This window comes from Lepidochelys kempii, chromosome 8, assembly GCF_965140265.1.
Source record: "Lepidochelys kempii isolate rLepKem1 chromosome 8, rLepKem1.hap2, whole genome shotgun sequence".
NCBI lineage: Eukaryota > Metazoa > Chordata > Testudines > Cheloniidae > Lepidochelys > Lepidochelys kempii.
Window position 1 is genome coordinate 9,663,022 of NC_133263.1, and position 1,131,984 is coordinate 10,795,005.

General features: G+C 42.5%; 4 protein-coding genes and 1 long non-coding RNA gene across 19 annotated transcripts; 2 read left to right on the forward strand and 3 right to left on the reverse strand.

Moving 5' to 3' along the window:
• Positions 1-87,052: 87,052 nt before the first annotated feature.
• Positions 87,053-92,534, reverse strand: LOC140916486 (neuropeptide Y receptor type 6-like). Its single transcript, XM_073358144.1, has 4 exons — positions 92,318-92,534; positions 91,968-92,030; positions 89,614-89,700; positions 87,053-88,363 (listed from the first exon to the last, which is right to left on the reverse strand). Exon 4 carries the CDS (start codon positions 88,175-88,177, stop codon positions 87,053-87,055), a length of 1,125 nt encoding a protein of 374 aa, XP_073214245.1. The 5' UTR covers positions 88,178-88,363; positions 89,614-89,700; positions 91,968-92,030; positions 92,318-92,534.
• A 20,683-nt stretch (positions 92,535-113,217) lies between these two features.
• Positions 113,218-115,382, forward strand: HNRNPA0 (heterogeneous nuclear ribonucleoprotein A0). Its single transcript, XM_073355478.1, has one exon. The coding sequence runs from the start codon at positions 113,507-113,509 to the stop codon at positions 114,428-114,430; it is 924 nt and encodes a 307-aa protein (XP_073211579.1). The 5' UTR covers positions 113,218-113,506; the 3' UTR covers positions 114,431-115,382.
• A 19,919-nt stretch (positions 115,383-135,301) lies between these two features.
• Positions 135,302-201,797, forward strand: KLHL3 (kelch like family member 3). 8 transcript variants are annotated; one of them, XM_073355479.1, is made up of 16 exons: positions 135,302-135,542; positions 137,788-137,989; positions 145,571-145,690; positions 148,616-148,722; positions 157,536-157,657; positions 166,473-166,635; positions 171,493-171,602; positions 177,836-177,952; positions 179,507-179,656; positions 188,510-188,627; positions 189,386-189,583; positions 191,576-191,677; positions 195,493-195,621; positions 200,071-200,211; positions 200,413-200,576; positions 200,871-201,797. In XM_073355479.1, exons 2-16 carry the CDS (start codon positions 137,868-137,870, stop codon positions 200,880-200,882), a joined length of 1,875 nt encoding a protein of 624 aa, XP_073211580.1. In that variant the 5' UTR covers positions 135,302-135,542; positions 137,788-137,867; the 3' UTR covers positions 200,883-201,797. The 8 variants fall into 8 exon arrangements, with proteins under 8 accessions (XP_073211580.1, XP_073211581.1, XP_073211584.1 ...); XM_073355480.1 differs by having other exon boundaries at positions 200,413-200,556; XM_073355483.1 differs by lacking the exon at positions 200,413-200,576.
• An 81,430-nt stretch (positions 201,798-283,227) lies between these two features.
• On the reverse strand, positions 283,228-333,720 carry LOC140915598 (uncharacterized). 4 transcript variants are annotated; one of them, XR_012160211.1, is made up of 8 exons: positions 332,229-333,720; positions 331,269-331,463; positions 301,966-302,122; positions 298,946-299,020; positions 297,272-297,384; positions 290,331-290,490; positions 289,333-289,644; positions 283,228-284,292 (listed from the first exon to the last, which is right to left on the reverse strand). It is a non-coding gene; the product is annotated as an uncharacterized lncRNA (long non-coding RNA). The 4 variants fall into 4 exon arrangements; XR_012160210.1 differs by lacking the exon at positions 283,228-284,292 and adding an exon at positions 288,609-289,159; XR_012160212.1 differs by lacking the exons at positions 283,228-284,292; positions 301,966-302,122 and adding an exon at positions 288,609-289,159.
• Positions 333,721-339,498: 5,778 nt separating this feature from the next.
• Positions 339,499-811,169, reverse strand: SPOCK1 (SPARC (osteonectin), cwcv and kazal like domains proteoglycan 1). Of its 5 annotated transcripts, none has more exons than XM_073355490.1 (12): positions 811,085-811,169; positions 810,521-810,688; positions 631,198-631,243; positions 532,052-532,166; positions 494,581-494,713; positions 427,708-427,822; positions 357,374-357,490; positions 351,761-351,982; positions 350,587-350,649; positions 344,046-344,183; positions 341,044-341,162; positions 339,499-339,651 (listed from the first exon to the last, which is right to left on the reverse strand). In XM_073355490.1, the coding sequence occupies exons 2-12, from the start codon at positions 810,686-810,688 to the stop codon at positions 339,598-339,600; spliced, it is 1,290 nt and encodes a 429-aa protein (XP_073211591.1). In that variant the 5' UTR covers positions 811,085-811,169; the 3' UTR covers positions 339,499-339,597. The 5 variants fall into 5 exon arrangements, with proteins under 5 accessions (XP_073211591.1, XP_073211590.1, XP_073211589.1 ...); XM_073355489.1 differs by having other exon boundaries at positions 340,976-341,162; XM_073355488.1 differs by having other exon boundaries at positions 339,499-341,162.
• Positions 811,170-1,131,984: the final 320,815 nt, after the last annotated feature.

Here is a 1,131,984-nt window from a genome sequence, read left to right on the forward strand (position 1 = left end):
TTTCCTTCAGTACTCAGATTTCCAGACAGCCCATCAAAGAGGTTACAGAATGATCAGTATTTTAGGATGAGATTTCATATGCAGGGAACATTTTTCATCTGTCTCTCATTCAGTTTCCTCTCATAGCTCAAGAGAAAAATGCAGTACTGGTGGTCTTATGTTTCTGGAGGTCCTAACTTAAATAATGTGATTTTTAATTCTCCATGAGTTCATAAAGCCAGTCTAAAATACAGAATTGTTTGTTTTAACCACAATTATTTTCATTGTATCTCTTCTTTTTAGTAAAGTTTTGGAAAGAAAATAATCTAGATGGTAATTACTTTTCACTTTCCATCCAAGAAATGCTATACACTTTCCAGATATTGATGAATTTATCTTACATATGGCATAGGTTGCATTATTATCCCCAATTTACTGAGAGGAAAACTCAGGAATAGAGATTGTAAGGAACTTGCCCAAAATCTGAAAAGGGAATGGAATCCAGGTGCCCTGACTTCCAGTTCTGTGTCTTCAGTACAACACCCTGTGGTAAATTCTGCTCTGTTATACCAGTGTCACTCCACTGACTTCTGTGGAGTTAATCCAGCCTTACACCAACATTGCTGGGAGCAGAATTTGGCCGCATGCATTTGTACGACATGACAAATAGAGATAAAGGAGTAAGAGGCAAGGTATATGTTATGAAGCAGGAAGCCAAGTATCTTTAGCATCTGAAAGTGTGGGTATATTGGAGATAGGCCTTGGACACATGTTGATACAAGAAGAAATTCATATCCAGAGGTCTGAACTCTGTGGCTCAAGGTTATCTCCAGTGTGTTCATATGTAAGGATCCTTATTCAGTCTTGGTACAACTCCATTGATTTCAGCCGTGTTACACCAGGAATGAATTCGGCCCATTACATCTGTGAACACCTATGTGGGAATATGCTCATGTTTTGTCTCTTCTTTAATGTCTATTGCTAATCAGTAATCATTCGTTGAAGATACTATTGATCAATAGATGCTTTGTCATGATATTTTGTAATGGCTATTTCTAATGGGTTCTGAAACTCCTGCAGTTATTTTCCTGAAAAACACTCTTTGTATGTGATCAGCAGTTCACATGTCTGATTTCTTCTCACTGAGGAACGAAAGGGGAGACCTAATATGTCCTTCTGTTTCTTTAAACTATTTGGTATTTTCAGGCTGTATTCTTGCTATATAAATGCACAGCTGTCTTCTGATCTTCTAATAGGTCTCCGTTCCTATCTTATTACTACCCCATGAATGTGTCTGTGCCATGAATGAAATTATTCTGCGTCTGGTGAGCATAATAATACTTACTTTTCCTTAGTATTCGGAAGTCTGCAGAATCAATGATCTGATTATAGTCTCTGTACCAGCGCACATGCATAGTGGGCCTGGCCTGTATTCGACATTCAAACACCACTAATTGACCTTTTTTGGCCCTGATGTTTTGTAGACTCTGGAGGAAGAAAAACAGTTTGAAATGGCTACGGTTTTGTTATGTACACAGTTAAATGGCAAATGCTTAGTGTTGTTTACACACACATTTATGAACATACAATGTAGCTAAATGAAATGCTGGGTTTTTGTTTTTGTTTTTTTTAAAGTAGTTGATTAGATTCCATGTAAATTTTGGTGGGTTGTGGGTGTTAGCAGAAATTATGCGTAACTGTTGATTTAAAGGTTCTGGTGTTCAGAGCAGGGCATATAAACCCTGGCAGAAATTGGGGGGGGGGGGAGCAGGGAGGAGGAGGACGACATGACTGTGCCTCTTCTCCTCAACCCCCCCCCCCCGCATTGTCTCTGCGTGTTTTATAAAGAGCAATATCTTGCATGAATATGTGATAGACTTTTTCCCTACATCTTTAAAAATGTGGAGAAAAATCACCTAGGCAAATGGAGCAATTTAACTGAGGAACATCTGTAGATACCCTGATACATGTGCACCCTTAAGCCTCCTTTGTAGAGAATCCGTGGAATTGATTTATGTACACAGTTCCATTTAAACTGGGACCCTATACACCTTATGATGTAGTTGATCATATAGCACTGCCAAACGGACATGACATTTATGAAATTTAAGGTGAGCCATGTTTCATCCCCAAATATCTTGCAGTCCAGGAGTAAAAGGAGAAACAAAGACCCAACATCAGTAGTTCAAGCCCAGATGGTGTGGAGAGAATATACTGAGGTTTGTGCTGTTACCTTTGTAAACACGGGGGCGATTCCATAAGTAGAACCAGTCTGGCTTGTAGATGGGCTCTGCAGCTGTATAGGAAAGAAGCAAAAAGAAAAGGAGTACTTGTGGCACCTTAGAGACTAACCATTTTATTTGAGCATAAGCTTTCATGAGCTACAGCTCACTTCTCTGAAACATAGGAAAGAAGGCTAGAGCTGGGTGGGAAATGGTTTTCCTGTCCTGCTACACTTCTTGAGAGTGGAAAAAATGAGTTTGTTTTTTTCTAAATTGGGATTAAAGTGAGAACTCTTGTAATTTTTCAGAAAAAATTACACACCCACTTACCACAGCAGGCTATAGCACAAAGGTTAGGAAACTCACCCAGAATGTGAGAGCTCCAGGTTCAAGACCCAGCATTACTTAGTTCAGAAGGGACTTTGAACCTGGGTCTCCTCCTTGAATGCCTTTAACCTCGAGGCTTTTTTGACTATTCTGTGATGGGTCAAAGTCTCTCTGGCTTGGAGCAAAAATTCCAAGATGGACTGGAGAAACTTTTCCTGACGAAAGTTTAGTTGAAACTACCATGTTCCCATGAAAATTTCAGGTTTGATATCGTCTATCAAAAAAATTCTGGACTAGCTCTAATCATGGCTAGCATTTCCCGTGTGGAAAAATCCAACAGGACAGGTTCTGAATTAAAATAAACTCAGGAATCTCCTATCTGCTATTCATGCATCAGTTTACTGACTATTCTGTGGATAGTCTCTGCTCAAGTGCTCCAGAAGAAAATGCCTCCTTGGATTGTGATCAGCAAGTTATTGGAAGGGAGGCTTATAACCATGTAAGAATAAGTGGTGGTCAGAGGGCTGGTAAGCCAATTTACAGGCCAAATTTTGCAGTCCTTATGCAGAGATCAGTCCTGCCCTCAGTTACATCCAGGCAACCCAACTGACTTCAGTGAGAGTGGTTGCACATATGTGACACAGCATGGAATCTGGTGTTCAGTCCTTACCCCATTCTTGAAATTCAGCAGACATAAAGAGAGAGGAAGGGCTGCAGGATTGTGACTCGCTGTGTTTAGATCGAGCAAAGATGGCAGGAGTGGGGCATATTGGATTTCTAAACCACACTTTCTGTGTGAAAGAAGACTGCATGTGAAAGAAACATTGGGGTGAGTTACACAGAATGTTGACTGCTCCTCACTGACCTCCACTCTCAAGGAAATTAGTTTTCGGATTGCATTGCTTGGGATTGTTAATATATAGTTGAAATATGTGTGTTTGTTTTTCCTGTGGTCCTGTTCTTTGTCATTACCCCCAGCCCAGTTTAATGGGAATCCAGTCCCTGGATGTTTTGAATTCCCCAGCTCTACAGCTAGTAGGGCTCTTAACCAACTGTCCTTTCTGAAATGTGCCTTTGAAGGAGTATGACAAATGGTTAAGCTATGTGGCAGCCACTCTATTTTCCTAAATAAGTTGATGGAGGTTTAGAAATACAGTTCTAAGGCAGCAGAACAAATAAAAAAAAAAAAAACCAAAACCCTCCTTTCAGGGCGTCCCCATGCAGATGATTTGCCATTTGGCCATTGGCTTCAATGGGCTCAAGAGCTGACCATTAAATTGCTTTAAAATACTGTAAATAAAATAATAAATCTATAACCTACTCTTTGAGGGTCAATAGATACTGGCTGAATTAAAGTGGAGTAACTCTGATGAGCTGTATTGCTCCTAGAGACTTCACTGGCTGAGGAACCAATGGTCAGTGAGATACTGGTTGCTTTCCGCTTTGCCCTAGTGGGAAAAATAAACAAGGCTAAGTGGAGGCATAGACTTTTAAAGGCTGAATGTGCTTCAGTCATCAACCTCTGAGTCTGCACTTACTGTGACATTTCTCTGGCACCACCAGACTAGAGACTCGCAGGGAGGAACCGCCTTCAGATTTCTCTATAAACCTACAGGAAACAAATGTAAAACAACGGTATTTACAGCTGCCTCCTCTTGCCTATGGGAAAATGATGGCGAAGCAAACAGTATGTAATTTAGTGCAACACACTGTGTGTGTGTGTGTGTGTGTATTAATATAATAAACATTGATGTTGTATAGAAATGGGCACAAGTCACAAAACTCCAATGTGTTTCCAGGCTCAGGAGGGCTTGGGGTTTATTTTTTTGTGTGGCCTGATTATAAAGACAGGAGATGTGCGAAACTTGGATCTGGACCTAGGTTTGCATTCCAAACACCCACACAGTGCAGGAGTGTTAGAATCGAGGGGTGGGACTCCTCTTTACTATTGGAGCTAGTAACAATAAAAGAAATAGTTGGCTGACCTCCATAGTTTCTCTGGTTTTCCTCATCTTGCAAATCTTTAACTTGGAGACTAATCTGAGCAGCTCACTGATGGTTATAATAACTGCATGGAATGCTGTAAATTATACTTGAGACATCTATTAATTTATTTATTTATTTCCTCCCCTGAGTCTGTAAGGGCTTAGGATTTCACCTGCTGTTCTGTTGACGTTTTATTAAGCAATTGGCAAATGGCAGGTTCCTTAAACAAAAATAGTTTATTAGAATAAAAAGGTTTTTTGTTTTTTTTCTAGGTCATCATACCTGCCATTAGTGGGAAAACTATAAACCGAGAAATCTGGGGAGAAAAATGGGACCTTCTTTCTAACTCCATTGGAGTACATAGTATATAGAGATGGAATTGGAGGGACAGACTGGGAAATAGGGTGCGTGGGGGCAGACTTGGCTTTCAATGGGGTTAGGTGCCTAGCTCCTTTAATTGCTGTGCTGATACCACTGCCTATTGTGTTGACCACAATAGATCACTTGATAAATTGCCCTGTTCTGTTCATTCCCTCTGAAGCATCTGGCACCGGCAGCCACAATCAGAAGACAGGATACAGGGCTAGATGGACTATAGGTCTGACTCCAGTATGGCCATTTGTATGTTCTTGTGACCAAAGAAATAATCTTTACAGATTCAGACACATCGATTGAACCTGCACTATGCTGCTATCTTACACTTTGGAGCCATTTTTGACCATTCTACACCACAGACGGGGGCCTTTGAGTCATGGAGCCAATGGCTCTGGATCTCCATGGGGGAGCATAGTTAAGGAGGAGGAAGTGAGTTTGGCCAATTCAGCAGCATGGTGGAAGGATGGAGATCATAGATGTGACAATACCCATTTAAAATATAGCAAGGGGCTGGGTGAACACCCCACCACTCTGCCTGGAATGTTGTAACATTCCTGAGTCATTGAATGGAGAAGTTGACAATGCCCTGGGATTATGTCCACTGGCCAATGAGTGAGAGCCAAAATTTAGGTGTCTACAACCCACCAGGCCACCACTATAATTAAAATCCCTCTCTCCTAACTCAATAGGATTTACACCATGGGGACATGTTATTACATGTATGCCTTTTACTCAGTGATTTGAACATGATTTCCACTTACAGTGTGACAGTGGGGTGGGAGGAGGTATTGTTTCATGATTTCTGTGTGTATATAAAGTCTGCTGCAGTTTCCACGGTAAACATCTGATGAAGTGAGCTGTAGCTCACGAAAGCTCATGCTCAAATAAATTGGTTAGTCTCTAAGGTGCCACAAGTACTCCTTTTCTTTTAGTGTTTACTCAGTGCATGGAAAATACCTTCTAGGACCCAGGGGGCTCTGCCTGGGACTAAGGCCCAGTAGCATCTGTTGTGTGGATTCATGGGTATTTGGAGCCATATTACTCAAGGTGCAGGGCAGCATGGAGTCCTTGATACTACAAATGTTTACGATGTACTGTAATTGCATGCGTAGCACCGTAGACTCTGAGGGTGTTTGAGGTTAAGTTACTGTGTCAGTGTGTTCAAGATTGGGGCCTTGCACTGCCAATATCATTTGGTAGTGTTTCACACTCCCTTTGCATAGGTGTAAATGGTTAAACACTTGCCTTTACAGAGAAATTGTGTTGTCTTGCAGGTTGAGACTCTCTATGGCCTAAGGGCCAGGTTTGTAAAGGTATTTAGGTGCCTGAAGATGCAGATAGGTGCCTAGGGAGATTCCCAAGAAAGCCCAAGCAACAGCCTACCTGGGGGAAAAGACAGCCCCCAAGGCAGAAATCCATCTTGTCTGCTGAATGTGATGGCAGATGTTGATTTAGAGTGTAATGTGACTGTTACAGTCAGTATTGCCAACCCCAAATGTTCAGAAATCAGGAGTCAGGCTCACCAAAAATCACGAGATTGTGTAAAAATAATAGATTTGGTATTTTTTCTTTGCCTTCTGCTTTTGGAGCCTTCAGGGTGCACTGGGGTCATGTTTTGAGGCTTTCTCCACAGCCATGAGGGCTAGAAACTTACTTTTTTCTTAGGAATGAAAGGTGAAATCATCACATATCCACTTGATTCCAGGAGCTGGAGCTTTAAGGAAAACAATAGTTATCATGCGACTCATGACAAAACCATGAGAGTTGGCAACACCACTGGACTGTGCATGTCCTGACTCTGGTTTTAATGCCACCTCTGCCAATTTAGAATGCTTAGTTTAGTTGTTCTGACCAGTTTGATGAAGCAGTGATGTCACATGATGAACCCCACTGTGAAGTTTTTCAGTCAAAGCTATTATTATCTGAGTACCCAAAAACGCCTCCATTTATATATTTGTTACCCAAAACTGGCTGACCCAAAGGCTGTCAAAAATGGCAACAAAAGGGTATGAGGGGACTCAGTCAGATCCTAATACCCACCTGGATAGTTGCAGTCTGATGGGACCACTTACTCACCACCCCCTCAACCCCACAAAAAAAGTTACAACTGAAAACCAGATTTAAAAAAACAAACCAGAACACCTGGGCACTTCTTCCTGCCCTGGGCACAGGGCTACAAGAGCTCCCTGTGAGCTCCAAGCATGATTTTGAGGAATTGAATGGGTGCTGCTTTCTTGTATCTTTTGCATTATTCTTTCTAGGGTTAGCAGAAACTTCAGCATTGTACGGCTTATGTCCTTGAGAGACTAAATAGCGTGCGTTTTACCTTAGTGAGTCATTTTAGCACCCTCAGTGTTCCACGTAAATGGCAACCTTTACTTAGTGTAATTCTAGATCTTTGTGAAGAGGACAGAATTAGACTCGGCTAAATGAAGAGTTGGGGACCTTTGCAATCCAACACCAGAATGATTACAAGGTACATACCAATCATGCTGTTGACACAAACAATAATGACGACATTCTAGCATTGCCCAAATAGTTGACATGTCTGCAGAATTATGCTATAGCCAGTACTGGTGCAAATATAATACAAGGGGTTAGGAAAATGTTAAAGCAGCATGGAAAGCTTTGCCAGATGTTGAAAAGTGGAAAGCACGTTGAATCTGTTTTAGGAACAAAGTGAGCATCTGACAGATCTGAAATAAACCTCATTATAAAAATGGGTGGGGGGAGGAAATGCCTTTTAACCCTACAGTTTAGAGGTAAGGCGGGCTTAGATGTGCATGGTAATTTTATTGTATTAATATGTCTTGTAGTTTTAAAATCAACTTAGATTTGATCCACTGCATAATCTTCGGCTAACTTAACTTTTGCAAACCAGAGCTAGAAGCTGTCTGAATTATTTTGAGGATTTAAAAAAAAAATCCAAATATAATAATTTTGCTTTATGTAATATTTGTGATTATAATTACTAGAGTTTGAACTAGTATAAAGGATGATGATTTAGCAGAGGTAGTCTTGTACAGAAAATTCTGTCTGGGGTCCAATTTTTGGTGTCTTAAGTTTAGATTGGTGAACTGTGGCCATTTCAGGTGTGAGCTCTCTAGTCTTAATTTTTCTGTTGGAGGTGGTTTGTCAGTTGCTTGTGGAGAGTTTCCAAGGAAGCTGGAAATTAAATTGATATGTGTTTTGGTCCTCCTCAGAAACCTGGAGTGATTGGGTTAGACCAGGCATTTTCCTGCAGGTTATGGAATGGATTAATAAATGACTTTGATTAGGGCGAAGAATGAGGGTGACTCTCTAAATCTTAAAAAGAGTTTACCTAGTGACTCAAATTTTTTTCATAGAATTATTTAAACATGTATTGCTCACTTTTAGTGCCTTACCCTCCCACTCAGGGATTTCATGAAGATTAGTGAATGTTTGCATGAGACTTTGAACATGTAAAGCATTTACATAACAGCCGAGTATAACTATGTATTTATTTATTACAGCCACTTGTCTAAATTTGGTTGCAGCCTTTAAGTTTTTTCATTTAGTTAGAACAAATTTCTGGCAAATTAACTGGCTACATTATCCTGAGGGTGTGTTGCAAGGAGGAGGGGGGACACAGAGAAGAAAAAATAGCAAGAGAAATTATTTTTTAGCCATAACGCTAGCAGTGAGTGATTATTGCAGTTCTTACTGTAGCTCTTACAGTAGCTGAAAAATCTTGCCTAGAAAAACATACTAAGTCTAGTGAAGAGCTTTTCTAACCTGAAACTGATCTAATATTCAAAGGCACTGTTACAAAGGCTGATTTTATTTTTTTTTTTAAATATACTTCAGAGCCTGAAACACTTAAATGAAGTATTTCAAGGGGTCATTTACTGTGGTACTGATGACTGTTAAGGGCGCAGAATTTTAGTCCTATGTTCAGCTATAACACATTTACTTAGGGATCCATTCTCCACTCCTTGTGTGCATGGGAGTTAATGTCCATAGTATCAAGGGAAGAATAAAACTCCCCTAACTCTTCAGTAGAGACCTATATTGAGACCGCTTGATTGTCTTAACTATGTGGAGTTGCAGCATCTCTCAAATGCATGCAATGCCATCACTGGGAGTGGAACATTTTAAAAGTCAAAGAGAAGATCAGCGGCTTGGACTGAGCACTGCTCCATCCAATAGAAGCCATATAATAGAATAAGTATAGTTAATTAATAGATTATAATTAAACTCTTAAATTCTCATTAGGGGGCGAATCCTGAGTGTGTGAGGCTGTGTACTCCCACACAATGCACACCAATATTGTGAGTGAAACCTGAGAGACTGTGGTGAATGGGGCACAATATCACCCTCTGCATGTTCATCCACAACAATGTAGAGTGGTGGCTCTGGATTTGTGATGGATCAGAGAAGGGAGGGACATAGCCGTCAGTGATGATCCACATCCGCTGCACATCCCGGTGGAGGAGTGCAGTGATCATGGAAGAGGTCCCAGGGCTCAGTCTGGGGTGGAGGGCCTGGCCTTACAGAACTCCCCTGTGCACTACCTATTTACCCACTTTGGAAAATTTCACTTGAGACCTTTATTAAAGTATAAGCACCTGCCCAGAAATCCCCTTGGTGCTCCTATAGAGCCCCCTAGTGCAGTGTGCTCAACACAATCTGGGAGACAATAGCCTCAGGGACCCTTCATTTGAAAGAGCTATGCCGTTAAATTAAGAGCTGTGAACATAGCACAGGCTAGGGATGATGAAAGTGAATTAATTTTAGTCTTGGTGTTATGTTCCCACTTTTCTGAGTATGGCTGTGCCCCCATGGCAAACCGCTGCAAAATCCCCTGCTTTCCCCCGTTTTCTGATAATCACTGAGCTACTGACAGATACAGAGTTCAACGTTTCAGATGGGGGTGCCTAGAGTCAGGCGTCTGCATCCGTATTTAGATAGCTAAAACAAAAGAAGCTTGATTTTCTTTCTAGGGATACCAAGTGACTCAGCTCCTATTTGAAGTCAATGGGCTCAGCACGTGTCAAAAATAACATTCAACAAACTCTTTGACAGAGAAAGTTTAGCTTCCATAAGCACTGATCCAGCTAAGCCCCAGGGCAACTTTGATACATCTTCTGCACTGACTTTCTGTTAGGCACCCTTGTTGAGCTGGGGCAGCCCAGAGCTTTGTATCTTCTGGAAATGGTGGTCTTGTACCCCAGAATCTGAGCTTACCTTCAGCAGAACAAAAGGGTCAAATTCACTTTCCTTCAGTTCCCTTTTTCCACCCCTTTACCCCTTTTAAACCTCGGTATAAGGCTGCCTGCATGCCAAGGAGTTGGAAGAAGTTGTATGCACTTAGGCTCCCTTGCACCCAGAGAGACTGGGTCCAAGTGAATGTAAAGGGGTCTGATTTAGGTCACTGTATGCTTTGCTTCTGAATCTGGCCCAGTGTCTCTAGCCCTTCAGGATGTGAACCAGATGCACACCTGCTTGAGTCTGTGGGCAGCTTGAAAACACTGGCCTGGTTATCCACTGCTTGACATTGTGTCGTCATTTACACCTGTGCAAAATGGGTAGAAAACACATCCAGTCTGCATTAGGAGAGCCTGGCACCTCCTTTGCAGAGATCAGGAGGACACGGGGACAGGTCAGTGGACAATTAGGCCCGTCAACTTACATTTTTTGCAGTTAGGTGATACTTTACATTAACAAGAATATATTGCAATTTGTTAAATAGAAGGCTCTTAACCATTTTTCCTTGGTTTCTGCTCCTACAGGTATCTGTCAGGAATGTAAGAATCTTCCTCTTTCTTCTTTATGCTTCTAAATACTAGAACCCCTTCCCCCATTCAAGAGGCTAGGGCTATGGCTACACTACAGCTTATGTCGGCATAACTTGTGTCGCTCGGGGTGTGAATAAACCATGCCCCTCAGCGATATAAGTTACACGGACATAGCGCTGTCCACGCTGGCGCTTATGTCAGCAGGCAGGCTTCTCCCACCGACAGCACTCCTGCTACTCTCAAGGGCTGGAGTAGGCAAGCTGACAGGAGAGCTCTCTCCCATAGGCTTCAAGCAGCTACACTAGAGCAGCTGTAAGCTCTCTAGTGTAGACGTGCTTAGTTAGACTCAAGCTGGTTTAGACTTTGGAGTAATACAGCTGAGTTACACTATTTTTAATTTTTGTAACTTCCCCAGCTCAGAGTGGTGGATTCCCCCAAGATAGCTATGTAGATACAACTCTTATGGTAGGAACAGCCAGGAGAAAGGGAATGAAGAGGAACCTGTGCTTGCAGATCAGAGGTCTATACAAAGTTTACTACTCTGTCCCTAAAATTCTCCACTACCCTGTCCTGCATCCAGACAGAAATTGTGTTTTTTAGCACAGGAGGACATAAAAATGGAGCTGTGGGTGGGCACTGAGGTTACCACCTGTACCTCCGCTCATCTGTGCGGTCCAGTGACTTGGAAGAGGGGGGTAAATCAAGGCTCTCTCCACCTGCATGAGTCCTGAGGAGGCTGCTTTCATCCCTCAACACACTGTGATCTGCAATGGAGATGGCCCTCACATGGTAATCAGGGGGTGCCTCACATGCCCAGTGCGGGCAGACAGGGTGACTCACAATCTTGTGCTCAAAGAGAAAACCTTGTGGGGGTCAATTCTGAGCGGTGCTGAGCACCAGTAACTCCCATTGACTTCGCTAAGACTGTTCATGAGGAAGGGTTGCAGGATGGACTCTAGAGTCTAAATGGTGGTTTGTTGTTGGAATTTCTTTCCATTTGGAGATCCCACCAAATTGCAATGTGGCTGGTTTTGAGTATTAGGTTTTGGGTTTATTGGGCTTTGACAGAGCCTTTAGTCCTAGTCCATAATCTAGCCCAGTGGTTTTCAAACTGTGGACTGGGACCCTAAAGTGGGTTGCGACCCCATTTTAATGGGGTCACCAGGGCTGGCTTAGGCTTGCTGGGGCCCAGGGCCAAAGCCTGAGACCCACCGCCTGAGCCGAAGCCAGAGGGCTACAGCACTGGATGGCAGGGCTCAGGTTACAGGCTCCCTGCCTGGGCTGAAGACCTTGGGCTTCGGCTTTGCCCCCATTCTCCCTCCCAGGGCAGTGGGGCTTGGTCTTGGTCGTGTAGTAATTTTTGTTGTCAGAAGGGGGTCACGGTGCAATGAAGTTTGAGAACCCCTGAGCCTGACTGCCTTTTCAAAACATCTACAGAAAGTGAGAGCTGAACAAAGAAGACCTTAGCCTTTTTAGATAGGTCTGTGAAATAAGCAAGTACCAAAGCAGAGTTTATTGCTCTCTGGCTGTGTTCTTCCATATTGGCTTAGAGATGGTGGCCCACAGATGTAAGCAATTAACAGGACACTTGATAAGAAGGTTCTGCATTATTGGCTTTATGCACAAAACAGCAGGACATGCTCTTCAGCTAGTAAATGGCTCTGCAGTTCATTAACCCATTGCCCCAACATCTGATAGAGATTTTTCTGCAAGGCATAAAACACATGGGGTTCCGTTAACAAGATGGATGGGAGGGGAGGGGAGAATCTATCCAACTCAACTGCTCAGTGTGGGGCCGATGTGTCATCCAAGCTGACTTAGAAGATCTAAAGAGTGTGGTCACCATGTGTGAGGTTTTTTAGGTAGGATTCATGGCTTTGCTATTCTGTGATGAAACCATTACGTGCTATTCCCACTGTTATACATGCTAAAACACACTATTATACCAGCTCTTCCTGTAATACAGCATGTTCTGGTCTCTGCTCAGGCCTGGAAACAGACCTGCTGCACACGTCCTTCTCTGCATGTGACCAAAATTCGTATAAACCGTATGCAATAGAAAATTAGTAGTGATGTTAAACTGTTACAGTTCCCAATTCCCAGTAACTAGATGGGCTTTACATCACATCCTATAGTTTAACAGGCCAAGAGGAAAAGTGTGTCCCAGAACTGAGAGTTCCCCACTCCCCAAAGGTCTAACACTGGAGCTGTTAGCTCAGCTGATCTTGACAGTTCTGACTGTGAATAAAGAGCGAGTGGCTCCTCAGGGAGGACTTAGGACCAAAGCCATGTAGGGCTCTATAGAGCAATACCAGTAGTTTGGATTGTGCCAGGAAGGAAATCAATTAGGAAGCTGTAATATATTCCATGCAGCTAATACTGGTGAGTGAATAGGCTGTACCTGCTCTAGCTTCCAAGAAGTTTCCAGTAGTGGCCCCACATGAAGTGCACTGCAGAAATCCAATCTGGGAGGAACAGAACTGTGGAAAGGGCTGAATCGCAGAGAAGCTTTCTCCATCCTTGTACTAAACGCAGCTGGGAGGGAAAGAGCCCTTTGGCAGTTGATATTACCCAGGATCAACCACTGATTCGCAAGCACTGCCTGAACTGCAAATGTCCTTGACAAAGGATGGGGCAAACCCCTCCGTCACAGCAGCTAGTTCCAGCCCTGCCAAGTTCGGGCTGCTGTGACAGTGATCCTCTGTGCCTGAGACAAGAAGCCATTAAGGAAGAGAACTGTGGAAGAGGTGGGAGGCTTATTGTAAAACATGAGCCTGAACTGCTTCCCAAGTGCTAAGCTGCCCAGCACCTAGCTCTCCAGCGTTAAGGTTGCCATCAGTTTTCATTTTAAAGCCTTTTCTTTCTTTCCTTTTCTTTAAGTAGCCCTATAACTTGGGCTTGGGAAATTGGTCTGGTCAGACAATTACCATATTTACCCAGAAGGCAGGGTGTTAAGAAAATTCATCAAACTGTGTCTGACTTTGTAGCAGTGTCCGTCTCAGGATATTAGAGACACAAGGTGAGTGAGATGATCTATTCTCTAAGGCGCCACAAGTACTTCTTTTCTTTTTGTGAATACAGACTAACAGAGCTGTTACTCTGAAACATGATATCTATTGTTGGACCAGCTTCTGTTGAGGGGCGGGGTGTTAATGGGCCACTTCACCTTGAATGGTCCCTTGAAATATGTGTTAACTACTTATGCTAAACCATCTGTTCCACCTTGTATTTAGCTGTCAGGCTATGTCTACACTAGAGAACCTAGTACAACCGCACAGCTGCGGCGTGTCAGATCTCTCACATAGCCGCTGTATGCCAAGGGGAGAGAGCTCTCCCACTGACATAATTAAACCACCCCCAACAAGCAGCAGTAGCTATGTTGGCCTGAAAGGCCCTCCCACCGACATAGAGCTGGGCACGCTACCGCTTATGCCAGAGAAACTTATGTTGCTGAGGGGTGTGTGTGTTTGTTTTTCCTCACACCCCTGAGGTGACACAAATTTTGCTGACTTAGGCCATGTCCACATCACCACTTAAGTTTCCCAGGACTGAAGAGGAGCTCTGTGTAGCTTGAAAGCTTGTGTCTCACCAATAAGAGATTACCTCACCCACCTTCTCTCTCTGGGTTAAAGATCATTCATCCGATGAAGTGAGCTGTAGTTCATGAAAGCTTATGCTCAAATAAATTTGTTAGCCTCTAAGGTGCCACAAGTACTCCTTTTCTTTTTGCGGCTACAGACTAACAGGGCTGCTACTCTGAAACAGGTCACTGAATAATCACCCTGATGGGAATGTTTGATTCTTATCTAATCTTCCTTTTGTCTCTCCTTCACTTAAAACCAGCCTGTTAGTGCTTCCTCAAACATCTCCTGTTATAATCACCTTGGAAGCTCATTTAGATCTGGAGAAAACAGTGTGTAATGAATCAATCATTAATGATATTGGTTGTGGATAGTTTGCTCCCAAGGATTTCGGGGAGTCCAATCCTGAGCCTAGGAATGACGACGGGGAGGTTTCTTGCTATTGATCTCAGTGGCAGCAGAATCAGGCGCTGCTTGTTTGACAGCACGTTGTCCTCTGGTGGTGAATTAGAAAGAATGTAAGGATTTTTCTGTATCTGATTTAGCTCAAGTGGCAGAGGGCTGTGGGTTGTTTCTGGAGCTTGCGATCTCCCTTTTCTGAGCTGGCCAGGGGATCAGTCGGTCCCCAATGCAACGCTGAGTAGCCATATCCCAGACACTTACCTGAGACATAGGGACAACTTCAGTCATGCTGCCTCCCGATACATCCAAGCACCTACTCAACTACATATGATCTGGGCTAGCCTAACATTGTGCCAAGTTACCTGTATACAGCACGCACATGGTGTGAAACACATGGGGATCTAGCTCCTAACTCTAGGATCAAGGAAGGTGGCCGCTTATTTGGCCATAAGTGTGCTTGTTTAGCCCTCAGCTTGGTAAGTTTTTCTATTCTTTGGTAAGCATTTTCCATTCTTTGCAGTGATAAAGCCAGACCTCTGGATTTTGGAGACCTTCACAGCCAGTCCCTTTTCTACAATGGACCAAACCACACCCCAGGTGCAAAAATCACACACACACCCCCCCCACACACACACTTGGGCTGGGCTCTCCAGGACTAGTGTAAAGCCTGGATCTGAGCTGTGTGAGTCCGACTCATCTCTGGAGAGCTCAGGACTTCTTTTCCCACAATACTTGGTTGCTTTTCTAGGGCAGCAATTGGGGTGGGAGGGGCAAGACCCAGAGAAGACATTTCCCCTGAGCCAAGCCTGGGTGGAAGGGTGTGAGCAGTAAGGGAGGGGAGCTAGAAGTCAGAGTGAGGCAAATGTAGCTACCAAAACTATGCCTGTGGCGTGCCTGTGTTGAAAATACCTGCTCCAGTGAAATTGTCAATCGGAGGTCGGAGTAAGGGCTAATGCAGGGCCCCAAGGCAAACAACTGTAAAGTTCGTCGGCTCGTCTCATGTAAAGAGAGGTGTTCTAAGAGGACGAGAGTGTAACCCTATGATCCAGCTCAAATAAGGGGCAGTGCATTGCTTCCCCCTAGCTCTGGGGAAAGGGTGGGTGGGTGGGTTACTTGACCTGGAGAAGATTCCTGAGCAGGCTGAAGGGAAGGATGAGTCACGGTTTCATCCCCAAACCCAGCCTAGTGGTGGTTGCTCTCCTCCCCACCTGCAGGCAGCCTGCCAAGAGGAGCAAAGGGGCTTGCTCCCCCCATGCAGGAGCACAGCAGGGCTCTCGACCGAGCCCAGTGGGCACCATTAAATATCTGTACCACAAAAGCTGCTTCCGTTGTGGTCCAGGCAGAAGAACCAAATGCATAGTAAAATGGAGGCTTTAATCCTCCGCAGCAGCCTGGGAAGAGCTGAGGTCCCTGTTGCCGGGGGTGCCCCGGGCTTGCTTCATGGCCGTTTGTCTGTACTGACGGGTGCTCTTAACATCTCCCCACTGCACCAGAGCTGCTGCTGCTGCTGGGGCTTTGGTACTGATCAGCTGTTGGTGTTTCTGCCACCTGCCCAGAGCAGCCCCATAAGGGGGTAGTTGAAAACTCAACAGCTGGGCTATACTTGTTCTCCCATAGGTGGAGCTGAACTGAGCTCCAATGCGAGATTTAAGCTTCTAAATGAATCCAGAAGCCAAGGAGTCCCCTTCCCAGGCGTCTGCATTAGTGAGGAGAGTGTAATGTGAAGCTCTCCTGTCTCAATTTTCACTGACGTGCCTGGAGATTTTTAGCTTGCTGGCATCCTGGAAGGGGAGAACCCATCTCAGCTCTCTGGTGCAGCCAGTTTCAGCTCTTGCAGGAGGTGCGCTTCCCCCTCCCCCAGGGGCAAGGAACTCATGGGGATATGCTTGGGCGTGCATAGCCGTTGGAATGCTTGTTGGCCAGGTGAATGGCACCAACTAACAGCAAGATACCCAGCAATCTGCATGCTGGGCAACAGCCAGCCATTCGCACGAAGGAAGGGGCCTGCGGAATTACTCGATAGTTTAAATGACTGCTTCTTGGAGCAGATGGTACAGGAACCCACAAGGGGAGAGGCAACTCTCGATCTAGTCCTGAGTGGAGTGCAGGATCTGGTCCAAGAGGTAACCATAACAGGACCGCTTGGAAATAGTGACCATAATATAATAACATTTAACATTACTGTGGTGGGAAGAACACCTCAACAGCCCAACACTGTGGGATTTAATTTCAGAAAGGGGAACTATGCAAAAATGAGGAGGTTAGTTAAACAAATTAAAAGGTACAGTGACTAGAGTGAAATCCCTGCAAGCTGGATGGACACTTTTCAAAGACACCATAATAGAGGCTCAACTTAAATATATACCCCAAATTAAAAAAAACACAGTAAAAGAACTAAAAAAGAGCCACTGTGGCTTAACAACCATGTAAGAGAAGCAGTGAGAGATAAAAAGGCATCTTTTAAAAAGTGGAAGTCAAATCCTAGTGAGGTAAATAGAAAGGAGCATAAACACTACCAAATTAAATGTAAAAATGTAATAAAAGCCAAAAAGGAGTTTGAAGAACAGCTAGCCAAAAACTCAAAAGGTAATGACAAAATGTGTTTTTTTTTGTTTTTTTTTTTTAAGTACATCAGAAGCAGGAAGCCTGCTAAACAACCGGTGGGGCCTCTTGACAATCAAGATACAAAAGAAGCACTTAAAGATGACACAGTCATCGCAGAGAAACTAAATGAATTCTTTGCTTCAGTCTTCACAGCTGAGGATGTTGGGGAGATTCCCAAACCTGAGCTGTCTTTTGTAGGTGACAAATCTGAGGAATTGTCTGGGAGTGGATGTGTCATTACACCAAGTAAAACTATTTCCCCATGTTTATTTCCCACCCCCCACTGCTCCTCAGACGTTCCTGTCAACTGCTGGAAATGGCCCACCTTGATTATCACTACAAAAGGTTCCCCCGCCCCCCATCACTCTCCTTACAGTGTGTATGATAACACCCATTTTTTCATGTTCTGTGTGTATATAAATCTCCCCACTGTATTTTCCACTGAATGCATCCGATGAAGTGAGCTGTAGCTCACAAAAGCTTATGCTCAAATAAATTGGTTAGTCTCTAAGGCGCCACAAGTACTCCTTTTCTTTTTACAGCTTGGAGTGTCACTAGAGGAGGTTTTGGAATTAATTGAGAAACTTAACAGTAACAGGTCACTGGGACCAGATGGCAAGAGTTCTGAAAGAACTCAAACGTGAAATTGCAGGCCTATTAACTATGATTTGTAACCTGTCCTTGAAATCAGCTACTGTACCCAATGGCTGGAAGATAGCTAATGTAACACCAATATTTAAGAAGGGCTCTAGAGGTGATCCTGGCAATTGCAGACTGATAAGTCTAACATCTGTACTGGGAAAATTAGTTGAAACAACAGTAAAGAGTAAAATTGTCAGACACCTAGAAGAACATAAATTGTTGCGCAAAAGTCAACGTGGTTTCTGTAAAGGGAAATCCTGTTTTACTAATCTATTAGAGTTTTTTGAGGGGGTCAACAAACACATGGACAAGGGGGATCCAGTGAACATAGTGTACTTGGATTTCCAGAAAGCCTTTGACAAGGTCCCTCACCAAAGGCTCTTATGTAAATTAAGTTGTCAGGGGATAAGAGGGAAGATCCTCTCATGGACTGAGAACTGGTTAAAAGACAGGGAACAAAGGGTAGGAATAAATGGTAAATTTCCAGAATGGAGAGAGGTAACCAGTGGTGTTTCTCAAGGGTCAGTCCTAGGACCAATCCTATTCAACTTATTCATAAATGATCTGGAGAAAGGAGTAAACCGTGAAGTGGCAAAGTTTGCAGATGATACTAAACTGCTCAAGGTAGTTAAGACCAAAGCAGACTGTGAAGAACTTCAAAAATATCTCTCAAAACTAAGTGATTGGGCAACAAAATGGCAAATGAAATGTAATGTGGATAAATGTAAAGTAATGCACACTAGGGGGAAAAAATAACCCCAACTATACATATGATGGGGGGGGGGGGCTAATTTAGCTACAGTTAATCAGGAGAAAGATCTTGGAGTCATCGTGGATAGTTCTCTGAAGACGTCCAAGCAGTGTGCAGCAGCAGTCAAAAAAGCAAACAGGATGTTAGGAATCATTCTCTCTTATTCTCTATCCCTTTTTTTAATATCTTATTGCCCTTATATAAATCCATGGTACGCCCACATCTTGAATACTGAGTGCAGATGTAGTCCCCTTATCTCAAAAAAGTTATACTGGCATTAGAAAAGGTTCAGAAAAGGGCAACTAAAATGATTAGGGGTTTGGAATGGGTCCCATATGAGGAGTAAAGAGGCTAGGACTTTTCAGCTTGGAAAAGAGGAGACTAAGGGGGGATATGATAGAGGTATATAAAATCATGAGTGGTGTGAAGAAAGTGAATAAGGAAAAGTTATTTACTTGTTCCCATAATATAAGAATTAGGGCCATCAAATGAAATTAATGGATAGCAGGTTTAAAACAAATAAAAGGAAGTTCTTTTTCACTCAGCGCACAGTCAACCTGTGGAACTCCTTGCCTGAGGAGGTTGTGAAGGCTAGGACTATAACAGGGTTTAAAAGAGAACTGGATAAATTCATGAAGGTTAAGTCCATTAATGACTATTAGCCAGGATGGGTAAGGAATGGTGTCCCTAGCCTGTGTTCGTCAAAGGGTGGAGTTGGATGGCAGGAGAGAGATCACTAGATCATTAACTGTTAGGTTCACTCCCTCTGGGGCACCTGGCATTAGCCACTGTCGGTAGACAGGATATTGGGCTGGATGGACCTTTGGTCTGACCCAGTATGGCCGTTCTTATGTTCTCCATCCCAAAACATAACTGATTCTGCCACTGTAGACCAGCCTTCGGGTTTGGGGAACGATATCTAACAAGGAGGCATCTCTAGGCCACCAGCTGTTTCTTGCTGCCAGGGAAGTTGTGCTCAGCTGCTTCTGCTGGAGTCTGAACAGCAGGACGGCCAGCTCATTCTGGGGATGGGACCAAATGCCTTTTTTTTTTAAATGACCACAAGCTGGGATATAAATGTGGAGATGTATGATCCCCCTCAGTCATGGAGTTCGAGGCCCAAAGGAGCCACCAGATCATCTGGTCTGACCTCCTGTACATCACAGTCCATGGAGGCTCTGCCCCCAGTGCCAGGGGGAGGAGGTCTGCACTAAAATGGGCTTGTGATTATTTCAGCATTACTCCTGTAGAGGCCACAGAATGACTCCAAGGTAGAGCCAGGATTAAACTGTAACAGTCATAGCACTCAGGCCCCTACTCAGGCCTTATCTCATGCTGTCCGTTAGAAGAGCTGTCTCAGCCACAGGCAACAGGCTAGGAGGAAACGGACACCAGCCTTCACTGCACACTGGAAGTCCGGCTGGCACAGCTCCCCCAAGAATGAATCAGTTTGGGCTACCCAAGAAGCCAGACTCTGTGTTCCTCAGGTCCCAGATGCCAACGGTGGGAGGCTGTAGGGTAACAGCTTGTCTAGTTTCCTCTTCTGAGGGACATACAGAGTAAATGGCGAACGTCGGAAATATCTAACTCCCTAACTTCCCTTTTAATGATCCAAGGGGATAGTGCTACTAAAAATAAGGATCATCATAAAATTAAAATATCTTAATGTCAACCGTCCCTTAAGTTCTGTCTTGTGTGTCTATAGAGGCATTGTAGGAGATGCTTCGAAAGCCAGTTTTATTGCATCCAATAGCCTGCTGCGGCACTGTAGGAGCTATTTTGGTGTCTCGAGTGGGTGTCTTTGGATGATTTAAGCAACAAAGACAGATGTAGCCGGCCTTAGTCCATCAGACAGTGAGGAACCCAGTCAGGATGGCTCAGAAGGTGCAATACTGTGAGGCTGCAGGGATGAAAGATGTGGCTATTGGCAGCCATAGGGAAGACGTGAACAAGAGCCCATCCGAGCACTGTTTGTGTTCAGCACCGTTGTTACTTCCAGTCCTTTGATACCTTCTCCCACCTCAGGCCTTTGTAACCCTCCCTGCGCCTCCCTTATGTCACTCTCCCCTGCTTGGGGAGCTGCAGTTCACCTGAAGCTCTCCAAAGTCATCTAGGACTTGCCTTAGCCTGCAAATCCTTCTTGTGGAAGCCAAAGGTCCCCATCCTATTCCTATTGAAGCTGATAGCAAAACGCCAGTGCCTCATTTTCCCAACTACCATGCTGTTGCACCCTACCAGGAACCAAATTACTCTGGCACCACAGGATCTAGCCTCCCTAGGCAGAGTTTCATTTAAAGGGAATAGGCTGTTGTCCTAGTCTCCCTAATAGGATTTGCTGTTTTAGTGTGATGCAAAACAAAATCCGCATCCCACCCAGGCTGCTGCTGAATGTGCAACCATGTTTGAAATGATGCATTTTGAAGTGTTCAAGGTATTCTAATCCCTTATGTGTATTACAGTATATTTAAAAAGTTCCAAATTAGGGCCCCTTTATGCTAGTCACTGCAAACATGCTGCAAACATGGAGCAAGAGACAGGCCCTGTCCCCAGGAATTTACACTCTAGAGAGAAGTCATGCACACTGAGAGTAAATATGCAGAATCACACCGTCAGCTGCAAGGCCCGTAGAGAGTGCTAAGGCACAGGGTTATGAAACAGGTAGAAATACTAATTGAAAACACTCACAAGATGTCACATTGTTATATATTGAGGCAACTTGACTATTTCAGTTTTTTAAAAAAAAATCCTATTTTGAGCACCAATGAAGACTAACTCCCTGAAAAGTTTGCTGGCGCTGAAACAGTGGAGCCCTTAAACCCTGAAAAGTCCGCTTTTGTGATGGTGATGCATGTTGCACCTTAAATCTGGGGGGAGGATTACTATTATTTGTTTAAATGAATTAAAAATGGTATGTGGGCTTTAATTGAATAGCTGCCATTGAATTTCTGCCGTGAAATACCGTTAGGGTGGGGGAGCACATGCAGAAGCCAAAAGTGGGAAATCTGATCTAATGTCTAATTTTAACTACATGTGTACCATTTAATATAGGAGCAGCTGGTGTTGTATAAATCTGTTAGCCTGTCAGGCAGCCCAAGTGCATCGCTAAATCAAACACATTCATTTAAACCCAAAGCAATGCTTTCTTTTTAACATACCCTTGACTGAATGTCAATCAGAGCAATAGCTTCGTAATGGCACATGGAGCACGTGCAATGCCCAGAGTGCTAGAATTTAATGCCATTTAATTAGAAAACGGACATGATATATTTATTTTCCTGCCCAATGATTAAATTACATGCTAGTACATACCTGTGTCTGTTTACAAGTGGTGAAAAACTTTTCTGGTCATACTCACTCTCCCTCGTGAAAAGGTCTCTACAGTAAAACTCTGAACCCACGCACTTTCACTCAGGAAATTACTTTTAACAATGCAAATCAGTCTGCGAAAGTTTTCAAATGTCAGCCACTCATGATCTGAGACCGAGCTTCTGGTAGTCTCTCAAGTTATTGGATGTCCTGCTAATTACTTAAAGATAAATCTAGGAAGTGATCTCAGAGCATGCTCCGATTTCTGGATTTTTGTCAGCTGACTCTCTAGATTCCTAGGTAGAAAAGCACTAAAAATACAGAGGGGCTTGAACTTTCTGTCTGCCAGTGTGATTATTGAGAGAGCTCATCTACTAAACTCTGTTGACATGGTCTATAAACAAAATAACCCGTAATTACAAGAGTACATCAGGAAAAGGAAAGGAATCACAATCCAGTGTTTAACGTAACCCTCCACTCCACTGTAAATATGAAATAGGTGAATTTGTCTGTTTCGGCCATAGTGAAAAAGAAGCATTTAAGAAGTTGGTTCTAAATTTTCATTTAAAAACAAATCAGCAGGATTGATTCAAACTCCAATCTCTAAAAAATAAAAAGCCCAGCATGTCATTCTGTGTCAGCAACAGGTGCCTATTCCTTGATGTCTAACAACAGTGGAATCGCTTGGTTTGATAACTGTTCCTCCTTAGGCATGATGGAATCTAATAATCCATGAAGCATGATGGCTCAATCCAGCAGTTGTGTGCAATTTCCCTTGACTTTGGGGGAGCTACGTGCCAAACGAGAGTGGAAGCTTCATTCCAGGAAAAATTTCTCTAAATGTTGTTCAAAGAAGAGAACTGCATGGACTGATGTTTAGTGTTTGACTCAGGTGTCTTATCCTTTAAAACCTGGTACTTTGGCATTTTGTAATGCGAAGTCATGAACTGTAGCAATACATTAGATTTGTGGACATTCTCGCTAGGTGACAGAGAAGATGGTGAGCTGTAATGATAGCCAAACCTAAACCTTTAAAATGGGGATAATTGTTAGGAGAAAAAAAAAAAAAGGTCAGCTATTATAAAGCTCTAAGAATAATTCTTTGGGCTTTCTTAGGCCCAAATTCTCAAAAGGTATTTAGGCAACAGATCCTCAAAGGTGTTTAGGTGCCTAACTCCCACAGGTTTCAATGGGAGTTAGGCACTTAGAGGAACTGGGCATTAGTGCCTTCAAGCTAAAGGTTTCAGCACTCTGTTTTACCATAGTGCCTAGGAGCGTCAGTCCTGGACCAGGAACTGCATTGTGCTTGGCACTATACAGAACAAAAAGGGAGCACCTGCCCCAAAGAGCTTACAGTCTGAGACAAGAGACAACAGGTGGCTACAGACAGGGGAGCAGAAGGAAACAGTGAGACCCCGTTGGTCAGCATGTTTGGAGATGATCTCAGCACAGCAGCAGGCTGACAGTAGTCCTGTTTTTTTGTAGGCATCATGGCAAAGGAGGGTTATGAAAGAGGATAATGAGGAGCTTTGTGGGTGTTATGAGGAGCTCTTCCAAAGCATGAGGGGCAGCATGGGCAGCTTTACAGACTTAAGCCTCTCAACTACTCCCCATGTAAGGTAGGTATCCTTATCTCCATTCCACAGATGGGGGTAACTGAGACAGAGGTTACATGATATTATTGGGTTCTGGTTGGGCTGGGTGGGTCCTTTAATAACATAAATGACCCTTCAGTGCAAGGCAGTAGAGTCCCCCCGATCCTGTAGCTCTCACAAAATAATCTTCCTGTTTGCTTTAGAGAGATGAGTTAACTAGCTTAAAATTACAGGGATTTAAAACAAATTGAGACTACACTTTTTAAATAAAAAATGTCTTTACAGGCTCTTTTACAATGGGCCAAGTTCATGTCTAGTGCAACTCCTGCAGCCAGTGGAGCTATACCAGGCATGAACTGTCCCCTGCAGCTTTTGAAACACCAGCCAGGGAATTTATGCAATTCACAGGTCACATTTTCGCTAGCAGAGGGCTTTCATCTCATTCCAAGTAATACAACAGAAACTTGGAGAAGGAAGAAAAGATGTATGTGAGGGCTATAAAAGTTCAGTGTTTCCTAGTTCATAATAACTAAATAAATAGGGGGAAATCCTGAAAATCAGACATAATTCACTGTGGCTTTAGCTTCTATGTCAAGAATGGGAAAAGATTTAAAAAAAAAATGAAAAAAAAGCCTACATTTTGGCTGTAAAATGAAGAGGGCACCTTTCAAAAGGCCAGCCCTGCCCCCAGCTACCCAACGCCCTTGGGCTTCTACGGACAAGAATTTGTCCTCAAATGATTTTTCTTTAATTTGAGCTTGGGGGACCCACTTGAGATCCCACAGGGGTAAATGGGAGTCTGCCTATTGATTTCAAAAGGCTTTGAAGCAGGCCTCCACATTTACTGCGGTGGTGGGGCCGGAGGGAGAGCAGTGAGTACTCAAAACACCTCTGGCACCATCGGGCTCTGCTGAGCTGCAATTTGACTCCTAGTCTTGGCTGCTTCCCCATACACTCAGGGAGCCTCTTCCCAATTCCCGGTGCTGAGGAGGGAGCCTCTTCCTCCTGCTGCCACGGAATACAAAAGTGCCTTTGGCCCTCAAAAATCTTGATCTGCTAATTAGCCTCTTGCAAAAGCAGGCTGTGGAGCATGGCTCCCTCCCCAGAGCCCAAATGAGCAACAACAAAGGACAAATCCATCCTGGTCCAGAGGCCGTCTGCCACCTGTCTTGACAGCTTGTCCTGCATAGGTATTTAGATACTTGGACGTAGTTAGGTATCTAACTCACATGATAGCTCCCTTTGAAAATTAGGTGCCTTTTTACCTTTGAGATATGGGTGTTCTGAGGGTCCCAAGAGGCTGTCTAAATGAGGTGTTGCTACAGCAACCCTCACAGCAGTCTCCGCTCCCTCAGGTGAGAGAAGTGGTGTGTTGCAGGTGGGGAGCTGACTGTCTCCCAGACATCTTGCCCCTTACTGCTGCACTGTACAGCTGGGTTACTACGTCTAGGCTGCCAGACAGGCTGCCCCTATCTCTGTATGGCTTATCCTGCTGTGGAACTCGGACTCTTGGCCTCAGCTGGGGACTGCAGTGTGCCAGGCCCTAGAGCGAGAGATGCTCACTCAGGCAGGAGTTGAAGAATGACTAACTGCTTTTGGCACTTCAGTAGAATTGGACCATTCCATTGGGTCTGGAGCCCCAGATCTGAAATTGAAAATGCAGCTTGTGACAAGCCATCAGGTAACCTTAGCAAACACTTGGTACGCCACCAAATGAGCAGAAATTAAAGTGTTGCTCACCTCTCTGAGCCACCAGTTGAATTTTGGGCTTCTCCTACCAGCAGCTTGAATTAGCAACAGCAAGATTCCTCCAGACACATCAACTTCTCCCTTAGGACTGAAGCCTGCCTGGGACAGTCGGGCTAACTTTCTAATGTACAGATCTCTGCTTGTGAGTGATGGCATGGCAGGAATGTCCTCTGTATGGGAATAAATTGAAGCACTTTATTCTCCAGGCTGTATGAAAATCCCACAGAGCAACACCATTTACTGGAATGAAACCGGTCTCTGATGTGGGCTGGGGAGACAGAGCAGTGGCCAGAATATAGTTGCTTATAATTTACAGCCTTAGTCCTTTCAGAGTGCTGGAAAGATGCCAGCTCAGGTTAACCATTAAGCATGACACCTTAAGTCTAAGTAGGAGCAAGAGAGATAAGAGAGCAGTGAGGCAAAGGCTCATTAAGCGAGACACTTGATCTGGAATGCTAAGAATTTCTATCTTGGTATTTATTTAGTATTTAAAGAAAATGTGAGCTGCTACTCCTCCCTTAACACTGAAGAATGTAGTAGATAGCTGGGATTTGTTGGAGCCAGCTGGACAGTTTACTGACTCAGGCTATGTCAGATCAATCTTCCTAATTCTGTCAGTGACAGAATAACAACGTGTGGTTGCAATACCCTATAGCATAATATTCTTAGATCAGAAGCATCAAGAATTCTGGTACGGATATATATTTTTTCCTGTATTAAATAGCTTGCTTAAACGGCTGTTGTATTGCTCAGTAGCTGGAGCAATCTCACTTTTGTGATTGCTTGCCCAGTGCTACTCGAGCAAGTTATCTTGATTCTAATAATAATAATTAAAATGCTCCAAAAGACAATTAGTTTGGAACAATTTATATGCGGAAGGGATGGGGAATGCAAAAGCTCCCAATAGAGTTGCTTGGTCAAATAGGTCACTCCAAAATGTCAGTAAAGCATCAGAATGTCTTCTCTCAGCACAATTATATGTGGGAGGAGCAAGATTAAGTTGGAAAATAAATGAATTAATGCTCAAGATTTGCCATCTTGTCATGCTATGGGGGAGACCGGGGCTGAGCAGATGCACAGGAAGCAGGAGACATAGCCTCCCAACAGACAGCCTGAGGTATATAGAGAAATCATTCCGGCCTCTGCCCCTCGTGGGGCCCTAGCAAGCTGAGATTGCTTTCCAGTGTGTCCCTGACCCAAACCCTCTCCCTCACTGGGGGTAAATGGATGCAGCATGACTCCTCAAGAACTAATGGTAAATCACTCAGGGTGAGTTTTTGTGGGACTCTTCCCACAGATTTGCCATACAGAGCAGCTACCAGGCTGGCCACCCACCCCTCTGTCTGGACACACTTCCTCCTAACCCCTCAGAGCCCTTACAGCTTAACATACACAAGTGGCAGGGTCAGTGGAAGTATGAGATAAATGTCCCAATAGCCAACGTGCACTGGCAAATGGATACACACACGATATGGTGACGAGCATAGGGACGTGAGACTTATACCTATAACTCATAGTGTCATGAATGGCATGCCTCTGCAATTCTTCCCATTTCATTGGCCATTGATAGTTTGGGGGCCCATAGACCCCTAGTTATGGAAGGATGTTTTCTTTGTAAATCAAATTCTGCAGAACCCCAAGTGGGAAGCTGCACCAGTCTGATCACCACATGGCTGACTTAAGTGGCTTGTAGGTGTAATCTTATTAAGGGTCATATCCTTCCTTCATTGTTCATGCATTACTCCTGTTGAAACTGACTCCTTTTGAGGTGTATTGAAAACTGTTAAAATGATAAGCTATCACTTAAAATGCTCAGGGGGTTTCTTGGTAATGCTTGCCGGCTAGGGGGCTCTGTAGGGCAGTGTGAGATCTGGGTGTTGTGCAGCCAGTCTGCAGAGAGCCAGCCTAGAGCACAATGGAGTGGGTTGTGTGGCTCTACTTTAGGGAGCAGCCTGCTTTGTCTCTCTCTGATTTTGGGTCTTTTGTGTTAGGGTTCTGCATATTAAAGGGGGTGGGAGGAGTTTTTACATTGCAACCTTCCAGAATGAGTATTATGTGTGTTTTATCTAACTCCTCTCTTTGTATTTCAGGAAGATAAGAGAGTTATCTGTCTATTTCTAATGCAGTCATCTCTGTAGTAGTCAGGTGCTAAGTAAAAAATTAAAAGAGGTGCCATTATTGTTTGAACCTGAGCTACTTTCTCTTCTCTTCCCTGTGTCTGGTCCTAGCCCCATGAATCACTGGGGGCGACTCACCTGACTACTGAAAGTTCTGCTAAAAGATCATGGGGAAATTACACTGTTCTGAATGGGCAGTAGAATATGCATTGAGGATACCCTGGGGTACCCTGGACCAAGACTTCAGAACGTGCAAAGTAGCGAGAGCTCCCAAAGGATCCATTCCAGGTTTTATGCAGTAGTCTCCCAAGGGAGATGAAAACTCCAGTGGTTTGGGGCACTTAAAATTAAACTGCGCTAACCACTAGAAAATGTGCAGTAAGAGAAGAATCCTTTATGGGTAAGGAGATGAATGAAAGAATGGGTGATAGAATAGGGCACTTCTGCCCTTTCTTCTATGATCCTTTACTTGAGGGTGTAAAGGGACGGTCCTGCTCTGACACAGTATAACTAGTGGATCGCTTTGTCTTATTTGACTTTGCTTTCTTACTTACCTGTGTGTGTCAGGAATAGGTATATTCTGAACAACTACTGAAATGTCTAGTTCTGAGCACAGAGTGTTTACTGCAAGGAAGGGGATAAAAGGAGGGTATTATATTCCCTTTTGCATTACAGTAGTTCATGCCCCTGGCATGTTTGCCTCCTGCAGTCTGTCACCCTGCTGTCTCATTGGCTGAGACTCAGCAATGACAATGCATGGTGAGTTAGTGATTCCCTGTCTTTGCAGAGATGTAGCTGGATGTACCACTCCAAGAGCCAATTAGGTGGTTATGGAAGTGGGCAGTGCAATCCCAGTTCCACATTGTTTTCTGACTACTTTATAGCCAGATGTTCTGTAACTTGCACCAAAACACCAGGTGTGCAAAATGAGTGTAACTTACACTGGTTTGGGATTCTGTGGCCATTAAACTCTGTTTGTGAGAGTGATGCTTGCTTATACCAGGCCTGAATTTGTCACGGGCAGTTTGATAGTTTGATCTTAAAGTAAGTGTGTGTGTGTGTGTGTGTGTGCGCACACTTATTTTGCAGCCACCTAAATATCAATGCAATGGAAGTTACGCTGCTTTACTACTCACAGACTTCATAGCCAATTTACAATTAATGTGCAACATACATCACCATTTGTCACCACTGACTCTGGCTCAGGAATGTCCCTGGGTCTTACACTTGTTTCCTTTAAGGAGCTTTTGAGTGAATTTGGCCCCATGAGTCCTGTGTTGTGCCTGAAGAACTCGGAGAAATGTATCTCTCACTCAGACCCCTATTCTCCCCCGGCTGGATACAAGTAAAGTCTATGGGATTTTCTTGTGTCCTGTGGCTGGAGAATCTGGCCTAAGGAATTTAAACTATTAGTCACCTCTCGGTATCCTGTTTCTATCATGAACGTTTGAATGCAGGGATGGCAAGAAAAGAGAGACTGTTTCAATCTTCTTTAATCTTTCTCAGACTGGGAAAACAGCTGGCACAAAGGTTACAAATGACTGAGGCCCTTCCTCCTGAATTTGTGTGTGTTTTTTTTTTTTTTCTGAATGACACCTCAAATTACATCAGTTCAAACTCTTGGCTGGATTTAGTGAGTTGCTCAAAAGAAACTTTCCCAACAAATATAAAATTGAAGGGAACTGCCCCTTGGAGCACCTGGATGTGTTCACCTGTAACCTAAACTAGTGCATGGGATTTGAGTTGAAGTCAAGTTGTTTGGCATTAATTTGATCAAATTTTGTGCTAACTGGCCCGGCACCACACACCCCATTCTACTGTCTCTAAACTTACTCCCTTAACAACAAAGCTCAACTACTGTGTGTGGGAGGATGTTCTTTCTCTATGGAGTATTTTGTAGGCACTGTGATCTCCATGCAGTCGCTGAGAATAGTGACAGCCCACATTGCCTGAAAACACATCTTCCTCCACTCTGCAATAACCAAAATTGGAATGGTTGGTTATGGCCACCACATGGGTTTGACATATGTCTAATTCAGAAAGAAAATGTCGACTTGGCAAAGGGGTCTGAAGATCCCTTTGCCAAGCTAAGTCATCTGGGAGACTTTCAAAGCCCACACAGCCCATCCAGGGGGAAGGAGGGTTTGGCAACTGCCGGGTCAGGAAAGTCCGCTCAGGCTGGAGCACTTGCCATTAGGAGACTGGCGTTTGGCAGCAGGGGAGTTAGTCTGAACTTGGCACTGCTCGGGATTGGAAGATCAGGGGGCTTCTAGAGCCAGCAGGAGTTCAAAGGGGAGGAAGCTGGGGCCCAGATGATCTTTCAGAAAGAGTAGCAGAGGCGTTACAGCAGAGCAATGGTCTGAGGGTGGTTATGGGCAAATGCTGGGAGGGAGTGGAAGGTCACTGAATGGGGCTCCGTACAAGAGCAGAGATGTCTGCATCTCTGTCTGGCACATGTCCAAAGCTGCCTCTGCCCGCTATCAATAACAGTTTGCACTCTTCGAGGATTCTTGACAGAGGTGGGTACATATAACTATCCCCTCTTATGGAGACACAGAGGTTTAAGTGAGTTGCTCTTGGTTATGAAGTGAATCTGGGATAGAGCTGGGCGGAGAACCTGGTCTTCTGGTCCCTTGCTATAACACTAGACTACACAGCTTTCCTGCAGTACAGCTCCAAGGAATTAGTGTGGCTATGACTGCGTGTTTTGGAGGAGCTCCCAAAGCTCTGTAGCATTGCACAGAGGCATGTGGACCCAGCTCACCGATACAGGTTTGACTGATAAACCTGTATAAACCATCACCTTCCTAAGCAACCTCCTGTCTTTCATAGCATGTTGGGCCAAACACAGCTTTGGTATAAAAGTGCAATTCCATTTACTTCTGTGGAGAAATAGCCATTTATACCAGCGCTGAATTTGGCCCAACTCCACTGAAGTCACTGGCATTTCATTTGTCTTCCACCAAGGCTGAATTTGGCCCACAGAACATAATTCAGCCTTCCAGTTAGAAGATTATTGGTCCCTGAGATGGACATTTAAGATGATTTCACTGAACTGCTAATGTTAATAGTGTGTGGTCATCTATGAAAGCCCATGGAAGATCAGTAGCCTTTGGGCTACACAGATCAGTAGTTTTGGCCCAGATTCTTATCTCAGTTATGCTGGTGTGAATCCAGAGTGTGTCTAATGACATTACAATGGGCCATATTCACCTCTTGGTTACACTGGCACAGCTTCATTGATGTCAATAGGATCGCACGGTGCCATGGAGGAGAATTTGGTCCTGTACACTTAAATCATGAATGAATGGGAGTAGCTCTTAGATGTCTCACTACGTAATAAAATATGGCCTTGATAGGCCGATGCCTTAAATCAGTCTCCTGAAAGTAATTTAGCAGGGGTGTGTGTTCATACAACCCAGATGGAATTCCAAGAACAGCCCTTTAGGTTGTGCTTTATCCGAATTAATCCTCCTTCAGAGTGTTGCAATAATTCCTTTATTCCATGAGGCCTCGAGGCCCTAGCTTATTGAACGATCTGAGAGCCATGTTTTCTGGCAGCAAATCAAGTATTTTGCTGCTTTGTATGCTCTAAGGCTGTGTTTCAGTTCAGACCCTTCAACATATCTAATATATTTCCTGTTGTAATTTTAAACTAATGCTCATCCAAGATATACAGAATGACCTGTTGCTAATTTGAGAAGTGTTGAATATGGTTGGATATGTGCCAGTCCAGAGTAATGTGCTTATTATGCTACCTATGGGGCCTGTGAACTTGTATGCCCTCAGGTCTAATCCTAGCCAATCAAGGTATGTCACAATATAAGGTCTGCAAAATATGTGGAAACACAATGCCTGTCTTTCCCCTGAATCTGAGACAGAGGAAGTCAGTTTCTGATGGCGTAGTAAAACCCTATCCTGCTATGCAGTAGACCCTGTTTCTAATCCCAATCTGCTATGCACCCAGGGGAGTACCAACCATCTAATTCTCCTTAGCTAAAAGAAGGGAGGCCATGTTTAGCTAAAATCGGGATATCTTCAGTGTTCTTTCAGGAACACATGGTTATTCGGAAAGGAGGGAATCTGGAGGGATAGAGACTGTGATCAAAAATACCTGATCATTTGGAAAAGAGGAGGCATATAGCAGGAGGCCAAAATACCTTCAGTGACCCCTTCAGGAATCTATTACATTTGTCTCTTCCACTAGGAATCCCCTGAGGGATGTTGATGGGGATTGGGATTTGAAAAAAATTAATGCAAGATTATTGTGGTTATTTCTTATCATGTCTGAATTAGTCAAAATCTGTAGGAACCATGTTATTTTCTCGGCAGGTTCAGACATGGTTGGTGAGCAGAGTAATGTGGTGCAGAGTATCTGTGTCAAGGGACACCCTGTATGATGCGCCTCAGAAGAACAAGGGTGAATCACATGGTTTGTTTTTTTTCTTGGTTACCCAGTGTTGAAATCCTTGTGTTGCTCCCTAACAGACTGTATGCCCTCAGCAACAACTGCCTCTCTGTTCGGAGAGGCCCAGAAGCTCATTTCAAGTGAGTTAAATTCTAAATTCTGCCCCATCCTAAAGACTGTTGTGTTCCCTACTGGGGACTGAGCAAGAACATGCAAGACCAAGATCTCCTAGGGTGAAATACGTTCCTGTGCAGTAGATACGAGCACAAGGTCTGTGCAGTTATGAGGGTATGCTATGTCTGTGTAAGCCCCAGAACATGAAGGCTTAGAGGGATGGAGGTCTCTGCTCCCTCCATACAAGGAAAGGGTAAAAGCCACCTCTGTCCAGTCTCACTGATATGAATTGCAATGTTATGCACCTAGGGTTCCACATATTGTGTGGTGTTGCTTTGGTTGGAGTTTGACTTTGTGTTCCTGAAAAGGGCACAGGAATTGTGCAAGATGTACCCTTGGCTAATTGGGTCACTCTGACTATACAGGCTGGGGAATCTGGTTTGGCAATGGGATTCAAGCTCAACAGGGTGAGGGTAGAGTACTTTGTTCGAGAGTCTAGTTCTGTCCCCAGGAGCAGGGATTCTGTCCCAGGGTGTGGTTGTGCTTTGAATTCCTCAGCCAGATTCTGAACACTTGTGGAGAGATTCTGCAGGACTAGAGTGAACTGAGCCAGCAGCGGTATCTGCGGAGACCTGACTTCACAGTGAGGCCTGATGGGACCAATGGTGTCAGTCCAGAGCTGATGTCACAGTGTCCTGATAGTCAGCGGCACAGCAGGGACTGACTAGACCAGCCGGGGCAGAGCTGATGCCACAAAACCAGACTGGGTAACTTCACAGCAGAGCAGGAACTCATGGTGTGGGCATCTCTGGGCTGGAGCACACAGGAGAGCCACCCCTGGAAGCCCATCTGACTGCCTCTAACTGGACCCACAAGTGGGGTTTTAGGTGGTTGGGGATTGTTTTGTGACCAAATTCTGGACCTCAACTAGCCAGACACTACTATGTTGAAATTGTGGAATTGTCCAGATTCCTGATATGCTGACAGGGTTTTGCTCATTTTATTGTACGTAAGTAGATATGATTATTGGGTGTTCTCCCATTCTCCCCCCACCAAAAAACAAGTATTGGGATTCCATGTTCCCCAGGACTTCTGAGTTGCTCGCAAGTGGAGAAAAATCACCTACAAAGGTGGCCAAGGAGGCTTATGTTCTAATTTCTTCAAATTAGAAATAAGAGTATGACTCAAGCTGAAGGCTTGAGCCATAGTTGTATCTGTTTCAAGAAAGACTCCTAGACACTGAACCAAGCCCTCACTGCTGCCAATGGTGTCCGGTGGAAGAGTTCTCTCTCTAGTGTATATATAGATAGCTGGTTAATATATAAAATGCCAGTAGATGGCGCTCAATATTATGCAGCGTAGATCCGTTAAAATTTGTTGTACCCTGCAAATGGCAGCTTTTGGCAGCTCCTTATATCCGCTCTTAACAAGCACCACTGCAAATCTACTGATGCTCCCCAAATGAGACTTGGGGGTTGGGGGACCAGGTGGCATCCAGCGCTTGTGCTGACTCCCTGCTTAGGAGTAAATTTTAAAGCGGCACAAAAATACTTTTCCTGTTGGTAATCATGACTGGCTTTTTTTTGTCTGTTGCTGCCTTGTAACAGGTACTCTCCATTGGCATGGGAGGGCGAAGGGGGCTTCAGTTGTAGTTTTTTTCTTTCCTGTGAGCTGGTTTCTGTAGATTCTCTCCCTAGATGAGAATCTAATTCAAGGCTTTTTCAGGCTTCTGCTGTCCTGTTTCAGATGCCACACACTATGTCTGTCCAGCATGGTACGGGAAGCTGAGAGCCTGCAGCCAAGCTTCTCCCACAATATCGGTATCCCTCGCAGCCAGTTGATTATGCAGTTTTGGAAAAAGTGATGCTTTCTGGTATGAAACCGACCGTGACTGCTGTTTGATCCTGTTTGATGTGATGCAGCCATTTAGCAGGGCTGGTAATCAAAGATCCCAATGCATCAAACAGGATTATGAGAGCATAGCATTTCTGTCATAAAGAAAATGAGTACTTGTGGCACCTTAGAGACTAACAAATTTATAAGCTCACGAAAGCTTATGCTCAAATAAATACATTTGTCAGTCTCTAAGGTGCCACAAGTACTCCTTTTTGCGAATACAGACTAACACGGCTGCTACTCTGAAACCTGTCATTTCTGTCATGTTACTGATGTGCCAATCTCTGTAGGGCACTTAGAATTCTATGCCAATGCTCCATGTTCTCCTGGAACAATCATTAGAACAACAAATACTACTGTAGGAGTGAAGAAAGTAGGCAAATCAGTCCAGTCCGTTTGGGTTGTTTTTCTAGTGGGGGTGGAAAAAGCATGTGGTCCTGTTTCAGTTTCTGGATGAATTCAAAATAGTATTTACAAATACCTGGAACTGACTTTTAAAGGGCTGACTCTGAGAGTTACTGAGCACCCTTGGAGATTTCAATAGGACTAGAATGTGGCAGGATTGGGCCCTAATTACTGGTATGTGACTGGCTAAGTGCTCTGAGTTTCACTGCTAAAGTTTGCATACTTCTCAAAAACAGACAGTATTTGTCAAGCTCCCCTTAAAATTTCTAGTTTCTCTGATGTGACCTTGATTCCCTTTTACTCAGCTCTGTGTAGAAATCATTAGAGAATCCCTTTATTTCACTTACTAGACTATCCTCAATCTATGCAGCAGAATAATCTAAAACAACTTCCAGCACAGTGGTAGAACAAATGGTTTAAAAAACCCCCCCACTCAGTCTTCATATGAAATGCACATATTTTTGTTTGTTTCACAACATAGGTTCATGAGCCCAACAAAAACTTTTCCTTTCTATGAGCTCTCCTGCCAAGAAAAATGTTACTGAACCAAATTCATCCCTGATATAACTTTGCTGCTTGACTCATAATACAGGAAGCAATCGCTCCATTCTATATAAAATCATAGAATCAGAACCAGAAGGGACCTCAAGAGGTCATCTAGTTCAGCCCCCTGCACACAAGGCAGGACTAAGTATTATCTAGACCATCCCTGACAGGTGTTTGTCCAACCTGCTCTTAAAAATCTCCAGTGATGGAGATGTGTTACATGTTGTTTTTTTAAAAGTACGTATATAGAGGATAGACTCTCCCATCTCTGAGAGAAGTGTCTCTCCCTAACCTTCATCTAAGCGAGCTGCTTTCATATGTGAAATATCAGGCATATGTGAAGATCTGTTGTGTCTCAGATTAATGACAGTCAATCTTGTATTGTGCTTAGGAGAAAAGGGTCAGACTGTAAAGGAAGGAACAAGGTAGCTAAAAGCATGAGACTGTCTCCTTTGGATGGATTACTGCATGCATTCTAACTAGCTTTGGACTTAAGTCCGAAAATACACTTAGCCTCGCACCAGCCATGGTTTCTGTTTTTAGCTTTCGCAGCCTCTCTGAATGTTCAGAATACCATCTGAACAGCTGCATGCTCTATACTGGTGGGTATGAAAGCACCTCTGGTTTCCAAGATCACTGACTCCAACACCCATGGGTGAGGAGAGTCAAAAACAAAATTGCTGGGCATTACCAAAAATCTTCTGCCCTCTTTCTCCCTTTTGGGTTAAGGGAGGTTTATTTTGTTTTTTTTAGTTTAATAAAATCCAACCCACCAACTGAATAAATTAGAAAAGAATGTCTCTGATATGGTGAGCCCTCTCTTTAGGGACGGCGAGTGTGCTCAAGGCAGAGGGTGAATGTCAGAATAACTTTTGAATGACTGTACAAATGATTCTATAGAGAGTGTGTAATGTAGGAAGTGGGTGAGTGAGGCTCTGTCAAAACAACAGGTAGATCTTCATGTTCAGATCAATACCCTTGTGAGTTACAATCTTCATATTGGGGCTGAAGTTAAAGTGGACATCTTGAACAGACAATGGGGCACTTCAGGCCCTGAGTCATCGCAGCTGAATGTTAATTCTCCGGAAATGCTCTTTCATCTCCACATTTTGGTGTGTGTGTGTGGGGGGGGAGGGGGGCCAGGGGACAAGGTAAGGGAGAAGGAAATCTGTATCTTCCCCCACACTGGGGTGCGACAAAGTACCTGAACATCCACGTACAAAAGAACCCAAATCTGGATGGCATTTGGCTTACCACGTGCTACTAGAAAGCTGTATAAATTCCTCCAAGAGCAGGTCAGCATAGCCACATGTGTAACTTGCTCTTTACTTGTAGACGTGGACTGTGTTTTGCAATTGCTGTGCAGAGAGTACTGCCTAGGCTGCGTCAGCAACGATCTGCTTCTGGGTCAATATAATCCCCTCCCTCTCTTCTACACTCAAGTCTTCCATTTCTTTTTTTCCTAAAGATCAGTTTAGGGTACCCCGCTTATTTGGCAGAGAGCAGCTATCCATTGTTTTATGCCAATGCGCTTGCTGTCTTTCTAATGCAAGAATAGCGCCACCCTGGGAAAGCATCCTAATTCAGAAAAGCCCTTAAGCACATGCATATATCGGTTAATAGGGCTTAAGTGCTCTCTGCCTAACATAGGAAGGATAGTTTTCTTGCCATAGCTCAGGACTGTGAGTTGAGAGATCCTGGGTTCTCTTCCTAGGTCTGTAGCTGACTTCCTGTGAGCCTCTGTCACTTAATCTCCCCCTGCCTCAGTCTCCCTTTGTAGAATGAGGATAATACTTCTTCCATTCAAAGGTGTGTTCTGAGACATAGTCTTTTTAAAGCACTTTGAGATCCCTGGATAGCAAGTGCTCTGTGGATGCAGATGTTTATTTTCATCAAATTCACAAGCGCATTTGATTGGATTTTGAGGGAAGCATTACGGAAAGTAGCAAAACCATATGGAGCTGCAGATAAAATAATTGCCGTTTATAAAAGCTATGTACAAAGAATCCTTCAGTGTCATGAGTATTGGTGAAAAATTAAGCTACTGGTTTGAGTTAAAGTTTGGTGTAAGACAAGGGGGCATGGAATCACCATTGCTTTTCAACATGTTCTTAAACTGGACATTAAGAATATTAGGTGAGTTGGAGGGTGTAACACTGGAGGTCTACAGTTAAGTTCCTTAGTTTATGCAGATGACACTGTACAACAGCAGACATTTTTGAATTAATAGTGCTACTCTTTGCTGCCTTGGAAAATTGGTGTAGTTGACTCGGACTTACAATAAATGTCAAGACAAAAGTGGTTGCATCTTGAAAAAGGGACAACAGATAAAGCGTTGAAATGCAGTAGTGGTGAAGTGCTAGAACAGACAGAATATTGTGTATATCTAGGGAGCTTGATCAGTCCAATAATTCTACCAAGGATGAGATTAAAAGGGGATGTACTGTAGCTGAGCGATGCCCAGAAATTGATGAAATTGTAGACGGATAAAAACATTGTTTGGTACCAAAGTGAAAAATGTATAAAACCAGTGTCCTAACGGTATTACTTTGTGGTCAGTTGCATTAAATGAAACAGATATCAGAAGGCTGGAGGCAGTAGAGATGAGAGTTCTTTGAAAGGAGACAGATGTAAAGTGGAATGATTGAGACAAACAAGCAAGTTAAAAGGAGTGGAAAGAGAACTCCGAGTACAGGAGTGGCTACAATAAAAAAGATTATGATGGTGAGCACACTGCAGAAGATAGATGGTAGGATGCCAAAGAAAACAATGACAGGTTTCAGAGTAACAGCCGTGTTAGTCTGTATTCGCAAAAAGAAAAGGAGTACTTGTGGCACCTTAGAGACTAACCAATTTATTAGAGCATAAGCTTTCGTGAGCTACAGCTCACTTCATCAGATGCATATCGTGGAAACTGCAGCAGACTTTATATATACACAGAGAATATGAACCAATACCTCCTCCCACCCCACTGTCCTGCTGGTAATAGCTTATCTAAAGTGATCATCAGGTGGGCCATTTCCAGCACAAATCCAGGTTTTCTCACCCTCCACCCCCCCCCCCCCCACAAATTGAATTGTGAGCTGTAGCTCACGAAAGCTTATGCTCTAATAAATTGGTTAGTCTCTAAGGTGCCACAAGTACTCCTTTTCTTTTTAAAGAAAACAATGCAAACAAAGGTCAGTCAGACCTAGAGGCGGACCAATTAGACATTGTACGCAGGGACGTGACCAGGCTGGGTTTAAAGGAGGAACAACCCATGGACAGCAATGAATGGCAACGCTGTACTGATCCCAGTGTCTGCAAATATGCTCCGGGATGAGAATAATAATAATATGGGTACAATGTATTATTATTGGCCAAGGTTTTCAAAAGTGACTAATGACTTTGGGCGCCTTGAAGGGGCCTGATTTTCAGAAGATGGGCACTACGCAGTCGCTGAAAATCCAACCCCTTAAGACATCAAGTTGGGCAACCAAAATCACTTGTCACTCTTGAAAATCATGGCCATTATTTATATGCCTTTATATGTTATGCTTGGGTGGAACTCTGACCAGAATTTGACCCTAAGGGTTCGCCTCATGGAAATGAACACTGTATTAACTTATCGTGGTGTCCTCTTTCTGATTGCCACTATGTAGTAGGAGAGATGCAGAAACCTATTCAAAGGTTCTTCTCATGCTTTTCAGAAAACATTGATTTAACCAATATGCATAAATGGCTTATAAAAAGAGGAATCAGCTTTAATAGGTTGTTCCATAGAAAGCTATAGAACAGTTTTGCTGGGCAGAGATCTTTGTTCTGATTTAATCTTGCCTTACTTTTCCAAAAGTATAATCCAAAATAGCCTCAAAATTCAGCTTCTGGCAGCACAAATATTGACCATTCTGTCAAAAACTATTTAGTTTCATGAACAGGATTTCAGTTTAAAATGTCACAAAAGAGGCTTATGTTAATTTTAATTCTTCATTTTAATCTACTATTCTAAAAGCCAGTAGTAGTAAGTCAAACCTTAATATGCAATATTGTTACATTTTACAGGTCTGTTTACCAATGAAGGGGCCATAGACGCATTAAAATTAGAGACCCTTCAAAAGAGAATCAACTCCCGCATACATGAGCTGAGCCAGAGGGGAATTGTGGGACACACTAATAAGAATATTCTTGCTAAATTGAGAGCCAGTGTGAGTGCAGCATTGTGGCTTTGAGGTGCGAGCCATATTTTGGAACGGGGTTGGATGGGCTTTAGGAGCTGCTTTGGGAGATGCAGGCTTTCAGATATGGAGTGAGAGTGCACATGGCAATGGCATCTGCTATGCCCTTTATCTAGGCATAGTCTGCTCTTTACCCCTACTGGCTCAGCTGTCCTAGTGGTGGGAAGGCAGGGACCATGGTCCAATCCCTGTTGAAGTGCTAATGGCCAGTCACTAGGGGTTCCAGGAGTGAGAATTGTGCTTGGACCCTGAGAAGAGGCACAAGATGGGCTGGAAGGTTACTCCTGTTGTACCCCCACACAGGGCTCAATGCAATCTAGCCCAAAACGGACACAAGAGAAGTTCCTCCGCCCACACCTGCAATGTATTTTTGGTGTGGAACTGCTTATTGGCAGCTAGTTGTCCAACACCGTGAAAACAGCAGATGGCAGCAGAACTACATCCTTGTCTGTATTAATATTGCAGAGAAGGCAAAGGTTGGAGAAATGATTCAGTGAAATGTTACCCAGGATTTAAACTATAAAACATAAGGATGTGGAGGGCTACAAGATGATGTATCATGGCTTAGTAACAAAGAGGAATGGAGCAGGAATAACTGTAGCAGAAACATTGGATGTCTGCTACCTTATTCTTTAAAGGAAGAGAGACTGGCTGAGGAAAGTTAGAATAGCACTGAGCAGAGACCACATATTTAATATTCTATAAGGCTATGCGCCACAGACTGGCTGTACTCCAGAGGAGAAGGAGGAATTCCAGATACCTGGACCAAGTGACAAGTGTAATATGACAATTTGAGTGCTTGATTATTGGAGCAGATCTCAATGGACATATGGCAGAACACGGTGAGGGCTACAACGACTGTCCTGGAGGATGAGGCTTTGGAGCCAGAAATGAAGCTGTTGTGGATATCTTAGTTAGCTAGAGCCCAGGGCTTGACTGTTGCCAATACATACCTCATAAAGAGGGAGGAGCACTTAATTACCTACCAGAGAGTTGTCTGGGTCCCAGGCTGACTACTTTCTGACAAGATGAGATCTAAAAAACACAAGAGGCACTAAAGTGATTCTGGGAGAGCAGATTGCAGAGCAACAGATTGTTTGTAATGGATTTCTGGGTGAAAAGGCTAGTGGGGGGGGACACGACAAAAGACGAGCTGTGGAACAAAGGATAAAATTGTGGACTCTGAGATTTAAGGATGAGGTTCTATGGAGGTTGGACAATGACCAGACCAACCATGATGACACCAATGAGGGTTGGGGGAAATATCCAGATGTATTACAGAAAGTGGAAAAGCTATCTGTGTGGTCAAACAAAAGAAGGAAAAATTCATGGCAAGAAGTGGTGGTGGTGGTGGTCCACCAATGTTCAGGAGGTAATAAAGAAGGAAAGGTTTACGCAATGGCAGAAAGTAAGAAGAGTGGAAAATAATGAGGAATACAAGCTGGCAAAGAAAAAGGCAAAAAGCCGTTGCGGAACTCAAGGGTCAAGCACTTTTAAAACCTTCTATATGCAGGACTGCTTACAAAGGAAGGAATGAGGAATTTACAGATTAGCGAGGATCGGGCTATGAAGTGTGTCAAAGATGAAAATGGAAGAGTACTGGTGGAAGACAGCAAAATCATTGAGGTGGCGGCAGTTTTATGAGAAACGTCTCAATGAAGAGAATGTGAGGAAGCAGAGGGAAGTGTGCACAGGCAACAAGTGGACAAGGCCCATCGCTGCGGTGGAGACTCGAGCAGCACTAAAGATGAAGAAATGTGGGAAGGCAGTGGGACTGGATGGTGTAACAATGGAGTCATTTAAAGTGTTAGGCCACGAAGAAGTGGTGATAATGAACTTCTTTCACTTAATCTTCCGAACTGCAAAAAGGCCAATGTGGAGGAAGAGCACGCTGGCCTCTATCTTCAAGCACAAAGGGGATATGCAAGAATTTAATAATTACTGATCCATCAAATTAACGAGTCATGCAATGAAATGATTGGAAAGAGTTATTGAGAAAAGACTTTGAGGAACTGGAACATCAAGTAATCAACAACCAATATGCCAGGAAGGTCAGCACTGGATGCAACATTTGCAGCTGGAATATTGCAGGGGAAGTACAGGGAGAAATGCAACAAATTGCATTTTGTGTTTGTGGACTTATGAGAAGGCTTATGACGGTTTCTAGAGAATTGATATGATGGTGCCTGAGGTTGCCTTCTGGTGGTGCCTTCTGGAGACCTTTTCAGACTATTGTGGACAAGTACGAGGGCAACACAACAGCAGTGAGAAGCAGCTGCAGTGAGATTTGCACTGTGAGGGTAGATCTTCATCAAGGATCAGTCTTAAGCTCATTTCTGTTTGTGCTTGTAATGGACACATTGACACAAGATTAAAGGAGAGACTCCATGGAGCATGCTTTTTGCTGATAACATTGTGTTTGTGCCGTGAAGATACGTATAAGCTGGAAAAGGATCTAGAATGATGGACGGCTGCATTAGAAGAAAATAGTTTACGAATCTGCAACCAAAGATGGAATACATGAGATGCTTTGTTGAGGGGGACAACGGGAAGCCAGTAAAACTAGATGGTTAAAAGAGAGTCTGTACAACAATTCAGACACCTCAGTGCAGCGTTGAGCCATTTTGGGAATGTGGAAGCAGACATTAGGATCTGCACGAAGAGGACTTGATACAAATAGAGAGAGAGGAATTCTCTATGATAACCACATGCCAAGTAAACGAAAGAACAAAGTGCATAAGACCATGATTAGGCCAGTCTTGACATATGGGTTGGAATGCTGTCCAGCAAGGAGAACAACAACGGCTTCCCACTGCTGAAATGACAATGCTCAGGTGGACACTGGATTTGAGAGCTGATAGGCTATGCAATCTTCTTAGTGTATGTGGAACATGCCGCAGGTGTCATGTGACCAGGATTCATCACTGAATTTTATCTGCTGGTTGGATCATTAGCTTCCCTGGCTTGGGCCAGGTACTGACTGGGAATGCGATGTGAACACTGATCCATGCCCCCCGGCTATACAATGAAACAGTACAAGTCATGATGTCCCCATCATGAAAAAGCTGATGGAGTATTGACTGAGGGATGGATCATGTGAGATGACGAGATGTGGGACATGTTGGTCAGAGAGTGCAAGAAATAGTAGTCATGGGACAAAGCCCATGAGGAAGACCAAGAAGAAGGAAGTTTTGAAACACTGAAGGAAGACATGAAGGTTGTAGTCCTTAGGCAATAACTGCACTGATATTTTACCAGAATAAGTACTGCAAGATCTGGCCCATTTCATTAAGCCTCGCAGCTTGTAAATAACTAAATACAGATGCAAAGGACTCCTCAGGGCTTCAGTGAGACCTAGCTGGAACATAACCCTTGTGCTGGCCTTCCACACAGGAGCAGACCATCATCTCTTGGGCTCTCAACTATGGATGTTGGGTTTTTTAAGAAGTGATTCCATTTTGTTTCCTTTCTTTCTGTTTCCTGGGGTTCAGCCCCTGCACTCCATCTATGGTGCTCTCACATCTCCTACGATCACTAATCAATAAAATGTTGAAAACTGGCAAGATGGAAGAACCTTTTACACAACAAAAAAAACTAGGACATTATCTGTTGCAGAAGCAGTGATTTTTTTTTTATTAAATTATTTGTATAGCACTTTCCATTTTCATGTGGCCCATGTAATACAGCAGTTATTTGGGTAACTACTCTTTTTTGCAGTTGATCCATAGGGCACAATTTTATAACAGTTCACACGGGTGTACACAGTTTACAGGTGTGTACACCAGATCTCTGCAGGGCTGTGTGGCTGAATTCTTTGCATAATATTCCTTAGCAAGAAAGAAGCCAAGATGAGGAAGCGCCCAACCTTGCTTGTTCACCTGACAAGGCTAGACTGCACCTGGCCTGTATGTAGATACACAGTGGAAGTGGTCAGCAGGGGCAAGGCCCTCTTCTCTAGGCAGCAGGTTTCTTGCCCTTAGCAGCACTAAGGGTGGCAGCAAGGGTCCCTTCTTTCCCCACACTTAGAGAGGTGAGGATGGCAGCACGGGAGCCCCAGTAGTTACCCTAGCAGCCATGATATGTCTGTCTAGGCTGGCAGGCCATGACGGTGACTGCTTCACTCTTCTGCAACCACACCCACAGGCCCCTACTGGAGTGGTGTTCAGGGAATCCCAGAGCAGTGGGTCTTGTAGTTAATGTCTCAGGGCCAGAGTTTCAGGTGTCACTGTGTCAGTTATACTCCAGTCACATTTTCCTGCTTTTCTTTTCTTTTTAATCTTGAAGACTAGAAACATACTTTTCTCTTTTTAACTGACAGCTCTGAATCTGTAATCCTGTGACTCCAGAAGCTGAGGCCCTAGGCATAGTTACCTTTGCCTTAATCCAGTCCTGTCATGATTGCATGTGAGAGCAGGCTGCAAAAATGGGCCCACAAGAAGTTAAATAATGTGTGCAATAAAGAATCTTTCTATTTGCTTGTTTAAAGAAATGTTTGATTCTCATTCTCCCATTCCAAATTTTGTTAAAGTTCTATCAAAGTGAAATCTTTACAATCTATTATTTTATGGTGTGTTCTCTTCACCTGCTGTGAAACAAAGAGTACTCTTCAATTATTTGTATTGCTCCAAGGTTACAGTATCAGTTAGCTAGGATAACAGTTCATCTCCAAGAAAGGTCTCTGAGGGACACTGTCTAACAGCCATTAACTGATGTGAGCTTAAGTTATATGAACACATGGGAGAAAGGAGAGCAGGTAAAGAGCACAAATAGTTATGACAAAACGCCTGCCTTCTAGTGATTCTTTGTTTCTGACAGCTCACGTCAAATAGGTTTGTTATGCTTCTTACATCTTTTATCCCCCTGTATTTGATATGATTCCTTTGCCCATTTATTTTTCTTTGGTACACTTCAGAAGTAGTAAAGTACAAGTGAGAGTTTACATGGCCTAGGAGGCTACAGAAGATGGGAACTATGTTTCAAAAAAATAGCTCTGCTTATGAAAATGAAGGAAACTGATATGTCAGAGCAATTTGTGAATACATTGTTTTGCATGCCTGATTTCTATAGCAAATCTGCTTGTTTTAATAAATACTTTAACCCTTTCATGGTAAATGCTAGGATCCAAAAAGCTATTAGGTGTTGCTTAAATTCTTTATTATTTTGATTGTATTAAAAAGTGCCGTTTGAATGAAGATTGCCACTTGTGGTCTGGGCACCCTGATTGTAATTAATATTAGCAATCCATTTCTTATTCCATTCAGGTACTTAAGTACTTCTCTCTCATCATTCCCATACCAACATCTACTCTCAAGACTCCTACCAATAAAATAATCAGAACATAATATCTACAAGTCTTTACTCCTAGTGATAAGATTATGAGCATTATGTATATGTGTGGGCAAAAGAAACCTTAGATTTCCATCCAAGTTTAATGGGGACACATAGTACAACTAATTGGACAAGTGATCAACTTGAGTACCAGCATGAGGGAATGAAGAAATACAGGAACTGGCAACTTTAATGTTCCTTCTCTCTATTTAATATTGGATCACAATAATAAAAAGAGCCGTGTGAAGTGTGCGTACTTAAAGCAAACCAGCAAATGTCGTCAGTGAGTCACTAGTCGGTTTCTCATTACAGTGCTCTTGCAATTGCACAGTGCAGCCCACGCATTGCAGTTGATACTACCAGGTAAAATAATAGAACTTTTTTTCACTTGTTTTAATCCAAAAATATTTTAATTTCATAAAATGCACACTTAAAATTTTAAACAAAACCTAAATTTTTGTGTCTAACCTTCCAGAGATTATTTGAACACAAATGTTTGCTAGAACTCAGAGAATCTTGTGTGGGTGACACTAATAGATACCTTGGTTATTTTAGGAAACTATCTCTTTCTTGTCAACCATTGCGAAGGTAGAGTTCTATTGTAATAGGATTTGATCTGATAACATGTTTCACTGCAAGGAACTAATATGCAAGCCTGTAGCCAGGGCTGTCCCTAAGGAGGTGCGGGTGTGACATTCTATACCTTGGTGCTGTAACCCCATATTCCTCGTTTTCATATAATTATGATCTTGCACATAGAGCACGCTTTATAAGGTACCAGGAGAAAGGGTCTGATCTGCGGAAAGTCATTTCTCTATCCATAGAGGTGTATCATTCATGAATATGAAGTTCTGAGAATTGTGTTGTTTGGTTGTCACTAAAACATGCTGTAAGTTGGGGAATCAGCAAGATGTTAGCTCCCCAGAAGCAACAGCAAGGAAAGTAACTAATGCCTGGGTGGGGTGTCAAACAACCCATCAACAGTCATTGTCCAGCAAGGGAGCTACAATGCGATGACTCACCTGCATGAGGCCACACCAGGGGAATTGCTCACCCTTGCTTGGAGAGACTCATGCTCACCTGACTCTGAAAGGGTGGGGGGCAAAGCCAAGAGGGAGGAGAGGACATGATAAAAGGAAGAGACGTTTGCCATGGTCTTCCTCTCTCGTCCACCTACATCTACAGATACCACATCAAGCGACTGAAGCGCTGATCAAAGGGGAGAGCCTGGCTGAAGAGCAACCAGTCAGCCTGGGGTGAGAAGCATCGAAGTTTGTAAGGGCATTGGAAGTGTTAAGATCAGCTTAGAATGTGTTTTGCTTTTATTTAATTTGACTAAATCTGACTTATGTTTTTGATTTATAATCACTTAAAATCTATCTTTATAGTTAATAAATCTGTTTGTCTATTCTACTTGAAGCAGTGCATTTGGTTTGAAGCATATCAGAGGCTCCCCTTGGGATAACAAGCCTGGTACATATCAATTTCTTTATTAAATTGACAAACTCCTAGAAGCTTGCAGCATCCAGCGGGCATAACTGGGCACTGCAAGACAGAGGTTCCTAGGGTTGTATCTGGGACTGGAGATATTGGCTAGTGTCATTCAGTTGCACAATCCAAGGAGCAGCTCACATGCCAGAAGCTGTGCGTGCACAGCTGGTGTGGCGGGCTGCGGTCGCTGCTGCTGTCGGATTGAGCAAAAGCCCCGTGATGCTGAGCAAGAAAAAGAAATACAAAGCATACTTCCTGCCAGTGAGTACGAGCCTGAGCCCCGCTGCCGGCCCCCGGCCCCCAAACCCTTAACCCCACCCTCTGGGATGGCCTGGCCTGGCCTCCCAGGCACCCCTAACGCTACCCCTCTGGGCCAGCCTAGAGCCTCCTGCACTACACATGCACACCGAAGTGCAGGGCCCCCCAAAGCACGGGGCCCGGAGCGGTCGCCCTGATTTGCCATACCCAAGGGACGTCTCTGCCTGTAGCATGATGCAACCATATCCAATGCCTATTGAAGTCAAGAGGAAGTCTTCCACTGGCATCCATGTGCATTGCGTCGAGCTGTTAGGTATCCGTACTCTTTAAATGTAATAATATAACAGCAAAATATATCTAAGTGAATTGTTGTAACAACTTTTGCTATACTGGTTTAATAGTCTCTTGCTTATATAATTAGAGAATGATTACAATATTTCCCTTTACAAAAGAGTAGTCTGACAAACAGGACCAAATCTCAGCACGAGAGGTGTAAATAACTGGGTCTCATGGTGTTACTTTGGTTTGCATCTCTTATACATCATATACTGCTCTCAGTTACACTGGTGCAAATCCTTTCTATAAAGTCAAGCCTTCAGGGACCTGATCCAGTGGAAAGAATTTCTCTGGCTTCAATAGGCTTAGGCAATTAACATCCTGATCCAATGTAATAAAATCAGGAATCATCTGCGGTTCCTTAGAATCAAAATGTCTTCAGCAAGTTGGGGCCTTGACATTCTGGTTTGGTGCTGAATTCTGGTGATTGCTGTAAAATATGAAGGGTGTGTACTTCCTTTTCTTCCCCCCCTCTTCTCCCCAGTGCAAGGAGGGCATCAGGAGCGAGGGAAAACGTGACCGAGGCCATGTCTACACGATGACCACTACAGCTGCCGTGCTGTAGCTATGCCTCTGTAGTGCTGGTAGCATAGATATCTCCGGCCTTGATGGAAGGGGTTTTTCCATCACTGTAGGTAATCCACCTCCCCAAGGGGCAGGAGATTTCTTCCAAAGACCTTCTGTGACTGCACTGCAGGTTAGATTGGCTTAACTGCGGTGCCCATGGGTGTGATTTGTTCACACCCCTGAGCAAAGTAGCGAGGTGGATCTATTTTTATGTGCAGACCGGGCATCAGAGTTTCAAACCCCTCTTGGTGTGGGATTGCCCCTGCTGAGAGCAATCTGCTACAGGCCACCCCTGCTGTGCTGGCTCAGCTGATCTGGTAGGTCCCTGGGCGGGTTGAATTAAGGCCTCGCCCCTGCCCACTTACTGCCAACAGACCTGCATGGGAGGGGGAGTAGTGACCCCACCCCCACACCATGCAGATAGCCCTTATACCCCCTTACTACCTTGAGAGCGCACATAGGGTAAACCAGTGGCCCTCAAACTGTGGGGTGCCCCCACAGGAAGCAGAGAAGAGAGGGAGCCCCACCCATCCATGCTCTGCCCCCAGCTCTACTCTAGCCCTGCCCTTCCAGCTCGGTCCCCAGCTGTGGTCCTGCTCCTGGCCCCAGTCGCAGCCCCACTCCCGGCCACAGCCAGGCCCCCTGTCCTGCTCTGGCTGCAGCTCCGTTCCCAGCCTGACCGTGGCTCTCTGCTCCTGGCCCTGCTCCCAACTCCGCTCCTAGCTGTGGCTCCCGACTGTGGTTTGTGCGGGAGGAGGGGTGCAGACAGCATCCATTATGGGTAAAGGGGGTGCAATGGAAAAAGTTTGGGGACCACTAGGGTGAACCATGAACTTGCCAAATGGGAGGCAATAAAGAGACAAAAAATGTCTACCATCATGTTCCATGCTTAAAATACATATTTACCAAGTCTCTCTGAATTGCCTGCTACAGTAAGTGTTTACATGCTCTGATTATCTTTGCGTCCTTCATGTCACTAAATAATTAAAGAACTGGCGGATGGCTGTGATTAGGAAGGGCAAGTGTTTTGACATGCCGCAGAGATTCATAGCTCGATGAGGATAATTGCTGTTTTTGAGATGTGTACTGAGAGGTTTTAGGGAGCATTCCTGAAACAGCAATGCTACATCTTGTATAAATTCCCATCTACTGTATGAATAGCTCTTGAAAACGCTGCTAATCCTTAGCATGTGTGACAAAGTTCTTCCTCTACCTTGGTGGGTCTTGCGCTTATTGGCAGATTTTGCTCACCTTGGAGCTTCATGGCAGCCCGCAGTTTGGCCGTTTTCATGAACCCACAGTCCAGGTCAACTCCTCCTGTGTCTGACCAGGAGTTGGGAGGTTTGGGGGGAACCCGGGCTCACCCTCTACTCCGGGTTCCAGCCCAGGGCCCTGTGGAATGCAGCTGTCTAAGTGCCTCCTGGAACAGCTGTGTGACAGCTACAACTCCCTGGGCTACTTCCCCATGGCCTCCTCCCAACACCTTCTTTATTCTCACTATAGGACCTTCCTCCTGGTGTCTGATAATACTTGTACTCCTCAGTCCTCCAACAGTACGCGTTCTCGCTCTCAGCTCCTAGTACCTCTTGTGACTAGCTCCTCACATGTGCACCACAAACTGAAGTGAGCTCCTTTTAAAACCCAGGTGCCCTGATTAGCCTGCCTTAATTTTGATTCTAGCAGCTTCTTGATTGGCTGCAGGTATTCTAATCAGCCTGTCTGCCTTAATTGTCTCCAGAAGGTTCCTGATTGTTCTGGAACCTTCCCTGTTACCTTACCCAGGGAAAGGGGACCTACTTAACCTGGGGCTAATATATCTGCCTTCTATTACTCTCCTGTAGCCATCTGGCCCGACTGTGTCACACATGATACTGGCATTTTTCATCCAGATGACCAACCAAATAAATGCTTTAAGAGGACGCACATATGGTGTGTCCATCTGCAATGTTCAGAGGGCTGAGGTTCATTAAACAAAATTACTGAAACACGTACAAGACTGGGACACTGTAAATAATTCCTTAATACAGCAGTTAGTGTTTGCTGTATTAACTCTCCAGAATGCATTGTACTACCATGACTTTCCATTTATAAGAGCAGGTTGTTATTGTTGGAACTAAGTGGGTTTGGAAATGTGGCAACTAAACTTGCTGTTTCTGTTTTACATCTCCCTGGCCTCTCTAATCTAGGTAGAGCTTAAAAAGCAGAGTTGGAATTCAACAGCTAGACTTGGGAGCGGTGACCCTCCCCTTGCTAGGAGGTACTGAAGTTCATTTTTTGACCTAATGGGGATCAACCCTGGCATTATTCCAATACAGAGCCTAGACAGACCCCAAAGAAAGTAAACATGTAGGAAGCGTAGCAAGAAAGGGGAATTAAAAGCAGACGCGAGAGATGAAAAGGAGATAAGCAATGAAAAGAAAAATTACTTAACCATGTTGTTATTGCTGAGTTCTCCTCTGTCCACCTGTAGCAGAGTAGCTTAGAGGGTGGAGGGTAAAAAGAAGTCCTAGGAGAGCAACTTTTTGGAGGCTGCTTATTAACCTACCAAACCTCTGTGAGGAGTGGGTGGCTCAGGGGGTTATTAAGGTGCTCTGGAGCATCTTGCCCGTCGGCTGCCAGTTCAAATTCAGCCCAGCACAGCAATAACCGAAGTTGTTATAATCAGTGGCTGTTTGCTGGCCAGCATGATAAGTATGGTCTCAGTCCCAGAGCTTGGTTGCTTTGTTTTTGAAAATAAATACTTTTTTTGCTTTTCAGAAAGGTTCTAGTGTATTTCGAAATACCCTGAGAACATAACGCTCAGTCAGAGAGGGAAGGATCAGGCTGGAATAAATAAGGCTGGTGTATTATGGCGAAGAGGGCAGGGACACAGTCTATTTTGATCATTACTTCTCCATTTGTGGATTGAATCATTTGCCTAAGGGAAAATATTTACAAAGCATTTCTAAAGACGGAAGCAAAAATGAAAAGGACGATTCGCCATCGTTTATTGCCCCTTCCTTGATAAACAGATGTTGGTGATGTGCTCCTGTTCACATCTTGGTAGTGCAACGGGCATGCCATTGAATGAGTCCGTTTCACTATGAATTGCGGTAAGATTATTTTTGAACCTGCTCTAGCAGGAAGCATCTACCTGATTTTTTCTCTGGTTCCATGTGTGTCCACCTTACGCTTTCATGCTCCTCCTGTTTAAAATGGTGGAGGAGAAAAGGATAAAAAAAGCCCCCCCCCCCTTTTTTTTCCTTTTTCTTTTTCTTTTAACTGGCTTTCTTGGCTGCATTATGCCAATATTAACAGGACAGGCGGGGCTTCCTCTCATGATACTAGATAATGAATTTGAGCCTGGATTAGAAAGATATAAAGAGCCCATCACATGGATGCTTTTTGGTCTGTCTGGGAGTCCTAGAATCATAGAATCATAATCAGGGTTGGAAGGGACCTCAGGAGATCATCTAGTCCAACCCCCTGCTCAAAGCAGGACCAAACCCCAATTTTGAATGGGATCGGCTGAGGGTACTCAGCACCTCTGAAGACTGGGGATGTCAATTAACAAAAGAAGGAACCACAGCAAACATATCTGTCCCGGCTCTCTGTGGATGCTATCTTGCCTACAGAGGAAGAGTCAAAGATGGCACACTTGGGCAGGTGATATCACTTCTGCTCTGGCACATAGTTTCTAAGCAGCTGCCCTCAGGAGACTTGTTTGATACACCCCCTGACTCTGTGACTTCTTGGCAGCCGCTCCCCTTGGTCTAAGCTCGGGTGTGTGAATTATCATGGCACGATAATCCTGCTGGTAAATGATTTCCATGTGTTAAGATGAATGGGTTCTCCTACAATGAGTGACAGTGTGTCACTGAAATACCCTGTATGTGAAGGTTCAGAAAGATTCTTGCTTTTAGCAATTAAATCAGCATGTGCAAACCACGTAGTTGGTGTTCGTTTGTTTGTTTTTTTGTTTTTTTTTAGAAACAAAGCTTAGAAATACGATTTCAAACCCCAGTGCTTGGTTAATGACGCTATTAGTGTTTGAGGCTAATATCTGCTGTTAATCATCCCTCTTTAATCCTTCCTTATGTAACAGGAATAGCTGTCCGACACTAATGCCGAGACTCGAATGTACATGTTTGTTGCTCTGTTAATAATCATTTGAAAGATCAGTCTCCAGGTCTCTGTTAACAGGAAATATTAGATTAGCCCCACTCTGCATTGTTACTTGTTAAAGGTACTGAGTTGTACAACAAAAAGGTCTGTAGCTATGGGGCTTTTTCTACTTCGGAAATTGTACTCGTGTTTTGACAACTGTGAACCAACATATAGGTTAGGTTAATTCTAGTGCAGACAAGACACAAATGTCTGTTCCTAGTTGCATATAACCCTAGGGCATGTCTACACTATGGGAGCTACAGTGCAGACCCTACATTGACCCAGTCATTGCTGCTCAGGGAGGTGGATTACCTACAGCATAGGAAAAATCCCTTCTGTCAGTGTAAGAATTTTAGCCATGTATATGCTGGCAGTTAGATTGGTTTAACTACGGCACTTGGTGGCAACTTAGCTAGGTTGATCTAAATTTTAAATGTAGACCAGGGCATATGCTTAAACATGACTAGGAACAAAATGTGGTTTTGTCCCTGCCTACAATTGGCAGTCCATTTTCATTGTGATGCAGTGTCTCAGAGTTATATTGAATTCATCTTTTCCTTGCCACTCATTTAATTGCAGTGGTGAAAAGTTCTTTCCTCCATTTTTGCCAGCTAGGAGGCCACGTCCTGAGGGTCAGGACCAGGCCACAACGCCTGCTTTTATCACCTCCACCTCAAACTGCTAGATGCGGTACTCTGCCTGTGGCTGACCAAGCCTTGCAGAGGCTTCAGCTGGTTCAGAGTCTTGCAACACCCCTCTTAGATAAGAGTGACTAGAAGCAGGGGCGCTGGAACAGGGGGTGGGTGGGCAGTAGGCCATGGCCCCGTCACTTTTAAATGTGGGAGGGCTGTGTTCTCCCACTTTTTACAGCCATCAGGGCAAGCAATGGGAGGAGTGGTGGAGAGGAGTGAGTGTAGGTGTGAGTCTTGTGGGGAAGGAGCAGCGTGGGAGCAGGAGCTCGGGGTGAAAGGGCAGTTGGGGAGGGTGTGGCTATGGTTTGGGTGCCAGTGGGCCCCCATATAGGGACTTCCTGCAGCTCCTGACTAAAGACATTATGTAGGTTGTTGGTGCTCTGTGCTGACTCCCCATTTGATTCAGGATTCATTCCAAGGTCCTGGCCCTAATCTAAAGGGGTAGGGCCCAAATCTTGAAGGGGCTGCTTCTCCCTCTATGCTGCACAGTAACAGCTGCAGTCAATGGTGATGTTAAGCTGATGGTCCCTGTGAAGGTCTCAGGGACTAGGTTTCTGGGGGGAATGCTACTTGCTATGGATCAGGATGAATCTAAATCTTGCAACTTTTAGTGCACCCTGTAAGATCATCTCTTCCTTCGAACCATCCCTCAGTAATCATGATGGAAGAAAAATGGCCTGTTAACACACTTTCCTGGCAGACCACAAAGTAATCACTCTGATCATTGCAGCATAAAATAAAAGAGAAGAGGGGCAGTGTCTGGGCCTTGATGGATAGGCATGATGCTACTCAGGTGGTACCATGGGAGGTTCATTAAATATCCACAGACCAGATGGTCCTCAAACAACTTTCCTGTTTGGAAGCACGTAACACCATTTGACTAGGAAGCCAAATTGAAACGGGAGATCTTGGTGCTGGTGAAACAAAAAACTTTGCTGGATGATCTGCTGCTTCATTGAGCCCAGCTAGACTCAAGGTAAATGTCATTTTTCACTTTAGCAGTCTAATCAAATCCCTCCCAGTGTTGACATTTTCATGGTAGGATTGAGCAGAAAGCGAATTTATTTATTCTCCTTTCAGGCGATTTCTAATGTTTATGTAACAACGTACCTTCTCACAGTAGCATATACAAACAAAGATCTCGCCTCTTTGAAGAACAGCACTGTCCTCAGTACTGCAGTCACTGGGGAACAAAGTAGCCTTGTGATTTAATATCAAGGAAGATATGCCCTTATCACCACTGTTTTACTAGGCCTGACACAGAACTGGAATCCAGTTATGTGTAAATAACTGAAAAGCGTGACCCAGGATAGTGATCTTTCCATAGATACCGAATACCAGGATTCCATAGATACTCTATAAATTGCTGCTGGGCTTCCTAGCTGGCTTTTGTGAAACATTAATTTCCTTTTTCAAAAGCATAAAGGTCTAAACGCTTTTGTTTTAATGAAGTGGGGTGGCCACCCTCTCTGTTTTGTGAACAAAGTTTTTGGCCTGTCTGCTGCTACTGGTTTCTAAATGACTCTGTGTAACAGCCATATGGAACTGAGAATAATTTCCTAATATGAATAATTAAGCAAATACTGTCTATGGCAGAATGTTGCCTTGACTTTCTCTGTTGCAATAACTGGTTTGTGCCTACTGAGTCTGCAAAACATGCAAATAAAATACCTGCCATTTTAATTTGGTGTGGAATTTGCTCCATGTGCGCATGAATGAATAATATCCCTAGCTGGAGTTGGGTGCTGTACTGGCCAGCCTTGTCTGCACCTCAGCCCTGACCTGAAAGGTCCTGCTAGTCTGGCCCTTAGCTAATCAGTGACAGCTGGGATGCCAAGCTGGGTGGTAGTAGTTTTATGGCATGGACTAATAGCCACCAGGGATTGTGGTGATTCCCTCAAATTTCTTGTCGCTTGTGTCCACATTACAATTTGAGCCCAGGTCTCCAGAGCTGAAAGACAATCTCTCTTCATGCAGTAACAAAGGCAAGAATGCAAAAATAAATTTAGTTTAAACAAAAATAAGGTTTAAATTTTCTCCCCCAGCCTTCTCAAAACCTAACAAAGAAGAAATCTGGTTATTTCATGTGTAAACCCTACTGTATTTACAGCAAAGCTTGAACACTGGCCAAGTTCTGCCCCCAGATAATGCCCAATTCCTGCTGACTTCAGTGAAAGCACAGACTGTACGTAGTAGAAAGATTAAATGGAAGCATGTGCTTAGATTATTTTAGTTGTGCCTGATTGCAAACACAGCTGTTTAAATGGCTTTGTCATACAGTTGCCTATTTTCACTATATGTTGTTGTGCTGTGAGCGTGAGGGGCACTGTGTGGGATCTGTATTGTCTGGGTAGAAATTCTTAACAAAATGATCCCCTAAGAAGAGTTTTTGGGGAACCCCAGTAACAGGCAGAAAGAAATTGCTGGTCTTTAGTGACCAGCTGATGTAGCATGTATTACTGTCCATGTGGATCCAACAGTAGAATAGAGACTACCTGCTTGGGGAAAACAGCTGAGTACATACCACGCTGCTGTTACTGAGTCTTTTGGTCAAACAAAATATTCTTCCTCTGCTTGTAAAAGAGACTGATCTCTTGCAGAAGAAGCAAGAACTTTATAGTCCTGAAATAGCCTAAGAGCAGCTGGAGTAAATTGATGTAGCTCCATTGAGGCTATGTAGACTTAACCCGCTTTACCTTGATCCTCAAGCCCTACTTCTTTAATGACAAGAATATTGCTGTAATTGCGTCCTCGGACATAGTTTCTGGCATGGTTTCCCCAGAAAGATGTGCCGACGCTAAACTAAAATAAGTTTGAGAGTGACCGTCTCTGTTTGAGCCTTAAGATGTGCTTTGTGGACATAAGATCAGCAGTTTGGTCTGGACATCAGACTATATGTGTAGATACTTGTGGGAGTTGCAGATGGCTACAAAATCTTCTCTTTCTTATGAAGAGGAATGTCTGAACCTTATTCTTATTCACCTCTGATTCATAACGGCCAACTGACGTGTCTTGTCATAAAAAGATACACAAGTGCATTTTTAAACATCAATGACATAGAGTTACCTGCCAGTTCACTTCATCTGGCACCTATGTGGAATCAAGACCATATAGGAAAACAAAAAATTATGAACTTGAATTGGCATTCAGGGTGTGATGTGCGCACACAATGGCTTTGCATCAAATTCAGCTGAATTGAAGTGCATTTGTTTACTTGAGGGAGCATTGACTAGACTAGATAATACTCAGTCCTGCCTTGAGTGCAGGGGACTGGACTAAAAGACCTCTTGAGGTCCCTTCCAGTCCTATGATTCTATGATTGTCTAGTGGTTAGAGCATTAGCCTGGGAGCCAGTAATGTGTTCTATTCCTGGATCCATCACTGTCTTGTTGGGTGACCTCTGTGGAGCCATTTGACTGCTCTATTTCAGTTTTCCCATCTGCTCTTCAAATGCCTTGTGGTTCTCAGACTTAATGAATGTGTGAGTGTTGTCTCGAGATCCTGGGACGAAAGGTGCGGTGTAATTCAGTATCACTGATACTTCCATGGTCTCAATAAATTAATCTGAAGTGTTGATTTTTATCTTTTGGCTCAAATATAGAATTCCAACAAAGCATGATGATCAACTCAAGTTGAAGATTTGTCCTGATTCAGACCAATACATGACATAGTACTGTAGCCTGTAACTGCAGCACACTGTTATCTAGTAATTCTACTTTCAAATCTCTCTGGAGTAGATCTAATTTAACTCATGGGGGCCTCATTATACCTCTGAGTGGACTTTTCGTTTGGTCAGGCTTTCTTTTGTAAAGTATTTACTGAGAACTACTCTCAGATTACAGCATCTGGTCTGTAGTGGCCTCCTTCTTTCCCCCCCCCCCCTTTTTTTTTAAATTGTTTCAAATAAGTTGACCAAGTCATAGGGAGGTCTGATCTCCCACTGAGGTCAATAGCATTGGATTCATTGATGTTGGATTGGGCCTATAATGAGTTGGTAACACAATCCTGGCTAACCTACAGCCTCTGGGGCATGAGCCCTATCCAGAAGGGAAATCACTTGGTGGATCTGTTGCACTTTGATCCTGGTTTATACAAGACCTCTGGGGTTCATGCTCCTCAGACTTTTGCAGCTCCAGCCACAGAAGGGCCTGGTGGGGAAGAGGCTTAGGTTGTGTCTACACTGTAATTAAGCACCCGCAGCTGGCCTGTGTCAGGCTATGGGGCTGTTTAATTGTGGCCCAGGCTCTGGGACCCTCTGGGGCCAAGGAGCAGGGTCTGGTTATTGTACCATAGCCACTTGTTCCCTTACACACTTTCCCCCCTTGCATGACCCTGATTACTTAAGCCAAGACCACGACAGCTACTCAGACACTCTTGGGCTGACCAGCCTATGACCACCCACAAATAACACAGTATCTATTATGAACAAATGCACAAGGGGTGTGCATCCTAATTTAGCCCTAGAACTGTTTTCATTGCAACATTTAATAACAAAGTGAAGTGATTTCTTCTTGCTGATATCCTTCAACATGAACTGATGTCTTTTCAGGGTGCATAAGTGTTCTGCAAAAGGTTTTTTTGCTTGTGTCGAGCAGAATATTGTTGTAATATTTTCCTTTACTTGCTGTTCAGTGAGATCTGAAAACACACTCTGTCTTACAGTTTGTACAGAATGAAGACACATTGAGTTATTTTTGCAATTTTTTAACCTCACTAACCAATGTTTGTTCAATCAGCCTGAATTCTGACCATCTTTCCCCCCCGCCACCCCATGCTGTCTCTTAGCATGAAAATGGAATGTTGACAACAGAGAATGTTAAGAAAACAGCTGTGTGTTGATCAGAAGCAGTGGCTGAAAACTGAACTTGGAAATTCTGCTACGACAAATTAGCTGAAAATATGCTGCTTTTGCTTGTGAGTAGGGTGTTGGCCACCAATGATCTCAAAGCATCCATGCTGCTAGGCTTACACAGAAGTGTTGAGGTTGATTTTGAAGGAAGCTGGGCTCATCTATTATAGTTGGTTGGCTTATACCGTGAAGATGAACTGCTGTAAGAAAAGACTCTGGAAAACCAGGGGCCTAGCGAGAGGCAATGTGGCGTAGTGTCTTGATCCTGTGGCTAAGGAACTGTTTCTAACTTTCTGTGACAAGCTTGTGTATGTTTAAAAGCTTGTCTTTCTCACCAACAGAAGTTGGTCCAATAAGACATATTGTCTCATCCACCTTGTCTCTCTAATATCCTGGGACCAACATGGCTACAACAACGCTGAATACAACACAGGTTCATCAATGGCTATTAACCAACATGGTGAGAGAGACAAACTCATGCTCCGGGTGTCCCTAAGCCTCTAACTGCCACATGCTGGGACTGGACAACAGGGGATGGATCGCTCAATAATTGCCATGTTCTGTTAATTCTCTCTGAAGCATCTGGTAACAAAAGATAGATACTGGGCTAGGTGGACCATAGGTCTGACCCATTATGGCTGTTCTTATCCCTATCCCACTCATGTGTGTGCCCAGATGTCAGACGGGATACCTACCCCACCACCATGGGGCTCAGACCTCAGTCATCACCCCATCAACACCTCCACCCCCCCCCCCACCCTGCCATTATTTTTAGTTAAAGTCACAGACAGGTTGCAGGTTTCCGTTAATTTTTGTTTATTGCCCGCAACCTGCCTGTGACTTTTACTAAAAATAACCGTGACAATATCTTAACCTTAATTGTGCAGTTTGATTCCAGCTGCAGGCAGCTGCATGGCAGAAGGAGCTGAGGTTTGAAAATATCATGAGAAACATGTACCGTTCTGGTTAAGGGAGAGATTCCTGTAGGGAAAAAAACTAGGCTCTTCAGTGCTAATGCACCATCAGGCCCTAGATAGGACCAATCACTATGGTAAACACATAGTTCAGATATCTATGCAAGTCAGGGCCAGATTTCTGCCTTTCATGCAGTTCGGGAGGCTCAAGATTCTTCCTGCTTGCAGCGAGAATTTCAATGAATAATGAGCTTCTGTTTAAAAACCCCTCAGAACAGCTTAAATTATTTTAAGGCTGCTGGACTGTGTTAAATATTTGTTCTGTGGATGTCTGAATATAAAAAGTGGACAACAGATTCATCTATATTCTCAGTAGTGGGGGGTGGGAGGGAAATAGATATGAATATTTTATAATCTTAATCCTCTTTTCTGGGATGGGAGAGAGTGAGTATTTTGTCCCCCAAAACCACATCTCTGGGTTTTAAAAGTGGAAGTCTGCACTTTTCATTATAGAAATGGAGTCTCCCTTTTTAATTAAGTTACAATGATTTTTCACTCTTAAAACTGTCTAAAGCTATGGCAAAGGCTGACAGTCTGTGGTTAACCTTTCATTTGTAAGAGTAGTTTGTATTTAAATTCTTGTCAGCTTGGTTAATTAGAAGTAAATGTTGTCCAGGATTATTGGCACACAGCTAATTAGTTGGTTCCCTTAGAAGTAAAAAGTGTTGCTAAAATGTCAAGGGTCTTCCCTGGGGAAGCTGCAAACCTTATTGAAAATAGAACAAAGACAACCTGTGTAATTTCAGGTAAATAGGGTGATATGCAAAAGATTTCAACTTTATATCAATGACAGCTAATAAGGAGCAAACCCAGTACAACTTAATCCTCTGTGTTTTCACACTGCTTGATTGAAACTAACCTTTTCTATAGTCTGTTAAATCACTCCAGTCTTTGAATGGTAGGTACCAACCTATTACTCTTCTGCTTTTATTCAGAACCCATCTGGTTAAGCCTTTAAAGGGCTTCAGAAGTGGAGAGGTATGGGTAGCACCAGGTTCAATTTGTTAGGTTTCAGAGTAGCAGCCGTGTCAGTCTGTATTCGCAAAAAGAAAAGGAGTACTAGTGGCACCTTAGAGACTAACCAAGTTATTTGAACATAAGCTTTCATGAGCTACAGCTCGCTTCATCGGATTTGTGTAACCCCTGGTTAATTTGTTAGTGACCAAGAGATCTGACAGCTGTCCATTGGCTTATGTGAGATGGCAGTCTGGTTCCCAATGGACAAATGTTCATGTCACATTCACTGGCCATCTCAGCAAGAGATGGCAAAGACTGAGTGTCCATGAAGATGAAGCTGCCTCCTCCCTAGAGAAATTGTATCCTTCCAGAGCAGGGTCACGACAGATTGATGCTGCAGCGTGGAGGAAACTTGTACTGTCGCTTCCTGTGCTGTGGCAGCTCAATGAAAAGATTGCCCAGGAAACGGAAGTTATCTGTCATCTTTTAACAGCGCTGAATTCATTTCACCTGCTGCCTTCTTTGAGAGTTGCACTGCACTTCCATGAACTCCTAACTTTTCCTGGACTAACTACCCTCCCCAACATGCTGAGTTCTAGGGGGCGATTAGGCACCATCCAGTAGTGGCATATGAATGGATATCTCGCAGCGTGCTCTGCTGTAGGCTGAGTGGAAAGCTCACGCTCAGCAGTGGCTCGCTGTCTCTGCAGGGGGCTCCCGGGTGACCTATCTATACTTGGTAACTCTTAAAAGAAAACAAATGCATCAAAGCAGCTGGATGCTTTATGTTTGTGATGTTCATGAGCAAGTTGTCCTTGCATAGTGGCTCTTTTGGACAAAACGGTAATGCCTAAGGAGAACGGAGCTATGATTGTGGAGATAGGCTGGAAACATTTCCTTGACACCAGCTTGCCCAAGGACTGAGGCTCCTAATCAAGGTGACAAATATCTTTATGGCTCCTCCCCATCCTCATGCCCTGTCTATTTAACTTACACATTGCTACATCTTCTCTTCCAACACATCAGCCCAGCCCCACCCATCCACCAGCCTATGAATCCATCTGCCCGCCCCAGTAAATCAATCCTCCCCCCATAAAGATAAATTCTCACACCTTGTGCTCCCACCACGCCAATTGTTAAATTCTGGGTGCCGCTTCACAGTCCAAGAGCAAACTCCAGGCTCCCCACTCTCCTCCTAATTAATGAATTCTGCCCACATCTCCTGCTTTGCAGGACACTGCTGCTGCTTTGCTAGTGAAGGCCAAGCTCTTTTCCCCCACCAGCTCTGCTTCCTCTGGTTTCCCCCTCCAAAGATGGCAGCAGCAGTTCCAATTACACTCTGCTCCTGCCTCCTCTCCTCTCCTCTCCTCTCACAGAGAAGTGGCACCTCTGATTTGTTCCTCCCTTTCCTTGGTGCTGTCTGTGCTCCCTCCAGAGGAGGCAGCAGCTCCACTTGCCAAGGCACAATTCCTGCTCTCCCTGGGCAGGGAGGTGAGTCAGGTTTTCCGGCCGTGACCTCGGAGCAGTCAGTGTCACCTGTGCCCATCACGTTGTCCCAACAAGGTGTCATTCAACCAGTGTGTTAGACCGCTGTGTGCCACAGGATGCTGGCTGGTTCTAGCTGGAGGTTTAACCCTGGCTTCAAGTCAATAAATCCTTACTCCCAAGTCTTCTCTCTCCATTCCACTTCGTGCTACTGACAGACAACAACTCGGAGCTGACTTTTCTGAGGGATGAAAGTTCCACATGCGAGAGACAAGAAGAAAATAGCCATCGGAAAGGCAGCGCTCTGGGCATGCCACATGGAGGCACTGATGCAGCAAGGGTAGACATCTGAGGAAAAGTTGGATTTTTCACCTGTCAAGACCTCCTGGGGGTGAAATTAATAGGCAGAAGCCTCTTCCTCTGTCCCCTGTTGTTTGTGAAGCTGCAAAAGATATGTGAGTAAAAGTTCAGGATGCCACAAGAATAGAGGCCACCAGAATCTGCAATATTCCGAGTTCCTGGTTAGGCAGGGACAAGTTATTGGCGCTAAATTATATTAACCATATTTTGGGATATCAAATTTGATTTGCAAGAATACTGCCCAACTTTGTATGTGCACATCACCTTTAGAGAGATTGCATTAGCAGCTGCAGCATGCCACCTTTTACACTATCGAATTAGCCGCTGAGTGCCCTCTAAAAGCTGAACTTTTGCTGAAGTGGCTAAATGAATGTTCAGCAAGAAAATTCAATTTTCTGGTTTTAACACTGCGGAGGAAACCAGGTGACCCCCTATTTCCCAGTGATGTGTTCCAAGAGAATAATGCTCACCACATGGTACCCCGGTGCTAATGCTAGCTGCAAACACTAAAATCGAAACAGTTGGGTTAAAACAGGGCTTTGATCTTACCAATGTGTCCACTGATGGCATCGTGGACTTTCTTGCCTGTATCTCCAACACTGGTCATTGTGCACTTAAAATGATACGTTAGACATGGGCTCCTTGTGGCATGGAAGCCCATGTGTGGTTCACTACTGTGTCAACAGTATAGTCAGGCCTGACACACTCCCCACACCTCACCCACTGTTGTCATAATCTGTGTCTGAAAGGTGGCATGTAAGATATCATAGGAAAACTGATAACTCACTGATCATTAATATTCTTATATGATGCATGCGCAGGATGTGTACCAACAGTTCTGAATATATTCCAGAATTATATTCTTAAAATGGGTTCAGCAAGCAATGCATAAGCACAGTCTGCCTTAGACAAAGGCGTGTAGGTTTACCTCTGTCTACATATAAGCAGTAAACAGGGTCATCAAACTAAAAAGGAGAGGGGAGATTGCAGGAAATGCAACAATTTGCATTTTAGCAAGCACCCGCGGGGGAAGAAAGAGCATGGAGCTTCCTTCTCCGCCACATTCTGTCACCTTCCTCACAGCTTGAATGAACTTTACTTTGAGGGGTAACCGTCTGTGACCGGGTGGTCCAGTCACCGCAGGGATGGCACCTCCTCCTGGTAACTGGGGAATAGTTTGTGAGTTCATTGCCCCTCCTGTGGTTGTGTGCTGTCTCCCTGTCAGTCTCGCTCTCTGGTTCTGCAGCCCCTGTCTTGCTCCACGCTGATGCCTCTTTGTGACTCAGCCCTCAGGCCAGGTGACCAAATGTTAACACTTCTGCAGTAGGAGGGTTAGTGGGTTATAGATTGTTGTAATGAGCCATAAATCAGTCTCTTTATTGTGACAGTGGTTTTTAGTGTCTAATAAAGTTATGAATTTAAGCTCCCAGGCTTGTCTTTTGAAGGTGTTTCCTTTGAGGACCGACTGAGAGATCTGATACAGAGTGATCATTTTGTGACAAGTTTTCAGCCCGTGAGTAATACATTATTTTTGCCTTTTATCCTTTTTGCATGAGTTCATTCCAGAGTGCAGTGATTGTTGGGGCATTTAGTGCAGTGGATGAGATACATCACATGTTGTGATAGGCATGTCTAGGGCCCCTGGATCGTGACAGTTGTGTTGTGGGGGGTGTTGGTCATCGTAGCAGTGGAGATAGGTCTGTGAATTTTGCATCTGTTCTTTTAGCAACGTCTGGTGCCACTTTGAGTTGGTGGGCCCTGGTTTGTGCGGAGCTTGCTTCTGATGATGAGTTCTGGGGAGGGGGATTGAAGGCCAGAAGAGGTGGGGTTTGGGAAAGATTTCTTTCAGAATATGGTCCCCATTGAGGACAGGTTGTAATTGTTTAATGGTTCCCCATATGGGATCCAGGGTTGTGGGGAAGAAACAGGGGTATGAGGTCGAATGGTTGGTTTTTTCCCTGTATTGAAGCAAATTCTCTCGGGGTATTTGGGTGGCCTGTTCCAGCATCCAATCTACTTCTCTGATGGTGTGTCCTTGTTTGGTGAAGGTGGTTTTGAACGTGTTTAAGGTGTTTATCTGCAACTTTTTTCTCGGAGCATACTCTGTGGTATCGGAGTGCCTGACTGTAGATAACACATTTCTTTGTGTTTTTTGGGGTGGTTGCTGGATCTGTGAAGATAAACGTGGTGATCTGTGTTGTTTTTTTTTTTTAAATATATACCATTGTTGTAGGGTTCCGTTGTTGAAGCCCGCAAAAATATTACCTCACCCATCAATAAAAGATTTTATTACCAATAAAAGATATTACTTCACCCACCTTGTCTCTCTATTTTAGTCCTGCATTTTGAGTTTTAGCAAAGTTTTACTCTACTTTTTCCCCATATCTATCAACCTATGGAAAAGTGTTTTAAGATTGACATAATCCTGGAAAGAGTTAGAAACAAAAGAAATGGGAGTAGTGGAAATGTCTCAAACCTCTTTAAGATAGATAGGACTGTGTGGTTGGGTTAACCTTGTTGTTATGGGTTGGGTGACAGTGTAACCATAATCTTTCACTCAGGATAAATGTAAAGAAACCATAGTATCCAAGTGGCTGAAACAATAGCAGTAACTCCCAAAATACAGGTACGGTACATGGAAAACATGTCCCATGTGGCTGAAGGAGTTTCCCTGGAGGCTGATCTAGAAAATGCAGGGCTTCGACTGTTGGAACTTGGACTGTCTGTGTGTGTGGGAGAAGTGGCCAGAAAGCCAAGTAGACAGTACCAGAAGCCCAGGTAATGTGGCTGTGAGAGAGAGAGCTTTTGGGACACAGAGTGCTGGCTGGAAAGGCAAGTTTGGAGCAGCAAGCAAAGGAACTCTCTCTTCCTTTTGATACCTACTGTGTCCAGGCTAATAGAACTTTGTGTATAATCTTTGTAAATAAACAAGATTGCATCAAAGAAAATACCTGGTTCCAGTCTCTTCCCAGCGGAAACAATCCTCAAAGCCCCGAACTTTGACTAGCTGCTCAGGTTAAAGGGGGTAATGATAGTTCACAGAGTCAGAAGACCAGAGCATGCATTAGTTGGCATTTAATATGGGCCTCTTAAGTATGGTTTTACCTACGCATTGCATATCGATTACCCAAACTAACTGTGCACCAGAGCAAAAAGAAACACACTTTTTCTTGAGCAACTTAGACGATTCCCAGCTCGGAGCTGGGTACCTAATAACAATAGAAGGCCCCAATCTTGATTTGTGCCAGTAGTGCCTACTGTGAATTATGTGCCCAAAATAACCCTGGTGATTTCTCCTTTACTGCCATTGATCAAATCTTCATCCAAAGAATTTATGTTCCAGACGCTTCGTTGTCCAATTGTTCTGAGGGTGAAACTTCCTTAACGGGCTATGAAGTAGTTGGGATAGTGGAGATTTTCCTAGAGGTTACCATGTATGGGTTCTTTCTCTCCTTCATCTAGAACCCCTTAGTAACGGCCATGGAAATTCTCTTGAGTACTGTGTGACTGAGGTTGTGTCTACGATGGCCCAGCTGCAGTTGTGCTGCTGAAGTATAGACACTTGCCACAGCAATGGAAGGGTTTTTTTCCATCACTGTAGTAAATCCACCCCCTGAAGAGGTGGTAGCTAGGTGGATGGAAGAATTCTTCCATTAACCTAGCAGCATCTATACCTGGGCTTAAGTAGGCTTAACTGTCTCTCTCAGGGGTGTGGATTTTTCACAGCCCTGAGCAATGTAGCTAGGTTGACCTAAGTTTTAGTTGCAAAAAGAAAAGGAGTACTTGTGGTGCCTCAAGTCCTCCTTTTCTTTTTGTGGATACAGACTAACACGGCTGCTACTCTGAAACCTGTCAAATTTATTTGAGCATAAGCTTTCGTGAGCTACAGCTCACTTCATCGGATGCATGCAGTGGAAAATACAGTGGGGAGATTTATATACACAGAGGACATGAAACAATGGGTGTTGCCATACACACTGTAACAAGAGTGATCAGGTCAGGTGAGCTATTACCAGCAGGAGAGCGGGGGCGGGGGGTGGGGAACTTTTTGTAGTGATAATCAAGGTGGGCCATTTCCAGCAGCTGACAAGAACATGTGAGGAACAGAGGGTGGGGGGGGAGGGGTGGAATAAACATGGGGAAATAGTTTTACTTTGTGTAATGACCCATCCACTCCTAGTCTTTATTCAAGCCTAAGTTAATTGTATCCAGTTTGCAAATTAATTCCAATTCAGCAGTCTCTCATTGGAGTCTGTTTCTGAAGTTTTTTTGTTGAAGAATTGCCACTTTTAGGTCTGTAATTGAGTGACCAAAGAGATTGAAGTGTTCTCCGACTGGTTTTTGAATGTTATAATTCTGGACGTCTGATTTGTGTCCATTTATTCTTTTACGTAGAGCCTGTCCAGTTTGGCCAATGTACATGGCAGAGGGGCATTGCTGGCACATGATGACATATATCACATGGGTGGATGTGCAGGAGAACGAGCCTCTGATAGTGTGGCTGATGTGATTAGGCCCTATGATGGTGTCCCCTGAATAGATGTGGACACAGTTGGTAACAGGCTTTGTTGCAAGGATAGGTTCCTGGGTTAGTAGTTCTGTTATGTGGTGTGTGGTTGCTGGTGAGTATTTGCTTCAGGTTGGGGGGCTGTCTGTAAGCAAGGACTGGCCTGTCTCCCAAGATCTGTGAGAGTGATGGGTCGTCCTTCAGGATAGGTTGTAGATCCTTGATGATGCGTTGGAGAGGTTTTAGTTGGGGGCTGAAGGTGATGGCTAGTGGCGTTCTGTTATTTTCTTTGTTGGGCCTGTCCTGTAGTAGTGACTTCTGGGTACTCTTCTGGCTTTGTCAATCTGTTTCTTCACTTCAGCGGGTGGGTACTGTAGTTGTAAGAACGCTTGATAGAGATCTTGTAGGTGTTTGTCTCTGTCTGAGGGGTTGGAGCAAATGTGGTTGTATCATAGAGCTTGGCTGTAGACGATGGATCGTGTGGTGTGGTCTGGATGAAAGCTGGAGGCATGTAGGTAGGCATAGCGGTCAGTAGGTTTCTGGTATAGGGTGGTGTTTATGTGACCATCGCTTATCAGCACCATAGCGTCCAGGAAGTGGATCTCTTGTGTGGACTGGTCCAGGCTGAGGTTGATGGTGGAATAGAAATTGTTGAAATCATGGTGGAATTCCTCAAGGGCTTCTTTTCCATGGGTCCAGATGATGAAGATGTCATCAATGTAGCGCAAGTAGAGTAGGGGCATTAGGGAACGAGAGCTGAGGAAGCGTTCTTCTAAGTCAGCCATAAAAATGTTGGCATACTGTGGGGCCATGCGGGGACCCATAGCAGTGCCGCTGATTTGAAGGTATACATTGTCCCCAAATGTGAAATAGTTATGGGTGAGGACAAAGTCACAAAGTTCAGTCACCAGGTTTTCCTTGACATTATCGGGGATACTGTTCCTGACAGCTTGTAGTCCATCTTTGTGTGGAATGTTGGTGTAGAGGGCTTCTACATCCATAGTCGCTAGGATGGTGTTTTCAGGAAGAGCACCGATGGATTGTAGTTTCCTCAGGAATTCAGTGGTGTCTTGAAGATAGCTGGGAGTGCTGGTAGCGTAGGGCCTGAGGAGGGAGTCTGCATAGCCAGACAATCCTGCTGTCAGGGTGCCAATGCCTGAGACGATGGGGCGTCCAGGATTTCCAGGTTTATGGATCTTGGGTAGCAGATAGAATACCCTTGGTTGGGGTTCTAGGGGTGTGTCTGTGTGGATTTGTTCTTGTGCTTTTTCAAGGAGTTTCTTGAGCAAATGCTGTAGTTTCTTTTGGTAACTCTCAGTGGGATCAGAGGGTAATGGCTTGTAGAAAGTGGTGTTGGAGAGCTGCCGAGCAGCCTCTTGTTCATATTCCGACCGATTCATGATGATGACAGCACCTCCTTTGTCAGCCTTTTTGATTATGATGTCAGAGTTGTTTCTGAGGCTGTGGATGGCATTGTGTTCTGCACGGCTGAGGTTATGGGGCAAGTGATGCTGCTTTTCCACAATTTCAGCCCGTGCACGTCGGCGGAAGCACTCTGTGTAGAAGTCCAGTCTGCTGTTTCGACCTTCAGGAGGAGTCCACCCAGAATCCTTCTTTTTGTAGTCTCGGTAGGAAGGTCTCTGTGGGTTAGTATGTTGTTCAGAGGTGTGTTGGAAATATTCCTTGAGTCGGAGACTTTGAAAATAGGATTCTAGGTCACCACAGAACTGTATCAAGTTTGTGGGGGTGGAGGGGCAGAAGGAGAGGCCCCAAGATAGGACAGATTCTTCTGCTGGGCTAAGAGTATAGTTGGATAGATTAACAATATTGCTGGGTGGGTTAAGGGAACCATTGTTATAGCCCCTTGTGGCATGTAGTAGTATAGATAAGTGTCCTTTTTCTTTTGTAGAGAAACAAAGTGTGTGTTGTAAATGGATTGTCTAGTTTTTGTACAGTCCAGCCACGAGGAAGTTTGTGTGGAAGGTTGGTTTTTATGAGAGTATCCAGTTTTGAGAGCTCGTTCTTAATCTTTCCCTGTTTGCTGTAGAGGATGTTGATCAGGTGGTTCCGCAGTTTCTTTGAGAGTGTGTGGCACAAGCTGTCAGCATAGTCTGTGTGGTATGTAGATTGTAATGGATTTTTTACCTTCAGTCCTTTTGGTACGATGTCCATCTGTTTGCATTTGGAACTGTTTGCAGTTTTGGTTGTAGACCATGCCTGAGTCAGGAGTCAGACTTGTCCTTAATAAATATTTAACTTTGTGTATAATTGTACTTAGCAAATACTTATTACAATATATAAAGGGGCATATTGTTTGCAGTTATTCTTTAATTTAACAAGTGAATATAGCTCATTAGCCTGCACAAAATAGACATTATAGTGTTCTGCATTTTTTCAGTTGTTAAAACTTTGATTTCCCATTATATGCAGGTTTAGCAAAGTGCTTATTATTATTTATTATTATTTTATTTAATACCAGCTTCCAAAGAGGACGAATCAGCAAAGCATTGTGGATTCTAGGCTTTCAGGGAAAAACATGTCTAATGATGGTGATTATTTCCCAACAATAGTTTGCAAAACCCACCAATACTTGCACGGTTTCCTTTAAATTCTTCCTACCCTTTAAATTCTTCCTGAGAAGAGAGTTTTTGAATGAGGGCATGTCTACACTACATAGAGTGGCACATCTTTGATGCTGCAGCTGTAGCACCGGGATGTAGATGCTTCCTACGCTGAGCTGATGAAAGGGGTTTTTCTGTCGCTGTGGTTAATCCACCTCTGGGTTGACAGAACAATCCTTCTGTCAGCCTAGACATGTTTGCGCTGGGGGTTAAGTTGACCTAACTGCAGTGCTCAGGGTGTGAAATTTTTTACAGCCCTGAACAACTTAGCGAGGTCCATCTAATTTTTAAGCGTAGACCATGCTTAAGTCTTGTTTGGGTCTGATGCTGACTAAAGAATTATATAGCAATGTGAATAGAAAAGGAGGACTTGTGGCACCTTAGAAACTAACAAATTTATTTGAGCATAAGCTTTCGTGAGCTACAGCTCGCTTCATCGCCATATGAATGACATCAGTCTTTCCATGTTTGTTTTATTTTATCCTAACTCAGCTATGGAATTTAATATTTCTCCCAAACTGTGCAGTGATGTTTGTAAGGAAGTGGCATGTCAGATTTAAACATATGATACATTTTCAATTTGTTTTTATTATTCTTTATTGCCTATTTGACTTCTATAGAATGAAATGACAGCTCTTTAGGTGAGCAGTTATTACTGATTTACCTGATTGTTTTGAAATGCTGACTGTACTTTTTTCTTTAAAAAAAAAAATTACCTACATATGTATTTAAACCACTCCACATCATTAAACAATCATAGCTGATTTTCAGCTCTTCCCAGAATCTTACTTAGCAGCAGAAATATTGTAGCTCCTGATAAAAATGAAGGCTGGATTACATTAACATGAATATTTTAATCTTTTACATTTGTGTCTGAGTTGAAATTCACAAACATTTTCAGTTAAACTGGTCAGAAAACAAAATAAACCCTACCCCAAACTTTATTAATAGTATTTTCCCATCTTTTCATGAAAACACCTTCAATTGAAATATTCTGAGTAGCACTAGGATGGCTCCGTATATTGGAAGGAGGTCAAGGACCAAAATCTGGATAAGGAAAGAGCTTCCGGACTTTGTATAGTTGACTTATTACTCATCAAGTTAGATGTTGATGTTAGCACAGGCTGAGTTTCCTGTATAACTGTTTGATTTGTAATGCATCCCAACTGACCTAGCCTAAGGCTTATCCAAACATTCCAGTCCATACCACCGCAAATATCTTTCTCTAGGTTGCCCTGAGCAAGGACTCAACCTCCATTTATAGTATTTGATACATCTGTTGCTTGCATGGAGAAAAGCAGAGTTTCCTATCAAAGTGAACACCTCATTGTTCTGATAGGCTAGGAGTTTATAACGTTTCCTTCATTCAGGGCTTGGATCTGCTGGAACATCATGTTGCAATCATCCTCCTGTGTTTGCTAACCTTTCACTAAACCCTGCTTTTGCTCTAGTATCCAGTGTTAAATCTCAGCTACTAGGGGCAGCTTTTTAAAGGGGCCTCAACCTAATCTCTAATTATGTGCCATCAGTTTTGTGTCAGCCCGCCACAGGGACAAATGATAGCATTCAGGCTTGTACTGCCTGAACTGTACAGCAATTAAACGTCTAAATGCCGTAATTTGTGCCCGTAGTTTTGCACCTGGAAGTAACTGTCAGCGCAAAATGAGAAGTTGTTTAAAAAATTAGGCCCAAATTTTCAAAAGTGCCCTCTAACTTTGCATGCTTAATTTTTGGGCACTCCAACCCGGCAAACCTGGTGGCTGAGGTTAGGCATCCAAAAACTGATGTGCTCATAGTCAGAGGAGACCTTTGAAAAAGGTAGCCTTAGCCAGCGATCTCCAGTGCTGTGGGCTATCCTATCTCATGCTGGTGCCTGAAAAACTGTCAGGGTCAGACAGACAGTAGGCCACCTTCCTTGTCCCTGGCAGCCAAATTGAGTTCTATTATCTGTAATTCAAGAGTTTAAGAATTGGTGTGTCCCTCTGTGGCAGAGTGAACTCAGGACAGAGACAAAAGCAGCCTTCAGGAAATACTTAGGCGATAGCCTCTTTCAGAAGAAAGCTTAACCTGAGGTTTATGACATTCTTGTTGGTTATTACCTACGAATTATTACCTACCAATCCCAGGATGATGGTCATTTTGGACCTTCTCCAGTGTGGGTATTCTCTGTTTGGAGTAGGGTGAGAACTCTGCTGGATAGAAATTAGCATAACTCTGCTGACATCAGTGGTACTGCATGTCTTCACGTACAGCTACAGTGTAGTGATTTAGTGAAGACGCTACTATGCTGGCGGGAGAGCTTCTCTCGTTGGTGTAGTTAATCCACCTCCCTGTGGGACGGTAGCTGTGTCGGCGGGAGAAGCTCTCCCAATGGACCTAGCACTGTCTACAGTGCGGGTAGGTTGGTGTAACTATGTCGCTCATAGTTATACCGATAGAGGTCTGTAGCGTAGGCCTGGCCTGATTTACACGTGCTGAGGAACAGGATACCTGAGGCCAGATTCTTCAGTCTGATTTGTGTAAAGTGCCTCCCTAAACCAACCAGCCATTGGAGTGGATGTGAAGAGGCAGAGCAGAGCATGTGTCTGCCGCACCCAGACCTCCACTGGCCCTGAGGGAACTGCCTCAATGTAGCCCTAACTTGCACCAGGGCCAGACAGCTGAGGATGGGAGCTGCAACTGGCTCCCAGCAGCTACTGCTCTCCCCTGCGTCTGAGCAGATTGGCTTCACTGTCAGCCAGTTCAGGAAGCAGGTGGGGGGTCACTTTAATACAGCAGACTGAATAACTCTGTGTCTCTCTCGGGTTACCAACTCAGACTGAAGCTATTCAGGGAGATTTTCCACCCCCCGCCCAACATGATGTAATGTCGTATTCTTAAATTATCCTATTAAAATCTCCCGGATTGCTTTCAATAGTCACCGGGAGATTGATGCCGATCCTGGAAGGTTGGCAACCCAGTTCTTCGCAGAAACAACCAAAACAAAACAAAGCCAGCTCCTTCAAGGAGAATGGATCATCGTATACATCAGCTCCTCGCCTCCTATGTTACACGCAGCCTTCCCCCAGACTTGCCCATGGCTGACCCTTGCAATGGGACAGTACTGCACTGGGACCAGGGTAAATCCCATGCATGGCCCTAATGGATACAGAAAGGTCAAATATAGGAAGATGCCTTTTAGGGCCCCTCTCCAGCAAAGCATTTAAGTATGAGAATTGTCCATTGAGTTCACGGAGATTATTCCTGCTAAATAATACCAGCCCTTATAGTGCTTTTTACTAGTAGATCTTAAAGGTAAATGTTTGCAGGATTGGGGTATGAACTCTCAAACAGAAGGAGAGTCTGCAAACCACTAACGTCCGCCTTTTGCCGTGGGGCATTGTTCCGTGTGGACAGGGGGGCACGGATCACTGGTTAGTGTCTCAGCATTATTGGTCTCCCACTTGATCTTATACCAGTGTGGCACAGGCCAGAGGCAGCTTTCAAGGGTAGGAACAAGGGAAAGTTTAAAAAAAAAATTATCTGACATTTAGACACAATTTTCAGTCAATGCACCTCCTAAAGAAGGGAGTGTGGAGGGCGGGGGGAGAGAGGGTACAAAGAATATTTTCACCTGCAGCTTCCAAACTGGCCTGAGAGCTAACTTGGATTAGGCTTCTGCCTCTCTGAGTTCATTTGAAGGGGAAAGAAGGAGAGAAAAGGGGAAAACTTCCTTGGGGAAATAAAACATGTTTCTTAAAATTGATTTTTCAAATACTCTGTTTACCAAAAAGAAAAGGAGGACTTGTGGCACCTTAGAGACTAACCAATTTATTTGAGCATGAGCTTTCGTGAGCTACAGCTCACTTCATCAGATGTTTACCGTGGAAACTGCAGCAGACTTTATATACACACAGAAATCATGAAACAATACCTCCTCCCACCCCACTGTCCTGCTGGTAATAGCTTATCTAAAGTGATCAACAGGTGGGCCATTTCCAGCACAAATCCAGGTTTTCTCACCCTGGATTTGTGCTGGAAATGGCCCACCTGTTGATCACTTTAGATAAGCTATTACCAGCAGGACAGTGGGGTGGGAGGAGGTATTGTTTCATGATTTCTGTGTGTATATAAAGTCTGCTGCAGTTTCCACGGTAAACATCTGATGAAGTGAGCTGTAGCTCACGAAAGCTCATGCTCAAATAAATTGGTTAGTCTCTAAGGTGCCACAAGTCCTCCTTTTCTTTTTGCGAATACAGACTAACACGGCTGTTCCTCTGAAATCTGTTTACCAAGTTAGGATTTTCAGGAGGTGGGGAGGATTTTTCATTATTTCACAGGAAAAACATATTTAGCTATATTTTTAACCTCCTCAACAATAGAAACGCTATCCCAGGGTATGTGGCTGTAAGGACTGTAGTGTATAGCCGTGATCCTTCACCTGTTGAAGTCCAAAGTGCGGCTGCTGTAGATATCCATGGTGCAGGATAAGACATTAAATGTGGATCTCAAGTACCGAAAACACTCATCCTTCACCAAGCACTGGCTGCAGGGTCTCTGAGGCAGGCAGGCCGTTAAGCAGAGATCCAGGGCAATCAGGAGCCGCAGGGGTAGTGCTAACTGTTAAAAGTTCGGAGACTTCTGTTCGGGGGTGACTGTTATTAGCCTGGAAGGATGTTTTTCACTGAGTAATGATACCACAGGTCCAAGTTCACGAGGATAAAATATGGTTTAATGGCTGTTCAGGGGCAGAGCAATCTCTTTGTGTTATCTGTTTTCAAGCGAAAGGAGCCTTGCCAGAGAACAAACCATCCCAATGTTTTGTTTTATTTTTATCTCCTAAATAAAATGCAAGCAAAAGGCCAGATCCTGGCCCCACCAGCCCTCTGCAGAGCTTGCTGGAGTGATGCACCTATGACCTTGAGATCTCATGAAATCCTGATCCCCTCTGCTTCTTCTGGGGGGGGGACCTGCGCCGGGGACCTGCGTCCAACCTGTCCCCTCTCCGTGATTCCCTCAGCAGATGGGTGGATTAGAAGGCAGGGAGAATGCACAGTGCCTTCCCAACACCACAGAGGGATGGGTTCCTCCCAAGCAGGGAGGTTGAGTGGACTGTTGAGAGCAAGAAAGGGATCTCCCAGGATACTTCATGGATGGGAGTCAGGGACCCATTGGGGCAAAGAGAGCCCCTCACCCCACCAATGCAATGAGGAAAGTAGAAAATACTAAGCATAACTTTAGGGGTTGTAACTGGAGGCTGGAGCTGAAGGGTATTAGATTCATTGGCAACATAGTGCGACTCCCCTCACTTTCATTTAAATCCCCCCTTCTCCTTCCCCTCTCCCTCGGTCTGTTATTTTTATTTTCTCTGATACAGATTGTAAACACTTCTGAGCATTTTGTGTCTGTATACAACACGGTACAAAGATACTGTGCTAGACGCACATATAGCAATTATAAAAGAAGCTGGTCCTTACAGTCCAGGCAACAGCCAGCCTGTGCGATGCTAAATGGATTTTCAGTTTGTAATTCTGTTTAGAACTAACGTGAGCCTTATTATATTATGCCCTATTTTTCTTCCAAAACCTTCCTAATATCTTCAACATACTGGTCCTCCTAGACCCCTGGGAACATCTTCCATGGTAGGGGTACTTTAGCCTGTGCTTCAGCCAGAGAAAAGTCATCATTCTCCCCATCCTGAAAGAAAGAAAGAAAGACATCCATCCACTTGGCATTCACTTCTGCGGCACAGGAGCTGAAGGGAGATTATTCAACAATAGACTCAGATTTTCAAGGTAGCTTTTTACTTCTTGGTAAGGACAGTTGTTCCATCTCTTTAAGAAGAGGCAGGAACTCCATTGTTTTAACATCTGGAAAAGTTCTCTCTCCTACTCAGTGACCAGTAAATAACCAAACAGTATGGCCAGAGTACGAATTTTGTGAGTCGGTTTCGTGAACTAAGGTTATATTTTATTACTTGTAGGATTTTAATGAATATATTACATTTCTCTATGGTACTTCTCTACTTGTTAAATTAGTAAATAGCTGTGGCAGTACAAAGGGTTTAAGGTTCCCAAGTGGGGATGCTTTGTAGGATTGCACATAATTTGAATGGGTGCCACAGTGTGTTCCTTGAGATGGGCCCAAACCACAAACTTCAGAGCTGGATCAGAAGTCCACCAAAGTTTGGAACCCCTTGTGTCTGAGGTTTGGGCCAGCTGTGAGGTTTGTAGTCTGATTCAGACTTCCTCACAGTCTCTGGGAGCAATCAGATTTGGAATTCTGGTTGGACCCATCAGTAGTTAAGAATGGATATATTTTTAAAAGATGTGTTTTTTCCAACATAATGTCACCAAGAAAACACTTGCAATAACTTTGTAGAGATAAGCACCGTAGGAGTCTGGAAACTGAAGTTGGATACGGAGAACTGGACCATTAGCTATACTAGTGATTTTCATGAAGGGGGACATGGTCCCCAAGGTGACTGCCAACAGGTTTTTCGTGGGATGTGGTGTGTGGTTCTAATTCTTCTCCCATTCTGTACTCCAGGTCTTCCCAAGGGCACGTTTGCTCACTTAGTTGAAACCCATCCTCCTCAGATGCCAGCAATGGCACCCAGATCTCTACAACAATTCCCACATTGCTGTTCATAAAATATTGTGGGAAATGGCACAAAGAATTCAGGGGAGCCTCGGAGGAGAGTAGTATAATCGGCAACCTATTCCACAATTACTTATTCGGGGACAGGACTTAGACAGAGCCTGTGTGGTAATATCATGCAGCCTGAGTGATGTTGGCAAGCTAGAAAGCAAGGCCCGTGAGGGCCCAGCAGAAACCCTTTTGTGTTGAGTATAGCTGAATTCTGTCTCTTCACGGTCACAAGGGACACGACAAGGAGGCATAGTGGTGAGTGACTAAACATAAGGTACGGGTCTAAAAAAGTTTAAGAACCTCTTCTGCCTAGAGTAGGTTTATCTGATTAAAGAACTAAATTGACTTTATAAAACTATTAGAATGCCACAATTTACCTAAAGAAAAAATTAGTTTTGTTAATCCTCAAAGATAAGGGCAAGATGAACTCTAGGGCATGCAGAACGTAATTCCATACAGGTGACATTTCCATCAAGTTATGTAAATCGGTTGTGACTAATAGAAAAGCCTATGAAATGACATCAGTCAGTGAATCGGTATCGAAACCAAGGCATTTGCCACAGACCACCTTGGTCGATCGGTCCATCAGCCCTCACAGAGAGAGCGCCAATCACAGCACATCATTCATGTTGTTCTAGCCCAGCGGTGTCCAACAGAAATTCAGTGCTGGCCACACTGCTAGCCACACTTGTGGTTTTGAATTTTTCTTATTAGCCACATTATAAAAAAGCACATGCATTAGCCACAATTCAATAGCCTATTAGCCATATGTGGCTAGTGGCGAACGTATTTGGACACCGCTTTTTAACCAGTCCTTCAGCCACCTGCTGGCCAGGCTGTCAGTGGCACCAGACACCCGAACGGCAGCCCAGCACCCTGAGATATCGGCCAGCGTCAGCCTCCCAAGTAGCTGGGATTACAGACGCACGCCACTGCACCTGACCTGCCACAGCACACATTGTTTAAAAATGAGTAACTGTAGACCAGATAATTCTAGCATTTATTGGACCAACTTCTGCTGGTGAAAAAGACACGCTTTCATGCTCCAGAGACCTGAAGAAGAGCTCCGTGTAAGCTCAAAAACTTGTCTCTCTGACCAATAGAAGTTGGACCAATACAAGATATTCCTTCACCCTCATCCTCATCTCTCTCTTATCGTGGCACCGACACGACTACAGCAACACTGCAGACAGTTCTAGCATTGTCGTCGGAGTGTTTTAAAGCAGCTCGCTAGCATAGGATTGAAAGGACAGTGTCACTTTTTAATGATTAAAGCATGTCTATGGCACAGATGCAGTGCTGTAGCTATGCTACTGTAGACACTCGCTATAGTGACAGAGAGGTTTTTTCCACTACTGTAGTAAATCACCCCATCAAGAGGCAGTAGCTATGTCGACAGAATAATTTTTCCATTGACGTAGTGGTGTCTATACCAGGGGTTAGATTGGTAACCTACGTCTCTTGGCATGTGAATCTTTCACACCCTGGAACGATGTAGCTATGTCAACCTAAGTTTTAGGTGTCGACCAGGCTGAAGTCTATAAAGTGGCGTTGAAGCACATCTGCTTGCAGAGTTTGGTCTTGAAAGTCTTTCTATGCACTGTGCTCTTTTCCCAGAGGAGTCTTCAGTTCCCCCCCCTGGTTTTTGAAGTTCAGTCTAATCAAGTGTTTGCCATCATAATTAAGAACCGTGTTAAATATCATGTCACTTAACCATAATGATGGGCCTAGGGGAGGGAACAAAATTTCCCTTGTTGAGCCTTAGATGAAAACAGGGTCTGTTAATGAGTGCACCAGAGAGAAATCATCCTTAGTACAAAGCCCTCCATTGTTGTTATTTATATTTCAGTAGCTCTTAGAAGCAGTAATTGAGATCAGGGCACTGTTGTGCTAGACACTCCACAAACACGCAGTAAGAGGCCGTCTCTGCCCGGAAGAGCATGTTATCTGAATATACAAAACAGAGAGGAGGTGTTAACCTCATCGTTTTATAGAGGGGAAACTGAAGCCTGGAGAGATTAAATGAATTACCCAAGGTCACAGAGGAAGTCTGTGACAGAACTAGAAATTGACCTCCAGTCTCTTGAGTCCCAGGACAGTATCTTGGCTAACAAACCACTCTCCCTCCCCAAGAACTTTATTCCCTGGCAGTGGCTCTTTCTGCTTCACTCAGACCTTTCCTTAGCTCCCAAAGCCATTTCAGTTAACTTCTCACCATTGTTGGCTTGAGGACTGAATGCTTTAATTTATTCACTAGCCACTGGGCCAGAGTCAGACCTGGGCTAAGCAGATGCAATACCACTGCAGCAGATGCTTACATAGGGTTTGAATTTTGTCCAGTTTCTCTATTGCACCATTATCTTCTGTAATTCATATAATATATCCTATACTTCTGTAAGGCAATTTGGAATTGCACCTTTAAGAAAGAGGCCGTACAAAACCAAATCTTATTGTTACCTTTGAACCACAACTTCCTCCTTTTCTGCACTCTCTCTGAGTCCCTCCTCCCTAAATTCCCCTATCACCTTGAACAGGAGAAGGAAAAACTGTTGTATCTTCTCCTCACCATTGAATTACCAATGATTTAGAACAGTACTGGAGGCTACCCTAGGACCTGGAAGTGTGCCAAAAGTCAATATAATTGGTCTGCAACACGGTATTCAGAGGCGCACTTCCAATACTTGTGCTACGGGTAGATTGCTCAATACACTGTTATTAAAAATAAGACCCTCTGTCTATCACTCACTATTGTAATGATTATTGTCATGTCTCTGATATTTACATGGCTAGAATTTGTAAACCTGTTCAAACTTCCTAAATAAAGATAGAGCTTAAAAAGAAAAGTCCCAGACAAGGGGGAATCCAATATTTAGTGTACATGGTATATCTCAAAGAGAAACAGTATCCTAAAGGCATGAATGATCTTTGCCCCCAATTACAAAGTTCCAGCAGCAAAGGAGGTTCTTCTACCCTGAGGGTATGAATTCATCAGGAACCTTTGTCTTTCGTATTGTCCACACCTGGGAGCATTAAGTTCTGTTGCTATTAAAATTTAACTCTAGATATAAGTACTCAAAACACTGAAATTTTCAGATGAGTTTAGAGCCATTGTCACTTCTGGAAATAATTGATAACACAGGAAGATGACTAACAACAAGATCATCCGAAACATGGATATATCAAATCCAAAACTGGTTTCCAAGATCAGTTTTATTGCACTACAATATTAAAGTTAAACTGAATAATATTTACCAGCCAGGCAACATGGATTGGTTTCATAAAGACATAACATTTATTAGTCAATATACAAATGTCACTCAAAGCGTTTCAGTAACCCGTTTAAAATGACACTGCATTTGCACATGTACATTTTTATAGACAATATCCAGTTGCGCTTACAGTTTGAGGGAACCTAGTTCTTACAGTGGACAGAGTTTTCCAAATGTTTAACTCAGGTTACATACACTTACAGTCAAACTGACCAGGAGCCATGAGATATATATTTATACCTTCTACATGGACATTCTGTCTCTCTCAGTGCTAATGTGGCCCTTGTGACTGGAATATCTTAACACAATATCTTTGACACCATTTGTTTTTAGCTGAACATCACTGGAACTGCTTTGCTCACATTTAGCAAGAGCTCTAGACTGCAAATATCCCTACTTGCTTCATGGAGGGAAACTGCTTGTTTCAAAGGCCAGGGGTTCTCTCGTGCTGTTTTCAGCCTCCCAGATGGCACTCAAACTACTATATTACATGGGATTACAAAGATTCACATTCTAGTGCACAAAACTGATACAACTTTGTACATCACTCAGTACAAATATATTTGATGGTCAGTATTATCCAGTGTGGAGACATGTCATTGTGATAAAGTGGGATTTGAATGGTGTCCATATACTGCATATTGCCACAGTTATGACCACAACACTAATTTACACCAAAGCTCATTCTATGTTGCTTATGCATTCAAAGTAAATAATTTCTATGTCCGATCCAGTTCCTATCAAAGCCAATAGACAGGCTCCAAATGACTTCACTGGAAGTTGAATCAGACCCCAGATAAGGGCAGTGCATGTAATATGTAGATAATATCACATATGGGCACAGCTCTTCGGAGCCCATGAAGTTACATGTGCTTATCTAGAGATGATTTGACCCAAAATCTTTTACAACACCATACCCACACATACTCCTCTGCCCCCTAAAATCTGGATAGAAGATATATTTGTTTAAAGCAGAGTCTGACTGTCAACACTTCATCCAAATGAAGCCATAAGAAATAGTAGTGTGAAGAAATCAAGGCACAATTATTATTAACATTTCATTTTGAAGCAATCTCAGTGCTCAAAGTGCTTCCACCTGGGTAATGAAGAGCATTTTTTATGCAAGTGTGATAAGATTTGACAAAAATGGTTACTTAATTTAGCTCTGATGAGAATGACATGATATACCAACAAAATGCTCTAGCAAATGTATTATCTATGTAGCAAGAATAAAAAGCCCATGGATATAATTCAGCCATCAGCAGCAGCAGATTTCTTTGATTCAGGGACCACACAGTGAATGGTAATGTAGCTGCTACGTCATGGAAGCAGATTGGATGTGTTCACTCTTTGGTTGCTAGGTACTTCAGATTCATTTTTAATAAATGAAATATCTTTCCCATGATTAAAAAAAATGGGAGGAGAAGGGGACTGGCTGTATCAATCCTCAATTGCCTTTTGCTGGTTAATTCATGCATGATGTTATTTGCACTCCCTCTGGGCCAGAGAGAGAGAGAGCCATTCACAATAAATCAGCACAGGGACCTGTGATTATAAATTACAAAATGAAGAGGCAAGGTAGGTTTGTGCCAGGAAAAAAACCTAATAAGTGGATATAAGAATGTGTAGAATAAAGTTTATGTTCATTGCTTTTCCTGCTCCTGTGATGCATTGACACCAACGTCTGCCCACTCACTGACGTACAACTTGCGCTATCGTTTGTCACCTCTGAATTTAAACCAATGAGTGCCAAAGAAGATCACTGTAAAATGTATAGGGCTTTCCTTTGTGCTTATTTCAAGCTCTGAATTGTGCATAAAAAAGCTCTATTAATAGGACATTTATGGTCTTGTTCGTAACTTCCTAGGAAACCGCTGTTTCGGAGAACAAGGCAAAGTTACGCAATACTTGTCAAATTAAAATGGGCTACGTATAATTAAAGAGAGACATTTCTAAGCACACAGTATTATAACAGAAGAATTTAGGCATTTTTATCTGTTAGACACTAGCATGAAAAGCTTTAAATTTATAGAGATTTCCAACTCTTAGGCCCTGATCCTGCAACAAGCCCTTACATACATGCTTAATTTTACTACCCTGAGGAGTTCCACAATGGGACTTGTAAAGAAGCTGGCTGCCACCCATGCACTCCCTCATGTCCAGAGGTCCCTGTGCACAGCCTGGGTGAGCAAAAAAAACTTCCTTCACAGAGTCTTTCATCACTCTTAAGAGGCCATCCGCCCTGAGCCTGCTCAGAACTGACTCCCTAGCAGACTTCCTAGCATCAGCTGCTCCTTCCCGGGGCTGCTTCAGGTTCTCTTATATCAAGAACTCAATTGCTTAAGGTACCAGCCTCTTCCCAGTGCCAGATATCTTTGGTTGGCTCAAGTACGAAGTCTGCACCAGGCTTCAAGACTCCTGCAGGGCAGCTCCCTCGCTTGCTCACAGGACTACTCAGTCAGTATAATAAAGTTCAGCATGTATACAAGTGTTTGCTGCAGGATTGGGGCCTTATTCCACAGACCAGTTTGTGAGAGAGCCTTTCCTTTCCTCCCAATGCCCTCCTCCCTCACTGTTTGCTTCTTAATGCTTTAGTCCACCCCACTATGTCAAGATCAGCTGGTTGGCCTTGGAGGAGGTGAGGAGGAGGATGGAAAGTGTAGTCGTAATAACAGAAAGTTTCTTACATCTGCAACTGTGGTAGCTGCTCGTTTGGCTCCATAAGATGCATTGTATAGCCAGACAGAAAATGGGCTATTTCTAGATGAACATTGTGTTCTTGTATAAATTAATAGCTAAATTTAAAAAAACAGAAGGCAAATCCTGGAAAGATTAAATATTTGGAGGATCCTCTTCTCTCCAAAGGACATTGCTATACTCTGAAAGGCCCAGATTCTCTCCAGCAGTGAGATCTATTCAGTCCAGGAGAGAAGAGGGCAGGGAGAGAGCTGGTTATGGCTCCTTAAGGATCAAGCTGTCCTGATCCTGACATGAATAAGAAGCCTCTAGGCAGTTCTAAAACTTATGCCAGCGTGCTCTGATCCCCAAGGGACCATACGCCAAATAAAAACTAGTGGAGCACAAGTTTGTGCCGCCTAACCCCAACGTGGCCCTGGACTGGAGTAGGGGGAACAGTTGTCAGATGAGCCAGCTATGCTAGATTGATCCAGCTGAGAACTTCTTCATACCAGAGGAATTCTCAGCTAGCCACTTACTGCCACCTCAGTGGTGTCAAGTGGCCAGGATAGGCGGATAGAATCTGGTCCAATGTGTCTGTCACGTGCAAATGTATCTGCACATGAATGTTTTTTCAAATGAGGCTACTGAAGCTGTGAAGAGTACAATGAAACCTAAGGGCAGGGCTGACCTAACTTTTTAGTGTAGGCCAGGCCTAAAAAAGGAATGTAGCAGATGCTAATAATACGGATTGACTCTCAGGACTGGTCTACGTGGAGAATTTACTTTGTTATAGCTACATTGCTCAGGGATGTGAAAAATCCACAGCCCTGAGCGATGCAGTTAAACTGACCTAATCCCAGGAGTAAACAGCGCTAGGTTTGCTGAAGAATTCTTCCATCAACCTAGCTATCACCTCTCGAGGTGGATTACCTGTGCTGATGGGAGAACTCCTCCCGTCAGGGTAGGCAGTGTCTACACTGCAGCTGTGCTGCTGTGCCATTTCAAGGGTAGACAATCCCACAATGAAAACTAACTAGGGGCTTGTCTACACTTACAGTGCTGCACCGGTGCTGCTGAGGCTCTGTTGTGCTTAGTGAAGACACTATCTGTGCCAGTGGGAGAGCTTCTCTTGTTGACGTAGGTACTCCACCTCCCTGAGGAGAGGTGGGAGTTATGTTGACACGACAGCTTTTCTACACATAGTGTGCTCTACACTGGGGGATAGGTCAGTATAACTACATGGCTCAGGGGTGTGGATAGACCAAGCCTAGGCAATCTAGATTTTACAGTTTTGATCTTTTTTTTTTGTAGCCTAACCAATGATTTTTCAGATTTTGCAACAGCTCCAGGTGGCTTTTTATACTGGCCCTGGAATCTGTGAGAGAAGTTAAGTTTCTGGGCTGGATCTGCTGTCAGTTACACAGATGTAACAGAGTTACTTTATCGCTCGGTGAGATGATGAAATTACCCTGGATTTCTTACCTCTATAACTGACAGAAGAATCTGGTCAACCTTCCCCCAGTGTATACACTAGCTACTTTGATTAAGCCTGCTGTGTCCAGCAGTATTAATGAAAGTGGGTCTAACCATGCGGTCCTTATGCAGCCAGAACTCCCGTTGGGCCAGTCTCTGAGCTGGAGTAAATCAACATGGCTTGATTCAAATAACTGGAACTCAGTGATCTATGCCAGTTGAGAATCTGGCCCATTGAAGCTACTGGGAGATTTGCCTATGTCCTCAACAGGACCCATTTCACATATAGACGGTTTTGGGGAGACATCCACAAAGGGACTTTGGTGTTGCAGCCCTGAATGTCATGGTACCTAGAAAAATCACAGGAACAGCATGACCCACAAAGTCTGAATTAGGTGTTTAAGCTCCCTATACAGTGAGTGGATGAGGGGTGGCAGATTCCTGTTCAAAACCCTTCTCCCCCTCAGGACTTGAATAGGGGTCTCCTACACCCTGGGTGAGTATCCTATCCACTAGACTAGAAGTTCTAAAGGATGTCCTTCCCCCTGCCTCCTCCGCCCCCGGCTGTTTCATATGAGCACGACTGAGGCGCCTGATCTGGTAAGCATGCTCACAGGTCCCCTACCAGATTGGGTCCCCGCACACCACAGGTGGTCGAACACCTTTCTTCCCCAGTTTGTGACTCACTCTGGGACTTGGGAAGGAGATGTGTGTCTGGATGTCCGTCATGAGGCAGTACTTTGTATACTGAGACAGCTGATAGGTACCTGGGTGCCCAGAGGGAGTCCACAGTGAGCATGCCCAGAGGAAAAAACGTAGGCACTCAGTGAGTTTAGGCATTTACAGGATTAGGTGGCAGCTGAGTGGGAGTTTTGTGGATCACAGAGGGGCCTAAAAATGGGGCTTGGGTGCCTAAGTATCTGTCTGGATCACACCCTTAGTCCTTAACAACTATTTAGTTGTTTTCTTTGGAAGTACATTAGCTACTTTTGATGCACAGGGCTGATGTACACAGTTATGGACGAATAACCTAAAAATTCACTTCCTACTTCAGATACATTATTCTTGATTAATTAGTACACTTCTTTAATTATCGTGCAGCCACTCAATCCAGATGTGTCACTCAAGTCTTTGATTACGGTGTTTCTAATTCTGCAACTTTTACTCATGTGAGTAGTACTTACTCATGAGAGCAGTGCCATTGACTTCAGTGGGATCAAGCCCTAATACATTTGAGACCAGGTCTCCTTCCTGCTCAGAGTGACTCAGGAAACATTTACACCATTCTTGCAAATTGTTACAAGTACACTAAGCTGTCTTCAAAAAGGTGGTCTTGAGCATAAAGTATTATTAATATCAGTTAATATTTATGTTTTATCAGTACTGAGAAGTCTCAACTAGTCACGGTCCCACTGTTCTAAGGCTGTATAAACTCATAGTAAATGACAGAATACAGGTAACTTTCACAGTGCAATATACACCAGGGAGCATGTTACAATTTGGATGTAAATTCTTTTCACTGAAGCCGGACCCCGTGATCAATCGTGATGGTTTTAGGAATTAACCCAATCACAAGGCATGTTTATGTCAGTACTGAAATAGCTAAAGGTTATCTGGCAACTCCTTAGAGCTAGTCTATACTGAAAACTTAGGGCTAGTCTATACTGAAACTTTATATTGACATAGCTACATCTCTGTTGGGATGTGAAAAATCCACATCCTTGAGAGAGGTAGGTAAGCCGACCTATCCCCGGGGTTGACAGAAGAGTCTTCCATCAGCCTAGCTGCTACTGCCTCTTGGGGAGGTGAATTACCTACAGCAAGGGGAGAATCCCTCCTGCCGCTGTACTAAGTGTCTGCGCTGAAGTATTGCAGCTGTGCAGCGCTGTCCCTGTGCTGCGGTAGTGTTTTTAAGTGTAGACGTAGCCTTAGTTATTAAACCATATTTAAATGCCCACTGTCATCGGAGAAGAATTAATGGTTTACAACCATATAGGGCCCAGTCCTGCACTCTTCGCTCAGGCAGAGCTCCCACTGCCCGTGTGGATTTGTAAAATTAGTACAGTATTCCAACAGCTTTCATGAGCGCGCTTTAAAAGATGCTTTATAAGACCCACTGTGCTCTAGTCTACAGAACTTGGGACTGGTCTACACAGGAAGATTAGGTTGACCTAGCTGCATCACACCCCTGAGATACATAGTTAAGCCAACCTAAGCCCCAGCGCAGACAACACTCGGTCAATGGAAGAATTAGCTGAAGCAGTGGATTTATTATAGTGACAGAAGAACCCCTTCCGTCATCGTAGTAAGTGTCTACGCTACAACAGCACATTTCGGTAGCATTTCTAGTGTAGACAGGTCCTCAGTTATGGTTAGGGTAGACATACCCTCAGATAATCTGCAAGTCTTCAGAGAACTAAACTGTACTTAAGCTGTTTTAGAACTTGTATACACACTTTTGGCCCTGAGACACGCTGAACCCTGAAATGCTCTGTCCTTTACAATCTTCAGTCTATAGCTGGAGAAAGTTAATATCCTTGTTCTTGGGGACTTAAAATGTGAGCTGCAGTAAAAGTGAATAAAAGATCAGGTTATTAGCTATGTCAGGCCAGAATCATGAAAGTTCTGTAGTAGTTTGGGACTTTTAAAAAAAATTGTTTTGAAAATTATTATGAACTTGTGACTAAAAATGAGGGTAATACTTTTTGAATTAGTACAGTAATTAAGACTGTCAGTCTTAGAATAACTGGAGTTTTTTAAATGGTGTTCAGACTGCCTAAATTATAGTAAATAACCGTAGTCAGTCTAGAAAGTGACAAAGGCATAAATATGCCTGGTGACAGCTGGGTCAAAATAAGTCCGAAAATCTCTCTCTCAAATTAAAAAAAAATTAAGATAAAAAAGTCACTCTCAGGTACATCCTGCTGTGAAACCTAATTCTGTGTTTATGACATCACAATCAGTTGCCACTGCAAGACTGAGGTCATATATTTAGCATTTAGAGGTCACTGTACATAGAGATATTGATCAGTGACGAAGAAAGCCTTTTCTGACACACACATATCTGTGCTAACTAGCCAGAGTGGTAGAGAAAAGAAGAGGAGTACTTGTGGCACCTTAGCGACTAACAAAGGTGCCACAAGTACTCCTTTTCTTTTTGCGAATACAGACTAACACGGCTGCTACTCTGAAACCAGTGGTAGAGAGTATACAACAATAATCCAAACGGGAAAAGAAAAATGGAGTAATGTCCTGGTGAATATCAGTCTAGTATTTTAGCTGTCCCCATTTAAACTCGCTAATTATTGCCATTAGGACATTCCTAATTGATTCTGTGATGGCACCATAAAGGTGGATAGAGAGTATATTCAGTATGTCTTAACTTTTAAAACAATTAACAGTATGTTTTAATTAAAAAACATTAATTTTACAGCTGTAGTCTTCCATGCACTGCATTGTAGCAAAAGCCAGTTTGAACAGGATATACATGGCAAACAAAAAATACCCTCTCTTACCCAGAAGCCTTTTGTGGATTATCGCTTACTAACACATAGGGATGGGGGTGGATATTTCTGAAACTAAAGCACAAAACAAATTTTCTATCCAAAGGCAAACATGTTTTCATCTGTATTAGTAGCTGAAGCCAATGAGTAATTATGAATTCATAGTCGGTTTGATAATAGCTGTTCTAAAGAGCCTGTTTTCAGAATCTATGGTGTTTATAACAGACGCCTACAACTTGTGCTGGAGAAAGAAAGTAGAATACAATACAAATAAAAGAAATGCTATATGCATTTTTCATTTTGAATACTGGTGAGCTGGGTGGCACTTGCAGAGGCTCATTTGGGGCCCATCTCAACTTTAATTTAAAAACAAAAATTAAGTCTCTAGCTCTTTTCATTGTGAACAAAGTCTGGAAACTGCAAACCAGCGCAAGTGCATATAAAACAAAGGAAAGTGCTCGCTAGGGCTGAAAGCGAGAAGCAGAGAGAGGGTTGAGAGACCCTAACGAAGCTTCCCCCAGACTCACTTTTTACGTAAAATAAGTGAGGTAAGGACATATCCCAAAGAATGATCTTCCTAACCCCTCAGAAAACCATTGGTCCATCTGTACCCATACTGCTGTAACAACAAGATACAGGAGTCAGGTACTGGTGGACGGAGGGGTAACTAAAAATGGTTTAACTGGCCAGCTTCGATAGATGTGTAGTCACATTGACGAGAGCTACAGTGATGAGCGCAGCAGAAGAGCCTGCGTAGAACAGAACTTGAAAAGGCTAAGGCCAGCTCTGCTTGTCAGCATTCTCAGCACTAGGACTGTGCTGGCGGCTGCAGCCTCTGACAGCCATCGTGTGACGGGTGCGTCCACCAGTGCTGTGGGATCTGCTCCAATGAGCACTCCTCTCCTGTTTCTCCCCCAACAAGCTCTGCTCAGAGCCAATGGAGCACACACCATGTAATCCCTGCACTCCTGATCCTTGCTGCTGCTCCAGCATTGCACAAGGAGGAAAGGAGAAGAGGCAGGACAAGCTGCTGCTGTACTGAGTGGAAGTCCTGCGGCTGCTGCTGGCTGCCTCACCCCCCATCACCTTGCAATGCCTACCTTCCCAGCCCCAGATCTGAATCTGAAAATCTGGGTTCCTTCCCCACTTGTCCCTGACCTGCTATTTCTACCCAGAGGAATCTCGTTGCCTGACCTAGCTACCCCTGGGATACCTGGTTCCACCCCTCCCCATGCATACATCGGCCATGAAATCCAAGCCTCCCCATTAATTAGGGAAGACCACTTGCATCAAAAACCAAAAGGGAACCCGTTCCCCAAACTGCCATCCAGCAGGGGGACCTGCTTCCTACTGGACCAGCCACTCCTAGTCAGAAGCTGCAGGACATCCTGCCTGCCCCTACTGCTACCACCAGTAGCTGCATCTATCACCATCATGAGGGACAGCTGCCATGTAGTTGGGCCATCTGAAGTAGCCTCTCTGAGGTGCAGGGAAAACACAGCGGGGTCGAGAGGTACTAGGTTAGAGGGCAGGGCAGAGGCAGGACTGGTGGCATCTTGGCATGGATGGATTATCTTGGGGAAGCAGAAGAGAGCATTTTACCCAGGGAATGTCACATGTATCACTGAGGGGGAAAATTTCTGAGGGAGCCAATTATTGATAGTGAAATCATGTGCTTAAAAATGATACGCTAATACTGCTGGTATTTCACTAGTGTTGACTGTAAAGGATTCCTGGGGGGTGATTTACTAGACTTAATAAGCAAAATGTTATTTAGAAGGAACAGTTTACACAATAAGTCTACCTGCTCCCACTGAACTAAACGGCAAAGACTCCCTCTGGCATTAGTGGGAACAGCTCAAGACCTTTATAATCCTACAAAAGAATCAACAAGAATCAGTAAATTTACAATAAATACAGAGTTTTGGAGACTGGCATGCTGGATTATTTTAGCTATTCACAGGGGTATTATTTAATTTTAAGGACCCCTTGGATCCATCAGTGTTTAGGGCTGAAAGGGCGATGTTCTCATATTCCTCCTGAGATGTGAAGCATCTGCAGTGGTGAATTAACACTATTAAATCCTTCTGGAAATTCTTGTTGAGAAATCCGTAAAAGATAGGATTTATACATGTTGAGAGCATGGCTACCAGGTGGCACAATGTGAACACTAGGTTATGGTGGCAGTTCATCAGGACCTCATAGTTCCAGTCAAAAACGACATTAAATATATTTAGAGGCAACCAGCAAGCTGCAAAGGTCACGACAATTGAAATGAGCATCATGTTAATCCTTTTGCTCTCGTTTAGTCTGCTCTCATTCTCCCTCATCCCGTCCACCTTACCATGTCTCCGCCGGAGACATACAAATATCTTGAGATAGCAGATAAAAATAAAGCCCAGTGGGAAGCAATACTGGAAAACCAGCAGACTGGTCGTAAAGACCAGTCGCTCCGCAACTGATGGCCATGCCTCAATGCAAACAACTTTGTTCATATAGAAATCGCTATGGTAAGAGAGATTTTTAAAGGGTTCATCAGATAGTTGGTGGAATATAAAAAAAGGAATGGATATGATAAGGGAAATCCCCCAAATGAAGATAATTCCCAAGTAAGCGTGTGAAATATTCGGCTTCCAGCCACGTGGGTTCACTATTAACTGGTACCTCTCGACAGCAATTAAAACAAGTGAGAATATGGAGACTGTGACAGACATACTTTGTACAAAAGAGCTTATTTTACACATAGCCTCGCCAAATATCCAGTAGTCCATCAAAGTGTATGCAACTGTGACAGGAATGCACATGATGCATATCAAGACATCGGATAAGGAGAGATTGGCAATCAGAATATTTGTAACATTTTGAGCTTCCTTCTGTTGTTTTATTATAATAATCAGGCAAAGGTTTCCAAAAAGCCCCACTATTGTAACGACAGTATAAGCCGTGATGAGCAAGAAGACTGCAGGGAAAGAAGGCTGACATGAATCAAAGTGTGAAAACTGTGAGTTGCTGCTGTTTGCAATAGTTTGATTAAACAAACCCACACTAGGATGCTGAGTGGGTTTCGCCATCATAAAGGAATCCTAAAACCATGGACATAATTTAGAATACAAAGATTATCTTTTGGCCCTAATTATTTAGAAGATATTTTGCTTGGAGCTTCCCAAGACCATAATTAATAGGATTCAATCTTTATGCTTGTTCTTCATGATGCTCTGTTTGAGCAGATCTGATACTAGTACTTACAGCATTGAAGAATCCTGAAAACAAAAGCAAATGGTAAAACGTTAGTGTTAAACCTATAAATCAAAGAGATTGACACAAGTGGTTTGAGTCTGCCTTTTTGAGGTTCTGCACTCACGATTACAGGGAATCAGTGGCTCTCTTCGCACGGTTCAGTGATTGTAGCATATTGTAGTAGGAACATCAATGACCACTCTATTTAAGGTTTCATAACAGTTCTCATTCAAACCCTCTTGTTTTTTAGTATCACTTTCAGGATAAAATATTGCAGGGTCACTCTCTGCCCAAAGGTGCATATTTTTGGAAAGTTTGACCAAAAATGGTTCAGTCATTTTTGATTATCAGGAGAATAAAGAATCATGCTTCTGCAATCAAAGGGCTAAATTCAGGCCTGGCACCAACTACCCAAAAATTACTAAGCAATGCTATAATATGCAGAAGTCTGCCTGTGACTTCATGCACAATGCTCTGTTGTTGCGCAGAAGTAATATTTTAAAAACAAACAAACATGGGAACAGAGGGAATGTATCTGGTAAAGCATATTAGATTAACCACCCTGCCCCATGCAATGTTCTGTCCTAGAATACTACCTTTATGAGGTCTGTAGAATATGAACATCATGGGTCCAGGGTGGAATACAGGAGCAGGGTGCAATGATTGTGTACTGGATTTCCATCCTGGATGCCTTTTTCTACTTGTGTAGATGTCAAAGAGACCACCTCCATTTGGCCCTAAATATTAGCAGAGAAAAATATGGACCAGATGGAGGCAGCATCTTTGACATATACAACAATATCTTCAAATGAATGCTAGGCTTAGGTTCTCTCCTTCCTTTCCATAGATACATGCTTTAATATTTGCACTAGTTCGGTAAACAACACAAAGGAATCTTACTGTAGCTAAATGCAGTGTCTGGTCTATAGAAACAAAGACCTGATTCTCCTCTCACTTACTCCTGATTTACACACCTGTATGTGTAAATCTATTGACATCAATAGACTTACACTGTTGTAAAACAGGTGTAAATGAGAAATCAGGTTCAGCATTAATGAATCTGTGGATTGGGAGTTAGAGACTAGTTAGAAGAGCTGAACTCAAAGCCAAAGCTCAGCGAATTTCTGGGCAGAAAGAGGTTGTGTATCAAACCTGAGAGAGAAAAAGAACCACATAGAATAGTTGCTTGCCCATCTTTCATTTCTTCAAGACTATGCTTTTCACAACCTCTAGGTACATTTACATCCCTTTAAACAATACCGATTTGACTCACCTTAGTCCCTTTGTTGGGAGAGAGAGGGAAATAAGCCTGAAGCAATCATTCTGCAGCTGTAGCAATAAACATTACACTGTGATAGCCCTGAGAAAAAGCCAGGAAGAGGAAGCAGTATAAATTTTAAGAGAAAACAAATAAAAGAAAAATAATTATGACGAATACTTTCTTTTATATACTGCACTTTTGTGAAATGCTTTATTAGGTCATTATCTTTATTAGGTCACTAAGACACAGGGATGTTCAGTGGCTTGCATTAGATCATACAAGTCTGCGGCTGAGCTGGGTATTGTACCGAGGTGATATAACTCCAACACCCGTAGGACTCCCAGGTTCTCAGCTGCCCGTAGAATGTTAGGTGCAGAATTCTAGTTTGGATTGCTTTCTTCAAATACCTCTGTTTGAAATAAGTCCTACCATTTCAGATCAGGCAACTGAGTCTAGAAGTTTGTGAAAGATCTGTCACAAATGGGGATAAATCCCCATAAAATCCTCTAATCCCCATAAAAAGAAGGGTCTAGTGCAGGCCTGTTGGAATGAGGGATGGCATTATGACTGTACTAATGTGGCGTTGTATGGCCTTGCTGATCCAAATGTGAGTGTTGAAGTCTGTGCTAAGGGGATAATACTAAGCTCTGGCCTGGAACTGTACGATTGTATGAGGGAATGGAGAAGGTATTTGCAAAGATGCTCCTCAGAGGCTAATGCAACCTAATGGCTGAAATAGCCTCCATGGTCCTTTACGTCCACCCCTGCAACCAGTGAGGAAAGACAGTCACATGACAGCATTATCATCCCAAGAAGTCACCTCTGTGGGTGCGTATGCGAGGGCAACTCTCTCTGTACCCCCAATGTGCCCTCCATTTTCAGTGATTTCAGTGAGAACTGAAAGTGTTTGGCAGCTTCCAGGATTGGGCCCCATGTGAATGGGTGATGTGGCTAGTTGGAGAAGCAAGAAGTTGGAGAACAGGAGCTAAATTAAGCATATTTCCCTGGAATCCACTATAAGTAGCAGTTGCTGTAAGTAGCAGTAATTGCCTGACTAGAGTTTTCATACACACAAGGATGTGTGTGCTGGAAAGCAAAGCTAGCCAGTAGCTGTACTGCAACCATGGATATGTCTACACAGCAGCAAGGAGTGAGCTTCCCAGTCTGGGGAGACAGGCTTACACTAGTGCACTAAAATTAGTAGCGGGGACATTGCGGCTTGGACTCTCAAGCCCACCTGGCCCCCTAGGCTTGAGAGCCCAAGCCACAACATCCAAACTGCTATTTTAGTGCATTAGCTAGATCTTGTCTTCCCAAGCTGGGGTGCTCACTCCTTGTTGCTGTGTAGACATATTCAAAGAGTCTTGATGCCAGTGTTAGGGTGTGTACAGGTCACAGACCTAGGGTCTGGCTGTATGGACGGATTGTTGTCCATGTGGTGATCCTCTGGATCTCTGGCCTCTGCTCCTTGTGCTGACCACTCCCACTGGCTGACCCCAGGTCTGGGCCCTGCCTCCTTGCAAATAGGGTGCAGTGCGAGCCTATCTAGTTAGGATCCATGCACTACCGCAAAGAAGCCCTGCTCTGCTGTCTCTTCTACTCTCTCAGGGGAGGCTCTATGGGCCCACCAGGAGATGAGGCTGAGCCAGCTTTGTGGTGTTTTATGTATTATTTACTATGTTTACTTATTAATCCACTATTTCACAATCTCTAATTAAATGCCAATGATTATGTATCAACAAGTGCCGAATGTCCTCCTGCTGTGTTCAGTGTGGATTCTGGGGCTCCCGTGGCACTTTCTACCTTCAAAGAATGTCCTTTTAATGACCTTGTAATGTGGGCAGTTGCAGTTCATTAACTCTTTGCACACTGATTGTATTTTGTCATTGTTCCAGGAAAAAAAGCTTCATTCCCAATAACTGGAAATTGTTACTGGGTTGCTTGGTAATGTGGGTTAATAAAAGTGTATTTTAGCATATATGTCATAACAAAAGGTAATTTAAACACTTCCTCAGCAATAAGGCAATTTACACCCCTCTTCTTTCGACAACTGGAAAAATACATAATCTCTAGCAAATGATGCCTTGGAAAAACAACCTATACCGCCATGCTGTGCAGCATGTGTTAATTCTATTGAACAACATTATTAAACTAACCATAAGTGTTAACATAATATTTTGCATCCTTGAATTGAGACTTAGGCTGGAGGTAGAATTCTTTTTTCCTCTTTAAATATTTACTAAGAGAACTAATCTCTGTAATACTGAGACACATACTTCTCATGCTACAATACCCATTTAAAAAAAATTCATCACCATAAACAGACATAGAAGGTTTAATAGTATCCCAAATGATAAGCCATTTACCCTGTTCCTTCATTGTTGCAGAAACATTCTTGAAGCATCCAGAAATAAAGGAAAGTTAAAAGTCTAAAATAAAATAAAATAAGAATAAGAAAAATAAACACATAAACACCCCTGTTTGAGTTTGCTGTGAATTATTCCAATGTTTGATATTTCCCTCCAAAGTGATTAGGAAAAGTTGCAGTAAAAAAATCTGATTTAAACTTGAAAGCATTACAAATGTAAAAGCTTCAAAAAGTTGCCCTGTCATCCTTAAATTTAAGAAATGGGGAATAAAATAATTATTTGAAATACATATTTCAAAGAGCTTTCCCCTTCACATGGTTTGGTTCATGAATGCACTGACTTCTTACCTGTTGGGAAAATTCAAGTCATATTTCCACTCTTCTGTCTTTAACGGATTTTCTTTTCCTTTTCAGGTGACGTATAAAGTCAGCAAACACATCTTCTTTGTGTTGAAGAAATCAGAAGTGCATCTGTCTGCTGCTAAAGACAGATCTAAACTTTTCTTTCTTCCCTTCCTGAGCAAACTGCAGCTTCATTCAGATGTCCAATGGGGAACTGAAGCCACCTCACTGTGGAAAGGCTGCTGAGAAATAAAACAAGCTCTGGAATCTAAGAAGAAGGAAACACCAATGAGAAGAAAACGGGGAGGAGAGAGGACCAGTAGCCATGGGGATGATATTTTCTTTTCCGTTTTTTCAAGCATTATCTTGAAATCTCATTTTCAATTATCTTATCTGTTCTATAGTACAAATGTTTTCTTAAGAATCTCAGCTGGATTTCACATGGGTAAATATTTGCAGATGGCTTACTGCTTTTTCCCCAAGGGGGAATGAAAATACAGCCATACAGTAGACTGCTTAGAAGGAGAATACATGTTCTATTGAAATGACATTATTTGCCTTACTACAGTTAAGATTGATTTTTCCATTATAAATACCTTCTATTTTAGGTATTTTATACCTGTGCTGTAAAAATTTCTCAAGATCAAACCATAGCCCATTATCCAAGCTTGGGAAGAAATAGGATTCATGATCATTACTGTTGTTTTACAGTTTAAAAACATATACAATCATTTCTTTAATAAGGCTTGTATTAAATATTTATTTATTAACTATTTAGAACTGGAGGTGACAAGGAAGGAACTTGTTGGTTCAGGGAGTGGTGCAGAGACATTGAGTTTTTCATCTTTCGGTGAATTTCTTCCCCATATCCCTCTACTCCCCAATGCCCCCATCTCCAATGCTGTGTCATCTTGGGGTTTTCAATTCTGGGGAGGTGGTGACAAGAGGGAAAATTAGTCCAGAACAAGTGGGTGTTTGTGTGTGGAAAGCCGCAGGCAGAGCAGATGAAGGTTTCCTGTTAAACTGGAGAAAAGGAAAGTAGCAGGCAAAACTTTTGGGAGAAAAGAGGGGAGCTCAATATTAAAAAATCCCCACAGAATGTGGTGATCGAAAAGCAGTAGGATTTTCAGAATGAGGGAGAAAAATGATGAGGCTGTATCTATGCTGCATTATAATGGAGAGTAATAGTTTGAGTTTTTAGCACAGGTTTTGTTATATTGCGAGGATAAATTTTCCTGAAGGATTGCTAGCATTTAGGGTTTTGATCAGGTCAGAAATGAGCTTTCTTAATGTATTTTGGAATTTCTGCATCTGGTCACAGTTAAACCCAAGAAATGGAACAGCATGCAGAAATGGAACATTAAGTATAGATCATAAAAATTCTTAAGTATGTATATAAAACCAGCAACAACAAAGAAAATAAGTTGGTAAACTTTCAACAAATATTTCAATTTCATTCAATTTAAGTTTTGGACAAAGATTTTGGATAGTTCTTATCCAAATGGGTACTCCATTCTTACTAATAACTGTATCTCTGGATTTTCTTAGTCTCCTGTAGAAAGATAGAATGAAATATATGGGGGCTGATTCTAATGTCACACTGGTTTTAAATTGGTGTAATTCTATCAATCTAATTGTATTGAATCTTGATGTTAACTGGTGTAAATAAGATTAATTTAAATCCCAGAGTTTTAAGGATGTAGTTGCTTGTGATCTGTTTGTGCAACTCCCAGCTGGGAGAAGTAGGCATGGCGTAAGTGGAGTATATGGCCAAGAATAGAGGGATCAAAGTCTATGGTTTTCAGCCAAATTGTGTAGTGTTTGTGTTTGTAAAATAGGTTAATGAATACCAGAATTATATTTACTTTATATGACTTTTCATGCTACTTTTAATTGCTAAATAAAAATTATGGGAAACAACATTTTGCAGCAGGTAGAGACAGGTTGATAACTTCATGGAAGGAAAGACTACATCTATATTAGGAAACAAATTTAATCTCTGTAATCTGATAACAAATAATTAACATCATATTGCAGGTTAGACATGCTAAGCAGGTCTGATGTTGGATGTAGGAACTCTACCATTAGGGGACCCCAGCTGCTCAAGGGGTGGTCTTATATCTCAGGAAATAGTAGGAATTCGGTGAGATGGAGGGTTTTAAATAAGAGGTCCCTGTCCTACGTGTAAAGAAAAAATCTCAGTCATCACTATTTGATTCTTAATCGCATTTCCACAGAAGTATTTCCGACATTAGGTCCAATCCTGGAAGCCCCATGTGCAGGACTCTGAATAAAAGTCAAGAGGAGCACTGCTAACTAGACTGTAAGCTCTTTGGGGTGGGACCTATCTATTTGTTCTGTGTTTGTATGGCACCTAACACAATGGGCTTCTGGTCAATGACCGCTTGATGCTTGCTTGGATCCAGAATATCTATTTATCTGTGGATATGATTTGTATCCTTCTACCTACCCTCCTCTGGAGTATCCCTCTCTTCATTAATGACTCCCTAGAATTGCCAGCACCCTCCTCTGCTTCTTGTGCCCCAGTTCTCCCACATCCCAACATCCTCTCTGCATGTCCTTCCCCAATATTGCTCCCATGTTCCAACTTCCTCTGAAGTTACCCTTTCCCCAGGTCTGCTCTCTAAAGCTCATGTCATATATTATACCAGCTTGGAAGTTGAAGTAACTGTGCCTCAGGGAGTGACATTATATTGGCAACCAATTAGGTTGATTAGGTGTTGCTGTAATATGATTTATAGAAGCATTTCTTTGTTCATTTACAGTCCAGGATCCCTAGTCACTACCACATCCAAGAGAGTAGGGGATGATACCTTTTTGGAGGGCCTTTGATTTTGCCAATCTATCTAAAAGTAAAACCATTCATCAGAGATTCAAAGATAATTTTCTTGTCCTATGAATACTGACTCTTTTTCACTATTTGGAGGAGTTTGGGGAATTCTGGGGGTTGCAGTTGTGCATAAATTTAAAATTCAGATGGGACCCTAAAAACCAAAGCTCTGATTCTAGCAAGGTTCAAAGCACCTTCCACTCCCAGTGGATCCACTGGGGCCCAGTGTCCTCTCTGCAGACACTAAAGAGGCCATGGCTTTTTTCATGAGAGCAAAGGGGTTTGCCCTAGGGTATTGGTAAAAATTGCATCTCCCCACATAGCTATGCAGAGTCTCCCCATCTCAGTGAAAGCTGCAATTCAGTAATGTATGTATATAGTTTCTGATTCTTCATGATGAAGGGAGTTACTTTGAATTTACACCAGAGTAACTGAGATTTTGCCAGTGTCTTGTGAATGTCTATGAAAGAGCCGGAATATTTCTTACTAATGAAAACTATCATTTATAACACTTCAAGAAGACATGGGAAAATAAGCAAAAGTAGATAGAACTCTCTATGGTGGCCTTGCACCAGGGTGAGGCACATTGGTGAGCTAATGTAACTGGAAGAATGTGTGGTGATTTAGGAGAACCTCAAGGAGTTTTCCTTCCCTTTAGACCCCTCTCTTTGGGTTTTCCCATGTCAGGGAGTGATCAGCACCCGCCTCACCCCCGTTAGGTTTAATGAAATAAAAGCCACAGATCCATGGAAAAATTCATCATAAAAATCTCTGAAACTCATTAAATGAAAGTTTAAACTTTGCACCATTTTATCCCATAATTCTAGCAATCAGCTTTCCAATATTACTGATTCTTTATTCCGGTCCTGATCTCACCATTAAGTCATGCCTAGAAAGGCAACTGTTTAAAATATTTTAGCTTGAAGTTAGTTATTTATGATAGCATACTAATTTCTGAAAATTATTCAGTGACCTGAACCTCAACTAATTTCTATATCTTAATAATACCTAGCCCGGGGTGGGCAAACTACGGCGCGGGGGCCACATCCAGCCCTTCAGACGTTTTAATCCGGCCCTTGAGCTCTCGCTGGGGAGCAGAGTCTGAGGCTTGCCCAACTCCATGTGTGCCATGGCTCTGCATGTCTCCTGAAAGCAGAGGCATGTCCCCACTCCGGCTCTTATGCGTAGGGGCAGCCAGGGGCTCCACACGTTGCTCCCGCCCCAAGTGCCGCCCCTACAGCTCCCCTTGGCTAGGAAACGTGGCCAATGGGAACTGCAGGGGCAGCACCTGTGGAGGGGGCAGCATGCAGAGCTGCCTGGTCGTGCCTCTGCGTAGGAGCCAGAGTGGGGACATGCTGATGCTTCCAGGAGCTGCTTGAGGTAAGCGCTGCCCGGCGCTCCCGCCTCTGGCCCCCTCCCATGCCCCAGCCCTGATTCTCCCTCCCACCCTCTGAACCCCTCGGTCCCAGCACAGAGTACTCTCCTGCACCCCCAACCCCTCATCCCCAGCCCCACCCCAGAGCCCACACCCCCAGTTGGAGCCCACGGTCTCCCCACACACTCCAACCCGCTGCCCACCCTGGAGCCCCCTCCTCCACCCTGAACTCCTCATTTCTGGCCCCACCCGAGAGCCCGCACCCCAACCCCCAATTTTGTGAGCATTCATGGCCCGCCATACAATTTCCATACCCAGATGTGGCCCTTGGGCCAAAAAGTTTGCCCCCCCCCCCGACCTAGCCCTTATACAGCACTTTTCAGCCAGAGATTTCAAATCACTTTACAAAGGAGGTCAGTATAATTTACCTCATTTTATAGATGGGGAAACTGAGGCATGGAACAGTGAAGTGACTTGCCCAAGGTCGCCCAGCAGGCTAGTGGCAGAGCCAGGAATAGAATCCAGGAATCCCAAGTACAGTTGGGTTGGAGATCAGTATAACCTGTGGTTGGACAAGTAGCATCTTTATTTTTAGGTCAGCAAAGTGACTTTTAAATAATCTTTAAAACAAATAGTTGAATTGTAGGCAATTATACTATTGAGAATGATCTTCATAGTTAATGTTTCATATTTTCCATCCTAACCCCCTATTGCAGTCTCTCCTAGCTTTCTAAAACTTTCACCTCACATCGATCTTTTCGAAGCTTGATCTCTGTCAGAAGGTGAATTGTTTTGAATGGCTCGGCCATTTTTGTGAATGAGGCCACTGGAAATCTATACTTCTGCCATTTTATATATATATATATATATATATATCTTTGAAACTTTTTAAACAGCTTTGCAGCCAAAATCTGCATAGAAGTAGCCCTGGATGAGAAATGCCTTTGGATCTTGGAAAAAATAGATTGTGATTATGAGCCTTTCAAAAATCACATTTTGTGTGCAAGGTAGATTTTTCTCTAGTATCATACAGTATGCAGCTATGGAAGGATTTGATGCATATGTTTGTGTAGCCAATTTAGCTGCACAGTGAAAAGTGTAGCCAATCAGCTGAGACACCTGGGGCTGAGGGAGGGTTTCTGTAAACTTTGAAAAGGTGGAAAAGGATAAGGATGGGCTGTTGTGCACTTGTAAAATGTTTTGGAAGCAGCCTGATTCTTAAGCACTTAAAGTTCCCAGGAGATGACCTCTCCCCACTCCATTCCCCTAGGAGCACAGGAGATGTTCTCCCGCTCATCATAATCTGTACTAACTATTCAACCTGTAGTAATAGTGAAAATGTGCTGGCATATATAGGTTACCCGAGTATGTAGCCCAGTTAGCTTAATGGTTGCCCGACGTTTCTGGAGGGTTTGGAATCTGGGTCCAATAACTGCAGTTTGGGCTGCTCTTGAAAGAAACTTTGTAGATTCCTAAGTGGTTATTCTGCTAGGATAAACTTGGTTGTCACTCATTTTTATATCGTTTGTTAACATCAGTCATTCTTTCAGTGCCAATAATGTGCTTTACAAACATAGGGTAAAATTCACACTACAAGAACAAAGAGGTACAATTTATACTTCTTTCTGCCTGCCTAGGCAGAGGCACCAGTGGAGGGATTAACCCCTGGAAGGGCAGCTTTAAATTTCAGCTGGGACTCCATATGCACTCTAGGGGCAAAGGATATCAAGGAGATGCACTGAATCAGTGCAATCTTCCAGCCAGTCTGGCCTATCCCTTCCTAGGCCTTTCCTGCCCACTTTTGGAAGTGCACCAGCCAGCTCCACACCCTCACTGCAGGGACCCACAATGAAGGTTGTGCTGGCTTCCGCCAGTGTAACCAAGGAAGTGAATTAAGTTCAAAGAGCCAAATCCTACAGTTCTTATTCAGTCAAAACTCTCTCTGACAGACAGCACTGGGAGTTTTTCCTGAGTGCAAGGACTGATTAAGGACTACAGTAATGGCCCAGAGAGTAAGATTTTTCCTTTTGCCCTCAATCTTTATTCCAATTTTCCCATATATTTCAGAAACTTGAAAAATATTTTGATTTTCCAGCTTAAAATATTAACACAAGTTGATATTATTTTGTGTACAAAAATCTTAGCTTTTATACAGCTTCCAGCTTAAAATGCTGGAAAATAAATGTATCTGAAAACAGAAATTATGTTTTTTACAGCTAATTCCAGACTTGCACATAAGAACTTTATAGAGATATCCCTCCTGCTGTTTTTAAATAAAGATAAATGTCAGTCATATAAAGGCAAGACAAAAATATGCCCTCCAGAGTGTCTGCAGAACAATACATAGATGTGGCCTAGGACTAGCTGGAAAAAAAGGGACAATGTCATACAAAACAGTAAGAAGCTTTTAATATAAATGGAAAATACATAAAGAGAGATTTGCAGCTGAGAAAATCAGAGTGCACCTAGCACTGATACTGGGTCCAGTCCTGAGGTTCTTCCTCAGGCAAAACTCAAAATTGTGGATAACCTAGGTGGGCCAAAATTCCCACTAGCATAATACAGAGCAAGTTATGCCAACAGCAGTGGTCCCATAAAGACTGTACAAATTGAGAGTCTGGTAGAATGCGATGCTATTTTCCCAATGTCTCACCCACCCTTGGTATGCGCTGTCCCTCCCCAATTACACCACTACCATGCCAGCCCTTCATTACTCAAGGATTCTCTTAAGTTGTGGTAAGGGTAATAAGAACATAAGAAAGGCCATTCTGGGTCTGACCAATGGTCAACTTAGCTCAGTATCCAGTCTTGCAAGAGTGACCAGTGCCAGATGCTTCAGAGGGAATGAACAGAACAGGGCAATTATTGAGTGATCCATCGCTTGTCATCCAGTACAGCTTCTGGCAGTCAGCGGTCTAGGGACACCCAGAGCATGGGGTTGCATCCCTGACCATCTTGGCTAATAGCCATTGATGGACCTATCCTCCATGAGTACATCTAATTCTTTTCTGAACCCAGTTATACTTTTGGCCTTCACATCATCCCCTGGCAACAAGTTCCACAGATTGACTGTGCATTGTGTGCAGAAGTATTTCCTTATGTGAATTTTAAACCTGCCGCCTATCAACTTAATTGGGTGACCCCTGGTTCTTGTGTTATGTGAAAGGTAAATAACACTTCCCTATTCACTTTCTCAATACCGTTCATGATTTTAATGACCTCTATCACATCCCCCATTAGTTGTCTCTTTTCTAAGCTGAAAACAGTCCCAGCCTTTTTAATCTTTCCTCATATGGAAGCTGTTCCATAACCCTAATTGTTTTTGTTGCCCCTCTCTGTACCTTTTCCAATTCTAATACATATTTTTTGAAATGGGGCGACCAGAACTGTATGCAGTATTCCAGGGGTGGGCATGGATTTATAGAGTGGCATTATGATATTTTCTGTCTTACTATCTACCCCTTTCCTGTTGGTTCCTAACATTCCGTAAGCTTTTTTGACTGCCACTGCACATGGAACAGATGTTTTCAGAGGACTATCCACAATGACTCCAAGATCTCTTTCTTGAGTGGTAACAGCTAATGTATATCCTATCAGTTTGTATTTATAGTTGGGACTATGTGTTCCAATCCTCAGAAGACCCTCATGGGAAGCTTTCAGGGTGCTTTGCGCTGCTAAGGTGGTAGCAGGTTCTGCTAAGGCAGCACAAAGCAACTTGATCTGGAGCTGAGGATCTAGCCCTAATTTTCTCGTCCCTATAGTTTTGAAGAAAACCTTCCAAATGTCACTGACATATGGCTATCTTCCTGAGGTTGCAGAAACAACAGCTTTGAGAAAGGTGTGAGTTGGTTCTATCCAACGAAAGGAACTTTAACTCTGACACCTACTGATGGCGTTTAAATGTCTATTTCAGTGCTGATAATGTTAGCAAAACAGCCCATTACAGGAATATCCTTAGCCAGTGTGGTTGCGCACCATGAATTAAAGATGGGAAAAAAGTTATGCCATCTAAATCCATCCCCTGGAGCTTCTGAGGTATACAGTCTCCATGCTTCGTCCACTCTAGTTTCTAATGTCTCAAAAGACAATGCTTCCACCTCTGCCCTTGGGGGACTATGCTATGGCCTAATAGAACCCGTCACTCTTTTTAAGCTTCCCCACCACTTATTTTTAGCCTTAATTTTTCTTCTTTTTATTCCATCCCATTACTCCCAGTTATAACACAGGACTCATCGTGAACCATTAGAAGACGGCAGGTGAAGGGAAGGAAACCGAGGGGAGCCGAGGGGAAGGAAAGCAGAGAAAGAACTTCTCTGGGAGGAGAAGAGGAAGGGGACAGCAACACCAAGGGGAAAGGGGAATAGAGAAGAGTCACCAATGGAGGAAAGGAGGCAAGTGGGACCTGAGCAGAGTTCCATGATGTCTTCCCACGCTACAGACAAATGCTCTTCTATTTTCAGCATGTTCCCTTTATAATGCCCTGAGGAACCTTCGAAGGGATCAATGTGCTCAGCTGTCTGAAAGTCTGGTGCCTTTTTTTGTGTGTGGAGAAGAGGTCATTATAGGTCATTCTAGTGTCACATTTGGGGAAGGAGAGTAAATTGCTGTGCATTAATAAAAAAAAAAGTGTGGCTGCTTTATGGTACATTAATGTTTGCATCCAGTAACAGCTCTGTTTATTTTAGAGAGAGTCCCATATTCTCAGCTTGGGTACGAAAAAGGTTATTCGGTTTCCCCTTGAAGACCTGCTTTTTCATCCATTTTGCTGACAAATAACACCCTCCCAACTGGCACTAATTCACACTGGTGTCTGCAGTCTCAACAAAGAGGCCAAGGATTTGGTGGCCATGGAGATTAAATACCCAAAGGCAGAATAGGGAGAAAAGAAAATATTTTTCTGGAAAGCTGGGACTGTCCCAAGGACAGTTGGCACAAATCTCCTAGGAGATTTCTCCAGCTCAGGGTTGGAATATATAGCAAGAGGCCAGACTGGGGGAAGTTTGCATTGCAGATGCCTATGTTGTACCTGTAAACCTCTTTCTCTGGATACTGGGCTTGCTTTCTGCCTGGAGAGTGTTAATTAGTTTGGAGTGGGGTTTCTGACTGTGTGATGGTGTGCAGTTACTTGTGCCTCTGACTTGACTGCACTCGCAGTGCCTGGCTGAATGCGTGTGGCTCTCTGAGTGCTTCTGAAAATCACGGTTAAGTGGCCAGGCCCCAGGCTCTCCTTCTAGAAGTGCACAGCCCTGAGGGTTCTGGGGGGGACTTGAACACAACTAACAAAGCAGTTTTCAAAATTCCCTGAGCATCCAAAGAGCCTCTGAGCTCTGTTTGGTGTATGCTGCAGCCTGCAGGCCATGTGAACAAGTGCACATTTGTAAAATTCTGGCATCAGCCTGTGTTTCAGCTTCCCCTTGTGTAAAGTGGGTATATAATACTGAATGTATGTAAAGCGCACCGAACTCTTTGGTGGAGTGTGTATATACATAGGAAGTACAATAAATTATTATTATAGGATTCAAAGGGCAAAATGTAGTATGGGACTGATCTTGCAAACCCTCTGCACACAGAAATCCCACTGGTTCCAGTGGATGCTCTGTCTGTTGGACAGCTAAGACTTGCTCTACACGCAGGGCTTTGCACCAGGTTAACTAAACTGGTTTAAAATTGATTTAGTGAAACATGTGCAAATCCTTGTACAAACGCTCTTCTACCAGTTTTAAACTGATTAAAATAGCAGTTATAATCAATTTACCGAGGCAAACTACATTACTATGAACCAGGTTTGAATTAAATTAAGAGTGGTTAAACACAGGGGTGCAGAGAGCTATTGATCCAAACTATAAACCTTGAATATGATGGAAACCACTTCAAGCCAAGGGGTGTGGCAGCAGCCCCAGCACCCTTAGTTTCAGCATTTTGGTTACACAAGGGTTTGCACTAGCTTATCTAAATGTATTTAAAATCACGCCTTTAATTAAACTGCTGTAACTTTGTGTGTGGATGAATCGGGCCTATGTATGAGTAGTTTTGGTAGGCTTTTACTTTGCAGTCTCTAAATAATTGAAAGCTCTTTTGAATTTATAAAAAGAAAAGGAGTACTTGTGGCACCTTAGCGACTAACAAATTTATTTGAGCATAAGCTTTCGTGAGCTACAGCTCACTTCATCGGATGCATGCAGTGGAAAATACAGTGGGGAGATTTATATACACAGAGAACATGAAACAATGGGTGTTACCATACACACTGTAACAAGAGTGATCAGGTAAGGTGAGCTATTACCAGCAGGAGGGGGGAGGGCGGAAAAATACCTTTTGTAGTGATAATCAAGGTGGGCCATTTCCAGCAGATAAGAATGTGAGAGGAAGGGGGGGGGGGATGATAAACATGGGGAAATAATTTTACTTTGTGTAATGACCCATCCACTCCAAGTCTTTAATCAAGCCTAAGTTAATTGTATCCAGTTTGCAAACTAATTCCAATTCAGCAGTCTCTCCTTAGAGTCTGTTTCTGAAGTTTTTTTGTTGAAGAATTGCCACTTTTAGGTCTGTAATTGAGTGACCAAAGAGATTGAAGTGTTCTCCGACTGATTTTTGAATGTTATAATTGACGTCTGATTTGTGTCCATTTATTCTTTTACGTACAGACTGTCCAGTTTGGCCAATGTACATGCAATGTACATTGCAATATACAATGCAGAGGGGCATTGCTGGCACATGATGGCATATATCACATTGGTAGATGTGCGGGTGAACGAGCCTCTGATAGTGTGGCTGATGTGATTAGGCCCTACGATGGTGTCCCTGAATAGATGTGGACACAGTTGGCAACGGGCTTTATTGGAAGGATAGGTTCCTGGGTTAGTGGTTTTGTTGTGTGATGTGTGGTGGCTGGTAAGTATTTGCTTCAGGTTGGGGGGCTGTCTGTAAGCAAGGACTGGCCTGTCTCCCAAGATCTGTGAGACTGATGGGTTGTCCTTCAGGATAGGTTGTAGATCCTTGATGATGCGTTGGAGAGGTTTCAGTTGGGGGCTGAAGGTGATGTCCAGTGGCATTCTGTAGTTTTCTTTGTTGGGCCTGTCCTGTAGTAGGTGACTTCCGGGTACTCTTCTGGCTCTGTCAATCTGTTTCTTCACTTCAGCAGGTGGGTATTGTAGTTGTAAGAACACTTGATAGAGATCTTGTAGGTGATTGTCTCTGTCTGAGGGGTTGGAGCAAATGTGGTTGTATTGTAGAGCTTGGCTGTAGACAATGCATTACCTACATTCCTCCAGCTTTCATCCAGACCACACCACATGATCCATTGTCTACAGCCAAGCTCTAGGATACAACCGAATTTGCTCCAACCCCTCAGACGTTCCTCACACATTCTTGTCAACTGCTAGAAATGGCCCACCTTGATTATCACTACAAAAGGTCTGTCCCCGTCCCCTGTCCCCCTTCCCCTGCTCTCCTGCTGGTAATAGCTCACCTTACCTGATCACTCTTGTGTGTATGTCTTGTGTTGTATGGTAACACCCATTGTTTCATGTTCTCTGTGTATATAAATCTCCCCACTGTATTTTCCACTGCATGCATCTGATGAAGTGAGCTGTAGCTCATGAAAGCTTATGCTCAAATAAATTTGTTAGTCTCTAAGGTGCCACAAGTACTCCTTTTCTTTTTGTGAATACAGACTAACACGGCTGCTACTTGAAACCTTTGAATTTATAAGAGTCTTTGTGAATTATACATGACCTGTCATCATTTCTGACACTCTTTTTTGATATTTCAGTATTCTTTTCTTATTTATCCCCAGAAACTCTTGTTCTGTTTCACTGTCCCAAGCCCACTAAACTGACCATAGATAGCATGGCTGAAGTCTGTCATTTTTAGGACAAGAAATACTATGATCATTTCCTTACCAATATGCTTTTGGTACAAGATGATGTGAAAGAAATATTATTTTATGACGTCTAACGCTGGAAAAGGAGGGTACACAATATTCCATTTTTATTAGTCTTTATGAATGCCATAAAGCTGGTCTCTTACACTTCTATGCCCCCGTGTGGTCTCTACATGGTACTTTTTTTAAATTGAATCATCAGGGGTTTTTTGAGCCAGAGAAGCAAACCACATTTGAGGTCATCTAGGATTTCAAACTCTAACACACTACATAAAAATAGTTAAATTAAAACACTGAAATATGACAATCAAGTGCCCAAGTCTCCCATCAATTTGTGTGGAATCACATTTTCCTAGATTGTATAAAAGGCCTAGGTGCGGTCTATATTAAAAAATCAAACTGTTTCTGAAATTGATTTTTAGCAATGTCCCAGCTGGCATCAAAACAAATTAAAGCTGTGTTTACACTGGGGAAATTTATATAAAAATGTTGAACTTTTGTTAGAACCCATGGCAGCTTTTTTTGTAGACAAGCTCCAATGGCTAGATCTGCTTTTCCCAACTTTTTAACTTAGTTAAAGCAGCTGAAAAGGAAATCTAATCAAAATAGTGTGGAAATAGTTGTTTCTGTTGGTATGTTGTGTGCATGAGATTTTAATACTGGTTCAAATGAACTGACTGGGGATGGGGGTCATCAAAAATCCTATCTCAGGTCTAGGAGCAAATGATGCTAATTTGTCCAGGATCATTTGCATCTTGCATGCCTGTGTTTCAGCCTGTTGAGTCCACTTCGTAACTGGGCCTTGGGGCATGTGCACTTCCCAGTATGCCTGTTACAGCTCTTGAGCCCTTTAAAACTGGGATCTGTAGCCTTAGGGAACACGATTAGGAGCAAGGAATGATGTGACCTACAGGGAGTCAGTTATAACGCAACAGACAGGAGAACCACAGTGTCAGGGGAGCCCTTGTGTGCGCTCTCTACGTTTGCGAGGAAATGTCTCTTAGCAAATGTTTATATTATTTTTAGAGGTGCCCCCACCCTTCTGTTAATAAACCGGCCAAGAGAAAAGGGATGTGAACATTGAGCATTTGGGCTTTATTTGAACTGCTCTGGCTGGTGAATTTGACCACTAGATTGTACACCTCTTTTTGAGAGCCTCTATCTCCTCCTGCCTGAATTGTGCCTTCCTTCCTTTAAGTTTCTCCTCATCCCTTCCTCTCTCTTCCCATCCCACTGTCTCTCCATGAAAACTAACATTCTGGCTTCCTATTAATCCCTGGAAGCCATAATTATCCTCTTGTATCAAGCTACCATGCCCTTTAAGAGCCAGAGATCTGGGGCCAGCCAGCCAGCCCTGTTTACTAATCAAATGCAACTGAGAACGGGGACAGGTGTTCCCTATAAAGAGCTGAGCTGCAGGAAGAGACAAGAAGACAGGGAAGTGTGGAATGTAGAGAGAGGCCTCAGGAAGGGACAGTCCCCTGAAGTAGTCCCTGAGCAAGGAAGAATACAGGGGAAAAGCTCTGGGAGATATGGCTGGGTAAAGCACCCCAGGGGGAAGTATTTCTTTTCCATTTGTGGGCTTTTAGACAATAAATGGAGCCTGGAGGCAAGAATTAAGGACTGATAACTCCCCAGGTTGATGAGAAAGGTTGCCATCTTATAATCATCTTAATTTTTCTTCATCTTCTGCTGTAAATTGTTAAGGACCTTTGAAACCCTCAAGGGCTATTTTCATTATGAAGCAGAGGCAGATGCAACTTGGGTGGTATATTCTCAGCTGCATTCTCCCAGGTTGACTGGCAAACTGGGGTTCAGTTGGGCAATATGTGTGTGTGGGTATATATATAATTTAGGAATCCTTAATCTATAAGAGCCTTGCTATCACGTAATAGTATTAACTGTGCAATACCTGTAAAGCTTAATATAAAATGCAACATGTAGAATACAGTAACGCAGTGTCAGGTAAGTGAAAGGAGGACTAGCTGTTTCCTGGTTTAGTGGCTAGTATTACTGCTGCCTGTTACCCACTGTGCCTCTATTGAACATTCTTCTATGACCTGTGACTTGCTTTACTGTCAGGCTGCCAGGAAAATAGAACTCTTCATAGTTCTGATAGCTAATAAGCTCTAAAACAACTGGCCAAGCCACATATCATAGGCTGGATATAAAACATGCAGACTAGAAATACAGCATACGTTTTTAATGGTGAGAGTAATTAACCCTTGTAACAATTTACCAAGAGTCATGGTGGATTCCCCATCACTGACAATTTTTAAATCGAGATTGGATGTTTGTCTAAAAGATCTGCTCTAGCCTTGAGGGGTTATTTTGGGAAAGTTCTATGGCCTTTGTTATACAGGACGTCAGACTAGATGACAACAATGGTCCCTTCTGGCTTTGGACTCTCTGGATCAGAAGGGAAATGTGACACTGGTACAGCAACTGGAATAATTTTTGTGACCTAAGTTTATAAAAACAGCTGCCTGCCAGCAAGTTGCTATAATGCTGGCACCTAGAAAATGGCAGGGGCTGTCCAATATGAATTGACTTAGTTGCTTGCAACCCATGTCCATTGGCAAAGGGGGTATCTAGCAGCAGATAACTACAAGCCTGCCACCATCCCCTAACTACTATTAATGGGGATGTTTGGCAAAAAAATGGGGACATTTGGCTCCATGCTAGCACCCTGCCTGAGTAACTTAAATTATTTAATAATTATATAACAGATTCATTTTAACAAGTATATCTCTTAATCATTTCCCCTAATTGTGTTGACCTTTTACCTGACAACTGGGAAGAGGAAAAGCATTTATTTAAAAATGTGAAAAAGTGACACCCCGCCCCAAGCCACAGAAACTGGCAGTGGGATTCAGGAACAGGTTTAATACCTGACACAATTAGTTTAGGAAACTAACTAGGTAAGATGCCTGTCCATTTATGTTTTGAGAAAGATGAACTTGAACAAATATACTTTGTCATATCTTCCACTGATGTTTGTTAAGTACAGACAGTTATGTTGTCATTCTATTAATTTTAATGTACTGTTTCTTTTAAGAGTGTGGTGTTTACATAAACATATTGTAGAACAAGAAAATTAGTTACAAGATGTAGACATGAGATGCTTGTGTTGAAAGCATCTGAAGTATCATTCAGCAGGGAAGTAATTAAATGTTGCAATTTGAGTTTAAATGGTGAACTCCTGGCCCCTATGAAGTCAATGGCAAAACTCCATTGACTTTAATAGGGCAAGGATTTTATTCACAGTGTTTTATGAGTAAGCTTTAACGTTCACATGGCCTGAAAGGTAATGGGAGAAATTCATACTTCTCTTCTTCCTAGGCTTTCAGTCAGTGTTCCTGGCTACATCCTCAGTTGAGCCAGATTCCCAGTTTGATTCCCATTTAAAGTGAATGGGGCTTCCACTGAAGTTAACACTGGGGTTTTGACTGAAATATTTCCTTGATTCTAACACTAGTGCAGCTCCACTGATGTTAATAGCGGAGCAGCTACTGTAGACAAGACTTCTGGAGTATACTACTATTTTCAGCACTGCAGGGCCAAGACTTTCAAAATTAATTAATGAGTTTAGGTGCCTTATTCGGGTGGTTTTTTTTTGTTTTTTTTTTAATGCCAAACACGAGACACATGAAATGGATCTAATTTTCACAAAGTGCTAACTGCCCTCCCTCTGAGCAGCAGGTTGCCAACCTTCCAGGATTGGCATGGAATCTCCCAGAATTGGCATGGATTTCCCGGTGATTAGTGAAAGCAATCTGGGAGATTTTAATAGGATATTTTAAGAAAATGACGTTACATTATGTTGGGGAAAAAAATCTCCCAAAATAGCTTCAGTCAGATTGGCAACCCTAGCAGCACCTTGAAGGTGTTTTAACTTGGTTGGCCAAAACACTAGTAACTCCTAAAAAATGTAGCTATCCCATCTATATTTGTCAGGGCAGGTCTACATGACAGCGTGATGAATGTGCCGGCAGCTGTTGCTGCCTTGCCTAAACCAACATTCCCACCACTGCCACCCCATTAGGGTATAAATGTAGGTTATAAATTAATGCATATAAGACTTAAATACTTAAGACTTAATAACTTGAAGAGTGGTCAGTTTGGATGAGCTATTACCAGCAGGAGAGTGAGTTTGTGTGTGTATGGGGGTGGGGGGGATGTGAGAACCTGGATTTATGCAGGAAATAGCCCAGCTTAATTGTCATGCACATTGTGTAAAGAGTTATCACTTTGGATGGGCTATCACCAGCAGGAGAGTGAATTTGTGTGGGGGGGTGGAGGGTGAGAAAACCTGGATTTGTGCTGGAAATCACTTTAGATAAGCTATTACCAGCAGGACAGTGGGGTGGGAATAGGTATTGTTTCATATTCTCTGTGTATATATAAAGCCTGCTGCAGTTTCCACGATATGCATCTGAAGAAGTGAGCTGTAGCTCACGAAAGCTTATGCTCTAATAAATTGGTTAGTCTCTAAGGTGCCACAAGTCCTCCTTTTCTTTTTATAAGACAGAGGGTTGTTAAAAGCAAAGTAATTATTTATATGATCTAACTCCAAAGGTAGGGAAAGTGTCTTGCAAAACCCAAGATAATAAAATTGTTGGTTTAAAATGCCTGTATTTTATTTCCCCCCACAGATTATGGCAATGTCTACATTAGAAATCTTTATTGGTAGCATTTATGTTGGCTTACAGGGGCAGAGATTGCAGTGTCACTACAGAATGAACTCACTTGGTTGTCTTTGGTGCCTTGCATCCTCGCTGTCAGAGGGTGTTTTAGTTAAAGATGCTGTGTACCATGCATAGGCATCCCTGTGTCCCCATGACACTGTCTGGTGCAGTACCTTGTGGGATATTTTTGCAACACATTGTGGGATACCAGCAGTCCTGTCAGGGAATTATGGCAGTTTGGGGTTAAATTTGCACAATTCCCATTGCTCCATCCCATAATCTTCTTTTTGCACCATTTTTGTCCAAATTAACATCTTTATTTCTGCCAGTATTCTGGAGCTGAACTTGCACGGTTTCTTCTCCTCGCAGGAGAAGAAAATATTCAGGACTACTTTCCTGAACTAGGCAGTATCATGAGGTGTACCTGTAGTATTACTAAGGGAGATGTTCTTTGCTCAGGGATTGTTTAGCTGCTGAGAAATTGCTGGGCAAAGTGCAGCAGGATAAGAATTTGGAGGATGAAGAGACTACTTGAACTATGGACTTATTTTTGATATGTTCTTGTCTTTTTTTTTTTCTTATTTTAACATAATTGGCCAATTTAAGGTCTGACATTGCTTGCATATACACATGCTGTTTACCTAAGTTTAGCAATGCTGTCAGGAAGCTAAGGAAGGAGGTGATTCTATAAAATGGTGTTGCCCCATTAAGTCTTATTACCATTTTATTTTAGCTCCATTAATTATTATGGATCCTTTAAGGTAGGAGTGGCCAACCTTTGCTTGTATTGCATCATGCACAGCTGTCAGGGTACCAGGGACTCTGGGCTGTAAGTCAGCTATATAGCAGTAGCACCTCTCCAGGTGCTCCCGCTGGCCTGGTCCAAATTTAAAACTTGAATTGACATAGGTACGGAACTCGGGTTGTGAAAAATCCACATTCCAGAGTGCCGTAGCTGTGCTGTGTAGATGCAGCTAGGTTGATGGAAGAATGCTTCCCTCACCCAGCTACCATTGCTCAGGGTGGTGGAGTTCCTACATAAATGGAAAAATCCCTTCTGTTGCTGTAGTCAGCGTCTACATTACAGGGCTATAGCCATAGCTATGCTGCTGTAGTGTACATGTATCTGTAGCATGTGACCAGCTCCTCACTCCTCCTGCTAGCCTTTGGAGTCCTTACCAATGCGAAGCCAGTCTCTTCTTAGCTTTTCTCAGTGGTCATTCAAGGCATCTGTTTCTAATGAAGCTGAGGGGGATGATGCAATTGCCTGGACTGGACTATAGGATCTGTGCACTATACACTGGTGACAAAGTGGGAGGGAGGAGCTTATGTAGGCCAAAGTTAGAGGGGAAACAAAGAATGGGGAATGGGAAGAGAGTGGAAGCACAAGGGGATGTCTGAGGTAACAAGGGGGTGAAGTGTGGAGCACAAATGGGAATTATGCAATTGAGCATTAGGGAGTACTAATGGGTAAGAGATTGGAGAGAGTAGGAATTGGGCAAAATAATCGAGGAAGAGTTTAAATTAAGATAGGGATCTGGAAGCCTGGGGTCTCAAGCACATGAGCATTCTGGTAAAATGTTATTTATTTTTCTCTCCTTTTTCACCTTCAAAGAAGGATAATAGCAGAATGACCATCTAAAATTCACAAGCAGCTCCCAGGCCATCCTGCTCTATAACACCCAGCTTATTTGAAAACTTGTACCATGGATAAAAATTGTTAGCAATTACATCAAGGGCATCAGGAATCCAGCTGGCAACCTTTAATCTCTATAAATGTAAAAATCAGAAAGATGCACATAATTGTTAATTACAGTTTTCAGAGTAACAGCCGTATTAGTCTGTATTCGCAAAAAGAAAAGGAGTACTTGTGGCACCTTAGAGACTAACCAATTTATTTGAGCATAAGCTTTCGTGAGCTACAGCTCACTTCATCAGATGCATACTGTGGAAAATATAGAAGATGTTTTTATACACACAGACCATGAAAAAATGGGTGTTTATCACTACAAAAGGTTTTCTCTCCCCCTACCCCACTCTTTTGCTGTAATAGCTTATCTAAAGTGATCACTCTCCTTACAATGTGTATGATAATCAAGGTGGGCCATTTCCAGCACAAATCCAGGTTTTCTCTCTCCTCCCATGCCCCATTGTTAATTGGTTCATAATATTTGTATGTTCCTGTATTTTCCTATTTAGCTAAATAGAAAGTACCTGCTGTTCGAGTTAACAAAAACTAACTAAATCAATTATGGGAAAATAGTACTGGGAGGGGAAAGGGATGGAATAGATTGGAAATTTGAGGAGGGAAATGCTGTCAGGAAGAGCACAAAGAGAGTGGGGACTGAGAAACGTATATGAAAGGGAAAGAAGAGCTCTGTGCAAGCTCCAAAGCTTTTCTCTCTCAGCAACAGAAGTTGGTTCAATAAAAGTTATCTCACCCACCTTCTCGCTCTAATAGCCTGGGGCCTGACATGGCTACAACAGCATGGCACGTAACACATGAAAGGGAAGTGAGAATGAACCTAAAGGAGTAAGGAGAGCCCAAAAAGGGAACAGTAAGAAAATAAAGAAAAACAGGTACTGGAAAAGGGCCCTGAAAAGAAAAATGATAATTTAAAAATGCAAAAGACAAGGTGGGTGAGGGAATATCTTTTACTGGACCTACTTCTGTTAGCGCAAGAGACAAGCTTTTGAGCTCTTCTTAAGTTCTGTGGCACTTGAAAGCTCGTCTCTTCCACCGCCAGAAGTTGGTCCAATAAAAGATATTTCTTTATTTCTCCCCTTGTCTTTCTCACAGTCAGGAGCCACCACCCCTACACCAAGACTAGCAATGCAAATGTATTTCGTACTATTCGTAGGTAAGTACAAAACTATAATTCCACCCAGCGTGAAAGGAAGGAGCAAAATAAAATAAACTCAAAAGTGCTGTGCTGGGAAATTAAATGTGAGGTTAGGAGGATGCCCCGCAGCCTGGCAAGGCCCTATCCACGGTGTAAGTGGGCCACCAAAGGATCATAATACGTTTCCCCCTTGCTCTCGGCTCCTCGGTGCACAGGTGCTGGAAGCAGGGGGGCTGCTGCCGCACGCCCTGGCCTGAAGTGGTTTCCATTAGATACAGGGTTCACAGTTTACTGCCATGGCTCTCAGCGCCCCCACTTTAAAAACTGTTCCAGCCCCCCCTGCCTCCGGGGCTGCTTTTCCCAACACACCGGGGTGGCTCCAGGGACCCAAACACAAACAGCTGCAACGTGTGAATCTGCTCCCCAGAGTCCCCTAGGGGGGCCTGGCTGGGCACTGCAGGCTGTGGGGAGGAGTGGGCTGAGGTAGAGCAATGGGGGGACGGGAATGGACCGTGGGGAGCAGGGAGTTGATCTGTGTGTAGCACCATAGGGGCAGCCGTGAACTAACCCCCAGCATTAATTACCCCCTCACGGCCGCGGGGCCTGTGTGAGGTGTTTGGAAGGAGTCACGTGCTGGGGGGCGGGTGGCTCCTCCACCCCCTCGAGGGGAGAGTTGGTTGGTGCGGCCTCTCTCTCGCACTTCATTATAGGGAGGGGGAGGGGAAGGACTATGATGACGGAAACCGCTTCCTAACGGTCAGCTTTTCAAATGCTCCCGCGCGGCCTGCCATGAAGCCTACGCTACCCCCTCCCCCACCCGCGGGGGCGGGGCTGCTGGTGTGGGGGGGAAGCGCGCGCGGCTGGGAAGGAGGAGACCTATTGGCTCACATCCGCTGGGTTGACGCATTGGCGCAGCCTCAACCCGGTTGCTCCCTCCCGCCTCCTCCTCTTGCCTCGGCGCGAGTTGAGGGCTGCAGAATCTTATTAGTCTACTCTTGATTAGGCCCCGCCTCTCCGCCCGTGGCTTTCGAGGAATTCGATTGGTTCTCCTGGACTTCAGTTACTAACACACTCCCGCCCTCTCTTTTCCTCTTGCGTACGCGCGGTGGAGGTCGCCTAACCCGATTAGTCCTAGCTGTCGTCAATCACTGACGAAGCCCCGCCCCCTAATGAATGACTCGTTCACGTAGGCTGTTGCGCCTTTCTATTGGCCCAGTTTGCGCCGAGGGCGTGTGCTGCGGCGGCACGGCGGGCGGGGCTCCCAGCGTCCCCTTTGTGTGAGCAGCACCAGTTGCCGGCCGAACGCCTGAGGAGTAGCAGCCGCCATTTTGTGCGTGTCGGTGTGCTCCCCCACCCCCAGGCACCTTTCCTGTGGTACCGGCGGCGGCCAGGTCGCTGCCGAGGCCAGGCCACGCCAAGGAGGAGCCGCGGCGGCAGCTGCTGCTGTCTTGAAGTTGCGGTGCTCGTTGAACGTGGAGAGGCCTGAGCTTCCCCCCAGCAGGAGGAGGAGTCTCGGCGCCAGGCCTAGGCGCAGCCCCGGCGGAGGCGGCAGCATGGAGAATTCGCAGCTGTGCAAGCTGTTCATCGGCGGCCTGAACGTGCAGACCACGGAGGCCGGGCTTCGGGAGCACTTCGAGGCCTACGGCACCCTCACCGACTGCGTGGTCGTGCTCAACCCGCAGACCAAGCGCTCCCGATGCTTCGGATTCGTCACCTACTCGGCTGTGGAGGAGGCCGACGCCGCCATGGCCGCCTCCCCCCACGCCGTGGACGGCAACGCGGTCGAGCTGAAGCGGGCCGTGTCCCGGGAGGACTCGGCCCGGCCGGGGGCCCACGCGAAGGTGAAGAAGCTCTTCGTGGGCGGTCTAAAGGGGGACGTGGGCGAGGGGGACCTGGTGCAGCACTTCAGCCAGTTCGGCCCGGTGGAGAAGGCCGAGATCATCGCCGACAAACAGAGCGGCAAGAAGCGCGGCTTCGGCTTCGTCTATTTCCAGAACCACGACGCCGCCGACAAGGCCGCGGTAGTCAAGTTCCATCCGATCCAGGGCCACCGCGTGGAGGTCAAGAAGGCTGTGCCCAAGGAGGACATCCAGTCGGGCGGAGGAGGTGGTGGCTCCTCTAGGCCTTCTCGGGGCGGCAGGGGAGGAGGACGAGGACGGGGCGGCGGCGGATCCGGCAACCGGGACCACAACGGTCTCTCCAAAGGAGGCGGCGGCTATAATAACTACGGAGGCTACGGCGGAGGTGGCGGCTACGGATCTTACAGCAGCGGCTCCTATGGAGGAGGTGGCGGAGGCGGAGATTACGGCAACGGGTACGGCGGGTTCGGCAGCTACAGCCAACATCAGTCCTCCTACGGCCCCATGAAGAGCGGCGGAGGAGGCGGAGGAGGGGGCGGCAGCTGGGGAGGGCGCAGTAACAGTGGACCGTACAGAGGAGGCTATGGTGGGGGAGGGTATGGCGGCAGCTCCTTCTAACCGGGGGCGCCCATACCCATTGGGGGTGGCATGGAGAGCCCTCCCTTTGTTACGGGGCAGCTTCTAATGGTTTCTCCCCTCACTCGCCTAAGGGCAGTTCCTAGTAAATGCCTCCCCCGCTGTGGGAGCAGCTCCTAAATGCCCTCTGGGGGTCGCCTCTGCCTGTGCCACTTCTTTCTCTCTGAAGATGGACTGGGCCCCACACACACATACTTTGTGTTACAGTCATTGATGGACTCTATTTTTTTATTATTACTTGGACCTTGGTCGTTTTTATACTAGCAATGAAAATGTCTTGTTTTAATTTGTTTTTTGGGGTGGGGGTGGGCAATGTCTTGCTGATTCTGAAGTAAAAACTGGGGAGGGAGATGGGGGGGGAATTTACTTTGTTGTAAGGACTCGATACCTGGCTACTACATTTTTTCCCCTACAAAATCTGCTCGGATCCATGACTGAAATTAACATTTCTGTAAAGGAGGAAAAAAAATCGTTTTTACGTTTTTTATTTTTTAAATAAATCATTGTGTTCATTGACCTTTACATGTCTAACTTTTTTCCTAGGATCCATTCCGTACGGTTTAAGGCTTTTCTGGGTTTGAAACAAGTATTCCTCTGCTTTTAATTCTCTATGTATTTAGAGACTTTATTGCCAGTAAAGGTCCTAATTTACTTTTTTGATGTCCCATTAGTGGATTTATTGGTTTTCAAACACTTTATGGAAACTTTTTGAAGTACTAACTGGTGGATGTGGTCTGTTTTTTAAATATTCATTCTCACTTTTGCAGTTTGTGTGCATCCACCATCTTGTACTAGGCAGTTTGATTGATGTGCTGACATGGTTGGTCAATTTTTTTCTATAGGACTTTTCCATCAAGTATGTACTGTGTAGTTCTAAAGAAATAGTTTGTGTTAAGCATGTGCTTCATTCATATAAAATGTTCAAAATTTCCAATTGCTTAGTTTCAGATCCTCTTATTGGCTTGTCTGTAAATGATTCGTTACAGGAAAGGGTCAACATTTATTCCTTCAATTAAATGCCTACTGGTTTTCATAGTACCAGGTTAAAACAGACTTTTCACTTGGTCTGAACTATTGTCCTTCATTAAAGTTCCCCGAGAATCCTTTGCAGCACCATCTCCTGGTAGAATGGCAGAACCACTGCTGTAGGCTTCATTACAACCGAGGCAACGTTGTTTGCTAACAACTCTACTAGATTTTTTTGAAAGTTGTCTTATGCCATTAAATGATCGGTGTAAACTGAAATAAAAATCAAATCTGCATGTGACTAAAGATGGGCTCCCTGCATATTGACTGAAACAAAATGGATTTGAAGTATCTGCTTCAGTACATTTCTAAAACTCTTATAACTGCCCATCCTTCAAAAGAAGTGATAATCTAAACTGTTTGGGCAAAGTGCTATGATAAATGAGCCAGCTAAGTGTACCAGTAACATAGGTGCCAGTTGTAAAGCAAAATATCTGTGTAGTCTGCTTGATTAACAAATGTATATTTGTAGCCCTTTCACGCAATAGAATTAAAGTTTGTTGTTTATTTGAAAAAAAAAAAAAAAGCATAATGTTATAGGGGAAAACTGCCTTCCTGGATAGAAATATAGAATAGCATCGTTTATGGGTTTATGGATATCACAAATAAAGAATTGAATTCCTTACATGCTTGAGTGAGAGTATGTATGACATGGGGCATGGATTTAAAAAAAAAATTGTAAAATCACTTTGATTCCAGGTTTCTAAGCATGTAATGTTTAACACTTAACCATATTGCCTTCTATCACTGCATTCTATGGATTTGATCCTACTTCCATTGAAGGCTGGCAAAACTACCATTGTCTTAAGTGGAAGTGGTATCATGCTCTAAAAATCCATGAAAACTGCACTAGTATAAAGTGTAATTTTCAAATCTCTTTAAAAAAACAATTTAAAAGACTTTGTGGACACGGATTTCAGTTGAAATTGGTCTTGTTTTGATTTAGCATAGCTGAATTATAATAAACGTGATTTCAAATAAAATCAGTGTCCCTCAGTCTTCAGTTTAAGTAGATTAACTTAGATGTGACTTTTTAAAAAACAAACAAACAAAAACCCAACTGGTACAACTTTCTCTTGTAGACAAAGCCCTAAGGATCTGGAGTGGAATTGACCTCTCAAAATGGAGGCCTTTCTAGGCCCTTGTGATCAGTAATGATAATTTAGAGCTCTTAAACTGTAAAAATTTCTTTCAGGCCTTTTTGCTTTGTAAGTGGGTGTTAAGTAATCTGGCTTGCAATTATAATGCATATTTGCATCCAGAAATTCATATCTGTCCTGAACCAGCTAAGTAGTTTAGGCAAAGTGCAGAAGTCAAGTGTAAGTTATGTTTAACAAGCTTTTGCAGAATACCGTATTGCATTTAATTAGCTTCACCAACTGTCCTTGTCAACGAAGACCTTTGGTTGTTTGCTTTTATCTGAGATCTTTAAATTTTAAAGGCTGCTTTTACCTCTTCTACACTCTAGAAACATGCTGAGGTTGGAGGGATGGACCACCCACATAAAAGCACAGTTGTCCCTAGTGCAGTTCAAACAACTAAGCATTGAATTCCAGTTTGGTTTGGGGAGACAGTTAAATCCGGTTCAGTCCTGCCCCTTGCAAAGTTGCCTTGTTTTAATGATAGGGAGACCCTTGTTTTGGAAGACCCAATTAAAACTGTTTTTGGAGTCTAGACTGGTCCCTTGAGTCAGCTAGGCAAGTGCCACATACAATTCTGTAATTTTACAGTATACCTACATATCTTGTGTGGCAACTCGTTCATACCAAAAACACATGCTATGTTGGAAATTACTATTTGGTTATGCAGTAGTATCCTTCCTCTGGCATTTACCACTACATGAATCTAAGGAAGGTGAACCCCAGAAATGGCACCTATACTATGAGGGAGATGCTTGATTTGTTGTTTACTGCTTATGTCCGGAAGGATTATAAATAATTACAACTTCATATTAATGTTTCACAGCTTCTGGTACAATTTGTTGTGTGGAGAATGTTTCAAATAGATTATAGTTGCTCTGTTGTGGCTGCTTCTCTAGAGAACAGAAACACTCTGTTGTGAAGGAACACGTCTTAGAGACTCAGGTGCTTTCCAAGAGTACCCTATTGGATATAAAAACTGGTCAAAACATGTGTATTAAAAGGACCCCAGTTTAAATCTCACATCTGTGAAAATATTTCACCTGCTATTGATACAAGTAACTCCTAAGGATTAATTGGGGGAGAAATATTTTTATTTGGTGCATTTGATGACACTTTTTCTCTAGTTAGTTTTTGTTTCTCTTGTGGGCATGTCTGCCCAGGGAAGTTAAATGAAAGGTAAGCTGAATTAACAAAAGATGTGATGTTAAAGTGTAGTGTATGATACCCTCATTCTGAAGTAAAATGGCCTTAGTTTGCTGTAGTTTAATATTAGATTAAGTGTTAAATTACATTAAAAACTTTTAAATTTTGTGGTTTAAGCATTTTTGTTGGATACAAATAGACAACATTGTACATGAGAAAGTGAAACCAGCTAGTCTGCTTTCCAAACTGAATAAAGTACAAAAAGTAAAAGGCATAATTTAGTTTAACTGTTTTCATCTTTATAATCTAAGGAATTGGTAAGGGATTTTTGTTGTAAAATGGGTTGCTTTAACTTTAACAAAGGGATTTTTGATGGTGAAGAGTATCAACACACTTATCTAACAGCACTTGACCCATTAACTTAAAAATTTGAGTGATTTATTACTTGTCTCATTTAAAGCCTGGTGTAGAACCATTTTTAATAGTGACAACTTGTGCATTTAAAAAACCCACTGAACACCTGCATATATAATATATAATTCCTACCCATTACTGTAATGAAAACAAACTGTTTATTTTCTCTTGCATGTAAGGTGACAGGCAGTTCAGAAGAGTGATTTTTCAAATGTTAACTAACTTTGCTGACGCACCTCACTCTGATTACTTTAAAAATTCTGTAGGTCACTGATCTGTTACAGATGTGATACAAAGTACATATTTTAAAAATGAAATGTCTTCCTTCTCCTTCCCCTACCCGTTTAGTATGTTTAATTGGACAGGGCTCATGTGCGTGCTAGGGCCTTGAACAAAGGTTTCAGTGCACACACAGTAGCCATCGTGTAACATTTTAGGTTTGCTCTATGTTCATCTAATACTGTCCTAAATGATTTCAGCTGCAGTGCTCTAGGTAAGTACCTCACACTATCCAACTCTGCTTCCAGAAACAGTGTATTCTGGGAAGTGACACAAATATGCACTGTGGAACAATAGTAAGATGACTAGTTGAACTGTTTCAGCTAGTCTGTGCCTACACTAGCACTAAAATGAGGCTGAAATGATATTTAACCTCCAGAAACAGTCCATTCCAAATGGTATTTACCTTCATCCCACACCCCTGATTTGGAGCACCACTGTGTGGCTGCAAGGTGTTTTTATAATTATTAGGTCTTAGAATAGCACATTTCTTTAGTGTAGCCTTAGGTAAGTGCACTGATTGATCATCCCTGTCTTTGCAACTATCTGTTGGTATCATTGTCACACTATAATTGCATTTCTGTTGCTACACAAGGGCCTGATATTGGGTGTACTGAGGATCCTACCTCCCGTTGAAGTCTAGAAACTCGGAGATCTTGTTCCTAAATACATAACAATAGGTTTTCCAAGCTGCAATTGTTTGCTTTAAACTTTTCTGGTTTTGAAAAAATAATACACTTCAAAAGACACTTTATGAAATTATGGTGCTCTATTGTGTGTGCATGGTGGGGAGAAACAGGTGTTCACTATGGCAATCTGGTCAAACACAACATTTGCTTCACTTATGAGTGAGCTGGTACCCATTTGAGTTTTCTCAAGGCAGTGTCCATTCTCTGATGTTTTTGACAGACGTTTATCACTGAATAGATTTCATGTGGTATAATTTGCTCTGGAACCTTAAGGGATGAAGATTTTCTCAAATATGAAAAATTAATCTTAGTGAAAGTTAAATGAATTCAGTGACATTTTGTGTTTATATAAAGTAAGTTCCCTGGGTCAACATACTCTTTTTGGCTGAAAATTTACACCCAAAAACTGAAGTTTCTTTCCCTAACTACAACTAGAGTTTACAAAGTGACATGGGTTAACTGACCTTCCTTCATGGTTCCTTCTATTAACTGCTGTATAACTCTTTTAAATAGTTAACTTAAGAGGAGGTGCCTACTTGTACATTTTGTGTTTAAAATGAATAAAAGCACATTTACATCTTCATGCTTGCTTTAAAATGCAATATGATACATAATGGAGTTAAAAGCCCACCTAATGACCATTTGTGAGTTTTATATTTACAGCATTTAGTAATTACGCTTTAAAACACTCCGAAAAATGTGCTTACCTGTAATAGCTATGCATATATTGATTACAATAGTGTTATGTAAAGGCTACTACTAATAGCATCCTATCCCCTTTTTGGCATGGGTGTATATTTATGTGAGGAAATGAAAGGCTGTAGCAAAGTGTGTTCTTTGCTGAGAATTTTCTGGCACTTGTGTGTTCTAGGCTGGCATTTTTAAAGAAGCCAAGGGAATAGGGTACCCATCTCTCTGAGGTTCCTTTGACAATTCTACTCCTAATTTTCTACCTTTTCTGCTCCCAAGAATTCGTTGTGGAATTTCCTTAATTGATAAAAAGGGGAGGAAAGCTACAATCACTCACTCTGTACAACTGACAGAGATCAGTTCAAATCCTAACAGCCATTTAATCCTTCTTTCATCTCTGCCTCCCTCAAAATGTCCAAACCATCTCTTGGAGGGAGAGTGGAGTACAGTGGGGGTACTGCAGGAGCAAATACTGCAAGAGATTGAATAATAGCTGTAGTTTTGGTCAGAAGTGACAGCTATTCCTGATTCCTTTTCCCCCTTGAAGATCTAACTAGTGCCTGAATACTGCTTAAGTATCAAGACTGAACACCACAGACCTTTAGGCTGTACCTACGGACAGGGAATTTGGGTGGGGGGATGGGACAGGCAGGATTCTCATAGGTGCTACCACTAGTTCAGATGTCACAGTTTAAAAACTGTATACTGGACACAGCTCTGGCAGCACTTGGTGTTTTGCGTTACTGCGACCCTGGTGCAGTTGACCTGGTGGTAGCAGGAGTTGGAATTTTGTGCTAAGAGTGTGGTGTAGACAGGATCTTGCATCAACTATGGGAAAGGGACTGAGAGACTTTTTCCATTGGACCATATGAACTGGAACCATAAACTCACTGAACATTAAATCCCCCCAAATGAGGGTAAATCTACCCTCATTGTCTCATTATACTCCACACCTGAACATAGCCATTATATGGACAACATACCCCCATATCTCAATGTCTGTACTTTGACCTGTTAACCTTTTACCCCCAATTGGGGAGGTTGTAGATGATGTATTCCTTGTGCCACCTGTTCCTAAACTGAATTTCGCACCCCTTGATACTCTACCTTATTCCCTGATAACCAGAAACTTCTGTGCTTAAACTCTGTACCATTTTCTCTTTACTTCAACATCATCTTTGCCTGCCACAGGGACACATCAAGCTTAGAACACTAGATATATATCCTCTGATTATCAGCCATCCAAATAACCTAGCCCAAAGCTCCTTAGCTTTGAAAACCTAGATATCAAGCCTGGTTTTGACTAATACCATCTGTTTTGAAGCTTCCAGCTGTTACCTCTTGAATTCTGACTATATGTAGCAATTGTGAAAATGATCAAAGCTCTGCAAAAATCAAGATGCATAGTTAGTCGTGACCATTGAACGTATGAATGGCTAATGAACATTATAGGAATTCCCCTAATAAGCAGAGGTGCTGCCCATAAAAAGCTTTAGCAGTTTAATTGTTAGTGTAAAAGGAAAAAAGGCAAAATTTTCTCATGCATGTCCAAGCTGCCCTGTTCTCACTAGAGATTAAAGTCTGAACTCTTAAAGTATGATGTGTAATATCAGTTGGAACACTATTTCAAAAATGGAAATGAAATGGTTTTTAAGTCACATCATAAAGGGGTATAGTGAACTCAAAATCTAGTCCACTGAAAAATTGATTTAAAAATATTCAGGTGTACCTTCCAGTTTTACAGTCATATTTCCCTGTTTTTTAAAAAAAATTCTTTTCCTGTCGCTATGGGAAAGACCCATGGAACCACGGGAAAGTAGCAAACCTATACACAGCGCTGTCAAATATGTAGGTCCCTACCAAATTCACAGCTGTGGAAAAACGCATCAGGGACTATGAAATCTGGTCTCCCCAGCGAAATCTGGTCTTTTGTGCACTTTGTGACCAGCATTTCTCAAATGGGGGGGGTCCCAAACCAAAAGAGGAGCATGGGGGGGGGTGTCTCAAAGTTGTTGTGGGGTTGCAGTATTGCCACCCTTACTCCTGCACTGCCTTCAGAGCTGGGAGGCCAGAGAGTGGCAACCACTGGCCAGGTGCCCAGTTCTGAAGGCAGCATCCCACTAACAGCAGTGCAGAAGTAAGGGTGGCAATACCGTACCATGCCACCCTCCTGCGCTGCAGTCTTCAGAGTTGGGTCAGGACCCCTACCATTTAAATATCTGAAACAATGAAATTTATGACTTTTGAAATCCTGTGCCCAAAATGGACAGTCAATTTGGTAGGGCCTTACAAATATGCGTGGTAAACAAAGTGAAAACTGGCACTTTCTCTTTACTTGGGTCTCCAGCCTCCATTGTGAGCCCAGTTCATACTCCCCTAGCTGTTTGATTTTTGGTCCTCTGTGACTATGGCTGCCAAGATGAGCCACCTCTTCCATGTTCTATTCCAGCTCCCCCCCCATGTGGCAGCTTCCTCAGTCTAACTCTGGAACTCTGGCCCTTTCTGACCACAGATAGCAAGGAAGCTGCTTGCAGAAGCTGCGCACCAAACTTAATCTGCTGCTCCTCTGGCTCCTCCTTTGATGCTGCCTTTACTTCATATAGCTCTTCTGCTGTATCTTTTATTGGTTTCTCCTACAGTCATTCCAGCTACATCTGGTTTTGAACTGGTCCTGAGCCCCAATCTCAGGTCTGAGCTGTGAATTCTTTTAAAGCATTGCTGTGTTCCTTGGAGCTATGTTAAGTACTGGAATGGGTAGAATAAATTCCTGGTTTGTGAGTTGCTTTGTCAGTGAAGTGTTTCCTACCTGTGACTGGGGAAGACAGTTACTTTGTTCTTGAAGCACATGTCATGGCTGAGGGCAGTTGTTTCTTGGTCATGAGACTGAAGGGCTAGATGATTAAAGGTATTTAGGTGACTAAAAATGCTAATAGATGCCTAGTGAGATTTTTCAAAAGCACCTAGGGTGATTAAGCATTTCTGGAAAATCCAACCAGGATCCCAGCTGAATCTTTAGGCACTTAAGGCCAGATTTTTAAAATGTGTATTTAACTACCTGGTTTGGTGTATGTAGCTTGTTTTTTAAAAAATCATGTTGTTTCCTACCCCCCAGTTTTCATCTGTTTCAGGATGTTGACTCACCATTTAACCAATGAGGTATCCATTGGGGTGTTTTTGGAGGGAAGACTCCTTGATCCAGGGGCCATTTGTCACTAGATTTTTGAAGCTTAATGGCTCTGCAGTTCTGGAGTTGTAAGGCACATTTCCCTAGCTCAAGTTAGCGAAAGACTCCAGGCTATGGCCTGGATCCATAAAGGGACCTACGTGTTGGGATGTTCAGTCTCGTAGCACCTAATTTAGGCACCTGTAAAATCATGGAGACAATATTGTGGTCCCCATAGCCTGGGTTAGGCACCTAAGCTCTTTATACTGTGAATGGTGGGGAGAGGCACCTAAGAATACGATCCATTAGAGCGGGTAGGCTAGCCAATGGGAAATGCTCATGACGGGTGTTTCTAAGGTGCCTATTTCTGTGAACTGGACAGGACTTAAGTGTGGCCTTTAGGGAGGCACTTATCTCTGCTGGCAAACCATCAATGGGAACCCATTACCTGGAACAGGGGTGGGCAAAATACAGCCCGCAGGCCAGATCCAGCCTATCTAACATTTCTGTCCGGCCTGCCAGGCTTTTTGGCTGCCCCCTTGCGATCTCTAGGCTGTGCGCTCAGGCAGGCTGCCTGCCTGCTGTGGCCCCATGCTGCTCCCAGAAGCAGCTGGCTGCTGCTGGCATGTCTCTGCATGCCCCTGGTGGGGGGGGGGGGAGGGTGAGGTGGCTCTGTGCGCTGCCTCTGCCCCCAACACCGTCATCCTCAGCTCCCATTGGCTGGAAACTGGCCAATGGGAGCTGCGAGGGCAGTGCTTGTGGGCACAGGCAGCACACGGAGACCTGCTGCCCCCCCTCTCCCCAAGGGGCACGCAGAGATGTGCCAGCAGCAGCTGGCCACAGCTGCTTCTGGGAGCAGCATGGGGCCATGGCAGGCAGGCAGCCTGCCTGAGCCCTGCTGTGCTGCTGGCTGGGAGCCGCCTGTGGTAAGTGCCTCCTGGACAGAGCCTGCACCCGCTCCCACACCCCTGCCCCAGGTCAGAACGCCCTCCTGCACCCAAACTCATCCTAGACCTTGCAGCCCCTCTTGCACCCTAATCCCCTGCCCCAGCCCGGAGCCCCCTCCTGCACCAAACTCCCTCCCAGAGCCCACACCTCTCACCCTTTCCTGCACCCCAACACTCTGCACCAGCCTGGAGCTCTGTCCTGCACCCAAACTCCCTCCCAGACCCCGCACCCACTCCATTAATGTAGTAGAAATGTATGGCCTGTGACAACTTATCTAAATTCATGGAGTGGCCCCCCTGCGAAAATTATTGCCCACCCCTGGCTTGCAGTCAGGTGGCTTAGGTACCTAAGTAGTTCATTGTGGGAATAAGTTAGGTGCCTGCCACACAGTGGCTGGAAGAGGCAGCCTTGGTGATGGTTGTGCCCACCTTATAACTTTTAGCCCCCTGATTAGAGAAGTGGCTCTCAAGCTTTCCAGATTACTATACCCTTTTCAGGAGGCTGATTTGTCTTGCATACCCCGAAGTTTCACTTCACTTAAAAATTACTTGCTTACAAAATCAGACATAAAAATACAAAAGTGTCATATCACAGTATTACTGAAAAATTGCTTGCTTTTTACCATATAATTATAAAATAAATCAATTTGAAAAGTACAGTATGTATATTCTGTGTGTAGAGCAATATGAACGGGTCATTGTCTATGAAATTTTAGTTTGTACTGACTTCACTAGTGCTTTTTATGTAGCCTGTTGTAAAACTAGGCAAATATCTAGATGAGTTGATGTACCCCCTGGAAGACCTCTGCATACCCCCAGCAGTACACGTACTCTTGATTGAGAACCCTGGGGTGAGAGCATTCATCTGGGTTGTGAGAGGCCCAGGTTTAGTTCTCTCTGCTGCTGGAGAAATCCTTTTCTCTAGTAGAGGGGGAACTGAACCTGGGACTCCCACATCTCAGTGGAGTGCTCTAACCACTGGGCTAAAAGGTATAAGGTGGTCACCAGCACCTCTGGTGAAATTTTGAATGGGACCTGATCCTGAAGGTCCCCTCTAAGCTTGCTAACTAGATTGGGTCCCTCACTTGGCTTAGGAAGATGAACACCAGTCTTCCCCTGGTTTGTAGATCGCTCTGGGGGCTTAGGTGGAAGATAGGTGTCTGAAGATAGGTGTCTTAGAGTGAAGCAGCAGGGTGCATGCCCAGAGGCAAAAACTTAGGGGCCTGGTGAGTTTAGGCACCAATGGAGTTCAGCTAGAGTTTTGTGGATTGTGGTGGAGGCTAAAACTTGGACATCTTGTTTGAGTCATGTTCCAGTGGGCGCACCGCTTCTGGTGCGCTGACAGCCCTTGCGCCTTTAATTGGAGATTTTTGGTAATATCACCTGTTCAGCCTGTGCATGCTCCCTATGCTTCCTCGTGCCCTGCTCTGAGATTATTTAGGGCTGCGTGAGAGAACCACCCTCCGTTCCTTCTCAGCAGCCTGGGCCTGAGACGAAATGTTAGTGTGCCTTACTTTTGAAGTCTTTTAGCCTAGTTGCCGTTCTTTTTATTGTTTCTCAAGTTATTTTATTTACTTATTATGTAGGGGGGCTTTCTCTTGATCCCTTTCCCCTGGGGGGAGGAGGACCTTCCCCTGCTACATACTGTTACCCCAGGGTCCTCTCTCTTTGGGAGATGCCTTCCTTGGTCCATGGACGAGACTTTCTATATGCATTTCACCTCAATGCCTCTGATTCTGAAGGTAATCAACAAGATCAAGTGTGACAAAGCCAGAATTATATTGATAGTCCCAATGTGGCCCAGACAGATACGGTATCCTTACCTAATTCATCTAGCTGTCTGTCAGGAGATCAACCTCCCGTCCATTCCTCATCATCTTTCCCAGGATGCCAGCCGCACTCTTCATCCCAACCTGAAGGTACGTCATCTCAAAGCATGGCTCCTCAATGACTCCTGGGACTAGAGTCGACTTGTCCTCAGGAGACACAAAAGGTATTGAACAGTAGGAAAGATTTCATGAGATTCCACTTGCAGAGGTAAGTGTAAAGATTGAGCCTGTGATGTGTCCGGAGAAGTGTTCCAACTGTTACTCACCTTGGGCAGTAACTGGAGTTCTTTGAGATGTATGTCTGTGGGTGTTCCACTATCCACCCTCCTTCCCCTCTGCTTCAGAGTTTCCTGTGGGGACTTTGCGTTAGAGAAAGAACTGAGGGCGGTTCACCCACCCAGCCCTGTATAGCCTAGGAGTGGGGCCTGATGAAATGTAATGCCCATGCTGGCCGAATTGGCACTTCTACCAAAAATCTCCAATTTAAAGGCACAGGGATGTGAGCACACCTGACATCGAGCACCTACGGAGAAGACATCTTATAGAACTTCCGTTATTGCAGAAGGTAACTGCTCCTTAGGTGCCTAAGTATCACTGTGAATTGGGGGCTACATGCCTTGTCTGAGTGCCAGGAGAGGGTATTAAGGTCAGCGTCTGTAAAAGCATTTGAGTGACAATCATGGAGGTTGGGGTCAGCACCTTGTCCTTGCATAAGTGCTACTGTTTCAATACATTTAATTGGTACTTCTCACTAGGCTCAGCAGTGCCCTACAGCACATGTCTCTGCCTTGGTGCATCAGTGCTATGAAGGGGAGGCATGTGAGTATGTCAATACCTTCCCGCATAAGAGCATCAGCACTTCTGAAGAGGGTGTCTGGTAAATTGACTCTTCCCTTGCAAATCAGCAGCACCTCAAAAGGGATGTGCCCTTGGTGCCTCAAATGGGGCACCCTGGAGTCAAGATAGGGAAGCCCAGACCACCCTACACTAGAGTCAGCGACTCTCTGAAGGGAAGGTGAACTGTTGTATTGATTTCTTGCCCTTTGTGCCATGGAAGAAGGGGTGCTCATGTGCATTAGTTCTCCACTCTTGGCACTTTGGTGCTAAGGAAAAGGTGCCTCACACTTAGGGTATCATTTCCAGGGAAGAAGGAACATCCCAACGTGTCCATGCTTCCTCACTGGTGTAGCTCTCCACCCTTGGTGTATCAGCGCTAGAGTGGAATGGAAGGGAAGCGGATGAACACATCAATCTTACTAATGTTTTTTCCTAAAAAAAAAAAATATATATATGTGCTCTAGTTCAAACAGGAATTAGTTCTGGGAGGTCCTATGGCCTGTGTTATGCAGGAGATCAGACTAGATCACGACGATCCCTTTTGGCCTTGCAATCTATAACTGCATCACAGGAGGAGATTCCTTGCAACAGCGCCAGGCAGAGGAGGTGTTTCATCCCTGGTGTGTTGGTCTTCAGTACATTTGTGTACCGCAGCAGTGTCATGGGTAGTCAGCCCTCCGGCTCTCTGATGTTAGCGAGTGCATTAGCCTGCACATAGAGAATCGCCAACCTTGATGCCATGCAGATTGTGGGGTCTAGTGTGTGTTTGCTTTAGCAAAGTGTCTCTCAGCCCCAGTGCACTGGCAATAGGGGCAGTTAGACCCTTTATCGCTTCCCCTTGTCACATCAGGTGTGTTAATGGCATGACATGCTGAACCTAGAATCGCTGGGTGCTGACACCCTGCCCGTTGTATGCTGTGCAAAGAGGCAGCTATGACTCACAGTTGCATTGATGTCCCCACTTTGGTGGTCCTCTGATCACTACGCACGACTAGCGTAGGGACACCTATTATCAAATTGCATTTTAGAAATGGGCACTTTGCCAAGTAGGTACGCTTGCCTCGGAAAGCTGAGCGCCAAGGCTGGGTTCTCTTAATGCGTTGGCACTGCTGGTGGTCCCTCAGGTGGTGGTCCTAAAAGGAACGCAGCCAGATTGTTTATGAATGTTCTGTGCCAGTGGCTGAGATTGCTGTGGTGCTCGCACCAGATCTCAGAACGTCAATACTGTCTGGAGGCTAATGTGCCTTTCTGAGTAGCTGGGAAGCTATTCTAACTGGGACTCTAGTCAGCAATGGTGACTTGTAAGACCGCTACCTTCCCGGACTGCTTTCTGGTTGGGTAGAGTTCTAGAGGAATGTGAAATTTCCTATCCTAGTGTCCCAGTCCTCTCTTTGTGGCTACCTTACATGTTTCTGGTTTATTAGCATCAAACTTTGTTGGGCAACAAGACTAGACTATTTTAGGCCAGTCCTCATCTCTTCAAGTGATGTGCAGTTTCAGGGTTTGACACATTCAGTCCTATTGCCTCCACCACCCTGTTTTAAGGAATATTGACATAGTCTGACTAAGGGCTGGTCTATGTGGCAGACTAGTGTGCTGAATGGTCACACCCCAGCTTGCTGTGCACTAACTCATTGTGTAGGACTGTGTAGACAGACCCTTAATTGAAGGAAACCCTTTTGAGTCATGCCAGGTTTGTGAGCTCATGTTTTCTTGACAGGTTTCAGAGTAACAGCCGTGTTAGTCTGTATTCGCAAAAAGAAAAGGAGTACTTGTGGCACCTTAGAGACTAACCAATTTATTTGAGCATGAGCTTTCGTGAGCTACAGCTCACTTCATCGGATGTTTTCTTGAGTCAGTTTACTAAGTACCTAGTCTACAGAATGAATGAACTGTGTGGTATTATGGCTAATTCCCCTTATATTGGATTACATGGATAAGGTGGTGCTGTGAATTCTGTTAAGATTCCCACTGTAGGTGACAAGAGGTATATAGGTGTCGGTGTATAGCCCCTACAATATTCTCATGCCTACGTATCTTGTTCAAACTTTCTTCGTCTCAATCCCAGGTGGAAGGAGTCTAGAGTGGATGATAGTCCTTAGCTAGTTGTTCTACCTTTTTACGCACGTCTGCCGTATTTTGTGTCAGATATTTGAGGGCTGTCATGCACTAATAGGGTGTGATGGATGTGGGTGAGATTTATGTCACAATCCTTCTGCTGAGCTTTGGCTTTGGAGGGGAAAATCAGCTCATTCTCAGCATTGAGGTAGAGAGTATACAAACTTTGTTTGGAATGCCTCTTTCTTCTTTGAAGATATTGCCCAGGATTTTCACTTAGCCACCTACCTCACCTCAGTGGCTGAGGTTGCGGTTTTAGGTGTTGTGTAACTTTAAAGTCCTGCTGTATTCAGCACTGAGATGACACTGGTGAATTTTGGAAATATTACACTGTGGGTGTATATAATTGGTGGCTTTGGGGGAGCTCGTATTTCCTGTGCATTGGGGAGCTGTGTGAGAGGGTGCTGAGAAATTGTTGTTTGGAATGGAAATTTGGGGAGGCTCCTCTTAACTGTCAGTGCTGCAGGGGACCAAAAATGTAACAGCTGGGGGTGTTCCTACCTGTGTCATGCTACAGGTTTGGGACCCAAGAGTTGGAATCCTGTGAGATGATATACTCAAAGGAGTAGAACTACAGGTAACTGTCCATTTTCCCTTATCTTTCAGTGAAACTTGTAATACACAATTTGGTATTGTTAGTACACAGTAGTGGGTTAATAATGCAGACAGAATTGTGCTTAAGTTAGCAGTGTCTCCTTCAGACATTTGTAGCTGAGTCTTTAGACTGAACAATGATTATCTGTCAAAAAAGAGATATCAAGCTGGTTCATGAGGGACAATCCTTTATTTAGGTGTCAGTAGACAGGCTGTCCGAGTCTCTCTTTGCTGATTAAACAACCAATATGCTTATGAGAATATTAGACAAAGCAGTGTGACCATGTTTACTGGACTGCTGCAAAGAACAAAAATTGAAGGTAAAATATATTTTTAATGAAAAAGAAATGAGGTAAAGGACATACAGGGCTAGTAGATTTGGCTTGGAATGGGCGAGGGATTTTCCCCTGTATAGAACCATTTATGTCAGTATCTCAAAGTTACAGTACTCAAATATTAAGCCTCACAACATGCTTATGAATTGCATAAGTAGTTTTCTCATTTTACAGAGGGTGGAAATGGAAGAATTAAGGGTAGCTTTTCAAAAACTCAGATGGTACTTAACTCCAACTGAGAGACAATGGGAGCTAGGCACCTAAGTGCCATTGAAAAATCTGCACCTAAGTGACTTGGCGAAGAGCCAGTGACATGACCGGAACTAGTACCCCAGAGTTCTGAATCCCAGGGCTCTGCTCTAGCCACTACACCACACACCCTTGCCTAACTGGAAAATAAAATAGAAATAATTGATTTTTCTTAAGTTAAAATGTGCCTAACTTCTTGTCTATGGGCCCCCACCTCTGTCTGCCAGATAGAGAAATCTTTTGCCTTTGCTCAGGTGTTTACATATCTTGGTGGTATGTATGTGTGTTGTCAACTTGTCCTGTGATTCTGTCCGCTTGAATGGTCTCTTGGGACATGTGTTAACTCCTGATGCATAACAATATGTTCCACCTTGTATTTAGCTGTGTCACGCCAATTACATTTCCTAACCTGAAGAAGAGCTCTGTATAGCTCCAAAGTTTGTCTCTTACCAACAGAAGACGGTCCAATACAAGCTATTACCTCACGCACCTGGTGTCTCCAAAATTCATAGCTAGGTTGTAATCTTGGCCACTTGTTACCTTTAAATCCTAAATGTAAGGGGGAATGATCAGCATAAGCCCTGGATCATTTTAAATTAAAAATAAAGGAATGTTCGTGTATGCCACAAACTAGAAAAATGCTGTGTCTGTGAAACAAGTGTGGCTTTGTGAACTTAGTGGAAAACAGGCTTAGTGTAAAAATATACATCCACCACTAGAGGGCAACAGTCACAGAGATGAAGAAAATAAACATTCCATAAAAAGATTTTGCATCTCAGTCTGGGGCAGAGTGCTTGATCTTTACATGTTAGTTGTGTGTGTAGAAAGAATATTAGCACACTGAAAAAGGTTTTGGTGAAGACAATGTACCATGGAAGGCAAAAGCTTAAAGCAAAGGTGATCCAATGTTTCTACCTCCTGTGCTTTCACTGCCCATATTGTTAATTGCCTGATCTGAAAAATCCTTACCTTGAGCCCTTCCAAGACCTTTCTCTTGAATGTTCTGATGATTTAGGGCCTTATGATGTCTTCATATTCATATGTTAGATGTTTTGCCTCCTCATTTTACTTCTGTTCCTCTCAGGAAAGAGGACAAAGATTGGCTGCATTCTCTGAATTCTGTCAAGTTTGAAGAATAATTTTTTCAGGTGCCAAAGATGTGCTAAACACCACACAAAATGAGTGAAGACATAGGACAATTTTTTTTTCCAAAAATGGCCTTGGTTTTTGATGATGGAAGTGCTGGGTGTCCAAACTGAGATACTTATGCCGTATTTTCAGAAGTTCTCAGCACTCATACTTCTGCTTGAAGTTAATGGGGGCTACTGTGTGAGAAGGCCTCGGAAAACCAGGTCCAAGATGTCTCAAGTTGGGCATCTAAAAACGGAAGCATGGCAGTTGCATTCAGATGATGGTCCCTGCCCTGAAGAGTTTGATCTCAGTTCATCTCAATATCAGCTTTATTAATGTGCTTTTTTTTTAAAGAGATTGAGATTATGGACTCCAAAGGTGTGGGGTTTTTTTTCTAACTAAAGAAAAAAAAAGTAGACAAGACTATTTGTCAAGATGCAGATTTGAAAACGCAACCACACATGCCAAGTAGGACGGTACCAGTTTTACACACCCAGTTCCAGTTTTACTAGGAGCACTGTAAATCAGCCCTGAAAAATTCCACTCACCCTGAGTAACTTTTTTGGCAGAGTAAAATATCCACTTTTTCATGACCATCAGTCCTTGCGGTAAATGGTAAGCAAGCAATTTTGTGTCTTGGGTAAACGGTTATGACTATGTTGCAAGGCTGCTGTAAAGACAATCACTGATTACTAGAACTTGCCTCTGTCCATCCCAGGAGTTACTATCCACAGATGTAGTCTCTGTCTGGGATTTAACACTCCATAGCTGTGAGAAGCCATTCCCGTTCGAGGGAATTCAAGGTTCAGTATTAAATACACCTGTTTAAGAGAGCATTTAAAGGGTTGTTGGTTTAGTTCAGTTGTAGGTATTAGGCTGGTTGAGGTGGGGTGTTCTGTTGTTGGTCTTTGGCTGAAAGGCTGGTGTTTTGTTATGATAGCTGTTTGTTTAATAAATGTACGCTGCTCAGGGGGTAGGCATTGGGCACCAATGGCAGGGCCTGCTCTTGCTTTTCTAGAAATCTGTTGGGAGTTTTACCATTTGCCATTGACTTCCATGGGAGCAGGCCTGGACCCTCAGTTTCTAAATAAATTATTTACTTTTAGTGTTTGCCGTGTGCCTTGAATTCTTATGCTTTCACTACCTTGTATACCATATGCCATGAGTACGTGATTGAATGGACACTTGGAATGTGTACACTAGGATCTTGGTGAGGATCTTTTCATTGAGTTAAAGGGTATTTTCAAAGGGAATACATGGAAAACATCCTCAGTGTTCTTCTGAATCCTGTGTGAAACTCTGCTTTATGCTGTTTTCTCTGTCTACGGGGAGACAGCTGAACTTGTTTAAACTGTAGGACTGGATGGTGGGAGACCTTGATTCTATTCTGAACACTGCTTCCTTGTGTGACTTTAGCCAAGTCATTTAACCAACGTGTCCTAAGTTTTATCAGCAGTAAAATGGAGATGCTAGAACCTTGTTTAGATATTTAATATTTGCAAAGAGCTTCTGTAGAAATGTAAATTATTAACTTGCTATTACCAACACATTTTAAAAGACATGGACTCAAGATGGGGAACAAAAAAGGCAAGGATAATGCAACTGTATGATGAGAAATTTTAAAGACTAGGGTTATTTTATTTAGAAAGGAGAGAGTTTTATATGGCACAGCAATGGCCTTCTGGGCACCTTCTATCTCTTTCCATATTGTAAGAACGTTAGATGAAACGAAAAAGCAATGAAGAAAGTAAATACTTCTCTGTGCTAATTATACATTAGTTTCTGGAACTAACTGCCAGCGAGTATGATGGAGGAAAAAAACTTAATACAATTAATGATTAAAATGAGGAATAGCATCTGCAGTTATATTAGCTGGGGGTAAACATAGCAGGTGTTACTGAATCTCATGCTTCAGGGCATGAACTGACTTGCACCTGGAGTCCAGAAGAAACATCTTCTCTACCATAGAGTGGGTTACAGTTGGCCTGGTATATTATGCATACTATGTGTCTGTAGGGGAGGGCTAAATACCTCATTAGTCTCTCTTCTTAAGAAATCATAAAGTATTCTGCATTATAGCCAAATATACTGTAATAAGCTTATATAAACCACTGATAGTGTTTCCTGTGCTCTTTGTACCATAAGATCAGTGTGGGTTGCAGGTTATTTTTGGTGTATGCATCCTAATTTTACCTTAGATGACATGTAGGTGGGTGTTTGGCAAAGATGGACCTACAGGGCAGAGCTCTTTTAAATGAGAAACAATAGGGCAAACCATTGGGAAAAGCATTTGAAAAAGGAAATGTCCTTAGTCAAATGTGACAATATTTGACAATAGTGGTCCAAGTTACTGTAATTTAGTCATTTTACTGCTGTGTTTGGGGCCTTTTCTAAGTATTTTTATTAAAATAGAAGCTAGAGGCTAAGCCCCTGCTCCCTGTAAAGTGAGTGTGAATGGGGGAACCACATGAGGGTTGCAGAATGAGGGAATCCTGTAACCCAGGGGCAGGGCACAGCACTGGTACAATGCAGCCACGTCTGCTGCCTCATGCTCGTATACCTGTAGGGTGACGAGATGTCCCGATTTTATAGGGACAGTCCCGATATTTGGGGCTTTGTCTTATATAGGTGCCTGTTACCCCCCCACCCCCGTCCCAATTTTTCACACTTGCTCTCTGGTCATCCTATATACCTGGGATCTCTGTAGTTATGGGGCCCATAACTAGTCATGCTCCTGACCAGTCTCCTCCCCCTGGAGACTAGGTGTTCAGATACGGAGGAGATGGGAATGATAGAAGAGAGAACATATATAGCTAGATCTGCTTCAGAAGATGTCACAGATCTAAATTCAGTGAGACTAATTAACCATGGGAACAATTTACCAAGGGTCTTGGTGCATTCTCCATCAATAGCGGTTTTTAAATCAAAATTGGATGTTTTTCTAAAAGATGTGCTCTAGGAATTATTTTGGGGTAGTTCTGTGGCCTGTGCAGTACAGGAGATCAGACTAGATAATCACAACGATCCCTTCTGGCCTAGGAATCTATGAATAGTCTCCCCTCAAGCAGGAATGTCGCTCTGGGGTGTCCTACATGGGTTTGCTCAAAAGCAATTAATTTGGATAGTTTAATAGCCATTAGAATGAGATCTGGTCCACGATCTGTTGATGGGTTATCTTTCACATTTGCGATTATTTCTACTGTGTGAGTTACAGCCTTTAAAAGGGACAGCAGCAGATTTGAGCGGGAAGTGTGTGTGTGTGTGTGGGGGGGGGGGACCATTATCCGTGTTTTGCTGGGCAATGCCTATGGTAGGACAGGTTTCAGAGTAACAGCCGTGTTAGTCTGTATTCGCAAAAAGAAAAGGAGGACTTGTGGCACCTTAGAGACTAACCAATTTATTAGAGCATAAGCTTTCGTGAGCTACAGCTCACTTCTTCAGATGCATATCGTGGAAACTGCAGCAGGCTTTATATATACACAGGAAAGGAAGATGATGTCTGTCTGTATCTGTACAAGTTTTTTCATGCAGTTGATAGATTTCCACTCCATACGGCTAAATGCAGTGCCTTGCATAATGACAGGTTTCCACGATATGCATCTGAAGAAGTGAGCTGTAGCTCACGAAAGCTTATGCTCTAATAAATTGGTTAGTCTCTAAGGTGCCACAAGTCCTCCTTTTCTTTTTGCGAATACAGACTAACACGGCTGTTACTCTGAAACCTGTCATTATGCAAGGCACTGCATTTAGCCGTATGGAGTGGAAATCTATCAACTGCATGAAAAAACTTGTACAGATACAGACAGACATCATCTTCCTTTCCTGTGTATATATAAAGCCTGCTGCAGTTTCCACGATATGCATCTGAAGAAGTGAGCTGTAGCTCACGAAAGCTTATGCTCTAATAAATTGGTTAGTCTCTAAGGTGCCACAAGTCCTCCTTTTCTTTATGGTAGGACAAGCCAGGCAAAGGTCTTAGGGGTGAGGGTAATAACTAGTACCTTGTTGCCCTGTAAAGTCATGGAGGAGTGTGTTTGAGAAATAGGTTCCCTGCAGCCGGAGGGTAGGGGAATGTGGCAAGCCGGAAACTTTCCCTGTTCCCCTTTGACCGAAGTCCCTGGCTGGCGCAAAGGAGACTGGAGGATGCCTTGTGCCGCGGCGGCAGCTCGGAGAGGTGTAAACTCAACACCGCTCCCGCAGTTGCTGTTGCCAGGAGACCGAGTAGCGAGCTCGGAGGGAAGGGGGAGGAGGCGGCGGCGGCAGGAGTCGCGGCTGCTGCAGGGAGCGCTGGGTAAGGAGCGCTGGGGCCGCTGCGGGCGCCAGCGAGAGGAAGCCGCTCGGAAGGCGGCGGCGGCGGCGGAGGATCCGATTGCAGCCGGGCCGAAGCGCAGGCACTGATTGCTCCCTCCAGCCCGCCGGGTGCAAGCGGCCGCGGGGAGCTTGCGAGGGGACTGGAGTGCATGCGGAGTTCAGGCTCCAGTCCGGCTGCGCACGATGGAGGATGAAAGGTATGTGCGGTGTGTGTGTGTGTGTGCGCGCAGGGCAGGCGCCTTTGTGTTTGCGTTGGGGCTGGCGGGGCTCGCAATGCACTGTAGCCCGGCGCTCATCGGTAAGTGTCACAGCCCTGCTTCGTGGGGTGGGGTGGGGGGATGAAGTTTCAAAGCTCTCCCTTGTGAGGAAGGTTTTGCATTGTGTTGCTCTGAGACAGTCATCGCTCACATCACCGCTGGGCACTCTGTGTTTCCTTTCCCCCCCCCCCCCGGCGCTTCCTCGTAGAAATTGCCCCCGGTGAACTGTCTCTGAGTGGAGCGTGTATGTGCTTTCGAGATTTAAACCCCCCCCCCCGTTGTCAGCGCCTGAACTGGGGGGCCTTGGAGCTGTGCAATACAAGGATCTCTGCTTTTTTTTAAAAAAAAATAAAATAAAATAAAGGGCAGTCTAAGGGGAAACATTCTCATGGGAACTGCCTTTTAACTTAATTTGAAATTAAGCTTACTTACAGTTGCATAAGCTTATCAGCAAGCATGTGAGAGGTGTGACTTGTAAGAACCAGATCACTTCGCCAGTGGCACTCATTGGCATGCAAGAAGTGGTGATTAAGTAAAGGGCTGATTCTTAATGTTCCTGTGAGAATTCACCTTACTTCTGAAGCATGTGAGGCTCCTGTTCCTGCAAGGCCTTTTTTCCCTAATCCCCTGCACAAAATATGTTGTTTTTTATCTTCTGATTACTAGACATTGCAATGTCATAGGTGAAGGTTACTTCACCTGATTCAAAACTGTGCTCAGAAGTTGAAGGGAATTTATTTCCATGCAAAACTTGCCATAAAAAAGATTATTTTTTTTTAATGAGATGTTGGAATGCATTTTGTCTGATTGACGCAGGCATTTAAAGAACATGCGGAGTTGAGCTGGAAATTTAATGTGGGTTGATGTAGTGCAGCCTACCAGTAAAATTTTAAACTCTGATTTAGTGTTCACCTCACTCTTTAATTTCAGCTAGTTGATTTTAGTTCTGTAAATCTTGACTTGTACCCAGTGGCACCCATTTAGTGCTTTTTGTAGTTAACAAACAAAAGTTTATGAATTTTGCAAATCATACTGTGAGTATATTTACACATCCTTTGTAAGCCAAAACAAGCGACCTGTGTTTTATGACAGGTAGAGGGAGACAGCAGGATGGATCTTTATAGCTGCTCATAGGGTAGATGGGCCATTAACTGTTTCCTGTGTAGTCTTGTTTTTGTCTGTCGTACCTTGGTTGCTGTAGTTTTCTAAGAAAAAGCTAAGCTCTTAATAGCCACTGAACATAGTGCAAATAATGAGAGGTGGCATCTTGTGATTGTTGCATGGGAATGCCCAGGAGAAGAGGGGTATATAAAATATTTACCATGTAGGCTTTCTTCTTTGAATGCCCCTGTGACTTTTTGAAGCCAGAAACTTAAACTTCTAGAAGCTAAAAATCAGCGGAGTACTCCCTTTCCAAGTTGTGCTGGTGACCTTTGTGTATGGGGAAAGTTTTCACAGAATAATATTGATGGAACTACTGCCTTTTGGGATGTGAGGAAAACTTTGCTTCTCCAACATACTGTACCTAAAATGCAACCTGGCTGCAGTCTTTGAGCAACATTCTCATTGCAGCCAAAGGGAATTTTGTCCAAGTAGCAAGGGGCAGGATTCTATCCTTAGGTGAATAGAGAGTCTCAATAGTTGTTTGTATATTTAATGTTCAAAACAAAACTCTCAGCCTGTGATCTCTCTTGCAGTTAAATATATTCTAGAATAGATCTAGTGTTTGTTTAAATGGCCACCTGTGGAGGTTAATCATTAGTATATTTAAATCTCAGAGGTATTTTAGATACTTGCCCATGTAACTTGTGTCCAATTCTTGCAGCTTTTAAAGTGAATCTGTTGTCTGAGAGTTGACAGGAGAGGAAGCTGAGGCCATGTGCTTATCCCAGTGGAGAGTGGCAATTCATTATCATCCTTGTTAATCAATTCTATTCTGGTAGTGCCCAAAAGCCCAAATACGGACTTGGCCCTGATCATTCTGGGCACTGTACAAACATAAATGTCCCTATAATAACCAGTTTGGCTCAGTTTTGTTTTAGACTGAGATGCTTTTTCATTCCCTAAGAACAATCTTCATATCCCCTCAGTCTTTGAAACTGAAGAATCCCACTGAAACTTCTGGGGGATTTTGTTGGTTTGAATATAATTATCCAAACTGTGGCTTACACACCATTGCTCTCAGGGTAGGGACGGAAGGCTCTTCAATGAACCCAGGCTGTGAGGACCTTGGATTTATGTCCCCTCTGAAGAGGCAGTTGAGAGATGTCAGCTTCTCACATTCTAGAAGTGCACGTCCTGTTGAACTCCACAAAAGCTACATCCTACACACTGAAAAGTGGAATGAATAGCTCTTTAAAAAGGACTCTGTCAAGTACTTTATTTCTGTGTGTTTTTTTGTGGTGGCTTTGTGTTTATATTTGTACATGTGCTTAGAATTTTGATGGGAACATTTTATAAACTTGCATAAAAATAGTATAGACCTCAAGTTTGACCTACTTTAACTTTCTTATTTGGATTTTAATTTCTTTCTTTCCCACTCAGTTAAATTTTTTTAAAAAAAGTACTTTATTATCAGGTCATGCCATACGTAGGTTCTAAACCTGCCAACACTTGTATTTCTGAGAAACTTTTACACATGTGAACTTCTTCAGTGGGGCTACTTACATGTGTAAAGTTACTCATGTGCCTAAATGTTTGCAGAGCGAGTGATTTTGTGTAAGCCAGTCATGTGTGGCAATCTAAATTGCTTACTTTGAAATCACAGTTCTCTCTTTGTCAATGCTGGTATGGCCACTCTTTGTCTGGCAAAACTACACAGCTGTATGATCAAAATGTGTGTTCTTTACCTCTGATGAAATTAGACACATTTTATTGTTCAACCAAAATAATAATATGAATGATACAGAATAATTATTGAAAACTTAAATTTTCCAATATCGTAATTTAAAATAATAGCTTTGAATGATTTTGCATAAACATGGTGATGTCTTCATAGTATTTTTTCCGAGAGGTTTAATATTTGCATCGCAAAGCAACTGTGATATTGGTGTTGAATTTGAATAATTATCTTAATTAGGGTAAAAATTGTTATCCTATGTTGTGGAACGCTTTATCTTTGTGATTTTTATCAAGTCCACGTTCCTCAAAATAATGTTCTTTTGGGGTTCTAGTGTGCATATCTGCAGTATACTCCAATTGCATATGTTACCAATTTTGTGTGTCCATTTTTGTGTAGTAATAGGCAATGCCAAAAATGCCGTAACAAAATAGGGGAAATATTACTTACCTCAAAAACAAAAAATCCGTTCTTATATTGATTTTTTTTTTTAAATGGGGGAGAGGAGCAGAATGAGCCAGTTCTGTTTCATTATTTTCAAATCCTCTGCAAAATCCGCCTCCCCCAATCAAAGCTGGCATTTTCAAAGACGCCAAAGGGAGTTAGGTGGCAAACTCCTATTGAGTATTGGGGATATTTGGCAAGCTAATTTCTCTAAGCTCCTTTGACAGTCCTAGCCCATAGTCTTTAAAATTATTTTATTTTCATGTGGCCTTAAAAAAATAAAGATTAGCTAGTGCACGTGCTCTCTCTCTCTCTCTCTCTCTCTCTTTCATAGCTAGCTATTATCAGTCTCTTCTATATGTACTGTAACATTGACATCTGATGATACAATGGGTGTTAGCTTGTCTCTGGGGTGAAAATATTAGGTATAATAATAAATATATTTGCTTCCAGGTATTTCTTGCTACTCATTCTAGATGTAAAATATTGTTGCTCTTTTTGTTTTATACTTGCTTTGTTTCCTTCAGTTAAAATTAAAGATCAAAACATTTATTTTTTGGCTATGATATCCATTTATCATAATAAAAAAACTTCCTTTCTTCTCAAATTAAAAATAAGGAAGACAGCTCTGTCAATATGGATAGCAGTTCTATCTTGATAAACAGATTCTTTGTTAGCTTTATAAGTCAAGGGACTGCAATTTAATATCTATTTAGTTCCCAGATCAAACTACATTATACTGGAGTAAAGGCTGAGTGCCTGTCAGCAACTTAAGGGTAAAAATCATTACAAGGATGCTGTAATTATCCCATTAATAGGCACTACAAATCCAGGAAATTCAGAGTTCAGGTTAAATTTTAAGAAAGCTGACATGTCAAGGAATGGAAATGCACAGTTAAGGTCCCAAACAACCTTAACTCTGCCCTCTGTAGTAACATTGTGCCACAACCATAAAATTATGGTTAGTACAGAAGTGTCTGTAGTCCTGCTGGCCACCGTCTTCCCTGAGGGCAGCTCGGCTCCACTCCTGTTTGAAAGTAGGCACTTTTAGCTTCAGTCTATTGAGAACAATAGAGCATGGCAGCCATTTTGAAAGAGGGCAGCTCTTCGTGGAATCCTTTGCAGCAGTAGCATAGATTCATAGATATTTAGGTCAGAAGGGACCATTATGATCATCTAGTCTGACCTCCTGCACAACGCAGGCCACAGAATTTCACCCACCACTCCTACAAAAAAACCTCACACCTATATCTGTGCTATTGAAGTCCTCAAATCGTAGTTTAAAGACTTCAAGGAGCAGAGACTCCTCCAGCAAGTGACCCGTGCCCCATGCTACAGAGGAAGGTGAAAAACCTCCAGGGCCTCTTCCAATCTGCCCTGGAGGAAAATTCCTTCCCGACTCCAAATATGGCGATCAGCTAAACCCTGAGCATATGGGTAAGATTCATCAGCCAGATACTACAGAAAATTCTTTCCTGGGTAACTCGGATCTCACCACATCTAATAGCCCATCACAGGCCATTGGGCGTATTTACCATGAATATTTAATTACCAAAACCATGTTATCCCATCATACCATCTCCTCCATAAACTTATCGAGTTTAATCTTAAAGCCAGATAGATCTTTTGCCCCCACTGCTTCCCTTGGAAGGCTGTTCCAAAACTTCACTCCTCTGATGGTTAAAAACCTTCGTCTAATTTCTAGTCTAAATTTCCTAGTGGCCAGTTTATATCCATTTGTTCTTGTGTCCACGTTGGTACTGAGCTTAAATAATTCCTCTCCCTCTCCAGTATTTATCCCTCTGATATATTTATAGAGATCAATCATATCTCCCCTCAACCAGAAACACTATTCATCAGTTTTGGCTGAAGAAGAAGCTTGCATGGTGCCTTCCCTGATGCCATGGAAATCCCTCTGTGGTTAGAGAGATGGCAGATCAGAGGCAGTGCAGGTTCCCAACTTCTTTCTGTGGCATCGTTCTTTCTTCCCTCTCCAGGAGATGTATGGGGATTCCTGGTCTAGTCCTTATTGACTGACTGCTCTTTACCTCTGCGTCATAAAATCCCCTTCTGGGGGTGGGGTTGTTTTGCCAGCAGCAGCATCTAACAGGGACACGGTGGCGTTTTGGTCCCCGCTGGAGCTGCTCTGTTGCAGTTGCTGCGTGGAGGAGCAGGAAGCAGTACCACAGCTGCTCCTGCGTAGAAACCCGGGCCATATCCCCTAGTGTCTGCATGAACCTCGGGAAGCTGAGTGGTTCAATGGGCTGAACCTCTTGACTAGTCTGTGGAATGTGCATGTGGAAACATGCCCTTCCCCTCCTCTAAGGATGGATCAGCTGAAAACTGTTATAATGGACCACATTTAATAGAGTGGCTTGAAAATCCCATTGATAATTGGGGAATTTTACCTAATGAATGGAGAGGAGCGGAAGGGGCTGAGGCTGATTTCTGCAGAAATCAACGTTGGGTTTTTTTTGTAGTTGAAATATGATGTGTGAACCATGATCTCACCTGAGCCTGCAAATAGACCTCGCTAGTGTACCTGTCGCTGCTTGGGCCAGAGCAGCACCTTAAATAGAACTCTAATTAATTTCACTGCTGCTGTTTGGGGAAACTCTGAGGTCAGGGCTGCTTCTGCTTGGAAAAGTTCTGAGTGGCACTGGAGGTAGGAACTGAGGCTGCTCACGGAAGACGAGTCTTCAAAAATTGGAGGCTGGATGAGGGATAGAGCTGCAGAGAGGCTGGAAGAATATGTAGAATAGCAGGCAGCAACCCCTCAAATTGAAGAGGGGTTGTGGTCAATCTCTCCTTCCCCTGAGATGGGAAACAATGTAGTACCTACTGGAATTTAGAGCAGGCTAAAAACTTCTAGGGACTGCTCTGTTGGCTAAGGGTAGCTAGGATGCAGGTGGCATAGAGTTGGCTACATTGGCTTTACGCCTCTTGGAGATTTGCCTAAACCAGGGGTATCCTCCGCTGCTGGTCTTGCGTACTTTTTGAGTTGTTGTACATAGCCACATGCACTTTAGTTCACACATCATCCTTAAATGTTCATCAGAAATCTTCATTCCATAGCTAAGCCTTCTCACTATGTTAAAGAACAAGATCAACTGGAAATCTTGTCATTTTCACAGATGTGTTAAAGTTTCTTGTCAATTTGAATCTTCTTAAAAACTGACTCGTTAAAAAAAATTCATCTTTGAGAAAGAGAGAGAGAGAACCCTTTAAATGGGATGTCTTGATCTCAAAAATTATTAAACGTGTTGGCAACACTAAGGTTTTTCAGCTAACTCTCACAATTTTATGGTGAGCCTCAGGATATTGGATGGCTTTCTTATAGCCCCAACTCCTGGAGTTAGTTAATTATATGAGAATATCAGCTTTCATGTTTAATAACCTCGCCCCCTCCTTCCCTCCAGCTGCTAGCTCTCATGGGGGACGGAGAAAAGCTTGAAAATGTGCAACTTAAAGGCTCCAGTACCAGAAGGCAAATAAAAAGAACCTGAATGTAGTAGTTTTGAAATCTCATGACTTTTAAACCAGTCTCAGGAATTTTTAATGCTTGGACTTGGCAATACTATAAGAAGGGTTTTTGTGCACACCCACAAGCAATGCCACTAAGCCACCCTACTGCTCCGAGTCCTGCTGTGTTCCCTGTGTGCATCTATACATGTGCTTGCAGCCTGTTTTGTTTTCAGTTTCACTCTCAGCTCTGTTGCTGGTAAATGCCCTTTTTCAGGGCATTGGGGTAGGGTGTATAGTCAGTGACCTATATCTAGCCTTGTGCTGTCAAATGGACAAGGTAAACAAACTGGGGGAGGAGGGGAAACATGTTTCCCATCTCTAACCTGTCATTCAGGCGACTTTTGCGGATAATACAGGTACAAGATTGACAACCAAAGCTTTCTTCTGACAATTCGATGCTTCAGAGAAGTTTCAAGTACTTTGGCTGCTCTAGAATGCCCAATCCCAGTTTTGTGGGTTTTTTTTGTTTTTTTAAATATAGACACTTTCTTTAATGTGGCTGTGTGTAAATCCCGGACAGACATAAGGTGAAATTAGCTGGCACTGATTTACACAGGGGAAACAGTGGAATTGATTTTATGCAAAGTGCTGTCAAATGCATAAAGTAAGCAAACTAGAAACATAGAAAAATATTTTTTTCCTATAATCATTCAGTAATAATAAGATTGGAGATTACTTGTAAGAATAAGCTTTTTAAAAAAAAATCAGGCCATTGTCTTTAATGGACTGTGTCACTATCGTAATAGACACTGTGCACATTACAGAAGTGTTGTAAGCATTTAACAATATTACTAAAATCACCTTAAAATATTAAGTGTCAATATTAAAAATCCGCTTGTACTGTTCTGGGTTAAATCCAGGCTGTGGTAATGTCAATGGGAGTTTTGCTATAGACCCCCAGTTGGGTTCATTTTCTTCCTACATTTATCCCAGCTTTGGAAATGAAAATCAGTTAAATCACTTGCATTTTTGGGTTCTTCATGATTGGGTTTCATGTACGGGAGGGGAAGGTTTAGCTGCTGAAAAGCCTGGAGAAAGGATTATGGATTTAAATAGAGTAGCAGTCTCTCATTCTATTTGTTTTCAATAAAATTGAAACATTGAGCTCAGAGTAATTTTACACGTATGAATAATAGAGGCTGGTGTTGACCTAATGGCAGTCTTGCACAGAGAGACAATTCTCTGCACAAGGTAATGAGGACACTGATGTGCCTTAAACTTCCAGATTATGGTGATCCTTGTTAGACAGATCACATTGGGCAAAACTGCTTCTGTTTGTATAGCTTGCCGTCCTGAAAGGAGGTTCTAGTTTAATAATCCCTCCTGTACGCCTCACCTGCACTACACCCTGTTTTCTAAACTTAACACCGAATGAGGCGTGACCTCTAAACTAATACAGTGGACGTCGTACAAATAATTTCAATTCCAATTTTCTGACTTATCGCTGTAGAGTGCGTTCCATGCAATCTACTGTGAGCATGTTTCTTTCAGATGAGATGAAAAACCACAGTCCTGCTCTCTGTGTGGACACTGGTCCCCTTGTGCTTAAGTCTATACCTTTGCAGCAAGGCAATTAAGCACCTGCTTAACTTTAAGGTCAAGTGCTTTGCTGAATCAGAGCCTGTCAGGGCTTGTCTTCACTGTAGTAGTTAGCTGGAGTTAGTACACTTTTGTTATTGATAGGGCTGCCACCTATGAGATACAAAACTCAGGACATACCTATTACTTAATGCTGGAGATCCAACTGTCCCACCATTATGCCAGGGCACAGGACAGCCTGCAGGGTCTGCCCCTGCCACCCAGCACTGGGGGAGGGACACGTGGGTCCCCAAGACAAGCCCCTCACTTCCCCACAGGCTGGGCTCCCAAGCTCCAGCTGCTGGTCAGCAGAGGCAGGCCGGCCCAGGGGCAGTCCGACACTACAGCCATCCTGCTGTGGCCACCACCTCCCCCTCAGCCACATGAGTCTGTGCCTGGAGCCTGCCCTCATTGGTGCGCTGTGCCATCTGTCTGTGGTGCAGATGCGGCCCCAGTCTCTGAGCAGGCTCAGAGTGACGTATTATTACACAGCTGTGGTTAAAAAAAAAACAAAAAAAAAAAACGCTGCACAACCTGGGAGTTTTAATGTCCTGAGAAGACTCGCAGATTTCCTGGGACAGCTGCCTCAAAAAGGGATGATCCTGGGAAAACCTGGGCAGGTGGCAAGTCTCGTTACTGTAGGTGAGCTAGGCCAGCTCCAATGAGAGCAACCATGCTGCAAAGCAACACTAGAGTTACACAATGATTTGGATTAGCTGTTGCATCCCCACTGAATTACCAGCTCGAGCACCAGCATCACTTGCGCGTCAAGCCATACTCCCCACCCTCCGACTGGCCAGCTAGCTCGACCTTAAAGCAGCACTTAACTCGGGTTAGAGATTTTTGTGGACATGTGTTAGGTTTAACACATGAGCGATCACTCAGATTAACTGGGCTGTGAAAGCATACCCTCAGGGTATGTCCACACTTTGAGCTGGGCATGTGATTCCCAACTCAACATACCTGCACTTGCTCTAATTGAGCTAGCATGCTAAAAATACAGCATAGTTATACGGGCGTGAGCAGTGGAAGGGGCTCCGAAATACGTTTTCATCAGAGACTATAGGCATGTACTCGCGGCAGCTAGCCTTTCCTGCCACTTGCACTGCTGCGACCACACTATTTTTAGTGCACTAGCTTGATCAGAGCTAATGTGGGCATGTCTCCTGAAGCAGGGAATCACACCCCCCAGCTTGAAGTTTAAATGTATCCTTAGACTTGAATTTGTCCTCATGTGCTTGGCTCACATTTCTTCCCCTTCCCACTCTTGTCTGGCTGGCTGCGATCATCTAACCAACCAGCGGTAGCTGCATTTCAGCGAGACTTTCCGTATACGGACACTGATCCTAGAGACAAGGATGAGAGTGTCTGTGACTCTACACATGTGAGTTGTCCTGTTCGTACTACTTGCATGCGCAAGTGTTTGCAGGAGCTGGGCCGTAAGCTGTAAAGCATTGGGGATCCTTCAGAACAGAGCTTGCTATATTAACATAAATTATTGCTATCTTTAAATTCAATTATGCTGGATTCAACAACACTGAAAAAGCATAAACTTTCCCTTCCCTCTTATCCTCATTTTCAGCATCAAACAGAGTTCCCAGTCACCTGATGAAGCTGAAGATAAGGAGAAGGACCAGCGCACGGTAACAGTCAATCCTTCTCACATGGGAAAGGCATTCAAGGTCATGAATGAATTACGGAGGTACTTTTTCCACGTAACATGCATCATCTTTGGTTTATCAGACACATGCTGATCAGAACAGAAAGTCATTTGGGGCACTTTAAAAAATAATATTCTGTATTCGCTTCAGCACAAAAGGAGGTCACGCAACAGGGTGTTAGCAAAGCAGTAGGAAGAGGCAGCCAAAGTGTAGACTTGTAGAGCGCTGCTATTCCCACCCACACACCTGTCTACCTCTTTGTCAAAAAGAAGCCAGCTGTGTCATTTTCAGAGCCATATCTGCCGTTTACAAACAATAATTGGTTTAAAGTTTCCCACTACTTACAGCAAATCCACACACACAAACACACTATTCTCAACAGAGCAAATGGCTTGAAGACCAATAATAGAATATTACAGCTATGAGGACACCTACACGTAATTACAGAGCAAGGATTGCTAAAGTGGGATTCTCATTCTCTTTGACTCACAGTCACTCAATCTCAGCTTTGTACTGCAAAGTGTGTAAAAAAACAAACCACACCACCCACAAGCCAATTTAAAAACTTCACACTGCTCAAAGAAGAACTCCAGCACATTTTCGATCAAGTGTGTGTATGTGTGGGGGAGAGGAGAATTGTTACTTTAAATGGCCTTTTAAAAAAATTAGTCATTTAAAAGATACCTGTGGGTGTGTCAGCCATTCAGTGGCAGTGGATGACATTTGGCTTGTTTCTTGGAGTCTGCCTTCTTCCCTTGAAGCAGGTTGAAATTCAGCGAGTGTTTGACTTTTTCATTTGTGTGACTTATTTGAGTCCTTGGCCTGCCAAACGGTATCTTTGGTTTGTGGAAACTATTCTGTTTTATTTATTTAATGTGAAAAATGTGTATGTAACACTCTCTTTCCCCCTCCCTCCCTCCCTCGGCCCCCGGGGTTGAATAGGTTGACCTTCTAAAATATGCATTATCCTATAAAGAGAAGGACTGGAATGCTCTTCCTCTGCAGCAGATGCCACCATGCTTGGGCTGGCCCAAGCAGGGGGGCATAACACAGAGAAATGCGAAGTATCCTTCCCATCTCACAGTTCTGTGAAGCTGAGTGCGTTTCCTTTTCAGTCTCCCTCTAGTCCTCTGCTGGCAGAGGGATGAGGAGACCTGAATGCAGGTGCTTGTGCAGCTGAGCACCAGGCGGCCGTGGTTATGTTGAAACTCCAATATTGTATTCCTTTAACTGAAGTGCACTGGAGACCCAAGCAGTGCTGCTTTCTTGGTTTCTGTGTTTTGCTCGATCCCGAATGTTACTCAGCTGACTGTAGAAGGTTAGATCTGCCCTTAAGCACATGCTTTTCAGACTGCATCTTTGCATGCTCCTTGGCACTGCTTTCTCTTCGCTCCTGCTGCTATTCTGCAGTCTGCAAATCCTGGTGTGTGTATGGTGCACTGCTTTGAACCATCACTCAGTAGTACCGTCAGACAGCCTGTGAAAATGGTTACCTTGAATAACAGCGATTTAATTCCTGTTTATCTAGTAATCCCTTACAGAAAGTCTAGATTTAAACTCTCTGGGAGGTAGTGAGACCTCTAACCTATTGACTACGAGTTAGTTGCTTGGCACATTCATCTTCTAAATGTAAATGGAAAACTCATTTGCATGAAATAGACTTTTTAGATGATAGGATCCCAGAGAGGGACTAAACTGGATTCCATCTTGATAGACTGAAGTGAATGATCTCCAAAGCCTGCACTGTATTTTGCTCACATAAAAGCTCCCTTTACCACCACCACCCCATCAGAGCTGGTATAAATATGGAACACACAGTCTCTTATCTATTTCTAAGTGTTGTCTTTCCTGTATGTTTCCAGCTGTAATTTTCAGCGTTTTGGGAGTCATTTTATTAGGTATCACAAAATACAAGGGACGTACCTAGTCTGTTAGAAGGCTAAATGTGTTTTTGTTTTATATGGGGTTTTCTAAAGCAAAAGCGCAATAAGCTGTATAGAAGAGAGAGTGACATCTGGATTTGTAGACCCTGATCTTTTTTCCTAATGTGACCCTGTCAATGAGCACCCTTATTCTGCGTTTAGATGCTGAAGTAGGGACTAGGTATTTTATAATACTGAGCACTTACAATATACAAACATCAATTAACAAATGCTCAAAGGAGAGATCTGAGAGGGAGATAAAAATGGGCACAGAGTCATGAAAAACTTACCCAAAGCCAAGCTGTGAGTGAGTGGCAGAACTGGGGCTGACTCCATGCTGACTCGTGCGTTAAACTCGGTCATCAAGATGAATAGCAGACTCCAGTGAATGAGTGCACTTTGTGGTGATGCTCTTGAGAATGACGCGAGGAACCCTTTGTGTGCCATTCAGCCCTGAGGAATACGCTTTGTTTGTTCATGTGCTGTAGCATCAAACCTTCTCCTCTACCAGGCCTGTTGTGTCATGTGGGGAAAAAAAGGAACCCTCTCCCCTTTTATCCCACCTCCTTCCCAAGGCTGTGGAGAGATGAAAGCTGCAGCATCCCCTACTGCTTTATGGGGGAAAAGTGGGTGGCACATCGGTGTAGTGACAGAGCTGCTAGGAGGATCCTTTGTCCCTTTCCCAGGCTGCTTTATGATTGGAGATGGAGACAATCTGAACTTCGGGGTTCAGGACCCTGTGGCCAGCCTCCCAAATCCTTCCTTTTGTAGAACAGGATGTGTCCAGTTCTATTGCAGGCAGGGATCTCTGCCGCTTTGGGTGGGAGCAGGATATGCTCCATAAAGAAAAGTTGATAGGGACTGGTTGTCTCCTTGTGTTTCAGCCTTCCACTGAGACTCCAGCAGTTGTCAGATCTTGCTGGATGATTCAGGTCACTTGTTTGTGACGTAGGAACTCTGCTCATTTTTCCAAAGGTATTTACAGAGGGCCCTTTGCATGGCCAGATGTTCTGAAACCATGTTGTCTTCTCTGGTGTTTTCCAGCAAGCGACTCCTCTGTGATGTGGTGATTGTTGCTGAAGCCGTTGAGATGGAAGCCCATCGCGTTGTCCTAGCAGCCTGCAGCCCCTATTTTTGTGCAATGTTTACAGGTACTTTTCTGCCTCCAAACAAAGTTCTGTGGTTGAGTGTGCTCTGCAGAATCCAAGACGCACACAGTTATGTCTTCACGATAGACCTGCTGCAGATGGTGTGGGCTCGGGTCTGTATGAAGATCTTTTCGTGGAAGAGAAGAAGTGTAGTAAAGTCTGTAGCTGCTTATACCAATGAATGTGCTTGAACATCTCTTGGCTAAATCCCCTTTGGACAGGGGACTTTGTCTTGTGCAGGTTTGAGGACACTGGCAGCACTTGGTAAAAGTTGGATGCCACCGTATGTGGCCCTCCCATGGGAGATCTGTGCTGTGTGGGACACAGAAGGAATTGTATGTGGGTTGGCAGATAGCATTTGAAGTGAGATGTTTGATTTTTCTAGACCAGAATTTGGGGTGTTAAAGCATGTTTTTTATTTATTTATATCAAGCATTTATACAGTGCTGTAAAGTTGCATGTTACATTGCTCACACGTCCCCCCACAAAAGTCCCTGTCTCAGAGCTTACAATTCAAAGGCCTTGTCCTACAAAAACTTGAACACAAGGGATGGACGTGTTCTGAAGTGTTCAGCATTGGTTTAATTCTGCTCCCACTGAAGCAAATGGTAGAAGTCTTGTTGACTCCTTGGTCTGAGTGCTGCCACTGGCTTTGGAAACCCCGTCCGTGATTATAGGATTATAATTCAAAATGATCTGGACAAACTGGCAAAATGGTCTGAAGTAACGAGGATGAAATTCAATAAGGACAAATGCAAAGTACTCCACTTAGGAAGGAACAGTCAGTTGCGAACGCACAAAATGGGAAACGACTGCCTAGGAAGGACTACTGCGGAAAGGGATCTGGGGGTCATAGTGGACCACAAGCTAAATATGAGTCAACAGTGTAACACCGTTGCCCAAAAAAAAAAAAAAAAAGGGAACATCATTCTGGGATGTATTAGCAGGACTGTTGTAATCAAAACACGAAAAGTAATTCTTCTGCTCTACTCCACGCTGATTAGGCCTCAACTGGAGCATTGTGTCGAGTTCTGGGTGCCACATTTCAGGAAGGATGTGGACAAATTGGAGGAAGTCCAGCAAAGAGCAACAAAAATGATAAAGCTCTAGAAAACATGACCTGTGAGGGAAGATTGAAAAATTGGGTTTGTTTAGTTTGAAGAAGAGGAGACTTAGAGGGGACATGAGAACAGTTTTCAAGTATGCAAAAGGTTGTTACAAGGAGGAGGGTGAAAAATTGTTCCCGTTAACCTCTGGGGATAGGACAAGAAGCAATGGGCTGAAATTGCAGCAAGGGAGGTTTAGGTTGGACATTAGGAAAAAATTCCCAACTGTGAAGGTGCTTAAGGACTGGAATAAATTGCCTAAGGAGGTTGTGGAATGTCCATCACTGGCGATTTTTAAGAGCATGTTGGACAAACACCTGTCAGGGATGGTCTAGATTGGGGCAGGCAAACTTTCTGGCCTGAGGGCCGCATCGCGTTTCGGAAATTGTATGGAGAGCTGGTTAGGGGAGGAGGTCGTGGTCCGGCCCCCACCTCCTATCTGGCCCCCCATCCCCGGGACTCCTGCCCCATCCACACCCCCTGGCTCCCTGTCCGCTGACTGCCCCTGGACCCCTGCCCCCCGCCACCCCATCCAACCTCTCCTCTCATTCCTGACTGCCCCCCCGGGACCCCTGCCCCATCCAACCACCCCTTCTCCCTGTTCCCTGACTGCCCCCTGCTGCCCCATCCAACCCCCCCCTCCTTCCTGACTGCCGCTCCCCCCCCCCGGGACTCCTGTCCCCATTCAACTCCCTGTTCCCGCCCGACCCCTATCCACTCCCCTGCCCTCTATCCAATCCCCCCGCTCCGTGCCCCCTTACCGCACTGCCTGGAGGCGCTACAGACATGCTGCCCGGCTGGAACCGGGGCTCGCTGCCGCAGCCACCGTACAGCACAGAGCACCGCGTCAGGCCGGGCTCGGCAGCTACGCTGCCTCAGGAGCTCACAGTCCCGCTGCCCAGAACACTGCGCCGGCGGTGGAGTGAGCTGAGGCTGCAGGGGAGGGGGAACAGTGGGGGGGGCCGGGGGGCGAGCCTCCCTCGCCAGGAACTCAGGGGCCGGGCTGGATGTGGCCCCCGGGCCGTAGTTTGCCCACCTCTGGTCTAGATAATACTTAGTCCTGCCATGAGTTCAGGGGACTGGACTAGACCTCTCGAGGTCCCTTCCAGTTCTATGATTCTGTGTAAGCAAAACTACACACACACTTCAGCGTTGGCAAGATTAGGCCTTAGGTTAAGACAAAAAGGTCAAGAAGAGCGGAACAAGTCTCTGAGGACAGGGATGGAATATTTCCACCTAACTCAACTGAAGACTCAGCCTGGTAGCTCAGCTGGAAGACACCTGCACTGCAGTACCGTCTCTACTCCCAAGCCCCTTGGCCATGCATGTTGAATTTCCATTGGCAAATCTTTGCTCCCACCTGACCAGTCATATCTGTGCCTCCGACAAATCAGTTATACCCCCAAACAATGCTGCCCCCTTCAAAAAATTTCAATCAGTACTGCCACCCCGCCCAACTCTACCTCTTTGCAGGGCTCTGCAACTGCTGACCCTCCTCCTGTTGCTGTCCTGAGTACATAGGAGACCTTTGACTACCCTCTCCACCTGGGCCATCTGCTCTTTTCTCCTCTTCTTAAAGGAGTAGCTGCCAGGAGGCCACACTGTTCCCTCCCTCACATTCTCTTCCTGAAAAAGAGCCAACAAACCAAAATTCTCAGTAATAAAACAGATTGGATTTTAAGGTCTCCTGAACGACTCTTGTGATAGCTTAACTTCAGCCCAATGCATTATGTGAGAAACCCAATTTGGGGAACGTTCTGTGATACTCCTTGATTTATGGTCACCAAAGCGTTGGAGGATGGTCAAAAGAGAGCTGGGAGCTGGGAGAGCTACTGTTTTGTGTCTCTACGTGGATGCTCCCTCCTTAAAGAGGCTTAGATTGACCCTGTTTCTGTCAGTTTTATTGGAAGAGTTCAACTCCTTGCTAATCATCATCTGCAAAATGTGTTTTCTTTGTCGTGACTTAAAAGCTATAGCAGAGCCAGGCAGTGTTTGTGCCAGAAAGAATGTGGTCCTAACTGAATGGGAAAAGGGGGGATGCAACTGTGAGTTCATGTGCTGGGCTTGGTGTTCTGCCGGGATTGCATGTATCGGTGGCTTTTGGCATATGGGAAGTAGAAGGTGCATTCACTTAAAAAATAAATTGATGGTTGACGTTGTGGGATGTATGTCTGTATAAGCAGGTGTGCGTTGGTAGGTACTTTACGTTTGCCAGGAAGTTTTTTCTTCGTAAGGCTGACAAATCTAAGCTACTAAGAATCTAGAGAGCTGAGACAGTATCTTGGGATTGGATGTTAGCAGTAATAATAATGCCACTATGTGTAAGGAGCAAAGCAGGAAGGCGTGCTTTGTGAGAGTATTTGTTACTGTTTGTGGTAGTTATTACACCAGCCAACAAGAGCACAGCCCTGGAGAAGCCTCTGATCCTTAGAGGTCATGTCTGCCTGAAACCAGCCACCATGATTAACTGGCATTAATAAGGGCAGGTAGACTTTGTTGCTGTTCCAATTCTGGAATTCTGTGAGGCCCAGTAATGCTCGGATCTGAAAGTTAAATAGTAACCATCTAACCACAATCGTGTGACTTTTTTTTTTGTAAACTACCTTTGGCTATAGTTCTAACGATTACTGTTTGCTGCTGCTCTGGTTGTAAAACAAGTTGAGCGCTAGGTCACTATCTCCTCTCCTCTCTGTTTAGGGCTGGCTGTTCCCATATTCTGGGAACAAGTTCTGGGTCTCCCTATTGCAAGGTCAGAAGTACTTCTCTGTACCTCAGCATTGTTTCACTTTGTGGAGAGTGATCCTTTACCAAAATAAGCTGACTATTCTTCATTTTTTTTTTTTTGTTACTGCTCAGAGATGAAACTTGACAACAGTGGGGAAACTGAGCTCTTGTATTTATCCACAGGACCCGCACAGCATGAGCAGCAGCAGTAGCAAGCTGTTTGGGAGAGCCCCTAGTAGTATATGTCCTGCTTGGCCTGGAAGGGACCTCTTCTGGGGCAGAGATTTCACTCCAGGGGGAAAATCCCTATGGCCATGCCCATGAGGAAGGTGCTCATTGGGTTAGCTGGTAGAAAAGAAGACTGTGGGCAGACAAGCAGGAACCAAACGGAGACCAACAATTCATTCCCTATGTGTGATCATCCCACTGCTGGTCAGCAACTCTCAATCAGTGTAGACTTCTACTGGATTTGAACCAGTGACCTTGAGATGAAGGACTCCCTATGCCAGTGCCTTTAGCCAGCTGATCTCTTCTAGTTATGTATTTGTTTAAAACCAAGACTTTGAAGCTCTGGAATAAGCAGGCACATCGCCCACTGAAGGTCATGAGACTTACCCCTGCGAACTCCAGAGCTGGATTTGGAGCAGTGTTCCTAAACTGATTGCTTTCCCTTCATTATTTTTTAAAAGCACTTCCCATGGAGGCTTGATGGTTTTGTTTTGTTCTGCAAGGATGGTCATTATAATGTACAACATTTTGAAATAAAACAAAACCAGATCCACTCCAATAATGACTGCAACAGCTGCAGTGATGTGATTGCAAAAAGAAAAGGAGTACTTGTGGCACCTTAGAGACTAACCAATTTATTTGAGCATAAGCTTTCGTGAGCTACAGCTCACTTCATCGGATGCATACTTTGGAAAGTGTAGAAGATCTTTTTATATACACACAAAGCATGAAAAAAGGAGAGTGATCATTTTAGATAAGCTATTACCAGCAGGACAGTGGGGTGGGAGGACGTATTGTTTCATGCTTTGTGTGTATATAAAAAGATCTTCTACACTTTCCACAGTATGCATCCGATGAAGTGAGCTGTAGCTCACGAAAGCTTATGCTCAAATAAATTGGTTAGTCTCTAAGGTGCCACAAGTACTCTTTTTCTTTTTGCGAATACAGACTAACACGGCTGTTACTCTGAAACCAGTGATGTGATTGGAATGTTTGAGGCTGTTACTGCAGAACAGATTGTGTGTGTTGGGGTTTTGGAAGCACAGAAGCAGTCAGCAGCAATCCAGATCTTCTCTTCAGATCTTCGGCATCGCTTCAGAATCTGCTCTCCTCTTTTTGTGTGTGAAATGGCTGCTGTTGTGTTTTCTGCCACATGTGTATTCTCCTCACAGGCAGTTTGAACAGATCCTTGGTTTAAAACGCCCCCCACAAAAAAGAGCTAGCGCTATGAACCAGACAGTGTCCATGTGGAGCACAAGAAATACGGCGCAGGGCGGCCTGCAGTGCTCCGTGAACAAGGCGATATCAAAGCTGGGAGAGAAGAACTGACTCCCCCACTGAGTTAATGCAGGCTAGAAAGAGCAATGGCATTGCAGTATATAGGACAGACAGTCATGTGTATTGAGGGGGTGTGCAAGGTATACGTAAGAAGTGCTTGCAGATGTGGGAGTAGTGGTTGCAAAGTCTTCTCAGCAGCAAAAGGCAGCATGATCCAGTGGGTAGAGCACAGGACTGGGAGTCAGGAACACAACCCAGCTCTCCTGGCTTTGACACTGACCTGTTGCATGACCATAGGCAAGTCACTTTCCTTCCTACCTTTGTCTGTCTTGTCTATTTTGATTCTTTGGAGCAGGGCTTGGCTAATGTGCACAGTGCCTAGCACAGTGGGGCCCTGTTATCAGTTGTTGTCTGTCGATATAGTGCTAATACAAATCATTAATAACAGTGCTTTAAATTAAGATCTGAAGCAAGCAAGGCTCGATTCTGGTTTGTCAAAGACTTTAGGATTTTTTTTTTTTTTTTGAAAGGGTGTATGGGATGAGTTGAATTAATTCATCCAGTCATTCCGACACCTCCAAAGATGCCTTAGGAGATGCTATATTTGTACTGAATATGCGTGCTTCGGCTTGGATGGAAGCATTTATCACCCACTCCTATTATCCTGCTAACTTCACTCCCCTGCTCCCCATTCCCTTTCAGCTCATAGTGTCCAGATGTTTCCTGGCTGGGAAGAGTAACAGGCACGTGAAAAGTGGTGCCTTCTGACCAGTGGAACAGGTTGGAGTGACCTGCTGGAGTGTGGAGGGGGTAGATGGTATCGCTGCAGCTCTACTTGCCTGGGCTATGGAGCTGAGCATAACGATCTAGAGATCTAGCAGAATGCAAACTGCAGCGTTAGCAGCTTGTGGGTGGGCGTGTGAGCCCACACAGTATGTATTTTTTGTTGGCTGTGTCTTATGAGTGCCACAAAGGGAGATGATGATCTCAGATCAGTCTCTCTGAGCTATTTGTGTATTGATCTCTGCATAAGTTCTTCTGACTCTGTCCTCTACCCCTCTTTTTTTCAATAAACATATCCGTGTCTGTGCTGAGTCTTTTGCTTGCTCTGAAGCACAGGTACAGGGTGTTACCGTAGCACCCGGGAGACTTTTATGGACCATTCTGTAATATCCTTTGTTCAGGATGCTTCTTTCAAGTGGTGAGAATTCTTCTCTTTTTTTTTTTTTAAATCCCACTTGCTTTAAATACCACCAGGGATTTGATTTGACTTCACAGATGTGGGTCTTTTGCTTGTAAAGATGTCCCAGGTTCCTTTACGTGATCTTTATCATTGCGTTTTTTAATTCATTCAGTTCAACGCAAGACTTTATTGGTTTTACTTAGGGACCAGGTCCTGCTCATCTTACTCACACACAGTGTAGTTCATGTTTCAGAGTAACAGCTGTGTTAGTCTGTATTCGCAAAAAGAAAAGGAGTACTTGTGGCACCTTAGAGACGAACCAATTTATCTGAGCATAAGCTTTCGTGAGCTACAGCTCACTTCATCGGATGCATACTGTAGAAACTGCAGAAGACATTATATACACAGAGACCATGAAACAATACGTCCTCCCACCCCACTGTCCTGCTGGTAATAGCTTATCTAAAGTGATCACTCTCCTTACAATGTGTATGATAATCAAGTTGGGCCATTTCCAGCACAAATCCAGGTTTTCTCACCCTCAGCCCCCCCTCCCCCCCCCCCCAAACTCACTCTCCTGCTGGTAATAGCCCATCCAAAGTGACCACTCTCTTTACAATGTGTATGATAATCAAGGTGGGCCATTTCCAGCACAAATCCAGGTTTTCTCAACCCCCCCCTTTTTTTTTTTTCCAAAAACCACACACACAAACTCACTCTCCTGCTGGTAATAGCTTATCCAAAGTGACCACTCTCCTTACAATGTGTATGAAAATCAAGGTGGGCTGGAAATGGCCCAGCTTGATTATCATACACATTATAAGGAGAGTGATCACTTTAGATAAGCTATTACCAGCAGGAGAGAGGGGTGGGAGGAGGTATTGTTTCATGGTCTCTGTGCATATAATGTCTTCTGCAGTTTCCACAGTGTAGTTCATGTCACTTGTGTGAAGAAGGCCAGAGCTAGGTGGTGTTCCCAGTGTCAGGATTTTGTTGAAACTTGGTTGCCTTTGTGTGTCTGTCTCACCCCAGGTCATATGCTGTGCTCTTAGCGTGTGGAGCTCGATCATGTCATGTCAAAGATGACTTGAACATTTCCTTTACATACATGCAGCCTGTAACTGTTTTTCACAGAGGATGAGTGTAGAACTACTCCTCTCAATCCCACAGCAGCACTGAGTGACCGAATTTCTCAGTGTTGTGATTATTCGTATCCCAGTAAAAGATTTGACAGTTGTTCAATTTCTCCTTTGTCTAACTTAATTGTTTTCTTCTATTGTTTTACTTCTGCTGCTGGAATTTGTTTTTCTTCCCTGGCTTATCAGCATTTTGAGAAAACCTGGAGGTGTAATGTCACTTTCTGCAACTGATCGTTAAAGGTGGCCTCAGGGATCCTTTCTTGCAACACCCACAGCTTTCTTTTGTTACTGAAATATACCTCCTTCCTACCTCCATTTCTAATTAAGCTCAAAGTCAGCTACACCGGGATATGCATGTGTAGGCTGTTGAGCAGACACAGGTTTGGTTTACCTCCAGTGGAGTCTCTTGTTTGCCACTTTTTATATTTAAAAAAAAAAAAAAGTTAACCTTTAGATTTCCTTTGGCCTATCCCTCTGGATAGGACTGCCCCATTGGCCCAAAAAAAAAAAAAATGCTAGCAACGGAGTGGTGATTTCTGCAGAGATTTTCATAGTTTCCTAGTTTGTGCGAAGAGGCCCTCCGGAGATTCACCCATAATTAGTTCTTATAGCCTATCAAAGGACAACTTCTTTGTCATCATCTGTGCTTATCCATCTATGAGAGTAATTAATTGTGTCTTATTGTTGTTTTCTCATATACATTTGAGCTTGGGTGAATCTCAGGAGGTTGTCTTCATCCAAGCACCCAGCTCATGGGGAAATGTATTTTGAACCAGGCCAATCTCTTCAGTCTGCGGAACTATGCTGGAAGCCTCAGGAGAAGAGGCTGCTAGAAGACCACCCGGTTCTGGGCATGCTGTTCTTGGGGTACCTCTCCCCCGTTGTAGTTCTTGGGCTGTGAAACAGTGCACACACACACTGTGTGAAGGGAAGTCTCTCTTGTTGCCTCCTGATATCACTCTCTGATGTTTAGAAGATGGCGCTAATGGACTTCTGCCAGTCATCCTGGACCTGCAGGGATAGCGACTGGGTTCAGGGCTTTCCATTGTGTTTTAATTGGGGGTGGAGGGAGAGTTTCCACTGGGCATATCGGGCATTGAGGTGGAGGGGAGGAGAAAAGCAAACAAATATTGAATGCCAGTTTGAACTGAATTTCAGGAGACATGACTGAAAGTAAAGCAAAGAAGATTGAAATAAAAGACGTCGATGGGCAAACACTGAGTAAGCTGATTGATTACATCTATACAGCTGAAATAGAGGTCACGGAAGAGAACGTGCAGGTAAGCTGGGCTCAATAACTCCTGGAAACTGAAGGGGAAAAGCCTTCATGGCTTAAATCGCAGACTGAGGAACCATCAGCGTAACTGATGCCTGCAGGCTACACAAAATGAAGGGTAGAGTGTGACGCGTGCTACCTTTCTTTTCTGTATTGTTTTGAGGCACTTTACTGCTTTTTCCCCACACATAAGTCATGTTACATTTAGTCTTCATTTCATGTTCCTGTTATAAGACGAGAGAGACAAGGTGAGTGAGGTAATATCTTTTACTGGACCCACTTCTGTTGGTCAGAGAGACAAGCTTATGAGTTTACATGCTTGTCTCTCTGACCAACAGAAGTGGATCCAGTAAAAGATATTACCTGACCCACCTTATCTCTCTAATATCCTGGAACCGACATGACTACAACACCACTGCATATTATAAGACTAAGCATTTGCCTTCCAAGAAGCCGTGCTAACTTGTCGGGTCAGTCTAGTGAAGGTCAAGATACGCTAAAACAAGCATAAGTGGGATGATGGTTCTTCAGGTCCCAATAGAAAACTCCTGTGGTGATTAGTTTTTAGTTCTTATGGGTAGTCATTTGGGTTGTGTGAAGCTTTGAGTAGAATGCAAATTTACAGCTAAAATTAGAGCTCGCATAGCCACTTCTAGTTCCTACTTCCTTCCTTTGTATTCTGTCTAGACTTGAAGCTCTTTGGGGGAAGAACGTTGGGTCTGATTCTGCTCTCACACTGGTATAAATCATGTGCATCTCGAAAGGAGTAATGCCAGTGTTAATCTGGTGGGGGAGCAGATTTGGGCTCCTTTATACCAGTGTGTAAAGCACTTAGTACCCTATTGATTCTATACAGATAATAAAGAATACTAGTAAGCTGAGATGGGTGGAAGAGAGGGTTATTTTATATGGAACCTGCCAATACAAAATAAGAATTACAAATATGATTGAATTTTGGTTCTAAAGTCCTGTTTTGGGGAGCTATTTGTAAAGAGAAGAGAGTCACAGATTGATAGCGGTGGTTGTGTGGAGTGGGAAATAGGCAGGGGACTATCAAGAGTAGAGAGGAAGTTACTGAATACAAGGAAAGCAAAACTATTTGGCAGCAGGGGGAAGAATCATTGACCGGGTGCAGTAGACTAGTATAGTCTGTAGGTAACACATGTTGCTTAGGAGCGGGTATTTTTACTTTTCTCCTGTGTCTGTGTGGAAGATAGTGAAGGTGTCCAATGCCTACATTTGTATTTATAGCAAAAGAGCAGCTGGTGGGAAGTGGGTCATTGAATTCCAGGAGGGGTTTTGGGATCTCTGACAGGTTTGGTTTCAATTGTTGTTGCTACTTGTTTAAAAATGGTAGACATAAGGCACGGCTACACTAGAGAGTTTACAGCCGCTGTAAGCTCTCCGATGTAGCCACTCTAAGCTGATGGGAGAGAGCTCTTCTGTCTGCTTAACTCCTCCAGTTCCCACGAGTGCCCATAACTTTGTCGGTGGGAGAAGCACCGTGCACACCGGCATTTACGTTAGTATAACTTCTGCCTCTCAGAGGGGTGGTTTATTCACACCCCTGAGCGATATAAATTATGCTGGCATAAGCTGCAGTGTAGACATAGCCTTAGTTTCAACCATCTTCCTTTTCTGAATGATTTTGAAATTGGACAAGGCATACGCAGTTCATCTCCACAGGATGGAGTGAAAAATGAGCACGAGAGAGTGCTGGGAAATACTACAGCGTGTGTTTTAGATTGTCTTTATTTGAAAATGCGAGACTAGAGGGAGCAGCAAGAAGCCCTTTAAGAATCTGTCTTCAGGTGGTGATGTTCTTGATGCAAGTGAGATGGCCACTAGCTTTGTCCAATCCCTTAGGACTTGGGGAAACAAGGGTTTGAGTGCTTATTTTGCCACTGACTTCCTGCCTGACCGTGGGCAAATCACCTAGTCTCTTGCCTCAGTTCCCCATCTGTAAAATGGGAAAAATAGCACTTCGCTACTTCACAGGGGTGTTACAAGGATCAATATGTTAAAGATTGTGAGTGCTCAGATACAATGTTAATGGGGGACATAAAAGAGCCTTGGATGGCTCCAAAATAATGTGTATTGGGAAATGTTCTCTCTCCTGAATCTCTAGGAGCTTGCGTCTCATGCGAAGAGATATAGCTTACACATTGCCAAGACTGGTCTGTCTGTCTTATGGTAAACATCAAGAGGTTCAGATTGTATGTCTCCTCTAGCCAAACGCTGGCTCACGGGAACTGAACAGAGGCTAGTGTCTTACTAATAGAACCCAACCACTGCCTTTGCTTTAAAGCTCTGTGGTGGAACAAATAGTTGAAGTAAGAGCCCTTTCTGTACTCTTTCAAAGATGTATGCAGTCAAACTAGTTCAAACCCAAGTGGACAGAGGCCTAGAAAAGTCCAATAGGAATAGAGATGTTTGCATGATCTAAATAAAATAAACCCCAAACAGCTTCACCCCCATGTGACTTATTTAAATATCACCCTGCTCCCTTTTGAAAGCCCAGAATTATGTTAATACAAGAAACTGCATTAACTTAAAGAAAGTGAAACCGATTATAAACAAAGATGAAACTGACTAGTCTGTTTCAATATCCAAGTTGATATTGTTATGGAAATGTCTTATAGAATTTAACTTAATTTTATATTGAAACCAATAGAATAGAAATTACTCTTCAACACTGACAGCAATGCACAGAGAATGATCTCCTTTTCCCTGATCTCCTTTTTCTAACCATTCTACAGAACATAATGAACAGTTCTATTCCTCCCATAGAGCCTGTGATGGCTCTAGAAAGGAGATCATTCTTTGTCTCTTTCTCTTTGTATAGCTAGCCAAAGAAGTTCAGACAGCATGAATGATGAAGAGTAAGACTGTTAATGTCTCAGGTGTATCTACTAAAAAAGAGTGAGGAATTGTTTTATACTGATGCTCATTACAGAGAACAGATTGGGGGAAAATCCCCCTGCCATGCAACAATCTGAGGAAATCCTCACCTGGGGTTTCCTCCCTGCTGCCTCTTGCTGTAATGTGGTGTGAGTTTTTGTTCTTCCCTCCCTTTATGGGGTGTGTGCGTGTAAGCTGGCCCCAAGGAATTTGCAGGAACATGCGATTATTGTGGGTCCAGTTCTGTCCATGGATGCTTACATACATCCCCTTTTGGCTTCATTGGAAGCTGCCTGTGTGCCTCTGAGCAGAGCCTGCTTCCCAGTGTATTCTAGTTACATGGCTTGGTAGAACCCTGAAAATCTGGCTGTTCCGGCAGGCTATTGTCATGCCAATTATGTGGATTTCCCAGGTAAGAGAAGACTTCAAGTTGTAGCTGAAATTAATGTCTCTCCAGTGGCTTTCCATTGCTCGCATCTAAGCTGCTGGCTCAGTAAAGAGTTATAGGGAACAAAGGCCAGCTGCTGACAAAGGCTCAAAGCCACTTCCCCCTAGTGGAGATCGAAGTCAAGTAGAGAATTAAAGTGCTGCCAGGTTTCTGAAGAAGCTTCTGGTGCTGTGAGCTTGATGAGAGTTTATTAGAGCAGCTCTGCTTTGCTGAGCCAACGCTAGTTCACTGTGGTGATGGAACAATTTTTGTGGTGGAGGTGCTGAAGGTGGAAACCATGTATTTGGGTGGTTGTTACTACTTCAAACCAGCACCCCTGGTTCCAACACCTAGGGTAGTGCAGATATTTGGAAGGAGACATAGCTCTGTCAGCCTCACGAGGGCCGGACCAGTGAGGTGCCATTAGCATGGGGCTCCCACAAAAATTGTCCCCCTCAGCCTTTGCCTTGGCCTTAGGGTGTGTATGTTGCAGAGAGAAGAGTGAGGGACGGTAAAAAGGGACTTGATTTGATTCCTGTTTAGACAAAACCACAGAACCAGGGAGGGAGGGAGGCAGTGCAGCATTATATCCGATGCGTGTTCTGGAAATGCCTGTCCTGTATTTGTTGCACAGTGACCAGCTTGTGTAACCTTGGGTGGGCATGGAATCTCAAAGGGGCTGGGATTATCCTCTCCATGGAAACTCTTCTGAAAATACCTCATTCCTGGAGCAATCTGGACTTCACCAAAACCTCCCCGTTCAAATAAACGTTGCTCTTCAAGTGTCTTTGTGAGTTCCAAGGATAGGTAAATCTTTTTTGGCAGGGATGCTGTGGCAGTGCCCAGAGAAGAGGTGACTCCATCTGATGCAGGGATATTACTCCAAAAATCTTCCATTCCATTTGGTGATGGAACGTTAATGCAGGACCCCCTGAGAGACCCCCTACAGCACGTCACTGGGAAGAGATCCTTAACAGAGCTGCTTAATTACCTGCATGCATCCAAGAAATTACCATCCTAATTGAGCAAGTAATTGTCAATAAGTATCATTAGGATAAACTGGTTCCCTGGGAATGGGCTCATTGAGCTGATTCCACAATTAAACCCTTCCCAGTTAGGTGCAGGATGCTATGTTTGAGTGCTTCCCTGTGCATTCATTGCATGAAAAAAGTGCAAGTGTGTGTGTGTTGTAGAATGAAAAATGTCCGAGAATCCAAGGCATGAGGGGAAAGAGCTGGGGACTCTCCTGGTTTTTAAAAATTTTTACAAATAAATGTGGTCTGCAAAATGTAATTAAAAACCTCCCGTAAACTCTGCAGCATTTTGGAGCCTTCAGAGGTTGCACCCTTTTACCCAGCACATCTCTGGCAACGCTGGAAACTGTTGTTAAACAACAACTTTGGCATACAGGAAAGCTGTGGATGAGGCAGAGAGAGTCCTTCAGCATAGGGCTTGTCTACACTACCCGCTGGATCTGCGGGCAGCGATCGATCCAGTGGGGGTCGATTCATCTTCTATAGATGTGATAAATTGACCGCTGAACACTCTCTCCCCTCGACTTCGGTACTCCACCAGAACGAGAAGTGCAAGCAGACTCGACAGGAGAGCGCCAGCTGTCAACTTCAGTTATTCACGTAGCTGAAGTTGTGTATCTTAGATCGACCCCGCATGGTAGTGTGGACAAGCCCAGTGTGTTAAGGAAGTCTGATTAAAATCTGTGTTCTCCTTGCTACAGGAGATATTCTTGATTTACATCTGTGTCTAATGGAGTACCAAAGAGACCTCCTTAATATCCCTCTGCTGTGGCTGTTCAGTTTTAACAGGACCCAAACTGGGGTTCCCCCCAATCCCTTAGGAAGGATTAGAGGCCAGTATCGTCAGATGGGAGATGGACAAGGAACGGAAACTCGTAGCACCTTAAAAACTATAGTGTGGGTTTTGCAGTCACAGTCTGATGTGGTTTGTTGCACGTGCTCTCAGCTGTTTGCCAACAGACACAGTTAGCCATTCTACAATATAAAGTTTGGGAAGGAATATTTTTGGGGAGTGGAGTTGATGCCTCCGCACTTTTTATTTCATGTCCACCTGTTTCTTCTCTCCCTCCTTTTCTCTGGCTGTTCCTCTCCTTGTTTCTCCACACGGAGATGTTACCATGTGTCTGTTTGGTTTGTGCCAGGGTCACCCGTCTGGAAGCATTTCACCTGCAGTGCTGCTGCAGTATTTTCCCCTGGGGAAAGCATTTAAATGCGGGAGCTGGTCTTCATTCCCAGCTGCTAGTGCTGGTTGGACATCATTTGGAGAGCGGGGCAATAAGGCAAATTCTCTCTCTTAAACAAACCAGAGAAATCAAAGGAAGCTGAATGTAGCTTCCTCTGTCCCATGTGCCGTTGGCAGCTGCTCATCTAACAGCACAGTGTTTTCATCTGCCTTCCACATGGAGGATCCATGTACTTCTGTGTCTCAAACTATGTAGAAAACTTTCCAGGAAGAGGCTTCAGGGAAACAGCAGCACTTCAGGATGTCTGTTCGGGAAGCAGCCTTTAGTCCTCTGCTGACATGCAGAGTACCTTTGGTTAATGAGGATGTGTGGTTTGTTAGGGGAGGGTTACAATGCCAGATCTACATCTTTGTCTCGGACCTGCCCCCTCAACGTATCCTGAATGGGCTGTCTAGGTCTACCTCATTGTTTGCTTCTATCATATTTATCTGGCCCTCATTACTGTTGCATCTGAGTTACTCTCAATATTTAATGTATTTGTGCTCTCAACACCCTTGTGTGACAGGACAGTTCTACTATCCCTGTATGACTGAGAATAAACTCAGTCTTTGTGCCTAATTGACTTTCCTGAGATCACACAGGAGGTCTCTGGCAGAACATGGAATAGAACCCAGGTCTCCCACAGCCAAGGCTAGTGCCCTAACCACTGGGCCATACTTCCTTTCAACTGCAGCAATCAATATAAATGTGTTCACACCTTCTGACGTTCAGAAACTGTTCCCAAACCAGCTGTGACCTCAGCCAAACATTTAAAAAAATACAATCTCTTGCAAATAGTGTTCAGCAAAACGAGAATCTGAGAACCAGCTACAGCAGCTACCGAGATCTGGATATTGCAGCTTATAACCATGTATCCGATTCCAGATATAAGTCATCCCAATAGAGAATTTCAGTAGTAAATGTAGCACAGGTTTTGATGTAACTTTCAAAGGAAGACTCAAGTTTTAGCCAGGAAGCTGATGTAGCTGAGAAACCAGATTAGCATTTGCTGTCTAAATTGCACCCAGCAACTTGAATTTAAGCATTAAGAGCCAAATTCTGATGCAGTTGAAATAGATGGCAAAAACTTGTGTGGATTATAGTGGAATTGAGATTTAGCCAGGGTATGTGATTAGGCAGGGCATTTCCTCCTGTTATTTCTACAGGAAACATACACAGTGCTAACGGATATCCTTAGCTGGGTTTTCATGTTCTCTGGTAAAAACAAGACTGGTAGAGAAGCACACAGCTGAGAAGAGAGAGAGTGACAACCCACTTATCTGTTGATACACTATATTTTTCTCTCTCTCTCTCTCTCTTTAAGCATTAGGTAATGATGCCTCTTTTCCATGCAGCAGGCCAAATGCTTATGTCCTGGGGAATTGTTCCACTACTCAGAGTAAAGTACGCTTTACCCGTTACATGCCCAGTGCTATAATAGGAGGGGTTCCGGGAAGTTTATGTGGCTTTGTTGTGCATTTGTAACCCAGAACAGTATAGCTTTATTATGGATGGCCTCTTTCATGCAGATTTTATCCCAAAACACAGAAGGAAATCCTCTCACTCAGCTTGCTCAGGACAGTACATTTGGAAGCTGTGATGTATTGCTACAGATGGCATAACCTCAGCTTCTAGTGAACCTGGGAGGATCTCGCTTCTTGGGATGGTTATGTAAGCTGCGTGCACACCCCCATGTTGAACTGAGGAGGCAGTTTTAGTAGAATAATGAGAAAGTAGAAAGTTGTTCATAGCTAGATGTTAAGATAACACTGCTCTCGCCTTTTTAACTGAATCAACCAGACAGACTAATCTGTTCCTGGGATCGAAGTGTTTGGATGAAACAGCCCCGTGGGTTAATTGATTTCTTTGTTTTATGGTTGCCTGTTGGGGTTGTAGCTGTCTGTGAAAGTTACTGCTTGGTAATATTAACATGTAATCCAATTGGATTCGATTTTTTTTCTTTGAATGGATCAGTGGCTTAGAATGTACCTAAGGGCAGGTTGCCGGTTTAGTGCTATTCTGCTGAGATGTATGGGGGAGGGGGAGGCTTGGGAAAAAAACATTTTTGCTTCTTACCAACACTGAGCTGCAGTAAGGTAAGCTTTTTTAACAGGCATCTGTTTCCCCTGATCAGAAATAATTTAGAAGTTGGTGACATGTTTTGAAACCCCATTAATGTGTGGCTGGCGTTCCCATTAAGAACGAGTTCTCGGCACTAGCCAGAGTTATGAAAACATGGACTCAAAAAACTGATCGCAGTGCATTGGCAAAAGACAAGAGAAAAGAAACGTAACAAGCTGAAGTGACGGCTGCAGTGTTCAGCCTGGCTTTATCTCTGACTTCCTGTCCAGGAGCTCTGAAGGCATTTTCTCTCACAGATGAACAGTGCTAAATGCCGTAGGCCGAGTTCTTGTCCTGGGTTTATCCCGGCCTCCATTTTTTGCACTCTCAATTCAGTGGATGCGATTTCCAGCGCCTGGACACTTAAGTACCTCATTTGTGGGTGCAGTCGAGTATTTCAGCATCTAAATCCTATAAGTGGCATCTGCAGTTTTGTGGGTGCAAAGATGTGGTCATTGTTCGAGTATTAGGGCTGTCCCCCAAGAGAATAGTTCTGTACCTAAAAACCTTTTAAACCGAAAACTGGCTGTGGAGCACATTAATAGCTCCTTGCCGGTACAGAGCACCCACCTACAAATAAAAGGATTTTTTTTTTTTTGGTTGGAAACTCAGATTCCAGGTGGTTGGGGTCCTAAGTATAATGGAATGTTTGTGTGTTCGTGTGTGGGGTGTGAGTTCCATCCCAAGCCTGCAAATAATATAATGCTCTCCAGAACGAAGGCTTCACGAGGGACCTACTGTCAACCAATTGAGGATTTTAGGTGGGTTGGCTGTAGCAGGCTCATTGTACTGTCTCTCTCCTCTGCCTGACTGTGCAACTTCTTCAGTGGGGAAGAAGTGAGGAGGGGAGCTTCACTGTTGGGTGCCCCAAGATGTTGCTGCTTTTGCCAGTCACCACATGGGGGAGGGAACCTCTGTCCATAGATGCTCCTAAATCTTTAGCACCTCTTGTGCTGCTGCTGACACCCTCCGCCCCTAAAAAGCCAAGAAACCATCCTTGTTTTGAAGGGGAGTAATATCTGGTGAGTTTATGCCAGGAATCAAACTGGTGCCTCTGGTGCTAACTCTGGTTTCTCTCTCTTCTCCCTCCCCCCTCTCCTTTCCCACTCTCAGGTTTTGTTGCCAGCTGCCAGCTTATTGCAATTAATGGATGTTAGACAAAACTGCTGTGATTTTCTCCAGTCCCAGCTGCACCCCACAAATTGCCTTGGAATTCGAGCCTTTGCAGATGTGCACACCTGCACTGAACTTCTGCAGCAGGCAAATGCATATGCAGGTGAGCAAAACATCCTGGCTCATCCCAGCCACTTAGAGTTTGGGCCCAAGTATAAAGGATACTTGGGGCTGGAGCCATTAGCAACTCGTACTTTTAATGTTGTTTCCAAAGAACATGCAATGGGCTTCTTTATTGGACTTTGCAGGGCTCTGATGCGTGGTGGTCCTGCAAAAGACGGAGGTTCTTCAGAATAATGGAAGCTTTGGAGGTGAAATGAAGGACTTTAGTTTAATTTGTTATGGAAAATGCAGGCGGGTGTCAGGTGAATTATTTCCTTTATGTGTTCCTAAATCTGTAGTAGAAATACAGCTTGGTTCTTCTGGAAAAAACACTCTCTAGAACAGAGGCTGAATATCTTGTCTGTTTGTCTTATCAAATTTCTTTCTCTCCTGCTCCTCTTCTGTGAGCGCAGCCTTTCAAAGCGTGTTGTAGTGGGGCTCCTCTGACTGACCCTTTGGGGATTTACGTTACTATGACCGACGAGGGGGAAGTTGCTCTCATAGTTTTCTCAAATATTTATCCATAAGCTAACTGAAAAGCATGTTTACTCATCTTCGATGTGCCAGTATCTTGTCTTTCTATCTCTCTGTACCGCACCTGATACACTGCAGTGTAATAAAGAGAACACAATCCTTAGTTCAGTCTCTTAATACATTTGATCTATATTCTGCAGATACATTTTACACTTAAGATGAGAATTTGCCGGGGGGACAAGGAGAGGTTGTTTTGTTTTTGTTTTATACTTGGAAGCAACGTTAGGCTGTAACCATTCACTGGTCACAATGGGCACTTGTGAATTTACTTTATTTATTTCTTGATACTACTTGCAACAGTTCTCTTACAGCCCGCATGAGCTCAAATCTGTCTAGTCGTATTGGGCATCATGTTATGTACAAAGTACTCTTTTTAATCTAAATGAGCCAAGAGAAGGCTGAGTATCTGGACAGCTAAAAGCCAAACCCTAATGCAAGGTGCTCAGTCACTGACTACCATTTAAGTAGAAAATGTTCTAAATCTAGTTACAAAGCTGCTGTTCTAGTTTGCAGCTGCACCACAGGGCGCTCAGTCACTCTCAAAGCCTCCCTGACTTTGGCAAGTTCCAATATACCAAGCGGTACCAGAAGTTAACGTCCAGGCTCTGGGTAACGCCTGATGGCATTAATCTCCAAGACTTGTAATAGAACTTGGACAGAGAGGTTGCCACTATTCGCAACCAGGCCAACTGCTACGGACGTATCGTTCAGAGTGTGCCAGGCTTTGTCTGTGCCAAACACTATCCTTCTGCTCCACCTCAGCTAAATTCAACTTATATGGTCCCAGGACACACCAGACGCTCTTTTGGTGGCCTTTGGATGAGGAATGCTAGCTGCGTTGCGCTATCAAGGCCCTTTGGCTAGTTACTCAGCAGTGTCAGCCATGTTGATGGAGCAGTCTGAATTCCTCTTGTTTGGCAGCTGGTATCCAACCACAACAAACCTGCACTAGTTTGATGTGCATTCTAGGAGCGCTTGTCTAGGCAAACAGGTTTAGGGACACATCCTGAGCTGGTGTACATTGTCATTGTTCCACTGACTTTGAAGGAACTATGACAACTGACATCCATGGAGGAAATGCCTCTTCAATTTAATGGCTGACTTAATTGGATAATAACCTATTGCGTAATACCGATTCCTCAATGACGTCTCTTTATACTCTCTGCTTGCTTTCTGCCTGCGTGCATCGTCCAGGAGATTTGTTCATGTATCTGTTAGCTGGTGCCCAAGGCAGAAACCCAAGTGGACCCGAGTGAGAATTCTCCACGCTCTTAACTCCCCCGCGCCCTCCTTTCTCCAGTAGATTTGCTTCTGAGCTTTTGCCTGCTGTGCTGTGCTTTGTGTAGGCAAAGCAGGGCTAGTCTCCAAGTCCTTCCCCAATCAGGCTCCGCGTTCACGCTTCCTCTCCTCTGTGACATTTTGCCTGGCATTTATGGTTTTTAGTCATATGGTGAGTAGGCTCTTTCGCAACAAAAAAAATCGGGTGGCCACCAAATTCTCCGGCATTCTCCCTCAAATCCAGACAAAACCTTTCAGCCTCCCTTGTTGCATTATTCCCTGGAGAAAAACATACTCTGAAAGGGATGGTTTATTGTGTAAGGGTTTGCTTGTAATACCTCATTATCCTTGCTTCCAGGACCCTGGTTAATCTTTAACCTAACAAGCAGTGCATTCTGTATATATTTATTTGGTTTTTTGGCAGTTGCTTTTGTTGCTTTATTGGCCTTCATGAGTCCCTGTTAATACAATAGCCTATATAACGTTAATGAAACTCCATTAATAAAAATGCCATTAAAATTCTTTGAGTTATTTATGTAACAACATTAAGCCAAGCCAGAAATCTGAGGGAGACCCCAAGGATTTCATGAGCTCAGTTACTCGAAAATGCCTAGTTTAAAAGCTTAATTTTAAACAATGGATAATTTAGGCAGGTGAAGTAGTCGTCTTTATATGAGAGGGCAGATGCTGTTAAATGTGTAAAATCAGAACGTGTTTTACATGCTTGTAACAAATAGCAAGGAATGAAATATTCATTGTCGTCTGTCCAATACCTGAACTGTCTTGGTTGAAACGTAGATTGCATTATCCAGAGCACATGCATTGTGCTGGGTGGAGTCTTGTACTGTCCGCTGGCATAGGCACAACATGTCAGGGCCTAATTCTCATTTACACTAAAGCCATTCATGCGAAGGTACCCTAAAGCGGGTGCTGATTGTAATGTACATCCACCCTTATGCAGCCAGAGTGTTCTGTAAAGTGTCAGTGAGAATTGGGCCTGTTAATGTCTGAGTTCAGCCAGAGAATTTGCCACGTTAGCTGGAGTAATAGTCTTTTGTGATGGCCGTTTCCTAGAAGACAGTAAGGGCGGAGCGAGCGGAAAGGGAGGAAATGTAAGGGAAGGCATTGCTACCTGTTTGCTGTCATTTAACCCACACGGCACCGTGAGTGCAGTACAGAACAGAACGCAAGATGTGGCCCTCGCCCCAATGAGCTCACCTCGGTGCTCATGGCTGGATTTCTCAGTGCTGAAAGGATTAGGCCTTGAAAGTCGCTGCTCCAAAGAGACTCCCCAAGCTTAAAGATTCATGTTGTCATATTTCAGCTGAAAGATAAATGGGGCTGTACAAGCATTAGGTGAGACTGTAAGTGCCTACGGGCAGCAGCTGTCTTAATTCTGTCCTTTAAAGTACCACATGCATGATGGGATATATACAAATCCTATTGATTTACATAATAACATAAAGCACCAACTCTCCTGCGAAACATTGTAATAATGGATTGGGCTGTATAAAAGAGAGCCAGTTTGCAGTAGTACGGATATTTGTCTAGCAATAAAAGTGTCTGCAAACAGATCTCAGCCTTTTTAGACAACAAATGTCTAATTATTTAATTATATGGACCTGTGCCCTTCGTTAAGCTTTAATATGTAATGGAAAGCACTGTCAGATCTGAAGAGCTCTTTCAGAACTGTGTTGCTGCCAGGGAGATTGCTCCCTGTTTGATTATTTGTGACACACAAATATTTTAGTATTTTTATACAGTGCCTCTCAAAGTCAGAATGGAGGGGGTTGGAGATGGTGGAAAGGGACTTAGGCCAGGGTGGATCCTATGAGTTTAGAGGAAGGGGTGGGGTAGGTAGAGGGATAGGTAGTTGGTGGGGTCTGTAGTCAGAATTTTGAGGATGGGGGAGACTAGGTTTATACTTAGTGATGACGGAGCCTGAGGACAGTAAAAGGTTAAGTAGGCGGAAGAGAGTGATGGGGGTGAGGGCAGCAACAGGGGAGGTCAGTGGTCAGGAAAGGTGGTGGAGGTAGAGACCAGCCGACAGACTGGAGTTACTGTTAGGAGTGATTTTGACCCTGGGCATTTGGCTTGCTGGAGCAGGAGAGGAAGATGCAAGTATTAGATGTCAGACAGGATTTGGGGGAGGGGAGTAGGGGTTAGTGAAACAGGGTGTGGGTGGCACAAGAGAGGGGTCAGGGTGGAGTGTGGCTGACGGCTGTTGAGATGCCTGGGATATTGATGGGTTGGAGGTTATGGAAGGCCTCGGAGTGGAGATGGGAGGCTGATGACTCTCCATGCTCTATTTAATCACCCCAAGCTGCCTGAAATTTCAGCAGTGTAATTCTTCACTTCCCGTGTGGCTGTCAGACCGCCGCTGGGTTATACACAACAATGCTGACTGTGCCAGTCTTGTTGAAATGATTCAAGTCAGTGTCAGGGTTTTTTGGTTTAATAACTGGCAACGTTCAGAGCCTCCATTGAACATCTCTGAAAGCTAACAACACAGCATTCCTTAGAACAGTGCTGGCCTTAGTGACTCTAAGTCTCACCTACTGACTCGCCAGCACCACTTCCTGCCTCACCGTGTGGTTTTCTTCTGGGGGTGTCTCATCCAAGTACAGAACAAATCTAATGCCGCTTAGCTTGCGAGAGCAGACAAGGGTCACATCCAGAGGTGGCATGGTTGCAGGTTATCTATTGGTCGGGAAACGAGCTCCTCTTTCTGAATTGCCATTGGTAATTATACTTGCCATTGAAGAAAAATACTTAGCAACACTACAGAGTTTTGTTTGTGCCATTTTATGATTTATTACAATTAGTGAATGAATCTCTGGGGCAGCATTTCAAATAACATCAGGTTGCTTTTACCTGCTCTGAGAATATTTTCTAGTCTATACAGCATTTTGATTTCAGTGTAATCATATTTGTCTTGGGCCATTGCTGTAATAGTAACAATTCTCTGAACACTGTAGTCCTTCTGTTGACTGAAAGCATGGATTTCATTATAATTTTCCTTTCCAACCTTTGATTTTTTGAACAGAGCAGCACTTTCCCGAGGTGATGCTAGGGGAAGAATTTCTTAGCCTTAGTCTGGACCAGGTTTGCAGTTTAATTTCAAGTGACAAGCTCACTGTGTCTTCAGAAGAAAAGGTACAGTAAGTTATGTAGTAATAGAGAATCTGTTCGGGAATGTTTTGAGTTTTTAGCAATTTTATTGGTAACTGGTCTCATGTTATGCTGTCTTTGAGTCCTTTTTCCAATAGTGCACCACGTCTCAAAAGGAGAGAAAATTTATAACTAATACAAATTCTAGAACTCCATCAACATGTTCTATCACAATTTTCTCTACATAAAGTCTTGACTATAAAAAGCGTTTTATCCATCTCCTCCCAGGGTAAGAAGGAAATTCTGTTTCTCTTTGGAAAACAGGAATCTCTCTCTTCCACAGATATAAAGCTCGTCTTCTAAACCCAAAGCATCATGAGATATCTGACCTTAGGCCTTTCCTGGTCCTGGATGGGAGGTTGCATGTTCTGCAATTCAGAACTGGGTAATTCGGGGAGGAGAGGTCCACTATTAGGAGGAAATAAGGAAATGCTTTTTTCTGGCAGGGTTTTGTTTTGTTTTAAAAGAAAAATAATGGTGGCTGGTGCCATTTGGAAGTTTGGCATGTCAGGCACCGTACCCTATTGGTAAGGTCCTACCAAATTCACTGACCATTTTGGTCAATTTCTTGGTCATAGGATTTTAAAAAATCATAAATTTCATGATTTCAGCTATTTAAATCTGAAATGTAAAGGTGTTGTAATTGTAGGGGTCCTGACCCAAAAAGGAGTTGTGGTGTGTGTGTGTGTGTGGGGGGGGGTCGCAAGGTTATTGTAGGGGGATTAGCAGTACTGCTACCCTTACTTCTGCACTGCTGCTGACGGGGCGCCGCCTTCAGAGCTGGGCGCCTGGCCCCCAGCCACTGCTCTCCAGCCACCCAGCTTTGAAGGCAGCGCAGAAATAAGAGTGGCAATACTGCAAACCCCTAAAATAACCTTGCCAACCCCCAGCATCTCCCTTTTGGGTCAGGATCCCCAATTTGAGAAACGCTGGTCTCCCCAGGAAATCTGTATAGTATGGGATAAAGGCACATAAAAGACCAGATTTCACGGTCTGGGACATGTTTTTCATGGCTGTGAATTTGGTATGGCCCTACTTATTGGTCAAGGCAGATGAAATAGCTGGAGGGAAGGATGGCCCAGTGGTTAGGGGACTAGCCTGGGATTTGGGAGAGGTGGGTTCAATTACTCCCTCCACCTTAAGTTTTCCTGTTTCACTTTGAGCAAGTCACGTAGCCTGTGTGCCTCAGTTCCACATGTGTACAATTACAATGGGGAGAATAGCACTGCCCTGCCTCAAAGGGGGGTTGTGGGGATGAAGACATCACACAGATTGTGAGGTGCTCAGATTTTATGGAAATAGGGGCCAGATAAGCACCTAAAATGATAGATTGATTGTCACCAGAACATGATATTGTAATTTATCACACTGACATGACCAGCTCACTCTAGGGTTGCCAACCTTTTAATGGCACAAAACCGAACACCCTAGCTCTGCCTCTTCCCCGAGGCCCTGCCCCCACTCACTATATTCCCCCTCCCTTGGTGGCTCATTCTCCCCTACCCTCACTCACTTTCACTGGGCTGGGGCAAGGGCTTGGGGTGCGTGAAGGGGTACGGGCTCCAGGGTGGGGGTGGGGATGAGGGGTTTGAGGTGCAGGAGAGGGCTCCAGGCTGGGAGATGGGGCCCAGGGATTTGGAGTGTGGGAGGGGGCTGCGGGTTGATGCAGGAGGGGGGTGAGGGCTCGGGTGAGGCCAGGGATGAGGGGTTCAGGGTGTAGGAGGGGGCTCTGGGCTGGGTTGGGATGCTGGGGGGGATAAGGGCTCTTGGCTCAGCGGGGCAGGGCTTACCTCGGGCGGCTCCCGGTCAGCATGTCCTGACACTGCGTTGCGCACGCCCCAGAAGCAGCCAGCAGATCTGACACTAGTAGGCGCGGGGGGAGGGGGGGGGGAGGAGGCTCTGCATGCTTCTCTCACCTGCTGCAGACACCCTGCCCCCAGCTCCCATTGGCTGCTTCCAGGGCACAGCACGGTGCCAGGACAGGTAGGGACCTGCCTTAGTACCGCAGCACTGCCGACCAGACCTTTAATGGGACTGGAGCCACCAGAGTCCCTTTTTGACCCGGTGTTTCGGTTGAAAATCAGACACTGGTCATCCTAGCTCACTCACATGCAAAATCTGAGCTATAGATGCGTAATGAATTTGTCATCAGAAAGTTAAAAGGGAAAAGCAAACTCTCATCCTGTACGTATGATTTTGCCACAAATTTGCTCTGCTTGTGTAGAGCAGCTTGCACAGGGTTTTACCAGCTCTTCGCACTGCTGTGTTGACACATCTGTTGTGTTAATAAATAGCCTTTACTGTCCGTGTTCCCACGATATGGAAAGCCGAGCTTCCACTCTTCTCTTCTGGACTTCATACAGCTGAAAACATAATTTTTTGGGTAGGTTTTGAAGTAAGCGTGCAAGACTGTAAAAGAAAATGTAAGCTGAAGCCACACATTCAAAACGACAGAAATTAATAACAGGCTAGAGATGCAAAAAGAATGTAGACACGCAGGATATGTTCTGGCATCCAAAGAAAATTCCAAATATTCAGGTCATATTGATAGAATAGTTCAATAGCTCATGTAAACATCGGTATTATAGGCAGTAAAATTTCTCTGACCTTACATATTCATCTCTTCCGATGTTCTCATTGTGTAGCGCAGTGGTTCTCAGACTTTTGTACTGGTGACCCCTTTCACATAGCAAGCATCTGAGTGCGATCCCCCCTTATAAATTAAAAACACTTCTTAATATATTTAATACCATTAGAAATGCTGGAGGCCAAGTGGGGTTTGGAGTGGAGGCTGACAGCTCGTGACCCCCCATGTAATAACCTCGCGATCCTCTGAGGGGTCCCAACCCCCAGTTTGAGAACCCCTGGTGTAGCTGATTATTTTAAAAAATAATTTGATGGAGTAAGTAGACAAATGTTTAAAACGGCATAGGGCTAAATTGTCATAACCAGATTTTGAGAAGTGCTCACTTTTAAAGTAGGTTAAACTCTTCGTGGATAAAGAAATAAATAGAAATGCCTATTCTTGATGTGTCTTCTGTGTATAACGGAACTAATGAACCAGTACATTCCATCTTCCAGAATAGATGGACACGTTATAGTCAGATACCTGTAGGCCCAAACTGTAACAGGGCATTGGGAGGCATTGCTTTTGGAATATTCCTGTTACCAAGTTATCTGTCTTGTTTGTATACATGTGGTCAGCTTGAAGGGTTGTCCTCTTAGTACCTCTGCTGTACCTGGGTGCATCTCTCCCTCCTTACTTCATTGCTTCTTTAACTGCAGACATCAGACATAGAAAGAGGGACCGTTTTTTTATAAAATCAAGCTTGTTCAGACATATAAAAACTAGGAGCTAACCGTGTATGAAACTGGAATTTAGCAGTAATCTGCAGAAGTGGTAACCCAGCCCCCCATTTCTGCGTGCCTACCAGTGTTTAATGTATTGATCCTTACAACACCCATGTGAGTTAGGGAAGTGCTCTTATCCCCAATTTACAGAGTGGGGAGGACTGAGGCAGAGACTAAGGTCACACAGGGTACGTCTACACAGCATTTTGGAGCAAGTGGGAGCGGGTCTCCCAGCCTGGGCGGGCTGACTCGGGTTAGCAAGGCTCGCGCCAGTGCTCTAAAAATAGCTGTATGGACAGGGCTTTGATGTTGTGGCTCATGCTAGCACTTGGATCCTGAAGCCTGCCCCCATCCCTAGACCTGGTCTGGGAAGCCTGCTCACTCACGCCAAAGTTCTGTGTAGCCAGACCCAGAGGGAGTCTGTGACAGAACAGGGGATTGAACCCAAATCTCCTACATCTCGGGCTAAAATTTGCTTATTGATCCATCACTTAAACCTAATAAATATAACCCAGGGCTTTGAGCCCAATCCTCAATGGACCTGCACCCCATGCCACGCTACGGAAGCTGGTGCAGAACTCCTCAGAATCTGGGGCCATCAGAGATTTCTGTATGGGAAAACACGAAAGTTCACTCTGTCTTCTCTCGGGCAGTGTGCACAGAGGGGATATTCCAAACTTGTATAAAAGCTTTTCAGGCAGTCCCAGTCTCTTCCTACACTTTGTTTGTTACTCAGCAAGTCAGAGCTCCCCTTCTCCTGAACTCGAGAGCAGCACCTTGGTTTGGGTAGGTGGCTCTCACTGAACTGAATGGAAAAGATTGGCTTTCTCACATCCAGGTTCTCTGGGTGTGTAGCTGGAAAGTGCTCTCTCAAAGTCACAGGGGTGTTGCAAACAGTGGAAGGGTCACGGCCATTCAGATTCTGTTGAGTCAGCTGTGAAATGCTCTGGATGGTGAGTAGGTCATGCACTGAAATACAAAAACTGATTGGAACCTGGTAACAATTATAATTCTGCAGAACAGTGGAAACTGACACAACTTTTGAAATAAAAGAAGTTGGGGTTTTGGACTAAGATTTTTCCTCTGTTAAAAATTGAATTAGGTGCTGTTGGAAGGTACCAGAGGTACACCTTGTGAGTATGAATTTTCCCGTTTATCCACAGAGTAGGTATAGCACGGATAGCATCAGTATAAACTTCCTCCACACAACCCAGCAGTGTTCTTTGATCTTATTTTGGATGTCTTGAGATAGCCATCAACTATTTTGGACTAAACTATGACCAGTAGAACTGGTGCCATCACATAACTTTAATTTCTCCAAACTGGAGGCCTTGTACTTAACGTGGCTGCCTCCCAGAAGAAACTAAGATACTTGTAAATTGTGGGACTGATGATTTGGTGACTGCCTGGAAAGGTCAAAACTGGAAGGCATGTACTCATAACTCTGAGTGAATATGCCAGACTCCAAGATGCTAGATGTAAGGGATACACTTGAAATCTCTTAGAGAGAGTGAGGATATTTTGGTAACCATTGATGGGAAGGGCAAAGGTCAGCACTGGGATATTTCACATGTACGTAGAGGCCCACAGTGAATAAGTGCCAAATTTCACAATTCTGGCTCAGTGGGAACATGGGAATTGTCTCAGTCATCCTGTTGCAAGGATCTAGATTGTATTACATAATATCTCCAACTGCCCTGCCCCCTTTCCCTACTCTGCAGGTTTTCTCTGGAATGCCTTTTACATTTCTTGATAGGTCTTTAGTCCCTGTCTACACTAGGATTGTAGCTGTTGTGGTTTCAACTCATTTGTGGATGGGCCTTTACTAACTGGTCTTTGTTAACCAAATATTGAACAATATGGGCAGAATGAAATGCTCTTAGATACTTCACCAAACACCACTCTCTACCCATCAGTTGAGTTATTTTTATTTTTTTAATACATCACAGCATGCATATTCTTCCAGGATTCTGCGTGTGTGTGTGTTCTGTGGCGTACTCTCCACTGCAGCTACTACTATACAAAGTGTCTGTCTATTTACAGTTTGTTCTGGGCCGAAAGTTTGGCCGCAGATCTGAACCTGTTTGATCTGGAAATGAAGCTGGAATTGTGCTCAGACCAGGCTTCTTCACCAAATTTCCAACAGCCCCTTCTTTCCCTCCTGGAAGCACAGGTTTTTTTTTTTTGGTGGTGTTTGGATATATTTAGCTGCGCTGCCTTGTTTCAGCTATCAGAGGAGGGTGAAATTTAAGAACTGGAACAAGTGTCAAAATATTAGGAATTTCACTGCACATGTTGTGAGCATTTTCCATAGTTGTTTTCAAGTTTTGGAAGGAGGTGATGAAGGGATTTAAATCTGATTTTAAGCACCGAATTAGCATGTGATCCCAAAACATGTGTGAAGCTGATCTGCCTGATCTTTCGCGTATTACAAATAATAAATCCTTGTGTGTTGTTTTTACGAATAATGCCCAGCATGAATGCTGAAAGACTAATTACATTTTGTCTTCATTCCAATACCTAACGTAACAGAGGTGCGTGCTGGTCTGGGTGACCTGCTTCGCTTTGAGAATGTCATTGATCATCTAATGATGAAACAGAGGATTTATCAAAGTGTGCAGCCCTGTTCTCTTGACACACATGACCAAAGCTTGGGGAAATGTTTGTGCTCTGCATATATGCAGCATTGTGCATCTTTATCTGTCTTTCTGCATTATTACCTGCTAGAGCTCTTATCCCTGGTGCATCTTTTATTTATTTCTTTAGATACTGCAAACCTGATGCTTACATCACTAAGCCCCTGGCTTTGATGATTACTGAGAAGGCACGTTCTCTTTTCTATAGTTAATTGTACTCTCTCTGTGTAGGTCTTTGAAGCTGTTATATCTTGGATAAATTATGAGAAAGAGTCTCGCTTAGAACACATGGCTAAACTAATGGAGCATGTTCGTCTGCCCCTTTTGCCCAGAGATTATCTTGTACAGGTTAGTACATTTTAAAAAAAAATCCTCACATTAAAACTGAGTGTAGATCCTTAGCCTATGTACTTGATTGTTCGAGTGCTTCTGTTGTGGGTGGTTTGGCATTTATCTTAGTCGGTGGGCCGAAGACCAGAGTCAATACTTTACAGTGCGCCTTCAAACTGAGTGGGATCTAAAGATAATTCAAGGACTGAAAAATCTTTTTCTCCCTGAATGTGTTCTGTATTCTACTCAGCAGTGCAAAAGGCAGTGATGTGCACCCTAAAACTGCCACAAATGTGGAAATATGTATTTTTTTTTAAAAAGGCATCCACTTACCTGTTTTTATAGCTGGTTAAATTAAGGGCCTGATTCTGAAGTTGAGCCATGCACATGGGATTCCTGCATAATCCAGATGGACGCTTTTGGGAATATATATAGTTCAAGATCATACAGAATCCAAAAATGCTGTTCTATTAGGTGTCCCCTGGGTGGTGTTATGTTTGCACTTCAGAATATTTTTTCTTAGGTTTATATCTGCACTTCAAGCTGGGGACGTGATTCCCCGCTCAAGGAGACATAGCCATGGTAGCTCTGATGGAACTAACATGCTAAAAATAGTTTAGCCGTGGTGGAAGGGGCTAGCTGCCTCAAGTATGTACCTGTCCAACACCATAGGCACGTACATAGGCAGCTAGCACTTCCCACCTCTTGTCACCATGGCTATTCTCTATTTTTAGCATGCTACTTCAATCAGAGCTATTAAGCACTGGTGTTGGGCTGAATTTCCTGAAAGAAAAGATCAGCCTGCATGCTGTTGGACCGTCTCTGTACCAGGACTGGTGTATCTGTATAAATAAGTTAAACTTAGAATAGAGCCAGACTCTCCACCACTGATTTCTCCTTTACTGAGAAGCTGACCTGTAAGGCCCCAGAAGTCTGCTACTGCTTGGCAGAGAGGGAGGGCTGGTGTCAGAACAGGACACAGGTGTTGGGAGAAGGGGCAACAGTAATACAAGTTGTAGTTGCTATGTGTTAGGCTTTTGACCTAAAACCAGCTAAAGCCTCCCCACCCTCACTATCCCCCAAGCCTCCCTCTGTATACAGCTCAACTGTTTGGGCGTGATGTAAGTGATGGTCAGGGTGCAGGACTCCACTTTCCCCAGCCAGAAGCTGCACTATTGGTGTAAAATGCCAATCCTCATGTTTGACCTGGGTGCAAAGTGATTCCTGTCCCTTCAGGAAAATCCGTGCCTTTCTGCAGAAAGGATTTAGTTTCCAATATGAGGATGAAAGCAACCCTCATTGTTTGGATGCAGTTATGACTTCAGAACAGATAGACCTGCATAAATGGATCTTTAAAGATCTGGTAAGAAAGAGAGCAAACTTGGAAGTAAATATTGTGTGCCTTAGCAGGTCCTTACTGAAGACTCAGAATACTGCCTACTGATGTTGCAGCTATTCTATCTTTCTCACTGTGGTACTTTTACAAAAAAATCCCAATCTTTTCCCTATATTTTCTCTGAAAACTCCCTAGTGAAATACATCCATTCAAATAATCTTTATTGGCATTCCCAGACAGTTGAAGAAGAAGCTTTAATCAAGAATAACAACACGTGTAAAGACTTCCTTATTGAGGCCATGAAATATCACTTGCTTCCTCTGGATCAAAGGCAATTGATAAAGAATCCTAGAACAAAACCAAGGACTCCAGTTAGCCTGCCAAAGGTAAGATAAATTCTCTTCCAAAATAGAGAAACTTAGAAGGGAAAATGTAGGACTTTTTTTTATTGGCTTTGATATTGCGTCATTAGAGGCATCTTTCACCTTTGAATGGCTAGAGCTTGTTCTCTTACTAGATTTCATTTGATTGATTCCTAATTCTGTTGCGTTTCAGTGGCTCTGATAGGGCCTGACCCAAAGCCTGCTGAAGGCAGCCTGACAATAGCACACATTCTGGAAATTTCCCCATGCCAGGGGAATGCCCACCAGAGGATTTGTGGCTAGTCTCTGATCCTTTTTATGCTGCCTGAGCAGAACAGGGTCAAGAATCTGCCTCAGTCTCCTTAAAATTGGCTACTACCCTCCAGGCTTCTAGGATAACAAATATTCATCCTGTCTTCAGAAATAGCACGAGCATTTCTCCTGGGAAGTGCAGACAAGTGAGCTCAGTTTCAGTAGGACGGAAACTAGTTGAACTGACCATTTAAAAATAGGGTTAGACACTCACATGCGTAATGACAGCAGTAGCAGCATTTCCATTAGGTAGGCTAGCTGGTTTTTGGGTTTTTTTAGAAGAGCTATAAAACCACCTGCATTGGAGCATGAGCCAGTCGCTAACTGATGAGGGTTACTTCCTTTATGGGCAAGTAATTCCATAGTAGTCTAGTACAGGGGTTTACTGCACCCTCCTGCGGTACTCTCCTTAGTATCAGGGACATGATACTGGAGTAGATTGGTCTGATCCAATATGGCAGTTCCGATGTTCGAATTTCATAGAATCATAGAATCATAGAATATCAGGGTTGGAAGGGACCCCAGAAGGTCATCTAGTCCAACCCCCTGCTCGAAGCAGGACCAATTCCCAGTTAAATCATCCCAGCCAGGGCTTTGTCAAGCCTGACCTTAAAAACCTCTAAGGAAGGAGATTCTACCACCTCCCTAGGTAACGCATTCCAGTGTTTCACCACCCTCTTAGTGAAAAAGTTTTTCCTAATATCCAATCTAAACCTCCCCCACTGCAACTTGAGACCATTACTCCTCGTTCTGTCATCTGCTACCATTGAGAACAGTCTAGAGCCATCCTCTTTGGAACCCCCTTTCAGGTAGTTGAAAGCAGCTATCAAATCCCCCCTCATTCTTCTCTTCTGCAGGCTAAACAATCCCAGCTCCCTCAGCCTCTCCTCATAACTCATGTGTTCCAGACCCCTAATCATTTTTGTTGCCCTTCGCTGGACTCTCTCCAATTTATCCACATCCTTCTTGAAGTGTGGGGCCCAAAACTGCACACAGTACTCCAGATGAGGCCTCACCAATGTCGAATAGAGGGGAACGATCACGTCCCTCGATCTGCTCGCTATGCCCCTACTTATACATCCCAAAATGCCATTGGCCTTCTTGGCAACAAGGGCACACTGCTGACTCATATCCAGCTTCTCGTCCACTGTCACCCCTAGGTCCTTTTCTGCAGAACTGCTGCCTAGCCATTCGGTCCCTAGTCTGTAGCTGTGCATTGGGTTCTTCCGTCCTAAGTGCAGGACCCTGCACTTATCCTTATTGAACCTCATCAGATTCCTTTTGGCCCAATCTTCCAATTGGTCTAGGTCCTTCTGTATCCTATCCCTCCCCTCCAGCGTATCTACCACTCCTCCCAGTTTAGTATCATCCGCAAATTTGCTGAGAGTGCAATCCACACCATCCTCCAGATCATTTATGAAGATATTGAATAAAACCGGCCCCAGGACCGACCCTTGGGGCACTCCACTTGATACCGGCTGCCAACTAGACATGGAGCCATTGATCACTACCCGTTGAGCCCGACAATTTAGCCAGCTTTCTACCCACCTTATAGTGCATTCATCCAGCCCATACTTCCTTAACTTGCTGACAAGAATACTATGGGAGACCGTGTCAAAAGCTTTGCTAAAGTCAAGAAACAATACATCCACTGCTTTCCCTTCATCCACAGAACCAGTAATCTCATCATAAAAGGCGATTAGATTAGTCAGGCATGACCTTCCCTTGGTGAATCCATGCTGGCTGTTCCTGATCACTTTCCTCTCATGCAAGTGCTTCAGGATTGATTCTTTGAGGACCTGCTCCATGATTTTTCCATGAATTTCCCACTGTTTGGTTCTCAAAATATTTCATTCTGGACCACCAGCAGTGTTGTGGGGGCTACTGGTTGCCTCGGGACTACAGTTGAGAACCGCGGGTCCGTGGGGTAGGCAGGGGTTTACAGTGCTCAGAGGGTTGGCCTAGATTTCTGCTGAGTGAAGCAGCTTGGATATTGTGCGGTTGGAGAGGGCTATGGTGCTTTTAGCTCGCATTAGTTCATCTGCATGTTGGAGGCAGAGCCTGATACAGCAAAAAAAACTCCAACCAACCTTATCTGAAAACTGGCTCATGGCAGATTCTGAACAGCGACTGAAAATAGATGTGGCACAAGAAAAAATAACTCCGAGATACCCTATATTGATATGGGAGCTGTGCACTGCTCTACATCCATGTGCATTAGTGAGAAAAACGCTACCCCATCCCCAAAGCATACAGGCGGCTTGCACAGAAAACTGTCACTGAAATTATTAATGAGAATTTCAGGCTGTAAGATGTCAAATCACGTGCCTATTCCTCCAGTTATAAACAATAGGAAGCTAGATTTTGTGAGGCTTTGTACCAGTTTTATCTCAGGAGGTGGTATTCAAATGCTGATTTGCTGGATACTGTTAATTTGCAGTTCTGTAGTGCATGCATCGTATTTGCCTACATATTGTGGTTCTTAATAGGAATTAATCTACAGAATGTACCTTTGGGGTTGTCATGGTGAATGTGTCTTTGCCCTTTACGGACCGTGCGCTGGAATCATGGAACTGGAGAAACGAGAGGTGGAAAAGATTTGAGGTCAATGAGTTCAGAGGTTCTCAACATTTTCTATACCATGACCCCGAAGTATGAAAGAAAAACCTACTAGCCGGGTCCCCCAGCTCTGCCTTACATCTAGCTGAAAAGAAAGGGAGGGAGGTTCCTCCTGCTGGACCTTCCTCATTGAGAAGCTATATGGTCTTGTCTATTGCTCCTACCAATGTGGGATTGTTTCCTGCTGTATAATCTCCACTGCTTTGTCAACTCCTCATTTTAAATTTCTTAAGCTCCGTGGCTTTCCTCTCTTTTCCTTGGGAGGCTAGTCCACAATTAGTAGGTCACCCTTGTTAGGAAATGTTTCCTGATAACTTTTTTTACCTTGTCACCTCAATTTCATGCTATTGCTTCTACATTAAACAGTTATACAGAGGTCTCTTTCCCTGTTTTTTATGCCCTGTAAATACTTTTAGACTGTTATCTAATCATCCCATTCCACTCCAACCGTCTGGGACTTGAACTCAGGACCTTTACATACTAGGCTACATTGTTTTTTCTCAGAAACGAGATCGGGGTTTTATTTTCCACCCCGTCACGCTGTTGATCTGTTCCGAGGCTAATTATCTTGGTGCCAGCTCCTCAGCCTTCTAAAAATACGCTCGTCTTGTGTAATGCTCGCTCCTGCTGGCGTGCTGTGTTGTGATAAGAGGAGTGAATCTCATTCTCGATAGCTGTAGAGAATAAGAAGTAATGTCTTCGGAGCAGTGCACAAATCAAGCTGCTTTCTCAGTGAAGGAGCCAGCGACCGTTTCAAAAATCTGCTGGGGTTCCGTTGCAGCTTGGTTGCTATGGGCAGCCATCAACAGCTGAGCTCTCATCGGGAATGTTCCTGCGTTCCCAAACCAACAGTCACGGGCCAGAAATGTGTCGATTGGGGGCTTCAGAAAATGCACTGGGATTTGATTTTTTTTTTTTTCCTGTTGATCAAGATAAAGTTTACTGAGATCTAAGCAATTTAGACTTAAAATGCACTGGATTTGTTTCAGTGCACATGTTGCATCAGAGACCTCAGGAAGCTGCCAAGGACCCCCCTGTGCGATCCACAGCCAGACCTACTACTCCAGCAGTTCTCAAACTGTGGGTCGGGACCCCAAAGTGGGTCACGACCCCATTTTAGTGAGGTTGCCAGGGCTGGCTTAGACTTGCTGGGGCCCAGGGCCGAAGCTGAAGCCTGAGCCCCATTGCCTGGGGCCGAAACCTGAGGGCTTCAGCCCTGGGTGGCAGGGCTTAGGTTACAGGCCCCCTGCTGGGGCTGAAGTCCTGGGGCTTCAGTTCCCCACCCCCGCACAGGATGGTGAGACTTGGGCTTTGGCCCCCGATCCTGGGCCATGGTGCTCGGGCGGGCTCAGGCTTTGGTTCCCCCTCCTGGGGTCGTGTAGTAATTTTTGGTGTCAGAAGGGGATCACGGTGCAATGAAGTCTGAGAATCCCTGTAACACTCTAATCCCTTACACAGACATGGTGCTTTCTGGGGGAGTAGTTTCCATCATGGGTGGTGGTCCACCTGGAGTGCTTCACTTATTTATCAGCATCAGTATTTGTCAGCATAACTATGAAAACAGCAAATACGCGGTGGTCTGACCACTGAAATGACACTGAGGTCTTCTCCACTTAGACCACTGGCGCATTGTGCGGGTCTGTGGCGGGATGAGAAATGCTATGCTGATTTATGCGTTACACAGGTAAATGTGACAAGGCACATGGGCAATAAATAAATGGGGTGATGGGCTGCTGAATTAAGCAGGGCTTCCATGGCTGGGGGCTAAGTTACAAAACGGGGGATAAACTTAAAAGAAGAATCTTCAGAGGTCATTTGAGAAAATTCCCATAAGACAGTCCTGGGAGGCAGGATGTCTAGCCAGGAGTATGTCCGATTAGCCTTCAAATATGTATTTTCTCCCTTAAAGGCCAGTGATTTCCGTTGCCTTTCCTTGGCAGGGTGGGAATGGGGGATTTCCTTGAATCTCTGGGTCTCTTTAGAACTCTTCTGCTGCAGTGGGAAAGGTTTTGAGGGAGAGTCCATGGGGAAATCCCTATTGCATAAGAACATAAGAGCTGCCATACTGGGTCAGATCATGGTCCATCTTGCCTAGTATCCTGTCTTTGACAATAGGCCATATCAGAGCTTCAGAGGGAATGTACAGAACTGGGTAGTTATGGTGTGATCCAACCATCTTCCATTCCCAGCTTCTGATAGGCAAAGCTTCTGATAGGTTGCCCCAAGTATGGGCTTGAGTCGCTGACTATCTTGGCTAATAACCATTGATGGACCTATCCTCTATGAATTTAGTTCTTTTTTGAATCCAGTTATACTTTTGGCCTTCACAACATCCCCTGCCAATGAGTTTTACAGGTTTGTTGTGTGGAAAAAGTTCTTCCTCTTGTTTGTATTAAACCTGCTGCCTATTCATTTAATTGGGTGACCCCTGGTTAGTGTATTGTATGAAAAGGTAAATCGCACTTCTCTATTCATTTCCCCCCCACACACTATTCATCATTTTATAGACCTTTATGATATCCCCCTAGTTGTCTGTTCATTTTAGAAAAGAGACCTAATATTTAGTCTGTCCTCTTATGGAAGCTGTTCCATATCATTGGTCATCTTTGTTGCCCTTCTCTGAATGTGTTCCAGTTCCACTATATCCTTTTTGAGATGGGACGACCAGAATTGGACTTAGTATTCAAGGTGTGGGTGCACCATGGATTTATACAGTTGCAGTAAGATTTTTTTTTTTTTTTTTGGTTATACCTTTCCTAACAATATATTAGGAACTGTTAACCTTTTTGACTGCTGCTGTGCATTGAGCAGAACTGTCCATGGTGACTCCAACATCTTTCTTTCGTAACAGCTAGTTTAGAACTCATCATTATATATGGATAGTTGGGATTATGTTTTCCAACATGCATTACTTTGCCCTTATCAACGCTGAATTTCATCTACCATTTTGTTGCCCAGTCACCCAGTTTTGTGAAATCTCTCTAACTCCTCACAGTCTGCTTTGAATTTAATTATCTTGAATAGTTTTGTGTTGTCTGTAAACGTTGCCAGTTCTCTATTCATCTCCTTTCCAGATCATTAATAAATATGTTGAACAGCACAGGTCTTCATACAGATCCTTAGGGGACCCTGCTGTTCACCTCTGTCCATTGTGAAAACTGTCCATTTTTTTTGTTCATACCCTTTGTTTCTTATCTTTCAACCAGCTACTGATCCAGGAGAGGACCTTCCCTTTTATCCCATGGCTACCTAGTTTCCATAAGAGCCTTTGGTGAGGGACTTTGTCAAGGCTTTCTGAAAATCCAAGTACACTATCTTGACTTGATCACCCTTATTCCCATGCTCGTTGACTCTCTGAGAATGCAGACAGATTGGTGATGCATGACTTCCTTCTACAAAAGCCATGTTGACTCTTCCCCCACAAATTGTGTTTTCCTGTGTATCTGATCATTCTCTTCTTTTACTATAATTCTGCCAATTTGTCCAGCACTGACACTAGGCTCAGTGGCCTGTAATTGCCAGGATCCCCTCAGGGAGCCCTTTCTAAAAATTAGCATTACATTAGCTACCTTCCAGTCATCTGGTACAGAGGCTGATTTCAGTGATAGTTTTGCAATACTACTAACAGCACTGCACTGCACTGGGCAGCAGAGCATGGGGAGGAGGTGACCAGCCCTCTGTGAAGGAAGAAGTGGTTCGGGACTATTTAGAAAAACTGGACGTGCACAAGTCCATGGGGCCGGATGCGCTGCATCCGAGAGTGCTAAAGGAATTGGCGGATGTGATTGCAGAGCCATTGGCCGTTATCTTTGAAAACTCATGGCGATCGGGGGAAGTCCCGGAAGACTGGAAAAAGGCTAATGTAGTGCCCATCTTTAAAAAAGGGAAGAAGGAGGATCCTGGGAACTACAGGCTGGTCAGCCTCACCTCAGTCCCCGGAGAAATCATGGAGCAGGTCCTCAAAGAATCAATCCTGAAGCACTTACATGAGAGGAAAGTGATCAGGAACAGTCAGCATGGATTCACCAAGGGAAAGTCATGCCTGACTAATCTAATTGCCTTCTATGATGAGATAACTGGTTCTCTGGATGAAGGGAAAGCAGTGGACGTGTTATTCCTCGACTTTAGCAAAGCTTTTGACACGGTCTCCCACAGTATTCTTGTCAGCAAGTTAAAGAAGTATGGGCTGGATGGATGGACTATAAGGTGGGTAGAAAGTTGGCAAGATTGTCGGGCTCAACGGGTTGTGATCGATGGCTCCATGTCTACTTGGCAGCCAGTATCTAGCGGAGTGCCCCAAGGGTCAGTCCTGGAGCCGGTTTTGTTCAATATCTTCATTAATGATCTGGAGGATGCTGTGGATTGCACCCTCAGCAAGTTTGCAGATGACACTAAACTGGGAGGAGAGGTAAGGATAGGATCCAGAGGGACCTAGACAAATTAGAAGATTGGGCCAAAACAAATCTGATGAGGTTCAACAAGGACAAGTGCAGAGTCCTGCACTGAGGACAGAAGAATCCCATGCACCGCTACAGACTAGAGACCGAATGGCTCGGCAGCAGTTCTGCAGAGAAGGACCTAGGGGTGACAGTGGACGAGACACTGGATATGAGTCAACAGTGTGCCCTTGTTGCCAAGAAGGCCAATGGCATTTTGGGGTGTATAAGTAGGGGCATTGCCAGCAGATCGAGGGACGTGATAGTTCCCCTCTATTCGACATTGGTGAGGCCTCATCTGGAGTACTGTGTCCAGTTTTGGGCCCCACACTACAAGAAGGATGTGCATAAATTGGAGAGAGTCCAGCGAAGGGCAACAAAAATGATTAGGGGTCTGGAACACATGACTTATGAGGAGAGGCTGAGGGAACTGGGATTGTTAAGTCTGCAGAAGAGAAGAATGAGGGGGGATTTGATAGCTGCTTTCAACTACCTGAGAGGTGGTTCCAGAGAGGATGGTTCTAGACTATTCTCAGTGGTAGAAGAGGACAGGACAAGGAGTAATGGTCTCAAGTTGCAGTGGGGGAGGTTTAGGTTGGATATTAGGAAAAACTTTTTCACTAGGAGGGTGGTGAAACACTGGAATGTGTTACCTAGGGAGGTGGTGGAATCCCCTTCCTTAGAAGTTTTTAAGGTCAGGCTTGACAAAGCCCTGGCTGGGATGATTTAGTTGGGATTGGTCCTGCTCTGGGCAGGGGGTTGGACTAGATGGCCTCCTGAGGTCCCTTCCAACTCTGCTATTCTATGAACTGTGGTATTTAACCTATCGTGTGGGCATGGATCCCAGAGATCTAGTCCAACCAAAAGAGAGCACTTTTTCTCACCAGCTGTCCCATGAGAGCCATGCTGGTGCTTTGTGTCCTCTGCTGAGCAAGAGCCATCACTTGTGATTTGAAAACATAGGTATTGCATTAGAGTGAGGAAAAGGGCACAGCAACCCTATAGAGATTGACCATAGAGCAAGATTTCTTAAGGGGACATCTCATCTGCCAGAGAGGGAGAATTCAAAGAACTTTGGGCAGTCTTTGGGGCCGTTGAAGTTCTGCTGACCCAGCTGGGTTGCTTGGGGAATGATAATTGGTGGGATGGAGCACCCTGATGCAAGCCAAAAAACTGCTTGCAGACCAGCTTGGGTGAGAGGGAAATCTTTTAGCGTATATTGAGGTCAGCATAAGCACAAAAGCCTGCTTTGTTTTTAGGTTTCCCCCCTAAACAGTATGTAATAAGCTGTACTCCTGGGCGTATAGGTCCTCTAGGGACAGATTCTCAAAGGGCCCAACCCTTTTATGCCTTTAAAAATCACCCTCCTCCCCACATAGACAGCCCCCCAGCTGTCAATATAGCTCACTTCTACTAGGTTCTGGTAGTGGTTTTTATTTTGCAGGATGCAGCCTGCTGTGTAAACAGTCCTTGACCTAAGGGTTTCCCTTCTCTTGTTTTTCCTTCCCAGATAATGATTGTGGTTGGTGGGCAAGCGCCCAAAGCCATCCGGAGCGTGGAGTGTTACGATTTTGAGGAGGATCGGTGGGAGCAGATAGCTGAGCTTCCCTCCCGGAGATGCAGAGCAGGTAAATGGAACATGTCCAGTAGCCTCCATCACTTTCCCACTAAATACCTTAGGGGACAGAAGTGTATTCAGCCCCTCTCTGTTTCCAGCCGACAACAGCTCTGCCTCCCACCAAGATCCAGGAGAAAGCTTCTCTCCCTCAAATGGGCACAAAGCCAGCTCGCTCCCCACTACTTCCTCTATGCTATTCCTTCCATCTCCTCTGGCCTGGCTTCACAGTGGTAGCCAACTTTCCCTGTTGGCTTTCCAGTAAAGAGCTGGGAACAGAGATCATTCACTGGACTTGCAGTTTGAAAGAGAAGGGATTTTTCCTAGCAGAGGTGAGGTATGTGGAGTTGAAACTTGTTCCGCCTTGGAGATCTGACTGACCCTACCATCCAGCATCCAGAGGTGCTCTCCGGATCCATACTTTACTCCCCCTCTCTGAGGCACCTTGAAATTATCTGAGTCTCATACCCACCTTGGAATTGGCAAGCTTGCAGACCAGCTTGGGTGAGGCCTGGTTTAGTATTCTGTGTTATGTGCGTTATTTTCCCTACAATCTGTACGTTCTCTTATTCAGATCTGATGGTTGTACAGAGCAAGTAAATGCTAAACATTTGCAAATGTCCTATTCTTCCCTTCTCTGTTACAAATACCAACAGAGCCATCTGATGGTATCTCTTTTCCAAGCTACCTGTAGGTGCGGTTGGAACCTGTAGGTGCGGTTGGCTCTCTAAACCTAACTCGGAGTCTTAAGTCTCTCTCCCCTTCTAACAGGTGTGGTGTTTATGGCAGGCAACGTTTATGCTGTTGGAGGGTTTAACGGCTCTCTGAGAGTGCGAACTGTAGACGTGTATGACGGTGTGAAGGATCAGTGGACGTCAATTGCCAGCATGCAGGAACGACGGAGCACTTTGGGGGCGGCTGTGCTGAATGAACTCCTGTATGCTGTGGGCGGATTTGATGGAAGCACTGGTATGTTACTGCACAAAAGCCAGGCAGCCGAATGAAATGGATATTGTACTAGTTCTGTGTTTTCCAGGTCCCTCACAGGGAGTCCTTGAACGGCAAATTCCCTCACGGTAGAAAACAGCAGTTAGTTCCAACCAGTTGTCCGCACCTATGTTTTTAGCTTTGTGTTTTGATGTCTTGTGTTTATTTTTCTTTCCTCTAGAAAGTAAGAACTTATTCAACAAGAATCTGACGCTTTAAAAGGAAATGTTTTCATAGCAAACATATTTGGTTTTTGTAGGGATCTTGCTATTGCAAGGCAAGTGATTCACTAACATTCACTTTAAGTGACAATCCCCAGGAGCAGCAAAAATCCTGATTTGCTAGTAGATCTGGTTAGTGAAGATGGGATTGGGAACTATGGGGATATTTTAAAGTGCGTGTTTCAGAGGCATCTCACTGTTGGAAAGTGTCGGTATTATTATTGGGTTCTTTTTTGCCATGAAATAATAGTTACGTTCACTTTGCAGTTGTGCTTGAATGGCTCAAACTAGAACTGAGCAAATAGTTTGTTTCTAAAAACTCTGCGTCTTTCCTGAATGCATTAATTGTTCTGAAATTCTGCCCGCCGTGATCTCTGCAAACATTTCTTGAGCTGTAGTATGCTGGTGAGCTGTGAATATAAAATAACTGCATTTGAAATCTTCAACCGTTTTGGTTAGTTTGGTTTTGCCAGAGGTCATATGGTTTTGTTTTCTTTCCTGATTGGATTAGATTAAAACTTCTCTCTTAGAATCAGTTTTCTGGTGTAAAGACTCACAATTATCTTTCTGTAACTATTCTCTAGTATTCACTAAAAATTTCCTTTTTAGGAAAATTTTCTTTCCAGTAAACTGTTCACTTAGAACATACATGGAAAGTGATCACAAAATGCAGTCAGAGCAGCCTTATTTAAGAATTGGAATGAACATTAATACAAAAATGTTCTGAAGTATTTCGCCAGCTCTAGTTCAAACCCCAGATTGACCATTGTTTCATACTGTTTTAAATGGAGATTGGTGAAATGGGTTTGGATTAAACAAAAGCCTTCTCTGAACTTGTCAAGGTGAAATACTTGCTTGTCACTTCTCCCACACCCTTCCTTGTCCTTCTGTTTTGCACACTTCAGTGCTTCCAGGTTCTGCCCAGGACTGGAAGGGAAAGTGCTGAAGTTACTGCAGGAGACTGGTTTTGCTGTATTTCTAGCTGTATTTCTGAGACCCATTTGCTTCAGAAAGTTCAGATAAGCATCCAGATTTTGGGTGTTGATGCAAAACTAACTCTGCCCTTTCCGAAGGGCTTGCCTGCACAGGCGAGTTTTACCAGTTATACTGGCTTAGTTATTGTAATATAATTATATTGGTGGAACTCCCTGTGTGGACACTTATTCTGGAATAAGAGAGGCTTTTTAAACCCTTGCCGAAGTAACAAAAGCCAAACCAGAACAAAGCACTCTTTTATCAGAATAAGAATGCCCACCTGGCTGTTATCCCAGTGTAAGCATAGTGGTTTCAGTTCACACCTTAGCTTGTGCTGGTATAACTTTGTAATGTAGACAAGCTTGTGATGAGCAAACCTCAGAGGGCTTAAAGGGGCGGTTTCAAAATCTTTGCATTGGACTGATTTTAATGCTGCTTGAAAGGAGTGTCACTGTTGGACTATTCCAGCTGAAGAGCTCGGGATCTAGGCCCCAGATCCAGTCTCTTATTCCCAGCACATTAGAAGTGGCAGCAGCCTCAGGACAGGGAGTCATCTGGTAAGGCTCAATAGCAATCTTCCTGGCTGCAGAAGGAGCAGCATTGATGAGCTAGTACCAACCTGCTTTTCCTTGTCTAGCAGGAAAATGGCCACGCAGCTGCCATGGGAGTGGGGAGGGAATTGAGAACCTTGGGAAACTTTAGTCCAGGTCACGGTGGAGATGTGTCTCCAAGGGAGAGAACAGTACAATGCTAATCTATGTATCCTCTTTTTAACTAGGTCTGGCATCAGTAGAGGCCTATAGCTATAAAACCAATGAGTGGTTTTTTGTGGCTCCCATGAACACAAGAAGAAGCAGTGTTGGAGTTGGAGTTGTGGAAGGTAAGAATAATAGCAGCCATTTCAGTCACTGGAATATTACTATTTAAAACGGAAACACAAGTGGTTAAAGTCTGAGCTCCTGCAGCGAAGGAGCAGGAGCTGTTCTCCAAACATTCCCTGAGGTAACCTGCTGGCAGATGAGCACAAGAACAAGCCAGGCCAGTTTCTAAAAGCTGCATTCTAGATGTTTGTTGATTGGTAAAGATTTTTTTTTTAACGTGACTAAATTGCTGCAGCTTTGAATAGTCTCTTTGTTGTGCGGGAAAATTGTATGTTTTGCCATCCGCGCTACATGGCACAGGATCTTGATACTGATGCTGGGCCCAACAGCAGCTGGCCACCTCTCCTGCTTTGCGTGGGGCATTCTCATTTTTTTGGTGGGAGAATAACATTCTGAGACGTCTCTGGTCAGTGAAACAAGGCACTGTGAGGGTGTTCTGTTGTGGTCATCAGCAAGCGTTGTGATAGACAATGGCAACCGCAAGAGGAAGACCTTTAAAAATCTGCCCTCCAAAATGAAGGCTGAAGCACAGTTAAAATCCTGGCACCTTAGCTGGGTGGCACACTACCAACAAAATCATAAGATTCTGCAGTTGTTTGCATCGGACTCACATGTCGGGTTGCCCATTCTGTTTTGTGCGTAAATGGGGAATTTACAGTAACAAATTTCAGTACCATGTCAGCACAGGGATGGGGCAGGGAAGGATAAGGGGCAGTTACAATTGTTGAAACAGCCATCAGCATGAACATGTAAGTATGAAAGTCCTGAGGTCTGGTGCCAGATGGGTTAATTTCATTTTACCTTGCTTAGAATCCAGGGGAACAATCACTTTAGAATATGAATTTCTTTCCATTTTGTGGAACTTTGTGGCAGTGTTTTTATTATGTAGCCCTAATTGCAGCGGGTTGTAGCTGTCTCCCGTACAGTATGTAGTGATTGGTTGGTGGAGTTAGCCCCAGTATGTTACAAACTTGAGTTCCTGGGATTGCAAATGGGCTGGTTTGGCCAGTAAATGGGAATGGATTGGAAATTTTCTTTAAAAAAGGGAGGAGGAGAGGAACTGAAGTCCGTTTCTCTTTAAGGAGTGATAGAGCGGCTAAAATCTGCTTAACTGCTTGTGGAGTTTAATAATAATTTCCTTAATTATTGGCATATTCATATGCTTATGATGTGCTTAGTAAACAGTGATACCTATGAAAAGCCAAAATGGGTCATATTCAGTTCGAGTGCTTAACAGAGATTTAAGAAATGCTGTGGTAATTTTTCTTTTAAACAAGGCAAAACAAATGCACGTGTAGACCCGCTGGAGCAAAAATAGCCAAGTGTCTTGGAGCTGAACAGGTTTTAAATCAGCAGGAGCGAACAACAAATTTGATATACGGCTTAAGCCACGGTCCAGAGTTAAACAACACCCCCAGAGTTCTAGCCACAGAGACTGACTATGATGAAAATTGACCTGGTGCCTACAGTTACTGACCATATCTAATAGTTGATGCAAACCAACAAACGTTACCTTGGTAGAGCATAGTCGGCACCAAAATGTTTCCTGCTTTGATTTGTTGACCTAAAACACCAGTGAAGTTGACGTGATTGCACAAATAAGTGTATGAAATGTCTAAAGAGACAGTAACAGGGGAGTGCAATTACCCGTGTACGTATGGAAGTGTAAGAAACTGATCTTGCCAGTGAAGTGTGATGGGACTGACTTTGACTTCAGCCAATTTTCACCAGTAGGAAGAAAGGCAGCGTGTCGCCCAGGACCTGAGTGTAGGCAGGCTTATTAGCGTTCATATTAGGCGAGGTTCAGACTGGTGCATGGGCCCCCACCACACTTCAGTTGTGCTTAATTTGAGACTTAATTGGTACAAAGGGCTTTTCAGGGGCCCTCTGTAATGGGGTGAGCTCAATACCCTGTACTGTTGAGATTAAAACGAAGAGGAGAATTAAATGCTTTACATGGCAAATTGGAGAAAGTTGGCAAGGTTTATGGGAGGGTGTTGTTTTAAGTGAAATTAGACAGTATCTATTTATTGAAATGTACGGTACGCTAAACAAAAGGGCATGATCTCGCAAGCTCTCGGCACCTGTGGCGCACTCTTAAAAATACCCATAAATCCCCAGACTCCAGCCGTTTCCCACAGATGATACTACCGAGCAGCACTGAGAAAGATGTAATAATCCCCACTAACAGTCACTACCAGAGTCACTCTCTGGAAGGACATAGGTTTCCAGTGTTCCTTAGTATGAACCAGGATAGAAGGAACAAAAGACTGGTGCTGGTTCTGGTTCTTGTGAACCCCTCTCTGGCATGAGTTAGCAGTTACTCGTGTGCATGGTCACATAGTCAGTGGAGCTGTGTGTGTAAGGGTTCATGGTCGGGCCCCCGCTGTGTGTGGTAACACTGTGTGAAGGAAATTAGCCTGCATCCTCTTGGAGTTGTAAAGCCATCAGGGAAAGAAGATGGTGGAAAAGACCAGACATTGTAAAAACAGACAGCAGGAGGGTCACAGAGCAAAGGGGTGAGCGACCCATTTAAGGTCATGTTGGACCCTCACAGAACATAAGTACTGTAATCCCGTTCACCTCAGGAGGGTTTTGGGCAAAGACCGAGGGTAGAATTTAAGTATTATTTTGTTGACAATGGTGCTCCGGGATACAGCCTCGTTAGATGCCCGTCATTTTTTTTTTCCCGTTCGTTTGTTGGGGATACCAATCGTACGCATGGCTCCTGGCATGCATCAGCACAACACGAACAAGATGATGCTATACACTCAGTCCAAAGGAGCGGACAACCTTGAGCTGCAGTTACAACATCAGCTCACTTTCGACTGGCCAGGATTCTTCAAAATAGGGATTTAGTGTTTAACTGTAGCCAGTGCAGATGCCTGTTGCAGTGGAGTAAGTTATTCCATGTTTATCACTTTCATGGCATCTTAAATATTGCACTGTTTTCAAACCAGAAGGTGCTACTGAGGTGAATGTAATTTAACTCCTGTGTAAGACCACTGTGAGGTAAATATTAGCTCCATTTTACTAAAGCAGAGAAATTGGAATGTTGTTCCCAAGGCAACATAATTGGCCAAATTCATGGCTGAGATTGTGTCCTAAATGGGTGACGCTTCCACATAGTTCTGCCCCCTTTACAGTGCATGTTACGCTAACTTAGTCTCCCTCTGAATCAGTTAGATTCATGCCCACTTATCAATATATAGCTTGCAGTATATTGTTTTTACGCATCACCTCTGCATTTGGCTAAGTGAATATAAGGGCGTATACATCAGCATAATGCACGTAACAGACAGAAAATCTAGCAACTGAATGGGAGGGTATAAGGATGTGTAAGGTTAAAGCAGGTGAAAGCCTGCTTTAAATGGACACCTTCTCCTGGGTGTATCAGCTGCAGCAGTTTAGAGTCCCTTACACCTCATAAACTGGGTGTGAGTGGGTCTGAGGGTCTGATTGTGTTTTCATACTACCTCTGAATCTGGTGCAGTGAATCACGTGGTAGAGCTGGATTAGAACTCTGGCTTTCCGGGATTCCAGCCTCCTGCATTTTCCTGTGGAGACAGTATTCGTGTTCGCCGCTTAAAAACGGGCACATCAATTGTAAATATGCTCTAACTTGTACAGTAGAGTGCCCCCTCCCCCCCACCCGGAAAGAGATACAGACTCACCCAGTGGCGCCCCAATCTCAATTGGATTTTTCGGCACTATGGTAGTCTACAAATGATTGATAATAATGTACCCTATTGTGATGATCAGATATTAAATGCACCCATTTCTCTCTGATTAGTCTGTGCCGTGTTTGTTGCAGGTAAGCTGTATGCTGTGGGAGGTTACGATGGAGCATCACGTCAGTGCCTTAGTACCGTAGAACAGTATAATCCAGCTACAAATGAATGGACCTACGTCGCTGATATGAGCACTCGGCGCAGCGGTGCAGGTATTGATTCTGAGACACCTGTAAATAAATAAATAAATCCTTTCCCCACTTCTCGGAAGCATTTAATTCACATATGTCCGGCTTTTATCCCCTGTCACTGCATGGTGAGGAAGTGAAGAAGTTGCGTTGTTGGGCTGCCAGTTCTGAGGAGTGAAGCTTTTTTCGTGTGGGTCGTGATCACATGGAAGCTTCCAACTGCTCCCTTGACTGTGTTAATCTCCCCCAAAATTAAAATTAATCTCTGCTTTGGACAGTGACTCTGAGAAATGGCATCATGTCTATTGTCTCTGAGTAGCTTCCATATCAAACTTGCCTTGTCCGTGCGGTAAAAAGACAGCTTTTCTAATTGCCAGCCCTGCAAACTCACCCTGGGACCAGAAAGCCAAGCTCTGACACACCGTCACTTGCACCTTCCACCACTTCATTTCTTGTCCTGTGGGCTTTCTCTTGATTTCCATAGGTCACTGTAGATATAGTAGGTGTTTCATAGATCAAAATTCACCTGCAGCAAGTGACCTAAAAACCAAGTTAAAGCACTTTATTCCATCTTAACGAGCGCTCCATCTCGACCCAGATTTTAATGAGTGGACAGGCCAGAGGATTGTAGAATAAGACAGGGAACAAGGGATTTGTGTTCCATTCTTGACTGCTACTGAAGCGTAGTGTGGCTATAGGCTACTCACAAAACTGATCAGTGCATTTTCCTAGTCTGTTGGAATGGGGATGATAATGCTGAGCCTCCTTGTGTAAGTAATTTGTATCCGTGGATGAAAGATGCTATAGAAGTTTTATAATTATGGTGTAACACGTGCAGTGGAAACTCACTTTTGCTGAATGTGAACATAGTGAAACTGTGTTTAAGAAGGTGAAGTTCCCACCCTGCTCCTACCACCAGAAACACACACTGACTAGGGCCCCAAATCAACCCTTTCCTCGAGGCTTGCCTTTATTACTAGCTGAAATAATAACGCATAAGCCTCAGTAAGAATTTTCTCCTTGACTGGCTGTAGCACTCTTCTCTGCAGGATCTCTCTCTGCCCCTGCCTCTAACTACCTCTGTCTCTGACATGCCAACCCTTTAACGCTCCTAGTTTGGGGCCCTCCTGATCTGACATCAGGGTGAGTCAGCAAAAGAGCTTTCCGTCTCTATGCAGGGCCATTGAACCTGCCTCACCCTGTCTTACAGGGAAATAGAATGAATATCCCACACTGTCAGTCCATGGCGATGTGCAATTGGCGTTCCTTGCGTATAGCAATTCTGGTTATAATGAATCTCTGCTTTTGGTGACGTTTCCTTATTAAACTGACTGTGCTGGGAGTCCTGCTTTACACGTACTTCTAATGCGAAACACAGAGGAAGGAATATAGTCGCTCTAATATTCTGAACATGCTCTCAATTGCCTGCAAATGCTGCTGTTCATTTTCTTTTCCTCGACTGGGTATGAGGTGCAGCAAATTATGGCAGTTACCAAAACAGGCAGTGAATTTTCCTCTTTTCAGGGGAAAATGCCAGTAATGGAATTCACTACTTAGAGCAATAAAAAGTGACTATCAGTATAACACTATTGCAATAAATAAAACCACGGTCAGTGCCTCCAGCATCATTGGCTCAATGCTGCCATCTAGTGTTCTTTGGGAAACAAGTGCTCCTGTATACTGGATAAAAGAACAGGAGTACTTGTGGCGCCTTAGAGACCAACAAATTTATTTTGAGCATAAGCTTTGTGTAGCTCTCGAAAGCTTATGCTCAAATAAATTGGTTAGTCTCTAAGGTGCCACAAGTACTCCTTTTCTTTTTGCGAATACAGACTAACACGGCTGCTACTCTGAAACCTGTATACTGGATAGTTGCAGTTTAATTTTGATTGCTAGCTGCAGGCCCTGTACAGACTAAAAAATACATGTATTCTGGCAGTGCATCAGCAGGCCTCTTTCTGTGTACTAGGTCAACAGAAAAGAATCCCATTCGTTCCTGGAAAGGATGTCCTCTCTTTGGATCTGAGATACCCTGCATTGATGCAGATGGAATCCTACAGGCACTGCAGGTGGAGAGGCCGTTTTAGGCTGGATGGGACATTTCTAACTTTTTTTTTTATTTTTCCTCTCCCAATCTAATAATCTAACCATCTTAACATTTGGCTGCACTTACTATTTAAAAAATGATTCCGAAAGTGTTGCAATTCCAGTGTGATATACCCAAGTGTAACACAAGTTTCCTGCCCATTTCCCGCGGTCTCCCAATAATCACAGTATTAGCGCACACACGCTGGGCCAAATCCAGAGTTACTCCACTGAACCTGGAATTTGGCCTAATATTGCTGATGGGCTTGTTTCTCCAGTGCGCAAAAGTTAAATACAGTATGTAATAGAGAGTTGCCACGGGCTGGGGCAGTTTTGTTTGGCTGCTGACATCCATCTGTGTTGCTTTCTTTTGACTCGGCTGGAGGTGGTCCAGACCATCCCAGGTGCGTAGTAGGGATTGGGGCGTAAATGTGGCTGAGGCCCACTTGGCTAAAACTGAGGCCAGATAGGATAGAAATGATGTTGGTAAGTCAGGGACAGCACAGCATATCTGCCTTTTGTTACTCATGTTCACAGTCTGGTTAATTTCTCTCCTGCTGTTAGCTTTTTTCCATCAGTTACTGCAGCACATCCTAAATCTAATGCAATGACTAGTGTAGTCCCCTTGATGTCTATGGGATATGGATCAGGCACCTAACTGAGCAAGTTGTTGGGGTGAAACACAAGAAAAACCAGCAGGCCCATTGTTTAAGGCAGCATTTCCCAAATTTTTTGGGCCATGGAACACTTTTTAGCCTATTATGGAACACTTAGAATATTATTTCGTAGTTCTTTGGTTTTCAAATTAAAAATTGCTTTATTTATGCTCAGATATATTTTATTTTATAAAACAAAGCAAAAATACAAATTCAAAATAACTTGAACTAACAATTTCTAACTAGAAAGCGCGTATAAAGTAGTACAAAAATCAAGTGCAAGAGTCCAAATTAAATTCTAGATTCTTTCACGGAACACCTATTCACATCGTGCGGAACAGCAGTGTTCCGCGGAACACGGTTTGGGAAACGCTGGTGTAAGGTAAAGGAGGGGCTGCAGCTTAGTTGCATTGGAAACTGGCACTGGGGGAGGGGCACGTTACAGCCGTGCTCTAGGATCTGAGCTTGCTGCTGATTGGTGTTCAGTGGATTAAGACGGTGATGTTTTGGTCTGTGATACCATGGGACCGGCTTGCCTAAAGCTGCTCCTCTCCCCATGTCACAATACGACAGTTGCTACTCACTAGAGGCACTTGAGCAGGGGCCTGCTTGGCTTGAAAGAGAGGGGTTTGCTAGCAGGGAGCTCTCTGAGGCGTTTGACTTCAGAACTCCTTCCCTTGCCCCAACAACCTGAATGTCTTGACCTCTAGGGCATGGAGGGTAGGCAGAGATGAGGGCTGGAGCCTGTGGATAGTGCTTTTCGGATCCATCTTTGTTTTATTAACATTCTGGCTGGTTCATTTTGACTGGTCTTGATCCTGCTGCTGAGAGTAAGTTGCTGGATGTGCTAATTCACATGGATTGTCAAAGGCAGCTAAAACAGTGCCTCCCAGCCTCAGTCTGTGGCCACTGGTACAGTGCATATTGCTGGCTGATCACACGAGGCCGGTTCACCCGCTTCCCTTACAGGGTCAAGGCCCGAGGGCCTGTGAGCACAGTGGCAGACAAGGAGCCATCTTAGTTGTCTCTATTCAGGGCAGCTGCTGCTATGTTAAGGTAAAAAGAAAAGAGCCATGAGCCGCTATCAAGGACTGGAGCCACCAAATCACCAGCCAGGGCAGAGGCGGTGCTAGCCCATTGGGGGCCCTAAGCAAGAATATTTGTATGGGGGGGGCCCTACACAACATGCTGGCTCTGGTTCAAGGGAGAAGAGAATGAAGCATCCAGGCAGTAGGCACAGGAGGAAGAGGGAGAGAAGAGGTCTCAGTAGCTGGGGCGAGGAAGAGGAAGAAGAGAACCAAGTACAGGAAGGTCTGTGCAAAGGAGGTGGAGGAGACCAGCAGGCAGAGCAGCTGGGGGAACAGAATAGCTGGGAGAGAGGGGAAGACATGAAGAGCAAAAAATAGACCATGTGATTAACCTGTATTTGAAAAAGGCAGAGGCACATGAGGGAGAGAGCTAAATATGCAGTAAATACCTGCCCACCGTCACTGCTCCTATACAGAACTGTTGTCGCTGCTATTGTGCTGTTCCACAATCACGAATGGGAAGGGAGGTGTCCAGGAGACAGACACCTTCTTCCTCTCTTTCTTAAGCGGTGGTCCACATTATGGACACGACTAACCTAGCACACTAGACAGGCCTATTAAGTTTGCGGTGCTAAGGATGTGAAAGGTAGAGTCAGTTTCACTGTCCCGTCCAGGTCTGGCTAATTCTGTTCTCTGCTTGGCAGGCGTCGGTGTTCTCAGTGGACAGCTATATGCTACTGGAGGGCACGATGGTCCCTTGGTGAGGAAGAGTGTGGAGGTTTATGATCCAGGAACAAATACCTGGAAACAAGTTGCAGACATGAACATGTGTAGAAGAAATGCAGGTAACCACTGTTTGTTTGTGTTCTGTCTGTATCTTCATTTCTTTCTTCGGTCATGTGGGTGCATTTAATGGTACTGTGCGAACACGGTTAAAATGCAAGGCTTTGGATGCACAGGCTCCTGTAATGAAGAAAAGATGGAGGGTGGGGGGTGTAGTAGGATATAGTATCTAGAGTTTAACAGCGTGTCCATTTTATTTGTAGGTGTGTGTGCTGTGAATGGGCTACTCTATGTGGTTGGAGGAGATGATGGTTCTTGCAATTTGGCCTCTGTAGAGTATTATAATCCCATCACTGATAAATGGACGTTACTGCCAACCAATATGAGCACTGGAAGAAGTTATGCGGGTAAACAGTCGGGGGAAGAGGTGGGAACAGAACTCGGGATGTGCCAGCTCCCACATATGTGCCCAGCTGCCCCTATCAGGTCAAGGAGTGTGTATCCCTTAACCTGAGGACTGTGCCTCCTGGCCACTTGGTCTTTTCTTTTGATGCCCCTCAGGGCTTCCATTGGAGAGGCTTTCTTCACAGAATTGGGGACGCCAGCTTCCTTTGCGCGCCCTGGCTGCTGGTCTTGGTCTTTGCAGCATATGTGTGTTACAGCACAACCCAGCAGTTGCTCCAAAGCTTATGTGAGGTCTGTTTGTCCATTCTCTCAACAGGTGTGGCTGTGATTCATAAACCATTGTGACACCTACTCCAGCTAATGCAAGGAGCAGCAGTGAAGTGAATCTCAATGGGTGTTCTTGAGGAGATGCCTGGCACCTGATCTAATCCATCTTATTGCTGTTGAACTCCTAGTGTGGCAAGTGCTGCATTAAGAACTTCCCCTTCTGTGGATAGTGCAGCAGCGTGCCAATCCCAAGGTGTTGCTTGTTGTCCTTGGTGCAATCAATTCTCTCTGAACAGGCAGTTTCCTGGGATAAACATTGTGCTTAAACTGATACTGGAGAGACTGAATTTCGTGTGTGAAACAAAACGCTACTGTAGGGCTTGTGAGTAAAAACAAATATACTGAATGTCTTCACTACTGATACTTTGTACACATCTTGAGTTAAGCTATTTACTCACTGCTCCTGGAATTTACTACTGACAGTGGAATCTTCTAACCCCTGATCATCAGAAATATACTGGACCAGGGTGCTGGCTTGTGTTTGACACTGTCTCAGTAACATGTGTATATGTCACTGGACAACTGTATGTATCCCTAGCACACTTATGATGTGATTGGAGATGTACATTGTATGATTGTTTTGCTAGTCACATAGCTGCTTTTATATACAGGATAGGATGTGCTGGGCAGTGGCTTGCCCAGAGAAAGGTGAATACCCCACCACCCAAAGGTTGTTAATCCTACAGAAACATGCTGCTCTGGAGGGGCTTTTTGCTCCCATAAAACATGTACTGTTCGAACTAAAAAATCAAGGAAAGGAAGAAAGTCATACCTCTGTCCTGCATTTCAAGGCCATTTTGGAACAGAGCATTTAAACATAAGGATGTGTCTTACTGAGTCATTAACACATCTTGCCTGTATCCAGCCAAATAATCTTCCACCACCCAAGAAGTGATTAAAGACCAAGATAAAATGCCTACAGTGTCTTAACGCTTCCAGAAGAGGGAAATCGTATTCTTCAGTGTCATTGTTCTCCTTTTTAAAGTGTTTTCTGTGTTAAATACTTTCTTCCATCCATACCAAGCAGCTAGCAGGAGCCTTTATAAGATCCTTCCAAAAAGGGATTTTAAAGAGTGAAAGCTGGGTTCTGTTGTGACTTTTAATAATCTCACTTGTACCAAATTCATGCTAGTTTGTTTTCCCTTTAAAAGGATGGAATCGGCTTGCAAATTGTGTGTGTGACTCCCAGCATACCCTGCTGCTGGGAGTCATGACACACTTCTGGGTATCTGCTGTAGTTAAAAGTAACACAACAGGGTCCCGAAAGATGTTTGGAGGGCACAGGGGGCGAATAAAAGGTTTCCTCTGAGTTCCTCTCCCCACCCCCCCACCTCATGTAACTTTGTGCATTTTACAGGACTTTCAGGGTCAGTTTCACTGTTTTCCCTTATAGAGCCAGTCAGAGCTTTCCTATACGGGGAAATAGCCCTGCAGAATTACTGCAGTGGTATTATTCTGGCATAGCTATAGCGGTATAACTTCCAAAGTAGACTCAGAGACTTGGTCAGAAGGGACCATCAAGATCATCTGGTCTGATCTCTTGCAGGCCACAGAACCTTACAGAACTTTGCAGGCCACAGAACCTTACCCACCCACTCACTGTATTCCAGAATAAAAGTGATGTTTTCCAGTATAGCTTATAGAAAAAAGAACAGGAGTACTTGTGGCACCTTAGAGACTAACAAATTTATTAGAGCATAAGCTTTCGTGGGCTACAGCCCACTTCATGGGATGCATAGAATGGAACATGTAGTAAGAAGATATATATCTACATACAGATAAGTTGGAAGTTGCTGTACAAACTGTGAGAGGCTAATTAGTTAAGATGAGCTATTATCAGCAGGAGAAAAAAACGTTTGTAGTGATAATCAAGATGGCCCATTTAGACAGTTGACAAGAAGGTCTGAGGATATCTTAACTTAAGGAAATAGATTCAATATGTGTAATGACCCAGCCACTCCCAGTCTCTATTCAAACCCAAGTTAATGGTATCTAGTTTGCATATTAATTCAAGCTCAGCAGTTTCTCATTGGAGTCTGCTTTTGAAGCTTTTCTGTTGCAAAATTGCCACCCTTAAATCTTGTACTGAGTGGCCAGAGAGGTTGAAGTGTTCTCCTATCGGTTTTTGAATGTTATGATTCCTGATGTCAGATTTGTGTCCATTTATTCTTTTGCGTAGAGACTGTCCGGTTTGGCCAATGTACATGGCAGGGGGCATTGCTGGCACATGATGGCATATATCCCATTGGTAGATGTGCAGGTGAACGAGCCTCTAATAGTGTGGCTGCTGTGATTAGGCCCTGTGACGGTGTCCCCTGAATAGATATGTGGACACAGTTGGCAACGGGCTTTGTTGTAAGGATAGGTTCCTGGGTTAGTAGTTGTGGTGTGTGGTTGCTGGAGAGTATTTGCTTCAGGTTGGGGGGCTGTCTGTAAGCGACAGACAGCTTCTTGTCAACTGTCTAAATGGGCCACCTGGATTATCACTACAAAAGTGTTTTTTTTTCCCGCTGATAATAGCTCATCTTAACTAATTAGCCTCTCACAGTTTGTATGGTGACTTTCCAACTTATCTGTATGTATATATGTATCTTCTTACTATATGTTCCATTCTATGCATCCCATGAAGTGGACTGTAGCCCATGAAAGCGCTTATGCTCTAATAAATTTGTTAGTCTCTAAGGTGCCACAAGTACTCCTGTTCTTTTTGCGGATACAGACTAACACAGCTGCTACTCTGAAACCTGTCAGTATAGCTTATGTTGCTTTGGAGGCAGTTTAAGCTATACTGAAGAAGTTATTTGCATTACAGTATTCACCTTGGGAGTTATACCACTACAGCTATGTCGGAATATTTATACCGCTATAATTCTGCCGGTCAGTTTTCCCATGTAGACAAGCCTTCAATATCTCCTTGCTCAAAAAGCTTTCAGTGTTTCCCTTGCTCTTAGAAACATCAACAGGGGAGTAGAAAAACCCTTTACAATTGTTTTTAAAGAATATAAAAATAAGTCATGATGTGCTGATTTTAAAGGGAGATTGATCAGGAACTGGAATATTTTAAAATGCAGGGCTTGTCTACATGGAGATTTAGTGCATGGCAAACTGGGGTAGTACACTGCACTAGCTTGCCATGTGCTAACTGGCTGTGTCATCAAAGTGCACTAAGGAACTTCTAGTGCATGGGAGCAGGGTCCACATAGCCAGCTAGTGCACTGTAGATTTACACCCTGTCTTGTTGTGCACTAAGTCTCCATGTAGACGAGCCCAAGTAGACTTTAAAACTGCAAGTTGACAGTGTCCCTTTAACCTGGATGCCTGTGGCTCAGGGCCATTGACTTCAGTGGGAGCACTGCATAGGCATATGAGCGGTGCATTTGATCCTCTCTAGGGAATGTGAAGTAGCATTCACTTATTCTGTGTTGTAAAGCTAAGAGTCAACTGTTCACTGGAATGACAATACTGATAGTAGAGAGACAAGGTGGGTGAGGTAATACCATTTATTGGACCAACTTCTGTTTGTGAAAGAGACATGCTTTTGAGCCTCACCGAGCTCTTCAGGTCTGGGAAAGGTACTCGGAGTGTCAGAGCTATATGCAAAGTGGAACAGTTTGTTTAGCACCAGTAGTTAGCACATCTTCCCAACGGCTACAACTACACTGCATACGATATTGATATTGGGAGCTGGGGTGTTGTGGGTCAGGTGAGGGGGTTCTGGAAATAAGTCAAGAAAGCAGAGTGTCCCATAAACCCTCCTCCACCCGTCACTCCACGCCCTACAATCCATATATCTGAACAAAATCAATGAAATTAGTAAAAAAAAAAAAAAAAAGACAGGCTTCAGAGTAACAGCCATGTTAGTCTGTATTCGCAAAAAGAAAAGGAGTACTTGTGGCGCCTTAGAGACTAACCAATTTATTTGAGCATAAGCTTTCGTGAGCTACAGCTCACTTCATCGAATGCATACTGTGGAAAGTGTAGAAGATCTTTTTATATACACACAAAGCATGAAAAAATACCTCCTCCCACCCCACTCTCCTGCTGGTAATAGCTTATCTAAAGTGATCACTCTCCTTACAATGTGTATGATAATCAAGGTGGGCCATTTCCAGCACAAATCCAGGGTTTAACAAGAATGTCTGGGAGGTGGGGTAGGAAAAAACAAGGGAAAATAGGTTACCTTGCATAATGACTTAGCCACTCCCAGTCTCTATTCAAGCCTAAGTTAATTGTATCCAATTTGCAAATGAATTCCAATTCAACAGTTTCTCACTGGAGTCTGGATTTGAAGTTTTTTTGTTGTAATATAGCAACTTTCATGTCTGTAATCACGTGACCAAAGAGATTGAAGTGTTCTCTGACTGGTTTATGAATGTTATAATTCTTGACATCTGATTTGTGTCCATTTATTCTTTTACGTAGAGACTGTCCAGTTTGACCAGTGTACATGGCAGAGGGGTATTGCTGGCACATGATGGCATATATCACATTGGTGGATGTGCAGGTGAACGAGCCTCTGATAGTGTGGCTGATGTTATTAGGCCCTGTGATGGTGTCCCCTGAATAGACATGAACAGACATGAAAGTTGCTATATTACAACAAAAAAACTTCAAATCCAGACTCCAGCGAGAAACTGTTGAATTGGAATTCATTTGCAAATTGGATACAGTTAATTTAGGCTTGAATAGAGACTGCGAGTGGCTAAGGTAAAAAAAATAATGGTTCTTCCAGCTGATGCTGTACTGTTATGTGTTGGCTCTGTAACTTGCTCACCAGGAGTCTGATGTAAAGGCCGTTGAAGTTGATGGGAGTCTTCCCATGGACTTCAGCAGGCTTTGGCTCAGACTGTAGGAGGCATCCTCACCCCTGACAAATGAGATCCTGTCATATGTGACCGAACCACCAGCGTTCATCCCTAAATAGCTACTCACCAGCTGTTACGCTTCAGCTTTGGGTAGTCTGTCCAATACTACATAAGATGAAGTAATTTTTAAATTAACTCCATAGTCCATGGCAGTGCGTTTTTGAGTAGCTCTAGAACGTCTCACGTGAGGCTGTAATACACAAGATGAAAGGTTGAGCCTCTTTAACAACTGAAGGGGTGCACTCATCCTTTAGGACAGTGGGTTTTGGTGTCTTATTGCTATTCTAAAATGGCATTTACACATACACGTGGCCTAAGGAAAACCACTAGCCCCATGTGCATACTGGACATGGCTAGGACCCTGATAGTTGGTCAGGGATCACTAATTGTGTTTTAGTCTCCAAAGCTATTTCTTATCAATAGGAAATGATGCTTCTTTCCTTCCTTCTCTAACGTTGCAGCATTATGCAAGTCAAGTGACCTCGTTTTTCAGCTATGCAATATTAACATCTGTAACACATGCCAAGCCCCTTGTAATATCCCCTAAAAATGCTTTTGAAGTTGTCTTACTGGATATGTGGTCTAATGTTTGTATTAATTCTGAGCACCTGAGCCAGATTGTTTCAAATATTGCCTTTTTTTAGGACTGAAAAAATGTAGCTTTAGAGCTAACAAATTTTAATGTAAATATTTTTATAAGATAATTTTTAAGAATTTTTGGATTACTTTTTATTGTCGATGACGTTATGTTCCATTCTGTATTGAATTCTTACACTCTAATGCAGTTCTCGCCAGCCATGGTGTGGGTGTGAATTTGAACATTTTCTGCACAAGAAATTACAGTGTTGTAACTAAGGTGGAATAAATTCTCTTTGCTCTTGTGTTAATTCTAACACATTAAAAGGATTCTGCTGGGTTCAACTTTATGAATTTAAAATGATTTCATTACCTCAATTGCTAAGAACAACATAGTAGATTATTAGATTTTTTTTTTAAAAAAAAAAAGACTTTTAAACGTCTAATTCAACGTTCTCCTTTTCTGCTGTCGATTTAATCTTTGCTGTTCGCTCAGCTTAGACAAGGAAACCAGGCTGACTCTAGTCAGTTTCATTTTCAGTCTCTCCCCTATGATCAGAATGCTGCAATTGGTTGGGCTGTAATGTAGGGAGATGTGTTTGAGCCCAAACCTAATTATGAAAGCAAACCAGATAACTGTAGGAGGTTTTGCAAGGCCCTTTTTATTACTTTCCAAGCTGAGCATTGATCCCTTTGTAGGGTCAGGGCCTTAGGCCTGATCTACACCTAAAACTTTTGTTGACCTAGCTGTGTTGCTCAGGGGTGTGAAAAATTCAGACCCCTGAGAAATGTAGTTAAACCATCCTAAGCCCTGATGTGTACACCGCCAAGTCAATGGAAGAATTCTTCCGTCAACTTAACTACTGCCTCTCAAGGGGTTGGATTTACTACAGGGACGGAAAGCTTGTAGCTGTGCCACTGTAATGCTTGTAGTTTAAACGTACCCTTGGATTCCCTAGGGGTGGCTCGTTGGGGCCCCAGTGTGTGAGGAAGCCGTCTTTGAATCTAGGTTGTATACAGACAGACAAACAGCTTCTCCTGCAGACAAATGCCTGTCAAGATGTTTGCGCAGGACTGTACTTTTAAAACTTATGTGCAAATGCAAAGTCACTTCCCACATAACGGGTTGCCTCAAGTCTTTGGTTGTTTTTTAAAGTGAGTTTTGAATCAGCTCCACATTTTCCATTTGGGACCAATAGGTAATTTGGGGTGATCAAAGCCAATTTTCTGTTTGTTTATTTTATCTAGTTCCTTTTTCTATCTGGATTTGTAAAGCTCTGTAATTACCATAGAGACACTTGGCAACATTGCGTGGCAACGCAATGAAAGGTGACTACTGTTCTCTTGTTTGTGCTATTTGAAGACCGAGGGAAACCATTCAGCAATCTGTGGTGCCTTCTGAGCAATTAGTAGCAATGGCTCAAGAGTGCTCTCCATTTGGTGGTTTTAAACTTTGGGGGGGGATTCATATCTAATGTCAGGGCAGTTACACCATTGATTTTAACAAAATGGGATGGGCACATAAATAATGTCAGTGTTAGAATAATCTGTTGCTCCAAACTACAGTGCTTGGGAATATATTATGTATTATAGTGTGGAAGTAAGCTAAATGACTTCATTAATCTTTTCTGTTCTTATCTTTGGTTATGAGATTATAAATTATTTCATGTCCCTCTACAGTGGCAAAAAGGAAATGTTAAGGTTTAATTTGTATGTTTTAGGTGTAAAATAATTTTAAAATAATGGAAGAGCGTGAAAGAGTTTACCTGGATGCAGAGTTTTGTTTTTGTAAAACAGACTGTTGGGATAATGGCTGATGCTACGACACAGTCAATTGGTTGACTCCTTAAACCTGTCATTTTTTTGAATAGAATCATGGACTATCAGCATTGGAAGGGACCTCAGGAGGTCATCTAGTCCAACCCCAGCCATCACAACCCTGGGTTTAGCAGGCCAATGCTCAAACCACTGAGCTATCCCTCCTGCCGTGTCAAGGACCAAATCTCTTGTGAAGTAATTCACTTGATATGTGTCTTGTCCAGTTTGGCAAACAACTCAAGAAATGGTTTTCATAGAAATACTTCCAGCTTTAACAGGAAAATACATTATAGTTTCCAATACGCTTGCTTTAATTTGAATAAAAACTGACTAATGAAATTTCTCCTGGTGAGTTTGATTTGACATTGAGGCACAGTTGTCTTGAGGGATGTAGATATGTATATATTTAATGCAGCACAAACAGGCACTAATCTCGTAACTCGATCTGCACAAATGGACTCTTGCTCCACCTGGAGCCCCATTACAGGATCGGGGCCACCGTTTCATATAAAGAAACGAAATTGCTGTGGCAAGTGACAAGAGTCCTGGAAATCGAACAAAGACTCCCATAGAATTCCCCCTGCAGTTCACAGAATTTTTTTTAAAAAATCATTTTACAAACGTTTTTTCTATTACGTTTTACATGGTACATGTGGAAGTCTCCTCTGCTGAGAATAATGAGGAAAAATTTGAAAACATGTAACAAGTTCTGAGTGATCTACCTGCTTCTTGCAGCACTGCCGCTCGGTCAGTGGTCACTGTAACAGATCTGAAGCCTCCGTGTCTCAAGGTGGTTGGAGTAGAGGTTGCTCTCAGACCCTCCATGGTTATGTCTGCTTACAACAGGGTGAGGGACATGCTCCTAGGGATACATGTGCAGAGCTGCAGGTAGGCCACAACCCCTTAGGAGAGCTGGCAATGCTGCGGGTGGTTCAACCGCATCAGGGGAAGGACCTCCTCCTTCGTAGGCTCCTGACTGCACTGGTCGTCCTCTCGCGCTGCGTGTGCTGGTACCAGGGTTTGGCCTTGCAGGAAGTTCCTACAGCTGCACTGAGAGATCTTAACCAACCTGTTCAGGGCCAGTCTGTCTTATTTTCAGGCAGAGTTGGAGAATCATCCTAGAGGCACCAACAGTTGTCCTGCCTCTACTGCCCCCTCTTGCCCTCCCATCTTTTTCCTAATAAGAGAAAAATGTTCTTACTGTACTTGTAACACAACACTGGGGTCATGTGCCTGTCGTGTGATCACGGTGAACATTATAGGGGTTGATTTCTCTAGGTCATGGTTTTGAAGTACGCAGACAGGGTTGTGTTGAATCTGTTCTTATTTTTTTTAATGCAATTTTCATGGGCTCTCTGTGGATGATACCTCTTCCCATCACCAGTTTCCTTTCCTCTTCCTTCAGGGCCCCAGATCTTGGTGACTGACCTTTCCACTGAGGAGGAATGGCTGGGATTTCTCTTTGAAACCTATTATTGGGGCACCTAGGCTGGCCAGAGGATTTTGTGCCGCATAAAGTGCTCAAGCTCAGTGTGCTACCTCTCTCTTACTGTACCTCTGCATCACACCTAGCTCCTGTTAGAGTGGGGTCAGACCATGAGCTAATACTGACCATCAACCCCTACAGCAGGTCCTTGCAAAAACTCTAGTGATCGAATCAAACACACAGTCATTTATTTTGAACTACGTGTTTTACACTGGACTGAGGATTAGACAGAAAAAAACCCCACCACTTAGTGCTTTATAGCCGTTTTCCATTAGAGAATTTGTGTTTAATATAATCCATTATGACTTTAATTTCTCCCTGATTGTTCCTAGGCATTCTCTTGTTAGCAACTGCTTTGGATATACTTTGCTAGAACTAAGATACCTGTAAATATTGGATGCGTATGTTAATGCAGGACAGAAGTGTACCCAAGGACATCCACAAACTCCACCATGGTTTTCCGGTAAGGAACTGAGTGTTGTGATTCAACATAATTGAAACAGGTCCTTGGATACTGTGGTGTGCCATAGAGACCTTGGTACATAGACCGTATGGGCGCATATGTGCTGCCTGTTATCTTAATGCTTCTTGTGGGGCCGCAGTGCTGGAAATAGGCACTTCATTGACGTTCTCTAATTAACTCTTACAGTTTACTGTAGATTTGGCTGAGTAACTCTCTGCTGGAAGCCCTTGATGTACACTGCTGTCTAACCAGGTGTACCAGTCTGTCCAAAATCACACCAGTCAGGCTACAAATGGTTTTCTGGAGGATGTTGATGCAACATTGCTCTGTGCCAGAGGATAGGAGTGAAGGTAGGATTTTTTGGGGGAGGTGGAGGGGGGCATTGTGAATGTGGTAAAGTTACAGTGGTCAGGAAAAGCATTTTGTCACTTGTCCCTAACCAAGGAAAAGGGGGGAGGGATAGCTCAGTGGTTTGAGCATTGGCCTGCTAAACCCAGGGTTGTGAGTTTAATCCTTGAGGGGGCCATTTAGGGATGTGGGGCAAAAATTGGGGATTGGTCCTGCTTTGAGCGGGGGGTTGGACTAGATGACCTCCTGAGGTCCCTTCCAACCCTGATATTCTATGATTCTAGGACCCAATGCTGAGCTCCTTCCAGACTTTATTGAGGGCTAGTTTGAGGGAGTTTTGCCTGACAAAAGACTGATTAGACTCTAAATTAGGGTTTGACCCCCGGTACCAAATCCTTGGTGGCTCCAGTATTTGAAATATGATGTGACTAGTCAGGAGGGCTTGGGAGTACAAAAGTTATAGTGGGTCCTGTTTCTTTTCCTGCCAGAACAAATGTCCTTTTCCCTGTGGGAATGGGAGGGTGAGTAGAGAGAAGACACTGAGCACTTTAAAGCTGGAGGCAGTGTCCATGCATAGAGCAAGCAGTTGAGCGCAGGCAGTTATTCATTAATGATTTCTATTCCAATAGCACTGAGGAGCCCCAGTCATGGACCAGGACCCCCTTTCGCTAGGTGTTGTACAAACCTAGAAAAGATTTTCACTTAGTTTTGAAATCCATGGGGTGTGTCCCTACTTAAATCAAATTCCTCTGGCGGAGGTGTGTTTAAGATCCCTTTCTTCATCAGTTTAATACCCCTTTCTTTCTTCCTTCCTTTGAATAGCAAGGGACGGATCCTAGGAATTTACGCACAGGCTTCGGTGACGCATGTAACTCTGGAGACCCTGTTCCAAGGTGAGTGGGAGCTGTTAGACACAAGGGGCGGTGAAGAACTGTGAGGGGCACAGCTGGGGCTTGTTTCCTGTACCCAGTCCTCTCTAATAATGCTACAGACTACGGCACATACCCCTGCTGGGAGCATTCAATTCCCATCTGAAATTGGAGGAAACTTTGTAGATCACCCAACAGGAGGTTCCAGCAATAGGGTGAATTGAACCTCACACGGCAGCTGGGATCTGAGGGATGAGCAACATGATTCTTCATAGGTAAAGCACCTGAGACTTAATGGCTGTTGCATGATACTGCTGCAGCCTGCATGTCGATTGTCAGCATGGATGGATTTGTGTGAGGTTTTCAATTTATACTTACACCACCAGAGGCCACCACACTCCTAAACAATGGGCAAAATATTCCAGACAGGAAAGCCATTTACAGGCAGAGCTGGGAGAGCCAGGCAATGTTCAGGTTCCCAGATGAGTGGCTGCTCTGAGCATGTCCTCCAGCTGAGATCAAAAGAAACTCCTCTGTGGCTTTTCTGTGTTTTTTGCTCTTCTCCCAGCGTGAATCATGCTTGAGCTGGGGGCATTTTTGGTTTTTCCTTTGACCTAATCAGGTCCTTGGAAATACAGAGCTGAGTCAGAGTTCCTTGCCTCCTTAGTGTTCTACTTCCCATCCCCTGGACTTTTTTTTAATAGTAAGCTGTCAAGAATTGTTCAGTATTTAGCATAGGCAATGCCCTGTCCATTCTGCATTTCCGTGTGCCCTATTGGATAAAGGATGCATCTTACTCTGATTCCTTTATTCAAGACACTGCTATTCAAAGGTTTTGGAGTTGTAACCATGTTCTTTCTCCTATTGCCGTGCTTTTGCAGTACTCAGTCGCCTATCCTCTTTCTTACGTTTTGCACCAAGCTCCATTTTTACATTTTCTCCCTGTCTGTTGTTTTTAATGGTGATTTCAAAAGCCAGTGTAGACACAGAATCCAGGAACAAAAATGACTGTGGTTGTAAAGTCGGTCTTCACGTGTGAATCCCTGTGAAATCCAGGAGATTTCACAAGTGCTCCTTATCCCAGTGCACAGATGAGGACGTGGCCACATTGAGCTGTCTCCTACTGTTGCCCTGCCACTGGGTGCAGCTCCAGTGACAGTCGCAAGAACGGGAGCCCTTTAGCTTAGATAAGACCCTGGAGTTCTTAGCACCCTTTTCAGATGACTTGATGGTAAAATCGCTGGTGCTGCTTCTACACCAGACCTCTCTCAATTGCTACCACTGCTGGAAAATTGTCCAGGAGAGTTTAGTGTAGACAAGGCTGCCCAGGCTGTACAGTAGGGAGATCCATGAGATGGGGCCAAGGAGGAAAAAAGCTGCCACTCCAGGCTGTGTTGGCGGCAGTCAGCACCATAGCAACAGTAGGGGCTAGGCTTCACCTCAGACTCACCTGCAGAACCCACTGGCCTCTCCTTCTGTGTGTTGGACATCATCTTTTACAAAGAAATGATGAATTCTGAGTAAAGAATAACTGGGTTCCTTGCACTTGAGCTGGAGGAGGTGCTCAGACCTGTTAGTCACTTGGGGGGTCTGGGGGCTCTTCAGATCATCCAGCTCTGCCTGTGACTTGCTTTAGTAGCTTGAAATATTTTGCTGCTTGTTGGGTGTGTGGTGGGCTGCAGTGGTCATTGCGTGTAATCCTTTGCCGTTCTGTGGTGCTTTCACCCACTGATGCACAGGCGCCAAGAATGTCATGGAATGGGTAGCGAGGCACTGTGGCCTGTTGGCAGAGAGAGGCTCTCATTACGTGTCATGACACAAGCTTTGATTGCTCACTGACTGTTACAAAGAACCATGTAGGCTCACTCCCCAGTCTGGGCAGGAGGAGCTCAGCTGCAGAGAATAAGTTCAGTGTATTTGTAAAAACTCCTGTTTCTGTGTGGCTATGGAACATCTCCCCATTCTCATCAGGGACTATGCACAGATCTCCTGAAACACTACACTTGTAGCATAAAAGGAGAGTAAAAGATGCATGTGCAGAGGTAGGGAAGGAAAAGAAACTGCACCTTAAAGGGGAGAGTGAAAAGCCTCAAGTTCCAGCAGAGCCCTGTATGCTATTGGGGTTGAGTCATATGAAGTCAATGAGCAGACTCCCATTGCCAGACCCATAGCTAACTTTGAAAATCTCTGTCTAGTTGTCTAGTACTTTAAAAAAGTGACACTGAAAGAATGCTAAGGTTGTAAATTTCAGCACGTAGAAGTTAGGAAATGCCATAACTAAGGTGCCCCTGCCTCCTTTTCTGCCAAAGTTGGAAGATGTAGTGAAGGAGTCCAGGGATTGTAGGAAGAGAGGAGATCATCTCCTGATTAAGGCAGTGGAATACTGTCGTGGAGAACTGGATTCTATCCTGGCCTGTGCCACAGACTTCCTGTGTGATGCTGGGCGAGTTATTTAACCACACTACTCACTGGATCACTAGCTGCATGTTCCTCATTTTCTGGGTGCCCCACTTGAAATCCTGGGTCTGATTTTCAGAAGTCACAGTTCGAATCATAGAATATCAGGGTTGGAAGGCACCTCAGGAGGTCATCTAGTCCAACCCCCTGCTCAAAGCAGGACCAATCCCCAATTAAATCATCCCAGCCAGGGCTTTGTCAAGCCTGACCTTAAAAACTTCTAAGGAAGGAGATTCTACCACCTCCCTAGGTAACGCATTCCAGTGTTTCACCACCCTCCTAGTGAAAAAGTTTTTCCTAATATCCAACCTAAACCTCCCCCACTGCAACTTGAGACCATTACTCCTTGTCCTGTCCTCTTCTACCACTGAGAATAGTCTAGAACCATCCTCTCTGGAACCACCTCTCAGGTAGTTGAAAGCCGCTATCAAATCCCCCCTCATTCTTCTCTTCTGCAGATTAAACAATCCCAGTTCCCTCAGCCTCTCCTCATAAGTCATGTGTTCCAGACCCCTAATCATTTTTGTTGCCCTTCGCTGGACTGTCTCCAATTTATCCACATCCTTCTTGTAGTGTGGGGCCCAAAACTGGACACAGTACTCCAGATGAGGCCTCACCAATGTTGAATAGAGGGGGATGATCACATCCCTTGATCTGCTCGCTATGTCCCTACTTATACATCCCAAAATGCCATTGGCCTTCTTGGCAACAAGGGCACACTGCTGACTCATATCCAGTGTCTCGTCCACTGTCACCCCTAGGTCCTTTTCTGCAGAACTGCTGCCTAGCCATTCGGTCCCTAGTCTGTAGCTGTGCATTGGGTTCCTCCGTCCTAAGTGCAGGACCCTGCACTTATCCTTATTGAACCTCATCAGATTTCTTTTGGCCCAATCCTCCAATTTGTCTAGGTCCCTCTGTATCCTATCCCTGCCCTCCAGCGTATCTACCACTCCTCCCAGTTTAGTATCATCTGCAAATTTGCTGAGAGTGCAATCCACACCATCCTCCAGATCATTTGTGAAGATATTGAACAAAACCGGCCCCAGGACCGACCCCTGGGGCACTCCACTTGACACCGGCTGCCAACTAGACATGGAGCCATTGATCACTACCCGTTGAGCCCGACAATCTAGCCAACTTTCTACCCACCTTTATAGTGCATTCATCCAGCCCATACTTCTATAACTTGCTGACAAGAATACTGTGGGAGACCGTGTCAAAAGCTTTGCTAAAGTCAAGAAGCAATACATCCACTGCTTTCCCTTCATCTACAGAACCAGTAATCTCATCATAGAAGGCGATTAGATTAGTCAGGCATGACCTTCCCTTGGTGAATCCATGCTGACTGTTCCTGATCACTTTCCTCTCATGTAAGTGCTTCAGGATTGATTCTTTGAGGACCTGCTCCATGATTTTTCCAGGGACTGAGGTGAGGCTGACTGGCCTGTAGTTCCCAGGATCCTCCTCCTTCCCTTTTTTAAAGATTGGCACTACATTAGCCTTTTTCCAGTCATCTGGGACTTCCCCTGTTCGCCACGAGTTTTCAAAGATAATGGCCAATGGCTCTGCAATCACAGCCGCCAATTCCTTCAGCACTCTCGGATGCAACTCGTCCGGCCCCATGGACTTGTGCACGTCCAGCTTTTCTAAATAGTCCCTAACCACCTCTTTCTCCACAGAGGGCTGGCCATCTATTCCCCATGTTGTGATGCCCAGCGCAGCAGTCTGGGAGCTGACCTTGTTCGTGAAGACAGAGGCAAAAAAAGCATTGAGTACATTAGCTTTTTCCACATCCTCTGTCACTAGGTTGCCTCCCTCATTCAGTAAGGGGCCCACACTTTCCTTGGCTTTCTTCTTGTTGCCAACATACCTGAAGAAACCCTTCTTGTTACTCTTGACATCTCTCGCTAGCTGCAGCTCCAGGTGCGATTTGGCCCTCCTGATTTCATTCCTACATGCCCGAGCAATATTTTTATACTCTTCCCTGGTCATATGTCCAACCTTCCACTTCTTGTAAGCTTCATTTTTATGTTTAAGATCCGCTAGGGTTTCACCGTTAAGCCAAGCTGGTCGCCTGCCATATTTACTATTCTTTTGACACATTGGGATGGTTTGTCCGTGTAACCTCAACAGGGATTCCTTGAAATACAGCCAGCTCTCCTGGACTCCTTTCCCCTTCATGTTAGTCCCCTAGGGGATCCTACCCATCCGTTCCCTGAGGGAGTCGAAGTCTGCTTTCCTGAAGTCCAAGGTCCGTATCCTGCTGCTTACCTTTCTTCCCTGTGTCAGGATCCTGAACTCAACCAACTCATGGTCACTGCCTCCCAGATTCCCATCCACTTTTGCTTCCCCCACTAATTCTTCCCGGTTTGTGAGCAGCAGGTCAAGAAAAGCTCCCCCCCTAGTTGGCTCCTCTAGCACTTGCACCAGGAAATTGTCCCCTACGCTTTCCAAAAACTTCCTGGATTGTCTATGCACTGCTGTATTGCTCTCCCAGCAGATATCAGGAAAATTAAAGTCACCCATGAGAACCAGGTTATGCGATCTAGTAGCTTCTGTGAGCTACCAGAAGAAAGCCTCATCCACCTCATCCCCCTGGTCCGGTGGTCTATAGCAGACTCCCACCACGACATCGCTCTTGTTGCTCACACTTCTAAACTTAATCCAGAGACACTCAGGTTTTTCTGCAGTTTCGTACCGGAGCTCTGAGCAGTCATACTCAGTCAGTCAGTTGCAAATTAAGTCAGTGGGAGCAGTGCTCTGATCTTATAAAATGTGATGTAATGCTCACCACTCTGAAAAATGAGGTCCTAGACATCTCAAACTGCACACCTAATATTTGCGGACTGTTTGGAATTTAATCTCTCTGCCTCGTTTTCCCATCTATAAAATGGGGCTCATAGCTCCCCACACATCACACAGAAGTGTTGTGAAAATTCATTCAGTACTGTTGGTAAAATACTAAGATGCTATAGTGATGCCCCATGGAAATCCCATGAGAAAATGAATGATTTTGTCTTCAGAGAGTGGTTGAATAGTGTACACTCGTTGCTATATTTGCTTTCCACAACCGTCTGTATAACTTCTCATGAATGATGTACCCAAATACAAATATATAAACTGTATTGTTAAATTCATTCACCTTAATTTGGGTTATTGCTGATTATGCACTATATGTATCTTATGACTTAAAAACAAACTTTGTATTTGTGGATAATCTAAGCACTATACCCAGATGTACAGACACTTTTCTTAACCTGTGTATTTTTTAACATTAGCTTTAATAAGGCCTGGAATCACTCACTGAACAATGAGAATAAAACACAATATTGAATAGTTGCTCATTACGTGAGCCCTGTCCATCTTGTGCACTGAATGAGGAAACGTGCTGAAAAACAACTTCTTGAGACATTTCCATGGCTCTTCCCAAATTTCTGGGTTATTCTTAAGAAGAAGAAGAAACAAAAAAGGCGCGGGGGGAGGCAAATAGCCAATTAAGTAGGAATGGTGTCTTTGTTAGAATGTGCACAGAAGAAATTCTGTGACGTGGTAATAGCCAAAAAAAAAAAAGTACATTATTGATAGGACAGGAAAGTGCTAGCTATATTTTTCTTTTCATAGGCAGGAAAATATTCAGGAAGTTCTTACAGCTGCATAAAGATCCCCAAGAATGGAGAGATTCCTGCTGGTTTGGGAGCAGCTTGGCAATCCAGTGCCTTGCACACATTTTGTTTGAGAATTGCTGGCCGCTTCCTTTTGAAAATATTTGCAATGTTTGAAATGTGTATATTTTGAAGATGACCTTTTAATTGGCATGGGGTTCTTTATTTCAGCTTCATTTTAGTTCCAGTAGAGACACATGATACCACACCTGCTTTGATGGTGTGATTGCTTCATTCGATGTCTTGGAAAATTCTAACGTATGTAACTCTGTCTTTGTAATGCTGTTCAGTATTATACTTGGGCTGCAAAGGCAAAGTGTGTGACTCATCTCCCACCTTAGTTTGGGAAACTAGAACTGAAAGGAGAATCTCAGCTTTTATTATGTTTTTACAAGAATATTTGTTGTGAAGGTAGCCTTATAAGGTAGTGCAAACTGTAAGCTAATGTGAAGAGACAGTTGGAGTTCATTTCTGCAGCAGGGGGCCTGGAGGGACCTACAGCTCCTCCAGAACATGTGTCTTTATGTAAAACAAGTCAGTTTGGTTTTGGGTTTATCCCAAAGAATTATTTTAAGTCTCTTTATTGCATGATAAGGGTGGACAAAGATTATTTAGTTTGTAATCTCTTTAGGGCAGGGACCATCTATAATAATTAGTAAATCTAATATTAACTGTTTCTTAGATTACTTAGATTGTGATCTCTTCTTTGTTCTGTGTCTAGCACATTCAGGTCCTGACCCATGGTTGAAAACCCTAGTTCAGGGGTTCTCAAACAGGGGTTGGGACCGTTTAGGGGGTTATGCGGTTATTACCTGGGGGGTCGTGAGCTGTCAGCCTCCACATCAAACCCTGCTTTGCCTCCAGCATTTATAATGGTGTTAAATATATAAAAAAGTATTTTTAATTTATTAGTGTTAAGGGGCTTATTCCTTCACCCACTTACTTCCCTGGTCCTTCTCGCATGAACAGAGAGCAACAATACCTGAAGTCCAAAGGTGCAAACATTCAATGTTTATTGGGGTGAACTTCCAGCAAGCCTGATTCCAGTTTCCTTCCTTAGTGTCCCCCTTCCCAGCTCTGACACCACAGAGCCTTACACCTGTGTCACTGTTCCCATTCCTGCCCTTAGCCAAACATGATTCCAGTTTCCTTACCCCCATTCCCTTTTCCCATTTCCCCCTTTAGCAAAACATGATTCCAATTTCCCCACCCCATTCCCTGTTCCCATTTCCCCCCCACACACCCACCCACTCACTTCCTGATTGACTGCAGACTACATAGTAAAACTTGAGTTCTGCTTAGCTATACCTTAACCAATCATTTTCCTGAAATTTAACTAACCAATCCTAACATATTGTAACATGATTATGTAACCAATTATATCCCACCACCTTAATTAGTTTACACCCAGCAAAATTAATTATACAGCAGACAGAAACAATCACAGAACCAGACAGAGATTATACAGACAAACAATAGCAAAGTGGGAACTATAATGACAAAACAATACAGAAGTGAGGATTTCACATCCCAGCTATTGATAAGTGAGTTCTTGCCAGACAGGATGCTATCAAACTAAGTTTTCTTTTACATCTTCTAGGCACTTCCCTTTCTCTGGAGGTGACAGGCATTATCAGGACAGGACTGTATTCCTAACAGCCCAATCGCACCTTATTTCAATGGGACTAGTTTGGAATGTGAGGATGTGACCAGTCGCTTCCCAGCTTATGGCTGCCTCTGTTGCTTAGCCAAAGGCCTTAACCTAAGAACAGAGCCTCAGACTGTCACAGTAAGAGAAGGACCTTACACTGGCAGACAGTGATTTTGATTCTTTCTTTTATACCTCTAACTAGCCAAGTGATAAGAATACACCTAAATTCTTAAAGTACAGGCCTTTGCAGACAGGCCTGAATAACTATAGCCTAACAATTAGGGGGTCGCACTCAGAGGCTTGCTATGTGAAAGGGATCACCAGTACAAAAGTTTGAGAACTAGTGTCCTAGTTGCTATTGAATATGCACAATAATAGTAATAAAAATAAGGATTCATTAAGTTTGGAAGGGTGGGCAAAAAAATCCCAAACTTTCTACAAAAAAATCAGCCCGGCTCTGATTTTACCATGGCAAAGGAGTGGAAGAATGAATGATGTAAAACCTAAAATGGACCTTTCATAAGAGATGGTGAAAACAGCTTTTAATATCAAAAAGATCTTGTGCTCAAGATGAGACTAGAGAGGAGGGTCTCCATCAGGCTCGAAGAACAAAAAAGAGCCGGGGGGGGGGAGAGAAAGCCTTTTCTAGCAATACAAGGTGTTTCTTTCAAGTCACTGCAACTAAATCTGAGGTGCACCTCCCTTGGCCCAGATACAGGACCAATGCCTTGTGTTGCCAAGTAGATATGGCTGATATCACTGGGAGTGGTTTGAGAGGGGATAGTCTTCTGGCATGAGAACCACTGTGGAAGTTACCACAGCTGCCCATGATGGGGAAATCTCATCTTCTGTCTTGGGCTTTCAGTTGGGGGTTGGTGTGGAGGGTGTGTTGGGGGTGGTTAAAGGTGGGAGATCAGGGTTAGGGATGTTCAGTGGATTAGTTCTATCATCCTCTTGGGGCTGATTATTTCAGGCTGTATAGTTCTAGTCAGGTAGCTTCCAGTGTTTGTTTTTATACTTAAGGGGGTCCCCCTGGCAGCGAAGCTTGGTAAAACAGAGGTATTGAGGACAGGGGGTGTGCAGATGTTGTGCATTATGCAGAGCCTGCTGTGTGTGAGAGATCTCTGGTGATAGCAGCCAGCACATGAGCGAGGGTGAAACATGGGTGGGCAGGGTAGACCTGGAGAAGGTACTCCAAAATGCACTCCCTTCCCCATACCTCTGGGAGCTGTGTTTAGCCATTGGGCCTGGGATTCCTCCTCTTGATGCCTGGCCTGGCTCTTTGGGCTGCTGCTAGGCAGCTTTGTCCCTATGTGCAGCAACTGGGTAATATATTGTCCCTTTACAGGCGCTGGGCAGTGCAAACACATATGCATTCAGTGATGGGACTGTTCAGTGCGTTACACCCTGAGCACTCAAATAGAATCAATAGAAACCATTACAGACCTGCAATTACCCAGTAAACCACTGTGGGTAGCGATGTGTGTTCCTTTCTCTTCCTCTACAATTAGTTCCCTTATTCTGAACATTAAGAAAATTTTCAGTGCCAGAGACAGCCTCCTACGCCTGTCGTGTCAGCACCTTTCTGTGGCAACTTTACACCTCAGAATTTCACAGTATCTCATAGGGACTGATAAACCCTTTATGAAGCTGCATCCCACACTAACCTGCTGCAATCTCATTATTGCTACTATTTGTACTGTACTGACACCCAGAAGGCCCAATCAGAGCCCCATTGTGCTAGGCACTATACACGTCTATAGATAGACATGGTCCTTTCTCTTACGAGCTTATACTATAGGAAGACAAGCAATATATAAAGGGTAGGGAGTGGGAAACAATCATATAATCTTATAAATAAAGTAAATTATGGGTTTTCCCCCACACAGAATATGATAAAAATTAATAATACCTATTTCTTACATAGCACTTTTTAGCTGTAGCTCTCAAAGCACTTCACAAAGGAGGTTAGTGTCATTATCCCCATTTTACAGATAGGGAAACTGCATGACTGAACTGTGGAACTCCTTGCCACAGGATGTGGTTGAGGTGAAAAATCTTGAAAAATTCAGAGTGCACATGTACATGGATAAGACTATCCAGAGTTATAACCGTAAATGCCGGGAAAAAAGTTTGAAAGGGTTTTAAAACTTGATGCTTCAATGGTTGTTAGGAGGAGGCCTTCACAGAGGGCAGATTATTCCATTGGTTTCCACTGAGGGCTTTTGTGCACTGTTGTTTAAATCACCGCTTGCTGGACATGGATGGAGACAAGCTAGTGGGCTAGATGGACCAGGAACCTAAACTAGTGCAGTGATTCATATGTTGCTAGAGACACAATCCCTAAAATATATAAAAATAAATGTTTGTACTGACCTCAATAAATAAGTAAGGAGGTACCTCAGTTGTCTGCCCTCAGCCTACCTCTTGAAATGATGGCTGGTTATCTGGGGGCATCACTGCAGCAGTGGGTTTTGAGAGGTGTTTTGAAGGAGTAGAGGGTACTAGCCTGATGGTAGGGACAGAAAAATCAAGACTCCTTTCTCAACAGTGTAATAGGGGAAATACAGAAGTGGCTGGGAGGCCTTTAGTTGTGGTAGGGCGTGAAGGTTAGATGGGACTTGTTGACGAAGGTGTGGGAGGGTCCTGCAGGTTAGGCTGAGGGGAGGGTGGAGGAAGGTCCTGGAGGTGAGGCTGAGGGGTTGGGAGCGTCCTGAGGCAGGGCTGTGGGGTGAAGTGGGGGGAAGTAATTAGTATCTGGGGGCTTTGGAAGGCAGGCAATGTTTGGCAGCAGGAAGCAGGTTTTAGGTGAACCTGCTTGTCACTCCCCCCCCCCTCAGCTATCACCCTAGCATACCTCCCTATCCCTTTCTCTCTAAGCAACACATAAAGCACCTTCCCTTTCATAGTGATGAATATGGGGCCCCCCTTCCTGTGTTCTGGGCTCTGAGAGCACCTGCCTTTTCCCATGAGTAAATGTTTCACGTGCTGGAGCACTGACTGTTCTAAGTCATGCAGTCAGTGAATATTGTGCAACTCTTCATGTCAATATAACTGGGCGAGACACTCTAATTGCCCAGAAATGCACTGTCTGTCACAGCTTTACTGACTTATCTTGGAATCTCCCATTAACTCCTTATGAATTACTTTTTAGAAGAATATATTTAACACAGGCCATGTTTAAACTGCAATAAAATAAGAAAAATCAGAAAAGATCCATATTCCGGAAGCATCGAGACATTTTTGGAGGTAAGGTGTCAAGGCGGCAGCTTCCCTTTTGTGGTCATAATTGGAACCTGCAACAACTGTGCATGTATTTTTCGCTCACAGGTGAGTTGTGATCTCTGGGTATTTGTGTCTCTAACCATCTAATTACCTAAACAAGTGAGCATGTGATTCTATGGCTATACTCTCCTCCTTCTTCCTCCTGCTGTCTGGGAGCCCCTTCGTTAACTCACATCTAATGGTTGATTAAGGTGCTGTAAGAAGAAGAATGATTAATAATAATACAGGAAGCTTATTTAATGCTTCACATCTATGGTGGCTGTGATTCATAAACCATCCACATATGAATGCTGCCAGAAGGAAGTGGAAAGAAGTGACCCCTGCTTGGTGTCCTGAGGAAGGTGACTGCCACTGGACTTCATCTATCTCATTCGTATCTGATTCCTAGCTTGACCAGTAGACCATAGAAATTAGAATATTACTCTGGCAATCGTTCTGCGCTGGATGATGCAGCCATGCACAAAACTTACTGGGAACACGCTCCAGGCTCGAATGGGCCGACACCCGGGATGAAAGTGGCCCCATGTGCTTAGCTCTGATCGTACTGATTGTTGAAGGAAAACCACTTGGTGCACCAAGGATAACGAGTGACACCTTATGTGTAGCGTGGAGTGTGTTCAAGAGGGGGTGGTCCACAGCTTCTACAGCATGTTCTCACTTGTCATCCTAAGAGTTCAATAAAGGGATGAATAGCAGCAGGTGTCAGAACGTCAAACAGGCATCTGCTGCTCCTGTCTTGAGTAGGTGTCACACCGGTTTATGAACCACAGTCACACCTGTTCGGAGAGAGGATATGCATATAAGATAAGCCTATCTGAGCTATCTTTAAAAAGCATCAATCAGGAAATTCCCTAGGGGCACCTGTCAGGATATCCAGGGCCAGCTGTAGGGGTGAGGGACAAAAGCACCACAGACCCGAGCCATAACAGTACCACCAAGCAGGGCGGGGTATGATCAGCATGGGCACATGTTCCCTTAGCTGGCAATGGCAGCTAATGCAGCCTCCCATCAGATTATGGAGCAAGAGGAGCCTCCCGGGGATGGAATGGAGGAGGACTGAGAGAACAGTGCAAGGTGGGGATGCCCCCCAGGGGTGAGAGCACACATGAGATGGGGGAATGAGAGAGAGACATCAAGGGAGGCAGAGGTGCCCTCCTGTGAGCGGAGGAGGAGAGCCTACAAGAGAGGCAGGGATGCTGGCAGGAGAATAGAGGTGTTGCAGAGAGAGAAGACTGGGGAGAGCACAATACTACAGAAGAACTGGGAGCAAGGGGAAGAGGCAATGTGCCATGGCACAAGGTAAGGGAGGTGTGGAGGAAAGAGATCAGGGGTGTGAAAGAGGGGAGAGAGGATGCCAACAGAGCACCTGGATGCAAAAGAATGGATATCCCAGTGGCAATCCTCTGTGCCATCCTGTGTCCCCAGAGATATTGAGTGTATCTGTGCATATGTGTACACACACGCTAATGGGCATTTTCAGTTGTTTTAGTTTTACCAAAAGTAAAAATCCTCCAATAACATTACAGGGCGTGTGGGTAGGAAAGTCTGGATGTTGCTATTTTTATGATGTGTTGTGTTCGGGATCCATATTTAAATTGTCCTCCTGGAACGAAGACTCATAATTAGATTTTTCCTAAGTTTGCTTAAAATGGCGTAGGGGGAAGTAAATAAATACGAAACATGCTCCCACTGATTTGTACTGCATTTAGCTGAGTAGAGAGAGAGAGAGATGGAAAAGTGAAAACTGTTGACATGCGCTAGAATATCATGATGAGATTAAAAAGTGACAGGATACCTGGGCAATGGGATTTGATTTTGACTATTGAAAGAGAGAGTGAGTGTTGTGGAGAAAATAACACAGGTGTTCGGTCCCCAGAGATTAGCAATACCGAAGTGATGAACTAGTATAATTTCATGTGGGAGTGACAAACCCAAGGAGATGATGGGGAAATCGCTCTCTGGCTGCCAGCTACACCTCTCTGCAGGCCAGGTAGACCTTGTAACTGACCCTGTTGGAATAAGTAGGGGCTGTTTATCTATCCCTTTGCCTTCCAGGAGCAGGTAAGTAGAGAGTGGGTGGCAGAGATAATGAAGGGGCAAAGAATTGGCTCCAGCCACCTCCTCCCCCCCATTCCCCCACAATTGTCAGCCAGTACAATTTGTTTGTAATTTTGTTTTTGATAGAGGTCAGCAGTTTAGCGCCATCACCAGATGAAGGAGGGAAGGGAATGTGACTCCTGGGTTGGTGCTGTTTATGTACCATGACAGCCAGATTAAAGAATTTTGGGGCCCGGTGCACTAGGGGAATTGCCCCACCTCTTTCACTCAGATTTGGTCCTGCTGCCCACTCTGTCACGACAGAGGGGTGTCCACTGTGACAGCCCTCTGCTCCAGCTGCTGCCAGCCTTGCGTGGCATGAACAGGGGCTGCTCAGCAAAGTTCTCCCACCCCACACAGACCCCCAAGTACTCCTCTCTCCCCCATATACCCCAACAACTCTCCACCCCCCCCCCACTTATCCTGACAGACTTCCCTACCTCCGAGCAGCCTTGACATCCATCCTGTTCAACACAGCCCGCCAGGCCACAGCACTGTTGGTCACTCACCCCAACAGCTCCCCGCAACTCACTCCACCCCCCAACATCCCCCACTCACCCCAACCCCTCACCCTGCAGCGTCCAACACTTCTCACCCCTGAGCCCACCAATAACTTGCCCCCCTTCCCTCACCCATCATCCCTGGGACCATCCTGGCCACCCCCTTGCTCAGCGCTGTGCTCTTGTCCCAGGCTTGGGTGGCTCTTCCCGATCCCAGCCACCCAATGGCTGCACTTTCTCCCTTTGCCTGCCCCGCACTCACATAGCAAGGGCCGAGTGAGTGAGTGGTGTGACCTAGCACATGGGGAGCACAGCTCCACACAGGTTTGTCCCATTGCAATGCAGGTGAGCAGGGCTACTCTGAGATGGAGGCCCTGTGCAAGTGCACTGGGTTAATCCAGGCCTACACGCCACCCCCTTGCTCATGGTTGTGCCTAATGTCAACGTCCAGCTCTATGTATTTTCTAACACCACTGAAGGGTGTGTGGGTGGGTGTGTACACCCCTCCACAGCCCCCCCACATCAAAGTAATATTAATTTAGTAGCATTGCACGTCTGTGTGTTTTATGGTATATCTTTTATAATGCACTCAGCAGTATGCCGAACTAGACCTTAATCCAGAAACATGAGAAAGGAAAACCCTTTGTGTGCAAATCCTACGATAAAAACAATAGTAGCGACTCCCTTCCTGCTGCACAGGTGTGTAGGGTTGTCACTCCCACACAGTTCTCATGGTTCTGCTCTTCTTTTAGACTTGGGAACGCAGTCTTCACACGTTCCATCTCCATGTGTGGTACGGATATCTTTGGCCCTGCAGCTTTTGTTGTGTGCATCAATTCAGATGACGTTCTCAGTCAGGCACACAATTAGGGTTTATAATCCGATTTCCCGTGTGTTGCTGCACGTGCTTCTTTGTAACACCCAGGTAGTTTTTCTTACCTAATGAATTCTGCAGTTGCTTGTCTATGTAGCAGTTTGAGTCAGCAGTGGATAGATGTGTGCTCCGTGTCGCTCAGTCAGAATGCAGTCACTTCAACACTGCCTTAGCAACTTCTCCAGTGAAAATCTCGCTTGAATGAGTAGCAGTGGGTAGAAAGCTTGGTACTAAGCTGATGGATTCTCCTTTAGGATGTGCCATGCAGAATGCCTGACTCGGGAGGTCAGCACAGCCAAGTAAATGAAAGCTGGTTGGTGGAATTCATCCGCAATATAATGTGTCTGCATCAAAATATTACTCTAGTCTTTGAAAACATATGAATTGTGACTTGGCTTTTCTCTTTGTGGCAAAGGGAAATAATAAATGTGTGCATTAGCACTGTCTTTTGCATATAAAGTAGTGAGGTAAGTACTTCAGCTCAGGCTTTCCCGCACCATCTTCCAGCTGCTTGGTGTGTAAGTTGGACTCACTCAGACATGGTTAGAACAGATGTAATTAGATCTAGGAGACTGAGTGTGGAAGGGATCTAACTTACCCCACCATATGCCTGACTTCTTAATTAGACCCAACATACCCACAAGCTCAGAGATCAAAGTAAGCCATTGTAAGTGACCAGAAAGAAACTGTAAAATGCAAACAGTGCTCAAACAAGCTGTTCAAAGTCAAAACTGAAGCACTTACAGAGAACGGAGGCCATGAGAGGTTGGATCTTAGTTCCTTTGGCACTCTGCGGCCAAAGAGCGGCAGCAAATTCTTAAAAGCAGTTGGTCTAAATACCACCCTGTACCTCCACACACTTAGCCCCTATTCAGTGAACCCCTTTATCATGTGTTCCTTAGGCAGCGACTCGGGCTGTTTTGAAACACATCTCAAGATTTTTGCATTGCTTATTTCTAGGATAGCTTGATTCGTTGTTTGTTAACTTGCCTGAATATTGTAAACAAAGATGGGCCTGAACCAGAATCTTGAATTCAAACACCTCCAAACTCTGGAGAAATTTAGATTCAGGACCGCACTTTGCAGCGGGTCCCTACATGTATCATGGGCTAAACTAAATCCTGGGATCCAAACACACCAACCTTTTAAGAAAGTTCACATCCAGATCCCATTCTGTGGCTTTGGCCTATTTGTAATTGTCAAGCACTCTGTAATTAGTGCCTCCGTGTCTGACTCACTCAATGAGAGCAATGAGAAATAGATTATGAGGGACTCAGTGGCCTAAATACAAGATGTCAGCTTGTGCTTGGTCTCTGTGGATATGTCTACACTACAGTGTAAACCCAGGGTTTGAACTTGGGCTCACACCTAGCCCCCCCTCCCCCCCTTCCGTCTACACGCAGATTGCACTAACCCAGGGCTCAGGCCTATGGTGCCCGTATCTCAAATGTGAGGGTGGTCTGAGCCTGAGTCAAGCTGGGACCCAGGATTCAAGCCCTATTGCTTTGCAGCATAGACACAGCCCCATTAGACTCGTGCTCTGGGAGTCCACCAAAAGTGTCCCACAATCCTGTGGGCCATTTTTTTTGTTCTCTGGACAGGCAAGTTTGGTGGACAGCCAAGTTTCCCTGCACTGCACCATAAACAAAGGGCTAGAGCGGCCTCATTTTGGGAGGGCACTAGGTAGCTTGGGATACAGGTGGTTGGACTTGTGCCCGCATAATGCAGTGTAGACATTGGAGCCCCAGGTTGTGGCCCAGAGTTCAACAATCCTAATCTGGGGTTAGGCATGTGTGTAGTTGCTCAAGCCTTAGGTTAACAAACCCAGGGTCTGCTCACTTGAGTTCTACTCAACCATGCGTTTAGACATACCCTGTATGACCATGCAAGGAGGCTGGGAAGGTGCAAGATATTCGCTGCCATGGGGGCTGGACAGCATCCCATTGAGAGTATAATCATTGCTCCATTTTGTCCCCAAAAAGGGTTTGGTGGGGTGAATGATTGGAGGAGCTACTGTTTTAGCCTCCCAAGAGGGTTAGCGCACTCGCGCTCTCTCTCCAGAATGAAAACCCAGAGAATCCCCAGGAGAAATTCTGGCTGATTTCTGTCTTTTGGATTCTAGCCACAACACGGCCTCCTGCATCCCATCCAGCACGCAGCACTGAATCTTGCCCAGAGTATTGTTCTTCAGGTACAGATGGTGAGGAATTGAAAACTCTGTGACAGCAGAGCTCCTACAGCCCATAATAGAATAAGTTGTCTTCAGCCACATGTAAAAAACTGAAGTTTTAGTTTGAATGTTTGCATGACGCCTTCAGTGCCCCTGTACCTCCAAGGAGGCAACACTCCTGTGGCCTCCGGATGCACTGTATGCTTTTCACTCAACTGTCCGTGCATTATTATAGACTTGACAAATGACGTGACCCAGTAAGTGCCTGGGGCGTGGCACTCAAAAGACTGATGACTAAGCAGCAGACAACAGTTGATTTTAGTACCTGTTCCTCTTTGCTCTGCATTACAGGCATTTACATCTGGGTTTCCTATGTTTTGATGGTGGTTCTCTCCCAGGATACTGGAAATTGGATCTCTTGAGAACCTGCCTGGATCTATTGAGTAAGAACAAATGCAGTCATCATTTCGTACCATTTTATTCCAAACCTTATTTCCTAGAAACAGTATCTGTTGCTGGAAGCAAGATTATGCCTCAGCAATACCATTTAGCTTCTCAAGTACTCTACAATGTGTAATATTCTTTGCCCAACTTTGAGGATGAACATCAAATAGTGTAGCTCAGGAGCTCATTCTCGCTTTTTAAATTGTTTTGATCTTATGAATAGATATATAAAGGTTGAATGGTTGAATATGAAAAAATCCCCAATAATTAAGAAAAGATGAAGTCCACAAATTATTAGGCCCCAATCCTTCAGGGTGCTGAGTGCCCACATGTCCCATTGACCCTTGCAGGCTCAAGCCTCTGGAGGACCTGCAGTAAGTACTGAGCATTATATAGCATAACTGACATCATCCTCCCACTGGTAGAATTGCTTCGGGGGTGTCTGATGCAGGCAGAACAAGGGACTGGAAGAACCTTGGATAGAGCACTCACTGTGAAACCTGGGGCTTCCTTGGAGGCAGTGCAGGTCTGCACCATCCTATTACCACTGTGGGGAAATTAACATAGTCACTTAGAAACAAAACATGTAATTGACCTGGTGTTATAGCACAAAAATTATCCATTCAACAACCATGAATGAATTTATGAGCATACTCCTCACTTATAAAGCCATGATGGCTTAATCAAGACAGAATTTTACTTTGTGTGAAACAATTAAAAAAAAGGCAATAGAATAGCTGAGAGGGGGAGCCCGGTATAAAGTAATTGGTGAAACTCAGACTTGTACTAGAGTGATAATGATAACCTCATAGACCACAGGGGCGGGGTCTTAGTTTTTAAAAATAATTGCTTATCCCACTGAGCCCCAATGATTCTGCTTTTGTTTGTTGTTCATTCACTGTGCCCTGCGTTATCTGAGTTTGAGGTTTTGGCTGGTCTCCTGCTACAATGATCTCTTAAGGTTTCCTTTTATTATAATAAAAATTGAAGTTTGCCCATTGGCACTGGTTAAGCTGCATATTGCTGGTAATACACACACTGCTTTGGAAATGTTGATTTTACAAGAAACTGAAATGGGGGTTTTAGCATGATTTGGAGAGAGAGAGAGAATGAGGATGATTTGGGGATGGTGTTATAGGCGGATTAGGTAAGTGGATGGATTCTAGAATGTGGAAAAATGGTTCAGCAGCTTGAAATCTGATAGAAACAGTTTGAAATAATTTTGTGGCATTAGCGGATGGTGGTAGGTCTCAGTGATTCAGTGTAGTTAACCATTAGAAATGCGGAAGGACAATGGACATGATGGTTTGATACTGCATATTCTGTAGTCCTGTCCCAATTAATTTCTAGTTTCATCAAAGAGAAAAAAACATAGATGAAGCTCATGATAAGCTACTTATTTGCCTCATTCTACTTCCAGCCTTGTGTCATCTTTTGGAAATACACGCATGCTGAAAGAAGGCTCAAAATGTTGTTGGTACCCAGATATTCTACCCGTGTAATATAAAATCAGGCATATCCCAGGAAGGGGGTAATTGCTCTGGCCCAGTATGGCCATTCTTATGTTCACAGGCAATGGTCAGTCGAGCCCAGTATCCTGTCTTCTGACAGTGGCTGGTGCCAGATGCTTCAGAGGGAGTGAATAGGGGGCACTTTAACAAGTGATCAGCTGTTGTCTAGTTCCAGCTTCTAGTAGTCAGAGCTTTAGGGACACCCAGAGCATGGGGTTGTATCCCTGACCATCTTGGCTAATAGCCATTGGTGGACCTATCCTCCATGAATAAATCTAATTCTTTTTGATCCCAGTTTATACTTTTGGCCTTCACAACATCCACTATAAATTTCATTGGGCGACCCCTGGTTCATGTGTTATGTGAAGGGGTAAGTAACACTTCCTTATTCATGTTCTCTCACCATTTGTGATTTTATAGACCTCTATTGTGTCTCCCCTCAGTTGCCTCTTTTCCAAGCTGAACAGTCCCCATCTTTTTAATCTGTAGAAGAAATAGAAACGCTACTGTTAGCTTATGCAGATGAGATTCAGATTTACACAAGAGCTTGACACCACATCTCATGGTTTTTAAACAGCTTTCCACAAGATGTACAAGATGAGACGCATGTACCACATCTGAATGTAGCTTTTCGGGAGCAGATCATTCTTAGATTTTTAAGACCTCTGGTTCTGGACTTCATGTCTTTTGGCAGTCTACCTATTTTACAGTTAACACTTAACTCTGTCAGATAAATAAATCAGGACCAGATTCTGTCACTCTTTCCTTTGTTGTGTAGTACCTTTCTCCTTTGGTTGACCCATTCATTCCAGCATGAGAGAGACCAGCAGAAACTAGCCCTAAAAATATATATATAAATAACAGAGAAAAATCAGGGCGCTAAGCTTTTTGGCACTGGCCCTTTAAATGTTGTATATTTTTGGTACTCTTGGGGTCTGAGAATTCAAATACTTTACTTTAATATATATTTAAGGCTTCAATTTCATAAATGATCAATTTCTGCATTTTTAAAATTAAAAATTAAGGCAGAACCTCAAAGAAAGAGACTAAAAAGGTTTCCTTCTATTTCAATCTAAGTCCAAAAATAAAGTAATGGTTTTATTGTGTTTCCAGATGTTTGGAGCTAATCCTCAATACAATTCTTGTCTGACTGGTTACTTAGATTCATAAAGGTATTTCATTACCACTTTAGATTGTCTTCATTTTTGCCTATTTTGTCAGGACCCTTAATGGATGCATTTTATGTTCAGAAACATGCTTGTATACATTTAAGCGGACAGATCTGCTTGGATATTTTGACAAATATTCTTGATCTATGCAACTTCCTGGTAAATCTCAGTTTTATTGTTGTGAACATGAGTCATGCAAAAAAGTCATTTTTCACGATCCCACAGGTTTCCTCATCCATGGATGGGCAGGTTCATGAGACTATCTGGGTAAAATCCCACCTTGTGTTGTACTCTTTAGTGATTTCACTACCGTTAAACTTTCAACATGATACCTTTTTCTATAAAGTATAAGCCATTGTAATATACAATCATGTCTGCACGAATGACCACTCCTGCTAAGTAATGCCTTGTATTATGAGACCACTTTAAAAAATTTCCAAAGTTTCCAGTCCAATTATGATTTCAATGGCAGTATGACAATTTAACAGCTGAGGATCAGCCCCTTAGCCTTTAGTGAGCCCATCTCTAATTAGCTGATATGTTCTTGCTGGCCCTCAAGTGATCACTAAAGAAAGAGTTCAGTATATTTAATTTCACTCTATTGTTCACTTTGAGCCTGTTCTTACACCCATTGAAATCAATGACACAACTCCCGTGGACTTCAGTGTCCCATGTTAGGGACAAATTCTGACCTCAGATACTTGTGCAGAGCTCCCATTGATGTCAATGAGAATAATAATTATATCTGAGGTCAGGGTTTAGAGCTTGATCCAAAGCTCATTAAAATCAATGGAGAGACTCCAATTGAGTTCAGTGGGGTTGGGATCAGGTCTTTAGACTGTAAGGTCTTTGAGTCAGGGACCTTGTCTGTCTATATGAGCATTACATGCACCTGTGGCATTTTAAAATAACTAATAATGATTCTCTGTAGATAGGGCAGCAAATAAATTGTTAATGATGAGCGGAATGCATCTGTCTGGCTATAAGATGGGAGCATGAAGTTGTCTCTTGAGGCATATGGAGGTATCCCCACATGGACACAGACTTACTCAGCAGTTCCTCCCTCAACCATTGGGGCAGTTCACTCATCACTAATATCCTGCTCCTCTTCAGTTCAGTTCAGTGCCTGTTAACTGCCATTTAAAAGCAATTGTCACTCATGTCCAGAACGCTCAGGCAGAAATAGTAGCATGTGACCTTTAAAAATAATCCTGTCTGCAGTCTAATTTAGGATAAATTTATCCTGTTGCAAGAAGCTGTCTGGGGCTTGAAAGTACATAAAAGATGTGCAGAACATAAGCCATACAGGCATTAGGAACACAGAGCTCCAGGGTCCCCATTAAATAGGCCAAGTGGTATCTGCGTGTCTTTATTTAATTCCTCTCCTTTGCTTGTCGTATTCATAGTGTGGCAGCAGGAATATTTCAGCTTTTTTCACGCCAAGCCTTTAGTGCAGTATCTCACCTCAAGGTGAAGTGACACCAGTCTCCGCATCTTGACTAAAATTTGCTTCATCAACAAGCTTCAGTGTAGCATCTATTACCTAAAAATAACTTGGTGATGTAAAACAAATATTAATTTTTGGTATTCACTGCTTAACCCCCTCCTCTTTTCTGTAACCAATTAAGTAACATTCTTACCTATTGAGTCTTACAAAATCCTCCTTTACAGTGGAGCCTACTTGTATCACCTTTCCCGCTTTAAAAGACCGGCAGGGATTGAGCCACGGGCACCGACAGACCCCTTGCCCCAGTCTGTGAGACTCTTCAGTATGGTTTTGCTCTACAGATTAGTGGTCATTGCTGTTGCAGTGGTGCAACCATCCTTAGATGTGCACTTGGACTTAGCAAAAAGAAAGAAAAAAAAAACACACTGCATGAACAACATGCCATTTTTAAAGGGTCACTAAGTCGGTCAAGTCTAAATCCGACTTTATAGGAAAACTCAAAGATGCTTTTTCTCAAATGGGGCTTTCTATGCCCAGTGTCTGCTTTCTGCTCTCAGCTGGTTAGTCCTTAAGGATTTTTTGTTATAGTAAGAAAATTCCCCTCCCCCCCATCACCCTTCTTAATAATAGCTGGACTCTTTTCACTCAAAATCCACCTTCAGGCAGAGAACAGGCCTAAAAGTATCAGCCAGAATGTGCAAGTGGCAGAAAGTTCTGCGTGATTGAAAGCAGGGGGCTTAAAATGGAAACCATTATGCAACCTTAGCTATAATGGTTACTACCCCTCCAGCTAGAATACAGTTTTCTAATGTATTGTTCTGCTGAAATGAGATTATATATACCACACAGGTGCAGATATTATTTAATAATATATTGCATTTATGTAGCACCTTTCATTATGATGGATCCCAAAGCCTTTACAAACTGGTATACAAATCCTACTAGAGAGGGAACATTTCAGCCACCACCAAAATGCAGTCTTCTATGGAACATTGCAGCTATTTAGGGGCCCCACAGTTCAGCTGCCATTAAAATTTGCGGAAATCTTGCTATTAACTTCAATGGGGATTTGGATTGGGTTCCAACAGCAGAGAGCAAAGGACAGGAACAATATATGCACATAAATAATAGCACAGGGAAGGAACTGAGGAGAATACTGTCTCTAATTTCAACTGTAGGTGGCCTATACCTTAGGAATCGCTGAACCAGATCAGACTCAGGGTCCAGCTAATCCCACTAGCCCATCTACATTGGCACAATGTAATCTTAGCATATGTGCAACGTGCCTGAGGTGGCACATGACTAGGAGTCATCACCGAATTCAGTCCGCTGGTTGGATCATTAGCTGCCCCGGCTTAGGCAGGGTGCTGATGGGTAGTGTGATGTGACCACCACTAGTTGGGTAATTTAATTCTGGGATTCGGAGTCTGACAGTCAGAACCCCAGTGGGTTTTCAAACAGTGTCAGGGAGTCACTCCCACTTTGATAGTCCCATATCGCTAAATGGGAGTGTGGCCCCTCACAGCATGGAAAAGGCTGAGAACCACTGATTGAATTAATTCGCTCTTTCTTATTGCGCTGTGTAGGCCTGCCTATCCCCACTGTCTTTGGGCACTTTTACAAATGCTTACAGTACACACAGACCAAGGTTAAAACTCTGTAGATTTCTTTCTATAAATAAAAAAAATGTAGAAACTAGCTCCTCCCCCACTTTCATTATTTTTGAATGTCTGTGTCAGCTGTGCATGGTTTGCCGTGCAAGAATTCAGTAAAAGCATCTGTGATGAGGAAAAGGTGACCAAGTTCCAGCCTTCTGAGAAACTGACCCAGCTGTGTGGTCTTACGGCCAGATTCTGCCCACCTTGTTCGTGTTGAACAGCAGCGGGATTCCTAGAGGAGTAAAGTACTACCCCCCAAGAATATCAGAATCTGGCCCGATAAGACAGCAAGTTGTAAAAGTAATTATACAGAAGAAGTCTGTAGATCATGTCCTGCTAGGCGTGTTGCTAATCATAATTAACGAATTTTTGTTATTAAGTAGTAGTCGTCTTCGAGTCCTCGCTCATGTCGATTCTGTTGTAAGTGCATGCGTGCCCCTGTGCGTGGTCATCGGAGACTTCTGCCTCAGCGGTATCTGAAGGGACGGCCGTGGCACCCTCTGGAGCACCGTGCTCATGGCACAGTACATCAGGCGTCACTATCCCTACACCCTCTCAGTTCCTTCTTACCGCCCATGGTGGTTAGTCGGAGTGCCTCTCTCCCTTGCTTCGCAAGTGATTGGCGGTTGTTCCTGCCTCGTTAAGAGGTCTTCAGCCTTAAGGCTTTGGAAATAGTTTTAATTGTTTTTTCTAGTTTGTACTTAGTTAATAAAGGCCCCAGTGGGACTTTGCCCCAGGCGGGGCATGCCCCGGTCCCCCGAGTTCAAACCTTGCACGGACTGTAACAGGCCGATGCCTGTTAGTGATTCCCGTGGCAGCTGTCTCAAGTGCTTGGGCGAGTTGCACGTCAAGGAGAAGTGCCGTATCTGTAAGAACTTTTGACTATGAACTCAGAAAGAAGTGGGATATTAGACTCCGAGCCCTTCTTGTGGAGTTGGCCCTTCACCCGGTGTCTAAGCCCTCCCACCCGCCCAGCACCAATCGATTTCCCTGGTGCCTAAGAAGGAGGCCCGTAAGCACAGCTCCCCAGCACCAGGCAAAAAGGCCCAAGGGCCTTTGGGCAAGGGACCTGGTTTGGCCTGCCCGGCCACCCTGGAGCCACGAGTGCACACCTCTCCAGCTGACACTCTGAGCCCCTTAAAAGGTCAGTCACCAAGTCAAGGGAGCGGTTTGGGACCAAAGCTCCCATTGGCACCGGCACATGCCCAGGCCTCCCCGGTGCGAAGGGAGCAGAGACCTCTGCTGGCACAGCAGGGGCAACAGGAAGCGGCAAAGACTCCCCAGGAGGGCAAGCCAGCTGCTGCGGCCTCTGGGGTGGGTAGCAGAGCACCGTCGATCCTATGCGACGAAACCGCGCTCCCCACCCCTGTGTTGCAAATCCCTGGAGGCCTGGTTTAGCCCCTCACCCAGATCCCACCAGCGTGATTGGGGTCCCAACACCATGTTGGCTGCGACATGGCAGCAGCAGCACCAAGGATAGTGGCCAGCCCAGTGGCCTTACTGGGGCTCGTGGGGAGTGCTGGTCGTGGCTATGCCCCCTTCCCAGCGATCTTCAGCTGCCACCTCGGAGCAACAGCAGACGGCACCAGTGACCCATAGGGCGGCACCAGCGATACCAATGTCACCGGGCTCGGTGCGTGCTGGTCGCTCAGAGGCCAGGGTTGAGGAAGCGTTACCCATCCCGAAATCTCCTTCCCCGAAGGAGGGGGAAGTCACAGATCCTCCTCCAGTAACCCAGTCATCCTCGTCGTCCCCAGATGAGGTAGTGGCAGGCCCTTCAAGAGCTAGCCCACCCCATGACTTCAAGGAGCATCAGGTTCTACTCTGGAGAGTGATGGATAATCTGGGTTTAGAGGTGGAGGAGATGGCTGAGCAGACTGACTCTCTTTGTTCAATATCCTCTCTGCTTCCACCCCAGCCCACCTCGCCTTGCCAGTCCATGAAGGGGTCTTAAAGATTGACATGGTCCTGTGGCATACTCCCACGTCTGTCCCTCCCACTTCCAAGAGGGCAGAGAAAAAAATACTTTGTCCCGGTTAAAGGGTTTGAGTATTTATACACACACCCACTCCCAGGCTCATTGGTCATCTCTGCAGCCAACGAAAAGGACAAACAGCTCCAGTCCTCTTCTACTCCCAAAAATAAAGAGGCCAGAAAAATGTGTTCAACCACCAGCCTACAATTCCGGGTGGCAAACCATCAGGCCCTCCTGGGCAGGTACAACTTTAATTTGTGGGATTCCCTCCACAATTTCCAGGAGTCCCTCCCACAGGGGTTAGCCCAGGAGTTCGGCACTCTGGTTGAGGAAGGCAGCGTGGCGGTCAGGTGCTCCCTACAAATGGGCTGGGATGCGGTGGACTCTGCGGCTCGGTTAGTCATGTCTGTGCTGGTCATGAGGCGTAGCTCATGGCTACGAATGGTGGGTCTCTCGCAGAAGATGCAGACTTCAATCCAAGACCTCCCATTCGATGGGGCTGATCTCTTCTCCAAGCAGACGGAGGCCACGCTGCATGGGGTCAAGGATACAAAGGCCACTCTTCGTTCATTGGGCATACATACACCGCAGCCTGCTCAGAAGCCCTTCCGGCCACCCCCACCGCCAAGACCTTACCGAACCTTGGCGGGGATGCCAAGAAGAAGGGACAGTAGCTTCAGCTGGCGTCACACCCTCTTATTCTCACTTACCTACATAGTCTGGGCCCTCTAAACACCACGGGGGCCAGAAGCGTGCGTTTTGACGGTGCGCCCAGGAGCGACGCCCCAGTCAGTTCCTCAGGTCCCTCCCACCCCTTCCTGGATCACCTTCAATTTTTCCACTCAGCCTGGTGAAGGGTAACCTTGGACTGCTGGGTCCTGGATATAGTATCCCGGGGCTATAACCTACAGTTTGTGGCTGCTCCTCCCTTCCCCATCCCTCTTTGGGGACCCCTCTCACGAGCGACTCGTCGTTCAGGAGGTCGAAAAGCTCCTGTGCCTGGGGGTGGTGGAGAAGGAGGTTCCTTGGGATGTGCATGGACATTCTACTCCTGTTATTTCCTAATCCCGAAGGCTAAAGGGGGCCTAAGACACATCTTAAACCTGCGTCACCTCAACAAGTCTCTCAAGAAGTTGAGGTTCTGCATGGTTTCCTTGGCTTCTGTTATTCCTTCCCTGGATTCTGGAGAGTCGTACGCTGCTCTGAACTTGAAGGATGCTTATTTCCATGTTTCCATATTCCCGGAAACATGGAAACAGGTTGAAAGGTTGGGTAGTGTCCACCCAGAGACTCACAGCATGGATCATGGCCTGCATCTGCTACAAGCTGGCAAAGGTGCCTCCGCCAGCTGTCGTGATGGCTCACTCAACTAGGGTGCAGGCTTCCTCGGCAGCCTTCCACGCTCAGGTGCTGATCCAAGAAATTTGTCGGGCTGCAACCTGGTCATCCGTCACACTTTGTGCGGACCCAGCAAGCTCGAGGTGACACTAGCTTCGGCAGAGCAGTGCTCCAATCTGCAAAGCTGTAAACTTGAGCCCACCTCCAAGGATTCTGCTTGAGTCACCTACGATGGAATTGACACAAGCAAGCACTCAAAGAAGAAAAAACAGTTACCTACCTTTCATAACTGCTGTTCTTCGAGATGTGTTGCTCATGTCCATCCCATTACCCACCCTCCTGCCTCTCTGTCGAAGTTGTCGGCAAGAAGGAAGCGAGAGGGCCTAGGGATGGCGGCGCCTGATATACCGTGGCGTGAGCGCGGTACTCCAGAGGGCGCCACAGCCATCCCTATGGATACCACTAAGGCAAAAGTCTCCAAAGACCGCACACGTGGGCGTACATGCACCTAGAATGGAATGGACATGAGCAACACATCTCAAAGAACAACAGTTATGAAAGGTAGGTAACAATTTTTTTGCTAATCACCAACAGTGGGCTTGTACCTCTTCAAGACACCAATAAATATATTGGCCCAGACCCTTCGCTGCAGCCAAGGATTGCACAGTGCAGCTTTGTTGAGGATTTTACAAAGGTGGCATGAATCCGCGGACATCCGAGCAGTTCCTTACAGAATTGCTGTAGCCAGTGTAATTTAGAGCAGTAGTTAGGCTGCTCGAAGTTAGGCTGGGAGCTATTTTATTCCTCAGTGGCTCCAGGATTGGGGGAGCAGCAGAAAGGCGGCTTCATGGTACTGCAATATGCAATTTGCAGTTTGTTAGGTTCAGAATGCAATGTGGAAGAAATGATGTTTGTGTAAGAGGGTTCCATGGTCCTTGGAATGAGCCTGGTGTTGCTGCAGGATCAGCAGCCAAGGTAACATGAATTTTATGACTTTGCTGGCATTCCCTTCATCTTGAAGCAAAGACTGTACCTGTACAATAATTTGTGTGCCATCATCTAATCAAGCTTTAGGTCATTCCACTCAGTGAATATGAATAAGGTGTGGGATGACAAATGCCAAATAACTGTTCACCTAGATTTCAAGATACATATTCAGATTGTCTAACAATTGCAGTTATTTTGAGTCTGCCTAAATGCAAATGTGTCAGGTGCAAGTTCTCAGGTGAGTGATACTATTGGAGATTATTCTTAATAACATTTATTATGAATTCAGAAAATATCATTTTTGTATAACCCTGGTTCTTGTCTTTGAATGATTTACTAATGAAGACTCCAATTCATAATGCTCGGAGTACACAGGAATTACATTTTAATGAAACACAAAATTACCATCATGTATCAATGGTTTTGAAAAGTGTTAAAATTATATTTTGATTTCTAGATCTTTTTGGTGGAACATTAGGACACAAATTCTTAAACAGAGCATGCAAGACATTGCCAACATTCTGATATTACTAAATATTACTGCTAGCCAAGCACTGTCTTAACAAGGAAGACTGTAAGGTTAATGAGTCCTATGATAATGAAGGTGTAAGTGAGTGAGATGAGTGCTATGCCTGGAGGCTTATGAAGTATTTCGCGTGAAGCTACAACTGTAAGACTGAGATTTGCACAATGATACTTTTACCGTTACATGCTATAAAACACATCCCAAAGCTTTTAATAAAATACTGACAATTTAAGTCTCAATGAATAAAATATTGTCCGATGGGGTTCTCCTTCTTTCTTTTATAAAGCAGGGAGATCATGTTCCAGGGGTTTGTTCTCCACGGAGTCTGGCACTTCCACAAGCTGGAGCAGCGAGCCGTTCAGGGGTGTGCCACAGTAGAGGAGTTTTCGCCACTTATCTCCCCTGTGAATGAGGCAACAGTCGCAAGAGCTGAGTAGGAGCCCAAATAGGAGATGCCATGCTGCTGATGGTTATTAGCTATGTGCAGATTTTAGTCGAGCTAGGGAGGTTTCTGCTGACAGCGAATCAGCAATATCATCATTTTGTTCTATGCACGCTCTCCCTGCTCCTGGGTGCAGTTCATTAATAGGCAAGACTTGAAACTCAAGTTCCATCACCTGTCAGATCATTCGATGGAATTGCTTGCTTATGTGTTCACAGGGGTCTCTCTCTCTTGTGGGTCTGGCCCTATGTTGCTGTTATTAGAAGGTAGATAAATAGCTAACTTGGCCTGTTACGAGGGATTAAACATAAATTTCAGGCTACCCCAGAGATAATTCCAAGACTTCTTGAGGAGCCAGAGCGTCACTAGAAACATAACACTCTTATGTTCACACATGGTTTCCTGGAAGGTCCCTTTAAGCATAAATGTAAAGTTAGTGAAGCAACTTCCCAGCTGCCTCTGGCTTTGTCCTCATTCTTCTAGTGTCATTTCTGGGTGTGGTTGTTAGCCGTTGATGTTGGTAGTGCTTTTGGTTTCCTGAACTCTATAAATAGGGATATGCAGGGATTGGGAGGGTAGTTATGTTTGGAAGGTGTTTGAGATCTTCTGATGGGAAGGACTATAGGAGTGAAAAAGCGCCATACAGTGGACTACATGTACCAACCATCTCAATCTCTGAAGTGCAACCATAGTCTAGCTCTCTGTCTTTACCTTTGGGGGTGATATTTTTGACGGTCTTGATACTCTGTTATGTCTCCTGGCAGGGCGTTCTCTGAGACAATTTTCCACTGTCTGTGCCACTCGTGTGGGGGACTGCTTGCTTCAACTCCCTGCTTCAATTCCCCATGAGGAACAAGATGACAAAAAGGGGATAGGGACAGGACTCCTAAGCCCATGATGGCCAACAGCGTGGGGCTGGTGCATCCTGGATCCGATGACATAGCTCCAGCCACGGTAGTCTCTCTCTGAAGAGCAGGTGCTGCTTCTGGGTCGATGCAGCTTTGCAATGACTCCTACTCATGACAGTAGCATAAAAGCCAAAGTACAGCCTTTTGTGATGAAATGTTCAGTATATATTGCCGTACATAGTAAGGGTCCAGTCTTTCAGGGGCCCCAAACCCACATGCATGCATCTCCTCTGCCATATTGATGGCAAGCTACCCAGAGTGAACAAGACGGTCAGAAATGGGGGGCTAAAATGAGGAAGACATGTGAGGTGTGGAGAAGCAGATCCGTGAGTCATCAGGATAGAGGCAATTAGATTAATTGAGCATGTGGTTACGAGAGGAGGAGGAGGAAGAAGAGGGGGGCAAAAAAATCCCTGTGGGATTTCAACAGGAAGGGGAAGAGGGTATGAGGAGAAAATGTCAAAGGAGACTGCAAAGGAGAGATCAGAAAGGCAGGAGGAGAATCAGGAAAGACAACGGTATGGATATCAAGGGAGGACAAGATGTTGAGGAGAAGGAAATCAGCAGTACCAAAGGCCATAGAGAGGTCATGGAGGATGAAGCACAGGCCTCAATTTTGGCCAGGAAGAAGTCACTGAAGCATTTGGTGAGAGTGGTTTCACCAGTGTGGCAAGAGCAGAAGCTAGACTGGCGTGAATCCAGAATTGAGTAGAAGCAGAGACTGCAGCTGTAGCTAAGACTGTTCAGTGGGCATAGGGTTGAAGGGAAGGAGTGGGATGGGACACTAGCTGGAGAGACTGGGTCAATTTTTTGAGGATGGGGATACTAGCACCTATTCGTATGCTGTGGGGAAGCAGCCAAAGGGGCAGGGAGAGGCTGAACATGAAGGAAGTGAATGAGTTCAGCAGCTGTAAAGCGGTAGAGTGGCTGGAAGCTGGTGAGAGATCTCTGGGTCAGTGACTGGTATAAAAGAGGAAAGAGTGAAGGGAGGAGAGGTGGCAGTGGAGGAGAGAAGCCATGTTTCCCCTTGAAGAAGTTGAGATCCTGGGCAAAGAGCAAAAGTAAGGAGTGAGTGGGAGAGGGCTGGAGTAAGAAGTTGAAGGATGCTGATAAGCAATTAGTGTCTGGGGTGAGACTCAGGGAGGGAGGAAAGTCGAGGTCTGTAGTAGGGAAGATGGTGTTGCAAATGGAGAGGATGACTTTGTAATTGAAGAAGTCCAGCTGTCCCTGGTATTCTTGCTGAGGCATTCAAGGAAATAATTTGGGTGCATTTGGTTCATCAGCTGTTAAGAAATAGATCGTCACACGCTTTGAGTCTTCAAAAGATTGCACTTCTACTAAGTCCAAAGGTAGTGAAGAACTACTACATATTTGGTGGGAATACAACCCTGAAGGCTGAGGAGAGGTTGAAAGAAAGACACAGATTTGGAGTATGATCCTGCCCGACTTCCTTGACTCAGGGTTCGTCAAGCCACAGTCAAAAGATTAATTTCTTTATAAAGGCTGACTTGTTCTGTGCCTCAACTTTTCCACCACAAGATGGCATCAGTATGCAGTAGCAGCGCCAACTGGAAGGATTCCAGTAAAACCCCAGACTGGAAAGGAGGATCAATGTGAAACAAAACACTGTTTTTAAAATAACAAATGAGTACAAAATGGGCATTAGCCACACATTTCTCTTATAAAATTATATTCTTGATGAGCTTATTTTTATTGCATAAAATTACCACTTACCAAATATTAGTAGAGGATGGCTGCTGATTGCAATACTAGTCGAATGAACACAATTTTGCCTGTATGTTAACTGTCAGTTGTTTGCCTATTTGGGATAAAGACAATTTTAGGCTGCAAGAGGGCTAGGAAAGAGTCTATATGGGTCCACTGCTTTTCCTGTGAGCTAACGCTTGCATATCATATACTTCTAATTCTTCTCGAATTTGTTTCTATGGATCTTTATTCTAATTGGTTTTATTGAAGTCCTGGGTATTTTATCCCCAATGACTAAAATGTTGTCCTTACATGGTTTTTTCTGCGCTTAATCAGGTAAAACTCCCTTTTGGCCTGATATTGTCTCGAAGAATTCCTTTAAAATAAAAACCACTCCAATTCCTTTAGTGACTCATTAATCTAAGTAACATATCTATCTTGCTTAGATCTGACATAAATTCAGTTTCTTTTATAGCATCTTCTAGTAATTTCAGAATGCTATATGCCTCTTCGTCTCCTCTTCCCAGAGACTGCAGACAGACACGTCTCCTGTAACTTTCTGGATAAAGAAGATTCTTGAAATCCTGTATAATACTGTAACGGAATGTGCTCACCACTCTGGTGCCTCTCTGCCATCACTCCTGCTCTAGGACCCACATCTCTCCAAGGACCGCAGCCATGCTACACCCTGTGTCCCACCTTCTGGGAGACCTGTAGTCCTCTGTTCAGCCACTTCCCTTAGTGGTTAGTGCAGAAAATTGTCTGGCCACTTCCTCGTGGCTCCAGCATCCTCTTTGCCCTTGCTGCAGGGCCTCAGCCCGCAAACTCCAGTAGCCAGCCAGGAGCTCTGTCTCCCTGCCCTGGTTCCTGCTCGCAGCACTGCTCTGTCCAGGGTGCTGGCAGTTCTCTTAGCCATCCAGAGACAGTCCTCCTTCTCTGGGCTCCCAGCAGAGAACTGCCTTTCTCTGCCCTGCAGTTCCCTTTTTATATGGGCCTGCTTGGCCTTGATTGGCTGCTCCCTTTAGCCCTTCTCTGATTCGCTGCCTTCTGCTCAGCCTCCCTAAGCTGCTTTTAACCCCTTTTCTGCCAGTGTTGGGCAGCCACCCCATCACAATTACTCCTATTTTTATGATATTTTATTAGGTGGCTAAAGCTTTGTACAATATTCCAAAATGTCTGTTTCCCCATGTAGGACAAAAATGTTGGCTTCTGTTAACAATTGATGTCCTCAGGTTTTGTTTTTTGATTTGCTTCTCATGACTCCTAGGCACAAGTGAGTTTGACGGTTGCCAGTTATCAAAAATGTCACACGGGGAGAATTTAACTCCTAGCACCACAGGATTATACGCCATGCCAAGGAATGTAGAGCCTTATCAAGCCTTACTCACACATTCCTCTTTTGTTCTGTGTTTTTTAATGTATGGCCACCGAAGGACTGTTGTTTTACATGCCGGTTGTCCCTAACCTCACTGCTAATGGACTCCTCCCACTGTTTTCATGGAAGTCATCGAATCCATGATTTAAAAAACAATCAATGGCATTGTGTGCATAGTATAAATGGTTGGGAGTATGGGATGGTGAAACTTCCCACAGTCTTATCAAGCACAATATCTGGACTTCAGCGATAGCAAATGCATAATGCCCCAGAGGAAAGCAATCCTGACCCTCCAGCCAATTATCCAATAAAGTACAAGATCTTTCCAGCCCCCCTTGCAGCTATCAATTTATGCCCCAGAGCATAAAGTGCTTCATAAGTGGTGTTATAACCATAACTGTGGCGCTTGATCTTGCATGTTCTTCACACAAAGAACTCCCACTGAAGTCAATGGGAGTTTCAGGCACTGAGGGCCTCCAGGATTGGACCTGGTATTATTATTCATGAAATTATCCAGCCCCTTTTAAAAAAACCCACTTTGTTTGACTTAATGAGCCACTGCAGCAGTCAATACTGTTAGAGAGCTGGGGGGCGGGAGGGAAAGACTTTCTCTTCTTAAATGTAAAGAGCTAGATCAGGGCTCAGTCTGGCTTCTCCAAAACATACCCACTCTTCGTAACGTTCATATCCTGCCTTCTCAGTGATTTTTGTCCAGGCAGACCCTGATAAACTTCTAAACCTGTTTGCATTGCTAACTGAGCAGGTGAATTACAGGAGGCCGTTATCTTCCTCTGAAGTATCAGGCTAGAGGGTCTAATGGTCTGCTATAGTACAGAAACTATTACAATCACAGCTCTTCACTATGGGTGAGAATCCCTCCAGTTCAGAGGGTCAGAGCTTTCTATACTTTCTTCTAATCTGTGTATTTATACAATGCTTACCAGCATGGTGGTATTTGAACCCACATTAAAGGCTTAAATGGCGCATAGGACTTTGTGTGGATTCTGTGCTGGGGTGAATTTCACCCTGTTGTCACTGGATTGCATGAAGAGTGGAGTAAACCCTAATTTTATTTGTCTACAAAGCTATGACCGTGACTTTATTTTTGAAAACTGCCTCTCATGACTTCTGCCCCTTTCACCCCCAGACTTTCGCTAAACTGTCTCATGATAGCCATCCTAGCACTAATTCATTACCGTCCATTTCTTCCCAGTGAGCTGCATAAATCATTTATCGGCCCACTCCTGCCCTGTCCAAGTCATTCTGAAATTCTATTGCCTTTGCCTTTTAAGTTGACAATAATCTGCCCTGCAGTTTGTGTCATTATCTGTTCTTTATCACCTTGCTCTACTGTTCTTTTTCCAGACCACTGACACAAAACGTGAATAAAACCAGCCGTAATGGAGATCTTTGTGACTTTCTCCAAGTCATTATCCTCCAGCCCAAAGTGCAGCTGTCACAGGTAACATCTACCAATATGAATGACAAGGGAGAATTGACCTAAATTCTGTCCTTAGATGCACCGGTGTAAATCTGGAGCATTGCAAGCAGTAGAGTTACTCAGGGCTGGATCTCAACGGAAGGTTTAATGGTTAAAATGGGGGGCAGGGAGATAGGACACCTTGGTTCTGTCACTAGCTCTCTGTGGAGCTGTGCTTTATAGGCCTTTGCCCGAGGAAGGAGTGGTGTGAAGCTGCATGGACCGAGAATGAAGACTGAGGAGGAATTTTGCCAGACTCGGCACAGTTCTTGAGCAGCCTGCATGGCAGGGGCACTGTGCAGGCTGGACCATAATTTGGATTGGTGCAGCCTGTTCTGAAAAGCGTACCTGTTCCCCGATGCAGGCCAGTGTAGAGGGACCTGGGGCCATGGTCCTGTCTCCTCCATGCCATGCTCTGCCCCCTGTGGGACTCATGCGGAGGGCATAGTCCCCATGCTTCTGCACTACAGTGGTTGGAGCCACAGAGGCCAGCCATGCCAAGACCCAAGCAAATACCCAGCTGGCTGTGGAAGCCAGTGAGGAGGAGGAGTCATCAGGATCTTCACCTGCCAACTACCCTGGAGACCCAGAGGACCTGCGGACTACAGAGTGGGAAGACAGGGTAGGAAGTAGCCCAGGGGAACCAGACATTGATCTCAATGTGTTTCAGAAGGATCCCCACTGACCCAGTGGCAGGTACGCTCACCACTGATAGGGCCCTGGGCTGGGACCCGGTGGAGTAGGGAGGGCCTGGGTCTGCCTGCCCTGGCTGCCAGCTCAGCCATGGGTGGCAGCCGACCCTCCTTGGGCTGTTAAGCCACACTGCCCTACACATAGGGGCAACCCCACTGACTCTGGCCACTAGACCATACCACCCAGCTTATAAGGGCAACCCTATTGAATCTGGCCGCTGGGCCACACTGCCCCATGTATAAGGGCAACCTAATTGTCTCTGATCACTAGGCCATACTGCCCTGAAGCTAAGGGCAGCCCTACTGACTTTGGCCTCTGAGCCATATTGCCCTGCATTGAAGGGTGGTCCTATTGACTCTGGTAGGCTTACCATATTTGAACATTCAAAAAGAGGACACTCCACGGGGCAGGTATTTGCTCGCACCCCCCTGGTCCCGCCCCAACTCCAACTTTTCCCCACCCCTTCCCCGCCCCCATTCCAACCCCTTCCCCAAAGTCCCCACCCCAACTCTGCCCCCTCCCTGCCCCATTGGACCCCTTCCCCAAATCCCCACCCTGGCCCCACCTCCTCCCCTGAGTGCACCGCATTCCCCCTCCTCTCCCACAGCCCCACAAAAGAGCTGATCAGCACTCTCTCTTTCTCGAATGATCAACATTCACTTTTTCTTGAATGATCAACTCTTCTTTGGGGAAAAATAATAATGGCAAAATCCCGGATGTTTTTAGATATTTAAAAATTCCTCTGAGACGGCGATTTAAGAACCAAAAAGCCAGACATGTCCGGAAAAATATGGACGTATGGTCACCCTAGACTCTGGCCATTAGATCACACTGCCATGAGGTTATTTGGAGTCAGCCATAACACCCCCTTCCTCCCCCAAGAGGTGACAGGGTATACCTGCCCCGCTACAGACTGAGTTTAAACTATTTATCCCAAAGTCCTTTTGTTCTCTGTTGGCCTCTGGAGAATCAAGTTTGAAATAGTACAGGTGAGCCTCCCCAGGAACTGTCCAGGATGTGGAACACCTCTGAAGCTGTTACAACCTGAATGAATTTGCCTAATCACTCTCTACTTTTTTTAGTTCCTGGAGGGCTGTGATTACTCTCCCCCCGCCCCAATGGAATTACATACAATCCCTGGCCTGCAACGATAGGCAAATTTCATACTGTAAGAGCTCCCACAGATATTGCAGGAAATTGCCATCTCTGTCACAGTTTTAACCGATACCTCTTTTGTCTGTGAATTTCTCCTTCAATCTCAGAGAGACTCGACAACTCTTATGACCACCCCTTTGTTTTAAATGTATTGAAAACAGTCCTATTATTTGTCTTAACCTTTCATTCTCCACTTAAACTTTTCTCATCGTTTGTACACAGCTCATCATTGTGTAATCTCTCCAAGCCTCTCAGGTCCTGAGAGTTGACACCTTCTGTGTGCACTTAACCACTTTTCCTCTTTCAAGTTCAAGCCCTTTTTCTTTTCAAGCCTTAATCTTTCTATTGTACATATTTGTTCCTTCTACCTTTTAAGAAAGGAGATAGTGAAAATCAAAAAGAAGCTGCTATAATTGCAAACCCAAGATTTTTAGACATCAAAGCCTTTGACAGATTACCTGCAGGACACCAGAGCCTACCATAGGATAGCAATACTTCCAACTGCTTTGCATTCATGGCAGTATTGTATCTTTTTTAAACACAGAATCTGGCAGTTTTTACTTTAGTTTTTGCAGAAGCACTATCCTGGAACTTCGGAAGTGAACGCCGCAGGCGTCAGCATAATTTTGTTTTAGTACAAAGGGTTTTTTTTTCTTTTAATGGCAACATTCTTCTTTTCCAAAACCAAAAGCGTCTTCCAATTAGTGTGCCACTATAGCTAGCCACCACTCTTTCTTTTTTGCTTTTAATCAAGATTGCGCTTTCCCATTTTGGATACAACTGCTGCTTTCTGAGTAGCCAAGGACATTCATGCTTAAACTGCTGAAATATCAAAACACAGTACTGTGTACTGTCATCTCTTTCAAATGCGCAACATAAAATGTGAGCAATTGAAACTCGGTTGAAATCTTGGACAGTAGTGCTGGAATTGAAAGGAAGTAACGGCCTGCTTTCCCCAACGGTGATGGATTGTGCCAACTTATATCTCAACCTTTTTCTCCATATCCAACTGTTTCTCTTGGATATAGAAAATTTGTGATCTAGAAAAATCCGTTCTGAAATGGAAAAAGATACAGAAAAGGGAAACAAAATGGCAGAAGAAATTCAATGTAGATAAATGCAAAGTAAGGCACATTGAAAAACATAATCTCAATTATACATATACAATGATGGGGTCTAAATTAGCTGTTACCACTCAAGAAAGAGAGCTGGGAGTCATTGTGGGTAATTCTCTGAAAAAAATCCCCTTATTGTGCAGTGGTAGTCAAAAAAGCTAACAATCTTAGGAACCATTAGGAAAGGAATAGCTAATAAGACAGTAAATATCATAGTGCCACTCTATATATCCATAGTACGCCCACACCTTGAAGACTGCATGCAGTTCTCATCGCCCCATCTCAACAAAGAGATATTAGAAATGGGAAAGGTGCAGAGAAGGGCAACAAAAATGATTAACGGGATGGAAAAGCTCAAAGCTTCCCTTTGAGGAGAGATTGAAAAGACTGGGACTGTTCAGCTTGCAAAAGAGATGACGAAGGGGGGATATGACAGAAATCTATAAAATTATAACTGGGGTGGAGAAAGTGAATAAGGAAGCGTTATTTATCCCATCACATAACACAAAAACTAGGGGTCACCCAATGAAATCAAAAGGCATTCGATTTAAAACAAACATACTTCTTCACACAGGCAACCTGTGGAACTCATTGCCAGGGGATGTTGTGAAGGCCAAAAGTATAACTGGGTTAAAAGAGGCAAAGAGTCCTGTGGCACCTTATAGACTAACAGATGTATTGAAGAATAAGCTTCCGTGGGTGAATACACACTTCGTCGGATGCATGGGTTAAAAGAATTAGATTTATTCATGGAGGATAGGTCCATCAATGGCTATTAGCCAAGATGGTCAGGGATGCAACCCCATGCTCTGGGTGTGCCTAAGCCTCTCACTGCTAGATGCTGGGACTGGAAGAAAGAGGATGGATCACTTGATGATTCCCCTGTTCTGTTCATTCCCTTTGAAGCATCTGGCACTGGCAACTGTTGGAAGACAGGATACTAGCCTAGATGACCCAATATATCCATTCTTACGTCTTCATGTTTTATTTTTTACAGGTGGAATTAGTGAAGGGTAGGGATTGAGCCCAAACATCTATGCTCTATACCCAATTCCAGAACAGAGCTACACAACTCTCCTGACTAGTCAGGTTAAGAAGCAGCCAGAATGTGCTTACCTGGAACATCTTTCCAGATGTACAGTACTTCATTTGCCAATATAGTTTATACACATCCGGGGGTAAATCATAGCATAATTTTGCCCTGTGTGCAGAACCTATATTGCCACGTGACAACACCATGTATCCAGAAACATTCTCTGTGAATTAACTTCCAAAAAGATCATCAGGGTTGCACATGGTGTGAATCAGGATAGAGTTTGATGGTAACCTCTTTTAGTATTCAGTTTTTTGACTCTAGTAATTTTGCTAAAAATATTTCTCTCTCTCCAGCTTTTTTGTTTAAATTAAAACTGACTGAACTTAGTACTCATGAGTTACAGAGAGCACTTTCTAGAACCTGGCAAACTCCTGAAATGATCCCTTTGTCGTGAATCTGCTTTGAGCGATGAAAGTGTTGTACAGACAGGGTTGATTACTCAGGCCTATGACAATGAATAGGATCTTAACAGAAGGCCTATGGAGGAACATGTGACTGCACAGCACCTGAGAAGTGTGCCTGGACAACAAGGTTGATAGTCTTGCTGTTGAATGAAGACGTGCACAGATCACTGTAGTGCTCCATAAAAGGAAGAGAGATACATGGGATGAGGAGTCAGTGTTTGGATCCATATTTAAAGGTGTATCTAAGCCAGGGGTTGTGTTCTAATTCCATGGTGCAAAATATTATAAGCTGCCCCCCCCCCGTCACCTAACTAAACTAGAAATAGGTATCACATGGTTTTTGGATCTAATCTCGAAACTAGCCAGAGGAAGCAAATTGGGATCTGAAGCAAAGCTGATGAAATTCAAAGGGGGTTGGATAGAAGATTCTGATTTGGCCCATCTCTAAAAGGAAGATAGCTCTTGAAATTAGGATCTTGAATTGTGTGATCATAATTTGCAGTAAAGCAACCAACCAGAGAAGTAATTGCATTTTAGAGGTTGATAGTCAGAGATTCTGTGATGTGAAGTGCTAAACTAGAGAAGCATAACATGGACATGATAGATGTAAGATTAACACAGGCAGTTTTATCACAATATTTGCCATGAGACTTATCCTATCTTGAAGCACCTTTCCTGGGCAGAATAAAATTAGCTGTTTTTATTCCAGAGATCAGAGTGGTGTTTTGGACTCAGATCATGCTAGAAACTAACTCCGGCTCATTGGACGTAAAACTGCACACATGTTGGGGCCATACTGCAGGGACAAAGACCTCCCACTCTATTAATACTGCACGAGCAACTGATTTTGCAGAAGACAATACTGATTATGTGAAATTATATTTGTTGGCTGTTAATTGATGATGAAGAAGAGAAACTTCATGATCTAATAGGGAGACTTTTTGATACTAGTCATGAAGGTTCTTTGTACAGCTTACTACTTTTGCCTTTGGAACGCCATTAAAACAAGGAGCTGACAGATGCTTGGAAATATTTTTGTCTCGACTTTAACGTTATTTTTTTAATGTTCAGCGATTTTTTCAGTGATGATTATTGGGATTTCCCCCTTATTCTGGGTTAAAATTAACCTGAGACTGGTTAAATGAAATAAAACTAATAGACGAAAGGTAATATTTTCAAAATCCCCTAAGTCCCATTTTCAAAAGCAAGTTAGGCACTGAGGAACCTAAGTTCAAGACTAAGACTCAGATCCTCAAAGATATTTAGGCTCCTAGTTCCCACTGATTTAATTGATTTAGGTGCCTAACTTCTCTCTGACAAGAGATCCCTAAAGTGCAGCTACTTCTCAGTTTAGTTTTTTAACTTCAAATTATGATCATGCAATACAAGATTCTAACTTCTTGATATTTTAAAAATGTTTTTAACCTTTAAAAATCTGAAAATAAGTCACTTTTGAAAATGGGACATGGGATTTTAATCCACTAAACTGAGTTTGAAAATTTGATCCAAAAGCATTCTTGGTGGCTGCATGACCTCTCCAATGCTATTTGGCCTCCTGCCAGGTCACTGAAGTTATCCCTTACCTCAGCACAGTGAGCTGCCTTTCCTCCTATATCTCTATCTGCTGCTAGTCCCCACCACGCAGCTCAAGTCTCAGAGGCCTCTGAGCCAACAGGACAACTCTAAGCTTGATAAAGTTTTTGTTTTTTGTAAAAGCAGAACATTTAGTGGGGCTGGGGTGGTCCCCCTTGGATTTGTAGTGTGCACAGAACAGGCAACAGATGCTGATTCATTTTGTGAACCAAAACCTAATTAAGCTTGGAGCAGTCCCACAGGCCTGGAAAGCTCAGATTTATGGATTCCAATGATTACTAATGTCAGATTTCAAAGTGTCAAAACATGTTTTTCACTGAAGTTACCAAGAGAACAATGCTGACCCCCCTTGACCTAAGGGAAGTAGGCAGTTCTCTGTATCTGAACAATCCCTAATTAGTAGTGACGGAGCATTCTGTATGTTCCCATGTCATAACTGTGACTTGTGCCTTGTCACTTCCTATTTGAGAAGTTGAGCCCTGATGGGAGCAGAACACTGAGCTGCTTGTTTAGCAAACATGAAGTGTGTAGACTTTAACCAGTTACATTCAGTAAGTGATAAAGCTGCTTCTGAAGTGTTTTTGGAAGAGGCCTGTCAGATTATATTGTTTCTGGTGTGGATTTTGCACAACTTATTATCGCCACTGTTTCTTCTTAGCGGGTACCTTTTGTTTTCAATTATATTGAGCCATTACTTTGTTCTTATCAAAATATCTGCACTGCAACTCAATTTAACTGAAGAATCAAAATCTGACCTTCACTTTTCTTCTCCTCTAGGCTTCCAGCGGGTCCAGCAAAGGGAAATAAATATGAAAGCTCAATCCCAAGAAAATATGGCTAAAGTAGTCGATATATGAATTTCTCTCTGTATGGCTAAGGTGGAACAATGTTCTTGCATCCCCAGTGCAGGAGAAAACCTATGCTGGAGAAGGGAGAGGCATTTGCCAGTGATGTGGGATATTCTACAGTTGCTAAACTGGAAATTCTCAAAGTACTTCCCCACTGGGTGCTCACTGTGACAGATATAGCAATTTCCTGCATATCCTTGGGAGACCTTATTAAGTTTAGATATCTTTGGGGTCCATTTGTATTGAATGAATTGTTTTATTTGTTATCATAGGCCGGAATAGTATGTAACCTCTCAGGGCATAGGGTTGCCAACTTTTGGACTACAGAAAACCAAACACCCTTGCCCTGCCCCTATCCTGCCCCTTCCCTGAGGCCCCACCCCTGCTCACTCCATCCCCCTCCCTCTGTAGCTCGCTCTCCCCCACTCTCGCTCATTTTCACCAGGCTGGGGCAAGGGGTTGGAGTGCAGGAGGGGGTGAAGGCTCTGGTTCAGGGTGGGCTCCAGGATGGAGCTAGAAATAAGGGGTTCAGGATACGGGAGGGGATTCAGGGCTGGGGCAGAGGGTTGAGATGCAGTGGGATGAGGGCTCCGGCTGGGAGTGCAGGATCTGGGGTGGGGCTGGGGATGAGGAGTTTGGGGTGCAGGAGGGGGCTCTGGGCAGTGGGTTGGGGCATGGGAGGGGGTGATGGTTCTGGGATGGAGTTTTGGTGTGGGAGGGGGGCTCAGGGCTGGGGTAGGGGATTGTGGTGTAGGAGGGGGTGAGGCGTGTGGGGTCTGGGGAGCGCTTAGCTTGGGCGGCTCCCAAAAGTGGCCAGCATGTCCCCTCTCCAACTCCTAGTTGGAGGCGGGGCCAGGAGGCTCCATGCGCTGCCCCCATCAGCAGCTGCCGTCCCCGCAGCTCCCATTGGCCGTGTTTCCCGGCCAATGGGAGCTGCAGAGCTGGCACTCGAGCCTCCCTGGCCACCCCTGCACCTAGGATCTGGACACGCCGGCCGCTTCCAGGAGCCAAGCAGAGCCAGGGCGGGCAAGGAGCCTGCTTTAACCCCTCTGCACCGCTGACCAGACTTTTAACAGCCCGGTCAGCGGTGCTGACTGGAGCCGCCCCAGGGTACCTTTTGATCAGGCATTCTGGTTGAAAACCAGATGCCTGGCAACCCAATCTGGGCAGATGTGACAGATGTGAGACCTGGTGGTTCAAAGGACTATATTGAACAATGTGCCCGAGAAGAATGGACTCCCAGAACAGAAAGTATTAAGCAGGTTCCCTTGGGAATTCTAGGGACACTTAAATGCAAACTCCCTACCTGCAGTTATGCAAACCCCCCAGCCTGAGGCGTGGGCCCTGGTCTGCTGATTCCCTATTAAATGACACCAAAATCAAAGGCCCAAGCTGTATACTGGAAAGCCTGAACTAGTTATGGTTGTGTTGGTTCTGAATCTGACATAGGTATGAACTTGGTAACCATGGTACCTGTGGTCAGGATGGAGAGAGAAGTGACAGCCAAAGAGCTTGGAGCCTATAGTGGGTGTCCTTAGTGGACCACAAGGGGTTATACAGGTGCAATTGCCCTGAACTGTGATACTTGTATCTGAGCATAAAGGTCTCACTAACTTGGGATAACTTTTGGTGCAATTGCAGTGAAAGCTAATGTCCGCTTCCACACAGCACAGAATGGGTAGATTGGCCTGTTTTCAGAGGTGTCAAGCACCCAAAATTCATTGAAGTCAAAATCATGCCACATGTTTAGGGTTCTAAATATGTAGTCAGGTTCCTGACTCTAGGTACCCAAATTTCAAAATATTGATCTTCTCCTTCAGCCTAACTCATCAGATAATCCAGCTAGAAAGATAAATTATATACATGCTAATTTATTAAGCTTAATTTCTTTCCTCTCCTTCGATATTATCTAGTTTAAGAAATGTCTTTGTTGTCTGGCCCAGTGGTAGACCAGACGCACTATGTAGCGCAAACAGGACCTTAGCGGTGTTCCATTACCAGGCTAAAACTTGTCTGTACCTGGATGTGGTAAAGGCTGTTACCTGGTTCAGGGATGTAGTCAAGTCTCATCTATATTGCTTACTAAAACTGTGTGGTAACTGGGGCAAAGCACCAGCGGGTCACCACTGGATCTCTTGAATGTGTTGTGGCTGTAGTGTAGGCAACCCATACACGTATCAGGAGTTGGTATAAAAGGGCTGCTTCCTTCTACCTACAGGCACTTCAGGGGTGTGTGTGTGTTTGACAGTTAAACTACAGCATCTCCAGTGATTAAAAATACTTTATAGAAGTAAGGTGGCCTATTCTTCCTATGTACCAATCAATAAGATTGAATCAATGATTCATGTTACCCCCAACCATCCTCTTTTGTGCACCAGAGAGCCTTTAAGTGAAATATAGGCTGCCCTGGCCTCCTGCCAGCAGCTGTGTTTTAAAGCAGGCCTGTCATCTGTAAGATATGAAATGCAGGAGAGAGAAACTGCGATGTATAATGTGAAATCTTTGAAAGGGGAATACACTCTGCAGTGCAGACAACTCTTTCTACTGAGACTTTAAGATTGTTCAGCAGTTATGAGCTTTTTTTATAACAAGTCAAATTTCTTCACCCGTCTGCTTGTCTGGTTATGGAAATGTATCCCCGAGGTGCACTTGTTCCATTTCACCAGCGTTAACATAAAGTAAAATAAAAAGCCTACATACCTTGCCCACTGGTTTATTCAGCTGGGTCCATTTCTAATGAACTGTGCCTTTTTTAAAATGAACACAGACACATCTTGATGTAAATGTAGCTCACTGCTACCAGTTCCACCACTATAATCAAGAAATCGTGTTCATTAATGGAAAATGTAAAGAGAACACACTCAGACCATAATAAACCTAGTGGAAAGTTTTCAAAGGGGAACTACAGATTCAAGTTACAGCATGTTGCCTTTTTTGAACAATTAATTTTGCCTTAATTACATGCTCCCAAGAAGGATAGGTAAATAAAGAGACAAATGGGTCAGTAATATTAATGGCTTGCTTTATTCCGAGTGGTTTAAGTGCCAATTAGTAAGAAAAGATGCAACAAAAAGAGGCACTGAAATTATTTGAATTAAGTTTTGAAGAGTAAGATGGGAAACTTAAAGAAACATGATTGTGCCCATGTGTGCACATGCAGACATTCACATGCACACACGTGTGCTTGCTGTCCAAAGGCAACTGGGGCTATGAACCCACCAGCTGCCTGTACAGTACCATGGGTCCTATCTTCACTGTGCATATAAGGACCACGCAAGCCTTTGCTGATAGCAGGATTCACAGGAGCCAGCTGCAGTGTTGTGTCATATTTTAAGGTCTTTAAATGCTGGGCATGGTTATCCTGTTTTATTTTAACTGTCCACTCTCGGTGGGAAGTCTAATTAAGATAGCTGGTGCCTCACATCATCAGTGGTTTTAATTGTGCTCAACTTTCCGGGACCTGTGATCTCCTGAACACATTAGTCATAGACAGCCCTGTGTAGAGACGCGGACATAAGCGGATATTGGTACTTATAAGGTGATGTTAGTGCATATTTAAGAATACAAATACCTGCCTGAGTGGAGTTCAATGCATGCAGTATTTTGTAGTATCGGGGCCTTAATGAGATACTGCAAGTGAGGCCATCTGTATTAAAAATGTACACCCTGACCCCAGTCTTGTTCCTATTGAAATCAATGGCAAAAGTCTCATTGACTTATATGGGAGCAGGACAAAGCTTGCAGTATTTACTGCACTACTATGAAATACTCCTACTACTGGCCAGTTTTTGTGTAAGTGCACATATAACGCTGACAGATCCCGGTCACTGGTAGGCGGGATTGAACCTGGGACCTCTGGAGCTAAATGTATGAGCCTGTACTGCATGAGCTAAAAGCGCGGTGGCTCTTAGCTAAGGTTGTAGCAGACTCATTAATTTCTAAATGGTCTCGGTGCCACTAAAGAGGGACAGAGCACCACACCTAGGAGGTGTGTGGTTTACACACAGGTCCAGCTTATGTGTACAAATAACCTCCTACACATGCATCACTTGAGGTTTGTGTGTGTGTGTATAGACTCTGACATGTATATGATTGGGGAGTTTGTGTACCTCAGTTTGGATGTGCACAAATATGCATGTACATTTATGTGTGCATAAAATTTGTTTTTATATTTTCTGCTTATGAAAAGAACATTTATTAGCTAGAACAAAAGACAATTTGATACATTTGTCTCTTGACAAATAATACCAAAAGCTAAAATATCTATTTTCAACTTTCTTGTCAGTTCTGGTAAAATTTAATCACTTTCTTGTTCTTTTTTTGTGTCTTCCAGAGATTCTTCCTGCATCCACCCCTCTCCCAGGGACCGAGATCCAGGCTATCCTATTTTTGGTTAACAGGCTTGTAATTTACTTCTTTCCTAGTATTTCATGTTGAGTTCTAATGTAAAATATCCAGAAAAGATGTTTTTTGGTCATCACTGCACTCCGTAACTGTTCAGTGCTCTCAGTGAATTGATGAAGGACCTGTTCACCCTTCACAAATTGCATGTATTCATAGATTCCAAGGCCAGAAGAAATCATTGTGATCACCTTGTCTAACCTCTTGTATAACCCAGGCCACAGAACCTCCCCAAAATAATTGCTAGAACTTTTCTTTTAGACAAACACCCAACTTTTGTCAGTGATGAAGAATCCACCACGATCTGTGAGCTCCTGGGAGCTCCTTGAGCCTATCACTGTAAGGCATAAAGAAAAGGAGTACTTGTGGCACCTTAGAGACTAACCAATTTATTTGAGCATGACCTTTCGTGAGCTACAGCTCACTTCATCGGATCAATGAAGTGAGCTGTAGCTCACGAAAGCTCATGCTCAAATAAATTGGTTAGTCTCTGAGGTGCCACAAGTACTCCTTTTCTTTTTGCAAAGACAGACTAACACGGCTGTTACTCTGAAAACTGTAAGGCATGTTTTTCTAATCCTTTAATCACTCTTCTCTAACCTTCTCCAATTTTTGACATCCTTCTTGAATTATGGACACCGGAACTGGACACAATATTTTATCAGCAGTCACACCAGTGCCAAATACAGAGGTAAAATAATCTCTTTACTCTTACTGGAGTTTTCCCTGTTTATGAATCCATAGATCTCATTAGCCCTTTTGGCCACAGCATCACACCGTGAGCTCCTGTTCAGCTGATTATCAACTAAGACCCTCACATCTTTTTCAAGCTTCAGAGGGGTAGCCGTGTTAGTCTGGATCTGTAAAAGTGGCAAAGAGTCCTGTGGCACCTTATAGACTAACAGACTTAGGAGCCTGAGCTTTCATGGGTGAATACCCACTTCGTCGGATGCATGTACATGAAGTGGGTATTCACTCACAAAAGCTTGTGCTCCAATACATCTGTTAGTCTATAAGGTGCCACAGGACTCTTTGCCGCTTTTACATCTTTTTCAGGTTCACTGTTTCCTGGAATAGACTCCCACTTTGTGTAGGTATGCCCCATGTTCTTTGTTCCCAGAGGTACACCATTTAGGTTTAGCCTTATTAAAACACATATTGTTTGCTTGAGCCCAGCTGACCAAGTGATCCAGATTGCTTTGTATCAATGACATGTCCTCTTCATTATTTACCACTCCTGAAATTTTTGTGTCATCTGCAAACTTTATCAGTGATGATTTTATTTTCCTCCATGTCATTAATAAAAAAGTTATAGTGGAAGGCCAAGAACCGATTCCTGAGGGACATCACTAGAAATACACCCATTTGATGATGATTCTCCATTTACCGTTACATTTTGAGACCTATCAGTTAGCCAGTTTTTAATCCATTTAAAGTGTACCATGTTAATTTTATACCTTTCCAATTTTAACCAAAATGTCATGAGGTACTAGTTAAATGCCTTGCAGAAGTTTGTTATATCAACACTATTACCTTTATCAACCAAACTTGTAATCTCATAGAAAAGATATCAAGTCAGTTTGATAGGATCTGTTTTCCATAAACCCGTGTTAATTATATTAATCTCATTTAATTATTTATTAATAGAGTCCCTTATCAGTCACTCCATTTCTTGCCCTGGATTGTTGTCAGATTGACAGGCCTATAATTATCCCAGTCATCCTATTTACCTTTTTAAAATATTGGCACAGCATTAGCTTTCTTCCAGTCTTCTGGAACTTTTCCAGTGTTCCAAGACTCATACTGAAAATCAAAATTAATGTTTCAGTGAGCTCCTCAGCCAGCTCTTTTAAAACTCTTGAATGCAAGTTATACAGGCCTGCTGATTTAAAAATATCTGACTTTAGTAGCTGCTGTTTAATATCCTCCTGAGATGATAGTGTTATCGTATGATTATAAGATGTAGTCACACAATATGACTACATCATCCATTTTTACTGTTCTGGATTTTATTCTGTGTGCACATTATAAATGTAATCAAATCATGATCACTTGTATCTAAGTTACTATTAATTTTCAGTTCTGTGATCAGTTCCTCTTTAGCTGTCAAGATGAGGTCTAATATAGAGTTCCACCCTGTTGGATGTCACACTTTTTGAGTTATGCAATTGTCACCTATGATATTTAGAATTAGGAAGTTTTAGTACTGGCAGCTTGAGACCTCCAGTATATGTCACTCAAATTGAGGTCCCCCATGATCATGCAACTTTCTTTCCTACTCATTATAGATGGGTGTGTAAGGAGCTGGTCATCCTGTTCCCCAGTGAGAGTTCATGGTCTGTAGCAGGCACCAACTAATACCCCATGTTGTGTTTTATCTTCTAGAACATTGATTCAGAAGCATTCAAGATCATTTGTTTTGTGTTATCGGTGACTCAGAACCAGGTAAAGACATTGTTGACATAGTGCCACTCCTGTTCCCCATTCAGTCCTTCCTAAATAAATATAAACCATTGATTTTAACATTCCAGTCATAGGAATCATCCCACCAGGTTTCAGTAACACAAGCTAAATAACATTTATGCTCATAAATGAGCAAGTCTAATTCCTCTTGTTCATTACCCAGGTTCTTAACATTGGTGTATAGACAATTAAAGAATTTCTTCACTTCACTTCATGTCCTTTTTGTTCCTTGATCAATTTTGGTCTCATCTTGATTTTGTATTAACCAAGTGCTATTATTTCCCCCTCTTTTTACCCTCCCCTTTTTGTTATTAGTTTAATGCCCTCTTGACTACTCTAGCCAGCCTACTGAGCTGGAGGCCATCCAAACTATCCAGCTCTTTCTTCCTATAGAAGGTGGACCAATGTTTCACAAAACCAAAACCCTCCACCACACGTCATTTACCTAGCCAGCAGTTCACTTCCAGAATCTTATGCCTTCTGGCTTTCTTCACTTATGGGACAGGAAGAATCTCTGAGAAGATTGCTTGGACATTCTTCTTCAGCACACTTCTGAGTTTCCTGAAGTCATCTACTATTGGATAGATGTCCTGTGATATCATGTCATTACTGCCGATATGAACCACCACCGACGGATCCTTTCCTGTCGACTTCAAATGCCTATCGAATCTTAGAGTGATATCGTGGTTCTGGGATGGCAACATACTGTCCTGTTGTCTGCCTGTATCTTGCAAAACATTCCCTCAATTCTTCTGAGTATTAAATCCCCAACAAGGATCACCTGTTTTCCTTGGAGAGTTGGAGAGCTCTTTGTGGACAAGCTCGATTTTGATTACAGCTTGGGCCAAGCTGCCATTCATAAGAGCGTCTAATACATCTTCTTGTTCCCTTGGACTAGCTGTATTTTCCACAGTTTCCCTGTAAGCATTAATAACCTCTCATGCTTTTCTTTAAATTCCACTTTGGGTAATCATGTTCTGCATCCTACATTTCCTTAAGGTTTTATTCAGATACAATATACTTCTGATCCCAAACTGTTGTGTGCACTGTTAATCAGCTGCCACATTTCTCTTCAGAGATCTCTACATTTCAGTGGCAGGCAAAGCGATTGTTTGAAAAGCACTTTGGGATCCTTCAGGCTGAAATATAAATAAATGTACTGCTATGTGAATGCAAGATGATACTATTTTTTCTTCATCTTGTAAAAAAGTCTTGGTGCATGACACAGTCATTCAGACGCTGCTCCTGGGACAGTGAATTTTTAGGCACTGTACAAACCATCAAACGTACAACAATAAATGTCAATATCATAGTATGTAAACTTACCCATTCTCCCCAAACAAAACCATCCTCATTCCCTTCAATAAACCACCCCTCATGAAATAATGGTTGAAGAAACGGCTTTATCTCTGATGCTTGGTACTGTTGTTTGCAAGCTCTGGTGTGCTAACTCTCTCTGCAGGGGGTATCTTAGAAAGCGATCACTGTGCTTTTGCTGTTTGTTTATCAGATCAAGATTAATGTAGAGTGCATAAAAAGCATGTTTATTTATAGGATTGTGACTAACGTAGTGTGTACATTCTACATCAGTAAACATTAATGATTATTCCTCTGCATGCGTCTATGTAAGTGAATAGCCTGGTATATTATTTCCACAAGACAAGCTACGGCGGTACAGGGGTGAGGTGAGTTAATTTCAATCCCACCATGGGATTGCATGTATAGTGCACATTATTGGGGCTAGAAGCCAATTTTTCAACAGGAAATAATGACTCATGGTACTGTGATGTTTATTGAAATTAACCGGGGTCGGCATTCTAGCTGCAGGATGAAAATAACAGAGTAGAATCAGGGGCTATACTGTGCCTTTCAGATTCACAGTATCCCCAAGTGCCTGACAAACAATAAGGTAAATACTGAGTGGGCAGAGACCGTGAAGACAGTTGTGCCAGCCTTAAACAAAGAAGAGGAATCCATGAGAGAGTGGAAGGAGGAGGACAGTAAAATCATAATATAGGCTTAGACTTAACCCACTTCATCTCCATATCTGGTCCCCATTAGCCCAGTAGCAGAGTGCCTCGCACTCTTTAATGTACTTATCCTGTAGTGCTATTTTCGCCATTTTACAGATGTCCTCCAAAGTCATATCTACGTTGTGGTATATGTATCGTCAGCAAACACACATTCTCCTCTAGCCCCGAGCCCTCTCTCCCCCACCTTCTGCCCCTGCTACCAGTCCTGTCAAAGTTGGACCCTCAAGAAGCCTAAGGTAGAATCTGCAAAATAATTGGCATAATGGGTAGGCAAATCACTGGAATAAAAAAGCAAGTATAATGCCCCCCCCCCACATATTCTTTAACACATGTGCTTTAGCTGTACTTATATACTACAGTACTTTGTAATCCATTATATTCATAAGCATGTTATAGTATATCTTGTAAAAGCAATACAATATTTGGGGCCAGATCCCATCACCCTTGCTGGTACAGACTAGTACCTTACTCCTGGAGTGGTTCCATTTACTTCTGTTGGAACCTACAACACGCGTAAGGGTGGCAGAATCTGTTCCTTGGTATTATAAAGCCGCACTGTTACCTTTCAATCTTTTCTGAGACGCAGGGAGGGAGTGACCAGTTTTTTGTTTGCAGATTAGCTAAATATGGATTAGCACAGCTCTGCAAAGCACTAGTGCAATAACCACCATGCTTGAATCAGACAGTAGGAGGCAGCGGCTCACAATCAGCAGTGCTGGGGAAGGAAATACAGTGAGCTGAATGGAGTTTTGAATAAAATATCATCGAGTGCGATTCTTTTAACTTCTATCAGAATGGATAGAATGAAGATGGCTTTGAAAGACCGTCCCTCTCAGTTCAGCACCCATCTTTTATCAGCACTAGGCGGATTCCTGAATACTTACGTGGCTAGACTTCAACCCCAGTCTAATGGTTCACAAGCAAGAATGCTACCATCCAAATTGTTCTGAGGCTTTCCTTTATCCTGACAATTCCCTTTACACCTTTCCCGTTAGATGTTCCTCCTGCTATGTTTGAATTCTGTCGGCAGTTTTGTGTGTGGCTACATCTAAATGCCAGAACACATCTCTGTATGTCTGGTGTTTTTGTTTTGTCAGTCATGTACAGAATCTGCACTGTTACAGAGAAGGAGCCTGAGCTGCCTGTCTGAGTTTATAAAAAGCACGGGCAGACCCTCACCTCAGATCATACAAGAATAAATAATCGATAGGCCCTATGTATAACCCTCAGCTTTACTAGTGTCTCTGAAGGTGCCATTTTAAAAAAAATCCATATTGGGTGATAGAGACCGATCATTAAATCCTAGGGTCATAAGGAGGAACTGCTTCATGAGTCAACTACCGCCTGAGTAGGACTTTGATGGATAATTCCTAGCCAGACTTGTATACAGTGGAATTACCTCAAGTCCACTGTGGGTGGGAGTGAAAGGGGACGGTAGCCTGGGCGGAAGGCTATGCACAAGTTGTGCCAGATAATCCCAGTTCGGCTGGGGCATATTCTGAGCTGGTGTCTAGGAAAGAGATGAGGGCTGGAACAGTGGCTACATCCCTCTCCCCTACACGCCTTGTTTGGGGGCTATTAAATTTGCCTAATTGTATCTCTCTCTCTGGCCTATCCCTTGCCCTTCCTGTATTCAATTGCCACCCTCTGCATCAGCTTTGCAGAATTTTCCAAAGAGTGCAATGGATATAGGTATATGCACATCCCCATTTCAGTGCTTAAATGTTGTTGTAAAGGCTCTCCTCCACACCAGACTGAACTTCACCCTGATTGGTTAAAGTCACTCTAGCCTCTGGCGACAAGTTGGGAAACACAGCAGGGACCTTTTGTGCAGGAAATTTCGTAGTTGTGTAACCTACCAAGAACAAAAGACACCTTCCATGGGGCATGCCGGTCAGTATTCCTGAAATAGCTACTTTACCAGGTCCTGGATTCTTCTGTGTACCATCAGCAGATGTCATTATTTTTCTTTGTGATTTTATCTAACATAAAAAAAAATTCCCCTTTGAAGTTATGTACTAATAAATCAGCTTCTTAGTATATCATTAGTGACAATACAGTGTTATGGGCTGACAGCCTAGCTATGTATTCTACACTGTAGTGATTCTGAACTTGGGAATAATAGGTAAACCAAACAAGAAGTTTACTTGCCATTCCACTGAAACTGACCCTGTCACAATTGTGATCACCTTGATTAGAGCTCTCATAATTTCTGTGGCTAACACAGACCCTTGCCTCTGAGGGAGTACTTCAAAGTTTATATGGCATGGAGTATATTGTGTGTTAGCTAGCATGGTACGGTACAAAAGGGGCATCTTAAGGATGGCAAGGCACAGAGAAAGAAACATGCTGCACTTGGACTTTTGGTCTGTGCTACTTTCTATCAGTTAGCCTAATGGAAAATGTGTACAAATCTTTATTATTGTCTAGTCGCATCTAGTCAGAGTGAAAGACATTATGCTAGGCAAATATCTTTAATTGGCGAACACTAAGAAAGGTAACTTGCTTTTGTCAATATGATAGAGCAACTAACCAGGATGTAATGTTTGTACAGATGAAAAGTTTATAAAATATAATGACATTACTTATTATGGTATTGCCCAATGTTTTATTGGAGTGATTTGTAGAAGTGGAGAGAAAAGGCATCTGTAAGGAGAATAAGAGGCCTTCGGAGAGTGGGGTTAAATTTGTTGTACTTGCAAGGGGGTGAAATGAGTATAGTCCTTGGGTAGAGCCCAGGGTAATCCTTCCTGTGGAATTTTTTATTGGGAAATCTCTGTTCTCTGGCTGCAATATGGTGCAATCCAATTGCAAAACCATTTTCTCTTTGGAATTAGCTTTGATCCAGGGATGAAAATCAGCCTTTGCATGGTCACAGAGGGGAAGAATGCCACCAGAAGCAAGAAAGCCCCTGCATTTCCCATATCAATTCAAACACTGGCATCCCCGCTGTAACTGATCTTGCATGAGCAGGCATTTCCTATAGCAACCAGACAATACTCTTGCAGTCTTAAATAATCTAATCTCTTTTAGGTGGGTTTAGGGGAACTCAAGCAGAGCACTAATCTCAGAGGAAATAAAACGGCATGACAAATAAAGAGTGTTATTCAAGTATTATGTTCTGCTTAGCCTGATAATAAAAGCAATAACAGAAGAGCGCAGAAACCAATAAACTTATTGGGGCCCTAAGTAGCTTCCCTCTGTTGGCTGCACTGCAACCTCTGATGTTCAGTTTACCATCCCTCAGACATTTGCTCTCTCTAAATACAAACAATATGAAACACTGGCATTTCTGTTACATGAACCCAAAGATTGCAGACATTTGGTTGAACCTGCTACCCCACATCCCAATATGTGGGCAATGGTTTTTGTTTAGAAGCGTGGAAAATCTGGGCAACCATTCAGAAAAACACCACTTACATGCAAGGTCCAATTTCTTGCGTTTTAGCAGGCACTTTGTTTTGTAAACTCCTTGGTTTTCCTCCCCTCTCTTTTGTAAATAATAGAACTGGTTCAAAAAAGGTTTTATTGGACTGTTTTTGTTTTTTGGAGGGCAGGGGGAGTGTATATGATGGAAAATGGCTTTTCCATCTTTTTTTTAAATGTTCATTTTGCTCAAAATTTTTTTAAAAAAAATTCAATGTTGACAGATATTGAGGGTTTTTTAAAAATGTTTTGTTTTCTTCAGGTTTTTTGCCCCATGTTCTCTCTTTTCACCCCTCCTGCCCATCCGCCAGAAAACCAGAGGAAATTGAAAAAATTGCTCTCTCACTTTTTTTACTTTTACCACTCTGTATCAGAGGTGTGGAGCAAGGGGGGACGGGACGGGACTTCAACTACCCCCCCCCCCCTTTTTAAAAAAAAGTCTAGAAAAAATGTCAGTTTGAAACAAATGTTTGTTTCATTTCAAACTTTTTCAATTAAAAACTTTATGGAAAATGTAGGAACAAAACAGAATATTTTAGTTTCTTCAAAAACATTACACAGCAATGGAATTCTATTTTTCGACTGGCTTGAATAGTCAGATGGTTGTAACCATTATTTATTTTTTCTTGAGATGGGCCCAAGCCATAATAACAAAGGAGCAGCCAAATTGGGTCAGATCAAAGGTCCACCTAGCCCAGTATCCTGTCTTCTGACAGTGGCCAATGTCAGGTGCCCTAGAGGGAATGAACAGATCAGGTAATCAAGTGATTCATTCCCAGCTTCTCACAAACAGAGGCTAGGGCCACCATCCCTGCCCATCCTGGCTAAAGTCATGGAGTTTCAATCTGGATCAGAGTTCAAATTTCCCCAGAGTTCAATGGGTGGGGATGGGCTTGTATCCACAGTTCTGGTTCCGTTCCCTGTTTACATAAAACATAAGAAGGGGTTAGTGAATCAGTGTCAGGGGATTTGGGTTCCTATCCTGTCTTCAAAACTGTGTGACCTTGGGCAAGTCATTTTATCTCTTTCTCCTACTACCGTTTGTCTGTCTTGTTTAGCTCTCTGCCTGTAAGCTCTTTGGGGCAGGGACTTGCGTGTGTTTGTACAGCACCTAGCACAATGGGGCTCCAGGTATACATGGGGCCTCTAGTGGCCAGTGTAATACAAATAATAATGAGGTGCCCTGTGCAGACCATGCTGGGCCTTGTGTTCTTTAACGTGATGTATTTTCCTGGTCTAGATGTAGTGTTTGCCAGAAGCTGGGAATGGGCGACAGGGGATGGATTGCTCGATGATGACCTGTTCTGTTCATTCTCTCTGGGGCACCTGGCATTGGCCACTGTCGGAAGACCGGATACTAGGCTAGATGGACCTTTGGTCTAGTCCACTGTGGCCATTCTGATGTTCTTATGTATATTTCTGATTGTTGCCTATCACCATTGGTGCCTTATAGCAGCACGGTGCTTGTAGCATATATCTCTGTATAGTGGCCTTAGGAAGGACTTCTATGTGCTACTGTAATAAAAATACTTAATAAGAATTGGATGAACAAGGGGAATGGAGTGCAGAAAACTGGGACTCCACAAATGAAATATCTGTGCTTTAGTGTGGACTGAGGCTGAATCTGTAGTTCCATTGTACGTTATCACACACATGTCACAACACAGTGTGGCATGTAATATGTACCATACGTGGGTGATGTGTAAATAACAAGGTGGAGCTCAGAAAATACACACTTCATAATGTGCCATCAGGCTGAGTTCAAAGGGATTACTTTTACCATTTCATCTCCCAAATTGCTTCAACAGTATTCACTCATTTTCCCATATTTTCTATGTACATTTCACAAGCGCCCTGCAGGGCAAAATACAAATAAACTTCAAAGTAGGGAAAATAATTTGGCTTTCTCTTACTTTTGGATGTCTCCTTTTTTGTATAATACTGGCAGTAGCCTGTTGGTGAGTATTGGAGTTCAAGCATTTGAAATACAGTGACATGGATGTATCCTCCAGAAGAAGTGGAAACTTTTAAACTTATGTGATCAGATCCCAAAGTCCTTATTCGAGGCCCGTTTGCTCCCTGCTGTAGGAAAAGCCATGGCCAAGGAAGAGGAGATCTCCAGGAAGTTTCCTCACTGATATTTCTCCCCAGCAGCTTCTCTGAAGGCAGGGTTTACTCCCTTTGATGCAGGCCTTGGGACCCACCAGTAACTCTCACATGTACTCTCCCCCAGGCCTCCTTCTTGGGTCTTGGTGTTGGACAAGCCTCCATTGTCACCATGGCAGCATGGCTGCACTGACAGCTTTCCCGCAGTTGTCCTGGAAACTCTCCTTACGGGGGATCCCTGCTAGTGGGTAAGGGCTGGATTACATTTTCTCCTTCATCTCTTCTCCTAGCTCACCTCCTCCCCACTCTCAAATCACTGGATGTGCAGAGAGCTCTCAGCAGGGCCCAAGGAAGGAAAGATTGTTGGCACCAGTGGTTAAAACCAACAAACAGATGGGGGGAATGCTCCCTGCATCAGTTAAGGAGAAGTAGGAGCTGGGGGGAGTACTGCTCCCCTAAGCCATGGAGCGATGGGAGAGCCTTCCCTATGCTTTTATGCCTTGGGCAAATCACTTAGGCCCAGGGCCCCATAGGTATTTAGGTGCTCTATTCACTATGATCAGACAATCATGTTCAAAATGGCTTTAGGGGGGAGCCTTGGTTAAGCAAGATTTTTGGACACTGATTGGTTTGAAGTGCCCACAAAGCTTCTGTGTCTCACTTTAACCATGTATAACAGTGGTCTCCAAACTTTTTGGCTTGCGCACCCCCAGGGTGAAGACTGGAAGACCTGCTGCAGAGACACCGCCAACAGAGGAAGACCTGCCACAGGAGCGCCGCCCAAGGGGAGCACCAGGACACGCACCCCCTGGGGTCATCTCGCGCACCCCGTTTGGAGACCACTGATGTAGAAAATGGGTCTAAGAATATTCCCACCCTCAGCAGAGCAGCTGTGAGATATTTGCAAAGCGCTCTGAGATCCTCAGATGAAAGGTGCTATATGCAGAAAGCACATTAGCATTATATCCATCCTCTTAAACCTTCATATAGGTGGCAATTTGGAAACTGTCAAGTATTTTTCAATATGAAAGATAAATAACCATTAAACGTTTGTGCCACTAATTAGAGAAGTGGGGAAATTCTGTGGGTATTTTACCATATTTGCTGACTATTTTGAGGAGATAGGTATGTGAGTTCAATCCTTGAGGGAGCCATTTAGGGATTGGTCCAGCTTCGAGCTGGAGGTTGGACTAGATGATCTCCTGAGGTCCCTTCCAACACTGATATTCTATGATTGATTCTATGTAGAAAAGTATGAGTGACCTTTGGAAAGGCTTCTTAGCTGTTTATGTCAGGCAGCATTCACTTTTGCTTGCTGATGGTGAGCGCCTCTCATCGCTTGATACTTTTCGTGTCCTTGCAGCTTGTTTTAAAATCTTTTAACACAGAGGGATGAGCCCAGAGCTAACCCCAAATGTAAATATGAGATCTGGCAGACCTGTCACTCCCAAGCATGTCCTCGAATTCGCCACACTGGCTGCCGGTGGGGGAGGGGGCGGCAAGGTTTCCTGTTGGCCTACTGCCAGATGACCGTGTCCGTTCTTACACTATTTTAGCATCCATTTAGAAGCAGTGCCCGCCGCAGTCACTTTATGGCTAGCTCCTGGATACCTGTTTGCTTGACAACCACTTTCAATTATTTGCAAAATAACACCTCAAAAGGATATAACTGTTCCACAAGGGCACGTTGAAATGATGAATACAGACTGCAGCTCAATATCATTTTCACCTGCTTATCTGCTGCAGCATGTTAGCTATGCCCTTCATTGCAGCATGGTTTCCTGTGAGTTTCCCCCTCAAAGCCGTGTGTGACGGGTTGGCTCACAGAAAGCCCCTTGGGACTGCCAAGACTACTACTGCCCCTGCTTTCCCTGCCAGCTTAGGACTCCAGCACCCTGTCTTGCTGAGCCAGACACGCCCGTCTGCTCCAGCACAGACCCAGGGTCTGAACCACATGCCCCAAAGTTGCAGGCTTAATTGAAAGCAACTTACGAAGTGTTCCTGTCCTTGACACTCAGATGCCCAACTCCCAATGGGGTCCAAACCCTAAATAAAGCCATTTTACTCTGTATAAAGCTTATACAGTACAGGGTAAACTCATAAATTGTTTGCCCTCTATAACGCTGACACAGAGAGATGCACAGCTGTTTGCCTCCCCCCCCCAGGTATTAATACATACCCTGGGTTAATTAATAAGTAAAAAGTGATTTTATTAAATACAGAAAGTAGGATTTAAGTCAGGGGTGGGCACACTATCTGGCCTGTGGAACCCTCTTGCTCGACCCCTGAGCTCCCGGCTGGGGAGGCTAGACCCCGGCCTCTCCCCTGCTGTTCTCCCTCCCCCGGAGTCTCAGCGCGTCACGCTGCCAGCACATGCTCTGGGTGGTGGGACTGTGAGCTCCCTGGGCAGCACAGCTGCAGAGCTGCAGCCTGACCCGGTGCTCTGTGCTGCTTGATGCAAGGCTGCCTGTCCTGGTGCAGCCATGCTGCCAGCCACCTGTGCTCCAGGTAAGGGGGCAGGGAGTGTGGGGGAGTTGGATAGAGGGCAGGGGAGGAAGGGGAGGGAGTGGGTGGGGGTTGGATAGAGGGCAGGGGAGTTCGGGGGTTGGTCAGAGTGTGGGGAACATGGGGGTTGAATGGGGACAGGGGTCCCAGGGGGCAGTCAGGAACGAGAGGAGGGGTTGGATGGGGCAGCTGGGGGCAGTGAGGGGTGGAGGTCCCAGCGGGGCTGTCAGGAATGAGTGGAGTTGGATGGGGCAGCGGGGGCTAGTTAGAGGTGGGGGGTCCAGGGGCGGTCAGGAGACAGAAAGTGGGAGGGGGTGGATGGGGCAGAGGTCTGGGGGGGTCCATCAGGAAGGAGAGGGGGGTTTGGATGGGGCAGCGGGGGCTAGTTAGAGGTGGGGGGTCCAGGGGCGGTCAGGAGACAGAAAGTGGGGGGGGTGGATCAGGAAGGAGAGGGGGGTTTTGATGGGGCAGGAGTCCTGGGGGGTTCTGTCAGGGGTGAGAAGCAGGGAGAGTCAGATAGGGGCGGGGGGTGGGCCATGCTTGGCTGTTTGGGGAGGCACAGCCTCCCCTAACCGGCCCTCCATACAATTTGGGAAACCAATATGGCCCTCAGGCCAAAAAGTTTGCGCACCCCTGATTTAAGTGGTTCCAAGTAGTAACAAACAGAAAAAAGTGAATTACCAAGCAAAATAAAATAAAACACACAAGTCTAAGTCTAGTACAGTAATAAAACTGAATACAGATAAAATCCTCACCCAGTAAACTTCCTTTTACAGACTAGTCTCCTTCTAGTCTGGGTCCAGCAATTACTCACACCCCCTGTAGTTACTGTCCTTTGTTCCAGTTTCTTTCAGGTATCCTTGGGGTGAAGAGGCTCTCTCTTTAGCCAGCTGAAGACAAAATGGAGGGGGGGTGTCTCCCAGGGGTTTAAGTAGACTTTTTCTTTTGGGTGGAGACCCCCTCCTCTCTCTCCTATGCAAAGTCCAGCTAAAAAATGGAGTTTTTGGAGTCACCTGGGCAAGTCGCATGTCCATGCATGATTGAGTTCCTTACCAGCCAAGCCACATTCCTGGGAAAGCTCAGATGTGGATTGGCATCTCCAAATTCATTGTTGGCTTAAGGGCTTCTTGACTGGGCACTTACTGAGAATAGTCTTTTCTCAGGAAGCTGACCAACTGCTTCACTAAAACCTACTTAGAATCAGAGAAGTATACAGCCAATATTCATAACTTTGAATACAAAACTGATACATGCATACAAATAGGATTAATAGATTCAGTAGATCATAACCTCTACAAAGATATGTTACATGGCATCTCTGTATAAAACATAGTCCAGTTAAGCATAAAACATAGTCCAGTTAAGTCATATATATATATATATATATATATACATTCATAAGCATATTTCCATAAAGCCTTATGGGGGGGGCACCATCACACTGTGCAGCAACATATTTGATATTTTCTAGTTAGAGTAGCACAAAGTCACCTAAGATTAGCTGTTTCATTACTAGAGTTACGCTGGGGAAATACAATGCTTAATGGCTTTGTCTCTGTTAGACTAAGGGTATCCGACTGGCCTATGTAACGTGACCCACAGCAATACTGCCAAATTCGCAGCCTACTAAAGTTTTCCTTTTATTGTTGGGGCTTCCTTATCCTCTACTCACAGATTTGCAAGAGGGCAACATGTTGCTATTTTCATGATGAAAATGGTGTCATTTTGTCACTGGTACTTCTGACCTCCTCCCCAACAAAAAAATCAACCCTACACAAGGAGCTAGAAAATTACATTGCCATCTTCAAGAATCAAATCCTAATTGACTAGTAAGGAAGTGGAACTAAAGGATGCCTGTACAGAACATTTGGTGATATCGTAATCTTTTTTAAGTTACTGCTTATTTATTTACTCACTAATTTGCCAAATTCCGCGATTTGCAACAAAATCCCAGTTATTAGTAGGAATTAGCCAGATGTTGCTGTATGACTTCCCACAACCAGATTTCAAATATTGCAGGAAACACTTGGCAAAAATCCAAAATTCCCTGTAATAATTCTAGCAGCACCATCAAAAAAGCAGGAAAACAGGTGACCTTGCAACCTCCCCGTCCCCTGCAATGGTGATGACATGAGGGCTTTGGCTTCCTCAACCATGGGATGCTGTTCTGAGGAGGAGGACTTCTGGAAAGCGATGGGGTCTACTTGACCAAGAAGGGGAAGAGCACCTTTAGACACCAACTCGCCACTCTAGTGAGATGGGCTTTAAACTAGGTTTGAAAGGGGCAGGTGACACCAGGTCACAGGTGGGTGTTTTTAAAAAAAGGTGATCATCACAGGATAAATGTTGGGGTGCTGATGAAAAATTACAGTAGGGTTAGTAAAGCAACAAGAGGAAAAGAGTGGGTTGGGGAGCAGCTGCTCAACAGCTTAGATATCTACACACAAATCCAAGGAGTCTGAGGAATAAACAGGAAGAACCAGCAATGTTAATACATAAGCTAAAATATGACATGACAGAGACTTGGTAGGCTGAAACTCATGACAAAAATATTGGTATGAAGGGGTACAAGAAGGACAACCAGGGGAAAAGAGGGATGAGGTGTTGCATTATACATCAAGAATATATATGCTTATTCTGCAGTCCAAAATAAGAGGTGAGCAAGGCAGTTGAAAGTTTCTGGGTGATAATAAAAGGGGGAAAGACCGTGGTTGATGTCATGGTAGAAGTCTACTATAGAACACCAAATGGGAATGACGTACTTCTAGACCAGAGGTCGAAAACTCAAATGACCACGAGGGCCACATGAGGACTAGTACATTGGCCTGAGGGCCGCACCACTGACCCCCCCCCAGCCCCGGCCCGGGCTCTGCCCCCACTCCACCCCTTCCAAGAGGCCCGATGCCTGCCCCTTTCCCTGAAATGCCCACCCCAACTCTGCTCCCTCCCTGCCCCCCAGGGGGTGCAGGAGGGGTGCAGGGTGCAGCAGGGGCTCAGAGCAGGGAGTTGGGGTGCGGGGTGTGTCAGGGGGCTCAGGGCAGGGGGATCAGGGTGCAGGGTGTGGCAGGCAGCTCGGGTGCAGGAGGGGTGCGGGGTGCAGCAGGGGGCTCAGGGCAGGGGGTTGGGGTGCAGGGTGCAGCAGGGGGTTCGGCTGCAGGAGGAGTTGGGGGGGGGCGGGGTCCGGCCCAGGGTGCACCAGGGGCAGGGCAGGCTCCCTGCTTGCGTGCCCTGCCACCGTGCCACTCCGGGAAGTGGCCGGAACCTGAGCGGGGGGCGAGAGTGGGGGCGGGGGGGGGGGGCGGCACAGGGAGTCTGTGTGTTGCCCTGGCTGCTCCTCCAGGTATCTCTCCCGAAGCTCCCATTGGCCAGGAATGGGGAACCGCAGCCAATGGGAGCTTCGGGGAGGTACGTGGAGGAGCAGCCAGGGCAGACCCCTGTGCCCCCTGTCCCTCCCGTAGGTCCTGGCCTCCTCCCGGAGCGGTGTGGGGGCAGGGCGGGAGCCTGCCCTGTCCCCGGAGCGCGCCGGGCCAGAGCCACTCTCGGTAAATGCTGGGGGGGGGCCCTCAGGGAGCTAGTGGGCTGCAGAAGAAAACTTGCATGTTTAAGACCCCCCTGTTCTAGATCAAATAGCCAAAACACAATATGGGGTAGTCGTGGGGCACTTTAATACGGCAGAACACAAGCTCTTGCAATGTAATGGGGACAACTTCTTGTTTCACAAGGTGAAGGAAGTCACCTGGGGCACGGCCATTTTAGACTTGCGTCTGACTAACGGGGAGAATTGGTTGCAAAGCTGAAGACGGAAGGCCATTTCGGTGGACGTGACCATGAAATGCTAACGGTCATGAGTCAAAGGCATGAGCACAACAGACTATGCCCAACAGACGTGACTTTAACAGTCGCAAAGAAAGTCCCATGAGACAAAAAAGGTAAGGGAAAAAAGGCGTTCAGTAGAGCTGTTAGTGTCTCAACGAAACAATATTAAAGGCATAACCGAAAACTAACCTGTTATGAAGGCAAGACATCCTGACTTTAGTTGCTCTTCAGATTGGCTGATCAGTGCGGGATTCATTTTTTGTGGGCCTGGTACCAAACATATTTATGGCCTCTCCCCACCCCCATCCCCGCACCTTGCCCCATGGTCAGTCTCCAGAGTGAAGGGAGGGCTGGGGGCAATGAAGCACAGCACGGCGGGAGCAGCCCCGCTCTGCACAGCCCAGCCGGAGGGCACTGGTTACAAACCTGCAGCCGCCAGACGCACACTGGCCTGCCCAGCCCTGTGCTGCCAGCATGCCCCTTCCCGAGAGGGCCACCCCCCCCCCACGGCCCAGTGCCCCACCCTTATACCCAGCACCCCCTCGCCCAGAGACCTCCACCACAGATCTTTATGCCCGGCTCCCACCCCCCCCCGCCCGCTGACTTCCCACCACTACTGCACACCACACCACTTGCCCAGCGGGGGGCCCTCCGCTCCCCCCCCCCGCCCATAGACCTCCCCACCACGTTCCTCACAGTCCCACCATCACAGCTACACATCACCCCATATTCCTTAGGGGATTCAGCACCTAAAAATTCTGTGCACAATATTTTAAAATTCTGCAAATTTTATTTGTGAATAAATAAAGGTGGAGGCGCCAACATGGCAGTGAGGCACACAGGCCACTGGTTGCATGGAGGTGGGAGATTACCTTGCAGCCTCCCCCCGCCCACCCCGGGACAGGGACTCAGCAGTGAGGCTGCATCCGACCCTGACACAGTGCAAGGGCCAGGCCTGCCCCAAAACACCCTGAGGCCCTGCCCCCGGTGCCAGGTGCACCAGATGTGTGTGAGCAGGCTCAGCCTGGCAGCAGGATCCAAGTGCAGAGGGACTTCATGTGGGGGGATCCGGGGGGGGGAAGGGGGAGGGGGTAATCTGGGTGCGGGTGGCTCAGTGGGAGAGCTGGATGCACAGAAGCTCATGGGTGGGGGGGGGTTCCAGGTGCAGGAGCAATGGGACACTGCAGGGGATCCAGGTGAAGGTGTTTGGGGCTCAGTCGGGGGTGTAGGGAAGGGGCGGTGGAGTTTGTCAGGGTGAGGGTTCAATGGGCCTACTTAACAGGGGAGCACCAGCTTCTGCCAAGGGGCTGTCGCATGCTGGGCTCCAATTTCCCCCACTTCCCCCGCTTCTCCTATCCCCGTCTCTTCCCCATTGCTCCATCACCTCCCCAGACTTGGGGGACAGGGGTGAAACTGCCCCCACAGCACAAGCTGGTGGAGTGGAGTGGGTTAGGGCCGGGTCGCTCCACTTCCCGCCCCCGGGTAAGTGCAGGTTGCACCCTGGGACGTGTAGCTCAAGGGAGGGGACGCTTGGGGCAGGGGTGGGGGGGGGAGGGAGTGGAGTGGGTGGGGAGGGCAGCTTTCCTGGCCAGCTCAGCAGGCTGGGGGATCAGGCTGGCTGGGGCCCCTTCTGACTCTGGGCCCGGCGCCATGGTAAACACGCTGCTGATGGCCCTTTGGGTGGCTGTCCCAGGTGCTGCATGGTTGTAGAGAACAGGAAACAGCAACACCATCCACTTCCCTGGCTGTGACCACTGCACCACAAAGCCACGCTAGCAGTGGCGGATTACCGCATGGGCCCAGAGGCCCCGTGCCCGAGGGCCTGGCCAATTTGCAGGCCCCCACCGGAGTGGCAACTCTGGCTCTGCCCACTGTTCTGCCTCTTGGCCCTGCTCCTCCCCTCTTTTCCCTGAGGCCCTACCCCTGCCCCCGGCCAGGCCAGACGATGGAGCCTGTGTAGAGTGAGGATATTCCCCGCCCCCACTCTCCCATGCAGAGCTGGCCGAGCTACTTGCCCCAGTCCCACACAGCTCCCCTCGTCCTTCCGCTAGTCACCTTTATGCATTAGCGGGTCTTTTGTCCAAGGTTATTGGCAGCCTTGAGAAAACAGCTCTTTATATGTGCGCCTCTGAATTTCTTTTCCAAGGCACTTGGACATGAGCGTTTGTGGGAATCCACAGACGTTTGCGAACGCAGACAGCATTTATTTATGCAGGTGTGAATGGAAGGAAACTGCTGGAGTACAAATGGCCCTTAAATGTTGTTAGGATATTAATCATGGTGAAAAGCTGAGTGCTAATGGAATTCAGTTAGTCAGCTCATTAGAACTACAAAGAATGGGTCCAATTATGAGAAGAGTAATCATGGCTCTTGGAAAATTACAGCTTTGCAGGGTTATTTACAGGAGTATGTTTGGGACTCCAGATTAAATACACTTTTTGTGCAAGAATCAGATTTTTATCAGCAAAAATAAAATGAACTGGGAATGCTAAGATAGCCACATGAAAGCAGAGGCCCTGTAGTGCAGAACTAGCATTGAATGCTGCAAATAACTTTGAATGTGTGAGACAAGGTGGGTGAGATACTCGCGTTTATTGGCCCAACTTCTGTTTGCAAGTGAGTCAAGCATTCCAGTTTATACACAGCTCTCATTCAGAGTTGGGAATGGTACTCGGAGTGTCATGGCTGTTACCTAGCAACTCTGTGTTCTTGGGGAACCAGGGCACAATGCCCATGTCTGACTCTCTCTCTGCCCCCCCCCCCCGCCTAATCTGTGTGAACCAAATCTGCATCAGAAGAAAGACTTACAAAAAGCAAAGAAAAGGCAGTGGGTGACACACCTAAACCTCTGGGATAAGGCTGACAGGATTAAGGAAACTCACCGGGCCTCATTTGCATCAAAGATGGGACAAGGTGGCATCTCCAGTAGCATACAGAATGGAGAACAGCAATTCCAAGGCAAGAACCGCACATAACTCTGGGACCAGAAGAGCAGGGAATCACTGCATGATTGGGGCTCTCTGCTCCAGATGTTAATGAACCTACTGCTGCGCACACCCCGCTCAGTGGTTATCAGACCAATTCTAGTAATAAATCCTTTATTGGTATCCAAAATAGTGAAACTCCCTAATTGCATTGTGAGCACCCTTCAAGGAACACTGCCCAAAGCCAGGAATGATCCGCTCCCATGTCTAGCCTGAACAAAACAACGTTGGTATTCTCCATGAACAAATCTAGTGTTCTCCCTTGAACCATTGAGGTTTCTCTACAAAAACCCCTATCCATGCTCAAGTAAGTGTTCTGATGCCTGGATCCAAAATCTGCATCAGTTCCATTGGGACATCATCTTCTCCTGACTGATCATGCTGGGGGCTCTGCTTGACTCCAGCACTCCGGACCCTCAGCTACCACCACCACGTAGGACCCCTGATCGATTCAAGCTTCATGGAGTGGTGAGAACCCAACGCCTGCTCTGTCTCTCGGTATAGCCTTCTGACCCTGACTTGTGTGATCAAGTATCGTTCTGTAAACCTGACTTTTATAATCAAATTTAAGTATTATAACTGGTTTGTTTGGCTCCCCTATGGTTATAACCCAACAATAAATAACTTTCATGATTAAGCTAGTTGCTTCTCTGTCTCTCTCGTGGGGTGTTCTTTTTTTGTTTCCTCAGTCGCGCTGCTGCAATGCTCCTCGTACCTAAGCTAAAAGATCCCTGCAGTGCCCCAAAATCCTGTGGGGTTTGCTCATCAAGTAGGTTACGACCAGAATAATTGTACCTGGGGATAGAGACGTGCTGAACCAGGGACATATGAAGGTGGCAGCTTGGAAGTGCTGCTCGACCCAGCCTGCTGAGTCCAGGGACATATAAGGGGTCAGCTTGGGAGTGCTGATTAACTTGGTCCCCTCAGACATGGTCTGTTAATGTGCGTGTGGGTTCGTCTGATTCTGGGGCTGGAAGAACCCAGCGCTGGGGAACCTAGGTCCTGCAGGATAGCTCCATTGGGAGGGAACTTGTAGCAGGGAGAAGTAGAGTTCCGTATGAGAACACAAGTGACACAAAGAGTACATTGATAGAAATACACAGCCTCCCCCCCACCCCACAGACGCGTAACCCTAATAAATGAGGAGACCCCCAAAGTAAAAGGCAAAGCTGGTAACTACAAGGTGGCTCAGATTGTTTAGGATAAGTAGTTAACGTCTATTTCAAGGGATCATGCAAGGTGAAGCAGCCAGTTAACACTTCTCCAGTCACAGGCAGAAAGGAGAAGTGGAAAAATAATTGGGGGTGGGGGGCAGGGTTTAGTGGGGTATATTTTGTTGTAATAAGCCATAAATCCAGTGTCTTTGTTCATCTGTGTGGTTCTTCAGGGCTCTTGGGAAAACAATTCAGATTTCAGTTGGGTTTAGGTATTTCAAAGATCCCATTTCTGGTTTTCTTTGCAGTTCAAATAATGGGTTTTCAATTTTCTTTCATTGGTGTCTTTGGGAAGCCTCCACAGATCAGCAGCCGGACTGTAAAAGCCAGCCTTGCCTCAGGAACCCGGACTGGCTATGGGACAGGCAAGGAGGGCAAGCTGGCCTCTCCGACTCTCCATGACCCCCAGTTGGCTAGAGAGCTGGCAGGAAATCACACTCTTACTTCCTGCTGTTAGCTCTCCTCTGAGTGAAGGTTGGGAATGTGATTTGATAACAGATTATGTGGGCTGCAAGACAGGGTCCGGGCTGGCTGAGAGCATGGGGCTGGGGACAGACTCTGTGCCCTACCTGGAATGTGGTGCGGGTTAACTCTACCACCCATAAGAATTAACCACAGCTCACAAGAAAGGCGGGGCTTTAATCCAGGCTACAGTGGGAGGGAAGGTAGTTGAGCATCCGTGCAGCTGATGGATGCAGCGGTCCTTTTAGGCATCTGGGATTTTTGCCATATTCCTGGTGACAGCTCTTTGCAATAAGGCTAGGGCTCTGTCTATGCTAATAAAGACATTGGGCTAGAACTGTGTGTTGGAGCAATTCCTGGGTGAATACCTGCCTCCTCCAGGGTTGTCAGAGGTTGGGGGACCAACCCTGTTGAGAAGGGAGCCCTCCCCCCATCTGGCCAAGAACAAGAGGCGGGTGGATCATGGGATGAGTCATTGGTAAGAATATTTGCTAAGTGGGTATAAAGACACCTGTTTCTTAGGGAATACTCTCACTTCCTGGCTCTCTAGTCATCCCAACAGCAGAGGGCTGTCACCTTACTCTCTCCCTTGTTACTATGGGACGCCTGTTTAGGCCTCTATGGAGGAATGAGTGTAGAACTTTATCATGTGTTAGATTGGAAGCCTCTGGCTATCGAGTGATCCCACTCTGCTCTACCTAAAGACTGCAAAGACTGTTAAGCAGTATTGCTTGCAGTGTTATAGCCCTGCTGGGGCCAGGATACTGGAAAGAGACCAGATGGGAGAAGTAATGTCTTTTATTGGCCCAATTTCAGTTGGTGAAAGAGACACGCTTTCGAGCTGCACCGAGCTCTTCTGTATTGGTCAGTCTTCTCCCTCTGGTTGATGGATTTCCTTAATACTTTTTCTTCTCCCCACACCTGCGAGTGACGGCCTATGCTCCATGATAGAATTGCCAACTTTCTAATCGCACAAAACCGAACACCCTAGCCCTGCTCCTTCCCTGAGGCTCTGCCCCCCCACGCACTATGGTCCCCCTCGTTCAGTGGCTCGCTTTCCCCCCCCCCACTCACTTTCACTGGCCTGGGGTATGGGAGGGGGTGAGGGTTCTAAGTAGGGGTGCAGGTGCCAGGATGGGACCAGCAATGAGGAGTTTAGGAGGTGTGTGGGGGCTTTGGGTTAGGGCAGGGGGTGTGGGGTTTGGGGTGCAGGAGGGGGCTCTGGGCTGGCTGGGCTGTGGGAGGGGGTATGGGCTGAGGGGTTTGGGATGCAGGAGGGCGCTCCAGGCTGGGGGTGGCGTTGGAGGTTGGAGTGCAGGGGAGGTGAGGGCTCCATTGGGGGTGTGTGTGCTCTGGGGTGGGGATGAGGGGTTTGAGGTGCAGGAGAGGGCTGTAGGCTGGCGGGTGGGGCAGAGGCTCACCGGCAAGCACCGCCCCCACAGCTTTCATTGTCCACAGTTCCGCGCAAAGCCCCGTGGCCCCCCCTGCGTAGGAGCCAGACCTGCTGGCCGCTTCTGGGGTGCAGCGTGGTGCCAGGACAGATAGGGACTAGCAGGCCTTAGCTCCACAGCATCGCCAACCGATCTTTAAATGGCCCGGTCGGCGGTGCTGACGGGAGCCACCAGGGTCCCTTTTCGAGCGGGTGTTCCAGTCGAAAATCGGACACCTGGTCACCCTACTCAGGTCTTGGGCAGTAGTAAGATTGCACTGCCTGCACTGCACTTTTAGGACAAAATGATTTAGTACTTCCTTCCCTGTAAGATTAAGCCCCATGCAATTTACCACCCAACCACACAATTCAGTTATTTCCAATTCTGACCTAGCCTGAAGATACCTGGAGGTGCAGAGGGACAAAGAAGTAGGAGGGCTGTTGACTGGGCTCCCCTTGCGTATTCAACTGACCTTTTCAGTAGCTAGATCCCCCCCCCCTCACTTTTTCCCTTACAAGCAGTTTTGCTGTAGCCATGTTGGTCCCAGGCTATTAGAGAGAGACCAGCTGGGTGAGGTAATATCTTTTATTGGACCAACTTCTGTTGGTGAGAGACAACCCAACTTTTTTCTCTACACTGTGTTTGGAAATTTTTAAGGGCTAAGGATGGAATTTTCAAAAAGTGCCAGAGTCAATAGGACGGGTGCTCCTATTCCTATGAAGGAACTTTGGAAAATTCCACCCTAAATCAGGTCCAGATGTCGTTACGCCCATCAGCATGTCATAAGTAAATTAAGTGAAAAGTTTGGGAAGACCTTAGTGCCACCATCTGGCTCACAGCACTCTGTGATGTATATGAGTAACTCCTGTCTCTTTCACAGAATTCTTACATAGCTCCTGCTTTACATAACCAAGAAACCCCCCCCCCCTCTTACCCATAAGTTTTGGCAAGGCTGTGACCCAGGTATCATTGTCATACCCACATAGGGTTCACACCTTGCTGTGGAGGGCTTATGATCCTAAGTAACTACTGTGCCATCAGCCCTCACTCAACCCTTTGATTTCCCCCTCAGCTTAAAAAAGACTTCTTTCCTCTCCACAGTTCTCAGCATTCTGCACATTTTCGGAGTCTCTGGAGCTTAAAGTGTATGCTAGGAAATAATAAGGGAAAAGATAAAGAGTTGATTTAGTGCCGAGCAAATATTGGAAGGAGATTTGTGCATGTGATTAGAATTTATTTGTTCTGTTCTTATATAGCAAAAGAGGATTTGATACGATGGCTAAGAATATATGTGGAAGAAGTTGCTGAAGAAGGTCTTTAATATTGCTAAAATATGAATCAGCTTGTCATATTTAAATAGCCTCCTAAAACATAGAGCTATATATATATATGTGTCAGTTAGGACATGCACAAACTATGGTCTGTTTCTGCAAACACTAACAAGTACCACAAATGTGTCAAGCTGGACAAGAGGGAAAGGAACTGAAAAAAATGGGGCCCTTTTACTGCAAAAAGGCTGTCTTTTGCCTATTAGTGGATCTCTTGTTTTGTTTTTTGATTTAATACATTATTCAAATTTTTTTACCATAATGCCAAAGTCCAAAAGGGTCTACAGTCTATCCTGGCTCTGCTTCTGCAATCTTGTGCAGGCCACTTCACAGCTCTTTGCCTCAGTTTCCCCATGGGGAAAATGGCAACAGTGAACTTCCATCCCTCAAGGTGTGTTCTGATTCTTATAAAGGATTTTCTGTTCCCTCCTTGCTTCATATATAGGCTCTTGAAGGTGTTAATCGGTTTGGCTTGGCTGGCAGGGGTTTTCTATGTCATTGTTTTCCTACTTTGATAGATCATAGAATCATAGAATATCAGGGTTAGAAGGGACCTCAGGAGGTCATCTAGTCCAACCCCCTGCTCAAAGTGGGACCAATCCCCAATTAAATCGTCCCAGCCAGAGCTTTGTCAAGCCTGACCTTACTTTTATTATTTTAATTCACAGAAAAATCAGCCTTGTGGGGGGACGGGGGGGAGAAACCTAGTGGAAATGAAGAAGGTTTCTGTGGTGGGAGACTAAGACACTTAAAGATGAGAGATCTGTCTAAAAGAGAGACTACACATATTTGAGACCCCTTGAGTGGGGAACAGGCATTCTGGCTCCATTTCTCTTCACAGATACAGCTTGTTTTCAGGCTGCATAAAGAGGCTGGATGCAAATGCCCAGAAGAGAATTGCCCTGCTTGGTATACGTATGCTGCATCCAGGGCCTGCAGTACGTTTCCTTCCTTGCCACAGTGATTGGGCCAAGAAGGAAGCATAGTTTAGTGGAGCTCTGCTTAATGGACACACCACTGCAGCTGCCAGTTACCCGGAGAGTGGTGAGGTACGGTATGTTTACACTGAAGCTGGAGATGTAATTTCCAGATCGACCAGACATACTTGCGCTAGCCGATAGGGCTAGAGTGCTAAAAATAGAAGTGTAACTTCTGCAGCATGAGCGGCAGGAGCGTTTAGCTGCCCGACTGCATAGCTAGGGTATTGGATGGGATCATATTCAGGTGACTAGCCCATCTAGCTACTTGCACCATGGCTTGCCCGGCCATGGCTTCACTTCTATTTTAGTGCACTTGCTTGATTAGAGATAGTGTGGGTATGTCTATTATGTCTAAGTAAGCTGGAAATTACAGTGACTGTGAAGACATACCAGTCACACTGAGGCTGGGGCCAGAATCATGGAGCTGTGATGGGCTTTGTCCACAGAGTGGAGCGCTGGCTCAGGAGAGAATCCAGCTGTGTCCGTTGGATGTGTGTGTAGCTATGACAGGGTTATTAGGGGAAAAGCATAGCTGTTTTGATGTCCTAAGTCCTAATGGAGTCTGTGTGTGGGAAGGCAGCCTTAAGAGTAGGCTGGGAATGAAAGGATGTAAAACAGAAGAGAGTACAGAAAGGTTACGGGACGGACATGAGGAGAAGAAAACTGAAGATTTGAAAAAAATAAAACCTCAAGATTTGAGTATCTAATCATATCTGAATGAGTGAAAAATGAAAAACTGGTTTTAGTTTGTTCCCTCTGTTTCATTCATACCAAAATAGGCTTGGAAAGGGTAGGCTAAATCCTGAAGTGGCTTGTTAGATAGGAAAACTTGGGTCAAGTTTTTGTGAAGTATGAAAAAATGTGGAGGAAAAACCAGAAACCAATGAAACAAAGCCTAGACATGACTCAAGAGGAACAAAGACAAGATCCCAGTTGAGCAATGCACATAAACACGTGCTTCTGTCTCATTGGCTTTGCTGCACAGGGATGGATTTAGGCATGTGCTAATTTCAAGCATGTGCGTAAGTATTTTGCTAAATAAGGACCTAAGAATAGTGTCAGGCCTCCAGAAAACCAAGGAATTGGACCAAGAGAACTAAAGGCACTTATAAGGTGGTGAACACCTTCCATTTTCATTGACCTCAGTGGGAGTTGATGGGGGTCAGGCTGAGCAGCATAGAAGGGAATTTCAGTACCACAGCCCTGGTGCCTGCCACAGGTCTGAAGCCTCCAGGCACTCCTCTCATGGGGCTGAAGCACAGGTGCTTACTCTGTGGGTGCTCCAAAAATTAGTGGGTGCTTAGCACCCACCGGTAGCTAGCTCCCCCATCCTGTCTGCTGGAAGCCCTGCCGATCAACTCCTCCCCCTCCCTCCCAGGGCAATCAGCTGTTCTGTGGTGTGCAGGGGGCGCTGAGGGGGGAGGTGGAACTGAGCAGGAAGAGGCAGGGTGGGGTGGAGTGGAGGCTTGGGAGAAGAAGTAGGATGGGGGTGGGGTTTGGTATGGAACAGGGGGAGGGTTGAGCACCTCCGGGGCCCGGAGGAAGCCAGTGCCTGGGCACTGAAGCCCCAAGTGGGATGGAGATAGGTGGGCAGGCTTCGGGAAACAATCTGAGAATTTAAGCCCTGTGGAAAATATAGGATTTCAATGGAAAAATTTTAGGAGGGATGTTGTTGAGAAATGCAGGATTTTTAAATCAAGATTTATGTAGGGTGGAGAGAGACTATAACAAGTCAGATTAATTTTCCGATCTAAAGCATGTCGTCATTTCGGAAGGAACTGGAAAAAGTCAATAGAAAGCAATTGACTTCAGATGAATTGTCAAAAAATGTCAGCTCTTGAGGGTCAGGAAAAGGCCTTTTGGCAATAGACATTTAGGGTTTTGCTTGATAAAAGTCTGTTCAGATTATTGGTAACGAATTGTTGGGAAGTTATAATGGAGCTTTAAAATAAATAATTCAGGGAAATCGATAAAGAGTGATTATATCCAAAGTGAGAGAGGGTTAGAAGATAATTACAGAGTAATATCAATAAATGGTCAGTGTTAATACTAGTCTATGAAAAACTAACCTGGGATAGTGCCCAGACAAGAATAGATATACTTACAGGGAAAAAAATTCTTTATTGTTTCTGGCCGGTATAAAATATTATAAATATATATTCAAAGAAAAGAAAGATCATACTTTCAAAACACATTCTAAGTCCTAGTACAAATTATTCTATATGAAAATTAGTTTAGACCATAGTAAGGGACTACTCCAGTAACATATACTATTTGTATATAGAAAGATTGAGTGTGCAAATCTTACTTACATTAGTGGGCACTTACTAATATGAGTAGTTCTTTTGCCTTCATGCACACTCAGTGAGGAGAGAAAGGAAGAAGTTCCACAACTTTTTTGCATAATTAGCCTGTGGAACTCACCTGTGACACGATACCTTTGCAACAAAGAAGATACAAAAATGGATTGGGCATTTATATACATACCAAAAACTTGCAGAGTTCCACTAGTAAAGATTAAAACAACCCAGAAACAACAGAAAAGAAAAATCAAGAGTTTTGGAAGGGATATTGTGATTGGGGTCCAAGTGGTGAGCCAGCTGTGGTCACTCAGTTAGGGTGAACTACAAAGAATGGGGCAAACAATCCACAAAAAGCTGGTGGATATTCCAATACTTCGATTTACCAAGCCAGCACAAAACAGCTTCTTTATTACTTTACTGGTTACTTAGAAGTCCAAACAATACAGTTCCCTTAAAGCAGTGATTCTCAACTGTTCAGGGAAAGCTCCTGGCGCGCTCGTTCAGGGAAGGCCCCTGGCGCGTCGGGCCAGTTTGTTTACCTGCCGCGTCCGTAGGTTTGGCCGATTGCGGCTCCCGCTGGCCGCGGTTCACCGCTCCAGGCTGATAGGGGCTGCGGGAAGGGTGGCCAGCACATCCCTCGGCCCGCGCCGCTTTCTGCAGCCCCCATTGGCCTGGAGCGGCGAATTAAAAGATCAATCTGCATATAGACATGAGTTCAATTCACTGAGGTTCAGATTCATAGCAGAGATGGTGAGCTTTGTAGTTGCAAAGAGTTCTTTTAAGAAATAATTGATAGGTTATACTCCAATGTCCAAATCTTATATTCAGGGTGTACCAGCATAACTGGGACCTCAGGTCTTGTGACTCAAACTTCCCCGATGAAGCCTAAGCAGATCTGAGATGACAGAATCAGGACCCAAGGATCTTTTATACAATATCATGTCCTCTTTGACAAGTTGGGAGTTCGTCTGGGAACAAAAGGTAATTAGGATGACTTTGAAGGAAGTCCATCACCTATACTTAGCTATAGAATTAACATAAGGCAATTTGCTTGTCCCTCTACCATTTACAGGTTATCTGCTATACATTTCAAAGAGAGATGAATACAGAGATATACTGAGTTTACAATTCATTTAAATGCTAGGATGTTCTTTTGATCTCTGAATTATCAGAATACACCATAGACAGAGACTGTTGATTATATTGTCCACTCTATTCATACACATATAAAATACACAAAAACACAAACATTATGTCCCCACATATCTTTTGAGGATTATTTATTTTGCAGGATGTTTAACCCTTTCTAGCCATGCATCACAAATATAAATACTCATGCTTCAGGGCATAAACCAACCTCCAATTAATGGGGTTTAAGAAGTAATTTTCCCTATGGGCAGCTTATTCTAATGGAGGGTGTTTTGCACCTTCCTCTGAAGTGGCTAGTACGGTGGAGATAGAATACTGGATTGATGGACCCTGGGTCTCATTCAATAGACAAAAAGAAAAGGAGTACTTGTGGCACCTTAGAGACTAACCAATTTATTTGCTGCATCAAATAAATTGGTTAGTCTCTAAGGTGCCACAAGCACTCCTTTTCTTTTTGAGAATACAGACTAACACGGCTGCTACTCTGAAACCATTCAATAGACAAATCCCTATATTCCAGATTTACCCTTGGTTCAATTTTCTTAAAACTCATAAGGCAAAACATAGAGTTTGTCTTGCCCTTATTGAAGTCAATGGTACCATACAAGGAGTAAGATATTAAGGCTGGCAAAATGTGGCCCAATGTGACTAATGTAGGTTATGAAAATTTTAAGGAGCAGGAATTGTATTGGAACAATACATCTTTTTCCAGGGTGAAAAATTAAGATCCATAAGCATGTAAGTGATTATGTTTTTGGAGAATTTGAATGATGATTGAGCTATCCATCTCTGCAGTACTCTGTCTGCCATATAAATCCTCTGTGCAAATGGATGAAAAGGGTGAAAACAACGGGATGCCCAAGTGCTGTAGGAACCATAAGATAAAATAAAATGTGCACAGATGTATGACTATTATGGACGTGCCACCTGTTTGTATAGGTGAAATAGAATTTGATGGAGTGGCAGGATTTAAAATTAAGAGGAAGAAATGTTTGAGGATGGGCCTTACAGAGGAGAATATGTGTAGGACTAAGAAGGGTTTTATTTAAGTTTGAGGGACAGAAGTAAGGTAAATTGTAGGACAAGAGGAACAATTTGAAAACGGGTTTCTGAAAGCCTATAATTCGTCAGTAATGGTAGAAAGAGAATCCATTCTAATAATCATCAGAGCAGAAGAACTCAACAAACAAAGACCCTCTTTAAATGCAAAGGTATTATACCTAATAATAAAAACAGGGGAGGAGAAATAGAGTAGGGAATATATTTTAGCACTGTGTTTACAATTGCATTCTGATCCCTTGTTTTCAGTTCCCTATTTATTACTAAAACTTCACATGCTGTCAGGACATTTTAGGGATGGTCTCCACTGGACAGGGCAGTTATTCTGGAAAGCTTGAGCACAAATGGTTTTTCAGTATGTGGAGTGACAAAAGTAACACTTTCCTCATTATAAAAAAAATTGTTGTCATGTTATTTTGACCAGCTCTAGTGTTGGAACAAAAGCTGAAATTTACACAGGCTCAGCTTGTGAACCCTCTACTCTCATTCATGGGCTGTTGCTCACATGAGTTACCCCAAGTGTTATTTGAATAATTGCTGCCTGCAGCCCTTATGCCTTCCATGCATGAGCCTTGCACTGTTACAGACATGTGCAGAGTCCAAGACAGTACAAATGAGAGTGGGGAAAACTCTCCAGCCAGAGGCCTGTGGAGTGGAATCTTCTGAACCCAGGTGGCTGTATGGATGAAGCCCCTTACGGTAAGTCTACATTGCAATTTAAAACCCACAGCAGGCCCGTGCCAGCTGACTTGGGCTCGCAGGGCTGGGGCTAAGGGGCTGTTTAGTAGCCGTACAGATATTTGAGCTCAGGCTGCCCAAGTTCATTACATCCAGGCCACCAAATAGCATTTCGGTGGTAGTTACACTTGAGAATACACACTTCCGACTGAGGCTGTCTTCTTTTTCCAAATTAAAGAAGATTACAAGAAGAGGAGTGGGTTGAAAAATGGGAAAGTGATTTTGTTAAACATGCCCAAAATGTTTACTTTTTGCAGGGTTCAAAATGCATCTGTTTTCCAAATGAAGATGAAGGTTTTGCTGAAAATTTTAACACAATACTACCTCTCCCAGGGGTTTTGAAAAAAATGCCATTTTCGACAACACTTTCCTTGAGAACAATTTTGATCAAAATGTTGATGGAAATTTTTTCAAAGAGAAAACGGATCACATGAGCAATATTTTTTTTTGGGGGGGAAATCAAGTTTAAAAAAAAAACAACAAAAAACATCACCCACATAATTTCTCAACTAATACATTTTTTGTGAGGGGAGAAAAAAAAAAGTTGACCAGCTGTAGTTAGAGGCTCGTTGTGCTGTCGTGCAAATGTAAGCAGATTCCAACTGATCCTTAACTCCTATCAATTTCAAGGGAGTTAGGCGCCTAAATAGCTTTGAAGATCTGGACCCACTTGTGTATCTGTTTCCCAACTTAAGAGCACTGGGTAAAAAAATGTGATTGGTTGTGGGTGAAAACTAGGTGCATCTACAGCAATATGAGCACAAGTGGAATCCTCACCACGCCACTTACTTTCCACTTTGGGCTTACTTCTGCTGCTAGGGTTTGAGCCTGTACCATGGAAGGTAAGGGGCACAGGTTCAAACCTCTAGGCAGGAGTAACTTGCCAACTACACAGTAGTATTCTCATTAATGCAAGATTGGGTTCCCTTATGCTCCCCATGTCGATCCTCACTTTGCACCTACAGACACACTGCTCTGCACATGCGCTATGCAGGCCCAAAGCCAAGATCTGACAGAGGACAACTGCTTGAAAATGCCATGCAGAATGCTACCATACAAGTTACCAATTCAAAGGTTACGGAAAGAAAAAAACCTGACCGAGAGAAAGCTATGTCACATGTGAAGTCTAGACTAAGTAAATGACTTAAGAGGGCAAAATTTAATTAAATGCCTGAAGCCAGTCTGCACTGTCAGGGGTAAATCTAAATTAAATATCATTACAAAGTGATCAGATAGAATGAGACCGGTTTTGTATAAATTAGACCTAGTCCACGTGGCAAGGGCAAATCAACAGGATGTCCATGGGTAGATATCAACCCTAGCCCATTTTTATGACATGAACCAAAAACGTGCCCAACATTTATAACCACACAGGAGACGGCGAAAACATGCTTAACAAAGTCCCCCTGCACAAGCATAATCCAAAGAAAGAGGGGATTGGATCACTCAGGGTTTCCATGAAATGTGATGCTATTTCTGAGAGGTTATACATTATAACGATGCCCAGATTGTGACATTAGTTCCTTTTTATTGTTCAAATGATGATATAGATAAAAGAAGAGAATTTGATGCAGAATTGTGGTTTCAGTTCCAAAGTGAAGGGATACAGAATAGCTGCACCTCTACGTCTGCCAAAAGAACATGGCTTCTGATCGTGAACAGTGGGGAAAACCCAGCGGAGCTGTAATAGTGTAAACTGAAATACTCCCTGTGACTGAGGCAGGTCTTGGCTAAACAGAGTAATTTTGATCATTGGTAAAAATCATTTCAAAGCACCCTGTGCATTGCAGAAAGCAAAGTGAATTAACTTGGGGCTGCTGCTTGAGCAGAGCCAATAACTAAATTAAGATAAAAGTTGGCCCCTTAGCAAATCATTTAAACTAACATCACTAGCAGACAAATCAAATCAGCACCTTTTAGATGACGAAACATCCATGTTGTTATAGCTGGTATCACAGATGCTACGGCCAGTGCTCCTCTAATTAAAACCACTTTGTGGAAGATTCCACGATTTCTGCCATCATGGAAAACAACCTTAGAACAACTCAGTGAAAACCAATAAAGTGACTTTTCACTAGGCCAAGTGCCCTTTGAATCCTAACAAATATATTATTTAGGATCGTACAAATGACATGTACCAGCTCTGATGGAATGCATAGCATGTAAAGCACAGTTTAAGTGAAGAAAGGCCAATGAATGAAACCAAATAAGATGTGTACAATTATATACTGTGTCAGTCTTTCAAAAGAAAGACACATGAAAGGAGCCAATTATGGGAGGCTGGAGGACTCAGAGGACGGGCAGTGGGCTATAAAGCTTTTAATCTCAAAGCTGCCAACTACAATCCAGTCCCAGCTGGTGGTGACTAAAATTTGTTACCATCCCATGCCTGGTCAATGGCCCAAGTGAGAGGCTAGAGTTTGGTCATCTCAGTCTGTTTATACTGAGCAGGTTTCCATATCACCAAAGTAAATGCCATGACGGGCTAAACCCTTGTTGGTATTTATAGTGGACAGCCCAGAAATTCAATGGCCTCCAGTTTAATACCCTTCAAAGTAACCCCTAGAAGATTTAGTCATCTTGGTCAACAGTAGCACGACACTCGCAATGCCACTGCCTGGGCTGTGTGTATTCTATAGCTGAATTGGGGCGTCTCGTCTCCCTGATACAGTGAAAATCATTTTTATTCAGCAATAAACTTAACATATTCCCAAGTGAAAGAGGACTTCAAAATCTGAAACAGCTTTGCACGATTTAGATGCACAGATAGTCATTGCACTGAATTTCATGGGCAAGTGAAAACTGAGGGATGAGAAATGGCTTGAAACAAAAGGGGAAAATATTTTGTAGTTAAATCCTCTGAAAAACCGTCACCAGTTTTGTTCGACTCTGGAGGTGAGAAAGCATAAGAGAGAAGACAGACAGAACAGAGGGGAAGGCAACAACAAGGGAAGTTGGGGAGTGGGGGGAGAAGGAAATAAGTTGAGAAATAGAAGGCACTGCATTATGTCATATTGCCCTCCCTCCTCATTTTCCCCCCGCACATAGAAGCATGGACTCACCTTTGGCATGCTCCCTCATGGCATAGCACGCTCTCCTTGTCTGGCACACCTTACTGACACACACTCTGGTCCTGCAGTAGCCTGCTTCTTCTCATGACTTTTCCCTCCAACCAGGTCTCTTTTAGTCCCATCCCTTCCAGGGTAACAGAAAATCCAACAAACAATAGTCCCACACCCTCAAGTCAAGTCTTTGGCTTGAGGCCGGACTCATTAGTCCTTCCACGCCCTGGTCTCTGGGGACTTTGCACTACCTTTCATGGCCAGTAGAGGAACTCAGGCCTTCCCTCATCTTTGGGTTCCAGCCAAGGGCTCCTGCAGTAAACAGACAAGATCTGTCTAGTCTGGCCACCTGCTACCTCTATGGGCTTCTTCCTACCTCAGCTTGTTTACAGGCCTTTGCCACAGCACCTTCCTGGGCCCACTGTGTATCTGTATTCTTCTCAGGCTCCACAACCTCTCGGACTTCCCATGCCTCTCAAAGTTCATCCTTCTTTCAGGACAGGGGATCGCAGGGCTACTACTCACAGTCCCCCAACAAATCCCAAATGAAAATATAAACAAACGGCTGCTGCCCTCCTCAGGCAGGAATTTTCTTGCCTCTTAAGGTTCCCCTGTGCTTCCTTCCTCCTCCACTCCGCTGGAGTCTTGCCTCTATTTTGAGGCCCAGCACAGTGGCTAATTCCTCCGTTGGGGCTTTGCCCAGTTTTCCTTCCACCTGGTTCCTATCAAGCCCTTGCTTGAGAGAAGAACTCCCAGATTCTTCTCTCCTGGCCTCCTCTGCTTTGAGGGCCTTCCTGACCCTGGCCCAGCTGTGTCCAATAATTGCAATTAAGCCACCCAATTAGGGTCTGCTGAGGGATAGTTGCCATGTCACCAGACTGAGCCTGACTCTCCTGAAAGAGCCAAACAGCCTGGGACACTTCTCTTTCACTCATAATCCTTTCTCCTTTCCTGTACCCCTTCCCTCTTTCCCCACTATTTTCTTCATGCTGTCTTACCTTCCTTTCCTTGATACACACATGAGCACTTTTCTCACTGAGTGAAGCAGACATTTCGAATGCCCTGTGAGTCAAAGTGAAAGGGCTTTGTTGGTGAAGAGAAAAGATCTTTGTGAGAAGGGACATGAAGTTTCAAATGTACTTCCTTGCATTACAGCACCTAAGAGAGTAAATGGGAATTTTCAGTAAATGATTTCTGCTAAAACTCAGTGTAACATTAGCCAAAGTTCCTGTAAAATCCTTGGTCTTGCCGCATCTCTCCTATAATCCTGTCCCACAGATGAGTTTAGACAGTGATGATCACCAAACTGTCAGTAGATGCCAGTTTTCTCATTCTCTCTCTTTGGGAATAAAAATGCAATGCTCCCTGTTACTTTAAAGCCCCCATCACTTCAACTGATGCTGGTATGGGGAAAAAATGACACTTCACTGAATCAGCAGGCATAGATTTTAGAATGAATGCATCTTCTTGGGTACATTTACTTAGAAATTTAATTATAAAGTTGGCAGATAAAATAGAGAAGCAGAATCCCAAAGCAAAGAAAATAAAACTATTTTCATAGTCTACCACCTAATTTTAAAATTTGATTCACTAGATGTGCTATTTTGAACATTATTCTGCAATCACCAATTTATTCATTAGAGAGCCTTTTCTGAAGTGCTCCCCCGCTGGTTCTCCAAAACCTCTCAGGGTGGGGTGTTTAGTTCTGGTCTAACTCTCCTGCAAGTTGCACCAGCAGAATAATACCCGTTGAAGTCAACAGTAGCAGAGGCAGGCCAATGCTGAGCTACGTTTTTTTAAAAAAACTCCCACCTTTAAGTCCATAATTGTACACTCTCTGCGGGAAGAGCTGAGGAGGTGGTCTCGGGCCAGGCTTGGTGTCAGGGACGCGGGCACTGCATTTTGACACATACGTTTCCTAACCCAGCCTCCCCCTAGCAGTATCATGCACAGAACACCAGAGCTGCACCAAGAGCTGTGCAAGGGGAGGCATCAGCTGGGACTTGAGTCCACAATAACACGTTTATGGTGTTAATTATGCAACCACTTTAGCACCGGGCCTGAATTTGTCCCAATAACTATAACATTATTTCTGCTCCTGTTCTGCCCCGTTCCCATGATTCTGATTTTAACTGACAGGTTCAGTCCTAAAGAGCCTGAGTATTTCTTGATCATGTGGGTGATGACTGAGCTACATAGGACCAAGGTGCACTGTTGAATTCAGCGCTAGGGACTTAACAGCACATTGGGAGGCTCACGGGGAGGTTAGACAGATTCTGTTTTACGTCTATTTCTAAGGCGGGCCTGGGGGCAGGGGTCACCGACATTTTAACAATCATAGATGCATACTCTTCCTCACAAATAATCCTGCTCCCACAAACCGGGAAACTACTGAATGGAGAAGAGCAACTGCTTCCTAAAATCATTCAATGAATGTAGCCTCTTTTCCCCCCTCTGTTAATCGAATATCTCCAAGATGGCTGCAATTTTCTAATTCACAAATTGTGTTTATTCTATGGTTTGCTGTTTGAAACATGAAATCCGGAAGAGGAACAGAGCTGCTGATTTGTGACTGGTTGCATTAATATTGTTTCTGTTACCCAGGAATAGCCTCTCTGTATAAAGATCACTGTGGGCCAGACACTCAGTGTGGAGCTAGTCACGGTCAGTGAACGCAATAGCAATCACATCTGTAGTTCAGACATAAAACTAATTCACTTTTGAGATCTCAGCTCTGCTCTCCAACGATAGTAAGGCATAGGACTGGTGAGTCTAACTATCCTTAAAGCGAACTGCTATTTGCCAAGCTGAAGAAAACCAGGATAAGAAATTGTTACTTGGTGGCATCGTAATTTTGCAAAGAGGAATTTGCATCTTCAGTTAAATCTATTGGGTGGCTTGGCTCATGGAGCTGCTAATTACTTTATTCAGTGCCCTTACCCTCTGCTGTCATTGTACTGTAGTTTTATTAAAGAGCACAGGGCATCCAGTTAAATCAATTAGCCTTGCCTCTGAGTTCCAGGGATAAGAATTTCTTGCTGTAAAGAGGAAAGCCTTACTCTTGTATTGGCATCCTTCACCAACCAGTTTATTTCTGAGATTATATGATTGGGAACAACGCCATTGAAAGGACATAAGAAGCCACACTTTAGGTTCCATCCTACCGCGCAATCAGATCTGACTTCATGGTTTGTAGAAAGAGGCTATATCAAGGTATCCAAAAACCAGGGGGGCAAATTCTACCCTCACAACACCCTAGCTAGTTCCTTTGCTACCAAATGCACTTGGAAGTCAACTCTGCAAGATGTTGCGCAAGTGCCCTCAAATCTCAGTGGGAGTGGAGGACGCTCCGCCACTCCAGTTGTTCAGCACCTTGCATGATCTATGCCTTACACAATATGCACTGCAGAATTACCTTGACTAGAATACATAAAAAAGACTTGACTTCACTGGGAGTTGAAGGAATTCAGTGAATCACAGGTTCAGGCCCAGAGCTGGCCAATAGTGTGACCTTGGACATGACTTCCATTTTTACTGCTACTGTGCTAAAAAAATATGGTTTGGTTATATCTCGGTCTGCTTTCTCATCTCCATTGTTAGCCATGACCATAAAATGCCCTATTTTGCTGTTGTAGCACCCACGTGCAATTGCATTTCTTAAGGAACTCCAGCTACACGGAGTTTGGAAGGTATGCTACAAAAATGTAATTATTACTATTTAACCTGTCAAAGCAGGATATTAGCGTGGCTGCTACTTCTAGTGCAATTTTTGATTTAGCTTCTCTTCCATACTAGACTTAGATTTAATATTAAATAAATCAGGGTTCATGAAAAAAATCTGCTGGTTTTTTTATAGCTTTAAATGGATTTTGAATACTGGTGTGAACTGACAAAAAGAGCTCTTGAGGCAATGACTGTGCTGACTACAGGCCTTCAGACATAGTGTTTGAAAAGGATTTAAAAGCATTTGAAAGTTGGATTTTCAAATATTTTTATATTTCCTCCCTTCCCTGCCCCTGAAAAGGGTATGAACATAATTTCAAATACCCTACAAAAGTCCTAGCAAAAATGTATGCAAATTTTAAAGGGATATTGTCAAATACGTTTCTTTAAATAGATCATGTCTGGTTACTCGTCTTTGCTTGCAAAACTCTTCTAGAAGCATTAAAAATATAATATCTTCCCTGACCCATTAATGTCCTTTACTATGCAGCAACTCTTAATTTCTTGTGTTTCTAACAGAGCCTGAAATTAACACAGCTGTGCTGATAATTAAAATAAAATGATCCTAACACTAGCATTTGTAATATATAGGTCTCAATATATAGGCATCCAGAGAGCTAGCTGTATTCAGCTAAAGATACATATATATGTACACACAACAGTAATTGGTTACAATTAGTTACAGTGAGCAATATTGGCTTAAAATCAATTCTTGCCACCACAATTCCATCTAAGACCTTTGATATTTCCACTTGAATTTTCCTCTTGAAATTACTACAGTGCTATTGTCCACCGTACTATAGCAGGGTCTTGCTTTTTAAAAGATCTGAGAATATAAGACTCCTCCTTCTGCTGTCTGTATCCATTTGGGATTGCGGAGCAGAGACATGCGAGCACCCTGCCTCCAAAAGGTATAGAGGCCTTTCATTAGACTCTGTGTCACAACACAAAGCCTTCCTAACAGGAGAGTTTATGATGAACAGGACTTTGACTAAAGCCAATAAACCTCTTGTGCCAAATGATGCGAGAAAGGAAAGGAAACCTACATTTCTGAGAAGAGCTTCTGTGAATGTATTAGAAATCCAGGGACAAATTGTGCCCTCGTCTGCCCCAAGGAGCCCCATTGAAGCCAGACATGCCGAGATACTATGTTGATGGATTCATTAAAAACATCTTGGGTAGATAGAGCAAATTAAATAGAAATGATTTAGTGGATCACTTGGTGGTTAAAGCAAGGGCAGAATTTTCTGTACCATTGCCAGCTGTCCTAAAAGTAGGAAAAAGTAATGGGGCTGTGAAGAGCGAAGGGTTAAATTAATGACCACCACCCTGCTACACCTAGTGACACAAAAATGCCTTTTATAGGAAGTTGGACACACCTTTATCATCAGCAAATCTGCTCTGCCCCCCCTTGACTTCTGAAGAACGACTGCTGCAAGTCAGGCTTAGTTGTTTCTATCTATCTGTGAACAACGTTCTTTCTCCTTATGCAGAGGAAAGCCTTTCATCTTTTCAGCAGTAACATTTGTATTCCACCCGCCCCCCCCCGAAGTCGGCAGTGTATGTAACTCCACCCCAGCCAATCAAAATAACTTCTGTTGGTTTCCAAGGCAACCATCACAGACACATTCATTTGAACCAATTTCAGGAGGCAGAAGGAAACAAAATATACACCTGGAGTCCAGCTTTACAAGATTTTGATAGTATAAAAATATCACATGAAAAATGTGTGCGTATATACATATATGTGCGCCCACACACCTGCACCTGCCTATATTATATATATATATATATAGAGAGAGAGAGAGAGAGAGAGAGCGCGAGCGCACACACATTAGTATTACAAAGGATGTAAAATAACAAAAGCAAAAATATTAAACATACTAAATTATTGTAAATTAAAAACCCCCCAGAAGTGACTGAGTGCTTCACAGGTCATATTTCAGCACTTAGATACTACAATGGTTGTCATGCTATTAAAAAAAACAACAGATAATGAATGTCAGTGGAAAGAGAATGAGGAGGACTTGTGGCACCTTAGAGACTAACAAATTTATTTGAGCATAAGCTTTTGTGGGCTAAAACCTACTTCATCAGATGGATTCAGTGGAAAATACAGTCGGAAGATATATATATATATATACACACACAGAGAACATGAAAAAATGCGTGTTGCCATACACATTATGACGAGAGTGATCAATTAAGATGAGCTATTATCAGCAGGAGAAAAAAAGCTTTTGTAGTGATAATGAGGATGGCCCATTTCCAACAGTTGACAAGAGCGTGTGAGTAACAGTGGGGGGGGGGAGGGGGGATAAGCATGAGGAAATAGTTTTACTTTGTGTAATGACCCATCCACTCCCAGTCTTTATTCAAGTTGAATTTAATGGTGTCCAGTTTGCAAATTAATTCCAATTCAGCAGTCTCTTGTTGGAGACTGTTTTTGAAGTTTTTTTGTTGTAATATTGCGACTTTTAGGTCTGTAATCGAGTGACCAGGGAGATTGAAGTGTTCTCCAACTGGTTTTTGAATATTATAATTCTTGACGTCTGATTTGTGTCCATTTATTCTTTTACATAGAGACTGTCCGGTCTGGCCAATGTACATGGCAGCGGGGCATTGCTGGCACATGATGGCATATATCACATTGGTAGATGTGCAGGTGAACGAGCCTCTGATGGTGTGGCTGATGTGATTATGATGGTGTCCCCTGAATAGATATGTGGACAGAGTTGGCAACGGGCTTTGTTGGAAAGATAGGTTCCTGGGTTAGTGTTTTTGTCGTGTGGTGTGTGGTTGCTGGTGAGTATTTGCTTCAGCTTGGGGTGCTGTCTGTAAGCGAGGACTGGCCTGTCTCCCAATGTCAGTTGGTAACTGTTGAGCCCTTGCTGGTTCACTAGTGAAAGGGACACCACAGCTAGCAAAAAACTACCCCCCCCCAAACTTTAGTGGCGGTAGGATCCAGGTCTATACTTTTTGGCTGGCTGGATTTTAGCTGAAGAATGGTCCACACTGTGGAGCTGTGCTTAATTTGTAATGAAAGAGGTGCTGTGGTGCAAGCAATTTTTTTTAACTTTCATAACTGATGCAGCAAGCCCAGAGGTGCTGGGGCTATGTACTGCCGAGTCTAGAGGTGCCCGGGCTCAGCCCTGGCTAGCCTTGGCACAAATTAAGCACTGGGTCCACAGCAAAACCACACAGCTGGGTGTACAAGAGTGTTGGAACGTTGCAGCTCTGCCTGCCTGTTCAGGCCAATCTCCAAATACAATGAATTTGAGCTCCTCCTCTCACTTCTGAACCACAGAAGACAAACTTACTACTAGTAATTCACATGGATTTTGTCACTTATGGCACAGCCTAGTTATGCTACTGCAGGGTAATTTTACTCACCACATTAGTAGGGTTATTTGTCTATTGTTTTTTTTTTTAGATTAAATGCTTTGGGAATGGGACAAAGAGCCTTTCATTCTCTGGTGTGAATCCATTTTGCCTGAACTTCTCCTAGCACAGAAGTGTTCTCTCTAGGGCCAGGTGAAGGCTGGTTATTGAGGGAGTGACTTGTTTGTTGACAGCCCTACCCTTCCCTCCAGAGTCTGCCAACACTGTGGGTGCAGAAGAGGCAAGTACAGGGGAAGGGTACAGCTACCATTGCCCTGCGATGACTCTTTGCGACAGCTCAGGTATGGTGCTGGTACGCAGAGAACTACATCCAACCCTTGTTGGTGACTCTTCACAATGTGAAGCCTTTTGGCTGTGTGCATGTCAAAAATGAAGGGAAAACTGTTTGAACAAAATTAACAAAGAATCAGTATATTCAAAACAGTTGAGCTATGGTGTTTATGCCCTTTTCTCCCAGGATAGTGGAAGGATACATGGCACAAAACCTTTTGAAACAGTCTTTTGAATTTAAGAAATTGCCCTGTGAACTAAAGAAGCCGTCGTCTAGAGCAGTAAGTCACTGCAAGGCATGCATTAGTAGACAATTGTTGCTCTTCTCAGGTGGCTGAAGGTACTAAGCCTTTGCCGCATTCCTCACACTTGCTGTAGTTTATTGGTCTGTTGGCTCCCAATGACAAGCCGAACAACAGGTTACTTGCTAGCAGGATCTGTCCTTCATTCATGCATGCCTGCTTTCTAACGTGACCTGGCAACTTCACTGCTATGTATTGCCAAAGAGTGACCCACCATGTGCCATACATACTGTTCAGCTCACCGTGACATCAGGAGGGCTCGGCTTTAATTAGGCAGCGAGTCTGGAGATGGCTTATGCAGTGTGCTGCCGACCGCTGTGCTGCATGTACTGTATACCCCTGGTGAAGGTCATCGCTATGGCCAAAACATTAAATTTATGACATGCCTGTACTTTGAATAACGGTTACAAAACATTTTGTACAATATGAAGTGAGTATTGATTTTCTTGAAAGCACCTGGGAATTGCAGTATGGCTATATTATCTTTCACTGAGATGGGGGGGGGGCAGGGTTGTTTTTTTTAAATGGCCACAGTGAACCATCACTTCTGCAGTCATCATTGATTAAGAAATTACCTCTCTGGATTTAAACTGCAGTACTATTTTCATGTACCACATTGCATTACCCAGCAGCTCTCTTTCTGCAACATTTCACCCAGCTTTTCGGCTTTAACAATCTAAAATAATCTGAATGGCAATAATTCAATAATGAAAGAGAATAACTCAGAGCACAGCTCTTGCTACTGCGATTTGTGAGATTATTCCTCACACCATCATTTTACCACATCAAAGGCCAGTTTTTTAGAACTGTGAATGCAAAAATACATGTGCCTAATTTGTCCATGCAGTTGCTACAATTGTGCACTAACACAGGAATTGCATACGCCAGTGACCAGTCAGACGCCTACCCGTGGACTTTTAATTACTATGATTTTACATACACTTGCATTGATCGTGAGAGCAAATGATGTGCACATATAGACCTAAAAAAATCTGGCCCCAAATGGCACCATCAAATGTGCAGAAGTTCGTAATAAAGCAATAGCTATACAGGCAAAAAAAAAAAAAAGGCAAAAGTTTCACCATGATCCTGCATGTGTAATAGCTACTCTGCCTCTGGAAGCTATTCATCACACAATTAAATGAACAGATACCCTTTACAATACTTTGTACAGTAGGTAAAGCAAACTTGAAATTTGCGCACTGTTAAATACAGCTTCACTCAATTTCCAAGTGCTTGTTAAAGTGACAAACAGCTTTGCTGCACTGTAATTATGTATTTGCTCCATCTGCTTGTCTTTTGAAATAAATTCAGGTACACGGGCATTTAACTAGACTTCAGTTTTTCTCATTAACTGGCGTATGCAGGAGGGGTTTTTGTGACGCCAAGGATTACAGAAAAATAATACTGCAAACTACTAAAGTGTTTGCATTGCTCATGTGCCTGTACTGCAATGCCTCAGGCCCTTTGCTGACTGTTTAGAACATTCATAATAACGACAGTGATTTTTCATTCATTTACAGAAAGAGAGAGGGAGAACATGGAGAGTAGAAACGGAAGTGACCTTTTGGGGAAAGCAGAGATGTGCCAATATTGAAACACAATTATCTGAAGTGCCCATGGGTACTAGCTTCCTGTTGGTAACCTGTGGTGCTAATTAACTGCAAGAATTCAGGGCAGACATTTGTGACTTGAATTAACTGGCACTCAGGAAAGAGCACCTGCGGGGTTATAAGGAGAAAGGAATAATAAAAAACACAATTTGGAAAAACTCTAGGAAAAACTTGTGATGAGAACAGGTATTTTTGGTTCTGATTTCTCCCATTCTCACCTCGGAGACTGTGTCAAGGTTTGAATGCCTCATCTTTTCCGTTAGTTGTTTTAGTTATACTTTAACTTTAGTTAACTTTAGTTACCTTTAACCTTTTAAATGATCAGAAATTTGATTGGTTCACTCTTCCATCTCTTCATCTGTTTGTAGCCGCACAGACCTGCGGGGAAGGAGTAGGGTGGTCAGTTAATCAAAATACAATGTACTGAAAAGGTCAAAATGGAACAGCATACTCAATATATTTTACCAGAATGCGAGGCATTAACATTCAGTGTCTTCACAGGCATAGATGTAATGTAACATAATGTAATGTAACATACCAACAGAAAATAGCAAAAAGACAACAGATTCTCTTGACAAAGATTTTAATTTAAATGAGTATAACTGGTCTTATTTTGGAAAATACACTGAGTTCCAGTAGGTAGCTCTTGGGGGTACTCTCTTTTACAACGAACAAATGGCTTGCGTGTGCGTAAACCAATGTGCATGAAACCAGCAACTTTCTCTGCTCCAATTAAAGAAAATGGCAAAACTCCGATTGATTTCAGTGGGAGCAAGATTGGATGCACAGCTTCTGTCTCAATAAAAGGCACTGTGGCAATTCTGTTCATATGCTTCAGTTACCAGATTTCAATGGGAGTTAAGTACCTAAATACCTTTCAGGATCTGAGCCCCACCTACAATATCTGAGATAATTTCATATATGTCCTGTTTAAGGGTTAAACTGCTCTTGCCCTCTTGGACCCAGAAATTCAAAAAGCCCAGCACCCACAATTGGGGTCAGATTTTAAAAGCGCTCAGTTCCTATTTAGGCACAAAAGTAAGTGGCCAGGCTTTCAAAAGAACACAGTATACTGCATATTGAATTCTTTTGAAAGTCTAGTCATAAGGGTCACATCAGGAACTTGAGCACCTTTGAAAATCTGGTCCATGCTGAGATGCCTAAATGAGAGCTGAGCTATTTTGAAAATCTGGCCCCCGTCGAGAGTGTTGAGCCATGCAAACCCCAAGGTGACAATTCTGCCCTCAATTCGGCCAGTACAGTTTCAGGGAAGTTGGTTCTCTCTGACCCAATATCCCCTCTCTCTGTCAGACCAGCAACTCAATAGTTAATTCTCCCCTCTATTACCATCTCCCAGAATTCTTCTTTCTCTGTAACCGCCTTCCAGAATTGAAGATCCTTTTGAAGAACAGTAACAGTCAGCCAGAACAGATTTATTCCATCCAGATTAGATCCAGCAACAGTACCTCAAAGAACTGAAAGTTCTGACATGAGTAACGGCCCCCTGCTGAGTGGTAGCAAATTTTGAGGTTTTGTAGGTCAGGATCCCAGTGAAGGAGAAATCTGTGGCATGGAGTGTGAGTCTGTTCTAAGTATAACTTGTTTTATTTACACAGATACACCTGGAGCAGAAAAGCCAAACAGCAAGCTGGACAACCCCTTATTTCAGGAATCTCAGCCCAGCACTGATGCCCAGTTCCCAGGGAGCAACTCTGCCTCAAGAATTGATTCCAATCAGAGACCAAGGTAAAAAGAGCAAACTCTCCTGCTGTTCGCAGAGCTCTATTCTATTCTGTTCTATTGAGGTTCTTATACTGCACTCATCACTGAAGTGTGTGAACACCTTCTGGGAGAGCATTAAGTGATTAACATCTGTCATGCGTGGTTTGTTCTTTCATCCTCTCCCCTAAGGGAAAATTGTGTGCCCAATGGCGTGTTTTGTTTTGATAGGGTTTTTTTTTCTGAGTTTTGTTCTTTAATGTACATGTTGCTCTGTGAGAAGGCATATGAGAGAAGGCAGCCCAAGAAGTGCATCTGGAGCAGAACGTGGGAAGGTTTGCAATGGCCCTTAGTTCCTGGGGGAGTTCATGCCACAGTCTCAGACTGGCCCCTGAGAAAGTTCTGTCTGCCACACAGATGAGCTTCACCCTCATGGTCGAATTCCATTGCACCAGAGTAACAGAATTGTCGACCACGGTCTTCATCCTAGAGCTCTACGTGGACATTTAGATACCCTGGGTCCAGGCAATTTAGTGTTTTGAAAAACAGGGACTGAAACCTTGAACTTGATTCGATATTCTATGGGAAGCCTCTACAGAGAGCGGAGGTTTGATGTGATTGTGGTATCATGTGTTGCTCAGCAGGCATGCTGTAGAATTCTGTACTAGTTGAAGTAAGCACTGAAGGTGTCATGCCCAGGTATGTTGCGTTGCTTTGGTCCAGCTGAGAGGTGATGGAGGTGTGTGGGATGGAGGCGAGGTCACTGACCTCCAAGATCCTCCAAGGGCCAGCCCTTATACACACAACTTTGAGTAATAAAAGCTAACAACAACAAATAACATGTTTTCTCAAGCCTGAACATTTGCTTACACACTAAGACCTTGGGAGCCTATCCTGTACCAGCATCACCTGGTGACACTGGCTTTGATTATTTAGCATATATACATTGCTTTCCATGTTTCAAGTGCTGTCCAGTCCAAATATTATCTAACTAAACCTGGGCGATAGGCTCTTTAAGTGTTATTTGTAGTTGGGAAGACTTGAGGCAAAGTAGTTAAAGGTCACGTATTTAGGCACCTACATAAGTGGCTTGAGTTTTAGAGTTGTTGAGCACCCACAGCTGCCGTCACAGCGCAGCACCTCTGAAAATAGGGGATACCGCCCCACAAATAACAAATATAAAATACTAATAAAATCAGCCACCGATTTAGGTGCTTGCATGTGACTAACTTAAGGCACTCACAGATCTGAATGTTTTTTCCTACGTAACTTGACAAAGGCCAGACATCTAGTCATTATCAGGGCTGGGAAGAGGATTCAGGGCCTCTTGACTCCTAATCTAGTGCTTCTTCTATGACATGAAACTTGCCTTGGACAAAGTGTCCTCACATATTTTGCTGTCAGTTCCTACAGGAAAAGACCCTTCCGTATGGGTGATAGCTGGGGTAACAATACTCAGAAATACAGACTGATCATTTACTTTGTCCTGTTGCCAGCTGTTTTCTGCAGATGTCTTCTTTTTCCTCCATCTCTTTTTTTTCCTGGTTGTCTATCGATTAATAGTTCAACTACCACATAGGTAAATCTGAGACTCAAGTAGTTACCTCGTCTCTGCTTCATAAAGTCCTCTGACCCAATATATTTTAATGACTTTCCTCCCCTCTTAGCGATTATCAAATGAACCTGTATGACGTCCATCATCTCTCCTAGTGACACTTATGACTGGTTACATCCGGTTCAGACAATTCTGGGCAAACAGGCCTGAAAAGGTAATTAACATTCAGAAAGGTCAGTTATCTTTGCAGGTCTGCATGCTACAGGCATGACACATGCCGACGTTCAGCTGTAAGTAAAAGAGTTTAACAATCCTTAAATTATAAACCCCAAATTGAAAACCATAAGCACAGATAAATCCATTTGTAACAATCAGTGGTAGGTGAGATTTACTTTGCACAGGGTATGAATACTTAGGTTGTAATCTCAAGAGTTATGATGTTTCTACCACCAGCAAACTGTTCGGATTAATTTTTGTTCCAGCTAAATGTATCCACAGATATATACAAAGCTCAGATTGCCTATTGCTGCCTCCTATCTATCGGCTCCTCACTGGGATACCTGAACTCATATGTCCCCAAAAAACCACCACTGTACATCTAATTGCATCTTTCGCATGCTGGGTGTATGAATCAACCCTGTTGTTCACCTTGGCCTGTGTTCTCCTCTCCATTTCAGATTAATTGAGCTCCCTCCTGTACTGTACACTTATCAGCTTTCGCTCTGCTTGTTCCAATTGTGATTTATGGGGAATCTGTGCCCAAAGAAATGTCTTCAAAGGTCGAATGGGCAGAATCTTTCCAGTTTGTCAGGATAAAACTCGAGGCAATAGTTAATTCAGCTGCTTTAGGATGGTCACTTTGGCAGATTTCCTTTTGTGTAACAAATAGCTGAGCTATACCACTGTGAACCTGATTCAGGAAAGCAATTAGACACTTGCTTAAGCGCTCTCCTGAACTGGAGCCTTCACAAGCAGAGTTGTATGGTAGTTTGTGATACAGTAGTTTCACCTTAATATACTTAAGGGATTGTGAGCCGTGAAGAACAGACATTTTAAGAACAGGTTGGACAAACATCTGTGAGGGATGGCCTGGGTATATTTGATCCAGCCTCAGCCTGGGAGAATTGACTAGATGACCTCTTGAGATCCCTTCCAGCCCTATACTTCTGTGATTCTATGCAGCTGATGATCAGATAATACAACGCATAGGGCTGGAGCACCCACCAGCAGCCAGCTTCCATTCCCCCCCCGCACAGTGTCTCCTGCCCGCCAGTGGCCCTGCCAATCAACTCCTCCCCCTCCCTCCCAGTGCCTCCCACCCGCTGTGATCAGCTGTTCTCTGGCATGCAGGAGGCGGGGGGGGCGGGTTTGGTGGATGAGCGGAGGACTCAGGGGAGGGGGTGGAGCTGGGTGGGAAAAGGTGGGAGAGGTATAGGGGCTTGGGGGAAGGGGTGGAGTGGGGTGAGGGCCTGGGGTGGAGCAGGTGTTGAGCAGCCTCAGAGCAATAACGAAGCCAGTGCCTGTGGTACAATGGTTCTGTTAATACAGCTGTTAAACTTTTGCCTCTCCAGAAAGTGGGTTTGTCTTTCTGATTCCATTTTTAAATGAGGTTAAGACAGAAATAGATTTAATCTAAATCTGATTTGATTTTTAGGTGAAGCAGGTCCATGACTGGCTGTGTGTAGACAAAGTAACTTTTGTGAGAGAATGATTGCTTCAGACTATTGCAAATAATAGTGCCTCCTCTAATTGCAAATCCTCCTACAAACTGAACTAGAATTGGGATTTTGAGCGGGAGAAAGCTGTATCTGGAGAAGAAATCTTTCCTCGATTTTCGTTGCAAGAGCAATTAATTAAAACTGCTTCCAGGTGTTTTATTATTTTTGATGGATTTATTTATTAGTGTGTTAATTTCTATATGGAAGCAGCTCTGAAAATGTCTGGGCCACATACTCTGCATGCAGTTGTTTCATGGAGCAATGACCATCCTGAAGGTTTCCAGGCTAGAGAAGGTTAAATACTGGGAAGCCTTTTTTGCAAACTCCCCCCAGAGCAGCATTGGTTGATTCATCTTTGACCCCACTGGGCAACGTGTTAACTGCAGTAGCTATCAGCCCTCTTATTTTGTTGCTGTAACTTTATTATTCCTTTCTCCTAAATAACATCCCCCTTATTAATGACTAATCAACGTGCTCCAAATCCATCAAAAAAGTTTTAGGTCAGTGGCGAAACTACAACAAATAGGAAGCTTGTGGCACATGCCAAACATGATTGCATATTTCCCCCCACCGCCTACTGCAATAGTCTGCTTACTTGTTACTTTTTTGACACCAACAGATGGTTCCAATTGGCTGGCATCTGCAGAGTTTGGGAACAGATTGATGAAATTGATAATGGCCAGGTTCTGCACAACAGATGGCTTCTAGGCAGATTTCTGTGTAAACTTACAATGTTACATTTAAAGCAAAGGTTCCAATGAACCCACACATTAGAGCGATGATTACAACATTATTTAGACCCTGAAAAATGATCTAAGTTTAACATAAGCGTTATGTAGTGTCTAAGACAAAGGTTAAGGAAGATTGATTAGATCATTAGCATTGCTGTATTAGCTTTCCACCACATCTGCACAGTGTTCTTACATAAACATTCCCTGCCTAAAATTGAGATGATGGTGTTTTAATATTTATTGTGCAGATAGGAAAGAGCTGCAATTCACATTATAAAATATAGTTACTTCAGATTTATAAGCCATATTTAGTAGAAATTTATCCATAGTAAAATCATAAAGTACTGAGAAATAGCCCTTCTCCATGCTAGGAACAGAACCATGCAGGCTACAGACATGATTTTTAAGCTAGAAGAGATTTTGGAGTCCTTTTGTTTCCACCGTGGACAGAGATTTTGACAATACAACAATGCTTTCAGAAACAATGCATAGGTGGTCTGTCTGCCTCCTAGCAGGGTTCTGCCATAACATGCCTGTAACATGGCCTGATGCGGCATGTGGTATATTTAGTTATGTCTTTGCTTCTTGTGTTCTGTAGTGTTGAAGCCCCAAGGCATTGGCTACAGACAAAGTAGCACTGATTTAACTGAAGTGGATTTAAAAAATCGTTATAAACTGATGCAAAACCTCTTTGTAGACATTTACATCATCAGTTTATATTGATGTAGCCTAAATCAATTCCTTACTGAATTAAATTAAATTAAATTGATATAAACCAAATTACAAGTGTCTACATGCTGGTTTAACTAAACTTATTTAAAAATGCCCTGTTAGTTAAACCAGTGCAACTTACCATGTAGACAAGGCTAAGGATTCGACTAGCTGCAGATACAGACAGCCATTTTGTGTTCAGTGCACTGCAAACTTTTGCAAAGCAGACATGCCTACAGGGTCTGTTTGGGGAAGGCTTGACTTTTGTTCTTTCTTGTTTTGTTGATCTCTTCATTTAAAATAAAGATCTTGAATGGAAGTAGCTGTTTGCCCCAGCATGTTGAGGCATATTGGGAAGAAGCCGTGGCAGTATTATTGGTACTGTAATGATCTTCAAAACTATAATTTTCTGAGTGGGGATTTTAAGAGCTCCTTCTTAAATATTCCTGGCTCCTAGTCTGATGTAGGTGCTCTGATTGATGCACAATTTTCATGGAGTAGAGTATATCTGACGGTTTAATACCAAGCTGAAATTGCAATTGTAAATATAGAATTGAATCTTGCTGCAATTATTTGTGATTTATATCAGTCTGCAGAAAATAATTGTTCATTGAAAGAAAGAGAAATATTTAAATCCCCAAAGCCCTTTAATCCATAATAACTTGTATAAATTTTGTTTTGAACTACGGGTTTCATGCACTTTGACGTCAGTGGTCTGTTTCATTGGTAGTTAATATCTCTTGCTCTGTCACACACCATAACTCTTGAAATCCAATCTTTTTAAATTCTCATTTGTATTAAACTGCTGTCATTTATAGTAGATGAGGCTCCTTCTGCACAAACAAACCCCACCAACATCCTGCCACACAAAAAGTATCAAAATGCTAAGTCTAGTTAATTTACATAAAGTATTTCTTTCACAATTTACTCTGGATTACTTTTCAACACAAATCACCTTTGCGTGAATGTACAGTGTTTATAACGGTACAAAGGCTATTATGGTGTCTGTTGCCAGGCAAAATCTACTTCTATAGTAATGCTCAGAGAAGCATTCTACATCGTAACCTTTGCTGCAAAGACAGCTAACTTACTCCTTTCTGGTGTATGTGTGACCCCTGTTGGACAATACTGTTTGAACTTTCCAACTTCAGTGCAAATTGTGTAACTGCACCCAGTAAGTGGGATGCACAGAACATTTTGAACAATAACAGTGACTATCAGGTAAGTAACCGTTTCTGATAGGTCAAGTGGCCCTGGGTATTGAGCTGATCCCATTACGGGTTTAAACACTGGCTTTCTTCAAGGTGTCTTATTTTTTTGTCTGGCCTCACAGCACAGGTCATCAACCAGATGACACTTGCAGACCCTGAGATCACACGCTTATGCATCTGCATTCTCTCTTCTAGGAAAATGCACGGCATGGGGGCAGCAGGAAACCCAAGCCAGTTCTCAGGAAACATGAATGGACCCATGAAAAGCTCCCGTCAGTACAGTGCCTTGTACCATAGAACGAGGACAAAGCAGTGGTAAGTTGTGAAGGTGCCTGCCTGGCATTTCAATCATGTCAATATACTTTGTTGGTTTTGCTCTCTAACTGGGGCTATTAACAAAGGAAAATGCATAAAGCAGAAAAAGGCCTGGATAGAGACTGATGAACCATTTGATGTTGTATTCACGGATGAGACATCTGCTGAGCTTTGGCGCATATGCACAATATTAACGGAAGTTTCTTGTGCTGTAGCTAACATACATTCATGCACACTCCCCTGCTGTTATGTAAAGGATGTGTGTACCACCATAAAACACTTAGCACCAAAAGAGTGTGTGACTGCTTTGCATGAATACAGACAAACCTGATCGGCAGCAAACATGGATGTACACTTGAAAACCAGGCCCTTCAGCTTTCATGCAATGAACATGGAATGCTTGGAGTACCTAATAGACAACCTAAATGCACAAATTTCATGGAGACATATAAGACAGTCTTCTAGGCGACTTCCAGCAGCCATCAAAGACTATTTTATGATGATTATTTAAACAACAATAAAATATTGTTTTCCTGTTCTCTTTTTCTACCATGCTGAATCCCTAGAGCTCCATGAAATTGAAGCTTATCTGTGATTGATATTGACAAGAAGAAAACTAAAAATTCTTTTAGGCTGCCTTACTGATGGTATCAGGCCAGATTTATGATTAAAAGAAATCATATGGAACATTTTCTCCTGTTGATGCAGGAATTTATGGTTTTAATAAACAAATGGTCTGTAGTAGCACACTGTAGCCCTGCAAAACAGAATGGACTTTAATGGGAGTTTTGCTTGCATTTGGACTGCAGGCTCAGGTCAAAAAGAACAGAGGAAATCCATTTATTTATGTCTTCTTTACACTCAACGGCCGCACAACAGAATGACACACGTGAGTAAGGCTCAAGCCTGGACCTAAGAAAGTCAGCATTGTTTAGCAAGGCACTGATGCTATGACACCCAAATTTTATGGTGGTGGGACCAGTACATAGGCAGGTATGTAGAGCCACATTCTCAGCTGGCTGACTTTAATTGAGAGAGCTTCTTTGAAGTCAGTGCCAATGAATGCCAGTTGAGAATCTGGCCCATAGACTGGGAGTCTGATTCCTGAGGCTGCAAATGATTGGTTGTGTGCCAGGGTTTTCCCACAAGAACCACCAAGCTTTTCTCCTTGTTAAAGCACTATCAGACCCTTAAACAAAAGGGACTGCATAACAGCAAATGATTACTATAGACCCAATGTTTACGGTATCTTCTACTTTACAAATTCCACAGACACACACCTAAAGGAGCAGGAAAAATAGGTGCATTGCAAGCTCAATTATTGGGTGCACTTTAAGTGCCACAAATAAAGGTTTATTAGGGCAGTGTTAATTAAATAGCAATTGATTAGAGATGGCTTAGGAGGCTTGGAACAGCTATTTAACTATATATAGATATATATGCAATTCAGAAGGGAGCAGCAGCTGAATTTAGAAGCTTTTTCCCCCTCTCCCGAGAGATTAAAGCATCATCATTTCTCCTGAAGGTAAAGAAAATGTTCCAATCTGTCTCATACAAAAGAGAAAAGTGATTGAACATTCGATGATTAATATGCTGAATGACTGAGAAGCCTCTTGCTCAGCTGGCCAAGACTATGTTTTGCAATGCCTGGCATGGGGCTGCAGTGAGAATGCTCAGTGGCAGAAACGTCGGCACCTAGGGAACATTTACTGCAAAGATTTATATGCTGAAGGAGTTTAGGCACCTGCAGAGCTCAGAGTGGGGGCTTTGTGAAGCCCAGTGGGGCCTGATTGTGGGATGCATGCCCTTAAAGTGGCAGTTAGGCACCTGCGCCCTTTTGTGAATCTATCCCATTGTGGTGATGGCAGGTGTATATCTGTTAAACGACTCACCACCATGTTATTCTCGCCCCCCTCAGTAAGGTTTGCTGGCTGCATCTTTTCCCGATGTTGCAGTGACATTGCTGCAAAGTGCTGCTGAAAATCAGGGTAGTCATGGTCTCGGGGATCTCAAAGGGTTTCTTCCGCGCTAAACTTCCATGTAGCTACCCATGTCCATGGTACCCCGACGCGGAAACGGTAATTTACAGTCTATTATCTCATTATCCACTCATTCCTCCTCTTATCACGTTGCTTCATCTGTCAAGCTTCCTACCGTAATAACCTTTCCTCTTCAGTTTAATAATTATTTTGTACTCCGCTCCCTCGGTCCACTCATCGAATTATCTTTTTGCTTTCTCCAGGAGACTCTTGTTCAGCTCATCCAACATGTACTTGTTTCTCTCCACCCTGTATCATGGGCTTTACTATTTAGCTAAGGCTCCATTAGAGTGTCTCTCACTCTTGCATTTTATTGTTGCCCTGCTTTTTTCCCTTTATATTTCCTATGCCCCAGACACCACAGTATATCACAGAATTTTGTCCTGTCATTCCCCACTATACCTATTTACTGCTGCCTCTGCTCCAAGATACTATTCCACCTAAACAATCAGGCTGATAAACTATCAGGAGTCCTTGCATTGCACATCACAAGCTCCATAGACATCGAGCAATTCACGTTTTCCCTGAACATGAAACAATCTTTTTCCACTACAGACTCCAGTATAATAAAGTATGTGTTTTAAAATGGAGAGGTTTTTAGGTGACAAAAGCCAGAAATGATTTCCTCACACTACCTACTTTGAGTTATAACTAATGGCTTCTCCGCTTGGAAAAAGTGTCATTGCTTTAGATGTCTAGGCTGTGGGGTGGAGGGCCAAAAACCAGCCTAATTTATGAGCCTGTGACCTGAAATAACCTGAGAAGGGTGCAGGAAGCAAATGCCAACTCTCCCTTTAAAATGTGTGCAGCTGTCACTGAGAATAAATTGGGCACAGAAATTGATTTCATGGTATTCACCTCCTACTTCTAGGCAATAGCCTGAAGAACTCATTTAGCATGTCAGCAACTGGGACAGGTACCTCTCTTCCCAGATGTCTTGCAACATTTTGGATGTCTTTGCAAGCATGTTTTGGGTACTACATAATAATAAATAGGTAATAAATAATACAGTATCATTAATAATGATCAATATGAACAAGGGCTAAACGGGGTGGTAATACTGAAGTTCTACCAACAGTCCCAGAGTAGCTAAATATTTGTGAATACTTAGATTTACTTTGCACACCTAAGTGGGCTTCCTATATTTGAAAATGTGTTTTTTACATTGTCAGGATCAGGACTTCAGGATTAGCACCTCATTGAGATGAATGAGGGCAAGCCGGACCTCTCAAACATTGAGGTCCAAATATCTACTCATGCCATATCAGTGGAGTAGTATGAGAATACCTGAGCCCAGAATTTGACCTAGTGTTTCACCTTGCCTGTTTGTGGACCCAAGCTCACCACACTACATCAAGTCGCATCTGGGAGGATAGTGCCTCTTTGCAATCATAAGGGCTGGGAATTATTCAATTTTAAATAACAGCTTGAATTCTGTGGAAACTATTGGGGACACTAGAAAAGTGGGTCTTTGGGGAAGAGTCTAAGCCCTGCTAAATCATCAGTATTTGAGGTGAATGCAGGCTTTATTCACATTTACAGTCTCGTCACACATCCCAAGGAAATGGATAGCCATAACACTCTTTTGGTGTCCAGCACCATCAGAACACTCTGGGGTTATTTAAGCCTCCTTGCTTGAACCTGGTGTCATACAAAGTGTTGTGTATATAAAAATCAGCATGCACTTTCCACCTTACCACTAACTGACTGAAACACTAGGATGATCAAACTACAAGATCTAAAATTCATTGCCAAAGAAACGACAATCTCTGGGGTTTCTTAGTACTTATTTACACTGGTATTGTTTGTGGATACTTAATATTAAAGTTTAAACATAGAGAAATATAAAACTCTTAGCCAGCCCCCAAGTCCATAGATCCTCAGAACATGGCACTTCCATTGTTTACTCCATGCAATGCTTCTGTTTGTTACTTTTCCAGGAGGAATCCTGTATATGTAAGGCTCCGTGCTGTAACGTTAAAGGCAGCAGGCCATAATCAGAAACATCAGCACCGAAAAGTAGAAATAGGATTATACAGTTTCTTGATTTTTGTCTTCCAATGGCCATATCAAGTGGGTGCTGCTTACAAGTAAAACAATATTTTTCTTCTAAGGGTGCAAACCGCCCTACAGCTGTGTTGTCTCTGCTGGGCTAACAAGAGTAAAGAGCTGTAAAAACTCTTTTTTTTACACTGAAGTTAGAGGACACAGCCTGAACCAAAGCCAGTTAAGTCCATGGGAATCTGTATATTAATTTCAATAGGGTTTGTATCAGGGTCCATGTACAGGGAGCATACCAGCTGAGTAAGAACATGCCTTTTTTATCTAGCCATTTATTAGAGCAGAACTGGACTTTAAGAACCTCATTAGTTTTCTATGTGCCATGCACAGGAACCACAGATAAGTTCCCCCTGAAGCTAGCATTCTGAGTCCTTCACATGTGAAAAATGAACCCCACATCTGTGACTTTGTGTTCACAATAGCCAGAAGTGTTTTAAATCAAATTTACTGGGGGCAGGAGGACTGAGAAAATATCTACTATTCCTGTAGAAGTAACGGTCTTCCCATGAGTTTTAGTTATGCAATTTATAGCCTTAGTTTTTGATGTTAGAAATGTCTTCTCTCTTCATCTTCAAGACTTAAATAATTTAATTGGATTCCCAGAGTCAGAAAAACAGAATGCATCATTATTAATCACGCTTTTCTTTCATTGTCCTCTATATTAAGTGGCTTTTGTTTTATAACAGTGTCACTGGGTCACATTTATGTGTGATATAAACATCAACTGCAAGACATGTTTAGGCTATTGATGACAATAAAATTTTCATTTCAGCAATCACATTACAATAGCAATTTTACAGTCTCAGGATATGTATAAACCTCTCAATGCATTTCATGTCTCCTTGATTAATTTCACCTTACCAGAACTCCCTTGATAGAAATTGATACCATAGCAAACCAATCCAGTTAATAAGTTTCTTTAAGCAGATAAAAAAGGCCATATATTTTTATTTGGCACTGCGTGTTTTAATTTATTAGAGAGCCTTTTCTATGCCAGATATTTAAGAGGATATTCACTGTACAAACAGGATTCTAATTAATGCACACACTACAAATTTATCCTTGTAACTTTAATAAGGTATTCATTTTGGAGGGTTCAGCGTATAGGGATCATGCTGTTGTTTAGCAAGGCGATAAGTACAAATCTTTGTTAATTTTTCACAGAACAGATCAAACATATCAAAAATTGCCATAGTGTGGCGTAATCTTCAGATGTTAACTTCCCTGAATTAATACGCAGCCTTTCTTGGGAAAAGAGCTTTGGAAAGAAAAGTTTTGCAGAGGGAAATTGGTGTTTCACTAGCCAGGCTGTATTTCACTGGCAGGCAGGAATTCCTGGTGCCCTAATCTGGAGCAGACATCAACAAGCAGTTGAAATACTGGTCCTGGCAGCTGCGGCTCCTTGCTGACAGAACAAACTGGTTTGCTTGGGGCTCAGAGTTTTGGTTTCAGAGTAAAGTGATGTCTACGTTGGGCCCAGTGAGATTTCTGCCCCAGGAAACCAGGGGAACCTTCCTGCTCCCAAAAATAATGGGCCAGATTCAATTGAGGCTCCTCTCGGGTCACAGGGCCATAAAAGGACTGGAAAGTCCCAGTGTACACGGGTCTATCCTGCTCCTGCTCTCAGGGCTGGATTAAGGCAGACCAGAGTCTTAGGCACACTATGACAGGTGGTCCCTTTCTGGCCCTACCCTCTTACCTGCAATGGTGGTGGCAAGGGGTAACCCCACATGCTCCCAGAGAGGCAGGGGAACTGTGGCATTGCTCCCACCCATGGAGCAGCAGGAAGCCCTCGCCTCTTCTTGGGAGCAGCAGGGGTCTGCTCTGCTCTTTAGAGAGGCAGGGTTGACAGCAGGGCATATCTCCCAGTATGAACCCTGGCAGCTGGACTTTATTTGCCGGGGTGCACTAGGCCTGGTCTGCTCCTGCCACACACGGTCCTCGTCCCTGTATTAGCTGGATCTGTTGCAATTATGCTTCTCACTCTGGGCGGCAGCTTTGATGCTGCCTTTGCGGGCGGTTCCCCCTTCGGCTCCCTAGGAATTTCGCAAGGAAATCACTGCTTGGGTTCGTCACATGCAGCGCAGCGTTGAATCTTTGCACTTTGTTACTGATTGCAAATGTCCTAACAGCGCCTAACAAGCCCAGGCAGCAGCGTGGCCACGAGACGACCCGTTCCTGCCAATGGGGAGTGGGGCAGAGGGAGGGCAGCCGGTGTCAGCAGCGTTACTGAGCACGCTCAGCACAAGCTAAGCAGCAAATCTTGGGGGGGGGGGCACGGGACCTCGCATGGCCCCCCCCCACCCCGCACGCATCACCTTTGCTACCTGCCCAGCAATCCGGCTTCCGTGCACCTTTGCTCACTGTTACTCATGCACCACTTCCTCTGTCAGCTCAATGCACCCTCCTCTCCCCCCTACTTTTCTGCAGTGTGAATGCTCAGGGATGATGCTAGATAATCACCCTCACTCTGCAAAATGTGTCTGAGACCTGAGACACCTCTGTAGCTTCCCCTTGTCACAGCAGGGAGAACATTCGTTAACGCCCTATCTGTGAAAGCCACCAGCCCGTCATCAAACACAGAGCAGCTCCCCGTCAAATTACGGGTCTGTTGATTGCGAGTGGGATGATTCTAAGCTCTCTCCAGCCATAATTCTAGTCATTATCTATGGGCCAAATGAAGGTTCACAGAGGCCTAAAATGTGCCAGCTTAATAATGCTGGCATCTTGCCATGTCTGTACCAGTGGTGTCCTTCCTAATCAACTTGTTGCCAGCAAGCTGAAAATCTCCCAGCAGTACGCTCAGCTCTCATTTATCATGTTGAGGCTCTGATAACTGAAACAATCCAATCATTCCTGGGGCCCCGGTCAGCTGTTATGCCCCCTGAGATACGATACCCACCTATTAAAGGGACTCTGTCCTTTGGGACTCTCAAACAAAGGCTGCAGATGACATTAGCTATAATTATTCCTTCCAAAAGATTCTACTAGGCTGCTTTGTGAACCGGCAATGAGAAAATGCATCCCTGTTGTTTTACAGTGACTGGGGATGGAAACCAAAAATACCTGTAGTGGGAGACCACACTCCTGCCAAATGCTTGATCCCTCTAATCCCACAATCTCCAGTGCATTTTATATTGTTGACTTTAAAATAGTTCCATATTTGTCATTTACATGTGTAAGCAGAGTCAGGATGAGCTCTACCCTGACATCTGGTGGCAAGTCATGGTGGGTTGTGGAAAAGAACTTCAGGGGCTGATCTCATTTGCATAGGCACACCCACCCTGCCTAGATGGTCACTTTGGCTGCTGTAGGAGCCCCAGTTTCTCTGTTATTGGGGCAGGAATAAACTGTTATTATCCTGATTATGAGAATCAAGGACAGTGGAACTGTACTTGGCCTTTTGTTATGATGGAGGGACTCACCATCAACTAAGCAGCACTCACTAGGCAAGGGTCATGGTTCCAAAACCCAGTGAGGGGAGAGAGGCTGGGGATAGGTATTAATATCTGGTGGTATGGGCCCCATGGTGATGGGCACCTTACATGCTAATTGCACTTCCTCCTCTCTTCACTGTGGAATATCAGAGCTAATTTTGATTCCATCAGGAATCTAGTTTCAGCCCGCTGACCTGAATTCACTTTGGGCCAATGGTGTACTAGTAGTGAGGCTCCCCTAGAACAAGCTGAAATCACAAAAGAGCTAAACTTACTAAGAGCTGAAATCACTGAGTGTTGTGTTAAGTAGTGGGGGAGCCTGAAGATATATTGCAGAGCAGTTCGTAGGATGGCTGGCAAAGCAGAGCAGCTGATGGAGCAGAGCAGTTTGTGGGATGCCTGGAGCAGCTCATGGGGGCAGCTGGCAGAGCGGAGCGATTTGTGGGATGGCTGATGGAGCGGAGCAGTTTGTGGGATGCCTGGAGCAGCTCACGGGGGCGGCTAGCAGAGCGGAGCAATTTGTGGGATGGCTGGTGGAGCGGAGCCCCATGGACAGGTGGGGCAATCGGCTTTGGACCACGTAAGGTGCCCCTTAGGCCCCCCCATCTCCACCCAGGTTGGGAGGTAAAACTCTGCAGATAAACTTTCGAACTCTGGGGCTGCACTGACCAGGGACAGAGACTTTTGGGGTGTTGGACTTTTGGTGATTTTGGGTTGCAGGACTCAAGAACCAAAGGGAAAGGACACGCCCCAATTTGCTTGGGGTGGGTTTTTTGCTCACGGGTTGTGTTAGGAATCCTGTTGGTGGTGTTTCCCCAACATAATGCCACATTGTTTCTCTCTGTTATTAAAAGGCTTTTGCTACAATCAGACTCTGTGCTTGCGAGAGGGGAAGTATTGCCTCTTGGAGGCGCCCAGCGGGCGTTGTATATATTTGTCCCAGGTCACTAGGTGGGGGCTTGAGCCAATTTTGCATTGTGTTATTGGAATGGAATCCCTAGATACTGAACTTGCCCCCCTTGTTGCTGCCAACTCTGACGGGCAGAAGGGTTACACGTGAATTATTGCAGCAGTCAGGCATTCGAGAAATAAACAACTGCACTGCAAGGTAGAAGTTTACCCACAGTTTTTTTTGTTTCATGCTGTGGGCTGGTTGGCAGCTGCTCTTTACCCCAGAGGTGGCCGCACTTCAGTGATGCAACTAACAATTGCCACAGCAATGATAGTGATGCCTGAGGTCTTGATCCAGGAAAGCACTTAACTGCATGCTTAATTTTAAGCACGCAAGTAATTCCATTGACTCCAAAAGGACAACTCATGTGCTTAAAGCTCTACATGTGCTTAAACATGTCACTGGATCGGGGGGGCTCAGGCAGCATCAAGCTCACTTCTAGCCAGAAATTATAACAAGAACCAGACTTATCACTGTAGCATCATTTTATCTCCTAGGTAATTGTGCTTTTTGTGTGTGCTTCATTTCAATTTTTTAACAAGAGAATTTAGTTTTGGCAAATAGTACTGATCTGGAGGCAGACTTTTTCTGTTTTCCAACAGGTGCAATAGGAGTAGTGGTGTTGCAAGCTTTCCCTGACTGCCAATGAACTACATTGGTAACGGATGGGTGTGATTTTTAAAAGGGCTTCAACCAGGTGATCAGTTTCATGGATGCAATCATCCTCCAACCAATCACAGTGCTCTTCGTAATACCCCTACGATTCCTTGTGGGTGCAAAGGAAAGTATGCAGAGCTCTAACTACCTGATTTACAGATTAGAGATGCTACATGGCATCTTTTCAATTGTAGGAGAAAGAGGGTACCTAATAAACTGGAGGATGTCTCTGAAAATCAAGCCTGTTTTCTCTCCATTGATATGAACCTCGTTGTGCAAACAAGGCCACAGAGCACCAGTTCTTTGCTATTCAACATGGCCCTAACTTGCAAGAGAAACCGTAGTCAAAATAAAACATGGTGGGCAGAGTCACCCAGGGAGTTGTTTTCCAAGTCTGCAGAAACCTTCACTGTAAGTAGATAGGAACCTGAAGCAGGAGAGCTCCTTCCTCCCCAGCCTTTGAGGATCTGAGTCATTGGACATGTTGGGCCAATAGTGCCCAAGAAGCTAAACATCCCCTTGAGTCCAGAAGGAGGTTGCAACCATGCTCTCAGTGGTCACTTTCCTCAGCATGCTCATAGTACAGTGCACTGAAAAGTGGCAAAAACCTGCAGGGATAAATGAATATGAGCTTGGCAATTAAATTCTACAATCCTCTACCCAGTGATGAGCTGCCAAAATCCTAACTACCGGTTCCCTCCTCACTCCATGAGGGGGTCGTTGCCCACCCCCCCCAGGACCCCTGCCCCATCCAACCCCCCGTGTTCCTTGACGTGCCCCCCTGGAACCCCGCCCCATCCACCCCCCCTCCCCTGTCCACTGACTGCCCCCAGAACCAGGCAGGAGGGTCTCGTGGGCCACCGTAGTGGGTGCCCACCCCACCCCTAAGAGCCAGAGGGACCTGCCAGGGAGCGAGGTGGGGAGTCCTGGCGGTGCTTATCTGGGGCAGCTCCCGGGAAGCATCCGGCAGGTCCCTCTGGCTCCTAGGGGTGAGGTAGCATAGCTGGGGGGGGGGAATAGGGGGAGCGGCCGCTCCCCCCACTGATCACATCAAAAGTGGTGCCTTAGGCACTGACTTCGTGGGTACTCTTGGGCTGGAGCCCCCACAGGGAGAATTTGGTGGGTGCAGAGCAACCACTGGCAGCTCCCTGCCCTGCCCTGGCCCCGGCCCCAGCTCGCCTCCGCCTCCTCCCCTGAACGCGCTGCCCCGCTCTGCTTCTCCGCCCTACCCCCGCCACCCCCCAGCTTCCTGCGAATCAGCTGTTCACGTGGGAAGCTGGGGAGGGCTGAGAAGCAGGCGGCAGCTTCGCCCTCAGGCCGAGGGAGGTGGAGGTGAGCTGGGGCAGGGAGCAGTTCCCCTGCGTCCCCCCGGGTTACCTGCTGCGGTGTGGGCGGCCCTCCTCGTGCCACCCTGCCCCAGATCACCTCCGCCTCCCTGGGCCTGAGGGCGAAGCTGCCGCCTGCTTCTCAGCCCTCCCCGGCTTCCCGCGTGAACAGTTGATTCGCAGGAAGCGGGGGTGGGGGGCGGAGAAGCAGAGCGGGGCAGCGCGTTCAGGGACAACCGGTTCTAAAAGGGCTTCTAAATTTAACAACCGGATCCGGCAAACCAGCTCCAGCTCACCACTGCCTCTGCCCATATACGCAATACGAACTGATCTGCGTTTCCTTTACTTGTTAAGGGAAACCTGAAACAAATTACTTTATGAGCAAAGCTTGTAGCTGAGCCTTAAGGGACTTCTAATTAGTGCACAAATATGCATTTTCCCAATGTCGAGGTGAACACATTTTTTTGTCATTTATAGTAACTCCCTTCACATTTATTCAACTAATTGCAAAAACGTCCCTTGAAGTAACGATTTAGAATTTTTATTCCAATTATTTCCTGATAATTCAAGAGCTATTCCCCTACTATTAATCGAAAAACAGAAATTTAATCTATTCATCAGCACCTCGAATGGCTGATTTGAAGCCAGCCACAGATTATAAAATCATGCTGACGCTGCAAAACATAGATATACTGTGTATAGAGCTGGAAGAACAGAAAGAGTCCGGGAAAACACTACTAAAAAGAGCAAACTAATGTATTGATCACTGCAGTAGCCAGGAGGTTAGGTAAGAGAGAGATGCAACGGGGTGAAATTAAGGAAGAAAAATTTAGGCAGAATATCTGGCAAAAACCTCCTGACAACGACTAGCCTCCCCAGGGAAGTGTTGGAAGCCACATCCCATACGTCTTTGCAGTAGAAAATGTAGCGAGGACAGGTTGTTATAATAGACCTTCTCCCGCTCTAATTCTGATGGCTTAATGAGCATTCAGACGAGGCTAAATCAGCAATAGTAACAAGGAAGTGGTTTGCAGAGTACCGTCTATACAGCAGGTATCCCAAAGCGATTTACCAAGCAATGAATTCATTCTTGGTATTGCAGTGGCTGCAAAGGGAAATGTAGCAGCAGTTCTGTACTCAGCAATAGCTGACACAGGACTTTGGACATTACTTTCTCATAACTGTTGTTCTTCGAGATGTGTCCATTCCACATTAGGTGTGCGCACGCCGCTTGCATGAGCATTGGAAACTTTTTCCCTTAGCGGCTCCCGTCAGGCCGTTGGGGCCCCCTGAGTGGCGCCATTGCGCTGTGCATATATCCCCCCGCCAGTCTGACCCCCTCCAGTTCCTTCTTGCTGGCGACTCCGACAGAGGGGTAGCAGGGTGGGTGGTGGAATGGACGTGAACAACACATCTCGGAGAATAGTTACGAGAAAGTAAGTGACCGTTTTTTCTTCTTTGAGTGCTTGTTCACGTCCATTCCACATTAGGTGAATTACAAGCTTACCTCTGGAGGAGGGTAGGAGTCACGGAACAACTGCTCGGAGGACCACTCTGCCAACCGCCGCGTCCTCTCTGGCCTGCTGGTTGACCGCGTAGTGGGTCATAAAGGTGTGCACCGAGGACCAGGTGGCTGCTCTGCAGATCTCTTGGATCGGGACCTGTGCCAGGAACGCCGTGGAAGTCACTTGCGCCCTGGTCAAGTGGGCCATGACCGTTGGGGCCGGAACACCTGCGAGCTCATAGCACGCCCGGATGCAGCTTGTAATCCAAGACAAAATCCGCTGCGCCGACACTGGGAGGCCTTTCATCCTCTTGGCTACAGCCACAAACAGCTGCGCGGATTTGCAAAAGGGCTTGGTGCACTCCAAATAGAAAGCCAGCAATCAATGCACATCCAGGGTGTGCAAACTGCGGTGACTCGGGTCTGTATGGGGTTTCGGAAAGAACATCGGCAGACAAATGTCCTGGCCCAAATGGAATTGGGAGACTACCTTAGGGAGGAACTTGGGGTGCGGCCAGAGCTGCACCTTGTCCTTGTGAAATACCGTATATGGTGGCTCAGAGGTGAGGGCCCTCAGTTCGGACACCCTTCTGGCCGAGGTAATGGCAACCAGAAATGCCACCTTCCAGGAAAGGTGCAGGAGGGAACAGGAAGCAAGGGGCTCGAAAGGGGGACATGTGTTTAGAGAGGACCAGTTTAAGGTTCCATGGAGAGACTGGTGGGCGGGAGTAGGGGAACACCCGCTCCAACTCTTTAAGGAACCGTCTCCCCATTGGGTGGGAAAACACCGAGCCCCCCAAGAACCCCAGATGGAAGGTGGAGATGGCCGCCAGGTGCATTCTGAGTGAGGACGGGGCTAGCTCTTGCTGCTTGAGGTGCAGGAGGTATTCCAGAATGGCCTGCACCAGGGCCTGGCACGGCTGTACCTGTCGGGGTTCACACTAATATGAGAACCTTTTCCACTTGGCCATATAGGCTGCCCTGGTAGAGGGCTTTCTACTGCCGAGCAGAATCTGCTGTGCAGGAAGGGAGCACTGGCTCTCCAGGGCATTTAGCCACAGAGCCTCCACACCGTCAGGTGCAGTGACTGTAGGTCGGGGTGGAGAAGCCGCCAGTCGTCCTGTGTAATGAGGTCCCGGTGTAGGGGCAGGACTACTGGGGCCTCCACCAACAGCTCTAGGAGCGATGTGTACCAGTGCTGGTGGGCCCAGACTGGGGCGATGAGGATCACCGCCGCCCTGTCCCTGCGCACCTTGAGTAGGACCTTGTGCACCAAGGGGAGTGGGGGGAAGGCATACATCAAGCCCCCTCTCCACAGGATCGCAAACGCGTCCGCGAGTGAGCCCGGGCTGCGGCCCTGGAATGAGCAGAACCAGGGGCACTGTGCGTTGGCCCTGGTGGAAAACAGGTCTACCCAGGGAAACCCCCACCTGTGGAAGAGTGAAAGCACGAAGTCCACCCTGAGCGTCCACTCGTGCATGTGGTACGACCTGCTGAGGGAATCCGCCAGCTCGTTTCGTACTCTCGGGAGATAGGACGCCTCGAGGTGAATTGCATGGGCTATGCAAAGATGCCAGAGGAGGAGAGCCTCACGACAGAATGGCGAGGAATGAGCCCCTCCCTGTTTGTTTATATAAAACATGGCATTAGTGTTGTTTGTCAGAACTGTCATGCTGTGACAACTCAGAGTGGCGTAAAAGGTCTGGCAGGCGAGATGAAGTGCCCTGAGCTCCTTCACCACTCTGCTCCGGACCACGACCCCTACATCATGAGGTCCCCCAGGTGAGCCCCTCATCCGTGGTCTGATGCGTCCGTCACCAGCGTCAGGTCCAGTTGTTGGGTGGCAAAGGGGATGCCTTCGCAAACCACAGGCCGGGACTGCCACCACAGCAGGGAGTCCAGCGCGTCTCTTGGGGCTGTCACTACCAAGTCCAGGGGGTCCCTGCCTGGGCGGTACACCCAAGTGAGCCATGCCTGCAGAGTCATAGAATCATAGAATATCAGGGTTGGAAGGGACCTCAGTACGTCATCTAGTCCAACCCCCTGCTCAAAAGCAGGACCCATCCCCAATTAAATCATCCCAGCCAGGGCTTTGTTAAGCCTGACCTTAAAAACTTCTAAGGAAGGAGATTCCACCACCTCCCTAGGCAACGCATTCCAGTGTTTCACCACCCTCCTAGTGAAAAAGTTTTTCCTAATATCCAACCTAAACCTCCCCCACTGCAACTTGAGACCATTACTCCTTGTCCTGTCCTCTTCTACCACTGAGAATAGTCTAGAACCATCCTCTCTGGAACCACGTCTCAGACAGTTAAAAGCAGCTATCAAATCCCCCCTCATTCTTCTCTTCCGCAGACTAAACAATCCCAGTTCCCTCAGCCTCTCCTCATAACTCATGTGTTCCAGATCCCTAATCATTTTTGTTGCCCTTCGCTGGACTCTTTCCAATTTTTCCACATCCTTCTTGTAGTGTGGGGCCCAAAACTGGACACAGTACTCCAGATGAGGCCTCACCTATGTCGAATAGAGGGGGACGATCACGTCCCTCGATCTGCTCGCTATGCCCCTACTTATAAATCCCAAAATGCCATTGGCCTTCTTGGCAACAAGGGCACACTGCTGACTCATATCCAGCTTCTCGTCCACTGTCACCCCTAGGTCCTTTTCTGCAGAACTGCTGCCTAGCCATTCGGTCCCTAGTCTGTAGCTGTGCATTGGATTCTTCCGTCCTAAGTGCAGGACCCTGCACTTATCCTTATTGAACCTCATCAGATTTCTTTTGGCCCAATCCTCCAATTTGTCTAGGTCCCTCTGTATCCTATCCCTGCCCTCCAGCATATCTACCACTCCTCCCAGTTTAGTATCATCCGCAAATTTGCTGAGAGTGCAATCCACACCATCCTCCAGATCATTTATGAGTCCTGAGTCTCAGTCCGGCATGCCTGACCATGTGCATGCATGCTGCCCTGTGGCCTAGCAGCCGCAGGCAGCACACGGCCGTTGTCATTGGAAACTGGCGCAGGGAGGCCACCGCTTGCTGGATAGCCCGGCATCGGGATACAGGAAGGCTTGCCCTGGCCTGCACTGTGTCCAGGACTGCCCCTATGAATTCCACACTCTGTGTGGGTATGAGCATGGATTTGGGGACATTGACCAGGAGCCCCAGCTCGCAGAACAACCTCAGGGCCACCTCCACATGGCCCCGCACTTCCGCCTCGGATCGGCCCACGAGGAGCCAGTCATCGAGGTATGGGTACACCCGGATTCTCTGCCTCCGTAAGAAGGCCGCCGCCACCGCCATGCACTTCGTGAACACCCTTGGGGCTGCGGCTAGACCGAATGGAAGAACCTCAAACTAGTAATGTTCTCTGCCCACGGTGAAGCGTTGGAGCCGCCTATGTCCTGGGAGGATGGCGATATGAAAGTACGCGTCCTTCATGTCGAGGGCAGCATACCAGTTCTCTGGATCCAGGGAAGGGATGATGGTGCCCAGAGAGACCATGCGGAACTGGGCCTTGACCAGGAACTTGTTGAGCCTGCGCAGGTCTAGGATGGGGCGAAGGCCTCCTTTGGCCTTGGGGATGAGGAAGTACCGGGAGTAGAACCCCTTCCTCCTTAGGCTGTGCAGCACTGCCTCTACTGCCCCTGCCTCTAGCAACGAGCGGACTTCCTTCTCTAGGAGATGCTTGTGAGAGGGGTCCCTGAAGAGGGATGGGGAAGAGGGATGGGAGGGCGGGAGGGAGGCAAACTGCAGCGAGTACCCGTTCCGCACCGTGTGTAAGACCCAACCGTCCAACGTAATGGTGAACCACGCACGGGAGAAACGGGACAGGCGGTTCAGGAATCAAAGGGATGGATCCGGTGACTGGTCTGGTGCGCTGTCCTCAAGAGCACCTTCAAAAGCCTGGCTTAGTGCCCAGCTGGGGTTTGTTCTGGCCTTGGTTCTGGCCCGGTGCATTATTGTTACTATTGTTGTTACGCCATCACCTGTTATCCCTGCCTCATCTACGGTAAGGCTCATGCCTCTGGTGAGGCTGGTACTGGTGTTGAGGGGGAGGCTGTGGGTTAAAGGGCTTCCTCTGGGTCGCCGCGGTGTACATACCCAGTGACTTAAGCGTAGCTTGCGAGTCCTTGGGGCTGTGCAGCCTCGTGTCTGTCTGGTCCAAGAAGAGCCCGGACCCTTTGAAGGGGAGGTCCTGGAGTGCATTCTGGACCTCGGGCAGCAGGCTTGACTCCTGGAGCCACACTGAGCACTTCATGACCACACCTGACACGATTGTTCTAGCCACCGCGTCTGCCGAATCCAGGGAGGCCTGGAGAAAGGTCTTGGCTACTGTCTTGCCCTCGTCCACCAGGGCCGTGAACTCCTGTTGGGAACCTTGCGGGAGGTTGTCCTTAAACTTCCCCACCGCCACCCAGGAGTTGAAATTGTGCCTGTTGAGGATGGCCTGCTGGTTCGCAATCCTCAACTGAAGGATGAGTACACCCCAGATGAGTACACCTTTCTGCCAAAAAGGTCCAGGCATTTTGCCTCCTTGGCCTTAGGGGCTGGGGCCTGCTATCCATGATGCTCTCTTTCGTTTATTGCTGAGACCAGTAGGGAGCATGGACTTGGGTGGCAGAACAGGAACTCATAGCCCTTAGATGGGGCAAAGTATTTACGCTCCACTCCTTTGGCCGTTGGACCTCTGGAGGCCAGGATCTGCCATATAGTCTTGTAGTTGGACTGAATGGTCTTGATGAGCAGGAGTGTTATTCTGGATGGACCTTCAGGGCTCAAAATGTCCACCATGGGGTCCTCCTGCTCAACCATCTCCTTGGCCTGCAACCCCAAGTTTTGGGCGACCCTGCACAGCAATTCCTGGTGGTCTATATGGTCTATCGGCGGAGGGCTGGTCACTTCTGTACCCGCCACCCCTCATCTGGGGAAGACAAGGTGGTTAGCTGCTGACCCCCTCTGGTTGGTCCTCCTGCTCCCCTTCTCCCGTGGGAGGGGTCTCTGGCTCAGGCTGGGGCGGGAGTCCATGGGACGGCACCGGGCTCAGTGCCGGTCTCTCCGGTTTATGCTGGGGGGATGCTGGAGGCCTGGATACTGTAGCCTTCAGCACCATCTGGCATTGGTGCGGGGACTGGGAGCGCTGCACTGAGTAACTTGCCCTGGACGGGGCCCCGTGGCGCTCCTGAGAATGAGTGATTCCTGGCTGAGTGGGAGCGGTACTGGTATCCCTGGGACAAGGACTGGGACCAGGACCGGCGTTCCCTGGTCTGGGACCATCTGTGGGAGTCCTCTGGCGAGGGCCGTCTCAACTCCTCCCGGTGCCGGTCTCTGGGTGGTGCTGGAGAGCGGCGTGCCCTTTCTGGTACTTCTTCGCACTGACCCTCTGCCGGTGCCGAAACCTCCTTCTGGACCACTGGCAAGTGAGAGTCTGCGGAGTTGGAGCTCAACCGGGACCAACTCCGGGAGCAGTGCCGGGACGGTGTCCTTGAGCGGCACACCATGCTGGCTTACCCCTCGACAGCAGCCGAGGCATGAGTACCAGAGGGTTCTCCCCATACGGGAGGGGGCTTGCCGCCGACAGCTTGATGAGGTCCTTTGCAGTCTCAAAGATGCCAGGCGTAGAAGGCTGATCTGTTATGCCCTCGAGCCCATCGTCCGCACTGAGCTCACTTAGGTTTGGGCTCGGTGGGGCTTGTGCTGCTGGGACCCCCGGTGTCAGCACTGGAACCGCAGCCTTCCTGCTCTGATCAGCGCTCGGGGCCTTGGGAGGCTCCGGCCTCCTGCGTGGGGAACGACTGGCACGTTGGCTGTGCCAGGGGCTGCACGGGGGAGGATGAGCAGTGCCGGGGCCTAGCCTGACGCTCTGGGGCCGACAGTTTACTGTGCTTAGCCGGTTCTGGGTCTCTCGACGGCTCCGGGGCACTACGCACCAAGGAAGCCTGAGCCGGCATCAGGCGCTCTGGGCCTGGCAGCTGCAATGCAGCCTCCATCAACCGTTGCTTTAGACGAAAGTCTCTTTCTTTCCTTGTCCTTGGCTTAGACATCTTGCAAATCCTACACTGTTCAGTTTGATGTCCGTCCCCGAGGCAACGTAGACACGACTCACGGGGGTTACTAACTGGCATAGGTTTGCGGCACGTGGCGCAAGCCGTGAAGCTGTGGGCCTGCGGCATGCCCCGCGGTCCGGGGTGGGTGCTGGAGGCGTCCAAGCACCTAATGACTTAAGTGTCCACAATAGGTATGTTAACAAACTGATAACAGCTACTCTAAAGGCTAAGGGACTGCTCTTCTACGAGAGAGAGAGAGAGAGAGGGGTTGTTCCAACTCTGTCATGGACGGTAAGAAGGAACCGGAGGAAGCTGGGCCGGCGGGGGTATATATGCACGGTGCAGTGATGCCACTTGGGGGGCCCCGCCGGCCTGACGGGAGTTGCTAAGGGAAAAAGTTTCTGATGCTCGTGCAGGCAGCGCGCGCACACCTAATGTGGAATGGACGTGAACAAGCATTCAAAGAAGAACTGATTTCACTATGAGAGGGAATGATGGCCAAGATACTGGATGATCCCTTTACATCTTTTTTGGACAATTCAATGGGCTCTTTCCTTTCTACCTGGAAAGATACCAGAGCTGGGCAGAAGAGCCCTGAGTTTTACATATTATCTGCAGCTCCAGAGTGGGGCTGGGCAACCTGTCTGCCCTAGTGCTCATATTCTTGCTATTGCCAATGACGCTAGTGGGAATGGTTTCAGACACGGCTAGTGTACTCAAAGCCAGATTCCGAAGTTCCCTCTTTGGGTGAGTGGTACCAAGGAAGAACACAGAGGAGAGGACAAGCAAAGTAAATAAATAAGTGCAGATAGCAGGATTCCCAAAGCACAGGAGATTAGATGACTGCACTGCACAGAAAGGTCTTGGATTTTTGGATAAATGCCAAAGGTTTGATCCTCCCATCTCACCAAAAACAGCCCAGTAAGGTTCAAACCAAGATGTACAGAGTAATATTTCCAGACAATGTTACAAGCAAAGACAAGGACAGTTCTATTGGCCCACTTGAAATCCAGGGCTGTAGGAATGCATTTTGTTGTAATACCTCAAAGGGAAGCTTTTCAATCACTGCTGTTGCAAGAAAGGATGCAATTTAATACACAACCTAACATAGAAACATGAAGGCACGGTTCTTCAAAGTTCCTCATTAAATATAATTACATTGACTACAACCCTGTGTCTTAGCTCTGCCTGATCTAACAAAACTCAAAGGCTCGGAGTGCCCTTTCAGACCTCTGAAAGTTGAATGAACTGTTACTTTGGCAACTGAAAAGATGCTCAGACACAGCAGAAGTGGGCTGTTTTGTAGGAGAAGCCTTGCGGGAGTAGATGTAATTTCTAATGGAACTCAAGAGAGAAACATAGCTGTATCTATCCCTGAACCAACTACAGAATTGATGAACAGGGCAGAAGATGCCCCAAATAACATTTTTTTTTTTGCAAGAGGCTTAGCACCAATCTACAACGCTCCATGGGAAAAGGGTTCACAACGTTTTAGTTTCTGCCCTGAAGACACTGTCAACTTAAAATTCCCTGAAAACATGAAAACAAATCATGCTGCCAGAAATCATGCCTTAGAAACAAATTATGCTCTCCAAACATGTCTTGGTGATATAATTGATAAACTGAGTGTGTATGAAATTTTTGAAAAAGCAAGAAGAGAACTTACAGGGTAAATGACTAAAATAGGAGAATAGTGAACATGCCTAAATAACAGACACAAACAATAAATATAAATTACTGTCTGACAAACTGTAAGTAATCCAAGCATTTCAGGCCTGAAATGTGATTCCTCTTCTGGGAAAGCTGGCCTTGACAAGGAAAAGAAGAAGGAAGCAGGTTATTATGGGCCTTCAAAACATCAGGCCAGAATCTTGGATCCTTTCCTCAGATAACATACCTTGCATAATAAAAGTAGAAGGTGGTGCCAACCCATTTTCCTGTTGTCAGTAAGGTGCTGTCTCCATCAACGTCTAGAAATGGGTTTTGCAGCACTCTGCCAGTGCTGTTTCAGAACCCAGTACAGATCTGATTGACCATCTAAATCCTAAGGCCTTGTCTACACATAAAAGTTGTACCACTTTAACTATACTCAGGGCCCTACCAAATTCACGGGCCATTTTGGTAAATTTCATGGTCATAGCATTTAAAAAATCTTGAATTTCACTGTTTCAGACATTTAAATCTTAAATTTGACAGTGTTGTGACAAACGATGAATATGTATTTAAAAATATAAACATGTAAAGCCCTCAAGCCAGTGTTTCTCCAACAGGGGGATCCCGACCCAAAAGGGGGTTACAAGGCTATGGTATTGTCACCCTTACTTCTGCGCTACTTCTGATGGCAGTGCCGCCTTCAGAGCTGGACTTCTCGCCAGCCTCCACCGCTCTCCGGCCACCCAGCTCTGAAGGCAGCGCAGAAGTAAGGGTGGCAATACCATGATCCCCCCTACAATAGCCAGATTTCACGGGGGAGATCAGATTTCATGGTCTGTGATACGTGTTTCATGGCGATGAATTTGGTAGGGTCTTATACATGACCTAGAAATGCATAACCCCCTAGTGGAGAGATCGTAAAGGCCCATGACCTCCTTTACTCTGGGGAGTTATTAAAAAATCAGTGATGTGGTGTCAGCATTGTGCATGTGACATCCAGAGTATAGATTTACTGTCTGAAACTGAAGCACAGATGCAATTCCTCCATCTCCCTCTAACGCCTAAATTTTAAATACTCGCTTTAAATTTAATCCTCAGTCATTGACATTTTGACCAGAGTAGCTCTGCTCAGACGACATTTCATGACTGGAACAAACTTCCTGAGGTTTCAATTAAATCAATGTGAGATTTAAAAATATTTGGGCTGTACAGATATGCTCTGGGTTAGGTTAATGTTTAGGGTACAGGCTCCTTAACTTGGACAGAAAGCCCAGGTTTGCTAAATGAATGAATGAATGAATGGAGTTGTGCGTGTTGTGGTCCAGGCGTGTTTGAGGATGATATTATTTATAGGTTTTTCTGGGGAGTTCATTCTCAGGGTATCTAAGCCCCTTGCAAACATACATAGATTTATCCTTACAACACCCTGGGAGCTAGGAAGTGCTACTATCCTCATTTGACAGGTGGCAAAACTGAGGCCCAGAGGTTCAGTGACTGGCCTATGGTCCCACAGCTAGGGTCTTTTGGGTCCCAGTCTAGTGCCTTAACTACAAGGAACTGTCGTCCTTTCTGCCAAGGATGCAGCTGTTGGAAGAATATATGCTATGAGGCCAGATTAGCTCAATTTCTAACATTAAAAAAACCCAGGGAAACCCCAATATTTGCATGTTTTCATCATGGCAAATCCCAAAGGGATTTGCAATTCCAAATCAGTCGCTGGCTAGGTGTTTAAGTATTTGCTTGCTCTGCTGTCTGATAATTTAGAAGTAATTGATGTAATACCCCAGGTACTGGAAGATCCCTTGTAAAGTATACTCATGGGCTGGGTCTAAGTGTCAGCTCATACTAATCTGTCCTTCTTTTGGCCTTCCTCTGCAGCGTGGGGCACAGGTCACTTGCTGGAGGATTCTCTGCACCTCGAAGTCTTTAAGCCATGATTTGAGGACTTCAGTAATTCAGACATATGTTAGAGGTTTGTTACAGGAGTGGGTGGGTGAGATTCTGTGGCCTGCGTTGTGCAGGAGGTCAGACTAGATGATCATAATGGTCCCTTCTGACCTTAAAGTCTGTGATTCTATGACTCTATGACACTATCTCATAGTAGAAATATAAGGTACTCTCAGGTCTAGAGGAAATGAGAACGAAAATGACATTAAAATGCAAGCCATTGTGAGAGGTTATTTCTATGGATAATCTTCCTCAGCTAAACAGTACGGTAGCGATCAAGTATGCCCTATTTCAACTGTGATTGTTCCCAAGGAAAGACTTAAGACTGAATTTAACACACAAGAGACAAGGAGGTCCTTTTGAGAAGGGCATACTGTGCAGTTCTTTGAAGGTTACCAAATGGAAGGCCTGATTCTCCAATGCACTTTGCATTGGCATTTACACTCAAGCAGAGTTGGTGCAAAAAGTTTCCAGATCGGAATGACTGTGTTTTTATATCTGCTATGTGCAGGGTGAAATGAAGACCCAAGATCTGAGGCTGTGAAAAATAGAGGTGGGCAAAAAACTTTTGGTGAATAGTAAATTCACCAAAAAAATGCATTTTCCAGGGCACCACCACTATTAATACAGGTTCAGGTAGAATTTGACTAATAGTTTTGGCTGGGAAAAACACAACTAAAGATTTTCAGAAATGTCAGAAGGTTTTGTTTCAGCATTGTTTCAACTAACCATTTGGATCTTTCCTTTTGAAACAGTATTTTTAAAACAAAATCTCGTTTCAAATCGACATTTCGTTTACAAAAATGTCACTTTGAATCAACATTTAAACATGTCATTCGACCTAAAAACCTTTCTTTGCTTTGGCAAGAAAAAGAGAAAAAAAATTATTTTCACTTTGAAATGAACAGATTGGTCCCTGCCAGTCCACCCTGTATTTTTCAATTTAGCCACCAAAACAAAAAGAAAAGGAGGACTTGTGGCACCTTAGAGACTAACAAATTTATTTGAGCATCAGCTTTCGTGAGCTACAGCTCACTTCATCGGATGCAAAACAAAAACGTTAGTTATTGGCTCAGCTGTAGTAGAGAATCAGGCCTGGAACTTACAAATGTGAGAAGAGGCTAGAAAGGTAGGATATCTTGATGCCAGAAAATAGGTGGGTATAGCAGAAACCAGGGTCAGCAAAAAGCCGTCATAAGAACTCTAGGGAAGATAACCCAGATGTGTCTCACCACACAGCCTCTGGGACCAAGAACTCTGATTTCAACTTAACCCCACAGCCAATTGTTTGTGATACAGTCTGGCTCCATGTTAAAGGAGGATTTCCTGACTCAATTAGTAAGGACATTAATTCATCAATTATGTAAAATGGATGAGCAATCCGATATCCTATTCTCTTGCCGATGTAACTCATTGTTAAAAGTTTAATTAACTTGCAAGTGCCTGTGGGAGGAAAAAGACATTTGAAGATTCAGTTAAGGAACAATGACCTCAAAGTAGGATGAAAAATTGACTTGAGGCCAGATGAGAAAGCCAGTTTTGCACTGAAAGGACACAGATGCCATTGCACATAGATTAAAAAAAGAATCTGGAGCCAAAGTCTGCTCTCAGTTCCACCCTTGTAACGCTGGAGTAGTTCTTGTGGTATTGAAAACTGTTAAAATTACAAGCTATCACTTTCAATTGCAAGAGGTTTCCTGGTCCTGCTTGAGGAGCAGGGGACTTTGAGCAAAGCAGTGTGATCTGGGTCTTCTTTGGGAAGGCTGCAAAGAGCCCACCTAGAGCAAGCTGTTGTTGTGCCTTCTGCCTTAGGGAGCAGCCTGTTTGTCTCTCTCTATGTTTGGTTTGCGTGTTATTGTTCTGGGATCTAAGAACTAAAGTAGTATTACATTGTGACCTTCCAGAAAGAGTATTTTTGAGATTTTTTTCTATCTTTTCAGTGTAGATGCCTTGAACTTAACAACTCCACTTGTGTAACTGGGTGCAGAGCTCAGCCCATCCTACCCAAACAGGCTGCTACTTGAGATAGCGCTGAATGAGATCTTGGCTAGATTCACAAAAGGACTTAGGTACCTAACTGCCATTTTAGGCACCTAAATACCAGAATCAGGCCCCACCGTGAGTCACAAAACCCCCGTTCAGCTGCCACCAAACCCTAAACACACTTGGTACCTATTTTTTTGCAGTAAAAGCTCCCTATATTTTTACCTGTGTGCATTGCACTGCAGCCCCATGCCAGGCATCTGAACAAACCTAGGAGAGACAGGCATTCCTCCCCTTACCTCACCTGGGGCCTCGATCCGGTACGTGTGCTCAGAACTCATCTACTGGATTGGGCCTCTATAGGTGAGCTTACACAAAGTGGCCAGGCTTGGGAGAGAGGGCAACTTTTAGCCCAATGGTTACATCCTCACCTGGAATGTAAGTGACTCTTCCCTTCAAGTCCTCCCTCCACCTGATGACAACGGATTTGAACCCACAGCCCAAGTGAGTACCCTAACCACTGAGCTGAAAGTCCTCTGCCCGGCCCCCAAGCTTCTAGCGAAACTGGTATAGGCGCCTAACACCAAGAGAACCCTGTTTATAGGTGACCAAAGGACACCTCTAATAAATCTAGGGGAGCAGAGAGAAAGCAGCAGCAGACAGGCTTGGTCTTATGACAGGAAGGTCTCAGTTTTCCCGGCTAAAAAACATTATGAAAAGGAGGTGGAACAGCACCTTATTTGACAAGAGGGCAGCATGTTAGTTAAGTTTAGGCTCCAGAACGTGTGTTATGATTTTATTTTATATCTAACTCTTCGTTCCCAATATTTCTGTTTGCAATCCCCTGATCCTCTGTTCTTTGTTCCGTAAACTTGGACTTGCTTTTTCTATAAACAAATCTAAGTGCTGTGTGTCAAGCATAGCTGTGTTTAATTAGCTGTGGTGTATGGTTCCTTTGGGAACAGAGGAGCCAGAAATTCTGTGTGTGTCCAGTGGCTTAGGGGCTGGGCACTCCAGGGAGACACTTGGAGGACTCGGAGGTTGGAACACGCCATTTGCTTACCTGCAGAGGGACAGTGGAGCCTGTGTGGGCTGAGGGTGGGGGGGAGCGCTTGTGTTGCTCATGGCTGGTTGAGTTGGGGAGCTGTCCCAGAGCAGGCTCAGACAACACTTCCTCATGCTAAGGGCAGATGGTAGCAAGGTGCCTTACAAGAGGAAGGGTCACAGAGGGTTGTTTTTTGTTTCTGCTTTCCTTTATCTGAAATAAAAATAATTTAGACTGAGAAATACAGGTTTTCTTCACACGTGGGAAACCATAACACAGGGCAGTCTGAACCCTGGGTTTGGAGATGGACTGGCCGATAGACTTTTACAGCTCTCAGTCCTTGGGCCTGAAGCCTTCACTTCATTTTTGCTCAGTTCATAACATGTCAGCACTTCAAAATTTGCCATTGTCGACATACATCAGGAGCAGAGGAGGCTAGAATTTATGTGGGTGATGCAAAACAAGGTGCAAGATGGCTGCAGTTTTGGCCTTTATAGTACAAACAGAAGGGATAGAAAAACCAGCTCAGAAAATCCATTTAATACCTCACGCTCTCCTGAGTTTAGTTTTTCCTATAGTGCTCAGCATCATAATATCTAAAATCTGACATGAGTCAGACAGTTTTGGAGTGGTTTTTGTTAAGGATAAACTCAGTTGTACTCAAGGTCAGGCAATTTAACATACTATAAGTTATTTTGTCACTAACAGTTGACATATAGCATAGAATGTGATTAATTAATTTTACATACTTTTAAGGAGGATGCTTAACATGTACCTGCCTTTGATATCACAGTTCCCTCTTGTGATTTGGATTACACATCACAAAACCGTCTGTGAGTGGGATAAAGGTGTCTGACTGTGATATTTTCGGTATTTGGGATTAACAAAAAGGATGCAATTACATGTTGATCTGATATAGAAAGTAATAGAAAGGAGTCTCCGGGTAAGTAAATTAGTGGGGTTTCTTCTTCAACTCACCTGTCAAGCTGGTGCTCTTGGATTTCTGGTGTCTATCTCAGCTCAGGTCAGCTTTATTCTGGAAAAATTGCTTTAGTCAATAACTGGTAGGGAAGGACTTTTGCCTCTATGGAGGTAAAGCGACAGACAGTTTAAAAAATAAAAAGGGGTGAGGTGCACAATTGTGCACCCAACTAGCATGCGCAATTACAGTGCTTGCATTCTTTGTCCATGTTGTGTCCTGACACCCAGACTGCCAGCCCCTGGGGCAGGGAGCTGCTTCTTTGTGACTTGTCTCTACAGTGCCTAGCGCCGAAGGGTGCTGATCCTTGACTGGGGCTCTTGGGAGCTACCACAATAAAAGTAAATATTATTACACTCAGACACCATGACAATCTCCCCTACCTACATCTCTGCTCTTATTCCGTCTACCTCCTTCTTGCCTCTTCAACCCAGTCTCTCTACATTTATCTTCTCCTCACACTCTCAGCTTTGCATCTCCGCACCTAAGCCACTATCTCACTTCCTGTGCAACCTCCTCTTTAAACTCACTTCTTCCAGGAATCCTTCCTCTGGCCTCCCTCACCAAAAATCTCCCCCCACAACCACCCTGTGCTGAATGTGACCTCATGCCTTGCCTTGTCCATTGAGACCAATGTCTTTGGAGCAGGGAACATGTCTTGCTCTCTTTGTAGAGAGCCATGTAAATTTACAGCATTGCAGGGCGGAAGGATGGTCCCAGTGGTTAGAGTGCAAGTCTTGGACTTGGGAGACCTCAGGTCACTTCCCCAACTTCCTGTTTGAGTCACTGAGGCCCAGATTTTTAAAGATATTTAGGTGTTGCTGTGCTCAGTGTTGCAGTCAATGGGATTTAGGCTCCCAAGTGCTTAAATCCCTTTTGAAAATGAGGCCTAGGTTCCTACATCAGTTAGGTGCTGTCATGCCGAGTGCAGCAACGGCTAAGTACCTTTAAAAATGTGATCCTTAGCCCCGCTCTGCCTCAGTTCCTAATATGTACATTGGGCATAATAGCACTGCCCTGCCTGACAGAGGTGGTGTGCGGATAAATACCTGAAAGGTTGTGAAGTGTTCAGATACTGCTGTGATCGGGGCCAGATAAGCATCTTAGATATAACAGTGTTAGTGGACAATGTGAGAGTAATTAACTATTGGAACAGTTTACCAAGGGTTGTGGTGGATTCTCCATCACTGACAATGTTTAAATCAAGACTGGATGTTTGTCTAAAAGATCTGCTCTAGGGGTTATTTTGGGGAAGTTCTATGGCCTGTTTTAGACAGGAGGTCGGACTAGATAATCACAATGGTTCCTTCTGGCCTTGGAATCTATGAATCTAAGGAGCCACTCTGGTAACACATGGTCTGATCCACGAAATATGCTTTTATGCTGATTAAAATGTATGGAAATAGGGCAGAAAGGAAATGGAAAAATCATTTTCCTTTCAATACCTGGCAGAACTATGTTTTTAATAGTGGGTCTTTAAAGTCAATTAATGTTATTGTACTGAAAATAAGCCAGATACATTGGATGATATTTAATAAGCCAGAGACACAAAAGTAGAGATTTATACAATTATGAATTATAAATGGTTTGTTATTTTTTACCAGTGGTATTTTCATTTAATTTCACTTGACTGATGTTGTAGGTAATGATGTTAAAGTGTCTAGATAGCATGGCGATGGATACCTTCAGGAGAGACTTATTAAACAGAAAACCACAATTTGCAAAACCTAATTGGGGAGGAAACAAGCTTGGAAAAGAAACTAAGTTAATTAGGTTTTGTTTTTTTAATCCATTTTTAATACACCCAGTTACCAGGTTTTTGTTTTAAAGTACATCTTTCTAAAGACATGACATTAACTTCACAGATTTAAGAGCTGACATTGAACAGAAGTACAGTTGAAAAATAACTGAAAAATAACACGGACCAGGCACTTCAGCACATGCTTCTATTGCTGACTCTAAGTATGGCAATACCGTAGTTTGGATCCCCACAGTATAAAACAAAAGGAAGGCAATGCGGAGTCGCAGACAAATTAAAATTTATTGAGACAGACAAAAATTTAACTATTTAGGACTACAATTAAGCATTTACAGTTAACCAAGGAGGTTAACAAAATGTTCACATTCCAGTTAACGCCTCATGGAAAAAGCATTCAGAATTTATTATGCTAATCTAATTTACTATGACAGCCTACATTCCATCTACAGTAGGGACATCAAACTTAAACACGTAATATTTGGATCTCTCCTTACAACACACCACATTTAACAGTAACGGATATCAGCAGCATTGAGAAAAGTATAAAAAGACCAAAACCCACCTACTGTAGAAAGGGCTCTTTCATGTATAGTACCTGTACAAAGCAGTCTATGAACTAGAACGACATACAGAACAGACTGCAATGAAAGCCAAAAAGTGTAAGAAGCTAAGCATGAGAGATCTTGTGGTCTGTAGCAAATGACGACCTTAGATCTTATGTCATTTGCTGCCTGGGGTGAAAAATGCTGCAAAAAACATGCAAACATTAAAATATTCCTATGCCAGGAAAGTACACCGAGACTCTAGAGTAGGCTGGATAGGCAAAGAGAAGCTTTCACTAACAAATTGTGTTGTTTTCAAAATAAACTTTACATCGGAAATATAAACTGTAGAATAAATATTAAATAAACACAGAAAATGGGTTAAAACAATAGCCAAAATATTTTGATCACATTTTGATTACATCGTGTTCATGAAGATGCCAACAACAAAAATTATGTCAGAAACTGAATTCAAGGGATATTTTGAGTTAACAATACTAGTGAAAAGGACACTTGGAAACATAAAATAATACTTCACGATGTGTCATAATCCTTCAAAGGAAATGTGATAAAATTAGTCTCCATCTTTAAACAATGGCGCTCCTCTGTTTCCATCTTTCACAATGAGAAAACATTTGGAAGGTCAACAATTTGAGGCAAGTGGAATATTTGACTTTGTAACAAAAATGGGAATTAAATCAAGCCAGAAGCAAGTGAAATGCTCCCTACAAACCTCCTGATTGTCATGCAGGCTGTTTAATTCTGTTGCAGTTTGCAATGGCCACTGGCTCTGGATACAATGCACTGAATGCCTCATTGCTTTACTACTTCAGTAAACTGGGAGATCTTCTTAAAGCATCTTCTACAATTGGCCGGAAAAAATCAATAGAAAGAACTCTGGTTTGTCATTCCACCGTTAATGGCATGTGCTTTACCTGCTGTCTTAATCTGACAACAGCAGTAATAAAATAACAAAAAGTTAAAAATCAGGAGTTTCTGTACTCGGTGGGAAACTGTGATTGGCAAAATTATATTATTCTGCTGAGCAAGTTGATTTGCCAGGTGGCAGGGGGTGGAAACTGTTGTAGCTCCATTGACCTCAATGGAGCTTTATATCAGCTGGGGATCTGTCCCTAGATCCAGACATATTCTTAACTGCTTTTCTCAAAGCATGCAGCTCCGTCTTATACAGTTCTTACCAAAATATGGGGCATTATTTTTTTATACAATCTGTATAGCTTTTTACATGATACATTGTATTTCTACTCTACTAAACTAGATAATGGTGCTAGTCTTCTCAAATTATGACCTCCATTCAGGAAAGCACGTAAGCATATGTTTAAAGTTAAGCACGCAGTTAAGGTGATTTCCTGTAGAGGGATGCTTTCCTGAACCAGGACCTGTGAGCTGAACGGAGGCAAAGAGCTTTGCACAAGCCCTCCAGACCAAGTTGAGTGTCACCCAGGGAGCTACAGAAGAAGTTGTTCAAGGTCACATTCTGCCTTCAGATGTACACACAACACCCCATTGACTCTGATGGGACTTGTACAGGTGCATCTGAGCACAGGTCTTGGACTGTAATGCATTCACTTTAATGTTGATTACTTCATATTTGCTGAAAATAAATGCAGCCAGTCTCACCTGGAAGAGTCAGGTGAGAAGAGGCTACAGGATGAGGCCCTAGCGCTAGAGAGAATGAGGATGAAGACCAGCTGGGCATTGGAGTGACCAGAGTGCCTGTCAATTAAGCTGTAAGACTGACTAGATTTATTTAAGGAAATATTTAAAAAATGCAGGGAATGAAAGAGGATCCTACAGGATCTGTAGGAATGTGGATGCAGTAACCTGACGCCCTGTGCAAATGGAAGAGAGAGGCTGCAGCCACTACTCACATCTTCCCTACCCACCTGCGTTTCTTCTGAATAGTACCTGATTATACAGGCTGTAAGGGAGCAGAAGATTTGACTCTCAAAGCTTTATGTGGTGCACAGCACCGTGTAGGAGCCAGCTGCCCTGGGCTGAGTTTAGCACTAGCAGAATGTTGGTATGGTGTCAGCTTTCATGATATAGTTCTTAATGATTGTGGAGACCCCCTGGATTTCATGGCACGATGGGGTGCCCCTTCTGCTTTGATGGTGGGGCCTGGAGTCTGTGAAATGGCAAGGCCGTGGGCTTGGGAAAGGCAGTGGGCAAAACCAGAGACTTCATCTGATTAAAATCAAGCTCCAAATGAAGCCAGATCTGATGTGCGAGATGCAAGATATTGACCGTGCTCAAGTAACAATGATGTCAAACTACAAGATGTGTTTGTTCCTTTTGCAAATCGCTATCTTTTTTGTCAAAGGCAAGGAGAAAAGAGAATTCTTTTCGAGGTCTGTAATTTATAAAAAGTGATTTTCAAGAGATGGAAGCAAACTAAAAGGAGTCAAAGCCCAGCTTCCTGAGGCTGTTCCAAATCACTGGTTTGGTCTGGAACACACTGGGGATGCTGTTGATTTCACAGCAGTTTTATACCATTTAACCCCAGTAAAATCAATGGCCTTACTGCTGATTCACACCAGTGTAAATGAGGTCAGGGCCAGGCCCATTTTGTTGCTGTTCTCGTCACTCATTATACAGCAGAGCACAATGGGCTTCCCATCTCTGTCTCTCTTATGCTCATTTGGTAGCAATCTATAAACATCAGAAGTCAAATAAAGAAGTTGACTCACCAGCATCACAGACAGGACATAACCATCTGGATCATGCAAAACAGTAGCTGCATTTATTTCTTTGCACATACACAACCCCCTAAAACAATGCCTCCCCCCCAATTTTAGCATAATGAGAAATTCATTGCGGGATTCTCCTGTGGCCTGAGAGAGCATCTGGAGGCCATGTCTGCTTAGGGTTAAACAGTACTCTCGTCCTGCACGGGCACAAAAGTTATGTCTACACTGCATTGTAAACCTGAATCTGTGTGAACCAGGCTTGTGTATTTCCAAGCCCATGCTTGAGCATTCATACTGCATTGTATAACTGGGCTTACAATTGCTGGATCCAGGTCTCATAGCTGTGCTAATGCACCCATACTACATGTCTGTGGCTTGAGCTGCATCCACACTGCAAAATGACAGGGGTTGGACTGAGTCACAGTCCCTAGCAGGGTCCTAGGACCTAGTCCTGAGTGTTTGCTGGCCTTAGTCAGACTCATTGATGTATGGACAGAAGGGGCACTTGGGCTCAAACCTGAGTCACGCCCTGTGCATAGAGTGCAGTGTAGACATACCCAGAGAGGAGTAAGAGGGAGAAAGGCCCCCTCACTCCATTCTCCATGCAGCCTCACAGGACCTATATGGATCTCGGTCTAGTGGCAAGACGGCAAGGCTGCACAAGTGGTACTCCCCCATGGGAGTAAGTGAGCAGAGGGAGGTTGGGGAAGTGTTGAAGATGGGCAAGAAGCAGGTAGAGTCATGGCTCCATGCCCCACCACGCACCGGTCAGTGGAGCTGGCTGCATGCAAGAGGGAGATTTATGCAGCATACTCCCCGTCCCACCCAGTGCATGCAGGGAACTTTGGAGGAACAGTGCCTCCGAAGGCACAATGCTTTCTGGGGGCTGCTCCGGGGCTGCGGAGGCTATGTGCTGCTCAATGCTTAGGGCTGACTCTAAAGGCTCAATCTTGCCCTAAAAAGTAATCACCATGAATCAGAGTGGATTGTAGGATTTCCACCAATTGCCTTAGCTGCCAACCATTTTTCCGCACAAAAACAAAGAGCAAACCAAACCACAGTGGATACCCTTGCTGCTTCCTTTTCTATTAACACCAATCATGCAGTCCTGCTCTTTATTAACTTTCAGGTCATGACTCCAGACAAACAGAGAATAAAACAGCCGAAAACAACTAAGCCCCTATAACAACTTGTGTTTGAAATAGTAAAATATAAGCTCATTTGATGTTCACAATTCCTGTTGTCAAGGGACTTTCCCATTTTGTTGCGTTATTGTACCAGTGAATTCCATGGATGCATGTGTGAATGAAGCCTTCCCTTTTACTTTCAAATCACCTGCACACTGGCTAGATAAGGAGAAACAAATTATTTCTCCCCTTCAGACAAGTTCTGTTTGTAATGAGAAAATTTTCTTTCTTCAAAACAAATTGCAGGCAAAGGTTTTGAAACAAGACTTTAAAAATAAAACCAGCTTTTGCTGTTTATAATGTCAACTACAGGAGCTAGTGTGTATTTCAACTGTGTGTGTGTGTGTGTGTGTGTTTGTGCACACATGAATTCTAGCCAAAGATTCAAGTTAAGTTGCTAAAATGTTTTAAGTCTTAGCTACAAGCACATAGGTGCTGTGATGGTGTCCAGAAAACAATGCAAGGCATACGGAGTCCATTTGTTGGGCTTGCATAAGATCATACATACAGTGGATTCTCTAGTATGAAACCTTTGGGTTGGAGCCTGCAAATCCCTACTTATGTGGGCTGAAGAATTTTCAGGATCAGGCCTTTATTTGGAAACATTTAAAGCAATGCTTTTCCCCTCAGGTTTCAGAGTAACAGCCGTGTTAGTCTGTATTCGCAAAAAGAAAAGGAGGACTTGTGGCACCTTAGAGACTAACCAATTTATTAGAGCATAAGCTTTCGTGAGCTACAGCTCACTTCATCGGATGCATACCGTGGAAACTGCAGAAGACATTATATACACAGAGACCATGAAACAATACCTCCTCCCACCCCACTCTCCTGCTGCTAATAGCTTATCTAAAGTGATCACTCTCCTTACAATGTGTATGATAATCAAGTTGGGCCATTTCCAGCACAAATCCAGGTTTTCTCACCCCCCCCCACCCCCATACCTATTAGCAGCAGGAGAGTGGGGTGGGAGGAGGTATTGTTTCATGGTCTCTGTGTATATAATGTCTTCTGCAGTTTCCACGGTATGCATCCGATGAAGTGAGCTGTAGCTCACGAAAGCTTATGCTCTAATAAATTGGTTAGTCTCTAAGGTGCCACAAGTCCTCCTTTTCTTTTCCCCTCAGTCACTAAAGACCCATGAGATGGTAGACAATACAAAAATGAACTGCTTACAAACGTATTCTGTCCCATGGTTCCTCATCGTTATCATGTTTTCCGATAATCTGGATAAAATAACAAAAGGGATAAAAGACATGATATGGTACATTCATTTTACCCATGACTTTCAACAGGGAAGAGCAGTAAATATTTTAGCTTCAGAATGCTGTCATACAACTGTGGAGATATGAATAAATGGGAATGGCTTAAAGAATCATAGGATTCAATTTTAATACTATTCTTCTATTTTATAGGTGTGTATTAGGAGTGCATGATATTTCATATTAAGCAGAAAGGATGTTAGTTGGAAACATGACTATCTTAGGTTGTTTTTTATACAGACTAAATAAATATTCACAATTTAAAATAAAGAAGAGACAGCTTATTACTTTTGATGGTGAGTATCTTTGACAGCTTCCTAGCTTTGGAATGAGGAGTTACTTAGACTAAATGAAGAACAAGGGATTTCCAGCAGATCCATTAGTGTGTTATTCCAGAAACAGAGGCAGCATGCATGACATTAGGGCAAACTCTTAGTCCAAACTAATTAAAACAGAAACCCAAGATTTGCTAGTTGGAAAATGGTTACAATGATCTAGATTTACAAAACATTCCAACATTCTGGAAGGTGGTTAAATCATGTTCCTTTGCTATGAGGCTCAAAGTTGGTGGTAGCTGTAGATGCTCAGCATCTCTCAGGATCGAGATCATATTGTTTACTATGAAAACTAGGTGACAATGATCTGATCCTGCACATTTGCAGACAACGGGAGTTTTAACATTGACTTCAATAAGGGCAGAACTGAGCCTGTAGTAATCATTCTTAGAGCAAGTGAAAAAAAAATACTGATGGATTTCTTCCTGATTTAAAACCATCAATATTAGCGAGCCAGAAGTTATTATACACAGATGACTGGCTCTTTAGCGACAAGTGGCAGACACAGGAGAGAAATTGAGGCACCTACTGCATAAAAGAAAAGCGATTACTTATAGCATGGTCAGAAAATTCAGTTAACAGCTGATGACAAAACTTCTCCAATGTTGATAACATAAAACAGGCTTCTAATTCTTGCACTGGTTTGTTTTTTCTCTCTTATTTTTTAATCCCATAAACTATATTTCACAAGCTGTGTGGGTGGAGATTAAGCTATGAAACTTTGCTTAAACAAAACTAACAAAACTCAAGAGCCCTGTTGATAGAAAATAAATTCACTGCATTCAAACCAGTAGCTAGTTGGAAAAAAGCCATCTTAAAAATTATATATACTGTACAAAATTAAACAGAGAGGAGAGAGATTTTGTGCCTGATGTTCTCAGATACAATTGCAGAGATATGAAGTGACTTGCAATATTGTGCAAAACATGAGTCCTCAGAACGGTGACAACTACCATATATAACCAATTTCATCATCCTTATCATCATCTTCATCTTCATCATCCTCATTAGCTGCTCTTACATGAATCTTCATTTTCCCTTCTTTGTCCTTTTTCGCTGCTTCACGGTCCTGTTCCAAATCATCCAGTAATACAACAGATCCACCACTGCCAAAATCCCCTGAGGTTTCTTGCTCTTCTTCTAAAATAGGTAAGAATAAAAGGTCATTCTCTTACCCAACAACCCAAAAATCTCTTTAGTCAATGCTTGTTAATGTTCTGACTATGCAAACTACTTTATTTTTTTTGTGTGCAGTAAATTGATTTTTTAAAGAGGCAATTTAGCGAAGGACAGTACAGCAGGCCCCCTTAAAAATGTACATACATCTGTTGTGCCCATGACCACAAATCTGGGAGGAAGTAATACTTCAGTGGGATCTAGAATAAGATACAAGGCCTTGCATCTCTAGATTTCCAATTTAAATCCATCCAAGGTGAATGGTGACTGAAAATCATTACCATCTGATGATTGTTTGGTGGTCTACATGAAATGAGTTGGTGGTCTCGGATCAATTCCTGAAAGTCAAATGTCTACATTAGAACTGGATGGAAAACAATTTTCCCAACCCATGAAAACTGTCAAGATTTCAAAAAAAACCCCACAACAAAAAACAACCCAACCCATTTGTCCTGATTCACGACGAAATATTTCACAAACTGAAAATTCCCCCCAACATTTCATGTGGTTCAGCTGAAGCATTTTGTTTCAATAATTTCAAAACACTGTGTTTCAATTTTGACTGTTAAATGGGTTTCTTTATCCCAATTAGCTTTTTTTAAAACAAAAACTTGCTTTGAATCAGAAAACCAGAATATTTCAGTCAGAAAATACTGAGGCAATTGTACTACTTAAAAAAAAAAAGTGAGTCAAGAAAGTCAGCAAAACTGACCCTTCCCTGCCAAAAGTTTTGGTGTCAATGAATTGTCAATTTTCCAATAAAAATGTTTTGTCAAAAATTGCCAGTCGGCTCTCGTCCACCTCACAAAATCTCTGTCACAATCAACACTAACTTCCTTCTCGGAGGCCAGCCTCAGCGGAGTACGAAAGAACTGAATGTGCACAGACACTGAAACGCCCTCTCAGTGCAACTGATTCACACAAAAAGAAAAGGAGGATTTGTGGCACCTTAGAGACTAACCAATTTATTTGAGCATGAGCTTTTCTGAGCTACAGCTCACTTCATCGGATGCATGCCGTGGAAACTGCAGCAGACATTATATACACACAGAGATCATGAAACAATACCTCCTCCCACCCCACTGTCCTGCTGGTAATAGCTTATCTAAAGTGATCATCAAGTTGGGCCATTTCCAGCACAAATCCAGGTTTTCTCACCCTCCACCCCCCCCCCCCACACAAACTCACTCTCCTGCTGGTAATAGCCCATCCAAAGTGACCACTCTCCCTACAATGTGCATGATAATCAAGGTGGGCCATTTCCAGCACAAATCCAGGCTCTCTCACCCCTCCACCCCCATACATACACAAACTCACTCTCCTGCTGGTAATAGCCCATCCAAAGTGACCACTCTCCCTACAATGTGCATGATAATCAAGGTGGGCCATGTCCAGCACAAATCCAGGCTTTCTCACCCCCCCCCCTTTTTTTTTCCCGGGGACACACACACACAAACTCACTCTCCTGCTGGCAATAGCTCATCCAAACTGACCACTCTCCAAGTTTAAATCCAAGTTTAACCAGAACGTCTGGGGGGTGGGGGTAGGAAAAAACAAGGGGAAATAGGCTACCTTGCATAATGACTTAGCCACTCCCAGTCTCTATTTAAGCCTAAATTAATAGTATCCAATTTGCAAATGAATTCCAGTTCAGCAGTTTCTCGCTGGAGTCTGGATTTGAAGTTTTTTTGTTTTAAGATAGCGACCTTCATGTCTGTGATTGCGTGACCAGAGAGATTGAAGTGTTCTCCGACTGGTTTATGAATGTTATAATTCTTGACATCTGATTTGTGTCCATTTATTCTTTTACGTAGAGACTGTCCAGTTTGACCAATGTAAATGGCAGAGGGGCATTGCTGGCACATGATGGCATATATCACATTGGTGGATGTGCAGGTGAACGAGCCTCTGATAGTGTGGCTGATGTTATTAGGCCCTGTGATGGTGTCCCCTGGTGGCATAGTGGGGATGGGGCAGTGCTGTGTGGGTTGGGGTTGGACCACCAGGGAGTTGGGATCTGCTTTCTCATGCACACATATGCTACCTGCCTATATTGGATGCGTATCTGGCTGGGATGAGGACAGAGGTGGGCACACAGGAATCTGCGTGCCCATCTTTGGTAACCACACGTGCAAATGGTTCTCCAATGCTATGCATATGTTGCAATTGCTTGATTTTATGTATACTCATGCACATCGGCTCCTGCAAAAGCACCCGCTGACCCTGACAGAGCGACTTAGGATGTAATCATGTACATTTTAGAGCTTCTAAAGCTTTGCCTTCTCTATTCTTGCTGGAAGTAGAGCAACTGAAGCTATCATTACACTGAGTCACACTGAAGAAATTTTTGTTTGCCTGATTATATAGAGCCGTCCAGTAATTTTACATGTCAGTGTAATAATACTGTAGCACTTTTATAGGGCCTGGTTGTTAATTTATAAAACTTTGTATAGTTAAAAACCTTCCCTTCTCAAGAAAACCCTGATTTATGAAGCCCCTGTAAATGTGGATTCTACTGTATAGGGAGGACTATATTTAATAACCAAGCATAACAACCGCATATATTTTATTTTAATAGCATCTACTGCATTTGCCAAGCTGGTAGGAAAAACATTTTCTTATCAGTGGTTATTGCCAATTTCATACTCTTGTACACACGCTCCAAGACAAAGGTACATCTGTGAGCACACAGACACTTTTATATTGTGAACTGGAATACATGGGAACATTTGGGACTCTGCTAATTATGTTTCCTGTATTGTCGCTTTTTGTTATCATGGCTGATCTTACAGCAATTTCTGGGCTTACAACAATGTTAATTTTTGTGTTGTCTTGGTCATTACTCACCACAACTAACGGTGCCTTGTTTTCTTGAGCCGGCAATCTCATTTCCATATTTATCAACACACCAGCATTGCCCTGTACTTCCATGACACTGAGTTGCTTTGTAATATCCTTCCTCATTGCACCGTGGAAGGAAAACACCTGAATAAAGAAAAAGGTTTCCTTAGTAAATCCTAGTCTTTACAGGATCAAGCAGGAAGATATACTGTAATTGGCCTGTTTCTTGTTTAAAGTAAAATGCCTCAATATGGCATAAATTACAAATGGAGCAACCTGGAGTGGCTCTGGTTTTACAAAAAAGTCCTGGATCAAGTTCTGGATTTACAAAACTAACACTCAAACTGTGGATTGTTTGGCCCAAGCTCCCATTTTAACTCCATCTCCGTATATATATTTGCACCTAGTGTTTGTTGTTGACTTCAGTTCATTTGTTGCCCATTGGGAGTATCTGTGTGTAGAAAGATAGATAGATATAACTGAAAACATTTGCATTGGTTCAAATTCTAGCCAGTGGTCCTGATTTCTGAACCACCTGTAAGATTTTCTCCTTTTTGATTAAAAGTAGTGCCATTTTAAAGTGAAAATATACATTCTGGACTGCCAAACTTGGCCTCCTATTCTTATCTCTCGCAGAAGCTTGCTATGTCCAGCGCTTCTGGGGAGAGGTGGCAGAACAATTGCTTGACACACTCCCTGTTCCTTCCCCCCTACTTGCTCACAAGAGCACTGGCTGTGCACGGGCTTTGCTGTGCTGAGGATCCAGACAAGGATTGGGATAACCCTAATGCAACCACACAGGATCGGGATTTCTTAATTCTCTTTACTCCCTCTGTGTGCACTGGTGCCAGCTACAATACCTCCTTGAATGGTTAACATCTCTATAGGCCTCCTTTCAGGGTTAAAATGCCATTCTTACGCCTTGTCCTGCCATATGTAGCCTTACCCAAGACAAAATTATTTCCATGTTTCATTTTTAATTTCCATTTTTTCTGGTGTTTATCATATGAGTCCTTCCACAATATTATAATTACACCTGAAAGGCATCAGCCACCTGCTTGCTATTTAATTTATACTAAATTGAAGAATAACTCCAGATTTCCTAAAAGTATTAAAGAATCACTAATACTTGAGCTTTTCAGGGAAAGACAGTAGGATACTGAGGCTAAACCAAAAAATAGCCCAAGATTTGTCTCATAACAAAACCATTGCACATTAGCCTTTCAGAGCATGGTGCATTCTTGTTTCTTGAGACAAGAGAAGCCAGTATTATTTCTGCCACCACTTTCAACAGAGGTAATGCAGGTGTGCTGCCATATAAAAAACCCACTTGTCCTTGGAGATCAGTTAGCTTCATTCCCAGGGGAGGTCTGTATAGACACCTTCCATTCTCTGCTGGTTGCTTCTGTTCCGGGAACAGAAAAACCACCTCTTATTGTCTTAAATGATTTTTGAGAAAGTATATTTTCTCTTTGTCAAAGAGCCCAGTGATTTACTGCTCACACAATACTTACTTTTCTACTTCAGTGTGTGGAGCATCTCTACAGATTGTTCATATATGTCAAAAGGGCTATTTCTACTACATTTCCCATGGAAAAAATGAATGAGAAAACATTGCCCAAATGCTCTGCAATTACTTATATAAAAGACATAGAAATGGGAAGTCAGTCTTATATACATTATGAATGTCTGAATTTACCATCTCATCCCACTGCAGATATTAAAGTGGATGTCTAATTTTTAAATGTCACAAATGTAATTCTGAAACATTTGAACATTAACCTTTCTATATCTGACCTGATCTCAGAGAACATTTTCATACTTATTAACTTTGCTATTTCAAGCAAGCAGAAGCAGTGGTGTTAGCAAGTTCATATACCAGGACAATTGAAAGGAAGATGAAAGATTATAATCCCCAGAGACACATCTTCTTTATTTACCCACAGTCCAGTAATAGTGTGGACATGTTCAGCCATAAAGGTTTTCCAAGTTCACTCATTGCTCAGTCACTTGTTTCAATATTGATCCTGAAGGACTTTCCAAATTCATACTCTCTTCCTTTCTTATTTAAAGACTAAGACATGCATTGGACTAGACAAACCTGAAGAAGATTACAGAGGATCAGATCCTGAGTGGGTGTAAATTGACATAGTTTCATCAGAGTCAATGAAACTATGATCCTCAGCTGGTACAAATCCATTCAATTCAATGGGTCTATAGCAATTTACACCAGCTAAGGATTTGGCTCCAAATAATGACTGATGCATCAGTCTGATATTATATATATAAAAATATTCTTGTGACTTTTCGTGAGAAACTAACACCTCCCCTGGCCTTTGAAATTCAGCATGTATCATTTGTGCAATGTTCACACAAATGCTTTACATGTGTTGCAAAAGATAGATTTAGAAAAATAATGGGCCAATCTCTTTGTTAGCATAAGTGAGTGCCACTCAGTTGTTCTGAAAGCAGTCCTCAGCTTTGGTGAACTTGGCCCCGTTTATCTAGGAGTTTAAAGGAAGACCAAGAACGATGCACAGAATGATGGCAATTTCCCTGTAATTTTGCATGTGCATTTAAATAGGGCTTTGAATAGCTAGTTGTGGGTGCAAATCAGGTATCTAGAGGAGGAGCAAATACTCTGAGTTGGGGCTGCAACTCATCTTGCATACCATAGTCACTGCTCATCTTTCCCGGCTGCCAGAGTAAGGACCACATTTTAATCCACTCTAACTTTTTCCTTAATTTATCAGCTGGTGGGAATAATCTGGTGGGGACAGAGTGTCCCCAAGAGCTTCCTTTCCTATGAAACAAAATATTCCTTTACAGTAATCATTTTCAGCGTTGACTAAAGGTGAGTCACACCACAAATCCAGAATGTCTGGAATTTAGATTTCACATTTAGGTAATTTAGATTTAGATCCACATTTGGGGGATAGTTTGATCCCAGGTTTTGGGATGGCCCATCATAAAGAGGGAAACGATCAGGAGCCAGGGCCACGTTTCTTTTCTAATCCCCCTGCTTATACGGCTGCCATCACTGTAGAATCTGAGGGCCTTCCCCAGTGAGTGAGGGTCATATATGGGGTTTTGATTTGAAGCCATCTCTAACATTAAAAGCATGTCTACATTACCAGTGCTACAGTGGCACAACTATGGCATTGCCGCTATGCAACTGCAGCACCAGAGCATAGATGCTTTCTACATTTACAGAAGGGGCTTTTCCTTCAACGTAGGCAATCCCCCTCTCCGCGCAGTGGTAGCTAGACGGATGGAAGAATTCTACTGTTGATCTAGTTGACCTAGCTATGTCTACACTACATGCGTGGTCAGCTTAACTATGGTGCTCAGAAATGTGAATTTTTCATACCTGGGAGTGATGTACCTAAGCTGATCTAATTTTAAGTGTAGACCAGGCCTAAGAGTTAATTAAACAGGCTGCCAATTGAGTGTTTCTTGGTGTTCAACATCCCTGTCCCTCTCGTTCTCTGTCCTCCTCTGTAACTGCTCCCTTTGTCTCCTGTTCCCACTCTTAGCTTCACATCTTCTTACTGCCCCTTTTACCTGGCTCAACCTCCCATTCCCCAGGAGTCAACTGCTTCCTCTCTTCTGCATCAAACCATCTTCTTTTTTGATGGTGGCTCTGTGTTTCCTTGCATTTCAACTATCATCCTGTACCTGAGGAGCGGGGAGTGTTTTGTAAAACTCTGTGTATGCTTACAGCACCCGAGAAATGATAGACTCCTATCAATATGAAAACACTGCCGCTGTCTTAACTTTGGTATTGCTACTGCTCCACTATAATGATAACGGATAATAATCAATGGCCATCTATTGTGGAATATATAGAAAACATTGGTTAGAGTGCTAGGCTGGGTTGTGGGAGGACGAGGTTCATTTCCAGTTTTGCCACACACATCCATTGTGACCCTAGGCAAGTCCCTTTGTGTCTCAATTTCCCACATAAAATGAGGGTGATAGCACTGCTGTATCTACAGGGGTGTTGTGAGGATAAATGCATTGAAGATTGGGAGGTGCTCAGATACAGCAGTGATGGAGGCCAGACTAGTATCATATATAGAATTAACAGCAAAGTTGAGACCTACAGAAGAGCCATGTAAGCTTCTCTCTCTAACCAACCTAAGTTGGTCCAGTAAAAGATATTACCTCACCCACATTGTCTCTCTAATACCCTGGGACCAACATGGCCACAAGAACACTGCATACAAGCTGAGGGCTGGCAGGCAGATCCCTGTATTAGCTGTTATATCACAGAATTGATATAGGAGAAGACCCAATTTGAAGATACTGATGAAAGCAGAGGTTAGGTATCTTAGTGATGTAGGAGAAGTGTGAACAGGCTAAACCAGTGGTTCTCAACCCACAGCCCAATCAGCACACAGCTGCAGCCCATGTCACATCCTCAGGGCCATACAGGCAGTATATAGATTGTGTGGATGCAGTCCACATAACACACAGAGAGCTGCATATGTGGCTCACAATGGTAAATAGGTTGAGAGCCACTGGGCTAACCAGTTTTGCTCTTTGAAAGTGGTGTCTTTACATTTAATTGCCCCCTAGGTAAATCTGGCCGGAAAAGATGAATGGGGCTGTTTACTTTTTAATTCAAACCACTGGGATGATGGACTTCATTTGAAAGTCTCCAAATTCAACAATACAACATGTTTAATGACAATGGCTTTGACATACTTTGTGGCAATTCTCAAACTCCTCATTTTTTCAATGAATACGAGTTTACAGAAATCTTCCCTGTGCACAGTGTCCAGAATATAAATATTTCATTTTACATATCAGAGAAAGAGAATAATTAAAGAACAGTCTCTTTGACGCTCGTATCTTTTTTATCTTTACTACAAGCAGCATTTTTGTCATGTGAATGTTTTGTTTTCCAGCTGCACGATTTTGCAACTGACACAAGAAAAAAAACCCACATTGTTCTACTCTGTCTAAATAGCAGTGGGATCAGATAAGAGGCTCTCCAAAGGGTGGTGTTATGCAGGAAGACTTTCAAGTTGCTAACTGAACCAGAGAGTTCCTCTTTTCTGTATTTTCTTCTAGCCCGTAGAGCAAAGTATTACAGAAACCTACTGATTTGTTGAATTGAGCCGGTTTTTTTCCTTCCTTTTTTTAAAAAAAAAATATTGTAGACTGACATAATTATTTGTGGGAAGAGAACATTTTATACCAGTGTTATTTTGTCATTTTACTCCAGCTATTGTGATCTGATCCCACTGGCATGCAAAGGGGGTTGTTTGTATCGTTGTATGTTCTACACACTGTGTGAACAGCCGTTATTTTTCCTATGTGTAAGAACAAACCATTTTTTAGCCTAGCTGACATTTATTTCATACTGCACAAAATAAAGACTGAAGAAATGTAGTGCTGGATTTTCCATGTTGTCTAATGGACCTGGACACCCAATTCCCATTAGAAAACAATAGGAATTGGTCAACCCATTCTGTTAAGTGGCTTTGAAAATCTCACCCATAAAAGCTTCCATGAAAGAGAGAGAGAGAAAACAGCAGCCACCTATGCAACCATCTGCATCTGAACTGAACCGAACCATTTGCCCATTCCACCTATCCTAGGTGTTCCCTAGAATTCTCAGGGATAATTCCAAGGTCTTTGGAAACTAAAATAATTTTACATTCGTTGCTAATCTGAATCTTCATGAGTCAGAATAGGATATCAGACAGCTATGCACCTTACACTTAGTTGGCTTGTATGTTCTATATTTTGCCTAATTAAAATTTGTTAAATATTTAATATGAATTGCTGATTATCAGGCAAATCTTGCAGTCTTTATACGTGCAATTTTCAGTCAAGTAAAACTCCCACTGATATCTTGGGGCCAAATTCAGTCTTTTTACTCCAACTGTTGCCAATACCCACCCTGTGTGATTTGGCCCTACGTAAATTAATGAATTGGAGATGCACTACAATAATGCCACATAGACTGCAGTCCACAGAACACCTTGAGATTTCACTGGTGTCCAATTACCAATTTAACAGTTTGACTTTTCAGCTTTTAAAAAAAAGAAACTATGTGTCCCAGACCTCAATATCGCCAACAGGAAGTAGTAGAACAAAACATTTAAAAGTGTAATTAGACAAAATTTAACTCCAACAAATGTATTTCCAACCTTATAATTGGAAGAATCTGAACTCTCTTCATCTATATACTCTGCTTTTTTAACTAGTCACAGGAGATTTGAATTAAAAATACTCTCTTTTGCCTTTACATGCTCAGATATGCTCAGCATGCTTTACATGCTCATGATGACCAGCATGGTGTAAGAACCTATATAAAATAACATTCATGTTTTTGGGGAGGTGGTATCAATTTGTTCTGAATTAGTTGCCATAAATTTATGTTGACACCTCATTATTGGTTTAATTTCATGAAACATCAGGCACAGGCTCAAAATATTAATTTCTAATTGAAAAACGATAACTGCACACAAAGTTACAGTGATCACAGAGCTTTAATTAGTTATTTAAATGAATGGCATGTGATCAAACTTACCCAGCAGACTCTTCCCTCTACTTAGCTTTTGAATCCTGTTCATTTCATTCTGGCAAGGGAGACCTAAAATATAATGTATGAAAGTCAGTTTCCAGATGGTACGGGATAGACTCTCTAATGATTGGCTTCACTATTTACATGCAATGTAGTCTATTGTACACCTGGGACTGAAATAACCCCATATGCTGGTAATACACGGCAAAACAAATGTATGTCATTAGCTTTACTAATTAAAAAATTCAAAACACAGTATATTTAATAATAGTGTTTTGGGGCCATTTGGGTTGTTAAACATTTTTTTCTTCTCCTTCATCAAACTGAAATAATGCCAGGCTTCTAATTTATGATTTCCTAATAAACTAATTTCCACATTAATAAGAACACAAGGTCATAAGCCTTCTATTAGCAATAGAACTAATTCCTGAATTGGAGTGCCAGTAATTTGATTGCTTCTTTGTTTGTTTCACCAGTGAAATACATGTAATCGACAATATTTGCCATTGCTACACAATGCCCTTTCTCACCAGGGATACAGAAAAGGGCTTTTTATTTTTAAATGAAAAGGGCTATGAATTACCAATTCAAAATAAATGGCAGTGCAGTCAAAATGTAAGAAAGATGTTGAAACCTAGAAAATCCTAAAAAAATACTACATATTTGTGAAAAAGAGAAACCAGAACTGTTTTCTTATCAAGGCAACTACAAGGTATTAAAATGTATAATATTATTTTGAAATATTAATCTGAATATGGTAACATTTAAGCCAAAAGTTTTAAATTTGTCTGGCTACACTTGGGTACCTAATTCCATATTTAGGCACCTACATGAATAGCCTGAACTTCCCATGCGAGGAGCACCTACAATTCCCACTGACTTCAGTGGCAGCTGCAAGTTGCTCAACACTTATCTGGCCATTCTTATTTAGGTGTCTAAACATGATTCCCAAGTTTGTAAATGCTCCCTAACATCCTGTCCAATGCTCTGGCCACTGAATCATACTTAAAAGCTTCTTATCATCATCCCAGGACATATGGTGATGGCTGTTTTGCATAAATATTATTAATAATAATAATAGAAAAGCCATTTTGCCAAATTACATTTTCCATACCATTATTTTAGCATCTATAGTAATGAATTATAAATCAGTTTTATGTTACATAAGGGAATGACTTACCTCCTGGCTTTTGAAAGCAGTAGCACCATTCATTGTTAGAAAGCTTTCCGTCCTTGAAGGAGTCACATGAGTTGAAGAGGGGTTTAATGCATGGCTCATACTTATCAAGATAAATTGCATTGATCTCAGAGTGATCCAGCAGGAGGTCATAGTTCATATCAAGTTTGTTGAACATCCAGCCTAATGAATCCTTACAGATTGGTAGTATGCTGGTGTCAAACCCTACGAGAACACGGGCAAACAACCATTAGTGAGTCACACCACAAAGGCCTGACATGCATCATTGCTCAATTAGGATGTTCTCTCTCTTGCATGTTCTTTTAACTGAAGTATGGAGTGAACTTTGTTTCAGATTAACCCCTTTCTGCCCAACCAGTAGGAAACCAGAACAATACCAACGAAGAATGAATGAACTGGTTGAATCAAATCAAGCTCAAAACTAGATTTGATTCTGACCCAAACCCTGGATAAGAATGCCACTTACATTTTTTGGAGAAAAAGGGGGTTGGGGTCCACATCTGATTACTGCAACTCAAGCCCATCTTTACTTAAAAATCAACCCTAACTTACTTTTTCCTCTCTTTTTTTTTTTTCCATTTGCAAGTGTATTGGCTTGGTTTCAGAAAGGATCAGAAGCAGAAACACCATGAAAAAGGCTAACTTCACTGTGTTTTCAAAGTAGCTGAAAGCAGAAAGCAACAGAAATCTTGAGAGAAAGCCTATCCTTGTGTGATTACCAGCCCTGTTTCTAGTCATCTTGCTGAATTCTTTATTGGCTGCTTCTCACCTTCTACACTAGATCCGAGCTTCTTGCCCTCTCCTTCGAGACCCTGCATGACCTTGCCCCGCCTGCCGCTCTGCTCTAATTTCCTTGTATTCCCTCTGCCTACATTTTCCCCCCGCACATTCATATTTTCCTCCCAACTTCCTTCTTTGCATCTTTGTCCTTGCTTCTATTACACTTGACAGTGCACCAAATGACCTCTTTTTTGTTGTTCTCACATCCCTTTTGAAAACTCACTTCTTTCACCAATCCCCTCAATCCTAACTCTACATTTCTGGAAGACCTGACCCCCCCCAGTCCTGTAGTATATCTGACCCTGAATTTTCTTTATCTGATCTAGATTGTGAGCTTCTTGAGGTGGAGTTCATGTCCTCTTGGCTTGCACTGCTCTGAATAATCACAGTGCGGGGGTTTGCTGAGACCACAAATGCACATGGAATTGGGCATTTGCACTCAAGTGTCACAGAAGCCATCTGCATTGCAGCTGGGTTAGATCTTTTGCAGCTGAAGAGGATTCTTCAACACTTCAGGGAACAGGATTCGTATTCATTTTAATATCCCACATCCTCTAAAGAATGCAGCAGGCAGGAGCATCAGATGAACGCCATTACATTCATGTGCATATTTGCAATTTGTACACGTGCATTTCTGCAATCTTTATAAACACAGGTAGGGGCGTCATTTCAGAAACATTCTGGAGAAAGGGAAGGCAAAGTTGTGTCAGCATATAGAACATTATTTGATTATATTATATTCTACAAAGTTGGGGCGGGAAGGCAAAAAGAGGAGCATACACTCCTATGAAAAGTTTGGGGAAGGGGTGTGCGTGCGTCAATTGTGCCTCTTCCCCCATAGCAAATTATGCCCCTGAACACTGAACTTGTCGGAGGAGGGTCGCCCAAAAGAGAAGCTGGGATTTGTATGTCCTCAGTAGTAATTAATATACTTACATCTTCCATACATGGTACAAATGCTAACTAACCCTACAACACTTGTCTGTTGCAGGAAAGTATCATTCACAATTTATAGCTGGGGAAACTGCCATTAAGAACCCCAGTTTTACAAAGGCTCACAAAACATGCATATGCTAGTCAGGGTTTTGCACTCATGTAACCCTAATGAGTGGGACTGCTTGGTGTGACCTGCAGTCAGGGGCTGCATCAAAGAAGCCATTATGGAAGGTCACTTATGAAGATAGTTAATTATATTAGTTTAATACTTTTCTATTGTTGCTGTTTTAAATAAAGAAGGGAGCTGTCATGACACGATCAGGCTTTTCAGGTTAAGGTTTATTACAAAGCCTCTCTACTAAGCAGACAGTGCAGTATGTAAGTGTTCAGCTATTACAGTGATGGACAGCTATTACTAACTAGTGAAAAGGTTACTATTAGGATGGCCTTTCAGCATGCAGATGAAAGTCAGACACAACATCAGTTTCTACCTGCACTTCAAATTGCCTCTTGATAAAAGTTTCTTCCAATAAATTACCTTTCTCCAGGTCAATATCAACAGTCAAAAACAAAAATGCTGAAACTCAAGCCCACCTCCTCCCATGTTCAAGATTTAAAACCAAGTGGACTCTCAGTAAATAAAGCTGAATTCACAGTGCAAAGCTCAGCGGGGTAAACTCTCAGGGCGCTGTATTGGAAATCGTTCGCAGAACTCCGCTACTTTTAATTGGAAGTCACTGCTAGCATGTATAACTCTCTGTGCACCACAACCAGAATTCACTTCACCTGCTGTAGACAATTGGCCGGAGCAACGATAAATGAAGTAATTGCACTTCTGGGGCTTAAAGCCTTATGATAAATGTGACAATGTATTGGATAAAATAAATACTGTTTACTGCATTTCCTAAGTGAATATAGTGCTGGTTGAACAAAAGATACACATCAGGCAGCAGCTGGGTGAGCTTACCTCTATCATCCCACCCATCTGCCTCAACCCTACTTTGCAATGACCACCACTAAGGGTCAGAGTATAGCGCAGGCTTCATGCTCATTCACTTATTGGCTCCTCTGCAGAGACTGACAACAAGGATGCCAATTAGTGTCAATTGTGGCAGTGGTTTTTCTGATTTGGACACCTGTTCACTAGGAGCTGGACTGAGACCATTACATTTTACATTCCATCTGACAACTGCTCGAAGTCCTAACAACTTCCATTCACTATGACTCTGGAAGGGATTCAAACTGGTGACCTACATGTGCAAGGCTCCATATCCCATTATTACCCCCAAACCATCCATCTCCTCTGGATGCAAAACCAACGTCAACAAAAAACCTTTATGTGAAATTCCTAATTAAAAATAAATATACCTTCTGGCACATAAAATTGCCTTTTTTTTTTTTTTACTCTCCAAGAAGCGACTTACATGAGTTGAGTTTTAGTGACTTCATTAAATTATTCAACAATTAAATTAACAGGAAAATAATTAGCCTAATCTCCATCATCACTAAAAATACAAAACAAAACCCAGAAATATTTCTGAGGCTTTCTTTTTTACATTTCACACAGCTTCACCAAATGTAAAAGATAAACCGCCCAGACCAACTGAGTAGATTTTAGAAACAACATAACATTATGAACTAGCAACAGACTGAAGAGCAATTTGAATCTGATCCTAGCTACTAATTTGTTTATTTCCTTATTTCAGAGCATGTCCCTCAGTATTCATATTAGTATTATGTACTGAGGTGCTGTCAGTTAGAGAGAGAGAGAGGAAGACATAGTGCCTGAAACAAGGTGCTTAATTTAAATCAGAAAAACAAATATTACATTGGCTGAAGGTCCAGTTCTTGAAACAGTGCAGATTTCCCTCTTTTTTTTTTTGCTTTTAAGAGAGGAAAAAATAGGAGTGATTTTTTTTTTCACCTGGAGGTGAACTTAATACGTCCAAAGAGCTTATTTACACTCACAGTAGCATCTTGAAAATTTAATGTAGCACAGAGAAATCTCCACTGGACCACATTCTCTAGACTGCTGCTGTGTCCAAGACATCTTAGTCATCTCTTTCCACTCTCTGCTCCTTTTTATTGCCACAGGGGCATCCCAAAATGGACTGCTTTGAGGATGTACATGCCTATTAAGGCTTCACATGCATAACCAAACCAGCTCAATTTAATGAAGTGATCAGCCTGCTGAGGAGGGGAATGCAAAGAGAGCAGTAAAAGGAAAGAGCTTTTTTGAACCCAGTTGTACTTTTGGCTTTCACAACATCCCCTGGCAAGGAGTTCCACAGGCTGACTGTGCTTTGTGTGAAGTAGTACTTCCTTTTGTTTGTTTTAAACCTGCTGCCTATTAATTTCATTGTGTGATCCTTGGTTCTTGTGTTATGTGAAGGAGTAAATGACATGTCTTTATTCTCTTTCTCCACGTCATTCGTGATTTTATAGACCTCAATCATCTTCCCCTTTAATCGTCTATCTTCCAAGATGAACAGTCCCCGTCTTTTTAATCTCTTCTCATAGGGAAGCCGTTCCACACCCCTAATCATTTGTGTTGCCCTTTTTTGTACTTTTCCCAATTCTAATATATCTTTTTTGAGATGGGGTGACCAGAAGTTCATGGAATATTTAAAGTGTGGGCATACCATGGATTTATATAGTGACATTATGATATTTTCTGTCTTATTATCTATCCCTTTCCTAACGGTTCCTAATAGCTTTTTTGACTGCCACTGCAGGTTGAGCGGGTCTTTTCAGAGAACTCTCCACAATGACTCCCAGATCTCTTTCTTGAGTAGGAACAGCTAATTTAGACCCCATCATTTTGTATGTGTAACTGGGATTATGTTTTTCAATGTGCCTTACTTTGCACTTATCTACATAGAATTTCATCTGCCATTTTATTGCCCAGTCACCCAGTTTTGTGAGATCCCTTTCAGTGTGTTGTAGCAGTGTCCAGGATGTTGTTATGCTGCAAGCTGGTGCACTGTATATAGACTCCTTGGTTTGCATTGCAGTGACTTGCCATGTAGACGAGCCCTTAGAGAGTTCGAACTATGTACCTTTCCTGCATGTATTTTAGAGGTTTACCCATAAAATGACATGCCTTAAAAGAACATAAGCTCACTTCAACTTAGTCTTTCTTTGTAACCCCTGTGTGAGTCTTTTCCTCCCTGCTGGGTAAGGGACATCAAAATTCATCACTTGAGTTATACCTATAGGGTGCTGCCTTTTTTAAAAAAAATAGGGATATCAAAAGCAGTAGGTGCTGTGAAGTGTTATTAGATACTTGGGACGCATTGCATGAATGCTTCTTGTTTTAGCACATACAATTCCAATTTTCTAACCTTTCTGCATCAACTAATCTGTCCAGGCCAGTGACTATCCTCTGGACATTTTCTTCCTATTATAATTCCTGTTATATAAGGCTAATTGGAAATAACAAAATGAAGCCCCAGTGTAATTTTCTCTGTGTTGTACATTTAATGCGTATATGTCACACATTCTGTTTGCCATTTTGCCGACAGTCATATAATGTGCTAGCAGGTTTGTGATTCTCTCTATTAGTATCTGAACCTTCTGTGGCCATAACAGCAGGCCGATTGTCTAGTCCGAATTGTGTGTGGGTGTTTGTGTGGTATATGTCTTACTGTCTTCTTTTAGGACAGTTTGGGGTTGAGAGTGCATTTGTAACTCCCTTAGAAATCAATGGGAGCTGTATATTTTCAGCATCTCTTAGGATCAGGTCAGTTATATGGCACAGATATTAGTATACTTGCCCAGGGACACTATAGTGATGTACTAGGGATTGTATTGACAGTTCTGCCCTTTAAATGCATGTGAACTTGTCTAAAACTTTATTTTTATAAAGAGTTTTCTTACTGCCTTGTGCTGTGTCCGAACTTGTTGGTTTAATGACACGATTTGCATCCTCATGAAGAGCACCGAACCAATCTTTTAGTCGGGAAGCAAGACTTCTCAGCTCCTTGTCTGTGCAAGCTGTCAAAACAACAGAGGAACAAATTAAATTGCAAAGATCATGCAAGTTAACTTTTTTCTGGATCTTCTACTAGAACGTAATCATTTTTTGTTACTCATAGCATGGTCCTGGCCTAACAGTTTAGAAGTAAAAGACAGACAAAGGGTAGGGGAAAGGGATACAACATATAAGGAAATATAAATCACAATGAAAGGATTTTCTTCTTACTGTATTCAAGTATCTCCATAGAGGTAGATGTAATTTGTGATTTAAAATCCAACCCACACACCCATCTCTGCAGTTTCTCACTTAGAAATAGGTGAGTAGTTAAGGTAAGGGTTGTCACTTTATAGAACTTCAAAGAAAGTACATCAGTCAAACAGGAAAAAAAACCCCTCACCTAGAAATTTTATTAGAACAGGACACTGGGAATAATTTATAACCCATATTTGGGTTAGTTTAAGGCTATTGTTAATGCTATAGGAAATCTGTTTCTTAAAGAAAGCTGTCACGTTCTTTCAATTCTACTGCAAATGAGGCTTTGCCATCTCTAAAGGTTGTCACAAGTCCTTTTGTTAGCTAGATAAAAGCATCTATTACTTGCTCCCCTTATGAATTTTTACTGAGAAACATCTAATTTTTCCATAAATTTCTACCAAGAGATTAATGCCCAGCAGAAGTCAATATTTATTAGAAAAAAGGCTACATTAGACACCATCTGTCAGAATGAATATTCCTGCTTCTGCATTATCTTTAGTGCTTGAATTCACAGATTCAAACCATTTTATCTTTCTTGCCATGAACTCATCCTAAATTTTCATAACAGGTTTTTAGAATACAAAACACGGTTCTGTGCAACAGAGTCAGATATCCCTCACAAAGTAACCCACAATGTATCTTCTCCAATTCACGGAACATTGTAATACTCCTCCCACTAACTTGCCCAAGAACAAGTCCCACTGCTTGCCTTCTCAGTGCTCTAATGAATGCACTGAATGAATCCATTATGAGTAGCACTAATATGTATGGGTTTGCCATTTCTTCTGTTTTCTAACTGCTCTGTTTCTGGAGGTAGCCCGCTCCTAATTTTCAAGCGAGACACTACAGCTTTTTCGACAATGTAAATTTTGTATTCATCCCCCCCCTCAAGCTTAAGGAAAAGTCCGTATGCCCTTGCCAAGTTGGAAGAATTTTTTTGTTTGGCCATCTCTACATTCTTGGTGAAAGTTTAAATTTTTTTTTTATTCTGGGTGGAGGGGAGATGATTTTTCCCCCCACTCCTCCATAACTCAGAAATGGTCTGATGGACGTACTTTACTCTCCTGTTAAAGAGAGTAACAATCACCCCCTCCACCCTGAGGCTAAATCCAAGGAAGGAAAGATTAAACCCAAAGAAGAAGTTTTGAGAAAGTAATGAGTATGTAAAAACAAGGGTTTATAGTGGAAGGCAATGCAGTATTAACTATAATGTAACTTTTATTACTGTACAAGCTTATATTTCATTTATCACCCTTTTATTTGTCACATCCCTATATTTATAATATTATGTCTTTGCAAGTAAGGGCGGAAGTCTTTGACTAATGAGATGCAAGGCCACTATGGAGACCTTCCAATAAGGAACCAAACTATTCAAGGTAACTGGGACTTCCAACACAGCCATCCATTTTGCACACTGTATATGTTGCTTCTGAAAGGTGTTGGTTTGTTGATCCAGATTGGGAGCGAAGTCCCCTACCCACAGAAGAGTCACAGCACAGGTAATAGCAGAGCAAGCTACACCAATGTGTAGATTGCAATCTGCAGAAAAGGACCTAGGGGTTACAGTGGACGAGAAGCTGGATATGAGTCAACAGTGTGCCCTTGTTGCCAAGAAGGCCGATGGCATTTTGGGATGTATAAGTAGGGGCATTGCCAGCAGATCGAGGGACGTGATCGTTCCCCTCTATTCGACATTGGTGAGACCTCATCTGGAGTACTGTGTCCAGTTTTGGGCCCCACACTACAAGAAGGATGTGGAAAAATTGGAAAGAGTCCAGCAGAGGGCAACAAAAATGATTAGGGGACTGGAACACATGAGTTATGAGGAGAGGCTGAGGGAACTGGGGATGTTTAGTCTACGGAAGAGAAGAATGAGGGAGGATTTGATAGCTGCTTTCAACTACCTGAAAGGGGGTTCCAAAGAGGATGGCTCTAGACTGTTCTCAGTGGTAGCAGATGACAGAACAAGGAGTAATGGTCTCAAGTTGCAGTGGGGGAGATTTAGGTTGGATATTAGGAAAAACTTTTTCACTAGGAGGGTGGTGAAACACTGGAATGCGTTACCTAGAGAGGTGGTGGAATCTCCTTCCTTAGAAGTTTTTAAGGTCAGGCTTGACAAAACCCTGGCTGGGATGATTTAATTGGGGATCGGTCCTGCTTTGATCAGGGGGCTGGACTAGATGACCTCCTGAAGTCCCTTCCAACCCTGATATTCTATGATTCTATGAATGAAATGTCACCTTGACACAGTGTTCAAACCTGACCAGGAACGGCCACCTCTAGGATTGAGAGGGTAGGGAAAAACTAATTTAACAGGTAATGAGTGTTCGGAAACTGTCCAACCCTAGAGATATGTGAGTAACTTGGCCCCTGACTCAGTTAGCTACTCCCTTTCAAGGACAAAGAAATTCTGTGAGCTTAGGCTTGGCTTCCTGCGAATGCTTTCATTAGGAATAGGGGTTCTCCCCTGCATAGAACTGGCTGGATGACAGCAGATCTGCAGAACCATAGATGCTGTCAGGAGATTCTGGCAGGCTGGTTTCATCGTTAGTTCCTCAATGGCATTTCCAAACCGTGGATGGGAAAAATGGGTAAGTTGATGCCAAAAGGGTCAGTATTCACCTACCCATAAAAATCCTACAAGTTTCTAGGAGAAAAGATGCTAAAATCATACTCATCTCCTTAACTCTGTGCCAGCCTGTTCCCTCCCCACTAGCAGATCTTCTATCCCTTGAAGCACCAATGGGGATGTTTCGATGGAGTACAGGGAGAATGTAGCTGCATTCGCCCTTCAGTATGTCTCAGGCCAATATCCATCAGATCTCAGTCTCCTCTACCTATGAAGGGGGCAATGTGACTGTCATTTTTTGTCTGGGTATCGTTATGGTACCACAGGAATGAGAGGACTGTAAAGATAAACATGTCACTCCTTTTTCATGACTGATGGTGGGTACCTATCTGGATCACCAGTTTTTGGGGAGGAGTCTACTCATTCCATGTTGGCTTTCAAAATTAACAGCACCATTTTCTTTCTCAACAAGCGTTCGCCCTCGACAGTCACTCACTCACTCACTCACGGCCATTTCATTTGCAAAGTCAATTTTGAAGAAAAAGGATTAGAAATCAAGTGCAGCAGGGAAGAATAGCTAGTGATGTTTTCATTAAGTATAACAGCTGGGCAGGTCATTTATATTTTTAGAATATTTCCCAGTGTCTACTCCATTCTAAACTCCATATATAAATACTGCTTTGACTACTGACTATATTAGGGAAAGAAATTCAGTAGTCTAGAAAGAAGTAATATAGCCCCATGGTACACATCTGAAGTTTAGGAAACATTTATTTAGGAACCTCATTTCTAGGAAGCCTAGAATTGGAATTCTGGACTACTGAGTACATATCACTATGCCTCCTTGACATCTTCAGTGCTTGCTGCATAGGTAGAAAGAGCTTTACGGACTTTAATTCAATAAGTCAGAGGGAAAAATCAAAGAAAATATCCCGTCATGATATTTTACGTACTCAGATTTATGTACTTTCAACTACAAAGACAACTTTACACACATGAGAAATATACGGTAAGTCAAGTGGACTCAGGGCTGTTGTATTAAATCAGCTGTCAGACTCTGGGTACAATCCTGAAGGGTGCTGAGTCTCAGATGGGAGTTGGTTGCGGACAACACTTCCCAGGAAGAACTCAGTACGGTGCAGAACTGGGTCCTAATTATATTAGCTTTAATGGAAAAAAAACATTTCTAACCAAATCAGTTCACATCATCTGAATGCATGTTTTTAAAAGGCACTAGGCGATAGAAGCGAATACCCAAAAGGAACAGAACAGAACTAGAGTAATAAGCGAGCCCTGGTCTACACCACAGAGTTAGGCTGACGCAAGGCAGCTTATGTCGACCTAACTCTAAGTGTCCACCCTAAAATTTCAGTCCCACCGATTTAACTCGCCCACTACACTGACTTAACTCCACCTCCAAGAGTAGACTCAATGTCACCGTAGGTAGGTCGACGCAGTGTCAGTGTAGACACGGAGTTGTTTACATTGACTGTTGCTGGCTTTCAGAAGCCACCCCACAATGCTCCACACTAACAGGATGTGCACTGCTAATACAAGAAGCAAAGTGTAGACATGCCCAAGTGATGCCGACGTAAATTAGGTCAACTTCATTTTGCAATGTAGATGTGCCCTGAGATTGGGAACCACTTATCCAAATAGTTTCGCCACTCAAACATTTGGGGTTTGGATAACATGTCCTTTTGATCTAAGCCTCTTTTTTGCAAAATCAAAATCATCCTCAGATTTGCTCATTTCTAAAATTAATGCGGCTAAGAATTTTAAGGGCCAGATTTTGCTTTCTGATGCACACAGTCCCACTTACTTCAATACACTGGTGTTATGCAGATGTCATAACCAGTTTGCTAAACCAGTCTGGAAATATCCTCTTTGGGAAATATCCCAAACATATACACAGAGATCCCTAACCTGCCCATATCATTCAATGTCATGGATCAATGTTCACAACACAGTCCCTGTCAATACCAGGCCTTGGATGGGGAAGCTAATGATCCAACCAGCAGACCAAATTCAGAGACAAATCCTGTTCCCGTGCCATCTGAGGCATGTTGTGTATACACTAAGAAGAATGGCAAAATACTGGGAGCAGATACTGGCCCTTAGTTTGAATTGTGACATAGCAAGCCTGAGGGCACAGCAAACCTTGAAATCAATCTGTACCTTGCAGGATTGGACTCTGGAGGATGCATCCTCTACACTTCACTGACAACCCTGCTATATGCTGCAGAATGCTACAACCTTTCCTATTTTATTTTGGTATCCAGCATAAGGCAAGAGTCAGCATGACTTGACAGAAAGCCCAGCACAGGAGTTTTTAGACATGAAATTTGGCCTTATGTGACATTTTGCATATATGTCCTGATATTTTGTGACATTTTTTGGGTACATTGTTCAGGGACGATCCATCATGGAACATGATGAAAAGTTTCTCAATGCGGATTACAATCTTTCTGCAGAAGAATAATCCTTCATCATGTGGATAAAACAGAAAACCAAGGACCTGACAATCTGTGGTCATTAAAGAACCCTTGGCATTTTTCATAAATCTACAGATGTTAAGCCCAGTGCCCTGGTCAAATTTCAGCTCAAATAATCTCAGTCTGCCTATCCAAATTTCTCCTGCACTTTCAATAAGACATTGTATTCTTTTCAATTTCCTGTGTTAAATTATTTTGTGATGCTACTGTGCACTATTCAAAAGCTGTTTGCATTTCACCCCAATGCAGCCGCATTTCAGGGGTGGAAATAATAAACCTACACCAACATTTGCAAAAGTAATTAGTGATTTTGGATGCCTCTGTTTTTTGGGAGTATTGCCTGAGATGCCTTAACAAGGCCTGATTTTCAGATGGTGGGAGCTCAGCATTTTCAGAAAAACAGGCCCATTCAAGGTGTTTTCAGTGAGGCACCTAAATCACTGGGTACTTTTATTTATTTATTTGTGGTAGCACCTACTCTGTGTTAGGCACTTTCAAAACATTTAAGAAGGACAGTCCCTGCTCAGAGGTGTTCCCACTCTAAGGAAAATCTTGGCCCCTGTGTATACATTTGTCTAGCAGTTTCATTTATAAAACACTTTAGGATCTTTCTGAATGAAAGATACTTTGCAAACTAAAATTTATTATTATTATTATTAAAAAGGGGCTTCAGGTAACATTACCTAGATGTTGAGATAGATTAAGGCTGTATGTGTATAGATGAACCAATGGTTCCAGGTTGTTATTTGAAGATATGTAGAGTTCAAACAACATGAGTGCCAAAATGGATGGGAACACTGATCATACAGGGGCTTGGATGGGCACCAATATGAGGGAAGAAGTCCTTTCATTGCCAGATCTATGGCAGCTAAAATGTGAACAAAACTAGTCAACATATGGTACAAAACCTGGTGTCCTAAGAACGAACATATGAACACACACACACACAGACGGAGATTTTTCTCTGGTGTACATTTTCTTCAAAAAGAGACGGATTTCATTTCAAATAATTTCCAACATATTTTGAAAAGTCAAAAATAGAAGTCCCTAGTCCTACTGTCCTTACCCACAGGACTTCTCTGAGAGTTTTGCTTGAGTACATATGCCAGGATCAAGCCCAATACATTATATTACATTAATCATTGCACCTTTTATCTGCAAAGCACTTTAAAAACATCAACTTTTAATACTCAAGTTACTCAGAGGTAGATCTGTACAATTATCCCCATTTTTTACAGACTGGGAAACTGAGACTGAGTGGTTAAGGGCCAGATTCTGTCACCATTACTCACCTTAAGTGGTATCTGACTAGACAGTGGGACCACTTGCTGAGTAAGGATGGCAGAATGTGGTCACCCTTAGTGGCTTGCCCAGGCCACAGTCAGTATAAGAAGCAGGAGTAGAATGAAGCCATTCTGGGATCCAAATGTTATGCCCAGATCAATAAACCAAACACTGCTCAATGTCCCTATACAGACAATTTAAGAGCAAGCTCTGAAACTGAAGATTTATTCCCAAAGGGTAAAACAATTTACATAACAGTTTGGCATTGTTTTATTGCTAACAAACAGAAAACACTGTTTTCAAATACCTATTCCCCCAAACAGAAATAATTAATCCAGCAGAATGTAAAACCATTAGCCTCTTGTAATTCAGTTGTGCTCAGATTTTCATACCAGCACTTCCATTACAGAGTTTTTCAACTCCATGGTCACAATGGGGGTGAAGATAAACAGTGAAGCAATTTACTTTTATTCTTTCAGTTCGGGATATTCAGGAGCAAGTCAATGCTAAAATGTGAACTGACTTCTGCAGAGTTTGTACAGCCTTATTATTTTCCTGTCCGTCTGTGTGCATTCCTCCCTCCTCTCACTATTAGCATTGTTGGAAATTACTAGAACTGTTTGGGAATTTTCCATCCACATGATTTTTGGATGGAAAACATACTTTCTGCAAAAACAAAATTTTCCATAGCAAAAATTAAATTGTGTCAAAGTTTTTCAGTTTTTCAATGAGAATTTAAATATGATATTTGTGTTTCAGATCAAAATCTAAATATTTTAGTTTGTTGAACTGAACTGAACTGAAAGATTTAGCTTTCAGGCAGCTCAACATTATATTGCATCTGGATAGGGTACTGAGTGCTTCATGGGAGCTGTAGTTTAGGTACTCCATGCCATCATTATCTCCTAGGGCCAGCCTCCTTGGTCAGGCTACATCTCCCATGATGCATCACAGTCTCCTCCCTGAATGACCCTGTGATTTATCTGGGGAGTCATATGAGTGTTCTGTGTCATGGGGCATGCAGTACGGCCAGTGTGCTGATCCAGTAGGGAAGACTGAGGGGCCTGAGGTACCCAAACTACAATTCCCATGAAGCACTGCACTCAATAGGCAGATGCAATTTAATGTTGAACTGACTCAAAATAAAACATTTCAATTTGGGAATGTCAAAACACTTCAACATTTCTGAATCAAAATTTTTCAGAACTTTTTGTTCTAGGAAAAATTTGATATGGAGACTTTATCTTGATTTGGGACAAAAACAAAAGTTAAAATATCAGAATTTCCTGCAGGATGGAAATTCCAAGTTTTGCTCAACTGCAAAAATTACACATACGCACTAACAAGGTAATTATCTTCAAAAATACCCAGCCTTTGTTGGCTGGGTTACTGGAAAGCCTCAGTGTATTTATGACACAAATATCCTAATTATAAATAGAATTTACTGCTGACATTTCCCTAAAACAGCAGAAAGCTTTTTTATAAGTATAAAAAAAGAGTTGTTAGCGCTGTAATTTTCATGAAGAATAAAGGGATCATACTCCATTACTTTGGGAAGGAAAGGTTTTTGTCCCATTCCAAACATGCTTTTTGAGCCAATAAATGAAAGTTTTATTTAAAATCCCACCTGTGACCCTCCCAACATTTCATGTCAAAGTTGTGCCCAGATATAGTTGTCATACAGCATGCTCTGGATTCTGTGGCTATCCTTCCACAGAGATGACACCTATCTTGATAACCACCTCTGATCCTTCTGTCACTTATTATTCCCAGTCCTATAAATAAAGCAGAAGAGGCCAAGATATTGTAGTCAAAGCTGTGAGATGAATACACGAGTAGCTACGTTACTGTGCTGAGGAAACAGGGTCTGATCTGAAGCTTGCATAAAACTGGTGCATTTATAAGACAAAGCTCAAGATAAAACAGTAGAGACAAAGAGTGAGGCCTATGCTTTCAAAGCGTACGTGAAGCGCAGTGTGACAATTTTCATGTTGTCTCTTTTCATAGCTCTTAATGTCAGAAGCTTTTGTGTTAGTATTAATTAATGATGCGAAAACCTTGAAAGGTTTGGCTGTTCAGCTCAGCTAGACACCCAAAAAGTCTGGATGTTTATTTGAAATTCATCCAAATTATATGAATCTCTTGGGCCTGCAGAACCGGGCAGAAAGCCTTGTGACATTTTGTGACAGTACCAGAAGTGGTCAAAGATACTCCCCGCTCTGTGTTTGGCTCACCCTCCCAAAACTTATTTGTCAGATCATCCTCCTTTTCTTGTTCAAATCCTTCCTAAAACCTCACTTCTGCCAAGTCACCTCTGAGAAATGACTGAATTAATATTTATTTAAAAAACAACCAAGCCTGATTAGATGGGGCCATGCAGACATATACATTTTACTCAATATTGGTGTGATCTTACTACTGTAACCCTTTCTCTTCCCTTCTCACCCCTTTTTATTTGTTTATGACCCTCAATGTTGGCTTATGACTTTTGCATGCTGAGTCCCCAGTAGGGCAAAGACTTACGCACAAGCTTAATTTTGCACACTGTGAGAAGTCTAAAGTCATTTGGATTACTCACACTGTGTAAAATTAAGCCAATATGTTAGTCTTTGCAGGACTGGGAACTCAGACTATACATTTTGTGTAGCAAGGACTGTTTAATTTTTCAGAAGTGTTGCTCACCAATAACCATTACAATGAATGGAAGCTCTGGGAGCCCAGCACTTCTGAAAATCAGGCCATCTGCCCTTACTAATTTCTGTTAGCACCTAACATGCTTTTGGTCCCTCATGATAACACCTAATAATCACAGCCACAATAAATAATAAAATAAATAATAAAATGATAATAATAATCATAATAATGCAGAGAAATCAACTTGTTCTGGGTTTAATTTGAGACAGGTTCAAGTTGGTTCTTTTATGCAAACGGGTTCACCTATCACACTTACAGTGCTTGCATTTTACATTAATGCATTACCTCCAAAAGTTCCAGCCCTTAGGTTAACTCTACTCTTAAGTGTAGACACTAAAGCTATGGGAGAGGTTCTCCTATCTCTAGTTAATCCACTTCCCCACGAGGCTGTAGCTAGGTTGATGGGAGAATTCTTCCACCAATCTAGTGCTGTCAACACCGGCGGTTAGGATGGTTTACCTACGTCACCGAGGGGTGTGGATTTTTTACATCCTTGAGGGAAGCAGCTGGGTCAACCCAACTTTTCAGTGTAGACCAGCCCTAATTCTCAAAAGAGTTAACCAGAGCAGAGGAACTTGTTTCCCATCTGAGGATCGCAAGTTGAACAAGAAAGGAATTTTAGATTTTGACCTTCACTTGAAATGTTCTGAATGATAATACTTGGAAATAAGTTGGGTAGATGGTGATAAGGGGCAGCTGCTAGTTTGCAGAGAGCATTCAATGATAAAAATGGTCTTCAGCTTGAGAGAGCAAAATTCAGGTAGTAAAATTAGTAATTGGACAGTGTTTGGGGAGAAGTGGAAAATGTTCAATATGAGCAGAAAGATGATTGCCAATGCCATAAATTAAAGAAAAATAAACAGAGAAATCAATAAAAACAGTAACTAATTAGAGGTATTTCATAAAGAATTGCCCATGTTGAAATCTAATATTTGCAAAAGTCTCTTAAAATATTACATAATACTCAGTATTTGCTGAAAAACTGCTGGTGATATAAGCAAAGAAAGCAATGAAAGGCAGGAGAATTGTACTTGCTGAAGTTCCTTACCCACATCCTCTAACGAAAGGTGGGGCAAAATCCACCTCGAAATGAAATAATCTACGAAAACAGCTCATTTTCATGACATTTCAGGCAAACAGGATACTAATTCTTGATTTAACACCAGTCCTTTCGATCAATGAATTCTGGAATAGTTTAAAAGGATAAAATTGCTTCTTATAAGCAAAAAAGTATCCTGTTCTGATAATGCTCCATCCCCTGAAATGTATTTGTTTAACCTCTAAAATTAACGAGATTCCAGATGGTTACTGTTTTTCTTTCAAAAATATGATGTTTTCATAATTTGTTTCTTTTAGTTTCAGCCCAGGGGAAATTTGAGAAGGAAAATTAAGATGATCCTTTTCTTGGCTCTCTTTAGTTTAGTGAACACTTTACTAAATAATAAAATATCTCCCCTATGTGTAGAGTACAGAAATAATTTGTTTTAATGAGAGCTGCTTGTTTAATGCGATATATGTATTTACAGTTCCAGCATTTATAATGCTTTACCAATGGATTAGCTGCATTAGCTTTCAGCCCATATCAAATATAGCAACTAATATAAAACGTACTTCCAACTCCAGCTGTCCCAGGTAGCCCTCTCAGGTGCTGTGTGCATGATTTCTAAGGGAGAACCAGATGTAAGGCAGTGTTCACTGGGAAGAGGTCAAGAGTCGAGAGCAAGTAAAGGACAGACACAAAAAAAGACAGGAAATTAAAGGAGAAATGGAAAATATGATCTTTTAAAGAGGAAAAGTAAAAAAAAAGGGAAAAAAGGATTTCAAAGCAATCTTTGCTTTATGATCTCTATACTGACTGTCTAAATCTTAAGAAACCAGAGAGTTGGCTGGTTTAATCTGGAGACAGCACAAGCTAACAAACGTGAATATTTACAAACAAAAGAGAACAAAAAGAGGTTTGTGCTTTAAAAAGCCCTTACAAGCAGTGGAGAGAATAGTAACAAGAGAAGCTGGACTGTAGAGGGATCTATTTCCTTTCACTTCTCCATTGGCCGCCTCCCGCCACATCCATACCTGGAGGACCATAGTGGGTTGCTCCTATGCTCTGTGTATCTTGATGGTGTGAGAGTGTTTATGAATAGGGCTTATAACTAAGATACCTAAAAGACACAGAGATGTGCTCCAGTAGCCTGACAATTAGGTGTCTATTGATTATTTATGTTCCCTGACAGGGCTATATGGAATATATGGACTGTATGGAAAACATTTTATTTAGGGCTGGACTATGTGCAGGTATTGGGTGGGGAGCATGCATACAAATCATCCCTCTTCTGTATTACATGCAACCCCTGTCACAACGGCACTTCCTGAAGTCAGGTGAATGCACTGGCTGCTTCCTCGGAGTGCACTGTGCCCCAAAAGCCAGCTCTACCAAAGGGAACACAATCCGACATCCTTCCCTGAGAGTCCCCCGTCCAACCCTTACTTCGGACACTTCCTAAACACTGCAAGTTTGGCCCAGAGATATTAGTTCTTGAACTGTATTAGAAGGTCGATATGTAGCTCAAAATACGTATCACCCACACAGAACATCAGAAGCAACTGGAGAAAACAACATCAATTTTATGGGGTTCCCCCATCTTTCTGCACTTCCTCAGGGATCCGTGCAAAGTGACAGATAAATCCAGCTGGTCTATGATTGAGCAAGATGGAGAGAGAGACTCGTGAGGTAGCATACGTTGGCAGAAACTATTTTGCTCCTCCATTAAGCTTCTTTTGCACACCCTACTAGCACATGCTATTTTTTATTTTACATTGTGCATATACTTGTATCTATTTTGTGTGCCACTGCTGAATGTCTCAACTCTCATACCACCAGGGCTTCATTAAGATACAATGTTGTCTTGTGGTGAATTATTCTAAAATGTGAAAATACAAAACTCTAGAAAGGACAATGAGATGGGGTTTGGAGATGTCCCACAGGAATCCTCCCTGCAAATTGTTGGGAAACCTGATAGAAATGGAATGAGAAAGTGCAAATAAGACAACACAGATCCCCAGTGAACTGCAAAAGTCCCCTGGAAGGAAATCTGAAATCTCTCTGCACCACTGTAACTTCCACAATCAAGCAAAGGCAAATGTACTGCTTCAGGTAAAACATATTGAATCAACGTAGGAAATATACAGTGGCAACATGGTGTATATGAGAATACGTTAAAATCAAGTTATGATTTAGGAAGTAACTACAGAATAAAGAATAAAACTTGATTGGTTCTAAGACCTGAATATGATCTGATATTACACCAATTTTACAGCAGTAAAACTCCATTAATGTCACTGGAGTCACTTCTGATATATGAATCCAGTATGAAGCCAAGATCAAATGCCTAGATCCTAATTCCCAGGTTCTGAGCAGTGAGATTGCCAGCTGGGGCACTCACATGAGGAGAATCATCGGTTGGCTGGTCAGCTCAGCTTTACGATGCTTTGGTAGCATTGGTGGGACAAAGGGGTCATAGCAGGGCCAAAGACTTTGGCCCCTACTATTTAACTGGTGAACCCTGCAGAAGTTGGGGAGCCTGTGCAGAGTGGGCACATCCAATGCTCATTGTAGACCACAGTCACAAAGGTGAGTCTGAGGGTGAAGCAGGAGAGCTACAGGGGAGCATGGATGATTAGTTCTGGTTAGATGGAATCTATTCAATAGTCCTCCACTCTCGAGGAGAGTTTAGGAGGCACAGAAGCTACCTCAGCATCATGCTGTGGATGCAGCTGCAGAAGAGATTGTTGGCTTGGGAAAGGAAGGAGGCGTTCCCTTCAGAATGATCTAGTGCCCAGGTACTTGCCTGAATGTTCATTAGCAAGGTGGCGCAATGGGTTAAATTTTAATAAGTCTGGGTGCCTTTGGGCAGGGGTGATCATTATGTTTCTGATGCTGGAGCCATAATGGCATAATGCAGTGTAGAGGACAAAGCTAGGAGGCTTTTACTCAACCGTAAAGGAAATATCTACTGGATTAATAAGAGGGTAGTTAGCTGAGAGGAATATCAGAGAAGCCACAGATAAAAGAGGTTTAGAACAGCGCTTACCTGCTGATATACCTGCTGCTACATGTGCCATTATCTTATGTCTATGCAACAATTCCATTTCAATAATATATGGAAAAGTGGGAGCCCACCAATGAGCACCTGGTATTTAGACACTGAGATAATCAACCATATCGAAAAGGTATAGGACGCAGCTGGAAAAATCTCCCAACAAGACATTTCTTTGAAGAAACCTGTAAAACGATGCAAATTGGGCCCCCACTCTTTCCTAAGCACTTGCTTATTTTTAATTCCCTTTAGAAAGAGGCGAGGCTTGGTTTTATGTGCTCATGGATATCATCATTTATTGAAAGCATCTGTTTTCTTAAAAAATATTTGAGCTATTAAAATATTTAACCACCAGCATGAAGGCAGAGGGCGAGATCAAACCTATGCTGTGAAGTTATACAAGCCAGGCACTGAGCACTTCTGAAAAAGGGTAAGAATGGCTTGTATGCAAGGAAATTGTTCAAAAATCGGACACATTTGGAACGGCAGATGAGAAGGTTTTGACATCTGTTGGGAAAATAACACAGTAAGGCACAGATTGTCCAACAAGTTCTTGGGATGTACTGGAGACAATTTTTTATTTCAGAAGGTGGAGACAGCTACTAGGGGAGAGGCTGCTCTAGATTTGATTTTGACAAATAGGGAGGAACTGGTTGAGAATTTGAAAGTGGAAGGCAGCTTGGGTGAAAGTGATCATGAAATGGTAGAGTTCATGATTCTAAGGAATGGTAGGAGGGAGAACAGCAAAATAAAGACAACGGATTTCAAGAAGGCAGACTTTAACCAGAAGATATTCAATGATCTTAAAAAAAAGTCCTACAAAAAGTTGAAAATCAGGTCAAATTACAAAGGATAAATATAAACAAATAACACAAGTATGTAGGGACAAAATTAGAAAAGCCAAGGCACAAAATGAGATCAAACTAGCATGAGATAGGTAACAAGAAAACATTCTACATATACATTAGAAGCAAGAGGAAGACCAAGGACAGGGTAGTTACTCAGTGGAAATGGCAGAGGTGCTTAATGACTTCTTTGTTTCAGTTTTCACCAAGAAGGTTGGTGGCGATTGGACGTCTAAGGACAACCTGGGGAATTACAGACCAGTCAGCTTAACTTCTGTACCTGGAAAGATAATGGAGCAAATAATTAAGCAATCAAATTGCAAACATCTAGAAGATAACAAGGTAATAAGTAACAGTCAGCATGGATTTGTCAAAAACAAATCATGTCAAACCAACCTGATAGCCTTCTTTGACAGGGTAACAAGCCTTGTGGATGGTGGGGGAGGAGGGATAAAGTGGTAGACGTGGTATAGCTTGACTTTAGTAAGGCTTTTGATACTTCCTCGCATGACCTTCTCATAAACAAACCAGGGAAATGCAACCTAGATGGAGCTACTATAAGGTGGCTGCAAATCTGATTGGAAAACCATTCCCAGAGAGTAGTTAGCAGTGGTTCAGTGTCATGCTGGAAGGGCATAACGAGTGGGGTCATGCAGGGATCAGTTCTGGGTCCGGTTCTGTTCAATATCTTCATCAGTGATTTAGATAATGGCATAGAGAGTACACAATACCAAGCTGGGAGGGGTTGCAAGTACTTTGGAGGATAAGATTATAATTCAAAATGGTCTGGACAAACTGGAGAAATGGTCTGAAGGATGAAGTTCAATAAGGACAAATGCAAAGTACTCCACTTAGGAAGGAACAATCAGTTGCACACACACAAAATGGGAAATGACTGCCTAGGAAGGAATACTGCAGAAAGGGAGCTGGGGGTCATAGTGGACCAAAAGCTAAATATGAGTCAACAGACTAACCCTGTTGCAAAAAAAGCAAACATCGTTCTGGGATGTATTAGCAGGAGTGTTGTAAGCAAGACACAAGAAGTAATTTTTCTGCTCTACTCTGCACTGATTAGGTCTCAACTCGAGTATTGTGTCCAGTTCTTGGTGCCGCATTTCAGGAAAGATGCGGACAAATTGGAGAAAGTCCAGAGAAGAGCAAGAAAAATGATTAAAGGTCCAGAAAACATGACCTATGAGGCAAGATTGAAAAAATTGGGTTTGTTTACTATGGAAAAGAGAAGACTGAGAGGGGACATGATAACAGTTTTCAAGTACATAAAAGGTTGTTACAAGGAGGAGGGAGAAATACTGTTCTTCTTAACCTCTGAGGATCGGACAAGAAGCAATGGCCTTAAATTGCAGCAAAGGAGGTTTAGGCCGGACATTAGGAAAAAATTCCTAACTATCAGGGTGGTTACGCACTGGAATAAATTGCCTAGGGAGGTTGTGGATTCTCCACCATTGGAGTAGGTTAGAAAAACACCTGTCACAGATGGTCTAGATAATACTTAGTCCTGTCATGAGTGCAGTGGACTGGACTAGATGACCTCTCGAGGTCCCTTCCAGTCCTATGATTCTATGAAAATGGCCAGGCTGACAGAGCAGCTTTTGTAAAGTAAGCAATTACTCTGATCTTCCTATAGCTCAGACAAGTCTTTGAGCAAAAGAGCAAAGCAAATTGGAAGGGAATCCCACCCTCCCCCAACTCTCTCAGATGCTTAGTTCAGAACAGCATAAGCTGCAGTGAAAACAATCTGAATCTAATTTAAACTTTAGTAGTTCTGAAGAAAATTAAATAGCTGGAACTGTAGCTATTGAAAGAAAAAGCAAGGAAAGAGAAATACTCTGGGAATTGGCCAACAGCCCTCATTTAAATTTAGCTCTTGTGTGGTTCTTTCAAAACAATCTCTTGTCAGTTCTCATAGGTGCTGTTTGGAATAATTATTTAATCAGAGTGGCTATGGATCAATGCACTCAAAATGTTTGCAATTAACAAATTTTGTAAAAGGTCCAGCCAGGAATTCTTTATAACTAAGTATTCTGAGCTCGAAGTGCGACTTTTACAATATGCATACATCATCAACTTTACAGTGGAGACCATTTAATTGCAAATAGGTTAGTGACATTCACTGTACGTCCTTAACAGGTTTAGTTTATAATGTGAATGGATTTATACAGGAATTCACTGTGTATCTAAACTGAGATTCTGCCTTGGTTATTTATCAGGTTTATTCAACTGATACTCTATACTGAGACTCTGGGCCTCAATCTCCTCCCACTGACATTGATTTTGCAAAGGTGTAAGTCCATTTGAGTCAAACCTGATTTACAAAGGTGCAGGAGACAGAAGGACTATTTGTAATATTTTATCTAGTCTCTTTATTAAAAGCCTGTCTCACGCTCTTTGGATGCCAAGGCCCCCAGCATTTTCCAAGTGTTCCATGCTCAAGATGCAGGGATTTGGTTTTGACTTCTGGATATTTTAAATGTCTCTCTAATTGGCTAGAATGCTGGAACCTATTGTTCTCATTATTTCTGAGGTGTTAGGACATTAAAAGAGCCAACTTGGATCTCAGGAGTTTACAAAACGAGCAGTACAATTTTTTTTCTCCTTGCTGAAGATGACAGCCATAGCACATAAGGAACAGAGTCCTATTCATCTGTTCCTAATAATCAGCCACAGGATATGTGGCTGTCACGGTTCCTCCCCCACTCTGAACTCTAGGGTACAGATGTGGGGACCTGCATGAAAAACCTCCTAAGCTTATCTTTACCAGCTTAGGTCAAAACTTCCCCAAGGTACAAAATATTACACCTTGTACTGGCCGCTACCACCAGCAAACTAATACTGGTTACTGGGGAAGAGCTGTTTGGACGCATCCTTCCCCCCAAAATACTTCCCAAAACCTTGCACCCCACTTCCTGGGCAAGGTTTGGTAAAAAGCCTCACCAATTTGCCTAGGTGACTACAGACCCAGACCCTTGGATCTTAAGAACAATGAACAATCCTCCCAACACTTGCACCCCCCCTTTCCTGGGAAATGTTGGATAAAAAGCCTCACCAATTTGCATAGGTGACCACAGACCCAAACCCTTGGATCTGAGAACAATGAAAAAGCATTCAGTGTTTTACAAGAAGACTTTTAATAAAAAATAGAAGTAAATAGAAATAAAGAAATCCCCCCTGTAAAATCAGGATGGTAGATATCTTACAGGGTAATTAGATTAAAAAACATAGAGAACCCCTCTAGGCAAAACCTTAAGTTACAAAAAAGATACACAGACAGAAATAGTTATTCTATTCAGCACAATTCTTTTCTCAGCCATTTAAAGAAATCATAATCTAACACATACCTAGCTAGATTACTTACTAAAAGTTCTAAGACTCCATTCCTGGTCTATCCCCGGCCAAGACGACTACAGACAGACACAGACCCTTTGTTTCTCTCCCTCCTCCCAGCTTTTGAAAGTATCTTGTCTCCTCATTGGTCATTTTGGTCAGGTGCCAGCGAGGTTACCTTTAGCTTCTTAACCCTTTACAGGTGAGAGGAGCTTTCCCCTGGCCAGGAGGGATTTCAAAGGGGTTTACCCTTCCCTTTATATTTATGACACGCCCCCCAAATCTCAGCTAGGGTGAAACACTGGCTGGGATTTCTTCCTGGAGCTCTAGGAAAACAGAGTTAATAAGACACATGCATCTCTAAATATACTACCAAGTACATAAAGACTAACAATATTTTCCACATCTCAAGGACGATTTTAACCAGTTGATTCTGGGAAACTTTCACGGGAGAGTGCATCAGCCACTTTGTTAGAAGCTCCTGAGATGTGTTGGATGTCGAAATCAAAATCTTGGAGAGCTAAACTCCACCGAAGAAGTTTTTTGTTAGTTTCTTTGACGGTGTGAAGCCACTTTAGTGCAGCATGGTCGGTTTGCAGGTGGAAACGCCGTCCCCAAACATATGGGCGTAGCTTTTCCAGAGCGTAGACAATGGCATAACATTCTTTTTCGGTGACTGACCAGTTGCTTTCCCTCTCAGACAGTTTTTTGCTGAGAAACACTACAGGGTGGAATTCTTGATCAGGTCCTTTCTGCATTAAAACTGCTCCCACACCACGCTCGGATGCATCTGTGGTTACTAGGAAGGGTTTGTCAAAGTCTGGGGCCCTTAGTACAGGGTCAGACATGAGTGTTGCTTTAAGCTTGTTAAAGGCCTTCTGACACTTTCCGGTCCACTGAACAGCATTTGGCTGTTTCTTTTTGGTTAGGTCTGTCAGTGGGGCAGCGATTTGGCTGTAGTGCGGTACAAATCGTCTGTAATAACCGGCCAAGCCTAAGAAGGATTGAACCTGTTTCTTTGACTTTGGGACAGGCCACTTTTGGATAGCATCCACTTTGGCCTGTAGGGGGCTGATAGTTCCTTGACCCACCTGGTGTCCAAGGTAAGTCACTCTGTTTAGGCCTATTTGACACTTCTTAGCCTTAACAGTTAGTCCTGCCTCCCTTATGCGCTCAAGGACTTTTTGTAGATGTTCCAGGTGGTCTGCCCAGGAATCCGAAAATATGGCCACATCGTCAAGGTAGGCGACTGCATATTCTCCTAATCCCGCTAGGAGACCATCTACAAGTCTTTGGAAAGTGGCGGGTGCATTTCGCAGCCCGAAAGGGAGTACATTAAATTCATACAGCCCGAGATGTGTGATGAAGGCTGACCTTTCCTTGGCAGATTCATCTAGCGGTACCTGCCAGTACCCCTTGGTTAAGTCCAAGGTAGAGATGAACTGGGCCCGTCCCAGTTTCTCTAATAGTTCATCAGTGTGTGGCATTGGATAGTTGTCTGGGCGAGTTACAGCATTTAGCTTACGGTAGTCCATGCAAAAACGTATTTCCCCATCTGGTTTGGGAACTAGAACCACTGGAGATGCCCATGCGCTTTCAGAGGGGCGGATTACACCCATCTGTAACATATCCTGGATCTCCCGTTCTATAGCAGTTTTAGCTTGAGGAGACACCCGGTAAGGTTGGACCCTAATTGGGTGAGCATTACCTGTGTCAATGGAGTGGTATGCCCGTTCAGTCAGTCCTGGGGTGGCTGAGAACGTTGGCGCGTAGCTAGTGCACAGCTCCTGGATCTGCTGTCGCTGCATACGCCCAAGGGTCATGGAGAGTTTCACCTCTTCCACACCACCAGCACATTTCCCTTCGTAATAGACACCTTCAGGCCACTCAGCGTCGTCTCCTCCCTGGGCTGTAAACTGACAAACCTTTAATTCTCTGGAATAAAAGGGCTTTAGAGAATTAATATGATACACCTTAGGCTTTCGGTTGGAGGTGGGGAATGCTATGAGATAATTAACAGCTCCCAGGCGCTCCTGGACCACGAATGGCCCTTCCCACGATGCTTCCATTTTATGGGCCTGGAGCGCCTTTAAGACCATGACCTGGTCTCCTACTTTGAAGGAACGCTCTCTGGCATGTTTATCATACCAGGCTTTTTGCTCTTTTTGAGCATCCTGTAAGTTTTCTCTAGCAAGGGCTAAAGAGGTTCGGAGGGTGTTTTGTAGGTTGGTTACAAAGTCCAGAATGTTAGTTCCTGGAGAAGGCGTAAATCCCTCCCATTGCTGCTTCACCAACTGCAATGGCCCCTTAACCTCACGGCCATATACAAGTTCAAATGGGGAAAACCCTAAACTGGGATGTGGTACAGCTCTGTAGGCAAAGAGCAACTGCTGCAATACTAGGTCCCAATCATTGGAGTGCTCATTTACGAATTTACGTATCATGGCCCCCAAAGTTCCATTAAACTTCTCCACCATGCCATTTGTTTGATGATGGTAAGGAGTGGCAACCAAATGATTTACCCCATGAGCTTCCCGAAGGTTTTTCATAGTTCCTGCCAGGAAATTAGTCCCTGCATCTGTGAGGATGTCGGAGGGCCAACCTACCCTGGCAAAAATGTCTGCTAGTGCCTGGCACACACTTTTAGCCCTGGTGTTGCTTAGAGCTACTGCTTCCGGCCATCGGGTGGCAAAATCCATGAAAGTCAGTATGTACTGCTTTCCTCTGGGTGTCTTTTTCGGAAAAGGACCCAGAATATCCACAGCTACTCGCTGAAATGGAACTTCAATGATGGGGAGTGGCTGGAGAGGAGCTTTGACCTGGTCTTGGGGTTTTCCCACTCTTTGGCACACCTCACAAGACTGGACATAGGTAGAAACATCCTTGCCCATTCCCTCCCAGTGGAATGACCCCCCCAAACGGTCTTTGGTCCTGTTCACCCCAGCATGGCCACTAGGGTGATCATGGGCTAAGCTCAAGAGCTTGGCCCGGTATTTAGTTGGAACTACCAACTGTCTCTGAGGATGCCAGTCTTCCTGGTGTCCCCCAGAAAGAGTTTCCTTGTATAAAAGTCCTCCTTCTACAACAAACCTGGATCGATTAGAAGAGCTGAGAGGCGGTGGGTTGCTCCGTGCCGCCGTCCACGCTCTCTGGAGGCTTTCATCTGCTTCCTGTTCGGTCTGGAACTGTTCCCTTGATGCTGGAGACATCAGTTCCTCATTGGATTGGGGACATAGGCTTGGTCCCTCTGGAAGCGATATAGGGGATGGAGCTGTTTCTGTTGACTGTGAACCGCTCTCCGCTGGTGCACTATGTTGGGATTCAGGCTCCGGCTGAGCCTCTTGTGTAGGGTTATCGGCTGCTGCCAGTTCAGGTTCGGTGGGGCCCTCTGGTGTTGAGGTTGCAAGTACTGGATTCAGTGCTGGCACGGGGTCTGGTGTTGGTTGTTTGGCTGGTTCCGGTTCTGGGACTGGTTCCGTCTGGGTCTCCGGGACTGGATCCACTACTGCTGTTGCAGACATTGGCCTGGGGTCCGGGTCCATCACCTCTGACCGGGCCCTGATAGAAGTTTCCGGAACAGAGCTAGGCCTCACGGCTTGTTTAGCCTGGCTGCGGGTGACCGTTCCCACCCTCTTGGCCTGCTTCACGTGATTGGCCAAGTCTTCCCCCAACAGCATGGGGATGGGATAATCATCATAGACTGCAAAAGTCCACATTCCTGACCAGCCCTTGTACTGGACAGGCAACTTGGCTGTAGGCAAATTGAAAGAGTTGGACTTGAAGGGTTGAATCGTCACTTGGATCTCTGGGTTGATTAAATTGGGGTCCACTAAGGAAGCATGGATAGCTGACACTTGTGCTCCGGTGTCCCTCCACGCGGTGACCTTCTTCCCGCCCACACTCACAGTTTCCCTCCGCTCCAAGGGTATCTGGGAGGTATCTGGGCCTGTGGACCTCTGGTGTGATTCCGGTGCAATGAACTGTAATCTGTTGGGGTTCTTGGGGCAGTTGGCCTTTACATGCCCCAGCTCGTTACATTTAAAACATCGTCCAGCTGACGGGTCACCGGGGCGAGGTGGGTTGCTGGAGAACGGGGTGGTGGGACGATAAGGGGTCTGGAGGGTTCTTTGGGAGGTAGGTGGGGCTTTGGGCGGCCCCCGGTAATAGGGTGTGGTCTGGGGTGGTCCCTTCTGGTCTCCGCTCCAACTGCGACCAGTTTTCTTCTTCTCTGCCACCTCCACCCATCTGGCTCCAATCTCTCCTGCCTCGATTACAGTTTTGGGTTTCCCATCTAGGATGTATCTTTCTATTTCCTCAGGAGCACCCTCTAAGAATTGTTCCATTTGCATTAGGAAGGGCAAATTTACTGGAGATTCAACACTTGCTCCTGATATCCAGGCATCCCAATGTTTCACAATGTGGTAGGCATGTCGGGTAAATGACATGTCTGGTTTCCACCTTAGGGCTCGGAACCTCCGACGAGACTGCTCGGGTGTTATCCCCATTCTGACTCTCGTCTTGGATTTAAACAGTTCATACTTGTTCATATGTTCTTTAGGCATTTCAGCTGCCACCTCAGCTAAGGGTCCACTGAGCTGCGGCCTCAGCTCTACCATGTATTGGTCAGTAGAGATGTTGTACCCAAGGCAGGCCCTTTCGAAGTTTTCTAAGAAGGCCTCAGTATCATCACCTGCCTTGTAGGTGGGGAACTTTCTGGGATGGGAAGTGGTACCTGGAGAAGGATTGCTAGGGTTTGTTGGTATATTCTGCTGGGCCTTTATCCTCTCCATCTCCTCCACATGCTTCCTTGCCCCCATTTCCCTCTTGTGGGCAGCCTCCTGTACCTCCTTCTCCAGCCGCATGAGTTCTATCTGTCTTTCATGTTCCCTTTGTTTTTCCTCAGCCTGAAATTTGGCTAATTCCAGCTGTAGTCGAGCCGAGGATTTGGCCATTCTAACCTCTCTGTTTTTAACTAACTTTACACCCGAGGTTTAGAAATAAACAAACAAAACTTGGCTGTAAAATTTTGCTGTGCTGGAATAGAATACCTATTCTCTGATAGTGATTGTCAGCCTACAGAAAAAGACAATTCCCTTGTCTCTGCTCTGGGCTCAAATTAAAGCAAAAAACCTCCAACTACTTGGAAACCTGCTTACCCAGCCCAAAGAAAAAAAAATTTCTTTTCAAACCTGTGCTCCTTGTAAAACAAAAAAAAAATCAAAATCCTAAAAAAAAACCCTGCCACTTTTGTCTCCAGGCAAATGGGTAGAGCACACACCCGCTATTTACTTTTAGGAAGAAAAGAAAAAAAAAACCTCTGGGTTGGAAGACTGTGAATTTCCCTGCAGGAGTTAAGTACCCTGCCTCCAGGCAAAGAAAACCTGCAATTCACAAGATAATCCCCTTTTGTCTCTGCTTGGCCACAAAGCAGAGAGAAACCAAGCTGCTTTCAGTTTCAAAGCTGCTTTCTGGACTTCCTAAAAATTCCTTTTTAAAATCTGTATTTCTAGTTCAAAAAATCTCAACTGGATCTCAAAATGATTTCAGGTTAATCCCACCACTGTGCCATCATGTCACGGTTCCTCCCCCACTCTGAACTCTAGGGTACAGATGTGGGGACCTGCATGAAAAACCTCCTAAGCTTATCTTTACCAGCTTAGGTCAAAACTTCCCCAAGGTACAAAATATTACACCTTGTACTGGCCGCTACCACCAGCAAACTAATACTGGTTACTGGGGAAGAGCTGTTTGGACGCGTCCTTCCCCCCAAAATACTTCCCAAAACCTTGCACCCCACTTCCTGGGCAAGGTTTGGTAAAAAGCCTCACCAATTTGCCTAGGTGACTACAGACCCAGACCCTTGGATCTTAAGAACAATGAACAATCCTCCCAACACTTGCACCCCCCCTTTCCTGGGAAATGTTGGATAAAAAGCCTCACCAATTTGCATAGGTGACCACAGACCCAAACCCTTGGATCTGAGAACAATGAAAAAGCATTCAGTGTTTTACAAGAAGACTTTTAATAAAAAATAGAAGTAAATAGAAATAAAGAAATCCCCCCTGTAAAATCAGGATGGTAGATATCTTACAGGGTAATTAGATTAAAAAACATAGAGAACCCCTCTAGGCAAAACCTTAAGTTACAAAAAAGATACACAGACAGAAATAGTTATTCTATTTAGCACAATTCTTTTCTCAGCCATTTAAAGGAATCATAATCTAACACATACCTAGCTAGATTACTTACTAAAAGTTCTAAGACTCCATTCCTGGTCTATCCCCGGCCAAGACGACTACAGGCAGACACAGACCCTTTGTTTCTCTCCCTCCTCCCAGCTTTTGAAAGTATCTTGTCTCCTCATTGGTCATTTTGGTCAGGTGCCAGCGAGGTTACCTTTAGCTTCTTAACCCTTTACAGGTGAGAGGAGCTTTCCCCTGGCCAGGAGGGATTTCAAAGGGGTTTACCCTTCCCTTTATATTTATGACAGTGGCATTCCAGTCTTAGTCCAAAGACATTAAACTTTTAAAAGGGTTAAAATAATTTCCAGATTAATATAATCCAAGAGCATATGTTGGCAGTAGATGATGGGTGTTGTACATAAATCCTTACGTTTGAGTATTATTCAATGTAATTCCTATTTTCTCATTTTAAGTTTCAGACATAATATGTATTTATATCCTTCAGGGAGACGGTGTACCAGATTCTGCTCTTGGCTACTCCTATGTTAACCTAGGTGAATGCACAGGTGTAGCTGAAAGCAGAATTGGGATGCCCACTGTTTGTGTTATGTAGATAACAATAAAAACTGCTATTTGGATTATAAATTTGGTCCCCAAATGATTCAGTAAACTTGATAATCAAATCTGGTTTAAAACATAATCGGTGGAATGGTTTAAAATATTGATATTAATGGTAAAAGCTATATGCTAAAATGGGTAAATTTATCTATTAAATCAATGAAGATTATTCTGGGTAACTTGATTTGAGGAGGCTTTAAAGCCCCCCTTGCTTCTAATGATAATCCTTCATCCTGAAAACAAGCATTTGAAACGTTAGCAGTTGTATAGCATTTGTAAGGTGCAGCAACGGAGCAATCCATTTTGGCCTCAAAATTAACTCTAAATACCCTTGAAAGGCTTTTAAGTGGGGGGGAGCGGAAAGAGCATGAGAGCCAATTGTTGCCACTATTCCCCTCCTGGCTGGCCAATGAGAGGCAGAGAAGTCTTCCCACCCCGGCACATTCCCACATGCATCACAGATCGGGGGAGGGTTCCCCCACCTAGGAGTTTGCCATCCCCCTACTAGTCAGACCAATTTCCCCACTCCCGCTGAGATATGGAGGGGCATTCTCTTCCAAACGCTCATGCATCTGTAAGCAGTGTCAGGATGAGCTCCACCCTGACATCTGGTGGTGAGGTGTGGCAAGTTGTGGAAAAGAACTTCAGGGGCCGATCTCATTTGCATAGGCACACCCACCACGCCTAGAATGAGACCATAGCTGCCCAAATGGTCACTTTGGCTGCTGTGGGATCCCCAGTGTCTCTGTTATTGGGGCAGGAAGAATAAATTGTTATTACCCTGATTATGGGAACTGTGCTTGGAACTGTACGTGGCCTTTTGTTATGATGGAGGGATTCACCATCAACTAAGTAGCACTCGCTAGGCAAGGGTCATGGGTTCCAAAACTGTGTGAATGGAGAGAGGCTGGGGACAAGTAGTAGTACTTGGTGGCATGGGCCCCTTGGTGAGGGCCTTACATGCTGATTGCACTTCCCCCTCTCTCCACTGTGGAATATCAGAGCTAATTTTGATTTCATTAGAAGTCTAGTTATAGGCTGCTGAGCTCACTTTGGGCTGACAGTGCACCAGCACTGGGGCTCCCCTACTATAAGCTGAATTCACCTAAGAGCTGAAATCACTGAGTGTTGTGTTAAGTAGTGGGGGAGCCTGAAGATATATTGTGGAGCAGTTTGCGGGACGGCTGGTGAAGCAGTTCGACGCGGAGCAGTGTGTGGATGGCAGGAGCTGCTTGTGGGCCGTGGAGCTGAGTTCGTGGGGCGGCTGGCGGAGCGGAGCGCAGCTGAGCGAAGGAGTTTGTGGGGCGGCTGGCGGAGCGGAGCGCAGCTGAGCGAAGGAGTTCGTGGGGCGGCTGGCGGAGCGGAGCGCAGCTGAGCGAAGGAGTTCGTGGGGCGGCTGGCGGAGCGCCGCTATGGAGCTATGGGGCGGTCAGCTTCAGATCACGTAAGGTGCCTCTTACCCCCGTCCCATTTCCACCCAGGTTGGGAGGTAAAGCTCCGCCGATAAACTTTCGAACTCTGGGGCTGCCCTGACCAGGGACAGAGACTTTTGGGGCATTGGACTTTTGGGACTTTGGGTGATTTGGGGTTGCTGGACTCAAGAACCAAAGGGAAAAGGGCATGCCCCAATTTGCCTGGGGTGGGGTTGTTTTTGCTCATGGGTTGTGTTATGAATCCTGTTGGTGGTGTTTCCCCAACATAATGCCACATTGTTTCTCTCTGTTATTAAAAGACTTTTGCTACACTCAGACTATGTGCTCGCGAGAGGGGAAGTATTGCCTCTTGGAGGCGCCCAGCGGGGGTGGTATATATTTGTCCCAGGTCACTGGGTGGGGGCTCGAGCCGGTTTGCATTGTGTTATTGGAATGGAACCCCTAGATATTGAACCCGGCCCTTGTTGCTGCCAACTCTGACGGGCAGAAGGGTTACACATCTGTAGTCTCTACAGGCAGGATGTGGACTGGAGATTCGATGAGCCGAAGCATCTCACAAGGAGACACTTGGTAAGGAAGAAAAGTATCTGGTGATTTATCTCTCTGCCTGTTTGTCACAAGCATTGCCAAAGGGCCATTAGTTCTGACTGATGGAGGGGCTGGGCAAATACAAAGACTTATGTAAATCACAGTGAGAGCTCTCAAAGTAGCTCTAAAAAGTGCCTAAGGGGCTTACAGTAAATAATGTTTTTGGAAAAAGGGTAATCAGACTGCATTGAAAGCTCCTGATCATAACACCTTTCCTTTAGATCTTGTTAGTTCTGTGCATCCTTACAAGAAGGTGCTCTTTGAAGCATGTGTACTCCACTCTACCCATCATAAATGCCCTCTTTATAAAAGCACTTTGCCACTGCCCACACATTTTTCTTTCCAAGAGTTAACTCATTTCCAAAGCAGAATCAGACGGCAGTGATTCCCCCAATACAGATTCACAACTTTTGTTGCTTTTAGTAAATTATATATTAAGATAAATATATTAAGAAAATAATGATTAACACCACTGTACAAAGCTTTCCAAAGGTATAGATAAAAAGGAAAGCTCTTTCTTTAGCAAGCAAGTGATGTATTACATCAGGAGAGAGTAGCACACGCTATAGTTAATGGCCGAGTTCCAGCTTTCATTTTAGTTCTTCCTTTGCAGTTGCACACAACTTTCTTAAACAATTGCTAAAATGTTCTGTGTGTTGTCTCAGCCAAAAGGTGATTTTTTTTCAGAATGTTTGAACAAAACCAGTGAGACACTTTAAAGTTATGGGAGCATAAAATTATATCCCCCCTCAATATTTCCTGCTCGGTTTTTATACCATGATCATTACCATAGCAACTGAGCACCTTGGGTAATTCAGAAGTATCTCAAGCTAGGAACTTCAAACTTGAATTTTTTTAGTAGATCTCACTGGCTTCTTATTGAGATTTAAGCAGCAGCAAAGTGAAGTGAAATGACTGACCCATGTGGACTCAATAGGGCTGTGTGCGTCACGTGCATTTGCCCAGGTGGACCTAACTACAAGATTGCGGCCTCAGTTATAATACACTCCTATGCAAATTTATTAGAATAAACAGTTTTATGCTTAAGCATCTCTATCTTTCAGTTTATGCATAAAGATAGATCTAACATTAGCTTAATTAGAAGAAAAGTGTCTAATTCAGTTGAGTAGTTCAACCATTGTAAACAAAAGTGAGTAAACATATTGAAAATGTGAGTGTTGGAGCACCAGAAAATTTAAATTTATTTATTAATTAATTTGGGATGGCTGGTTCCTGGTCTGTAATTATGTTCAATCACAGTCTGTCAATACAATTTTGTATCAATTGTCACTTTATATTAAGTATAATGGGTTCAGTTGCACATGTGCTGTAACAGTCTGTCACATGAAGTATTGTTACGTGCTACTCAAGGAAAAAATAGCAGCAAGATGTTGACAATGAAAGAACTATGTGGAGATGGCAGAATCAGGGCGACAGCTGATCATCAAGATGGACCTAGTGGAAAACAGCTAATAATTTAGGCTGCTGTCCCTCATGGAATTCCACTAAAGACAATGGGGACATGGAGAGGATAGAAAAGTGCACCTTAGACATATACCGTGTGATACAGGGATATTGCATGAGAATAAATGATGGCACAGAACTATACCATGCCCACATTTACATCCATTGCTTGTGTGTAACAGCAGAATCTTACCCTTTTTGTGACAGAGGAAGTGGTATCAGACCCAGAGTCTTATCACTGTTATTATTATTAAACATTTATATTGCAGTAGCACCTAGAGATCAATCACGTCAGTGTCTCACTGTGCTAGGCACTGTACAAACATATAGAAAGTAACAGTCTCTGCCCCAAAGAGGTTATGTTCAAAACCTGTTTTGAAAAAAATAAACACACAAAATCCTTATCCCTGAAGGGATTACTTGATAAAACTTACGCAAAGAAATTACGATTATAGGTTTCAAATGTGAAAAAAGTGAGGTGTCTTTAACAAAGCTAATAAAACACAAACAAGGACAGTGCCACTTGCTTTTTCAAAACGCATTCACGAATAGAGTGGTCACATAATTTCTACAACATTCTATACGAACACAATGGAGTCTGATCTCAGCCACATCATTTAAATCCAGAGTAATGTTATTCCCTTACTAGGAGATAGCCTATAATTAAACCAGTGTAACTGAGAGCAGAATTTAGCCCAAAGTCTATGTAACATACTTTAAAATCAGAAAAACTTGATGATATCAATTATATTGTGTCTTCCTCTCAAAATAATAAAACAAAAATGTCATCTCAGTTTAAGAGTAATGTAGAAGTTAATTCTTTACCTCAAATATCCTTAATTTGTAAAAAGAGGCCTAGTTTATACAACAACATCTGAAGCATATTTAACAGGAATACTGTGAAATACAAAAGCACATACTCATGTATTTATAATGAGCAGTCAAAATGTAGCAGCATAAAGTAGCACATTACTGGAATCCTCAAAGGTACCGCAGAGGTGTAAGTTATAGATGTCCAGTGTAATCAGGAAACAGATGCACCAGTAAGTGGCAACACAGTGTAACTTGCACTGATTTGGCATTCAGTGGGAACGAAATTCAGCTGTGGAGTAAGTTGTTGCAACTCCCTTTGATGCCAGTGGTCCAAATTCTGCCTTAACACTTCACACAACTCTACTAATGTGAACGGACTTACTCTGGATTTATGCCTGGGTACATGACAGCAGACCCTGTGTGAGCTGTGTCAACTTACTCTGGTACTGCATTTGGCCCTACAGGGGATAGTGCACAGAGGATGGTGCAGGCCTAAATTAAGAGTGCTGTAGAGAGGCATGTTTTATCTTGCAATATGTTAAAATGTCTCATTAGTGACTTTTGTCTGTTACTGCCCTTCCGGTCCTGTATTTTTTCCTATATACAACTAAATGAGTACTTTCCACTCCATTATAGACATAAAATCAATCCTTTTCCTACTGCACTACATAACTAAAGTATCATGTCAGGTAATTTTGTATGTTCAAGCTAATTAAAATCCCTTTACTAAAAAATAAATGTAAGGCTCGACGGGTCAATATATATAGTAAAATATTAGCCCTTCCTGAGTGATCAGTTAAAATAAATAACAAACAACAACAAAAATTGAGGACCGAAAAAGATGAATTAAAAAACTTCCGGGCAGTACCTTCTCCGTTGAACATTCACAGATTTTTCACAGAATGCACTGCAGAATTGACTGTGTTTAGCTACCAATCTGTAATCACATTTTCTATAATAGAAAATTCAATTATCCTGGTTTCAACAAGTTGCTTTTGAAGAAGTTGCATTTGTTATACGTGCTTTTACTTTACCAGGCCCCAGAATAAAAAAATGCAGTAGCTGCTGGATTCAATTCAGAACGCAATTATTCCGCTTGTTCGGAAAACCAAGAGATACTAGTTCTCTCCCCAGCCACCTTAAATCACTTAAAAAAAGATTGATGTATTTTAGTGAGCAAAAGATATACGTCTTTTGTTACCTAATGTTTCTTGTTTCAGAGTAGCAGCCGTGTTAGTCTGTATCCACAAAAAGAAAAGGAGTACTTGTGGCACCTTAGAGACAAACCAATTTATTTGAGCATAAGCTTTCGTGAGCTACAGCTCACTTCATCGGATGCATCCAATGAAGTGAGCTATAGGAATGCATCCGATGAAGTGAGCTATAGCTCACGAAAGCTTATGCTCAAATAAATTGGTTAGTCTCTAAGGTGCCACAAGTACTCCTGTTCTTTTTGCGAATACAGACTAACATGGCTGCTACTCTGAAACTATATATATATATATATATATATACACACACACACACACACACATACAGATAAGTTGGAAGTTACCATACAAACTGTGAGAGGTTAATTAGTTAAGATGAGCTATTATCAGCAGGAGAAAAAACGTTTGTAGTGATAATCAAGATGGCCCATTTAGACAGTTGACAAGAAGGTGTGAGGATACTTAACATGTGCAAATCCTACAGATGTTCCCAAAACTCTGTGGGATGATGGCCTTTTAAATTACACCATTGTCCTTTGTTGTGAAGAACAGGGCTTGCATAAATCTCAGCAAAAGTGTATTTGAAGGAAAAGCACTCTAGTTAAGGATAATTGGGACTTGTATCTTTCAAAAGTTGAAATTACTTGCATTACTTGGTAGAATTCTACTGTAAAAAGGTGAAAACAGCATAGATGGAAATACCGATAATTCAGATCCTTCAGGTTTCAGAGTAACAGCCGTGTTAGTCTGTATTCACAAAAAGAAAAGGAGTACTTGTGGCACCTTAGAGACTAACCAATTTATTAGAGCATAAGCTTTCGTGAGCTACAGCTCACTTCATCAGATGCATATCGTGGAAACTGCAGCAGACTTTATATATACACAGAGAATATGAAACAATACCTCCTCCCACCCCACTGTCCTGCTTGATAAGCTATTACCAGCAGGACAGTGGGGTGGGAGGAGGTATTGTTTCATATTCTCTGTGTATATATAAAGTCTGCTGCAGTTTCCACGATATGCATCTGATGAAGTGAGCTGTAGCTCACGAAAGCTTATGCTCTAATAAATTGGTTAGTCTCTAAGGTGCCACAAGTACTCCTTTTCTTTTTTCAGATCCTTCAGACATTTCTCAGTAAATTATGCATTTTCCCACCAAAATCTAACTTTAAGGATTAAATCAGGGCTTAAATTCAGCCAGACTCATCTGGAGCAGAGCTCTGGTAAATATTTTCAAACCCGGCTGAAGCCCCGAGCCCCGGCAAACCCTCCCCAACCCACAGGGCTGAAGCCCCGAGACCTGGTACTGTCCCTCATGGGGCTGAAGCCCCAAACCCCAGGGCCACCCCCTGTGGGGCTGAAGCCCTGAGCTCCCTTGCCCCGCAGCTGAAGCCCAGAGCCCCAAATGGGCGGGGAGGGGGGAGAGGGGAGGGAGAATAGGAGGCTCTGGGAAATAAATTTTGAGAATTTAAGACCTGAATTAAATCCTTTGACAATGACTGGGGAGGGTATCTTAAACCAGAAGACTGAGGTCAGGGGTCTGATCCTCAGCCTGGTGTAAATCAGTATTGCTCCACTGAATTAAATGGAGCTATGCTGATTTACACCAACTAAGGATCTGACCTAGTATTTTCAATCTATCTTTGAAAAATAGTGAATCTTTCATTTACAGTCTTGTTTTTAATCCAGTCTCACCCTGTAGTTTAGGATTGTGGACTGCTTACTTTTTGTCATAGAAGTCCATGCATCATTCTTTCATTTCTATTAGACAGCTAGTCTAAGGAGATAAATGTAAGTGGCAATCTACAGGATGACTTCTCAAAGTGGATCTAGCCCACTACTGGTATTTTTAACTGGACTCCTTTTAGAATGGCTGGTAAAGATAAATGACTTCAAGATTTTGAAGCTAATTTTCAATATACACCTATAAAGAGGGGAGAGAGCCATAAATTAGGTGATGTACGACCTCTCCTTTACTTCTCACTCTCCTCTGGTTCTTTGCCCTTGCAATACAAGCATACTCTAGTCTCTCTCATCTTAAAAAGCCCACCCTTCCTCTACACCTTGTCTCTGAGTAATCTAATCCAAAACCAAAAATTCAACTATCATCTCTATGCTGATGATTCTCAAATCTACCTCTCTTCTCTGCACTTGTTTCCTTCTGTCTAAACTAAAACCTCAGCCTGTACCTCTTACATTACCTTGTGGATTTCCACCCGCCAGTTTAAATTCAACATCACCAAAACAGAAATCTTAATCTTTCCTCCCAAGTCTTCCCACTCCCTTCTTTGTCAAGGTAGACACCACCACCATACTCTTCATCATTCAGGCCCATTGTTGTACCAATAAAATAAAAACCAGCAGGATCTTATTAAAGGGAAAAAGGCAAAATACCACATTTATTGTGAATGCAGAAAGAATCATAGTAAGCAGTTAGTTATAGTTATAACATTCCATTCAATCTCATATTTAGTCACACATTCATTCATACAAACACACACACACACACAGGTTCTGCAAGGTTGTTATCATAGTTACCAGCCTTAGAGTTGCTCATGCCAAGCCACTGGCCAGGTGGCCTGGACATGAGGAGGGAGCAGGGCCTTGTCAGATGCTCATCTGATGCTCCTGGAAGTTGGTTTGCAGAATCAGACCCCAAAGTTCTCACTTTTTAGAGTCTATTTTTATAGGAATTTCTTCCTATGCCAGTCTATGGGAATTCCTTCATCATGCTGTTGCTGAATCAATCAGCAGATAGCACATTCCTGACGGCTCCAAGATGTTATCTTGTTCTTTGGTTCTCCCATCCTTGAGGCTGTTGGGTGGATTCCAGTCTGCCCTCCGGGGGCGGTCCTCTGGTTATTTCCAATTGACGCCTTCTTCAGCCGATGGACACTGGATTCTTAGGCTGGCACCTCCCTGATCATTCAGTTATTATCCACACCAAGCATCCATCCACATGCATCCTCTATCTCTATTTTAATCACAATTGTTAATACAACAAAAGGGCGGGGAGTCTCTGGGTGTTGTTTCTGTTGTTAGAGTATTGCTTTGAGTCTCTCTCTCTGTGAATTGCTTTGAGAATAGACTCTGTCTTAGAATGTACTAACACAATTAGCAGCTTGCAAGTTTCACACATAGAGGGAGAGAAACAGTACCAAAAACCAAGAGACCTCTTAATTAGTAATACCCTGGAATTTAAACTCTGGGGAATCAAACTCATTTGTGATTTTAATACAGAACTTCTTTAATATGATCCAACACCATGAACTGGGTGTCATCCTCTACTCTGCCCTCTCTCTCTAGATCTTCACATCCAGGTCATGGTCTAATCTTGCTGATTATTTCTGCATAACATCTCTAAAATATGACCTTTCCTCTCCACTCACACAGCTACAACTCTCAGCCACCTTCTCATAATCTCTTCTCTGGCCTGACTAATCCCATCTTGCTCTGCTCATATCCATTCAAAATTCCATTAGAAAGATAATTTCCTAGCTCATCTCTATGACTATGTCAACCCTGCCTTTGCAGTCCTACACTGGCTTCCCTTTCTCCATTGCCTCAAACATAAATTTGTCTTTACTTTCAAGGGCTTCAGTGGCCTATTCCCACCCTTCATCTCTCATATGCTATAGAAAGGTCAACTCCCGCCTTCACTCTGACAGTGATGCTGGTTTTGCCCTCTTGTTAAATATTCAAATAAGCACCTTTGCGCTTTCTTCCATGCTGCCCCTCACAATTGAGAGGAGCTCCTCAAACATGTGCAAAACTAATGCATTGTCCTCCTTCAAACTCTCCTTGGCTGTGATGCCTACAAAAAAACATGATAACACTTAGACAGCCGGTTTGTGTGACCATGAAGTCATGCATCCGATGAAGTGAGCTGTAGCTCACGAAAGCTTATGCTCTAATAAATTGGTTAGTCTCTAAGGTGCCACAAGTACTCCTTTTCTTTTTGCGAATACAGACTAACACGGCTGTTACTCTGAAATTTGTGTGACCAGTGCTTATGCTGGCCAACACTGTTTCATTGTTTCCTTGTACTCCCCCATCTGTCTATCCGTATCTATCTGTTGTCATATCTTAGACTGTAAACTCTTTGGGGGCAGGAACTATCTTTTTGGTCGTGTTTGTACAAGGAATAGCACAATGGAGTCTTGGTCCATGACTGGACTCCTAGACGCTACAATTAGATACACAAATAATAAAAAATATTAATAACAAGATCCTTAGATAAAGAAAGACATATCTGAAAAGGGTGCACTGTATACCCTCTTTGAGATAGACAAATATATTCTATGGGCATGAAAAATTAGTGTAATTTACTTGGCAAGTGGATGGATGGGAAAACAATAGTGTGGGTATAGATAAAGTACTAAATGCTTGATCACATTTGTGCTGTTTGTCTGGATTAAACCTAATGTAGTCAAGGAAATTACACCAGATTTACAACTGTGTAAGTGAGATCAGAGTATCCAAGGATACCAGTCCCCTGCTTTGACTACGAACCAACATTCTTACTCCCCCATTCTAATAGATGACACATAATTCATAAAACACACACTCACCAGTTCATATTGGTTGGAAATCCTCTACCCATTCTTTTGTGAATTGTGCCAAAGGATTCTTTGAAGCGCCTCCTAAAGTTTCCTTTTGAACTTTTTTGCATGGATCCCTCTACTCCTTATAGATGGTTGCTTTCCAGTTTGGAGCACCTACTCTGGAGAGATCTGCTAGTGAATCATCAGTTTCAGGGAAAGTCGGTCAGAGAGCATTTTCAGGTAACTTTTCTGGAGCTCCTGACTGGTGGGTGGCACTGAGTGAACCCTCCAGTTACTCTAAGTTACATTTTTATCAGGTGAGAGGAAAGGCAACTTAAAACAGCTCCAGAGAATACAGCTGAAAAGACAATCTGCCTAGCAATCATGTTTTCCAGAAGCAGATACCCAGAAACAGAAAGAAGTCATCTAGAGGAAGAGAAAGAGAAGAGCACAGTGCAAGCTTTGTGCTACACAAGGATTTTCCTTGACTACTCCGATGAGGTGTCTTTCCAGCTGCTTTGAGTACAAACCTGTTCGATCAGGGGTTGAGGAGTGATCCGCTTACCTTCAGGTTTTGTTCAAAATGAGTGTCACTTGGATGCTGATGGGGAGGGAAGAGGGAAGTGTAACAGGAAAAACAACTAGCAGAGGAGTATAAGATAAAGTAGGAGGCTTCAAGACAATCTGAGCCTGTTCCTGATCTCATTTACATTAATGTAACACATGACAACTACATTTGGAGTTAACAGCACTTACAGTAAAACTGGTATGAAATCAAAATCAGGCCCTCCGTTCATTTGATATACTTTAGTTCAAAGGATGGTTTGTGCCCCTATCTCTAGGCCAGTCTAGTAGTTCCTTTCTTCAATACATTACTACAGTTTTGATGATTGCGGAAATAGCATCAGAACTTTTCTAAAGACATACTGGCAGAAGCCTGTGATGAATTATGCCCTTGCAGACACAAACTTACAAGGCCAAATTCTTGTAAGTTACAGTAATGCAAATATGGAGTAACTTCACTGTTCTCAGTGAAGGTACATTGGATGCAAGTCAATGCAGAATCTGTCCCATGTTTGACTTTGATGGATGACACCACATTGATTACTCCTGTTTTTCTCAGATTATTCTCTCTCCAGTCATTTACAGATGAGTTTCGAATCACAAACCCTAAACTAAATCTTCCTGGTTACTACCTTACATTACCTCTCTTTTCCCATTTTGTGCAAGAACACCTATTCCTGCAAAGTTCAGGTGAATTATTGCTATCTCCACACTGTTAAAAAAATCCCGCCATAGTTTTCATTTTAAGAAGTAAAATATTTTTTGATTCAGACAATTCTGTTCTGTAGGTTTGTTCAGTTTTAAAATGAAGAGATCTACTTATGAGTGGACAGAGTTTAGGGAAGCCAAAGGCCTTTTCTTCCTTCTGTGATTGCTGCAATGCCATACCACCACCTAGATATTTAACTGAGTATAATGACAGCAAGCATAGAAAAGCTGTCGGTTCCTGTATATCTTAAGTGATCTTTTTTCATTTGTCTCTTTTGCCTCTTAGGTGCATCAATAAAGGCAGTTAGAACAAATTTACATTGTATATTCAAAAGACACTGTAGCTAAGTATGGGTGGCCTAATACAGAGCATGGTTACCAGGAAATTACAGTTACAATGCAAATAAAGGCAATAAAACCCACTTATCCATAACATGAGCCATAATGAACAAATGGCAATAATTATCCTCAATAAAGTGTTCCTGACCTGCTTCAACACTTCCTTCCTTTCTCTCTCTCTTATCATTTGTTTTAGAAAGCTTTGCAGTTGATTTCTTGACACCCACACATGCACTTACCAGTTTGTATTTCCCATTAATTCTGCCTATAATAAGAAGAATCACTTCTCCTTGAAACACAAGTGCAAGTTTGCTTTTTCATCACCTAAAAAACTAACTTTCCAACTTTGTGCTCAGCAGAGCTCAACACATCTCATGGACCTTTACTCTGATAAGACTCCCACAGAACGAGAGAACGCAGTGAAGTATGGTAGGTGCAATTAAAATTGTGTTATGCTGCTGATCCACTAGGCAGATAAATTCTATAAGCACTAAATCACATCAGTTGGTTTTAAAAAAAAAATTACATTTGATTGTCACTTCCGTAAGTACTACATTGGTTTAAAGATGTGGAAACCATCCATCTGAAATGAATTACAGCAGTTCACAAGTTCTTTAGAATAAACATAGGTCTGTGTGACTCCCTACCAAGAGACTTAAAGGTTTATGCAGAATGCATTGAACCAGTTTAACAACAATTACTAGCAGAAGTGATCCACACACACAGATTGCCTGACTAGTGGCATATTAATCCATTTTATTCAATCCAAAGCATAGACTTTTTAATGGAAAATACAGAGATTTTCTAGGGAAGCAAGTCAGAGGTTCAAATGAAAATGTTTTGGTGTCTTTTTTTATTTGCCATTTGTTGAACAAATTAGATTAAGTGAAAATAAACCATGTGTCACATGTCATAGTGTGGGCAGCCTCTTCGGTTTGCTCTTATTTTCAATGGGATATGTGGCTATTCTCCCTGTGTATTAATCACTAACATTTCATTATCATTTAGAGTCAAATTACAGTAAATTCCACATGTCCTATTATAAATCAAGAGTCCTGTTTACGCGTCAAATACGTTTGAGAGTTCAAATGGGCTGGCACTTTACGGGAAAGTTGTCCTTTTATTACACTCATCAGTCTGCGAAAATTAGAGTAAAAAGTAATCAGTTTCAATCACATCTAGCAGATTACCACCATATACACATCTTTCACAAACACCATATCCTCTTCAACTGTAATGGTAATGCGAAGAAGCTAATTAAAATGACTTTACAGATGCAAGCAAATTATTGGATTAAAATAAGATAAAGATAAAATGCAACTGCACAATGTTTTCAACTAAGCTTATGTAAAACGTTTTTATTTCATGTAAATGCTTTTTATGGGATATGTTTTGAAAACAAAAAATACATTCATATTAAGTTGCATTTTTCACTCATGTATATTTGGTAATTTTTTTCCAGAAATGGAGTATTACTTTATTTATTCATAAATTATTTGGCACTGAGACATAGCATAATACATGATGAACAGCTGACAGAGAGGACCGTGATGTTGAGAATCAAGAAATCTGGGTTCTAATCCCAACACTGATGCAAACTTTTTGTGACCATGGGCAAGCCATGTTATCCTCCCTATACATTTGCTTCCCTATCAATCAAAAGGGTTAATAATACTTTCCTGACACACAGGGGTGTATTGAGGCTAGACCCATTCATGTTTGGGAGGCACCTGGAGATGGGTGCTATAGAAAACATGTGTGTAAGTGTTGGCAAGGATTGGCGGGGGGGAAAGGGGGAACATGTTCCCCCTCCACTTTTTCCCTCCCTGCTTATATCCCCCCCAACTCTGCCTGCCCAATGGCTGGGGAGGTACAAATGAAAATGCTCCCCCCGCTTTCACCTAAAACATGTCCTGCTGATGCTCCTCCCCATTTCATATTGCCCCAGACCAAGCAATTCCATGTCTCATCTGGTACAAGCTCCTGCTGGTGAAAGATGAGAAGAGCCTGTATGATCAGCCCCAAACTTTGCAGTAATCTACTTAGGCTCTGGTTGATCGCTTTAGAATTGGAATGTTTTCCCTGTATTTTAGAGTCTTTTGCCTTGTGACAGTCAAAAACAGGGGTGCCAAAGTAGTGAGAATAAACTAAATATGGTCAAATAGTGACACAGATTTACCACTATTGTTCGTCACCTACACTTAGTCCTTCATATCAGTTTCTTTTCTTCACTCTTTTGTAAGATCTTACTGCTAGTACGGTCAGCCATACTATTAATCTGTCACATCACATTTTTTATGGTCAAGGAGACCCAAGACCCCAATTCTTCATTTTATTTAGAGTAATAAAAATTTCAGTACCAGAAAGCTATGCTAAAAGTACAGATATAGGACTTCTTAATGTGGTAATTCTCATGCAACTATTGCATTTTTTGGTTCCAAAGTTATAATTCTAGCAACTTTTAATTTCTTTCTTGAAAATTAGAAATTTAAAGAGACTTTTAAAATTGCAGCTTGAATGCCAACTTTGATCAGATGTGTATCTCAAGTCTTTCATATACTCAGTGAAGCTTATGAAATGGAATTACATGCAAGTGTTCCATTCACCATTATCTTTAATTTCTATTTCAGTTTATATGTCTCCTGAAAGATATTTGTCATTTCCTTGAGTACTGAACTTTTAAAAAACCTCTTTTTAAAAAGTCTGTTTTTTTTAAATTTTACCTCAGAAAAATTCCAACTACAGAATTGCCTTAGAATAACAGTATGGGCTTGTACATGGAGTTATTCAGGAATAGGTGTTGCAGAGTAAGTCCACATATGGACACACTTATGCCAGAACAATAAAATAAATACTAACTAGTTCTTATATAATTTTTTCATCAGCAGGTTTTAAAATACTCTGGGTTACGCTAAACAGGAATAAGGCACCCTTATTCTCTGGGCCAGCCTTAGGGGTGGGTAACATAGGCAACCGCCCAGGGCACTGTGGTTGGGGGTTTGTGCTGTGGTCAAGAGGCAAGGAGTAGGGTTGGCCTGGTGTGCAAGGCCGTGGAAGGGAGCTTGGGCTAATGGGGAGGAAGGCAGAGAGGCCTGGTGGCAATATGGGGGGGGGGAGGCCGGGGAGGCAGTGGGGACCATGGGGAATTGTGGTGGGGGGGGAGGAAAAGAGGGAGGCAACAGGGGCCAGAGGCACCATAATACAAGCTTGCCTAGGGTGCCATTTTACCTAAGGCCGGCCTTGTTTATTCTGGAATAAGAGCGTCCACACATTGAGTTATTCAGGAATAGCTGTTTCTGAATAATTTCATGTGGAGCCAATCTCTAACGTATATTATATTCTCCTGCCATTCACAGACTTGGTTTACAGTTAGGAGAGTAAGGATTAGAAAGCACTTTTGGGAAAACATATGTTGATTTGACCTTTTGTTTATGACCTTCTGAAGTAAACTTACACTATGCTTACACTTACAGCCATCTTTTCCCTCTTAACCTACCTATATATTCAGATTCACTGGAGCAGGGAACAAAAGAGCAGAATCCAGTACAAACTTTTGCAAGATGGCAAAGAAACTTGGAGAACTAGCTCTCTTAAACTCCACCAAAGATCATCAAAGCAGTCCTCCGAAAGTACTGAATAGCCCAGATATTAGACCTACTACTCCCCCATTAAATATTAGATACTACCCCCCCCCCCCATTAAATCCAGGTGAAAAAGAAGTCTACCTGGCTATACCACTGAAATCAGTTCTTTTTGTGGACAGTTCAAAACACAAATCCAGACCAACATATGGGTCTAAACTACCCTAGCTGTTTGGACTTCATAGTCCTAAATCAAACAAATTGTTTTCAGGTAGTCTTAAATTGTTGGCTTCTTTGAACAGCTCAGTTTTTGAATGTATTTTGTTCTAATTCCCCAATTCAGGAAAGCATCCCTATTCTGGGAAGCATTTAAACATGTGCTTAACTTTAATTGCTTATGCACCAATGCAGTCAAAGGCACCTAAGGATAGGCTTAAAGGTCAGCATGAGCTTAAATGCAGTCCTGAGTAGGAATGGACTAAAGCACATGCTTCAGAGCTTTCTGAATCGGGGCCCTCGTGAGTATTACAAATTGTTTATGTCCCTTGGCCTTTGAGTCTTCATCGAGAAGTAAATCTTTAGTGTGTACATTTTCGTCAAGATGTAGGTCCCATCAGCTGGGATATCAACACAATTACAGAGGAACTGAGAGTATAAATCAGAGGGAATTTTGTTTGTTTGTTTGTTTGTCAGGTCTAGGCACATTTTCCGTCTAACCAGAAGGAGAAATGGCTGATAATATTAGCCATACCCGCAATGTTACAGTTCATTTTTGGCTTAGCTCCTCTACATTTACTAAGGTGGAGCTCAGGTTTCATTTTTTACTGTAAGCCTAGCTGCGATTTATTTGTATAAAGACCTGAAGTAAGAAGGTAAGAATGCCAGTTCCATCAGTAGTCAGCGTTCAGCCTCTGATACAAATGTGAAGCAGGTCTTGTGATTACAATGTTGAGAATTTTGCAAGTGTAAAAAGTATTATTGTCCATTCTTCTCACAATCATTAAACACAAAATCAAGTTATGTTGTGACATTTTCAGTTCTCGTTATGATCTTTGCCACATGAGGGTAATTTAATCTCACCATAAATTCTCCGAAAGACAGCAGCATAATATGCACTAAACACATTATACATTGTGTAATATGACCTGTTCACAGTTCTACAGTTTGACTGTCTGGTCACTCCTGTTCTTCTACTGCCTTCGAAATTGGAGAGAAACAGGTGGAATGGCACATAATCAAAATACTGAATCTTTAAAAGTTCTGCAAGTGACTGTCTTTTACAAGCTAATATGTACAGTGTATTCATATGAAGCCCTGAAACCAGCCTTTTTGGTTAAGTAATACACAAAACTCACCCATATCCACCCTTATCACCCCCTTCCCCAAAAAATCTGATCAGGCATCTCCCTATTACCTTTAGCTGCTTTCTCAGAGGGGCCTTCTCCTTGCCCATACTCTCCCCAGAATGCTCTGCACCAGACACTAGCTGACATCACAGAGCATCTCTGCCTCACAGAATTGAACAGCAGGACCAAAGGAGCATTTCCAAGTTGCCCTGCTGCAGAATAGGGGTAGACAGGTACGTTGCTCATTGCTCACAAGGGAGCAGCTCATGAAAATACCATCTGAGTTTATGAATTTATTTTCAGAAAGAAAAAAAATCTACTTGCATAAACAATTGATCCAGTGACCTTGCTCATATTCAGGCTTATCTTGGAAATGGATCAGCAACTATGTGAGAACTGAATTCAACTACCAAGATTGTTTTTAAAAAAAAATACATTTAACCACCCCTAGAGACTTCCTCTCCATAAAATGCTGTATCTACAGGGTGCAATATATACATATGAAAGTGCATATATATTCCCTTTTTTCCCCTTAAAAATGTGAAAACTTGAAATAGCACAATCCACAAGCTGGTGACATGCAAGTTTGAGATGAAAGGGGAAACACAGGGTCACGCACAAATCCTGCAATTTGTTAATAGGATGTGTGATCTTACCTTTCACACAGCATCTCAATAATGTTTAGCATCTGCCTTTGGGGGCACATACAGCATTATGAATCTTTCTCATTTGCAAAGGCAGCCATTTACTGAATCCTAAGGGGGGTCACCGTTTCTGAAATCTGAGAGAGCTGAAAGGCTTTCACCCCATGTTCTTTCAGTGGTTTTATTTCTGAATAAAGGAGAAGGAAGAGATGGAGATGAATACTCTGGGCTAGATCTTCAGCTGGTATAAATGAACTTAACTCCACAACTGGCCCTCTGATGCTACAGAGAATGCTAGAGAAAACTACAACTATTTTCAGAATCCCACTGAAAACAGATAACCCAGTCCTTCCTATTTTTAATGTCTTTTGTTTTATTTCATGGAACTTTCATTACATCACAGACACCTACCACACCTTTGGTACATTTGGTACATTGTAGGGACCTACCACACCTTTGGTACAAACCATTAATAATGACAAAAAACATCATAAAGGTTGGTTCTGAGAGGCTTTTACATGGGAGTAGCCCCACTGCCTTCAGTGAGGCTAGTTGCATGAGTACAGGTTGAAGGATTGGGTCTGTAATCTGAACCAAATACTTATAACTGTTATAAAATAAAGAGAGAGAAACTGGGTGAGGTAATATCTTTTATTGGACCAACTTCTATTGGAGAGAGAGACAAGCTTTCAAGCTTACTGTAAGTTGGTCCAATAAAAGTGTGACAGGGTGGACTAGGCCCAAAGGCCCCCTGCTGAAGGCCTCAGGGTCCTGCCACACCCATCCCAGGAAAGGAGCAGTGGATCTAAGTCCTCCAAGTGTCTTAGAGAGATTGCATAGGAAGCAGCCAATCAGGGAGGCTGCAAGAGAGGATTACTAGCCAATAAGAGGGTTGCAGGCGAATATAAAAGGAGCTACAGTGCAGACCAGTCAGTTCCTTGCTGTAGCCAAAGGAGTGAAGGTGGTGCTCCTGGCTGGCCAAAGGGAACTGCAGCACCACGGACAGCTCAGTGCTGGCATGGACCAGGGAGCAAGGAAGAGCTCCTGGCTGGCTGCTGGGCCTGAACACAGAAGAGCCTTGACCTAAGGGTGAGGCATCGGTGAAGGCTGGGCCACAGGGAAGTGGCTCAGGGAATTGAAGGCAGTTTCGTTAAAGGGACATGGTGACATGTGGCTACTCTTCTTAGGGTCTCTGGGATGGGACCCAGAGTAGTGGAGAGGCCTGAGTTCCCCCCCCACATAGGCAACTGGGGAGGTGGCCTACAATTGTAATAAGCCCCCAAGAAGAGGATCTGAACTACTTAGTTGGGGAGTGAGGGGCCAGAAGTGCCTAGAGAGGGTGAAACTACTGCCTTCAGGAGGAAGCCCTGGGGGTACGGGCCAGATACCAGGGCCGGGACTGTTTAAAAACGGCAAAAATACCCAACCAGAAGGGGTGCTTGTGAGAGGTGGGTGTCATGCTGTTACAAAAATATATTAACTCACCCACCTTGTCTCTCTAATATACTGGAACCAACACGGCTACACCAACACAGCATACATAAAATGAAGAGGCCATTAACGTAAATGCACAAAGAGAGCCAATATTAAAAAAGAGCAGACCAAATTGACTATAAAACATGCATAGAAAAAGAGACCTCCAACCCATCATGTTCTAAAAAAGACAAAAACACAGATAACTGTTATTATATTTCGGTATGATAATATGGGGTTATGAGAATTTATTGCTATAGGCAGTAAAAAAATAACCAATAGTTTAGTGATCATAAATCACCTCAATTCTCTCATCTAGTTAAAATATAGCAATATTATGGGACTGATTTTCTTCTCACAGTGCTTTTGCAAACAGTGTTACTTCCTTGACTTTATTTACTCTGATGCAAGAAGAGAATCAGGTTCTCCATGCGAAAAACTCTTATTTGTGGATTATCTAATATTGCAAAAACAAACTCTGCAACATCCGGCCGGTTTGTTTACCTGTTGCATCCGCGGTTCGCTGCTCCAGGCCAATGGGAGCTGCTGGAAGCGGTGCGGGCCGAGAGACGTACTGGCCGCCACTTCCAGCAGCTCCCATTGGCCTGAAGCAGTGAACCGCAGCCGCTGGGAGCCGTGATCGGCTGAACCTGCGGATGCGACAGGTAAACAAACTGGCCCGGCCCGGCAGGGGCTTTCCCTGCACAAACAGCGGAACAAGTTTGGGAACCACTGGTGTAGAGAATATGGATGGCACAAAAGTCCCTTAGGCAAGGTAACAAGCTGAAAAAGAAAAGGATATGAACAGATGCTGTGCAAGGGCCATCAGGGCAGTTTAAAAGAAACTTCTTTATGCAGAAGAGAGTAATTAATGTTTTGGGAGGAAGCATGGTTCAATGGTTAAAGCATGGGACTGGAGTCAAGAGCTCTGGGTTCAATTCCATGCTCATCCCAAGACTTACTGTGTGATATTAGGCAAATTACTTAACTGCTCCGTGCCTCAGTTTGCCCATCCATCAAAATGGAAATCATACTTTTCAGAGGTTGTGTGAGGCTTAATTTATTAATATTTGCAAAGTGCATTGAGAAACTCAGAATAAAAGTGTTATGAAAGTGCAAAATATTAGTATTTCTAATAAAATGTATAGGCAAGGAGGAGCTGCAGCACAAATATATTCAAACAAATTAGACAATATACTTCAAAAACAGATATTACAAGGAACAAATGCTAAAGAAAAACGGAAGTTGTTAAGGACCTTATGTGGCTAGCCCACAAGACCTCCTTCCCACTTAATATCTTCATGCAAAATGAATCATTTTGCATAGATTTGCATGTTGTTAACACAAAAAGGGATATAATTAACACCACAAATTACATCTCACTTAGATTTCATTTATTGCTTTGAATTAGATGATGAACAAGTATCCTGGCTCCTTATCTCTCTGTGTAGACATTTACACCAGGCTTATCACTATAGTATTGAAGCGATTCTCTTCATCCTTGCTATAATGCAGTGATTCCTAAATTTGTTCCGCCGCTTGTGCAGGGAAAGCCCCTGGCGGGCCCGGCTGGTTTGTTTATCTGCTGCGTCCGCAGGTTCGGCCGATCGTGGCTCCCAGTGGCCGTGGTTTGCCGCTCCAGGCCAATGGGGCTGCTGGAAGCGGCGTGGGCTGAGGGACATACTGGCCGCTGCTTCCAGCAGCTCCCATTGGCCTGGAGCAGTGAACCGCGGCCACTGGGAGCCGCGATCGGCCGAACCTGCGGACGTGGCAGGTAAACAAACCTGCGTGGCCTGCCAGGGGCTTTGCCTACACAAGTGACGGAACAAGTCTGGGAACCACTGCTTTAATGTCTAGGAACCGTATCTCAAAACAGTTATTGAGAAAGAGTTGAATCTAAATATAATGTCCCAGATGAGCATTTTGGAGGAGGGGGAGAGAGAGCTGGCAGAATACAGAGGCAGAGCAGCATTATGCCTTCTTAAAATGATGATTTCCTAAAAACATTTAATATTTAAACTGACCCGCATGAAGGCTGAGATTTTAATGGGCATTAGGCACCTAGCTCTCTTAGGTTCTTTTCGTAAATCTCAGTCTCAGCTCAGGATTCTGGACCCTTTGTAGCCTGGCTAACAACCTAGTCATCAGACCTTCTGGCTGGTTTGCTCTCTTCTGGCTACTTTGTCACCTTCTTATTCATCATGACCTACAGCTGAGGACATTTTTTCATACCGCAGACTCATAGAACAGCCTTGTATCATCTTGTTAAAGGTTGGCATACTTGGCTTGCAACATACACTTGTCTCCTCAGGAAAATAAACATGTTTAAAGAAGCTTTGGATTTGTAAAATGACAACTAATATAACAGCCAGTTTTCTACTTGCCAAAGAAATGACTAGAATGAGGGGTTTAATTTTTTACATGCCATTGTACAAACTCATCTATATTTTTATTTCTTTATTACCAGCATGTTCTCAAGAGAAGCCGATTTCTCATTCCAGCAGCAGTGACTTTAGTAAGTCAAAGTATCCAATTGCTCGAGGAGGCTTTACTTCACCTTTCATCATTGAAATCCCACTGTGGAATGCTAGCTGTTTTCAAGGCAGTAAGGAGGTGAAGGACGAAAACAAATGGCAATTATTCCAAACTGTGAAGAGCTTGAAGACTGACATTCTCATACAATGAGAATTAGGGTAAGAAAACAGAGTCTTCAATATGTTGCTAAACAAAACACCATGTCCCTGAGGAGGACACTGAATTCTGTGCTGGTATCATTTGCTATGCTATAAAATATGATAGCGTTATATATGCAATATTTTGTACAACTCTTCATTAGGAAGCAAGTACGTTGTGAGGATGACCAGAGATTGTATTCACAAACTATACTGGTATGATACTTAACAATACTCCAATATTTCATGAGTAGTAAAAACTCTGCTACTATTCTTCCACTTACCATGCTTGCAAAATTAACTTCTGAGCAAACCCCCTGACCAGCTAGTTGTAAATAAGAGACAGCTCCTTCTAACTTCTTTCCAAGCCAGGTTCATGCAGCATCTCTTTCATGAACTACAATTGTGTCTGAAATAAAACCCACTTAACTTGTGTTTTTGCTTTGCAGGCCTGACCAGTTGGAATACAAGAATGTGCGATTCATCCATATCTTTCCATAGATGTACTGGCTTCACTATTAGCCAGCTGAGAACCATGCAATATTTATTTTAACTCATGTGAGGTAGGGCACTAGAAACAGTACTGAATAAAGATAAAGTAACCTCCCTCTTAAATACCTTCATCCATAAGCTATATTTCTCATACTCGTCCATATCTAACTCTCCTTGCCATTTTTTGTAAAAAATCAGTTTTTGGGCATAGAATGATGCTTTTACATCTTTGCCTTAATATGTAGATATCTGAAGACATCATTAGACTCTGCTACATTCTTTGATTAAAAAAAAAACAACTTTCAAAATCTGCTCTAGTAGCTTTGTTAGGTTTCAGAGTAGCAGCTGTGTTCAGAAGAAATGAATAATATCTCTGAACAGTATAATTTCACTCTGAAAAGATCTGCAATAGCTACTCCTTGACTTCCTTGGTTCTTAGAGAATGAAACAATTCCAAGCTTGTTTAAAAACGAGATATTTTAATTTTCCTACACCAACAGGAGGAATTTATACGTTTCAAAACCCGCATTTTTAACAGCTGTGTTCGCTAGTATGAATTGACCTCTCCAAATTTCATCGGGTTCTGAATTTATTTTTGAATGAAAAGGCCAAATCTCTCTCTCAGAAGCTTGCTATATTGTTTTCACTTGCATTTTCTTAATTGTCACTGTTATCCCCAGGTCTCCATTGCACACAGTATCTTTCCTTTCTTTAGGGCTGCAGTTAATCAGCTGGTTCTATAAAGTACCCATAAATTCTGTTTTATGAATTCTTCATATCACAAGAATGTGGCCAAATACCTTGTGCCCAAAGGTAACACATGACCTTTGTACAGCCATGCAAAACTGTCATGAAAATTATACCTGTCCAAGAACAGAATCTATTCAATCACCCTTGTCAATAGTGGTGTTAGTAATGCAAAAACTACTGACGTTTTACTTACCAATCACGAAGAAAAGAAAATTACTCCGGGTGAGTGAATGAGTGAGTAGAATTTTGCAAGGTTGCCTTTGCAACGTACTGAGGCAGAATCAAATCAATGTCAATGATAGACATGAGCTCACACTTTCCAAATCTCTCAAAAGCTGGCTTTTGCTTCTTTAAACACCTCACTTATTTTACACCCACCTACTGGCTGAATAACTGAGAATTTAAAAAATAATGTGCAAATCATACTCTTTTTTTTCCTATTAATACATGCTAAACACCTGCTTTTAAATCCATAGTTATACAGTCATTTAAATTTTCATAACACACAAATATATCTCCCTTTAATGGGCTATAGTGTAGCATTCTTAGCAGTTAATATGCTATATTGTGCATTTGCAACAGCCACCCAACAAAAAACATTTCAGACGTATGATCAATTTTATCTCTGCGCAGTTCAGTTTGATTTTTGAAACCACTAAAAAATTAAGAGCCAAATCTGGCTTATTTTACTCAAATTTGTAGTACCACTACATTTATTAAGTTAATTGACTTCAGTGGAACTACTCATGAGTGATGCAAACAAGGTTTAGCCCTAAACGTCTGTCGCTTTTCGGACTAATATGCTTGCTACAGGCAGGGCCAATCGGGGGGGTGGGGGCAGGAGGGCCATTTGGCCTGGGCCTCAAGCTCAAAGGGGACCTCAAATTTAGACACTTGTTAATTTTTTGGCATTTGATAAGTTTTGCAACTTGTTTTTATGCACATCCCTATCAGCTCAAAATGTGACACACACTCTCAGCTTAGAGCTGCAAATTAAAGCAAATAAGAGATGTGATTTGGTAAAAGACACAATTTTTTTGTTAACTGGTACAGATTTTGTCATATGAAAGAGTTAAAAATGTTCATAAATATTAATAAAATATATCGGCTCTGATGCCACAAGATTAGACCATGATGAACGTGTCCTCTCAGATCAGCTGATTATATAAACAAACCACTACTAGTGGCTGGTGCTGGATCAAGTGCTTGTTGAAAGGTAGAGAATTGTTACAATTTGATGTCTTTACAGTTTTACGTCTAGTTAACTAAGGAATTATTTATGTGTGAGAATTCCTCATTATTATCTCCTTTCTGCAGTTGAACAATTTCAGCAACAGTACAACAAAAAAATCTCAAAAGATCTCAGTGACACGGTCATCTTCCTCAGACGAATATATTCCATGAACTTTAAATTGGATTGCAAGCCAAAGGAATTGCTTCAAGAAATAGTCAAACGTGGACTCTCTGGGGTGTTTCCTAATATCACGATTGCATTGTGTATTTTTGTCAGTTTGCCTGCATCAGTGGCTTCAGGTGAATGCACCTTCAACGTGTTGAAGCAGGTAAAGAACTATCACCATTCAACTATGGGACAAGAATGTTTGAATGGGCTCACCATTCTTAATATCAACTGTGACATTGCACGAAAGCTAGATTTTTCCCCAATAATTAGTGCATTTGCACAGAAAAAGGCTAGAAAAGTATTTGTTAAATAAAAAAAATTCAAATTATGTCTCTCTCTTTTTTTGGTGCCTTATTTTGTTTTCATGTGTCGTTATTTTTTATTTATATTATGGCTAGGGGCCTCAAAAGCTGGAAGTGGCCTTGGCCTCTCTAGACCTCTAAGAGGGCCTGGCTACAGGGCACAGAATTTATGTATAACTTTATGACTGTTGATATACAAAAGTTTTTTGTTTATTTTTAAAAAGAAATGTGAGATATTATAAATCTTTAAGCTAATAGATCCCTATTTTTGCATCCTGCTTTGCATTCTGTTCACTGAAATGCAAATAGAAGAGATCACACTTTCACGTCCCTCTTTCCCATTAAAATGTATTTTAATTATGCATTTCCTCCTGCAGCTCAGTGTTCTCTAATGTAGCTACTGTACATTCGGCAAAGCAGTCACCATATATCTTTAATCCTAACCCATTCCAAAGAACCAAAACACTTTTAAAAACACGTTCAGTATAAAAACAAATTCTGCTTTAAAAAACCTTGTAGAAAATATTGTTTTTGATCAAGAATAGAATGTCATTTTTTCCTGTCAACGTAATGTACTATTACACAAATAGGAAATAGTTTGTACTGTAGGGTCTCATTTAGCAATGACTCATATTTAAAGGCAAATTTATTAATATAAAATTATTTTAAAATTCCAAAATGCTATTGTAAAAAATTCAAAATGAAGGGGAAGTCCCATGCATATTTCATCTCACAGTTCAGAGTTTTCTGTTCCTGGCATTTTCCCTGTTCTAGTCTATGCCTCTAAGATAACTACCTCTCTATCTCCCACTCTTACACTTCTAAGAGTTATTCTCTCCCAGCCTTTCCAGCTCATCAGGCCAAGAAGAAAGAAATTCACATGAAAATAACATGGGATTTTGCATCATCACCTAAGGCACACTACACTGCAGCTGCTTTCGAAACTTCAGATTCTTACCTTTTATTTTTATTCAAGCCTGTACCAGCCTGACAGTGAACAGGCTCAGCAGGACACACGCAGTGGACCTGATCCAAAGCAAAATTAAGGCAACGGGTGTCTTTTTATTGACTTCAGTGGGCTTTGGATCAGGTCCAATGACGCCTGTGAGTAAGGGAGAAAAAATGCCACACTAATACTGCAACCACTGTGACTACTGCCTTATGGAAATGTAGCTGTTTCTACTGCTACCTTGATCTCTTATCCACTTTCTCCTCCAGTTGTCTGTCTGTTCACTCGTTGCATATTATCTAGATTCTAGGTTCCTAAATACAGGGACAGGGACTGTGCTATCTGTTTGTACTGCCTGATATACTTGAGTATAATGCAGAATAGTGGAGTATAATGGAGCCTAATCCCCATTTGGGGTTCTTACGCTGTACTGCAATAGAAATGATAAATAAGAATTCCACATATATTCCTCTACTACAGAGGGATCAAGTTGCTTCAGCATAGCGTGATAAGCATTGGGAAGAAGAAAAGCATCAGAGAGCCATAGTCAGGGTCAGAAGAAGAGAAACACAACTAGGGTCTCGATCCCCAGCACTTACACACACGCACAATTTTGGTGACGGGTTCCACTGAAGTCAAAAGTAAGTAAGATTTGTTTTACATGCAAAGCTTTTCACACTTCTTTAGTGGACAGACACCTCTTGATTATTTTCCTCTGTATGGGGATGACTGGGAGTGGGAGCAGCTCTCTTACTTTCACTAACATTCATGTTCAACATTCTTGTTATGTTGAAATAGCTTGGTATGAGATGGAAAGCGTATATGAACACTAATTTTCATCAGCCTACATCCACCAATTCTGGAGGTCTGTAATGTATACTGGCAATAATGAGCCCCAGTCTTCCACCCATGCAAGATCAACCACATCACTCAAGCAGATTTTCAAATTTTTAAAAAGTGAGGAGATGCAGTGGTCCCCAGAATCCATACCCATTTAAAAAGGCAGAAAAATCTCAACAGTTTTCTCCCTTCAGTATATAAAAGACATTTTCTGAACAAAGTAGAACACCTTTCTGGCAGTGTAAATGCAACTCAGACCCTTTGTGTTATATGGCCTTCATGATTCATGCAAAAATATGCATCCTGCGTGTGTAGTTATAGCCCTACAATCACATACTATATTGTGCCATGATACCATCAATATTTGTATCACACTACGTAGCATCAGTACATTGCATTTGCACACTGGCTGTACGTAGGGACAGTCACCATGCAAAAGAGCATGTTAATCAATTTACAGAAAAAGGAAAACTGAATTAGATTTCTCATTTCACACTAAAAAGATGCTGACTTATTATAAATTCACACATGCTGGGAAGGAGAGCTTTTATCTGGCAAACTGCTTTGTGGCTGTCTCACCTAAAACACTCAGGAGACTGCAGCTCTTAGCAGTTCAGATTCCTTCTACTTTTTGTAAGTACCATACACATCAACAATATTTGCAGCCGTTGTAGAACTGAAAGCCTAAATTTGAACTTCAAATCATGGAAGATCAATGAGGCATTTGTAACACGCAATTCGCTGCATGAAATGACTAGTACTTTATTTACTTTTGCCCAGTTTTCATTTTTGCTGTTGACAGGAATTGCCTGATGAGTGCAGACGAGCTGTTATAGGCAATAATTATAATACTGACAATAGAGAAGTTGCCCAGGCCTGATATCTCCTAGGTCCCATCTATTACTATACAAAAATTGAGAAAATAGTATAGGAAGACACATACAATTATCTTTGGACAAGGAAAATGGAACCAAGGCCATATCCTCAAGCAATTCCATTGTATAAATGGTATGTTTATAAATTAGACCTAAATGATACTCCAAAAACATTCATTTTTAATGATTAACCACTAAATTCTGTCCACATTTGTTGCAACTATATAGTGTAACAAATAGCAGTGGCTGGTTTCAACATCTCTGAAAATCAGTCCCCATACCTAGAATGGACTGAACAGAAATCCTAGAATTTGGATCCAAAGTTTTTGTCTTGAACTCCTTCTCTAATATTTATGCGTAAGCAGAGTCTGAATGAGCTCTCCCCTGACATTTAGTGAGGAGCTGTGGGAGAAAACTTCAGGAACTGACCTTGTTTGCATAGACATGCCCACTCTGCCTAAGTGCACAGTATGATGGGGCTGCTTTGCCCAAATGATAACTTTTGGTTGGGGTTCTATTGCAAGTCACTTTGTTATTGGGTGCAGGGATAATAAAAAGTGTTGTTCCCCTTGTTGTTCGAGTAAAGGGCGTACCCTGATTGAGAGCAGTCACCCTCAACGGAACTGCACTCACTAAGCAGAAGTTGGGGGACTACAGGCCAGTGAAGATAAGAAAGGGCGGGTACAGGTATTTGTGCCTGGTCATGGGGCTCTGTCCAAAGAGTGCTAGACACCATTTGACCCTTGCCTGCTCCACTGTTCAATGATAAGACTCAATTGAGAGTCTTTTGTTATGGATCACTAGGGATGATGAGGTCTAAGCATTAGACCTGCTTGGGATAGTGTCACCCAGCCTGTACTAGCAGTAAGGATCCCCCACTAATGGCTGAAATTACTGAGAGCTGTGTTAAGTGGTAGGACCTCAAGACATTCCGGAAGTTGCAGTAGAGAGGGCAGCAGTGGAGTGAGTAACCGCAGAGCGCCAGACGAGGCATTGCTCGGTGCCTCATTCCCCCAAGAGCGGGAGATGAACTCAACGCAGATGCACCTCTGAACTCTGGGTCTTTGTTGAACAAGGACAACTGAGAGTGTGGTGCAGTGGAGGGAGAGGGGAGTGGCATGATAAAGGGACACTTCTTTTGTCGGACTTCCACAGGAAGACTCGTAATTAATTGGGATTAAAAGCATGGAAGAAAATAGAAAGGAATGAACCATCTGAAATCAATGAATTGGGGCCAAATTTTGTGTTCAGTTACACCAGTGTAAACCTGGAATAACTTCATGAAAGTCATTGGAGAAGAAGTTTCACCAGATTTATAATGGTGTAACTAGGAGCAAAATTTGGTTCTTAAGATCCTTCAAAGGGAAAAAAAAGGAAAATAAAATGGTATATTCCTGTTGTATTTTATTGAAAGAGGTTTGAATTGTTTAGCTCACTGGAAAAACATTAGCTTATCTCACAGGTGGATTCTACAGATTTAACAAAAAAAAAATTCTGGCATTAAATTGAAACAAAAGTTACAGAAATCAATACTCAGGAGAAAAAAGTATCTGAGATCAGACTCATTGATTTGATTTTGCTCATTACTAGAGAGATTTTGCAGCTCTAATTGTCATTATCAGTTCACAACACCTGCTGATTATAGCTGATGCTTCCATTAACACACGGTGCTACTTCAATAGTTTTCTGGTGGCAATCCAACACCGCATTTCTTCATGTCTGAAAATTATTGTAACTTACTGGTGCTAAGTGTTGAGTATGTCTATCATTTTCTAATCTTTTATTTATAGGGAAAAAACCCCTAATAACCCAACCCCTCTTCCCCACTCCTCTAAAAAACCCAAACCAATAACCATTTTGCTTAATACGTTTTTACAAAGCTTGTTTACTATTTAGGTAAATGTTTACCATTGAAGTAAACTCTCATCACATTAGGTTGGTTCCTATTCCCAAGGGATAGCTGTGTGGTGTGTGCACTAAAGCAGGGTGTTATTTGCAATTTCAATAACACAGCATGACATTTTAGAAAAAGGACGAAACCACATGCCTGTCCATTGCCGTTCAATGTCAGGAAATTCACTGCAATCATATCAACTACTAAGTGACAACATTTAAAAAATACCAATTGCAGGCTCAAGCTTGTCAGCTGCCTTTCAACCGGGCTTGAGGTTTCAGTTTTCACCAGATAAATCAAAAGGCAAGACAACTCATTTAGGTGAGCTGGTTTAATAAGGAAGGGAAAAGGTGAAACCTTATTAATAGCTGGGGCTGCGTCTGCACCCATGACACAAAGCAATGGAGATGTGTCAATATCTTAAATGAACACATGCTCTGTCACATCTCGGTGCTTGAGAACAACAGGCAAAGGACAGGACAAACACACACAAACAAATTAAACATAGCTACAAGCTGAACTTGGTCATCGCACAAGCACAGCAGCACAGCACACGAATGAGAACGCAGAGTTGTCTCCTACATGCAACCGTCCTTTACACCATCGCTCTCCCTTTGCAAATAGGTATTTTTGTGACAGCAGAACCGTAAGTGAGTTAAACTATTATCTTATTTCACTGTTTGAGTTCTGAGTGATTTACTATAGGTACTATAAAGACAACAAGGAGCCTGCCTGCCTCTGGGGGCTTATAATCCGATGGAGCCATAATTCAGTTCAGACACATAGGTTCAAATCCAAAGGGTGTTTTTACTTAGTCCTTCCATGGGAGTTTTCCTGAGTAAAGACTTAGGCCCCAAGATTGCCTATGCATTCTTCTGTTGCATGAGGCTCCCTGAATGTAATGACTCTCCCGCACCAAAACTGGGGTGGACCTTGAATCCGCAGGAATTTCCTGTTTCCAGGGATTCCCTTTACTATGTCTGCACCATGAAGGGAAGGGGGTGGGATCTTCAGTTCAACAGGGAAGCAGCACAATCACTATTTCCCCCTGTCAGTTTTGAAGTAGCATGAGAAGAATTCAGAGGAGGCCCAGCCAGGACCTCCGTCCAACTTGGCCCATCCTTCAGAGGTCGACTAAGCCAGAACTGGGGGGCTAAGGGGGCTTCCATGGGTTAGGGAAACATATCACAGAGGCAGAACACCTCATCTCGGCAAAAGGAGGTTATCTATCTGAGGTATTTATATGGCCCCCATTACCATAGTAACTGAATGCCTCACAATTTTCAAGGTATTTATCCTCACAACACTCCTGTGAGGCAGGGTAGTGATGTTATTTCCCTTTTTCTAGATGGGGACATGACACTGTCACATTCTGGGATGCAATCCACACCAATGAGGGGTTGTGTCACCGCCTGGCCTGTAACCTTGGGTGCCTCACAATGCTTGCTGCTGTAGCTCCCAAATGGGGCTGCTCACAACCAGCCTACAGGCCACAATCTGAGTATGTGTGTGCTAGGCAGTCTTGGTTCAGCAGCTCTGACTCCAGCAGCCTGTCTACAGCCCGACTCTGGTTTTCACCGGCCTTGGTTATTACTTGCAAGGTGATCCCAACACACTCCCAGGCCCGGATTTTCCCAAAAACGTGTGTTCTGCAATGTCCATCCCTCTCCTGGACAGTTCAGCTATTAAGGGTCACTATCCCTGTAATGAGTCAATATTCAATAGTTTGTTACTTTAACTGGAGTTACCAAATGGTTCAGTTTAAACCCTGCACAGGACTGGCTTAGATTAAAAATAAAACACGTTTATTAACAAAAGAAGATAGGATTTTAAGTGAATTCAGGTATAAGAGATAAAGTTAGAAGTGGCTACAAGCAAATAAAAGTGAAACACATCTAAAAGTCTAAAACTTAATCTAGCAAGTTTTTGTTCAAGGGTTTGTTTACAATGGTGTTTCCCATCCCCAGTCTTCCATCAAGAAGGTGACTGACCCTTTCCTTGGTCAAATTTGCTCCCAGAGCCCCAAAGGTGCTGGTGCCTTTATCTTCTTAGGTGAAAGAGAGAACTTGTTCTGCACTTTTCTTTTATCATCCAGTGAACCTCTGAAGTGGATTCGTTTAAGGCGGGATGGGCAAATTTTCTGGCCTGATGGCCACATCGGGGTTGCAAAACTGTACGGAGGGCCAGGTCCAGAAGGCTGTGCCTCCCCAAACAGCCTGGCTCCTGTCCCCTATCCGCCCCTTCCTACTTCTCGCCCTCCTCTGAATCCCCGACCCATCCAATCCCCCCTGCTCCGAAATCTGTTCTGGATTTGGCCCACAGAGTTGAGTGACATCTTTACCTAAGCGATATGCAATATTAGCAACTATTAACGAGGCGGACATAGGATGTGAGAAGAGGACCAAGACCAAAGCCCCACTGGAAAAGACGACACAAGGGAAGATCCTCAGCTGGAGTAAACTGTCGCAGATCCATAGAAGCCAACAGAGTTCTGACAATTTACTCCAGGGGAGGATCTGTCCCAAAGCCTTAACCAGAAACAACAAAAGAGCTATTGGTGATATAGAACATCCTTTTAGTTTCTTTTACAAGGCCAGAAGAGGAGCTCCTTAGACTACTGGTCACAATAATCACTACAATGGAGGCACCATGTTGAAAATAGGAAAGAGTTCAGAGAAGAGCCATGACAAAGATTGGAGGATCAGAAACATGCCTTATACTGATATACTCAAAGAGCTCAATCTATTTAGCTTAACGAAGAGAACGTTAAAGGGTGACTTGATTACTGTCTATAACAGTGGTTCTCAAACTAGGGCTGCCGCTTGTACAGGGAAACCTGCTGGCGGCCCGGGCTGGTTTCTTTACCTGCCACGTCCACAGGTTTGGCTGATCATGGCTCCCACTGGCTGCAGTTCGCCACTCCGGGGCAATGGGGGCTGCGGGAAGCGACATGGGCCAAGGGACGTACCGGCCGCCGCTTCCCGCAGCCCCCATTGGCCTGGAGCGGCGAACCGCGGCCAGTGGGAACTGCAATCGACCGAACCTGTGGATGCAGCAGGTAAACAAACCGGCGTGGCCCGCCAGGGGCTTTCTCTGGACAAGCGGCAGCACTGGTCTATAAGTACCTACCCAGGTAAACAAATATTTAATAATGGGCTCTTCATTCTAACAGAGAAAGGTATAACACAATCCAATGACTGGAAGCAGAAGTTAGACAAATTCAGACTGGAAATAAGGTGTATATTTTCAACAGTGAGAGTAATTAACCATTGGAACAATTTACCAAGGGTTATGGTGGATTCTCCATCACTGACCATGTTTAAATCAAGACTGGATGTTGGTCTAAAAGATCTGCTCTTTTAGGAATTACTTTGTGGAAGTTCTATGGCCTGTGTAATACAGGACATCAGACGAGTTATCACAGTGGTCCCTTCTGGTCTTGGAATCTATGAATCTACAAAACCATGTTGTTATTTTGTCTGCTGCTCCTACCACCCACCATGCTCTGATATTAGTCTTCATTGGTGATAGTGAAGGAGTTATGTCTTATGCTCTGGTACTTCCCAGGATCATCAGAGCAAGGTCTGTGGCAATTACTGTTTCCATATTTTATTTCTCAAAGGGAAGCATCTTTGTTAAAAAGTCCAAATCTTGTTGACTGTGATGTTGTCGCTACCATTAACATCACTTCCACACACTAAGTAACTAGGAAAAGTAAACCGAGTGGTACCATGCACTCTGCTACTTCTTCTTTCATTCCTCACAGTTTGTCTGTCACTTTCACCTCTGAAGTACAGAGTGAAGTTGTCTGCTATATTTTGGAAACTGCTGTAGTTTGATCAAATCAAAAGATGAATGCACAGTGAAGGAAACATTTAGTCAATGAATGGTATCACCCCTAACTTGTTATATGTCTAGGGTCTGGTATGATCAATGTTTCTGTGCTTCATTTCAAAACCTTTGAGCCAGAGCTAAATGCAAAGTGGTTCCTGCAGAGAAGAGTTCTTTCTCCATTTCAAGCTCATGTTAAAGCAGGCTTCATTCATACACAGCAAAGCAGCTTCTCTGAGTGAGTGTTGAAAGTAAACAAAATATTTTAATTTATTCTCTTTGGTAAAATATTTATACCCTTGTGGGGTAAAAACATTCCAATAACACAGGATCAATTCTGAGTTTACACTTCAAACCCAATGAACCTTTATGGGCAAAGCAGTGCTCCCAAATAAAATAGACATGATGGAAAATATTCAGGGAAAAATATACTTGATTTTAGTTATGTGACTATTTTGCATACATCATTTTTCACTACCTTAATATGCACCGCATCTAGTAAGGAAAAATGTAGAGCTGAGTGAATAGTGGGGAAAACCATTTCCAGTAATATTTGCTCAAGTTGGAAAGTGAATTTTGATTTCATTTCCCTTTCACAAATTATGCTCAAATATTTGCCAAAAGTAAATTTTAAATTGTGATGTTGTTTGTAAAATTAAAAAAGTCAGTTTATCTTGGTTAATTATATAGCCATGCAAAGTTATGTAAGTCTGTTCCAATTAGGGAATAGAAACAATATCATATGACATGTGTAACTGACCAAGGGGCTGATCTTGTAAATATTTATGCACTTACCTTTCCTCAGATGAGCAGTTTCAGTGAAGTCAATGGGACAACTAACCTTAGTGAAGTTATTCATGAATGCAAGAGCTCTATGACTCAATTCTGACTTTTGAATTTCTAAGAAGCTATGCACAAATGAGCTGCTGACCAAGAATGACTCATTTAAGAAATCGTCAAATAATTTGAAATAATGAGAATTTGATATGTTCAACTAACAATTCAGAAAGAAGAGACATTCCCTGAATGAATTATTTATTGAAAATTATTTGCTCAGTTCTAGAAAAATGTTGTATTTCAAAATGATTTTTTAATGTTTAAATTTTTTGAAAAGTCGATTTACATATGCAAGTCACACTAGTTTTCTTTTCTTTACCTGACATGACTAATGTGTTTGTTCATTGGGGTCCTGATCCTGCATTCCTCACTCAGACAGGATACCCTATTTTTCAAAGGAAATGTCACCTGAATCAAGAATATAGCTATCAGACCTCAATTCTTCTTCTGAAGCAGAAATATAGAATGCTGAATATGCTAACATTGCAGAGAGTCTCAGGGCCTAATCCTGAGAGGTGCTGTGTGCCATTCAGCTCCTATTAAATTCTTTGGGAGTTGATGGTCCTCTGCATCTCACAGGACATGCAGCAGCTCATGTCTGGATCAGGACTGGGCAATCATTTGCACAAAGGGACTCAAAAACTTGCTCTCCATTCCACATACTTCCTGTTACAACCCAGATGTTCATGAGAGAGCATTAAGAAATAACCTAAATTTGGAGTTGATCTAGATGATTTGAGAGAGAGCTTTCCAACCTTTACAGAATTCCTAAAATTTTAAGATGATAAAGCTGTTGGCTCTGAGGCCTGTTATATTTTGCCAACATAAACCTTTAAGATATTGGTATCCTCACGTATTCTACGTTATGACTTTTTGATTTTACATCTTGGACATTTTTTCTTGTCTCACTTCTGAAACACAGCAAAGTCACTTAATATGTTTTTGATGGTTGTGAGGTTAAGTAACAATAATTAGAGATTTTTCATTGAATCTGAAGGGAGACAGTAACTGCTATTGATTGTTGGCCTACAATTCAATGCAAAAAGACGTATGATTGGATGTTATTGATAGGGATATCATTTGACAGTGATCTGAATAGCAGTTCTAGTGCATCCCAATTAGTGACATCTGCTGGTGGTTTATAACGGGTATATGTTCTAGGGTGATCAGGTTTTCAAAACGAAACAGCAGGATACTTGCTGTATGTGCAGAGGGGCGCTGGGACAAGGGGTGCGCAGAAGCTCTCATGCAGGCATGAGGTGGGTTTCAGGATGGTTTGCCCAGCAAGCTTTTGGAAGTGTGGTGGGGGTACCCCACTCTGCTAGTTAGTTCCAAACGCCTTCCCCGCTTGCCTGGGAGGGGAGACCTTCCTCCAGCCTTTGGAGAAGCAAGAATTCACATGTACCTCACTCCAACCCAGTTACAAGCAAGCAAACAATTCATGTGCCCCTCCAACAGCAGTCCCTTCTTCACACTTCAGGGTCCCTCCTTCTCTTGGGATTCCGGACGATTCTCGCGTGTGGTGCAGGATCACAGCGGTGAGACAGACAGGCTGCTCTCAGGCCTGAGCTCCGATGCCGGGTCTGCTGCGTCCCTGCAGCAGCAAGAGCAGCACATGCCTTCTTCTGAAGCCCGCCCATTCTTCTCTCAAATGGCTCCCCTGTCGCCCAGGTAGGGGAGAGCCTGGCAGAAGGAAGCAAGGATGGGATTTCCTGCCAGCTCCCTAGCCAGCCGGGGCTCAGAAGAAGCTGGCCCTTTGATGATATGTGCAGTAGCATCTCCACAGAACCCAATACATGACAAAATATTTAAGAAGTCTAAATCAAACAAACCATTTTGACTTTGTTGAAACGAAGCGTTGACATCGACACAAAACAATTCTTTTCCAGAACTTTCCTTTTGCAGGGAATTTCAAATGAAAATGTCCATGAAAAACTACAACAGAGTCATTCTGAAAAGAGCATTCTACTGGCCATGACCATCAACCGGAGTCCAGGGAGTTCCTGCAGGAACAGCCCCTTTCAAGGTAATGGAGCTCTGGTCTGAAGCTGCTGAATAATGCTTCCTCTCCCAAGGTCTCAACAAGAGTTTAACAGCATACAGAAGTTCAGTCATAACCCTTTGATGAGCCCATTAAGAACAATCCTTAAGACAGGAGATATCAAAACTGTGCGTTGCACAAATATAAAAATACCAGATGGAATTATCATTCCAATATTACTCTTCCGAATTCACATTAATAACCTTCCCACAATTCTTCCCCATCCCTACTCAAAAAATAAACCAATCTGCAGGATCACTGCCTTATTAAAGACTTGGTGGTTGTCACATAAGGTTGGCTTGTACGGTGTCCAACTCTAGACTAACTTACTGTACAAAATATTTTTTTCGTAAGAGACAAGAAATCAAGAGCCTGAGTGGGATACTCTTGCTCGTATGTTATTCCATCACTACTAAGTATGAGGTAAAGGCATCAAAATCTACCTCTAAGTTTCAGGATGGGTGCCTATGTTTGAGAATTGCTAGAATGTGTGCCTCCAAAATCTGTGAATTCCCACAGATCCACCAGAGGCCAGAGTCATCTGCATGGTGGCCCTGTGCCTCAAAATTGGCTCACGGATTTTGCAAAAGCTGCTCTCCCAGGATGTCTGATTGCGGCTGTCCCCCTACTCCCTCTCAGGGGGCAGGTCATATGACTATAGAAGAACCAGCACACATCTGGAATTCAGGGGGGGGGGGTTAAGGGAGGAGGATGGGATAAAGCTGGACAGCACCGCCATCACTAGCCTCCCCAAAGGCCACCTCCTCCCTGTACAACCTCCAGATGGTTTCCTTGAGGGAAATAGAGGAAACATACAATGGAGTCAGTACTTTGCCCTTCCATATTCCTTTTCATCCTGGATTCACTTTCTTTTTGTTCCAGTTGCGGAAAGAGGAGGGAGTCATTACCTGGCCCACAAGGAGCAAAAATATGAATTCTTGATTGCTGTTTTGCTTTATTTTAATTAAACATTAATTAGGAGACTTGACTGTTATCCACAGAAAATATTCAGCAAAAATGAAAAAAGTTAATCTTCCAGGCTTTTTAGGCAGAGAATAGTAAAGGCTGATTTCCTTGTGTGAAAGCTCTTAGGCGAAGAATAATAATAAAACATGTACAGATGCTACACAATTCAAATGTGCCTAGCTAAGGGCATTTCATCATGTAACAATTAAAAAGTGTTAACTGCACTACTGATGTAGTGGACAAAAATGTTTGGTGGGGTTATTTTTGCTTTTCATTAACTTGCTCATCTACAGCAAACCTTAATTAAAAAGGATCATGAACAAAATATAACCATACAGTACACTTGTAGGGCCTGATCCAAAGTTCACTGAAGTCACTGGGAATCTTTCCAAGAACCTCAATGGGTTTTAATCTGGCCTATAGTGCTTGTCATCCAAGGATCATAAAATGCTTTACAAACAATTCTATAAGCTCCACAACATCCCTGTGAAGTCAGTATTAGTACACCTGTTTAATACACAGATAAAGTGAGGGTGATGTAGAGACATTAATGCCACAGTGTTTAGACATGGGAATCTAAAATTAGACAAGCAAATCCATAGTTGGGCACCTCAGTAGGAGCGTATTGAAGCCAGTGGAAGCTGTGAGTACCCAGCACCTCTGAAAATAAACATACTCATTTAACTGTACACATTGGGTTGCCTAGCTTTAAGCACCCAAGTTTAACTATTTTGACCTAAATGACTTGGCTGAATATCACAAGGTGTGTTAGGAATGAAACCCAGACATCTTGATTATCTGTTCTCACCACTATAGTTTATTGCTTCCTCTCTGTCATCAGGAAACATAAGCCTTTCAAAATTAATTTCTCACATGTTAAGGTGCCGTTCCCCATGATAACAAGTTACCTGGAGAAATTCCATGACTAATCATTCCATGATACCCACTTTACAAAAAGAGTCAACTAAAAATTGAAGTACTTTGCTGTTGCAGAATGTTCCTAGGGTTGGAGACTTTCTGAATGTGTAACCCTTAACAGTAATGTATATCTGGCAACACATACACCTAGTTCTCAAGCCCCTAAAATGCGATATTCTCATTTAATCAATTCCCTGCCATTTCAGGGGTCTCGGGCATTGTTTCACCTGGGTCCTTCCTGTTCTCTGCTGATGGCACATAGAAGTCCAGTCTCCTGAGGGCTGTAATACTTTGGTTTAATGTTGGTTGTTGGGGTTAGTGTGGAGGTTCTGGGTGGTGTTGGTGGCCTGGGATATACAGGGGGTCACACTAGATGACCTAGTGGTCAACTTCCGGCCTCAATATGACTTATGGCAATTCCAGTCTTCAACGCGAGGGAAAACGGAAAGGAGTCTCATGTATAAAGAAAGAACAACAGTCAAGGAGCATTCCCACAGTTCAATGCTGACACAATAGCCTTGCATTTTAGCAATCTATGTCATCCAGGGATAATAAAGAAATGGATCAAGATATCAACAGAAACTACACATAGCTGAGTTTTGATTTTAATGTCAGCACTCATACAGAGACTTCCTCTTGTTTTTCCTAATAGAAACAAATACCAGTACATCTCAGATCTCCAAATACACCACCCGTATCAAGAAAATATTCAACCTTGTGATCAGAATAGACTAACACCCGTTAGACTGAAAATTTTGGATTTAACAAATGGATCAATAGTCCTACTCTCCACTCAACTCCAGAGGAGTGTGTCAAAGCCTAGAGCACAAAACTGACAGTTAGAAATCTGGGTTGTCCCTGCTTTTACCCTAAGTACTGTCCAACTTGTGAAAATCACAAAGCTTATCTATTAATTGGTTTATCCCTCTTTAAAATGGGGATAATATAAAACTTACCTTGTGGGGTTGTTGTGAGACTTCATGTTTGTAAAACTATGAAATGTTAGAGAAAAAGGTTTTATAGTTATTATGACTATTAGAAATTGAGCAGGATTTCTGTTTTATTATTCCATGAGTTTGAAGCCATTCTATTCAAATGTCTTGCTTAAAAAATGGCCCCAAATTTAAGTATGAGATAAAGTTTTGGCTCAAAACTAAAGCCAAGGGGAGAAACATTTCCATAGGTATTAATTCAAATTCATGAACTAATTTAAATTAATCCATGTTAATTATTCATTTTTACTTTTCACAAACATTAAAGTGATGGAACTTTACAGGCACAAATACTTGTGAATAGGTAATTCTGAGATGCAATATTTGCTGAAAGCACATTAGGTGTGATACATTCAGGGTTTGTCTACAATGCTTTGCAGTTTGGATTATGGGGGCGTGAATAGCAGTGCACACATGTACTGGACTATATTAATGCAAACTAGGAACCTTTGAGTTCGTTCCTGCAGCATCCATACAGGGGAGCACTTTGGTGCACACGGCTATTCACACCCCTGTAGTCCGAACTGCAGGGCTCTATAGATTTAGCCTAAATTGTAGTGTTTGAAATTCAGGATGCGTCTTTTAGTTATATAACAGTCAACCAATCAGGGATCAGAAATAGTACAAATCATCCACTCAGGGAATGGGCCATGACTTTTGTGAATGAGCCCAAGGCACAGGCTCCCTGAAGCTCCTTCTACGGGTACTGAACTTCTGAAACAATCACCCTCCCAGGCCTCAGAGGTAAATACCACAATCTAGATCCTAAACTGTACTAGTTGAGAACAAGCAGACACTTGATATAGCATACCAAGCTCTATTTCCTGTAACTTGAAATGCTTTCATCAGTTCCTTTTAGGAAACGATGTAAGTGAATATAATTTTCTTCTGCCTATTGACCTTTCATTTCCCTGACCAAGACTATAAAATTTCCTGGGGGCATTTTTGCAAGGTCAAAAAGACTTAATCCACTGATAGTGCACATTCAGGGATGAACCTAGTTTGAATTATTGCATCAGTTCACACTCCAGTAGATCTGCAAATCTGGATGGAAACAAATCAAAACTGGTGTGTTGGAATAGGGAATTGTGCTTCCTAGAAAACATGAAAGGGGGACAAAATCAGGAAGAGACACAGTGACATTAAACATTCACCATCCTGTGGGGCTGTTGTGCTGTTAATGCACTCAAGTAATAGGAGTTACAAATGTGTTCGGGCAGCAGATAGACTCTGGAGTGCAGAGATTGCAATTAAGAATTCACATTTGCCAAGAGACGTCACCATGACCAAATTGTGTTGATTCTTTAATGGGATATACTGTGTGTTCAATGCAACTCTCTTCCTTCATCAGGAGGTTCTGAAGAACTAACGCCCATGGAAAAGTAAGACCATCACTGTTTCTTCTCTGAAGTTCTTGGCTCACTTGGGGGAGGAGGGTTCTAATCTATTAATGTTAACTGAAGTTGCACCTTCATAAGGACCGTTAGTTAATTTCTAATACATGCATGGTTTTTAGAGAGATTTACATGAAAACCACAAACAGAGAGGATTTAACGTCTTAAATAGGTGCTGTCACAAAGGCAGCACTAAGAATTGTATTTACTCATTTCAAGTCCCTTTTTTTGCTGAAATATTGCCTTTATTCATTTTATAGCGTTAGATAACATGGAACATACTCTCTGAAAGGGCAGTAAACTTCAGGGCAGATTACAGATGAACCTTTATCTCTGGGTAACTGAGTTGGAAATTAGTGGTTATCACAGAAGCATATTGTAAAGCATAACGCTGCTGTGAATAATGAATCATAGCTAGTGTTTTGATAAACTGCAGAGATCTAAATGGGTCTTGGGGAAAAAAAAAGGCAGCCAGCACTAGTGTCTGCTCCCACTTTAGAAATAATAATGAGTGCTCCGATTCTCAGAGGACTGAGTAAAATTCAATTTTAAAAATGAAGAATATGATTCTGCTATCTCTTCAAGGAGATAACTTTATAGTGCAAAGCTCTATCCTTGGTGTTTATCATTAAAGATAACTAGCCTGGTGTAATTTTCCTTCCCTACCATTTGTGTTGTTTTATTTTTATTAACTCCTGTGTAATACCTATTACTACTGTGAAGGGAACTTGATAATTAAAGTAATTATTGGTCTTGATTTTTGTTCTCTAAGCTGGGTTGTTTTTGTAGGAGCATAGTGGAAGAATAGGGAAATATATCTCAAACACTGCAGCCAATTGTACCTCAGAGCACATACACTTAGATTGCTTTTCTTTGATGCTGCTGCCAATTTCATTCACAAGCATATAAAAAAAAAGGTCATGACATTTAGAACAACAGTACTCTGGAAATTAAATGTTCCTTTACATTTTTAATTTCTGAAAGTAATGTATAATGGAATAATATTTGAATATGATTGAATGAATGTGTAAGGATTAATGCAAAGTTGCCTTTAAATTGAAGTTCGCAAGCACATATCTTTAACCCTGTTGTACAAAAGGTATAGAAGAGTTTATGCAATAATTCAAGGAGCTGCATTTCCATTTTCCTGGAAGCACTAGTAGTGTAATTTCTCTTTATTATTTTTTCGTTGACATTCCTGTGTGAGGCATCAGCTTCAGGTCTCTAGCTATTTCTCCTTAACAATACGCTTGTGTTTGAATGCATTTCAAAACTCGGTTTCTAATAAGGAACGGGCTATAGGGTATCTTCTGTCAACACAATTCTTTTATATGAATCCAGTGCTTGAAACCCCATTTGAGAAAAGAAATTAATCTGAGAATCTTTCTGCCATTTATACCAGCACAGCAGGATAATGCTAATTATATAATTGTACTGCATGAGGAAAACTAAAGCATTCGTCTTTCATACAGGACTTTATGCAGCTCTTCTTTCACATCAAAGAAAGCCAATGTCCAGGGAAAAGTCAGGAACAACAGCTTCTCGCTCAGACTAAAGATGGGAGAATACAATAGCCACCAACCTTAACCCCAAACTCAGATTGCACCTTTTCTTGAAAATCTGAAATACTGCTGTTAACGAGAGAAAACCATTTGTTTTTGTACTCTAATGATTCTGTGACCAGCTGATCTTCATGTCATGATCAGATACATCTCATGGGTATTAGCTTGGCTAGAACTCAGAGCATAATACTGCAAAAACACAGGTGCCCACCGCGTGAGCTAATGGAGAATGCCCATGAGATGTACACTTTCCACAGTATGCATCCGATGAAGTGAGCTGTAGCTCACGAAAGCTTGTGCTCAAATAAATTGGTTAGTCTCTAAGGTGCCACAAGTACTCCTTTTCTTCATGAGATGTAGAAGTACTAAGGCTTCTCTCTTGCGAAGTCAGCAATTAAGCATTCAACATCATCACACAAGCCTGAGCAGATATGACTACTATCCATCCAGTGAATGACCAACACACACACACTGCAGATTCCCTCTTTGTATACTGCTAAAATTATACCTGGGGTATAACTGATACTGGCATGTGGGGTTTATTCCCATGCTCGAGCAGAAACATTTTTGTGGGAGCCCCTGTAACAAGATTGACAGCACACAAATGATGAGCTGAAGACTTCCTTAGCCTCAGTGGGCCAAAATCAGAGGTCACATGTAAGAAACCGGGTAAATCCAAGGATGTATTACTTGGTGTAATAGGCATGTTGAAGGGGCTTGAGGAAAATTTAAGTTACACCAGTTTAGACTGTCCCTTTGATTTTGATCATTTCTTGTGTGCCTATATCTCTTGTGAAGCCATGGAGGATTGCCCACTAACACAGTGGTTCAGTTTGGCTCTCTGAATTTATAAGCATAAAGCCAGATTGTGCAGCTGCTCTGTTTGTGGTACAACGAAGCTCTGTGCGTGGAGTGGCGCAGAATCAGAAGGGTAGGTCTCTAAAGACAAACGAACACTCTAGACAGCTATGACTGCCATTGCATCTCTTAAAATGTAGTTTCTACTGGTTAATTTTCAGCACTTCTGTTAACTTAAGAAGAAAGCATCTGTTTAACCTGCCACCCAAAGATACCGTGATATAGTAGCAGTTGTCAAAAAGAACTGTGTAACCGTTCGTTCAAATTACGGTGCCAGCGATGAATCTCATGATATTTTCATTTGTATCAATTCCTGGAGCACCCTTCACGGCTTTTGAGTACCTGGATTTTCCAAAGATATGCACAAGGCATGCCTACAATTATACACACCTGCTCAGTAGCTTAATGCTTCAGTAAATTATATAAACCCACCAAGGGTCAAACGCTGGCTGACATGGAAAATCTGCCCACACAAACCAGAACATGTAGATGCTGTAAAAGTGGCACTAATATATACCTGTAGCCTGCCTTATGAGCAGTTCCTTTGCACATATTGTGCATGCAGGAGGAGACAATTTCTGTACTCATGTACATATATACATACTGACTTCATTTCCCATGTGGCCATACCCCTGCACAATGTCAACTAGAGAAGACCTACAGATTGCTCTCTCCGTGCCTTTCTGGGTGGGGAAGAATCTAGGTAGCTATTGAACTAATCTAATGTGTTCTTACCGCTGTCACCAGTTCACTGGCATGCCCATTGTCAACTGGAATTTGGCCCCAGGAAGCAGTAGTCAGAAAAGCAGCTGTGTAGATCACCCTAAAGTTAATGCTTTGCATGTGGAGTTAAAAAGTTTGAAAGACAAGCAAAACAATAGTCTAGACTGCAGAATACATACATCCTGTCAAAGCGGATTTATCAAGATAAGGTTTATTAGAATTTTTTCTGTTGTCTGAATGAAATTGTAAGCATAAAATGTCACTGAAGATTTATTAATCTGATACTATATCTGATAAGGGCAATGAAGAGGTCATATAGGGAGCAGATTATTAGAAGACAAGTGTGTGTGTGTGTGTGTGTGTCTGTGAAAGACAATGAAAGACCATATGAATTTATCAGTGAGTATTCTGTAAAATATAATTCAGCCACATAAAGCAATATTGAAATTATGCATTGTATGACACACCAGCTAAAATGTTTCATCTAAGTTTGATCACTGCACAGAAAAAATACTGATGTCTTCCAAAAGAGGGAATAAAGCTGAGTTTTCAAAATCTTAGCTGGAGAATGATGCCTCATTGTTCTAGAAAGAAGATAAATCTTTCCAGAGCAGACATTAAATGTGTCATATTAAGTTTACTTTGTGTTGTTGGAGGAATTTTCAGACAAATAAAAACTGCAGCAATATGAGTACTGCTGAACAGAGCAGTCTGAGTACAAGTTATTCTGGTTTTATGTGGCAAATCCTATCGTCTCTATGGAAGGAAAACTCCCACTGATTTCAAATTGAGTTTTGCCTGCGTAAAGGAAAGTACTGCAGGATTTGGTCTTTTGTGTGAAGTTGAATAAGCACCTGGGTGTGTGTGTGTGTGGGGCGGGGGGGAGAGTACCTATACATATGCAAGTTATAGCTATATGCACCAGGACCTCAATTCCGCTCAACTTCAAGTTAGTCTAACTGGAGTTAATGGGAATGCTCCAGTGCAGTGAAGCATGTGGTTAACTTTCTGCAGGACCACTCTTAGTGTGAAACTCACCCTGGTGCCTAGCACCCACACAAGGCTCTCTGCAGCACATAAACTCTTAATGTGAGGCTTCTGTTACAGGGAAGCCCTAATGCTGACCCTCTGCACCAGCTTTTCAGCGGCTTAGTGTGAAAATAGGTGGCAGCAGTCCAGAGCCTAGTTCCTACCAGCCAGGTGTCTGCACTACAAACCAGCACCCTTGTTAGCAATCTCAGCAGAAATGCCAGAGGATGGAAAGACCACAGAGGCCCTCTTTACCCTATACTTTTATTCTTAACATTTCCCATTGTTACTATCACCGGTGCAGCTCCACAGTGGGGAATAATATTATAGACAGGATGCCAACTATGTTGGTCTTTTAAGCACTACGTCCTCTAATCCTTTAAGGAGGATTAGACAACAGTGTAATTAAAATGCTAATGGACACCTGCAGCCCTGCTGTTGTTGCTCCCCCATGCAGAGCTGCACTGTTACGGAAAAAAAAGTCCAGCGGGGTCACAGCCAGAAAGCAAGCTCCTTTTGCTCCGTCTCTCCAGAAGAGGACTGAAGCACAGGGCAGCTGTGAGAAGCTTGCACTGCTGCTGCTGCCCTGCCATCCATTTCACAGATAGGTCTTAAGCTCCTTTTGTAAGCACTAATTCCCCTCATACTGGACCATTCCTATATGGTTCACGATTGCTGAAGTGGGGGGAATTAGCCCATGAAACTTGCAGATGTCCTCAGATCTATGCATGGATCTCATGGCAGCAGCCAGAGGGAAGAGCCATTCATGTGGGGACCCTTACCTTTCAGCTTTTCTATACAGTAATTCAGCATCAGTCGGCTACTGTATTGTAACTGTCGCAATGTCAACCAGCCAATCTCTCAAATACCTGTGTCTGTACATCTTTAGGCCTCCTTACTGAATCTGTCACATAACCTATTCAGCTACTAGTATAGTTTTGTAAGGAAAAAGGCTGCCTTGAGAGAACAATAAAGTCTCATATATTATCTTCTACTATAAGAATATCATCAGGCCAACTGCCTCCCAAGTGACCCCTTGTGGCCTGATGTCACCCTGCGGCAGCCCTGCCTCAGTTTCCCCACTTTTCAAGGCTATCTCAATCAAACTATCAAACAATTCTTCTCTGGGGCAGCACACCCCATTTTGGGGCTGGATTTATTAACGTAAAATTATTCCCAAAACAAAGTTCTCAAAAATCCTTATCAAAGCCATACTCCCTGTCAATTCCCTGCTTGGCATCTCCACCTGGAGCCCTTTTTCCTGTAGATTCAGGGCTCCCTGCTGGAGACTACTCACTCCCAGCAGACTCTGTACTGTCTCCCTGAGCATCCCCATCTCTGCAGCTTCTTGCTGCTCTTTATAGGAGAATCCGTTTCTCCATACCCAGTTAGTTCTACTAATTAAATCCCACATCCCATCCCAGCTGTGACATGTAAAACTAATTGTATGGGGCTGACAGCACCAGGCCTCTGGCCATTTAAGGGCAGGCCGCCCCATCATATGAATCGAGGAATTTACTTTATGCCTTGAGTATTTTCCACTCAAAATAAATAAACGTTAATAACAATTAGCTAGAGCACAAGTATTCTATGACACAGTCTATAAAATGGGTACCAGTTTCACTGTGGTTAAGATGTTTGAGAGTTCAGTAAGAAAGCATTTTAAGTTTAGAAAATGATTTGTCATACACTGTCTAGCTGACAACATGACTTTCTTAAAGCTTCCTGAAACAAGTGGTAGAAACAAAATATTTCAAGGTGTCTTAAGAACAAAGCAGTCCCAGTAAATCACTTAACATTGCATTCAACAGTTGAACTCACCAGTCTTCTCAGCCTTGTGTTTTGGGCTTTCTTGTCCTGGAAGGCACGGGCAGGGCCCCTCACATCGTGCTGCAATAGTTTTGTCAGAAGTACAAGCATGAAACTCCAACTTGCACTGTAATTGCAAGAAAACAGGAATGTACTTTGGTTTAGGACAAACTGTTCAAGCAGCAGCTATGGGCGAATGAGAAATCACACTTAGCCATACTAATATTTGACAGATTAAAAAAATTAATCCTTTACTAAAGGTGTTATGATTTTTAATTAATAATACCACCTACTTCTTATGTAGTGCTTGTCATCAGTAGATCTAAAAGTACTTTTCAAAGTATCATTATCCCCATTTAACAGATGAGGAAACTGAGGCATGAGGTGACTTGCCCAGGGTCACTCACCAGTCCAGTGGCAGAGCTCATAATAGACCCCACGTCTTCTAAGTTCCAGTCAGTGCTCTGTCCACTAGACAACTCTGCCATACTTCAAATATGTAGTTCTAATTTAAAATCAAGCTAGTCTCTGCGACCTGTTTCTCACGGACTGCCACAGCTAATATCACTCATACAGTGGTACAGATCAATGACCTGGTCCTATGAGGTGCTGACTGCTCTCAATTTCCAATTAAATTAATGGTCCGCACTGAGTCAATGGCAAAATTCCACTCCAAACAATAGTGGGGCCAAAGGGAGTTGAGAGCATTCAGCACTTTCTGTGGGAGAGACCAACCCCTAACCAACACGAGTCGCTCTTCAATGTGCAGCCTTCCGCGGGACTCCTCATATGAGGAAGGTTTTAATCATTCATACAACATATATCTATGGGCTAGATTCTAAGTTGCCTGAACAACTGTTTAAAAATCACTCTCCATAAAAGCAGAGTTACCACTGAGCAAGGTAGCCAAATCCAGAAATATAACAGGATCACTAGCTAATCAATTATTAAAAATTAAAACAGGCCAGCCGGTAAGAAGGTAAGTGAATTGGGGAATTTTCCCATACTCTCAGTCCTCCTCCAACAGCCTTAGCAAATGGGCTTTGAAGCATGTCTTGAAAATCAGGAGATTCCGATCTTTAGGGGAATGGGACTTGGAAAGTTTTGGATCCAAAGGGAGGCAACTATGAAAAACTATTGTTTCATAAACGTGCTAAGAAAAAAGTGCAGGTCCATAACGTACTAACTGTTCATTACCTTTACTGTTAGAATTATATGCATTATTCCACGGATGTCCTTTTAACAAAGAGTATATTTTCAATTGTCCTCCATGATCCAAAGATCTTTTCCCCACACAGAACGTTACAGTAAGACAACACAACAATAAGAAGGGCTGATCATACAAGATGCCAGATAAGGCCTCAAATCAGTACTTAACAGTGCAACTGTTGGAAGGTGGACTAACCTACAACTAGGGTTGCCAACTTTCTAGTTGCACAAATCCGAACACCCTAGCCCTGCCCATTCCCCGAGGTCCCACCCCTGCCTCACCTCTTCCCTGAGGCCTCGCCCCCTGCTCACTACATTCCCCCTTTCTTGGTGGCTCGCTCTCCTCCACCCTCAATCACTTTCACTGGGCTGGGGCAGGGGTGTGGGCTCTGGGCTGGGGATGCTGGCTCTGGGGTGGGGCCGAGGATGAGTTTGGGGTGCAGGAGGGGGCTCCAGGCTGGGGGGTGGGGCTGAGGGATTTGAAGTGCGGGAAGGGGCTGTTGCTTGAGGCAGGGAGTCAGGGTGCAGGAGGGGGTGAGGGCTCTGGTGTGCAGGAGGGGGCTCCAGGTTTGGGGGGGCTCAGAGCTGGGGATTGGTGTGCAGGAGAGGGTATGGGCTCTGGGCTGTGGATGAGGGGTTTAACGGTGTGGGAGGGGGCTCTCAGATGGGGAAGGGAGTTGGGGTGTGGGCTTACCTGGGGCAGCTCCCAGTCAGCGGTGCAGTGGGGGCGCTAAGGTAGTCTGCCTGCCTGTCCTAGCACTGTGCTGTGCATACCCCGGAAGGAGACAGCTGGTCCGGATCCTACGTGGTGGGGCCAGGAGGCTCCATGCACCGCTCTCACATGCAGGCACCGCCCACCGCCCACCCCCCCACTCCCATTGGTCGGTTCCTGGCCAATGGGAGTGCGGAGTCAGTGCTCGGGGCAGGGGCAGCATGCAAAGCCCCTTGGCTCCCCCACCTAGGAGCTGGACCAGCTGGCCACTTTTGGAGTGCAGTGCAGTGCCAGGACAAGTGGGGACTAGCCTGCCTTTGCGCCACAGCACCGCCGACCAGACTGAAAACCAGTCACCTGGTCACCCTACTCACGACTAAAATGTTATTAACGATAAAACAACATGGATTTTTATTAGGGAGATTCTTATTTTTTTCCTTTTTTTTAAAAAGTAGGTCGGAGTATTTAGGACCCAGCTGCAGTGACACAATATGTTTTGAAATGTGTAGATTGATTAAAAGTCTGTAATGTTACCCAATCAGAATGCAGTGGACAAACGTAGCTTCTGCAGCAAAACCCACTGAACAAAATAACAGCATCTTTTATTATGTTGGTACAATAGAAGCAGAGCAAATGGACTAGGATGTTGTTACAAGATAAATGCCTCCTACTTTGAAAATACTGTAAATATCTTCTTGCCTCTGCTTATTTTTTGTTGCAAGGGCTCAGCTTTGCCCAGGCTTTAATCTAGCAGCTGGAGACCATTATCCTGCGACTACATCCTATTCTGTCAACATTATCTCCCAGGCCCATTTTGAACTTCAATGCACCCTGGTGGTTGTATGCTCTGTATGATGTTCTGCCCTTCTCATTTAGAAAATGTATGGACATGCATACGCATGTGGCTTAGCTTAGCTCGAGCTTTATAGTACTTATTTCATGCATGGCTATGGAGAATGGAAGTACATATTTTTCACCTTTATGAAAAAGGCATAAACACAATTGCTTAATTTATGCTGATTGTGCAAACCATACACAACGAAAAGCAGCTGAGAAGGAAAGGGGAATGCTCCCTGATTAAACGGTCCTGGAAGCGAAGGCCCTCTCTGAACAGCCTGTTCTTCATATTCAGGATGTTACTGAGAATACAGCAATAAATCTTTCTGCAGCTGAAGTTCCTGATGACTTAACCCATTACAGCTCAATTAATTACCTGTTTTATTAGCTATAATAAATGCAAATTATGTATCACAGCATTAGCAATTATAATTCTATTACTTATTTATCCTTAAGATGGTAAGAGCAATTTCAAACCCATTATCACAATCTGTTAAGAAAGAAAGATAGATTAGTTTCTGGAAATGTTCAGGCCAGTTTTTCATGGCTTTCCTTTCTACTGCTAAACAAAACCAAAAACTGCCACCATCAAAAAACACCAACCCAAAAACCCAATGAGGAAACTGGAATCTGATTAAAACAGAGTAATTCTATGATAAGAATGTACAAGGATAAGAATGAGGTCACTGAAGGACACAATTCTGCAAACACTTACACACTTGAGTAACTTCACACATGTGCAATCCCATTCTCACACTACTCAAGTGTGAAACTAGCTATACACATGTTTTGTGGGACTGGGGCCTGAGAATGGCCCAATTCTAAATATTAAGTTAGACTGATGCCAAATACAGAATAGGGTCATTCAGGACACAAATATGCCAGTCTCTCTAATCATTTTCAGTTCCCTAAAAAATCTCCAAGGACATTGTTTATTTTCCCTAGGTTGTCCTGTTGCCTTAATCATAGAATCATAGGACTGGAAGGGACCTCGAGAGGTCATCTAGCCCAGCTCCCTGCACTCATGGCAGGACTAAGCCCTGGTCTACACTAGGACTTTAGGTCGAATTTAGCAGCGTTAAATCGATGTAAACCTGCACCCGTCCACACAATGAAGCCCTTTATTTTGACTTAAAGGGCTCTTAAAATCGATTTCCTTACTCCACCCCTGACAAGTGGATTAGCGCTTAAATCGACCTTGCCGGCTCGAATTTGGGGTACTGTGGACACAATTCGATGGTATGGGCCTCCGGGAGCTATCCCAGAGTGCTCCATTGTGACTGCTCTGGACAGCACTCTCAACTCAGATGCACTGGCCAGGTAGACAGGAAAAGAACCGCGAACTTTTGAATCTCATTTCCTGTTTGGCCAGAGTGGCAAGCTGCAGGTGACCATGCAGAGCTCATCAGCACAGGTGACCATGATGGAGTCCCAGAATCGCAAAAGAGCTCCAGCATGGACCGAACGGGAGGTACGGGATCTGATCGCTGTTTGGGGAGAGGAATCCGTGCTATCAGAACTCTGTTCCAGTTTTTGAAATGCCAAAACCTTTGTCAAAATCTCCCAGGGCATGAAGGACAGAGGCCATAACAGTGACCCGAAGCAGTGCCGCGTGCAACTGAAGGAGCTGAGGCAAGCCTACCAGAAAACCAGAGAGGCGAACAGCCGCTCCGGGTCAGAGCCCCAAACATGCCGCTTCTATGATGAGCTGCATGCCATTTTAGGGGGTTCAGCCACCACTACCCCAGCCGTGTTGTTTGACTCCTTCAATGGAGATGGAGGCAATACGGAAGCGGGTTTTGGGGACGAAGAAGATGATGATGATGATGAGGTTGTAGACAGCTCACAGCAAGCAAGCGGAGAAACCGGTTTTCCCGACAGCCAGGAACTGTTTCTCACCCTGGACTTGGAGCCAGTACCCCCCCGAACCCACCCAAGGCTGCCTCCTGGACCCAGCAGGCGGAGAAGGGACCTCTGGTGAGTGTACCTTTTAAAATACTATACATGGTTTAAAAGCAAGCATGTGAAAGGATTACTTTGCCCTGGCATTCGCGGTTCTCCTAGATGTACTCCTAAAGCCTTTGCAAAAGGTTTCTGGGAGGGCAGCCTTATTGCGTCCTTCATGGTAGGACACTTTACCACTCCAGGCCAGTAACACGTACTCGGGAATCATTGTAGAACAAAGCATTGCAGTGTATGTTTGCTGGCATTCAAACAACATCCGTTCTTTATCTCTCTGTGTTATCCTCAGAAGAGTGAGATATAATTCATGGTCACCTGATTGAAATAGAGTGCTTTTCTTCAGGGGACACTCAGAGGAGCCCATTCCTGCTGGGCTGTTTGCCTGTGGCTAAACAGAAATGTTCCCCGCTCTTAGCCACGGGAGTGGGGAAGGTTGAGGGGGTAGCCACGCGGTGGGGGGAGGCAAAATGCAACCTTGTAACGAAAGCACATGTGCTATGTATGTAATGTTAACAGCAAGGATTACCCTGAAAGAGTGTAGCCACTGTTTTATAAAATGTGTCTTTTTAAATACCGCTGTCCCTTTTTTTTTCTCCACCAGCTGCATGTGTTTCAATGATCACAGGATCTTCTCCTTCCCAGAGGCTAGTGAAGCTTAGAAAGAAAAAAAAAACGCACTCGCGATGAAATGTTCTCCGAGCTCATGCTGTCCTCCCACACTGACAGAGCACAGATGAATGCATGGAGGCAAATAATGTCAGAGTGCAGGAAAGCACAAAATGACTGGGAGGAGAGGTGGCGGGCTGAAGAGAGTAAGTGGCGGGCTGAAGACAGGGCTGAAGCTCAAATGTGGCGGCAGCGTGATGAGAGGAGGCAGGATTCAATGCTGAGGCTTCTGGAGGACCAAACCAGTATGCTCCAGTGTATGGTTGAGATGCAGCAAAGGCAGCTGGAGCACAGACTGCCACTGCAGCCCCTCTGTAACCAACCGCCCTCCTCCCCAAGTTCCATAGCCTCCACACCCAGATGCCCAAGAACGCGGTGGGGGGCCTCCGGCCAACAAGCCACTCCACCACAGAAGATTGCCCCCCAAAAAGAAGGCTGTCATTCAATAAATTTTAAAGTTGTAAACTTTTAAAGTGCTGTGCTTAAAGTGCTGTGTGGCATTTTCCTTCCCTCCTCCACCACCCCTCCTGGGCTACCTTGGTAGTCATCCCCCTATTTGTGTGATGAATGAATAAAGAATGCATAAATGTGAAGTAACAATGACTTTATTGCCTCTGCAAGCGGTGATTGAAGGGAGGAGAGGCGGGTGGTTAGCTTACAGGGAAGTAGAGTGAACCAAGGGGCGGGGGGTTTCATCAAGGAGAAACAAACAGAACTTTCACACCGTAGCCTGGCCAGTCATGAAACTGGTTTTCAAAGCTTCTCTGATGCGTACCGCGCCCTCCTGTGCTCTTCTAACCGCCCTGGTGTCTGGCTGCATGTAACCAGCAGCCAGGCGATTTGCCTCAACCTCCCACCCCGCCATAAACGTCTCCCCCTTACTCTCACAGATATTGTGGAGCACACAGCAAACAGTAATAACAGTGGGAATATTGGTTTCGCTGAGGTCTAAGCGAGTCAGTAAACTGCGCCAGCGCGCCTTTAAACGTCCAAATGCACATTCTACCACCATTCTGCACTTGCTCAGCCTGTAGTTGAACAGCTCCTGACTACTGTCCAGGCTGCCTGTGTACGGCTTCATGAGCCATGGCATTAAGGGGTAGGCTGGGTCCCCAAGGACACATATAGGCATTTCAACATCCCCAACAGTTATTTTCAGGTCTGGGAATAAAGTCCCTTCCTGCAGCTTTTGAAACAGACCAGAGTTCCTGAAGATGCGAGCGTCATGTACCTTTCCCGGCCATCCCACGTTGATGTTGGTGAAACGTCCCTTGTGATCCACCAGAGCTTGCAGCACTATCGAAAAGTACCCCTTGCGGTTTATGTACTCGGCGGCTTGGTGCTCCGGTGCCAAGATAGGGATATGGGTTCCGTCTATAGCCCCACCACAGTTAGGGAATCCCATTGCAGCAAAGCCATCCACTATGACCTGCACATTTCCCAAGGTCACTACCCTTGATATCAGCAGATCTTTGATTGCGTGGGCTACTTGCATCACAGCAGCCCCCACAGTAGATTTGCCCACTCCAAATTGATTCCCAACTGACTGGTAGCTGTCTGGCATTGCAAGCTTCCACAGGGCTATCGCCACTCGCTTCTCAACTGTGAGGGCTGCTCTCATCTTGGTATTCATGCGCCTCAGGGCAGGGGAAAGCAAGTCACAAAGTTCCATGAAAGTGCCCTTACGCATGCAAAAGTTTCGCAGCCACTGGGAATCGTCCCAGACCTGCAACACTATGCGGTCCCACCAGTCTGTGCTTGTTTCCTGAGCCCAGAATCGGTGTTCCACAGCACGAACCTGCCCCATTAGCACCACGATGCATGCATTGGCAGGGCCCATGCTTTCAGAGAAATCTGTGTCCATGTCCTGATCACTCACGTGACCGCGCTGACGTCGCCTCCTCGCCCGGTATCGCTTTGCCAGGTTCCGGTGCTGCATATACTGCTGGATAATGCGTGTGGTGTTTAATGTGTTCCTAATTGCCAAAGTGAGCTGAGCGGCCTCCATGCTTGCGTTGGTATGGCGTCCGCACAGAAAAAAGGCGCGGAACAATTGTCTGCCGTTGCTCTGACGGAGGGAGGGGCGACTGACGACACGGCTTACAGGGTTGGCTTCAGGGAGCTAAAATCAACAAAAGGGGTATCTTTACATCAAGGAGTATTTCAGGCAGGACTTCACGGAGGGTTCCAATAAGAAATGGTGCACCTAAGTTATTGTTCTTATTGGAACAAGGAGGTTAGCCTGGCCTCTGATTGATACATGGCTAGATTTACCTCGCTGCACTTTCTCTGTGAGTGACTGCAGTGTGACCTAGAGGAATGAGTCCCCTAGACAGGGGAGGGGAGGAAGCAAATGAGTACAAAACAAATCTGGTCTATTTCTTGTTTTGATCCACTCCATCTATCTTTTACATCTTTGGCTGGCAGCAGACAGTGTAGAAGGACTGCATGCCATCCATATCTCAATGCTGCTCGGCAGAAGATGGTACAGTACGACTGCTAGCCATCCTCATCTCTTGCCTGCCTGGCAGAAGATGGTACAATACAACTGCTAGCAATCCTCATCTCTTGCCTGCCCGGCAGAAGATGGTACAGTACGACTGCTAGCAATCCGTATCGCCTGCATGCTCACCATAAGACGGTTCAATAGGACTGACTGCAGGACTAAAGAGAATGACCTGGTCAAGTCACTCCAAATTTAGTCCCTGCGCCCATGTCTGCCCGTGGCCAGGAGCACCTCGGACACGACGAGGACGACTACCAGTCATACTGCACCGTCTGCTGCCACAAGGCAAGGGGTTGCTGCTACTGTGTAGCAAAGCCGTACCGCGTCTGCCAGCACCCAGGAGACATAGGGTGACGGTTACCTGAGCGGGCTCCATGCTTGCCGTGGTATGGCGTCTGCACAGGTAACTCAGGAAAAAAGCCACGAAACGATTGTCTGCCCTTGCTTTCACGGAGGGAGGGAGGGAACGGGGGCCTGACGATACGTACCCAGAACCACCCACGACAATGTTTTAGCCCCATCAGAGTGCTCCATTGTGACTGCTCTGGACAGCACTCTCAGATGCCCGATTGTTTGCCGTTGCTCTGACGCAGGGAGGGGCGACTGAGGACACGGCTTACAGGGTTGGCTTCAGGGAGCTAAAATCAACAAAGGGGGTGTCTTTACATCAAGGAGTATTTCAGGCAGGACTTCACGGAGGGTTCCAATAAGAAATGGTGCACCTAAGTTATCTTTCTTATTGGAACAAGGAGGTTAGCCTGGCCTCTGATTGATACATGGCTAGATTTATCTCGCTGCACCTTCTCTGTGAGTGACTGCAGTGTGACCTAGAAGAATGAGTCCCCTAGACGGGGGAGGGGAGGAAGCAAATGAATACAGAACTAATCTGGTCTATTTCTTGTTTTGATCCACTCCATCTATCTTTTACATCTTTGGCTGGCAGCAGACGGTGCAGAAGGACTGCATGCCATCCACATCTCATGGCTGCTCGGCAGAAGATGGTACAGTACGACTGCTAGCCATCCTCATCTCTTGCCTGCCCGGCAGAAGATGGTACAGTACGACTGCTAGCAATCTGTATCGCCTGCCTGCTCACCATAAGACGGTTCAATAGGACTGACTGCAGGACTAAAGAGAATGACCTGGTCAAGGACCTGGTCCTTTCACGGAGGGAGGGAGGGAACGGGGGCCTGACGATATGTACCCAGAACCACCCGTGACAGTGTTTTAGCCCCATCAGGCATTGGGATCTCAACCCAGAATTCCAATGGGCAGTGGAGACTGTGGGAACTGTGGGATAGCTATCCACAGTGCAACGCTCTGGAAGTCAACTCTAGCCTCGGTACTGTGGAAGCACTCTGCCGAGTTAATGCACTTAATGCACTTAGAGCATTTTCTGTGGGGACACACACACTCGAATATATAAAACCGATTTCTAAAAAACCGACTTTTATAAATTCGACCTTATTCCGTAGTGTAGACATACCATAAGTATTATCTAGACCATTTTTTTCTTGATTTTTTTTTAAATTGAGGTTCATTACACACAATGCCTCCCCCCTTCCTGTATTGCTTCGTATCTCCTTGTCTGATCATTCAGCTCTGTGAATTCCTTTTGAACCAACGGTTCTATAACTCAGCAGCAAATCCAAACTATAATATACTAGGGTTCTATAACACTTTGTTTGAAATGACAGTACATTGTAATGCTTCGTCTCTATCCAAATAATAAAGAGCTCAGTCCTGTAACCTGTCCTCATCTGTAGTCCAGTTGAAGTTGATTGAACTACTGACCTGAGCGTTAGGCCTTAGTATTTTTTAGAAGCTCTTTTAAAAATTGTCCTGAACACAACATTAAAGGATTGGAAAATAGAATTAGTTGGACTGAATACTAGATCCTGTCAATGTCATTCATGGGAGGATAAAGATGTGTGTGGGATATTTTTTTATTAACATGTTCAGAGATGACTTCAGTGACTTTTCTTTGGACAGGTATGTACAAGGTAGGTGTATAGTACTCGATAATAAAAAAAAAAAAATCAACAATGGTTACATAGAATCATAGGTCTGGAAGGGACCTCGAGAAGTCACCTAGTCCAGTCCCCTGCACTCATGGCAGAACTAAGTATTATCTAGACCATCCCTGCCAGGTGTTTGTCTAACCTGCTCTTAAAAATCTCCAATGATGGAGATTCCACAACCTCTCTAGGCAATTTATTCCAGTGCTTAACCACCCTGACAGGAAGTTTTTCCTAATGTCCAACCTAAACCTCCCTGTTCCAATTTAAGAGCATTGCTTCTTGTCCTAGCCTCAGAGGTTAACGAGAACAATTTTTCTCCCTCCTCCTTGTAACAACCTATTATTGTAACAACCTGTTAACTCTGAAAACTGTCATGTCTCCTCTCAGTCTTCTCTTTTCCAATTTTTTCAATCTTGCCTCATAGGTCATGTTTTCTAGACCTTTAATCATTTTTGTTGCTCTTCTCTGGACTTCCTCCAATTTGTCCACATCCTTCCTGAAATGTGGCGCCTAGAACTGGACACAATACTCCAGTCAAGGTCATATTAGCACGGAGTAGAGCAGAAGAATTACTTCTCGGATCTTGCTTACAATGCTCCTGCTAATACATCCCAGTATTATGATTTTTTTTTTTTTACAGAAGTGTTACACTGTTGACTCATATTTAGCTTGAGGTTCACTATGATCCCCAGATCTCTTTCCGTAGTACTCCTTCCAAGGTAGTAATTTCCCATTTTTTAGGTGTGCAACTGATTGTTCCTTCCGAAATGGAGTATTTTTCATTTGTCCTTATTGAATTTCATTCTATTTACTTCAGACCATTTCTCCAGTTGTTCAGATCATTTTGATTTTTAATCCTATCCTCCAAAGCACTTGCAAACCTTCCCAGCTACTTTATCATCTGCAAACTTTATAAGCGTACACGCTATGCCATTATCTAAATCACGGATAAAGATATTTAACAGGACCAGACCAAGAACTGATCCCTGCTTGCTCAACTGTGAACCACTGATAATTACTCTCTGGGAATGGTTTTCCAACCAGTTATGCACCTACCTTAGAATAGCTCCATCTAGGTTGTATTTCCCTAGTTTGTTTATGAGAAGGTCATGCGAGACAGTATCAAAAGCCCTACTAAAGTCAAGATATACCACATCTATCACTTCCTCCCTACCCACAAGATGTGTTACCCTGTCAAAGAAAGCTATACGGTTGGTTTGACATGATAATCAAAAGACCACAACCTTATTCCATATATAGGAGCTGCTGATTTTTAATGACATTACCTGCATCAAAACAGGTGGAGATCAGAGCAGGGCAGGTCACACAGGATTTCAGATGGAGGAATAAAAAGGCTGCAGTCTACGCCACTATCAGGTCTGCATTTCAGGAGTACAAGAAGGAAAGATCTCTCAGTCCTCCCCAAGCCACAGAGCCTGAATCATTAGTTCCATAGAGAAAAATAAATCCCCTTCTTCCTCTTGCCATCTCCTCAGACAGCAAATAAAGAAAAGCAAAATTCTCAATACATAGCAGGGGGTATTACTGAGGGTCTGATTCATAGATTTTTAAGGCTAGAACGGACCATTATGGTCATTTACTCTGGTCTCTGCATAACACAGGCCAGAGAACCTCACCCAGAAATTTCTCAAGTGATTCTTCCACTCCTTACTCATGTTGAGGCTAGTCCTATTGCTTTAAAGGCACTGTCTAAGATGAGCAAAGGGGGCAAAAATTGGGCCCTGCATTTGCCTGAAGTTCTTCTATGTTTTCTATTGCTATCTGTTGCGAGTTTCCTCTGGTGTAGCTCACTGATGGTGCATGATACTTGCGTTTCTTGTTAGCTTCATGAATTGAGCTGCATTTGTCTAGAATGATCCCTAAGGACCAGATAAATGTTTCTAAATTGTTTTATTGCAAACGGAAATCAGCTCTGTTTTTTGTTGCTAAATGTATATTGATGTCAATAAATTATATGAGGGGAGGAAAATGGAGGAACTTATTCACAGAAAATTCACAAATTAATTTATTCACTCAGTTATGGGAAATTATTGCAAAAGAGTATTTTGGCTAAAGCTTTCCCCTGAGAATTTGCTACCCTACTTGCATGATGATTCCATTTTTATTGTCAGCAAACCTCCAGCAATGTGTTTTGCATAACATTCATATTTTGCAGGGGAAAATAAAACAGCTGCATAAAATTTATTCTCTCTTGTTTTATCCTTGCTGTTGTTTGCAGGTCTCCAACCTGCCATCTCCTACCAGGAAAAGCCACCAGACACTTCCTTGGAATGTAACTCAAGTAGAATGTCTCTGTCTCTCTTTAATTTGGCTTTGGACTTTTGGAGGCCAGATTCTGGTTTCATTTATACCTGGGTAACCTGTATCTGGGAACCTGTGAGTTCCCCAGATCTCATTTATGCTGGTGTAAATCCGACTAGCTGTATTGTATTCAGTGGTGTTACTCTGGATTTACCTGGGTGTAATGAGATCAGAATCTGATCACAGAAGCAAGTTTCAGTGGCGTACAGCAGTAAGGGAGAGTTGGTGGGTCAGTTGTACACTCTGCTGTGGATATTTTAGATGCCTTGGAGTGTGTATTATGTGACTGATGTGTGGTATTTTGTATTATATAATGAATCAATACCAACCAGCCTCTCCGGAGGGCCTTTTAAAACAATTTTCTAAATATAACACTGTCCAAGGGAAAATATTCACTTTGAAACTTCACATGCTTATGCCATAAATTGAAATATTCATTCTATATGAGAGGATATGAATAAGTGGATGTTTTTGGTGGATTAGACAGAGATAATACACATCAACAGAGAAAGTTGCCATAAAGCCCCCTCCTTCAAAGTCCTGATGCAAAGTCCTGATTAAATTTTACAGGACATTAAATGACATTAAAAAAAGCTGAAATGCTCAAATCTTACTAACAACAGGCCTCAAGCCTAGAATACCCGGCATTCTTATTTAACACCTTGCAGCTTCTTTCATTCCCACAGAGAACTATTTTAACACACTGTTTTATGGAACATCTTTTGTTCGCTCACAATGTGTCTCTTCTAAACTTCAAATATAAATAAGAAAAGCTCATTATTTTCTTCCTTATCTTTTACATACTGCCTCCCAAAGACAAAAGCCGAAACTTTTTGAAATTACAGCGTAGATATTTTTCATCTAGAATTTCTTTATATCAGTGTTTTTCTGCTTCCCTATCTGTCTTAGCAGATAATTAGAATCCATTGGAATTCAGACACCACTTTAAGAAAGAGTTGTTTGTTTACACGCATTAAAGCGGTGTCTGTTCTTACTTCTATAGCAATCGTTCTGTCAGCATTTCCATTATAAACCCCTATATCTGATGTCTCCAGCTTGATTGCTGAAGAATAAATGAAGTTGCTATAGGCTGTGTTAGGAATATGAGACAGCCCAAAAGCCAAAGATTTTCTTTAAAACAAAAAAAGACCTAAAAAATATTGGCACAACAAAATCAGTTGAGTTATTTTTTTAAAACTCACAAGACTGGAAACGAATATTACTGTTGCTTTTAAAAATGTTTCCCCCTCTCCGGCTCCCATCTGACACGTACTTTGAAAGCAATAGGTTTTTAATGGGGATTTTGCTAACCTTTAGGACTTAGGCTCTGATTCTTCAAACACAAACCCATTGAGAAAAGGAGTACTTGTGGCACCTTGGAGACTAACCAATTTATTTGAGCATAAGCTTTCGTGAGCTACAGCTCACTTCATCGAATGCATTCAGTGGAAAATACAGTGGCGATGCATCCGATGAAGTGAGCTGTAGCTCACAAAAGCTTATGCTCAAATAAATTGGTTAGTCTCTAAGGTGCCACAAGTACTCCTTTTCTTTTTGCGAATACAGACTAACACGGCTGCTACTCTGAAACCCATTGAGGTTACGCATGGTAGTAAAGTTAAGTATGTGCTTGAGTGCTTGTCGAATCCAGGCCCTGATGGGAAAAAGTGGGCTGAACTCTGCTCTGAGCACCACAGATTTCAGTCAAGTTAATCTGATCTACATAACTATTACAGAACAGGAAGTGGACCAGGTGCCCTCATGCCACCAATATCGTATCATTGTTTCCTTGTGCTTCCATATCTGTCTCTGTGTTCACCTGTTGTCTCTTCTCTTACACTGCAAGGTTTTTGGGGCAGGGACTGTCTTTTTGTTCTGTGTTTGTACAGCATCCAGCACAGCGGGGTCCTGCTCCATGACTGGGGCTCCTAGATGGTATGGAAATGGAAATGAAATAAAAGGGGAGGCTGGTAAAAAGCCATTTCTCTGGCGTATAAAAGTGGCTCCCCTACACAAACACACTCCAATTTTCCCCTTCAGCAATCACATAAGGATTTTTTGAAAAATCACAATGCTCATGACGAGCTCTGTTCTCCTGGTGACCATGCATAGTTCCTGTTAATATCCATTATAGTCAAACCTGTTGTCAGGGTTCCCTCCCCACTCTGAACTCTGGGGTACAGATGTGGGGACCCGCATGAAAGACCCCCCTAAGCTTATTTCTACCAGTTTAGGTTAAAAACTTCCCCAAGGCACAAATCCTTCCTTGTCCTTGGATAGGTACTGCTGCCACCACCAAGTGAGTTAGACAAAGATTCAGGAAAAGGACCACTTGGTGTTCCTGTTTTCCTAAAATATCCCCCCAAGTCCCTCACTTCCTTTCCTGGGGAGGCTTGAGAATAATCTACCAACAAAATAGGTAAACCAGGTGAGCACAGACCAGCCCCTTGGGTTTTTAGGACACTAAAAACCAATCAGATTCTTAAAAAACAGAACTTTATTATAAAGAAACAAAAGTAAAAGAAACACCTCTGTAAAATCAGGGTGGAAGGTAATTTTACAGGGTAATAAGATTTAAAACATAGAAGATTCCCCTCTAGGCAAAACTTTAAAGTTACAAAAAACAGATAAACCTCCCTCTTAGCAGAGGGAAAATTCACAAGCTAAAACAAAAGATACTCTAACGCATTTCCTTGCTATTACTTACTGTGACTGTAAGTTTAGATGTATCATTCAGTAGGAGCTAGATTACTTTCTTGGTGTCTCTCTTTGTCTCTGGAGAGAACACCCAAGCCCAAAACAAAAACCTTCCCCCACAGATTTGAAAGTATCTTCTCCTTTTATTGGTTCTTTTGGTCAGGTGCCAACCAGGTTATCTGAGCTTCTTAACCCTTTACAGGTAAAGGAGGGATTTTATGTTACCCTTAGCTGTAGGTATGACACCTGTGGAATAGTGATGAAATAGGCCTATCACTATTAATACATGCAATCGACAGTATAAATGTGTGTTTTTGAAAAGCTGGGCTTTCTGAAATGTGGATTATTTGCAGCTTTGATGTTACAGCTGATTGGGTCAGAAATCCCATTTTTATTAGTGATTAAACATAGATTGACATGAAAGACCATTATTGTGTGTTGGGGCTGGGTAAACAAGTCCACATTTTAAAAAGCCCCACTCACTGCATATTTACACAACAGACGAGATAGTATTAACCCACTAGGAAAAGAGAACAGGTTTCTAAGGGGCTCATATTAAAATTGGCTGAATACATATTTATGATCCCAAACAAAGGGCTTCATGCAGCAATGTTCTGAGCACATTCATATACCAAGAGCAGCTCCGCATTTTGCAGCTGTGCACTCTGTAATCCTGCAGCCCTAATGAGTAATTTAAGGATATGTCTACACTGCAATGTGAGACCGTGCTTGAGCCTGGGCTCAAGGCTACCCCCTCCTCCCACCCTTGAGTCTATACTGCAATCGCATTAACCCAGAGCTTGGACCCAGGATCTTGAAGGGCTGGAGAGTCTGAGCTCGAGTTAAGCCGGGACGCAGGATCTAAACCCTATTGCTTTGCAGTGTAGCCGCAGCCCCACTTGACTCGGGTCATGGGAGTCATCTGGAAGTATCCCACAATTCCATGGGATGACTTCCTTAGTTCTCTCTATCCCAATAATCTGCAATCCATTTTACTGAAAACAGAAGCTGCCCTCCCACCCGAGCCCCCGCCAAACAGCAGCAGTTCAGGTCAGCGTTAACTCATTGTCTTCTGATCACCGATCTGCAAGCGCACTATCAGAGAGCCTCTTTGGTTTTCAATGGAGAATGAATCCATCAAAACTTTTGCAAAGTGAACTGTTTCCTGGTAACGTGCAGGGCAGGTCATAAAGTTTTCCCACAGTGCACAATGGGCAAGAGCAATCACATGGGGAGGAGGAGTGCTAGGGACTCTGGGATACGGATGATTTGACTCTGGTCTGTTCAATGTGGTGTGGACACCAGAGTCCTAGGTGTGAGTCTTTACCTAGGGTTACAATACAATGTAGATGCTAAAGCCCAGGGTTCCCTAACATGGGTCAGCTGATGCAAGTCCCACTAACACTGGGCTTTCACTGCAGTAAAAGACTGTAGGACTTCATCTGAAGGGTGGAATTAACCCCTGTGCAAAGGGACAGAAAGTGGCATATGAACCCTTCAACTATCACTCAAGCCCTGAGATCACATACTCAATATTCTCCACCTCAAGTGTTCAAAAATGATGTTAGGCCTCCAAAATCATGAGAGTGGCTTAAAAATCATGGGATTTTATTTTAAAAAAATATTACATTTGGGTCTGTTTACTTGACTTTCGGTTTTGGAGTTCTTGGAGGATAACATTTTCAAGCTCTGCTCTGGAAGCATAACAGCTAGAAAATTTCTTTTTTCTTTTTTTTTTTTAAAAAGGTAAGCTTGGATTCTCACGTAATAACACGATTCAAGTGGGATTTAAGTAAAACACCAATTGTTGAGACATTTGTGAATAAAATCGCAAGAGTCGGAAACAGGGTGGTAGCGTAGTATCAGGAGCTGTACCTTTAAGTCGATTAGCTTCCTAGATAGGTCATCTGTGCAAGGGACGCTGCAGAAACCCATTTTGTTTTGTAGAGGTAGCTGGGAGCTGTGCTACCGGAGATGGGGGTGGGGCAAAGGGCCATTTGCGCCCTTTGAAACAGTGGGGTCATGCCTCCCACTTTTGAGAACCAGAACTCGCAAGCCCAGGAGGCCCAGGCCTCCCCCTACCCCTTTCCCCCTGACTGGAGCTGGGTAGTGTAACTGTGGGGCACCCCCTTCCCTGCTGGCATGATGGAGGGGCGGATGAGCCAAATTTGAGTGAAAATAGTAGCTGAGTGAGTGGTGTCATGACCTAGTACACAGGGTTGCAACACCATGGAAACCTGGGCCGGCTTGGCAGGTTAACCTGGGCCCCCTTCATAGCAAAATTCTAGTTGTTCCCCCCCCCCTTTTCTGTCTTCCTGGTGCCTCTGTATGTCACTAAATTAAGAAGATCTTTTTCAAGCACCTTGGGCTTAGAGTGATTACTGAACACCACAAACACTGCATACTGCAAATAGGGAAAACGCTACATACAAAAGGTTTAAAAAGGGATGACAGCACTTCCCTGATAAGTCAGACATCATTCATGCTTGAAGCTCATGCTAGCTGAATAAGACTGTCCCATAATAAGGACACTTTATACTTTCTGGTAGTCTCCCACTATAATTAAAGCTACATATCTTTCTTTCAAAATTGGTGTGAACTTGTGCTTGTCAATCTTTCCTCGCCCTCAACAACTAATGTGTAAGCTGTCTTAAAAGTCAATAGGCTTAATTCTCTCTGTGGGTGGAGGATCAGTGAGCCAGTTCTAGCTTCCTGATTCTCTTACCTCTGAATATTTCTAATCTTATTGACTCTACACTAGTGGATGATAGGCCATGTCCACTCCCAACACACCTACTATTCCAAATGAGGGGAGGAGGTGGAAAAGAAGACAGCAGGTACAGGGCACATCTGCAGAACAGATGTGCTAGCAGAGAGGTCCCCTCCAACAGGGAAATCCCTGCTGTCCAGTAGCAACCATTTTCCAGTCCTTTTGCACCTCGAGTGACATAAGGGAGTCCGATCTGATTCCAGATTCCAGCCTAAAGACTCTCAGAGGTAAAGTCAGATCCGTTTCCACATATCCTGCCATTGGTTTGTTTCAGGACTACTCATTTTGGTTATCTTACAAACTTGTAAGTGGATTGATAGTTTTCAACATTAAGTTGGTAAATAATAACCAATGGGTCTACAGTTAAATGCTGTCCGGGTGGCAAGAAATAAGGAAAGGCCAAGAAACTGTAGGCTTAAGAAATTTTCCAAGCTGAGTCATTTCTGAAGAAGCAGTAGGGCTGCCATTGGCAGCCATGTGAAACTGTTCCAACGTTCCAGTGGCAGGACTGCAAACCAAAGAGATAATCATGTACTACCGAAAAACTGCTCCTCTGAGCATAGCAGAATCAGCTAATTTGTGGACTTCTGGACAAAACACTTACGTACAAAATTCTGTTTTGATATCAAATAAATTGCCCTTAGCAATAGCTAGAGATCAGCTCACGCAACGTGAAACAGGAATGTTCAGAAAGGCAGTTAATTGTGTCAGTTGGACAGCTGGACAATAAGACACGTAAAGGAACAGTTGGGATACACTGCATCAAAGGAGATTAGAAAACCTAGAGATTATTTTCACACTGAGTTTATAAGGCATAGAATGAACACTCCTGCATAGACACACGAAAAAGCAACACAGAAATAGCTTTAGTTCATGCACTAGAGCCTGATAACGTGGTACAGAAATTACCTTTCCCTAAGGGTCTGTCTACATTACAGCGACTACAATGGCACAGCTACAGTGCTCCTGCCGTCGCTGAGGCATTGTAGTGTAGATGCGTCCTACAACAATGGAAGGGGTTTTTCCCGTCCATGTAGGTAATCCACCCCTCCGAGGGATGGTAGCTAGAATCCTTCCTTCAACCAAGTTGCATTAACACTGGGGGTAAGGTCAACCTAACTATGGTGCTCAGGGTGCAAAATTAGCTAGGGCTGACCTAAGTTTTAGATGTAGATCAGCTCTAAAGGCCCAATCCTGGAAACACTTAGGTCTTCTTCACTAGGGAAAAAAAGATGTATTCTTAAGTCATGTTAGCTAACACAAGGTAAAATCCTAGTGAGGACAAGATGATTTTAACATGAGTTACCACAGCAAGGTAAACCCACCACTCCCTGGTAGTCTTTATCTTGACCTGCTAACACATGTTGAAACCACAAACTGCCTTGTCCTCACTAGGATTTTACCTTGCGTTAGGTAATTTGAAGTAAGATCACACCTTTCTTATTAGTGAAGATGCACCCTTAGGGCGAAATGCTGGCCCTGTTGAAATCAGTGGGAGTTTGCCACTGACTTCAGTGGAGCTAAGATTTACCTTTACATACCCAGGGTAGTACTTACTACCATGAGTAGTCCCATTTTCCCCAAGATTCTAGTTTCATAGATTCATAGATATTAAGGTCAGAAGGGACCATTATGATCATCCAGTCTGACCTCCTGCTCAATGCAGGCCACAGAATGCACAATGCAGGCACCCACCCACTCCTGTGATAAACCTCTCACCTATGTTTGAGCTATTGAAGTCCTCAAATCATGGTTTAAAGACTTCAAGGAGCAGAGAATCCTCCAGCAAGTGACCCGTGCCCCATGCTACAGAGGAAGGCGAAAAACCTCCAGGGCCTCTTCCAATCTGTCCTGGAGGAAAATTCCTTCCTGACCCCAAATATGGCTGTCAGCTGAACCCTGAGCATATGGGCAAGATTCACCAGCTAGATACCCAGTAGTGGATAAGCAGTATGCTTGGTACTGTTGCAGATTCAGATCCCAAGTTAAACAGTGGCAGAAATGTCCTAGCTCCAGTCATTTTAAAATGAACTTACTCTGTTTATTCTGATTTTATAATACTACTTAAATACATAGCAAAGCTAGAAGATGAATGTTCCCTGTTTGTAAATGTGAAACAGATTTCTGTCTATGGGAACTGTATAATAACCTACTAATCTACCGTCTGTTACCTGCATTTGTGAGTTACCGTCTATTAATACATTTATCTTCCACCCCAAAAACTATTAATGACTTTAAATTGCCTTGCTATTGTATTTAGTTTTCTCCTTTGAATATGTTCTTTAAATTCTTCTTTGCACCTGTCAAACAATTCTCTATTTTTAAGCACTCACAGTTAAGAGTTGACAGTTCACAACTAATAGCATTATTCAAGGTTGAAGCCTACTTACAATTTATTTCTAAAGCAAAATTATCTTAGTATAAATGTAAAGAAAACAACACCAATACTTCTAGCTTTCACGTCTGGGTATGAAAACAATCAATGCTGCCCAAAATGTACTGCCATGTAATTGAGATGCATTCCAATGCAATTGCTATTTACTGATCACACGAGAACAACAATTTGTCATTTTTACTATCTTCAAATTATTAGAGGCAATTTAGTTTCTCTCATGGAGATGATATACCTGGTAACATGAATATAATCAAAGGGTAACAATCTGTGGCTCCGCATACATACAGAGGCTCCAGTCATCAGCTAAACAACTGTATATATATGGCATGGAGAACTTGCTGTATGACCTTCAACTCCTCAAACATAGGCTTCTACCCAGTTACCTTCAACTAATATGATTCCATTGATCTAGGTTTTGATGATTGAAGCAGTGCTCCATCCACCCACGCACCCTCTTTCACATCCATCCATCCATTACATGGGTACTGGCAAACTTGCATCTGGTGACCTGTATATGAGGGCAAGCGTATTCTATAAGTCTAGGTTTTTATACCAGTCCCATCACTGTTGGATCTACCTGAGCATCTCCAGTACTTCACTCCCATATCTCCCCTCCCTTTTGTAATTCTGAGGCCACATGCCATTCCTGCAATATTCTCCTATGGGAGCATTTTCTTAGTTGTGGACATTTGTTGTAGATTTCTGTAATGGATTTGGAGTTATTTTAAAAGGGCATAATATCCCTGTTTTATATAATATGATGGCCCAAATTCCATCTGTTTGGTGTGCAGAGGCTGTCACAATTCTGGGCTAGCCGTACCCCAGACCCCTCTCCAAGTGCACCCCCTCCAGGTTTTATATTGCTATCCTTTACCTTCTTAGGGTGGAATCTTGCAATCCTCCCACTCTCAGGCCTGGGTGCGAGTCTACAGTTTCCTGTTACCACCTGCGATAGCTGAATCCAGATGTCTTAGCTTATCCCAGATATCCCCACTCCTATGGAAAAGGTTTCACTCCGCTTTCAGCAGTCTCTCTCCCCCCCCGTGATTCAGGGGTTCAAGTTTTTATCCAGTCCAAAGTTCTTTGTTTCAGTTTCCTGCCTCGCAGCCCTGCCTCCCAGGGTTACCCACCAAACTGCTGTTCTCAGTGCACAGTGGAGGTAAAACTCCAAAAGGAACTGACACCTTCACCAGTACTTAAAAGGACAATGCATGGGGCTACCTGAAGCTATTGTCTGCTTTCTGGTCTACATGCGGTTTGCTCTTGTTGGGCATAACCCCTGGTGACCCTACTGCAAATAACACAACACGCAAACAAATGATCATATGAAGAGTTCATGTTTAGCTATTCCACCTGGAAGCAGGCAGGGCACACCCTGACTGTTTTGTAGAAGCAATGCACACATTGCTCTATCCAAGGACAAGGGCTAGATATGAACCATGAGAACTTGATTGTTTGGACAGCAACTGTGGGAGGCTTTCTTAGCCTGGGCTCAAGGCCTGAGAACCAGGATTGTAGTAGATAAAGGATGGTAACTAAGTATATGAATCAACGTCATACATTCCTTTGTGTAGCAGTGTGTAATGCTTAGGGGGAGAAATATAATAAAAGGAGAAGGTGGAAGGCGGGGGGGCAGAACAGCCCATCTCCGCTGACCAGCCTGTTTGCTTGCATAAAGCTGTGTTCTGTCTGATCATTGAACCGCCACAATCATATAATCCCAGTGGGAGAGCACATTACGTAATGTTAAAAACGCTTCTGTGGAGCTCAGGCTATGCTTGATACAGCAAAAGATTTTATTCAAAATGTACTGGCCACCACAGAGGTTGCAGAAGACAAAGGCCTTATACTCTGGAGTTCGTTGGTGCTGTAACAAAGGAGGAACCCTGATGCATATGCTGCACGACTGTTCCAACAGTCAGGCAGTTGAGGGAAGAGGAGGATACATGAGTTAAAATAGCGCTCCGCTTCAGCAGCCAAACCTCAGTGAAAATTATATCCCAGGCTATTTACCTTCTGAGATGGAGTTAACTTCACCACCAAGACTTTCGTTCCTGAAGGCTGCCGTGATCGCCAAGTGCATGATTTAAAAAAAGTGGAAAAGTAGGCTTATGCACAGAATGGAGCAGTGGCATTCGGAGTCAGAAACCAAAGAAAGACTAGTTTATTGCTGTAATGAGCAATCATAGGCCTTTATCGAAATTTGGACTCTGTTTCTAGATATATTGGGATAAAGATGTTGAGCTGGCGCAAAGAATGTTAGACTTCAATTCGACCTCTTCCCCCCGGTCCCATCCGCCTCTCTCTGTTCATGTACATCTTCCCCTATGTTATCATTGTTCCCCCCTACCCTAACACGTTAAGGTGGTACTGTCTGGACTTGCAGCTTTGACAGGTTGTAAAATGATTTCATTTCATAATTCTATCAGCAATCCCATGAAGCGTGCAGGATTTGGAAACATACACAAGCTGTACATCAGTTACCTTTTTGTACTTTTCATTGCCTGCTTCTTATGAAAATCAAGGCAAATTAATCACAAAAATAATATTCATAAAATATTACAGGTCACTCCCATGTCCTTCACATAGGCACAAACCAGAAAGACCCTGGACAGGAAGAAGGTGGGGTGGGCAATATCCAGATTTGTGCCCACAACCCACACGGAGGCCATTTTGCAGGGTCTCTATGGTAAGACCCAGAGAGAAACCCAGGAGTCAGTCACCATGTTCTACACATTTATGCTTGTACACTCCAAACCAGCAGTGGCAAGTACGACATTCCCTCCTTCTCAAACACAGGTTGTTTGTGCTCCCAGCATGAATAATCTCGTGAGGTGAGCCTGTAAAGTTGGAATATAGGTGCACAGAAAGGCCACTCAGTTTAGCGCACCTGCTGAGGGTCAATTCTGTGAGGAGCTGGAATTTGGCCGAAAGTTTATATATTCTCACCACACTTTTCAACTCACTCCTCAGGAAGAACTCACACCTTCTTGTCAACTGTCTAAATTGGCCATCTTGATTATCACTACAAAAGTTTGTTTTTTTCTCCTGCTGATAATAGCTCATCTTAACTAATTAGCCTCTCACAGTTTCTATGGTAACTTCCAACTTATCTGTATGTGTGTATATATATCTATATCTATCTTACTATATGTTCCATTCTATGCATCCGATGAAGTGGGCTGCAGCCCATGAAAGCTTATGCTCTAATAAATTTGTTAGTCTCTAAGGTGCCACAAGTACTCCTGTTCTTTTTAGTAAGAAAATAAGTCACCAACCTACCTACAAGCAATGGTCACTTTACCTGACAGAAGTCAATAGGTTCTCTCTGTGGTTCCCGAAGACACCCAGTGTGCGGCTCTAATTCTGAGAAGTGCCTCAGTAAAAACAGCAGCATGGGGTTTCATATTGGTTTTCCAGTACTGATTCCACATCATTCTTGCTCAGTTTATTAAAGAAGGGTTGTTCCCCTTGCCAACCCTGCAAACTCAACATGGGAATTGAAAGTAGTCAGTCAGCTTTTTTTTTTTTTCTTTTCATACTTCACCACCAGTAATAAAATCCAGTAGGTCAATTCTGCCCTCAGTGATACCTGTACAACCTAATTCCCCTCAGGACTGTCCAACCCTACTTATTTACAGTGGGTTTCCTCAGGTGGGACTGAGAGAGTTGACACACATGGTCTTTTTTACTTTTAACGATCCATGGAAAGTAAAGAACAAATTTGACTTTCAGAACTCAAGGTGAGTTTGTAGGGCTTGGCAGGGAGTGTCTGTAAGAGGAGCAAACTTGAGGAGGAGCTAATAATATAGAATAAACCTGGAAGCCCATGGCGCCATTTTTGCTGTCTCTTTCAGAGCACTGTATTTAAATTTCTCAGAATTTGTAAAGCATAAAACAAAACAAAAGCCAATGAATACACCAATGAAAAACAACTGGCAGCAATGAGAGAAGATGCTTAGCGAATGTATTTAGGAACATAGTAACCAAAGACTAAGCTGATGTTAGCTTTGAAGCTAAAGCTTGCAGCACTCTGATTTCTAAAAAGAACAATATAAAGAAAAAAATTAAACTAAAACCAAAAACTGACTGGGCCCAGGTTCAACATTCAGAGAACAGACTGGCTGTGAAAGACGCCCATAAAAAAACAGCTGAATTAGTCTGTTTGCTCAAAAATCAAGTAACCGCAGCTAATCCTTTTGCAGTATTACCCTGTTTCAACCTTTGATAAATCTGTCTTAAATTAAAGAAGAGACCAGCCACGAAATACCTCCTTTGATGTTTTCAATGGTTCAAACAACCCATTTGTCAGAGCTCAAAATGTGAACTAAGTATTTAGAAATTGTAAAAAATAGTCACTTTCAGAGGCCATGTTTAGAGGCAGGCTATTCCCAGGAGGTTCAGTTTGTGCTGATGACCACAACATTTGGGCAACTCGAACCCCAGTGCATCTTTCTGTCCATGCACTGTGGATGGGATCCTGGAGTGCAATTTTCTTATGAGATGGCCCCTGAGAATCAGCTGTCTGTCTCTTTCCTCTAATTTGATGAAGTCTGCATTGCATGAGCAGGAATTGCAACATCAAAGATGCACTGGTTTAGTTAAACTGATGCGACATCACACCTTAAACTAGTCAACGTGTGTGCGTATGTGTGTGTGTGCGCAGATAAGCTCTTTAACTCTTTCTTTGGAGTGTTTGATCTTCAGTGTTTATCCCTCTGCTGGGTGACTCATAACCTGCACGACTTTAGCACCTTTTACCATGGAGACAGTGGTGGTGTTTTTTTAAAGTACTGGGTTAAAACATAACATGTATACAATACACACTCACATAAACAGTGACAGACTAATCTCAATCATCCACAAACCCATGGCTAGTGATGCCAACAAAGGTAATCCACGGAACGACAGTCATTACTGCCACTTCAGACAGAACAGTCTGTATACAACCACAATTTTCTAAACTCTGCCCTTCACACTCTAATTCATTTGAATTGACAGTCACTGCTGTGACTTTAACCAAGTTAGAAAATACACATGATTATCATCATCATCAAGATCACTAGAATCTTTCAAAACAAACATTTTCAGTTCAACCAGTATTTGCTTCTTTTTCCCCTTAAGTGTGACATGATTATTTTTATTACAAAAGTTATCGCCCAATCAGATGAGTGAGAAAATTGGGTTGCTGTGAATCTGCTAAATTGCAAACAAGCATCTCCACACTGCTCTTCCCATAAGCCTCATTCTTAAGTCACAAACCCCGTTATTCCTTTGCTAAGCTTCTCTTAAAAAGAGAGAGCGCTCACTGAACCCACTGCACAGAAGTGATACATGATATGGAGGAAGACAAACTTGTGGTCATTGAAGTCAGGATTAAAATTTGAGTCTCCACAGATGAAAGGTTAATATGCTAATGTTCGATGTGATTACCGCTTAATTACCTTGATTATCCAAAAAACACGCAGCCTGTCACAGGTTAAGTATTAAACGTTTTAGAGTATTGCACTCTTTTCTATACCATATGCACTATTTTGGAGAAATATATAGCCAAAGATGTTCCAGTCTCACGCTTCCAATGAGGAATTTTTCTTCTCCTTACTGAAGAAATCCATTTCCTCTTAATTCTCCCCTCCCCATGTCTGTTATGCAAACCTACACATTTGCCTCCATCACTGATGTCAGAATAACTCATAAGTTTCATTGGTCACTTTGTACTTTTTGCTAGCTTTGAAGCAGAAGCAACAAATACAGCAGGGTCATATATAAGCAGTGGCCATGATTTTTGCTCTTTAAATTCTTTGTGACAGAATGGTGTGTACAAATATAAATGCGCACACACATATATACAGAGGGCTCACTTTAAAAGTTCTACCCTTTTGAAAGTTGCTATTTCCTCTCTCTTTCATGGGGAATTCCACCGTGGTCTGTGACTGCTGCTTATTGCATTGTTAGTGACTGTTACTATTCCCTTGTGCTCCCTTTGTCTGTTTGGCATATTCAATTATGTCTCTAGTTTTACACTTAGGCCTTGTGTACACACAAAAGTTGCACTGCTTTAAGTATACTTAAAGTATAGATGCAGTTACACCAATATAGCTCACTCCCATATGGGAAGAGGAATAAACTCTACTGGGGTAAAGGCACCTAAACACAACCTGTAGGTAGCCTAGAGCTGATCATGAATTTTTCAACAACACATTTTTTTCATTGGAAAATGTCAATTTCTCAAAACCAATTTTTTCACGGGAACGCACCGTTTTCAATAAAATACTTCTTCTGGAACATTTTTCAGGTCCAGGATGAAGTTCTAGTGAAAACCAGGGAGAGAGACCCACCCCAGAATAGCCAATAGCTCACCTGACATGTGGGACACTCGGATTCAAGTCCCTGCTCTGACTGATTCAGACCAGGGACTTGGACATAAGTATCTCACATCCACGGGGAGTGCCCTAACCACAGGAAAATTGGCTATTCTGGGCTGGGTCTTTCCTTCTCATTTTTTTTAATCATAGCACTTTAAAAGGTCTCAGTTTTGTCGAATTCTCAAAAATTTTCACTGGGAAGAAAAGCCATTTACCATTCAGCTCTAGTGTAAACTAGGTCTTAGATTTTAAGCTCTTTGAGACAGGGACTGTCCTAGCACAATGAGATCCTGACCTCTAGGTGTACTGCAATATAAATAATGAACAAAAATAATAAATGATAATAAAAGGTAACATCTTTCAAAAAGGTTTTGCAATTTTAAGGGTCACCCCCTCACCCCCGAACAATGTGAAAGACATTACTCAACAAGGTGATGACAATTTCAAGGCAAGTTGAAAAATGACTTATTCTAGTTCCTTATGGTTTCCACTTGGAATAATACAGATTATTTCCCACTTCGTATTCTTTAGAATTCTCATTAACCTTTTTTGTCAGGTTTGCATGGGACATGCCTTGTTAGTTCACTATGTTCTCTGAGAAATTTGACACGGAAATGAAAAATGCTCTTTTAAAAATCTCTTATTTAATGGACTGGAGATCTAGAAACAGAATACTCTATTTGAGAACAGAGTTTTGGTTTTAGCTGTACTCTGCTTTTGTACTTCAGTGAACTAACTAGATTTTCAGAATTGCATGAGTATCTGTCCTCAGGGCATCAGAGGAAAAGGTCAGGGCTCCTTGGAGAGTCAGCAAGCAGACAGTACTTCTCCCCAAAAGTTTGAACATTTTCTAGGATTCTAATAAGGTATTCTGCAGCATGAGTGCTTCCTAAACAAAACGCTTTTTACAATTCATTTACACTGCCCTTCCTCTTACTATGGGTCACAGCACTACATTTCTCAGTCTATATCCTAAGGGCATTTCTAAGGAGACACTTTACAATCTTGGTGCAACACAAGGTAATATGAGAAATGAAGGTGCCTGAATAACTGCCTTATAAAATCTACTTAAATGTAGGTATTATACATTCAATAAACACTAGCCAGTTATCAAAACATTTGTTAATCTTCAATAAAAACATTTTAATTAACTGGTACTGATGTAACATAATTGTCCTATTAAATCCATTTTTTTATTTTCAGTAAGACAATTATGCAATGAAATTTCATTTATATGGTTGCTTTCATGCACAAAGGGAAAAAAAAGTCTTTTTACAAATACCACACAACTACTGAAAGTGCAGCCACTTCTGCAGCAGAAATGTCAAACATAATGCATAAGTACATTGACACAATAGTTGTGGTAAGGAAGTGAAGACATATAAAATTCAGGTGGGGGAGGGGGGTCAGGAGGGGCAGGTAGCTAGATTAGAGTATTTAACATGTACTGTAATATCACCAAGGTACATGGGTTAACACCTCCATCTTCTTACACAGAATCATCAACTAGAGTTTCACAGTTAGACAACTGGCAGGTTCTAGGATTGTCCATAGAGATTAAGATCTCTTTTACTGACAGCCTAATATCAAAACAGATGAGTTCCATCAGGTCTAATCCAGAAGTTATGGGATTGTCTCTCTTAGGCAGAAGGAACTAGAACCAGGGACAGAGGGTTCCTCCCAGGGAAAACAAATTTTGCAGAAAGCTTAGTCTAAAGCTCTGGTTTTTGGTTTTGTGTTTTTCTCAATTGTGAAGTTGATTTCTGGTTGGTTTTCAGAGGTGACAGTTTTCTCACCTCTCTCTATATTTCCCTACCTGTTTAGAGGTACACCTTTACCCTGATATAACGTGACCCAATATAACATGAATTTGAATATAACATGGTAAAGCAGCGCACCGGGGGTCGGGGGGGCTGCACGCTCCGGTGTATCAAAGCAAGTTTGATATAACACGGTTTCACCTATAACGCGGTAAGATTTTTTGGCTCCCAAGGACAGCGTTATACCAGGGTAGAGGTGTACATAAATTGGTCAAATCAATTCAGTGTCTCTACAGTTATCACCCTTAAAAAGCAACAAGTCAGAATTAAGAAAATTATACAAGTCCAAATACAGAGCCTGTAAAATGGTCTGGACACTAACAGCAGCAGCATTATTAATTCCTGGAATTAATATATTCTCAGTCTCTAAAAGGATCACTCTGCACATGAGGTTTGTGACATATATACTATTATTCCCCACCACCATAAAACCACCAGGAATTAGTAAAAGTTATTAGTAACACTTAAATGCTATCTCTCAAACAACTCCAAGGCTCAGCAGGTTAAAAGTGTTTCATTGCAATAAGATGTACAATGACCTCATAAATATTAATAGATCCTTTGAACTGGAAAATGCCAGCTATGAAATGCCACACTACTAAACTCAATGAAATATAAGCACATTCTTACAAATACTTACTTCCTAGGAAGCCTAAATAAAACAGCAGTTTGCAAACCATATTTGCATGCTTCAAAAGTCCATGAAAAGTGTTTGGAGAGTCCATTTACACATTCAAAATTGATTCAGTTCATTAGGCTGAAATGATGTTTTTTCCTAAACAAAATATAATAGCTTAGTAGTGGAAAGATTTACCTGGATACTAAATTGTTATAGTTCAAATGGTGTTCATTAAATACCTCGCTATATCTAGACAATACCCGGCCCACACACACAAGAGATTTATTTCTAAAAAGGATCTCCAACAGATTTATGAAGCATTAAGGTTCACGTGTTTACTATTGTACATTCAGTTGACCAGTTATACATCCATTTAGTTGCATGTGCAAATACCATGATTTAATTTTTATGCTGAATGTTACATTCGTTTCAAATGGCTGAGCTGAGAGTGAGTAGCAGCAGTTAGCTGTGTAGCTCCTAACCTATTAGTTGTGGCCACAAATCCTTTATGGCACCAGTCATAGTTCAGAGATATACATGTAAATACTTTAAAATGAGTGCCTTTTTAAAAACCACATGCTTTCTAATAGCATATAGTACATATCCTCCCAAATGCCAGTATGTGACCCAGCTGGCTGGCTAAGACAACTGGCTAAAATAATACTGTAAATTAATATTTAAGACTGAGAAAATTAAAATTCAATGAAGGTTGCTTTTTGCAGGGATACTACATTAACAACCACCTAAAAGTCTCTGGCTTTCAGATGCAGTAGGGTTGGCTGTGGATTCTGCCAGAGGCCAGAAACACAGAACCTCAGCTGGCCAGAGGGTGTTACTTGTGAGATGCATGTAATTGTGCCTTACCACACAACAGAAAACTCTGCTTAGAACTCAGAGCACTTTACAATCTTTGCAGAGTCAGGTTTGCTCTTTGCTTGAAGGGGAGACTGCTGTGGAAAACTTTGGTCCTGCAGGAAATGGTATCATTGAGTAATGTAGCAGTTTTCCTTCTCCCCGTGTCTTGGGATGGCATGGAGGAACATGCCTTTTTACAGATAAGACAAAGGTCTCCCAGAGCGTTTCACAAGAATAGCGGTGTTAACTGGAGAAGCCTGACTAAATTCCAACTTGGAGAACTAGATTTTCCTGCTGACATTTCCTACACAATTTCTGTTGCACATGGGGGGCATTCTTTACTTCCTGTCCTAAACTGAGGAAGTTTTGCAGTGCACTGTTAACCACTTGCTGATTTTCCCCAGATGTTCTTGCACTTTAGTTGTGGGTGAAGGGATTCCTCTATTTATATTTGGTACAAAATCAGGTAGGTAAAGATTGTAAAGTGCTTTGGAGTCTGTCTGAATGAAAGATGCTATAGAAACATTAATGGGTCAAATTCAACTTGGATGTGAGGCCATTCATTCCAATAGGCTCATACCAGGGATGGCTCAAGGCCAAGAGTTTCAGCGTTAATGCCACCTCCACAGATGTATGCTGTCTGTGCAGCACTCCTTGCTTATGACAGCCTCGAGAGCAAGGGACCAGGTGTCTGATGCTGAATGGGATGTGGATGTCATAGACAAAATGATTCTTTTTACATGCAGCACATTCAACTCCACAACCTACCCTGAATATTGTGCTTGAGTATCCAGTCCAGCTCTACTGAAAAAATCTTTGCAACTGTGGCTTTCAGTGAAATGATTTTGAAGTGTATGAAAAGACTGAGATACTTTCATCGGTTTTAGTTTAGCAAGAGAAATACCGGAAGGCAGAAAATACTAAAAATGATCAACATGAGGTGCAAGAAAAAGATATCACAGCTGGAAAGGCTCCACGCAGAGTGTGGTGCAAAATCAAACCGCCCAAAGAGTTTTAGGTGATGGCATGCTGTGGCCTAACATAACACTGCATGGGGCCTCTCCACTTCAGATTATTCTGTTTCTTAAGCTGTGGCTAGGACATGAAAACAAATGCTTAAGGACTGTCACCAAAAAATCCCAAGGAAGGAAAGTGCGTGCACACACACACTTCAAACAGACTATATTAGTAAGTTCACCACATCTTCAATGTGCACCAGGGTGTCAAGGCTGAATAACAGGAATTTCTAAAGCTGATACTAGAGTGGGATATGCTCTGGATTGCCCAACTTGCAGGCTTATCATGGCTTGCAACAGATTGAGCTCCCAGACCTGGCTGGTGATTTGTAGGCAGCCTACGTTGGCCCTATCCTTAAAACATTACTTCATAAATTATTGCAACTATATAAGGTGACCTTAGATCTGATGTCTGATAGACCTCCTGTGGCACCAGGAGGGTTAAATTTCTCATTTTTTTAATCAACACTGCATGAACTCAGAGATTACTGTGCAATGAAAGGAATATTGGTATTTTTATTGAGAAACCCTTCAAATACTTAGAAATGGAAGTATCGAGCACCACTCATTTTAGCAGGCATCCCACAGACTGCTCACACGGCTGGTTTATCGTGCATGCTGGGTGGTTTTTTTTTTAAAGTTGTGATTTTATTGAAATTCTGAAAATCAATATATAATTTGAGTTTATGTAAAAAGTAGCATTTTCTTTCATTACTTGGTCGGCACAGTAGAAGGATTACCTTGCTGAACATAGGTCCATTAGGACATTTGGTTGAAGAGACCTTATGCTGACCTAGACCAATATACCTGGGAAATAGCAGAGGGGGAACCAGGAGGTGGCTCCTTGTGCAGTCCTTCTACCCCCAAGTCACTGCAGAAGACCACTGTTTGCTCCCTCACCCCTGGCAGAACAACCCATGGTTCTGTACCTGTAGCGGTGCACTCACCCCGGTCTGGCTCAGAAGGGGTTAAAAGCCAGCCCTTGTGGAGGGCTGGGACTGAGAGACAATCAGAGAAGGCTGGGAGGCAGCCAATCAGGGCCAAGGTGGACCCTATAAAAGGGCTGCCAGGCCAGAAGGCTGTGTGTCTCTCTCCAGCCTTGGAGAGGGAAAGACTGGCTGTCTGCATGCATAAAGGAGTACCTTGGACAGAGCAGTGCTGGGAAGAGCAGGAGGAGCTCCAGCCTGGCGAACTCCCAGGCTGAGGCTTTGCTTCCAAGGCCTGAGGAGGTACTGGGGCTGTGGGGAAGCAGCCAGGGAAGGAAGTGGCAGCTGGTCCAACCCCCTTGCCAATGATGAGTGGCCACTTCAGACTGCAGTTTGCCCCTGAGCGATGGTGCTAGGTGAAAACTGGCAGTGGGTCACTGAGGCGAGGCGGGATGAGGGGATTGGAATTCCCCAGGGAGGGGAGAACCCCGAGTGTGGGGGCACTGCTGCGGGGCAGTACCCCAGAGAAGGGGCACCGTGGGCCATGGGGCCTACACTGACGCCAGTGGTAAGACAAGTTGCGACAGCAGGAGAGACACCGGCCAACAGAAGGCGCTCCGGATCTGGAAGAGCTAATTCCTGAGGTAACCAGCAGGAGGTGCCGTGGCGGCGACTCTCGCCGTGCTACAGTCCCAGAGAGAGCAGACCCCTCTAGGGTCTGTGTGAATTATTGGATGATGTCTGTGGCACAGAGCTATCTTCCTCCTTCCTGGTTCTCAGGCTCTGTGGTTATCCTCTCTTGTCCACATGGCAAGTCATGTCATCTAGAGGTGCGTTACTAGGAGACAGTTTATTCACAACTGCACGAGGACTTTGAATGAGAGCATGCCCAGTGCAGAGAGTGGCAGAGGAAATCTTTCCTGTGTAATCTCTATGGGACTGGTGGGGAGATGATGTGCTGTGTACCTCGTTCCCATCTCAAGCCAACTGGCCTGGTCCCTTCCACAACAGGGAGATGGTGACATAGAGATGTTTGATCCCTCCATTTCCTTGCAGAGGGTGGAGGCACATTTAACAGTCGTCAGTAGATTCTGATTTCTGCTACTCTAACCCATGGGGACTGGGACCGAGAAATAAGGTCCAGTCTCTTTCCAGCACACTGGTGTGTCACTTCTTTATTCCAATTCCATACAGGGAGGGCCCTATTTACACACACACTAATGGTATGTCTACACTGCAAACAGACACCTGTGGCTGGCCCATGCCAGATGACCTGGGTGCGTGGGGCTCAGGCTAAGGGGCTGTTTCATTGTGATGTAGACATTCAGGCTTGAGCTGGAACCTGGGCTCTGTGACTTTGAGAGGTAGGAGGGTCCCATAGCCATCACAGGTATCTAATTGCAGTGTTGACATACTCTTAGGAGGCAGGATCAGGTTCATGCCACAATCAAAAATGGATAAGCTCTGCTGTCAGAACTACATGGATGGATGAAGCTCACGAGGGGAGGATGGCTGAAAGCAGCATTTGTAATTCAGCCATCGTGCCCCTCAAATGATCACCAAGGAAAGTTTCCTGCCACTCAGCATACCGGCTGGTTCTTGGAAACCAAGGGAATGTTACTGATTCTCACAACTCCCTCAGTATAAAAATATTTAATTTTAAAAAGATTAGATGTCACAATTGCCCCTGACAATCAGCCCCTAAGTAACCAGGCCCCAAGCCCACAGTCCCTGGTAGCAATATGCCCTAGCCAAAATCTTAAATATAATCTCAAAACAGGCAGTCACCAGTGCTACATTTCCTTGTCACACTCTAAGTGCAACTGATTTGCCAAGATTGAGAATATATTGATGATCAGTGGCAAGGATACCTAACCTGAATTATAGAACCAGCTTTCCTCCAAAGCCCCCAGATACATTAAAGAAATGTTTTTCCCCATATATTGTTACTTTTTATATCCAGAAGTGTCCTGTAACAGTGTGGTTTACTTTACAATCTCTTCTTTGCCCTCAAAAGACACATTGGCTACTACATGTGAAAACTCGTATAAAATGTGTTAGTATCAGAGAGCCCTCACCCATCCCCCAAACACAATAGGAAGGGAGGCAGATGACATTGTCTTTTCAACGTGAATTTAGTGCTGATGAAAGTTGGTGCTGGCTTATTTCATTCCCAGACGGGCAGGTGAAGCCCCCCCATTATGGGGGCTCCATCGACACAAGCAACAATGGTCTCTCCCTCCAATAAAAGGGGGGAGGGGAAGGACAACAAAGACATGGGAATCAGCTGATTACAGGAGACCAGAAAAAAAGAAAAATAAAACAGGAGCAAGAATCACGCTATAAGGATAAAAGTGTGAAGAGAGGACACAGAGCAGAGAACCTCAGACCTCACCCACTGCTTCGAGAAGGCACAAGCAGTCAGTGGAGTGAAAGGTGCTGACACGTAAATTCTAAGTTTAGCAGTCAGAGCCCAAACCCACCCCTACCCTGCCTTCAAATGACACAAGAGCCATAGAGCCCAGAGATGAACAGACTATGGGGGAACCCTGAATCAAAAAACAGGGACAGGATGTAGGTTACTGGATCAAAATGAGGGATCCAGAGGGGGTCACCAAGCAGAAAACTCAGTGTCCACTGCTCTGAGGAGGCCTCAAAGTCAGTGGAGTGATAGGTGCTGGACTGACAGCCCTGGAGGTTGAAGCAACTACACCACAGAATGTGACAGAGCAAGCTGTCCCTTTGCAAACATACCTCAAACCTGACCTAGAGGGACCGCCTCTAAGGCAAAGAAGGTATTGGACTCTGAGGGCCCATTCAGGTCTTGGGTTCCCTGAGAAAGGGGTCAGCTAGTGGCCTGAGGTGGTGCTTAGTTTTATATGACACGATACGTGTCCACTGGGAACTGGTGTGAGAGCACCTACCATTTTCAGCAAACACAAATCAGATGGCAACAACTTTCAGACACTGATGGACAGAGCTTGACTTGACAGGGCAATATAGAGGTGAAAACCTCTCTCTAATCACCTGAGCCATGTAGCCTCCGCAGATGAGGGAAAGGTAAAATTCACTGCAAAAGGTTATTTGCAGAAGGGTAGGAGAGAGTGGAGCCTTCCAAACACTAAATCAAGTTGCTCTACGTAACATGGCATCTCCCTCTTGAGTGTAGCTGGTTGAACTTTTCTCATCAATACTTTAAAAAAATACTTCCAAAAACAAAATTGTGAAAAGAGGAAAAAATATCAAAGAAAAAATCAATGACAATGAAAAAAAAAAAAACCGTCCATGAGGGGGGGAGAGAAAAAAATCATTTCCCAACCAGCTCTGTATTTGAGGAGCAGAACAGTTTCGGGGGCAGTAAAAGATCTGACTGGTATAAATGGGATGGTTTTAAAATACAAAAGCCACTATCTATGGCTATCCTCCAAATATTCTATCCCCTACCTACTTGCAGGTAAGCCATTAGGAGAGGGGTGAATAATTCCCACCATTTAATTTATCCAACACCTGTCACCTATGCTTTCTGTTCACAAATTGTCCTGGAATGGCTTACAGTTTTCTTCACCAGGGGAGCTGGTTAGATACCAGCAGTCCGAAAGAGATCCTACAAACTACATCTACTTTACATCAAATGTCATCTGCATCATCTCCTGGTTTATGCCTAATAGAAATAAACACCTGGATGAAGAGCAGCTGATTGAAACTGACAAGACAAAAGTGCTACTAGTAGAAAGATGAAAGTGCTTTGGAAAACTTGCCTCCTTCAATCTGAGACCTCCTGACTGTAGGGCCTGTTTGCAGCCGTGAGGTTCTTTTGACTCCTCAGTGCCTTTGGATGCCCCAATAGACATAGTTGCAAGTGGTGCCATCTTCCGTTTGTGGCTGGCAACAAAATGCACCACACCGTGTCAGACAAGAAACTGGCCATTTTGTGATCCCTGCGTTTGTGACCTCCGGGCTTGATTCTTGCATCTCCTCATACCTGGGAATGAAGCCAAGCAGCCTGAAAAAGCTTCAGCTGGTTCAAAATGCAGCACCCTGTTTTCTTGGCCCATTGTCCTGAGCTCGTGATCCTGATGCTCTACTCTCTGCTCTGCCCTCCCACTGAATGCATAGAGGGTACGGACATGTCTGCATTGCCCCGCAGTTCAGACTACAGGGCCGGGAATAGGAGTGCACATCAAAGTGCTGCACTGTAACTGCCCATGTGGATGCTGTGGGTCCAAGCACAAAGGTTCCGAGTTCACATCAATACAGTCCTCTTCAAACAGGACTACGTTAATGCAAAGTAGGAACCTTTTAGTTTGCCCCCACAGTGTCCACGAGGGGGAGTCAGAGTGCAGCACTTCAATGCACACTGCTGCTCAGATCCCTGTAGTCCAAACTGTGGGGCAGAGATGTGCCCTAACTTAAGGTCTCTGTTCTGATGTTCATAGAGCTCCACAGGATTGGCACTAGTGTAAATCTATTAGTAGAAGGACATGGTAAAATTGTCAGTAATTTTGCAGAGATGATTGAATATTTTATATTCTAGCAGAAACTAAAATAAATCAATAAATAAGGCATGCATTTTTTTTTTAAAATAGGAAGGTAATTAACCATTGGAACAACTTACCAAGGGAGTGGATTCTCCATCACTGGCATTTTTAAAGCCAAGGTTGGATGTTTTTTTAAAAGATCTGTTCTAGTTCAAAAACGAATGATGTCAGGGAAGTTCTATGGCCTGTATTATACAGCTCAGACAAGATGATCCCAATGGCCGTAGACTTTATGAACCGATGAATCTCACATTTAGATACATGCTTTTAAATTTAAAGAAAGGCTTAATCTTTAAACGACTGCTCTGGAGTTTACTGACTTGAGATGAAAGACCTTTAAGCACCCCATCAAGGAGTTATATACCTCAGAAGGGTTTCTTTGTTCGGTGCTGTCTGTGCAAGATGTATTTAAGTAATAAAACACATTTCCAGCACTAACTCTCCTAAAGAGGCCCTGTGATGATAGATTTTAGTTTTTAAAATATGGAGAGGTCTGTGTACAGGCAGCTATTTCTCTTCCGTTGAAGAGGGTGTAAAAAAACCAAACCAAACCGAACTGTTTTGATACCAGCTCCTGACAAAGCACAGTATGCAAGGGCCAGGTTTGTTCTTGAGTGTAACCTGGCTATATTCCTGCTCCAGTGCATTGAATCAGTTCAAGTGGCTTTTCATTTCCATTTCCCTGCAATCTAAATTGTCTATGTATCATCTGTAAATGTGTCCGATCTTCAGACTTCACAATGTATCTTACAGTACATAACCCCCTTGGAGGCAGGTTACTCACTGAAGTGCCTGTCTCTCTCAAAAATGCTAAAGATTTTCAAATTGGAATTTACAGTGGGTAGGTGTCTTGTGAGCATGAGGCTGAATATTCTAAAAATAATTTGGAATCTGAAGTTAATAGGGTAAAGTCCATTAACAACTTGAAGCCATGATCTACAGGAGGCTTTTAGCACTCCATCTAATGTAATTTGTATTTAATACGACAAAGATTTTGTCACGGTGCAACTGCAATCACGAGCGGGAACCTGTGTGAATGAGATTAATTATTTTGGGGATATTATACTTTTTGCAATGTGTAGTTTAATAACTCAAGGTCTTCTATGTTCAGAACTAATATATATCACTAGTGTTGCTTTCCTCTGTAATCATGTCATTTCCTCAGATAATTAATCTCATCAATTATTTCCCTCTATTTGTTGCTTTTAAAGGAAAACATTTATGAGATAGTTAAGGGGCTAATAGCATATGGTATTTCAGTCACTAACTTCTACTTACAACCATGTTGCAACTAGGTCAAAAGCAAAATCCCCCCCTGCCCCCCCCAAAAGGACAGGCTGTTGATTTTGATGAAGGTCAGGAAGCCTTCCTTAGGGAAGTTGTTTATGGACCTGGTCTTAATGAAGCAGCCTGGGATTAAGTACAGTAGAACCTCAGAGTTACGAAAGCCAAAGTTACAAACTGACCAGTCAACCTCACACACCATTTGGAACTGGAAATACACAACCAGGCAGCAGCAGCAGACAGAGAGACACACACACACACAAAGCAAATACAGTACAATATTGTGTTAAACATAAACTACTAAAAAATAAAGGGAAAGCAGCATTTTTCTTCTGCACAGTGAAGTTTCAAAGCTGTATTAAGTCAATATTCAGTTGTAAACTTTTGAAAGAACACCCATAACGTTTTGTTCACATTTACAAACGTTTCAGCGTTATGGACAACCTCCATACGCGAGGTGTTCATAACTCTGAGGTTCTACTATATGGTTTTTGAGTCATATCTGACCTCTTTTTCTTTAGCTAGCCAGTTCTATTCATTACACGTGGCTAACATGTGGCACTAAGCCACAGCTCTGTGTTGGGGGCTGTGCAGAAGTTCATTGTCTCAGTGGGACTTTTAGTAGTCAGAGAAAGGTCAATTCATCACATAGCGTCAATGTCACCGCTGCTTTGCTACATGGTTTGGGAGAGAATGGGGCCTGGTCTCTGCTCCTTCTCCCCTTTGCAAAGGTGAGATGCACTAGGCCTGGCAAGAACCTGTGTTCCCAAAGGGCCCCACAGGAAGGCTGGAGCAGAGTTTAGGGTGATCTTTAAGGAAGCAGTGGTCAAACTAACTTTTTAAAAGAGATTTTTGGGCTGATGATATTCGAGGCAGATTGCTTGTAATGGGGGAAAATAAGTAATTGCTTTGTCACAACAAAGAATGATAAAATAATCAGTTTTAAAATATGGAAAATCAAGGTGCATTGTTTTCATGATCAGGCAGTTTCTTTTTCACTAGAAAAGGATTACATGGTTCTCATTAATAGTTTACCACAATTCTTTATGAAAACACTCCCAAAATTACATTTTTTGTCTCAAACTATGGCCATGATAACCCTGCAGCCTGCCTCCCTTCTGCACCCAGAAAGGGACTGTGTGCAATATCACATATAATGTTGCCTCTGTGCATCTCTGGGAACGCCAAAAGACATCTGGTATAACTATCTTGTGGCATTATTTAGGGATGGTTTAATCCTCACCAACAAGAAATCCTTTAGAACAGTTATGTGACCCATTGCTTCCCTAGAAAACACCATGAACTCCACTTCAGCCACTTGCCCTAGCCTAACAGCTAGTACCAAGTAGTACTAAAATTAAAGTGTTAAAGTACATCTCTGATAGCCATATTGACAGAGTCTATAGCCTAGCTCAATATAGAAATAAATGATAGAGAAGATATAGCCTTTTGCTTGGTGACTTGAGTGTTAAGTTTGGAACCAAAGAATAACTATTTCTCTGAGACATTTCAAATAGAGGATGACAACGAATGGCATTCCAGTGGATAACAATCTAGCTTCAGTTACCATGTACAACAATGTTTGTAACTTTCCTTGTCTTGTGTCTCTTCTGCAGTTGTTTCCCCTATTTACAATAAAGGAGGTACGGTGTCAGATCTCATTTGCAACATGAGATTTTTAAGAAGCTTCTTTTAATGATTTTGTATTATGTTCTTCTTGTATAATAATGGAAACAGAAAACAGCACTACACCAACAAAATGCACTGTGTTACATTGCCTTGAGTTAACTGGTTTACCTAAAAGAATGTGTATTTAAAAATAACACAGAAAAACAAACAGAGCATAATTCCCTTGATGCATAGTGAGGTGGATAATGTTCTGAGAGTCCTTGATGTTAAGTGGAACACCAAGCTTCCCTTGACACGTTTGCCAAAACAAATCCAGGTTCCCAGAAAATGATCTGAATAAAAGTGAGCTGTAGCTTACAAAAGCTTATGCTCAAATAAATTTGTTAGTCTCTAAGGTGTCACAAGTCCTCCTTTTCTTTTTGCGGATACAGACTAACACGGCTGCTACTCTGAAATCTGCTCTTTTAAAGGCATCTTTGAGTAGAGAAAATGTACGTGAAGACACTGAAATCCTTTTTTGACCAATACACCTCCAACTAGGTGAACTTTACTGGTTTAAAAAAAAAAGAGAATGACACCAATGCCTAGAGCAAGACAAAATTTCATGTCACGCTTGCTAGTAGATTGTAATCTCTTTGCGGCAGGGACTATGGTCTTAATCCTCTGCCACACCGAGGCTTCTTGGGTGGGGGGAGCAGTAACTCAGCTGACCACAGCTCACTGGTCTTTGAGGCATCCGGGGTTTGAGGCTGCTATAAACTATACCCAGCTGTTCTCCAGCCATACCGCCTATGTTGGAGGCTGGGAGAGGGGTGGCATACAGCCATCTATCTACACTACACTTTACTCTACCTAGGGATTCCCTCTAAACTAACAGAATCCTTAGTTGGTTGTTTGAACTAGCTTTGTACGGCCAGACAACACAAAGGGGCTGTAGCAGAAAACAAGGCCTTGTGTCTTTTATAAATGCACAATACAGTATAAAAACTTTTGTGCTGCAAAGTTGCTAGCACATTTTGGAGGTCATTGCGACATCAATTATAAATAATAATTCGTGCTGGTTGGAAAATGGAATTTCTGTCCCAAAGGAAATTGTGACAGTCTGAATCGGAGCAGAAAGCCAACGTTTTTGTTTTTTTTTTTTAAACAGAATGGAAATTCTGAAAAAATTGAGATTCAGAAAAATCTAAACCCTTGGTTTTCATAAAACTGAATCATTTCAATAAGGTGACCTATTTCACTTTGATAATGCCAAAACACTGTAATATAGAAAATATAAATACTGAAATATACAAAAAGTTAACATTAAAATTAATTATAAAAGTCCAAATGAAATGAGAAAGTTGAAATGATTTATTTTGACACTATCGCATCAAAAATGTAGTTGAAATGGACATGTTCCCATGAAATGTTTCCATTTAGAAGAAACTGCATTTCCTGATGGAAAACTGTTCTATCAAAAAGTCGAATCTGATAATAAAAGTAAAACACAACAGGTAGGTGCTATGTCAACTTCTTGAGAGAGATCGGTTTATGCACCACTCGCCACTCATTTAATACCGGATCCCTGCTCAGAAACTACAACCTGTTACATTACAAAGCTAATGGAATAGTGAGTCTGAACTGCTGCTTTTGGCATGGTCACCATGCTATTAAATGCCCTGTGCTGCAGAGAGACCACAGTATCCCTGACAATGTGGGAGTTAAACTTTTAACTTAATTTTGTAAATGTAAGTAATTTATATTTCTTTACCTGATTTATAATAGCAGTAATAATCAGCGGCTCAGGTAGCTCCCGAAAATTAATGACTGGCTGGTTTAAGAGCCCTTGGCTTTGACTCAAGATTCCGACTACTTGGCTTATCATTCACTGCCAGGAAATGCTTCCTCATTGATCATCATTCCCTGAGTTAGTGAGGAGGACAAATATCTACTGGCAACTAGACTGAGACCATCAGACTCATTTTGCTGGAGACCAGAATCTTGAGCCCAGGTGATAACCTAATATATTACATTACACAGACTCTCATGCACAATCATTAACAATGAGCATGTTAACAATCATGAAAGAAGAGAATATATCTATTTAAATGCAATGGAAACTATTTAGAACAAAGGGTTTGGATCATGCAAGGTTCGGAGCACCCTGACCCTACTCCAACAACGTATTGAAGCATGTGCTTAAATTTAAGAATGAAAGTATTCCCATTAACCTCAATGGGACTCCATACATTGGGTTGAGTCCAAAAAGATGCTGCTTTTGATTTGGGCTGTAACCGCTGCCTAAGGTGAGTGCTCTAGGGCTCTGAATCTGTTCTCTTTCCTTAACTTGCAAATGGCTGGAGAAAAAGAACAGCCTCAGCACGCCCAGGGGAGGCCAAATACTAGTTATTGGCATTATTTTCCATCAGTTCCAGGCCTGTGGAGAGTCGGCACACTGTGGAAGTAATTAGTTCTGTCTTGGGTAGGAAGAAGAGGTAGTTGCTGAATGGCTCTCAGATACCCAGATTCCTCCTCTCTAGTTAATCAAGTGAATCCATCCTTCCAGCTAGCCCCTAATTGCCAGCAGAAAGGGGGGAATAAATTTAAAAAGGGAAGATTCAATGAAAGGGAAGGCGCTTTCTGTGCCGGATATTTAATAGGCATAAATGAACAGAAGAATATTAAATATTGTAATTTGGTTCAGGTTCTATAGGAGAGGAAATGCTATTCTCAAAATGAGATATTAAGACTATGGGTCACTTTCAGGTCCTGTTTGATACATGAGCAGACAGACAGATGAAAACAGGGCAAAATATTCTGATGCTCCCCCTCAGGGAGAGTCCACAAACACATTACTCCTGCTGGGGGAGGAAGTCATTTGCATGAGACGCACAGTCACGCAGTGCTTATGGTGGCCTTATAAAACTGGTGGGTCTGTCATCACCCCTACATCGGCCTCTTCCTCTGCCCAGCAATTGAGTCTGCCCCTCAGCCCCCAATCAATCCTGTCTGCTCAGTCTCCCTATCAATTCAGTCCCCACATCTGCTCTGCCCACACCCCAGCCCCACATCAATTCTGTCCCCCCAGATTCACCTCTTCTCCACCTGCAGTTCTTGGGGTTCTTCACCCTCCTCTCCCAGGCCTGAAGAGGTGCTGTGAGGGCCTCACTCCCCCTTCCTAGGCTGGGTCTTGCAGGCAGGAAGAGGTGCAGAGGAGCTGCCCTGTCCGTCCCCATTGCTCCCCGTGTGGGGGAGGACAGAGCCGAGCTAGCCTGAGCTGCTAGACTCTTTCTGCTCTCTCTCCTCATGCGAGAATGGTGTTGGCTCCTGAGGGGAAGAGGAGAGACCTATGCCAGGAGGCAGGCAGGTGGGGAAAGCAGCCAGTCAGACAGCATTTTCTCCCAGGTGATACTAAAAATATGCACTCCTTTGAGAGCCAGCTCTCTTTTTAGAAATGTTATTTCCCAGATCTGTGACTAATTGTAACCTTGTGCACGTTAAATACTGCAGTCAGGTGAGGGAAATCTGCACTGTAAGGTGCGTAGCATGCGCCCTTGCACTATTCTAGAGCATGACTTTCATTTGTGGAGGTCCTGCAGAGCGTGAACTCTGTGCGGGTTTAGATGGAACCCAGATTAGCGCAGGATGCAACACCAGTACCCGGCTTGGCAGCCCGAGTTTGACTGAAGGCATTCTCAAAAGCCCCATCCTTCTTCTGTAGTTCTGTCTTTCTAGCAATATTTTCTTAAACTTCAAAATATGAAATGCAAATAAAGATAATGCTATGTCTAAGCCGGGACTTGAAAAAATATCTTGCCATTCAGTTTCCTGAAGTGATGAAGATTCCGAAGTCTCTCCTGCGCTTTACAGTATCTACACTACCTAAAGAAACTTTTATTTAAAAAAAGAATTCAGCACGTCCCCCCCATCTCAGTTATTTTCTGAAAAGTCTTTTTGATCTGATAACACGGGTCATTGAAATTCCTCTGAGATGACTGCACTATCAATCTCCAGACATTCATACTGAGATCTCACAACCAGCGGTATTGAAATTTGAACTTGGAAGCTTCCCTTTTGCCTTTTCATCAGCACCTCACATAAGAAAAAGTGAATTCAACCAGCAAGACCCAAAATGACCTTCTCTAGATTCTTCTCTCAGCCTATGCACATAACAACAATGGGAGATAGTTACTTTCATCAAGAAGAAAATATCCCCTGGTCTTACAACTCTAACAAAATATATTACCTGGTTCTCTTCCAGGGAAAGTATATGAAATGTTTCTTCAGCAAGGACTTAACTTTTACTCAGATTATATTTTAGCAGGCTGTAGGGATCTTGTATGCATAAAGCCATTATTTACTTATGAGTTTTGAACAATTCTATTACTTCCTCGTATATATTTGTTCATACACATAGCTCGTATTTTCATGGATAAAAAGCGTATGTGTCATTTGGAGACTTCACTGTAACTGTGAGAAGATCAATGTATTTTAAATAACGGAGCACCCACTCCTAAAATCACCACTGATGAAAATGTTGTGCAGGGGGGAAGCTGAGGTGTCACGTTTTGTTTTATGTGCAGTGTTATTTTCACAAACAAAACTCATCAATGGATTCAAGAATTCTACTACTGTATCAATTTATCTATGTAGATCTTTATACGGCAATCATACGTCACGGAGGACAGACTCGGCATTAAAAACATCTCCTCTCTCCCGCTCAGGTCATAGAGAAATAGTTGTATTAGTCTATCTGTTGTGTGGGAAGAACTTATGGAGAATAGTTAAGTGGAGGAGACATTACTTGCATTGAATTCTGAGTGTCGTGAGGTTAATTCTCATTCTTATCTCTTCTGGTGGTGAGGTCCACAGTTTAAGTCCAGCTCCTGTGAAAGGTTATTTTTACTCCACTCAAGTCTCCCGCTGTTGGTCAGAGGGTTCCAGCAGAATGCAACAGTCATGGGAATTTGTGGTAATATAAGGAGAAGAGAACTCTCTACAGTAGCCATCGCTAATCCCAGGAGCGCCTTGAATATCAGCACAGATGTCTTGAACTGGACTCTTTATTGAATTGGGGAGCCTTTGAATCATAGAATATCAGGGTTGGAAGGGACCTCAGGAGGTCATCTACTCCAACTGCCTGCTCAAAGCAGGACCAATCCCCAATTTTTGCCCCAGATCCCTAAATGGCCCCCTCAAGGTTTGAACTCACAACCCTGGGTTTAGCAGGCCAGTGCTCAAACCACTGAGCTATCCCTCAGCCATGGTGATGTGTTTGTGATGTGCTATCCCTCATGGTGATGTGGACAGCCATAGTGATGTGTTTTGAGAAGCAATGAACTGCTGCGTTTTGTGCCAGTTGGAGCTTTCTAAGAACTTTGTTCTCATGAATGTCTTCACTGGCATGGTCAGATCTGTATCTGATAAAGAGGGTCAGCCAACTTCTGGATAGTCACACATGAAAACGGCTGCTCTTTTCCTTATTTTACAGATAAAGGGGAAATGAAGCTAAGAGAAGGTAATTAATTCACTCAAGGTCACAAAAAAAAGTAAATGGCAAAGCAGAAATGGAACCCAGATCCCTTGACTCCCAGGCTGGTTCCTACTTCACTGGTCCGCATTCCCTTTGTGCCATCAGAACTAGAGGTGAGTCAGAGACAAAGCTAGCTCTGGAGACTGGGGGTTTTACCTCCATCTATCCAGAGCCAAAAGATGAACTATTTTGTCCTTCAGAACAAAGTTAAACCAAATTAAAGCAGGGTAATTGACAATTACAGCTGCACCTTGTCAGTTTTCTTCAGAAACTCCTTTGTATCATCTCCTCAGCTGCTATCATTTGGACCTGTATATTATCCTTACGGACCTGAGAAAAATCACAGATTTTTTTTTTAGAAAATCCATGGCCATGTCAGAGGTAAAGTAGCAATTTTCACAGGATCTGCACAGAATGCAGTCAGCAAAAGGTTACTGCTGTATTCCTTTGCCCCAAACCGGCCGCTGAGTCCCTCACAAATTACTGTGATTGAGTCAGACTTTTTCTTCCCTCTCTTCCTTTCTCCAGCTTGGTGCTATCCCACCAAGCCGGAGCCCTGCCGCAGACTTTTGTGAGGCAGCGCTGCTGCCGCTTGGAACATGAGCAGCCCCAGCCTCGGCTGGGAGGTGGAAGCGTGCGCCGCCTGCCAAAGTCCTCCCAGAACTGCTGAGATTTTTCCCAAACAGCAGGGAGGTGAAAAGCAAGCATCTGTGCATGCCAGTTTCGCGCTTGGTATGGCTTGTAGCCCGTGGCCACGCCATGCTGGAGCAGCAACAGCTTTTAGGTGTAAGAGTCAACACCCTGCAAAGACCACTGGGGCAGTCCATGTCTCTCAGAGTTATCATTTTAGAGACTCTGCAAACCCTGGGAGAAAACACAGGATGCCTGCAGTTCATATTTTCAAGGTTCTCTCTGCAGCCACATGGGCTAGATACGTAACTTTTTTTAAAAAAGGAAAGCCAAGTCTTTGGAGCACAAATACGTGGCAAAGGGAAACACTTGTAGTTGATGCTATGGCCTTACCTGAAAACTGAAAACTTGAGGCCCTGAATATGCTTCAAGATGATCATTTGCCATGTCTATCATGAAAGTCATGATACTTTCATGACATTTGGATTGCTTTCCGTTTGAGAAAATTCACGGGGCAGATCTTAAGCCAACTTCAAATCGACCTATGACAATTTACACTGGCTGAGGATCTGCCCCAGAAGCATCCAAGGTAAGTCCCAATTTCTGCTACTATTCCTCCATCACCTTCTGGGCCCATTATTCTAAAAGTTGGATCCTTCCAACCCTGCACAAGATTGTGAGCCCATCTGGGTTGGTTCTTCACCCAACACTTATGTACTTTAATGAGACCATTAGTCAATATTTAGATCTGCTAATTTTTCCTTGATTGCTGTAGAAGGTTTTCACCCACACATGCTTGCTGGTCCAAATCATTAACCACTGATACTAATTTGTCAAATTTTTCTATGATTGCAGAAATTGCTCCCTTTAGTCTATCTAGTTAATTCTTTTTGAAAAATGCCTTGTCTCCTAGATCAGTCCTTGAGCACAAATGACAGTGGATGCAATAAGCAACTCTTATCATTCATTTTCTGTTTATAGTGTCCCTGACATAACAATCTAGGCTTATCACACAAAAGACGTTAAACTACACCCAACACCACAGAATATTGTGAAGGCCACAAGTATAACTAATTGGGTTCAAAAAAGAACTAAATAAGTTCATGATGGATAGGTCCATCAATGGCTATTAGCCAAGGGAGTCAGGGATGTAACCCTATGCTCTGGGTGTCCCTAAACCTCTGCCTGCTAGAAGCTGTGACTGAACAACAAGGGATAGATTACTGGATAAACTGCCCTGTTCTGTTCACTCCCTCTGAAGCATCTGGCATCGGCCATAGTCAAAGACAGGATACTGGGTTAGATGGACCATTGATCTGACCCAGTATGGGCATTCTAATGTTCTTAATTCAAATTAGCATTCCAGGATTAAGGATATCAGTAAGGTCACTGCCACTCACAAAGGAGGCTGTGGGGGAAGTGACAGTAAGACAACCCCAACTCAATGCACCTCCTCAGAGAAAGCCTGAGTTCTCAGAGAGACTAGGCTAGGAATAGACTACGCCATTGGTTACCTGGGAAAGATCAATTTCACTTGAGTGGATGGTTTGATGGTGAGGGCACTAGCCTGGGACTTTGGAGAACTCAGTCCCGTTCTCAGCTCCACCACACAGACTTTCCTGAGTGATGTTGGGTAAGTCACTTAGCCCCCCTGTGCACTAGTTCCCCATCAATAAAAAGGGGCTAATAGCATTTCCCTACCTTACAGGACTGTTGTAAGGATATATACATGAGGATATATATACACATTAAAGATGGTCAGATGCTCAGGCAACACGGTGATGGGGGCCTTATCAGTACCCATGATAGGTAGATACTAAAATAAAATGATTGAACTTCCTATCTGATTACCTTCCTCTCATGCTGTTACTTCCTCCTCCCCGTAACACCGTCTCTATTATCTCCTCACTGATTATGCAAAATAATGTGACTCCGTATTTTACTTTTTTAAAATAAAAAATGATTAAATGTATTTTGTTACATATAAACAAATTGCCTAGTACTAATTCAAGCCAACTTTGTTTATTGTGCACATATATCACACCAGTATGTCAAATAAGAGACATGTGTTTTCTCCCCACCACGGGCTTCTTGCCACATTTTGACAACTCACTGAGTAATATCAATCTCAAGATGCATTTTATAGTCCAAGTATACTGTAGGAGCACACTCGAGCATGATACATCATGTATAGTAAATACACACACAGACCCCATTATTGGTTAATGTAAACTGTATGTGCACTGCACTTCCCCACAGTATTTCAAAACTATACCCCACAGTATCATTTTAAATAACTCATGTATTCTACGTGGTATAAACCAGCTATTTAAAAACTATTCCTTTGCCTCCTGTGTTACAAAGGGACCAGAGATGGTTTACAAAGAATGAACCTTATGGCTTCAGTCTCTCTGAGTTCTGAGTCTTTCCTTTTGCATACTAAAAATGTAAAGCAGTCTGTATCATTGAAATAATCTCATTTTCCAATCCACCTTTGTTAACTTTGCTGGGTGAAGCCAATTACAAATGCCTTAAGGCTCACAGGCTCATAATCATTGTGTGACAGGTCAAATTTTATTGTTTGCTCCATCCATCATTACTGACATGCTAATTCAAAATATGCAAGGCACAGTCTACTCGCTGCTGCTTCTTCCTTCTCCCTGTGTACCAGCTGTAATGTTAATGAAGAAGGTTATTAAGAAGCACATTGTCTGCTGTCATTCAGAGCTCACTTATTCCATGCATTTGAAAAGATTGCCCATAATTTTATTTTCCCTCCGACCATGTCTAAAGTTCTTTACTGCCTTCGGGCAAACAGACCCAAAGAGGTCATCAGAGATGAAGTTTTCAAGCAACAGCCTATTTTCAAATCATATTTTGTAATAGTAATGGGTTTTCTAACACTCAGTCACGGAAAATCTGGATATTACCTATCTGAATAATCTAAGATGTTCACTTGCTTTGTAAAATGCTGATGTTAGACCAACATTTTCAAACCGAGGTGCCTAAATGTAGGCACCTAAATCCATATTGAGACACAACAGTACAACAACAGTGTTTAACCATGCACTTAATGTTAAGCACATTAAGTGCTTTGCTGAATCGTGGCTTAGGTTCCAGTTCAGGACAATGCTTAACCATGCGTTTTAATCCATCCTTGTTGGAGGACAGCACTTAAGCATGTGCTGAATATTCGCTGAATTCAATCCTGGATAGTGCTGCTTTTTCAGAACCCATGGCCTGCTTTCCAGAAATATGGAGCATCCGACAGCTCTGATGGAAGACAATGAAAGCAGTGAATGTTCAGCACCTCTGAGCAGTGAGGATATTTAATCAGGTCCTTAAGTCTGAAAATTTGAGAACTACAGTGTCGTGACGAATTGAGAATTTGGGAGGAAAAGCTCAATAAATGTGGCAAATAGGCAAATATTAAGAAATATTCAAAATATCTTCACGGCAAATCACAAAAAGCCTTGGGAGCAATAATTTCATGGGGTTTGCTAGCCCTTTTCAGCTTTATAAAAGTTCACTATCAGAACATTTTCAATGTGTCTGTGTGTATATCATTTTCAATGTGTCTGTGTGTGTGTGTGTATGTATGTATATATATATATATATATATATATATATATATATATATATATATATATATATATAAAATTCCAGAAATTACCCCTTTATTTTTTTAATTCTGGGCACCACACTTTACTTGTTCTTATAAGGAGCTATGCTATGCTTCTTTTGCTATCATACTGATAGACTAGTTCAGTACAGGGTCTGGAGAAAGAGTTAGCAAAACTGTATGTTCGAAGGGAATCATGCAATGAGCATATTCTGTGTAAACAAGTTACATTTGAAAAATTAATTCTATTCATTAAGCTAATTCTTTTAAATGTGTGCAACCCAAAAGTAATCAATAAAATGTTGCCTACATCTTATAGGGAGACTGTTATTCTGTGAGGGCACAGGTCAAGCTCAAGTCAATAATAATAAAGCCTTGCACTTCAATTGTACCCTTGAAGCCAAAGATCACCAATAACTTTATGAAGTACTATTAGCCCCATTTAAGAGATGGAAAAACTGTGTTGTAGCTTAAGTGTCTTGGATGATTTGAGAATAGAATTTAGACTTCCGAAACTGCACCTCTTTCTCTAGTTACTCAATGATAATGCTTCCTTATTGAAAATCTGGAGGATATTATTTTTGCATTGGTATATTGCAGGATCTTCTAGGCAAGATTTGAGTTTTCGTTTGTATATGCTGTGGCAAATTGCTGGCACTACTATGATGGGTCTCGCACTTTCTCTTCTTGGGGAGGGTTCAGGGCACCATTTCTTGCCCCTGAACTGGGGTATTAACTGCCCCACTAATGTCCTTGAGGAGGGGAGTGGAGAGGGTGGGACCGTCCTCTACTCCGGGTCCCAGCCCAGGGGCCCTAAGGATAGCGGTAAACCACTTGAACTAGCGGTTCCTTCCCCTGGGCTACTTCACTCTCCTGCCCTTCAGCTTGTGGGGTTTCCTGCCCTCCCTCTGCACAAACCAGGTGCCCTTTTACCTAGGGTCTTGGTTTTCTTAGCCCACCGCAGCACTTCTCCAAACTCTCCTCTGCTCCAGCACCAATCCACTCTGCTTCAACACCTCCAAACTGCTCTCTGCTCCAACACCAATCCACTCTGCTTCAACACATCCTCTTGTCTGACTGAAGCAGGTTTTTTTCATCCGGTGACTGGCTTCAGGTGCTCTAATTGGCTTCAGGTGCTTTAATTAATCTATAGTAAATTTTCTTCCCTCTACAGGGAATAAGGCTCCCTTCTAGCACTCTCCTGCTGCCCTCTGGCCATGCTGTATCACAATGCTCAGAATACTAAAATGGTTCGCCTAATGATTCACCATTTACTTCAAGAAGTATGATATGGAGAAATTGTTCTGTTCCCCCAAACATTGTGATCTTGCATTGACAACTAAAACCTTGCAGTGGTGAGTAAGCACAACTATGGAAAAAACAACAGGTTCAGGAATAAAAATATAGATCTAGAAACTGACAAAACACGATAATGACAAAGGAACCTGGCTGTGCAAACCCAAGCTCCTAACAGTCTGGAAACAATTTGTAAATGGTTTCTGACTGAGTAACATAAGATCAAATGGAAACAAACTAAAAATACACCGATCTGATAGACAGGGTCAGAGAGGGTACGTATACATTGCACTTGGGAGGTATGATTCCCATTGCGGTAGACAGACCTGCACGAGCTCAGCTTGAGCTAGTGCACTAAAAATAGCAATGTGGATATCACAGCACAGACTGTGGCTTAGACTAGCTGGCTGAACTCAGACCCACGGGGTTGGGTGGCCTTGGATTTGACCAGCTAGCCCAAATCGCCGCCAGTGTCACAACAACCAATGCATCCGATGAAGTGAGCTGTAGCTCACGAAAGCTTATGCTCAAATAAATTGGTTAGTCTCTAAGGTGCCACAAGTACTCCTTTTCTTTTTGCGGATACAGACTAACACGGCTGTTACTCTGAAACAACCACACTGCTATTTTTAGTGCACTACCTTGAACTAAGATTGTGTAAGTCTGTCAACTGGCGCTGGGAATCACACTTCCCAGCTGCAATGTGGACACGTCTAAAAGGGAGATCAATATTTCTGGGTCGCTACTAGGCTGGCTGGCGTTATCACATAGTCCATGTGTCTTCATACAGCTTGAAGATGGAACTTTTGACAAACACTTTACTATTTTAAAAGGAAATTTTCAAATTTGACTTCACTTAGAATAATAGAATATTAGGGTTGGAAGAGACCTCATGAGGACATCTAGTCCAATCCCCTGCTCAAAGCAGGACCAACACCAACTAAATCATCGCAGCCAGGGCTTTGTCAAGCTGGGCCTTAAAAAGATTTCATCACCTCCCAAGGTAACCCATTCCAGTGTTTCACCACCCTTCTAGTGAAACAGTGTTTCCTAATATCTAACTAGACCTTCTCCACTGCAACTTCTCCACTTGTATCTGTTTGCAACTCCTTACATGCATATTATTTCCAAACAAATGTCTTAGTTGTTACCAGAACTCATAAGCAGTTGTCTATCAAAGAAGAATGCACAGGTCATGGAGGAAAACAAACTTCAACAGGATCATTTTAGTTTCAACCCTCCCACCAGGCAATTAAACCAGCGCTGATTAAAAAATGATATGAAGGATACCTGGACAGTTTCCTATTGTCAATCCATTGGACTTACTTTTGAAAAAATTTCTGCATATGATTATTCCTATTATGTAAGCTGTATGAGACACATCCACTTTGTCTAGTGACAATCCACAAATGCCTTAATTGACAAATAGATTATTGTGACTACTTTCTTCCTCTTCTGACATGCCCATTGATTAGAGATCAGTAATGATTCTGCTTGTTCACGCAGTTATCAGGTTGTGCAGGAAACCTAACAGCCAGGATTCATGGGTGGGTTTAAACAGCATTTGCACGTACTGTACAAGTGATCACACACGCATCCCTTCTGAGCACCACTGTCCCCTCCCCATTTGCACTTTGACCTCTCCACTCTCATTTTTGCTTTTTTAGGCCCTGAACTCCTCTTCCCTCCCAACCCAAGTAGGAATCTGATTAAAAAACCCAGGTTCCAAGAGGTGATGCCCCATTCAGCCCAGATATTACACTTGTATTTGCAGAAAGCATTTTAGAAACAGTAGCTCAAATCCCAAAGTCCTTACTTTATAATTGTTATTTGTATTGTGGCAGCACCCAAGGGTCCCAGTGAGGATCAGATCTCCCTTGTGCAATGCCCTGTACAAAGATAAGGTTATTAATCCTTAGCCATTTGGCCCCAGCAGAAGGTGGAGTAGCAGGGACCTACACTAGTGGAAAATCAGGCCAAGTGGAGCTCTGCCCACCCCCACCCCCCAAAATGCACTTGACTCTACTCCTCTCTTTTCTCGTGTAGGACGTGAACAAAGCTGGAGGCCGAATACCCACGTCTGCCACCTTTCCAACAGTGGGGAGTAACCTGAGCAAAACACAGTAAGGACAATTTGTCCAGGTCCATGATCAGACCAACAGCATGCAGCAAACGTGCATTTTCAGAACAAGAAGTTAACAAGATTTGTATTACGAATTGAAGCTTCTCTTTCCCCGCAAAGAGTAAAGCAATGTCAGCAAGTGTATTTGCAGACAGACCATCACCCTCTGCTCCACAGTAACTTCTGATGAATTAATAGCACTGTCAAGTCTTGCAACATGAAAGAATAGGAATTGCCCAGTAAAAAACATCACTGCCTTCCTGTGTGCTGATTGATTGCACAAGCCTCTTGGGTAGGCTGAGCAGATGTCCTGGCTCGAAAAGAGTTTGTTTTTCTTTGAAAAAAATTGCTCTAACTTTGCAACTTTTTTTTTTTTTTTTGGTAAGGACACAGAGATGTCAGACAATGCTGGACATTAACACACATCATCAAGACGACAGCTCTCTGGCAGTAGAAAAACTAACAGATCTTCTAAACTACAGCTCTTTCTCTTTCTCTTCATATAATATATATGAGGCTAGCTGAAAAATCTGAACACCACCTGTTTATTTATGGGCACGGTATTGGGCCAGGCAGAAGAATACACACAACTTACAGGTGCCTACAGGATGGCAATTTCTGGTGGTTACTCAAACTCACATCACAGTCAAGGTGGGAGGGGAGTTGGATATTTTAATTGTTTTTTTCAGGTAATGGACAAATCAATGCAGGTGATAAAGTGCACAAAAGCTACTCCAACTCCAGTAAACAGCAGAAAAATGAACCTCCCCATCCCCCCCAAACAAAAGGAAGGCTCAGGAAATTGTTGCATATGTTGACACTGTATGCATGATTAAAAAGTCATTAATTCCCATGGCCTCATCTACTTCACAATTCCACAGAGCTTAGCTCCAGCCTGAGGAGACTCAGATCTGATTGTCTAGGATGGCTTCATTTCCACCTTGGCTTTGTGAGATGGGCACAGGAGACAGAAAGCCACTTGTTTGGGTACACTGGCACAAGTAAAAGCCTATTTTATAATTCTAGTGTAACTTTAGCGCCCTTGTGGCCAAGATGGAGTCTGCTCTGGCCAAGAGAAGGTATGTGCAGGAATGCAGCAGGAAAAATCCCTTCCACCCTGGGGGCACCTGTTCCAAGCCCTCCAGAGTGAACACACCCACCCACCGGAAAAGTACAATGGATATAACAAAGGGAGATATTTATTTACAGAGGGATGAGAGGAGAAAAACAACAAGGGGAAGCAGTAAAACAGGGTTGCATCCAAACCAAGGCCCCACAGGCCCAGTGGCAGCACAGTCTGAAAGGGCAGACACTGAGCAATGTGTCTGCACACAGAGTTCAGGAGTCCTGAGCAAAGTTCCAGTCCAGTGCTGAGTCTTGAGTGCTCCTGGTCGCCTTTGGCGCCAGTAAACTTTCCCCAACAAACCCCTCCGGTGCCCTCTTCTGCCGCTTTCTGCAAAGCCACACAGAGCAACAACCTTCCCACTTAACTAGTTAGCAGCCTCCCTCCTTGTATCCAGTGCAGAGTTACAAGCCCCAGTACTCACAGCCCCATGCAGCTCTGGGCAGCGGTGATACTGGGTCCAGCTCCGGCCTGTCCTTCTCGGGCGATTTCTCCCTGGCACAGTGCTTCTTCTGGCTCCTGTCCTGGGGTGTCCCCGATCGGCCGCTCAGTTCTTCCCAGGCTTTAGGCAGGTTCTCTGCTGCTTTACTTTGCGAGGGCCTGCTTGCTGCAGCCCATCTTTCCCCTCTCTCCAGCTCCAGACCCCACCTCAAGTTTTCCTCCTCTCTCTCCCCCTACACCCCCCCGCCAGGAAAAAGAATTAAAGGGGCCATGCTCTCTAAACCCCAAGGAGTTACACTAGGATTCCAAATGCATGTGTGAACATATCCCTAGGAGATGACTGACTGGAAGGTTGTGCTGTGGGTTCTTGGGAATGTGTTGTTCTCTTGATTCCTACCAACACCTCAATATCCCGTACATGTAGCCTTCAGTATGACTCAACACTGAAGGGGGACTCCAGGATTTGGCCTGGAGCATCTTTATTTACATTGATTTTCAGCCTCCAATTTCATTGAAGAATTTTTCTTAAATGGACTTTGGCTTCATTTCAACAGGCTGAGAGTTAAAGTCTGCTCTCAGCCATACCGGTATAAATCGAACTGCTCCAAATTCTCTCTGGTGCAAGATTAGAACACAGGCTTTTAACACAGGCTACACCCTGATCTCTGCACAAACTGATTAAACCAGAAATGAAAAACAGCCAGGAGCCAACGCTGTGTAATTTGCAGGATTTATTTGCTTGTATGAATGAAGATACTGCAAACTACAGTGATGGTAACATTTGTTTATGGTGTAAAATGTAACATATATATTTTATTACAGTCTGAGTCAACATTTTTCCAAACTGTTTTTCTCTGAATTGTTTACATGGCATTGTCTTTGATCATAAACAAACAGTTGGCCAGAGGCTCTGCTGAAAGACAAAAAGGCCCACTGTTTGCTAGCACATTAGGCGTAGCCAGGAACAAACAGATAAGATCAGAGGAAGGGTGGCATGACTTAGGCCTCGTCTACACCTAAAACTTAGGTTGACTTAGCTACGTTGCTCAGGGGTGTGAAAAATTCACCTCCCGCTGCTGCTGTCCCTCCTAGGGTTGCCAACTTTCTAATCACACAAAACCGAATACCCTAGCCCCGCCCCTTCCCTGAGGCCCCGCCCCCTGCCCCATAATCACTACATTCCCCCACCCTTGGAGGCTCACTCTCCCCCACCCTCACTCACTTTCACTGGGCTGGGGTGCAGGAGGGGATGAGGGCTTTGTCTGGAGGTGCAGGCTGAGGGGTTTGGTGTGTAGGAGGGGGCTCCGGGTTTGAGGGTGGCTCAGGGTTGGGGTAGGGGGTTGGTGCATGGGCTCCTGGTCAGCGGCACAGTGGGGCTAAGGCAGGCTTCCTGCCTGTCCTGACTCCGCACTCCACCCCGGAGGCAGCCAGCAGATCCGTTCCTAGGTGGCAGGGCCAGGCAGCTCTGCACGCTGCTCTCGCCTGCAGGCACCGCCCCCGCAGCTCCCATTGGCCGCTGTTCCTGGCCCATGGGAGTGTGGAGCCCCACGGCCCGCCCGCCTAGGAGCCAGACCTGCTGGACACTTCCAGGGTGCAGCGCGGTGCCAGGACAAGTAGGGACTAGCCTGCCTAAGCACAGCACCGCCAACCAGACTTTTAATGGCTCAGTCAGTGGTGCTGACTGGAGCCGCCAGGGTCCCTTTTCAACTGGGTGTTCTGGTCACAAACCGGACACTTGGTCACCCTAGTCCCTCCCCATCCAGTCGGGCTGGGGGTGTGTGCATCGGGCGTGTGGCATCCTCCTGGTCTGGGTGGAGCTAGTGCGGCCGCCCGAGCCGAGCTGGAGCTAGGGGGTGGGCCTGGATTCTAGGTGGGTGAACCGTGGCCCACCCAGGCCCACCTGTAGCTGTGCCCGTCTTACAGTGTAGACATAGCCTTAGTTCTCACAGCGTGACTTTTCCCTTGTTTTAACAGGCTTGAATGTAGGAGGTCTCCAATCTTGAGTAACAACCACCACAGCAACTTGCTTTTTAATTTATATGGCACCTCGTGTCCAGAGGCCTCTGGATGCCCCACAAAATGTAACTAACGCATGCCTTGCAGAACTACTAAAGCCACCTAGTCCAATAAATGCCAAGGAGGTTTAGGAACAAAATCACCCCCTTCCCCCAACAGCAAATACAAACTAGGGGCAAGTAAATCCAGGATTATTTAGCACTTCTATAGCGTGCTTCAACCTGAGCATGATGCTGTGCAGACATTGTCTACTTCATCCTCTCAGTCTCTCCACACCTTGACAGGCAGGGAGTTCCTGATCCACTTCACCAACAAGGACATTAAGGTTGGTTAAGGGATATATTTTCAAAGGCACAAATGGCGCTTAAGTGCAATCTCTGCCTTTGGAAATCCATTCCTTGACTAAAGCTACCCAATGCTTTGCAGGATGAGAATTCCCAGTTCTCTGCTCATTCCTCTAGGCCATGTGGCTTCACCTATAGAGAGAGAAACAGTAGGCCAGAGCTGGGGTTTCTGAAAGCAGTCAGCATTGGTTTAACTCTGCTCCCGCTGAAGTCAACTGGAGTTTTACCATTGATTTAAATGGGACCAAAGGGAAACTACTACAGTGAAACTACTGAAACTCGTAACTCAGATTACTTGCTGAAATAAGGGAATGCTGCTCCCAGTCAACTAAATGGGGAGGATGCCTCATTAACTCCAGGACTGAAGCTGGCCTGCCAACTTCTGAATAGTGCCTTGCTGGGTCATTAGGAGCACAAACCAAAACCTGCTGAAGTTAGTAGAAAAAGTCCCACTTAAAGTAAGTGGGGGTAGGATCAGGCCTGCACTGATCTCAAATAATGCAGCAGAAAAGGTGTGTAAAGCTCTCCCTGGGTTAGAAGTCAGGAAATATCAGATCTAGCCCTGCAGTCCTTTCCTTACTCAGACAAAATTCCCACGGTCAGTCAATAGAGATTTTGTCTACCTTAGAGTAGGAGGATTTTGTCAAAAGTGTGACCCATTTTAGGACACATTGCAAGACCTTGCTTTTTGATATAGATTTTCCAGCATAACTGAAAAGGCGGGGGTGAGGGGGGGAAGAACCCTCCTCTTTCTATGACTTTCTGTATCCTCCAAGCAGAGCTACCAGGAGTCTGGCTAGGGGGAGTATTTTAATATAATGTAAAAGTCTAAATGAATGAATCAAAAGGTTAAAGTTGAAATGAAATTTCTACTTTATCAAAACATGCTTTTATCTAAACAAAGTAACTTGTTGATATCAAAACAGGCTTCAATAGTCTCAAATGAAAATTTTCCGGAGTTTTCATTTTGTTGAAAATTCTGACATTTCTAATTTTTGGGGATTCCAACTCAGAACGAAAAGCCAAATTTTCAAAATTCCCCACAAAATTAAAACTCTGAAAAATTTCAATCTGAGCCTATTGAAACTTGTTCTGATAACAGCAAATTGCTTTGCTAAGATAAAAATGTTTCGGTAAGGTAAACATTCTGTTTCAACCTTATCCTTTCGATTCATTTTGCTTAGATGTTTATATTACATTAAAACATTAAGTTTAATATATTATAGTTATGTATGTTACAAATAGTATATTTAATATTTTAATATAATAGAGAAGTTAAAAAAGAAACTAATTGAAACAAAGCCAAAACAAAATATTTTACCTTATAGAAATTTAATGTTTCAACCTCACTGAAATGAAAGAAGAAAGTCAAAATGATTCCTTTAGACTTTTTCCCCTCAAAAGCAACACATTTTGATTTCAATGAAACTGCTTCTTTTTCTTTTTATAACTGTTCCATCAAATATTCTTCAACCAGCTCAGCGTGAGGACCAGAGAACTGTATGAAGTCCACTATAGACTTCCATGTGCAAGTCTGTGCTGCCTTAAATACTATCCGGATGAGTGCAATAAAAAAAGATGGATATTAACACCTAGCTCTTATATAGCACTGTTCCTCAATAGATCTCAAACACCTTTGCAAAGGAGGTCAATGTCATTATTCCTGTTTTAGAGATGGGGAAACTGAGGCACAGCAAGGGGACGTGACTTGCCCAAGGTCACCCAGCAGGCATATAGCAAAGCCAGGAATGGAACTCAGGTCTCCTGAGGCCTGATGATTTGGTGATGCCTGGTCTTTCAAAGACAAGATTGAGAGCTAAGGAGAACAGAACACGTACCTACATTAAAAAAAACAAGAACGGCAGAAGAAAGACAGAGGGCTGAACTATTTCCCACCAACAAATTCTCTTTTATCCCCAAACAAAGCATGGGAAACAGAGACTGGGCTTCCTTTTATCTCCTCTTCCTCAGTTTGCTTTGATTCTTTCCCACCAACGCTTCACTAACTTTCTTTTCCTGTCCCCATACTAATCTCTGTGCTTTATTTTTTTTTTTAAATTATTCATTGATAGAGAACTCCATCCAACTCTTTGTCCAGCTGAGGCCCTAGCCCTAGCTTTTGCCATGGGGCTGGTGTTTCAGAGGCACTGTGTTTAGAGCTGGGTGAAATTTTTCCAACAAAGTGTTTACTTATTGAAACATGCAGTTTTGGGTTGACCAAAACTGACAGGAATTCGCCAAAAACATTTTCAGGCTAGATTCAGAAGGGGAGTCAGGTGCCAATCACAAAACAATTGGAGGATGAAGAGCTGCTGGTGCCCCCAGCCCATACAGTGAGTAAGCCACTCAGCTGGAATGTGGGAGACCCAGGGTCAAATCTCCATTCTGGAGCAGCAAGTTCAACCCAGATCTCTCCCTTCCTTGGTGAGTGCGAAACCACTGAGTACAAGAGAAGTACTTCCTCCTCTGGTTTCATGACTCCATCCAGGGGTTCCCAAACTGGGGGTCGGGACACCTGAGGGGGCTGCAAGGTTATTAGATGGCGAGGACGCGAGCTGTCAGCCTCCACCCCAAAGCCCGCTTTGCCCCCAGCATTTATAATGGTGTTAAATATATAAAAAAGCATTTTAATTGATGGGGGGGGTGTCACACTCAGAGGCTTGCTATGTGAAAGGGGTCACCAGCACAAAAGTTTGAGAACCACTGCCCTGCACCATCATTTCCTTTGCTTTTATTAAAAAACAAAAAGGTTAAAAAAATGCCTGGAAACCAAACACTGCATTTTAGGTTGAACAAAATGTTTCATTTGCCCCCCAAATGAAAACGGTATTGGCTTTTTTGATTTGCTGAAAATCCCAAAAAATGCCAGTATCTGTTTCGGCCCAACTGTCTATTTTTTCGCGACTGTAAGTGAACTGAAAAAAATCAGTTATTCGCTCCGCTCTAGTTGTGTTCAGTGTCAGACAACCAGCGGTGTCACCCAGCAATGCCCATTTGCTGGCTAAGAAACACCAGTGCGGGAGAACGCTGTGCTAAAGGACAATTAGCTAGTGGTCCCAACAGTCTCCATGATACCCTGCAGCTAGGTGGGTTATGAAATTCTAAGGCACATTGTGCTAAAGGTCTGGCATCTGAAGTCTCTGCAGATATTTACTAATTGTGTTTCTGAGATTGCCTGCAGGGAGAGCATTTAAAAAAAAACATTCTGAAAGAACATAAAGTTTGGTTATTTTAGCCAATCTTGGTTGGTGTTTTATTTTCTCTATTTTCATGATTCCTAGAAGCAACCTTATTTGCCTCTTGCTTCCCCTAATATCAAATTATTTACCTGGTGCTATGACAACAGTAGGTGACTTTTCCATTTTCAAACAAAAGAGACATGATCATGGCCTTAATTAGTTTGCAACGGTTTAATTAAAATTTGCAAAACAACAATGTACCTAATTACAAGCATAATAATTATACCAATGTACCTTTCAATCTTTTAAGGGACTGTTAATCATTGAGGTGTGTATTTTGTAATTGAAGATCACCCTTATTTTCATTTTCTGATTAGTTAAGTACAGCCATTGTCATGTTCAGGTAATTGCTTTATTAACTAGCTTAATTAAACTTCCTGTAAAACTGACAGCTATGCAGTTATATTTTTAATGGGTTGCTGACAAAAGTGTTAACAGATTACATAACACTCTTGATAGGGCTTAGGCACCTCACTAGCTTAATTCATTAGTATTTGCAAAGAGCATTTAGAACCCTGAATCGAAGATGCTGCAAAAGTGCCAAGAATTGTCAGAGTATAAAATGGACCTTGGAGAAGTCTCGATGCAGAAAACAGCAGCTTCTCTTTATAAAAGAAAACTTTATCATGAGAGAGAAATACTGCATATTATAAAGCCTCTGCAACCCCAGCAAGAGCTGCATTCTGTCTTTACTGAATGTTATCTTTCTGGTCTATGGATTTCTTTTTTACAATGAGTTGAAAGGATGAGGGGAAGCTGATATTGTGATAAGATTCTGTTATTCCAAAAAACAAGCCCTAGCACTGCAAGCATGTGTGGGGGGATTCAGGTGGAGGGAGGTACTGGGCCCTGCTGCCTCTTTTGTTTGAATTTAACTTTCTGGCACCTAACACATAATAGGGTGTGACCCCAGACACGTCAGAATGCATAGTTTGATACTGTGCAGAATGCAAACACAAAAGAGGGGAGGGCATAACATGTGGCAGCCCAACCACTGAGGCATCTGGGTGCACCAAAGAATTACTAGATGCACTGGAAACAACACTTCCAAGTTCATTTTCTGAATAGAGCTAAGTCCACCTTCCTGGACCTCAGCAGTGGTTGTGGGTAGACACAGTATGAGCCACCACTGCCTTGGCCAACATTAGGAGCAAATTTTCAAGAGAGCTCAGGAAAATATTTGCGAAGACTCAACACCCTCAACCAGGGACAGATTTTCAAAACAACCGAGCTCCTATTTCAGGACCTAAATGAGGTGCAGATTTGTGAAAGTGCCACGCATGCAGCAGCTCCCGTTGCGACATGACCACATTTTCAAAAGAGCTCAGCAACCCAAGTGCCGAGCTCTTGAGAAAGTCTGTCCCAGTTGGTGTTGAACTAGCCTTAGTGATTTTTCCACTCTTTTCATGGAGACTCTTGGCTCTCCAGTGCAATGCTGTGGAGAGCCAGGAATTTCCTTTTACCCTCATTGTCCATAGTAGCCTCAGTTTCGGTTAACATTAGCTATTCATGTAATGAGCGATGTTGGTATATATGTAAATGCTTAACCATATAAAGTGCCAGAAGATGGTGCTCAAGAATATTCAGCCTGGTCCCTGGGTTTTGTAGGCCCAATAAAACTTCTAATTGTGTTTCCTTGGATCAGCTCTTTGCAACTATCCCTCATGATCATTGTGGATATGTACAGTCAGTTCCACGAATCACCAGCACCGTCATTAACTTAAGTAAAATATTTTCTTTTCAATTGTGGTTGAAGAGTTTGATTCCTATATGAAGTAGCAGCTATTTGTACAGCCCTTTGAAGAGTGTAAAGGGCTCGCAACCTTCTAAGTATTATCATGTAATACAAAATAATATGGTGATAATGCTTTAAATTATTTTGTCATCCAGTTTATAAGAATGGAAGATTTTATTACCCTTTCAAGAATGACTAACAACATTTAATAATAGCATACATTAAAAAAACAACACCACATTTTTAAATTAATGTATTGGAAGTGAGTGCCCCAAAGCTTCTTGACACTTTTACAAAATAAGGACAACTCCACCAACTCTGTCTCCCTATGACCTCTCTGAAATACTTAAATCTAAGTCACTATCCATCAAACCAATTACTGTTGTCCTATTTCTGCCTTAGACACTGATCCCAAACCTTGAAGGTATGCCATCATAGCTGTGCAGAAACTTCATGAAATTCTCTATAAAAGGAGGTTCATGCCTGAGCAATTGTTGGATGGAAAATTAATGTCAGGATATTATTTTCTGAGCAGTCATGCTCTAACTGGGGAAGAGCAAATTGGTGACATCACTCCTACTCCTCCTGCAAATATAGAAGGGGATGCTGCAGCTTTTCTTGAAAATCATTGCCTTTCAATTCATTTCCCTCCCCCCACCCCAACTGACACCGGTTCAGAGTCAAGGTACTTACAAGCCCCCGTGCAAACATCACTGAACAGAGTGTTTATTGATAACCTCATTCCGTGGTGAAGTGCTTTGATACAGCTGTCTCAAGCCACAGTGGATACATAGACCTATGCACAAAAACTGTGTCCTGTCCTAGAGAATCCACTGTATTCTGAAGGGGAAGACCGTGACAAACTCAACCAGGACAGATTCCAATAGTGACCAATATAGGCCAACTACAAACTATATAACTTATCTAAACTGCACTTTATGCATGGTTATCAGAATAGATGACCGATGTACATATTCATTTTAAATGACTTTGTCCCCAAAGTAGGTGCTGCCCTGTCTTTTAGATTTGAACTTGATAGCGAACTTTCTCATTTGCCATATCTCCTCCTACATGACATTGTACTTATGCAAACTAGTTTGTGAAGGGGCTGACTGCATGTGTGCCCATTAGATGCATGCATATGCACAAATACAGAACAAAATGTTACATGTCCACCTTAGATGAACGGGTATTTGCATGGTCCATGCTTGATTATCCACACTACCTATAGTAACAGTCACCAATAATACTGCACTGGAAAGGAAAGAACCAAAGAAGAGCACTGTGGTTTTAGAAACTACCTGGTCAGCAGGGTTATTGGAGAAAGGAGAGAAAACACTGCCCTGAAGCCCCCTCGGGAGTTCTAGGAAAGTAGCTCCAACTCTCTTCTTAATTTACCAGAGACATTAAAAAAAACCTGTTACTTACAATAAATATTTTATTTGTTAGAACATTTAAACTTGACCTTTAGTTTTGTAGCAGTCATTTGTAACTGTTAAGATTATGCTGAAAATAAAATAATCTGTAATGGCGAAGAGCTGAAATAAAGGCCAAAACTATAAAAGCACCTGATTCTGACATGTGACAAGTGCATTACAGTAAAATTATTATGCATTAGGCTTGTCAACTTTAATTTTTTCCTTAGAGTTGAGCCCTAATATACAATTTGCTAATATGTAAGAGCTATTTAAGAAAGCAAACGTGGGAGCTGATTTGAGTGGAGCTATATGATTCTACAGAAGTTTCTGTGTGATGGCAGATGCTAAGACCTGCCAATTGCTACTCACAGAAAACACTTGTCTTCCTGTGCTGTGAAATTCTTCTCTCTCTGGTGACGTTCTGCAATTGCTAACCTCAAGATATCAAGGGCCTAAAAAGTCTGATATTTGAATGGCATTTTGCCACAGAAGTCATGCCATTAGAAAGACCACGCCATAAATTAGCTCCTGCATTCTAGCCTCAACAGCAGAATTTATGTGGCAACGGTGGCTACTTTAGAAGTAGATGTTTTAGGCGGGCTCCCTATGGAGTGTCACTAAAACCTTTTAACTTGCTATAGTTGCTACACAGAGAAAGTGGGAGGTAAAGAGGCCTATAGCCAACTGATTTCAAAATGAAATCACTCAGTTTCTGTGGATTGAGTGCAGGATAATCTCGAAACTATGAGTAACTAAAAGGAATTAAAAATTGAAATGGCTTCACTCATGCTTATTTAATTTATGCTCCTTAAAGTAAGTACCCTAAGAACAGGATACTTTAGAAAGCCAGAAAAAAATAAATACAACTTCTCTATTAGGTATCCAAAAAGAAAAAAATATAAGGAATCTGGGAAAACTAATGGGAACGTATTCCAGCTATTCAACAAACTTCCAGGGGAGATTAGGTGAATCTTTAGGAAATGCTGCAAAACTTTCCTCTTTGAAAAGGCCTTTCTACCATAAAAATGGTACTCACATTCTCTTTCCCACCCAATAAGAAAACCCCAAACCCTGACTGAAATAAAACAAAGAGAAAAAACCCCAAAGTACATTAATATTTAAAAAAAAATCAAAACCAAACACCCTACTCCAAACAGAGAGATCAGACCCTGTAAAGGGAGATGTGCCAGTGACTCCATGAAATCCATTAAGGACTTCACTATTGCTAGTGATTTTATATGGAAGATGCTCAGATACTACAGCGATGGGCAACAGTATAAAACCCTAAGACAGAGCCTACCCTGTGAAACAGGATTCTGCAGTTCAGACCCTTCAAACTAATGTGTGGGAACACTAAAGAAAACATCCATCTAACACTCTGATGGTCCTAGTGGCTGACAGCAGGCATTGCTCTTAATTAATGGCCTAATTTTCAGAGGTACTGAGCACCAACCCATTCTATTAAAGGTAATAAGAGAGTTGACCATGCTCAGTGCTTTTGAAAAATCGAGCCATAATTCCAAGATCCATTGTGCTTTAGAGAGAGGTTCTGTCACTACGATATGAAAGGAGGGATCACCCAGGGGTTTTCTCTTGAACTGAAATGGCTCCCAGTCTTTCTCTAGATTTTAAAGCCAGCAGAGACCACAATGATAATCTAGTTTGACCTTCTGCATTACACAGACCAGAGAACATGAGGCATCAGAACTACATCTCCCATGAGGAATGGCAGCAGCTATGGGGCACAAAGATTAATGTTGAATTGTTTCAACATTTCTGAATCCATTTTTTTCACCTCTTTCTGTTCCAAGAAACATTTCAATATTTCACCTTTTCTTTCCTGATTCAAGATGAAAACAGATGTCAAAATCTCAGAATTTCCCACAGGATGGAAATTCCGATTTTCAACCAGATCTAAAGTAAACTTGCCAAAAGGTAGCTCTTGCTAAAAAGGAAACTGAGGAGAGCTTTTATGGGGACGCTTGTAGTGAAGGCAGGAGCCACAGTGCTCTGCTGGCTACTGTAACGATATGCACTGTATTGCACGAGGCATTACAGCTATATATTCTTACAACATACTGCAAAGAGCTATTGCAGAAAATTGCTACTACGACGGATCTGTTACTTGTTTAGTAAAGGTCAAGCATGGAAGCATTTGGCTGCTGGGGCTGACATGGCTGTTCAGGGATTACTGATCATTACATGGTGCCAGGAGAGGCTTCAATTCAAAGGAGATCTAAAGAAAAGCAACTACAAATGTGCAACATAAGAAAAAGATAAGACTTCTGTGCTACACTACAATGAAAGCAATCAAAACTCACAGTTCCCCAGCAAATGGTAGGTAATATTGACAATAACTGGAAAACTTTTAAGCAGAGATTCACGCTACACTGCACAGTAGTTGGTGCATTTGAAAAGTCTGACCAAAAAACGTAGCTGCGTATCTTACCACTCCAGGGACTTGAGCAATATATACAGAAATAGATAATAGATCAAGATGAGCCAGGGTTGCTTATTCATGAGTCTGATGCGTATCGCTCATAACAGAAGGAGACTAGTGAGAGGTAGGTCTTCCAGAGAAGAACATTCAACAGTTGGAGTCATTTGATACCTTCATTACAGCCCTTAGTTTCACAGCTTAGTTGCAACATTTTGATGAATTTATAACATCAGTGGTTTTGGATCAAAAAGTATTGGGCGTTAACAATAAAAAAAAATCAGAGGGGGATCAGCTAAGAGATCCAGTCCTCAGGCTGAGTGACAGAGGTATGCTGAGCGACTGAAATAGTGTGACTGAATATACAAAGGAAACCACTTACTACCGACTTAGCAATTTCTTCTATCTGATCATGTTCCAAAGGGCTAAGAGGAGAGGAGGATGAAAAGATAAACATCAAAGTAACATGAAAACCTGTTTTGGGAGGCAGGGAGCTGGGGTGGAGGGGAAAGGAGAAATCAGGGAGTCATGTACAGTTATTTGGAGGAAAAGACTAGTAACTGGGACAGGGCAGGCAGCAGTAGAAATGTATTTCAGTCATTTGACTGCAATTTCAAACCAGCTCAAGGTTTGCCCAAGGCCAAACACTGATGATGAGAAAATACTGTCTTGGTTGTCATTCATGGTGCACAAACTTAAGGAGGATAATAGATATTAAAAGTGACATGTTCAGTAGACAGTTCATAGCATTCATTTTTTACTAGTACATGGATGCGGGTCAAGACAGAAAGGAAAGCTTCTGCTATTATTTTCTGTTGGCTATGGGGATCTTCTTGCTCAAGTAAAACAGGAGTTTAAATGGATGAGCCACAGCCATATGCGAATGTCTGTATCTATCTATATTAAGGATGGAGTATTTTACCTGCAGAGGCAGCGAGAATACAAGAATTAGTGTTACTGACCCAAACTATGCTGCCTTGCTCTCCTCTGATATGTTCCAGAACTTTCTGCTACTGAGCATTTTATTTTCTTTTTGGGCCATCTTGAAACTTTTAAAGGTAATTTTACTGGCTGTCAAGCCATATTCTGGCTGTTAGTAGAGAAGAATCTATCCCTAAAGACATTAGAGACATTCCCAAGACATAATTCCCCATGCCAGGAGCATGATATATAAATATAGAGCACTGCATTGTACAAACAAGGAAGGCTTAATACCAACAGCATGCGATTTGGACTGCTGAATTAAACATGGTTGTGGAGCTGGTTTCTTTTATTGAAACAAGCCCTAAGGCAATCATATTGTCAGTATAACACTGGGCCAATTTATACCTGCTGGCTTCTGGGAGTACTTTTTTCTCAGCTATAATGTATGCTATTTATGGAACACAAGAATGTTAAAACCATGACTTAAGTGAACTGTAATATGTTATCCACGCAACAGGAAATCCATCTCAGAGTGACATTGCTCGTCTGAGGACAAAGCTGGCAGTGAGAACCAGGGTTTTTGTTATCTAACCATACGATGAATGAAATGATCTAGTGCATCGGGGAAAGAGCAAATATAAGGCAATATTAACTCAGAGGTTCCAGAAATGGGGATTTTCAATTACATATTGGTGTTTCCCCAAATATCATAATTATAAAATCATCAGCATTTTTAATATACAGAAATATGTGGCCTTAGCACCGGTTTCTACAAACTGTTTTAATACGATTTGCTTGCTACAAATAGAACTTCTCCACATTACAACCTGGGCGGCCCTTGCAGACCGAGTTTCTGACTGTAAAGTGAATTTACCTTGGAAGTGTAAGTATGTCCATCAGAGCCACAGACAGGGCTGGCATGCATCACTGGACATGGCTTGCACTTGACTAAATTGGCTGGTCCAATCCAATGTTTCGCGGCCAGATTTCCTTTCTTTTGCCAAAGGCTGCAAAACAAAAAACAAAAAAAAAATCAGTCTTGAGATATGAGTGTGAAAAACAAGAGCATGAGAACTTCTCTTAGTCATTCAAATCCTGTTTATTTATTGTATTCATTTAAAAAATCCTGAAAATTAAATGTAGCTCCTAGCTATACCCTCATAATTTGGAAAATTATAACATACTCTCTACAATGCCTCTACAATACATAGCTCTCTTCCAATCTATAATTAATATACTTTACAGTCACATTAATGAACTTAGCTGCTATATTTTACTTTATAACTTGAAAAAACCTTATTTACAAATGTAATATAGCTAATCCTTGCAACATTCCTATGTGGCAGGAAAATACGATTATCATCATCTCCATCTTGTATTTGGAGAAATGGTGACACAGAAGACCCGATTTTCAGCCCCTGCCTTATTTGGGTCCCTATATTTGTGCCAACAAGTAATTGCTTATGTAACTGACAGTTTTTTAGACATCTATGTACCTGATTGCACTTGCAAATCAGGTAAATGCACATCTAAATGACAAATTCTGCCTGCAAACTTTGTGTTCATGAAATGGATGACAGGTTTCCAAAATCTGCCCTAGAGAAGTTAAATGACTTACACAGTCATATATTAAGTCAGTCAGTGGCAGAGTTGATTTTAAGTGTTCCAGCTTTCCAGAAAATTATAAACAATGAGAAACTTCTTAAATACAATTGTTAAGATGGAGTTCAGGATCAAAGTGTTTAACAACAACTTATAGGCAAGAATCCCTAAAGAAATGCTGCAGTTTACATTAAAGATTTAAAAGTATGGACATGCAATTAAGATCATGCAACCAATTTTTGCTCTGCACATGTAGTGACATCAGCTTCCATCTTCCCTTCACATCAACTTTCCAATGTATGTTAATTTTGGATCAAGAACATTCCTAAAGAATTTAGAACAATCTCGAGAGATTGTACCACTGTCATCCTTCCTTTCCTTTATATACATTTATATACTTTCTATATAAAGTACCTTTCCCAAAACTGTGGAAGACTCAGTTACAGCATTTCAAAAATGTGTATGAAATCTTTGGATCTTTTGGATCTCAAAAAGATAAGATGAACACCCAATAAATGCAATTGATTGCTAAAAATGCAGATCAATAGCTTCACTTTCCTATTATAATGAACTGTCTTGAGTATTGTAATAATTTACATTACCAGTAAGTAGTGTGGAGTGTATGTGGCACCCAAAAAAAGAGAAATAACCACTTTTTGGCAGTGCTGAAAGTCAGGGTCCTGGCCTCTGGGCATGTCTGCCAATCAGAATAGCATAATGGTTCTGTCTTGTATTTGATTGGCTGTAAGGGATGTCACTCAGTATTCTGTTGGAGTGGCATTCTTTGTAAAACAGAGACAGGACTCCATCTTGGTGTGTAGCTTGAATTTAGCTCTTAACAATATTAGATGTTTTTCTAATTCACTTTCAGGTTTCAGGACCTGATTTTTAGAAACCAGACACCCAGTTCTATACCTATCTTTGCATGCTACCTACCACATGTGGGAATCTCCCCAAAATGGCATTCCCTGTGCATGTGGCTAGACAGATGGCTATTCAGTCATGTGGGAGTGCACATGTAACGTGTGCTGGAAACAGCCCAACTTGATTATCATACACATTGTAAGGAGAGTGATCACTTTAGATAAGCTATTACCAGCAGGAGAGTGGGGAGGGAGGAGGTATTTTTTCATGCTTTGTGTGTATATAAAAAGATCTTCTACACTTTCCACAGTATGCATCCGATGAAGTGAGCTGTAGCTCACGAAAGCTTATGCTCAAATAAATTGGTTAGTCTCTAAGGTGCCACAAGTACTCCTTTTCTTTTTGCGAATACAGACTAACACGGCTGTTACTCTGAAACCTGTGTAACGTGTGTGTATGTGGTAAAAGTGCATTCAAAAGTCGGCTTGCATATCACTCCACTCCATTCATTACAACACAACAAATGAATCCGCAGCAACTCAAGTATTCTTCTTTCATCATTAAAAATGTTTGTTTGGAGAAGGCTCTCTAGAATCCCCCTCATAATCCCCCACTATCCTTGAAGAGCCCATATCACTGTAACACTGTGTATTTCCAAGCCTGACCAGTATTTTCAGGCATTATATTAAATCTATTGAAAACACATTGTTATGTTGCTATTATCATTAGCATACAGTAGTAAGCTAATAACATGCTTTTTTTTCCCATTAACCACAAGCCATGTTCACCATACAGATAAGTTCTTCTCTTTCAGGCATCAAAACATTTACTAGCGAAGGACATTGACTTCATTGCAAACACGAAGAAAAATAACCATCATCCGACTGCTTTGTCCTTACAGCATAATATAAAATATATCATCAAGCAGTTTAGCTACAAATGCATTTCAAAGTACCACTGAATGACTTTATCACACTTCTAGAAAAATATATATGGATACATTTTTAAAGCAATTTCACTACAGATTGCAATTTGCTACACAGTACAAACTCTGATGTAATGTTACATTCAGCTGTTAACATAATAAAAATTCTATTCTTCCATTTCAGCTCAAGTTTTCTTCTATTCTAACCTTTGTCACAGTGATAAATAGTGCTATTAGGAAGCAAGTGTCCACAGAAAGAACCCCATCACCATGTCATAAGACCTAAAAAATTGGAGCCTGTGGTCAAAGTCAGAATTCCCCTGTAATCTTGAAGAAGCCCCCAATATATAGTGCAACTCTCGTCTCTTGACAAGCGCATTCAATTTTACATGCTAGAGTTACTATTACTAACAAGCTAAATCCTCTGATGCAAGCACCCAGAGATTACAGAGCTTTCGGTTCTGAAGCCCTACATCCATATCTGACTGGCTATGGATCCAAAACTGTGTGTCCGGGGAAGAAATATCCAGCTCCAGACAAGATGGCCCAAATCTCATGAGAAAATCTAGCCAACTTTTGGACCCATTAGAGGCCACTGTCACTTTTGCAAGAAGCAGCAGTTTGTGCAGCGGCAGCAGCTACAGGTCTGGGATAGAAGCAGGGGCAGAATACGTTGCCTACGTAAGCCCTTTGGAATGGGGAGAAAATTTGGGGGAGTGATATAAGGTGCAGCGTGACAGAGGAGGGAGGAAGGGAAAAAGTTTTCTGTGGAGGAAGCTGTACACTGCAGCCCCAGCACACGTGCACACACACACACGAAGTTAGATACAGCAGCAGGAGGAATTCCATTCCCCATCTCTCCCCAGACAACACCCTGATCCACAGACAAGTTGGAGGGTCTGAGGAGAAAGAGAGCTAAGGATGCAAGAAAGGACTTTGTTCCTGACCCTCTGCCAGCAGGGAGCTGCTTACTGAAGCCTCTGCATGGCCACCCACAGCAGGAAGAGTTTTACTGCACCCTGCGGTGACTAGACAGGGCTCTCCACGTGCTATCACAGTGATCTCCAATCTAGACAACCACAGGAAGCAGAGTGGTCAGATTTATAAAGTGCAAACAGGATGGATTCAATGGAGCATCTCAACTTACAAATCAACCTGTCCTTTTCCTCCACGTTGATCCCGATTACCAGTTAAACTAGGGTCCCTTTCCCTGACACAGGGCTTCCACCCCATGTACATATTGTCTTTCAATCAGTTGGCACAATTAAAATCCTGGCTTTCCTTCACCATGGTATGTACGTGTGCTGCACTTTTTGACGTATCGCCTCTACTTGGAATGGTGTATGACACTCAAAATGTTGAGGTAAATTTAACTAAGAGAAGAATAAATATCAAGATGTCAAAGGCACCCACTGTACACACACACACACACACAGAGTACCATCTGGGACACATTCAGTTGTCTTTCACACAAGGCTCTTTGCATGGTGTGGGACCTGTTCATATGAATGCATATCCAGAGCCTCTATCTCATGACTCATCCAGCTGCCACAGCAGCAGGGATCTGTATGGTGTGTACAGTTGGACTCACGCTCTGGAAACACAAATCTCGTGCCTTGCTTGGCAATGTCCAGCTGCCCTTTGTGTGTGGACGTGTCCTGTGTACTCTGCACCCTTAAATAGTCTCCATGTCACTGATGTGAGAAGCCGTGTGCAGAGCAGTAATGGAAGATGAACAGGCCATGCACTGTTCTCTCCTCTGAGCAGCTTCCAAGCTATCTGCCAGTCTCCAGGCTGAACTAGTTCTGATTCAGGCCGAGGAGTGACTGCGTCTCATGCCTTGCCATGCTGCATTCTTCGACTCTGCTCCTTTCCACCTTCTCTCTGGCTGCAATTCATTCACACATTTGATCCAACTCTTCCCTTTATCCCATTAATGTGTCTAGAGCTTCTTAGAAATCACATTGGAATCAAGGCTGGATGCGTATAATACACTCTGCTTCGAGTAACACCATCGGCTAGTGCAGAACATGTCAGCCCTGCTTACTTACTGGTGACTCTCACTCATGTTGGGCAGCTGGGAATAGCTTCTGATTCTCTTTCAGGTGCTATCCAAGGTTTTGATTGTAAGCTTTGACGCTCTAATGCACTTTGGACCTGTCTTCTTTAGAGACGACCTCTCTCCTGTGTTGCGCTAGCCAAGATCACCTGAGGTGCTTGAGCTGCCAAACTCCAAGTTTAGAGAGGATACAGAGTATTTTTGGTGAGTGGTACTTGACTTTGGAATTCCCACTAACTCTGGTCCATCAAAGCCCAAGTTTAATGACCTTTAGGGCACAATGAAAAGCCCATTTATTTTCCCAAGCTCTTCCAGTGCATGTGCATATACATGTATGGGGGGTGGGGAATGTTGGACTGAGTAGGTGCGAGTGGATCAGAGGGAAGAATCTCATCATGGCTGAGTGGTGGACGGGTGGTGCACAATGATCCCAATTGTATACGTCTGGACTTTGTAGATGTTATGTATTGTACTTAAGGCAATGGATAGATACATTTAAAATAATTCTAACTTAAGAAACTTAAATAAATATGCTTTCTTATCGTTACTGCCTTTTACTGTTTCTTGTGAGATATGACTCCAAAACCAAAAGTGATCTTGGCTTGGACTTTGGAAAGGCAAATGCATGATAATCATGGTTTTGTCAAAGCAAAAACTAAAGTACATCTGGTCCAGACTCATTTCTATAGATCATAGGGAGCTGCTATTTGTTTTAGCCCATTTTAAACATCATGCACATACATTATTTTCAAAATCCTATACAGCTTTCTCTTGGGAAAGAAGAGACTGAATTTGCTTGGACTACAATGAGAGGAACAAAGGTCACCAGAGGTAGATGGACATCCCCCTTTACTCTCAGACTACATAACACAATGTGTGGTGCCTAAGACTACCCCCACAAGTTCTGTCCTGGTCTAAGAAATCACAGAATTGACTAGTGACCAAACTACAAATCCTGTTTTGTTTAAATAAATAATAAAAAAAGACTAAACAATCTATAAATGGAATTGTTGATACAAAGTGAAACACTGGGCTCCTCTGATTTACAATATCTAAACCAGGGGTGGGCAAACTACGGCCTGCGGGCTGGATCCAGACCACCAGCTGTTTTAAGCTGGTCCTCGAGCTCCCACTGGGGAGCAGGGTCTGGGGCTTGCCCTGCTCCGGCGCTCCAGCCAAGGAGCGGGGTCAGGGGCTGTTCCATGCGGCTCCTGGAAGCAGCGGCATATCCCACTCTCCGGCTCCTATGCATAGGGGCAGCCAGGGGCCTCCACTCTGCATGCTGCCCCGCCCCAAGTGCCACCCCTGCAGCTCCCATTGGCCAGGAACCAGTTGCAGGTGTGGTACCTGCAGACAGGGCAGCATGCAGAGCTGCCAGGCTGCACCTCATGTAGGAGTCAGAAGGGGACATGTTGCTGCTTCTGGGAGCTGCTTGAGGTAAGCGCCGCTTGGAGCCTGTACCCCTGAGCCTCCCCTTGTGCCTGAACCCCCTGCCCCAGCCCTGATCCACCTCCCACCCTCTGAACCCCTCGATCCCAGCCCAGAGTACCCTCCTGCACCCAAAACCCCTGAACCACAGCTCCACCCCAGAGCCCGCACCCCCAGCTGGAGCCCTCCCACTCCCCACACCTCACTCCTCTGCTCCAGCCTGGAGCCCCCTCCTGCACATGAACTCCTCATTTCTGGCCCCACCCTGGAGCTCGCACCCCCAGCCAGAGCCCTCACCCCCTCCTGCACCCCAACCCTAATTTTGTTTTCATGGCCCACCATACAATTTCTATTCCCAGATGTGGCGCTCAGGCCAAAAAGTTTGCCCACCCTTGATCTAAACAGAAGACAAGAAGGACTAGTGAGCAGCTCATCTAGAGAGGAAGGATGGTTTTCAGATAATAATCACTTCCTACTCACTTAAAGTTATAGATTTAGGCTGAGATTTTCAAAAGTGCCTAAGGGAGTTAGGCACCTAGCTCCCATTGAAAATCTTAGCCTTATAACTTAAAGACAGGCCAACGGACAGATTTTAAAAAGTATTTAGATGCCCAGGTACCTTTTCAAATCTGGTAACAAATCCTGAAGATTCACCTTAATTCTTAGTCAGGCAAATGAAGCCAGGAAGAGTTTTGAAGGAAGAAGGACATCAGAATTTGGCCTACCATGCATAAGCTAGGTTTGTCTTATGCTGTTGTGTGTGTTTTTTTAAATTTTTATATAGGTAACTTCATCCCTGAATAGCTAAGCTGAAGAAACAAATCTTTACAGTCTGTTGAGGATTTCTGACTAAAATCAATGTGTACTGTACTTTCAATTTTAATTTCTCAGCCGGCAGCCATTTGAGTGAAAGTATATTTTTAGATTACCATTTGTAATCCAAGATTACATGAATTTAAAGTAGTTACGATTAGTATTTAACTTATTAGTCATGTACAAATTAATACTCAATCAAATAAGTGATTTGGTAAAATGATGGCCATTACCCTTTTCTAAAAGTAAGCAGCATTTATCATGCTCTATTGGCCTCTAACATATCATGAATATTTTACTTTCTGGAGCTGTTTCCATTACAAAGATTTTTGTCTTTTCAGTTTGACAGGAAAACGTGTTCATTTACCTTTATCTATGTGTCCTGCACAGTTCTGGGAGCATACAAACTCAGAGTCAAACTATGATCTGTCAGAATACAGAACCTGAGAGAAAAAGATTTTCTTCCCTTATGCTCGCCCGTCTATTTGGGGGTGTGATCTCACATATGACATTTATATTATCTCGGGGGGGCTTCTTTTTGAACACCCACAGAAAGCTTCCTGTTGTATTTGCCGCATTTCTCACTGAACAGAAACTGCTCAAGTTAATGACTGTTATGGGAATAAATGGAATGCATGAACTACAATTGAATACTAACACATCCTGAATTTTTTATTTATGAATTCCGATGCTACTCACTACATTATTTTTCAAAATCCAGTTCTACCATTACATCATCATTTAGGCCCCAATCCTGCAAACATTTACATACAGGCTTAACTTTATGACGTGAGCAGTGCAGATGGGACTACTTAAGGTAGTAATGTTGAATAGCTCTGGAAGTGTTTGCAGGATCAGGGCCTTAGGTTCCATTCTAGCAAAGCCCTTTATGACATGCTTAATTTCAAGCGTGTGAGTTGGTCCCACCGATATCAGTGATGTTTCAAGCAAAGCACTTAAGCTCGTCTGTGAATAATTTCAATGGTGTCAGTGGACTACTCAGATACTTGAAGCTAAGCATATGCTTAAATGCTTTGCTTGATTGGGGCCTGACAAACCTGATCCTGAGACATTGACTCCTGGGTATTAAAGATCTGAATTTGATCCACATGCACAGTTTAAATTCATGCTTTTCTTGAGACAACCTTGTAAGATTGACAAGATCCAAGAGTCATGTGTTTGTTTTTCCCTGTTTGCATGGCCTCACTGCTCAGACCATTTATAACTCATATTTTGTCTCTCTCAGAGTTCATATTTTGGGGTCAGTGGCTGAAGTAAGATTTCATCTGGTGCTAATAAAATTTTCTGACCTCCCATCCCCACTCAAAAAAAGTAATGTAATTTGTCCATTTCAAGTAATTTCAGTAACTCGGAGTCTGGTGGCTTTTTCTGCCAGTTTAGTGAGAATAAACGGAACACACACACACAGCCTTGAGGCTAAATTCTGCTCTCCATGCAGCAAACTTGAAGTCAGTGACAATTTGTTGGTGTGAATGCAGAAACCAGGCCATTAGGCTATTCACTCGAACGACTAGGGCCCTGTCAAATTCATGGCCATGAAAACGTGTCACGGACTGTGAAATAAACGCTCCCCTGTGAAATTCAGCTATTGGAGGGGACGGAGAGGGGTAAGTCTGAGGGCGTCCAGGCCAGGGGCTCCTACCATTCATTCCCCAGGCTCCAGCTGCTAGTCCTTGGGCTGTAGAGGGACGGGATTTGCTCTTCCTCTGCATGGCTGCTCTCGGGGAGGAGATCAGCCCCACCTCAAGGTACCTCCCCCTGCTGCAGGAAGCTCTGGGGCTGCTGCCCAGCTGCCACAGCTTCCTGCAGAAGGGGGCAGTATCCGGAGGTGGGTTTGATCTTCCCCCGAGAGTGGCTGTGCAGGGGAAGAGCAAGTCTTGTCCCTCCCCAGCCTGGCCAGGACTACCAGCTAGGAGCAAGGGGGAGATCACACCCACTTCCACGATTGCGACTAAAGCTGGCCTCTGAAGCTGGCGCAGAAGTGAGGGTGGCAATCCCACAACCCCCCCCCAACAGCTTTAAGACCCCCCCATCCACTTTTAGGTGGAGAATCCCACGTTTACAACACTGTGACATTTCAGCTATAAACACCTGAAAATGTGAAACTGACTAATTTTCAAATCCGATGGCCATGAAATTGACCAGAACGAACCATGAATTTGGTAGGGCCCTACTAATGAGTAACAGTGATTTAACTGATTTTGGTTTGAGTTATTTTATTTACATACTGCATAGCAGTAGAATTTCCTTCTGTTCCTTTCAGACAGTTCATTTTCCACCATGAACACATTCCTTTTAAGGCTCTCTTTCTTCTGATGTTTGAAACAAATTTACTCTCTCGAACAGAATGCTATTTAATAAATATGAGCATTAACAATGGTGTATTATTCTTTCAAAGAGAAAATGCAACTTACCAGTTTTAATAACAATTTGTTTAACATGCACAACTGAAGCAGAAGATATATGCAGGAAATTTGTTGTGTTAGTTTCTTCATTCATGGCTCAGTTCACAGTACATGACTGCAACTCTCTCAGTTGTAGGAGCCCATTCAAGTTTAAAAAGTGATTATATTACTTAAAAGGCTGTAGAGGAGTGTATGGTTTTGTCAGAAACAATAGCATATAATGTCACTATCTGAGATGAGTCAAATTCATTTTAGTCAATAGGCCAGCCATATGGCAGTAGCTCAAATTTTGAATTGGTTGTATCAAATTCTTCTGATGCGTGTGCTGAAGTATAGGTAAACCCCTACTTCCTAAAAATGACACACATCCTCCAAAAATAAGAGTGCATTTTTCTATAGAGATTTTTTGAGACATTAAAAGAGACATTTTTTGGATGCTTTTTAATCCTATAACCGCTAACGCCACATCAAATGTCAAAACAAACAAATTAAAACTTAGTCAAGAACACTGGCTGCCATAAATTGACAGACTGCAAATCTCTATTCAATGGAAGGGAACACACACACACGGACCATGTTTGTCTGTGCCAGTAATCCTGCTTATGAATGAATGTATTGGGAACACCAAGGCCAAAGCAAATGAAGCCCTTTTTGCTGAAATTTAACTGATTCTAATCCTGCTTTAACATTCATAGTTGAAAGGACCTACTTCAAAACATTAGAAGAAACAACTAGGAATAGGGAAGCCACCTAGAAATTCCCTCCTGGGTGTAAAATGTTGGAGTATCTACAAGAAAACAAAATACAAGTAAATTCAACACTCAAATACAACTAGAAAAAAGTGGGAACCTTTTACCCAACTCTAGGCGACTTGGATACAAACCACTGCATACTGTGGTATATACCATCACTTCCTTCATATTGCTGAACTAGGGCACAAATGGGTGACAGTTTGATAGGATTAAGTCAACCTCTTAACATTGCCAAATTATAATGCCTATCAAATTTTTAATGGTTTAAAGAGTTAATAGTATGTCACTGTAGTATCACACATTGGCTCAACTTCATCACATAGAGGCATATACTACCAAAATGGAACTGCTGCAGTTCTGCTGCATATGGGGATAGGTGAAATGGGTTTAGCCATGTTACTTGGGTGAGGAGACTCTGTACCACCTGAGCACCACAGAGGAGTTGATGGATAGCAGTTTCCTCCATGGTAGTGCAGAAGACCAGGATTGGGAAAGCCCGTGAGAAGGTCAGGAAATACAGCTAGTTAATTTTCTGAGTGAAAAATTTTCTTGTTGAAAAATGGGGTTTCATCAAAAACATCTCCCCTCCCATAAGAGAATGTTGTTTTCAACTAAATTTTTCAATGGGAAATTTAGAAGTGAAATGATACATATGAATTTGAAGAAATGTGGACCCTGTTTCTAGACACATTTGGATAAAAGAGAGGGCTCAAAGAATGCCCGATCTCCATTCCATCTAGCCCCTCCTCCTTTTTCCTCTTCCTTCCCTCCCTCCTCTCCCTATTTATGTATGTCTTCTCCTATTTTATTACGGTAACCCCCACAATAACACGTCTATGTAGTATTGTCTGTTTTTTTATGGTTTCCTTTTGCAGTTTTGATGAGCTGTAAAATTGTACAATTCTATTGGCAATCCCGTAAAGCGTGCCATAGTCAGAAAAATATACAAGCTGTAAGTCATTTACCCTTTTGTTCTTTTCATCCTCTGTCTCTTTATGAAAATCAGCACAAATATTAATCACAAAGAAAGGAAGATGAAATGATATGATACATTAGTTTAGTTTCAGTTCAAATTGCAATTCCTAGATTTTCAAGAATCATCTGACCTCCTGTATAACACAGCCCATAGAATTTCACTTAGCTACCATTGAATTGAGCCCAATAATAACTTGTAACAATTTGAAATGATTTTTTCCCCCATTTGAAATGTTCTGGGAAAAATTACAAATGAGTAACTAAAATTTTTCATTAGAAATTTTTCATTAGAATAAAATAAAATAAAATAGAATAAATATTAATAATAAAATAAAATAGTTCTTTGACAAGCTCTACTGGGCACGTGACCAGTCTGAAATTTTGAGTCTATGGATGATATTGATCCAAGATCCCCCGTAGGGAGCACCTCCCAGGCTGTAACCACTACTATGGAGTGGAGGCTCTGGAGTGGCTGAAGATTCTATTGCCAAACCACTGCACAAAGCTCATTGGCTTGACATTATTTGGGGGCAGGGCAGAGGATGAGAATTTGGACCAAATCTGGTTACCTGTTTTACCTGTGGATGGTTTTCGTGCATAGCTATGCTGAAATATAGTATGATTTTTTCAGTAGCTTAGTGATAGGCTGGTACATAAAGGCATGAAATTAATAAGTGACTTTGCAAATTTAATATAAAATAGGTAAATCAAGAATATGGGGTTTAATTTTCAGACAACAGCTTAACAGACAACAGCTTACCAGAGAACATGGGCCTGTTGTGCTTTTCACTAGCTGAATAATTTTGCTACCCAATATAACGATTCTGATGATTCAGAGGAACAACTGAGAAATTATAACGCCATTTTAATGGCAAGTGATATTGATGGACAACATGTGCCCCATTTGAATCAACATTCATCATATCAGAACTGGTTCAAAATAGTCAAGTTGTCAATAATATTTCATAATCAACAAGCAAGTTCAAATGTAATTACATAAAAACCTGATTTTACCAGAGCAAATTCAATCCTGTTTCTAAATGAATGTAATATTAATAAGAAAACAAAATGCATATAGTTCAGACTGTGTATAAACAAGAGCTAATACTATTGCAAAGTGTTTAGCCTTTGATTATTTTTAGCCCCAAAGATGAAAAATTATTTACTAAATTCGTGCATAAAGTACTATACAGAAAACTCTTTCTGAATATAATGTAATGGGATTATGAGCATGAGATTTCAGCCGAAGACCAATGAGGTTCTTTCTGAATATGGTTATGCAGGTCTTTTAAAAAGATTCAGACTCCAGCTCATTTAACCTTTGTTACCAGTCAAAAAACAAAAATATCTAGGAAATTCACGCTGGGGGTTAAATTAACAACAAACCCACACATGTGACAGTATGCAAAGTCACACCTTGAGAATGAAATGGGGCGAAGATCTAACTAACTACTGATAATACAAATTTCCAGAAGAAATTAGTTGGTGGCCTGAATCTAATTCTGAGTGGACAACTTCCAACATATGGAAGCAGTAACTGACTCCTGGCAGACAAACAGAATGGTCCAAAGAGATCCTCTCCTTTCTGTAGTTTCAGAACAGGATCAAGGCACTTTGGCAGGAAAATCCTGCCATGGCAGTAACAATGCCATTCATGTTCTGCGGATGAAGGAAGGGCCTCCGTCTTCTGGGCTGTCTTTACAGCACCACATTCATTCAAAAGGAACAGAAAATAATGATCAAACTGTTCAAACACCCTATGAAGAGAGACTGAGAAAGATCATTCTCACTGTGTAAGTGTACTAGTATTTCACTAGTCTCACATTTTCAGAGAAATGAATAGTTTTCTAACTAAGAGAAAAATGGTTCCCTCACACATACTTTGGTCACAAACTCTTTTACAAAGGCTAGAGGGCTGACTAATGTACTTGGCTGTTGAGGAAGACTGGATTTTTGCCCATTTGGAAATGGAGAAGTGTATAGTAGCATTATTTATTTGTATTGTGGTAACATTGAAAGGGTCCCATCAGGGTCCCCATTGTGCGAGGCTATATTTCTATGTGCATGTGCAATGCCTAGCAGAATGGGGCCCTGACAGCTTTGGTGGTGGTGTAAGGCAGCTCTTTAGAATAGAGATGGTCAGTTATTAGTTTGGTAGCACTGCCAGAATTTTCCAGAGGAATGCAGCAAGAAAGGAAATTAACAGCTTATAACTCAGGTCACCTTGAATGTAATTTCATGGGACAAATAAAAGGCACTTCTCTAGCGCAAGGGTTTTCATGCTGCTGAGTTTCAAAGGCCTGCTGCAAACAATGGTGGAGTGAGAGAGTTTCTCAAAAATAAAATAAAATGAAAAATATAATTTTTAATGGAAAGTTTCAGACAACCTAAATATAGGGGTTGCTAACAACTCTCCCTATAAGAGGGCTTATAAAGTTCCAGTGAAAGTATGCTGGTATAACGGAAGGCAGAATTTAGCTCAGGGTATAACACCGTAGGCTACATAAGACATCGATTATTCTGTACTTGTGCTACAAAGAAGTATACGTCTATCTATCTAAGGCACCTATCTGGCTCCCAGTACCACAGTATCTGATCACCTCACAACCTTTAATGCTTTTCCCCTCACAAAATCCCTGTGAGGCAGGCTATTGTTCCCTTTTATAGATGGAAAACTGAGGCTACAGCTGCTCAGAAAAAACTTAGATGAAACAATTTTCCATGGAAAATGCTGCAAAATTGTGTTGATTTTGACAAAATTTCTTTTTGGAGGCAAAAAGGAAAAAAACCCTGATAATGCTGAAATATTTTGTTTTGACGTTTTTGGAATGAAGTGTTTCAATATTTCATTTTGAAATTCCTTTTCATTGCAATGTTTTTATTTTGTATATCACACAGCATTATTGTAATTATTAGAATATAATACAAAATAAAAAGATCAATTGATTTTGATAGAAGTGAGACCCCCAAGGCACTTTTGGAAATACCAATTATGTGCTTATTTGCATCTTTAGATGCATAAATTCCTTTAAAAGTCTGGCCCTTAGGAGACTACCTATAACTATTGTCAATGAGACTTAGGTTCCTAAGTCTCTTAGAATATGTCTAAACTGCAATTAAAAAGCTGGGTCTGGCCATTGCCAGCTGACTCAGGCTCAAGGGGGTTGGGCTAATTGATTGTTCAACTGCAGTGTAGATGTTCGGGCTCGAGTTGGAGCCTGGGCTCTGGGACCCTGCGAGGAAGGAGTGTCCCAGAATCCAGGCTCCAGCCTGAGCCTGACCATCTACACCACAATTAAACAGCCCCTTAGCCCAAGTCAGCTAACACAGGCCAGCTGCGGGTGTTTAACTGCAACACAGACGTGCTCTGATTCTCTTTTGAAAATAGGGCTAAGGAGCCAAAGCTACCAAAAGTGTTGGCACTTTTGAAATTTTTACCTTAAGTAAAATTTTACCTATTTTGCCCAAAGCCACACAGGAAGTCTGTGGGGGAGCAGCGAATTACATTGGAGTCCCTCAGGCTAGCACCCTAGCCAATGGACCATCCTTCCTCTGTAAGGATAAGATATACCCTATCTTCCCCCCTCTTCCCAAAAAGCCCCATGGCTTTATCTTAAAGTAAACCAACATATGTGACCCTTAATATCAAACAGGAGCTGAATGTTACCTATGAACCAAGATATGTTTAAAAAAAAAAAGTTGTGTGCAAAAACAGTGGTCCCAAGTATTTACTTTTACTGAGAAGATAGAAAACATTTTGGAAGTCAAAACAGACTTCAATATTTTACTGCATGGAAACTATTCTTTTTTTGAAAGGGAACAAGTCTTAAATCTAGTGTCTGTACTTTCTCTGTTCCTGGTTCACAGTGTACTCTTGTCTCCAAGAAAGGAAGCACAATACATTCAGCAGTCCTTGGCCTGCTTCTGTCTTTCCTCTGTATAAGTGGTTTCCCAGTTTCTGAGGAAGAGAATGATGGATTTGAAATTTGTCAGTACGAATGCCAGAGCCATTTCTCTCTTTACATCACCTCTGTTGTACCTTTACTTGAGTTGAGAGTTAAGACTCATTTCTACAATCTTTTAAAATTTTTATGAAGACAGCATATCTCTTCAGCAGCCACTAGAATTGTTCCACCATATTTCAGTTGCGTGAAGAAAACAGTCTCCTTGTATGCGAACAAAAAGGATATTGTGCCTTTGATTTAGACACAAATTTCTTCATTTAATACAAACATTGTGAAATGACTGCAGACATAAAGAAGTCACTTCTCCACCTGGATTTTATATTCTCATAACAAAGAATAATAATGTACAGATTTGTCTTGGCATTTTATCACCATCCCATTGAATTTGGATGCATACTAGCTTTCTTTGGGAATTTCCATGATTTCATTAGGGGAAATGACTGCATTATCTGAATGTATTGAGACTGCCGATTGCTTTCTGTTTCTGCCTGCAAATCTACTCCCATATAGAACAATGGCCACTACGTTCTCTACTGTCTGTGTGTACATGTGTATTTGTATGTGTGAACATGCACGTTCATACACTGTGCTGAGTGGACCTCATACATTGCTCCCACACTGAATGTCTTACTGGAGGTGAGCGCTGATGGGCATTCCAGTTGCTCTTTCTGTGCTTCAATGCAATGCCAAAGGGATTAATTTGTTCCAGTATATGGACTGTCAATCACAGGACTGTTTCCAGCATAATTTACTATGCAAATGGACTTGGAGTTTGAGAAGTACAGGGGAAGCTATTTGAATCCAGCATGGTGGGGTTGGGAAGAAGGGAGAGTCCGTGTGGACCAGCCTGCATGGTACTTGGAAGGAAGAGCTTGGAGGAGGCACCAGGCAGTCAATTAACGTGTGCAGATGGCTAGAATGCTAGCTGAAGTTGCAGCATCTCCGTAAACTGTCTTAATAAAGAGCCAATCTAGTTATACAAACATGGAGTCCTCTCATATTGCTACCCAGCACATGGCACACGAAACAACAGGAATAACCCCCATGCATAGAAGACTGAAGGTGCGCCTACTTCCTCAAGGGCAGAGGAAAAGTAGAGACCCTTTATTTCCCAGAAGCCAAAAGAAAGAGGGAGAGAAAGCAGAAAGAAGAGGACTCTCAAACTCCCAGCAGTCAGAAGATAGAAGAGAGTGGGCCTGGTAAACAGCAGAATGTGACATCTAGAAACAAGGAATGCCAGAAATGTGGGTGTTGCAACGTAATTGCTTACAGAAGACCACCGCATTCCTAAGGGAAATTCCATTGAAAATCCTCACGTGGATTCTACTGGTTCCAGCTAGCAACTAGCTTTCAGAATAGAGCAAAGGGTCTGTTGGCCTGCTGGGTCTCAAGACTACTTGCTCTACAAGATGAAGGAGTCTAATTGAGTTTATTAAAATTTATACTAAGGCAAGGGTGAGCAACCTTTCAAAGGGGGGGTGTGCGCCAGACTGGGGCAGGGGACTGGGGTGCAGGAGGGAGTTCTGACCTGGGGCAGAGGTTTGGGGTGCGGGAGGGGGTGTGAGGTGCAGGCTCTGGCCAGGAGGCGTTTACCACAGGTGGCTTCCAGCCGGCGGTGCAGCAGGGCTCTGGCCTCATGCCACTCCTGGAAGCGGCTGGCTGCTGGCACGTTTCTGTGTGCCCCTGGCAGGTGTGTGTGTGGGGGGCAGCTCCGCACACTGTCCCTGTCCCCAGCACCGTCCTCACCGGCCAATGGGAGTTGTGAGGGGGGTGCTTGCGGTGTGGGCAGCGCATGGAGACCTGCTGCCTCCCTCCCCCCAAGGGACACGCAAAGACGTGCCAGCAGCCAGCTGCTTCCGGGAACAGCGTGGGGCCAGACCCCTGCTGCACCGCTGGCTGGGAGCTGCCTGTGTAAACGCCTCCTGGCCTGAGCCTGCACCTTGCACCCCCACCCCCAAAAACGGCTGCCCGCAAGGGGGAAGCCGAAGAGGCACAAGTGGCTCTGGAGCCACAGCTGCCGACCCCTGTATTAAGGCGTTTTTGAAGAAAGAAGATCAAAGAGTACGGAAGGGACTGAGGTACTTTGGAGAGCCCTAAGGACTACAGAAACTGCTTTCTGCTTGGGCCTATTGGCACTGACTTCCTTAAAGGGGGCAAAGGAGGACAAAGCAATGGTATAGGTAGGAATGGAAAGTACAAAGGCCAAAATATAAAATATACACCCGCTATATTTTAAAGCCATTTTGGTCTACTGAGTAAACAACAGAGCTTCTTAACGCTTCCAGCTCTCATACATTTTCATAAGAGAATTGTTTTCCTTTTCATTGTTATCTTTATACTAAGCTAAAAGAGAATCTCAGACACAAAACTACGTAAAAATAACACCAAGAGTTTGTAATTTCAGAGGTGGCGGAGAGATGGCAGGAAATTTATAATTAAAGCTGAAATCCTCTAACTCCTGTGTTTGTGTTAGACTTCAGAACACTGGATTTTGCACACTGTATAAGCTGCAGTACATTGGCATAATATGCTCAGCGGTGAACTGCAAAGTAAATGCCACACATTTTTGGTGTTTGGTTTTAGTTCCCCTTTGTGATGTAAAACGATAGCTTATATTTCCCCCCAAACTTCAAAAGAAAAAAGAAAAGAAGGAGAAGGCAACTCTGTTTGCTGTTTTAGTATTAAAATATCAGGCAGATCAGGTCTGCCTCTCTTTGTCGGAGGGCTTTGTAAGATCTTTTGAGGACTTACAGTCTTGGGTGGAACCAGATTTCAAGATGAGCTGCCGCTTTCCTTCCCTCCAGCGGAGTGAGGAGGAATGCTGATTGTCATCAACTGTGCCCCACATATAATGTGGTTAGGTGGCTTTGTAAGTGGCTGTATAATTCAGCTCTTTGGCAAGATATCATATGAACCTCTGTCAAAATGTGCAAATAGACATTTCTTCACCATCTTCCAGCTCCCCAGCTTGCCTGCCACCATTTTGTGCTTCTCTTGCCACAAGAATAGGCTTTTCTCATTTCTCCAGAGAGGGATGCTTGGTGGGTTTCCAACACCTGTTCATCTTAAAAAGAGAGGGTCTGAAGTAATGAAAAAGAAAGACTTCACAGCTCAGAATGAAAGAGAGAGACTTCATAGCTCATAAATTTTGGTGGATCTCTCTGCAGCATCCTAATGAATACCATTGGTGCTCAAATGCTCTGGCCCTGCCTCCAAGAAGTGTCAGGGCTGAATGTCCTTCTCGGGCCAAACCCAGAGGGTCATCATGGGCAACTGTTTCTCCAGCATCAAGGCCCTGCCATGGAGAATCCCACAAGGCTCAATCTTCTCCCCAGAATATTCCACATCTATGTGAAGCTGTTGAGTGAGATGAATGGGCTGAAATGCCAGTAATATTCAGCTGACACCCAGCTACTTCTACATCTCCTTCACTTACTTTAATTTCACAATACTGTTTTTGGCAGAACTCACTCCACTGCTGGAACAAACAACCATTGATTACAGACAACACATTTCTTACTTGTGCACTTTATAGAACTAATATCCTAAGAAGTGTGGTGCCAGAAAGCTTTAGTCACTTTGCAACCATGGGGGAAAAGGGAGGGGAGAGCATCCTTAGACATTCAGTTCAACTGTGTTCTGCTTCATTATGTTGATTTTTCTCTTCCTATGGCGAATAATACGCAATCTTCACAGAAACTGACACGTTGCTGGTAGTGACAAGAAAGTCAATGCATTTTTTATAAAACTATAGTAATTCACTGCCCTTCAGGCAATGAACCAAATGTTTCTTTTCTAAAATTACTGCACAGTACTTCTGGTGTGCACACGTATGCACGCACACACCCACACCCACCCATCACGGTGGTATGAACAATTAGTTACAAGCTGCGCTAGCAAAATGATTGCCCCTTTGGACACCTTTTATTAAGAGGGAGGTTTGTTAAATTCTAAACAAGGCTACACAAGATTAAACTGTAGGGGATTTGTACAATTAGTGTCCATTGCCAAAGAATTCATATATGATTTCTGTACAGAAAGAGGTTATTATTATCCAGTCTTGATGATCATAATGGTCCCTTCTGACCTAAATATCTATGAATCTAAGAAAGAACAGAGTGTAGAAAAAAAACAATTCCGCCCCGATCCTTCCGAGTGCAGTCAAAATTGGATGTTAAGGGTAAGTTTCAATAAAATCTGAAAGCTGTTATCCACACCAGGATAAAAATGGATATTAACAACTCATGATAACCAAATTTGTTGTAAATTTTAAAAGGAGCTGAGCAAGTTTAAAATCTCATTCTTTTTAGTATCACAACAGCCTAATGCTCCTGTTGTTTATTCAGCACTGTTGATTTATGGTGAAACTGCATCTCATGTAGACCCCATCAGACTATTTCCTCCTCTCCTTCCTTGTCGCCATTATCTCCAGCATCCCTGCTTCTTCCCTTTCTTTCGTCCTTTCTGACTTCGACATCACGCTCTCTCTGTCCATTACTTCTCAATCTCCTACCTTAGCCGTTCATGAGTCCAGCTAACAGCGATATCCAACCAACCCTGTAGCCTCCCCCTGCTTCATCCTCATCATCTCATTTGGCCTAATCCTGAATCAACTCTCTTACCCACGAAGTGAACCTAGATAGCATATGTACCAATAGCAGTGAAGCCATGGCCGCAGGGATCTCAGTGTGGACTAGCCATCTGAGTCATTCCCCAGGGTCCCAGGCAGGTTTGTGTTGCTGTGGCTTCACTACTATTGGTACACAACCTCGCTAAATCTAGCATGGGTATGTCTACACATGCTGAAATCACACTCATGCTCCCTCCCTTCTCTGACGGCTGCAGAGTAGGCTTCTCAACATATTCAGTGATACTAGAGTTGAGCCATTAATATCCATGCCATTCTCAGCGTTGAGTCCTCAAGACCATTAACCATCTCATATCAGGCTGTTTCTTAAGGAAAGGTGACTAGAGCCTTGGGAAAGTCCCAAACCAACAGATGGGATTTCCATAATTACATTAACTTGTGGCACTAAGTGAACCCACATTATCCAGTCTGGAGACAGTGAGTGCTGAAACACATATTTAGGGAAACTTGAATATGAATATTATTTTTAACATCAGCCCCAAATATCCCAATAATTGTATATACACTCACACACAAATCACAGGAAAGAAATTTCCTGATATATTTCTACCCACCTATTAAAATTTCTTTTAGGTGACCTTGAATCACGAAGCCTGGCAAACCTTGCTTTATGTACCATCCTGTCCGTATTCCTCGAATATGTTGCTCCAGATGTCACCCAAATTATGGAGGCTCGAACTGCCATTCAAATGCAATATCTCCATATATTTACACTTTTGAAAGTGTCAGCATTTTATAGCACCTTCTACAATGGCATGTTTTATTTTGTGAAAAAGGAGTGGGAGACCGCCACAGATATATTTGGAAATAATATAACATAGCCTAAAATATTCACAGGATTTGTACAAAGATATATATATCTTTATATATATATAAAGTATATATATATATATATATATAAAAATAACTTAAACACTTCTTTTTACGTTGGATAGCTCAGATGATTTAATTAAAGTCAATAAACAAATAAAAAATCAGACAATGCTCTAATACAGAGGAAGAGCACCCGTGCAGAGTTGGGTTCTCTCCCCCAATTTCCAAACCAGCCCTTCCCTCCTTTGAATTTCACCCCATTTGACTATTTCCTCTTCTTCTTCCTTGTTGCCATTATCTCCAGCATTCCTGATTCTTCCCCTTCTGCCGTCCAATAGCAGAAAACATTCAATATTGAGTAAGGTAATGCACACTGGAAAGACTAATTTGAATTATTTATACATGTTAACTAACTAACCAACCACTCAGGCAAGAAACCCCTCTCTGTTCAATGTGCCAAGCAAAAAAGCAACTAAAGTGTTAGGATGCATAAGGAGTGGGATACAGAAAATATGGTGCTTCATGCATCTTCCTCTGATGCATCTGGGTCTGGACAGGTCAGAGAAGGCGACTAGACTGGAGGCATCGGTCTGATGAGGCACGGGTATTTCCTCTGTCTGTAAGTATCCCTAGTGTCTCAACTTCTTGCCACATTGGGGAAAATAAAAGTGGCTGTGTGTATGGGGGTGGGGGAGGAGGAGAATAAAACAAAGACTTTAACCATCTGCTTTACTACCAAAGCTAATTAGTCCTCTGTAGTTTTGTTAACTGCTGATAACAGTCAACTAATTAGGAATTTTTGTTTTGTTTAATGAAAGAAGACTGAGTAGGAATCGAGAGCTGGAAGATGGATGTCAGGTAAATTAATAAGACAACATTCTTAATAAGACATCATTCTAGATACATAATTTTTAATTAACATTTTCCTATAGCTATTATGGTAATAACGCTATGACAGGGTTACTGGAACAAACCTATCATGACTAGGCATTATCCTTTCATGCTAGCCATTATAAAGTAGGATTCTGGGCAATAAAAAGTTAATTTTCTTTTCAGTATCTGCACAAATACAATACAGCACAGCAATAAGCCGTAACAGAAGAGGCATTAGTAGGCTATTGGTGCACACCATGGGTGGTTTGAGAGACATAAGGCTGGCAGCCATCTGAGAAGTTCACCAGCAGCCTACTAATGCATACCCTGGCATGGCTTACTGCCGTTGGAGTGTCAGTCCTTTATTGCAGTGTCTCTCAACCTTTCCAGACTACTGTGCCCCTTCCAGGAGTCTGATTTGTCTTGCATACCACTAAGTTTCACCTCACTTAAAAAGTACTTGCTTACAAAATCAGACCTAAAAATACAAAAAAGTGTCACAGCACAGTATTACTGAACAATTGCTTCCTTTCTCGTTTTTACCATATAATGATAAAATAAACCAATTGGAATATACATATTGTACTTACATTTCAGTGTATAGTATACAGAGCAGTATAAAGAAGTAATTGTCTGTATGAAATTTTAGTTTGTACTGACTTAGCTAGTGCTTTTTATGTAGCCTGTGGTAAAACTAGGCAAATATCTAGATGAGTTGATGTACCCCCTGGAAGACCTCTGTGTACCCCTGGTTGAGAACCACTGTTTTATTGGGAAGAATTCTGAAAAATTCCACCTTTTTAGCTTTATGCAACATATTCTTTCATTATGAAACACAATCCAGTGAAGAAGGGCTGGAGAAATTACAGGGTAAAGGTAATGTCTCTCTCTCTCCACTATTTTGACTGTATTTATTCAATTAATTATTTCTATCCTATTTTTTCCTCCTAGGCTATTCAGACCTTTTTTCTTATTTCCCATGAGCTCTACCTTTTGAGCAGGGCTTTGTGGCCCAATGACAATTTCCTGCTCATTTTCTATTGAAAAATTAAAGTGGAAATAATACTCCCATATTAGTTTAACAACAGAGAGTGGGCCTAATTATCCCATGAAATTCACAATGCCTTTTGAGTTTGAAGTACCCTGTCATAAATATAAAGAGAAGGGTAAACCCCTTTGAAATCCCTCCTGGCCAGGGGAAAGCTCCTCTCACCTGTAAAGGGTTAAGAAGCTAAAGGTAACCTCGCTGGCACCTGACCAAAATGACCAATGAGGAGACAAGATACTTTCAAAAGCTGGGAGGAGGGAGAGAAACAAAGGGTCTCTGTCTGTCTATATGCTGTTTCTGCCGGGGATAGACCAAGAATGGAGTCTTAGAACTTTTAGTAAGTAATCTAGCTAGGTATGTGTTAGATTATGATTTCTTTAAATGGCTGAGAAAAAGAATTGTGCTGAATAGAATAACTATTTCTGTCTGTGTATCTTTTTTGTAACTTAAGGTTTTGCCTAGAGGGGTTCTCTATGTTTTTGAATCTAATTACCCTGTAAGGTATCTACCATCCTGATTTTACAGGGGGGATTTCTTTATTTCTATTTACTTCTATTTCTATTAAAAGTCTGCTTGTAAGAAAACTGAATGCTTTTTCATTGTTCTCAGATCCAAGGGTTTGGGTCTGTGGTCACCTATGCAAATTGGTGAGGCTTTTTATCCAACATTTCCTGGAAAGGGGGGGTGCAAGCGTTGGGAGGATTGTTCATTGTTCTTAAGATCCAAGGGTCTGGGTCTGTAGTCACCTAGGCAAATTGGTGAGGCTTTTTACCAAACCTTGTCCAGGAAGTGGGGTGCAAGGTTTTGGGAAGTATTTTGGGGGGAAAGACGTGTCCAAACAGCTCTTCCCCAGTAACCAGTATTTGTTTGGTGGTGGTAGTGGCCAATCCAAGGACAAAGGGTGGAATATTTTGTACCTTGGGGAAGTTTTGACCTAAGCTGGTAAAAATAAGCGTAGGAGGTTTTTCATGCAGGTCCCCACATCTGTACCCTAGAGTTCAGAGTGGGGAAGGAACCTTGACATACCCAGAGGCCCACAAATTGCTGCCTAAAGGGCAGGAAGCAGCAGTTTAAAATTGCCACATTTCCTCCAGTCCTTTAGATCAATTCACCTGCAATTACAGCTTAAATATTACTTTAAGACAGAACTGGGAGTCTTACACCAACTCCCAGTTTAGCATGTTAAAGCTTAAGTTGCAAAGAACCTACTAAGCAGTGCTAATAAGGACGATGTCCCAATTTTCTTAGAACAATTTTACAAAAGTGCAGTAACTCTGATTTTTCAAATGCCACCTCCAAAACTTTTAAAAAACAGTCCTCTCTGGCAGAGAACCATCCACCAGAAATTTATAAAAGATTGTTTCAGTTTAGGTCAAAAGTGGGTTTTCAATGGAAAGCTACCATAGTCACAATCATCACTGTCTGTAGTCTACTATTACCCCGTATTACAGTACTCCAGCAAAGAATGAGAGAGATCTAAAGAGAAGAATATTATCTTGTGTGCCAGTGTATGCATAACACAAACAAATATCAATTTCCAAAATAAACAGAACATAAAATATACTATATGGTCAGAAATAATTGGGATTCCAATCTATGGCATGGTAAAGCAGTACAGGGGTATATTTTTCTTTTTTGATCAGGTAGTGTCTGTATAAAATTACACATGGCTGTAACAGCCTCAAGCTGGAAAAGTTGGCTTTTATTTTAAAACCATGTCAAATTGTATAGAGTCATGTTAACAACGATGTGTGAGATAACTCAAGCCCTCAAAAAGGGGACACAAACATTGCCTTTCCAAGTGTGTATCTTCTAGGCAGGTTGGGTAGGATTTAAATACAGGGACTGTTAGAGAAACTGTCAGATGGTATTTATTTTGAGGACTGTAAATGTTACTGCAAGACACAACATATGGTACAGCCAAAAAAACTGCAGTGCCTAGAGTGACCATATCAACTATTCACAAGATTTTGGGGCAATTTTTTGTAGGTTCTATGGAACCTGAAGTTGCCACAGTAGACATATTTTTAAGCATTTGCTTTTTTTCTGTGAAAATACCAAAATAAACAAAGAGAAATTACCTATTGCTTAGTATGCAAAGGACTGCTCTAGGAAAATGAAGCTCTGTAGGAAAGCTTGCACGGTTACTGCCCAGGTTCTCTGGAAAAAGACCTTAATCCTATTCCCATTGATGCCCTGATACTATAGTGCTATCCCACTGGAAAAAGAGAGAAGAAACAGAGAAGGAGACTAGGAATTGTTGCCACAAGCTTTGGTGGAAGTCAATTCAGGCCCAGACAGAGGACTTCATTTTCCAGGATTGGCAATCCAGTACCATTTACCATCACTCCATTCATTTAAATTCTGTTTCAAATGTTTTAAATCAAACTAAAACTATGAAAGCAGCATGGCTATTTCAATTTGGTACAATGAAAGCAGCAGAGAACGGCTCCAGGATACACAAGAGCTTTCCTACTTCCCCAAGAACACAGGCATGTTCAGTGTCTTGAGACAGTTATGGAAGAAAAGAATGTGTCATTTTCCCTACTTATAAATTCGTAATTGAACACATATAGACTGACAGATTCCAAGACCAGGAGGGACCATTGTGATCCTCTAGTCTGATGTCCCACATAAAAAAGGCCATAGAACTTCCCCAAAATAATTCCTAGAGCAGATCTTTTAGGAAAACATACAAGCTTGTTTTAAAAAGTGTCAGTGATGGAGAATCCACCATGACACTTGGTAAATTGTTCCAATGGTTAAAAATGTATTCCTTATTTCCAGTCTGAATTTGTTTAGCTTCAACTTCCAGTCACTGGATTGTATTCTACTTTTCTCTGCTAGATTAAAGAGCCCCTTCTCAAATATTTGTTCCCCATGTAGATACTTATACAGACTGTAATCAAGTCAGCCCTTAACCTTCTCTTTGTTAAACTAAATAGATTGAGCTACTTGAGTCTATCCCTATAAGGCATGCTTTCTAACCCTTTAATCATTCTTGTGGCTCCTCACTGAACACTCTCCAATTTTTCAACATCCATCTTGAAATGTGGATACCAGAATTGGACACAGTATTCCTTCACTGGTCACACCAGTGCCAAATACAGAGGTAAAATACCTCCCTGCTCCTACTTGAGATTCCCAATCACCTGTTTCCCAAGCATTGTATTAGCCCTGTTGGCCACAGCTTTGCAATGGGAGCTCATGTTCAGCTGATTATCCAAAAAAAAACCAAAAAAAAAAACCCAAAACCAAACCCAAATCTGTTTCAGTCATTTTTTTCTCAGGACAGAGTCCCCCATCCTGTAAGTATGGCCTACATTCTTTGTTGTATACTCTAGATGTATACATTTCCATTTTCCCATAGTAAAACTCATTGTTTGCTTGTGCCCTGTTTACCAAGCAATCTAGAGCACTCTGTATCAGTGGCCTGTCCTCTTCGTTATTGACCACTCCCCCATTTTTAGTGCCATCTGCAAACTTTATCAGTGATGATTTTATGCTTTCTTCCAAGTCATTGATACAACTATTAAATAGCATGGGGCCAACAACAGATCCCAGCTGTACCTCGCTAGAAACCTATCAGTTTGAAGATGGTTGGCCATTTACAATTTCATTTTGAGACCTATCACTTAGCCAGCTTTAATCCACTTAATGTGTGCCATGTTAATTTTATTTTTTTTCATCAGAATTTCATGTGGCACCAAGTCAAACACTTTAGTGAAGTCCATTACAACAACACTATTACCTTTAACAAGCAAACTTGTAATTGAAATATTTTGGGGGCAGCTATATACTATCAATGGTTTGTGTGCCCCTAGCATAACATGACTTTATCATACTATCAACACAAGGAGCTAATTCACGGAACAAGTCTTGCCTCTTGGTCTGTGGGTTGGAAAGTCACAATAATGGATGGAGTTCATGCTGCCACTGAAATGACAGGAAGTGCTATACTACAGTATTAACGCAATAGTCAAAGTTGAAAGATGGTTTCTATTCTAAGCCCTATATCTGATTCCCCTAACTTTCTCAAATTACATGTAAATCTAAAAGATAATTAGAGGGCCCTCTTTGTGCATTCAGATTAACCACACAGACTTCAATGGCTATACAGAAATTTCTATTGACTAAAAACTAACCCAAAAACTAAGGGAGAATCAGGATCAAAATTTCATATTTTTAAATACTGTACCTAATTAGAATGGTTGCCATTATAAAGCCAGCAGTTACACTGTAAGTGAAATCTGAGTTATCACATTTTTTCCTACTGTAGTTACAACAGGAAATAACTGTGTGGTATCTGCTGGCAAATGCTGATGTTTTAAGTTGTGACCATTGTATATGATGTATTTACCTGTCCGATGGATCACGTGTGATCTAGGGAGAACACAAAGCCTATACAATTGCAGTACAATGGACCCTTGCAAATCCTCATGTCACTGATTTGCAAACTTCATAGTCCTCCAAGCAGTCTCATCCCACTATTCAGCAAAGATTTAATAGCCCAGATCCATAGCAAAGTCTCATGTTAATTAAGCTTCATTTCAGAATATACTATAGTACATTTATTATTATTTTTTTTATTTTAAGAACACTAAAATGTACCCAATTCTGCATCTTAGAATAAACATACCTTAATAAAATACGCACTACTGGATTTTTTACAGGAGAGAGAAAAGAACACAAAACCCTGCCCCCCAAAAAACAAACACAATGGGCTTCTGACCTTCAGGCCTGGAAAAATTAGATAGTTTAACTATTGGGACTTGTTATAAAACCTCAGGCTTTGTGGACCTATTGGTGGAAGTGAATTCTAGAGTCCAGAGCCCTTCACTGGAATGTATGGCCATAAGCCACCAGACCATGGAATCTAGGGAGCTAAATCCTGAGAGGTACAGGGCTGAGCAAATGTAACTCATGAGTTTCAATGTCAGCTGCAGGTGCTCAGTACTCTTCAGGATTTGGCCTTGTGACTCTCAGCTTGAACACCTGGCCTTGATTTTGACAGTGGCTCCCAGTGAGAAGGGCAGATAGGCACATCCCAAACCATTTAGAGCATAGCAACCTGCCACCAAATTTTGTTCTCTCACTTGCTAGTTTTCACAACTGAGTCATCTGCAGTTAGTCTCCCAGTCGTCAGTGTGAATTATAGAGTAGGTAAGAAGGTATGAACAGGAAATATTCCCCTACAAGGTTAACAATGGAGACTTAGCCATGCTAAATTAACAGACATATTTAAAGAAGCAAAATGTTTTGGGTTAATTTCAGACCAGCATTATTAATTCCTATGTTCAGAGCTTGAAATAGATTTTGTGGCTGATGTCCATAAATGATGTCATTCATGGTTCATTGGTCAAATTAATCGGATATAAAATAACTAAATTGAAAATCAGTAGGTCGAGCTCTTGTTGAGTTCTGCTGGAGAGCTAAGCAGGCAATCGCAGGCTTATTAATGAAAAAAGAGAAGGATGAAAATTGAAAAGTTAAAGCAGTAAGAAGCAACAGATTGAACATTAAATTTGATAACAACTTCCATCACATAAAAAAATACTTGCTCCCTTTTTACCATCAACTCCATCAAACTCTTCCCAAGTTAACTAAAAAAGCTCCACTGGATTTAGCTACATAACTCCAAAGGGGGCAATTTCAGACCAGGTGAATTCTCCATGGCTTCAGTGGTGTTAAAACTTTTTCTGCTAATAGCCAGATTCAATGCCACAGGGGCTACCCAGGTTTATTTGCCCCCGGTGGTTGTAAATCTATCTGGACAAGGGTTACAATGGTGCAAGCTACCTGTAACTTCTGCTCCAATAAGCAACCTGGACCCCACTGGTGCATCCCCCAAAGTGGTAGGTCTGGAGAGGCAAGGCCAGTGTGACAGGGAGAGGTGCTGATTCGGAGCCTCTCCTAGGTAGATTTTGTTGGTGGACCATATTTTAAACCCACTCTCTCCAGCGGAACTCTGGAAAAGAAAGCTGCCACCCACGCAGGGAATGAAGCTCTCCCTTTGGCAAGGATGTCCCTCAAGTCCAGAAGGGTGCACTTCCCCACACAGGGAAGAGTGAATCTGCCTCTAGGTCTCAATTTGGCCCATAAACATAAATACCTTCCACTGACTGTATTGAGAGGGCTGCTGGATAAATCCTAAGCGAATCTTTAGTACCTTAAGAATAAAAAGTATAACATTTTGCACAAAATAACGATCAATTTCTATTTGATGGTGTTTAAAATTATGTACACATTGAGATTGTGTGTGTCACACATTATTCATGTCTAACAGATACAGCTTTGTAAAGAAAATGACTTAACATGCTGACCTGTGTCAAATGAAATGCAATATTTTTGAAGGGCTAATCTGCAAATTTCATACAAAATATTTTAAGTTTATAATACACACTGCAATAGGAATTTGCAATACCATTTACCCAAAGGCAGATTTTAAAGGGGTGAACATTTAATACTTTTTCCAATATAGTGGGATGTTGTAAATTGAAGAAAGGCTTTTATAAAACCCTTTTCCTGTAAACATAAATCCCAATCTTATAAAAACAAGCCTTTTATTAGCACTAAAAAAGACTTTTCTACTCAACACATTCACTTCATGTCCTGGGGCCTCTACACCGAAAAAACCCCCCAAACCAGCAATAAATTTAGAATCTCTAGTAAGTAGGTGATTATATAAATAGGGAATAATTTACACAGCAGCAGGGGTCATTTGTAAACATTAAATAATTTCTGAATGAATGGATTACTCAATAAATTTCAGATACAGATAAACAGCAAAAATACAGACACATTAAAAATATTACTACAGTGTTGCTGGCAGCAATTCTATGGTTAAGATTTTTGACATATTGAAAACACAGCAGTCTTTATTTAAGATATATATCCTTAGCCATGGCAAGCCCAGTAAAGACTGCAGACCCTGGTTCGTATGGGAAGTCAGTCATTCACAGAAAAGTCAGCCAGCTGCTAAGGACAATAACAAATGAAAAATGAGAAAGTCAAAAGTGGTGGCACTGACAGAGAAGTGGAGAGCCTCTACAACTATACCCTTGTGGCTTCTAAAGCCTGATTTTGACAGTTTATAAACCTGTGCCTGTGGACATGCTGAAAACCGGTGCATGGGCTCAGAGGTATGATGCTTCTATTTTAAATATTAATAATAATGACGATATGATCCAAAAAATGACAGCAGAAGAATGTTAAAGTTGCTGATTAAACATTCAAAAGTCAAGAATTGCCAAAGTTAATGACGCGCAAGCAATCTGAACTCTTCCCCCAAGTGCAGGGGGATGCAGGTAGAGGATTCCACACACTCCTTTAGTTATTTGTCTATTTAAATATCATCAAGCCCTGCATGTTCTTTTTTACTGTTCTTATCCTGGATGACAGTCCTTTCCTGAGGGTTGCTGAAAAGGAGACATTTCTATCAGCTTTTTATTGTTATAATTTGTTTTGGTTCATGCCCACAACATGCAAGGGGCTTTCCACACAAAAAGGGACTAACTAGAACTTACAGGCTAAAAGACAGGAATGGCCAAAGGATAGGTGTGAGGTTTTGGGGATTACCCAGAGCAGTAAAGGGTATGGTCACCACCTGCCTGTAACCAGGGATGCCTTTATTCTGTGGAGCTTTGGTGTCAGGGATCTGAGCAAGCACAAGACCTCACCCTGATTTCCACCAGCCTAGTTACTGCTTGCAGGGTGACCCCAACAGCCCTTCCAGTCCCAAGTCTCCCCAAATCCGTCCTTCCCAAGTTCTTAACTACCATGCACTCAGACTTTTCCCCTTTGGTTCATCCCCCCCCCAAAAGAGTAAAACCAGCCCTCCGACAGTTTTCAGTTCACTTTGGGACACATATTCCACACTGTTTGCACAACAGAGACCAGATTGGGACAAAAATAAATAAATATATTTAATAGAAAAATCACAGATTTACAGAGGAAGCAGTAAGGAAAAGCAGACACAAGTTACACGGAAATAAACATAAAGATGCAACCTCAAACTTTTCACTTCTATATTAGTTAAATTCTCTTTTCTAATACAAGTTACCTTTTGCCTCTGAACAGTTTCTCAGTGTCCTCTGTTATAGAAGTGGTCCAGACTTTCACATATAGCACCCTGCTTAGATGCTGACCCTCAGTTTCTGGAGAGCCTTTACTTCAAGCCTTCTTCCCTTTCAACAGGTTTTGCAGTTTCTTTCCCCCTTTCTCTCAGGCTTGATCTATACTAGTAACTTATGTTGGCATAACTACATCACTCAGGGGTGTGGAAAACTGTAAATGTAAACAGAACTTGTTTGTCTTAGCAACTGGCTGCACAGGAAGTAGGACTGAGTGGACTTGCAAGCTCGAAAGGTTTACATCATTTTGTTTTTGAATGCAGTTATGAAAAAAACAATTCTACATTTGTAAGTTGCACTTTCACAACAAGGAGATTGCACAAGGAGTACTTGTTTGAGGTGAATTGAAAAATACTATTTCTTTATCTTTTTTACAGTACAAATATTTGTAATCAAACATAATAATAAATTAGCACTGTGCACTTTGTATTTTGTGTTGTAACTGAAGTCAATATTTTTGAAAATGTAGAAATCAAAAATATTTATAAAAATTTAAATTGGTATTCTATTATTAACAGTGCAATTAACACTGTGATTAATTGCATCTATTTTTTCTAATCTTACAATTATGATTGTTTTTTTAATTGTTTTCCCTCATAAAATACTTTTTAAAGCTTTTCTCTGAGGTCTTGATATTTTACATGTCATGTGATGTACTCTGCTCTGACGTCAAAGACAGCTTTCTCTTTGATTGGTAGGGCTCTCATAAAAGGATGTAGGTAGGCACTTGCATTTGCTTTTGTTACAAAGTTGAGCTGCATAATGTACCACAAGTGATTAGATATTAGCAAGAAAAATAGTAATGACAGAGCAATGTAGGAAAGTTTACAAACTACACAATATATCGTTTACCATATTCTATTCACATTTAGAGCTTTCATTCAGAGACAATTACAGTAATTTTACCAAGATAGCGCAAGGTAGGACAGGCTCAACATTTGACAGTGTTTTTTATGTTACAGTATATTTGTTTGAATAAGTCCATGCAATTTGTGTTTTTATGTGCGTGGGTTTTATCACATAATTCAATGCTCTTTCTTCTAAAGCAAAAATCAATACTGGCAGATAAGAAAAATCAATGTTCAGCACTCATAAGCAACCCTACAGCAACAAGCCTGCATATATAGCCCACAATTCATAAGTAACTTTGGTGTAATAAATAATAACAACTTTGCATGTTTATAGCGCTTTATATCTCCAAAGCACTGTAGACATTAACTCTTTAATCTGCACATCAGTCTTAAGAAGTGAGAGGGTAAGCACTGTCATCGTAACGAACTAATGTCTGGAGGCCCAGCGCTCACGGATAAAGTTCCTGGACTACGTACTACAGAAACTTGTCATTCTAGAAAAGACTTCAGGACTCTGCTCAGGTTTTTTTTCATATCCAATGCAGCCTATATTGTGGGTGGATGGGGTGTGTCCTGCTTCAATCTGAACTGTCACTACCATATTTGTGTTTACTAATATTAAATAATAGCAACATAAATAATACATGTTTTCCTGTGCATTTTCCAAACTTCCTGCAAAATTTGGTAATATTTCCTACAGCACCCAGGGGCCATACTCATGACAAATGGCGATCTGTGACTGTGGTGTGATGGGGTAGAATAGTCATAAATAAGGGATCATGCTTCCCTTCCCAAGCTCCTTCCCGAGTTTTATCATAAACAGAAAGAAAAGGATGTTTCTAACTTATCTGCAAAAATCAAACACTGTCCTTTGGAACAAGAATAAATGAGAAATAGTAGTAGTTTAGCTGGTTGGCTGCTCTCAGCAAAGAAAAGGAAAGACAAAACAAAAAAGATACAGCACAATGGTGCTCTATCACTTATCTTGGGCCTCTCGTCCTAAAGTTGCTGGTCGGCCTTTGTAGAGAACAGCCAATAAAATAGTAAGCATCGTAAAGCAAGTACAATTATCTCAGTGATGCACGGATAAATATACCAATGCTTAGTGCACTCAGCTGAGCAATGTTATTTTTCAGTTCCCTGTGGGAACAGTTTTTCTAAATATCACCTTCAAAAAACCTATTTTCTGAATCCAAAAAACAAAACAAAACAAAAAACCAAACAACCACAACACAGCATAAAACTAACTGGGGAACAAACGATGCTATTACTAGCTCCACAGCTAATTACCATCTCCCAGGTTTGATTGTGTTACAACACATCAAAATACAGACTGCTTACTTATTCAAGCTTTGATAAACATCACCATGTAAATCACTTAGCGTTAAACAGGAGATTGTGTAAGAAACAAACACTCCCTCAACTTGGGCAGGCCACTAGTCAGGTGTCCAGTACAGGAAGAAATTACCCGCAGAGGAATGCTTGGATTCATGCCAATATCTCAATAGCATTTAGCATGACTGGCGGAACACGGAAGCAAGCAGCAGAAATGCGCAGACATGCAAAGAGACAAAGAGGAGATTAAAGCAACAGTGTCAAGGTAGACAGGCTCCACATTTCACACACATTAAAAGCAAAAGGTAAATGTTTGTACAATACAGAAAACTAGTAACAATGCTGTTACAGCCCATGCTTCTTATCTGGGTAACCTTTCAGAAACGCTCTAACAGTGGGTTTGCTGTGATCAAAGATGTGTATATAGTTCTCTGACCTCTACCATCAGTCCTTGAAAGCAGCCTAGTTACTGGCATTCTTGCTATTATTAATCTCTCTCTTTTCTGAATTCCCTTTCAGATCCAACCTAAGCCAAACAATTAGCATGTGAATCAGCAGTGGTACAAAACATACACAGTTTCACTCCTCTTGTAGCCAGGTTTCACAGCATTTTTTGCCACAGGACCCTAACTAACCAGAAACCACAGTTTTCTAGTGTATTACCCAAAAATATTTGAGAGAGAGAGAGAGAGAGAGAGAGAGAGAGAGAGAGAGAGAGAGATTAGTTCACTCATGAATAAATATAGCTGTCAACAATGTCTTCCTGGTCAGCCTAATCCTGTGATGTGGAATTTAGAGGGATAGATGTTTCATCTGGTAAACTTCTCCAGATCTTGAAATAAAATAATAATAATAATAACAATAATAATAAATTAGTGAGGCATTCAGTACGGACTTCTCTCAGTAACAATGGTCAGTATTACTGGCGAATACTGAGCTAACAGCTTGACTTTTATGAGTACAGAAGTATTTACAATATATCACTCTGGGATGATGAGCTAACTAGCAATCGCAAATTACATGGGTCCAATAAAGCATTTCCAAAGTTCCGGTCAAGGTTGTTACTCCTTTGCCAGTTCTTTTTGTCCTCTCTGTGTTTCCCAGAACTTTCCTTCTTATGAGAGGCATTCACAGAAGAAGCAGAGGAGCAGGCTGAAATCCTGTAAAGTGTTGTGTCAAAAATGCAACGTAGATAAGTAAATATCTCTTAAAGAGCTATTTACTGTGTTTTGTGTATATTCAAACCAATTAACAATTTTCCTGAAAAATCTTGTCCAATTTAAAGGAAGTTTGCTCCAGCTACATGGTTTCACAAGTCGCTATTATGAATCGTGTGCCTATTGAACATATAGGAAGACTTTCAAACCCGTCTCTTTTAGGTATTCTTCAGTCACTGATCTGCTATGACTGTCTGCTACCCCTTGCCTTTGTTTGTACCAGGTCTGCCCAGTTTAGATGGTAAACTCCTTGGGGCAGAGACTTATCTAATCTATGTGCTTTGTTAAACACTATGCATACCTATAATGCCATATATTGTAGGTAAGAAGTCTCAGGACCAGATCCTTAGCTTGTGTAAATGAATATTCTTCCATCTAGGTCAATTTTATAATTACCACCAACTTACTGTAGTGGCTTACAAAGCATGCACCTCAGCACAAAGAAAATGAAGCAGCATTATTGGGTGTTGCTGTGGGTGGTTTGAAAGCTAGCTACATTATGCATGGAATAGATACACTTTCACTGTGCAGTAACCACACAACAGGCCAGATCATCACTTGGTGCAAATCACTGTAGCTCCATCTGCTGCTCCAGCCCCAAGATGTTGCTCTCTCATTTTCTTTGTGCTGAGCCTACATACTTTGTAAAGCCACTGCAGCAAGTTAATAATGATGTATGAAATGAAAAATCCTTCTGAGTGCACCTGAACACACAGAAGGATGGACAATACAATCATTGTGATGCTGTGTTATTTCATATCTGCTACTTTATATATACAGATAGACAGGCCCCGTTCTCAGCCAAACTGGATTTACACTGGTGTAACTACACTGAGTGTATTGGAGTTGCTCCTGATTTATATGGGCGTAAATGAGACTGGTATCAAACATACAGTATTCTGTATGCAGTGTTGTAGCTGTGTTGGTCCCAGGATATTAGAGAGAAGGTTTTATTGGACCAACTTCTGTTCGTGAGAGGGACTAGCTTTCAAACACTCTAAGCTCAAAAGCATGTCTCTTTCACCAACACAAGTTGGTCCAATAAAAGATATGACCTCACCCACCTTGTCTCTCTAATATAGTATTCTGGTCAGGCACAGCCAAAAGAACACAAAGTCTCAAAATACAGAGACGAAGGGCAAAATTCTCTATTGTCCATTGGGTCAATAGATTTAAGTCCTCAAAGAATTTGGCTGGCTACAGTCTTTACTGATATTTTTAGCCTCTGAGGAAATTAGCTAGCTGGAGATTTTGAGAGCGAGAGCTATTCTGTGACACAAGCGCCCCTACCGTGCATCAATAGGACTGTTCACATAACTACAAAACTTGCTGGAAAATGTTTGAAGACTTTTTCAAAGCAAGGTGGAAAAAGAATTAAAAATGGTCACCATAGCCACAGTGGTACTCAAAGTCTACCTGAAATGGCTGCAGGCAGTAGAGGAATGCTAGAGAGATCACATAAACTTGGGACTGATTTCTGAGACATGCAGCTTCCACTTCGTACTGTTCCTTCTGGGCCACTTTGACCAAGTTGTCTGATTGCTTCTGAGACAACAAATATTGGAAATAGCCCAGGAACTATGTTGCTCAACATTTATTTTATTTATACTTGTGATATACAAGCAGTTCAATTTCTTCTAAGGTGTGACGTGCGGTTGCATAATATGCAAAACTTCCTGGTAGCATAAGCGCTACATACAACCATGCACTTAACCTTACAAGCGTCATTTTATGCTCCAAATTGCAGGTTAAAAATACTACTTTGTCCACTTTAGCTTTCTATGATCAGGCAAAATATATTTCAAGAAAATAATTTTACTTGTCTGAGCCATGTATTGCCACCAGAATTCAGTTATGTATTGGACAAAACGCTCTTCAAAGAACGATTTTTCCCTAACCGTACGAAAGAAATTGGAGAACAGATTGCAAATATTAAGGTCTTGATCCAGCAAACACATGTGTGAGTAACATTACTTATGTGAGTAGTCACCGACTTCAGTAGGATTACTCATGCGAGTAAATTTTCACGCGTTTGTCCCTGAAAGACTGGGGCCTAAGTCTTTTCCATTCTTGACAACATTCTTGAGAGGTCTTTATAATTATTTGGTATTTATTAAATATTGGATCTGACATAAGTGTATGAAACTGAATGCCTCTAACATGATTTTTACTGTGACACGCAGGCACCCTCTGAAAAGTGTATCTCTTTGGAAACTCTATTTGACAATACAACATTGACACTTTCTACCAAAGCTTAGCCTGTTGTTCCAGGCTTATCTCTGGACTGCCATCAGCATCTCATACCAAAGTCATGCCAGCTTGATCCCATGCCTTTGTAGGAAGGATCTTGTAATCCTTGTGAATGAAGCTTGATTATGATAAGTATGTTTTACTGAGCAAGCAAATATATCTTGGCTCGGAAGCATCAGCATGGGACAGGAAACAATCACACAAGTACTCCAAGATCACAGGATATTCATCCTTCCTTAAAGCTTTCCCACCTGCATCCAGTAAAGTAACACTCATTTTTAAAGTCCCTTTACTGATGTTCAAGGTTTTCTTACTCCGTTTTATTCTTCTGATTATCTTTCAATGTATATTGCAACTTGTCTTTTGGGGTGGAATTTTCAGGGGAGCCAGTCACCTAATCCCCCACGAATTTCAAAGGGATCTGGAGGCCTAAGTCCCTTTGGACTTGTCTCCACTGCAGCGTTAGCTCAAGATATAACTCGAGTATAGCCCTTAACCTGACTCCAGTCCACACACAGAAGTCTCTAGCTTGAGTTAACTGGTGCTTTAAACTGGAGCTCACTAGCTACCAGAGGGTATGGGTTAAAAGTGGAGTTCTGTAATGCAGTGGAGACTCTGCCTCTTGGTGCTGCAAATCCAATCAAAAATCCTAGAGCTTTGTTTTACAGTGTAATGGCTCTCACTCCAGTTAGGCTAACTCAGGAGAAGTTAACTCAAGTGTAGGAGAAGTTACATCAGCTGACACTACAGCAAAGAAACCCTTAGTTTCATCTGAAAAATCCCAAAGTTCTTAAAGTACCTGCTATTTAATTTGCCCTTAATTTAATAATTCAGGGACCTGGAGCTTTCTGTAATTTTGTGATTTATCTGTGGATTACTCTTCCTAGAACCATCAAAACCTCCAATCTTATCTTACTAATAAGCACAGATTTTGCTTATTTAAAACAAAACCAGAAATTCCCTTTGTTTGCTATTGCTTTTAATGGTTTATACTTAATTGATTTGTATTGTAGAAGTGTACAGCGTCTGGAACGTTTTCATATTTCTTGAATTCAGGCTTCTATGCACCATGTGTTTTGTCTGAACAAACTTCTTCCAGAGCTAGGTAGTAGGTATGCTGCAGTGTACAATTCACCCTATGGTACCCTGTGTTCCAAAACATCGGATTTTTCTGGAACAGTTCCAAACCTGCTCTAGCCTCTGTTACTATACATGTAAATGTTATACTCCGCAACAAAAGCAAATGTAATTTAAATGCTCAAAGAATGTCTCAAGAATCCATTTTAATGTTCTCTTTTGAGTTTTCTAATTTTGGTGTCCATGGAACTTTACAAGGGCATAATAGAATGTAAAGACAGTGCATCCTTACCTGTGTACCAGCTGCTTACGGCTTACACAAATAGCAGTCTCATAGTCGTGAGTGACGCACACTTTATGTGGGTTGCACTTTACCTTCAAACATGGATCTTTGGATGGATCAAGAGCTATTAAAAACAAATGTAAAAATAACAAAGTTAGGAGTTTAAGTGAAATTCTCTCATCATTCCCAATTCAAATAAACATGCAACTAGTGGGAATAAATATAGAATCATAGAACAGGAAGGGACCTCGAGAGGTCATCTACATCTAGTCCAGTCCCCTCCACTCGTGGCAGGACTAAGTATTATCTAGACCATTCCTGCCAGGTGTTTGTTGAACCTCCTTTTAAAAATCTCCAAAGACTCCACAACCTCTCTAGGCAATTTATTCCAGTGCTTAACCACCCTGATGGTTAGGAAGTTTTTCCTAATGTCCAACCTAAACCTCCTTTGCTGCAATTTAAGCCCATTGCTTCTTGTCCTATTTTTAGAGGTTAACGAGAACAATTTTTCACCCTCCTCCTTGTAACAACCTTTTGTGTACTTGAAAACTGTTATCATGTCCCCTCTCAGTCTTCTCTTTTCCAGACTAAACAAACCCATTTTTTTCCAGTCTTGCCTCATAGGTCATGTTTTCTAGACCTTTAATCATTTTTGTTGCTCCTCTCTGGACTCTCTCAATTTGTCCACATCCTTCCTGAAATATGGCGCCCAGAACTGGACTCAGCTAGAATGTTAATGAGTGGGTTCTGTGAGGCCCTAAGGATTCCCCTCCAGCACATCACGGAAGAGGTCAGGATCTTGATTTTAGGTCTCCCAAACATAATGGCAAGGTTGCATCTCCAACTAATTTAAATTATTTTTATATCGTTTTTATTTAGACTTTAATTTTATTACTTCTTCCTCCCAAAGATTTCCCCTAATTCCTACCTCACATCCCCTTCCTTCCCACATTTATTGCTTATTTGAAACATTTTTGTTTTCATTTTGGAACTCCACATAAGGCGTTTATGTCAAATTACCCTGGCTGCTTTTCCCATCATTGGTTGATGCCCAGGGAAGTTTTTTTTTTTAAAAAAGATATTACTTTTTACAAAAAAAATGGAGTAATTTTTAAGTTCCAATTCAATTACCGCTGACGTTCTCCACATGGCAGCAAATGTATTTCTAACAACCAGAGGGTTCTTTTGCTTTCCTGCAGTGCCGAAGCATTGCAGCTGTTCTGCATTCGTTTAAGCAGTCAGAGCAGCAAGAGCTCACCACATTAACACCCATTACAGATTTGTGACGGGCAATTGAGCACAACCACTGCATATGTATTTAGAGGAATACAAGGCGTTGGAAGTCTTAAAAACAAAAACAAAAAAATGTAAACAGCTTTTGCTCCTAAATCCATTAAACAGATAGAAAAGGTGAAATGGGGAAAAAGGGCATAAGTTTCCAATACTATTAACATCTAATGAGTTTCCATTAAGCAAATATATTGTATTGTCTGTCTCTACCTAGTATGCTTCTGCAAGCAAGGATCATGAACTAAATTGAACCCAAATTATGGTAGGGATAAACTTGGCTTTATGGATAAAAGCCTGCTGATTTTACTCAGGGAAATCAATAGTAGTTTGGCATGAGTAATAGGAACAGGATTTGGGCCATTATGAAGTATATGGCACTAAACACAGAGTGAGTGCTCAACAAATAAAAAATGGTACTGAAGAACCTATCTGTAATACTCATCTTTGCAAGGTACAATTACTTATCTGCACGTGAATTCTGAAACCAAGGATAAAAATTGGTGCAGCTGTAAAAGTGACTAAATTCTAAAACAGTGTCACATTACAATCTATTTTAATAAAAAGGAAACAAAATGTTTAAATACTCTTCACAAAAAAAATAGAGGATTCCAGTATGGGAATCAAGTCTCAGAGAAGTAGCTGTGTTAGTCTGTATTCACACAAACAACGAGGAGTCCGGTGGCACCTTAAAGACTAACAGATTTATTTGGGCATAAGCTTTCGTGGGTAAAAAACCACTTCTTCAGATGCATGGAGTGAAAATTACAGATACAAGCATAGATATACAGTAATAAATCTGTTAGTATTTAAGGTGCCACTGGACTCCTCGTTGTCAGTATGGGAATGGTGCAGCAGAACTTTCATATGTATAGAAAGCATGTATTGAATGCTCTTGTGTTTAAAGATTTCAGTGGGGCCAGAATTTCACTCCTGGATTCTATTTCAGTTACAGACTCACACCTTCTCTGTGTTTCAATATTTTGTCTCTCAAATGGGAATAAGAATAATAGAAGGGGCAATCTATACTGGGTACGAGAGATCAAAAATGTGATTGCCAAAGAGTTTAGAGTCTTAGAACATTAAAGAAATTTAGAAAGTTATACTAATGCTATGCAATACAATCCCTATAGACAGGGTACAAAATAAGAAATAATTTCTAAAACATACCAATCAAAGATCATGCTTTGTGAATCAGGTTTCTACAACACTAGGAGCAGATGCTCATCATCTGCAGATGGCCTTTGGGAATAAAATGAAATATAAAACCCATATTTGACATAACAGTTCTGTGTGTTCTACAGCAATGAGTGTGAAGTCTTTGAAATTAAGAACCAAAATTATAAATACACAAATAAAGGGAGGGGGAAGGGCAGGAAAAAAGTAATTTTTTAAAATAAAAATCTGAGGTCAGTTTTATTACAAAAATAAAATTCCTTAAGCATTCAAGGGAAACATCAATATTCTGAAACACATTTTTCCTGTGAAAAATTTCAAATGTTTGACTTCTCATTCCAATTCACAATGCTTCTCTCTCCCCCCGCATCAAAACTTTTGCTGGAAGGAAATTCCATTTTCTGGCCAGTTCTGCTGTGCATCTAAACCCTGCAGTCTCTAGCTATCTGACAGAGCAAGAAAGGAGAGCTCTCTGGGGCAACCCAGGGAGTGATGAGGGCATGGCTAACGAGTCCAGTACCTGTATAGATTCAACAGCCACAAAACTTCTGTGGGAAGGTCAAGCAGCATTGGGCCTTAGCTCGCTGGCTCTAAAGATTAGCTGCATAAAAGTGCCAAGGTGCAGTGCTTCCATTCATGTGTGATGTTTCCATCCCCAACACAATGCCAGTTTATTCAAGCTGTGAGCATGGAACCAGAATTCCAGCCATAGTCATTGAAAAGCAAAGTGGGTACATCGTAGTACACAGGTGTCATTTCATTTTCGTCTGACCTTTCATTATTTATTTATAGCAATGTATGCACCTTATTAAATCTATAACTCCTCCGATTCCCTTTTAGAGATATTAAACTAATTGGGAAATAAACAGTAGTGATTGAATCAAGCCATTAACAACCTCCTAACAGTATGTTAGCATCTCTTTTTTACAGGGCATTGTTATGAAAATAATGATGGCACTTACACTCTGAGTGTCTTCCCCCACTAGTCAGAGAAGAGAAGAACACCACCAATTATTCTCTCCGCATCCCCAATACTTGTCACCAAGCGCTCCAGGTTAACAATATAAATCATTGTTGGCAAAGAGCTAACAACAGTACTTGAGACACTTTTCCATTACATTTCTGTTTTTACACATTACTACTATAAAGGAAGACGTATGACTGATAGGAAATGCTGGGATTCGGGCAGTAGCCATGCACGCATAGGGTTGCAATATAAGACTATACTGTAGATCAGGGTCATGTTAATCGCAACAGAGCAAACTTATTTTTCACATATGTAACTTTGGAAGCGTGGTAACAAATAAAATATCTCTTGCTGCAGCGGCTGTGCAGTTCTGCAAAACTTGTATGGCTAGTTCACAAGGGCAGATTTATGACCTTGATGCTGTTTTCATGACCATTCTTTTGGGAAGAGTTCAAATTCCAAACCCGCACATTTTTAGTAAAGTTTATACAAAAAAGCCAGGCAATCAAAAAGAAAATGACATGTAAACACATTTGGTTTCAAAATTGCCAGACAATAAGTGCTATGATCACTCCAAAACAAAAAGACTTTTGAAAAATGAAATGTCAAAAGCAGTTGCCTCACACAGTCCTCTTGGAACTGTTCTCAGCATAAAAGAAAACAAGACCATCTGGTAAGAAAAGTTATGATGAACTGGAAAATGGGACCTGAAGTCTATAATGCAAAGATTCTAGTTCATTTTGTATCACAATAGAGCATGGTAATAAAACATTTATTTTAAATGAGACACTGAAATGTAGTTCTGTATTTTATATATTATTTGTCCCCAGCAGTGCCCACAAAGATCTTCGTTCTGTGTAAACACAGAGGAAGGCACAGTCCCTGACTGTACAAGCAAGCAGAATGGGGTCTGAATGGGGTGGGGTCAGAATGGAAGCCTGTGAAAAGCTGAGTTAGGGCAAAGCAGAAGACCACTACTCATTACGCTGGACTATTCCCTGCTAGGCATGAAACCATTATAATGCCTAAGGCTGAACTTCAGACTGAGGCAGCAAGGTCTTGAGTCATTCCCTACTCTCTCACTCACAGCAGCCCAGCAACTGGCCAAAGCACAGGGTGAAATAAGCAGCTCACTACTGACTCCAATAGGCAATGGATGTGGGGCAGGTCAACATGAAACAGGCAGCTTCCAGAATCAATTCCGCACAATCATACACTGAATTATGGGCTTAGACCCAGCACCCACTGAGAAAACAAGACACCTATACTATTCGGCCATCACTTGACTAAGAAAAAGTTGTTTTTAACATTTATTAAGATCCTAGTGTAGGCGGAGATCCTAGTGTAGGCGGTTCTAGTTTTCACACTTGTTAGCTGCTTGACGTAAACCCCAAGCTACCATTTAGGCTTTACCTTGACCAGCTACCATGTTAAAACTAGAATTGCCTTATCTATGCTAGGATTTTAAGATGTGTTAGCCAACCCTGTTTTTAAAAAGAGCCCATTCTTCCTAGTATAGACGTGTCCTTTGTGTTTGTTGTTGAGCACATTCAGTTTAAAAAACTCTGCTCTCATCTTCCTCTGAAAAGCCTGGCTCCCAGTACAGATGAAGTAAAATATAACCAAAGTGAGTTCTGAGCATACACTAACATTAAAGCAAAGAAAATTAGGAATCTGATTACCCTGCCATTTGTGTGCGCAAGGTCACAGTGTGAGTCAATGGCAGAGGCAGGAAAAGAATGCAGGAGTCCTAAATACTAATCTCTTACTGTGCTCTAACTACCATAAAACAACTGCAGTCTGTTGATACCTGTTAGACACGAAGCTCCTTCTTCCTATTCTACTTAATCTTATGGTTCATTAAGTCATGGCATTGATTTGATAAGAAATATTTTTTGGTTAGCGTGGTTGGTTGTAACCTTTGATGCCATAGGTATAATATTGTTAATAAACTTGTTTTTACAAAATACTTTGCTTGAAAGAGCAGATTAGAAATCCCCAAAATATCAACGTCAAGTAATAACCACGTTTTTTATTCTGCTTCTGCAAAAGTCAGCATAAGTCATTCTGCTTCATTAGAGAGAAAATTGCCATTACCCCTCCCCGCAGGTCTTGAGGAGAGTATGTCTTCAACTAGCCTACTCAGATATTTAACTCTCACTCTCTCTCGCCACATAATTACTGGTAGCAATTTGCATACAGAAATCAATTCAGCTAAAATTTAATTACCACAGGACCAAATGCTTCAAACATGTATGTGAATTATTTTCACAATGCAACAAAACAGCAACAAATCAAGTTGTTAGCATTTATTGAATCCCTGTACTGTTGTTGTGTTTTAGAGAAACGGTAACGTTTGAGCAGTTAAAGAGATCAGTATTGTGGAAAGAAACATCTATTTTCATTTGTATGGGCACTTTCAAAAATGATTTCTCATAACCAACATACGATCCCTTTTGACATTGCTGAGGGCTACCCAGGCTAAAGATATTGTAAAGGACTATGTGTTGGTTTCCTTGCCAAGTAACATGATAAAGAACAGGAGTACTTGTGGCACCTTAGAGACTAACCAATTTATTAGAGCATAAGCTTTCGTGAGCTACAGCTCACTTCATCAGATGCATATCGTGGAAACTGCAGCAGACTTTATATATACAGAGAGAATGCAGGAATATTTTGAAATAGAGCTCATAATGCATAAGACATTCCAGTGGCTCCCACAGTTAGGTACAAATGGAATGGGGCTTCAGGATGTATGGGACCCAGAGCCTGATAGGTGTGTATCTCCCCTATCAGTTGCCTGAGGGCTTCCTCATGGGCAGGAGCCCATTCCCAGGCAGCACTTTTCTTTAACAAATTGTACAATGGTCTGGCTATAATGGCAAAGCCAGGTACATGTTTTCTCCAAAACCCCAGGGTTCCCAAAATCTGTCTCAATTGATCTTTACTTTCAGGGGAGGGTGCCTGATTTAGCTCTTGCACAGTGTCATTAGGCACAGACCTCCTACCTCCCATCCATACAGTACCTAAGAATTTTATCTCTTGGGAGGGACCTTGGCATTTCTCAGCTGGTAACTCTAAATTAAGGGCTTCTAGTGCTCCTTGGATTTGATTCATAGCCTCCTGTACCTCTTCTGAGGTTTTCCCACCTATTAAGATGTCATCAATGTATTGCACAGTTTGTACATTGGGTGGCAGTATAAGGTCATCTAGGACCTTTGCCAGTGCCCCATGGCAAATAGTGGGTGAGTGTTTAAACCCTTGTGGCATTCGGGTAAAAGTGTATTGTACACCTTTCCAAGTAAAAGCAAATCTTTCCTGGTCAGCTGGTTGCAAAGGGACCATGAAGAACATGTCCTTTACATCTAATACTGCTAGCCAGGGTTTATCCCAGGTTTGTATGGTGTTTACAATATCTGTTATGCTAGGGACTGCTGCAGTTAATGGTCCAGTGTTACTGTTTAGCTTCCTATAGTCTATAGTGAGTCTCCATTTGCCATTTGGTTTCTTGATGGGCCACACAGGAGAATTAAAGCGAGAGTGGGTACGAATTTTATGGCTGATTTAGAACAACGCTTCCTCAGCTCTCGTCCCCTAAAGCCCCTACTCTACTTGCGCTGTATTGATGACATCTTCATCATCTGGACCCATGGAAAAGAAGCCCTTGAGGAATTCCACCATGATTTCAACAATTTCCATCCCACCACCAACCTCAGCCTGGTCCAGTCCACACAAGAGATCCACTTCCTGGACACTACAGTGCTAATAAACAATGGTCACATAAACACCACCCTATACCGGAAACCTACTGACCGCTATTCCTACCTGCATGCCTCCAGCTTTCACCCTGACCACACCACACGATCCATCGTCTACAGCCAAGCTCTGCGATACAACCGCATTTGCTCCAACCCCTCAGACAGAGATAAACACCTACAAGATCTCTGTCAAGCTTTCTTACAACTACAGTACCCACCTGCAGAAGTAAAGAAACAGATTGATAGAGCCAGAAGAGTTCCCAGAAGTTACCTACTACAGGACAGGCCTAACAAAGAAAATAACAGAACGCCACTAGCCGTCACCTTCAGCCCCCAACTAAAACCCCTCCAACGCATTATTAAGGATCTACAACCTATCCTAAAGGATGACCCAACACTCTCACAAATCTTGGGAGACAGGCCAGTCCTTGCCTACAGACAGCCCCGCAACCTGAAGCAAATACTCACCAACAACCACATACCACACAACAGAACCACTAGCCCAGGAACCTATCCTTGCAACAAAGCCCGTTGCCAATTGTGCCCACATATCTATTCAGGGGACACCATCACAGGGCCTAATAACATCAGCCACACTATCAGAGGCTCGTTCACCTGCACATCCACCAATGTGATATATGCCATCATGTGCCAGCAATGCCCCTCTGCCATGTACATTGGTCAAACTGGACAGTCTCTACGTAAAAGAATAAATGGACACAAATCAGATGTCAAGAATTATAACATTCATAAACCAGTCGGAGAACACTTCAATCTCTCTGGTCACGCAATCACAGACATAAAGGTCGCTATCGTAAAACAAAAAAACTTCAAATCCAGACTCCAGCAAGAAACTGCTGAATTGGAATTCATTTGCAAATTGGATACTATTAATTTAGGCTTAAATAGAGACTTGGAGTGGCTAAGTCATTATGCAGGGTAGCCTGTTTCCTCTTGTTTTTTCCTACCCCCCCCCCCAGATGTTCTGGTTTAACTTGGATTTAAACTTGAAGAGTGGTCAGTTTGGATGAGCTATTACCAGCAGGAGAGTGAGTTTGTGTGTGTATGGGGGTGGGGGGGATGTGAGAAAACCTGGATTTGTGCAGGAAATAGCCCAACTTGATTGTCATGCACATTGTGTAAAGAGTTGTCACTTTGGATGGGCTATCACCAGCAGGAGAGTGAATTTGTGTGTGGGGGGGTGGAGGGTGAGAAAACCTGGATTTGTGCTGGAAATGGCCCACCTGATGATCACTTTAGATAAGCTATTACCAGCAGGACAGTGGGGTGGGAGGAGGTATTGGTTCATATTCTCTCTGTATATATAAAGTCTGCTGCAGTTTCCACGATATGCATCTGATGAAGTGAGCTGTAGCTCACGAAAGCTTATGCTCTAATAAATTGGTTAGTCTCTAAGGTGCCACAAGTACTCCTTTTCTTTTTGTGAATACAGACTAACACGGCTGTTACTCTGAAACATGATAAAGAACCTGAATAATAAGTACTCCAGTGGGCATTCTGCGCCAAAAAATTAAAAATTAAGCACCACAAAATTAAAAATTCTGCACCCAATATTTTAAAATTCTGCAGATTGTATTGGTCAAAATAACACTGAATTATCATACCAGTTTCAATTATTTTGATAATTTATTTCAAAATACCCGTCAGCAAGTATGTCTGCAACAACATACACACACAAATTACCCCAGGAGTAGAGAAACCCATATGTCAATCCCAGTTCCTGTTTCTCTGGCCCTTCCCCGCCTGCTCCCAGAGCCCAGCTGCAGTGTCCCCCTGGGGCAGATACCCAAACTCCCTCTCCTTCAGAGCCCAGACATTGGGCCCCTCCTTCCCCAGATACCTGCACAGCTTCCCCCCGCCCCACCCCCCACCCAGGGATCCAGAGGGAGAAACAGCCTGATGCTTGGTCCCAGGCTTGCATGGAGTTTCCTGTGTGCTGCCCTCTCCTTCCCTCAGGGCATGCTGGGAACTGGAGCTGCCAGGAAACCTCTAGCTCCCTCCCCTCCCACCCAGCAGTATCTTCTATGTGCCAGCTGAGCTCTGCTGGGTCCAGTGGCCCCTAGTGCCAGCTAGCAGCACTGCAGCCCATTTCTGTGGGGGAAAGGAAATTCTGCATGCACGTTCATTTCTGCAAAATTCTGCATTGTGCGGTGGTGCAGAATTCCCCCGGGAGGGAATAAGAGTCTGCTTGAGAAACCTATAGAAATGAGGTGCAGTTATAATAGGTGAAGAGAAGATAGAAAAGACAGGACAATGTCAGTTAAAAGCCTGCTTATGATAAATATATGTTGCTGAATTTAATATAATTAACGTGCCAGTGTATAAGTATTTTATTCACTTAAACTGTCATGCAGATTTAAAAAGTTGCATGCAGTTAGTTTATTTGCAAGGTGAAGAGAATCTCCTGGGAAATGCAAAGCATCCTCGACTCCCACTGAACTCTTCTGAACTGTTGTACCTCCCAGGATCAGGCCCTTTGTGATCCACCATCATCATTCCCTGAATCCATTCAGCTAGCAACAATGTATGGACCTAGTCCTGCAAGGTTCTGAGCACTCTCACATGCTTGAGGATGCTCTGCATGCCACAGAATCAAGTCATATGAAAGGAAGGGGAAACATCTAGGCAACCTAGGGTGAAACAAAACAAAACTAATCCTTTTACTCCTCCAAAGAAAATGTCTCAGGAAACTACAGATACAGCAAACACTACTATCAGAAAGCTATTGAGGCACTAATTATAATATTCTGCTGTGGTCCAATATATCATAAGAGAAGGATTACTGGTAGCTTGATTGCTAGATAGCTGTGCCTTTTGACAAGGGAAAGTTACAATTTCTCTCTCAACAGAGAGAGTAGTAATATTAGTAATATTTTCTTACAAAGGGACAGGAGAATAGCCCTAGATATACTTGAGTACATAACGGTGTTGCCAACCTCAAGGTAGCAAAAATAATGAGTCAGATCTGCAAAAAATCATAAGATTGGCCCCACAAATCATTCAATTTTAAGATCAAACTATGTTTTTTAATCCATCTTTTCAGTTTTTAACCCCCCTGCTTCTGACTATGTGTGGGTATAATTTCAGGTTGAAAAGTCAATCTTTAATGTACACAAAAAATGCATGCCTCCCCATGGCTGCTCAGATAGAGACTCCACTTACCCTCTCCTCATCCCTAAGACAGGTGAACTGCTATCTATTTCCTATTACTGTCTTGATTCCCCTTTCCCCCCTGCCTTGCTGCCCTCAGGGGCTCCTCCCTTTCTCCTTCTCCTGACTCCTCCTTCCCCTCCTCACTGCCTCCTACAGGTTATTTCCTCTGCCTGGATCCCAAGGAGAGCAGAAGTCCCAACGCAGCATGAAGAGGGGGGTGTTGCTGCTGGGTCACAACAGCAGCTGTTCCCCAACTCCCCACTCCACTGCCTCCCACTTCCCCAGAACCTCTCTCTCCTATAGGGCTATACATGAAGGCAGGGCCAGTGGCAGGGCATATCTGTGTCCTCAGCACTGAGGCTCTCACACACAGTTCTGCCTGCATGGCCAGCCCTAAAAACTGTGGGAATGAAGGAGTTTCTCACATCATCACAACAGTTCCTCCAACAGCTGCCAAAATCCTATGACTTGTAATCAGATGACGGGAGTTGGCAACATGGCAAAACTGTCTTCCCTTACCTGTTCAGAGGGGACTCACTTTCCCCACCCCCAAAGGCTGGAGGAGTGATCCCCTGCGTCACCCACCCCATCTCTGTCTTCTGCACACCCATCAGTCTCCTTCCTGTCCCCTCTGACCCCCTGCTGTCAAAATATCAGGGACTACCTCGGATTGATTCAGCTTCAAGCATCCAGGGATGTAAAGGCTGCAGAGACCTACAAAGAATTATTAAAATTACCTGTGGCTGGTAAAAAATAAAAAGGTTGTGAAAACACATGAAAACACCCATCCAGGATCACAGGACACCTGTGAGCGTTATCTGGATCAAAGAGAACCTCCTGGATCTGAAGAGTGAGGGAGGGTATCTATGAATGATGGCAAGAGGAAGTCATTGGGATGAGGGGGCAAAAGATGAACTTATTTTTGGTCACGCTCAGTCTTGTGCACTCCCTCCAAATGCATTCAGTTTCCCACTCCTTCCACAGTCACTCTGCCATTGCTCCCAGATACCCTGCCCTGCCTGCTCTTCATCTCTAAGGACTTTTAACGCAAGGGCTTTTAAAGGGCTTCTGGGAAAGCTACTGCTGATGCCATCCATTCCCTGCTGCTTCCAGGTCCAGTCATATCAGGTCTGGTCCCAAATATGCTGCCTCACTCTTTGCCTGACACCTCCTGACTGAATTTTACATCCCTCCCCCATGCAGTGTATTATGATTATCAAATTCATTTGAGGACGAGAGAGAGGCAGCACATTGGGTACAAGCATGGGCAGAGCTGGTCCCATGAGCAGGAGAAATTGGGTGAAGACAGGAGAACCAAATGGCCAGCTGACGACCTCCAATCAAAATGGGCCAAAATCGAGTGGTAGTGACAGAATTCATGTACTTACATCAGAATCTCAGCTTTTATTGTAAAAGAAGTAACATTCTAGCCCTCTTGGCTGAAGAGAAAATTTTGAAAATGAACTTTTTAAAGGCTCAAAACCCAGAAATCACATAAAAGACTTCAAAATTATTATTTTTTTAAAGTCTCATGATAATTAAACCAGTCTCATGATTTTGGAATGCTTGGTGTTGGCAGTACTGTGGTGACTCTACACTGACAAATATCATTCTTGATGTAAACTCTCTTGGCCAAATTCAGCTCTCAGATACACCGGGGTAAATCTAGAGCAATTCAATGGACGTGAATAGAGTTTCACTAGCTGTAAACTGAGAAAACCACTGGTCCAATGCCTACAGAATATGAAGCAGAAGAACTTTAACATTTACATGTAGTTAAAGACACACTTTTCCCCATTTTAGACGAATATAGATAAACATTATGAATGGCTCAGGACAGAGAAGTTACAGAAATGTTTCCTAGCTCAGAGTGTAACTATTCACTGGCAATTGTGAAATATGCTTTACCTAAAGTGATAGTATGATCACGGGGAAAAACTAAGAATTAATTCAGATTGCTGATTTCTCAGATACCAAACTCTCTCGCAACTTTGATTAAAAGCAACATTGAATTATCAGGGTGTGAACTAAGTGAGTGCAAAAACAAAAGCAAACGGAATTGAAACCAACTACCTCAGGCTATACACTTTCCTCCTTATTCTTAAAACAAAACTTTTCCCCAAGCGCATTGTATAGCTTTTCAGTAGATATTTTATATTTTTAAATCTGCACTGAAAACATACAAATAACATGAATGTTTTATTCTTAGATTTGTAAACGAAATGTGTTTCAGAAGCAAAATCGCCTCATTAACAACACTGAGCACATTATCATTTAGTAAAAATTAAACACTGAATTATCAGGTTTACGAATCTATACTTCAGCAGGAATAATAATGTTTCATTTCTAGTAAATTGCTACATGCTCTTAGCGGTGTGCCATGAGCTTTGGAAATTTATATCCCTGAAGGCCGAAAAGTCATGCGTGAGATTGGTGTGTGTGTTGATAGTTTGAATGTTAGTGTTATTACAGAGGTAATAACTGCCAAGCAGTGAGCCAATCTTATGTATCCAGAACATGCTCAGATTTAAATCTTACAATTAGACACGGTGGGAGATGAATTCTGATTTCGGTTACCACCCTACACAGAAAGAGAGGCCCCACTGCTTTCAGTGAAGTTCCTCTGGATTTACATTGAGGTCAGAGCAGAATTTGACCCCAAATATTTTCATCTAACTAGAGCAAAATATATAGGATCATTTTATGCTCCATGAACTCAATACTACAATGTGGCCTTCAATCTCACTAGAAACAACATGCTCAAGAAAGAATCACCATTTTTTCCTTGATTTTATTCTTGCCCTCAGTATCTTAGATAATGCATGGTAGCGGACAGTCTTGTTGCCCAGTGATTGAAGTTGGGACGCTCCCTGTAAATCAGAAGGCTTCATTTCTCCTGATGGCGCTCACTGTGTGACTTTGGGCAAGTCACTTAGCCACTCTGTGCCTCGCTTTGTCTGTGTTTAAAATGGGGACAATACTACTTACCCACTTTTATAAAGCACACTGAGATCCTCAGAAAGCCCTAAAGCATATAAGCCCAGAGTCATTGTGAATGACACTCACTGACTGATAAAGAAATTACACAAAATGGCTAAAATCTTGCAGAACTATGAGCCAGGTTTATTTATCACAGCTTCTGACTGTTGCCATGGAAACACATGCCAGCACTTCATTTCCTTTTTCAGGACATAAAGACTTGCTTCCATATTACATTAGTTTTAGTTCACACCGAGCAAAACAAAACACTAGAAAAGGAGAGAAATGTCCAAGATTGATCTGGTCCAATGTTCTCTCTAATTTTTGACAGGCCGTGTGCGCAAAAAATTTCTTCTGTGCAAATTTTTGACAGGCCGTGTGCACAAAAAATTTCTTCTGTGCAAATTTTTATGCTTTGGTGCAAATTTTTATGCATGCAGTGTTTCGCTGTGTGTACGGGGTTTAGGATCTGTGTGCACGCGCAAAAATGAAAAGTTTCAAAGATAGGTGACAAAAATGAGTAGAAGACTCAAAAAATTTCCCTATGAGGAGATATTTGAAACAACTGGAACTGTTTAGTTTAAAGAGGAAACTACTCAGAGGCATATGGAAAGAGTAGATGGTATAGAAAAGGTGAGCCAGGGACTCTTATTTACTTAGTTCTGTTATAAAACAAGAACAAGGGGACATCCAATGAAGTTGAAAGGTAACAAACTGAAAATGGATAAAAGGATTACACACACACTCACCTCTATATATAATTATACCTGTAAAACTCACTATCAATAGATCATTGAGGCCAAGAGCTTAATGTGATTAAAAAACAATTAAGCCTTTAGGTGGATAATGAGAACATCCCATTCACATCTGCATCAGACAAAACATTTTCTAGAAGGGGTATAAACCCTTATGGTTCAGGGCATAAGCTAATCACTAACTGATATGAGTAAGAAAGAAACTTCCCCTTTGGCAGATTAACAATAGCTCTGGGGTCTCTTGAACGTTCCTCTGAAGCACTGGGTACTGGGCAATGACAGAGATGGGATACTGGACTAGTATGGCAAGTCCTATGCTCCTGTATTCCTGACTTAAGCAAAATTCCACTAATACCAATGGCAGCTGCTGAGAACGAGGCCACTTATTTAGATAGCTAACTTTAAGATGCCTTAAGACCTCTCTTACTCAGTTTTACCTGCTGAACACCGGTATTGTATACCTTAATTACAGTAATTCACATGGAAAGATTCTTGGTATTGTTATCACACTAATTTTTGTGCATATAGATACATAATCTAGGAATTTGTACAGTATAAAATAAATGCAGTGTGTGTCATACTGGTTGCTAGCCTCATTTTAGATTTTTGGTAGATGTCATTTTCAACACTTTCAAGAGAAATTACTGTGCTCAGAAATGATAAAGATCCTGTGTAGATAATCAGCTAGTAATATACCTTATAGAGTAGAAATTGTTGGTCAGCCAACTATAAGAGAGAATCAATCATGGCAATCAGGACAGTATATTTAAGGGATCTGAGGCAGAACTTAAACAGGATGTTTTTAAAATATGTGAATTGTAATTATAGCATAAAATACCCTCAATTTAGGGTTATTTAATAGAAACAAGTGTTGTAGATGTCAATGAATATCTAATAACATTACTCACTTAACATTTCAATTGATGTTTTCTAGTCTGAAACCTACAAAGATGTCTTGAGAGTTCTTAAACTAGAAAACTACTCTATTCATAAAATTCAGTTGCACTCTTGGGGGAGCTATACTTAATGCTGCAACTTCTAGATTAAAAGACTAAAATATTTGCACATCTGAAACAGTGGGAGATGAGGGCTTTGGTACACAATGTGGCAGTGAAGGAGTAGGATAAACTGATAATCTAACTAGAGAGCAAAGCTGCGTTGTCAAAAAATGCACTGCATGATCAGTGTCTAAAAGACTAAAAGTGGAATAATGCTGCAGTCTCAAATCATCTAGTGGTAAAGAGGAATAATATCAAGTTAGAGAAGTACAGTACTACAGGACAATACAAAGGAAAGAAGAAAAACATCCATTCCTTTCACATATTATTTTTTATAAGCATTTTGAATAGATTTGGTAAATTTTAGAGCTTACAAGAGTGATTGAGGACCATAAATCGGAATAGCTCCTTTGGCTCTGACACCACTATGCCAATTTACATCAGTTGAGGATCTGGCCCACAGAGTACTTGTTAAATTTAGGCACTCTGCAACCTTCTCCTCACTGTTCCTTAGCAAATATCTCTCAAGTCCAGAACTGTAGCATCCATATGGCACCCCAGAAACTTCCCTGAGCAGAAACTGACACATGTTTCAAATAGTCAAGAACTTTTCTGATTTGGACAAATACCATCTAGTAGTAACTAGACTGAGAACATCTGCAGTTCATTAAAATACTCTGTTCAAAACTATATATTTGTAATGATCCTACAGAGAAGAATTATTATTTTTTATTCTGTCAAATGCTCTAATTAAAATACTTCTGAAAGCCATGTCATTTTTGAAAGGACTGTTGTCGGAACTGTGGTTTGGACACTTGAATAACTGTCTGGTATAACTAACATGTTGTTATGTCCTTTTCCCACAGAGCAAGGACCCAGGTTGCCTCTGGCAATACAAGTACAAATTCTATAGCTTTGTACTCAGCATGATAGCTAAAATCTCTTCCTACAGCAGAGAAACAACTATTCATAGGAGAGTAATTTGATTTCTGGTACACCTGGCTAAGAGATGGTATAAAAAACAGTTACCTACCGTTCATAACTGTTGTTCTTCGAGATGTGACTGTTGTTCTTCGAGATGTGACTGTTGTTCTTAGAGATGTCCATACAGTGCTAGCTGTGTGCGTGCCCATGTGCACAGTTGTCGGAGACTTTTGCTTTAGTGGTATCTGTAGGGTCGGCTGTGGTGCCCCCTTGAGTGCTGCATTCATGCATCAGTATATCAGGTGCCGGCAGCCCTACATCCTCTCAGTTCCTTCTTGCCGGCAACTCTGACAGAGGGGCAGGAAGGCGGGTAATGGAATGAACATGAGCAACAAAGCTCAAAGAACAGTTATGAAAGGTAAGAAACCGTTTTTTCTTCTTTGAGTGCTTGTTCATGTTGATTCCATTCTAGGTAACTCACAAGCAGTATTCCTGGAAGTGGGCTCGGAGTTCACAGACTTGCAGCTTGTAATACTGCTCTACCGAAGCCAGCATTGTCTCGGGCTTGCTTGGGTAAGCGCATAGTGAGACCTGAATGTGGGAATGGATGACCAGGTGCAGACCTGCAGATACCAGGAATTGGCACATGGGTTAGGAAGGCCACCGCCGAGGCTGGTGCTTTAGTTGACAGGGCGGTTATAGTCGCCGTGGAGGCACCTTCACCTGACCATAGCAAAAACAGATGCAGGCGGTGATCCAAGATGAGATTCTCTGGATTGACACTGGACAACCTTTCATCCTATCTGCCACTGTGACGAATAACTGTGTAGACTTGTGAAATGGCTTGGTCTGTGCTCTCCTGATGTCCAGGGAATGCAACCTACGTTCCTCCTCAGACTTATCAGGATTTGGGAAGAAGACTGGCAAAAATATGTCCTGGCTCATGTGAAATTGCAAAACCACCTTGGGCAGGAAAGCTGGATGTGGCCACAATTGGATCTTGTCCTTGAAGAACACCATATAGGGCGGCTCCAAGGTAAGTGCCCTAATCTCGGTGACCCTTTCGGCAGAAGTTATCACCAGCAGGAATGACACCTTGCAGGAGAGCAGAAGGGAACAGGACACCAAGGGCTTGAAGGGAGCTTTCATGAGCTGCATGAGCACTAGATTCTGACCTGGGGATAGAGTCACTCCAGACCTTTCAAGAAACAAACCGTCATTTCTGAGCAAAGAGCAACCTGCCCTGGAAGGGAGGGTGAAAGGCTGATACGGTGGCCAAGTGGACTTTAATTGATGAAAGGGACAAACGTTGGAGCTTGTGATGCATGAGGTAGTCCAGGATCGACTACAGCAAGGCCTGCTTGGGCCCACCCCCTTGGGTTGAGGCCCAGCACGAGAATTGTCTCCATTTGGCCAGTTAGGTCACTCTAGTGGAGGGCTTTCTACAACCCAGCAAGACCTGCAGGACGCAGGCCGAGCACTCCTGCTCTTCGGCAGTTAACCATGCAGCAACCAGACTGTTAGGTCCAGCGCTGCCAGATTCGGGTGCAGGAGCCTGCTGCGATTCTGGGACAGGAGGCCAAAGGGGCAGCTGCATCGGGGTCATCACTGACAGGTCCATCAGCGTGCTGAACCAGTGCTGGCGAGGTCAAGTCAGGGCTATCAGGATAACCTTGTCCTTGTCCTGCTTGATCTTCATGAGGACTCTGTGAAGCAATGGCACCGGTGGGAAAGTGTACATCAGAGTCCCCGACCATGGAAGTAGGAAGCCTCGGTGTCGACCCCCCGAAACGAGCAGAACAGGTGACATTTCATGTTCTGGTGAGTCATGAACAAGTCCTCCTTGTGAGATCCCCACTTTTGGAAGAGCCTGTTGACCATTCGTGGCGAGATGAGAAAGCTCTGCTGAGGCGATCTGACAATACATTCCTGGTTCAGGGAGGTGCGCTGCCAAGAGATGAGTGGCATGCTGCACACAGAAGTCCCAGAGCCAGAGGGCTTCCTGGCAGAGGGCTAATGGCCTGGCTCCACCTTGCTTGTTGACATAAAACATTGTGGCGGTGTTGTCCATCAGGACATGAACCACTTTGCCTTGTAAGTGGGCCCGAAAAGCCTGACACACCACACAAACTGCCCTGAGATCCCTGACATTTATGTAGAGGGAGTGGTCGACCCCCAACCAGCGGCCTTGTGTACAGAGCTCGCCCCAATGGGCTCCCTAGCCCAGGTCCAAGGCATCAGAAACCAGAGTTAGCGACGGGGATGGGGCCACAAAGGGCGGTGGTGAGTGGGTGACCCCTTACATGGGAGACTTCGTCCAACATGGCTTGGAAACAGGCCTCCAGAAGGAAGGCCCTGGCCCGCATGGAGTCGAGGACCACTCTGATAAACTCTATCCATTGCACTGGTACGAGGGTCAATTTCTTTTAATTCACTAACAGGTCCAGGTGATGGCAGGTAGAATGCACCAGATCGAGACTGCTCTGCACTTGATGCCGCGATCTGCCCTTGATGAGCCAATCGCCGAGGTAAGGACAGACCTGGACCCCACGACTCTTCAGATAAGGGTAAGCAGCTACTGGGGCCATACATTTTGTAAATAGAGAGGCCAAAGGGAAGCGCCGTGAACTGGAAATGGTGCTGGCCCACCATAAAATGGAGGAACCATCTGTGTCCTTGAAAGATAGAGATATGGAAATAACCATCTGTCAAGTCGAGAGTGGTGTACCAGTCTCCCAGATCCAGGGAAGGGATGATGGAGGCTAGTGAAACCATGCAAAACTTCAACTTCTTGAGGTACTTGTGAGTCATCGCAGGTCCAGAATGGGTCTTAGGTCCCCTTTTGCTTTTGGGATCAGGAAATAGTAGAAACTTTTCCCCATCATTTCCTGAGGGACCTCCTCCACCGCCCCCAGTTGTAGGAGGTTGTGTACCTCCTGAACGATCAGTTGCTCATGAGAAGGGTCCCTGAAATGGGCCGGGGAAGATGGGAACATGGGGGGCAGTGGCCAAAAACTGGAGAGTGTGCCCCAGTGACAAAATCTCTAGCACCCAGTGCTTCCGCCTGTAAAGCCCCAGGAACTTTGAAACTCTCCTTCCTGTTTTCTTGGCAAGTGCTCACTTATCTGACCAGGTAACAATGGCTGCTCCAGGGAGCAAACGATCCCCTGCTTGGAGCAATGCTGAGCTACTGGAGCTGATCAGTGTTTGGGGAGACGAGGCCGTGCAGGGACCCAGGATGCCCCAGGATCACCCTCCCGCCCTTCCCACAAGACCTACAGTCAAAATGGAGAGAACTTCACTGTGGGATAGTTGCCCTAGGGCGCTGCTCTCATCCGCAATGGAAGTGCTGCAAATGTAAACACTCTGATGCCTGAGGAATTAACTGAGTACACAAACCAGCGCTTTTCTTTCACCGGTTCCCTTTCACCGGTGAAACTGACAGCGCAAAAACTCTGCAAGTGTAGACATACCCAAAGAAACACATGTAGACCCCCTGGGTGAAATTCTGTAACCCTGCTAAAGTCCATGTGAGTTTTGCTATTGACTTCAACAGGGTGAAGATTGCATTCACTGACTATAATGCATGGGGCAACCAAGTTGATAAGGGAGAATCGAGTGTGCAAGTCATTACCTTAGAGTCTAAAGTTTAAAATGAGGGGTTTGGATTCAATGTTCCAGTTCAGGCTGTTTCATTTTAACTATTTAAACTATGGTCTTCCTCTTGCACACATGATGATGTGTATATATGAAAAGTGAGGAAGTCATTACATAAAATTAAAGGACACGTCCGGCCTTTTAAATATCATTCCCTGTGGATGCGTAAAATAACTGTGCTCTGAAGACACATCATAAGGACTCCCAACAGCAATAGACTTTGCACTGACATGTAGGACCTAATGAGGGGATTCCTTTCTCTGTTCCTCTGCAATATCAATTTCATGCCCTATAGCTTTTAAATTGCCCAACAAATCTCCTTGATATTTTCCTCCTCTTTGCAGAAAAATGACTACATTATCTGGTGCTTTTAATGTGAGGTGAATAATCAACAAGGGCAAAAGGTATTTAATAACCATAATAGACCCTCCATCTTAATATATATGTGGGGACATGATCAGTTGTAGATATGCAGTTTCTGTGTTATGAGGATTAAATTCTGTCCATATGGAGATGGTTGTGCATAAACAGTAATACTTCTGTTAGGTTTTGTTTTTGTAAAGGCTGACAAACATTTCAAATAGGGAAGGCACCAGTGTTATTGTTTCAGAAGAGAGATCCTTATTTCCTCTTTTCAGTGGACTGTCTCATTATCCTCGCTCTGAAATTTTGTATCGCGCTAATTAATTTAGCAGTTTCCCAGGCTGGGGGATGATATTGAAACTCAGCACCCTCTGCTAGTGATGATTTGTTAGTGTGTCTAAATTTTGCATAGTTAAGCAGCTTTTTCGGGTGTGTTTTCAGCTCCAGGATTTTAGGAATAGTTTGGTCCCCTAATGAAAGAGGACAAAGCCAAAGGTTTGGGGCTATAGTGGCTATGCAAACATCTGCCACCTAAATACAGACTGAGAAAGAAAGTAAACTAAGGGGAAGTCCTGCAGTTTTATGACTATTAAAATAGAAGATTGCTGCACAGCTTTACTGGTTGTGAAATGTCTGCTTTTCGTATAATTTAAATAAAATAATCCCATAATCACAATGTTTCGCTTTCAAGTAAAGAACACAAATAATAAGCATGCATCCTTTTAAAAATTCTTGTGCATTACAAGTCTGTAGTAGGTATCCTGCGAAAATGCTGAACACCCACAACTTCTACGAATGGTACTAATTGTCAAATTTAAAAAAATTAAAAAAATTAAAAAAAAAATTAATACAAGTGTTAGTTATCCACAGCCATCGCCATATGGAAAGTACTGAATCTCCAGAACACAAAACTTGCATTATCTACAAATGGTCATATACCCGTATACACTTACATTTGTTACAATGGAGGTTCGGGGTGAAATACTGGCCCACTGAAGTCAATGGGAGCTTTGCCATAGATTTAAATGGGATCAGAATTTAACTTTCTGCCTTTAAATCACCCTCGCTGAGTGATTCACCCAATAGGGCTAGTGGGAAGAGGGCAAGGGAGGCAGAAACAGAGTTCCCCAAAAAAGAGGCTTTACTTGCCAGAGGATTAAAATACTTGTATTCTGTTGATAACGTTGTATCTAGAAAAAAACAAAACCAAAACCTTAATTCTGCCCTCCAATAAGCAATTGCATATGCTGACATCCCCTGGGTCAATACATAGAAGAGTGCATATTGTGGTGAAAAGAATATGAACCATCCGGTGATGGCTACAGTCACAGACATAGTACTGGACTTGATGGATCAGGCTACTGATCCGGTCTGGCAATTCCCATATGAGTAATTCACCTTGAGGCTATTTTTTTAACCCTAAATATTTGGTCCCAAAATGAGAGACAAAAGTTAATGGAAACAGGTAACTGTTGCATACTTTCCCTATCGATTTTTGCTCATTAAAGCATAGATACCAATCTGTACAAAGCAAAGGAATCTTCATCCCCTTGAACTACTCCAATGTGTGTGTACTTGCAATGTAGGAGGGTGGTATCTTAAAAGCCCCACATAGTTATTAATGCCCAGCTAATGCATATGGTATCCAAGGTTGTCTAACACATTATAAAACAATGCATATGATATTATACGTCCATGTCCTGAATTACACTGTAACTATACACCATGGGTGTCACTTGTTATGTGACGATCTTTTAAAAGAGCACACGTTGCTATCACTCTTTTTTTTTTGCAGATGATTTGCATTATATGATGCATAGCTACTGCAGATGGACAAACCCTGAAATTACTCATCTGCTGCATGTCTGGGGGACTGAACAATTTAAACAATCACCATTCTTCATTTAAGTGTTGCGAGCTAGAGAACTGGCCAAACATGTGATTGACAGTCATTGATAATGTGCCTCCACACGATATTACCTCTAGGATCTTCACAAAGCGTATAACAATTTTTAAATGTTAATTTGTTTCATCTATTCAGTGCTAGAATTGCATTTCCGAGAAAGGCATACTACATGAGGTTTGATAGTTTTCTGATCCCATTCTCCAGGGTGTGTTTGTATTTGACAATATTTTATAGACAATGATTTTTTGGCAGTACATGACTCTGTAATGAGGGGACGGGTTTCTTATTTCATTTTGATGATTGTGTGAGACTTATTTTTCCAGAGAGTGCTAAGAGCTGGTGATAAAGGCAGCAGGGAGGAATAATTATACAGAAAAGTATTCTCTTTATGTTATTACCTGAGAGGACAGCACTGATCTACACTCACATAACAGTCTTGAAAGGACTAGTTTTCTTAACAGCAGCATCCGTACAACGTAGGAAATGGTCATGGGCTTCTGTGTTGCTAATAGACACTGTAAGTCATGTGAAAATGATGAAATTATCAGGCATTATGGCCCAAATCCAGCTGAACTTTGCAATGGCAGCTGGGGCAGGACCATTTTAGAGTAGTCTCAGGACTGCTCTAAATTGCACCAGCTGCAATGACCCCCCAATCTCCTCCAAGGACCATTCTGGCAGCCAGAGATTGCAGGAGTGCTTTGGCAATGTCCCCTGTGATGGGATTGTAAGTCAGGCTGTATCCAAGGCAGAAACCTCAATGCGTTATATGGAAACAAAAGGATGTGAGATGGTAACAGGATGAACATTTACAACAAACGTGTTGTAACAGTTAAGCTGCATGCAGCAGAAATTTGGACTTCAAAAGGGAAACAATAGAGTGGCCGCCAAATAACCTGCCAAATGTGAAACAAGTGTAACGACGCTGCCTCGCCTAGATAAATCTGGAGACAGCCTGAAACAATAGCTCTGAGAGAAGAACTTGCAGCTCCCACTCATCTCATTGGGATGTTACCTCTGAAACTTACAGCCGCTTAAATGTCAACATTGTTAAATATTTTAGCAGAGGCATCCGGCTCCAATCCCAAACCACCTTCCCCAAAACCAAAAGCCCCAGCTGTATTTTAACCAGCGGATAAAACTCCCAGCTTTTCCCAGCAACTTTGACAAATAGCAGTTCTCCTTTCTCAACACAAATATGCATGCCAAATTGAGACATGAATATTTAATGATAGGGTAGAATTAATTTAATTTCAAACTAAATGCAAGGACTGCTTTTTTACTGCATTTGTTAATTCTCAGACTCAAACAAGCTGTCTGTAACAGGATGGCCACCACCTGATCATCCCCTCATAGCCAGAAGTCACTCTGCCTCAGTTGGTTTTCTTCAAGGCTCCTCCAATAAACTCCACCCGTCTGGAGTCCTTAAAACATTCGCCTCTGGCTCTTTACAGAGACCAGCTGCTCTCTATCAGGCCCCATCAGGAAGCTGTTAATGAGGCATAGGGGGGCTGAACCTGTACCCTTTTAAAGAGCACAGTCTGCCCTGCAACACCCTTCATTTTAAAGTTTATCTGAATCTGATGCAGACTTTTCTTAAAGTGCCTTGGAATTTAGGTCCCGCTTGTTGCGGAGTACATGGGGCTTTGCCTACACGGGACATAAAGCGAGACCTTCTCCAGTGTATGTCTTCTAGGGGCTGATCAACAAAAGGGAGGAAACCCAGACAGCACTAACTAGACTAGAGCAAATCAAAATTTCCATTTAGCGCAAGATGTTGCTTTTGGAGAGGTTTGCTCCGAAGCGGTTTGCATGTAATGTAACTGATGACCATGGCTCCTTTGTCTTCAGCTGTGAATTCATTAACACATCATTCATTGACCTGATGTGTAAGAAGCAGCTGCTCATCTGATTGGATTTTTAACCACACTGAAAATTATATGACTCAGGCAGGTCAGTGGGAGTGAGGAGCCTTAGAAAAACATGGCTGATCAGGAAATAAAAAAAAAAAAAAGAAAAAAAAAAGAGAAAACACTGGCAGGAGTGAAGTGCACTTACTGAAGGCAGCTCCATTACACTGCGTGCAGAATGGACGCTGACAGAATGGCAGGAAGAAATGGTGATGGCCACCAGAAGGCAGGATTTGGATGGAAAGAGGTGGTGACAGCAGTAACTGGAGAGAGAAATTGGAACGGGGAGACATTACAAGGCTGGCCGCATTGCGAAGCAGGCATCAAACACTGAGGGTATGGCACCAAGAGATACAGCTGTTCAACTGTAGCTATTGTACGTACAGACAGACTGCTATTTTTGATAGCTCTTGAATTCCTATGTTCCTATCCGTAGTCTAGTTGATGAATGTACAGTTTATCATCTTGATGTACTACACAAAGAACAATTTCCCTCATTAATATAAATTGGACTTTCAATTCCAAGCAACTCACCAGCAATTTATAAGGGACACTCAGAACTTCAGCTCCCATGAAGTAATTGAGTTGATGCACTCAGCACCTCCCAGGACTCGTTACTAATTAATATGCATGTGATCATTTTCTTTATGCCATACATTGCAAAATTTTGCATTGCAAATACATCATAAAAAGGCTTAAAATACTAAGAATAACTATGTTTGAAACAGGTTCAGACTCAAATTTTTAAAACAGAGGAGCTATGAAGTATTCACTTGCACTCTAGAACTTCATATGGGGCAAGACGTATACTTTACTGCATCATAATTTGTTACCACTGGATTACCTTTTATTAATGGCATTGCTTTAATTTCCCATATGAATATTTACCCTGACTGCAGAAGTTACTTTTGCAACAGATGGCTGACTCAATGGAGTAAATTGCAGCGTTTTAAATGGGGGAAGGGCACTAACTTCAAAGGAAGAATTTGGCCCCAAAGCTTTGATAGCTTTTTATTTTTGGTGTCCTGAAACAATACAAAGAAGTATATTGTTATAGCTCATTGCACCATACATACTTTTAACAAATGAATTTCAGTTCCCATATTGTAACTAAAAGTCCTAGAAACGATTCAAAAATGTTATCGTATCAGAGGAGAGAAACTTTTATAGATAAAAATATATTGACATTGATGTTAACTGATGTCAACTGACTAAAGAATTGAAAACTACAGTTGGCTCCTTTGCCTGGGCCATTCTCAATTTGAAACACTTAAGCTATACCCAATGTAAAGATATGTTTTTATCTCAAGGTCCTGGTGAAACATAACAGCCTCTTGAAGTTTCATTTTCATACTTTATCTAAACACCAAAGTTTAGCTTGGATAAAAATTATGGCAAAATAAGTAAAATAAACAGGTTTCAAAGAATAAAGCAACAAAGAAACTGTTTTATAATCTCAATTTTTTACTGCTATTTTGCTTCTACAAAACACATGATTCTGTTAAGTGATCTCATTATTCTGGACAATTTGGATTTTTCTTCTGCTTTTAGACACAAAAAAGACACCAAAAGACTATAGGTGAAATCCTGGCCCCACTGAACTCAACGACAAAACTCAGTTATTTCAGTGGGGTCAGGACTTCCCCCTATATACTTATAAATTGAATCCAAATGACAGTATGTAGAAATCATTCTCATACAGAAGACCATCACTGAAATTCTACCACCTCTGACAGATCTTACTTTTCGCAGCACTACTACATGAAAATTCATGAAAGGAAGGGAAAGATCTTTTATCGAAGTTCATGGGAACCTTCTAGATAAATACTAGAATTTGGTGAAGATGCCAGAATTAACATCCTTTCTTTTGAGAATTCCACGGACTCTTTAATTACCATAAATGGTCAGACTCTCAATTCTATATACACATCACAAACAGCAATTCCAGCAGCACAATACCAAACAACACTCTGCTGAGAAATTGGCTCAGTACTATTTCTAGGAAAAGTATCACCACCTATGGAATCACCAATATTACAACCTCCAGCAACCAGCTTCTAGTTAGAGGTCTCCCAACCAAGTTCTAACAAGGTCCTATTTATTTTATGAGATGGCATAACATTTAAAACTACTTCAGACAAACTCTAAGGACTTTAGGATTTGATGTTCCTTGAGAAATGATGAGCACCTCCTGAACACCTCTCATGATTTGGCCGCAGAATGTTTTATTGTTACAAAAGGTTCAATTTAAAATCTCATTCAAGATGCCTGAACACCTGTTCTAGCAATTCTGCTGCATGGTAAGAAACCACGTGGAGTTCTTCTATGCAGGCTGCTAATGGTGATGGAAATTGTCATTTTAATAACATTTTCAGGCTAAATTATCTTCGCTATTGCAAAAAAGATTTTTTCAAATTGCTTGCTGATTATTTTACTTAAGGGACTGGGTCCATGCAATACATTTTGTTCCATCTTTTTTTCCTCCAAATTGATGCCTGGGGGGCGAGAGGGGAGTATTATAAATGGCTAGAAATCTCCATTTCAGCTTCTCTCAAACAAGAAATGAAAACATTTACCTCATCTAAAAAATAACACAGTCAAATTTCTATTAAATTTTAACAAATCTAAAATTCTGAAATGGTTGAGTCCAGGGGTCAGGAAATAATTATATATAGAAATGTCAAGATAACCTTTTCTGTGACCAGGCTACCTACTGATAATGTAATAATGTATTGGGGAAAATGAGATTACTTCAGTCTGTTCCTATATTAATGCATATTATGAGATGGCGAGGTAAATACTAACAATATTTCATTGCTATCAGTGTGTTCACACAGGAAATCGAATTATAGAAGAGTCTACATAAATATCACAGAGAATCTAGGAACTCTCATCTTCATTATTTCATTTATCTTTGGATTTGGGTGATTTTATTAGGGTGGCTTCTTGGATGGACATATCCAAAAAAACTCCAGAAGGCATCCACATATCGAATTTGGATTATATGAATGCGTATCATTGTTATTCATTAATCTCTCACTGTTTTCACCTAGGGACCTGACACTGCAAGCCTTCCATGTGTGGAGGGCATTGCAGGATCAGGCTCTCAGAATGTCTAACTGCTGGAGGAATCCCAGTTTTAGACCATAATAAAGTAACTGTGTCATTCTTCACCTGAACGTTTCCATTTTATTCAGCTGTGAGGGCTGATAGCTCGTTCTTATTTATATTCTTAACTTCAACATATTTTACAATAATTAATAATCATGAAAAATGCTTATGAAATGTTATTAGCCAAGTTTTACTATGTGGGAAAAATGAGGCAAGAAGATTATGAGATTTGGGAAAGGAAATAGAGGGAATGAAAGGCAGTTTGACAACTGGTCCTGTGCTCAATCCACTAAACTGAACCTCCCTCTCTCAATATGAATTATCCAGATTATACACCAGACTCCCTGGGTCTGCAGAAGTTAGAAATTTCTGGTTGTGACTGTATATGCGCTGAAAGATAAAGACTCTGTCATTACTTATAGCGGCCTCTATCGGCTACTTGAAGTACTGGTATTGATAGAATTAAAGAGGAAGGATTAGTCTATTTGTGCTGTGTACAAGAAAAATCCCTGCATATTCACAGAGATGCGAACAGAGCCCTAAATGTGACATGGTAAATCTTAGAGGAGATGCTGGCTCTGCTCCTCAGCTCAGAGCTCTTTGCTGATGAATTACAGAGATGCACTGCGAAGCAATCTCGGAGCGTTCTTTGTGTCTTGCGTTACCAGCCAAGCGATGAGTGCCACAGTGCCTGCCAGATAGCGATGGGGTTTAGGAGGAAAAATCAGGCAAAAGCTTTCCCAGAACAGCAAAGTTTGGAAGATTTTGTGTGGAGTTTCCCAACCACAAAAACGAATCAACACTCAAACAGAGTTGGAAGAAAACAAAGTGCTATCAATAGGCATTCCACTGTATGTACTGAGCTAATTCACAAGAAATTAACAATAAAATCATACCACAGTTTACCAGTAGCATAATGGACGACTGCAGCAACTGGAGTAGAGTAGATTGCTTTATTAACGCTGTAAAAGGATAATTCATGCTACCAGGACTACCGCATGCCACACAAATTTAATACTAGAGCAGCAAACCTAGCATTTGCAAAAACTTAAGATCTCAACCTGGGTTCAAATTTCCAACATGCACCTCCCTGTGTCACAAAGTTCGGCGTGCCTGTGCAGTGGTACCCCCCAAATACACCAGTGAGATAAACAAACCTGTTGAAGCTAGTATTTAATGAGAAGATTTTCTATGGCACTCTGCACCATATTAGTAGAGATGAGCGCCTCATAAAAACATTCCTGGATTTACCCTCAACTCCCCTGGGGAGATCAGGATGTATTATTAACCTCATTTACTGAAGGCATTGGAGGCACAGAGTGATTGGGCTGCAGCAGAAGTCCATGAAAGTGCCAGGAGTAGAAGCTACATATCCTGATTCCAGTGCAGGCCTTTAACCACAAGACCGTCCTTGGACTCAACAGAATAGCTCACAACCTTTGCTTATTGTCATAGACAGAAAAAATCCATAAAAAGACTCCAAAATATAATGAATGCTGACAGCATAAAAGGAATTCTTTTTCTCTCCTTTATTCTTTTATTTCTGTACTTGTTTTCCAGACAGATAATTTATAATGGCATAAAAAGCCCCTTTGGGAAAACAAACTGCTTAAGCAAAAGGAAGAATGATTTTTAGTTTATTACATCATCCACAACGAAATGTTACTCCTTCAGGAAGAGATTTGTGTCCTCACATCTCTCTCTGATATTTATGCAGATACTCAGAGGGTCCTGTGTTTCTCACCAGGGAAAGGAACTTTAGAAGCCCAATACAAAAACGGAGCCTAGTGAGCAGGTGACAACAGCCTATCAAGTACAATGGTGGAGTAGAGGCATCTCCAGGAGCAAGGGATATGAGAGAGGCATTTCAAGACCACTTGAATCTTCCCAGGAAATATGTAGAATTCTCCATAGAGCTGAAATCAGTCTCCAATGTGTCAATGGAAAATGTCATTTACCATGAAGGGATAGCTCAGTGGTTTGAGAGGTGGCCTGCTAAACCCAGGGTTGTGAGTTCAATCCTTGAGGGAGCCATTTAGGGATCTGGGGCAAAAATTGGGGATTGGTCCTGCTTTGAGCAGGGGGTTGGACTAGATGATCTCCTGAGGTCCCTTCCAACCCTGATATTCTATGATTCTATGACGAAGACTGATGCTGGCATTCAGTGGACCAGTGTAAAGTGGGTTTTGCAACACAGTTTTTGCTTCTGACTTGCAAGAGTTCTTCTGATGGATTTTCACACTGATTTTCATGGAACAGTGCAACATGGCCCTCCATGCAGCAGGTGCTCACCCTCTGTGTGCTCATCCTCTGTCTTTGGACTATGAAACACTGTTTTTATACCCGTCCCCTATACTGCTTTACATTTCCAGTACTTTTGTACTGTCATCTATAACAATCGAGTCTGAAGTGAAGCTATTAAAGGAAGAAAAAAGCATCTTGCTTCATAACTCTCTATAAATGAAAAACATATTCCTAATTTCACATTTGCAATTCATTTATTTAAGGCTTATGAAAAAGGTCTTGTTCTCGAATCATATAAATGGGCAATATATTTCCGTTTCCATTAAGCCTCTGATGTCAAATTTTCCTTCAATATTTGAGCTGAAATTTCTTGTTATTTTCTCATATATTCTACTGAGGATATTTGGTCCTTATTTGTAAATGAATGTAGCAATAAATGGGGAGATGATGATAGCTTACAAAATGAAAAACCTGCCTAGCTACACAGCTGTCTCTCTGAACATTTAGATTCTACCAAAGTAAACCTTGAAAGGTTATAATTGAAAGGCGCTACACTCCTGACAGGCTTTACAGTGATAAAAAGGCCATGATAATTAATCACTTGCCTTATTAGAAAGATATGTTTCTTCACAATGATTAAAAATGACTACAAGAGCTGATAACCTGTTAACTCCTTAGGAAGACAGCTCTGCAAATGTAAGAGACAAGAAGCGAGAGTTATGCCACTGACAGAATACAAATGAACTACAGGAGAAGACATAAGGCCTGTGTTGGCATTCCTAAGAGATTATTCTGATAATACATACTTTGAAACAATCCCTGTCTGACTTGAAGGAACACTGCAATGATGAGTAGTATCAGCTGGCAAGAAAAAGTCAGCAAAGACCTGTGGGAAACTGGACAGATCTTTATTCTTCCCTCCACTCAATATCACCCTCTTTTCCCCCTTCATTCATTGTTAAGCAACCCTCTGGTTTCCTACCTGAACATGTTTTGCTCCTTGTGCTTTTAAAATGACCATATGCTGCCCAGCATCTTTGGTCTCAGATATGCCGCAGAAAGAAAAATATGCACTAGCTTCTAGCTTCGAAAAGAGACGTTTGGGGCAGCTAGCGGAAAGGATTCTAGGGTTTCATCTGATTGTGCCAACCTACCTACAGACTCACTAGAAATAGCAATGACCTGTTCAGAGGCATAATCCAGAAAGAGATCAGAGAGCTGGTCCACTTAGAATAAAAAGCGACAGAGCTTTGCTGTGACTTGATGACACCAGCACTGGTGGGTTCTGACACCAGCATAAAAGAAAGAGACAGAAAAGCCAGGTTTGTTAAATTATAAGGTTAAACCAGCCATTTTAAGTGATTCCCCCCTACACTCCCGAGTGACATATAAGAAGGGAGAAAAGGATGGAGAGAGACGAGATGGGGTGGGAGAGAGAGTTTGTGGGAGAGACAGAGAGCCACATTTAGCTATGAAATTCACCCCATGCAGAGGGCCAGCATGAAGTTTATGCCCACGTACATTTTTAAAACAGGCCTAAAGAGGGACTGAGGTTGGGCATAACACCTTTGCTGACCCCCTGAGCAGGGCGGAAGTTATCCTTAAGCAACAACATATTCTGATTTTCTTAGCCAATTGAAAGTAGACTATTGTTTATTTTGTAATCCAGCTGAGTTGCGTGTCCCTAGTTTCTGGGACCTCATTAGTGATACAGATCAATGAGATTTTTTAAAAATCATTCTACATGATGAGTGATCACACAGCATGCACTCAGCTCCCAGTCTTCTCCCAATATGCACTAGATTCAGCGTCACCTTGGGTTTGTTTCTCTGGAGGCCATGTTATCTTTGGTTCTTCTAAAGGGTAGGTAAGGAATCCTGGGATATCCCAGGATATTGGTGACAGCAAAATACTTTAGTGAGCTATAACAAAAACGATATTATTCCCAGATGTTTTCTTGTTTGTTTCACCTTACACCAGAAATTAGAGCTGTGCACAAATACAGAGAATGAAACCGAAACAGCATGAACATAAGGGCTGTGGAGATTCAAATACCATCGACATTCAAGCCAAAATTATTTTGTAGGGAGACCTTTGGAACCATGTTACTCCTGCTGTAGTTATGTATCAGTCCATTTACGCATAGCAAGCATGATTCACCGGCCTTGTCCGCCCACTTCTCATCTCCTCAAAACTTCTTATTAATTATCTTCTGTGTCAAAATATATGGATGCTTGTCATATCGTAAAGCCATCCAGTAAATAATCATATAAAAAACCCAAAATTTTACATCACAACAGCACTTCCAACTAGGAATGTCCACCATTTGTTTGAATAGGGGTGTGATGTTCAGCACATTGTTGTTAAAGGTTTTGAAATATTTAAGCATCCAAATCCTTGCGCTTACAAGACCATTACAAAGGGAAAAATGTTAACGGGGGGGGGGGGGAATAGGACATGGAGGGGAGGATAGTAATTGGTGCTCACCATAAATCAGAGCAATCTGAGCACTCATTTAGATGCAGTATTTAAACTGGTCACACAGATTAAAAAATGGTCTTTCAGGCGCTTGCTTTGATTCTGCACCCAAATTTCTGCACTCAAAGCTTTAGTATCTCTGCCAAGACACGGTCATAATGAATAAAGAGAAATAAGGCAACAGATGGTTCACCCGAGCTGCTTATTCTTTGTAGATTCTAGTAGCACAGGTTTTGTAACATCAATCAAACCCGAAGAGAGTGGACATGTTACTGCCTAGGCTGCTGCTGGAGCTATGCCGTCATCAGTGGTTCCCAACTCCAGTAAAGGCAGCGATGCCATTAAATAGTACCCCCATTGCCACCGAAATTAAGGACCCCATTTGCTGCCTTCTTTACTTATACAACAGGCTGGCAAACGAACAAACGACAAATGCAGCCGTGCATCTCGTAAGCAACATGGGCTATTGTGGGGCACGTTAAACCCGACCTCCACTTTCTTCACTGGCTTTCCACAGAATATTGCATCAAACTCAAGGTCTCTGATCTTATCCTTCAAGGTGCTCAGTGGTTGGGGCACAGGATGCCTCAAAAATTAGCTGTAGCTCCAGGATGAGGACTGAGGTAGACAGCTCTCCTCCTGGGATACAATGGGGCCGTCCATTGCAAGGGCCACGCTCATCTGCATGGGAGACAGATTTCTTGCGGGCTGATCTGAGGCTGTGGAATGAACTTCCACAGGAACTAAGAACCACTTCAAACCTCACTTCCAGTCTGTGTGCACCAGGCACATTTCTCTGAATTTGCTTTCAGTGACAGACAGCACAGTAGCCATAAAGCCAACAGTAAATAAAGGAACCTCACATAATGTTCCCCTCTGAGAGAAACTGGAGAAAGGAGAATCAATGTGACAAATGCTAGTCACATCACTTAGTGCACTACAGGAAGGCACTCAGATATTTAAGTGATGAGTATAAGAACCTGAATAGAACAGAACAAATAAATTAAACACACATTTGTTGTTGAGAGAGAACATGATAAAAGCATATCAAATAATTAATGGTCTAGAGAGGACAGATCGGAAAGTTCTGTCTGATAACACAAGAACAAAGGGACAGTCAATTAAATTAAAAGGTAGGAAATTCAAAAGAAATACAAGGAAATATGTTTTTACACAACATTTAATTAGACTGTGGAACTCACTGCCACTGAAGTAAAGTATTTAAGATTCCAAATTTATATGGACATTTATATGGACAACAAGAATATCCAGAGTTGTCACAATGTTTTTGTGGCAGGGATAGTAAACCGAATGTTTCAAGGCTTAAGTAAATCTCTAACTGTTAGAGATCAGGACAAGACCTGATCGTGGGAGGCTGATTATCCCACATCCACTGCTGTGGGGTTCTTACACCATCTTCTGAAGCATATGGTGCTAGGTGCTGTTGAAGACAAGATATGGGACTAGATGGACCATGGGTCTGATATGGTGTGGCAATTCCTATGTGGTTTGTCCTTGTTGAACTGATAGACTTGTTTGAAGTTGTACCTGACTTAAAAAAGTAAAATAGTGAAGTGTGTCAGGTGGCTAGCACTCTCCCCGGTGCACAAGCACTTAAGTACTCCTTACATGATGCACGGGACTTGTGCTGGCTGTATGCACAAGCTTTAATGTCACTCCGCAGAGGCTAAGGTCCCCCTTGCTATTTTGAAAAATATCCATGAAACAAATGACACTACCGCAGATCACAATGACCTTTAGTTTATTTCTCTTCATCATCTTAATGGACAGTGAGAAGATCAAAAGGACCAGCTCAAGAGATAAATAAAACCCAATGAACTTTAATGTCACTTGAGATGCTATTACTATTACTCTTTATTATTTATATTGTAGTTGCTACAGGTCGCAATCAGGGATCAGAGCCCAATCAGGGATCAGAGCCCCAGTTGGAATGAAAAAAAACCCAACAGTCCCTGCCCCAAAGAGCTCTAAATTCCACGCCAGCAAATATTGCTTCTCTTGTGCTTCTAAAATGTGATTACTAGTACAACTCATGCCAATGCACAAGGATCTCCCTCTCTCTCTCTCTTCATATGTAACAACTGTGGGTGATTCCATTCCCAGAATCTGTCCATCCAAATAAGGTAAAATCAAAAATCTATGTGCCAGATATTCACAACCATATGTGCGCACTCCATACCACATGCCAGTTATTTTAGATAGAGTGGGTTGGAAGAGGAACCCACTGGATGTCCATTGTTAATTAATAAACAAACATTCTACATTCCTTTTATCTCCTCTGCCTTTCATCTGGGGATGCCACTGGCATCTGTAGCAGCAATCTAGTTTTAGATACAAATAGTGCTTCAAGGCTTGTACATAATCCCCAAACTAGTTAACAAATTACTGGCTTGTTGGTGGGTTGTTTTCTTTTTTTTAACCTATTCGGTTAAATTAATTTTGGTAGACAGTATTTAAACAAAACAGCTTCTTCTGATGTGCAGATTGGCAGATCGAGGAAATGTAATCACTGAACTAAATCTTTCCGAGAAGCACTGTGGCATGCAAACACTCATAACAGCGGTGTTTCTGCTTATTTAGCCTCTGAGTAAAGTCTGTAAAGAGAAATAAAGAGTGTTAATATGACAGAGCTCAATGACTGGAATGTGTGGAGAAGTAGATTTTGATTTAAACTCTGATTAGTCAAAGGTCTCAAGACCACAACAAATCTTGACAATCTGGGGGGCAGGAAAATTGAGGGAATTACAAATAACCCCAGCACAAGGAGCAAATAATCCAGGATCGCAGACACTAGTACAGCTGTATTTAGTTATTTACCATGATGTGTGCAATACTTTGCAGTGCCATAATTCGATATATTTTACCAAAATCTCAATTTTAGGCTCCTAGAATGCAAATGTGCAGCAAGATTTAAATATGTACTTCTTATAAAGATATTTTAATGAAAATTACTCCTTAAATAAATAAGGTCCTTACGACACAAATGAGTACTGTGCCTGCTGTCGAGTGATTTGAAACCATGGGAACTATGACAGAAGCACTAAGCTCATGGTCACTGTGGAATTTCTAATGGAGGCGGCTTTGAAACAGAAATGTGCAGGTTTTTTTTTTTTTTATCGATCAGATGAACAGAAAACAACATTGTGTTGAATTTCAAGGACATTTCAGGGGCAAGACATCATCCCCACTCCACCCCACCCCAGTTGAAATATGCTTCTCCTCTCTCAGCTCTATTTACGTTCCAGGGGACAACCAGGGAGGTTCCTGTCAAAGTACTTTGTCTCCACTCCTCCCTCTCACTTCCCCCTCGCCCCAGACAAAACTATGTCCTACTTGACTGATCATTAGGAAGCTACAAGAGGTGTTGCCTCCACAGTAGCTCTCTCCCTGTTCCCGTAGCTCTCTGACAGCATGGCTCCTGTGGCCACAACTGTCCAGAGGGCACACAGGGACCTGTGCAAAAAAAAAAAAAAAAGTAATACAACTGGGGTTATTTGTCTAAGGACAACAGGTGTGGAAGAAGGAAAATGTGTACCTCCCTTCCCCGATCCCAACCATCCAATCTTCTGGCTCACCCAGTCTCCACCTCCTCACTGTGCATGGATCCTCAGACTCCATCCCTGTGTGGGGCCTGGTGCCACTGGGGTAGCTCAGCCATCCCTTCCATGCAGGAAAGGTTGTGCACAGATCTAGGGGATATGACTCAACCCCCCTCAGAAATGTTGAGCATTTGCTCAGCTCTCATACTCCCACTGAAATAAATGGAGTTGCAGGTGCTGAGCACCTCTGAGGATTTGGCCCAGGTACATACATGTATAGGTATATACGCGTGGTGTTATATGTTTTGACATTTACTACCTGCTTGATTTTTGTAAGTGTCTAAAACCAGTCTTCTACAGCTGAGATGCCACAAACATAATTGTATCCTGTATCCTATAACTGTTGATCGGGTCTTTAATGATGGATACTGCAGTAATATATTCTAGAAGGGTGACTAGGTTTGGGGTTTTGTTTTTGCTCTAAACGAATATTGCAGGGTCACTTTATTGGTGAAATGATTAACTGTACCTTTTCCCTTGACACTGCATGTATTTGTTCAACATATTTTTTAACCACTAGAGAGGATTTGATTAAAAAAAAATTCAAGCTGCTTAAAAGTGGCAAGGAAAAAAACATTGCTTTGGCTCTTGGAAGAATGACTGTTGTGAGTGCAACCACTACTGGCCAGTGAGTGGACAAACAAAGGAAGAACCTTTCTTACTCTTATCTTGAGCAACACTTATTAAACAGAGCTACCACCTTGTCTATAGATAATGAAAACTCTGAAGCATTAAATGAAAAAAAACCAAGATCAAACACTTAGTAAACTCCTGGTGCAAATGCAGGGTATATGTGTGCTCTTGCTAACTGAATGAGTTCTCACAGCTCTGGATAATATATGATAAATTTAAGCCTATCATGGTTGGATGGTTGCCTGGCTGGCTCTTTGGAGACTTATCAGGCTGTTGTCCATGAAGCCCTCCCATCCCCCACATTATGCCTTACAGTCAACTGTAGTCATACAAATAGAACAAACAGGAAAGCTCAAATGTTTTGCAGCTGACGTATCTAGCTGCATGATCATTTCGTTCACCTTTAACACTGTAACATTGCAATAGAGGAGCAAACAGGATCTGTTCCTCACACTACAGAGCTACTCTGAGAAATCAGAAATAATTATATGCTTTAAACTTCATTTGGATATCAATATGATTAAGGTGTTGTCAAACTGTCAGTTGCTGCCTTTTCAGCTGCTCCCATGCTTATGTATAAGTTATTCTGAAGTGTGTGCTTGTGTTTTTTTTTTTTAAAAAAACATTTGCAGGTCTGTTATCCAAGATATATGCTCCAGTTTAAAGAAATATAACACTACAATTTTGGGATTAAGAGCATGAAAGTGGCTAAACAAGCCTTTAGGCAGAGATAGTTTAGAAAACTAACGCTGAGACATTTCTGACACACTGGCTAGAGCACCAAGTTTTAAGCTTTTTAAGCCCACTTACCATAAATCTATGTGAGTAAAGAAGAAGTCTCCTGGCCCCAAACTATTTCTCGTACATCTTCCCACCTCATGCTTAATGGTCACAATCTCCAAGGAACACAGTTGACTCTTAACCTGCTACTAGATATGGCAAGTCCAGTCACTTTTTTGGATGCATGAATAATTCTCCTCCCAAATTGGTTTCTTAGCGTAAGATGCACTGACAATAACTGTGCAGTGTTTTATAAGCAATACAAGTGCCCAAAGCTGACAACAGTTACATTCCTTGGCACGTAGGACAGCTTTACCTATTACATGTGAAGAAATTTACAAGATAATTAGTGCCCAGTGTAGACATTCATTTTACTTTTCAAAACTGGAGAAAGAAACAGTGTAAGGTTTAAAATCACCACATGAAAAAGGAGTGTATATCTCTCTATATAATCTACCTACATCTATAGAGACTGTTTCACTCTGGTTCTTACAGTGCAATTCAGCCTCTGCCATCTGCTCAAGACATGCTAGAGGAGCGTGGCACCATTTGGACATTTCATTCTCACGGTGGCAGGGAGGCAGCTTCATAAAGACAAATGTTTGTCAAACCATGGAAGGTTTCTTTGAGAACAGTGCCTCAGTTGTGGAGTGCAAAATTTTAAAATGATTGGAGTGGAACAAGTGTATAATGCCTTCTCACCCAACAGGGCACAAGAAATGAGACAATACATGACCGTCTCCAATAAGAGGACAGCTTGTTGTGGATCTAAATATACGGTCATGTATTTTGTGTGTGTGTGTGTGTGTACACACAGAGCGAGTGAGAGAGAGAGAGAGAGAGAGAGCGTGCACGCCATGAGTGCAGAGGACTGGACAACCTCTCGAAGTCCCTTCCAGTTCTATGATATTTGGATCCACAATAACCTGTCCTATTGCTGGAGACAGCTGTGTATCATCTCATTTCTTGTTCCTCATGCCTTTCTGGTTAGAAGGCATTATGCACTTCTTCCACTCCAATCACGTATTACTTGACCAATAACCCAAAAATATTATACCCTGAAAATATTCACGAAGTACAAATGGAAGCTATGCCTCATTTAGATATAAGCATCCCCAAGTATAACGAACATGAATGACGCTTGGAGGAGACAGAGACTAGCAAACTACAACACTACATCTAGATAAGCTATGAGTAATGAAGCATTGTTTGGAGGCAAAGGTTTAGATGAATATAGATTAACCAAGCTGCCCTATGAGTAAGATTTTTTTTTTTAAAATCTCTTCCTTAGGGGTAGGTCGAAAATATTTGTTGCTGGGAGAAAAAAGCTACCAACCTAAGACATGCAGTAGCCATTTGTGCCTGCAAAACTAGAGGGCAGTGCCTGAAATTCTGTTACATAATGCCTGCAGATGCTGAAGAGTTAATCATAATGGTCAATATGCAAAGCTTCAATACTCATAACTTGGCAGGTAGAATAGAGACGTAAGAACTACTGGGGCTCCCAAGGGGGATACTAAACTCTCAAATGGTTTCAATGCGAGTTGAGGGCACTTAATACCTCACAGTAGATGCTCCGCACCTTGAACAAAGTCCATAAGAACTATTCATTATTATAGTTTATAGTATTGGCTAAACTTCCTGGAATTGCAACTCTGTGAATGGCCTCTTATTTTCCACATTGCCTATAATCATATGAGTGGGTCCAGTAAGCTGTTCACACGTAACATCTCCAAAACCTCCGTCTCTCCATGCCTACTGTAGTGCACTGTCAATACCTACCTCCATGCCTTAGAAAAACATTGTATTGTCGGCATAAATAGTATACCAGATTGACTTGCCTGTCATGCATTTCGTAGCTGTTTGCACTGTTGTTGCAGCCCCGTTGGGCCAAGGATATTAGAGAGACAAGTTGGGTGAGAATATCTTTTATTGGACCAACCTCTGTTGCTGGAAGATACAAGTTTTTGAGCTACACAGAACTCTTCCCCAGACCTGAAGAACAACTCTGGGTAGCTCAAAAGCTTGTATCTTCTGCCAACAGAGGTTGGTCCAATAAAATATATTACCTCACCTACCTAGTCTCTTTCATAAACATTTGAAGTTTGCTTTTTTTTTTTTTGGTTAAATGACTAAGAGCAGCAATTTCTGAACACAGTTGTGAACACAGATGACTCAGAGATGGCATATTACAAATTATGAATGAAGTGACAAATCAATCTTCCCACAGAGATTTTCTTGAGATAAAAATATGGCTTTGTGCCAAAGGAAGGCAATGAAGGTTGCCAATTTGGGACAGACAAAGGAGAGAGCAAATCATTCACATATTACACACAGATGATGACACACCTGCCCCCTTCCTCCTCTAGTGCAGAAGCCCAGTGGCAGCAGAACAGATATGGTTCCTCTACAGAGGAAGGATTTGACAATGTACATAGGAAATGTACACCCCCTGCACAGCATGCAGCTCTGTTCCACGGGGATTTAAGAAGGCCCATGTGCTGCAAGGATCTTGGAATGAGCTAGTGTATCCATTCTAGAACAAATATTAGGGATTCAAGCACGAAAAACCTTATAAACATGCAATCAGATCTATCTAGTAGAGAGTGTTACCTCCAGTGGACCATATCCTGTACTGGAGGCCAGCCTTTGAAAATGTAAACTATAGTGCTGATAGAAAATAAGGGACCCAGGAAACATGCACACCATAAATAATTGTATTGAAAAAGCACTGAACTTTGAATATGAAACAGTCTACAATAATAGGGAGATATGAGAGCAGGATGTTTCAGTGGTCTCCCCAAGGGTTTGGGCATTGTAGATTTGAATTTTAAGATGTTTGTTCTATGCACAAGGAGTGAAAGAAAACATTTGTGCCTATACTGTACGGTTATTGACTATGTCAAACTGCCTAGGATACTAGATTAACCTAGTGCATCAGCACTTAGAAACCTGTGATGATTAACACTACCCAAGTACCACTGAGCTATGAGAAAGAATGGGCGTTAGTACACTCAAGTACCCATCCTAGCAAGTTATCATAATCATCACAACGTTAAAGGATAGAATTTGTTTTTGGCTTATTGAATGCCGCTCCCTGACATGCTTTTATATAATGCACATGGTTAGAGGAATCTGTCTCCAGAGACGAACCAGATCCATAATGGTTATTTGTAGTATATACCTAATTAACACAGCATGTTTTAAGGTGGACTGATGATTTTATTTCAAACACAGGTCTTAATCCGGCAAAGCTCTTACACAGGTGCTTCATTTTAAGCACGTAAGCAGTCCCAAGGGAAAACACGACCAGCTATTGTGATATTTAAGATGGGAGTTGAATTCTTTTGAAAATCTAGCGTTTTGTTTGATGTATTTTCTTTAGGTGCCTGATCCTGTACTCCTTATTCAGGCAAAACGTCCAGTCAATTCAACATCAGGTTCACCCCTTCTGTAAATACATAAGCTTCCATGTGCTCACACCAGGGATGCACTTAGTCTCGGGAATTATGCCTGTGAAAAAACTGCAGATGTGGGCCCCAAAAGGATCTCTTGCCAACACAGCTGGTTAAACAAATGCAAACTCTGCACCTGTCCAGTGGGGAATAGGAACAAAACCCCCACAAGCGGTAGCTAAGAGTCAGAGAAACTTGAACAAGAAGAGGTAAAATAGACAGAAGCACAATCTACTTCACTGTTAAAAAATATGCAAATTTCCTTGGTTTGTTTACTGATCATGCACCCAAAACAGATTAGTAGTAAAACTAATGTAGCAATGACAGGAAGAAGTAGGAATGAATAACCACTCTGAAGCCTTTCTGAATTAAAGGATTAATTGGTAAAAGCCTCATTATTTTAATCCATTTTAAGTTAGTTGTTTTTTTAAACTAATGTTTATTGAAAGCTTTTGAAGGGAGGACGGATGGTCTTGTGGTTAAAGCACTGGAGTGGGGCTCAGGAAATATGGGTTCTGCTCTGAGATCTGCTACAGATTTGCAGGGATGTCCTTCAGGCCCCAGCTACATACATACACACACACACACACACGTAAAATTGGTAAAATAATAGTTCCCTAGCTCATGGAAGTGCTGTGTGGATATATGTATTAACGTTTGAGAGTCACTCTGGAACAAAAGTGATTGGTGCCTTATTATTATTATTATTACGACGCCTTCTGAAACAACCACTTAGAAAAAGTTTGTGAATCGAGAAACCAAAAAGCAGGTTAATAAAAACGTTTCATTTTGATCATTTCAAAATATTTCATTGAGATTTTGACCTTTTGACTCAGAAAATTGTAATTTTTTTGTTTTGAAAAATATCTACACAAAATGTTTCAACAAACATTGTTGAAAGGGAAAGGAGTCCAGGAGAGCTGGCTGTATTTCAAGGAATCCCTGTTGAGGTTACAGGGACAAACCATCCCGATGAGTCGAAAGAATAGTAAATATGGCAGGCGACCAGCTTGGCTTAATGGTGAAATCCTAGCGGATCTTAAACATAAAAAAGAAGCTTACAAGAAGTGGAAGGTTGGACATATGACCAGGGAAGAGTATAAAAATATTGCTCGGGCATGTAGGAATGTTATCAGGAGGGCCAAATCGCACCTGGAGCTGCAGCTAACCAGAGATGTCAAGAGTAACAAGAAGGGTTTCTTCAGGTATGTTGGCAACAAGAAGAAAGCCAAGGAATGTGTGGGCCCCTTACTGAATGAGGGAGGCAACCTAGTGACAGAGGATGTGGAAAAAGCTAATGTACTTAATGCTTTTTTTGCCTCTGTTTTCACTAACAAGGTCAGCTCCCAGACTGCTGCGCTGGGCACCACAAAATGGGGAAGAGATGGCCAGCCCTCTGTGGAGATAGAGGTGGTTAGGGACTATTTAGAAAAGCTGGACGTGCACAAGTCCATGGGGCCGGACGAGTTGCATCCGAGAGTGCTGAAGGAATTGGCGGCTGTGATTGCAGAGCCATTGGCCATTATCTTTGAAAACTCGTGGCGAACCGGGGAAGTCCCGGATGACTGGAAAAAGGCTAATGTAGTGCCAATCTTTAAAAAAGGGAAGAAGGAGGATCCTGGGAACTACAGGCCAGTCAGCCTCACTTCAGTCCCTGGAAAAATCATGGAGCAGGTCCTCAAAGAATCAATCCTGAAGCACTTGCATGAGAGGAAAGTGATCAGGAACAGCCAGCATGGATTCACCAAGGGAAGGTCATGCCTGACTAATCTAATTGCCTTTTATGATGAGATTACTGGTTCTGTGGATGAAGGGAAAACAGTGGATGTATTGTTTCTTGACTTTAGCAAAGCTTTTGACACGGTCTCCCACAGTATTCTTGTCAGCAAGTTAAGGAAGTATGGGCTGGATGAATGCACTACAAGGTGGGTAGAAAGCTGGCTAGATTGTCGGGCTCAACGGGTAGTGATCAATGGCTCCATATCTAGTTGGCAGCCGGTATCAAGTGGAGTACCCCAAGGGTCGGTCCTGGGGCCGGTTTTGTTCAATATCTTCATAAATGATCTGGAGGATGGTGTGGATTGCACTCTCAGCAAATTTGCGGATGATACTAAACTGGGAGGAGTGGTAGATACGCTGGAGGGGAGGGATAGGATACAGAAAGACCTAGACAAATTGGAGGATTGGGCCAAAAGAAATCTGATGAGGTTCAATAAGGATAAGTGCAGGGTCCTGCACTTAGGACGGAAGAACCCAATGCACAGCTACAGACTAGGGACTGAATGGCTAGGCAGCAGTTCTGCGGAAAAGGACCTAGGGATGACAGTGGACGAGAAGCTGGATATGAGTCAGCAGTGTGCCCTTGTTGCCAAGAAGGCCAATGGCATTTTGGGATGTATAAGTAGGGGCATAGCGAGCAGATCAAGGGACGTGATTGTTCCCCTCTATTCGACATTGGTGAGGCCTCATCTGGAGTACTGTGTCCAGTTTTGGGCCCCACACTTCAAGAAGGATGTGGATAAATTGGAGAGAGTCCAGCGAAGGGCAACAAAAATGATTAGGGGACTGGAACACATGAGTTATGAGGAGAGGCTGAGGGAGCTGGGATTGTTTAGCCTGCAAAAGAGAAGAATGAGGGGGGATTTGATAGCTGCTTTCAACTACCTGAAAGGGGGTTCCAAAGAGGATGGCTCTAGACTGTTCTCAATGGTAGCAGATGACAGAACGAGGAGTAATGGTCTCAAGTTGCAGTGGGGAAGGTTTAGATTGGATATTAGGAAAAACTTTTTCACTAAGAGGGTGGTGAAACACTGGAATGCGTTACCTAGGGAGGTGGTAGAATCTCCTTCCTTAGAGGTTTTTAAGGTCAGGCTTGACAAAGCCCTGGCTGGGATGATTTAGTTGGGGATTGGTCCTGCTTTGAGCAGGGGGTTGGACTAGATGACCTTCTGGGGTCCCTTCCAACCCTGATATTCTATGATTCTATGATTCTATGAAATTCAGAACTTTTTTCCATTTTTTTTTGAGTTGGGAGATTTGTGAAACTGACACTGTTTCACAAATAATTTCAGTTTTGATGAACTGGCATTTATTGACAAAAATTAGTCAAAAAATTCAAGACCAGTTCTAGTGGTTAGCCAATATTAAGGGCCTTGCAGGTTGTTTCTATGAGGAGGAGCAACTGATGACAGAGTAAGGTATTTCTTTGATGCAATCTTGTTTATATACAAAGAATGTTCACAAAATCCTGTTTCACTGAACAGAGTAGGAGTCAAACAACAAGAGAGAGTTTCCCTGATCAATATTCCAAGCCTCTTTTTCCAGGGAGCACTCTACCAAAAAGCTCTCTACTTTCTCTGATGATCACACTACCAATGCTCCTCTGGCTATCCTTAGCTTTCTGCTGCCTCCTCTGTTTCTGTTGCATTTCTGGCTGCGCGCGCTCGCTCTCTCTCTCCCCCCCTCTCTCTCAGCTCCCCCCCAATGTGGCTATCAACTCTGCTCCGGGGGATTCACAAAATATTCTGAGTCCTGCTCACACTGGGCAATTCTGTATGTGTAATTTCTTTGCAACTTCCTGGCACCTGTATCTATTTACCACGGCTCACAAAGGGGTTATATTTTGTTTCCCCTTGGGAAACTATTTCATTCTGAGACCTCCTCTGGGCTGCAGGCAGGGCTTACATTCTAAAGCCCTGGACTGCTCAGCTACAAAGTGGCCGGGAATAAATTTCAGCTGGACATTGGAAGGAGTGATGTGGTGGAACAATCTTGGAGCAGAGGGCAAACAACCTCACTAGTTTTAAAATGGAGGTTGATAAATTTATGAACGGGATTATATGTTGGAGTTGCCTGTGATAGCAGCAGGCTGGACTCTATGACCCAAGAGGTCCCTTCTTGTCCTATAGACTCTCTTGGGTGAAAAGGGCAGATTTGATTAGCAAGTCTGTTATAGATGTTGGGGAATCTAATCAGTAAGACAATAGGACAGGAAAAAGATAGAACGCTAGTAATTCTAACAAAACCAATGCTGGTAATGAATATTTGCAACAAAATATTGAAACATTAAGGTTCTCATTAATACACTCTAAAGAAAAGACACTTGCAATTAGTTCGGACATACTTATCAGCACTATATAACGTTAATGAGCTCTCCCTGTTACGAATAGCTGTTTCTGCATTTACTTCCTGGGCTCTTGCTGCAATGTTTATCAAAAATGGAAACGTTACAATATTTCAATTTGTTTTTATGGGAATTTTAATATTTCCCTTGTTAATATATAAGGCTTTATTGAATAAAGTCCCCTAGACAGCTATATTAGGATCAACTCTAGGCCCTGCTGCCAAATTCTGAATTTATCATTGGAAATTAAACAGGATTAAACTTTGACTGTGATGGATGTGTACTATATATTATTTTTTATTTGGAAAAATTGTGATTGACTGTTGTGGTATAAAAACTGATTGTCTAGACATCTAGGAATGAGAAGACATGAAAAACTTAGCTCAGTAAGATATAGTTAGAATCAATTATAAGGAGGTAAAACGGTAAGCTTGCTAGGAATTAATTGCATAGTGCATTAATTGCTTAGCACTTATACAATGGTTCTCATTTTCAAAGTGCTGTACAAACATTAATTAACCCTTACAACACTGCTGTGAAGTACAGTCAATATAATTACCCCCTTTTTAAAAATGACGGAATTGAGACATAAAGAAGTGCCTTGATATAGCCACCTATAGCTCTTTTCATCCAACATTAGCCAGCTAACCATCAAGGCCAACATTTGCAAAGCCTCAGCTGGCACAAGTGGCCTTTTGAGCACTCAAACTGGGCTGCCATAGAAGTTTCAATGTTCAAAGGATCTCAGAAGAGGTATTGAGTTGTGCCCAAGTCATCTGAATGCCATGGGAGCGGACTGTTCCAACAGGGCAGTGCTAGGGATGGGTAAGAGGCTGGGTGCTCAAACATAATTTTCAGAAGTGCCCAGAAGCCTTCACATGCTCAGAGAGGAAGGTCAGGAAGCACAAGTTATGAAAGTCATTTCTGCACACGACGCACATTCCCTACTGCATTTGCATTTTAAAATACCTCATGCAGGCAGGACAGCACAGGGGAGAAAAATTCTGAGAGATGCAGGCAGGAGGCTTTGATCCGGAGTTCTGGTTGAGGGCCAAAGCTGTATAAAAGATATTGTCAAACATTCACAGACTCAGACTTCTTCACTGGCCTTTATTTGGAACATCTTAGAAATGGAAAAGGCCAAATAGCGGCAAACTATTCACTGCCTCAAACTAAGTAGCTGTCTACAGACAGCTAGCTCCAATGAGTGCGTAGGGCCAATGGATGAGAGGATAGGAGACATGGGCTATAAATAAATGAATGCATAAATATTCATGAATTGTAAACCTTTTAAACTTGCTGGACAAGTGGTTTAATGAAAAAACAGATCTGCTGATCTGAAGAGGTTGTTTTAGGAATCTCATCCATATTCTATACCGGGATGTTCCTTAATCAACTAATCAAAGCACTTGACTAATTGGATGTTGATTGCTTGCTGCACTAGTGTGAGACTCGGCTATCCTAGCCCTGGCTGGAGTGATTCTAAGAATTAATGATAGTTTGGTTTTTTAGCCATCTGATTTTTCATTAGTACATTATCACTAATGAAAATTCATTCCACTCTACTGATTACCTTAGTATAACAAGTAACTGACTGGCACCATCTCAGACTTTCTAGTAACTGTTGCATTAGCAATGGCTGATAAACTTCAAGCATTCACTGCGTTACCAGACATTACTACTTGGGATTCCAGCTAAAATACACTGTTCATGGCCTTGATGAAGAAAAATAAGAGATGTGTGTCCTGATTGTGCAATCCTTACTCAGGCAAAATTTTTACTCATGCCAGACTAAGACCTCCGTTTAAAAAGCATATGTGAGCACAAGGCAAACAGATCCAATTTCATCTGTTCTGCACCAAACTCTTGGGATAAGAGGTTTTTACTATCTACCAGGATTTTTTTTTAACTTCCCAAACATTGTTTACATTTCATATTTTTCTTAGAACACCACAAATATTATCTTTAAATAGGAACCTAAGTAATTGAGAAAATAGTTTTGTCAGAATGCTCAAAACTTTTTTTTTTACATCTGATAGCATTCAAACTAGTTTTCATGTTTCTTACCAAGCCTTACTGTCAAAAATTAAATGGAGCAGGAAGCTCCCATTTTAATAAAACACCATATTACTGCCACATGTAAACAAGAAACCATTTAATTTAGCTCTGAGGAATCATCTTTAATGCAAAAGTGTCTCTCCTTAATTTACTTGATCTGAGTGACAGTTTGGTGGAAGAACATTAAATAAAAATATCCCTCCTAGAGGATGGGAATTAATGATAGTCTAAAATCCCCACAAAATACATTAATTATTCTGTGGTTCAAAATGACTGGTGAAAACAGAAGGGTGTCACGTTGCCTTTCATTTCTGCTCTAGTATGAGTGCTGCTGTCAGAGTATGAAAGAGCATTAAAGGATACTGTCACTTTGCAACACATATACATCCTCCTAGATCCAGCCTTCATTGTTTTTGATGAGTTTAAGGCCCATGAATGATGCTGCACTGGACTGACAGCTCTGGAAATTGAAGTCTTTTGCAGATCCACACAAGCAAAGCTACACAGCAAAGGCACTGCAAGCTTCTTAATATCACTGTTGCTCAGTCCAGACCTGGAGAGACTACCTTTTCAGGTGAGGAGACAGTTCCTGTGCCCATTTGAATACTAGGACTGTCTGTTGAGACTGCCAGGATTGCTAACTAGTGAAGTTGCATTTTATGATGTGGATATCTAGTCCCCAAGAAGTTCACTTCACGTTCCAATCCAGAAAAAAAACATATGCACATGGTTCCTTTTATGACCTGAGAGTATTCCCTTTGGGATTACTCAGGGAATGTAAAGTAAAGCCCACGTGTAAGTGTTTCCAGGGATGGGTCTTCATTTCTCAGAGGCTGCTCAGCAGCCATACAGCAGCAGAAACTTTTGGTTATAACCAGTACGAGCTGGATGCTAAGTGGTGCTCAAATAATCCTTACTAATCCCTGAGCCAACTATTCCCACCTGGGTGTCAGACTATGTTCACAGGAGCATCCTGCATTGCAGTATTACAGCATAGTGGTCAAATCAGTAAACAAATATTAAAACACTTTCATGCTCAAAATTAATGTTATAAGGGCCAAGAAGTAAATAAATGCAATGACTGGATCCAGTGGGTAATTTAATAAAGAAAAAATATGCACTATAAAGGTACAGGTGGTTATGAATATACAAAGGTAGAGACATAATGGAGCCATGCTGTATGTCGGCTGTTTCAAATGTGAGAGAGTCCACTGAGCAGCTGAAAAGAAAGGTGATGTTCAGAAGACAATGATTGGATATGTGTGCTGTCATTCAGAGAATGGCCTTGATTTTTTGGTGTATGGGTGAGGTTGGTGAGACTGAGTAAACTGCTAAACCCTCAACCAAAGGAGGATGGAAAGAGAATACAGAACAACTGGTACTTCATCAAGTCAGAGACCAAGGGTGGGGCTGCATGTGTACCCCCTGACTTACGCACACCAAGAATTTGGGGAAGGACTGTGCATCCAAGCAGAGGTATGGCTGTGCACTGCCCCCAAAGCAGGGTTATGCCCGAAAAACCGCGCTTTATAGTTAAATAAGCAATAAAATTTACTGGTCACAAAAACTTACAAAAGAGGAACTATCAGTTTTAAAAGAAGTAGTGCATTCCTACTTCATACGGTATGTGGAACAAATATACCATGCGGCCACCTTGATTCTGGAACTGTAGTGTACTGGAAACTTCTAAGCACAGAGGGGCTTTGGACATGTCCTTAATTTGAAGAAAAGAGAGGATTACTAATACTTTGAAAAGTACATTTAAAACATAAGCCTAATAAATGCAGAGAGCATTTTTTTAAAAAGGAAAACCTTTCTACAGTAGGTTTCAGAGTAACAGCCGTGTTAGTCTGTATTTGCAAAAAGAAAAGGAGTACTTGTGGCACCTTAGAGACTAACCAATTTATTTGAGCATAAGCTTTCATGAGCTACAGCTCAGGGACTTGTCCATGTTCTCTGAGCACTTGCTGAAGCTGAATAGCTGAACATGTAATTTGCTGCTACCCCGGGGCTATAATTTTGCTTTGTACTGTTACATAAAATTCCAAGGATAGCTTTCTCTGTACATTTACTCTAACAGCCAGCACTGAGTTCCCACTCTCAGTTACTCCAGTGTAAATCGAAAGCAAAGCCAGGAAAGTCATTTGTGTTACCGTGGATTTACAATTTTGTAACCAAGAGCAAAAATGTGACCCTAAACGTTCCAGTTTATTATGGAATAGTTTGCAGGAGGGAAGGATGTTATTCAAAGGATATTACTCTAACAACAGAACACAGAAATTAATCAAAAGGGAATAAAGTCAGAACAATGTGACACTTCCAATCTTACACAGAACAAGCAGAAAATCAACATGTCTTACCATAGCTACATTTACAGTAATCCATTTTTTCAGCAAGTAGAGGTGTAATGTAATTGAAAAGCTATCTAGCTCCCATAAGCATGATGTATACAAGAATAAGACTCTGCCAACAATCTCACAAAGTTTTCAACAAAACTTTACTACTTTGCAAAAGTCACTCTTCCTTGTTTTAGTAACCTTACAGCACCGTACTCACCTTTGTTTGTGAGACCACTGTGGATCATTTTTTTCTAGTGCTTCTAACTCACCTTGCAGGTAAGATATCTTTATAATTTATTCCCTTACTATAGTAGCTCTAGCCTACAATGGAACAGTTTCTAGTGCCATTTTCAGTCAGTCACTTATACATTTTCTAAATGTCATAGGATCAGAAGGGACCATCATGATAATCTTGTCTGACCTCCTGCACATTGCAGGTCACAGAACCTCACCTACCCACTCCTATAATAGACCACTAACCTCTTGCTGAGTTACTGAAATCCTCAAATCATGGTTTAAAGAATTCAAGTTAGAGAGAATCCACCGTTTACACGAATTTAAACCTACAAGTGACCCATGTCCCATGCTGCAGAGGAAGGCGACCTCCCGCCCCAAATCCCAGGGTCTCTGCCAGTTTGATCTGGAGAGAAATTCTTTCCCAACCCCAAATATGATGATCAGTTAGACTGTGATCATGTGGGGAAGACCCACCAGCCAGACACTTGGGAAAAAATTCTCTGTGGGAACTCATAGCCCTCCCCATCTAGTGTCCCATCACCAGCCACTGGAAATATTGGCTGCCAGCAATTGCAGATGGGCTACATGCCATTGTAGGCAGTCTCATCATACCATCCCCTGCATGACTTATCATGCTTAGTCTTGAAACCACCGCTTGGAAGGATGTTCCAGAACTTCACTCTTCTGATGGCTCCGTTCAGGCAGAAGTTTTCCAGGCACGTCTATTGTTCAAAGCAAAAACTTTTAGTAATTTAACAAGATGCTTCCACCTTTTTTGAGAGCAAGGAGATTAGAGGGAGGGAATTTTTTTTTTTTTTGCATTTTACAGCCCCTCACCCATACTACAGCTGAATGGCGGAAGGCAGAAAGTTAACAGTTATTTTGCTTTCACTGCAAAGTGCCTTTGAGTGCTCTGGTTAAATCTGGTTTGGATTGCCATCAGTCCTCTGCACAATGTATTTTTTATGGTTTTGCTGAGTTCATTGAGTGTGCATCTATGGATGTCTGCACTACATATACATATATGGATGGCTTCCCAAAAGGCCTGCATAGGTGTACTCTACAGGAGCCCTTGGCTCAGTCTCTGTGGGCCAGGTAAGGTACAAGGGAAACTGCTGCACATTTCACAGTGAGCTCACAGCTTCTCGGGATGGTAAGAGAGGGTCTCTTTTCCTTCATGCATGTCTTAAGGTGAACAAAACAGAAGCTGTCTCCTGCACACTTCATAATGTGCATGGAATATGCTGTTCTCGTGATGTCTACTGAAATAGTTCTAATTTATGGAATGCATAGACAATACTGCCAATTTGTGGGACGTAGTTGTATTTTCATGTCTGTTCATCCCTTGATCTCTCTGCCAATACACCCAATAATGACGACAATCTGTGCCAGTTATGGCAGTCATTTGGAAAGGTGGACACATGTTCACTGAGAACTACACTGAGATGCAGGACATTTCAGAAAGACCACCCAATACTCATCAAGGACAGGGTCACTCTCACTGCTGACCACTGTTCGAAATTAACATTAATATACATCTGGCCAGGCTTCTCCAGCACCATGTTTCTTACAGGCAGTTGAAAATAAAAACTATTTCGCTAGAAACCAGTCATATATCTTACAGCCAGGCAATTCTTGGAACACTGACACCGTACAAGCACCCTATTCTGCTAACAAACAGCTGCACCATTGCCCTTAGTGTTCATAGCCTTAAAAGAAAAAGTATGAAAGAAGCTAGCCAAAAAAAAAGGAATGAGAATGCAAGCTTTCGGTATATTAAGACCTCTTTCTGCAGCATTGTCAGGTTAATGGATTTATCACTGATAGACATGGCCCCATAGAGCATTCTATTAACATTCTAACCCTTGTAAAATGTGAAGACAAATATTTTACCTGCCAGAGCCAATTCAGGAACACATGCGCTAACAACAGTTAGTTATTCACAGTGTGCATTTACTCTATGTTGGTTTCATTTTTTCTCAATGGGAAAACCTTAAAGTACAGCAGAAAATTGTTAGCAGTATTGCATAACTTGCGTTTGGATACTGTAAATGTAATACTTTGAAATGTAAAGCAATACTTCCTCTTCTGGCTCTACTCAAACTGATAGAAGCACTCTAAATTTACTTACCAGAAGAAGGAAGTGAGGCACATTACCATAGGCAGGCAATACAAAACTATTTTCATATCAATTTGTTTAGCCATGTATCCAGAGGCTCATTATTTCTAGCTTGTGAAATAGATTACAAACCACTGGCTAAACATATAGACCGTTACTGTGCGTAACATATAAAATTCCTTTACAGGCTTTAATGTAGATGTCAAAGAAGATGCAAAAATATGAATCATCTGAGAGATTAGCATAATCATAGAAGTCAGAACTGAATTTCAATTAATCAAGGTATTGGTCATTTTCCTTTACTTTCATCAAACATTAAAAAAAAATATACCAGGCAGGTAAATACAGGAGTTAGAATAAAATAAACACTAAACCCACCTAAAATACACATTCATTGCACTGTGTCAAACCTAAATTTCATGCCCTTGATTTAACGTTAACACATTACGATTTCTAAACTCAAATGGGTGTCTGTTCCTATAATTTGCTAGCAAAACTTCAGTATGAAAATTTAATTGATCTTTTTTCGTTTCAAAACTGATCTGTGGTATCATCCATATGTAACATATTACCTACGGTGAAAAAAAATTTCTACTTCATTTTTTTTTCTTCAGTATGCATTCAGGAGAAAGCTTTGGGAAAAAAAGTGTAAAACTGGACAGTTAAATGAAAGCACCTTTGATATTTCCACTGTTACAGTGGAAATAAATCCACTGCAGTGTCATATTTTTCAAGTGATCTTTGTCCACATAGCCTTAAAAAATGCAATTTATTTGTTGCAGGTGCCATACCATTATTCTGAAAGAGTTATAATTGCGTGTTATTTAGTACCTTTCATTCTAAATAATTTGTGAATTAATGGCCCAGTCCTCAAAACATTTGTTACAAGTACAGGCTTGCAAACCAATTTGCATAGATGGGATTTATGCCTATGAATCCTTTTGCAGGATTAGGACTAGTCCCTTTTGCAGGATCAGGATAGTGCTTACTCGAAGGGTTCAGCTGGACTACTTAAAATGAATAAGCACTATTCCCAGAAACTAGTGTTTGGACAACGATGCAATAATGCATCAATAAAGTGAGGCCACCTGGACAATGCAGCCGAGAACATTAGCCAGGCAGACAACAAGCTGCACAATAGTAGGTTAGAGAGAAAACATTCACAATTCCTCCCCTGCTCCCCTCTTGATCAGAAGAGAGGGGAATTAGTTGCAACACCCCTTGCTAGGTTGCAGCATACTTCTCCCTTGCACCTGGTCTGCTGTGCTGGGTGGCACTGGCTCTAGCCTCGCCCTGTGCCTTCCAACATTCAAATATTCTCATGCACAGAGGTCTGAGTTTGGTGATATCCCAGAGCTGCCCATACTTTAATGAAGCAGTAAAAGCAACTCAATCCTCTAGGAGTAACTTTTCTAGTAAGACAATATTATGGTTAAAATTTTCAAAAGTGTCTTAGTCCCATTTCCAAAATGGAACCTAAATCTTACTGAAAGTCAACAGGCCTCAGGGTCCAGATTTACAGAGGTCTTTAAGTGTCTAAAGATGTAGACAGACATCAAGTGGGATTTTCCAAAAAGCTTAGGCACTAAATTCAAAATTAAATCAATGGAGTTTAGGTGCATATGGTCACCCCCTCCCCAGGCACCTATGTGCATCTTTAGACATCTGAAGACTTTTGGCCTCATAGCTCCTATGTGCCCCAATTATATTTGCATTTGGGATTAAGCTCCTGCATCAATTAGGTGCTTTTGAAAATGTTACTCTCTATCTTTCTTTAAAATGGTTTATAGGCCAATCATTCATCTTGGGTTGCATCAGATGGAATGTAATCTAGCAGCTTGTTCTCTATTCCTGGGGCAGTCATTAGAAGTAAACTCCAAGAATTAAATCTGCTTGATGCAAAGCTTTCTGCTGCACCACTTTACCCTTACAAATTTACGATAAGCAACAAACTTCCCTACAGGAAATACTTTCATCATCCTAACAATTTGTCTGGCAATCTGTTTATATTAAATATGCTTTTTTATGGGACCAAGACTAGCAATGTTCAAGTTACAAAATCATTCGTTCCAAATTCACAGAATATCAGGGTTGGAAGGGACCTCAGGAGGTCATCTAGTCCAACCCCCTCCTCAAAGCAGGACCAATCCCCAACTAAATCATCCCAGCCCAGCTATGATATTCTATGATTCTTTGAAAATATAGTTAGGGTTAAAGTTTATTTGTTTTCCACTCATATAACTATGATATGACCTATATATTTACACTGTAAACATGCAAGTATAATTGGTCTTAAATGTTGTATGAATACCTTCTCATTTTCACAGCAGGAATCTTTTGTAAAGCAGTTAACATGGGTTTCATTGTCAGGTGTGTAATACCAAGTGGTGGGTCATAATGGTTCTACTGAAGTTTTAAGTCAAAATATAGTTGAAATTGTTTTGCAAAATACAGAATCTTGATGTTGATATGAATGGCATAGGGGAAAATCTTCCACCCAGCTACCAACCCAAACAGATTAGCTGGGCAGTAGGCAGTTGTTTGGAGGAAATAAATGTCCCCTTTCAGGTCACAGAGCGGCTATGGAGCCATTCAATGGAGGGTATTCCAGCTCAACAGGTAGAGAAGGCACCATGGCCCCTTAAGAAGCCTGGATGGGAGGATCTACATAGCTGCAGATTTCTTCCTGTGCCTTCCCCCCCTCTCCCGTCCTGTCATACCCTCTACTTGCTGCATTGCAGAGTGTCCCCACAGAGTCCAAAGCAAAGCTATACATGAGCAGTATTAATAAAGGATGCATTGTACTGTAAACAGAATTTAATCATTTCACATTTTAATTGCATATCTAAATTAATATGTGGTCCAGATGCTGTAAAGCATCTTGGTGGAAGATGCATTCTTTGCTGCTAGGAAACCAACAAGCCTGAAATGGAAAGGAAACTATCTTTCTGATAATGAGGTTTGAGATATCTTGTCAAAAGAGAAAGCAAAGCAAAATACAACTAGTAGGGTGAATGGAGAATTCTGATTTGATGGAGTTTTAAATTATTTGCACAGTAGTGGGGATTCAGATTTTTGGCAGTACAAATTTTAAAAGGCACTTTTTACAAATAGTAAACAAAAAGTTCTATCAGGAGGATCCTGCAAGGCATGGGGGATGCATACAACACATTCTCAACAGTACATGCAGTATTGGTTGAAGTAGCGGGCATCCACCCAAACTGCTAAAATGACCACACTTAAATGGAAATTGACATTTTAAAAGGTGTCTCTTTTTCAGAGTGGGTTTCACTACATTAGAGCTAACATTATATGAAGGAGGAAGTTCACTGGTGCAAATTAATCACATGTTCTAATGAATACTATCTTAACACAGTGCAAAACTAAACATATATTTGTATAATTAAAAGAGATAAATACACAATTTAAGCAAGGCTTTAAGTAGGTAAAAAAGATTAGCCATTTCATACAAACTCGTGTAGTCATTTATACCTGTGCAAAGTGGGTGTAAAAACACTCATTACCAAATCAGAAACATCAACATCCAAAATGCACGGGTAAATGACTAAATGCGAGGCAGTGAAAATAAGGGCCAGATGCCTATTTCCCCCATCCCCCAACACAGAAACAACCTTACAGAAACAGACCTACTCTCCCTAGTCTGTTTCACCTAGCTGCATCCGGTGACTAATCTTGGAAAGTACTGAGCACCTCCTACAAGTTATGAAGGGTGTGTCTACACTACAATTAAAAACCCACAGCTGGCCCATGCCAGCTGACTTGGGCTCATGGAGCTCGGGCTGTTTAACTGAGTTGCAGACGTTCAGACTTGGGCTGGAGCCCGGGCTCTAGGACCCTCCGAGGTGGGAGGGTCCCAGAGCTTGGGCTACAGCCCAAGCTCGAACGTCCTCGTTGCAATTAAACAGTCACTGAGCTCAAGCCCCGTGAGCCTGTGTCAGCTGGCATGGGCCAGATGCAGGAGTCTAACTGCAGTATAGACATACCCTGAGCGTCCTCTACTCCTACTGATTTCAATGGAATTTGATGGCATACCACCTTTACAGGAGATCTTAGTACATTCACAGGATTAGCCACTTGTTTATATGATCCTCCCACAGGAGAGAATAATGGTTTCGAGGCCGTAGGGGTGAAGCATGAAGAATGAATGCTCTTGTACTTTTTAGCCTGTGTATTTTTAGCCTAGTTAGTGTAAGTACATATGCATGTATTGATTATTTAAATGTCTGGTTTACAACTTTGTAAAACAGTTGAAAGAATAGTTGGAGGATTTTCCAGCAATACGTTTTAAAAGAAGGCCTTATTAAGAAAGTCACTGGGCGTAGCAAGTTTTCAGCACCATTCAGACTACAAGCATATGAAAGTTGAAGGAAGGGCCCATCATTACTTCCTGTTAACAGCCACACTATTTAAGCATTAATGTCCATGTTTAAGTATCAGTGTTATTTTGGAAGTGAATGAAGAAATATCTGGTTACCGGACACATTTGTATATGATCCAACGCTTGTATAAACCAATCCCCTAATTTGGGTGTGAACATCAGAAAAAAAGTCCTTGACCGCCATCTCAAATGATTAGGTCTATACCTAACTCTAAACATCAATAGTGTGATAACATGGGGGGAGTGGCAGGAAAATCTGGATAGGGATCCCAACACCTGGACAAGTGAAGATAAGCCAACAAGAGTGTAGAATCATATGGAAAAGAATAGAAACACTGCCCCTTTGGATCTTAAAAGTTCTGTTTGGGAGAAACTCTGACTAGAGTCCTGCTCTTGCAGAGTTTACAAATTGCACAGAAGTGTTAGCTCACACAGCTCCTACTTGCTCCTGAAAGACATCCAAACTCTGTAAGCTCCTTAGATCTGGTAGGTATCTCCTTTGCTGGCCCAGATGTCTTTCTAGTCCTGAGGAGGCTGACTCTACTGGCTCTCTCTCTCCATACCTAGAGCATATAAACTGCGTAGGCTCCCCAGGTCTGTTGTGGCTCTCTGCTCCTGACTAGACACACTTGCCAGGTCTAGGGAGTCTGAAGTTTATAAATTCTACCTCAAGAGATGTAAAGCCTGGTTCTCTGCAACATACGCTCCCCAGACTTAGTGAGTTGAGTGGAGTTTAAATTCTGTAGCTGTTCCAGTCCTTGTGGCTCTCTTCATTCCTGTTTTTGTAATCTCCTCAACCTTAGCAACTTTCCCTGATCCAGCAGAGTTTATGATGGGCTGGTACCCTGACCACAGTACCGCAGCTGCAGGCAAGGTCTTGCCCTCTCTGTTTTTTGGCAAAATTAAGAAACAATGTTTGGTAATCTGCAGACTTTGTAAACTCCACAGGCTGTGGAGGAGCTCACGGGTATTAAACAGAAAGTGTAATAACTAACTCTTCAAGTGATCCTCCAACTATCTCCAAAGTATTTGAGAGTCACTAATGCCCACTAAGGAAAATGGAATAAATCAAATCTGAAGTTTGTACACCAAGTTTAAAAAAATAAATAAATAAAAATTATTGCACTTCTATTCTTTCACACTCTCGTATCTCACGAACAGCATACCCAAACATTTTTCTTCGGCATAGACCAATCACGAGAGTTCAGGTGCAATAATTTTGTTTTGGTGGTAGCCAAAAGCCAGCTGTATAGAACACTAGATGCAATCTTTTCTAAAAGTTGCTGCTATGGCTCCATAATTTTATACGCTTACGTTTAAAATAATCAGATGATTATGTGTAATCTTTCATGTGAGTGAAGAAATAGCTCCTTCTGCAGAGCAAATTCATGACCTGTTGTGTGCAATAGGTCAAATGGGTGACATTAATTGCCTATTTTCATAACTGCTCAAGCAATCATCGTGTGTCACTCCCTATCTGTTTACAAACAACTTTCAGGCATCCATAATGTTTCTTTTCCTTTGCCAAATTGATTTTGTTTATATTTTCTCTATTTTTCATTCACTTAATCAAAGCTGAGGAGGCCCGAGGGACCAGGAACCTGATTCCCCTTGTCACTTAAACAATGTGCTTATGGCAGTTTTGGAGCTGATCGTCTACAAATTCAATACTGCTATGTAAAATATATTATGGGAATTACTGCTCTCATTCAATAAAAGACTCCTGCCAGGATTCAAAGGGGGAAAAAATAGTTACATCAAGGGCACGGTTGCATCAGTATCCTCTAGCTGCTCTCAGGGCCTGCAGCTGTTATTTGCAAGTAATACAAATCTTTCTTCTACTTTGTTAAACAATTTTTAATAAGACAAGCGTTAGCGTCTCTGGCCTAGTCAGACGCTAAGAAAGCTAAAAATGCTCCTTTTCAAAAGAGCGATGCTGGGATTTTCAACGGTGTCTAAGGGAGAGAGGTGCCCAAATCTCTGCAAATTTCAGGGACGTGTGTGTGTGTGCGCGCATGCGGGGACAGGGTAATTTCCTTGGAAAATCTTTGCCTAAATCCCTTTAAGTGAGTGTCAAGAGACCCTCTTCCCCATTAACTGGATGACCGCCACAAGCACGACCTGAGAAACATTTTCTTTCCATTGCCCAACACTCAGCTTATCAGATCCACAACAGAAAACTTAATGTTTCTTCACTCTGGAAATGAAGAGACACACATTTCTGAAACATTCAAAAACAAGTAACTTTGAAGAAACAGTCAACCCCTATATTCATAGTGCCCTCTCTCTAGGCACCTACAACATTACTTTTAGCCACGTTGGTAGCTCTGTGCAATAGCTTAATTCAATTTTAATAGTTAACCATTTTAACTAGCGACTGACCATTTCTTTCCTAGCGTATCCCTACCTCTTCCTGCTCCAGATCTGTAGTCTCCTAAAAATGAAGCAGAAAGGAAGGTCCACTAGCTTAGTGCTTCTCAAGCTATCTGATGTGGGGGACCGGCAATGTTTTCCCAAATGTGCCCGCAGACCAGCAGCTGATGGCTCGTGGACCGGCACCGGTCCGCGGACCACCACTTTGAGTAACACTGCACTAGCTCATTCTAACTCATGAGTGCAAAGCCTACGTGTGAAACACTGGCCCTGTGTGGTGGCATGGAGAAAGAGCACAAGAAGTGCATCAGAGGACCAATCCCATAAGATTTGTTCTGGCATAGCCTATGGATAGGCTAAGCACGGAAAGGGCATAGATCAAACAGGAAAGAGCAGAAATTGGAGATTTTGGTATTTGGTTCCACTAAAAATTAAACTTAAACATGAAGAGCCTGATTTGCAAAGATGCGGAATCCCCGCAGTTCCCAATAATTCACTTTGAGTTTTGAGTGATCAGCACCTCTGAAAAAAAAAATCAGGCCTGGGGTCCCTAACAAACCATGTGCAAACACTGAGATCCCAATTCTGATCCAAAAAGTAGTTGAGTGTCTCTGAGTCTTCAGAAAAAAACATGCACTGTACAAAATATTAAAAATGAAAAAAATCATAACCTAATGGTTTTGGCTGCTTATTGGTATTGGGTGGGATTTTCAAAAGCACTTGAGGTAACGTGGGCACTTTAACACCCTTAGGTGCTTTGGAAAATCATACCTACCGACCTTTCAGTGACCCCAGCACAGGTTCCAAGCCCGAAAATGAACAACTCCCCACTGTAGGGCATCCATAAAACCGCAGAGTGCTTCAGCTTCTACATTTCATTTTTCAACAACTAAAAAGTTTTAACTCCTTTTACTGGTACTAACTGGCAATAGACACAGGCGTATTTGATTGTATCTCCCTATGAGAGATGCAAAGACAATGACAGGTGATTTTTTCACCCCCTGTTCTCTTAACAGAGTCTCAGAATTTTGCCTAAAATGTTTACAATCATGGAACTTGGCATGATTGGAAACTACTTTGTCTATCCTCTGACTGCCCTTACTGCACAGCAGAAAAACAATGTGAGCCTGAACACTCTCGCAGAATCCTCAAGTCCTGTGCTCTCGCATAGCTCTGAAACAGTGACTGGGAGGACCCCTTTATAGTGGTAACCCCCGTAGGGTCTCTCACTCTCACTGGGGTAAGTCCCTCAGTTCACCGCTTTCTGGAATCATACCCTGGAGCCTTCAGCACTGCTGCTTACTCTGTGAGCTCCCCTCAGTGAGTCCACTAGACATGGACACCTGGGGAAGGCTTGCACCCCCAAAGGGAGCAATGGACCCCCAAGTTCCCTCGACTGGAGTGACTCTCAGACAGTGTTGTAAAAGCAACAGTGTTTATTACATGTCTAGAAGACAGAGCAGAAAGTAGCATAGAGAACAGAAAAGTTACAGTTAAGTCCATCTGGGTCAGTCCAGAGCCCCTAGCTGTCTCTCACCCCCATTAAATCCCAATCCAGAAGTGTGTGTCCTGCTTCCAGCAGCCCACACTACCAACACCTGGCCCCTCCTCCGTCTTTTGTTCTGTTTCCCAGGCAAAAACAGGTCACCTGTCTATCCACCGTTAGCTCTTTGTTCTCCAGTAGGCGGCTTCCTGCAGAGGGTGTTGGCAGTCCCTGGGCATCAGCTGCTAAGCGCCAGATGTCTGAGTCTATGCTGAGACTCTGCCAGGAGTAAACCACCCTTCCCACTGTGACGAGTTCCCCCTGGGGTGCCACCTGGAACTGGGGTACCACTGAGCCCTCTGACTCACCAGCCTGGGCTCCCTCTCACTCTATGCTGCTGTGACGAGCTGTAGACCCGCTCCTGGTCCTACACTTCCACCAGCATTCACACACGTAGGGACACACCCAGCTGCAGTTACATGCAGGCTATCTGACCAGCCACTACATGAACCAACAACAGAGGGGCTACAGCCAAAATAACTGCCAGCTTCCCATCATAGGAATCCAGAGCTGTACAGTCCTGCCCTGGTCAAACCCCAACCAGTATGAATTTATTATCCAGTTCATTTCCTCCCCAATGCAGAGAGGAAATCCAACAACCTTTTCACCTTGACCTAAGATTCTCACGCACTTCACTCCAAACTTACTGGTTTAGATTAAAAGATAAAATACGTTTATTAACTACAAAAAGATAGATTTTAAGTGATTATAAGTAATAGCAAACAGATCAAAGCAGATTACCTAATAAACAAAAACACAAACTAAGTTTAACATATTAGAAGGCTAGGATTTGAATTAATCTCTCATCCTGACTGATGATACAATCAGGCTTGCAGATTCTTAAGACACAAACTTTGCAGCTTGGGATCCCCAGGTTTTCATACACAGGCTAGAAATCCCTTTAGCCTGGGTCCAGCAGTTCCCCCAGTTCGGCTTTTTGTTCCTTAGGTGTTTCCAGAACTCCTCTTGTGTGGGGAGTGAAGGACAACAGATGATGTCACTCCCTGCCTTATATAGCTTTAGCATATGGTGGGAACCCTTTGTTTTAAACTTGGTTCCCAGACCATTTTGTGGAAAAATACAGACATCCCAAAATGGAGTCCAGAGTCATGTGGCCTGGTCACATGCCCTTGCATATTTTGCTGAGTCATAGTAGCCATTCCTTACGGGCTGTCTGGAGCATTCTCAGGAGGCATTGGTAGTGTTCAATATTCTCAGGAGGCTCACCAGGTGGGGGATAAGCTTCTCTTAAGGCCTATTGTTTCCGCTAATGGCTCATTACATTGAATAGGCCCTTCACAGTCAGCTGTCTAAACTGGAAGCATTTTGCCTAGTGGGTGCTACCCATGTATAATTACATGTGAAATACAGATACATGGTCAATAGTCACAACTTCAATACAAAAATGATACATGCATACAAAGAACAATCATATTCAGCAAATCATAACTTTTCCAAAGACACCTTACATGACCCAACCTGTACAAAATGCATCATAATTATGTCATAGTAATATCATAATCATACAACTATGAAGAATATGGGGTGCAGCATCTCACCCACCACCTAGTTAAACATGCAGTATGTAGAGGAAACTGAGGCATACACAGCATTCGTCCCAACATTAAGAAAATTCCCACCTTGTCACAAAGATATAAAAGCTTATCGGCCCCTTGCCCGTTTTCCAGGGCCCGACCCCTTTCTTTTGGTGTACTACAGGATACCAGCAGACTCCTTCCAGCTATGAGTTTGCCTTGGACAGACAGTATAGTGCAATACATTATTGACATGGCCTATCACTCAATAGCAAACTTCCACCTGGCACTATATCTACTATATCTACCAACTGCACTTTCTGTATTCTGGCCCATCATCTTCTGTATCTTGCAAAAAAAATCCTAAAATTCCAAAGATTCTATTTTATTGTGAGATGCTTTACACAGCTCTATTTATAAACCCAAGAAATGCTGACAGGACATGATAATTGTATTTTAGCTACAGCAGAGTAAACAGTCCTATTACCCATATATTGTAACGTATGAGCCAATTACGCTGTGAAGTTTCACTTTGGTTTCAGTGAACCTCATGACATTTGAGGTTATAAAAAACTCTCAAGCAATTTTTGGGGTGATTAAAACTTTTTTGAGATCATAAACATTTTGTTGCTGTAATTTAAACCCCTATTTTTCTCAAAAATGATTTAAACAAAAATCCACAATATTTTTTAGTTGCAGAAAATCTGAGTTGTGTATTAGAGATAGAATAACTCTACTCACAAGGTAGGCTGGTATGAATGGATAACCTAGATACAAAGATTGCAGATATGGGAATAAATTAGAATGGAAAAGTGGAGTTGTTTGGCAAGGAAAAATTCTGTCATGATGCCCATAATGAATAAGCCAATGAAAATAAATTGTATCCTCCCCTGCGACAATTTTTGATGCTGTTCTTGCAAGAACTAAGCCTACTTAGCTTAAACAAAAAACACCCAAACCCCAAGCCTCCCCTCCCCAAAGCCACACCAATTTCATTTACACTGCCACATCTTCACTTAGTTTCCAAGAAAACAACTCTGCCACCTTGCATCAGTTAATCTTATTGTTGTTACCCCTGTCCTTCCCTATGTTGCCCTCTCCTACTCTTTGTTAACTCTACTCACTGGGTCATGCTTGAAATTAGATTGTAAACTCTGCAAGGCAGAGACCATGTCTTTCTGTTTGTATTGTCAAGCACTTTGGTAGGGACTGTTATACTCTCTGCATGCACCATGCTAATATGGTGCACGTGCAAAGAAAGAGTTTAGGCCAAGGTTGCAGCTACTCAGGGAAAAGTGGATCCCAGAACTGACTCAAGTTTCAGAACGGTGCAGTGTGGGGGGAAACTCCCTCACACTTCCACCCAGCTCAGGCTTCTACTCCTGGCTAGCACATGACTTGATGCCTTACCAACTCCAGCGGGCTTCAGCTCCCAATACTTCCTGCTGCATACGGGGTCAAATCTGAGCTGAATTTGAGTGAAAATATTTAGGAAATCAAAACTTTTAGGAAATCAAATTCAAAACTCAGGTGGTTAAAAACTCTGGTGAACTGAAACAAAACCAATGAGATTTGCACGACACTTCTCGGAATGGAAAGAACGAGGAAATCCATTAATTAGCCTAACTCAACATCAGCATAGAAATTAACTATGCATGTGCAGCTTAGACCGCTGACCACACACTCACAGCGGCAGCATAAGCCAGTTTTCTAAAGTACAAAATACTGAAATGGGTTTATTTGTATTTAAATCAAAACAGAAATGTCAGGAGCCCAGTTTCCATAAGGTCTCTCTTCCCTTTTCTCATGCCAGGCCCAAAACCATCATCGATTAAAAAAAGCCATAATAAGGATTTAGAGAAAGCAACACTGAGATGCACAAACATCACTGAGGAAGTTAGAAGCATTAACCAAGGCCTAAAAATACGGTAGCATTGAGACCTAGTAAAACAGAAGCAACATCTACCCTCTAATAAAGATTCACAACCTGATCCTGGGCTCTTCCTTAAATACACTGAACATTTTAGAGCTGTCTCCTTTGCGGGATCTGAAGCCAATATAAAATCTCAGGTGACTGGATGGTTGTTTGCACACATCATCAAACCTGACTGAACATTTTAAAAAGAAGCAATTAGCAATCATCTCACCATATACTCTGCAGGCATGACCACCAAAAGGGAGGTGGAAGCAGCATTACCTCAGCCAAGTCCCTGAATTCACTGACTAACAAATTCACTCCAGCACCTTACACAAAGCTGAGGGTATTCACGGACACATTGGTAGTGTTCAATATTATTGATGCTTCGTGCTTCTGGCCTCTGGAGTTTTTCAGTCAGAGGGCTGAAAGCAAAAACATTCTACATTTAATTGGCAGCAGTTTCAAGTGCTGCATTTCAAATGATCTGAGCTCAAGGAGCTAATTTACTTTTGTCTGTTCCTATCCTTTGGTATCTCAATCTCAAACATTTAAGGAGTTCCTAGAACAGCACACCGTTATGGGAAGCCTTTCAGGTCCAAGCACTTGAAGTGCTTCTTGCTCATACAGGCCTGCCCAGCCTCGGATATAGTTATGCTAAAATGTGTTCAGGTACTAGGTAAACATGAATGAAACTAAACAAAGCTCCTTCACTCTACATTTCAATATACTGACCCAGTGTTTCTAATGGGTAAGGCAAAGGCTTCCAAAGGCTGAGCACAGAGATTATCTTGCACTGTGTACTGATCTTTCTGTGAATACAACTCAATCCCTAGCAGAGGCAGTATGCTCTGCAAAAAGAAACCATTGTGACTGACAATGAGAATTCATAGTATCCACCCTCCGCTGGTGATTTCAAAAGTGCTATGTGAATGAGGAGCACAAATCTCATTCAGAATCAACTGGTGAAATCTCAACTCCGCTGAAGTTAATGGCAAAACTCCCACTGACTTTAGTGGGTCCAGGATTTCAGCCAATGAGTTTTAGGTCTCTAGATCTTGAGAGAAAGTGAGATAATGTGCAAATTGAATGTATCTCCAAGCTCAAATGGATGTGGAGATGTCCCACAACTTGTCTTACTGATGGTGAGTACTAATGTTATGGCTTAAAATGACCATAAGCTTAAAAAGTAGGGAGCTCATAGAAAAGTCTGGGAATTAAAGTAGTTATAAACAACAGGAGTATTTTAGCCATGTTGGTGCCAGGATATTAGACAGACAAGATAGATGAGGAAATATATTTTACTGGACCAACTTCTACTGCTGAAAAAACAAGCTTTTGAGCTTACACAGATGCAGACTTGAAGAAGAGCTCTGTGTTAGCTCAAAAGCTTGTCTCATCCACCAACAGAAGTTGGTCCAATATTACCTCACACACCTTGTCTCTCTAAGAATACTTTAGTCGGTCTTATTTCATTTGTTATAAATAATGATCGCAAAGACACAAATCTTGGTTCTTATGCTATGGCTAATAAGGATGAGCAGAGCAGTTCTGCTTTACTTATTCTGAGTCTGATCATACAATCTCTCCAGGCAAGGAATTCAAATCAATAAGAGCCTCCCATGCACAAGGACTGCATGTTTGGACCAAAAGCCATCCCTGAATCTAAACTAACAAGAGAGAAATGATAGAGAGAAGGTGGTCATCTTTTTCTTTCGTACAGCTTGGGTAGGTAGCAACAACTACAAATTTATATCTAGGTTTGATAGCCAGCACATTGCCGCAGCAGTGAGCTGGTGAATATCCTTCAGACCCCTGGCAAAAGGACGAAGGGGACATTCAAAATATGATGTGCTCTATTGTTTGTGCCTGGTGACCACAATCACATACAGGTATTTGCCTCATTTTCCATTTCAAGAGGGTTTGTCCACATCTCCCATGAGATGTCCTGATGCGATTCAATCTGCACCAGTCTTTCTGACATAAATCAAAACCCGGTGGTTCCTCAACAGAATGAACAACAAGCTGTTTGTCTGAGCGGTGGAAGTGCTCCATGTGACTCTCCATTGAGCCTCAGTGTCAAAGTTGGGTGTAGGGATCTTGATACGGTTCCATAGAGGGTTGCGGGATTTTAATCTCATTTTTGGCGGGTTCTGGTGGCTCACTTAATCCAAGGTAACAAACCATTTACAAAGCTTCATTTATCCCCACCATTTCCCAAACTATACATAGAGTGCAGGATATGTAGCTACATGGTAGGGTGTAATTCCTGTATCAATACCAATGTATAACGTATTACCTTTTCAGAGGCACTATCAAGTCTATCAATATTCCTGATAGCCAAATTTGTAGACTACTGGGATTGGCAAGAACTTTAAAATCAGAATGAACTTTAAGTGCACCCACCGTAACATTTATCTTGCACTAGCAATATGAAATGTTATGATCTATTTTGCTAGACAGGGCTAACAACAGCCAACTGAACCAGAAGCGGCTCTCTGGCATTTAGATGATAGGCTGTACCTTCATGTGTGTGCTTTATCTGATGCCAAGTCACATGTATTCCCTTTCTTTAGGCAAGAAATACAGGCTTCTCCATGGAGCTCCTCAAAATAATATACCCAGCTTTGTCTACAGACTGAAGAATGATAACAGAAAATGCAAAGGTAAGAATTAAGACTACACAAAAAGAACTAAACCTGGAAATGATGAGGATTTCTCAAGACAAGGCTATCAGGGGCCTGCACACATTTCAGTTCAATTATGCTGCGTTTACTTCAGAGTTAATATAAATCTACAGCATAATGCTTCTTTATGGAGATTGATGGACATGTTTCTTGACAATTCTTCCTAGAGTTAGTGAGCCTTTATTTGCCATGCCAAAGAAAAAATGATGGCAGACAGCCTAACAGAAAGGCCACTGAATTCTTTAAAATGTCATTAAGTTGCAAACAAAATTAAACTATTGACCAAATTAAACTGTTTACCACACACATATGCCAGGGCTTGCTATTCTTGACTTTAGGGCTAAACTGGGTCTCAACTGTTTAGATCAATGACACTTAGACTTCACAGCAAAGATGACATGGTAGCAATGAACATCAAAAAATGGGCATGTAAAACAGAATTTTAATCCCTTTTAATGGATTAGATTAAAAAATGACTAGGGAAAATATAAGGAAATAATACTGCTGTAAATATAATTAACCTTAAGAGATTTAAACTGTATTCGATTTAGAACACAATAGCTCATTTCTTGAGTCTGCCATGGCCCTTTTGAGCTGGTCTGCTGACACAAAGAGATTATAAAGCTGGCAGATCTGGCCAGCTGGGAACTCCCACTAAAAAGGATGATCCCGGAGTTGAGCAGAAGCCAGAATACTGGCTGCACGCACTCCTTTGCAGCCTCTAGGGTAGGGGATTTGGCTGGCATGCCACTGTACTCTGGCTTTTAGAACAGCCCTTTGGGGCCATAGGCAACTGGGCATAAATTAGAGAAGACCTGAAGATGTTTTAATTTGTGCTAGGGGCCAAAACACATCTCAGTCAGCCTGTGATCAGAGGAGTCAAAAAGATGGCATAAAGCCACTTTTGTTTCCTTTGGGTTTTGTGCTAACTACAGCTTGGCTAAGGGTACAATTTTCAAAAGCATTTTAGTCCCAGATTTGTAAAGGTATTTACAGGGTTGCAATGCTTAACTGATTTAGGAATCTATCATTTTCAAAGGGGATTTAGGCACTTAGAAGCCAAAAACCCACTGACAGTCAATGGGATTTAGGCTCCTATGGGCCTAAATCCCATTGAAGATTAGATTTAGCTTCCTAAATCAGTGAGAAGTGATGCTGAGTGCCGCAACGCATACATACCTTTAAGAATCTATGTCGTGCCTTGGTCACCTTTGAAAGTGGGACTTTAAAGTAAAATTTTCAAAAGCACCTAAGAATCAAATCCACTATTTCTTCAATATCTGTCAACTCTAGTTAAGTACATCCTGGGTGAACTTCATCCCTGCTATAATTCCATGGAATTCCATGGTTTTATACCAGGGATGAATTCGGCCCCACATTAGTATAAATTGTAAATTAGCTTATGTATAACAACATTTTGCTATTATGCTAGAAAAATCTGTAAGTGCTATTATTAACTAGTGCAAGAGGAGATGCAGTGCCAGGTTCTGATCTGAATGACAAGAGTATGCATCCAGTGTAATTTCACTGAAATTAAAGGAGTTATTCCAGATTTACATCTCAGTGTAGCTGAAATCAGTCTGGTCCCCTGCACATATATTTTTACATTGTATTTGTAAATAAAAAAGCCTCAAGTTTTGTCAGGCTATTTAATCTTTCATACATGTATCTAAAACATAGATATGTCACAATAAGAGCTGAAAGCTCAGTCCTGCAAAGTGTTCAAGTCAATGGGACCCAGAATTCCAGCCAGCAAATCTGAAAGTACTTTGTAATGATGTTGCATAATCAGTAAACGCACCAAAGGGTAAAATAGCAGAATCTTCTATAGGCTCAAATCCTCATTCTAGAGCTAACCCAGAGCAGCTGTTTTGAGCACAGGGTGGATGCATTTGGGGCCTGGTGTAAGAATATCCTCCCTAGCAGATGAATGTCTGCAGTGCTCTTCTGTGGAGTTACTGCCTAAAGGAGACTCTGCATCTGTTATGTGTCCCTGCGATGGGCAAAGGAGCAATCTAACAACAAATACTCCGGCCCCTGTGGGCTGCTATGCAGGGAATAAGAACAGTCCGCTCTCCTCTTGCTCTGTGCACCAATGTCGGACTTGGGTGAGCCTCTGCAAGGCTTGTCCAACAGTCAACACAGACACAATGGCATTGCTCATTGTGAAGTGAAATGCAAGTCTCAGATTGTTTAACTAAACTAAATTTTTCTGATTTTAAAAACATGCGATCAAGCAGCACCTCCCACTCCTCCAGCAAACTTAATTTTCTTATTTCCTAACATTAGCTCTTTGCTCCTGATGATTTTGGATTAAATTCTCACACCACCAGCAGGAAAAGAACTTAATTCTTGATAGTGAGCAGCCAACTTCTGTGTTTTGATCCATATGGTAACTGCCCATAAGATGCAGAGAAAACATGATCCATGGTCAATCAGCCTTGTTCCCATGGATCTCTGAAGCTGCATTATCTGTCACTGGATTGTTGTCCAGACTCAGCTATTCAAGAGGCTGCAGCTGCATAGGATCAGCGTAGATAATACCCTAGTAACACTAGGATAATTATAGTAGCTACAAAAAACAGCACAAAACAATCTGAAATGAATAGATATATTTTTAATCTTTGTACTGAATTTTAACACTTGGGACTTTATAAGTTTTAGTTAAATGAGGACAAATATGGAGAAAAAGAGCTAAACTGTCTAGCCCATATGCAGCCAGGCCATGTCTGATTGGTAGAGGGGAAAGAAGTAAGAATTCCCACCCCACACCTCTTGTGCAGATCCTGCACGCAGGCATCACAGAAGCTGCTACTGAGTTGTTCCTTTCCAGGAGCGGCTCACTGGGGACAAGCCTCGTGTAGGGGAGGAGCCAAAGTGAAGGGTTGGGGTTGTAGCATATTGCACCCTTTAAAGGTCTGTGACAAATTCCCTTCAACCAATCAGATTCTCAAATTACGACCTTAATGGTGCACTTGTGGAGTAATGTTCTACTCAATGTGAATAAAAGGTGGCAGAATAATTCCCATAGATATTTCTTCAGTCACTAAACCATTCACAATCTAATCTTTAAAATTAAATGTGGAGTATAGAATCTGTGAGGGTGGGGTGGGTGGATAGCGGGAGTTGCACTGACAGATATTTACAGTTTAACTACTATACAATAATCATTTTAGGAAATCTATTTTTCCTTGGTGAACTCTCAAAGCCACAGAAACAATCTCAACACATGACTTCACTAATTATCTGGTTTTGTTGCGATCTGCTTTAATCCAACAGTGTGGGGGTACATTTGTTAAAGTCAAAAAATGCAGCAGATACATTTTAATCAGAAGAATTAATGACAATCTAACCAACATCACCATATTCCTTTACCAAAAATAATGCAATGTAAGTTCTAATGACAGTTTTATCACAAACATACATATTTTGTTTTGGATGGTCTTTTGGGGAACTCATAATGGTGCAGAGAAGAAAAAAAAACTTTGGAGAGAAACTGCAAATGGCACACTTTGTAACTGAGGGAACATATTAAAATGATGTATACGTTTGACCAGTGTACTATTCATTTTTATGGATGAGTAAAAATAAGACAGACTGGGAAATGAACATCCCCTTCGGGAGGCTCTGAAAAGACATAAATTAGATTAAATTGCTCTTGTCTTTGTGTTTGAATACGGAAGCAACAAAAAGTAATTTGAGTCCAGAGAAGCTTAAGGTAAACAATAGTAATCTTGGGTTTCATTTTCATACCAAAAGGTCTTCTCATTGATGGATTCTCCTTAATTGCTTTTCTAGTTATCTAGCAGAGCATAACTGTGTGTGATCATATTTAAACAACCTCGCTTGGTTTTATTAACTCCTATGGGCCCAAAGCTTCATTTTGACAGTGCACTATGCATTTCTGGCTTTCAGGAACAGAAGGCTAATGTTTTAATTGTTTGCCTTGTATAATATTGTAAACATGTGCACACATTTTAAAGAAGTATTATTTATTATTATTTATTGTTTCCATATAGGAATTTCACATTTAATTACTACCCCTAAACTCATGCATTGTGGTCACATCCCATCATTTTGCTTTGTTGCTTTAAGCCTGGTGGGACTGACAATGCATTCCCACCCCACTGAGCCTGCTCTGATCTATTTGATCACCTACTACTCCCCTCTGTGCTCTTCACATGTAACACTGGTAGAATAAGCAAATATGGATTAAAGGGAGCAATCAGCCCTGCTAATATGGGAACGACATAAGCAGCTCTTCTTTGAGGTGAGAGGGATATAGAGGAGAGAGAACGAAAAGGAAAGAGGAGGGAAACGACGGAACAGACTCAGCAAGGATAAAGGTAATGAGAGGAAAAGCAGAAGGGACACCTATAGAAGAGGTGTTTCATAGAAGCGAGAGTAAAAAAAGACATTTGAAAAGACGTAAAAAGCGTTACAAAATCAAAACCAAAGGGCAAGACCCATCTCAAAAATCATGCACCTAAGCAAAGAGGTTTTTTTGGGGGGGTTCAACAAACAGATACCTTGGAGGCACAACTTCAGAGTAGCTCATGTTTTCCCCCAGCCGTTGGGGGAAAACAAAAGATTTGGGACCCCAAAATGGTTCAGACAAACTCAGTTTTGTTTAATTACTAGCTTCAAACTGGTCAGTGCATGAATTTCATAAAGTTGCCAGTGATGACATGAAACATTTGGGGGGGAAGCTAAAGAGAGACACTGCTGAGGTAGGAGGACTTGTGGCACCTTAGAGGCTAACAAATGTATTTGATAGTTAATTTATTAGGTAGTTAAGCTAACAGGAAAAGGATGAAGGCAGCGAATGGAAGAACAAGTCAATGCCAAAGAGTTGTAGGGAATAGGAAAATAAAGTTTTTACAGATATAGTGGTGGGAGAGGCCTGAATAAGAGAGAAGCTGTTAGGAGGTCCGGGTGCAGAGTTCCTTTAAAAAAAACAAACCAAACCCCATCAAACCCACACTCTTTTCCAAGAAGCAGAAGTGTGGACTTTCAGGGACTCTTACCTGAGATGCGCTTTGGTGTAGGTGTGAATGATAAATAATACGTATGCCGTTGTAAAGAAACTTCTGGGAGAATAAAGCATGCTAAGGAAGAGAAGTACAGCAACCCCTGGCATTGCTTTAATAGCTTCTCCTTCTGCCAAAGCATAAGAATGCCACCAGTCAGTAGCTAAGTGGGCGCCTGATACGGAAGTTGTAACCCAGGTAGAAAATATTCACTGGTAGCAGTGAAACATAAGGAACTGATTCACTCCTATGTCACGCCAGCCATTGGCTGGTTGTAATAAATGTTCCCGCACCGGAAGTTATTCCTCTGTTTGGCCTAAGAATTTTTGGCATTGAAATTTTTTGATTACTTTCAGCTGATAGAAGGGTTGCTCCTTTCACTGGTCCAAAAATAACTGTTCAATTGACCAGTCAAATATCGGTCAAATATTGTCAAAATGTCAAAAAATGGTCACATATTTTAAAGCATTAATTAATTAGAATGAACCCCCCCCCAAAAAAAAGTAAGACTATGGTCTCCCAGTAGCCTTAGCCTTTGACATATCCTTATGCCGAATTACAAAAACAAGTTAATAGTTATTTTAACTCAGAAAAATGTGAAAAAATTAAATGGAGCTCTAAAAATGAAATCATTATTATTACTTGTTTAGCTTTAGGTTAGCATTTACATGTGGATGTTATTCAAGACTGAACAGTTACAAAAGAAAGGAGAAAGGAAAACAAACAGAAATAAAACAAACAGCGACTATAAAAGAAAAAAGTAATTTTTAAATGCACACATGCTAGGTAGGCAGCAGGTTAACTCTTCAGGTAGCTTCATGGCAGAACATCTTTTCTCTTTATGTTGGGGAGGAAGATTAATGACTGAACGCTCCTCTCCCTCTCCCATTCCTTGGGAGTTAATTTCTGTACATTTATCTAGTAAGTTTAGATTATAAACTCTTTGGGGGCATGGACCACATCTTTTAGCTAGTTAAACACGCTTTGTAAACAAACATGTACACTGATGTCCTGGTATACAAATAAAGATATGTAAACATACATACATTGTTTGCTCTAGAAGATTCCAGCCAATGAAGATGCTCAACTTTCAATTAGTTCATGTTTCTCCAACAAGTGGCATTAGGATGTAGTAAAGTGAATGATCCAGACATTTAAGTAGGCTTGCTGACAGACAGCACCATGATGCAATCAGAAATGTAGGCTGCCACCTACATCAGGGCATTCTTGTAGAAGTATCTAACAGTATTTCACTGTGGTCAAATAATAGGTGGTCAGTTGACATTATTTGACCAGTCAATTGACTGGATTGTCAAGCATATTCGATTATAAAGGAAACTACATCTACTCAGTACAAACAAAAAGAGGACAACTAACTAGACCAGAATCAAACACTAACTTTCAGTGTTTCAGGGAAAGAGGTTTGTACAACAAACAGGTAGAACAAATAAGGTTGACATCAGAGAAATACGGGGAGTTTCTGGCCATGTATACCACTTTAAAGGTCAACATGTAATTTAAAGATGCTAAACCCTTCCCGGTAATCCACATACAACTTTTTCTACCTATACCTACTAACATATTTTAAAGGAATTCTTCCGTTGTAAAATGCCATAATTTAATGCACGGATAGTGATGCTGATTCACCTTTCTGCTTGCATAAGCATCTTCTAAATCCCTTATTATGAAATAACACAGTTGGCCCCATATGCAAGAACTCCACTTTTAATCACTGAAGCAGCCAGAACTAATGATCCAGTAATGACACTAATGTTTGATAAACTGATCAATCTGACCTCATATACCGTACCATAACATGCATATGCATCCATTAGTAAAGTAAAAAAGACAAGATTTGTTGGTATGGAGCATGGATTAAATGATTATTTAACTGTATAAAAGCAATGAGGGTGACAGTATTTCTAACAATGTGGAAACACTGCTTGTTTTTTAAGATGAAAGCTAGAGAATCTGGTAAACGTTCTGACAAAGGCAATTGCTGGATTGTTTTGTTTACGGAAGAGATACACCTAGTAAAACCCAAAGTGCATAAAAGAAATGCCCAATTCTGTTTCATTTCATGTGCAGTGAAGTTGCATATAAGAAAGAAGGCAAAAATTTATTTTGATCAAATATGTATTCAGGAACAAGTATAGGAATGTAGATGTCCAAGACCAGCAAAATAAGCTATCAACAGTCAAGCCGGATGGTGGGGATGTATTGCAAACCTTTTATTCAGCACACTCAATAATTGGCAAGAGACTATTATTTGCTACCTATTAGATTTCTTATGGGTCAGTTTAGGCATACGTGCCAACTGTGCATGCTCTAAGCTCCTGTTCAATGGGAGTTACGTACACACATGAAATGACTGCAGGATTAGACTCAGTTGTGAATAAATCACTAGACAGGATTTCCCATTAGTTTAAGCAGTAAGAAATGTTCAAGGTGGCTGCCTGCAAGGAAGGAAGGTAGAAATAAAGAGGAAAGAGTAGAAGGAAAATAAGATTGGAACAAATTGTGTCCCCAGGACAAGGTCACTGTAGTCAGGCTTTATGTGCCGGGCCTGCAGAAAGGGGATGGAACCCTGGTGGTAAGACGCACGCACGGCTGCAATACGTTCTCACCTGCGGTGTGCTAGTGTTGACAGGGGACGAGCACAGTTGGGGTCTAACTAGCCGCCCGCCTCATCCAAACACGCTAGCGCACATGCAGACGGACTGTGGCGCCCCAAAGCACTGCGCTAGGCGTGGTGTCCCTCAGCACAGCATCTCCACAGCCTGAATCCCCGCCCCTCTGCCCCGAAACAGGAGAATCGCAGAAATCCTGCGACCTTTTGTACCGTGGGAGAATGCGGTAAGTAAGAATTGGTGGCAAATTACTAAGTTTAAAAAGAAAGCAAATCACTTGAAAGTGTGAGATTATTGCCTACTTCACATCCTACTCACTCCTCTCCTTCTCCCAGTCCCCTTTACACACACACACCCCCCAGTTGGGTTGACTGAGATGCACCATGCACATAAACACTATCTACACAAAACCATGCATAGAACAAAATCACAACTCTCTAATCTTTTTCTGAACATCACATCACTTTATCTCTGAAGCTCCAACTGGCTTTCACCTTGCAGACTTCTGAAGGGCTGCTGGTTTTGCAATCTACAGAGCTGTTCCTGTCAGGATCACTTGAATACAAAGATAGTGGACATATTTAGGCCCCCTAAGGAACAGGCAGGTGGATTTAGCTTCCAGCAAGGTCAGCAAAGGGCCAACTGCACCCTTTTGGCATGTGCTGTCTCTGAAGTTGTCTCACCAAAATCTTGCCAACAATTCCAACCAAGAGGAGATCAGACACTATATAATTAACCAGACTGTCATGTGATATGGGCTTGAGCGATGATCATACAAAAGCTTTTTTAAAAGAAGTTGGCTACCTGCTATCACTAATGGAGGTAATGCCAACCCCCACCACAATGGGCCCATTTCTTCTCCACTCATCCTCACCAGCGAGGGAGGATATGGGTCAAAAGCACAGGTTGCAGTATTCAGTACTCCTAATACATCCAATACTCAGTGAGCAACTGACCTAGGAAGGAGTACTGAGGAAAGGGATCTGGGGATCATAGTGGACCATAAGCTAAATATGAATCAACAGTGTTACACTGCTGAAAAAAAAAAAAGCACGAACATCATTCTGGGATGTATTAGGAGTGTTGTAAGCAAGACACGAGAAGTAATTCTTCTGCTCTACTCCACGCTGATTAGGCCTCAACTCGAGTATTGTGTCCAGTTCTGGGCGCCACATCTCAGGAAAGATGTGGACAAATTGCAGAAAGTCCAGAGAAGAGCAACAAAAATGATTAAAGATCCAGAAAACATGACCTGTGAGGGAAGACTGAAAAAACTGGGTTTGTTTAGTCTGGAAAAGAGAAGACTAAGAGGTGACATGATAACAGTTTTCAACTACGTAAAAGGTTCTTACAAGGAGGAGGGAGAAAAATTGTTTTTCTTAATTTCTGAGGATAGGACAAGAAGTAATGGTCTTAAATTACAGCAAGGGAGGTTTACGCTGGACATTAGGAAAAAATTCCTAACTGTCAGGGTGGTTAAGCACTGGAATAAATTGCCTAGGGAGGTTGTGGAATCTCCATCATTGAAGATTTTTAAGAGCAGGTTAGACAAAACACCTGTCAGGAATAGTCTAGATCAGTGGTTCTCAAAGCCGGTCTGCTGCTTGTTCAGGGAAAGCCCCTGGCAGGCCAAGCCAGTTTGTTTACCTGCCGCATCTGCAGGTTCAGCCAATCGCGGCTCCCACTGGCCGCAGTTCGCTGCTCCAGGCCAATGGGGGCTGCGGGAAGGGTGGCTAGCATGTCCCTTGGCCCACACCGCTTTCTGCGGCCCCCATTGGCCTGGAGCGGCGAACCGCAGCCAGTGGGAGCCTCAATCGGCCGAACCTATGGACACGGCAGGTAAACAAACCGGTCCGGTCTGCCAGGGACTTTCCCTGAACAAGCGGCGGACCAGCTTTGAGAATCACTGGCCTAGATAATACTTAGTCCTGCCATGAGTGCAGGGAACTGGACTAGATGATCTCTTGAGGTCCCTTCCAGTCCTATGATTCTATGACCTAAGCCTGAAGAGAGAAAACCTTCTGTTCGAGGCAGTTCAGTCCAAATCTACCAGATTTTATCCTCAAAGTAATATGAAGTGAGGGGGAGAGGGCTGTGTGTGGCATGTCTGAGGTGAACCTGGCTGTTGGCGTTTATATCAGAGGGACTGAGAGATGTGCAATAAGCACTAAGCCAGCTATTTTCAGCTATATGTTTTCCTTGTGAAAGCATCCAAACAATGCGAGACCAGGTTAAATTCAGATTGTCTTTTAATGATCTGATCCAAAGGCCCCTGCAGTCAATCAAGCCCAAAGCTCCAAAAACTTGCTACCCTCCACACTTCTACACCAACACTCAAAGTCCAAAAAGCAGCACAACTGAGTGCTGTGGTTCTGCTGCAATGGGGCAGAGAGGTCAGAGATGTAGTTTCCATACCCCTAGTATGCTTCAGAACAGTGTCTGGCTTGACTCCAGAGAGGTGCAAATTCTGAGAGCAGAATGTGACGCTTTTATAGAACTCTGCTTTTGCAAACTACTACTAAATATTCCACTTTAAAATCTATTTGTCATGCACTTCTTCAGTGTTTATATTCACTCAAAAGAATATCAACTGACTTTTCCCCCCAGAAAAGAACCCAAAGAAATTAATTAAGATTTAATGCATAATTTTAATTGCCAGGCCAATGCAATTATATTTAAATAAAATCCATTCACCACACACATACACACCTTAGGCTCTTTAGATTGTTCAGCACCATCACGCAAATTCACCCCATTCAACGAAAAGTAAATGTTACTATTAATTTTTATTAAAATACTAGTTAATTCCGATCTAGCATAACTGACATCCAAGACAAAACATTGTTATTAGATCTCTACCACATACCATAAAAAAGATTTTAATGAATTTTTTATTGAGTCAGCATGCTGAAAATTAATTTCGCAGAATAACTGTTCTTAGCAATGAGATTGCACACACATAAGGACACCCTTTTATAATTATTCAATGTCTTATAAAACCATGCCTGTGAATATTTTAACCTTTAAAAAGAAAACTCTTAAAAATGAAAGTGTTATTGTATTAATTATCTGAAACAATATTCAGCAGGAGAGATGTGAAGGGAATTTAACACACAATTCCCTGTACCCAAATCATCTTTAACTCCCCCGCCCCCACCCCACCACACTCACACCCACACTATTATAACTAGAAATGGGCTGAGCTGCAAACTTCACATCTAGAGTTGATCTCTTTTCCAAAGTTTGGAGGGTTCAGATCCTGGGCTTTGGTCCAAAACAACAACAACAATAATCAATACTACAAAACCTGCACAGAGAGATGGGAAAATACAGCCCACGTCAGAAGAGTAAGCAAAACTCTCTCTTCACAGGAATGACATAATAATGGAAAGGAAAATCAGACACATACAAGTATCATCACGCAGAAAATCCAGCATTAAAATGTTTCCCTTTTCCAAGATTTAATTCTATTTAAACTTTATTCCTCTTACATGTGGCATTTTCACTCTTCTGCTCCATGAGCCCCCTCACCCATGACCCTGCTCTGACAACCTTGCTTAACACCTGAATGTCTCCTTTCACTGAAGAACTGATGCTTTGTCAGATTATTAGCTGGATGAATGTGCAAACACTCCTGGGTCCCACTAAGATCACACAAGTGCATGCAGGGGCCAACATTTTCAAGGAGGGAAATGGATTGTGGGAATGCTAGGAAACAAAGGAAGGAAAAGTCCCGTTCTTAGGGGAGAGCAGACTCTCTGTAATTTAGTGAGGCACACTTCTTGTGAGCTACTTTTGAAATGGCATTACCTGGTAGAATATAGTGCGACTGAGGTGCTCAGGAATAAGGGGCAGTTTTCAGTCATTTGTGGTTCCGAGGCTAACATTATTAATATTAGGTTTCAGAGTAGCAGCCATTTTAGTCTGTATTCACAAAAAGAAAAGGAGTACTTGTGGCACCTTAAAGACTAACCAATTTATTTGAGCATAAGCTTTCGTGAGCTACAGCTCACTTCATCGGATGCATTCAGTGGAAAATACAGTGGGGAGATTTATATACATAGAGAACATGAAACAATGGGTGTTACCATACACACTGTAACGAGAGTGATCACTTAAGGTGAGCTATTACCAGCAGGAGAGCGGGGGGGGGAAACCTTTTTTGTATTGCTCTATTCTCTTGCCCCCTTCGCCCTCCTTCCCTTTCTGCAGACTTTTTAAATAGGAAGCATCTATTTTATTTCTGTAGAAGGTGAAACGTTGCACTCCATATGATTTTATGAAAATATGCTAATAAGTGTGAATATAATGCAATATATGCTTCATGCAAAAGGTCTCTTGTAAGGTATCATTACAAAGCTTATAATCTATTGAGTGTGGTCATCCTATTTGTATGAATGTATCATTCTTGTATCTGAAATAAGAAATATGAAACATAACTCTGAGGTCCTACTGTAATTATGCAAAGTGTGGGCCATTAATGGCGGTTTGGAATCTTGAAGGCTCCCACTAACCAGGACAATTGACTGTAGATGGCTCTCTTTACTTGCAAGCCTTCCTGTGAGTCAGGCCGGGAAGAAAGAAGGCTTGGGGTCTCTCAGGACATGTGACCATGTCACCTGGTACTGGAATCCATCTTAAACCTGGTGTTTTTCCATTTAGAAGGTGGGGTGGGGACCCAGAGAGAAAAGATTCCTGCCTTGTGCCAAATCTAGAGAGCTGGTAGAACAGAGCAAAGGAGGCTGCAGTCATGAGAAATCCCCTAGCTACCACCTGAGCTGGAACAAGGGCTGTACCAGGGAAAAGGATTGGGCCCAGACTAGAAAGGAGTCTAATCTGTGAAAGAAGCTTATTGGAACATCTCTGAGGGTGAGATTTTAATCTGTAATCAGTTTCTTACTGTATTAAGCTTAGACTTGTGTGGTTTTGTTTTATTTTGCTTGGTAACTTACTTTGTTCTGTCTGTTACTACTTGGAACCATTTAAATCCTACTTTTTATATTTAATAAAATCACTTTTGCTTATACATTAATCCAAAGTAATTAATTCCTTTGGGGGGAGCAAACAGCTGCGCATCTCTCTCTATCAGTGTTATAGAGGGAGGACAATTTATGAGTTTACCCTGTATAAGCTTTATACAGAGTAAAGCGGATTTATTTGGGGTTTGGATCCCATTGGGAGTTGGTGTCTGGGTGCAAGAGATGGGAGCACTACACAAGATGTTTTCAGTTAAGTCTGCAGCTTTTGGGGGATGCGGTTCAGACCTGGGTCTGTGTTTGCAGCAAGCTAGCATGTCTGGCTCAACAAGACTGGTCACTGAAGTCCCAAGCTGGCAGGGAAAACAGGCTCAGAGGTAGTCTCTGCAGATCAGGTAGCAGTCCCAAGGGGGTTTCTATGATCAAATCCATCACAAAAGGCTCATCCCAGGCTCCTAGTTCTCTCAGTCACTGATTTCCCTCAATCTTTTTCCAACACACACACCGTGCACAGAAACTGCAATGACAACAAATCATGCTTCAGAAGAAGACTATGACAGAGGTCTAGCAGTCACCTTTCACCTTTGAAGCATCACAGGTCATCACACTGGACCAGCTAGAATTCCTCACTGGCTTTAGGCCCAGGTAACCCTCACACCACCCTACAGCTCTATCAGGATCTCCCCTGACCACAGCTGTCCCCAGGATTCCTTTTAGAGGGAAGTTCCCTACTGTGAAGATGACCCTGTGGGACAGAGAACAGACTCAGGCATTTCTCCCGTAAATGCCATGGAGCCAGTCAGGAATAATGTGTATCCCTGTGGGTAGCATCCCTACCCAATTCAGGGCTATTAACTCCCACTCAGTCCCACTTCCTACCCCATTTGGGATTCCAACCCCACACAGTATCCTCAGAGGGCCTGAGCGAGTTCTACTATGATGGTGACCTCCCGCCTTCTCTCTTGCTTGGGTGTGGAGAGATTTGTGTTCAGAGGGTCCCTGTCTACACAGAGATATAGTAGACATGATCCGGCCCATGGTATCTTGTTAAAGCTTGCCATCTGCTAAGAGGAATTCATTTTCTGTGGAAAAAAAAATATCACCAGCATGGCAAGATATAGGCTCTTCAATATAATCTCCACCCACTGGGCTTCTTCCCTGATCCGTCTTCCTTCATCTCTGACCTTTTTCTATTTTGAAAACTGAAGTTCCTAATTGACTGATGCAAAAGCCTATTTTCATATCACAAACAGCTGCATCCATCAAAAAGTTCATCTTCAGTGCAATTTCAACAGCCACGCTATCCACGCTACGAGTAACAGTTCCATATATCAAGCACACTGCATACAAAACACACCAAATGACGGTTTAACAGAGAATGCAACTTCCTATACAAATTCAAGGAAAAGCACAATAATAAAAGCCGAAAGACCATGAATTGTATCACACGCAGTGAAGCCCAGCTGATTGCGATTTCTCTTTATAGCCAAAAGAGTATTTCATTTATTTATAGCCAATGGAAAAATATTAATGGTACAGGTACAATATGCAAATACACATTTGATAAAAAAAGAGTGGAACAGAAACAAAGATGAGAAATCTGTGCACAATTAATGGACCATACTTCACGTGATAAAATCATGATGAAGCCAAGAACAAAGTCATTAAACAAGATGTTAGAATTAATAAGCACTGCACATTTCCAGAATGAAGGTTGTTGGTTTTTTTTATTATTATTAATTATAATTTGTACTGTGGTAGAGCATAGGATCCCCAGTCATGAGCCAGGACCCCACAGTGCTAGGAGCTGTACAAAGAAAACCAAAGCTCAGTAATTTTTATTTTAAAAAGATTACATTAATTAATGAAAACTATGTAAAGCAATTTAATCTATGTGCTACTTTCTCACTGCCATTCCGACTGTACATTTGAAGGCACAGACACAGGTATATGTGAGACTAAACATGCAGAATTCAATTTTCCAAGGCAGGAGCAATGGGTAAAACACACACATTCCACATTTACACGGCAAATCCCATATTTGTATATGCACATTGAGTAACTGTGTAGGCAACTAGGTAAATGAGAGCAAAATCACCCAGTCTCCACATTCGAATTCCCATTTTCATTGCGCTTCTGTAGGTTTGCAAGCCTTTGAAAAGTAAGCCTGCCCGGCACACTTACTGAAAACAGTTAAGAGTATTATGCTCACGTAAAATTCACAGTGGGAAATAGAACACTTGACTTGTATTTCATATGCTCGGTGTCTAAAAACATCTTTGCACAATGATTTTCAGTCATTCCCATTACTGCTTAAATTAAAATGGATTGTACTGTATTACAGCAGCACCTTGGGAATGTCATAATAGTTAAAGGGCTATAGGTGTTTTTATGATAGACTAGCTTTCCATGGCTTTACTTGGATATGTCAAAGTGCTTCAGCCTGAAAGCTAAGAGACTTGTCAGACCAAACGTTTTTTTTTTTTAAAACCCTGACGGTTCACACCTGGTTAGGAAGAATGAAGAAGAAAAGCCTCATGTTTGGGTGTGTCTAGATGCTTTCTTGCCATGCTCTAGCAAGACAGAGTTTTAAACTGTCACTAATAACTGAAATTGTGGGCCAGATTGGTTTTAGCCCTCCCCAAGGTTTGCAACAGAGTGGAAAAGCACAAGCAGGCTTCCCCTTGCTGCACACCTGACGCACAGGGCGGGAAGGTCAGTGCTCAATGCTGCCCCTACCAAAAAAAAAAAAAAAATTATGCTCACTCATTCAGATTTTAAGCATTTCCTTCACTTATGCTTGCATCCCTTGGCTTAACTCTCTGTGAATACCCTAGTGAATGAGTTGGTTAATAGGGATGTTCACTGAAATAAAGACGTGTATGTAAATATTACAGAACAGTCACAGAAACCAAGTTTTAGATTCAAAACATTTGTATTGAAAATCTGATTCTTCCAATCAGAGAATGAAAACATAACATGTGACTTATTGTCCATATCCCAAAGTCCAAATACTCACAGCAATGTAGAAAGTTTGTATAAAATATGCCAAATTATCCAATTATCTTTTCGTGGAACTTATGATCTGTTTCTAGACAATCTGCAAACAGGCAAAAGGGCAAATTTGACTAATTGACTGGCCTCTACAAGTAGTTCATCCCGCTGTAACGTTCACCTTTGTAGTTATAAGAATGTTCCTGGTACCCACAGAATATCTTCCTATGAGGTGCATTTAGAGAAGACTGACCTCTCTGTGATTTTGGGCACTCTCTTAACTAATCAGTGTGATAGCCTCACTTCAAGACTGGCCGGTAATTCAAGGGCAACCTGAAATGTCTATGTATTACAGTGATCAAAGATGTGTCTGCTTTGGGATGAACAGTCCATGCATAAGAGGAAAGTAGATTCCCAGTTATGTGCTTCATAAAAATAACCCCATCAGTTTCTTAAAGAATGCATTTGAAATTAAATTAAAAATTAATTACTGGCACTGCTCTCTGCTAGAACTTTATCATGATTATAGGTGCAATCTTAGCTGTGTAAACAGAACCAGTTGCTTTTTACAAGAAATAAAGCACTTTGGCTCAATACCAATATGACTAATTACCATGCTTCAGACATTAGTTATCCTACACCACTAACACTGAATTTATTACAGAAATATCTTATTTCAATTGTATACTTGGTGATTACTATCAATCACGTATTGAACTCTCCCCTGTACATATACAGAAATGATTATGCTAAGACTGCAGTGTGAGATCGCAAATGAAAAAAAATTAAATGGTTAACAACCTCTGTATACTTAACTTAGGGGAAGGGGATTTCCTGACTATTTATGTTTGTTTGGGAGGAGTAACATGGAGCATTTATTGTTAGAGAATTATCTGAATTCATCTAGTTTTTGGGGTAATAAAAGGTAATTTTTGTTTTATTATGCATTTTTGGGTTCATTGTGATCGTACGGAGGGAATGGGAATAGCTACAGAATTATTGTTAGACATACAGGCAAGTTATATCATTTTGAATAATCTGCACATTTATTTCTAATAAGGAAACTTTGCATTTGCATATCAATTCACCTCAAAATATTTTCTAAGTATCTCAAAAATATTTTTAAAAACTGTATTTAATTAAACAACCTGTGCTTAATTACTGTTCTGTACTCCTATGAGGCAGCTAAGTATTATTATTTCTATTTTAATTATGCATAAACGGAGGCAGAGCTGCAGTGGATTAAGGGCGTTTCCCTGGATCATACAGCCAATCAGTGGCAGAGGTGTGAATACAATACAAGAGAGTCATGACACGCAGTCGCCTGCTTTACCTACCAGCTAACATTCTCTCACTGGGTAGCATAATGGTATATGGAAAGTGTGAAATGTACACAATTTGCCAATATTTTTGTATTCGATATTATGCGAAGCAGTAGTTCTTTACCTTTTTAATTCTGCAGACTACTATGCATCCATCTCCCTCACTCCCCGACTCTTAAAATATTTCATTCTTCAGGGTACTGGGAAGGCCTCTGAAGACCACGAGTGACCCAAGGAGTAGAGTTAGGGAATTAGTACATCCAGCTGAAACGTTCACCTTGCTAGTTTTAAGAATGTTCCTGGTACCCACAGAATATTTTCCTATGACGTGCATTTAGAGCTGACTGACCTCTCTGTGATTTTGGGCACTCTCTTAACTAATCAGTGTGATGGCCTCACTTCAAGACTGGGTGGTAATTCAGGGGCAAACTGCAACATCTATGTATTACAATGATCATAACTGGCTCTGTGGATATGGGGAAAGCAGTGGATGTGATATATCTTGACTTTAGCAAAGCTTTTGATACAGTCTCCCACAGTATTCTTGCTAGCAAGTTAAAGAAGTATGGATTGGATGAATGTACTATAAGGTGGATAGAAAGCTGGCTAGATTGTCGGGCTCAACAGGTAGTGATCAATGTCTAGTTGGCAGCAGGTATCAAGCGGAGTGCCCCAGGGATCGGTCCTGGGGCAGGTTTTGTTCAACATCTTTATTAATGATCTGGATGATGGGATGGTTTGCACCCTCAGCAATTTCGCAGATGACACTAAGATGGGGGGAGAGGTAGATACGCTGGAGGGTAGGGATGAGGTCCAGCGTGACCTAGACAAATTGGAGGATTGGACCAAAAGAAATCCTGATGAGGTTCAACAAGGACACGTGCAGAGTCCTGCACATAGGAAGGAAGAATCCCATGCACCGCTACAGACTGGGGACCAACTGACTAAGCAGCAGTTCTGCAGAAAAGGACCTGGGGATTACAGTGGATGAGAAGATGGATATGAGTCAGCAGCGTGCCCTTGTTGCCAAGATGCCCAACGGCATATTGGGCTGTATTAGTAGGAGCACTGCCGGCAGACCGAGGGAAGTGATTATTCCCTTCTATTCGGCACTGGTCAGGCCACACCTGAAGTATTGTGTCCAGTTTTGGTCCCCCCACTACAGAAGGGATGTGGACAAATTGGAGAGAGTCTAGCGGAGGGCAACGAAAATGATCAGGGGGCTGGGGCACATGATTTATGAGGAGAGGCTGAGGGAACTGGGCTTATTTAGTCTGCAGAAGAGTGAGGGGGGGTCTGATAGCAGCCTTCAACTACCTGAAGGGGGGTTCCAAAGAGGATGGAGCTCGGCTGTTCTCAGTGGTGGCAGATGACAGAGCAAGAAGCAGTGGTCTCAAGTTGCAGTGGGGGAGGTCTACGTTGGATATTAGGAAACACTATTTCACTAGGAGGGTGGTGAAGCACTGGAATGTGTTACCCAGGGAGGTGGTGGAATCTCCATCCTTAGAGGTTTTTAAGGCCCGCTTGACAAAGCCCTGGCTGGGATGATTTAGTTGGTGTTGGTCCTGCTTTGAGCAGGGGATTTGACGGACTAGATGACCTCCTGAGGTCTCTTTCAACCATAATAGTCTATGATTCTATGAATTAAGACTTAAAAGGCTTGGTCCTTCAGAGCAAAGACACATATGTGCTTAGAGGCTACAATATATGTATTGATTTTTTTTTCAGTGTTTAAAAGTGCATCTCCATACATGCATGAAGGTGTCACATTAGAATAATTACACAAGCGTTTATTTATATTGCATTTTAAAAAAGCACTGAAATGTGCAATCAGTCCTCGGATTGTTTATCTGTGCATTCATTTATCATGGAGTTATGATTATCTGATGTTGAGAATCTGATGGAGGTAAAGTGAATTACCAGCTCAGCTCATAAATTAAGCTGCCCAGGGATAGCTTCAACTTACACTGTAGATTTTGTTCTGCTGTCTTGCTCCTTGGCAACAGAGAACACAAGTAAGTCCTTCACTGTGGACAGTACATCCTATCCTGAACCACTCATTCCCCTCGTATAACTGCCAAGGTGCTTGGGGATGGATGCCCAGTTCTCAGCGAGAGAAGGCAGTTTTCATATAAATTACAGAATAGAATAGTATTACTTATCAGCCTCACTTGGGTAAATTATAGCAAATCCTGAGGTAGGTTTCACTTAACTAGTAGCAGAATAGGGACACACATATCGGTGCTCTTCAAATTGATCTCCCTCCCATCCACACCCAAAACACAACGAATGGAAAGCCCACTCATTGAGTTGAATGACATTTTGAAAACAAGCTGCTGGGCAATGACTGATAGTAGGGAGATGTGTACCAAATGAGAGGCAAGATGCACTGCCATGCCATAACCAGAATGGGGAGAAAAATAAAATGATCAGTGTAGGGATTGAACTTTACCTACCAAACGGACTTTATATGACACAGGGATATGATTATAACAGGAGCAAAGAGAACCCTGTTGATCAACTGTCAGTGGGGAAAAAGTCAGAAAGTGCAAAGGGGGATGAGGTTATGCATATGTCGTCTTCTTGGCAGAATCTGGGAATCTGCACTATAGAACGTCCCTGCTCCGCAAGTATTTATGGTCACTCTTAATGCATTCTGAAAGGCTGCCTTCAATTTACGCTTTTAATTTTTGATTTGTGAGAACTGCAAAAGTTATTAACACACACACACAACAGGTAACATTTCTTTTCTGATGGACACAACACAATGTGATGTGAAAATATAATTTTTTTAAAACATGCCCTTATTACAAATTACTGCAATAATTTTTTTTAGATAATAACAATCCATCAATATCTACTATAAAATGACTGAGGGCTTCAAAGCTGGTAGCTAACTACCCAGATCAGAGAAATAACATGGGTTTACACAATGGTATTGGAACATACATTTATGAAATTCTGTTTTATTTGATGGAATAATAATAGAAGGAACAATAGCAATGATCCAGTTAGTGTTTTGGAGACCTGAACGTTTAGATTTCTGGTAGAAGGATGTTTAATTCATAAATATATGTGTAATATAGCACCCACAGATTTTTTTTTTTTTACTAAGTTAGAAGAGAAAAGTTGTCTTAACCCTCACCTAATCCTTCAGACTAAGCAGAGAATAGGACCCCAACTCCACACGGCCCCCAACCCATTGAAGCAGATATAAGATCCAAATTCTCTGGGTGGCATATATTTCCAGTGACACCATATTAAAAAGTGAGCCGTTAGAAGCCAAAGGAGAAAAGGTAGTCAGGATGCAGTGCACCAAATTCAGCCAATCCCCTCTGAAGTCCATGCGATTGCATGACTAACTGACAGCATAATTTATCCCAAAATTCTGGACATCACTCCCATCAAACATGTTCCTGAATGGAAATTAGCACAGCTTGCAGCCAAAGTGATGTGCTAGGGGAGAAGCCTGTTTAGGACGTGCTGTAAACGGGAAACAAAGCATAGAATATTTCTACTGAAGTCATTGTTTCTATTTGTTTATTCTCCCATCCTTTGACTAGGAACCAATTTGTTTGGAGTACCTCCTTCAGCATCCTTCATATTCTTTCACCATGAAATGGAATGGTCTCCATTAATTAGAACACAGGGATTATATACAGTTACGAACTCTCAACTGGACAGAATATTATTCAAACATTGTGCAAATTACTTGTCTGATTGGCTAATGATCTCAAAACTCACCATATTACAGTAATTATCTATCCTTGTGGTATCTAAGCAGCATCATATCTAAACCTGAGACTCTGCCCTTGGTATGTCTGGCCTTAGATATGGTAGTTAAATCTTACCGTAAACAGAAGCATGCTCGGTTTAAGTAATATCCTGAGGTCAATAGTAGAGCAATTGAAGTCCAGAGCACCTACAGCAGGAGGCTCTAAAAGCACACCTGCAGGCGCTTTTATTAAATGTACTTCATTCTTTTAGATTTGGGGCATGTGTTATTTTTTCCCCCAGAAAATATTTGATTACACTATTTGAGATCCTATACATTGTACAGGACTGAAACCATCAGGAATCCAGAACTCTACATTCTTATGGAGCCCAAATTCTGTTTACACTGAAGTCAATAATGTTCCCTAAATCCTCAAGATCAGTCTCATATGTAGTATGCGTTTCCCTTTAAAAGTGCATGAATGTTAGCTGCATATTCACTGAGATCAGCGATATTAAAAGAAAATCAGTAACATTACTGACAAAACTAACAAGAGCGCTTGCTCTCTCTGTGCCCTTCATCCTTCCAAAGTGCAGATAAAATTCTAGACAGAGCAGCCTATTGATCATCATCTAAATTTAAGAGCATTAGCCACAGTATCACCACAGAGAGGGAACCTGTCTTCATCACTTTTGATGTGATATTTCATTATAAAGTTGGTTGCAAAGCGATTTTAATATTACTCTAGTAACATATGAAGACAACTATATATATGTTTTCTCTCTCAGCCTATGGCATGTGAGCTACCATAGGTGCTCAGAATGTATCTGATGTTGTTTATTTCCTCCGCAGTATTTTGGCTATTGTTCTCTGTTGATTCACTTGGCATGTTTTAAAACAGTGCTGATTTACTGATGATTTACACACACACAATACATACACATTTTTCCTATTAATAAACCTCTAAAAGTAATACAACAGTCAAAAACTAAATTGCAATATAAGTTATTCAATCAAAATCTGCCATGTGAGACAAAGTAATAGAAAACGCTTCTTATAAAACCAACATATTTATGTGCAGAGAGATAGGTACGGCACTGAACAACTCTTGAAAATGGATTTATTCAGGCTCCTTTGAAAGCGCATCTAAACCAGGGCTAACAGGAAATTGCAGGTTCAAAAATAATTGTAGGTTCCATGATTTTCAGCCTGCCTAACAATTCTATCATTTTATTGGAATGCTCATTAATTCTAGGCTACCTTCTTTTCTCCAGTGCTGCGGGAAGCCACATCTGGAGTTGGAATTCAGCACTCGGAAACTGGAAAGAAGCAGATACAATTCACTGCAGATGAAAAGGAGGCATATAGATGCAGACATGAGTCTAGCGAGCACATATTCACCTCTGTGGGGCTGCTGGACTGTGAAATACCCGGGCTATGCAGCACGAGAGGCTGCAGTCTACTCTGAAGAGGCATTCCCTCCTCAGAAGTGAGGGTATTTTGCCAGTTCAGTCTTCTACCACTGCACAGGGGGAGCTCTTGGGAACAATGAAGGGGGATGTGCCTGAAACCAGTAGTGTTACTCCAGTCTGCACAAGCATATCTGAGGTCAGAGGGCTGGATCCCTTTGATCCACACACAGAGGAAGACCTCTCCATGTGGATCACAGAAGGGAATCTTTGTGATAAAATCCACACTTCCCCTGCATCTCACAGAACCGTCTGTGGGCTTGTGAATCAAAGGCGTCAGGGAGAATGGGCACGCTGGGGTATGCACATAGTGACCCTGTGGCCCTATAAAGATTGAGGTGGAAGGATACAGGAAGTTCTAGGCCATATTCTTTTTCTATCAGGTGTCCCGAAGGTGAGTGGGTGGGGGGCAGAACCCCAGAACTGCTGCTGCCTGCAGGAGTCCTGACAGCATGATTTCACCAGAACTGCAAGTCCGGGTGTTGTATGAACAGAGCACCTGATTGGCAAAGGGGACTTAGGAGTGCTGCAGCCCAAAACCAGATTGCTACCACTCAAACAGCAGAGCCTCAGCATGTAACACTGGCTTCTCAGCATGCTCACTCCAGATTTCTTTCCTATGATTCTACCTGCCTGCTGCATTGCTTATTGCTAATAAAACACCAAGAGGAGAGTGGGGTTGGGGGGTAGAGGGGGGAGAAGGGATGGAATGGAGATATGAAGGCGCAAATTGGGGCAGAAAGCTTTATTGATCCTAAGGATGTATGGGGTTCAGGAGCTTTCCCCATGGCCTGTTCCTGCAGCAATGAAGGCACACCCAGGTTCCTAACAGAACAACTGGGTACAAATATCCATAAGGAAACCCACAGAAATTCTTTAGCCTTTTTGCTCCACAGAGGGATCCCCCTCACACACACACACACGCACGCACGCACAGGGGGCAATTGGGCCCTGCATGTGGCCCATGGTGCTGCTAATTATTTAAAACCACACCCAGGGCCCTGCAAAGGGGTGTAATCAACTCTCAAAGGTTGGTGAAGGAATCCACCTGGGCCAGAAATACCTTCTTCCAGGCTTCTCTCAGGACATTTGGGCGACAGGGGCATAGTTGCTGAGGAAGGAGAAGTGGTCTCAGAGGCAGTTTGAGATATAGGGGGAGAGGGGGAACCCAGACTGCTGGCTCTGGTTTTAGGGCCCAAGACAAAGGTTCCAATAGCAGGGTGCAAGGGAACTCTCCTCACCTACGAGTGGGGAAACTAACTACTGATGGTGCCAGCTGCCTCCTTTGTCTCAGGTCAGAAGAATGGGGCAGGATGGAAAATGTAGTTCAACTGGGCACCCCCTCAATCCACTGAAATTAACGAGAGCTTTGCCTGAGTAAAAAAATAGGTTTAAGACCCAACTTTTCTAACAGGAGAGAGAGCTGATAATTCTTTGAATTCTTAGACTCTTGCACCCACAGTTCTGGAAAACTCAGCATATCGCTAAGTATAAGCGGAGTTTTCCCACTTATCATGCCCTTCTACTGGCTTATTATTAGGAACAGTAATGATGATTCAATAGCCCCCAACATTTTGAATTCAAAGCCTATGTATTTTCAGTACAAAAAGTGCATCCCATCATTTCCATGGTTTCTATCCTTTGGGTGATGATGCCTTAAAAAATGCCATATGGCAAACACATTGTGCACAGTTTCAAATTGTTTCAACAACTTTAAGTCTATCAAAATCATTTGTCATTTGTGCATAGTACCAGAAATATTAATAACATCTGTTTGCCTATCTAGGAATTTAGCATAGCTATTAAGAATAGAAGTGGCTCTCAGCAGACATTATAAAGAAAGCTGCCTGGGATTTATTTTGTTTGTTTTTTATTTAACAGCTTTCACTCATAATATTGAATAAACTCTTAATGAGTTAATTTACTGGCATATGCAATTAGTTGTCCTTTATTATACACATTTAACTGATATACTGAAACCTTTGAAATGAAACTATTATGCTGTTTTCCTTTATATGCTCCCCCCTTACATGCAGCCTACTGGAAAAGCATGTTAAGCGAGATCTGTCAACTGCTTAAGAACTTTCCAATGACCTTGTCAAAAAGAAAGTCTTTGATTTATTTTTTTAAAAACCCTAACTAAACCTTCCCCTTACGCTCTCTTGCTTCCTACCATCTGCATCTCTGACGGAATCATGTTCAATAATAACGGCTACCAATCATTTTTAGGCTCCAGGCTCTCCATGTTTTTACAGTTCCAACAGCTTGTCACAGTCGGTAGCTCTCTGACCTTTGAACTGGCTTCCAGTAGGTTCATGACTAATACAAAAAACTGAGCTAAAAAGGAATGCTGATCATTGAAGTACACTATTAGAGGATGCTGAACTGTCATAGAAGCCTTCCTTTAGATAGCATGTGAAGCAAAGCTACTTTGCATCCATCTCTAGGGTCTGTCTAGTAGGCGTTAAAGATGCTATGTCCATTTTCGTATAATATAATGAATTGTTCATTCATTGTTAGGGAAAGAAAACAGTTATTTTTTCCTGCATTACAAGCCATCAGAAGGCACACTGAAAAGATGACTACAAAAAATACATGAATCATCTTAACTAAGCCAATAACTTTCCAAAAAAGAGTAAAGTGCCCCGGCCCTCATTATAATATACAAACACACCCACAACCAGACAGTGGAGCTATGCTGCTTTACACAAGCTGAGAATCTGACTCAGTCTAATGTCTGTGTGTAAGCTGATGCTGCTCCATATGCCTTTGCAGGCCAAGCCCGCAGAAGTACAGAACACCTGCAATTACCCCTAAACTCCTGCCCTACCCAAGTCTCAAATAGATTTCAAAGTCAGCCTTGTGTTCACCTCAAGATAAAGACACTGAAACTGCAACCTAGTTAAGAATCCTGTTGGTGATAAACAAGCTAGCCAGTCTCAAAATGATAATGATGCCTAATGATGCAATTCAGCTCCTACTAAGTCTATGGCAAAACTCCCACTGACTACAGGGAGATCAGGCTGGGGTTCCTAATCAGGGAATCTGAACCCAAGAGTCTGAGAATTCTCCAGTCTCCCGCCCACCCCAAGGAATACAAAATAGCTTTTCTGACTCAAAAATTATCGTAGATTTGGTCTTGCCCAGGAGAGCAGAAGAACCTGTTAACGCTGGAATGCTAACATGAACTTCATGGAGTTTTATTTCATGGGGAAAGTCTAAAAGAAAGACTTTTTAATATAAATGCTACTGCTGTTACTAGCAGCCCTTAGAACTTTAAATCCTTCTCACCGTTCCCTTTCCCTTGTTTGGAACTTGCCAGACAACAAGACTGTGGTGGATTATGTGCACATGAAGAGAGAGCATATTCCTTTCTTTTCATCTCAACACTTACCCTTCAAATAATATTTTTATCTTTTACCAAGGTTTAATCTTGTCAATATCACAGTCTTACATTTTAAGTCAGCAATTTTACCTCTCTCCTTTCCTCATCTTCTGGGGAAATGACATATGAAAAGGCCTGTGTCTACAGATTCACTCACTGTACAGAGGATCATCTAGGCATTTTTAGCTTTAAAATTGAACTAAAGCTCCAACAGGTGAATGTCTCATCCCCAAGCCAAGGGGAGAAATTACAGCCTCTGACTGAATGTGCATGCAGTTGATCTAAGGCTAAGCAACTCCTTTCTAACTCAGGGAGGCAGCATTGCCTAGCTGATAGAGAACTAGACTGGGACTCAGGACACCCAGAGCCTAATCCTGGCTTGGCCATTGGCCTGCTGGCTGACCTTGGGCAAGTCACGTCACACCTCCCTGCCTCAGTTTCCCCAAATATAAAATGGGCATAATGATGCTTTCTTCCTTTGAAAGGTTCTGATTGAAAATAACTAGGTTTTATTATTAATCCTATTTGGGTTTTTCTATAAGAAACCCACATAAGATACTGTTCTTTATTTTGGTAGTTCTTTCTGGAAGAATTCTGCCAATGTAGAGTGGGCCAGTGAAAAACCTGTTGCACCATTTAATCACTCAAGATAAGGCTTACCTGGGACTAAAGAGGTGCATAGATCTCTGCACTAGGGTAAATTTCACCCTTGCAGTGCATGGTTCAGTTACTCCTCCTTCTAAAGATAGACCTTTGCATATTCTAGGAAGAGAGATTATACCATGCAAGAGAAATTATCTCTTCCCTTGCTAAACAGACGGGAGCGTGTAACAGATCTGTGTTGTTTGTTTGAATCACTTCAAGGCATCCTGGTGTAATTTAAGATTCTCTCAGATCATTCATATTTTTGCCCACAGCCAGAAATCCAAGTAAACATTGTGCATCAGACACTTGTAGAGAAGACAGTTCAGAATTCTGCAATGCTTTACTAGGAGGTACAGAAGCACAGAGGTTCACAAGGGATTTAGGAGCACAAGTCCCATTCAAAGTTTTGTGCTTCTAAATCCCTTATGAGGTTTTTGAAAAACTCCCCCAAATACTCTTACTGGCTTTTATTACAGATACACAGCTTGATAAAAATCATCATCTGCCGCTTTCATTCCACACTGAAGTACCCTTTCCACATGGATATAGGAACTCCATAGAGAGAGCTGGCTGGGAAACAGGTTTCCCAACCAATGAGACTTTCTGACATTTCAGAAATTTTCCCATTTCACTTTGGGACAAAACAGAAACATCTGAAGTTTTTGAGACACACCCCAGAACAGCAAATGGCCTGGTTCATCAGGGCATTCGCCCGGGAGGTAGGAGAACGGAAGAATTCCCAGGTGAGTGCCATCATCACCAGGTTATTGGCTGTACTGGGGTCTCTCTCTCAAAAACTTCATGTCTCCGTTTTGTCCCAATACGGAAAGGGCAAGTTTTTGAAATCTCAGAAAAACTCAAGGCTCGGGAAATCTGTTTCTCTCTATGGAGTTCCTTCTTTATTCCTGGTGTGGAAAACAAATGGCAGCCAAAGCTCAAGTCTGAAACATACGTGTACAGTCTCATTCCCTGCATCCCTTGCTTTAGCATCTTGCTCATTCAGTCCATCCCTTCCATTCACCAATCTCTTCTCCTTCTTTCATCTCCACTGAGTCGTTCTTCCTCCTCATTCATTCTGTAACTCACATTCATGACTGTATCCACTCTAACTTTCCCTCTACTGACAGGTTTCAGAGTAACAGCCGTGTTAGTCTGTATTCGCAAAAAGAAAAGGAGTACTTGTGGCACCTTAGAGACTAACCAATTTATTTGAGCATGAGCTTTCGTGAGCTACAGCTCACTTCATCGGATGCATACCGTGGAAACTGCAGCAGACTTTATATATACACAGAGAATATGAAACAATACCTCCTCCCACCCCACTGTCCTGCTGGTAATAGCTTATCTAAAGTGATCATCAGGTGGGCCATTTCCAGCACAAATCCAGGTTTTCTCACCCTCCACCCCCCCACACAAATTCACTCTCCTGCTGGTGATAGCCCATCCAAAGTGACAACTCTTTACACAATGTGCATGATAATCAAGTTGGGCTATTTCCTGCACAAATCCAGGTTCTCTCACATCCCCCCCACCCCCATACACACACAAACTCACTCTCCTGCTGGTAATAGCTCATCCAAAGAGTGGTCAGTTTGGATGAGCTATTACCAGCAGGAGAGTGAGTTTGTGTGTGTATGGGGGTGGGGGGATGTGAGAAAACCTGGATTTGTGCAGGAAATAGCCCAACTTGATTATCATGCACATTGTGTAAAGAGTTGTCACTTTGGATGGGCTATCACCAGCAGGAGAGTGAATTTGTGTGGGGGGGTGGAGGGTGAGAAAACCTGGATTTGTGCTGGAAATGGCCCACCTGATGATCACTTTAGATAAGCTATTACCAGCAGGACAGTGGGGTGGGAGGAGGTATTGTTTCATATTCTCTGTGTATATATAAAGTCTGCTGCAGTTTCCACGGTATGCATCCGATGAAGTGAGCTGTAGCTCACAAAAGCTCATGCTCAAATAAATTGGTTAGTCTCTAAGGTGCCACAAGTACTCCTTTTCTTTTTCCCTCTACTGCACACATTCCTGACCTCATTGACACTTAAAGAGGAAGAGAGAGTGAAAAGAGAAACAAGGAGACTAGCAGCCCCAAGATTATCTGGGGGAAAAGTGATCAACCTGGAGGTCAGTAGCTCCCCAGCATGGCAGCAAGGTGTGTGGCTTCACAAACATATGGCTAAGGGAGAACCCTGACTTTCTCAAACTGACACCTCAGGGGCCAGATTCTGATCTCAGAAACTCTACTTTGAGTCTTAAAGTCAGTAGAGATGCCTTGGATTTAGAACCATGTAGCTGAGAACAGAGTTTTGCCCCCAAGCTTTCATGCAATGCACACACGCAATTTCTTGCCCGTGGAGTTTTTATGTTGGGCACATCCTGCATATCATTACATACCAGGAATACTGCACATCAATTTTACCTGTTGAGTTAATTGCTCTTTTCACCTTTGCTAATCAACTGGGCAAAACTGGTTACACAAATTAAAACAGGGCTCTAGGATCTGCACCAGCTTCCAGTGCATTTCCAGGTACAATTTAAGGTGATAGTTTGAACAATAAGCATTCTAGCTACCATCCATTGGCTTACTCACAGGGACACTGGAGGCAGATCTTTCTCAGTGAGGGGCCATTTTTGCCTTGGTTCATGAGAGCTGTACTTCTTTGACCATCAGGTCGAGGCTCATTTATTTTCCCAGGTATTTTTTGTGGGGGAGGCATGAATACCTGGCTACATGACCAAGTATGTGTATTTACATATTGGGGATTGGTGAGAATTGGTTTTGTTCTTATAATATCTATACGGGCATCCAAAACACAGGATGGGTGTGTTTTTCAATAAATATGTTTAAATTGAAAGGCATGTGAATACTTCACCCCACTCTGACTATTGAAAGCCTAACTGAAATATGTTAGATAAAAATAAGGAGCCTATACCTATTTTCCTTTTCCGAGAGAGACCTTAATGACACTCGCAAAGATAACTTACAGGCAGTCTAAGCTGTATTGTATTTATTGACTCTGAATGCCTGTAAGTTGCTCATCATTTCGCTTGTCCTGTCCTTAGGAAAATAGAACATGTCTGTTAATTGCCTGAGAATCCATTTTCTTATATAACTTCCCAATTTATGAGGTCCTATTGCTGAATTGCTCAATCATTAATTTAAAGCATGGATACTAATTAGAAGTCAGAATAAAATAGCCACACTTGGGAGTCTTTGGAAAAGATGTGCAGAGTCACTCCAAAAGCCCTGCAAAGGGAACAATACAGTCACAGGAGGGAGCAGCGAGATTAGAAGTTTGAACGCAAACCAATTACAAACTCGAAGCAGGGAAAGTGACAATATAAATTCTAAGAACACAAGAAGATCAGCATCTCAGGAAATGCAAGATAATAAAAAGTTTCAAATAATGCTGATTAGGAACAGAGGCATGTGGAATATTTATTTAAAATCAAGTTATATGTAAATACAGAATTTAAAAGAAAACAAATTGATGGCCGATTTTTTTTTAATTTCCTTTTACAAATTGAGTTTACCTGTGTGTCCAACAATGTGTCTGCTCACACAAATACTGTTATTGCCTAGGAAATCACAATGATTACACATCCATCTGACTACTTATCCATCTAACTGGTCATTTGTAAACAATGGGAGTTAAATTCACCTCTGCAGAGAGGGCCAGCACAAAGTTTACTCACCACTTAAATCCTACTTAAGTCCTCAAAATAGGGCTTAGCTGGTGTAATGAATTGTGCTGAATGTTCTCCACAGGGGTGAATTTCATCAGTATTGTGGTGACTGTGTATATATTTAGGCATTTCAAAAAAATGTGGTCCTAAGATTGCATCTGAAAAGCAAGAGATGATAAATTCTAGGACACACAAGTACCAGGAGAGAGAAATTTTAAAAGACATGCGATGATTCGGGAAGTTCTACAACTTAAGAGATAAGATACCCAGTAATGAATCAATACTAGTCAGAGAATCCTGCATCACATGGTCAGGAAAACCTGGCCTCTGGAACAGGTTAATGATTTGTCTGAGATTTCATAGCTGAAATACAGTGGCCCCGATTCTCCTATTACACAACAGTTGAAGATTTACATTACACTGTACACTGGAAAAGTGTGCGGCTGACAGAAAAGCAGAGATGCCCTCTATGCAGTAGACATCCGTACACACTACACACAGAACAGGTGATAGCTGGGTCCAGTTAAACATAAAAGGAAGTGTGTCTTTGGAAAACTTAGTTGCCCCATTTGTTTCCCCAGAAAAAGCATATTTTAAAAAGGCCCAAGAACATAATGAAAAGCAACTCCAAGTAGCTTCACCCTATGCCCTTTTGAGATATAGGAGTGATTAGCGTCTCAGTGCCGAAGGCTTTTATATAATGGCATGTCAGCAACATGCTGCCTTTCTGAATATGAGGTGCAGTGGATACATAAATGATTACCAAGATAAAATGGAACCTTCTGATCTTAAGTATACAGTGATGGCCTATTATCAATTTGCTTTACTTTCATGAATGCCTTTTAGACAAACGGATTGTTACAGTTTCTTTGTTTCCACTGCCCTTTACTGAACTGACACCAACCGTCAAGCACAGAACACCTAAAAATATCATGGCTTTTAGTGTGTCCACTGACATTCTGCTGTGATCTCCAGAACAAATGTCTTCCACTACCAGGCCTACTCCCTGAAGAGTGCATTTCTGTCTCCAAATGTCAACGTGTCGTCATCTGTGAGAACATTCCTTAGGTCATTGCTACTCCACATACCCATCTAGCAAGACATACAGGTTTCTTTTCCTGTTGCTTCTAGTTTATCATGCTGGCCATGTTACACAGAAAACTTGTGCTTCTTTTTTCTTATCTCAGGACACATGCCCTGTGCACTGGGCTCCTTAGATCGCTGACCTGCTTGCTTAATGTTACCAGGTTTCTCTGGACAGGGACCAGGGTCGGCTGCGCAGTATCTTCTGTGACCGGCCTTTCTGATTCCGATTGCCCATATCCAGTGCTGCTGTGCACTAGTTGGCTCCTTCAATCCTTGCTGAATGCTGACCTATTTCAGTGCATAGCAGGGAGAAAAGTCTTATGTAGGTCACATCCTTCCTTTTCAGAACATTTTCTTTACCCCTGCAGGCTTCCTTACACTCAAGACGACAATTGGGTTTTAAACAATCCTTGTAGTGCCAGTATGATTCAGTTGCTAATACTCACCTTTGGGTTATGGGTCACGTTTTCAAGCCCAAACCAAGACATTTTTTGCACATAATCATTGTTGAAAGCTGCAGCGCAGAGTACTAAGGGATGGTGAATTGGTAGAGGTTCCTTCGGTCAAGTAAGACACTATACTAGATCCGGTTGGGCAAGTAAATATTTTGATACTTAACTCGTTTTTCACTGTATCCGATATTACATATTGAAATATGAGATGTGAATAAAATTTGGCAGGAAACAAATTCCATTTCTTCAGCTTGCATGTTGTATTAATGTTGCTTTCTCCTGGTAAGCTGAATGTGAACAACGTGTTTTCTCAAGTGAACACAAGAATTCAGTCATCCTAAGGTCTCCTTGTTTGTGCTTTTGTATTATTGCACCATATCTATTTTCTCTCATTTGGCTACTATTTTAGGGCTTGTCTGTGACAATTTGGGGGTTCTGTCTGTATTATTTCTGAATTGTGGACAATTTTATGAAACTGTATTGGATATGGATCCACCATGAATTAGCAGGGCTGTGTCAAGCCCCGATCAGGCCAAAGACAATAGGGGGCAATTAGCACTCCATGTCATCTATTCAAAGTACAATACCTTGGGACAATGGCTTTGATGTAGCTGGGAGAGGACACCTCCTCCCTTTATCTGAAGGGAGGGAAATTTGCGTGCCATGGAAAAGTACCAAAAGACTGAACAAAAGAAGGTGATCACAGCAGGAGTCTATAAAGGGACTCACCGGGAGGGGCGTTTGGGAGGGAGCCATCTTGCACCAGATTAAGATGTGGAGGTTGCTGCAGAGGTGATACAGGCAAAGGGGTCGAGGACCCTCCCCTGCATGAGCTACGGAACACGGATGATCTTCCAAAGTAAGGGTGAGCTAGTGAGGGTCATTAAGTTTAGGATGTTTTATTGTTCTGTACAAAATGTACTCTCACATGCTTTTTCATGATTAAATAGGAGCATAAAGATGTTACTGGGCAACACGTGTGTTTTGACTACTTCACAACTACTGAGTGCCTCTGGGACACTGAAACTGCAAACCAGAAGCTTCACACCTGTTGGGTGCAGTTCTGGGAGAGGGAAGCATTTAAATATGGGGGAGTCTGAAGGGTAAGTGTTGCACCCAGAGGGGCTAGGCAGATGAACAGTGGGTTACAACACTTGGAATGGGGGGCAGATAGAAAGTGTGCATCCTGAGAATGTGCCTAGGGACGCCAAGATTGGGGCAGTGGCTGGATGCCATTCAGGCTCCAGGAGCTTGAAACACCATAGAAATCCAGAGCACAGAGGCTGGAATTCCCCTCACAGTAGTCCCAGTGAGGGGCCAGAAAAGGGCACTCACCAGGATCTGTGACCATGTTATTACACTGATATCAATATGCTGCTACATTTCCCCAATTAGCCAGGTCTACACTACGGAGTTAGGTAGACACTTATGGCGACCTAACTCTAAGTGTCTACACTACATCATTGCTCCCACCGATGCAAGTCCCGCACTATACCGACCAAATAACTCCACCTCCATGAGAGGTGTAGCACTTAGGTCGATGTACTTAGGGCGACAGCATCTGTACAGACAATGCGGTACTTGCATCATCTGTCAGTTCTGCACCTTGTCTGGTGCGGAGAGCCTGGCCTCTCAGCTAGCTGGGGGTTCCATAGGGAGCTGAAAGCCAGGTTGGTGCACGTGCTCCTGGTGAGGACATGCACCACTGACAAAAGGAGGTTGACTTAACTGTGTAGTGTAGACAAGGCCTTAGACAAACACTCAGATGGTGGGAATATTGCCATGACTTAACTGACTGAGGCAAAGAAAGTGCAAATTGTTTTAGGAGTCATAGCTAGTACCAGCAGACATACAACAGCGTCTTCGCTTGGGAACCAATTCTGCAGTCCATTCTCAGACTTAAAATGCCACTGAACGCAAGTAAGGGGCACGTGAGTGTTAGACAATAAAAACAATGTAAGTTGCAAAAATACCCATTTAACTCAGTTTTCAACAACTGTTAATGTATGTTAAGTAACTCATGTTAGATACAGTGTATCTTTCTAAGTATACACATTACCACCACATGCAAACAGGAATGGAAGAGCACTGAAAAAACACAGTTGTAAAATACAAGGCTAAGTCAAACCCTCAGATTTAAGGTATCCCAAACTTTGAATAAATTTGGAGTTGGATCAAATTTTGCGGCACAGCCCACCTCTGACCGAAAGAAAGAGAGAAAAAGAGAGGTATGTGTGTACATCATGAAATATTTTTACCTTGATCAAATGGTTTGTTTGGGTTCCAGTTTCTGAAATAATCATCCTAAATGGGGGGGGAAAAATAGGAAATTTAGAGAAAACGTAAGCAGTCTTTTTGTACAATTTTACAAACAATACCTGCCTTCTCACTGCTCTCTGAAAATAAAATAAAAATTAAACAGATAAAACCATGAGCACAGTACATCATAAGATACAGACTGAACACCATTTGGTAAATTAAAATTAAGAAAAACTTACAGGATTCAGCATTTCACTTCAATGCCCTCTGCCAAAATTGTTTTTGCAAGTCTGGATTTTCATCAAATAACTTCTGTAATCTCCAGATCATTTCCTAGCATCTTACAATGACGTGACAACTTGTGGCAATAATGGAGATAGTATGTTGTTTGAAGAATGCAGTATGTGCCAAATCAGGCTACTCCCATTACCATACACCAGTGTAAATCCAGAATAATTCCACTGATCTTAGTGCAACTGCTCCAGATTTACCGTGGTGTAGTACATCACGATTTGACCTTAAACTCTGCACTTCAGTTCTAGCAAACACAAAGTAGCAATGATGTAATTGAGCTATATTTGTCCATGTTCCCATTAGGATAGGAGTTTGTAACTCAGCTCTGAAAACGTTATTCTACAATGTGACTTACAGCTTTGTTTTGTAACTCAGATTCTCACTTAATTTACAGCAGAAAACATAGGAAATAACTTATCAGAAGCCACTAGTGTATCTAGACAATAAATACCCTGTTTTCAAAAATAAGTGTATACAAACCTTCTAGCCGAAAGCATAGAAAACCCCTTTCATGCCTCTGCCTAAAGTGAATTTTATACTCCTAGCAAATGTTTATACGTTGGGTAATTTTATATCGCTCCAGCACGCCATCAGCTTAGGCCCTGAAGTATGTAGATTCAAACACAAGCCCCTTTATTTGGTTTCGGTATACAGTAACTCCACACTTAACATTGTAGTTCTGTTCCTGAAAAATTCAACTAAGTGAAACTATGTTAAGCGAATCCAATTTCCCCATAAGAATTAATGTAAATAGCGGGGGTTAGGTTCCAGGGAAATTTCTTTTTGCCGGACAAAAGGCATTCTATACATTTTAAACAATTTTAAACAAGCAATTTAATACAGGTATAAGTTTTAAACAGAGGAGATGCCCCTGCCTGACCCTACACAGGCACAGCCCCCTGGCACTGGAGATGAGGCAGGCAAGGAGGGTGAAGGTGTTGTAGGCTAGGAGAAGCATGTTGCGCAGCAGCTTCCCCTACTCTGCAAGCACCAGGTGTGGGGGGGGAGGCCTCAACCCTCAGCCTGCCCACTCCCCCCTTTCCCCTAAGCCCCCATCCTTGACCCACCTCTTCTCCCCACTACCTCCTCCCCCTTTACTTTGCATGCTGCGTCCTCACTCCTCCCCCCTCCCTTCCCTCCCTTCTAAACGCTGCCAGCCAGCTGATTGCCACGGGCAGGAGGCAGGAGAGGGAGCCGGGAGGCACGCCGAGACCTCACTCCTCCCCCCGCCCTCCTGCCTGGGGCAATCAGCTGGCTTGCGGCATTTTGGAGGGAGGGGGGAGGAGTGAGGACTTGGCGCACAGGCTCCCCCTTTTCCCCCCCCGCCTCCTGCCTGAGGCAATCAGCTGGCTTGCGGCATTCCGGAGGCAGGGGAGGGAGGGGGAGCCTGCGTGCCAAGTCCTTGCTCCTCCCCCCTCCCTCCAGAATGCCGCAAGCCAGCTGATTGCCGTGGGCAGGAGGCAGGGGGAGGAGGGGGTAGGCACTGATACGCGGGGTCTGCCGGTGGGCGGGAGCCACTGGGCGTGGGGGGGGCATAGGAAGGCTGCCAGCTGTGGAGAAAGCAGGCAGCCAAACAACGTAAGAGTGGAGCATTGCACAACTTTAAACGAGCATGTTCCCTAACTGATCAGCAATGTAACAATGAAACAACGTTAACCGGGATGACTTTAAGTGAGGAGTTGCTGTATTCCATATACCTCTCACATAGCCTTCTTGAGCAGAAGTGATCAAAACTGAACAAAGGATTTGAAGTGAAGGTGCACAATAGATTTATATGCGATTATAATTATTGCATATTATTCTTTGTGCCTTTCTCACCCTTTGCAACCGGCTCACTTTGCATGCTGGCCTCACTCTATGACCTGGCATTGAGTGGTTGTAGGACTATAGCCTCCTTTGGGGGCACCTTATACGCTTAGAGGAGGATGGATGGGGGCCTCCTGTGTTCAGCGAGCACTGGGGATGCAATTCTGCCTGGCTCTTACATTGACTATATCATTGGAGAGTGGAATAGGGCTTCCTGTGCCATCCCATTTGCACACCCACATATGGGTAAGCAACTCTGGCCCAAAGCCTGTAAAGACCAAGGATAGTTATGATACCCAGTAGCAGCTTCAGCAAAGATGATTATTTATAATTTATTTTATAGGCATCAAAAGCGTTCTAGGCTTTTTCTTCAAAAGGACAGGATCTGGCACCAAGAATGGAGACTCAGCCTTGCCTTTGAATTCTTTAGCTTTGTTATGCTGAAAATCTTATTTTCATACAATGTTTTGTAATTGATTATGCTTTGCTGCTGGATTTACCAAGCATTAATCACTTCTGATTAATGAGACTTTTTTAAACCGAGTCCTTTCTTCTGGTAGCAGAATATTCTCTTTTTATTACTTACAATTTTTTAAGTGTTCATTTTGCTATTTTTTTTTAAAGCAACAGAAACTGTTTAATAATTCATAGCCCACAAAAGATTTCTTATGCTGCTGGCATATGGAACTAGTTCTGAAATCAGGAGTAGAGGATAAACCTGATGTGCAGGCATTTGAAAAGGGTTTTAGCTTAATTTCAGTGTTAAATGAACATTTTACTGCAAACACACCTTGTGCTTAATAAGGTGCAAAATATAGAATTTTTTAAACCTTTGTCTAGTCCATCTTCTAATCCTATTTGTCCTTTTTTAAAAAAGAGCAAAAAGAAGCTGAAATAATTTTGTTTTAGAACATTTATGACCAGACTTCATGCCAAAATATCATAGGAAAATACACAACAAAAAAACCCTACAAAAGGGAAGAAAGTTTGAGTTTTGTTGGTGTGGTTTTTGTTTTGTTTTTAATAAAAGCTTTAATGGCTTACAAAAGAGTAAATAATTAGTACACGCAGCTTCAGAGAGACAACTGCTCAACTGTGAAGCAAAGCAATACAAAACAAAACAAAAACAAAAACCCATAACACTAAGTTTCAATCCGATGACATTCATTTCTGGCCGAGCCAGGAGCTGATTGGTATATTAAGGGCGAAATTACCCATTCATTTCTGTACAGAAGGCCGAGAAAAAAGTTTGTCATATTTAAGTCCTACCTAAGATGATGATTTAAGTGATGTGTTGACTCTGTGTTGGTTCTCTGCAGAGGGGTGAAATTCACCCTAAACTAATTTGATATACGATTTTTGAAACCATATTTTTAGAACTACAAGATGCTCTTAATATAGCTCTCACTGTAAACGGGTCTTTCAAGCGGCTCCCTTATTACTGCTACTTCCTACAACTCAGTCCAGTACACTGATATTAGGTCATTTAATGCCTCTCTGTGTGAAGAGGCATCAAAACGTGCAGAAATGTAGGTGACAGTTCTCTACGGCAAGTTGTGGCACAGTCTGCCATTGAAGGTGATAAAATAAAAATATAACTGGCAATAAGATTGGCTAAAAAATTAATTCTAAACACAAAATAATGAAACAAAATATCAGAACTGCTGCACAGAAACACATGCAGTTTCAGCTTTTTTAATTAGGATCGGTAGTAACATATGTGGCTAGTTCTTCCAGTGTATGAGGATCAATTTCTGCACAACTGTACAGTACCAGTGGAGTTTTTAATGAGACCTACACTTCTCCACAGGACTAGAAAAGCCTGATCAAGCCCTGCCCATGATTCCATGCAGCTGTGTAACCTGCAGAAGCTTGTAATAGGTTTAACAGTGCATTATACATGTTCATTATTTTTATCCCTAAACACCCTCTTTGTTGCTGAATGGAATATAGGCCTAGTTTGACCATCGCCATCTCAGTCAACATCAGGGGCTTAACAGGTGATCTCCAGAAAGTGCAAGTCTCTGTATCTTACACTAAAAATCTGAGCTCTGTAGCTAGGGTTCCCAGCCCTGAGGTGCAAAAAACCCAGGATATCTGGGATGATCCTGAGCCCATAAAATTGGACAGTTAGCAGTGTATACTGAGCCGTCTTACAGATTTTCCCAAGACAGCTATCTCAAAAGAGAAATCCTTGGAAAATCTGGACAGGTGGCAACCTTACCTGTAACTGAGGTCTGCAACAGAATTGCGGCTCAGACACAGAGGGGGACACAACACACACTGACCAGTGGGTTACACTTGAATCTTTATACACATACCTTTGAACTCACTATCAGGTCTGCCATTACATGCATTGCCAGAACCACACAAGTTACTGTCTGCAGCAACCTTAAGGGACAACCTATCATCATTTTACCTTTTCTTAAAACAAGGCCTTGTACATTTTAAAGAGGAAAATTTAGATTAAAATGGAAAAAATCACAAGAACTCCATATTCAACACAATATGAAATATTTCAATTCAGCAATACTGCTGTGGTACCTTATGGGAGCTGAATTTTGGGTGCCTCAGGCTCTCATTCTTCTCTATATGTCGAGTACCCTGGTCAGACTACATCTCCCATGATGCACTACAGTCTCCCTCATGACAAGGGAAGGGTGTTTCATTTATGTGAGTCTCTGCCAATCTGCATCATGGGAGATGTCGTCTGACCAGGGAGTTCAGCCCACAGACAGGAATGGGAGAACGAGGAAATTACGCAACAACAGCCATGAGGCATCGTATCGTAGTGGAATATCCTAATCAAAATATTTCACTTTTTGGCTAAAATACTTTAGATTTTAACAAAACCTCCAATAACTTCAGGTTTTTCAACAAAACCCTGAACATTTCTGTCAGATGCTTTTCATGAAAAATTCTGTTTACTCAAAAATGCAGTTATCCATCCTAAAAAAAAAAAAAATAATTAAAGTTCACAGAATATTTTTGTTGAACCCCCCCCCCCGCAGGCAGGCTCTCTGGTGTTTGTGCTCCTGGCAGGCAAGACGCACAGATGTACCGTATCGACGGCAGTGTTCGATATCCCAAAGCAGGAGGCTCTTCTGCTTTGGCACTAACGGTCTGTCTACCCTGGAGCTGGGAGGTGTAATTCTAAGCGTGCGAAGATGTGCCTCCAATAGTTCTGCTTAAGCTAGCAAGCGTGCCCATGGCCGCGTGGGAGGTGCTTGGGCTGGCAGCCCAAATACACACCCAGGTGGGCAGGCAGGACTGTACCTGGGGCATCTAGCCACCAGCACTGCAGCGTCCACGCTGCGGTTCTTAGGCTCTAGTTTAAGCAGAGCTCGTGCAGGTATGTCTATGCAAACTGGTAGTCACACCTCCCAGTTTAAATGTAGACATACCCTCAAAATGAAGAGGGACCAGAGCTGGAGCAAGTATCCACTGCAACCTTTTAAGGGATCCCGGCTCCCACTCCTGCATCTCCTCCCCCAGGATTCCTAGACACAATCTGGTGGGATATCCATAATCCTGCCAGGGACTGTCACTGAAACAAAGGGCCATCCTTTCTATTACTGTCCTTCTGTCCCTACCTCCACTGCCTGCTCCCATTTCCCAAATGTTGCCTGCCCGTCCCTCTTCACCCTAGCTAGGCATTGGCAGGGGCATTAAGAGCAGAGGGAAAAGTCTTCTTGCAGTGCTCCTGGTGACTAATAGGTATAATTCAAGCAAAGACTGTTGCCAAGTCTTTGAAGCCCTGGTGGATGGCTAAGATTCCAGCAGCGATGTAGGAATGCATAACAGGAATGCCAAATGCAAAGTCATACCCACTGCATAACACTTGGCAGCCTTGCTTACACTACCTTTTGCTGCAGCTTTTCAAAGAAGCAATGTGATGCACCATACTATGGGTCCATTACATATGTCTACACTGCAATTAAGAACCTGCAGCTGGCCCTCGTGCCAGCTGACCCAGGCTCACAGGGCTCGGGCTAGGGGGCTGTTTAATGGTCGTGTAGGAGTTCAGACTTGGGATGCAGCCCAGGGTCTAGGACCCTGAGAGGTGGGAGGGTCCCAGAACTTGGGTTGCAGCCTGAAACCAAATGTCTGCACTACAATTAAACAGCCCTGTGAGCTCAAGCTCTGTGAGCCTGAGTCAGCTGGCACAGGCCAGCCACGGGTGTCTAACTGCACTGTAGCCATACCCTTAGACTACCACATAGAAATTTGTCCTGTCTGCCAGGATGTGTGCAACTGCGGATAGATCTGCTTCCCCTTTCTGTGTTGGTCAGGGCAGAATTCAGCCTGAAGTCAGCAGAATAGCGGATAAGAAAATGGATATATTTCCATGCAAAGTTTCATGGAATATTTCCCCCTCCATTTTCCATCAATATTTCTTGACCAGCTCTACTGAGCAGATAGACAAGATATCAGCTTCCTGTTTCTTCAGTGATTTTTAATTTATTCTTCTTGTAAAGGGACTGATCTTGTCAAGAGACTGCTCACTGCAACAAAAATAAGTCTAGCCACAAGCTGGAAACGCACCTGCTTTATTTATGCACATCACAACAGAGTATGGGGGAGGGGGCTAGGAACTCTCACCGACTAATCAGGAAGTAAAGGATGTGGAGAACATGGCTCAGTCCCATAATATTTGGAGTCATCCTTATTATAACCTCTTTACTACAATTATATTAAACAACAATTTAAAAGTAATTTTAATATAAGCCTATTACAAACTGAATGAAGCAATTATAAATAAGTCACAATTTTCTGTTTTTAAAACAGCCTTTGCTAAATATATCTCAGCACTTCTGAGAGGAGTCATGATTTTAAAAAAATACTCTTTATATGAATAATTTAGCATGAAAACATAGGTAATGACTGAATCAGGCTTGCACTGTAATTAATGAGTAAAGAAAGCAACCATACCATTCATGTGCATTTGATAAATTGAATCTACTGGGTGTATAATTGGGGGGGAAGTAACCTGGGAGCTAAAACACATTAATAACGGAGATTGACAGTTTAGAATATAATATACATTGTACTGTTACAAATTCTATTATTCATTCTGTGGCTATTTGCAATTTGAAAGTAAAAAAACCTACCTCAACTTCCTGCGTACGTAAGCATTATAAATGAGAAAAAATAAATAAATAAAAGAATGAACTCAAACAATACAAAAGAATGTTAACATTTTCCACTTTGGTCTCCCCTCCCACCCCCCAGCAAATTTTAAAAGTATAATCACTAGGTTCAGGAGACCTGAACCTTCAAATGACATCTGTATATTTTACTTTTTTGACAAGCTACTAGCATCCTTTGCTAGTCAGAATTTAGTTATTTTGTCAGCTGGCCTAATGACCATTTGCAAACAAGTTATTTGTCCCAAAAAAGATCGGAAACCAAAGAACCATTTCCTTTTGGCTGAAAAAACAAAGGCATGGGTTGTTTTCCCTCCTCCCCCTGCACCATAGCTAATAGATTTTTTTAAAAAACGGTTTTCATTCAACACCTTAACAAGTTAAAATACATTTGACTATTGATAGATTCAATAGGAAAGGCAAAACTGAGCATGTTTCCATTGTTTAATGAGAACAGAACCCTGAGGCCATGAACCTACAACAGATTTTTTTTTCCTACAGCAATATTTCTGCAAGACGACAATACCTTCCTCGAAGTCTGTGCTCATGTTTGCTTTTACCACATTAAAAGTACCCTGCTATGCATAAAATAATCACTAATAGGAGTTTTGCTTACGGATCTGGACACTAAGTCAATCCTTTAAGTATGTTAGAGTAAAATTCAACTCCGTTCAAAGGGCCTGCCCAAGGACCTGTGCATCACTAAAATCCTGTAATAAGGTTCTCAGTGGAACTCAGATGGATCTTGTGTAGGATCTCTGCACAGGGACCTATCTGACCAGCTAGTGAGTGCATATTCAGTTATATGAAAGTGTTATACAGCAACACAATAAAAACCAGAGGGTCACCCTTACTCACAGTCACATTGAGGTACTCACTGTGGGTAGTCCCATTAACTTCAGGGGCACTACTTGTACCGTAAGGTACCAGTCAATGTGAATAAGAATAAATTAGAACTGGACCCTAAGTTACAGTTTCTGTTTATGATGTTTGAGGTCAACATCTAATAGTAGCAGGATAATTGAGAGCCCAGTAAAACACTAAATGTTGCATCCACACTACCAAAGCCTAAAGCTACAGCATATTTTAGAGAGTCAAAATCTCAGGTATATGAATGCAGAGGCTGCCTTTGAAAAATTGGTCCTGTGTATCTTGCCTTGTGGCAAAAATATGCAGTTACTGTGGAAGTGAAAATAATACGTTGTTCCTCAACATGCATAAGCCAACCAAACACACGTGACATTTACTGACAGAACTCTAGAGGCTCACTCACAGTTTACAAAATTTATCTTTCCTTACACTAAGAGCCTGACAAAAGACCTTGTACAACCAGAAATGAAATGCAGCTTCTGCGACATTGTCTTCATTATTACATCTAAATGTTCACCAACTCTTGACTACACAAGAAAAAAAAGTGCAAGATGTCAATGATCACGGTAAAAGTCTTTTAAAGCCACAGAGAATGATTTAGCCTCTGACCTGCTTTTTGTTCACCATGGCTAACCCACCTCATGCCCTACGGCCAGCTGAGGAGGAAGCCTTTTGCACGGAAAGCTCTGTGAGGATTTCCAGGTGAAGATTTCCCTATAGCATCCCATTGTGAGAGTGGGGGTTGTCCCCACGGTAAACCTGCGCGACCTGCCCCACACCTGGAAGATGGATAGTATGTCTGACTCCTCCTTTCCCTTTGGAACTGCACTCCTAAGGTCTCCCGAGCCTGAGGAATTTATGAGACCCCTGGGGCTCTATTACATTTTCCTGGTCTGTGAGCCTGGAGGGGGAGACATTTTTCATCCCCACTAGCTTTGCCCCAAGCCCTTCCAGTTTCTTTCCCTTCCCCCAGGGAGGGACTTTGGACAAGCAAAGATGGCAGGTCCTGGGTGTGGGTGCTACAGAATCCATTGAATGGAAGCGGAGAAATCCATGTCTGCTGGACCCCTACATGCATAGATCAATGTGGGATTCAGAATGTATAGCAAGAAAGACAGAAGGAGCTACTGTCAAGATAGTTGGTGTTCTCCTCTAAGCTCCATCTCCTGGAGTCTTGGATTTAGAGGAGAATACCAGTTTTTATTTAAAAAGAAAAGTTTGTAGCCTTCGTGGCTATGAAGAAAAGTTTGAAAATGTTACCCAAGTGCGTCCTAATGGCTCAGAAAGCAGAAGGCAAATAACAAGAACCCAACATTTAATTTAAAAAGAAAAGAAAAAAACAATTAATGTTTTTTAGGCCAGTCTCATGATTTGTGAGCTTTTGGGATTAGCAATAATGAGAGAGACACGGAAGAAAGAAAAATTTAAAATGTTAAAATTTCTAGCACTTTTGGCTCAGCTCTTGTGGAAGAGTTTAGGAAATGTGAAGGAAAGAAGAAGGGACTGGGTCATTTTAGTCACAAGAAGAGCGCAAAAATATGGATGCAAAGGCATCCCTCTGTCCATCCTTTCAGCAATTATAGATCATCTGGGGACACAGGAAACATCAATAAAGCCACTGCGGGGAAGCTAAATGAATTCTTTGTATCAGTCTTCACTGCAGAGGATGTGAGGGAGGTGCCCACACCTGAGCCATTCTTTTTAGGTGACACATCTGAGGAACCTTGCCTGGCTGAGGTATCAATAGATGAGATTTTGGAACAAATCAATAAGTGAAACAGTAATAAGTCACCAGGACCAGATGGTGTTTACCCAAGAGTTCTGAAGGAACTCAAATGTGAAACTGCAGAACTATTAACTGTGGTTTGTAACCTATCATTTAAATCAGCTTCAATACTAAATGACTGGAGGATAGCTAATGTGACATCAATTTTTTTAAAAGGCTCCGGAAGCGATCCTGGCAATTATAGACCAGTAAACCTAACTTCAGTACCAGGCAAATTAGTGAAACTATAGTAAAGAACTGAATCATCAGACACACAGATGAACACAATGTGTTGGGGAAGAGTCAACACAGCTTGTATAAAGAGAAATCATGCCTCACCAGTCTATTAGAATTCTTTGAGGGTGTCAACAAACATGGACAAGGGTGATCCAGTAGATAAAGCATACTTGGACTTTCAAAAAACCTTTGACAAGGTCTCTCATCAAAGGGTCTTAAGCAAAATAAGAAGTCATGGGATAAGAAGGGAGGTCCTCTTATGGATAAGTAACTGGTTAAAAGAGAGGAAACAAAGGGTAGGAATAAATGGTCAGTTTTCAGAAGGGAGAGAGGTAAATTGTGGTGCCCCCAAAGAGCTGTACTGGGACCAGAGCTGTTCAACTTATTTATAAATTATTTGAAAAAAGGGGTAAAACAGTGAGGTGCAAAATTCGCAGATGGTACAAAATTACTCAGGATAGTTAAGTCCAACACAGACTGTGAAGCACTACAAAGGGATCTTACAAAACTGGGTGACTGGGCAACAAAATGTCTGATGAAATTCAGTGTTGATAAATGAAAAGTAATGCACACTGGAAACCATAATCCCAACTATGCATACGAAATGATGAGGTCTCAATAAACTGTTACCACTCAAGAAAGAGATCTTGGTGTCATTGTGGATAGGTCTCTGAAAACATCTGCTCAATGTGCAGCAGCAGTCAAAAAAAGCTAACAATGTTAGGAACCACTAAGAAAGGGATAGACAATAAGACAGTAAATATCGTATTGCCTCTATATAAATCATACAATTTTTAAAAAATGTTAGAATTGGAAAAGGTACAGAAAGGGGCAACAAAAATGATTAGGGGTAATGAACAGCTTCCATCTGAGGAGAAATTAAAGAGACTGGTTCTGTTCATCTTAGAAAAGAGATAACTAAGAGAGATGTGAGAGAGGTTTACAAAATCATGAATGGTGTGGAGAAAGTGAAGACGGAAGTTTATTTACTCCATCACATAACACAAAACCAGGCATCACCCAATGAAATTAATAGGCAGCAGGTTTAAAACAAACATAAGGAAGTAATTCACATAATGCATAATGAAACTGTGGAACCCACTGCCATGGGATACTGTGAAGGCCAAAAGTATAACTGGGTTCAAAAAAGAATTAGACAAGTTAATGGAGCATAGGTCCATCAAAGGATATTAGACAAGACGGTCAGGGATTCAACCCCATGCTCTGGGTGTCCTTAAAGCTCCGATTACCCTCTGTTGGGCCTGGATGACAGGGGATGGATCACTCCATAACTGCCCTGTTCTGTTCATTCCCCTCTGAAGAGCACCGACCATTACTGGAAGACGGGATACTGGGCTAGATGGACCATTGGTCTGACCCACCATGGCCATTCTTATGCTAACTATGTTCTAATATTCTTCACTATTGATTACATATGCACCTTCATTGCTGACTCCTCTTTCAATAATCATGACTTATTTTCTTTTGGATGATTCTTAATCCTGCTTTGACGGTCTCACGCATGACATTGGTAATGGTCTTTTTCACAGAATCATCATATGGGTCCAACACAAAAATGTCACCTGCAAAGTCAAGATCTTGAAGTGTTCACCTATTCCTTTTAAGTCCTGTATCTTCCTTTGATGTTGCTTTTTGCATCACAATCTATCACAATGTAGAAAAGCAGAGGTGATAAGCTCCCATGTCACCCTCCAGTGGCTAGGTCAAGCCAGTCAGTCTCTCCACTTTCTGTCCTTACACAGCATTTTGAACCTTCATACAGCATCTTAGAGAGGGACACTATCTTTCTGGAAAGCCCATATTGTTGCAAGAGCTTCCATAACAAAACTCTATGAATGCAATCAAAAGCTTTGGTGAAATCTACAAAGCCCAAGACCAATCTTCTCTGGTAAACAAGCCCTTTCTCAATCAATCAGTCATCTCAGGGTAAAGATGTGATCTATACACAATCTTTTCAGTCTAAAGCCTGCTTGCTCAGTATGCAGTTTTTCAACTATGACTACCCTGTCCAACAGTACATTACAGAACACTCTTCTGGGTGCCTGGAACTGCTCTCTCTTGGACTAATCCTGGACAAATGAATTCTGTGGGAGCTCTGAGCACTGATCTCACTAGACTCAGGGTCAGCCCCTCTGGGCAGATTCCCTCCTGTTTCTGAGGTTTCTTCCTTGCAAAAACCTAGTATCTGCCCAGGGCAGATACAAGTAAGACAAATAAATTGTTCCTGCCTCCGACACACAGAAAAATTCATGTTTGTATGACAATTTTTAGCATCCTTAAATTTACTTAAATTGCAAGCTCTTTGGGACAGGGCCATCTTTTGTTGTATTAGTACAGCACCTAGCACAATGGGGTCCTGGACGGAGGCTGCTAGGCATTACCATAATACATATAATACATAATAACAATAATAAGCGGAGACATGTAGGTAAGCAAGTATACACTGCAAGGCTCTTGCGTTAGTTCTCTATTGGATTTTTACTACTCTGTTCTGGGTGATCAAGAGATGAGATGAAACTCATTTTAAAATGATTTAAAGCCCTTTCACAGTATCTCACATAATACTTTTTTTTTTTTGCGCTAACAAGAGAGAAAAATTTTTTTATTATTCACTATGTGTCAAATGTAGCCAACTCAGATGGATTCTATCATCATCAAAGTCAATCTACTGTATAACCGTATGTTAAATTAAGTACTCAAAGGGTATAGCAAAAAAGTGCTAGTTTAAGAAGCTGACATTAACTCTCACTAAAGCCTCTTTATCCAATTTCTGACAAATATTCTTAGAGGTTCCCACCCACTTTCATCAACATTTAACCCAAGGACACAGAATACATAGAAGAATTGAGCCTGAAAGTAAAAATTGTATTTGTACATTAACTGGATTTAAGGCAGTTCCTTTGATCTTTTCCCTGGAGAGCACACAATTTTCAGTCACACAGTGCATAATGAAACCATCTCAGGAAAGAACAAATATATTGTGACAGAATGAATTTATCCCCACTTCTAAAAGGAGGATATGGAAATTGCCAGCTATTTCATTATCCATCTAGATGAAATATTGAAAGAGACAACAAAAAAATACGATTCTGGCAGAACTTTTCAGAAATCTTGTCAGCTAGGTTTTGATTTACAAAACTAAACCTTGAACCAGAAGAGGTTCTAATCCAACCTCCTATTAGTCAGACCAGAAAAGACCAAGGATGGGAATCACCTCTAAGACCAATACATTCCCAGGTGTTGCAGGAAGCAGTATGGCTAATTCAGTAAGTAACACACACTGAGTCATATCCCCCTTCACCAGGATGACTGCAAGCTTACAAAGCTAAGACCAAATTAACGCATACATGTGACTTCAACGCACCCATCTTTAAATTAACTAAGTAAACAAATAATCCCGTTGCCTTTTGCCTCCTCAGGACTTCAAATGCATGCAGTGAGGCACCCACCAAGCTAACCAATTTCCTCCTATTGTTACTTTTTTGGTTTAGTTATTCCCTAACACTTAGCATCTCCAAAGAGTTAATGAAAACGGCTGTCTGTAATGCAGAGGCACTTCCTATAGATATTTCGCTAACTTGTCTAAAAGCAGCTTTCACAGGGTCCTCGTATTTATAAATAGTAGGGCCATTATCTAAATGTGTGCATAAATATTTATGTTTTGTCAGATGAATTACACTTATCAGTTATTTGTCTGTATCTAGTAGAAATGAGATGTTGACTGAAAAAAACTGCACAGAAAATCCTCCTCAGCCTGCGTCATTCACACATTTGGAGAACCGCAACACTGATTTGAAGCTTGTTTTGCTCTCCCCCCCGAGCCCTGGGAAGTGTACATGGTAAATGAAACAGGAAAGCCTGCTGCACAGCAATCATTAAACCACAGACACAGCTATTCCTCTGGAGAAGAATAAAAACAGGACCTCATTCTGAGATGTACAGGACACCTCCTGTGAGGTAACGAGCACCCTTAACTCCCACTGGAACCAAGAAGGTCTGAGGTTCTTAAGTACCATGACAAAAACTGGGGCAACAGACTTTATTAACACTGGTTTGCAGCCCGTTTACTGATTTTCTTTTCCACCCTAGACCGATCATTAAACCTCTTACCTTCATAAAGAGCATTAGGGAAGGATGGTAATTACTACCTCATTGCTCTTTTACAATTAGCTCTAGAAAGAGGCAGCTGCACTTGTTTGCTTCATTCTACCCTCCTGCTACAGAAGATCATTCCAACATCGAGCAGTTTGAAAGCACCAGCTGCTGCTTCCTAAAGTTAATCTAGCCTGGATCATAAACGTCTCCCCAAGGCCTATTGCCCATTTTAAGCAAATAGTTTGTGTCAGCAAATTACACACTTTATTTATTTATTTATGTAAGACAGGGAGAAAATATTTTACACCTCTGGTCTTGCTGTGAATAGCAATTTCCCAATGGTAACTTGTCTCCAAAGTATGCATTAATCTCAAGAAGTGATTCAAAATTCCTCTGCACATTAAGACATTTCTAGCCACTTCTGGGCTTCTCTCTCTTTTCTGGGAAATGGGAATATGCATCCAACCAGGATGGTCTTACTTAGCAAATGGGTAGTGTATTCTGCTGCAGATTTTTCAATTCATCTTTGGCAGAAGAAACCTTTGAAACACCTAGTGATAAATTTCACAGGAAAGCCTTGAGTCTATGGGATCTAATTCTGGACCTGGCAACATAAAGTGATAAAAATGTAAGAGGAATTGTTCAGACTAGAACAGCATCGTGTGCAGAGAAATGGGGGAGGTGCTGGGGCCTACCTAAAGTACTGAAGTTAAGTCACTAATAAAGTGTTTAATGAAGACCTTGGCTTAGAATAAAAATAAGGCTGGCTTAAAAGGGCTTGCATTTGAGTATAAAAGAACTAAGAATATGTATACAAATACAGCATCTCTCAGATCAGGGACCTCACCACAGCACTATGACCATGAATACTTCTCCACCAAACCTCCACACACATTTAGGATGTAAACCTTCAGTTTCTGAGACTGGTTTACATTTCTGCATTGCTCATTCAGTTATAGGTGATGTGCAAAGGATATTTTGTTAAGTGGGTACAAAAAGTGTTGCTATGATGAAGAGATGACCTGAAGTTTTTTTTGGTGTGGTGGTGGGGTTGGGGTGGGGTTGTGCGCAGTGGGTTTGTTTCACTTTAGAAATAATTCAGGAATGCCAATGCTTCTAGTCCCTAGTTTCAAAAGGTCTCAGGGGGGTTTATGAGCTTTAACAGCTTCATTCAAGGTGCAAGGGTGTTGGAACCTTTTACAAACCTTCCTTTACCCACAATATTAATTATTCATTACTGTTAAATAGGTGTAACCCTTCTGCCTGTCAGAGCTGGCAGCAACAAGGGCCGGGTTCAGTATCAAGGGATTCCATTCTAATAACGCAATGCAAAACCGGCTCGAGCCCCCACCCAGTGACCTGGGACAAATATATACCACCCCCGCTGGGCACCTCCAAGAGGCAATCCTTCCCCTCTCACAAGCACAGAGTCTGAGTGTAGCAAAAAGCCTTTTAATAACAGAGAGAAACAATGTGGCATTATGTTGGGGAAATATCACCAACAGGATTCATAACACAACCCATGAGCAAAAACCCACCCCAAGCAAATTGAGGTGTGTCCGTTCCCTTAGGTTCTTGAGTCCAGCAACCCAAAATCACCCGAAGTCCCAAAAGTCCAATGACCCAAAAGTCTCTGTCCCTGGTCAGGGCAGCCCCAGAGTTCAAAAGTTTATCTGCAGTTTTATCTCTGAACCTGGGTGGAGATGGGCGGGGGGGTTAAGGGGCACCTTACGTGGCCCAAAGCTGCTGGCCCCACCTCTCCATGGGGCTCCGTTCTGCCAACCGCCCCATGAGCTGCTCTAGGCATCCGACAAACTGCTCTGCTCCACCAGCCACTCCGCTCCCCAAGCTGCTCTGCTCGCCGTCCCACAAACTGCAATGCTCTGCTCTGCCAGCCGTCTCGCAAACCGCTCTGCTCCACAAGCCGCTCTGCTCGCCGTCCCGCAAACTGCTGCACCATATATCTTCAGGCTCCCCCACTACTTAACGCAACATGCAGTGATTTCAGCTCTTAGTAAGTTTAGCTCTTTTGTGAATTCAGCTTGTAGTAGGAGAGCCTCAGTGCTGGTGCACCATTAGCCCAAAGTGAATTCAGCTCAGCAGCCTGTAATTAGGCTCCTAATAGAATCAAAATTAGCTTTGATATTCCACAGTAGAGAGAGGAGGAAGTGCAATTAGCATGTAAGGCCCTCACCAGGGGTCCCATGCCACCAAGTATTAATACCTGTCCCCAACCTCTCTCAATTCACAGAGTTTTGGAACCCATGTCCCTTGCCTAGCGAGTGCTATTTAGTTGATGGCGAGTCCCTCCATCATAACAAAAGGCCAAGTACAGTTCCACTGTCCTTGATTCACATAATCAGGATAATAACAATTTATTCTTCCTGCCCCAATAACAGACACTGGGGATCCCACAGCAGCCAAAGTTACCATTTGGGCAGCTATGGGCTCATGCTAGGTGGAGTGGGTGTGCCTATGCAAATGAGATCAGCCACTGAAGTTCTTTCCCACAACTTGCCACACCTCACCAACAGATGTCAGGGTGGAGCTCATCCTGACCCTGCTTACATAGGCATGAATAAAAAGAAAGAAAATATCATGGAGTTATAAACAATCTGATTAAAAAATCCCTTGCTCTCTCAGTTCCTCAACTTTTACTCTCTTGGCTCTTCTGGCATCACCATTTCACAAATCCTCCTTTATCCATCATAAAGAAGCCCAAAAGGGCAAAAGCCCAATTTTATTTTTCTTTAAGGTCATCTTTAATAGAGTAACTTTACAAGCAACTCCTCTTATTCCTGCCTGAACTTTTTATCTACTTAGCATCTACTAAAGGGTCTACTTTCCCCTTCAAGAATGAAAATAACTCCTATTGACAGGCCAGTCCTTGCCTACAGACAGCCCCCCAACCTGAAGCAAATACTCACCAGCAACCACATGCCACACAACAGAACCACTAACCCAGGAACCTATCCTTGCAACAAAGCCCGTTGCCAACTGTGCCCACATATCTATTCAGGGGACACCATCACAGGGCCTAATCACATCAGCCACACTATCAGAGGCTCGTTCACCTGCACATCCACCAATTTAATATATGCCATCATGTGCCAGCAATGCCCCTCTGCCATGTGCATTGGTCAAACTGGACAGTCTCTACGTAAAAGAATAAATGGACACAAATCAGATGTCAAGAATTATAACATTCATAAACCAGTTGGAGAACACTTCAATCTCTCTGGTCACACGATTACAGACATGAAAGTTGCAATATTACAACAAAAAAAACTTCAAATCCAGACTCCAGCGAAAAACTGTTGAATTGGAATTCATTTGCAAATTGGATACAATTAACTTAGGCTTGAATAGAGACTGAGAGTGGCTAAGTCATTATGCAAGGTAACCTATTTCCCCTTGTTTTTCCTAACCTCCCCCCCCACCCACGTTCTTGTTAAACCCTGGATTTGTGCTGGAAATGGCCCACCTTGATTATCATACACATTGTAAGGAGAGTGATCACTTTAGATAAGCTATTACCAGCAGGAGAGTGGGGTGGGGGGAGGTATTTTTTCATGCTTTGTGTGTATAAAAAGATCTTCTACACTTTCCACAGTATGCATCCGATGAAGTGAGCTGTAGCTCACGAAAGCTTATGCTCAAATAAATTGGTTAGTCTCTAAGGTGCCACAAGTACTCCTTTTCTTTTTGCAAATACAGACTAACATGGCTGTTACTCTGAATCCTATTGCCATTATTTATGCTATAGTTCTTCACATCTTGGTGTGCCCTGGCTTGAGCTGTAGTCTGATCAGCTATCACAAGCCAGGGCTAGTCAGGCCAGAGAAATATTTTGAAGGAACCACTAAGTTCCCCAAAAGGAGATGCTGGTGCTTCAGGAAGTGGAGCTCTTTCCTCTGCCCCATCACGGCATGCATGTGTGAGGAGGCAGCACGATGTTACTGGAGGGTGCCATCTTTCATATCAGATGTAAAAGCAAAGCCTCGCAGGATGTGCAAGAACAGGTTTACGGTCTTACCTCCTTACAGTGAAGATAAGAACATGTGTCTTAACTCCTTTGCCACAACCAGAGAGAGTCATCTCCTTAGTGGAACTAGTCAGTCATATTAATTTCATTTATCTCTAGTGGGGGATAGGATGCCGTGAGATATGGACACAGCCTTGTGCTGCTGTGCCAAGCTCATCGGGTTCATAACATGCTGCTGCAGAGGAAGGGGTTGGAAGGAAGAAGATTGGGACAGGGGATGGGAGTGGGACCAGAGGATCTGTAGCTTTGTGTTCTCCCCATCTACCGGGGAGTGTATATTTGTGTTCACTTCACCCTGAGGCTGCTGTACTAGCCATGGCATGTCTCTGTTGCTGCTCTGCAACCTGGTACAGGGATTCCTTCTCTCTGCCCCTGGAAAACACCTTGCATTACAGCCTGGTCACGTTGGCTGCACCACACAGGAAGGGGGATATTGCTTAGAGTGCAAGTAGATACCTATCTCTGTAGACTACTTCTAACTACGTTTAATGCTAACCGGTGGTATAATGATGATTTTTCCATTTCTACTGCAATAGAATCTCCTCAGGCAGTCAGATCCTGTATCACTCTGTATAGGGATGCCAGACAGTCACTGACCCCTGGCTGCACTCCCAGGGTCCAACTCTCCCAGTTACACCAGTGTTATCAGGGAGTTTGGGCCCCAGTTTTCTGATTTGTATAATCACACTACGGTTATTTCTCAGTAACTAAAGTGTGCTAATGCAAAACTCTCTTCTTGATCAGCTGCTGTTTCCAGAACTCCTCGTCCGTCTTCCACAACAAACATGACTTCCTCAGTTTCTGAGCCCCTAGCCCAGGTAGTAAATGCAATCCCATTTTATATTAGTTACCTAGAAGTGTTATTGTTTGAGCATGTGGGGGGGAGCAGTGGTGATAAATGGGAGAATGGCTAATGGCAGAGGAAAGTGGCTGAAAAGACTGAAGTTCAGTACGGTGACAGGAGCGTGGGATTGAATTGAACGGCAGCTGTCTGCTTCGAAAGACGACGGGGTAAGCAGCAAAGCAGTTTAGATACTGTGTGTCATGCTGCTGCAGCACCAGAAATGGCTAAAAAGTCCAATTTTCAAGCAACAGTCCTTGCCACAGATAATGCAGGCATAAGGCACAGGGCCAGAGGATGAAGCCAGCGCACTGTTACCACTTGAGGCCTTCTGATCTTTCCTTTTAGCTCTCTTCACTTTTCTCTCTCTCAAGTACCTCTCCATCCTTTGTGGCTCCCTGGTGCAGCACGGCCCTCCAGGGTAGCCTGGGGTGTGGATGGCTTCAGAATGTAAAGCAGCCATATTTTATTGTGGGCATGTTAATTGGGAGGTCTGAGAGAAAGAGCCAGCCCAGTGCAGAGGAGATTTATAATAGCCAATAAAGTGAGATTTATAGTAGCCAAGATCAGAATCAGGGCCAAAAGTGTTTTGATCTCACTGACACACTCATCTGCTTGGCTTCTATAAATCTGTGCAGAGCTGCCTCGAAGCCAGTGGATCGGGCCCGTGTAGAGCTGCCTTAGCAGTTCTCGTGATAATCTCCTCCCAGCATCTGCTGTAGGGGGAAGTGTCTGGAGAACAGCAGGTATAGCTGAGGGCAGCCCAGCAATCCCCAGCTGCTAGAACAGCGCCTGTAAACAGTTAGCAGCTGGTGCAATATAGCGTAGTTTTCAGGCCCAACAGCGAGCAAGATGTTGATCTGGGGACTGCAAAGTTTACCTATAGCCACTGTAGCCCCTCCACCTCTGATCTTGCCTCATGCACAGTTCAGCCAGGGCAGCAAATCTGGCCCACAGAGTCTTGTGTATCTAATCAATTGCAATCTAACCTCACTTCACAAAAACAACCCCTGCATCAGCTGGTGTAAACTGAAGTCAATGGAGCTAAGCTGATTGACACCAGCTAAGAATCTGGCTCAGTGTTATTTCCTCTTGCAAACTTTTGACATATAAGCTCATTATTCATTTATCAAAATGCTTGCCTTTATATTTCCTGTTGCTTGGTAGTGAATATTGATAGAGTCTAGCCAGCTAGTGGTTCTGTATAAAGGGAAGGATACTGTGAACAAATCCAATTCTTATACAGAGTCCAAAATACTGTATGCGTGACTCTTAAAACATACATCAGAATGAAAGCTGTTTTCCAGTTCTTAAATTTTATTCAAAGAATTCAATGACATTCCTAGAACACACGTTTTGACAGATAGCCGAAAAGCCAAAACATTATATTCAAAGGTTATGTAAGCTACCAGGGAAAATTATTTCACTTTAGATATCCTTGTTACTTTGAGAGTGCATTTGCTGTAACAAGTTATGACAGATTCCCCAGCTCTTCATATCTGAAAATTTTTGGTTTTCTATTTGGAGAATTACATATCCACTCTGACTCTTAAAATCCTCTGTAGTAAATACCAGGGGAAAGATTGCTCATGCTAATGACACACATAGACAAATGTCTTGTTTTGCATTACAAAAAAAACTTCAGAGTTCAATACATATTGACTGGTGTGGTTTTTAAATTTATCATTATGCAAATGAATAATCTGAGTGAAAATAAGCAAGCTCCAGATTGCAAAATTCTCTGGACTTTAAATTATGAATAAAATTGTAATTGTGCTCTTCCCAGACCTACACATCCCAGTGGTTATAATCTACAGACAAACAAAAAGCCGACGAATAAAACCAGTTGATCTCACTTTGATATTTAGTGACACGTTTTTGAGATCCAAGGAGACAGTTAAAATAGCGATGGTCACAAGTCTTCCGAAATACTTCTTTAAATGAATAACTAATGTCAGGCAAGAGAGCATCTGGTTTCTGCCTTGCATATATGTTGAAATTATGGGCTAGATATGCCCTTGAAAGCACACATGGATCACCAGTTTACTTCACCTGCATCCAAGGACAGAATTTGGCCCAAAGTACTTTTGTAAAAATTCTTTATAGAAAACAGGCAATCAAAATATACATGCTCCTATTGAAAAGCTCAGTTCATCATCTCCAGATGTAATTTGCTTAATGCAGTTTCCTGGGGCTGGATCAGGAACAAAATAGCCACAGTCATCTTGGCCATAACATCAGCAGTTACTGGGCCCATCAGGCATTTCTAGACATTTTCAGATGTAAACATCAGAAACACTACCAATAATCACAAATGTGTGTTTCCATTTCAGTTTACATATCATTTCATTAGTTGGTCCTGACACTTTCCCCATCTCAAAAAAGGACAAAACATCAGAAATTATTAGGCAAAACCGACAGTAGACTTAATAGAAATAAAACATTAGATGCATTTGTATAAAGCTCTCAACAGTTACCATGTTACTTCAGCTACAGCTACAAACAAAGAGCCCAATCCTTACTCAGGAAAGTGGTCCTTACTCATGCAAGTAGTCTCACTAACTCCAATATACTCCAAGCTTACTTTAATGAGGCATCTGATTCCACTACCCCAGCCAGTACTAGAAATGCACAGAAACTGCACAAACATAGTCAGTTACCTTATTCATATTGTGTATTAATTTATCTGAACTATGAACAAAATGGTATAGATTATTGTGAATATTCAACATTAGAATAGGTCTCTCTGACACCAGGCAAACTAAATCTAAAATTGTTTGCATGGGCCTCCATGAACTGAGAGCACTGGGCTCTGCACCGTTCTGCTTTTAAACCCTACCATGTGTTATTTGCCAAATTTGCCTACCCCATGTTATTGAACTAAAATGAAAAGCAGGGGTGGATTCCTCAATCCTAAATAAATATGTGCTAGAATATTTTCTTCAACATGAAATGTAGATACCAGCTTTTTTCCTGTGCATAGATGAAATCTTCAGCTTCCTTTGCAGATATATGGCTTTGAAACGAAGAGCAAACTAGATGCTATTATCTATGGGAGTTATAATAGGATAACAATTCTAATCCTGCCTCACAAAGATTATTTATGCAACTCTGTGAGGATACAAGATACTTAGCTAGTGCTATCTGAGGGAAGTGACCAGCTAAATCCAAACTCGGTCAGTGGTGACCAAAACACAGGCCACTTGACCAAGGCATACTCTGCATCACAAACACTAGCACCATAACTGTCTATTCGGTGACCGTCTCTGCAGAGGGGTCAAGGAGACCAACTTGCCCTTCCCCTTAGAAGCAGTACTCCTTCACTCTGGGATTGAAGCAGATTGGCAGGACAGCGCAAGGACATTTGTACTGCTGCTGCCATTCCTGTTCTGTGAAAACAGTGAAGACTCGGATATGCAGGTCTATCAATTTGACATCATTCCTGAGTACTAAACTCACTATATTTCTGCAGTGCAGTGGTTTTCAACCTTTTTTCACTTGTGGACCCCTACGAAATTTGGAATGGAGGTGCAGACCACTTTGGAAATCTTAGACTTAGGCTGCAGACCCTTCCAGAGTTAAAAACCACTGTTCCGCAGTAACGATAACCTTTCACAGACCCCTTAGACATAGTATGCGGACCCCCACAGGTCCACAGATCACAGGTTAAAACTTTTGCTGTAGAGCAACCAACTAGACAACCTAGAGTTCTACCAAAACCTGCAACTTCCATTACATCCTTTTAAAAAGGCTTGAAAATCTATTAACCAGAGTCCAAGAAAGACTGGACAGTGCTCACCAATAAAAAGCCAACATCAGCCAAGAGTTTCCACCTCAGAACCTGCAGACATTTCCCATTCATAGTATAAGGAAATATTGAAACATCTCTGACACCATAGTGTGGTAATGCTGATGTTTCAATGGAGACTACAGGAAATATGTGATCAGAGGAAATCTACCACTGACCCATCTTCAGTGGCTAGTCCTGTAATTTATTAGCCTTCTTAGCTGTGAAGGCCTGGAATCAGGAATGCATCCCATTTGCTAAAGAATGCTGTCTGAAACAGCTACTGATGATTAATAGCTGAGATTTTCTGGTAATGCTTTAAAAGTTAGACAGGAGGCAGTCCAAGTTTTGTCAATAACGATGCGCAAACTCTGTGATCCTCTTTGTAACAAAAAACTCATATGTCTGGTACCCCACAACTCAACAAATCAGGAGATAATTAAAAAGAGTATTTTATCTTTATGTTTGAATAAAATTCATCTGTAAACAAAAATCAAAATGCTATACAGCACCGACAAACTCTCCATTTCTGTGTTTTCACAAGCACATAGACTAATCTCAGTGCTAAGTGGACAACTAATATCACTATAAACTACAGAAGTTCGGTAAAATCAGGAAGTTCGATAAAATCTCTACTAATGAGCTTTGTTGAAAGCCAAACACCAATTCCAAACTTCAGCTCTAAACTGAAAACTCACACACTAATGCCTAGTATTACAGATATTATAAACAATAATAATCTCTTGTCCTTTGAAACATATCCAATTTTAGAATGTTCTGCATAAGTCTACAGACAACTCTGGCTTTTTAGATATGCACCACATTCTGGTAAACATTTTTTGCTGGAACAGCGTTACAAAAGAATCAGCTGGAATAATCAATAAAAATGGAATAAAAAGATAAAAAGGCCAAAAACCAATATTCTGGTTCAGGGTATGAAATGCTGAAGTGCAAAAATGGCCCCAGTGGGACTTAGATGCCAAGGTTGTTAGTGCCCACAGCGCACACATTTCCATAAGGATTGATTCTATTTTATTTGTGCAAAAAGCAGCATTTGACTCCCCCAATTTTAGCATAATTTCTTCTTCAGAAGAGCTCCACACAATATTGTACAAAGGCAACTTTAGATCAATGCCCAATCTTTTAAGCTGGATAAATCAGACTCCAGGTCCACTTGCATGGTCAATGAAAAAGACTATCTAAAAAGTTTAATTTGCACTCCTCTATTTTTTTGCTAGAATGAATCTCTTAGGTCTCAGACAGTGGCCAAAGTCAACATCATCACCAGGAGTGCAGGTTTTTTCCTCCCCATCACAGTTGCAAGTATCATGATACTTTCCCTCCAACAAGGAGGGCAGGACATGTGAATTGGTACTTAGATGGCAGCATGATTAAAACACTGTCACCTTGTCCTGCCCTGGCCAAATGCCTAAGCTAAGCTGGTTGGATAACTGTGTTAACTAACTAAACAAAATTTCATCTCAGGCAAGGCAAGGCCCTCAGTTTTTATGCTGCTAATGCTCCCCTGTTTTTGTTTTTTTTTTAATTCTCTTATCTCAGGTAGCAGCTTGTGTAACAAAATAACCTCTACTGTTAACGACTGTTTATCTTTAATTAAAAATAAAATCACAGTAACTAAAAGACAGTATGGGAGCAAGAGCAAGGCCCTGCTGGGAACTTGGAACTTTCTGGTTGGAGTAGCAATGCCATTTCATTAGGCTTCCTTGCACTATGTTCAGTAACGATGCAGTTTGGTAAGGGCTAATTACCAGCACACTTCAGTTACATAAGAACAATCTGAAGTTAGCATCATAATCAATCACTTTGAAAACCTAGCAGGCAAGCCTTGCTTTGAATGGGAGATATTGTCCATGTTTATAGTTCTATTAAAATAAAATTCTGCTAAGTAATTAACCTTCTCATTTTAATAGGATTTCCCTGGAATTTCCACACGGTGTAGAACTTTTAGCCTAACAATTCCGTATGAAGGGGGTGGGGGGGTATGTTGCAAATATATAAAATATGAGCCAGATTCAAGCCCCTTTGAGCCACTCAGGCAGCGCAATGGGGACGGAATCTGACCATAGCTGGATGGCTGAGAATCGCTTGGTATGAGAAAATCCTCAGCTGGGGTCAGAAATCCCAATTTTTTTTTTATAGAAATCCCATCCCTCCCCACTCCCTGTGCAGGAGGCATGTTGAGGGAAGGAGAGAGTTAGGGTAGATTTCTGCTGTATATATCCAGCAATGGTAATAGGCAATAGCCAACTGATTTCTTTGGGGCAGTTTGTGAATCATGGAACTGTAGCTAGCTCCCTCCCCTTTGCCTGTCTGGAGACAGATCTGAAAATATTATTTTACGTTTGTGGCACTCAAAGACCCAAACTAGGATTGGGGCGCCATTGGGGAAGGATATGCTCATGCCCATAAGTTTACAAGTTAATCAATGTTGTTAAATCCCACACCAAGAGTATTCTGCTTGAGAGTAGAAATTAACTCTACTTTAATACAGTTCAGTTATTATTTTATTTTAAAAATGTTTTAGGTTTTGTGAATTATGAATAGTGGCTCTATTCTACTGTGTGAAGGGTTATTTTGAGGCCCACCTGACCGGCTTAATCAGAAATTGGACTAGGGTCCCATTCCAGTTTTGAAGTGATATAAAATTAGTACTATGCCCTGTTTTTAAAAATTATTAAATACTTTATGGGACCAATCTTGGGATGGAGAGGGAGAATTTGAACTTGTGATCCATAATAGTTGTTTTCCCAGGGAAATTGTTGATTGAGTACATGGCTACTTAACCAGCAGAACGGACACTTCCAGCCTCTCTCTTTATACTCCAAAAGAGACAACTCATGCCAAGCGTGGCACGCACACAAACATTTCAATGAGCTTTTAACAACCTTTTCACCATCAGCTTTCCACAAGATTTACTGCTTCTCGGCCAGGCTCCTACCAGATAGCAGGGGGTATTCATCACTATATGGAATCCGATGCATCCGATGAAGTGAGCTGTAGCTCACGAAAGCTTATGCTCAAATAAATTTGTTAGTCTCTAAGGTGCCAGAAGTACTCCTTTTCTTTTTGCGAATACAGACTAACATGGCTGCTACTCTGAAACCTGTCTATATGGAATATGTTCATCCTTCTTAGACTAGAGTAATTATTTTCTATCATTTGTCCTGCTTGTTTCAACTGTAACAAATCACTGTGAAACTAATTATGAGCCAAATCTTGCTTGGGTCACTCAGTCAAGTGGTCTCATAGAAGCCAACGGACTCCCATGAAAGATGGCAGGATCTAACCAGCATAAATTCTTACATATAGTTGTCAATACAGTATCTCAAAATTTTCAATATTTGCTCTTGCACCCTTTTTCCAGAGTGAATGATAAGACAATTAGCACAACTTAGCTGGGGCAGGTTTATAGATTCATAGATATTAAGGTCAGAAGGGATCATTATGATCATCTAGTCTGACCTCCTGCACAACGCAGGCCACAGAATCTCACCCACCCACTCCTACGATAAACCTCTCACCTATGTCGGAGCTATTGAAGTCCTCAAATCATGGTTTAAAGACTTCAAGAAGCAGAGAATCCTCCAGCAAGTGACCCGTGCCCCATGCTACAGAGGAAGGCAAAAAACCTCCAGAGCCTCTTCCAATCTGCCCCGGAGGAAAATTCCTTCCCGTCCCCAAATATGGCGATCAGCTGAACCCTGAGCATATGGGCAAGGTTCACCAGCCAGATAAAGTTACTTTATCCATAACAACACGTAAAGGAGGAAGGGGGATTCACCCCTGAGCATTGTTACGGGATCATTCAGAAGCTCTGGCTGCCATCGTGGCAGAGCCTGAGGGCACCTAGCTGACGGGTCTTGATGTAGTCCAGGAGTGGCCAAACTGCAGCTCGTGAGCCTCCCCGCCCCCGGCTGCCCATTCTCCACCTACCAGACTGGGGCATGGAGTGCTCAGGGCTTCTGCCCTGTGGCAGAGTGGTGGGGCTAGGGTCTTCTCCCCTGTGGGGAGCGGGGGTTTCGTGGCTTCAGCCCCTCAGAAGGCACCTGCTGGGGCTTGGAGCTTCAGCAAGAGCGGGGTTGAAGCCCCAGCAGGCGTGCCCCACAGGGTTGAAGCACTGAGCCCTACAAGGCATGCCCAGCTCTCAGACTTCTGAAGATTGTATGCAGCTCAGGGGATCAGTTAGTTTGGCCACCCCGGATATAGTCATCACCCCCCCCACACACACACACCCACACACACAAACACACACACACACACACACACAGAGAATTCCTCTGCTCAGTTGTGTTAGGAACACCCCGGAACAGATTCAGAGCTAACATCCTATTGACACAAATAGGGCAAGGCACACCTCTCTGAGCTATTGGTACAGGCTCTCTACAAGCACAGGCATACATCACTGCATCAGCTACGCTCAGGCCAGGTCTTCTCCACAACCACGAGGGCTAAAAACAGAATTGTAATAAACATAAAAGCTGAGATGATGGTATCATCATGTGACTCTAGGAGTTCAGGCCCTGGGGATAGGCCTGTGATGCCTCTCCCTAAATTCATCATTTAAAAACTCTTAGGCCTTGTCTGCCATACAAAATTAGGTCAATATTATAGAAGTCGACTTTTAGAAACCGATTTTGTACAGTCGATTGTGTATGTCCACACTAAGCACATTATGTCAGCGGAGTGCGTCCTCACTACCATGGCTAGCATCGACTTTCAGAGCGGTGCACTGTGGGTAGCTATCCCACAGTTCCCACAGTCTCCGCTGCCCATTTGAATTCTGGGTTAAGCTCCCAATGCCTGATGGGGAAAAACATTGTCGCGGGTGGTTTTGGGTACATGTCATCAGGCCTCCCTTCCTCCCTCCGTGAAAGCAACGGCAGACAATTGTTTCACGCTTTTTTTCCTGGGTTACCTGTGCAGACGCCATACCACGGCAAGAATGAAGCCTGCTCAGCTCACCGTCACCGTACATATCCTGTGTGCTGCTGGCAGACGTGATACTGCATTGCTACACAGCAGCAGCTCCTTGCTTTCGCAGCAGATGGTGCAGTAGGACTGATAGCCATCTCCTGGGTGCTCCTGGCAGACCTCGGCAAGGTCGATCATTGGCGCCTGGACAGACATGGCTATCCTCCTCTTAGAGCACAGAATGGGAGCCAGAGATTCCAGGTCATTCTCTTCTTTAAGTTTCGTCTCATGGAGATTCAGTCCTGCCTGGAATACCAGGCGAGCTGGAGGCTTCTGGCTCAGGCTGCTCTCCTAGCTGGCAGCACCGCGTGTTCACACCTTCCCCAGCCTACCCTTGCTCCCATGCCTCATGAAGCCTGGACAGTAGTAAGGAGCAGTTCAACTACAGGCTGAACAAGTGCAGAATGGCGGTAGAATGTGCCTTTGGACGTTTAAAAGCTCACTGGTGCTGTTTGCTGACTAAATCAGACCTCAGTGCAACCAACATTCCCATTGTTATTGCTGGTTGTTGTGTGCTCCATAATATCTGTGAGAGTAAGGGGGAGACGTTTATGGCAGGATGGAAAGTTGAGGCAAATCGCCTGGCGTCCGATTTTGAGAAGCCAGACACCAGGGCAATTAGAACAGCACAACAACGTGCACTGCACATCAGAGAGGCTTTGAAAACCAGTTTCATGACTGGCCAGGCTTCGGTGTGACAGTTGTGTGTATTTCTCCTTGATGCAAACCCATCCCCTTTGTTGATTTAATTCCCTGTAAGCCAACCACCCTCCCCACTTCGAAATAAAATAACTATTGTTTTGAAACCATGCATTCTTTCTTTCTTAATTAAAAAAAATGAGATAATGGACAAGGTAGCCCAGAAGGAGTGGGGGAGGAGGGAAGGACAAGGATACATTGCTTATTGTAGCTACGCTAAAAATCAAACTGTTTGAATGACAGCCTTCTGTTGCTTGGGCCATCCTGTGGAGTGGAGAGGCTGGGTGCCCAGAGCCTCGCCCCCCAGGTTCTTGGGCATCTGGGTGAGGAGGCTACGGAACAATGGGAGGAGGGTAGGCAGTTATACAGTGGATGCAGCGGGCGCCTATGCTCTTGTTGGCTTTCCTGCAGCTCCAACAGACGCTTCATCATGTCCGTTTGCTCCCCAACAGATGCTTCATCATGTTCGTTTGATCCCGTGTTAGCCTCAGCATCACCTCCTGCCTCTGCTCTTTGTGCTCACTTAATTCTTTCCTGGCCTCTGCCACTGAATGCCTCCATGCATTAAGCTGTGCCCTATCAGTGAGGGAGGACTGCATGAGCTCAGAAAACATATCGTGAGTGCGGTTTTTTCGCCTTCTAATCTGCAATAACCTCAGGGACAGAGATGATAGGGGGATCATAGAAACATTCTATGCTCTACAATTCTGGGGACTGCATGGTCACCTGTGCTGCTGAGTTCGCCACGCTGACCAAACAGAAATGAAATTCAAAAGTTCCTGGGGCTTTTCCCGTGTACCTGGCTAATGCATCGGAGTTCAAAGTGTTGTCCAGAGCGGTCACAATGGAGCACTCTGGGATAGCTCCTGGAACCCAATACATTGCGTCCGCACTACCCAAATTCGACCCAGCAAGGTTGATTTCAGTGCTACTCCCCTTGTCGAGGAGGAGTAAAGAAGTCAATTTTAAGAGCCCTTTAGGTCGACAGAACGGGGTTGGTTGTGTGGACGCAGTCATTTTTAAATGGACCTAACGCGGCTAAATTCGACCTAACCCCGTAGAGTAGCCCAGACCTTAGTTACATAGATACAGAGAGATTCACCCAAGGTACTGTCCCAGGAGCACTATTCTATACGAACAAGCATGATAAACCATTGAATTGTGCTCAAAGTTGCTTACAACAGGACAAGCTTGAATGATGAATTTATATATTATATATACACACACACACACACACACACACACAAAATGCTGACCCACACATGGGGGGTCAGCAGCAGGGATCATATTTGGGACCTCTGGAGCTGAATGCATGAGCTTCTACTGCATGAGCTAAAAGACACATGGCTGTCAGCAAAGACTGTAGCAGGCTCATCAATTTCTAGCTGGTCGAGCCACCACAAGAGGTAGACAGACTTCCACTGAGCAAGCAGCTGTTACAACAGGGGTGGGCAAACTTTTTGGCTTGAGGGCCACATCAGGGTTCCGACACTATATGGAGGGCAAGTGTAATGTATTAAATTGTTCCCCGTAGGAATGTGCTACTTACGGTGTACTACTTACGGCTGCCAGTCCTGGTGCTCCATAAATAGCACATTTCTATGGGGAGCAATTTAATACACTACACCCAGCGGCTCTCGCAGCCCCACCACCCATAGTACTGGCAGCACAGTGAGCTGAGGCTGCGGGGGAGGAGCCGGGGGCTAGCCTCCCCAGTCAGGAGCTCAAGGGCCAGGCAGGACTGGCCTGCGGGCCGTAATTTGCCCACCTCTGGGTTACACACTGAGTTTCTATATATCCCCTGATGGTAACAAAGCAGAAAACAAAGCTTAGATCTTCTGTTCCAATGGAACCAATTATAACTGCACTTTTTTTTTTTTTTTAGTTTTTAAACTAGCACAGTTACTTGATCAAGGACATCTGGAAATGTTTGTTGTAGGGAAATGTAATGCACTCTTGAACTTGCCAGAACATGTGGCTTTATGCTCCAGTGACAAAAGGTCAAAACATGACATGGCATGGGATGAGATGAACAATGACCCGAGAAAATCAGATGTAGCGAAACATTATTTTACAGCCTTCAGACACCTTCTAACCAATTAACCACGGCTCAGGAGAATACACAGCTCCCAGGCTTCTATGCTGCAGTTTTGCACAGATCTGCTGTAAACAGAAATATGTTCCTGATCTCTAGACATCACAGTTGCTCTCTGTTAAAGTGATTAAATGAGGAAATGGAAAAGACCTATTAAGTCACAAGAGAAGATTAGAATTCTGCTCAGCTGTGATCTGACACAGAGGGCATCAGAGAACTAGTTATTTGATTTTAGTAACTGAAAAATAGCTCAGATATGTGGAGTAACTAATCTTTCACATATTAGAGGGTCCTTTTAAAATCAGAGAAAACGTATGTCCTAACCAGCAAGTGTACCTTCAGAATATTGGCTTAAAAAGAAAACATACCAGGAATGCCTGGAAGAGTGCTCTAATAGGAAAACCATTGCTATTACTGCAAATAAGATTTGGTAGATCCTCGAAGATTGCAATGACCAAACAGTACCATTATTGTGCTCTTTACCTGAACTTTGCTTCTTTCATACTGGTTACCCAAAACTGCAGTTTAAAGTAACATGCCTCCCAGATTAATTGCCTTCTTGGCAGCCTGCCCACTCCCCTGGAGATTGGAAGAGGAGAAGAGAAAAGTAATTCGCAGTGACATGATCCGGAGGGCCAAAAGAGAACTCTCTTATCAGCAGTGTACCAGAGAAGGTTCCCATGGAATCTGACTCCCCGTGAAATATCACTGTCTGGTTTCTTAGCTATATATTGGGCGTGTTTCCCCCACCAACCAAACTAAGCTTCTAATTGTCCAGGATCCAATCATATGCCTCTAGTGCTCAGTCCTGTTGAGAGAAAGAGCAGCTCCAAAGATACAGTTGATCTTTCCCATCTAATCCAGGGCCAACTGCCGTTCAATAGAAAGATCAGGCAGCTGTTGCCTCCTTTGCAATTTTAACCCACAACCTTGGCTGGACCAGGGGAGACTTTGGGGCATAGTTCCAGTTATCGATATACCCACATGCCACTTCTGGAGCTACATAAAATCTTTGTTTCCCTCTGGCCTGGTGAGCATCAGTCTTAAGCATTAACTGCGCGTGAATGAGAGCGTGTGCACTGCTAAGCTAAAGCCTGGAGTTCCTGTGTGTCTGTCACAAAGGACAGATGTCATCATGTGACAGCAGCATGAAGTGCTCTTTTACCTGAAAGATGCTAATGCCTTTTTTTTAAAAATGTAAATACCTGCAAGTTCCTCAAGCCACAAAGTTGAGACCTGGAGTCTAATATCTTCAGTGTGTAGGAATGTAGTCAGATCCAGGCTCCATCTCAGTGAACGGAGTCAGTGAAAATTTCAGATCCTCCTGACCCCCCCCTGAAATTTTGGGGGTTTTGGTTCAGCTCATCTTTAGTAAATGCCTTATATCTGAGACAGTCACAGATAAATCTCAGTTTTAGGGTTACTTTCAAAATGTCCCTGAGCAACATTCTCTTTTCCTGACTTTCAGCTATCCCAGTTCAATCTTTCATGGAATATTAAGAATGTAAGAATTTAGTTTTAAAATATTTCAAGTAACAGCATCTTAAACTGGGAATTCGGACCTTCCCAGCAATACTAGCTATAAAATAAATCCATTGTCAATATGGCATCACTGTTATAATGCATGGGGATTAAGGCACAGCTTTTAGTACTGCAATCAAATCAAAATACCCATTTGTACTTCTCACAGAACAGCTTTAACAGCTAATAAAACCCCAAATTAGAAACTACATTTCCAGGAGTGTTGATACTGAAAACCCCAAATCACAAGCCTTAATTTCCACAATCAGTACAAATTTGCTACCTCATCTGCATTTAAGATTTATGAACAGAGGAATAACAGCAAAATATGGAGGCATGTATAACGTACGCACAAGGGCTTGACATGTAGCAAGTGTCATATCAAGCAACTTTCACTGAGAAAAATGGTTTCTCTGAAGCAGATCTTGTTTACTGGTTGTGAGATCCAACGGAGTTTTGAAACAGTATGTTTTCAATACTGATTGAAACCTATTTGATTCTAACATGGAAGTTAATTCTTTTAGCTATTGTACATTAAGGTCATTCATACTGTTTGCTGAATCCCAAGCTATTAAATTTCTTAATATATAAACTAACAAGAACACACAAAATGTGAGCTATAACCAACACAACAGTACAAAACAAAAGATGCTACTTACAAGTACCGTCAGCCAAAAAACTACGTATTCTGAACTTGGAATCCTGTTAGGTGATTAGTCTGGCCAATCAAAGGTAATATGAGTCAGTAGAATATTTTAATAGAAATGGCCTCATTTTCATTACAGCATCTTGAGAAATGGTTGTGAGGAAAATTGCTACATGAAATCAATAGACACACATCTGGGGTTTGGCCTAATGATAATGGACTGGAGAGGAAAAGACAAATATTCCTTACAGTATTATCTCCTAAGATGTACAGGTCTATGTGTGTTCTGTAATTTAAAGTTCGTCTCACTGAAGTTGCCAAAGATTTTCAGTAGATGCTTAGCTGGGAAACTTTCCCCTTTTTGCTCAGCATGAGAGTTGAAGGCTGATATGTGACATGCGCTGCCCGTCATGTCAGAATGGTGAAGTGGACAAAATGTAAATCAAGTTTAAAAGCGGCAGGAGTGAGTTCCCTGCCTCAGTTCAATGGCCTCAGGCTGAAAAGTGCTATCATATGAGACACTGGAAGGACTGGGCCCACTATGGAGAGCAGATTTTTCATCCGCACAAGTAGGTGTGTGGGTGGATGCCAGGGGAGGGAAAACACACGTTTCTATACCTCACCCTTCATCTTATTCCCTCTTCCTCTTCCCCAATCTCTCTCTCCCAGGCATTCACACCGACCCTCCCTCTGTCTCAGCCATGTATGATCCCTCGCCTTTCCCAGACATCCCAACCCTCTCCCCTCAGCACATTACCTTAACTGACTGGGGCCCAATTTCCTCAGGTCCTTACTGCTTAAATACTGGTATATTAAGGGGATCCCCAGGAGCTGGACTGTGGGCAGGGCCATGGTGGTGACTGAAGGGAAGCCTGCTGGGTAATCCGGCTTGTGGGATGGAATCCAAGGCAGTGCGAGATGGAGCCGGCAAAGGACGTGAAATAGCTGCAATGAGACAGACAAGGGGAGGAAGGAAGCAGCAACCAGGTGGGCAGTGGGACCCAGAGAAGCAGATGGCAGGTGGGCCTAGGTCTGGATTTTTGAATTATTCTCCCCCCTCACAGCAGACCCTCCCCTGAGATTTATATCTGGAGTAATTATTTCTGAGAGAGGCAGGTAGAGCCTGAAAGTTGCTGGAAGGCACCCTTATACATCGGTAACTATCCCTTCACCCAACAGGTATCATTAATCATGATAAGAGACAAAATAACTTGAGGAGATAGGCCATTATGAGTTTAATGTCTATTCAGAAAGGATGAATAAATATGCAATTCATACCGGTGCCCCCCCCTCCAAACAATCCAGCACTATTTTATCTGCAGTACATTCATTACAAAACCAAAATGAATCCTGCCAGGCGTACAGGCATTATGATGAACGTGTATAGGCCTGCTTATTGGTAAGAAAGATTAAACATAGGCATACGGGTCTGGGAGAGTTTTCAAAGATGCAAAGGGCAGTTAGATACCCAAATCCCATGGACAAGAAAGGGGGCTGGGAAGCTAATTGCCCTTTGTGCCTTTGAAAATCACCCCGAACTCTCAGAGCCAGTCTTTTATTTTCTGCTGCAATTCATTCAAAGCGTAGGAACAGGACAAAGAACAGGAACAAAGAACAGGAAATCTTTTTCAAGCGTCAAAAATGTTCTTAAATAACAATTTCCAGGGTTCTTACCCAAGCGCGAAATCCTAAATGGCAATGCAAAGCGAGGGAATGTTCTAAATAAATGCAACTGCAGCTGTGACATTCACATCCGGGAGTTTATCTAACTCAATTAAAAACAGACAAGTCTGGCAATTACTAGGAGGGATTGGAACCATTACAACTATCCCCCGTACTTTCTTACACTCTGAAAAAGTGCTTGGTAAGTATTTCTTTTCATTTATAATCTACACACCACAGCTGCAGCATGAAATTGGAAGGGAAGTTTTGTTTTTAAAAAGGCGCAATAATGATAACTGTTTACTCAGTTTTCTTCAATAATCTGCTGTCGATTTAGAGGGGAGATATTTTCAGCCTGGATTTTCTACTTCAGGCTCTTTCCCACTCCCATACAGGGCTTGATCCAAAGTCCACTGATGTCAATAGGATTCTTTTCATTGACTCCAGTGGGCTTCATATCAGGCTGGTGGTACTCTGCAAGGTGGATGCCTGCATAAACAGCATTGCTGAACCAATCTGCTAGACTTGTTTAAATGAAAAGCACATGGTATTTCCAGTCAATTCAATACGAATGCATCTGTGTGAAGTTCAGGGGTTGAGTAGGGTGGCCAACTTTCTAACTGCACAAAACTAAACACCTTAGCCATGCCCCCTGTCCTGCTCCTTCCCCAGGGCCCTGCCCTCCGCTCACTACATTCCCCCTCCCTCAGTGGCTCACTCTCCCCCACCTCACTTTCACTGGGCTAGAGTGCAGGAGGGGGTGAGGGCTCTAACTGGGGGTGCTCTGGGGCGGGGCCAGAAATGAGGGGTTCAGGGTGCGAGGGGGCTCTGAGCTGTGGCAGGGAGTTGGGCTCTGGCTAGAGGTGCTGGCTCTGGGGTGGGGCTGGGGGGTTCAGGGTGAGGGAAGGGGTTATGGTTGAGGCAGAGGATTGGAGTACAGGGGGGTGAGGGCTCCATCTGGGGGTGCTGGCTCTGGGGGGGACAGGGATGAGGGGTTTGGGGTGCAGGAGGGGGCTCCGGGTTTGGGGTAGGCTCAGGGCTGGGGCAGAGGGTTGGGGCTCAGGCTTACCTCCGGCAGCTCCCAGTCAGCAGTGCAGCGAGAGAGCTAAGACAGGCTTCCTGCCTGTTCTGTCTCCGTGCTGCATCCCGGAGGGCCAGCAGGGCCAGCACCTGAGTGGAGGAGCGGCAGGCAGCTGCGCGGCGCTACTCTCTCCTGCAGGCACCGTCCCCGTAGCTCCCATTGGCCGCGGTTCCCAGCCAATGGGAGTGCAGAGTCGGTGCTCGGGATGGGGGCACCGCATGGAGCCCCTCCCGCCTAGGAGTCGGACCTGCTGGCTGCTTCCGGGGTGCACAAGGAATACACAAGAAGCTGAAGGTTTCTACTCAGAGCCACTGTATCTGCTCACCCCCATCCAATGGAGCTGCACGGTCAGTTTGGCCACAGCTGCCCCTGGGATGGGGGACCTCTGCTGACACCACCTTTATTTTATCATTTCTACTTGGTTGGCAGGGAACTGAGGGCATCCCTCGGCCCTGATGTCAGCCAGCCATGCATTGTATGAATTCACCACTCCCCACTCATGGCCTGCCCATTCCCATACAGAATATAGTTCCAGGAAGGGAGGGATGATGTTGCAGAGGCAGTTGACTCCCTATTTCACACAGGTCAGATTGCCATAGCATTATATGGCTTTTATGGGATGTCATCACACAAAGGAGAGAGAGAGGACAGGTGGTCCAGTGGCTAGGGCATTAGCCTAGAATTTTCAACTCAAGTTTCAAATTCCTTCTCTGCTACATACTTCCTGAGTGACCTCGAGCAACTCCTCTAACCTTTCTATGCCTCAGTTCTCTGTCTATAACATGCGGATAATAGCAATTCCCTACCTCCCCGGATTGTTGTGAGGATAAATATATTAAAGATTGTGAGGTGCTCAGATGCTACAGGAACAGAGGCCAGATAAATATTTGAGACAGACTGAAGATAAAATGATCTTATAAAAATAAATAAAAATCTTGTGAAATTGGAAAAAATGGAAAACTCACTGCTTGGGTTGTGTAAAAATTCTGACTTCTCGTTATTTAATTTTCAGCAGTTTTGTTTGGAAGACTTTGGAGAATTTTACAAAATTTCACAAGAGTCATAATCTTGGTGTGCAAGCTTGAGATTTGCAAACTTGTGTGTTTTTCCCACCTAAAACTACATTTTGGTTTGAAAATCGGGCCTGTTTTCACAGCAAGTGATCCCTTATGAACATGATGGTTTTCTGAAAGTTTCACAAGAAAAAGAGGACCAAGTTTGAATTTGTAACAGACAATAAAAAAATTGGAAATTTAAAAGCATTTTTAATTGGGTTGCAAACCTCTTATGAGCCTCTATTATTGGGTCATTATTGTCTGCCCCAACTAATGCAGGACTGACTACTATGAAATCTTTTCTAACCTACTTTAAATGTCCCAAGTAATGGGGCCCCTACCCCTTCCTTTGGGAGACTATACCAGAGTTCCCTTACTCCAGCAAAAAAGGTAACTAAACCCTGCTCTCAGGTAGTGGGTTTTATTTTATTCTTTTTAAACAAAACAATTGGAAGAGAAGCAAGTTAAACAGTTATATAGCTCAGCACTTGTTATGGCTCCTGACTTGCTGACCTCATTGCACTAAAGTAGCTTGGCTGAAGGAAACAGTACAAGATCCACTAGTGTCATATATACTGTTAAGCTCAGCACCTAATGAATGCAGAATATTATGAACTCAGTGCTACAAGCTGCCCCTATCATAGATTCATAGATATTAAGGTCAGAAGGGACCATTATGATCATCTAGTCTGACCTCCTGTACAATGCAGGACACAGAATCTCACCCACCCACTATCAGTTCCACTCTTCCTCACCAGTTATTTCAACATTCCAGTTCTGCAGTTACAGGCACAACAGATGGACTCTCAGGTCTTCCAGACAACAAGACAACAAATAAAAATGAAGAAATGGGTTTCACGCAGTTTAGAGAGATCCAATATCAGGCAGCAAAGCAGCTGTTCCCTTCCAAGTTATATATTACTAAAGTCTAGTCTGGGGAGTTAAATGAGAGAGAATAAATCCACTATCAGGGATGAAAAACAATGCCCAGTGCATGGTATCACAATAATTGGGAACTCTAATGAGAAGACAGGAAACTACATTACAGTGACTGCATCAACAAGATACACATAGAAACAGTGCCACAAAGAGAAGCCTCAGAGCAAAAGGGACATACATTTTTCTCAGCTATTACTATTACAAAAAACACAACCTAAGAGAAAACTGATTCATAACAGAGATACCTACCTTGGCAGCTTCCACAAGTGCTGCGGGTATCAACATCAAGCAGAATAATTTCTTCCAGTAGAAAATCTATTATGGTATATTTCTGAAGTAAGTTCTTGCTTTGCATTCTAGTGGCTAAGATATCAGAAGGTCAGCTTCCATGTGTCCAGTTAATAGTGTTTCAATGACTCAGGTGCCGGCCTATAGTGGTGGAGAGGTATACCTATTGCTCCTCTGCCTATTACAGTAATCTGTAATGTAAAACTCAAAGGGTAGGATTTTTTAGAAATGCGGAGCACTGGCTTGAGTCTGCTTCCATTGAAGTCAATGGGAATTTGACCACTGATTTCAATGAGAGCAGAGTTAGGCCAATGCTGAGTGCACGTTTGGAAAATTCCATTTTAAGCCTGTGCAATTAGGTGTCTTTTAGAACCACAGATAATATTATCAAATTTCTACGGCAGCACTTTCTACTATATGAATCCTGATTATTATAGCTAAACAGAACAGAGAACACTTGATAACAGATTAAAAGTGTAGTCACCTTACATATACAAGTCTAAACTGAAATCACATCAAGAGTTGGGCAATGCCGGGTCTTTTTGCACCAGGATTAACCTCTCCAGACCACCTGGTAGCTCAGGGTATAAGTGCAAATGTATCATACTAGATGCTATTTGTTCAAAAGATTGAGATTAATTTACTGTTTAACAAATTCGTTTTCCTAAATGCTCTAAAATCCACACACATACTCAGATTGTCTTGAAAACTGCAGTGTCCCTGGGCAAGAGTTATTGGTCCATATTTGAGGTCATTTGATCTAGGGGTTCCCGAGATACCACCACCACCTCCCCCCCCCAAAAAAAAGTTATGTGAAATGAAGTTTTATAGGTCTTATGTTTTTTGCAGACACATCAGGCTCCAAATATGACTCTGATTCTCCTCAAACACATATCACCTGCTAGGGATTGATTTCAGCTAGTGCCCATTGCCATTGCCCCTCTGGAGAAGCAATATTTTAAAAGTTATTGAGGGTAAAAGTTGGACCTCTGAATGTGACTTGAGCCAAGTTGATGAGCCAGAGAAAATCATCTGTGTATGTGCAGCAGGACTGGGTCTGTTTGCAGAGCCTCATAGCAGAGTAATTGGGTGGCTTAAGGTGATATGCTGTGCCCACTAGACCCGAACAGCACCTATATGCTATCAGCTTGAGTCCCACCCTGGGCAGTTTTCTGAAAATGTGTTGTCCATTTAAGAGCTGATATTTCAAAGTGACCTAAAATCCACTCACATTTTACTTCAGAAGCATTGTCAAGGACAATAACATGCATTAAAGAGAGGGTAGGTGAGTCACAAGTACGCAGCCGCATTAGTGTAATGTAATAATGCTGGATGCTCCTCAACTATTTCCTGAACAGGACTGAGTGTGATCAAAGAAAATCAACTAGCTGCAACTCTCAATGTCAGCATGGTCAAAGGGGACCGTCCCATATAAAACAGGATGCATAGTCACCCTACTGAGGGAGGCAAAATCATTATTAGGAAATCTTCATGACCCTTGATTTTAAGATCTCAAAAAAAAATTCTAAGTTTTTTTTTAAACGTAGTGAGGTTTGTTTTTTTTTTGGAAGTTTTGTTCTAACAACAAAGAGCACTAGACAATTACCTGTATATATATTTTATCTCTCTTTTCAAGGTTCAGTGGCTCTACATTTTACGAAGATCATAAAGATTTCTCTGTGAATGTTGATTCCAGCAACAGAAACAGTGTTTACCAATGATCTTAGCAGTTATTTCTCCCGAGACTGTTGCTCTGCTTTCTGCTTTAGTATGCAATTCCCCAAACACTTCTTGTCTCATATCTCTCCTCCATCTTGGTTCAGTCCTCCTCCTTGACTTTATATCTACAAGTCAAATTCAGCCTCATGCATTCTCTGTTTAAATGCCTGTTACATTCCCTTCCTTTTTATCTTGGTTTTCAGCCTTATCTTTGTCAGTGCATGAAAATATTATAGAAAAAGGCAGTTTATAGGTGATCTCTTCACTCCCCACAGTCTTTCCAGCTAAATAGCAATAGCTTGCTCTCCTTAGTGAGTGTTCCTGATTTTATCATTTCTCTTATTAGGACTATAGTCCAGCTTTGCAATTTGATATCTCTAATACATCCTACATTGTTATCTCTCATTCTGGCATTTGGTCAGCATATTTTAGAAAATAAATTTCTATTCTGCAGTCCATTTAACTTCTGGCTATCATCTAGTTCCTTGATTTTTCATTGTCCGTTCTGAACCATTTGATGGATTCTATTCCACAGTCCGTCTCTCATTTGTCCTTGATATCTTTAATTATCTGTTCCTCTCTGTTTACTTTATGCTCCCTGACAGAGTATGCTCCGAGCTATACCAGCATAAATCAGGAGTAACAGCATGTGAGAACAGATTCAAGCCCAGGGAGTTAACTGGATCCTGGTGGACTGCTGTAACAGGGCAGAATGTGGCCCAGCATTTCCAATCCTTCTTACTGTGCTATTACAGAATTCCTTTCTGAACATTCTTAGATCCCTTTTGCTGTTGTCAACCTCTAGTAGCAGAGTATTTAGAAATACATTGCTCCATGGAATGCTGGTACTGCACATGCAAAAGCAGGTATGTGACAAGGTACTGCCAGTATGTTCTCTTTCACATACCTGCTATGTAACACAGCAATGAAGGTGGGATTTTCAAAAGTGCTCACAGGAGTTAGGCACTCAACTCCAATTGAAAGTCAAAGTGGCTACCCCGGATACTCATCAGTTTCAAACTTATTCTGTTAAAGTGACTTATTTTGCTGGCATAAGGATTTTCAGGACCTTACCACCCACTCCCCAAATTCAGTTTTACTTTTTATTGAGGACAATGGCTCACACCGCCTTGGCTTTCCATGATCCTGATACTTTCAAACTCCCTCTGCTCTAGTCACGTTTTCAAAGTTATCTGCATAATTATTTACACAGCAATACTTCTGGTACTCCAATGCATAATGGTTATTACCACCACTCACTCCGGGATACTTTAACTAGGGAGTACGCTTGTCTATCTTATTCTGAATTCAAAAAACACAGACTGTTAGATTCCGATGCAAAACCAAACCTGGTAACAGATTTTCATTTTTGCAGATTTAATCTTCCAGTAGGTTCTTTGCTCTCTGAATATTTCATTCAAGGTGAAGAATTTATCCCCCAAAGACTGAGAGTCAGTATTCTGTACTCCTACCAGGACACCTCAAAGGGTTATTTCCAATTAGCTCAGATCATGGCACAATCTTCATTCTACATCTCTGTCATAGCACTGGACCATGTGTATGCCCAGAACACTTCCAGCCTCAGAACTCCCAGATTGGATACAACAGACTCCAGTTTTTCTTCATTCCAATGAGCTACAATTTACCTTCTCAGTTTCATTGATCAAGTTTTCAGTTCACTAGTCAGAAAATCTCCAGTCAGAACTACAATTGCCTCTAACCACTGACAAAACGTGGCCTGACAGTTTAAATGCCACCTTGGAAACTAAATGGATTTGGGAAACACCCCGGTGCCCCTGCTCATCGCTTCCTTTTTTTTCCTCTTTTGCATTCCCCCAGTTTTCTTTCTTGTCGAACGTTTATAGCCCTGTCACAAAGGCTGTCACTCTAAAGCTCTTTTTTTGCATAGCTACCTGCCTAGCTGTGATAGCAATTTAATTTCTTTAAAACTGACCAATTTCACAAAAGGAAGCATGACTTTGTCTGTTCTCCATGGCCATGTCTACACTACAACTTTTGGCCATCACAAGTAACGTGGACATAAAACCATCGCCGTTAGTATATTGCTCATGCATGTACACACTTTGCTCCTTGTGTCAGCACTGCATCTATACTCACAAAAATTACTTGTGTTCGTGCATGTTGTCGAGCAACATGGGTAGATATGCCACTGTCCAGTGCACTGTCTTTTGGGAAGTTTTGGCAATGCATAGTGGGGCAGAACCATATTACGCAGGAGTGATGGAGAAGAAGGGGTCAAGTTACCAGCACGCAACTTTCTCCATCACTTAATGTCATTCCATACACAATCATTTTCATGCCTTTGTTAAAAAAATCCCACAAACCTGTGAAGCACTTCTCACTGTCCGCCATCTCTGACAGAAGCATGGAACCTGCACATTTCTGCACTATTGTCTAGAGTGTTGTAACAAGGTTGCATAATCCTCTCGTGTTTGCAGAGCCAGAAGAAGCGCATCGATGGGGAACATGACAATTTCATGGATGGACAGCTTGCTGTGGGACATAGCGAAAACCAATTCAAAGTTGGTGGCGCTCATGAAGCAGCGACAACTGGATATGAGAAACAAAGCACTGAGTGGTGGGATCGCACTGTAATGCATGTTTGGGGTGATTAGCAGTCTCTGCAGAGCTTTTGGATGCCAAAGGCCACATTCCTGGATCTGTGTTCCAAACTTTCCCCAGTGCTCCAGCAAAGGGACACCAGAATGAGAGCTACACTGACAGTGGAGAAGTGAGTGGCGATCGCCTTGAGGAACTTGCAACTCCGAACAGCTACCAGTCAGTGGGAAATCATTTTGGAGTTGGAAAATCCACTGTGGGGTCATTGTCATGCAAGTGTGCAGGGCCACTAATCATCTCCTGCTACCCAAGACAGTGACTGTCGGCAATATGCAGGACAAAATGGATGGATTTGCAGCAACAGGGTTCCTGAAATGTGTTGGAGTGAGACAGCATGCATATCCCTATTTTGGCACCAGCCCACCTTGTCCCAGAGTATATATAGACTTGTTAGGTCTACTTTTCTGTGGTTATGCAAGCATCGGTGGATCACAGGGGACACTTCACTGACATCAATGTTGGCTGGTCAGGAAAGGTGCATGATGTTTGCATCTTTAAGAGTATAGGCCTGTTCAGAGAGCTGCAAGCAGGGACTCTCTCCCCCGACTGGTGGATCACCATTGGTGATGTTGAAATGGCAACAGTGATCCTGGTGGACTCAGCCTAGCCTTGGTTCCCATTGCTCAGGAAGCCATACACCAACCACCTCAAAAGCAACAAGGAAAGATTCAGCTACTGGCTCAGCAGGTGCAGAATGACAGTTGAATGTGCTGTTGGTAGATTGAAGGGACGATGGCGTTGTTTACTCACAAGACTGGCTCTCTGTGAGAAAAATATCCCAATGCAGTGTCCTGATTAATATCTGTGATGGGAGGTGGGAAAAGCTGTCACCAGAGTGGAAGGCAGAGATGGAGGGGCAGTACGCTGAGTTTGAACAGCCAGACATAAGGGCTATTAGAAAAGCTCAGTACAGAGCTAGCTGGCTGAGAGAGGCTTTGAAGGAGCATTTTAACAGTGAGCCACAGTAATGCGTTGTGATGGATTGTGTTCTACCTGGCCTGGCAGTTTTGGGGCCTGGCAGGAATTGTGTACTGCTTGTTGTATATTTACAAATTTAACACTGTGTTTGTCACTGACCCTGTGAGTTCTGTCATACTGTACAATAACAAGTAGGTGCTTTCAGTATCACTAGACTTTCTGCATGCAGTCTATGTGATGAACTAATAAAGATCAATTATTTTCCAAAAAACAGAATTTTACTGAATAACAAAATCTGTGCAAAAAATCAGTGCAATTTGAAAGCAAATATGTTAAAAACTTAATAAATTAATGGAACAGAATTTAACAAGGCAAAAGAACATCCATGTCCATTTTGGCTGCACATACAGACTACACATATGCATAGCTCTCACATGTGAAGTTGTGGTGTCCTTACTGTCCCCCCAGTGTGGAGTGGTAGGGGTACGAATGTGGCCCCTGATGCCATGTGGGATGTTGAGGAGGGGGAAGTGCTAAAATGGAGTTCTCGATGGACTGTAAAGGAAGGCAAGCCCGTGACTGTCGAACCTGTAGGTCCGCAAGAGTCTGCATCATCTGTGCTTACTGTCAGAGAAGCCCCATTTTGTCCCTTGCCTCTTCCTGAGCTTTTCTCTTGTCCGCTCTTTCCTTCTCCATACAGTTTGCAATATTCACACTGCAGGCCTGATGTTCATGTTCATGGTCTGATGCAGTACTAGCTTGCAGGATCTCGCTGAACATGTCATCCTGAGTCCTCTTCTTTCTCCTCCTTATCTGGCTCTGGTGTTCTGTGGGTGTGGAGGGGGAACCCCTCAAGGCCACAAAGGCAGCAGCTACAGCTAAAACACACAAAGGTACCATCGTTGATATAGTCACAAAGTAAAGTGAAAGTTAAGATCTAGAGCTTCCTTCCCTTGCTTTACACAAGTTTTACAAAAGACTTGATTATTGACACTTCTGCTTCAGAATGCTTATGCACAGTGCCACTCACGGCTCCAGCTATGGTCAGTATGGCCCAGTGGGGTGAGGAAAATGAGGAGGGAATTGCTTGGTTGTACAAAATTATGAATATAGGGCAATGGCACTGACTCCTGGCACCATCTTCCACAGGCAGTGGCGATTTTAGCTGATATCTCACTCCTAAGGGTATCAAAGGCACAGAGAGCACAGCTGCTATTGGTATCCTGAAGCCATCCGGGCACATATACTGCTAGTCTGTTTACTGTAATGGTGCCTGCTGATGATCACCAGATGGCATGGGAAAGCGTACTGCTGCGGAGAAAAAAAAATAAGGCTGCCATCCCTAGAAACCACTGGGAGGGGATTGCATGAAACATTCTTCAAGAGCTCTCTGGAGGATTCAAGGGGCATCCCTGTATACATAAACTGCTCTGCATGGCCCTCTGCCCCCCTCCTAACTCTACAAGGGAACGAAAAGCAGACAACTCCACTTCTCTTTGTTGTACCGCTACCTCTTCCAGCATAAGTAAATTAATGAAAAGTCGATAGCTGTGTACTGCTAAATTGGGGGGGTGCCATTGGAATATCACTGTAATGGGAAATAGATTAAACACTTACCCGAGGTTCCTTCCTCTGCCTCACACTTGCCCATGTTCAATTGCCAGGACTGACTGGACTGTGGTGGAGACTCAAACAGGCCTGGGTTCATGTTCCCCATCCTCCTATCTCCTCCTCATCCTCAATATTCTCGCTGGAGCCAGTGACTTGGGTTCCTCGGAGGTATCCATGGTGGTCTGTGAGGTGGCGTGGGTCTCTGCCATGGCATACAGCTCACTGGAAAAGTTGCAGGTCTGTGGCTTGACACCAGTTCGACTGCTGGCCTCCCTGGCCCTCTGATGTGCCTGACACAGTTCTTTTACTTTAATGCGGAACTGCTGCTGCTCCCAGACGTACCCCTTCTTCTGCATCTCCCGTGCAATCTGCTCATAGATGTCCATATTTCAATGGCTGGTCCATAGCTATGCCTGCACACCCTCTGCTCCCCACAGGCCCAAGAGATCCCATATTTCCTGGCTACTCCAGGACTGAGCATATCTGAAGCGAGTACCTTGTATGGTCGGCTGGGCAGTTGCACACAACAACGGAAAACTTTAGATGTGCTCGCCAAGCTGGGCCATCAGGAAAAGGCATTTCAAAAATTTGCAGGGTTTTGGGTGGAGGGGAGGGGCTTCCAGTTTACATGACCCCTGAGCAACAGAGTTCAAAACTGCGATCAGAGCAATCAATGTTGGGCATTGTGGGATAGCTGACGGAGGACTGTTCAGGTCAACATAGGTAACACAGTGTCTACACTCGCACTGCATCAACCTCAGTACATTGACCATGGCTCAATGCTGTATGGGTAGGCAGTATTACTGTGTTGCCGTAATGGGGTGATTACATCAGTGGAAGTCAAATTTAAGCATAGACACACGCACAGCTAGGTCAAAACAAGGCAGCTTACATCAACCTAACTTTCTAGTGTAGACCAGGCCTATCTCAGCCACATATCTTGTAGAATCGCTACTCTTCTATCTTCATTCCTATTTATCCAATGACAGAGCAGATATTTTCATCCTTCCTGAGTGAACAAAGTTTTCTTTGCTCTATCACCTCACAAATTTCTTCACCTACTTCCAGCTTTTCTCATTCAGGACCAGTGTTGGCTTCACAGCCTGTTACCTAGCAGTGCTAGACTCAACTTTCAACTCCTAGGATGCTCCAATGTAGAAGTTTATCAATCATACATCGTAAAGGACTTTTCAAGTTTCAAGAGGGGCCTTTCTTTGTCAATTCATTGTCAGTGTAAGCTGAGTCCTGTGTGGGTCTTTAGAGAACTGAGCTGCCACATCTGTGAGCTGAGTTAATACTGGTATCTGTCCTCCCAAAAAGATTTATAGCTTAATCATTTTTATTAACACTATATAAATTCTGCGTGCTGTCACAACGTTTGATTTAACTTTTCTGGAGTGCACTGCTAAGAACTCTGATGTGGGGGGAGGAGGGCGAGGTTTTGGATATAGAGAAGTTTTGGAGGAGAGGCAACACTTACTATTCCTCTAAACCAGAAGTGTAACTAGGTCACCCTTCAGTCAGGCCACCCCCTTTTTAGATAAAAATTCTTCTTATTCCAGCTCATCTGCCCTCCTTGGCAATTGCATAGCTGAAAGTAGGCAGAATGGTCTAGGTATATTTTATTTCCAAGGGCAACTTTTTATAATCACATTGATATCCAGTTCAGTTAGAGAGACTTTTGTCTTCTGAAATGTGATGCCCTGAGCTTCCAAACAACAAATGCTTAACATCTATTTTGCTATTATAATATTTACTGCAGTACTTGGTCAGATGCATCTGCCTCACAACAGAGCTTGAAAAAAATTCTTTGAACGTATTAGGTGCTATTTTCAAATTGTGTGTTTTCAACTGATATTTCATTTTTTCTCTAATTGTTTGATACAGGCAGACGATCTGACATAAAATATTTTTAACTTCATTTTTAAAAATCAAGAAGCTCATTAGCATTTTAATTCATATACACACCCGGGCATGCACATTCACACAGTACTCATACGGTGAAGGTTAGTCATGTAACATAGCTGCGTAAGTGATAAACAATCTCCCTGTCCCAGTGCATTGCCAAAGACAACATAAATATGTAATCTATTCCTCTTTTCCTACCACAACATTTCACTGGGGTGTTTCTGATTAGCTGTTCCCCTGCTGCTGGAGCGAAATGCTGCAGAGTGGCTGATGGATGTATACAGGCTGTGAATAAAGACAGTTTCTGCAGCCATCCATAAACCCAGCTCATTTAAATTGCTAGCTGTCTCCTGCTACCTGAGAAGGATGTCGGGGGTTGGGGGCGGGGGCGGAGGGAAAAGCTTTTTAAAAAGAAAGAAGTTTGGCTATTTTGTCTGGAATGTCCAGTAGAATTATTGTATCCTAACATAAGCCCAGATACCACTCCTGGTTATGATTAAGGTATACTTCTTCCCTTTGTCATTCATTTCCCAGTGAACCAAACAATGAACTGAAAATATGCAACATCAGATTTCCATTCTTCTGGAGCTTTTTCTTTTTTAAAATGCATAAAAGCAAGAGAAACAATTTTTTGATAATGGCTAACTCATCAAACAAAAAAGGGCCTATCATGTGAACACCAAGAAAGTCAACTCCGCTTATAATAAAGCAAAGCAGGCAAAAGAGTGTATATATGTCACTGATGTCTTAGAAGGGGCTCGAGGGGCTTCCCAGGAACCTGTTAAAATTCTAACCCCCAGACAATGAGATAGGGTGAGGTCCTAAACTGGTGTCAATCAGCATAGCTCTAGCAGTTGAGCATCTGACCCATGGATTGATGACGACTGAGCTTAACAACTGCCAGAGATGACGTGAAAACACTTCTGAAGGATGATTATTTTGCATTTAAAATGGATCAGAGTTTACCAAGAGACAGATATTAAAAAAATAGCCTCCCTGGGGAGGCTATCTCCCACCAAAAGATCTTCATCCCAACTCTCATTTAAGATTACATACTGGACACAAGGCTTTTAATATACTCAGTACTGAAAACACAGTTGAGACCTTGGAAAAAGACACTGCAGATGTTGGTGCAACCATAGAACCACGTGAATAAAGCTGAAAAAACTTTCAACTGGTCTAATGGAAGAAAACAAACACCATATTAGAGAACTGGCCTGTACAGCATCATGATACTATCGTGAGCTGACTGGCTTTTCAGGACAGCGATTGTCTCTGTTTGCACCGTACCGAGCACAATGGGATGCCCCATTCCTCACAGGGACCTCAGAGGGCAACTGCAATACAAATGAAGAATAAGTAATAAGAATGACAGATAAGAAGATGTCCTTAGGTCACTCCTGGAAAGGTGGTTATCCAACAGATATTGCTAGATTTTGGGATATATGAGACAAAGGCTACATCATAAAATTTGACTGTCAAGAGGATATACCAGTACTTTATACCGGCAAAATCTCATTTATTTCTACATAATGAGTAGTGCCAGTCAAATTTTTTTTTGCCTTTTGCATTAAAAAAAGGGGAAGAAAGTCACATAAATGTTGTAAAAAAGGACTTGTGCCTCTTTTTGACCATCTCCAATATTCAGAACTCAGATTTAAGTTCCGAAGGGACTACGATGATAATCTATTCCGACTTCCTGCATATCACAAGCCAAAGAACCTCACCCAATAATGTCTGCATCAAGCCCATAACTTTTTTGTGCTATAGCATCTCTTCTACAAAAAGATGCTCAGACCTGATTAAAAAATGTAAAACTGACAGAGAATCCATCCCATCCTAGGTAAGTTGTTTCAATAGTTAATTACTCTCACTGTTAAAAAAAAGTGCATTTTATTTCTAGTCCGAATATGTCTAGCTTCAGTTTCCAACCACTGAACCTACCAACAGGACGATGAGACCCTGCACACTATTATAAAGGAAGCATTTGCAAGGAAGCACATCTTCCCTATTCACTGAAAATTTGAGAATATGAAATGCTGGCAGAAGACTTACCTTCTGGGATCCCAGGCCACCTGCAGGACTACAGGCAAAAAGTGTAGACTCATCAGCTTTGCCAATATATGAACTCAGATGCTTGGTGTAATTAAACACAAAAATTTCTAGGACATGACTATGGAAGCAAACCAAACTTCTCCTTCATGAAGAAATAGCTGAGGTTTTAATGATTTATTGCAGATAATTCTGTCATTTGGTTTTTATTATATTACATATTCAAAATCAGATTCTCAACTGGTGTATATCGGTGCAGTGCATTAAATACCACAGACGTATGAAAGCAATTAGTTGGGGGAGAGATAATATGCTGCAAATATAAAAATTTTTTTAATAAAAAAAAGATTTCCATGCCCTGTTTGCGTTGGCCTGGCTACACAAAAGAACTGCCACCTGCATGCCTGTCAGAGATTTGTAGAGACTGCTCAGTGCACAACAATCACGCTTTACTTACAGAGCTGCAGGCTGAGAATGTGCTGCTTTATTCAACTTCTACATACACAAACAGAGGAGGAAAACCCAAAATGCCTAAAATTGGAAATAAGGGAGGAGTAGAGCATGGCTCTGAGTAACCCAGTTAAGTTAACCCCTTAATGACCACTTTAAGGTTGTAAATTAGGAGGGAAAGGATGTAGTAATTTACCATTTACTACGAGATGTAGTCTTTTATTCAACCAGGGCTGGTTCTCTCTCTCGCACCGGGTAGTGCATCCCCATGGCAGCTGAGGCTGCCTCCCCGTCCCACTTCCCTCACCAGTCTGGTCCAACACTGTACATAACCCCATCTCAGCCATTCCCAGCAAAATCGCTTCCTTTCCTGTTCCCAGATGATCGCCACTAGGGCCCTAGCAAATTCATGGTCCATTTTGGTCAATTTCATGGTCATAGGATTTTAAAAATGGCAAATTTCATGATTTCAGCTATTTAAATCTGAAATATCATGGTGTTGTAATTGTAGGGGTCCTGATCCCTACAGCTGTGGGAGAGGGGGTTGAGGTATTGCTACCCTTACTTCTGCACTGCTGCCTGCAGAGCTGGGCTCTCAGTCAGCAGCCACCACTCTCTGGCCACCCACCTCGGAAGGTAGCAGTGCAGAAGTAAGGATGGCCTGGTATGGTATTGCCACCCTTACTTCTGCGCTGCTGCTGGCAGGGCGTAGCCTTCAGAGCTGGGTGCCCGGCCAACATCTGCCACTCTCTGGCAGCAGCTCTTAAGGTAGCTCAGAAGTAAGGGTGGCAATCCCGTGACCCCCTAAAATAACCTTGTGACCCCCTTGCAACACCCTTTTGGGTCAGTACCCCCACTTTGAGGAATGCTGGTCTCCCCTGTGGAATCTGTATAGTATAAGATAAAAGCACACAAGACCAGATTTCATGGTGGGAGACCAGATTTCAGGATCCATGACACATTTTTCATGGCCATGAATTTGGTAGGGCCCTAATCACCACCCAAGCGCAAAGGCTCTGGTGCTTGCACGTCACTCCATGAGCAGACATGATCCTGATGTTGTCTTACAACTAGACCATCACTTGAATGGCCTTTAAAAGACAAAAGGTTCACTTTGCTTTAGCATCGTACCAGAAATCCACATTGGCTGGCCCTCTGTCAGCAGCTGTTTTTTAATCCTCTCATTAATACTACAAACAAATCTGTCCCACAACACATCCTCAAAGACATAGTCGAATGAGCAACTTTCCTTTCATCTTTTCAGTTCTGCCCATACACAGCTACATTCTCCCTTTGCCTCTCATTCTGACACAAAACTTGAAATGTTCCAGAATAATGTCTGGCTCTCAAATATAGTGCTCTGCTTAGACATTTTGCAGGTCTTCTGAACTTTTGTCTCCTGGCTATTAAGAGAGCAGGTTTTGCTGCCACCAATACTGAGGAATATTGCTTTCCGTTTGTCATTATCTGTAATCTCATTTGCAAGTAAACAGTGGCTCAATCTTTCAATATATCAATGCAGAAAATGAGGATTAGCAGCAAATGCCTCAGTTTTCCCATGAGTTGTCATTCTTATGAATTTCCTTGTCACCAGTTTTGTAAAGAGACCACTCAGTGCAAAAGAATCATGCTTTACTAAACAGGATGGAACAAGGTTCCAACCCATAATACTCCAAGGAATTCAGTTAACCCCCTGATTACCACTTCACTACACAGAAAGTCTGTACACTACAGCTAGAGGTCTGACTGCAGCACATACCCAAGCTATAACTGCTATTTTTCTTCAAGCTAGCTGGATCAGAACGAGCTCAAGTATGGCTACCGTCCCTCTATCAAACCTCTGATTGCACTGTAGACATACCCTGTATTTCATGAGTCATAGCGCTTCCTGGAGCTCTGAAACAGTCAAATGCGGCACAATCTGTTCCATATTCACCCAGAGTTCTGCGTCTACAGGGTCCTAAGTGCAAAGTTTGCGAGAAAGAATGAAACTACATATAGACACAAAACATAGACAAGATACAGTGACTCACACATTAATATGGATTTCCTAGTTGGGTTAATGGGAGTGTCCCTTGCGACAGTTTGGTGATTCATCTCACATCCCCCAAGGCTCATAATTTTACTTCTGTTTAACCTGTTAAGTGAATTTAGCAGCAGGGAATGGACCAGGAAACAGAAATCCTCTGTTTATCCAGAGAGCAGGTATTGCCATACAATGGTACAGACATTCCTAATGATTATTCATATTTAGCTCTTTTTACCAGTAGATTTCAAAGGCAGTCAGTACTGTCACTCTCATTTTACAGATGGGAAAAGTGAGGCACAGGGAAGTGATTTTCCCAATATCAACCAACAGTCCAGGGGCTAGAACTGGGAATAGAACGTGGGTTTTCTGAGTCCCAGTCTGGTCTCTATCCAGCCTGGGCCACACCATCTCCCTAGTCAGAACCATTTTCCCACACAAACTAATGCATCTCTGATCTGTTCTAGAGGGAACAAATTTAGAAATGAAGAGCTAATTTTACTTCTAAACCCAGAGGCCCCCCCCCCCCATCAGGTCCAAGCCTGCACAGACAATCCAGGAAGTTTTTGGAAAGTGTAGGGGACAATTTCCTGGTGCAAGTGCTGGAGGAACCAACTAGGGACAGTGCTCTTCTTGAACTGCTGCTCACAAACCAGGAAGAATAAGTAGGGAAAGCAAAAGTGGATGGGAACCTGGGAGGCAGTGACCATGAGATGGTCGAGTTCAAGATCCTGACACAAGGAAGAAAGGAGAGCAGCAGAATACGGACCCTGGACTTCAGAAAAGCAGACTTTGATTCCCTCAGGGAACCGATGGGCAAGATCCCCTGGGAGAATAACATGAGGGGGAAAGGAGTCCAGGAGACCTGGCTGTATTTTAAAGAATCCTTATTGAGGTTACAGGGACAAACCATCCTGATGTGTAGAAAGAATAGTAAATATGGCAGGTGACCAGCTTGGCTTAACAGTGAAATCCTTGCTGATCTTATACACAAAAAAGAAGCTTACAAGAAATGGAAGATTGGACAAATGACCAGGGAAGAGTATAAAAATATTGCTTGGGCATGCAGGAGTGAAATCAGGAAGGCCAAATCACACCTGGAGTTGCAGCTAGCAAGAGATGTTAAGAGTAACAAGAAGGGTTTCTTCAGGTATGTTAGCAACAAGAAGAAAGCCAAGGAAAGTGTGGGCCCCTTACTGAATGAGGGAGGCAACCTAGTGACAGAGGAGGTGGAAAAAGCTAATGTACTCAATGCTTTTTTTGCCTCTGTATTCACGAACAAGGTCAGCTCCCAGACTGCTGCACTGGGCAGCACACCATGGGGAGGAGGTGACCAGCCCTCTGTGGAGAAAGAAGTGGTTCGGGACTATTTAGAAAAGTTGGACAAGCACAAGTCATAGAATCATAGAATATCAGGGTTGGAAGGGACCTCAGGAGGTCATCTACTCCAACCCCCTGCTCAAAGCAGTACTAATCCCCAATTTTTGCCCCAGATCCCTAGATGGCCCCCTCAAGGATTGAACTCACAACCCTGGGTTTAGCAGGCCAATGCTCAAACCACTGAGCTATCCCTCCCCCCGTCCATGTAGCCGGATGTGCTGCATCCGAGAGTGCTAAGGGAGTTGGCTGATGTGATTGCAGAGCCATTGGCCATTAACTTTGAAAACTCATGGCAATCGGGGAGGTCCCGGATGACTGGAAAAAGGCTAATGTAGTGCCCATCTTTAAAAAAGGGAAGAAGGAGGATCCTGAGAACTACAGGCCAGTCAGCCTCACCTCAGTACCTGGAAAAATCGTGGAGCAGGTCCTCAAGGAATCAATTCTGAAGCATTTAGAGGAGAGGAAAGTGATCAGGAACAGTCAGCATGGATTCACCAAGGGCAAGTCATGCCTGACTAATATAATTGCCTTCTATGACGAGATAACTGGCTCTGTGGATGAGGGGAAAGCAGTGGACATGTTGTTTCTTGACTTTAGCAAAGCTTTTGACATGGTCTCCCACAGTTTTCTTGCCAGCAAGTTAAAGCAGCATGGGCTGGATAAATGGACTATAAGGTGGATAGAAAGCTGGCTAGATTGTCAGGCTCAACGGGTAGTGATCAATGGCTCCATGTCTAGTTGGCAGCCGGTATCAAATGGAGTGCCCCAAGGGTCAGTCCTGGGGTCGGTTTTGTTCAATATCTTCATTATTGATCTTCATTCTTTGATCTGGAGGACGGTGTGGATTGCACCCTCAGCAAGTTTGCAGATGACACTAAACTGGGAGGAGAGGTAGATATGCTGGAGGGTAGGGATAGGATACAGAGAGCCCTAGACAAATTAGAGGATTGGGCCAAAAGAAATCTGATGAGGTTCAACAAGGACAAATGCAGAGTCGTACACTCAGGACGGAAGAATCCCATGCACCGCTATAGACTAGGGACCGAATGGCTAGGCAGCAGTTCTGCAGAAAAGGACCTAAGGGTTACAGTGGACGAGAAGCTGGATATGAGTCAACAGTGTGCCCTTGTTGCCAAGAAGGCCAATGGCATTTTGGGATGTATATGTAGGGGCATTGTCAGCAGATCGAGGGACCCACTATTCGACATTGGTGAGACCTCATCTGGAGTACTGTGTCCAGTTTCGGGCCTCACACTACAAGGAGGATGTGGAAAAATTGGAAAACATCCACCGGAGGGCAACAAAAATGATTAGGGGTCTGGAACACATGACTTATGAGGAGAGGCTGAGGGAACTGGGATTGTTTAGTCTGCGGAAGAGAAGAATGAGGGGGGATTTGATAGCTGCTTTCAACTACCTGAAAGGGGGTTCCAAAGAGGATGGATCTAGACTGTTCTCAGTGGTAGCAGATGACAGTACGAGGAGTAATGGTCTCAAGTTGCAGTGGGGGAGGTTTAGGTTGGATATTAGGAAAAACTTTTTCACAAGGAGGGTGGTGAAACACTGGAATGTGTTACCTCAGGAGGTGGTGGAATCTCTTTCCTTAGAAGTTTTTAAGGTCAGGCTTGACAAAGCCCTGGCTGGGATGATTTAGTTGGGGATTGGTCCTGCTTTGAGCAGGGGGTTGGACTAGATGACCTCCTGAGGTCCCTTCCAACCCTGATGTTCTATGATTCTAAGCCAAGGGGGTGAGGGGGACAGGCTTGTCTGACATGGGGTGGGTTGTAGAGAGAGCAGAAAATCTCTTTATCGTCCCTTAATTGTCTTTTAATCAATAACATTATGCTCTGTACATCTGAAGAAATAGGTACTGAGCTATCTTCTTTTCTCAGTTGCACCCATGCCCACACAATTAAAATCAACAGGGTTGTATGGATTTAACAGAAGGTAGAATTTGGTCCATTGTTCTTAAGTTACTGTTGTTTTTAGATCAAAACCAAATTGCATGGTGCTAGTTCATTCCATTATATAATTCAATTGTCATCCTCTCCATCACATTTAATTGTTACATGGAAAGAAAAATCAATGCTTCCCCTCCCCCCACTCTTTTCTCCTCCCCCCCCTTGTTTTGTGTCCTTTGGATGGATGGAACATGGATGAGCACATTCAACACTGGGGATGTTGTCCTGGTGAGCGTGAGTCGATCATTTTCTTTAGTCCCTCTGGCCTGCTGTAGAAATCTATAGCACATTAATCATTTCTGAGCTCAATGAAAGTGTGAGGTGGGAGCACTGTAATTTACTATGCCTGCATTCGATTTTTTTTCCTTTCATTAGCTTTTTATACAGCTCAGTGGTAGAAACCTGTACCTCTAAACTTAACAGGAATGTACTTCTGCCGAGGTTACAAAACTCTTAGCAAGATGTGAAAATTAATAATTAAGTTCCTTTTAAATGAATATTCATCATACAATAAATCCTGAATTAATTGATGCCATAAATTAAACCAGATATTTTTTGTCCGGATAAGACAGTTGATATATGTAGGTGTTGAGATACTATGGTGATGAGTGTAATAAAAATGCCTAAACAGAGAGACAAAGTGGGTGAGGTAATATCTTTTATGGAACCAACTTCTCTAAGTGAAAGACACAAGCATTTGAGTTACACAGAGGGTATTCAGTGTCACAGCTAAACACAAGGTGCAACAGATAGCTAACTACTTATGCTAAAAGAAAAGGAGTACTTGTGGCACCTTAGAGACTAACACATTTATCTGAGCATGAAGTGAGCGGATACAGACTAACACGGCTGCTACTCTGATACTTATGTTAAACACATATTCTAAGAGAGCATTCAAGGTGAAGTGGCCTGTTAATACCTCTGCTGTCACAAGACAAAAAAGGGGGTTACGGATTGTTATGAGCCATAAATCCAGTGCCTTTATTAAGACCATGATTTTTCATATCTAGCAAAGTTATGTATCAGAGGGGTAGCCGTGTTAGTCTGTATCAACAAAAACAACAAGGAGTCCGGTGGCACCTGAAAGACTAAGATTTATTTGGGCATAACCTTTGAAAGCTTATGCCCAAATAAAATCTGTTAGTCTTTAAGGTGCCACCAAATTCCTTTTTTTTTTTTTTTTTTTTTTTAGCAGTTATGAATTTAAGCTTCTAAGCTTGTCTTTTGAAGGTGTTGTACGGATTTCCTTTGGGGATGAGGACTGAGAGGTCATGTATGGAGTGATCAGTCCGTGAAAAGGATTTGCCCACAGATGATAGCGTGTTTTTGTCTTTTATCATTTTTCTGTGTGAGTGGCTAAAACAATGCTGCTAACAAATAGATCAGGTACATTAGACAAACATATGCAAGTATATCTTTAGTAGGAAAGTGGGTCCGAGGTACAACATACACTGAAAAAACTGACCACCTTCTTTATTAATAGTAAAACATTTTTCTTTGTGGTACTGCACTATTTCAGCATTAGGATTAGAATTCATCATCAGAATGTCATCACTGGTATTGGTAACCCACCAGATTAACCAAGTGAGGAGTGCGTATAAGAAGGGTGATCTACAGTGGAGATGGCCAGTATGGTAATAACCAAATATCAAGATATTTTTGTGGTCAGTTGGAGTGTAAGGTCACAGAATTAAATTTTTGTTACATCTCACAGGAACACATACAGTAACTCCTCACTTAATGTCATCCCATTGAACATTGTTATGTTGCTGATCCATTAGGGAACATGCTCATTTAAAGTTGCGCAATGCTCCCTTATAACGTCATTTGGCAGCTGCTTGGTTTGTCCACTGCTTGCAGGAATAGCAGCCCGTTGGCGCTAGCTGGTGGGGGCTTGGAACCAGGGTGGACCGGCAGCCCCCCTATCAGCTCCCCACTTCCTTAAGTTCCCTGTGCGGCAGCCGCCCAGCAGGCTACCAATTGCCGGCAGTTCAGCTGTCCCTCCCCCCACTGCCAAGCGCTGCTCCTGCCCTCTGCATTGGAGCTGCTCCCCTGAGCCTCCTGCTTGCTGTGCGGGGGCGGGGGGAGGGGAAGAAAGAGGGGGGCTAATGTCAAGATGTACCCCATCTCTATAGAGCAGGGGGTGGGGGGCGGAGAGACACGACAGGGCTCAGGATGGAGTCCTTTTTATTTCAGCAGGGTCAAGAGCATCAGCTGCATACATAGTGAGAATGACCCTTTAAGTGTGGGTAGTTGATCAGAAGGAGAAGTGATACTTTACCCTCTGAATCAGTATTCAGACAATGCTTTGGCAATTAGTTTTAGGCATGCTACTAGAGTGACTATCTTTCACATGAAATATAAAACCAAGGTCCTTGCTTGTTCCATATTCCACCAATTCAGAGGGCCCAGATCAGTTCTGCAGAGCAACGGATCATGCTCCTTAACAGCTATCTGTGGCAATGCCATTTTCATCAGGTTCCACGTTTTGCTTCCCATTCTACTATATGTTCTACTAGATATACATTCTTAAGAGGAGAAATGTGTGTACAAATGCTGCAAAGGCTACACTTTCAGTTAAAATACAATGATTTTCTGTCTCCTTCTATTGTGAAGGGGGTTGATTAAAGAGGTTTATAAATAAAAATAATAAAATAAATACAATTTAAATATTTTTAAAAGGCACACGCACACACTTATTCTTTGCAGACTTTATGAATGTCATAACTCAGAAGTACATACATTGGTATGAACTTGGTTCTCAGAGCCCTTACATTATGGTGCTGAATAAGAAATTAAGAATGTTCTTAATGGTCCTGGAATAGGATTTGGAGCAGCTCTTTCTTCTTTTATAATGATAATAATTCTCCTCTCTAGAGGGGACAGAGAACTTATGGGTCCAACACCTTACTACACAGATCTACGCATCTATATACAAATTGATCTAGAACACAAGTAGGCTGCGCCTGTTCAATTAGGCAAAGCAATCATACACAAAATTTAAGTGGCCATTTAAAACAATTTTACAGCTGCTTTGTGTTACCAGTGTGAGGCAAAGTAGCCAGAGCATGCTGGTGAATCTGGCTCATTAAATATAGATACATTATCTCTTTTTCTAGATGTACATTATATGTAGCACAGGCTGCACATAATACACATATATGTATTGCTAGCACCATTCTCTGCCCATCCATCTCTAATCCATGTCCTAACACTTAATACAATGCCACGCTGTAATCTAGGAGATCTGTAAAACGAGTGCTGCACACACAATTCTGACCCTGGCTGCTGCAGCTTTTGGGCAGACAGACTTTGGCACTGCTTGCGTAGGCCCACTACACAGTGCATAATATCCATAACTGCAGGTGAGAAAACAAGGGAAATATTTTGCTATGAAATTGTACTTTAAAGACATGTCTCTTCACTATCAGGTGATTGCAGGCTTTTGACATTTGGTTTTCCTAGAAATTTCAGGGCAATTGATAATTTTCTGCATCAAATGACACGAAAGTGGAAAGAGCCACTTTCACACAAACCATCATGCTCACAGAATTTCAGGTAGACGTGGAATGAACTCCTCTTGGGATGGAATGAGAGAAGACAGGAGAACATGACTGGAAGTGTGTGAAAAAATGATTTTTTTTGGTTCGTTGGCAACTCCAAATCTTTTTTTTGAAAACCCACACATTCTGGGTCGAACCATTTTTTTAAAAATTTTTACCAATTCAAAATCTTTTTTTATTTAAAAATAAATAAAATTAGAGGAATTTTTGAAACAAGGTAATTTCAAACTGAAAAATCAAAAAGTTCATTTAAAAAATGTTGAAACAGAATGTTTTAATTTTTCTTTGATTTTTTTCTTTGATTGTTTTTTTTTTAAACCAAAACAATTTGGCAAAACCAGCACAAATTTGTGAAACATTTCCGTGTCACTGAAGCTGACTTTTGTTTGATGAAAAAATTCAGTATGAAAAATTTTCACCCCATTCTATAAGTGAGGTAGAAAAAGCTCCCACAGACCTATTCCAGAATAGGTGGTGATACAGAGCCATATTGCTCCCAGGGAATCTCAGGAAGGGCTGAAATTTCATACTGGCCCTATGTGAAATATATAAAGTTAGAACCATGGGAACCAAAGGAGAATGGGACCATTGTACCAACTCATGCCCAGATTTTTGTTTTAAAGCATAAACTGAACACAAGTGGTGCAGAGGTCAGGATATATGTAGGCACAGAGGGGCAGAACCCACTGACCATTTCTCCGATAGGGTTGGATTGAGAACAAATCCTCCTACTGCATCCTTGATGGAATGTTTTCCCCAAACATGGAGTTTCCTCCACCTTCCTCATTGCCTCTATGGGGGTTTTCCCACTGAGTGAGTGTTAGTATGTGGTCCACAGCTTGCCTAGCAGTTTATATTGGAAAGCCTGTATAGTATATTCACAATAGAAGGAGACAGAAAATCATTGTATTTTAACTGAAAGCGTAGCCTTTGCAGCATTTGCACACACACCCTCCACTCTTAGAATCCCTAATGCGTTCTATGCCCACAATTTTCTCCTCTGTGTAGTGCTTAGGCAGGATTTGTTTTGCTTTTACTGTGGGAGTAAGTACAACAATGCTGCAGAAGGGTCGGGGCTTCATTAGACTTTTCTAAAATTATTGCAGGATTTCCACCAACCATAAGGGATGTATGTACATACCAAAGGGATGTATCAAGTGCCTATAATTACTTTTGGTTCCCTAAACCATAAGGACTGGTTTTATGCCAAGTTTCAAACTTCAGCAATGTTTGCCCTAGCTCTGTTCAAAAAAAGCGTGCTTCGAATATTCCCACAATAAGAACTACATATTTTATCTTTTCCCATAGCTCAGGGACAGTCAGAGAAATTTCACTCAACCACATATGTGTGTATATAGATACACACACACACAAATCAGCTTTGGGCAAAGACCAGGCATAAAAAAATTCTAGTCCGGATTTAAATGTTTTAGAAAGCTAGGAGTGTGTGAAGACAGGGAGCTCGGCTAAGTGTAACCTTAACTGTGGGTATCCGGCATAACATATAGAATCCATTTCCCCCACAAAATTCAGATGATTTACCTAGAGAGTGAGGATACCTGTTAAACTTTTAGGCATTTTTATTTTTTACTCATTCATCCCCTCTTTCTACCAGCGGTCATCTGGCAGTTAAGAGTTAGTGTATTAGTAAAACACCAATATTCCATATTGTTCTTCAATATGAATTTAGAAATGGAAAAACAGCAATATATTCAACTGCCAAAACACCACAAACATTGTATTTAGCCCATGCAAGAGCATTCATTATTTATTCCATGTACTTTGGAAGTATAATGAGTCACACCTTACTTAATCACCTGTTCTAAATGTAGCTTCTTTCCGTCATTTTCCTACTCTTTTTATAGTAATTATCTTTTATTGAAAATGCTGAGTGCAAGCAAAACAAATTTGTGCATGACAGAAAACAAACAATTCCAATTCCAGACATTAAAATGCACCAGAAAATACATAATTGTAATAATAGATGCATAATATATTCCTAATGTCTCTCATTAATCAAATCCTGTTTATATTAGGAGGGGAGGGAAATCACTGTATCCAAATTAAGCTGCCAATATCAGAGATATTATTTACAATCTGGAATGAAGAATCATTACATGCAACTATGTTACAAAGTCATTTTGATATAAAGAACCTTACTATAGTAAGCACAAGAAAAGATATGTGAGGGTGTTTCTGCAGGTACCGGGGTATCTGGTGGCAATGAACTAGAGATGGGGCATCTGTAGCCCACCCAACAGCTCAACTAGAGGGCCAAATTCTCACCTCTCTTACGCAGGTATAAATCACTGGAGCATATGTAGTTATGCTCATGTAAGTTAGAGGGGATACAGGGCCTGAAGGCATCTGATCTAGAGTGGGCAGGCAGGACTGCCCTTAACACCTCTGGCCCTGGTCCAGGAGTGGCTGGAGTTAGTGGTTTGATGCTGGACTGGTTAAATCGGGCAGTGACAGGAAATGGATCTGATCTCAAGAAGGGAGGATGCAGGAGATCCAGTTCTCTCTTGCAGCCCTGTGAGCAGACGACCTCAGAGGGGAGGTGAAAACAATGGAGAGGATGCTGCTGGAGGCACTTCCATGTAAAATGGGCCCTTTTATACGCTGCTTCTAGAAGAGTGCAGTTACTGCTGGGGGCCCTGTATGTGCGATGAGCCGACCGGCTCCCACGATCCAGCATCCCTGGAGCAGCTCCCCAGGCAGGCTGGAGAGGAGGAAAGATGAGTAGGTGAGGCCCACATGGAAACGCACAAAAGGGTAAACTCAGTGCAGAGTGACGGATGGAGTGGGTGGTCTACAGGACTGTTGTGTCTAAAATAGACCATGACAGCACATAAATCACCATATGACATGCAGAGACAGCCCTCAGCCACGGTCAGGGGAATGCAGAATTGGCTCCTTCAATGCAACATATAACATACCAAGAACATTTTTTTTAAATATTGAATCAAGTCCTTAATGAGGTAGCAGTGGGCTGGGGGAGGCAGGTAGCCAAACCAGCCATTTAATTTGTGTAACTGGCTTGGGGGATGAAAACAGCTGTCACCACTCACAGAAAGTAAGTGATCATTTTTCAACGTTTATATATATATATATATATATATATATATATATATATATATATATATATATATATATATATATATATATATATATATTTATATATATTTATATATATATATATATATATTTATATATATTTATATATATTTATATATATTTATATTTTTATTTATTTATTTATTTATTTATTTTTTGATTCCAGCCTTGCCAATGGAGACCGCAAAATCTTTTCTGTATTGGCCATTTGCCCCAATTTCAGTCATTGGGGGCTACTAGTGCAGCGGCACCAATACACATCCTGGGGTAGACAGGGTAAATGGCATGAATCTGATTTCCACTGGTGCAGTTTCCCTGATGTCAAGCAGCAGGAAGTAGCATTGATGCAAATAGCAACTTTGCACAGCCACAGCCCTGGCCAGTGGTTGAAAAAAACCCCAAAAGAAAGAGCAGACAAGGTCTAAGAGATATAGAACTGTCCCCAATTCTACATACATGATCTCAGATCCAGTCATCCAGACGGTCAGTGACAGAGTGTGACACAGTCCTGAAAGAGCCTGATGTAATTGTAGGCTTATGTTCCACTTGATGACTAGCCTTACACGGGTCTATTGAGTGCGACTGAAAGAGAGGCTAAAAGGTGCCAACAGAGGTTAAAACAGGAGCACTATCTGGGGAACGAAGTTACATATAACACCACCATCCCCATTTAGCATGTTTCAGCTTCCATCTATCCAGGTACTTACATGACCCTTATCACATAGTATCAGAGCTGCTTCAGAATGCTTTAGCAATATTAGCTACTTTATTTGTGTGATTCCACTCTGAAGTGAACATAATGATCCCATATGGGAAAACAGACAGGGAAACAGTTACGAGTCTGATAATGCTATTCCTACTCACCTGGAGTAATACCTTACCTCGAGTAGCCCATGTGAGTAAGGGTGTCAGAATCCAGCTCTTAATAACAAGGTGGTGATGAAAACCTTGACTAGCAAAAATTGGATTTCATAAGAGCATGTATGTGACACTACAGCAGGGATGGCTCTAATCGTTCATTTATCTTCATTTATAGAGCAGTGCCAGCTAGCAATGTGTGATTGTAATGATATAGCAATCTTATATATCACTTCTAGGCACTCGACATTGAACCCCTATGGACAGCTGATGATCTCAAAGTGATAAGCCATGTCACACAAGGTTTGAAAAACATTTCTTTCCTTAAAGTAAATTGAAGATGAGGATTAACAACCCTCTTGCTTTGGGTACATAAGCAGAATTCCTATTATCCATCTGTCAAAGAAGCTATATTATTTAGGAAATATTTGAAGGCAAATTATAAACTTTTTTGTAGAATACAAAAATAAAAAGGTTGACAACACATCACGCTAAATCATGATACAATAGAGCTATTCAAGGAGTAAAGTGCTACCCAACTTGAGTAATGGTGGCAGAATCAGGCCCCAAAGGAGAACAATATTTCAAAAACCCATAGAAAAAGAAGTCATTACACTTATGCTAACAACAAGAGACAAAAGATACTGATAGATTCCACAGAGAGTTTGGTATTTCCACAGGTTAACTCACATCAGTGGTAAAAACTCCATACACCAGCAGAGTCTGCCTTATGCTAGGGTTTCAGTGGTGGTACTGATGGCACTAACAGACATTTTTTTGCTAAAAATCCCTAGTGTAGACCCAATATAAGAGAAATGTGCAGTTCACCTGGATCTCAGGTGGTGGTAAACGGAATTATGCTCTGGCTACAGAGTCAAGCAGCAGAATATGCTGCTAAACTGAACACTACTGATGGCAAGACTCACCAAATTCTGCAGTGCGGGCGTGTCCTTTTGATGGAGCTCAACCTATTTATAACTGCATGTAAATATGCAAGACCCTACAAGATCTTTAAAAATGATTTTCCTGCTACTACCGCAGAGGTGGGCAAAGTACGGCCTGCGGGCCTGTTGTGCCCGGCCCTTGAGCTCCCTGCCGGGGAGGCTAGCCCCCGGACCCTCCCCTGCTTTTCCTCCCCCTTCCCCAGCCTCAGCTCGCCGTGCTGCCAGGGCTCTGGGCAGCAGGACTGCAAGCTCCTGCTGGGAAGCACAGTGGCATGGCATGGCTGGCTCCGGCCGGGTGCCATGCCACAGCTGCCACTGCTGGTGCTCTGAGCAGCATGGTAAGGGGGAAGGGAGCAGGGGGGTTGGATAAAGGGCAGAGGGTTCCGGGGGGGCAGTCAGGGGACGGGGGCGATTGGATAGGTGTGGGAGTCCTGGGGGGCAGTGAGGGGAAGGGGGCGAGGATAGGGGTCGGGGCAGTCAGGGGACAGGGAGCAGGGGGGGTCCTGAGAGGGGGCGGGAAGTGGCAGATAGGGGACAGGCTGTTTGCGGAGGCACAGCCTTCCCTACCCGGCCCTCCATACAGTTTTGGAACCCCAATGTGGCCCTTGGGCCAAAACGTTTGCCCACCCCATACTACAGTCTTTGAAAGTAAAGACTTCCCACCCCCACACACACGGTCACAGATGCATACATATTGCACATACTACATGACCATAATAATTTGCTTCTGACTGAGTTTTAAATGTAGTCTTTATGTTCAATATTATTTATGTTAAATATTAAGAGAAAATATGCAAATTATTGTTACCCTGGATAACGGTGGTAACAGCGAAAGCTAATATTTTAGGATTTATTATAGGACATAAGTATTTATAAACTGTCATAATTTATCAGCTTTAACACTAAAACTATAGGCAGAATCCACCTGGTTATAGCTCATAAGCTAAATCCATAATGTAAATTGCTGTATCACTCTGCTAGAGCTTTTAATATAGTTGCTGTAATGCTAAATCAAAAGAGGTCAAACAGAGTTGAAATCCCCAGAGAAACCATATTTCAGTAATGAGAATGTTTCTCCTGAAAGACAGTATATTACATCTGGCTTAAACATTACAGTTGTTTGGCTGCACATTTGAAGTTACACTGATGAGTTTTTTAGGCTAGCTCCATTAAATTCTCTAGGATATTTTATTGTTATTTTGTATTAAGCAGCACTAGATAGTTTATTTTCCCTCAAGGAAATATTTCCATCTCAGTCAACTCTTGTCCTTGTAGAAATATATAAAGCCAACCACAAACAAAAACAAAAAAACACCCTCCTTTTTTTCCAAATGTGCGAACAAAACCCTTGAGAATAGCTTAAAATTCCCATTGTACTTCGCATGAAGTCGTCATCACGTTTAAATATTCACATTTACAGTGGCACCACCCTGTTCCTAATGAGGTCAATGACAGCACAACTGAGCCTCTGGAAAGTTGAACTTTCTTATTATTTTATCATGGAGAAAGAATACTGTGGTCCTACAGGGCTGAGCGCCACAAACTCTTAAGTCTGAATGCTAGGCGTGCTGTGACGCTGATTCACTCCGTAAACTTCGATAAGTCACTCTGGCCCTACTCCAACGCCCAATGGAGTCGATGAAAAAGCGCCCATTGATTTCAGTGGGTGTTGGATCATACTCAATATCTCTGGCCTCGAACATGCCACATCCTCCTTGTGTATAGGGGTTCTCCATATGTAGTCCTTCCTTCTTCCACACACAAATGTGGCTTGGTCGCCTCTACAGCACCGTGCCCCTCTCCTTCAGCTCTTGGCATCACCCAGAATTTACGTAGGGGAAGGGGCTGAAGTTGGGGCAGGCGCAGGAGTGAGCCCTGCGGAAGATATCCGGGAAAGTTAATACAGCCTCCTTATACCTACGTACCTACCCCTCTCCCAGGTACTTGAGAGTGGAAGTAGCCAGGGATTGGGAGGAAAGTGGATATTGTGGCCCAGAGCTGCAGCAAGGTATGGGGCCTCTACTCAGATGTCCCGTCTCCCAGAGATCCTCTGGAATTTGCCAGCCAATAATAGGTGATGAGTTGGCCTAACAAATCCTGAATTTCCGAAAAGGCTCTAGGTCAGAGACATGGGCAAATGTTTGGGCTAGTTCTTATTTGAGCCAAACTTGTTTCTGTGCAAACTACATCCAGCTAAATGTGGTTATTGCGCATTATATCCACAGGAAACATAATATTGCTGCAATTGCAAAACATTTGACAGAATACCACAGAATACAAATACCTGAGAATCATTAACATGAAGTATATATTTCAGGCCTGCCTTCTTCTATAACCATTTAAAGAATGAGAGGCGGATTACAACCTAGAGGTCAAAACTGTTCAAGTATGTTCATTCAATGTGCATTAATAGTCTTCGTTACCGCATGGCATGGTTACTAGAATCAGGACCTACAACAATCAAAGCCACTTCTATTGGCTATATTTTGACTGCATTTTCAGAAAGCTGCTATTCTATTTGACTGAATAAATAGCATCCACACCATAGACAATGATGTATACAGGAACATGACATTACTGCAGCTAGAACTACATTTAATACCCAGAGAAACAACAAGAAGAAAGCTAGGAAAGTGCAGAGTGTTGATAAGTGCATTTATAAAGAACTGGCTTCCAGTGCTTCAACTGACGCTAGACTATTAGCTGGAGTCTTTTTAGATTTCAGAGTAACAGCCGTGTTAGTCTGTATTCGCAAAAAGAAAAGGAGGACTTGTGGCACCTTAGAGACTAACCAATTTATTTGAGCATGAGCTTTCGTGAGCTACAGCTCACTTCATCGGATGCATAGCGTGGAAACTGCAGCAGACTTTATATACACACAGAGAATATGAACCAATACCTCTTCCCACCCCACTGTCCTGCTGGTAATAGCTTATCTAAATCACCAGCAGGACAGTGGGGTGGGAAGAGGTATTGTTTCATGTTCTCTGTGTGTATATAAAGTCTGCTGCAGTTTCCACGGTATGCATCCGATGAAGTGAGCTGTAGCTCACGAAAGCTCATGCTCAAATAAATTGGTTAGTCTCTAAGGTGCCACAAGTACTCTTAGTCTTTTTAGACTGATCACAGAATTCATGCCCTATTGTAAGAGTGGGAATAGGGCTAATGTTTCATTTGTAGGGGTCTCAGAAGATTCCCCACAGTTTTCCAGAGAATGTTGTACACTTCCCCTCGTTTCGAATAGCCTCTTAAAGACAAAACAACTAGTTCTGCTTGCATGGATGCTCTTGGCAGCTACGTGGCACACAGTGACATTTGTGCTTCTTTTCCGGGAATTTCACTGTGCTCTACCGCGGCTTCCTTGCAATGCTGCTTCAACTGCTGCAGCACAGACCACACAAACTTTTTTCTAATTTGTTTTTCATCTTCATAAAATCTTATTGGGGAGATTAATCTTTGGAAAATGTTTGGAGGCCCTCAGATGAAACATTCTCTCTAGAAGGAAAGGAAAAGTAATTTCTTTGTGTGTTTTAGATGTCTATAAAACCAGGACACTTGGCAATTTGTGAGCCTTCTTGGCCACTGAAACAAAACCCGTAACCCTTGTTTACTAAAGCAGAAGAAGCTGGATTCCATGAAGTGGATGACTTGCTTCTTCTGACACAGAAAATACTTCATCTCCTTTCCTAACACATTCATTCTTTTTCCCTGTTTCTTTATTCATGGGTCTGCTCACTTTGGTAGACTCATCTAGTGGGAGTCCTCAGTTGCATATTGAAATTTGTCATGCCTGAACGATAGCAAACAAGTCCACTACTAGAATGAGTCTTCCCTGGGACATTTTACTGCCATACTTCAGTATCAGCGCTGAAATACAGAGTGCAATTTTTTGCCCTATATATTTAACTAGCAAAAATGGCAAATGTAACATAAGTCAATACTTTGCATCTGCAAGGAGTTCCCTAACAAACATAGAGAAGGACATACCTCACAGCGTTCCATTTGACTAATTACATGAGACTAGGAGGAGGTATGGGTCTAAACTTGCTGCCTTTGAAGCCAAAACAGAGATTTTGCTGTTGTCTTGAATAGGAGCAAGTGATAGAATTATGAACACTTGGGCACAACCGACAGGGCATTTATTCTTATTTTAGTGCTGGACATGCATTTCTTCATTATCAAATTGCACAATCCAATTATAGTGTAGAATTCAGTACCCTATGCTAGAATTTCCCATCCTTCTGAATTGGCAGCAGACATTGCTACTCCAGATTTTTGCCAATCCAGAATTTTCTAAAATAACAAGGGTCTGATGCTGATCTTATTTACACTGGTTTAACCTCACAGGCTTTGGTGGAATTACCCCGGATTTATACCAGGGGAAATGTGACCAGAAACAAGCCCTCAGAAAGAGGAGACAAGCATACTGTACTAACAGGACCTGATGCTAATATACGGTGTTTGATTCTGGTCACATCATATCTGAAAGGATACAGCAGAAATGGAAAAGGTTCAGAGAAGGATAACAAAAATGAGTAGAAACATAGACTTTCACAAGAGGAGAGATTTTAAAAGGTTAGGACAATTTAGTTTAGAGAGTGAATAAGAAATGGCATGATAAAGGTATGTGAAATAATAAATGCTAGAGAGAAGATCAATCCTATTTATCATTTCTTATAATATGGGCAGATAACCAATGACATTAAAAGGAGACATTTAAAATCCTGCTCCAGAGGCAGGATACTGGACTAGATGGACCAATGGTCTGATACAGTCTGACAGTTCCTCTGTGCCTATAATACTACAAAACTCTCAGCTGAAATCTAGCAGTTTTTTTACATTTAGTTCAAATTGCATTAGGTCTGAAGAAAGCGTGTAACTCCGTTCAATCAGCTATTTTAACACACTTTCCTCTCTTCAGCATCTCTTCAGTACACATGTGATGTTGCTAGGAGGACAAGATTCTGCAAACAAAAAACGGTGGCAAATACCTTTCACAGATCCTTGCTCCTGACTTTGCACCAGCGTGGCAACCACTGATGCATATGAGTAACAAGTTACTCATCCATGTAAAGCTACTCACTTGCACATGTATTTGCATAATCAGGAAATTAGGGCTAGATCACAACCAAATGATACTCATGGAAGAGAGTGTTGCTGCACTGCAGGAAACGGGGAAGGGAGTGAGATTTAGGGACTCACAATCACTGACCTGGTCTCCCTGTTGGTCTGGGGAGAGAGTAAGCTGCACCAGTTCTATACCCAGTGTACACTCCCTGATGCACCTGTGCAGCTACATTGCCAGGTGTGTTGGGGGCACGGTTACTGTTCCCTCCCACCCGCCAGCACAGAGAGGATGTAGCAGTTCTGCAGAACCTGCTTCCCCTTCCTATATATGCCATAGCTGGCACCTTACACTCATGTATCCTTTGTGCCACTGCATAAATCAGGTCAAGATTTGGCTCTGAGCATGTAGAGTTTTCTGTTGCAATAAGTTTAGAAGGGTAGCTGCACCTTCCTTTGCTCTCATAATAGCTAGTATGAATGCGTTGGCGACTGCAGCAATTGGCTGGTGTGAGGCTGGGGAGGACAGCAACTCGTTTGAGTGATGGATTTGAATTTCTTCACAAAGTCCACAAGCAGCATTCTGAACGATTTCAGAATCCTTTCTACAATACTGCTCCTCCAAAATTCCATCCTTGAACCCTGAAACCCAAAGGATATAGTCTGTGCTTTATTATTTCCTTTTGAATGCCAAGAAAAGGGTCATGTCTTAGTGGTGTAGAGAGAATCCACACAGATGGTTTCCCACTGGCTAAGGCAGTCAGCCATCAGCCTTCCTTGTGAATTTGTTCATTTGTGTCACTTGCAAGTCACAGCTCAAAAGGAAGACTCATGGCCAGCAGGCCAAAAACCAACCTACTGTATCTATTGTGATTTTAATTTCACATTTGTACATTCTGAGTTTCTCTATACTGTGCAAGTTTGCTTCTTTCATGCATCCTTGCAGTAATGTGAAATTTATAAGAATAATGCTCTCCGGGGCATACAGAATGCAGGATTATTGTAAATATTGCTTTACTGCTGTGCCTTCATACAAACACCACAGAGAAATAGGGGACTGCCTGACAAACACATGTATGCCAGCCTTGCTGGCCCATGGTCATGAGGACGTAAATTAAAGGTGTGTCTGGGATGGTCTAGAGAATACTGAATCCTGTCGCAGTACAGGGCGCTGGATTAGATGATCTATCAAGGTCCCTTCTAGTCTTACACTTCTATGATTAGCTTCTTGCCAGAAAGGCTTTTGAAACAGATTATTTTAGCTTTTAAAGCAGTTAATCTAGTAATTTTTCACAGCTGGTCCAACCCTGTTCTCATACAGATCAAACAGTTCTCTTTGTCAACATAGTTTAAAAGAAAACAAAATTGCCAAGTTGATGTGTTCGAAATAATAGCAATACTTGACTCTTAAAGAGAAACTTAAAAATGAGGCCCTGACCCAGCAAAGTACTTCAGCACATGATTCATTTTAAGTACGTCAGTAGTCCATGTGCTTAAAGTGAAATGTTCTTAAGTGCATTGTGAAGATTATTCATGTGTATAAATCCTTTGCTGGATCAGCACCAAATTTTGTTTGAAAAAAAACCAAACTTTTCAAACTCAGACCTGGTTCCCACTTCCAGCTTGAACTGGATATTTACAGGTAAGTCACAATGCCATGAAAACAGAAATTTATAAAGGAAATGCAACTTGAGAGTCCACTGGCTTCCCTGGGCTTACTGGTATGAGTAAAGTTTCTCGCGTGTGTAGATATTTGCTGGTCTTTATGCATAATGTTGAAATACCAAATCTTAAGTGCTTTCTTTCTCTCTTTTTTAAAATTTTTTGTATGAAGTACGAAACCTGCATATCTTTCCGATACAGAAAATGCAAAATGAAATGCGTCACCTCGTGAACTCCTCTCTGAGGAATGAGTTCTATTAAGTGCTTGGTGTGTTGCCGTGGGGCTATGGCTGTCCTGCAGAGAATATGATATTAGAGAGGAAAATAACATGCTTCACCACAAACTCAGAGACTTGAGGGCACTTCTTAAAATTTCATCAATATATTTTTCCTTCCCTAGGCCTGCACTGTGAACAGCAGCCACTTTATTTTGCCGCTCAAAGGCAAGAACTTCTAGCTGCAAGTCCACTTTTAGCAATAAACCCTTTTCTCAGACAAAAGAAAATAATCTAACCTATATGTGACTTGGTTTAAACCAATGGAGATTTCACCTGAAAGATTTATCAACCTCTAATAGGAGGCAACAGCAGCCTTATCAGTATAACTCGGGTATCCATAGTTCAATTAGGATAGTTTGCAGCTCATTCTCTCTTTGAAGCTAGATGACCCAAGGTTGGTATTGATTGTATAGATATTGATGTGGATTTTTCGTTAAAAGCGGTTTATAGCACCACAAAGATAAACAGATTAAGCTAGATATACAATATGCACGCAGAGAGAGGGACCACAACAGCACTGCGGAATGGGTAATTATTTTTATTTGTTACAGCATCATCTCTTCTGAGTTACGCTGTTCTTTCATTGGTGGCAGACTCTTGCTCCCATTAAAATGAGTGTTTGATTATCTAATTTGACATTATATTCTTTATACTATACACTGTGTTTACCACCCTGACCCTTCAAATCTCCAAAGTGGAGGACAGTCAAAACTTTCTCTAGAAACAAGCAGATTCTAAAACTGGAAGGCTAGTACTCATTGTATCACTTTAAAATTACTCCTTTCTATGACACCTCTTCATAAAAGCCCCATGGAATGAATCTCAGTGAGTTTCAAATTAATAATTCTCTTGATTCTGTTGGACAGATATTTCTCAGACATGCTGAATGAAAGTGAAGTTGCTGGATGAAAGTGAAGTCTTAACAGGGCTTTTAATAGCCTCTGCTGTCACCCACAGCCCTGATTTTAAAGAATGTTGATGCATAATGCATCAGAGCCAATTCCAGAAACAGCATGGGCTTCCACCATTAGAAATTATCATGGCAAAGTAACATGCATGAGTTTCAGATACCCCAGTTTTACAAATTCCAAATTTGAGGAAGGACTCAAACTTTATTTATAAAGAAAAGCCTATAATCAAGTGGGAAATCCTTAACCAACATCACAGTCACCCCATGCTTGGTGCAAGAGCCTTTACCCTGAAGCATCTCTTGGGATATATGGATACACACTGCATGACTGGGAATAAAGCTATAGTACTTAAAAACCACATTAACTTGAGAAATAGACAACGTAAAAGTAATAGAACTTTGCTACCTACAGCTTCTGGGATGAAATCCTGCTCCCCTTATGTCAATGGGAATTTTAACATTAACTACAACGGCGTTGGAATTATATCCCCAATGTCAAGGTAAAACCCTTTCAGGTACATGCAGGTGCCTGTCACTGGTGGGAATTAAAATAGACCTGGAACATCCTGCCCTCCCAAGTCTTCACAGTTGAAATCAGATAAAGTTCACACTATATATCCAGATCTCTCCTCATCTTCTAACCACTTGCTTCCTCTGTAGATTAGGTTCAGATCTACCAACTTTAGAGACAAAAATAAGATTTTACTGCTTTGTAACTCCTTCGGCTCTGGCAGAACCAACACAGCTAGGAGAGTGTGTGCTTGTTTCTATTCCTTCTTGAGCATCATCCACAGATTTGAAGGAAAGTAGATGTTTTAGCAGAACAACAACAATATATCAGTCTGCTAAAGTACAACATGGGCATTTAAACTCAAATTTCTTGCATTTTTGACTTCCAAAATGGTCTAATGTATTGCCTGCACACAAGTTATACTACTATAACCATGCCAGCAAAGTGTGGCTGCAGTTATATCAGTATAAATGCACTCATACCAGGATAGCTCATTCCTGGATGATAGCAGGTATAAGCTATACAAGTACAAGGCACCTTTAAACGAGCATAACTATATCCACCCTAGGGCTTGTTCCAGTTCAAAGTCCACCCTAACTGAAACAGTTATATCAGAACAAAAACTGTGTAGACAAGGCCTTAGAGAAATGCAGAGTTCCAGGGTCTAATCTCCCTTTTGCAACACTTGTAAAGAGCAGCTGTTTCAATCTTTCAGCTTTGGGTATTTATGTATCCTCTGAAGAAAGAATTCACAGTAACCCCTAATTGTCTATAAATTCCAAACTTCCACACGAACATGAAACAGCATCATATGGACCACCATCACATATATTTAACACAGGATTTCCCACCTGCCAATCGGCATTAGAAACTTCTTATACTAGTTAATTTCTAATCTTATTTTTGTAACTGACATGAAACTAGGCAGTAATACTTTTAAACATCTTGGTGTCAGTAGAACAGCTTTCATTTATGGATGAAGTTATATTCTCTTTTCAGCTCTCATGTAGATTGCTTTAGAAGACTAACAATTTTATCTTGTTCTTAAGACCTAATGAAAACTACTCAACACTGGGAACTTCATTTCAGAACAGTTCTCTCCTGACTTTGATCTCATTCAGTCACTTCATCGTTTCAACGGCACAATGACTTCCTGTTGTCAAGCCTTTCCACTGAATCAAAGAAACAAGTAAGCTCTCAGTTACAAGGTTATCAAGGGCAGAAGTCTCCCTTTCCCATTGTCTAGTTGTCCTCTCCTAGAAATACTAAGGAGAAGTATATCTGCTGACAGACGGAATATCCTTGCATCTACTACTGTGATCACTGTCATGAACAGCATGTTTTGCATTGGTTTTTTATCAAGATTGCCAGACAGTGCATATGCCCATTCCACTGATTATTCTCACTCTTTATATTTGACCCCGTTATTATGAATCAATGTCCTCCAACAGTATGCGTTCTCACTCTCAGCTCCTAGCACCTCTTGCTCCCAGCTCCTTACACATGCACCACAAACTGAAGTGAGCTCCTTTTTAAACCCAGGTGCCCTGATTAACCTGCTTTAATTGATTCTAGCACCTTCTTGATTGGCTGCAGGTGTTCTAATCAGCCTGTCTGTCTTAATGGTCTCCAGAAGGTTCCTGATTGTTCTGGAACCTTCCCTGTTACCTTAACCAGGGAAAAGGGACCTACTTAACCTGGGGCTAATATATCTGCTTTCTATTACTCTACTGTAGCCAACCAGCCCGGCCCTGTCACAAGGTACTATCATTGCAATCCTCCAACAGGCTACGATCCCCAAGTTTACGGATTTCTTAAAAATTCTTGTTAATGGGCTTGCAACTTTATGTGCCAGTTCCTTTCATATTCTTGGAGGGAGATTATCCAGGGCCCCCAGTTAGGTCCCAGTAAGATGTTTGAATTTGGCTTCCACCTCAAATGTGATAATTTCTGCTTTCATAGCCTCATTCACATTAGCCACCCTGACATTGCTACCAAGCTTCTCATTAACCTTATTTAAAACTGAGACAAAGTATTCATGCAGATGTTGGGCCATACCTATTTAATCTTTAACCTCCACCTCATCATCAGTGTATAGTGGTCCCAACTGTTAATTACCTGTTTGAGAGGCTTTTTCATCCAGTTTGATCTGCAACCCTTCCTCGTGAATTTTTCCACCGTGTTTGGGGTGCAGGCTCCAGACACTAAGTCAAACTAAATTTCAAGCCTCCTCCACATTCAGATACTTGGGTTCTTCAGTCCAATCCACTTCCCTAACCAATTCCCTTTTAAAATAAATAAATAATAAATAAATAGAAGGTGCCTTTTTGAAATCAAAGACTCTTGTTGCGAATTTATTTTTGTTTATCCTTCCATTTAGTTTAAAGTGAATTAACTTATGATTACACAGAAAAAGGCTGTTCACTACAAGTTCTTCTGTGAGGTCCTTGCTACTCACCAATACTAAATCTAAAATGGCATCACGCCTTCTTGGTTCAGTGACTACTTAGTGATGAAATTTGTTGGCCATCACATCCAGGAACATCTGGGCCCTACCATTAATTATTAGCATTTCTCCTCCAAAAGTATCTCTCAGAATAGATACATCAGACAATTCCCAATAGTATTTATTTGATTAGAAATATTAAATAGGTCTCTATTCCTATCCAAATGAGATTATAGGGGTCTGTAGGACACCTCAAGCACTATCCCAGCGGAGCCTCTGTTACCATTCTTCCCATGATTTTGGCACAGATTCCGTTTTATCCATTACATCATTTTTAATTTCTCTACAGCCTACCCCATCATTAATATACAATAGGACTCCCCACCTTTACTTCTCTGTTCCTGAGCAGCACATCCTCTTCAATATCTGTACTCCAGTCATGACTACTGTTCAACAATGTTTTCCTGCACTAGTCTTTCTAGTTCCTCCACTTTATTAACCAGGCTCCTTACATTGGTGTACACACATCTTAGTTGTTTCTGCTTGGCCTTACCCAGATTTTTCAAAAGATTAGGTATAGTTGTTTTACTGTCAGTATTGCCTACTATCTTTTCTTTTGTCCTTCATTCTCCTACCCTCTGTTGTTTCTTTCTCCATCACCATATAGCCTCTTTTTATGTTGATTTCCCCCATGTTTAATACCAGAATCAGGCATGGGGATTAAACAAGCATCTCTCAACCATCTCTCCTGAATTCCTAGTGTAAAGCTCTTTTAATCAGTTGTGCCATCCTCCACCCTAGAATTCTATTACCCTCCCTACGCATATAGAGTCCATCCCATTACTAGTAACTTCTGTCCATGAATGCCTCAGAGTGGTTGAACATCCCAAAACCATTCTGCACCACTGCCTGAGCCATCTGTTGATCATCAGAACGTTGTCTCTCCTCCTCTAGGAACAGACAGAATCCCACGGAAGATCATCCGAGCCTCCATTTCTTTAATTATTTTTCCCAGCCTGGTGTAGTCTTCCTTGCTTAATCCCAGCAACAATCCAGCAGTATCTTTTGTTCCCATGTGAAGGCCAATCAGTGGGTTCTTTTCAGCTCCTATTAGGATCCTCCTTAGCTTCAGATCCACATCCTGTATCTTAGCTCCCTGCAGACAACACACCCTTATGTTCTCTGGATCAACTCTGGTGAGAGGCCTGTCTGTTTTTCTTAATCCCCAGTCATGTAGTATTCTGGGTGGTGATGCAATTCTCTGGCCTTCTGTTTCTTCTGGCTGCAAGTCTTCCTCCTGCACGGTGATCCATTTAATGGGGTACTTTGGTGGAAAGGACAGCAAGGCTATGGCCAGGGTAAGATAAAAATCAATGATTTTTTTTATTTAAAAAAGTTTCTTGATTTAAATTAAAACAGGTTTATTTTAAAAAAATAAACCTAAGCTATTTGAAATCATCAGCCTATGTTAAGGCCTACATTTACTATAATCTATTAAAAATTATTGAAATTAAATACAAAAAGTAACAAACAGTGCATGTTTGCTGCCAAATTTTAAAGAAAGTCAAACCACTGAACTGATTTTAGTTATGGGTTAAGCACCTGCCGTCCGTTTGTTGAAGTGCTACATCAGCTTTCAACAGCAGAAGGCTCTTGTGCAAATGCAGAGAGAATATTTTCTTTATATCAGTGTATTCAACTATTTTAGTGCAATGTCTAATTTATTCAGAGTTTAAAAATCAATTGGGAGTTGAAAAAGCAGGACAGCTTGTTATCCTCTTCCAATTGATGACAGGATGAGATCTACTAGTTCTAAAACTCTTGAAGGATGTGGTGAGCAGAAATAATCAGTTCAATTTATTAACTACATGGCACTACCTCCCCATGAAATCTTTTGGGTCACCACATGCTGCTGGCTGGATAAGGAAGGAGCAACTTCCGTACTCCCCTGAGCTAGGGATTGAAATTCTTCCTGGCTTTTATGCAGACTGTGCTATGGAAAAGGAAGTCCCCTACTCCCCCTTCTCTCTCTCTCTCTGCACTCATGTAAGAGGGAAGCAAAATCTGGTGTTTCATCATCAGCCTATATCTCTAATTAAAAGACTAAGTTTTTCCATCCATGTAGAGAGATGTTTTCTAAACAGAGAAGTACAATATTAGGAAGGCAGTGGATCCTAGTGCACTGAACTGGGACTTGAGAGGCTTACGTTCTATTCCCAGCTCTGCCACTGGCTTGTTGGTAACCTTGGGCAAGTCACTTCACCTGCCTATGCAACAATTTTCCCATCTGTAAAAAATGGAGATAATGATACGGACTTCCTTTGTGAAGTTCTTTGAAACCTAGGGATAAAAAAGCACTACTAGGGATTGTAATTAACATCTGAAGCTGACATTCTATGAATTAAACCAGCAATAGATTTAGGACTCAATCCAAGGCTCACTGAAAGAACACTCTCATTGACTTCAGTGAGTGTTGCATCAAATCTAGAGTATGCACAAGTTTACATTGTGTGTTTAATTCAATCAGTGTTTCAGAAATTTGATTTTTTTTATGATCCCTAAAGGATTTTATGCCTTTATTTCGGCCTACTTGGCGAACTATAATGTACTTAGCCCTAAATAGTTTGGCTAGACTATGAGGAATACTTTGAAGCATTTGAATTATGAAGTCATATTAACTCTATGTTGCTTGCATAATATATAGATGAAACAATACATAATATTGATATATTGTGAGGAACAATGTAGTAGGTTCTGTTTAAATCTTTCTCGAAAGCAAATAACTCTATTTTGGCTAATTGTTAAGACCAATGATTTCAATATAATTGAATGGAAAGAATGTAGTTAAACATTTAAGACTTCAATAACCTTTCTAAAAGTCAATACTTCTTTTAAACTAGTCTCACAGGACTGAGATTTCACAGGTCTGTAGACAGCTAAAAAACCATAGTTCTGCCGAGCTCTGCATATTTGTCCTGCTCACATAGATGACTTAGAGAATGAAAAAGAAAAGTTGTTAAAAAGGGTATCTATGGAAAACTCTATAAACGAAGTCAGAATCAATATTTCTCTGGGGAAGAGAACGCAGGATATCATTACTGCTAGTTTGCGTATGTATAGCTGTCAGTGTGTGATTGACTGTTTGGACTTCTGATGGTAAAGGTCAATAGTTTCTTTTAAAAGAGCTATATTCGTGGAATATGTTGGATCCAACTAGTTTATTGGCTTGTTTTCATCCTTTTGTCAAATGGCAGCCCCTAGAGTCACTCATGCAGTTATTTTGGACGGTAATTTCTTTGTAAGTTCATAGATTCATAGATATTTAGGTCAGAATGGACCATTATGATCATTTAGTCTGACCTCCTGCACAATGCAGGCCACAGAATTTCACCCACCACTCCTGCAAAAAACCTCACACCTATATCTGTGCTACTGAAATCCTCAAATCATAGTTTAAAGACTTCAAGGAGCAGAGAATCCTCCAGCAAGTGACCCGTACCCCATGCTACAGAGGAAGGCGAAAAATCTCCAGGGCCTCTTCCAATCTGCCCTGGAGGAAAATTCCTTCCCGACCCCAAATATGGCGATCAGCTAAACCCTGAGCATATAGGCAAGATTCATCAGCCAGATACTACAGACAATTCTTTCCTGGGTAACTCTGATCCCACCCCATCTAATATCCCATCACAGGCCATTGGGCCTATTTACCATGAATATTTAATTACCAAAACCATGTTATCCCATCATACCATCTCCTCCATAAATTTATCGAGTTTAATCTTAAAGCAAGATAGATCTTTTGCCCCCACTGCTTCCCTTGGAAGGCTATTCCAAAACTTCACTCCTCCGATGGTTAGAAACCTTCGTCTAATTTCTAGTCTAAATTTCCTGGTGGCCAGTTTATAACCATTTGTTCTTGTGTCCACATTGGTACTGAGCTTAAATAATTCCTCTCCCTCTCCAGTATTTATCCCTCTGATATATTTATAGAGAGCAATCATATCTCCCCTCAACCTTCTTTTAGTTAGGCTAAACAAGCCAAGCTCCTTGAGTCTCCTTTCATAAGACAAGTTTTCCATTCCTCGGATCATCCTAGTAGCCCTTCTCTGTACCTGTTCCAGTTTGAATTCATCCTTCTTAAACATGGGAGACCAGAACTGCACACAGTATTCCAGGTGAGGTCTCACCAGTGCCTTGTATAACGGTACTAAAACCTCCTTATCCCTACTGGAAATACCTCTCCTGATGCATCCCAAGACCGCATTAGCTTTTTTCACGGCCATATCACATTGGCAGCTCATAGTCATCCTATGATTAACCAATACTCCAAGGTCCTTTTCCTCCTCTGTTACTTCTAATTGATGCGTCCCTAGCTTATAACTAAAATTCTTGTTATTAATCCCTAAATGCATGACCTTACACTTCTTACTATTAAATTTCATCCTATTACTATTACTCCAGTTTACAAGGTCATCCAGATCCTCCTGTAGGATATCCCTGTCCTTCTCTAAATTGGCAATATCTCCCAGCTTTGTATCATCCGCAAACTTTATTAGCACACTCCCACTTTTTGTGCCAAGGTCAGTAATAAAAAGATTAAATAAGATTGGTCCCAAAACCGATCCTTGAGGAACTCCACTGGTAACCTCCCTCCAGCCTGACAGTTTACCTTTCAGCAGGATCCGTTGTAGTCTCCCCTTTAACCAATTCCTTATCCACCTTTCAATTTTCCTATTGATCCCCATCTTATTCACTTCAATGTCACACTGTTTTTCTGAGTTTAATGAAGACTACAAATAAATAAATAAATAAAAAACCCTCATGTTATAGAATAAGGATAATCATTCACATCAACCTCTGAAGCTGGCACTTAATGGAATTTATGCTACAAGGAAACAAAACAATTACTTTCAATCTCTTATCTCTGGCCTATCTATTGGAAAGGTGTTGACTTTGTGTTGCTAACTTTTGAATATCCAAAGAGTAAAAAGAGAGAGACAATGTGGGTGAGGTAATATCTTTTATTGGACCAATTTCTGTTGGTGAGAGAAGCAAGCTTTCTAGGCACATTGATCTCTTCTTTAGGTCTGAGAAAGGTACTTCGACTGTCCCAGCAAAATGCAAGATGAAACAGATTGTTTAGCATAAGTAATTAGCACATATTCTAAGGAACCATTCAAGGGGGAGAACAAACAGAAGTTGATCCAATAAAAGATACTATGTCACCCACCTTGTCTCTCTAATATCCTAGGACCCACATGGCTATAACTACCCACATTAAAGAGTTTAAATATTCAGTTTCAGTTCAAATAATCATCCAAATGTTTGGATTCAGAGTAGCAGCCGTGTTACTCTATATTCGCAAAAAGAAAAGGAGTACTTGTGGCACCTTAGGTTAGTCTCTAAGGTGCCACAAGTACTCCTTTTCTTTTCATCCAAATGTTTGTTGACTCATCTCAAGCTATTTTAACTACCTAAATCTTCTTACAAAAGCAGACTAGAAATCCATTAGCCAATGCTGGTGGCATATTCTTCTCTTCTTACTTGATCATTTATGAAGTAGTCAACCATAGTGACACATCAATAGGTTCCAGAGTCAACACAGTGTGGCCAGTTCACACCTGTCTCAGAGTTATGGTTTCAGGCTGTTGGCCATCTCAGACAGACATCAGTTCAGACTGGGCTTCTATTCTGAAGGACCTGCATACAACAATTAACGAAAGATAATTTTCTTTTTAACTGAAAGCTTGGATCCTGAGTAGCCTCCTGAAAAAAAACTATGGCTACCTAAGCCACTACAAAGACAACCTTATTTCACCTCTTGATTAATGTTGGGATGGTCAAGATCGGTCACACGAAAGTCGGCTGTCTTTGTTATGTCATCTTATTAGACTGGGCCAGTTTCTGAGATCCCCTGCTGTACAGCACAAGTGACTTCAGCGTTCAGCCTCCTGTGTATCTTCCGCACGCACACACAGAGGAAACTGTCAAATCTTATTTCAATGTTATTTACAGAAGCACTAACATGGGACTGCACTGATGATTGCAGAGCACTCCTCAGGCTTTGATACAGTACATTGTGTTCTCCACTATATAAATCTATTTCTTCCCACACAAATTGCCAAAACCTATAAAAGCCTTGAAGTTTGATTTCTTGACAACTTTACCTCACATTTCTGAGCCATGGGTATAAATGTAAGATACACAGCAATGATTAAAACAGGACTAGATCTATATACAGCAGATACAGTCTTGTCACCGATTCTGAACAGCCAGGACTCAGGTATGATTGATATCATGGTGATTGGGTGATAGACAGTTCAACAATGAGATATTCCCTTGTCGGGAGATAAATGGATGGACACAGTAACATGATGCCTTAGCTTGGTCTACATTTATTCATTGCTTTTAGAGAGAGAAAAGCAGAGAATATCCTGCAACTCTCAGATCTGAAGAAAGCAGCATCAATTGCCAGCCAGATTCGCTGTCCTTATCTGCTTCAGGAAATGTGCACATATCCTCTTGCAAACATGTTAAATCTTTTATGCCAGTCACAATGTTAAAACTGCCCATCAAAGCCACCTCCTCTGCCCTGTTATTTGGTAAAGATGTCAACAAGAATCACTTCTGAAGTGGAGCTGTATCATCTGGAATTGTCAGAGAGTGAGACAGCTGTGTGGCACACCGGTTTTTGGAACATAAAAAAAATGCAGAGGAGTTAGTAACAGAACATGGTTATGGAAAGTGCAGCGTGCAAGATAGCAGCGCGTACCACTTTGAAAACAAAGAGGGTACATCATTTACCCAATCAGTCATCCAGTTTTCAAGCACATCTCTGCTTAGAGCCTCCCTAACTTTTCTAGATCAGTTTGGATAAAGGCTAATATTATAAATACCATGTAGCAACCTGGAAGCTACTATCCAAACCCATGAAATTCCACTGCCTCCACAATCTGAGCCCTCTGCTTGAACAAATTCCTACTTGGGTCTCCCAACTGACCCCCTCTTTCCTCTTCCAAATCCCTCAAAACCTCCTTTTTCCATGTAGCATTCCAACACTGATCCCCTCCTTGATCATGCCTCCACACCTTCTCTCATATCACCACCCAACCCAGGTACTTATTCTCTCCACCAATACTGCCTTGGACTCTTAATACATTCCATGGGTGGCGAACCCGAGCCCATTTATCCACTGATGTTTTAAAAACTCTCACACCCCAATCTGGATCTATGCTGGTTATGTGATATGTATGTATCTCGTGAACCTTGTAATCGACACTTGCAATCCCCCATAATCCAAGCCCGACCCCAGAGGTACAGTACCTTCCCTCTTAACTTGTGTAAATTTGATTTTAAACATTAACTTTAATAAAATTTTTAAATCTGTTTCACTCCATATCTTGTGATTCACAGGGTTAGGCTGTAAATTCTCCAGGCCAGGATGCTTATCTATTTCAGTGCTGCATAAAGCACCACATGATGCTCTATGAAGATTATAGTACAGTCGCTTCTCTATAACTTAGAGCCTTAGAATCAGCTCCTAGTGTGAATCCAGAGTAATGCCACTGAATTTAATTAAACTTACTCCAGAACTACACTGGTACAATATACATCAAAATCTTGGCTTTAGCTGAATTTCACCATAATAGCCATTTCATTATGCCAGTTAAATGAGATAGATTAGGCCAAATTCTGCTCTCAATTCCATCACTGTGGAATGGCAATGACTTGTCATTTTCACTATATCAATCTTAAATCCTGCAATGCATGTACACTACATCCCTATTTTACTAATCTTACTAACCACTATTTAGTAAATAGTTCCACTAACTCAATCCTACATTGTTCAAAAGTAAAGACTTTATCCACTAAATAAAATATGGTCACATGCACCATACAGCTGAGAATTAAACTGAATGTCAATTAGAAACCTGCAACATCTGTCTACTTGGATTTCATACAAGTCTTTTTTTATTGTAACATTATCTGAATATCATTTTTGTAATTACTGATTAGATAAAAGTGCTTTCAAATGAACTATTACCACAGAGGCAATTCACCCCTTAGGTGAGAAAGGCATCAGCATTAGACTGGTTCTGCTTAATACTCACTGAAGAGAATTTAGCTACTAGCAGATAAGAAGGTAATTCACTTGCATGAGAAAAATAGAATAAACCCCCCCATGCTTGTGAAGGCAGACAGGATTCTATCTAGAATACTTTTTTAAAGTGTAACTTATTTGGGACAGGATAGGTTTCTTATTTCGTGTATGTACAGCACCTACCACACTGTAGGCAACACAAATAAAGAGCTCTATGTAACTCAAAAGCTTGGCTCTCTCACCAGCTGAAATTGGTCCAATAAAAAATATCCCCTCACCCAGCTTGTCTGTCTAATCAAAGGAATAGTAATATTATAATGCATAGAAATACTTTCACTTCAATAGTTTCTTTCCACCGAGGATCTCAAAATGGTTTATGAATATAAATTGAGCCTAAGATTGGGAAGTAGTAGATTAAATAAATGGAACAAAGGAGACCTCACTTACAGAGACCTACTTTAAACACAAGGCTTCAGTTTCAGTGTTACTCTTTTTCTGATTATTAATGTTGTGGTTTGCAAAAAGGACAACGTTCATATTTCTCCTTTTCCTTAATGTTGTAGAATAAAAAAAAAATCTTATGGGAAATTCACTGAAAAAAAGTTGGAAAATTTCTTATAATTTTTCAATTGTGTTTTGCTTATACTTCATCAAAGCCAATAAAGTTCCTGGTGAAATAAATGCATTGGTCAGTCAGACTCGCTGGGTAGTCCATCACATTGCTGTTGTGTAAGTGGCATATTGGCAGCATTCTCAAGTGCTCTTCGTTTGCCTGGAACAAATACATTTCTCATCAGATAAGAACAGGCTACTTGAACACAGGGAATATATGCTAAGTTTATTAAAATGTGTCAAGCATTCCTGATCAACAGCCAGTTAACAGCTTTATTATCAGAGTGACAAGTGCTGCAAACAGCTGCAAGGGGAAAATTCATATATCCCCTTCGGAAAGCATTTTCAATCAACCTACCTGCTTTGGCTACAAAAACGGTTCCAGATATTTATCTTCAAAACAATGGCTTGTTCCAGAGACAAATGCAGATAAAGTGATGGGACAATAATGGGAAGGAAGAGATCTTGGCTTCTGGTATCACTCTATTGTTCAGCATTTTTCAAACTAGGCCATTAAAGGTGACCTCCAAAGGGAAATAAAAGGTCTATCTTCTTTTTTGTTTCTTTATAACAGCTTAACAGTTTCTTTTAACCCACTATCCCTCCGCTCTACAACTACCAATATTGTAAAAAAGAAAAATGTTTATTACTTATTCTATTTTACATTAGTTCAGATCTGATCTATTCTGGAAGACACGATGGTGACTGGACTCCAGCTGGGTGAAAATTTTAATTTTTTTGGATTATGATGATGATGTGAAAAAAGTGAGGATTTGGGTGAACCGAAATATTTCACAAATGTGTTTCAATTTCACTGCATTATTTCAGTTGAAAAAAAGAGAACAAAAGAAAGACCAGAAAAACACTGACATATTTCATTTTGACAGTTTTGAAACAAAAAGTTTCAATTTTTCATTTCAAAATTACTTCATTTTGAAATTTCAAAATGACTTCATTTTGAAATTTCCTTCAATTTAATTTTACAAACAAACAGCTTGAAATCAAAATGAAACATTTTTTGATTCCCTGAAAATTTTGAAACCATTTTTATTTCAGGTTGACCCAAAATGAATTTTCCCTTTGATTTTTTTCAAACCATCAGTGAACTGAAAAATCTTGTTCTTCACACAGCTCTGCGGTGAAAAGCTAGAGAAACAAGGTAGGTGAGGTAATCAGTGTTGCCAACTCTGATGATTTTGTCATGAGTCTCATGATCATTATTGTTATCCTTAAAGTCCCAGCTCCTGGAGTCAAGTGAATGTGAGAATTTCAGCCTTCATTCTTAAAGAAAAAGTAAGTTTTTCACCTTCACTGCTGTGGAGAAAGCTTTAAAAAGTGAGCCCCGTGCACCCTAAAAGCTCAAACAGTGTAATCTTTCTTTTGAGGGACAAATCCCGGACCTAGCAAGCAGTCTCCGTGGCCAGACATCAGCAGAGCTGTGGCATGAGGGAGGAAAATTCTCTTCTCCCAGGCTACAGAGTGGGCAGCAGATATAATAGGCCAGGGAAGCTAAGCCTCCCCTGACACAGCCACTGCAACCTGCTGCCAGATGCCTGTGCCATGGTGGCCCCGCCTGTGTTCTGCTTCTTCCTCTCCCTGCTCTGCCCCTTCCCCAAGGCCCCCACTGCCCGCAACTGCCTGGTGAGTCCCTCCTCACTTCACTCCTCTCCACTGTGCACAGACCCCCAGAGGTCCCCGCCGCTCACCGTTTTTCTCCTCTCCTCCACCCCCTGAGACCTCCTCCACTTGCACTCTCCACGTCCCTCCTCTCCTCCACCCCCCAACCGCGGGGGAGGGGGATGGAGGAGAGGAGGGATGTGGAGAGTGCGAGTGGAGGAGTCTTCAGGGGGTGAAGGAGAGGAGGGGCAGGGGGGCTGAGTAGGGGAGGGGCGGGGCCGGGGGCAGAGTGGGAGTGGAGTGTGGGCGGGCCATGAGCGGAAGAGGTGGGGCAGGGAGCTAGCCTCCGCCAAGGGAAACGTCACCCGCCGCCCATGGTGCCCGGGTAGCATCCGGACTGTAGAGGTGCCCGTGGTTGGTGTGCTCAAGTGCTCTCCACTAGAGAATGACCAATGGATATATGCAGCTGGGAATCTGCTGGATCTGCTTTGCTCCTCATCCAGAAATCAACCCTGCTGGGGTGAGGAGGAGCCACCAAATCCTGCTCCCCTTTGGGCAGCTGAGTTTACCTGACATGCTGGGTTTAACCCCCAAGTCCTCTGTGGTTACAGGGAAGAAGACAGGCTTGAGCCTAAAGTGATCACATTTCTGCAGTAGGGATTAAGGGGAGATTAATTCCCAGTGAAAGCCAGACACCTACCTGCCATTTGTGACTTTGAAAAATCTCCCCCCAAGTAATTAAGAATGATGCCGTTTAAAAACACGTAAAAAGGTAAACAATTTTGTGTGATCAGCTTCAATATCAATTACGTTTCGCCACATGTTTGTCTGGACATAGTGATGGGTAATTCAGCTGAAATCACTCCATTTAATCAATATTCATTTTATTCCTGGGAACCATATGGTGACAGCTGAATATTTTCTTATTTGATATTTAACTAGTAGCTGAAAGCTCGGGCTGTGGCACACAGAGTCATGCGTGTAAAAAAGCCAAAAATGGCTGAGAAGTTAAAAACTGCAGCAGCCACCTGTGAATCCCAGTGATTAATCAGCCTGGTGATATTCTAAACAAAAAGCACTCTCAGCCATGCTTGTGCTTGTTTCCATCCCTTCACACTGACTCAGGCATTCTAGGCTTCTGAGTGAGAATCCTAGAATCACATCACATAGATTTCAGAGTAACAGCGTGTTAGTCTGTATTCGCAAAAAGAAAAGGAGTACTTGTGGCACCTTGCATCCGATGAAGTGAGCTGTAGCTCACGAAAGATTATGCTCAAATAAATTGGTTAGTCTCTAAGGTGCCACAAGTCCTCCTTTTCTTATCACATAGATTGTAACTGGAGAAGCTGATAGAGATACAACAGAATGATCCTTTTATTTTTTGGTCACGCTTGTTTCCAAGTTCCCACAGTGCTCTGATCCACAGAGCCACTTGATAGAATTCCAGTTTCTCTTTTGCTGGCAGACAGATTTTTAAGTTATTCAGATGTCTACAGACGTAGGAAGGTACCTAATGGGATGTTCAAAAGCACACAGGCGCCTAACAGAAATTGATTTCCTAACCCAAATTGAATAAATAGCAGGAGGAAGATAGCCTGAGAAAGAGATTTACTGAGATTGATTTTATTGGGAGTTAGGCACCTAGACACTTTTGAAAGTCCCACTAGGTGCCTAGCTGCATCTTTAGGTGCCTAAATACCTTTGTATGTCTGGCCATTGGTTCTTACTATGAAATCACCAGTGCCTGCTCAATAGATATTTCGCAAAGGGAAACATTTGCCTCCATTTGAAAAGTGCTGTATGAGAGTTAGGTATTACACCTTGCCCAGCGAAACCAGCAAGAACTCAATCCTGCAAACACTGAAGTTTGTCAGGAATCCAACTCAGAGTCCTATTGAGAAGAGTGACTCAACGGGCTTTAACATTTTCAGGACTGGGCCTTAGGACAGTAAGATTATGCACATACGTAAAACTGCTCACACCAGACAGATTTTACATATATACTTTCTCCTCTCCTCCTTGCACTGATAAACAATGTGTGTAGGATCATGCCTACAGCAACTCAAGGGAAAATGCAAAGTACCCTGCCAGCTAGATGACTGATTGGCGCTATGTTCCTCATGCAACGCTTTTCTTTCCACTAACACCAGCTACGTCATTCATCTGTGAGGAGATATACTTTTAAAAATCACCATTACCTTTCCTGATTAAGCAAAGCAGGGAAAGGGAAAAGGGAGCTGCGGAATCCAGATGGAAGACACCTTGACACTAACCCCTGCTTCTTTTTTAAAGCAAAGGGCTGGTAGCTCGAGCACATTCACAGATTGTCTTTCTGACATCACAACAAACTGGAGCAAAGGCAGTTATTTAACTAGGCAGGCACTTAGGACTTTACAGGTCAAAATCAAAACTTGGTTGAATAGCCAACAAGTACTGTTTTAACATATTCACTAAGTCATCCATCGTTTAATATGCGGGAAGCTATATTTTGCACTAGCGTCTGCATGCTCCCAAGAGGTAACCCCAAGTAAAATGCATTGTAATAGTCTAATCGGTAACTGAAATGACAAGCACTGCTTGGCCTGATCATAATACTAGAACAAGAACCTCTTGTCATCCTTACCTCCCTTGAGTTTATTGGGAAATGTAACAGATGTATGGAAACCTCAGGTCTGCAATTTAGATGTCAGGACAAGAAATGCCTCCCTTCTTGGCAGAGTCATTTTGCCAACATCAAGAAAGGCAGACACTTTTTATGATTTCAAAAGCTATTAGTGGTCTCAGCATGGTTAATGATTTGCTCGTGATCAGGTGTAAATCCTAAAGGAACAAACAGCTTCGTCCAGTGCATGGAATTAATAGCTTGGCTAATAAAAGTGATCTTAAAAGAAATGTGAAAAAGCTTATTAAACAGCAGGGACTAATTCAACAAGTGAGTTTTTTTTAAACCAGAAACTATCAGTGAGACAAGGTGGGTGAATATCCTGGGACCAGCATGGCTACAACACAGATGCAGAAACCTTATCAGTCAGTGCAGTTCTACTTATATTGCAATATTCATGTACTGGGCATTTTTTGTATCATTTTGCCAAGTTTTTCACATTCTCAAGTTCAATATAGCATTCTGTTGTCTTTAATCAATACTCCTGTTTGCAACTGCATGTCATCAACCTGTGATTGTGTCCCAGAGCTTATCATTAAGATGTTTCCTAGTGTTACCCAGAAAAGCCAAACAATGTTCTAAATTAGACAGTCTAAGTGGAACAGCATCTAATTTAGAATCAAATGAATCAAATTTTGTTTGCAGAGACTCATTTGCAGTACATATGGTGGGATCCATTCTGATCTAAATACACCAGTGAAACCCCACTGATTTAAATGGATTTACTCCAGATTTACAACAGCATAAGGGAGAGCAGCATCAGTTGAGCTAAATCCTTAGAAGCAGCCTTAGTTACAGATTTACAAACTAGCTCTTTTTCAGCGGCTCATACAGCTTCCCTAACGTACACAGAGGTGTATGTGTAAGGGACAACAATGAGAACAAAAGCCCCCATGCACCATTTGCCATTCTGATATTATCATTATTGATGAGCCAGGCATCAAACATTTTTCAATTGCATCTCAACCCTCAGCCTGCCCTCTCCAGGAGATAAGTGAAAGAAAGGCCACATTATACAGTCACAAAATTGCTGGGATAAAAAAAGTCTGGAGAGAAAAGAACAAGAAAAACAATATTAAAACGCCCTCAGTAGACCATGACAGCAAATAGGGCATCAGTGTATTTCCCTGTGCAGAGCTGAAATGAGCCCAGAGGGACTCAGAGAGAAGGAAAGAAAACAAGGAGGACACAAAGTGCATCTAATAAATAGAGATGAATATAACTGGAGCAAGGGCTTTGTCCCCAACATCAATACTGGGTATGCTCAACTGCAAGTGCCTCCAGGGATCCCAGCAAGTAACTTTTAAGACACTGGTGTATGCTTATATTACTGGAATAAATTCTGCCCTTGCACCTAAGTTCAGCCATGCACCCAAGAGACATCAGTGGAAATGATGCCTATTATCGTCATTGCAAAATTAGAAAAATATTAAAGAACCCATTGCGTGCGCTGCATAACTAAGTAAAAAACGCACTTGATCCCCGACTGTAACTGCAGTGAAGTAATGAATCAAAGAAATGAAAGATGGAAAAGAACTATTAGATCATCTCTTTTATTCCCTACCAATACAAGATTGTTCCTACAGCACCTTAATTCAGGGTTCTGTACAGTTCCATTTTAAATGGCTCAAGGGATGGATCTTTGGTCTTAGGAGACAATTCTGCAGTCTGACAGATCTTATAACAATGAATATTTAGCCTAGTTTTTCCTTTGTTTAATTTCATCCTTTTACTTCTAATTGTTTTCCTGAACTAGCTTAAAAAAATCTCTCTCCCTCCGTAGTGCTTAAACCTTTCCAAAACTGCTGGACAATTATCATACTCCTATAGCCATTTGCTGGACAAACTATACATATTTACTTTTTAATCTTTCCTCCTAAATTAAGCCCACCAGCCCCTTTTTAAATTGTTATTGCTCTTCTCTTAACATCCTCCAATTTTTCTGCCCAGTTTAGTTTCCTAGGTGCTACAACTCCACTGTTCTCAGTGCAATATTGAAGAGCATGATCACGTCTTTCACCTCTGACAGATTATATCTAACCTACAACTGCATTGGCTTTTATTGCTGTCATTTCTCATATCTCATTTGTTAACCTGGGTCTCTCTCAGCATTACTGCTTTTCACATAACTCCCACTGGATTGCTGTACTTTGTATTACTTTTCCCCAGATGTACTTGCTAGCATTTGTCAAAGATGGATTTGAGTTGGTTATTCCCTGCCTGCAGTTCAAACTTCTCTAGATCACTAGATATTACATCTGTGGTCTCAAGAACATTCACAATTCCTTCCAGCTCAGTATTCTTGGTGAATGTAATTAGCATGCTCTTTATCCATCTGCAAATCTTTAATAAAGTGAACCTGGCCTAACACCAGTCTCTGGGACTTCCGACTTGATACTGTCCCACATCCCAAACCACGTGGCAGTGCTCTGCCCAAGCCGTTTTGAATGGATGTGTCTAGTAAGATTTTGCAAGACACTGAATCAAACACATTCTTGAAGCTTATCTGTCTGCTGAGCTATGAATTGCAAATGCATTCACCACTCTAGGATCTAGTCACCAATTACAAGTATTAGTAGAAGCAGCTTTGCTGCCAACTAGGACTCCATTCTCCATCACTCCTGATGATCCGGGGCATTTCTATAAGATTAGTCCCAAAGATTCATTATAGTGGGAAAGAGGAAGAAATGATGTTTTGCTATTTTATAGCCTGCTTTACAGAGGAAGGTCTGTGAGAGGTGCAAGACTTGCATTGTGCTCTTAACATGATCAGACTCAAGCTCAATCTGATCACTGAAGACAGGGAGTAACTCCGCAGAGGGACAGCTGCTGAGAACACCCTGCCCCTCGCCACCACATGTTACATGCAAGACTGTCAGCCACAGTGTCTCTGTTGAGCAGAGCATGATGGATGGGTTTTGGAGACGATCCTGGAGATAGGTGGTAAAATCCAGTGTCAAGAAAAGCGTTAGGGAAAAAATGCAGGGCTGTTTATCGAAAAATATTCAAAATGTTATCAAAACGGTTACGTACATTTTAATGTATCAAAATCCAGGTTCTCAGTAAACAGAAAAACATTGCAACAGTTTTGATAATGATTTTGATAAAATGTTTTACAAAAAACAAGAGGCACAACCACTCCCCCCGCCAAAACAAACAGTTAATGTCAACAATTTTGCATGAAAATTTGTGTTTGTAAAAAGAGGCCAGTTTTTGATACAAAAAAAATCGTTTGCAACATTTCAACCAGTTCTAGCAACGATTTCCTTTGAAGGCTTTGAGGAAGAGGACCACAATGCTGAAGCAGCTCTGGCGTCATGTGGGGAGCCAGTGTAGGGCACTGAACGACAATGGGATATATGCTTGTGTACTGGATTAATTTAGGAGCTGGGCTGTTGCACATTGTACCAGCAGATGCTTTCCTGTGGTGTCCATTGTCAGGCCTACTTAGGAAGTTTTGTAGTAGTCTATCTTAGATGTGACACAGGCAAATTTTGGTGGCTATGGCCAAATCTCAGAGGAAGGGATGCAGTCATCATTTTGAATACCAAAATGGAAGACAGCAATTTTCCCCACCATTATTATTATTCTACTAGAATTTGCTCTAGACTTTTTGGCTAATAATCACCAGGGTTATTTTTCTATCCATTTTTTTTTCTTCATTTAAGCATATTTGCTTTTTTTCATTCCACTGGTACCTCCCAGGTTTCCCATGCCTTTTAAGCGTGATGGTCAGAGGTTTAGCCACAGACTGAAGAAAGCATTTAAATACTTTATTTTAAGCATTAAGCTTTACTTTAAATCCCATTGTCTTCAGCTGGGCTTAAATGTATGCTTAAGTGCTTTCTTGAGCAGGATTCCTTCCTAAATTGGGGCCTTATTAGTTCATTTTCTTAACACCCTCTGATGTATCCATCATCTGCGTCTGCCAATTTGCATGCACAGATTCCCTGAGCAATCTCATATCTATGTTTCTTACTTACATTTTATAGCTATTTTTACAAGATATTCATTAGTTCTTAGCTTTAATACCTCTTTTCCTTATTTTTATTTTCGAAGTTGAATTTTAAAAAGCCCTTCAGAATCTCAGCAATTTTAGAATCATTAGTTTCATTCTCCTTTATTAGTGGGATTAACTGATTTCTCTCATTAATTTATCACCAATATACCTATATATTTCCTTATTTTCCGCTTTGCCTCCATTAACTCTTTCTGGTTTTTTGTCCCCTGAAAAATCTTAACTTACTCTGTTCTTAGAGGAGGACCAACACCCTTTCCTCTCATTTAATGATCCGTTGTACATCCTTCAACCCACCTTTACACATAATGAATTTTGTTTGTGGAAATCTTACAGGAGAAATGTGAATGAGCAGCAAAATCAAAACCAGAATCCCTCTGGATTTTGTACCATACCAAAAATGATATACATTTTAAATCCCACCAGTTGAAATCCATTAATTGTAGGATTGTACAATGCATGGAGAACTACAGTTATCACCAAGATACAAAATACATGTACAATGATTTGCATTGTAGCAAACATCTCCCTTTGTGTTACAGCTTTTGGATTAAAATATGAGCTGCACCTTATTATTAGTATTCTCTAGGAAGTGTAAAGAGAAAACGAGGAGTACTTGTGGCACCTTAGATACTAACAAATTTATTTGAGCATAAGCTTTCGTGGGTTAAAGCCCACTTCATCAGACGCATGCAGTGGAAAATACAGTAGGAGGATGTATGTATTATACACACCACACACACAGAGAACATGAAAAAATGAGGGGTTGCCATACCAACTCTTAATAAGACCAATCGCTTAAAGTGGGCTATTATCAGCAGGAGGAAAAAAATCTTTTGTAGTGATAATCAGAATAGCCCATTTCAAACAGCTGACAAGAAGGTGAGAGTAACAGTAAGGGGGAAATTAGCACGGGAAAATAGTTTTTAGTTAGTGTAATGACTCATCCACTCCCAAACTCCTCGTTCTTTCTGCTGATACAGACTATCACAACTACCACTCTAGGAAGTGTTGAAACTGCAGGGTGACAGAGATATAAATGCTATAGAAACGTACAGTACATTAGATGTATTTTGGGGTATAGTCTATTGTTTTGGGGGCACATTTAACATTGCTGAGCCCATTGTTTCATATGATTACATTGAGTACTATTACTAGACAGATATGGAAGGGCTACAAAGGTCATACCAGTCTTTGTATGGGTCATTCCAGTGACTTGGTGCAAAACATGCTAATGTGGGAGATTATGCTTTGAAATAACCTTTTGCACAGACAAGCAGCAATTTTGCATGCTGCAAAACAATTCCTCAAAGCATTGAGGGACTGTGTCTTGGAAAAAAGGAAAGTAATATATGGTGGTGTGCACAGATATTCCAAATGTTGTATGAACAGGAATAAAGCATCATACTTCTGTGGGGGGAGGGGAGGGTCTGTTCTCTTCAATGTATGTGCTTAAAACTCTCAACTTTAATGGGAATCATGCATCCTGTCACCAAGAGGATTGCAGGCCCTAGACTCAACTTACTGAGCCTAAACAAGCACCACACAGGACATCGAAACTTTGCTCAAGATGCACGCTTCCTTTGATAACCCCTTGTGGATTTATATAAAAAGCTTTACAATGTTGCTCTGTTGCTTTGAAGAAGAAAAACAGAAAAAACACCAGCCGTTTTATCATTGATTCTCTTTGAGGAACTTTGCACTTTATTAATCTCTATCAAGTGTCTGGAAGCAGACATTCATACTCCCCAAGAATCCAACCCAGCTCAGCCGGCAGCACCAATTCTTCTCCAACCTGAGGGTGACATGCTACTCTGCTCAGAGACCATCTAATCAGCAGTGAAATAAAGAACTGCCAGATCTAATAAAACTTAAGCAATCCACCTGAAAGAAGTGTGCTGTGTACGCCACAGGGAACTGGTACTAAACAGGCATTGTAGCATTTAGAAGCCTTACTTTAGATTCAGTCGTACCATTTTACTTCAGGATTATATTTTAGTGTGGGCAAATATACTGGCCTATGCAAAACAAGGATTTGTAGTCACTCAGTTTAACATGAGGATGGAAAGAATATTTATATAGGGCTACGTTTTGCCCCTAGATGTGTGTGCACAAATTCCCATTGGGTCTTTTGAAGCCAATGGGAATTGAGAGCCCATAGAGCAGAGCAGAACTTGGATCATAACTGGATAGATGTAAACAACTTTGAATGTATCTCCTGTAACAGAATAGTCATGGAGGACAGGGCTGGGGAAGGGGGGGGTGGGGAGGGGGGAAGAAGAAAGTTTGGAAAGGAAGCTCATGCTTTATTTCCTGCAGCAGCAGAACTGCTGATGTGACGTGAAATGTGCAACTGCCTCAAAGAGCCTGGAGCAGCTGTTAGCAGCTCTCTCTGAAACCCACAGGCAGCTTAGAAGAGTGATAAGGAAGAGAAAAGACCTAAAAATTAAAGGAACGTATTTGCCTCCCAAACTGCAATTTTGTTTTCAGTCCCTTAACTCCATCAGCCCAGTCAAAGGCCATTCTCTTCACATGCTAGCACCATAAGGCAGAAGCCTTTGTCTTTTCTATTGCCTTATGGAATAATTTTACTGGAGAGAAACATATGACGTAGGTTGATTTCTCTGCCTACCGGCTTATTTTGGTTCTATTTTCTTCGCTCTTATTTCTTTGCTCCTGGGTGCAGAGAGAACCAGGATGAAATTCAGAAGGGAGCGTCAATCTATACAGCATCTAAGTCAGTAACAGGGTCTATGTTACACCAAGTTAGGCTAAGTCTATACTCACGGTGGTGTGTAGAGTACAAGTTAAGACATTTCTACACTTTTTGTGACATTAACAAGAGCCCAAGGGACACCCTGATATCCGAGAATGAATTTCAGCTGGCTTAACCAGTTATAGTATACCCCAATTCTTTAATTTCATGAAATGTATCTGATAAATGTCATGCAAGGCATCAATGAAAAGCACATAACTCACCGGTTATTTTTTCATAATGTACCGGTGCAAGCAACTGATTCAAAGTTATAGACATAAACCGAAATTACAATTCTTAAAATGTGTTTGCCAGCCAAGCAGGAGTTTTTCTGGATGGTGCTGGTCTCCAATGGAACAATTAGACTGCCTGCAGTTTTCACCCAAGTGATTTTATGTTAGCATTTTAGTAAGGCTTCTGAAACAGTCCCACATGACATTCTCAAGCAAACTAGGGAAACGTGGTCTCTTACGCTGCCCGACAACCTGTGTAAAGGGAATGGACTTGAGAAAGGGTGTATGGCTCTAGCAATATTTGACTACTAGAATGGCCTATGGGTTGGTGTAAATTAGAGTGATGTTCAGGACATGCTACACTTTTTAGGTATAGTCCAGGATTTGGCCCATTAGTTGCAAACACATTGGAACAAATTATAATTAGTTTCTGAGTTCTCAGAACAGAATCTAACTCATTGAATTAAATTCTTCCATGGGACATGAGGAAACCCAGTACACTGTTGAGTAACTGCTCGGAAGTCAATAGAATTACTCCAGATTTCCACTAGTGCACAATATAGCATAGTGGGCCAAATCCTTATCTGGTGTAAATTGGCATAGCTCCTCTGGAGTTAATTTGGGATTTGGCCCATTGTGAATACTGCATCACTGGTTTTTTCTTAACCCTGTTTTTGTTTATGGGCCATTCTGCCTACATAAAGGCAGCAGGTTTTGGCTCTATGTACACAAACGATTTTGGATCCAATCTTGCACACTTTTCTCAGGCACTGGGATAGCAATTTGACCCTGCTCCTAAAGCCCGACTGCATGGCAGTACCCTCCAAATGGCTCTCCTACCACCAGGTGAACAGGATTTGACTCTAGGATTTCGGTAGCTGTATTTCCTTCAATGACAGTCGACTCCCCTCCTTGCTTTCTCTAATCAGAACACTCATTCAAAAGGATGAGACTAAGTTAATTAATGTAAAAACATCTCTTGAGCTCAACAGGATTTATATCACTTACATTATAATTTACTGCTTTTTTAGCATGCGTAGTAACTATTATTCATGCAATCAAAAATGTTTTCCTGGATCAATTTATGCAGTTTTCAAACACACATTGTAGCTAACCTTATTAAATATGCTGAAGCACGACTCACACAAAAAAAATCACACAAAAGCAGTTTGTAGACAACCTTCAAGCAACACTTACAAGCAGAATCAGTGCTAATTGCTTCCTATTTAGCATCTAAGAACTCACAGCATGGTATGAGTTCTCAGAGAAACTTCTGTGTAGGTCACAGCTTGGCGAAAGCTCAGCCACTAAAACAACTGGAGAAAGAAATCCCAACAACTGAAAACAACTAACAACCCGCAAGCAAGGAATTTACGTCTTCTCACTTTTCTCAATCCAATCTAAAACTACTATAAATTATGCAAACATACAAATCACAACATTAGCATTTCCTTCATTAGTTTAACAATGGAAACTATTCAGAACATTAGATAATTCCATACCTTCTGCATGGCTATCAGAAAAACATACTTTTTAAATAGTCTAAAGATCAGAAAGACTCATTTCAGCTGCATGTCAGTCAATGGATACATTCCCCCGAGGACTTTCATAAACAAATTAGTATCTGCATCAAAACACAATATGTTAGCATTATTCCTTTGCTATCTGAAACCTGAAAATAATTTCTTAAGTAAAGGTGGCTAAAACAGATCACATGTTCCATACATGCAAAATAGACAGTATGTAATTGTACTTTGGCTATTATATGTACAGTCAGTTTTGTTACTTCCTTTTATTTGTATTTTGTACACACAAATCCATTTTACAGATGAGGGCATTAAGGCATAGAGAACAAAGTGAAAACAAAACAAGCAAAAAACACAAAGGGAAAAATTGCTCACAACCAATTTGCATGAAAATTATGCATTTTAACCATTAAGACCACTGCCTGACCCAGCCAGTAGACATTGGCTTAGCTACCTTGAAGACAGTAGAGCTATACCATTTTGCAACGGCTGAAGATCTGGCCCCTTAAATTTTATACATCTGAAAATCTGAAGAGCAACTGGATGCCATTTAAAAAGTGCCTATTTCAGATCTATTCTAATAGGATGTTTACCTACTCCGCCACCAGTCAGGAGTTGGACCCTGCTCAGCGTAGTCACCACTGAGTCTCGGTAACCAGAAGGATACAGTGGGAGAAAAACAGCATGGAAGTGCCCCAAATAGTCTCACACCCAAATCAGTGGAGAGAACAGACATTATTGGGGAGCAGCCTTTCCCCCAAGTCTGCTGGTCCCAGTGTGTGACCCATCATGCTGATCACACGATTTGATCAGTAGGGGCCTAATTTCCAAAGACGCTCAGCACCTGCAGCTCCCATTCCCTTAAACTGGAACTATGGGAGCTCAGCACATCCACGAATCAGGACCAATGCTGTAATGAGCCCCTCCACTTTGTATCGGTGATGGTAAACAGTAACTCATATAAACTTTTTCAAAGCAGATAAAAATGCTACTATGAGACTGGTATTTGGACAAAGCAGGGACAGTAGGATGGAGGCCCTCACCAGTTATCTAAAGGGCTTTTTTGTGATTACTTTTTTATTGATTTTCATAAAGAAACAGAAAATGAAGAGTGCAAAACGTTAAATGACTTAGTTTGTATGCATTTCCAAATACCACATGCTTCATGGGATCACCAATACAATTATGTAATTACACACTTTTACAATTTGTCAGAACTGCAAGACCAGACAATACAAAAGCAGACAATCCTATACAGACTTAACACATTGGGGGGGTGTTACAGTAATAGTAATGTTATAATAGCAGAAATAGTACGTGAATAGGAGAAAAGGGAAGGGAAAAAGAAGAGCTTCGGTGAAATGGAGGTCTTGCATTCGAGCCATCTCAACCTTTTCTATCCAAATCTATCTAGAAAGAAGATAGAAATTTCTTTGAATTCATATAATTGCTCTCTACTGCGATTCTTTGGCTACTAACAGACGGTCTCCAGCTTCACTCAATTGAACAAAACATCTTATTCAAAACCTATGGGATGCCACAGAGATAACCCAAGATAAAGGCCTTATCCTTTGATGTTTGTTGATGCTGTAACAAAGAAAAAGGAATCCTGATGTATATGCTGCAGGACTGTCCCGCAGTCAGGCAGCTGTGGAAAGAGGCGAACACGAGTTAAAACAATGCTCAGCTTCAGCAGCCAACCCTTGGCTGAAAATTATATCCTAGGGTTACCTGCCTGTTAAGCTGGGTTTAACTCGACCACAAATGCTTTGGTTCTCAAGTCTGAAAGATCACCAAGTGCATGGTTTTAGAAAAATGAAAGAGTAAGCTAAAAGACTACGGTATGCATTTAAAAATACTGTCTATTGATTTAGCTCTGTCCCTTGACAGAGCTAAGGAGAAGTTGGTACAACAGAAAGGCAGCTGAGAGAAGTTTATTGGCATTGTCCAGACAGGATGTTTATTGGCTGATGACAGGCAGGAGGAGTAGACGATAGTAAAGTTTAAATGATTAAATTTAGCTTTTTCACTTTTCTTTTGTTAATTCTCTATTTATGTGCTTGTTCCCCCTCCCGTTTCACTGATCTCTCTTTCAGCGTCTTTGTCCTTTTAGTCTACCTCTTTAAATATTCATGGCCTTTTGTCGACTTCATCGCTTTTAAGATCATTTTCTTTTGATTTCCTTGTAGATTTACCAGGCATGGGACTCATGGCCAAGCATGTTAAAGAATCTATCAGTTTATCATATTAAAATGAATTGATGGCATTTTGTCAAATCAGAGCAGAAGGTTAATAACCAGAGATTTATTATACATATTTTAAGGTTAACCCATAAGTAGCACCTAAAGGTCAAAATGGAGACCTTTCAGTTGTGTTCGTGAACACTTACTTCCACAAATAATCCCATCAGATTGCATTGGAACTGCTCATGTGATTAAGTGCTCACCACACCAGCAAGAGCTAGACAGAGTTATATTATACTAATTGATTAATTTATAGAAGAACTTTAACACAATGATTATAATTCATTTCCACTGCCTAACACTGATGATGTGGGCCAAACTCTGATCCCCACACCTTTTAAGCCCCTTCTTTAGGAACAAGAAAGGTGCCATTATTCCACCAAAAGAGCACATCTCCAGACCTGTGGACCAGTGGAGAAATTGAAGCATTGACATAGGAGGTCAAAACAAACATGCTGTTGGAAATTAATTGTCCTAATAATTTTCCTAAGTTTAACCATGACTCAGTTTCCACACAAGCATTACTTCATTAGTCCAAAGGCTACTTGGTGTTGGTTACATCCAAAATACAAATACAAGCATATACACACTTCTACTCTATATCCTAGTAACAATATAGTAATAAAGTATTGGCCATATACTCACATCAGGGTCAGGCCAGGGAGATACTTTCCCATCATGGCATGACTCAAGAGGTATAAAGGAAAAGCTCTGACAAAGAAACCCGTAAAAACCTTGCTTATTATAGTATATAAAAAGCAAGTGACGTCATTGCTGGTTATCGGGCCTCAGCTAAGGCCAAATGAAGCAGTTTAGGGATGAACCCAGTCCTCTGCTTTGGTCAAGACAAGATTAATTACTGCAAGGTATTCTTCTCATCTTAATTTTGCCATATTTCTCCGTAGCTACTGAATTTTTAAAAACAAACACATTTTCTTTATAACACTAAATCTTAAATAAGGTAACACTGATGTTTCAAGGGTCACTACAAGTCTAAAACAAAAATCCCTTCTTTCACATCAGTTCATAGATTCATAGCTTTCAAGGACAGAAGGGACCCCCATTGTGATGACCTCCTGTATAACACAGGACATAAAAATTCCCCAAAATAATTCCTAAAGCAGATCTTTTAGAAAAACACCCAGTGATGGAGCCCCATGTTTACCTGTCCCACCCTAGCAGCATATAGAGGAGGGGTTTGCAGAATGCACCCTCCAGTGCCACTTAGTCTTTGGTGGAAGACCAGGGAAGAAGCCATCAGCCAAAGACTGGGTTTCCACTTTGCATAGAAGTCCCACCAAGCCCTCTACTTCAACACCATGTAGATAAAGGGGGCTGATAGACCTCCAATAAACATCTATTTGTAGGAGTCTCCCACTTCAGTAACAGTTGCAGAGGACTCTGCTGGATTCTTACTTAAAAAGGCCCTATGACCTTCCCAACATAAAGTCCACAGATATTGGAAAAATTCCAGGCCAAGATTTCTTCCCAGCCTCCGCTGCTACTAACGCACCTAGATGGAGGTAAAGGATATCTAAGCAGCCTCACTCTGAGACCGGTTTGTTTTTTTTTACACTCTGAGGCTTGAAACTGCTAGCAGGTGTTGCAGAGTGGGACCAGCCTCAACCCAGATCCATGCCAGGCTATTAACTCTCTTCTGCCCTGATCCAATGTGGCTTTTGTCATCACAAGCTCCAATTCTCTTACCACCTACCCTTATGTAAATCAGGAGTCAATCCACTGATGCCAATGAAGTTACACTGGTGTAAAATAGGTATGAGAGGAGGATCGGTTCCTGTGTATTTAGTTATGAACCTGGTCATTGTCAAATTGGGCTACTGAATAAATACTTGAGCAGTTGAATTTCCATTCCTGGGAAGGTGCAGAATTGAGGAGTCAGGACTATCAGAACGCCTTAGTTGGGCATAATTCTGATGTGATACGGATAAGGTACTCAATGGGTAAGAGACAAACTATGCCACTGTTTTAAAGTAGAAGTGCCCCCATTGAAATCACTGGGGAGTTCTGCTTGAAAAGGAATAGAAACTGTGGCTCAAAATGAAGAAACACTATATTGATTGACAGATCTACTAGCATTCCTATACCATTTGATTTGCACACTGTAATAGGCAGCCCTCCTCACAAGCCATAAAGGGGATAATGTCTTTGATTTATCCTCATAAATTATTTTATTCCTAGCCATAACACCACAATGAAACACTTGAAGTAGTAAAAACAGGAAAGCTGTGAAGACATGATTGAATTGAGCTGACCTGTCCCCTACAAGATGATTTGACACTCATATATGAGCTAGACCCAAAGATTTTTCCAGTTATTTAAAAATGTTATTTTAAAATTTAAAGGGCAATGAAGAGCAATTTTAACAAATGCTAATAAGGCTGTAACAGTAACAGGAATGGGAGGCAAAAGGTGAGGAATTAAAACAGCAAATTACAAGCAAAAAAGAGTCAAAGAGGAACAAAAGGGCAAAATGATTTTTTAAAAATTCAAATAGGAAAGAAATCACTTTAAAGCATCTGCTATGCTCAATGGCACTTGCTCAATAAATAATATGCCCGTATAATATGCTGCAGTAATAAAGACACCAACGTTCATAACATGTGTCTTTTTTGGCATTTAGCTGAAATGGTAAAGTCACCAGTGCATTAAGAGAAGCTAAAAATGAAAGAGACCGTCTTTCACCATCATATATAAACCCATTATATTCTTTTCTATAATAATGAAATTCCTCTCATAATAACTTTTTTCTTTTGAAAACAATTTCAGTGTATGAAGTGTTTCCCCGAAGCAACTTAGCCATTGCCAAGTGTCTGGCTTAGTTACTTTTTGTCAGAACATTTACCTTTTGTAATATTTTGCTAGGAAAGTTCATTATAGATTAAGTTGATAATCACAAATAGTTGTCAACTGTATTCACACTTTGGGAAATGTGAAGGGAATGTAATAAGCTGCTTCAAAGTTTGCTGGCTGAAAATCAGACTGCAGGCAGCAATACATTGTACATACGTATATTGAGTAGGATTGACTGAAAATAATTAATTAAAACATTTTAGTGGAAAGTGTTTATTTTCCACAAACAATTTCAATTTTTTAAAAAAAGTTTTGGAAGTTTTTGGTCCAAAGATTTCTTTTTGGTTACTAAAAATAGAAAAATGTTTTTTCAAGTTTTTGGTCAATGAAAAGTCAAAAATTTCTATCGGATTTCCGCCCCCAACCAGCTATAACACTTACCAAATGAAAATATTGTGTAAACTATACAAAACTTATTGGGTGAGATGGGGAAAGTTCAACAGGGAAGTTAGCGAAATCTTAGCTTCTGATCATTCCAAGGGTTTCAATAAAGTAAGGACTTCAGGTTCCAGCTAAGAAAAGAGATAGCGTATATATGAGTATAGAAGGGAATTTTTCTGATTGTTGCTAACAGGCTTCTCCCTAAAAACAGATTACTGGCATACTGTATCCCAGTAGATGTTCCCAGGTAAAGCTAAGAATATGTAAATTATTCATCATGAACTCAGATTTTAAAACTAGAAGGGACCATTATGATCACCTATATTAAGGATCTAAGCTCATCAGGGCACAGACTGTCTACTACTCTATGTTTGTACAATGCCTAACACAATGGAGACCCATACTTGGTTATCCCCTTGGCACTACCATAATGCATACATATGGTACAGCGTCTGCTCCCACAGGCCATAAAACGTAACCCAGTAATTTCTGCATCAAGTCCACAACCCTTGCGGAGCTAGAGTGTTCTTTGAGACTAAATTTGTTTTTTTGTTTTTTTTAAAGGAAGTCTTAAGCATTTTTATAGTAATTTTTGATAGCTTGGTAAATGACAAAGGTCATACTCCTGCATCCCATTGCAGACAATGGGAGGTTAGCCATTAGGTTCAGTGGAAACAGAATTGTGCCCAATATTTAGAGAAGGCCAAAATTTTAATAAGTGAGGGGTTAAAAACTCAAGGGAGATTAACATGAGCAACGCAGCTTGTTCTGAGAGGCTCCTTCCTTTTAGCATTTACTGGTCCCCAAAAAGATTAAAGATTTGTTTTGTTTTCTAATGATGATTGGACACATGGAAGCTCATTTGGCTTTTATAGATTCATAGATTTTAAGGCCAGAAGGGACCGCTGCAATCTGGTCTGATTTTCTGCTTGTCACAGGCTATAGGATTTTGCATTATTAATTCCTGCTTCATGTGCTCTACATCAAGCACAGGTATTGGACGTCTTTTAGAAAAATCTGCCATTTTTATTTTAAAATTTTCGGTGATTGAGAATTCACTGCAAGGTTTGGAAAATTTGGAAAGTCTCAATTATTGTTGTTATTTATTATGTACTATTTGTACTTGTATTACAATAGTGCCTCAGACCCAACGCAAATCTGCCCTCTATTGTGATAAGCACTGTACAAACAGATAACTGGAGAACTTACAATATAAACAGACAAGACAGACAAAGGGAACAAGATGAAAGAGGTGAAGTGACTTGCCCATGGTCACACGGTAGGTCAGCAGCAGATCCAAGAGTAGAATCCCAGACTCCCGACTCGCAGTCCAGTGTCATCTGTACTGGACTATATAAAAAACATAGGGCCATACTTTGTTCCATTCCATTCCATTCACACCTTAATCTAAAGTTAAAGTCATTTTTCTACACTGCAATAAATCCATCTGAGGTCCCCATATATTTCGTGCAAAGGAACTTAGATTTTGGAAGTATCATATGAGACAGTAGAAAAATAATTAACTCATTTGCCACATATTTCTCATTTGACATAACCAGCGTTTAATTTAGGCAATGAGAAATATCCAGCTGTAAAAAGATACATTATTTCAGGAGCTGAGATCATGAAAAATGTAATACATTCTTAAAGTCGGAAAAGAATAGAAAATTATTCATCAAGAGACACTGATATAGTGTTGTTTCTGGATAACCCTCAGAAGTGACATTTATTAATGGGTTGAACTACAAATGGCAGACAACAGGAGAAAAGCAGATTACTGTAAATAGCACAATCTGGCAAAAGGAAAATAGTATCGGCAAAACAGAGAAGGACAGTCAGAATAATAAAAAATACTAATACCAACTAGCTCTTATCTAATACTTTTCATCAGCAGATATCCAAGCACTTTACAAAGGAGGTCAGTATGAATATCAACGTTTTTCAGATGGGTAAACTAAGGCACAGAGAGGCAAAGCAACTTGCCCAAGGTCACCCAGCAGGCCACAGTCAGAGCCAGGAACAGAACCCATGTCTCCTGAGTCCCAGTCCAATGTTCTATCCACTAGGAAGACAAAGAAATATCCAATCACTTAAGAGGGTTTTATATAGCAGATGAGTTAAAAACATTGTGGGTGAGATTTTCAGAAATGCCCAGCATTAGCTTACTTAATCCCACTGAAGTCAATGGAAGTTCCATTGGCAAAGTGAGGCCAATGGCAAAAGCTTTTTGGGGAAAAAAATCATATCTTATAACATATAGGGGACAGTCTTCTTTTAAAAGACTGTGGGGCAGATCGCCAGCTGGTATAAATTGTCATAGCTTCATTGAAGTCAACTGAGGATGTACCCCTAAAAATAATTCAACATATAAAGTCTGGAATTCCAGGGTGCACAGAGGGTAATCAGTCGAGGAAAGTATGCTCTCTATCTGGTCTTGTACTGAACACTGGCCACTTTGGTATAGGCAGAGTTTCAGTTCTTTTGTCTGGGGGTGTTTCACAAAAAAACAGCCACTTTGTCTTTAATATATTAAGTGCATTTAAAATGCAATAAAAGGACTGATTTGGATGTACAACACTGCATTACAACCCATGTGACACTGCAGTGAAAATGGATACAAAACAGCTTGCCACTTACTTTGACAGACATCTTGTTTTATTTTATCAAAATAGAAGTTGGCTTGCCAATGATGACAGACTACCATTGAGCTCAACATTTGGCATAGACATGAATGTTTTTGATGCAAGAGATGAAGTAATAATGAATGAAGCCAAACGCCATAGTGATCACAGCCCATTTTGAAATGCAGTCGACAAGCCTGGCATAACAAGGTCATCGGCTGAGTAATTTCTTCCCTCAGTGTGGAAGCTAAGAATTTTGAATAGGAAGACATACCTCTAATCTGAAGGAAAAATCTCTCCCACGAGGCCCTTCCAATTGGTGACTTATATCTTCACAATTGCCTCCGAGCAAACCTTTACATGTAGAGAATGCATGTGGTTGGATAAAGCTATCATCTGAAATGCTACACTAAAACTGAAATAAATGGGTTCGTCCCATGACCAGTCATGACCAAGGAAACTCCATGAGTTTGCATTTGTCGAGTTTCCCTAGACACCTTCTGTTGGGATAAGAACGCTTCTGTATTTCCTGGGAGGGGGAGGGGGATAAATACACTAAAAACTGTGAGGTGCTCAGATATTTTGGGGATGGGGGCCATATAAATGCCCAGGAGAATGAGTTAGATTCCCCTTCATCCTTTCTATGGAAATGCTTCACAAACCTAGGAATTTCAAAGTATCCAATGGAGAAAAGAGCCATTGATGCAGAGGGCCAATGCTCTCGTTCTGCTACAACTAGGCTTCCCTTGCCTCTACAGCAACATGGTTCCCATAAACTCCCATGCAGGCTGCGACCCATTGAACTTTCCCTCACTGTGGGAGTTTATATCATGGAGGGGGGATGCTTGTACATTAATACCAAACTCACTCTCTCCCCCAGTAATCTACTGCTTCCCAAGTGTAGCAGGGCAAGCATCCCGCTCCAGAGAGAAAGGGGTTAAAACCAGCTCTGGGAAAGGGCTGCCCTGAGGAGCCAGTCGGGGAAGGCAGGTAGCAGCCAATCCAGGCCCGGTAGGGCTGGTATAAAGAGCGCTGTGAGCTAGGAGGCAGGCAGTCTCACTCCAGCCTTGGGGTGGGAAGGACCAGGCTGCGTGAGAGCACAGAGTACCTTCGATAGAGCAGTGGTGGGGACAGGGCAGGCTGAGCTAGGGAGCTGAGGCCTGGCGACCTCACAGGTTGAGGCCTGAGAGGAAGGCCTAAGGAGGTACTAGGGCTGCAGGGAAAGGCAGCAGGTCCAACCCTCTAGCCAATGATGAGTGGCCACTTCAGACTGCAGTTTGCCCCTGAGGGACGGGGCTAGATGAAGACTGGCAGTGGGTCACTGAAGCGAGGTGGGCTCAGGGGAGTGGGGTTCCCTGGTGAGGGGCAGCACCTCAAGGTAAGGGGCACCGTGGTCCGGAAGGGATGCGAGGCCTATACGTGGTGAAGATGAAAGGACTGCAGAGAGGTCGGTAACAGAGGGCGAGACACTGGCCCATAGAGGGCGCTCCAGGACCGAGAGCACTAATTCCTGGATGACCAGCAGGAGGCGCCACGCCGCCGAGTCAGTAATCTGCTACACCAAGTTACAGAACCAGACCTCCACAGAGAACCTGTAGAGGGGCTTCTCAAGGCAACAACAATGCAAGCAGCAGCCCTCCCCGCTACCATAACTCCCAGCCATGTTTTCTTCCATAGCAGACAATCTAAATCCATGTTCAGTAAAGGCCTAATCCTGCATTCCGTGAAATCTATAAGAGTTTTGTCTAAGTAAGGAACTGCAGTCTCGGATCCTAAACGCAGTAACCCCACATTTCAAGGCAAAAACCTTTCCACGAACAAGGTCAGTCCACAAGTATGTCTTTGAGCTCCCTTAAATTCATAAAAACTCTGGTTTTGCAGACATCACTGGGAAGCTATTATCAGCCCTTCATCACAACAAAGATACAGCAAAGCGTTTGAAGAGAATTTCATTATTCTGAATATATGTTAATCGCCTGAAACATAAAATAGATCAAACAGCTACAGATTCATCTTTACCTCAAAGAAGGAGAATTATCAGACTATAAAGGGAATGTGTTTCCAAGGCTTCAACATACAAGATGAGAGATTTAACATTCAAAAGATGCTGCCAAAGTGGCAATATCTTTGTTTATTTTTTGTGCAACTGTTTACAGGGGTGCAAGGTTTTCTTTGCAGCAGTTTTTGACAGCTGTAGGATCTCTCATCACTTTTCAACTCTATTATAATGATACAAGACAAAGAAATTTTAATCTTTTTCCCCATTTGTTCATTTTGATATCCATTAATTATCTATTATGTATGTAGGTGACAGTAACGTAGGCACCCCACTTAGGAAGCCAAATGAAGACAAAGATTTTTTGAAAACAGACCTATAAATCAATGCTAACTGACAAACATTTCAAATGGCATGGCTCCTTTGAAATTTTACTCCCCAGAAAGGGTCAGCAAATGAATGTGTTTTCAAAACGATTCAGACCTTATTAAGGATGTCTTAATAAAATGCCAACCATAATGGCACTAAGAGACAATCCCTTTTGTAAAATGAATCAAACAGAAAACTGTCACTTACCACTTACTGCCATGTGCAAATGGGGAAGCTGAAAAATTGTGTCTTGATTCCTTTTCCTGAGCAATTTTAGTTTCACTATTTTATCTTCGATATCGAGATCCAGCTTTAAGTCACCTTAAATCAGTTTTAAGGGATACTGAACATAATGATGCTTGTCATTGCCAATGTGCAAAAAAGGCATACAAATAAATCGAATTAACGTGCACTTCTACCACTCACAGAAGCTAAGGAGGAAGTCAGGCTGTACAAGGAATGCTTGCCCAGAGGCTCTGCTTGGGCTGGTATATTTCCAAAGGGAAATTATGGCACTGACAACGCACCCCTGACCAGGGGTGTAGCAGAGCCCAGCTGCCCCCGGAAGAGCAGCAGGGAGATTATGGCTCTGGCATGCACCACATCTCCCACTGCTGTTCTTTGTGCACAGGTAGGGATTAGGTGGAAATCTGAAAACAAAACAGAAGATCACTTTCAAACAAATTATTACAACCATTATTTGTATTATGGTAGCACCTAAAGAGCCCAATTTAATTCTCCTGCTATCTTTTGAACAGCTTAGAGTTGGCCAAAACTTTCAAAAATTTGAAGTTTGAAAATTTTTCACAAAAATTTACACCCACCAGCAATGGGGCAAACATATCCTGTACACTATGCACTGATTAATAAAGAGCAGCTGTATGTAAAAGGGAAAGAAACCCTGAAGAGCTACAGTGTCACCGAAAGAAAAGGAGTACTTGTGGCACTTTAGAGACTAACAAATTTATTTGAACATAAGCTTTCGTGAGCCACAGCTCACTTCATTGGATGCATTCACTGGATGAAGTGAGCTGTTGCTCACGAAAGCTTATGCTCAAATAAATTTTTTAGTCTCTAAGGTGCCACAAGTACTCCTTGTCTTTCTGCGAATTCAGACTAACACGGCTGCTACTCTGAAACCTAACCAAGTCACCCATTTCCTTTGTGTGTCTATCTAGGCGCATACAGCATGCTCATTCCTGTGGCATGTTGGTGTCCGCACCATCAAGAATCCTCTCACTTCCTATAGCATAGAAAAGGATTCTCTCTCTGCTTTCCCCCTTTAAGACTCAAAACTAACATGTGGCAAGGAATGGACTTGTGTGGGAGAGAAATCAGACTCAGATCCATCAAACAGGCTGGAACGGCATCCAGAAGCACATCCAAATTAACTAAAGGAGCCAATCTGGTGAAGTGCTGGGTTTCTTTAACACACACTGAAGCCAAAGAGCTGGCTGGACAGGCTACTTTAAACTAAACTATGTTTTAAATTCAGTTTTTGAAAGCAAAGAGTTGCAAAGTAATTTCTGTGTGCCTGTCAGGTTCCCACAATTGGCAGACGTAATCAGGGGACTCAAAGAAAAAACAAACAGCCCAGGCTTCCCTGTGTATGTGTGCAGTGACGACGTTACGCAAAGGGTGAGCAACAGGGAAGTGAATGAACAAATATGGGCCAGCTACACTGCATATGAGGCCTAAACTGGAAGAACCACTGTAGAGCAGTCATCATGGCCAAGAAATATCAGCCAGTCGCTTGCCTTTAGCTATGAAGGCCAAAACCCAGTGCCACAAGCTCCACCATTAAGCCATTTGCTTTGTGTCCAAGAGCAGAACTACCAGCATCAATAATCTCCCTGCCAGGGCCACCGATGCCAATATCAATACACAATCTGCTACAACTACAGCTGTTGCACTGCATGTGTTCCAATCTCTCTCACAGTCCATATGCGATTCATATTCGCAGTAAAATTAAATCTTGATGAATAAGACTTTTTAAAAAAAAAACAAACCCCACATCTTTTGACATTTCCTTCCCCATATCAGGATACCTACTAATCTAAGTCAACCAAAACGGTCTTCATCTTTAAATGCAACCTTTTTCTGGAACTTTCAAGGAAGAAAGATGCTCTCAGACAACATTTTATACACTTTAGATACAGCAGCACTTCTTTAACTCACATTTCATATAATTGTAGAGACAGCCACTAGATTCCTCTTTAGGGTGCTGAAGGGAAAGGAAAAAAAACTGAGAACTATGTTTTAATGTCCACATTCACATCTCCACTGTCAATGAAACACCCAGACCTCTTTTCTTTTCCTCTACCACCAACCTCTCATGAAACATCTATACAAAGTTCAATAAAATGCAAAACAGAAGGATGAAATTTCAAAGCAGACAAAGAAGTAGACATTTTGGGCCAGATTCTGGTCTCAATTATATCAGGGAATGCCATGGATTTACACCAAAATCTGGGCATGTTATCTTTAAAACTCATCAGGAGATGTTCAAAGCTACAATAAAATCAGAAGGCAATGTGCTGAAATTATGAGAGAAGATATATACATTTAAATAAGTGTTGAAAAAAGTTTTAAAGATTCAAGCAGAGAACCAAATTCAATTCCCCCCCCCCACCTTTAAAGGGGGCTTAGACCCTCAAGATGAACAAGATGACCTGGTTAGTTAACAGTGAATAGGTCAGAGAGGAATTGCATAGCTGATTTAATCTTATAAATAAGTTTATTTAGATAAGGAGTTTATTTTATTTTTCAGTTGATGCCATAATAAGGCAGAATACAATTTACACAGGACAGAGGTACTTCCTCTTGTGCTTAGTCTCTTTCTGTTCCTGGATAAGTGCTTAGAACAGTGGCTGGCTGGCAAGTTGCACATCTTTTATTATTAATTATTATTATTATTTCTTTCCTTCCCTTTGGAATAAGTTTACCATTTTCCTAACTGTGCTTTTCTGTAGCATTGAAAATTATAAATAAGTGCTTATTGTTTAAAAAGTGAGAACGCATTTTTAGAGGAATATTAACTTTTATCATAACCCCTTATGCTCTGCATTAGAACCATATCTGGTATCTGTTGGCTTTTGTATGTTATATCTTTCTTTTTGTAGCACAGATCTACTGTTAGAACACCTAGTCTAAGACCTTCTGATGATTGCCGAGAACTGTACAGTAGTGGACATGTGCTGTAATCTGTTTCCTATTTTTGCTATCTGCTCACACTTTAATCCCAAGCCCTATTACAAGAATACTCTGTATGCAGCAAAGCATGGGGTGATATATTTACACTCTGTTGGCAGTTTTCTAAATTGCTTATTGAACAATGCGTAACACAGTTGCTTTATGCATTGCATGTAGCAGAGTGCAATTATATCATGTTATGTTTTGTAATTAAACAATAAAATATAATTTCAGAAGTACTGTATACTAGTTAAAAAGATACATGATTGGGAGAAAGATGTGGATTATTTCAGCTCTCATTCTAAATGCCAATAGCCTCCCCCACTTTTCAAAAATGTTTCTGTTTCTCATATAGCCCTACATTTTAGGTTAGTTTAGACCAGAAGTCCTTGCAAATCTTACATATCCAATTACACATTTTATTCTTGCCATCATGACAGCTAGTCATAAATCTCCCTCTGATGATGCTCCTAGGGATGAAGATGGACTTGCAAGTCCATTTTGAAGAGCTCCCATTCAATTCAGTTATTTATTCTTTAATAATTTTCAGAATTCCGTGAAAACCCAGTAGAACTGCAGGGAATGAGATTTAACAGCTTGACCATTCTGTTGCATCAGCTAAAGTCTAAGTACAGCATATCGGTCTTCCTTGCACCAAAATCCAAAGCAGAGATATACATGACTAATAACAAATCATAAATCTAACAAAGTTAAAGTTAACTATATACACATATTCTAACTTGTCTAACCTTTCTTCTCCAGGAAATGAAAAATCAGCTTCAACTTCTTCCATAATCATTCACCTCTTGGCAGCAACCAGATAATCAAAAACACATCTGTTGTTATGATTCTCTCCAAATGCAGCAAGCACTGCTAAAGTGAACGAAAACACAGTGCTGTAGAGTCTCTCAATCAAAAGAGAAGACAGTCTTCTTAAGACAGATTTAACCCACAGGAATCTTATAGGTCTTCCTTTGTTTTCCATTGTACAATTCATATTTGAAGGCCTGAATTATCAGACTAACAGTGGAACAATTAACCCTGTGGTGGTTCAATGGAATAATTTTATTTTAATATTCTGAAAGGATTTTGCAGGGGGGGAGGACATACAATTTTTTCCTCTATTTTTATTTTTCCACTCAACCTCTGAGCACATCATTTTTCAGAGAAAATGTTACTATTAATCAGTACACGATTTGGGGTTTGCAACAATGAATAGTCAATCCATCACTACATCAAATGCTGCCACTTAAAGCTTGTATGACCAGAATTTTCTTCTCTTTTCCTCTTAAAATAAATCCTCTTTTCATCTGTCGCTCAATTCATTAAGCCTGTATTCTTCTGGAAACAAAGCATTAATCTGGGGAAGTTTTCCTTTTTTCTTAGGGCTGAGATCAATACCTGGTGTGTAATTCCGGCCCCACTGAAGTCAATGGCAAAACCTCCATTGACTTCAATAGATTATACCTCTGGGTCTTTCCAGGTATTACACCATTACTTCCAAAAAAACTCTCCAGTCATGAAGTTACTTGATTTGGGTGAGGAGGGGGTAGGGAGATAAAAAAAAAAGTGATTTCAGTTGTTACCACAGTATAGGATTCCAATGGAAACAGAAAATAGGCAGTCCTAGGTGTCTTCTAGTCTACGTGGCTATCCTTCTAGACAGATTCTTTATTTCCTAAAGCAAAATATAAGTGTAATCCTGATCAGGATTTCACCTATGAATTTTATGTATGTGCCCTTGCAGCCTACAGTACACTGCATTACTTGTCACACGATGATAATTTTTAAAATTTTAATTACTTGCTTTAAAATATTCTTTATTTCACTCAATTTTACCGCCACGAAAAACTTGCCTGGTTTTGTTCCAGTCCACAACCCAGAAGGTCACAGAAGTCTATGAACTGAATCATGTGGTCCTCAATTAAGCAAAGCTCCACTTGTCCTCAATGGAATATCTGCTCATTTAAGGGCTAAAGAATTTGGCTCTATCACACTTTTTGTGACCCAATGCAAGTAGCATGGTATAAAGATTAAATTTAAAAAAGAAAAAGAAAACAGAATGTTAGCTTCTTCTTCATCCTACCAGTCAAACCCAGAGCAGGGACATTTGGTGTAGAAAAAAAGATGAACTTTTAAGTGTGTGAGAGAATCAGTGTTTCTCAGATTTTGAGCAAATTTATGTCCCTAAATGGGACTCTTTTTCTAAGGGCAGCATTAGCCACCTGGCCGTAAATGCCTCAATATGACTGAATTTTATAAATATTAGATGAACTGAAGAAGAAAAGGCCACTTAATGGTCACAATATAAATTTAATTATTCCTTCTTATAAGATACAGCTGATTAGGCAGATAATGGTTAAGTATTTGGAGGGGAATAAGGGCACACTTATCCTACTCTGGCCTGAAAATATCCAAACGTGATGTCCTCGTATTATACAAATATACTGAATATGACAGAGAACTTCTATTAATGACTTAGGGTCATCACCCACATGCTGACTAGTGATGGAGGAGCATAGAAGCTAATATAAAACACAAGGGCCTGATCATGAGAGTAGTTTACCGCTTGCTAAACATCTGCAACCTCAAAGCAGATGTCAGTGTTTCCTTTCCACAGACTTTCACAGCTGTCTCATCTGAACAAGCACCTTGGCTTTACTGATGCATTCCCTTTCTCCCTCATTAATGAAGCTTCTTGGTCCCAGGAGCTAGAACTGCTTGGTGATGGTGCCTGAAAGGTGATGAGCACCCACAACTACCAATGAATTAATCTTGCAGGTACTTGGCACTTTTCAAGATCAACCTCACAATGGTTGTAGCTTCTAGCTATATAGGAGTAAGTTGTACATCGGGTAGGAAGGATGGTCTTATGATCGAGCACTAGACTGGAACTCAAGAGACTTGCGCTCATTCCTGGCTCAGTCACACACTTCTTGTATGACCTTGTGCAAGTCATTTAAACTTCCCATCTCTACAATGGGGAGAATATCTCCCAACCTCAAAAGGGTGTTCTGAAGGTAAAATTCATTAATAATTGTGAGATACCATGTTAAGGAATGTCGTAAGTATCAACATAGGGAGAAATCCTGCTTAAAGAGGATAAAAATGGTGCACGATACAGCCGATAAAAATTTTGATATGTTTCAAAACTGAACCTCCCTGTTCCTCACCCTGGAAAGAATTCAATGACATTTTCATTATTTACTCCTGGTTTTGGCCAGCTTCACAGCTGGTCTGAATATTCCAGTTTCAAGATTTCAGAGACACAAAAGATCCAAAAAGCTTTCATGGAAATTTTCCCCTTCATATTTTCAACCGGCTTTTGTGCTGAATCCTTATGCTGTCCCTCTGCACAGGGTGAAGGACACCCCACATGATAAAAATTCGATATCAGGTTTCACAATCGGTTCTAAGATTGTAAGCTTTTCAGGACAGGGTTCTTGTTTTCCTGCACTAGTACTATACAAATATCATCATCGTTTGACATAGCACTGGTAAGACCTGGATAGGAATAAAACAGCAATACCCCATCCCTAAAGTACTTTGGAAGTTACACTGCCTCTCTTCGGTCTACATGCTGCCTTTAAGCAATTTATTTAATTTACACCATTCAGAGTCTCTCTCTCACAAACCTTTTCAATTTAAACACGAATTTAAGAGAACTGAACATTTTTCTATTGACCATGTAAAGGCTTGCAGCTGTGGTGGTGAAAAAGAGGCTGTAGGGGGAAAAACAATCGTTCACTCCTGATAATCCACTTGTCATTGTACATAGCATTTTTAAAAATAAATTGATATAATTACAGAAGACAAGAAAGTAGCACAACTGCACACAGCACTCAAGCACAAATCAAAAGCCTATTCATGAGCTGCACAGAAGCATTTTAAAATAATTTTTAAAAATATTTTCTCTCTCGCTATTACAATTCCTTGGGCTGAAATCTTTTCCCATCAGTCTGTTCCCCGCAGTTGCTTCTGTGCATCACTTTAGGTTTGTATGGTTGCCTGCAATAGCAAGGATGCTACATTTGCTACTTTTAAAAAGGCACTTGAATCATTTATTTAGTTTTGAAGAAAAACAATCAAAGAAATGCATGGCCTTTTCAAAAACATTAAAAATAAGATTAATATTTTGATTAAATTAATTTGAACGAATTTGTTCCTAGTATGCTTTAAAATTGTTCTTTTAAAAAAAACTATACTTTAATTAGTCTATTTCAATCCAAATGGGAAAAAGAAATCAAGATTTTTCAAGTCAGAACCATGGTCACGGGAGATCTAGCTGACCTACTGAACCTATCACTTTGCCTGAATCTAAGTATGGGCCACAATATGGAATGGAGATCCTAGCTGAGAGGCGATTTAAACAACCGAGCCTCAAACTATTAATCAGATTTCTTTGAAAGAAGGAACACCTCCCCCACATATTTCACCTGAATTTTCTGTCCAACGAGAGAGAGGTTTCCAACGAAAAGCAGTAGCTTTGGGCTTGATCTCTGAAGTCTGCAGATGTCCCCAAACCAGCAGAGACTACAACAGGTCTTCAGAAACCAACACCATCAATGTGGTGGTCCTATGCCTCTACGCTGCCTCTTGGCACTGACAGCAGTCCCACTGCAGCAGCAGCCACGCTCCCATGGTATTTCCAGCTGCCCACTGTCCCAATATTACAAGTAATATTGTAAAGATTGTAAATTGTTGTTATGGAAAATCATGCCTCACCTATCTATTAGAATTCTTTGAGGGAGGTCAACAAATATGTGGACATGGGTGATCCAACGGATATAGTGTACTTGGACTTCCAGGTCCCTCACCAAAGATGCTTAAGCAAAGTAAGCAGTCGTGGGATAACAGGGAAGGTCCTCATATCAGATCAGTAATTGGTTAAAAGACAGGACACAGAGAGTAGGAATAAATGGTCAGTTTTCACAACAGAGAGAGGAAAATAGTGGCTTCCTGCTGGGTTCAGTATTGGTACCTATGCTGTCCAACATATTCATAAATGATCTGGAAAAGGAGGTAAACAGTGAGGTGGCAAAGTTTGCAGATGATATAAAATTAATCAAGATAGTTAAATGTGAAGCAGACTGCAAAGACTTACAAAGAGATTTTAATAAAACTGGGTGACTGGGCAACAAAACGGCAGATGAAATTCAATGTTGATAAAATGCAAAGTAACGCACATTGGAAAGCATAATCCCAACTACACATGCAAAACGTTACCACTCAAGAAGATCTTGGAGTCATTGTGGATAGTTCTCTGAAAACATCCGCTCAATGTGCAGTGGCAGTCAAAAAAGCAAACAAACAATGTTCAGAACCATTAGGAAAAGGATAGATAAGACAGAAGATATTAATGCCACTATATAAATCCATTGTACACCCGCACCTTAAATACTGTGTGAAGTTCTAGTTGCCCTATCTCCAAAAAGATGTATTAGAAATGGAAAAGGTACAAAGAAGAGCAACAAAAATGATCAGAGCTATGGAACAACTTCCCTATGAGGAGAGATTAAAAAGACTGACTATTCATCTTGGAAGAGACGATTAAGGGCGGATATGATAGAGGTCTATAAAATCATGAATGGTGTGGAGAAAGTGAATATGGGAGTGTTATTTACCCCTTTACATAACAGAAGAACCAGGGGTCATCTAGTGAAAGTAATAGGCAGCAGGTTTAAAAACAAACAAAAGGAAATACTTCACACAACATACAGTCAACCTGTGAAACTTGTTGCCAGGCAACGTTGTGAAGGCCAAAAATATAACTGGGTTCTAAAAAGAAATAGATAAGTTCATGGAGGACAGGCCCATATTAGCCAAGATGGTCAGGGATGCAACCCAGGCCCTGGGTTTCCCTAGGCGTCTGACTGCCAGATGCTGGGACTGAACGAAAGGGGATGGACCACTTGATAATCTTCATTCCCTTTGAAGCATCTGTCATTAGCTACCGTTCGGAAACAGGATACTGGGCTAGATGGACCACGGGTTTGGCCCAGTGTGGCTGTTCTTACGTTGTACAGTTGTAAATTAACTAAGATAGTAATAGTAGCAGTAGTAGTGTTACCATAGCACCTAGGAGCCCTAGTCATGGCCTAGAACCCCAGTGTGCAAGGTACTGTACAGACACAGGACAAAAAGACAGTCCATACCGCAAAGAGCTTACAATAGAAATATAAGACAAAGGACAGATAGATGGGTGAGTACAAGGAAACACTGTAACAGTATTGGTCAGTAGGGGTGTCAGAACACCAACAGCCTGCCCTTGACAAGTTTTTCATAGGCATCATGGAAACAGTTTTAAGGAGGAGGGTGGGGTGGGGGGGACGATTCGAAGGAGGACACTTACATTTTAAAAAAAATGGTTACTGTGCCATAAAACTAACCAAACAACATTGCTTTGGCCAAAAGAAAACTAGGGAAATATCTGCCGAAGTTGTTCTTGCATGCAACATGTATTATATAAACAGAATGGAGGCACAAGGGTATGGATCTCCAAAATACATATTGAAAAGTTTACACCTAAATATTTCTGAGAGCAGAATGGTTTGATTTTTAGAAAAGCAGTGGACTCAGCAAATTCAAGGAACCAATCTTGGAGTCCATCGTGTCAGAAAATAGCTCTGCCTAGAGGAGTTGTCAGCATAACCTTGCATTAAATGATGAAAATCTAAACAATGATATTTCCTCGTTTCAGGTTCCTACTGTGCAAACTATGTACGAGTATAAAAAACATAAGCATGCCACTGTGTGCTTGCAAAGCAGGAGGACAGAAGTTTATCACATTAGTGAATTTTATTATTCACTACCACGCTCTTTAAATGGTAAAACATATTTTTCCCTGACACAGCTCCTCATTTCCAATCTATTCCTTTAATTCTCCAGGCATCTATAAAAACGTCAGATACACAATTTTTTTTTAAATGCCATTATCATATTAATGAAGAAAAGTCAGCAGGTATAATCTTTGGTTTTAGAATGACTCTGCTTTTAAAATGAAATGAAGCATTATCCAAACTAAATACTCAATCTGCCCTGTAAGTAGTTTGAACATGGACAGTACCTTCATATTTACAATTAAAAAGGGCTCAAATAACAAACTGACTGAGATGAGCATTAGGCAGAGAAAATGAACAAGGTCCAGATGTTTCATTCTCAAGGAAAAGCTAGTCCAAAAACTTCACAACGATCACCATACAGAATTGGAGCTGCATTCTCCCCTCCAGATTGCTGGCTACTCCTTGTAATGGCTTTCCCCTGAACTGTCCTGTCTAAGGCCTGTACTCTCACATGGAAACATGGCTTTATTAAGAGCACTGTTGCCTCTGGCTGCTCCTTATGTGCAATGTTTATATCTCAGGCCCGTCTGGATACACAGGAACTTGCACACAACTACTTACTCCAGACTGGGGATGGCAGGGAAGTAGGGTTGCCAATTTTGATTGGATGCATTCCTGGAGGTTTCATCACAACAATCTTTAATTAAAGATTAATCTTTAATTCCTTGGAGACTCCAGGACAATCCTGGAGGGTTGGCAACCCTGCGGGGAAGAAGCCTTTCTTGCAATAAGGCAGTGGTTGTCAAATTTGTGTCCTGGTCACCCCTTTCATACAGCAAGCCTCTGAGTGTTACTCCCCTTATAAATTAAAAACACTTTTTTTTTATATTTAGCAACATTATAAATGCTGGAGGCGAAGTGGAGTTTGGGTTTGAGGCTGACAGCTTGTGACCCCCCCCCCATGTAATAACCTCACGACCCCGAGGGGTCATGACCCCCAGTTTGAGAACCCCTGCAATAAGGGATCCAGTTACAAAATAGCAATACTAGGTTTAACTCATTAGTGTCTGAACAGTACACACTAGGCACCTGAGCACTACTTCCATCTTTGCTGCCAAGGGGAGATTAGGCATATAAAAAACATAGCTATCCTCCTGCACAGATTTCCCATGGGTGTGCAAGGCAGCAGAGAATACTGTACTTCCTTCTAGCTCTGCTCCCCTCAGGTCTGCTGCTGACTCAGGGAGCCCGATCTCAGAGACCCACTTGCAGGGGCTCTTTCTGGGCTGCTAGGGAAGGGGGGCATGTCAGAGAACCCTTACTCCTCCCTCTCACACTTCCCAGCCCAGATCTGCCTGATTGCTCCCTTCTACCGGCATAACTGGAGACCCAGGCATTTATATTTCAAAGTGCAAATCACAACTGCATGTTAGGTATCCAGATACATTACCATCATTACCTGTCAGCAGCCTCTTTTATGCTTCTGACTGCCTCTGAGAACACCCGCTGCACTCATTTACATTGTATAATACCTACACTGCTCTATCTAGGGATAATTAACTCAGAAGAGCTCATGGAGTTCCAGCTTGTCTATCTGTCCATCTGCAAACATTTTTGGATCTATGGGATAGAACTCCCATGTGACATGGCTACAAGAGCTGATGCTCATTCTGCCCTAAACTTATCCTGAAAGAATTCTGGGATTAATGTAAACTTTGCACACAAGATGTCTAAGTGCTGTAATGAAAATGCCAGAGGAATATAAAAATGTAATGGGGGGGGGAAGATAAGCAAAAAGAGGCACCAGATATGATAAAATTATCTAAAGAACAATTCAGAAAATTTCATGTTAAACAGCTGAGAGGAAGAACAATAATTAAAAAAAAATAAGTTTGCCGCAGTATGCCTTCTTCTGATGCTTGTAATTTGGAGCCAGTTTGCACCTCTGCAATGCCACTATTGACCATTAGGCCCTGATTCAGCAGAGCACTTAAACACATGCTTAAATCCAACCCTATTCAACAAATGCTTAGTGGGAGATTTTCAATAAGAGTTAGTTGTCCAAATCCCACTGGCTTAATTGAGAGTTGGTTGTCTCCCAATCCTTTGTGTTTCTGAAAATATCCTCCTTAAATATGTATTTCACTTTAAGCATGTGCTTAAGTAATTTGCTGAATCAGTTAACAGATTGATTGGAGAAGCTTTGAAAAAAAGAAGTGGTCACTGAAGTTTTCTGTTTCCTCTCAGTAAGGCTGACCCAGAACCCTTTGAAGTCTTGGAAAGACTTCCACTGATTTCGCTGGGCATTGGATCAGTCCTAACATGCAGTGTTTCCTACTTGCAAGGTTTTTTTAAAATCCATTTTTAAAAATTTTAATTTGTGTAATAAAGAGCTTTTGGCAGTTATAGCCTTGGTGAGGTTCCTGTGCAGTATAAAGATGGATGAGCACTATATTAACAATATTTTTTATAATCCATTTTAAGAATATTGCTTTAATCTGAAGAAAAGCGGTAACATCATTCAGCATCACCTCAGGACAAATAATAAACCAGTAATAAACAGGTCTCAGAGTAGCAGCCGTATTAGTCTGTATTCGCAAAAAGAAAAGGAGTACTTGTGGCACCTTAGAGACTAACCAATTTATTTGAGTATAAGCTTCCGTGAGCTACAGCTCACTTCATCGGATGCAGGCCCATCTTAGTCCACTAGCTCCTCCACAAGGAAACTGAGCTTAAAATCCTGATAATGGTTGCATTTGCAAATGTCGCTTTGGTGTTGCCTCACTAATGAATATTGTATGATACAGTAACAAATCTGTTGCATCTGTATCACTGATTTCATAATACAAGGTCCATTCCAATTATTTGATCTGATATACAAATCATACCAACCGACTCACAGTTGCACCAAACATTTTGTTTAGGGAACTTCAGATACATGACACTTAGCAACTGAAAAAAGTGAGCCTAGACAAATACCGAACTACACAGATAACTGGTTCTCTAATTAGAGAATTTGGCAGAATAGCAAAACTTTATGTTTACTTCATGGATATTATTGCCATAATTTCTTGACAGCTAAGTGATCAATAAAATCTGTACTACAGCACCTGTTTATTTTGTAAATGAATTACAAGGCTGAGAAGTATTTTATAGACTAATTTGAATATATTGTCTGTAAGGCCCCCCATTACTGTCGAACCTGAAAGTTTAATATGTTTATTCTCACAATACCTCTATTTTACAGAAAAAATTGAGACCCACGGAGACTTTGGGCATGTCTACACATCACCAACAAAGCACTCTAGACTAGAGGACCACGATCTGTAGAGTGCTCTAATGTGTTGCCCTCTAACTGCCCTGTGTAACGACTGGTGACCTAGCTAGTCTTTAACACACCCCAGCAGGGTCTATACGGTGCAGGCAGAGTGTAACACATGACAGCACTCTACCAATCACACCCCTCTAGAACACTTTGCTAAGCCATATAGACAAGCCCTCTGCGACCTGCTCAATGTCATAAAGAAATTCTGTAGTGGAGCCAGGAACAGAGCCTAGGTCACCCAAGTCCCAGGGTGGCCATTGAACCAATTATAATGTTCTGCTGACCAAAGAGATGGCTTCTATAAGAATACTTTTTGCACACAGCTATGATTGTGTGGATGTGCTAGGAGCCCATAAGAAGGGCGGTCAGTCTCTCTCTCTCTCTCTCGGTGACCATATTTCATTGAGACTACTGTATATAGGATTATTTATTCTTTATTTCAGAAATCTGAGAAAAGCATGTGGATTTCATTTATACATGAAAAGGAAAGGGCCGTGAAAGTGGTATGGGAGAGACCACAGGCCTCAGTTCTCCACTACGACTGAGAAGAGTGGGTGGGCCGCTGAGGCTTAGACTCAAGTCTGAGCTGTACAGGGGGCAGCCCTAATTTCCACGCCTGGTTCAGGAGACACTATCAGAACAGTCAACCTCCTTCAAGGGCTCCACTTACCTGGAAAAGGCAGTAATCAGATACGGTCCCCTTTTTCTCATACCCATCATAACTTGCCAGAAGACCGGACTACTAAGACTGTGTGGACTACACTTACCAGCCTCTGGTTCTGTCACCGTCCTCAGAATGGCTGGAACCATCAATAGCTAGCCTGGCTCCTTCTCACTGATTAGAGAGGACAGTTTCAGCCTACTCTGTCCATGGAATGGCAGCCTCTGGGCCTAAATCCAAAGTTGTGAAAACGGGCTTCTTTATAAACCCTAAACTGCTTCCTCCCACAAAGCTGACAGTGGCATCTCATTTTTATAGGCCAGGATTAGCAGCGTCAACCATAGGAATCCTCATAAGACCTGCACACCTCACTGCACTCAGGTTTTAACCCAATTAACAGCAGATTGTATGTTCTATTCCAAGTCACCAACAGTGGCATCAGCACTGCATACTAAGTATAATTCTTAGGTTTTTGTAAACAACAACAGAATTTGCAAAAAGAAAAGGTGTACTTGCATCCGATGAAGTGAGCTGTAGCTCACGAAAGCTTATGCTCAAATAAATTGGTTAGTCTCTAAGGTGCCACAAGTACACCTTTTCTTTTTGCAAATGCATCCGATGAAGTGAGCTGTAGCTCACGAAAGCTTATGCTCAAATAAATTGGTTAGTCTCTAAGGTGCCACAAGTACTCCTTTTCTTTTTGTGAATACAGACTAACACGGCTGTTACTCTGAAACAACAGAATTGTTTGGGAAAAGTGATGCCAATATTTCAATCTGATCATCCCTAAAATAAGGCGGATGTGATCAATGCTTGTCACTTCACTGCACTTGAGCCTCAAAAGAGCCAGAAAAAAAGTCTCTATTATTTAATGCATACAAGAAAAGATAATTTCCCTGGAATTCATGCAACATCTACATAAGAACAAACAATGCTCAGAGAATGGATTTCCTGAAATGACTAATATAAGGCTATTAAATTACTAGTTTGAAACCTGTGTTTAGGAATTCACAGATTTTTCAACTTGAACTCTCATTTGCTTGAAAAGTCTTATATTAAAAATGACAAGTTATGGAATCATTCATGAAACATACTAATTAGGAGAGCTTTGCCACTTCCCCTTAGCCACATGCATGAGACCTGATCCCCCTCTTGTTTGCACCAATGTAAATCAGGAGTAACTCCATTAAAGTCAGAGTTATACCACAATAGAGGAAATGATAATCAGGCTCAAGGAAAAACCCAAAAGATTCACTTTAATCAGTGGAATCCACTTAGGATACTACTGTAAACACTGAAGTGCACGGCTCCCTTGAGTTTCCTTAGAGATGTAAGACAATCACAGATATTCCATAATGTGGAACGTCTGCACTGAGTATGAGATTAATTTTATAATGTCCTTCGGAGTTCACGGTTATGTGTTACCAGAAATTGCTATAATTACCTTAAAACTGATCCTTTAATCTTTTTCCTCTGAATGGCAACTAACAGTCCGTGCTTACAGACAGCCCCGCAACCTGAAGCAAATACTCACCAGCAACCACACACCACACAACAGAACCACTAATCCAGGAACCTATCCTTGCAACAAAGCCCGTTGCCAACTGTGTCCACATACCTATTCAGGGGACACCATCATAGGGCCTAATCACATCAGCCACACGATCAGAGGCTCATTCACCTGCACATCTGCCAACGTGATATATGCCATCATGTGCCAGCAATGCCCCTCAGCCATGTACATTGGTCAAACTGGACAGTCTCTACGTAAAAGAATCAATGGACACAAATCAGATGTCAAGAACTATAACATTCAAACACCAGTTGGAGAACACTTCAATCTCTCTAGTCACTTGATTACAGACCTAGACCTAAAAGTGGCAATACTTCAACAAAAAAACTTCAGAAACAGACTCTAATGAGAGACTGCTGAATTGGAATTAATTTGCAAACTGGATACAATTAACTTAGGCTTGAATAGAGACTGGGAGTGGATGGGTCATTACACAAAGTAAAACTATTTCCCCATGACAGGTTTCAGAGTAGCAGCCATGTTAGTCTGTATCCGCAAAAAGAAAAGGAGGACTTGTGGCACCTTAGAGACTAGCCAATTTATTTGAGCATGAGCTTTCGTGAGCTACAGCTCACTTCATTGGATGCATTCAGTGGAAAATACAGTGGGGAGATTTATATACACAGAGAACATGAAACAATGGGTGTTACCATACAGACTGTAACCAGAGTGATCACTTAAGGTGAGCTATTACCAGCAGGAGAGCGGGGGGGGGGGGGGGGTGAAGGTGGACCTTTTGTAGTGATAATGAAGGTGGGCCATTTCCAGCAGTTGACAAGAACGTCTGAGGAAGGGGGGGAAATCATTACACAAAGTAAAACTGTAGCTCACAAAAGCTCATGCTCAAATAAATTGGCTAGTCTCTAAGGTGCCACAAGTACTCCTTTTCTTTTTGCGAATACAGACTAACAAGGCTGCTACTCTAACACTGATATGTGTTACAGTAGGAATTCCAAGGATTCCTAGAGTGCCTCTACAGCAGACTATTAATTATCAGGTTTCAGAATTTGTTAGTCTAAGGTGCCACAAGTACTCCTTTTCTTTTTAATTATCAGGGTTGCAATGACATACTGGGAAGCACATGTATCACATTTTCCCCCCAAAAATGTAACCTTGTTTATTGATTTTATCGCTTTAAGGAACGTATTGTTGATTTTCACCTTGTAATAGAAAAAGTACCTAAACCACAAACAAGCAATTAGATATTATAATTGCCTCCTGTGGAACATGAAGGGGGAAAAAAAATGGAGATGGATCCATAAGAGCCTCTTTTCAAAAGGTGACATTTTATCATCACTCATTTCCTATTCCATACGTAATCTTTTCAATATTGTTTAGACTATAAGTGTATATGTATGATTAAAACATATGATTACTGCGGTGGTAAAAAAAAATTATTCGGCCTGATTTGCCACTGTGTTACTGCAATTTTGCTCTACTGAAATCTGAGTTCAGAACTGAAGTAAAACAGTGATGGATTAGGACCAAGATTACAAGCTGATAAATGACCTGCTTTCTTAGTCATGAGCTGCTTCCATTTTTAAATTAAAATACATTTTAATAATTTGTTTTCCGTGATGAAACTGAATAGTCTGATCTGTTTGTACAGCACCCCACACAATGGGAACCTATTATACAACAGTCTATCTGCAACCTGTCAATGCTTTTTTCCTAAACCATTCAGTCGAATTTTAAATTTCTAGAGACAGGATTTCAATAGAACTGGTCAAACAATACAAACCTAGTGGCGCCCTGGTGAAAATGCATTCTCCATCCATATCCAGATGGACATTCATGCTGGGGGAGTCCAGTCCCGAAGGATTAGCAGGAAAAAGATAATTTATTTTTTTTGGGGTGGGGGAGGTGGGAGAAGGTTGAGAACTTCTGTACAGCTCTAAATAACAGCTTTTGGCAGGTTTCCCTTCTTCCTTACTCATTGTGGGTCTGATTCTCATTTACACTACCCCACTTTAACGCCCCTTTACACAGCCAGAGCAGCATGAAGGGGCCTTAAAGGAAAGGAGATTCAGACCCTGCATATTTTTTCTTTGTTTTAGTTCAATGCATTCTGAAGTCTTACTTCTGCAAACCTTAATACGTACCCAAGTATTCTGCTTTATTAGCATGCTCTTGATATCCTACTTTCACAGATACTTAAATCAGAGTGATTTTATGTTTTAGTGTAAACTACCTATCAGCTAGGACATGCTTTTCAGATCACAATCAGTCCAACTACCGTTTCCCCTTATGTTTTCAGTGCTCTTTTATGTGTATCCTTTGTTTAACTTCCCTTCTAATAATATATAATTTTAAAAAACAAACCTTGGATGTCAGAACAAAATTTTAAAAGGATTTAAAATCTTACTAGCTATCATGAAATCAGAGCTCCTTCTGGCTGTTATAAGCAACAAATAGAGAACAAGTAGGTGATAAGGAAATGGGAACAAATTTCATATGATGTTCACATATAAACATAGGGCAAATGCTGCATTTCTTACTCAAACAATAATATTGAATTCAACTGAAATCTTGCCTCAGTAGGACTGAAAGGTCTGGCTCACTCTGCAGTCACTAGAAAACCACATAATATATTTTATTGTACTGAAGAATGAGCACATCACGAACAGAAACAGTTCTGCATTTCTGAAATGGTTTAATTATCTTCATCTCGAGCAGAATTAAAGACAAATCAATCAAGGAAATAAATAAAAATTGCATTTATTTACATGTTGTATCAAATTCCATTTGATGCAAATTTTACTTTCACAGATTATTACTGTTACTACTACTTAGATTCCAACAACAGAATTTGAGCACTAAAATAAAGAGCTAAAATTTAAAAAAATGAGTTTATGTTTAGATAGGATTACTAATGGCATTCATACTAAGAATCTGTTCCAGAATTAATTCAACAGGATAATAGTATGCTACAGAAAATATTACCCTATTTTTTCCTATAAAACTACAATACACCAAACTCCACTACAGAGTTATAGAAAAATACACCTAAAATGTATTTCCCTCTGTATTGGTTTATCTCCCACTCACTACCAAGTCAAATTCTCTCTCTACTACAGAGTGTAAGTACAATCTCTGTTCTGCTGAATATCGAAGCATTTTGATACTTAGGTCCAGATTCTGATCTCAGTTCCAAGGATGACAGAATTAATAGGTGCGTGCAGCACACTGCTGTGTCTAGAAGCCAGTGGTGCATTAGGAGGGACCGGTTCTGCTTTGATGGCACTAAAAAAAAACCCCAAGCTTTACATGTAGTGTCTGCGGTAAATTTAAAATCAAATCACTTTTTAGTCTCTGCAGTCACAACTCAATCACCGTACAGATCCTCAAGAACAGATTTTCAAGAGCTCAGCTCCCTTGTGTGCACCTAAACAGAGCGCCCAGATTTTCAAATGAGCAGTAGGACGCTGAACTACAAGAGATGCTGGGCATTAAGCATTCCTGAAAATGTTCCCACTTCACTTCGGTGCCTGAATGGGAGCGGAGCTCTTTTAGACATCTGGTGGGTGGGTGAGGACATGTTCATTCCTTCTTTGGCTCCAGAAAAGAATTCTTATTGCCAACTAGCTACCTTTTATCTTCCCCCCACCCCATGCAGCGATGGAAGCTAGTCACAGAGCTAGGCAGCTTTGAAGTCCATGACTTTGGCAGCAAGGAAGAGTAGAGCCCAACCAGCACCATCTTGCTGGGCAAGGCAGCCTGGGGATCAAAACACCTACTGTACGTGGCCCTCAATTGCATGAAATGGAGCATGGGTGAAATGGCAACCTCCACAGGAAACAGGGATAAAACAAAAGGAGGTGAGGGGTGGCGAGCATGCTATTTTCCCACCTTCATAGAGTTCACTGAGATAAAAACAAAGAGGGGGGAAAAAAAGCATTTGATAACAGTTCTTCTAAATCTTCCTGTTTTAGTAGGTGCCCTGGCTCGGAGTGTAATGTTGGAAGAGCTCTGGAAATAACATTTCTTGTTCAAACAGGTCTGTGTCGCAATTTCATGAATGGAGTAGGAGTTGTTATTTTTAATGGCCACTTAGAATTCAGGGGGATATTCCCCACCATGTCATAAGAATCAGAGCTAATATCTGAGGCCAAAGCATGTGGCAAAATCCTTTACATTTTGTAAGGGGCCTGTCTTTTTTCTTCCTCTTTCCATTGCTGAATGTGGTCTCAGAATGGTCACATCCAAAAAATTGCACTGCTATTGATTTTTTTAAAAAAATTCTTGACACTTAAGGAGAGGCGTATTTTGCATTAGCATCAAGCTTGGCGGATAGCAGCACCCACTGAAAAAGAACACTATGTCCCAACTCCCACAGAACGTAGCTCAGCAGGAATCACATGTATCACAGATGTTCAGGCAGCCACTCAATGAGGGCAGCAATTTCAGATATACTAGGCCAAACAGTTGACAAAAAACAAAAAAACACCCTTCAACAGGGCAAGAAGTCACCATCCAGAGTAGTCTCACAGTCTGCATGTCTTCCACCTCCCCTTACAGAAATGGGATATGGACTGCAAAGGAGCATAGGTTTTAATCAGCAGTGATTTCATTCACACCAATGCTGTTTGAAGTTGTCAACATGCACACAACTCACAGCAAAGAGCATTTTCCTGCATCCTCTACAACGTTGGAGGTGCTTTAGACGTTGCAGCAGGAAAAACAGGAGGGACCCAACTAATTTCTTCTCAACATGGTTTCACGCAGGCATGCAAAACTTTCTCAGGCTTCAGCCAAGTTACACAAGGGTGAAATTAATCCAGCCCAGAACCCTGAGTTTGGGGCTCAGCAAGGACCGACAAAACAGCAACTGATTTTCTGATGTTTTGAAAATGTATTTGCAGTATTTGAGCCTACTTTCACAATATAGATCTGCAAAAAGAAAAGGAGTACTTGTGGCACCTTAGAAACTAACACAAGTACTCCTTTTCTTTTTGTGGATACAGACTAAAAGCTGCTACTCTGAAATACAGATCTGGGATCTTAAACACGTTCTTGAAACATATTTATAAATTAGAGAAAGCCAGACGTTTCAATTTAAAACTCACATAAGCCGCTTCATTTTGAAAGAGCAGAGAACTCATGATAAGCTCCAAAACATTTTCTATTTGTGTTTTATTTAGAATTTTAGTTTATCCTGTAGAATTCTGAGAAGTTCAGGACTAAAAAGTAAGTATTTACACTTCAGGTAGTTTGTCACTCTTTGGGCCACGTGTACACTCCCTGAGTCAGGATATATTATACTGAAATGAGCATAAGATAGTAAAATCCAAAAAATGAGATTTATGGCCAATTTACTGGTGCTGGGTATGCCCACCTGCAGAAATGAACATGCATCTCTCACACCAGAAATCTCTTGCCTTTGGGCACTACAGCAGCATTTGCCTCCTAACCAGGAAACTGCACAACTGGCTATCCATTTGCACGGCTGGTTATGCAATTTGCACAAAAAAATGGCCATTTCCAGAGGCACTAGTGAGTCACACTCATTTTTATGGGTGCCATTCACTCTGCACTACTTTGAAAATGGTGCTCAAAGTAGGGTTGCCAACTTTCTAATAACAGAAAACTGAACATCCTCGCCCGCCCCTTCCCAGAGGCCCCACCCCTGCCCCTTCTCCAAGGGCCCCGCCCCCTCCCTCCCTCTCCCCCACCCTCACTCACTAGCTCATTTTCACCAGGCTGGGGAAGGGGGTTGGGGATGCAGGAGGGGGTGAAGGCTCCGGCTGGGGGTACGGGCTCTGGGGTGGGGCCGGGGATGAGAGGTTCAGGATGCAGGAGGGGGCTCCGGGCTGGGAGATAGGGCCAAGGGATTTGGAGTGTGGAAGGGGGCTCTGGGCTGGGGCAGCAGGTTGCGGGGTGTGTGTGGGGGGGTTACGGGCTCTGGGTGGGGCCAGAAATGAGGGGTTCAGGGTGTGGGAGGGGGTTCCAGGATGGGGCAGGGGTGCAGGAGAGGGCGAGGACTCTGGCTGGGGAGGTGGGCTCTAGGGTAGGGCCGGGTATGAGGGGTTTGGGATTAGGAGCGGTTTTAGGGCTGGGGTGGTTGAGGTGCGGGAAGGTGCGTGGGCTCTGGGACGGACTTACCTCAGGTTGCTCCCAGGAAGCAGCAGGGTAGGGGGCTCTGCGCGCTGCCCCCGCCCAGAGGCCCTGCTCCTGCAGCTCGCATTGGCCGCAGTTCCCAGCTAACGGGAGCTGCGCAACTGGCGCTCGGGCCAGGAGAGGCGTGCGGAGCCCTGTGGCCGCCCCTACGCCTAGGAGCTGGACATGCCGTCAGCTTCCTGGGAGCCACACGGAGCTGGGTAGGGAGCCAGCCTGTGCCACCAACCAGACTTTTAATGTCTTGGTCAGCAGCGCTGACCAGAACCATCAGGGTCCCTTTTCGACTAGGTGTTCCAGTCGAAAACCAGATACCTGGCAACCCTAGCTCTAAGAATGAAACCGCCCAGGACTTTGAATGCTTCTGTAAAACCATTTCTGAACATTGGGCAAAATCGTCCTCTTACACAATGCCTTTGTAGGGGGCTACAAAACTCCACAGATTGCCTCCAGGGAAGGGCTGTTGCTGCTTTGCCAGAGGTCTCAGGACACCCAGGACTTCTGCACAATTCCCTGTGGAACTGTACTCCCATGGTGCTCCAGCTGACTAGTACCTCCAACCTCCCTTTTGCATTTCTGCAGTGTGTGTGAAGACACTGTTCCATGCTAGTGCCCCTGAAGCACTACCAACCCCAAAAGGAAGAACATGACTATGCCTCACCCAGCCCCATACCCAAGAGATGAACTGACCAGACATAGAAGGAAGTGCACACTGCATCCTTCTAAGAGGCATTGTAATGGATGTGATACCAATGTATGTTCAGGAGCAACTGAAAGAAATGCTTATTCAGGCACAGCGTTTTGGGGAACTTTCTCAACATGGGCCTCTGCTTTACTAGCACAATCTAGTCCTCACTGTAGTCTCACAGTTATAAAGGTCAGTAGTAGCTTTTTCTAATGTTAAGATGCACCATCTGAAGGTCTTCTGTATCGATTGGTCCATAACGTTTTTTCATTACCAGTATTCTAAACCAACATTTCATTTTGGTGTAACACAGTGGATTAGTTCACCCAGGAGAATAACATTTATTACTAATGCTTTTATTGATCTAGTGATTTTTGTAGTTTATTTTCCTGAAGCCTGTTAAAATCATGGTGTAGTGAAAAAGACTAACATTAGGAACCTGCCAAAAAAAATTAAATATAAATCTTAACATAGTATATTACATCAACTACTCTGATCAATATTCTCCCTCACTCCTGTTAGCCATTGCTAGAAACAGAATTCAGTTTAACTCTTAGAAATTGCGCAACACCTCTAATACTAATGAATCACTGTTTGACTTTTACAGGTGCCCTGAATGTCAATTGCTTTTGATCTTTCAATGTGTATCAACTTTTTCCCTAGATTTTAAAGGTTTCCATATTATTCCTTGCACAATACTACTCACCAAAATGCTACATCTGGTTTAGATCATGCCTACTTTATGCTAACGAGGACACTATGGGTATGACTACAGCTCAGACAGACATACCTTCAATCTAATGAACACAGTGAAGATGCATCAGCATGGGCCGTACAAGCCCTTGCAGAATACTGGGTACTCACACTTCTACACCACTGCCCTGAGTCCATACTACTGCGTATTCTGTGCTGTTTTCAGTCGTGCAAGCTAGATTAAAGCTAGCATGCAATTGCCTATCCAACCTGCAATCACACCTCTGACTGCAGTGTAGACATACCCTGTATTAGCCCTGAGGAATCACAGAGGTGCAGCATTAAGGCAGCAAACAGGTCTCCTCTGTTTTTGCTGGGCCTCTGAAATATAGAGGCAAATCATCCACTGGGGTAATTCCACAGAAGTTATGCCAGCACATAATTTGGCCCATAAAATTTTATATTTAGAGGATCTTTGTAATACTACAAAGTCCAGTTCATCACAGCGTACTCCAGTTGTACACTGGTGTAACACTATTGACTTCAGTGGAGCGGAAAACTGGGGTCACAAAGCAGTGAAATAGGCTCACAGGACATTGCACGAAAAGGTTTCTGCATGCCCTGTCATTTGGTTCTCCGCAGTGGGACTTGGGAAATAGCCAGTAGCTTGCAGCCATGGGAGGTCAATTACTAAATCAGCCACTATCAGTGAACAATTTATTCCAGAACATAGGCTTGTTTAACTGTATATGAATGATTTCTGTCCTAAGATAGATATTCTGCTTACTTGTTTGCTAATGAGGTTGGCTTGATAGTACAAAGTTATTAGCAGGATTAACCCCATAATTAAGGCTTGTAGAAATTGCATTTAACTGATTAACTAGATGCAGACAAAAAAGCTTTTAGATTAGACAGGGTGGGAAGGTTGACTGGAATAAAATTGTTTGAGGACTAATTGCATACAAAACTGACACCGAAGGCCACCCCAATGAGAACAAAGTGAAACCACGACACAACTTGCAATTACACTGAAGACTTTTGTTGTTGGTTGGGTCAGGGGATACAAAGCAGCATGTAAATTGGGGAGTGGGTGCACAGATTTGCCTCCAACCCTCCTCTTCCCCTCTCAGGTGCCTCCCCAACATCCTGATGCCCCTGGCCCATGAGGCCCTACACCTACCCCCTGCAAATTCGAGGAAGTGGCCTTGCTACCTGGTGTGCAGGATTACAGCATCACCCAGGCATAGCCTGGCGAAAAAGTGGTCAGGGCATGGTCCATGTGACTGCCCTCTCCACCCCCAGCTCCATGGCCTAAGGTGTTGGTTAATATCGCTTAGAAGAGATTTCCACAAGCTCTAACTTTATATTGTGTTAATACTTACTGAATACCTTGAAGTCAGTGACATTACACATGTAAATGGAAGATCTATCACAGAGGTTCTCAAAGTGTAGGTTGGGACCCCGAAGTGGGTTGGGACCCCATTTTAATGGGGTTGCTAGGGCTGGTGTTCGGCTCTGGGCGGTGGGGCTCGGGCTTCGGCCCCAATAAGTCTAACACCAGCCCTTGGACTTCAGCCCTGGGCAGCAGGGCTCAGGTTACAGGCCCTTGCCTAGGGCTGAAGCCCTTGGCTGTCATGTAGCAATTTTGTTGTCAGAAAGGGGTCGCGGTGCAATGAAGTTTGAGAACCCCTGCGACGGGGGGAGGGGAGGGGAGGAGAACAGTTAATAAGGACAATGTGCATGTATTTTGGACATGCTCACTAACAATGGGGTTTGATGTCCCAGGCTTACAATAGTAGAATGGACACAGCTGTCAAGTTAGTCCTCCAGTAAAGCTGGGGGGACTATCAAAGCTGTGTCCCCTTCACCACCACCTCTCTTGGCGCCTCTCTCCACTGCAGCAGCTTCGGGGCAAGAGGAAGCAGGAAAGGAGCCCATCCCCTGGCAGGTCCAGGCCATGGATGGGTCTGGGGCAGGCCACCCTGGGCAGGGCTGGGTTCAGGCCAGGGTGGAGGCACCCCGGCCGTGGCAGAGTTGGGGCCAGGGGAGGGGTGCCCCGGCTGCATTAAGTCTGGGCCATCCCAGCTGCGGCAGGTTGGGGGCCAATCTAGGTTGGGGCTGGGGACGGGGGAGTGGTGAAGCACCTCTCCCCTGGCCACAGCAGGTCCCTGGGCAGGTTCCCTGAGGGCCTGCACGGCACTAAGAAGGCTGCTGCCCAGCCACGCAGCTTACAGGGAACTTAACTGCTGACCCCAAGCATTCAAAACATCATGAGTCAGTTTCTCACAACATCAGATGATGTTAAGCCATAATTATTTTTTAAATAATAAAATAGGTGCACGTGAGGGGGGTGTTATTTGCCTTCTACTTGTTAAGCCTTTAAGGTGCATCTCAGTCAGGTTTTCAAGCTCTTCTCCACAACCATGAGGGCTAGAAACTTGATTTTATTAAAAAAAAATAAAACCTCAGCTGTTCCTAAGAGCTGACCCTTTTAAGGGTGAAAAAACAAACAAAAAAAAACAACCACCAAATATCGTGAGATTCATGATGAAATGGCGAGCATTGGCAACACTATCTCAAACTGGGTCTACATTAAATGATCCCCTTATTTCCTAGTCTTGCCACCTTTGGTGCAGCTCCTTCAGTGGTAGCAATGCTGGACGTGCAAGTGCGGACATAGCTCCATTTTAACCAATGTTCTACTCAGAGTAGGTCTACATGACCTACCTGGAACTGGCACGGAGGGTCAGATTTGGACAATCTGGGGGCCAAGGCACACCATGATCTGTGTGCCTCATCCCTGCATTGTGGCCCTGTCCCCAGTGGGAATAGCAATCATCCCATCTGGGGGCATTAGAGGCAGCAGCAGAGGTCCCCTCTCCTCCCTGGAAAAGGGATGAAAAACAAGTGCGTCTTCCAGTAGGTGCATCTTGAGCTGGTGGGCAAGAACTGCTGTGCTCTTCCTTGCCTGACACTGCTGGGATGGAGTTAGCTGGCTCCCAAGGCAGCGGTCCCAGATGTAACCCCTCATGGAGACGCGCAGGGCAGTTCACACTTCTCAAAACCATTGTTTGAGGATCTCTGCAGACTCAGTTGACATCGCTACATCAGTGATCCAGATTTTCAAACTTTTCTTCATGACTATGAAGGCTAGAAATTGACTTTTAAAAAGATGAAAGCTGAGATTCTGATGTCACCACACAACTTAAGGAACCAGTGCCCTAGGCCTATAATGTTTGTGCCTTAATACAGGCCTGCTTACACCTGGTGTGCACTAGTACCCCCCACAACCAATAACAGTGGGGAGCTGCCCTAAGAGTAACAACAATGGGAAATTACAGGGAAAACAGTATATTGTTGGCAGCGTCATATATAACCAAGATGAATTAAAAAACAAAGAAAGAGCAAGAGCCTATATCGTAACAAAGCAAAATATCAAAAATGCAAACCTACAGAAAAAAATAATTCAGTTGAGTCCAGTTGTATCAAATTATTTGGAAGTTCTAATAGCTATAAGTGAGGAAACAATTCATGACAGAAATTCCAATTACAAAAAGAAATTATCTGCAACCGCAATTTTAGTAACATTTATAAACACAAGAAATCATGAAGCTTAATTATTTGAATGTACTGGCGCTACGGACGCTGCAGTGAAATCTAATTAAAAAGATCCAATAGGACTTTCAGACTGTGGACTTCACGTGGGGAAATCTGCTGATCAGTGTATTAATTTTTACAAGCAATTCTAGAGGACCCTCTAAATAAAAGGAGAGTCTGCCTTTATTTAGTAATCATGGGGAAAATATATCTTTGTATCTTGATTTTGGGTGTCTCTCCTTGAAAAGCATTTCACCTCAATACAATGTCTTAACAGGTTTGCAAAAATTCTTTAACTTAATCTGGACCAAAAAAATATTTTTCCTAGACTCAGGCTCTTGTGAGATATAATATTGCTACTTACGTTCCTTTTTCAAAAACGTTGATTAGAATACCAAAGCATTTCTTTTGCCTTGTGAGATGGGGCCCAGGCACAGAAAAAGGAAGCATCTGTTTATTAGAATAGTTTATTTTTCTCATACTTCTCTGGAATTACATATGTTTGTTCTTTGTTCCTAAAATCTAGATTAACTCAGCAGATATGACTGAGAGGCTGTAAGAAAGGTTTAACAAAAGTTCATGGGTGTGAGCTTTCCTCTCTCTTTTTTGGCACTTCTCAAATATTACATATTTATTCAATACTTTTAATCCCATGATTTTTAGTAAAATAGCAAACGTTGAGTGAATCAGGCGACTTAGCAGTTCCATCACTTTCAGACAACCTTGTGCATACATCAGAGATGATGATGTCTGAAAATAAAGAGCTGCAGAAGCAATTGTTCGTACTGTGGTTCTGGCATTCTTGTTAGGTTCCCAAAACTAAAATCCTCCACAGTAGAAAGTGGCTGGCTATCAACTGCCACCATTTCCCCCAATAGGTATCTTAGTAGAGAATCCACTCTCCATGGATTTCTGCGAGTTCACACTCTACCACCATGCACCAAAGGGCTCTTGATGTTTGTGGATGGACTAAAGCACAAATACTCTCTTAATCTTTTGCAAGAGCTTTTTGTAAATTTGCAGTCAACAAGCCTTCCAGAAGGCTATGCAAATAAATTTCCATGTTACACAAGTTACATCCATCTTTAGTTGGATTCTTATCACTAAGGAAAAATTCCCACACAGTGCATTTTGTGCCGCTTCCTCAGTCGCATCATCTTTCAAAATGAAGGCCTCCCCTGGGGGTGGGGGTGGGACTGGCAGATTTCAACCCTTGATTGACAGGAGTCTCTGTCTGAGCAACTCCAACCACTACCAGAGAGTGGGATTATGTGCAAACAGATTACAACTTGAGTATTCATTCTCTGCTTTATGAACATATGTTTAAAATGCTGCCAATTATCTGAAATCTTTCAGAATGAAGACATCTTTATGGGTCCTTCTGGTTTTATTTGTTGATCCCTGGGGTTCTGAGTTGTGCCTTGTCTGAAGTGTTAAAATTCTATTTTTTTTAATATGTCTGATTTTATGTTTCTGGCCATCACACATAACATTAAAGACTGCAGTTTGGCCAGGCCTCCATGGTGAGTGAGAGTTTAGCTCTCCTTGGTGACTCCTCAATAAAGTTTTTTATTTCAATTAATTATCTACAGATTGGCCCAAAGTTGAATACCTCTAACATGAGCACACCTGGACGCAGGACAGTTTGGAACTAGATCTGGATTTGAACTTGTGGCTCAGAATCAGAGCTGCTCGAATAACTCTTCTGTCACCCCATCCTGCCCATTGGTGCAGGGAGCACAGCTGAGGAAAGAAAACCTTACACATCATAGAACTCTGGCTACCATAATGGCCTGTTAGGGCTGTTGGTAGCCAATGTATGCTAGAGCAACTTTCAGGGTCCTCGCTGATCTGGCACAAGGTGGCCCCGGGACTGAAGCAGCATAAAGGGCACCTTTGGATCTTTTCCCCCTTCATCACCTGCTACGAGCAGGGCCCTACCAAATTCATGGCCATGAAAAACACATCATGGACTGTGAAATCTGGTCTTTTGTGTGCAATACTAGGGTTTCTCAAAACTTCATTGCACCACAACCCCTTTCTGACAACAAAAATTACAACATGATCCCGAGAAGGGGGACCAAAGACCAAGCCATTCTGTCTAGGGCAGCAGGGCCAAATCCAAAGCCTGAGCCCTGACCCTCCCTGTGTAGGGGGGGAAGGGGAGAGAAGTGAAGCTGAAATTTGAGTGCTTCAGCCCTGGGCAGGTGGGAGCAGGAACCTGAGCCTCGCTGCTTAGGGCTGAAGCCCTCAGGTTTCGGCTCCAGCTCTGGAGCTCAGACTTTTTTTTGGGGGGGGGGTGTAGCCAGACAGCCAGCCCCCGCCCCCGCCGCTCAGACCAGCATTGCTGGAAACACAGGAGGAAGCCGGAACAGGGCACTTAACATATATTCCAGCACAGCCTTTGAAGCTGTGAAAGCACAGGTGTGCTGCTACAATGTGCCTCTGGGAACAGATACGACGATTAAGCTCACAGCAACAGATACGACGATTAAGCTCACAGCAGGCAGAGGCCCTGTGACAGACATGGCTCTTAGCCCCTACTAAATAGCATGATGCACACACCCCAACATCCTAGGTGGGAAAATATTTACCCTAATAAAAGGAATGTCCAGTAGTCGACACTTATTGTTTCTCTCCCTTGCAAGTGTAAACTACTCTTGCGAAAGCTGGCGTCACCCCGACAGACCAGCCTCAATTTGGCATAAGAAAGGAGAAAGAGAATAAAGGAGTACAGAGGTATAAGTAGGGGACCTACAGTACCATGATTTTTGAGTGCTTTTCACTATCTATCTGCTGGTCAGATAAGTGACAGCCTCCCAAGGCTTCTGCAGCTAAGAGGGTCCCTAAGCCTTGTCCCTTATTCGTCTTTCCGCGGAATTGAGTGACCGATCCTGGCTTGGCACCGCTGGAATCGAGAGATGCAAGGAGGGTAAGAAGCACCCACACCTGATCTCCTATCTTTAGTGTACACATATTTTGAAATAGAGCTCTATACTTTGTTTTCTTTCTTTGGGATTGTGGCTTCAGTTTTGTAACTTGTTTGTGTGTGTAACATCTCTACATTTAAATAAGTAGGCACTAGCAATTTTGTAACCACATGATTAGAATCTAGCTTAATAAATTTTGGTAACCATTTATGCATAAGCCTGACTTGTTTTCTCTGGTTTACTGTAAAGCAGCCTACACAATTAAAGAACCTCAGCTGTTTTGGCTATAAAGCCTGGCCATTAGGTGAGAGTACTAAGAGCCTAGCGTTGAGTTGTGCCGCCTCCACGGGGCAAACTCTTGGGGCACCTGTCAGTCAATCCTGGCTGCCCGCTGCGAAGGAGCTCTGAGCTCTAGCAGTTAAAGTCACGGGTGGTTAGGACCTTGGGGCATCCGTCAGCCTAGCCCGGGCTGCCCGCCGCGAAGGGACAGTGCGTCCTAGCGGTTAAAGTCACGGATGGTATAAACGGGCATAGCTGGCACCTCACCAAACATCCTTGGCCGTCGGCTAACAGGTGGGGAGGGGGGCAGGGGGCGGGATGGTTATTTCCACCCTTATTTCTGCGCTGACTTCATAGTTGGGTTGCCGGAGACAGCATCTGTTAGCTGGGTGTCTAGCTTTGATGGCAGCGCCCTGCCAGCAGCAGTGCGGAAGTAAGGGTGGTAATACCATACCATGCCATCCTTACTTCTGCGCTGGTGGCTCTACCTTCAGAGCTGGGCTCCTGACCAGCAGCCGCCGCTCTCCGGCTGCCCAGCTCTGAAGGCAGCGCTGCCGCCAGCAGCAGCACAGAAGAAAGGGTAGCAGGACCGCAACCCCCACAACTCATTTTTGGATCAGAATCCCTACAATTACAACACTAGGAAATTTCAGATTTAAATAGCTGAAATCATTAAATTTATGATTTTTAAAATCATATGGACCAAAAATGGACCATGCATTTAGTAGGGCCCTAGCTATGACCAATCCTGGGTCACAGCTGGCAATCTTCCCCCTTGAATATCTACTTGTCCAGTTTCCATTATCTTGATTAAAAGCCTGCTTTAAATTGAGTGGTCAGTAAATCTAATTGCACACCAGTAAAAGACAAATGCAATCCCATATTAGTTCTTTGTGGACTATTATTCTGTATCACAAAACTACACATATGCAGCACACTCAACAGTCTCAGCATTAATATCCAGAAAGCCTGAGTGCTTATTTGACAGTGAATATCTCCAGTGGTTTCACAGACGCAGATTCCCACCGTCAGAAGACACCACTGTGATCATCTAGTCTGACCTCCTGTATAACACAGGCCAGAGAACTTCCCCAAATAATTCCTAGAGCAGATCTTTTAGGAAAATATCCAATCCTGATTTTAAAAATGGTCAGTGATGGAGAATCCACCGTAAACCTTGGTAAATTGTTCTACTGGCTATTTAATTTCACTGTTAAAAATGTACACCTTATTTCCAATCTGAATTTCTCTAGCTTTAACTTCCAGATATTGGATTGTGCTATACTTTTCTCTGCTAGATTGACGAGCCCATGGATAAATATTTGTTCCCATGTAGATACTTATAGACTAACCTAGATACCTCTCACTCTTCTCTTTGTTAAGATGAGGAGATTCAGCTCTTTGAGTATCACTATAATGCATGTTTTCTTTAGTCATTCTGGTGGCTCTTCTCTGAACTCTGTCCATTTTATCAACATCCTTCTTGAACAGTGGACATCAGAACTGGGGGGGAGGGATAGCTCAGTGGTTTGTGACTAAGTCATTATGCAAGGTAGCCTGTGTCCTCTTGTTTTTTCCTCCCCCCCCCCGATGTTCTGGTTTAACTTGGATTTAAACTTGGAGAGTGATCAGTTTGGATGAGCTATTACCAGCAGGAGAGTGAGTTTGTGTGTGTATGGGGGTGGGGGAGATGTGAGAAAACCTGGATTTGTGCAGGAAATAGCCCAACTTGATTGTCATGCACATTGTGTAAAGAGTTGTCACTTTGGATGGGCTATCACCAGCAGGAGAGTGAATTTGTGTGGGGGGGTGGAGGGTGAGAAAACCTGGATTTGTGCTGGAAATGGCCCACCTGATGATCACTTTAGATAAGCTATTACCAGCAGGACAGTGGGGTGAGAGGAGGTATTGTTTCATATTCTCTGTGTATATATAAAGTCTGCTGCAGTTTCCACGGTATGCATCCGATGAAGTGAGCTGTAGCTCACGAAAGCTTATGCTCAAATAAATTGGTTAGTCTCTAAGGTGCCACAAGTACTCCTTTTCTTTTTGTAAACCCAGGGTTGTGAGTTCAATCCTTGAGGGGGCCATTTAGGGATCTGGGGCAATAATTGGGGATTAGTCCTGCTTTGAGCAGGGGGTTGGACTGGATGACCTCCTGAGGTCCCTTCCAACCCTGATATTTTATGATTTCAGCAGTGATTGCACTGCTGCCAAATACAGAGGTGAAATTACTTCTCCTTAAGGTTCCTCTGTTTACGCATCCCAAGATCACATTAGCTCTTTTGGCCGCAGTGTCACAGCAGGAGCTCATATTCAGCTGATTACCCACCACAGCTCCCAGGTCTTTTTCAGAGTCACTGCTTGCCAGGATATAACCCCCCATCCTATAAGTATGAACCAATGACCTGTCCCTTGTATTATTTACCTATCCCTACAAACTTTATCAGTGAGGATTTTTTTTCTTCTTCCAGGTCATTGATAAAAATGTTAGATAGTGTAGGGCTAAAACCAATTCCTGCAGGACCCCACTGGCTTAAAGTGCATTAGCCTCTTGACAATGACACTTAGAATTTCCCTGCATATATCCCGTTTCCTGATGCAGGTACTGCCCCTGGCCCAGCCGCTCTTTACAATTAATGAAAAACACTCCCAAACAAAGACCAAACTAGCAGCAACATCCACGCATTGCATAAGTCAATAATTAAATCAGACCTTGCAGGGAAGGCAAAATGAGCAATAATACCCACCCTTCTGAAATAGTTCTCCTCAAGGCACACTCCCTCACTGTCTCTGTAAAAGGAAGGACTTTGAAGCTTTGAAGATCAACAAATTTAGACTATTTCAGACCACAAAAGACAGGTTTCCTTATCGAGAATATCCTGTGAGCAACTCCCTCCCTTTTCTACTGCAAGGACTCCAAGCTGAATGTGTCCACTAATCTCAACTGCAGCAGTATGGCAAAAGAAGAGAAACAGTCTGTCAGTTAGGTACGTCTAACCCATTTACAGATTTCAAGGACAAACATGCACTTTAAACTCCATCCAGAAATCCAGAGGTGGCCAGTGCAAATAATGGGGTCATACCCTTGTGACAAAAGACCTTGCTTAACAAGAAGTTCGGCATTCTGCACCAGCCTCCATTTCTAAACGCTGATGCATAATCCCAAGAAGAGTGCACTGCTGCAGATGACAAAAGCATAAATCAGTTAGTGAGGTCCACATTGGGGAGAAAAGGTTAAGAACAAAATCCCATATCCAGTGGCCATACACAAACTGTGGAGAATTGTTCAGAGAGCTTGTGTGGTCATAGAAACACCTACCAAAAGCTGTTCATTTTCAGCATATATCCCCAGCAGAGAAATGGTAGAATTCTCTCTCTCAGTGCCAGAGGAACTCCCTAGTGCAGAGCTCAGTTACTCAGACTGTATGTGGAGGCCAGGAGCTTGGCCTTTGAGAGGAGATTCACATTAGCAGGGACTTGATGTACACATAATTAGACATTTTCATTACACTTCAATTCCAGAGGATCACTCTGCCCGCACACTCACTTAGCAAGGTGTTCCTAAAGACTTTACAAACATGTTCAGCGTCTTGAAGGCAGGCTTTCAATGTGGTAAACCAGTATTGAGACGTTTGCAAAGAACTACAGCTTCTTTAGTGTCTGCACAGTGCACAGCACCGTTGGCACTACTAGAAACCAAAAATTAAAAGTTAATTCTGGAGGCAGCAAAGGCTTGACCCTGCCCCACTGAAATCAATTAGAGATTTTCCATCAATTTCAACTGAAGCAGGATCAGGCCCTTAGCCCTTGAAGCAGACTGAGCCCTTTCAGCACTTGGTAAAATAAACAGAAGGAGCTATACTAAATCCAACCTCTTGCTGGGAGATACAAATTACACCTCCCTGTGCAATCTGATCCTCCGTACCCTGGGAGGATGCACACAGAGAGATGGCAGGTGGGATGTTGACACATCTTGCCCTTCCTCAGTGTGTTCATCTGGGGAGGGTAGCTTTAAGTGATGGTAAAGGATCCACAGGATTCTCAGTGGGCTGCCAAGGACATTGCACCTTTTTGCTAATAAAAAGAGAGCTTAGGAAAGAAACAAAAGACTGAACTACATCGTTTTAGTTTGTTTTTAAATTATAGTGTAGCAAACCTGTGGCCACTTAGGAATTCCTAGCTGTCACTCTGGGGCATGCCACAGACTTCAGAGTGACAGCATGTCAGACGCTCATTGCTTCATGGCAACAGCAAGAAAGGAACTCAGATCTGTCTGCTCTAGAAGCTCAGTTCTCTTCCACCTGAATCAAAGTTCAATCTCCTTTATCTGTTAGTTGTACAAAGCCTATGACACACAGCTGGGCAGTTATGATTCTTTCTAAACAATGCAGTGACACACACACGCTAGCCTGCCCATTACAATAGTTTAATTTGGAGACATTTCTAGACTGTTTTGATTATTGAAGGTAGGATTTTGTTCCCAAATATATAACTAAGCCAGCTATATCTGAACATCACTTTCAGTTCCTTTGCACACTACAGTACTATTATAGTTAAAAATTGATCTGAAACGTAATATCTGTTGTAGTGAAATATAAACCAAAGGTGACAGCATAGCCATGAAGTATGGCTTTCTTGACACCACTTTCTACTTGGCTGTGGGACTTTTGCTACTTCCATTATATATATAATTGCACACACACGGAGACTAAATGGTAGCTAACAGCTTGTAATAAGTTACCTGGTTTTAACCTTAGACTCATACTGCATATAGCTCAGTAGCTACATTTTCTAGCATAGAGATCAGTGGCACATTATTAATCTTGCCCGACAGCAAGTTATTTCCACTGTCATCTGGGGCAATACATCAGCAAATTCCACTAAGTAGTTTTCATGACAAAAGAAAATCCATATGAGGATCCTTTCAAATGGAGGAAATGTTGCCTTGGAAGTGACAACACAAGACCTTATAATGAAAAGTGTCACTCATGTCCTCTTGTGTTTAACAGTTATCTATTGACTCTACGAAACAACCTCGCCATGCAGCCAAATGACCTATGATGGGTATGTAATAAATCAATAGCAACCCTAAAAGAAAGAGTAAGGATATGAAAGAAACACAATGGGCATGTTTCCAAATGCCATACCATAATTCACTGACCGACATTAACTAAGGACATTAATGTCTGACACTTAGAAAAATATTCACTTTTCCTTTCATAAATTGCTAAATAATAACCATGTAAATCAGGGTTTCAGACAATCTACAGGTTTTACAACTGTGCAAGTGCTAAAGTAGATGAAAAAATTATAAATGAGGAACTGCCACTAATGTAGCTTTATCAGCAATTGTTCTCTTTTAAAGTACTCCTTGCTACTTCTCTAAGGCTTCTGAGAGCCAGCTGTTGCAGCTTTGGAGACACCTGCTGGATTGTGCATTAAAGCTGCTCCAGAGCCGGACTGTATCAGAAAGTTATTCCATTCAATTAAATAGCTGTGAATATTATGCCAGTATCAGGATCAAGGGTGATTTTACTTTCTCTTTTTTTTCTTGGGGGGGTGGAGGAGGGCTCCCCTGCCTTTTCCCCACGTATGGGGCAGCACACTCAAAGGCAGAGCTGCCACTGAGAACCTTCAATAACTTGGTGCTTCCTGACTCACAAAATATCATATGGTGCTTTGTTAGGGTATTGAAACCTCATGCCATGCTATTTATCAAATTACAGCCATTGCAACAACACTGTCAACTTCAGCACAGTCTCTACCCAGGAACAGAGCACATTAAAAAGCTCCAGGGAGGGTTTCTGTATCTGCACACAGCTAATTATAGAGGTTCCTAGGAGATAGTGGAAAAATGAAAATTAGTTTGTTGCCAGGCTGTTTATCTTTTGATAATATTTTTAATAAGATAAACGCAAAGTTATGCTTTTAACAGTCTACTTAAACGTGTTTTGCCCCATAAAAAACCCATGTGAATTATAACTCATTTCCTTTGAGCACTTGAAAGATATTTCTTTACATGCATATGCATATTAGAGAGACAAGTATTAGCTTTACAGGTTTAATAGGGCTAAAAAGCATAGTCATGCTGTATTAGCAGTGAACATTCATGTGCTTTTAAAGAAAATGTTCCATTTGATCTTTTGGTGTCTCACTGATTTTTCTGTCCATTAGACATCAGTCTAGTAGGAGAAGAATCACGGCACTTAAATGCAGCAAGATGATGCAACTACACTATTGTAAAGCAAAAACAACACACGGTGCCATATCCACAGCACTGTATTTCACTCTCACAGGAGCCTTTACCAGAATGGAGGCCAGGACACTGAAAAGCCTTTCAGCCAAAAGAGGCATATGCAGATCATTCCAGGCAATCGATGCATTGGAGCCAAACAGAAGAATCCTCAGAGTGAACCTAATGGACCGACAAACTTTCATGTGGTACAAAAGTGGCTCCCACAGAAAGGTCAAGGGACCATAATATTGACTTTAGAACTTTCTATTTTACATGTATGTAGGGACTTGACACCAAAAAGGTTTGAATGGCTCTTGAACTGTACTGCATCTATATCCACTAATGGCTCCATCCTGCAGGGTGCTGAGCATGCCAAAGAAGTGACCAGTGCCTTCAAATTCCACAGAAGTCAGTGAGAGCTCAGGGTGCTCAGTATCTTTCTAGTTGAAGTGCTTAAGTTACATTACTCAATCGTGCAGTGCTGGAAAGCCATTTCATCAAAGGGAGAAGCAGCTGAGTCTCACAAAATAGTCATGGTGCATTGGCCTGACAGTGACTGTATGATGATGCCAAACCAAATTCACTTTAATCACGTCATGAAAAAAATCATTGTACCCACAGTGTCAGAATGACTATTTTTGGGGCTCCCCCTGCTAAATTCTCTATATATACACACTTACGACAGAGGACATTTTTCTGCCATTTTAAGTAAAAAAGAGTCATACAAGAACAGTTCGTGAGATTTTTTGGCATGTGCTGAATTCAAAGACAAATCTGAATTCTAGGCCTGATTGGGCCTGGAGCCTCCACTCCAAATTCCATCCTACCATTAGCATGGATCAGGACAATGTCTCACATGGACACTTCTAATCATACTAGGTTACTGAGTCTTCCTTTGCTTCCATAACAAGACTATTTTTCAGGGACCTCTCCTCATTTTATAGGACTATATGTATGCATTGCAGATCCCTAAAAAATAATGCAGAAAAGGGATAAACACACATAGAAACCTGTAGAATACCACCCTTACCAGGCAAATTTTAAAAAGTGCTCCAAAAGACAAAGATCATTTCTGCTCCACATTTATTAGAACACCCCTGGGTCAACCATCCATTTCTGTTGGTCACTTAAGCAGTTAGTTAAGACATTTTTCACAGTATGTATTATTGAATATTACTGCTAAACAAAAGAATAGCAAGGGACCATTCAAAATCCAGACTTTATATTCTCAGGCAGTTGATACTTAAACTGAAGCAGTACAAAATACTGTATTTGGGGCAGTTTACATGGGCTGTCAAATGAAACCCTAATTCAATATCCAAGGAATAAAAATCGAATAGAGAACACTGCCTATATCTGAAATTACCCTGAACTACAGTACTGGAAAACACACATACAAATTGATTGAGCAGAAATATTGTCACACGCAGACCAGAAGCACACATTAAACAGATTAAAACTGCTAATGCATAATCTAGGTAATGCCTCCCTTATAAAATGACAGTCGAAAGAATATGGTTATTGCATAATGCAGCAAATCTAAATCAACATATTGGGAAAGGATTTAGAGTTCTGTTACAGTGCAGTGTAACAGAACAGCTTGAACCAGCTGACAGAGGTGGGGATTTTCTGGGCTACAATTTAGAAAAGAGGTGCTATTTTTAGGATGATTTTTGTTAACAGTACAAATATAAAATAAGAGTAAAAGTGTTAGATATCTAAGAGTAAATATCTTTTATTCATCAAGTACATAACTACGGGGTCCTACTTGGATCCTTTGGTCTTACTGACCATGGTAACGATCATTATCTAAAGATGCCATACGTAGTTAGCCAAGAGCCAATTTTAAAACAGCTGAGGGTCTGGTCTGGGGTCTAGAAATGGTTTAATCACTGACCAAATAATTCAGATTCTAATCCTTCTGACCGGCTGTTATTTCCCAGTGAAAATAAGCACTCTTGTCTGTTCAATGTTGAAAATGTTCCATGAAGAAATTTTCAGTTAAATTATGTGGCACCAACTATGGTGTCTTGTTATACTTCCAGTGGTTCCGGCTGGTGCAAAAAACCAGTCACGGAGATGAACGGATGGAAAAAGAGGAAACTAGGAAAGGGAGAGAGTAGCAGAGAGGATGAGGGGGAAAGATATGGGGAGGAGAGTGATAAGCAGAAGGTGAATGGAGAGAGACAAGAATCATAGAAATGAATGGTCGGAAGGAACCTCAAGAAGTCATCAAGTCCAGCCTACTGAGCTTGTAGACACATGGTTAAAAGAAGAAATGAAACAAATATAAAAAAAGAGACAGAAGGAACTGGATACAAAAAACAAGGGGAAAATAAAGTGAACAATACAGATTAAAGGGAAAGCTGGAAAAGATGATAAGATAGATTCAAACTGTGAAAATACAGGAAAAGAGAAGCCACAATACAAGAAAAAAAAAGAGAACATTGAGCATATTATTGGGAAAAGCCACTTACTTATATCTTTCTGTAAAATGAAAATATTTTGACTTTCTTGTGGGGAGGGATCCCAGTTACAGTTAAATGCTATGCAATAGACATCTAAATGCCTCTTTGTGCATGAAACTATACATGCCTTTCAATAAAAAAAGCCCTTAACAATACAGCCCCACTATTCTTTGCTAAATTAGTATGTGAACTCATCGGGGCAGGGATTGTGTGTTCCTGTGGGATTTTTACAGTGCCAAGCACACCGACTACTGAAATAATAATACATCTTCAGCAGATAAGAGAATGGTGGTGCATATTTACAGTTAATGGGAAGAAAAAGTGATGGCTGATTGTACAGTGGACCTGATGCATGTTGTCCTGTTTAGGCAAGGTTAAGTGGCATAGTTAACATGTAGATCTTCTGCACTGTACTAAAATTCTGTCTTCCCCTCTGGGAAGTATAGGCAGCTTCAGACATAAGCTGAATTGGAAGCTGTTTAGTGTACTTCACCCAAGGTGGCCCCAAAATAACAGTGGGGCCACCCTGATCACCTGCCAGTGGGTCACTCTGGAATTTCTTTTCTTTGCCTAAAGAATCTTCTACCATCAGCTACAAACCTCCCTTCCTTATAAAATATCCTTTTAAAGCTTCTTTCCTTAAACTGGAGTGGCTGAGCAGCACACATTTTTTAATGCTTATGGCAAAGGATAGGGGAGTTGCACTAGCAATGACTTATGAGAGTTGAACTGGAGGCCAAGCAGTTGCCGCAGCATCCCACAAAGCTTGCACTGATCCCGCCACAGGCCATTTGTAAAGGCTGCTTCTGAATATTTTCCATGTTCTGCTTTGAAATTACCTCTTTGAACCAGACGTCTGTGTCTCATAACTTATACATAAAAGACAGATGTCACATGAATGGCAAAGGAGGGGAACAACACGGTGATTAAAATTAGACTTCTTCATTTTTTCAGATTTTCTTATCCTTATCCCCAAAACAAAACAAAAAAAAAATCTGTAAAAAGCAATGGAAGTGGGGCAAACAGTCACAATTAACAGTCTGAGGGTGAAAGCCTGGCCCCATTGACTTAGTGGGGCCTGGATTTCATCCTTAACAATTGCAAAGGTTAAGGGTTACTATGTATACATATGAAATTGTTACCATATATGGGCTTAAATCAAAGAAAGAAATAAGGGAAGGGTTTAGGTTCTTGAACAAATGGCTCATTAAATTTTGTTAAATAACAAAGAAAGAAGTAGAGATGGGCCATCATGGAGGCGTTCAAGGTTGGATCTGGATTAGGGTTATGCTAGTGAAGGGATTAAATTTGGCTTCAGATTTAGTCTTGACAGATCAAAACCTCACAAGATTTCTACCCAAAATAATGAAAATCTTACAACTAAGTGATATTTCAGCTGGCTTGGTCTGAAATCTTTTATGTTCTCAGAGGATTTCAGCTGCCTTGAAACCAGGAGAGAAATATAGTCACTTTACCATTCTGGAATTGACCTATAACCAAACACATAAAAATGGGGAAATTCAACGTAAACAGTATTGAAACTGAATGTAAAGTTCTGGTCTGAGCTCAACTCTATGATGAAGCTTGTAAATGATCCTGGAAGATCTTGTGAAATCAGACAAATTATGTTCTCCAACATCCAGCTCCCATATTATTTAATCACAGGAGTAGCCAACCTGAGCCTGAGAAGGAGCCAGAAGTTACCAATGTACATTGCCAAAGAGCCACAGTAATACATCAGCAGCCCCCCATCCACTCCCCGCCCCCCACTCCGAGCACCTCCTGCCCACGGGCAGCCCTGCCGATCAGCTCCTCCCCCTCCCTCCCTGCACCTCCCAATCAGCTGTTTCGTGGTGTGCAGGAGGCCATGGGGGGTAGGGGAGGGGGAGGAGTGAGGAGTGAGGACACGGCAGGCTCAGGGAGGGGGCGGGAAGAGGTGGAATGGGGGCAGGGCCTGTGGCAGAGCAGTGAGCACCCCCCCCACCGGCACATTGGAAAGTTGGCGTCGGTAGCTCCAGCCTCGGAGTCAGTGCCTACACAAGGAGCTGCATATTAACTTCTGAAGAGCCACATGGGGCTCCAGAGCCACAGGTTAGCCACCCCTGATTTATCAGGTTTCTTTATCTGAAAATTGACCAATACCGCATAATTTTAAAGCCGCGTCAGACTGCAAACGTGTCAAATCTCAAGCCAATCAGGGTCAGGATAGGTCAATTCTTGCATGTGACTAGGCTGCTACATTTTACCCTTGAGGTGGTATATTTCAGTGATAGGCAAAGTGTTTCATATCTAGAGTTCTTAGCTCTATAATCTTTAATGAAAGTTGTTCTTCGGTGGGGACTCCTCGACTGAATCAAATCTGTAAGTCTATCGACAAAGTTTGGGGGCGGTGGGGGGGAATCAACTTTGGGATCTGTCTGGATAAAGGTACTATATAAACATAAGATCATCAGAATCAACACAGAACTCGTTTCTCATCATGTACAACAGAGATATCACCAAGGACTTCATGATCCTGCATTTTTATTTTTTGTAAAATAAACAGCTTTCAAAAAGTGATAAATATAGAAGAATTTGTATTATACCAGCCATTTAAAAGATAATCAAGAGGCCCAAATTTTCCAAGTTGGGTACCTAAATGTATATCTAGGATCCAATCCTGAAAATGTACATGCAGGTTCTTTATTCTGAGCTTGTGTGTAAAATTAAGTACATGCTTCAATCTTTGCAGGTTCAGGGCTTATGTGTGAATGTGCTATAGCTTTGCTACAGTTACAAAAATGTACTGCACCATCATTGCCTTCTATTAATAATATTTTTAAAATAGCAAAAAAGTTATTTGTCCCCCTTCAGAAAACTGTTTCATATGGGGCTCTCTACTTTGGAGGAAAAACTGGATTTTTATACCATTCCTTTAATCTTCAATTCCCCTCTTCGGAAGATAGCTGTGTGTGTATTCAGGGAAGGGACCATAAGTATTACCATCCTGATAGGTCATCCTTTCTTGGTTTTGTACAGTCCTATCCCCTGCATACTAGCTCTCTCTACCTTCCCACAGTGACCCCTTACTGGCTCCAGAGGATCTTAAAAGAAAATTCTTTCAAGTCGACAGGCTGCTCTAAATCTGGCTCACAGAATGTGGTTTTCTGGAGATTTGAGGATTGCTAGACAGCTGAGACAATTAGGTGGGGCAGGCTGCTGAAGGTCATCAGGAAAGCCTGTGCTGCAGATCTTTGGACTACGCCATCTATGAGACAGCAAGCCCCAGGAGAAGGAATAAAGAGAAATTAATATCAGAAGGCAGCTAAACAGAAAGACAATTTATGACCAGCAGGCAGAGAAGGGTGGAGCATAAAGAAACTCAGACAACAGACTCATACATTTTAAGACCAGAAGAGACCATCATAATCATGTAGTCCGACCTCCTGCACATCGCAGGCCATAGAATCTTAACCAACAACTCCTGCAATAGGCCCATACCCTCTGACTGAGCTACTGAAGTCCTCGAATCTTGATTTAAAAAAAGACTTCAAGCTACTGTGAATCCACCATATACTCTAGTTCAACCGATCAAGTGACGCAATGCCTCACACTACAGAGGAAGGTAATCCCCTTCCTGGGTCTCTGCCAATCTGCCATGGGGGAAAATTCTTTCCCAAAATGGCAGCCCCTTCGTCTTTATCCAGACACCTGGGAAAGAATTCACAGTAGCAACTGAGAGCCCTCCTCATCTTGTCCCCCATCTCCGGCCCTTGGAGATATTTGCTAAAAACAGTCATTGTAGGCAATCAAGCTCAGTCTTAAGACCAGTTAGGATTTTTGCCTCCACTACTCCCCGTGGAAGATTGTTCCAGAACTTCACTCCTGTGATGGGTAGAAACCTTCACCTAATTGATGGCCCCCTGCTGTTTATCCCTCTGATGTATTTCTAGAGAGCAGTCATAATTCCGCTCTTCCTTCATTTTGTTAGGTTAAACAACCCACGCTCCTTCAGTCTTCTATTGTAAGGTCGGTTTCTCTTCCTCTGATGATCCTAGTAGCCCTTCTCTGCACCTGTTCCAGCTTGAATTTATCTTTCTTAAACACAGGAGATCAGAACCACACCCACTACTCCAGATGAGCGCTCACCAGTGCCCTGTATAAATGGTTGTAATACCTCCCAATCGCTACTGGAAATACCTCACCTGATACATCCTAGGATTGCATGAGCCTTTTTTCATGGCTGCATCACACAGCTCATAGTTATCCTATGATCGACCAGTACACCCAGATCTTTCTCCTCCTCCTGTCGCTTCCAACGAATACGTCCCCTGCTTATAGAAAAAATTCTTCTTGTTAGTCACTAAGTGCATAACTTTACATTATGCACTATTAAATTTCTGACAATAAGATATAGAGTATAATTTAAAAGATTTAATTTAAAAACAAAATCTAGGGACCACGGGAGTTTCCCAGGGAACATGAGAATTTCGCAGACTCTTATTCCTTGGGTTACAGAGCGAGTCATTTAAATATTTCAGATGGGTTTATGCCAACCAGCAACCCCCATAAGATTTTCTTTCACAAGAGAAGTGATATGGGACTTCAGAGAAAAAGAGATATGCTTCATGTCTAAAGCTCTCAGGGTTTCAAGAAATTTCTCTTTTGACATTAAGTGACCAGATAAGTAGAAACTATGGATTTCCAGGGAGAAGATAAGAAAACCTAAAGGGAATTACCACCTAAATTTCTTAAATACACTGAAACAGTATCTGAAATCTGAACATGATGAAGTTTTATCAGGCAAAGCACTTCACAACTTCATTATAAACAGCAATTGGTCTGGCCTTCAGGCATAACGTTTGAAACATACTGTACATATAACTTCTATAGCTGCAAACTTTAAGTGTAAAGCATATTACATTAATATTAACTTGATCAAAAGAAGGAATTTTAATTCCATTGTATTTTACATAGTAATGATACAAAAATGCCATTTTCATGAAAGATCACTTGACATTTGCAAATGAAATTCATTTTTAGAGTACAATATCAAATGCTATGTATCTGCTGCTGAAAGCCTTAATCTTAGGTTTCAAATGACTTTTTTGCATATGCAACTTGCTATACACAATAAACTTTCATTTCCTGTATTAAATTAGTGTATCAGCTATCTTTTAGCATCCATCCTTTGTGCAATAGTCCAAGACTGCTGCCTTCAATTTATTTTCAGAGCAGACAAAATTATGCTTGTTAATGAAATCCTGTCTAACAGGTAAATTAATGGCTTTAGTTACGCTTTAAAAACTTACTGGAGAGATTGTGCTAACTTGATATTTGTACACCACTTGACATAAATCTAAGTTTCCCTGAACAGATTAATAATACCAGGTATTTATTTAGCACCATAAAGTTACACAAAAACCCCAACCATAATATACCCAGCACTTTACTGAAATGCAGAAAAGGACATTGTCCTTGCTCACAATATAATATAGCAATGCAAAATGCAGGACAAAAGTTGATGGAAGAACCAACTTTGCTAGTAACAGGAGGAAAGATGCTCAAGGGAACAGAGAAGGGGAGAAGCCAGGGGGAGAAAAGGAGGGCAAGAGGCAGGAGAATTATGGGGGGCATAATACAAGCAAAGGGGAGAGAGAGAGAGAGCGAGGAGTATGCAGATGACCCAGCAGGGGAAAGTTTACATCAGTATGGTGACTAGGGCTGCAGAGGCATAATACAGGCCACAGAGAGAACTTGGCTGTGAGGGAGCAACAAACTTGGCTATGGGTTTTACTGAGCTGCCTGGCAAGGGAGCAGGACCAGCACTCCTGATATCACCGAGGAACCACTAGGAAAGCTTCCGAAAACTTCACTGCACCACCCTCTCTTTGGGCCTGTGTGCTACTAAGCCACCCACTACAGAATAGAAGGCCATGCACCACAGGAGTTAAATCTGTATTAAGCTCAGTTTACATCAATGAAGATGCACATCAACTGACTCCAGAGAATGAACTATCACAGACAAGATCATCTTGGAGCTTTAACAACACCGTGAATGTTAGTGACAAGGAGAATATGATAGCACTAGCTAGAGGCTACAAATCAGGCTGTGCCACCTAGGCTCACTCCAGGCTGGAAACCACACTGTTCCTGATTCCCCTTAACCTCTTATATATTCTCGATTGTGCCAAGTGGTTCCGCAGTGCAGACAAATGTCCAGTAAGGGTTACAGCAGCACTCAAACCACCCTGCTCATTTTTCTTGTTGTGCGTCCAACTATAACCCAAGTTTACAGGCATTAAAAAGAATGCGCCCTACCACAATGAGGCACTTGCTTCCTGATGGCTGACTCAGGAGATTCAGAATTGCCATCGCTGGCCAGGTGGGCACTGACTTTCATGCAGTATTTGTATTACTTTTAAAGCCTCAATTCAGCAAGATACTTAAGTACATACCTCACCCTAAGCACACAAACAGGTCCACTGAAGTCAATGAAACTACTCATGTGCTTAAAGCCAGGAATGCTGTTACAGAAACAGAGCTAGCTGCACCTCTGTTCCCTTTCTGGTCTCTGAGTGCACCCCCCTCAGTGACAGGCCTTTCTTTCCCTTCACTGTTTGGGGGACAAAAATCTCACAATTCTTCAACTCAGATTGGGTCCTGGATATGTAACCCCCATATACCGACCACTTAACACTCTGCAGGTCCGACTGGGTTTTGAGCACCTGTGTTTCCTTCCTTTGAAACCTGTGACCAGTGAGATGGACCAACAGCCTTCTTAAAACGAAGTATTTTTATTTAGCAAAGGTAAGAAAGCATTACAAGGAAAACAGGATTTTAAAATGGCCTGCATACATGACTATCTTCCCTAAAGTACTACCATCCCATAATGGTGAAGTAGAAAGGGTTAGATTCTTCAGACACAGTGCTGGGATCTGGTTCACCACCACATCAACACTATTTGCCAGCAGCGTTTACTTTTTCTGGTGGAATCTAATATGGGACATCCCTGGGAATACGGAAAGCATGCAATTAAACCCAGCTGCACAGAAGAGAGGGTGTTCTGGGTTAAAACCTCCTGAGTTCCAGAAGCCTGTTCATGTCCAAACATGACAGCTTGTGAGGAGGCCAGAGCCAGCCATTCCTTAAGCACAAGCATCAGGAAAAGACACCACAGTTGCAAAAGAAGGAGAACCAAGTGAAAAAAACTGATGGAAAAAGGAGAGTTGGAGGAGAACTTTGGAAAGCGAAGGGGGAAAGCGACTGAAGAGAGAGTTAAGCAAGGGAAGAGAAGGGGAGCTGGGGAAAGGAGACAGGAAAAAAGATGAGGGAGCTAGACAGAGAGGGAAGAGAAAACAGGGAGACAAGATAGGAAAGAGTGTGGTACAAAGCAGACAGAAGGGATGAAAGGAGAGATGATATGAGGGAGAATAAGAAGAGAGAAATCCACTTTAAGCCTTGGAGGTATGGCAAATGCAGGTAGAATGTGCATGCGTGCCTGGGCCCGGGCCCATTGAGCGAAGGATAGTGTGCGCATGCATGGGCCTAGGCCCTGTGGTAAGTATGTACATACTTGCAGGAAACAGGAGAAGGGTGTTCAGGCCAAGTGTCGCTCTGTGATGCGGGCATGAGCACTTTCTTCCTCTACCTTGAGAGTAGCACCATAGGCCACCATCACTGCAACGCACAGCCCTGTGGCCATTTTTCACAGTACAAGTGAAGGAAGGAAAAAATCCCTTTCTTTCTCTTCCTGGTGAGTCAGATATTATAAAAACACGTCCAAATGAACATCAGCTCTTTGGCTCATCTTTAGTCTTAACTATGACAGCTGTTTGCATGACTCAGATGGATGATTCAGCTGCTGTTGCCCTCTCAGCTCATTATAAAGTGGAGCGCGAGGGGAAGAGAGAGAAAGATTTATTTTTAAAATGTCTTGTTAAACATATTTTAGTGAGAAAACTTTTCAAAAAAAATTTTTTTCCTTGAGAGCTTCCTTCCTTTTTACAGCCAGCTTCAGAGATAACCAAGAATAGCTGGCTTTCAGGGAATCTGGAGACAAAGCAAGGAGTCAAAGGATAGAAAGTATATTGCGCCATGTCATTTCCTGCTTTGGCCTGTCTAAGTAATACATGCCCTCAATAAAAGCCTACAGCTCAGTTCTCCATTGAGTTAGAACTGTATTACGCCACTCCAGAGTCCAAGGCAGCCCTAAAGCTACTTTAACCAGCCACTGATGAATTATTTCCTTTGCACAGATCCACAGTAGCACCCAAGACCCTGAGCCACCAGAATTAAAGCAACACTGAGGCTGCTCCCATTGAATCAATGAGATTGTCTCGGTGGCTGGACAGCTTAGGTTTAAGGGAGCACCTGCTCAGTTGAGACAAGAAGTTTCAGGTTTCTAATCCTCTAAGCATCCAAAACTGGGTTTTATCCTAGTTTGCCCTTCTCAACAAGATACAAATTTTGACTGTATTCCATAGGGCCCAATCCTGCTTGTTCTGAAATCAGTGCCCAAACTCCCATTGACTTTTGGCCCTGATCCTGCAAGCACCTGCACACATGATGCACAGGCAGAGACAGCAGTGTACAAAACTATCACAAATGTAGTTCAACAGTAAAAATGCACGTTATAAGCTGCTCAAAATACTATAATATGTATTAGCATTTTATAGCCCGTGTTAAATGTTACTTTACAAGTGAAAAGGGTTAAAAGTCTGAGATTTGACTCAGCTGCATTTTTAGCTCAATAACATGATAGAAAAGGAACAGGAAAAAACTTCTGCGTTGTAAATATACAGAAATGGCAATGTCATTTATAGAGCAGAGTGTGATAGTTTAACTTCTGAACAATGACTCAACTTTATTTCACATTGCAACCCTAGCACAGTCTGTGATCACAGTAAACATCTGTCAGACCTCTGCAGGTACACGTTATTCTGAAAATCCATCACATATTCCAACCCAATAAAAAGACCACCACAATTTTATGATTCTCTAAGGGTCAGAGTGCAAACCCCTTAATCACACTGCTGAGCAATAACTCATGTGAGTAGCCCATTGAAACTGATGAACCGCTCACATAAATGCTCACGTGTTTGAGCAAGAGCTCCTTGTCTGGCAGGAGCTAGACATATACCTGAAAAATAGTAACAGTGACTATAAAAAGTGAGATAGCTAGCATATATTAATTTCAAATTTTAACTTAAAAAGAACACTTCTGGTCTTTTCTCCCACTTTGCAGTCAAAAGTTACTGAGTTCTAGTCTTCCTTTCTGCGATATTAACAGAAGACTTGTTGGACACAGGTCTTCTCATAGACCGCGTGCTTCCATCTCTACATGCCCAGCACACTTTCCACATCCGGAATGCCCAGGGATATCAAGTTTGAGAAGGATGAGAGCACAGAATGTAAAACAAAATGTTCTTGATGAGTTGCCCCAGATGATCTCAAATTCCTTTTAGAAATGCTAAGTAAGCATCAGACTTTCCCTGTGGACTAGGTGGAAATTATAGTTGGTGCTCACAGGGGTAATCTGAAGTATAAAGAGGTTAACTGAATTCCCAAGAGTCAGGCACCAAGTTACTGGAAGGATAATAAAGACCAGGAGTCCTGCCTTTCACTTCGGTGACTTAACCACCGCTTACTCATATTTCACAGTACACACAAAGAAAGAGAACACTTCCCCCGTAGGAGAGTTTCCTTGGCTGGAACAATTACTGACATGCTAAAACATATGTCTACACAGGTGATGCCAAATTCTCCCCTCAGTTATACTGGTCCACTTCCATTAACTTCAGTGGGGAATAGCTGGGGTAACCGATGACAACATTTATCATACTAATGCATCAGAGATATCTTCAGAGTTCTGCACAATGTAAATTACTAGGCAGGATTCTTTCTGCAGGGAGAGAACAAGTGAATTCTAGTGGTCTTGCAATAAGATTTTAAGGCCGTATATGTTTATTTTAGTAGTGACGACAATAGTGAACTGTCCTGTTCCTACATGGGCTTTGCCCAAGGAGAAGCAAAGAGTGACATAAGTGCATTCCATAGATGCTGGCAAAACACAGTATAAGAAATCCCTGTATGTGCCTATTTTTCCCCTTTCTCCCAGAGAACGCTAGAGCTATTTCACAATAAGAACAAATGAAAGTTACCCAACCAAGTTTGGTTTCATCAGGATTCTGCTTCTTAGCCTAGAATCTGGGTTAATTTTCTCTAAATCCAGGTCATTTCAATATATCCTCTCTGCAGGAATCAGTTTGTATCTGTATTTTCCCTGCTTTGTGTGTTCACCGAATTTCACGCTGGTCTCTGGAACACACTATTCTGCTTTCTATGAAGAAGGTTTATTCTGTTGCGCCTGGAGCAATGGCACTTTTGCAGTTGCCTAAAGTGATTTCGGATCATTGGCTACTGTAAAAAGACCTTTAATGAAGATAAAAAGTAAACATTACAGAAGGGTGACCGTGCCTTCCCTATTTTAAAGCATTAAGTGGAGGGACCTGCAAGACCATATCTAGACATTTCAGCACTGTAGAAAAAGTTACAAAGGCAAAGCCACACCAAGATGTTTAGTTTCCAAATTACTGTTTGGGAGAGAACTGGGTTAATTCTCTGAAAACTGCCCCTTAACAACATAGTGCTGATAGTGGTCCTCTAATACCGTACGCTCAGGTAGAAGGAAGTAAAATGCTTACCAGTGCAGTAATTCAGAAACTAGTCAGGTGCTATTGCTCTGAATTTTCTGAATAATAGGGAGAGTGACTTCTTAGCACTCAGCATATTGGACATGCTTGATAATTCTACTTGCTCAAGACCTGAGTGGAATGGTCTATACTAGGATTTTTGGCTACCGACACCAATGGTGGAAATCTCAGTGTGGACTTGGGATACAATTTTGAAAAATGCCTAAATGATTTAGGAGCCTGACTTTCAATGAGACTTTGGCTATTAGATACAAAAGTCACTTTTGAAAATGTGACATAGACACTTAAGAAAATTTAACCACAGACCAAAGATCCTTGTCTATCTCTACAAGTGCAACCCCCGCCCCCCCCCATCATTGTTTGTATCCGATTCTTTTTAATGCTGGGTGGTTATTGTTTATTTTTAACCTAATTGTGAGGCTGCCTAGAATTTCCGGTCTGGTCTTTTCATTATTTAAATCTAAAAGGAATAAGTAATGTTACCATTAATGATTTTCAGTACCTGACTGAATACATTTGAAAAACTCCTGATCCAAAGCACAATGAGGTTAATGGAAAGGCTCCCTTTAATAGGGTTTGGAGAAACCCTTATAGAGCGTGCAAGATTTTTTTTTTTTTTAAAAAAAAGAGTTTGTTTTGCTTTTTGTCATCTGAAGGTTAAAAATAGAAACAAAAACAGCTTGTGCACCTTAAAGTGTGTTAAGCATAGAATGCTCATCAGAGAAATGTAAAGTCTCCTCACCAGTCTTTCCTGCTTGCATATGCTGTGCATGTGCAAGTGACAAGAGATAATAGAGGACGTTTCACTAAGCACAGGATTGAAGTCAGCATCAGGTCTGCAGGGAATGATGAATTAGCAGATGCTCATTAAGGGCCAGGCTGTAGGTATGGAAAGATCACTAACAGTCTCCCTTTGCAGTTCGAGTGCAGGGGCTCTAGGCACAGCAGGACTTCTTGCAAACAAGAAGTGCCATTACTGTAAAAGACTAGAGATGCTGAGGTGCTAGCTTTCGCAACAGCAGCAGGCGAAGGTAGAGCTGGCAGAGCTGTCTGAGCACAATGGGGTGTAAATGCTGCACCACGTTTCACCATGCCATACCAGCGGCACTGCCTGAGGGTTTGGGGAGGCAAGCACTCCTAAATTAGAAATTAGATCATTTTAGAGTGAAAACAGGCAAGAATGTGCATTGGTTGCATATTTCAATGTGAATTGGGCCATTTTCTAAAGATTTCATGAAAAATAAGATCACTGGATTGCAAATCACAAAATATTTTTTTTATTGCATGAAATGTCATGTTTTTGGGGAGCTCATTCCCCAAATCACAAGCTATGAGCCCTTTATCTGAAAACTCCTCATTCAATATTACGGGTTACACGCTTTGCCTTTAGGCACAACCTTGTGCAAGGGGCAGAGGTGTAAATTCAAGGCAGAGCCCCGGGAGGCACTGCCACTGACTTACAGAGTCACGGCTCTGCTATGTTCTACTCCTGCTCTGGGAAGATTACAACATCCCTGGAAAGACAGACAGACAGCTCCTTGGCCCACTATGCACCGTTGTGGGAGCGTCAGGAGCACATCCCCTCTGCTCTACACAGGACCCAGAACTAAGATCTGAAGAGACCAAACCTGACCATGCAGGAAGGCTGTGGTTGCCGGACTCTTACTTCTCTCCATCTCCTCCAGAATCACATTAGTGTTACCCACAGTATGGTCTATGAGGAATAAGCATGTGGTTTAGCAGCTAGTGCTAACCCTGCTATTGGAGGAACTGCTGTGCAACCCTCCTGCTCTTCAAGCCAGTTAAGGTTGGAAGCAGCAGAAGAGCTACAATACTTTTAGACTCCAGGGAATGAGGTCATTTTGTCGTTACCTCTTAAATCAATTGCTGAAAGTATGAAACATCTGCTTCAGAGGCTGTGTATTATACTTTTTTGGTCCCTGGAAAAATGCAGAGAGCACCAGTTTAACAACTGAGAATAGGAATGAAAGGGAAAATGGGAACCCAGGATGATGAAGAGTAAATCTAGAAGACCTACATACCCAAATCAATGTATTGGAGTTCTAATGGCAAATGTTTTAGGGTAAAATGAAGAGCCAATACTAAAGTTGTGTGTCTTTCTCCCAATCATATGCTTGCCCTTGCCCCCCCCAATGCAATTTAGGAAAAACCTTTTAGAGGTTATGTCTACATTGCAACTGGGAGCATGTAGCTGTCTGTCCAAGCTTCCACCTGTGCCGCAGTGGCCAGACCGCTATTTTTAGTGCACTAGCTCGAGCCGACTTAGCGCGTCTGTCTGCCTGTGTTGGGAAGCATGCTCCCAGCTGCTCTGTAGACAAATGGCACTATTTTAACACATTTCAAATGGAATACTCCTTTTGTTCAACATGACTTTTGGGGCACTATGCGGAAAGGGAGACAGCGGATGGTTTCATAGAACACAATAATTTACTATGATGTTTCACACTGGACCTCCTTTTTGCACAATTATATGCATGTAGCGTTCTCGATAATCAAGTAGATGAAGTCCACATTTATTCTTTTACTTACCTCAATACCTGACATTGTGATGGCTTCAGCCCCCCCCCCACTTTTTTTTTAAAAAGTCTCCAACCGCCAAATAAAATGTACAAACATGAGGTGCAGTTGTGCAACGAAGATAGCATGATGCCTGCAGTTATGGGTATGCCTACACTTTGAACTGGAGGTGTAATTTCCAGCTCGAGGAGACATACTTGTGTTAGCACAGCTCAAACCAGTGTGCCAAAAACAGAAGCGTAGCTGCAAAGGCACAAGTGGGTGGCACAGGCTAGCTGGCCCAGATACAAGCCCATCTGAAACCCTAGCCATGTACTCAGGACAGCTAGCCCCTCCTGCTGCTTGTGCCACCTCAACTACACTTCTATTTGTTGTGTGCTAACTCGATCAGACTTAGCATGGGTATGTCTCCTTGCACCAGCATTTAGACCTTCCGGCTTGAAGTGCAGACATAGCCTATTTGCTGGGTCCCAGAGTGTTCTCTCTCTCTCACACACAATATGCAAGAACATCCCTTTGCAATTATTTTTCTTTGTTTTGTCTTTAATGAGAAATGGCATTTTAAATCCATTCGTTTAGCTCCAAAAAGTGGGGAGGGAGAGCTGTGCAAAGGATCAACTGGCTCCAGCAGTTTTAATGGGATTTAAGTAACACCTCTGACAGCAGCTTGTTCAAGGAGGTGAGTCTGACTGTGTTCTAATAGCCTCAGGCTTAGTTCTGTTGCAAAGTGCCTGAGAAAGCCGCAGAAATGAAATTGCTCTTATATATCCTTGAAGAAAGCTATCAAACCAGCTTTATATAAGTTGGCCAACAGAGGGAGGGAGCTAAGTATTTTACAGTCGGCATTAGTCAAAATAACTGCTATCAACATGGTCTTTGGGGGGGGCAGTTATCTTGTCTAACAGTAACTTTAAAATTCTTGATTCAGGAGGTAGCTTGAAACTAGCCAATGGCCACACAGGAGTTCAGACTATCTTTATATAAGGTCTTTAAGGAAGAAGGGGAGATACTCAAGGCACAGGGAGTGATAACAAAGAGGAGAGTCAGACACTTCAAAAAGATGCACTCTCAACAACGCTCACATGAACGTCAAGCAAACCCGCATGCCATTTCTTAGTGAAGTCTTCTTAGACCACAGCAAGAGTGACCTACTTGGAGTGACAGCATCTAGAGTTGGGTCAATGAGAGATTTTCCAGATTGTTGGCAATTTCAAAAATTAAAAAAAAGGAAGGAAGGAAGGAAATGGTTTGTTTTCACAAAATTTAAATGTTTGTTTTTGACCATTTGTAACTGTTCTTGAAGTTTTATAAATAAACTTAAAGGAAATTTTGAAACAAAATTCATGCCAAACCTTTTGTTTCTAACATGTTGAAATGAAACGTTTTGATTTTGGGGAATCTTTTTTCCCTTAAGCAATTCAGCAACATTGACACAAATTAATGAAATGTTTCAGTGTGCCCAAATCTGCTTCCCCTCCCCCCCCCGTCCAAAAATACAGACAAAAAGTTCTCCCCCAGCTCTAGCAGTGTGGTCAGTGGACAGTGCACTGGACTGAGAGTCAGAAGACCAGGGTTCTAGTCTTAGCTCGGACACTGGCCATGTCTATTCATAATATTTGTATTGCCGTAGTGCATATAGACCCAACTAAGATCAGGGCTCCATTGTATTAGCTGTTTCACAGACAAACACATAGTAAGAGACAATCCCAGTCCCAAAGAGCTTAATAATCTAAATACACTCCAGAATCAAACAATTCCCAATTGAACTTGCAGCACAGAACCAATATAAGTGCAAATAGTTCATTAACTTCATGACAGTGGTGAAACTGGTGCACCGTATTTAGAGAGCTTTTAGGAGGGTAAAAAATACACAAGCTTCAGCTTTCTCATTGGAAAAAAAACACATTGAGGTCTTTAATTTACGAATTGGCACTTACAAGATTTTTCAAGCAAATGCAAAATGGTTTAAATAGTTATCCTGTTTAGTACATATTGAGGAGAGATACTGAAGCATATGGTGGAGTAAGGAAATACAGCTCACAATATATCATCAAAATTTATAGTTCAGCATATAGAGCAGGAATAGACGCCATGAAAGATTACTTCACTGGATATTACTGATACTGTCCAAAACATACTATGTGTGTTTAGAAGAAGCAGCAATGCCATCCATCCAATCACTATTTTGGCAGAAATATTTTTATATCTGTATCCGTAGAGTCATAGTTTGATGGACTAACAAAATACCCAGTTCACTGTGACTGGAAGGTAAATACAGGTCATCTCATCTCAACAACAGTTTCTCTCTCCTAAGAAAAATAATGAAATACTCCAATGTTGACTGTACTGGACAGGCTGTAATAATCTATCCAACCTCATGGGGATAGAAAAACAACTAACATTTGTTAGATTAGAGGATGAAGAGTAATTTTGGAACAGTTTTCTCTCTCCTAAGCCCCTCCAAAATAATTTAAATATATTTTAACTTTTGGCTTTGGAGCAGGGACCCTTACAACTAATCAATTAGCTTTTGCATCTCAGATCTCATCAACCTGAACATTACCTCAGACAAATCCTAGTGATTGTGCCCCGCAGGCCTACAACTCCTTTCTAAAGAGATCACATGGACCAAAAGAAACCACTTTGTTTTGCCCTCTGGCTTTCTATGTGTAACAAGTGTCATGGTGAAAGGCTGACAAAATCCTCTATTGGGTTTTCTAACTGTGAGGAGCTAAAGCATGATGCTAATGTTAGAACGGAAAAGCATGATCAAAATATATTCACATACTCCGACGTGGTGGCACACCATTTATCAGAACATGAAAAAAATAAAGAGAATCGTCTCCCTCGGCACTACTGAAGAAGTGAGAACACAGAAGGAAAAAGCCTTTTCCAGCTGTCTCATTTATAGTTACAACATATAGGACAGCAGAATTTACATGAGCTCTACTTTGAGAGCTTAAGTGTGACCTCAGTAGTGCACAGGCCTTGTGCTGGTCACCCCGTAGGGCACTTTTAATTCGCCTTCCCTCCCCACACCAGGATATTCAGTAGACAGAAGTAAATTCCTTTCCAAAAGAATCAGCAGCAGCACAGGACCAGTTAGGGGATGCAGAGCTTTAAACCAAGCTCTTACCATCTGTTTCTCCTCTAATTATGAATGCAACAGATATTCCCAATTACATCAGCAGAAAAAAAGTTATAAGTGATTAAAACACGTGTTCTTTCTACAATGCCTCTGCAATGTTTTTTCCTCAAATTAAGATCAATACCACCCACCACACAACCTGCAAATCACACATCGGGAAGACCTCACTGGGGTAGCTGTTCCCAGCTCCTCACCTGGCAGGGAGTCAGTGGTGTGCTGAGGGTCCTGAGCAGGCTGTCTGAGCATGGACAGATGGTCTTCCCATTATGCTGCAGTATAAGTGCTGAGTGGTAGAGCTTCTAGAACCCAGAGGGACGTGAAAGCTGTCCATCAAGGCCTCCGTAGTTCTGACCTTATTTGCACTCCTGCAGCCTAGGTCAGGGAGTTGCAGAGCTTGATTAACCATACAGCCCACCACCCTGGTGGCTAGCCAGCAGTGAGTCAGCATGGGTTCATACGGAACCCATTGCCTTTCTTTTTTCCTATCCTAAGCAATATGCAGACAGCTCTCTCCAGTGTAACAGGCATTTTCCAAGCAGAACAAGGTTTTCCCCATCCACTTTACCCATGTGCTGCCTCGGTGAGTCCTTCCACAGCTCATTATGCCATTGCTTATTCTGCATAATTCCCTCCATATGCTTAGATCCAACCACCTCTTGCAGTTAGAAAGGAATTCCTTCCACTGGGTTTTCCCACCTACATTTGGTTCTACAAAGGTACATTTTTATCTCAAACAGGTTTTTCCTTTCTTTGGGGCTACTGAGTTATTGCACACTTATTTACTCATGACAAAGCTAGTGGGTTTTGGTATTTCTTTGCTTGCTCGTATTTGTAGTCCTTGCAGATAAAGAATGCGTAAGAGAGGCAAATTCAGCCAATGATCCCAATTTCAGCATTCACTTTGGGGGAACCAAAGCAGCTTTGGGGGAACCAAAGCATACAAGCGCTGATGGTCTAAAGCCTCACCCTTTACAGAAGACTGTGGGACACACTTGCATAAAGAACCAAATTAACCAGGTGGGACCTTTGCTAGGGCATGGACATTCAGTCCCTCAGTGGAACATACCAACTGTACCAGCCCTGGATGATCAATGCAGCTGGTCCTGCAATGGTTCAGACCAGTTTTGGCAAGGATTTCCTGCCGGGGCTAGGTTTCAATTCAGGCTTGTTCTATTACTTATAAAAGCAGTGACCAATAGGCGCTCACCACATCCATCTTTTTTACACTTTCCTCTCTGTAATACTGACACAATTACTCATCCTTGATTATATAGGGGCACATCCACCACTGATCCATGCACTGAATTTCTCCATTGATTTCAATGGGGAGTTCTGGGTTTATAAAAATACAAATAAAAATCAATAGCAGGAAATGGTCCATGGTGATGAGTGTTTTTTAATGTTGTTGTAGTAAAAAAAAAAATTTTGCAGGAGAGATGACTTCAGGATTGGAAGCCTCACTGTATTTTAGAATGGCACTAAAATATCTCACCTTCCTTTTATATGACTGCATCTCACAGTTCAAAAATAGCCTGTTTGTGCCTATTAAAGTTTCTTCCACATTTTCTGTATCTTAAGTCTCCTTTTCCTCCCACAAAGCTTTACATACAGTAACTATATTTAACAGAATCTAGGGGATGCTTGCTCACCATATTTAACCATCGGTGCTTTTAACAATTGTATGCGCCACTTAATTTCAGGGTCACAGATTTCTTAAAACATTATACATGAAATGTTGCTAAAACGAAACATAATTTTAAAATTAGTTTACCAAGGCACAGTGCATGTTTAGAAACAGACACACAGATTCACAGCCGAAAAAAAAAACACCAAAAATTATTCTGTGCTACATAATAATCGTGATTTCAGTCTAGCCCATCTATTGTAACAATAAAGGAATAAATAATTCTGTTATGTAGGGGAGACACAGAGTAGGTCAGATGTGACATTTGCCCTCATCAATGAGGAGATTGATCAGCTTTGTAGCCAGGAGGGAGTTATTGGATGTCTCCTCATGAGTAAAGAAATATGTCATATTAGAGCTCCTCATGTGGTGGCACCTATGCACAATTGATTGTGCCGTGGTTTGCCCGTTATCGCATTTTCTCCAATTTATAATTACATTCTCAAGTTTAAAATATTTCCTTTCAGCAGCCGCTTCTGTTTTGTAGGCTGTTATCCACATTATATCCAAATATAATGTGAGATTTCTGGTTGTGTTTAATGAATGTCGTTGGTCATGGAAGCACGATCATGTATTTGAAGAGACACAGTAGCTGATCACCAGTACAGATTTTGATTTGAGTGGTGAGTTACTAAAAAGACAGCCTTCTCCTCTTTACTGTCTCAGGCAAATTAAGATCACTAGATTTTAAACTTACCATCAGTACATAGTTTCAACAGACGGAATTAAATATAAAAGTTAAAATAAATCAATACACATGGAATCTGTCGTGGATGGTATCTCAGCTGTAGCAATACTTTCCCCTGGGAAACACCTACTCCCATATCAATATGCCATCATGAGGATTGTGTGTATATGTGGTATAAAGACATATCCGCACAATGTCAAACTAGATCAGCTGCTAGGTTTAACCTAGATACTATGGACAAAAATCATCCCTGACACCAGGGATGATTTTCAACAAGTAAATTCTGTTGTCAGATACTCATGCATCCAAGGAAAGCATTTGGACCTAACCCTTTAAATTTAATTTTTCTTGATTGTAGCACAGAATGTGGTTTAGCAGATAGATCTGGCACTCAGGAGCCCTGAGCGCTACTCCTGGCTCTGCCACTGGTTTGAAGGTTGATTTTGGGTAAATCATTCTAATACCCCATGCCTCAGTATCCCCATCTGTAAAATGGGGATAATGATACTAGCCTCCTTTGTAAAGGCCTTGGAGGCCTACTGAGGAAAAGCAATATATAAAAGCTAGGTATTAGTATATGATGCATACAATGAACCTAATCCAATGATTCAGTACTGGACAGCTCCTTAGGTGGAAAAGGCAAAATCCTGTCACTAACCTCATCAAAGGCTGCAGAAAGGCTACTACACATCAGAATGGCCACAGTTATGCAGCGCAGGGTGCGGCTGGCAAGTGGAGAAGCAGAGTATCCCCTTTGTGAGCCAAGGAGTTTGACTCCGTGAATCTTACTCCATGGCAGCGTATGGGGAAGGTGATGTGGGTACACACCTGGTATGTAGGGCAGGTATGGCAAAGGTATTGCCAGTGGGGCTACAACCTGTATGGACCAATTGGCCACTCCTATAGCGTGCAGGTGCTCTAAGGCCTGCCTGTAGGATGGCTGCTGAATAATTCCAATAGGCTCATATTATGTTTTATACCACCACCACCTCGATTTTATATGGCACTTTTAATCAGGAAACCTCAAAATGCTTTACCAAGGAGGTCAGTATCATCATTTCCATTTTACAGATGGAAAAACTGTACAAACACATAGTAATACAGCCCCTGCTCCGAAGTGCTTACAGGGTTATATATTCAAAAGTGCCTAAGTCATTTTCAGCAGGGACTTGGGCACTAGGGACTTAAGTCTGCTTCGAAGTCAACAGGACTTACCCATTTCGTAACATTTTACCTATACAGTAAATATACATAACAGAATGAGGTTGGGAGAAAGGAATTATTATTCTCATTTCACAGATGGGGAACTGAGGCACAAAGATGCTAAGTAATTTGTCCCAGGCCAACCAGGATGTCCCTGGTAGAACCAGAAGCCAAACATAGGAAGTCCAGCCCAGTGTCTTAAACACAAGACCACAAGCCAACTTCTTCCTATCACTTGTAAATTTAATAATCACTGATGGGTATGTCTCCCGATGCATCACTCATCAATAAAAATGGCTGACGTGCCTATTGTCAGGTACTGTCTTGTCTTAATTGGTCAAAGACGACCCTATTTGTGCTTACCAAATAGATTTTAATGATCCATGAAAACAATTCTGTAAAGTTAATCATTTTTGTGGTCTTTATTTAGTAGAATTAAACTAAAAGGTCTTTCACATAGGATCACCGCTGATCTTTTTCCCCAGCTGAAGAACGTTAACTGGTAATAAGATCATACATCCATCTGCTATCAACTAGCTTCCCACTCTCTGCTGGACTGGTCACCAGTTTAAGAATTAGGAGAGTAGGGTTCTATTACCAGCATTGCCGATTTTGGGGAAGTGACTTAGCATAAAATTTTCAAAAGGGCCTAAGGCTCATTAAAAATCAAATCCCACTGATTTTTAATGGGACTTAAGTTCCTAAATTACTAAGCACTTAACTCTCTATGCCTCTATTTCTCATCAGTAAAATGGAGATAGTTCACTGGGATTTTCAAGGGAGTCATGTGCTCAAATCCCATTGACTTTAAAAGCCCAAGTCATAATGCTTAATCACCTCATAGTGCTGTAAGGCCTATAGAGGAAAGCGGTATACAAATGCTAAATGGGATTAATAATCCTCCAAAATTTCATTTAGTTTACAGAAGTGGAAAAGCTTTTTCTCTCCACAGGGCTCACCTTTTGTTAGTTAGCAAACAAATATCAAGCCATCCTCAAACATTTTAACAGTACCCATTCCACAAATAGGCTGTACTAGATCTGATTTTTAAGTTGTTTAGGGATAAGGTGACTCAGAAAACTCAAAAACTTGAAGCTTTATTTTACTTGTCATGAACAGTGAAACTCAACTCCCCTGATCGTAATCAATCCCATGAGCTGATTTTCATGCATTTGGACCATGCTGTAGAGTTAAAGCTTCAGATATTTCAAGGACCAAAACCTCTCTTAATTGACATCAAAATAAGAAAGACACACATTCACTAAATGCAAGCGGTCTTTAAAATCAAAACTAAATATTCGGCCTCACCTATTTGTCAGTGCCCTTTGCAAATCACATCACACTTGTTGGAAGCATTTATTCAGACCTGGTCCTTTTTTGCAGCCTTTGGATGAAATTCAAATCACTGCTTAAAGCCCAAGTGAATGGCTTTGCATGAAGTAACAATGTAGGTGTGGAGGGAGATGCCCAAGTCTCTTCTCAAAATGAAACTCAGGCACCTTTTTTGGAAAAAGTGTAACCCTGTAAGCTCTTTGGGTGCAGCAATGACATTATGATGTGTTTGTACAGTGCCTTGCACAAATCCACAATCTCAGTTGGAGTCTCTGTGTCCTACCATAGTAGAAATACAGCATACTCCAAATTATCTGAATAGCATGGTGGGGGGAGACGGATTTCATTCGGATAATTGATAGGGCAGGAACCATTCAGCAGCAGGATGGCATACTCCATAGCCAGGGGCCCCTCCTCGCAGTCCCGACAGGGGTCTCGGCTCTGCCTCCCTCACTCCCATGACAGCAGGGCTGCAGAGGGCTCCCTGCTCTGCTGCAGGGCCAGCAACACTCCATCCTGCAGGCGCAAGGTGCAGGGCAGAGACCGCCCCCCAGTCAGGACTCTTTGCCCTGCCAGGACTGCAGCCTTCCCTGCACCTTGTGCCTGCAGGGATTGGAGGTCAGCGGCCCTACAGCAGCACAGGGAGCCTTCTGCAGCTCCGCTGTCATGGCCCTGCTCATTCACTCAGTGAGGTTGTAGAAGGCTCCCTGCACTGGCCCAGGAGCCATTCCTCAGCGGCAAGGTGACAACTGCAGGAGCCAGGAGCTTCTCCTCACAATCCTGGGGAGGGGCATCTGCTCTATTATCCAAAACTCCTCATTTTCCAAATCCTTCCCTTATCCTGCAACAGGAAATCTGGAGACCTAGGGAAATACAAAATTCTTTAAGACTTTTCCTCAAGTTTAGATAAAACTCTGAAAACAATATTCTGAAGTACCGATTATCCAAATGTTCTTATCTTTACAAAGTAACCTCTTTTCTCCATGTTATGATTACTACTCACACCCAGACCAAGTGTTTGCATAGCACATTCCATAAGCTTAGGAAAACTTCACTGAAATCAAAGAGACTAAAGCCTTAACATATTGGATCTTGGCACATATAAGAGCAGTATATGAACAACAGCATTCTTTCATAAGCGTTTAAAATACACCAGACTGGGAGAAATAGCCATACGTCTGCTACAGTTCAGTTACAGAAACACTGCTGTGTGGTTTAACTATATAGGGACCACTTATCTGAATCTGTTATAAATAGGCTTGGAAGGATTAGATTTTTATTGGTAAAGGTCAATAAAAGCTGATTTCACCATGCACACACAAACTGACAAAACCATTATTGATAATAATCAAATTTGCTGCTTGAGAACTTATTAGAGTTCGATTTAAGGCAATTTACGTTAATATTTTGACATACGATGTTGACAAAGTTTTAATGTTTTTGAATCTCAGTGTCTTGCCGTAAATAATTGTTTGACACCCCCAACACTTTGATCCTCCCATAATTTTGCACAAATGTGAAAAATTTAAATCAATATTAAAAAAAATGCTTAACACATTTATTTGTGCTACTGAGAAAATTTAAATAGATAAAAATTAAAAAATGCTTAAAATAAACCAATATTATCCATCACAATTATAACAAAAAATAAAAATTAAATTCTGCCAAGCCTAGCTGTAATGGATTGAGGAGAGTTCATATTGAAATAATGTGGACAGATAGCTAGATGGATGATTACATGGTGTGGTACAGTCGAAAGGTTTTAATGCCATGAGTCTGGGATGACTGCAATCTTCAGAAGATGTGATAAGCCAGTCATTCTAAGTGAGAGGATGAAAATATAAAGAGAGGAAGAAATTGCGGCCAATGGATTTTAGGAACTTCTGAATGTGATCTAAAATAGCTCTTCTGTGCATAATAATGTGGAGATGTTATGGTGCTACCGCTCATGTTAGAAACAAACGTTACACCAACTGAAAGGGACATTCACAATCTCCATGAGATAAAACACTCATTTCTAGTCCTGATGGTTCACAAGATACTGGATGCTAAATGTTGTTGGTCCATGAGTATTTCCTGTGCTGGATCTCGGACCAGTGTAAATGGAGAGAAAATCCACATTTGGGGAAAGAAGGAATCACTTTCCCACTGTTTATCACATGGACATTGCCACAGATATGTAGCATGTAAATAATGCAGCAGGTTTTGTTTTAAAGGAGATAATTGTTTCCATTCTGTTTAAACAGTTTAAATGCAGAACCAACTCCTGCCCTCTGCTGCATAGTTATGCTAACGAGTAAAGATGACCTTCATGGTCTCTACACAACAGACAGGACAGGTTCCTTACTGAATAATCTGGGAACTGCTAGGGACAGGGACATGCCAGAGCACTGTGGACAGCGGCGCATGGTTTGCAGGGTAGGGGTATCAGCAGCTCTCCCAACTGACTAGCCCATATGCAGTGTTCTGCAGCTATAAACTAGGCAGAGGTTATAGATGCTGGTCTATAACAAATCAGCAGCTGTGTGCACCTGACCGATCTGCATTTCCCATTAGCCATTCCAAGAGAATCCTGCCCTGACTGGCAAACAGCAGCACCATAGGTTTCAGAGTAACAGCCGTGTTAGTCTGTATTCGCAAAAAGAAAAGGAGTACTTGTGGCACGTTAGAGACTAACCAATTTATTTGAGCATGAGCTTTCGTGAGCTACAGCTCACTTCATTGGATGCACCATAGCTTCCCTTCTCATTGCTAACCAGAATTTGGCCCTAAGGCAGGATAAGTTTGAAGGGTCTCTCTTGGAAACCAGATTTAACCCTGGCCCTAACGCACTGGCCTTACTGAAACAAATTTCCTATCAGTCCTGGAAAGGGGACTTTGTGAAGTGGATTTACAATACAAAGTTCATTAAGAAGTGAGCGAAGATTGCAGAATTAATTTAAGTCCACATGCACCTATTTCAGGAGAATGATTTTCTTTTCCCCTGGATTACAAACCAAGCTGTATTGGTGACAGGCAATGACTAATCTACTGAGGCACAACAGCCTCCCTGCCAAAGCCTCCGTTTAGTAACTTAGCAATTAGTTTAGCCATAAACTACATTTTGAAACAATTTCCCCTTGAAAGTCACAGACTAGGTATCTGGATCAAATGAGCCATTCCATTTTTAGCTGCCACAACAAACCCACTGATGAGATGACCGAGGAAGTGCTATCTATATTCCCCAGACAAAACCACTTTGTTAAAATTGAGTTAAGGCTCAGATACAGCAGTAATTTAGGGGAAAAGTACATTGCAAGGAAGTTGAAGTTATAAATAAAAAACAAGCACTATAAATGGAGAAACTTTTAAGGGTGCCATGTGACTGGAAGAGACTTCAAGGGCTAAGTCTTCTGTAAATTAGCGTAGCTCTGTGGAAGTCAATAGAGGCGTGTCAGTTTATCCAGAAATTATGCGTCTTACAAAGTAGGAGTAAAGATGGGAAGACTGAGGATGGTCTCACTAGAGAGGGCAAAAAAAATTAAGGTCACTTTTGGTGCCTTAAGTGTGAGTTTCCACATTTTCAAATCTTTCACGTTTAACCTTAACTCTTCTTCTCCAGTGAAACCATCCTCAGTCTTCCCACCTTTACTCCTAGTTTGTACAATGCATAAATTTCTAGATAAACTGGCTCCCCACGGACTCCCATGGAGCTATTCTGATTTACACTGGGTGAAGATCTAGCCATTCAGGTCACTTTCAGTCATGTGGCACCCTTTAAAAGTCCACCACAGTCTGGTACACTATTCAGATTTTCTTAATACACCAGTGACTAGCTTTCATCTTTCCTTGGCTCAGATTTGACCCTATTCACTAAGGATGAAATCCTGCCCTCAGAATCAAGGTGAGTTTTTTGCTCTTGACTTCAATGAGGCCAAGATTTCACCCTAGATCTTTCAAAGTTTCAAGCAGAAGCAATTTTTAAAGATGAGACGTGTTCAAGAATTCTTAAACAGAATTTGCAAACCATGAACACCACAATCCTCCTCCCCAGAGTCCTGCATCTTACAACTGATTTGTCCAAATCACCTCAAATTCACAACAAACACTTGTTATTTGTTCACATGCAAAAAGGAGAAATGGAAATGACCTTTTAAAGAAGATTTTAGAGGAGATGGGTGGATCACAGCCAGGCAAGTCTCAGCCTTAATACTCTATTATTTGATAATGCTGTACAGCTCTGGTAGCCTGTTTAGCATTACAAACATAGGTCACTCAGAAGGAAGACAAATGCTGGTATATTTAACACCTTCAACTGTTTGTACATTCTAAGGAGACTATTCCAGAAATAATTACCACAATTTCCTCCACGAATAATCAAAAGCAAGAAGACAACATGGAGGCATCTGTGTTGATATATTTAAGCACACCTGAACTAATAAGGCTGATTCTCCTTTACCTTAAGTCAGGTGTAACCCCACTGACATCATAAGTATAAACCTAATATGAGAAAGACTCAAATCACACATTATGAGCAGAGAATCACAAACCCTTCTATACAGCCATGTCATTACATAACAGAATGTGGCCTAATATGCCTACTTTTAAACCCACTGTGCCTTATACCTGCTCTAATGAGTAGGTTGGGACAAATTTTGCTCTCAGCTATACTGGTTCTATTGTTCCTAGGATTTCACTAATATTGCAGACAATGGAATTAGCTCACATTTATTTTTATTTGAGGAAAGCTGGGGTTTGATTAATATAAAAATAATGCATACCCTAACTACAGAGGTTTGGGTTTGATTTGCCTGACCTTCTCCATTCATGAAGGATCTCTCATTATTTGCCATGTGCAGGTATTTGAGCTTCCCGATTCTCTCTTCATTTCTCAACCTACCATTCATCAAAAAACAGAAGATTTCTCTTTTGTCCCTCCAAATGAACAGCATGTCCTCTACATCACTATATTTCCTATAGCTCCACTGCAATGCTCAAATGTACAATCTATATCCAGAAACATATTATAACTTTCTCACCTTTAAGGAATCTTTTAAATCTGTAATAAAATTTTAAATACAGTTTTAAATCTGTAATAAAATGATACTTATGGGGGAAAAAAGTCCTATAAAATGTAATGTGGACAAAACCAATAGTCCTGTAGTCGTTACTCTAAAACCCTATAGAATTTAATAGACATTTTTAAACCTATAGAATTCTACGGGCCTTTCCCATAAGGGAGGAAGCCATCAAGCTTCAAATCACTGTTTTATTTCCATATAATATGAAAGTAAAGCTAACGCTTTCCTTTTCTAATTATTAGACCTATTTAGCACTAGAATCTCGGGTCACTCATAAGCAAGCTATGTGTGTCAGTTAATTATACACATTGGACTCTACCTTCTGAGTTAATTATTCCAGAGTTAAATGCCTCTATTTTTCTCCTTGTCCACAACAAAAGGAAAATGGCCTGATGGAAAAGGGCATTAGAAGTAGTGATATTCAGAAAGCATATTTTCCTCTTTAAAAACAGATTAAGAATTAATTTAGTCAGATCAGGGCCCTAGTCTTTTGCTGCTGTTATTTAAGCTTTGGCACACAGCTCTGGTCACTGTCTGCACCTCAGTTCTGCTTTGCAACAACCTATGTATTCCAGTATTGTTCCTCTGTTGAATAGACATGCCAGACTGTGCTGACGTGTCTGGTAAATGTACACAGCCCAATTCAGCCATGATGTAAGCAGGTGCAGGTCTGCTGGAGTCTATACACACAAACATAGGCTAAAATAAAAACTCATCCTCAATTAATTCCCAAGGCAAACTCGGAATTAAAGTGTTCTGATGTGAAAGGCTAGGGTCTTTCTGAGTCCCATGACAAAACCTAGCCAGTTGCTGATTTGATACCTCTCTGCTATATAGCACAATTATGGACCAGGCTGTATCCCCTATATCTGTGCCTGTCGGCCTCTCCACAAAACAATGTGGAGGGGTCCAGCAGCCTCCACAGCAGTATCCCCACCACCCTATGAATCCCGTACAGGTTGTCAGGGCTCCTAGCTGGAAGGAGGAGTGGAAAGTGAGAGAGTCCAGGGGAGAAGGTGGGTGGAGGGAGGGGGAGCAATGTGCACGCCACCCCTGCGGAAATTAGATCAGAAAGGACACTATAGCCTGGGACTGTATTATTTTTTCTATGAAGCCCTATGTGCTTTTGCAGTCAGGGGGAATCCCTGGCAACATGGCTCCAAGTGAGCTGCACTACCAGGCAGCATCCCCCACCCCCGGCAATCAGGCAGCAGAAGGCACAGGCCTACAGGGGGACAAAAGATCTCTGGGGATTACTATTGCTATTTACTTGTATTACTGAGATCAAAGCCCCGTTGTGAGGAGTGCTGTACAAACACAAAGTGGGAGAGCAGTCCAAATGATTCAGAGTTTAAATCTAAATAGAGAAGATGGACAAGGCGGGTAGGAGGATAAGAGGGGCAAAGTGGTTTTACCAAGGTCACACAGCAGGCCAGAATTTGGGAATAAAGCTCAGATCTTCTGACTCTCAGTCCAGTGCTCAGTTCACTAGATCACACTTCCCTGCCACGTATGAGGGTGGGTCCCCTAGGCAATTCCACAGGTCAAGCAGGATGATGTACAGGAACCTCCATGAATGAATTCTTGCAAAGAGTCCCTCCCTCACATTTCACCACTATAATTTTTTTCTGGGATGGAATAATGGAGGCCATTAGTATCACAAGCATCTCAGGAAAGCAATATATTTAAACTAACTGTAACTATTCACAGTGCTCATGTGCGCTAAGTTTGAGGAACTGGTCATTATAAACATGCAGAGGACACCACTTCATGCCCTATTTATTATGCATATACACTGTGTTATACTGAGTATATCATCCTCAAGCAGCTCTACACTTAGAGAGGTTTGCATTCTCTCTCACCATAAAACAGAAAATTCAGAGAATACTTAGATAGGGCTCAGAAGTTGGTCTGACATTCTGCCGTGCACAAGCATGTGTTAAAGGAGGAGTTCAAGCCAAGATTTTTAGCTTTCTTTCTGAAATGCCTTATTATTGGATCCTTTATATTCAATTAACTTTTTCAAATTTTTGCAGTTTAATATACAACTAGTTGAACCTATTACATTGTTATATATAAGTATTAATATAATGTAGCAGACATGACTTCTAGCTGGAAGTAATAGAATTAGTTCAGCCATATAATTTTGATTAATGACAGACCTAACATTAAAAGAAGACTCACGCTATGCCTTATGTGCCAGACCTCCACAAACACCTGGAGCTGTGGCAGACGGGCTTATTATTCACAATAATGCATATGGTTATTCACATCACAGGCTCATAAGAACTCAATTCACTGCGCTTTGGCCTCAGTCACCTACTCAGGCACAAAGATCCATCTACACAGATTTGATTACAGAATTGAGGCCTTACACTGTATTTTGGAAAAATCAAAGGGCCTAATTCAACCTGCAGATACCCATTGCCAGCTTGCTTTAAAACAATGGAGTGGGAGCCATCAGCACATACTTGGAGGAAAAAATATTTCTGTGACACAAAAATATGGGCCTTTTTTGTTAATTTGTTTTTTCTTGATTTCAGCTGGGTCAAACTCTTTTCAGCAGTAACTGCAGGCACAACTGATGTTATTTAGGCATCTATTTACACTGTAGATTGTACAATATTGCAATGATATAATAGGTATTTATGCATCTAAACAACATTAATTGCAACTGCAAGTAATGCATTTAAAAATTTCACCTTCTAAGTGCAAATAAAAAAACCCCAGCAAATCAGAAATAACTTCACTCCTGTCTTCCTAAACTACTAAGGGCCAAATTTAGACCTAACGCAATTTCAATGACTGGAGTTACACCAGAGCAGGAACTGGGCCCCTATGTTAAGAAGCTTGTTGACAACATGCACATCAGACTGACCTCTACCCAGCCACAGCAAATCTGTCATGTCTGGAATGCTGTTGTTTCACTGTGAATCATCAAAACCTACTCCATCCATACCGCAACCCTCTTAAGCCAGCAGAGTGCCCGTCTCTGGAAGCACCAAAGCAATTAGCTGATGTACAGTTTATAAACGGAGAACCCTACAATGACTATGAAAAAGGTGAGGAAAAATACACACTGTGAAGTTAGTGCAAAAGAAATTATTCGCAGTTTAGAAAACCAATCCAGAAAGTCAACCCAATCAGCACAGTATCCAAGTACTGTGGGAGGTAATTTAAATAACATGTTTAAAATTACCTTCAACTATATTTCATATTTTTCAACAACAGGACATGAAACTATTTTTTTTTTTAAAAAGTTAATTTTAACTGAATGCTTTAAGTCTTTTAATGGTGTTGAAAGGTCATCAGTTCATGCTATTAAAAATTTAGTCAGCCCTTAAAAGCAATACCCCCCACACCAACCTGATCATGCAGACTTCTCTGAGGTGCACTTCACTGCTCTGTTCTCATAGAAGAGTAATGACTACTGGGCCATCATATGCAACCACCCTCCTGTCTTTGCCCAAAAGAAAAACGGATTGTACTAAAAAGACAATCAATAGCGATCTTCCCAGAGCAGACCATATTGGACCATTGCTTGATACAGCAAAAGAACCAATTCATTTTGCAAAATATTGCCAGAAATGAAAGAAGCTTGATTTAAAATGTCAGGTTTAATTATACGTCAATTTCAAAAACTACATTAATGTAAGATTACAACTGATATTTATACATGCAGAAAAGTACAACGAAGTGTTCAAAGTTCACATTTCGATAGCAATCATATCTTGGCTTTCTTGTGCCTATGTAGTATTCTCAGTTGCCCTAATTGTGCAAACATTTATGCAGATGAGTAATCTTATCCCTGAAGTTAATTGGATGACACAAAGTAGTAATAATGATTGCCCCAGTCTGGCTCCCATTGAGGTCAGTGGCACAAACTCAGGCTTTCTGCCCAAAAGCGTTGGCAGGATAAGGCCCTACAGTATTAACTTTAACTCCTTCATGTAAAATGCTGGCCCCATGTGCAAAGCCTAAGTAAAATACTTTGTCCAGAGATGCTGTATGTCAGTGGTCACCAACCCGTAGATCGCGATTGACTGGTCGATTGTGGAGCCTCCGACAGTCGATCGCAGTCTCTGGCCGGCTCCCTGCCTGCCCTGGCCCCACGCCGCTCCCGGAAGTGGCCGGCACATCCCTGCATGTGTGGGGCGGTAAAGGGGTCTCAGCACACTGCTCCTGCCAGTAGGCACTGCCCCCTCAGCTTCCATTGGCTGGGAATGGGAAACTGCAGCCAATGGGAGTGACAGAGGCGGTGCTTGAAGGGAGGCGCAGCACGCAGAGACCCCCCCCCAGGGACCACAGAGACGTGCTGGAAGCTTTTGGTAGCGGTGTGGGGCCGGAGTAGGCAGGGAGCCTGCCTTAGCCCCGCCACCCGTCCGAGTCAAGCGCCGCCCAGCAGGAGTCCACACCCCTCCTTCACCCCAACCCCCTGCCCCAGCCATGAGCCCCCTCCAAGAGCCTGCATCCCATATACCCTTCTGCACCCCAATACCCTGCCCTAACCCGGCATCCCCTTCTGCTCCCAAACTCCCTCCCAGAGCTTGAACCCCTCACCCCTCCCGCACCCCAACCCCCTGCCCCAGCCCACTAAAAGTGAGTGAGGGTGGCGGACAGCAAGCAACGGAGGAAGAGGGGATGGAGTGAGCGGGGCGGGGCCTCAGGGAAGGGGCAGGTAGATCCTGAGTTGCACTTAAATTCAACAAAAGTGATCTTGTGCTTAAAAAGGTTGGAGACCACTGCTTTATGTGGTAGCGGTTGGGAGTAAAAGACCTTTCCCCTGGTGGTGCACACAGCACCTGCATAGTCCCTGTGCAGTTGGTTGCTGCTACACACTTAGAGGATGTCTACATTGGGACCCTCAGGAAAGTTAAGGCAAATCAGCTGAAACCATGAAGTCAATGCACATAATTTAAAGCATATTAAACTCCCAGGTGGAAGCTCTAATTCATGGGTAAAGTGGTCTTAGTTCATTGTAACTTAATCCTCACTATGAGCTTTCTACACAAAAGGTTCATCAGTTGATCTGTGGGGAACATGGCCTTAAAACTGTAGGTAGTGTGGAACCACACTAGTTTTGCTCTGATTAAGCAGGTTCTCTCATGGAGGAATTGGCCCTGAATAAATACATAAAGTACGTGGCATACAGTTGTTGCAAAAGCCATAACTTTGAATTTCCTGACTTCTGTGTGCTTAAAATCTCATACAACATTCATGGAGTATATTTTTAGTGAAATAAAGTTAACAGGAGCACAACTCCACACTACCATGAGAACGCACGTAGACTTTTATTATTTCAAAAATCAGTAAAACATGCGTGCAACCCCACTAGAAGAGTATGAGTCTTTGTCTCTTCCCCCCAACCCCCCAGTAAGTCACATCAGCAGCATCAAGTTGATCATAGAATCCTAGAAATGTAGGACTGGAAGGAACCTTGATAGGTCATCTAGTCCAGTCCAACCTCAGTGCAGGGGACTAAGTATTATGTGTAGACCATCCCTGACAGGTGTTTGTATAATGTATTCTTAAAAACCTTCAATGACGTAGATTCCACAACCTCCCTAGGTAATTTATTCCAATGCTTAACTACCCTTACCATTAGGAAGTTTTTCCTAATGTCTAATCTAAATTTCCCTTGCCGCAATTTAAGCCCCTTACTTCTTGTCCTGTCCTGGGTGGCTAAGGAGAACGATTTATCACCCTCCTCTTTATAAAACAACATTTTACGTACTTAAAGGCTGTTATGTACCCCTCAGTTTTCTCTTCTCTAGACTAAGCAAACCCTTTTTCCCCGCCCCCCCCCAATCTTTCCTCACAGGTCACGTTTTCTAGACCATTAATCATTTTTGTTGCTCTTCTCTGGACTTTCTCTAATTTGTTCACATCTTTCCTGAAGTGTGGTGGCCAGAACTGGACCCATTATTACAGCTGAGACCTTGTCAATGCTGAGTAGAGTGGAAGAATTATTTCTTGTGTCTTGCTTACAATACGCTGGGTAGTACATTCCAGATGCTAGCTCTTTGGGGTTTTTTTTGTTGCAAAGGTATTACAGTGTTGACCCATATTTAGTTTATCATGTACTACAACAGTTTCCTGCAGTATGCCTTTCTAGACAGTCATTTCCCATTTTGTGTTTATTCAATTGATTAGTCTTTCTTAAGTGGAGTACTTTGCATTTGTCCTTACTGAATTTCATCCTATTTAATTGAGATCATTTCTCCAGTTTGTCAAGATCATTTTGAATTTTAATTCTGTCCTCCAAAGCACGTGCAAGCTTGGTATCTTCTGCAAACGTAAGTGTACTCACTGTGCCATTACTGGAATGATTTACCATTATGTGTGCATTCACCATTGTTGATTATACACATGTGAAATCTGAACTGGCTAAACGGAAGTAATTTAAGCAGAAAGATATTTGAGCAATCCCTTCAAAAAGTCCCTTTGCTTATGTTTAGGTATAGAGGTGCGCAAAAGATTTCCATACATTTTTTTTCCTTCTAGAAAATAGCTTTGGCAATGAAAAGGAAAAAATTTGTAAGAAAATTCTCTTTCTTCAAAAATTTTGAATGCTTTTTCGTCAAACAAAAAAAAATCAAAATATATTTTGTTTTTTGACAACTGAAAAATTGAACTTTAAAGCTTTTGGTTGTCAAAACCAAAATTATTTTTGGTTTTGACACAACCCCACCCCCCAAAATTGTTTTTTTCAAAGAAAAATGTTGATGACTATGAAAAAAGGTTATCTTCACTGAAATTTTTCACGGGGAAAAAAAGAAAGATCATTTCCCAGACAACTCCATTTGGAAAATTAAAAACAAACAAACAAACAAACAACAACCCAGGTGATTAAACTTTCTTCAAACCTTTCAGCTGGAAGAAGAATGATACGTTTCAGTTTAAGGGTAATTTTTGGAAGGGCTCAGAATGAAAGCAAAGGGGCTCAACTGTTGGAAGATGTTGGGAGACCCTTATTAAAATTCTGCCCCCAAATCAAAGGGAGAGTTGGACTGGTTGATTTGCCTTTAATAGTTTTCACCCTCTCTCTAAATATTGCTAAATCATCATACGGAGATGATGCAGAAATTATTGGGTTAAACCTCATAGCCTCTGTTATGAAGGAAGCCAGACTAGATGATCACAAGGGTCCCTCCTAACTGAATATCTGTGACTTCATAATATGTATATATTTGTAGGAACCATTTGTTCAAATAGTAGCTACTGCATATGTACAACTTTTCCTAAGTTTCATCAACAGAGAACAACTTCAGACTCAACAGACGGACCTTGTAACAGGAGGTCATGGACCTATTTCCTGACATTAATTTCTACCAATTTTAAGGCAATACTCTAGCATACTGAGCTCCTTATGATAGTAAGAGCCTAAGCAATCATTTGTAACTCCATGAAAGAAGTCTAAAGTTTAAATGTAAAAGAGAGATAGCAAGGTTTCTCATGAAGGGAGAAAACAAAAAGGCAATCTGCATACCCAAGACAAAAGGACAGCAACCTACAACCACAATTAAGATTTAATCTATAAAAACCAGACAATTAGGTGCAATTTTAATTATTGCACCTTGCCCCATTCTGTGCAAGGCCTAACACAATGTCAAGGATGCAAAGCATAACATTTTAAGTTTTTAATATATAGTGCCAGTCCTTTTTTACAATGTTCTTTCAACGTAACAGCCAGCTGGCTATGCTCCCTTCTTTCGTTGCCCATTTATAGAATCACACTGCAGACATTTGCAATAAGGAATATTTAACAACATTGCTAATAGTCAGCATTAGTAGTTATGTGCCCTCTATTCAGTCTTGAATAGACTCAAGCAGGTCTCTCAATATCTACCTCAAATGTTAGCTTATAAGACCAAAAGGAGCACAGGGAAACATGTTTCACCTCCTATCGCATTGCCTCGCTGTACCCCTCTGCCTGGAAAATATGGGAATTCAAGACTTGCTCCTTTCTGCAGCATAATACACTGAAACAAACAGTGCAAAGTAGCTGTATTCCGTTGCACAGATACATGCTATAAGGTCTAAGTTATTTCATGCTGCTTTTTGTTACAGGAAAATATTCTCTCAGAAAATTGCTGCCTTAACCCAATCATTTCCATGAGCTGAACTGATAATAAAATCGCCAGCTTTATTTTCCTACCACCTATGCAGGAGAAAAGGTTTCATGGTTTATCACCTTGTCCCTGGAATCAATACATTTTTCAATACATTTCATCATTTCATTTCACAGTCACTGATCTCTTAATCAGCAGGCAGAGAAACTTCTCAAAGTTACTCCCCGACAGAATATTCAAGATCCCACTCTTTTATGTTGGCTGACATCTAGCTCAAAATGCTATTGATCATTTGGGTAGGACTAGCCCATGGCTTTTGCTTTTAAAACATCTTTCTCTGGACAACACTAAAGCTCAACCGGTGGCATCAACAACACCTTTCTCCCCCCCCCCCCCACTAAAAGACAGGAGAAATACACTGACAAGCAGGTGCCTTGGTAAAGAAAGAAGTACTTACATCCCTGAATTTGTTCCAGTATTTATCTTTCTGATATTGCCAAACGGTGCTCAGCCACTTGTCGTTGTCCAAGAAATTGCCATTGTTGTGGTGACTGGGGAGGATGTCTGGATGCCTGCCTTCCACTTGCAGAAAACACCAAGCAACAATTACCACTATCCTAGTCATCTGCAAAGAGAGGAGCAGCAGAGCGAGCAGAGCTGAGCGGCAGCCAGGTTCGGGGGACGAGATGGGGGGGAGTCTGCTTCCGCCACAGCAGCGCTGCCTGGGGAAGCCTTCGCGCGGGATGGATGGGGAGGTGGCTGGGAGAGCCGGCAGCCTGCTCCCCCAACAAACCCCCGCGGGTTGCGGGCATCACCCCTGGCCCCGAAACCAAGCTGCAAGCCGCCCAGCCTGGCAGGGGCGGACAGGCGTTGCCCGGGGGCAGGGGAGTAAGTTGCCTTTCCTTGCAGCCCCACAACTTCTGGGTGCAGAAGCCCCAGAGGACCCCCCAGCCCAGCCCGGGGGCAGGAGCCCGCCCGCGAGCAGACGGCGGGGGGCAGCGCGAAGTTTGCACGCACTTACCTTGGGGCCAGCCGGGGCGCTCGGCGCGGGGCGTGCAGCCGCTGCCGCTGCTCGGTCCCTGCCTGTGGGGCGGAGACGCGGCGAGCCCCGAGACGGCTTCGCCCCGCCGCTTTGTGCGCCTGTCTGGAGGTGGGCGCTGCGCTGCCCGCGGGCGGCCGGCCGGCCGAGCGGCGAGATCTGGCGCCACCTGCCGGCCGAGCGCGGGCGAGGCCGCTGCAGCGGGGGGGGGGGGGGGGGGGCGGGTCCTTTGGGTGCCTCAGCTTCACCCCCGCTCTGCAGGGCGGGTGCGGGGCCGCCACGCCCGCTTTGTCAGCGGCCAATCCGCTCTGCTGCCAGCCCCACACGCCTGGGCACCCGCTGCCCCAAAAGGGGGAGGGGGGGACACTGCCCCACGTGTCATGGTGACCAACATTTTAACAAGGGGCTCCCCCAAAGTCGTCCCCCCACCTTGGCTTGCAGCACAGCCAGGGCAGCGGGGCAAGCAGGGAGCGAGCACCCAAGGGTGGGTTCCCTTTGCACTCAGGCAGGAGGCAGAAATTTGGGCAGACAAGTTATAGCCACTTCCCTGGGTGGGCATTTTCAGACCTTGCTCCTTGGAAAAAATCCACGGCGCCTACTGATTGCGTAGGACAGCGCTGTCAGGTCTCGGGTGGCCGGATGGAGGAAGGGGCCGAGGTGGCCTTTCAGAACTTCTAGGACCTTTTGGGGTATCCTGTGCAGGATTTTTATTTATTTTTTTTTTTTATGAAACGTGACATTTGCTAGAGTCTGGTGCCCCCCAAAGCCATAAAATTGCTCCTCAGAAAAACCTTCATGAGACCCAGGCCGGATAAAACTGATCTCTGGCAGGCTGGATTGGCAGTGTGCAGGGAGAAGGTGACTTCAGCAGAGGCAAGGAAATCCTCCCGACCTTCCCTTAGTGGCAGAGTTTTGGCAAGGGACTCCCCCGCCCCCCATGCTCCTTCCCACTAAGAAACTCCTGCCTGGCATCCCAACATCAAAGAGGGGAGAAGAGATCCTCATTGGAAAACTCGCACCCTCAAAAAGGGAAAAGAGACACCATCCGTATATCTCAGGAGAGCAAAGAGACTTGAGGGGGGATAAGTCCTGGCCAGTGAGTTTAGGTGAGAGGAGACCTCCTCACTCAAGGGGAAGAAAGTAACTACTGCCCTCATCCTGAAGAGATTCCACTTGCAGGCTGACATGGAAGATAAGATTCCCATACCCGGAAGGGTTGGGAAAAGACACTCTTCATCTACTTAGTGAAAGAGATCGCTGCCTGGAGTCCCGGGATGAGTAGTGAAGAAACCTTTACATGGGTCCTCACCCCTGAACAGGGGAGCAGGGATGCTGATCAGAGGCCCTGTTTCCCAAGAGGGGAAAAAATCACTGCCCACATACCCCAGGAGAAAGGAGATTGGGGGTAGTCTGGAGACCCTGTTCTCTTAGTAGTGTGGAGGTGAAAAGGTCCCCGAGCCCCCATCCCTGAATGGTGGTGGAGTGGAGAGAGGAATCAGTCCTAATTGGAGAGTCATTGTGAACTTCCTTGCCCACACCAAAAAAGAGAGCCCATCACCCACATCCCTCAGGCTCGAGGAGAGGAGAACTCATTCCCCGTTAATTAATATGATGTCCCCGAGCAACAGCCTTTTCTTTCACTGACCATCCATCCTGAATCCAGCTGTGAGCCCTGTTCCTTGTGACTGTTCCCGAGGTTTTGCTTCACACAGTGCATTGTGATTGCCTTCCCCCCTTCCCTGAGCTACTGTTTGACTGAGGGCTTGGCTACACTTGTGAGTTACTGTTGCGGTTCAGTGATGAGACAGAACACAGCTTTATGCAAGCAAACAGGCTGGTCAGCGGAGATGGGCTGTTCTGCCCCCTCTGCCTTCCACCTTCTCCTTTTATTATATTTCTCCCCCTAAGCATTACACACTGCTACACAAAGGAATGTATGACGTTGATTCATATGCTTAGTTACCATCCTCTATCTACTACGATCCTGGTTCTCAGGCCTTGAGCCCAGGCTAAAGAAACCTCCCACAGTTGCTGTCCAAACAATCAAGTTCTCAGGGTTCATATCTAGCCCTTGTCCTTGGATAGAGCAATGTGTGCATTGCTTCTACAAAACAGTCAGGGTGTGCCCCGCCTGCTTCCAGGTGGAATAGCTAGACATTAACCCTTCATCTCCCCTTTTTTGTTTATTGATAATTGGCCATCTTATGGTAGCCGCCAATTTGTTTTATCATGCTATTTAACTCCCAGACAGACAAGGACATAACCTGGGGAGCTTTCCAGGGCAAAAATTTTACAAAGTCTTAACAAGGAAGGAATACATTGTACACAGCAGCAACAAAAAATAAGCCCAATGATTACAAACACAAAATAACCAAAAGCTTAACATCTGCAATATAATCATCTAAAAGGGGTACACTTCTTTTACTACAATTGTGACCAGCAAAAGGCAATATAAGTATCATTCTACTAAGACAGCAAAGGGTGCCATCACTTAAATTTGCAGGAATATAATTAAAGGTGCATGAACCACAAGTAAAAACCCATCCTGATGGTAGGATGATATGGCCATAATTATATGAAACATTAACAGCATGGGAACAATTTAAAAGGGATTGAGAAATTTTTTGACAGCCCAATGGCACCTTTGTACTAGTGCAGTTAACTACACGCGCACAGGTGACATTGTGAGCCCCGGCCGGGTACGGTGTGTGAAGGGATATAGCCGTGCGAGGCAGAGTATAATTGGCCAGGCCCCAATTAGCCATGCTAAAGTACTGGGAGAAAAGATTAGCATAAGCAAAGAGCAATATCTTATTCTCCTTCGGGCTTGTAACGGGGGAGGCGCTTCCGAGCCAACCCCTACAGGAAATAGCAGGCACAAAAGGCACACAATCATCACAGAATTCGCAGTGATTTGGGCGAGAATCGCCACAAACAAAGTCTTAGGAGTTTCTGGCTGCTGATCTGCTGCCAGTTTTCGTTGAGCCGTGGCGACCAATGCTTTTACTGCTCCCCCTGTCACGGGCTGGCTTGGGACGTTACGCCTCCTCCGTTTCCGTCCCGCCGTTGTCGACTCGGGGGGCAACGCGGTCTCCTCCAAGGTCAGCTGAAACTCTGGTATGGGATTCGACAGCCCCTGGTGCCATGCCATGTTGTTTAAGTGCTGGTCGCACGCACCGGGCTGGAACCCACAACGGTCCTGCAGGGAGAGACACAGCAACATATCCCCGACCCCAAGTGATTAGAGGTGCTGGGCCCAGCCACTGTGGATCGGGCAGCTGACGGTAAAAGACACGCGGTCTTTCCAGTACCTCAGATTTGTGAAAATGCCGATCCGCAGGGGTCTGCTGATCTGCATTCAGTGTTAAATTATTTAAAGTAAACAAGAGGAGATACATTTGTTGTTGAATGTCTCCTAAGGTTCGGAGACGCAGCTCCCCTTGTTTTAATTGTTTATCTAGCAAGGTTTTGAGTGTGCGATTGGCACGTTCAACAATGGCTTGGCCCGTGGAATTATAAGGGATTCCGTGTTTAAGACGGACGTCCCAGCGGGCACAAAAGGTGGAGAGGGCTGCAGAGCAGTAGGCTGGGGCATTATCTGTTTTAATTTGGCAAGGGCGACCCATAACAGAAAAGCAGGCCAGCAAATGGTGAATAACTTTGTTAGTGGCTTCCCCACGTTGTGGGGTTGCCCAAAGGAAGCCTGAATAAGTATCAACGGAAACATGTAAAAATGAATAGGGGCGGAATTGTGGTACATGAGTAACATCCATTTGCCACAGCTGATTTGCTGCGGTACCTCGGGGGTTAACGGCATAAGAAAAAGTAGGAGCAGCAGCAGCACAGTGGGGGCAGGAACGAACAATGGAACGTGCATGATCAGCAGGAATGTGAAACTGCCGGGCCAAAACAGAGGCAGACTGATGAAAAAAGGCATGGCTTTCAATGGGGTCAGAAAAAAGGGAATTTACCTGACCACGCAACGCGCGATCGGCGCGTGCATTGCCCTCAGTGAGTGGCCCAGGCAGAGGGGTATGACTGCAAATATGAGCAACAAAGTAAGGGAAATGACGAGTGGCAAGAAGGTGCTGTAAAGACAAAAACAGGCGAAGGAGGTCTGCATCAACCTGAGGGGTAATGAGGGCAAGGGGTAAATGATCAATTACCTGATAAACATAATGGGTATCCACAATTAAATTAAAGGGACAATCAGTAAAAAGTTGAAAGGCCAAAATAACAGCAGCCAATTCTGAATGCTGTGCAGAACGCTGAGGCAGGGTAAAACGAGAATGCCAACGAGGGGGGTCACCCAACTGATAAGTGACTACACCTCGGTGGGGAGAGCCATCAGTAAAAAGAGTGACAGCGGAAATAATGGGTTGAGAGCGGCTAAGACAATGAACAACTAGGGGCACCTTTTGGGTAATGACTAATCGAGGATCTTTTGGAGGATTGTAAGAAATCTCTCCCACATAATCACAAAGAGCAACCTGCCAGGGCAAGGAGGTGTGGCACAAAGAGTCAAATTCAGTACGGGACAAGGGGAGCACAATGGCAACTAAATCAGTGCCAGTGAGTTGCACTGCACGGTGGCGGGCTTTACGAACAAGATCAGATAGGGCATCTAAATACGGATAAATATTTCGAGGAGGGGTGGATGAAAGGTACAGCCACTCTATAATAGAGACGGCTGTATCTGTACGGGGTACAAACAGAGCCGCAGTTGGCGTATGAGGGGTGGCAAGAAGAACCAATTGTAAGGGACGGACCTCCGGGAGTCTGTCCACAAACTGCTGACTCAATGCTGCATTGATTTGTCGAATGCAGGCAGTATGCTTTTCAGTGATAGCAATAACCGCACCCGGTGCCCGAGCTCCACGCAGGAGCTCAAACAACGGCTGCAGCATTGAAGTGGGGAGACGAAAATAGGGCCGAATCCAATTCAAATGACCCAAAATCTGTTGTAATTTAACAAGGGTTAGGGGTTGAGGTAAAATTAATTCCGGACGAACCGGAGCAGCATAGGTTTGTAAAACCTTATATCCAAGGTAGTGGTAGGGATAAGAGCGTTGGATTTTTTCTGGTGCCACTAACAGGCCATTTTGGCCGAGAATCTGAGATAAAAATTCAAGCTGTTGTGCCGTGACCCGGGGACCGCTTAGCAAAATGTCATCCATGTAATGGTAGACCTTCAGCGAAGGGTACCGGGCACGAAAAGGGGCAAGGGCCCGATCCACAAAAAGCTGACACAAGGTTGGACTATTTTGCATTCCCTGGGGCAAGACCTTCCACTGATACCTTTGAGAGGGTTGCTGATTATTATATTGTGGCACCGTAAATGCAAATTTTTCGCGATCTTGAGGGCAAAGGGGGATGGTGAAAAAACAATCTTTTAAATCTAACACACAAAGTTGATCGGTTTGAGGAATTAAATTTGGATTTGGCAAGCCAAATTGCAAGGGGCCCATAGGTTGGATGCGTTTATTTATTTCCCTTAAATCATGTAACAGCCGCCAAGCACCTGATTTTTTCTTAATAACGAACACCGGGGTGTTCCAGGGACTGGTGGAGCTCTCCAATCACTGTGCTTGCAAATGCTGCTGCACAAGTGAATGAAGTGCTTTTAACTTTTCTAGAGGGAGGGGCCACTGGTCAATCCATACGGGCTCTAAGGATTGCCATACCAAGGGTAAGGCGGAGGGCACGGTGGGTGAGGGAGGGTTTTGGGCCATCAGATGTTAATATCGAGGGTGGTGTCTAACTTTGTAAGTAAATCACGGCCCCAAATATTGAGGTGGACAGGGAGCACAAAAGGGCGGATTGTAGCAAGGGCACGGCCTCCTGGTTTAGAGACCGTGACCCAAGACAAACTTTGGCGCCCGGGTTTGCTACCCCCAATCCCCCACAACTCTTTAGAAGGAACCGTAGGCCAACTAACCGGCCACTCCAGATCACGAATCACTGTAACGTCAGCTCCAGTGTCCACCAGCCCTGTAAAAGGAACATCATTTAAGAGAAGTGTTAACTGAGGTTTCGAGGGGCGGACTGACATTGTCAGAGCAACAAGTGGAGAAGACGCGCTGTGAGACGGCGAGTGAGACAACGTAGATCCAAAGCCTCCTCCGCCCCGAGTTCGATCCTCGGCAGCTGGCACCTGATAGGGGACTAAAATCAATTGTGCAATTGACCGTCCACGCGGGAGCGACTGTGGAAGATGAGTCCACACCTGAACCTTAATAATGCCAGTGTAATCAGCATCAATGACCCCTGGAATGACAAAAAAGCCCTGTTTCCCAGCATGTGAGCGAGGGAGAACAAGACTTACAAAGCCGGCAGGGAGAGGTCCCGTCACCTGTGTAGGTATGGCACAGACCTCCCCTGGCAGCCGAAAGTCAGTGTCCTCCTGCATGATCAAATCAAGCACTGCACTTCCAGCAGTCGCTGCCCTCATAGAGTCTACGGATTCCAAGGCAGAGGAGCGATTGCCTGAGTAGGAAACACCCCCGTTTGGCCCTGGGTTCGGGGGGGACCCGTCGCGCGGTTTCCCGACCCGCTACGACACTGATTAGCCCAGTGATAACCTTTCCCACACTTGGGGCACTTCTTTGAGGGTCGGGCTGGTGCCTTAGATGAGTGGCACTCCCGCTGAAAATGACCCTCCTTTCCACAGCGGTAACAGCGCTTCCCCTCCTTCCCAGTTTTTCTGAGGGCGGCAGCCAGAACTCCAGCCTTGTGGGCTTGTGTGCCAATGTTCTGGCACGCCCGCAGCATGTCTGAGAGCTCTAAAATACCAGAGACTTGTGCTGCCTGGAGAGCACGGCGGCAATCCTCATTTGCATTTTCAACTGCCAATTTTAACAGGAGCTCGTGAGCTGCCTCAGTGTTATCCACCTGTCGGAGGATAGCCTCCTGCAATCTGTTGGTAAAATCCAAAAAGGACTCTAAGGCACCCTGACGGATACTGACAAAGCTTTTGGTAGGCTTGCCTGAATCCGGGACCTTCTTGAAGGCATGCTGGGCACAGGTGGAGATAATGGGGAAGACGGCCTGAGGGAGTTGAGACTGCATCCCAATAGTAGCAAACTGGCCCTCCCCTGCCAAATGCTTATAAATGATACCTTGCTCTCTATATACCTGGGCTTGGCGTTCTGCCATCTGCCGATACTCACTAAGCCAAATAACATACTGACTGGGTGACAACATCATGCGCAGCAGCGTTTTCCAATCCTCAGGGATTAGGGAGTACCCAGCACCCATCCCTTCAATGAGACCACGCACAAAGGTGCTAGTCAGGCCAAATTCACGAATTGCTTTCTTTACCTCTCTAACCACCGAGTATGGCAGAGTGGTCCAGGTGCCCACGGGGTTGCCCTGGTCATCATTCTGCCAGGTCACCGGGCAAACGGAGACCAGATCAGCCAGCTCCTCTGCTGTAAGATCTGATCGAGCTTTCGCTGCGTGAACCATTTGTTGCACCAGCGAAAGCTTCTGAGCAGATGCAGATGACTCTCCGGGGGGCCCCACGCGGGGAGGGTGATCACACACCGGCTCCGGTGGGGAAGGCCAGGGAGGCGGTGGTAATAGAGGCACTGGGGGCGAAGCAGGGGGAGGGATGGCTGCAGGAGCGGACGGGGGTGGCAGGATCGGCAGCTCCTCTGTTGGGGCTGGAGAGGGCCTTTCCGAGGCGACACGCTGTGTCGCATCGCCAGGAGGGGGGATGGCTGCAGGGGCGGACGGGGGCGGCGAGAGCACCAGCCTCACGAGGGAGGGTCTGTCCGAGGCGACATGCTGTACCACGTCTCGGCAGAGGTGCCAGGCATGTAAAGCCTGCACGGGTGCCCGAGGCTCTTTGTGCAATGTCTGGCCCAATCGCTCCCAGTCCGCTAGCTTAAGGCTTCCAGCTTCAGGATACCACGGGCACTTGGCACGCACCTCCTGTAGCAGGAGAGTGAGTTCTCGAGCCGGGCAGTCATGCTGAGCCTTACGCAGCAAATACTGCAGCTCATTACGGTGTTGCACTTGCAAAGCAGAGAGGGAGCTTCCCATACTTACCACAATGAAAAATACTCACCGGGATCCACGAAGTGGATGAGTGACGCGTCTGAAACCCTTGCCGGGCGAGGTGAGTGCTGAGGGCCCCACGTTGGGCGCCAGTTGTTGCGGTTCAGTGATGAGACAGAACACAGCTTTATGCAAGCAAACAGGCTGGTCAGCGGAGATGGGCTGTTCTGCCCCCCCTGCCTTCCACCTTCTCCTTTTATTATATTTCTCCCCCTAAGCATTACACACTGCTACACAAAGGAATGTATGACGTTGATTCATATGCTTAGTTACCATCCTCTATCTACTACAATCCTGGTTCTCAGGCCTTGAGCCCAGGCTAAAGAAACCTCCCACAGTTGCTGTCCAAACAATCAAGTTCTCAGGGTTCATATCTAGCCCTTGTCCTTGGATAGAGCAATGTGTGCATTGCTCCAAGGAAACAGTCAGGGTGTGCCCCGCCTGCTTCCAGGTGGAATAGCTAGACATTAACCCTTCAAGTTACAGCGCATTAAAGGAGCCCCAGGTGCACTAGCTCACTACCCGTCCACACTAGCAAGGCACGTAAAGTGCTCTGACGCCGCAGCTAGAGCGCTGCTGGTACTCCACCCCAGCGAATGGAATAACATTTTGTGTGCCCCTGCTGGAGCGCCACGGTGCCAGTGTGGACACCCTGGTCTGTTAGTGCGCTCTGATCGGCCTCCTGACGTGTCCCACAATGGCTGTTCTAGCCACTCTGGTCATCACTTTGAACTCTACTGCCCTGCCCTCAGGTGACCAACCGTCAGATCCGCCCTTTGAATTCTCTGGGAATTTTGAAAATCCCCTTCCTCTTTGCTCAGCAATTGCTGGAGTGCTCTCAGTGAATCTTTCCAGGTGACCATGCCTCCACATGCCAGGCGATCCCCTCTATGGAGCCATGGTGAGGTGCTGGACCTCATCAGTGTTTGGGGGGAAGAATCTGTCCAGTCCCAGCTGCGCTCCAGCCATAGGAATTACGATACCTTTGGGCAGATATCAAGGGACATGATGGAAAGGGGCCATGACCGGGACGCACTGCAGTGCAAGATTAAAGTGAAGGAGATGCGGAATGCCTACTGCAAAGCCCCCGAGGCAAACAACTGCTCCGGTGCTGCCCCCGCGACCTGCTGTTTCTACAAAGACCTGGACGCGATACTTGGGACCGACCTCACCTCTAATCTGAGTACCACCATGGACACTTCAGAGCCCAGTTCAACAAGGCAAGACGAGGAGGAGAAGAAGGAACAAAACGGGAGCGAGGGTGCTGAGTTGGAGGAAGACACCCCAGAATCCCTAGATGCATGCAGCCAGGAGCTGTTCTTAAGCCAGGAGGAAGGTAGCCAGTCACTGCAGCCGGTGCTTGGGGAAGAACATCACCAGAGGAGGTTCCCAGTCAGCGGCTTTTATTTTGGGAAGGAAGTTATTCGGTGCAGGCTCTTGGGGCGAGGAGGCTTAGGGCTGCATGCATGCCTAGATGCGGAATAGGGCATTGATGTGCTCTCTCGCATCGTGGTAATTGGCCTCAGTGATCTCTTCAAAGGTCTCATCCTGAACTTGGGCAATGCGCTTGCACAGGTTTCTCATGAGAGCCACTGTGTTCCTTGTCCCAGTAAAGGTAACTTGTCCACGCCACTGAGCCGTGAGGGGTGGGGGGACCATTGCTTCACACAGGCAAGCTGCATGTGGGCCAGGGCAGAATCCACATTGCAGTAGAAGACCCTCCCTTGCTTCCCAGGTCACCCTCGGGAGCAAGATATCTTCCAGGATGAACTCCTTTGGAAAATGTGGGGACTGTGTTCAGTACAGCGGCCCCCTGCAGCTGTTGGCTCTCCCCAAGGCACAGAAACCCAGAGGACAGTTCAGCCGTGAAACAATCAGTCACGCTTAACCCTGTGCTTACTCACCATTTTGGGGCTCCTGTGGGTTATGTGCACTCACTTTGGGATGGGCAAATTATGCTATTGTGTAGACTGTGCTTGCCCTTAAGTACGGGGGAATCATTGCTCTGACTGGTATGAACAATGCTGTCTCTACTAAGTGTTGCATTTTGCCTTTACAGATGCAACCTTGAGATCTAAGCCGTCCTTGTTATCACCGGTTGAAAGACTCCAAAGAATCAGAAAGAGGCCACGTAGAAGCAAGGAAGACGTTGCATGAAGTAATGCAGCATTCAAGTAATGAAAATCGAAAAGTGCAGGAGTGGCGGGACAGCGAAAGGAGGATCCGCCAGCAGAATGAGGAGTGCTGGCACAAAAGTGCAGTGCTCCGGCAGCAAAGCACGGATCGGCTGATAAGCATAACGGGCGCCAAGCAGACTCGATCCAGGCGCTCATAGCCATGCAAGTGGAGCACTATCGTTCCCGACCCTCCCTGCAGCCCTTGTCCCAAAACTCTTTCCCTTGTGCCCCCATGTCACCTCCAACCCACTTTCTCCAATATCCGGGCTCTTACCGCCACCAGCTGCCTCCAACACCTGTAGCTTCACCACCCAGCCCTGAAAACTACAACCCTTACCCTCTGCACTCACCCCCCCCACCATCACCATGCAATATAGCCACCCTGAAGTGCACCACTCATTGCACAGCACTCCAGACAGGAAGGCTGAGTATGATAACAGGACACATGCAAATCTGTGATTGTACCATTCCCCACCCCACCCCTTGCCCTTTCTGTTTCCCAAGCAGTTGAGTGTCTTTTCAATAAATGAATTTTCTTTTCAATAAATGGATTTTTTGGCTTTGAAAACATTCTTTATTATTGCATAAAGTAAAAGATACCTTAGCCTAGGAAAGAAACAGGCACTGCGAGTCAGTGTAGCAAACAAAGATTCCTACTAACATTGGAACCACTGCACTTCACTCCTGTGCAGGGCACCAGACATTACTAGTGGCTTTCATCCTCAAATTGCTCCCTCAAGGCATCCCTAATCCTTGCAGCCCCACCCTGGGCCCCTCTAACAGCCCTGCTCTCTGGCTGTTCAAATTCAGCCTCCAGGTGTTGACCTCCGAGTTCCATGCCTGACTGAATTGTTCACCCTTCCTTTCACAAATGTTATGGAGGGTACAGCATGCGGATATAACTGCGGGGATGCTGTCATCGGCCAGGTCTAGCTTTCCATACAGAGAGCACCAGCGGCCCTTTAGACAGCCAAAAGCATACTCCACAGTCATAGAATCATAGAATATCAGGGTTGGAAGGGACTTCAGGAGGTCATCTAGTCCAACCCCCTGATCAAAGCAGGACCAATCCCCGATTAAATCATCCCAGCCAGGGCTTTGTCAAGCCTGACCTTAAAAACTTCTAAAGAAGGAGATTCCACCACCTCCCTAGATAACGCATTCCAGTGTTTCACCACCCTCCTAGTGAAAAAGTTTTTCCTAATATCCAACCTAAATCTCCCCCACTGCAACTTGAGACCATTACTCCTTGTTCTGTCATCTGCTACCACTGAGAACAGTGTAGAGCCATCCTCTTTGGAACCCCCTTTCAGGTAGTTGAAAGCCGCTATCAAATCCCCCCTCATTCTTCTCTTCCGTAGACTAAACATCCCCAGTTCCCTCAGCCTCTCCTCATAAGTCATGTGTTCCAGTCTCCTAATCATTTTTGTTGCCCTCCGCTGGACTCTTTCCAATTTTTCCACATCCTTCTTGTAGTGTGGGGCCCAAAACTGGACACAGTACTCCAGATGAGGCCTCACCAGTGTCGAATAGAAGGGAACGATCACGTCCCTCGATCTGCTGGCAATGCCCCTACTTATACATCCCAAAATGCCATTGGCCTTCTTGGCAACAAGGGCACACTGTTGACTCATATCCAGCTTCTCGTCCACTGTAACCCCTAGGTCCTTTTCTGCAGAACTGCTGCCGAGCCATTCGGTCCCTAGTCTGTAGCGGTGCATGGGATTCTTCCGTCCTAAGTGCAGGACTCTGCACTTGTCCTTGTTGAACCTCATCAGATTTCTTTTGGCCCAATCCTCCAATTTGTCTAGGGCCCTCTGTATCCTATCCCAAACCTTCCAACGTATCTACCTCTCCTCCCAGTTTAGTGTCATCTGCAAACTTGCTGAGGGTGCAATCCACACCATCCTCCAGATCATTTATGAAGATATTGAACAAAACGGGCCCGAGGACCAACCCTTGGGGCACTCCACTTGATACCGGCTGCCAACTAGACCTGGAGCCATTGATCATTATCCATTGAGCCCGACAATCTAGCCAGCTTTCTATCCACCTTATAGTCCATTCATCCAGCCCATACTTCTTTAACTTGCTGGCAAGAATACTGTGGGAGACAGTGTCAAAAGCTTTGCTAAAGTCAAGGAACAGGTCCACTGCTTTCCCTTCATCGACAGAGTCCATTATCTCGTCATAGAAGGCAATTAGATTAGTCAGGCATGACTTGCCCCTGGTGAATCCATGCTGACTGTTCCTGATTACTTTCCTCTCCTCTAAGTGCTTCAGAATTGATTCCTTGAGGACCTGCTTCATGATTTTTCCAGGGACTGAGGTGAGGCTGACTGGCCTGTAATTCCCAGGATCCTCCTTCTTCCCTTTTTTAAAGATGGGCACTACATTAGCCTTTTTCCAATCGTCTGGGACTTCCCCCGATCGCCATGAGTTTTCAAAGATAATGGCCAATGGCTCTGCAATCACATCCACCAACTCCTTTAGCACTCACGGATGCAACTCGTCCGGCCCCATGGACTTGTGCGTGTCCAGCTTTTCTAAATAGTCCCGAACCACTTCTTTCTCCACAGAGGGCTGGTCACCTCCTCCCCATGCTCTGCTGCCCAGTGCAGTAGTCTGGGAGCTGACCTTGTTCGTGAAGACAGAAGCAAAAAAAGCATTGAGTACATTAGCTTTTTCCACCTCCTCTGTCACTAGGTTGCCTCCCTCATTCAGTAAGGGGCCCACACTTTCTTTGGCTTTCTTCTTGTTGCTAACATACCTGAAGAAACCCTTCTTGTTACTCTTAACATTTCTTGCTAGCTGCAACTCCAGGTGTGATTTGGCCTTCCTGATTTCACTCCTGCATGCCCAAGCAATATTTTTATACTCTTCCCTGGTCATTTGTCCAATCTTCCATTTCTTGTAAGCTTCTTTTTTGTATTTAAGATCAGCAAGGATTTCACTGTTAAGCCAAGCTGGTCACCTGCCATATTTACTATTCTTTCTACACATCGGGATGGTTTGTCCCTGTAACCTCCATAAGGATTCTTTAAAATACAGCCAGGTCTCCTGGACTCCTTTCCCCCTCATGTTATTCTCCCAGGGGATCTTGCCCATCGGTTCCCTGAAGGAGTCAAAGTCTGCTTTTCTGAAGTCCAAGGTCCGTATTCTGCTGCTTTCCATTCTTCCTTGTGTCAGGATCCTGAACTCAATCATCTCATGGTCACTGCCTCCCAGGTTCCCATCCACTTTTTCTTTCCCTACTAATTCTTCCCGGTTTGTGAGCAGCAGGTCAAGAAGAGCTCTGCCCCTAGTTGGTTCCTCCAGCACTTGCACCCGGAAATTGTCCCTTACATTTTCCAAAAACTTCCTGGATTATCTGTGCACCGCTGTATTGCTCTCCCAGCAGATATCAGGGTGATTGAAGTCTCCCATGAGAACCAGGGCGTGCGATCTAGTAAGTTCTGTGAGTTGCCGGAAGAAAGCCTCGTCCACCTCATCCCCCTGGTCCGGTGGTCTATAGTAGACTCCCACCACAACATCACCCTTGTTGCTCACACTTCTAAACTTAATCCAAAGACTCTCAGGTTTTTCTGCAGTTTCATACTTGAGCTCTGAGCAGTCATACTGATCTCTTACATACAGTGCAACTCCCCCACCTTTTCTGCCCTGCCTGTCCTTCCTGAACAGCTTATATCCATCCATGACAGTACTTCAGTCATGTGAGTTATCCCACCAAGTCTCTGTTATTCCAATCACATCAAAATTCCTTGACTTTGCCAGGACTTCCAGTTCTCCCTGCTTGTTTCCCAGGCTTCGTGCATTTGTGTATAGGCACTTGAGATAACCCGCTGATTGCCCCTCTTTCTCAGTATGAGGCAGGAGCCCTCCCCTCTCACGCACTCCTGCTCGTGCTTCCTCCCAGTATCCCACTTCCCCACTTACCTCAGGGCTTTGGTCTCCTTCCCACAGTGAACCTAGTTTAAAGCCCTCCTCACTAGGTTAGCCAGCCTGCTTGCGAAGATGCTCTTCCCTCTCTTCGTTAGGTGGAGCTTGTCTCTGCCTAGCACTCCTCCTTCTTGGAACACCATCCCATGGTCAAAGAATCCAAAGCCTTCTCTCCGACACCACCTGCGTAGCCATTCGTTGACTTCCATGATTCAACGGTCTCTACCCTGGCCTTTTCCTTCCATGGGGAGGATGGACGAGAACACCACTTGTGCCTCAAACTCCTTTTTCCTTCTTCCCAGAGCCACGTAGTCTGCAGTGATCCGTTCAAGGTCATTCTTGGCAGTATCATTGGTGCCAACGCGGAGAAGCAGGAAGGGGTAGCGATCCGAGGGCTTGATGAGTCTCGGCAGTCTCTCCATCACTGTACCGTCTCTCCGTCATTCTGTACCTGCTCAGCCTGTTGTTGAACCGCTCCTTGCTGCTGTCAAGGCTCCCTGTGTAGGGTTTCATGAGCCACGGCATTAAAGGGTAAGCGGGGTCTCCAAGGATCACAATGGGCATTTCGACTTCCCCTATGGTGATCTTCTGGTCTGGGAAAAACTGTCCCGGCTTGCAACTTCCTGAACAGGCCAGTGTTCCAAAAGATGCATGCATCATGCACCTTTCCGGGCCAGCCTGCGTTAATGTCGATGAAACACGCACAGTGATCCACAAGCGCCTAGAGAACCATAGAGAAATAGCCCTTCCAATTAACATACTCGGAGGCTAGGTGGGCTGGTGCCAGAATTGGAATATGTGTGCCCTCTATCGCCCCTCCGCAGTTAGGGAAACCCATTCGTGCAAAGCCATACATGATATCATGCACGTTACCCAGAGTCACGGTTCTTCTGAGCAGGATGCGATTAATGGCCCTGCAAACTTGCATCAACACAATTCCAACGGTCGACTTCCCCACTGCAAACTGGTTAGCAACCGATCGGTAGCTGTCTGGAGTTGCCGGCTTCCAGATTGCAATAGCCACCCACTTCTCCACCATCAGGGCAGCTCTCAATCTTGTGTCCTTGTGCTGGAAGGTGGGGGCGAGCTCCTCACACAGTCCCATGAAAGTGGCTTTTCTCATCCAAAAGTTCTGCAGCCACTGCTCGTCATCCCAGACTTGCAGGACGATGTGATCCCACCACTCCGTGCTTGTTTCCCGAGCCCAAAAGCGGCATTCCACGGTGGTGAGCATGTCTGTGACTGCCACAAGCAAACTCGTGTCATATGCATTACTCGAGTCGAAATCATCGTCGGAGCCCTCACTGTCACTTTGGATCACAAGGAATAACTCAATTGCCAAACGTGACGTGCTGGCGAGATTCGTCAGCATACTGCTCAGCAGTTCGGGCTCCATTCCCGCAAACCGAAAGGGAAGGCAGAGTGCACAGTACAAAAAACGTTGAAAGGTGGAGCCAAATGTGGACAGAAGCACAGGGATTGCTGGGATGCGAACCAATCATCACGGGGCATTGGGACAGGACCCAGAATGCCCTGAACCCCTGCCCCCTTCCCACAAGCCACAGCGCCAGAATGGGAAGAGTTGCTTGTGGGATAGCTGCCCATAATGCACCGCTCCCAATGCCGCAGCAAGTGCCGCAAATGTGGCCATGCCAGTGCGCTTGAAGCTGTCAGTGTGGTCAGACTGCTGCGCTTTCCCGACGGCGCTCTCTGAAGGCAGGTTTAACTCAAAGCGCTCTACATCTGCAAGTGTAGCCATGCCCACAGTCATCCATTAGTGGTTTCCTATATAGCTCTGGAAAGGGTCAGGTTTGCAAGCTCTTTAGTGCTGTACCTGTGCACTGAAATCAGGATAACGTTAAGGCATTCTTCCTAGCTTTGTTGACTAAAATACAGCTCCAAAAAGCTGTATAAGCATAATACAAACCTTTGAAAGACCAAGGAACAATGAGGGTTAATTTCTAACTGTGGAGAAAAATGCGTGCCAGTGTAAGACCAAGGATTGTATTCTCCTCTTGATGCACATAGAAGTTAATAGCAGTTACGTCCCTGCGGCAGGACAAAATATATTCCAACAAAAACCAATAAAGAGGGGAGACCAAATCAAAACTCTGCAGAGTCTGGATCTAAATCCAGATCGAAGCACCACACATCACTCTAACCTCTCTATTGGATGGCACCCCCTTTCCCACCACTGGCCAAGATCAAGGCTCCTCTATATTTTTAAAATGTTCAGACCTGCGTCTCTCCCATCTACAAATGTAAATACCTTTAAAAAGAAAAGGAGGACTTGTGGCACCTTAGAGACTAACAAATTTATTTGAGCATAAGCTTTCGTGAGCTACAGCTCACTTCATCGCATGCATGCACTGGAAAATATAGCGGGGAGATTTTATATACACAGAGAACATGAAACAATGGGTGTTACCAGACACACTGTAATGAGAGTGATCAGGTAAGGTGCGCTATTACCAGCAGGAGAGAAAAAAAACCTTTTGTAGTGATAATCAAGGTGGGCCATTTCCAGCAGTTGATAAGAACGTGTGAGGAACAGTAGTGTCCCCCCCCTACATTTACTCAGTGGGGTAAGTGTAATCCTTCTCCCTTTCTATTTAGATCAACAGATCACTGTACAGTTTATTCTGCATAGGCTTTTCTCACAATTCTATCAGCTCTGTATGGACATGAAAGATCCTGAACCATTTTTCATAAGATTAAGGGATTCCCCCATTGTCTTTAACCAAATACTCATTTGTGCCAGTGATCTGTGAAGTCCTCTGTTCCAGCTGGCTGGTGCCTTCCACCCCAGAGATACCCCAGTGGTGTTATACATGTATGATATCATTTGTTAACTATATGAGGAATTTTCAGATGAAAGCAGAGGTGAAAGTAAGCCGGTACGCTACGGTACGGTACAGCATACCGGCAAGAGCCAGTACACAGCAGACTGTACCGGCAGGGTCGCTGACGGGGGCCAAAAGGGGCAGCTTCCCCGGGACCTGGGCCCGGGGCTCCTAGCAGCGGCCGTAGCCTCTGGCCCTTTAAATCACCGCCAGAGCCCTGGGGGTCCCGGCCACCGCTGCTACCACTGCCATGGGGCTCCGTCAGTGATTTAAAGGGCCCAGCGCTCCTGGCTGTCACTACTGCAGCTTGAGCCCCGGGCCCTTTAAATTGCTGTCGGAGCCCTGGGGTCGTGTCAGGCTGTGCTGAAGGGCTGGCTGGGGGAGTTTGGCCCTACCCCCGCCCCTTCCAACCAAGGCCCCTTCCAGTTGAGCCCCTCACACCTTGCTCAGGACCCCAGCCGCCCTGTGTACAGTTAAGTCCCTTCAGTTACTTTCACCCCTGGATGAAAGCTGCAACTCCAATGTATATTGTTATATATGCTAGTTTTTACTTGCTGGCTCTTTTTCGATATAATTCAGATTTACATCACCCTTCATTTCAACTGTTTCTTCAGCAGTAGGATGAGATTTTCAAAAACACTATCTTCACTGGCCTAGCTCTGCTCCCAGTGAAGTCAGTGGGAGTTTACCTCTGGCTTTAGGGGAGAAGAGCTATGCCAGTAGTGAACTATTTTAAATATCCTACGCGAGAGGTATGCAATGCATTTGTCAATGGCATAGTAGGCCAAACTCAACCTGGCTGTCAATCGTCCAGTGACTTCAATATAATTTAATTCAGTTGGTCTGCCTTTAGCCCAATAAATCTACTGGCCAGAGGTCCTAATGATTTATGTAACTTAAGCAAAGGATGTAAATCAAGTAACATAGGTGACAGAAATGTGTTTCTTCATTTATCCAAATACTACATAATCCCATATTCAAAACATTGTTAATCTCTTGATCCTACAAAACATAGACTCCATGTTTAATCTTGATAGTAATCCATATAATTCAGCAGCTGCAACACATCACCTCCATCTCCTTTATCTTTCATGTCAACAATTGAAACACCTTGTCTGCTGGTTTTTACTACAAGACACTACTGTAATAGCTCCTAATTCTGTTGCAGGGATAACTTCACTGTGTAGCATTAGGATATGTGCAGTCTCTTGTTAGGAGTTACATGTTTCTAATTCTACATTGGTTCTTCATCCTGTGCTTATTTTGATCATTGACGGTATCATGTAAATTATCTCTTCTGTCAATGAGTTTAAGTTCTTCATCCCCTGATTTCATTGTTTAAATCATTTGATTTAGAATCAAAGTAATTAGGTAATAGACATCCCATGCTAGTAGCTGTCCTTTCAGCTAGCCTAGAACTCATTGTTCAAGTACAGTCCTGGAACTGGGATCTTCTGAGCTGAAGGGTGTTTCCAATTGAAAAACAAAAGGCCAGATCCTCAAGCCAGCCTAAATTCCCTGTATGCATGGGGGAATTAAAGCTGCCCCATTAGGCCAACTGGAGATCCACATGTCAGAGAGAGCCTTCAGTAGCGCAAAGCTAGCATGCACTCCCAACATCTGTGTATAGAGGTTTTTTTGAGTGATCGGGGCCATGGCAGGAGCATGCTGCATTCTTCTTGGGCCAACAGAATGGTGGACTCGTCCAGCTGATGTGAGTCAGAGCCACCTTTGCTTCCCCCTCTTCACTTGCCGGGAACATGAGCTCATTACAAGTTAGAGGACTAAGCTCTGAGTTCCCACATAAAAGACACTGTGCCTTCCTATGGGACAGGTGCTCCAGGACTGGAGCTGTTGTCCAGGCAAGCCATAGCACACCACCATACGGCTAGCTAGAAAGAGAAGATTGCCAGCATGCCCTGTGGCATTGGAACAGGACCAACACATAGGAAGCACTGGCTTAGGAATTCACATCCTGCTTTTTTCCCTGATATATTTGTGATCTCTCCTTCCACATAAGTTGCTGGATATATCTGGCACAGTGTATTGGGGGCATTAATTGCCTGTAACTGGATCAGCCCCTGGTACCTTAAATAAATTGCTGTGAAAGACAAGCAACTGCAGCCTTTTTTCCAAGCAGAGGGACAGTATTAACCACCTTCCCTGTCAATCCCCAAGTGATCTCTTGCAGCTGTTGAGGTAATAGCTGTAGGGTATTTTAGACTTTTACTGATATTTTTCCCTTTCTGGGCTATGAACTTCCTTTTTTTAACCTTCCTGCAATACTGAGTGACCCTCAGTATCTCTGTAATAATTAATGTTCAAAATACAGTGAGCATAAAGTGCATTTCTGCACCCACCTAATCCCCTCACTGGAGATATGACAGTTCGTATATTTTAATGCTTTTTTAAAAATCGAGTAAAAAAAAGCAATGCCACTGCATATACAATCCCTTTGTCTCCCACACAGCACTGTGGGTTTAATAGACAAGTTGTTTTCGCTATGATTTCCAGGCATGCAGGTTGAGCTTCCTTATTTCTGCTGTACAACAGTGCAGAAGAGCTCATTTAGCCTTTGCTGGAAATGATTATCTGTTTGTGAAAAATCCTTCCACCTTCCAGCAAGCTGCAGTTTATTTCGTGTCCTGTCCCCCATTTAAAAATGCAGCAGACATAAACTCGCACTTGAACTCTTAATTTGCAACTTCCACTGCGTTAGCTAAATCCCCTTTCCACACCATATGGCTAGGCAGGAATATTTTAGTGTATCAGACCCTGTGTATCTTATCGAGAGTTTGCCATATAGCTTCACAATTAAAGGTGCAGCAAAGAAACATGGAATCTGGCAGAGAAAGCAATCAGAGCAAAGCTGCACCCACCATTGTGTAGAGTTGGCATATATTCCCGCACTCAGGAGTAAAATATTCTCTCCTATTAAAATGGCCCAATCCTGCCCTCAGTGATCTCAACAGGAAACACTTCCACTGATTTTGATATGAGCCAGATCAGACTCTACCAAATTAGCAGATTTTGCAAGCCATTCAGTAGTCCTAAATCATTATAATTACCCATGAAAAACTAATTTAAGACCTTCCCATGTTGGTCTGTAGCTGCCAAACATATCTGAAGGTGAACACAGATTTTGGTTATGTATAGCATGGGGGAAAGAAGAAAGAACCCAAGCAAAAGAGGAGAGAATTTCAGATTATTAATGAATTGCTGGCAGGATAGATTTCTTTGCAACATTGTCCCCCTCTGTCAAAAGTGTCTCATCTACAACTCTGTTCATCCAGATACATAAAAGAAGAAAGAGATAAAATTTTAAAATAGGAAAAAGCTTCTGTTAAAAAAAATACAATAAAAGAAATGTTATATTTAAAATAAGAGGCAAGATTTAGGACCTGCACACACTGATGCATGCAAATACCTTTACGCACATGAATCGTCTCACTGAAGCATAAGCATCTGTAGAAGTGCTGGGAAAGTGGGGAGAAATTGGAACGTGTAAGTCCTGCACTTTTGCAAATTGTTTATTTGCTGTTTTTCTACACCTATTTGACTGTCTTGTCTTTGTAGTGTGTAAGATCTTCAGGGCAGGGACTAGTTTCTATTCTAAGTTTGTATAGTGTCTAGCACAATGGTGTCCCTGTTCTGGTAGGAGCCGTTGGCTGCTACTGGAACATATATTTACACACAAAAATCTAAGTTAAAAGAACGTTATAAGGTTGTAGAGGCAAGCACTCCATCTGGCCCTTTTGTGGAGGCCCATTAGATACAGTCTTTAATTATGTCGTCACATACTAGTTTTTCAATAGGCAAGACTCAATAATCTTGGTTTCCATTCCATGCTCTGGAGCAGAGAGTGTGCTCTAGTTGAAAAGACTCTTCTGCCCATCCCCCCAAGCTGGACCCCTTCTGCACCTGCACTCCAGTTTTCCCCCATCCCAGTCCCATCTCTTCTTCATCTCTGACTCCTTGTTCCAAGTCCATTCTTCTTTTCTAGGCCCCTGCACTTTTCAGGATTCTCATGCTAGTCTTTATTTTCCTTGCCCAGCGAGTCCTAGTCTCCCACTCCAGGCTCCTTGTCCTGTGTGTCCTCTCCTCTCCCCTACTGGCTCCCAGTCTTAGTCTCCCTCCTCAGGTCCTCATCCAAACGCAGTCTCCCCTCAACTCCTCCCCAGCTCTCCCCATCCCTGGTTCCATGTCCAGCTAATTCCAGGCTCTCCCTGGCCTCCAGCTCCTCTTCTGTTGTCAGTGTTCTCCTTCCAGCCAACTGGCTCTCAGTGTCCCCCTCATTTTTCTTACAGCTTCCAGTCCCGAGCTCCTCTCCACACATCCTGGCTCTTAGTCCCAGTCTCTGCTTCCCCAGTCTCAGTCCCCACCCCTCCTCCTGACCCAGTGTCTTCAGACTCCTTTTTCCAATCTATTCCTTTCCCTCTGCCCAGTCCAGATTTTGTTTCCTCTGCACTGGAATCAGATGCCATGAGTGCAGGGGACTGATCTAGATGACCTATTGAGGTCCCTTCCAATCCTATGGTTCTATGGTTTCCTTCTCCATGCTTCCTGGGTACCAGGGTGGGACAGGGTGCAGCTGTCATTGAGGACAAAGAAGAGAGGCTTCTGCTTTCACATCTGCTGCTCAGACCCACTCCAGCCTGGAACAGCAATTACAGGGAAAGTCTGGCTTTGTCCCGATATTCCTAGTTTGAAGGGAACATGCTAAGTTGCTCTGTGGTGCATTTGCAGTCTGGTCAGCACAAGGTGCTTTGAGCACTGAAGCATGCTCAGTAAGGATGGACTATTCAGATATTTAGGTGCTAAAACTGAAGAAGTCTCTAAGGAGCTTGAGCAAACTGATTTTTTCAAAGGTTTCTAATTTGCTGAAATTCAGGCAGATATTCATTGAGATGGCAAAAGGCACATCCCTGACACAAAAGCTCCCTTCTTGCCAGATCTGCTCCAAAGCATGGGGGCACTAGAGCTTCTCAAGGAAAAGATTACCAGCATTTTCTTAACATAAGCAAAACATCTATATTTTCCCCTTGCCTCATTCTTGGACATGGCTGAACTGTTTTGGCTGAAACTTTCCAGAACAATCCAGCGAGAGAGCCATTCAGCCTGGACAATTTCAATCCAAATTGTTAAAGTTTGGTAACATAATTTATAAGCAAATGAAAACAAGGCCTTGTAATGGGAAGTGTCAGGCAATCTTAATAATGAGCAGTGCAACTAGGTCGGCCTATATGTACACAACAGTGTAGGTTTCGGGCCTATACTTTTTCAGGGCAGGTACTGTCCCTTCCTGTGAGTTTCTACAACACCTAGCACAATTGGACCCTCTGGGTAATACCACAATGCGAACAATACGCAATGGTGATGTGTACCGTATATATTCACAGCAGATGACAGCTTTGAATGCAGAACATAAAGGTAATATTCACACTAGAGAAAATTATTTTATTTTTACATGAATGTAAGTCTGAATTGCTCCCATTTCTTCCCCATATCACCCCTCTCCTCCCTTCTCTTCCTCCTTTTTATTCATCCTCTCTTTGCTTCCCTATTTGCCTTCACTCCTTCATACTCTTACACATCTTGTTTTTTCCATTCCTTTCCCTTTGGGATGCCCCTTCACGCCCCTTTTTTTCCAGATTGCCCCTACCCCTCTTCTTTTCTTGCACTCTTCTTCTTTCTGCTCTTTTCTCTGTTCTTCTCCATCACCCTTCCTTTGCTTATTCCAACATGTACTAGGGCCATCACTAGAGTGATGGCTTTCATGGAGATTATTGTGCAAGTCAGGGAAGCATCACTGCATTATGGAGAGTTTCCCAGAGCACCTTTCAGTTTCAGAGGTCAGGTCTGGCACCAGCTCAGATGCATATTTAAAGAACAGGCTTGAAATTGCTGAGCAGTGTGAAAACTGCAAGATGTAGGGGTTTATTGGGCCAAACAGTCTTCTGGGCTTCTTGATCAACTCTCTTCTCATTAAAAAAAATGAGAACAAAAAAGTATTGATGTGTAATAATTAAAACAATGTAGATGAGTCATAGAGGAGCTGTAATTGTTTCAATGCCCATAAAATCTTCCAGAGCTTTGTTTCTTAGATGGTTTCCAGTAGGGGATGGCATCAACTCTGCTAGAATGTAATACACTCCGTTGATTTAGAGCAACAATCTCTTTTTCTTTCCCCCCTCCTTTAAAATGTTTGCATAGAACTGGTGAATGCTGGCAGTGGAAAGAAAAAAGGAAAGATGCAAACAATCTCTGCTGTTTGGGAGCCTCTAGGGAAATTACCAAATTTACTTATCCTAAAACCTAATCCATTATGGAAAACCAGGGGTCATTTTGTGCCTTAACATACATACATTTATGTACGTAGTAGCCTACAACAGATGGGAGGTGTGAATGCAGTCTGGGCTTGATTGTCTCCTGCCCCAGCAGTCCATAAGGGTGCAGAAGCGGGGGCAGTATTGGAGTTTTGACTGCCTGGTTCTCAGAGGCCAGCCCCAACCCTGATGAAGCTGATTAATTATGTTCTGCCACTGGCTTAGGGACCCTATGCCAGTTGAGGATCGGGGCAGATCTCCCTGATGCTCTCTCCACACTTTAGGTATCCACTACACAGGGGTGACAAGTGTAGATGCAGATCCAGCATGCCTAGACCTAGCAGAGGGTTCCCCTATTTGTGGCCCCCCTTTGCACTGGCTAAGTACCACAAACAGTTTGCAGCCTCGGTTCCCTGTTGTACTGCACATTGTGATTGGATGCCCAAATACACAACTCCAAAACCACTTTCATGCATGGTTAGCTGGAAAACTATGCCCCCTTCTATCAGTTTCAGACCTAACCACTCATGCTTTCAAAGCATGGTAGCTTGCAGGTCATCTGGAAACGAAATAACTATTCTTGAAAGAGCTCCAGCTGGTACAGAATGCAACAGTTTGTCTGTGCAGCAACACACAGCCATTGTGAGCACATCACCCCAGTGCTCTTCCTCCTGTCCTTACGATCTCTATCCTGATATAGAGACTTGGCCCTAGCTACCTGAGAAATTGCACTGCAGCCATGAAACTATTGGCCAGCAGGGGAACACTTATGAGAGAGGGAGACAGAACTTTCACAGAGCCAGACAGACCTTGGCATTCACTCCCTGAAGATGTAAGAATGACTACTAGCCTCTGTACATTCAGAAATAACAGCCAGGCTCATTTCTTCCCCTCAGCTTTCCCTCAAGTGACACATCAGTGCATAAAGAGATGGCAGATAGAGTCACAGGCAGGATTGTTTCATACAGAATAAATTTTGCCAGACAGAACGAGTGAATGAAAGACAAGCAGTGTATGTAATATATTTGTATTTTAGTCAAGTGTCTCGCAAAGCCTGAATGGCAGGGATGGGTGTCATATATGACATCTTAATCAATTACCTGGTGGAGCAAGTAATCAGCACAGTAATGAAATTTGTAGATGATACTGAACTGCGAGGAGGTGGGGACACCAGTCAGGACAGAGAAATAGTACAAAGAAGAGGTGACTTAACTTTACACTGTGGTGAAGATAGATAGAAATCAACAAGATTTACACATGGCAAGTGTATATAATATTAGTTTATTGCACAAAGTGCCCTTTGGGAAAAGCATAGGTAGGTTATAGCCTCTCCTTATTTTAACTACCCATCCAATCTGAAAATGCTGAGTACAGGTTCTTGAAAACCGTTTGGATTAAGGGATACTGTTTCCACCAAGCATCAGTCATAGGTATTGTAACACGGACAATACATTCTCTGATGAAGACAAATACACCTTAAAGAAAAACAATTCACAAGAGATATTAACAATTAGCAACTTATTGGAAATGAATCAAGAAATCTACCTTAATTTAATCTTGCAAAGTTTTAATTTGGAAAGGTAGTTCAGAGAGACAAGTCAGGGGAATTTAAAAGCATTAATCTACATATATTCAAACCCATTGAGGATTTGAATGTATATTTGACCTCAGATTCCCAGAGGTTCTGAGCACCTACAAATCCCACTGAAGTCAATGGGAGCTGCAGGTGCTCAGCACCTTATCAATCAGGCCATTTTAAGCGTTTATAAATGGCAGGGAATACAGTAGTGTGTATTGGCAGAGTCCTTATCTCTACGTTACGGAGGCAGTTCTTGTGATGCAAAAATGAGGGCTAGGCATCCATCACTTTTGAAAATTCCGCTAAGCACATGTCTGTACCTGTAGGTGCTGAAATACATTTAAAACTCTGGCCCTTAACCTCTCTGTACCTCATCTCCCCATCTCTAAAGTAGGGATAAAGTAGAGATACCCGCTGTGTTGTGTCTTGCCTACTTCGATAGTAATCGCTTTAGGGACGCCCTCTTACTATGTGAATATACAGTGAAGCCCTGATCCAGCTGGACCTCTAGGCACTCCTGCAATACAAATAGCCATAATACAGCTCATATTAGATTTATTCATTCTGATATTCGTGAATAGATTTGCATAGCTGAATTGTTTCACACCCTGTCGCCCAAACACACTGATTGACTCAATAAGAAAATTAATAAAAGTGCGTTCAAATAGACTTTGCTCCACGGCACTAAGTGGAAGAAGTCCCAGATTTCTATTGCTTAGATATTGATCTATATTGGATGAGGTAGGACTCACATAGTCAAAATTAACCCCATCACTGCAATCTGACAAGATACATAATCCAGTTGTCAGGCCTGAACAACAGCAGATCCTGGGTGGAATTAATTTCCTCTTAAAAGCAACGTTTCAACACTTGCTGTAGCAAGTATCCCTTCCACTCCTTCATATCTTCCAAAGCTGGAAATTTATATTCTTGTATAAAGCCGATTGCTATTTGATTCACTCAGGGGGGTTCCCACTCAGCTATCATTCCTTGCATAGTTAATATTTGCAAGCAAAGTCTCATTGTGCCTGTTTTTATTCTAAGAAAACAAAAGCACCAGTTAGCTAGAAACAGCGCAGAATACATCTTGCAGGCTGTAATGTTTGGGGGTTACAATTCTGTAAGATTTACTCACTTCTGTCATTCCAAAGAAAGCATGATAGGTGGAAGCTGGGTTTTGTATAAGGCACTAGAGTTGGATTTACAAGGCCTGGAGTTGATTCCTGGCTGTGCCACAGATTTCCTGTGAGACCCGGCGGAAGTCACTTAGGGCCAAACTTTTAAAGATATTTAGCTCCCTAAAGATGCAGACTGGTGTCAACTGGGGCTTACATAAGTGCTTAATTGTCTATATCTTTTAGGCTCCTAAATACCTTTAAAAATCTGGCCCTTAGCCTCTCTCTGCCTCAATTGTCCTTCTGTTAAATGGAGATAATAGTACTTCCTGTTCTATCTTGCCTATTTAAACCCTGACTCAGGAAAGTATCTTTATATAGGACAGTACTTAAGCACATGCAGAAGTCCCACTGAAGTCAATAAGACTTAGGCACATGCTTATGGTTAACTATGTGTTTAAGTGCTGTCCTGAATGAGGTCATGCTCAAGCATAGGCTTAAGAGCTTCCCTGAATTGGGGCCACATACTGTCTCTATGCAGTGCTCTGCTAGCATAATGGGACCCTGATTTTGTCTGAGATTCCTGTAATTTAAAGTAGCAGGACTACATTACCCCACTGTTCAGAAATGAAATAAAAGACAGTCATGTTCTGCTCTCAGTACTGCAGTGGTGTAAGGAAGAGAGGAGTCTGGCCTGATAAATATAGGGTGAATACAAATAAAAACTGCCTAGCACTGAGGTCTAATGGAGAGTGGAATAAACTCCTGAGGGAGCTATTGGAAGTCCCATTGCTTGAGACTCATAAGCCTAGACTGATTAATGCCCTTGAGAATGTACGCAAGGGAACCATCCTCTAATGACAGGGGAATGGACTAGAAGACCCAAGAAGTAATTTCCAGTAACGTCTAGGATTCTGTGACATGGAATGACATCACTAGCAGCCAATCGGGAAACTCCAGAGATGTAAGATTATTTCCTATGTATATAAATTCAGGTATGGGGATTGGAAACTCTTGTATTCAGCACATAAAAATACAAAGCTCTGTGATCTTAATACTGAATACGAGCAGTAATGACAGTGATGCTTAAAATATACACACAGTACCTGCCATGATATTGCCCTCCATGTATTTGAATACAAAATGGGATACTTCTATTTTGTATAATTCCTTTTGATTTTTAAGTTTTTACAGTCAAGGGTTGAATAGCATTTTTTTTTTACATTAAACAGCAACATCATGGATGGTAATCCTTAATCCAAATTGACTTTCTTAAGCAATTAAAATCTGTGTTTAAAAATAAAAATTTAAATATTGTGACATACAAAAAGCGACCAAAGGTTTATGATGATTAGAAGCAGAAAGGGGGAAAATGTATTATTCAAGCTCCAGAGCTTAGTGCAAGATCAATTTTGTTAAGTGTTGCTTAGCAATGGATTACGAGTGCAGACCGTGCATATTAATGTGGGGTGGGGATAACAGCATCTCCTGTGACAGTACACATTTTTTAGGATTTTCTTGACGAACTATAGGCAAATGTATCCCCAGAGAATTCCATTAACACAGAAAACCTGGCTTCCCCCCATGCATCCTTGACCGGCTGCTAAGCTAGATGGATGGGAACAGATAGCTCTTATATGCTGTTATTAATGTAGATATATTTCTCATACATACCCAAGATACTGACCATGGGTCTGCTCCTGATCCCTATTGAAGCAAGCAGCAAAACTGCCAATGACTTCACCATGGCAGCAGGATCAAGTCCTTTATTACATTCATTTTAAATGAAGATGTCCACTATTGCTATGATATCACATTATTTTATATTTGACACCCAATATGTTTTGCCTGGATGTGTAATGAATGAAGACAGGAGTATTATTTCCATGAGGGAAAGTACAGTGAACTTCTGCTCCTGATTGGGAAATAGGATCCTTACTGTCTGGGATTTACGTCTCTCTCTTATAAATAGAATTAGTGTTATTTATTTGTATTCTGCCAAGAGGCCCCAACTGAGATCAAGGCCCCACTGTGCTTGGCGTTGTAGAACTGTTTATTAAAAATAGTGGTTTAAGACAATAATACATTATTTGCAGGGAACAGTGCAAGTCACCTTCACGCAGTAGGCTGACTAAGGCTCTCCGTCTGACTCGAAAAGGCCTCCCTACCGGGTGGATCTGATGTTGATGCTACCTGTGGAGTAGAATAGGCCAGCAGGACAGGCAGTGATAGGAGTACACTAGTGCAGAGGAGAAAGGATTCATGGGCAGGCTTGGAAGAACCACGGAGACCCTGTGCTATGACTCCATTCCTGCAATTAGGGTGACCAGATGTCCCGATTTTATAGGGACAGTCCCGATTTTTGGGTCTTTTTCCTATATAGGTTCCTATTGCCCCTCCCCCCACACACACATACCCTCTTTCCCAATTTCTCACACTTGCTGTCTGGTCACCCTACCTGCAATGGAGTTGAAGGTTTGGATTTGTTTTTGGTATAGGATTCTCTCTATCTACAGGATCTTCCAGCAACGTGCTTGAAGACAGCTCTGGGCTGAGAACATATTAGCAACATATTGAAACCACGTCACTGTTTTATATCAGTCTCAGATAGTGCCTTCGACCTCTAAGGTTGCCGCACAGTTCGTAATTTAAACTGTGCAATTGTAACATGGTGTCAACATTTGATATGACTAACCCTGAAGAAGGCCGTAAACTATATCATTTCGACCTTCATTTTAGGAAATACAGTCTCTGTTGTTTTTAAAATTTTTTGATAACTTGAACTACCTGTCAGTTCAGGGCGAAATGGAAGGCAATTGTAGCAGTTTATGTGGGAGACAGTATTGTTAAATTTCAGAGTAGCCGCCATGTTAGTCTGTATCCGCAAAAAGAAAAGGAGGACTTGTGGCACCTTAGAGACTAACAAATTTATTTGAGCATAAGCTTTCATGAGCTACAGCTCACTTCATCGGATGCATGCAGTGGAAAATACAGTGGGGAGATTTATATACACAGAGAACATGAAACAATGGGTGTTACCATACACACTGTAACAAGAGTGATCAGGTCAGGTGAGCTATTACCAGCAGGAGAGTGGGGAGGGGGGAACCTTTTATAGTGATAATCAAGGTGAGCCATTTCCAGCAGTTGGCAAGAACGTGTGAGGAACAGCCGGGGGGGTGGGGGAGGGAAGAGATAAACATGGGGAAATAGTTTTACTTTATTGTTAAAGGCTCCCATTATTTTCTTCTAGCACCTGACTTTGTCATCAGCTAATGCTTCCGCGGCACCTCACTTCCTTGATCATCGAGGACGGAATGCAGGGAGTGTTGTTGCTTGGAAAGGTATCAAATTCACCATGATTTTCCGAGGTTCAGTCGGCACAGATCTTGGGGACTCCCAGTTTATTTCTCTTGAGACCAACTCTTTGCTAATGGTGTAATCTCTAACAAAGTACTTATTTGACTCTTTTTGATTATTGTCCATTTTACTTGCACAGGTTCTGTCGAACTAAAATATTGTTTTATAGCTGTTCAAGTTTATTCCTTTCTCCCTACCCCCCTATTTCCAGTAGTCTCAGGATATCTTGCTCACTTTTCTATTGCTCATTTTTCTCCCATCAGACCTAGCTTTATTATGATACCATAACTCATGTTCCTTGGACGTACTTTTAAGTAAAGTATGTGGAAACAACATTGAGGAGATATGTGTATTAGCCTATACATATATGTTAGGTGTAGTATACACCTCATTAATAGGTATCACACACACAATATTAATATGATATTCATTATATATAGATGATGGAAAGTTATGTTAATGGAATGTATTATGGTTTTCCCACAATTCTGTTCCTCTGTGTCAAGTATCCCATAATATTTTGCACAGCTGAAGTAACCATTGGCATTAGAAAATAGAAAACCTGTCAAAGACAAGGTACATGAATGGTGTATACTAGCATAGGTTAGGATGTACCTCTATGCCCAGCTGGTTTAGAATGTGTTATTCAAAGAAAAAGATAAGGAAGGTACACCTTGGTACCTAAAACAAGGTAAAAAGCTGATCAGTGAATTTTAGACCTGGATGATGTATATAGTGTTTTCTAAATTGTAAACTGGCATGATATAAATAGAGGTAATTTTGGGGGTGTATCTTCAAAACACATCTTCGAATATGCTGTGAGATAAGAATTGCTTCCAGAAAGCAGTATTATGGATGTGTCCTTTTCATATCATACTGTTTTTAGGCAGTAAATTGGCTAAGCTTGGTTAGTTACTCATTTAAACATCTTTAATAATGAATCATGAGTGTAGTCAAGAAAACTGGTTACACTTTTAGCATTAGGTGCAATTGCTGATTTTGGTACACCAGTACTATTTTCAGCTAATTATTAGATTGCAAACTCTTCAGGCCAGTTACTGTCTCATACTCTGTTTGTCAGCACAATAGAATCCCATTCCTGGTTCGCTGATAGGGTCTACCCTAATAATGTTATTAAATATAATAATTTTGTTATTAGCAGTATTATAAAAGCACCCAGATATCTCCTTGTGCTGGATATTGTACACACATAAAATATGAGACAGTCCCACTCCCTGCCACAGAGGGCTTAGAGTTGGGGCCCTGATTAAACAAAATGATTAAGCATAAGAATAACTAAACATAAGTAGTTTTATTGATGTCAATAGGCTACTCACATAATTAAAATTAGGTATGTGTTTCAGTTCCTTGCTCCACCCACTCAACCTTGAAGAAAGGGGTGGTGGTTGTGTAAGAGACAGAAGGATGGGACAGGCAAAGAGAGGGGGAGTAACAGCAAAGGGAACACAGGTTACATAGACACATCTTTGGACTATGTCCAGTTCCTTGTGTGATACAGGAGGGCCAGGGAGCAGGGGGAGAGTGCTAGAGGGGAAATTTATAAGCTCAAGGCTAATTAAGGTGTGGTTCCCTGTAGACTAGGGAAGGTGGCTACAGGTTAATTGGAGCACCTGCAGTCAATTAAGGCCCCGTTAGGAACCTAATAAAACCCCCTGCATCAGGCAAACAAGGCAGGAGGAAGGATTGAAGTGTGGAGGGGGTGTTGTGAGATTTGGAAGACCTGAGACTTGGAGTGAGGGAGACCCTGCCCAGCAGGACTGGGAGGCTCCCTTCCCCCAGCATCTAAGGACTGAGGGTAACCCCACCTAAGGGGGATGAGGGTAAGAAACCCACAGGGGTTGAGAGGGGCTGGGACTCAGAGTGAGGAACAAACCCAGATCCCTCCCCTGCTTCCCTCCTCTACCACCTTCCTGGGCTAGTAGCGGGGCCCTTGGCACCCAAGAACAGGGGCAAAGGGGGGTATCTTAGCTCCCTGCCAAGAAAAGTGCAGGACCCACCAAACTAAAATTGGCCATCTTGCCACACTTAGTAGAAAAGTGCTCTATTTTCCCTTACATATTTGATAACATTTCACTAAGGTGGAACATTACTCTAGCCTTTAATAATTTGTTCCTTCTGAATTTTGCTGCTGAGCAGAAATGTTTTGATTAGTCATTCATAATCTAAAATGCATTAAAATCTGGGACACACAAATTCACAGAAATCTTATTAGTCAAGGTAACATCTCCAGTATAGTCTGACCACTCAGGCCTTGAATAACCAGCAGGGAACCTTCAGTGCTGTTTTTCCCCACAGGCACTTCTCTTGATTAGTAAGGCTAAATTACCACCTTTTATCTCTTCCACTCTCATGAGCTTAACCACCTCAAGATTTGTAACAAAATCCTTTGGAAAAGAAAAGAAAACATTGTGTATGTCCTAGAGATTTTAAGTCATGCTATATGGTAGAGGAAGGCTTAGCCTCTACCAACTAAGAGGTTAGTAGGCCATATATTGTAATGCAAGTTTCACAGCTATGCTCCCAATTTCTGTTTAAAAAAAAATCTTCATGATATCTGACTCAGATAGAATACATGACAGACCAAATATAAAAAATGATATGTTTTGGACAAAGATGTCTATCAAATCTAGCTGCCTCAGGTATTTAGAGGGGCCAATCCCCATAGTATCTGAGCACCTTTCCATGATGGGGGGAAAAAAGAAACTGTTTTCATTTACAGGCTTATTAGTCCATGTACTAGTTGTTCCAGAATTGCAGGTGAGACAGAATCTTTGATTACAGAATAAATTACTGAAGTCTGGGAGTATAGTTATAGTATTGAAAAGGCATTCCATTGAATCTATTTCTCTAATCAGCGTAGTTTGTTTATGTTCTGATTGTCAAAGACACTAATGAGATCTACCATAAACTGTCCCATTTAAGGATCAGTTAATCTATTCTCATATAAAATATAGTTCATTTTTAAAGTGTAAGGCCAGACTATGCAATATGGTCCCAGTTCAAGAAAGAACCCCTATTCAAGGACTTAAGTATGTTCTTCACTTCAACTCTTATTTGCATCACCCTTCAGCCAGGTGTCATTAGCAGGAGCGATGTCCAGCTCTGATTTTGTGTAAGGGTCCCTTTAAAATTAATAAAATGATTGGCTCAAACCCTTACCTATAACCTTAGCCACTCACAGCTTTTAGGAAGTTAATCGTACCCCTCAGGTCACCTTTGCAGGTGGTTTTCCTAATGCAGGAGTTCTCTTATTAGAAAAACAAGAGGATATAGTTACATAACAAATTAAATGAGCAAAAGCCCAAATAGTGGGACCCCCACAGTCCCAGATATTAGTTGCCTGGGTTGTTGGGGACCAGAACTCTTATTCATATCACAGTCCCCATCAACCTAAACCTCATTCATGAATTCATGTAGACACTGGTGGAGGTCAGGCAGTAGCAGCCCCCCACAGCAGTCTAGTGACATCAGCTGCCAGGTCAGGTTCTGCAGAGTCTGATCCTCCACCTCAAATTCTGCCCTGTCCGGTCCCGTGAAGATGGCTTCACCAGCTCAGTTGTTACCTGGTCTGGTTCTGCAAAGTCAGCTCCACTAGATCTAGTCCCACAAAGTCAATGCCACATAGTGTCTGCCAACAAATTTCCGGATGGGAAACCCAAAGCAAAATAAGACCCTTGGACTGAGTCCCTGCTCTGTCTCTAGCCTTTTCTCTTCTTGAATTTAGGTTCTATCCAAGATCCACTACCTGTCAGTTCAGGGTGACCCATGTTCCTTAGACAAAACCTGTCCCAATTTCTCTCTTCCACTTAAACACACTTACAGACACAATTTAATATAATTTCCAAAACCAGAACACAAGCTCCAAACAATACAATGTTTTACAGAACCTCAATGGAGCAACATTACAATGCATAAATTAAGGCTGCCAGAGCTAGATTCTCCTCTGCCTCCTATGTGTCAGGAACTGCAATGACAATCCAGGGGCAGTGCCTGAGGTAGAAGGCAAAGATCACTCCTATACCTGTTAGGTGGTAATTCTTTGTTCTCTATGGAGAGAGCACCAAACACTGCAACCTTCATGATCATTAAAATACAATTATATATATAAAAAAGGCTAAAATGTTATATTGCAATATTCTCTTGTAATATTGTATGCACACTTGTCTCTCCTGTTTTATATTACACAATGGCTACAAGTATTTTCCATATGGATATCAGAACCAAGGTCCTCTCAATATTTGAATCAATTACTAGTCACAGGGCTTCAGTTCCTAGGTTATGTTCTGCGCTTATGTTTTAATGCATGAGATTGTGTTTTCTTGGCCGCATAATCTTGATACATTTTTTTCTTCCTTATATAAACAAATCAGAGAGACATTCTGTTTCAGTTTCTGTCAAATGGATCTTAGATTCAAAACATCATTCTATCTCCATGGGCTATACATGTCCACTAAAGCAAATATTTTCTTGGCTGAATTCCAGTATGGAGCAAGGGAAGAAGTTACAGGGGGAACTCCAATTTATAGCTACATGCTGGTCACTTTTGAAGTTACAGAGCTCAGATAATTGACCATCTCTTTTAAAGTGCAAGAGATTTTTGCACTGCTGGGATTCACATACCGCAGAGCCTGAAGAACAAAGAAAACTGGTGTGGTTTCTTACTGCTGAATTATTTACATGAAAATTTTGTGAAATTAGATCCTTATTCCATAATATTCTTTACACCTGTATAAAACAAGTATTTTCAAAGAGTCTGTACATCATCCCTGTATTTTATCTTTATACAGCATCTCCTTTAATCCATCATATTATCTGGATGTCTGTGAAAACTGTGAATCACTTTGCTGAGCAAAGACATGCTTGAAAAATGGCAGTGATGTGTCCATTAGGAGAAAATGCTATATTGGTCTAGATCTTTTCTCCCTTTGACCATTTTATTTCCCCTCTCATTTTACTTGGGCAAGTAGAGCATTAACATCAAATCACTACTATTCCTGCTTCCTTCCAAACCAATGGGGACACAATGGCACAAACATATCTTAGACTCTAACCAATTTATTTGAGCATAAGCTTTCATGAGCTACAGCTCACTTCATTGGATGCATCGATGTAGCTCACGAAAGCTTATGCTCAAATAAATTGGTTAGTCTCTAAGGTGCCACAAGTACTCCTTTTCTTTTTGCGAATACAGACTAACACGGCTGTTACTCTGAAACAAACTTATCTGGAATCTTTGTTGGCTGCAAGTGGGAAAGTCGGCAATTGGAATTTGCTGGTCCCCAAATGTGGACCATACGCAGTACAGTAGGGTTTACAGCTGCCCTTATCTTCTGCATGGAAATATGGCATGTTCAGGCTGTAGTCCCCCAATAAGAGGAGGTCTAAGGTGAAGTGTTGCATAGAAGCTGCACTGAGAACTGCAAACTGGGACCCGTAGTCCTTAGGCAACTACAACCTTCATTAAACGATAGGTACGGCTCTTGAGTTGTTTGCAAGATACAAATGCAACCTAATCCACCGTGTGCTTTTCTGGTTTTGTCCCCCCCCGATTTATATTTTTAATTTTATATTCGTATTTTGTCATTTGGCAACATTCATGGTACTGTATATTTATCTCAAGCCCAATGGTAGTGTCCATATTTCCAGGTGACTGGATCTGTGTCCTGCAGAGTCAACATGCATAGTGCATCGCAGTGGTGGTGCTGCTGGCCAAAAGCAGGGTGGGAAACGGTTTCCTAAACTCAGGATATTTACCTTCACAAGCTCACGATGGGCGTGCACGGCCAAGTAGGCAGATAGTGCTCTTTTCAATGCACTGGCTTTGATGGGGCCTGTTTTCTGTAAGAAGTAAGATGTCTATGAGAGCTAGCACAAAGTAGCATCTCAGCACCTTGCCCTAGAGCAGAACAAGCTTCCTTACTCTCATAGAATATTGATGGGCTGTGTTAGTCTTTGAGCATATGAAAACTATGGTTTTGAGATTAGCGTTATGCTGAAAGGTCTACACCCACCCTTCATTCAGGATAAATGTAAGAAACAATCAATCAAGCTCCTTTATGGAACCAGCAGCTCAAATAGTAGGAGCCACCGCAGGTACATGGCAAGACTTGAGAAGATGCTGAATGATGTGGCCCAAGGGGTTTCCTTGGAGACTGAGAGAAAATGCAGGGGCTGGGGGATTGACTGCTTGAGGGGGGTGTGTGTGTGTGGCAGCAGAACACACAGGACAGAGAAGAAACAAAGTAGCCTTAGACACAGCAAAAGAAGCCCTGGTAGCATGACCCTGGGGGCAAGGAGCTAAGAGAGCTTTTAGGTCAAGTGCTCACAGGTCCAGGCTCCTCTCAGTCAGCAAAGAAACGCTCTCCTGGCGATTGATTTATTCCCACTGGATTTGGAGAAACAGGACTTTGTACATTCTTTGAAAATAAGCAGGATTGCATCACACAAATACCTGACTCTATTATCTGTTTCTCCTCCGAACCAAAACAACCTGCTAGACTCTCAAAATGAACTAAATACTCTGGTCAACAAGGGATAATATATCAACCTAGATTTGAACATGTGCAAGCCTGCCATATGACTTGTGGAAGTAGATTATTGTGATCCAATGGGTAGCAAGGCACATGCCTGGCATTCTGATTCTGCTCTCAGACACACCAGTCTAAATCCAAAGGAATTTAGAGGAGAATGTGGCTTTTGTACACATCACCAAGGAAGCAAGGCTGCACAGTTCCTTACACACAGCAATGAAAATTAATCCCTAAACTTCTACAGGGAAATCATGCAATTTTTCATCCTACAGCGAGAACTGTTCTCTGAAGATGTCTTTGAATATTCATTGTAAAATCAAAAGAAAGTTCAGTTCCTTGGATTTAGTAACTAAAAAGAAAAACCTTAACAGATATTCCCCAAACACCCCCACTGGGCTTCAGTCTGCATATGGCCATACTGGATGTCATTTTGCCATTCCTGGCATTGGTATTATAGGGCCAAATCTTAATCAGTTTTTACTCAGCCTTTGCATAAGGGTGTTCCCTTTCCCCCCCAATATCTATGTTCTTTGGGCTCATCAAGACTGCCCCATCATAGGAATACAAGAAGAGGAAGAGCTCCTTTTGCCTCTTCCTGCTACCCCCATTGCATGTCACAGACAGTCCCTGAGTGTTTGTTTTACTGTTTGGAACAGGAAGTTCTATTGTGATTGTTGAAGACAACTTGATTTGTGGATCTGCCTTTTATTTGGTACTGATTTTCCAAGATCCATTCATCCTTAAAAACACTTTACCTTTATAATTCTGCACAGCTCAGTAACTTTTTTAATCATTGGGCATATTAATGACAGACAAGCTAATTCCCCAAAACAGCTCTCAGCTGAGCGCTTGACTGAAATGTTTTCTATAAGTCTATTGTCTCTAAGAATCAATAAAGCTTGCTGAGATTTTTCTCCATCACCTCTCTCTGTGCTGGACAAGTGTCATTGCATAGTAAGATGCCACAAGACAACCACCTTTGGCCATAGTTTTATCAAAACACTTTATATTTATCTGTCCATATGCAAAATGTAAGTCCTTTCAGTACATAGTTCTTCCAAGATTATGTATCCATAAATAGAATTTAAAGGATAGGAAAACCCTTGAATAAATGGTCAGGCCAGATCTAAAGCAAGTGATGCTGGCTCTTTGACTTTAGTGAGCAATAAGCATACGCTCAAGGATTGTCCTGAATAGCACTGCTTTCCTAAATGTAGCTCCAGCATGTTGAAGTGAGGAGTTTTGTTTAAGTATTGTATTACATTTTTCATTAATGACAGGTTTCAGAGTAGCAGCCGTGTTAGTCTGTATTCGCAAAAAGAAAAGGAGGACTTGTGGCACCTTAGAGACTAACCAATTTATTAGAGCATGAGCTTTCGTGAGCTACAGCTCACTTCCTCAGATGCATATCGTGGAAACTGCAGCAGGCTTTATATATACACAGAGAATATGAAACAATACCTATTCCCACCCCACTGTCCTGCTGGTAATAGCTTATCTAAAGTGATTTCCAGCAAAAATCCAGGTTTTCTCACCCTCCACCCCCCCACACAAATTCACTCTCCTGCTGGTGATAGCCCATCCAAAGTGACAACTCTTTACACAATGTGCATGACAATCAAGCTGGGCTATTTCCTGCATAAATCCAGGTTCTCACATCCCCCCACCCCCATACACACACAAACTCACTCTCCTGCTGGTAATAGCTCATCCAAACTGACCACTCTTCAAGTTAAAATCCAAGTTAAACCAGAACATCTGGGGGGGGGGGGTAGGAAAAAACAAGAGGAAACAGGCTACCTTGCATAATGACTTAGCCACTCCAAGTCTCTATTTAAGCCTAAATTAATAGTATCCAATTTGCAAATGAATTCCAATTCAGCAGTTTCTCGCTGGAGTCTGGATTTGAAGTTTTTTTGTTTTAAGATAGCGACCTTCATGTCTGTGATCGCGTGACCAGAGAGATTGAAGTGTTCTCCGACTGGTTTATGAATGTTACAATTCTTGACATCTGATTTGTGTCCATTTATTCTTTTACGTAGAGACTGTCCAGTTTGACCAATGTACATGGCAGAGGGGCATTGCTGGCACATGATGGCATATATCACATTGGTGGATGTGCAGGTGAACGAGCCTCTGATAGTGTGGCTGATGTTATTAGGCCCTGTGATGGTGTCCCCTGAATAGATATGTGGGCACAGTTGGCAACGGGCTTTGTTGCAAGGATAAGTTCCTGGGTTAGTGGTTCTGTTGTGTGGTATGTGGTTGTTGGTGAGTATTTGCTTCAGGTTGCGGGGCTGTCTGTAGGCAAGGACTGGCCTGTCTCCCAAGATTTGTGAGAGTGTTGGGTCATCCTTTAGGATAGGTTGTAGATCCTTAATAATGCGTTGGAGGGGTTTTAGTTGGGGGCTGAAGGTGATGGCTAGTGGCGTTCTGTTATTTTCTTTGTTAGGCCTGTCCTGTAGTAGGTAACTTCTGGGAACTCTTCTGGCTCTATCAATCTGTTTCTTTACTTCTGCAGGTGGGTATTGTAGTTGTAAGAAAGCTTGACAGAGATCTTGTAGGTGTTTGTCTCTGTCTGAGGGGTTGGAGCAAATGCGGTTGTATCGCAGAGCTTGGCTGTAGACGATGGATCGTGTGGTGTGGTCAGGGTGAAAGCTGGAGGCATGCAGGTACGAATAGCGGTCAGTAGGTTTCCGGTATAGGGTGGTGTTTATGTGACCATTGTTTATTAGCACTGTAGTGTCCAGGAAGTGGATCTCTTGTGTGGACTGGACCAGGCTGAGGTTGGTGGTGGGATGGAAATTGTTGAAATCATGGTGGAATTCCTCAAGGGCTTCTTTTCCATGGGTCCAGATGATGAAGATGTCATCAATATAGCGCAAGTAGAGTAGGGGCTTTAGGGGACGAGAGCTGAGGAAGCGTTGTTCTAAATCAGCCATAAAAATGTTGGCATACTGTGGGGCCATGCGGGTACCCATAGCAGTGCCGCTGATCTGAAGGTATACATTGTCCCCAAATGTGAAGTAGTTATGGGTAAGGACAAAGTCACAAAGTTCAGCCACCAGGTTAGCCGTGACATTATCGGGGATAGTGTTCTTGACGGCTTGTAGTCCATCTTTGTGTGGAATGTTGGTGTAGAGGGCTTCTACATCCATAGTGGCCAGGATGGTGTTATCAGGAAGATCACCGATGGATTGTAGTTTCCTCAGGAAGTCAGTGGTGTCTCGAAGGTAGCTGGGAGTGCTGGTAGCGTAGGGCCTGAGGAGGGAGTCTACATAGCCAGACAATCCTGCTGTCAGGGTGCCAATGCCTGAGATGATGGGGCGCCCAGGATTTCCAGGTTTATGGATCTTGGGTAGTAGATAGAATATCGGGGTGGAGGGTGAGAAAACCTGGATTTGTGCTGGAAATCACTTTAGATAAGCTATTACCAGCAGGACAGTGGGGTGGGAATAGGTATTGTTTCATATTCTCTGTGTATATATAAAGCCTGCTGCAGTTTCCACGATATGCATCTGAGGAAGTGAGCTGTAGCTCACGAAAGCTTATGCTCTAATAAATTGGTTAGTCTCTAAGGTGCCACAAGTCCTCCTTTTCTTTTTGCGAATACAGACTAACACGGCTGCTACTCTGAAACCTGTCATTATGCAAGGCACTGCATTTAGCCGTATGGAGTGGAAATCTATCAACTGCATGAAAAAACTTGTACAGATACAGACAGACATCATCTTCCTTTCCAAATGCAAACAGATGGACATCGTACCAAAAGGACTGAAGGTAAAAAATCCATTACAATCTACATACCACACAGACTATGCTGACAGCTTGTGCCACACGCTCTCAAAGAAACTGCGGAATCACCTGATCAACATCCTCTACAGCAAACAGGGAAAGATTAAGAATGAGCTCTCAAAAATGGATACTCTCATAAAAAACCAACCTTCCACACAAACTTCCTCGTGGCTGGATTTTACTAAAACTAGACAAGCCATTTACAACGCACATTTTGCTTCTCTACAAAAGAAAAAGGACACTAAACTTTCTAAACTACTACATGCTACAAGGGGCCACAGCAATGGTTCCCTCAACCCACCTAGCAATATTGTTAACCTATCCAACTATACTCTCAGCCCAGCAGAAGCAGCTGTTCTATCTCGGGGCCTCTCCTTCTGCCCCTCCACCCCCACGAACATGATACAGTTCTGTGGTGACCTAGAATCCTATTTTCGACGTCTCCGACTCAAGGAATATTTCCAAAATACCTCTGAACAGCATACTAATCCACAGAGGTCTCCCTACCAACACTACAGAAAGAGGGATTCTAGGTGGACTCCTCCTGAAGGTCGAAACAGCAGACTGGACTTCTACATAGAGTGCTTCCGCCGACGTGCACGGGCTGAAATTGTGGAAAAGCAGCATCACTTGCCCCATAACCTCAGCCATGCGGAACGCAATGCCATCCACAGCCTCAGAAACAACTCTGACATCATAATCAAAAAGGCTGACAAAGGAGGTGCTGTTGTCGTCATGAATAGGTCGGAATATGAACAAGAGGCTGCTCGGCAGCTCTCCAACACGAGTTTCTACAAGCCATTACCCTCAGATCCCACTGAGAGTTACCAAAAGCAACTACAGCATTTGCTCAAGAAACTTCCTGAAAAAGCACAAGATCAAATCCGCACAGACACACCCCTGGAACCCCGACCTGGGATATTCTATCTACTACCCAAGATCCATAAACCTGGAAATCCTGGGCGCCCCATCTTCTCAGGCATTGGCACCCTGACAGCAGGATTGTCTGGCTATGTAGACTCCCTCCTCAGGCCCTACGCTACCAGCACTCCCAGCTACCTTCGAGACACCACTGACTTCCTGAGGAAACTACAATCCATCGGTGATCTTCCTGATAACACCATCCTGGCCACTATGGATGTAGAAGCCCTCTACACCAACATTCCACACAAAGATGGACTACAAGCCGTCAAGAACACTATCCCCGATAATGTCACGGCTAACCTGGTGGCTGAACTTTGTGACTTTGTCCTTACCCATAACTACTTCACATTTGGGGACAATGTATACCTTCAGATCAGCGGCACTGCTATGGGTACCCGCATGGCCCCACAGTATGCCAACATTTTTATGGCTGATTTAGAACAACGCTTCCTCAGCTCTCGTCCCCTAAAGCCCCTACTCTACTTGCGCTATATTGATGACATCTTCATCATCTGGACCCATGGAAAAGAAGCCCTTGAGGAATTCCACCATGATTTCAACAATTTCCATCCCACCACCAACCTCAGCCTGGTCCAGTCCACACAAGAGATCCACTTCCTGGACACTACAGTGCTAATAAACAATGGTCACATAAACACCACCCTATACCGGAAACCTACTGACCGCTATTCCTACCTGCATGCCTCCAGCTTTCACCCTGACCACACCACACGATCCATCGTCTACAGCCAAGCTCTGCGATACAACCGCATTTGCTCCAACCCCTCAGACAGAGACAAACACCTACAAGATCTCTGTCAAGCTTTCTTACAACTACAATACCCACCTGCAGAAGTAAAGAAACAGATTGATAGAGCCAGAAGAGTTCCCAGAAGTTACCTACTACAGGACAGGCCTAACAAAGAAAATAACAGAACGCCACTAGCCGTCACCTTCAGCCCCCAACTAAAACCCCTCCAACGCATTATTAAGGATCTACAACCTATCCTAAAGGATGACCCAACACTCTCACAAATCTTGGGAGACAGGCCAGTCCTTGCCTACAGACAGCCCCGCAACCTGAAGCAAATACTCACCAACAACCACATACCACACAACAGAACCACTAACCCAGGAACTTATCCTTGCAACAAAGCCCGTTGCCAACTGTGCCCACATATCTATTCAGGGGACACCATCACAGGGCCTAATAACATCAGCCACACTATCAGAGGCTCGTTCACCTGCACATCCACCAATGTGATATATGCCATCATGTGCCAGCAATGCCCCTCTGCCATGTACATTGGTCAAACTGGACAGTCTCTACGTAAAAGAATAAATGGACACAAATCAGATGTCAAGAATTGTAACATTCATAAACCAGTCGGAGAACACTTCAATCTCTCTGGTCACGCGATCACAGACATGAAGGTCGCTATCTTAAAACAAAAAAACTTCAAATCCAGACTCCAGCGAGAAACTGCTGAATTGGAATTCATTTGCAAATTGGATACTATTAATTTAGGCTTAAATAGAGACTTGGAGTGGCTAAGTCATTATGCAAGGTAGCCTGTTTCCTCTTGTTTTTTCCTACCCCCCCCCCAGATGTTCTGGTTTAACTTGGATTTTAACTTGAAGAGTGGTCAGTTTGGATGAGCTATTACCAGCAGGAGAGTGAGTTTGTGTGTGTATGGGGGTGGGGGGATGTGAGAACCTGGATTTATGCAGGAAATAGCCCAGCTTGATTGTCATGCACATTGTGTAAAGAGTTGTCACTTTGGATGGGCTATCACCAGCAGGAGAGTGAATTTGTGTGGGGGGGTGGAGGGTGAGAAAACCTGGATTTGTGCTGGAAATCACTTTAGATAAGCTATTACCAGCAGGACAGTGGGGTGGGAATAGGTATTGTTTCATATTCTCTGTGTATATATAAAGCCTGCTGCAGTTTCCACGATATGCATCTGAGGAAGTGAGCTGTAGCTCACGAAAGCTTATGCTCTAATAAATTGGTTAGTCTCTAAGGTGCCACAAGTCCTCCTTTTCATTTTTCATTAAAACATTCAGTCTGCGTCCTCTGTAGTTTTATCTGCAGATCCCCTAAAGCTGTATTTTTAGTTTTCACATTCATCTTTTTATATATGGCAGTTTTAAACATTCTCCCAATAGCTAATGATTCATATGGTGAATAATGATTTTGGTAAATTACTGAGAAGCCATGCCTCTGAATATATAAACAAACAGGACATAACATTTTCCGCCTTATGTTTGATTCCAAAGACATATCCCTCATTAGTTATTTTCATTCTTTTGTCTGTGGATATTTAAATTTCAAGCAATTGAGAAGTCTTTCTCATGGGTCCATCAATCAAGTTGTCAGAGGTAGCAAGCAATATTTTCATTGTATATCATTAGATTTTTGGCAATAATGCAAACATCACCTTTGTTTAAAAATATTTTCGTAGATGTGGGAGGATGACTCGTCTTGTAACCTTTTGGATACTGAGAGCCTGATTCTTTGCATTTACGTCACTGAAAAGCAAATGCAAGATGCTACCAAAACCAAATGGTATTCCCTTTCTACTGGTGTAGATGACTAGAGAAGGTGGCAGGTAATGGAAAACTATGATCCTTATTTCCAAAACTGCATAGGTCAAAGGTCTACAAAGTGGTGGGGTATTTTGTCTGCCTTGTCTATTTGTGCAACAGTGAACATCACTCTCACTGTTGCTTTTCATAATGACAGGTTTCAGAGTAACAGCCGTGTTAGTCTGTATTCGCAAAAAGAAAAGGAGGACTTGTGGCACCTTAGAGACTAACCAATTTATTTGAGCATGAGCTTTCGTGAGCTACAGCTCACTTCATCAGATGCATACCGTGGAAACTGCAGTAGACATTATATACACACAGAGACCATGAAACAATACCCCCTCCCACCACACTGTCCTGCTGGTAATAGCTTATCTAAAGTGATCATCAAGTTGGGCCATTTCCAGCACAAATCCAGGTTTTCTCACCTTCTGCCCTTCCCCCCCCCACAAACTCACTCTCCTGCTGGTAATAGCTTATCAAAAGTGACCACTCTCCCTACAATGTGCATGGTAATCAAGGTGGGTCATTTCCAGCACAGATCCAGGCTCTCTCACCCCCCCTCCCCCCGGGAACACACACACACATAAACTCACTCTCCTGCTGGCAATAGCTCATCCAAACTGACCACTCTCCAAGTTTAAATCCAAGTTTAACCAGAACGTCTGGGGGGGAGGGAGGGTAGGAAAAAGCAAGGGGAAATAGGCTACCTTGCATAATGACTTAGCCACTCCCAGTCTCTCTTTAAGCCTAAATTAATAGTATCCAATTTGCAAATGAATTCCAATTCAGGAGTTTCTCGCTGGAGTCTGGATTTGAAGTTTTTTTGTTTTAAGATAGCGACCTTCATGTCTGTGATTGCGTGACCAGAGAGATTGAAGTGTTCTCCGACTGGTTTATGAATGTTATAATTCTTGACATCTGATTTGTGTCCATTTATTCTTTTACGTAGAGACTGTCCAGTTTGACCAATGTAAATGGCAGAGGGGCATTGCTGGCACATGATGGCATATATCACATTGGTGGATGTGCAGGTGAACGAGCCTCTGATAGTGTGGCTGATGTGATTAGGCCCTGTGATGGTGTCCCCTGAATAGATATGTGGGCACAGTTGGCAACGGGCTTTGTTGTAAGGATAGGTTCCTGGGCTAGTGGTTCTGTTGTGTGGTATGTGGTTGTTGGTGAGTATTTGCTTCAGGTTGCGGGGCTGTCTGTAGGCAAGGACTGGCCTGTCTCCCAAGATTTGTGAGAGTGTTGGGTCATCCTTCAGGATAGGTTGTAGATCCTTAATAATGCGTTGGAGGGGTTTTAGTTGGGGGCTGAAGGTGACGGCTTGTATGGGGGTGGGGGGTGAGAAAACCTGGATTTGTGCTGGAAATGGCCCACCTTGATGATCACTTTAGATAAGCTATTACCAGCAGGACAGTGGGGTGGGAGGGGGTATTGTTTTATGGTCTCTGTGTGTACATAATGTCTACTGCAGTTTCCACGGTATACATCCGATGAAGTGAGCTGTAGCTCACGAAAGCTCATGCTCAAATAAATTGGTTAGTCTCTAAGGTGCCACAAGTACTCCTTTTCTTTTTACTGTTGCTTTTGTTATTCTTGGAAATACTGCTGCTAACAGTAGGCTTTCAGGGGAACATAGTCATAGATGCTAGTTGGCTGACTCAAAGTCTTAGGGAAATGAAAAACTAAATATGGTGTCTTCTCCGTAGGCCAAATTCTGACCTTTTACATGAGTGTAAATTCAGAATAACTATAACCAGAGCTAATTTAATGAAGTTAGTCTGGATTTATAGCATTGGAAATGAGAATCTGGCCCTGAGGTTAAACTTTTTGGAGTTTGTGGAATTCTGATTTCCTCATGCAGGTTTATTGATTCTTGCAATAGGCACAAATAGAGATTATTGAAAAATGTAAACTGATCCCTTTGCGGCCAAAAAATGCAAACTCACCAACACTGACATCTTAGGAATTTGTGTGTCAATTTCACTGAATTGTTTTGGTCAAAAAAACCAAAACTAAACCTAAAAAAGTTAAAGGGAAAAACACATTCTGGCATTGATTCAAAACAGTTTTTTTTATTTGAATATCCTTTAATTTTGTTAAAAAATGTAATGTTAAAAATGCTCAACATTGAAATAAAGCATTGTTTGGCCCTATATATATATATATATATATATGTGTGTTTTTTTCTTTTTTACTTTTTTTTTTCCCCTCCTTATGAAGTGGATTAAATTTCTTACCCAAATTTATTTGCATACAAAGCTTAAAATATTCAGCATTAGCGATTCTGGTATAAGCGATACACCTCTGTTAGTAAATATGCTTTGGCCATTTTGCAGGTGACACATCTCATTTGAGAATTGTCCACCTCCTTCAAATTGTGGGAGATTTTGCATTGCTTGGATTGCTGTGCATGCACAAATTGATGGATAAAGTAAGCTAGGCGCATTAAATAGCTCTTTATTCCAAAAAATAGTTCTATTAACTTCAGTGTAATTCTATCAGAATCTGACCTTTAGTGATTTCTGCCATGAATACAAAAAGCTAACAAGCTCAGAAATGTATTAGCAAACATGTGCTCAGAATTTGTATTCTTATAGCTTTTCATTTGATTGTATACATTCTTTATCCAGAGGCATCTACTGCTGCTAGGAAGTTATTTTACTGGGCCAAAAGACTTTTTTGGTGGTTCAGAAAAGGACAATTAAATATTTCCCTCTCGGATACTGAATAGGTCATATGAGTCCAAATAGTATTTTACATGTTCAGAGATGTTTCTGTCCTGTCACTTTATACTAGGAAGTGGTTTCTTGCTCCATAGTTGTGCCATTGGCTGGTTCCTTGTGAGAAAAATGAGTTTCAAGTCCTAGTCCCTTAGGAAGATACAAGGAGTAATTCCTTAAAGTTTGCATTCATCTTAAAAGTAAGTACTCAGCTGTCAGAGGCAGGAGCTCAGTGGCTAGGATTAGCAGCAGGAGATTTTGCAGTTAATCAGTTCTGTCTTGAACAATAAGTATTTCTGAATTAATAGGAATTAGTATAGAAGTTTGCAGTTAACTGGGGGAAATGTTAGCTGTCCAGAAAATAGCTAGTTGTCCTAGTCTCTCTCTTCTATTAAACATTATTAGAGTTCATGTTTGTTATGACTTACGGGTACAATTTTCAGATGTTGGTATATCTTATAGGAATAATAGCTATTCAATTATTGTTTATCTGCTCTATCAATGAGAATAATAGAATGGATTGAGCTATAATTACATAATGCTTTGAGTTTAAGAACTCCAGTCTTGTGATTCTAAAGACTCTTATACAATGAGAGGTGGAGGAGACCAATAAATTCTCAGTTGTTTGAGACAGGCTTTAATGTTGGGTTTTGCGCTACACTCTTTCGGTACAAATGAAAACTCACTTTAAATCCTCAAATGTGGATGCTGAGTTTTGATTCAGCTGCTAACTTGTAAGATTCTGCAAAGTTTCATAAATTTACCTATAACTGTAAGCTAAACTTTGGAGTACACTATGCCTACAGATACATGGTTGCTCAGAAAATGTCACTTTTGGTTCACTATGCATGAAAAATGACTTAGGCCCTGATCCAAAGTCCACTGAGGTCAACAGAAGGTCTTCCATTAACTTCAATGGGTTTTGGATCAAGCTGGAAAGACTGATATCTGATGCTAGGTTCTGAATGCTCTTAACTTCCCTTTGAATTCACTAGAAAAAGCAGAAATATGCCCTGGAGCAGCAGGAAGTAGCTCAGCAACAGCACCCAAATTATCTGCATTCTTCCTCAGAGGGAATATCGGTACACACCGGGTACCTGGAGGGTCAGCATAATCATGGAGCATAGGGTATATAATCATACCTCCATGCATATTTATTAGTATAAATGGGAGCCATGAACTTTCACTGAGAAGAGAATATATCCATAAGGATCTTTAGAGAAATTCACTGTGGTCTTGTCATTTAGCGCAGATGACTGGCAGCCAGGAATCCTGGAATCTCTTGACAATTCTGCTATTGAATTGCTCTGTTCCCTAGAGTAAGTCATTTTAACTTTCAGGTTACTCATATGTAACAATTTAAGCTTTGGTAACTCCTATAGTATTGTGTGTTTCAATGTAGGTAAAGGACCCTGCAGGGCATCCTGAATTCTGACTCAACTTTCTTTGCGGTTCAAGGGTTTGGTTTTCTTTTTTTAAAGACCAAATCCAGATAAATTTGAGATTGCTTATGTAAGAACACCTTCTTGTAGGTTTTTGGGTCTTGATGACCTGTGCATGTCTTTGTTTGAAAGGAATAATCTGTTTGTTATATGTCCAAAATTTATGACACCCTTAACCATTTGTTTGCTTTCCTCTGTAAACGATATGACCGCTGAGTAGACTGTCACTTCAATAGTTTTGTTTTTTGTAAAAGGTTTTTCTGGTTGGAGAACATCTGGCATGGGCAATGTGACAAAATTACTGAATAGCCTAGATTTTGCAAGCTATGAGACAACTCCAAAGTCAGTAGCATCACCACTTATTTACACAGCCTTAGATAATACCTAAAAAGAGGAGGTGTCTGCTCTGAAATCTATTAAAAATATAATACAAGGGTTGCCAGTGGGAATGAATCTAGCTCACTATTGGTGAAATAAACCCTACCTTCCCTCTTCAAAGTAGGAATGAATGATTGCATGTCTTCATCTCACAAATCTACAAACTATTACAGCTGTGCTGAATGCTGGGTACATAACTAATAGTGGAAACAAGACGACAAATGAAGCTGCCAGTGTTTGCCTGAAACATCCTACCCTGTTAATAGGTGCTGATCGTACTGAGAAAGTTAAGTGCATTGCATTGACTCACCAAGGCAAGTGACTTATTACTTCACATAGATATAGGGGAGAATCTAGGGTGTGGGCTGAGCACTCAGAGGAGAGGAACCCTAGGAACTCCAAAGCCTGGGAAGAAAGATTGTGCTGAACTTTCTCATTGTTAGTTCATGGGTCAGTAAAGCCAAGCCCCAGAAAGGGGATGAGGTTGGAGTCTGCTCAGGGTGTAGACTGCATCTGAGAGCATTTTGGGAAGGCAATATCAAGACATGAAGGAACTTGAATCTGAACTTTTGCTTGAAGCTCTACTTCCCTTTATGCTCTACTAAAGGTTAGTTTTAGCTTAGCAAGAATCAGCTCTTATTGCTGCAGCCCTTTTGATTTCAGCAACATTTGCAAAACTACTGTGTGAAATGTGATTTCCACCCCTCCCACTAGCCCCTTTCTGTAAAACCAGCAGAAAGGCACAATTAATCAGTTTCAAGCTTTTTACACAGACCCCATTACCATATTTAGGAATAATTGCTCTCCCTAGAAGCGACTGAAAATAGGAATGCATGTAGCCTGGCAGAGCGTCTTAGTAAATGTATTCCAGACAAACTGCAACCAAAGAAACCAGTGCAGCTATCAAGAATTCAGCAAAAAGAGACAAGTAATAAAGCATGTAAGTGACAAATCCTAGCTAACGGGTATTTTAAGAGTGAGGTACTGGGTGCTTTGAATCACTTGCTAAGTTTCAGTTGGGATCTTCAGATTTCACAAACCCAATGAGAAGTCCTGAATCTTTGTGACTAACTACTGGCAGATTATGCCTTGTAGATACCAGACAACTAGGAAAAGGTTTGAACAGTCATGGTCTCTGAGAGGGAGAGAGTTCTGAAGCCTGGACATTACAAACACAGATATTTCAATAGATTGTTTGGCCAGATGGATGCAGGAAGATGTTTAGACTTGAGCAGGTATAAAGCTAGGATGTAGGTACTAGGACAAATCAGGTCCTTGTTACAGCAAAACTCTGCAAGCTGCTGTTCTGAGATTTCAGCCCATAATGGCAGAAATCAACTTTTTTTTTTTTTTTGAGACTGCCAACATTTTGAATGGAGGAATCCTCACCAGATCAGCTTCCCTCTAAGATATCCACTATATTGGGCTCAAATTTTACAAGTAGAATAGTCTATTATGAAACCTCAGCTGCACCTCAAACAAAAGCAAAGAAGTTGCTTCCAGATAAGATCTGACCCAGATCCTAAGCTGGATGGGCACGTTCAGATCCTGGGACTTGAATCTGATGTTCTGTTTACCCACTTAAAAAAAAAACACATCAAAGGATTTGGATTCAATGTTCTTGTTTCTCTCTAAACTAGATTATTTTTGACACTTTTCTTTTTTTGCACATATAGGCTTTTAGACACATTGCTATCCTGGACTAGAAATTTTTTTTGCTTCATCTCTTCCCTGCAGGTTCTTTTACAATAAGACCATTTTAAAACAGTGATAGGAACAAATAGAGGCTCCAGTTGGCCAGCACGGTGCACCATCCATATGCAAGCCAGAGAAGGCAACAATACTTCTAAAGGGCCTTTCAGAAACAGCTACAAGAAAGAATGAGAAAATTGGGCATCCTGGTTTCCGGAGAAGAGTGTGTGCCTGGGGAAACTAGTAAAGAAGAGACCAGTTTAAAAGAAGCTTCCAAAAAAAACCCCAAATAACAAAAAAAGGCACCCCCTTCAGAGTTGAAGATATTCCCTTGAATCTCTTTTGAGAGGTTTGGCCAAGTTAATCTGACTCAAAGTTCTGTTTTTCTACTTTTAAAGATAAGGAACATTTTGTTGGATGGATATGACTTGCTGAATCACCTGGAGAGCCGAGTGGGAGACAAGAACTTCATATGGGCCTGGATCAAGCAAGCTGCTGTGCATGCGTGGCCTCCTGTGCCCACATGGAGCCCCAGTACATCCCCAAGACTGTGTGGAGTAGCTTGAGGAATCCTACTCTTTACTCTGGGCTCAGTCCTCCTCTTGCTGAAAACAAGGAGGAAAAGAAAAACTTTCCACTAGGGCAGCCGACTATGTGCCTGATCCGAAGCCCTGGGGCAGGAGGCTCTCTCCACTGGCTTTAGCTCAGGCCTTTCTGAAGTTAAGGTTGACTGGATGTGGAAGCCAAATGGGCAGCTTTTTCTTGGCAAAGTGGCAGAACCTCTCTGGGAGAGGTGCAGAGTTACCTCTTATAGACAGTAGCATTCTAAGCTGTTGCAACCTGCTAGAACAGAGACCCAAGCAAAAGCATTCCGAGCAGTTTTAGTTACAGTCCAAGGGCTTATTAAAACTTTTACATTTTGTTGTAGACCAAGGTAACAACATCATTTCTATAAACTCCAGACAATAATATATTAGCACAATGATATTTGTCTAGGAAATTAGAAGGCAATTTTCAAATACTGATTATTTGGAATTAGTCAAGCTGAAATAAGGCCTTTTTTTATTATTGTCATGACATGACTTCCTGTTCTGTACAGATGGCTTTGTCTGTTGTCCTCTCATGGCACTTTTCTTATAGCTGTCTAGCAACCCATCTGGTAGGGTGGTTATTCTTTTTGTCACAAAGCAAATATCAATTCTTTCAGAGGAACGGAGGATAAAGATTTTTGTTTAAGGCTTGAATCTCACTTTTAATTACAATGTATTTCCTATCCTAATACAGTATAAATTCAGCAGATTTAAAGATAGATAATGCATCCCATTATACAGTATGTGCATTGTTCATTCAGTTTTAGAATTTGAACAGGAATCCAAAGCCCCCTGGAGAATAGAACAATGCCTCTTAAATAAACATGTATCTTTCTCAGCTAGCAATATTACTTTTATTGGGAAATCAGTTCTCCTGAGTTAAAAGGACCTCTCAGGTTATTCTTTTCATGACACATTGTGCTTGTGCTAAATATTTGAATACCTTCATGTTTTTTTAACATTATGTATGAAGTATTCAACCAGAGCCTCTAACACAGCACAGCCTCTAACAAAGTCAAACTGCATCAATATCACCAGCTGGAACATAAAATGACTATTTGGAAGTGACAGCTAAAGGTGTTTGCTACCTGCTGTAACCTACAGGAAATGCCACAAAAATAATATAGCCATGGAAGGACCCGTTGAATCCCACTCGGGCTTAGAAATGCATAGCTATTGTGTGACTCAGAGCTGTCCCATAGTGAAGCATGGGAACAATGAGGCTGATCTACTTAAGCAATGGAACATGCATCTAGGTGAGCCACTGGGTTCTTTTCTGCACCAAAGTTCTGCTTGGTGTAGGACCAGACACTGGGTTCATGAGGGAGGTGGTTACAGCTTCCTGACTGAGGGTCAGTCCAGCTATGACAACATCGAGCAGCTACACCAGGGCGTCTCAAACTCAAATGATGAGAAGGGCCACATGAGGACTGGTACATAGGCCCGAAGGCTGCACCACTGACCACCCCTGCCACCCGCTGCCCTGGCCCTGCCCCCACTCCACCCCTTCTGTGAGGCCCCACCCCTTCCCTGCCCCCAATTCCCTCCCCTTCAGGGGAGGTACCTGGAGGAGCGGCCAGGACAACACACAGAACCCTACCCCCCCCCTCCACCCAGGTCCCAGCCGCTTTCTGGAACGGGCAAGGCAGGCAGACAGGGAGCCTACCCTGCCCCTGGTGTGCGCCGGGCCAGAGCTGCTCTAAGTAAATGCTGGAGGGGTGGGGGGGCCATGGGGAGCTGGCGGGCCTCAGAAATTAACCCTGCGGGCCCTGTGTTTGGGACCCCTGAGCTACACAATCCCTAATGGAACAGGGGAGGAGGATTAGCATGGTGGGGATGAGGGAGCATAAGGACAGGATCTGGATTCACCAGGCTTGCACCAGTGATGAGTTGCCCATCAGAGAAATTTCCCTCGCTGAGGGGATTTTCAGCCAGATAACCCCCTCTTTACATAACCTGATTAATGCACAAGGGGCAGGAACTGCACAGAGAATCTGGCCCAACTGTTTAAATGGAATAAATTCCCTAAAGCAAGGTTGCGTATCCTCAGAAAAATAATCCCAAGTTCAATTTGGAAAAAAGCCCCAGCCTTCTAAAAGTAGGTCTATATTTATTCACCCGTTTGACTTCAAGAGTAGATGCTGATCCTAATCAAAGCTTTTGAGGGAGTTGGGGGAGGAGAAAGGACTAACATCTCTCTCAACCAGAGCAACTCTGCTTTATAAACTCAGAGCATACAAACATTTACCTCTGACTGTTCAAGGTTGGCATCAAGTGTCTACAACTTGCAGAAACAAATCCTTAAACTTCGTAAATTTAGAAATCCCAGCCAAGACCTGTGTTTTGGGTGAGACAGAGAAACAGCAGAGCAAGAGGTGCTGCCTGGTATTATGCATGGCTGAAGTGCCATCCTCATTAGATAAATGGGAACACAGGGTCAGACCTCAGCTATACTTCAAGCACCCAAGAAGGCAGATTCTTCAGCTCAATACAAAATGAAGCATGACCTTAAAAGATACCTTGCCATGATTTTTCTCCTGCCAGCACAACTTCAAAGTAGGGAGATGTAGATAACTTTATACCAGCACTGAGAGGGAGAGGTCAAAACGTTTCACTTTCAGATAAAAGAAATCTTTAGCAAGCCAGTCATATTTAGCAGGCAATCTATAAACTAACATGGCATCATAGTTCAAGTACCTAGCTTAAATATATTGCAGTTCTTTCAGTTTTCATGACCTAATTTAGGGTAAATCTAAGTGGCAGAAAAATCTAGGTGGCCATCTCTGCTGGAATCCATATTTCTACCTCTTCTTCTCACACCATAACTATTGAGAATGGCCAGTCAGTTCATCATGCAGGGCCAAATCCTGCTTGCTTTACCCATATGAGTAGATGTATATACTTAAATTTCATTGTCTGAATAAAGCAGGCAAGATTGTCTTTAGATGTCTAGAAGGAGATAATGTTGCTATTGTGGGACCATTCTGCAATACACTGAGCGCTGTAATATAGCTCTATGTGCAAATTTTATACGGAAGTGAATTGTTCTTGGGTAGTGAATAGAAATTCAAGCACTGGCTTGAGATAATCCTGTAACTAGGACTCAGGCTGTAACATATGGATCTCTTAGGTATGTGGTCCCCATTACCATAGCACTGAAATGACTCACTTTTTTATTCTCACAACACCCCTGTGAGGTTGGAGAGTGCTGTTATGGGAGACTGAAGGCCCAGAGAAGCTAAGGCTCAGACTTTTGAAGGATTTAGGTGCCTAAAAATGCCACTGGATACGCAGTGAGATTTTTTCCAAGAGTGTCGGTGCCTATTTTCAGACACCTAAATATCTTTAAAAATCTCTGGCCATTAGTGTCTTGCCCAATATTACGTCGGAAGTCTGTTGCAGAGAAAGGATTTCTGGATACCCAGGTAGTTCTGCTGTGTTTGGGTCCTGGGATTTGGATCAGACCCATCTCTATTCCTAACAGGTGTATCATCATCTATCAGTAGCATCACCTTTCGCTCTTTAGATTAGAGCTCCATTTTATGTAGCTTTACCTTTCAGCATCTCCGAGCGAGTCCTCGCTTGTCTTAATCTGCCCTTTCATTCTGGCTGAATGGATGCTTTGACACTGAGACAACCTTTTGAACTTGCTTTCTCAAATCTTGGTTTTTGCCTGTCACGGTGGCAGGTCCTACAGTGAAAGGGAGAACCAATTCCCTTTTCCTTAAGAAAAGGGCTACCTTCCAATTGATTGGTGGCACTGTAAACTGCCAAGGAAAAGAGCTCTTCTTCTCAACTGGGAATTGCTTTGTGAGAGAAGAGTTCTGCATGGTAAGGTCAACTGACAACCCCTACTCCTCAAAAGACTCCAAAACACTATGCAAAATGTAGCCGTTTTTGACACTTTATAGATACCCCCAAATAAAGACTAAGCCTTTTCAGTATGTAAGCATTAATTTCCTGACCCATTATTTGGCATTGAATTAGTTCTGATATCATCATCTGTTTTCCTCCACCCCAGCACAGCACAGACCCTGTATTCCTCAGACACTGTTCTTGCCCAGTGCTGCAAGCAGCAAAAATTCTTCCGCACTCTTGAAACCCTGGGGGCTTCAAAGAACATAAAGAACTGAATGAATTGTTCCCAGAGCTACCGTTGAGGTCTTCTGAGCACTCTGTTATTTCCCATAAGATTTTTCTAGCAGCTGTAGGTGCACCTACAGTTCAGCATGGTATTTTGCTTAAAGGTGCATCTTCTTTATTTCAAGGATTGTGTAGGCACCCATTCCATTCTACGGTGAGGCCTGAGAGTGCCCCGAAACTTACAAGAACTACAGTGTGAATCCAAATTCAGTATGTGACTGCTGCTCTAGTTCCAAACGGTCTCACTTTTCTTACTCCCTAAAGAATTATCTAGTCTGTATTTGAAATTCCCTATTTTACAAGAAAAAGAGACAAATTTAATTCCACCATTAACAGCCCTTTGTACAGATGTTTGAACTTTAGGGCTTCCTCAAACCCTTTCCTGCCGTCTGCCAGTAATGTTGTGAAACTTCATTAACCTTTCCAGATTTACTGTTTACATACATGCAGCTTGGAGACTCTCAAAGGTCCAGAGTGGTATCTTGGCAACCAACCCAGCTGCAATTTGTTAGTGTTTAGTTCTGCCCTGAGGGGTGTAGCCACAATTTATTTTGCTCATTTATGGTTCAACTACTCAGTTGGATCCAAACTTACATTGCAGTGCTAACAGAATAACAGTATTTTTTTTTAACTCGGTACTTCAGTGATCTCTAACTGTACACTCAGTGTTGATGCTTTGAACTCCTTACTGCTGTAGCAAAAAAAAAAAAAATTTTTTTTCAAGTGATTACAGCTAGTAATTGGGGCTCCTTTCCAAGGAAGTCAGTATCTTGATGTTCTGAAAGTGGAAATTGGAGCTAGTACTTAAGCATTCATAATCACATCTTTCCTAGTTAGATGGAGGGAGTCAGAGGAAGAGATCAGCGCTATCTATTACTGGTGTTCATGAGATCAAGGGAATACTGGCATTTGGAGTCAAAGTCTGTCAAGGTTCCTTCCCCACTCTGAACTCTAGGGTACAGATGTGGGGACCTGCATAAAAAAACCCCTAAACTTATTTTTACCAGCTTAGGTTAAAACTTCCCTGAGGTACAAACTATTTTACCTTTTGTCCCTAGACTTTATTGCTGCCACCACCAAGCATCTAACAAATATAACAGGGAAAGAGTCCGGTTGGAAACGTCTTTCCCCCCAAAATCCCCCAAGCCCTACACCCCCTTTCCTGGGGAAGGCTTGATAAAAATCCTCACCAATTTGCATAGGTGAACACAGACCCAAACCCTTGGATCTTAACAATGAAAAAGCAATCAGGTTCTTAAAAGAAGAATTTTAATTAAAGAAAAAGTAAAAGAATCACCTCTGTAAAATCAGGATGGTAAATATCTTACAGAGTAATCAAATTCAAAACATAGAGAATTCCTCTAGGCTAAACCTTAAGTTACAAAAAGACACAAAACCAGGAATCTACATTCCATTCAGCACAACTTATTTTATCAGCCATTTAAACAAAACAGAATCTAACGCATATCTAACTAGATTGCTTACTGACTTTTTACAGGAGTTCTGACCTGCATTCCTGCTCTGGTCCCGGCAAAAACAACACAGAGACAGAGAGAACCCTTTGTTTCCCCCCCACCCCTCCCCGACTCCAGTTTTGAAAGTATCTTGTCTCCTCATTGGTCATTTTGGTCAGGTGCCAGCGAGGTTGTCTTAACCCTTTACAGGTGAAAGAGTTTTTCCTCTGGCCAGGAGGGATTTAAAGGTGTTTACCCTTCCCTTTATATTTATGACAAAGCCATTAGAACTGTAGCCCCGTGAACAAGTCCTGTTGGAAGATGCAAAAGAGTAAAAGCCCAGCTACTTTCTTAAGGGGGAGAGAGAGCAGAGATGCCTGAAGGGGAGGAACAGTTGCTGCTAGGTCTCAACAGGCAAGGTCCCAAAAAGGGGTGAAGGGGAATCAACAGACTCTAGTGAGAAGCTGTGGAAGCCTAATGAGAAGGCCTGGTGCAGAGCTGCCAACTCTCACCATTGTGAATCTCATGCTATTTAGTGCTTCGTGCTCCTGCACCTGTGACTAAATCCCAACTTTCACTTCTTTTTTTCAAAGTAAGTTTCCAGCCCCTGTAGTTGCACAGAAAAGCTTGAAAACATGACTTTGAGTAGCAAATAACCAGAAAAACAGTTTATTTTCAAAAACCATCATGATGTTTGGGGGCCCAGATCATGATTTTTGAATGTTTGGGTTAACAATAGTGGAAGATTCCTGTCCAAGTGCTGGGATAATTTTAGGAGACTTTATTAAAATGGACTGATGGGAGAGACCACCTTGTTTTTGAAACTGTAGTAGTTGGGTGTGTATTAATTTACTAGACGCAGGAAGGAAACAAAGGTAGTAGCTGTACCTAGCACCCGAGATGGTGTTTCAGATGTGTTTCAGACTGTAAAAGGTGATGTGGTTATTGCCCCAGCACTGCAAATGGAAGCTACTGGCTGATCAAGATTTTGGAAGTATTTGCACAGCAGGGAACGAAAAGCTGCTGCAATCCATTGCAGGTGCGTGGAGACTACTCATGGGCACAAGGAATATTAAGCAGGAGGTGTAGACCTCATAAAGGGTCATGTCCCTCACAGATCTGCTCTCTTTGTTTCTGAGAACAGCAGGTGAATGAAGAATGGGTGCATGTGAGGAGATGAGGGATTCAATCATGTTCCTCAATATTGCATTCTCCCATTAATCCTGATTCAGGCAGGAGTGATTCTGCATCTAGCACAGCAGCACCTTTATTAATGCAGGATTGCCCCCTCCCTTGTTAGGTTATCCACCCTGCACTCTGAGCTGGAGGTATTCAGGATCAAATCCACTGTCTAGAACAGCAAGGAGTCCAAATGCATTTATGCAGAAGGAAGGGAAGGTTAAAAACTACAGTGCATTCGATCGGGGATTTCTAGTCCATGGGAAATTCTGCCTGTTTGGTAAACAATAAAAAAGTTCTGAATCAAAATGAAAAGCTGAAATTTCAAGCTCTCCCATTAAATAGAAATTCCCAAATGTTTAGTCCGGTAATAAATGTTTTGCTTCCACTTTTATAGTATTAAAATATTAAACACATTTATATTAAACCATTAATGTTTTTCCCATTAAAAGTGTCATTAAATAGGCCACATTTCCCACAAAGTGTTTCAATTTTGACAACACTGCATTTTTCAGTGGAAAACAGCTCTCTCCAATTTTTTTCAACCCGCTCTACAGTGCAGGGACTTGAGGAAGAAACCACTGTAGAAGTACATCGTAACATGGTGTTAATTGGGTAACAGAAGAACAAATATAGAAGCACAAAATGTTTAGGTCTTTTTTCCCTTGGTAGAGGAGTAATACGCATGCTAATATAAAAATAAGTTACATTTAACATCTGTGCTGCAGTTTTTCCTAAAGGTAATAAGAGATCCCTGCTTGTATTTCCTAGACCTTGCTAAATGGAGTAAAAATCTTGGTATACTGCAGGTGTTGAGTCTTTTGGCTGTGGCCCAAGAGAGACTTTTTTTAAAACTATGAACGCTTTGTAGATAAGTAACCACTAATGTGGAATAAGATGTTTTGGTATGGGCCAGATCACAGCCCATCCAGCACAGAGAGACAAGGAAGCAGTGGCAGCAGAAAGTCTGTCCTTACTCCCTTGAGCCAATACGTTATGCTGTGTCTTAGTGCACACAGAGGTGAGTACAGCTGTGAGAATGGCTGATTTTTTTCAGTTTGTGGCCAAACTGAAGAATTAAAGGAAAAAAAAATTTCAGTTGAACAAAATATTTGGAAAGGAAATGTTTCACCGGACACCGTGTTTTTTTTTTTAAACTACCCAACCCCATCTTTAGAAAAAATAAAAATAAAATGGAAGTAAAATTTGAAACAAAATGTCATTTTGAGTTGGAAAATCAAAATGTTGCAGTATGAAAAGGCAAATATGAAAGGTTTTGACTTTTTCGGAACTTCTTCCTTTTGGCTGAAACAATTTGGTGAATCTGACACGAATTTGCAAAATGTTTCAATTGGCCTCTCCTTGGTGAAAAAAGTTTCACCTGAAAAAATTGCCCAGCTCTAGAACTGAGCTTCATAGAGAAGCAACATTCTCCCTCCCCACCCATGACACGGCTGGGTAGGAAACAGGCAGAGCCTCAAGTGTACCTTCAACACACCTGGCGGTGGCATTGTTACATTCTCCCAGCATACGCTCCCTGCTCCAGCAGATATAGACTTGTCACAATTTACTCCCTCATGAGGAGGGGGATGGACTGGGAGGCAGATTGTGACTGAGACTCAATCTCCCTCCTATGATGCTCCATGATCAGTGCGACATGCTGACCTTTCTTATGTCCTAGGCAACAAACTGACAACCTCGCCCTATGTGACAAACTCCTAATGTGAAAGAAATAGGTTCCATTGTCTCCAAAGGGCGTTTGCTGTTTAAATCACAATGCTGCCAGCTCTTGAGAATTTAATCATATTTGGTGATTTCCTTGGAGCTCCAGCTTCTGGAGCCATGTGGTTGTGAGAATCTCAGTTCTCATTAGAAAAGGAGTGCGTTTCTTCTAGCCCTCATGGTTGCAGAAAAAAAGTTTGAAAGCAAACTCTGAAGACTCAAACCCCAAAGGCAACTATGCCAAATTGTATTTTTTTAATATAATGATTTTTAACCCAATCTTTTGATTTTTTGTGGGCCTGTATTTTGAACACTTCAGTCGGCAATGCTACATCACTATAGGTTCTTTGGTTTTTTAAAAAAGTGTTAACTACACCTCCTACTCCCCTACACCTACAAAATTTCTTCCATAGATCACAAAGCACTCAAAAGGCCAGTTTCTAAATCCTTGCTTTGACTGTGAAGTCAGTCAGCACTACTCAGTGTGAATAGGGGGAACAGAATCTGACCCAAGGGAAGGTAAGTATCATCTCCATTTTACATGGTGAAGATGGAGAAACTGAGGCACAGAGAAAAAGTGACTTGTCCAAGGTCACATAACAAGCTCAGTGTCAGAACTGAGAACAGAATTCTGGATTTCCAGTCTGGTCCCCTACCTACTTAAATATGTGGTTGCCTCAAGAGTATGCCATCCTGAAAGAATAATCCAAAAAGACTAGAGTTCTAATGCAGGGAGAGTAAAAGTCCTTTTCTTCATTACAGAAACTAAAATTAATTACTTTAGTAACAGCACTGAACAACAAATGTGTGGGCTGTTGATTGGATCTGTTTGGTAACTAATACATAACATTTTTGAGTGGAGTTGGTAGATGGCTAATAATCAGAGAGCCTGATTTTGTTCTAATTTACATCAATTTTAAACAGGTGTAACTATAATTACATCTGGACTAACTCCATTGAAGTTTTCTGGTGTAACTGAGATCAGATCTTGGGATTTGACTGGTTTTGGTGCTGCTTTGGCATCCATGACTTCTGTTTAAGGAGGAATTAGAGTTCTGATGCTGGGAATGTGGCATTTGTTAAGTTAGATTTTATCAGAGATGGGTAATAGCAAATTTTTTTTAAAGTTGCCATGATTAGGGATTGTCTTATGACTTTTTAAGGTGTAAAAGGCAGATTAGGGTATTTCAATATTGACAGATTAGGGACTTTGGTTTCTGTCTGTCCCCTATAGACTATCTGGAAGTTTGTACAGTAGCTGTACAACTGTAGCAGCCTTTTAATCCAAAAAAATTTGCAACAAGCATAGCAAATATATTATTCTAGGCACATTGATTACCTGCTAGTGGAATATTTGCCTTCTTGCTTGCTCTTAGTAATATCTTCACTCAATGCTTGTTCAGTGTAATGTTGTATTAAATCATTTCTCAGTGTAGTATTGTCACGAACAATTGGCCATTTTGCTTAAGCTACAGTACCTACGGCTGAGCTAATTAAACAGAAAAGAATGGTTGGGCTCCACAGGAATTACTGAGAATTAATCCCATGGAGGCCTTCACTGTTGTAAACCACAAGTGTTGAGCCTGAGTCAACAAGTGACTCACTGCACTCCATTTTTTGCTTACAATATTCAGATCCCAAGTAAGCTTCAAATGCTAGAAACAATTGTATGTTGATGAGCACTGGACCACAAGCAGATGAGAACATTTTGCAACTATTAGAGCTATTGCAAAAACTGCACTGTAGTCCCTTGAACTACAATTCAAAAATGCATGTTGAGCCGATATGCATTAAGGGACTTAGATAGAAAAGGTCACCACAGCTCTGGCGTCTTATGACTAGAGATAAATGAAAGCCAAAGAGCAAGTTTCATATACCCCTTAAACCTTGCAGGTAAGGAATACAGAATCCTAACTTAGATCTGAATTTTGTTGTGGAGATCTCTGACTTTTGGATGTTGGACAGTAGCATTCTGAGGACAAAATGATTGACTTTTAGGCAGTACTTACTGGGCAAATTAGCACAATAACATACATCACACCAGATGGATAAAATTAATATCTTCATGAAATGAATGGGCCAGATTTTCCACTGTTTTGCACCTTGTACAGTCATTTACACCTGCACAAAGGTGATGTAAAATGCTATAAATTCGGATTTGCTACAGACTCAATTCATAAAGTTTAATGCATCAATTCTTTGTCCTAGACACTGGAGCATGAGGATCTTTCATTTGCATTTCTTCCGCAACAGATTGTGTGTGCTCTTGGCCCTTTATATATGCATGACCAGTTCATTTCCCCACATGAATCTCGCCCTGTTTGTTGTTGCTGATCTTTTTGTAGCTTGTATTTTCTACCTCTAAACACATGGTTATGCCCTTCTGAATGGGAATCCTTGCAATTTGAGATTCATAAAGACAAACCAGTTGTTTTTTGAATTGTATTTATTCAGCTTAGCTTTCGGCTCATGACCGCATACTTGTCCTAAGCTATTATGCATTTATAAAATGCTTGGGGATATGTTAGTATGAAAAGGGTTGGAGCCATGAAACAAGTGTACAGTGAATTCTCATCCAGAGATCTCATTATGTTTTACTAGTGACAACACTTAAGATTAATCTAAAATGTATCTTCATCTGAAACCTGCATACTCTTGGCTCTTTACAGGAACTGTCCCTGATTTTGCTCTTCAGTCCATGATTTGTGATAATGTTTGTCCCAAATGTCTATGCAGTAGAAAGTTACGCCAGAAGATCAGTAACAAATGAGCTCTGAAGCAGGGGTGGATTTACCCACCAACAACACGCATTCTATGTAAAATCAAACCTTAGTTTTACAAAGGAACATATGGAAATATGTATAAAGAAAACACCACTCTTCTAATTGTGACTAAAATCACAAGGATTTCTCCATGAAAGTCACATTGGGGAATTGCAAATTTTTAAGACCAGATCCTTGCCTCCAATGAGATTGCTCATACATTTAGCTCCAGAGTTCCCAGGTTCAATCCCTCCCACCGATGACTGGGGTCTGTCGGTGTTACATATGCACAAGGAGGAAAGGATTCCAGATGTGCACTTTCTGAAAGAAGCAGTTAAATGCACACACCAGATTGTACATGTTGAAATTAAGTTAAATTTGTGATTGTAAATACTGCCGCAAACCATTATTCTAAAACCAGTCACTTACCCTGGACTAACAGAGTTTTATTCCTTATTTACACTAATATGAGAGGCAGGTGGGAACCACCCACCAAGAATGAAGTGACCAGATGAATGTAAATAATGAAACATAGTGAAGGTGCTCTGAAAGTTTTACATAGTTCTCCTATCCTTCAGTTACTCCCATTCTACTCCCCCCAACACAGAATAACTGAGGCTACAAAATGGGCCAGATCCTCAGCTGAAGTTCACTTCAAATTGAGCTATGATGATCACACCAGCAGGGGGTTTGATCTGGAATGAGCCACTGGGGGAAAATTAAAGGGGGAAGAGATGAAATTATGTCTTTTGTCTGTCATTTGCTGAACCTGCAAGAAATCCACTACATAAAGAGAAGCGTTAATTGAGACTCTATGCACATCTCCCAGTTCATTTCAGCATGTCATAGCCCAGAGCAATGGATTAGGTTTGAGCTGCTATCAGTGAAGTATTAGTTTTTACTATAAATGACTAATTCCAGCATTTTTCCCTATGATAAAGATTCTTTGCTTTTAGCACACGAGTCATGAGTGAATGAATTCTTTTTCTGCACAGAATTATACCAATTATACTGTTTCAGCCATCTGATGCATGAAGAATATTACTGATGTTACCATCAGACTATGGTGGAAGAGATGATGAGTGTGATGGATCTAACGTTCAAGGCTGATAGTCCCACACAATCAGTTTGGGTGAAGTTTAATGGTGAGTTGGTTTACAAGGCAGCAAAGAGGCATGCCAATGACATAAACAGATGTCAGGGTAATAAAACAAATGTTACAGTAAATAGATATGTATTTACCTACTCAAGAGGACAGCAATGGGGATATTCTAATCTGCTACCATTTGGACTATCAGATCAATGGATTTAAGAATTGAAAAGAAGTCATGGTTTCTCTATAAAGCTGTCAGTGAAAGTATCACATGCAAGGAGAGTACTAGCTCTCAGGGTATCAATTCTGAGTACCAGGGTATTCCCTATGACTCTGATCCTGCCATGAACGCTATGTGGAAATATGTGTCCACGTACAGGGAACTCATTGTGGTACCAAAGCTTAAAAAGGAGGCCACCAAGCAACAAGATGCATTGTACAAATAAGTGACTTAGATGAATGTAGTTTTAATGTATAGATAGGGAAGCAGACACATGCTACATCTTTATATTTCAGTGTTGCTAGCTACGCACAGATCATACCATTGTTACTTTTCATCAGGAACTGGCTAATATGTCACTAGTTAACAATCACGGAGTTAGGTGATGTTTGTTAAGAGACTGCAAGTCTTGAATCTTCTGCACTAGTCAGTCTCAGCCTGAGTCTGGCTACAACTCACACTCCTCTCAAAATGTGCAGCCCCCTGGGTTACTAGAAAAGTCCACGAAAAGCTTTACAGACTCGGCAACAGTTGAGTACAGAGGTGGAGCTACAGTCACAAGAGGGAAAATGTACTGTTCTAAAAGAGACTGTTATCAGGGGCCTGTGTGAGTGGTGCACGACCTAGGAGCATTGCTGTCTCAGTTGAAGACCTTTCCACCCAAACACTTCTGAGTGCAGAACTTGAGGACCTGCCACGCCAAAATGTATGTCTGATTTACCCAAATTTAACTCTGAGAACCAATCAACCAAACAATTCAGAAGGCCTGTGGAACATACAGCTTCTGTGTTGTTTCTGATGATGAATATGGCAGCATAACCGTTTATGAGTTGCTTGTGGAGGATGACAAGATGCTCTGTTTTACAGAAAAAAATGCAATTCACTTAGAAGAGTTCCTGGGGGGGGAGGAATGGGTGTCAAGTAGTATTATGCTGCCTTTGGGTGTCCCTGCCAAAATTGTTTCCCAAGATATATGAAACAATGGCCTCACAAAAGATCAAGGATGAAATCCTGGCTATGTTGAAGTGAGTGGGAGTTTTGCCACTGACTTGAATAAGACGGGATTTCACCCTTAAAGAGTTTATCTGCATGTATTTTTTCCTTTTGAGAACTAAAAGATACATCTTAGCTCATAAAATCTTGCATACATCACTTCTTCCTACCAATACCCATCCATTCTTCTATTGATCCAGTTCTTCTCTCCTGTTTTTCTTACTCCAATTCTCTCTCCTGTCTTCTTAAAGTGATCCACTGAATTGCAATAATGGACATGGAGGAGCAATAGCATGATACAACAATTTTATTTATCGCATAAGTGAGTTCTTTGGTTTATAGACCAAGTTTTAATCCTTTCAGTAAGTAAAGAGTGAAATTTGTATTTGTCTACAATTAGAACTGTGCCTTCATTCATTTGCCTTCTTCCTTCTCCTATCTGCTGCCTAGTGTTGCATAGCATGATGTCACCCCTTGCACGGCGAAATGTGCCATTATGAAGCATGTATCCAAACATCACCACACAGCCTTTCCGAGGTGCCTGCAGCACGCAGAAAACTTCATATATGCCTGCTGAGCAATGTACAAATTGTTCTCAGACAGTTTGGTGGTGCTGATAATACGTCCAACCCTTTCACTCCAGCCCTGTTCTCAGAACACTTCAAATCCACATTTGTTCTGAGCATTAAATTAGCCTTGAGATGAAACAGCTGGCTGAGGTTCCTTGAAGGGGGGCCAATTTAGTATTAGGAGAGGCATTGAGTGGCCTTGCCATGTTCCTGATATTGTCCTATCCATCCAGTGTCCAGAATGGTAGCAATGATCTGCTGCTGGAAGGTATTTTGTAGCTTGTGAATATATTCGATGTGCCATAGTTAAACTGATCCTCCTCCTTTCACACTCAATGTTCTTCACACTAGATTTACAAACAAACACACACACACACACACCCACCACCACCATCAGTTTAAAAAGCTGTTTTTTTAATCCTCCTGGTGTCTGTAGCTCTGTCACATTGAGCACAACTGAGAGTTTTAGCCCTGCTCAATTCAGATGCCACTAACATGGGAACATTCAGTCACAGTGTATGTCCTCTAGCTTTAAGAATAGGCAAAATACTTCAGGTAAATTGGAAATGGACCTATTTCTTATTGCAGTAGTTCTCCACAGGTTTTTCCTTTTAATTAGCTCTCTGCTTGTCCCTTTTCTTCCAACCATTAGCATCTGTCTACTTCTACTTGTTGGATCAGTGATGTGCAGTAGATGTTTTAAAAAAAGATAGCTAAGTGGAAGAAAATATACCCCAAGTATCCAGGGCAGAAGTACCTCAACTACTTACAACCTCAATATTTCACTATTTATCAAATCTAGAAATCAGCAATATCTGCTAGTACACAATTCTTCTGGTGCTCACATACGATATGTGAGCTTGTGGAAGTGTGCTTGAAGGTTTGGAAATTTTAGCCTTTCAAGCTAAAAGTAATTTTAGATCTTTCAAGTTCAAAAGAAAAAATCCCCCACTGCTCCAAACACGGTTTGTCATGTTTTTGAAATCCAACGGCTTTAAAAATGATCATCCAATTTCCAGCAATAGAAGGGAATGGATTGTTCTAACCATGTTCAAAAAAACAAAACAAAAGGTGAAGGGTGATTAAGTCACAAGACTCTCTAAAAGTGAAAAGATGAAATCTGGCTCCTTTGCAATCAATGGCAAAAATCCTACAGTTCAATGGAGGCAGGATTTCACGCCAAGATTTTATTGTATCTTTCACAATAACCGGTGTAAAGTTACTGTGTCAAATACGCTATCCCCACCTAAAGTGGAATTAATCATTATATTTTCTAGCTCAAACAGAAGTTATGAGTTTGAGGCAGAAAATAGTGGTGAGGATCTCTGGCCTGTATTTTGCAGGTGATCTGACTAGATGCTCATAATGGGACTTCTGGCCTTAATAAAAGACCTATGAACAGAGGAAGCACAAGCCCCTAAATGAGTCTCCGGAGGATAAGGCTACAAGCATGATGGAGTTCTTGTAAGGATAGCAGAAATAGTATGGAATGGAGGCTTTGAAAGCTCGGTTCCAATTGGTATTTTTCATCCTCACTAAGTGACACTGCGGAGCAGTTACGCTCTGATTTAGTGCAAGTGTAGACTTTGGCAATAATCGGAGGCTAGTCTATTTCTTATATAATAGTTCTGGGGTTATAGTAACCTTAACTGGCCTGTGCTCTGTTTGTTGAAAAGTTTATGTAACTTCAGTCTAAATTAAGTACAGAGCATTTTCTATGTAATTGGAGTGGGAAGAAAGGAAGAGGGCGAGAAGGGTACTTGAGGCAGCTGCTTCACAGAAAAGATCCCTTATTCTACATTCAGACCGAGAATTCAGGTTTGAGTCAGACAGAGCAGGAGGATTTGAGATACACAGCAGACAATTCTCCGTCTCCTGGCTGCCCTCAATATTTTTGGGGCTATTGCACCTATGAAATTATAAATGCTGGATTTTTGGAGATTTAAAGTCAGGACGAGAACTTTACAGCTCTGGGGCATCTCTACCATACACAGGCTAGTACCAGAAATGTGGACCATATGCAGCAACAGATTTTTGGTCTCTATTTTAATATGTTAAGGGTTTCATTTGGGTTTTTCCCCTTCGGTAAAGTTCCAATCCTTCTTGCACTGCAGTCAATGGAAAATTTGACTTTGACTTCTAAAGCAGAAAGATTGAGCCCTTGACTGTGTAGTTGCATTGTTTCTTGAAAGTCATTTACGGAACAGATTTTCTTAATAGTTCCTCAAACATTTTGAAATAGCTCCTTATATAAAAAAGTTAGTTACAGATGCATCTCTCACCTCCACATCTCATTTGATCCTCCCTCCATTATGTCTGATCTTAAATGCGCCCTCTCTTCCTTTCAGTGAGATTCCTCCCCTGCTGGAGTTCTCCTAAATGTGTAACATTTGAGAAGATGGAATTTAGATGGAGTGAGATAATTAGAGGAACTCTTCCTTTTGTCTAGGCTACAAAGGGAAGCTAGCGAGTAGGAAATCCATTGTGTGTGTTGTGACAGGGTCAGGCCAGATGGCTACAGGAGAGTAATAGAAGGCAGATATATTAGCCCCAGGCTAAGTAGATCCCTTTTCCCTGGGTAAGGTAACAGGGAAGGTTCCAGAACAATCAGGAACCTTCTGGAGACAATTAAGACAGACAGGCTGATTGGCTGCAGGTGTTCTAATCAACAAGCTGCTAGAATCAATTAAGGCAGGCTAATCAGGGCACCTGGGTTTTAAAAAGGAGCTCACTTCAGTTTGTGGCGTGCGTGTGAGGAGCTGGGAGCAAGAGGCACCAGGAGCTGAGAGTGAGAACGCGGACTGTTGGAGGACTGAGGAGTACAAGTATTATCAGACACCAGGAGAAAGGTCCTATGATGAGGATAAAGAAGGTGTTGGAAGTAGCCCAGGGAGTTGTAGCTGTCGTACAGCTGTTCCAGGAGGCACTTAGACAGCTGCATTCCACAGGGCCCTGGGCTGGAACCCGGAGTAGAGAGTGGGCCCGGGTTCCCCCCAAATCCTCCCAACTCCTGGTCAGACACAGGAGGAGTCAGCCTGGACTGTGGGTTCAGAAAAACAGCCAAGCTGAGGGCTGCTGTGAAACTCCAAGACGAGAAAATCCGCCAATAAGTGCAAGACCCACCAAGGTAGAGTAGGAACTTTGTCACAGTGTGGAGGGGGGGGAAGAAACAGCTAAAGATGGACATACATTTCCTCACTAAGAATTACACACATTAATGCGATAACCAAAACCCGTTTTGTACATTTTTTTACTAGTTACCAAGGAAATATAGCAACCACTATCTAATTTATACAGATTTAAACATTTATTTAAGTTGACTAATTTCAGAATTTTAGGATCATGACATTGCACATTTTAAATAGCACATCTTGATGTTTTTTATTTAGTCCTTTAAAATTGTATGGGTTTTTCTGTCTTCCTCCTGATGTTTAGGTTTCCGATATATGTTAGGTAAGTCTAAGAGAACCACCACCAGCATGATTCCATACCATCAACTTTCATTCACTAGAGTAAGGGTATGGTGGGGACTCCATTATATTCCAGCCATGCCTCAGCTGCTAGAATGAAGCCCATGGGTTGTTGGCTGTCAGTGTAGATTAAAGCAGCCTTCAGGCTTCTCTAGCTTATACTGGGAACCAACCAGACAACCTCAAGAGTGTTAGCTTCAAATATGATTAAAAGCTATTTTTGCACATCCCACCCAGAACGTTCTCCTGAGATTTCCCCAGCTGCATTTGAGAACTGAGACCACTGTCTTCTCCACCATCCCTGGAGATTCTCTTTCCTTTAAGAAAATTAAATACAAAATAATTTTGGCTAACAATGGAAGTGGGTCCAAATCAAGACTAGAGCTGGTTGGGAAATTTTTCATAACCCCACCTTTCCCCATCCTCCCGCTGTTTGTCAGAACATGCCCACTTGTTGAAACCAAAATTTTATGGGAATGTATCAGTTTTGATAAAGCTTTCGTTAGGAAAGTCTGGATGGAATTTCTGATCAAAACCAGAGAGATCAAAACCTCAGAACAGTCAGGGGGCTGTTGGGCAAGGAACTCAGCCAGGCTGTGGAAAATCCAAGTTCATAATCAGCCTGATTCAAACTAGGGATTTGAACTTGAATCTCGACTCTCATACATCCCAGGTACGTGCTTTAACCATTAGGCTATTGAGTATTGCAGACTGGGATTAAGTTTTTTCAGGAAAAAACAAACAAACAAACACAAAAACCCCCAGATCTGAGTCTGATTGCGGGATGAGAAAAACTATTCCCCATCCTTAGGGGGCTTCAAGCTTTATCGGTGTTTGATATCTGACTTTTGTAGCTGGATCCCTCTCTAGCTTAAAGGCTTCTCTATGATTTAACCAGTATGTTGCCTGCAGTATGTAGTCCCTTCAGTTTTATCCACATTTGCAAGATTTTTCTACCTCAGTGGGAGATTAAGGCTAATAGGGAGGAGAGGACAAAAATAAAGGCTAATAGGGAGGAGGGACAAAATAAAAATGGACTAATTTTTGATCTATAATTCTGATACACAGAAGAGAGCATTGTTGGCTGATTAATACTTAGCTCTGCTGATTAATTCCAGTTGCTCACTTGTTCTCTGATCCTGCTGCTCCCCATCTAACACTGTCCTTTTTAATGTTCACAACTCCTTCCTTCCTTCCTACTGTCTAGCTCTCACAAACATCTCCTGTAGTTTCCAGTGCTTTCAATGAACCGTCTCAAAAATGTACATAGGTTGTCCACACACAGTGATTTTGTTTATAAATTAAGCTCCACTATCCAATGCCATGCCAGATATCTGACCTCCTTTACAGTATACGCAATTTAGAAGACACCTTTTTTGTTTATTAAACACAATCTACTTGACAGAAGGCAAAGTCACAGAAAAGTGAAAAATACACGCATAATTTGGGAAACATAGACATTCAGGATCCAATATTCAAATTCTCTGAAGTCCAGCTTCACAAGCAAATAGGTACACACGCTGTGCAGACTTAATACATACATGTACGTTGGGTATTTGTTCACACACACTGTCAATAATCTATGTTAGGGTTTTACGTAGTGCCAATTACCATATTATCTATGTCAGAAGCTCAGGTGGCCAGTTGCACAAGCAACTGGTCCTAAACACACTTGCAAATAAAGGCACAAATATATCTAAGGACTTCAAAATCAGGTCCTATATGGTTTTGCACTAAAAAGACTGGATTTAATTAGAATGGGCAAATCATTTCCCGATGAGTAAGAACTGAATTGAACCTCCACCAGCTCATCCAAATGAGCAGTGGAGCTTGAATTGCTGCTGACTTAACTTTTGCTGAACCAAGGCTGATTTCCATGGGAAGCCTGTTGGTGTTCGTTCTAAGGTCAACAGCTCTGCAGCAGACAATCTGGCAGCTGGGTATCGGGAGTCCAGTGTGCTACAGCAGTTTCACATGGCATTTCAGAAATATCATCATGGTTTTTAGGGTGTCCAGAAATGAAGTTTTTGATTCACTGAGAAATTTCATTCAATTTGGTTCTGTTGCAATGCAGAATGAACCCAAGATATGAAACCCCCATGTTTACTGCGAACCAAAAATGGGACTTTTGGCCAGCTCTGGTCCTTACCATGGCTTGCTGGGCATTGCAAGATGTACAACACCAGAATGCAGAAGCACAGGGGTCCAACAGAATGACTATCAAGGCTGCCTCCTGCAGTTTTTACTTCTGGACGGTTGGATGGAGGCCTCCTGGCCTTCATGTACATGATTAGCAAGTTGAAAGTGGATAAGCAGCTTATCTGGACTGCTCCTGAAGCAGAGCAGAAGCAGAAGAGAACCAAGAGCCTTCAGCTTCGTCATAAAGATGCTCCTATGTGGTGGAAAGTAGGAGTAAGCTGATCACATAAGTGTGGCACTGGAGTTGAGATTAGGGTGTAGCTCCATGGAGGGAGGGAGGAAGCTGGAGTACTATAGGGGTGTCACTAAAGGGAAAAGTGCCGTGAGATAGTTAATGGGTCTGAGGAAGCTACCCTGGAACTTATTCAAAGACTTTATCTAATCCTTTGGAAACATTTCCATCACTTATATCAGCTCAGGTGACAGCCTAAAAGAAAATGGTATTGTTTGAAAGATAAGTTACTTAAGCAAAAATAAGGTCTGTTTGAGATATCTTACATGGCTTCAGATTCTAAATAGGTTTCATAACATATGGACTGATTCTAGGTCAGGCTTTTTCGCACCAAGATGAAAATGTAGTATTTGCAGAGACAAGATAAATGCGGCAAGCAGGGACATAGCTGCAGGACTTGTTATTATAATGGGAGCATTGCAGCTGTATTCTCCCGCTGTGCCTGGTGATATGGGCCCCTGAACGACTCTACAGGTAGCGATGATTTGGAAGTCACTGTGATCTAACAGGATTTTATGAATGAAGAGACATATCTGAATTTTATTTCACAGTCTTAAAGACCATTCCAAAAGAAGTCTGCCTTTCGGAGAGGGGCACTGCCCTTTACACATCGGGATTCATCATTGACAGGAAGTCCTCTAAAAATCTTAATCACTCAGCAATAACTTCTACTGACCTATCTTCGTTCACACTCCTAGCTTTGGGGACACAATTCCAAAGAAAACATTGAATATTGTTCAGACCCGTGGCTATTGCTAGCAGGTGCCTCATGGCTGAAGTTGGGTCCTTTATTTGAATGACAAATTTGAGGGCAACATTCAGCCCTCACTTATACCTGTGCAGTCAAATTAATGGCCAAATTTAGCTCTGTATTTGACACACTGGGTGCCTCTTGAGAGCCAGGAAAATTGCTATAGATAACTACGCAGAATCCAGGACACTGAATATTTGCTGTTTCTATACGACATCCTTGACAATCATTACATTAACTTTAAAATAACAACTTATAAGTTTTGCTGAACACTCAGAGAAAGGCTTCCATCATCCTCCAGCTGATTGTCTGGCCAAATGCAATAACTTAGCCCTGGCTTTGGCATTGGTTAGAAATGTTCTTGTTTTTAAATTTATCTGACTGTATTTAAGCTGAAAATGTATCAATGGCGCCCTCTGCTGGCTTCTTTGCTCAATTTGGTCTATTAAAACAGGCATTTCAAAACGGTGGTCCTTACTGTGTGGATTGAGGCCAGTGGCTCCTTGTTAGGGTGACCAGATAGCAAGTGTGAAAAATCGGGACAGAGAATGGGGGGTAATAGGAGCCTACATAAGAAAAAGCCCCAAATATCGGGACTGTCCCTATAAAATTGGGACATCTGGTCACCCTACTCCTTGTATGCTTAAAAAGTAGCAGTGAATGGGTCATTAAGGAATAATTTTGAAATTAAAAAAAAAACATTGTACAACATTCATGCTGTGTTTTCTTGTAATGTCAGAAATGAATAAATAAGACTATTGGGAAATGTATTAGAAATGAAACAGGCAAGTGGCACCATCTAAGGATATAAATGAACAGAACTCATAGCAGTAAGCTCCAAAACTGTGGGCTTTTCGATACTAAAAACCCAGCATAGAAACAGCCACAAATTAACTAGCATTTAATTCCAGAAATTCAGACTATTACTTTGGTAGCCGCTCATGCAGTTACCCACCAGTGTACTGAAATGAAGGCACTTCATAGGTAAAGCTGTCACTTTAAGAAATATCTGATGATCAATTAAGTTACATTTTCCTTAAAGTTCATTGTTAAGAGATGCAGGATTTTTTTGTCAAGATTAGCTGTGGAAAAATATTTCCCTGTTTATTTCTCTTAAGCTGGAAAAAAACCCCACCCCAAAACGATGCAGTTCATTCTCATTTTACTACAATACCGGATTAAGAAAAGCCATCCTGATACAAATAAATTACACTGACAAATTCAGAGTGTGTTTCTACTTTGAAATGTGACACTACTTTGCAGTGCTCCAGGTTTTCATGACTTACACCAGACGCCCCTGAATTGAGCAACAGATGAGCAGACCCCTATGAAACTGATTGAAATCAAAAGTGTTGTGACTTTCAGGATGGAGATCCAACCTTGCAGAATTGACAAGAAAATAACTCTGTTAACTCAGCATAGAATCTGAAAGTCACACTCTGCTCCTCCTGTCTCATGCCTCACTAACAAGAAGCATTCTACCATTGGAACATAGCTGATGCGCATTGTGAACAGAAGTGCAACGTAGGATGTAATTCAGCGCACTCTTCTATAGATGCATTGGCACCGAGGGGCCAACAGGGATAAGTTACAAGTGTCTTATTGTTGTTCTTCAGGTAGATGCCACTTCGCATACACACGGGGAGCTGCTCTTCAGAGCGTGAAGGTGCCCTTTGTACAACAGGCATGTTTCAAGCCATCAGAGCACCGGTTGGCAATGACAACCCAGAGCTGTGCTATGGTACTGCCGGTTGCACGTGTTCAGCGCCATACAACTTGAGTTTCATGTGTATTTTTACACTGATTGGGCTACAGTTCAGTACTAGAACCTTGTCAAAATGCTGCAGAACTGCAGGTCCAGATTGTACCTTCTAGGGCCACGCATTGAGGAGAGGTTCTTCCCATGATTCGCTCCTGTGTGGAAGTGGGAGTCAGCTTCCCCTGCAATACCACATCCTCCCATTCTGGGCCCGGTGGAGGTTACACTGTCCCAACGCCATCACCACAAAGCTTAAATGGAAAGATTAATACAGGTCAGGGTTCTGTTCAGTTTCTCCTGGAATGCCCCCCCCCCCCCCGTGGCAATGTAGTGTATAGGCATTGGGTAGTATCCCTTTAAGTAGTTTGGGAGCCCCATGCCCCTTTTAAAGGGCTACTACCCAATTCTTATACACTACAAGCAGTCACAGGGAGAGGTTCTTCAGATTGTGTCTCTCTGATCACTCTGCAAGACTTACATTATTCTACCTGGACACTTAAACTCCACCCTATACTGGACCACACACAGATATTTGTGCTTGTTCCTGATATATTATGGGGCCCCTCAGGCACTTCTTCAGTCTGTTCCCCTTCAAGGACTGAGACTGCAATAGAACGGCCATGTGTAACCAGGAAAAAGTTTGCAGGTCTAGAGCAGTACGACTGCTAATTTCTGCAGTGGAGTTCACTGAACATGGCACCCATATGGCGGTGCGTCCGCACTCTAATTGCAAGGTGTGACATTTTGGGGATCACTCAGACCAGTAAGAGGTTATATCACCAGCAAAGACGCCCTGTAACCTTGGGTGTCTTTATGCTGCACCACTTTGGTTCAGATCCCTGACACCAGTAGCCGGCCCACAACCACAAGGGTCTTACCTGGCTTCCAGCAGCCTAGTTACTTCTTGCAGGGTAGACACAAACTTCTTGCAGGGTAGACACAAACAGCCTGTCTAGTCCCAAGTCTCCCCAAGCTGTCCTCACCAAGTTCGTAGCTACCAGACACTCAGACTTTTCCCTCTGGATTGTCACACCAAAAGATGTGAGGCCACCCCCCAGTTATCAGCTCACTGTGGCACACACACTCCACACAGTTTACCCCAAGCAGCTCTCTGTTGTGCAATAGAAAAATCATAGATTCAAGAATGAAATAGAAAGGGCAGCAAACACATACAATTCACACAGAAAACAAAAGGTGCAAACTCAGGCTTTACACCTCTGTATTAGATCAGATCCTTTTTCTAATACCAGTTGCCTGTTGCCTTTGCACAGTTTCCATGAGTGTCCCTAAGTGTAAGGGGATCCAGTGTTTCACTGACAGCCTCCCACCTAGAGGTTGGCCCTCAGTTTCTGAATGCTAAGCCTCAGAGACAAAGTTGCTTTTAAAAGGTCTCCCCTCCCCCCCACCTTAGACTATGGTGACATGTTTGTTCAGAGTGTGGAAGCCCCCTCTACATTCGAGAGCCGGTACATTTCAGTATATGACCATTATCTCTAATGGTCCCCCCCATTGTCCTTTCCTGAGCAGGACAATGGATGGGTACTGGAAATTGATTTTGTGCAAACAACTGGCTTGAGGGGGGAGGGGAGGTGGTGCCTCTCCCTGACTGATTGTTCACTGTCCTGCTGTGAGGTGGAGCCGAAGATTTATGAGCACAGTTCTCTATATACACAAAATATATAAAATCAGAGCCATGGCCTGTATACCTCTCTCATAACGATTGAGTAGCTTGGAATATTACAGACTTTCATAAGAGATCTTACTGGACATGTTTTCATAGTAGAAGAACGCTGTACACAATCAGTGGATTCAACTGCTTATTCTTTGGGGTTCAAGCTCCCTGTTCTCCTCTGGGTGTTCTGGGTCCCAAGTGTCACAGTAGCTAACGTGGGTACTGAGACCAGTGAAGTGGTGGTAGCACGGTGCACAAGCCCACCTGGAGCCCTACACAACTACTCAGGTGGCTAAGCCCGCGTTGAAGCCTGAGCTGCTGCAACCTCTCTATATCGACCCAGGAACTAGCTAGATTAACACTAACCTGGGCACGTCTTCATGTGCTGCCACCATACTCCTCGTTTGCAATGTAGGCACACCCACTATCATCCTGAGGCTTCAAAAAACCAAGGGGACCACCTTAATAAGGTGTCAATCACCACTAGGGACAACCCTAGTACATACTGTGTCATAGATTTAGCTTGCAAACGCAGGAGTAGTCTCTAGAATCTAAGGGGCAGCTCTTGTTCATATTATTTGTTGAATGAGTGGCTTTTCATCTCTCACGAGCATCACATTGTCAAGACTTTGCAGCCACTTTGTGAATCTTCTGCCTACCCACATGCTCAAGCATTCTTCTCTCAGGGCATACCTGCTCTCAGCCTGTGAACGCCATCCAGAACAATACACCATTCCAGGAACCTCCGTACAAATAGAACGGCAGCCACCAAGACCATAGCTGCTGGCATCAGTTGCTACAGGACTTGGTGTCATCATAAAATGACACTGCTTCAATTGATAACCTGAAGGCTGAACTTTAGATAGGCTGGAATTTTCTAGACAGGGATTTTATTTATGTTTAATGGAGAGATTGATTGAAGACTGCTGAACTTTTGTTTCCCTTTGAAGAGCAAGATTTTAATTTCAGAAAAGTGTAATTGTGCACTGAGTGGCAGTTAAGTGCTCCTAGAACTGAGAGCCTGAGTTGTAAAAGATCGTAAAGCTTAATTAATCATTCCAAGAGTGGATAGCCCTGTCAAACTGTCGAGCAACTGCATTGATCTTAAGTGTAAGCTCAGTGTAAGTCAAAGACCAGCAAAATAATTTTCAGACTGTGTCAGAACAGCAGTTAACGATGAGTTATAATCATGGAAAGGGACAGATAATGCACCAACATGAAAGATTAAAAAAGAAAAAGTGTGATGGAGTGGGATAATACTTCAATGGGAAATGACCACAAGAACTGACACTTGTTTTCAAATTAAGACAGTTGGCTACAAGAATATTCCGGCTTTGTTTTGGCCATGACTGTAGAAAGCTGCATGAGAATGAGTCAGAGGAAAAGTAGCAAAGCTAGAAATCAAAGAAATGATGAAGAAACAAAGGGAAGAATTAAAAAACCAAAAACCCAACCAACCCCACCCCCCCAAGACAACAGTGTCCCATGCTCTGTAGGTGTTCCAGTCTCCAGAACACACAAGGTATGTCTACACTGCAGCTGGGTGCATATCTACCAGCCCATGCAGACAAACATGTGCTAGTTTTACTTTAGCTATTGTGCTACGAATAGCAGTGTGGACGTTGAGGCTTGGGCCGCAGAACAGTCTAGCCACCTTAGTCTGGACCCAAAGGGCCAAGCTCGTACTTCGATGGCTAGCCCATTCTGCTGCCCAAGCCTCAACGTCTACACAGATATTTTTAGCAAGCTAGCTCATACCCATCTAGTGTGTGCCTGTCTTCCTGGGTTAGGGGGCATGCTCCCAGCTGCAGCTCAGACATACCCAATGCCTGAGGCCTGGTCTACACTTAAAGCTTAGGATGACATAGCTATGGTGCTCAGGTGTGCGAAAAATCCACACCTCTAAGTATTGTAGCTATGCCAACCTTCCCCTGGGTGTAGGCACAGCCAGGTCAACAGAAGAATTCTTCCGTCAACCTAGCTACGGTTGCTCAGGGAGGTAGTGTTCTTACAGCAATGGAAAAATTTCTTCTGCCACTGTAGGATGTGACTGCCCTACAGGGTCATGCTGGTGTAGTTACAGCACTGTAGCTATTCCACTGTAGTCCCACCAGTGCAGAGATTGCCTCATGGACAGAAGCAGCAGCTGCAGCATGTCCCACTGGACTGGTTCTAGGACCTGCGGCTGAAGAATTAGGCAGACTTCTTGCCTCCATCTTTAATTGGAGCAGCTTCCCTAAAAGAGCAGGAAAGAGAGCAGGGCAACTGGGTACTCCTTGAAGATCCTACAGGAGATCAGTTCTCCTACAAACATATGGTGTCTGGTAGTGGGAGTCTGGATTTGCTGGTAAGAGGGGGGTGAGTGGGAGGTTTAGAAGTGAAGGTGGAGCAAAGATGCTGTAGTTAAAATAGTGCTCCCACATTTTAGATAGGAGGAAGGCGTTACTGAAGTTTGAGACTGGACCATGGGAAATTAAGCCCTTTACAGTATTAAAGGTCAGAAACAGCAACACCAGTGGGATCCACTGGAAGATGTATTCATTCGAGTGCAGACACCTCAACAGTCAGTCAGTCACCCTACACCTGCTGAGAAATGGGATGAAAGAAAGGTCTTAAAAGAGTTCAGAGGGGACAAGCGGTCATTGAACAGAAACATCGCAGAGGTCTGGGAGAAGCACACACTCAGTCACTTCAGTCTTAAGTTCCAAGGACATGAAGTCAATCTGGTGAGCTGTTGCTGTCAAGTTTATCAATGTATTACTCTTGGCACCTCTGACAGTAGCTCATCTTTGTTACCTGAAGAGAGCAGAGATCTCCGCAACAGCCCTCCTAGTTAAGGCTGATGGAAAGGAAACTTTTAGTTTCTCTTCAATGTCTTCATCCATGCCAGTTTCTCCCTTCCTCAATGGTTCAGAAACTTACGATTCTCTCATTGAGAATCTATTCTGATATACTTACCGATTGTGTTTTTAATTTTTCTGGCTAATTGCTCTTCAAAATCCCTTCATCGAATTTCCAGGTTACATTTTATCTGCCATTGTTTTACTTTCAGTTGAGCTAGATTTCTTTTTTGAAGGATACAGTACTAGTGTTTGGTGCACATAACCTCTTGATCCTTGACATTTAACGTTACTGGGTTACCTTTGACCTTCCTGCTAGGCTTTGTAAGTTTAAAGAGCTTCCTTCCTCAAGCTTCCTTAATTTCCTCACTTCTGAATTATGAGCCTTTTTGATTAGTTACCTTATTATTTTGTTATATTCCCCTGTACGTAGAACAGGAGACCTGTCCTAAGAGCTAGCGATTAAGTTGTTTGGCCTCCTGAGAAAATTGACTAGGAAATGACAGAGATCTTAGCCATTGACAGAGAGGCAGTTTTCTGTACTAGTCCTCTCTTCATATTCTTGTTCCTTTTCTTGTTTGCTGGTGAAGGGCACAAAACACCCTCATTATGGAGCTATTTCTGTTCACTGACATTAACAAAAAAAATGTAATTCATTGACAAAAACCCATGATCTGGTTTGACAGTTGGGGGTCAAAGTGAGTGATACATTTAGCTCATCCTAATCATCAGCCAGTGATTTCTTGGTAACTGTTTGACTTTGCTTTATGTGACATAGCTAGAAATTGGTGGGAGGTCAGGAAGTTTGAGAGCACTCGTTCAAATGCTCTGAATGTTGACTTTTGTTTTGGAATAAAACTTAAGGTCTAAGGAGGCTGAACGAGGTAACAGTCTAGCAACAGAAAACACACATGTCCCACTAGGCTTGTTTTCAAAAATTTTTTTGCACGTTTCTCAACTTCATCTTACCTAGGGAAGTCCTAACAGTTACATTCCAAGTATTCTAGTAGCATGTGCATATAAGGAAAATAGAGGCTATACTATGATTCATGGAAAGCATTTACTTTAGACTCCAGCAGTGAATTAACAGAATGGCTAATATAGATGTTTCTCCATAATGTAGAATTGAAATGAACATCACATAAAAATAAGGCCATGCACAAGCACCTATGTGCATTTTTAAACAAAAGCTTTGGATTTACTAGGTTTCTTCAGAATATCTGCATGGGAGGGAATAGCAGGGTTGGAATAACACTCCCCCAACCCAAACAGGGATTAAACCTGCTCCCCTAAGCATTACACACACACACACTTCAGGACTGCAGATGTAGGAAGCCATCAGATAACTTTTCTGCCTTCAACACACTCCACAGAGGCACATGAGCACGCCCCACTTTACACAACTCACTGTAGAGCATGAACAGATTTGTCACAACTACACCTCACATGAAGGTGACTGATGCTACATAATATTGTAATGAAGATATTTCTATGACTATAATACTGTAGCTGAAGATTCTTAACAGTCATTATGGTTTAGTAATCTAGGAAGAAAGCTGAGAGTTTTCCAAGACTTTTACTTTAGAGAGAGTTTATCCTGGGTGGTTCAGATTGAGTCTATAGGGCTGATTGTTTCCTCTTTTATGGGATGCACCTGGGAGGCCCTGCTGTTGTGGTGGGACTATAAAGGTGAGTCATAGATCCTCCTTCAGGGGAGTCTAGGCAGGGAGTGTGTCTGCCTGCCCAGTGTCTTAGTATTTGTCTCTAGTACAGTGTGGTACCATACATCCGCAAGGTATGAATTCTAATGCATACCAACACGTTGTGTGCTAGCTAATAGTACTAAGTTAGTGGGCAGTAGGGAACTTGTAGGGTATGCCGGCAGGGTCTACACAAGCCTGTTAGTGTGTAACGCATTGGTGCCCATTAGAATTCATACGCCTCTTGTACATTTTGCTGCACTGTGTTGCTCCAGCTTTTTAAGGTTCACATCGTGTTTATGATGACGTTATTTACTTATGTTTCAAGTAGCCTGCTTCCAGGGGAGCCCAGACTAAGACGTTTAACAGAAATACTCCATTTTCTGTCAGCACACCCTCCAGCAGGGGGACCTGACAACATCCTCATCAGCACCATGTACGATTTGGAGGGTGTTTCTTGTACTAGTCACCCGCTGCTGCTTCTGACACCGACTTATGCTTAAATTTCCCTCATGGCATAAGCAGGAGAAAAACCAGAAACCTAGGGTGTGGGAAGAAATAGGATCCAGAATCTCCCTGCCCACAAAACATACCTTCTAAAGATCAGCAGTAGTGGGAGGGCAGGAGCCTGTGACTCCAACTGATATATCAGCATACAGGGCAGCCCTCCAGGAGACTGCCAGGTGGGGTTGATAGGCACAAGCCTGTTCCCCTCTCCCAAAAAGCAAAGGACAGCATCTTGTGCTTAGATGCTCCATTCTCCAGTAGGCAATGCCTGGATGCAGGGCCTGATTCCTATCACCTGGAGACTTGTATAAAGGTGGCACCTAAGAAGGTGACAGCATGGTCTAGTAGATAGAGGACTGGGACTCAGGAGACCTGAGTTCTTTTCCTAGCTTTGCCATTGGCCTGCTGGGTGACCTTGGGCAAGTCACTTCCCTTCCCTTTGTAACTCTAGCCCTGACACGGGGCTGCAGCCTTTTTCCCTGGGTCCTGAGTTTGCCGACAAGAACACTTGGTGCCTCCACCAAAGGAAACCCCGCCTCAGCCTCGTGGGTTTCTGGTCTCTGCTGAGATGACTCTATTCAAAGTCCCAGAAATCCCAGATGGACTCACAGTCTTCCCTTGGGTAGGCATGTGGAGGGGAGAAGGATCCTCCCAGGCTGTGATGCTTTTCTCCCTGCTACACTCCAAAACAGAAAGTAAAACCAAAGCCTTTGTCTCTGAGTTCTGACTTATGATTGGTTCTGGAATTGTAGTTTTCCAGTTCTATCTCCATCCTGGACCCTAAGCAATCTGGGAAACAGTGTCCTGAGCTTTTGTTGCAATTACTGCTGTAGTCAGGGATGAGTCCCCTAGAGGCTCAGTGTGGTATTTCAGGAACACCATCTCCAAAGGGGTTATATTTGTGTCTCAGTTTCCCCATCTGTAAAATGGGATAATGATGCTGCACCTCCTTTTGTAAAACACTTCAAGAGCTACTAATGAAAAGTTCTATAACAGAGTTATCTAGATATCGTAAGGCAGGAAAACCACCACTGAAGTCAGCACAACTGCAACACTGTAAAAGTGATGCAAGAGCTGATTCGGGTTCATAGCACCTGCGCAGTCCATCCCAGAGAGCTGCCGACTTACCAGTCGCTAGCAACTTGTCATGTGTGATGAGGTGTGTGCATGAGATGTTGCTTGTTACAAACCAAGCATGTGACACTGCATCTGGAGGCTGGAAAAGTTAAACTCAGCTGATGTTTCAGTGCAGAGCAGCTTTCACATCAAAAGGAGAAAATGGTTTATTTTTAGTGACAGGTGTTCCATAGACACTGATTAAATGCCGATTTCAGAGGGGGGCAGTGCACGCCAGCCGTCATGTTTCTGTAATGACAGCTATCCCACTTCGAAATGGAAATGGTGGGCTAAAAATATGTGTTTTAAAAAAAGTTTTCAGAGCTTATGGAAAAGTCCAAAAGAATGTAATAGAATTTGATAAACTTTCTATATAGGTTTTGAACCATCCTATAAAATATAATAGAAAATTTCATTCCTGCTGTAGAATTCTATAAGAAAGCTTAAAATAGCATAGACACCGTTCTCCATTAAATCTGGCAGGTTTAAAGAGTAATTTCATTAGAACTCTATTACATTTCTACACAAGCCAATTAGTTTCAATCCTACTTCATTCCTCAGATGGCCACAACATCACAGGAACCCCACAGCTTCTCGGATACCAGGTAGGCACCATTCTCTCCTAGGGTCATTGGTCTAACTCACTAAAAGTGTGTCTACACAGCATTGTACACGCAGGCTCGGACGCATCGACACACAAATCGGTGTGACTCGGCTCAGCAAGCACTGAGGACCCATGTCCTAGGACCACGTCTGAGCCTGAGTCCTGCTGAGATTCAGGTCCAAGCCCTGTCATTTTGCGGTGCGGATGCAGCTTACGGGGCAGACCTGAGTCAGAGGGTCTGTGTAGGGCAATATGGGTGCGTTAGCGCGGCTCTGACACCGATCAGTTGTAAACCCAGGTTTACTATCCAGCGTGGATGCTGAAGTGAGGGTTTCAAAACACGGAGTCCACAAATGCGGATCCCACAGACCAAGGTTTACAATGCAGTGTAGACATACGTGAAGGCAGCACTTTGTGGCATCCCTTATTTGAAGGGAACTAGACGAACCTGGAAAGGGCTTGGCACTGGCTGTACTGAGACTTGTTGCAGATAGAAATGGCAATGAGGCATGGATCTTACATTCAGGAAGAGCATGAAATTTAGGTGCAAGAGCCTCAATGCAACAGCACTAAAACTGCATCGTCGTCTGTGGGAAGCATCGCAATTAATGTGACACATGCATGAAGGGTGGCAAAGAGAACTTCAAGGCAGCCCTCGTTGCAGATGCTGCATCCCCCACAAGTTGCACCTGTGGCGACTACAGCTTCCTTTAGGGACCAAAAAGCTCTAAGCCCCGATCCTCAGAGGCATTTAGGTCCTTATCTCCCACTGAAATCCCCTAAGTATAGGAAAACTATGGGCTGCTCTTGGGGTCCTGGCAAGTTGCCCAAGGTGGATCCTGACTTGTGCGTTCGAGAGCCTCACCGCAGGACAGAACTCTCAAACTCTAAGGCACTAAATCACTGAAATCAATGGCTCTGAAATCAGTGGGAGTTAGGTACCTAAATACCTCTGAGGATCTGAGCCTTATAGTTTGGCAAGTTCTGTTTTAGGGTGGGGAGATGAAACACAGGAGCCAGGATCCACCTTGGGCAACTGTCAGGAGTCCGAGAGCTGCCCCTAATTTCCACGTACTTAATTACATCTGAAACCCAAACTGAATACCCACATCCACCCTACTGACTGGCATTTCTGTCTCTTATCAAAGAATACAAATCTCTTGGTTGTGGAGTTCACCAGCAATACAAAGTTGCAAGAGATTAACTTTTTCCTTATCCTGGGTTAGAGAGAGTGTGTCCGGGGAGGGAGGTGTGTCACATCTGGGTATCTCTGATTTAACAAGTATAAATCCCTTCTCCAGAGGATTTAAAATTCTCAATTTAAAGATCTGTAAAGATATTTCTGACACTAGAGGGCAGCAAAGCCCTGCACAGTAACCAAAACCAGTCATCAGACTAAAAGAAAAGGAGTACTTGTGGTACCTTAGAGACTAACAAATTTATTTGAGCATAAGCTTTCGTGAGCTTGCATCCGATGAAGTAAGCTGTAGCTCACGAAAGCTTATGCTCAGATAAATTTGTTAGTCTCTAAGGTGCCACAAGTCCTCCTTTTCTTTCTGTGGATACAGACTAACACGGCTGCTACTCTGAAACCAGTCATCAGACTGTATTAGACAGGACTTCAATTTAGTTACAGAAAACAAAAGATAAACACCATAAATCCAGCCATGATGTGTTTTATGGTAGCCATAAAGAAAAATTAAAACAGGGAATTGTAATATAAAGAACTGAGAAAGAACTTAGTTGGCATAGAAGCATCTTAATTTACATAGACACACTGAACACATATTGAAAATACGGACTGAGAATATATGCTGTCCGAACAAAAGAATGAAGAATGCTAGAAAATTCACAAGCCTTTGGATTAAAAATATGGTGTAAAATAGGAAATATGCATTTGTTCGCCTCACAGTATATATATGGTCCAACCTCTTAGGGCTGGTAATATCTACAATTATTAAAGGCGTGTGTATTACACATATATCAGGAAAGAATAAGTAGTTTGTGAATTGCTCCTGGCTCAGTAACAATATATTTAAGCATCAAACCAATTATTTAGGACTTAACGTGTGAATCAATATGGGTTATATGGTTTGCCAGCCACAGAAAGGGGAATTTGCCACAACTTGCTCCATACTCACTCCAAGGAGCATGGCTAGGGACGAGGCTAACAATGGGGCAGTCAGCACACCAACCCAGGTCTCAGGACTCATATACTCAAGTGAAATAAACACTGGGACTAGTCACCTCCTGTGTCTGAGGCCAGTTGCAAAAGCGCAGCTGCCCTGTCTTCCTCTTGGGTCATGCTGAACCAACTAACCACCTGGCTAAACCATCCAGCCAGTTATGACCAGTGCAAAGGTCATTTACAGATGTGGGTGATCTTATTAGGTATTGACCTTGTGCTGAAGATTTGGATCCCATTCAATCATTGTCCTATGCTCCTGAGATGAGACCCCACTGTGTCCATGGGGAAAAATATAAATGTCCTCTGCCTGACATGTGAAACTACCCATACCTATAATGGCATAGATTAAAGGATTTATGATGCTCAGATTAATTCTCCTCCCTAGTCCTTTGAAGTCCTAGCTGTTGGCTATCTTGTAGCTAGTCTTAGTTACCATAAAATGTCTACTGAAAAATCATAGTTGCTGAAGTTGAGAGTTTGAGTAGGGACTTTCAGAGCAGGGTACAACGATCTAGTCTCCGCACTGCACAGCTCCCGTGAAGCAGTGGCATGTCCCCACTCCGGTTCCTACATGAAGGCATGGCCAGGGGGCTCCGCACACTGCCCGCACCCCAAGCGCCACCCCCACTGCTCCCATTGGCTGGGAACCACGGCCAATAGGAGCTGCGGGGGCAGTGCCTGTGGACGGGGCAGTGTGCGGCGCCCCCTGGCCATGCCTTCATGTAGGAGCCAGAGTGGGGACGTGCCAATGTTTCTGGGAGCTGCTTGAAGTAAGCACTGTGTGGAGCCTGTACCCCGTACCCCCCCCATGCCTCAACCCCCTGCCCCAGCGCTGATCCTCCTCCTGCCCTCTGAACCCCTTGATTCCAGCCCAGAGTACTGTCCTGCACCCCAAACCCCTCATCCCCAGCCCCACTCCAGAGCCCGCACCCCCAGCCGGAGACCTCACCCCCCCACACACCCCAACCCCCTGCCCCAGCCTAGAGCCTCCTCCCACACTTCAGACCCCTCAACCCCATCTCCATCCCAGAGTCTGACCCCCCCAGCCAGAGTCCTCACCTCCCCCCGCACCCCAAGCCCCTGCCCCATCCCAGAGCCCCCTTCCACATGCTGAACTCCTCATTTCCTGCCCCACCCTGGAACCTGCACCCCCAGCCCAGAGCCCATACCTCCTCCCACACCCCAACCCCCTGCCTCAGCCTGGAGCACCCTCCCATACTCCAAACCCCTTGGCTCTACCCCCCCAGACTGGAGCCCCCTCCTGCACCCCAAAACTCTCATCCCTGGTCCAACCCCAGAGCCCACAACCCCAGTTGGATCCCTCACCCCCTCTCACATCCCAACCCACTGCCTCAGCCTGGAGCCCCTCCTGCACTCTGAACTCCTCATTTCTGGCCCCACCCCGGAGCCCAGACATCCAGCCAGTGCCCTCACCCTCTCCTGCACCCCAGCTCCCTGAGCCAACCAGGTGAAAATGAGCGAGTGAGTGAGGGTGGGGAGAGCGAGTGACAGAGGGAGTGGGGGATGGCATGAGAGGGGGGTGGCGCCTCGGAGGAGGGGCAGGGCAGGGCGTTGGCAACGGTGTTCGGTTTTCTGTGAGTAGAAAGTTGGCAACCCTACCAGAGGCAGTGACTTTTTCCTAATTCTTTGAATTATTCATATGTGCATAAAAGGCGAGTACATTCCATTATATTCTGAAATATTCTGCTTCCCTCTCTGCCTTCAATATTCCACTTCGGCACCAAACACAATTAATATTCTCAGTGAAGAAGAGAATTTTTTAATAACACTCTAAAGTATTCTTCAAGGCCCATTGAAAACTCTCAGCTTGTACAATGGGTCTGTTTAATGTATGTTTACACAGAGAAGTGCTGTGATTACTTCTCTAATGTTTCCCCCCCAAAAAATTTCACAAATGAGACTCTTCCACTTAATGACCATCAGCCAAACTGTGACCATGCAGCTACACTGATGTGTGTATGTGTATGGTGAATCTGGAGTAACTCCTTTGGCTGATGGACCTGAGGTCAGTCCCTGGCTTTTTGTGGAATACCTTTTTTGAAGACTGACCGTAAGAAATGAGTATTTATTCTCTAAGACAAAAACACATAAAGAATTACAAGGACTTTGCAGACAGGTATTTAAACTAAGGCAAGCAACAGTCTCTGAGCCATGTTATTTTCTGAGATCTGGCCCTTTGCACCACTCAGGCGGCATAAAGAGGTCAGATTTAAACTCCATATTGTCGGTAAAGACTTACCCTGGCAGCAGAACTCCTGCTGGTGCATCTCAGCCTGCCTGGGGCTCTGTACCTCTAGCCATTCTCCTCTGCTCTGCCACAGCAATCCTCCATTGGGATGAGATCCATCAAAGGACCCTGTCTCAGAGACAGATCTTAGAGCTGTCCAGAAGCTATTCTACGCACCAGCAGGGCTGGGACTGGCCTTGAGATCCAGGGAGGTGACACCACCTTTGTGACACACTGTTGCTTCCTTCTTGTGACAGCCAGCGCTCTGACGCAGGAGAGAATCTACGTTCATGACTAACGATAGAAAACTAAATTTACTTAAACCCCCACTACACAGAGTATGTTAAAAATATCAGTGGTTTTCCATTAATGGGAGTTAGTGTCAGGAATACTAACTGGCCCCTCAATAGCATACTATCTGAGCAGTAAGTAGCATGCTTCTCTTCAGGGCATTTTTTTTACTGACAATGTTATTTTGACAATCTAGGTTTTTCTTTTTTTCTGGTAGACAATGGCCAGTAAAACAAAGGGAAATATGCAGATAATGAAATGCCTAAGGACTAAGGCACTACTAAAACTGGGTAATACCACAAACCAAAATTTTGCTTGTAGTTATAGATGAATTTGCTTTGGCTGTAGCTGAAATTCTTCTCTCTTTCCTTTCTGTCAGCAGTTAAGTGTTGAGTTTTGCCTACACAACTTTACTGCTAACCAGTGAAAGAAATGAAATAGTAAGAGTTGCAAGCATGGCCAAAGCCAATGGAACATTAAGCTAATGCACATTAGTACTCTCATTGCAAGTGATATATTTATAGGGGATAAGGCACTGCAAGCAGAGGGACAGGGTTCCCCAACCCCCTTTCCATAACACCGCAACAAAGATAGTTAAATAAGCCAGGCGGGATTCCTTTCACACCTGGGAATGCACATGCACATGCAATTGCTTTGTGTTAGTGTGGTCAGAGAAAATTAAATGTAAACCCTTCATAAAACCAACAAATTGGGCAAAGTATAGCAGATACTGGAAGGAAAAGTTTTAGAGTTTTCTAAAATTCCCTGGATCACTCTAGACTTTTCCCTTTCTCTGAGACATCCAAAGCCTCAGTGGCTTCTTCAAGTCCTCCTCTTGATTACAACAGTTTTGCTAAGCCAATCAGGGAACAGACACAATATCATGTGCGTTATGTGACCAATCACAGTTAGCCAGCACACATGGCGTTTCAAATATCAAGTAGTCCACATTCAGCAGTTGGAAAAAGAGTACACATTCCTTTAGTAAATTATTCAATATGTGTTTGTAACCTTCTGCCCATCAGAGTTGGCAGCAACAAGGGCTGGGTTCAGTATCTAGGGGTTCTGTTTCAATAACACAGTGCAAAACCGGCTTGAGCCCCCACCCAGTGACCTGGGACAATTACATACCACCCACCTGGGCACCTCTAAGAGGCAATACTTCCCCCCGCACAAGCACAGAGTCTGAGTGTAGCAAAAAAAACCCCTTTTAATAAAGGAGGGAAACAATGCAGCATTATGTTGGGAAAACACCACAACTAGGGTTCATAAACACAAACCATGAACCAGAAGACCCACCCCCAAGCAGATTGGGCTTTGTCTTTTCCCTTTGGTTCTTGAGTCCAGCAACCCAAAAGTCACCCAAAGTCCCAAAAGTCCAGCTCAGCCCCAGAGTTCAAAAGTTCACCCACAGAGTTTACCTCCTAGCTGGGTGGAAAAGGAGGGGAGCTACGGGGGCACCTTCCGTGCTCCGCTGCTCGTGTTGATGGCCGACTGCCCTGCCTTTCCACAGGGGTCTGCTGCAGCCTTCACTGCAAGCTGCTCCATTCTGCCAGCCATCCCAAGAGCCACTCATCTACAACAGACGTCCCTCTAGCCGCTCACCCATATATCTTCAGGCCCCCACGCTACCTAACAATGCTCAGTGATTTCAGCTCTTAGTAATTTTAGCTCTTTAGTGATTTCAGCTTGTAGTAGGGGAGCCTTAGTACTGGTGCAACATTAGCCCAAAGAGAATTCAGCTCAGCAGCCTACAACCAGACTCCTAATAGAATCAAAATTAGCGCTGATATTACACAGTGGAGAGGGTGCAATTGGAGTTTGGAGCTCTCAGAAGGAACCCATATCACCACTCACTGGGATCTAGAACCCATGTCCCTTGCCTAGTGAGTGCTACTTAGTTGAGGGCAAGTCCCTCTATCATAAAATGCCAGGTACAGTTCTACTGTCCTTGAATCACATAACCAGGATAACGACACTTTATTACTCCTGCCCCAATAACAAAGAGACTGGGGATCCCACAGCAGCCAAAGTGACCATTTTGGCAAGCGGTCCCATCATGCTAGGCGGGATGGGTGTGCTCATGCAAACGAGATCAGCCCTTGAAGTCCTTTTCCACAACTCACCACCAGATGTCAGAGTAGAGCTCAGCCTGACTCTGCTTACATGTTAGTCACTCAACTGTAACACTTCGCATCAGTTCATACAGGTCACAGGAGAAGATGCTAAATTGATGAAAATAATACTTTAAAATTATTTCTAAACTTCAAATTAGTAATCGTAAATAAATATTACGGAGGTATGACCATGGTTTCACATCTAAGTCAGCGAATGTGTGTAATACTTTGGCAGCTCTGTGAATTTCTACATTTCTTTAGTGCTATCTGAGGAAACAGCAAATTCTGTACAACGAGATAAATCTGAATGTTTTGCTGATACAGTAGCTAATAATTAGAGCTGTTTGAAGTGAGCAGTTGCAATATGTGGGGGATTCATGAACAAATGGTAGTGTTGTTTGGAGTCATAGGGAGTTTCACTTTGAGCAGACGAGGTAAGTTGGAATCAACTTTATTTCTAATAATAAAAGAAATGGCAAACAAAGATATTAATTTAATCTCCATTCTCCCCACTCTTCATATGGCACTTGTCTTCTAGGGCCTCAATCTTACAAACTGCTCCACACAAGTAGACCCAGGATGGATGGGTGCGTTAGTGTGTAAGCTCTTCAAGGCAGAGATGATAGATATATTTGTATAGTGCTTCGCACAATACAGTTCTGATCTGAATTGGGCACTACATTATTTGTTACACCTGTTCAAACCAGAAATGTAAAGTGAATTTTTTCTTTGGTAACCAAGATTTGCCCATGTTTGGGTCATTAACCATGTAAAACCATTCACTTTATCCAGGTCTCCATCCTGAGCTAGAAATGAGGCCATGACTTCAAACTTGATCAAGGGGCACCAATTTCATTAACCCTTTCAGTAAACAGGGATAAAGTTCCACATTTATAAACAAACCAGACTTGCCTGTTTAGTGTTTGCCAAGTGCCAGGATTCAGGCCTGCTTACAAAAAAAATTGCACAGCTCATTTAATATCACATATTTAGATTAAAAGTCCCCAGAGCGAACAGTGCTCTAGATGTCACTGCCTACAGCTTATTCTACCTTCAGGAAAATCTTTCAGTACAGAAAGAACAGCAGTTCTGTCATTAGCAGCCAGAAAGCTATCAGATCAGTACACCTAACATATGTCAAATTGCCTTTTTTAATTTTGCAGCTTATTTTATTGGCTATTACGTTATAGATGTAGGAATGATAATCAATTAAGCAGTGCATGGCATGAATTTGCAACAACACAGACTTGGAGCCATCACCAACAAAAAATCATTCTGCTATGTTTTTGCAGCAGTTGGTCAAAATCAAACAAAATCTGTGTGTACCAGTGCATAAAAGCACCGTGTAGTATTTTTAAATTATTACCAAAGCATTTATGTGACAGCAGATAAACACAGTGATTTGTTGCAAACTAAATGGGGTCGATTTCAAGGACTATATATTGGGGTAAGTCTGTTTGTGCCTTAATAGGCATCATGTGGAAGATGATGAATGAGAAGGACTGAGATTTACCAATGCCTGTCCATCCTGCATTATTAGGAAATTGATCATATGGGATCAGTGGTGGATTAACTCATGGGCCCAGAAGCTCTGGCCAATTTGGGGGCCCCCCAGGGAGTGAGGGGCCCAACTGTTCTTTGTGCCCAGGGCCCCAATAAATCTTAATCTGCCTTTGCATGGAATATACCCTCTTGATCATAAAATGATCACCGCTCAGTGAATCAGAAGAAGATGAAATAGCTTAAAGCTTCCTGCACGTATGTTGTTGGGGGAATTCCTTCCTTATCCCAATATTTTTTAGATAAAACCTCTCTCAATGGGCTGGGAGTACTGGAGAAATTAATTATTAGCAAGAATATTCTTGCATCGTTTTTGCTGTATCTACTCAGCACTTTTAACAGCTCCATAACATTTGCTAACAATAAGACATCATAAAGTACTCAAACTCTATTCATTGGATAAAGAAAAGCTTCTTTAAATTCTTTTTTCCCCCCACTCAGCCACTCAAACGTCCATAATCTCTTTCAATTACAGACAGACTTCAAAGATGTACTAAAGAAAATTATTTAAAATATAAGTTGACTCAAACTCACCACATGAAAATGAGCAGGAAGATGGCGTGAGTGCTAGTAGCATATTGCATAGACTGACCAATTGCAACATAAAGATTTTTTGAAGTTGGATGCAGAGGATAAGAAGTGAAGACAGGTTTCTTTTTTTAACCCACGGTGTTTACCAAATCCTAAACAACAGAACTGTCCTGAATGACAGTCAGCCCGGTCAATCTGGGTTGACTCCACTAGGTAATAAATTGAGTTTAAATTACAGATATGTTTGTATGGATCCACGCCAAGCTGTCTGCCTCTGGGATGGTAGAATGGTATCTGAAGGTGACGAATCCAGAGCATTCTTTAGTTTCTTCAGCTTCATCCATTGTTTCTTCAGTTTCATCCACTGAAATTCTGGAGATCCCAGGGAGGATTTAGGCTACCACCCAATAGTTGGACATATGCCCTTCCTAGTTAGTGAAGACAGTGGGGAAATACGAGGCCCGCTCTTTGTGGAAATTATCAGCACCTCTCTTTGGGAGGACAGTGTGTCGGCTGGCATTAAGGAAGAAATTGTTGGTCTCTTGCTCAAGTGAACATGAATTATATGGATAATCCTAATCCTATTGATCATGGATATCTTTCAAAACTCCCTTTTTGGGAAAAATAGGTGAGGAGGTTGTAGTGAGACAACTCTGGTAATACCTGGAGTCCTCAGATTTCCTAGACCCCGTTCAATCTGGTTTCAGGCCTGAGTATGAGTTGTTCTGGTTGATTGTCTACTTTTTAAACCACTGGATTTAGGGATGGTCTTAGATCCTCAGCTACTAAGAGATGCTTAGAGAACAAAGTGGCCAGGATGGTTTATTTGCTGGTTTTTCCTTTTTTCTAACTGTGTTTGTTTAGAAGGCTCAAAACTTTTGTTTTGGGGATAGACTTGGCTACACATTTTTTGTCACCTCGAGATCAGACTAATACAGTATGCTCTACATAGAGCTGCCACTAGTTATGATTAATTATTAATTATTATTATTAATAAACATGTATATTGCAGTAGTATGTAGAGGCAAGCCAGGTCAGGGTCCCATTGTACCAGGTGCTGTTGTACAAACGTGTCAAGACCATCTAGGAAACTAAGCTCGTGCAGACTGTGGCTCCAGATGGAACTGGTTTGGAACCTACATACTTAGCTGACAGCATCTCTCCCAGCATGACACCACACAATGATGGCCAGTGGGAATGCTTGGGTTAACAGCCTGCTGGTTAAAATGGAGGTGTTTGGGGGGTAAGGAGTTCTTGGTGAGAGGTATGTGACTGTGGAACTCATTCTGTTACCTTGGTCCATGAGATCCTTACTCTAATTATCTGCAAAGCTTGTCTACATTCCCAGGTTTTGCGGGAAGGTGTAAGGTAAAAAGTTTGGATTGTTTGATTGGGGAACGTACTATTTTTGGTGCGCTAAAGGGGCAATTTATATTTTGAGAGATTGGGGCAGATTGGCTTTCAGGAGAATGGTTAAGTCTTTGATTAGAGCTATTTTCCCTTTTGTTTGCATGCTTCTAATATATGTGCAAGAACCTAGAGCCTTGGATAGGCACGTTTAAGCATATTTAAACATACACCATACATGTGGAACCATTTATCTCATTTTCTTGTAAACTTCCTGTAGCAAATCATTACAGTCTTGGTTTCTGTAGTATTTTAGGTGAAAGTGTTATGTTATTTCCAAAATAATAATTCATGCAAATATTTTCTCTTTGGCACTTTGCATGCACACACATGTTTTGCATTAACGAGAAATGATAACTGGATCTTCTGCCGGATTTACTCAAACCTGGATGGCAAAGCTATTTATATCCTGGAGCTAAAGCTGCTCATACACATTTTCAGAATCTTTTGAGTTTCATTTCAGCTTTGAGGAATCCTTTAATTTCTTTTCCTTGCCTTCCTTTATCCTCCTGGGATCGCTTTGTACTGACCGGATTGTCACTGATATTTGCTTTAGCTATTCTGTAATTATTGCCATCCTTGTCATACTTTTATAGACTGCAGGAGGCTTTCTTCTGCCACATGTCAGTTACACTGAACTGAAATGACTGGATTGTTTATGAGCAATGTTTGCTGGGGCATAACATCAGTTTCAGATTAAAATAACCATAAAGGCTTTAGAGCAATGTCAAACAAAACCCTCAACCCTGAATCCTAATATTAGCTGTCCTACCATGAAGGCAGCATCCAGGAAAGAAGATCACTGCTTACTCTACAAGGGAAAAGAAAACAAAGGCAAAATAATGGAAAAACTTGCATACAAAAGGTAAGAAAACAAAGTCTACAACTAGACCAGACATGGCATTAGATTTCAGAGTTTTACATCTAATTCTGCAGACAGAACTCAGATGTTTATTACTGATTGTTGTAATGTCACTGCTTTATGAAATGAGGCCTGTATGTAAATAGTGTACCTGAAGTATAAAACTCCCCATCTTTCCATCCCTGCTACTCAGTTATTAATGAGCTATTGCCCCTTTCCCCAAGATTCATAAAACTATTAGCTTATGCAAGGTTTGAACCAGAATTCTGTTGTCATTTTATGGGAAGTATTACATTGACACTTTCTCCTTAGCAAGTTCTGAGGATAAGAAGTTTGGTCCCATGTTGCTAAACACAATTAGTGAAGCAGGTCACGTGTGGTGGGCAAGGTACCTGGTGGGGAGGACAAGGGAAAAATGAGAGGAATTGGCATGTAGTGTCTGAATGCAGGTCAGTTCGTGATAGAAAACTTCAAACATTTTCTGAGGACATAGAAGGCCTGATTTTCCTCTCCCACATTGATATAACCCAACTGAGAGGTAAATAAGGCCCAAAGTGTGCAAGTAGTCCTTAAGCCATCTTAATTTAAACCCCTGGCACTGATGGAGAAGTGAATCCAGGCTATTATATTTCTGAAGATTGAATCTATAATCGTTTTCTCCCATAGCATTTGGACCAAAATTATTATTGTGATCTATATCTATCTATCTATACACACACACACACACAAACACAGAGACACAGAGAGAGAGAAAGACCCTTTTTATTCTGGAATATATATATTTCTAACATGACCAATATATGGAATAGGTTTAATACAGTTTAGGATTATTGTAATAAATCACTAGAAGGGACTATTAAACAGATCTAAGATATAAAGTAGTAAAATGTGACTGAGGTCTGTGTACAGAATTGTATTTTATGATATGAAATGTGAGCCTGACAGAACATTACACAAGTGAAGCAAAGTGAAGCCACGAAGAAACAAGAGGTCAGTTCATGTTCTGTATTATACCGGGGTCAGACTAGATTATTATTATGGTTCCTTATGGCCTCAAAATCTAGGAATCTATAAAATGACAGTAAGAGATGAATGACCATGAGAAAATTGCGCAACACCTGTCCTAGGTTCCCTGGATGAAGCCGTAGTATGTTGGGATTATCTTGAAACTAGAAATGGGTGAATATTCACAACCAATGATTTTATATGCTGAATTTTGCCTTTTCCCACCATCATTCTCAAATTGTCCATGAACAGACTGGATTATGGCATCCTTAAGTTTATTAGTTATTCAGAATTAGTGATCTGTGAACATAGCCATAATTGATTTTTAATATCAATATTTCGGGGAAAATATTTTTCTACTATTTGCTCAGCTGGAATTAAAACAGCACTAAAATATATGGCAGCTTTCAGAGTAACAGCCGTGTTAGTCTGTATTCGCAAAAAGAAAAGGAGGACTTGTGGCACCTTAGAGACTAACCAATTTATTTGATGCATCCGATGAAGTGAGTTGTAGCTCATGAAAGCTTATGCTCAAATAAATCGGTTAGTCTCTAAGGTGCCATAAGTACTCCTTTTCTTTTTACTAAAATATATGAAAGTTCTACTAAACATTCTAAAAACATTCAAAGCCAGATTCTCAACTGGCATAAATCAGCCCTGAATGTTTTAATTCAGCAGCCCTCTGCCAGAGGTGTCCGAACTTTGCCCAATTTGCCAGATGTCTGAGGGCTGTTCCTAATTTTGAATGATATGGAGAAGCCTAGCCAAGTCTTCCACTTGGACCAGAATGAAGCATAAATACCATCCCCTCAGGCCATATCTCCATGTTAAAGAAAAGGGTAGGCGTGACCTATATTTGACCATCCCTGCTGTTTCAGTGCTCAGAACCTCCTGAACAGTGGCTGAATTAAAAACACAAATCTCAATAGGTAAAAAAACAGCCTCAAAGATGTTTTTCCCTAATACTAGCAGTAGAATGTTCTGGAAGAGTGCGTTAGCTGAACTTTCTGAGGTGTGTGTGTTAGAAATATTCAAAAGCCACTAGGGCCTCCTCACTATAAGGGGATTGCCACGTTCTGAGCTACTTTGTTTTCTGAACTATTCTGACAGGGTCAGGTTTGCATAGTGTCAGAGACTCATCTATGAAGCCAGCAGTAAAGGGCAAGGTGGAGAGTTCATTGAAGCTGAGTTACTGTTTACTCTGAATAGCTGTCTCTTTGTCACTTCACATCCATGATCAGTGCAGAAAGGAGCGTCTGTCTGCTGAACTTGAGGAAGGAAGTTATAGACTTTGAATCGAGGCTGATCAACAAAAGGTCCCCTTTCACTCCCCCACAACTGCTGACTGGGGATTCTATTCATGAGAGCTTGTTAGAATATGCAGCATAAAAAGCTAGTCTAACACATTTTTATGACAGACACAACCAGAGACAGTTGAGGTAAGATTAAAAATCAGCCAGCTCTGAGGATGTTCAGTGGCAGCAGTGATAGGAAATTATTGTACATGGTTAATGCCATGTTTATCTCTTAACAAGGGACTCCCACAATGAGGTTCCCTATTTGGCTGTGATACACTCCATGTGCAGTATGGACAAAGGAGGGATCAAGGACAAGGGGCTTTAGGCTTTTCCTGACCGCCATGTGTAGAGAGGAAGGGGAGGGCTCTGTGGGTCTAGTGCCAATGGCAGGTCCTATGGAAGGCTTTGACATTCTGTGCACTCCCCGCTGTCCGCTGGCCATACTGCTTTGGGGAAGGAGCACTGGGAGACCAAGGAGTTCCATAGTCCTCTCCCAGCAAGTTCCTCCCTATATGGAGGAAGGGGAGGGGAAGTTTCAGCCTGTTGGCCTTGCTCTGGGTGTGGTGGAGATCGAGAAGGTCAAGAACCCTCTGACTTATCCCTTGAACCATGTTTGGCAGGGATGATTAACAGTGTCCATTCAGGGAGTGAGGATCGTCAGCAAAAAAGGAGGCTACCCAGCCCTCCTATCAGTTTGCAAGGAGAAGTTTATCAAGAGGCTCCTGAGAGTTCCCTGTCACTCAATAATGGCCAGTCAGCATCTCCGAAAGATAGGTGCTATCATCAGGCTTGCAGCAGACACAGCACATGCCATTGATTTATTCCTCTCCACTTTATTTTAATCCTGTTGACAATGGCTGGTTGTGACAGGTGGCTAAGCAGAAAACTGCTTAGCCCACCCTCTGTCACTCCAGCTCCAATTAAGGGAGGGGAATTGGAGCTGGGTAGATCACCTGGCCCTGATTGGGAAAGCTGGAACAGCTGCTGCCTCATCAGGCTGGGGCTGGAGAAAAGCCCCAGGGGAAGGAAGCTGGGGAGGAGTTGGACAGGCTGTAAGCTGCAGTAGAGGAAAGGCAGTGCAGGGAAGCAGAGAGAGATAGCTTGCCCCTTCTCCCCTGCCGATGGACTGTAAGAAGGAGACTATATGTAGGATGGAAAGGAGGAGAAACACAACCTGTAAATAAAAGCACCAGGTGAGCACTGCACCAAGATCTGTGTGTGACTTTCTCAGCCCAGTAGGGGCAGGAGCCAGGAGGGCCCTGCAGGGACCCTGTTACATGAGGGGGCTTTTCTGGGATTTGTGCCAGAGCAAGAGTTTGGCAGCCTGAGGTGGAAGAGACCTTGCAGCTGCTGATCAAGCAGCAGGAAGAGCTGCAGAAGGCAGTGCGAACATTTCAGCAGTCCCAGCTGCTAGAGAAGCAGGCCCTGCTCAGCTGGCACGCTGAGCAGCAGAGGAGCCTGCGAGACTTTATTTGGGAGCAGAGATGACCATTCAATAGCAGCTCCTCCAGAAGGCAGCGAGTCCTCTGGTGGGGGATGGCATGCGAGCACCAGGCTTAGGACTATGTAAAATGTGCCCAGCAGACGACCCTGATGCCTTCCTAGGCACTTTTGAGCAGGTAGCTATGGGGGCAGGATGGGACAGAACAACCTGGGCCCTACCTGGCTGGTGAAGCCCAAGCGGCCTATATGGCCCTGAGTGTGGAACAGGCCAGGAACTATGACACGGTAAAAGCGGCTGTCCTAGGGCTGTCAGCTGAAAAATACTACCAACGCTTCTAGGCGGCGAAGTGGACAGGGGGGTTGAGGCCTCTGGCCTTTGCCCAGAAATTAATGGACTGGGCCACCCGATGGTTGAGAGCTGGAGCCCAGATTGTAGAGGAGGTCATGGATGCGCTCATCCTGGAGTGCGTTTTTACAAAGCCTCCCTGAGAGGACAAGTGTATGGGTGGAGGCTGCAGTAAAGCTGACAGAGGAGTATGTGGAGGCAGACTCCCCCAGGAAGGAGGGGCATCCCTATAGGGATGAAGACTGTTGGAGAAAATCCACGGACACCCTGAATGGGAAGGGTCTGGAGAAAAAGCGGGAGTCCCACCAGGGAGCTCCCACTGGGACCAGGCAACTTGTCTGCTGGCAGTGCGGGCGAGTGGGACATAAAAAGCAGGGTTGCCCAGATATGGACTGCGGCTTTGCACAATTTTGTGGGTGGACCAACTCTGGAGGGTGGAGGAAGGGGCAAAAACTGTCCACCATTCCTGTGAAGGTGGGGAGGAGACCCCAGCGGGGTCTGGTGGACTCGGCCTCGGCCTGCTCCCTAATAAGGAGGGGGCTAATGAAGCTGCAGTGAATAATCCCTGGGGCCAAAATAAATCTGGGATGCATCCATGGGGATGAAAGGCAGTCAATGGCCCAGGTACCGCTTGAGGTTTGGGGCCAGTTCGGGGTGGTAGAGGGCCTGCCGTACCCAGTGGTGGTGGGCACCGACTGGGACCCCTGGCCCAGAGGGAAAGGAGATGGGGTGAGGAGGCCCGAGAGGAGAGAGAGACCCATTGAGGAAGGGGGAAGAGGTCTTGGAAATAGAAAGCCCTAGACAACAAAGCCCGAGCCAGGAAGGATGGGACAAGGAAAAGGAGAAAAAAGATAGGGAGGGAGTATCCGCCCCAGGGCTCTCAGCAGAGCCAGTGCGTCCAACAGAACTCTCTGTAGGCAGACCCCTAGTAGACGAGGCCCGAATCCTGCTTCAGGGGTCTTGGGAATCAGAGGTCCTCGGTGCCCAGGAGGAAGCTGGGACCAATCCTGAATCCCTGTCCAAGGTGAAGGAGCGCACCGAGGGGTCTGACTGGTGTGATGACCTCTCGGCGGAAGCAGCACTAGGGGGTGGCCCACCCCCCACGCAATGTACTTGCTGCAGATGGGGGATGGCTGAACCCTGCAAGGAAGCCCCAGCAGGTCACCCAAAAGATGAAGGCCTCCCCAGTAGGACCCCACCCATTAGAAGGGACCTGTATGGTTGAAGCAGGTGGTTCAGAAAAAGGCAGGAGGCGTGTGACAGGGTGCTAAGCAAAAAACTGCTTAGCCCACCTTCTGTCACTCCAGCTCCAATTAAGGGAGGTGAATTGGAGCTGGTAGATCACCTGGCCCTGATTGGGAAAGCTGGAACAGCTGCTGCCTCGTCAGGCTGGGGCTGGAGAAAAGCCCCAAGGGAAGGAAGCTGGGGAGGAGGGAGCTGGACAGGCTGTAAGCTGCAGTAGAGGAAAGACTGTGAGGGAAAGCAGAGAGAGATAGCTTGCCCTTTCTCCCCTGCTGGTGGACTGTAAGAAGGGGACTATGTGTAGGGTGGAAAGGTGGTGGGAACACAACCTGTAAATAAAAGCACCAGGTGAGCACTGCTCCAAGGTCTCTGTGTAACTTTCTCAGCCCAGCAGGGCAGGAGTCAAGAGGGCCCTGTAGAGATCCCGTTACACTGGTTTTGTGCTTCACCAGGTTTGCCGGCATCAGGCAGCCAAGTTTGACAGCTGCTTCCAGACTCCATGGAATATCTTATTTTGCACTAACCAAAAGCATGCTCTCAGCTCCTCATCCAACAGGTGATACTTCAAACAGCTGGATTTTCCTCTGAAGCAGAAAGTGATAAGATATCTGAGGCTGCTTCTTTTCTGTAGGAGGAATTGGTTACAGGTCTGTGTCATTAGATACTTGTATAAATGCAGGCTTCGAATAGTTATTCTTTCAAGCTAGCCCAGCTGCTTATTATCTGCAATACAGGGGTTAGCTGTACACTGCTTATATAAGTCAGTAAAATAGAGCTGAGCAGGAAATGGTTTTCCTGAGCCTCTGAGAGTTTGAAATTTTTCCCCATCCTGAATCGGGCTAAAAAGTTGAAATCTTGTTAATTTTTCACAGACCAATAATCTGAAAAATTTTCAGACCAGGTCACTCAAAACATCTTGATTTTGACCCTTTAATTTTTTTTAAACCTTCTTAAAAGGTACAAATGAACTAAAATTTCTAAACAAAAAGTCATTTTGAACCAAAAATTTCATTTTCAAAATGTCAAAACAAGATGATAAAAAAAGAGAGAAAATTTTGAAATTGTCAAATCAAGAGATTCTTCAAAACGGACTCTTTCTCGTGAACAGTGTTGATTTCAAGGAAAGATCATTTTCTGAAAAAGAGACTTGTCAGAATATCCCTGACCAGGTCTAGTAAGTAGAGAACAAACAACTGAAGATGAGAAACCTTGCAAATGCTTGTGAAGCTTCACTCTCTTTTGATCAAATTTGTCATCTGGACAATTGCCAGGTGCTGAAAGAAAATGGAGCAGTGTGCGAAGAGTGAAGGAAAAAAGGAAATCAATAGAGAGCTAATTTTTTTTGGATTTCCATATGAAGAATCACTGTCCACCTTGTTCTAGTCACTGACAGAATAGGTGCCAAGAGAAATAGCAGATGTGACCTTAGCTTTCCTCCTGCCACCGAGGATATGGATGGTTGCTTTTGTGATAAACATAGCTGTTTTCAGCAGAATTAAATAAATTAGTTTTACATTCATTACCTAACCACTTTCCTTCCAAACACCACTTTAGATCCCCAACCATTACTTTAGCATTCAGAATTACCCATTCAGCATGGTAACTCAAGCACATGAGTAGTATACTCACTGAGTTCATTGGGACAACACACATGCTTAAATATCATGCTGAATCTGGGTCTAAAGTAATTGCCATCTCTCCATTCTGTGATCTCTGGTTTTTCTTTTCACTAACTTGACCGTCTCTTTTCCCACTGTTTTAACACATGCAATGCCAAAATTGTATTTTGGGTGCCAGCTAAGTGACATTCTTTGACATGGGTGATAGAACATGCTAGTGGAAATTCCCTTCCCTCCCTGCCCCCCAGTGATAGAAGGGTAGACTTTTAGAGCCGGAGTAACTGAGGCCAACTACCATAAGGGATTGGCAGCCACCAAGTCTGAGTTGTCACAGTATTTATGATGTCAAAACATATTGGGCCAGATTTTCAGCCAGACTTGTATTTTGTATAGCCACTGATGTGAGTGTCCTCAGCTACATGTACTAAAGTGAGCACATAAAATCAGAGGACAAGGCTAAATAGTTTGCCCATAATAAATATTGCAACAGGATAGCTCTTTTTAGATTAAAAGTAAAAATGTTTAGACAACCTGTTGTGTACCTTAAGGCCTCACACCCAAAATTTCCTCAGATCCCTAGGAATCAGATCCAGAAATCCCTAGATTAGTTGGCCAATTTATTTATATTTACAGTGTACGTATGCCTTTGTCAGTTTTGTGCTAGGAATGCTTCTAGACAATAATGGCTTGCTAATTGGAAACCAAATCAATACACAGACAAATATGTGTCTGAAGAAAAAATGGAACAAGTTCTTTGCTTTTTCAAAGATGCACAGAGTACTGTTTCAGGACATTAATTATAATGGTGCATAGGGCAGTGAAGAAATCCTGTTCCAGGATTTTTAGTGACTGTCCCAGATGAAAAGTTAGTTAACAAATCCACTCTGTTCTAGTGTCACATTCCTTTATTGTGTATGTTGTCTAACATCTTTTAACAGTGACAAGTCTCAGGTAAATCAGAGACGAGAGTTTCTTCCTCAATAAAATGGATTCTCATAATGTACATATCAGAGCTGGTCAGGAACATTCTATCAGTATGAGTTTCCAATGGAAAATGCAGTTTCTGCAAAATTGAAATTTTCTGCAGGAAAATTGAAATGAAATACTTAATTTCCAGCCTGTTTAACTCAAATTGGAATATTTCATTTTTTGAACTGATCCAAAATGCTTTGTTTTGAATCTGTTCAACAAAACGCTAACTTCATTTCCCTGTTGCACTCTGCTTTAAATGGGAGTTGTACTTTCAGCTCCCAGTCTCTCCTATAACCTGGGCTCCCTGGAGGACTATGTTTTCCATATGCATTGATTTTCTTTTGACCAAGCTGTGTGGTGCATGATAGAAGACACATGCCTCTGGGTGCATTATGGGATTGATAGTGCAGTTAAGGATCCTAGCCCACAAGAGGGAATGGGGGCTGGAACTACAACTCCCATAAGGCAATGCAGAGTAGGGAAATACAGTTTAATATTGAAATGACTGGAAACAAAATATTTTGGGTCACTTTTTCAACAAAGTGAAACAAACCATTTAAAGCTTGGACATGTCAAAATGTTTCAACACTTCTGAGTTGAATTTTTGGAGAATTCCCATTCTGCAGAAAACTTCAAAATTTCAGCTTTTTGTCCCATTTTTGGGATGAAAACATGTTAACGTCAGAATTTCTTGTGGGATGGAAATTCCAAATTTCTCTCAGCTCTAGTACACAGTGGTATGTGAATCAATGTTTACTAAAATGTTAATCAACTTTATTATTATTTATATTGCAATCAAAGTGTACTAGGCGCTTTACAGCCAAATATACAGAGCAGGTGCCTTCCTGAAGTGCTCACAATCTAAATAGCTACAAAAGTTGAAAAGAGGATTTGTCCCTGAAGAGATTCATTTACTCAAGCAATTTTGCACCTACAATTATTTGCATCTGCAGGCTTAGTTGTTAGATGTGTATGGGTCAAATTTTCAAAAGAATTTACATGATATAGGAAGCTAAGCCCAGGCTGCTAACTCACTTGAAAATTTGTCCCTAAATCCTGAATGTGTAGGTTCAAACAGGGATTTTACCTATCTATTTGACCTAAAGTACAGCTGAAAATAACTGTGGGTACATATTCGTCATTGCAATTTACATCCACAAGAAACAGATGTGCCAACTCTCATGAATTTATCACGAGAGACATGATTTCTAAGTAAAATTAAGCCTCACTTGTGATCTTGCAAAAGAACTCTCAAATGTCAGGGTTTTTTGTTTTTTTTTTTTTTTCAGCCGTGGGAAGATGAAGACTCCAAAGAGAAGCAGAGCTGAGACCGGGAGGGCTGAACTCTGGCCTGGGGACTGAAGTGAGGAGGGTCGAGGCTGTTGGGATGGGGAGGGGCTGTATTGATGGTGGGTTCTGAGCATATCAGGTGAGTGCTGGGAGGGTGAACTGAGAGTGGTGGGGGTCGATGGGGTTGACCTGATGGGGTGGTGGTGAATGTGGTCAGGGGACTAAATTGAGGGGGGTTGGGTGGGGACAGAACTGATGGGGGACAGAATTAATTGTTGGACAGGAGAGGGGCAGATGTGGGGGTGAGAGCTCCTGCAGCAGGGACCAAAATAACCGTACCCAGCCAGCACTAATTGTCACATGCACACACCCTGGAGATGAGCAGGGGGAGTTCAAAATCAAGAGACTGACCTAGAAAATGGAGTATAATTTTTTTTTCTAAATGTCATGCTTTTTTGGGCCTATCTCATGCTTTTTGGGGGTCTGACTCAGGATTTTTGAGCTCTTGAAGCTGGCAATACTGAAAATATTAGAGATTGCAACACCATCACAATAATCTCATCCGACTTCCAGCATAATATAAACCATAGCATTTCACCCAATAATTCCTTCATGAAGCTCAATAACTTCTGGTTGAGCTAGGGCATCTCTTTTAAAGAACAGAAGCCACTGTCTTCACATCTCTCTTGTTATCTTATACTGGTTTGTACAAGTTAACCCCTTTTAAACTATTACATAATCAATCCCAGCTTCATCCCTCTCCTGTATTTTTCCACAGCTCTCAAGTCTTCCTCTGTTTCTATGCTCCTATTTTATAAATGGACTCTTATTTATACAGCAGATTTAAACAGTTACATATCTTGACCTCTACCATTTACTATGATGTACATTTATTTGATACTACAAGTAAAACCTGTGTTATCTGGCACTTTATCAGCCAGAACGCTCTAGTAACCGGCGTTTCTGTTATCTCCCAATACAAATCTTCACTCTGGTAACTGGGACTAGTATACTGTCCAGGAGGATGTACAATTGCACGTTCTGCACTCTTTTATGCAAAGGAGGCAGAAGACAAGTCAGCAAGCTGATATCAGGGATTTATTCAAAAAAGCAGCTTCCAGGGTGTGTCACAGGGTTATTAGAGATTCAGCCCAATCTCCTACACCTTCTACATCTACAGTGATAATTGATGTTGATAATAATGACCCTGAGGCACTGCAAGACCCTGAAGTGCCTTCTGAATCATCAAAGAAAGATTAAATTATGTTCAGTATAGTTTTAGTGTTAAGTGTATTTTTAGTGATCTGGGTGTATGCCATGCGCTGCCCATAGTGATATGTAGTGTCATAGGATAACCTACTTTATTCCACCAATATGCCGGATAACAAAGCTTTTATTGTACTACTAAACAACTATATGAACTCTTGCTTTTGCACTATTTCAGGCACCTATAATCGTTAGCCCTGAATGTCCACTGTAGGACATGGCACTTTAATATAGGATGAAATGTGTTGATAAATTAGACGGTGCAATAATGTTTCATTCATGGATTTTAATTTACTTCCAACAGGGTGGTATATCTTAGTGTCCCAGAAAGTTGATGTCACTGTCAATAGAGACACTTTTCAGAGTAACAGCCGTGTTAGTCTGTATTCGCAAAAAGAAAAGGAGTACTTGTGGCACCTTAGAGACTAACCAATTTATTTGAGCATGAGCTTTCGTGAGCTATAGCTCACTTCATCGGATGCATGCCGTGGAAACTGCAGCAGACTTTATTTATACACAGAGAATATGAAAAAATACCTCCTCCCACCCCACTGTCCTGCTGGTAATAGCTTATCTAAAGTGATCATCAGGTGGGCCATTTCCAGCACAAATCCAGGTTTTCTCACCCTCCACCCCCCCCACACAAATTCACTCTCCTGCTGGTGATAGCCCATCCAAAGTGACAACTCTTTACACAATGTGCATGATAATAAAGTTGGGCCATTTCCTGCACAAATCCAGGTTCTCTCAGCCCCTCACCCCCCTCCCAAAAACCACAAACACAGACTCACTATCCTGCTGGTAATAGCTCATCCAAAGTGACCATTATCCTTTAGGATAGGTTGTAGATCCTTAATAATGCGTTGGAGGGGTTTTAGTTGGGGGCTGAAGGCGACGGCTAGTGGCGTTCTGTTATTTTCTTTGTTAGGCCTGTCCTGTAGTAGGTAACTTCTGGGAACTCTTCTGGCTCTATCAATCTGTTTCTTTACTTCTGCAGGTGGGTATTGTAGTTGTAAGAAAGCTTGACAGAGATCTTGTAGGTGTTTGTCTCTGTCTGAGGGGTTGGAGCAAATGCGGTTGTATCGCAGAGCTTGGCTGTAGACGATGGATCGTGTGGTGTGGTCAGGGTGAAAGCTGGAGGCATGCAGGTAGGAATAGCGGTCAGTAGGTTTCGGGTGTAGGGGGGTGTTTATGTGACCATTGTTTATTAGCACTGTAGTGTCCAGGAAGTGGATTTCTTGTGTGGACTGGACCAGGCTGAGGTTGGTGGTGGGATGGAAATTGTTGAAATCATGGTGGAATTCCTCAAGGGCTTCTTTTCCATGGGTCCAGATGATGAAGATGTCATCAGTATAGTGCAAGTAGAGTAGGGGCTTTAGGGGATGAGAGCTGAGGAAGCGTTGTTCTAAATCAGCCATAAAAATGTTGGCATACTGTGGGGCCATGCGGGTACCCATAGCAGTGCCGCTGATCTGAAGGTATACATTGTCCCCAAATGTGAAACAACTTCAACTATATGGTTTAACTTCCCTAATCAAATGCACAGGTGAAAGGAACTACCGTTCTAAAATTGTGTGTTCGTCATTCAATTAGTACTCTCTAAATCTACCATTCTCAAACTTGATAGCTTTAATTACTTTTTGTATAAAGGGTATTTACAGCAAAACATCAAATATTGCAAAGAAACACTCATTTCTTTGACGCCCCGGTGCGCCTCGTGATGCGACTGACCGTGTTTTGTTCATCCTTTGCTTCTCTAGGATATCAGGAATATGACTGAGATATCATTTAGGATCTCTGGAGAAAATGAAGCATAAGCACAATTTTGAAATACTGTGTACCGCAGCCGACTTTGTGTAGTGTGGTTTATGTGCACATACAAGTAAACAGATGTTCTGATGGCTAAAGATAAGATAGTGCTGTATGAAATTATGCCTTTTTTAATCTGGGAATACTTTTGAATACTAATGATCTCAGAATGGTCTCAGCACTCCTCCACTTAAGTGCTCAAAACATTCTTTATTTTGCCATTGTACATTAGGAGCAAATGCAACCTTTAAAGTTGTAGTTCTGAATCCAGGGGCAAGATCCTCAGGTGTTATGAATTGTCATTGCTCCGTTAACTTCAACGGAGCTATGGCAGTTTGCACAAGTTGAGGATCTGGCCCCAGATATTTCATTTCACGTTAATTACCACTGGCAAAAATTCCCTGTGGCAAAAATGTTACAGACCTGACAGTTTTTACAGCTTATCGGTACTTTAACCATGCAGCTTTTGCAACACAATGGCACCAAGTTCATCACGAAGCTTTCCTCTGGAGATACGATCCTTAGCACAGTACTCCTTCCTGCTGACAGCATGGGCCCCATATGTAGACAGGCATTTCCTTGAAGAAAATGGAAAGAGCAGTGACAACTCCTGTAAATCAAGCAGCTATACCATGCTAACATGAAACAGCTTTTCCATCCCACATGCGTTCTTTAAATGAAAGACACCTTCTTTTCCCTGTCATCGCCTTTTCTTGTACTGAATGTAAAACTGTCTAATTACGGCACAGTGATGGACAGACATTACAAGATACAAAGGGTCGATAAGTATCAAAAAGGAGAAAATGCTTAGCTGATCTTGATGTATGCAAGGCAGTCACTGAGGGATTGAGCCTGTGAGTAAAGCAACTATGAGTTGACCCTGACTAAATAAAAGCTGCTCTTACACTCCACATATTTTAAATCCGTTTGTTAGTTTCATTCAGATTCCTATGCTACTGCTACCTTTTAATTTTTTTTACAAATGGTTTCATTATGTTTAATAATGGGTGCATTACAGGACACTCATGCTATCAGACATTACATTTCCCTATTTCCTACCTGGTACATTTTGAGTTAACTACTGATATGCTCTAACCAGAGCTGAGTGACTTGCTGGCTGGAGGGGGAGGGGAGAAAGAACAGCCATGAATATATTCATTTGAATCTGAATTTCTGGTCAGTCATGTTCATGATCCTTTCCCACTCGCCTTCCACAGACATTTGAGTTTTATTAGCATAACTGCATGTGAAAAGTGAATGTTTAATTTAGTTAATTTGCTAAAAGCAAATTTTACTATATATATTTGATTTTACAATTAGCAATTAGAGCCCTATGGGTTAATTATGTAAGTCACATGGTGCTGTTTCTGTTTCCTAACTGGATGATTTATGTACATAATAAACAGAGTAATTTGTGAATAAAGCAATTGAATTGTTCATGGAAGAAATTCACAAATAATTTCAACTAACTGTAACACTTCACAATTTTGCAATTTTCTCAGACCATTAATGAACAATAAAAATGTTGAAATACACCAAATAATTAATACAGGGTGAGTTATTTGTTCAGTTGTAATTCTAGGCTAAAAGCAGCTGTAGGTGCATGCCAGCTTCCAGAGGGAAATGCATCCTGCAGCTCTGTTACTTTAAATCTGCCTTTGATGGGGTGAAACCCCATAATGGGCTGGAAAGGGGTTAATAGCCAATTATTTACAGCACAGGTGCAATAAATGTAACTAATCAGTTGCTTCTCAGCCGTAGAGGTGGGTCTGGGAGGCATCAGGTGAAAACTTAGTAGATACCTGGCTTCATAAAAGGGGAAAGAGTTCAGCCTGAAGGAAGGAACCACAGAGGTTCCTCTGATGGGACTGGTGCTAGAGTCTGTAGGAGAATAGGAATGTCAGAGAGATGCAGTCTAAGGGACCAGTGCTCGCTGCTAGAGCTGGTGAGAAAACTGTGGATTGCTAAGAAGAAGGCGGTTGAAGACAGAGCCCAGAAGAAGGGTAGAGTGGTTGAGAGACTTTTTGGATGTTGGTTTGAGCTTTTGTTACCTCACAAGACAGCTTCTCAGCTGGGGAACTGACTGGCTCCCAAAGGCAAATAACCAGCAGGAGGTGTGGGAGATGCAGATCCTTGAGACATCATGCCCTGCTGCCAGGGGATGTTCTAGGGTGAGTGTGCACCACGCTATGGCCACTTGATGCTGCTGTGGATATATATTTCCCTTCATATTACTCTTGCTTCAATCACTGTATATGACTTACTATCCTATCAGCCACAGCACACGGGAGGTCTGTCCTGCAGCTTCCACTAACTCCTTAAGGCTTATTTAATTTCCCCTCCAGTGTCAGTAGCAGTCCTGGAATGAGCAGGAGGGGAACCTCTGCAGCTTGTGCCTAAGGAGCAGTAAATTTTCCAAAAGCCATCAAGTGATGGTGCCAGACATTTGCTCTCCTTAGTCTTGTGTGAAAGACTCATGATGGCTTTGCTTGGTGCTAAAGCAGCTCTAACACCGAAGCACCAGTTGGTGGGGATTGTACTCTAGGTTTGAGCAAATTATTGTTTCAATGGGGGATTATTTATTTGACATTCAAGCCTTGCAAGCCCCTGAGCTGATTGATTACTCTGTCCAATGCTTCTGTTCATTCCCTGTTCTCTCTCTGATGGGCTGGTCCCCTCCCATTAAAGTCTATGTCCGTTCTGCCATTGATATGAATGGGCGCAGTATGAGACCTTTGCTGTGTGGGTTACTGGGGGTGTATCTATGCTTAAAATGTTACAGCTGTGCCACCGCAGTGGCCTCTGTGGGATGTAGATTTTTTTTTGTACCCCTGAGTGACAGTTATGCCAACCTAATTATTTTAGTGTAGTCCAGGCCCAAGTCAAAATCTTCTTTCTTAAACTGTGATTCAGTACTTTCCTCTGGATTACCATGGTGGTTCTAGAACTGTCTTCTAGTCTGGGATTGGTGCCTTGAGTTACCTTCATGATTGGCTATTTTTATCCCATGTGGAAACTTACTCCTGATTCAATAATATGTAGCTCTCATACAGTGCTCTTCATCCATAGATCTAAAAGGGCCTTACAAAAGAGGTCAGTATTATCCCCATTTTAGAGACGTAAAGCGCACATATGTAAACCCTGCGAACATGAAATATGAACATTTCTTTTGAAAAAAACATTGACTTGCTTTGTCAAATATACCTGCTTAAGGTGATCCTCAACTGTCACTCTTCCCTCAGCCCAAATCCACTTAACTGCACTTAAACCTGCAACTAAGAAGCCACACACAATGTCATGAACTTGCTCTCTGCCTCAGAAAGTGGCCAGATGAAACAAGCTCAAACAATGTCCTGTTGTTGGCCAGAGTTGCTCTGCAATGAGAGCAAGCAACAGAATTCTGGCCAATCACCACTTCCACAATGGGACAAAGGAGAGACCATTGTTTTGTGCAATAAATTCACAAAGTCTTCTTTACTATTGTCAAAGCTGGCAGGCACAACGCTTCCCCTTCAGAAGACTTAGGACACCATTGTGTTGTGGGGTTTTTTATTTTCATTTTTCTTAAGAACTGTGTGAAATGCATCTGGTTTAATCACAACTCACACCCCATTTGTCAAAAGCTTTTGTGAAGGCTAATGAACCTTCAAGTGATCCTGGCGTGACTTATGGTTTTCTATCAACTAACGTTTCAAGGTTTTATGTGCCTTCAATTTGATGTGAAGAGAATGAAACTCCTCAGTTTTTACTGACTTTTGCTTTGTCATTTTGAATTCATTTGAATGAACAAGATTTGTGTTTGGATCTATAGGATGGAATGTTCACACGTCCCTACTGAGCTTTGCATATTTCTTCTCTTGCTCACATTGCCATGCCCTCTAACAGATGGGACGTCTTCCCCCAACTCTCTCTGGGTGACTTCCTTCCCTTTGCACCAATCCCTTCTTGAGACACACTTCTACTGTGAAGCCCACTGGAACTGAGTGAATCATGACATGGCACAGGAATATCTATTGATCATAAATTGTATGTTGTCAGAGTGCACATGCCTTTGATTAGCCACACAAGGTCGATTTTTTTCAGAAATGCCTAAGTCCTACTTTTAAGAGTACCCAAGAGCCATATTGAGGTATGTAGGCATCTCAAGTTGCAGATAGATACCTAACGGGATTTTCAAACGTCCAATAGGTTAGGTGCCTAAATGCCTTTGAAAATCTGGCTTTCAGGTACTTAGCCTAAATCACAGACTTTGAATGGGACTTGAGCACTTAAGCCATTTAGTTGCTTTTAAAAAATTTTACACATACTCTTGTTACTGACACCTAACTTTCATACAGATCCCTTCCACACTGTTGCTCCTTCATTGCAATGTATGAAGATTTAGACTGAGCTCTCAAAGGCAGGGTCCAGACACTCTGTTTGTACTCTGAGGTGTGCAACATCCAGGTTCTTGAATAATCTAAACTTTTAGTTCTAATGTTTCTCCTTCAGTTGCATTAATATGAAAACTTTTTGTCCTGAAAGCAACTAAAATGTATAATAAAAACCAAGGCCTTACTTTCCTCTTGAAATTGTATTCACCTTAAAGAAATTAAATAGGGTTGTATAAAATATGCAGAATATAAAATGTGAAATGAGTCAGGCTGGTTGAGAAGGCCTATAGACTTAACAGGCTGCAGGATATTCCACTCGTTACTTAAACTTCTTATTTATGTTGTCTGGTTATTCAATAGAAAACAGTTTTTGACAACTGGATGCTGACTTAAATTAATGAGGTGTCCAACATGTGCTTATTATAGTTATCATTCAACTAGGAAAAATGTGAATACCTGACCATTTAGAAGCACATTTAAACCTTAACTTGATAAAAATTGGTACATTAAATTATTTAGCCTTTAGTTCCTTGTTACCCTATTAAAAGTAAAGTTCAGCAGAATCCTGGTTTAAGAATGACACTTTTTGAAACATGCAACAGCATGGAGGAAACCTGCCGGATTATCTCTAGGTTCTCTGTATTCTGAGTGAGAGGGGGAGCCACTAGTTCTGATAACTACGTGTTCTGCTGCAAGTGCTAACCTCCCTAAGTAGTACAGAGGAGCAGTGTAAAGGCTATACCCTACCTCCCCTGGTGTCGTATGCAGCAGAGTTGGCTGGCCACAGAGAGAAAGCAGGTGTTGTGCTTATTAAGCCGGATGGAGCTTTCTTTTCCTGGCAGCATGCACCGTCCTTCAGCTGGAGGAACAACAGAATGCTGTAGCCCTTGCAATTTAGTAAAAGCCCGTGCATCTGACCATTCTGCAATCAGTACAGGTTCTCCACTTGCACCTTCTCCATTTCCTACAGACACACAGGATCACATGCTGATGTCAATTCCATTGATGTAACTCTGGGGCAGTGGAGTTACTGAAAAATATACTCCAATCTAACTATAATTGCCATCTGCTATCGATATTACTAAACATCTCATTAAAACAAGCCCTCCCAGTAGTGAAGATAAACGTATTACTAGGGGCACCTAATGTCCAGAGTCTATCTTTGGTGCAAAGAAAGGGATGAAATTGTGTATGACCGTTTGTTAGCATCTTCCAAATCACACATTCCTCAAGGTCAGCTCCCTGCCAGCTTCAAAAAAATCACACCAGCAAGGCAGAACAGAGACTCCTAGCACCAGCTTGGAGCTGTCCTATCCTGTTACAGAAACTGCTGCTTTGTGCGGCAAGCAAGATTGCCCTGAACCATGGTGCTTAGGCAGGCTAATGAGCCAAGATACACTGAGTATTTGCCTTGTAAAGAGAAAAGGGAGTTGAGGTATAGACAGAAAAGCATCATATCCTCACAAGCTGGGTTTAGATGCTAAGATATTTAAACAACAAGGAGTCCGGTGGCACCTTAAAGACTAACGGATTTATTTTTTGAGATCATAGAATATCAGGGTTGGAAGGGACCTCAGGAGGTCATCTAGTCCAACCCCCTGCTCAAAGCAGGACCAATCCCCAATTAAATCATCCCAGCCAGGGCTTTGTCAAGCCTGACCTTAAAAACTTCTAAGGAAGGAGATTCTCCCACCTCCCTAGGTAACGCATTCCAGTGTTTCACCACCCTCCTAGTGAAAAAGTTTTTCCTAATATCCAACCTAAACCTCCCCCACTGCAACTTGAGACCATTACTCCTTGTTCTGTCCTCTTCTACCACTGAGAATAGTCTAGAACCATCCTCTCTGGAACCACCTCTCAGGTAGTTGAAAGCCGCTATCAAATCCCCCCTCATTCTTCTCTTCTGCAGATTAAACAATCCCAGTTCCCTCAGCCTCTCCTCATAACTCATGTGTTCCAGTCCCCTAATCATTTTTGTTGCCCTTCGCTGGACTCTTTCCAATTTCTCCACATCCTTCTTGTAGTGTGGGGCGCAAAACTGGACACAGTACTCCAGATGAGGCCTCACCAATATCAAATAGAGGGGAACTATCACGTCCCTCAATCTGCTGGCAGTGCCTCTACATATACATCCCAAAATGCCATTGGCCTTCTTGGCAACAAGGGCACACAAGCCCTGATCCTGCCATATATTTGGTGTCTGCATTCCTGAGATTTGGATGGGGCAAGTAGAGCTGAAAGACAGCCCTTTAAGCCACTGCTCTTCTTTTCCTCCTAATCAGAGCTGTGAGTGTGACCCTGCTTGATTATCTAGGTCACAGGCACTTTCACGTTCAGGCAGCTGGAGCAGCAGCTGTAAAGGCTGATTAACTATCTTTTTTCTCTATTATTTTTTCCTTCTCTTTGATTCAAATAATTCCTGACAATCCCATTTCAATTAATCTACCTGTTCTTTCTCAGAGAGAGTGTGCTTAGCTGGACAGTCTCAAGATCTTTTTGCAGGGTCCTTACTGGACCTTCCAAACCCCTTTTCATGAAGCATTCTCCCCTCCCCAAGTATATTCTTTGAATGAAGACCAGGTATTTTCCTGAGGCAGAGGTTCTGTATTGGGTTGAAAAGGAACCGAACTGCCAGTCTAGAAACAGTAAAAAGAAAAGGAGGACTTGTGGCACCTTAGAGACTAACAAATTTATTTGAGCATCAGCTTTCGTGAGCTACAGCTCACTTCATCGGATGTATGCAGTGACAGGCCTTTCAAAGGGAGGAAAAAAGGATGAATCTCAGTAGGTAGGGGAAAGTATCTTTGATGTTCAAATCATAACTGATGGAGGTATCACAGGTTTGTTAAAAAGGTAGGTTTTAACAACAAAACATTAAGACATCTAGAAACAGCTACAAATCACATCCTGTAGAACAGTGGCTCTCAATCTTTCCGGACTCCTTTCAAGAGTCCGATTGGTCTTGCATACCCACAAGTTTCACCTCACGTTAAAAAAAACAAACAAAACCTACTTGCTTACAAACTCAGATGTACAAAGACAAAAGTGTCACAGCCCATTTTTACTGTAAAGTTGCTTCCTTTCTCATTTTCACTAGACAGTTAATAAAGTTAATTGGAATATACATAGGATACAGAGCAGTATAAACAAGTCATTGTCTGTATGAAATTTTAGTTTGGACTGACTTCACTAGTGCTTTTTATGTAGCCTGTTGTAAAACTAGGCAAATATCTAGATGAGTTGATGTACCTCCTCGAAGACCTCTGAGTACCCCCCAAGGGTACATGTATCTCTGGTTGAGAGGCAATGCTGTAGAATACTTATCTGAAAGTGCAGGTCATGTCCTAAACCATAGTAATTCTAGCGGGGGCTGGGGCACCCAAAATCAATCAATTTTACCCTCTTAAAGAAATCAAGAGGTGTGTATGTATTTAGTGATTTGTTTTGTTCCCCAAATAGCATTCTGGAATAGCCCTGGAGGGAAAGTACCAACATGCAGATATATTTATCACAAGGAATTGAAGAGGATGAAAAGCCTTCTACAGTTTTTTTTTAATATGGAAAACAAAATATACACAATAATAAAAATATAGCTCATACGTTACAATAACAAGTGATAGTTACAAGGGAGAATATGAAACTGAGAACACCATGCAGGTTCATAGGGAGGGGCTGACATTGTTCAGCTTATGCAGTGTTGTTGTAGATGTGTTGGTTCCAGGATATTAGAGAGACAAGGTGGGGGAGGAAGAAGAGCTCTGTATAAGCTCAAAAGCTTGTCTCTCACCCACAGAAGTTGGTCCAATAAAAGATATTACCTCACCCACCTTGTCGCTCTCATTGTTTAGCTTGTGAGGTATGATAGAATCACAGCACTAAATGATAATGCCTGCAGGCTCTCTGCATCGACTTCTCTTCAACTGAAAGCTCACACGAGGCATTAAAGAATATTATTACAATGGGTGTTTTTTTTATAGCCCTCTGTTTCTGAGTGGCTTTTCTGCTTACAATGCATTCCTATCTCTTTGAGCTTCCTTTACATATATCGTATCACAAATAAGTGTTCTTGTGGTAAAACTGTACTGATGCTGTATGAAAAAAACTGGTCAGTGAGTGGGTCTATGCTTTCCTTCTTTTATGGGAATCCATGTCCCATTATTTATCTTGCACTGGAATATCCTGACATATACACTCGTTTGCAATTGCAGTGCTAATCTAAGTAGTGGCAGTAATAATAATTTCCTAGGTGATCAATCTTCTGCATTTTAAAACTTACAGTTGCAGGACATGTGTAAAAACTAAGAATGGCAAGCTTGTTTTGCTCATGATGATACCCCACCCCAATAACATGGTTCAGAAATTCAGCTCAGCCTTGAGTCATTACTTTACAATTCTTGTTAGGAGCGAAGGCAATAAATTATGACAGGAAAAATTAGAGCGAGAACTGGAGCGGGGGGGGGGGGGGGGAGCACAGACTATGGGAAAAAAGTAGAGAAGGTGAGGGAGAAATTCAAGTGAAAAAAATATATAAGGCCAAAGCTTCACCTGTTGTAGTAAATCAATGTAGCTCTGTTGGAGTCCATTGTATTCAGCAGCAAAGGAAGTAGCCTGCTGTATATAGGCCACCCAATTTACCAGTCTGGGTTTTTTTTCTGAGCTGGTTTGTCCATCCACACCACTAAGCCTGCTTAAACTAAACTAAGCTGTCTCCGCTGTACTACCTGCAGCAGAGCCAATTCACTGGAATAGCAGTTTCATTCTTCAGCGCTGAATTAACCTTGGTGGCACTGTCTTGATGGCTGTCCAGGGGTACCCCAAGGTAGAAAATAATGTTTAATAGTAATTTTAAATAGTGATCCTTAGAAAAGCTAAATCAGCCCCCACCCAAAATAAGAGGTTCACAAGTTTGAGCTGAGCTACTTTTGCACAACTAAAAGTTGTTTGGGAATTGTGCAAATCCTAAAGTATGGAGATCATCCAGTAAAAGGCAAATATTAACACAACCCAAGAGGAAATGTGATAAGTGATGTTATCACCTCTCTCACTGAAATCATTGTTTTACTAGAATTTGGCCTATCCTGCATTCCCATTGATTTCATCTAACCCTCCCTGCCAGAATCAGCTCCCAGTTCAGCCATGCACTGAAGAATGCAATTAGCTTTAAATACATTTGCAAAATACATTTCAAATAAACACATTTGCAAAAATCGCAAGTTGTTCTTGGGGTGGGGGGAGAAAAAAAAAGACATTAATTGAATAAATGATTCTCTGCACTTGTACAGACCCAGAACTCCAGATTCTTGCCCAGAGAGAGAATAATCCTAGTAACTCAACCAATTAAATAAAATAATTCATTCAAGTCGTGCATCAGCAAATGCTATTACTGAGTTAGACTGGCGAATTTGCCTACTAATGTCAGTCAAACTGACTGCTGCTCAAGAAAGTCCAGTAAAACCTGCCATCCTTTTAAAGTATTACTCATTAAAAACAAAAAAAGCTAGGGATAATGAAACCAAAGTTACCTCCAACTCAGAAGAGCAAGTGTACTCAAACCTCCTCCTCTGCATGGCTAGCATCCTAATCATATGCTATGAGATGACAATCAGCAATTAAAGGCACAGTGCCCGAATTAAAAAGGAACAGGATGCCAGGGCTGCACAAGAGTCTGTAATTCCTTCCTTTCATCACTACACACAAGAATAGGCTCGCACAATAGTGTAAATGATAAACCAGCTGGTACTGAAGTTAACCTGCTAGCATGTCATTGCTTCACAGTATGGATTAGATCTAAAGCTCAAAATCAAAAAAGTAAACACTCAGTTGTCAAGATCTGCCCAGCCCACATTTCTTAGGGCTGGAGTCAGTGCCTATGCTTACTCACGTTAATGACCACTTAGTTACATAAGGAGTCCACAGAAGTCAGTAAGCGCTCACCAATATGGAGAAAGTTCCACGGCTTTTGGTGTCCTGTGTTTTTCTCCCCCCCCCCCCCCCCCATTCCATCATTTCCTCCAGGGCAGATTGGCAGAGGCCCTGGGGTTTTTTGCCTTCCTCTGCAGCGTGGGGCACGGGTCACTTGCTGGAGGATTCTCTGCACCTTGAATTCTTTAAATCACGATTTGAGGACTTCAATAGCTCAGACATAAGTTAGGTGTTTGTTACAGGAGTGGGTGGGTGAGATTCTGTGGCCTGCGTTATCCCAGGAGGTCAGACTAGACTATCATAATGGTCCCTTCTGACCTTAAAGTCTATGATGCTAGGATTCAATGAAAGGCAATCCAGGGACTTCGGATTTGCAAGGACTGATGCTCTGTATGTTCAGCACTGAACAATCCTCTGCTAGACAGTATAGTTAGTGGAGCAACTGTGCAATAAGTTTTCAGAGGGGTTTACTCTTTATTCTGTCTCAAATGGGTTTATCATCTTTTTTGGTAGCACATCATCCAGGGTAGAGAAATGAGTGGTAATAATTTGCACCATGCTTTCAAATCAGAATCATGATTCCTTAAACTGACAAAAGAACGAGGAAGGTGCACTAGACTGAAATAATGGAAGATGTTTCCTTATGCACATCACCCCTTGGAAGAGATGCAGATGCAAAACTGTCTGCTTTGTAACAGCTCACTGGGAGGCTTCGTAATGACTGCAGTAGGTGGGAATCCACTGTTGACATGGAGGAATAACTATTCAAGCGCTGTGTGACAGATATGGCAATTTCCTGCAATATCCTTGGGAGATTTTATTGAGTTTAAGCATCTTTGGAGTCTACTGTATTAAGAGAATGTGGTGTACCAGGCTCTTTGAAGCCTCCTGCTGGAGGCCTCACAGTCCTACCACACCCCACCCCAGAAAAGGAGCAGTGAAGGTGAGTCCTCCAGGCCCGCCTGGAAAAGCTGCCGGGAATCAGCCAATCAGAGCACAGTAGCCTCAGATAAAAAGGAGCTGCAGAGGCTAAGATCAGTTACTGACTGGAACCAGAAGGGTGAAGAGGGACTGAAAGGCTGTGAAACACCGCAGGTAAAGCAATTGGGGAGAAACCCTGCTCATGCAGGGACAGGATGGGACACTCTCCAGGCACAGAGGCCTGGGACAGAGACTCTTGATTAAAAAGGGGGCAGAGAATGTTACAAGTTCTCCAGGCAAAGAGGCCTGAGAGAAGACTGACAAGTCAGGACAGAGAAGGAGAAACTCTCCAGGCATGGAGGCCTGGGCGATACCCTACTCAAACAGGGGACAGATGGAGAATCCAAGAAGGTGATGGGACAGAGTGGGAAGCAGCTCAGGGAATGCAGCAGTAACAACTATTAAAGAAAGAAACAAGTGGCTGTTATCTGTAGGGTCGCTGGATTGGGATCTGGAGTAGTGGGTGGGCCTGGGTCCTCCCACTGGCTACTGTGGAAGGGGCCTAAGCCCCAAGGCAGCAATAAGACTCCATACTAGAAACCCAAGAAAGGGGCTAGACTTTAAATAGGCCTAGAGACAGGGCTGAAGACCACAGAGAGGGCCAGCCATTTGTTGGATTGTGTTACCTCAGAAGGGTTTAATCCATTTTAGCTATTGCGTGATTTAGCTGGAGGGCTGATGAGGGCAACAGCTGACAGGGGGCACTGTGAAGAGAGAGTGCAGGCTTGCACCCACCCATCAGGAGGTGCTCATGAGAGGTAAGTGTGCACCGACAGAGAATGATTTATGTATTATTGTGGGATGAGATTGTATGTAATGTCTCCAGGGCAGAGATGTTATGTGTGGCCTGGGAGTTCAAAGGACTATACTGAAAGTGTGCCAGATAGGAATGGACTTTTGGGACAATAAGTGTGAAGTGAATTTCCTGGGGACTACCAAGGGAGAAGTTAATGCAAATTCCCTACCTCCAGTTATACAAAACCCAGCCTTTGGGAGTTACACCCTGAGGAGTGTTCATTATCTCTCTCAGTGGTTCCCAGACTTGTTCTGTCGCTTGTTCAGGGAAAGCTCCTGACGGGCCGGGCCAGTTTGTTTACCTGCTGCATCCGTGGGTTCGGCCAATCGTGGCTTCCAGTGGCCGCCATTCGCTGCTCCAGGCCAATGGGAGCCGCTGGAAGTGGCGGCCAGTACGTCCCTCGGCCTGTGCTCCTTCCAGCAGCTCCCATTGGCCTGGAGCAGTGAACCGCAGCCACTGGAAGCCACGATCGGCCGAACCTGCGGACGTGGCAGGTAAACAAACTGGCCCGGCCCGCCAGGTGCTTTCCCCGCACAAGCGGCGGAACAAGTTTGGGAACCACTGATCTCTTTTCCCAGAGACTTGAGATCAAAGGCTCAAGCTGTAGTGTTAAAAAAAAAAACCAAAACCTGCCCAGCCTGTGTTATGGTTCTGAATCTGAGACAATTATGAACTCATAACCTTGGAAAACCCAGTTGTGGGTCTTGAAGGACTGTCTCCTACCAGAGACCAAGGTCTGAGTTGACGTGACCTCTGGTAAGCTTTCTGGTATGCATGTAGGTTCTTTTATTGTTTTAAACGTATTTTCTCTGTAATGGTGTCACCTTAAGAATAAATGGGCTTGCTTATAAAAAAACATGCAGTAGCCTGTAACTGGGCAACATGCTGTTCATGGCCTTTGGCAAGAAGGCAAAGAGCACATGCTGTCCTGTTTTGGCAGCCTGGCTTGCTGGGAATACCACCATGTAGGTACGGAACTCTGCAGCCTAGAAAAACCCTGCTCAGAAAAGAGGGAGGTGCAAGTCTTCCCACAAGAAGTGATGGAGTGGAGGCAGAAACCTTTAGAGTTGGTGCCCTTGAGGGACCACCGAAGGGGAATGCAGGAGCAATTACCCTGAAACTGTGACACTATAAATCCATTACTGACTTAGCAAAGCTACGAAGTAGTGAAGGGATCCCTTGTTGTGGTAACCGCTTACATCATCTCTGTGGTTCTGAAGCAGCTGTGAGCATGTATCGTCTAAGAGGTAACGAGAACATTCACTGTTAGGCTAGGAAACTATGATAGTTTAGGGAAGAACACAGCTGGGTGGACACCGCAAAGCACTTCTTGAAAACCAGAATTTTAAACTAGTTTAACTCATGACGTATTTTATACCCCTTTTAGGCTCACTTTGTACAAACGTCTGCATGACCATTTCAAATGCTTGTGGGAAGTGCATTTTATGCCTGCACAGTAGGATGCTTGCAAAAAGCCTGTGTTGCTGGCCTTCCCCTTTGCCATTAACATGCTTATTGTTGTCCCAAGGGATGTGGGAATAGGCAAAATCATGAATATTATCTGTTCCAACACCACTGACAGCGTCTTAGTCTGTAAATTTGTCTGTAATGTGACTAAATGTCAAGCAAGCTCTTCTGTAAACATGTTAGAAGATGCTTTGACTTAAAAAGGTTTAAATAGGATCTGACAACACACTCTTGGTTTGTCATCGTTGCTGGGAAGCCCAGTTCCCAGATGTGTGCATTCTGGGCCTCAACCTGCAAGGTCTGAGTGTGTTCATCTTCCCTTTGATGGGAATTGACAATGCTCAGGATCTCACAGCAGGTGCTCAGAACCTTGCTAGATTAAGCATAAAGCACATTAAACCATATGAATACATATTTGATAACAATGGTTAGAGCATGGTAGTGTGGTTCCCACATGTATAACCCAATGTGGGCCAGTTTATGATACTCTTACTCAGACTGAGTAGAAATACACCTCAAGAAGTCCCTTTGAAATGCATGAGACTATTACTGTTTATGGGAATAAGGATGGCAGAATCTGGCCATATATAATCAATCATTTTATCCAAGGTTGTGAATTACTCTAACAGCTGGGTGATAGTTCCGACTCTGCTGTGTGACCTAGAATAAGGTATTTCACTGTGCCTCATTGTTCCCTATCTGTAAAATGGGCATAATGAGACTTGCCTTCCTTTATAAAAGCACTTCGTCTCATTCTTTTATCTGTAGCTCTAAGATAATATACACTGAAGAAAATTTGAGAGAAAATATTAACTACACTTCCCTGATTGTACTAAAGCATGTATTATGTCATTCTCAAATCTCCCTGTGAAACCCTCTAGGTTTTTCCAGTCTTATTTAATTTTAGACTACAATTTTAGAGTATGAATGACTCAGTAGCAGTCATCCTGGACTTCACACAAAGGGGAAATAAAATATTGTCTGAAGTTTTTACTCAGAAGGAAGTGTAATCAATTTTGAATGCATGAACTAATAGTACGCACCCCTCAGACTTACTCTTTCCCAGATGAAAGCTAGTTAACTGTGGAATCTCAAGGCTAGATGAAAGATAAACAAATTGACTATGGATGATTTTTATTCTCTGTCCTATGAACCAAGTTTGCTCTCTAACATAGAAAGAAAAGGAGGACTTGTGGCACCTTAGAGACTAACCAATTTATTTGAGCATAAGCTTTCGTGAGCTACAGCTCACTTCAATGGATGCAAGGTGCCACAAGTCCTCCTTTTCTTTTTGCGAATACAGACGAACACGGCTGCTACTCTGAAACATCTCTAACATAGATTTGTTTAGATGAAGGATTTAACAAGAGACTTCCCGCCCCCCCCCCCACTTCCTCTCCCCCAGCTACTAGCTGAAATTTCTCTTACATAACCCAGTAAGTATCATAATGCGGTTCTTAACATTGCTGAAAAACTGACCAAAATTTAAGTTTATTCCCAAAGTTATTGAAGAATGGCACAAACATTCTGCAACTCTGCTTGTAACAAGTGGAAAATGATCTGTTCAAATACAAAGAATTTTTAAATAAAATGACCTCTGATTCCTTAGGTCCATATTCAGATATCTTTACTCACAATTTGGGGTACCTTTTTCTGCAGATAGGCCCATTAATTTCTCCAGTGCAAAGGCAGTAGCAATGTCAACTCCATTGTTCTGTAAATTTCAGAATGGAACACTTGGTCATCTTGGTATGTAGCTGTGAACAGAAACATGAGTTCAACACAAAATGAAATTCGAAAAGGCCAGAGTCAACAGAAAACTCAGTATATCATGAAATATAAAATCAAGGTTTAATAAGGAGCACACATTAATTTCTTATTTTGCATGATTTCAGAAACTGACTTCCAAATAGAAAATGCACAATATTGAAGGAAATTCAGCTTCTAAGAGCAAATTCTTCTCAGATCAGTGGGTGGATTTGGATTCTAATATTCTAGGAACGCCACAGAATTTGAGGCCAATGGGTATTCTGCACTTCTGGAAACAGAAATTGTAGGTGAAGCACACCCTGTAGATCTAAGGAATGAATTTTGCCCCAAATGTAGTAGTTGGAAGATATTCATTTGGATCAATTCTTAATTTTAATGTTTTCATTGCAAGGCAGCATTGCTATCTATGTAAGATTTCAGGATTGTCACTCAGTGTCTGAGACTCCGAGGCCTAGAACATCTGAGTAAGTGTGAAGTGATGGAATCAGCTATAAGCATGGATCAGAACTCTTTGTTCAGACTATCACGAGGTTCAGTAATCCATTGGGATTCATGGCTGCTTAATAGCACCAATTTTTAGGTTCTCAGCCATTTTGACTTTACAAATTATATTTGTGTAGTGTACAGCTACAGTAAGGCACATCTATCCCCTGCCAAAAGGCCTAGATCATTGTGATGTCAGAGGTTACTCAACCAATCACCACCCTTACACTCCAACTAATTTGCAATGCAATATTGCATTGGCTCTATGAGGGACACTGCACAGATAGTGGATATCTTAGCCCAGCTGCTACACAACTGCGTGGCAGCATGTGCTTTAAGCCTCTAGTATTATATATTTAAAAGAACAATTGTAGCAAGGTTGAGACTCACTGGTGTGGTGCCTCCTGCTGGTAATTAGCTCTTTTCCAGCATACGGAGTGCCCTCTGCAGGCTGGTGTCTCACCTGCCAGTGGCCCCCTCCTGTTTGGACCCCAGTACCGCTTTTCCTGGGGGTTCTGCCCCCAGCAGTACCTTCTTACTCTGGGTTTCCCCTCCCAGGGGAACCCCCAACCCTCTAAACCCACCTTGCCTCCATGGCTACGGCCAGTCATCATCTAACCCCCCCACTCACTAGGGCAGACTGCAGTCTGTAATGGCCACTCATCATTGGCAAGGGGGTGGGACCTGCTGCCTTTGCCTATTTCCAGGCTGTATCTCTGCAGCCCCAGTACCTTTGATAGGCCTTCAACAAGGCCTGCAGCCTGGGGCTCCCTTGCCCTGTTCCCCAGCACCGTGCTTGTTCCAGTACCTGCCTCTCAGGCAGCTAGCCCTTCCCCCTCCAGGGCTAGAGCGAGACTCTTCCAGCTCCTGGCCCACAGCCCTCTTATCAGGGCCAGCTGGGCCCTAATTGAGCTGGCCACAGCTGTGGCTGCTTCCCCAATCAGCCTAGCTTGGCTTCTTTTCCCTTGTTCTCCCAGAGTGAGGCAGCCGTCCCTCTACAACAATATACAATGGATCTATTAGGTTAATGGAAGTTCTGAGGTGATGTCTCTGATGCTCTTCCACAGGCCAACAATACCATGTGGCAACAGTTTTAAGACGTGCAGACAAATGGGGCACTTTTTTTTTTATTAAAAGCAGCTAGACTTGATTTCCTATTTTCTGTGGTGCCGGAGTTAAATGTGTTTAGCTTTCAGGTTCATTTTTCAGGATATTTTAGGGGAAGGGCAGGGAGAGTTAATCCTGTTCCTAGCAGTGCCCAAAATGAGATGCAGGGCTGAGTGCTGGGCAAATTGGTGGGGGAATTCAGAAGAAAGGAGTCATCCCTCTGAGGCTGTAAAAGAGATGCAGGACTGCTCCATGAAGGCAGCATCAGCCTTGATGGATTATTTCTGCAGGTCCTCATATGTCCCACTGTGAGGGGAGGAGGCACCTCTGCCCATCAAGGGCAGTATACTTTGTTGCTCTAAGTGGATATGCCCGAGTACGTAGGGACATGGGGTACAAACGGAACAGCTGTGGTCACAATGACAAAATATTATGAAATCAACATTTTCTCCTGTGACATGTAATGGATCTCACAAAACTGGGTGACTGGGCAACAGAATGGCCGATGAAATTCAGTGTTGATAAAGGCACATTGGAAGCCATAATCCCAACTCGACATACAAAATGACAAGAGTCTAAATTAGCTGCTCCCCGTCAAGAAAGATGTTGGAGTCATTGTGGATAGTTCTCTGAAATAATCTGTTCCACAGGTGCTGACTTTTGTTTTTGCTGGTGGGAGCCTCCCAGGGGCACAACCAAAAGTTTCCTAAAGAGGGGGCCCAGAGAGAGGACCCCTTTCCACGAAGGCACCTGTCCCAGAGCAGCAAAGACAGTGGGGTGCAGGGTGCCCTACAGGCATGGCTCAGCTTAACTCACAGCTTGTAGAGGTCAGAACCAGACACAAGCCCAATTGGGAGGCTTTAGCCAGGGAAGAAAGTGTTGAGACATGCCAGGGCAGGGCATAGCCCTGAGAGCAGTCCCATGGGGCTCCCAGCACCCCTGCTCCCTGTGAAAAGCCTGTAGGCTGCAGCTCCCTTCCCTGCCACTGCCCTGTCCACAGTGCCAGGACTCCAGCAGGGTCTCCTCCTCCTCCATTTTGGGCTTCTGCATAGCCAGGAGGTTCCCAGCTATGGGCTGCACTGCACTGTTATCTCAGGCATGGCAAGGGGAGGCGGTGGCTGCTGGGTCTCTGTTCAGAGCTGGCCAAGGGACTGGGACCCTGCCTGTTATGCCCCAGGAGTCTCCTCAACATTTAAGGATGTTTAGATCCAAGGTTTTGGTTTGGGTCCTCTTCAGTTTGTTCTTTTCCTCATAGCAGTACAATGCTACGGCAAGAGTGCAATACATTTGAACTGTTAATCCCATGCGATTTACTGTCATAAGAATAAACACGGCTAACCTTTCCTGCGTAATTACATTATCTTCCTGCATTAGTATTTCTGAGGATTTACACCTTATTTCATCAGGGCAAAGCAAATGCCACACAGGTCAGTGGTTTTTGTTGTTGTTGGTTGGTTTTGCATGCCTTTGGTAGTGTCTGTGATGGCTTGACCCAAATTACCAAGTACATATTTTTACCACGTAAACCTTTTCCTATTATTTCACCGTGTTGTAATAAAATATACTAGCAAGGAATTCACTGAGCATTCAGCATATGAAGTGACACTGAAATAATACAATATGTGCTCTTTACTAGTACAAGAAGAAAGCAGATTGTCTGACAGTTTACCTCACAGTTTAGGAAATTAAGTTCTGTTTTATTTGCATGAAGTAATTGTTAGCTAGATGAGAGAACCTGATCTGAAGACACCGTTCAATTCAGCACTGTGACTCAGTTCCTGATAATTGCCACAGCCTCTGCCCCAAAGTGGCTGTAAACAGTCTGAAACAAGACATGACAAGTAGTCCAAACCTTTCTGACGTTTACAAGATGATCAGCAGGATGCATCATCTCACCCTTTATCTCGTGAAAGCTGATGCTGAATTCTTTAAAACCTGGCGCATGGATGCCACTTTATGGTAGGCCCAGAAAGTATGACTGATTTGTTATTTTCAAGGCAAAAAAAAAAAAATCAACTGGCTATGACACCTGACTGCTGGAGTGCAGCACAGATTTCAGTTACATGGTTGTATAAAAGTAGAATGGAAAGGGGAAAAATGAACTTTGTGCTTTCAGTGTGAGGTGAGCCATGCTTTACAGCCCTGGCTTTCTTTGCTTTTAGGAGGCTGCAGTAATTATGGGCTATTGAAGAGTACATTAGAATTAGGATATTACGAAAACCTTTAAATTAATATTGGAATATAAAAAGCTGTGGTTGTCCTTTGCTTAGCCAGGTAGAACTGTATTATCTTTTCAGATGTTTTACTCTGCATCTATGGTTTACATTGTACAATTTATCTTGCTTCATTGTAAATGACTCTCCTTGATTAGTGCATTGTAATTGATGCTATAAAGCTAAATGAAGAATTCAAAACCCTGTTGGAACATTGTCCTAGTGAGTAACATGTACAAAGTCAGAGCACATAAATGTAGTGACTGTCAATATCTTCTTGCTAGGTGGATTTAAAATTTGATTAACTGTTTTATACCAGTGCTCACAGCTGTCTCTTAGCACTCCAGTAAATTAAACCCAAACATTCAGTTGCACTGCGGGGAAAACTGCCAGCAAAATGGGTTGACAAAGTGTCTCTAAACTATACAATTCTCCATTGTGTTGTTCATATTATTCAGATAATATTTTTTTACACCAGCATTGTTACATGTCGGTGGCTTATGTCAGTATGAAAGTAATATTATGTTAGATTAGTGTAGCATGAACAAAACATTACCAATCCAATGAAGATATTCTATGGCACTATTACAAACACAAATGCCTTGCTTACTGTCATAAGCTCCATTGTTGTCTGTCTTCAGCAGTAGCTGAGCTATAAAAGGGGCCAGCTAGAATGGTGGAGAATTCCATGGGCCAGATCTTGGGCAACTGGCACAAAGTGACTCTAGAACCAGTGTTGCTAGCCATGGAGGTGTCATGTAAGGTAAGCCTGTAGGGATGTGGAGCTGATTTAAGCAGGGAAAGCATGCCTATGCCCTGCTGATATCTGGTTGCTGTAAAAGGTCACTGAGATTGTTTGCAGCCTACACAAGTTAGAGCAGCCTGAATGCTGTTGTAACTTATGCTGAGGGGGATCAGCCTAGTGAACAGCTAGCCCAGGACCGAGGGAGCAGAAATATTGCCTAAAGTCATGTTTGCTAATCCCTCTTGAGTTGCACTAAAGCACTCTTTGGATACTACAGAGAATCTGGGACTGTATTCTTCTTACTGAAAGTATCTTCTTCCACATTCATCCAGGGACGCTTGAACAGGCCTCCTTAAAACCATAAAGGCATAACTCTTTACTGAGGAGCTATGAATACCATCTCCCAGTTCAGCTTTACACTGACAAGGTGGGAGAGGGAGTGTGTATTGTGTCTGGGTCATTCATACATACACAGTGGATAATTTATCTATAGCTCACAAATGTTCCTGTTTTCATTAGAAAATGAGTAACAAGGGTAATGTTACTTGCATCAAGAATGTGTATGGGGTGTGGGGTTTTTTTTTTTTTTTTTGGGTTACTCTTTAGTCTCGTTAAAATCTGGAATTACACCAGGAGCAATGCTCAAGGTTCTAAATCAGAGTGCTTCTTGGAAGAAGGGGCTTCTGAATAACTGCCATGTTTCTGGTCAGAGCAAGAGACTGGGTTAATATCTTTTCTGGCTTGTGGTGATTGTAGTTCTTGTTTAAGATAGCTTCTGAGTGTGTGGGGTTTTTTGTTCTTGTGTCATTTGGAAAGTGCTGTAAATAAGCCTAGAGACTGATGGTTCATACGTGTGTGTGTGTTAAAAGACCATAAAGGCAGGAAATACGACTGTAGTAACTCTTAATTGGTTTCTGTTTTACTTTGACTAACTACAGTAGTCATCCCTCCATATCTTCAGTATTCTCTATTCTTACTGTGGGGAATTCTGAGGTAACATTTAGTTTCCTAAGCAAATCAGAGTTTTGAAGGACAATCACTATCCTGAGATGAGTGAATGAAATGAGAAGTTAGAAATAATGGAAGGAGAAGAGGAAAAAAGAAAACAGGAGAGACTGGAAGTGAAAGTTTGAGTGAAGGGAGGGGCAAGCATTTGTCAAGGCTTCAGTTTTCAAAAGTATCCACTAACTTTGGTTGTCTCCCAGTCAGTTGCGCTGGCAGGACTCCTATAGCTTTCCTTATGGAAATCTGACTTGGCACATGTGCACGTCTGTCTTGGATTAACTTCCATTTCAGTAACGGCCCCCTTATCCAATACTCTTTCTATGCCCACTGGAATGGATTCTGTGCCCTGCTATTTTCACCTTCTACTACTCAGGTGGTGTGAAGGGAGATGAGACTGGGGTTTCCTGAGCAATCAGAATCCCTAACAGGCATGGAGCCAGTATTGCCATACTCCTCCTACACCACTAGGAGGGATAGTGGAGAAGGAGCGGCTAAAGTGGTTTTTGTTTTGGCTATGCTCAGCTGCCAGATGATCCCTTAGATATTGTGTTGCCAGATAGCTCAAGTTAGAGTAACGTAGCTGAGACTGGTTTCAGAGTAGCAGCCATGTTAGTCTGTATCTGCAAAAAGAAAAGGAGGACTTGTGGCACCTTAGAGACTAACCAATTTATTTGAGCATAAGCTTTTGTGAGCTACAGCTCACTTCAATGGATGTATTCATCGGATGAAGTGAGCTGTAGCTCACGAAAGCTTATGCTCAAATAAATTGGTTAGTCTCTAAGGTGCACAAGTCCTCCTTTTCTTCTTGTAGCTGAGACTGTGGGCTGGGTAGAAAATTAGGGAACCAGAACTTGTTTTCTGTCAGCTATCCCCACCTCTGCTCTGCTTTGCTGATCACAATTCTGCAAAGCAGATACTCTAGCTGACTGTGTCTGGCGGTAGCAGGACCAGAAATCTACATGAAACAGAGGTAATGGGTCACTTTGCTGATGTGCCACCGCACAACCCTGTCACCTCACTTACTTCAAGCTCATCCGTTTCTGGCAGCCAAGGTTACATTAAAACAGCACTGATGCCACTATAGGAGGAAAACGCAGTTCCAGGAAGTACAATTTCAAAGCCGTGAGCTAGGTTTTAATCACGTCTCTCACTCTTGTCAGAAGAAATTACATGGCTAAATCCCTGCAAGCTGCTTTGAATAGCTACACCTGAATGTTGAATTTACAGTTATATTTGGGGCAAATCAATAGAATTATACATTGACATGCATAGTGACTACCTGAGAGAGGCTGAAAAGAAAATGGTTAGTGACATTAGGAAAACATATTTTAGATTTTTTTTTTTCCAGAAGGTTAACTATGCTTCTGGCATCTGGTTGGTTAATATCACCCATGCTGTTCTGGAAGCTATTCAGTACTGTGCAGTCCCTATTACCTTCTATAAGGATGCTGATATTTGAGAGATTGCAGGGAAATTCTGCTCAGGAGTGTACTTCATTGCCTGTGAGACAGTTTGCTGCTAGGCTCAGTAATTGCCCTTTATGGCAAAGCTGTGCCACTTGCTGGGCTAATCATCACTGACAGAAGTGTTCCTGTATCTTCCAGCATGCAGGGGCTGTGGTTGGTTCAGCATCCTCTTACTCTCTCCTCTCCTCCCCTCAGTGCAGCCAGCCACCTCTACTAACTGGTGTGTATGTCTGGGAAGCCTTGTCTGGAGCATTGTGCATCACCAGTCTATTGAGTGAAATGATGCCAGGCTCTTCTCCAGGGTGTACAAGTGACACCAGGCTCCTCTATTCTGTACCCCTCCCCCTACCAGCTCCCCTCCCATTCTGTGCACCCACCATAGGGCCAGGCAGAATCTGCTGGCCAACTACAGCAAATAATTGTCTAACTACCATATTCAGAGACTTGCATTCTGCCAGCTCAAAAGGGAGCCCTTAGATAGACTTAAGCTGCCAGACCATCTCTCATCTCACTGGGATTTTTAGTCCCCAGTCAGTGTTTGCTGTGCAGTAAAGGAAAATAGCCAGAATGTACATCAATGTAAAGCAGTCTCACTTATCACTCCTCTCCAAACAGATGTAGAATATGTCAGTGATCTGTGCATCTTCAAGCTGCAATATAAATACCCTGCAGTACAAAATCCAGATACTGGAGGCCCTGATACTGTTAAATATGGCAATTGCAGCTGCCAGAAAAGCCATTTTATGGCATGCATGGCCCCGAAAATCTTAACCAAAGTTTTCCTTTCTCTCTCCAAAACCAATATTGCCATGCTAGTGCTTTTCTACCCAACTTTGAAGATCTGTGCATTGTAGTCAGAAGCCTAGAGTTACATCAGTAGCAGCTATAGCCTACGGTGCTCCTGTCACGGAGTGAAACCTGCCCTTTGACACGGGAGTCTTTTTCAAGAGAGGCAGTACAGGAATTTTATGCTGCACAGCCAGATAAAGCTGAATCCCCCCAATGAAGGAGGCTTTCAAGGTATTTGTTTGAAAATGGCCAAATGTCACTGGATAAAATAAGTAAAAGAAGGGCAAAAGTCACATTTGTTTAAGGGCAGAACAATGTCTTCTAAGGTATAATGGCATTCTAGGGCCCGGTTATGCAAGATACTGAGCAACTCCTGGGAGGTGCTGAGTACCCAGTCCTCTCACATTGGAGTCAGTGGCAAAACTCCCATATGCTGCAGTGGTTGCTGCCTTTATTTTTGCTGTGGCTGCAGGAAACAGATGAGCTTGGCTACACCAAGAGTCAAGGTCATTCAGCTCCTCCCAGGAGCACATGGTTGGACCAGTGAGAACTGGTACTGTGTGCAGGTGATACCATTCTTGTCCTCCAGAAGAAAAGTTGTGATTGTACAACAGTTCCTTCTCCACTCCCGCCTAATCAATGGAATTATCTTCAAGATAGACTTGCAGTAAGCAGAACCACTGCTAGCAAAGACTTATAATAATAATTAATGCTGCATTTCAAAACACAAGCCAGATCCTCAACTGGTGGAAGCTGCCCTTGCTCTATTGACTAGAATTATGGCAATTTACACCAGCCAAGGATCTAAGCTGCTACAGTGACTTACACCAGATTAGGGTTAGCCCCCCCCCCTTTTTTTTTTAAACTCAAATCTTAGGTATCCGCTGAAATCTGAACCTGAAATCCAGACTACCCAGATTGTGGAGGGGTTTAAAACTTCAATGAGCCTGAGCTACAAAATTTGATTAGAAGACTAGATTTCAAACTAATAGCTGTACATTTGCTACCATGGCAAAAATAATTCGGCAAGGCTGCATCTTGTTCAAAGGCTGTACTTTTTACCATCCAATCCCATTGATGCAACTCGGAATAAGCAACTACCTCTAACCACTCATCAGAACTTTGTTACTGAACATCCCTTGCTTTTTCTACTAAACAAAACAATTTAGTTTTCCAATTGTATGGAAGGTTCAGACTATGCCAAACAATGCTGGATACTATTCTATTTTGAAGAATTACTATGGAATACAGTCCTCTTGGTAGTCACAACTCTTTCATTAATGCTCTTCTGCCCAATTTAGAACAGGGAAAGGCAAATTGTGTGAGTCAAAGGAGAATGAAATGTATTTGGCTTTGAAATGCATAATAAATAAGTGCACCATTCCTTTATTATTCTATGACCAGAAATTTCATCAGAATAAAATGAAATAGGAGCCATGTTGAGATATTCCACTATTCACTGCAGGAGGGGTGGAAAGGATGGAATGTTCAATGTAATGTGGTGGGCTGCTTACATTACACATAGATGCAAGGTAGATTTGGCTTTTCCCGCATTAAATATGACATTAGACACATTTCAATGCAACACGAAGAATGACTATAATCTTTCTCCTAATAGATTATAAAACAAACAGATACTTCATTCACACGACAATGGACAAAGGATGTGTGTGCTCTCTCCAGAGCTGCACTGAGTGGGAATAGTAGCCTATATCCATCCTATCATACTTGGTATCTGTGTGCTCACAATTCAAATCTGAAAATCAAGGGCATGACAGTTAGGGACTGGTCTAGATTGCCCTCCCCATGGACATCCAAACATATGAGTGAAGGGAGGAATTGCCATCTCCAAGCCACATGCAGTTCCGTAGAAAGGGTGCTAGAAATGGGACTATTGACTAGATGTGAAGAGGACTGTGCATTATGGCAACTAAGATACAGCATTATGTGGCCTAATTCTTCACACCACACTGACATGAACATGATTTAGGGTTTGCTGGGCCAGACTGTCAGATTCAAAAAGAGAGACAAGAAACTTTTGAATTTACAGAGATCTTCTGCAGGTCAGCTCTGTGTAAGCTCTAAAGCTTGACTCTTACTAACAGAAGTTGGTCCAATAACAGATGTTACCTCAAGCACCTTGTCTCTCTAATATCCTGGGCCCAACATGGCTACAATAACACATTCAAAAATAGTCTATTACTTTTTATAACAGAAAATATAATCAAGTTAAGGTGGCAGATGAAAAAAGGGATGCAAGTCACATGATCACCATATTTAAAAGTGCTCAGCATTGGTAAATTATTATTAACAGTAAAAGATTGGGTGCTCACTGACCCTATGTTTGATCTGTTTTTGTGACACCTGGGTCTGCAAATAGAGTTTTGACCAGCATGATATTAATTCTTAATAGAAACCCTTACTAAGAATACTGATGCTTTGATTGATTCTCCCGTTAAGTATGTGAGTGTGGCATGGATTAGTAGCATACTGAAGAAATTTATTTATGAACTATATTTATATTTTTCTGCATAATAAATTCATTGGAGAAGAGAGCCACATTCATAATTTTAGTAATAATGTTCCAAAATGACAATTTATGTTTGTTTGTTCTCTGTTATGGGAGTGCTGCATTCTATTTCATTGACCAGCATACCCTCTGTATGAAATACAGTATTACAGAATAATCTATTTCCGTAAATGTTGGAGAGTGAATCTGCAAAAAAGCTGTACGTGTCCATAAGCCCAGCATTGTGCAAGCAGCTGCAGCATGGGTTTCATTACAATGCTTCATCAGTGAATGACCTTAGCCTGAATCTGAATGCGTAGGACACTGGGTAATTCATTTCTACACTAAATCAGTGCTCCTTTTGAACTGAATTAGGAATTTGCAATGTGAAAAGGACTAAACTAGGAATATCAAAACCAGGAACCTTCTATAGTTATATTATCAAGGGTAAGACACCTTTATAGCCTATAAATTATAATGCAGTTTTTGGCTTCCTTAGAAAGATTTTGTCCTTATTGAACCAAACATTTCTCTAAGAGCCCACTCTTGATCCTGTTGAAACTAATGGCAAAACTCCCATTGATTTCAAGGGAAGGATTGCGCTCTACCTGTATGTACAAATGGTGACTGAACACCTTCAAATAAAATTCCTGTCCTTGAATATCTTAACATAAATTCAGGTCACAAGGCAGCAGGAACCATAGTTTCCCAACAAAACCGGGATTTAACCATTTAATACCTGAACACATGTAACGAGTATCAATCCATTTTTCTATCTTAAAAGAAAAATAGTGTATATTTGCAGTGATGGTTCTTTTTCCCTATGCACAAGCTGAAAAATCTTGGCTTGCTTCACCAGTAACAAGACAACTGGCAATCAATTCTGTTGTTTCAACAGTTTTTAAAGTATTAATCTGGAAGATACAGTACCCTTTTATAGCTGTAGCTGTAAATTGCTTGGAGTGCGAATTACATGTTGGGACAGATTTAAACCATTCACAGTTAGGAAACTGATACTTTATGGAAAGCAGATTAACTGTTGTAATGCACCAAAAAAGCCAGAAAATTTGATAGAGGCACTGGTACAAGAGGCGAATATAACTCAACCACTCAAATAAATATGTTAATCTCTAAGGTGCCACAAGTACTCCTTTTTCTTTTTGCATAATTTAACATCTTGGTGGAGGGACAAGAGGGGAATACCGAAGAAACCCACCAGAGTAGACTTCAATGTCAAAAAGGGGAACTTTATGCAAAATGGGGAAGCTAGTTAAATAAAAATTTAAAAGGAACTGTCACGAGTAAAATGCCTGAAAACATCCTCCCTATGTTCAGCGGCAGTCGTAAAAGCTAACAATGTTAGTAAACATTAGGAAAGGGATAGCTAATAAAACAGAAAATATCACAATGTCGCTATATAAATCCATTGTACACCCTACTGTCAAGACCATGTGAAGTCCTGGTCACCCCATCTTAGAAAAGATATTAGAAATAGAAATGTACAGAGAAGGGCAGCAAAAGTGATTGGGGGTATGGAACAGCTTTCATGAGGAGAGATTTAAAAAGCTTGCATTGTTTAGCTGGGAAAAGAGACAAGCGGGGTATGATAAAGGTCTATAAAATCATGAATGGCATGAAGAAAGTGAACAAGGAACTGTAACTTACCCCTTCTCATAATGCAAGAACCCATGCAATTAAGAGGCAGTAGGTTTAAAACACACATAAGGAAGTACTTCACCTAATGCACAGTCAACCTGTACAACTCATTGACGAGGGATATTGTGAAGGCCAGAAGTATAGCTGGCTTCCAAGAAGAATTAGATAAGTTCATAGAGGATAGGTCAATCCATGGGTATTAGTTAAGATAGTTGGAGATGTAACTACATGCTCAGGGTGTCCCTAAACCTCTGAGTTTCAGAAGCTGGGACTGGATGATAGGGGATGGATCACTCAAATTGGCCTGTTCTGTTCATTCCCTCTGAAGCATCTGACACTGGCTGCTGCTGGAAGTCAGGATAGTGGGCTAGATGGATCATTGGTACGACCTAGCATGGCCGTTCTTATGTTATGTTCTTAAATAATAGAATGTTACCACATGTGGATAACATGTAAGAAATGCAGACTCAATGGCCTCTGGTGTGTGTGTTTGTGTGAAAAAGAAGTTTTCTGTGGCTGGGTTTTTTTTTTTTCCCCGTCTGTGTCTTCAACAAATATGTCATTTATCTTTTCTATGTCTTTGATCCCAGGTGCTTAATGGGAACAGGTAACTGCTTGAAGTTAGGCACATGCTTAAGTGTCTTGCCGGATGAAGGTCTAAATCAGCTGTATTAACTGAAAATATTTTCCAACATGTCTGTCTTATGGCTTGTGTAAGCCATAAAACATTTGGCATAGACAAAGTCACAATGCAATGACTACATCTTGAATTTAGGGATGAATCAAAAAGCGCACAACCTTCATTTTGCTTCATAAATATTTCAGACATCAGCAACTGAAAACTATATGCTTGGACTATAAGAAACAAAGCTGTAATTGATATCTTTTTATTATAAGATCTCCAGCCTAATTTTGGAGACCAAAGTAGTTTGGATAATGTTTGAATAAACTGCATGCTGTCTAGCTCTTTGCTACTTACTTGGGGGGACAGAGTGTTATATCCACCAGACTGACTCTGAAACTTTTCGCATTTACTCATTAACTCTCTTGAGAGAGAGCAACGGGCTGTAGCACTTCAAATGACTATTTTCAGTAGGGGGCCTTTAACATTTTCTTTGCAATATCTCAGGAGGAGATAAATTAACTTGTGTCAACAGTATGTGTAATGGAAGGATTATTTATTCTCTGTAGCTGAACATGGAATTTCTATTTAATGCAGGATCCCATTAACTCATAAATATTGAAGTTGAAGTTATGAACTTTCCATCTAAAGATATGGTGCTGTTGATGTGATGTATGTGCTTCTTTAAAGGCCTCCCTTTGCTGCCCCCCAAAAGGATGAGATCTACCAAGAACAGGGATGTCTGCATGGCATCAGTGGGTTTTACATTTGTGTTCAATTCTGAGTTGCAATGAAGCTTATGGAACCTGAGAGTACACAATGTAAATAGGTTGAAAGTGTAGTTGCTATGCTCGTGTGTCAGTATTTTTGTGGTTTGGCTAGTGTACAAACTGAAAAATAAAGGAAGTTAATAAAGTTACGCGCGTGCTGTGATAGCAGCACTAGCATTCCTTGCCTGATCATGTTTTTGTGGAGCAATGTCTGTCTCTTTGTGGGAGGCAGCAGTTCTCTGCAATGTCCCCTTCACACAGGCACTCCCCACTGTTGTCTGCAAGGATTGGCTGCCTGCTGTGGGCAGGGTAATGTGTTCTGTAAGCTTTGTTTAGAGACTGACAAAATCCAAGTAAGAAAATAACTCTGGATTCGGCTGTCTGTGCCTTTTTAACCAAAGAGTGGGGAAAAAAACCCTTCAAAATGCAAGCTCTTCATTGCAGTGCACAGGGCAGGACCCAGGCCTGAATGCTGGGTCATCCCTGAAGAGCTGCTTGTACTCTGTCCCAGTCTCTCACCCAGCACTGCTCCTGCACAATGGCTGCGGGGTGTGTGTGTTTAAACTGGCCTGCTGGTGCTTTATTGGTCAGTGTTTCCTCCTGGCTCTTCTAGATCACTGGAGGACAATCTTACTGGTCACCCAATCTGAGTGGACTTTCCTTTGTCTGGGAGTGTCAGCAGGAAGTAGGGAAGGCCTGATAGGCCACATCACACTTCTACTACTTCGCTGCCCCTCCAGCAAGCGTGTTCGTGCTGTCAGGGATTAAAGTAGTAAGTTATTGTTAGCAGGTGAGGTGTTCATACACCCTTATTTTAAAATTTGTAATGTTTCTCAAAGTAGCTGGTTTGCCTGGGTAATTGTGTTCTTGTGCAGTGGGGGCAGGAGCCACGTTTGGAGGTTGGGGTGCTCCTTTTCTATGCATGGAGTTGGCCTGAGTTTGAAATGAGAGCCACGCTGAGGAACAAGTGTGTCAGAAAGACAGAATAAAAGAGGAGTTTTCATTACTAGTACCTGACTGGAAAAAGCACATTCATGATGCAACACAGAGCTACTACTGCAGTCCAGTGGAACTAACAGACGTAGCCATTAATGGCTAAGCTTCTATCATACAGTCATGGCATCAATTAATTGCAGAGCTATCAGAAGTTATGGTGTTACAGGTATTAATATGCAGCAATTTCATATTTTTTATGCAATTTAACTCTAACAGCACTGTAGCTCAGCTTGAGTTAAGGAGCACTGACTCGTGTTTGGGAGACTTCCAACATGTGTGTGGACTCAGATTCACCGTGACTGGACGATTTAAGGCCCTATAATATTGAACAGCATCACTTGCTGGGTAAGTAATGGGTAATGAACTGGACATTTTGTGATGATGAAACAGTCTCACATCAATTCATGATTCAACTAAGGAAACCTATACAAGTTCTAATTTGCTTACTCATTTCAAGTCACGATATCTCCCCAATTCCCTGAATGCAGTATTCCTATTACCACGATATGTTGTCACAAGCTTATTGGTAGTTGCCCTAGTACCCATGCACTTGGCTTGAAATTCAGGCCTCAGTAAATCTTTATTTCTGACCACTCTATCTTTCGAATGTTTAGTCTTTGCATCATCCTACTGGGATAAAATGTATTTTCTTTGTCCAGAGAGCAAAGAAAACTGTCAGCAAACCATTGCTACCAGACTTGTGTTGTGGGTACTTCAGCATGGAGCTAGATAACATGGACACTACCTTCATCATCCTTACGTGGTGTCAGGTTCATAAATTCAAACTCAGATGTGCAGCGTTGTTGCTGCACAAATACAATGAGCTGCGGTTTGTCTTCTTTCAAAGGCAGCCTGCAGACAAAGCCCCTTGTTATTATTGACTGTTATCTAAAATTAGAACAACCAGCAATCTCCCTCAGGAGGAAGCTGGTCTTTTCCCTTCCAGAAAAGATCTCTTTGTAGAAGAGGCATTTGAACATGAAAATGTGTTGCTTTGAGAATTTGCTTTAAAGAAATTCAGACAGTCTGAGATACAAATTAAAATGAGGTTTTCAAAAGCTTTGCCAACAAGAGTAATTGACATTTTAGGGAGTTGGAGGAAGAATACTAAATAAATAAAATTCTGAATATGACCGATGAGTTACCCTTCATTGCTATTGTCATGACCAGACAGTCTAGTATAACACAGGGATTCTTTCGTTTGCTCTCTTTCAACCAGAAAGCAATTGTAGCTTGCCCATAAGAAATATGAACGCTGCTATAGCACCTATCGGTGTTCCTCTTCATTAAGGGAAATGCATTAGAGATTTTAAATGGTTAATGTGCTTCTGTAAGTGGGCAGGGAAATCTAATATCCCCAGACTTCAGCTTCCCTCCCCTTGTTCCAGTACTTAGAGGCACTGTAGGAAAACTTTGGCTGGATCTATAAATAAAATCAATGGCTGGAAATATTTCACTTGGATTAAACTGAATACAAAATATTTAGGTGCAATGATGGGCAAATTGCTTATTGTTTTTAGAGTAACAGCCATGTTAGTCTGTATTCGCAAAAAGAAAAGGAGGACTTGTGGCACCTTAGAGACTAACCAATTTATTTGAGCATGAGCTTTCGTGAGCTACAGCTCACTTCATCAGATGCATACCGTGGAAACTGCAGCAGACATTATATACACACAGAGATCATGAAGCAATACCTCCTCCCACCCCACTGTCCTGCTGGTAATAGCTTATCTAAAGTGATCATCAAATTGGGCCATTTCCAGCACAAATCCAGGTTTTCTCACCCTCCACACACACACACAAACTCACTCTCCTGCTGGTAATAGCTTATCCAAAGTGACCACTCTCCCTACAATGTGCATGATAATCAAGGTGGGCCATGTCCAGCACAAATCCAGGCTTTCTCACCCCCGCCCCTTTTTCCGGGACACACACACACATAAACTCACTCTCCTGCTAGCAAATACTCACCAACAACCACATACCACACAACAGAACCACTAACCCAGGAACTTATCCTTGCAACAAAGCCCGTTGCCAACTGTGCCCACATCTATTCAGGGGACACCATCACAGGGCCTAATAACATCAGCCACACTATCAGAGGCTTGTTCACCTGCACATCCACCAATGTGATATATGCCATCATTTGCCAGCAATGCCCCTCTGCCATGTACATTGGTCAAACTGGACAGTCTCTACGTAAAAGAATAAATGGACACAAATCAGATGTCAAGAATTATAACATTCATAAACCAGTCGGAGAACACTTCAATCTCTCTGGTCACGCAATCACAGACATGAAGGTCGCTATCTTAAAACAAAAAAACTTCAAATCCAGACTCCAGCGAGAAACTGCTGAATTGGAATTCATTTGCAAATTGGATACTATTCATTTAGGCTTAAATAGAGACTGGGAGTGGCTAAGTCATTATGCAAGGTAGCCTATTTCCCATTGTTTTTTCCTACCCTCCCCCCCCCCAGACATTCTGGTTAAACTTGGATTTAAATTTGGAGAGTGGTCAGTTTGGATGAGCTATTGCCAGCAGGAGAGTGAGTTTGTGTGTGTGTGTGTGTGTGTGTGTGTGTGTGTGTGTGTGTGTGTTCCCGGGGGTGGGGTGGGGGTTAGAAAACCTGGATTTGTGCTGGAAATGACCCACCTTGATTTTCTCACCCCACCCCCACCCCCATACACACACAAACTCACTCTCCTGCTGGCAATAGCTCATCCAAACTGACCACTCTCCAAGTTTAAATCCAAGTTTAACCAGAATGTCTGGGGGGGGGGAGGGGGAAATAGGCTACCACAAGTACTCCTTTTCTTATTGTTTTTTATGGGTGAAATTTTAGCTTGGGTCTAACTCATAAGTATTTATATAGATTCTTGAGAGGTTAAAATCTGGTCGTGTCCTGTCATTCTTGACCTGAAATGTCAATGTCAATGAAATGTCAACTTGACATTGAAAACTTTAGTACAGCTCCAACTCAGCTTTGACCTTCAGCCTGCTTCAGGACTCTGAGTATGATCCTGATTTGGCTTGTCTACAGAGTCTGACCTGCAGCTTGTCCCTACACCTTGGTTTAGTGTTGCCCTCATCCCGGTCCTGACTCTGCAGCCTTTGGTACCTGTACTTGACCACAACTCCAACCACCAGAGCCTGCCACCGTGGTCTGACACAGAATGACACTTCTTATGTTCTAAAAATATTTTTATTTGTTCATTTTCAGACTAAGCCCTTTTAGGTGCAATAAACAATATTTACTTCTGTTGCTGCTTATCTTAATTATACCAACTAATACAGAACAAGGAAAAATCTGTTCTGAATTAATATTTTTCCAACACTGACGACTGCAACCCTTTAATTATTCTCCTGGGTCCAGTATTGAAGTTATATTAATAAGCATTTGAGTTCATCCAGAAGTAATAGCTGAACATGTTATTGGATTTAGCATCCCCCTATCTTGTAGATCTGGCTTTACCATATGCTTTATGAGGAACTCATTAATTTTATTCTATCTCACGTAATAGACAAATCACAATAGGAGGCTGAGCTTTGACCTTGTTGTTTTATCCGGTGATGGGAGTTCCCTTTACAGAAAGAGTTGGAAAAGAAAATATTTAGGGCATGAATGTTCTAAATGTGCACATCCTGTCTGAGGAAAAGAGAAACCAGGAAATTTTGATGTTTCTTTTACACTAAGGGATATTTTGAAATGAGAGACCTGTTTTTAGTGGCACTAACGCCTTTATGAAGCAAAACAATCTCCTAGTAAGTGGGTAAAATGGTAGGGCTTATGCCCCAATCCTACACACTGTTCTACACAGGCAGACTCCTAAGACTGCTGGGTGATATTGCCTCCTCCCTAGGCTTCAGAGCGTGAGCCACAACATCAAAGCACTGTCTAGACAGCTATTTTCAGTGACCTCTCTAGTCCAAGTCAGTTGACCCAGGCTGTGCGGCTCGCTGCCACAGGTGTGTAGACATACCCCATTCAAGTCAGTGGGAAAGCTCCCACTGACTTCAGTGCGGCCAGGATTTCAGGTGTTGGCTTCAGCATAGCCCTGAGTACCATGCGGGATTGCAGTTCAGTTTGCAAACACCATTTGTGATGTCACGTTCCTGCTCCTTCAAAGACTGCCAGAGCCCAGAGATTAAAGAGCTAATAGGGAGCTAAGAGGGAATTCGTATGTCTAATGTGACAGACAAGCACAATACAAATTGTTGAAAGAAAACCATTTAAGTTATACATCAAAAATGAAGAGGAAGGGGCACAAATGATTTATGGCTCTGTTCCTGCAAAAGCTTAAATATATGCTTAACTGTCATGAGCTTTTTATAGCTAGAACAATAAATATTATTTGTTTCTATTTTAGCAGTTCTGTTTGGACCATACGTTTGTGCTGAGATCTTGTGAGTCCTCCATCTCTACAATTCCCACTGAAGTCACTTTGAGTCCCACGGGAAGATTACAGGATCAGGTGATTTAATAAATAAATGGAAAACTAAATGACAAAGCTGGTCAGAATGAGAAATGGAGTAGCAGGATCAGCAGGATTAGCTGCATAGCTGAGTATGTTTCTGTATCTCAGAATGGTATTCAGAACTACTGCTCTCACTCTGTTATGCAACAGTACGAATAGGTGACTGGTTGATGGTCAATTATGGAACACCTTAGGAAGGGATAGAGTTAGCACACAAAACTTTCTGCATTTGAAATCTCACTTTCACTAGTGAGCTCTACTAGGTCTTCCAGTTTCCCAGGCAGCAGCTAGCACTCTGTATATACTATACCCGGCACCAGGAGTGAGCTATTTTCAAGTGTAATGTTCAGCCTGCCACTGTACTAAGATATATTTTCTGGCAACAAATGTATATTTCTTTTAACAAAAGACTAAAACCAGCTGAGGCAGAACTTGAAAGGCTGGAAGTTAAAATGATAACTTTTTAGCGGAAGGGCTGCCTGGCTATTCCCTTTCATAGGGAATGCCCAAGTATAGTAACTGGGCAGTCTTGCAGTTAAAGATTTGCAAATGGAGCAGCTGAAAATGTAAGTGGTTGTAATTGGTGGCTAATTAGCTGAAACTAGCAAATGGCCAGCAGGTGTGCTGAGGCACATAAAAAGAAGCTAGGAAGCAGTCAGAGGGTGCCTTGCTCACAAAGCTGTGGTAAAATAGTGCTCTTTGAACGGGGTGGTAAAACCTGAGAGAAATGGCTGTTTCTATTGGTTGTTTTTTTTTTTCTTTGCTTTTACCTTTCAGATATGGGATGGATCAATAAACTTAAAGCAGTTGTGATTTTTATTTCTGGCAGCCTTTGTGTTTTTGTTCTCTGCTAGGCCTAAAATCAAGCTGAACAGCACCTTCAAAGCTAGCTTCATTTGGATCTTTCCATCTGGTCCAGTGTTGATGATCGCCTCACAGCTAGACATATGTGGTTTACAGTTTTTACATAATCAGGTTAAAAATGGCACACGGTTATTCTGTGGTATTGTGATGTTTTCCTTCTTATGTAGCTTGGTCACTCTTTCAAACAAGAATAGGAACTATGTACTGAACCCATTTATGTATAGGATGAACCCCAGTGGACCCTCTGCTCTCTGATGGGCTGACAGTAAGCTGACCACAACACTGATTCCTTGTATCTGAGAGGTTAGCTGCTCTGCAACAGGGAGACAACATCCCTGTAAGGGTATGAACAAATAAAAATGTTCTTTGACATATTCCAGTTAAATTGTAAAAATTCTCTTGTGTTTCAGAGGAAAACAATTTGATCTCAGTGCAACCCCCACCCCCAGCTAGGAACTTGATGACTAATGATATAGCTTATCTTTGCATAGGGAATGATTTTTGGGGGGTATTGGTCAGAACTTTGAATGTGTCTAGTTTTCATCTCTGTATGGATATTAAATTCCAACGTTTTGATCTTTTCTGCTAGCATTTGGAAGATTCTGGGGGAGAAGTGACAGATTAAAGATTGAGATAAAGAAGTTAAATGGATTTTTATCTCCTATGTAATTGTCCAGAGGGAGGGCACATCATATACTACTTCCCCCTTGACCAAGCACATCCTTTAAAAGATAAGGATCCCTTTTTTTCAAGTTGAGCCTTCAATGCAACAATAGCCTTCATTCTAATGGTCCGACAGCTTCCGCTCAATCCAGTTGGTATGTTTCTTAGTGTAAATAAGTGGTGCTATACCCTCAGCTATTACATTCCATACTGTATCCTTCCAAAAGGGTAATTAACTTTGACTGCAAAGAGATTGCTGAACGCTGAATATGCTGACTGTAGGAAATGAAATTAAGCCTGTCCCTGTGATTATATGGTTGTGTAGCATTGTGCAGGTTTCTTTTGAGACTTAGAACTGATAGGGCAGATACAGAGTGATCACTTTGTGAAGTCTTTACCCCTGTGGTGTATTTTGTCTTTTATCATTTTCCTGTGAGTGTACATTCACAAGCATAATGATTCTCATTTAACCCACATAGTTGTTTTGGGGGGCATTTACTACATGTTTTGGAGACGTATTGGGCCCATGGATCTTGAAAGGGATTGGGGAGGGGGCTAGATCACTGTAGCAGTAGAGATGTATCTGCAGGTTTTGCATCTGTTCTGGCAGGGTCTGGTGCTGTCCTGAGCTGGTGTGTCCTGGTCTGGGGAGCTTGCTTCTGATGATCAACATGGAGAGGTTGGGGGGCGGGGAGGTTGTTTTGAAGGCCAGAAGTGGGGGTTTAGGAAAGATTTCTTTCAGAATGGAGTCCCTATCAAGTATGGGATGTAGTTATTTGATGGCACAGTATGGGTTGGTAAGTGACAACTAGGGGTGTGAAGTCAGAGGGGGTTTTATTTCTGTATTGATGCAGGTTCTCTTGGGGTATTTAGGTGGCTTGTTCCATGATGCAATTGTCTGCTTTGGTGGAGTGTCCTTGTTTGGTGAAAGCAGTTTTAAGTGTGTTAAGGTGTATATCTTGTACTTTCATAGTCTGTGGTGTCTGAGTGTCTGGCTGTACATAACAGGTTTCTTGGTGTGTTTTGGGGTGGTTGCTGGATTTATGAAGGTAGGTGTGGGGATCCAGCAGTTTCTTGTACATAGTTGTCTAGAGAGTTCCATTCCGGAAGTTGATGCTAGCATGGGAGTGTTCAAGAGAAGATTTAATGGATGGGTGGCGGTGGTTGAAGTTGTGGTGAAAACCTATATGTGACTTTAAGCGGTCTTCTCCTGAGCATGAAAATATCATCGTGTATCTCAAATACATAATTGGTTTCATGGTGCATTTGTCCATAAATTCTTCTTCAAGGTGGCCCAAAAAGAGGTTGGCATAGTGGGGAGCCATTCTAGTGCTCAGGGTTATTCCACTGGTCTCGACAAACAGTATTCATCAGAGACATTGCTTGTACTCTTGAAACATTTCTATAAAGAGTAAAGGCATTTTAGGTTGAGCTGCTCTGTCCTGTGACTTTGGCTCCTCAAACACCATACCCTATGTACTGGCATATCGTGTATTTGGGTTATATTTCTATTCATTTTTTCCTGTAAACTGAATTTTAAAATTACAAATTGCATTCATGTCAGTTATATGAAACGTTTGTCTAGTGTGTCATAGTGTAAAAAAATATCCTAATGCCAATAACAATGAACAATTCAGCTATTGGGATGTAGTCCAAAATTATGAGATTGTAATTGGTTTTCTGCCAAAAGATGTCTATTTATTGTATCTTCATTAGCAAAAAATTCTTAACACTGGAGGACTCTAATGAAAGACTCTGTTTTGATCTGTTTATTGTCTGATGTGATGTTTCCGGAAAGATTGAAAACTGCATAGTAACAGGTTTCATAGTAGCAGCCGTGTTAGTCTGTATTCGCAAAAAGAAAAGGAGTACTTGTGGCACCTTAGAGACTAACAAATTTATCTGAGCATAACCTTTCGTGAGCTACAGCTCACTTCATCGGATGCATGTAGCTCATGAAAGCTTATGCTCAGATAAATTTGTTAGTCTCTAAGGTGCCACAAGTACTCCTCTTCTTTTTGCATAGTAACAGTTGCTGCTGCCACCTGTAAAAATAAAATAACGAAGTATTTATTGTTCAAATATACAATAAAACTATTGTACAGGGGCCAACCAATTTATATTTTCAATAAGGAGAACAAAGTTAACAGTGAATCAGTCATATACTGGTAAGAATTTACCTCCAGTCCAGGCTAAACTGATTCAGTTGGAAGCAAAGTCAAAGCTGAACTCTCGGTATTTCCTGTGGATTGCAGAAATGCAATAAGGAGAGTAAAAAATAATGGATATAAAGGAAATCCACTGTGAAAGGTAATTCCTGTGCTTGAAGACTCACCTTAACTAGACAGCTTGTAGAACAAGTAAGAAAAATGTCTTTTTTCCCTGTCTCTCCCCCCCCCCCCAGCTGAAGGATAAATAATCACACATTAAACAGATATAGCATCAACAGAGATTGGAAGTCCACTCTGGAAACTTTATAAACCCATCAACTTGCTTTTAGTTCTCTACTTCCCAGTTTTTCAAGTAGTTAAATAACGATGATTCAAACAATTCCAGCACGTCACTGCTTCATATTCTAGGTATTGCTCTCCCCACTATCTGTTCCTTTTTCAGATTTCATGTGCTGAAAGATACGGTTGGCCAGAGATGAACCATTAATTATGAATTAAACAGAATAAACCAATCATGAAATATTACTAATGAAAGCAGTTTTTTAGAATCTGATAAACTCCATAATACAGCCCTCTGGCCCTGATCCAACAAAACACTTTAGAACGTGCTTCACTTCTAACACGGGAGTAGTTGATATTGCTGTATTGGAGCTTGTACTGGATAAGGGAATGGTAAAGTCCAACATTACTTCATCTATCCTGTTGATCAAAAGAGAAACTTTATGATGCAAAACTTTGATCAGTACCTTCACTCTCCTCATTGACTTTGAAAATCCTCTCTTATCTGAGATACTTTGAACTACCCTAAGTTGAAAACAGCTGGGCAGCTGTTCAAAATAAAGAAGTATTTTTCATTTTTATAGAACAGCAGGGATACAGCGACTAGAGTTGTCAATTTATCTATTTATTTTATACTAGATTGGGGCACAAGGAAACAGTTTTCCCTGATGTCACTCGCACTATTGATTCTTCATATAAAAACAAACACCCTAAGATGCAACAGGGCTGGCCTTAGGGAAAATGGCACCCTGGGAGAACCTGTATTTTGGTGCCTCTGGCCCCAGTCCATTCCTTCCATTGCCCCTGGCCCCTGCTGCCTCCCCAGACTACCCCTCGCCCCATTGCCTTGAACTCCCTTCCATGGCTTCGCACCCCAGGCCCATCCCGCTCCTTGACCACAGCACCCTGGGCAGTCACCCATGTCACCTTCCTGTAAAGTTGGCCCTGAATGTAATTTTCTTCTTCCTGCAGAGTGCAATGCCCTTGGACAATCTTTATGGAAGCTTCTGTGGTCAGACAACTAAAGAGTCATCTCTGCTGGACACAGAACCAAATTCTCCTTCAAATTTTGTGCACGCTGTGATGTCTCCCTCTGAGTGACCCAAAATGTATTGCATCTCTTTCTTAGAGGAGCCCATTAATTGCCTGCTCCCCTTGCCTGGGGTGGTTGGCAATTCAGGGAGAGCTTCCCTCCCAGCACCTGGATGGTTAGGCCCTCATTAAAGGGCAGCAGTGGAGAAAGAGGAATATGGGGACTAACTTATCCCTAATGGTCCAAACTTCAAAAAATAGCTTGGGTTCAGTTCAGAATGGGGAAGGGCTGAAGTTAGGGCCAACAACTATATATTGTTTAAAGTAATGGTTTGTCTTTCCCTAGATAATTTATAAAAGATTTGTATCTGATCCAATAAGGTATTTGTGGTTAAATTTTTAAACACACACCTCTATGAAAATGAAGCTGTTGGAAGAAGTAGATTTTAAAGAGGATATCTTGTAAAACATGTACAAGCAATGATTCAGCTTCTGGCCAGTGATTAATAGAATTATGGAAAAGTAATGGAGTGTCTAAGGGCAGACTTGATCACAAAGTGTTTTTTTTTCTTTTTCTAACTATTCTAGCTGTGACTGGGGCCCTAGCGGGGAGCCAACTGTGGTTACTCAATTAGGGTGAACTGCAAAGAATGGGTCAGACAATCCCCATAAAGCTGGTGGATATTCCAATACTTAGATTTACCAAGCAAGCATAAAACAGCTTCTTTATTACCTTACTGGTTACTCAGAAGTCCAAACAACACAGTTCCCTTAAAGCGATACAGCCTCAGGCCTCCAACCAGGTACCCACATCAAATATGATGAAAATTTCTGTAAATCTCATTTCATCATATAAAAGAAAGGTTCTACCAATCCCAAAGGATCGGACACATTACCTCCTAGGTTATTGAACATTCCAGATCTTACCCAAATACACATTACAGCCAATTCTTATTAACGAAACTAAAAATTTTTAAAAAACAAAAGAGCAAGTATGGTTAAAAGATCAATATACATACAGATATGAGCTCAATTCATTGAGGTGCAAATTAATAGCAGAGATGGTGAGCTTTGTAGCTGCAAAGAATTCCTTTAGAATTCAGTTCATAGGTCATAGTCCAATGCCCGAATCTCATATTCAGAGCATAACTGGGACCTGAGTCTTGCGACTCAAACGTCCCCTGATGAAGCCTTAGCAGATCTGAGATGACAGAATCAGGACCAAGGAGCTTTTATACAATTGGGATTTCCTCAGGGAATAAAGGCAATTAGGATGACTTTGAAGGAGGTCCATCACCAGTACTTAGCTATACAATTTAACATAAGGCCATTTCCTTGTTCCTCCACCATTGACAGTATATTTCAAAGAGAGAGAACCCATATTTAGAATTCATTTAAATGCTAGGATGTTCTTTTGACCTCTGAATTAACAGAATACAGCATAGACAGGGACTGTTGATTACATTGTCGACCCTACTCATATGTATGTAAATGCACAAAAACATAATTATCTCCCCACATGTCTTTTGAGGGTTATTTATTTTGCAGGATGTTTAACCCTTTCTCGCCATGTGTCACACAACTATACTAGAATTGATGCATATGGGATTGATTGTATGCAAAGATCAGATTGTATGTCATGTTGCCCAGTTTTAAGTGATCATGCAATGAAAGACCCTATCATACGCATACTGATTAGTAACAGAATCAACTTTGCTGTGGGAAGCATAATTCTAAATTTCTTCATTTCGTGAGTATAAATGATCACACTTAGCATTGTTACTAATATGTCCCCTTAAAGACAGGTAGGTTTCCTTCTGGCAAGTCTTTCCCTTTTTATCACTGTCTGATCAGCTTTGTGAAATATTGTTCAGACAGATGCTCCTTAGCTGAAATAATGAGATGGAGAGTAGAAAACTGATGTTCTTCATTACTGTAATTTCCAACCTGTCTGATAGCAATAGGAATTCAATTATGCTCCTCCCGTGGCAATAAGCCTGTATGCTAGATCTTAATTGTTCAGACATTAGGTTGCAATTTGCATTTGTATTGCAGTGACAGCTGACTGTTCTTCAGTTAATATAGATCTGTAGTCCTGATAGTAACAAACATAATTTTAGAAAAAATAAAAGGGACATTAGTAAATCCATGTACTTTCTCTCTCTTATATGAAGGGGAGGGATTCTGTTTCCTAATTGACTGATTCAGCAATGATACTTTATATAATTATCAGAAAATAATAATTTCTTATAATTTCAGCTGAGCTAAAATCTGATATCAGTTTACAGTGTTGGATGCTGCTAGCTGGTCTTTGCCTTGCTAACTGGATATCTTATTCAGAAATGACTCTTACAGATGAGAAATTATTATATTATTATTTTTATGGATAACACAAATATTTAGGCTCCTCATTATTTAGATTTACAATCCTGAAGGCTCTGCACAGAATTGAACACTTTATAGTTTTGGAACAAAGGAGTAAAACTTTTCATATGAAATTAAATGGAAAAATATTCCCTTATGGAAATACAGCCCTGGTCTAAGCAGTATCACTCACATTTTCAAAAGAGATTCACAAGAGTACATACCGTGCATGATGTGAGCTTGCATGTGCATTTGAGCATATACATACATGTCTGCAAATCCCTTACTTGCCTGTGGCATGAGAATAGTGAGTGCTTGCCAATCAAGTGTTCAAAGATTGGTATGCACCTTTGCTTGTGCACTGTTATGGATTTGTGCTTCTGGATTTGCAAATGTGAATTTTCATAAAGATGTGTGTTTCTTTTTTTAAAAAAAAAAGACTAGAAATGTGTAAATTCTTTTTGACAATGAATAGTACAAACCAAGGAGGGGGGAGGGTTTCGTTATCCAGGACATGACAGGTTTGTAAAACAAGGGACCATTCTAATCACTTCAGGACTGTTGGCAGCTAGGTATTCAGTTGCTGTGTATCGATGGTATGGACAGACCGTAATCTGTGTTGCTCAAAATGGAAAATAATCCTAATCCTCATGGCAAATAATAGCTGCTGCATTGAGTAGATACTGGCCCTGTCCCACATCAGCACTTTTAACACTAGGCAATGAATGGGGGGTAAGCTGGAGTGCTCCAGTGGGGTTTGTCTGAGATGGCGGGCTGCTGTGTCAAGGGTTTTTACACAGGCTTGTTAGCGTCCTGCCATGAGACACAGCTGTGCTGTGTGATTGGGGGAAACCTACCGGTGATGGTGCTTCACTTCATCCGCCTCAAATACTCTCCTGAACTGCTCTCACTGCTCAGTGCAAAGAAACAAGCCAGGAGCAGATGCCTCCTGTCACTCAGTACAAGGCTGACAACACTACACTATTGGCCCATCAAGTCCAATAGCTCCTGGGTGCTCCAGCCCCATCCCCTCCTTGGCTGACACCCCACACCTGTGGTGGGCAAAACCAGTAAGCTCCAGGCCCTTGGCAGAGAATGAGCTGTGGAAGGGTGGTTTGTGTCATTCATTGCTGTGACACGAACACTTTGGCAAAGGGTCTCCTGTTCTTTGCAAACATCTCTCATTTCAGACCTGACAAATACACGATACCAAACACATGTCTTGCAGGCTATCTATCCATAAAGAGTAACATGTAAGGTCTCTACAGAAAACTCGTACTCATTGTGAGCTGCATGTACAGGTAATATTTAAGCACTTGTAGGCTAAGATAATGTGTGGAGCTGGTTGGGAATTTCCACTGAAGTGTGGGTTCAGTGGAAAATACAATTGCAGCACAACTGAAGTTTTCTAATTTGGGGAATATTTGTGTGTCTTTTCCCCCACCCCCCCCAATTGGGGGAAAAATCAAAATGAAACTTTTTTGGTTTTGGGTCAGGTCAACCCCAATCAAAACATTTTGGTTAGTTGAAGTGTATCAAAACACTTTACTGTTGAACTGACCCAGATTGATCTGCCCCGCCCCCTCACCCCCGCAAGCTATCACAGTGCTTCATGGGAGTTTAGTTTGGTTGTCTGATGCCCCCATTCTCTTCTGTGGGCTGAGCTCTTTGGCTGCACTACTATAATGTACTGCTGTCTCCACACTGGTTGAACTGCTGTGGTGCATCATGGGAGTGTCCTGACTGGGTGGGAGCTGAATAGCAACCCTGAGGGAGAAGTCTGTGACCTAGCTGAGGACTAAGGAAGACCGACTTCTGAGTTTGACATTTGGGACGCTGGAAGGGGTGGAGTTAGAGTTAAATTAGCGCAGCAGAGAGGGAAAGAGGCAGTAGCTGCATTTGTAGGGAAGTCCTTATCCCATGAAAAAAGATGACAAAATCCAGCTGACACACGCACCCTAATACATAGTTCCGGACCCTGCTCCAGTACACCTGGAAGCACCTCAAGCACTGGTGCAGGTGTCTGGACCGTGCACGGGAGTCCAGCATCTATCTGGCCTCGGGGTGGACACTCCATCCAGAGAGCATTATTAAGCTACAAATAAAATACTCCCGCCACCAGTGACTATAGGATCTGGTCTGTAACTTGTAAAAGTCCTTTGTAATCCTTCTATGGAAAAAAGCTATATCGGTATAAATCTCTCTGACGATAACTGGAGATCTTCCAGGACACGGAATAACAACCTGTCTATATGTTATATAACTGCACAACACTAGACCCCTGAATGGTAAAGTCACTGTTTGATTCTACGTAGTCGCTGCAAAAAGGGTGAACGTGCTTCAACAGAAAGAGATGCAGTAACTCCGCATACGTGTGAAATATTATTGTCCTATCTCAGATTCGACATTAGCAAGGAGTTGTAATGAACCTACTGGGAACAACATCAGAGCAGTAACCATTGAAAATCAGTGGACCATGTACCCTTCAGGCATTTTAGTGAAGAAACATGTTTCAGTATTTCATGTGTTTATTTCAGCTTCTTGGGGAGTGTTTGCTTTGTATTGATTGTGTTGTTATGACTCAAATCTCATTTCCTAGCTGCCTTTTTTAATATGCAATCAAATCAATTCTAGTAACCAGGGTACATAATGACCATGTTCTTGATTTACTTTTTTCTTATGCTGGTTGAATTGTCCCTTTTGGTCTGCATTATTCTGTATCATCATACAACTATAGTTCTTATCGTTAATGATTTTTAGGTAGAAATAGTGTTGACAGTTCTTCAAGAACATGGTGGTAAATTGATACCTTTACTCCCCTCACTCACTAACCCTGCTTGATAACATAGATGACCAACTGAGCCTCAGTTATCACTTTGGCTGTAAAAAGCTCGCGCATGCAAGATAAAAGCAAGTCTGTTATTAATTTTTATAAATGTCACTTTATATTTTAATTCTCCATTTGTCTAGTCCTGTTTCTCTAGGGGAAATCTTGTCCAGTGAATAATACTGATGGAAAATAGCCAGAGGCCTTTTCTTTATACCTCAGACTTAAATGATCGAGAGAGTAAATTCTTATATTGATATTTGTCGAAAAAGACTTAAGGAAAAAATAAGAATATCCCCTCCTCCTCTGCAAACTGCAACAATAATATAGGGCATGAGTCTACCACCTTCAGTCTCAGGGAGTAGAGCTTTCCTCTCACAAGTAGCAGGTACCTTGCAGATGGTAAGAGGAACACATATGGCTGATATTTCCCAGTCTAATATGATCACTAAGAGATAAGAGAGCTCTTTCATTTAGCCAATGGATCACTGATAAATCACTCTTTTTAATGTTGTTTCTGTAGCCTCGTTCAAATAAATGCCCTAGTTAGTCAGTGTTTCCTACAATGGCTGGGACTTCACTGCAGTCGCCTCCCCTATCAGGTTGTGGAGCCTGAAACGGAATCCAAAGGCGGCTGCTTACTTCTTCCAGGCAGGGTGCCAGTATGCCAGCACTGTGTTAATGAGAATGCAGACAGCACTGGCATTTTGATAAAGATACTTGTAGAGGACTTTTTTATGTGTGATTTTTTTTTTCTTTATCCTGAAACCCTCACTCAAAATACCCATTGAGTTCGCTGAGGAAGGATGTTTAAATAGCCTCTGCATGAAAGGAAGAAACAAGAGAACAAGATACAGCTGGATCAAATGTATATTGCTATTTCTCTATAACATGCTGCTGGCATGTTGGCAAAGTACCAGGAAAGGGAGAGAGCAGATGCTGCTGGATCCCATTGCAATTTAGACACCATGTGTCATGAGAGCAATGAAGAAGTCCACGTGGAGAGGGCTGTGCTCCAAAGACCTCCCCACCAGCCTGAACAACTGCCAGAATGCAACTGAAATTTTTCAGCTAAATCTCATATGGCAAAAGTGTGTTAAAACCAGTTAAAATGTAAATGCAATGTTTTTTGCACTGTATAACTCAATTGCTTTTTGAAGACATACCAAATGATATCAAGAGGAGCTTTGCCTGACTAAGAGTGGAATAAATACTAAGGCCTAAGTTGCATTCCTTATGCCTAAACCCTCTTCCAGCTCTAGCCCAGCATTTCTCAAATGTGGCCACTGTGGCTGCATGCGGCCACAAGGGGCTTTTCTTGCGGCCACAGCCTCTTGGGCTGTGACTGGGGGCAGGGTTTGGAGAAGCAGCGGCCTCTCCCTCTCCTGGTGCTGCTGGATACACCACCTTGGTGTTGGTTTCTGGGCTTCCAGCAGGGGTTGGGTCCTGATCCCCTCTGGAAACACCTGGGGTACAATGCTGGAGGAGCAAGCAGCGGGTGAGTTCTCCACCTTCCCAGGGGCAGTGGGGCTGAGCCTTTGGGCTTCAGCCTGGGGATGGCAGTAGTGATGAGCTGCCAAAAGCTGAAGAACCGGTTCCTTCAGTCGCTCCGGATCTTCAGTGGCACTTTGGCAGCACGTCATTCAGTTGCTCCGGGTCTTCGGCGGCACTGAAGGACCCACTGCCGAAGTGCTGCCGAAGACTCGGAGTGAGTGAAGGACCCACTGCCGAAGACCCAGAGCACTGCTGAGTGAGTAAAAATTGCCTAAAGTTAACCATGTGCTTAAGTGTTTTCTTGTTACAGCATTCAAAAGCGTTCTAGTTGCCTCACAGCACACTGTCTGGTTCCTTGTATTCTTTAACAACCGGTTCTAAACCGGCTTCAAAATTTAACAACCGGTTCACGCGAACCGGTGCAAACCAGCTCCAGCTCACCACTGGGTGGCGGGGAGGCAGGCTCTGGCTTCGGGCTCCAGCCACACAGCTTTGGATTCTGTCCCCCATGGGGCTTTAGGCTCCAGCCCCCTGCTGCTTCACCAGCCACCGCCCCTCCCATTACCCAGCCCCTGCTGCCTCCCTGATTTCCCATCCAGGGCTTAATTTGGCCCCAGACTTGTGGGGCTGAGTAAGTCTGCTGTTAAGTGATACTTGTATGTTTAATATCACTTTTCATAGCAGACTTAGTAAGTAGCAATCAATAAATTATAGCCATTTGGAGTGCATATTTATTTGTTTTTCCTAAAGCTAATTAAGTATTTTAGGAAAAAGTGTGCAAGAGCAAGAGTTGGTGGCCACTCTTTGAGGCTACCAAATAATTTGTCCTGAGAACCCCCGCTTCTAGCTTCATCCCGAGAGGGGATCGGTGAGAGCCAAATCCATGGCATTTTCATCAGATCTATCCTTTGGAGAAAGGGGGTGAGGTTTGCTCCTATGGAAGAAGGAAGGGAGGGATTCATCCATTGATCTTGGGCAATATGCTACAGGCCAAAGTAATCTACACAGAGGCTCTCTTCCCTGACCATAAATTTGGGGTTTTCTGGCCACCTCATTCGCCTTGGCCTCTGCTGTCCTGGAAGTCCCCTAAAGGAGGATTCCACAAAACAGAGGGACTATGCAAGAGAGTATCTTTGGAGTAATTTATTGCTAAAGATTAAAAATCTGACTCTTTTTACTGAGTCTCAGCCCAGTTGTCACTGGGCATGTCCACACTGCAGCGAGCACCTTTCAGAGCAGCTTGAACCAAATGTAAGGGAAGCTTAGAGATGTCTGTCCTGGGCTGGTTTGGGACAGTTGGCGTAGCATAGGGAAGCTTGAACCACCTTTTGTCCATCCCTGTTTCATGGATACATTTATTTCAGTCTGCAGAATGATCAAGCCTGCAGCTTTCATGAGCGCTACATTTGTTTAACAGTGAATTTTAGAAAGGCAAGTATTTGCCCCTCCACTCTGGAAAATGCGTTTAAGGAACCTCAGTGCTGTCTGGATGTGAGACTCATGAGCGTTGATTAATGCCAGGAAGCGATTTCTCTCGTGAAGACTTATGGGGAAAATTGATGAATTCTGGGTGCCTGTTTGGTTATTATGACATAGAGATAAAGTTAAAGCCTGTTTGACTAAAGATGTTTTCTTTATGTTCAGTGAAGCCACAGGCAGTTTTTATGATCTTAGATCACCTTTGCCTTTCTTTTTCACCTTCTAGCATCCAATATTATCATGACTCACAATTATATTTTCCCTGAAAATATCTGATCATAGAGTTTTCCTTCTAACTCCACTGGAACAGCCCTTGTGTCTGAGAGAAACAGGGATGCAGAGAGTGAGATGGAGATAAATATTTATACATATGATGGAAAGAGAGAGAAATTGCATTAAACTGCTGGATGTCAGTTCGTCAGTGTCACAGAGTGTGGGGGAGTCCGGGCCCTGCACCCCCCTGCCTGGGATTCACCGTGACTCTCAGCCAGCCAGTAAAACGGAAGGTTTCTTAGACAATAGGAACACAGTCTAAAGCAGCTTGTGGGTACAACCAAGACCCCTCAGTCAAGTCCTTCTTGGGGGCAGGGAGCTTAGACCCCAGCCTTGGGGTTCCCTGTGTTCGACCACCCAGCACAAAACTGAAACCAAAAACCCCCTCCCGCAGTCTCACTCCTCCTTCCCCCAGCTCCTCCTCCAGCCTTTGTTCAGTTTCCCAGGCAAAGGTGTCACCTGGGTCCAAACCCCTCCCAGCTCAGGTTACAGGCTCAGGTATCCTCACTCAAGTGGAGTCATCCCCTGCTCTCCCATCCCCTATGCAGACAGTCCCAGCAGAACTAAATGACACTCCCTGGTCAATCCACCCCGCTCCCTACTGCGTCACATCTCTTTCCCCCTTCGAGACTGAACTGAGCGGGGTCACTCTGACCCGTGACCTGGGGAAGTTCAGGGCCCCCTCCCCGGGACTACGCATCCGCTATCATGTTGGCACTTCCCTTCACATGAACCACGTCCATGTCATAATCCTGCAGGAGCAGGCTCTACCTCAGGAGCTTGGCGTTGGCTCCTTTCATCTGGTGTAGCCAGGTCAGGGGAGAGTGGTTGGTGTACACAGTGAAGTGTTGCCCAAATAGATATGGCTCTACTTTCTTAAGGGCCCACACCATGGCCAGGCATTCCTTCTTGATGGCCGTGTAGTTTTGCTCTCGGGGTAGCAGCTTCTTGCTCAGGTACACGATGGGGTCTTTCTCCTCCTTTTCATCCTCCTGCATTAACACAGCATCCAGCCCTGTGTCTGAGGCATCGCTGAACACCATAAAGGGCTTGTCAAAGTCTGGGTTTGCCAGAACGGGCCACTGACCGGAGCCTCCTTCAGCATGCAGAGCGCCCTCTGGCACTGCTCGGTCCAGACCACCTTGTCTGGCTTCCCCTTCTTGCATAGCCCAGTGATGGGGGAAGCTGTGGTGCTAAAGTGGGGCACAAATCTTCAATAGTACCCCGCCATCCCAATAAAGACTTGGACCTGCTTTTTGGTTTGGGGAGTGGGCCAGTCTCTGATAACCTCCACTTTGGCTGGTTCCAGCTTTAGGCAGCTGCTCCCCACCCGATGGCCTAGGTAAGATACTTCCACCATCCCCACCTTGCACTTCTCAGCTTTTACGGTCAGCCCCGCCTCCTGGAGTCAGTCCAGCACTTGTCTAACCTGGAACACTTGGTCCTCCCAGGTCTGACTAAAGACACAGATGTCGTCAATATTGTTGAGGGGAGGGATAGCTCAGTGGTTTGAGCATTGGCCTTCTAAACCCAGGGTTGTGAGTTTGATTCTTGAGGGGGCCATTTAGGGATTTGGGGCAAAAATTGGGGGTTGGTCCTGCTTTGAGCAGGGGGTTGGACTAGATGACCTCCTGAGGTCCCTTCCAACCCTGATATTCTATGATTCTATGAGTATATGCCACGGCAAAACTCTCCATCCTCCTCAGTAGCAGATTCACCAGGTGCTGGAAGGTGGCTGGTGCTCCCTTGAGGCCGAAAGGCAGGGTCAGGAACTCATAGAGCCCCAGAGGGGTGATAAAGGCCAATTTCAGCCTGGCCTCTGCATCCAGTGGCACTTGCCAGTAGCCCTTTGTAAGGTCCATGGTGGTAAGGTACTGGGCTCCTCCCAGTTTGTCTAGGAGCTTGTCAGGCCTGTCCATGAGGTAGGTATCAGATATAGTGATGGCATTGAGCTTCCGATAGTCCACACAAAACCGGATCGACCCATCCTTTTTGGGGACCAGCACCACCGGTGAGGCCCAAGGGCTGGAAGATGGCTGGATCACCCCCAAAGCCAGCATGTTCCTGACCTCTTTCCAGGTCCTGAGCAGTTCTCCCTGTGATGCGGAAGGGGGAGCATCTTATAGGGGAATGTGATCCTGTCTGCAGCCGGTGGACAGTCAGATTAGTGCGTCCAGGCTGGTTGGAAAACAGCTGTCGGTACAGATGCAGCACCACTCTGATCTCAGCTTGCTAGGCGGGGGTTAGCTGATCCGAGAGCGGAATTGTTTCCAGGGGGGGACCAGCTCTTGACCCTTTAGTAGATCTTGTCCCTGGGACATCTCCCTGCTCCTCCCAATGTCCGCACACGGCCAACACCACATTCCCCCTGTCATAATATGGCTTCATCGTATTCACACGGTACACCCGGTGGTGATGTGCCCGGTTAGAAAGCTCCACCACATAGTTTACCTCATTTAGCTGCTTGACAACTTTGAAGGGACCTTCCCAAGTGGCCTGTAGTTTGTTTTTCCTCATGGGGATGAGAACCATCACCTGATCCCCGGTGGCATAGGTGCGGGCCTGCGCCGTGCGGTCATACCAGGCCTTCTGCTTCCTCTGGGCTCTGGCTAAATTCTCCCTGGCCAGGCCCACGAACTCAGCAAGTTTTTCTCGGAAGGTCAGGACATACTCCACCACAGATTCTCTGTTGGGAGTGACTTTCCCTTCCCATTCATCTCTCATCAGGTCTAGGGGCCCCCTTACCCTCCTGCCATAAAACAGTTAGAAAGGCAAAAACCCAGTAGACTCCTGGGGTACTTCCCTATACACGAACAGCAGGTGAGGTAAGTACGTGTCCCAGTCCTGCGGGTGCTGGTTCATAAAGGTTTTCAGCATCATCTTTAGTGTTCCATTGAACCTCTCCAACAGCCCGTTGGATTGGGGGTGGTGTGCAGAGGCCCAGTTGTGCCGGACCCCACATTTCTCCCACAAGCACCAGAGCAGGGCCGACATGAAGTTGGACCCTTGGTCTGTCAGGACTTCCTTGGGGAACCCCACTCGGCTGAAAATGATCAGCAGCGCATCTGCCACAGTCTCTGCTTCAATGGAAGCTAAGGGCACTGCCTCAGGGTAGCGAGTGGCGAAATCTACCTCCACCAGAATGTATTTCTTCCCTGACCGGGTCGTCTTGCTAAGAGGATCCACTGTGTCCATGGTCACCTTCTGGAAAGGCTACTCTATGATGGGCAAGGGTCTCAAAGCCACTTTCCCCTTGTCCCGGGCCTTCCCCACCCTCGGACAGGGGTCACAGGATCGGCAATATTGTTGGACAGTAGTAAAGACCCCAGGCCAGTAAAAGTTCTGTAGCAGCCTCTGCCTGGTGTGCCGGATTCCCTGATGCTCTGAGAGAGGGATGTCATGGGCCAGGTACAGTAACTTGTGGCAAAACTTCTGGGGGACCACCAGCTGCCTCCTGATCCCCCATGACTCCATTTCCCTTGGGGGGGCCCATTCTCCGTACAGGAACCTCTTCTCCCACAGGAACCTCTCCTTTCAACCTCTCCCCATGGTCTGTACTGCACTGAGGTCAGCCAGGTCCCTTAGCTTCCGCAAGGAGGGATCTTTCTGCAACTCGATCTGAAACTCAGCAGCTGGGCAAGGGATGGGGACCAGTTCCCTCTCACTGGCTTGGTCTGAGGCCACAGCCTCTCTGAGCCGTGCCCCTTGGTGCTCCCTTCCCTCTGGGGTAGGGTCCTGCACCTCGGGCAAGGTACCCTCCCTGAGGTCATGGCGCAGTGCCCCTCGCTGGCTCTGGCTATGGGTCACAACCAGGGCACCCTGGGGGTTTCTTGGCCAGTCCTCCAGGTCTCCTCCCATTAACACCTCAGTGGGCAAATGGTGGTGCACCCCCACGTCCTTAGGGCCCTCCTTGGCCCCCCCATTTCAGGTGTACCCTCGCTATCAGCACCTTGAATGGAGTCCCGCCTACCCCCGACAGGGTCAGGTAAGTGTTGGGCATCACCTGATCTGGCACCACCACCTCGCACCGGGCCAGTGTAACTTCCGTGCCCGTATTCCAGTATCCATTGACCTTCCTCCCATCCACCTCAAGGGGAACAAGGCACTTGCTCCACAGGGACAGCCCCGTGCCCACCCAGTAAATGGAGAACCTTGAGTCCAGGGCATCCAGCCCCCCACAGGAGCTGGCCTGGGCCCCTCCCCGCTCCTGAGCAGTTGATAAGCTGCCAGCCTCCCTTGCCTGGGAAGCCTGCCTCTCATCCGGTTGGGTCCCTACCCAGTTAATCCTGGGTGGGTTCGGTCTGCTCAGTCTGTCACTGAGCTCGGGGCATTGGGTCCGTATGTGGCCTCTCTGGCCACAGTAATAGCAGCCCATGTCCCGTTGGTCCCCTCGAGCTGGTTGGTTGGCTGTGATGCTGGATGTTTCCCTTGAGAAGGGGTTCTCCATATTTCCCTGCTGGGAGGTCCCATGGTGACTCTCTCTCTGCATCATGATGGGCCTGTTCCTTTGGGACTCCTCCCTGCCACCCCCGTCCGGCTCTTCACAAACTCATCGGCCAGCCGCCATGCATGTCGCGGGTTCTCTGGCTTTTTGTCCACCAACTATAGCCTCAGGTTGGATGGGCACTGCTCATACAGTTGCCCTAGTATGATCAGTTTAACCAGGTCTTCCTTCGTCTGGGCCACCTCTGCCCACTTGGTGGCCTATCCCTCCATGTGGACCGCTAGTTGCAGATATGAGGCCTCAGGGGTTTTACGCTGACTCCGGAACTTTTCCCGATACATTTCAGGAGTCAGCCCAAACTCGCGTAGTAGGGCCTTTTTGAATAGTTTATAGTCCCCTTTCTCCGCCCCTTCCAGTTGGCGGTACAATGCCATGTCTTTGGGGTCCAGTAAGGGGGGTGAGAAACTGGAGCCTGTGTCAAGGTTCCTCCCCCACTCTGAACTCTAGGGTACAGATGTGGGGACCTGCATGAAAAACCTCCTAAGCTTATCTTTACCAGCTTAGGTCAAAACTTCCCCAAGGTACAAAATATTACCCCCGTTATCCTTGGAATGGCCGCTACCACCACCAAACTAATACTGGTTACTGGGGAAGAGCTGTTTGGACGCGTCCTTCCCCCCAAAATACTTCCCAAAACCTTGCACCCTACTTCCTGGACAAGGTTTGGTAAAAAGCCTCACCAATTCGCCTAGGTGACTACAGACCCAGACCCTTGGATCTTAAGAACAATGAACAATCCTCCCAACACTTGCACTCCCCCTTTCCTGGGAAATGTTGGATAAAAAGCCTCACCAATTTGCATAGGTGACCACAGACCCAAACCCTTGGATCTGAGAACAATGAAAAAGCATTCAGTGTTTTACAAGAAGACTTTTAATAAAAAATAGAAGTAAATAGAAATAAAGAAATCCCCCCTGTAAAATCAGGATGGTAGATATCTTACAGGGTAATTAGATTCAAAAAACATAGAGAACCCCTCTAGGCAAAACCTTAAGTTACAAAAAAGATACACAGAAATAGTTATTCTATTCAGCACAATTCTTTTCTCAGCCATTTAAAGAAATCATAATCTAACACATACCTAGCTAGATTACTTACTAAAAGTTCTAAGACTCCATTCCTGTTCTGTCCCTGGCCAAGACGACTACAGACAGACACACAAACCCTTTGTTTTTCTCCCTCCTCCCAGCTTTTGAAAGTATCTTGTCTCCTCATTGGTCATTTTGGTCAGGTGCCAGCGAGGTTACCTTTAGCTTCTTAACCCTTTACAGGTGAGAGGAGCTTTCCCCTGGCCAGGAGGGATTTCAAAGGGGTTTACCCTTCCCTTTATATTTATGACAGCCTGTCTGCACGATCAACCTGGTGCAGCTCGCAGGCCATCTCAAAGGCATCCAGGAAGTCATCCATGTGCTCCCCCTCCTTACGCTGGGCCAGGAGGCACTTATCAAAGCTCCGTGATGTCCTGGGTCCCTCATCACTCACCGCAGCTGGGGGCTCGCTGCTCGTCAGCCTGGCCAACTCCAGCTTATGCTGCCTCTGTTTCTCTTCTCCTCCAGCTCATGCTGACACTGCTTTTCCTGCTCCTGATGCTGCTTTTCCCGCTCCTCCTCCAGTTCCCGCTGCCTGAGCTCCAACTCTCTCAGTTTTAGCTCCTTCTCCCAGTGCAGCCACCTCAGCTCCAGGGATGGGGAGCTCTGCAGGGAGGATCTCCTGGTGGCTGCAGGGGTCACAGTGCCCTCAGTATTCGCTGGGCTCCTCCCAGCCCTTCCCCTAGGCATAGGTAGGAGGGGTCTCAGGAAGCCCTTAGCAGCCGCTTGTTCACTCCCCACTGGGACAGACACCGGTGCCTGCGCAGCATCTGCCAGGCTGCTTCCCCTCAGGGATCAGTTTGTTCGAGAGATCTCCCTTCTCCAGCTGGGCAATCAGCTGTTCTTTGGTGAGCCTCCCAATGCGCAGGCCTCTCTGCTTGCACAGCTCCACCAAGTTGCTCTTAAGGCGTTTGTGATACATCTCCTTGCTGGCCACTCGCAGGCCTGTGTGCTTGCCACTCCCTACAGTTTCCAGGGAGAACCCCTAGTGTGTCAGCCCTTCTTGAGGTCACCACTCCCAGGGGTTAAACGCCCCCCCCCTGAAACTGCTCCTCTCTGAACCTTCAGCACACCTGGTCCTTGTCAATCCCCCTTCGTTTTACTGCTCTCCAGTCACTTACTCTAGGAAGCGCCGTCGACAGGGTGCAGTAGATCCCACCGCTACCACCAGTTGTCACAGAGTGTGGGGGAGTCGGGGCCCTGCAACCCTCTTCCTGGGATTCACTGTGACTCTCAGCCAGCCAGTAAAATGGAAGGTTTATTGGACAATAGGAACACAGTCTAAAACAGGGCTTGTGGGTACAACCAGGAACCCTCAGTCAAGTTCTTCTGGGGGGCAGGGAGCTTAGACCCCCAGCCTTGGGGTTCCCTGTGTTTGACCACGCAGCGCAAAACTGAAACCAAAAACCCTCCTCCCGCAGTCTCACTCCTCCTTCCCCCAGCTCCTCCTCCAGCCTTTGTTCAGTTTCTTAGGCAAAGGTGTCACCTGGGTCCAAACCCCTCCCAGCTCAGGTTACAGGCTCAGGTATCCTCACTCAAGTGGAGTCATCCCCTGCTTTCCCATCCCCCATGCAGACAGTCCCAGCAGAACTAGACGACACTCCCTGGTCAATCCACCCTGCTCCCTACTGTGTCACAGTCAGAAGTCTACAAAACAAGCAAACCCCAGCCTACTAAGAAAACGATATTTAAAATCATGCTGACAAACAAACAGAATTTTTTGTCCCTCTCCTTTATGGGATTATTTGGTAAAAAGGGAGGCAATAACAGAGGTGGTGTTAGAGTACAGAACACTGCAGCATGGCTCCTTAGTAACACAGGCCACTGGGAGCACAATGGACCTGTCTTCTGCTCTCCACACTGGCTTCCCATAGAAGATCGAGTCAAGTTCAAGGACTTGGTCCTTATCTTCCTGGTGCTCAGTGTCCTGGCCAAGGGTACCTAAAATGATCTAAAGCTCCAGGATAAAGACTGTGATCTACCCCTCTGTTTCTCTAGTCCAATGGAATTTTCTACCATAAGGGTAAAGCTCATCTGTGGAGGAGATAGAGCTTTCTTGCGGGTTGGTCCCAGACTGTGGAATCAATTCTCTCAGGAACTAAAGACCAAGACAAGCCTCCCTACCTTCTGCTCCAGAGGCCAGGCTCACTTTTTTTGACCTGCCTTTTCTAACGTAAACACAGAGTCACGTGCACATTTACAACAAAACAAAATGCTCCACTGCACACACAGCTCTCTTGCTGGGGAGAGGGTGAGAGGAAAAAGCCACATGTGTCAGATATGAGTCATGTCACTTAACGCACTGCGGGAATGCACTCAGATACTGTGGCGATGAGGGCTGTACAAGAGCAGCTACAGAATAGAATTGGGACTGGACTGGACACAGTCTGTTTTTCTGACATTGAATATTTAAATATTTTATGTAGCTCTGATGGGGATTCCCCTCATTCCTAGGTTGTCCCAAATTCCTTTGGCCCTTGTCTCAGACCTGTGCTCACGCTATTTTTGGGCTTGCAGTAGCAGCAATAGGGGTCCCCTTCCTATAGCACACCCTACAGAACCCCCTTTTTAAGGGTGTTTGGGCCAGCTAATAAAATGGCTGCTGTCCTTGGTACATGTAACAAGTCCCTGGCATTAGTTATTGGGACCAGGGGCTAAAAACATGTTAATGTCATTCAGAGAAGATAGAAAAGGAGTACTTGTGGCACCTTAGAGACTAACCAATTTATTTGAGCATGAGCTTTCGTGAGCTACAGCTCACTTCATCGGATGCATACCGTGGAAACTGCAGCAGACTTTATATATACACAGAGAATATGAAACAATACCTCCTCCCACCCCACTGTCCTGCTGGTAATAGCTTATCTAAAGTGATCATCAGGTGGGCCATTTCCAGCACAAATCCAGGTTTTCTTACCCTCCACCCCCCCACACACAAATTCACTCTCCTGCTGGTGATAGCCCATCCAAAGTGACAACCCTTGTAAAGCCACCTAAAGCTATACTTTACAAGAGTTGTCACTTTGGATGGGCTATCACCAGCAGGAGAGTGAATTTGTGTGGGGGGGTGGAGGGTGAGAAAACCTGGATTTGTGCTGGAAATGGCCCACCTGATGATCACTTTAGATAAGCTATTACCAGCAGGACAGTGGGGTGGGAGGAGGTATTGTTTCATATTCTCTGTGTATATATAAAGTCTGCTGCAGTTTCCACGGTATGCATCCAATGAAGTGAGCTGTAGCTCACGAAAGCTCATGCTCAAATAAATTGGTTAGTCTCTAAGGTGCCACAAGTACTCCTTTTCTTTTTTCAAATACAGACTAACACGGCTGTTACTCTGAAACCTGTCATTCAGAGAAGATAATAATTTAGTTGCACTGAGGACAAAGAAATGGTACAAGGGGGAGGGTGAGAAGCAGAAAATGAGATTTAACATGGAAAATGAAAGCTGCATAATCAAAAACACATGCACTCAACGGGACAGGGAGACTTTGGAGTCAGTAATGTCAATGAGGTAGAGTGGACCGCAAGTTAGCCATGAGTTTAGAATGCGATATGGGCACAGAAAAGGCAAGTTCTGCTGTGAGCTACATATAAAGTCCTGTGGAAGACAGAGACCTTAGTTTTGGGCTTGGTGTTTATATAAAGCCTCGTCGATATTATTCATGTTCTAGTCACATGTGTACAACAATGTAAAACTGAGTGCTTTGCTCAAAGGGGCCATTAAAAAGTGATATAGTTCCAAACTGAACCAATGGTGGGAGCAACACGTTGTATTCTCTAGCAAACTGGCAGCTCCACTCTGGGAGGGGAGACATGATAGAGGCAAAAAACTGACCAAGTAAGATAAAAATAGGATGAGAGGTGATGGCCAGTGAAGGCTTGGTTAAGAATGATTGAGGGGTGGGGGAAATAAGATGTCTGGGACTTTTCCAATGGTTGTGCAGTCAGTGAAACCCATTCTACATCCAGTTCAGGGTAAATGGAGGTTTGGAGGAGCTCTGTATAGAAAGAAGAGCACTGCCCAGACAAGTTATGGATGCATCAGGAGAAATTACCGAAAATGACTTTCATTCTTATTGCAAGTAACATCTGTTCAGCTTACCAAGCGTTTCTGTGCTTACATATTCCTCCCTTCCGTTCAGAGTGCAATGCATACACAACCAGCCATCGTGTCCCTGATCAGCAAGGTATTAGCCCTGCTCTGGTGCACCTCACCTCATTAACAGAAAGCGAGTTCAGATGAGAGGAACAAAAATTATCAGGAGGATGGAAGGAGTGATTTATTAGAAGAGATTGAGCCAAGCTATGCAAATGTAGCTCTTTTAATGACAACGACGAGGGAACACTGTCTTGTCCACATACCCGTAGGGTATAAAAATGAAGCATGGAGAAGAAGTGATCATTCCATAAAAGGGTGCTTAACTAGAAGAAATAAGGTGAACTCACCTGAGAGGTGGGAAACCCCTGTTCAAATCCCTTCTCCACAGGCAGAGCGGGGGAATTGATCTGTGGTCTTGCCCTAACCACTAAGCTAAAGGTTACAAGGGAGTTCCCCTCAGCCATTTTGTGTGGAGTTAGGCATGTATAGCCACCATTCTTGCAGAAACAGCATAGGTGCCTGACTCCAGGAGGGGATTCACAGCTGTGGATTCCAAGCACAGATAGGCACCTCCCTCTAGCCCACACATAGCTACCTAGTTTCCTGAGAGGACTTATCCCTCTCCCCAGCATCTGCCATTAGCTAGCTTCGGCGGCTCCCCCACCCACTGTGCTGGCTTATGGATCTGATTTTAGGCCTCTCTCTCTTTCTATGCATTGTATAGGAGCCTAGGTGCCTACCCCAGGGTTCCACTAGATGGCTATGCACATAAAAGTTATCTGTGAGCTCAGCACCTAAGTCTCTTTGGGTATGTTTACACTGCAATAGACACCTGCAGCTGATCCCTGCCAGCTGACATGGGCTCGTGGGACTCAGGCTAAGGGACTGTTTAGCTGCAGTGTACACAATCGGGCTCAGGCTGGAACCTGCAAGGTGGGAGGCTCTCAGAGCTTGGGTTGCAGCCTGAGTCTGAACGTCTACATTGCAGCTAGACAGCTCTTTAGCCCGAGCTGCGTAAGCCCAAGTCAGCTGGCACGGGCCAGTCACAGGTTTTAATTGTAGTGTAGTGTAGACATACCCTTTGAGGATTTGGGTCTAGGTCCATATTCATGCCTAGTCTAATTCTAGTGACTACAGCGGAGTTGCAGTAGGGCTGCATTTGGCCCTTGGAAATGTACACTGGAGAAGAATTCTGCACTGGCAAGGAGCTGTACTGTATGAACTGTCTTTTCCTGTTCTAATTGTTAAAATAGTATCATCGTATGCTGTATGCTTGTTTATGTCAGCTGGATTGCCAGGGTGCTCCTTGGAAGAGCTAAGATTTCTTTCCTTATGTTTTGGCTTCCTCCTCTCCTTCTCCTTTTTCATTTCAGTGGTGCTTCTGAATATAGATCAGACTATAACTGGTCCAATTTCAGACACCCTTGTTTGAGTCATAAGGGCCTGATCCAAAGCCCATGTAAATCACTGGAAAGACTTCCATTCACTCTGTGGGCTTTGCATCAGGCTGTACATTCATTTTCTGAGAGCTGACCTAACAATGTTAGGGTCATTGCTGGATCAATTTACTTGTCATTTTCTGGAGGGTCACTCTGGGCGCTGTTGAGTAGTTGGAGTTTCAAACTGCCGGCCAGCTCCATTTTTAATATTAAATCCTGAAGCAAATCACTCTGAAATACCATGGAACTGTGAACAATCAGCCTGGGGAGTAATCTCACTGGACTTATTTTAAAACACTTAGCACTTTGTACTTATTTTTACTCATTCTCTCTCTTTTAAGAACATTACTTGTACCCATGTTTTGGTATTTTGCAGAGAACACGTGTTTGTTTTATGTTTCTGTTTATAAAATGAGTCAGTTCACAGAGTGCTTTGTACATTTACTGCACTAAAAAAGCAGGGTACCCATCACATCTTGTAAAATACTTGATCAAATTAGAATCTCTTCCCAACTGAAGTTTTTCTTCATAATCCTCTCCCCTCAGGCAAAAGGCTGAATGGATAGATAAATTAGACCCATGAGATCAGACTTAGATAAATAAAAATAATGATTTTTAGCACTTAAGAAGAATCTTAATTTAAAGTTTTCAAAAGCCATAGATTGAGCATGATTAAAGAAATGTTATTTTTCCAATCATTAACATTTTTGTTATTAAAAATTCAATTTATTGTAGATATATTAAGGATAAGTTTGTGGATTGTGGGGTTTTAAGTAGAGGAAGAAAAGAGTATTAGCAATTGTACAGGGAAATAGAGACAAAATCTTGTTAGTGAAATGGAGAATTCCTTCAGGGAAATATAGATTAAACAGAAGAAGAAGGGAAAAAATCTTTGATTTGTTAAATTAGGCTGTTAAATATAGCAGTGCATTCAAATAAAGGATATTTCAATGTGTTAGATCAAGATGTCTGATCCTTTAATAACAGAGAAACTAAGTGACATAATTTAATGAGATGAGTCTAACCATGGTGAATCTTTGTGTGTGTCTTCCATGGGGACACTGAGTGTTTCAGATTTTTGTTTGCTTGCTTTTTTCAAAGACAAAGATTTCATGCCATTTTAAAGATGGAAGTCAAGGGTATTGAACCATATGATTTCTCAGAATCTTTGCCAGCATTTTACTCATGATGAGCAAAGATGTGTCTTTCCTCTGTTACCATACCAACATGAGAGCTGTTTTGGGTCATTTTTATTCAAAGCTTCTTTAGATGAAAAAAATTGAAATCTCCCTACCCACTAACTAAAAATGCCTACAAAGGCCTGTGTGATTGGGGCACAGTTTGTTTCGTGAACAAATCCTTTGTACCATAATTTCATCCCAGAACAACACCCTCTCTTTTCCCACAAAATTCACACCGTTTCACACCTATGAAATTTTGCTGCTTCAGAAAAGTTTTTGCTTGACATAAATGTTCTAACATTGAAGCAGATAAAAAACAAATTGCCAACTTTACTTGAAATTCCTGTCCAATGAGCCTCAGTGTGGGTTCTCAGCAGCCTTCAAACTCTGGACATTCAGCAACAAAGCCCCTCTACCTGTTGAAGATAAAGGAGTAATGCCATTAGCTTCTAGTAGTAGTTTGTTGTTAACCTCTGTATGGACTAACCACCAGAGAGGGACATGGCATATATTTGAGCAAGGTTCACAAAAGTCAAAGAGAAGTCATTTTCATTCTGGTTTGATTTATTTATGGAATTTCTGTACCATAAAAGAGCCAAATTCTGCAGCTGTTACACACAGAAGTGAAGTAGCCAGTGAAATCAGGCTGGGAGTCCCAAAACTCAGCTGAACTGCTCAGATGACAGAGAGCTGCAGAATCAGAGTGATGTGTGCAAAGCAGGCTACTTAAGCATACCTACCACCAGGCACTGTACACACAGTATTATCCATGTTTTCTGCAGCCACAAACTCATGGAGAGAGAGAGAAAAGATATTCAATCACTCATCTACCATATCCTCCACCTTGTGCAGCAGAATCCATGCCGTATGTGGTTTCTAGACCCTCCACATGTGCAGGTGTCATCTTGTTGGACATATTTGTATCAGGTTGTAAAGAGCAGCACAAAGGATAGGAATAGAGCTGAGGGAATAATTGATACATTAAAAAAAATGGTTTAGACCAAGCCAAACAAATTATTTTAAGTTTTTTCCAGAGAAACAAAGTAAAAACAAAGAACTAAAAACAGTCTTGGGCCGAATGAAATGTTTTGGATCCATTAGTTTTCACAGTTTTAAAACCTTTTAATTTTTTTTAAATAACTCATTGAAATTCAGAAACAAAAAGTCTTTCTAAAACAAAAGGTCAAAAGTTTTATTTTGGAGATGCCAAAACAAACTGTTGATATTTCTGATTTTGTTTTTTATTTGACCAAAACAATTTGCCAGAATCGATTTGAATTTGAAAATTGTTTTGGTTGACCCAAATGTTCATTTTTCAACAAAAAATGATTTGCATGAATATTTTCACCCAGCACTAGTTAGGAAAAAATAAGTTTAAAGATATGATTCAGAGCAGTGGGCTTGTTCATGGAGAATATTGAAGATTAGATGTGAGATTTAATGGATTTTAAACTGAAAAGTGAATTCAGCTGTGTTCCATGCCCTTTCAAGTATTTGACTAAAGCAGTGGTTTTCAATCTATTTACGGTTGTGGGCCACATTTGCAGCTCTCTTTGTGTTGTGTGCTGCACCTACACAATATATCTACTACCTGTGTGGCCCTGAAGATGTCACATGTGCTGCAGCTGTGTGTTGATTGGGCCGCAAGTGGCCTGTGAGCCATGGGTTGAGAACCACTGGATTAAAGAAGTGTTGCTGGTGGTGACTGGGAATGTCTCCATTTTAAAAGTGAAGGGATGCTGTTCCATCAATGAAGATTCAGTTGAAGGATTTTAGATTTCTAAAACAGGGCCTGCTGTGTGAAGGCACATGCATAGCATGCAACTGGAGCTCTTTTTCATTAGTCAAAAGAGGAGACTCCTTAAATACCAACAAGCTTTTGTGCATATATCCAGGTTAGTTCCTTTTTTCATACAGGCTAGAAGCATCTAAAAAAAAACTGTTTTTTTCAAGATATTTTGGTGTTTTTGACACTGGCCTGAAACCTTTGTGACAAATGTTACAAAGAAGAAACAAAATCTGACTTTTGATAGTGCTGTGTTCTAATGCTGAGAAATGTTTATCTGATATTCCTATTATCCAGTATTCTCACCATATCGCTGATAGACCAGTAAATGAGAACTCCATCATGCACTAGAGGCCTGATCCATAGACCACTCATGCCAATGGAATTAATTTAAATGGGGGTTCTGGATAGGGCCACTGAGGGGAAGGTTGTGTAAATCACAGGGAACCCTATGTAAGGAGGTACAGTATCTCCCAGAATTCCATGGGGGAAGAGGGGAAGTGAGGAGAAGCTATGGCCTCACTTCCTTTGCACCTTTATTGAGGCAACTTGCTCCACGGCATGTGGTGGGAAGAGGCTCCCTGCCCAACACATATGCTTGCTCAGTGCCTAAGGACAATCTAGGTCAGTGGTTCTCAACCTTTCCAGAGTCGGATTTGTCTTGCGTACCCCCAAGTTTCACCTCAGTTAAAAACTACTTGCTTACAAAATCAGACATAAAAATACCAAAATGTCACAACACGCTACTACTGAAAAATTGCTTACTTTCTCATTTTGTCTGTATGAAATTTGAGTTTATACTGACTTTACTAGTGCTTTTTATGTAGCCTGTTGTAAAACTGTGCAAATATTTAAATGAGTTTATATACCCCCTGGAGGACCTCTGTGTACCCCCAGGGATACATGTACCCCTGGTTGAGAACCACTGATCTAGGTCTTATGTGTTAAATTGCACAAAAATATATTATTTCATAGGATCTCTGCACTTAAAGGTATCCATTTAAACTGGTTCTTTGGTTTAGTGGAATATATTTCAGTTTGAGGCTGAGAAAATCAACTGATTAAACAGAGCTACTCCTTTGAATAGGCTAATTTCCTCTTACATTTTATCTTGTAGAGGAAGAATTTTTCCTCACCTTTGATCGGCATTGGCATAAAATATATTTCTGTGTAGGTTCTGCCTAGAAAATGTTCTCTCAGCTGGTTTATTCTTTGAAGTTTTGACTATTTTATTTGAATAGCCTCTTCATTACAATTGCCAGGTAGGCATCAGAATTCTTTGCTGGCATGACAAATTTGGTACGAGCACATATTCTGACTGCTCGTGTTCCAAATTTCACAGTGATGGACACAACTCGTTAAGCAGGCCAATGAAGGTCAGTCTTAGTGCAGTGAAGTATTGCTGAAACTCTGCCCAGGTGATGAAGTAAAATAACTTCTGTGAAGCTGAAGGGAAGAGACCCTCAGTCCCCAAAGGATACCCACTTCCGATTATTGTACATTCAACTGCCTGAGTTTGTTGCTTCACCGGAACTGAAATCTAGTAGCTTTTTTGCTCTTCTGGGTAGTTATTTTGGAGAATACATGTAGAGGATTAATCATACAAGTATCAAAATATTTTGCCATGAGGGAAGCTGCCATTATAAAAGGATTTGCATGAATAAAATTAAATATAAAATAAAAATATTGTCTGCAGCCTTTCACTAACTCCATTTATTTTTCTGCACCAGGCTCTCTCGAGGCCCTGCATAATTGTGCCCTGCCTACGTCTTTGCTTTCATCTTATCTTACCCCATTCTTCTCTGGCCTACTTCCTAACTGGTCACTTTACATCCTCTTTCTAACTTGGTTTATTATTTTGCCATCTTTCATGTCATCCACCTATGCCTGGAACTGCTTCCTTCATCTCACAGACCAAGTGACTTTCTGTTCATCCATCCTATCCTGCCTAGAAAACACTTCTTTTGTGGAGCCTTGTTGTATTGTGAGGATACCTTTCCATCTTTTCATTTCTGCTCTTTCAGTGTATCCGAGTTCCAGTTTGTAAGATCCTCAGTTCAGGGACCTTCTAAACCTGGTGTAAATCTAGAATTTTCATTTGTCAGGAAATGATACTTTAAAATTTGTCTTCGGTCTGAATGGGAACAAAAGTATTTTCAAAGTTTCCCATGAAATGCAAATTCAAAAAAATGTCCATTCAGAAGAGTTTTTACTTTGGAAAAGTTTCAAAATTCTATTTCAAAATGACATTTCCATTTGGAAATTTCTTATAGCGGATATAAGTTTTACATTATTTTCATTATTTTTCACATTATTTTCATTATTTCATGACACCAGTAGTATTAGTGCATAATATGACACATCTTGTCCGATCAGCTCTTATCAAGAGTAATATTATTGACTTCTCTGGAGTGACTCTGTATTTACACTGTTGTAATTGAGAGCAGATTCTGTCCCTCACCCTTTGACATATCTGTAAAGCAGTGTCAGGCACATACTAATCACTGTAAGTAATAACAGACATTTTGTATGAAAAATTGTGAACAGTCCAAAGTTCAGCAGGCATAAAACTGTCCTCTAATATGGAAATAAATCTTCTTCAGATATACTTATGGGGCTGACTATGTTTTAAATTACATACAGATCTTCCCAGAAGTTTTTCATTAGATGATTCATTTTGCTGGATGCTCATTTAGCTATTAATGATATCTCTGATCATCAGTATGTGCACAAAGTCACATCCTTTGTGGTAAGCCAGGCTACCACATTATCTAATTAGTAAAACTGCTTTTGGAAGAGTCCGGGCATGCAGCTGAACGTGCAAGCATTGGAAGGTGCCACTTGAAATTTCACCCTCTGTTGTTTACATCCCAGCATTATAATGTCATTGAGTGGTATATGTTCTTATGCTGGTAAACTAGATGATATGCCCAATGACTAAATGTTTTTCCTTTGCAATAGAAATATTCATCTTGCAAGGCATTTGCTGAAGAGAGTCTGAAGTTCTTTGTGGACTGATAGGCATGTCTTCATTATATTCTGTCTCTTTTTTTTTCCTAGAAAAACTGAAAACTCTTGTCTGGAAACCCAAAGTCTGATTGAAAACTTGAAATTTTCTGTGGAAAATTTCAGTTTCTCAAAAATCCAATTTTCTATCGAAAAACAGTTTTGACAGAATTATTTTGATCAGCCCTGCCTAATGCAAATGAGAAGTAAAATGGGAGAACTGAGAGCAGGAAAAGTAATGTCTGAATTTTTAGTATCCAGGTGGGTGGAGAAAAGACGAAATCTGTTACCAGGACTAATTAAGAGGATTCTGAAGCATGTATTTGGGATTTATGAATTTGTACTTTGGAGAAAAGAGGGAATACCTAAGTCTTGTCCAAGACCAGTTCTGGGGTAGATCTACACTGCAATTAGACACCCACGGCTGCCACATTAAGTAGTCTGATATGGAAGAGAAAAAGAGTTAGATAAATCAAAATATTTCCCAAGAAACAGCTATATAAAGATAGAACTTTTGCGAGCTTGGCTGAATTGACATTATGTCTTTGAAGGTTGTTTTCTGGAAGAATATGACCATGTTTGAGGCCTTTGGTGAAAGCAAATCGTCTTGGTTATATCACCCTGAGGTCAGTACATTTTCAATATTTGTAAATGTGACTCAACAGTCCAAAGTATTCAAAATGAATTAATACTAGAGCTGGAAAAAATGCATTGTTTGGAAAATGTTATCAGTGAAAAATGGTCTTGTTTTTCCTAAATGAAAATTTTCTGGACTGGAATTTTTTTTATTGAAAATCTCCAGTTTTTTTTTAATTTAAAAAATGGTTTCCCCCCTTTTCTCCATTTCCCCCCTTTTCTAGTAGAAAAGTGGGCAGGAAGGAAAAAGGAGTACAGAGGAAATCAGGGAGAGAAAGCAGGGAAACAATTTTCAGTTCTTAGTTTTTAACTGAAAAATTTGTATGGAACATTTTTAACCAACTCCAATGAATATCTATTTCCTGACATCTTCACTGAAGCTGAAATTTGGATATAGTTTAAATGCCAACTTATAAGTGGATTCCCCCTCACACCCCCCGCCCACCAAGATTTGGTCAGTAATTCTTTAAAGAGCAAGTTTGAGAAGTTTAAATAAGGATCTGGAGATACTCCTGCTTTGGCCTAGACCATATTCAATCCTACTGATTTTGTTGGAGTTTACATGAGATGTGATCTCAGACAAATTTGGCCACCTGAACTTTTTGTTGCTTATTTTAACTGAATTTCTCAATCATTTCAACTGTAACCTTCATTTTCATTCTTCCTCCTTCCCTCTCCATTTGTTTACGTTCATATTGGACATTCCTTAATTTTTTTAAACAGCTTTAATAATTTAAGTATAGATCTTCTCATTTTATATTCCATAATATCTGATTATATTTTTTCTCTTTTTTCCCCATTGCCTGATAACATTAAAAATTCCAGGCTTGGTTACAATATACTATTTTGACATTGTGACCAAATTTTAGGAAATGTTCATAGAATGATAGATTTTAAGGTTAGAAGTGGCCATTCTGACCATATAATTAGTTTTCCATTACTTATAACAACGTTTTTATTCTCATAACTCATCAGATATCCTCTTTGAATATTCACTTCTGAATTCCTTGCTGTCTTGAATTTCCACATAAAAAAATCCATGGCCAGAATGCCTGAGGCAGAGACAAACATGATTACATTATAAAAATGATTACTTAGAAATTAATTGCTTGAAAGAATTCCCTTTCACACTAGTTTGTAATGGTACTGGATTCAATTGTAAAATCAAATAATCAAACAATTCAGTGCTGTCTCTTTAAATAAGGAAAACTAAACTGAATCCATCTATAATTTCATCTAAGCAATCACAGTGATGACATGGGATGAGTTATAACAAAATAAATTGTAGACCATTTCTATGTAGCCCATTTAATGGAAAATTCCCTAGGTATATTCCCTTTAAAACTGCTAATCATGAACGAAGCAGGTACTCTGCAAACAACTTACATATACATGTAGATTACAGATCTACATATTTTCCAGTGCACTGAATATAAATGTATTTTGATCACTGAAACTAAAGAGATATGGTTGCCTACAGCAGAGGAGAAAGGATGGTATAATGTAGGCCAAATACTGAATTCAAGGGCTGTCATAAATATAAAGGGAAGGGTAAACCCCTTTGAAATCCCTCCTGGCCAGGGGAAAGCTCCTCTCACCTGTAAAGGGTTAAGAAGCTAAAGGTAACCTCGCTGGCACCTGACCAAAATGACCAATGAGGAGACAAGATACTTTCAAAAGCTGGGAGGAGGGAGAGAAACAAAGGGTCTGTGTCTGTCTGTAGTCGTCTTGGCCGGGGACAGAACAGGAATGGAGTCTTAGAACTTTTAGTAAGTAATCTAGCTAGGTATGTGTTAGATTATGATTTCTTTAAATGGCTGAGAAAAGAATTGTGCTGAATAGAATAACTATTTCTGTCTGTGTATCTTTTTTGTAACTTAAGGTTTTGCCTAGAGGGGTTCTCTATGTTTTTGAATCTAATTACCCTGTAAGATATATACCATCCTGATTTTACAGGGGGAATTTCTTTATTTCTATTTACTTCTATTTTTTATTAAAAGTCTTCTTGTAAAACACTGAATGCTTTTTCATTGTTCTCAGATCCAAGGGTTTGGGTTTGTGGTCACCTATGCAAATTGGTGAGGCTTTTTATCCAACATTTCCCAGGAAAGGGGGGGTGCAAGTGTTGGGAGGATTGTTCATTGTTCTTAAGATCCAAGGGTCTGGGTCTGTAGTCACCTAGGCAAATTGGTGAGGCTTTTTACCAAACCTTGTCCAGGAAGTGGGGTGCAAGGTTTTGGGAAGTATTTTGGGGGGAAGGACGCGTCCAAACAGCTCTTCCCCAGTAACCAGTATTAGTTTGGTGGTGGTAGCGGCCTGTCCAAGGTGTAATATTTTGTACCTTGGGGAAGTTTTGACCTAAGCTGGTAAAGATAAGCTTAGGAGGTTTTTCATGCAGGTCCCCACATCTGTACCCTAGAGTTCAGAGTGGGGGAGGAACCTTGACAAGGGCATACTTGTGTGTTGTACTGAAATATATAATAATAGGAAGTACATGCTTGTCTCTGGGGCAGAATTTGGCAATATGTGATTTGATAGTTCTGTGAGATGAAGATGCCTAAGGAAAACAAAATATATGCATCCCTGAGTGCACTTGTTGCAGTACGGCGAGTAAGTGATAAAAGCCTCCTCTTAGTACAGTAGATAGTGAGAAAAACAGTTTTAACTTCAGTGACAGCAAAGGGAAAATATGTCCCCTTCCCTCTTAGCAGAATAGGGCAGGAGCTAGATAGAGCCAATTTTGACTGCACTGTTTCTAATGATGTTTTGTCTTACCCCTGATGGAAATTCTGAGCTTTTGAAATATAGCTTTAGAATCATAGAATCATAGAATATCAGGGTTGCAAGGGACCTCAGGAGGTCATCTAGTCCAACCCCCTGCTCAAAGCAGGACCAATCCCCAACTAAATCATCCCAGCCAGGGCTTTGTCAAGCCTGACCTTAAAAACCTCAAAGGAAGGAGATTGCACCACGTCCCTAGGTAATGCATTCCAGTGCTTCACCACCCTCCTAGTGAAAAAGTTTTTTCCTAATATCCAACCTAAACCTCCCCCACTGTAACTTGAGACCATTACTCCTTGTTCTGTCATCAGCTACCACTAAGAACAGTCTAGATCCATCCTCTTTGGAACCCTCTTTCAGGTAGTTGAAAGCAGCTATCAGATCCCCCCTCATTCTTCTCTTCCACAAACTAAACAATCCCAGTTCCCTCAGCCTCTCCTCGTAAGTCATGTGTTCCAGTCCCCTAATCATTTTTGTTGCCCTCCGGTGGATGTTTTCCAATTTTTCCACATCCTTCTTGTAGTGTGGGGCCCAAAACTGGACACAGTACTCCAGATGAGGCCTTACCAATGTCGAACAGAGGGGAACTATCACGTCCCTCGATCTGCTGGCAGTGCTCCTACATATACATCCCAAAATGCCATTGGCCTTTTTGGCAACAAGGGCACACTGTTGACTCATATCCAGCTTCTTGTTCACTGTAACCCCTAGGTCTTTTTCTGCAGAACTGCTGCCGAGCCATTAGGTCCCTAGTCTGTAGCGGTGCGTGGGATTCTTCCGTCCTAAGTGCAGGACTCTGCACTTGTCCTTGTTGAACCTCATCAGATTTCTTTTGGCCCAATCCTCTAATTTGTCTAGGGCCCTCTGTATCCTATCCCTACCCTCCAGCGTATCTACCTCTCCTCCCAGTTTAGTGTCATCTGCAAACTTGCTGAGGGTGCAATCCACACCATCCTCCAGATCATTTATGAAGATATTGAACAAAACGGGCCCGAGGACTGACCCTTGGGGCACTCCACTTGATACCGGCTGCCAACTAGACATGGAGCCATTGATCACTACCCATTGAGCCTGACAATCTAGCCAACTTTCTATCCACCTTATAGTCCATTTATCCAGCCCATACTTCCTTAACTTGCTGGCAAGAATACTGTGGGAGACAGTGTCAAAAGCTTTGCTAAAGTCAAGGAACAACACGTCCACCGCTTTCCCCTCATCCACAGAGCCAGTTATCTCGTCATAGAAGGCAACTAGATTAGTCAGGCACGACTTGGCCTTGGTGAATCCATGCTGACTGTTCCTGATCAATTTCCTCTCCTCTAAATGCTTCAGAATTGATTCCTTGAGGACCTGCTCCATGATTTTTCCAGGGATGTAGGTGAGGCTGACTGACCTGTAGTTCCCAGGATCCTCCTTCTTCCCTTTTTTTTGTCCCCATCTGGGGCAAAAAGTTGGAATTTTTGTGAAATGAAATATTCCAAAATATTTTGTTTTGACCTAACAAACATTTAGTTTCAACGTTAACATTTTGATATATATTACACTGTATATTATGTAGTATAGTGTTAATGTTTCAGTAGTTCCCAATCAAAAATGTTGATGAAATCCATATGTTCCTGTGAAACATTTTGATTTAATGGAATCATCAGCATTAATTGAAAAATTTTCAACCAGCTCTGCTGATGAACACTGACTACAGTATATAAACTGATGTGTGTTCTACCTGAGCTCAGGTAGGAGCTAATTTTGAAACCTCCGTGAAAGCAATAAACGTTGGGTGAAATCCTGATTCCATTGAAGTCAACGGGAGTTTTGCCATTGACTTCGGCAGGGGTAGGATTTTAGTCATTCACAGGGCCAGATTCTGCAGTGCAATTAGAAAAGCTACAATAGAGAACATGTCTTATGTTAAATCGCTTGTTAGAGTCTTGCTATTTCTAAGAGCGGTACCACAATCTCTATCTAAAAGGATCTAATCCTGCAAAAATATAGATACGTGATTTGTCCTTACTAATGGACCTGATCCAAACCCATCAAAGTCAATGGAAAGAGTCCCATTGGTTTCAGTTGGCTTTGCACTGTGAGGGATCCACGTTAGCAGCACTTATGGGACAATTCACAAGAGTTTGGGTTTGCAGGATGGAGTCCCAAATGTCTCATTTATTTAAAGCCTGATGGCTAGTTTTTTACAAGACACAATACAATTAAACAAAGCAGGGAAGATATGAGGTATGATTGCAGCAAAATTTGAATATAAGTAAAAATAATCAGTTTAGTTTTCAAGTGGCAAAGTGGCTCTGAAGATTGAACTGTTTTATAAACTGGACTAGTCTAACATTTACGGATGTGATCCACTAGATGGCTCAAGGAAATGAATTACATGGCAAAGACATCTGTGTCCTGGTGTGGGAGGGTCAGACTTTGTTTGTTCTACACCGCAAATAAAAGAAATGAAAGTGTTTTTAAACATTGTCCTGCTTTATTCAAGCCTCCATATACTTGATCATTTTCAGTGCTCTGTCAAAAAAGAATACAAGTACACAGTACATGGGTGGGGATTTTTTTGATTGTTTCTCTTACATTTTTATTCAGTTTTTGAAACTACTTGGTCATGACATTCTCACAGATATGGAGGAGAATTCCAGCAAGAGAAACGAGTTCTATTACTCCATAGTCTTTTTTCTTGGTAAGAGTTACCCCATCTAAGCAATAAACAAAGAAATAATCCTGCACCTGTTTTATTCTTGTAGTTTGATAAGATGCAGGTTTTTACCAATCAGCGAAGTTGAAGTGAAATCTTACATACCTTACGTGTTGGGATTTTCTCAAAACAGGGACACTTCAGAGAAAGAAAGATGCATTGCAAATAGGCAGTAGAAAGCAATTTATATGAAGATTCATGAGAAATTCTCTTTTCAGTCTAGCAGCTTCCATCAATTTTAGAATGCACGGTTTTAGTTTCAGGTAGCCAGACTGAAAGCAAAACAAATTGTATGACAAGAAAGTAATGAAGGCGTCCAGGCTGATGCCTGAGACACTAGTCACAGTAACAAATTGTTTTTGTTTTTTAAAGAGGAAAAAATGTACAATTGCCACCAAATGCTGCCATGTATGTTTACAGAATGAGTGGACTTCACTGTTTAATGAAGCTGAACATTCATAGTGGATGATGCAATTCAAGGGTTGAGGCATACCCTATTGAGAAAACCAAAGACAGGGAAAATTAATGTCAAGAACATGTGGAGGGAGTGTTGAGAGTTTCTTAGCATGTTGATAGTAAAATCCTTTCATCATGCTACTTTGGTGGTTTTCATTTACAATATAAATCTTACCCTGAAAAGTAGACTATGCATTTAGGTGGCTTCATGTAGATCAGATATAATAGGTATTATTGTTCATGCATATTCCTTTACTGAAACTAAGGCTCCCTCACAATTATCCCATAAATGAAGACTAAAGTAACCCCAACGAGGGTAAGGGATCAATTAGGGTGTCTTAGAGGTGGTATCAGGGATGAAACTAAGAAAATATACTAAAGAACAGGGGGTAAATCATCCTGATGGTGAGACCTTTTAGCATGTGGAATTCTTATCAGGAAAGAAATAGAAACTCTCTCCTTTAAAACTATAAAGCACTGAAGAGTATATTGTAGCAAACAATCCTGCATTGGCAGGGGGTTGGAGAAATAAATCCAATAGGTGTTTTCTATGTTTAATTCACATGATTCTTCACATATCAGTAGGACTACAAGATTAAGGCCACCGCACAAGATTTTCAAAACACTTCTGGAAAACTTAGATAACTTGTTATATGGCAAAACTCCCATTGACTTCAACAAAGCCAGGATTTCTCATATATACTCCTTCTCTTCTGGCCGTACATGAGACTCTAAGTTGTTAACAATATCAGCTATTAATTTAAATGTTTTATTTATTAGTCATTTTATTTGAGTAGCTTCAGGAACTCATCATATTAATTTTAGCTTTAGAGTCATGCTCCCCTAGATACTAGTCCTTCCACAAGCATTTCTGTTAACAGTACCTCCAATTAATCTGTGAAAAGACACAAGAATCATTGACCTTGTGGAAAGATGAGAGTTATGAAGTGAGATAGAGGTATATAAAATAATTAATGCTACAGAGGAGCTAAATTGGTGCTCTCTGATTCAGAATACAGGAACAAGGGCACATTCATTGAAACTGAAAGGCTAAAAGAAATGCTTTCTTACACAATGCATAATCAACCTGTGGAATTTATTGGACTGAGGTCAAGAATTGAGTACAGTTGGAAGGGATTAGGGATTTTTATTGACAATAAGAACATTAGATAGGACATTCAAAAATTTTAGGAATATAAACCCTTGAGCTTGAGGTGTAAGATAATCACTAACACAGGGGTTAGGAATGAACATTCCATATGGACACATTAATCCATAGTAGTTTAGCATATGGTTTCTTTCACCATCTCTTTGAAGCCTGGGGTCCTAGAACAGATGGACCACTGGTCTCATCTGACATGGCAATTCTTATGTACCTGTGTTTTAAAATGTGAACCAGTATTTGCTGAACAATGTTGCAGTAGTCACCTATCTGCGATGTATAATTGATATTGGGATTTCCAAGCTAGACCATCACCTCACTTACAGTTTTTGTAGAATTTCGTTTCTGGGATTTAGGAATAGGCTTCTCATGACATGTTTTCAAGACTTCAGCTTCAAAAGAATTTCACTCTCTCCCATCTGAAATGCACATTAATGTGCAACTTTCCCCACTCACTCATAGTCAGGACTTCTGCCCCTAAGAATTGTACACTCTGCTGATTATCTTATCTTCACTGTTTTTTAACACGCTGAAAGTGATCATTTGTTTGATTTTTAGTGCCTTTTTTAAAAATCTGGTTTGGTTCCAGCTTCTGAATCAGGGGACAGAGAAAAGCTGGCTTTGATTTGCCATTGATGAGTTATATACACAACTTTATTTGTGCATGGAAAATGGAGAATTTCAGAATTTTGTCTATATCAGAAGTAAATCTGTGTCTGTCCCTTAAAATGTAGACCATGTACATTTGCCAAGATTGTATCCACCAAAAGAATGATTTGTATTGAGTAGAACAGTGATAGTTATGCCTTAAGACAGTATTGTGAAAATAGGGGCTTTTCAGACACTTTGTAGATTTCTTTACAGATTATTATTTGTATAATAGGAGCCTTTAAAACTCCAATCAAAAATCCTGACTATGCTAGGCTCTGTACAGAAGCATAGTAAGAGACAATCCCTGTCCTGAAGATCTTAACATCTAAATAGGCAAGGCAAACAAAAGGTGAGACAAAAGGAAGTAATATGAAGAAGGTGGGGGAACTGAGGGACAGAGAGCTTGACTTACTTGCCCAGCAGCATGCATAGAAATTGTAGCAAAGCTAGGAATTGTACCAAAATCTCCTGAGTCCCAGTGTGTTGTCTTCCGTACAGAACCCTCGTTCCCCAAAGATGATTTCTGGCAGCACAAGACATTCTAGCTATTTAGAAAGTGAAGTATTTATCCTTGGAGCATGGAGAGCCAAAAATAAAATTCTAGAGATGTGTGTGAACCAAATCACTGCTTCAGACTCCCCTGAAATTTGCGTGTGTTTGGATTTCAAGTCTGAATTTTGCAGTGAGAGCCCATCTCTACAAAAACCAAAAGACAAATAATTTCCGGGTTACAGCTCTCTGAATTTTTCTGCTTTTTGATACTTCTTTAGTGGGTAGGGTTTTTTTTGTTTTGTTTTGTTTTTTGTGAATTGTAGTCAGCGATACTTGAGATTGACTTATAATTTATTTAGACACCAGAGCTTCACCTTTGTGTGATATTTCATGATTTGAGACATGATAATGGAGGCAAATTTATTTTCTAAATGCTTTCAGCAAGAAATGGGACTGTCTATTCAGACCTATAATTAATTAGTTTACATTTGTACAGTGCTTTGAAGATGTAAAGCACTATATTGGCCCGATATGGACTCACTTACTGAATACATGCACAAGTAGATAACCTGCTCTGGTCACCTGCAGTTTTGCACACATAATAGGGTGCCTAACTGTGATCTAAGGGTGCAATTATGGCATTTAGCTCAGGGTAGGGAGATGTGCAGAGCCACCTGTCCCTGGAGACGCACTGGGAAGACTACCTGTTCGCAGCACAGTCGTCCCCAGATCTGCTCCCAGCACATATGGGTGTGCGTATTTTGAACCAGCTATGAGTTTGCTGCAGAATGTTCCCCTGATGCACTGGCTCTGCTCTGTCAGACAGAGGGAGGGTAGGGCCATGGGTGATTCGTATCCCCTGCCCATTTTTGGCTGTTATTTCTGTGGGAAGCAGGAATGAGCCACTCCTGTGCTCTCCAGAACAGCAACAGGGCAGTGGTGGAACCTGTGGAGTTGGGAAGAGGGAGGGAAGGGACTGAATTAATTTTATCAAAGAGCGGGTGGCCAGGCCTGAATTAGTTTTAGTGTGGTAGGGGCAGCCTGAATTAATTGTACTGGGGAGAGCTTGGGCTTTCCCCTAACCCCCTTCTTCCAGCTCTTGAAAAAAATCCCACCAGGAACTCCCCTCCTGAAACTATCAGTCTCTGAGTAACTTTGGCAGGGCCCTCTTCCCAATTACCCTCCCTCACCACCTGTAACACATAACAGAACTTGGTTGCTAAATTTACAAGGTGAAGAAACATCCCTGAAAACAGGTTTTCCAGTAACAAAAAACAAAACAAAATCAAACCACCCAACGCTGGAATTAGCCAACTATGGCATGCAACAAAACGTGGGTGTTCTGCATTTTTGTCTTTTGTCCCACATTTCAATAGCTTGTGCCTGGCTGAGGCAGGAGCAGGGGTAGGCTGGAAAAGGGGCTTCCTAGCATGGAAAAAGATACAGGCTAAAGCAGGAGCAAGGCCAGTCTGTTGAAACTACTGGCAAAGGGAATGTTGTCGGCCAGGTAGTGACACTGAGCAGACTGCTTCTCTTAAGAGCCTGTATATCTGGTTTAGGATCATCTGGGTGGCTCCTCACCTGTGGATGGGATGAACCCTGGTTGAATGAGGAGGGACAAATCAAAACCTCCAAGCTAAGCCTCTTTCACCAATCAGTGTGCACAGTAATCATAACACCAAGATGAATATATGATTTGCACTTTCAGTGTAATAGGGGCTCTAACTATGGGGAATATTAAAAATAAAAACAATTTAATAATGCATTTACAGGGCATCACCCAAGGATAGTATATTGACGCTTCAAAGAATGCTGACAAGTGACAGTGATCAGGGAGACTAGAACAACTAATTACAATGAATAAGTGAAAAGCAGCAAAAAATAAGTAGGATAATTTTCCCTTTATGCCCATTGCCCAGAGCAGAATATAGCTGATGCACAATGTGACAGTTGAATCCTTTCCTCGTGTCATCTTTGACTATTCTATCAATTATGAAGCACCCCAGAGTGTTCTGCCAGCAATCAGAGTGCTCGATGGGCTGAATTGTCTGACACTTTTCTGTAGGAAAAGCTTGTCATCTACTCTTAGGAAATGTCGAACGGATTTTTTCACTGTAACTGTTTGGGGAAGGGGTCAGATTTGTATTTGCTCCCAGTTTGAGAATGCAAAATACCTCTCTGTTTTTACTCAGCTTCCTTTTGGCTTCCACAACTGCTACTCATACAGCAACACCCCAATATGAGTATTGTCCACACCGAAAACACACAATTTTGCATGTGTTCAGGGCTAATCTTCACTCAAAAATAGACCTATATTCATATGGGAATGAATCTCCCAGAACTTGGAGAGGCCCCATTGTCACTCAAAGAAAATTCACAAACTTAGCATTTCTCAAAAATGATCCAGCTTTTGAGTTCACAATGAAAAATAAGGACGGTTAAGCAGTTTAATTAAGTTACTGAGGCTATGTCTACATTACACAGCTTTTAAGCGACATGGCTGTCCTGTTACAGCCGTGCCGCTAAAAGTCATGCAATGTAGCTGCTGTTTGTTGGCCCTCTTGCTGACAAAAACATTTCTGCCCTCAATGAGCGGTGTTTGCGTTGTCGGCAGGAGAGCACTCCTGTCGACAACTCACTGTTCACACTGATGCTTGTAGCAGCAAAACTTTTGTCAGGGTGCAGGGGAGTTTAACACCTCTGAAAGACAAAAGTTTTGTCGTTCAATTGCGAGTATAGACATAGCCAGATATACTTCTGTCAACAAAGCCAATAAATCCAATAAGTATTGATATTCACTGTCTCTCAAGGTCAAACACTAGGTCTTTGCACTTTCTTTTTTTTGACTTAGTGGCCTTTTTGGTCATTTATAACCCAACCCAGCTCCCATTAAATTCTGAGAAAAGTCATTTATTAACTCTAAGAAAGTTGGTTTGAGTCTATATACGCTGATCTCTGCTGGAATCCCCATGAACCCATTGGAAGACTACTCTAGAGCTTTTACAACAAAAGAGGTAGACACCAGTATTGCTAACCTGAAATGTTAAAAAACATGAGTCAGGCTCTAAAAAGTCATGAGATTTTGAAAAAATACATTAAATGTTGGGTTCTTTTTGTTTGTCTTTTTTTTTTTTGAGCCTTTAGGATGCATTTGGGTCATGATTTCAAGCTTTTCTTAGCAACCATGAGGCCTAGAAATATACTTTATTAAAACAATGGAAGATGTAATTCTCACTTAATCATATGCCTTCAGGAGTTGTGGCTTTAAGAAAACAGCAATATATTGCAAGACTCATGATAAAATCACAAGAGTTGGCAGCACTGAAATACATTTTACACACTGTTTTATAAACATATGCTTCTCCACAAAAGTGTTGAAAGAGAAGAATCTGGGTTGATTTTAGGCAGAAGATTTTCTGTATTTGTGTAGGTTTTAATAGAAAAATCTGTTGGATTTGCCAGATTTGCAAGGTCACATTACGGGTCAAGAAATTTATCAAGTGTAAAAATAATCTATATTTGCATAACATTTATCTAGAATGTCTTCCTCTGTCACAACTCTAGAGCCTAAATTATGGCAGAATATAAAGGTGGCCTTGTAAAACATTTGATAGATGAGAACATATCAAACATTTGACAGCTGGCTAACAATCCTTTTGTGGTGTCATAGTCCTGTATCATTTACCAGCTGCTTTGTCAAGTAGACTTTGGAAATGACTATGCATTGCAAATGTGTAGACAGCCCCTCAGGCAGTTAACCCTTTGATGTACTTATTGGTCTGAAGCTCATCAATGAAAGCTCATGCATTTTTCTTTCAAGAACTCTAAGAGTTAATCTTCTGTGATCAAAATCTATAATATAACTTCTCCATAGATTGTTGGAAGTCAGTCCGATGAAACAAAAACAAGCAGCTTTTCAACCACATTTGAGACCTTGATTTAAATTCATTTTAACACTATTCCAGCTACACGGGGTCCAGCTGAGTTGCTTTAACATCATTTAGCTCCCCTGATCCTAGAACTGAACAGGGGAGAAAAGGATTCCTGGCTAGAACGGTCCCATGTACTGGTCCGTTGTACTGGTCCCATGTACTGGTCCCATGTACTGGTCCCATGTACGGTCCCATGTACTCCAGCTGCACTGGCCTGGGTTTGCTGGAGTACATTACACTCCAGCTCCATCCCCTACATTCAAGCTGTAGTCACCTTTCTGCCACTTTGGGTTTTCCTTGCACCTGGACTGAATCCCCAGCTGCCCTCAACAGGGATGAAATCAAGAGCCAAGGTCTGGTCCTGGTTCTTTATTTCAGTTTGAACACTAACGTGAATGAGGCCTAACTCGTGGACATGAGCTGTTGCACCTTGAGTAGTCTTGATGTGTTTATGCAGTCTCAGTATGATGCTGAACAGATGTCTGTCATCAGATGACATAACTAATGGAGGCATTACTGATTTGCTGTTTGTATGCACATCAAACTCCGGGCACATAAGCCAACAACTATACTTTCAGTCTGGATGATTTTTATTTGAGATAAAGAAAAACAACCACTAGACTCCAGCTGTATGTGTCCATGAGTCAACGAGCACAGTGTGTTACTCACTCTGTAACAGCCTCTGGGATTGACTCAGTGCATCCAGATAGGGCTGACTGCCTCTTCTAACTTAATGGTGCAGTATTCAGCAAAGAGAACCCCACCATCTCCTCTTCAATCACATAGCTGAATACACTGCAGTCTGGTAAGATCTGTAAGAGCAACTTTTGCTGAATAATGTTATTATTTTGAAAAGAGACAATTTATTGGTGCTACTTTCACCATACTAGATCACCTGGGGGTCACTTACGTACCCATGGTGAAACCAAAGGAAATGTGACAAGTTTGAAACTCCTCAAAAGAATAGATTTCAGAGTAGCAGCCGTGTTAGTCTGTATCCGCAAAAAGAAAAGGAGTACTTGTGGCACCTTAGACACTAACAAATTTATTTGAGCATAAGCTTTCGTGAGCTACAGCAAAGCTTATGCTCAAATAAATTTGTTAGTCTCTAAGGTGCCACAAGTACTCCTTTTCTTTTTGCAAAATAATAGAGTCTGTGGAGAAAGAAGAATTTTCTGGTCTTAGTCTCAAATAATTATTCACACAAGGGGTCAAGGTCAGGTAAAGAGTTTCTCTACAAGGCAAACTGATTTCACATCAATGTAGCTCTTTGAAAAATGTCTGCTGGAAAGTTTGATATGCAGTATGGATGAAAATGCATTGTGTTGGTTTCACATTTACCCTTAGTGTAAGAAAAAAAAAGTAGAATACAATGGAAGAAATGAAATAAATTCAAACTACTTCTTTTAATGCCTTATTTATGCTTAACAGGAATATTAATTAAGCTGATTGGGGTTTAGCTGTGTGTGTCGAATAATCATTGTGTCCAAGTAGTGGAATTTACCATTCTTACATACCCCACAGATTTTTTTCTCCTTTATTCCACTGCCCACCAAATACTATCACCTGGACTGAAGGTATGCATATGATAATATGCATATGTTTTTCTTCTGTGTAAACAGTTGTATATTCTGGTAGTTAATGAGCAAATATCACTAAATTTTATTATGAGATGTCTAGCTTTGCAGACCTTCTTTTTTAAATAAATAAATAACTCTTGAATTTCCTTTGGTATGTGTTTTCCGCAAAGGTACAGATAATTTGATATTTTATCTGATCCAGTATGCTGTACTCATGGACTAAAACCAATTTCTCCTCAAATTCAAGGTATAGAACAATGTTGCCCAACTTTCAACAATTGGACCTGAATCTTCTTTACTTCTAGTGTAGTGGAGCATTAGTATAAACAAGGAACAGGCCCTTTGTTTTCTTGTGATAATTGGAGATGTACAAACCATGGCTTCCACTTGAAAATAGTTTAGCCCATTTCCTAAATTCTTGACTAAGGGCCACTTTTGTCTCACCAAATTTAGTTGTTGCCTCCTAACCATGAGTCATTTGTCTGAGCCTCTCTGGTGGTTCTGAGTCAGGTGCCATGAAGCAGATTCTAACTGTCTTCTTCAACCAGCTAGTTGAAAATAAATTGTATTTTCCGAAAGCCCACACTGAGCAATTGCCTGTATAACATTATTCAGATAATAGGCTCCCTGCCTGTTTGGAAAGTACCTAGCACATTGTGGGCACTGACAGTAACAAGCAAATAACAAGAACAATAATTACTGGAAAAATATTCAAACCTGATTGCCTAAAAAAGTTAGGTGCCTAACTCCTAAATAAAAATATTTTCAGAAAATCAGGTCATAAGAATGTAAGAATGGCCATACTGGGTAAGACCAAAGGTCCATCTAGCCCAGTATCCTGTCTTCCGACAGTGGCCAATGCCAGATGCCCCAGGGGGAATGAACAGAGCATATAACCTTCAAGTGATCCATCCCCTCTCACCCATTCCCAGCTTCTGGCAAACAGAGGCTAGGGACATCATCCCTGCCCATCCTGGCTAATAGCCATTGATGGACCTATCCTCCATGAACTTATCTAGTTCTTTTTTGAACCCTGTTATAGTCTTGGCCTTCACAACATCCTCTGGCAAAGAGTTCCACAGGTTGACTGTGCTTTGTGTGAAAAAATACTTCCTTTTGTTTGTTTTAAACCTGCTGTATAATAATTTCATTTGGTGACCCCTAGTTCTTGTGTTATTAGAAGGAGTAAATAACACTTCCTTATTTACTTTTTCCACACCAGTCATGATTTTATAGACCTCTATCTTATCCCCCCTTAGTCGTCTCTTTTCCAAGCTGAAAAATCCCAATCTTATTAATCTCTCCTCATACAGAAACTGTTCCATACCCCTAATCATTTTTATTGCTCTTTTCTGAACCTTTTCCAATTCCAATATATCTTTTTTGAGATGAGGCGACCACATCTGCACACAGTATTCAAGATGTGGGCGTATCATGGATTTATATAGAGGCAATATGATATTTTCTGTCTTACCTCTCCATTTCCTAATGATTATCAACATTCTGTTAACTTTTTTGACTGCTGCTGCACATGGAGTAGATGTTTTCAGAGGTCATTTTGATTTAGGTGCCTAACTTGCCTTTAGGCACCCATGTTAGAAAATGGTGGCTATTGTGAATTAAGGCCAGATGTTATATAAAGTATTGTACAGAGATGTTCTGAGAATGTCGGAAGAAACAAGACCGTTAAACTCATCCCAACAAGACCATCTAACTTTTCTTTATTCTTACTCACAAGCAAGTATTGAGCCTGATTTCAAGTAGCCTTCTGTATTGAGCCTGATTTGAAGTAGTCTAGAGAAGCAAGTACTAGGCTGGATTCTTCTTAGCAAATATATGTGCAACGTGCCTCAGGTGGCACATGACCAGGATTCATCACCAAATTTGGTCTGCTGGTTGGATAATTAGCTTCCTTGGGTTGGGCTGGGTACTGACGGGGAGTGTGATATGAATGCTGATGCATGCCCCCCCGGGGCTGGATTGAAAAGTATATTAGACCTGATCCCTCAATCCTTCTACTGTCAGCAGCTGGTTAAAACCCATCAAATATTAGAATAGCGGATTTATAGACTGCTCTGTACCCGTTTTCTTCTTTAATGCTATATTTAACTTGTTGAAGATCACATTCCTTAGCAAAGGTAGCATGATAAAAGCCTTGATGAGAAGCTCTGAACTAAGTTGGCCTCCTACGGCTTCATCCATTCTCATGGAAAAACAATTTTTCATAAGGACCAATCACAAAATGCAAAAGTTAGATAACTAAAGTTCTTTATGACCACACCATATAATTAATTAGATTTCAGTATTGTATACGCTTCTTGTGGGTTTGTTTTTTTACAGAAAAATGTGAAAAGAAATATTAAAGTTATACAAGAGGGCTACTGACCAATAATTAAAGGAATCCAGGCCTTCTGGCTTTATGGGATATATTCTTTTTTCCCATTAGGGAGTTGTAGCATATTCCAATAATTAAATATGTAATGTCTATGATCTGTTATGGATGAGACTTTGTGTATAGAAATGTGGTTCAAGAGAAGTCAATTCTTCTTTGTTCTGTATAAGCAGAAAATTTGCCAATATTATATAATTTTCTGCCACTGAATGTTAAGTAAAATGCCTCAAGGATTCTACTTCAAAATCAACTTTACAATAGCACCTATTACTTTTGTGCTCAAGTAGCTGTAGAAAAAAACTGTTTGAAATTGGATTACCACTCATCCATGCTGTTACAGGCCCTGAGTCAGTACAGCACTTAAGGAAGTGTTTAATCCCAGTGAGTCAACAGGATTTAAGCACATGATTAACTTTTATCTTTAAATTAAGTATGTGTTTATATACTTGCAGATTCGGGGTCTGTGATGAGGTATTCACCCACCCCAGACTAGAAGAGGTTAAGGAGCCTGAGAAGAGGCCAGTTAACCAGATAGGCCACAGCTGAGGGGAATTAGCTGCCCTAAGTAACCCCTGAATAAGTATAGAACCCATCTGGGAAGGAACAGGTGTGGCTAGGATAAAGCCAGGAAGCTGGCAGTAGAATGGGACTGCTGTAGTGAGGAGGCCTGCAGCCACTCTCTGGACAGTAGAGAGGAAAAGAAGGGAAACTAGGTGGAGATGGTGTAGGAAAAGGCTCAGGGCAAAGGCAGCAGGGTTTAAGATGGTGCAAACCTTGTCTGCTGCTTAGAGCAGTGCTGGGCAACCTGTGGCCCATCAGGGTAATCCACTGGCGGACTGCCAGACGTTTTGTTTACATTTGAATGGCCCCAGCAACTCCCAGTGGCCGGGGTTCACTGTTCCCGGTCAATGGGAGCTGTGAAAAGCGGTGTGGGCCGCAGGGACGTGTTGGCTGCTGCTTCCCGCAGCTCCCTGTGTCTGGGAACGGCAAACTGCGGCGACTGGGAGCTGTGGGTGGCCGCGAAAATGTAAACAAACTGTCTGGCAGCCTGCCAGCGGATTACCCTGATGGGTCGCAGGTTGCTCACCCACTGGCTTAGAGAGTCTCTGAGCTGGAACACATAGTAGAGGGCAGGCCAAGGTTTCCCTTCCAGTCATTGGTGAAGTGGCACTGGTCTGAGCAGTGAAGGGAAGACTGCCATCTTGGAGGAGGAGACTTTGGTACTCTGAAAGGGGAAAACACATGGTGACCTAGCTGGAGAGCCAAGCCACGAAGACAGAGCACCCTGAGTCTTAGAAAGTGAGAGAGACAGACAGAAAGCAAGCACCAGAAAGGGGTGTCAGACTGGAGTGGAGCAAACCCCCAAACGTGGACCCAGGGAGGTGCCCCCGTGGTGAGCAGAACACCCCATGACAGTGTCAAAGAGCCAAAAATACGCTACACTCCCCCCATTAAAGTTAATGGGAATTTTGCCATTGTCTTAAATAGTGAAGAGGATTGTGCTCTGGCTTGGGAATATGAGATTTAATCAAGGACACCTCCACAGATTCTTTGCCTTTGATAGAATGACTTAATCAAGCTTTCAGTACTCTGGGTGAAAGTGACTCGTGAATATTTGACCCACTGAGCTTACTGCACATTTGAACGTCATAATACTGCTTTCTGTTTTGTTACCTACTGACGCAGACCAAGATTTCAAGTTGCAGGTTGTTTTCACACTGAGTACTTGCAGTATTTATGATCCAATTAAATCACTCAATGGCACATAAAGTACTAAAAGCTCCAGCCCACTCTATCCTAACCGGCTGGCAGGCTCAGTGAACCTGTAGGGTTTGTGCCTTCTTGATGTATAATTAGAGCCAGCAGTCTGAAAATGGATGGCTGTGGCAAATTTGTTTAAGAATTAGAATAGGAAAGAGGTAAACAAGTTCCATCTAAGATCAAGGTTGTTTATGTCTGCTAATTTACAGGGTGGGAACAGATTTTGGCCAAAAGCCATATATATCAGACTTCTTCCAAACTTCTTGTTTATAGCTTTGTCTGAGACTCTTTATCATTAGTGCACCAATTACAGCGTCACAGTCTAATGATGAAAAGCAATGCTCCCTTGACATGGCATGTTGCACTTAACACAGAAACAAATCCATGGACCACAAATAGTGTGTGTTTAGGGGACTTTTACTAACCAATGTGTAGCTATCTGTCCCCACTAGAGAACTTGGAACACTGTTCAAAGTTAACACATTTTAAAAGTTTTTTATGATACTACCTGTAACATGTATCTGTGTTTCCTTATCAACATCTATTTCTATGATTTTATTAGTAGAGATGACAAAATATTATTCAGAAAAGCAGAAGATGAAGAAGGGTGATTGCAAGAGTAAAACACTAATAATTTTGATCTTTTGACCCAAATCACCTCTAGGACAATAGGACCTATATGGCTTGTAATGGGATGTAAAGTAAAATTACAACAAATAAGATAAATTGCCATTACCAAATGGTTACTGGTTATATGCTACCTAGTTTATTAGTTCTACCCTAGATAATGTGTGCAATGCCATAGATTGCAGAGAAGTCATCCATCACAAATAGGATTACTTACATTTTGAAAAATGTTCAAGTTGGTCAACTTCTGATTTCTGCTCCTTTAATTATCTTAATTGGGCTTCTTTTCTCTGGTGTATATTGGTTTTCTTCCGAGCTGTCAGAGAAAATACAGCCTGTCGTCTTTGCTTGTATAAATGTTTTATCTTGGGGTGCCAAGAGAATCACATTTTTGTCTAGTTTCCACCTCCACCCCCTTCCTGATTTTTTCCCCCTGAATGATTAGCCTTAGGTTTGTGGATTCATTAATGTTTTCCATTAATGTCTAGGGTACATTTCACAGTGATGTGCCAATACCCAGGATCTCAGCCATTCATGTGTTATGAAAGCAAACTCACAGTAGTGTGAAGAAAAAGATTTAGAGTGACTTTCAAACAAATGGATGCAATGTTTAAAAAGAGACCTTGAATTATTCCCTTCAGAGAGTCCAAAATCTCAGATTATTTCCCATCAATGCTTTGAGCAGGGAGTTGGACTAGATGACCTCCTGAGGACCCTTCCAACCCAGATATTCTATGATTATTGTCAAGGGATTTAGACCCTTCCTTTAAAAAAAATCTGATGTATAATATTACAGGAGATGTTAAAATCTCATTTGGTTTAGAGGGAGATCACCTTACTCTTCAAAATATGTTCTGCGAGATGATGGGAAAATAGGCCTGGGTGCATAAAATGACAAAGACTAAAAGACCTACCTGTGCTCACTCTTTGGCCCCAGTTCAGCAAAGCTCTTAAGCACATGCTTTTAAGTTTCTTTGACTCTAAAGGTAAGCACTTGCTTATGTGCTTATTGAACTAGGCCCTTTAAGAGTTCTGACATTTGTGTGCCCACATGTACTATAATTGCTCTAATGCATAAGCATATGTTTGTACCTGAAAATATGTGCACACATTAAGCCTGGGGTCTGAAAAGCATATGTACCTCACAGGGTGTATATGTGAGTCCAATGATATAGTTTACCTGACTGTCATTCACCTTTCTAGAAGAATTTTTATTTTTAAACTAAAGCTGAACAAATTTAATCCCTAACTCTGGTATCATGATTAAATATTAATTTAATGGGAAACAACTCATGGATAAATAGTCAGGTGAAAATAAGTAACATTTTTATTTTGACCTATTATATTTTGCTGAAGTTTGCTGGAAACTTCAGATCCCTGAAACTGTTTTGAGATAGCTTTTCCAAACAACTTGGAGATCATTTGGAGATGATTCAAAATAAGAGCTTTACTCTTAAAACAAAAGGATACTGAAATTTGGTAACAATATTTTTTATGTCCATCAGAAACACATTTTATAGACTTCATATTTTATTATACTTGGATTTGTTTGGGCCCATTTAATATAGCAAAAGCTAAGTTGACATTTTCTGTTTTGAATGTATTATTGTAAATAGAATACATCTCTTACATTTATTCTGCAAGCATACTGCAGTAATTACTGGTCCTCTATAAAAGATGTAGCCAAAATACCATCATTTTAAAATTATTATTTTTAAATCCTCATCCCTAATTACAAATATGGGGAAACATTGGCAAAGGTCATCTTATCTCCGTAGCATTGAAAATGATCCTGTTGGACTGGACAGACCTCAATCAGTTTGAATTTGATGCCTGGCTTAACTCTTTCTGCCTAATCATCATGTCGGAAAAGTCAGCAGCTGAAAAGGGGGAAAAAATGGACACAGTCGGCTAATATCTGAAGATGGTCATATTTATTGCATCTGACCATTCAGTCTAAATAGAACAAGTGCTGGCTTTTTCCTTTTCTGTTTAGGACAGTCTGTGGAGCTTTATTTTGCTGCCTCTTATTCTTCTATAATGAGTCTTTCTTCCTAGCAACCTTTTAGGGTGAAATCATGTCTGTTCTGCATCAAGACGAAGCAAGTGGACCTCCTGTGCTACAACAAAAGGCACTGAATGCTGAAGGAAGAGAGTTTATTAGCAGCATATGCTGCTGTGGTGGGAGCCTGGCATGTAGCTGGGTACGGAGGAGGACTTGGCCTGCAAGAAGCTCCCAGGAAAGGTTACAATTCCAAGAATGAAGTTCTTCAAACACTGAGCCTTGTTGTTGAAGGTCTAACACATGCAGGCAATTAACACGGGCAGAGATGGAATTCTGGCCCTAACCCTCAGAACACCTGGGAAGCAAAGAGGCAGCAGATGTTACAACACAACTTCAGCACTCAATGATTTTTGCTCCCTGGATCTGTGAAGTTCGGGACCCACTTACCATTCCCCATCACCCCCTCAGCCTACTTCCAGCACCCTCCTTTTGCACACAGGGAGTACAGATCCCCCTGCTGCCTTCTTCCTGATCTGTCTTGCTGCTGAGTCGATCTCCAGGGGTTCTGCTGTACTTCAAAAGGGGGACAAGGTGCCAATTTTGACTTTCTGTAATATAAGCTCTATATCTCTTCATATTCCTTTATCTTTGTGTGTTTGTGTTGTCTCCTCCTTATTAAACCATTGCCCCTAACATCTGTGAATAAAATGGATCCCTCAGTTTCTCAGATGGCAACAGGTAAGGCTAGGAAACAGTCAAATATGAACTCATTTGTCATGACATTTTCATGTAGGCAGCTTGTTGGATCAATAATAGAAGTACAGAGTGATACTATACTTCTAACAGCATCTCACAACAGACAGCTTTATACACCTCTCTGTTAAGGGCATGAAGGTAGCAAACTACAGCCCAGGACTGGAGCAAGTTCCAGAGCGCAAACCTACACTCCTAAATGGTAGCCAGCTTCTAGCTACAGATAAACTCCTGGGCTATTCCACAGGCTTCTAACTAAACTAAGCGCCCAACTGGAATAAGACCATCAAAACTAGAACACACACAAAACTCCCAAACTAAAATGAATCCTTCAATGCTGGAGCAGGCTTTATAGCTGCTTGGCCCCACCTGTGGTAAGTTCTGGCCAATGCAATCATTCCACCTGACTCAAAATGGAATCTCAGGAGTGGCAGCAAATATCGTGGTTTACCTCATCTCTAAGAACTTAATCCTTAACACATTACCCAAGGTAAACCTCCATTATTTCAGAATTAGGGTAGTTAAAAAGAGGGAGGGAGAAACATGCCCTACCTAGTATGTGTGTAATTGGTGTTTGTTCTCCTATTTCTTGCAATATTTAAGAACTTTTGCTACAAGCCACATACTATCCTTTTAACCCCCTTCACAAACTATTCCCCCAAAACATCTGTACTCTCTATAGCAGACCGCTCTGTTGCACAACAACTATAAGGTCCTTTCATGCTGTTGCAGTAGAGATTCAGGCCAATACCTTAGTAGAGAGAGGGAATGTTTCCAGGGGTTAGGGTGCATATCTGGAGGTCTAGAGACCTGGATTCAATTCCCTGCTTTGCTACAGGCTCCCTGTGTGACCTTGGGTAAGTCACTTTGTCTTTCTGTGCCTCGGTTCCGTATCTGTAACATAGAATAGCAGCATGTTTCTATTTCACAGGGGTGTTGTGATGATAAATACATTAAAGATTGTGAGGTGGTCACATGCTAATGAGGACAGGACAAGTAGGTACAGCATTGTTTTAGGTAAAAGCATGTTGATGCGTCCAGTGGAACAGGCAACATGTGTTTGAAATAAGAGTGATTGCTAAAGCCAGCATAAAAATGATCACTTCCTGGAAGAAACAGGCCGGAGAGTATACCATGGACAGCAGTTCAGAGCAAAACTCCCGAAGAATGGCTCTTCTATTAGTCACTGTTTTTTTTTATTTTAAATTCAATAACCTATCATAAGAGTTTGAGAGAAATGTAAATTTGAACCAACGTATTTTCTTTTTCTCTAACTGTTGTTCCCATATAAGTGGTAGAAGGTTTCAATATATCCTACTCTGGGCTAGAGATTTAAAGTTACAAAATGCAAAATATTTGTGAGGGTTTTAGGTACTTAGCAGGAAGTTGGTACATTGAACAAAATCCTAAAATAGCATTTTTACACCAATGGAATGATACGGGATCAGATTTTCTAGTGACTTTATGGTCCCTTATGTAGCATAAAGAGGTTGTAATCTGGCTCCAAGTGTCCAGCAAAGAATTCCAGTAGTTCAAGGGGTACTTTCTGCTGGGTACTTGTCTGTTCCACTGCCTCCCCCACCTCTGGTGAAGGGGGTAGGAAGGGATAACAGTCAATGTCACAACCTCATAGTGCCAACAACTGCTTTAAGTCATGTTGGAGCTGGGCCTGGCTCTCAGCATCAGAGATCTGTAACCAGCTCCTTAGTGAGCCCTACCTTCTCCGGTGCTGGTGCAGGAGAGAATCTTGCCTGTTTTATTATATGTCACTGCTCTGTCATCACTGTATTTATTAAAATCAGAGCTGACAAATAGCAGTGACACATTCTAGAGTATCTCTGAATTCACGCTAAACTGGAAGCACTGCACCTCTTTGAGAAGCTTTTCTTCTCCAAATGTTGTCTTAGAAAATATATCAGCACTGAAACCTCAGAGAGGCTTGTCATCAAAGATAAAGAAAAATGGACAGATGTTGGAAGGATGTGTTAAAAGTTGAGCCCTGAAGAGAAATGTGCTAATTAAAATGAGAAATTATATCAGCTGAAATGCATTTATTCAGAGACATAATGGCTATTCTTTTATGCAAACTCATGATTAGTTATTGAATAGAAGGATGGCTCATGGTAAATTGTGACACTTTTATTTATACTACTATACCTTCCCTAACAATTTTCAAAACGTTTTATGGAACAAGAACATCATGTTGGAGTCAACTGAAATTAAACAAACAAACAAACACACAAAAAAAGCCTTGTGAAAAGATTAGGCTAGAAGTTATGGGAGACTTCAACTTTCAGATCTAGATTGATAGACTAAGAGAATTGAGAAACTAAATTCATTGGTAACTCTGCAAACAAGGTACCATGCTGTGTCCTTAAAGATGGCATGATGTACTCCTAATCCTCATGCTCAACTCCCATTGACAGCAGTGTGTGCTCACAATATGTAAATGAGGAACATTTGCTCCAAAACAACAGGAGAAAGGGAATGTCACACGCTTTGGGGAATGCTGAAGTGAACAGCATGCATTGGTGAATATAAACCAGAGAAGGGTGTAATTAATACTTGTGACATAACACTAGATAGGAAATATGAAGTTGCTGAATTTCAGCAGGGCCTATTTTGAATTAATAAAGGAACTGATGGGTGAAAACAGACTAAATCTCTAAATGTAGTGATTATTTCATCTGATATTAAATGACAGCCTGTGCATATGAGCTCTTTGATCATCTGTCTTGACAAGGGCAAGCGGTGGGTCTGTGGAAATTGTATCTTAGTGACATTGCACAGATCTTTTTGTTTTATTTTATTTTGCCAACACAGTCTTAGATGAAATAATTTGCTTTTTTTCCTTTACACATTGCTTAAAAATAGTTGCAAGAAAAATATAGCTCCTGGCATAATTCTCTGGAAGTATGAGGCCAGTTGACAGACAGGGTGATTCACTGACATCAGAAATTATATCCTGCAAATGAGTTCTTTTGTCCAGCATTACCTATTACTGGGACAGTTCTTCACTGTGTAAAAGCACTATATTGTACAGGTATCATGCCAAGGGAAAGACTGAGAATAAAACATTTTGGGGAGAATTAAGCAAAAGGATAAATAGCCTTGAAAATAGATTACCAGAGTTCCATTGCACTTTTGGTTTGAACACTGTATCTTAAAGCATTATGCTGTCCTTGATGCATAGTCCAACTGACAAACAGTAGCCACTTAAGAGAGAGTGGATAATAGCTGTTATCCACTCTCTCTTAAGCCAGGTAACAGGACCTAGTGCATGGAATATGAACCAATGAGTGGTGACTACAGTCTCTTCCTTTATGGCTAGATGGGGCATATTTTGTTGTTATACCAAGGAGTCACAATATGGAAAAGGTTGAAATTTTAGCCTAGTGGATGAGCATGAAGATGGAAAACAGGAACCTCTGGGTTCTATTGCCAGGTTGACTACTTACTCACTTGTGGCACTACGCACGTCACTTCACTTCTTTGATTTTCACTGTATTCGTGGTGTTCAGGAAGATGAATACAATAGTTAAACAAGGTGGTGGTACTGTATGGTACCACACTTAATTAAGTTTAATCTTCTGGAAAGTCTGCAAAGCTCAGAAGAAGTTTAAACTGAGAATGAGGCTGACTGTTGATTGCAGCCTCTACCGCTTCCAAGAAATACGACTGGGGTGGGGAAGTCTGAACCCATACAAGTAAAGAATGGATTTTTATTCAGTGTCCCATTTTATCACTGGACACATAAAAAGACCTTGGCTCAATACTCTGAAAAAAATCTAACTTTCTACTCCTTCCCAACCACCAACTGAGGAGGGGGAAATGCAATGAACTAACTGGCAATCCTTAATTGTCTAAGCATGGAGAAAGCCAGGAAGATCAATGATAGTTACAGCAGTGTCTGCATCATTAGTTCCAAATGTTAGACACAACTGTATAATGTGTTGTTTACATTTGATTTTTTTATTGTATTTGTTCAGAGTTACCTAGAGCTTTTTGTGGCAATAGAAAATAGCTACAATTATTAGAGTTGGGCAGATGTGGAAGAAGCATATGCTTGGGTGACTGGTATCAGAGATGACCTGTACCTGACGATAGTGGGAGGGAGGGGAAACGTGAGGGCAGTGGCTTCTGCAGATGTTACTGAGCATGCTCAATCTGTGTGAGCATGCTCAGTACAAGCTAAGCAGCAAATCTTGGGGGGAGGGGCACATGACCCTCCATGTCCCCCCACATGTCTCCTCTGCCCAGTATAGCATTGTCATCAGTTGGTAGCACCATTGACTTCAGTGGATCTGAGTTCATTTACACCAGCTGAGAAATACATTTTTATATACCAAGGAAGAAAACTAACATAGTTAGTTGGTTGAAAATTTTCTGTTAAAACTGGTTTTTGATGAAAAAGTGGCTTTTTGATTAAGCAATTTTTTTGTGAGAAGTGTCTGCTTTACATGGGAAACTTTGACTTTTGATTACAAAAAAAACCCAAAAACCAACTGAAAAGTTTTCATCCAAAACCTAAAAATTATGATTTGGAAATGTTGTAATGGTGCTTTATGGGAGTTGTAGGTCAGATGCCACATACCCTCATTCTCTTCTGTGAGCCAAGCTTGCCAGGTGGACATTTCCCATGATGCACTGCAGTGGCTCAGCACGAGAGGAACACATGGTCTGCCACAGGAGATGTAATCCAGCCAGATGTAATTTGCCACTTCTCACAAAAGAGTTGCTTAATTAAAAAGCCAATTTTTCATCAAAAACCAGTTTTGACAGAAAATTTTCGACCAACCAACCAACTAGGTTAGTTTTCTTCCTTGGTATATAAAAATGCATTTCTCAGCTGGTGTAAATCAACCCAGATCCACTGCTGACACCGGAAGGAGCATGTCAGTGAATGCACTGTTTAGAGCATCATTGTCTTTCATCACTTACTGTTTGTGTGCCTCATATTTCAGCTTTATCAGGTTGAGAGCCCAGCACTTGCTACGACTCTCAAAACACCTATATGTATTCCACCAGCACTCAAACTTGGAAACACTAGTAACTCCTACCCGAACCGCTGGGCCTGCTGCTGATATAATAGTGATCTCCCTTCTTCCTTGCTGCTTAGATTTTTCTCTGTTGTAAGAAAAAATAAACGTGTCATCTTTAATACAACAAAAAAGCAATGTCCAATTAAACTCGATTTTTTTTAATTTTGCCATTTTCTCAAATCCTGAGATGCATTCAGAAGCTCACCTTTCTCTCCCTCAACGATCCCCTTGATGTATCAATCTGTGACTGAAGATTAGGAAGCAATATACAATTTATGAAAAAGTATTGCAGGAAACACAGGTTACCTTTTGACACTCTGCATTCTGGACTTTGCTTTGATACTCAAGTTCCATTTTCTGTAAATGAAAAGCAAGTTTTCTGGGTGAGACACACCTTCAAACCCTGCATTTCATTTTGATGGAAATAGGAGAAACTGACTGGGTACAAACCAGGTTTTCTGTTTTCCTGATATCAGAAAAATAGGGCAAAAACATGAAAGTTTTGTTTTACATTCGTACCTTGTCATAGCTTGCAATTTATGCCAGGTCTACACACTGCAATGCTTATTTCAGAGTAACAGCCGTGTTAGTCTGTATTCGCAAAAAGAAAAGGAGTACTTGTGGCACCTTAGAGACTAACCAATTTATTTGAGCATGAGCTTTCGTGAGCTATAGCTCACTTCCTCAGATGCATATCGTGGAAACTGCAGCAGACTTTATATATACACAGAGAATATGAAACAATACCTCCTCCCACCCCACTGTCCTGCTGGTAATAGCTTATCTAAAGTGATCATCAGGTGGGCCATTTCCAGCACAAATCCAGGTTTTCTCACCCTCCACCCCCCCCCCCCCCCACAAATTCACTCTCCTGCTGGTGATAGCCCATCCAAAGTGACAACTCTTTACACAATGTGCATGACAATCAAGTTGGGCTATTTCCTGCACAAATCCAGGTTTTCTCACATCCCCCACACCCCCATACACACACAAACTCACTCTCCTGCTGGTAATAGCTCATCCAAACTGACCACTCTTCAAGTTTAAATCCAAGTTAAACCAGAACATCGGGGGGGGGGGGTAGGAAAAAACAAGAGGAAACAGGCTACCTTGCATAATGACTTAGCCACTCCCAGTCTCTATTTAAGCCTAAATTAATAGTATCCAATTTGCAAATGAATTCCAATTCAGCAGTTTCTCGCTGGAGTCTGGATTTGAAGTTTTTTTGTTTTAAGATAGCGACCTTCATGTCTGTGATTGCGTGACCAGAGAGATTGAAGTGTTCTTATATTGAAGTGCTTATATTTTCCCTGTGTTTCTGTTTAGATAAAGCTGTTCACCTTCTAAATGGACATCTATGCACTTGTAAATATATCTGTGGCTTATTGGCATTGAGCTTATTTACAGAGTAGAAAACTTCCAAAGATTGTTTTGTACCTTTCATTTTCCTTATAATATTTTTCTTCCACATGTGCCTTTTGTATGGTTAAGGTATCTGGCAAAATTCTTGCTCATTTCAATGGAAGATCCAGCAAGACTCTTCAGAATTTGTTCTGTTTCCCAATAGGATTAATGATGGCACATATCGTTAGGAATGGAGGGATGGTTTTGACAAGCTCGGCAACTGCATACATGTTTGTGGATACTAATCTAGAACTCATGGAACCTGGTTCTGGGGACCCCTATGGACTCTTAGCATCATAACCTCAGAGTATCTGATTGCATACGAATTCCACAAGAATAGGGGGAATATTTAGGTAGTATAGACATGGTGTGGAGTCCCTCTAACACGGTGACTCTCAATCTTTCCAGACTACTGTACCCTTTCAGGAGTCTGATTTGTCTTGCCCAAGTTTTTGTACCCCCAAGTTTTACCTCACTTAAAAACTACTTGCTTACAAAATTGGATATAAAAATATGAAGTGGCACAGCACACTAGTACTGAAAAATTGCTTATTTTTTCATTTTTACCAAGTGATTATAAAATAAATCAACTGGAGTATAAATATTGTACTTACATTTCAGTGTATAGTACAGGGATCAGCAACCTTTGGCACGCAGCCCATCAGGGAAAGCTGCTGGTGGGTCTGGGACTGTTTGTTTACCTGCAGCATCTGTGGGTTGGGCTGATCGCAGCTCCCACTGGCTGCAGTCCCCCATTCCAGGCCAATGGGGGCTGTGGGAAGCGGCATGGGCCGAGGGATGTGCTGGATGAGTTGTGATTGGCTGAACCTGCAGACGCTGCAAGTAAACAAGCCGTCCCAGACCGCCAGCGGATTTCCCTGATGGGCCAAGTGCCAAAGGTTGCCGATCCCTGGTATAGTATATGGAGCAGTATAAACAAGTAATGGTTGGCATGAAATTTTAGTTTGCACTGACTTCACTAGTGTTTTTTATGAGCCTGTTGTAAAACTAGGCAAATATCTAGATGAGTTGCTGTACCCCCTGGAAGACCTCTGGGTACCCTCAGGGGTACACATACCCCTGGTTGAGAACCACTGCTCTAGCAGACCAACTGCAGGTGGTGTGAACAGGGAGAGGGAGTGTGGTCAGAGTGCCTTTGTTGGGGCCTTCATCTGTAAATTGGAATGAAAATCTTATGCCTGAGCCAAACTCCAAAATCAGTAAGCAGCAAATTTGATGTAAAGCTTTCCCTCCAATTTGGGTCTTGTGCTGAGCAAAGCTCAGCTGGACATGACAACCTGGGTATTTGTTCTGTAAACTAGAATGGAAATCTTATGGCAACAGGTCCCTTCATAGTATTTCGTGTTTTTTGGACTGTGTCTAAATCACTGCAAAAACAACCTTTCATTGTGGTGTATTTCAGTGTCTGGTCCTGCACTGAAGCTAGGAAATGTGGAAGTGCACAATCCCATTGATTTTGGTTGTGTTTTAAAGACTACCAGACTGATTTTAAACCTCAACAAAGTATTTGGTTCAAATGGAGAGGAGATTGCAGACAGACCATCATTTATTAGTTATACTGCCTGGAATGAAAACAAATAGGAATCTTCTGCTAATATTTAGATTCTGTTTGGACCAAGATTGTGGAAAATACTTGGTCTAAATCTTTTAAAGTGACCAACTGGTTAATCTATTGATTAAGGTACTTTAAACACATGCAAAACTTCAAATATTTGAGTAGTCCAGTTGACTTTGGTGCTACTACTCACATGCATAAGCTTAGGCACGTGCTTATGTACCTTGCTGAACTGGAAGCTAAATAAGACACCACTTATTCTCAGTATCAGCAAAAACAATGAGGTGTCCTTGTGGCACCTTAGAGACTAACAAGGCTACATCCACCTTGTTTGAATTGGTCTCGTTAGCACTGACCCCCCCACTTGATAAGGTAACTCCCATCTTTTCATGTGCTGTAATATATATACCTGCCTACTGTATTTTTCACTCCATGCATCTGATGAAGTGGGTTTTAGCCCATAAAAGCTTATGCCCAAATTAATTGGTTACTCTCGAAGGTGCCACAAGGACTCCTTGTTGTTTTTATTCTCAGTAGTTGTTTCTAGTACATGCACTATCAAACAAGCATTCATATGAGTGAATTGCCCCTTTATACAATACAGAGAAATTCCTGTTTGTGGTTTTAAAGAAAGCATTAGTCTGTAGTGCTACCCATTCTCTACCCCCACCGTTTTTTAAAGAAAAGCTATCAAACAATTTGACAATTTGTAAATTTTCCCATTGGGTCAATATTGTTTAACCAAGACATTTCTGTAACTATGATACATTGAGTTAATGTTAATATTTAGAAAGCATGTTATGGTTTTGTTTTAGATGTAACACTTTTGTTTCCATTATCTATCTCTTGAATCTTAATCTTTGACAGTAAACTTTTAACTGTTTTCACTTTAAATATAACTCAGTGCTGTAGTATAATACAAAGAGCTGATCCTGGGTTGAATCATACAAGCTGCTATGTATACAGTTCCTTTGGGGATGGCAGCCCTGGTACTCCTGAGTGTTCAATGGATATGGGGCTGAATATTACAGGGGGAATGCTTCAAAGGGGCTCGGAGACTGGGGACACCTATTAACCTGCAAGGCAAAGTAAGGGCTGACATAGCCCAGAGGAGATTGTTTGACTAACAAACTGCAGGTGTCAGGGAGCTGTCACCCAGTTAAGCACCAGCAAGTTTCTCTTTCACTGGAGGCTGGGAGGGTAGCAAGGTGATTCATAGTCCTGGGCACCCCAAGAATCATCACCCCTTAAACTTCACTTACATTTTTTTTTATTAGCAATCTTTTGTCAGTGCACAGTAGAGACTCATTTAGTCTGAGGTTCATGTTATAATCCATAGCACTACTCCAGTCAGTGACAGAAAGCAAAGTATGCCTCAGAAAGTTCTATATCAGAGCTTGGGGTGATTTACAATATCCTGTTTATTTAAAGGTTAGCAAAATTTGAAACTCTTTCTTTTTTTTTTTTTTTAAAGAAGACCAGTTGTAAGGATTAGTGACCACTGGTTGTAGGGTTAGGCTGCATGTACCTCTGTCAGGTGGGATGAACCCTGCAGTAGCCACTGAGCTACAGTTATTATCCACATCCAGTGTAGCAGTGGAATAACTTTTATTAGCTCAGAGAAAAGATAAATGAAGTTCGTCTGTCATAGTGAAACACCAGAAACAGTCAAAACTCCAATTTGGGAATACGCAGGTTGTGACTGTAGATTATATAAATATGTTGAGGATTTAAACAGTAAGGGCATCGTTTTCTGCTAGTGTGGATCAGTAAAATTCTATTGACTTGACTTTGCTGGTTGGTCCCGGGAGAATGGGACCAATATATTGATCTGGAACTGTGTTGGGCTATTCTGTAATTGCCCTTTTATCTTCCTTTCATTGTCAGATGAAACATGGCGCTTGCCTGCCTTTGTTCATTAAATATTTAGAGGGTTTTTTATGTCAAAAGATAGGTATAAATCATTCTAGTCCAGTAAAATTATTTTCAATCAAAAGGTTACAGATGGGACGTGGCAAACAAAGTCAAGCATGAGGTGGAATGTTGTCTGTATTAGAGATAACAGTTCATCATGCTAGGGTGCAAGGCATGCAAGGTGCAGTGCGGCTTTTCTCTGGCTTTCTTTCCTCCATAAATTGTGACAGCCTCTACATGGTGTATCAGGAAAACTACCACTGCAATTTATTTTTCATGCTGAGTGTCACACAAGCAGAAGGGTCAGATAGTGAAACATATATGACCTAGATTAAAGGGGAGGGGAGGAGAGGGAAGGTAGTGTAGCGCCCAGGAAGCAATTTTCAGAAACAAGAAGATATTCTAGATAAAGCCTTTCTTCTAAAATACCTTGTTTGCCGCAAAGATGTATGGATCGTATTCTGTCAGAAAACTGTGTGTGTGGGTGGGTATCTCCGATATACAATTAGTAATGTTTTGCCCAACAGGAGGAAAATTGTCCTCATTGCATCTTGCCATTTTTTTTAAAGTCACCTTTGACTGGCATGTATATTTGGTTAAAACTGGCATAACATCTTGTGAATGTGCTCATTAACACATTAACAGATGGGCATGAGTGTGCTGTGCCAGAGAAATGCTATGTGCCCCAAGCATACCTAATAGAGGCCAGATTCCTATCCAAATGAAGTTGAAGAGATCACTTCTTTGCAGGCCTCATCGCTCCTACATTTTTGGGGTAGGATGCATCATTGCTCTTGTAGAAATTGCTCCATGAGGCTCTCTGTGGGTAGCTTTCAATGCATATTGTTCAAAAATGTTCCATGGTGTGGTTTCTTCAGGAGAACCTGAGCTTCAGTAAATAAATCCATGGCCTTCACTGGTATCTGACTGACTTTTGGGTCCCAGAACATGTCATTCTGCCTAACGGGGATTGTAATGGCAGCTTCGCAATAAATATGTAGGGCAAGATTTTCAAAAGTTCCAAGGTCCTATTTAGGCATCTATGGGAAGGGATCAGAAGGTCAAAAGGGCCCAGCAGCTCCCAGTGAGTGAGGACACAGAGCTGTTGTGTGCTGAGCACATTTGGATATCTGGCTTGTAATGTAAAAACTTGGCTGGAAAAAATAAATAGCTTTTGCCACTCCAGTTTCAATGGGGGAACTTCAAGAGAGGGTCCACAGATAAATGCAGAAAGAAGTCGTAAGTGACCAGATAATAATGTACTGCTCCTCAAGGCATCTTTCTTTCCCTTTTCCTTTAATTTAAGAAATAAACATAGGCTTTAGTGTTTGTGAAGAGCAGGTTTGAGATGAAGGAAGGAGGTTAAGGGACTGTGAATCTATTGATAGCAGCAGCCCCAGAGTATACCAGTACTGCACAGGGTAGGATTGGTCTCTTTAAATATAGACCTCCAAATATTTTGGCAGTAACAGATTGTTCCTCTGCTATACTCTGACTCTTCCTGCTTTGGGAGTTGTTCACAGATCCTTAATATTCAGTTTCCATTATGTGACTGGCTTATTCTCTGTTCTTGGCCTCTCCTTTTGTTACAATTTGTCTTCCCCCTTTCATTCTGTTCTGCATTCTCTTCTTCACGTGGTCTCCGTGAGTCTTTTATTCAAATTCCCTTCTTTTCTTCACGTGGCACCAACCACATTAATAAGCGACTCAGCCTTTCGCCTCCTCTCCAGCTTCCTCCCACAGCATAAAATTATTATTAATCAGTCTCTCCCTGCTACTCATTATTCACAAACAGATGAATGCCACAGCACAGAAAACAGACTATCTTGTGTCCTGAATAAAAGGTTCAGAGGGATAAAAGTGCAACACACTCAGAGCTCCAACAGGCAAGGGGGGGGGGAAGGAAAAAAAATAAAAAGAAATCCTCACATGCACTAGTTTAATTTTTTAATTTAATTTAATTTAATTTTATTTTTTGCATTCAGAAGTGCTGTCCCAGTGGTGGCAGACAAGGACACACAGAGAACAAAAGAGCGAAGAAATATATCATCCTCTTCTTGAAATGTGCCATAGCACTCAGCTGCATTCAGTATTGGCCTCTTACTCTCCCTTCCTTTTCTTGTCTTCAAGCATAATTTATACAGAAATCATTATTGTAATGAATGAAACGGGGGAAAAAAATAAACCAGATAAAACTGTCACATACGTCCAGAAATAAACTCAAGTGAAAGCCATCTAGAGACTTTCTCCCAACACCATTTCTCCCCACCCCCCTTTCCTTCAATGTCTCAGTCTCTGTTATCAATCTTAGCATGTCCCTAAGCAGAAGCTTTTGTAATTGAGATCTCCAGAAGCAGATGGAAACGTAACTCAGCCAGAAATGACCTGACCATCAGAAAGGGACCTGTCTCATAGGGAATGACTTTATTTCAAATGGTAAAATAGATTCAATTGTGTCAGGGGTTCTGGTGGCAATTGCTCTTCTATAAATCATTTTATTTTACCTGGAAACATTGTGGCTTATCCTGACTTTGGCTTTGCTTCCTTTAGGGTCCTGATCTGTAGCTGATAGAAATCAATTGAAAGAATCCCTTGACTTCACTGGGCTTTGGATCATGCCCTCTGAAATGAGCAAACTAAGTACAGTTTAAATGTAAGCAACACGTTCCTACCGCAAATAAATCAGTTAGCATTTTACTCTACTGTAAGAGATGTCACCTTCCTAAAGCGTGGATGGCATGCCTGCTAGTGGCAGTGTGGGAATCCTCGGTGCCTCAGGCTAATGAAATTCATTTCCATTTACTTTAATACTGGCTTACAAAAGAAAACATTTTGCCCTTTATTTTAAATAGTTCATTCTGTGGGCTTCAGATACAGCCCTGAGCAAGAGACAATGTGGAAGCTTTGTCAGCCCAGAAGTAGCCCCAAGAAACACTGTGAGTCAGAGACAAACCTGGACACATCTGCTTCCTCCTTGCAGGTACTAATTTAATGCTGGCCTAGACCAAAGCAAATTACTAAAGTTGGCTCATCTACTTTTGCAAGTATGGGCGGCTCAATCCAGTGCTCTGTCTATTCACAGTCCCTTCCAACCCACCTGCTCCTGGGAGACAATTAGTGAGTGAATAGCCCGGCTTACTCCTACACACTAGGATTCAAGGTCTGGGTAGTCCATGTAGGTATAAAGGGGGATTTCTTACTCCTTTGTGTGGTTACATAACCTGAGTCCGAATCCGCATGAGAGAGAGAGAATTATGGGAGGCCTATGTCTGAAGAAATATACTGGTAACTGAAGGGAGATATTTGGGGTTTCAATATTTGGTTTATTTGATTATTTGGTATTAATGAAGAACATGAGTTACAGTAAGGTGAGTCTGTTTCCTTAAGTATATTTGTTTTAATGATAACATCTTAGAGAAGCACTTTTCATTCTCCTGTAATGAGATGGGACCTCAAAAATTTAACAGCAAAGCAGATGAACTAATCTTTAGCTCTGTGCATATGTTAATTTAATAACTGACAAAAATGCATTTAACACAGTGAATTATCAGAACCCTGTTAATGAAAAGTTACGTCAGGCCTGCAATAATTTTGAGTAATTTACACTATCAAATGATCCTATTGAATACATTGATCTTCATTATCACTTTTCAGGCTTTGTTTAGTTACTGTATAAAGAGTGCATTAAGAGTCCTACTTATGAGACATTATAAAATTCTAAACATTGATGGATCTGACAATTAATTGAAAGCACCCACAAGCCGGAGCTCCTTTTGAGTATGAGAGAAGGCAGCATTATGTGTCTTACTTGTACTTCATGGGGAAACACTTCAACTTGTTTGGAAGATGAGATTTTCCTTTTGTGGGAAATTTCGAAGTGTTGACATTTCTTTCCATTCCGCGTTGGAACAAAAAGTTGAAATATCTAAAACTTTCACAAATTGGAAAGTTTCCAGGAATGTTGTATCAGAAATCTCAAAATGGAAAATGCTGACTTTTTGATCAAAAGGAGATGATTCGAGATGTCAGAATTGCATTTTTCACTTGGAATCAATGTTTTTAAACAAATAACATAATTTGAAATTGGCACTCGAAATAAGAAAATGACATTTCATTTCAAAATGTCAATTCAAAACTGCGTTTTTCATTTTGAGTGTCTCACTCAGGAAATTGAAAGATGTTGTCAATGTGAAAATTTACCCTGCAGAAAATTTGGATTTTCACCAAAATATGTAATCCAATGGATATTTTTTTTGGTGGGAAAAAAAGATTGGACTTTCTTGAAGTACCACTACTATCTTAGATAGAAAGCTTTCGGGCTTAATGGGTCAGTTACACCATGTGAATCTAGAGTATCTTCACTGACTTCAGTGACATTACTCTAGATTTATACCAAGGTAACTAACTACAGATTCAGGATAGTATTCTTGTATGTGGGTGCTCAGTCATTGCCATCCAGAGACTGTCGTTCTAGAAACACTTGGCTAGTGATATGGAATGTTAGGTTTCCAGATATAGTGGCCTTTGGGCATTATAGGCCAATCCAAATTAAACGTAAATGAAACCATACCCATTGATTTTATTGGACATTGAATTATGCTCTTTATTACTGGCAGTGGAGAAGAAGCATGGTCTTGTGGCTAATCTGGAGGCAAGAATATTACATTCTTTTCCTGGTTCTCCCACAAACGTCCTTTGTGAGCACAGACAAGTCATTTAGGTCCAAATTTTCAAAAGTATCTTCAGATTTTAGGTACCTCAAGTTTTAGGTGCCCCACTTTATATACTAGGTTCCGATTTTTCAGGGTGTTCATACCCATGACTCCAACTGAGGTTAATGGGAGATAGAGGTGTCTGAAATTGGACCGTAAGTGTAGTTGAGGGGAGGGATAATTTTTGAAAATTTGTCTCTTAATCATTTTGTGCCTCTGTTTTCTCACATAAAAATTGTGGTTAATAATACCTACCTCACAGAGAGGACTAGTGAGGTTAATTCATTAATATCTATAAATTCTCTGAAATCTTTGGATGGAAGGCAAGTGGTGTGGTAGATATTCACACAGGCCATCATCTCTTCATACTCTCTGGAAATAACTGACTTTGTAGCACACTTCAACTTTTTTCCTGTAGAAAAATGCTCCTGTGTAACAATTAATTCACCAGATTTTGCATTAATGAGTTCTGAATTCTACTGGTCATCTCCTTGTTGGGCTACCTGAATAATTAGATTCCTTCAGCATTGCTCTCCATTGATCACTGTTCCTGTGAAATTATTAACATGACTAAACCAGGAAATGTTCCTTTTTCTACCATCATGGTCCCTCGTCCAGGATTCCATACAGCAAGGATTCTTCATGGAAGATTGCCCATAATTGGGCATGGTCTTTTTTGGTTTTTCTTTAATCGCCCTTGAATAAGGGACCCTTGCACCATCCCTGGTTGAGTCATGTGAGCATTGAGAGACATTTTTAAAAAAGCTGGCCCAAAGGGTCACCAAAGTTGTTGACTTGAGTCACTCTCTAGAGTCAGGAGCTATCAATACCACTGTCCTTAGTGAAAAATCCAAGTGCTTCCTGCAGCGCTTGTACTCCTGCTGTTGGTCGTTAGTAGCAGAAGGAGATGTCTCCCCGTTATTGGAATGAGAAGAATCATTTTGTTTCAGAAGCCAGCTGCTATGCTTGCTCGATCTGGCTAATGAAAAAGCAGTAACTACTGTACTGTAGCTAGTATTGCATTAGTTTTTGTCATGTTTGTCCTTGGCACTACAGCTAGTTAGAAAACTTCTTTCACAATGATTTTCTGCTGGAAAATGCAGTGTCTGCAAAACCAAAATCTTCTGCGGGGAAATTTTGCCTTTTGCTGAAAATCTTCAGTTTTCTATTAGGAAATTCAAAATGAAAGCCTTAATTTTAGGTCAGTTCAACCAGAATTGGGATATTTCGTTTTGCTGAACTAACCTGAAATATTTTCTTCAAATTATTTTAACAAAACATTAAACTGTATTTCCTTATTGAGTGTCTTATGTGAATTGCACTTACGTGAGTTGCATTCTCTCTGATGGGTTGAGCTCCCAGGAAGACTGCATCTCCCATAATGCAGTGTGGAATTCTCTCGGACCATCATGGGAGTCACATGTCTGGCTGTCTCATGGGAGATGTAGTCCAGTCAGGGAACCTGACACATAGGGGAAAAATCGGGCATCTGCCTCCCAAATTACGATTCCCAGAAGCCAGTGTGCAACAGTGAGAAAATGCACTGATTTGAAACCAGGTGTTTTGGGTCAGTTCAACAAACTAAAACAAAACATTCAGATTATGGGAATGCTTACATGTTTTTGTCAAAACAGAACATTTTGACATTTGCAAATGGAAAGTTTTCAGATTTTCCAGTCCATGAAATAATTTGAAATGTCAACATCTTGTCTCGATTTGGGATAAAACAAATGTTGAAATGTCAGAATTTCCCATGAGATGGAAATTCCGACTTTTGGTTGGCTCCCAGGCTTCAGGTCCTGGAAAGCCATGAAGGCTTCCTAGGTCCATGAAAGAATTATGGTCAAAACTAGAAAGAGGGAAAGACCCCACGATAGCCATTAGTTAGCACACATGCCTTGGATGTGGAAGACCTAGGTGAGTGCTGTATCTCTTCTCCTCTCTCATATCTTCTGAAAATTTTCAAAAAATCCATCCTGATGTGGAACAGGAAATTTTTTTTAAAATATCAAAATTTGCAGGAAGGAAAAACCATTTCCTTCCTAGCTCTAGCCATGGCTGCAGCAGAATCTGCCTCTGATTCCCCAACAACCTCTCCCTCTTTAAAATCAAAAGAAACCTTTTAGGAATATTTTCTTGTACTGATAAAAGGGCCCTTCTGTTCCTCCAGGCTAATTTTTACTATTGTCACTCATCCTTCACTTTCTTACTAGATCAGAGAACCCCCTTTCACTCTTTCCTAAAATAACTCTTCAAGTTCCTTCCAAGCCTAAAAAATAGGAAGGGGGACTTGATCTCTAAATTTTAACTACTGACTGTGCCACCTAAAAGTTATTTTATTTTTCAGGCCTATTAATCTTTCTCTTATAACACTGTCAACATTTTTAAAGAAATCAAAAATTGATTTCTGCTTTGAAACTTGTGCATGTCAACCTTGATTTTGACCTTTCCTAAGCTTTGAGTACTTGTCTTTGCACTCTGGTTAACATTCTTTTAAGGTGTGTATGTGTGTGAGAGAGAGAGAGAGAGTGCATGCACCAGGCTCTTCTTTTGCAAGGTCAAAAATTTCTGCCAGACTCTTGCAATGTATAACAGAAATATCTCCTACCTGAAGGGACAATGAAAAAGAAATTAAATTCAGGTGAACCTGAGAGAATCTTAGGATTTTCCCTCTCCCAGGGGTTCTTTCTCCAACAGAAGATGATAACAATCAGATTCATAATTTAAGATAATGTTTTCTGTCTAATTATGCAAAGCTTATAAAAAGATACAAATATTTAGTTAGCAAAATTAGCTTATCCAGTATAAGATTTTGTAGGAGAAGAATAAAAGGGAATGGGGAAGGAGCATTGTTAGCCTCTGTGTTTCAAATGGAAGAGAAGAATGAGCTTGATTTCATGATGAAAATAGACTTTCTCTGCAATTCACACTGAGGTTACTAAGCATTGTGTGTGCGCTATATTTTCTTCTGAAGGAAAGGCGCTGGGGCAGCCAAAATGTTAAATCTAAGTTTTTCTCTCTGTAGTATGCTTTCAAAATCACCCTTGGGTTCTGTACCCACTTTTTGATGCCTTTCAAGGGGGGTATTTCTTGGGCCTTCACAACAAAAATAAAACGGAAAAGGGGGAAAAACTCAAAACCCTGCTTGTGTAATTTTAATATTAAATTGTTAAATGCTAAAAGCAAAACGGATACGCTGTTAAGATTGATTGAAATGTCAAAGCACTCAGAACCCCATGGAGTTTCTGCAGAAGAGACTTTCACAGCAGAGGATCCTTTTTGACAAAGGACTCCTGCTATGTGAAATTTGTAGCTAGACCTTGTGAAGAGTACCCCCATGTCAGACTCAGCAAAATTCAACTAGCAGCTTGGATCATAAGATGTTTGTAAGGTACATTGGGCCAGTGCCAAATAATCCGTCTTAACTAGAAATGTTCTTTTAAAATCAATATGTTGTTTAAGCATCAGGAATACAGTAAGTCTGTTTCAAGAGGCACAAACTGTGTTTGAGTTAGAGTGTCTGTTTCATAAGGCATTGGAGAGCCATATTGTGGATAAGTTCAGTTTTGGGGTAGGCTAGCCGTCCAATAAATAAATCATCACACTGTTCTAGCTAGAGCTGGGTGATTACTATCTAAAACTGAATTTGTTTTGCCCTTGCTTGTGACCCTTTTGTGTTTTCCACAAATTTGAAGGACACACATTTCAGTGCTCATGCCAGGACTGCTACGATTTATATAAGCAGTGTGGCAGGTTTTCCCGGAACCTTCACCAACCTGGTCTCTTGTGTGCATAATTCATTGCATTGAGTACTGAACCCATTTTGGTGGCTAGCAGACAGGTAGTTAGGCATCTAAATGGGGCAAATGACAAGTGCAAAATGTGCCCACAATATTAGATATCATTACTGAAAGTTGGACCCAGAGTGAATAATGCAGCTCATTTTACAGAACAGGAAAAGACAGCACAGGCATGGGGTGATCCAAAATGTTTCAGATAATAGGCCAAATGAATCCTTGGTGCAGCTCAGTTGACTTTGCTGGTACTTCACCAGGCTGAATTTGGAACTCTAATTTGTGTCCGGGTAAGTAGAGGTGCTATGTTTTAGAGCTGCTAGTCCAGAGTGCAATTCATACAGATGTTGGATAATCATTATATTTAGGTGAATATGCAGCAGTTATAATGTATTAGGTCAAGAGAAAAAAGGTCACAATAGCAAATTCACTATTTTCCACTAGAGGGCACCATTACAAACATATAGCTAAATCTGTCACAAAGGTACTTGAGGTGTGAAAGTGAGTTAGAAAGTAGCACCACAATCTTTAGATAGTGCTAAACAGAGAAGTGGGACTCTGAAGGGAATAAAGCAGGTAGATGCTATAGGTCTTTCTGAGCTGATTTCAAACTCAAGTACAAAGGGATGACAGCAAATGAAGCCAAAGAGAGGCAGAGCATTAAAGAACAAGAAAATTTTGTGTATGACGATTATTTTTATTCAGAGAAATTTCAAATAGCGGTATTCAGAGACAATCTGTACATATAGTCGTAGAAAAAACTGCATTCATATATCGATATCAGCTGGAAAATATCTGGAACAACCAAGTTGTACCAGGCTCCACTGAGGATGGGTATTGATTGAAAATCTGAGACATTGATAAGGTTAATTTTTAAAAAGGGCAAAGAGCTGCCATTTCGTTGCTGTAATTTGCACCTGCAATTTAACCATGGGTGCAAATCGGCAAATTTGCATCTCTGACTATCTGCTTTCAGGTTTGCAGTTACTCAGATTTGGGCCCACACTTAGCTGCTGACAAGGAAAGACTGGTACAAACCACATCAGATTGGAGGCAACTCTTTTAAAATTGGCCCCATGTGCATTGTCTCACCATCAGGACTTAAGACGATTTTTACAGCCTGTCCTTTGTAAGCCTGTAATTTCATCGTGTAATTTTTTCTTCCACCAGGGCCTTTAATGGTATGTGGGACCAGAATAGAAGTGTTCACTTAGTTGACACAATTAGTGGCATTTGTACATTTGAACACAAATAGGAATCAGAAGTCCATTTCAGTCCAGTTTTGAGGAGAGGTGCTATAAATTCAGAAAAGAAGGCAATTGACTAGCGTCATGTTTTTGAACTCTGAATAAGAAAAACAACTAGAAATGCAGAAAGGTGTGGCACTTACAGCAAAGGCTGGGGGCATTATTTGCAGCAGAATGAAAAGGAAAATGAGTGGATGTCTCTTTGATATCCCTGATGCTGCTGATTATTCAAAAGAACCCCAGTAACATACTGTATCTTTGATCTTGGAAGAAGTAGCTAAAATACTTTATACCCTGAATTTACTGCAGGAGCACCAGTGTCTCTACGCAATGAAAGGATTGTAGATTTTGGTCTGTTATCTAAACCTACTCCAATTTAATTTCCTCTATAGGGAATCCCAGAAATGCATATTCTTGGTTGGCGTTAAAACTTAAAGACCTTCAAAAGTGGAGACAATCATATCTTGATCACATCAGAATAATTTATCTTCTTAGGATGTAGCTGGCTCCGGTTAAGAATAGCTTATTGTAATTCTGCAATAATAATAATAATAAAGGTATTTTGATAATGTGCAGTTAAAATTCCGAACAGTATTTGATCCTCCTGTTACAAAGCAAAAGCAAAGCTCACTCTCCTTTATTTAAAGAAAATTCCTAACTTGATACAGTTCTGGCAGGAGGGTGGACTAATCTCTTCTGTGTCTAGATTCTAGGAATCTATAGTAAACACTGATCATATTGTCCCTCTCCAGTGCAATAAGGGGATGGGATCAGAGACTAAGCTATCCCCCGATTAGAATAAAATTGTTGTAAAGGGACAACAACAAATTCAATCAAATTGAAGTTTTGTTTGAACGTACATTCTTCGGCTTGCATTGGTAGTATCTTGGATTATTTCTAGCAACCACAAGCACTGGATTACAAAGCAAAATATGATTGAGCTCTGTCTGTGACTCAAACACAGAGGAAAAGAGTTTGTTCAGAGAATATTACTAAAGCTGTGCAGAGGGAGGGAGGAGAGGTGCCTAACATTGCATGAAAGCAGCACATTTCCACATTTGCATCTGGCCTACAAAGAGACAGCAGGGGCTCCAAATAGCTCAGAGGAAAAAGTGTGTGCAGTTTCCTATGGACCTGGGTTAAGACTTAGTTGGAGTTTTCTCTAAACTCCTATTCCATTCACCTCTGTGAGGTCAGATTATGGGCCTCTCTGATACTACTCCAGCTCCAGAAAAGTTCATTACGTAGCTGACTGGAGAAGCCCTCACCACTACACTTTTTTTTTATGTGGACGCCTCTGTTCCAGGCATTACACAGAATGAACTGCTTCTTTTTTTGGTGGTTTCAATTTTGCATTCAGTGGGGACTTGATCCCGGACTGGTTTCAAACTCCTGAAAGGAATGGGTTTGCCACAAAAATCTGAGGTGCAGACAGAGAGAGAGAGAGAGAGAGAGAGACTAAAAAATTGCTGCTTGGCTGTTTCTCGTACCAAGATGACAAAGCCTGTCCCAACTGAGAATGGGATTGGCATCTTGCCAGGAGGTTGGGGCCTGGGCCTAATCTGGACAAAAAGGAGCAGTTTGCAGTTGCTGAGGATCTAGTCCATTTTCCCTATTTAACAAATAGAAGAATGAAGGCATGGAGAACTCCTCTGGCTGATTGTACAAGGTGCTGAGAATCTACAACTCCAGTGGATTTCAGCTGGAGCCAGAGGAGCTCAGAAGATCAGACCATCTATAGCTTGCCTGGGGTTAAATTGAACGTCCGATGCCAGGTCAAGTGAAGAATCCACAACACCTGATCCCTCATCTTCTGCATTAATGAGAACTAGATGAATGACCAGAGGATCAGGATGGGGGGAGGGGAATGATTCCTTAAATGTATTTGAAAATCATTGTGCAAATCCTTGAATAAACTCTTTGAATGTTAAAAGAAAAGAAGTACTTGTGGCACCTTAGAGACTAACCAATTTATTTGAGCATGAGCTTTCGGTCTCTAAGGTGCCACAAGTACTCCTTTTCTTTTTGCAAAGACAGACTAACATGGCTGTTACTCTGAAATCTTTGAATGTTATTGCTCATCTCGCCACAAAACCCTGCTCCTTCCCACACATCCTGCGTCCTTATATCTATAGCACAGCATTTGCATAATGGTTTTCCTGAAGGATTTTTCTGTAAGTCTGGGCAAGGAAATTACTGTATTGTTACATGCAAGAGTGGAACTTTCAATCTCTTCTGGCAGTTGACTCAAACAGAAAAAAATCCTGCTCAAAATGCGGCTCAGACATGGGCAAAGTTCAGTTAGAGGGGGTGTGAGGTCAATGTGAGCATTTTCCACAGCTCTGCAGACACTGGGCCAAATTCTCAGTTGGCATCAATTGATGTAGCTCCACTGACTTCAGTGTATATGCTCTGATGTATACCAGCTGAGGATCTGCCCCATGTTCCTTAGTCTGTCTAGGAGCCTGAATGCTGTGAGACTCTCCTTCCTTTCCTCTCTCCAAACCCAGGGGATGAATGGGCACTTCCAATCCCTCCTACCTGGAAGAAATGTTTAGGACTCTGATGCAAAATGATGCTGCTAGGAAGCCAGTGATCAGCTCTATCATTCCCCTTTATGTATGGAAGCAAGTCCTTTGGTAGTGCAAGGATGGAGTTGAGTGACACAGAAAAAGAGACCAGGGTTCTTCTCTTTCTAATCTCCATCATAGCATGGATAACACATTTTCTTTTGGTTTAAACTGGGAGATAGGGGGAAAGGAATTTATGAAACTAAGTTTCAACTCCATCTCTTGTTTTTTAGCGGCTTTGTGATACAAGCAGGATCTTTTTTTAGTACATATTTTTTTCTGTGCTGTTCATTAGTACAGTAATAGGCATGGGAAGCAGGGGAATGAGACGTTGTCAGTTGGAATTTTTTTTTTTTAGAGTTGGGGCAAAATATAAATTGCAAATTGTGGCATTGTATTGCACTGGATTAAATTTCACTTAACAAGAGCATGGAAAAGTAGTTCCCATCTGTTTGACTCACTGACAGTATGAATCTGTAATGTAAGCAGGAATCAAATGAACGTTGAGACCAGGGGTAAGACTGAGTTGGTCACTAGACTAGTATCAATATGCCCTACAGTGCCATGAATGGTTAGGCACAGCTCCTCCTTGATTTCAGTGGGGACTTCTGCATAAAACAGATGGTACGACATGGCCTGGGGTGTCTGTCTCCCTTTAAATTGCTTTGGGTTTTTTAGCTCAGGGATAGTGGGTAGTGAATTTAACATTATCCTATAACTTAGAGAACCAATGTTTTATTGTTGACTCAGGATGTCATTAAAAGAATGTAGCAATAAGAGTTGAAAGAGCTTTCACAACTGATTGAGATTTGAATAATTTAGTTCTGTGAATGTAGGAAAAATATGAATCAGCGAGTCAAATCAAAGAATGTTAAGTAACAATTTGGGCATCAACATTATCTGACTTTTGTAAGGCAATAAAATATCTTCTGAATAATGCATCAAACTGTCAGTGAGTGTTCTTTGGCTTGCTCACCTTTTTGGATTTCACACTTAGAGTACATCTATCCTGCAATTGGAGGTATGATTGCAGCTTGGTTAGGCATCCCCCTACTAGCTTTCATTTAGCTAGCACAGCCAAAAATAGCAGTGAAGATGTGGTAGCAGAGGATACAGTGAAGGCTAAACAAGCCCACCCAGAAACCTGAGTAAATACGCACATTGGTACCCTACACTGGGTCCATGCTATCACATCTTCACTATTACTTTTAGCCAAGCTGCAGGCACAGCTCCGATTATCGTGTTGACATATGCTCAGGGTAGATACATGTAATGCTTACCACTCATGGGAAGAGATGGTCTGCATCTTCCACACTCTAGGTACTATAATGAAGATACTTCTTGCCTATCATAGAGATCTGTTTTGAAGTCTTCTTTGTTAATATTTCCTTTATTACAAAATATAGAGGGCCAGATCTTCAGCGGGGGGTAAATCAACAGAGCACTGTTGCAGTCCATGGAGTTTTGTCAATTTATACTAGCTAAGGATCTGGGACAGAATTTTTTTAAGCGTTTAATTTAATTTTATTCTGTTAAAGCTGGGACTGGTAGTGCTACTATTTTTGGGGGGGGGGAGCAGACTGGGCGGGGGGCCACTGGAATAGTAGGATCTATAACCAAGGGAGACTCCCCTCCAGAACCTGGAACTGAACTCAGGAATCCTGAGACTCTATATTGCTCTGCTGTCAGCAAACTGCTGTGAATTCCACTGAAAAAAATGTATTTATGCCCTTCCTAGTGGTTGGCCCATAGAGGAGTACCTCCCATTATTGCTACCAGTTATTCCTCTAGTTCAAGGGGTCTATGCTGTGGATATAAAGGTCTGAACCCTGCTCATGATTCAAGATGAGGGTCAATAGGTTTCCACATAATAGAATTATTGTCCCCCCCAGTTTATTTTAAATAAGAAATGACATTTAAAAACTACATTAAAACAACATGATTAAGATTGCAATGACAAGCAATCAAAAATTAGGAAATGCCAGAACGCAGGGTGCCTGTACAACCTCAATTTGCACCCACTGTAAGCATGCATCATGATACAGGCTCCAACTACATGAAGTCAGCCTATTTTTCCCACAGACCCCTGCCTCATTGAGTGAATGAGTGTTTATTCAAGGTTTATTTTCATCCTCCTCATTCACTGACTGCATTTAATGAACAGTACTGAATACAGAATTACTAATTTCCTCCTGGCCTTTTCTATGCTATGCGCCCCATAATATCTGAATAAATTATCCCCACAACACCCCTTTGAGATCAGGTGGTGTTATTGTTCCCATTTTGCACCTCAGGCACAGAGAGTTAAGGCAAAAATTGTCCAAATTGTCCACTAATTTTGGGTGTGTACCTTGAGACATTTAGGGACTAATTTTTCAGAGTACTTAGCCTTTTTATAGCCTTGTTATAGCAGAACTCCAGTCCACTTCAGTTGCAGTTGGGAGTGCTCAGCACTTCTGCAAGTCGAATCCAGGTGTTTCACACTGGGCATCCAGAGAATGAGGAGTGTGCAGTTAGTGGCCAGAAGTGAAATTTGGTTTAAGTGCCTTTCCTAGCATCACGTAGGAACTCTGTGGGAAAGACTGAGAGAGAATCTAATTCTTCTGGGTGGCATTCAACTTCCTGAACCTTGAGACCATCCGTTTCCTGCAACCATTTCCCACCTTCCAACATCCATAACAAATGAGGTAGGGGTTCTACAGGCAACAGCCTCCTTCACTACAAAACCCTGGTTCATTCCCAGACCACCATCCAGCCTGTGCACTGAATGAGGCAGGGCACCTGTGGAAAAAATAGCATATAATTAAAGACTGCATCAGAATGCACATGCAAAAGGAGGCTGAACCAAGGTTGCATGGGCAACCCCAAAACTGGCACTTTCCCATTTGAGTGCTTGACTCACAAACTTTGTTCTTTTAACATCCTTTTTTGGATGTAATAGATTGTTGTTCTGAAGGGTGCTGACAGGTGCCACCAAGTGAGTCATCATAAAGTCAGTCATTGTGCCAAGCACTCGCTTTCAGTCTCATTGGGAAGAGCAATTAAGTCTCTCCATGTAGTGGAGACAACTGTAGACAATAGAGGGGTTGCCCAAGGCCCATAGCAGGTCAGAGCTAAACCATGTGGGACAAGGTTTTTTCTTTTTATTGCAAACACAGGGACAAGAATATTGGTTTTGCAACCTGTGTGTGTTGAAAGCCAGAGAAGCAGTTGTGAGTGTGACCCTGAGATGAAACAGAGAAGGAGCTTCTCAGGCACGGAGCTCCCTGAGAGGCACACTTGGTGTTTGCTGAGCAAGGAAGCTGCCTGATGTTGTTTTTTTCTATTGTGATGTGGGAAACAGGATTTTGTGTACTTTTTCTGTAAATAAGCAAAATTACAACAAAGAATAGATCTGATTTGTAACTTCAATTTTTCCTCCTAATGGAAACAACCCTCCAAGACCCCAAGCTAACAGCTTGGACCAAAAGTGCAACATTATATCAATCAAATGGAGAACTAATACGGTATATTCAGCCTGTTTGCTCATTGCATAAACTTTGTACATCAGGTCAAATAAGAAATGCCAGATACTAGTGAAGGAGTTCCACACAGACATGCAGAATTGTATGCTTTAGAACCATTTTTATGCTGCATTTTTCCCTCCCCTCTCAGGTTGGCCTGATGTCTGCAGTATTCGCACTGCCAGCCTTTTCAGCAATGCTTCAGGTGAGGGACTCCTTAAGTGCTCAGATGCTAGGAGCCTGGAGTGGCCTAGTCTGCCCCTCGGCAAGGCACTCTGTTCCCTGACAACACTCTGTTCCACCCCCCCCCAACTTCATCTCAGGCCCTTGGGCTCTTTGATTACAACACAGCAAGGACCCAGAGTTGGTGATTTCTCTTTGACTCCATTAGCCCCCAAAAGCGAGATCCAGCCTAGGGAGAAGCCTGGTGTATGTGGCAGACGGGCAGGGAGATCCCAGAGTTTAAAGCACACACTCAGCTTCACCTTTCACCAGAGCGGGTCCTCTACCCTTTCCCTCTTCCTCTCTTTTGTCTCCTCTTCCCTCCCCTCTTTTCCTTTTTGGTGAACATCTTTCTCTCTTCCCCTTTTGCTGTTGCTCCTCTTTTCTTCTCTTTCCCTCCCCTCTTTCCCTTTTCTTCTCTCTTTCCCTCCCTCTTCTCCTTACCCACCACTTTTCCTCTCCCTTTCTCTCTCCCTGGCTCATGCCACTTATTATTAAGGTTGCCCAACACCACCCATTATAAGGCCTCGTTTCCAGTTGCTTGTAACCTTGCTACCATGAACCAATTAGGCTGAAATTTTACATGCCAGGTGTTTGCCTTGAATTTTCTTGATCGTTTCCAAGAATGAGGCTAGTGAAAAATATGGTTTGCCTGTGTTTAAAAAACAAATTCTGGTGACCTTTTCTTTGAACAACATCGGCATCACCAGACTTTGGATAAGGGAATGGGGAGGTTGGGTGAGCTTTGTGTCAGGGATATGTCGTTTGCTGTCCCTGTGAAAAGCCACCCTAATTTGGCCAACTTGTAAGACTCCAGAATAACCAATAGTCAGAGAAACACTGACTCCATATGGTAGCTAGGGTCCTCATGTGGGATGTAGAAGAACCAGGTTCAGATCCCTGCTCTGCTTGACTCAGAAGAGGGACTTGAACCTAAAAGTGTCACATCCCAGGGGAGGGCTATATTCACCAGGCTATTGAATCAGGGTTACTATCTGTGGCTCAATAAATATTTCAATATTCATACAAAGTGAAACAGCTCTAATAGGGAGAGACTCACGTCACATCATTTGAAAATCCCAGTTTATGTGGTTTTTGGTTTGGTCACCCCGCCCCCCCCCATGGGATCATGTTTTCCAGGCGGAGGTTAGATTTATTGACAGAAATGCTCATTCACTTTGCCATTGGAATAGCAGGCATGGAAAGATTTATATGAGAATTCCCAGGGGGAAGAGCTGAGCCTGACAAATGAGGTAAGGTCACTGCAATTTGTCAAAAGGTACAGTCCTCTACCCAACGCTTGCATTTGTTCCATTTTCTTGGTCTTGCAATTTAAGCAGGTTAATATCCTGCGGTAGGAGGGGGAGAAGAAATGAAGCATTCCAGGCTCTCTCCTGCTATTGCCGATCATTAATTTGCTGCTGGGATCTAATGCTAATATACTACATTTATTGGGATCAGTTCTGCTCTCCTCAGTTATACCAGTGTGTCTGGGATCTGTCAGTGTGTACTGCATGAAATTCTATTTAGATAGACTCCAAACACACCCTCTGGCTTACACGTATGCATACACCATGCACTTGGGGGACTGGCAGTTCTCCTTTGGATATAACAGCCCCAGAAAGTCACAACATATCAGCTCTTAAGATCACCACATTATTTTGCATAGAAAACTATTTTAGATCATTTTTAGGTGTTTCAAAAATATATTAGTCCAACTTTCCTCTCCCTCCAAGGTCTGCAAGGTCAGATATCTAACCAAGCCAGGCTCGCATTATAGATGAAGGGATGTAAAAAAAAGTGTCTAGAATGATTCTGAAATAGGTTTTCTCTAACATATGAAGGACAAACACAATACATGATGGAACGATGTCTTGTAATGGTGCTCATTAGGGGTGGCTGCATTGCTCATTGCAAACTCCTGCTGCTAAAAATGTTGGCCCTTGACAAAGAATAATACACCATATTACCATGCAAGATGATCATCTAGTGTCTCTCTCTCCTGATCTCTCCTCCACCTCCAATCAAACCTTTATACCACACCATTTTACATTTTGTATGTGTCCAATTTGCACATGGTTCAGCAATATGGGCTTAATTCTGCAAGGACGTGAACATTCTGATCCCAGGCCAAAGCTCTTAGGCATGGGCTGATCATTAAGCACCTGAATACTCCTATTAATTCCTATTTACATGTGTAAAGTTAAACATGTGCTTAAGTGCTTTGCTGGATCAGGGCCAGAGTGCTCAGTACCTTAAAGGATCAAGCCCTATATCACAGGGGTAGAGCAGCACAAACTTCCCAATCTGGCATACTTGATTTTCATGTTTAAAAACATCCACTTTATGCAATAGATCTTTATAAAATTCATATTCAGAATTTTCAAGCCTATGCAATATTTTCAGAAGCTCTGGGGCAATTTTGCCTGCAAACGGTGTTATTAGTTGCCGCATACAAAAAGGGCATGAGGATTTACTCAAGCATAGTCTCAAGAAGTGCAAATGTCAAAAAGGCATGGAAGAAGGTAAATTTAAGAGCAACCCAGCAAAGAAAGGCCATGGAAACAGTGCACAGTAAAACATACTCTGCAAACACAATTAACTTCTGTGGTGTTTGATATTGATGCTTTTGTATTTTCTCTGAGTTTTTCAGATGAGAATTGGGGAGCAGAATCTGCTTTTTTAATGCTCCTTTTTGTCATTCACTCAGTGCATATGAGGATTGGAGTTGACTGCTATAGGATCTAATCTGATTCTGTTGGTTTTTAATTATGTCTGTTTGGGTGTCCTATACAAACATTAAAATGTAGAGTAGTATAAAAACGTTACAATACCATTACAAATTAGGCAAGATTTAAAAACAGTCGTGCTCAACGCTCTTGAAAATCAAGTAACTTATTTCGTTACATAACTGTGGCTGTAAGAGCCCTATCTTTAGACACTCATTTTGTAAAACCTTGGTTTATAACCTCTGGCTGAGCGGTTTAGCTCTGCCAAAGCAAAGAGCATGCTGTTGCTCACATGAGTTTATACGCTACACTGCAAAAATAAGCCAGCTACACTGTATAATTTTTCATTTAAGCAGAGATCTATTTTTTAAAGTATGTAATTTCTGTTTCTTTTCAGTTGTGTTAAACAGTTACTTGTTGGCAGCACGGGTAAGATATGAAAGAGAGAGAAAGAGAGAGAGTGTGAGTGTGTGTTTAAAGGCGAGATCATGGTTTTTTACACAGTAGATAGACAAATATAACATAAAATGTCATAAAGATAGTAATTTATTCTCCCAGTAAACAACACAAGCTGAATTACTTACAGTAAGCTTCATGGTAACTACACTATTGGCCAACAGGTTTCCCATCATCAGAGCAGGGCACTTTCTGCTATGCTCTCTCCAAGAGACACCGAACACTCAGTATTTCATTGTGCTGTGCTCACTGTATGCCATGTGAAGAAGGTTCAATATATATGATAAGGGGTATGAGCTTTCCTACCATATAGAATGCACATTCTTTGAGATAGAATTTCTCAACTCAACTCATGAAGTGTAAAAGTGATGGTTTTTATTATAAATAAAAAAAGAAGAGAGACACCTTTGGTATCTCATACCAAATTAGTATTTCAGAACAAAAGAGAAGGAAAATGAGTGCAGGGATAGGTGAAGGCAAAACAAGCATTCAAAAACTGAATTAATGACCAACTAAGTTTTAGCAACTAGTCTCAGGGTATGTGGTTACAGTTTTGTGTTTGCCTCATGATAACATTATGGTGTCTGTAGCAGGCAAAAGTCACATGGCACATTTCACATGGCAAGTCAGTTAGAGTTTCTCTACTCCTATTTACCATCTGGTCTACCGCCTGAATGCCTATAGTTTCTGGCTGCTTCAGACAGACATTTGTTATTCTGACAGCTTCTTTTACACAATGTATGCTAACTTCCACTACTTGTACTTTAGATTTCTGACTTTCTCAGTATGTGAGAGCACTAAGTCATTGCAAGATCCTACTCCCCCTGTGCTTGTTGGCAGGATTCTTTTTTTCAAAATGCCTTCCTTAAAATGTATCTGATGGTTTGTTGTGACCTTTTTCTTCAGTACTTCAATTTTGTGTCCCATCAAACTGAACCTCATTTATTTAGCATGTAAGTGCCTGGTGTTTTGAGCTGCCATCTAGCTAGGAGTTGTAAATATTGAAATGGAGAAGGTGGTAGCTGAATGTCTTTGATTTAATTTCTCATTGGTGGTAGTGGTGGGTACAGTCTGATAGTAAAGGTTAAAGAAGTGAACTTCAGCAAAGAACAAACACTAATTCAGTGCTGTGGATTTCTCTGTGTGTGTGTATCATACACAAATACGGTGTTTGTAGTTTCAGGAGAAAAACTGTCTATAGATATGATATTGCTTCTATATGTTGATACGGTCTAGGAATAATGTTGCTTGTATACAGCATTAAAGTGCTTGCACAAAGTGACACAAATAATGAAAATTGACTTTAAAGTAGTGATGGGTGAGAGAAAGAGCGATTCAGTGATCAAAGCACTTGGTTGTGACTCAAGAGACCTAGGTATAATTCCCTGGTCTGCCACAGACTTCCTGGGTGACCCTGGATAAGTCATTGTCCCAGACATAGAGGAAGAAAGACAAGATGCAAGGAACTGGGTTTAATTAGTATACAACCTTACTAGTTTATCTGTGAACTATCTGGCAATAACACATACAGCGCAGGTCATGATTCGTTCCTTAATCATTTCTTCCTGGTGTAGGGCTGCCGTCCTCAGCTTTTGGTGAAAAGTTTTGCAAAACTAACTTCCTGGTTTTTTTATTACCTCTGCCGTATTCCCTGCCAAATAGCACCGTGCTTAATTTGTTCCAGTGGTTGGCAGGTTGGTTGTTCTAGGCTTGGCAGTTCATAGTCCTGGCACCTCTGGGCTTGCTGTATCAGTTGTGAATGTAAAAAAATTGCTTGAGCCCTGGCACCTCTTTCATTACAAATTAAGCACTGAATAGCACTTATATTTCTCCAGCTTTCGTGATGCCCTCCCCTACTTTTCAGCTGGGTATTCATTACCTTGGACTCCGTTCTTTCCGGAAACTGCAATCTACTTAGAAGGCTACTGGAAGAAATGTGAGAAAACAGAAACCCCGTTTCTCCCAAGGCGCCTGATTTAATGCCCTTTGAAATCAGTGGACATCATTCCATTGACTTCACTGGGTGTTGGATCAGGCACAAAATGAGCTGTACGTGCAGGGCTAAATTCTACACACAAGATGTAAATTAGACTCCTAAGAAGAATCATTCCCCTAATGTTAGTCGCACTAAACCACATTTAGTTAATTATATTTAATAAAATCAATTCATCTTGAAAGCCATACAAGAAAGTCTTAGTGCTTCTTTTTAGAGACTTCCTTTTTCTGCTTGTGAAGTTGTAGCTGTTATGCAAAAGGCACATCTGGAGCAACTGGAGCATGAAACTTTTATGAGAGTTCATACGTCTGTTTATAAGATGCTTATTTCTGACATAAGGCTTGATTGCTGAACAAATTATATATATTTTTATTTCCATATATCACTGCTAGTATTAACTAGTGCTGACAATCAATTCGTCTGGAAACTATGACAATCAATTCATCTGGAAACTATGAGAGTTCTCAAAATGGAATTTCAATCTTCAGAAATTAGCTGGGTCAGTGCGAAGTCTGCTTTTGTGTCTGTGATGGCTTCACTGTGTCTTTAACAGCCATTTTCGGCATATTTGTAGCTCTGTAATCCGTTCAGTTGTTGGAGAGAGGCTGGGATCTGGTTCAGTAAAAAGTCTGGCTTTGCACAGGGCTATGGAAGCTATGGCCAAGCAATTTTTTGCGGTTTTGTATAGGATTCTACATTGTGAAAACCAGGCCTTGTGGTTTATTGAACCGTATCTTAATGCTGATGAAAGATGCAGAATAATAATTATGTGCCACATCATTGCTTCCCCTTGCAAAACAAGTGGATCCCTCATTAGGAAGGGAAGAAGTGGAGAAATTGCCCCCTTTGAGGCAATTCCTTCCTTCCAGCTCTGAAATAGTTTCTCTGTGGGGATGGAGTCACAAAGGTTTCAGGGTAAGGTCAACAGCTGGATTTGGGAAGTGGTCAGGAGGGAGCCCCTGATAATGCAGTTACATGATTGGGCACCAGTGCCATGGAAAGTAAGGTTATTTAGTGGCAGGTGTCCAATGAATAATCTGTTCGCCGCTCATGTAAATGATCCCAAAATGTTGTTTCCCCTATTTGTGATTTCCCCGGTGTGCTTGTGGTTGTTCACACGTGTGCCCTGGAACTTACCAGCTGCACTACATGCCAGAGGTTTGTGCGCTTTAATCGTCAGTCTGCTCTCTGTAGGTGCAAGGCTCTGCAGTTGGTCTTGCACTATTACCCAGGTATCATCATTTAATGACTATTAATATTGGCCGTTGTGCGAGCTAAGATATTGATGATCAAATTGCAAACGTCAGGGAGGATTTTCCCTTCATGTGCAGCATTGCTACAGACTACATGGCCTATTGATCTGACTCAGGATGGCTCTGTGTTTTTTCTGTTCACTAGGATTTCAGCGTTCATGTAGCAAATATTTGTGGCTCTTTTTTAAATTGGAGTTATATTTTCAACACCATTCCCAGGCAATAACATGAAGCTGTGATTTGTGAGGAAGGACCTGTCTGCGTATCTCTGAGGCCTTGCCGTAACTGCTGCTGATCTGTAGATTACGCTCAAGTGTCAGTTTCTTTTAAATTGGTGTCAGTGTCCTTGTCCTTACTTCCTTTAGAGGTGTGAGTGTCTCAAAGATTCTTTCCCTCTGTCGGATGGCAGTTTGTCCCTCCTTGGAATTCGCTCTTTTTTTTTTTCTCACGCTTTCCCCAACAAGTTTCCTTTCTCTCTTCCCAAGTTTTACAACCTTCTCTGCTTCTGAAAATACCTAACTTTTTCCTAGGCAGGGCTAGGTCAGTCTGCGGGATGTGTGAGACCTGAAAGGAAGTTATATGGGCTTTCTTTAAATTCTCAGGTCAGTGCCAGTTCTTACACCAGCTTAGAGCTGGACTATCCCGAGAGGATCTGACCTTGGGTATAACTTGGGCCTAAAATCCATAGACAGTCTTTTATTATTGATAACCCTTTTTACAGTTCTTTAGCCAGTTTCCAGTCCGTATGACTGGATTCACATCAGATCCAATTTTCAATTAAATTGCCATGTAAGATTTCATGAGATGTTGAATCAACATTTAACATCTGTTGGGCAATAAACAGGGGCTAAGGAGGGGTCAGCAGTGAGGTTTTTTGGTCTTAGTGGTACACATTTGTATTGAGTACTTCAGTGCACCTCTGGCAATTATTGTGTAGTTACAATACAATGGCTTGGTTATTTGGGTCCTGTGAATTATATAGGAAAACTAATTCGGGCAAGGGGAAGAAAAGAGGAGGCATTGTAGAAGTTGGAAGAAAAATCCAAAGAGATGGTCAAAGAAATTTACAAAAAAGTATTTTTTTTTCTATTTCTGTGATTTAAAAGAGGACGTGCTCTCTTTCTCCTTGGAGATGAATGTGTTTCTCAGGGAGAAATGATCTCAACAGGGTTCCTATAGGCGTGAAGTCCTGCACCAGTGAATCGCTACCAGAACCGGAAGCACTAGTGAATCTCAGTTCAGGATCCAGGCCATAGGCAGGAGAATTGAAATTCCACCAAATGAATAAAAAAATAAAGCAGGGTACAGAAATAAGGGATAAGAAAATAACTGAATCTCAGAGCTGTTCCTGTGCAAATGTAAAAAAGCAAAGAACAACAGTCTGGAATTTATAACTTCCATCTTTCCCCCATCCCTCATTTCTCTGTTTTGCTGATTTGTTCCAGATGATTTCCAAATCTGACATCTAGATTTAACATACAGCTCACCTTTCCATCAGAGTGGGGAATTTTCCATTGTTGCCACAGCACTAGGAACGCAGATGGCTGTAACTCAGGGGGAATGCTGCTGCTCCTTAATACAGCAGGGAAAAGAGGAACATGAAGCAATATCCCCAAAGCAAAAATTACTTTTAGGATGCTGAGCCGTGCTTGGTTTCTGCTTGACTAGTGCATAATGAACAGTCTAAGTTGCCTTGGAAAGGGTTCAGTAGTGATATTGAAGATGCAGGCAAGCATCACTGCTTAGAGCTTATCTTATAAAACCAGCATCCTGAAAAATGCCATCAGTGGTAGCCCCAAGTCAAAATTTAGGTGGGACATATTCATTTTATTTTAGCTTAACACAGGCTCATTAATTAAGGACAATTCTGAAAGTGCTCCTCCATCTTCTGTATGGCTGCAAGGCTCTGTTCAGTTAAGTTCTTCTCCAAATGATGCATAGAACTGAGCGAGTTGGTGGTAACTTAATTTTACTCTGATGTAATGTTCCATTTTCCAGAGTGGGGCAATGCCTTGAGCACCTCAATAGTAGAACTGTCAGTGACCATAACTAATTGTATTGGGTGCGGTAGATGATGATACACACCCTGGTAGGTAAGGCTAAAACAGTGTCCGCTGAGTTAAAAACCTAGTTTTCCTAACCTCCGAGGACAGGGATATATTCCCCCCCCCCCCCAAGGAAATATGGTAGTCAAACCATGCTGTGGTCTTCTCCTTCAGGTCAAGTATAGTAGCATGATATAACTAGCATCTTTTCACCCCTCAAGTCGGGGAGGGTCCCAGAGTCCAGGCTCCAGCCTTGGCCTGATTGTCTACACTGAAATTTTAAAGCCCTGCAAGCCTGGGTCAGCTGACATGGGCCAGCCATGAGTGTTTTATTGCAGGGTAGATATTAGAGGCCAAACAGAGATGAATCCCTTCAGAGTGGCTCAGTGATAAAAACCACAGTAATAGGAGAAAGGTTTGTGGGACAGCATTAACTGATCAGCCCTGCAATTCTAGGCCAGACCACCAGCACCATTTAACAGCTAGGTGCCTGGCTCTTACCAATAAATTAAAGTTAGATTTTTGGCTCTTATGAGCCAGGACCCCCCAAAAAAAAAAGGAAATAGCAAATTAGTTTAAGAATTTCCCAGTGTGTGACCAAAAATAAAAAGATACAAAGAAAGGCATGTAAATGATACAAGACACAGGGATGGAAACCAAAAAGGGGTCCTAAGCATCATGTTTCAATCAAGCAAGTCTTTACATTGTGAATCAAATATTCCTTAAAATGCCATTTATTTAAAAAGAAAAATATTGAAGACAAAAAAGCAAAGTGCAGTTGGGGCCGAAGTTAAGAGCATCCCTTAAGTGGCATGATTACTTTCTCGAAATGACACCCCAAATCTGCCCCTCGCATGTAGCTCCATCAGTAGAGCTGGATAACATTGGAAACAATGCTGATTTGGTGACACCAACATGTTTTGTGAATTCTGTTTGGCCAAATTGTGTAGGGGACGGGGGAGAGGGGAACAAATCTGGGAAAGTCTAAACATTTTGTTTTAATATTTTAATGTATTTCAAAATGTTCAATTTTTTAATTTGAAATAACATTTTGTTTCAAAATTTCCTTTCTTTTTATTTTAAAAGTTTTAAAAAAGTTAAAATACTAAATACTTAGGGCTAATGAAACATTTGGTTTGACCTGAAACCAATTCCTCCCCCTGCAATATTTTGGAATTACCAGCGAATCAAAGAATCCATTTTTCATCCAGCTCTACTCGTGACACTTGGCTGGCTGTCACCAAATCCCCTCTAAACTCAGCTCCTGCTTGTGCCCATAAATGGTGCGCAAGTTGCCGTGACACTAATTTTTTCTTATGTCTTGCTCCCTCTATTTTCTCTGTATTAAATTCTCTGTGCAGTGTAATTAAACTCTTCTTCTTCCAAAGAGTTGGAAGAGAGCCTATTTTTAAAGGGAGATACTTGAAAACCTTTCTGGTGAGCAAGCTTTTACAGATGTACATAAAATATCACCAGTGCTAGACAGACATTAGATGTGACATAGGGTTAAACTGATTTCTCAACACTGAATGTCCCAAGATAATTAGTTTTCATAGAATTATACAGGATATCCTTAGGGGATTTGGAATAGGTCCCACTGATGTTTCTTGTCAAGGTGGTTTTATTGCCACAAGCCCCAAAAAAACTCAACTTGCGTTATTCCAACATAACTTATCTATTCATGCTGATGAGATCTGACAATGTAGAATATGATATGACATGCAGAGAATTTAAAAAAAATCAATTTTGAAGTTTTAAAACATTTCATTATGGGCTAGTTTCATCCTTGTGAACAGCAAAAAGCGAGATAGCTTTAAAAGGGTGGATGTGTTTCACTGGACTGATGTGATTTCACACAATTAATATAAAAGCCTTTGCAAAAAATATTCCCTTTGCCATGTACAGGCTATGCATGGAGGTGGTAAAGCGGCATATCTGTATGAATAAACATTAGCTCTGTGTGATGAACTTTCCCATACAAATGCAGCCTTGGAGATGTAAATTGTGATTCAAGAGAAAGAATGGAGTACTTGTGGCACCTTAGAGACTTACCAATTTATTTGAGCATAAGCTTTTGTGAGCTACAGCTCACTTCATCCGATGCATACTGTGGAAAGTATAGAAGATCTTTTTATACACACAAAGCATGAAAAAATGGGTGTTTACCACTACAAAAGGTTTTCTGTTAGTTGCTTTACTATGTACTAAGAGTTTGCTCACACTGTCCCTAGCTGGCTACAGGAAAACACCCACTTTGACTCTATGAGCAAGGCATGAATCCCCAAACATAATCAAAACTGGTTTTAAAATCAGTGCCCTATAAATAGAGACAGAAAATTAAAGAGAAAATTTGACTCCCTCTCTCAGGATATGGTTCTGAAAGAGAATAACATATGCTGATTGAATCTCCCAAACCAATATCTGCAAAGGGTATGTCTACACTGCAATAAAACCCTGCAGCTGGCCTCATGACAGCTGACTCGGGCTCACGGGCTTGGGCTAAGGGGCTTTTTAACTGCATTGTAGATGTTCGGACTCATTCTGGAGCCTGGGCTCTAGGACTCTGTCAGATGGGAGGGTCCCTGAGCTCAGGTTCTGGCCCAAGCTCAAACGTCTACATTGTAGTTAAACAGCCCCTTAGCCCGAGACCCATCAGCTCGAGTCACCTGGCATGGGCCAGCCGCAGGTGTCTAATTGAAGTGTAGACACACCCTAAGAATATTACAATCAGCCTTGTTTCTGTAACAGCACTTTGATAACTTAGGACCAGACCCTCAAAAGTCTTTAGGTGCCCAACTCCCATTGAAAACCTTGGATCACAGACCTCAATTCCAGACAGTTCTTCTCCAAGGGTATAGAGGATATTCTTAAGATTGGGATGTATCAAAATATAATTATTGAGCAACCAACAAATATTAGGCCCGAAATTGCAAACCTTTTGCAGACTGAACTCCCAGGTGAAAACTGCAGGATGCTGGTGTGTTTGTGTGTATTATCTGAGGAGCTTCTACTCCTATGAATATATGAAAGACTCTCCTAGTACACCATGGAAACCATTCTAGTTGGAAATAATCTTTTCTGCATGTCATTTAAAAAGAAATCATTCCCCATTTTATAACGTCGTGAACATTAGCATCCAAACTGGACCTTTTGTTTTCAGTTCGCACAAGCCTCCTCACCTGAAGGTCCTATGTTTGTGGCAACACAAATGGTTTCTGGGGAGATGATTGTGCCTTCTGGGCACATCCTGGGGAGATGATTGTGCCTTCTGGGGAGATGATTGTGCCTTCAGATGGTGAAACATGATCTTGTTTTCATGAGGAATAAGAGTTACCAGAATTATGACTTATAAATAGAACTATCTTTTAAATACAAGGTTTTACCTGATGAATCAGTGAGGTGTTTTAAGCTCCCACTCCGGTTCAATGTTTTGCATTCTTTACACTTTAGATAAAGAACTCTGTTTTGAAGCCTGGTGGTGCCATGTAATTGTCAATAGTTTTAACTTGAGCTAAATTAAGCTAATTTCCCTCCTTAGGCTGGTTTGCTTTCTCTAGCAGAACAGTTCTGCATCCTATTGATCATGCAATTACATTTGCCTTGCAATTGATTTACATTAATCCATCTCACTATCACTCTGTCCTCCTAGTTTCCTTATGTCCTTCCTGAAGTGACATACTTCTCTCCGAAATGAAATGAACTCATATTAAACCTTTTCCCTGGATTCCATTCCTTCAGACTGTTATACTGAGTGCTTAAATTGGATGGGCACCATCACCAGATGATGATGTGGAGAACTGCCAGTGTTTCACATACAGGGTTAATTTTCTGTATTGCGTGCTCTGTTCCATCTCGTTTGGCATGGTTGCACTTTGTTAAAGTGACAGTTAATTTAATGTTGATTGTTACATTGTTGTATCACCTTTCTCCTTTCCCTATCAGTCATTTAATTTTAATCACTGGAGGAATATTAACTGTGATAAGAGGAATCCATAGTCCATTAATTTCTTTCTCCCTGGTAGATTGCAATCCCTAATAAGTATTAAAAGCTTCACATGTAGCACTACCTAGAGTTAAGGTTGCTCAACACTTTTCATTATAAGACCCTGTTTTCAGTTGCTTATAACTTGGGTGAATTTTAAATGTCTAGGCTGAAATTTTCCATGTTGGGTGTTTTCCTCAGGCAGAATTGTTTTGCAGAATTTCCACAAAAGCGATTCAGCTATTTTTTTTTTATGAGGTTAGGGAAAAAAATACTATTTTATTTTTTTTCATGTTAAACTCTTAAAACTGTTTAGTTGAGAAGCTCTGGTGCTTCCATGCCTTGGAGCAGGGATTTGGAATATGGCCAGTGATTAGACCTGGTGTCAAAAGTGTGCTTTTTTTGCAATCCCTATGAAAATCTGCCAAATTTGGCCGAGTTATGAGCCTCTAAAAATCTCTGTTCCCACATGCCCAGTATAGACTTAGTAGAGCTTGACAGCTAAATTTGCAAAGATTGTCTGCACTGAGCATGCTCCAGCACCTCTTGTCTCCTATGTGCTGACCAGACTGTGCATACATGCATCATTCCCACAGAGTGGTTGAGCATGCTTCATCCTGGGGCTGTGGGGAAAGTCTAGTTAAGTCCCTGCAGTTATTCCAGCTGTCAGCTGCTGTAGCATTGGGTACAAGAACTGAGAGCAGGGGATGGTCTCTCCTGTGCTCTGAATGAGCCCCTATCCTAAGCTGATGCCCAGACAGCCAGGAGAAGAAAAGAGGAAGCAGCCTGATTTGAATGTTGAATGTAGAAGGATGAGGTGCTGGGTCTGGTGGAGTGCTGAGGGGGGAGACTGGGAAAAGGAGGAGGGGGATGCTGAGCCTGGGAAGTGGTGGTGGAACTAGAAGTGACATGAAAGTGAACTGGGGGGCTAGGACTGGGATAAGGATAGGTTGGAGGGGCTGGAGCAGAAGGGGTCAGTCCTGGGGGGATAGGAGCAAATGAGTCTGTAACCATGAGAGTACACACTCCCCTCAGAATCTGGAGTAGAATCCAGGATTTCTGAGTTTCACTGTTCCTCTACTGTCAGCAATAACTGTGAAACCACTGGCAAAATGTGTGTCACATTTCCTTCTAGTGGCTGGCCCACGCTGAGGATGACAACCTGCTTGTGCTATAGTTGCTTTGTTAACTCAAGCGGCGAGGTCTGTGCAGTGGATCTAAAGCTTCTCACCCTACTGGTGACTCATGTAGGAAGTCTATATGTTTCCACATGGAATTTCTGGTTGGGTTTTCAAAAAATTTTTTAACAAATCTTCAAGCATATAAATTCCTTATTCCTGTTAGGGATTTGCCAGAGTGAGGGATGAGTAAAAACCAAGTAAGGATGTTAAGATTTGGATCATGCCCAGATGATCTCTGCAATCTAGTTTTGAAAGGTACCTCTCACTCCTGTTTCTTTAAAATCATTCTAATTATAGTTAGGTTCTGAGATAGGCAGCTTAAATACACATTCAGTAGAGGGTGCAGATGATGACTCACACACAGGGACAATTTAGTTCAGCAAGGAAGGATGACAATGAGATTTCCTCAAGGAAGAGGACTCTCAGTTGGGGTAGCAAATAATTCTAGTGGTAGTCGAGCTAGAGGAGTAAGCCAGATACTGCTCTGAGTCATGCACACCTCTCCCATCAAAGCCAGTGAGACTAACTGTCTGCAGGGATCTGAAAGCACAATCTAGCTTTCTCTACATTGAGTTAGATGTTTGATTATTATGGGTTATTTTCTTGTCTCCTATGGAAAGTCAGAGTAAAAGTGTTGCAGGCAGGGTAACTATAGTCAAAGAGTTGGGCATGACACACCAGCATAGATTACTACAGCCCAGGGGTCTTCACGTAGGGTTGTAGGGCCAATAGGTCTGTTTGTCTGCAAACCCACTGACCATACCTCTGATACTCCCCAGCTAGACCACCCTCACCGTGTGCTCCAACACAGAACTAACGCAATGGTCTGCAGTGCTCAGTGGCCACAGGATTGCCTAGCACAGTCTCCCTATTTCCCAGCAATCTTCTTCCCATTCCCATGTGCAGCATTTCCACTGTGTTTTTCAGTATTTTCAGTAGCAACCCCGGGGAGCTGCAAGATTTGGCCCTGAGGGCTTGACGCAAGGCTCTAACCACATTATTCAGTTCTGTTGCTTTATATTCTCTAATGAATTGTGTGTCTGAAAGAAAATGCACAGTTCAGGCACAGGAGTTAAATGAATAATGATATTTTCATTTCCTTTCTAATAAATAAAATAGATTTCCCAGCATTCACAATTGTGATCCTAAAGGAGGAATAATAATCTTAACAAAACAAAACAAAACCAAAATAAAACCAACAAAAAAGTGCTATACTCCATAGTAAAGGGAACAATAAAGCCATCAGCAAAATCCATAGGTTTTTTTTTTAGCCAACCTGTCTGCCAGAATAAGTGCAATAGCTGAAAAAAACACAACAGAAAATGAATTACACTCTTTATTACAGTGTCCGCACTGCCTTGGTCCAAAACAACTAGGATAAACAAAATATTTGTCTTTTGAATTATCACTAGTTAGATTGGATTTGTGCTGGGAAGATAGAGAATTGACCACTTTAAACAAAATAGTACATTGCTCATTACATGGGAAAAAAGAAAAGGAGTACTTGTGGCACCTTTGAAACTAACCAATTTATTCGAGCATAAGCTTTCGTGAGCTACAGCTCACTTCATCGGATGCATACTGTGGAAAATACAGAATATGTTTGTTTTTATACACACAAATCATGAAAAAATGGGTGTTTATCACTACAAAAGGTTTTCTCTCCCCCCACCCAACTCTCCTGCTGGTAATAGCTTATGTAAAGTGATCAGTCTCCTTACAATGTGTATGATAATCAAGGTGGGCCATTTCCAGCACAAATCCAGGTTTTCTCCCCCCCCCACCACACACACACAAACCCACTCTCCTGTTGGTAATAGCTTATCTAAAGTGATCACTCTCCTTACAATGCGTATGATAATCAAGGTGGGCCATTTCCAGCACAAATCCAGGGTTTAACAAGAACGTCTGAGGAGAGCGGGGAGGGGGGGGCGGGGGGCGGAGTTAGGAAAACAAAGGGAAATAGATTACCTTGCATAATGACTTAGCCACTCCCAGTCCCTATTCAAGCCTAAGTTAATTGTATCCAATTTGCAAATGAATTCTAATTCAGCAGTCTCTCGCTGGAGTCTGGATTTGAAGTTTTTCTGTTGTAATATCGCAACTTTCATGTCTGTAATCGCGTGACCAGAGAGATTGAAGTGTTCTCTGACTGGTTTATGAATGTTATAATTCTTGACATCTGATTTGTGTCCATTTATTCTTTTACGTAGAGACTGTCCCATTTGACCAATGTAAATGGCAGAGGGGCATTGCTGGCACATAATGGCATATATCACATTGGTGGACGTGCAGGTGAATGAGCCTCTGATAGTGTGGCTGATGTTATTAGGCCCTGTGATGGTGTCCTCTGAATAGATATGTGGGCACAGTTGGCAACGGGCTTTGTTGCAAGGATAGGTTCCTGGGTTAGTGGTTCTGTTGTGTGGTATGTGGTTGCTGGTGAGTATTCGCTTCAGGTTGGGGGGCTGTCTGTAGGCAAGGACTGGCCTGTCTCCCAAGATTTGTCAGAGTGTTGGGTCATCCTTCAGGATAGGTTGTAGATCCTTGATAATGCGTTGGAGGGGTTTTAGTTGGGGGCTGAAGGTGACGGCTAGTGGCATTCTGTTATTTTCTTTGTTAGGCCTGTCCTGTAGTAGGTGACTTCTGGGAACTCTTCTGGCTCTGTATCAATCTGTTTCTTCACTTCCGCAGGTGGGTATTGTAGTTGTAAGAATGCTTGATAGAGATCTTGTAGGTGTTTGTCTCTGTTTGAAGGGTTGGAGCAAATGTGGTTGAATTGCAGAGCTTGGCTGAGACAATGGATCATGTGGTGTGGTCAGGGTGAAAGCTGGAGGCATGTAGGTAGGAATAGCGGAAAATAGTAGAAAAGTACTCCTTTTCTTTTTGCGAATACAGACTAACACAGCTGTTACTCTGAAACCTGTCATTATATGGGGTGGCAAGAACCTACTGGGTCTTGGTCAGACTTTATTACTTTACCCTGAATAGATATTTGATTGTACTAATTGGAAGTGTATTCTATGTTTTTATATTTGATGTGATTTTTGTTTGCTAGTCATCTGTAGAATTCAGCTTGACTCAGTGTATTCAGTTCACCTCAATTTATTTCTAGACCACTTTGCTCACACAAAAGTATCCCAGAACAATTTGTATGGCCCATATCTGCTCTCACTAAATTCAGGGGCAAAACAGCCAATTAAAGCTTATGCATATCAACACAAGTCAGTTACTGAGGGTATGCTGTGACATGAAGGTATTATCTGTGCGCCACAGGCAAAGAGGAAGTATGGGAAAACAGAGAGGCTCGAGGTAGTAGGAATTAACTATTTGTGTAGAGAGGGTTGTAAATTATAGGCTAAGGATGAGGGAAGGGATTTAATGAAAGCCAAGGAATGGATTTATAGAATAGGGGCTGTTATGTGTACAGCATAGGTTTAAAAAAAAAATCTGCCAGCAGCCACTGGGGTAGGGGAAGAAAGAAATGCAAGCTGAGAAAGTTTGAGGCATGTAGAGAACAGGCAGAAGAATAGAAAGGAAAAGAATAGTAAGAAATGAGGTCAGACATAGGGAGATGCCTATTAAGAGGATGTTGAAAGGTAGGAGAATGTAAACCCTTAGGGATTTTCCTATGATCATTCTTGTCCAAAAAGTACCTAGAACCCTGTGGAGAGTTTATAAATAATGGGGTTTGTTGTGGGGCTTGGGAGTGGCTTTGTAATGTACCATTTGATCAAGTGGATAGACGGTGAGTGAAGATTTCTGAGCCTGGCACCAAAAGGTCCCAGCTACAGAGGACAAAGGTGGAGCTTGAAGAGTGGAGCCGTAGGAGAAACTATAATTGTTAGGAATTAACACACGGTTTGTCCGACAAGACTGTAAGTTAATATCTGGCGGTGCTGATGATTTGATGATGAAAGCAGGCTCAGGAAGAGGCATTAAAAATACATGTATATATCCTAATTGAGCATCTGAGGAGAAATAACTCAACAAAATATCAGCTGAAGTAGGATAAGAGCTGCAAGGTAACTGTTCATTGCAGAACAGCCTCTGGGTGTGCTATGCATAAGATTACACAAGATATTGTAATAAAGTTAAATGACTTTCATTCCTCATCTGAGACTAATAGACATACTGGTATGACTCTCTTGTTTGCCTAGGCAGAAGAGATTAAACTTGGTTTGATGCTCGTAACACTTTGCTGTAATTATATTTTTGGATGTATATTATGACCACAGTAGGTACAGTGGCTAACTTTTTCCCTATAGTTGCAGTGAGCTAGGACATTGAATGGGGAACTAGGAAATCAATTAGTCCCAGCTCTGCCACTAGTTCACTATGTGCCCTTGGGAAACTTATTTAGAGCTACATTTTTAAAAGAAGTCTCTGATTTTTATGTGCCTTATATTTTGGGTGCCTGATTCTCCGAGGAGCTAAACTGCTGACTTCAACTGGAGTTGTGGATGTTCAGCACCCCTGAAAATCAGGTCCTAAGGAATCTCAGTCTGGACTATCAAAAAAGGAAACACCCCAAATTAGTGGACGCTCCAGAAATGGTGGCCTTAATCTCTGTCTCATTTTTCACCTCTTTAAAATGGGGATAATGGGTTGCATTTTGGACTGGCATAACACCATGACTTTGAGTTCAGGCCATCCGCATCCTGGGTGAATTTCACCCTAAAAAGTCTGAGTGTATCTTCTCAGTCTCACAATGAAAAATATATCTGAGAATAGCTACTTTAAAACTGTCATGCCTACAGGTCAAAGTGGAGATTTGCCATCCAGTGCCCCCGAGTAAGAGAAATATGATAAAAGACACATTTGTAGAAGCTACTGTAGGTAGAAGCTGTTCAGCTCCTCACTATTTAATATGGTAGATTTAATCAAACTGAGTCTTGTAAAAAAATGTCCTTATCCCTGAATATGAATGTAAACAAAGTCCCAAAAAAGGTAGGAAAAGCATTATGTACAACAGCCAAATCTGTCATTTCAGCCTTTCTTGAAGCCAATGACTCATGGAAAGCTGGGGTACTCAGGAGTATCAGAATGGAGCAAAATAGTCACTTTACAGGACAGAGAAGATGATGATAACCAATCTATGCCTTAAAGTATGAGTCCAAGGGGAAATAGAGAAACCTTTTGTGTCCAGCTCCATTTAAGACAGCTGTTTAACATTCCACATGTACTCTGAGCTCTCCTTTATTGCTACAGGTGATGTTGTCCCTGATCAAAGAACTCGCCTTAGTGCAGGAAATAGTGAAAGTCTCACTTTCCTCAAAATCATTCTGGAAATCTTCCCAGATGGTGCATCTGCATCTCTAATTTACTGCTTAGGGGATGAGCTGAAAGAATGAGTGAACAAAATTGAAATCAGAATAAACAGTGAATATAAATATTACTATTGGCTTGCTGACTGCTGAAGGCTCTGAAGTGTATAATCTTGACTCTAAGAAGTAATTGATCACACATGTTGTGCACCACTTAATATTACATTAGGGCCAATTCTACCTGTTGATGCCTTCTTTTAGTATGCAACAGTTACCTTATGATCCCTATGGTATTTGGGAACATAATTAAATTCAGTGGGAAAGTGCAGCTCTTCTTTAGCATTTCATTTTCTCCTTTGTCCTGTGTGATATCAAGGGGCTGATTTTCAGAGATTTCTGAAGATCTGATGTCAATGGGAGTTCTGAGTTCTCAAGCAATACCTCTGAAGATGAGGCCCATAAAGTATAATTACATAGGTGAGTAAAGCAGGTAGGATTTGGCCCACTGTGGGTGAAAGTAAGACATGCTTTAAAATGTACCATGTTTTTCATTTAAATCCCTTCCTCCCCCAACCCCATCTCGTCTACCTTCCTTCCATTTCCTCAAGCATAACTTGTCATCATTGGGGAGTCAATTCAGTTTGGTATTCCTCCAGTCCAATTTATTAACAAGTAATCAGACATGGCTGACTGCTAGAAATAGGTAGTTTTGAATCATAGAATATCAGGGTTGGAAGGGACCTCAGGAAGTCATCTAGTCCAACCCCCTGCTCAAAGCAGGACCAATCCCCAATTTTTGCCCCAGATCCCTAAAGGATTGAAACTCACAGCCCTGTGTTTAGCAGGCCAATGCTCAAAACACTGAGCTATCCCTCCTCCCCCCAAATGTCTATGGTCAAAGGTAATACAATAAATATTTAACATTTTTTATCTTCAAAGCACTTTACAAATATTAGCTAACTAACCCACACCACACCCAAGGATGGTAGATGAATGTATTATCCCTTGTTGCACAGGTGGAGAAACCGAAGCACCGGGTAGGGTAAAATTTTCAAAAAGTGTCTAAGTGACTTAGCAAACTAAATTCTATTTTCAAAAGTGCTTACATCTCTTAGGGGCCTTGGTTTCAATAGAACTTAGGTTCCTACATGGTGTGTCTCCTAAAGATATGTCTATACTGCATTCGGGAAGTGTGACAGCAGCACATGTAGGCATATCTGAGCTAGCTTTGACTGAGTTAGCCCACTAAAAATAGAAGTGTAGCCACACCAGCATGGGCTAGCGGCCTGAGTACACATCTAGGGTCCTGGGCAGGATTGTATTTGGGTTGGTAGGCTGTGCAGCTACATGGCTATTTGTAGCAAGCTAGCCCAACCAAAGCTATGCCTACACATGCTGGCGATCGCACTTCCAATTGCAGTGTAGACCAGGGGTCGGCAACCTTTGGCATGCGGCCCGTCAGGGAAATCCACTGGCGGGCCGGGACAGTTTGTTTACCTGCAGCGTCCGCAGGTTCGGCCGATCGCGGCTCCCACTGGCCGCGGGTTTGCCGCTCCAGGCCAATGGGGGATGCAGGAAGCGGCGCGGGCCGAGTGATGTGCTGGCCGCCGCTTTCCGCAGCCCACGTTGGCCTGCAGCTTTTCCTAACAGGCCGCGTGCCAAAGGGGGCCGATCCCTGGTGTAGACATACCCTATGTGGCTTGCCCAAGGCTGCAGAGTCAATGCTGGAGCTGTGATTAGCACTCTCGAAATCCTGTCTCCCAGGTCTGTGTTTAAGCCATGCCTCTCCTTGGTAGGAAATATTGTAAGTGTAGCTGCTGAGGTTCTGTATGTCTCTACAGGGTCGCTTTGTTTCATTGTCTTATCCTCCCATCACAACTTTGTATTTCCTCTGGCATTAGGACTGCAATATTTCTTTTTCTTCTCCCTGCAATACAGACAGGCAGCAGACATATCCATCTACCACGCATTTGAAAATCAGGCAGTCTCAGCCGTTGGATGTTTTTTTGGGAGAGGGGGTTGGATCTGTTTTCCACCTAACTTTGTATTATAGAAGCAGCTTTGAATAAAAAGCAATATACTTTGAGTAGCAAATACATGAGATATAATTGGATTTATTTTTAAACAAGTGCTGAGACCTGGCAGCCTATTATTCACTGCAGATTCCCACCAGCACTCAGGGTTTCATTTGTTTTTGCAATATCAACATTAAGAAAAGACATTTTAAAAGAAATTGGCATCACATGAGGTGTCCAAGACATTTAAAAAGTCCTCATTCTTATTGTTTTGGTGGTCTCCCATGATTTCCTCCCATAACCTTTGAGTAAACCTAAGTTTTGACATTTAAAGTCAAAGCTGTAAGACTTGCAGCCGGTGACTTCCAGCTGAGATGAATTTAGCACCGCTTCTGCGAGCTCAGGCAAGGGAAGGTTCCTTTCTGTTCAGCCTGGTAAAGCAGCTGCTTATGGCCTCTTGGGCTATGTTTACACTACACACTAAGACTGGGTCTGTGGGACCTGAGCTTGTGCACTGTGCTTCTGAGACCGTGCTTGAGCATCCACATTGCATTGCGTACCTGGGTTTACAGCTGCTGAACCCGGGTCTCACAGCTGTGCTAACATGTCCATATTGCACTACTTGGTGTTACAGACCTGCATCTGTGGCTTGACGTGAGTCCACACTGCAGACCGACGGGGCTTTGACCCGAGTCACAGTGGGACCTGAGTCAAAGTGGCCTGCCCAGCAGGGCCCCCTGAGTCAGATTGATTAGTGTGTGCGCTCAAACCTGAGTCGGAGCCATGGCTCCATTTGCACTGTAGACATACCTAGGAGGTCCTAGTCCATGTCCCAGAAGTAGCAATATATAGGATGAGTGGGGGAAAAAGGGAGCAGACTCCTCCAGCTTCATCCTCTCTAGTATCAACTGGCAGGTACATCAGTGAACGCTGAGAAAGGAACTGGTTACTATATTTAGCTCTCAAAGAGAGTGTGAGAGTGTGTGTGTGTGTGTGAGAGAGAGAGAGAGAGAGAGAGAGAAAAGTAAGGTATTAAAGAACTTTTTCCACCCGAGAACACTTTAGCACAGATCCTACCAGCATGATCACAGAGTTTGCCTTGTGGTTTAGCAGCTAGATTTATTGCCTATTGTCCATGAAAATTCAGATCTAAGTCTTACCTCCAGATGTGCCATTGCCTTAGCAAATCTGCTAATTTCTTCAGTCTACTCATAAATCCAAAGAATAGGGAGAAACTAACGGTGTGGTCACTTCTGGTGAACACTGGCTGTCCTGAGTTTGGGGGCGAGGTGTATGAAACCCATTGGAGCAATGCTAGGGAAGTTGAGCAAAGTATTTCTGTGAGATGGGGTGAAAATTAGGGGTGTGGGGCTCATTGTGGGCTCAGAGGTGTCTGATCACAGGACTGGGGCCGCTTACTATGGAAGTTTTCCTGAATAAGGATGGACTGAAAATATAAGGCAAGATAGAGCCTCTAAATTGGTATAACCATGTAGGTGCCAGGAAACATAGCTTAATGCTCCTTTTACGGCTAAGTTAGCAAATATGTGGACTCTCTATCTTAGGAATGGTTGATTTAATGTGAACGTTTTACGGCAGCTTGTACATTCACCAGAAGCAAACACATCAAAATATTCTTGATGTGCTATGGAATATGCAGCAAGTAATAAAAAAGGGAAAGAGATGAAAGTCCAAAACAGAAAGGAACAAGGTAAAATCCATATTTGCATAGTTTGACCTTCAAGAATTGTATGGAGAGAAATCTAAGGCCATTACTACTTGGATCACAGTTTGTTTTATGGATAATAAAAATGATGTATTTTGGACATAATGCACTGGTTTCATACTCCTTTGTCCTCTCCTTTTGCATACTAATCTTCAGTCACACAGCTTATTTGCAAATGTAGCTGCTGCTGTGGGCTTCAATATAACCATGGAGGCAAATTAGTTCTGCAGCAGGCCTGCCCTCTTCTCCTGTCTGAGAACCAGGTTCCCTAATGGTATTATGCAGTTGTTTGAATTAGGGGCAGTTTAATCTCACCTTCCCAATTTAGTGTGTGTGTGGGTGAGTGTGCAGTAAGTAAGGCATATGGGGTGGCCATTTACTATTACATAACCCAATTTCTGAACTTTAAGGTACATCTGAACCATTTTGCACTTCAATGGCCCTGGAAATCAAAGCATTTTAGGCTGAACCTGGTTAGCTGTTTCAAACAGGAGTGTAGTTCACCATCACAAACCACTGCCACCAAGCATCTTGTGAGAAAGTTTTGAGCTACTGCAATTGCCGCACTCTGCCACAGTGATGAGTTTTTGTTTGAAATTCCATGTGATGGTCAATAGACTGATAGAAAGAAGCTGTGCTGAATTGCCAGCTTGGGAAACAAGCAAGAATCTTGTATCTCCCCCTCTGCTATCTCACTGATAATATCTAGTTTTAAATTGTTCCAATTTTTCTTGACCTCATAATTTATAAATCCATGGTTAGATTGCTCCTGACCCTGTTGCTGGTTCAGAGATATAAGGGGGAGTAAGACTCTTCCTTCACACCTCAGCAGGAGCAACCTAGCCTTAGGGTCCAGGTGCACAAGGGTAAGCAGGGTCTGTATACCTTGCAGGGAGAGAGGAATGGGTGTGGGGCCTGTCTGCTATGGGCTTCTCTGTGGGACACAGAACTGCTGGGAATCTCTATCTCAGTGTGTAGCAGGCCCACCCTTGGCATGCCCCACCTCTGCCTGGCATGCACCGTACATCAGCGCTTGCAAGGGAGCCCTTCACAGGACAGTCTAACACAGGGATCTGCAATCTTTGGCATGCAGCCAGTGGGAGCCACGATTGGCCGAACCTGCGGATGTGGCAGGTAAACAAACCAAAGGTTGCTGATCCCTGGTCTAACGGCTGCTTTCACAGCACTGGCTCCAGAGGAACCCTCTCCTGACTGATTTTGGGGGTTTTTAGTGCCTTCTTATATCATTCTGGCCCTTTTACATGTTGTAAAGGGGCCAGAGCGAGAGTGAAGAGCTCACCAACTCCCCAATGTCTTGTTCAATTGCTTTAACCCCAGGCTCGTAATTTCTGTTCTTGCAATGCCTTGTGTTGTTCCGACTGTCAGATTTCAGGGTAACCGCACCTGTGTTCCCCCTCTGTGATCCAGTAAGGGACCCACTCCAGGCCTCTGGCTTCCCAGTCGTTGCCTCTCTTGGGTGGAGACCTACGTCTCTCTCCTTCCTAATAGGCTGCACAGTTCCCTGCCTGGAAATATTATGATATTTCCAGCAGGCCAGACAGCCTAAATGGTCAGCATCTTTGGCAATAGATGTGAATCTTGTGTGTGTGACTAATTTGTAATGAGGTAGTAAATAGTTGCCTGGCTTTTATGTATTTTTCTTCATGGAAAAAGGTTTGGACCCCAAAGATTAAGTATATTTTGAGAGACTAAGTTCTTTTTTAATCTCTGTGATGTTGAAAAAGATGTACCTAACCCTCCACAAGTGTACATCATTGCAACTCCAGGTTACTGTAGCAAAGTCAAAGTATGCCTGTGAGGATCAACCCAGAAAACCCTAAATATTCCCAATTGAGTTACCAGAGACAATGATAAGGTAAAACCTTCAAAAGTGTTTCAGTGACTTTGGAACCTAAAGTCTCTTTCAAATTGACTCAACCCTAATCTCAAGGACACCTGCAGGCCCCAGTATAAGGTTACAGGGCAGCCTAAATTCTAAACCTAGCTGGCCCAATAAAAACCACCAGCTGGCCCAATAGAAGTCATACACTGGCTCTATCTGTCAGCCCCAGCCCTAACCCTAGCCTGTAGAGTCTTGCCAGCCCAAAGCTTTACCCTAGTTTAGGGCCACAACCTTAACTGAAGACCAGGAAGCCCCTGCAGCTCAAACATGAACCTGAGTCTATGGATTCCTGCTGGCCCCAGTGCTAACTCTAGCCCCAGGACCCATGCCAACCTCAACCCTAACTTTAGCTGAGGGCTGCCTGCTAGCCCTATCTAGTCCAGATCCAAGTGCCAACCCCAGGCCTGACCCTAGCTAGGGGAGTCCATCTGGCTTCAACCGTAATGCAAGCCCAGAAAGCTCATCCAGCTCTTTCTTTAAACTAGCTGGGAGCAACCTCCCAACCCCAACACTAATCATGTCCTGTGGACCCCCACCAGCCCCAAGTCTGACCCTAGCCTTGGAACTTCTATCGGTCCCAACCTTAACCCTATCCGGGGAGCCATCTCGGCTCCAACCCTAACAATATCTGGGAAACTGCACTGTCCCCAAGCCTCACTCTAGCCCAGGAACGTCTGTTGGCTTCAACATTAACCCTAACCCTAGACTGTGGGGCACTATCAGCCCCAACCCTAACCCTGGGCCCCAACCCTAACCCTGGAGATCCCTACTGGCCCGGAACCCTAACCCTGGCTCTTGGGATTTCTTTTGGCCCCAATCCTAGACCAGGGAGTCCCACTGACTCAAACCTTTCTACTGAAGACTTCCACTAACTCAGGCCCCAACCCTAAGCCTGGGGATGTCTACTGGCCTGGACTCTAATGCGACTGCAGCGTCCTCTCCCAGACCAGACCTACATCCTTTCTCCAAGAGCCCTACAGCTGCAACCTTACTACCGGGGACCTCTATGGGCACAAACCCTGATATTACTCAGGGTACCTTTGCAAACCAAAAACCTTATTCCTAGATTGGGGATCTGTACTGGTGTCAACCCTAACCTTAGCCTGGAGACCTCTATTGGCTCCAGCCCTCACCCTTGCTTCACGAGTCCTACAGACCTTGACCTTACTCCTCGTGACCCTTATTGTCCAAAACCCTAATCCCAGTCTGGGGATCCCTACTGGCCAAAGCCTGTGCCCAGGGATCCCTTCCTACTCAGATGCTTACTCTAGCCTGAATACCTGTAGTAGCCTTGCGCCTGTCTTTAGCCATAGTCTCACTGACGCCCTTTGCCACCTAGTGGGCTGGTCCAGCCCATCACCACTTATCCTCTCTCCTTGTCTGGCGCAAGCAGGATCCTTACCTTTTGCTTCACATTCACATGCACAACCCAATGTCTTAAAAGGTAATTGGAGACTTCCTGCTCTCCTGGAAATTAAGCCACTTTTATCAGGTTATCTAAATATTGATTGGGGAGTCTAAATTTCAGACCTGGGTTTAATTTTGTTTCATTTTTTTAATTGTAGAAATACAGATTTGTAGCAGTCACTTCAGTTTTGCTTCTGGTTTAACATGGGAAGGGACATAGATGTGGCTGAAATCTTGTTAGAACAGCGGTATATGTGAGGTTTTGACGAAAGATGGTGGATACTTTGTGAGATCAATTGTTCTCATAAGATTTCCACTAACTAGGGCAAAATCTCACAAGAACTGCTCGCAATATCTCAGTATAGTTGGATCTAAACTTGGATCCTAGTCCCATAACCCATTACTGTAGACTGAACCACATCACATTCCAAATCCATCTCTGATTGCATTACAAAATATGACTAAGTGCTACATACTGCTTCAACCTGCTCATCAGGAGTTTCCTACACTGTGTGTAGGAAGTGTCACGTAAGGTATGTCAATGTGTTGTTCATTTCATCAAGGCTGGGGGAAGGATAAACAATCTTGTCATACCACCATTTCTGCTTCTTGTAAGCTAGAACTCTGTGCTTCTGGACAGAGTAAATAATGACAATACCTAGCTTTTATATAGCAATTTTCATCAGTAGATCTCAAACCACTTTACACAGGAGGTCGGTATCATTAGCCCCATTTTACAGATGGGGAAATTTGAGGTATGGAGAGGTGAAATGATTTGTCTCAGGTCAAAGGAAGGAATAGAACCCAGGTCTCCTGAGTCCTAATTGTGTGTTCTAGCCACTAGGCCACATATCCTCTGTGGGAGATGGTTTCCCCCATCAGGAGAAAGTACTAGTTTGGTGCTCTCATGCTCACAGCTGGCTTTTTACCTGGTAAATGCATTTCTGGCAGAAAACAAAATGGAAGCACTCCTAGTGTCATTATGCTCAAAATACCTTTTCTCTGTCTTCCCTTTGATTTTAAGTCAAAACTAGATACTTCTTAAAGCAAAGAACAGATATGGCAACATTGCTTCGTACATAGCAGACACTAGTGCCATATTTCTAGCAATACAGACACAGATAATTGCAATAATGTTCTCCTGATAAATGTGCCGCAACCACTAACCTTGTCTAATTTTGCCAACGTTTCCTGGAGAGGTACATCTTGCATCATGAAGTTTCTTCTTTGGGACAGTTCGAAGAGAGAGCAGGTGATATGGACACTGGCATGTTAATTAGTTACTGTAATGAATTTCATCTGCATTCAGCATGCTCTTTTGATGTGATTTTTACAGTACATTTTATTTTTGGCTTATTTCATTTATATTCGCACATGTCACCCCTTCTGCTCCCAGCTCGTTTTTGTGCATGCATTTCCGTTGGGAGTGTTTCCTGCAGCGCAGCTATAGCTGTAGCTGTGAATGAAGACCAGACTGAATGTGGCTACTTTTCCTGTGTCTGCAGCTCTGGATGAGGTTGGATAGGGATGCTGTTACTGCAATTGCCAAGTTCAGAGTGGCTTTCGTTTATTTGACTCAAAGAAGGGCTACTTCCATTTTCACTTTTCTGCTTAAGTGACAGGAAGGCTGGCAATAAGTGAGGAATTGAAGCAATGACAAGGGTGTAGGGGCTGACATTTTGGGAGATTAGGGAGGTAACGCTTTGGCCAAAGGAGGTCAACATTTTCAAAAGTGGCCTCAGGAGTAGAAAGTAGTAAACACATATATTAGTCACCAAAATCCCCAGCGATGACTGACTATACAAAGAGAGCAGAGCTGCTGAGTAAGAAGTTGCCATTTTACCGTATAATTTTTCAATTAGAACCTCACCTTTAAGTTTAAGTTTAAACATGATGTCTAGGATGGAACTATTGGCATTCGCATTGAGAGTTCCTCATGTATCATACTGGCAGTTTCTTTCTAACATTCACCAAACTGTCATCTCAGTATACAAGTGAAACATCACCTGGACATTTTTTTTAATGTCTAAAAATTATACTGAACTGCTACAGGGCAAAATCTGCAATCCCTTAATGTCTGAGGAAATTGCTTTGGAAGCCATCGTTAAAGAGCGCAAGCTAAATGTCAGTGTTTTATAAACACCTGATACAGGACCCTGAAAGGAATGTCATTAATACAATATTGATATCCCTTCTTCTTTCTTCCCTGCTAGCATGCTTCTGCTCCTTGGTGCTTACACGGTCAACCAGAACAAGAAACTTGAACTTGTCCAACTCAGCAAGGGAAGAGTTAGACAGGTGGCTTGGTGTGATGGGAAAGCAATGGGATTTGTGTGCAGGAGACTTAAGCATCTGAAATGGAATAGGTTTCATGTTAGATGTCTTTGCAGTGCTCCTCTATCTTGGCAGCTTGCCAATACAGCCAAGGGTAAGTGAAAAGTTTAGTAAATAAAGAGCAAGCTGATGAAGAAGAGGGAGGAAGGAGCGGGAAGGGCACAGCTGGATAGATCCAGGCAGTGATTAATTGCAGCTGGCTGGTCAGGAGGTGGAAGGAATGATTTAAAATAAAATTATAAAATATATACTGGAGGCTGAGTTGTGTGTATATGCCAGAGACCGTCTTCTCTGTGACCTCCCTACTGTTTGTTTGCTTTTGTTTTACTCATTTACATACTGTGCACCAGTAGGCTGCTTTGAAATTTTCCTGGTGGTCATCTGGCACCATTAAAAACCAAGCAGTAACATAGGTCCTCGAACTAGGGGTGTGCTGCCGCCCTCCCTGGCTTGAAGTGGTTTCCATTATATACAGGGATTACTGCCAACCTAGGGACAAAGGTGTCTCTCCATAATGGCACTACACCCACGTCTTGCAAGCACCCCCTTCTGGCCAGGTGTGTCTGCAGTCTTCCAGTTCTGGTGACCCTAGTTGGTGGTTTCCCGAGCATTTTTTCAGTGACTCAGCCCAGACTCAGTGACTCAATGACTCACCACCCCCACTATAAAAATTGTTCCAGCACCCCTGTGCAGTAAGATTGTGTGTGTGTTTGTGTGGGGAAACAAGTGCTTGGTTTGGGCCCTTGGAGTTTAGAACACTTTCACACATTAAAAGTAGGGCTGTGCGTTCTTCTGTGCATGGTGTATTTGAAGTGCGCTCCTCTGGTTTGGGGACATTTCCACACAACACAAATAACAGAGTGTTCAGTGGATCTCTCACATTGACTTTCTGTCACTCTTTCAATATAGAAAAAAACCATAGCTTTCCTAGTTCCAGAACATAGGCGATCTCTCCATAACTCCCATGAAGCAAAAAAATGGATATCATTAATAAACATGAGCAGTTTCTAAGGCATAGCCAGGACTGAACACCTGATGTCGAGATTACTTTGCCCACCCATGAGTGTTTTGTCTGAGCATGTTCTTGTCAGAAGATGGATGGTGAGGATATGGCAGCTTTCCCAGTAGGTCTGTACACCCTGTGCATTTTGCAACACAGCTCCATTCAGCTCTCCAGGCAGAGATGCATTTTGGTGGGGATCAGGCAAAGGTGACCATGTGGAGGCACAGGCCAGCAAATCCACAATGAGGTGGACCTATTTGCAAGTGTATTAAGAGTCTGCCATCATAAAGATGGAGACAGTTCGAAATTAAGACTTAGTGGCTCAAGTTCTGCAGGGTCTGACACTTGAGGTGATGTGGGTGCCCGGGGAGTGTAAGTCAGTGCAGAATTTGATCCTACTGTCTCTCTAGACATATTTTGACAGGAGGCAAAGTTTCTTGATATTCATATCAGTTTGGTTCAGGGGGCACTAATCTGTGAAGAAGTAAGTGTGTTTGCTTCAAACTTTGTTCCTTTAGTTGACATCTTTAAAATAAGAAAAAAAAATAAAGTTGAGATCAATTATGTTACTTACAACAATGTGAATCTGACATAGCTCCACTGAATTCAATGGTCTTACTCTGACTTTACATCACAGTAACTGCTGGATAAAGGATACTGGGCAAGATGCACCCAGCATGGCAGCTCTTGTGTTCTAAAAACAAATTCTATACATAAAGATGATGGCTAGGAAAGATCATACAAAAAAGAGGTGGGATTGCTTTTATTAAACAATATATTAGTGTTTTTCTGATTACTATCCAAAAAAAAACCTTTTGTCCAAAAAAACTCCTCAGAAACTATAGGACCAACAACAAATCTTCCAAGGCATCTTAAAATTAAATGAAATGTTCCTTGCTCAAATTAAAGGTAATGCATTTTAGGATTATTCCTTCGGGACCCTTTTCTTGCCAGTGATAGCGCTGATCAATTTTATTTGTTTTCCCCTGCAGAAGTAATCTCAGAGTCATCTTGAGCCATCAGTTGATCAAAGTGTATTTAAAATTGGCTGTTTCGAGCAGTCTGACTTCTCATTTTAATTTAGAGGTCCTGGGGGGAGGAGTGTGAGTAATTGCTTATGTGTTGGTTAAGATCTGTGTATTCATTTCTTTACATACAGTAGGAAAAAGGAAAGGAAAAACTATTTTCTAAAGATTTTTATGTGGGGTTGTTTGGACTATTCTCTTTTTACGTACTGACTTCTGGCAGAGTGTTGCATTCAGATGTCTGCCAGAAAAAAACTCAACTGGAAGAGTGTGTAGTAGAAGTTTGATGCCCCAGTTCTGGTATGCCCCATAACTCAAGGGGAGGCTACTTTGAAGGACCGGCACAACAGGAAGTGCAGCGGGGTGTTCCAGGGTAGAGCGAGTAGATGAGAGGGTGTGGGACACTTTTGTATATTCATCTGGCCAGATCTGCCAATGGAAACTCTGCATTCCCCTGGGAAGACTCCTACTCTGGGGGTAATATTCGCTGGCTGGGCTGCCGGCTGCACAGTGCTGCTGCTCTTGCTTGAGGCCCAAGGGAACAGAGTTACTCTGTAAACTCGGAGTAATTGTGTAAATCAGTGTAACTGAAGACAGAATTCGGCCCTGTGGACTTGTTAAATCTCATACGAATGAGGATCCGTGCACATTGCTCAGTGTCTACATTCCTGGAGGGGAAACAATGACAGTAAGATAAAAGTAATCTCACGAGGAGAGGATTTTAAATAATCACTTTGTACCATATAACGCTATCCTTTGCTGCCATATGCAATATAATTCCCCTTTCATAATAGGGTGATTAAAATTATGGGATTGTAGAAAAATAATGGCGAATCTATTTTTATGAGGTTATAAAACTTGTAATTATCAGTCTGAGTCCAATGTCTGAATCTGATTTTTTCCCCCCACAGTGCTTATCTTGTCATGTATTTATTTTTAAGGAACTTTGGGAAAATACTTGTTTTCCAAATCTTGGACCAAATTGCATGTGCGCATGTGTGAAGAGGGTGGAGGAGAAAGTACAGGACACATGCATGTGCATGCACGCACAGTATCTCTCTTAAACCCCTACGCAGAGACAGACTGCAATCCCAAAAGAAGAGTCAAGCCACTGCTCTCTGAGCACCCCCATGGGTGCTAGGTGTTTAAAAGAGGACTGAGAGGAAGGTGGAGATCTAGCCATGGTTCTGTCTCCCACACACCTAACCAGGCCAGGAAGGTCTGGGAGCAGTGCAGCAGGGGTTCCATTGTGTTCTGTCTGTCCGAGAGTCCCTTGGTGGAATTCTGTTTGAGTGAGTCCTTCCTTTTGGGGCATCCAGCTACCACACAGCCCAGCCATACCCCTTCAGACTACCCTGTTGGCAAAATCCAGCCTATATCTCACTCTCAAGTAAAGCAAAAGTCTTGTTTCAATATGATCACATTTTGACACCCAGGCTTTCTGTGCGGGTTTCTGTTTCATGCCCCACTGGTAGTGGAAAGGAACCAGTGAACAGCAGGGAAGCAAAGGTTAGAAAGTCACCCAGTGTTCCTGGTGAGATCAGAACTAGAGCTGTGTGAATAACCGTTTTTTTCCCCCTTGGCAATTCTGAAAAAAAATGAAGAAAATTTCCTTTTGGGTCAAATTGCAACTTGAATTTTTTTTTAAATGTTCAGCAAATTGAAAAGTTGAAAAACAATTCCCCAACTCAGTATATGATTCCAGTTTTGAGCATTTTAAAGTGGTTTTGAATTTTTTCAAATAAAATTAAAGGACATTTTTGAATGAAAAGTCGTTTCGAACCAAAAACTAGAAATATTTTGTGGGTTTTGGAATATTTTCCCAAACAAACAATTTGGCAAAACCGATAACATTTGTGAAACATTGTTGCCAAATTTGCATTTTTGTACTGAAAAAAACCTGTATTGAAAAATTTTGCTCAGTTCCAGTCAGAATCCACTCAAAGCTGTACTCTTGGCGTGTGATATCAGCAGGAAGCCTGGATGGAATTGTTCATTGCGATCTCTCTCATATCAGCTCCTCCATTATTCTGAATGTGCTGTATCACTTATTGGCAAAGGAGAAGTTTGTTTCCACTGTAATTGCACAAATGGAGTAATTTTCTCATCAATCATTGACCAGTCTCAGGCATGTAACTCTCTCCCAGTTTAGCTAAGCATCCTCTCAGATCAGGCTTCCACCCCAACTGCTACACACAGAGTATGGATGGAGGCATTTTATATAAATGTAAAAGTACTAAGCAGAAAATGAATCACTAAACAGTAAACAGCTCTGTGGTATCTTTTAAGCAGAAGAGCTATCAATGGCTTAAAAATATCAATTCTGTTTCCAAAGCAGTTCAGGGGTTTGCGCAGTTTGGAATCATTATGAAAATCACAAAATTCCATTTAAAAAAAAAACAAACAAAAAACCTACCCTAATTGAGTCAAATGTAGGAAGTTTCTGAATCTTCCCTCCTGTCTCCAGCATTGACTTCATTAGGGAGAGAAAAGTGTTCTTAACTCAATTAACACAAGGTGAAATCTTAGTGAAGACAAAGCAGTTTGTAATTTTGCATGAATTAGCAGGTCAAGATAAGCCCTAGTCTTTAACTCAACCTGCTGACTTGTGTGAAAACTATAACCTGCTTTGTCTTCACTAGGATATTACCACATATTAGCTAACTTGAGTTAAAAATACACCTTTTTTTCTTAGTGAACAGACACCCTTTAAATGACATGGGCTGAAATCCTCTCCCAGTTAACAAACTCTTGATCTGCTGCAGACAGAGCATTTCCAGTTCTGATTATTACTGTTGTGTGTTTGGCTCAATGTGGAAGCACCTTTCACAGACTACCATGAGGTAAAGCGCCCCATAGTCTCCACTGGTCAGTGTTGAGCTAGTTATTCGCAGGCTGCGTAGAGACTAGGTAAGCGCTAATATGCTTTGGGTGTCTGAGAAGAATTGGGGGTATTGTCTTCCCTTTGTTTTGTTTCTGAATGTGTGTTTTTCATCTGCGGCAATTGGAAAAAGTAGATTTGTGTGAAACTTTATTACAAATTCAGAACCACGTGAAACTGCCCTGCTTCTGAGTTTCGTTCATAACTCCAAAACTCAGCCTAGACACCTGAAAGGTTCTACAATATGGACTGAGTTTGGGGGTTTTACTTTATCCCCACATCCTGCCCCCAGTACAACTCAAGATCTTGGAAGGCTTCTGGATGATAGCTTGGTGATCTTTAGGCAACAGGTTTCTCTCTCTCCTCCACCAGCCATCTCCAGAGAACTGCTTGGGATAGACTGATGCTCCTAAAACCACATGAGGATGTCTTGTCCCATCTTGCAAGACCAGGAACCAGCTGCCACTACAGCATCCAGTTTCTTGGGACTGGTAGCTGAGACTCACCCAGCATAACAGCCTTTATAAAGTAGGATGGAGTTGGGACAAGACCTGTGAGTTTCCCAGCCTCTTTTCCAAAGTCAACACTCCATGCAAACTTGAGGGGGTTGAAAATTCCCCACCCCTATGAAACCTGAAAACAAGCCCCTCTGCCTAAGAGGAATACGTATGTGCTACTCTTCAAACTCAGTGGGATCAGCACTGAAGAATCAAACTGCTCAGTTTGGTCCTATTGCTTTAGTTTGTTTTGTTAGGAAATAATCAAATCACATGTGGAGGTCCCCAGATTATTTCACTATTAATCTTGCCTACTATTGACAAGTGAGTTCCTGGGGCCAGTATTAAGTGGATACAGGGGAACATTCCTCCCTTGCCAACTTCCATTTCCCACTTGGGGGAGGGGAGGAAAGGGACTGCTGCTTAGAGCAGAGCTCAGTACCCTTTGCCCACTGATCAGCTGTTGAGCAGGGAGGAAATGGGTGCGGCTGTAGCTACCTAGGCCCAAGGGCTGTTCTGCCCCCCTGTGACGCCCTCATCTCTCATTCAGAACTGAAAGGTCGACTCCCATCTATGATCAGCCCATGATGTCAGCCTCCTTCACCCGCTTGTTAAACAAGCATCTTTGCGCTTTCTCCCATGTGATCTTCACGATTTAGAGTAGCTCCCCATAAACATCTGCACAACTAACTCATATCTGCACAACTAACTCCATATAACTCTGCTTTTCCTTGAGATCTACAAAAACTTGACAATGGTTAGGGAGCTGGTGTGATGAGACCACTGCATATCATGCTGACCAGCATCACCTCATTGTTTCCTTGTACTCCCCCATCTGTATTCATTGGTTGTCTCTTGTCTTAGACTGCAAGTCCCTTGGGCAGGGACTGTGTTTTGTTGTTCTCTATTTATACAGCACCTAGCACAATGGGCCCTGATCTATGGCTGGAGCTCATGGGCACTATGAAAATGCAACTAAATAATAATAATTAATAGGCGTCAAGTTTGAACATTCCCAGAGTTGTATGAGGATTTGCAGAGCACCTGTTGTTTTGGTATGGTCCCATCTTCAAAAGAGTATGATGGGTCTGATTATAATTTCATTTAAAATAGTTGAAATCTAAAGTAATTCCATTGGGATTGGGATCAGGACTGATTTTGTTTAATAAGAGTCAATATTTTGATCTCTCATTGGGACTACCTACATTTGCAGGATCAGAACTCCACATTTTTTCTGCAGAGCTAGCTGCAGGATTTTGTTTTGTCTTGGTTTCCCTTTATTTGTAATTAATAATTAATTTAAATAATTGCAGACAATAATTTATTGGATGCTGAGAGACCTAAAAGCTTCCATAATTTCCCTTTTGTGTTAGCCTTTCTTATGCTAAGATTTCTGTACTATATAATAGCTTTTATCATTCCATGGGCACTCACTGGGCACATGTAATGTTCAACTTTGTTTAATATGGAAGCAAGTTCTGCTGTTGTTGATTTATGCTGAGTAGAATTTTACTCTGTGAATAGCCCCACTGAGGTCAATGAGACTATTAGCAGAATTAAGGTACTGTTCAGAGTGAATGAGGGCGATAGATTCCTGCCTTCACAGACTCCTGTAATTGTACAAATCCTTATTCTTGGAGTGTTCTTTTTATTCCTTTTTTTTAGTATTATTATTTGTTAGTCAACTGAATATTGTGCCTGTTTGTAGATTAATGTGAAATTGGAAGTTTGACTGAAGAAAACCCACTGTCTGTGTAAGATTTCAGCTGGTTTTTCAAAAAAACCTGTCAGAATTAAAAGTCGTCTTAAAATAATAAGAATCTTTATCTCCAGGAATTTTAGCTCTGGTGTTACAAATTTCCTTCAGGCTGGAACTTGGCATATGTTCTCTTTTTTATTTTAATAATGAGTTTGCAATTTTTAAAAGGTAAATCTGGTGGTTCCAGACATTTTTTCAGCTTGTAATTCAAATATACAATTTCTGACAGTTACTTTTATTCAGCCTTTTATTTCAAAATATGCTTTATTCTCTGTGGAAAGAGAGAGAGGTTCATTTCATTTATAATGATGGTGTTCTTTGCAAACAGTAGATTTTTTTTAAAAAAATTATTTAAATACAAATTTAGTCAGGATATTTCATTTGGACAGAGACTTAATGCACCTGAACAGCGGCCAAATAATTGTTCATTGATTTAGTGCCAAAATATTAATTGACAAGACAGTCCATTATTTTACTTTTCAGTTGAGTTACTTTTCGCAATGCCACAAAAATGCCACGGACACAGTGTCACAAGAAACTGAACTGATACTAGGGATGGGCAATTTAGTATTTTCCTCATTTTTGAAGTCTCTAAGACAGTGGTGAGCAACCTGCTGCCTGCGGGCCGCACACGGCCCATCAGGATAATCCGCTGGCAGGCTGTGAGACAGTTTGTTTACATTGACTGTCTGCAGGCACTGCTGTCCGCAGCTCCCAGTGGCCAGGGTTCGCCATTCCCGGATAATGGGAGCTGTGGGCGGATGGTCAATATAAACACACTGTCTTGCGGCCCGCCAGCGGATTACCTGATGGGCCGCGTGTGGCCCTTGGGCTGCAGGTTGCCCACAACTGCCCTAAGATATAATGGATTTGATCAATTATGTTCAATTTGTGCTCAAACGTCATTGGATTCACTTTCAGCTTAGTAGAGCCTGAGCATAAAGAAACCGAAGTAGGGCCAAGCAAAAGCAACCCAGTGTGAAAACTGCATAGGAAATAGAGAGTGGAATGGGGAGCGGTTAGAGGAAAAAGCAGACACAGAGACCTTTTTTTTTTTTGCTAAGAAAGCAAAGATGGTGACAGAGAAACATTTTAATAAGAAAAATTATGAATTACATTGGCTATAAGCCAGTGACTTGAGCATTTGGAGGGTGTTCTATGCATAGTGTAGGTTTCTTTTTAGCTAGAAAACCATTTTTAAGTAGAATTGGAAAAAAAACAGGGAAATCTTTGTGAATCAGAACTAGCGGGACTGGCTCTAGGCATGTGGGCCTCTACTGTTCCAGAGAAGCCAGCAAATGTCTACCCCACATGTACTGACACAAATAGTTCAATACATTTTTCTGTCCCTTATGTTTTTCTGCCCTAAGTGATGGTTTCTTCTGCCTGTATTGTAAATCCAGCTCTACAAATTAACTTTGCAAACCTACAACCCCACAAAATTTAATTTGTGCAATCTACAGTACATAGAACTCCAGGAGTTTTTTGTTTCTGACTGATACACAACAGTTACCAGTGAAGTGGGTTAATCAGTCATGACACTGAATAGTACTTACATAGAGGAATTGAGTAAAGGTGTGTAATATAAACAGCAATTCCCTCCACATGGGTCTGCTGCTAGTGATATTACATCAACCCTTAGGACGCCCCACCACCCATCCCTAAACAAAAATCCAAATCAACGTAACTAAAGCATAGCAAATTTGGGCAGGTAAATGATCAACAAAAGAGCTGGGAAGATAAATGACCCATTAGCCCATCTGGGTGGGCAAAAATCAATGTGTCAAACATAGGACCCAATCCCATTTCCGGTAACGTCAATGGGAATTTTTCCACTGAATGTTTGGAGTAGGGTCTGGTTCCTTGAATTCAGATTTAACATCTAGGGTCCATAGGCTTCAGTGGACCAAGATTTGACCCATGAGATGCAACAACCAAAGTTGATATCAACAGTAGTTCCACATATTCTGAGAGTTTACACCTATTATACACAGATTTAATCTGGCCCAAGAGTCTCAATGTGCTGTTGGTCAGAAGAGTGATTCATTTCACATCACATTTCATAAGATGGAACGTGAATTTAATAATAAGGAGAATATAGTTATAGGCCATAATGGAAACACCTTGACTCTAATTTGAGGGCAAATTGAATTTTGTAATCCTCTATTCACAAACCTTTTTTCTTTGGCCATGATCAATTTTAAAATGTACTGCTATGTTTACATAGTAATTTGGCCAACACAAAGCATTTATATTTCTATAAGCAGAGTTCTCTGAAAATGTATTAAATCTCCTTTACATCTTCGAGAATTGAGAAAGAAGACCTAAATGAATTGGCATTTAACATTATCCATGATATGTGTGTGATTCATATGATATTATCCAAGAAAATTCTGTAACAGGAGAACCCTCTTGTGCTTTCGATTTTATCTTATACTTTCATTGCAGTTGCTATGAATTATTAATACAGTTTTGATTTAAATTCATTGAAAATTTAACCCTAGATGTTATAGAAAATGTGTGCTAGAATTCAGGTTAGAAGTCTCATCTGTCTGAATACACAGAATTTATTTATTCTATAACAGTATGCTGAGCATATCTAGTTGGTTAGACACTTCTGCATTATTAATTAGAGATATTTCAAGGGCAGTTTGGGACACATTTGCAAAAGCTTGTTTGTGATCTTAGAACTTCTGTTAACCTTAAAGTTTACCTTAAGAAGGGTTTAGACACTCTTTGAATAAAATGCTGTGTTATGCTCTTCTAGAATCATAGGACTAGAAGAGACCTTGAGTGATCATCTAGTCCAGTCCCCTGCACTCCTGGCAGGATTAAGTATTATCTAGACCATCCTTGACAGGTGTGTGTTTGTCTAATATGCTCTTAAAAATCTCCAGTGAGGGAGATTCCACAACCTCCCTGAGCAATTTATTCCAATGCTTAACCACCCTGACAGGAAGTTTTTCCTAATGTCCAACCTAAACCGTCCTTGCTGCAATTTAAATTGATGTTTAGTGACATTTACCAATAAAAACATTATTTTAAACTATACACACATACAAGCAACATCCATATGCACACCCAAAATCATACACACCGGGCAATATCTTGAACAATGGGATTTCTGAAAAGACTTGCTTCTCTCCATGATGCAGTGGTTTTAAATTGCTTCCCCAGCCTAGTGTCAAATGATCAGTTTCTTCAAATTGTCACAGGCTAATTTAGTAATATGCATTATCCTAACGCAAATTGCAAATATATGCCAGTAGACTATAAGAGTCAGCAAAATAGAAATAAATGGTCTTCCCCTTTTTTGCTGCCTTTTCATGGCCTTATTGATTTGAATGTCATTTTATGGATATGTGCCTAGCTTTAGGCTGTTCCATTTATTAAGTTTCTTCATGGAGAATATTTTTACAGCTTATAAACAAAAGTTATGAAGAAATTGCCAGCACAGTCTTAATTACAGTAATATGAACGAGGCAATTTATGTGGGTAATGTACAGTCAATTGAAGTATAGCAGTGGATACTGTTTATTGCATGTGACTGATTATGAAATAGATTATCAGGATTTATTAAAGGTTTTTCTAGAGGTGATGGATCATGGTAATAAAACATTTTAATATATTTTTAGCACATTTGTAGTAGACATAAAATTATAAGGTACTGAGATAAGATGGCCCTGCACAAATGTTTGTGAGAGTATATTTTTGGTATTGCCTTCATTAATACTGTATATGTACGGTTTGCTTCTCAGAAGGTTCCATTTATAAAAACTACTTGTTTTAAATGAAAGTAACAGTTTCTTAAATGCAAAATGCTGCACATTAAAATTTGTTTGAAACCTGTTTAATCTCAGATGCATTTCTATGACACAACACAGTTTTCCTATGAATGTTTTAAAGAAAGGAATTTTGATAACTTATTGGTATCTTAAACCAAAATGTAAGTGTGTAAGAAAAGTTTTAGAATTCTGTTTATGATGATGTCTCAATTCTGGGTGTGTTATTTTTCCTGTCAAATATTCCTTGGCTTCTGACTAATCATTTCAAAGCCAGATTCTTATTGGACCTTCTTAACTGCATCTGCGTGTTTTCAGGTATATCCACTTGCATTTGTAATGATATAATTGTGCACCAAACTTATCCACACTTGTATATATGTTGTTTATCCGAACCCATCATTTCCTTTGCCATAAGAACGTGGCCAGTTAGCAGGAATCCGTGCATATGGCCGTGAGAGCGGGCAGCCAAAAACTTACACATTTGCATCTTCTCTGATCCAACTACCATTGAAGTCAGTGGAAGAAGGTTTAGGCTTGTAATTCTTATGTGCTGAAAGGACAACTCCAGCTGAGAACAAAGTAGACATTTACACTAAGAACAATGTACCAAGCCTGTATATTGCCTAAAAGAAAAACATGCTTTTAATAGCACTGTACCTTAATGCAGTGGGGGTAAGGAGGCTCCCTGCCTGCCCTGGCTCCGTACGGCTCCCAGAACCAGCCGGCATGTCCCTGTGGCCCCTAGGCTCAGAGGCAGCCAGGAAGGCTCCACGCGCTGCCCCTGCCCCGAGCCAATGGGAGCTGTGGGAGCAGAGCCTGTGGGCGTAGGCAGCGCTCACAGTGCTGAACCATCTGGCCACCCCTGTGCCTAAGAGCCGGACATGCTGGCAGCTTCCAGGAGCCACATGGAGCCAGGGTAGGCAGGGTGCCCATCTTAGCCCTGCTGTGCCGCCGACTGGGAGCTGCCTGAAGTAAGCACCGCTCAACTGGAGCCCGCACCCCAAACCTACTCCTGCAACCCAACCCACTGCCCCAGGTTGGAACCCCCTCCTGCACCCTAACTCCCTCCCAGAGCCCACACTCCAACCCTCTGCCTCAGCCCTGAGACCCCTTCTGGAGCCAACAACCTGCATCCCCTCCTGCACCCAACCCCCCGCCCCAGCCTAAGTCCCCTCCTACACCTAAACTCCCTCCTGGAGCCCACACTCCCTTCCACACTCCAACCCAGCCCTGAGCCCCCTCCCACACCCTAACTCCCTCCTAGAGCCTGCACCCCCTCTCACACCCCAACACCCTGACCCAGCCCTGAGCCCCCTCCCACTCTCTGAACCCCTCGGCTCCAGGGCAGAGCTCCCTCCTGCACCCCAAACCCCTCATCCCCGACCCCACACCAGAGCCCGCATCCCCAGCTGGAGCCCTCATCCCCTCCCACACCTCAACCTCCAGCCCCAGCCAGTGAGGAAGAGTGAGCAAGGGAGAGGGGGGTGGAGTGAGTGGTGGTGGGGCCTCAGAGAAGGGGTGGACGGGGCGGAGATTCGGGGAAGGAGCAGGGGCGGGGCAGGGGTGTTCGGTTTTGTATGATTAGAAAGTTGGGAACCCTATATGCTGATCTCAAAGCATATAAATGAACCTCAACAAAACACAGCTAGAAAGAGTCAAAAACAGACCGGGGCAAGGGAAAAGACAGTGTGGCTTAGTGAGTATGTTTGAAGATGGCTTCAGAGTGTAAGGCATTTTCTACTTTCTCCAACAAACATCTGGCAATATACAGGACTCCAAATGCAGAATAGCGGTGTCAAACAATATCTCTATAGTTTCATGCTGTATTTACTGGCAGTTTCACTGCTGGAGCCTAAGTATTGTTAAGGATGTAGCTGACAGATACCAAGGATTTCATACGTAAAGCTTAAGATTCTTTTAAACCTTCCTTTCCAGTTCCCTAACATTACATAAAAACAGAAAAATGGCCAGACTGGGTCAGATCAATGGTCCATCTTGCCAGTATCCTGTCTTCTGACAGAGGCCAGTGCCAGATACTTCAGAGGAAATGAACAGAACAAGGCAATTATTGAATGATACATCCCTCTTTGAAAAGTTCTGGACCTTTTTTCACAAAAAGATCATAGGCAATTTCATTTGTAATTATCTCCTTACTATATGAGAGTAGCAACTAAAATGACCCTGGTTTCTTAGGTACTTATAAATACATCACTTGTTTAAAAGAGTGTTTAATTGACCCTAGGGACTCAAACAGATCATGTAGTGAAAATGTTAATTAATACTGAGTTTTATGCATAATAGAGACCTTTATGAACATTATTTGAGGGCAGGGGAGGGAATGCCCCTGAATTCTATTATAGCCTGGTGTATTCCCATGTGCATCCTGGATAAAACTCTGACTTTATTCAGACTTTCTTAAGTTGTTCAAAATAATATCCAAGGATTACAGTAGCAGAAAAACTGCATATTCTATATTCTGAATGCATCTGATGAAGTGAGCTGTAGCTCACGAAAGCTTATGCTCAAATAAATTTGTTAGTCTCTAAGGTGCCACAAGTCCTCCTTTGCTTTTTGCATATTCCAGTGACTTGGATAACCAAGGACAGTTCAGACACTGATCATTGCATTAACTTTCCTGCTAATGGATTCAGCAAGTTACTTAAACACTTGAGTATTCCCACGGAAGTCGGAATGCTTGGGGAATGCAGTGTTGTCCATTCAAATTCTTAAAAGCTGGTTCATTTAAAAAAATTCAACTCTTCACTCCTTATATACATATTTTTTGTAGTTCATTAATTCCTCTCCCATCTTGCAAATCAAGGAACGTGCAACATTTTGATGATCAAATGCAGTTTTGTGATGTGATATAATAAAAAAACAAACAAACCCCAAAACAAAGACGTATATGGTTATCAGACATTGAAATAACTTTTTCTTTCTTTTTTTTTAACGGAGAAGCATGGCAGGAATGAATATTGCAGATAGTGTTGTAATGGACAGTGGTGCAGTGCAGGATTCAAATAATAATGTCATGTTAAAGTTTTCTGCTTCATACTAAGGCAGTCATGTGACCTATCACAATCCATTCAAACTTTTATTAATACACGGGCCATTTAGAAAGTGAAAATTGAAAACAAAAAATGAATGTATACCTATTTTTTCCCTTCCTCCCCCTGCATTACAAAATTATGGTTTGACTCTTCAGTCAGTTAAGATATTCAGAAATGATGCGGTATCCAGCGATTACCTAGCAGAGAGGTAAGTTAGTAGCTGCATGCCTGCTGTACCTTCCTGCCGTCTCACTTTGGAGAATGCTTGCTAGCAAATTAGTACATGTGTTTGTGTGAGTTTGCTATAAGAAATCCATGTTTTCCTTTGCTTTTCTTCGTGGAAAAATTTGAAACATGTTTAGTCACAGGTTTAACAGGGCTTCACAATTGGTGAAATTCACCTGTGTGAATAGCGCAAGGCTATGATCCACGTGAGTCCTGCTTAAGCCCTATTTTGAGAGAACATTGACATATTTATGAACTATTCAACTTATGGTTTCTACAGCATCTGTCAATGATTAGAATGAACACCAACAGCCCAAGTACCTCATCCCTCTTGCTTTTCTACGGGTATTCCCACCTTATCACACAGCAGATTTAAGATATTCCTACAGCATAACACTTCTGTATTAGGATTTCCTGGGGAAGAAATATAATAATAAACATATTCTTTGACTATTCAACTGCTTCCTGATATTTTGACAGACAAGTCTAAACTGTGTATTTTGAAAGAGACAAGGCATATGGTTTACAACATATTCAGTAGGAGTGAGCAAATTGCCATGTTTATAGGTGAAAATAATTAATATACTATAGGAGGATACAATCAGTAAAATGCCCACTTGATATCTACTAATCCTCGAAAGATTATTTTTGTGCCTAAATAGCTTGCTTCGCTGTTTAATGTAGAAATAAAAGAAGAGTGAAAAACCAAAATATCAAGAGTATGGCGAGAGGGTTCAAAAACTGAATATAGATGAGTTTTAGAAACTGATATTTGAGTTGTACAAAGGTTAATGAGTGCTAGAACTGGCTTGCTGGTGTGTGACATTATGTATTGCTGTTGTGCATACAATCAAAAATAAGGTTTGGGATTTCTCAGAGATTATCTCAGCTTTACAGTGTTTCCTTCTGGCTGATTTCTGTCCTCTTCACATTTTTCAAATCATAAGGTTGACTCAGCTGATATCAACACTGGTGGACTTGCCACATACAACTCCTGTTAACATCAGTGAGAGTTTTCTGCTTCAATCAAGTACAATGACCGGACAGAAGACTCAATATGCTACAAGCGAATGTCATTACCTGGGTTGTTTCAAGATTTTAGTTGAATGAACGTGCTGTAGTTTTTACATGGTGTAAAGTTGTCTGGAAAATAATACACCGGCAGCAATCAATATTAGTTATTTTATAGCACCCATGACTTTATAGAAAATAAAGAAACATACATCTCTGCCCCTTAGAACTTCTAGTCTGAATTTTAGGTGTGCCACTATCTGCTTGGGTAATAACAGAAGACAGGAGATGGGGCAAGGAAGGACCAGGGGCGCAGTGTACACTTAAGTAAAATCTCAATGTAGGCATGTGACTAATCATGATGGTTTAGTTAAAGATTCTTTTTTTGCCCAATAAGGATTATGGGGAAGTAGCTATAGGGAGAGTATCTGCCTTCTTACTCGCTCAAGGGGAAAGAATGTTCTTGCATCCTTTTTCACTCCCACCCTTTACCTCAGGTGCACTGCTCAGCACGGGCCAGGCTTTCACCCGGGATGCTTAGGAATAAGGTCCACAGGCTGCACTTGGTTTCACTGAAAATCAGAGTGAACTGTCTCCCATAACCGTTCAGAGTTCCATTTCTCGAACTGGTGCAAGCACACAGATTTAAACGTTTACACTGAGATTTTCAAAGCCACCTATGGGATTTAGATGCCCAATTCCTACTAAAATTATCAATAGGAATTGTGCATCCAAAGACCGTAGATGTCTCTTAAAATCTTCCCCTCAAAGCTGTAACGTATTTATCATGATCTTTCCCAATTCTGTGCACCTACTTCACGAACAGCAGGTGTGTGTACTTCCTTTCTGGAAAACACGAATAATCAGATATATTTTACTTTGAGTTGCATGGCCTGAAGTGTCACAATATGCTACCTGACACTTAACAGATAATTATAAAAGTTGAAAGAAAAAGAAATAAAATGGACAAGCTGCTGAAGTTCGTTTAAAAAAAAAAATCTTCCACAGGGAGAGTGACAACAAATGACCAGAGCTGTTGTCTAAACCAGAGATGCAACTATATCCTGTTAAGACAAAAAAATAAAACATGTTTTCAAAGCATGTTGTTCACAGGGATTTTATTCCTTGTTTTCTAGACATAATGATTGCAAATGGTCAGTTATGCATTCACATGGCATACAATCATTCACTACAAGCAACATTCATTTAGGAGGAGCCTATAAATGTAGACTATAAGAATAGTGCCTAAAACCTTGTTTTCAGTAACTGAATCTTGTAAATTCAATAGGCTCCCTGTTGTTGCTATAGTGCTGTAGGATGGGATTAATGTAATTTCCAGATAGTGTGAATATTTTCATTATCACTGTGTTTTGGGGGGGGGTTTATTTATAATTCAGCTGTACCTATAGTACAGTCGATTATCGATTTGTATAGTCCTTACTCTAAATCATTCTTTTATGGAGCAGAGAGAGGATAATGACTCTTCAAGAGAAAAGAAGCATTACAGGTTGCATAGCAGTCCTCTACAAAAAAAAGGTGACTGCACACCACTGAAAGAAATACACTCCCACTCTGTAGATAATAGTCATAGTTCGTTAATTCACGATTTGATCCAAATGGCCAAAAGACAGTAAAACATTAGTATGCACTTACTACTACAGATGAGGATAGTCTTATGAACCCAAGGCCTGATCCAAAGACAGCTGAAGCTAATGGGAAGTTTTCCTTCCACTGTTAGGATAGTAGGCTCTGTATTAGTGGATGTCTGAGATCAAACTGCAAAATTCGGATTGATATTCAGGTTCTGATCTCACATACTCATGAAGTTCAGGAGTGTTTGGAATCAGGGTACCAATTCAGGGCCACCTCTAGGTGGAAAACTTTGTGTGCGCCTCTTGGCGCTTCAAAAACCAGGGAAAACTCAGTCTAAGGGATCAGCCTTGGTCAGTTTATTTACATGAATAGTCCCTACTGACTTCAGTGGGACCACTTGCCAGTGAAAGGCAAGCTGGATTTGGGAATAAATCAAACACACACCACAGAGACATTTAGAGCCCAATCCTACTCCAATGGAAGTCAATGAGAGTTTGGATATATCTATAACATATAGGTAGCCCAAATGCCAAACAAAGCAATTTAAAACAAACACATGTGCTGTATATTATACTTTATGAGTTAAAATTAAAGGATCTTATTGCAGAATTTAACTTTAAGGAGGAATTTTGAAGAACCACTGGCTGCTCAGTACTCATGCCCACCACTGTGACTTCTCCTGAGTTACCTTGTTTCTCCTGCTCCTGCCTTGTACCTAGCCATGACTCTCTCCTGCCCTTGCCTTGAGCTCCTCCTTGCCTGTCACCCTGCTTGCTCCAGTTCCTGACCTCCAGCTTGACCCATGGCTCTGGCTTCTGACTACTGACCCTGGCCTTGACTGTAGTCCTTGGTTCCTGAGACCTGCTCCAAGCACTAGGCCTGAGGCCTGCACTGACCACTAGACTGCCCTCGTCCTGGTTGCCTGACAGTTACAACACTAAGGTATTTTACCATGTGCATGAAAAGAACAAAGACAGGAAGATGGACAGCTGAGCTCATTTGGAGGCAGAGTTAAGCTTGTATTGTATCTTAAATGTGCATTTTCATACTTTAGACTGGGTTTCTTTGAAGTTTAATCTTCACTGGGTTTCTAATAGTTGTTTTTTCAATCATCACAACATTCTGCTATCAGTGAAGTTTAAAAGTTTACATGCTCTAAACTATAATTCCACCATAATTATTTTTTTGCCTGGGAATGAACTGATGGTTATATTGCTTAGTTATTTCTTATGAAGGCGGGCTACTAAACTGATGACTCTTCTTTTTTGATAAGTTGATTTAGGTTCAAGATTTTCCCAAGGTCAAACAGGACGTCATTGGCAGAAGCAACAATTTCATCCTCTAACTCCTGGACAATACCATTTCCAAACAATTGCTATGGAGAATAAATTGAATAAAACCTGTCTCGTATTTGGTACCAAAATGTCTACAATGACTGCATAATATAGTATTTGCAAGCTGCAAAACATAATCAGGGCTATGCTTTGCAAAGAAGCTCTGTAGGGAAATGAATATTTATTAAAAGTAAGGTAATGAAGGCTTGATTGAATATAAAGCATTGTTTATCATGTGCACTCTTACAGATTAAAGAATGGAATCACATTCCAAAATCTGCTTCGCTTCCTTACTTCACATATTTTTATTGCTTTTGTCAAGAGTATTTAAATGGAATTACTGTCAGTAACCACAATCCTCTGCCACAGATTACACTGAAGGAGGTAAAGGAGAGAAACGCTTCTCTGAACTGCTTGCAAATCAGATCCGACAACTTCTGTTTCTCACTTTTTCAAGTGCAGGAAGGTCATCTGCCATATCTTTATTTTTTTTTTTTAAGGGTGAGCATGGTGGGTTGTTTTATTTATTTATATATAGATTGCACGTCAACCATTCTGCTTGAGTACAATAAATATAATTGAATTAAAAAAGTTGAATGCCGAAAACAAAGAAATTCACATTGCACATTCCTACTGTGTGAAACCAGTCTGTAAAAACATGATAGACCCAATTATTACTGTCAAGGTAAAACTCAAGAAGAAACCAACAATTATATATATATACCATCTTTAATGCAAAACTTTTCTTCATATTGGTAGTAGAATTAATTGTAATATTAATGTAAAATATTCTGCCTGTTTCCGCAGCCAGAGTGGCAAATCTCCATCCTTACGGGTTTTTCATCTGGGGAAGGAGCAATGGCAGGAGGTATGGAGGACAAGTAATGTGAAACAAGTGTGCTAAAAGCATTCTCACACTCCACTGAAGACAGTCAAAATGAAGGCAAAAGACTGACACCGTTAAATAAAAAAGGCTGTCCAGCTCAGGAAAGACTGACAGAAAAGCGCTGCAATGATGTTACAATTGTTTAGTCTACTCATTGTTTTCTTGTTGACTCACTGCAATGGAAAATACAAATACCCCATTGCCACAAATAATGTTGACAAGCTTTTTTGCATTTGAATTTATTGGAGGGGTCAGCTTGCCTAGAGAGAAAATGGGATGAGCTTCACTAAGGAAGAACCACCTTCATGGTATTCCCTATTATTTATTAATTTGTATCCAGTAGCACCCAAAGCCACAACATAGGTCAGGCACTATCCAGACACATGGTAAGAGATATTCCTGCCCTGATGAGCTTATGATCTAAAGTGGTAAGACAAAGTGTGGGGGAAAGGAAGTGTTAGTATCCCCATTTCACAGATGGGGAACTGAGGCACAAAGAGATTAACTTCTCCATGTCACATAGTCGTGTGATTAGGCCATTGGAGCTAAGGGTTACCTTAGGCTTGTGACTTCTTAACACAGGACAATGACCTTTTTTATGTAGGGTTCGCTTCAGACGTGATTTGGCCCTTAATTATTTAGGCACCTTCAATATGAAAATGGAGTTTACAATTTATTAAAATTTCTGCTGTCAACAGAATATAAATGAAGGAGAAGGATTATCTAAAGGTCAGCAGAAAAATGCAAAAGAGCATGCGAAGTTCAGCCAAACTTTAGGAGCTGGACACATAAAAGATCCTTTGAATGAGCAATAAAGTGTTGAGATTATTCTCCTGTATTTGAGAGAAAATATTTTTCAGAAAAATATTTTGCATGCAGTCATCAGCCAGTGGGTTATGTGATCTAATTTGCCACCTATGCATATAGTTCTAAACAATGAAGCTTTCTGTAGTATTCTTCTCTTCCCCTTGGCTCCTGTGGTTGTGGTAAATGTTGGAGAATTTGGGAAATGTTCTTTCTTCTCACTTGATGTCCAGAACTGATGAAGCTCTTTTAAATCATTGATTGTGTGAAGCCTGCCAGCTCCAATGACCACTCCACATTGTGGACCTTCAGTCTTGTGTACTGCTGCATTTTCCTTGTGCCTTTTAAGGCCCTGTTCCTGTGAAGGGCTGGCTGTCTCTCGACAGGTGCAAGGCAACTTTCTGCTCCTTTAGGCTTTAAGAGACAGGCTTACGATTGTAAAACCCTTCAGGGCAGGGACTTGTTCTTTGTTCAGCATTGATCTGTTGGTGTGCAGCTACTGAAGCTGGGGCAAATTGTTCCTCCTTTTCTGAAACCGGATCTTTCTGGCCATACTAATGCATTAATGGGACAGCATTTCGTGAGGCCACTCAAGAGATGAACACACTTGGTACAATGCAGAGGCCAGAGAAGCAGGGAGAGGGGTGGAGGGATGGGGTCTGGTTTGAGGAATTAGATAGTCAAGTTCCCCCAGCACACTGCAAGAATAGGGGCAGGGTTAAGGCTGTGGCTAGAATAGCTTCTGTGGAACAGCATGATGGTTTGATGGAGAGGATTTTTCTTCTGTTGTCCTTACAGATCTCCTCATTCCTCAATAGTTGTATTGAGAGCTGGGGGAAAGGATTGGCCACTATACAAACAATTCATTTTTATAAGTTAATGAGTCGTATTGGAAGGGAAAATTCAACAAAATTAAAAATCTAAAACCACAGACAGTCAGGAGTTTTGTTGTTGTTTTGTGTTTGTTAAATATTAACTGTAGAAAGAACAAATGACAACAACACTGATACATAACCTTCTACCATTTCCCTCTGCTCTAGTAACAGATGTTTCAACTGTTAAGCTTTCAGTTTAGGAGCTTCACTTTAAAATAAAACTTGACAAAATGTGTAATTGGAAGGAAAAGAGGACCTAGGATTCATAGTGGGTTTTTTTCACCAGAAAGAAACATTACACAACTTCTTGTTTGTGTTACTGTGATAGGAACTCTGAGTTGGTCTGCTGCTGAGTCTCCATCAGCTCAGGGGCTAAAGCCCAGCCTTGAAGATGCAGCAAAGTTACTACTGATTAATTCTTGCATGTGTTTTTTGTTAATTCCAAACAGGATAGAAAGGAGGTGTAACCCTCTCTTAGGGACAGGTAGCTAGAGATGGTCCTGTAGTGAAACCGTAGGAACAGCTCAGCTCATGGAGGACATTTATGATGTGGTTTATGCTGTGCTCCTTGTGACAGATATAACACTTAAGAGTTCAAAAGACTTCACTGAAAATGTGACAGACAAATATGGACTTTTGGGGCAAGAAGCATGAATAGGATTTCCTTGGGAATCTCTAGGGAGAGGTTAATGTAAATTACCTAAACCTTGTTTACACACACACACACACACACACACACACACAATCAATCAAAACACTTTAAAAGTGATTTCCTGAGGAGGGAGGGAGTCATTGACTTCTGATGATCTATTATGGAAGGCAAAATCAACGGCCTGAGCTGTATAAAGAAACAGCTGATCTGCCCAGACTCTGTTCTGGATCTAAGACAGATGAACTTGTAACCACAGGGAAAGTCCAATTGTGGGTTTTGAAGAACTAAACCCTTCTAGAGCCCTAGATTGGAATTGGTGGTGACATCTGGCAAGCTTTCTAGCCTGTGTGTACATTCTTTTATTGTTTTAAAATGCATTCTCTGTTATGCTTTTACCTTAAGAATAAATGTCCTTGCTTAAAAGGACTGCCTGGTAACTTATAACTGTGAGAAAATACACTGGTCATAGCTTTTGGAGAGCAAGCAACGTGCAGGTGCTGGCCTTTTAGGCAGTCTGGCTTGCTGGGAATATCACAGTGTAAATCAGAGAGCTGAGTAGCTTTAAAATCTCAGGCATGGGTCTCCAGCCAGGAGAGGTGACGGCTGCGAGCTGGAAGCCTAAAGTGGGTGGCCTGGGTGGATCACGAAGGGAGAAATACAGGTGCAGTTACCCTGAAACTGTGACACTCATGTTTCTGAATTACTAAAAAAGCCACATCCTGGGGAAGGAGGGAGGAATGGAGCATTGGATGCTAACCCAGGGTTTGTGTGCTCTGTTGAGGAGATGGTAGAGGCTCAAATGTTGCCATTAAAATTAACGACTGCTTTTCTGTTTTCTGCTCCCTTTACACATTTAAACTTTTCCAAGACAAGCTTCAGTTTATGCCCTTTTTGATCTCTTACCGTTAGTCATTAGCCTTACCACCTGGTAAACTTCCAGAAGAATCCAACCATTGTTTTTAGAGTTTTGGACCTTTTTATACATCTCTACTGGGTAAAAATATCCTGGTGCTTTATGAGCTAGAAATAAATCTCAGCCCTTAAGGACCAGGAGCACCAAATGCCAGGGAATGAGTAATGTAAGCAAGTGTGTCCTTTAGTTGGCTTGCTATATTCCTTAACTGATTAAAACTGATTTAACTACATTATTTGACTGAGGCTTCAATTAAAATGAAGTCACTTTGAGCTATTACAGAGTTACAGTAATGCGATCTATTTTCTTACCAAAGTGTTATATGTTTTCTCTTCTTGTGATTCATCTTGTAATGAAGCAAACAATGACACCAAATTAATCAACCACTGTGACAAAAAGATTGCTATGGACAGAGGAAACTATATAAAATTAATTTTTTTGAGTGGCAGTATAAAGATTAAACAAGTGGAGAACATGGTGCAAATTGTTCCTAGCTTTGAGATACTGATTTGAATGAGAAATTAAATGGTGCAACAATATTAATCAATGTTTTAAAATGAGATCTTCCTTGGACTTCTCCATGAATGTTCCCACTTCTCTCACTCTCTCGGCCCCTCCATTGTTCCGAGGCTGGAGAAAAGGACTTTATACTGCACCAAGCAACTTGCCGAATAGAGACCCCTAGTGTACTTCCACTGAGCACTGGGTGGGTGTGCACCCAGGTGTAACGGATTGAACCAAAGGCCAATGCGCTCATGCGCATTCTGCCTGGGTTGTTGAAAATGGAGGTGTAGCTGAGCTTGCGTTTCATGTTTGGTCCTAGGTGCATGTAAGCAGAGTATGAAAAATGCATTGCATCTCTCGTCAAGGCTGCTTTGAAGCATGCCTTTGTAATGTGCACCCGCAGGTGCTGTGTAAGCACAGAAATCTTAGACTTATCACACAGATATGGTTCTGTGGTGGTGTGTGCAAAGCTGGCCATTGTGAGTGGGCACAGATCAGTATGTGTGAGATTCTTCTGGGTGCCAGGGTTTGTGATTACAACACAGCAGGGATTGTGACCCCTTTCTCCCAGGCTTTGGCGTCCTTCAGCCTTACATTTCTTATTTTTTGCAAGAGTAAGTGCTTTCTCTTGGAGCCGGATGCCCCTCTTTATGTTCTGAGAACACAGGGGAGCCAACACCTCTCAACTTGCAGAGGTAAGGATAGGACCTCTGCTCTCCCAAATCTTTAGGATGACTGGGAATCACAAAGTGGCCTGCTTCTACTTTATAGGGCAGTAGAGGAGGGGAAACCCTTTCCTGTTGCAGGTGGGTGCTAAATGGACTGGCCACAGGTGCAGATCAAGCCATGTAATTCCTGGTACAGTAACCTGTGAATTATTTGTTGCCATCATCTCTGCTGCTTCTCCCATGAGCTATCACAAATGAGCTGACTTTGTGGCAGTCTGACATCCCCCTTCACCTTCATTTGCCAGCCTTGTTGGTCTCAGAATATTGCCTAACGCTGACCGCTTCCACTGCAGTATTTGGTTCCGGGCCTTTCACTAAAAATGGACTAAAAGTTTTATAAAGCAAATAAATATTGATGTATTTGCACCGATATCAATATGACTTCCCTTATTTTAAAAGCCATTTCAGTGTTTGCAAGGTATTGTAAAGTACCCCATTGGCAACAAAGTAATACTTTCTCTGTCCTAAACTTTATGCGTGCTAGAATCCGCTCCTGAATCCTGAGTGAGTAGCAACAAACAGAATAAACATAAAATGGAACAGAAAGTGTGAGTTATACTCTATGGGTGATAAAATGCAATAGGCTTGAAGTTGGCTTGCTATTAGACTAGCTAGTACAGGTGTATCTTCAGGTGATTAATGGCTCTATATTTTTCTCTGGTTTCACTTGTCTGAAAGAAAATATATTGAGAAGTCTTACACTAAAATGAACCAAATGTTCAGAGAAGTTGCATTAGAAACAATTAATGCTGAACACATTGAAACTAAATGATATTTTCTTTGGTGTTCCAGTCTGCTGGACCCCAAACGCAGACTTCAGATCCAATGGTAGGTAATGAAATAAACAGCAGGAGGCATAAAAAGATATGCAGCTGATTCCCTTCTAACACCGTTTTTAATCAGTATAATAATGTGACTGACTTCAGGGGAGTCACTTCTGCATCCTCTTAAAGTGGGATCGGAATTGGACTCTGTGCATCCTCATCTCAATGGAAAAAAACAACTTGTAAGCAGAGTGCAATTTATTTTTTTTATTGTTACTGAGGAAAATTCTTTTCTCAGCTGCATCCATAAAACCTCTCTGTCCGATGTTTCCTAGGTGGAGGTTAGAGTAGAATTTGTCTCCTGAGGTGAGGAGCTACCCTGTCAAACCAGTTCTGAAATGTCCCTAAATATATTTGCTGTATTTATATGTTGTGTTCAACTGCTGACTTCTAAAAACAATATATGTTTACTACAGCTGGTCAAACTTTTTTTGCTGAAACTTTTTTTCTTAAATAAAAGAGCTTTAGGATTTAAGTGAGCATTTTTTAGTGGAAAAAGTTTTGTAGAAAAAACAGAAACTAAAACCTTTTCACTAGCTTTTTTTTTTTTTTTTGGTAAAAATGTTCAGGTTTTTCTGAACAAAGTTTTGCAAACGGAAGAGGTTTTGGCTTTTGACGAAAAAACAAATGTCTTTGGGAGACTGAATTTTTTTAAAAAAATTCCCACAAAAAATAAAAGGCCTTTTATACCAGCTCTAATGTTTATTCAATAAACAACTCCACAGAAGTCAATCAACATTTCAATATTTTTTTAAATAAATATTAAATGGATTTGTTTTTAACACGTCTCTATAAACAAAATTCTCCCAAAACTTGTGGTAAGAATCTGACTTGACCACTTAATGAAGAAAAATTAAAATTAATAGGAATTTTATGCTCAGAATCTGTTCTAATGATTTCTTTTAAAGTAACCTAATTGTGGCAAGACATTGTGAAAACCAAACACGTAGCGATGATAGATATAACTAAGGTCCTGAATTGCAGGATGATTGTCAAAAAATTGTGGCTGAATTTAGAGCAAGCCATGAAAATTGCAGAGAAGTATTAATGGACCTTGTTGCTTGTGGTAATAAAGGGGCTCTTGGTGTCAGCCCCATGCACGGTGGGGCTGCTGCTGTCAAAATTGCAGTTGGAAGCCTAATATTTCAGAATCCACAATTTCTACAGTATTGCAAGTAAAGTAGGGCCTTATATAACTGAAAGCATATACTTGTCTTAGTCCATGTGAACAACTCCTATCTATCATCAAGTTTAGGGTTTGAATATAATCTATCTCTGGGCATGAGATAGTACCAAAGCATAGCCCGGGGATTTGAGGAAATAATCTTGAAGTGGAATTCCATCCATAATTCTGAATTCCTGACTTCTTTGTGTTTGTTTCAGGCCTTTAAAGATTGCTTATTGGAGTTTTGTTTGGGTACAATAAGCTAAAAGACATGTCTACATCACATTATCCCCTCTGCCGTAACTGTGTGATCATTATTTTAAAGATAGGGAATTGGAGGCCACAAAGATAATTAACTTGCCCAAAGCTGTTAAAGAGGACTTATTTTCAGAAGCAGCATTAAAAATTAGGGGACAGATCCACAGCTGGCATGAATAGCCATGACTCCATTAAGGTCAGAGCTGCATTTAAATCAATGGAGTTATGACCATTTAGAGCAGCCGAAAAACTGCCCCTCAGAGTTTCAGATCTTCAGGCCACTGCTCTGACTTGAATCATATGCCTCCCTCTTAGCATGAAAGAAAAGCTGCTAGCAAGTGAAAACAGCAGCAGAGAGAGATTCTGTGCCAAAGTTTTCCAAAGAAACCTTCTAATAGAAACAACTGAAACAACCTCAAAATATTACTAGTTAAAACCTCTAGCTCCATCAAAGATGAAGAATTCCCAAACTCTTTTTAATTGGTCATTGCCCCTCACCCGCCCACCCCGTGTAAGCTAAGAGAAAATGCCCAGAACAAGAGGACAGTGCACATCAGACAACATTTCATGTGGACCAAAAAAATTGGCAAACAAACTACAGGAGCCAACTCCATGTGAGATGAAACTGGTCCAAAGAGAGTAGAATATAGTCCCTGATTCAGCAAAGCACTTAAGCGTGGGCTGAGCTGTGTTTTTGTTTGTTCTCTTTTTTCCCTCTTTCATTTCACCGTCATGTAGAAGCCTATACCTCTCAATTAATACCTCAGTGAATAGATCTTTTTTGATCCCTTAGTTACCTGTAACCTTGAAAAAAGATGTAATGTCTGGAATCATTTAATTGTTCACCTAATTCCTTCTAATTTCTGTTGGCAAATTGCTATGTACAACTATTGTATGTACACGGCTGTAAATCAGTATAACTCCATTGATTTCACAGGCTGCATATCTGGCCACGTATTTCTTCAGTCTCAGATATAATTTACATACACCTCAAGGAAAAAATACTTTTCTGAAATTTCTGTTACTTTTAGAGGCTAAACATGGCACTTTTAAACCTTGAAAAATATTATATTCAATTTCTTTCAGTGGTAGGAACGTTACTTTTTCTCCAAGACAAACATATTCTATAGATAACTCTTAGTTATGCTACTTAGAAAATTATGGCATAAGGAAAGCTTTTTATTAAGACACAGGAAACTTATTTTTAATTGATTATAATTGCAGAAAAATATACTCAATTGAATGCGGTTCTTCATAATTAAGCATGCCTTTAGACTCTCTTGGAATAAATAACCTGGTCTGAGAGCTGCAATATCTCACGTTTCCCTTCCCATGTATCTCACAGATTGAGCAGCTGTACAGTGTCATCTGCAGTCAGAGTCGTCATTCTGTGCACTGAGGTAAACAATTGCAAAGTTGGGAGAGGAAATTTTAAAAAGTAGCCATCAAATATTGTCAAAACACGACTGACCAAATTCATCCTTTCTGCAACACCAGGGATGTGTGGCAGTATGTAAAGAGGTTTAATGCAGAGCAGAGGAAGAGAGATGGAGTGGGTATATTTTCAGATTCAAAATGTATAACATCAGGCAGGGGCCAGACCCAAAGCGGCAGAATGGAGAAAAACCTGCCCGTTCATTTCGGAAAATACACCACTTTTTGTTGAGGTGATTAAAGCCCTGAAGGTCTCCTAACTTCTTATCACTATATAACTCTTCTCCCTCAACGGACCACAGCCTTCTGAAAAAGGAGTGCTGTATGAACCTTCCTTCCAAGATCCTTTATTGAATAGGAGACTTCTCTTGAGTCATTCAAGGTGCTCTGTCCCTCTACTAGGGCCACCTCTGCAGAACTTGCAGGCTAAGTTTTGTATAGTTTTTTAATAAGTGAATTTTCTTTTGACAGGGATTGGGTTGCTCGTGGGATTGATAATAGGACAGAGGACATTTAATTTCTGGGTCACTGGTTTGAATTTAGCCCAGGTTGGTCAATAACAAAAGTAGTTATCTGACAGCTGTTCAGTACCGTGTCTAAAAAAAGCTGGTGATCTCTTTCTTATATTTACTGGCCTGATGTCACCATCACAGCTGACCTCCTTGTGGGCTGATCAGCTGAGCATGATGACTAAACCACCTCTCTCAGCCATCAGAGTGAGTCCTTCAGGTCAGAACGCTCACAATGGTGAGGCAACTTTCATTGCCACTGTCAGTCCTTTACATGGAGGGATGAGTGCACCTTCCAAAGCTGTACTTCCAGTACCTCTCATTAACCCTGAGTTCACTGGACAATAAAAGTTTAGGACCAAATCCTGCCATGGAGTGCACTTCATTGGAGTTAGTGGGTTTGCCTAGGGTGCTTGCCTAAGTATTGAGATGACTGAGAAATGTACATAATCCTCTTGATCCTTACGTTTGACTCTGTAAGAGGGGCTTGCTTTCGAGCTCACTTCTGTGGAGCTTTGTATTTTATTTCTGTGTTATAAAATCTTGTTTCTTACTAGGAGCAGCAAGTGACACTTTGTTTTGTCTTCCCTATTGCCCCATCTCAGAATAATCTAACTCACCCACATAATCCATATATATATACACACTCTCCTCTATCTTCCCCCTAATGTCAACTTGTCAGCTGAAGAGGGTCTCTTATAATTTTCACTAATTATCACTGACAAGCAATTGGCAGAGTTATCCATGAAAATCTTTCAACAGCATTCTAGGTCACCTTCATCCTCTGGGAGGAAAGCAGGCATTTGTTTATGAAATGGGCCATGTAAACTTTAGTGAGGAAAAAGAAAAGGAGTACTTGTGTCACCTTAGAGACTACCACATTTATTTGAGCATAAGCTTTCGTGAGCTATAGCTCACTTCATTGGATGCTGATGAAGTGAGCTGTAGCTCACGAAAGTTTATGCTCAAATAAATTGGTTAGTCTCTAAGCTGATACAAGTCCTCCTTTTCTTTTTGCGGATATAGACTAACACAGCTGCTACTTTAGTGAGGAAGTACTTCTCTAATGTGAGTTTGCCTGAGAAACAACTTCAGGATATGACTCTATATCAGAGTCACTTTCTTTACATGTCTTTGCTATTCCACAAATGTACTATCTTAATTAGTTGCTTTCAAGTGCACCTATCTGCAAAACATCTTTTTTCTTTAGTTGATAGCCTAAATGAAACCAAGTGGATCAGTGGCTATGACTATTATTTTGGTTTTAGTGTGCTTGGGGGTAAGAGTGGCCATCCTGGGGCAGATCAATGGTCCATCTAGCCCAGTATCCTGTCTTCTGACAGTGGCTGGTGCCAAATGCTTCAGAGGGAATTAACAGGACAATTTAGCAACTGATCCCCTGTATTTCAGTCCCAGCTTCTGGCAGCCAGAGGTTTTTAAGTTTTGGCTCCATGTGAGATTCTGTATTGTATGTTGTTTCCATTGATCCAGAAGTATTGAGTGTGAGAGAAGATGAACCATGCTGAGAAGTGATGCCCACTTACTAACTGGCGGAAATTGCTTCACACTTTTCACAGATTTTTAGTTCCGTTTTTTAACCAAAGAAAATTAAAAATGTAAGCAAAACCCTGGTACCGAATATCCCCTGAACATTAGAAGTGATCAAAATCTGTACTGGTATCCAGCAGTCCAGTCCTGTCTACGAGTTCAAACAAAAACTATTTCTCAAAATTGTAGGCGGAACCACATAGACTGTTGTTATTTCTCTATTACTACTTCTCCACTTTCACATTTTGTGTTCATTTGCCTTTTTCCCTCCTACAGTTTTAGTTCACATGATGAACTCTCCCTTTTACTTAAAAAAAAAAATCCCACTGAATATCTAGCATTAGCCGTTACTGACTACCCAGTAAAGATAGCCCTGAGAGTTATACTTCTGCATTACTTTAAACCCATTGTTTTTAACTCATTTGAAATTCCCCCCTAGCCAGGCTCTCTTGGATAAGTGAAAGACAGCATAGAGCATCTGGGCTCCCTTTTGACCAAATTCAACTCAGTGCTTGTTCAGTGATGGCATTCTGAATGAATCTGTCCGTTCCTTTGAAACCAATGTTTAGCACCAATCATTTCAGGTTGTATCAAAAACATCTGAGCTCTGCTGGCATCCTAGACCTTTCACAACTGGTGATTGGAGCAGAATGATCTCCTTATGACCATGGACAGAGGACAGCAATCAATCTTGGATCTATCAGCAGTCCACAAACCAGTGCATCACGGGGTGCTGTTGACCCCCATATAATGTCTTCAGTACCAAGAGTACATACTGCTTCACTCATTCCTTTCTGAGTGACCCCAAAGAGACATGATCAACAGCTGTTCTTCTTCCCCAAAGGCCCTCATGCATGGAGTCCCACAGGGTTCAGTCCTTTCTCTTCTTCTTGTCAACATATGAGACCTCTGGGGGGCTCCAGTGCCACCAATATGCTGCTGCATCAGTATCTCTCTTCCCCAGCAGATGTGGTCTATGCCATCAGCCAGATGTCCCGGTGCCTGAGAGAAAAAAGAAAAAAGAAAGAAAAGCAGCTGGCTCTAGCTCACCTCAGCTAAGACAGAGGAGATAATGTTGATAGGAAGGGGGTAACATTCAAGGAAATTAATGGGATATTGACTTCACCCTTTAGTGGGGGGAATCTGCAATCATCAAGGTTGTGCAGCATCTCTCAGTTCTGTTGGACTCATTGTTCTGAGAAAGCAGAAGAAATATTTTCCTAAACCATGAGCTAGCCAGAAGATTGGAACCTATTTGTCTTAATGAGAGCTGAGCCACTGTTTTCCATACATTTGTCATCTCCAACTTAGACAAATGTCAAGCACAATGTTGATGCTGAAGGCCATGCAGAAGCCTCAGTTGGTACAAAATGCATCAATCCAGCTTTTAAATAAAACAGATTGAGAGTACATCATGCAGGTATTAAACTGGTTTCGCAATTGACTTTAGATTCACATCCAGGTCCTGGTCCTTCTTTTCAAACCATTTAACAGGCTAGGTTCTCCTAGCCTGTTATCGTTATCACCAGTTTTCCATCCATGATTTGCCAAGATATCTGCTCTCACCATGGATGCTGACGTTCATGGAATTTAAAGTGTTGCTTTCAGGATGCAGGAGCACCGGTGTTAATGGAAGGCTCTCTGCTTTGGAACTCCTTATCAACAAAGATCAGGACCAGCTCAAGCATGATCATTTTTAGAGCATGCTCCAAGACCCATTATTTTGCATATGTCTTCTACTTTCTGAGAAGAATGAGTCCAACAGAACTCAGAGATGCATATGCTTTAACAATTAATTATGGCTGAAGTTCAACCCAGTGTCTTGTAGTATGGAGGGAAAAGAAAAAAAAAACTCATTAAATAACAGTTGTCTTCTTAAATTGGGATGGGGAGGAGAACATGTTCCACTATAGACATAATGGGGTAAATTTTCAAAGGGCTGAGCCCATCCCTCCCTTCTTGTGGGTGCCATTTGCACATTAAGAAAATGAATTGCAGAGGCAAATCTGTGTGTTTGTTCGTCTAGCTACCCAATTTGTGACAAAACCAGGTAGGGAGAGACACAAGAACTGAGATTCACCCCTGCAATTGAATTGAAGGTGAAAATTCAGTTGCAAGTTTTGCGGGTGCATATTATACCCACAAAAATGGGTCACATTTTCAGAAGGGTGACCTCATTATTACGAGATTCTTACCTTTTGGTTTGCCACACACACACTAAAGTGATGGTGATCTTAGAGAAAGCTGTAGATAGAATACAAAAAAAAAAAAAATCCCTCCTAAATGTCCAGGGCTCAATACCTGACAGTGAGTTTCCCGAAAGATTTGAGTTAGCATGACAACTTATTTGGGTGACTTATGGGCTAAAAACAAGGACTTCTTTATGAAAACCAATCTTGGAAAGGTTGATGGATTATTCAGTCCAAACAGGTTTCAGAGTAGCAGCCGTGTTAGTCTGTATTCGCAAAAAGAAAAGGAGTACTTGTGGCACCTTAGAGACTAACCAATTTATTTGAGCATAAGCTTTCGTGAGCTACAGCTCACTTCATCGGGTTAGGGTTAGGGTTAATGAAAGAAAGATTAGCTCACATCATATATTCAGTGTGCTAATTCTTTTGTTTATTATTCCATGTCAGCTGCAAGAGTCTGCTAGCAGAACGGCCATTCATCTTCCTCAGGGAAGCACTAAACTCAAAACAGGAGGACTCCCTTAAAATGAGTTGACTCCTCTCAATCACATCAAGGGAAGTCGTGTCACTGGGCCACTTGCAGAGAAATGTGTTGCTGCTGTCATTGTGAACAATAAGCCCAAATTATAAAGCTTCACAGATCACTCACATCTTACAGACATACAAAATACCTAATAGGTATAGACTTATATAGGCAATCACCGCTGAATTTGGAGAAAAAGACACTTAACAGCAAAATATTCATAAACCAGGTGACAAATTTATAATTATGTATGTATGTGTGTGTGTGTACAAACAGGTACTTGGGTGCACAGGACAGGAGTTGCATCTGTGTATATCTGGGCTGAGTTTGGGGCTGTGTATTCCTAGACTAAACTGGTTTGTGTGACTCATATATTGATGAGAGGAAGTTTGTATCTTTAAAGGGATGTCTGATTTTTAAAAAAATTATTGTTTGCATATTACCTTCAGCCTTACATTGATGGTGATGTTGGGCAGGGTTATACACTCCTTAATCTTCACAGAGAAAGATAGATGTTTTGCAGAAGCAATCCCAGGATTCCTTGGGATGGGGGGTGTGTGCTTCAGATTACCTTTGCAGGAGGTATGAGGACTTTTTAAGAGTGGAGGGAAAGGTTGGTCTAAAGATGTGTGGAATTTTGCGATATGTGGTAGGCAGTAAATAAAGAAACATTTTCTTCATGTCTACTTAGTTTATCAAACAACTAAATTATAGCAAGAATTCACTTTACTAAACATCCCCTGCAATATTTAAGTGAGACAATCAAGTGCATGACGAGATGGACCTCAGCCGCAATGATCAGATTCAGATCTAGATCTGAACGCTCCCAAAATTCAGAGGTCTTGGGACTAGCAATTTGTTTTGGCCACACTTTAGCAGTGATCAAGATTACAGATTTCAGATCTAGTTCTTAGGCCATTTCCAAACTTCTCCACAGCATCTGAGTGGTTGGATCCAATGTTTTTCTTCAATCCCATCTCTAATTACAAGGGCAGTTTGTCATAAGGCAAAGAAACTCAACAGGAAGCCTACTACAGAAGCTTTGTAATGAACAAAAGCAAATGCTTATTTATTAATAAAAAGTGGGTGTAGTTTTGCCCCTAACATACACAGGCAGTGCAAGTGTCAGTAAAATATTTAGTATTTGGGTAAGCAGCTGGCCAGACAGTGCATTGTGGACCCTTCTCTAAGTGACATTTCCTGATTCCCACATCTAGCTTATTAGTAGAAACTCCTCCTGGTCAAGTTTCTTTTTGTTGCTGGTATTTTTCACTTCTTCCTGTCTCCTTTAATTTCTTCTTTTAAGGATATGGCCAGATGACACAGCCAAAGGAGATTTTTCTCTCTCTCGCTGCTTGCCTCTGCTTTTAGGCTAGGGAGACAATTTAACTTTGAAGCTTTCTCTTCTTATAATAAACTGGTGCTTCAGCTGTCACTCTTGTTCATCACTAAGCTATTGTTACCTTTATCTCTGGTTTTTCCACAGTGCGGCTCATGGAGACTGTGACTGTCCAGTCAGTACCACTCTTCTTCCTAGGCTTGAAGTTAGCAGCAACAGAAAAATGTGTAAGCAGAGTCAGGATGAGCTCTACCCTGACATCTGGTGGCAAGTCATGGTGGGTTGTGGAAAAGAACTTCAGGGGCTGATCTCATTTGCATAGACACACCCACCCCACCTAGATGGTTACTTTGGCTACTGTAGGAGCCCCAGTTTCTCTGTTATTGGGGCAGGAATAAACTGTTATTACAATGATTATGTGAATCAAGGACAGTGGAACTGTACTTGGCCTTTTGTTATGATGGAGGGACTCACCATCAACTAAGCAGCACTCGCTGGGCAAGGGTCATGGGTTCCAAAACCCAGTGAATGGAAAGAGGTTGGGGATAGGTATTGATACCTGGTGGTTTGGGTCCCCTTACGTGCTAATTGCACTTCCTCCTCTCTCCACTGTGGAATATCAGAGCTAATTTTTATTTCATTAGGAGTCTAGTTATAGGCTGCTGAGCTGAATTCACGTTGGGCCAATGGTGCACCAGCACCTAAGGCTCCCCTACTACAAGCTGAAATCACAAAAGAGCTAAACTTACTAAGAGCTGAAATCACTGAGTGTTGTGTTAAGTAGTGAGGGAGCCTGAAGATATAGTGCGGAGCAGTTTGCAGGACGGCTGGAGCGGCTAATGGGACAGCTGGCAGAGCAGAGCGGCTGGTGTTGTGGAGCAGTTTGTGGGATGCCTGGAGCAGCTCATGGGGGCGGCTGGCAGAGTGGAGCGATTTGGGGGATGGCTGGTGGAGCGGAGCAGAGTCCCATGGAGAGGTGGAGCAATCGGCTTTGGACCATGTAAGGTGCCCCTTAACCCCCATCTCCACCCAGGTTGGGAGGTAAAACTCTGCAGATAAACTTTTGAACTCTGGGGCTGCACTGACCGGGGCAGAGACTTTTGGGTTGTTGGACTTTTGGGACTTTGGGTGATTTTGGGTTGTGGGACTCAAGAACCAAAGGGAAAGGACACGCCCCAATTTGCTTGGGGTGGGTTTTTTGCTCATGGGTTGTGTTCGGAATCCTGTTGGTGGTGTTTCCCCAACAGAATGCCACATTGTTTCTCTCTGTTATTAAAAGGCTTTTGCTACACTCAGACTCTGTGCTTGCGAGAGGGGAAGTATTGCCTCTTGGAGGCGCCCGTGGGGGTGGTATATATTTGTCCCAGGTCACTGGGTGGGGGCTCGAGCCGGTTTTGCATTGTGTTATTGGAATGGAACCCCTAGATACCGAACCCGGCCCTTGTTGCTGCCAACTCTGACGGGCAGAAGGGTTACAAATGTGTGCAAACTCAGGGCCTTTGTCTTCTGGATGCTTGTTGGTTGGTTTGTGTACAAGACAGCTGACTCTTTAGACAGATGACGGAATTACTATGTCCAGTAGCATATTTCTGATGATGGGTAACAGAAGGTATGTTTGTTTGCATCCTTCATGCATACAAGAAAAAAAATCTTGATGACAAATAGCAGCTGACCGGGAGTTAGTTGGTTTTATTTCTTGATTTTTTTTCAAAAAAAATATTGAGGTTCATTCCACACAAAGCCCCCCCCCCCCTTCTTGTATTGCTTCGTATCTCCTTGTCTGATCATTCGACTCTGTGAATTCCTTTTGAACCAATGCTTCTATAACTCAGCAGCAAATCCAGAGCTGTAATATACTGGGTTCTATTACACTTTGTTTGAAATGACAGTACACTGTAATGCTTCGTCTCTATCCAATTAATTAAGAGCTCAGTCCTGTAACCTGTCCTCATCTGTAGTCCAGCTGAAGTTGATTGAACTACTGACCTGAGGGTCAGGCCTTAGTGGTTTTTAGAAGCACTTTTAAAAATTGTCCTGACCACATCACTAAAGGATTGGAAAATAGAATTAGTTGGACTGAATACTAGATCCTGTCAATGTCATTCATGGGAGGATAAAGATGTGTGTGGGATATTCTTTTATTAACATGTTCAGAGATGACATTGGTGACTTTTCTTTGGACAGGTACGTGCAAGATTGGTGTTTAGTACTCGATAATAAAAATAAAAAACCCAATGATGGTTACATATGTTCCTTCTTCCAAGACAAATAACTTCTACAAATGAGCTAGTCAAACTTTTTGAGAGCTCAGAGTTTCAAACATAGACACTTACGTTTTCTCTACCACACTTATGCATTTACAGTTGCATGTTTTTGTAATAGCATCTTAGGTGCTGACATTTTGAAATTTGTCTGTAAGAGTCTTTTTTCAGTGTAGTGACTTCAATAAATAACTGAGGATGAGATTCTCCCTGTGCAGAGGGCGAAAATGAGGCCTGTGCATTGTTTAAATTCCATGTAAGCCTTATTTTGAGGGCTTCAGTGCTTCATAGGCCGCATGCTGACCATCTGCAAAGGGGTGAATTTCACCTGGAGTGAGTAAAAAGTTTGCCATGAGTCTAGAAATATTTCTCAATCTACTAAGAAGAGAGAGAAAATCACTGCAAAAGCAGTTCTGGTGATATTTCAATGGAGTTAATGAACTAGGGTTATTGAAATAATAATCAAGGAGCCCCAAGTTATTTTTATTATTCTATCCTTTTTGTCATGTTTTTATTCCTTTTTTTTGTTGCTTTCTCCAAGTCAAGAAAAGCCTCAGCTCAATTGGATTTAATACTAACCGGGGAAAAAACAATGGAGAGAAAATGGAAAAATCAAAAGGAGGAGATAGGCAAGGGTGCTAGAAGTAATGTGAAATGAAACTGGATAATTCTTTCAAGACTTGTTTTTTCAAATAGGATGAGTTATAATATTACAGATTGTGTCAATAATTTAAAATAAAAAGAAAATACAAGCAAAGCAAATGTTTTTTCTGGTTCCTTTTACAGGCAGGCTGTAATCAAACAGGCTGTGATCAGTGTATTAAAAATTCAATTTACTATTAAAATTGTTCATCAGCCAGTCAGACCATTCCACTTTCTTATCCATAGTCATGTTCTTTCTAATAGTGCAAATTTCCACACTAAGGAGGTCTTTTCAACTTTATCTTCAATCTGACTATATTTTAAATTACTTGCATATGAAAGAGAAAGCTATATTTTACAAATCTATTTCTCTAAGGGTTTACCATTTATGCACAGAGCATCTGGAAGGAAAGGAATCATTAACACAGTATCAAAGAATTCAAACCAAAATAACCTCACTGTAAAGTGGGGTGACTATTTAATAAACAAATTTATTTTTAGGCCCCTTTTCTTTCTGATGAAAAGCAGTAGAAACACATGTCAAAGAAACCAACCACTGCAGAATCTCTCCCCAGCAGACAGTCTAATGGAAAGAAATTATAGTACAAAGGACAGAAAGAAGCATTTCTTCTTTCTTTCTTAGACTTTTGTCAAGAGAACAAAGATAAACATATGGCAATCAGATGAATGTTAATTAATGTTCCAGTTGTTTGGCCTGGATAGTACGATTCCAGATGCAGCCTGTGAAAACTGTTGAATGAACTGGTTCATTTTGTGACTCACCTGCCAAACAAATATTCTTGCCTGTAAGGTTGATCATAATGCAGTGAAACTGCCATCCCTGAGAAATGCAGATAAAGACATGTAAGAGAGCAGCTGTATGAACAAATGGGCTTTTACGTGCCTTTTTCTGCACTTTACAGGAGTTCAGTTTCACAACAGCATGGGTGGCCTGTTTAAATTTGACTGCAAAAGTCAGCTGAAGATTTGCACTGAATTTAACATTCATGGTGATGAGAAACCCATTCCAAACCTTGGAGCTGAAGTCTGCACTTGGATTCAAACTGTCCCTTGGATTCTGATAGGAGATGGATAAGTGAATCTGAGGGCACAGTTCAAACCTTTTGCTGTGCTTGTCTATTAATTTCTTTGTGTTTGGGCTAGGGGAGGGTATTCGTTCACACATTTCAAATTTTGAAGGGATGGGTTAGGACCAGAAGATCCGTTGGCCTGAGAATTAAAAGGTGATGGTGATAAAGATCAATGTCTATCCCACTGATGCGGAATCTGAAATGAATACAGAAATACAGCTTTCTAGAAGAAGTCACAGGAGAAGCCAAGCTTTTCTTTACACTTGGAAACATCCCATTGACTCAAGGTGAGTTTTGAATGAGTCAGGACTGGGGACAGCAAGATTTGACCTCAGCAATATGGACGTTTGAGAGATGAGCCTGAACCCAAACTCTGAATGTGAGCACCTCCCAAAAATCTGTGAAAGTTTAAAATCCAGAAGCAGACTTCACAGCTAGTCACTTGGAACTGGATGAATAATTGTTGTTGTTCATTTGTTTGCTGGCGATTTCTGAAAAATTGAGTTGAGGTGGGAATGGTTTGGGTTGAAAATTCACCCTGCTCTTGTCACTATCTCTATAGCTGGTTGAACAAACTCCCCAGAGTTAAAATAGGAGTCCCACGTTTTCACCTTTGGGCCCATCTATGCAGTTTGGAATGGCTCTAATGTTTCCAAAGCTGGTTGGATTTTTTGCTTTCCTGCATTTAATATTTTTGACTGTTTGACTGTATTGACTATAGACGTACTGTCAGAATTTGCAGGATTGGGGCCTTGGGTTGGAGAGAAGTGTGTTGGAGGAGAACTGAACAGCTTCTGTTAGAAATCCAGCCTTTTGTTTCCTGTTCTGGGAATTTACTTCTGCTTATCTTGTACCCTAGAGAATCACTATGTGTTATTCTTTACACCAGTCTTAATTGTGGCTTTCACTCTCTGAAGCACCCACTCTCCTTATTGTGTCTTGAAAGGCAGCAAAATGATTTCCAACTAGTAAACTCTAGGGACTGATGCATGACATTTTATTTATCCAGGAGTCAGAAACAATTATAAAAATACAAGTACATGTCATGAATAAAAACAGCACATGACTGAAACCTCTAATTAAAATAATTAGATACATTTTATGCATTTTGTCTTGCTAACCTCCCTATCAAAATGATTATGCTTTGTCTAATTCAAAGAGTCAATTGCCTACTGTAAAAACATGTATCAGTACAGTGTGTGTGTGTGTGTATATATATATATGTGTAACTTTTGCAGATGATATTTGACCAACTATTCAAAAAAAAGACAATGTACTGTGACAAAGTCAAGCTGGACAGCTGTAAGAGAGCGGTCCTGTTGGGTTCTGGGAAGTGGGTGGGCTTGTGCCCACCCACAGCTAATGGCCCCTTCCCCAGCCTATGGGGAGGAGCTACTGAGCCTGGGACTCAAATAAATATGGGGGACAACAGAAGAAAAACAATGACAAGTGAGGGTCAAGGGGTCAAAAATAGGGAACCTGAAGGGGACCTGGACAGCGCCCACTGCTCCTCAAAGTTGTCAAGGGAGCCAGCGGATGCTGTCCGGATGTGTGAACAGAGAGCGGAACGGAAATAGGCCACACAGCTGCAGAGCACCCACTCCCTCGGCCAACATCCTCTCCCGGTGTAAGAGAGCGGTGGAAGGCAGATGTATCTACCCGAATGGTAAAGGTCATTTTCCTGATGAGCTGAAAGAGGTTACTTCAGCTCAATTAGAGACACCTGAGTCCAATTAAGGACTGCCTCTGACCTTTAAAAACTCCTTTTCTGGTGAGAGAGAAAAGCTGCAGCAGGGTTAGTGACAGAAGAGAAAAAGGCTTCTCCTGGATGGAAGGCTGCTCTCCTCGCTCTAGGGGAAGCAAGCACGGCAGTTTGGGGAAGGACTGGCACCCAGAGACCAGCATAATGAGGTAACACCCCAGGAAGGGGGCAGGGAAAGGTATTCCCATTTCTGTGTTATGAACTTGTTTCTTTTTGTTTGGCTGAATAGTACCCTTGGGCCTACCCTGAGGCCCATCTTGCAAATATGGAAGAATAAACACCCAAGGGAGGAATAAAAACTCTAAGTACATAAGAATGACCATACTGGGAGAGACCAATGGTCCATCTAGCCCCATATACTGTCTTCTGACAGTGGTCAATGCCAGATGCTTCGGAGGGAATGAACAGAACAGGCAATCATTGCTAGTTGCTTTTCAAATTTGTTCTTGGCCTGCCTAATTATACCTAAATTTTATTTTAATACTTGACTTGCTGGAGTTTATGCTCCTTTCTATTTTCCTCATTAAGATTCAACTTTCAATTTTTAAAGGATGACTTTTTGCCTCTAACCACTTCTTTTTCTTCGTTGTTTAGCCATGGTGGTACTTTTCTGGTCCTCTTACTATGTTTTTTAATTTGGGCTATACACTTAATTTGAGCCTCTATTAGGGTGTTTTTAAAAATTTTCCATGCAGTTTGCAGGCATTTCAGTTTTGTGACAGGGATTGATTTACCCCAGGCCCCCATCACCAGACGGAAAAACGCTGTGCCCAGTGAGACGAAGGAGATGCCTTGCCACAGTATGCATGTATAAGCTAGGGAAAATGACACACAGGTCTAAATTTAGCCTAATTATTATCAGACAGAGATCCTTACACAATAATGGTGACTAAGGTCGATGCACTTGACCTACTGCAGACTGGTGTATAAATACTTATTTCTTAAAATCTAATTATTAGAGACATCACTAAAATATCATGCTTATGTGACGCTGCTTCTTATCTAAGCTTTTTGTTATTTTCATTTACTGGACCAAACCTTCTGATTTGATGTGAAACATTGGGAAGGTACAGCACTGCACCCTTGTACTATAGTTGCTTGTTACGCTCAATGGTTTTTGCGTAGACATGCATATCTGAAAAGTGGCAGCCAAGAGCATTATACCTTTTATATTTTCTAGTCTTAATTTACCTTTACAGCTTGTTCAGACAAACTTAACACTGGGAACCTTGTTTTATTCAGTATATGACATGTCAATGCAAGCTTTTCAGATGCAGTCCGTTTCATGGTTGGTGTGCTTCAGGTCTTTGAAACTTCATCTGTGACTAGAGCGAAAGGATTGGATGTGCTTGACAGACATTGATGGCCGAGCATTATTGATTATTGCCAGGATTGTGGTGCCTCTGCAAAGTCTTTTAGGTGCTGTATTGGGAAATGGCAGTACTCACTACTGATCTTTCTCCCTTCTCTATTTTTCCTATTCTTGGGCTGAGAGAACAACTTCCTGACATCTAACTAGAACCTTTCAATGCAAATATACTTTATGCTGTCTTGCTTGATGATTGAGAAGTATTTCTAGTCACTGGTTCATGAGCAAGACTTGGTTATTTTTAACTTCTGTTTCTTTTATATTGAGTATGGAAGCCAATTTCAGCTTCCTGAACCTGTAAAATTCAAACTGTTCAAAACATATAAGCTATTTTTTCTTTCTTTGTGCCCTGTGTAGGAGTCACAAACATCTATACGGATACCCAAACTAATGGGGACACACATCACTGACACCTAAGAGCTATTCCTCTGATTTTTTTTCTTTTTATCTGAAAAACACTACAATGGAGATTTCATGGCATAAACACTAGACAAGGAGTGGATTAGTCATCAGCATGGACAGTAAACTGTGTATTCCCATGCTGTGGACCTCTTAGTAGATCTAGGTACCTCCCTGCAGCCTGGATTTGGGTACCTATCTCTGAGAGAGGGGTAAGACTTAGCACACACCCTTCTCTCAGCAACTCCCATTCACTAGCCTGGGTAGGCAGCTGCAGCAGTCCTAGCTCTTGTGAATCACATTCTTAGGTGTCTGTCTTTCCCCATTTATTATATAGGGAGCCTAGGCACCTAACTTGACTTTGTGGATCACAGTGTTGTTGCTGTGATCTTTCTAGGCACCTAAAAGTTAAGCCCCGCAACACCAAGCATTGCAATGCCTATGTCTCTTCGTGAATCCCACCTAAAATATCTTGCAGACTCAGACACAAGTGCTCTGAGAAGCACATTGGAGGTCAATGTACTGTCTCTGCATTCCTTGTGTTCCGCTTGGCTGAAGAGCTCATCAATCTGACAATCTTATTGTTTGTATAGCATATAATATCCTACTCTTCCCCATGTGCAGAGATGTCACCATGACTGGGTATACAGAAAGAAAAATGTACTCCTGCTATTACTTCATGACTAGAATAAATAGCACTTGAGTTATTTAGCATTTACAAATTGTATTGTTATTATTCTTTTCTTTAAAAAATAGGGATGTAACTGTTTGCATATCACTATGCAGGAACAGGGTAAAAATCTCAGTCTAGAATTCAATAATCCCCCTAGATATCAAACATCAATCAGAGCTACTGGGGCTATGGGTCACCTCAGAAGCTAATAGTCATGGCCTTCTGTTGCATAAAGCCTAGAGTCAACCAGTTGAAAGGGCCAGATCCTCAGCCAAGGGTAAGTCATCTTTGTGAATTCAGCAGTGGAAAGGGACTTAATGCTACACTCAAGGAACATCTGGGGATTCCCTGTTGGGTGTTCGCCCACCTCTGCGTCGGGGGTGTTGCAGGGCTGGTCAGGAGCATGGAGCTCTTTTCACTGTGTGCAGCTTTTGCCTACTCTCAATAAGGTCACAGGAGCACCGCAGAGCCCGTTATCTGTAAATCTCCTATATGCTGTTTTGTTAGGTATGTAATAAACAATTCAAAGTAAAATGAGAAAAATGCTTTTTTGGCATTTGGGGAGACCAGAATAAGATGCAGAATAAAACCAACCCACCAAGGAGTTGAAACAAAAGATCTTCCCACCTCTGTGTTTTTCCACCATGAGAGAGGTACTATCTTTGTTAGCTGCAATACTCACACTATAAGTTGCTTGTGCAGAATTTTCTAGGTTTATCAGTAAAGTTTCTGACTCATTTGCCTCTACTTGCACATGACTCATGGGATAATGAACTGTGGAATTAAATCTTTTGCTCCTGTTATCCAAACATTCCATCCAAAATATTTCAAGTAAAATGTAATACCAGGGTGCAGTAATTGTTACGTGAACCAAGAAAAGCTGTGTGAGACTTCCAAATCTCTAATAAATGTTGTTTAGGAAAGGAACTTTTGCCTCTTCTGGAAATTTCATAGCTCTTGGCAAAAACTGTGCCACTGGCATGGAGGTTCACAGAATTGCCAAAAGTGAGTCAACTTGGCAGTGTCCCCAAATGGACCTGGGCTCATTGGTATTTCAGATATCAAATGGACTAGCCTGTTTTTTGACATTATAGTAAGGTTTTCAAGTTCTATTTTTAGACCATTTTAATTTCCTTCTTGGCTATTTTTAAAGGAAATCTATTAACACAACCCATTTCCCTAATGAAATTTGATGTATATGGTTTTTGTAATATTGTATGCATTAAACACTTTATTAGCTCATTTAACTTTCATCTATTAACTCATATTGGAAAAAAAAACTTGCACTTTGTTTCAGATTATTTTTTGCTTGTAAGTAATTTGCCAGGAGGGGAGTTGTTTGTTAAATTCAGGGTTAGTATCTGGCTTTCAGTATAAAGAGAGAGAAATCTAGCTCTTTAAAGAAAAATGTTGCGTTCAGACTGGGGATAAATACATTAAAGGTGGGTGAAGTTATATTTTTTATTGGCCCAACTTCTGAAAAGCTTTCAAGCTTACACAGCTCTTCTTCGGGTCAGCTCTGTCAGCTGGAAAGCTTGACTCTCTGACCAGTAGAAGTTGGCCCCATAACAGATATTACCTCACCCACCTTGTCTCGCTAATCTCCTGGTACCAACAAAGCTACTACCACACGGCGTACAACAAAACAGAGTGTGAGGCACTCAGTGGTGATGGGGCCATAGAAGGACCTACATGCATCGTTCAGTTTTACAAATAAGCTAACTGATAGGTTGCACAAGTCCACTTTTGACAGAGATGGAAAAAAGGAAAAACTCTTTGATATCAGCCATACCACCCTATAGAACAAATGTGCCAGATCTATGAAGCTGGCTGGACTGTTTGTAGCCTCTCCACCACATGTCTTGCTGGAGCCAGAAATATAATCCAGGGCTCCTCATTCCTAATATTCCTCTGAGGTCTAGAAAATAGTTGTGTAAGCCACTGGTAAAGCATGTATTGCATCACCCTCTAGTGATTTGTCCAGATCACAGCAGTTCTCAAACTTCATTGCACCATGACCCCCTTCTGACAACAAAATTACACCATGATCCTGGGAGAGGGAGGGTTGGGTCAGAGCCCAAGCCCTGCAGCCCCAGGTGGGGGTGGAGCTCAGGCTTCAGATTCAGCCCTGGGTCCCAGCAAGTCTAATGCTGGTCCTGGTGACCCCATTAAAATGGGATTGCAACCCTCCTTGGGGTTCCGACCTACAGTTTGAGAACTACTGAGATAGAATAACAGATTGCTCCTTTAGCTCAAGTGGTAGAGGACTGTGCTGTTGATCTGAATTCCTGACCTTATTTAAATAAATGGGAGTTTTGCCATTGACTTTAATAGGGCTAGGATTTCACCCCTGAGGTCCAACCCAGTATATGGATCCGTTCAGGTGATCAATATGGAATCTGATCATGGGTCGAATTTTAGGTGGAAGGGGCAGAGAGTTAGTTTGCTTTATTTAAAAAAAAACATAGGAAATTACAATACAAAATCCAAGATAAAAGAACTCAAGCACTCAAAAATTAGATAACACCAGAATTAATTTCCATTGTGTGTCTGAGTTATGATACAGCCTTTAATTACATGATCACGTATTATTTCTGTTATGGGACCCCTGCCTCATTCAGTCCATAGGTTGGACAATGATTAAGGAAGGCCATTGTAAGAAAAGAGGATACTCATGTGGTTCATATTCTGGACTGTGGCCCAAAAAGAGCTGGGCTCTGTTTCATACTTCCTATGTGATGTCTGGCGAGAATGTGAAAATGCAGGAGCACAAGAAGGTTGAATTAAGGTTGCAAGAAAAACCTTAATTCTGTCAACCTTACTGTGTCTTCATACACAGATTATTGTACATAATTTCCTGTATTAGTATGTAATAGGGAAGAGCTTTTCCTTTTGCTGCATTGCAAGATCCTCCATTTATCACTGAGTCATTTGGCAGCTCAACACAAAGAAACAGCTTGATTCGAAAATCCGCTGGTATGGGGAGCTGACAGAGATTTGCCAGTCTTGAAACTTCTTCCCATCATGGGAGATTTTCCCCTTTCTTTGGAACTGCCTCTGTCTTAGATTCTCATACTTAATGCTTCAAGGCTCATAAGGCCTAAAGAAGAAAATTTAAAGCTTTTTAGTATGAGAGGAATGAGCAAAGTTGACTGATTTTCAGTTACTACCATATGGTTAATTCCCATTTTCATGATATTCCTTCTTGGATTTTGTAAACAATAAGAGTGGAGTCAATATTTAGTTTGATTTAGTTCCATAGCCTTAGATGTGATCATTATGAAAAAAAAGCTTTTGAAGCATGGCCATTAATTCTGACCCCATTTCATTTGGTTTTTTTGGGCTGCGATAGTAGAATGGATGATTATATATAGATTTCATCATGGCAAATTTAATCTTTTATACATCCAATAAAGTATGATCAGTCACCCCACTACTACTTCTCTTGTTTATTTCTGCCATTCATTGGGCCCAATCCTGCTGCCAGTGACATCAATGGAGTTTTGTCTGATCCAGCATCTGTGTAATAAGATCTGATCCCTTGTTCTCTTTTTTTCCTAAGAACTACTCAAGTGAGGAACTGTTTGTACAATTAGGCATACATCTGGTATATAAAGGCCTGATCCTACAAACCATTACCCACATGAGTAGCATTCTATTTACATGTCAGAGTAGAGTAAGAGTTGAAGCCCCTTCTATTCGACCCTTTCAGATTTTTTCAAGTTATAATAGTAATTTCTAACCTATCTATAACTTTGGAATGCAAGAGTCCTATTCTTTATATGGTACCTCCCATTAGGGAATCTTTCTCAAAGCATTCTCTCCAGTGATATCTGAGTTGGTTTAATGAACAGATGAAAATGACCTGTAAACAATGCCCTTACAACAGTAAATTTAGTGAACATTTTGAAAAAAAACTATTTCAATTTCTTCATCACTGATGGTAATTATACAGTATGGCTCAGAATCTCCTCAGATAAAACAACATCCAAAGAATAAAGAGCTATTGGTAATATTTGGAAATGAAGGGACTTAATGACTTTGCCCCTTTAATTTTCTATTAAAGCTTCACACTGCTAACAGTTTAGAAAAAGAAAAACAACAGACTCAAGTGCCATAAAGACTTATTTCCCTTTTGTGTAGTTTAAATAGTTCTCTAAAGGACAGACAAAGTTAGCTGGTGACTTTCTAGAGACCTTATTTTAGCACAATCTGATGTGCCATTATTTTATTTATTTATGTGTTTGCATTATCACTTGTCTGTTGTTATGACACTCTGCCAAGGATCCTCGGTTGTTCCATCCTGACTGCAATGTGTGCACCTCTATTCAGCATTAAATGCAAGTATCATAGCAGTCCAAACAGCTCTAAGCACCTTTTCGATATCATGTTCAAGCTAATGCTTAATTATTTTTTGCGACTAAGCTGCCATATGGCATTTGTGTCTGGAGCTCTCTCCTGCTCCCACTGAAGTCAATAACAAAATTTATATTCCTTGTAAGTTATATATATATATATATATATAGACACACACCCCGCATCCATTTTCTGCAACAGCAACAAATTATATAGCAAAGCTGTTAAGGCACAGGCCTGCAACAGTGGCAATCTGTAGCTGCATCATCCCAGGGAGAAATCCTCGGAATTATTTTGCCATAGGGAGAGGCACACTGGCCTTTCTTCTTCATGTAACCCTTCTGCCCCTCAGAGTTGGCAGCAACAAGGGCCGGGTTCAGTATCTAGGGGATCCATTCCAATAACACAATGCACAAGCGGCTCGAGCCCCCACCCAGTGACCTGGGACATATATATACCACCCCCGCTGGGCGCCTCCAAAAGGCAATACTTCCCCTCTCGCAAGCAGAGTCTGAGTGTAGCAAAAAGCCTTTTAATAACAGAGAGAAACAATGTGGCATTCTGTTGGGGAAACACCACCAACAGGATTCATAACACAACCCATGAGCAAAAACCCACCCCAAGCAAATTGGGGCGTGTCCTTTCCCTTTGGTTCTTGAGTCCAGCAACCCCAAATCACCCAAAGTCCCAAAAGTCCAACAACCCAAAAGTCTCTGTCCCTGGTCATGGCAGCCCCAGAGTTCGAAAGTTTATCTGCAGAGCTTTACCTCCCAACCTGGGTGGAGATGCGGGGGAGAGAGAGAGGTAAGGGGCACCTTACATGATCTGCAGCTGACCGCCCCGCAGCTCCGCAGGGCTTCGCTCCGCTTCACTCCACTCCGCTCCACCAGCCGCCCCTTGAACTGCTTCGCTTGGCTCCGCTCTGCATCCCACAAGCAGCTCCCGCCGTCCTATGAACTGCTCCAACAACCAGTCCACAAGGTGCTCTAGCCGTCCCACAAACTGCTCCAAATACACTGCAGGCTCCCCCACTACTTAACACAACACTCAGTGATTTCAGCTCCTTTGTGAATTCAGCCTGTAGTAGGGGAGCCTCAGTGCTGGTGCACCCTTAGCCCAAAGTGAGCTCAGCAGCCTGTAACTAAGACTCCTAACAGAATCAAAATTAGCTCTGATATTCCACAGTGGAGAGAGGAGGAAGTGCAATTAGCACGTAAGGCCCTCACTAGGGGGCCCATGCCACCAAGTATTAATACCTGTCCCCCAGTCTTTCTCAATTCACAGAGTTTTGGAACCCATGACCCTTGCCTAGCGAGTGCGACTTAGTTGATGGCGAGTCCCTCCACCATAACAAAAGGCCAAGTACAGTTCCAAGCACAGTTCCCATAATCAGGGTAATAACAATTTATTCTTCCTGCCCCAATAACAGAGACACTGGGGATCCCACAGCAGCCAAAGTGACCATTTGGGCAGCTATGGCCTCATTCTAGGCGGGGTGGGTGTGTCTATGCAAATGGGATCGGCCCCTGAAGTTCTTTTCCACAACTTGCCACACGTCACCACCAGGTGTCAGGGTGGAGCTCATCCTGACTCTGCTTACATCCACTCTGAGAACTCAGATGGAATGTGGGATCGGGGGTAATGGCAAGCAGGTTGTGATGCAAAGTAACCTTAGCACACAAGGCTCCAGAGTGTGCCAGAGGAACTACACCTACTGAGGGTGGAGAGTGTGCCACCCCATCTCCTTCTACCCCTCCATCCAGTGAGGGGGGATCTCAGATCCCGAGCAGGAAGGTCTACACTGTTATTTTTAGCATCATTGCACAAGCCCAAATCTGTAGACCTGGGCTCTGAAACTCACTGTCATGTGTGGGTTTTTTTTTTTTTGCTTGTTTTTGTTTTGCAGTGTAGACCTATCCTTTGAAGTAGCTAGTGCTCCATGTCATGCCATCAAGAGGAATGCCTGAGCTTGGGGAATCACAGGGAATGAAACTGTGTTTGCTCTGTGTGTGTGTGTTTGTAAGGGGTGGGCAGGGAGTTGGGAGTATAACTGCAAGAAGGCTGCTTGTGAACCCCCCAGAGCCTCTGTGCCAAGGCCAGGCACAATCTCACCCTCATTTCAGCAGCATCGTACTCCCAAACTTCTGTGCTGAGAGAAAAGTTTGTATCTGGTAACTTTAAATCTATGAGAATCATTAACCTTCCTCTGTAGCATGGGGTACGGGTCACTTGTTGGAGGATTCTCTGCTCCTTGAAGTCTTTAAACCACGATTTGAGGACTTCAGTGGCTCAGACGTAGGTGAGAGGTTTTTCGCAGGAGTGGGTGGATGAGATTCTGTGGCCTGCCTTGTGCAGGAGGTCAGACTAGATGATCATAATGGTCCCTTCTGACCTTAATATCTATGAAACTGAAATAGCTGTAAAGAGAGATGAAATTCACCCCATCACCAGTGCTCCAGGTACTCTTCCTGATATTAATACTGTAATTCAATACTGTACAAAAAAAAATCTAATTTCCATTTGATGAAGGTTTTACTTTTTAATAACAAAAATACCCTGTAGTGCCTTCTTGAAGCTTCCCATTGCCCTGATGGTGCTTAGCATGAGGAGGAAATGGTTTGAAAAGTAAATTACACCTTTAAAAACATCAATTCAGGCAGGTATCCATACAGCCGGACCCTGCAATTGCATCTCCCTGGGCAGAACCCTGGGCCTGTACAGGCACCAGTGAGGCAGTCACTGCCCGAGTGGTCACGTTCACCATCATCAGTCAAAATGCTGATGCAATATTGCAGCCGACACAACCTATCCAGTTAGCATGAGAGTTTCATGCCACATGCAAGCTCTGGCTGTTGATTTTCACTCAGCTACAGATTTACAGGGCAAACGTACGTATTTTTCTTTTAAAGAATGAAAATCCACAGACCCCCCTCCCCCCCATATAACATTCTAAATCCCCCTTCAAGTCCTTTTAATAAATATGCTGTCTTCTCTTTGCCCAGATAATGACCTCACCTTCACCAAGAGACTCCAATTTAATTTGACTTTTTCCTCTTGTGTAATTTCTGCTCAATCCTGTCGGCATTGCTTCTTCCCATTGCTTCTCCCAGACCGATTTCCTTCACCAACTCTGTTTAAATTCTCTTTATTCATGACTTTCCAGCCCCCAACACCCACCTATGTTGAAAACAAAAGGGGTCAATTTCATTTTTCACTGACTAGGCAACCATTAATGTATGCCAGCTTCCTTTCCCATGGAACATACTTCACCCAGATCTGCTGCTAGCAGGCTGGGGCAGAGTCCCTTCCCCAAGAAGATACTGAAGTCTGGTTTTTCTTTTGGTCATTTTAGTAGACTGAATTCAAGGGGGGGGAAAAAGCGAGGTTGCCATCCCTTAAGGCTGAACCCCTGTGTTATCCACATAACAGGGATAGTGAGGGAGTGGAGAGTATCCGTAGTGCAAGAGTAAAGATTTGCTCTGTGATAGAACCCAAGACTTCATAGTCATCAGCTTTCAGGCCTCTCAGACTACCCAGTCATCATGACTGGGAATAGAACTCAAGGCTTTCTCATCTGGAAACAGATGCCTTTACCAACCGGGAACTCTCCATTACATATACTAATGTTGGGTCCTAGAGTCCCAATCCAGCAAAACATTTAAGCATCTGCTTAAATTTAAGTAGATTGGTAGTCCCATTGAAGTCAAGGTGGCTGAATGTAGCCACTCCATAGACATCTATTTTTCCCCCAGGACACCCCTTACTTTGGGTATCAGCATGGGGGAGATGAGTAAACTGCTATGCACGTTATATAATAACTTGGGATTCCCTTACATCAAGGAAATCACATAGAGCTGGTTAAACTGGTTTGCAGCTACTTTATATTGACAGACTAAAGCAAAATGGCTCCAGCAAGGACCTAGCCCAATACTGCACTTCAAAGAGTTTTACCCTTTTTTGTCTTGGTTTTCTTGGTCTCCTACTGTTTCAACATGCAGAAGTGTCCCTGTAATCTTGCTAATTCCTCTGCATTTCTCAGAGCCAGTATTTGTTCTCCTGTTGCCTATTTAAAATGGATAAGAGGAACTACTTTGCTGCACAATCATGTAGACAAACATACAGAACAGAAATCTTCCTCTTATTTCAGTTTTCAGTGTCAGCTGCGACACAAAGTCATCACTCCTTGTCATGACACATTTAAGGAAGCAGCCTGAAGAAGCAGCAAGGATGCTCATTTTCTGAATATTGAAAATGGAAGGAAAGTACAAAAGTGCCCCTGCACTTGCTGACTGTATAAATGGTTCAGAGTCATTTTTAGGTGGCTGACTGGGCACACACTCTGTCTGCCTGAAAGGGAATCGTTTGAAACATCCTAAATGTAGGCACAAATGAATGAAAAGGCGGAGTAGTCCTGGGAATGAATAACATGCAAACCGCTGTCAGTTCTCCTGCCTTTAAAACCACATATTTAAAAGCAGAGCTGAAATAAAACAGTTATTTACAAGTAATTACACAGAAACTTATAGAAAACATTGGCCGGATAAATTATTCACTGAAAGTACAAAGCCCAGCCTCGCCAGAGCAGAGGCTGAGGCACCAAAGATGGCTCCAGGCCACTCACTATCATCCTGACCCTGGTGCTGGCTAGGAACTGAACTGGATCTGAGTGCCAGTTACAGCAGCCTGAAGATTACTTTAATCTGGGCTTTAGTGGGGCTGGGAGAGGATAGCGCTGGCCCTTTAAGAGGGAGCAAGGCCAGTGCACCTGTGTCTCATCAGCTCACTCCAACTGGGCTTAAAAGAGGACACCTGAGGCCTAGAGGAGGGAAACCCAGTAAGAGAAAGGTGTAATGAAAGGAGGGGAAGCCTTGGTGAATCAGGCCTGAGTGCTATTCAAGAAATGGGTAGAGAGAGGAGATGGGGCTCTCTCTGCTAGCTTCCCAAGGAATCGGGAGATGGGCCCGAAGTGGAAAGGTCTCGGGGAGGGGAGGCAGTAGGAGCCTACTGGGATAGATCTGGTGAGGGGTTGACCCAGTGATTCAGAGATAGCTGGGGAGACAAAAGCAGGAGATGAGAGCTGTCAGAGGCCTCATGTTTGGGAGCTGGGAGAAGAATGAAGGCAGAAGGTAAAAAGTATTTGCTGGCTGGTGTCCCCAAGCCAGGACCATAGGACTGAAGGTATGCGGAGCAGCATTGGGTGTTGCTGGTTTCCTCTAAGTTGGGGCTGGAAAGGGCTGATAGCAGTGGAGGGGCTTACCCATTGAGGTCTCCTGGGCTGGGCAGGTAGACCCAGAGGAGCCTGGAGAGGATTGCAGGAGTGAGGGATGCTCCCTGGGTGAAGATCTCTTAGCACAGAGGGGCTGTGGGGGTTGCTGTTGGGAAGCTGAAGTCCAACTGGCAGGTCTTGAGTGGCTGTCCTGACAGAGGGACAAGAAGGATGGAAAAATCTAGGTATGGTGGAAGATGCCAGAATGTGGTATGTGTTACATCAATGGCAAAGAGCACATATGATTTTAGGGACTACTTGGGGTGATAAGTGAGCTTATGTTTTGGAACTTAGGTTTGATAATAAACTGGCCCCAAGGATGGGCACAGTTGAGGCAAGAGAGCTTGAAGTGGAATTCTTGGGTTACCTGAAAGGGGAAACTGAGGCAGTCTGCCATAAAGGGTGCTCCTGGAGAAGTTGCCCTAGGACAGGGCTATTAAACCAGTAAGAATTGTTGGAGTATGGTGGATTTAGCTCTTTCTCCCCAACCACCCCTTTATGACTCCTTATGAAAGGAGAGTCGGGATGGACCTGTGTAGAGCTTGTCTCTGTTCGGTCTACACCATCTGAGGATTCCCTCATATTTGGAAAATCCTCAGCTGCTGCTTTAAGGGAGCTTGTAAGGTCTCTCTACACCAGTCTTATGGTGCAAACTGAGAAAGCAGTCAGGCCCCAAATAATATCTGGCTATCCATACAGCTGGCTGAGGAATGAAAAGAAATGTATTTGCATATTATGTATTTGAAAAAAGTGCCCAAATTGGTCAGGTAACTTATTTGCAACACAATAGTTATATTTCCCAACTTCTTAGGTTGTCATCTCTTTGGGGAAGGATAATGTTTACCTCTGTGTTTGTACAGCACCTGGCGAAACAGAGGATCCATCCTGACTGGGTCCTCTGGACGCCTCCATGTGATGAGTAATAAAAAAATTATTAAAGTATCTGAAGGACGACTATTAGGAATAAGACTGAACCTCTTTAGTAGCAATCAGTGTCTTTAAAATGTAAAACGTAGCATTGGGCTGAAATCTGGCTCAAGCAAACTACATAAATACTTGTGTCTCTAAGTCATTTTAGTGTTCTCCTAAATTTCTCTGTTCTAGGAGAAATGATAAAAAGAATATTCTCAGGAGTTGCACAATTCGCTCCAGACTGTAGGAATTGCTGACTATGGACTTGATACAAAGCCCAGTGAATTCAATGGGAGTCTTTTCATTGATCGCAATGGGCTGTACATCAGGCCCGTAGCCATATCCTTGTCCCATTGAAGTCAACAGCAAAACTCCCATTGATCCTAGTGGAGTCAGGATTTGCCCCCTTGTCTATAGTAACAAGATGAATCCACAAATGATCACAAGAACTAGTTGTTTAAATTGTAAAGTGGATAAGGAAATCCTGCTAGGTTTCCATTAAAAGGTTGGGGCGGGGGAGGGGAAGAATCCCTATTATCTTTTTTGCAAACCTTTCTAACTTCCACCATTCTGCCCTTCCAGTGTCCCACTAGGACACGAAATGACAGTCATCTAGCATGACTCATCCCTTATTGATAACATCCACATATGTTTATGGGAGATAAGGTCTCTTTACCTAGATTTCAGAATCAGTTGTAGGCTGGGTGCATAGAAGGAACAAGAAGTATTCTCTAGATTTTTGTTGCTGCTTTTATTGCTTGGAGGGACATGTCTTTTTAAGGTCAAAGCTATACAGAATTTGGCTAACTTGTTCTGTGAGGCTGAAGTTAATTCATTTCTCCCTTATTTCTGTCTGATATTTTGTTAGTACCACAGATCCTGCCCCAGAATCCTGTTGCCACTGACTTTCCACAGATCCTGAGACAAACAAGCTTATGTAAATACACGCCCACTTACAGTGGTAGACTGTTAAGAAATTAGACAATACAGTCTGCACAGATTTAGTATTTGTTCCAAGCTCACTTTTGTAAAGCACCTTCCTGAATGCTACAACCATTGCCAGATACGTATGTGAAATATGCTGCCTGCTTAGTTTTGCATGATATGAGATGCATGCATATAATTTCTTTTGAAAATGACATTCTGGGCTACATTCTATTCTGTAACTCCAATGATATCAGTGGATTGTGTCAAAGATGTTTTCAACCCATTTAAAAAAAAGAGTAGCACACGAGGATTCCACCTGTTCTAACATCATCCCAAGAATTAGTATAATCACTTGGTTTTGTTTCCTATGGAAACAATGGCTTCTACTTACACAGGCGGGACTTGAGACAGCCTGCAAGACTGCACACTACACTTTAGTTGCCATCACAATAATCACCAACCTGTATCATTTCTGATATAGCTTGTTTGGGGGAAGGGACAAAATTCATCTCATTTCAATTCAAAGTTTACTGTTGGCTGAGTCCTTATCCCAGTGAAATTAGAGGCAAAATTCCCATTGACTTCAGTGGAGGAATAAGCAGGTCCAAGATTGAAAGAATTTGCTGGCTCCATTATGTAAATGATAATTGAAAAGAGGATTTTCTGTTAATACACCTTGTCCTGGTCATCACTAGGAGACTACATGGATAAACATGCAGCAACCACATCCCTAACAAATACAACTACTCCATTCTTGGGAACTGCTCTTTACCTAGTCAAATATTCTGATAAATATATCTGCAATTAAAGTGTAATCTACCATACAGAATAGCTTCTGAGTCAGCGCCTGAGTTCCTATTCTTAGCTGTAAGGCACGTTATAGGGTAGGCTGTGACTCAAGTGTAATGCTAGCGGACAGAACAAAGCTTATGACAATTAGTGGAAGTAAAAATATAAGAGCCCCAATGCAGTTCTAAAACACCTATTTTTTCACACCTTACTTTAGTGACTATTAAAAGCACGAGTCGAAATTTTCTAACTTGGCTGCCCAAAGCTAGGTACCGAAATCCGTGGTGATTTTTCAGAGGTGGATACACTGTAGCTCCCAACTGCAGTCATAGCAATAGTGCAGTTAGTATCTCCATAACCTAAATGCTGTGTATACAATTCAGTGATAATGTAAACGACAAGGAATCCAATCAATGCTAAGTTAGGCTTTGATCCTGCAAATACTTGTGCACATGCTAAAGGTTAAGCACCTCCCACTGATGTCACTCCTCAAATGCTTCAAAGTTAAGCATGGTACACAAGGGTTACCAGGATATAAGGGCCTTAAGGTACAAATTTTATCTATCTATCTATATATCTATATATCTATATATATATATGATTACATGGCAAGGGTGGTCAATACAATTATTCCATATGATTTTTATGGCCAGTATGTCATAAGGATGTAAAGCAGTATGATGAAAAGCTTATCCGTTCAAGAAATAATGGGGGGAAAAATCCTCAGGAATGCTTATTATGCATAGTACAGGCAATGGGAAACGCAGGGTGGCTTTACCAGTAAACTGATTCTTAGTGATAAACCTTCATAATTAAAGACACTGTCTCTGAGGGCATTTCTGTCTACAGTACTATTCAATAGTGTCAAATACAAGAGCTTAAAATTACCTGGAAAATTGAACTCCACTGCCAGCTTTTGCCAAACAAAAGACAAAAGTAATATCTGGCAATATTTCATAGAAACCATCTTTGAAAATATCTGCATTTTAAAAAGGTGACTGAGCTAAACTTTCCTGTTTTGGAACACAAATAATATTACATTGACATTATAAAATCTTAATAGTGTAGTGACTTCTTATTGTTCGTTATAATGAATAAAAACTGCCCCTGATTTAGAAAACACGCATCTGTATAACTATTTGTACAAAAGTATTCCCATTGAACTGAGTGTGTGTTTACAGTAGCAAGGCCTATTCATTTGTATAACTATGGCTGATCACTATCCTATATAAACGAATATTTGAATGAAAGATTTGAGTAGCACTAAGTAACAAACAGCTACTAAACCATTAGCTGTGCAGGTACAGTATCCTCTGCAGTTAGTAATTTTTCACACATCTATAAAAATTAGAGGAGGGGGGAAAAAACCCTGGACCTATTTCTCATTTACCCTAAGGCTGTTTTACATTATGGCCCTTCTACATTACCAGAGTTGTGTGAAGGGCCTCAGTGTAATCATAGAATCATAGAATCATAGAATATCAGGGTTGGAAGGGACCCCAGAAGGTCATCTAGTCCAACCCCCTGCTCGAAGCAGGACCAATTCCCAGTTAAATCATCCCAGCCAGGGCTTTGTCAAGCCTGACCTTAAAAACCTCTAAGGAAGGAGATTCAACCACCTCCCTAGGTAACGCATTCCAGTGTTTCACCACCCTCTTAGTGAAAAAGTTTTTCCTAATATCCAATCTAAACCTCCCCCACTGCAACTTGAGACCATTACTCCTCGTTCTGTCATCTGCTACCATTGAGAACAGTCTAGAGCCATCCTCTTTGGAACCCCCTTTCAGGTAGTTGAAAGCAGCTATCAAATCCCCCCTCATTCTTCTCTTCTGCAGGCTAAACAATCCCAGCTCCCTCAGCCTCTCCTCATAACTCATGTGTTCCAGTCCCCTAATCATTTTTGTTGCCCTTTGCTGGACTCTCTCCAATTTATCCACATCCTTCTTGAAGTGTGGGGCCCAAAACTGAACACAGTACTCCAGATGAGGCCTCACCAATGTCGAATAGAGGGGAACGATCACGTCCCTCGATCTGCTCGCTATGCCTCTACTTATACATCCCAAAATGCCATTGGCCTTCTTGGCAACAAGGGCACACTGCTGACTCATATCCAGCTTCTCATCCACTGTCACCCCTAGGTCCTTTTCCGCAGAACTGCTGCCTAGCCATTCGGTCCCTAGTCTGTAGCTGTGCATTGGGTTCCTCCGTCCTAAGTGCAGGACCCAGCACTTATCCTTATTGAACCTCATCAGATTTCTTTTGGCCCAATCCTCCAATTTGTCTAGGTCCTTCTGTATCCTATCCCTCCCCTCCAGTGTATCTACCACTCCTCCCAGTTTAGTATCATCCGCAAATTTGCTGAGAGTGCAATCCACACCATCCTCCAGATCATTTATGAAGATATTGAACAAAACCGGCCCCAGGACCGACCCTTGGGGTACTCCACTTGATACCGGCTGCCAACTAGACATGGAGCCATTGATCACTACCCGTTGAGCCCGACAATCTAGCCAGCTTTCTACCCACCTTGTAGTGCATTCATCCAGCCCATACTTCCTTAACTTGCTGACAAGAATACTGTGGGAGACCGTGTCAAAAGCTTTGCTAAAGTCAAGAAACAATACATCCACTGCTTTCCCTTCATCCACAGAACCAGTAATCTCATCATAAAAGGCGATTAGATTAGTCAGGCATGACCTTCCCTTGGTGAATCCATGCTGGCTGTTCCTGATCACTTTCCTCTCATGCAAGTGCTTCAGGATTGATTCTTTGAGGACCTGCTCCATGATTTTTCCAGGGACTGAGGTGAGGCTGACTGGCCTGTAGTTCCCAGGATCCTCCTTCTTCCCTTTTTTAAAGATTGGCACTACATTAGCCTTTTTCCAGTCATCCGGGACTTCCCCGGTTCGCCACGAGTTTTCAAAGATAATGGCCAATGGCTCTGCAATCACAGCCGCCAATTCCTTCAGCACTCTCGGATGCAACTCGTCCGGCCCCATGGACTTGTGCACGTCCAGCTTTTCTAAATAGTCCCTAACCACCTCTATCTCCACAGAGGGCTGGCCATCTCTTCCCCATTTTGTGATGCCCAGCGCAGCAGTCTGGGAGCTGACCTTGTTAGTGAAAACAGAGGCAAAAAAAGCATTGAGTACATTGGCTTTTTCCACATCCTCTGTCACTAGGTTGCCTCCCTCATTCATTAAGGGGCCCACACTTTCCTTGGCTTTCTTCTTGTTGCCAACATACCTGAAGAAACCCTTCTTGTTACTCTTGACATCTCTGGCTAGCTGCAGCTCCAGGTGCGATTTGGCCCTCCTGATATCATTCCTACATGCCCGAGCAATATTTTTATACTCTTCCCTGGTCATATGTCCAACCTTCCACTTCTTGTAAGCTTCTTTTTTATGTTTAAGATCCGCTAGGATTTCACCATTAAGCCAAGCTGGTCGCCTGCCATATTTACTATTCTTTCGACTCATCGGGATGGTTTGTCCCTGTAACCTCAACAGGGATTCCTTGAAATACAGCCAGCTCTCCTGGACTCCTTTCCCCTTCAAGTTAGTCCCCCAGTTTCCTAATTGAGAATCAAAACCCTTCTCTGGTAATTCTGGGTCATGGAGGTAGTGGATTCACCATCCACTGCAAGGAGATAACTGCCCTGTGAATTACCCTCTTGGCATGATCCTCACAATGGGGTGGGGGTCCTGTTCAATTTTAGACTGATATGATACCTTGTATAAATTAGAAGTATTGGTCTACATATTTTTCTCTGCTTTTGTTTGCTCGATATCATTGCAATCACAGAAATGCAAACTCTTCATAGAGAGCTGAAACCAAACTCAAGAGTCTGTACAAGTGTTGCAGATGGTCCCAGTGGCTAAACAGGCTGCAAAACTGGGGAAACTGGAGTTGGATCTAAAATACAAGTGTAGTGAAAATAATACAATAAATATCACATTTTTAGGGAATGTTTTACACCCCCTTTCACTCCCCACTTTTCCTATCAGTTTCTGAGATGAACCTGAGGCATGATGGAGGCAGAACAGTCACACAGGTTACAAAAAGAAAAGGAGGACTAGTGGCACCTTAGAGACTAACCAATTTATTTGAGCATAAGCTTTCGTGAGCTACAGCTCACTTCGTCGGATGCAGCCGATGCATTGAGCTGTAGCTCACGAAAGCTTATGCTCAGATAAATTGGTTAGTCTTTAAGGTGCCACAAGTCCTCCTTTTCTTTTTGCGAATACAGACTAACACGGCTGCTACTCTGACACGGGTTACAGTTACTCTTAAACTGTATCTGCTACATAGGTCAAAGGAATGACTTGCATACTCAATGCCTAGTCTTCTTGTTACTCAGGAAAACCCCTGTTGATGCCAATGGGAATTTTATTTGAATAAGAACTACACATTTGGTCCCTGAAAGACTAAATATTAATATAAAATAAATATTTACAGCCAAAGCCCATTCAGGGATTTACTCCAATGTAATTGAGAACTAAATTTGACCCTACATTCCCTTAACAAACAAAAGACGCTGTCCAAATATTTCTAATGTCTCTTAAGGTCCTTCACCATTTTTATATCCGTGATAGCTACCTGATAATTTTCAATAATAAAAAGGAGAGAACCCAGCAGACAATGACAGGCAATTTATCTTTGCTGTATGCCAGTCCTCTGCAAATGAGAGAACAAATGCACTTCAAACAACTGAACAAGCCAATCAACCTTTCTCCTCTCTCATGATTATGACAAGTATAGCAAGTGCACATTTAATCTGCTTAAAATAGTTCTTCCTATAATTAGTTTTACTACAAATAGCAGTTATTTTTCTCAAACCTGAAAACTTAAGAGGGAGCATCTGAAGGTTCTTATCACATAAACAGCCATCAGTTTTTTTTTAAATAAACTCTTTTTAATATAGACATGAATGGTCTTCTAGATCTGGCCTAATCTAATTTTGGGAGTAACTTGGATTTTTTTTTTTATACCAAGCGAATTCCACCTACTCATCATTCTTATGGGCTTCTGATAAGGAAAAGATCCAGCCTGCTACATATTTAAATATAAAATTAGTCATAGAGCTGTAGGTTACAAGGTGATGGGAAGCTGTGAAATAGACAGCAATGGTAATAGAATCTGCATAGCAATCAGTTTTGTAATACTGTAATTAACCTACTTATGGAAGTATGTGTATTTATGCAGTGAAGTCTCACACCAGCTGAGTTTAAGTGAGGTATGTTGTGGTGTATTACTAACTCATTGTCAGCGCCCTGATTCTGATCTCAGTTACCCTGGTTTTTCTACTTGTGTAGCTCCATTGACTTCAGTGTAGTTACTCCTGATTTACACTCATGTAAATGAGATCAGAATCAGTTCCAGTATTTCTGATGTCTGAACATACCAAATGTGTGTACCTTGCTATCATCTTTTGTTTTTAAAAAATGGGACATTTTATTTCCACAGATATTGTTGGAAGGCCTTAGTATGGTAAGCAATTCGGAGTGGAAGGAAAATTCTATTGTATGTCCCTGATGTTTGTATTGTAGATCCAGTTGTGTTCACTTTAAAGCCATGATCTGAAACTAGAGCGTGCCACAAGATGATGATATTTCCTGATGACAGAAAAACTCATGGAGGAAGGAAGTCAGTACAATCTGTGACAATGACAGGGAAATCGCATATTCACATTACAACTGTGAACTATATGATGATGTGGACAATGGCACTGCAATATACAAAGCAAGGGAAATTCTCAGTGTTGGCTGCACTCCGCAGAACAATGACTAGGGAGAGGCCCTGAAAATATTAGAATTACAACTAATAAGTAGCACAGAATACATCACAAGTAAGTAAAAAGATACATCTTTATTCAAACACCTCAGAATGTAACATGCTGGGGGGATCACCCTCCAGACACCTGAGCAGTACTTCTGAACAACCTAAAAAAGCCACTCCTCACTACAATGAGCGCAGTGCATATTGAAACAGGACCAGCTGAGGTGGGGATGGTATTCAGTGCTGTGTGAATACCCATGCAATTCATATGACCCATAAATCTCATGTTAAGTCTCAGTGCTTTTATTGAAGGAGCTCCCAAACTCCGTGGACATGATTAAAAGGATCAAATATAGTCAGAGCATTCAAAGTTATGTCACTGTTGCCTAAGCAGAGCTGGCTCAATGTGATGATTTCTGCTCTTTGAAGATATGCCACTTCAAAAGTTCACTGCAGAAAACCAACCCTCAGATCACATGCTTATGCCTCACATCTGCCCAACCTGCTGGAGCTGGGGTGGCTCAGAGTTTAAGACATTACATTACTGCACAAAGACATTTAGATGGCATTATAGCTATTTTAAAGGGAAAGGCTGAGAATTAGTTTCTTTCCTTTCCTGAGGATGACCCTGCCAGAAGCAGAAAGGTGCTTCTGAACTAAATATAGTGCTGAACTAAATGTTCCATATTTATAATCTTCCCCCCAAACACTTTGTGCACTGTGTTTTTACTCTTGACATTTCTAATTCTTCTTATGGTGACTGGCAATGCTCTTTTCCCTAGATAGCTACACACACTAGGAGTTTCACCTGATTAACTAGGGAGGCATAAAATAACACAAATCTAGACCATCTAGTACAGGTTCTCTAAAAGGTGCTTTCAATTTAAAGCTTTTCTGAGATCAGCTCTATTTCTTGGTGAAACTGCCACTAGTCTTTTTCCGACTGTTATTTGGGTTGTTTTTTCTCATTCCCCCCCTCCCTCCATCTTTGTTTTGAGCTTACCAAACCACATTTTATTTACCCCTCTATTGTCATGTCTGAAATCATTGGGCTAAACCCATCATGACTGGCAAAGTGATATACATTATTGTCATGGGGACCCACTTCACTTAAGGAGATTCGCCCCTTAGGTATACTGCCTCCATCTCAGAACAGTTCTATTGTAGAAGGGTAGTGTTCATTTCTGTTGGTGCTCAATAAGGGTGTAACAAACAGAGGCTGCAGCTGGGCTATGTTGAATTATCACATCCTGATCCTTCAGAATTCAGCCTGTCCTGCAGGAAAGCACCTCTTTTATAAAAAGTACTCTGTTATTCAATGGAATTAATTCTGGAGGTCAGTGAGCTGTAGCTCACAAAAGCTCATGCTCAAATAAATTGGTTAGTCTCTAAGGTGCCACAAGTACTCCTTTTCTTTTTGCGGCTGTTACTCTGAAACAAGGCATCACCAGTTTCTATTTAAAGCTTTTATCTTTGCTTCCTCTGTCCCTTCACATGTGTAGAGGCATGCATTTGCCAATGAATACTTCATTAGTTTTTCACAAGTCATGTGGGAGGGAAGGGGCAAATCATGCTCATTTATTTACATGAGTTGTGTCATTTGGTTTACATGTGACTGTATAGGGAGCATGATTTAACTAGGAGTAAGGCTTTATGCTCTGTATAAGCAAAATGAATTTGGGGCGAGAATTTTTTTCAGTATATTCATTTTTATTTATGTCTGCAATTGAATTTTTGAAATACAACTATAGATGGCCATCCAGTACTCTAGGTGATTTTCCTGTTATAGGAACATCACAACATAAACAAAGTACTCCTAGTACCTATATCACCCTGTCCACACCAGCTTGAACAGCCTCAGTGAAGAGATTGGGGGCAAAAGAAATAAGGTGAAATCCTCAATTTGAGAGGCATAAGAGATTTCCCAAAATTCTGGACCATACCAAAGAGACATTTTATTCTTTTCCCATTTTGCAACAATTTTGGTCTGTCTTTTTTGTTGTTAAATCCGATCTCTTGGCCTCTTTCATCACTAAATGGAGGGATCACAGATAGCTTTCTTCAGTGAATTATGCTGTTCCGCTTGACATTGTGAAATGAAAGACAACTCCCCGGACTCCCAAAGGTGAGAGCATTGACATTCTGTTTTCATTATGCAGTTCAATGTGCATCTTTAAAGACAGACAAGTGCTGCTCCTTTTTAAAATGTATTGTACGTGAAACACACTTTGGAGATTGTCACAAAGCTCAACTTCCAGAATGATATACAATAAAAAGTGTGATCCCGGCAAAGGAACAAACAAACAAACAAAGATAGTAAGTATAATTGGACAGAAGGGGATCTAAACTCAGTGGAGTTATGCTGATTCACATGAGGTGATGTTCTGGCCTAGCATTGTTTTGTTATATTTTATTGACCTCTTGTCAGCCTGATGTCTAAGGAAATTATGTGATATTTAAACACTTTATCCCCATGGTAGACGGACATGAGAGGCCTGCAGAGCAGGAGCAACCCCACTGCAGTCAATGCATGATTCAGCATGAATGATAAATCAGGCCCTGCAGGGGCAAAACTCCTCACACAAAGCTGTTGGGGGGGAAAAAGATGCCACATGGTATGTTACGTGCGAAAAGACAGGATGGAACAAAGCAACTTCTGCTCAGTCTTATGCATCTGGATGGGAGGTGTAACATTTCTAGTACATAGGCCTAAAGCTTGTTTGTAACTTCTGCATGCCACGGTGCACTGCCCCATGGGTAGGTTCCTTGTGGTGAGCCCCGCAGCATTATGAGCGTTTGGAATAAAATAGAAAAAGAAAATTAAATACTGCAGAATGCTATCTGATTCGTGGAGCACAGTGGGAAAGGCATATATTATATTTCTGATAAAGACTGTAATAATTCTGACATTGTAATAAAAAAAAATCAAATCCCATTATTATCTTAAAACTATCATCTCCTGGTTCCCTTCAGATGATATCCCATTCTAGAGTGACATGATTCAGTGATGAGAGATGTTTATGGAATCAGAGAGAGAGAGAGTATTACACAAGAGATGAGGCAAATGAAATAATATATTACTATTCTTCCTTTCTTGTAAATGTAAAGCTTATTAACTGCTTTATGATAAAAGTCAGATACGGCTTTCAGGCACTGAATTACCTTTTCAGCTACTTTCAACCTTTAGCAAACAATCGTAAAGTTTTCATTGTGGTAGTAATGCGAACTTTGGCCACCTGACCCCATATCTGAGTCATGCGTGACTACAACATGTAGTAGTATTAAATGTTAACAGCCAGCTAACAGATCTAATAATGCTAACTGTGTAAAATGGTCTCCAGATGGCTGTGTGTGTGTTCCAGAATGGGTATGAGTTACCTTATTGGCCAAATAAACTCACTTGGAAGATCAGTACGGCTTGCTGAATCAGGTGCTGAATGGGCTTATCCTGTATCTAAATCAATTACTCAAATAAACTTGTGAGGATTAATTTAATTTTTAAAAACAAGTAGGTTTTTTTTTTTTAAATTTTTTTTGAGGACAAAACACAGCTGTGGCTGTATCTTCATGGTGTTGGCAATGTTTAGTAACAAACTCCAGTCTTGGGTTTGTCAGGAGGAAAGGAAGTCTTTAATTCACTGTATAATCACTCAGATCAGTGAGCATCTGCTCAGGTTTTTGGAAATGTTTTAGTTCACACTGAGTATGCTCTGAAGCATAACATAAGTATTTCATTAGTCATATTACGTTATCTCATCTGAATAGTGACTCCCATGCTCGTAACTGGATTCCTGTCCTCACAGTTAAATCACTGTCCCCAGAGGCAATACTGTCATTCTCCTGCTTGTTCTGTGTCCTGGGTCTTGCCCACAAGCTCATGGTCTAACTGATTTCCATATTTGGAGTTGGGAAGGAATTTCCCTCTGGATCAGATTGGCAGAGACCCAGGGGGGTTTTCACCTTCCTCTACAGCATGGGGTATGGGTAAAACTTGCAGGTTTAAACTAGTGTAAATGGTGGATTCTCTGTAACTTGGTCTTTTAACCATGATTTGAGGACTTCAGTAACTCAGCCAGAGGTTAGGGGTTTATTATAGGAGTGAGTGGGCAAGGTTCTGTGGCCTTCAGTGTGTAGGAAGTCAGACTAGAAGATCATGATGGTCCCTTCTGACCTTTAACCCTATGAATCTATAATCACTTCAGTGATTTAACCTGCATCCTCACTGCAAAGTGTGGGTGACTTACCAGCCCAAGTGAAACCAGAATCTGGCCTCTAACCCACACTGCCAGTCAGGCCAGACTGAAATCACCTCTAAACTCAGATGAGAGGTTTGTGTGTGAATAGGAGATGGGTTAGAAGCAAAACCGAGGTAACATTAGGCAGGAGCTAACTTTGCAGTGAAGCCCTCCCCTAAGTGTTTGCAGGAATGTGCCATTATATCAAAGCAATGTGATTTCCTGTGAGAAATTCCACAAAGACTTCTTTCAGAGTAGCAGCCGTGTTAGTCTGTATCTGCAAAAAGAAGAGGAGGACTTGTAGCACCTTAGAGACTAACAAATTTGAGCATAAGCTTTCGTGAGCTACAGCTCACTTCATCGGATGAAGCTGTAGCTCACAAAAGCTTATGCTCAAATAAATTTGTTAGTCTCTAAGGTGCCACAAGTCCTCCTTTTCTTTTTACAAGGACTTCTGTGGGTTTGGAGTAGGATGCTGCTGTACAGTGTTCTCATCCCTACCTCACGTGTGACCTCTTAGTCATGTCCCCACAAAACTCCTGGAGCCCCAACCCAAGAAGATTAGCATGAAAGAACTTCTGAAGAAAAAGGGGTCTTTGTTACTTGGGCTTTTTCTCTCCCTACCTTCAGCGTGCCTGTTGTTTTCCTCCATGTGGAAAATGCAGGGGAGATATTCATATGAGCCTATGTTTGAATCAGCACTTCAAAGACAGGCCCAATGCTTTTCTTGCAAGTACCTCATTGACCCCAATAGCTATGTGATTGCTTCCAATTTAGCCCAACATTAGCAGCATTGTCAGGTTTTGTTCAAACCTGCACACACAGCTTTGTCCTCCCCTGAAAGTCTCTTGGGTATTCATAAAGAGCTTGAGTGGGTTGCAACTTGGTGCTTCACTTGTTCTGATAAATTGCTGAGCCACTGCATTTTAACTGTGGTTGAACAGCTGCTTTTGCCCACCTTCATATGTTTTCAGTGTTTAAGAATAAGATTGGGAGCCAGGGATAAGCAAATCTGAGCTGTATGCACGGCCTGATACTGTATTGTAGGTTCCTTTTGTAGGTTTCATATTCGCTAAAAAAAAAAAAATCTGGGATGAAAGTAATTGGGATGAGAGATCAAAGGAGTAAGGATCACATTGAACAACTGGAATGCCAAGACACACTGACTTCAGTGTGATCTTTTTTGAAAGCTCTTCCTACAGTGTTACAGCCTAAAAGTAGATGTACCACCGGTAACATCTGCCTTATTTTTCCAATTACGTGCATCACTATTCAGCTGGTACACACAGCAAAACTGACAGGATCTTGGATAGTGTTTTCTCCTCTCAGACCATGTATGAGTTATCCACTTCCCCCTCCTCTATGACACTATGGGTGTGAAACAGCCTTTTAGAGGAAGGATTTCCTAAGGGAAAATCTTTGCTTTTGCTAGAGGCCACATATTAGTGGATGCTTTTGAATACTGAAAGTGCCTGAAAACTCTTGTTCTGCTGTTAGTGCTTTTCTGACATTTCCAATATTGCCTTCCTAGGGGTCAGTTCTGAAGGCTGCTGGCTTCTCTCTTTAACCCCTTCCTGACTTGAGAATTTAGTGTGCTGCATCTTTGCCATCTTTTGTAATGGTTGGTCTAAAACATGCTCACCTGTAACACGTTGTATATATCATATTGTAAAAGTACTTTGCTGGTTTGGGGCCTATGGGGTTAGAGGATGCTCATCTGACTGCTTATCACCTGGCACGATTGAGCCCCTGATACCAAAGATCTCTCTAGAAATAGGGGGTATCATCTACAGGTAATGGAATGCTCTAGCATATGGCTTAATGGGATCAGACCACTTAAATCGTGGTAAGGTGACAATGAATGTTTCTGCTCTCTTTATACTTTCAGTTCATTCTGTTATCTTTATCTAACAACTAAATGTTTGGAACTATGTCAAGATCTGATTTTAAGAAATCAATCTGCTTTCTTTTATTTAAACTTTCACCTTTCTTCCCATCTGACTGCCTATCTGACCAGTAAAGTAACAGTCATAAATAATAGTTATTTAAACATACGGGGTACATAAAAAATTTGAAATGAAAAAGAAAAATGAAGTAAGGGGATTAATAAGGAAAACCATGGTGAAAGTGGGATAAGATGGCAAAGCTCTGTAAAGACTGTTTATATGTTACATGAAAAGAGTGACTGCAGTGAATTTGCCACTGTTGATACCCATTGCATATTTTTATTTTACTGCAAATATTAATGTTATGATAATAGTGACAACCTCAAAATTAACTGTCCAAATCTGTAGCTTTATGTAAATTCATGTAAATCTATCTTGTTAAATTTCACATCTCCATAGCAGCAATAACGTTGGCATTTCCTTAGTTTTTGGTTAGATATCCATTTGTTTTCTTGCCATCCATTCTACTTTAAAAATGTATCTCAGCTAGGTTATTTCTTCACTGAATGGCTGGTGGGTTGGCACAATAATGCACCAGCCCCTGACTCCGTTTTTTGATCTCGCAACACTGCTGCACAGCGAGATACTTTTAGCTAGAGGAATAGTCAAGAGGCAAAACACTGCCAATAAATAATCAGAGGACAAGGTCTTGATCTCACCTGAATAAGGGCAGCAGGAAGTCCCACAAAACCTTAGAGCTGTTATTTATCATTTCAAATACACAGGCTTTTAAAACATAAGAATGGTCATACTGGTCAGACCAATTGTTCCTCTAGCCCAGTGTCCCATCTTCTGACACTGGCCAATGCCAGCTGCTTCAGAGGGAATGAACAGAACAGGACAATTATTGAGTGATCCCTTTGATTGTCCAGTCCCAGCTTCTGGCAGTCAGAGGTTTAGGGATATCCAGAGCACTGGGCTGCATCTTTCACCATCTTGGCGAATAGCCATTGAAGGATCTATCCTCCATGAGCTTATCTAATTCTTTGAACCCAGTTATACTTTTGGATAAAAAGGTGTAGATAAAATATATTGAGCCAGTTTCTTGGCCCCAGCTGCTTTGCTTCAGGTGCACCAAGGAGCTGGAAAGTTGCCCTCCGCTGAGCTGCCTTCTGTTAGCTCAGAATTCCCCTGAAAAACAGAAATCCTTGAGTAGTGTAGAGACAGTGTAGCTGACCCTATGCTGTGCTTCCCAGTGGGTGAAAAATGGCTGTAGGAGGTAGGGTAGAACTCATGATTTTCCACCTGATCCTCAGCCAGTGCAGAGTCATAACTGGAATTCTGTAGCAGGGGTAACATGGAGCAGCCCCTTAGCCTGTTTTATCTACACTGGTCCAAGACTGGGGGAGTTAAAAGGTGGCTTAGTGCAGCTGGGGTGATCATGGTGCTTTGAGTATAAATGTGGGAGAACTGAGGATCTGGCTTGCTATTCTTAAGATTAATATTTATGCCCAACTCTATAGCGTCATAAATGTACACAGTGTATTAGACATGTTAAATTCTCTCTTTTTTTCTGGTGAAATACATATTTGGAAAGTCAAACTGACTATTTTCAGAATTTGAATCAGAGCTTAAATTACTGCCTCCCTGACTGTAATATAACAGACTCATAACACAGCACTGACAGGAGGCAATCCCTGGAGCCTGGCTTTTTGTTCATTGCAGTAAAACTCTTAGTATTGCCAATGGCAGAAGCAATAAAATATTGAAGACAGTATCAACAAATCTGAAAAATGGAAATATCTAGCAAAAGAAGAGAGGGTTTAAACTATGGTTGCTCTTTTTCTGTGCTTTGAAGTTCAAGTCTGCTTTGACAGAGTTTTCTGGATAACATTTACATTTTGCAAAAAAAAAAAAAAAAAAAAAAGACTATTCCTGACCCATATTTTATTTTTCAGGCAGGAGCAATTTGGAAATGGTAAATGTTATTGTAACAGCAGGGGTCTGTACTGAAGGTGTTTAGTTTCTGATTTCTGTAATTTCTGCTTGGTAGAAATAGGGGAAGCTTTCCTGCAGTGATTGAGGATTGAAGGGTGCCAGAGCATGCATATGTCTTCTCTACGTAACTTGCAGTGGATATTGTATTTGTAGCAGTCATTAAAACGTAACACTTCTAGGTAACCATTAGAGCTGGCTGAAAAAATTAATGGAATGTTGATTGAAATTGAAACATTCTGCAGGAATGTGTTCATTTTTTGATGAAATTCAGTTGGTGGGGGAAAACTGAACTGAAGTGCTTTGGAAGGTTTTGATTTTTCACTGTGAAACTACTTTTCATTTAGAATTTTATTTTATATTATAACTCTAAAATACAGTCTAATTCAAAATGAATCATTGAGTTTATCTAAATGATGTTTCTATTGATGGAACCAAAGGCTAGTTGTTGGTTTTTGTTTTGAAAATTTCATTTCACAGGAAATTTCATATTTTATTGGTGTTCTGATTCAGCTTGAATGAAAACAGATTTTTAAATCACAGAATTTCCTGCAAAATAGAAATTCTGGTGCCCACACCTTTCTAGTAATGTTGGGGGGTGGGGCTGTAACAGGGGCAGTTTGATGTAGTGTTTGGAGCCAGTGGGGTGGAGCCTGTTGGAAATCACACCAAAATTACATGTGATCAAAATTCTGCCTACGGATTACTCCCTAGCTATTTGCTTTGAATATTTGCCATTTTGATTCTACAGGTCAGATGATATACTTTTGTTCTCTGATCAGAGTGCAACTACTGAACTATTTGTGTGTATGTGAATTCTCATGAATAGGAATGAAAAATTTTCACTTTCCACAAGGCATTTGAATGGCTTAGGGAGCAGTCCTGCCAGTAAACTTGTTCATTAGAGTATTTCTAGAAAAGAGATCCAGAAAATCCAATGAATGTGTGTTGATGCTATTTGTAGTAGTCATTCAATCATATGCAGTTTTGCAACCTATGAAGTTCTTTCCCATAATTATTCATTTTACTACGTCGAGGAAGATTTGAATGTATCAGAGATGAGATCTTGGCTGCACTACAGTTTGGGTAAAGTCATTTTCCCTCCAATTTGTAGCAATTCCACTAGAGAGTACTTATACAAAGAAGCAAGATGATGAATAAAATATATATATAAAAATCAAAAAGGTCTGAGAGAAACAAACTCGTAGAACAAATAAGTTATTTGACCTGAACCAAGCAACAATTCTGTAAACAGAAGACCCAACTCTTGTAATTGCACCTCCATTGTTACTCATTCCTTATGCAAGGCCATTGGCATAAAATTTGCCAGAGTAAAGTTTTAAGTATTATGCAATGGGCCAAATCTTGAGGAGGCAATTCTAGTAGGAGTAATATTTAACTGAGATTTGGATAATTCAGGGGACCTCCGTGGAGATGTTAATATGGGACATCTTGGCAAGAATGAGAGATATGGTACATCTTTCAAGTATAATTAAAGTGAAATCTAAGAGGAGGTGGTGTTATGGGGAAATATGGCTGCAAAATTTTCAGAAAAGCATATTTTGGAAGAAAGCGGGAAGTGTTGCATAAAATCAGATTAGAAAAACCAATGGAGGGAAAGGATGCAGAAGAGAAATGGAAAGTGTTCAAAACTAAATTAATTTGTGCCCAAGAGTAATAGTGACCATCTGGCAATACATACAGAATCTGCACACTGGGAGAAGGGAAACAACTGTTTGGATGCAAAAAGAAAGTGCAAAAATCATCAAAAGCAAGGAATGATTCTATACAGGGTAAGGACAATAAGAGGGGCTCTAGGAAGGTGATAATAAAATAAAGTACAGTAAAGCTGAATGAAGTATGAAGGAAAAGAAAGAAGAGTTGTACTAAGACAAGGTTAATAAGACACCTGGAAGCATGTGCAGAGTGAGAGCTCATTGGGAGAAAGCTTGGCCTCTGAAGAATAGCACAGGTCATTTGTTGATAGAACATTTAGACATTGCCAAACATCAGGGCCAAATCACCACCTCCTTTGGTAAAATGTGAGAGGGAGAAAATGCCCTATGGGGAGGCAGTGTTTGGTTCCCCAGTCCCACTGACATGGAAATGAGCTGTGATTCTGACCTAGAGGATCCCTACAAACCTGCACAGATTTTGGGGGATCAGCAAGAGCCCAGCTGAAAACATTTTGTTGCAGCGTTTTTCCAACAGAAAATGCTGTTTTGACAAAACTGATCTTTTGTGAAATAATTTAAAAAAAAATTGGCAAGAGAAGATTTTGAAATGTCCTCTTTTAACATTTCTTGAATGGAAGGTTTTAGTTTTTCATTTCAAAACTACTCTTCTGTTTAGAAATTTGCTTTTTTGTATAAAAATATTAAAGGCCATTTTAAAATGGTAGAAATAAATATGAAGTATTCTGAATATATCAAAATGAAGAGTTTTGATTGACCCAACATAAAAAAAATCTGAATTTAATTTCATAAACAACTTTGAAATTTTGGCATTTTGCCCCAGTTGGGATGAAAATAGATATCTCCCCTTGCCCCCATGATGGAAAATTCATTTTCTAACTAACTCTAGAGGCCAGTGCTATCCATGCTTAGGGCCTGTGACTCCATGCCAACTCTGTCCTCTTGGCAGCCCCTCCCTTTTACTTCCTGAAGATCCCAAGCCTGCAGACTGCCCCATAGAGTCCTAAGAAAAGAGTGCCTCAGAGGTAGCTGGTTCCCTTCCCCAAAGGAGAGGCAACATCCATGATCTGGCACTCTTTAATTAGCTTCATAGGAGGGATGGTAAACCAAGACAGGACAAGCAGCATGAAAAATGTGAAAGGAAATTAGCGTAATCTGAAGACAAAAACTTGGCAAGCCTTAAGTGTCAGCTGAGATCAATTCTAGACTTGTGAAGAAAGTGACAAAAGAAGTGTGCATGAGATATACTGAGAGAAGTGATGGAAATGCTACTTCCATCAGATGGAACTTAGTGGAACATCTCCAGATAAAACAAACCGGTGAAAATACCAGCTTTTGCAGGCAAAGTGAAAACTAGCAGTTCCACAAAGCTCTAGTTAGGAGACCTCCTGTTACTAGAAATTAAGGAAGTATCTTTGAAATATTATGCACAGTGCTTGTCAGCATGAAAATTCTGTTAGTATGTCTAAGTCTTAGACATCTTGTCTTTTTTCAGCACCATATCTTTAGGTAGGTCTGAAATACTCAAGGTGCAATCGAATGGCTGAGAATTCCTTTACAATGGCCAGCCTGATCCTAGTGCTGCTTTCTTTGTTAGTATCATCCCCTCTGCACTGTCAGAGTTCTGTGTACGCCATCCTCCTTTACTAAAGCCTCTAGGGCCATAAGAAGTTGAAGACATAGCCCAGGCTCAACATGGCATAGGAGTGCTCTGACCACACTCCTTTTCACTGACCATGCCCCTTTTCCTAACTATGGCAGCTGCAGGAAAGGTTGTGGTGTATAAACCCCTTCATCAGCCATTCATCACTGCAGCGTCACCCTTGCTGTATGGCGATTCTATCTGGGCAGTGTAGGAAAGTTTACTGTCCAAACCAGTGGTGGTGCAGTGCAAAGCATCTGCATTATCCCGAGGATCTGGCCTTAGGATGTAGGAGATTGATTTGACAGGACTTAAGTACATGCTTCATTTTAAGCACTGGCATAAAAGTGGTTTGCTGAAGAGAGATGAACTTCACCGTGTTCTTAAAGTTAAGTAGGTGCTTCATTTCTTTGCTGAATTGGGGCCTAAGGCAACATAATGAAATTTGGACTTCAATCTCCAAGTTATTTACAAAGGTTTGCCAGGCTACAGCATTACACTGGAAAAGAAATAGCTGAGATGTACATGCACATTTTTAAAACCAGTAGAGAGGCTATAATCTCAGGACTGGTCTACACACGAAACTTATGTCAGCATAGCTACTTCTCTCAGGGGTGTGAAAAAATCCACGCTTCTGAGACACGGCTGCATCGACCTAACCCCCAGTGTAGACAGCGCTAGGTTAATGGAAGAATTCTAGCTACCACCTCTTGGGGAGATGATTACCTTCAGCAGTGGAGAACCCCTCCTGTTGCTGTAGTGAGTGTCTACATGGACGCACTACAGCTGCGTGGCTACAGCTGAGCCACTGTAGTGTTTTAAACATAGGCATAGCTTCGGGAAATGTCTCACACAACAAAAGAGCTACACAGTGCTCGCCACAGTAAACTGAAGTTAAAAAGAACTTCAAAGGAATCTAAGTACATAGTCGTAATCACCATGAGATGTATAGAAATTCCATTACCAATACTACCAAGAGAGACTATTAGACGTCATTTTAAAAGGGAGTTGGATATGTCATTGGAGGAAGAGGTGTTATGGAGTAAATCAGTTACCTCTTTCCATTTTAAAATTCAGATTGTGTCATGAATTGCTCTCTCATGAACTTGTAAGTAAAGTGAATAAATATTTCCTTGTTCTTTATATTTAAGTTAAACATATAGTTGGTATTGGATCCCCTGTTTTAAAAAACCCATCATTGATTTGTGTACCAGAATGTATTTTGGTCAAATGTTATATCCCCCTTTTTAAGTGGGACAGAGAAATACTCCTTTGTTGACATGAAAGGATAGCTTTCCTTTTCTTTACATGAAGAATTTGTGCAAAATCTGATTATCATATAAATTGCTTTCAAAATAAAAGTGGGTTAAAAGAAATCGCTGCTTTTCAGACTAGCTCCTTTGCTATTTGTGTCTTGTTAAATGAATCCATCACTCTGACTCTTCCCTACTGCTCTTCTAATTTAAGATGACCCTTTGCTTCTGGGCCAAGTTCATGCTGATGGATAACAGACTGTGCGAGCCTCGATAAAGTTATTACAATTTTGCTCACCCATGGCAGCAGTTGAAGAAACTACATTAAAGTGAAACACAAGTGGCATAAACAACTGGTAAGATCATTGAAGTGAATGGGACTGCTCTTGAACACAGTGGTTGCAGGCCTGGGCACCCAGAGAATAATGAAAATGAATTTGGTCTACTATATTGCCAAATGAGAGGACACTTCTTTTGGATGGAATAATATTAGATCCGATGATACAGCCAATGGTGATTACTATTCATGAATAGGTTTGTAAGCTGTCAGTCCTCCTATCCAAGTGTTCCAGAGAATGGTTAATTCATAGAACTGGTAAGGTAATATATTGTCTTTCATATCTGGTTCAAAATGGGCCCATAACAGGAACAATTAAAAGTATTTACTGTAATTTCCCTCTGTACTTGTTAACGTGTGGTTTTGAACATTTAAAGAATTATGAAGCTCTATAGAAGGACTACATGCTTCCACTTAGTCGTCTATAATAGTGTGGTTAGAGCAGTTGGGTATATGATTAGTTACCTTTCTTGCATTGATGCTAGTACAGCTGCTTTTGATGTTTCAGTTATTTGAAATGTTGATGTTTAATTCTAGGTGTATTTGAAGTAAGGGTTGAGTCAAGGTCACAAGTAACTTTAAATAAATCTCTAGGCAAGGGGTGGCTGCAATGAAGAGATTGTTAGACTCTTTGCTCATATTGATGGAAACCCTTGGGACTCTTGGCTTAATTTTCAGAATTTTGTTGTAAGAAACTCTTTGAGAGAGGCAAGTTTCTTACAACAAAATTCTGCAGCTTCTAAAGTTTGCTTGTTTTCTAGGTTTCTTATTGGAAGGGGATTAAGTTACAATGAACTAAGATCACTTTACTCTTGAATGAAAGCATCCACATGGGGTGGCGCTAATATGTGTTATCTTGGATTTAACTTTGAGTGTTTCTGGGTAGACATGCCCTTAGAGAGTAAGGGGGTTTTTTTGGGGGGGGGGGGAAGGAGGCAACAAGTTTTAGTCTAAGTTGTGTGCAATGCTGAGCACATTTTCAGCATTCAACCAACACAAATAACACAACAGTTGTAATAGCAGCAATAGGAGGTCTTTTGACTCTGCACCCGTTCACATACCCGCAATAATAACTATTCCAATGTTGTGCATTCAGATCATGTGAAATATGAAAGAGATAAGCCTTCATTTAACTCTGAGATCAATAAGGCTTAAGTCAAAAGAGCCTAGAGTATTTTTAAATAGTGAAAACAACAATATAGTTGCCTCAATTCTCATGTAAGTGCAATTATTACAATAACAAAATACATCTCAATACTAATTGCAAAATTCAGAAGTTGCAGAATTTTGTGGTAGATGGCTTGGGAAGTGCAAGACATGCCACGTATTGGCTTTCCAGCTTGCCGCATTCCACCAACATTGGAAGACGTTACAAGCCAGCAGTGGTGACCCTCAATAATCATATGAAATATTTCTCACTCCACTGATATATATGCCGTAGACCACAGATTTCTCCAACTCTTTCTCATGTCTTTCACAAGCAATTTTCCCATTCTATTGTATCCTTTTACATAGGGGGATCTGGAATAATTAAGTTCAATTGATAACATTGTCAATATTTTATTGGCTTCAGATGGAAACTACATTTACGGAGAGGCATAATCTGTTTTTTAATTTCTGGATACAAATTTTCCAGAAAGATCCATGTGCTATCTTTAATTTTTTACCTAGATAAAAGAAGTGGGTAAAATACATGTGGACAGAGAACTTCCTATTTACATTATAACTGGGAAGGCTCAGGAGTGTGAATCATGCCTACTGAATTAAATACTGTAACAAAGCTCTGTCCTTGCCTTCATGGGTCCCATGTTTCCTGGCGGCTTTCACTAGCCTCAGAGGCTCACTGTGACCCTCCACATAACCCTTCTTTCTCTAGAGACAAGGGTCACAGTCTGAACCATTTTCATCATAAGCCAGCAAGGGAGGTGAGGAGAAGTTATCCTTCCTTGCACAGTCTCTGTTGTCTCCCAGTCTCAGTGATTAATCAGGGGGCAAAGGTGGGGGGGAGCCCAGGCCCACCCTCTACTCCAGGCTCCAGCCTAGGGACCTTAATAGTATCAGCTATGGTAGCTGACACCTTTAGAAACATGACATGTACAATTCCCTGGGCTACTTCCCCCACAGCAGCCCTCACTTCCTCAAGCTCCACTTCACCCTTACCTCAGGGCCTCCTTCCTTGTGCCTGATACAGTGTGCACTACTCAGCCTCTCCACCAGCACAACTTCCTCCCACAGCTCCTGACATGCACACCCACCTGACTAACTGAGAGGCTTTTAACTAGTTTCAGCCAGCCCCTGATTGGCTTCAGGTGTCCCAATCAACCTAGCATTCTCCCTGCCTTCTGGAAAGTTCTTAGTGGGCCCCAGGTGTCTTAACTGACCTGGAGCAGCTTCCATTTCACTTAACCTGGTACCAGGGATTTGTTTAGCCTGGAGGTAATATATCTATCTCCTACTACTTTTCTATAGCCATCTGGCCTTGGCCCGTCACAATACATTGTCACCACCTCTTCATTTTTCATGCAGTAGATTAGGAGAAAAAATGGCTCTAAATGGTGAAATCACTCGTTCATTCTAGGTTGAGTATTCTTCTGAAGATCTGGTAATATTTGCTACTGATAAGCAAATAAAAATGGCTGGCTTTAGGTTGGAGTCATTTTCCCATCCAGCAGATTTGAAAAATTATGAATCGGTTGAACTATCTATCACCTTGAAGAGTATTTCTACCTGGCGTTTTGGTGTTGGTAATTGTTATGGTTTTCATGCAGGCTGTTCTTCATCTGTGAAGATTTTATATATGAATTGTTTCGTCTGTTG

Bases quoted from the DNA above. Each gene is read 5' to 3' on its own strand.
- HNRNPA0 (XM_073355478.1), top strand. From the start codon at position 113,507: ATGGAGAATTCGCAGCTGTGCAAGCTGTTCATCGGCGGCCTGAACGTG.
- LOC140916486 (XM_073358144.1), bottom strand. From the start codon at position 88,177: ATGATGGCGAAACCCACTCAGCATCCTAGTGTGGGTTTGTTTAATCAA.
- SPOCK1 (XM_073355488.1), bottom strand. From the start codon at position 810,688: ATGACTAGGATAGTGGTAATTGTTGCTTGGTGTTTTCTGCAAGTGGAA. The intron at 351,983-357,373 runs GTAAGAAAACTC...GTGTTCTCGTAG, and splicing joins TTCGGACACAGCACAAGGCA to GGTTTGACACCAGCATACTA. The intron at 350,650-351,760 runs GTAAGTCATTCC...ATTATATTTTAG, and splicing joins CTGCTTTCAAAAGCCAGGAG to GTCTCCCTTGCCAGAATGAA.
- KLHL3 (XM_073355479.1), top strand. From the start codon at position 137,868: ATGTCAGCTTCTCACATTCTAGAAGTGCACGTCCTGTTGAACTCCACA. The intron at 137,990-145,570 runs GTGTGTTTTTTT...CCTCATTTTCAG, and splicing joins CTGTCAAGTACTTTATTTCT to CATCAAACAGAGTTCCCAGT. The intron at 148,723-157,535 runs GTACTTTTCTGC...ACTGAATTTCAG, and splicing joins TTTTTGTGCAATGTTTACAG to GAGACATGACTGAAAGTAAA.